Source organism: Xenopus tropicalis, chromosome 2, assembly GCF_000004195.4.
Source record: "Xenopus tropicalis strain Nigerian chromosome 2, UCB_Xtro_10.0, whole genome shotgun sequence".
Classification (NCBI taxonomy): Eukaryota; Metazoa; Chordata; class Amphibia; order Anura; family Pipidae; genus Xenopus; species Xenopus tropicalis.
The window spans coordinates 25667378-26788486 of NC_030678.2; the positions used below are offsets into that span (position 1 = coordinate 25667378).

General features: G+C 38.9%; 10 protein-coding genes and 1 long non-coding RNA gene across 28 annotated transcripts; 3 read left to right on the forward strand and 8 right to left on the reverse strand.

The window, feature by feature from the left end:
- Positions 1 to 60331: 60331 nt before the first annotated feature.
- Positions 60332 to 687458, reverse strand: robo2 (roundabout guidance receptor 2). 14 transcript variants are annotated; one of them, XM_031896594.1, is made up of 32 exons: positions 686777 to 687458; positions 316649 to 316975; positions 160981 to 161138; positions 160022 to 160142; positions 155645 to 155783; positions 147233 to 147360; positions 141363 to 141374; positions 134482 to 134606; positions 130598 to 130769; positions 128532 to 128740; positions 125839 to 125920; positions 125593 to 125758; positions 122206 to 122372; positions 119471 to 119592; positions 111950 to 112181; positions 107295 to 107419; positions 105166 to 105337; positions 102046 to 102228; positions 99197 to 99223; positions 98225 to 98293; positions 94407 to 94449; positions 91830 to 91957; positions 88360 to 88641; positions 87938 to 88063; positions 84191 to 84347; positions 81004 to 81264; positions 79145 to 79353; positions 69131 to 69313; positions 67080 to 67247; positions 66449 to 66682; positions 64520 to 64708; positions 60332 to 61386 (listed from the first exon to the last, which is right to left on the reverse strand). In XM_031896594.1, the coding sequence occupies exons 1-32, from the start codon at positions 686910 to 686912 to the stop codon at positions 61379 to 61381; spliced, it is 4860 nt and encodes a 1619-aa protein (XP_031752454.1). In that variant the 5' UTR covers positions 686913 to 687458; the 3' UTR covers positions 60332 to 61378. The 14 variants fall into 14 exon arrangements, with proteins under 14 accessions (XP_031752454.1, XP_031752453.1, XP_031752457.1 ...); XM_031896593.1 differs by having other exon boundaries at positions 64511 to 64708; positions 686777 to 687457; XM_031896597.1 differs by lacking the exon at positions 686777 to 687458 and adding an exon at positions 347867 to 348683 and having other exon boundaries at positions 64511 to 64708.
- Positions 687459 to 805927: 118469 nt separating this feature from the next.
- On the reverse strand, positions 805928 to 806490 carry LOC116408667. The gene is made up of 2 exons (XR_004221134.1): positions 806449 to 806490; positions 805928 to 806184 (listed from the first exon to the last, which is right to left on the reverse strand). It is a non-coding gene; the product is annotated as an uncharacterized LOC116408667 (long non-coding RNA).
- A 45-nt stretch (positions 806491 to 806535) lies between these two features.
- Positions 806536 to 809204, reverse strand: LOC101733853 (serine/threonine-protein kinase N2-like). The gene is made up of 6 exons (XM_031896608.1): positions 809124 to 809204; positions 808906 to 808982; positions 808561 to 808703; positions 808090 to 808197; positions 807891 to 807971; positions 806536 to 807703 (listed from the first exon to the last, which is right to left on the reverse strand). The coding sequence occupies exons 3-6, from the start codon at positions 808651 to 808653 to the stop codon at positions 807539 to 807541; spliced, it is 447 nt and encodes a 148-aa protein (XP_031752468.1). The 5' UTR covers positions 808654 to 808703; positions 808906 to 808982; positions 809124 to 809204; the 3' UTR covers positions 806536 to 807538.
- LOC108645754 (protein kinase C-like) lies at positions 808713 to 810576 on the reverse strand. The gene is made up of 4 exons (XM_031896607.1): positions 810387 to 810576; positions 810190 to 810257; positions 809845 to 809920; positions 808713 to 809763 (listed from the first exon to the last, which is right to left on the reverse strand). The coding sequence occupies exons 1-4, from the start codon at positions 810540 to 810542 to the stop codon at positions 809572 to 809574; spliced, it is 492 nt and encodes a 163-aa protein (XP_031752467.1). The 5' UTR covers positions 810543 to 810576; the 3' UTR covers positions 808713 to 809571.
- A 7629-nt stretch (positions 810577 to 818205) lies between these two features.
- Positions 818206 to 854423, reverse strand: LOC100493583 (multidrug resistance-associated protein 1). 2 transcript variants are annotated; one of them, XM_012957969.3, is made up of 28 exons: positions 854027 to 854423; positions 852370 to 852431; positions 847498 to 847624; positions 845555 to 845682; positions 843848 to 844025; positions 841272 to 841526; positions 840548 to 840613; positions 839849 to 839986; positions 839392 to 839538; positions 837927 to 838011; positions 837773 to 837839; positions 836921 to 837047; positions 836126 to 836302; positions 835505 to 835672; positions 835207 to 835390; positions 834248 to 834323; positions 832642 to 832702; positions 831602 to 831821; positions 830837 to 830991; positions 829761 to 829916; positions 829341 to 829540; positions 828866 to 828992; positions 828460 to 828561; positions 825988 to 826131; positions 824177 to 824335; positions 823465 to 823631; positions 821185 to 821379; positions 818206 to 820836 (listed from the first exon to the last, which is right to left on the reverse strand). In XM_012957969.3, the coding sequence occupies exons 1-28, from the start codon at positions 854084 to 854086 to the stop codon at positions 820707 to 820709; spliced, it is 3861 nt and encodes a 1286-aa protein (XP_012813423.2). In that variant the 5' UTR covers positions 854087 to 854423; the 3' UTR covers positions 818206 to 820706. The 2 variants fall into 2 exon arrangements, with proteins under 2 accessions (XP_012813423.2, XP_031752469.1); XM_031896609.1 differs by having other exon boundaries at positions 847489 to 847624.
- A 3154-nt stretch (positions 854424 to 857577) lies between these two features.
- rbm11 (RNA binding motif protein 11) lies at positions 857578 to 861112 on the reverse strand (the record flags this gene model as incomplete). Its single annotated transcript, NM_001102783.1, is given in 5 exon segments — positions 857578 to 858001; positions 858495 to 858582; positions 859023 to 859101; positions 859539 to 859701; positions 860851 to 861112. Coding segments are annotated over 5 exon segments (732 nt in total). The 3' UTR covers positions 857578 to 857695.
- A 4821-nt stretch (positions 861113 to 865933) lies between these two features.
- Positions 865934 to 881589, forward strand: LOC100493429 (erythrocyte band 7 integral membrane protein-like). The gene is made up of 7 exons (XM_031896348.1): positions 865934 to 866241; positions 868665 to 868768; positions 869920 to 869989; positions 874045 to 874127; positions 876285 to 876488; positions 878602 to 878736; positions 881332 to 881589. The coding sequence occupies exons 1-7, from the start codon at positions 866106 to 866108 to the stop codon at positions 881518 to 881520; spliced, it is 921 nt and encodes a 306-aa protein (XP_031752208.1). The 5' UTR covers positions 865934 to 866105; the 3' UTR covers positions 881521 to 881589.
- A 4082-nt stretch (positions 881590 to 885671) lies between these two features.
- liph (lipase, member H) lies at positions 885672 to 904630 on the forward strand. The gene is given in 10 exon segments (NM_001011098.1): positions 885672 to 885797; positions 891821 to 892197; positions 894631 to 894739; positions 895702 to 895803; positions 896408 to 896497; positions 897102 to 897269; positions 898991 to 899086; positions 900964 to 901075; positions 902632 to 902805; positions 903579 to 904630. Coding segments are annotated over 10 exon segments (1383 nt in total). The 5' UTR covers positions 885672 to 885730; the 3' UTR covers positions 903667 to 904630.
- Positions 904631 to 913543: 8913 nt separating this feature from the next.
- hspa13 (heat shock protein family A (Hsp70) member 13) lies at positions 913544 to 922709 on the reverse strand. Its single transcript, NM_001017223.2, is given in 5 exon segments — positions 913544 to 914412; positions 915396 to 915563; positions 916308 to 916521; positions 917630 to 917970; positions 922587 to 922709. Coding segments are annotated over 5 exon segments (1431 nt in total). The 5' UTR covers positions 922612 to 922709; the 3' UTR covers positions 913544 to 913729.
- An 8164-nt stretch (positions 922710 to 930873) lies between these two features.
- Positions 930874 to 1077320, reverse strand: samsn1 (SAM domain, SH3 domain and nuclear localization signals 1). Of its 4 annotated transcripts, none has more exons than XM_031896611.1 (19): positions 1076995 to 1077320; positions 1073141 to 1073226; positions 1056989 to 1057207; positions 976799 to 976924; positions 969738 to 969784; positions 968262 to 968302; positions 966849 to 966935; positions 966075 to 966154; positions 965426 to 965473; positions 964148 to 964262; positions 962761 to 963128; positions 943533 to 943604; positions 941797 to 941952; positions 940452 to 940584; positions 938567 to 938715; positions 938099 to 938305; positions 934724 to 934874; positions 931480 to 931732; positions 930874 to 930965 (listed from the first exon to the last, which is right to left on the reverse strand). In XM_031896611.1, the coding sequence occupies exons 3-18, from the start codon at positions 1057010 to 1057012 to the stop codon at positions 931533 to 931535; spliced, it is 2004 nt and encodes a 667-aa protein (XP_031752471.1). In that variant the 5' UTR covers positions 1057013 to 1057207; positions 1073141 to 1073226; positions 1076995 to 1077320; the 3' UTR covers positions 930874 to 930965; positions 931480 to 931532. The 4 variants fall into 4 exon arrangements, with proteins under 4 accessions (XP_031752471.1, XP_031752470.1, XP_031752472.1 ...); XM_031896610.1 differs by having other exon boundaries at positions 940452 to 940587; positions 1076995 to 1077319; XM_031896612.1 differs by lacking the exon at positions 1056989 to 1057207 and having other exon boundaries at positions 940452 to 940587; positions 1076995 to 1077319.
- LOC116408764 lies at positions 996816 to 1001382 on the forward strand. The gene is made up of 9 exons (XM_031896614.1): positions 996816 to 997002; positions 997275 to 997382; positions 997847 to 997969; positions 998357 to 998479; positions 998591 to 998698; positions 999082 to 999267; positions 999713 to 1000075; positions 1000297 to 1000425; positions 1000618 to 1001382. The coding sequence occupies exons 1-7, from the start codon at positions 996848 to 996850 to the stop codon at positions 999831 to 999833; spliced, it is 924 nt and encodes a 307-aa protein (XP_031752474.1). The 5' UTR covers positions 996816 to 996847; the 3' UTR covers positions 999834 to 1000075; positions 1000297 to 1000425; positions 1000618 to 1001382.
- Positions 1077321 to 1121109: the final 43789 nt, after the last annotated feature.

Here is a 1121109-nt window from a genome sequence, read left to right on the forward strand (position 1 = left end):
TTCAGTGATGAGCAAATTTTAAAACAGGCTGTAAATATCTGTAGCAGGATTGAAATTCTTCTGCTGCTGCACAGAAGGCAATAGGAAAGGTTAATACTAGTGATGAGCGAATCTGTTCCGTTTCGCTTCGCCGAAAAATTCGCGAATCTTTGAAAAGATCCGCGAAACGGCGAAAAATTCGCGAAACGGCGAAAATGTCGTGCAACAAAAAAAATTGTCGCCCGCGGCTATTATTTTGTCGCGCGGCTATTGTTTCGTCTCCCGCGGCTATTGTTTCGTCGCACGGCTATTATTTCATCGCCCGCGGCTCTTGTTTCGTCGCGCGGCTCTTGTTTCGTCGCCCGCGGCTATTGTTTTGTCGCGCGGCTCTTGTTTCGTCGCCCGCGGCTATTATTTCGTCGCGCGTGGCTCTTGTTTCGTCGCCCGCGGCTCTTGTTTCGTCGCCCGCGGCTCTTGTTTCGTCGCCCGCGGCTCTTGTTTTGTCGCACGGCTATTATTTCGTCGCCCGCAGCTATTATTTTGTCGCACGGCTATTGTTTCGTCGCGCGCGGCTCTTGTTTCGTCGCGCGGCTCTTGTTTCATCGCCCGCGGCTATTATTTTGTCGCGCGCTATTGTTTCGTCGCCCGCAGCTATTATTTTGTCGCCCGCGACTATTCTTTTTTGACGCCGGCGACAATTTTTGGACGTGCTGCGAATTTTTCCGCGGCGAAATTTTTCATCCGTTTCGCGAAACAATCCGCCAATGGCGAAACGCGGAAATTCGCCGTGAATCCATGCCTGGCAAAACTTTTCGCCCATCACTAGTTAATACCCAAAGTCAAGCATCAAATACAGTTGCAAGGAATTTGTGGATCAAGGGATCAGACCTCTCAGTGTAGTGATATCAGACAATCCCTAGCCCTATAAAGGGAACCTGCACAGCAAGAAAATCTGTATAAATTACACATTCTTAAAGATCAAAACATTATTTTAATTCTGATTTCGTGTTTTCATTCCACAATGATTGCCATATAGTCAGACTATCATAGCACAGAGAGTAAACTGCAGTCAGATGACATTTGAAAGATAAAAAAAGAAAACCTCTTAAGAAAATTCAATCAGCTTTGTTTTCTATTCTGAATAATATTCTTTTTATTTATACAATTGTTATGTTGTTGGGGTTTTTTTTCTTCTTTTTTTACTCACTACTTAAATTGTTCCTGCTATTGATCTCAGTCAATTCAAAATGCATAAATGGAAGGGGAAAGTGTGCATTATGCATGCAGTCTAATGGTTCTTACTTGAATAATTTTATTCCTATAATGAATGTCCCAACAAATGGAAACCGAAGACTGTTTTTTTGGTTTTTGTTTTTTCATTTTTTGTTACATACTGTACAACACGCAGAATAGACAGCACAGTTATACCCAGTGCATTATCATTAACTGGATTTACAATGCTCCAAAAATGCCAAAACAAATTCTTTAAATAAAGATTTCTTGTGTTGGAGAATTTGAATTAAAACACTGTATTTTATTATATTTGTATTTATAAAGATATTTGGATCCCTATCGCTTGAAAAGTATTGCTGTATTTATGTAAAATAGGCACAGGGTGGGACTGGGGGGTGCATGTGTGTATTGGACAGTAGCAAACTGGTGTTATTAAAACAAAAAGGATTGGCCAAAACAGAAAACTAGGGCTGTTGCTAATCTCAGTTAGTACATAATAATAGCAGGAGCTCCATCACCAACCATGAAAGAAGTTCAGCAGCCCTGCTGCCGGTCCTCAAACTGCAGTGTCTCGATGAAATCCAAACAGGCTGTCACCTAGCACAAGCAGTAGTAACTAGTGATTAGCAAATCTGTCCTGTTTGCTTCACCATAAAATTCACAAAACGCCAAGAAGATTCGCGAAACACATTTGTCGCACGATTTTTTTTTGCCACCCGCGTCTTTTTTGTCACCGGCTTCTTTTTTGGTTGCCTTTTTTGATGCTATGTTTTTTTTATGCAACCGCACCCTTTTTTATGTGACAGTGCCCTTTTTTGACTGATCCCGCCCAATTTGATGCAATTGCGCCCTTATTTGGTGTGAACACGCCCAATTTGATGCAACTGCGCCCTTTTTTGACCCAATCTGATGAAGGACTGAATTCTTTTACATGCCGCAAATTTTTCCGCGCCAACTTTTACAGAAGTTTCACAAAACAATTTGCCAATGCCGAAATGCACAAATTCCATGCCTGGTGAAAAAATTCGCTCATCACTAGTAGTAACCTCTGTATCTATCAAACCACTGTGCAGTCACAGGAGAAAACCTCCTTTTTCCCCTCTGCTAAAATGACCTGTGCAGTTCTCTGGGAAGGTCCTACTGTTCCTGTGACAAATAAAACTTAAAATACATTATCGCATAACTGTATCCACTGTTTTGATCCACAGGAAGGCAAAAACCCCCATCTGAAGCCAGTGGAAATATTTGTAATGTGATTCACAAGCTCTGAAAGTCAGTATTCCTGAATTCTGAAGCATTAATATCTTAACATCAGCAATGAAATTCACTTCTTTATAAACATAATAATATATATAATATAATAATATAATATAACATAATTAATCTGGGCAAATGCTTTCTTGAAAGTAAGCATACAGCATTTACAGATTTGCAGATTTACAAATTACAGTAGCTTTAGAATTAATCAATGTGCTTCTCTGTAAGTTTGCACACATTTGTAGATTGTAAGCTCTTTTGGGCAGGGCCCTCTTCACCTCTTGTATTGGTTATTGATTGCTTTATATGTTACTCTGTATGTCCAATGTATAAAACCCACTTATTGTACAGCGCTGCGGAATATGTTGGTGCTTTATAAATAAATGTTAATAATAATAATAATAATAAATAATAATACATACATATTAAAAATCAGTCCTAAATAAAAGAACTTGCAAGGGTGGTTACAGTGACGCCTTCAAGTTTTTTTGGTTTTTTTTATATATAGTCTTCAATATGATTTTTATATTGATTTTTCCAGAAACAAAACTAATGTATGATGCACTTATTGTACATTCTCAATCTAGTACCAGCAGCAGGTATGTGTATTTTAATGATGTTTTGCTTGTCAAAAGAAGAAAGATTATGCTGGTTACTGTTCAATGTGTGGGAAGTAGTTGATGAGATACTCAATGTATTCCTCCTTACCATTCATCAATTCCTTGTGTGTATACACTTTGGGGTTTTCATACAATTTTTCTCTGTCAAGATATGTAGTTCCCTTTTTCCTTTTGAAATTTCAATAAAAGAAAACACAATACCGGATTTGTTTTTTTGCTTTATTTGGTTTACATTTATATATATCTAAAGAAAAATGGTTCATCTCATAACATTGTGTAGAAAAAAGAATATCTTTTCTACTTTGTATTCTTCTGTTTGCTTACCAGGCAGTAAAATAATGTATCAGTTATGGAAGATTGGTTCACTTTAATTTTTTTTCCTCAAGCCATGGGCAATATTTCTTTATATGGAAAGAAAAATAAATACAACATGACTTTATGCTGTTTAAAGAATATGGCAAGAGCATTTTTACAAGGTACAATATACAGAGAAGTTTTGCAGAGGAGAGAAGAATAATGAATTCATTAAGTTCATATACTCTTCCTTTTCCTTATTCTTCCTCGTCCCATTCAATATATTAAGCAATATTATTGTGGGTACACCTTTAAAACAACACAAATTTTGTCACTGGAATTTTATAGAGAACTGTATTACTTTTCACATTTTAGATGACAGCCATGTAGGTATTGCCATTGGTTTTCCCATGATACAGATGCTGTTAGTTTGCTAAGACATCACTTGGATGCAACATGAGTGACATTAATCTCATTGACAGGTTGCACCAGTATCAATCATTGGCTTAATTAACTAGCACTAGTGTTAAACCTGCAGTACAAGAAGCTGTACTGATACAGTATCACTCAGGCTTGAACCAGTATGACACCTCTAGAAAGCAAAGTACCTTTTTGGCTTGATGATAAATTATCTGCAAACACTCCTTGTGAAATTCCTACATCAGCAAAACTCTGCCTGTGTTACTCCCTTACTTTTTCTATCCAGGGGGATGGAACTTAGCCTCTTGTCAGGCATGGGTAAGAATTCATTGTCCTATGCTAACTGGAAAAACAAAGCTTGTCAGGGGTTAAGAGCACATGCATCAGACATATTTGCCTTTGAATTTTCACCGTTGCTCCTCTCTACTGGGATTTGGAAGGTGAACTGGGCTCTGGGGCCCCTTTAGAAGAAGGCGTAGATAACCAATACAGTATAAAAACCTTATTTACTTGTTTGTTCACATGTATAGACTCAGAACCTCTGACCCCCTTATTCCACTGGTATGTAAGGAATGAAGATAATCAAATTGTACCAGTTTTTTTGGATTCTTATGTCAATAGGATAATAATTTATATTGAAAGATTGTTTCCACACCTCATACCATTATTTCTGCTACATGTAAACTGAGCTCTTGAAACTTATGGTTTGCTGCCTTCCTTGACTTAACTTTGATTTAATATCTGAAACTTGCCACCTTTCTCAACTTTTGACCTTTATAAAGATGCTGATGCCCCTGTGCCTGGATTTTGAATACCCTTTTGTCTGCCTTTTTGCTGTTAATATCTCCTGATGTCTGCTGTGATATTACTTTTTAGCATGTCCAGGTTCCTAACAGTGCATTGGAAAACACCAGCACACAGCTTTCTAGCTTTTCAGTGGGAGCCAGACTGACATCTAAAGGACCCATCTCTGGGTTTGAATTTCACAAGAGTGGAGCTTTTGGCAGAACATTCTTCTTCATACTCCAAAGATGATGAACCTCACAAGATAGCAACAACATTCCAAGAAGAAGTGAGAGTAAAATAGTGAAGTAATATAAAATAAAGGAAATGCCATTGTGACAACATTAGCTTACAGTACTACTGATTTACACATGAACATTTTAAGCCCGTGTGAGCCACAATGTTGTCTAGAACAGAAGCAGCACAACTAATGCCCTGCATACAGCGCAACTGTGCTAGACCACCCTACTAGGGATGAGCACATTTTTTATTTTTTTGGCTGGTATGGATTTGTGGCGAAAAAACTCCCAATAATTCCAATCAACTTTTTTTATGATAAATACAGGTATCGGACCCCTTATCCGGAAACCCGTTATCCAGAAAGCTCCGAATTACGGAAAGGCCGTCTCCCATAGACTCCATTTTAATCAAATAATTCAGAATTTTAAAACTGATTTCCTTTTTTTCTGTAGTAATAAAATAGTACCATGTAATTGATCCCAACTAAGATATAAATAACCCTTATTGGAGGCAAAACAATCCTGTTGGGTTTGATTAATGTTTTATTGATTTTTAGTAGGCTTAAGGTATGGAGATCCAAATTACGGAAAGACCCCTTATCCGGAATACCCTTGGTCCCGAGCATTCTGGATAATGGGACTTGACATACATTTAGTACTAAAAACATGGGAAAAATGATTCACTTTTTTCAACTAAGGTTCAAGTTTCCAGGTTGTTGCTCTTTTATTGGACACTACAGATTATGAACACAGGCTGTTTAATGTCCTTTACTGTGTTTATAGAGGATAATGCAGCTAAACTGTGTATAAATAATGTGGTCATTTTATTCATTTTACATTTTTTTCTTTTTTTCCAAAGCTCATTGTAAAAAAGCAATTATGATGTTTTTAAACAATTACTGGCATATTTATGAAAAAAAATGAATTAGAAAGAATCCCATTAGGTTTCAAAAAGAATCAATCACAGTGAAAATGGCATTGTTCCATTCATTTTTAAAAACTGACTGTTTTAAAGGTCAAGTATTGAAAATAAAACTCCCATTGGCTTCTATAGAAGCAAGTTGTAAAAAAAATTTGAATTGAGTTTTTTGCTGCGATTTTTTTTCTATTTGTATTTGTTTTGGCCTTTATTGTCCAAGTGTCTTAAACATCATATTATTTTATTGCCCTACACTTTAATATACTGATATGCACGAGTGCAGAAGATATTTGTATCTATCTGTATGAATTATGTATTCTTTGCAAACCCACCTTATTATTCAAAAAAAAAGTTAGTAGTATGAAGAGTTTGAGCAATGTGCTTGCTACAAGGCTATTATAAGTCTAAAATGGCAGCCCTAAGGTTGAACTTTAGGTTGAAAGTCCATCATTAAAATGTAATAAAATACTGTATGTTTCAATTTAAATAAAAAAAAAAAAAGAGAGAAACTCTTTAAAGCCGAAACATAATTATAGAAGTGTGTTAGAGAACTGTAAAAAAATAGTGAGGGTATATATCAAACTTTGTAATTGGTTTAAATGAAAGAAATATGTTTCTGTGGGTTTAATTTTTTTGGCACAAAACAGTCATTAGTGTAATGATACATATGTGATTTGTACAATGTTAAACTGTTAAATCTAATTCTTGCTGCAAATGATGATATGAAAAGTGTATGTCACATTAAACAAGAACAAACGCAAGCAGGAGAGCCTGAATAACTCTGGGGTTTCTGACGAGGGTAGAAGATTTTGCATCAACAAGATTCAATGCATTTAAATCATTTTCCTTTATTATGTGTGTTTAAAGTTCATTTTACTGCATATTAAGTACTTTTTTTATTTTCTTAAAAAAGAAAGGATGAACATTTTATTAAAAACTGTTTTACAAATAGTTTTCCCTGCTTAATAAAAGGAGGAATTTGCCATTTCTGTGAAATCATTCATCCTATATTATTTATTCTATGAACAATTCTATGACACAATAATGTCATACATATGAAACAGGGTCCATTTACCCCACATTTGCCCCACATGCAAGTACAAAATCTCTGAGGGGTGCAAAATCGTGTCTCTAAGGGCCCAGGGCCCAGGGCAACAGACTGTAAAGTCTGTTCTGAATTAAAAAGGGCTCCTCTGAATGACAAGCAGGCTAGAGGGCATTTCAGGGTGTACTTAAATACCACCATCTTTAAATTCAGCATTGGCAAACACAGGCAGCACTCAATTTAGAACAGGTTGCATCTCTGTGCACTTCATTCTTTGAGCGCAAGAAGCTGAGCCTAAGGAACAATTTATAGGATAATGAGTAGAGAACACAAAAAAAGAGCCCTTTTTCTACTTTGCACATTGGCCCTTGCAATTGACGTTTTTTACAAAGAATCTCCCAGATATAGACAAAGCCTTCATTTAGATATTCTGATTGGTAATGAGCAATTTTTTTCGCTAGGGATGGATTCACAGCGAGTTTCAGCATTTCACCATTGTTTTGCGAAACTTCAGTGAAAATTTTGCATTAAAAAAATTTGTTGTGCGTCAAAAAAAGTTGCAGTCGCATTAAAATGGTAGCGGTCATGACAAAATAGGCACGCTTGACAAAAAAAAATCTAGGCGACAAAAATGTAAATGTGGCAAATGCATTTCGTGGATCAGTACCTGTACTTGATCCCAACTAAGATATAATTACCCCTTATTGGGGGCAGAACAGCCCTATTGGGTTTATTTAATGGTTAAATGATTCCCTTTTCTCTGTAATAATAAAACAGTACCTGTACTTGATCCCAACTAAGATATAATTACCCCTTATTGGGGGCAGAACAGCCCTATTGGGTTTATTTAATGGTTAAATGATTCCCTTTTCTCTGTAATAATAAAACAGTACCTGTACTTGATCCCAACTAAGATATAATTACCCCTTATTGGGGGCAGAACAGCCCTATTGGGTTTATTTAATGGTTAAATGATTCCCTTTTCTCTGTAATAATAAAACAGTACCTGTACTTGATCCCAACTAAGATATAATTAATCCTTATTGGGGACAGAACAGCCCTATTGGGTTTATTTCATGGTTAAATGATTTCCTTTTTCTCTGTAATAATAAAACAGTACCTGTACTGTTACGGAGATCCAGATTACGGAAAGATCCCTTATCCGGAAAACCCCAGGTCCCGAGCATCCTGGATAACAGGTCCCATTCCTGTATCAATGTGAGCAAAACACTAATGTTTTCTGCTTACAATGCACCAATGCCCCCCAGCATAACTGTGTACAAAAAAAATGCATACAGCACAACTTGCAGTGGATATGTCAAAAAAGAAAAAAAAAGTTTTGGTAAAACTGGTGCTAGTTTCTCTTTTACCAATCAATAATCCTTAATCCAAAATGTCCTGTACTTTCTATTCTGCAAACCAGTGTATTGTCACACATCAACCATATGTTGGTGCAAGTACTTTTTGACCGGTGCAATTCTGCTGTGTTTGTTACAAGCACTGCACCTTGGGATTGTAAATGAGTCCTCCTGCGTGATAATGGTTGGCCATGGACAATTGTATGTAGGTGCTTGCAGTAAAAATCACCTAAAAATTGTTTCCCCCCACCATAGGATGCAGGCTAACAGATCCTACATTCTGGACGGGGGAAACAATATTACTTTTTTTTTATAGAAAAGTCCTTTATTGATTTAGCCCACACTTCAACACTTGAAACCTGCAGAAATTTACAGGATGCAAAGTGCAAAATTTTTTGCGGTTGTTCATATGTATTTTGTGGTCACAGTCTCATTGCACCCCCGCCTAATGGTTTACAATTTAGTGGTTGAGCACAACTTTCCCTTTTTCTTGTGTTATTGTTTATACAGGAGCAGTGGCCAGCTCCATGTTGTAGCCCCCACTATTCCCAGCTACAGTCGGGTGATCCCAATGGAGCCAATAAAAGGGCAACCATATGGGAGTTTTAACCTTATACGCAAGCATGTTGCAGGTAAAACTTAGTCCCTTTGCTCAGTACTAATCTTAAATTACTTATATAGGTCAGTCAGTGTAGGACTGTCCAGAAGGGATGACTTTGACGTAGTTGGCCAGCTTGAAGTATATTGCAATGTACGGACAAACAATCCCTCTTTTTGGGGTGGGGAGGGAAGGCATTTTTTAGTAGCTGAATGCACAGAAATGTCCTAATGTCCTATTTCTACATATTGATAGTGGGTGAGTGCAGAGGATTTTTTGCGGTTGTTTATTTGCAAAGTGCAAAAGGCAAGTTGGATTGCATTGTTTTTTGCACTTTGCACCATGACTCCTAGGGGTGATTTATCAACGGTCGAGTTAGATTTTTTTTTCTCGATTTGCGTTATTGTTCAAAAACTTGAATGTCTGGTATTTATTAAGTGCAAAAAACCCAAAAAGTCCAATGTAAAAATTCACCATCTAAAAGTTCATGAGTTTCCATAGAAGTCAATATCTATTATCATAGGCAAAGTCAAGATATATTCTCAAACTTTTTCGAGTTTTCCTTATTAATAAATAACCAACCATTCAATATGCAAGTTTGTTTTATTTAGAAAACAATCTCGAATTCACAAACTCGAAAGTTGATAAATAAGCCCTCTAGTATTTCTTTAAATGTTTTGATCAAAAGGGTATTTGATAGATAAAGCTCTTACTTGTACATCAGTAGAAAATGCAAAAAGACATAGAAAAGAACCAAAACAGGAGACAAATAGCCCAGCACCCCTTGTATATTAAGCCCTCCAATAGCTTTCAGTTTGTGATACTAGATCAGCAGTTTTTATTATCATATCTCAGGTTATTCATGGAGCTGGGCTGCAATTTCGTTTTTCCGTATACCTTATCTCTGACAAAAAAAATTGCTATGTATAAAAAGTTATTTACTTACATATTAATAAAACATAAATATAAACAGAATCTGCACTGATATGCTAGAAAGCTGTAAATATACCCTATCTTATATTGCAGTCATCAAAATGTAAAACATAAACATTTCCACGGAGGCTGATGGAGTATATTTTAAATCAGAGAAGTCACATGAAGAAGAAAAATGTAGATGAGTCGGTATAGGAGGAGGTCTGCTGCTGAATAGAGTTTATCCTGCCATTGCCTTATATCAGTAGGTTACAGAGATTGAAGACTTCTTTTACGCTGAGCAAACCAACTTTATTTAAAAAAAAGCGAATCTGAACTGTATGATACATTCACAGTATGGTCCCGTCTGCTGTCTCCTCTCATATTCTTTCACGCCAGCTCACCACATAACCATGTTGCTTATACAGCTATTGATGTTATATTTTCTTAAAGACAGGTTTAACCTCAGCTGAACCTCTGTAGATAAATGACTGAAACATCAGTGAGGAAGGATGAATCTGTATTTGTGAGATATATGGACAGGAATGGGAATTTTATAAAGCTGACGCTGAGCTAATTGTGCATCATTTTATCCAGTCTTCACAGTGGGGTGAATAACCACCGGCAGAGTCGTGACACAGAATGGAAACTGAGCAGCAAGAAAGAAAATGCAGATAAAATAACTGGTTTCTACAATTGCTCGCCATTTTGTTTCTGAAAAATATTTATTGATGGATTTCGGCAGATTAAATATATTACCATTCACGTAATAACGAAAATTTTGTGACTTTCGGATCGCCAATACGATATTATCGTGACTAATACGATTTTTTTATAAGCATTTTTGAGATATTTGCGATCTTCAGAAATTTTCGTTTCCAATCCGAATTTTTCCCATTCGGGATTCGAATTCGTGGATTAGTAAATCTGCCCCAGGGTATGCTAAAAGCAGCTTCTGTGCAGTTTTGATTCCTGATTTACTTAAGCAATGAAGATTACTCATCATTCTTATGGGAAATATCATAATCCATTAATAACAATACATAAATGAATTATTTTATTTATAACTTAACTTAGGGATCACATGGGGCACAAAAAGTTAGGGCAAAGTTATTGCCAATAAACACAATGTTAGTTTGAATAATCTCATGAATCCTATGATGGTCAAGGGCATGCTCAAACTTTGGGGGATGGAGGTACATGCCAACATCAGTGGTTTCTATTTTCTTGTGTATATGTGTGATAGGCCAACATATTGTTATTAAGTTCATTAACCCTGATTTGCATTACAAATCCAAGTGGAACATGTTGCACTGATCCTGGATAAACTTTGGTGCCTTTGTGGGGAGGTTTGACATCTTTACTGCTCATGACCTATTAGATGCAGGATTTTCTGGAGAAGATATGTTTGAATATGCGGAGCATGGAATAGAGAAAATCCAAAGAAGCCCTACTAAGCAGATAAAGGGAATAGAAAGTGTCAGTTGGCTAAATTGGGGTTCTTTGTCCTGGAGAAGAGGTGCTTACGTTAGGATATGATTACTTTGTATAAATATACAAGGGGACCATACAATAAACTCTTGGATGTTTTATTCACGAGCAGGTTCTTCCAGTGAACAAGGAGATTCCAGCTTATGATGTATAAAGGTTTTTTACAATGAAGACTGGACGGCTGTAAAGTTGTGGAACTCTCTTCCTGAAGCTGTTGTACTGGAAGAGACATTAGATAGTTTCAAGAAAGGGCTGGATGCCTTTTCATAAAGTGATGAAATATCAAGTTACTGAAATTAACTTTAGTACAAACTTGATCCAGGGATTGGTCGAATAGCCTTCTTGGGAGTCAAGAAGGAATTACTGGAGAGAACCCAGATGGGTTTTTTTTCCTTGTTTCTCTGAAATTAGTAGTTAGGAAGTTTTCTCTTGGGCAAACAGGTTGAATCTGATGGACATGTGTCATTATATTTGACTACAGATTGTAGCAGGTACAGATCTTACTTATGAGGAGTAGTGAAGAGCGAATCTGTGCCGTTTCATTTCGCCAAAAAATTCTCGAATCTTTTAAAAGATTTGCAAAATGGCAAAAATGGCAAAAATGGCGTGGGCAACATTTTTTTTTTTGATGCGCAATGAATTTTGTCACCTGTTTCGCAAAACAATCCGCCAATGATGAAATGCGAAAAAGTCCCTGCTTGCCAAATTATTTTGCCCATCAGTCCTATGGAGATGTCCTGGGATGGTTCGTCTTGCTGTTCTCATAGAATCTTGTGACTTTCTTCTCCCTTAGTGACCATTACACAACAAAAGTGGATAAAAATCAAGTTGTTGCTAATAATTGTGGTGTTTATTGAGTTGACCATGTATAATACTCTACAAGCCTACAAGTATTGAGTTACAGACAGAAATATGTGTTGTTAAAAGATCTGAGTGTAGTAACTGCATGATGAGGAGGGAAGCCATAAGCCCTGAAGGGCAAAAAGGGTGACTCTGTGAGAATACAGTTGGAATTGATGCTTTTCCCTTTTAAACTGTGGATGAGTTTGCAGGCTGACAGGTTTTCATTTATCATCGAGAAATCTCTGCTTCTGTTTGTGCACAAGATGAATCAGGGTAGCAGCTGCCATGTGAACGGTCGGTTTCTTCTGCAATGAAACCTTTAAAAAAAAAATTCAGATCTTAGTCAGGGCACAATGTCAAACTTTGCACTTAAAGCTGCAACCATCAGTCTATTGAGAATGTCAAATGCTTTTAATCATTTGGGTTTTTGCTCTGAACGTTTGTAGTGATTCTCTCTAGTGTCCAATGAAAAAAAATGTTGTTTTGTTGTTTTTGAGATTAATTCAAGTACAAGGAGCAAGAATTGCTATTGACTTAATGATTGATATTATATTCAGTAACCAGTCCCACCATCCCTCCCATGTCAGACAATCCAAAAACTGCAGAAGAAGGCACATTTATGAAAGCAAAGGCAAGTATACAGAATAAACCCCTTTTTAGCATTATCTGAATGAATAGGGCTTGTGCTGAACATACGTTTTGCCTATTGTTTTAATTAATAAATAGCTATGGACACTAAAAAAAATATGAAGCCAGTTTCACTTTAGTACTTCCTGTCACTTCTGGTCCCAACGAACTTCAAAGGAGCTGAAAATGAATTACCTGTCCACCGAGAAGCCCCTAATAATGAGCTACTCAAAGACTGCTGCTTAGATAAGGGAGAGGTCTGTTTGTTCAAGGGTAGATAGGAAACTCTGAACAAACTGCCCTGTTTATAAAGGAGTTCAGTGAATATAGCCCAGCTTTCAAATTAGTGCTTTAAAAAAATATTAAAATATGGATTTGTTAAATTAAAACTATAGGCAGACTGTAATTTCAACACAAGTCCTATTTAATGTGCTAATTTTCAGCAAAGGTGTTTTAAGGTGTATACTGCCCCTTTAATCAATAGTATTTTCTGAAAGTCAGTGTTTAATCGGGCTGAATTATCCCGATTATGCATAATTATAAGCAAAGTAACCTAAAAGCATTAGATTTAAATAAAAATCATTAGGCTTAAGTAAGAAGTTGTGTTCGTTCTTCATATGGGTTTCACTGAAATTAAATGTAATCATCTTACTGACTGTGTATATTATGGTTCAGCTACTTCAAAAAATAATTATCTTTTCTTCTGACCATTAAAGTCACTTAAGCACCCTCTGTCTTTGCAGTTTATTACATTAACAAAGGACAGTGAAAGAGGATATACACAAGCCTTATTCTCTCTTCTTGCGGTGCAAAGTGGAAATGAATTATTTTCATGATTTCAGAATACCTAAATGAGTTTATATTGATTCCACTTGTTTAATACAGATTATGCGATCATAAGAATAACAAACCATTGAAAGTGGATTCTACTTGGTCACGTCATACAGTGCAGCATTTCAGAGGTCTGCAGGCTACACAGGCCGGGAAATAGCTGGGTTCGCAACAGTAACGTAGGGTTTTTCAGCTTTTATTATTAACTTAGCCCATAGTAGTATTATTAGTAGTGATGAGCGAATCTGTTTCGTTTCGCTTCGCTGAAAAATTTGAGAATCTTTCAAAATATCCGCGAAAATGTCGAGTGGCAAAAAAAATTGTCGCCCACGGCTATTATTTTGTTGCACGGCTATTCTTTTGTTGCCCACGGCTATTATTTTGTCGCACGGCTATTTTTTGTCACCCGTGGCTATTATTTTGTCGCACGTGGCTATTATTGTGTCGCCCATGGCTATTATTTCAGCGCCCGCGGCTATTTTTTTGACGCCCACGACAATTCTTTTTTGATGCCGGCGTCAATTGAAACAATCCGCCAATGGGGACACGCGGAAATTCGCCACGAATCCATGCCTGGTGAAACATTTTGCCCATCACTAATTATTAGGCATTATTTGTAAAACAAGAATGAATAAAACACTACTATTACAATGTAAGAGCACAATATACTGTATACAGATACAATTATTCACCAATATTATTTAGAAGTAGTAGAAATTCAAATCATTTCTACAATAGTGCTAGATCAGTTGGTATATATGCTACTGAGTTACCTACCAATGAATGTGATTCATGATGACCTGATGGAAATAAATAATCATTGAAATGTAGGTTTCCACAATGTAAATTAATTATAGCCTTTGAAGTGCCGTGGTAGGCTTTAGATTAGTGATGATCGAACGTGTTTCACTTTGCCGAAAATGCGCAAAACGTTCAGGAAAATTTACAAATTTCTTTACGCCAAAGTTTCACAAAACAATTCACCAATGTCGAAATGCGGTAATTCGCTGTGAATCCATGCCTAACTTTTGAAAGAAGTTCTTTGTTTATTCTACATGAAGTACAACATGAAGGCAAGAGGTGCACCCCCACCAGATATAATGTTTAGGTATCTGCTGTTGAGGCTGCAATTTCCCACCAGGTCAATAACCTTAACTGAAACAATTCTAAAGGTCTACCTACACAGGCAAGACCTGACTAAGCCACTATCCTGGCTATATACTATATTGTCCACGTCAGGCCCATCACCCCTAGAGAAGACTAGGGGGCACATTTACTAACCCACGAACGGACCGAATGCGTCCGATTGTGTTTTTTTTCGTAATGATCGGTATTTTGCGATTTTTTCGTATTTTTTGCGTTTTTTTCGGCGTCTTTATGATTTTTCGTAGCCATTCCGAAAGTTGCGCAAAGTCGCAATTTTTTCGTAGCGTTAAAACTTGCGCGAAAAGTCGCGCCTTTTAAGTTTTAACGCTACGAAAAAGGCGCGACTTTTCACGCAAGTTTTAACGCTACGAAAAAATCGTGACTTTGCACAACTTTGGTAATGGCTATGAAAAACTCAAAAACTCGCGTTTTTTCGCAAAAATCGTAAAGACGCCGAAAAAATCGCAAAAAATACGAAAAAGTCACAAAATGTTCGTTTCCAATCGGAATTTTTCCAATTCGGATTCGAAATCGTGTCTTAGTAAATCAACCCCTAGGAATAAATGGCTAAAGGGTTATTCCAGAACTAGATGAAGAGATGTGGACAGATGCTCTTAAATTGGTTCCAGAACTGACCATATCTATGAGGGGCAGGTATGTACAAATAACATTTCTAAATGGGGCATATCTTACTCCTTATCGCTTGGCTAAAATATACAATGGAGTCTCAGACCAATGCCCTAAGTGTAGGCACTTTCATGTTTTTTTTGGTCTTGCCCTGTAATTACAAACATTAATGAGAAACTAGCTCTGGTTTTGATGCTATATGGGACACTTGCTTGACTATATAGAATGTTTTATTGTATATAAACCCTATTCTGTCAAAACACTAAATGCACTTCCCTCACTTGAGTTTTCTCTTCTAGCTGCTCTTTCTCTTTCCCTTTCTCTGTTATTGTTAAAATATCTGTTTGAAAAATTCAAAATAAAAGCTTATAAAGAAAGTACCAATTTACTTGTATACTTTATTTAGCAATACAAGTATTACTCCTGTTTAAGAACCAATGGCATCTGTAGTAGTTTAAGGATGTGCAACAATTTGGAAATCCTTTACCTTTAGTACTACGATGAGGATTCTACATAGAGAGCAGAAGGAGCTAACAAGAATACAGTGAGGGTCAGTGAGAGCACTACAGTAAGGGTCCACGATGAGAGCAGAAGATACTAATAAGCATACTAATAACAGTACATGTTCATTGGAATTTATTTGCTTAGAAAATCTTGACCGATATAAACATTAGTCTATATTTCTGAACATTTATTTCCAGTACCTCATCTGGGGCAAAAAAAGTAAAGAAAAAGAAATAAACATCTGTTTGGTAACAGATTTTTAAGTAGGTTCAAATCCCTCTGTTTTCTACAATAAGATTTCTCATAAAATCATTAATAGATACTGCTCTTTTACTGTTATAACCTAAGGCAGGGTGAGTCAGTATCAGCCAATTGTTATTGTGACAAGTAAACAAATATTGTCGAGCGTTAGGACACGAGGCTGACCCCGTGCAAGTGGCAGAGTGCCAGACTGTCCTGGCATGTCAGTTGAGGTTGACTGCTTGTGTCATGAATTCCTAGTGGCTAAGTAATCTATCTGACAAGCTGGATAGTGGACACAGAAACTTAAAATCCTTGCTGATTTGCCTTGCATTTGGGACCAGCTAATGTAGTAAGTGTTATGCCAGACACTTGTGCCCCACTTTTAAAATCTGTAAAAATCATTCACTTGACAAAGTACTTTACTAAGGATATGGACATTTTAAAATTAACATTCAGGAGCATATTTATTCCTATAGATCTAACTCTCTGATGAATAATGTAACAACCAAACTGAAAAACTCACCGCTTACGTGTAGCTTAGGCATAGCTAGGAATGAGCAAATGTTTTTGTCCCCATTTTGCAAAATGTCCCCATTTCATTATTTTTTGGGGCAGTTTCGCTCATTACTTAATTTAAAATTTTCCTACCCTATAGATTGTAAGCCTCATGGCTTCTTTGCTTCATATATCAATTTATTGGTACAGGTATGGGATCCCTTATCCGGAAACCCGTTATCCAGAAAGCGCCGAATTACAGGAAGGCCTTCTCCCATAGACTCCATTGTAAGAAAATAATTCAAATTTTTAAAAATGATTCCCTTTTCCTCTGTAATAATAAAACAGTACCTGTACTTGATCCCAACTAAGATATAATTACCCCTTATTGGGGCAGAACAGCCCTATTGGGTTTATTTAATGGTTAAATGATTCCCCTTTTCTCTGTAATAATAAAACATTACCTGTACTTGATCCCAACTAAGATATAATTACCCCTTATTGGGGGCAGAACAGCCCTATTGGGTTTATTTAATGGTTAAATGATTCCCTTTTCTCTGTAATAATAAAACAGTACCTGTACTTGATCCCAACTAAGATATAATTACCCCTTATTGGGGGCAGAGCAGCCCTATTGGGTTTATTTCATGGTTAAATGATTCCCTTTTCTCTGTAATAATAAAACAGTACCTGTACTTGATCCCAACTAAGATATAATTACCCCTTATTGGGGGCAGAACAGCCCTATTGGGTTTATTTAATGGTTAAATGATTCCCTTTTCTCTGTAATAATAAAACAGTACCTGTACTTGATCCCAACTAAGATATAATTACCCCTTATTGGGGGCAGAACAGCCCTATTGGGTTTATTTAATGGTTAAATGATTCCCTTTTCTCTGTAATAATAAAACAGTACCTGTACTTGATCCCAACTAAGATATAATTACCCCTTATTGGGGGCAGAACAGCCCTATTGGGTTTATTTAATGGTTAAATGATTCCCTTTTCTCTGTAATAATAAAACAGTACCTGTACTTGATCCCAACTAAGATATAATTAATCCTTACTGGAGGCAAAACTAGCCTATTGGGTTTATTCAACATTTGAATGATTTTTATCAGACTTAAGTTATGGAGATCCAAATTACAGAAAGACCCCTTATCTGGAAAACCCCAGGTCCCGAGCATTCTGGATAACAGGTCCCGTACCTGTAATTGATGTACCCTTATGGACAGCGCTGAGAAAATGTTGGCATTTTATATATAAATATAATAATAATTGTATGATAAATGATAGGAACCCATGCTAACCCAGTTTGCCAAAGGTTTTAATTATTTATTTTTATGCTTCCTTTTATTTTTTTTATATAATACAAATTATGTTTTGACTTGATATTTCTTTGATACAGGCAGAGAAGGCGCAAAAAGCATCCTCTTTGATGTGCTTTTTTCACATATAATTTTTATACTCATTCCACAAAACCCTCTAGATTAGTGACTGTGGTAGTGATGAGCGAATCTGTCCCATTTGGCTTTGACAAAAAAATTTTTTTTGGTGCGTGCATTTTTTTGTTTGACGTGCACCAAGCCTATTTGTGATTTGACCGCACCCAATTTGATGCGACAGGGCCCAATGTGTCACGACCATGACGGGAACTTATTTTTTTGCGGCAAATTTTTGTGGACGTTTCGCAAAACAATTTGCCAATGGCGAAATGTAGAAATTAGCTGCAAATCCATGCCTGCCGAAAAAATCACTAGACTATGGGACTAAAATACGTAAAAGTAGTTCACATGTGGATACCATCAAATTTTAATTCACATCAGGGTCAAACTGGGCTACTGGGATACTGGGGAAAAACCTGGTGGGCCCTGGCCCTGGCCCTAGTGGGCACACTTGCCCGTGAAACCCCCTGTAGGGGGGAGCGTCAGGGGCTCCTGCGGGGGGGGGGGAAATGGTGCGGGGGACTCGGCCTGCAGGAGCAATTTAATCATCTCATGGAATCACGTAATTTACAATGTTTGACTTCCATTCTACTAAACTTTGAACAAGACTGTGAACAAATCAAAAGGATGATTCTTCATTAAAAATATTACTTTCTCTTACATACATTTTACATTATTAGGCAGATTTTTTACAATTTTAGATACTTTTTCCCGTCATTCAAGTCTATTTTTTTAAAACCTTGAATAGTTGTTATTTATTAAAGAAACAAACCATGAAAATTTATATGAAATCTTGCCACAAAGAATAGATGTTCTTTGATGTTCAGCCCCATTAGAAGTGAATGGAACACACTGACTTTTGCTTGTGAAGCAACTTTTTAATTTTTTTAATCTATATTTAGTTTCTTATGCTTGTCATTCATGCCGTTTCGTGAATTTTTTCGCAGTTTCACGAATCTTTTGAAAGATTCACAAATGTTTTGGTGAATTAGGACAGATTCGCTTATCACTATTTATTTTCATTTTTATTAAACATGCTAGATCATAAGAATAAGAAACTCAATTGCTGAAAATAAGTTACCCTTTATGTTTCCCTGTGATTGCATTTTTGTTCCATTGAACTCGAAAATGGATAAATTAGCCTCCCCATCTAAAAATACTGTAGTATAATGTTTGTATCATTTTTAGCAGACTTTTCAAATAGGGTAAGTATATGTCTTTGCTATAGGGTATGGTAATATTGCATGTCAATAAAGGTCACTTAGTAAAATATTTTTAAAACAAATGAAAAAAATAGATTTTTAACCAGCCCTTATTAACCATTATAGAGAATCCATAACAATTAAAATTGTAGCAGTACGCCTGCATTGTCAATTCTCATTTTCAGCAACTCTTACTATTTATTTGTTAAAATATGACTAACTAAGCTGACAGTCAGGAACGCTCTTCCACTGATTGCTTCTTCTGCTAACTGATTTGCTATTCAAAGAATTAATGTCCTGCTGCTTGTTTAAATCAAAAGCATTCATCATCAAATTCTTTATAATGAGCAAAATTTGTCAAAGCTTTAACACTGACCTCTATTGGCATATCTCTACATAAACACAGCAAAATGGCACGCTAAAATCTAGCTGATTTTCTAATAGCAATCTTGCACATTTACCTTCCCAATCACAAACAGCATCTGGAAAACCAAACAGGACTGTTCTAAATTATATATAGAAATATTTAAAAAACATATGAGTTCTAAATAAATATAAAGAAGAACATGTTTATAAGGGTGTGATTCAGCTGGGTTCAATGGTTTTTACTCTGTCAAGGTTATTTTGACAAAATGGAGATTAACAGGTCAAGCAAGATTTATTGGTGTGAACAACAGTTTAATTACAGTTACCGGTCCTGTGACCATACAAGTAAGATGTCAGAAAAACAACCAAAAACCTCATTCACTTCAGATTTACAGATACTGTATCTCTGCATCCTTTGTGTCATTGTGAAAAAAAAAATATATGTATATATATATAAAAATATCCTATAGCTATAGCTATAGATCCTAGGTATAGAAATATCCTATAGATATAGAAATGTTACATATTTTATAGTATAAAATTATTATTATATATTTGGGCTGCATTGCAGTGCCTTATCGTTCTGATGTCTTAAGTGCAGTTTGTGTGTTTGTTTCCCATTTGGTAGGGATCCTATAGGGGAATATAATAAATATGTGACTTATATAATGTTTTTTTTCTGGCCCAGAACTAGGTTTCCACTGAGCTGGTGTAGAGCCAAAGCCTTTTCTCTCAGGTAGGCTCTCCCATTAGTGTGGGATGAAGGAAGGGATTTTGCTGAATGTGACACAAACAGGATTTTGGATACCAGCGGGAATGAACCATGAATTTAATATTTACTGAGCACCAAATAGTACTTTCTTGGCATGATAAGCAATGAAGCAATAAATCCAGTAGTACACCCTGCAGTACATTCATGGGTAATCTCACCACAGGTGTCAGCCCCAGTGTAGCAGATTGTCCAGTGGTGACTATAAGTTGAGTCTAAAGGACTATATTCAACTCTGTGCCCTACAACACTGGAGTCCCTACTCTGGGCAGATTTTGCCTGGGGAATACTAACCCCACTGATTCTCCTCAGTAGAGCACAGAACTGTTCTTACTCAGTAGCCCTGACTATCTTACACCCCTGGGATTATTACTATAAAAGCATACACTCCCTTCTGAAGTGGAAGTCCAAACAGAGACCATATAGTGCCTCCTGTTTAGAAAGACTAGGGAATTCTGACACCCCTGGCCAACTTTAGAACTGCCAGGGAAGCACTTTCCCTTGGAAATTTGAGACAGCTCTCCATCCCAAGCACAAAACAATCCATGCAATTAGCAGGTTTAACCCAACATTTTCCCCAACAAATTGTAACTCCACTGGAGTAGGGACTGATGTGAATGCGTAAAACTGTCTTTAAAATGCTGTGTAGTATGTTGGGGGCCATGTAAATAAACTAGAGATGCACCGAATCAAGGATTCAGTTCGGGATTTGAGCAGAATCTGATTACTAAAAATCATGTGACTTTTTGTTACATAAACACGGAAGTTGAAATTTTTTTGATGCACACAAATAGTGGATTCGGTGCATCCCTAAAATAAAAATTTAAAGCTGGGAAGACTACACTGTCTCTTTTTAGACTACATTCACGGAAGCTGGATTTGAAATCCAACATGAAACTATTAGACGCCTACTTGTAGCAGGGCTTTATCCAGATAGTGGAAGCAACCCTACTGACATTTTGAATAGGCTCAAAAACATTGGCTATTTAGTTTATTGTCAGTTACTACCTAAGATCTACCCAGGGCTGAAGGAAGACCTTTGCACTTGGCCAACAACTGTCTTGGCTACACTATCACCCACTTTTTTTGTCCTTTTTTGGTTATTTCCAATCAGTGCACCTTCCTGTGTATTAGTATTAGCTTGCACCCAGCTGACACTGAGCTCACAGATTTGTTTAAAAACCAATGGACAATACTGTTTTGTTTACATGTGCCACAATACATTTTAAAAAAGTCTTTAACTTTTAGCAAAAATGCAGTATTATGTAGCCATTCCAATGATTTTTCCAAGTCCAATCCTCTGTCTATCTGTTAGACCTTACTCTTTTTCAGGCCCATGGTTTAGGACTCCCCTGCTGACAAATAGAGAGATGAGAATTATTTTGGAATTCCAATAGCATCTGCAATATCATTTGAATAATGACACTGAGGGATTTTGTATTATGTATCTCCATCTCATTTTTTAGTACATTTAGTACATTTCTATTGACTCTTTCTGATTTTCAGTTTTTTTCTATTTTTGCTCCTTCCCTTAAGCCAGTGCATGTAAAGCTGTCTCTTAATATGCTCTCGATTATAATAAAAAAAAAAACTGGATGGACCAGAAATTAACCTTTTCTATGCTTTTCTTTTTTAAGTCCAAAATATAAAGGGATGCAGTGATTTCTTCAAAAATAGAGCATTGGGGGCTGGACTTTTTGTAGCACGGTGGATTTTCTATTGATTTTATAATGATTTACAATATATATATCTGCTTTGACATATGAATCAAATCTTAGGTTTGAGTTGAGTAAAAGCAGCAGATTTTGGGACAGCTATTGTCCAATACTCAAGGTACAATGTCTTTGTTCTATGTATATTGCTGGGTTAACAGTAAACACAGATATTGTAACCCAGCAAATATCTTTGGAATAAACAAACAGACAGCATATAGACAATACACTCTATGTACAACTTATTTGAGAAACAAATAAGGCCTGCTACAAAGCTAATAGGTCTTTTGTTCATGACAAAAGTTTGCACTTGGTGTTGGGGGGTTTGCTAAGAACTCTGGTATAAAATGGAGCCTCCACCATGTGTCAGTAGCTTCGCCTAGGACTCCTGAACGAGTGCCGGGACATTTGGATCATCGCTTGGTTATCGGGAACCTGAAGGTCTTGCACCAAGGGTGTGGGGCTCCCCGATTGTGCTGAATTGATGCAGAACTGGCTATGTTGTTAACTATAATCATACAAAGATAAGTAAATCTATTTGATTATATTATTACTTGTGTGTATTAGGTATTGCTCACTAACAGTTTAGCAGAAGGTTTAATCATTGATCCTGCATATGTATTAATATTTGTCATTAATGTCAATTAATACAAATTATTAATATTAATAAAGATTCACCCCCCTTTATTACACTTTTCCAGAGATGAGTGCACATATTGAGCTTGTACAGGTAAGTACAAGGGTTACTTACTGAGCTGTGCTGCAATGGAGAGAAGTGGTTACAACCTTGTTGCTCCTAGCACAGCTCTAAAATGGTAGGAATGTGTTCTATATATTCGCAGAGCCTTATATATTATTTTAATTTTCCATGATCATTTACTTCCCCATTTGAATTCAACTTTAATCTTGTTCTTTATACATAAATTAAACTTTGCCTTTCCTCTTTATATTAAGAGAAGAGAAGAGCTGTAATTTTAGATTTCCTAAAACCTACTTGGGATTCTTGTAGACCATTCCAACAGTTAAATCCCATACTGAATTAAATGTCAGAACATGAGACAACAGTTTACAGGCTGCTCTGTACCTCTCTAAAAATATAACAACAAATAGCATGATATGGAAATTGCTATTCTGAGAACCAGGAGGACATACCCTGCTGCAAAAATTGGAAATAAGCTGCCATCTATATATTTATAGAGAAAAAAAGGACAGAGTAAAATAGATAGAATCTGCTCTTATCCTCTTGGAGAAGAACGACGGGCAGACAAGAATTATTGCCATACAGAGCATAAACCCATCAGCATGCTGTCAAGTCATATTCCATGATAAAATGATATTGGTGCTGAAGGTCACACAACTGTTTTGTGTTCTCTCCTTATTCGCATGTATAGAAGATATCTTCACACCTTGTCAGAATTAGTTGCCAAGTTTTCCTAAGCCGCTATTTGACACTTATCAAGGTTATGAAATAAGTAGAGTAATGAAGAGATCAATCCTGGGGAGGCAATAAGCACGCGGACGAAAGGCAGGCTTCTGATCCCTGCAAGGCTGGACGACTGATGAGGTCAGGGGGTGGAATTCAATAAGGAAATATCAAGAGTAAATCATGGTGACATTAGTTATACGGTGACATGGTTCAGGGGTATTGAGATGAAAGTTGAAATGGCAATGCATATGAAGATGATTTGAATTTCGTATGATGAGAAATGTCCCAAGGTGCATCATTTCTCAAAAATAGAACAACTTTCCAGATAGTTTTATGATGAAGAACAAATTTGGTTTTCTACTGATGCAAATAACTGCTGCCATAAATACCCTAAATACCTTTAATGTCTATAGCCTGCATTTATTCTAGATAGTTAAAGGCGGCTGTAATAGGGCACAATGGATCCAATCGATCATCTCAGTGGGGGGAACTGTCACATATTGTCTGATATTGCCATTCACTATGATAGCCAAATACTGTAGTATTGTTCCACATCATTTGGCCTTAACAAGTGAATGTGAATAGAAGTTAAGGAGGAGCAGTGATCTTGCTTACTTTCTTATTGGCAGATGCAATGAGACATTCGTGCTTTAGAGAGACTGAGTGCAATCAAAACTTCCCCCAAATATGCCCATGTATCTTTAGATACTCACAGCAGCTTTATTGCTGCATTTATAATAACCTTAAAGAGTGCCTGTATGCATGTGAGGCCTTAAAGGGCAACTAAAGTCTCAACTTGACTCAAGTTATGGTGCTCTGTACTGTCTAGACACACATGAAACATTTTCCACCAGAATCATCATTTCAGCAGTCTGCAACCCAGCAACACAAATGTTGCCTCTTTAGTCTCTTAGGTCGCTTGACTGCTGTTTCCTCCGCCTTCTAAATGCGAGCCAGCTGGCGAGCACTCTATGCCGGATTGAAATAAAGTTCCCAGAACATATACAACCATCTTGGAGGTGAAGGCTGTATAAATGTCGTGCTTACACTGCTATAATTATTATAAAGTGAGTTGCTGCCTAAAAGAAAGAGACAAAACAGTGTTGGTTATACAGAATATAACACATTTTTCACACCAGAAATTCTATGCTGCTTAACTTCAGTGGTTTACTCTGGGTGAGTTTCGTGTTGGAAAATAATGTCTTCAATGGTAATTTTGCATTCAAAAATGCTCACCTTTAGAAATATTTTGTTGTTTTTTGCTGCTAATGGGTGACCTGGTGTATTTATATACCAGTCACATGTACCATACCATTCTCTCTTGGATACTTGGAGACACCTCCTTGGACATTTTTGTGCAATTTTCTACAGAAAAGCAAGCAAGGATTTAGGCTCAGCTAGTTAACATCAAGTATAGGTATGGGATCCCTTATTCAGAAACCCATTATCCAGAAAGCTCTGAATTACGGAAAGCCATTTCCCATGATTTTAATCAAATTATTCAGTGCCTTGTACTTGATCCCAACTAAGATATAGGGCAGAACAGTCCTATTGGGTTTATTTAATGGCTAAATGGCTATTGTTTTGTCGCACGGCTATTGTTTCGTCGCACGCGGCTATTATTTTGTCGCGCGGCTATTGTTTCGTCACCCGTGGCTATTGTTTTGTCGCACGGCTATTGTTTTGTCGCACGCGGCTATTGTTTAGTCGCCCGCAACTATTGTTTTGTCGCACGCGGCTATTGTTTCGTCGCCCGCGGCTATTGTTTTGTTGCCCGCGGCTATTGTTTTGTCGCACGGCTATTGTGTTGTCGCACGCGGCTATTATTTTGTGACATGCGGCGAATTTTTGCCTGCGAATCCATGCCTGCCGAAACTTTTCGCCCATCACTAGTTGTGATCAAGTACAAGGTACTGTTTTATTATTACAGAGAAAAGGGAATCATTTAACCATTAAATAAACCCAATAGGGCTGTTCTGCCCCCAATAAGGGGTAATTATATCTTAGTTGGGATCAAGTACAGGTACTGTTTTATTATTACAGAGAAAAAGAAATCATTTAACCATTAAATAAACCCAATAGGGCTGTTCTGCCCCCAATAAGGGGTAATTATATCTTAGTTGGGATCAAGTACAGGTACTGTTTTATTATTACAGAGAAAAGGGAATCATTTAACCATTAAATAAACTCAATAGGGCTGTTCTGCCCCCAATAAGGGGTAATTATATCTTAGTTGGGATCAAGTACAGGTACTGTTTTATTATTACAGAGAAAAAGAAATCATTTAACCATTAAATAAACCCAATAGGGCTGTTCTGCCCCCAATAAGGGGTAATTATATCTTAGTTGGGATCAAGTACAGGTACTGTTTTATTATTACAGAGAAAAGGGAATCATTTAACCATTAAATAAACTCAATAGGGCTGTTCTGCCCCAATAAGGGGTAATTATATCTTAGTTGGGATCAAGTACAGGTACTGTTTTATTATTACAGAGAAAAGGGAATCATTTAACCATTAAATAAACCCAATAGGGCTGTTCTGCCCCCAATAAGGGGTAATTATATCTTAGTTGGGATCAAGTACAGGTACTGTTTTATTATTACAGAGAAAAAGAAATCATTTAACCATTAAATAAACCCAATAGGGCTGTTCTGCCCCCAATAAGGGGTAATTATATCTTAGTTGGGATCAAGTACAGGTACTGTTTTATTATTACAGAGAAAAGGGAATCATTTAACCATTAAATAAACCCAATAGGGCTGTTCTGCCCCCAATAAGGGGTAATTATATCTTAGTTGGGATCAAGTACAGGTACTGTTTTATTATTACAGAGAAAAAGAAATCATTTAACCATTAAATAAACCCAATAGGACTGTTCTGCCCCCAATAAGGGGTAATTATATCTTAGTTGGGATCAAGTACAGGTACTGTTTATTATTACAGAGAAAAGGGAATCATTTAACCATTAAATAAACCCAATAGGGCTGTTCTGCCCCCAATAAGGGGTAATTATATCTTAGTTGGGATCAAGTACAGGTACTGTTTTATTATTACAGAGAAAAAGAAATAATTTAACCATTAAATAAACCCAATAGGACTGTTCTGCCCCCAATAAGGGGTAATTATATCTTAGTTGGGATCAAGTACAGGTACTGTTTTATTATTACAGAGAAAAGGGAATCATTTAACCATTAAATAAACCCAATAGGGCTGTTCTGCCCCCAATAAGGGGTAATTATACCTTAGTTGGGATCAAGTACAGGTACTGTTTTATTATTACAGAGAAAAGGGAAATCTTTTTAAAAATTAGAATTATTTCCTTATAATGACCTTTCTGTTATCCAAAACTTTTTGGATAATAGGTTTCCTGATAACCTATACCTGTATCTATTATAAACATATTCTAGATATTCAGTAGGAGATGATCCTGCCACTGTACTGGAATAAGGACATGGCAGATCTCCTGTGAGTAAGTTATTGCGGCAGAGCACTCATATAGAGATTCCTGAACATTACCATATCGATCCTAATTTTCCTGACAGTGCATTTTTTATAAATAGCATCACTGAAACGGTAATTAAAAATGTATGGGGATATAAATGATGGCGCATTTACAGCTGATGATGCCATAGCAAAGGTTAGTGAGAAGCTAGACGGTGCCCTGGCCAGGGGAAGATAAGGGCAGAGGGACAGGTTTGAATACTGCCACTTATCACTAAGCTTTCTGAAATCCATTATGCAGTTTATAATGGCTTGCTTTTAGCCATAAAATTGGAAGTTCTTTTATGTGTGTGTTAATTTATTAGCATCAATTTGTAGCATCATTTAAGTAGTCATTTTTATTGAGAAAAAAAAAAGAAATCAGAAAGCATTAGCCCAACCTCAATAAACCTCTGACATAAAGAGAGCACATCTGTGTGTTATTCCATGAATATGCATTTCACCGCTTGCTGTATTTTATTAACAATGCTAAATCATCAATTTGTATAGATTAATGATGACAAATAATGTTAAATTATGCCAACTCACATACGTCGCTTTGGTCTTAGAACAATCCACTTAGGCCATAATCTTGTACAAAAACAAAATAATGATTTGTAAACATAAAAAAGTAGTTATGTGATAATTATCTGACTTACTAATTGATTTTATCGCCAGACACAGTAACTGAAAGCCTAACGTTACTAAGGGTAGAGCAATGCCTAGCCCAGAACATTTCACAGGATATCCTAGGCATTCTTCTCTGGAAATATGGTTTCTTCCTTAATATAAATAAACCAGTAATATCATGGCCAGTCCATTGGAGCCCTGAGATTCACAATACTTAAGACTATATACAGGTATGGGACCTATTATCCAGAATGCTCAGGACCTGGGGCTTTCCGGATAAGGGGTTTTTCTGTAATTTGGATCTCTGTGGCCTAAGTCTACTAAAAAACATTAAATAAACCCAATAGGGTTGTTTTGCCTTTAGTAAGTATTAATTATATCTTAGCTGGGATCAAGTACAGGTACTGTTTTATTATTACAGAGAAAAGGGAATCATTTAACCATGAAATAAACCCAATAGGGCTGTTCTGCCCCCAATAAGGGGTAATTATATCTTAGTTGGGATCAAGTACAGGTACTGTTTTATTATTACAGAGAAAAGGGAATCATTTAACCATGAAATAAACCCAATAGGGCTGTTCTGCCCCCAATAAGGGGTAATTATATCTTAGTTGGGATCAAGTACAGGTACTGTTTTATTATTACAGAGAAAAGGGAATCATTTAACCATTAAATAAACCCAATAGAGCTGTTCTGCCCCCAATAAGGGGTAATTATATCTTAGTTGGGATCAAGTACAGGTACTGTTTTATTATTACAGAGAAAAGGGAATCATTTAACCATGAAATAAACCCAATAGGGCTGTTCTGCCCCCAATAAGGGGTAATTATATCTTAGTTGGGATCAAGTACAGGTACTGTTTTATTATTACAGAGAAAAGGGAATCATTTAACCATTAAATAAACCCAATAGAGCTGTTCTGCCCCCAATAAGGGGTAATTATATCTTAGTTGGGATCAAGTACAGGTACTGTTTTATTATTACAGAGAAAAAGGAAAACATTTTTAAAAATTCTAATTATTTGCTTATAATGGAGTCTATGGGAGATGGCCTTTCGTAATTCGGAGCTTTCTGGATAATGGGTTCTGGATAATGGATCCCATATCTGTATATATATATAAAATATATTAAAGTTTTATTAATTGATGTTTCGGTATCACGTATGTATATATATATATATATATATATATATATATATATATATACAGTATATACATACATACATGTATGGGATCGGTTATCTGGAAACCCACTATCCAGAAAGCTCTGATTTATGGGATGACCATAGATTGTGTTTTAAATACATTTCAAATAATTCAAATGATTCCCCTTTTCTCTGTAATAATAAAACAGTACCTGTACTTGATCCCAACTAAGATATAATTACCCCTTATTGGGGGCAGAACAGCCCTATTGGGTTTATTTAATGGTTAAATGATTCCCTTTTCTCTGTAATAATAAAACAGTACCTGTACTTGATCCCAACTAAGATATAATTACCCCTTATTGGGGGCAGAACAGCCCTATTGGGTTTATTTCATGGTTAAATGATTCCCTTTTCCCTGTAATAATAAAACAGTACCTGTACTTGATCCCAACTAAGATATAATTACCCCTTATTGGGGGCAGAACAGCCCTATTGGGTTTATTTAATGGTTAAATGATTCCCTTTTCTCTGTAATAATAAAACAGTACCTGTACTTGATCCCAACTAAGATATAATTAATCCGTATTGGAGGCAAAACAATCCTATCGGGTTTATTTAATGATCAAATGATTTTTCTACAATAAAGGGCACCTTGAAACTTTCAATTTAATATTGGTTTAAAATGAATAATAATTCTACGTAACCAGTCAAAATGTTTCCTTCTCAGTATATATCCTTCATGATACCGAGCAGAGCAAGGAGAAATAAGAACATATTTTTGTATATTGCAGGATCCTGGCTATCCATCACTATTTCTGTAGCAAAGCAAACAGAATAACAGTTTCTTCTTTCTCCCTTAGTTTCCTTGAATTGATGGGAGATATTTTACTCCAGGTGGAACAATCCACTTTTCCTTACTGTAATAATAATAACAAATGGCACCAAGCGATGAATCTGTTTTTACCACTTTCCAGTGTGTTTTATAGCCAGTTTTATAACATGTCAGGCAAACTACAGATAGAGAAAACTATATCTAGACATTTAGCTCAGATGGCTCACTATACCTCATGGGTCCAACATGCGTCTAGAACCTATAGATAAGACCCGTTATGCAGAAAGTTCCGAATTATGGAGAGGCCAACTCCCATAGACCCATAATAATAAAACAGTACCTGTACTTGATCCCAACTAAGATACAAATAATCCTTTTTGGAGCCAAAACAATCATATTGGGTTTATTCAGTATTTAAATGATTTTTTAGTAGACTTAAGGTATGGAGATCCAAATATAATGAAAGGACCCTTATTCAGAAAACCCCAGGCCCCGAGCATTCTGGATAACAGGTCCCATACCTGTATTAGCTTTTTAGAGCAGCTTTTTTGAGGAAGTACATGGAAATCAAGGGCTTAAGAAGACTGCTCAATAGGGAGTCCTGTATATATACAGGTATTGGATTCGGTATCCGGGAATCCATTATCCAGAAAGCTCTGAAGTATGGGGTGACCATCTCCCATAGACTCCATTTTAAATTATGAAGATCCAAATTTCAGAAGGATCCCTTATCCAGAATACCCCAGGTCCCGAGCATCCTGGATAACAGGTCCCATATCTGTATATATACACGTCAGACTCAGGACAGATTCCAAGCAATTATCAAACACATTTCAAGGATTGTGACATATGGTTCCTCAGGGCAGCCTGATGGCTATACAGTGACTGTAAACTTGTGACAAGCACACTCCTTTGGGTTATTCTGCAATTACACAGGTGGGAGTTAAGAATTTGTGGCCTTATGGGTAAACTAATTACAACTAGTTTGGCACAGCCTAATGCATACTGTGAGAATAGAGGTGTTGGCAGCCCTATATTTATTTATTATCTAATAATATCCTTTGTGGATATAATGTATACTTATTGATGCACAAAAGTATGTCACAGAAATGCATTGGAGTAAATGAAACAGTAGCATTACATTGTAGATAAGGAATTTTTAGCTCTGCAACGGTATATATATATATTGACAAACCTAACTGTACTTATTCGCAAATAAAAGCCTCCCTTGGTGCCAATTTTGTCCACACATGGCGGTGCCTTTTCCATCAGTATTGTCTACTTATCCTTTCTCCCAGTTGCTCAGGTCAAAAATTCTCCAAATCAGGTTCCAATCTCACTGGCTAATGTGGGAGGCAAGGGGTGCATTTTCTTTTTGCGCAGACTCTATGGTAAAAGCACTGATTCTAGCACAGATTTGCTACAAAAGAATCATTGGAAGGGAAACTGTGAATTTCCTTGCAAAAAAAATTTCACTCATCCCTATGTGCTTCTTTCAAGATCCAAACCTTCTCTCTAATACTTGCATCATCCGGTTCCATTTTAAGGAAGCTGTCATAACATCAAGCCATAAGGTCTAGTATTGTGGGGCGCAATAATTCAGCAGGCATGGATTTGAAGAAAAATTCTGAGTTTTGCCATTGGTATTTTTTTCACGAAACAGGCGTAAAATTCACTGCGCACAAAAAAAATCCCTGCGTTAAAAAATTACACGTGTCACAAAAATTGCCATGTGAAAATTTTTTCGGTGAAGTGTAACGGGACAGATTTGCTCATCACTAGTGATAAGCGTATCTGTCCTGTTACGCTTCGGCATAAAATTTGCGAAACGGTAAGAAAATTTGTGAAACGGTGAACAATTTTCTAAACGCATTTGTCGCACAATTTTTTTGTCTCCCACGTCTTTTTTGGTAAAACGTCTTTTTTTTGTCACCCGCGCTTTTTTGACATGACCGCGCCCAATTTGCTGCAACTGTGCCATTTTTTTCCGCGACCGCGCCCAATTATGCGCGGCAATTTTTTCCACAGCAAATTTTCACAGAAAACAATTCACCAATGGAGAAATTCGCTGCGAATCCATGTCTGGGGAAACAATTCTCTCATCACTACTCATCACTAATAACGTCAGCTGCCCCCATTTAGCTTTAGCAAACTCTTTGTTACTCTGTGTAATTCAGTCAGGTTCACATGCTGACAGATTTGTCAGACTTGGCTTTTTACTCCACTTTTTTTTCTACAAACAAAATCTGGTTTCATCACTTAAAGAAAGCATGTGTCATATTTTCAAAGGGAATATATGCTGACCATGATATATTTTATGCTAATCCTTTGCCAGTGGTATTTCTATACTATCTGCCTTTTTCTTAAAATCAGCATTAAAGAATCGCACTTTTACACATTTTACTGAATGCTTCTAGTAAATAAACCTTGTGCAGGAAGAAGATAACGGGGCTGTTAGGTACAAGCTTTTATGAACACCTCTGGCACTTTGTGAGACTGTTGTTATCATTTTTATTGCAAGCAATGTGTAAGTTTCTAAATGGCCCGGCTTTTGCCTCATTATCTGATTTCAGCAGTGTCCCTTTTCGTGGGTTTCTATTCTCCCTCTTCTTATTGTTCTCTTTGTATTGACTGCAGAGCAACTAGAAAGCAGGGTGTTTATGTTTAACTTCCCTCTTCATTTATCTGAAAGCATCTAAACTTATATCAAACCCATTCTCCATATTTCAGCTGTTTTGATTAAAAATTAATGAGCATTTTAGCCATTGTTACTTGGATTTCATGTAAGCCTTCCCCCCATGTGTCTAAACTCATGTCCAAAATACCAAATATATGAATGTAGGCCTTTCCTGCAGCATCTATGGGAACAACAAATGTTTTCCTTTGCTTTAAAAAAAAAAAAATACAAAATCATAGACTCCATGTCACTGGCACTCTCACTTTCTTTGTGTTTAATACAGAGGTTCTTCAAAACAAAATACCTTTAAAATAATATTACATTTTACATCAATTTATTGACAACCGTTTCTAAATTCTATTCTTATTTATCCAAACTGGAAATTAAACTACTACCTGAATTGTTTCAGGCAGATTTTTTTTTTCTCAGACAGCAATATAAATGTTATATGATTTAAAAACCACAACCATCCACCAAAATAAAATGAGTAGACAATATCACCCTAAAGTTAATTTTATGGAGAAGCTATTTTTTTTTATCTTTTTTAACAAGTGGTCTCCTGACTTGTTTAGTTCAAGCTTCCCTTTAATACCCCAAATTTGCCCAGGACCCCCCTTAGTCTACAGTCAGGCTACAAACATATGAAATCATTGAGCCATAGTTCTAAGAGTACATCAAATAAATGCTCACCCAGCCTTGCTCCCAGGGTTGGACTGGGCCCCGGCAGCCTGATTCCTGGAGGGGGAGGTTGGAGTCCCAGACAAGTAGCACAGTACAAGGAGCCTTAGCTGGGAGAGTTTGGCTGCAGCGCTCAGAGAGGGGTCAGTCCCACTTACTGGATTAGGTTTGGTTATTGGTTCCGTTATAAAGACTGATCCTCTGATATTACAGTTCTTTTCAGGGTTGGACTGGGCCCGCCTGAGATTCCAGGAAAAAACCCAGTGGACCCCTGCGGCCCAGACCTGGTCCCAGTTACTGATCCCCTGGCCGCCGATGTCCTCCCCTGATGCGTTTTACTATGTCGGGTGGGTGGCGGGGTTAGGGGGGGCACGGCTGGTGGAGTAGTTTGGTGGGTGTGGGGCCCTTGGGGTGGTAGCCCCGGTGGGCCCTGCTCCCCCCAATCTGACCCTGCTTGCTCAATATGAGCTTTCGAGATGATGATGTTAAGTTTTTGTGCCTTGTACATATATTTTATACAGTACTGTCCATGGTATGAAGAATCTCATTCATTGCAAGCAGTAGCTAAGCTTTCATATTTATTAAAGTAAATGGCGACAATAAGGGGCATATTTAACAAAATGTGAGATTAGCGTTTACTACAGAAAAAAAAATCACTTTCTATTTATTCCTATGGGATTTTTAGAACTGTGTTTATCAAAGGGTGAAGTTAGAGTTCACCATTTGATAAATAGGCGTCTACAAGTCCCATAGTAATGTATTAAATTTTACATTTTAAATGTTCTGTGTACATATTTAATAGTATTCCAAAGGAAAATACATTGTTTTGTTAAAGCCTATATTTATATACTATCCAACACTAGAAGGGCTAATAATAGTAGTACTTATAATGTAAATCTCCCAATGTTAGGGTCAGAATAACACAAAAGCAAATAAGAAAGGAAAATGGGCATTGGAAAGAATGGAAGCCCAAACTTGATGAAATGCAAATGCGTCTGCTTCGACAGCTGGCTGCTTCGCCATGACACGTTTGATGAATGGCCCTTAAAACATGAGCAGGCATCAGGCTCCAATTCCGTGTCAGGCTGGCAAAAACCGCAGCATTACTGGATGCTTCCTTTAATTAATGCAACACTTTTGCATTAGTCAGGACAATGCCGATAAATGGAAAGGAACTGATATCACTGGTAATATCTGAAATCTTTCAACCTTGAAGCTGGGCTGTTTTAGCCAAAAGCTGCGCTATCGTAAAAAGGTTTAATTGTATTTGTAATGTACCAGTGCACCATGACAAAAAGTAGCAGATAATGCAGGCAGCTCTGGGCAACCCGGTGATAAATGAGAGCGAGTGTGGCATTGTAAGGAAATGCAATATTACCAAAGACAAAAGGACCCAAGTGAATGTGCCTGTGTGATAGGGAGAGGCAATGTAATTCTGAACCCAAGGTGCACAGATATCTGTACTTCATTTCTAACACGGATGTTCTCCAAATAAATCTCACTGACAAAACTCAAATTTACTGCTTTGGTCCCTCTCTTGTGAATATCTTGTTGTAGAGAGAGTCTGCCAAGCAGTCAACCAGCAGACAGCATTAAAATGAAATAAATCAAACTCCCGGGCCAAGGTTGCCGCTAATTGCGGATCAAAATAACAGGTGCTTGTGAAACACACATTATTCATCCATACTAGAATGAAAATATTTAAAGCCAGGGAAAATGAGAATGCTTCGGTGTTCTGCGAGGCATTTTAGGGGGGAAAAAAGTAATAAAGGCTAGGGTTTTATTTCTAGCGATGATTCATTGTCGTTTCTATTGAATTTTAATTAGCAGATGATGAACAAGAATTCTGCAATTTTTCACACATTTTTGTTGGCAATAGATGAGATAATATAGGCAGAAGAAGGTATTTCTATTCATGAATAAAGTGAGAAAATTGAATAGAAAAAATGCACTTTCAGATTACAGGAGATATTATTAAACCCTCTACATATAATGTATCTGTGGTAGCGGTAGTTCTTTTGTTCTTTGCATATAGGGGTGACACAAGAATGGGTGCAAAGGGCACAGCACCCCATAGGTCGTACAAGTGAGTGGCACCTAGGGAACTACCCCACACTCTAATAATGTCCACTGCAGAGCGCAAAACTACGCTTACTATCTCGCACTGTTTATCTCCCGAGGCTGATTTATCACAATTTGAATTTGTATAATTTTGGGGGGTTTTTTCTACTATGACTAAACTCACTTTTAAAACATGCATGAATGCCTGCTCATTTATTAAAAACTGCGTCCAAAAAAACGCAGACGCAAAAAAAAACAAAAAAACCCTAAAACTCACTAAATAAAGATTGTTACAATTTGCCTTGGACAACTCGCATTGACTTCTACATGACCTTGACAGCTTTTAGATGTTGTATTTTTAAATTTGTGGTTTTATTGCATAATAGGTGAAAAATTCACACTTTTTCACAAAAAAAATGAGTTTTAGAGAAAAAATAAACACAAATTGAGGGGAAAAAATATGAATGTTTGTAAATCTGCCCCCTAAAATATGCCATAACTGATGCTACCTGTCTTTACCCCAACCATGGGGTCCTTTATATTCAACCGTTCTAAGACTTTAGTTATCTTAGGTCTATCTTCTTGCCGAGGTTTTTTGCCTTAGGCGCACACAATCAGCACCATCAGCACTAACTACCTTTGGGCCAATGGTAAACCTTCCCAGAGCAATGGTTACACTTCCCCAACACTAAAATTGTCAATTTTCAATAAATAGAAGGGGTGTTCACATACTTTTGGCCATGTAGATCACAAAGAATTTTATACAGTGCACCATGTTATTTCAACGTCAGTTTTTTTCTCAGCAACTAGTTATTACTGTAGAAATGAATTTGATGGCTACAGTATGTTAATCTAAAGAATATTTACATATCCAAGAACGATCTTTAAAGGAGAACTATACTCCCAGGCGCTAAAAGTCCCCTTAACTATCACTGCCAAGACCCCCCTCACCTCTCTCTTATCGCACAATTCCTAAGTTTAAACACTGTCCCTTATCGCTAACCCCTAGCTAAAAATGCGGAGTAGCATAGCAACCTGGCTGACATCTTAACAACTGAAGACTCTTCAGGTCTCACCGCCGGCATGGACCTGCTTGCGGATGTGCAGTTGAAGCTGATATCCTGCTACCTCCAACTGCACATATGCAAGCAGGTTCATATGGGTGGAGAGACCCAAAGTGTCTTCAGTGAAATTTCACCAAAAATGAAATGAAACCCAAAGAAAAGAAACATGTCTATTATATGAAAAGTAGGGAATGGTATAAGAACAATCCATGGTCAGTAGATTTGACAGATCAAGTTAATCTGTATTGATATATTTATTTTTATCAAAGCATTACTATACCCCAGAAATACACACTGAAAGTTGTCTGCATTCTATATATAGAGTGCCTATGTTGTGACTTCCCTCAATATATATATATATATATATATATATATATATATATATGTATTCAGGGTTTGGATACTGTCCCCACATAGACCTCTCGAGCTGTTGGTCAGGGTTTGGAACAATTCCTCAGCACACCCTCTTGTCCATATCAGCGGAGTTGAAAAAGAAGTGCAGTGACATCTCCATAATAGAAAGGATTTTGAGACAATAGGGTTGATTCACTAAAGTGCATTAAAACGTGCGTTATTTATAGCATGCAGTAAAAATTTTATTGCGTCTAATTTTTGTGTCGTAACACATGATTCACTGCTGCTTGCGTAATTTAAGTCGTGAAGACCATTTTCGTGTGGTATTTGACGGAACGCACGCTAATCAAAGCATCACGCACAAATAGTCGATGCGTGCGAAAAAACGCACGCCATATTAGCCATACACGCCATTACTTTAGCAAAACTACTTTTATGAAAATGACCATTTCCCTGCAAACTGGCGGCTGCATCACTCTAGGGCCAACACAGACTTGAATAAATAACACTGCAAAGTCCATATTGTGTTGCCAAAAGCTCATGAACTGTACTTTTCTATAATTACCGCCTGCCCCAAGTAGGTGTTAATTTTCACACAGACTAATGCGATATTTAGCGCGTCTAAGTGTTTATGAATCATGCGTTAGTATTATTTCTGCATGAATGTGGTTACGCGTAAATTAACGCACGGGATATGCGACTTAACGCATGCGATAATACTTTAGTGAATCGCGCGTTTTTTCGCGTCCATTTTAACGCAAAACACGTGTGATAAAACTTATCGCACTTTAGTGAATCAACCCTAATGTGGGTTCATTACTGACTAAAAGGAGAATATCCAGCAAACAAAGCAGTTAATAGTGCTTCTTTACATTTTGCAGTTCAGATGTCAGTAATAGTACGGCTTCCCTAGCTCTTATATAGAAGTTAAAATTAGTCAAGAATTGTATGTAAAAATATGTAATTGTAGCAAACATTAAATATACAAACCCTACCAAGATAGTAAAACTCTATATAGTGCTGTATTAAAGTATTAAAGTTTTACTTTATTTGGGCAAAATGTTGATAATGTATTTTTTTTATAAAAAATAAAACTAAAGCATATATGGTGCTTTCATTTCACCAAATAGGCTCCATGAATACTTACAGAATAATGTTGAACATGCAACAGTAGCCTGTGAGAAAGCTTTTATACAAATACCTAGCAGGTATTGATCCATAGAGCAGATATAAACCATTACATTCTAATTTTTGATAGCAGCCTTTCTTTTCTGTACTAATATATTCCATTTCTTTTCATCTAAGTCATCTAAGTCCACAACAACTGTTGGTACCACATGTATTGATTTTCTTGATGTAGCCTTTAACATTATAAATGGCAGGATGAGCACAGTTCTGTGTCCCTTCTATAAATTTCTAAAAGATAATAATTTCTTTTTCCTGGCAAATAACGTGCAGCGATGCCTCTCAAATAGAAAGGAACAGTGTCCAAACTAAAAAAGTAACTACCCATCAACATTTGTACATTTTCCTCGTAATTATTCAGATTCTCAGTTTCTTCTTTAATAAAAATCATTCAAATAAAGTAAAGCATGTATAATTAATAAACTATTTTCAGAAAAGGCAGGGCCAAAATGAAAGTAGGTAAACATAATGTCTGACTATACTGGCATAATTCTGTTTTATTTAGGAGTATACCCGTGCTGGTTAGTGATGAGTGAATTTTTTCGACAGGCATGGATTCACAGCGAATTTCCGCATTTCGCCATTGGTGAATCGTTTTGTTTAAAAAAAAAAAAAAAAAGCAGTGGTCGTGGTCGCGGCAATATAGTCGCGTCAAAAAATGATATGGACGACAAAAAAAAAAGACACAGTGGAAAAAAATATGCAGGCAACAACGCCACAAGACAAACACTGATTTTTTACCGTTTCATGAATTTTCTTGATGTTTCATGAATTTTTCTACTCATAGATTCGCTTATCACTAGTGCTGGTATAAGTTTTGGTTTCACTCTGTTCAGGTTGTTGGGGATTCTACCCTAATACTACTACCCCTTGCATGGTTACATATTTTCAGTTATCAAGGCTAGTGATGAGCGAATCTGTTCCGCTTCGCTGAAAAATCTGCGAAACGGCGAAAAATTTGCGAAACGGCAAAAATGCCGTGCGGAAAAAAAAGTGTCACCCGCGGCTATTCTTTTGTTACCCGCGGCTATTATTTTGTTGCCCACGGCTATTATTTTGTCACGCGTCTATTCTTTTGTCGCCCACAGCTATTATTTAGTCGCGCGGCTATTCTTTTGACGCCCGTGACTATTCTTTTTTGACGCCGGCGACAATTTTTCCGCGGCAAATTTTTTCATCCGCTTCACAAAACAATCCGCCAATGGCGAAATACGGAAATTCGCAGCGAATCCATGCCTGGCGAAACATTTTGCCTAATAATATCAAATAATATATCTTGGTCCAGAATGCTGCTGGATTCTTGTAAGGGGATGATTGCTCAACAGTGGGGCTGTAGGAGCAGATAAGAAAGATTGTGACCAAAAGGAAAGAACAATGGATTTTCATGTAATTGTGAATCTGCATAGTCATTTCTGTGTTCCTTTATCAAATCAAGGAAAACTGATGTAGGAAGAAAATGAAATAAATGAGTTTATTCCCATAGCAATCTAGTGTTTCGATCCAAATAGAAAAGATGGGTTCTAACTTTCACTCCACACTACAAGCACCTTAAACAGAATGAATGAACTGCTTGTAAGATACATTGCATTAATGGGTATTTAACCACAAGTAAAATAATCTTTACAATACAATGCATTACTTTTTAGACCTCGAGTGAAGATTGTGCTCATTGGCTCACTTGAGGAGAAAACATTTTCTGAATATTTTTGGCAAAGATCTATTTGTTATGCCTCCTACAGTCTTATTTACTTTATAATATTACCCTTGTTCTGCCCCCTCCCTTGCAAATGGATTTTCACTGGAACAACCATTATTATTTTAGATTTCTCTTTGTGGGTGGGATATCTGTTTTGTAAGAGCTACAGATAAATCTGCTACATTTAGTAAGAATTATTAGAAAGGCCTTAGATCAAGGGTCTGAACCTGAACATAAGGGTGAAGATTATCTCCAGTTCAACAGAGTTGAAAGGGTAAAGGCAGGAGATCTGAATTACGGAAAGACCCCTTATCCGGGAAACCCCAGGTCCCAAGCATTCTGGATAACCTCTATTTTACACAGCTTTTTACACCTTTTCTTACCAAATTTCATTTTACACAGCATAATAAATAGGCTCCTTGATGTTTAATGGTGAAAGTTACATTGTATTTATATAACTTTAAATGGTGCATTCATTTTTTGTTCGTTATAAGAGCACAAAAAATGAATCCCCATAAAAAAACCCTTTAGCCACATTTGAAGATTTAAATTAAATAGATCCTAACAAGTAGCAGTTGCTGACACAGTAGTGAATTCACAAAAAAAATTATATGAAAAAAACCTTCTAAACAACCATCTTTGCTCATCAAATGCTTCATGTTCTTTCATATCTAATCATGTAATAATTTGTGAACAACATTTTTCACACTTCGGTTTTCCTGCTAAATATGATGAAAAATGTAAGCATTGGCTATAAAATTAATTCATATTTATATCAATTTGGGGTAGTAACTGTCACGGTCGGCACCCTAAACCAGAACAGGTGCCAAGTTCCCTTGTCTCGGCTCGGCTTCACCAGTATTGTGACCGCCTTTGGCTTCGGGAGGAGCCCTCAGCTACTCAGATGCCACCTGGACTTAACGAGAGGAATAAGGCAGGAGTTCTGGCAAGCAAAGGGGCACGACTGTAGATAAAGTCAGTTAGGCCGAAGATCACGGTACAAATAGGGTTAAACAAGGTCGTTGTCAGGCAGGCTGGGTCGGGGCAGGCAGAAATCAAGGATAGTCAGACAGGCAAGGCTCAAACCGGATAATCAAAACAGCAGGATGAGACGCAATCGGAGTCAAAGTACAAGCCGAGGTCAGATATGGATTATCAGAATAGTCAGGAGCAAGCCGGGTCAAAAACACAGGAAGGCAACAAGCAGGATACAGGAACGAAATGCACAAGGCTCAGAAAAGCACCAGGATCAAATCCTATCACGGGCAATGAAAAAATGGCAAAGGTCCCTTTAAATACCTTTGAATTTCACGCCATTGCGCGCTGACGTCATTACGTCGGCGCGCATGCGCTTAAATATGCGGAAGTGCGCGCGCGCGCACACTATGAAGGCACAGAGGCAGAACAGTGCGGCGGGCGTCCCCGCCGCGCTGGTAAGTGTCTTCTCCTTACAGTAATGAATCAAATGATGGTTGTGTTGAGTTATTTATGTTCATTTTCCCTGGGAACACCCATCGGGAACTGAGCTGTTTCTGTCATTTAAGACTACTGAGCAATCATTTCTATTGAACTGTAGTCATCTTACTTGGTCATCTGACACCACTAGCCCTGGACTGTGACTATCAGCCGAGAACAGAATGTAGTGCCTCATTGGAACACCCTGTCAAGCAAATGTTTTGAGTCTCAAATATTCATTTTTCTAGAATATATTTATATACACAAATGTAATCTTGTATTTTCCCTTTCTATAAGAAAAAAATGAAAGCATAATTTTATCAAAGTTCATTCAATTTCAAAATGACTGTGTTAAAAACTATGCGGAATGTCATAAGCGCCAGTGTTTCTCTGTGATACTGAAGCTTGTAATGCTCAAGATATTGTCCTTTCCTCTAATACAGTATGTAAATATAGTGACAGGTAGTATTTCTTCATATACAGGTATGGGACCCATTATCCAAAATGCTCAGAACCTGGGATTTTCCAGATAAGGGATCTTTTTAAAGGTACGGGATCTTTATACCTTAAAGGACAATGAAAGGTTAATATAAATTAAAAGTAAGTCTAAAGGCATTCTTTACTTACTGCATATCTAAATTCCCAGATCCCTGCTTGCTTCTCTGAGATATGGTGCTGGCAGCCTACAGCAGTGTGAAGGCTACAGTGACATCACTGAAATCTCTCTCCCCTTCCTGTAGGTGCCAGCGGCAGCCTTCCTATTCTCTGAGCATGTGTGTAACTTGATCCTGTCTCCTGTTCTGAGCTACACATGCCCACCAGCCAATCAGAAGCAGATCTGGCAGAGGGGAGGGGGGGGAATGAAACACATGTGCAGTATGAAGCAAGGAGGGAAAGGAAGGGAGAATACCTTTTTAGAGATGGCTGCCTGTTCTAGAAAATGTGAAGTAAGTGTGACTGAGTAAATATATGATTAGGTGAGCCAAAAGTGTGGCGTTTTTACTAAACAATAGGAGGACTATCGGGCAGTATGCTTTTTACATTTTGACTTGCATTCTCCTTTAAGTCTACTAAAAGATTATTCAAACATTAAATGAACCCAATAGGATTGTTTTTCCCCCAATACAAATTAATTATATCGTAGTTGGGATCAAGTACAGGTACTGTTTTATTATTACAGAGAAAAGGGAATCATTTAACCATTAAATAAACCCAATAGGGCTGTTCTGCCCCCAATAAGGGGTAATTATATCTTAGTTGGGATCAAGTACAGGTACTGTTTTATTATTACAGAGAAAAGGGAATCATTTAACCATTAAATAAACCCAATAGGGCTGTTCTGCCCCAATAAGGGGTAATTATATCTTAGTTGGGATCAAGTACAGGTACTGTTTTATTATTACAGAGAAAAGGGAATCGTTTAACCATTAAATAAACCCAATAGGGACTGTTCTGCCCCCAATAAGGGGTAATTATATCTTAGTTGGGATCAAGTACAAGGTACTGTTTTATTATTACAGAGAAAAGGGAATCGTTTAACCATTAAATAAACCCAATAGGGACTGTTCTGCCCCCAATAAGGGGTAATTATATCTTAGTTGGGATCAAGTACAGGTACTGTTTTATTATTACAGAGAAAAGGGAATCGTTTAACCATTAAATAAACCCAATAGGGACTGTTCTGCCCCCAATAAGGGGTAATTATATCTTAGTTGGGATCAAGTACAGGTACTGTTTTATTATTACAGAGAAAAAGGAAATCATTTTTAAAAATCAGAATTATCTGCTTATAATGGAGTCTATGGGAGATGGCCTTCCCGTAATTTCGGAACTTTCTGGATAATGGGTTTCCAGATAATGAATCCCATACCTGTAATTCTATATAAGTAACAGTTGGAATTTTTAACCAAGTAAAAATGTTTCTTTTCTCAATTTGTCCCATTCCATTCAATTTATTCCAGTTTAAAGACACAGTGTAGTCCACGGTAGATCACTTCTTCTACTTTCTGCAATACTTCGGTAATATACAGTAAATATCACATTCATTTAAATATTATAACAGGGGCTTATATATTTGGGAACAGTTGTTCCCTTAAGATTTTGGGTGCTTTCTGTGTTACAAATCATAACTGTGTGGAAAATAACTTTCTGGAATTGTTAGCCACCCATTGACATTGTACTAAATTAAATATATATATATATATACCATTAGTACTTTTTTTTTAATGTTCTGTATTTCTTTAATGTTTTCTGCATAAAGTGCTTATTCTTATTAGAATACTTTTTACTACAGGAAAAAACAATGGGTACACATATGACTGCCTGTGTAGCATTACTTATGTCTAGTGATAAGTGAAATTTTTTGCCAGGTTTTGCAGTGAAAAAAATGGCCATTTAATTTGATGTGTTTTTGCAAATTTTTGCCATTTCATGAATTTTTTGGCAATGTAAAACAGGACAGATTCACTCATTGTTTCTTTTGCCCATCCTGTATGTTAAATTTCTTTCTTTTGGAATCTTGGACTTATAAGCATCTTAACCATATCTAGATCTAGATAAGTTAGTCTTTCTAAGGGCTCTGGTACACGGGGAGATTAGTCGCCCGCGGCGCAAATCGCCGAAAAAGACTTGCGAGGCTTTTTCGGCGATTTCCCGAAATCGCCCCGCCGCGTCTGCCATCCCGCCGGCGACTTACATGTTCGCCGGTGGGATGGCAGGGGTAGGCAACTCGGGGAGATTAGTCGCCCGCGAGCAGGGAGTTTTGCCGCGGGCGACTAATCTCCCCGTGTACCAGAGCCCTAAAGTTGTTATTTCTGTTTGTTGGAACAATAGTAACTAATTTAACAGTAACAGCAATTAATATCATACTGTGACATCAATATGAGAAAAAATGTATGCAATCTAGCAAATCTGATATGGCAGAAAGCTATAAAATATAACTGGACAAAAATTCTGTGCTGCTATATGCCAGTCAAAAACAAACTACTAATAAAGTAAAATTTTCAAATGTATTTACTGTAGAAAATACAATATATATATACAAACACACACACAGTCTCACAAAGCCTTTTTATCAACTACAATCACCTAAGATTTGTCCTTGCCCATGGGCCTATCCTTTATTTTTGATAATGTCTTGAATGAGGGATTTCTATTAAAGTCACATATCAAAAGTGTGAATGGCAGCAAGCTGGGAGAGGAAGGATGAAGTGAGTTAAAAGGCTAGGATTAGGACTCCAAATGTCCTTGAGGAAGGAGAAAGATTGTAGTAAAAAAACATGAAATTCCACAAGGACAGCTGCAAAGTGCTATTCCTTGTACATAAACACAACATGAACATTTCATAACAGAAAGAGTGCACTGGAGTAGAAGTGTGTTAGTGCTCATCTTAGATATTGTGACCTGAAAAGAATAAATTGGTTTGTATATTGTGTGATGACAATCACAAAACGTTATAATGCCATCATCAGCCATGTTGTTAAAGGAAATGCCTAAAGGGGGATTTTCATGTTTAATTAGAGCATAAACTCAGGTAGTGGGAGAGGCAGAGAGAACACTGTCATTCCACTGCATGTATTCATTGTTTAAAACAATATATATAGTGAAGTAGTAGTGCATCACGGACACCGCTGTGAAAGAACCCGACAGTGAGAGAATCGGGTACCCAACCGGGTACCCGATTCTCTCACTGTCGGGTTCTTTCACAGCGGTGTCCGTGATGCACTACTACTTCACTTACCTTTCTTTGTGACGGGCTCTCCGTGCGTCCCTGATTCTGGTACTTACCTGGTGACACGTATGTCCTGTGTTTTTCCTTCTGCTCCTGTATTTGTTTTCCGACATTTTTTGTTTTACCTATATATTTGGCAATTTTTATTTTATGTTTACTTTGTTATTTGCTCATTTTTCGTTAATATTCGTTTAAGTATTTTTTCCCTTGTGTTTATACCTGATACCAACCCCTGTGTTTACGTTTATATAGTGTTGTTTTGTCTTAGTATTACGTTGCGTATTCCCTGATATGACAATGTCTATCCCTTGATTTTTGTTTCATTTTATTACTATGTCCATTTTAGTATTTTTTATGTATGTTGTGTGGGTAGGGTTACTGGTTCTGTGTACTGCACACGTCATGCACCTTTTTGTTCACTTCTCTGTTTGATTTTCCCGCCATACACGGTAATTATGGCTGTTTTGTATTGGTTGCTTCAACTTTGACAAAGGCTGGTGTAACAGCCGAAACGTTAGTTCACTCTTCTGGCAATATATCATTTTTCTATTTTACATAAGACCTGTGAGTGCGGCTTCTGAGTTTTTCTCCTGTACATTTTTGCTGAACTCTGCACCCAGGCGACTTGAATGTTTTGTGAGTGCTGGTAGCCTTGATTGCTATTGCTATATATATATATATATATACTGTATATATATATATATATATATACAATAACTTCAGACTGAGTTAAATCTTATTCACAATGAAAATATCTTTGAAGAATCAAACAATACATGTTGACGCGGGTGTTCCTTTGGAAACGTCAAGGAATTTATGGATTGCCAGATGTGATTATAAAGCAAAGCAATACACAGTTAGATCTCCCCAGTTCATTTATAATGCTGTATAGTTTTTAATTAACAGAAGGAACTGTGTATACAACAGGACAACTCCTTTCTTCAGTAGAAAAAAGTTTGCTCCTGTATAAAAAGAAATAAGCACCAACTCTCTGGTTTGGAAAGATATCGGTAATGAATATGCATTCATGTTCGAATGGGTATAATGCAACATCTGGGATTATGAATAAAGCAATTTAATCCCGAACCAGTCCTTCATACAGTAAATGTTCTCTCTTTTTCATAAACAATATTTCTAGTGAGAGATTGCTGTTGTTTAAAACTCTAAAAGAAAAAAAGAAATCATTTTCCTTTATTACATAAAACATCAACTTCAGTTAAAAACTTCCCCCAAGTCTTCCTCTGCATCTAAATTTAACATATTTTTTATTTAAGTTATTACCTACCAACCAACTCACTGTACAAACTGAGCAACCTTCAGGTTTTTTACATTATTAATGTTACATGAGGTTCCCTTATAGCTGTCAGACAACAGGTGTCAGCTGAGACACTCGCGGTGAGATATATAAGGCTCAAAATATTCTCCGTTTTTGATCTACATATTCAGTCACAGTTATAGGCAAGAACTAGAAACCACCTAGGCCCACCATGTTAGTGTTGCTAGGCTATATTGTGATTGTAACCACTAGAACCAGCATATTGCAGTGAGCATAACTTGGCATGCCTCTGTTAGATCCTTCTGAGCAGTGCAGACTATAACAGATACTGCCATACTAAGCAGCTTACTGTTGTGTCCTTACTTCTTAGGGCAAGTTGGTAAGCTGTTTAGTATGGCTGTATCCTACCCTAACTCCTTCTAAATTATGACAACCCTTTTTCCAGGCACCAGATTGCTGATGATTAGGAATTGGGTTCAATGGGCTACTTTGTAAAGGGTTTGATAATTGTGAGACGGTAGCTGAAGTGTTGCACAAGGTCCTTTGTAGATGCCATCTGTCAGGTGCTCCACTTCCAAGTCATCAGATGAATTTAATAAGATTACTATTTATTTTGCCTATATACTGTATATATACAGAACCTGTGCAATAGTCTGGACAATGCTGGGCATTCTATACAATTAAAGATGCACTTGTTGAGGTAAAAAAACAAGCACATTAAGCACACCTCTTTGCATTTCCTGAATGGATGATGGCAAGGGGCAGGGAGAAACACACTTGTTAAAGCCGCACACCTGTTGCTGCTATACTCACTGCAATAGTGGTGCAAGGGGAGGTGGGATTGTCTTTTGCTATAAGTGTATGGTGTGCACTCTGAATTGTATCCTGACGAAGGGAGGGTGTATCCCCCCCGAAACGTTGGTCAAGGTGGTCATAATAAATGGGGTAAGCTCCCTGACTGCATATGTATGTGTGTGCGGCTCCGTTACAGAAACAGTTCAAAAGAGTCAGGGAGAGCAATGTAATATTCCTGTATATCTCATAGTCCAAGCTTTTCTTATTGCTTATTTATGATCCAAATTGAATAGGGATTAAGAATAATATTTATACACAGGCCGGGCATCTGTCAAGTGTGGCACAAGACTTAAGCTGCTGCCTGGGGGGGATGGCAAGTGTAATTGTGAGCAAAAAATATGGAATTCTTAATTCAATAATTGTCTTATAAGGACATTTAACTGAGATAACTCAGTTGAGGCACAAATTCTCTCAAACTCTATCAAACAATGAACAAAAAACACTGCAACTTAAATGACAAAAAAAATGTAATAAGTGAACAGCCTCTTTGAAATATTTAAATACCTGCCACTCTGGTTGTAAAAAGGTTAATAGTAAGGCTGCAGCATCCCCTTAATCACTTAGGATTCCTTCTCCTCCTCTAACCCACTCGGCCCCCTCCTATAGGAATTGACTTTGGTTCTTGGCTAGCTGAGCATGCTCAGATCTTCTCAACACAGGTTACCTAACACACCCTCCAGTTCAGTTCCATTTTTTCTCCTAACCATCTCTCTTGAGCTCAGCTTAATTATTACAGTGCTCAATCCAAGCAAGACGTTTTATTAAAGTAAGTTCTGCCTGTGTAAGCCTGCATTCTTCATTGCATGGACATGCTGTTTGCAGATGTAAATGTCACCAAAGATGTGTAAGAGGGAAAATGGCCACTGGGTGAAAAATACTATTTGTTTTAGGAAAATGCAATTGCGCTGACTAAGGGAGGGGATATATGCAATACAAATAATGTAGTTCGGGGTGGGGGAGATCTGCACAATTTATATACATGGTAGGAAAATGTTGGGTTTACATGTCATTTAAGTTAGCCCTGAAAAATATGTTCCATGTGAGCATTAAAGACCAAACTCTATATCATTTAGAAATATAATTTCCAAGTACAAGAATACTATATCTTTGCATGTGACAATACCTTATTATGGAAATATATTTCCCATAGTACCCAATGTTGCAGCCTGTGTAAGGATTTCATGAAAATCAGTAAACCTTGCTTTTTTCTTTATCTGATGTTCAGAAGAAAAAGAGTATTTTTGACAAATCTTATGTGTTTGTGTCTTGTTTTAAAAAATAAATACAAAAACATCCATGCTGTGATTTTTTTTATTCTTTATCTTTTGTCTACATTTACAAAGAATGTGGACATAAACTTAATTTTTTTTATGAAAAAAATGCTACAAATTTGATCTAAGTTCTAAAACTCTGTTTATATAAAAACAGACTGACAGGAACTAAAATTATACCATTTACATAGATGGAATTACCCCAGTGAACGTGAATTGGACCTTTGAAACACATTATACTTTCTGTACAATATGGAAACACTACAATATGTGGATTGTTTCTGTTGTTGAACGTCACAATCTTTTTTATATCAGTGTCAAGTGAAAACATTATTACAATAAAAACATTGCAGAAGCTTTGAATATGATTTATTCTTTTGAGAACAAAGTTATGGCTTCAATAATTGTATCAGGAATCTTAGAAACAAGTATTAGTTGAGTTTAACAGAAATTCTGAAAGACCACTGTAGTGTTAAAATCTCACTGGGGCTCATTTATCAAAGAACGATCGCTTCCGAATAAAAAAAAAAATCGTATTTTTTTTAAAGTTTTCTTACTGCGTGTATTTTTTTTAACTTTTTCGTTAATTTCCGCAACTTTTTCGTACTTTGCAACAAAAAGTGCGACAATTTCTGCGAAAACTCATATTTGTTGCGCCCAGTAAGAATGTTTCAGATTCATTGAAGCTTTGGTATCGTGACTTTCATGGGCCAGGTTAGAGCTGCAGAGTGACATTGAGCCCTATGGGAGACTTTCTTTGGGCCGGGTTGGAGCTGCAGAGTGCCATTGAGCCCTATGGGAGACTTTCCTTGGGCCAGGTTGGAGCTGCAGAGTGCCATTGAGCCCTATGGGAGACTTTCCTTGGGCCGGGTTGGAGCTGCAGAGTGCCATTGATCCCTATGGGAGACTTTCCTTGGGCCGGGTTGGAGCTGCAGAGTGCCATTGAGCCCTATGGGAGGCTTTCCTTGGGCCGGGTTGGAGCTGCAGAGTGCCATTGAGCCCTATGGGAGACTTTCCTTGGGCCAGGTTGGAGCTGCAGAGTGCCATTGAGCCCTATGGGAGACTTTCCTTGGGCCGGGTTGGAGCTGCAGAGTGCCATTTGAGCCCTATGGGAGACTTTCCTTGGGCCGGGTTGGAGCTGCAGAGTGCCATTGAGCCCTATGGGAGACTTTCCTTGGGCCGGGTTGGAGCTGCAGAGTGCCATTGAGCCCTATGGGAGACTTTCCTTGGCCAGGGTTGGAGCTGCAGAGTGCCATTGAGCCTATGGGAGACTTTCCTTGGGCCGGGTTGGAGCTGCAGAGTGCCATTGAGCCCTATGGGAGACTTTCCTTGGGCCCGGGTTGGAGCTGCAGAGTGCCATTGAGCCCTATGGGAGGCTTTCCTTGGGCCGGGTTGGAGCTGCAGAGTGCCATTGATTCCTATGGGAGACTTTCCTTGGGCCGGGTTGGAGCTGCAGAGTGCCATTGAGCCCTATGGGAGACTTTCCTTGGGCCAGGTTGGAGCTGGCAGAGTGCCCATTGAGCCCTATGGGAGACTTTCCTTGGGCCGGGTTGGAGCTGCAGAGTGCCATTGAGCCCTATGGGAGACTTTCCTTGGGCCAGGTTGGAGCTGCAGAGTGCCATTGAGCCCTATGGGAGACTTTCCTTGGGCCAGGTTGGAGCTGCAGAGTGCCATTGAGCCCTATGGGAGACTTTCCTTGGGCCGGGTTGGAGCTGCAGAGTGCCATTGAGCCCTATGGGAGACTTTCCTTGGGCCAGGTTGGAGCTGCAGAGTGCCATTGAGTCCTATGGGAGGCTTCCAAAATCATGCACAGAAGGATCAAAGTCAGAAAAGTTTTCCCGTCGTTTACGATCGTTCAGATACGAACATTTTTTGATTTTCGGATTGCCAATACGATATTATCGTGACTATTGCGATTTTTTCGTAAGCATTTTCGTGATATTTGCAATCATCAGAAATTATCGTATCTAATTCGAATTTTATTTCGGGATTCAAACTCGTACTTTCATGAATCAGTCCCATTGTGTTCTACTCAATGTATTTGTTATATATGTAAATGTTTGCACTATATCTTAAATATTCAAGTTTAATGGTTCCTCCTATTGCTACACAGCAGCTTATTCATATAAACATATTTGTATTTCTGAAGTAAACTCACAGTTTGAAAAAGTGATGGGTAACTACATCATATATAAATCATTTTAGTTATTTTTAGACTGTATAGATGAATATTAGTAATAAGTGGATTTTTTTGGCAGGCATGGATTTGCAGCAAATATCCGCATTCGCCATTGGCGGATTGTTTTACAAATAGGCGCAAACATTTGCTGTGAAAACATTCATCTTGCAACAAAAAAAAACTATGCTCATGTCAAAGAAAATGGCGCGTATCAAAACCTCACTATTTTCTGCATCTTGCAAAGTTATTTGATGCCACGAGGGTGATGCTACTTTCATTTGTAGCCGACTTTTAGTTGATTAGGACAATGGGTGCTTGGGCGTCCGTATACTAAAGTGCCAAATATGTTATTGCCAGTTTAATAAATGACGACAAAGGTAAATTTGCAAATATTCTGGCACAAAAATATGTGATCACCAGTTATCGCATTCAGCAGAAAATACGCTTTGTACTAATTAACACCAGGTTTGCTATTCTACGGAAGAGCAGTAGGGCCACCAAAAAAAAAAAAATTCCGGTGAATTATGACTTTTTAAAGTCATAAGTATGACTTTTAAACTCATAATTATGACTTTTAATCTCATAATTATGACTTTAAAAATCGAAATTATGACTTTTAATCTCATAATTATGACTTTAAAAAGTCGAAATTATGACTTTTAATCTCATAATTATGACTTTTAAAAGTCGAAATTATGACTTTTAATCTCATAATTATGACTTTAAAAAGTCATAATTATGACTTTTAATCTCATAATTATGACTTTTTAAAGTCATAATTATGAGATTAAAAGTCATAGTTATGACTTTAAAAAGTCATAATTATGACTTTTAAACTCATAATTATGAGATTAAAAGTCATAATTTCGACTTTGACTTTAAAAGTCATAATTCACCAGATTTATTTATTTTTTGGTGGCCCTACTGCTCTTCCGTACTATTCAGCAAAATGGTCTAAAGATAAAATTGTCGCCAAAACATTTGCAAAATATTAATGTTACCTATGTAATGGCGTTAAACTATTTTTTTGCCAGAAAATTCTCAAGGGGACAGGAAATATCCCATAACACACTATTTTTTACCCATCATTCTTTTTCATTGGGTTTCATTGTAATTGGCTAGATTAAACTGTGCATTTACTGTATATGATGCAAACAATTGGTTATATATGTTTATGTTATTGTATTGATGGGGGTAAGGCTTGTGACTGGATGGATTATATGGTGAATACATGTTTGATTGGGTAAAATGTGTTTATTATGTTGTTGATGGTATCTTCATAATCACTTAATAAAGTTTATCAGTTTTGAAGATGCGCCATAAATGTGTCAGTAGAAATACCGGGAGTTTTCCTGGTATCCTGGTGGCCCAGTCCGACACTGGGTGGGATTGTTTGGTTGAAACCAAATTTCTGTTTGTCATTTTCTCCATCAAGAGTGCATACTGTAGTTATTTCAATCCAGTTCAGTGCCTCGGCATGCATTCAAAATATCTTGGTCTTCTTCATCTTAATAGTTTGTATAAACACCATTATCTCTGTAAATATTTATTGTTTTCTGATATGTGCATAACTAGGGATGTTGCATGAAAACGTGTTCTAGAAATAAGCAGCATGTCCAGGACAATCATACGGCAAATTAATTTTTGTTTGTTTGTGTTTTATTAAGAACAAAGTGCTGAGATCTGAAATTTCTGTGGAATTAACCACAATAGAAATAGCTGCCAGTATATGAAAATCATTTCCAGGGAACAATTTCTTGCAATTCTAGTGCCGTACCCAAAACCCTTGACATGCCTGACAGACAAGATTATTCACATTTTCCTATTTAGTTTTATTACAGTTCTTTTATGCTTTATTTCCCATTTTTATTACCTTTAGATTATAAATTAAAACAGATGCCGAGAATTACTTTCTGGTCATAGAAATCTGGCATATATTGTTTAGATGGAAGAGCTGGGATTTATTTCCAGGGTCAGACTGGGCCCAGACTCGATGCCTGTTGCCGTTCCCTCGGCCACTGGTATCCTCCCCTGACGTGTTTCACTTATGCGCACTCAGGGGAGGATATCGGGAGGGACCCCTATTGGGGTTAAGGGGGTGTGTCGGGGGACATGGCTAATTGGGGCACAGGGGCTGCTGCCCCAGGGGCCCCACACCCCCCAGTCCGACCCTGTTTATTTCCAGAGACCAAAGGTTTCCAGTGACTACATTTTACTTCTGGAACTATCAAATTAATGAAAAAGTCACAAAAATACACACAGTATGAAAACTTTACAAAAAAGAAGATTTTTGTTTTGTTTTCGGAAACGACCATAGGTTTCCAGTGACTACATTTTAAGAACTATGCCTGGAAATTTGTTGTAACTGACAACCTTTAGTAAAAAGATGTAAAAAAGCAAATTACCAGTTCTTAATATTAATATAACCATGGATATTCATTTCTGTTTCAACCATGACAAATATACAAATCTAACTGTGATGTCATTTTAAGGAACAATAATGCTGAAATATAATTTCATATTAACATCTTTGATGTCCACAAATATATATGAACTTGATAGACCATAGTTACAATGAAATTCCCTGTTTCACAAATCCTGAAACTCCTATTTCTTGCTTCTTCTTACATTAAAGAGCACAGCAAGGCAATGACGAAGAAATAAGGAGTCAAAAGAGCAATTTTGGGCGTCTGTAGTTCTATTTACGCTATAGAAACCATCATATTCTCTTTTTAACAGTTGGAAACTTAGCATTAAATTTCCTTCAATAAAAGCTTCAGTGATTCTATATATAGTGTAGAAACTGTATTTCTTGATTAAAGGAAAAGCTATATTGGAAAAATGATTACATGTGACAACATATGTTATCCGAAAATAGAACTACTTGCCTTGAATAGATTTTGTTTTACCACAATTTTATCAAGTGCTTTTAGGTTAAGGGTAAGCAAAACATTTACTTTCTAACGAAACACTTCTTGATCAACAATATCACAGCATCAGACTATAAGAAATAATGGAAAATTCCAATATGTATGAATGTATGTATGTATGTATGCATTTACAGGTATGGGACCCTTTATCCAGAATGCTCGGGACCTGGGGTGTTCCAGATAAGGGATCTTTTTGTAATTTGGATCTCCATATCTCAAGTCTACTAAAAGATTATTTAAACATTAAATAAACCCAATAGGGCTGTTCTGCCCCCAATAAGGGGTAATTATATCTTAGTTGGGATCAAGTACAGGTACTGTTTTATTATTACAGAGAAAAGGGAATCATTTAACCATTAAATAAACCCAATAGGGCTGTTCTGCCCCCAATAAGGGGTAATTATATCTTAGTTGGGATCAAGTACAGGTACTGTTTTATTATTACAGAGAAAAGGGAATCATTTAACCATTAAATAAACCCAATAGTGCTGTTCTGCCCCCAATAAGGGGTAATTATATCTTAGTTGGGATCAAGTACAGGTACTGTTTTATTATTACAGAGAAAATGGAAATCATCTTCAAAAATTAGAATTATTTGCTTATAATGGAGTCTATGGGAGATGGCCTTCCCATAATTCTGAACTTTCTGGATAATGGGTTTACGGATAATGAATGCCATAACTGTACCTCCTTTAAAAACTATCCAAGACTATTCAGGATTTACTGTTGTCAGGTACCAGACAGCCATATTTTGAATTCTTAATTTCACCATTCTGCACCTTAATTTAGATTAAGAATATGTACATTCATGTATAGGTATCAGACCCCCTTATTCAGAAACCCATTATCCAGAAAGTTCCGAATTACGAAAAGGCCATCTCCCATAAACTCCATTTTAATCAAATAATTCTAATTTATAAAAATGATTTCCTTTTTCTCTGTAATAATAAAACAGTACCTGTACTTGATCCCAACTAAGATATAATTACCCCTTATTGGGGGCAGAACAGCCCTATTGGGTTTATTTAATGGTTAAATGATTCCCTTTTCTCTGTAATAATAAAACAGTACCTGTACTTGATCCCAACTAAGATATAATTAATCCTTATTGGGGCAGAACAGCCCTATTGGGTTTATTTAATGGTTAAATGATTCCCTTTTCTCTGTAATAATAAAACAGTACCTGTACTTGATCCCAACTAAGATATAATTACCCCTTATTGGGGGCAGAACAGCCCTATTGGGTTTATTTAATGGTTAAATGATTCCCTTTTCTCTGTAATAATAAAACAGTACCTGTACTTGATCCCAACTAAGATATAATTACCCCTTATTGGAGCCAAAACAAGCCTTTTGTGTTTAATTACTGTTTAAATAATGTGTTTAGCAGACTTTAGGTAGGAGATCTGAATTAAGGAAAGACCCCTTATCTGGAAAACCCTAGGTCCCGAGCATTCTGGATAATGGGTCCCATACCTGTGCATGGAAAAATGAAAGGCCCAGTCATAAAATTATGCATACATAAAAACTTTACATGTTTCAGTTTTATTTAGTATTTGTTATTTTACAAATAAATAGGAAATAAAATAATACAAAGGAAATATTTTGTATGATCTCACTGATTTTCATCTTATGGCCTTGTCGATAAACACAGGTTACAATAGTTTTTTTACTTGTTTTTACAAACTTGAAAACTGTGTAAAAAATGTCTACGTTTTACCTAGTCAAATATATGCATTGCAAATAAAAAAAAAATTTCTGATGCCAAAAATATATTTACAACCCCGTACTAACAAAGTTTGTATCATGGCTTTTTAATTGTACTGGTCATTTAATAAAAATACCAGCTGACTGGTCATGGAAGGGCCCAGTTACTGGGGAAGTTTTTATGCTACTTTTTAAATAATGAGGATTTCAATATTTCGCATTTGTATACAACATGATGCCATAACTAGTGATGAGCGAATCTGTCCCGTTTTGCAGAAAAATTTGCTAAACAGCGGAAAAAGACATACGTCAAAAAAAATTGTTGCATGCGTCATTTTTTGACGAGCACTACAATTTTTGCTGTGCGTGTCAAAACATGGTGTGCGCAACTTTTTTTTGGCACACAACTTTTTTTATGTGCGCAACTATTTTTTTTTAACATGCCCAACAATTTTTTGACTCGGGCAACAATTACTGTATATTTTACTGCAGCAAATTTTGCCACCCATTTTGCGAGAAAATCTGCCAATGGCGAAACAGGGAAATTTGCGGCGAATCCATGCCTGGCAAATTATTTCCCCCATCACTAGCCATAACTTAAAATAATGCTTCTTTATATACCTGTACTTTGTGAATAGGATATAAACTTCAAAACAAGCTTACAAATTGTGCAGAAATAAAACACACTTGCGTTGATTCACTAAAGTGCGTTAAAACGAGCGCTATTTATAGCATGCGTTAAAAAATGTATTGCGTCATACGATGCTGTTTGCGTTATTTAAGTCACGGACTATTTTCGTGCGGTATTTGATGGAACATGCGCTAATCAACGCATCACGCAATTTTAACGCAAAAACCATGGATAAGCGTTATCGCACCTTAGTGAATCAACCCTACTCTCTGATATGTCTGATAATGAATTGGCTGTGGTTAGGGCCAGAATTTATATTTAAAGCAGAATGGAAAAAATACATTGTAGTAAGATATTTGTTCCTGTACTGAAGTTATGTAAACTTAGTACTATATTACTCAATGGTGTAAAACACAACATTTAGGGGTTTTGAAACTTTTATTTTGAGCAGAAGGACTGACAATCTACTTTCTTTGTACATAATTTGCCATTCCTCACAAACTCCAACAGCACCATTACAGTTCCCAGTTAACTGTAATAGTAGGTACTGGGTGATGTACAGTAGTTACCAATAGTAATGTGCAAAATAATTTGACAGGCATGGATTTGTGGAAAAATTAGCCGCGCTACAAATAATTGGCGTCCACATAAAAAAAATGATTGCCCACGTCAAAAAAATGCAACAAGGAAAAAAAAAAAGTTAGCAATTTGGTTTTTTTTGACGTGCAACATTTTTGCCATTTCCCAGATTTTTCGCCATTTCGTGAATCTTTTCAATGGTTTTTAAATTTTTTGGCGAAACGAAACAGGACAGATTCACTCATCACTAGTTACCAAAAGTTGAAGCTCTGCAAAATGCTTCTCCCTGGCATGGACTTGGGAAAACAATATGATTCTGTAGAATGAATCCCTGGACCATAAACATTCACAATCTACACAGTTTTACACTATTTCCACATATGCCCCCCTGTTTACTAGAAATGCACCAAATCAGGATTAAACTTGAAGAGGAGCCAAATCAGAGATAAAGCTTGTGGAGAAATCTAACCCATAATTTAACTCAAGAAAACAGCATAGAATGTATACATGCCATTGTATGTTTCTAAATACATGTCTTTTGATTGTTGAAGGACTTCGATTACTTTCGAATCTGAAACATTAAGTTACAAACCTTTTTTGAAGGATAAATAAAAATTATTGGGTAGGTTTATCAAAGTTTGTTTGGGGAATCCTGCAGGATTGCAAAATATCTGAACTGTGATTGATATCATCCAAATAGTTGATCAAACTGATTGGCCAGCTCAGCCGATCTTGATATACAGGTATGGGATCCATTATCCGGAAACAAATAATTCAGAATTTTAAAACTGATTTCCTTTTTCTCTGTAGAATTAAAACAGTACTTTGTAATTGATCCCAACTAAGATATAAATAATCCTTATTGGATGCAAAACAATCCTATTGGGTTAAATTAATGTTTTATTGATTTTTTAGTAGTCTTAAGGTATGGAGATCCAAATTACGGAAAGACCCCTTATCCGGAATACCCTTTGTCCCGAGCATTCTGGATAATGGGTCCTATACCTGTACTATATATATATATAAATTACATGTGTCATTGTCATTTGTTATCCAAGATCTGTTAAAAGAACTATTGGTCAATCCCATAGAAGGCTACAGGCTATGATTAAAAATGTAAACATTTTTTTTCCTGGAAGTCCTTGCCAGGGTTAAGAATATGAATTGATCAGATCATTTGTTTCATAACACTGATAAGAAGGTCAGGAACTGTATGTACTTGTAATTTGTGGGAAACATCATAAATAAATACAATTCATAATGCATGAGTTACAGAACTCAAGTTTTGCCTGGCAAGAACATCCCAAGGAGAATGACAGATATCCTTTTGGTACCAAGGTCTTTCTGTACATATTGTTATAGAGAGAAGCCACATTATACCATGTTTGCCTATTAAAATAGCATTAGCTTTTGGAGTTTACACCATAATAATGTTAAACATGTAAATTGTAAATTATAACAGATAAGGGGAACAACAATGCCTCTTTCTCCTGTAAAAATAAAAAAAAAAACAACCTGAAAATTAATTTTATTAAAACAAATTTCTGATACTGTTGATCAAGAAAATGTCAGTTTTTAACTGATTCCTTCTGTTACAAAAATATTCCTTAATAGGAAATGGTTAGTTCAAAAACATAATTTCTCCACTCACCACAACAAGAGTCCCAAAAAACATGAACTGAATTTTGTATCATTTTAAACCACACAGGTTCATACTGACACGCAGTCTTAATGATAATGCAAATATAGGTACGGGATACGTTATCTGGAAATCCGTTATCCAGAAACTTCAGAATTACGGAAAGCCTATCTCCCATAGACTCCATTATAAGCAGATAATTCTAATTTGTAAAAATGATTTGCTTTTTCTCTGTAATAATAAAACAGTACCTTGTACTTGATCCCAACTAAGATATAATTACCCCTTATTGGGGGCAGAACAGCCCTATTGGGTTTATTTAGTGGTTAAATGATTCCCTTTTCTCTGTAATAATAAAACAGTACCTGTACTTGATCCCAACTAAGATATAATTACCCCTTATTGGGGGCAGAACAGCCCTATTGGGTTTATTTAATGGTTAAATGATTCCCTTTTCTCTGTAATAATAAAACAGTACCTGTACTTGATCCCAACTAAGATATAATTACCCCTTATTGGGGGCAGAACAGCCCTATTGGGTTTATTTAATGGTTAAATGATTCCCTTTTCTCTGTAATAATAAAACAGTACCTGTACTTGATCCCAACTAAGATATAATTAATCCTTATTGGAAGCAAAACAAGTTTATTTAATGTTTAAATAATCTTTTAATAGACTTAAGGTATGGAGATCCAAATTACGGAAATATCCCTTATCCGAAAAACTCCAGGTCCCGAGCATTCTGGATAATAAGTCCCATACCTGTAAAAATATATTTATATAGTTTTGAATTGCTTAATTAACCACCAGGCTTTTACTATATACTGTCAATGGGGAACTGTTCTGTGTTGTGACCAGTAACTTAAAGCACCATAGATTGGAAGAAGATGCTGGGATCTTCAGTTTACTGCAACTAGGTGGCAATGACAATATGCTCTACATTAAATAAAAAGAACAATATAATTCATGAAACTATAACATTGCATCACCTTATGAGCATCCCTTTCTTGTGAACTTGTACAACTTTGGAGGTGGCATTTATTCTTAAATAAAGAATTATGGAGTCTGGTCTATCCAGCGATATTCAATGTGTATGGCTTCTCATGTCTGGGGAACTCTTTTTCCTTAAGTCCAAGTTTACTGACATCCCGGACACAAGGGTACAAATCAGATGTTGGTTCTGCTAAACAAAGTTATTTTATATATTGGATTAACATAACTGATAAAAATGCATAAAAAGAAGTGATGAGCGAATCTGTCCCATTTCGCTTCGCTGAAAAATGTGCGAATTTTTTTAAAGACTCGCAAAACGGTGAAGAGTTTGAGAAATGGTGAAAAAAATTGCCGCACGCAACTTTTTTTTGTTGACAGGCATTATTTTTTTTTATGTGCGTGACAATTTTTTTTTGATGCAGGTGACAATTGTTTGTCACACGTCAACTTTTTCTGCAGCAAATTTTGTCACCTGTTTCATGAAGAAATCCGCCAATGGTGAAACGCATCTACACAAATCCATGCCTGGCGAATTATTTCACCCATCACTAATAAAAAGCAGTTCTTTCATTTTTTGTTTAAAACAATACCTAGCACTTTGATAACGTTTTACAGTTTCTTTCTATATTTTGTTAAAGAATTTCGTAGAAACATGTACAACCGTGATTCTATAAAGCTTTGATTGACCAGAAACCAGCCTGAACATGATCAACCTGATGAGGAAAATGAAGGGGCAGATTTATTATACAAATGGCGTATATCTGGCGTTTGGACAACAAACTTCCCCACTTATTTTCTACAGCTTTTTACACCATTTTTTCAGCTAATTTCCTCTTTCACAGCATAATAAATAGGCCCCTAAGTATTTGCCAAGCCTAAATGGAAAATACCTACTTACATCACTAGATGTAACCAAACATCTATTTTCGGAGCATTTAGAATGAGAATCTGGTTCTTTTTTGTCTTTTTTGCTAGATTACTTTTCTGTATGTTTGGAAGAGGTGTTTATGTTTTTTAATTGCTTTGTATAAATATATTTATTGGACAAGTTTGCATGATATCAATCCTCTGCCACAGGTTAATGCATGTACCAGGCACTAGGTGACTGTATCATCAATAGTGCTTAAATGCATTTGTGTGATAAACTTGGGTCATAGTTAGGACGGCGCACATACATTTAGGTATTCAAAAGAATGAACAGAAATAATATCCTATAACTGTTGTGGATTTCATATTGATAACATCACTGATGCCAACAGTGCAGACAGCAAGAATGACAGTTGATGCACAGATAGAACAGACTTTATAGCACAATATTCATTTTAGTGTAAAATACTGTGTGTTTGTAAGTGCAATACACCTTAATTAATCCTTCCCTCACTATTAAATACATTCTTTCAACAATGGATTTTCAATGATGGATGAACTACAAGCTCTTGGCACTCCATGTGTGCTTCTTATTCTTGTATTTTTAAACAGTGCCACATCATGTCCCTAAGTAAGGTGGAGGTGATGGAAAATATTCATATCTACCACTTACCTAGCAATTGTTTAAATGCTACAGCCCTCCTGATACACATACTTATATCTGTGTGCAGAAACCTCAGTAAACTGGTAACAGACTTCCCTTGGACAGTGGTTTGTATGGCATAAAGATTGTGTTCTTGTGCACACTAATGTTTATCTTTTACTCTTTACATTGAGTATGTTCTGACTCTCATGATGGGTGCATCTATGTACAGTGTATAGTTCTTGTAGAAGCATTTCCGTGAAGCAGATCCTGTATGCAGTACCTATCCATTCTTGGAAACTTGAGAACTAATATCAGTGATCAGGCACGAACTGCGTTGCAGAGTAGGGATGGAAATCCAAACTATTCTTATTGAATCATTGTAGTAGTGTTTGTAATAATTTACTTTATTATTGTGGTAAAAATGGTAATTAATTAATTAAATCAGTATTTGCGTTAAACAACTTGGAAATGAATCACCTATGCAGCTGCATGAAAATGCGTAATGCATGTATATACACGGATAGAGCAGGCTTAATTCATGCAATTGGCTTACAGACACGCCCCTTTTATACAAACTAAAATGAATGGGGAGCTCTGAGCAAGTCAGATGCATCATTTAACTCTGCTCTGTCCATATCCACACATACACAAGGTGGAGATACACACCAACATGTGATCACATGTATTCGTACTACTTTGATTTTAGTTAGAATGACATTGATTTTTACCATATTCAAAGCAAAAACAACATATTGCTTATTATATTTCCTTGTTCTTCCAATTTTTCCATTTTTTAATGCTTCCTCCCCCCCTTTCTTTAAAGTGGAACTCCATCCCTCCATGGCGTTTTTGCGTGGCTGCCTGGAGGCAGTGCTACTGTACAGTACAGAAACTCCCTTCACAGTCTCTTTTCTTCATTTCACAAGGAGTAAAGTTTTGTGCTTATCGTCAAATAAAATTTGCAGTGCAAAAGTTGAAAACATGAATGTTACACAGTTTAAACCAAAAAAAAAAAGTTTGTATATGGCACCACAGCCTATTAATTCACATACAGTATAGTACAATAGTACAATAAGAACAGACCATTGAATGGAGCTAAAAGATGGCAAGCTTGCATAGCAATGCAGCAAAAGAAATTATATACAAAGCAAAATTCTTTTATCCTTGGTGTGATTTTTTTTTGTTGTTTTCTTCTTTTGTGTATTCCTGGCAAGAAATAGTTAAGGTGGATGGTGTATTCAAAAGACAAAAAGGCAAAATATTTGTGGGGATATGTGTGACTTTGTGTCTATACATTGCATTTACAGTCCTTCCAATAGTACATAAATAACGAAAATGTTCATTGCACTGGGGGTTTTTATTTAGCTTCATATCATCACGACCATCAGTCCAGGCCAGGCGGCCTACAGAGCAGCTTGTGATGTATCCTTTCAGTACTCTGCAAAGCAAAGAGAGGCAAAGTAAGCACATATAATGGAAATCACCTGTTAAAACATTTAATATTCATTAATGCAACAAAATGTCTCTGATATTTATAAGCTATAGAGCTCCGAGCAGCATGTCAATGTCTTCTAATATGGCATAACCAATGCTTTATGGAGACAAGCTCTTTCTGTATACGTTTGGTTTTGTTGTGAATTAAATTGTCGAGCAGAAGTAATCTTAGTATGGTAACTAGGGATGAGTGAATCTGTCCCATTTCGCTTCAGCTAAAAGTTGGAGAAACTTCGCGAAACGCAACTTTTTTGATGCACTGGTGTCTTTTTTTTTACATTACCGTTACCGGTTATTTTTTATGCGACTGTGACTTAAATTTTCTGTGGCCAAATTTTGCACTCATTTAGGGAAAAAATTTGCTGATGGCCAATAGTGGAATTCTGCTGCAAATCCATGTCTGGCAAAAAAAATTCACTCATCACTAATGGTAACCATCAATTTCAGATATACAGATTCACCTAGGTTCCTCCCCCAGCCTGACACTCATGAATACAGAATTGCCTAATGCTGGCTGCACTGTATTAATATGAAAAGTACAGGGGCTTTTTGCTCTTCAGACCTGCATCCACATTGATGGTGTAGTAGGGTGCAAAGTGTGGAAGTGTGCTCCTTCACCTGTCCCCAATGAACCAATAAAATAAAATTGTGTAACACTCTCCACAACATTAACTACACTAACTTATTCTAAATACATTTGGTATTTAGGAAGTGATAGGAAGATTACAAAAAAGGGCATATAAAATGGTAATCTTATTTTATACATTAGCAATGAACAAATGTTTTTGCCAGGCATGGATTTGCAGCAAATTTCCGTATTTCCCCATTGGCGAATTGTTTCCCAAAACTTCAGTGAAAATTTGCAACGAAAAAATTCAACAAAAAAAAGACACGGATGACAAAAAAGTTGCGCGGCAAACGTGTTTTGCGGATTTTCCTGTCGTTTTGTGAATTTTCCGGCAAAGGGAAATGGGACAGATTTGCTCATCACTATACATAATGTATTTTGGCCAACTGATAGTATTTATAGCTAAGAGCAGTATATTTAATGTAATCAGTTATTAAGGATTAATCATTTTATAGACAATGCTTTTTATAACTTATTTCACTGACCTTCCTTTATAAAGCACATCATTATGTATACCTTCAAAAATCAGATTGGTAAGCAAACAAACAAAGTGTTGCATTCTATTTTTATCTGCCTGCAAACATGTTTTACATTTTTATTATCCAAAATAGATAGAGAGTGGTAATTGTGCTTGATTTGACTGCATCCTAATGCAGAAGAACATATAAACATGGTGTGTTACCATGATGATGATGACGATGATGAAAATTGGCGGTTAACATGCATATATGTCAGCGTATAAGAGCAAAGTTAGAAGCTGCTTTTAATTCAGTTCACAATTTCCCTTTTTTAGTAAAAATAAGTATATAATCAATAACACGAGAAATGCAGCTGTGAAAGAGACACTTTTACAAATGTACCTGATGCTAAATTAATTCATTAGTACAAAGCTGTTAGCAATGGGTTAGTAGCCTATGTTTTAATAGGATCACTTCACTTTTACAGGGATATATTGTTAATAATTAATATTAGTTGCATATTCCAAATCTACTGCATAATTAAACCTAATTAACCATGGGAGATATATGGTATATAGAGTCCACTAGTTAATTTGCCTTTCAAAAATGGAAGGGAATTAGCATCTACTATCAATAGCTGGTATTCAAGTATTTCCGTTCATGTAGCTGAGATTACTTTATTAGGTGGATTAAAATATTGACTTAACTTTAGGTTCTGCCACATCCTAAACAGAAACAAAAGTTTACAATAGCAGAATGAATAAATTAGTTGTTCCCAATTAGTAATACAGAAAAGTAATGCTTAGTTGGGGCTTTTTTGCGATGCCAACGTATCGCAGTTTTAGCAGTCAATAAATAAATCAAGTGTTGGCACTGCAGTTTTAATAAAGAACATGTCATGTGAAAGCAAACCACTAACTAGGATTTCTGCAAAATCTGTCTTGCATTATAAATGTTTTATAAGCTTGCCTCGTTAAGGAAAAATATGACAATTATTTCTATGTTTATACATTTATATCTTTAGTATTTAACTATGACATAGTATTTCTGTCCAATGTTGCACTACAATTCCTTTGTTTCCATATTTCTTATACAGAATCTTCATACTACTGGCCATAACCATTTGTTGTATTTATTTGCTCTCCCAGTTAATCAGGGTCGGACTGGGGGGTGCATGTCCCAGCTGCCCAGTCCGACCCTGTAGTTAATCCATCATATTGTGATTATTTATGCAAAACTACAGATGTAACACTATGGGGCTGATTTACTTACCCACGAACGGGTCGAATGGAGTCCGATTGCGTTTTTTTCGTAATGATCGGTATTTTGTGATATGTGATATTAATTAAATGAAAAAACCCCAAAACTCAAATGTAAAACGTCTGCATCTAAACTTACAAGTTTATGTAGAAGTCAATGGGAGCTGTCCTAGGCAAACTCAAGCCATATTTTCAGTTCAAGGTTTTCTCGTTTGTCAAGTTTTTTTCTCTACAGTTTATAAACTTGCAAATTCTTGGTATTTGCGGTTTTTTAATTCAAATGAGTTTTTCACGTTCCTAAATAAGCATGCATTTGAATTATTTAAAAATGCAAGTTTATTTGAATTAGAAAAAAAAACTCTGAAATTCACAAACTCGAAAATTTATAGATAAGTCCATAAGAATTAGTTCAGCATACTAAGGAAATAGATGGACAACTATTAGAAAGGTAGCACCATCATATTTAGTGGGATCTCTACGGTAATGGGATACTATTAAATGTTTAATGTTCAATTGGCAGTTAATGTGTTAATGTTTTTGTTATAATGGCAGCCAATTGAAGATAGTTTGGTGGGACACTAGAATGTAAATATTTTTTTGAAAGGTCACAATGTAATTTAATGTTTGGTGGATCAGTGAAAGTTCACAAGAATCAAAATAAGGATTTGACAGAGGGTCCTTATCCACTACCTAAATCAAGTTAGCTTGGAAATTATTACTTACATAATTCACCTGTAAACTGTCCTTGACTGTGTGGCCCCAAATATCCTACATCAAGAAAGTCAATGGCATTACGTTGGTGACCTCTCAAAACCTCCCCTTTTCTGGGTCCAGTTGATTCTTTTGAAGAGACTGTTCCTGAGGAGCTGTGCCCTCCTGGAGATGGGAAGCTAGGTTTACTGTATGGCATTAGTATCTCTTCTGCAAAGAAATCACAGAAAGGGAATATTTTTTTTTGCTTTAATTAGAGTTGACATTTAGAATTATATTTTACTTCTCAAAAAAAAGATTCCCTAAATAATTTAAATGGCAAATTCATGATGGGGTTCTAATAGGGAAATATCTCCCACACCTGTCTAATTACTGTGATTGTTGCTCTTACTGATATTTTGGAAAAGTGCTGATCTTTCCAAATTCAGGAATTAATTTAAATATGAAGTCTATTTGTACTCATTTTATGGGTTTTCTAAATGTGCAATTACAGAAAAAAAATAAAAACAGAATTATGTATAACTTCACGGGCATGGGAATCATTTTCAGCATGTCATTACCTTCTAATTAGATACCAGTGGAAAACTTTGCTGATATAGGTTTAAACATGTTCAGTGCTTATTAACCACTTATTTTCCCAGTTTATTAGAATGTTCCAGTTTTTTAGCCTCATTGAAAATGAATGAAACCAGTGTGAGACTTTTTTTCTGAGAAAAAACCCACGCAGGAATATTCTATTGAGTTTTTTTAAAAATAGCCTAGCATTCGAGAATAAAAGCCACCCAAGTTTTGTCAATGTTTTTTTTTTTTCCATGTCTACATTTTTTTCCCCCACAAATTCAAATTTTGATAAATGTGTCCCTAACTGAAGACGAGCAATCAAACTTGGAATACTGTCTACCTAACTGGCACTATATGAGGCCAATTTTATGTCAGAGATTCACCAATGATTAGCTAATTAGTGATGGGCATGGATTTGAAGCGAATTTCTGCGTTTTGCCATTGGCGGATTATTTCGAAACAGGGAAAATTCGTTTTGCATTAAAAAATTCGGCAGCACCGAAAAAAATCGTCGCCACGTAAAAAATTGTTGGGGGGCGTAAAAAACTCATTGACAATCTTTTTTTTTATGCGTGGCATTTTCGTTGTTTTGTGACATTTTCGCCATTTGCAAATCTTTTGCAAGATTCACTAATTTTTCAGTGATGCAAAACAGGACAGATTCACTCATCACTATAGCTAATATCTAGAAATCTAGAGTTTCCATGAAGATGGGGAAAAAATGGTGAACATCAAATCAACTAAAATATGTTCTATAAAAATTGTAAAAAAAAAATGAATTCAACAAATGAAGCATCTACCTTTGATTTTCCAAAGATATTTCAGAGCTATATTAAATTTAAATGCAACTGAAAGTAATTAAAGTACGTAATGTAATTACAGCCAAGTTTTTATCGACAGCAATAACACAGTTGATTTCTCTTTGGCTGTTTCAACTAAAAACAGACCAGTTGACTTTTTCTAGGGTTTATTAGTTTAAGGTTTATTGATGTTTACAGCTGTATTGATGGTTGGCCATTAAAGCTGCTAGGAACTACAAATGCCGCCATTTCACATAACGTTTTTGGCTGCTAAAAAGCTATGGGATTTTGATGATTATACTCCTGGGAAGCTATGAGATATTTGCATGTTCATCCATAGATACAAAATCCATGTAAGAATGAGGAATGGAGTATTTTAGCATACGTTTCTATAAAAAGAGTTATTAAATTTTCATATAAAAAAGCAAAATACCATATTTGCATGATGCCAGTTCCATTGATAATAACTGAACAGAGCTTCTTGTTGTTTTATTTATCCCAGGAAGCATAGCGTAAAATCATTTGGTTTCCCTATCTGTACTACTGTTTTTGTGCATTACATTTATAATTCTGATTTTTTTTTTTTTACCAGATCCAAATGCCTGCTTGTTCTGCCTTTCTGTTGAGCCAAGCCATTCCTGTGTTTGTCGCTGCCGTTCTAAGGATGTTCTGCCATGCCGGTCTAATGAGGTTTTTAAATCATTCATATTTGATGTGTGCCTCTCAAGAGAACTGGCTTTTCTTTCTGTAGGACCTCCACCACGTTGACTGGGCATGATTTGCTGTCTTTGACAAGGTGGAGGATCAGGTGGGGGAGGCAAATCTTTAAAAGTAAAAAAATAATAATAATTAAATGTTACAGTATAACTGGGTTGTTTTTCAAGAAAAACATAGGACAATATTTTGTATAAAGTAAGAGATAATCGCCAAATATACTTGTTTAGATCCATAGCTTCTGAGTTAAACATAATGTATTGTTTGGTTCTACATATAATAAAACATCTATTGAGTTTGGAAAGGTAGAGTAACCAAAACGCTTTCTCCAGAGTGCAATAATAGAGCTGATATACTACATATTTGGACATATAGGGATTACTTTTAAATGCAAACCATATCATAAAATCAAGTCGCATGCGCTATGGACTTAAAATCCCATTCTGTGCAACTGTGTCATACATATTTCATGCAGAGTGGTTACTTAACAGAAACAGCCAACGTACCATCTGCAATCCCTTCTCTGCGAAGCATGGGTTGCTGACCTATTCTGCCTCCCTTGTGTTTCTTAGTGGGCCGTGACTTCTGACTATGATTCACAGCTGAACTTGTGTTACTGTCAGTAGAAAAGGGACTGGCAGGCCGGGGTCTCTGAGAAAAGGAGTTCATTTTGCCTAGAGAGAAAGAGAGAAACATTATATGTAACACAATGACAGTTTTTGGAGCCACAGAGTTTTAGCTATGCTTGAATTTAAAATATTCTCTAATGACAAGTAGGGAAAATATTATATTTCCTACCTCCTAAATATACATAACATTTCCATGATATGTTCAGTTGACAATGGGACAAAATTCCTAACTCAATTTAAAAGTATATTTTTTGCACAACATTCATTATGGCAATTCAATTCTTTCATGTGTAAAATCAGGTGTATAATTTATGGGGCAAACATATTAGTAAAACCTACACTCCATAATCCTTAACTAAATACCCCTGCCAAAAATTTTTTTTTAACAAGTTCCTTGCTGAAATTGTTACCTTTTTGGCAAATTATAAAGCTGGGTGTTAAAATGTAGCTGTATGTATTTGCCTGGCAAAAAAGCCTTCTTACCAAGGAATGAACTGATTTCATTAAATTAGATTAGGGTTGATAATGTGCAAGCATATTGTTGGGCTAAATGTGAAGTCTGTCTTTTTTGCCTAAAGGAATCTTTCACCCAATTAAAAATTAAATGCACAGCCTTCTGTGGCAAATGTAATGAAACATAGCAAAGCAATCAACAGCTATTGGAAACAGGTCTGGCTCAGAGAATTAGCTCTCAGCTTTGAGTTATTGCAAGTTTGAAGTCTGATATTAGCGGTGGTTATTGTGTGTAAAATTACTGGTCATGGAAAAAGTCTTTGTGTGTTTCAACACAGTCATTTAAAGAGAAAGTCCTTAGATGACCAGCTTAAGAAGATCAAATGGCAGCCATGGATCATCAATATCATGGTCAACCCATATACCTAATTATGCTTGGTTCAGTTGTCCTGTTATGGATATCACTGATGCCATCAAAATAGTCAGACACTGGGCAAAAAGCTAAATATATCCTTTAATAATTGTACTTCTGTTAATACATAAACATTTAACCGAATGTGATCCAGAAACTAGCCCTATTGCCATTTTGGAGCATACAGATTTTTGTTTCTGAGAAATACTTTTCAAATGGTGTTTTTAACCTTATTCTGGATGACCTAGAATGTAAGTAAGAGTTATTTGAGAAAAGTGTTGAATTTTATTTTCTTCAATCTAATCTACTATTCTTCTATGTAAATTGTTGTCCTAGGGGCACATTTACTAATCCACGAACGTCCGAAAAGCGTCCGAATGCGTTTTTTTCGTAATGATCGGTACTTTGCGACTTTTTCGCGAATTGTCGCGACTTTTTCGAGCTCTCAATACGAAAGTTGCGATAATTCGTGAAATTTGTTATGGCTATGAAAAAGTCGCGACAATTCGCGCAAGTAGTACCTGTTACGAAAAAGTCGCGACAATTTACGGGAAAGTTGTAACGGCGACGAAAAAATCGCAAAAAACACGAAAAAGTCGCAAAATGTTCGTTTTCCAATCCGAATTTTTCTCATTTGGATTCGTATTCGTGGATTAGTAAATCAGCCCCCTAGTGTGTAAATGTCTGTATCTGACAAATATATTTGTATTGAAAGGTAAATAAGTATCTGAAAGGATATTTTAGTTATGCATTACTATATCTGCACTGGGACTCAGGTATGCACTGAAACTACATACTGGGTACATAACAACCAAAAGTAACTACCATATACATTTATTGACAGAAATAGAGGCATCAAGAAATGCAATGTTAGCAATGAAGTATGACGTCTAGTTAAAAATGCAGCATGTCAGAATCCAGAAGAAGGATTTTTCCAACCACCAAATGCCATGCATGTTAGAAAAAGCCAGCAGCATGACAGAAGTTCATGGAGACAGAGTTGAAGCTCAGAGAGAGAAGCACCATCCCTCATGCTAGAGTCACCAACATGGAGTCTACAAACCTGCTATAGATAGGCTGTTTCCATTTAGTGAGAAACCAGCTTTATCTGCTGCTGCAACCAGTGATTGTGCAAAGTTGCCACTTGCAATTATCGAGTCATCTGTTGCGCTACCTACACTAGATCTATGACTAGAATAGTTCCGATCCTCATCAGATGCAGAACCCCATCCATTTACCATTGAACCTAAAAATAAAGGCACGTTCTAATGAGTCGCACACATTTGCATGCTGCCTACAAATGAAATAACGCACAATATAACGCTGCATAGAATGGGGGAGGTACAATACCAGCATTGCCAGAAAGCATAAAGTCTGTAGTTAAAAAGGCAAACAAATAGCCAGACATTGTTAATATGTATCTAAATTACTATATTTGTACAGAGTTTACAACAACTATAAGCAAAATAAAGTATTCAATAGTGGTAAACAAATAATGTATTTTCAACATGGTGAAGAAGTAAAAGGAAGTGATAAGAGGGAAAAGAATTTAGAAGTTAGAGGAAAGGTAGGGGGGTTAGGGTTATACCTGAATGAGTCTTAATAATGAGTATTATTAAATACTTAGGGGCACATTTACTAACCCACGAACGGGCCGAATGCGTCCGATTGCGTTTTTTTCGTAATGATCGGTAATTTTGCGATCGTGATTTTTTTCGGCGTCTTTACGATTTTTGCGTAAAAACGCGAGTTTTTCGTAGCCATTACGAAAGTTGCGCAAAGTCGCAATTTTTTCGTAGCGTTAAAACTTGCGCGAAACGTCGCGCCTTTTAAGTTTTAACGCTACGAAAAAGGCGCGACTTTGCGCGCAAGTGTTAACGCTACGAAAAAATCGCGACTTTGCGCAACTTTCGTAATGGCTACGAAAAACTCGTGTTTTTACGCAAAAATCGTAAAGACGCCGAAAAACTCGCGTTTTTACGCAAAAATCGTAAAGACGCCGAAAAAAATCGCAAAAAATACGAAAAAGTCGCAAAATGTTCGTTTCCAATCGGAATTTTTCCAATTCGGATTCGAAATCGTGTCTTAGTAAATCAGCCCCTTAGGGTAATGATTGCTCCAAGTCCAGCAAACCATAGCAAAAATCATCAGGTAACATTTATTTCCCTGCTGTTTGAAAGGCAGCATCTGATTGGTTGATAGACATGTTTTTGTTTTGTTTGTTTTCTATAGACTTTTTTTAGATTCAACACTAATAAAAATGTAGTCCCTGGGTATAGCATACGCTAAAGGTAAGACCTGGAGTAGATTTTACACCTATTATTATATAACACACACAGACACTCCATATACAGTATATGTGTTCATAAACCACAACTATTTTAACAAGTAAATACCGTATATACTCGAGTATAAGCCGAGTTTTTCAGCACCAAAAATGTGCTGAAAAAGTGGTCCTCGGCTTATACTAGAGTATATACGGTAACTTTGCCTTCGCTGAGGGATTGTGGGAGTTGTAGTTCCCAGGCACGGTCACACGGCTGCACGGATAGCCGGCAAACTCACCCACGGTGGAGATGTAAGAGGGGAGCGTATTCTCTGTAAATCAGGTGAGAATACAGGTTTTCCCAACTTCCAAGTCCCAAACATCACTAACTTCACCACCAGGCTGGGACGCGGCGGAGCAGATACGGCTATTGCGCGATACCTGGCACTGGCCGCTCCCCGCCTCACGGACCGAGCCGCCCCATTCCCCCCTCCCCAGGTAGGTCCGTACAGGCAGCGCTAACCCGCGGCTTGGGCAGAGCAGAGAGGCAGCAGGCAGGGCTCTTCCGCACTGGCACATTGTGCAATCTTTCCATTGCCGTAATGTTGCACAGGGAAACGCTCTGCACGCACAGGTTCCGGTTCTGTTGAGCAATTTAGTCGCTTGTCTTGTTTCCAGAGTTGCTGCTACCTGGTGTGAATGCTGCACATGTGCAATATTACTGCCTGTTACTTGCAGCTTTAATTGCATCAATATCCAGTTCTGGTAATACAGAATCAGTGTATCCCTGGCCCTGGCTTGGGACAGACCTACATACACTACACTGGCCAGGCTGCCTGCTCTTGAGATTCTGCCTTTATTCTGCTCATAGCAGCAGAAGCAGCATTTCTACTGAGCAGGCGACTTCTTTCATGTGTGCTTATGTCACTTAACTAGTATGTGTAGCATGCTGTCTTGCCAGATTCTCACTCTCTGCTTCTGGGTAATGGAAGTGAAAAGCTCAAATGCTAAATGCATATTCTGCTTATTAAACTTATATGAAGGACATATATTTTTGTGAATGCATTATAGCAGGAAAGTAGATATTTGCAAATTCCTATCTATTTAGTAGGGCTGATGCACTCTCACAAATAGAAGTTATTAGACAGTATAGACAGTTAAAAAAAAACTTAGCAGTAGCGGCTGCATTTCCCACCCTAGGCTTATACTCGAGTCAATACATTTTTCCAGTTTTCTTAGGTAAAATTAGGTACCTCGGCTTATATTCGGATCGGCTTATACTCGAGTATATACGGTACTCATCTTTATGATATGGTGAATTTTGATCAATTACTAAAGTAAGTCTAATAAGAATATAAGTCAATTTGTATGTATTGGACAAGCTGTTCATGTTCACAGACTTGCAGTGAGCACTTGGTCTGAATCTGTGAGTGAGATATTCATCCCATATGCTTAGCAGAAAGTAGCAAAGGCAAAATATCATGAATTCTAATTACAAGAAAAATATACTAAAAAAAAATGCAGCAGACAGTAAATAATATATTCTGTTCTGCCATTACACTGTAAAATACACAACAACATGGGAATATTCATGTAGAATAGGTTCTCACTGGTCATCAGGTGACTTCTAGGTTTGATCATGTCACAACACCTCTGTGTTATAGATCTACTTAATTTCTTATACAGGTGTGGGATCCTTTATCTGGAAACCCATTATCCAAAAAGCTCAGAATTACAGAAAGCATTCTGGATAATGGGTCCTATACCTGTATAGAAATAAGTCAAGTCTATCCAATATTCAAGTGGCCCTGTTGTAGGAAAACCCAACTGCCTTGAATGTAGCATCCCCACTCATCCCCTCTCATTCAAACAAACTCACAGAATGTTTTTTCAACACTAATAGCGGGGAGGGTGCTCTTAAATGTTTGATAAGTTAGGCCTGATGGCTTAGTAAATGAAACAGAAAACTAATTATATGCAGAATGAGCCTGGAGGGAGCTCATTAAAACATGCTTAATAGAACGACATGTATACATTACAATGTTACATTGCAATGTTTAACTGTTTAGAGCCATATAACTGATAATTATTAGCAATGAAATGATCAAGTAATGTGTTGAAAGAAGAATATTCAGAAAATGACAATATGGCCATGGCTTAATGACTAATTTTCGGTATGGCCCATCCTCAGGAATATTGTATACAATATAATGTAATGCACAATGTACCATATCATCAGTGTAGAAGTGTGGTATCTAAATGAAAATCTGAATATAATAGAAATAAAAAATGAAATGATTATGTATGAGTGTGTACATGTATATGGATGTATATGGGCCTGAATGAGTTCTTGAACAATCAGAATATCCAAGGCTATTGTGATACTAATATCTACAGTTAGTATTAGTGGTTGTATATATAGTTTATGTATGTGAGTGTATAGATTGGTAGGTGTGGGTTGTGTGTGCTGGGTTTATTTGGAAGGGTTGAACTTGATGGACTCTGGTCTTTTTTCAACCCTATGTAACTATGTAACTATGTAACTATATGAATCTCTGTGAGTATGGGTATTGCTCTGCATGTAAAGGCATGTACGTATTTGTAAGCATTTCAAATGGAAATTTAAATCAAAGTAGTTGCTTAAATGTTGTTAAGCAATAAAATACCGGGATAAAGTGGCATCTAGCTGTGTATCGCTATTACATCTTCGGCATTAAATTAATTTACGGCCAGTCATCAATTCATTTACATGTCATTTTATGCTAAACCCATCTTTTCTCTGATGAATGTGCATCGGCAGATCCATTAGGAAACAAAGTCTGTGTTTTGACTATTACCCTACTAATTGTTGCATTATCATTTTTATGAGGCCCTGAAACTGGTACGTTTTCTTAGGCTTACACTATGTTTTTACAAGTAATATTTTTGTCCATTAGCATAATGATCTTTTTGTTCATTCAGTTGAATTATTTCAATGATTAAGATACTGAAAAGCAGGGATTTTTGTTCCCCTAAAACTAAATAGGTAGAACAGTAGAACAACCTGAAGAAGGTATGCTTAGACTGTTCATGGTTTCTGAGTCATTTCATGGTTTCTGAGTCCATTTTCCATAGAGTCCATCCCATAGGGGTAGATTTACTAAAGCTCTAACTTTTCTAATATTTTTCTTTTTAAAAATTCAAAAGAGAAGGGACATCTGTCATTGACTTCTACATGATCTCTGAATTTTGACTTTTTTTGGTGCTAAAAAAATTAGAATCAGAAAATCCGACCATTAGTAAATGGCCCCAGTAGAAGCGTATTTATCAAATGGTGAGTTCTAACTTTCACCCATTGATAAATATGCTTCTAAAAACCCCATAGGAATTAATAGAACATTGGCACATTTTTATGTATTAAGCTCTAAACTTACATTTTGATAAATATACCTCTTAAGATATGGGGATACAAATTAAGGAAAGCTTCATTATATGGAAAAGCCCAGGTCCTGAGTGTTCTGGATAACAAGTCCTATACCTATATATTGTTCTAGGTTTTGGCTAAGGGCAGGTTGCACAAGATGACCTTGACAGTAAGATTGGCTGTTACAGGCATACAGCACGCATTGCTCATTTCCTTCTGAGCAGCTAGCACAAAATCACTGGCTTAAAACAAATATTAATTTCCAGAATGCTCTTGCTCTTAAATCTGTGATGAGGCATCTTGTGAAAGATCCAACAAATCCTTTAGGAAAGCACATGTTTAATTACATTTTCCTGATGCAATCACCTCTTCTGCTTCACCAGATGTGAAGTACTCAATGTCATGATCATGCATGTTAGTCTTCGAGCTGCCGTATATTTCATCATGTCCACCCACTTCTAATTCTTTTTGCTTCTTATTTAGGAGCTCTCTGTATGGATCAGAGTTCCATTAAAAAATGTAGTTTCCATTGGCTAGTTTTTCAGCGCCCGTGTAATTAGGCTTTTGTCAAATTCATTTGATATGATATGACCATCCTTACCTTAACTGTCCCTTTAGTAATACCTTGATCAATACATCTACTTGTCTTAGTGATGTGCTAAAAGTTCTCCTGATCAAGCAATCAATCTAATCTATATCTCATTCTTAATTTCCTGAGCTCTTTCTTTTCTGCTCTCGGAGAAGCTGTGAATAGCATCTTTTTCTTGGCGACAGACTCCAGTAGTCTGATCGGAGCCTTATTACACATGCTGCAGCTTGCTTTAGCTAATTAAAGGTGCCTGTCATGGACTTCTTCATGCAACTGCGGAAGTTTGAAAATTGCGAAGGCAGAACATCTGTTACAGCCTTCCGAGTCTTGTTAATGGGACCTTCCCAGCTGGGAAGAGCTGATAAAGTATATGTCTTAATGGCCATGAAGATGTCTGACAAGGTAAATAAGTATAGGTGTGGAAAATCACAGGAAAATGCTGAATGATGCATTTAACATTCGTTAGGTCGACACAGCAGAAAATAATATATTATAGGAATCTATTTTTACTTGAGAAATTCCATTCTGCATATTATGGGTGAATTAATTCTACATACCGTATCACAGGCAAATTGCGGAAACAAAAAAAAAAAAAAATAGCTCTCTACACTGAATTATTCAATTCAAAATAACAATAACAAAATAATTCCGACTCATTCATGTTTGCTACCATAGTGTTCATTTCAGCATCAACATATAGTTGCAGCTTCTCCAATAACTTCATCAAGTACTATAGGCCGATGGCAATAGCATGTAGTATTTATGATGACATAGCTTTTTTGCAATCTTCCTCAGTCTATTAGTCATGTATAATGAATTCTAAAGGTTCATTATGAGGCCTATTTATTAAAATGGCAATGATAATTATGACCTGAAGCTCGCTACTCTTTCATATACATATCTTTAGAGTGTTTCACCATTATAAAGGGAATTACATTTCCTGGAATTGGATTCATAGTTAACTCTTAGGGGCACATTTATCAAAATACAATTGTTTTTGAATGCAAAAAAATCGTATAAAAAAATATGCAGAGGGAATGCTTTGTGCAGATAATGAATTGGGATCATACACAGATGGTACATGTGAAACATCATTCATTTCAGTGAGAAAGGGGTGTGGCATGGGTCCCAGATGCTTCAGCGGTTCCATCTGTACTTAACTTTTTTATGTAAAGTCAAAATAAACCCTTGTCTAAATAAAATATTGTTATGCTGTACTGTTATGTTTCTGAATGTTGTTGTTGTCGAAAGCCTATTATCTAAGCAAACCATCCATGGGCACTTATTTCATGCTCTCTTGGTTAATTAGTTTATTCCAGTTCCAGAACAAGGAAAATTGCTATATTGTTGTTAAATGGATGTCCTGGTGAGAAATGCTCACATTCTTATTTCAGCTAAGAATTTAGCTTCTCGTCTCCTTTATTTCTAAAGGGAATAAAATGCTAACGTTATATAAGTTTATAGATAATTCTGTGACTCTTAGTTTCTTAAATTTCCCTAAGGTTACAATCGACAACATCCTTTTCTTTTATTAGAGCTATGACATCTAAAGCCACTGTAATATGGAAACACAACTGCAGTCCAAACCCCCCCTACTTGTCACTACTGCCAATAGGAAATGCACTTCCTAAATCACAAATGGTGGTGACCAGTGAACCTTTGCTCAGAAGTTGTCAGGCATTCCCATATGCCATTAGAATTTGATGATCTTTATCTAAATCTCTGTCCTGTGTCACATAAATTAAATTAAATTAATAAATACGTAATTTAAAAACCAACACTGGCCATATTCTCCCTACTACAGTAACCCCTTAGCAACCAATCAGCAATTAGCTTCGCTCTGTCCTAAATAATAGATCTAAGTAATTACTGGTTGCTATGGGTTACTGCACCAGGGCAAATATGTCCGGTGTAAATAAGCCCTATGGATCTTAAATAAACCTAGAAAACCCAAAAACGTTTCATGTTAGATGGGTAATAACAGTTTAATAAAGAAATAACGTTTTTCTTAATGATGTCCCTTAACCAATTGATTTATCCATTTTCTACTACTTCTTTTTAATACTCTTGCTCCATTATTTTAAAAACTTGATCTCTATAGCATAACTAGGTAGTTTCCAAGACCTCATAGCCTATTAAATCTCTTGTTGCAATAACAGAAATGTAAATACTGCCATGAAGTTCAGAAAAGAAAAAAAATGTCAACTTTCTTGGGTATTTTATATGACCAAAGACTGTGCGGTAATTTCCAGGAGGCGCAGCTTCATTTCTGCCGCATTCTTCTTTCGTGGCAGTTATGATGTGTTTTCTAACCTGCATTGTTGAGATAAGGGAACACATTCCTCATGACATGAGGAATAGGGCATAAGGAAAGACATACGCTGGGTGGCAAGGCTATTATTTCCCTCATTTGAAAAGATTCATTGCACAATACAGCATACTGTAGGATCAAGCCCTAACCTGAATTATATTTACATTTATGAAATAAAATGAATATGTTTATACACAAATATTGTCAATTACCTATAAAATGATTATCTGTCTAAGTAGCTTTATATCAGGTACTGTCCTATTAGCAGCTGTAATATCAAATCAATAGATTTATGATTTTATTTTTCTATATGTTTGCACTTGCAAACCTAGGGAGACCGTACAAATAACACATAGATAGTCCCTAGGTAAGCATCAAACCCAGCACACAGACAAGCAAAATACAACAAATCTGTGATGTGCAGTTGTACAGTAATGTGCCAATAGATTTAGAAAACAACTAAAATATTAAATGTTAACAAAATCTACTTGCCAAGTGTATAGTTCTCAAACATATACTCAAATAGAGCCAACATACATCCAAATAAAGTCAACATTTATTAGCAAGTAGGAACTTGAAAGGTCTGAAACTATGCCTCTTGATACCTGGCCCACTGGACATTGTAGACTGAAATCTTTTGATAAAACAACTATATGGATTTTCAGTCAGCAGCATCTAATACTTATGAAATATCTCCAAACTGTGGCTCACTATGAACTAAGGATTATGGCAGAGCAGATAGCTGCTATACAAAGGGTTGTTTCCCAGTAGCCACATATCTGTTTAAAATTCAATTATGCTGAAGTAATACATTCTACTAAGATGTCCCTGTAACATTATTATACAATCTATAGTAGTAATGATAACAGGCCATACCCTAAGACAAACAGCCACAAAGTTACAATAGCAGTCAACCTATGACGTCTGTTGTATCTCCATTGACAAAGACAAATAATAAAATTAAAGATTTTCTAAGAAAAGATTCCTGAAGGCAACAAATGTAGTGATTGTTGGGATAAAATCAAACTAGATGTACACTTCTTGCCTTCTGTAAAGAAACAGTGCACTTATATTTGGATTATTTTCTTCTTCTTGAATATTATTTCTTCCTATTATGCATTAGCCATTTTCTGATGAGTTCAGGCAAATGCTCTTCTTGACACAACCGCACCTTTTTTTTTACGTGACCGCGCCCAAATTGACACTACTACGCCCTTTTTTATGCAACCGCACCCAATTTGACTCGGCCGTGCCGAAATTGATGCCCAAGAAAAAACATCTGCGCGACACATTTTTCCGCGGCAAATTTTCACAGAGGTTTTGTGAAACAATTGTCCCATTTTGCTTCACCGTGAAATGCGCGAAACAGAAAAATGTGCGAAATGGCGAAAAAATTTGCTGAACACAACCATGCTCATTTTGACACGACTGCACCTATTTTGATGCAACCGTGCCCAATTTGACACTCCCATGCTAATTTTGAAGTGCCGCAATGAGACTAATTTTTCTGCAGCAAATTTTCGCAGAGGTTTCGCAATGTTTTGTAATTAGTTGAAAATCCATATACAGCACTATTGTTATTTATTTACCTGTATGTATCCATATTGTATTGTATTCTGCATGTACACTGCATACCATTATGTAATATCAAAAATCCACCAACCCAAGAAAAATAACAGGTATGGGACCTGTTATCCAGAATGCTTGAGACCTGGGGTATTCCGTATAACAGGTATTTCCATAATTTGGATCTCCATAATTTGTCTGCTAAAAGTTATTTAAATATTGAATAAACCCAATAGGATTGTTTTGCCTCCAATAAGGATTAATTATATCTTAGTTGGGATCAAGTACAGGTACTGTTTTATTATTACAGAGAAAAGAGAATCATTTAACCATTAAATAAACCCAATAGGGCTGTTCTGCCCCCAATAAGGGGTAATTATATCTTAGTTGGGATCAAGTACAAGGTACTGTTTTATTATTACAGAGAAAAGGAAATCATTCAAATTATTTGCTTATAATGGAGTCTATGGGAGATGGGCTTTCTGTAATTTGGAAAATTTTGGATAACGCGTTTCCTGTATTATGTTGACCTGCTAAAACTATATCCAGGAATAGATGTTGCAATGTGCTTTATTTTGGCAGTCACAAATCTCACTTAGAAATTCTCCTTCAACACCCTTAAACTTTTTTTTTTTAAAAACAACCCTTATATTACATCAGTAAAATTCAAAATGTGTCATTAAACACAAAAAATAATGTCTCACTGTCAGATTTGTTTTCTCTGCTGAATGATTTGTCTAGAAAAGCCAGATAATAATTGATTTTTTTTCTCTCTGTTATTGTATTTATAAAAACCTTGACTGCCCTTCATTGCTTGCCAGAGGAAACTGGGCAGTATGAACAAAATGCATTTTAAGTGTGATTTAAAAAATCATTGGGATGATTTCTCATGATATCTGATGATTAATGTAAGTGGTGTTCCAGCATATTATAAGGGATTACCTGTCACAGAACTGTCGAGATTATCCATACTAGAACCGGGAGTGTGTTCCAAACCTCGGAGGGGCCTTGTTATTTCTATAGATTCGTCTTCAATTTCATCTTCTTCTTGATCTGGAATGTCTTTTTCTAAGTCAGAAATAAATGTCCCAGACACATATCCAAGTGGTGGAACTGGGGCCAATGGGGGCTGGTTATTGCTGTGTAAATGCCTGGAAGTAAAAAGGAATACAGAGACATTACACAGGCAGCATATTCAACCACCTTCAATGTATTTATTTAGTGAAGACAGATATATTTATGTTTTTAAAAAATGATTATTAAAAATTTTATTTAGTAAGGCTGATATAGAATTAAAATATAATATAAGAACAATTTTGCCTTTCAGTTTTCCCTTAGGTATCCTGTGAAGTGATGAGCAAATCTGCCCCGTTTCGCTTCACCTAAAATTTCATGAATCTTGCAAAAGATTCACGAAATGGTGAAAAATTGACGCTTGTTAACTTTTTTTGCCGTGGGCGACAATCTGCCAATGGCGAAAAGGCAGAACTTCACCACGAATCCATGCCTGGCAAATAATTTTGCCCATCACTAATCCTGTATAGACTCGGAACCTATAATTTAATTAGATTAATTAATTAATTTAAAAATCAACCATAATCATTAATCCCATATTCAGATCATACTTTTTATTGCTTACACATGCGTATTGGTAACCCATAAATATACAGTTTGCACACATGCCCTTATAAGAGAAGTTCAACCAAGCCCATAGCACATTACATAACAACAAGGGACATTTTGTTGTAGCTTTCCAAGCAATTGCAAATAAGTATACATAGGGCAGGTTTATCAAAGTGTGAAATTAGAGCCCACTGCAGTAAAATTCCACTACACTCTATTCATTTCTAAGGATTTTTAAAGAGCAGTTTATCAAGGGTTCTGTTTTGATAAATATGCTTCTAAAAATTCTATAGAAAGGAACAGTGAGCAATGGAATTTTATTGTGGTGAGCTCTAAGAAAATCTGACCCATAGACATAATACAGTCTCAGTTTATATGTACATACCACATTATAAATACCAGCACAATGTTTTTTGGCTATTTATCAGTGGTCTTTGAACCTCATTGAATTCTCTTTGATTCTGCAATAACCATAGTAACCAGATCTTCTCAATGAGATGACTGTCACCTCTAGTGCCAGGAGAGGTAAAAATTCACTATCTCTCTTACCATTAAACAAAAACTGTAGTACCGTGTTAGCCAGTGTCAAAAATAATAATAAAAAAACAACAAAACACAAATACAAGAGTATTGTAGAAATGATACCTATATTGGCTAACAATAAAAATACATTGCAAGCTTTCGGAGCTCTAAGGCCCCTTCATCAGGCAGAAGGGGCCTTAGAGCTCCGAAAGCTTGCAATGTATTTTTATTGTTAGCCAATATAGGTATCATTTCTACAATACTCTTGTATGTGTTTTGTTGTTTTTTTATTATTATCTCTTACCATTAAATCTCATACCACTTTTGTTTTTGCTAATTAAACTAAACCCACAATTTTCTTTATATGAATGTCAGGTTCCTCAATAAGATTTGTACGGGTTTTTCTCCACTAAGTATAAAAAACTGCCAGTGGAGAATATGTCATAGTTCTATCACATTTTCAACAAGAAGGATTATAATTCCCCACTAGTATCACTTTATGGTATGTACATTAGGTAGGTAACTGTGCATCTCCTTCATTAAGTGCAATATCTCATATCTTGCTACAATGGGACAATGCCATTTACAACATAAATTACTTGTTTTAATGTTGTTTTAATTAATAGAAGCACTTCATGGGGATACAGTATAATTACCAAGATTGCTTTGCAATGTCAAACTGGTAAGCTCTTGTTAATTCATCCAGGTGGGCCTGAAGCATGGGTTGCATTTCTTCACGTGGTGATGGTGTGAGGGTTGCTGTTGACTGTTGTCCAAATGAGATGGCAGGTGATGATGCCACCCCACGTACAGGGGGTGTAGGGACTCTCTCTTCATCTTCTTCTAGTTCATCATCTGATCCTTGATGTAAGTAGGTCTGGACTGGCAAAGGTGGGCACCATCCATTGGTGTCATAGCTTTAAATGAAATCATGACACAATTACATTTGGCAGATACAAGATTATCCATATTCTTAATATTATGTTCCTGGGTAGTAATCCACTCAATTTTGCAAATACAGAAACCCCAACCCAATCAAAGTACAGACACAAAGTAGTCATATGCTGCAACAGAACAAGAAACAAGTGCCCTTGAGATATACTTTTTATTCAACGTAAATACATTGAAGACAATCTCTTCCTATAAATAAATTATTGTTTCTTTCCTGCGTGCCAAAAGAATACTAACATCTAAACACTAACACAGCTCAGTGATTTAAATGAAGTTGATAGGATTAGTCACAGGTTGGAAATTTGGCAAGAGCTACAATTGTGAACTCTGAAATTCCATCACTTAAATCAAGATCAAGCATGTCATTTTTGAGAGAATATGTCCGAAATTCAACTAGAAAGTATAAGAATTGGCTTTATGCTTTATATTTGAAGATATAATCCAAGAAAATAAACTGCATTTTTAGCAAAATGAAATCTGCGCCTATTGTGTCGTTCACCAATAATCTTGGGAACTATGTTTTTGATAAATGTGCAAATATTGCCGCCCTAGTAAGATCACAGTGTAGACTACCTCATCTGTTATTGTCTATGTAAGGGAAGTAAAAGATAAGCAATACATTGTGACTTATGTATATAACTAGTGTAATATACACATGAAGAACACACTTTCCTACATTAAGATATATTAAGAATCACAGCTTTCCTTCAGTGGTGAACAACAAAGCCTCTAATTCTTGGCCAAGAGCCACTGACTGCAAGTCTGACATTCCTGATGAATAAAATTCATCATCAAGTCAATACCTTTCAGTCACAGCTCGCATGCTTGAGATCACAGCTCCGACTGTTTACCACCCTGAGCTCAAAGTTAACATCAAATATTAAACATCTATAGATACTGTGGAAATGGTGATCTTTTATGTTCAACATCAGTCTCTTGTAGTTAAAAAATATTCTTCTCAAATTCTCAGTATATCTATATGCCATTTGCTGATGTTGTATCAGAACAGAGGTGTGTATGGATGGCATATTATGTAATCATGCACGTGATCATTATAGTGTCCAAAAATGGTTTAGCACTACTAATATATTGCACATTTGTTAAGCCATCATTTACTGTAGAAGCATGCTGTCTTCAAAGCCTCAGCGGAAAAAAGCACTATCTTCCTCCCTAAATAAAGTCAAAGCTCAGGCTGGTGGGTCATATTGACTGATGTACATTTGGAGGTAAACCATATATATATATATATACAGATAACATGAGTCTATCTATCTATCTATTTATCCATCCATCTACCTATCTATCCATCCATCCACCTATCTATCGATCTATCTGTATGATCAAATGTATGGTACAGCTCTAGATTTATGTCATTTCACCCAAATTTCTTCCAATTTAAGGTGAATAGTTCCCTCTCTGTTTTGCTATGATAAGTTGACTTCAATGTAATAATTCAGCTAGGTGAATTCTGCTCACCTAGGATATAATTCCCCTATAGCTTCCTTGTTATTATAAAATAATAAACCAATCAAATCAAAGAACAGTTCAGTTGCTATGTATTGCAACACTAGACAGATTTGACTATGGTTGGTAGTGATGATTGAAATTTTTCACCAGGTTTCACAGTGAAAAAACGCCCATAAACTCCAATGGGTGCAAAAAAGAGTTTCACAGCATGGAAAAAGACGCCGCAAAAAACGTCCAATGCATTTTAGGAGTTTTACCCGTTTCGCATATTTTTATGTGAAGTGGGAGAGATTTGCTGATTACTAATGGCTGACTATGCTCTCTAGTGATTCACTATGGTGGGTTGGATTAGTTGTCTCAGATACTACTTACAGTTGTATTTCAATATTTCATAATACAAATTCTCTGCCTTTCAGAATCATTTGAGGTAATGACTTATATTAATTAATAATTATTAATATGTATATATTTTAAGATCACACATTACGTAAAACAAAAATGTCTGCATTTCTTGGGGGTGGCTAGCACTGCATTTAAAAAAAACTGTCTATAATTTGAATTTATAGTGAATGTAATTGAAAATGCAGACAATGAAAATAACCCACTACTTGGCATGATGGAAACAATATCTATGGAGAAATGTTTCTTGTTCCTTTCAGAAACACATTCTATAGCTGTATTTTCCACAAATCATGAAATTCTCTATATGACAGGCCTAAAATGATAACTCACATGCTCGTTAATGTGTCCATGAGTTTTATTGGGCCATCTCATTACTAAGCTTTGCTTCCTGCCCTGATTTTTATCTGGCTGGCTGTACTGGCAAATGAAATCTGACACATTCATCTTTTCTTATCTTAAAAGGAAGAACCAACATCTGATATTTCGGGAGTGCACTTGGACAAGTGAAGAGTTGAATCACCTGTTTAAATAATAATAAATCCAATTTTGGCTATTTAAATGTTTTAGTAGACAAGATTATGCCTAGCTCATCTGTCAAAGCTAATTTGGACAATAATACATCCAAATTAGTAGCATATTTACTTGTCAGAGATGAAATTCCATTACAAAATTCAATATATTAAGATCTTGGATAGCGGCGTTGTTAGTTCAGTTATATTTGTGTTTTCTTTTGTTTTTTTTTTTAACGAGAGGTCTCTGCGCCTAACCTAGTGCCTTGGGCATATTTTTATTTGGCAGGTACCCTACTGAGATATCTTCCTCATATCCAGATGCAAATTTAGACATTACCGGCTTTTCCTAATTATTTGTACAACCACTAAATAGCTACCTTAATTATCATGCACATTAATCATATCAAGGTACTCATTATTACTGTATATAACACATCTGTGTAAATGCAAAGGGAGCAGAGTTTTAATTCTGAACAAAATCATTATTTAATGAGCTGAAAATATAACTTACCCTGTTTCCTGGTGTTCAAGGCCATAATGTTCTATTTCAGTGCCTGGCAGTGGTTGGATGGGAGGGGGCGGAAGTGGAACATTGGCCCAACTGGATCCATTGTTTTTAGAGATTTTAGAGCTGTTTTTATTTTTCTTCCTTTTTCCGTCTTTTCCACCTAGGAATAGGAAGAAGTCAAGCCTGTCTTTAAAATGTGTTTTACTAAAAAATGAAATAATAGACTTGACACAATCACACAGATACATAATACAACATTTGTTTACACATATTTGTTTACCGTGTTTACATCAAACACAACCTTAAGGCTTGGGATTCGAGCCAATACATTAACATAATTTTCTTAATTTTTACAGGGTGAAAGTTGCAGTTGGAATTGGACTTGCTAAGTAATCAAAAAAATTGTTTTACCACTCATCTGAGCAGATTCTTCAGTGTTACCCTTGAGAGTAATCCAATCCCAGTGGTTCCATTGAATGGTTTAAAATGGCAGAAAATTCCCAAATACTCAGTTGAGTCAGAATGACTCACCAAGTCCATTTACAATGTAGAACAATAGGCAAGAACCCCTGGTTTAGCCCTAGACATAATTTTCCCATATTAAACTAATATAGTTAAAACCTAATATAATAAGTGGAAGTTTTCAGGATACATCATGAAAGAATAAAAAAAGCTGAGAGAGGTTGAGCATCTGGGAGTGTCAGGTTTCTGTGGATTTACTGGATTTCTGTTCTTTGTATAAACTGCAGGGTTGCATAAGGTATAGAACATCCCCATGGCACAGGATTTGTGTTGCCTTTTAGTAGGCAATATGTAAAAGTACTGTGTACACCTTGCTGGGATAAAGTTGAAACTGACTCCAACATTTTTAGCCAAAATATTGTACATTAATAAGTACACTAAGGTTTGGCTGTGGAAAATTATTTTATTGGCGTTGTGGGTGAATTGAAATGTGGAAGGAAGGATAGGCAGTGGAAGTGACTAATTTTGTCACTAGGAGCTTGATATAACAACCATGCCCTTAAGACCAGGTATACCCTGGCATAAAGTAAAAATCACTATCATAATATCAATCATCTTAGCATCATAAACCTAGTATAAAATAACAAGTATATTGTATTAGGCCAACAAATCTTAAGGATTTTTTTTGTTTTGATTTTGTTTTTGTTTTTTTGTCTTCCCACCTCTATTCCCTGCTTATTTTTTCTTTTTCATCCTATAAATGAGAAATGATGGCTTAATTTGAAACACGAGACCATCATTCAGATGCAAACTGATAGCGCACAACATTATAATTATATTATTTAAAATTGATTGTTGGTATTAAACCCATTTGAAATGAGGATATTAATCGTATTGGCAGGATGCAATAAAGTAGGCTAGGATTCAGGGGGTATTAATCAACCAGAGATGGTTTGGTGGGTGAGGCATTGAGGGATTATTAAACTTAGGCATAATTTGGCCCTGTCAAGTTGTTATGAAAAAACATGAGACCAAATGCAGAATCAGTGTTTCAAGGGTTTATATCCCTGACTGCGAACTTTTATCTACAATTATTCATCGGAAGGCTCAGGCAAACCTAGTAAATGTCATTTTTATGGTTTATTCAAATCTGAGGATGAAATTGCAAATGTAAGGATTGCTTAGAAAAGCAAAAGTGGCACCTGCCTAGTTACAGATAACATTAGAATACAGAAAATAGTGCAGCCATTTTCTTTTAGTTCTATGGTTCCTATGCTATTATGTAGAGAGATTGGCTATAGTGGATACCTAGGACATGCATTTAAACACTTAGCTTCTACAAAATACAACTGGTTTACTGATTTGGCAATTGGATGTAACATTTTTGGGTCATTGCTTGGTATTTGACCTCTCCACCCAAAACCATTAACAATAGTTTTATGTAATCAACTAGAAATCAAGTCAATCTAAAAAGTAGAATTTCATTGTCTTATCATGATGGCCTCCCTTACCCCATGAGGGATAACCAGTGTAGAAATGAAAGAAAACCACATTTTTCACTGGTTCCCATGGTCATTTAATCTTTTTTTTTTTCTTGTAACTAATATTTTTATTGAATAAAGAATTTAAGGGATACAGAAAGGTCATTTAATCTTAATGATGAGCCACCAAAGTGTTGATCCATGTGAATAGCTAAATTTCTTACAACAAGACTATTTTACTCCTGAGGTTAAAGTATGACACTGAGATTTCCTATTTCTTCAACAACTACCAGTGTTCCAAAGAGGCTCATTTAGTAATGTTTTATATCGAAGATCTGCATGTTTTTTTCAGATTTTTTCATAGTTAAATCAAGGAAATTCAAAAAAACTATTTGGTTACCATTTTTTGCCAGGAATATATGAAATTGCTGCAAACACTCAAATTAGAATTTTAATAAATATGAACCTGAGTGTACGGTATGTCTCCATGATATCTTTATAATAAAAAAATACCTTGATGTTAGAGGTGAGTTGACCAAATCTTACAAAAACTCATTTGTGCAGTTTCTAAATCGTTTGATAACTGTGTGCATTAATAGGGTGAAAATTGTTCAGTAATCAGAATTACTGGTAATGAATTAATCTTTACCTGTTATATCTGAGCGTTATATGGATAAAATAGCAAGTTTAGCGTTTGCAAGGGTTCTAGAAGGTGGGAAATGTCAAATTGTATAGGTGTTTTTTTATTGTATGCAATATATTAGAACTCTTGGGAATAGGCAGACAAATGATTGGGGAAAGCATAATGTAGTGAACTAGAAGCAGATTTATCAACATGTGAGATTAGAGCTCACCACAGAAAAATCCATCCGCTTTTAATAATTCCTATGGGATTTTTAGAAGCATATTTATAAAATGGTGACTCTTCTAAAAACCCCATAGGAATTAATAGAAAGTGAGGGTATTTCATTGGTGAGCTCTAATCATTTTGATAAATCTGCCCCTAAGAAAACAATTTAAAGAAAAGGGATCCACCTGCTTAGTAGAAGAAAATGTTGGCATACTTTGGCATTTTTTGTAACCTTTGCAAATAAAGGAATGAGATCCTTTATCCAGAGAGCTTTGGATAATGAGAAGGCCATCTCCCATAGATTTCAATTCAATCAAAGAATTGAGTTTTAAAAATTATTCCTTAGGACATAATTAATATTTATTAGAGGTAAAACAAACCTATTGGGTTTAATTAATGGTCAAATTATTTTTTTACCTAAGGTATGGAAATACAAATTATTGAAAAATCCCTTATCCAGAAAACCCCAGGTCCTGAGCATTCTGCATCACAGGTTCCATATATTTATTCACACCTCACCTTACACTCAAATGCCTAGAATAATTTGTCATTTAAGGTATGAAAATCCACCAGAAAGAGGCCAAAATAGTCATTAGGAAAAGAGAATAAATAGGCAAACTAATTTGGGCTTTATAGAAAATTTAATTTAAGAGCTCTTAGAGAGGCCTGAAGTTGAACTAACTCAAATCTTAATTTGTTTTTTAAAAATATACTCTAAAATCTTTATTTTTCCAAGGAAAAAAATCTGTTATTTGGCATGTGGCTGAGTCTATAACTTCTATAAAATCAGCACCCAAATTACTTAACAATTGGCATGGAAATGGAGTTAGTCAAGAAGTAATCATGCAATATTTTAGTAAGGCAGATATATGAATAAGTTGCTTTCAGCATAACATAAGCTTTGAACCGAGCATCTTACAAGCACAAAACATGTCCTGTTTGACACAGTTAACCAACCTGAAAGGCTGCCACTTCTCTCTGAGCTGTTGTGAGAGCTGGTGGTGCTGAAATCCTGTGACTGGTTGTGGGGTATTCTATTTGACAATCCCTCAGCCATTCGATAGTCAGGAATGTAAAGTAAGGCTAAGGGTTAAAGGGTAAAGGTCTCAGTGATATCATGTGATTAGTATACAGCACAGGCTCATGCACCTCATGCAATAAGCTTTCAAAGCATGGGTGGTGAGGGTAAGTTGGCCACAGAAGTTGCTAGGTTAGGTTTATTATTATCCATTGCTCACAAATAAATGCTTTTTAACAGGAAGGAGAGGGAAAGGAAGGCATGCAATATGTTCTTTATTAGTAAAGCTGAACAGAAATTTTAAATTAAACTTTAAAGCATGCATCTGAAAGAGACGTGAAGACATAGACCTGTAACTTACCATTACTCCCTTTGCCTTGGTCAGTAAGGCAATAGCCTAATCCAGTGAGATCAGATTTCTGCTGAATGGAAGATTTCCACTGTGGATCAGGCAAGTCAACTGCCAGCTCATGAATGCTGTTGGAATGTAGTATCTGCGTAGTAGCATATGGCGTGGTTTGTGCAATTTGTCCTGGGCAATTATAGCTAGATTTTGTAGTAAAATCAATGCTGCTATAAATGGCTCCATCAGAAAGCATAGTCGCTGTTTTTTCTCCTTGACCTGGAACTGTTGGCAGCACATCTGCAGTAAACATAGAAGAATGAAAGAAATAAGTGATGCACTGGGAACCTGAAATATTGAGGTCTGAAATGAAAAATAAATGTGTCATTCAGTACGTTTGCATTTAAGCTGAGACAGAGTCCATGAGCCAATGAAGGATAGATGATGTACAACTATCACTTAGCTATCAGCATTTGTGACAGGCCAACCATTGTCCTTCACGTTTCACTGCTTAAAATCATCCTTTTTTTTCCCTATACTTTCAAGTGAGAACGCCAAGTTTAGAATATTTCACTGCAGAAGAACATTTTCCATACTTCATTTCATGTCAAGCTGTCTAGTCTATTGACAAATAACGAGAAAATGAATCCGCACATTTTCAAAACCACCAACCTCCATAAAAACAATGAAAAACTACCAAATAGATTGAAATAAAACACTATAAATGTTTTTTTCTCAGCTACAGCATGCGTTTTTCAATCATTTTTTATATGATCCTTTTCCAGATGTTTAATGGCAAAACAGAGAATGTACATACATTTAGAAGGCAAACTAATGTACCCCCTTACATTTTTATGGCACTTACAGTTAAAATGCAAGAAGCTATATAAATGAAGTTAAACCTAGGGCCAGGAACTGAAAAAAGCCAGCTCACAGGCTATGATATTCCCATATAGTTTGTTTCCATATTTGTCAGCTGAAATATGGGCTGTCATAGGGAAGACAGGCAGGACCCATGTCAGAGGTCGAGCTTAAGTGGAGGCTTGGTCTGCTGAAAAGGCACTTGGGTTTGCTGAGAACTGGGAAGGGATTAGGGTGGGACACAGCACATTTGGGTGTCATGGATCAGGAAATTTCTGAAGGCAGCCCTTACTGAGACACTCAACAGCATACATTGTAAGTAGCCTTAAATAGGGTTATATGTTATCACAGTCATAGAGCAATGGGAGGCTCCCAGGCATCATCACCACTAAGGACAGTTCTGGCAGAAGGAAAAAGATAACAGCTTGGCTACTGAGCTCCTTTTTACAAATAACTTTATCCTTGCTGAAATGTAATACACTATACTGTACATACTGTAGCTTGCACGACAGTTACACTTTGCACCTTACAAAAAACCCAGCACATAATGTAACTAATGTAACTTGTCTTCCTGTTTTACTAATAATCCCCAGACCAAGTACTGATATTTGCTGTGTTACACTTATCCTATATGGCAAATGTATATCTTTTCCTGTCTCTAATAAAACAAGTAGCATCCACTAAGAGTCAAGAATAAGGAATTTGAATTTGGTAGGTTCAGAGCACAAAGCAAATACACTTGGCGTTGGCACTTTTCCTTAGCTGTGTTCAATGCCTACCGTGCCCCCCTGGTTTATTTTTGTTGATTTTATTTGCCATTCTATAGATTAGTAAGAGCGTACACACTTTAGCATCAGTTAATAAACCTGACAGTGGTGCATTATTAAATGGAAGTGGATGAATCTATATGAAGACACAGAAAGAATAATTGCAAGGGTGTGATGCACACAACTTAAAAATCTCCATATCTCAAGAGTGTTCACTTTTACATGTTGTTTAGCAATAAAACTTGCAAATGAAGCCAACCCTCAAAAATCTACATATCTGTCATAATAACACAATCTCATTCCATCATTCTATTAAGAGAGGGATAAATAGGAAGAGGAATACATACACATACTTTGACTGTGCATAAAAGACATATGAACATTTCAATCTGTCAATTGATTTGTATTTAAGGAAGCAATAGAAAGCATGTCAATGTTGATAAGCTAAATAAACTGGGGTTCTACTGAAATATGATCATTTCTATCAAATTTTTTAAAAAAAATCACATTTTGCTTTGTGCTTTTTTAAATTACAAAATACTAATGTATAGTTAATTTGATTTTGCCCTTGCTAACATCCTCTCACCCTGTGGAAGTTCATCTAATGACAGATAAAGAACTCTATACAATCCCCTCCTTTCCCCCAGATGACAGGTGTGTTTTAGGTTTACAGAGAAGGAGGAATTCATTAAATGGGGTGTACAACTTGTGTCCAAGATCTAAGCGGCACATTGTTTTGAAAGAACCCTGGGTCAGTACACTTTTTTCCAAAGAGGTGCACAAGTCTAGGGAAGTAAGGAAATTAATTTACTCAGGGGTCTCTAACAATTTGGTACCTCCCAATAAACTTGACTTTGCTTCTCCTTGAATCAAAACCACAAGAACTCATCCAAGCACCTCTTATAGGCATTCGTAGAATCTGCCAACGTAATCTCACCGGCAAGGTATTCCACAAACTCATTGCCCTCACTGTAAAAACCACCTACTCTGCTTCAATTGAAAGTTCTGTTCCTATAATTTAATACCATGCAGTCCTGGACATGTTCAAGTCTCTTTTGAATTTCCTCCTGAGTGCATCAGTAGTTATATTACTAGTATTGGATTTATTAAAAAGGAAACCTTCATTAACTGTCTCCTTAGTTGTTTAGACAGATTAAAAATAACAGTTTATAATCTATGCTTTTTCCCTGTTCTCATCAACCAATTGACCCTCCTGTGATAATAAGGGTGCCACCTCTTCTTACTTAATTTTTTTACTATTTACACATTTAAAACTAATTTTCGATTTGTTTTACTTCTTGCTGCAATACTCCTTGTTGCAAAAAGCCTTTCCCAGTTGATACATTGCAGAGATGCCCTTTAGCATAAAATGTTATGGCAAATACCACAAATTCTGTCACTCTGTATGTAGTGTATAGAAAACTAAAAGAATGATCTGCCCTTATAAGAAATTTCAGTATAAAATCTGATTGAACCTTAGTGTAACAATCAATTGTGCATATCATCTCAGATGACAGATCATCTCACAAATCGTTTCACCTTTAAAATATATAGATATTTTCATCTTGGAGAGAGTAATTGAAATCCCCCCACCCCACAAGGTCTAGATGGTTGTGTGTCAGGAAGGGTCAAAATCGGTTGAAATGTCTGACCAAATGTTGGCATTAGTTGTGATGTTTAGTGCCACCCTACCCTTGATAAATGCACCAATGTTTGACCTGATAACTAAACCCCCAGATCTAAAATATAATAGTCCCAGACATATATGTACCCAGTTACAAGCATTATGGACAAATACCCAGCTAGATACCGGTGCAGAAGGGTAGACAAACATGTATTGTCACTTTTATGAGTACCAACCTCCACAACTAAAATTAACGAGATCGTTTGGTCCATTGTTGCTGTTATTCACCGGCATGCTGGAAGCTGGCCAGGAGTCTGCCAACCAAGGGTAACTAGGATCATTCGCATTTAAAAGTCCAGGACGACTGTAGCAAGAAAAAAAAACCAGGAACATATTATTAAGTAAGTTTCTATACCTGTTAAAGTGTTTTATTAAAGAACTCAGTTTTATCTAGATTCTACCACACAATTCATTGGTTGTTACACAGTAAGTCTGAATTAAATGTATTGCTTGGAAAAAGAGGGTAAGCGAACAGCAAGGAAAAACAATCGTACAAGTGACTTAGTGATGAATGACCTCCTCACCAGGGCAATCACTCAAAATGACTGCTCAGAAAGAATCGTTTCCTGGATGTTTAGCTATGTTTTCTTTCCTGTTTCCTTTACAAATAGTCAAATGTCCTTATGTTTTCCACTATATTTTAGATTTAGGGCAACGGACTAAAACTACAGTTATTGCTCTTGTCTCCTGAGGGCTAACACTCGAGGTACACTAACCGGCTTGGTTGTACGATACCCCTTGTTAGGTAATGCAGCTAATAAACCTACTTTATGTATTAAAGTATACATTGTTAAATAAGCAGAATTAATAAAACTAATAATAATATTTCAATCTCCTTGAGGACCTTAAGTATTTTTATGTGCACTACTTAAAGCAGTGGCTATCAAACTGTGGGGCTGATCCCATTGGGGGAGGGCTGGAGTAAAGGCTGCGGGGCTCAGTCTAAAGGTCAGTCAGGGTGAAATTTGGCCTTTTAGGTCAAATATAGAAGACCATATTGAAGGTTATTCAGACAAACTTTGGGTTAAATTACTAATAGAATAGGGGTTTCATGTACCTGTAAGTTTGTTAGAAGTTAAGGGGGATCAGAGTAGATGAACCTCAAAGGGGAGGCTTGAACTAAACAGACTGAAAACCTCTAACTCCGAGTGTCCAATAGGGCCATGCCCCAGTCCTTTAAGAGAACTATAGGAATAGAGGTGTGTTCAACTACATGCTTTAGATATTTTCTTATGTTTGGAAAAAAATATAGACAATATTTTAGAGATGAAGTATCAATGTCATAATTGCTCAGCCAATAGCAATTGTTACCTAGTAAGCTTTTTTTTATTTGTATTTTTTATCATTGAGGCTTTTTCATTTCCCATGGTTCCCCAAAGTTTGTTTGATTCATTTCTACAGGAAAATAATACTCTTTATTCTCTCCATATCTTCTTAAGTCCTACCTTACCGTAAACCAATATTTAATCCCGTCTAGTTTCTCTAAACCAATCACTGCAATAACATCTTTCTCACTAATGAAATCATGTGTCCAGTGCATATACTCTGTGCCACCTTTCTGCTCTCCTTTGTCAGTTGGTCTCATATTTAATTATTTTTCTATTTGATTTAAGCCAAGTCTATCTTTCAACAAGGAAGCTGCTCTTTTACAAATTAGTAGTCATATTAATTGGGTTAATCAGGGGCTAAGAGCAGAAATAACACATAACAACCTGCTGTTGGATACTGGAGATTGAACTTGGGAACAACTGAGCTAATTATTCAGAATGGAGCAGGAATTCTTCTTGTTTAGTCCCATGTAAAGCATAAGCATTCATCATGATATTCATTTCCATTGCAGAGCAAAGAGGGAGAAGGATTTTTTTTTTGGTTCTATACATCTTTAAATCAAAGGAATCATTAATAATCATTGCACTTCACCAATAAACCCTTACGATTGCAATGCCTAAGAGAAACGTTTCCAAGGTAACAGCAATAAAGTACAGATACCTCTCTTGCAACATCTACAAGATCTCATTACGATTAATCTCCCTTTGCAAAAGAATTGATTGAATGAGAGATTGAAAATTCCAACCTAGGTCTAATTACAATTTCCATATTGACAAAAAGAATGTAAATGAGGATATATGTGTGTGTTATCGTGTTGTATCAATTTCAGTTGAGTACCCAGTACTGGAATCCAGTTGTATCCATCTACAGACAATTTATCATCCATGAATCATTTATTTTGTGATCGATTATGTGTAATTGCTCACTCACAGCAATTCAGAAAGAGCCATTGTGCACTTATAAACAGCAGCAACTTCATTCGCTAAAACCAAGATAATGTAATAAATATCTGGGTAATAAATACATGTGTTGCTGGTAATCTTTTATTATTGTATGGACTTAGTGTCCAGACAACTGCACATTGAGTCTTTGTAAATGCCAAGTCTAGAATTCATCATAGTACATACATAGTACATAGAATACAAAAGGTTTTATTTTGATTTTATTATTTTATACATTTTTAAATAGGCAAAATCTTTATGTTATTTGTTTATTCCATAGTTTAAGAGCAAGAATTACTATATGCAAAGATACTTTCTTTCCCATATATCAGGAGCCCCTCCATCAGCTGAGGCATTTAGCATCAAGTTAAAAACATCATTATATATAGAAAAACATATTATTATTCCTCTTGGCCTTATCCAAAGCCTTTACTTCAGGTTGTTAATTATGAGGCTTTATAATGAATAAAGCTACCAACTTACCTTCCATTACTCATTAGTCCTCCATCTCCTCTCTGGAATGTAACTGCATGATAAATGAAAGAATTTATTAATTGTTTGGCCCATAGCATATTGAGTCTTTTTTTCCCTATGCAATTCATTAAAAAAGACAACTATTAAAATATGGGTTTCATTTTTAAGAAGATCCTAATTTTATCATGACCCATTGCCCAATAAATAAGTCATACTTTGGGCCTTTGTTATTTGCATGGTGTTTTTCCATAACAAATGCAACATTTTCGAACCTCTTTTAAGTAAGAATAATAAAACCTTGATGCATGTCATTTCTTCTAATTGTATATCAGAAATCAAGTGTGTATTACTTCAACTTGCAATAAACATTGTTCCAGGCTAACAATTGGCAGTAACTCCATTATTGTCACATACAGCATACAAGTACATTGTTGGTTTAATAATAATATATATGAAACTGACGTGGTAATAATGATTGCTGACTGGCTATGCTTCAGTACAATGGCACAATAGTGTGATTTATCACAGCCCTTTGGATTTTTGGTCTCAATTAGTTTTAAAATATATATTTTAGTACAGTAATGTCATTTGTGTAACAATATAATGAATTAATGTCAAAATGCAGACATCTTAGTTTCCATAAAAATAACACAGTCTCCATTAAAATAAACGTAGCATCATGTGAACAGGGTGTAAAAGACAGATGTAATAATGTTCACGCAACGACTTTAGCCATACAGAAAGACATGAAGAGAAGCTATTTTGCTGCGAGTTGATGTTATCATGTCAGCATTACAGGTAATCTGTAGTAGAGGTTGGTAGGTTACTTAATTAAGATGCAGGGAATTCAGGTGATAAAGGTTAAGAAGAGATTAAATGTACAGACTTGCAATCTGTAGAGTTCTCTGATCACAACAGATAGTGGAATACCATTTGGAAACAACATATTCTAACCATTCCTTGTTTAATTACTATGGGGAATCCCTGTCAGAGTTCATTGCAGTCTAGTTAAGCTGCACTAGTTTGACAGAACTCTCCTCTTATAAGCTGACATCTGAATGGCAAGTAGCTATTTTGGTTATGGTCTGGACTTGGTTGGTGACTTTCTCATAGTGTCTTAAATCCACAAGAGAACTGCCAAAATGATTTTAACCCGGGGGGGGGGGGGGGGGGGGGTTCAAGTGCAGTGCAAGAGCAATAAGGGGGTGCAAGAGCTCCTTTAGCAGCTCTTGCCCCCCCACCCTCTTTGCATGGAGCACTGGATTTTTCTTTTATAAAAGTGCAAAAAGAGCAGTGTTAGGAGATCCTTTCCTTACTGTCTGTCCTAGAGTAGCCCGTAGGGACAGGGCCTTGTTGTGACCTGCACCTCTTGGGACGGAGGGGAGGATGCCTAGGTGTCTCCTCCCACCTTATTTGAATTGAGCACAGTCCGCAGGTCTTCTATAAAAGTCAATGGGAAGGGTTCTTATTAAGTTTAAAGAGGTGGTTCACCTTAAAGCTCACTTTTAGTATGTTATAGAATGGCTGATTCTATTGGTCCTCTTTATTTATTTGTTATAGTTTTTCAATTATTTGCCGTCTTCTTCTAAATCTTTGCAGCTTTTAAATGGGGGTCACCGACCCCACCGCCAAAAAACTATTGCTCAGTAAAGCTACAGTTTTATTGTTATGGTTACTGTTTCTAACTCATTTTTCTATTCAGGTCTTCTCCTGTTTATATACCAGTCTCTTATTCAAACCACACCCTGGTTGCTAAGGTAATTTGAACCCTAGCAACCAGATAGCTGCTGAAACACCAAACTGGAAAGTTGCTGAACAAAAAGTGAAACAACTAATATATGACTAACGAATAATAAAAAAAATTAAGACCAAATGCAAATTCTTAGGATGTTACTCTCTACAATTTTATTTCTATTTTACTCGAGTTATTTTAGACATTTTTGGGACTATGACATTGAAAAACGATATATTCATATTATGAAATATCTGTTTCTATAGAAAGCTTTCAAGACCTCCTATAAGAGAGCTGCTGAAATAAGGGCTCCTCAATACAAAAAAGGCAATGTCCTTAAAGTTACACCTTAAACGAAAATTCATTTTTAGTCTTCCATGTTCAGTTATAATACCTAAGAATGCAAAGGCCTAATTCTCAGATTTGTCAGATAAAATAGAAATGTTTTCTGTTGACAAAAGTGAAATGACACAAGTCCTATGTGTATGCCTCAGGGGGGCTAAATCAGAGTGTTAAATTCTAATTAAATATGCATGAAAAGTACATTAATATTAAAAAATGCTAAAAAAAAAACCACATTGGTGCCAGCCCCATCTTGCATTTGACCACATGGGTCATCTGGACATGACAATCAAGGCATATAATTATCAATTTAGCTGAACTAAAGACCATGAGAATATTGTGCATAGCAGCCCTGATATGATTTAGACCTGTATTGTATTTGTTATAATTTCTTGCCTCAAAATGGGGTAAATTTTTTATAAGTATTTAGTAAATACTTATGTTTTTTAAACTTACTCATTTTCAAGCGGATTATTTTTCAAGGGGTGAAAACAGTGACCACCAAAGTTTACCAAACGGATTTTTAGGGGCATACCAGTCTGATTACAGAGTAAACTCTAAATATGCCCTTAAACATTCTATTCAAATTAATATTAAACTGGATTGTTCCCTTTTGGTGAGCTGTATTTTTAGCACCCTTTGATAAATATGTGCCCAAATCAGAGATGAACTGAAAATAAGAGATTTCTAGCAGATAAAAAAAGAAGAACACAAACAAGCATAAGGAGCCCATTCATTAAGGCACAATTTAAAAAAAAAAAAAAAAATCATATTTTTTCTAATTTGTAGAACTTTTTGTAATGACCACGATAATATCATTAAACTTGTTCGTGGTTTTTGTTAAATTTCACGAAAAAGTAGTATTTTTCTCAAAGACTATGACCATTTCGGAATTCATTCAAGCTTTGGTATCGTGACTATCTTTTGGCCAGGTTGGATCTGCAGAGTGCCATTGAGCCCTATGGGAGACTTTCCTTGGGCCAGGTTGGAGCTGCAGAGTGCCATTGAGCCCTATGGGAGACTTTCCTTGGGCCGGGTTGGAGCTGCAGAGTGCCATTGAGTCCTATGGGAGACTTTCCTTGGGCCGGGTTGGAGCTGCAGAGTGCCATTGAGCCCTATGGGAGACTTTCCTTGGGCCGGGTTGGAGCTGCAGAGTGCCATTGAGCCCTATGGGAGACTTTCCTTGGGCCGGGTTGGAGCTGCAGAGTGCCATTGAGCCCTATGGGAGACTTTCCTTGGGCCAGGTTGGAGCTGCAGAGTGCCATTGAGCCCTATGGGAGACTTTCCTTGGGCCGGGTTGGAGCTGCAGAGTGCCATTGAGCCCTATGGGAGGCTTCCAAAGTCATGCATTGAAGGTTTCAAAGCCAGAAAGGTTTTTGCGCTGTTTACGATCATTCGGATCCGAAAATTTTGTGACTTTCGAATCGCAACCACAATATTTTCGTACGACAGGGAAAATAATTTTCGTGACATTTTTGAACATCAGAAATTATCGTGGTTACTCCGAATTTTTTCCAATCGTGCTTTTAACCAACAAAAATATGTGCTTTAATGAATGGGCCCCTAAGTGTTTTTCACTGTTTTTGCACTTGTGTCAAACAGTTTTGGTTGGGTCAGCATAGGGTTTACACAAAAAAAAGTTAGGTGTGCTATGTTTGTAGTGCGCCATTGATGAACTTTAGGTTTGTGAGGATTTCTTTATTTTAAGTCTATCATTTAAGATATAATTCTAGATTATATCAAATGGGTATACCTGTTTTGTGCCAGCTCCCCTTCTTTGTGCCAAGTGCAACCTTGTGGTGCATGGTTGTATCTGGGGAATCTATGTAGAGGATGTAAAAGAAAGGACATTTTCGCCCGTTTGGGATAAAAGTGAATTTGTAATTATCTATATTGCAGTGTAAATGATGCGTAAAATGTATATCTAGCACATTACTGGTGAGGTCATGGTTTGAAGCTTCAGAGGTTTCTTTGAGCAGTTTCCTAAACACTAAGCAGTAGGCATTCCTTAATTCAGGCATGGCAAAAATTGAGGACCTCCAAAGATTGAGCTACAATTCTCAGTTTCCTACTTGCAGCCAAAGGTATTCTCTGAGTTGTAGTTCAACATCATCTGGAAAGCCACCAGCTGCCCATACCTGAAATTAACCCTAATAGTGGCACACAAGTCTCACATGTCTTAGACATATTGATTGAGACTTCTTTGCCAAATCTGGGGTTAATCAGTAGAGGTGAGCAAAAATCTGCACAAACTTGCTGTGCAGATCAAGTAAAATGGATAATTATTTAAAATTTTTGGAATAACCATGATTCTCCTGAAATTAGAATTTTGTTCACCATGATTTGCTCATCTCCATAAAGAAGGCTGCATGAAATATATTTCTCTCAGAAATAAATATAACTTTTAAAGAAAAAACCCTTTCAGTGAAAGAATGTAGTGATCACTTTGATTAACATCAGCACTGACAACTGAAGATTTCCCTAAAGGATTTTTCTGGAGCACATAAGCAGAAGTAATGGCTTTGCCAGTAGCACAACTAACAAAACCTATTATAGAATAATACAAGGGAAGACTGTAGCCCTTTGCTGAGTCTTACTGACTAAGCATCATTGTTCTCTTAGGGGTTCATTATATTTAATTCTGAGAGCTAGTGATTTTAATGAGATAATGGCAGTGAAAAATATAAATAGAAAAATAAAAAAAACACAGACTAACGGACAGTACCTGCAGGGGTAAAGGTGAAAGACTGAACTGCAAAACAAGAAAGGAAACAGAACTTGAGTTACAAACGTTCCCACCAGCGAAAGGAGGGTATCAAGACATTTCAGTATTCATTGAGCAATGGAAATGAGACAGTTTAACATGGTATGATGACATTGTTTGAAGCAGTAGCCAACCAGCAGTAGCCAACCAGTGAAGTCTTGCAACGTATTGCCAAAACAATGCATTCTGCTGTCCATGTGCAATAATAACAATGACAGTAGTCTGGAAACATCACAAGCAATGCTGTTATTGAGAAGTAATGAATGATGAAGGTTGCTTGACTCTTTTTAGATAGGATAATTCTGTTAACAAGAGGTTCTTCAAAACATTGTGTTCCCAGGTCTTGGTGCTCTTGATAAACATGCAACATATATATATATTTATTTATTTATTTATAAAGGCACAATGTTGACTAAAATGTTTGATACACAAGTATGATAAATTAAAAGCATTGAATCACGAGAAATAGAGTGCTGGACCTTGTGAACATATATATATATATATAGTACACAGGGAGGAGCACACCCTATTCAAGTCCAAATGCCCTTGGTGCAGGTCAAAAACAAAAATATAATAGAAAGAGTGCCGCACACACAGGAACTTGATACTTAATACATTTACTGTGGGTGTTGGGATATGGTCTGTTGGTTTGTCTCTGAGGAAGAGCACTGGTTGTGCTCGAAACGTTGGATTTTTTTCAATAAAAACACTTTTTCTTTTGTATCAAGTCCCTGTGTGTGCGGCACTCTTTCTATTATATATATATATATATATATATATTATATATAAATATATATATAGATATACATGTGTACCTTCAGATTGAAATGGAAATGACATCGCTTTCGAAGTGGCAACCACCAAGAACAAGGAACATAATGACCAGGATATCTAATTGCATGTTTCTCCTATTCTTTCCTAATCTTCTTCCAATGTTCAGATAAGATTTTATCACCCTCTTTACAAGTTCTCTTGTAGTCATGTTGCCTTTCAAAGTATATCCATCTGACTACACATTAATATTCACAGGAAATTGAAGCATCTGACATGACTCATTTCTCAAGAGAAAGAACGGTACAACATTGCAACTTGGATCATCCTTTGAAGTACTATCAGTTTGATCTAAAATCCCATCTATTTGATCTTCCCTATCACAAAGATCTAACGAGGTGCTCAGGTCCTGAAGAAGCATACATTTCTTGTGTACCAGCAAACCCTAGATGGAAATGCTAAAGACTTCATTACAGGTATGATCATCACATGCACAGCTCTGTCTATGAAAATGGGGATGAAGAAAAAAAAAAAAAGCTTTAATGGAATGTCTATATGTTACTGTTGTGTATACAGTATAATTAACATGAGCCGTTGGTTCCAGACTAAAGGTACACAAGAAAAATATTTAGCATCAAGTAATTAATAAATATAAGTCTCAATACAGTTATGGGACCTGTCATCCAGAATGCTCATGGTCTGGTGTTTTCTGGGGTCAATTCACATTGATTACTCTATTTTCAGTCTCAAACATTTAAACATTAAATAAACCCAATAGGATCATTTCTCCACCAATAAAGATTAATTGTATATTAGTTGGGATCAAGTACAGGTACTGTTTTATTATTACAGAGAAAAGGGAATCATTTAACCATTAAATAAACCCAATAGGGCTGTTCTGCCCCCAATAAGGGGTAATTATATCTTAGTTGGGATCAAGTACAGGTACTGTTTTATTATTACAGAGAAAAGGGAATCATTTAACCATTAAATAAACCCAATAGGGCTGTTCTGCCCCCAATAAGGGGTAATTATATCTTAGTTGGGATCAAGTACAGGTACTGTTTTATTATTACAGAGAAAAGGGAATCATTTAACCATTAAATAAACCCCAATAGAGCTGTTCTGCCCCCAATAAGGGGTAATTATATCTTAGTTGGGATCAAGTACAGGTATTGTTTTATTATTACAGAGAAAAGGGAATCATTTAACCATTAAATAAACCCAATAGGGCTGTTCTGCCCCAATAAGGGGTAATTATATGTTAGTTGGGATCAAGTACAGGTACTGTTTTATTATTACAGAGAAAAGGGAATCATTTAACCATTAAATAAACCCAATAGGGCTGTTCTGCCCCCAATAAGGGGTAATTATATCTTAGTTGGGATCAAGTACAGGTACTGTTTTATTATTACAGAGAAAAGGGAACTAATATTTAAAAGAGTTATTTGATTAATATGGAGTGAATGGAAGAGTGTCTTCCTGTAATTCTGAGCTTTCTGGATAATAGGTCCTATATCTGTATCTCAGCTGTAAATTTCTATTAGCACAAGAAAACAACAAGAATCATTATAACCCAATAGACGCCAAAGAAATGCCTTAGGAAGTAGGAACTGTATTGCTCTAAATTACACTGTAAAACTGTATTACTCTAAATACAGAACACTCTGTAACACATAAAGGGTTAAAGCAATGATAGTGTCCAATGAGATATGACAATGATAAAATAATAAAGGAAGCAACATTTGGGTCTAAACAAATGGGATTTGTGCTTTGTCGAGTAAATTGCTAAACCCACTATCTTTCTGGTAAAATACAGGGATGCAGTCAGCCGTTATTCCAAAAGGAATTTAAGTTATCTTGCACAATTGCATTCTAATTACACATAGGAATACAATTCATTAAATACAGCAGGGATTTTACTGGAATTGCCTGAAATATTACAGTGGCATATCTCCAGCTACTTTTATAGAACATAACTCAAATGGTTTTACGACCCGCTGATCAAAATAGCAAGCCATTGTGATTCCACATCTTACCAGCGTAGTTGCTGAGACCCTTTCTCTTCTTTCTTCGCCAGTAGAGCCAAATGCTAAATCCCATGAGTATTACCCAGCAGGCACCACCAATTCCTGCGATGAATGCCGGCTGTTTCACAACATCAGTTATTTGCTCTGTTATGCTGTTGTTATTCTCTGTGATCACAACTTCATTCCGATTTCCTGCAACAGAATATTAACAGTTACGTTATCCCCATTATTGGTCCATTTCCACCATGAGTAAATGATTGAGAGCTAACACTATGCAATATATATATATATATATTGCATAGTGTTAGCTCTCAATCATTTACTCATACATATATATATATATATATATATATATATATATATATATATGAATAGTGCCATGTGTCTTTTAAATGCAATGTCTTCATTCTAGATACATATTTATGTTTGGATATTCCACACACACACATGTTAGAATCTTGGATTTGGAGTTACTACATTTTTAAGTGTTTTCTTTTATTCTGGGATATACAGGTAAAGAAAGGGGTGTATTTATTAACATTGGAGGCAAACATGGAGTCTATGGGAGATGGTCTTTCTGTTATTTGGAACAGGTTTCCAGATAACAGATCCTATACCTGTATACTGACTGACTTTGGTAGCAAAGATGTGATTCTTTTGCATGTTAAGTGGACTGCATCAAAGCATACTATTCTTTGTACAGGTATGGGACCTATTATCCAGAATGCTCGGGACCTGGGCTTTTCCGGATAAGGGATCTATCTGTAATTTGGATCTTCATACCTTAAGTCTACTAAGAGATTATTTAAATGTAAAATAAACTAAATAGGAATGTTTTGCTTTCAATAAGGATTCATTATATCTTAGTTGGGATCAAGTACAAGGTACTGTTTTATTATTACAGAGAAAAGGGAATCATTTAACCATTAAATAAACCCAATAGGACTGTTCTGCCCCCAATAAGGGGTAATTATATCTTAGTTGGGACCAAGTACAGGTACTGTTTTATTATTACAGAGAAAAGGGAATCATTTAACCATTAAATAAACCCAATAGGGCTGTTCTGCCCCCAATAAGGGGTAATTATATCTTAGTTGGGATCAAGTACAAGGTACTGTTTTATTATTACAGAGAAAAAGGAAATCATTTTTAAAAATTATAATTATTTGATTATAATGGAGTCCATGGGAGATGACCTTCCCGCAGTTCGGAACTTTCTGGATAATGGGTTTCCAGGTAACGGATCACATGCCTGTATATGTAAATAGACTTTTCTATTCATTGATGGAAGGTGTGCATCACCTAACTTTATGAAACACGCTAAGCCATATGAAACACCTCTACACATTCCATAATCAGTACACGTGCAAAAAATATTCCTGTACAGCTTATAGTGATATTTAATAGTATGTTATCTGGTAGAACACACACAGTTTTAAAATAGAATTTCAAAGCAGCAACTGCAGATGTCTTTATAGATGATTGTTGAATATAAATGTTAATACTTTCTTTTAACCTCCACAGTAGGTCCTGTCTTTTGAGTTTATTTACTAAAAGCCAACGGCTATAAGGATCAAAGCTTCTTTGACCTACTTTACACTACCGTCCCTGTGCTTGTACTGCAACTATGGCACGGAAAACTTATCTGGCTAGGATGTAATCATGTTCTGGAGCGAGATAATTACATTAGTACCTGTAAGTCATTGCCAATACAACATACATAAAGAGGACATTTGTGTTTTAGCATTATGTAGCCACTAATGGGATTTCATGAGACAACTGTATGTCTGTGTTTTTAATTACTTGCCTTTCTATTTTCCCATGTCACTATAAATATATATTGTCTCTTCCTGATGTGGTCAGTTAGACATCTGCTAGAAGACTAAATAGGAGCCTATGTTGGCTTATTGGGCACGCTGTATGGTTTTAGATTGGTTTCAAAAATCTATTTGGCCATCCAAGGAAACATAGAGATCTGAGCATGTTGATTCAGTTTAACATAGTAAGTAAAATAGTAAATTAGGGTAAAAAAAGACATACGTCCATCAAGTTCAACCTTAATGCCCATATATAACCTGCCTAACTGCTAGAGGAAGGCAAAAACCCCTATCTGAAGCCTCTCCAATTTGCCTAAGAGTGGGAAAAAATTCCTTCCTGACTCCAAGATGGCAATTGGACCAGTCCCTGGATCAACTTGTACTAAGAGTTATCTCCCATAACCCTGTATTTCCTCGCTTGCTAAAGAACCATCCAGTCCCTTCTTGAAGCTATATAATGTATCTGCCAGTACCACTGATTCAGGGGGGGAATTCCACAACTTCACAGCTTTCACAGTAAAAAATAATTTCCGAATATTTAAATGGAACCTCCTTCCTTTCAAGATCAAATAAAGCACCAGGGATTATTGGGTTTGTAATTCACAATAATGGACCATGGGCCATTTTAAAGGGTTCTCAATTGCTGGCAATGAAACCTTGGTAATCACTGGTATTTTCATTGCAACTTCTTTATAGAGCCAATCAATATGGCACATTTGGTATAGACAAGAAAACAAAAGGTTACATACTGAATAAATGTAAGTACACAACAGACGTGATCAGGCTGAGAATCATCTACAAACCATTTTTATGTTAGAGTGCCCCAGTGCGTTCTATTGGTATTTTATTAACTATTTCTGGCTGAAATTTATTATATATCAGCTATTTTTGACATGCCCTACAGTGATTTCTTTTTTTTTTTTTTTTGCTGGAGTTGTCTGGAGTTTTTTATGTTTCCTACATTTGGATGTGATTTATGGAGTCCTTGCTAAAACAATGGGATTGGAAAAAAGAAAAAAATCCACAAGAAATACGAGACCCTGGGGGCATTTCAAGTACTCCAGAATTACAATGCTACCAAAGTAAGCAGTAATGAATTGCTATCCAGCTGATCAAAATGCATAGATTTTGTGGGAGATACAGAAGGTATGCACATGAGTTCAGTGTCACATTATCTGAAACATGGCTAATGTTATATACCCAGCAGCTCTGTGTATAAATAAGTTTCCCAGAACATCTGGCCTTTGTGCCTTGTACTCTGTTCCACATTAAAACAGAGAAGCAGAAATGCGTATGATAGAAAGGCATTTACCTATCTGTATGTGCTGGGGAGCACTTTTTACCCCAGTGCCTGCGCTTGTACTGGCTGCGACTTCAACGCGGTACTGAATTCCAGGGAATAGCCCACCGATAACCACGGAACGAATAGCAGCATCCACTGTCTTGTTGATGTGGAAACGTGTCTCATTACCCAGGCACCAGATCTACAGCAGGAAAAATAAACATATAAAAGGCATAGAAAAATTTAAATTTAATGAAATTACATTTGACTTTAACAGTGACTATCAGGGGTTTCTGGGAACTGTAGTTCAATACCAGTTAAAGCACCACCATTTGCCCATCTTTATTCCTTTACACTTTCATTTTTTGTTCCCCAAATATTTATGACCAGGGTAGTTTTAAGGGAAGAGCAGGGTTGACTTATGCCCTGGGCTCCAAGTTTCAATGAAGCCCTTGGCTATAAAAGGCCTAGTTAAAAAGTGCACATATTACATTATGTAATAACTAATAGATATTTATGATGGGAATGTCCAGGTCACATTGTTGATGACTTTTGAGTCACTTTGGCTGTCAGGGGTTGCTGGGAATTTCAGTTAGACCACTTTAGATTGAGTATAGTTTTAGACCTTAGTTAAGGTGGCCATACACGGGCCGATTGTAGCTGTCAATATCGGTCCCTTGGACTGATCCGGCAGCTTATCGGCCCATGTAGGGGCAGGAACAAAGGGCATGCCCGACCGATATCTGGCCTGAAATTGGCCAGATATTGATCGGACAGGTTAAAAGATTTAGTTGGATCAGGGACCACATCAGCTCGTTGGTGCGGTCCCTGAACCAACTGCGCCCATTGCTCCCATTATAATTCGATCCATTTGGCCCCACTGTCATAATACCCATGCCTAAGTACATTCTCTAGCACCATTATGTGCTATATATATATATATATATATATAATAAGTTTAGAACATCCCATTCCAACATATTTTCATTAATTCCTAAGAACGAGAGCTTCTCTATGGCTTGCTTCATCTAATGTGTTCTTCATAGACAATCAAAGGCGAGTGCCACTTGTTTGTCATTAGCTGGAATCTAATCTACAACCTACTATCAGTGTAGCTCTTCCCACACATATGTACTGTAATCGAATTGCACACAGTTAATGTGGAAATCGTGTTGTCCTAGTTTTACTCTTGAAGGACAAAATGTCACTTCAGAAAAGACCACTTTACTAAACAGCTATGTGTTGGTCCCATCCAACAAGCTCCCTGAATCATGGTAGGTAGATATGAACAGTGAAGCTGTTGCATCCAACAATGTAAATACAATCAACCCCAAAAAATCTGTATATTTTTGCAGGCTTTAATAGGTCTTTCTTATTTTCTTTCTATGGGGTACACAATGGACACAATGGATAGCAAATATTGATGCCATTTACCTTCATCCATAGCAGTTTGTATACCATGCTTGTGTATGTAAAGGACCCCTACAATATCTAATAACTATTAAATCAGACATACCAATATGGCAGAATAACTTATGTCATATTTCATAGTCTAGTTAAGGGGGAATAAACAAGGAAAAGCTTTATTCATAAATGGGATGTTAAATCTGTGTTCTGATTGCATTACTGTATTATTGACTTCTACGTAAATATTTATTTAATCCCAAACAAACCAGTGTCTTGTATAATAACCTCTATTACTCTCAAATCTTCTACACCGTAACTCCCCCAGCACTCTAAAGCACTGAGCCAAGGAAAAGGGCGGCTATAAGTTTTTCCTTAAATGATCTGATCATATTTTCAAAGGGTTCAGTTGGAGTGAATGCTACGTAGAAGTTAATCATATGCTAATCTGCTTTAGATCTAATATGGAAAAGGTTGTGATGGCGACAGCATCAAGATGAATTTATTGGAGCAGGAAGTATTGACAGGGGTGAAGCTGAGGTTAATATCTGCATGGGGGTTAATAAATCTTGATGCAATATTGATCCTTCCAAATAAATATGAACGTAATGTCACAATGGGCTGTATTCTAAACTGAAATGAATGGGCTACAGCAAAAATTGCATTTTTACAAATTTGGGTAACTTTTTTTTTCACTGTAAAAATAGTATTTATTGCAAATCAGAATCCCATGTCATATAATGAAAGCACGTTACCCTGTAGTCCTGGATAATTCCATTCTGGTGGTCAGATGGAGGGGGGTCCCATGAGATGCTGATGCTGGTGCTGTTGTTATTTCCCACTGTCATAACAGTAACAGACTGAGGAGGAGCACTTGGGGCTACAGCAGGAAGGAAAAGAAATAGACATTAATCCTGCTGCTCAAACCTCTTTTTTTTAACTAACCTAATGCATTGCTAGGCAGGCAGAAGTCAGACCTTGTGTTCCCTGCAGACCTAAATATGCAAACATGGCAAGTTACTGGGTTTGAAATATTAGCTGTTGTGATAACATCTGTTTAATAAAGAAGCAGCATTCCATTTATATGGTCTTCAGCAAAATCAAGCCCTCTCATTTATTACTAAATACACAAATTCACTGCTTTTTGGTTTTTTTTTACAGATCTTTGTAATTTGTTTGGTGTTTATTTCATCATACCATGGAATAATAATCTCATTTTATGCACTAAAATGTGCAATGTAAGCCATGATAAGCACCCTAACAAAAAAGGATCTTAATTAAATGTTGCCGAGTCATTTACTGCACCACCACTAGGATCCCTGTGATACTGAAGTTCTAGCCGGGATCTGCCAAACTTGCCTCTTCCATCTTTGTGTCCATAGAATTCTAGGTCATATCCCACATTGGTACTATTGGCATACGGTTGCTGAATATGCCATTGGTGGCTCTTACTAAAGGGTTCATCAATTCCCATTGCTCATTGCCAGAAAAGATGGGCAAAGATGTCATAGGATAGAAAGCAAAGGGCATTCTCATGTTGTACCTTTATATAGGGTTCAGATTGTTATGGTTACCTTCTGCCTGACCTCACTGATTCTTGTCTCTACTACCCTGATTTCAGCTGGCTATGGACTTTTTCATGTGAAGTGGAATATTTACAACTGAGTCATTTGCAAATGTGCCAGCCCAACATAATATGCCAGTGCCTTAAACATGTAAGGGGTTGTGATTTAAGATAGCACACTTTAAACACTCACAGCACCATATATAAAGTAATGGTTTATGCTGTTAATGCTATATTACATCAAATGTGAATTAGCTATGAATGACCCACTGTCTGCCAAGGAAATGTACATCTTTCAAGCCCTCCGCTCTAATATGATGATGCCTTCCAAAGCTGCAGAGCGTTCTTACACACTCTCCCTTTCATATCATATATAACTTCACTTTCATACTACTTAGAGCTATGCTTCAACATAGGGCACATTGATCATTTTAGCTTGCATACAAACATGAATAGAAATTCCAACATTCATTAAGCCCCCCTCCGCGTGTCAGCACCTTGTAGCGTATTCTACAGAGAGTAGATATTCCAGGTGATCAAACAATTAGTCCTTACATGCCTTAGCCCCCCTTTTAATAATATTCCCTTGCTCATCTTTCCTCTTTGATCAAGTGTATAATTCCGCCTCAAGTATCATCATTGTGAGTCTCTTACTCTTATGCTGAAAGACTGAAGTGATTACCAGATATTAATTGCACACCTGCATAGCTAGAATAACAAGGCTAAGATTGTAAATCAATCACAAGCACGTATACCTGCCGATACATACATTCCAGAATTGAAAAATCACGTTTTTCTACAGATAATCTCATACATGGAAACGATATCCAGTCAATCAGTAGGTATTATCATCATTAATTAATTGTAATTCTGTTATAAAAGGTTTTAATATAAAGGTTTAGATAATTATGTATTCCTTCTGCTTGCATGGGTGAATTTATGTCTTCAAAATGACATAAATGTCTCTTCTTCCATTTGAAATCATTTTAACATGTTGATTCCATTCTCAGGGTCCATGTTGTCCCAGAGTAGACTGACCACATGTCCATCTGCCAATCCCTTTTAAAATGTGACTTTGTTGTTTTCATGGGAAACATCTGAAAATGTATAATGCCTAAAGGAAGCTGCTGACACCTAATTAATGTTGCTGCAAAGCATAGCCCTATTTGAAATTATTTATTTTTTATAAAACTCTGTGGAAAGTCTTAATACAATCCTCACTTTATTTGGGGGAAAACAGCCAAACCAAGATGTTACATTTGTGCAAAACCACATCTTTCTCTCTCTCTCAGGGTTTATATCTTTGTAAGTTGAACAGGGGATATGAATGAAAGCTCTTCTCAAGGGATGATACAATTATTAAATAGACCACACTGCAAAACAACATTTTTTTTTAAATGTTTCTCATTTCCCTTGCTGCTGTTTTGAGGAGACGCCATGCCGGATAGTTGACAGGTCAATTATTTCCGTACTGAGCCTTCTTGTGCAAGAACCCAAATCGCTGCTCATCTTTTTTTCCTGCGCTACCAAAGCGATTCCATTTGTTACTCTCACAAGGCCAAGGAGGTGGAAGATGGATGCAGACTGGATTGTGACAAATGTCTACTCCAGATACAAAGTCTAACTGTGGGGAAATTAATTTTTGCAAGGTGGCTTTTGAAGTACCATTCTATATAAAAAGCAATCCAATGAAGGTTGGCCCTGTTTGGGACGTGTCAACTATCCTTGATTTGTTCTTATCATTCTTGCCTTTTTTATTTAAGGCCAGCCAACTGGCTCTCAAGTGATTCCTTTTTATTTGAAATAATACATAAACTGACATTGTCCAGTGAGAAACTCTAGCTATGCCGCAGTCAGTTTTGACAATGCAATTAAAGAGGTGCACATTAGTTCTTTATAACTGCAATAGACATATGCAAAATTTTCAGTATTTTGTAAAATAGTAGAAAACAAAGCAATATTAGGTGTGATTACTGTAGAGACGGTAAACTATATGCATGGTAATATAATAGCAAGCACAAAGTTTACTCGTACTATGTGATGCTGGGAATGTACAAAAGGGTTGAATTTGATGGTTAGTTATGTTTAGTTATATTTTTTATTAACCCAAATAAACTACATAAATATGTAATTATTCTCTCTGAGTAATGGTGCATATTTTTCTATGGCATGGTCATATTTCATCAGAAATAAAAGAACCTCAATACACTTTAATTGGTCTGTTGGGAGTGAAGCTTTACTGTGACCACCAAATACAATGTAGGGAAGCATATTCCATAAGCTGCAAATGCCTAGAAACAGGGAACCCAACATGGAATTGGAGAGATGAAGGCTTAAGTAGGGCATAAAGATCCATTCATGGAATATTCTTCATGCGGTTGGGATGGTAACTTAATCAATGAAGGAATTCAAACAAAGTACAAAAAGATCCATAACAGAGCATTTAATTGGCAGTCTAGGTGGTCCATCAATTCCTTTCCTTCCATCAGATCCAGTGCTTTGTGTTTAGAATGCGGTTTTGTTATATGTTTACCAAAAATGTAGACTTGGGGGGGGGAATGAAGATGGAAATGGATATATTGCAAATATGCACAAGGTGAATAGAGTCAGCTTTGATAATATAATTCTCTCATTTTTCAGTAAACTCAAAAATAGGTATAATCATTTATATTTAAACAAATTTTGTCTGAAGCATTGTACTAACGAGAACCCGCTTAATTGGTTTCTGTTGTACCTCCAGTAAGTCGACAGCTAGAAATTGATTTTTACTGGAATATAATAGAAAGTGTTCAACCCAATGTCATTCTTTTCTCACAATATTTTGCTCTCAGATGGCTTGAGTGCAAACATGTCATATTTTGTAGACTATGAAATGATTCTGTTTTCCTAGCAGTTAGACACAGATTATCTTCTGTTGCTGATGACATTTGACAGACTCTAAAATTATTTATCACGGGTTTCAGTAGGAGATGGCAGCAGGTAGACTAGTTGAAGGTTACATTAATCTTGGCTACGGATCAAGGCACGGAACTTTCACATATCTTTAGGAGAAAAACACTATAAACATCATGCCTAACACGCAATTTTCTAACACATAAAGTGGCCTTTAAAGTATGAAATTATGGGTAGACTTGTGGCCAAAAAAGGCTATGGAGGAAATTGCCACTTTTTGAACAGTTTATCTAAAAGGCACAGTATATGTCCTACACGATGGCATTTTAATTGAAGTTTGCTCGGAACGTTTGATAAACAGTGTAAAGAGCAAATGTCAGTTTAGAAACTGATAAGTAGTCTTCCTTCAAGAACAAATGTGATGTGCCAAACGATGAGCCCTACAGCTCATAAATGATTCCCAACATTACTCTTTCAATCCAGATACAAATATTGTAGGAGTTTGTATGTAATTTTAGATTTAGAATACCTTGTCAATGCCTTTGCAACACTGGATTTTTAATGATGATGCCCAAAGGCCGCCCCTATTCAACCACCCCCTCTTCCCCTCAGGATCCCGCATCCATCTAGCTCACAAATGAAGCACTGGGGACAGGACGCACTGAGGTTTCTGCATGTTCTGCCCCCAGTGCTCCGTATGCGAGTAAAGCTTAGGTGCGGCTGGGCCGCCCCTAAATTTTTGCTGCCCTAGGCCCAGGCCTTTATGGCCTTGCCACAAATCTGGGCCTATGCATTTGCAAATCTAGATGTTGGATGTTTACACATTAGTTACCTTTATTTGCCTTTGTTGACATTGAACTATGCAGCTTTATTAGTTTGCAAAACCATGACACATTTACATTTTTGTTAACATTGCTTGATAAAGAAAAGAAATACTGCTTGTGGCTTACTGACCTTCTTCAGTTGTTCGTGCTGACTTTGACTCGCTATCCATTCCTTGAAATTCATTAAAATAAGGTCGAACCTTAATCTCATAAGTAATTCCTTTTTTCAGGTTGGTTAGCACTGCGCTACGCTCTGCAGGCACTTTGACCTCTAAGCTCTGCCACGCAGATGGAGTCTGCAGACCAGAAGTCTGACGGTACATTACCCTGTATCCCTGAATAAACTGGGATTGACGGTCGACCTGAAAGAAAATTCCATTAAGCACATTATAAAAATTATAGCAAGAATATGGAAGTTATGTGTCATGTTACAAATTAAGACCTTTCAAATGTTAACTGTAAATTAAAAGGAACCTAATGCAGAAATTAAAACTGATTTATGGGAAGGCGCACAACTACAGTATAACTCTATTGTTTCCCATCTTTCTACATACTACAAATGCTTCCATCTTTATATTAGGGTGCTTCTTTTGCTCTTACACAATGTATTTTCTGGTCGGAAGACTGCATTCTGTTATTAGCAAAATTCAGAATTTACAAAATGCAAGAACAAAATAAGAAGTAGAACATGGAAGGCAGGTTTGGATCATGCTACTACCCTGTATAAATACTGAGATAACTGGTTATTAAAACTAACAAAACAAGAGTAACATGACACATATATGTTCCTGGCAACATACGCTGTATATATTTAAGGAAAATACACAAATAAAAGTTAAAAAATGTATCAATGAATGAAACAATTTCTAACAAATCAGGTGACGTAATTAAATTAATGATAAATAACTTGGGGCCCAGATTGCCTACATGGGAAACAGGCCAAGAGATGAAAAATTGTATTATGATAAAGACAGCAGATTTTTCTATTTTTCTTCTTTAAAAAATAAAATAAAAGCTTTTTAAGTAGATTGAAACCAAATGTAATTTTGAAATGGGTAAAATGTTTTCTAGCAAGAATTCTATATCTTTAAAATAAAACAAAATGCTTTTGGGATATAATCTGCTTATTTTGGCCTTGTGCTTTATAAGTGGTATACAGTTAGTAAATGGAGTTTTTGCTTAAATCTAAGGGAAAGAACAAAATGAATCAATAAAATAAAAGATGTCTGGAACTTCAGAGGCTGTTTCAAGGCAGAAAAGAATAATATTAGTCAACAGCTTGGTCTTCCTGCTTCCTATATGCCAATGTCGATTCCATCTATTGACAAGGCAATGTGGAACAAACAAGGGACATTTTTTCCCTTAATACACTAGGGATGCACATTAGGCATCAACAGACATAACAGAACCCAGATAACAGTAGGGATAAATTTGCTCACATAACCCAGAACTAGTGATAGGAATAGTCTGCATGCATGGATTCACGGAAAATGTCTGAGTTTTGCAGATTGTTCCGCAAGCACAAAAAATGACATATGCGACTAATTTTTTTTTTTTTGCTGCGCGGCATTTTCGCCGTTTCGTGAATCTTTTGACAGATTTGCGCATTTTTTGGCAACGCAAATGGGAGAGATTCCCTCATCACTATTTATGTCCTATTTTGGCACTGTCACCATGTTTTTTTTCTTTAAAAAAGGGGGCAAATGCTTTGTTCCAAAGTGGCGCAGGTATAGACCAAGCCTGATTAGGATGAGCCAAGATTATATCAGCTATAAATAGAAGACAATGAATGACAATTGCAACATGCTGTTAAATTGAATCTATAGTTTCATGTGGGCAAAAAATGATGCCGAAAACATAAAACTTAATATATACTGTATATATATATGATAAATATTGTCACACCCTGGCAATTAGTGCAGACTACTGACATTAGCATAAAAGGTTACATTACTTGTTTGTGGAAAACCACAAACAATATAGGGTTATGTTGGTCATAGACAACCCCTTTGTTCCCCTGATCTTCTTAATAGTATATTTTAGGCACCTTATCTACATGTATCTTTTAATGCACACAGTTTGTATAGGTGTACATCTCAATTTACTGTACAGAAAATAACTAAATTAGTTTGCAGAGAATGAAGTAAAATGGGTGTTGGTCACCAGACTATTCTGTGTTCTGTACCAAACACAAATCTCAGAATATGTTAGTCATTAAAATACATGTTATATTAGATCATTTCATTTATATGTGCTTTGTTTTTTTTTCATTTATTTTTGTTTTGAGCATTATTTATAATTATATTTGGCACAACATGTGCTAAACAGATTTAGGACAAAAGTGAAATATGTCATAATAATGGCAAATATTACCATGGTTTAGTAGCCCATAGCAAGCTATAGCTTCTACTTATCTACAAAAGCAGTTAAATAATACAACTAATACAAACCTCTAATTGGTGAATATTTGTTGTGGAATCAAGGCACATGTTTCTATTGTTATTTTATATTTCCATAACATATATATTATCAGCTGAGTTTATATTCATCTATAATATATTAATTGATCATAATGCGGCTAATATTATATTTTTTTTATTTAATCTGCCGCTTAGATGCTTTGGGACCTACAACTGGCATTAAAGGGGATGTAAAGTCAAAAATCATAATCCTTGTATGTGTTATTTGGATCAAATGAAATAAATTTGCAATATAAACCCAAGTAAAATTCTCTACTGTTTTCATTAAAAGCCTTTGGGGCACATTTATTAATGTATGAACGATCCGAATGCGACTTTTTTGTACTGAGCATATTTTCTGCTACATTTTAGTATCTTTGTTCGTCTTTTTTGCACCTGGAGCTGCAGAGTGCCATTGAGCCCTATGGGAGACTTTCCTTGGGCCGGGTTGGAGCTGCAGAGTGCCATTGAGCCCTATGGGAGACTTTCCTTGGGCCAGGTTGGAGCTGCAGAGTGCCATTGAGCCCTATGGGAGACTTTCCTTGGGCCAGGTTGGAGCTGCAGAGTGCCATTGAGCCCTATGGGAGACTTTCCTTGGGCCAGGTTGGAGCTGCAGAGTGACATTGAGCCCTATGGGAGACTTTCCTTGGGCCAGGTTGGAGCTGCAGAGTGCCATTGAGCCCTATGGGAGACTTTCCTTGGGCCGGGTTGGAGCTGCAGAGTGCCATTGAGCCCTATGGGAGATTTTCCTTGGGCCGGGTTGGAGCTACAGAGTGCCATTGAGCCCTATGGGAGATTTTCCTTGGGCCGGGTTGGAGCTGCAGAGTGCCATTGAGCCCTATGGGAGACTTTCCTTGGGCCAGGTTGGAGCTACAGAGTGCCATTGAGCCCTATGGGAGACTTTCCTTGGGCCGGGTTGGAGCTGCAGAGTGCCATTGAGCCCTATGGGAGATTTTCCTTGGGCCGGGTTGGAGCTGCAGAGTGCCATTGAGCCCTATGGGAGACTTTCCTTGGGCCGGGTTGGAGCTGCACAGTGCCATTGAGCCCTATGGGAGACTTTCCTTGGGCCGGGTGGGAGCTGCAGAGTGCCATTGAGCCCTATGGGAGACTTTCCTTGGGCAGGGTTGGAGCTGGAGAGTGCCATTGAGTCCTATGGGAAGCTTCCAAAATCATGCACATAAGGATCAAAGTCGGGAAGGTTTTCCCGCCATTTACGATCGTTCATAATGGCAGGATCGCCAATACGATATTATCGTGACTATTATGATTTTTTCATAACCATTTTCATGACATTTGTGATCATCATCAATTCAAACTCGTACTTTGATGAATGTGCCCTTTTGTCTTTACATCATATGCGATTCCCCTAAAAATAGCTCTGATCACAGGTCCTGGAAACCTATACAGCCAGTGGCAGGGGTTTGTTTACTGGATTGCCATTGGTCAGTTGCTAATAAGAGCAAGTCAGGGACACATAAGGAAGTGAAACATGAGCAGAGAGTCATTCTGCCGCAGACACTGAGGGATACAGAGCTCCAGCTCCAATAGCTGTGTTTTAAATGTGTTAAACTGTTACAGTGCTTTCCTATTCTAGGGCTATATATAAACACCGAGTTAAGAATTTTACATCCCTTTTAAGAGTGGTGTGCCAGATTTGAATGTGCCACAATAACAAATAATGTACTTGTATGCAACTGTATGGCATCCATAATAGTTAAGTAGCTTCCTATACTGACCATTTAAATGAATAGTGTATAGCATGAATGCACCTTTGGTAAATTTACATTTTTAGTTTTCTCTTTACGTGTGTGTTTATTGGTAATGTGGAATGGCAAGATCAAAAAAGACACAGTGCCCAAAGGGTAATATAATAATACCTTTGAAAAACATCCCCTCTATGTCTCACTGTACCTGTTTTTAAGTATTACTAACCACACACTAGCAATTCTACTGCTCTATGTCCAGAATGTATCACGGAAGTGTCTACTGATTTTATATCTCCTTATAAGTTAAGTATTGAACCACTCTGAGGAATACAAGACCTACTTTCATCATGCAGTGCTGTTAGCTGCTTCCCTGGTGTAACCCCCACAATAACTTGCTTGAAATATTTATATTATAAAGATGAAAGCTCTACAGTGGGCACTATAAATAAGCAGCAAAAGTTAAATATAGCCTAGGATTTTCCTCAGAAATAACAAGCCACATGAGACTCATTAGAATTAGAAAATCATTGTGGACAAATCCATTGTCTCAGTAGCTCGCAGAGGATGGACTTTATGATTTTTGTAATGATTTTTTCAAGCAAGCGTAGAAAGTAGTGATGTGATTGTGATGTTTGCCATTTCAGAGCATTCTACTTTCTTTATTTAGCTCTAATTTTGTTTTTATTTTTTTGTCTCAATCCTATAAGCTATATTGTGTATATTTTACCTTATAAAAGGGAGGTGCACATACACAGGCAGTAACAATATTAATTAATCATTGACAACTTTACAAAACATTGCAGCCTAAATGATATTGCCTGAATACAAATTTATTGCATAAAATGTGAAAACCAAAGGTATTTGTTTGGCCTGGGGGCATTCTGATGCTAAGGGAATGTATTAAGCGAAGGGTTTTCTGAAGCTTAGCCACAGGCTTTCTCAGCCTTACCTTAATAACAGACCATTGAGACCTTATATACAATATTTTAACTACAGTTATTTTTGAAGGTCATAATTGTAGTGATAAAGAAATCTTTTGCCTGGTATGGATTTGCACAAAAAAAAACCCAACAAAACACCCCCTAGACACAAATGTATTTTGCGTTAAAAAACTGCAACAAAAAAGTATAAAAAGTTGCTGCAGATAAATGCACTTTCACAGGATTTGCTTTTCACTACATAATTGTTTTAGGTTTAGTAAATCAATGATGAGTTTCCTAAACCCCAAATAAATACAATAATCTCTTATTTTTCGTATGCCAAATCTCCAATAGGATTAAACCAGGATTTTCTGCTTTAGAAGTTAACCACCCAAAAACTGACCATACTAGGCACCACTGAATATAAGATTTTCTTTTCAAGGCAGGAATCAATTTTAGTTTACATGAACCAGAGAGTTCCCTCGGTTCTAGGTTATTCCCTATGAACAGAGCTGCTATATATAATATAACATTTATATTAATGGAAGCAAGTACTTCAGTGTCAACACTATATATTTGATTTTCTGTTATAGGATTAAAAAAATGTCCCAGTATATGTTTCAACTTAATTAAATGAAAACATAATAAATAGCCAGAGTAAACAATGCTAATGATAATACAAATGTTAGTTATGATGTAAATAATTAACCCAAAGTATAACAAGGAATCTTTATCCCAGAAACTGGGTGGTAGTAAATGGTCATCTGGCCTATCCAATAAATGTAAGAAAGACTTCCAGATGTTCTCTAGTAACTACACTTGAATTATGGGAGAAGGAAAGATTAATTCACTTGTGTATCTTTCTAAGGAAGCACCTTGCCGCCATTTTACTTCTATTTCCCAGGGATGAATTAGCCTTTCCATGTCCTTAATAATAATAATAATAATAATAATAATAATAGTCATAATTATAATAATAAATACATTTTAAATTCATACTTATTTTAGCGAAGTATATCAAAGTATATATGCCTTTCTTTACTGTGGTTAACATAAATTATGTCTCAGATTTAAGTGATAAAGCAGACCATAATCACAAGTCTTTCCAATTTAAACCTACAGTGTTATTTATTTATATAATTGTTGTCCTTTTTCTGTTGAATGCAAACTTGTTATTACATAGTGTGAACTCTTCAAGTTATTTTGAGTCCTTGCAGTGCTATGTTGTTAAAACATGTGACTTTCCACCATGCCACACATCTTAAAGTGTCAAAATCAAAAGCCATAAAAGCAATATCAGATCACAGGAAAGTTAGAACATCATTCACATAGATTATAAATAGATTATAGTTTTGCATTTTGCTATACATGCTTGTCTCATATCACTTCCTATCTTTTGAGGCACTGATCCCCAACCAGTGGCTCAGGGGCAACATGTTGCTCCCCAACCCCTTGGATGTTGCTCTCAGTGCCCCCAAACCAGGTAGTTATTTTTGAATTCCTGACTTGGGGGCAAGTTTTGGTTGAATAAAAACAAGATTTCCTACCAAATAAAGCCCCCTGTAAGCTGATAGTGTGCATAGAGGCTCCCTAATAGCCAACACACTTTGTGATGCCCCTATGCTTATATTTATTGGGAAAGTAAAGAAACTCCATTTCACACCCCTCCCCACTTAGATGTACCTGTATGTTATAAATGAGAGATTGTGTATTGAGACAAAATGATGTCACATGATATAACTCTTGGATATATGCACAATAAGTTAGTGAAGCCAAATGCTAACAGTAGTGTTAAAACTGTAGTTTTCCAATTTCATGGCTGTCGGGGGCTATTGGATGTTGTAGACCAGTGATCCCCAACCAGTGACTCGGGGGCAACATGTGGCTCCCCAACCCCTTGGATGTTGCTCTCAGTGCCCCCAAACCAGGTAGTTATTTTTGAATTCCTGACTTGGGGGCAAGTTTTGAATAAAAACAAGATTTCCTACCAAATAAAGCCCCTGTAAGCTGATAGGGTGCATAGAGGCTACCTAATAGCCAATCTTAGCCCTTATTTGGCTCCTCCATGAACTTTTTTGGTGCTTGTGTTGCTCTCCAAGTCTTTTTACATTTGACTGTGGACCACCAGTAAGAAAGATTGGGGACACCTGTTGTAGACTATTAACAACTGTAGAGATGTAATTTAATTAAAAAAAAAAAATTATGGAGCAAAAGAGATGATAGTTATTGGCTTATTTTAAATTAGAATCAAAGCTTCACTTTCCATATCAACTTCCAGCGGCCATGGCGCAAAATGGATAGTTTTATATAGATGAAACCTAACATGATGTAAACCTTATGTAAACCTTATGGAATAACATTTAGTTATTAGTCTCATTTAAATTTAAATTGCATTAATAAAATAAAAGGATAGAAAGTCGACCAAGAGTTCCCACTCATTTTCTGTTTGCCAATACGTTGCAAAAGTAATTTCTTGCATGAAAAGATTTTACGAAATCTTTCATTACATTTTCATATTTTTTTCCATGCAAAATAGTTAAAGAATGAAAGAACTGTTCCTTCTTACCATCCAGGTGACCTGGATTGTTGTTGGTGTCAGAACAACAGGATTATGGAGCCGTACAATCACATCCCCAAGTTCTTTCTGTACTTGCCGGTGATCTACTCCTTGAACAGGTGGACTTATATCTAATAAATAGAAAATATTAAACAATTAACAGTAATGCAGTAGGTGAGTTAGAATCCTAACCCAAGGAGCTCACTTCTGAGTATCAGGGCAATCACTTACATGTTCCCTTAATTGTAAATGGTATCAAATATCTCATCTCTTCATTTTTTATCCTTTTATTACCTATACCTTCATCTGTCTAACATCTGAAATGCATGTCCTCTCACATAATTACAACTTTTTGGGATGGGTGGGTGCCTCTTCTCATCTTTGTAGATGGTCCAAGCTTGCTAAAGATATTACTTGCCTAACCCCAATTCCCCAATTTTCCCTCTCCATTCCTTTGCTGGCATTATTTGCCTTCTATGATTGCAGTCATTGCCTATTCCTTTCTATGTTCTAGCTCCAAGATCTCCATTCCTTTGTATACATGTGTTGTTGGGACTTAAGTTGCCTCCCCTAAACATTTGTCTGCTGAAAACTATTTAGAAGCACAGAGACAGATTGTTATTAAAAATATGTTTAGAATAAGCATCCAGTATTCCTATACTCTGCTACTAAATCTTCAATCTAGATATATTTCTTCATTTAATTGGCCAGATTCTTCAGTGGCAGGAATCTCGGAAATAATCTTAATGGCAGTTTCACTATTTGGTGATTTTCAGAGAAAGAGCTAATCTCTGGTTTTAGAACAGAACACAAAATAGCCAGCCTGCAAGAGATACCGCAATAATGTCCATTTTATGGAAAATTGTGCTTTATATCAGCCCATCTCTCAAACACAAAAGCTTTAAAAGCCATTTCTATGGTCTGCAAATGGGTGAAAGACAGCGCCGTGATATTATAATAACCATTACAGTCAGAGGAGCAAGCTACTAAAAAGAATGGTGGGATAGATTAAGGTCTAAATGCAGTCAATCTTGGCAATTTAAGCAAAAACGGGTATTGAAATAAAACATGAAAACTCATTTGATATGTATTTTGCAATAAAACTAGTTACAAAGGCGAAGGGTTTCATTTCATGTCTAATAAATCTTTAATTCCAAACCTCTCTCAAAGATGAAATTGACTTTTTGAATTGTATGGCAACATAAAAATCTTTCATTCAATAAAATACACTTTTGTGCTTGAATTCAGTACACCTGCACGCGGTTGTACGGTGAAAGAGCTACTTGTCTCTGTGAAGAGCCTTTCACATGCTGAATTTCGCTAATTACACAAATTTCTTCTTTGGTGACCCAAGCACTTGTCTGCATTATCAGAAACCTGCTGCCTGAATTAGATGCAATAATAAATAAATATGGGTAACGAAAAATTAACTTTCAAACAGAAATATCAGATTGCTCTATGACACAAGTAGTGGAGAATTTTTTTGTATTTGCATCAAATTCCAATAAAGAATTAAATATATTCAAGGAAAATAATGCAATATGGCAGATGCATGTTTGGCTTCTTTACCAATCACCAGTTGTGATGGGGACTAGTGATGAGCGAATCTGACCCATTTTGCTTTGCTGAAAAAGGCAAATCTTTGAAAAGATTGGTGAAATGATGAAAAATCCGTGAAACTGCAAAAATATCGGCATCAAAAAAAATTGTTGCGCGTGACATTTTTTGACACATGTGACAATCTTTTTTGACACAAACATAAATTTTTTTGTCACGTGCCTACTTTTTACACTGCAAATTTTGCCAACCGTTTCGCGAAATAATCCGCCAATGTCAAAAAGTGGATTTTCGCCACGAATCCATGGCTAGTGAATTATTTCGCTCATCGCTAATGGGGACCTTAGACTGTACAGGGACAATGTAGAACATTGTGGAATATGTGAAAGCTATATACAGGTATTGAACCTGTTATCCAGAATTTTGTGGACCTGGGGTTTTCCAGAGAGGTTTTCTTAACTTAATTTGGATCTCCATACCATAAGCCTACTAAAAATAAAGGATTAATTATATCTTAGTTGGGATCAAGTACAGGTACTGTTTTATTATTACAGAGAAAAGGGAATCATTTAACCATTAAATAAACCCAATAGGGCTGTTCTGCCCCCAATAAGGATTAATTATATCTTAGTTGGGATCAAGTACAGGTACTGTTTTATTATTACAGAGAAAAGGGAATCATTTAACCATTAAATAAACCCAATAGGATTGTTCTGCCCCCAATAAGGGGTAATTATATCTTAGTTGGGATCAAGTACAGGTACTGTTTTATTATTACAGAGAAAAGGGAATCATTTAACCATTAAATAAACCCAATAGGGCTGTTCTGCCCCCAATAAGGGGTAATTATATCTTAGTTGGGATCAAGTACATGGAACTGTTTTATTATTACAGAGAAAAAAAGAAATATGCTTAGATTTAGAATTTAAAAGGAGCTTTCTGGATAATGGGTTTCCAGATAATGCAACCCATACCAATTAGAGGATAAATTGAAAAGTTATAACTCAGGCTTCCTTACATTTAGGTGGATTGAGTCTTAGTATTTATCCATGCCCATCAGTTACCTTACCCCCAACATTTCTTTCCTTTTCCATACATTATTAATTTCTCTGAAACTCAGCTACAATTCTTGCAGATGCTGTATTTGTAATCTCTTAATGAAAAATAAGTTTGGGGTATGCTGTTACCTTGTGTACGCACTGGATCAGATATTGGACTTGGGTCACTCAGTCCTTCAGTATTGATTGCTCTCACCATAAAGAGATAAATGGTGTTTGGGCGCAGTCCTTTAACAGTGTAAAGCGTTGTCTTCACGTGATTGGCCACAGTTTGCCAACTATTGCTCACAGATTGACTGCAGAAAATAAATTTAAAAAAAAACATTTTGAACACTGGCATCAATATACAGCATAAGGGATATCTTAAAGGGGAAGGAAAGGTAAAAACAAAGTAAGTTTTATCAGAAAGGTCTATGTAAATACAGCCATAAGCACTCACAGAAACACTGCACATCAAAAGAAACACAGGTTTTCTTGTCTCCTTTTTTGTAAACATGTTCTTGGGTATCTGACTTCCTCTCTCAGAAAAATCCTTCATTCCCGGGACCAGAGTCTATGCAGCTCTCTCCCCTCTCCTGCTCCCCCCTCCCCCAAGAATTCATAAAACTCACTCCCCCTCCCTTAGCAATGTGTAATCTGAGCTATAATGACTAGCGCTGCAGCAGGAATCTATGAAGACCAAGCTAAAATGGCAGCTGCAATCTTAAACAAACACAGAAAGCTTCTAGGGCCCTTAACTCAGGTATGATAAAGCTTTCTGCAGAATAAATATAGCATTCTAGGTGGCACTAATGTGGTGAATCCATTGGCAGTAAAATGCCCAAATGACATTACTACACCTTTAAGCTATCCAAAATACTTTGTAAGGTTTATTTACTAGTGGAAAATGCAAGTATTAATACCACAAACAGGTGCAACCAACATTTTAGTGCAAGGCACAAGAATAGGCCGGGACCTGTAGAGGCAGGTACCTCTTTAATAGCGTTTAAATGGTTGCAAGTTTGTGCTTTGCACTGCGTCCTCCACCTTGTAAATAAGGTTACAATGAATTCCTATTGGAGTTAGACAGGCTATGTAACTCGAGCATTTTGTATCATTTTTATCATGTAAATTGAATATTCAATCTGCATTTCACATCAATTTTCACCACAGAAGCTTCCAACCTTCCCTTTATGAGCCTGGGAGTTTGAGATCAACAGAAGACTAAGGGGCTGATTTACTAAGACACGATTTCGAATCCGAATTGGAAAAATTCCGATTGGAAACGAACATTTTGCGACTTTTTCGTATTTTTTGCGATTTTTTCGGCGTCTTTACGATTTTTGCGTAAAAACGCGAGTTTTTCGTAGCCATTACGAAAGTTGCGCAAAGTCGCGATTTTTTCGTAGCGTTAATACTTGCGCGCAAAGTCGCGCCTTTTTTGTAGCGTTAAAACTTAAAAGGCACAACGTTTCGCGCAAGTTTTAACGCTACGAAAAAATCGCGACTTTGCGCAACTTTCGTAATGGCTATGAAAAACTCGCGTTTTTACGCAAAAATTGTAAAGACGCCGAAAAAATCGCAAAAAATACGAAAAAATCGCAAAATTATCGATCATTACGAAAAAAACGCAATCGGACGCATTCGGCCCGTTCGTGGGTTAGTAAATGTGCCCCTAAAGGTTGAATTCCCTTCAAAATAAATAGTTGGATGCAAAACAGTCTCTATTTAATATCGTGGGTTGTAAAATAGACATTTTTGCTTCATTTCCAGAAAAAAAATAGCTTTAGCATTTACTATCAAACGCCAAATATAATTAATATTGAAACAGAGTAATCTGAAGAAGAAGAAATAAACTGCAATTTTTTCCTTGCTTCATTTAAAGTGACATGTCATTATACATTCAAGATGTATCAGAGATGCATGCAAATGTCTTCCACAAGGCACCCAACCAGCAATGCATGCACTATATTAATAAATTATCAGTGTATGTACGTAGTCTTAGGAATAAGCATTCATCAGTATGTCACTTAAATGTCCGATGGTTACGGAAGTATTAAATAACAATTAGCATAATGAGAGTAAGATAAATTAGTCTGGCAGCTACCTGATCAAGGAAAGTTTATCTCTGGATCAGACTGATGAGCAGTTCTTCTTCTTAATGGAATGGGGTTTTGTTACACAATCATTGTATGTGCTAGCTTTATTGTTAGTCGGTCATTGTTGGTAGGTTATTTGGCAATTACAATATTAACAAAAAATATTATTAATAAAAACATTTTTTACTAACCAAACATGGTCTACTTACTAAAAATAAGACACTAAAGAACCAACTTTCTGACCCTGGTTTTGTAGGTGCATCCAATTGCAAATAATGCAAATAATCCATCTTTATGGTCCAGTCTACATAAATAGCATGTCTTGCACTAATTTCCTACATGGAGGTGGTGGTCAGTCAATCAAATCACTAAAGTAGTATCACCCTAAAATGTTCTTAAATTTTTTATATTTTCAATAGAGATTATCAGAGTCGGACTGGGCCACTGGGATACCGGGAAAAAAATCCGGTGGGTCCTGGCCTTAGTGGACCAGACATGATCACTGTGTCCTCCCCTGATACGTTTCACTTTTTCACACAGGCAGGGGATGTCGGGTGGGTGGCGGCGGCCCCTATGGGGAGAACGGGCACCTTGGGGGGCCCTGCACCCCCCAGTCTGACCCTGGAGCTTATTTCTAATAATATTTTAGCAGCCATGTCTCAAAAAGGGGAACAAATACGATAAATAGTGATGAGTGAATTTTTTCGCCCGGCATGGATTTGAAGCGAATTTCCGCATTTCGCCATTGGCGAATTGTTTCACGAAACTTCTGTGAAAATACACCACGTAAAAATTTGTCGCCAAAATGGGCGCGGTCGAGTCAACATGGACGCGGTCACGTCAAAATGGGCGCGGCCGCAGCAAAAAACCACGGCAACAAAACATAGTAGCCACGGGCGACAAAAAAAAAAATCGCACGACAAATACGTTTCCGAATTTTATGGTGAATTTTATGGTGGATTTTATGGCGAAGCGAAACGGGACAGATTCACTCATCACTAACGATAATGACAATGGCAACATTATATATCATTATGAAACATATTGTTTAAAAACTGAAATATAATGTCCCTTTAAAACAGCTACACTGTGTCTTTTAATGGCCAAATTGGGTGGGGGAAGGGTGCTGGTTTAGAAGAGATCTGTATTTAATACACCTTTTTGACAGTTTTTTTTTTCTGCACACAGCAGTTTGTAGAATGTGCCCCCATTCTGTCAAAGCGGAATGTATTTAATATTATGCTACGCCAGGGATAGGAAATATGATGACGTTACTTAGATGGCAAAACAGACCCTTGATCATTGGAAAAGCCACGTGGATTTCAAAGTAAAATCTACTAGTTTGATTGATTATGTACATTATTGCTATACTGTTGTGTTATACTATTGTAGCCAGACTTATTTAAATTTATCATCAATATATTGCAAATTTTGGTACCTGAAAGCCTCAATGATGTAGGATGTCACAGGCAGAATCCCTGGTGATCCTGGTTGCCATGATAGGGTAACACTGTTCTTACTGACATCTGTAACCTGAGGTTTTGATGGAGATCCAGGAAGGTCATTGAGATCATAGTTCTTGCTAATTATGGCACCACCAGATTCTGTAGTTACACACAGAGACCTTGTTATTAATCCAAAGCAGTATTTGTTTTGGACAAAATCTAATTTTAGCAATAATTACCTGTCACTTCCAGAACAGCGCTCCATGTTGTCTCACCACTAGAGCTAGTAGCCACACAAGTATAGGTGCCAGAATCAGTAACCTATATGATTATATGACAGTCATACATAAGAATATTCTCACATACAGAATATGTATATCCTATAAATCAGATAGATAGATGGATAGATAGATAGATAGATAGATGATAGATAGATAGATAGATAGATCGATAGATCGATAGATAGATAGATAGATAGATAGATAGATGATAGATAGATAGATAGATAGATGATAGATAGATAGATAGATAGATAGATGATAGATAGACGATAGATAGATAGATAGATAGATAGATAGATAGACAGACAGACAGATAGATAGATTAAGAATCAGAATTGGGCATTTAAATGAATCCCCCTTCAGATTATTATAATAATGTACAATACAGCTATATATAGTAAATTCTATTGAATTACTATTTTAACATAGACCATAGTCCATCAAGTTCAACCTACTCTTATAGATACTTGGATTGATGATCCAGTAAAAGAATCAGTATAAAGGTATGCATGGCTTTTTGTAGACTAATAGACAGACTATCCTTATTATTTATGTCATTTTTCATTCTGCTTCAGTCTAAATCTGGTCATACATGGGAAAACCACACATTTGGAGAAGTTCCTATACAAAATGATCTTTTCCTCATTTGGTTAGAATAAGCCAAACTCTTATTTGGCCCCAAAGAGACTGTAGAGACAGGATTGTATGCGGTTATGGATTATTTTCAACTTTATGTTAAGTTTCCCAAGTCAAGAAAATGTCACCAATAGTTGCAGTTTTACACTTGCCTAACTAGGTATATAGACATATATGTGCAAGAAATACTAAAAATTGATTAGAAGTGTCTTACGTACAGATATATTCAGGTGTATGTTTCAAGGCCTAATAATATAATTTATGCAGCGTAGGCATTTGCTTTATATATCGCAAAGAATAAAACATTCTGACTTAATGAGATTTTTCTTCTAAGATAAATATGGTGTTGCTTTTTCTTGCTAATTGCTCTACTTTGTCTTACTAGACTTCACCAGGCATCTGGAGAAATGAAAACGTTATATCTATATAAACAGAAGGATGTATCTTCCATGTTTATAATTCACAAATAGACTGAGGTTGATCATCAGAGGAGATGGAAGAAAAGAAAATATTCTGCACGGGAGCCTGTACACGTTCCAGGAGTTGGCTTGGAATCACTGAGCTCCCACTTAGCTCGCTCTTCCAGCAACTCTGGGTAACTTGCCTATTCAAGCGCACTATTTAATCCAGCTGTACAATAAAAATGCATTAACCTTTGTGGTCTGTGCCTGCCTTCGGCAAAGAGTGGGAGGCTAAATTGTTTACTCTGGAAGTGCTGACATTCATTTTTTTAATAAATTCCATTACTTCCTTGGAAGTTAATAACTAATTTATGGTCACTGACAGACAGTGGTAGCCAGCCACTGGATTTAACCTTTTTATTTACGGAAGCCTTGCATTTATGTATGTGTCCCTTGATCACATGGCACCTTTTTGCACAGTGCAGAACAGTCTTTCCCATTCATTTACACATCTATGTTTAAAATGGGATTTAATAAACTGAAAAAAACTATCTGGAATACATTCAAGTACAATTTAAAAAATAAAATAAATGTCTGGATTCAATTGGAAACCTACTACAGGTATCGGACCCCTTATCTGGAAACCTATTATCCAGAAAGTTCCAAATTACGGAAAGGCCATCTCCCATAGACTCCATTATAACCAAATAATTCCAATTTTATAAAATGATTTCCTTTTTCTTTGTAATAATAAAACAGTACCTGTACTTGATCCCAACTAAGATATAATTACCCCTTATTGGGGGCAGAAGCCTATTGTAATAATAAAACAGTACCTGTACTTGATCCCAACTAAGATATAATTACCCCTTATTGGGGGCAGAACAGCCCTATTGGGTTTATTTAATGGTTAAATTATTCCCTTTTCTCTATAATAATAAAACAGTACCTTGTACTTGATCCCAACTAAGATATAATTACCCCTTATTGGGGCAGAACAGCCCTATTGGGTTTATTTAATGGTTAAATGATTCCCTTTTCCCTGTAATAATAAAACAGTACCTGTACTTGATACCAACTAAGATATAATTACCCCTTATTGGGGGCAGAACAGCCCTATTGGGTTTATTTCATGGTTAAATGATTCCCTTTTCTCTATAATAATAAAATAGTACCTTGTACTTGATCCCAACTAAGATATAATTACCCCTTATTGGGGGCAGAACAGCCCTATTGGGTTTATTTAATGGTTAAATGATTCCCTTTTCTCTGTAATAATAAAACAGTACCTGTACTTGATCCCAACTAAGATATAATTACCCCTTATTGGGGGCAGAACAGCCCTATTGGGTTTATTTAATGGTTAAATGATTCCCTTTTCTCTGTAATAATAAAACAGTACCTGCACTTGATCCCAACTAAGATATAATTAATCCTTATTGGAGGCAAAACAATACTATTGGGTTTATTCAATATTTCAATGATATTTAGCAGACTTGAGTTTTGGAGATCCAGATCCGTTATCCGGAAAATCCCAGATCCCGAGCATTCTGGATAACAGGTCCCATACCTGTAAATAGGCAAATGGATTTATGCTTAACAGTGTATGCTTACCTTTAAACCTTTAATTTGTAATGTCCCTTGGTCTAGAATGGATAACCTTGCATCTCTCCCTATGAATCCCTTAAATCCCTCTTTTAGCCAACTTATGACTGGCATTGGGTCCCCAGTAGTTTTACATTTCAGCACTGCTGTTCCATCCACGGCAAGAGTTTGATTAGCTGGACCTTGTAGAATTATTGGCGGTGGTCTATCTGTCAAAACTAAAAGCAACACAAAGAAAGTTTAAAATATACAGCAGCCTTGATGTACCAAATTAGCATTTTTTTTTTTTATTAAATTCAAGCAAAGAAAAATATAATGTATAAATCTGGGTCAAATCTGGATCTGTACAGCTAAAGTCAGAATTTTTGAAATATTCTATTTTTATCCTTTTATTATATAGTAGTTAGAGTTAGAAAATGTTATACAGTTTCTTTTCATTATATATATATATATATATATATACACACACACACACATATACTCAGATTGTAAGCTCTACGGGGCAGGGACCTCCTTCCTACTGTGTCTCATACCACATGGCACTTATATATATATATATACATATATGTATTTATTGTATTTATTTATTATATCACTTGTCCTCCCTGTGTGTAATTGTGTATTCTGTAAGATTGTACAGCGCTGCGTACCCTTGTGGCACTTTATAAATAAAGTTATACATACATACATACATACACACACACTAATCGCTCAATTTTTATATAGGAACTGTGTGTAAGCATGTTGTATGTTTTATTTGTGGCTAGACTGCCTATGTCTGACAATTCCCCACATTATTCTGATCAATATAAATTTAAAAATGTTGCTTTTCAGAAAATAAAGTCTTACAATAGTGTTTATTGAGGAAAATTGGTGCAGGTTTCCATGATACTAAGAGCAAAGGTTAAATGGACACTTAAATGTTTCAGTGATGTGTGAATGGATGTACTGTCAGACTTGTATTATAAATTTGTTAGTGTAGATTGAAAGATGGGAGATGTATGAACTATGTCTCCCTAACTGACTTTATGATTTGATGATTTATGAAAAAAAAAAAAAAAAATAGTCCCGTTAGGCCTTTCTTTGTAGAGGTAGGGCTATCTGTGCAAAAGATAAACAACTCAAAATTCATTGTTAATTTTGTAGCAAAAAAAGAAGATCATATATATATATATATATGTATATAATAAACTCCATGCAGACCTTTCTTCAATCTGTAGTAAAAAAAAATAGTTAATCTAGTAATCAGGGAATATTTCCTCTTAAACCCCCCCTCAGACCAATACCAATGTATTTCCCTTGCGCATCACACCTCTGTCTTCCCCACATCTATTATCATGGTTAAATCCTCCTAGCTTAACTGTCCTCAGTTCACTGCATACTATTCATTCTCCTCTGAAATCAAGAGTTCACCTTCCTCGTGTATTTCTATGAAAAGTTTACACCCAACGGAGAAACAAGTTGAATAGGGATAGCAGCATTTTCGGTGCATTTCTTTATGCAAAGCTCTCTGTTGATTTAAAATGAATACATCTTTTAAAAGATATCTTTAAACCTAATCTGTTGCCTTTCAGTTCTTAGCAAAAACTCTACACTACACCCCCTGTTGCTATCATTAACTGCTCAGCAGTATACTGCGCTCAATGCTTTCTGCCTTTGATTCCAATGAACAGTCATCCTTCCATGCAAACACTGAGTAACTTCTCAGATTTAAGTGGTAAAGTCGTTTTAACACATTCATGCACTTAGACTGAGATCAGAATTACTGAAGAACAAGTAACCTGTTGTTAACACTGATACAATTGCATTTTATAAAACTATCCCCTCCTCCTGTTATGATATAAGAGTCTATTCAGTGGGTGGGAGAGGCAATTCATTTTGGAAGCGATTCTTGGCAAGAATTAAAGGATCAAAGCCCAAATGCTAGGGGACACCATGGTTTAATCATTTTTTAACATAATGTTCAGTCACCGTAGCATCTCCTACAGCTTTAGCAAGAAGGGACATGTTGGCCTTGTTGGGCCTCATTTCCATGTCCCAGAAAAAGCAGAATGACTGGAACTGTTTGCACTCACCATCAGTCACTTCCAGCTGGGCCTTGGCCAGAATGCTTCCGGCAACAGTCAGTGCCTGACAAATGTAGTAGCCTGCGTCTGAGCGCTGAATGCTGGTGATGGTTAAATCTCCAGTTGGTGACACTGAGTACCTGCTGTTGGGCTGAAGAGGCTGATTTGGAAAAAGTAAATTCTGTGGGGAAATAACGGTCACATCACAATGTTATTTAAAAAACAGCATGAATAATGAGTAGTGTTGTTGATACTGGATCATTAATACTAAATTATATATTGATTATAAAATGTACAAGAAATAAGTATGTACACGGTATTCAACTGATTTTAGATTGTCAAAGGATGCACGTCTCCTTTTCCAAAAACATTTTTTGCTTAGATGACTATAATTCATTATAGTAAATCATATCAAGAAGCATTTCAGCCAGAAGATTTTGTGCTTGAGCACCATACTTGATGGCAATCATAATATTTGAGGTCAAACCATCCTAAAAAGGGTTTTATTCTTGCCATTGTATAAGAGCGTTGACATATCTCCTCCCATGATAATGTACACCATTACAGCTAATGTATTTAACTGTCCCTATCAGCTAGAAGCTTCTCATTCTCCCACATAATAATAATAAGAAAATGTAAAATATTAAACAGAAAAAGAAGAGGAAAAGAACATATGAAATTTGAATTGATACAAAATATATACAGGTATAGGACCCATTATCCAGAATGCTCGGGACCAAGGGTATTCCGGATAAGGGATCTTTCCGTAATTTGGATCTTCATACCTTGAGTCTACTAAAAAATCAATAAAACTTTAATTAAACCCAATAGGATTGTTTAGCATCCAATAAGGATTAATCATATCTTAGTTGAGATCAAGTACAAGGTACTGTTTTATTATTACAGAGAAAAAGGAAATCAGTTTTAAAATTCGGAATAATTTGATTAAAATGGAGTCTATGGGAGATGGGCTTTCTGTAATTCGGAGCTTTCTGGATAATGGGTTTCCGAATAAGGGGTCCCATACCTGTATATTCCATACACATTCCACAATCCAAAAGAGTCATTTTCTTGTATGCATTATGAGTTAATTGGTGTAGAAATCTAGAATAACACTTAGATTTTGTTCATTGAGAGTATGTGGGGGTTTATATAATCTATTTTTTGTTGGAAACTGTGGCTTAGATAACCATTGACTTGCAGTTAATGCTTAATTAAGCATTTCTTAGAGCAGACATTAATATGTATTTGAGAAAGAAGACCACCTAAAATGAAGCAGCTGCTAGCTAGGCAACATGCTGGAAACGGGACAGCAACAGTTGGACTCTCCATATGAATACAGTTGAGGAAAAGGGTAACAGAAATCATTCCCCCAAGTGAACAAAGGCTCACAGTAAGAGGTATGAATCAAATATACATAAAAATCCCAGACTATTTGCAGCCAGAGAAACTTTGTGTTTCTATTTTCTATTTAGCATTTTAATGAGAAAACGTAAAAGTGTCATGTTGACAGCTGGACAATGCAAATAATTTGATTTTTTTTTTTCATTGTAAAAAGAATAATATTTTGCATTAGTTAATCATAGGGCAGTGCTTTTACTAAATAACATGTTAGTGCTTCACTGATGTTATTGTCTATTTTTAACAAGGATAGTTATTTTTTTATTTACTTATAAAATCTCCTGGTCCTTGTCAGAATGGTAGGTTTGACTACTATTAATTATTTACATTATGTATTTACTATCTATCTATCTATCTATCTATCTATCTGTCTATCTATCTATCTATTATATATACATATATATATATCGATATAGATATATATATATATATATAGATATAGATATATATAGATAGATATATATATATATATATATATATATATATATATATATATATATATATATATATATATATTTATTTATTTATTTTTGATTTATTATGGCCTAGTGCTTTTTATAACATTCACTATACACCTATCCCTGCATGCCAGATTCAATTATTTGCAATCTCCATTTCATTAACATTGATATTAATTAAGCTAAATAATTTTAATGTTTAAATGTTTTAGAAACTTTCTAAAATAATATTTTATTCATACTGTGTAGATAAAATATAAAACATTAAGCCAAACAAACAGACCTTTATTTGATTTATCAATTGTTTTACTTATTTATTTACTGTGTAGAAATACCTGCAATGATTGTAATTAAACCTAAAGAGTATAATTGACTAAAGCAAAATGGTATAAGTAGGAAATAATGTCCAATTAAACAAACAATGTCACTCTAAAATGTTTTCCCTTGAAGGATGACCAAGTATAGGATATTAAGTCTATTCCATTAGGGCAAATGGCTTTAATCTTGAAATGAACGCATTTGTTTAATTAGAAGCCGTTTTCATTATTGCAACGTAATAGATATCCACCTTACAAAATTCACATTTGCCACTATGAATGTACTTTATACAACTTGCTTTAGAATGTGCAAGACCAATAATGAGCAGGTAAGGTCAAGCACATCAGACTTAAAACAAACAAAAAAAAAAAGATTATTAAGAAGTCAGAGGGGAAAAAAGATATGGAGAGACGGACTGTGAGGTAGAAAGAGGAAAGACATGATAGTAGAGACTATGAGAGAAATAAAGATAGTGAGAACAAGGGAATGAGAGAGATAGTAATTGGAAAACTTGTTTTATGGACTGGAAATGTTATTATAAAAAGGTAATAAAAACTGAGTGCATTATTATATCGAAGAAAATAATTTTTGTCAGGACACAAAAAACTGTTCAGTTAGAAAAAAGAAAATGCGAAAGTAAAAATTTATGGATATGAATGTCTTGAGAAGTCTAATAACTGCTAATAAGCTTCCAGTGCGCACAGACTGGATTCAGGAAAGCATGAAAATTCATAATCTTCTGCCTAGGTGGAAAATTACAAATACCAGTACTTTGGGTTTTATTCTCCTTATACTAATGTTTTGATAGAATATTATGGTTGGAATGTGTACACATAATTAGGCAATGTCACAAACATCCATTCTGGAGACGTCTTATTTTTATTATCACAAATTTAGAATTCTTTTATTAGACAGTCCTTTACTAGATCCACATTATTTCAGAAACACCAAGAACTATTTTGTGTTTGGTAGCAGTGCTATGTACAATCAGCCTGCGATCTACAACCTTTAATGAAGTAAAGGTTACCTTAAGGCAGTGATCCCCAACCAGTGGCTCGTGAGCAATGAGTTGCTCACCAGCCAATTGGATGTTGCTCCCAGGGGCCTCAAAGCAGATCCTTATTTTTGAATTCCTGGCATAAAGTCAAGCTTTAGTTGCATAAAAACCATGTTCACTGCCAAACAGAGGCTCCTGTAGGCTGCCGGTCCATGTAGGAGCTACCAATAGCCAGTTACAGCCTATAATTGGTATCCCCCAGGATATTTTTGCATGTTTGTGTTGCTCTCCAAATTTTTTTTACATTTGAATGTGGCTAATGGATTAAAAAGGTTGGGGACCCCTGCCTTAAGAGAAGGGGTGGCAGTGTAATAATTACCTGCAGTGGTTCCAAAACTATTGGAGAAGGCTCCTCAAGTAATGGTGGGGGAAGCCTGAAGACTACCTGTGATTGATTTTACCCTTTAACACTTACTTTTACACTTCTGAATACTCAATAAAACCCAGGAGAATCTTTGAGACTGTTACTCTGTTGCAGTCAGAACAATAGATTTTTGGCAATATTTTGTATATCTGTGTGCAAGTAATGGCTGTGTATTATTTGCAGTAGATGGTCAATCTTTAATTTTAAGAAAAAGCAGTATTATTTTGCTGGTTTTAGTAGATGGTCAATGGTACAACATGAGTTAGACTAGAACTTTTACTCATATATCACTCACCTGGCTTCCTTCTTTTTGCCAAAAAACAGCTGGTTGAGGATTTCCTTTAGCTTCACATCCAAATGTTACTGTCCGGCCTTGTGCTACAATCTGATCCCTTGGTCTGATCACAAACTGGGGAGGAGCTGTAAAGGTGCAGAATATCTATTATAAAGCCGTTTCATAATATTTATATTAATTTCATTAATATTTTTTATATCACTCGTTGCATTAATGCTGATTTATCCTGTTTTTGGAAGGACTAAAAAAAGTATATCTTCACAAAATAGTGACATTTCATTGTGGATTTTCTTAGCCACAAGTCAACTACTTTTTTTTTTAATGTCTTTCAATTAATAATTATAAAAAAAAAATATGATAGGGTTTATATGTGTTACTGAACAGTTAATAGATTCGTAATACACACATATATTTAGTCAAAGTAAGTTATTATGTTATTATCTATCATTAAATTTACAACAGGGGCAGTGAATTTATCATCAATAATGAAGTGAAAGCAAGGTCACATCAAAAGACAATCCACTGCCCTGCTGCTAATTTTAATGACTTAACAAGCTACTAATATAATTTATATTTTCATGTAACAGCAGATCAAAGAGCATCATGGATAGAAATGACCATTTGGAAACACCTTTCTCTTTACTGTTTATTACTGAAGGACTCTAGTTACTTAATTATAAAACTACAAGTTCAGCTCTTCCCACCGGTAACATAAAACCCTTAAATCATTTTGCCCTTTAAACACTTTTTGTTCACCGGACACAGAGTATTTCGAGTACACGGCACTGTAAAGCACTGGAAATATTAAATACAAGGCACTTTAAATTCCATTTTCCTTTATGGTACATGATTCCTTACTGATACAGTCAGTGAGCACAGATGTCAATCAATGTCAGTCACAAGCAGTGTCATGCTAATAATGGCATGCAAGGGTGAGTAGGATAGAATGGAAATCCAGTTGCTGAACATGAATAAAGTCACAGGCCATGTGTGAGGTGGTCTAGGATGAGGGGATGAAGGACCTTGAGGTTAATAACTTAATTTTTAGAGCTTGTTTCAATAGATTTGTCTAGAAGGGATAAATCAGGAGACGAGGAAGGAAGAAAAAAGAGACAGGAGGACTGTACAAAGCTGCAATGTAAATGTACTTCAACAGATTATTTTGCTGCTGCTATTATTATTATTATTATTATTATTATTATTATTATTATTATTATTATTATTATTATTATTCAAGTCTTAAAGTATAAGTCTTTTGTAACTTCACATCTCATTTTACACTTATTTACCAATGAAGCAATATAGGGTATTGCCATATTACATCCCACACCCAAGCTGCAAAGCACAATTGCCCTTTCTGAGTCTCAGCTTATCATTTATAGAAAGCTGAAAACCTCTAGTGCACTAAAATAATCTATGATCTTTATAGCAAAACCTTCTAAACAGGGTTCCTCAGCGCTTTCTGATTTATAGAAATACATTGGCCAAAAATGTAAAATACGGACCTTCTGGTCAGAGACCAGATGAGGCATGTAACAAATCTATCATTTTTGCATTAACAGAATACAGAATCCTCAACAAAAGAATTGGCCCAAAAACAGGACCACATCAAAAAATGAAACTTGCATAGTTTAATTTCTGCATAATCAACAAAAATGAAACAATTTTAATTGTCATATTACACTGAGGATTTAAACACTAAGGAGAAAGGAATTGTGCTGAGATTTTGCTCAATCTAAATCTTGATAGAATCAACCCTACTTTGTCACGGTTAACCCCATATGGTGGACCTTTTTAACTCTAGTCATTTTATCCACAGAATGGCTCTTGGTTGCATTTTTTGGAAAAGAAATTGGCAGGACTTGTACACTGGTCTGTGTGTTGTTAACATTTTCCTACTAAGCCATTGGAGGCTTTTGGGGATTTTCTCTCCTGTTCATTTTGACAAACATATGCTTCCTCAGCTGTCTCCACAGTCTCCATCTCCAGGCTCCTTATAGCCAGGTATCTGTTATCCCATTATCAAGGACCTATTTAAGCCAGCGTTTTCCTACCACCTATTGCTGGATCTTTGAGTCATTTTCTTGGTCTCGCCCTTTGCTCCTGAGTTCCATAATTTCTGTGTTCCTTGGTTTCAGAGTCCGTTTTTGCTTATGCTTTTTCTGCAGACTTGATTCCCTAGTTTTGACCCCAGGCCTGTTTATACAGACTTCTTGTTTGCTGCCTGCTCTGCCCTCCAGTATGATTTCAGACCTGTTTCTTAGCTTGCTGACAGCCCTGATCTTGTTTCCATTATACAGTATTCACAAGTACTTGTTCCTTGTTATTCAAAGCACCTTAACATGGAGGTATCAAGCACATAGACTTCTACCTACCAAAAAGGAAAGTACCAACCTCTTAAGAAATGCAAAATATTACCATAGGTAAATAGGTCCACCATATGGGGCTAACCATGAAGAAGTAAGATAAGGTATGGCTAAGCAGGGTGGCTTAGAAACTTTATGATCACAAATTGTAACAAAACACATTTTCTAAAATGTATATACTTGCAAATAATACTTTATTAGTAAAAAACGGGACCAAGTAATGTAGATTGACTAATCTCTTTTTGGTATGCATACTGTACAAACAAAGAATGTTGAATATTATCTGATATTGCTGATCTCAGGCCTCAAGTGAAAAAAACAAAATGCGTGTGTCTGGCCATTGACGAACCATTTACTGCATGTATAGGTTTTGTTGTGTGACTGATAAATATTTTAGAAGGCGTAAATAATACATCACCATTATTTATGTATTAAAGAGAGAACTACATGCAGCTAAACATAAGGCTTGTTTCATGAGCAAGAATTTATCACTGTCGGTTTTTAAACAGTGATGTATCATCCACATGACCTTATACAAAGCAAATCAAAGTAGTGCCTGTCAACTTCTAGAAAAGACATAATGATCAATAATGACATAGTAAACATATATAACAGTATATAAAAATGCTCTGATTACTATTCTTTCTGTACCTTATACAGCACATTGAATAAATCTTATTGGCACTACCCTACAGTTTAGGCTTTAGCTTTCTTCCACTTCATTCTCTCATATCTAATGATAATTTAACTTGATTTATTTCACTAAGTACTTCTGCTTTCTAATTTCATTGCTATGTGGATTTTGATTTTGACTTTATAAGCAAAGTCATCCCTATAAGGTCTATGGCACATAGAGTGAATTTGAGTGTTTTACTGTCTGCTCAATGTACAGCCAGCCAGATGGACAGCAAAATGGTGAGATGTTCCCCAAGTGCCGTAGACCTAAAATAGGGAAGAACTTTTAGCTGTCTGACACATAGTCACATATACACATCATTTGGAAGACGATCATTCATTGAAATCTGTGACACTTTTTGGTATATTTTAATGATAGGCTAGTTACCCTGACCTTATGTCTTAGTCCTCCCTTTTAGAATGTAAGCTCTTGCAAGCAGGGCCCTCCCCCTAGTGTCTCCAATCTTCACCCAAATGTAACTGCAAACCATTTTTGTGAATTGTTTATATGTACATGCTAACTCTTCTGTCTTTTGTACCCCTCTATTCTGTAAAGCACTGCGTAAATTGATGGCGCTATATAAATAATAATAATAATAATAATAATAATAATAATAATAATAATAATAAGTTGCAGTAGTTTCAACATCCAGAATCTGGGAAGATATTTTACATTATGATAATTTGTGCCTGTAGCAAATACAGTGGAAGTAGAAACATGGGGTATATGTAAGAGAAACCTGAAATCAAGGCACATGATATTCATTCTACAAAAAAACAAATAATTGACATTCAATGTTTTTTTACCTTGTATTCTTAATGTATTATAAACTATGTGGTTTTTCTGTATATGCAATGAGTAGCCGTGCTGGGTCATTAAATTGATGGGTATCATAGTTGCCTGTACATCTAGCATCCACTTCTATAAAAAGTATAGGGATTGAGTGTGCAAGTGCAATTGTAAAATTTGTTTTTGGTATATCTACATTGCTTTGTTCTTAAAACAGGTCTTTGGCAAAATACAATACATACTACATGCACAGAATAACTGCATATTGTATAAAATAAATACAAAGATTTCAAGGAGTGTAGGTGTCAAGTAGTCGAGAGCACTTTTTGCTGAAATGATTAACTGATTACAGACAAGATTTAAAGATCATAGAAACGTTCCTATTTAAGGGAAATGGTTTATCTGATAAAATATTCAACTCGTGATGGAACATGTATGCCTTAGGGCTGGAGCGCTTTAAACAAATACATATTCCAGTCATATTTTATTCAAAAAGACAGAATTGTGGAAGGAAGGAAGGCTTTGTTGTCACCTTGCACAGCTCATTACCAAATAATTTCAGCTTAGCCTGTGTACTTAATGACTGGAAAGAAGTTTCTGGGGATTAAGTTGGGGGTGTTTTAGCCTTTGGCCCAATAAAGTTAATGTGTCATCAAGATAAAAAGTAATTATGTTCCTAAAAACTATGTCCCATAATAAGGAAAGCTTATTAGCATTAAAACCCTGTTTTATGACCAAGATTTCAGTCGTTATATTAAAGTAAGTGATAAAAAATGGTAAGACCAATGGCAGTCGATTGAACAAATGAAAAGCATAGAGGGATAGAAAGTTAAGTAAAAGAGTAATCAAAACAACTACACAATTTAAATACAAATCTTATTATATTTCCATATCTAGCTTCGGTAGAAGTTAATAGTGCCTTATATTCATATTTTACAGTGTATATTTAGAGCCTCTACAAAATACTCATTAAATCTGGGGTAAAACAGTTCAAGCCACTTCTATTGTCCATCCCTAGTCATCATTATAATAAATACATGTAAACATTTACAAAACTTCATTCCTAGAGAGTAATAAAATGGTCTGATTTTCAAGTTAACATTTATCTTATAAAGATTTCCCAGAGGTAATTTGCACAAGCTTCACTGGTTAATTAAATGATAATGAGAGAATCACCGAAAACCAAGCCTTTTGGTTACACTTGAGGGGGTCTTGTTCTAAAACATTAATTTTTGCATCCTACTCTGTTTTTATCTTATGCTTGACATGATTAGTTCCTTTATGTGATTCATCATTTAAATTGCAGTAGTGTTGTGGCCAAATGGTTGAGATTTATCAGGTGCCCAATAAGAAAGTAGTGTTTCCTAGCAACCTGGCTGACCTGCCCACCTCATCAGTTTCTGTATAAACAGTAGCCTGCAAAAGTATCCAGATTCTTGATCAGTCCTTTTTTATGAAAAACACTGCGCTGAATGTTCTCTGTAATACTTTTTTAAATAGAATAATCTGTTGAAAAAAATAGTCACCCCCAAGCGTCAATATTTTGTAGAGTTGCCTTTTGCAGTAATAACAGCTTTAAGTATTTTGCATCAGAAGTGATTTTGGCCAATGCCAAAGTTATGAAGGATAGAGAGATGACCCTTGTACAGGTAAAGGACCCGTTATACAGAATGCTCGGGACCAAGGGTATTCCGGATAAGGAATCTCCATTTGGATCTCCATACCTTAAGTCTACTAAAAAATCAATAAAACATTAATTAAACCCAATAGGATTGTTTTGAATCCAATTAGGATTAATTAATTCTTAGTTGGGATCAATTACAAGGTGCTGTTTTATTATTACAGAGAAAAAGGAAATCAGGTTTAAAATTCTGAATTATTTGATCAAAATGGTGTCTATGGGAGATGGCTTTCCGTAATCTGGAGCTTTCTGGATAACTGGTTTCCGGATAAGCGATTCAATACCTGTACTTCTCAATTTTCAAATAGTGCCACTGATTTTCAAATGGATTGGAATCAAGGCTTTTATTGGACCATAACAGAACATTAACCCTTTTGTTTTGCCACTATTAGACTTGTGATTGGGCCACAGTATGATATTACAAAATGTAGCACTACAAAATATTAAGCTGTTGAATACTGATTGAATACTTATACAAACTGCACATTTAATTTTTTTCTCAAGGTTTATTTATAGCACCATAATACATTATTTATATTATACTCTGTCTAACTCAGATATGATAATTAAAGCAAATATCTAATTTATTGCTGTGAAGGCTGAAATGAGACCAAAGCACCAAAAAAACAAGCAAATATCTAGTTATTTTAATTGATAGATAAACATAATTAAGGTGAAAAAGGACAGTAAACACAATAGTTTACCCCTATAGTAGTCTTATAATTAGAGACAATTTCATGTATCTAATTACAACAATTTGTGGAAAACACCAATTAGTAGTGATAAGCAAAGCTGTCCTATTTCACCGAAAAATTTGTGTTAAAAACTGTTAAAAATTGGTGAAAAACTTGCGAAGTGTGGCTACTGCATGACTTTTTTTAGGTGCACAACTTTTTTTACACGACCGCAACTTATTTGATGCAACTGCAACTTGTTTTCTGTGACTTTTTTTGTCCCAGCAGTTTTGCAATATGTGGAATTTTGCAGCAAATCCATACCTGGAAAAAATAAATCATTCATCGTTGCCAATGAACCACACATATCCAGCTAAAAACAGCAAAAAATGTCATTATTTTTGAAAACTCCTCCATTAAGTTTGGCACAATCAAAAACATTATAGCAACATATTTGAATTATAGTCCACAATTGTGTCATAACTATTATTTTGCTACTACAAAACCCATCTTTACATAGCACTAATTCTCACCTTTTTTAAGAAATGCAAAGCTGATTTTGTTGTTGAAGCTTTTTGCAGTATGAGAAGTATTCTAAGAAATGTCTAAGCAAAGCTGGACCACTTGAAGCATGTAAATGGAGGATGGAACATTTCAAAATGCCATACTAACTGAAAAGAAGGATGGTTACTTACCAACAGGGCGAACTGAAGACATTATAATGATGGTGAGAGAACATAAAAAAAGAAATTAAAAGAAAAGTAGTCAGAATGTGTGACATGCGATGTTACACCTACAAGTGGACATCAAAATATTTCAGATTTCGAGCATGCATTTTGTGATTGAACGAAAAAAGCTTTTATATAAAGAATACAGTTTGAGATGTATTTACACATTTTTTTAACAAAAATTAAATAAGAAGAAGAACAAGATGAAAATATAATGGACAAAAATAATCAAGACCCTAAATAAAAAGGATGATTTGATAGGCTTTCACATTGGACCAATGCAATCCGAGAACATAGCACAGAGCCCTATACAATTGGTACTATGCTCATGGACCACATCCTTGAATCTACCTAATTTGACCCCATAGCAACTGAACAAAGATCCTTTCTGACACCCAACTGAAAGAGTATTAGTGTGCATGGCAAGCTATACTACTAACAGAAAATATTTATCTTCAAGTTGATGTTCCTTGGTACATTTATGAGATTTGATGTTAGTTACACATTGTTCATGTTTAGTTATGGCCACCAAAAAAAACCTTATACTATACTATAATATAATATCAGAAAGAAGTAGCAGATCAGCATAAAGTTTTCATTTAAAAATTTATTGTCAAATAGTGCAGTCTACTTTTACCTATAACAAGTCCAGAAGGACTTTATTTGGATCTCTTGTTTTCATTGCCAAGTGACATCAACAAGGACATGACTCAAAAACACAAAATGTCTTCTTCATCATAGAGAAGGGAAGGAAAGCTTGTTAATTACCTTGAGGGTATACCTGTATGTTTTCCCCAGCTGCCATTATATACTGAGTGGAGACTGTTATTTTTATCCCCATTCATTTTTCTTTCTTTTCTTTCATTTTGTAGCCCAACAGACTCTGCTGACTCGGGACACAAGTGCTGTGCAACTGAAGTACTAGTTAAGTGATTTAACAGAATGTGCTTGTGATTCTAAAAGCATGTGTTTATTAATTAGACTTGAAGTGTTCCGTTGAGAAGAACACAATAATCACATGCCTTGAATATCAACATAATGAGCAGAAACGCAAATCACCCTTGGGCAGGTAGCTGATAAGGATTCCTGCAGCCATAATTACTAAACCGTGCAATCCGCATTTCTTGTGGCTGCCTCTGAGCATACAATTACAGAAGTAAAATACGACTAAAGCACAATATTAAAAGAAAAAAAAAACACATTGGCTATATATTGCTGTTGGAATAAAGCAGAGTCTGTTATTTTTTTTAGCATTAAGCTTTACAGATATGTATGGTTATTACCTTGAACTGGAAAATTTATGATATTACCTGTCATGGAATGTTTTATCTTATTGAAAATCCTACTAGTTTCTTTGTAGACTGCAGTGGTTGAAGCAAAATATAAATCAGAGAGACCCATTTGTATCCTAAAATACTGCAGTACTAAAATCTTCTCCGATAAAAAAGCAGGATGGACTTTTTCTAACCCTTAGAAGTGAAGTGTATTAGTGATGCTATCTTACTGAGAATATCATTCTGACAGGCCTCCCCTATAAGACCTAAAGATAAAACAGCTTTAATGGTACATGATATGACATATATCCTACAATAGAAAAGCGTGTTAAACTTTACCTTGTGTCAAATGCACTGTTAAAGCCGTGTTCTATTGTATAGGCTCAAGCTACCAAACAACTCTGCTTAAAGAGAAATAAAAGCATAGAGCCCATTTTTAGAAGTGTAGCTAAACACAACATTTTGTGATTCATTAGGGATAATTTTAAGTATTAAAGAGATTTTGTCATGCTTTTTATGGTTACACTCTTTATATAGCAAATAATTCACGCTGCCATTTAATATTTTATTCTTGAACCAACAAATATATTTATTTTTTGCTGTAATATTGGTGGGTTGGTTCCATCTCAGTGTATAGTGCTTGAGTCTGAGATTTCAGAAGAAAACAGCACTACATAAGCTTTAAGATATAGTTTTTCCTACTCAATGTAACTTGACGGGTCATTACTTGGCTAAACCAGACTTGAATTTTTACTGCTGAGTGCTATTCTCATATCTACCACTAGATTGTAGGTGTTAGGGAGTTGTTATTTTGCTACCTTACCATTTTTCTGCTGATCAGCTGCTGGGGGGGGGAAGGGAGGGGGTAGCTAACTTGCAGCACACCAGTAAGGAGAGACTGAAGTTTATTAACGTACCCATCACATGGCTAAGGGCACCTGGGAAACTAAGTACATCTAGCCTCACATCAGATTTCAAAATTAAATATGAAAAAAATATGTTTGCTCTTTTAAAAACAGATTTCAGTGCTGAAGCAGCCCTATTAACTAATGCATTTTGTAAGAAAAATATGTTTTCCTGTGACAGAATCCCTTTAAGCCTACACTTCATAAAAATAGCTTTTATGCCTGCTTGGGTTTATACGCGTAGACTTTGGACCCATGCTAACCAGGTTCACAAGCACTCAGCTAAGGAAGGAGTGATAGACAGCTCATATTAAATGGCTTTCATTTACTACTGAAGCTATATAAGAGCTAGATACAAAATACACCAAGGTGTTGCTTCTGTGTTCCTTTGCACTTAGTGCCAATATTTGTTGCATCTTCTGTCAACGAGGCACAATGTGCAGCATGGGGAGGAACATGTACATTTTCTTTTTTATCTTGAAATTTGAGTTTGCTTTTTTTTCATGATTTGTGATAAAACATTAGCATGAAAATACTTAAGAATATTCATAAGAACCACAAATAGTTATTATTTATTAAAGAAAAAAAATCTGAGAAAATTACAAGAAAAAAAACACAACAAATAAAAGCTGGTGATGTTCAATAGGTCAATGAGAATTTTCTCTAACAACTTTATTTATTTTTCCAGTTTACTAAAACATTTGAACTTTTTAGCCTCATTGAAAATGAATGGAACAATGCCAGCAGGCAAATTTGTTTTTGAGACAAAACTCATGTGGAAATATTCTGTCGTGTTTTTTAACTTAAATAAGCTAGCATTTGAGAAATTTTCACGAGTTTGTTGCAGTTTTTTTTTTCACAAACTCGAATTTTGATAATTCTGCCACTGTAATTGCATGTAATTGACACATGCACAAAGAATGACTTTGTGACAATCAGAATGACTCAAGTGCAACTTTTAGGCCAAAACTTCCCAAGCGTTATGCTCATGTTGCTGTGAAACACAAAAATGATGCTGCTTTGTCGTATTTGAATTAGTAATGAGCGAATTTTTTTGGCAGGCATGGATTCGTAGCAAATTTCCGCATTTCGCCATTGGCAAATTGTTTCGGAAAACTCGACAAAAACTTGCCTCGGAAAAATGTTGCGATCATGTCAAATTGGGCAGAGTCATGGAAAAAACGGATGTGGTCGTGAAAAAATGAGCGTTGATGCATCAAAATAGGCTCGGGCATTTCAAAATGGGCACCGTCGTGTAAACAAAAAGTTGCGTGCAACAAAAACATTGTGTGACACCCGCGGTTCATTAATTTTTCACCGTTTCGCAAATTTTTCGGTTGTTTCGTAAATTTTTAGCAACCAAAAAGGGACAGATTCGCTCATCACTAATGTGAATAAATATTAGAACTATTTCGGGGATTACACTAAAATGTGAGAAAAACACATTACAAATTATAGTGTTTTTGTACCCAGAATGATGGCCTCATAGTAAATGAGACCCATAAAAATTGACTCCTGTTAGAAATGTGTTTACGCCTTTACCTACGTACATTTTTGTGAAGCTTTTTGTTCCCATTGATTTCAAATTTAGAGTGGTGTAAACCCTTTCTACAAATTCTGATACATTACTTTTGTAAATAGGCACACCACAGATTTCCCATACAGAATTCACACACAAAGGAGAACCGCTGCAGGTTTACAAATGTTATTCATTTTATGCAGGGTGTTTTTTGTGTGCAAAATTACATTTTCATGCAATCCATACACTTTAGATGCAATCAGGTAATGTTATATCACACAGTGGCAAAGCAGCATCCATTGTGAAAGTATGTAGCCAAATCATTGTAGTACGTACAAAATGGGATTAGGGTCTATCTTATTTAAAGACAGAAATGCCATCATCATGGATCAGATAGCCAAGGTATGATTTAAAATGAAATATTCACAGAAACATGCAACATTGTATGTGTAAGGAAAAGCACAGATTATGCTAAACATGTTTTTATAAACCTTTTTTCTAGCTTTCCTGAAAGCATTCAGCATGCACCATTAAACTGTGAAATAGAGTGGCTATCCTGTGTAGAGAAATGATGTTTGCCATCGGAAATGCATGCAATATTTTAAACAAAGTTCTGCATTTTTTAAAAAAAAAAAAACCCAAGTTTTTTGATTTTTTGATGTGTCTCTTCCTTTCATGATTTCCTAGCAGGCAAAATAGGACTCGGAACAACATTTTCTGAAACATTCATTACTCTGGCATGAAATGTGGCTTTAAGCATCAAAACCAAAGGCACTCATCTGTGTCCTTAGAGAAAAAAGCAATATATATTGCAGGAGCTCTGTACTTTTATTCCACACTTTTTGGTTGGAAAGGGTAACTGTAACAGGGATTATTTATAAACAAGTTCATAGTTTAATGACATTAAACTATGACAATATAAACAAATAAATATACGATTATATACGAAAGTATTATATACGAAATAACGCAAACAGTTTTTTTACTTAATCAAATTGTGCTGCATATTTCAATTTTCCAGGACAGCAGGATGCTTTACAGGCTGGAGGGAAACAGAATAAAAATGTCTGGGTGTTTTGCCAATCACATTTCTATGTCCCAAAACATGCCCTTAATAACCACCTCTGGTGACTATATAAACCACTTGCTATGCAAAGATTGATATTGTCTCTTTAAAATACAAAGTTGTATGTGAGGATTTAGAGAAAATAACCTTTGGTGGCTCTTCCTGAGCTTTCCTTAAGGAAAAATACAGACCTTTGTGGCATTGCAGACATTTTGTTTCCATGTGTTTTAGCCAGAATGAATGTGGTGAGCAATAATGCCTGAAAATGCCCCAGGTCTTAAGGTGCTTTGTTCTTTATGATATTAATGCCATTAATGTAAGATATACCCCTATATGTACTAAAAGGCACCAAGTTTGCCCAGGAGCAGTATCCCATAGCAACCAATAAGATTTCTCTTTTTAATTGGTGACCAGGAAATGCTATCTGCCGATTGGTTGCTATAGGCGATAAGAAGTGTAGCAAACTTTGCACCTTATATAATATAACCCCCAATTATCTTCAATATAGGATATATCACCATAATTTAACAAGCCTGCAATGTAAGGTGTATGCTAAAGTTTTCAAGCCAGAAGTCAGTGATAGGCAGAAATAAGTAAATAAGTGGGATATCATCTAAACTCAGTATTGGTGTATGAAGTAAATTGCAGAAGCCCCTCATTCCCATACTAGTTGAATATACTGCCCCCATCTTTGGTGGCTTCTATATTGAGTTTACCCAGCTTTCATGCTTCAACATGAACCAAACAGCCAATACTAGTTGGACCCAAGCTGCTGCTAAACTTCATATCCCAATATTATTTAAAAAAAAGGCATTGTAGTTAAGGATTGATTTGGATGACCCACAATATTCCTCATTAATCTTCAATAAAGATGTTCAGTAGGGGTTCCATCACAACCGCAAAGCCCAAAGGCCTTTTTTTAAACTCAGTTTGGGTTTCCAACCTTAAGCCTTGTCTTAACTGCGAGTTTCATTCCAACAGTGCCCAGAGGACTGTTTGTTGTAAATCCATACTCCAGATCTACCATAATTTCAATATATTCTTTTTTTCCAATTCAAGCAGCATTAACTTACCTCTGACTGTAAGTGTGGCAGAAGCTTCTATTTTACCAACCCGGTTTTCAGAAATACAAGCAAAGGTCCCTTCGTCGCTGCTGGAAGCCTTCTTGATTCTCAAAGTATAGTCATCCTTGATGTCGTATCTATTTTTCAGGACACAAAAGGCAGAAATCAACATACACATATAGCTTTAAACCTACATTGGCTTTACCTGAAAAAAAAAATCAAATCCATCTTGAACAAATCTTTTGACACCATTTATTTTAGGCTTTAATCATTTCTGATGCACATAAATCTTGATGACATTCTTATTATTCCAAGCGTTAGTTAAAAAGTTTAAAGCCATCAGATTAGTATTGCTATGTTCCTTCTCTTTTGAGCATTATTAATAATATCAGTCTTCTGTTCCATCATGCACAGCAGTACGGCTGTACGGACACTCTCATTTCTCTATACTTGACTGACACTCAGATATCTCACACAGTGTATATTACTTTGTAATGCTTTTCTGGCTTTACAGTTTCTGTTTAACCATATCATTGCTCTGATAAACCTTTAATCCCATCACAGGGCCACTTTATATTATTCCAATCTCAGATGACTGGTTTTATACAGAAGCCAAAATGAGTCTCTCCAAGACACCAATATATCCCTGATGCTGATAAATACACTAGATACACAGTAAAAATGCTTAAGAATACACAAAGTCTTATGTTTCAATCTTATTCTCATTTTTTAGTGATTTTTTTAGCATTCTATAACAGTGAGTCCATCTTGCTTAGAATTTAAATTCCAAGAGAGACATGTCATAAAACTTGCATCTGGTCTGGTGCATAAATTGGACCAAAATGTTGCATTCATAGTTTTATATTCTTCATAGTACAGTCATTATATCGCAAACTTGAGCATTGTATATTATTAAGGACCTCACTAAAGGTGGAATTCTTTTTTTTTTATGAAGAAATGATGTAAACTCCATGCACTGCTCACCGGTTGCATGGTTATTAAACCTAGATTAAATAAACACAAAGAAAGAATTGTTGAAAGAGAAACAATTTTGCATTGTGAGTTTACATTGGATGTTTTTTCTCATTTTTATTACAAACAATCAATCAGAATGGACTAGTAAATGCTACCTTCTGACAAGCTGCCAACTTTGCACCTTACAGTCATTACCCTAATTAATCATTAACTAATGGTGTTTTATACAGTGTAATCTGTAATGGACATAAAGCAAGTGGTAGAAATCATATACAGTGAGTTAAGTATTACAGTCAGAGGCCGATTTCTCAACATTCTGCCCACATAGAGGTGGGGCAGACAATTACTTTCACTTTACATTCTGCGTTCACATCCCCCTCCCTCCTCACCTTCCTCCATTTTGGCACATACATAAGATTTTGGGGTGATACAAATGCTTTAATAGGTTATTTCTGCATAAGCCCCTAAGTTTGGTGCCTAGGGAGCCATTAATATACTTGATTGCCCAAGGGCAGTGATGGACAAACTGCATTTCATCTGGCAGAATCAAACAACAAAAATGTCTACAAGACCAAAGACCATCAAGTTCAACCCTTCCAACCAAACCCCAGTGCACATATATACACACTCTCTTACCAACCTATCTATTCCCTCCTATATATAAAGGATATTTGATGCAACTTAATGCTATACAAAGCATACACACTTATGGGCTTATTTATCAGTTTTCAAGTTTGTGAATTTGTTAAGAATTGTTAAGGTCATTAATATAAATTCAAACAGTAGATGCACAGAATGGACAGGGGAAGTGTTGCAATGATCTGGGTGAGGTTGGTGCAGGCTATGGAACTAGTCATTTAAAGCTTAAATGGAGTTTTGTGTCAATAAATTGAAATAATGCACATGCATTAGGTGATACATAGTGTTTATAGGCACAAGGGATCTAATTTATCTGTTCAGGCTCACAAAAAGCAATGTGGATTTACTGCAAGCAAATCAATGAAAACATTTGCTCAATTTCAACAACAGCGAAAGGCCAAAAATGTTTAGGGATAATTCACAAAGGATTTGGCAACTTAAAGATGGAGTGCAATAATGCCAACCATTTGTCCACCTCCTGAATACCGAATACACTACAGATGCTCAGACAGACATCAGGGAGCAAGGGAGAAGGTCATCAAGAATAATATATGGGATCTAATAATAAAAGGTTGGCCAAATAGGTGCCTTGAGCTTGTAAACGATCCAGCTGAGGACAGAAATAATTGGCTTTTGTTTTAGACCAGAACGGACATTTTCTTTTGCAACTAAAACTTAAAGGTATAGGCATGTAGTATTAAAGGAAAATAATGGTTATATTTGTATTTATATTGGTATGCTAGAACACTAATTTCAACTGCAAATCATTGTCATGGAATAATATTTTGTGTACCAGAGATAATAATAAAGTCAACTTAGTTTAGTATAGGTATGTGTATATATATATATATATATATATATTTATATTTAATTATGTGAGTATATTTATAGATTTGTATAGGTATGTTTATATATATTTGTACAGGTATAAGATCCATTATCTGGAAACCCGTTATCCAGGAAGTTACGAATTACGGAACCTGCTACATGTTTATATAGGTTACTGGTTACCATTTCCCATTGACTCCATTTTAAACAAATGATTCTAATTTCCTTTTTCTCTGTAATATTAAAACATTACCTTGTACTTGATCCCAACTAAGATATAAGTAATCCTTTTTGGGGGTAGAACAGCCCTATTGGGTTTATTTAATGGTTAAATGATTCCCTTTTCTCTGTAATAATAAAACAGTATCTGTACTTGATCCCAACTAAGATATAATTACCCCTTATTGGGGGCAGAACAGCCCTATTGGGTTTATTTAATGGTTAAATGATTCCCTTTTCTCTGTAATAATAAAACATTACCTTGTACTTGATCCCAACTAAGATATAATTTATCCTTATTGGAATTATTTTTAGTATACTTATACATGAAGATCCAAACTAAAGAAAGATCTCTTATCCAGAAGACCCGAGGTCCTGAGCATTGTGGATAACAGATCCCATATATATTTCTATTTATATATTTAATGTGTGTGCAAGCAGGGTTTTTTTTTTTGGAGGGGTATGACAATACCAGCAGGTTTGTCCCTTTGCATCTCCATAATCCAGACTTAACCTCAGTGTATCATGTAGATATCCGCCCCTGCTATTGTGATACTGCTGATCTATTACACTGAGCAGTCCCATTCACAATAAGCAGTAACAGTCTGAAATGCTGGGAGAACTGGGAGTTCTTGGTTTAATCAGATTAACTGCTTCATGTTTATATAGGTTACTTGGATACACTGGACTATAATAAGGGATTAAGCTCAGTAGTATAAAAGCCATGTTTATAGTACACCCATTGCACTGAAACTATTACTTGCATTAAAGTGCTATTTCTTCTATATACATCATTTTAATACATAACATAGCACTATTAATAAAACTGAAGGAAGTGATTTAACAAAAGAATGGTTATCTTCAAATAAGAAACCTTTACATTAGGGCTCATTTATCAACTGTAGCAATGCATGTAAATCTCTGCAAATTGCCAATTACCAATGGACGCACCCAAGTAAGCACTGGGGACATGCACACAAAGTACACACAGGGGGTCCAGCAGGATTCTAGCTACTTTGCAGAGTGGTTCCCTTTAAGCTTTATACTATAAGGATTAGTTTAGTTTGAAAGACATACCAGTATACTATTGTAGCAAAAATGTAGTTGAAAGCTTAGACAGAGATCTAGGTGAAAGAAACCTGTTGTTCTAAAAGCCTAAATGAGCTTTCTAAAAGCTGTGCCGTAGAAAGAAAAAGATCTAAGTATTGCTCCTTGGTAAAACCCAGCTCAGACTGAATACTGTTGGTTTTATGCAAGAAATTAACTAAAATGCTTGAAGAATCGAGCTATGAGCAATCACTTTTACTTCCTACTTAGTACTGAAGCATGGGAAGTTCAGATGGTCAGATTAAAAAATAAAGGGCAATGATAAAACGACAGTAAAATTTGCGAAATAGTGAAAAATCCACGTTACACATTTGACGAGAGCATCTCTTTTTTTGTCGGCTGCAGTGGAAAAATTTGCCGCGCAGCAAAAAAAAGTTGCATTCGCATCAAAATAGGCATGGTCGTGTCAAATTGGGTGTGGTTCCATCAAAAAAATGACGCGGGTGATGAAAAAAGATGCGACAACAAAAAAATACACTGGCAACAATGAAGTCGCGCGACAAACAGGTTTCATGGATTATTTGCTGTTTTGTGAATTTTATTGACATTTCGCAAATTTTCCGGGTTTGCTAAATGGGACAGATTCGCTCATCACTATCTATAACTACTTATTGTTTTGCCTTCTTGGTTCTCAATAACATTTACTTGAAACTTACCTTTAAAGCTATATATAAATGTCTAAATGGAATGTTTAATAACACCTAACCAAGCCTAGAAGAATAGCTCTCTCTGTCTCCCAAGTGTTAATAGACATCTATTGGCATACATACAGCTGTTGTTGTGTGTTTTTCTTTTCTTTTTTTCCCTCTCCCCTCTCTGCAAAGTATAACCCGAGTTGTATTACAATGTTATCTGAAAAATGTTTCAATAGTTCTTTTGTTTAATAGCCGAACGTACTTAGCCTTCTGCTCAAAGGTGCTTGTAAAATGTTTCAGAGCGCCAATTTCGTAGCAGTCTGCAGAAAAGGGAAACCTATAATAGCCAGATAGTTCAAAGGAGCCATGTTTCATTATGAGAGGGATAGTAGCAAACTGAACTCTCGGGATAAATGCAAGAGTTTGAAGTTTAATTGGAAGTAGAAAAATATGGCAAAAATGTAATAGGGGAAACACTAACAGAAACTGGGATATTTTGATTAAAGCATCCTGTATTGGTTTGTATGAATGCATTCATTGTTGTTGCATTTGATTAATGGCAGTTGTTCAAAAGTGTGCTGGCAATCTGTGCCCCGCACACACTTTTTTTTTTTTTCCAGATATGAAACACTGCAGAAAAATGCAACCCAATCAGATCTGGCCCCTGGACAACATGTGCCATCATCACTGTACCGTAAATTGAGATTGATTGGTAACCAGCTGTGACAAAGTGGGGGAAAAAAGCTTTCGAAAGACTAAAAAAAGCAAAAGAATAACACAGGAAACTAAATTGCAGAAATTCTGTTACCATCTGTTTTAAAAAAAAATAAAGTAAAAATTCCAAAAAAAAAAATAGCCATTGTTTGGAATCTTTAAAACTTGTGTCTGGTTGGAAACACTGTCCTCAGTTTTTCATTTCTTAATTTTTTTTTATAATCTCTTTATTTATCAATTTTTATTTTTATACATTGATTAATAACGATATTGGTGACATGGGTTACAACACATCTTGATAGAAATGCGTAGTATCTATGGCGACAGGTAGTATTTTGTGACCTATGAGAGAGTAGAGGTGTCCAGGTGGGAGTCAGGGAGAGTCGTTCGTGTTATTTCTTAATTTTTTAAGTCATATGATGTCAAAACTGAAATCATTTTATTTAAAATGACATGTAAACCCTATACTTCCCTACCATGTATATCTGGCGCAACAATGTTTTTGGACGCCATTTTCCACGTTTCACAAATTTTTCTCCCTTTCGCAAAAAATTTGCGATGAGTGACAGATTCGTTCATCCCTAATTATAGGATATCATTAAAAAATGTACTATTTCTAGGCAATATATGATGCAATTCCCAAACAGTACAGACACATGAAGGCTATAGCCAAGTACAATCACAGGCCTATTACATTACAGGCAAAACATTATCACATTGAGGAATTCTGATGGCTTAAGATAAAATATTTTTTCTGTGTTCCTGTGAATCAGTATTAATGGGAAATCATAGTAATCATTGTAAATCAGGCACAATCGATATTAAAATAATGAGCACTAATAAATCCACCTTCAAGTGCTGCATTTAAGTGCAAAACTGTGTTTAACCTTGTAGTTAATAGGTTTTGGCAGTGTTAATTTGAATTCTACTTTAAAACATTGACATTAAGAGCCATAAAAACTCCACATCCCCATGGAAATATTATGTTTTTTAACTCAGTGTAAAAAAAAAAAGTTTCTGATAAAAATTATTTTGGGCTATTAATGAAGTTTTTGAACACTTAAGCTCATGGCCAGTAAACAAATTTCAGCTAAAAAGGGACAATACCAGGTAAAAAATTACAGAAAAAGTTGGGAAATGTGGGTTGTTGACTAGTGATGGGCGAAATGTTTCGCCAGGCATGGATTCACGGCAAATTTCCGTGTTTCGCCATTGGCGGATTGTTTCGCGAAATGGATGAAAAAATTTGCAGTGACAAAATTATAGCCGCGGGCGACAAAATAATAGCCATGTTACAAAATAATAGCCGCGAGCGACTAAATAATAGCCGCGCGACAAAATAATAGCCGCGGGCAACAAAATAATAGCCGCGCGACGAAAGAATAGCCGCAGGTGACAAAAGAATAAGAATTTTTTTTTTGACGTGCAACATTTTCGCTGATTCGCGAATTTCCGCCCCCGTTTCGCAAATCTTTTGAAAGATTCGCGAATTTTTCGGCGAAGCGAAATGGGACAGATTCGCTCATCACTAATGTTGACATTGGTTTATAATCTCTGAGGTAGAGTCACACTAGTATAGTACTGAATGTGGCTCTTGGTTGACATATCTGGCTCCGGGGTATATACTGTGTTACATTGTCGAGCCAGCTGTATCATGGTTATTTTAATGGGGTCTCAGTGTGCATACAGTCATATGTAAAAGCATTATAAAGGTATGAAACTCTGTATTAATCTTAGAGAATACAGATAAACAAAAAGAAATATTCAGTACATGGAAAACTGGATATAAATAGTCTGCTGTTGTGATAGCTGCCCATCTTAGTGGCAAATTTTGAGGCACAAAGCTTTGCTATAAGTCACCATAACTTGTAAAAGAAGCTTTTTTCTAAGTATGCATTAATTTATGCTTCATTTTACAGGGCTTTGTGACTCTCTGGGATCTTATGATGTAATTGGTGGCTAAGGCACACATATAGGTCATACATTGCAAGATGGGAAATCAAGTGTTGAAGCTAATGGAATGACCCAATGCCAAGCATAGACACTAGACTGCAGTACCAAAAAAGTCCAATATTTTTACTAACCACCTAAACTGGAAGGTTCCACAAAGTTCAAGATGTAATGTAAGTGCACAAAGCAAGTTCCTACTTTTGTATGTTTGCCTATATTTAACCTAAACCTTGTACAATTACAACACTTTGGGGTATATTTATCATACTGTGTAAAAAGTGGAGTGAAGCATTACCGGTGATGTTGCCCAGGTCAACCAATCAGCAATTGGAAAACCAAAGCAAAGCATCTGATTGGCTTCTATTCACAACATCGCCATTATAGTTTTACTCCACTTTTTACACAGCATGATAAATATACCTCTCAATGTAATACAAGCTATTATTGCTTCTTAATACAGTTTATTTTTGTCTGTTTTTCATTTGCACTTTTCAAAAGTGCCCAGTCATTTTATAAACATTATCAAACATGTAAATATCTGATACATAGTGTTAATATTAGTACAAAGCTTCCTTATTTCTAAACGGTGAGTTCTTATTTGTAGTCTAATTCCACAAAGAACAGTATAAGATTTTTTTTTTAAAGTTTATTTTAAGAAAGTAAATGTAAGGTTTCCGTTTTCCATGACTACTGTGTGTGGGAGCCAGCCAATCTTTCTTACAGACGGTCGATTTGGCACTTCCTGTTCCAAAGAATACTCATGTAATCAGCAAATGTCTATTAGAGCTACTCACAAGCAGAAATTGAAATTTCATTACAGACATATTTACTAAGAGAAGCCAGATGCTGAACCGAAAGAACACACAGAGGAAGACACGTGCTAGCTACATTTTTCCGACTGCAAAAACAAATCTACTCTTGCTCTGATGAAGAGCTGGCACAGAAATTCTCCCTCTTCAGAAGGTTAAAATAGTTATTACAGTGTCATAAATTTCCTCTTGTAATTGAAAATCCCTTCACCAACCAAAGAGAACAGATTCTGCTTTACATGTTTAGTAATTACAGAACACAGCTGCCCCCTAAGACATGACATTTTTCCAAACTGAGAAATCCGACTAGATTTGTAATAAATGCATTCATTATAAGCCAAATCAAATGTTGACTTTCAGTATTACAGAATGTTGACTTTCACTATTAAAGAACCACCTTTTAATCAATTAGATAATAAATATTGATTAGCGATGCAAACTTTTCATATTGTTGCATTATGGGTTTTTCTTTCAATAATCACCAGTATTATTATTATTATTATTTTTAGTTGAAGAGAGAGAGAGAGAGAAATATGAATCCTCACCTTCCTCTTGGCAAATCTACATCATCCTTTTTCCACCGGACAGTTGGCTGTGGGTCCCCCTGGACCTGACATCGAAATTCTACAGCTTCATCCTCTAAAACAACTTGATTAATTGGCCTTCTGAGGAATGTGGGACGTTCTAAAAGAGCAAAGAAATAAAATGGAACAGGTTCAGTTGTTTGAGGGAAAATGGATGAGCAGATTAGACAAACACAAGCCATTTTACCAAAATGATGTCAATTTTATTAACATTTATTTATAAAGCGCCAACATATTCCGCAGCGCTGTACAATAAGTGGGTTTCATACATTGGACATACAGAGTAACATATAAAGCAATCAATAACCGATACAAGAGGTGAAGAGAGCCCTGCCCAAAAGAGCTTACAATCTACAAGAAGAAAGGGTTGAGACACAAGGGGGCTGATTTACTAAGACACGAATTCGAATCCGAATTGGAAAAATTCCGATTGGAAAACGAACATTATGCGACTTTTTCGTATTTTTTGCGATTTTTTCGGCGCCTTTACGACTTTTCGGAAATTACCGCGACTTTTTTGTTACCAATACGATTTGCGCGAAAAAACGCGAGCTTTTCGTAGCCATTACGACTTGCGCAAAAAAACGCGAGTTTTTCGTAGCCACTCCGAAAGTTGCGCAAAATCTGGCGATTTTTCGTAGCGTTAAAACTTGCGCGAAAAGTCACGCCTTTTTCGTAGCGTTAAAACTTAAAAGGCACAACGTTTCGCGCAAGTTTTAACTCTACGAAAAAATTGCGAATTTTCGCGCAAGTTTTAACGCTACGAAAAAATCGCCAGATTTTGCGCAACTTTCGGAATGGCTACGAAAAACTCGCGTTTTTTCGCAAAAATCGTATTGGTAACGAAAAAGTCGCGATAATTTCCGAAAAAATCGCAAAATACCGATCATTACAAAAAATAACATACTGTCTTCCTGCATTTAGTCTCATTTTGTCATAGTTTCAGTCTCAAGATGGTCAACGAGGTGCCTACTGATTGATTTCCATTGAAGCACAGGGAGCAAGCATGCACAGTAGGCACCATTTTGATTGTCTTCACAGAAACAAAAAGGGGCTGAGCATAACACTAGTCTAAGGAAGTAACTAAAAGAACTGCAGTTGAACTGCATGAAATTTAGCATTGAAATGAAAGGTATGTTATGCAGGGAGAAAGGTATGTTATTATGGGGGCCATTTAGCATCTTTTTAGGGCACTGGAAAAATGTTTATAGAAAAGGTTCTACTGAACCTTTCTCTGCCTTTGTTAAGCATGTTTTGTAAACACTTGTTGCATCTAAATAGTGATGGGTGGAATAATTCAACAGGCATGGATTCACGGTGAATTTCAACATTGGTGAATAATTTCATGTAACGGGCTACAGAATTCAACACGTGGTAAAAAATTGCCGCCTGCATCAAAAAATATTTGTTGCTCGTGTAAAGAAAATGATGCGCGTGAAAAAAAATTGTTGCAACAAATATTTGCCATTTCGCGAATCTCTTATAAGATTCGTGAATTTTTTGGTGAAGCGAAACATTACAGATTCACTCATAACTACTTCTAAACATTATGAGATACTTTTACTGTCCCAGAAAGGCCAATTTTCTAAATAAATGCATAGTATAAAATACTGTATATTGCAATGTTGTCTACAATGCAATGTTTCCCCCAGAATTCCAGCACTATGTGTGGCTGCTATGCAGCATGTAGGTGCAGCATGTAAGTTGAGAATGCACTTACACACCTCTCAATTAGAATCAGCAAACTGCACACGGTAAGGAAGGATTCAGACTATTCTTTTCTGCCCTGGAGAAGTTTTAAGAATTATTTTTGGATTAGTTTCAATTTGATATTCTCAGTCAAAAGTTGTGCCCCAGTCTTTAGTATTCTGCTGAATCAAAACAATATGGATTTTTAAGAAGGTGCTTGTAGCGAATATGTGACTATGAATCTTCAAATATGAAATCATCATGTTCTTCTGATAATTAGGTATGCATGTTAAATGTGTAAAGAACAATAATTCCAAGGTACACTCAACATTGGATTCCTCACTTCCATAAAATAAGTCCTGAATAACATGTCAATGAGAAACAGTAACTGCAGATTAAATGCAGTTCAATAAAAGTATATTTTGCCATAAAAGTTTTATTCTTCCAAATTTCTGCAGTGGGTTAAAGACTAAGCAACTGAAAGTTACCTGGCAGTGCCTAAAAAAGATTTCTGGCATCTATAAATATGTTTAATGGGCATAGTCTATTTGCATACACAATTAGCCATAAGAGCATTTTGTTTCTAAGCCATTTCCCTTTCTTTAATATGTCTTTGAAGGTCACTGAATGTATCAAAATATATTTACTGAAAACAAGGTCAGCCAATTAAAATATAAATATTGAGGAATAATAGTGTACAAAGAAGGCAGGAATGAAAGCCCACACTAAAGATAATAGCTTTTAGAAAAACAACTCAGTGTAGGTTATTTTTCACAGGTCCTCTTTAAGACCCATTTTAATCAGTCATATGGCTAATTGCAGAACTATAGAGTGATCACAGAACAGGCTGTTGCCAATGTAATTAACATTGCTTGTGCAAGATATACTAGATTTGAATCTTCTACATAACTTTGAGTGTGGGTCTCTCTGGACACAGCATACGGCTAAGAAATGTCAAGTATTTTCCATGCAAACTGTTGAGTGGCTTTTTCTGGTCCAAATTTTGCACCATTTTGCACAGAAAATATCTAGATTTTGAAACAAAGTCCTATTCATCAATTTTTTTGAGCACAAATTCATTTCACCACATGATCACTAGGATACCTTTGGTGATACCTGATTCTTGCAGTAATGATTCCCCAATAGTAGGGCCCATGAATACTATTTTCCGGGGCAGCATTTACTATAATTTATTTATAGAGATGAGCAAATTTTTTCGCCAGGCATGGATTTGCAGCAAATTTCCGCATTTCACCATTGACAAGAGTTTTGCAAAACTTCTGTGAAAAATTGGTGTGGAAAAATTTGTTTCGCATCCAAAAAAGCCGCAGTCAAATCAAAATGGGTTGCATCAAAATAGGCATGGTAGCTGCAAAATAGGTGTGGCCGCAACAAAAAAAGATGCGGGCGACACAAAAGGCACGCGCCAAAAGCGGTTTGCAGATTTTTCACCGTTTTGCAAATTTTCTTGTCGTTTCGCTGATTTTATGGCAAAGAGAAATTGGACAGATTCGCTCATTACTATTTATTTATATATAAATAAGTATATTAGGGAGTTTAGCATTTAACTAAACTCTTGATAAAGGGAACCATCTATGATTACATATATTGCCTTCTAGTACACACACAAGTGTATACACTACATACATAAATACATACATATAAGATCTACAAAGTCTAAGAGCTTACTCTTTTAAATTCCAAGTGGCCAGAATGAAGTAAGCAACTCTAGACATTTAATGTTCCTTAACATTCATGACATCTTAATCCTTAATAATTCTTGACAAAGAATATTTTCATATATGGTGAGCGATTCCAGAGTTAAGATGGATTATCCCACCGACATGACAGGCATCAGTATGTTCCAAATTGAGCTCTAGAGGACTAATCAGAGACTGGTTGATTAAGAAACATCTGACTGTCCTCATTTGCATTTCTCTCCTTATGCTTACCTGATAGCACGAAGGCCAATACAATATGCTGTAACTATGCCAATAATGACATGGTGGGACACTAATTTTCGCTATTTTTTTTGACAAAATGTTATTGTATCCCAAATGTTAAGGCAAATATATTGAGGCAAGAAGAATGCTTTGATTTGTGGTGTTTGAAATGTATATCTGTGCTTGTGTTCTGTGTGATGTATGAAGAGAGAAGCAGCCACTTAGACAATGGTTTGTGCTGAATTCTCTTCTATGATGGATTATTTGAGTGAACCGTCATTCAGTCCCTTTATCTTTATTGATTTTTCTTTGGTCTATTATAGACCTTTTGACTGGTATTTAAGGCAACATAGTTAATGGTTACCCAACTGACTCAACTTCGCAGTCACTCATGGAGAGGTTAGGTACTCATGCTTATTATCCAGCTACCCTTACAAGATAAGGTTCCTTCAGTACCAATTCTAAATAGTTAACCTTACAAGAAGAAAGATGATATGGTTGAAAAATTAAAATACCAAACACTTTCATTCTATTAAAAATCCTGTAACATCTGAAGTGCCTGTGGTGTCTTTTACTGTGTCCACTTTTGTAGCAATAATTTTATCTTCTGTCACAGAATATGTTGATGTGTTTTGCAGAAGAAAAGCTGCAACTTCCTGATCTAAAGTACAAAGAGAATTCACTTCCCTACAATTTATGCACTTACCAAAGACTGTTAGCTCTGCTGGGTCACTGTCTCTTTCTCCAACCATGTTGGTCCCAACACAAGTGTACATGCCTGCATCACTTTTCCTTGTATTGGAGAGCATCAGCTTTCCACCTCGAATCTACATGGGAGAACAGATTAAGGATGTTGTACAAGATTTTGAAGATGTTCAGACATATAGTAAAGTTAAATATATGCTTTGTGTGCTGCATTCGTTTCTGCTAACTTTGCAGTAAAATCTAAATTCCAGAGATGACTTGCCCAGCCGAGAAAGGGAGGTTGTTTCCCAATTAAACATATTACTTTCTCTTATCACTGCTACTTCTTGGGGAGATCCCCTGAGCTGAAGCAGTGGGTTTACTGGTTGTTCTAATGTTCCAGTGCCTATTACATAATACAGGGGATTATAGGTAATGACTGTAGCTACCTACAGTTATCATCTCATTTTTTTACTATGCTAACAGAAATACTCTTATTAGAATCAACAAGCACACCAGTGGTAGTTTAAACTGAAGGATTAAACATTAGCATTGCTATGGCCTAATGGAATCCATTTATATGCAGTGCATAGGTAGTTTACCTTTCCCAGATATTACATATGCATAATATACAAAAGCCATGAATATCCTGTAAATTATAATAATAATAATAATAAACGTTGATAAGTGATGTCATCCATTATAATCGGTGCTTAGGGATGTGATTTCTGCCACATGATTTACTGAAACATTATCAATTATAATTAATAAAGTGCCCCCGGTTGTAAAATATTAGGATATTAGAAGTCACCTCAGAGTTCCATGACCTGTATAAAAGCCTTAGGCTTTTGGCTTTGTACTTTTATATGGTCATAGAACTCCTTGGTGACTTATAATATCCTTATATTTTAAAATAGGGGGTACTTTTTCACTATATTTTATACATTTTGTGCATATATGGTATATTTTAGAGAGTCTTACACTAATTCTTTCATCTTTATCATCAATTCTAACTTTGTCCTTTTTCCAGTATATAGTTGGTTCCGGATGTCCTCTGGGGGGTTGACACTCCAAAATTGCAGGTTCCCCAGCTGCCACAACAACATCTGTAGGGTTGAGCCGGAAGTCATCACGGAGCACTAAAGAACAAAAAACACAGTAGCATGATTAAATTGAACCTCAGTTGGTACCTTCTAAAGTCTTGTGCTTTAAATTCATGATAGCTGGGGTTCAGTTGAATGCCCAGCATTTAGCCAAACAAGAAACCCATAAAAAGTACTTGCATATATCAGAATCTATCTATCTATCTATCTATCTATCTATCATCTATCTATCTATCTATCTATCTATCTATCTATCTATCATCTATCTATCTATCTATCTATCTATCTATCTATCTATCTATCTATCTATCTATCATCTATCTATCATCTATCTATCTATCTATCTATCATCCATCTATCTATCTATCTATCTATCTATCTATCTATCTATCTATCTATCTATCTATCTATCTATCTATCTATCATCTATCTATCTATCTATCTATCTATCTATCATCTATCTATCTATCTATCTATCTATCTATCTATCTATCTATCTATCTATCTATCTATCTATCTATCTATCTATCTATCTATCTATCTATCTATCTATCTATCTATCTATCTATCTATCTATCTATCATTTATCTATCTATCATCTATCCATCTGTCCAGCTTTGCACCTTGTGTGATATGGGGGAAAGGGGACACGTAGCTATAGTCCATAGTATTTCCAACCCAAATATTTCATGAGTAGTAATGAGCAAATTTTGTAGCAAAATTCTGCATTTTGGCATTGGCAAAATGCAGAAAACTTGAGCAAAATTTTGTCGTGAAAAATTCTCTGGTGTGTCAAAGGCATGGTCACATACAAAAGGGTGTGGCTGTTTCAAAAGGGACACAGTCAAGTCAAAAAAACACAGTTGCATAAAAAAAGTTGCACGTGTAAAAAAAAAGTTGCGCAAATTTTACGCTGTTTTGATCATTTTTTGGCAAAGCAAAATGGCGCAGATTCACTCATCACTATTCATGACCCCTCTTCCCACGCCACTGTATCATTGGGCACATTACTGTATGTAACATGGAAACTTGCTTTGGGTAAACTTCTAAGAATCTTAACTGTGCCACCAAGAAGCACATTTATGAAACATTTGCAAACACAATGTCTATACATAAAATATCTGCAAGCTCAGCATAATTTTAAATAATACAGCATATGTCAACATTTTTTTGATAGTATAGCCTTGCTTTTGCAAATTTCAGGCATTCTAAAATAAATACAACTATACACATTCGATATTAATGCAAAGGAATTTGATGCAAACGATGGATATATTGTTCATGCATCATTTGAGTGGCAGAAGCTTGACACCCAGCACGCTCATTCCGTGCACTGCTATAAAGCTGGCATAGCCCAGCTTTTCTACTTGTTCTCCGGTTTTTTTTCTTCTTTTCCAGCTTTTACTGAGCGCGGCCAAGAATGCCGAAAGCAACATATAAATCACCACTTCATTTGAAAATAAATTAGGCAACATATGGTAGTTTCTTATGTAAATGACATGTTTTAAAAGAGGGATTAGGACCCTCTAGCTGGCTGTATTTTCCCCAAATGATATCTACTGCGCGGTTATTATTCCGAGTGAATCCGGCTCTGTGTAGTGATTTGCATAAAACTTTTAAAGCAGTGAATAAAAATAACACTGAATAGATATTCCGAAGCATAAAATTCTGAGGAGTAAACACAAGCACATATAAAAATGGTAATTCTTTTTAGAAGCCCTGTAATCATTTCTTTACAGAAGCACAAAAGTTTGATAACTTTGAGTAAAAAAATAGTAAAAAAAAAAAAATAGCTTTTTTTCAAATTTTTTTTCTTTGTACAAAGGCAATGGCCCCCATTTTAAATGAAAGAAAAACATTCTTATTGTCACTTTCCAGCACCCCACATGAACCTAAATCATAACCTCCGCCATGAATCTGGGCTTGTGTGTACTGCCAAGTGCCTGTAGCAGCCTTGTAACTATAGCTTTGTTGTTTACAAATATTTTTTAATTACAAAAAATTATATATTTTTTTTTAATGAACAGTTTATTTTTTTTTAAAATAACTACCCAGAACAAACATATTTGCATTTTACTTATTTTTTCGTTTTATATCTTTAGTAAATACAGGTATAGGATCTCTTATCTGGAAACCCGTTATCCAGAAAGCTCCGAATTACGGAAAGCCTGTCTCCCATAGACTCCATTTTAATAAAATAATTCTGAATTTTAAAACTGATTTTCTTTTTTTCTATAGTAATAAAACAGTACCTTGTAATTGATCCCAACTAAGATATAATTACCCCTTATTGGGGGCAGAACAGCCCTATTGGGTTAATTTAATGGTTAAATGATTCCCTTTTCTCTGTAATAATAAAACAGTACCTGTACTTGATCCCAACTAAGATATAATTACCCCTTATTGGGGGCAGAACAGCCCTATTGGGTTTATTTAATGGTTAAATGATTCCCTTTTCTCTGTAATAATAAAACAGTACCTGTACTTGATCCCAACTAAGATATAATTACCCCTTATTGGGGGCAGAACAGCCCTATTGGGTTTATTTAATGGTTAAATGATTCCCTTTTCTCTGTAATAATAAAACAGTACCTGCACTTGATCCCAACTAAGATATAATTACCCCTTATTGGGGGCAGAACAGCCCTATTGGGTTTATTTAATGGTTAAATGATTCCCTTTTCTCTGTAATAATAAAACAGTACCTGTACTTGATCCCAACTAAGATATAATTACCCCTTATTGGGGGCAGAACAGCCCTATTGGGTTTATTTAATGGTTAAATGATTCCCTTTTCTCTGTAATAATAAAACAGTACCTGTACTTGATCCCAACTAAGATATAATTACCCCTTATTGGGGGCAGAACAGCCCTATTGGGTTTATTTAATGGTTAAATTATTCCCTTTTCTCTGCAATAATAAAACAGTACCTTGTAATTGATCCCAACTAAGATATAAATAATCCTTATTGGATGCAAAACAATCCTATTGGGTTTAATGAATGTTTTATTAATTTTTTAGTTGACTTAAGGTATGTAGATCCAAATTACGGAAAGACCCCTTATCTGGAATACCCTTGGCCCCGAGCATTGTGGATAATAGGTCCTATACCTGTAGTAGTGATGGGCGAAATTATTTGCCAGGCATGGATTTGCGGCGCATTTTTGCCATTGGTGGATTGTTTCGCACAATGGGTGACAAAATAATAAAAATGACAGGCGTCAAAAAAAAAGTTTGTGAAAAATGTAAGAGACGTTGGAAATGTCACACTTAAAAAAAAAAACTTGGCTCAAAAAAGTGACGCGCGACAATTTTTTTTGACGCACGTAACAACTTCTTTTTGACTTGTGACATTTCCAACGTTGCGTGAATTTTCCGCATTTTGCGAAACTTATGACGAAGCGAAATGGGACAGATTTGCTCATCACTACTAAATAGCATATCCCATTCTCTACAGGAGCTCATGATGATGAATAGTATTAGCTACCAGCTACAAATGCTTCACAAGTCTAATTGCCATGTAGCAAATTACCATTTCTATCATAAGCCGTTTTTAAATAAACCTAAACAAGCACCTGCTGCAGGAAAAGAAACACTGTCTCCAGCATGGCAACCGCTCACTAACACCTGCCAGACTAGGCCCCAATCCAGGCCTGGCCATGCCAAACCATGTAACAGCAGCCCTTACAAGTCACTTTAATGAACTCAATTTTTCATTCTAAATAGTGCTAAGTAAATTCACATTACCAAACAATATTTTGTAAAACAATCTCTAATGAACTATTTTTCTTTAAGTTCTTCCACTACAACAGCACTCACAAAAAAAATACATCTCTATAGGATTTAAATTTACATGATGATTACAAATAACCATCTGTCTGCTTCTAGATTTTCAATCTGGTGCATGTCCCACGAGCTTCTCGTTTATGGTCAAAACAGCAAAGCTGGAAAGAAGAAACAAGGTCCTGTCAAGAGGCAAAGAATAATTGCATTTGTATCCCAAAAGAACTAAGCCTGCTACGCAACACAAAGAATCGCTGAGATTTGTAAAAACCTGGAATATTTTTAGACGTCAGAATTTAAACAAAGCTACACCTGCCATAGTAACTATAGTCAAGCGTCACAATGTTTCCAGATGGCTCAAAATAAACCTAAAAGGGTTTAGCCATCCCTGCAGAATGTAAGCTGTAAAATGCAAAGTGCTTCTATATTCTCAGGAAAGCAATGGTCCTCTTCAAAGTTTCTCATAAAAATACTCAGACTACCCAATTTCTGTTTTGTAAAAATCGCATGACTACATAAATAGATCTACATATTCTACATATATGAATAGAGTAATAAAATACTTTTATAAAATAATATATTTTTTTGCACCACAATATTACATTTCTCAGCATCACCCCCCCTCTAAAAATTATCAAAAAGTAGACTTGGTATTTTTTAACTGATTTCATAGGACCACTGGATGTGCTAAAAGTCTAGCAAAAAAACAGAAAATATCTGGCTAAAATACACACAAAATATCTGATACCCCCACGCCTTTAGGATGAAATAACACCCCCCATTCTCTGATTCCAATAACTCTTAGAAGTCAGACCCACAATCCTTGTAACTGTTGTCATATTGGAACTTCATCACAGATAAGGGGTTTTCTTCCGATTCACGTTTTTTAGCGCTGCAACTCGTACAATTTGAATTATGGTTGAAAAACTTGAATGTCTGTTATTTATTAAGGTAAAACAATCCAAAAACTGGAATGTAAAACTTTGACATCTAAAAACGTATGAGTTCACGTAGAATTCAATGGGAGTTGTCATAGGCAAAGTCAAGCCCTGTTTTCAGTTATGTAAACTCAAGTCTGTAAACTAGTAAATTTGAGTTTTTTTGTTTGAAGAATTTTCCTTATTATTAAATAATCAAGCATTCGAAGTGCGAGTTTTTTCAAATTGGAAATTAGAATTCACAAACTTGAAAATAAATATATATATTAATTCAGCACTCCTTAGCATGTAGCTAATTGACCCAGGTGCTACAACTTAAGCATTTAGATACAAGTTCATTTGTAGACTGGTGCACACCGGGAATCCTTTAAAAAATAGCTTTAATTGAATTAATACATTATCGAGGTCAACATTTCAGTCTCCTTCTAAGACCTTTATCAAGACCACTTGTATATATATATAATAAATATGCCCAATAATGTCACATTCCTCCCAGGAATTTTTATGCTCCCTTTAGACTGAACTTGCATCCATTGGCAGTGTTAGTGCTGGTCTTATAGTCTCAGTCCATTAAGTTCAACCCAAGTTCAAGAACCCATCACACCTCATAAACAGACCTCTCTAGACACTCACATATATAAACTGTATATACCAAATAACCTAGCCTTAGATATATGCTTGTTCAAGAACTCATCCAAGCCCCTCTTATAGGCATTAATTGAATATGTCATCATAACATTACCCAGCAGGGCATTCCCCAACCTCACTGTCCTTTTAACAGCAAAAACAACCCCAACCTCGACAGTCTACCCACATAGCTCAAATCTTCCATCTCCTTTACCAGTTTAGTTGCAGTCTCTGCACTCTCTCCAGCTCATTAATATCCTTCCTGGAGGCCAAAACTGCACTGCAAACTGAGGGCGAAGTTTTTTTTATAAACTGAGATGCCAATTCTCACTTTTATAAATAATCCTGACAAGAACTGTTTCTACCTTTCCTGATGCACTGATGTGAGGAGTATAAAAAGCCGCTGTCATAAGCACTTCCAACCCAACCTGTAAATTATATGTAAATTTGACGTAAAATTACATTATGCTTGTTTTGGACAATAACTGTCTTCTATGCATGTTGTGTGCACAGATTTGAAAGATATGCCACTGTAGCCGGCTTATATAACCCTCTGTGATTTACTGCAAAAAAAAATCTCTCACTTTATTTTCTGTGGGATGAAGATATAAATAGAAATATGTGCCCAGTGATATCTGCCTGTGCAATTTGGGATTGCTTGCATTGCAAATTCAGCCTCATTATATTGTGTGAAATTTATCATTATTATGAGAAGGAAGAGAAAAATACCTTATGTAGGGACTTTTTTGACAGATTTAGGACACTTAGCATTTTTCACACAAAGGGCATTTATTAATTTTAAAACAGCAGTCTGTGTTCTACAAATGAATTTAGTATAAGCCATTTCTTTCTGCATCTGGGTTCCTCGCCGATCATTTTCCTTTGGAAAAGAAGCACATATTTAGCATAATCTTCATAAACAGGGGATTATTCACTAAAGAGGCAAACCTTATACCTTGGCTGAGGGTCTCTAGAGTTTGGCACATTAATTACACATAGAGTGGATATCTTGATGAAGTCAACTGTGTTTTTGGTTTTAAAGTCTTCCATACAGATTCCATGTAGCCGATGACCCATTTTATCTTTATTTGGAGCGCTACAAGGAAGTATTATTCCAACTAATAGTGCTTCTAGTGCATTCAACATTTGAGCTTACCAGGCAATACCTTATGCCAATCATTTATGTTGTGAGATAGAAATTTAGAGAAGACCTCCCAAAATCCATTTGACCACTTACTCAAAATATGAATTCTCTTTGCCTTTTTGCCTTTCCCCCTTCCCTTCTCTTACAAATCCAACTATTATTCCACTAACTTTTAGGTTAGGCTTCAAGTAGGCTCACATCATAGACCTTTATTATTTAGGCCTCTATTATTTAAAAGACCAGCATCATATTGATTTATCAGGTTTACCAGCAGCCCAAAATAATTGTAATGAGGTGGCATAGAGTGATGAGAGAATTTTTTTGCCAGGCATGGATTTGCAGGGAATTTCCGCATTTCGCCATTGGCCAATTGTTTTGCGGAACTTCAGTGAAAATTTGCCGTGGAAAAATTTGTCCCTCAAAATTTTATTTGTTGCACGTCAAAAAAAGACAGTGAATTTTTTTGCCAGGCATGGATTTGCAGGGAATTTCCGCATTTCACCATTGGCCAATTGTTTTGCGGAACTACAGTGAAAATTTGCCGTGGAAAAATTTGTCCCTCAAAATTTTATTTGTTGCATGTCAAAAAAAGAACGTCAAATTGGGCGCAGTCATGTCAAATTGGGCACGGTCGCGTCACAATTGGGTACGGTCGCATAAAAAAAAAGCGGGCGACAAAAAAATAGCTGCGCCGACAAAAAATAGATTCGGGCGACAAAAATTGTGCGACAAATGCATTTTGAGAATTTTTCGCCATTTCGCGAATTTTCTTGCCGTTTTGTGAATTTTATGGCAAAGCGAAATGGGACAGATTCACTCATGACTAGTGGCATAGCCACAAATAAACTGATTAAGTATTGGAGCACCAAGATTCTATAAAAAGAAAAACAGTGATCCAGCCATGTTTTAATTTCAGTTTGTGCTACTTACTTAAGACATTATCAACATGCCTCACCTAACATTTATATACAGGTATGGGATCCGTTACCTTGAAACCCATTACCCTAAAGATCTGAATTAAAGGAAAGCCATCTCCATTTTTATTAAGTAATTCAATTTTGAAAAAATGATTTTCCCAACTATGATATAAATAATCCTCATTGGGGGCAAAGCAATCTTATTGGGTTTATTAAATGTTTTAATAATTTTTAGCTGACATTGAGACCCAAATTACAGAAATATTCCTTATCTGGAAGTCTGAGGTCCCATATAGCTCATCTGTGTATGCAATAAATCTACACCCCCATTTTAATAAAATAGACAGACATGGGCTGATCCTTCTGATTAATTAATGAAGCCACATTTTTGCATAGTTTTTTTACATGTGTCACATTTTAAATCTATTATGTATTGAAACACCTTAATGAAAACAATCTCTCTCTTGTGCTATTTGCTCACATCCAAACCTGATGGCTCTTTGCACATGAGTGAGTCCCAAGGCTGGATCTGGTCAAGGAACTAAGAAGGTTGCATTTGCAGTACAGAGACTTCTTAGCATTTGTGACACAAAGTATCCAAGTACAGTGACCACCTTTTTATTAAGAATATTTATGCCAAGGACTCCTAATTTAATTCAAATGTCTTTCATTTACCTGTGCAACTCTGTGCTCCGGTAATCGCTTCCTTCCCTCCCCCTCTTGATAATGAATTCTGAACGATGCAGTTAACATTCAGCAGTCTCATTACCCATTTACTATAAATCTTCAAAGACATCACTGTGTTTTGACAGCCAGCCACGAGAAGAGGATGCAATAAGCATATCCAAGCAGTTTTTATAAATGCTAATTTCCCAAAGACTAAATTTAAATGATTCTGAAACCTTTGATTACAAGTGATAGCAACTGAAAGGAGTGTGTGCTGTCAGGTACAGAAAACATAGAAATGACTTTTTTCTTTAACAACAACACAGCACAACCTAAATAATTGTTTATATCAATTAAGAGCATCACCCTACCCTGAAGGGAAGCATACACATCATAAGGTTTTCAACTGTCATAATTCATCCAAAGACCAACCAAAAATATGACGCATTGCTTATTATTTGTCAATTTTATTCTGTACTTATGAGTAGGGATTGGCGAAATGCTTTGGCAGGCATGGATTTGCGGCGAATTTCCGCGTTTCGCCATTGGCGGATTGTTTCGCGAAACAGATGAAAAAATTTGCCGTGGAAAAATTCGCCGTGCGTCCAAAAATTGTTGCCGGCATCAAAAAAGAATAGTCACGGGCATCAAAAGAATAGCCGTGCGACAAAATAATAGCCGCGGGCGACGAAATAATAGCCGTGCGACAAAATAATAGCCGTGGACGACGAAACAATAGCCGCACGACAAAATAATAGCCGCGGGCGACGAAACAATAGCGCGTGACAAAATAATAGCCGCGGGCGACAAAATAATAGCCGCGGGCGACAATTTTTTTTGCCGCACAACATTTTCGCCGTTTCACGAATTATTTGCCGTTTCGCGAATTATTCGGCATTTTGCGGATCTTTTAAAAGATTAGCTAATTTTTCGGCGAAGCGAAACGGAACAGATTCGCTCATCACTACTTATGAGTGAAGGCCAAGAAAATTGTTGCTTTAGAACAGTTTCCCTAGTTTCTTTGTAGAGCAGAAGATAGATCTGCCAAACATTTAGAGCTGGTAACCACTAGATCCCAGAAGAAACCATTGTCTACAAGCAGCTCCAATAGAAAAGCCTGCTAGTAAATCCATATTACTAAGATAAAAATAGCTGAGGAAAATGGTGTTGCTCATTTCAACATGTGTTTTTTCTCTGTGTTATGCAATGACAGAAAACTATAAAGTATGGAGATCCCTGTTGTAGAAAATCAAACACATTTTACCCAAAGAAAATGTTAAGATAACACTTAATAATGACTTTAAAGTGCCTCCTGGACCCCTCCACTCATTGAGCGAAATATATAGCATATATATATATACAGGTATAGGTCTCCTTATCCAGAATGCTCGGGTCCAAGGGTATTCCGGATAAGGGGTCTATCTGTAATTTGGATCTCCATACCATAAGTCTACTAAAAAATCTATAAAACATTAAATAAACCCAATAGGGCTGTTCTGCCCCCAATAAGGATTATTTATATCATAGTTGGGATCATTTACAAGGTACTGTTTTATTACTACAGAGAAAAGGGAAATCAGTTTTAAAATTCTGAATTATTTCATTAAAAATGTAGTCTTTAGGAGACGGGCTTTCCGTAATTCAGAGATTTCTGGATAACAGGTTTCCAGATAAGGGGTCTCATACCTGTATATATACAGTATATACAAACAGTCTATATACTGACTATATACTATATAGTATATAGTGATGAGCCATTCTGCTTCACCGAAAAATTCACAAACCTGCTGAGAAATTTGCGAAAGTCAATAGGCAACATTTTGTACACACAAGAATTTGTTACAATGGGTGTTTTGTTTTTCTTTTTGGTCTTGGTGCCATTCTTTCTTGGCAACTTTTTTTCTTTTTTGTCTTGACTTTTTATCTTGGGGTCTTTTTTGCAAACTTTTTTCCCCCAGCAAAAATTTGCTCATCACTAATAGCAGAGAGGGCCCCAGTACTAATTGTCTAATTGAACTGGCCATACTTTCTGTTTGGCCTGATCAATATCAGGACCACCTATTGATTTCAATTCAGGATTGCTTTGATCCCAGAACAGTGGCAAAAAGAGATCAGATTAGTAGCCAATATCCTTCAGTTTTTAAGTACCCTTGAGTCAGTGTCTAGATCAGATAGGGAGTACAATATAGTTATTTGTATGCTAGCATCCTACAAAGCAGGAATTGCAGTGCTGGAAACTTGAAGTACAACTGTGAGTTTAGAAAAAAGCCACTTATAGGCAATTCACACTTACAACAACATTATATACAGACACAAAACTGGAATTTTATAAAAAAAAAAAAAAAAGCTCTCATAGAAAACAGACTCTTATGAGCTACAATGGTAAGAAGGCTTGGATAATGGAAGCAAGGTTGTTCTTTAGCCTTAAAGCCTAGGGACAAATAATACATTCAATTGACTTGGAGCATCTTCTAAAAGAAAGTTTTCTCAGACATGTAATTCTTATTTCATACACAATAAAAGGGGGTTTTATCATGAGTAGAAATGTATATACAGTAAATGGATAGTGATGAGCGAATTATTTAAACAGGGATGGATTCAGAGAAAATTTTCCGCATTTCGCCATTGGTGAATTGTTTTGCGAAACTTCCGCGAAAATCTGGCGCGGACAAATTGGTTGCGCTTCAAAAAAGTCATGGTCACGTCAATATGGGTGTTGTCGCGGCAAAATAGGCCAAAAAAAAGACGAGCAACAAAAAAAGACGTGTGTGACAAAAAATTAATGTCACAAACGCGTTTCGTGGATTTTTCCCCGTTTTGGGAATTTTCCTAGCATTGCGCAAATTTTTTCGTCGAAGCAAAATGGGACAGATTAGCTCATCACTATAAATGGATTAACTACCTAAATGGCGACACAAGGGCACTTTAAATGCCTGATATATTTGGTAACCTCCATAGTACCTGGTTTTGGCACGTAGAATAACCAATGCTGACCAAAAAAAGCAAGCTTATAGGTCAAATGAGGCACAAATAAAGTTATCAATTGTAACAAAAAAAAAGTTTATAATGACTTTTTGACCAATCAACTATACAGCTGCCTAAACATTGTAATTAACTCTTTTTCCACGGAAATGTATTTCTGACGGATCTCTGGATTTATGCTAATACCGTGTTCATTAAAATGATAGTTAAAACTCATTAAAATGTGCACAGAGAGGTAACAGCTTCATTAATGTAATATCTTGTATGAGAAAGGAAAGAATGTTTTATTATCATTTAAGTGCTTTGAAAATTGAATACATTTGCATAGTGATCAGATTTACCAAATATAATGATCCCTAATGAAGCAGCATTATAATTAAAAATGCATTTTCGCAAATAATTTCCATGACTTTGAAGAGCATAAGTTAGTTTACCGTGACCACAATATTTCTTAAAGTGCAGCGTATAAACAAAGTAGATGGATTTACCAATCTCTTCTCAGTTAGATGTCACCTTTTCCTTAACTTCTATGGTCAAGAAGGCCTTCATTAAATAGGAGTAAAGGGGAATTATAGTATTTCACTGTTTTATAAGATCCTAGTATTTCTTGAATGACCGGTCTCACTTCTAAGCTTCACTCTCAGCTCTATTGACTACTAAGTGGACTCCCTTCTTCTTTACATCTTAACAGGATTTATATATAATTATATATAAATACAGTATATATACAGTAATGTTTCCAGACACCTGAATAGTAGGTGTGTCACGGTCGGCACCCTAAACCAGAACAGATGCCAAGTTCCCTGGTCTCGGCTCGGCTTCACCAGTATTGTGACCGCCTTTGGCTTTGGGAGGAGCCCTCAGTTACTCAGATGCCACCTGGACTTAAAGAGAGGAACAAGGCAAGGAGTTCTGGCAAGCAAAGGGGCACGACTGTAGTTAAAGACAGTTAGGCCGAAGATCACGGTACAATAGGATTAGGCAAGTTCGTAGTCAGGCAGGCTGGGTCGAGGCAGGCAGAAATCAAGGATCGTCAGACAGGCAAGGGTCAACCAGATAATCAAACAGCAGGATGAGGCAAAATCGGAGTCAAGAAACAAGCCAGGATCAGGATACGGATATCAGAATAATCGGGGACAGGCCAGGTCAAAAACACAGGAAAGCACTAGCGGGGTACAGGAATAAACGCACAAAACTCAGGAAAGGCACCAGGAATCAATCCTATCACGGGCAACGAAAAAGTAAACAAGGTCCCTTTAAATATATTTAAACTTCACGCCATTGCGCCTATAAGTTACTGTGGTGCGCGCGCGGCGTGCACTAGGAAGCAGCCGGCACAAGGAGAGGAAGTGATATTTTATTACAAGGTGTTACTGTTTAATCACCACTTGCAAACTAGAATTATTTTCTTTAGTATATATTTTATTGAGATCCTCTTCAGTTTCTGTGTGATCTGATTGATGGATAGGACAAGGGTTGTAGAAGTTACAATAGAGTATGTCCAGGGCAGACCAGGTTAAAAACATGGCTGTGTTTTAAATCAATAATGCTGTGGGGTATACATAAATGTATAGTTTTATAATCATTACTAGTGATGAGCGAATCTGTTCCGTTTCGCTTCGCCGAAAAATTCGCGAATCTTTCAAAAGATCCGCGAAACGGCGAAAAATTTGCGAAACAGTGAAAATGTTGTGCGACAAAAAAAAATGTCGCCCGCGGCTATTATTTTGTTGCGCGGCTATTATTTTGTCGCCCATGGCTATTATTTTGTCGCCCGCGGCTATTATTTTGTCGCGCGGCTATTGTTTCGTCGCCCACAGCTATTATGTTGTCGCCCGCGACTATTCATTTTTGACGCTGGCGACAATTTTTGGACGTGCGGCGAATTTTTTCATCCATTTCGCGAAACAATCCGCCAATGGCGAAACGCGGAAATTCGCTGCGAATCCATGCCTGGCGAAACATTTCGCCCATCACTAATCATTACTTTTTAATCACAAAGATAATTTTTTCTGCATGAACCCACAAACCAAAGGGTATATTAATACCTAAATTCAATATATGTCAACACAGACTCACAGACAAAACCTAGCCTTGAAATTATATCTTTCATTTAGTAATTCTTCCAAGGCTTAATAGAAAATAGGAATGTGATTGTAAGTGCATCCAGGAACTCAAGATGAACACAATGGTGTCCCACCAATCACCAAGACCTTCTGATCACATGGGAAGCAATACAGATACAATAACCCTAACGACCTTGTTTCTGTCCCTTATTACCAACCTCATTTTATCCCTGTGTTTCACCCATACAGTTTGTATAGGTGTAACTAGCTTCAGAATATCAGTCACACACACTTTTCTTTGTACAGGTATCGGACCCCTTATCCGGAAACCCGTTATCCAGAAAGCTCCGAATTATGGAATGCCTGTCTCCCATAGACTCCATTTTAATCAAATAATTCAGAATGTTAAAACTGATTTCCTTTTTCTATGTAGAATTAAAACAGAACCTTGTAATTGATTCCAAATACGATATAATTAATCCTTATTGGATGCAAAACAATCCTATTGGGTTTAATTAATGTTTTATTGATTTTTTAGTAGATTTAAGGTATTAAGATCCAAATTACGGAAAGACCCCTTATCCGGAATACCCTTGGTCCCAAGCATTCTGGATAATGGGTCCTATACCTGTATCAAATATCCATTCATTTTGCTATCAATAATTTTGCTTTACATTTATGCATAATATATATAAATATTAAAGAACATGGGACAACAGTATATAATATTTATTACAATTCATCCTAGATCTTGATTAGAATCCAAATACAAACATGTCTGTATCCATACCTTACAGAGTGTTGCTAAACCAATGATCTACACATATATAATGAAATCTGCCTATATATCAGTAAATGCAAATGAATGGAAGAATGCCCTTGCTTAATAATATGAGATTTTTTTCATTCATTTATTAAATCTACAGAAAGTAACTACAGAAAACATCTTTAAGATGACGGCTCAGAGTCAATTAATGAGTATGGAATGCAACCTATTACAAAGTGTCACAAAGCAGACATTCATCAAAGCTTTAATGTTCTTTGGGACACAAGATGCCAGATGATTATACTAGCCCATTCCACTGTGAAGCCTAAATGACATGCTCGCATTGTTGGAGCTCTAGCCCTTCTACTTTTACCTGTAACTGATCATCGGGGACCAAACACGGGGTCTGCTTTTCATTAAATTCTCCGCAGGAAGTGAATATATTCATCATACCAAACAATTTTCCATCACCGCAACAGACATTCATTAACCGGAGAGGCAGTATAATGAGCAGCGTATTCCCATTGTTGGACATTAAACAGTGGGTACAACTGATTACAGCAGCTTTTTTGCTAAGCCATGTAAGTACCTCTATTATGATTAGACATGGTGACTACGTCTAAACACTCCCCGGTATGAATTACATCTTTATGCATATTGGCATTCATTGGAAAGTACAATTGCAGTGGCGTTCACAGGTAGCCGAATAAACAACGGGAAGCAATTCATAATGAAAACTCTTTAGGAGGTTATAGTAATGTGCCGTTTATCTTTTATTTTAAAAAATATTAGTGTTTAGTAACAATAAGCAGGTATTAAATTGTGTTGGTTCTAAACTGTAATTGTCTGATGTATAAAACTGCTCCATTTTTATACTGAATGATTATAACACTCCAGTCTAGCTGTGCCTCTAGAAGAGGGAAGGAATTAAACTGCCATGTAGCTTTGTTCTATAAACACAGATGCTAAAGGGATCAGCTGGAAACTGGTATTTACAATGGAAATAAATGAAAATTATGTCACATATTGGAACACTCTTAGGGGCAGATTTATCAAAATGTGAGTTTAGACCTTAAGACATAAAAACTCCTTCACCTTCTATTAATTCCTATGGGATTTTTAGAAGTGTATTTATCAATGGGTGAAAGTTAGAACTTACCATTTGATAAATACACTTCTAAAAATCCCATAGGAATTAATAGAAGGTGAAGGAGCAGCAGCCGATGCATAGTTCCTCAGCTTCCATAGGCGTACTTGCACAGGATTCACCAGAAGAGGCAGGGTTGACACAATTGCTCTTTGACCAACTATACAGAAGTGCAACAAACATGTCTGGATTAGTGATGGGCAAATCGGTCCCATTTTGCTTTGCTGAAAAATTTGAGAAACTGCTAAAAAAATTGTAATAATGCGGCTACTGCGTGACTTTACTGAAGCGACTGCAATCTTTTTGATGTCACTACAACTTCTCTAGTGCAAGTGTGTCTTTTCCCTCTCTCCAAGTACACTAAAGTCAATGGGATTTCTTCTCTGTGAATTTTTTGTTTGTAGCAAAAAAAAAAAAATCACCAATGGCAAAATGCTAATTTTTGCAGCAAATCCATGCTTGGTAAAAAAAATTACTTATCACTTGTCTGGATGCAAATATTTTTAATAAATGCTTTTAGCTAGAGAAAATTCATCCCTTTCCTCCTTCCCCCCAAAAAAAAAATCACAGAAATTTGCACCTGATTGTGGCAGTTAGGGATGTAGCTGAGCCCTACAGCATCTTTACGTTACTGCAGATGTATGTGCCAGAAAAAAATGTCATTTGAAGTTGAGAAACCCTGGAATAAAATATTTTATTCCTCAAGTAACATCTAGATTGATTTATGGAACAAAGAAAGATATAAACCATTTCCCAAGTAGTAGTATCTAATTTTTTTATGTTGCCATGCAATTAATTGTACGCTCATGGCTAATTTTCTGCTACATAATTTTGCTACCTATGACAGCTATATAATTGGAAGAACACATTTCCTATTAACATGGAACTCTTAAGAAGTAACATCAATAATTTCTTGCTGGCATATATGGAACTTGGTTAATTAATAGAGAACTGTTTATCCAGTAAAGACAGCAGACAGGGGGAGCATAATGAATTCTATACTTTGGGAGCACTGGCAGGCACTACATGAGCCGCTCTTCATTTAGGCTTAGTTTTTTGTCTTTTATAATCATTATATTTCAAAGATATATCCTCATATTTTAACCCTATCAGTTCATTCTAAAGACAATATTTTCATACCTTAATATTTGCTGGGTTTATAAACAAGGGGCAAAATATTGCAATCCAAACCTTTATATATTTTTTATTAAATTATATTTTTGCACAGGGCAACTATTTTTATAGCGGACTTTGATGGCCCCTTCCTTGCATTATTGCATTTTCCTGCCACTTCAGAATAAATAATGTCCTATTAATGAAAACTATTGCCAAAATCTATCTCTCTTTTATTGGAACTACATTGTATACATAAAAAGTAGTGATGAGCGAATTTTTTCGCCAGGCGTGGATTCGCAGCAAATTTACGCATTTCGCCAACTTCTGTGAAAATTCGCAGCAGAAAAATTAGTCACGCATCAAATTGGTCACGTCAGAAAATGGCGTGGTCTCATAAAAAAAGTGCGGGTGACAAAAAAAATAGCCTTGGCGACAAAAAATATATATGGACGACAAAAAAAACGCGCAACAAATGCATTTCGAGAATTTTTCCCCGGACGGATTCGCTCATCACTAATAAAAAGTAATTTACCTAGAGGTGCGTATATTATCACACTAAAGAATAGAGATGTAGCGAACTGTTCGCCGGCGAACTAACATCGGGTGTTCGCAAGTCCGCAAATTCGCGAACTTTTGGCGATGTTCGCCATTTTGGGTTCGCCGCGTTTTTTTTGCGCCGCGTTTTTTTGCCTCGGTTTTTTCCGCCGCGTTTTTTTGCTTCGGTTTTTCGCCTTTACGTATACATAGGAATAGCTTGCGGGTTTTTTTGGCGTTATTTTTTTGCGGGTTTTTTTGCGGTTTTTTTTTGGTGTTTTTTTTACAAAGTATTTTTCAGAGAAATTTTTGCCCTTGATCCCCCTCCTGCATATCACTGTCCAGGACGTGGCACCCTTTAAACAACTTTAAAATCAGTTTTCTGGCCAGAAATGGCTTTTCTAGGTTTTAAAGTTCGCCTTCCCATTGAAGTCTATGGGGTTCGCAAAGTTCGCGAATATTCGCGAGTTTTGCCGAAAGTCCGCGAACGGGTTCGCGAACATTTTTGGCGATGTTCGCTACATGAAAGAAAAGAGGAATGTAAACCAAACGAACAAACCCCAAAAAAGATTCCCAGACTTGAATTTATGTAAAGTAAATAAATATATAATACCCAGTATCTAGTTGGGCCCGGGTGTTCAAACCCCGAACCTGACGCTATGGTTCAAAGAGTCACACCATACACAACGGTCAAATAGTATAGAAGCTGAGGAATCAAAATAGCTCACCACAAGCCGGTAGTGGTCCGGGTGCTCAAGGCCCCGAACCCGCAGCTGAAGGGGGTAATCTCCAAAAATTAGCATATGGAACATCAAGCACTCCGGACACGTGAAGACTGCTAAAATCCAAAAATTTATTTCTTCATGTTTAAAACAATAAACGCCTGACACGTTTCGTGCCCATTAAGGCACTTAATCATAGGCGATTAAGTGCCTTAATGGGCACGAAACGCGTCAGGCGTTTATTGTTTTAAACATGAAGAAATACATTTTTGGATTTTAGCAGTCTTCACGTGTCCGGAGTGCTTGATGTTCCATATGCTAATTTTTGATGTTCGCTACATCCCTACTAAAGAATTGGTGCCCAAACATGCTTTGCACTTCCACATGGTTAGAACATATTAGCAAAAACTGAGCTAAAATAATTCCAAAGTGTCGGTTGAATAGAATAATATGGTAAAAATGTACTGAATATTACATGTCCATAAAAAGCCTGATGTGTTTCATGCTACAAGGCACTTTGCTGATATGGTCTAATCCTTTCTCTCTGACTGTAAGTTTGGGGCTGGGAACCCAAACCCTACATATCTACTGGTGAGTTTATACTGCACGTTGTTACATTATGTTCCATGTGGTTGCCAATGTGTCCATCTTACTCTTTTAATGAATAGTGGACAACTGCAATTACTAATGATGAGGGAGCTTGGGGCTACTGCCAGCCAAGACCTGGCAGTAATGTAAGGGTTCCCACAGTCACCAGTAAGCAGTGCTTCACCATAGGGTTTCAGATTTAAATAGATTATCCTATACATTTACATGTTTGGCTAAGGAAAATGTTGCCTTGGGCAAAAATGTTATCATAGTAACGGGGAAAAGGGCTGGAAGTATTAGTCTGTCCACTCTCCTATGAGCAACTATAGGAAGCTGTCTGGGTGAGATAGCAAGTGACATACAGTATTTCACCTAGCAGATAGACCTCTTGATTAATTATCTTGTTGCCAATAAATGAAAGTAACTGAGAAGATGCCTATTTCTTTTAACCCCTACAAGTACAATCCTACTTTTGGAAAAAAATAGACGGCAACACATCCCTAGATAAAAATGGTGTGACGGTTTAAAAAGGAAAATGATATGCTAAGGAGTTAGTTCTTTTCAGGAAAAACTTTGCTTTATTTTAAAGTTAGCATTATGCCAATGGCACACCTAAACTTACTGGGTATTTGCTAGGCTGCTGCCTAACTTCAGACTCTAAGAATCTATCTTCTGAATCCATCATTCTTCACAATTATTGCTAACACCATTGGTTTATCAGCTCAGTGACTGTGAATCGCCATCCCTGTGTCTCTCTAGCAAAACATTCCCTTCCCTTTCACTCAGGCAGGCATAATCTACTTTGATGTGCTTAGAGAAAAGAGTGGAGCAAACAGGTTCTAATGAATCAGTCAGTCAAACTAACCATGGTGATTCTCCCAGTGATAACTGGGTCACGGGGGGTTCATTGATTCAACTGCTAGTTCTGCTGTTGGTGGTGGTCACTTTGATAACATCAGAGGCAGAATCAATGCTGTGTGAGCTCCCAATGGACATGTCATGTCACTTAAAGCAGCTGCCATTTTTATGTCTTCAAGAACCATCCCCTCCCACTGCTATGCCAATGCAAACCTGCCTTTTGTAAATCATTAAATCTATATGATCCAGGAAAAAATCATCTATTACCAATGCATATGGATACTCAAGCAAACCCCCACCACCCAAAAAACATAAGAGATTTGACTGTTGCTTGAGTTCCAACTATGCCTATGAAATAACATTTCTTTTGTATATTGTATATCTATTATTATGCATTGACCTTGAGTTGTAAATTCTGATTGCCTAATGGGTTTGATCGGTTATATGTAAATATAGTACATTATTTAAAAGACACAACATAGACATGCCATAATAAAGGAATATTTGATGATTTGCCAAAAAAAGCTAGGGTTATTGATGGATTTTTGTGAAGTATCATGCATGAATCAAGCCTGGAGAACATCTTCTATCTCACTGCCCTTTGTTTTTCCAGGTCTGAGTTGTGTTACTACTGGTACAGGTTTGGGATCCCTTATCCGGAAACCTGTTATCCAGAAAGCTCTGAATTATGGAAAGCCCATCTCCCATAGACTCCATTTTAATCAAATTATTCAGAATTTTACAACTGATTTCCTTTATCTCTGTAATAATAAAACAGTACCTTGTAAATGATCCCAAAAAGATATAAATAATCCTTATTGGATGCAAAACAATCCTATTGGGTTTAATTAATGTTTTCTTGATTTTTTTAATAAACTTAAGGTATGGAGATCCAAATTACGGAAAGACCCCTTATATGGAATACCCTTGGTCTTGAGCATTCTGAATAACGTGTCCTATACCTGTATGTGTTACTACTACTACTACTACTGCTATGTGTTACTGTTACTCCATACAACCTGAAGTCTTTGTTTGAGTGACTTTGAAATGTACAGTACAACATATCCCTCTGAATCTAACAGCTTGGATATTGGGAATACTGTATGTTGCTTTTGAAATTATCTTGCACTATATTCCTGCATGCAAAGTGCCTCAGACTACCATTTAGAGATAGTTGCAATTCAGTAGCCTGAGAGAATTATCTATAAGTAAGGATTAGCGCATTCTCATTACGCCAGAAAAATACAACCTCTGCTGCACTGTAGCTCTTAACCTTTCATCAGCTCAGCAAGAACCACTCAGCCAAAGGATATAGCAAGACAGTCTAACACCTTATATATTCATATGCACTGTACATCTAGAGCTTTTGGAATACACCAAAATGTAAAGGTCAGGTCTATTCATGATGACTTCAACAGATTATTGGTTTTGTTGTTTCTTAAATAAAGAAAAATATCTATCATTGTTAAATGAAAAAAATTGAAAAAAAATCTATCAACTCTCTCGCTCCCATTCATCTACTATTAATTATTAATATTTTTATTCAGCTCAATCAGGAATATTTACAAACATACAAATTTGACCCACAGGTGGACATACATATACAGGTTTTGAATCATCTTCATGTGTTGAGCAAATAATTGGGACTGATTTCATAGTATTGATTGTTTCTTTTGGTTGTGTTCCCAGGTACACGTGACAATATCTGTACATGTAAAGTCAATCTTGCAAGAAGAGTAGGAGGATCTTGCCAAAAGATGCAACCCTATCTGACTCTTTGCAAGCATGGCCCTTCTGTTGACCAATATTTTTTATAAATAATTGCACCCCCAAAATAGCAGTCTATCCTGTGTTAATGGTACTGAACTATATGCTGACCCATCTGTCTTGATTGCTTATCAAGCATACAAAAAAATCTGTACATGTAAAGTCTTTAGCATTGTTACCCATAGCAAACAATCAGCAATCGGGGTTATGGCAAACTTAAATGTATCAATGTAAATCAGAGCTTCATTGAACTGGACAACAACCTCTGACTTTACAGCTGTAGATAAACATTAACTCCTATTACATGGTTTGTAGTCCAGCAAAATGATTGTGTCTGACATACATAACATATAAACAGTGCCTTACAGTACATGCCATAAAGCCAAGTAAATTAACAGTATAAATGCTATGCCATAAATCCGTAAATAAATAAGGAATAAATGTGGACTCTTGAAGTCATATAACGGCCAGTACACATGTTTTTAGAAAATGAGTGTTTGGAGGCCCATAAATACTGTGTTCTTACAGATGCAAATATTTATATATTATCCCACTGCTTGGCAATAAAAATGAATGTAGCAGAGCTTTATTTTACAGAGAAAACAAATTATTATTGTTTAAGATCTGACAGTGAGCAGAAAGCATGATTTTAATAAAAAATACTTGACAGAGTAAACTTTATTAGAATCTGTAACATATTCCCCTGCTTTCGATAATCAAACACCCTTTTGTTTCTTATGACCTTTTGTGACCGAATTTTGTTCTTAACTAGCCCCTACCAAACATAGCCATCGATTGGTGGACAAAAGAGTGTCATAAGGAGTCAATACATCACTCTTTCAGTAATGAGACAGACTTTGCTGACTTTACTTTCATTTTTTTTTAAAAACAGATCAATAGTCTTAAATTGATGTATTGTTAATTGGAGTTCAATTAGTTGCTGTTGTTGGGCATGTTAACAAGGCACATGTGAATGGATACAATAAAGTTGCACCCGGCATTTATGAGTTGCCAGGTTTATTAATGAGCTTTTTAATGGTATATGTATACAAGCATTCCTACTAGCAAGACAAATAAGGACCTGATTTGTAAAAATTGTGTAGTCTTCCCAGTGCACCAACAGCCACAATTTTGCATTTTAACAAAATTGTTCTATAAGTTCTAATAGGAACTTATAGAACCTAGGGCAACAATTGCAATGTTATAGATGAAATAGAACATGTACTTAACAGCTGCCTCCAGGCACCCATATACCATAGTTCAGGTTTCTAGTAGTTCCCTAGAGCCAAACACAAAGGGACATCAGGCAAGAGAAAGTTTTGTATGCCCACCTTGGAATCATGAGATAATAAGGCTGGTATGCAAAATGTTTTTACTGTGTTTATTAATCCTATTCGTATGAGCTATGAGCTTTCTTCTAAAGTCTAAAGGTGGCCATACACAGGCAGATTTAAGCTGCCAGAGGATAATCCCATTGCTGCCAATAAATGGATCATCCTAATATGGTCCAGAATGCGGTTGGCTAAAAAGGGTCCAGTTCTTCTCATATGGCATCCTTACCAAACCAACAGATCTGGCTATGTATGGCCAAACCTGGTCATGACAGCTGTCTTTGATGAAAATGGGAAATGTCAAGTTTCCCTACTAATTTCAGGCATTTTAACATTGGCAAAAAAATGTCAGCGGAAAAAAAAACCGCTGACACGATTTTTAATATTTTGGTGATGGTCTGTTAAAAACAGCTAGGAAAGAAAGAAAAAAAAAAGGTACCAAGCACAGAGGTGAGGGAGTGGGTGGCAGAGTAACAACTGAATTTATGGCCATAAATATATACATTCCTGTGTACTACGTACATTTAAAATATAATTATTAATTAGAAAGCTGACACCCTTTTCACTCACACCATGTCATGCCTTGACCCCAAACTCACTACCATATAGCAATATACCATGTTCTTTTTGATAGGTGTAATGAACATTCAAAGGTTAAGTCTTGTTCCAAGATTCTCAACCCCCCCCCCCCCCCCAATAAATCAATGTTCTTAAATTAACTACATTCTTGAAGAGGTGATACTTATTGTTGATTCAATCATCCCCATAACATTTGCTCTGCGACCTACGCAACTGTCTATGGCAACTTCTAATGAACATGAAGCACGCCCTGGAAAGGTTTAGCACTGCAGGTCCTATAAATACAGAGAAGGAAAAGTTCTTTTTCCATGTAGAAATACAGAGGCGCTGACAATAACACACTTGTTTTCATAACATAAATGCTGAACTGAGATATTTTTTCCTCAGTACACAAAGCAAAAGGCACTTTAATGAATAATACTATAATACCCAGCCCAAAGGACTCTTTGTTGGAGTTTGATTTCTATCATTTGAGAATACATTAGAATACACTCTGCCGTATGCTGTTCTCGGCTCTCGAGAGCCACAAGTGAATTTTAAAATCTTCTACACTGTGTGACAATAAACTACATTGTTTATGCTGTATGGGTGCCAAGCAGAGAGACTTCTTGGAAGTGGCGCCAAGAGTCAAACGCGTATGCCAGATCCTTTTCTCCTTGGCTTCCTTCTCAAGTATTTGCTTTACAACTAACAATTCCATTCCTGCATACCACATATCCATTGCACTATTTAAAACATTCTGTATGTATGGTCCTTTCATAAGGAATAAGTGCCGTTGCTAGTAATGTTCAATCTGGGGTTTTTTTGTGATTCGCACCCTGCCTGGCACTTTGAGCGGCTGCAAAACCACACGTAAATATTTTTGAATAAGAAAATTAAAATTATATTAGAATTATAGAAAAAAATATATTTTTAGATATCGGGATTAGGGATAAGCAAATCTGTGCCATTTTGATTCAGTGAAAAATTCTCAAAACTACAACAAGAAATTAGCAAAGAGGCAACAAATTCACAAAACGCGGGTGTTGCCCATTTTGATGCAACTAAACCCATTTTGACGTGACTGCAACTTTTTTTTTGACATGCAATGAATTTTATTGCTGCAAATTTTTACGGAACGGTGGAAATTCACTGCAAATCCATGCCTGGCAAAAACTTGGTCATCACTAATCAGGATTATTCTCAAATATACACATTAGACCCAAAGGCGACCTGCACATACATATATTGTTATTTAATACAAAGTTTTGAGGGATAATCAGTTAAGTGTCTTGAGCAAATGATTGGGGCAGAGTTTTTCTAGATATATTGATGATGATTAATAGACAATAGTTTCATATTTAGTCATTTGTTTTCCATGCTGGAACTCTGGAGTGAAAAGACTGTTCTATTTATGATTTGCATCTGGGATTATCGTATCAGAGGTGTGTTAGAACTCAGCACTGCATCTAAGCTCTAACACCCCACAGAGCATGATGGTGTTCAATTACATTGATAAATGCATCAGTTCATTAAATCACTTTCCCGAATGTTAGAAAAATGTTCTTTACAGTTAAGAAAGTATGGCTAGATGAGGAGGATACGGAGCAATACTGTACCACGTACTTATTAATTCATTCCCTGCAGTGAAATTCATCAAACTTGTCCAAGGTGCTGAAACACCATTCAGCAAAACTTACATAGCAATTCATACAATTACAGTTAAAGACATTATGACACCGGAAATTAAACCTTTCTTTAACATTGACTTTTCATGCGCTATTTAATTTTGCCATATCAGTAGTTGTCCAATGCTTTTACATTACCCATCTGATCTCCCCATATTCCTGTATGAAGAGGCTGCCATATTTGTGCAGCAGGAATCCGTTAGTGTTAGAATTTCTATCTGGCAGGTTGAGAAGGGACAGTCAGGTTTAGGTACTTCAAGTAACAATTACTGACATAAGCAGCCCTATCAATCAAAAGGTAACTTTTAATGTAGATGAATATTTTGAAGAGTAGTTCTTTAGTGTCAGTATCACTTTAAAGAGTTTCATTGTCTGCCAAACACCCATTTTTATAGGGCTTATAAAAGAACTATGCCAGATTCCCTTGCTCCCTAAGCACTTCTGTGTGACCGCTCCAACACATTTTCACCCAACTCAGCTACTAGTAATTGATTCTTATACAGTATGATGTTTATATCTCCTGATTTCATCCCCCCTTTACTCTGCCTTGACAGACTTGGCCTTCACCTTCCTCTCAATCAATATATGTTTGCATTCCTGTGTTTATGTAACTTGCTCTTTATAAAGCTCTGTAGTGATATAATGCTGTGTATTGGATAGGTTTCCAGCACTGTATATGTGTATATATATATATATACACATTTTACTAAGATAAAAGGGAATGGTAAATAAAAGCAATGGTATAGTGATAATGTAGCAGATAGGAAAATGAAAGACCAGTCAGCTTTGGCACCACTCTTGGCTTCTAAAATTGTGTCTAAATATAGACAGTGTGTAATTAAAATTATTACGTCCATTGCTAATAACCAAGGTGGAGATGGGAAGACAGTGACAATATGACAGGGGATTTATGTATATAATGAACCAAAGACAGCTGACGCTTTATGGGTAGAAATGCACACCTTGTGATTTCTAATTTTATTATTCTGTTGCCTCAGACCTGCTCTTTTCCACATGGAAGATCTATCAGGATGGATAAGTCCAGGAAACCTCAAGCACACACTTCTCTTCCGTGTTAAATATGTTGAATAGTCGGCAAGGATAACAAAGGGAGCTAGTCAAAGCAGATCTTTTTTTTTTTTTTCAGAGCTCAGGAAACGGCTTGTGCTTAATTGGTTGCCAGCCATAAGCTGCCTTATGTTGCTGGTAAAAGAATCGACACCATGCAAGTCACTGAACATAGCATTTTTTTAATCGTATAAATTCTAAAAATAGATCTGCTTAGTATTAGCCACAGGGAGTGCTTCTTGTGCTATTTCAAATTAATTCTATTGCAACGCAGCAGGCCTGCAAATGACTTCTAATGGCCGGGATGCTGTATATAAAAACGCATGGGCAGGTCATCTTAACAGCTTGCCCAGTGGCCATAATGCGCTGTTCAGCCTGGGCAGTCAGATGGGTGCATAAATACTCTTCAAAGATATAAGGAAAATGGCAAAAGAAAAATGGAAAATAGCAGCTGCACAAAAGCAATATTTACCCTTTTATCAATGACAGGCATTTTATATTTGGAAGGCTGATAAAGTGCTTGGTTGAATAGCAAACTGCTAAACAATGATATGAAGCTGTAGAACTCCCACAAGCATAGAACCACAGCGAACAAAAAAGAAACAACTTGCCTGTATCTGCTCTAATCCCCTTTCCCACTAATAGCACAGCTTCTCGGGATTTAAGAGCGATTTGGTTGCAAAATGGCATGGCAGGCAACAGGCCAGCAGGAAATCACTGGGATTATCTGTAATTATCTCAGGTTTCACCCTAATTAACTCCTGATACAGAAGGTAAACTGTCTTGAATCTGTATGGAGATGTTTTAGGCCACGGGGCAAGTTAGTCTTGGACATTACTGTTTGCACAGGGCAGACTCTCTGAAGCTGGGCTTATGAATACTCAATGCATACAGCAAGCTCTATTGTCAATAATAAAGCAGAAGGACCCTATTCATTTTGTTTGATTTAAATAGTCCCTCTCTTTGTGTTGTACATTCATTGTATCATTTGCTACAGGGACACTTAGATAATAAGATTAATACTTATTGTGGCCTGAAAATAATTAATGCAAAGGAGTGCTGCCTTAGCAGTTTTGGAGTATATACAGTAGCTAAATGGTTTATGAAAGTGGAATGTTAACTGTAATGCTGGCCAAACATGCACCGATTATATCGTACGAAACCTCGGGCGGCTCGACGAGATGACCGGTATTGCAAAAGGCTGCAGATATTGGTCAACTCGCTGATTGGCCAGGTTAAAAGATTTTGATCGGGCACCATTGAAGGCGCCCAAGCAAAATCTACGTTCAGGGCTGAATCGGCAGAAGGAGGTCGAATTTCTATTGTTTCTACCTCCATATCTGACGATTCAGCCCTGAACATCTGTGGTCGCACGAAAGAAGGCTACTGAAATCCTGGTGCTATCCACACAGGATATCCATAGGCCAACAACATACAAAATAAAGACACAGCTATATATACTGTAGGGTCTAGGCCCAGTAGTTAGAAATTACTAACTTGAAGCCTGTAAGTTGATAAACTACATCTCCCTTTCTGTTTAGAACATTTAATGGGCCTAAAGTTGACCATACATTGGTCAATCCTTTGTGGTATCAGGCTGGTAGGACTGTGAGCCAAACAGACATGTACTACTAGCCATACATATATATGGCCACCTTCTTATTGGCTTGTTCTTTTCAGCTACTGGCAGACAACCCAAATGATTGAAACTGGCAGGGAAGAGGAACAGCCTCCCCTTTACTTACTCATCTGCCAATAATACAGCAAGCACTAGCAACTAAATTGAAAGAGAACTGCTGGCCAACCCAAATATGATTGGGCTACATAGTGAATATTAGTCCCTTACTCCATCTGGATATGTATGGATAGCTTTAGACTTTCAGGGTAAAGTTGTGGCTAACTACACACATTGCACATTAACTCAGCAATTGAATATCTTTGAACATGAAGCTGTAAGGCTCCCTCAAGCATGGACCTGGGCAGCACACATGGACTTGATTTGCTCTCATGTCTTAATACCAAACATTTCACAGGATATAGTTCATTGAATTAACTTGTAACTGAAATTAATTCAAAGCACCCAACATGGCAGACCTTCCACTAAAAATGTGTTTTTCTTCATCAAATGAGATTTGTTCTCTGCATCTTTATAGAGACGAATCTTAAAGTCATTAAAGCCAAAGTGGTTCAGTGAGGCAATAGACACCTTATAGGTGTCAAAAAAACAGTTCTCTAATCACTGCAACTTTTACTTCAGTAAAAGAATATGTCTGCTTCTAGACTTTCCGGCTGAACAAGTAGACTCTTAGAGCAAAGCTGCAGGGATCTCTATCCGCTACACAGGAATTCTACGCTTACAGACACGGGGAATTCAGTGAATCCACAGGTGTTGAGCAGAAAATCCTTTCACTCCTGCCGAGTGCGCCAGTGGGCAACAGAGTTGATAATGACGGTTCACAGTCAGTTCCTTCCGTACATCGAGACGGAGCTGGAAGTACAGCTGCAGGGGTCACTTTGTCATCCCGACAGCAGCTGTACTTCCACGGCAGGACTGCTAATGCAGTTCAAGCGTAAGCCTGGCATGCTTCATTTACAAGCAGAGTAAAGTGTTATTTTTATTTTATTTGTTTTTTTAATCTTCATAAAAGTATTGCTTTGGAAAATGAGCAGCAGTGTTATCAAAATTCCCAATGACCAATGCCAAGCTTCAAAGCAAATCATATATAAAATGGCCATAGACATTAGATATTTCATTGGCATTCCATGCCATTTATTTCATATTAAGGCAAGTTCTCTGTGTTTTGTGTTTCCATAATGTGTTCCATTTAGATCATTGACATTATACTATACTGTGCAGGGCCAAAAACCAGTAACCATAGTTACAGTAAGTCTAATGCTAAAATGCAAGATAAGCCATGAATGTTGTTGAACTGGGATGCCAGGGGCCCACCAGATAACATAAGACCATAGGTCCAATTTCCAAACTATTCATCCTGCTGCCCTCACTCAGCCTCTTTAGTCTTCTAATCTTTTTTGTTTAGATACTATAATCTATCCTTCCATCTATTTGCTCTTTTACATACAGAAATAGGGAATGACTATGAAATAGGCCAAATGGTTAGGAACAAGCGGGCCTGATGAAGGAGTACGCCCCTGAAACGTTGCTGTTTGGAATAAACATGCAGGGGCTATGCCCCGCTTGCACTATACTTGTTGTGCTGGTTACATTTCTTATTGGACTTTATTGGGAGCTCCGACTCTCTCTGGGCCGTGCACCAAGTACAAAGCATTGGAGGAGGTAAGGGTGTGCTGGTGGAACTTTTCTTCTATTGTAGGAACAAGAGGGCCCACTGGGAGATTTCCTGGGTGTCCTGGTTGGTCAGTCCAACACTGACCATGAAGATGGCTGAATAACTGTACATTTGCCAATGACATATTCATTATGACTGACGGACAGTATTTGTCAACAAGAGTTCATTTTAAATCTTACAGGGTCAACTAAAGACCTTTTCAGATCAATACAATATTGCACATTTTCAGGCAACAGCAAAACTGTCATGTGAGTGAGTGTGATTGATTTTAGATCATCATAACTTCTAATAATGGAGCCTTACACAGGGGTGTTAGACTTGGAGCCACATTGTTCTTCTGGCCTGCTGAGAATCCTGGGAGATTCTTTTTACAAAAGTTTTTGGGACACAATTTTTGAGTTTACTCTGATTTCTAATACTTTTGATATAAATCCACTAAGAATTAGATGTACCAATCCAGAATCAGAGCATGACAGTTGCATATACTGCATATCAACTGTGGTCCCAATGCATTGCATCATCGTAAAACCCCCAATCAATGCATTGTTTAATATTTAAAGCTGCCTAGTTATGCAATAAATTTACTGTATCATATATTGTACAGTGCTATGGAATATTTTGGACCTTTTTAAAAACATTTTTTATATTTAGACACCCAAGGACCCACTCTCAAAAACTAATGTCCTAGGTAGATATAAACATGGCCCTGCTTGGAGGTCCACTCTTTGGCCAGACCCCCTAAATTTCTAAATTTATTGCAGAAAATAAGTTGCATCACAAGCCTCCAGTCAATGTTTACATCTTAGTCAATTTTATTTTTCTATAAAGAATACCTTCAGGTTGTAGATATTTGTATTTGGTATTTCTTGTCAAAATATCAAATTAATTGCCATTGAAAAAAAGAAACATTCCTGCCATATTGGCCAGTGAACACTGCATATCAGGCTAAGCAGGATGCATCTAACATGGGCCAATGTGAAAAACTCAATATATTAGGGTGGTGATGTTTTTTCTTCCTAAAGTGTTATTGTCTCTAGAAATATGGATCTTGTGTCATAAAGGCGAGACACATTAAAAGGCCTTCTCCCTGTGACAAGCGTACGAGCCCATGCAGAGACATGGAAAACAAATATAGGCCCAACTGTAGGAGATAACATAATGAGCAGCCCCACTAGTCTGTCACCGATTGCAGTCTATTTCATACAGATATTGATTAAAGGATCAGCTATGACTGCAACGGATAGCTCTGAAAGCTAATGAGGATATACCCAATACTATCATACATTTGTTTTTCTATGGTGCCTATCTTGGCACTTATACTGTAAATAGAATTCTCTATTAAAACATGACCATTTGAAATCAGCAGCCCTTGCTAAATGCACAATATCCAATGTCCCCATCTGGCTTTGACTTTGCACTCCTAATTAAAGAACATTGCAAACATTCCTCGTCTTCCTTTTACTAATAAACATCTGGAACACAATTACAGAGAAAGGTGAAGCGAGTTTGCAGAGAGGCTACAGCCTTATAATGAGCTGTTAGATTGGTTTACAGGTTACATGGTCATACTCCTTGTTAGTTTATATTACTTCACATATCAATGCAATCTATTCTCATTTTCTTCTTAATGAATTATATTATTGCTTTTCATAAACCGACTACTAACACAGGAATCATAGAATAATGCTGTATAATGGGTATGAAGTCACACACAACCTGTTTTTCCAGATCCAATGTAGTATGTGTAGGGATGGGCGAAATGTTTCGGCAGGCATGGATTCGCACGTCACAAAATTGTCGCCGGCGTCAAAAGAATAGCTGGGCGACAAAATAATAGCCGCGGGCGACGAAATAATAGCTGCGGGCGACAAAATGATAGCCGCGCGACTAAATAATAGCCGCGGGCAACAAAATAATAGCCGCAGGCGACGATATAATAGCCGTGTGATGAAATAATAGCCGCGGGCGACAAAAGAATAGCCGTGTGACAAAATAATAGCCACGGGCGACAATTTTTTTTGCCACACGATATTTTCGCTGTTTCGCAAATTTTTCACCGTTTCGCGGATCTTTTGAAAGATTTGCGAATTTTTCGGCGAAGCGAAGCGGAACAGATTCGCTCATCACCAAGTACTGTATGTGTATGCTTGGAATATCATGACTGATTAGGGCATCAATTCATAGACATTAATAAGGTGGAATGCAGTGGAAACTGGCAATTTAATGTAGACAAAAAAAAAGATTTATTTCTAGTGATAAAAATGAGCCCAAATACAGTTTGTTTAAAGTGGAAAGACCTAAAAAGGACATAATTAATATCAACACATTGACTGAAGGTCAGTGCAAAGGAATTTTGCTGAACTTGAATCTAATGGCACAAGAAAAGAAGAAGACACAAAGATATTTTAGATGAAAGTAATATAGAGAGCAGCTAAATCCAAGGTAGGGCTCAGTAAAGGGGAATGTGAAACTCTTTAAATGACAAAAGATGTATTGTGGTTTCCTGTGCATCCGGTTGGCTCAAAAATGGCATTGTTGTTTTGACAGGACTCGGAAATTCACTTACAAAAGGAAGGTGATTATTATTACAGGGAGCAACACAACGCATATGCTTTTTGTAGAAGGGACTATAGAAGTCTTGCATTGCAACATGGGAAAGATCTAGAAGCAGTGTTCATTTGTCAGAGTAGTGCTATCATTGCTCAAAATGTCCCCTGGCAATCGGCTCATTCCTCCTGTTCTGTATGTACATGAACTGCCCCAACCTGAGCACAAACATAACAAGTTTTTGTATCTAGTTATAGCCTATATCAATTGGTAATGCTTTGCTTCTTGTGTTCTTGTCTTATGTATTCTATTATTAACCCAAAGCATGCAGAGAATGGTTGTTGACATTAATATTTGCTTTCATGGCAATATGAAGCTCACAACACATGTCACCATTGTGCCCAAGTGTAGAGTGGGTTGAGGTTTTCATTCACAGTAATAACAGGATTGGCAATATACTGTAGGTAAAAGATGCTTGCTGGTTTAAGAATGTTTCAATATTGCACTGTGATATTTCATACAGCTTTGCACAAGATACATAGATCGGCCTTCACCCATCTTAGTAGTTCTTCAGAACAACATTTACTGTCCCACACATATTGCCTTAAAGCCGTATTCAGGCAAAAGGCAGAGACAGGCAGCAAACAATGTAATCAGGAACAAGACAGAAAAGCCAGGAAACCAGAAGATCAAGTCAGAACAGCAATTCAGGCACACCTAGGTATTTCATAATGAAAGACCTATATTAAGGTATTGAACTCTTCTATTTATTTTGATTTTCGCTCCAGGTACAGTGTGATGTTGTCACATGCCTGTGGTGCCCATGGGTACCACTGTTTTGGACGTGGACCCAGAGGAGAGTTAAGGACTGGATTTTAGTGATCCACCCCATTTGCTGAATTGGGCCCCTTTAGTGAAAACCCTTCGGTTAAACTGTAAGGTGGATGATGACAGACACAATGAAAGATTGGTTCATTCTTTGGTTCAGTTTTTTTTACCAAACTGCAACAAAGTTTTTTCTTTTTTTATAATGCATTGATCCTTTACTATTGAGCCTTTTGTACAAAATCGTTCTACTAGTGTTGTCAGCTAAACTCAATATAATTTATCACATTTGCTCTTGCTATTTGTATAACTGATGGTGGTAGGATACGGTACATACTATATTCAATAATTTATATATGTTACTGTTTTCTCTGGAAATGTAAAGCAACTACCCATACACGCACTTGGGTAAATCTTTTATTTTTGCTTTTTATTACTCATAAAAATCTGATTTGCATCCATGTGGTAGATGTCATTTCAGCAGGACTTTTAAACAAAGGGCTAAACATTACACAATAGACTTGTAAAGACCAAGGGGAAGAGTAGAGCATTGCAGGGAATTGTCTTCTAAAAATCTATCTTGAATCCCTTGAAATTAATGTTTAGCTGAAGGATTTTCTGTTCATCTCCCCGGCTCTCACGCCTGCGGCAAGATTAGCTTTGACTCATGTTCGAACAACTGGAGGAAATCAATGGGTTTTACTTTATTAATAATTAAAAGACCAAAGCAGACATCCAAGTGATTAAAATTGGACAGATAATTATATCCATGTAGCATTTTAAAACTGGAAAAAGGACATTATGAAGCATTAGAACAGGAAAGGAGCACAGGAAGAGAGTCTGAGCTGTACATATTGCTGTTATGGTTTTGACATGAGTACATGCTGCGTTGTGAGCAATATAAATAAAACCATTACCCATCTGTCTGACTGAATCAAGGAAATTACATTGTTCTTAATTTCTGTTAATATGTTCAGCTGAGAGGCTTCCACACGCAACATTGTGGATCGGGGCAGCAGTCAGTGTTGATTGTGTTGTACTGTATTTTGGCGGCGAGGTAGGGCGGGGAAGGGTACGGTTAAACCATCTGTCTCTAGGTGAAACACTCAAATGTATTTCTTACCATGTCTGCTCTCACGTATTACTCGCTATCTGAGCAAATCCTAATCACACACATCTAGAGGACAAGGTAAGGTCTTGATATAGAGTTATACAGAAAGGCAAAGATTGTTGGGTAACTCAATATCATTACAATGCATTGTCTTATTATTACTGAAAAGGCAGAAAGCAAGCAAAAATTAAAAATCCGGTATTTCATCAATGCATTTAAAAACCATTATGTAATTACAATTACATAATTGAAAACTTTTATGGGAACAGTAACTTGAAAATGACTTACATGTGAACCATATTAATGTTTGATTCAAAATCAGAGCCGGGTTAAGTGGTATTGGCGCCAAAGGCATACCACTTGGCCTGGTGCCCTGACCACCAGCCGCCACTCATGCACAACCTATTCCCTTTGGTCCACAACTTACAATCACAACTCCCAGGTCCACACAAGCCCACCACTTGCTACCCCCCCCTCCAATTACTCTCTGGTCTCTCCCATCCTTGTAAATGTCTCCCTCTTAATTGCATCCAAGGCATTGCCTCTGCTGCCAGCCCATAGTTCTGGCTCTGTTTAAAATAATGTTGAACTGGTCACCTATATTTTTGGTCTGTCAATATAATCAATATAGCAGCTCACACTGACATATTACTGCAGATAGGCAGAGAAGGAATGATCTGTGCATACAATAAATGATGTCCCTATACTTGTTCCTTTACGCTTGGATACAGAGCTCATTTATGATACCCAATCTGCCCAATCAGATCAAAGCATTTACATGTGTTATGGTGGGAATCTCTGCATTCTGGGTGAAAAAAACATGGCAAATTGCATTTCTGTAATGACCCTTTATGTATTTAACTTGTTTTAATGATGACTACAGGATGATCGCTGCACTAGTGCATAGCACATTCTGACCTCCTCCACCCATTTGTCTAAAACAAAAATCCATTATTTTTAAACAAAAATAATTAATGTACTATTCCCTTGGTTTGTATAGCACCCCTTAGATATACATGAATATTGTGTTGCTTTAACACATTTATTGAAGATATTTCAGGAGTCATTCATTCCCAGAAGTTGCAACTTAAGTGTGATTTTTTTGTCTCCTGGAGGAAGTATGTATAGATGTGTATCATTTCACTGGATAAAAGCTGAAATATCAACTTAAAAAAGGGATATATATATATCAAAATATTTTCAGTCTGAACAAAGTGCAGCTATTGTTCCATCTTTGCCTACGTTGGGTGCTTAATAATTGAAAATCCATAGAACATATCAGAAGCCTGAATTAAGAAGTACCCAGGGAAAAAAAAACACAGAGTCTTGTTACTGAAAAATGTACTCTGTGATCTTGGGCTCTGAGTTGAAAGAAACAAAGGGCATCAAAAGAGCAGAGTTTATCACACTTGCCATTTGGGACTGTGCTAATCAGCCGAGAGAAACACAGGCACATTCATCTCCACACCGACTCGCCGCTGAAATAATCTCTCCAACACCCACAGCTCTGATAAAAGGGACACTTTAGCCTAGCGCTGCTTTAAAACCAGGCAATTGATGGAATAGAGTGCTGTTATATCTGTATGTTGCTGCATGGAATGGCCCCATCTGTTGTGGGGTTTTTTTTCATCTCCTACTTTCAACTTGTTTTTTTTTGTTTTGCTGCCTTTTCCCCACTGTTTACAAGGCATTGCCATTGCTTTTTTTTTTTGTTTGTTTATGCAACCACACAATCTGCCCAAAAATATTTCTCTATATAACAACTTACTTTATTAGACATAAGGCCAGTTGGAAGGGAACATATTCAATATTTACAAGTAGAGGTTATTTTCATATGATGTTACTTTAAATAATAAATTAGGTAAGAGAGAGAATATAAAAGTGTAAGGGAATCGCTGGCTTATTGTGTGCACAGAATATTTATTCTCTGCTTACAAATAAAAATGACTATATTGTTTTCCCCAGTAAATTCTTAAGTTTGGTCCAAAGACATTATTCTCATTTGGTAACTTCTATCCCCCATATGTAATAAAAGGCACTAAATTTGCCAACGGTAACCCATAGTAAACAATAAGCTGTTTGCTTTTAAACAGGTAACCAGTTAATGCTACCTGCTAATTGGTTACTATCGATTACTGCTCCTGGGTAAAGTTTTGTGCCTTTTATTACAGAACCCCATTAGAGTGCTATCTTGAAATTGACCACTAGAGGTGCTGGGGAAGGAATGTGAGTGCTTGGCACCAGAAGCCAAGCACTCCCACTTTGCTTACACAGATTGGGATATGTTAGGGCTGATTTACTAAAGTGCGCTAAAACGTGCATTATTTATAGCATGCACTAAAATTTTGATCGCGTCTAATTTTTCGCGTCAACGCGCTATTCACTAAAAGCATACTTGCGTTAATTTACGCGCAATACTGCATGCGTTATTTTAGTCGCGAAGACTATTTTCATGCAGTATTTGGCGGAACGAGCGCCGCGTGTGAAAAAATGCACGCCATGTTAGCCATACAAGCCAATACTTTCTGAAAATTACTGTACTGAAAATGCCCATTTCCCTGCAAACTGGCGGCTGCATCACTCTGGGGCCAACACAGACTTGAGTAAACACAGGAACACTGCAAAGTTCATATTTTATTGCCCAAAACCTCATGAACTGTACTTTTCTGTAATTACCGCCTGCCTCAAGTAGGTGTTCATTTTCGCACAGCCTAATGCGATATTTAGCACGTCTAAGTGTTTGTGAATCAGGCGTTAGTATTCATTTCTGCGCGCAAATTAACGCATGCGGTAGCGCAAAACTTAACGCATGCGATATGCAACTTACCGCACGCGGTAATACTGTTGTGAATCGTGCGTTAATTGTCTATTTTAACGCAAAAAAGCATGCAATAAAAATGAACGCACTTTAGTGAACCAACCCTGTTATCTGGAATGCTTGACACTTGGGGTTTTCTCCATAAGGGGTCTTTCCATAGTTTGGAACACCATGCTTGAAGGCTACAAAAACATTTAAACAATAAGATTGTCTTGCCAAGGGAAAAACTAAGAAATGCTTGCTTAAATAGGATCTGTCTCGTTTCGCTTGCCCAAAAAATGAGCAAAATGGTGCAAATTTGAGAAATGCATTCAAGTAAAAGTGTTGTTTCACAGCAACTTTCTCCATACCATGCAACACTATCTATGTCTATGGGTATTTTTTCACAGCAAAACCTGGCAAAAAATGTTGCTCATCACTACATTTGGCTCTTTTGATGCAAGTCTGCTGCACCTATTAACTCAGCCCATTGTGGGAACCCTGGCTTTGCCCTCATGGTAAGGATGGCAGAAACGTGTTTGGATCCAAGTATTTTTATCTATTAGTATCTATTAACTGGCCTCAATATGTACAGCATTTAGTGCAACCAAACTTTCACAACTTTTTCACACTCTTTTTGGTCTAGAATTTGCCATCCTATTAAATGCAATATAAAAAAGCTGACACATCCATAGATATAATAAATAACTACATAAATAAATAAATACATAAATAAATACATACATAAATATAACAGGTATAATATTGTAAATGTTGATGATAATGATGATGATTATTATGAATAAATATAAATTGATATGATAGGTTATTGACCCCACAGGGACACTGTAGCTAGACTGGCATTGTGGCTTTGCAGCACTGTAGTCTTAAACAGACAAGGGCACTGTCCTTAGGGAGTATTATCTGCCTTCCTGCAGCATTATTACTATAGAGTGATTGAAGCATATTTTTTGCAACTGCAATGAAATTGTATCGGTTGGCATTTGCCTGTCCATAATGGGTTACACAAGAGTACAGCTTTTTACAAACCATTTAATTAACACCAAACTCTACACTCAGGGCTTAGATGTGAATGTCCCTGGCATCTGCTTGGAAAATGAATCAATGAAATTGCTTAATTTTGCAATGAAGTGAATATCCTGTGTTTGTTTAAGCAACAACCCTCTGGCACACAGAGGCCTGAGCTCTTGCCAGAAAGAAACATTTACAGTAACTCCCAGGTTCCTTGCACTGCCCCCACCAGGATCTGCAGTTAAGCAGCAAAGCATTTTACAGAAACCCATAATTAGAGTTGCTATTCATTCTCCGGAAAGCTTGTGGGTAATTCCCAGTCTGCTCAATGAGACACCTCTTGTGATCGTTTAGGCATTAATATATTCCGCTTCATTACATTGCATAACTAAATGAATTCCAAATCAATACTTTTACAGTTACTATCCTTGAAAGGGGCCGCATTATACCAGTAAAGCATAATCAATAATAATCCCACCTACCCCCAGAATGCCAGTCACTGTGCACAAACTATTTATGGGGAGCAACTACTCCGCTGCCAACTATCTAGTCCAGAGTCAGATTTGATGGTCTTCTGAATGCAACCAGACAGTTTGGGTACAACTGAAAACTGTATCTCCATTATTTGGAACAATTGTTAAACCCATGTTTTCCGGCTATGGCTAGCTGCTTAGAGGTATTGGCTGTAATCTATATCCTGATAGGGGTCTAGGAATAGATCTTTGTTTCATGGCCAGGGAGTAGCTGTACAGTATGTGTGTGGTACAATGAAAACCATCATGTTGGAGGCTGTGAGATTTGTTCACAGTGTCAACTGTAGCATCCTGAGTGCCTGAAGGACTGGTCTCTTGTGAGCACTGCAACAGAATTCAGGTGCAAATTATCTTCAATTATCAATGTACTGACATAGTATGCTTTACTTCAGCATTTGAGTTAGAAGGAGCCTCTTAGAACATAGGGGAACATAAGTTATCTGTCTGGCTTATATGGTAGCAAATAAGAAGTTCTTGTGCCCCAAACTGGATAGGTTTCATAAACATCAAATTAATTTAGGTATAATTAAAAACCACTCCCGGACACCCTTAATGAAGCTTGTTGTGCTTTTTCCTTTACTGAACAACATCCTTACTAGGACTGTTTCTGGATAGGTTCTATCATTTTATATGACGACCTTGAGCAAGAACTTCAATGTCTCCCCTACTAAGGGTAATTTAAGAGTTTTTGCTGTGTTGTTGCTGAAGTTGCTGTTCCTTTATAATTGATCATACTAGACACTGTATATCATGACCTGGATGAATAAAAGCCTTCATAGACACCCAAGATTTCATTTCATAAAGGGAAACTCCACCCAAACACAACTTAAACTTTTTGAAAGTTAAACACAACTTTGTAATATACATCAATTAAAAAATATGTAATGTAATAATATGGTTTGATACAGTTCCCTAAGCCCCACCCCCTGTTCCCCTGCTGATCTGGCTGGCTACTTTGAGACTCAAATAAAATGTAACAGTAGTCGACAGTCCTCAGCCTGCCTTCAGCCTGCATCCTCCCAATCCCACAATTCCCTGCTCATGTGATGTCAATAAGGAAAGGAACATCACAATGCAATGCATTGTGGGTTATATAGTTCATTCTGTGGAGAATAATGTTTTAGTCCCTCCTCCCCTGCCAGGATTTCAAATGATGCAGAAAGAGAAGAACTGTTTTACATCTGGATGTCAGCATATAAAAATAGTATTTATTCATACTTTTTGACGGCACAGATTACAGGTATATTAGTGGTTTCTGTGTTGTGTGGGGTTGTTTAACAGATTTTGGTTTGGAAGCCCGAGTTCCCATTTAAACAAGGACCCCAGTAGGAGACCATTACAGGAATTAAATCTGTTAAATTAAATGTGTTGGAAATAACTGCTTGTCCTACTCAGTACTGTGTTAGTAAAGCGGTATCGCTACATCTAATTGTAATCTTCTTTTGCTAATGAATGTGCAGAAAACTGCTTTTTGCGATTCAGGGACACTGTAAATTAAAGGCAAGATGCACAGGGAGATAGGGGACGTTGCTTTCACTATTTTATGTGGGGAGGTACAAAAAGGCTTTATCTAATCTGTTCAGTCATTAAAATAACTACTTTGCCATAACAACATTACAAAGCATCAGTAGGTTCCAGAAGTGCAGCTGAAGCAGTTCTGGCCCTGAGAATTATTAATTATATAATTAATTACATCTCGCTGTTACAGCTTTGCCTGCATGGAACCTTTATGGGCTCAGCTAGAGGCGCAGTTTCAGTTTGGCGAGGAATATTTAACACTTGTGTGTTTGTGCGTCTGTTGCAAATAGGAAGGAATAGTTTGAATTAGTAATAAGGAGATGTAACATGTCTTTATTATGGCAATCTTTTTATACAGGTATAGGATCTGTTATCTGGAAACCCCTTATCCAGAAAGCTCAGAATTACGGGAAGGTCCTCTCCCATTTTTTTGGGGGGGTTTGATGCTTGCACTTGCGCTTCTATACAAAAAAGTTGTGTTTTTTCTGCATCTTTATCCGTTCGTGCTTTTTCATTTCAGATCTTTAAATAAGTGACTAGACATTTATGGTTTTTGTGGAAATGAATTTAGTTGTGGTTACATAAAATGACCATGATAATATTGTTAAAAAAGTACGACTTTTTCATGGTTTTCATTAACTTCCAAGAAAAAGTCATATTTTTCGCAAAGACTACGACCATTTTGGAATTCATTCAAGCTTTGGTATGGTGACTATCTTTTGGCCAGGTTGGAGCTGCAGAGTGCCATTGAGCCCTATGGGAGACTTTCCTTGGGCCAGGTTGGATCTGTACAGTGCCATTGAGTCCTATGGGAGACTTTCCTTGGGCCAGGTTGGAGCTGCAGAGTGCCATTGAGCCCTATGGGAGACTTTCCTTGGGCCAGGTTGGAGCTGCAGAGTGCCATTGAGCCCTATGGGAGACTTTCCTTGGGCCAGGTTGGAGCTGCAGAGTGCCATTGAGCCCTATGGGAGGCTTTCCTTGGGCCAGGTTGGATCTGTACAGTGACATTGAGTCCTATGGGAGACTTTCCTTGGGCCAGGTTGGAGCTGCAGAGTGCCATTGAGCCCTATGGGAGACTTTCCTTGGGCTGGGTTGGAGCTGCAGAGTGCCATTGAGCCCTATGGGAGACTTTCCTTGGGCCAGGTTGGAGCTGCAGAGTGCCATTGAGCCCTATGGGAGACTTTCCTTGGGCCAGGTTGGATCTGTACAGTGCCATTGAGTCCTATGGGAGGCTTCCAAAATCATACATTGAAGGTTTCAAATCCAGAAAGGTTTTCGGGACGTTTACGATCGTTCGGATCTGTAAATTTTGTGACTTTCAGATCACAACCACAATATTTTCAAACCAAAAAAATTGAATTTTCGCTCAATTATCACACATCAGAAATTATCGTGATTACTCCAAATTTTTTCCAATCATGCTTTTAACTAGCGAAAATTTGTGGTTTCAGGAATGGGCCCCTAAAAGTATAGAGATCCAAAGTACAGAAAGACCCCTTATTCTGAAAACCTCAGGTCCGGAGCATTCTAGATAACAGGTTCCATACCTGTACAATGCAGCAAATGCAAAATCCTATATAATTTGGCAGGTTTTGGATGAAGAACTTCTGATTTTAAAAAAGGAAATGTTGTACATAATGCATGTTAACCAGGTCTAGTAACGCATAGCAACCAATCAGATGTTTGCTTTCAATCAGTCCAGTTAATGCTACCAGCTTAATAGTTTCTCCCATTGCATGGACTGATGATTAATTAAACATAAGGTCCCCTGGATGACTGACTGTCTATACCAACACTAGTACAACAAACCAAGTCCGTTAGTTGGCATGGTGTAAACTAATCCATAGCAAGTCTTTAACGTGATTATTCAATCCAGGCCTTTCAATTTCACTAATATCTTTGTTTCCTTATTGTTTCGCGACCTCCACTTTGAAAAGGCAAGGTGAATGATCTCATATGAGACATGCAGCCAACTTCTGTAAATTGGCAGGCACTGATACAGTGTGATCACTCATCTATGCGAGCTAAGCCACAAATGTTATTCATTTACTGTAACTAGATTTGGGAATACTATCTTAGGAAAAGTTAAGTAAGTCCTCACATTAACTCTTCATTACCCCATGCCACATTAAATAGAGATGAATACTATAGATGATAGATAGATAGATAGATAGATAGATAGATAGATAGATAGATAGATAGATAGATAGATACATAGAGGTATGGGACCTGTTATCCAGAATGCTCGGAACCTGGGTTTTTCCGGATAAGGGATATTTCCGTAAGTTGGATCTCCATAACGTAAGTCTGCTAAAAATCATTTAAATACTGAATAAAACCTATAGGCTTGTTTTGTCTTCAGTAAGATCCCCTCTTTAGTTGGGATCAAGTATAATGTTCTGTTTTATTATTACAGAAAAAAGGGAAATCATTTGTTAAAAATTAATATTATTTGCTTATAATGGAGTCTATGGGAGATGGCCATTCCGTAATTCGGAACTTTCTGGATAAGAGGTTTCCGGATAAGGGATCCCATACCTGTACCATATATAGATGCTAGGAGTGTTTCATACCAATATAATAGTGTCTCCCATTGAACCGACTGATGATTAATTAAAAATAAGGTCCCTTGGATGACTGACTGTCTATACCAACAGTCAGATAGATAGATATCGGATTTTCATAACACGGTTTAACCCCTGCCCTTGAGTAACACTAGATCTAACTTGGCATTTGGCATGTCTCAAAAGAGATGGGTACTGAGAGCTAGCAATCACGCATTTTAGAATGCCATGTCAACTGTTGTACCTATGAAGCTTTAGACCCTCATAAAACATCTTTTTTAGTTTGTTGTATCCAAGTCAGAAGGTTGACATCCCTTTATACAACACAGGGCACTCCCTGTATACAGTCCAAGAGCTGGTCAGTTCCTTATGGCAAAAGCAAAACCTGAGCCCCAGAAGATAAGGTTGCAGTTCAGTTTTGGACACAGGGCTACTTAATCTGTCATAAATGCAGTAATTTCAGCTATGTTTTAGGAAAATCTTAATTTCCCCCTCTATATTAAGGGCAAGCCCTTTCTCAGTATAAAATAAACCTTAATGATTTTTTATTAAATTTGTAGAGTGCCATCATATAAAAAAAACATATAAGAAATAAAAAGGGAAAAAAAACAAGCCAACAGCTGCTGCGAGTAATTGCACAGATATTGGCTGCCATTAATGAAAAATCTTCCAGATATTCAGCAGATGTTGCTTCCATCTCTAATGATAAGAATGACTTTCATATGCAGTTGGGTCTGTTGATTGGAAAACCTCATAATGCAAATTGATGTGCACTGGCTGTTGCCTATTTAAAATAATGTCTTATTATTGCAAGAAGTAAGCCTGTGACAGATAAAAGTAATTGAATTGACTGATGACTGATAACATAGCCCGTATCCAAGGGGTGTCGTATATAAGATGTTAGGTAAGGACTGGGGATCCCTGCATTTCAACTGTAGCATCTTGGATAGAATGATACTCTGTATCTCTTTAGTGGCATTTGTGCCCTTCAGCCATTCAATTCCTCCTCTTGCTATATTGAATGTAGCTCCCCCTGCTGGCAAGCTGAATATCGGTCACATATTGTGCTGGTTTTCATTTGACAGCAGGTATGTTATCTATTTGGCTGTATAATGATTGACCTCGGTATCTATAGGAACTGTATTGCTTTGCAGATCAACGTCATATCATTTTATGTCCTCTCTGCTGTAATTTTATGTTATATATTCCCAGTCGCTATCTTCCACCCCACATTTCTGTTGCCTGCCTACTGCAGCGCTTACTCATTAAAAAAACAGTTGGATCACATGCAACAGATAAGAGAGAGAATGAGAGAGGGGGTAATAGACAACTGAAACAAATAATAGGCATATGAATGAAAGGAGCTCACTTCACTTCCCAGAATGCAGTATGTTGTGGTGGATGTGAAGTTGTGGGGGATGTAACTCTTCTGCAATTTACTAGTAGTGATGAGCGAATCTGTCCCGTTTTGCTGAGAAAAATTCATGAAACTGCTGAAAAATTTAGAAACTTGTCTACCATGTGACTTTTTTGGACACGTCTGTGACTTTTTTTTGATGTAACAGCAACTTTTTTGACAACAGCTTTTTGGATGGGACAGTGACTTTTTCTCACTGAGAATTTTGAGTTTTGAGAAAAAAATTAGGAATTTTACAGCAAATCCATACCTGCTCATCACTAATTAGCAGGTATTTTTTAGGGCTGCTGCACTGTTCGTTATTTGAATATAAATATGACATCTCCAGTAATATGCAGTTTACTTGATTTCATTGTAAAAAAAAAAAAATGATATTACAAATGGGGCAATGGGTACATGTCAGGAAGAAAGCAGGGCCTGATATTTACCAGATAGGAGACTTAGTAGGGGAATTAAGATGGTCATTCTTAGGCCAACCATGTATTTTTTTCACCCATTCGGCCTGCTCTATGACAGTGTGACCGGTTTTCAATTGTTCTGGTTGTTTGTGCAAAGAACACAAATAATAAAAATGGCAAAGAGGAGCCATGGTTTGTCACTAAGGCCAAAATGATGCTTTGGCAAGTGAAAACTTCAAACCTGCCCAATTCCCGAACTGACTGATATCCATAGCTGGGACCAGGAGTGCACCATATAGGTACCAATAATCATTTTATTGCTATGTGTATGGCAAGCTTTAGAAACAATGGGCAATGCCAGGCTGGGGGGAACATTTCCTTCCCTTCTGCTGTCAACATATCTAAAAACAAAGGGACAGTGGTGCAACAATAGAGGAAGCAGAGCCTTTGGTGGCAGGGGGGCATTGGGGACTGGGGGGCCAGAACTGCAGTGTCTGCTTCCTCTATTGTTGCATATAACGCCCAACTCCCCACCAGCTCTCTGGTAGGACAGTGGGCAGATAGCAATTGGGTTGAGGGATGTGAGTGGATGGAGGGACGTGAGCGGGTGGGGGAAGGGGACTGGGTAGGGTTTTCTGCGCTGTGCCCCTCTGAAGATGGTGGTGGGTGGTGCAGAGTAGTTATGCCACTAAAAGGGTACACAGAGATGTATAATACTTTCAATGGAGGCGCTACCTACATATTTAGTTAACCAATGAACTGCCAACTCAGCATCCCAAGAGAGTAAGCTCACCCCTTTAACAGTTTAAGCCTTCTTGAATAGCACAAAATAGAATATTAAAATAACTTGCAAAAGTGCTCAGAAGCACCCTGAGTAAGTTCAATTTTATTTCACATTACATCCCCTTTAAAAATACCTGGAGTGCTGAGGCTCAGCATGCCTGATGTAGGCACATACGGTTTAGTATGACGATGCAAGTATAAATACAAGATATAATATTTTCAATGTTTTAAAAGTATAATCTGCAAAAAGCAAACATCTTCCATAAAACACTTGCTTGCAGTGCCAAGATACAGAAAGGATTTCCTTCAGAATAGAAACTTTATCCTATGCAAAGAGAGGTCCATGTAAAAGTAATGGAAGGTGTTGAATTTCCTTTAGTGCGTTAACCAAACAGACCCTTAAAAGCAAAAGGTGATATTTCTGCCTCTGTTTTATGACATTCGGCCCTGTTGCTAAGAATCGTATATCCCACAGAACCCTACAAAAGTCCTCTCTGCTGCTCTTGGAGGCTAAGATGCTTTATCATCCTGATAATCTCCCAGCAGGCCCCAGAAAATTACTTCTAGCATTGCCATAACACCTTTAATTTTTCATGTTCAATGCATTTTTTTATCACTCATCGAAGAAGCTGCCAGAATCTCACTTTTTTACTCTAAATGTTTTAATATTACTCATTTTTACTACTACATTCTCGTTTCGCGGCGGTATATCAGCTGTCAATGATCATCATTTCCAAGCCACAAGCACCTTGGTGTGATCTTTAAGTCGCCCTGTTACTGTGTATCGAGCTTTGGCCACGGAGCGAAATCTAAAATGCTCTTCTTGGCTGGAAGGAATTAACCCCTCGTTTGCCCGCACTCTCGCTGGAAACCAGTTTAAGATTTAATGCGCCCCGACTTTCAATGACATATTAAAAAGATCAAGCGGCTTTTGAATTGGAAACTTTTCCTTTTCTTATTCTTCCCCTGAGTTTCGCCGACTGACAGAATAACAAATGACGTTAAAACTCAAAAAGCCGAGGCTTCAAATAAATAAATTCACCACGGACATTTTGGAAGAGGAATGAATTCAGCGTGATAAATAAAAGGAGATTTAAGTAAGGGGTTTTTTTTCTCTTTTTAAAGGTGAAACAAAGTGCAGAATTATTTAACGTTCAAATCTTTGTCTTTTATAGAGATAGGTTTACAGTCCTTATTATGTCAAACTCTATCCTGTCATATTGTTGGACTAATGTATATAATAATATACAGTATATATGAAGAGTTACATGTACTGTATAATTATTATGCTGTTGCTTTATCTTATTTTGCCTCTTTTCCATTTTAGTGTCCAGATTCTGGCTTTGAATGTTCTATTGTTCTGGCACAAAGAAGCCAACAGAGATCATGGCCCAATAGCAAGTTGTTATAGTCTGACATTATGGTTGGCTGAAATTGCACACAATGGAAAAGGCTAGACAATGCAACAGGAAAACTCATATGACCTGAGTCTTAGGCTCACAGAACACATGTACTGACAGTTGAATGGGTATATGGTGGTTTGACCATGGTGACCCTCCCTAAGACAACCAAGGCCATCTGAACCCATCACGTGCAGTGAACCTTATTTATAAGGTACAAGCCCAGAGCAAGACCTCCAAGAAAACTAATAAAGTCAAAGCATTGCTTTTGGACCAGTTTGGGGCGATTCTTCTCTTAAAAGGTGTGAATGAGTGTTCTACAAGTCCAGAGAGACCCCTGCAGATGCAAAGTTGTTAAACTAGAAGAGTCAGCCTCTTGGTACTATCATTAGGGTTAAACACATGTGTGTTTGTGTTGAGACTACTAAAGGGAACATTGCTTTCCATTATACACACATTCAGCAAGATGGAAATGACAGAAGTTAAAGAAGGAGATCTATAGGCTGGATTCCAATGCAGCCATGAAATAAATCACATTCTGTATATTTATACCAGACAATATAGCCTTTCTGTTTCTCAGTGACCTCATGCTAAGTATCTCTCCAGGTGTTAGGGGAATACAGCTGACATATTCCTCACTTTCACTGCTTTAATGATGCCCGGCGCTTTCATTTTCTCTCGCACAATAACAATGGGAAACATGGCTTCCTTATGTACAACATAAAAACTAATAAAGTACCCAGCTGTTCTTCCCTTGGCGACTCGAGCTTCATCCGTGTAAAGTAATGTCAGGTGGAGATGAATGGAAATGGGAAACACGACGGATGACTATTACTTTCCTATTGATGCCTTTCCAGCTGCCTCTCGTAGGACCCTATTAAATCTCCATTGAGAAATGGGCAACAACCCACAACCCTGTTAGATAGAATGTATATTTCCACACACATACCCTGCATTCCTCAAGCAATCCTCTATACGGTGTGTATTTCTTTAAAAGTCTATTTAGATTGTAAGCTCTTGTGAACACGGTACTCTGATCCTATCCATAACTCTTATTTGTTAAAAGGGGACTCTGACTTCTGAACCAAAATTTGTTAAAGTGCCCCACACAACACTGAAACCCCCTAATATACCTATCACTGTAATTTTTGTAATAGTATAAGTAAATACCATTTGTATACACTAAAATCCAGCTGCAAAACAGTTCTTATCTTTCTGCATCATTTGAAATCCGGGGAGGGGAGGAGGGACTAAAACAACTTCTCCACAACTTAAGGTCCCCATACACCTTCAGATCTTCTCCCGATATCCCCCACCTACAAATCCAGGCTATTTGGCCCTGGGGCCAAACGATCGAATTATAACGTCGGGTATAGGCAAAGTTGGATCTGACTAGATTTTTTAACCTGCCCAATTGATATCTGGGCGATTTCAGGCCCGTCGGTAGTGCCCATGGGCCGATTAGCTGCCGAATCGGTCTAAGTTGCGGTTGGGTGGTGTTCCCCTTTAAATAATTTGTCTATTATAAATGAATGTAAAGTGATGCATAACTCACTGGCCCTATATAAATCGATAAAGATGATAATGATGATGGTTAAAAAGTGCCTACTGAGTGAAGAAAACAGAATATTTAAACACAGCTCTATCTGCTGACTGATGGTGGAATTGCTCTGCTTGAAATTATACAGTAAAAAATAATTACAGACAAAAAAAAAAAATTCACTTACCTGATTAGGTATTTCCACAAGGATTGCAAGAAAATAAAAGAAAGAAAGAAAAAGAATCAATTAGTTATAATAATACATTATAATAATTGTTACATCTGTGCCAATTGCTTTTCAGATTTATTAAGTAGTAGACTACAGTAAAGCAATGTTTTCAAAATCTCACAAATCCCAGAGATTCCTCGTCCCCCCCCCCCCCCCCACCAACCTCTACAGGGCATCTGTCATTCAAAGGTAAGGGCTATGTTATTGGCAATAAGGGAGGGAAAATGAATACTGAAAGAAATCTGAGATCTCTACAAATTTGGCCAACTTTTTCAATGTCGCCAGGAGATGGCACTGCTTCGACAATTTTTAACCCTTTCATTGCACTTACACATATCAAGCAAATAACAGGATATTGTAAATCAATAATAGACACTAAAATAAGATAGTTGATAAGTACAGTGTATGAAATTGGGATTCTTCTAACAATAATATCCCATGATTTTTAGGTGACAATCATTGGCATAAAATATATTCCATGTATCAGTTTTAATATCTAAGTAAATGTAAAAAAACATATGCAAGCTTTGATATGCAGGTTACTATGGCAAATATCACTCCTAGCAACATAAAATGAAGAGGGAAATTGCCAGATCTTCCCAGACTGACCCTCCAGCAAAGCAAATTATACTTTCTCTCATGAATACAGTGAAAGTGGATCCCTTGTCTGCCCTGGCAGCAAAACTACTTATCAGTCTATGGGTTTGCAAGCCATTTTGTCATATGGTGAGATTAGTTGTTCTTTAACTCTGTTATACTGCCAATACCAGTGTGCCATAATGGCTAGCCTAAATTTGGTCTTGCTGACTCTATCGATCTGTAGAGCTTGAGAGTTAATGTGTGATTCTTTCTAATACAAAACCTTAAATAATAACATCTACAGATTCCCTGGCAGCCATATTTGCCACTTAGACCTGCAGTACAGTCCATTACAAACAAACCATATCAGTGTATATAGTTTACACTATCATACTGTAACCCCTTATTCAAGGGTAATCTCAAGAGGTCTGAAGCTTCTTGATAAATACATATAGACAATTATGGAGGATCGGTAATGAAAAATAGTGTACGGGTTTCCTCTACAGTGAGAATATAACCATCGGCCCTGGCGGTTTTGTTTCTCAGTCCCAGAGAAAGGAGTGGCCCTGAAAATCTCATTAATGGCAAAGTACATACAATAAAGCACTGGCGTTAAACAATCATAAAAGGTGGCTGGTTCTCACACTGGGAGGGCTCACCTCCTGCTCCCGGCATGTCATGACAGTTGTATGAACTCTTGCTCTTTGACATTCATAGCCATTAACCCCAAAAGTTTTGCTCATCCCCTTCCGAATAGGCTCGGGCGGTTTTTATTCATGAGTCACTTTGGCTCATAAAGCTCACTGGAGCATTGCAAGGACACTGGGACTGGGCTCCAGCTAATACCTGCTGATTTACTGTGTAATACAATCTGTTTGATTTGCTGGAAAACACTGTACCATTGAAAAGAAGTTCAGTATTGTTGTACAGTTCAGCTAAGTAGTGACTGTGTGTGCCATTTAAATGCCACAGTGCCCGCATTACGGCACTCCTTGAGTCTAGCCAGTACAAGCTGAAACCTGAGATTTTCTTTCTTTAAAAGAAATGCAAATTGAATGTCTTCTTTTTTTATAAATTCTTATGTACATTTAGCAAATGAAACACAACATTTCTTTTAAATGTCCTTACAGTGACATCTTTATATTAAAAGCTTGTGTTTAAATTGGAAATATGATGTTTATTTCTGTTCCTGAAGTACACAGAAAACATGAGTGCATAGACGCCTGAAGTTCCTACCAAGAACTTCTATAGAGACCCAGATGCAACTAAAAAAGTCTTAAATATGCCTTGTTCTATGAATGTCTAGAAGAATTCCTAAATATGACAGCCGATGCTCATAGGGATAAAAACAAAGAAGAAAAGAGGAGAAATACTCCAGATATATACAGTAGAATATGTCCTCAAGTTCTAATACTGCTATGGCATCTATTGCCTGGAATACTTGGGACCTGGGGTTCTCCAGATTTCTGGTCATTCCATAATTTGGATCACCGCACATTACTTTTTAAAAACCCGAGAGGAAGGTTTGGAAGCAATATGGATATATACATTTTAACATAAAGTACAATGGACCTTCTCATTATTACAAAGGATTATTTGCTTGTTTCTAAATTTTGTCAAAGCCCATCCATCCTTATAACCTCTGGTCTCCCAGAAGCATAACTCAGAATCTTTGAAATCCATAATTCTACTGGTTAATCCAAACATTATGGAAGCAAGACCATATCCATCCCACCCCTTAAGTGGTATCTTCTATTATATGATGTCAATGAGATGGGCAAGGTTGAACACAGGTTTAGAAGGGACAGGTTAAGGTTGGCAATCACTGATTCCTGTGATAATGGGTTTCCAGACAATAGATCTCATACTTGTACTTATACAGTGGAAATTTTCTAACACATTAATTGAACACAGTGTCCATAAATACAGGCAAATTTACCTACAGTATGCCTAGAGTAATATCTTCTCTCATACAGACACAAGCCTTAAGGTGGCCATACACGTTAAGATCCGCTCGCTTGGTGAGGTCGCCAAGTGAGCAGATCTTCTCCCGATTGGGCAAATTCAGGCTAGTTCCATCATTTTGGCCCTGGGTCCAAACGATCGAATTATAACGACGGCAATGGGCGCAGTCAGTTCTGGGACCACATCAGTGAGCCAATGTGGTCCCCGATCCGACTAAATCTTTTAACCTGCCGATCGATATCTGGGCGATTTCAATCCAGATATGAGTCTGACATGCCTGTCACTGCTGCCCCCTACACGGGCCGATAAGCTGCCGAATTGGTCTAAGGGACAGATATCGGCAGCTACAATCAGCCCGTGTATGGCCAACTTTACAAATGCATATGAACCACTGGGCCAGTTTATACACAAACTGAGAAAGGTGGGTTAAGGTCGGCCATCACTGATCCCTATAATAATAGGTTTATAGATCTCATATCTCCACTTAAATATCAGATATTCAGCCACAGATACATTCAATGTAGGTCCCTTACACATAGGCACATTTCTCCATGCCTGCTATGAGTTGACCAAGGTTACATGGATTTTGTTCATATTGAGTCCACCTTTAGCCTGCTGTTAAAAGAATAACATTGCCTAAAACGTTCTTCTGTACCCACTTTTTTTGCATGCACAGTTCAATATGGGGATAGCCAAAATTTCTCTCTCTTCTTTACAATTTTAATGTCTGCTGTTGTATTGTAGATGTGCCGCAAAAGCTCTCCTTTACAAATGTACTCATAACACTTGAGATACTTTTGAAGCTAAAATGGAATCTCAACATTGTACATGCTGTACATTTCCTAGCTCTGTGCCTGCGCTCAGTGTCCAAAGTTAAAAGGAATAACTACTCTGCCTACATACAGTAATTCACTGCATTCTTTCTAAACTTGGCCCAGAATTGGGTTATGTATTGACTTACAAGACAGAAACAACTAGAAGGGAACCTAGGGAGAGGTCAATCACTTCTTTATAAAACAGAAATATTTCATCAGTTACTTAAATGAAGCCGCTGGCATGTGTTATTGCATTGATAAAGCCAAAGGGGAGGGGGGGAAACTGCCTTGTTTATAGGGAATCACGTGTCTGGTATTCTTGGATTCGAATCCCTCGAAGAAAATGTTCCCTGCCAAGAGAAATGATTTATCTGTTCTATATTTGATAGAGAAGCATTTTCCCGTTTTAATGAAGTAAAAATAAGCCACATCCTGTAAAATGCCTAGTCGTATTGTTCTCCTCCTACCAACTGCAGATGTCCTCAAAATGTCATTAGCAATATAATGTAAAAGGCTTCACATCAAGCCATTAAAGTGTATCCCTAAGGCAGCAGAGTGTAAACTGAAATTGCTTCTCTACCTTAAATGTTATTTACCCTCATATGCAAACTACATGTCCAGTAGTCACTTTTATTTCAGTAAGAATTAGCACCAAAGAGGGTTTTGTTAAGCTAATATTCACCATGGTTACATAGCAAATTAAGGCAATGCCTTTAATATATTGATTTTTTTTTCTGTTGTGAATCCTCCACTTCTCATTGGATGGCTCCAATCCATAAAGCCCGTAGGTTTATTCACCTGTCAGTTTTGACTGCGGAGGCTAATATGATGGGATGGACAGCTTGTTTTCGGAAACTGAAGGAGACGGACTGCATGATATACACATACATCTCTATAATGCCTTTTTGTGAAGACAGTATTGATCTGTAATAGCGTTATAGCAAAGGACTGCATGGCACTTCTGTCATTCGCACATGAACTCGCATTTTAGGATCGCCAGGATGACAATATTAAGGGAAAAATGATCTGCTTGTCATGTTAAAAATGCTACGTGCTTCTTGGAAAAAAAATATGAAAAAAACCTCATCTTATATGGAAATACGCTAAGATTAATACATATTCATGGTATAGATTGTAAGCCCATGGGAGAAGGGTTCTGTAATAGTATTTTTTTCGTTCCCTTTGTTCTTTACTCTATAATAAAATATCATTATCTGTTTTTATAGTGCCAACACATTGACACACAGGACTTTACAGAGATAATGCATCATTAACATAAGCCCCAGCCACAGAGGAGCTTACAATCTAAAGTCCTAACAAATTCACACACACTAGACTCAGTTTGCACCAGAAGCCAATTAAACTGCCTGCATGTTCTTTCAGGAAACTGTAGATGTTGCACTGTATAGTGATGAGCGTAATTTTCACCAGGTTTAACCACAAAAAATGCCCAGAGACTTGAATGGGTGAAGAAAAATGTTGTTGCAGAATGGGAAAAGTTGTCACGAAAAATTGTCCATCGTCCATTGTGTTTCAAGCATTTTTGCCAGTTTACTAATTTTTTAAAGAAGCAAAAAGGGAGAGATTCGCTCATCACTAAAGTCAGTCCAAAAGTCAGACCGAAACTGCCCTTGTTTAGCTTCACCCAAAATTTGTTAAACCATGGAAAAATTCACAGAATGGAAAAATGTTGCCAAATGCATAAGCTGTTTCTTTGCGTTTTTTTTCTTGTACCAAATGCATTGAAGTCAATGGGCATTTTCTTGTGCCAAATACGTTGGCACAATGGAATTTTTTTCTCATGTTTTTTTTTTTTTTACAATTTTTTCCCCACAAAAAAAAAATTTCAGCAAAACAAAATGCAATGTGAAATTTAGCTTAGATTTTTGGAATTCACCACTTGCAAAACCAAGAATTTCACCGCCGATCTGTATTAGGCAAAAGAATTCAGTCAACCCTATTGATAACCAATATAGGAATGTAGCAAAGTGTACATTGTTTTGTCCATAGCTATATTAAAACATTTTAGGTAAAAATCAAAGGAAAAAGAGAAAAACAATGGAGAACTATAACTGCCTCCCTTTTTAGATGACACAATCAGTATCATTATGCTCCTCCCTCCTTCCAGACTGGGGAATCTGTGCATGCTCATTGAGAAAAAAGCCTTGACTAAGTTGGTTCATTCCTTATAGTAACATTTACAAAGGTTCCCTCTCTCCCTACTTTAAACATATTCATTCATTTCTAGTAACGATCGTAAATGTACTTTTAGATTTTGAGCTAACATGAATGTAGTACACTAAACAACATGTTTCCTGGATGGCCAATGGCCTGTGTTTCTATTCTTTTCAATGCATATTCTACAGAAATGTAGAGCAGAAGACGTTTTTTCAAAATATAATCTCTACGTTATGTTGCATTTGAACAAATCTCAAAGAAGATTTGTTTACATATTCCACGCTTCATTTTAAAATTTAGATGCAAATGAAGTAAAATATTTACACTCACTTAGAGGTCTTGCAATCTGCATTCAATTTTGACTGCAATCTATTATTCATAGGGTATAGATTCTTAGTGGGGGGAAGCACTGTACTGAGCCTCTGTGTGGCATTTTCTTATTGTGCTGGGGGCAATTGTTTGATGTTTTCAGGGGTAAAATATAGATTTGAAATATCAAAAGTCTCTATTTTTTTTTTTACCAAGATCCCATCAAAGGCACAGCATCATTAATCAATGACATTACGAACCTATGAAATGTCTCCCATTGATCTATGAAGTCTAGTTCTACTCTTAAAAAGAAATAAAAAAAATAAATTGTCCAGAAGCCACAATTTCAACTTAAGCTGAAGAACTGACAATTTTATTATTATTCAATGTTATTGTATAAAAAAAGGATAAAAGGACAACCAGCAATTTGACTAAAGCATTTGTGCATGCAGTGTAAATGGTTACCTTCATATCACACAATGAAATATCAAGAAATTAATGAGAGATATGCTGGCCAATGCCAAAAACTGGTTTGGTCACAATATTATAGGAAAGTATATTTAGAAACAATCAGTTTAACTGCCATTTTTATTGTTTGATGCATTTGATATAAATTCCCGTACCACTGTTGACCCCAAAGGGGGGGGTTTTGGTAGTGAGCTGTAGCAAAGACAATCAAAATGGCAGCACTCACTGTTGTTTTTTTCCCACCAAAATTCTAGAATTATTTCTCCTATTGAATGTCAATTCACAATTTGGCACAATAAACTAAATTTTGCTCCAGCAAGTGAATGATGTGCAATCATGAGCCATTAGTGCATAATTCCGTGCCCCATTATTAGCCAAAATTCAGTAACACATGTATACTTGACATCTGCAATGCCAGCTATAAATACATGGCTCCAGGGTACCTCTCTGTATGTTCTATCTTGAACCACATTCTCATTAATACACATATGCACAAGGCATAATAAAACCTACACAAAATCACTTAATGCATGGCTTACAGTGTAGCACGCAGAAAATCTGTCTAGTCAGTGCAAATTTGTTCAATACACAATTTTCTCTTTCATTCAAGCTCAACTCTAGTTTTCTCCAGGCAAAATTGCTTGACGTATTTGCAACACTACATTGCACAGTATTTAAAGGAGGTTACTATTTTTGCATGAAAACAAACACTATATGCATTTCCCTAGATCTGTATACATCCTGGAACCCAGTGTATTGATGACAGTGGCAGGTTTGGCCACTGTAATGCAAGGCCCAATAGGGTAGTTAGCTTCTTGAGTTGTTCCACTTGGAGTATACAGGACAAATGCAAGGGTATTTCTTTTATTCCATTGAATAATTTACTCTGGCTTTAGTCTGAAAACCCATAGTTCTTACGATATGACATATTTTTGACATATATTTTACAATGCAGGCAAATTGGTTGGTGTGTATAGGTACTTTGATTGCCATTAGCATGGATTTGCCAATATTTTCAGCCACTGTTGGTCTTCAGTAAACTATGGCTTATAATAATATCTCATTTTGAACCCCATAGTTGCTCCAAAAAACAAATAAGATATGTGGCTTGGATATTGTCATTGCCCATGGTGTCACAACACAGGTGTTACTGCCTAATGTTGTGCTATAATGCAGTCTAGCATTTAAGTCCAGGGCTAGGGGCACACTAGGAAGGACATAACTAGAGCATTCCCCTGTGTCCTTCAATTGGTTGGGCTTTATCAAGAGAAATGCTCAGGTACATATGTGCCAGACAGAAATATATATGAAAATGTCAGCTGGACATTGTTTGAACTTACAGTTGAATTTGAAGTCTGGTTCTTTAGCTATAAGCAGTGATGAGTTATGGATTTACAGTGAAATTCTGCATTTCGCCATTAGCAAAATTTCACTGTGGAAAATGCGCTGTTGTGTCAAAAAATTCTTGCATGCTGCAACAAAAATGCTGCGGCAGCATAAAAATATCATGCATCACACGTTTCTTGAATTTTTTTACCATTTTGTGAATTTTTCAGACGTTACTTGGATTTTTCGGTGAAGCGAAACCAGACAGATTTGCTCATCACTAGTTCTAAGTTTTACATTTTTATTTCATTGACACTAATTTATACATTAGTTGTCATTTAAACTCTACTTAGAGTTTCCATAGTATATATGTTCTTGTGCGTGCCTACTGGGGCAATTCATTTTAAAACTCTAAAATTTCTTCAAAAAATATAAAAATAAAAAATAATAATAAAATAAAATAATTAGAAGGTTGTCACTGCAGAATAAAACATGTGATGCATGGCTGAAGGAGGAAATGCCAGAAGCATAAGGCAAGGGGAATGCTGTTGGAATAGACTGGAGTTGAGCCGCTCTGGGTCCCTGAAGAGGTAGCTGAACTGTTTGAAACTGCTCACTTAGAAGGATTATCTCATTCAATCTGCTCTAATCACAACTAAATGCATCCAACTGCTCTAAACTGAGACTGAACTTGGAAATTAAAAAAAAAAAAAACCCTGAAAACCACTAGAAAATGAACATATGTCCATGAAACGCTGGCTATCCTGACCTGTCCGGGTCACTGAATTATTTATTTTTAGTGTTTTTTTTTCCTGGATAATTAGAAAGCATGAATTTTTTATAGTAATGGAATTGCATGTGCATAAACTAATTTCCTGATCATCTTATCTTGTGCGTTTATCATTACACCTGCCTTTTAGCCTTCTCGTTGCCTTAACGTGACTTCTAATCCACAAGAATGGCTGACAAAGCCATTTCCTGGCAGCTTATTGTGCACAGATGTGAGGAAGAATTGTTCTAACACAAAAAGCACAACAATATCTTTTTTTTTAATTGCCAGGATTGTAAATGACGTAAACAAAAACAAAAAAATAGCATATATTAGAAAAACCAACTTATTTCATACAAACTGAGTTCTACAAAACTAAACTAAAACTAATTTTTTAAAGAATGTATAGGTACTCAAGTATGCAAGTGAAAAGTGCAGGAAGACACCCATGGTTTTTTAGCCACAATGCAGTGTTTTTTTTCTAGAATTTTAACATAATAAAGTACAGGTATGGGATCCATTATCCAGAATGCTTGGGATCTGGGGTTTTCCAGATAAGGGGTCTTTCTGTAATTCGGATCTCCTAACTTAAGTCTACTAAAAAAAATATTTAAACAGTATTTAAACCCAATAGTATTGTTTTGCCTCCAATAAGGATTAATTATATCTTAGTTGGGATCAAGTACAAGGTACTGTTTTATTATTACAGAGAAAAGGGAATCATTTAACCATTAAATAAACCCAATAGGGCTGTTCTGCCCCCAATAAGGGGTAATTATATCTTAGTTGGGATCAAGTACAGGTACTGTTTTATTATTACAGAGAAAAGGGAATCATTTAACCATTAAATAAACCCAATAGGGCTGTTCTGCCCCCAATAAGGGGTAATTATATCTTAGTTGGGATCAAGTACAGGTACTGTTTTATTATTACAGAGAAAAGGGAATCATTTAACCATTAAATAAACCCAATAGGGCTGTTCTACCCCCAATAAGGGGTAATTATATCTTAGTTGGGATCAAGTACAGGTACTGTTTTATTATTACAGAGAAAAGGGAATCATTTAACCATTAAATAAACCCAACAGGGCTGTTCTGCCCCCAATAAGGGGTAATTATATCTTAGTTGGGATCAAGTACAAGGTACTGTTTTATTACTACAGAGAAAAAGGAAAACATTTTTTAAAATGTGAATTATTTTATTAATTCGGAACTTTCTGGATAATGGGTTTCCAGATAAGGGGTCCGATACCTGTATATGCAATTCATGGTATTTTGCATACTCTTGCAATTCTATTCAGTTGGGGGTTTAAATTGTGCAGTTTCCTTTGAAATCTCTATTAGTATGAGATACGTTAGATGTGAGTCAGTTGCAGGTTTGGACTGGGCCAGTGGGGCACCGAAAAAAAACCCGGTGGGCCTTGGGCCTGGCCCTCATCTGCCCTAAGGCCCCAGTGATCCAGTTCACTGCCTCCGCCAATTGTGGGCACAAGCACATCTCCCTCCATTGTTGCCATAAGGAGGAAGGGCGGTATATGGTTGCGGGGAAGGAGGATTCATGCCTGCCCCCCCCAGACCCTGGTCAGTTGCATGTGTAGGGGCAACTAAATAGATCCCTAGCAGTAAAACCTCCACCTTGTAGGTGTTATTACACAAATCTCGACCCATTTTTGCACTTGTGCTTGTAAATGAGCCCTGTAATGCATTATAAACAGCTGAATTTGCAATGGACACAGTTAGTGACTGTGTTCTGATTGGGATAATGGTATCTACAATTACCATCACCCCCATCAGGTTTCTGATGTTGCAGTATTCTGGGAAATGTTATCCAACATTAGGATTGAAGGCTTTACAGACCTTCCCTATTGTGCTAAACGCAATAGAAAAAAACCTTTCATATATTGTAGGACTTGCAAAGATATAGTATGAATGGTAATCAGAAAATTCCCCACTGATTAAGACCCTTAAATGAGTTTTTTCACTGGCACAGAAGAGCCGGGCTGTGGCCCAGTTATATGACGAGATGATTTGTTTCCTTGTCAGTGTAGGCAACTAGATAGGGCACCATCTGATTTCTGCTTTATGGACATCAATAGATGCAAGCTTTGCTATGATTTAGAGGTTTTTATGCTGACATAAGTCGCCTGCATGACAGCTCTAAGATATGAAATAACAAGCCTTCAATGTCAGCTCTCCTAAATCAAGCCCCAAAAGCCCCCTTGGCACCAAACTATGGCAGCTTGTTACTGCAAAGCAAATGTCAGTCCAGCAAACTCCCTAGTTTTTTTTGCCAACTTCTGCTCATCTACAAGGCATCATCACAGGCAAGCACACTATGGCCGAAATTCTGCAGTGAAAGGTATGATACCTCCTACTGCGGGTGCTGACATCTGGGAGTCATCAGTTATTCTACCCAGAGACCACTAAAGCTATTAATTCCAGCTATTGCTGCTTTCACCACTCCATCAGAATGGGATACTAGCACGCATCTATTTTAATACCAAGTTAATAAAACTCCAACAATAGAGGGTTATATATATACAGGTATGGAACCCATTATCCAGAATGCTCGGGACCAAGGGTATTCCGGATAAGGGGTCTTTCCGTAATTTGGATCTCCATACCTTAAGTCTGCTAAAAAATCAATAAAACATTAATTAACCCCAATAGGATTGTTTTGCATCCAATAATGATTATTTATATCTTATGTGGGATCAATTACAAGGTACTGTTTTATTACTACAGAGAAAAAGGAAATCAGTTTTAAAATTCTGAATTATTTGATTAAAATGGAGTCTATGGGAGACGGGCATTCCGTAATTCGGAGCTTTCTGGATAACGGGTTTCCGGATAAGGGGTCCGATACCTGTATATGTATTTATCCTGAGAGTGCGGCATACTTCTTCCTGATACGTATATTTTTTATACTGCACCCAGGCTGTCTATGTTTATGTTAAATGTGAGTGCCTGCTTCCATGTTTTTCTGTATTTATGTATGTATATGTAGGCTTCTACTGCTTGATTTGGGTCCATGGGAAAGACCAATAGGTGGACGTTTCTCCTTCACAACCCATCCCTTTCCAGAGCCTTCACTCCGCAACGCGAATTTCAGGCGCGCTATACGCGAGATGCATTTATTTGTGCCTTTATGTGCATGCCGCATTTGTTCGCGTCTTTCTGCGCGCATACAAACACGCCTTTATGTTCGCATCGCACTAATATGTGCAGCCCGGCGGTTGGGGACCCCTGTGCTAGGAGATTTGTGTGGAACCTGCTCCTTACATCTTGCAGAGAGGCTATGTGCCTTCCCAAGCCTGACCATCATGAATACTGCAGTCAAATGTAGGCAACAGTGTATTCATCAGTAAGGCACAGGTCCTTGTTCTCAATTCTGAAGCACAAAGACCCAGGTCTGCTGGTTCTCACCACTGGGCAGGGCACTAAGTGTGCAATACTTAATACCCTGCCCCAAAGTGTGAAATACTTGATATCCTGCCCCACAGTTTGTTAATGACCCCCACTATATGTAAATGTTTTGAAGCCAAAACCCTTCTATTTCTCAGCTTCCCTGTGTTCTGTACAACTGAAAATGAAATATATATTCCTATGCTGCCTCCAAAAACACAACAGTTACAGCTATTTCAAAATATAAAAATGCAAAGCTTTCTCAAATATCTAAGGGATAAATAAACATTACTTATAAAAGCATTTAGTCATTTTTTTTTACATTACAGTATGCACCACTTTTTAAAAGCATGCTGTTATCAGAAAAAAAGATTTTTACTGATGCCTAAAAGAGACTGCAAAATAATTCGAAGTAGGTATGTTTATAATGTCGTTTTAGAAACATCAATATTTGCTTTTAGTGCTTTTTTGAGAAATATATTTCCTGGTAATTATGTTACTGTAGTTTCTAGTACACTCAGGATCAGAGCACCAAGAAGGATCAGTTACCCTTTATCTGAAAGTCTTACATTAGTTATGACACTGGAAGAAATAAGCAAGTGCCGTTTTGGAGAAAAATTTGCCATATTCTTTACCCATAATGTAGTGTTTTTTTCTATAACTACCCAGGGTTGGACTGGGCCAGGGAGACACCAGGAAAAAACCTGGTGGGCTCAGCCTGCACCTGGTTCCTGCTGGAAACTCCCCAGGGGCTACTGAAGCAACCAGCATTGAGAACCCTGGACGTTCAAGATGACAGTAGCACCAAGGTTCCACAGCATCAATAGGTGCCCTTGTGCAGCACTCAGCAAAATAGTCTAAATAGACATAATCGTATCTGGTGCAACTGCACCAAAGTTCATGGAGCACAATTGGAAGCAAGAATAATGAATGGTGCCCAATATTGACATCCTTTGTAGCACATCCTTTGCAGCTGAGTTCATAAATGACACCTAAGGTAAGGCAGACTACACCACTAACCCTCATATGTAATAAAAGGGCTGTCAGTTTGACCAATAAGATGTTTGTTTTTAAACAGGTGACCAGTAAATGCTACTTGCTAATTGGTTGCTATGGGTTGCTTCTCCTGGGCAAGCTTAGTGCCTTTTATTACATAATCCCTTAAGTCTTTACAACTATGTCACACAAAGCACATTGTTCCACCATAATCACTACTGACAGGTGGACCTTATTGCCAAAATGCTTGGGATCACCAGTTACTGCTCCATGTACATTCAATAGGGTTTTCTACATTCAGTACAGGTATGGGATCTCTTATACGGAAATCTGTTATCCAGAAAGTTCCAAATTATGGAAAGGCCATCTCCCATAGACTCCATTATAAGCAAATAATTCAAATTTTTAAAAATTTCCTTTTCTCTGTAATAATAAATAAAAAAAATAAACTGAGATATAATTAATCCCTATTGAAGGCAAAACAAAGCCTATTAGGTTTATTCAATATTTAAATTATTTTTAGCAAACTTAAAGTATGGAGATCCAAATTTCAGAAAGACCCTTATCTGGAAAACCCCAGGTCCCGAGCATTCTGGATAACAGGTCCCATAACTGTACTCTGGGAAGCAGCGACAGGCATAAAGGGGTATTTGACCACCACTATTTTACATCGGACAAATACACTTTTACTGGATTGTGTGTGGCTAGCTTTAAGTTTTATTCCTTTACTTGGACAAAGCTTACTAATTAATTTAAAGTGTGTAAAAATATCACCTGTAATTAATTGGCAGAGACCTTTCCATTTAATTTTGCCAGCATTTTTGTAAGCCAGAAAATCCTCCTCTCTAAAATCATTAACCGTGGCATAAAATCATTATAGTCATTGTCATTGCCATAGTAGGGAATGCAAACAGCATGTTTTTATATATAGCCAGGGTAACACCATAGGCTGCTCTATCCCAGAGCAAGAAATAAAATACTTTTAGAAAAGGTTCTTAATTGTAAAATAGCAAAGCCAAGTTCTCTAGCTGATTTATACTAAGCTTTGCAGATGTGAAAATCAGGTACTTACAAGTGTTGTGCGGAAAGCATTATAAGTAACTACAGCAATTTATTTCTCTCTAGGGGATAAGGCAAGGGAATCCAGCGTTTGAATGGAAAAAGAAAGAAAGCAAGAGACAAAGATAGAGTGAGTGGAGCAATGCCCTAGTGCAACTCTGCTTCAACACCATCTGTCACCATCATGGCATTTCCTGGGGGAGCGAGTGCAGAAAGGCCACTGCGACTAATGAACACAGGAAGAAAAAGGTGGGCTTTTATACCAAGGTTCTGTATTAAATGCTATAACACATAAGGCTAGAAAGGCTCTATCAACATGAATGGGATAAAGGTCTCTCCCTCTTTGCTGAACAATTGGTCCCACTGGTGGTTCCCAACACTACATCCTATATGAACAATTAGAGACTCAAACTCATTGTTGTGATACTAAAACACAGACAAAAAAGAGCAAGGATCTAAAGTAATAAAGCAGGTTCACTTACTGCCTGAATTACATACCAGAGTATCATAGTGTGGATCTGTAACATTAATTTCACCTTTATAAACATCATACTGCCATAAGAGTTAAACACATTACTAGTGTGAGCAATATACATCTATCTATCTATCTATCTATCTATCTATCTATCTATCTATCTATCTATCTATCTATGTATCATCTATCTATCTATCTATCTATCTATCCATCTATCTATCTATCTATCTATGTATCATCTATCTATCTATCTATCTATCTATCTATCTATCCATCTATCCATCTATCTATCATCTATCTATAATATGTATAAATGTATCCTAAAAGCACTATTTTGGCCATAGGACAATACTGAGAACCTTATTATATACTGGTCCTACCCCACCATACCAACAGAGATGCAATTTTGGACACAAACATGCCACAAAATCCAAAATGCAGTGTTTTTCTCATAACATATGCATAATTGTGGCCACTAATGATGATCCGTCCTGTTTCACTTGTCCAAAAAATGTGCAACAATTGCATCTAGTGCGACTTGGGACATACACATTTCAGCTCATACACATTCCAGCTAGTCCAGCAACCCAATTGTGCATGATTTCCAGCTTGTATATGGCCTCCTAAACTTGCCTACACTACCATGTCTGGTATAGCTTTTCAGAAAGTGAAAACTTTTCCCAGTCTGCTGATCCAATTTTCCCTGAAATTGAACATGCAGTGAAGCCACAATCATGGAGCACCTTGAGGAACACACTAGATATATCAGCATGTCTGTTTCCTAACTGCCATGATGGCAGTGCAAAACCAACCCATTTATAATCCGCCACTGCTCACAAGTCATCTATGTGCAGAGCATGAGATTCCTTCATCTGAATTACATTTCCTGAACAGAAGATTAATAAATGCCACATAAATAGCGTCCTTTGCTTTTGACTCTGCTTTATGTGTACATATAACTTGGAGAGACAGAAACGCTACACATTCTGATATTATCTAGTTAATTCTGTCGACATTATTTTACAGACATAAAAGAAGAGAACATAAAATAATAAATTGCAATCATGTTCCCAGGGCTGAATATCTCAGAATAATGGAGGCAGAGCTGACATGGAAATAATGGTAATCATAATTACATTTATTATCATCAATGCACAAAGAAGAGCAAGGCCACCATTTTCGCGACTCACTGGAGTTGAGCAGAGATTTTACATGAGGCAATTTTCAGTTAAAATGTCTTCTAGTAGATTTTATCATAAAGGCGGAAAAGCTAAAAAGGGTGCATAGTGTTAAAATGCTTTGCCATGCTGCGTCAGGACTTACTTTATTAGTGCTTTATCCATGTACCCATTTCCTTAAATTACTGGCAATTGAACCATAGAAGTTTTTATTTAGCCCCCAAACGAAGGGATTAAACCTCCAGTCACTTCTATTTTCCATATCCACTCTTTAATAGCAAATACACCACATTTGTGTTTTAATGGATCAGCCCCAGCTGAAGCATTAAAACACAAATCCAAAACGACTATGATAGGCCATGCCATTACAAGATTATCTTTTATTCCATACACAAAGGTTCTAACATATTTTAGGCATAAGTCCCTCAGGGCTGCACGCTACAACAGAACCATTGGCCTAGGTATCCATTTTGAGCAGATATCCCCAACCTCTAAAAAACTACTCAGAATATGAGCTCTACTGCCTTTTTACACTCAACTACAAAGGGTATGCTATTGACTGAATCTCATCTTTAGGCTGCATCCTTCCTGTATAAAGCATTCCCTAAAGGTGATACAGGATACAGAGCGCTTTCTTGCCTGAGGGAAATTACGCTCCCCCAAGACACCAAAAACCTTACCATTGGAAGCTGCTGGAATTGATGCAGGTAAAACCTTGCTCCTCATATCTGTTTGTACCTACACTATCTGCCTTTGCTTTAAATATTACCTTATACCGTAGCAATAATTTATTTGGGCCCCAGATTCACTGTCACATAGAATGTCTACAAGACTTACATTTTCACCTATCACGGAGGCAATGAGTGCAACCGCCCTACCATTGGATGCCTCGGGTTGGCTGGATTTGAAGATTTTGCTGCCCTTCCATTTAGGCAAGAACATATTGAGTAAAATATTAGCTACATGAAGAAAGCCAATTAATATTCACATATTCCTTATAGCACCAAATGATAAGGAACAATTGTTCTTTTAGCTTCATGAGACTTACATGGCAGATAATACAGAAATTTGCCTATGAGAATTCTCATGTCTCAGTTGATGCAGACATCTGGGTTTAATGAACCGCTCAATGAAATTCTGTCTTTAGCAAAACCTAAGTAAGAAATTGCAAACTGGACAATTTTTGTGCATGACTCAGTCCCTGAATAAGAATATCAAAAACTGTTATGTTGAAACATATACGTGCCACTGCTCCCGTTCTATCATGGACAAATAATAGGGCATCAAATAAGGGGCTGCTAAGACAACTTTAAAATGAAACAGAATACATGAACACAATGTCACAGTTACTTTCCCTCATTACTAATTACTTAGGCTCATCATATTCAAGGTGGATAGATGTAATAAAAGGTAAAATAAAGCTTACTATTGCAATCGTGGGTGATATGTCAATGAATAAACAATTTATTGTGATTAGAAGGGACTTAACATGTAATTCCTTAAGGTGACGACTCTTAATCCAAGTGGTATGTGTTTACTCCAAAGGGCAATGGATAAGAATGCTGAGACTTTCCCAGTACCGCAGCCTTATGCTAGCCAAAGTGGTAGTTTTACTTATAAAATATATAATATGATGTAGACAGTGATCTCAGACAATTGAGTTTGGCCTCCAATGTGGAATTTCAGCAGCTATCTGGTTGCTAGGGTCAAATTTACCAAATCCACCAGACCTTGGCTTGAATGGCAGACTGGAAGATGAATATTGTCTGAATATAAGCATATTTTATACAATAATAAAAGAAGTAACAATAACAATAACATTGTAGACTACCAGAAGAAGAGTCTTTGGCATCCAGCAACCCCCATTTTCAAGGGGAGAATGGGAAGCCAAAGTATTTTAAAAACTATATAAAAAACAATTATTATATTATTCTATAATATACTAAAAGCAGGAGTGTATTTATATATAGGTACCAGAGGCTTGTGCCTAGGGTGACAGCTTTTGGTAGGTGACCTTTGGGTTTGGTAAGATTTTTCTTTGAAAATAAATAAATAAATAAATAAAACTCGGCCCCACCTCTCCCACAGGGTTCCTAAGGGAATTTGCCAAAGTAGCTGAGGGGGTGATGGGTTCGCAACGTCAAGCTGCGGCTTGTGAAGTCATTGCTGAAGAAGTGATGTCAACACAACACTGCACGTGATGTCATTTCCGCAATGTAGATTGTAAGCTCTATGGGGCAGGGACCTCTATCCTCTTGTGTCTTTGACTCTTAACTTATTGCAATTGTATCTTGTATTTATTTGTATTTATTTATTTGTTTTTATTGTTATACTGTGTATTTATCTATTATTATCTTAATAACCCCCTGTTTGTATTAATGTATTCTACTGTACAGCGCTGCGTACATAAGTAGCGCTTTATAAATGAAGATCTACATACAATGTAGGGGGTGCATTTAGGTTTATTGGCTAGGGTGACATGAGACGTAAATACAGCTCTGACTAAAAGTTAAACTTAAATGCAAACTACCACTTCTAGTTGGGATATTTTAGACTTTCCAGGTTCAAGTATCACGGTCAGGTATTACATTTAGGATTTGTTCAAGGTCTTCACTACTCATAAATAGATTATAAACATATACATGCACCCCAACATTCACCAGTATTAACTTTCATGCCTGGACTTTACCATCTCTTCCCAGTCGGATTAAAGCATGTTAAAACATTCAAATTGATAAAATAATGATAAATTACATTTGAAAATAAATTGCCATTGTTTTGTTATAAAGTGGTATATTCTATAATTGTGCCCTTGTTAGAAGTTAAGATGCAAAATGGCCACTTCATAAATAAATCATAATTTGTCTGACAATTGCACCTGCTTCTACAAGTGTATCGTGTTGTGCCTGTTTGTTAAATGTGGTAGTAACTGATCTTTAATGGACTGAAAGGAATTAAGTATTCTTGCAAATTATTGATGACCTGTTACCTTATGAGTGCCACAGTGAAGAGCAGCTAAAAGTGTATAATGAGGGGTCATGAAGCTCATCAATAAGGAGTGGGAGAAATTGACATACCCACGGGCTCCCCTATTAGCTATTGCATTTAGACCCCAGACTGAATAATTCTGTCTAGTTTCACACAAGTAATTGATATTTCTTTTGAGGTGAGGGTGTAGCAGATCTGAATGATTCACAACAAGAAAAAATGTATAATGTGATGGCTGCTGAATGATTCAGCCAAGGCTACAAAAGAAAACCCCTTTTCCCCCCTAGTGATCTGTATGGAACAATTACGTCTAGAAATTGCAGCTATGGCATGATTATCTCTCATACAACCAAACTGAAATGTAAAATCTATACAGCACATGCAAAAATAATGATATATATTGTAATTAAATATCTATAGTTACCTATTGTTAGCTCATGAATAGTGTGCATACATTGACACCAGGGAGTTCTAAAACAGAATGTTACAACCCACCAAGGCTCATGTATTACAAAGGCACAGCAGCCTCCATAATACTACGTGGGAAGCCAGCTGGAGAGAGGGGGAAAGGAATGGTGGAAGGAAATTACGGTATTGAATTTATAAAAGAAAACAATAAGTATCATTAAAAAAAAGTTTGTTTGGAGAAAATAAAAGGATAAAAACACTCTTGATTTATCAGGCATAGATGAAGACCTAGCGACCCCCATTGCTGTTCTTTAATTTTAGTACAGGTATAGGACCCATTATCCAGAATGCTCGGGACCAAGGGTATTCCGGATAAGGGGTCTTTCCGTAATTTGGATCTCCATACCTTAAGTCTACTAAAAAAAACAATAAAACGTTAATTATACCCAACAGGATTGTCTTGTATCCAATAATGATTATTTATATCCAAGTTGGGATCAATTACAAAATACTGTTTTATTACTACAGAGAAAAAGGAAATCAGTTCTAAAATTCTGAATTATTTGATTAAAATGGAGTCTATGGGAGATGGGCTTTCTGTAATTCGGAGCTTTCTGGATAATGGGTTTCCGGATAAGGGATCCCATACCTGTATAAATTATCTTACATAAACTGGCCCTTTGTAAATAAAACTAAGCCTTTTTGGGCGCCATTTTAACATTAAAGATGTTAAAGATAACATTAACTTAAACCCGTTCTAATTTCCTCTTTACAAATAAGTTAAACCAAAGATCTGGCACAGGATTCTGTACATTCCAACACTTAATAGAAAAGCCAAAGGATATAATTACACTTTATTTAATCTGTATGTGACACAGTGTTTTCTGCAAGCAAGCCACGGTTCCAACAAGACAGATTGTGATAATAATGCATCCTGAGATATCCAATTTAACCGTAACCATTGCCGGCTCATAACGAACATGTTGTGAATTATATTGCTTGTGTCCCTACAGAAATCATAACGGGTACACAACAGACTATAACAGAAAAAAAACTGTAACAAAGGAAAATCATCATTGCCCTTCTTCATAAAATAATAACCTTTTAAATCATGTTTGACATTTGTAAGTGGAATGAGCTGGCAAACCCATAAAATCTGTGTGGTAATTTTAAACCCCTTCTGGAACAGTAATCACATTGCTTTGGCTGGTAGCACTCACTTCATGTGGTCTGCCTGTCCCCATGAGATGTTTTTCATTGCCTTTCCTTTCCCACTAGTTGCTAATGTCCCTTATTATGAGGACAGCTAAAAAGTGCCTGGAGGCTATTGCTGGAGGTGTAACCACTAGCCAACCTTCTGCCGCGTCTTTTCTTGCCTAAAACCATAAAATATGCACATGTATTATAAGGAAAATCAATTGGGCTTCAAGAAGAAAAAAATATATAATATTGCTATTTACTGTGTCTCTACTGCTAATCTGACAAGCTCCATCTGCTCACCAGACACTTTATCTCCTCCGAATCCTCCGCCTTGGAAGTAAAGTGGACACCGTTGGCATATGTCCATTTTTCATTTTTTTCCAGATTCTTTTAAAATAACTAATGAGTAACATTATGGACTTTAAAGCATTCCAGCTGCAAATCTTGGACAAAAGTATGGAAAACAAAATCAACAACATGTAAAGAAGAAATATATCTGTGCATATATATATTAAGCACAAAAAAACGCACTCTCAGGACTTCAATATATATGGAGGTATACCATTGGAGACCGCTACAGTTACAAGACAAATGTAAAAAGGATACTATATATTACTATATAACATGTTTATTATTTCCCTAGCAAATAACATTAATTATAGACCCTACACTTTTGGTCGAAATAAATATTTAGTAGTTGTACATGGGAAATGGGAAGAATTCTTCAGTATACAATACACAATGATACCATTTCTCGTACTAAAGGAAAGGTGATTTGTTGAAGCTTTTTGTCAGCTGCTTCTAAACTTTATACATGTGTTTTTTTGGAGAGTTGATCTTATGGGGAAATGGGGTATTCATCAAGTGCTGCTATGCTTGGGTTGCCACTACTGGGCAAGGCCAACTGGCCTGTTAGCACAGGATGAGTCAGGACAATGAGAAGGTAGGAATGTGAAGGATATGCAGAAGCACAGAATCAACACTGTCCTGGCTGGTTTTCCCTTCCCGTCCCACTCAAACCAGGGATTGATTAAGAACTTTCTTCATAACACCAAGTAAAGGTGTATTCATAAGTTAATACAAAATATTTGGAAAAATGTGTTTTGCTATGTTCTTCTACTTTTCCCCACTCATCTGGAGAAGTGCACCCTCAACTACAATAATATAACCCCACCATCTTGCTACCCCATTCCCAACTATATTAATATAAACCCATCATCTTGCCACCTCTACCAAGGTGTGGAAGCATGGAAGCTGGTTCTGAGCCCAATTGTTCCCACCTCCTGTAAGACCTGGCACTTTTTCCTCAACATGTCCCCCATGTGCTAGGCTGGTTCCTAACCTTGCCATGGCCACCCTCAGCTCCAGAGCTGCCCTGCTTACCCATAGATCTTTTAAACTAATGCGTTATGTCCTTCAGTGTAAATGTCAGCATATTGGGTTTCCAAAAGTATTTAATATTAAAGGTTTATCCTATGTTTCAAGAACATCCTTTTATAACAAGTACACAGGCTTATATTGCCAGTCAGACACACATAATGCCTAAACCACTCTTTAAATGATCCATTATGTATTTTTAGATTATTCATTCAACAAACCCAGATGAATAAATACTCTACCCATTCTATATCGGTTCTATAAAGAATTTTATAAAGATTTTTATGGGTTAATAACTCCAACCAATAGTTTTTTTTTCTCCTTAACAACATTCTCCCAGTTTCCTAACTCTTGTGGAAGTTCTGACAATTTCTAGAAACAATTTCATGCTTGGTCAGTTTAGGAGTCAGAATTTGATCTTGGTGAAAAATATCAACAGCACTCCACATAAAATGTCTTTCAATAAAAAAGCACGGCCTAAAAGAAAGTCAATCACTTGTCATCAAATTTAGTCAGTTCTAAAGAGATTGTTTATCCAAGATTCTCCTATCTGAGAGCAAAGGAAACAGAGATAGCAATCATGTCTACATTAACTTACTATTCTGCTATCTGTATATACTTCAGCTGAATTGTACTTGGCTTTTTAGGTGTCAAAGGTTCTAGTTAAATGTTAAAAACCTTTGTACATTTTTAATATAATTATAATTATTATCATCAGCTTTGAGTTGAGCTCAGAGTCAATCTCAAAAAAAACCAATTTGAAATTGGGTTGTGTATCCCTTAATATTTTGAGCTATCTTTAGAAACTCCCACATTTTTTGGGGCAACTTAACACTGCACGTAACAGTGGCACAATCACAAGTGGCCTGTGGCCACATTTTTTTTTGTTAGGTAAAACAGCATTTTTCTTGGGTTTAAATCTCTGAGCGATGTCACACTAATACAACTTTGGGCTCTTTCAACTTAGCTATGTTAAAAGTTAATGATCAACTTGATGAATCGTTTGCGCAATCTTTACACATACAACAGAAGAAGAACTTTTATCAGCAAAGAACTTTGAAGTTGGTTATAGAAAAGAAAAAGTTATCCTTGAAAATAAGCCATAAAAAAGTTGAACTTGTGACATACAAACAACAATGAAAACCTGATGTCTGGACTGTGACCTTGCACATTCAGTTGGGTAAACATGCTAACCTGGCCATTGGCATTTTGAGACTGCATTTAGAATTTTAATATACTGTATGTAGTAAAAAATGTTGGGTTTAGTTATAATGTATATGTATAATGAATACTTCTTTTCATTATTACCATACTTTATAAGGGGTAATTTTCATATTGCTTGCTGCTATTGAGGAATCCTATATAGTTTTTAATTAAAAAAGCACATTAATGCTATTTTAGAATAGACTATAGAAGATGCAATTGAATTAGCAAGCAATATGTATGTATAACTTTATTTATAAAGCTCCACAAGGGTACACATCACTGTACAATCTTACAGAATAAAAAATTACACACAGGGAGGACAAGTGATATAATAAATAAATACAATATATATACCTTTGTATATATATACCTGTATATATATATATTTATATATGTGCCATGTGGTATGAGACATGTGGTATGAGACACAGTAGGAAGGAGGTCCCTGCCCGTAGCAATATGGAATATTCCATTCATACAGAAGCTAGAATATCAAACATACCTAAAAAAAATTATTTGGTACACGCCAGTGCATGGCAGAATATAGATAAAATACTGTTAACTGCATTTTTGAGAACCACAATTATTATTATTATTATTGACATTTATTTATAAAGCGCCAACATATTCCGCAGCGCTGTACAATAAGTGGGTTTCATACATTGGACATACAGAGTAATACATAAAGCAATCAATAACCGATACAAGAGGTGAAGAGAGCCCTGCCCAAAAGAGCTTACAATCTACAATCTGGGCTTAACAGTATTTATGTGGCCCTAAGAGCCTCTCTTATAATATTGGTTGCATTTGCTGATTGTTTCAGTGCCAACCTTTGGATGGTAGGGTTTCTCCTGTAGATGCCAATGCTCCACAGTTACAGTAAACATAGATACAAAATAGGCCTTTAAAAACATTATTTTTAAAGAAACCCCTATTGATGAAAAAAGCACTTAAAGCAATTAGCAGGCATTTATTTCTTGTTATTCCCTAATAAGAACCCTTACACACGTGCCTGCTATTTCTGAGGCCTAATGGAACTGAAGGCAATAAAGATGAATGCGTTTTTGTTGGAGTAGTCATGCCCTTCGCATACACTTCATCATCTGTATTTACATAGCATTGTAATTCTTTAAAGCAATAACTGCTTAGTGGGATTGTAATAATAGTACAAACATATACAAGAGACATATGGTTGCAATGCTAGGCAATTACTTGTATTTTATGAAATTACAAGCCAGTGGCATTGTCACACATTTTGACTGATAAACATCCTAGAGTTACTTCCCTACTCCTCCTGAGACAATATGCCTATTAGGCATCTTCCTAAATGTATCCTCCAGGGTGTATCCCGAAGAGCAGCGCATAGAGTGGTTTAATCCTATTAAAATGAAGGGTTGTGACTGCCAGCCCTGAAGCTTTTTTTATTTTTAATAGCAGTGGGATTTGCCAGCAACTGGAGTCAAAAAATACATCCCTAATGCAGGAAACCGAATATAGTTCTTTCAGACATGTATGGAGAGCTCTTTCAGAACCATCCATTGCAGACAAACGAGTGTTATGTCCAAATACTAGAGAACACATGAAATAGTGCTTCGTCCTTGTAGTGTGTTATTTCCTCTTCTTCTGAGCAACTGTCATGCATAAATGATTCTGCTAATTCTAGCTTTCCTAGACTAAATATTTACTCCAATCACTGTTGTGAAGGAATAAATCTAAGCATTTGGAGAAGCAGTGCATATAAATTATAGGAAGAAAACTTTATAAATATTTTTACCTTCTTTTTTTTGGTGGGATGGGTTGGAATTATGAGTATTTCCTGCACTTGTTTACTTATGAAACTAATAGTCATTTTCTGTATTGCAGGATCTCAAGTCTGAGAGAAGAAATTCCATGCATCTGCTCACTGGGGAAAAAAGGCAGCGTTAACCGTGGCAATGTCAACTGGGCCATGGAATTTAAAGGGTAGATAAAAAATAATACAGAATTTGGTTTCATGCAAGTAAACAATATTGGTCAGGCTTGGTATTTCTATTTGGTTTTGGATGATTGCTTGATTGTCTGCTCTACATCTATATGGTTGGATTCTGCACTAAACAAGATTGTGATTTGACTTGCAGGCAAAACAATTTGTATTTATACCAGCCTATCAAGCTGTACATAAATTCCCTATTTTTGGTGAAAAAAACCCAATAGATAATCGGCTAACATAGAAGAAATAAAACATGCCAAGTATTGTACAGAGGGGTCATTGGACAAATGAGTGCATCAATGTTATCTGGTCATCCATATAAGTGGCCAATTGAGGGAATATCCAGTACTAACCGTGCATGGCTTCCTTCACTCGCTTTAATTAAACATTGTGAATGATCCTCTCCTGTGCCTTTTAATTTCATGTATTCACTTTTTAAAATGCTTTAACTAAGTATGCGCGCCTTGTCAACGAATTTCTATCTGGTCATTTGATACCCCAACATGAGCACATTATTTTGGAAATTGCTTTGAGCACTCGTGTTATTTCTGATCATTATCAGACAATATGCTTATGCGACCAAGGAAAATGTTTCACTAGAAAAGAATATTATTGCTCACGGGGTGTGAAATTAAAGCCACCTGCAACCTGCTTTATGCACGATTTGCAAAGCTGGAAGGTAAAATAGAAAGTTGAACGTTTTTAACATCTCCATTATCTCTCCAGGGAGGTTTATCAGTGTAGAAAGATACGATTTCTAATATCTAAGGCCCTCTGTATTTTTGCAAGAGACATCTGGAAAGATTTCGGTGAGAAGAGAGGAATTTACAATTAATCAAATCAGTGTAACATTTAACATTATTTTTTTACTCTGTTTTTGTGTTTGTGTAGTTTTACCCATACACAATTGTTAATTTGACTTTAGCACCATGGCTATAACAGGTTGTGTATGTTCTTTCTTCCAGTAAAATCCTACTCCATGGAACTTGCAGTCAAATTCAAAGTATAATACTATTATGTTCTCAAGTCTTAAAACCTGAAAATTACCTTAACCACAGTCCAGTGTTACGGACACTAATCATCTCTTATTTCCATTTTATTTAATTTAGGCTTATTTATTCATATTCTTGAATCTTAAAAACCCCAGCAGCATTAGAGGCAACTGATAAGAGAATATTCTTCTTTACGTCAATATGTCCAACCTGACGTTTCCCCTATGGCCATTACCAAACACAACTCAACACTTACCTACATATGTCATATTACGGAAGCCTACCAGAAGCCAACGGGGATTTCAGTGAAAGTGAAATATTGCAGGTTATCTCATAACACTTTGAGGAGATACAGAACTGCCAAGATTATAAAAAAAAAAATAGGAGAAGATGATGATACCATGTTGTTGCCTTTTTGAGAAACATGCATGACTATATTATTATTGTTATTATGATTTGCTGTGATAAAGAAGTTGGACAATTACTTAGATAATTTAAAATGAAGGGTGATCTCTTTTAAAAAAAAGTTCCAATGTGGTTGGAATAGTGAGATGATATATCAAGGTATGAAGGGAGAAGAAAGGCAAGTCATTGAAGAAACTTGGATATGGACCTTTTATGATCATTTGCCATTCAGGGTAACTATTGATGCTTCCAACCCAATCTAATAAAATCAGTGGGGAATGATCTGCTTTTGGTTACCTGGCCTATAAACCTTTTATACAGTGATCACAAACCAGTGGCTCGTGAGCAACATATTGCTCCCCAACTCCTTTGATGTTGGTCTCAGTGCCCCCAACCCATGTAGTTATTTTTGAATTCCTGACTTGGTGGCAAGTTTTGGTTGAATAAAAATAAGATTTACTACCAAAAAAAAACCCCTGTAAGCTGATAGTGTGCATAGAGGCTGCCTAATAGCGAAGCAAAACATGACAGATTCGCTCATCACTTCTCATGAGTAAGTCAGCCTAAGTCAGGAATAACTGGCAAGTCAGTTGAAAAATTATTTTGGTGTTAATGAGTATATACGTACAATGTGATCCTTACAATCTTTGTGGATATTTAAGTATTTAGCCGTATTGTTAGTTAATGGAAGTGTGTGCTTCTTTATGTTGCTTTTTATTGACCTTCAGATATAACATACTGTATTTGTAATTGTGCTCCATACTGTACTTGTAAAAAAACTGTGCTTGAGTAGGAAACATTCTGATATGGAACTTGGTTTGCCTGTGGCAAATACAGATGTATAATTTCATATCTCTAAGCACAACAAAATAACATCTTTAAGCTTTTGTGAAATCTGAAGCGACTACACAATATTGCTGCATTCATGCAGAGCTAAGAGCACAATGAGAAACTTAAATGAAAACATCTCCTACTGCTGAATTCAGATTTTCTAGCAGCTATAATTTTTCACAATAGGGGTTTAAAAATATGCTATTATGTTTGTCCTAGGATTGTTAAAGAGATGTTCTCCGGAAACAGAGACAATTTAAAATAAATGCACTGGTTTGGTTCAGTTACAGTTCTTTAAAATGTGAAAGAAAATCCTGAATATCTTGTTTAAAAAATGATTTTATTATCAAATTAGTGAATTGTGGTGTCAATACCAATTGTGGTATCAATACCAATTTCAAAAGAAGTGATTATTTGGTAATAAACTAATAAGGATGCATTACTGGAAAGGAATAAAGGGGAGATATTTACATAGAAAATAATAAATAATCAGGTCAAAAATATAAAAATTCAGTTAAACAAAATATATGAGTGCATCAGTATTTTTATTACAGGTATCTTCTAATACTGTTGTTAGTTTAAATTAGCAGGGTTCATTATCCAGAACAACTGTATTGGCAGTAGAACTTCCACCAGCCTAGGCGGGCAGTCATTCTTCACAACAGGTGGTGCTCCTATTACTTCAGTTTACACCCATTTTATGCCTTATAAAATGGGTTGATCCAAAGTTTAAAATATTGACATTGATATTGGTTAAGTTTAAAATCGTTATGCTCAACTATAGTCTAATTGCATAATCCCAATATCTGCACATTTGATGAGGGTTTAGATCCAGCCACTAATTCCATGGGCCACATTCAGCTGATCCAATACAAGGTCAACAATTGGATCATACTGAGGCCTATAAAGACACATTGGATCCTCGTCCAAGAGGATTTTCAAATATAATAGATATCTGCCCAATTTTCAGACAGATACTGGCTGGGCAGGCTGTTGAACCTGCCATATACACAGGCCACTAAGTTGCTAACTTGGTGTGGAGGTGCAAAGGCAGCAGCTTTATAATAGCCATTCAACGGTGTTGCATAAATAGGAAAGGACTACATAATTTTGCTGTATCCATGCAGAGCTAAGAGCACAATGGGAAACCTAAATAAAAACATCTCCTACTGGCGGATTCAGATTTTCTAGCAGCTATAATTTTTCACAATAGGGGTTAAAAATATGGTATTATGCTTGTCTTGGGTTTGTTGAAGACGTGTTCTCTTGGAACAAAGATGGTTTAAAATGAATATATGATTATATGACCATGTTAAGATGCTGAATCAGCATCTTAACATTATTTATTAGTGAAGAGAGAAATAATTCGCCAGGCATGGATTCGCGGCAAATTACCACATTGTACCATTGGTGGATTGTTTTGCGAAACGGGCAGCAAAATTCGCCGTGGAAAAATTCTCCTTGCAAATAAAAATGGTTGCGTGCTTAAAAAAATGACGTGCAAAAAAAAGTTGCATGCGTGGATTTTTTGCTGCGCACGTAATTTTTGTTCCACGCTCGGCAAAAAAAAATATAAATATATAAATATAATATTTCAACCCAAATAAATTGTTGCATTTGGATCATAATTTTTAGTGAAACAAGGGATATAAGTGCTGGAAGCTGCCTAAGGAATCAACAACATTTGTACCCTGGGACCTTCCCAGTCTTGTGTTATACCTGAGAAGATACATTTCTTTTTATGCAAAGGAATCTGCCGACTGGAAGCTGACTTGCTAATTTATCATTTTTCTTTGTGCTGCAAATGAGGCTAATTCCAGCAGCATGGCTTGTATCTGTTTATTTTTATCTAATATATTCGGCTTCTCTGCAATCATTTTCTTTTATTCCCTCCCTATGGTTACAGCAGGTAAAATTATTTTATTTAGGCTGAAATATTGTTCTATTATTTGGGATGCTTTCAGAGCCAGATCAACTTATTTAGTGTCATGATACACTATATACTCCATAACCTCACACAAAGAATAAAGCATTAGCCTATTCCAGAAGGAAATGCTGACCTATGGGAAATTCAAATGTAATCCAATTCTGTGGTAAATTATATGAGACACAATGCTACATTACCTTTAGTCTAGGATCTGAAATAACAATACTAAAAGCATTATACGCATATGGTATATTACCAGAACCTAACTGTCTGTGGTGCTCCAAGTTCAACGACCTGTATGTCTTTTTCCGGAAATCAAAAGAAATCATTACCTAACTGAAACCTAGGAAATACAGTAAATTATATAAACAGATTTGCTCAGAATAATATTGGTGAAGTATTTTATTAATATGATAGCATATCCTCTTGAACCTAGGCTCTGAATATGGGCCTAGTGAAGGGAAGAACGTAAGGGTCAGGCATATATTGGTGAGTTTCTTAGTTTAATAAAGTTGTAAAATTAAGGGACTGAGGTACAGGTATCGGACCCCTTATCCGGAAACCCATTATCCAGAAAGTTCTGAATTAAGGAAAGGCCATCTCCCATAGACTCCATTTTAATCAAATAATTCACATTTTTAAAAATGTTTTCCTTTTTCTCTGTAATAATAAAACAGTACCTTGCACTTGATCCCAACTAAGATATAATTAATCCTTATTGGAGGTAAAACAATCCTGTTGGGTTTACTTACTGTTTAAATAATGTTTTTAGCAGACTTTAGGTATGAGATCCAAATTACAGAAAGACCCCTTATCCGTGAAAACCCCAGGTCCCGAGCATTCTGGATAATGGGTCTCATACCTGTATAAACAAACATACCTTGGGTTTAGGCAACACAACCATTTGACTTCTCAATGTGGTTCATTTGTACTTTATACTTTATCAAGTGGCTTAAATTGTACCCGTAAACGTAATCAGAAACTATTATCCTATAATAAAACACAAAAGTCATGAATATCCAGTTTATCCGTATAAATGGTGCTTAGTGATGTCATCAGTTGTAATTGCTGCTTAGTGATGTAATTGCTGTTACATCACTCACAGAAACTCGGGACCAAGGGTATTCCGGATAAGGGATCTTTCCGTAATTTGGATCTCCATACCTTAAGTCTACTAAGAAATGAATAAAACATTAATTAAACCCCATAGGATTGTTTTGCATCCAATAAGGATTATTTATATCTTAGTTGGGATCAATTACAAGGTACTGTTTTATTACTACAGAGAAAAAGGAAATCAGTTTTAAAATTCTATATTATTTAATTAAAATGGAGTCTACGGGAGATGGCATTTCCGTAATTTGGAGCTTTCTGGATAATGGTTTTCCAGATAAGGGATCCCATACCTGTACAATTAATAATATATGGTAATGGAACTCCTTGGTGATTTATGATATCCTTATATTTTACAAAGGGGATACATAATTCACTATATAAAATATTACAATTCTGGGAGTATTGTGTAGCCGGGTTCTGAAGAATGTTTGCTACCTTGAAAGGGAGCAGTATTCTTCCACAGAGGAAAAACTGAACAAGTTATGCCCAAGTAATATATCAGGAGAACAGCGCCACATCCAAAATGGTTCCAGTACTGGCACAGCTAGAGGTAGAATAAATGTACAGCATGTCATACCTAAAATGGATTTAGCCACTAGGTGCTGTAAAATATGTGCTTTTGGAATCGTATATCACTCGCCCCCCCACTCTTTCACATATTTTACTTTATCATTATAAAAAACCCCTCTGTAGAATTTGATTGCTTCTCAGCCAGGTGTGAAAACATAGTACCTTGCAGCAAAATTAAAAACTCCATTTTCCGATCTGTTTACAAAAACAAAACAAATTTGTTATGTATCCCGGAATACATTAGCTTGAGTTATGAGACAATTTGTATAGTGAGGATGGGAAAAAAATGATGATGGATTTTTAAAGGTTATTAAAAGATTGTCCCCTGGGATTAGATGTTTATCCTCTGAAGAAGAAGTAGAAGCCCAAGGCACAAAGTACAATATTTATTAACTCCATTAGAGTGAAGAACGGAGGGAACAAAAAGTAGTTAGTAAACTGCAAATGCAGCTGTATTCGCTCTAGCTTAAATAATTAGTACAAGTAAAGCACAAAAGATTGCTATTTATGTCTTAGGGTTGAGTTTTAAAGGGGAAATGAAACCCTTATTGACCCCAATATTAATGCATTTGCAGTTTTGCTCCTTGGAGAGATGGGGACCTCATAATATCTGTTGCATAGAATTGAATTTCTTTTTAAAGGGCGCATCTATTGCTACTAGTTCATAGGTTACATGTAGTATAAACTGGTATGTTACATATTATTACCTTTATGTTGTACAAAATAACAAGTAGTTTGTAGGAAAGGCATTATGTTACCATGCACTAACATCATTATGAAATTAGGAATGATTCATATCAATATGTGTTAGTTTGGTAATCACAACAGGTAAAGTGATGGAGAGTGGAAAAGAAACCAGTTAAATTAGGTCTCTTGAGTATTCCAGCATATGGCCTATCAGTCAAGGGTCAAGTCCCTGCACAAATTGCCTACACTTTACATAGCCATCTGCATCAATAAGGGACTCCTCCTTGTGAGCACAAATATTGAACAGTCACTTTTCTACTTACTAAATGTTGTATGTGCCATTGGCTTTTAATAGCATATATATTTATATCATTTATTTAGGGCCTAGGTTATATATATATATATATATATATATATATATATATATAACCTATGCCCTAAATAAATTATATAAATATATATGCTATTAAAAGCCAATGGCACATACAACATTTAGGGGCACACTTACTAATCCACGAACGTCTGAAAAGCGTCCAAATGCGGTTTTTTTCGTAATGATCAGTATTTTGCGATTTTTTTCGTAAATTGCTGCAACTTTTTCGTAGCCATTATGACTTGCGCGAATTGCCGCGACTTTTTCGTAGCCGTCGCGCCGAGTATGAAAGTTTCGGATTCATTCAAGCTTCAGTATCGTGACTTTCCTTGGGCCGGGTTGGAGCTGCAGAGTGCCATTGAGCCCTATGGGAGACTTTCCTTGGGCCGGGTTGGAGCTGCAGAGTGCCATTGAGCCCTATGGGAGACTTTCCTTGGGCCGGGTTGGAGCTGCAGAGTGCCATTGAGCCCTATGGGAGACTTTCCTTGGGCCGGGTTGGAGCTGCAGAGTGCCATTGAGCCCTATGGGAGACTTTCCTTGGGCCGGGTTGGAGCTGCAGAGTGCAATTGAGCCCTATGGGAGACTTTCCTTGGGCCGGGTTGGAGCTGCAGAGTGCCATTGAGCCCTATGGGAGACTTTCCTTGGGCCGGGTTGGAGCTGCAGAGTGCCATTGAGCCCTATGGGAGACTTTCCTTGGGCCGGGTTGGAGCTGCAGAGTGCCATTGAGTCCTATGGGAGGCTTCCAAAATCATGCAAAGTCTGAAAGGTTTGCCCGCCGTTTACGAGCGCTCAATACGAAAAAGTCGCGACAATATACGAGCAAATCGTAACGGCTATGAAAAAGTCACGACAATTCGCACAAGTCGTAACGGCTCCGAAAAAGTCGCGACAATTTGCGAAAAAGTCGTAACGGCGACGAAAAAATCGCAAAAAATACGAAAAACACGCAAAATGTTCGTTTCCAATCCAAATTTTTCCCATTCGGATTTGTGGATTAGTAAATGTGCCCCTTAGTAATATATATATAAAGCTTTTATTTATACTTCCATCTCTATATATGCACATGCCAAAAAAAAGACAATTGGGAATTGGACACAGGGTGGGACATGATAAGTCTGGAAACCCACAGTGTATCTGGGCCAATATACAGATGTTTGTAGGAAAATACACACTATGGATATATAGTAATGCCATTCTACAACATAATAAGCTTCAGAGGTATTTTCACAAATCATTAAAGTCAGCAGTGCAGACGAGCAAATGACAAAGAAATGAAGCAGCCAGAGACCCAGATGGCATGGCTCTAAAAATGCATTCCGGAGCCTGGCATCTGGATTTTGCAGCTGCTTTGCATGTTCCATATGTGGCCATAAATATCAGTTCTGCTACAGGGTATCATGAAGGGTGAGGTCAAATGAAATTAAATGTACCAGTGCAGTCCCATTTAAATGATGCTAAATTAATCCTATCAATCCTTTTACATGTGGTTTAATGTTAAGTTGGCACAAAGGTTAACAAAGTCCCATTTGTAAAGATTTGAAACCTTTGAAAACATGTTTCTTTGTTTTGAGGGTTTTGTACTTTCATAATTTGTATAACTTAAGACTAGTATGAAAAAATATAATAATAGACAAGCTGTTTGCAAGCCTTTCTTACAGTCTAGCTGGAGTCTCTCAATATTTGTACTGTATGTTAGTATATGTGACATATGCACCTTAGCCCTGCAGCTATTGTGACGCTACAATTCAGAAAGCCTTTGGCGACAGATTGGGTTTGTCAAACGTACACTATTGAAAATGGTGCTTTTGCACTGGAAAAAACACTAAAATTGGCGTAACCTCAAGGGGCTTGGCTCAGTTGCTATGGAGTCCAGCTTTCCAGTAGGTCTGCTCCATGTGCCCATGGGTGTAATAACTTAACAGAAAATGGATAATGTAACTTTGAAGATTGCACACATTGACAGAAGCCATGTTGTAGCAGACCATTGTAACGTGCCACTCTGCATCATATTTTGATGTGCAGCTTGCCTTCTCTTTGTCTGTTAGAAAGTAATATTGTATTTTTTAAACTCTGTTTTGTTCATAAAAATTTTACTGTGAATAACCATGTGCTGTGCCATGATGATGATAATATTCCATACTGTATGTGCCAATACGAATCCCCAGACAACAGAATTTTTTAATCTGTCAACATTTTGCGTTTATTCTGTCAACATAACATTAAAGTCAAATAAGTTTTCATTGTTCAGTCCTGTTATTGAATGTAAGTCACCTACACAAGGTATCTAAAGGGTTAAACAGTGTGAAGGAAGGGTCCTTGGGTGGTCTTGTTATGATATCCAGACAAACAACAATATAAAGGGGGGTTCTTACTGCTAATAAATTCATATAGACTGCTGATTGTTTATATTTCCTACTACACAACATTACCAGGGCATGTAAAGATAACATTATAACATTATAAATAAAATGAGGAATTGTAAGAACCAAAATAATCCATAAACATATCTAAAATATAAAAATGGGAATGGGAAGATTAAATTAAATAATTCAGTACAATGTATTCATAGCAGAATAAATTGGGTACAATTTGATAACAATCTTAAACATATAAAGTGCTATATTCATGTTCATGTACAGCCAATATCCACTTCATTTGGAAAATAACTTAGTAGTATAGTAGCCTAGCATCTGTGATCTCAGGGTATTGTCAGTGCCACTTTGCATTATGTGTTCTTTGGAGATTTTAGAGACTTACAACATGACAATGACACTTAGTGGCACATTTAACATGTCATTAAGATGCTAATGCAGCAAAGCAACCAGCGCTCTCTGATCAACTCCAAACATTGAGTAATCCCTCTGGAAACTGCTACTTGCAGGTCATTTTCCTTTTATTGTGGTTGAAATACATCCAAAACGGTTAATACCAAGAGGCAATTACTATTTGATTCAGAAGTAGGAGGAGAGGGAGATAAATACATATTTAAATAAAAAAGACTTTTACATACATTGTACATGTATATGTAATTGGAATTTATCTAACATAATCCTATAGGAAATTTATTAAACTCTCTATCATCTATCTATGAAGCTATCTATCTATTTTTATGTACACATATTTTATGTGTATATACTGTATATATATATATATATACATGTGTATATATATATATATATATACACGTGTATATATATATATATATATATATATATATATATATATATATATATATATATACAGGGTCACTTTTTTTGGGAGGTTTTTCAAAGAACAAAGAAGACACTGACAACTACTATGTATTTGGAAAGAACAAAATATTCAGCTGAATGCTGGAACTATTTTCTAGTGTGAGTCACAATTATACAATAACTAAAGAAAGGTATAATAGGAAGCCATGGAAAAGATCACTACTGGTCAACAATTAAAGTCACTTTTTAATTATGTCATGGAATCAGGCAAAGTAATGAGACATGTAGAAGGTCAAGGTATGACAAAGACATTTGCATTAATTATTAACATGTAGTAGTTCAGAGAATGTTTCCTGCTGATTGTAGGATTTTGCCATTGTGCAGTAATAATATACAACAAATTGCAACTAATCCCTTTCCGGAATACATAAATGAAAATCCAGAAGATTACAATCACACCTCTGTGCCATAAGCTAAAAATGCCTATATTCTAATAACTATTGGGGGTTATTGGGGTCTCGTGTAACTTGTTATTATAAGCATTTGTTTCCATTTTGTTCAAAGGAGATTTTATCTCCTGGATTTCACTCTCTCTCTTTTATAAGGTTCCTTTTATCAGTTGTTAGGCTGTGCTGCTTAGGAGGTGCGGTTAATGATAAACTTGGGAAAAAGAAATTGGTAATAAAAATAATAAATGGCTGTGATGAAATGCATTATTTTAAATGTTTAGCTGTAAATTAAATTGTAAGAGGCAATTATATAACTAGCTGATTTAATGGGCAGAGAAACAAAACGAACACTATAACTGCCACTTCACTGCCGCTAATTGTAAAATCTTTTATATGAAGTTCGAATGGCTGTGTTTCAAGGATCATATCTCTAAGCCCTAAATGTGTTTCATTGTCATCTTCATCTACTTAAATGTTTTGTAGCAGCTTATCAGCCATGGCTATACAAGGTCTTGCTGCTTGGTAAGTTGCTGGATACTACTGTGATAAATCTGCCCTGATAATGCGATGGGTAGTGATGAGCGAATCTGTCCCATTTTGCTTTGCCGAAAAATTTGCCAAACTTTCAAAAGATTCGCAAAACTGTGAAAAATTAGCGAAATTGCAAAAATGTTGCGCTTCAAAAAAAATTGTCACTTCTTTTGACGCTCAACAATTCTTTTTGATGAGCAAGAATTCTTTTGATGCTCGTGACAATTCTTTAGACGTGCGAGACAATTCTTTTGATGAGAGACAATTCTTTATGACGCTCAAGACAATTCTTTTGACGCGGGTGTCAATTTTTGGATGTGCAGCGAATTTTGTCGCCCGTTTTGCGAAAAAATCCACCAACAGCGAAACGCGAAAATTCGCCGCAAATCCATACCTGCCGAATTTTTCCGCTCATCAATAGCGGTAGGTCCTATGGGTCTCTTTATGGCTACGTTTTCCAGTGTTAACCAAACTGGAATAACCAGTCCTGTTTCTTGGATGACATTTACACCCAGTTGTCCTTTGGTTCAGCTGTTTTAGTTCATTTTAATGCCATAGGCCCTACTTGAATCTCAGCTGAATCAGGTTTTTCTTCACTGTTAATATTATTCTGAAAGAGGTCTTAGGACATAGTTATAAAACTATAAAATATTTCATTAGATTTAGGATGGTAGTATAGAGAAAGAATCATGCAGTGGGTATGTGTCCCTTTATGTTTTCTTTGTCATTTTTGTCTTTTGAGACCTGATCCCACCCTAGGATTCCAACCTCACCCACCACATGCCTTTCTTTAATATCTATTTTTGGGTTGTTCAATAGATATAAACAAAAATGGCAACAATACTTGATTTATAATGTCTGGTGAGCATAAAACAGAGGATTAGTATGGTAGAACAAAACATTTTTCCCTATTTTTGAAATAATATGAGTGAAAACATGTATTCACCAATCAATATAATGACACATTTTCACTTTCTTCTTTGTTGTCTAAATAAAATAAAACAAACATTACAAATGACTCAGTGTTTGTAGTATCAACAAATGTATAACTTCAAATATTTGGCCAGCATGACTCCGAGCCAGATTCTGTGCTTTATAACTAGAGGATCATTAATATTATGAGATGTTTTTAGCAGGTTTATCGTCTCATTGGAATGCAGGGGATATTTATGCCATGTTATAGTTCTGAAATTTAATAAGGTGTCTGTCATTCTTGCCTCCAGGCTAAAAACATCATGTGATGGCAACATTCAAGGTTCTGTCACCTCTGACTGACACGGACCTAGTCTTAATGCTTCTTTGAGAGAAGATTCTGGAATTTTCTGGCTCAAGTTTAAAGGATATAGTGCCAGTTATGCTGAGCATCATCTGCTGAAAACAGCTGCAATGGCAGCATTATGAATTTATTTGGGGTGCGTGCTGAATAAACTTCCCATGGCTGATGTTTCAGCTTCCACTATAGACACCAGTCTGTTCATTAGCATGGACACTGCTATAATGTCAGTTCTTCTCTTACTTATCCTTTTTTTAGTAATTAACTGTGGCATACTTGTATTTTTACAGGGAACATACGATACAGATACCAAAACAGAACACTATAGGGGTGATTTGTAGTGATGAGTGAATCTGTCCTGTTTCACTTCACCGAAAAATTTGCGGGTCGACAGAGAAATCTGCGAAACGCGTTGTCAAGCGGCTTTTTCTTTATGCACCTATTTTGATGTGAGCACATCCATTTTGACATGACCGCTACTATTTTGATGTGAGCATGCCTATTTTGATGAGGCCACGACTTTTTTTGATGCACAATGAATTTTTTCCCGGCCATTTCGCGAAACAATTAACCAAAGGTGAAATGCGGAAATTCACTGCAAAACCATGCCTGGTGAAAAAATTCACTCATCACTAGTGATTTGACAACATTTAAATTTTTTCCAAGATCTGAGTTTTTTTTTGCGCTAAAATTTCCAATATTCGAATTATGGTTCAAACTCTTGAATGTCTGATATTTATTAAGTGCAAAAAAGATCCTTTTTTTTTCAAGTTTGTAAACTCACAGATTCAAGGTATTTAAGACTTTTTATTGGAACAAGCATTTGGTTATTTGTTTAAAAATTTGAAAGTGAAACAAATGTTTGCTTTGTTTTTGTAAAATGCAAGTTTATTCAAAGTAGATATAAACTCCAATTCACAAACTCGAAAATTGATAAATAAGCCCATTAGAAATGTATCAAACAGTTTTACTCTAAAGGGCCCTTATCAACTGCATTTTCCCTGTGGTATGAACTAGGGATGTAGCGAACCTAAAAAAAAAAGTTCGCCAAAAAGCGCAAATATTCGCGAACTTTGCAAACCCCATAGACTTCAATGAGAAGGCGAACTTTAAAACCTAGAAAAGCCATTTCTGTCCAGAAAACTGATTTTAAATTTGTTTAAAGGGTGCCACGACCTGGACAGGGGCATGCAGGAGGGGGATCAAGGGCAAAAATTTCTCTAAAAAAATACTTTGTTGAAAAAGCGTTGCGTAAAAACGGGCAGACCTAGCGGAAATACGCGGCGTTGTTTACTATTTCGCGCTATTGGCACCATGGAAACGGGATTTGCTTACACCAGTACTAGGCTGAAAAATGCCATGTGTGGTTGTGCGGCATTTTTTTAGGCTGAGAAAAAACGCAGAGAAAACACGCAGAGAAAAAAAACGCGGCGAACCCAAATTGCAAACATACACGGAAAGTTCGCGAACTTGCGCGTTCGCGAACACCCGATGTTCGCGCGAATTAGTTCGCCGGCGAACAGTTCGCTACATCTCTAGTATGAACCCTACCCATTGTCCAGTCAAGAAAGGGGCAAAATATGGGTTAGATTATTATGGAGAAGAAACATTTTTATCTATAAACACTTATATTTGTCCTTTTGCTCTAATACCATTATAATTCTATTTTAAACACGTTGTAGTGCAGATCCAAATGTCACCTTTTTTTTAATAACTTCACAGAAATATAATTACCCTTCCCAATAGCCTGATGTCATATGATCAAAACCATAAATTTATACATGGTGAAGTATATTAGTAATGTTGTAGGGATATATTGGATTATTCATAGGATGTTTTTTTTTTCCTATTTGGTGCAATGCATTTATGGACACTTACTTTGCCTTCTGCATACACTTGAAATGAATATATTATAAATAATATGTGTATATGGAGTCCTTGTAATATGAACTGATTGGGAATTCATACATCAGTGGTCATCTTATAATGTGCAAATTGTCTTCTAGAAATGTAAACCGTCATGTGCCTTCAGGAAAGTAATGGAATTATAAATAATATTTGATTCACACTTTACAACTGGCGAACCATAAATTTCTACAGTATGAATTCAATTCTTATAGCAGCATTCTTTTAAAATTGCCTTCTCGTTTGCCCCTAGCAAGCCCTGAAAACATTCATGTCTGTCCACGGGGAAATCTAGGTTAATATTACATTTGTGTAGCAGATTTTACATTTTTTATTTATTGAAAGGCAGCCTAGCATGAAAGAGTGAAGGCACAACCTTAGAATTACCAAAGCACAAGAGAGATATTCTCCAAATCACAAGGGAAGAATCACTTAATGCAGTTCAGTCCTCTTATTAGACCCATCCTTTTATGAGTCAAAGTAATTATTTCATTTGGATAGCTCCCAAATCAAACCTTAAACCATTCACATGTTATTAAGAACAGTTAAACAGAGAAAATGCCTTTTTGTAAAATTAAGCCTCCTATAAAAATATATACATAAGGGGTATTAACGGAGTAACAACAATGAGAGGTGCATCACAAAATGCAGAAGCTTAGCTAGAATGCATATTTTAGTATGAGGATTGTTATTTTTGTGGGTTTTTTTATGACAAATCACTAACTTCAGATGTTTCTCCTGAGTGCATTTTTGATGGCAGAGGTGGAGGGAAGTGCAAACTTTCAGGACAATGTTTTATTGTCCCTTTATTTGGGACTCTGCAATGTATTACCTGTGTTTTCTCCACAATTAATAGTTTTCTTTTCTTCTTGCTGGTGAGTGGAGTAATGCAGATTTATAGACTGGAACTAAAGAGGGATGGAATGGAAATCAATGTCAGACTGGCCTACTGGCATACCAGGGAAACTCCCAGTGGGCCCAGGTGTCTGTAGGCCCTCCTACTCCCCTACTCATTGCATTGTATGTCTATACAAAGGCCATTCCCATTTTCTAATTACAAACAAACAGAAGAAATTAGGGAAGGATGATATTATGTAAGGAGAAGTGATTTAGAGAATAACGAAAGTAAATTAAGAAAGAAGGAAAAATAGTTTGGAGAATGGGCCAGCGGTCAAAGGTTTCCTGGTGGCCCCCTGACACTCCCGTCTGAAACTGATGGAAATTCAGTACAAAGGTAGTCTTCTCAAAAAAACAGAAAAAAAACAAAAAAGGAGTTTCCTCTTTCCCTCAGTAATGTCTACTAACAATTATTACACCAAGGGGTATATTTTTCATGTTGTGTAAAAAGTGGAGTAAAACATCACCGGTGATGTTGTATATAACAGCCAATCAGATGCTTTGATTTGATTTTCTGTTAAAATCTAATTGCTGATTGGTTGCTCTGGGTAAGCTCACCAGTAATGCTTTACTCCACTTTTTACACAGCATGATAAATATACCCCAAGTATTTGCTATTTGGAGCAGGTAATGTCCTTTTTTGTGTAGGCTAATTCTGTGAGCTGGATTTAATTGCATTTGTTGTCTATATTGATGTACTTTATAAAGAATTGACTCAGTTCAAAATGTTGTGATAGTGTAACCATGATGTGTACAAGTAATTCACACAGATAATACACTACACCATGTTAAATGGTAAACATAATTGTGTCATCTCTGAAAAAAAAGGCGCTTGTGAGGGGACATTAATACTCTGTACAAGTACATTAGAGGGGATTATAGGCAGATGGGGGGTGTTCTTTTTTTCCCATAAAAACAATCAACGCACCAGAGCCCCCCCCTTTAGATTAGAGGAATGGAGCTTCCATTTGAAGCAGCATATTGGTATTTTCACGGTGAGGGCAGTGAGGTTGGGGAATGCCCTTCCTAGAGATGGGGTAATGGCAGACTCTGTTAATGCCTTTAGGAGGGGCCTGGATGAGTTCTTGAGCAAGCAGAATATCTATACTATTGCTATCAAAGATAACCAACATGTTGTAGATAGCTGTTTTTCTATAGATGGAAAAAGATATCTATATATCTGCACAGAGTTATAATTTAATGACCATAAAGCTGCAGGATAAACTTCTTTAAGGCTAAGAATGTCTATCCAATTGCTTTAGGCCTCCTGTTCCTGTAACCATGGCTCCTTACCTCATATATTTGCCAACTCATGCATCACTAACAGAGGTATTCTCTATAGTAATCCTCATAATTGTTATGACTCCAATCCATCACGTTTCCAAAAGAAACTTCATTTTATTTTCCACTCACCAAATCTTTACCAGAGTCTCTGCGCTTAGAGTCAATCACAAATAGATTGCAAGAAATCAGACCTTGATGGCAGTATCGTTATTTTTCAGTTTACATAAGCTTATTTCTACATTACTAGAGCTATTCAAGTACTGAAAATGCATCATTTGACTTTAAATTCCATGTACTTGTAATCTCCATAATTTTCTTTGGAAAAAAGAAGGGGATCATCAATGCATTATGATTGATCCTATTTTGACAATGTAACATGAATATACTTAAATACGCTTTAAGCATTTGTAAAAGAACACATGCCCTGTCCTATACAGACTGCTAAAGATACTGTACAACAGCTGGCTCTGGCTGCTGAGAAGAGTCCCTAAGAGGCAAGCCATTGGTCTTAGCCTTTATCAGGATAGCATTATATATTCCTTTTATTTAATTACAGAATAACTAATATAGAATATGTCAGACAAGAAATTGTCCAGCTGCCCAACAGATTATTTCAATTAGAAGGGACATCATGTAGTCTTGCCTACCCTTTTGGTCATTCTCTAGCACTCCACAAGCATGAATAATCTTGAATGTAAAGTACAATAACAAACAAGAGTGCCCTGGTACCTCCATGGTACCAATCGTGGAAAAGATCACCAGCACTCCTGGCCTCTCCAAGTATGGGGAACCCGGTGCACAGCCAGAGGGGATGGCACCCCTTGTATTCAAGGATATTGAAGAAAACAGCCGCCATTGTCCAGCTGATTTCTTGTGACATTTCGGGGGGGTGGGCCCCTTCATCAGACATCCTGTCTGATGAAGGGGCCTGCCCCCGAAATGTCACAAATTTGAAATAAAGGCACAAGGATAATCTCCGCTGCTTAAGGACCCATTGTGCCGGCTGTTTTCTTTAACCTCCATAGTACCTCCACACAGTTTAAGCTATGATCTTGATCTTATTAGCCAAAGGGGTAGAGGTTTTTATATCCTGTGAGATCAATATCATAAAATATATAGCAATAAGTAGGAACAAGGTAATTATATCATGTGAATGGACATACCAATACACTACAGGTAAGAAATTTGTATAGTTTGTACTTTTGCTTAAACAGATAAAGCTATGTTGGATTAGAGGGCTAGTTCCAATGCATTTTCAGACTACAAAAATGACCAGGTAGGAGCTACAAGACAGCAAGATCGTCCATAAGCATTGTGGATAGCTCAGCATTCTTGTGAGATGGACATCTGATGATTTGCATCAAATTGCTATAAACTACTTTTAGCCAGATGAATGCAACACCAAAGAAAATTGATTTTTTGCTTATTCCATGCATTGTGAATGCCCCAAAATTCCCCTTTGTGATAAGTTATTTCGCACACCAGTGGTTTGTGGATCCTGAAGTTTCAAAAATATTACCTAATTTAAACAAAGGGACACGTTCTACATTTGTTTGCCAGTATCTAATATAATTTTTTTAAAAACATGCTATGTGCTAATGAAAGTGCATAAGAAATGTTAAAGCTTTAATAATGAATGATAATAATAACTGTAGATAATAATATCAATATTTTTACAATACAGGTATAGGACCCGTTATCCAGAATGCTCGGGACCAAGGGTATTCCGGATAAGGGATCTTTCCGTAATTTGGATCTCCATACCTTAAGTCTACTAAAGAATCAATAAAACAGTAATTAAACCCAATAGGATTGTTTTGCCTCCAATAAGGATTAATTATATCTTAGTTGGGATCAAGTACAGGTACTGTTTTATTATTACAGAGAAAAGGGAATCATTTAACCATTAAATAAACCCAATAGGGCTGTTCTGCCCCCAATAAGGGGTAATTATATCTTAGTTGGGATCAAGTACAGGTACTGTTTTATTATTACAGAGAAAAGGGAATCATTTAACCATTAAATAAACCCAATAGGGCTGTTCTGCCCCCAATAAGGGGTAATTATATCTTAGTTGGGATCAAGTACAGGTACTGTTTTATTATTACAGAGAAAAAGGAAATCACTTTTAAAATTCTGACTTAATTGATTAAAATGGAGTCTATGGGAGATGTGCTTTCCGTAATTCGCAACTTTCTGGATAATGGGTTTCCGGATAAGGGATCCTATACCTGTAATAGTTATTATTACTATTATCTGTAAGACTGTATTAATACTATGTATTTATTGCATTCTCTAATGTCTTAATAGAATAATTCCTTCATGAGAAATTCATGCAAACAATCCTCTTGGTAATAACCCTACATTTGAAAAGTTTTGGCTTGGTGTGGACTTTAGAGTGCCATAAATTGTAACACATAACCTAGAGCTGTCTTTGGAGACACATTCAAATTGATCGACAAACCCACAAAGTGTTAGGCAGCTTTTACAAAAAAGAAACACCCCCCCCCCCCCCCCATTGCACCTCCAGTAATCCAGTGAAACAAACACACACACAGATATTAAGACAAAGGAAGAGTAAGTCTTTTTTCTAATATTTTAAAGACAAAACAATATTCTATTAATGCATAGTTGTTTAGGTCATTTTTGAAGTACGTTCCAGAGATAAAGTGATCTTTATCAATTTTATGGTGCCGGCAAAGTAGAAGTGCATAGAACTTGCCCTAGACCTTTATTATCAGTAAGCTATAAACCTTCAAATGGCAGATTATACCCCCCAGATTGGATCAATGTAACTAGACCACTTTTTAATGGAGTGAATTAATGATGAAAAATTTGTCGTCAGACTGAATGATCTCGAGCATTTATCACCCAGTGGGCCTGCCAGATAATAGCTGCCCCAGACGTATCAGGCCAGTGCCTCTGTGTAAGTAAACAAATGCACATATCTATGCTTTTCTGCCTAAAAAACCCACCAAAAATACATATTACATTTTTTAATTATGGGTTTGTCTTTTGCCATCATCTGTTTCTCATAAGGTAGAACATTAGTCATATCTATATCTAAAATTGATTTAAATGTAATGGTGTTTTTATAGTAGAATATTTAAAGCTCTCTGACAATAGGATGACTGATGATTATATAAAGATCTATGCTGCATAAATATATTTTCTTCCAAATAAAAAAAATATTTTTGTGGAGTTCTATGACCATGTTACTTCTACAGGAATCCAAATCAGAATGTATGAGTAAATCAAGGCATGTGAGTCCAACCTTAGGTGGTCATTAACAAACAAATCTAATGAGGTCTAATGGTCCCCATACACGGGCGGATTCTAGCTGCTGATATCGGTCCCTTAGACTGATTCGGCAGCTAATCGGCCCGTGCATGGGCACTACTGACGGGCCTGCCCAACCGATATCTGGCCTAAAAAATCGGCCAGATCTCAATCGGGCAGGTTAATAAAAAATCTAGTCGGATCGGGGACGGCATCTGGTCGTTGACGGGATCCCCAGACCGACTTTTCCTATACCCGTCATTATAATTCGATCATTTGTCAACTTAGCCTGGATTCTCCCGATATCGCCCACCCGTAGGTGGGGGATATCGGGAGAAGATCCACTCGCTTGGTGACATCACAAAGCGAGCGGATCTGAAGGTGTATGGGTACCTTAATGCGTATCCAAATGATCGACTCTTGAGCTGAACACTTCAGCATTGTGCTATTGGACTTTATAATGTTACTATACTTTTAGAAAACAGTGATTTTGGAAGGCTAATTAAGTATTCTTTCTTTGAGCAATATTTAAGAATATATTAAACCTGATGCCCAAATGGGAAATGTGCTTGTTGGATTAAACATGACAATAACTGGCATCTACTGAATATCTGTCTCGGCTGACAAGCAAAATGCTTCCTAACACAGTTACAGCCACGCACAGCGTTCCCCAAATAAATGCACACATCCATTGTAATGTGATAAAGTGCAATATCCTATAAACTCTTTAGCACAACAGACACAATTGGGCTTTCTACTGCGTTACGAAGGAAATGGCTCAGACAAACTGCTAACAATACACAAACACAAATAAGCAGCTTAAACTTTTAGTAGACAGGTGTTTACCGTACAGAATATGGACTAGGGGGATCTATGGATATATTATTGGTACAACATTGAGCGATTCAGTACTTTAGTACCATCGTTTTTCCCTTTTCCATTAGCCCTCTTCCTAAACATTTTCCCGTCTTTGAAAAATGAGTTTCTTTGGTGGCTCTAAATGACTACTCCCAGCAATCTCAGCCAGCGAACACTTTCCGACACTTCCTATAAAAATGACTACTCCCCGCAAAAAGACTTGAAGAACAGCAATTTATATGAAATAGCTTAAAGTAATGGAAGCTTTCAAGCTCTAACTAGATGCTCATTTCTATTCACAATATTCTACCTGTCAAAGGAGATATTTTATATGGTAGACCATATAAAATAAATGACATATCAGTACTCTGTTAAATACCTCTTTTTGAATATGAATGCATAATGCATTGCGTGATGTACTGTATATGTCCACTGTTCAGATTAAATACACAAACTAAGACATCAAATGATGCTAATATTGAAACTTGCTCCATTATTGCTACATCTATTGAATCTTTTGTGAAGTTCTTCAACATGAATGATAACTAAGGGGGACATTTATTATAGATATATTTTCCAGACAGTCAGGAAAGTTGCAAAGGAAATTACATATTTATGAAAGCAGATACCTGAATCAATTCAAACTAGAAAAGGGGTCCAGTAAAGTACAGGTATGGGATCCATTATCCGGAAACCCATTATCCCAAATGATGTAAAGATAATCTCCAATAGACTCCATATTAATCAAAGAATTACAATTTTTTTAAAATAATTTCCTTTTTTCTGAAATAATAAAACAGTACCTTGTACTTGATCCTAGCCTAGATAAAGTTCAATTTAGAAGGCAACACAATCCTATTGGGTTTAATTAATGTTTACATTTTTAAGTAGACTTAGGGGTCTATTCATTAAAGCACAAGTTCGCATCCCGAATTGGGAAAAATTCAGATTAAATACGATAATTTCTGATGATCCCAAATATCACGAAAATGCTTACAAAAAATCATATTAGTCACGATAATATCGTATTGGCGATATGAAAGTCACAAAATTTTTGTATCTGAGCGATCCAACCTGGCCCAAGGAAAGTCACAGTACCGAAGCTCGAATGAATCTGAAACTTTTGTACTCGCGTTTTATCGCAAAGTACGAAAAAGTCGCGCAAAATACGAAAAGGCGTGGAAGTATACGAAAAAGTCGCAGAAAATATGCACAGTATGACCAAATACGATTTTTTTGTATTTCGTACCTGTTGTGCTTTAATGAATAGGCCCCTTAAGGTATGGAGATCCAAATTATAAAAAAAAAACCCTTATCTGGAAAACTCTAGGTCCTGGGTCCTGAGCATTCTAAATAACAGGTCCTATGCCTGTTAAAAGCAACAAGAGCCCATGAAGGTCAAGGTCCACATATGAAGAGTAATCAGGCCCACTAGTGCTCATAGTAAGTGAATGCAGAAAATGTATTGAAGAATTACATCTCACACAGCCAATAATGAAATGCCCATGTTAGGCATGAAACGCGTAAGGCTATTTTTAATGTTAGCAATTCTTAAATACATTTACTGCATTTGTTTACTACCTGCTCCAGTGTTCCTTGTCTACTTTTTAGTGTTCCTTGGTAAATATCTGTGCCAATTAAGCAAAATGCGTTGGACTACTTTGAGCAGCTGAACATACTCTGAATCTACTCAATGAGATGATCGAGCTCAGCAGCAGAGCTGATCACCTGTCCAAATTCATTCTAAAAAATAATTTTAAACTGCACAAGATAAGAGGATCCAAGAGGATAATGATACTTTAGATTATAACGCTAATATATTTTAGACATGTTTGTAAAACCCTGTCGATAAAGCCGTTTCTATTTGTTTTTATATTTCTGCAAGCTTCAGTACTTCTAGAAAACCTTAATTGGGCTAAGTTTCTAGCCGAGTGTTTATTGCCATGGAAACATTTGTGATATCGCTAGCAGGTGAGTAATGACTATTGAGCTATTTGTACCACTGGACAATACACCTACATCTGCTGAGCTTGCCTTTGCTAATTGTGCTGTGATATCCCTGCACAGCTTGCAACTGCTTACTGTACAAATCCTGGAGTTGGGGAAGTCCAAAAATGTTGGTTTGGGATTTCCACAGTGAATACAAATATTTAGTTTTCTGTTTAATTAAACTGGGCTGACACAGATGTGAATTATTACAGTACTTATCATGAACAGGGCCTCTGTTTCAGCCTAGGTATATTTTATAGTGGGTAGACTACTTTTATAGCAATGTTAACTTATATAAATATAGCTGTACATTCTTTCGAAGGTAAAAACAGGGTGCATTAAGACCCATCTGTTGTGCTCATCATTGGCTCAGAAGATAAATGCCTAACAATGTTCACAGTTTAGGGAATGTGAATGTAGACATCAATCAAGGACTATTCTGCCAAGAGGCAATGTGAAATCCTTCCCTAAGGTGGACAATTTCAGGAGCAGTAAACTGTGAAAAGGAATATCAAAATATATATACACTCCAGTGTACATTAGGTTTATTAGGTTTAGGCTGAGTTTATTTTTAAATTAGAGACTTAATCAAGTTCTAATTAAATTCATGGAGTAAAGTTTATTTTATTCTTAGCAATGCACCACAACCATTAGCAGGTACCATATACTGGTTTGCTGTTCGATAGCATAAACCTGGAGCTAGGTTACCATATTTTATAAAGATGCTTCTGGATCACAATACCCTGCCCAAGTGGCTAAGAAAAGTATGTGGGATTGGGGGAAGGGGTTTTCTCAGGAAAAAGGGGAATGCAGGGTCTGTTAGTTGGAACTGGAGGACCATAAAAGAGGGGGGGGGGTCTGGTTTTTAAATTTCGGGAGTGCCTTTAGTCACCCAGAATGTTTGAGTGATCAGCATTCATGTTGCCATTCAACTTTTTAGGAAATATAGCCCTCAATTTCTCATCACTTATTTTCTTGGCTAATTGTACATCTACTTTCCTGCATCCCCACAGTTTAAATTATACAGTGTAGTTGCATGAGAAAATAAAAATGGGGTGGCATATATCAGACATGGAGGCTAAATAACATTAAATAATGTACAATAAAAAACTGTCAGCCTAATCCTTTGGCATACAGAGTCTTTTTTAAAATAGGTATGTTCTTCTCTTTAGGTTGAACAACCTGAGCTACCCTCGAAGTACCAAAAACAACCCATGATACTGAAGTACTGAAAGCAATATAGATATCCCAATGGCCTTTACCAAGGAATAAAAACTACCTAAGTGACTAAACTCAAGTATACGATCAGGTTCCTACCAAGTATACAATCAGGGAAGATCAGTTATATAAAGGTATGGGATCTGTTATCGGGAAACCCATTATCCAGAAAGATCCGAATTACGGAAAGTCTGTCTCCCATAGACTCCATTTTAATCAAATAATTCAGATTTTTAAAATTGATTTCCTTTTTCTCTGTAATAATAAAACAGTACCTGTACTTGATCCCAACTAAGATATAATTACCCCTTATTGGGGCAGAACAGCCCTATTGGGTTTATTTAATGGTTAAATGATTCCCTTTTCTCTGTAATAATAAAACAGTACCTGTACTTGATCCCAACTAAGATATAATTAATCCTTATTGGATGCAAAATAATCCTATTGGGTTTAAGTAATTTTTCATTGATTTTTTAAAAGACTTAAGACATGGAGATCCAAATTATGGAAAGACCCCTTATCCGGAATACGCTTGGTCCCGAGCATTCTGGATAATGGGTCCTATACCTGTCTATGACACAAAGGAACCGATTCATTCTGAAGCCATCTAATCATGCATTAAGTGTCTGACAATGGGATGAGGTGGGAATGCTAATTGGCTCGGTATATAAATAGTTACAACCAGGAAACAAAAAAAATGGCGAAAATGTGCAGAAGTGCTGAACATAACATTGAAAAGGGGCCAGTGGCAATTTAAATAAAGCAGTATCGCTACCACTAATCACTTCTTTCAGCACTTTTGGGCTCAATTAGCATTTATCATTTTACATTAGCAAATGCATTATCGTTGAGCTTCTACAGACCTCTACAATGTCATCTACTGTTAGCACATTCATCTGCAATAGATTTACATTGATTGAGATGGGAGAACAGAGCAGGTCTAGTGCTATGTGGGCAATATTCAAAGTACCCACAGGGTCATTGTTTGGGGACTCGAGCCAAGATAATAACTCACATTTTATATTTACTTCTTGCCTCATTTTATCTTCACTTTCTATTGGTAACTTGGTGACTTATATTGTGTTGTAGAAAAATAGTCAGTTTGTAGGTTTAACATATATGGCACTAAATCCTCACATATACTTGTAGTGTTTAAGTGATTTTAATTGTTAGAACTGCAATTAAGATGTTTCAAATAAGTAATTTTTCTCAACAGGCCATAAAATACATTGGCAATAGTCAAATACAAATTAACATTTTTCACCGATAATTAGGTTTTTAAGGCATCAAATGCAAGTTGCATCACTTCTGGTCGCATCACTTCTAGAGCATTCATTCAAAAGAGGGTTCAAATAACATTGACTGGGTGCAAGTCTACTGCACTTACTGATACAACCCACCGGAGCTACCACCGGGTGTAGGGTGGTGGTAGTTCCAGGGTTCTCAGTGTCAATAGGTACATTTGCACATCGGAGGCAGGATGGACTCAGTGGCAACCATGTGAGAAAACTGTGTTTGGACACAAGTACCACAGTGAATTGCATCAATATGTTCTCTCAAATTATTTTCATACTGCTTATAAAAAAGATAATCTTACAATTTGGGGCTATTTCAGGCAAAAGCCTTCATTAGACACCTGAATTCTACAGACTGATGGATAATTCAGAAGGCACAGATACCGACTGCTCATAACCTGATCAAGCCATGTTCTATGCTTACTGAATAGATCCTATTGTTCCTTCTGCTTTTTATTTTCCATTTTCTACATCATGTCCAGCCATATATCAGTCGTATATCTCTCTGTCCCTCTGTATTTCCTTGTGCAGTCCTTGCTTACTTTCCTGTGTCTGTGTTGTTCTTCTGTCTCACTGAACAGTTGCCTTTCTTGGCACTGTCTGTTCCCAGGAGATAACTTTGCCTTTAGAAAGTCTCAAAGGAGCCACAGATGATTCTCAACAAACATTTAAGAAAGTCGCACCTCTACTCAGCAAGGAAATATCATACTGTAACCTCCTTGTTCATACCAAAGAAACAAAACATTTCATACCTAAATTTTAAATGTAGTGGGTTAGACTGTAGATTTACCTTATCTATATTTACATTTTTTGTTTAAATACACCCAAAATCAATTCAATCATTTCTACTGTGAAATCTGCTATTTAACACAATGCAATAAATGCAATTTCTACATTTTTCATGAATGCTTTTCATATTTGAATTCAAAATGATTTGCAAATATGATCAAAGCAAACAGAAGACGCAGAAGAACAAAGTCAGATTTACCCAAGGGTTAACATTGTTTTCCCTGTATAAGACAGAAGAGCAGGGATAGAATAATTGAGAAATTAGCCACCTTTATCAAGAGATTAACCCCGCTTTCCATTGAGACCACCCAGAATAATGAAGTTATCCCAAGGCTGGCAAACTTCTGTAATCCATTTAATAAACTGCTGCATATTCAGTAAATAATTTGGTATTTAGAGATTAAGGCTCGAAAAAAGGGTACACAGATAATATAACAGTGGGGGGAAACAAGGCAGGCACGCAGAATAAATACAATTAATCAAATAAAACAATGGCTGCGCTTATCCTCTTTGAGAGATTTTAGGCCAGCGGTGATATCTTTATTAGCAGAAAACCTGCTCACACACCATATGCCAAAGTCTTATGCAGTAGAGTTTTAAATTCTCCGAAAATAATTAGCATCTTACAGACTAAAATCAGTCTTTGTTAAACACGCCGGTGATTAGCATGCTGAGAGGTCAGAGTGCTAATTGATCCATATGCCATCAGCAGAATACTGTCCTATAAAACATTTTCCCTAAAAAAAATATTATCGGTCTTGGTTTATATTAAGTTAAGGCAGTTTTCATTACTTAAATCTACCTGGCAGTTGCTTTATACACAAACATGAACTGTCAGCTCATAATTAACTAGTAATTGTCATAAACACTATGCTCACAGCCAGCCTCTTTATACCTCTTCATTAGAATATACTATACTATTAAACTTCTATACTCAATGGTGGAAAATAATGTTGAATATCCAGGTACAGTCTATCCTTTAACGACAAAAACATCCCCCAGAAGTTCTATTTTAATAGCTAATATGATTTGAAGTTTGCCGGGTTTTAGCAAATTTCCACATTTCGCCATTGGCCAATAGTTTTGCGAAACTTCAGCAAAAATAGCCGTGGTCATGTCAAAATGGGCACGGTCACGTAAAAAAAATAAGATGTGGGTGACAAAAAAGTCACGCGAAAAACACGTTTTATAGATTTTTCACCGTTTCACCAATTTTCATTTTTGCGAATTTTTCGGCAAAAACGGGACAGATCAGCTCATCACTAATAATTAGGGATGAGAAAGTGTTTAAGGCTGACTGATAAAGATTTGGGTTGCAATTCACCATGCATTTTGTTTCACACAGAAAAAAAATAAAAAAGAGAAATATGAAATAAATATTTAATTTAGCACAAGAAAAACTGGGAAGAAACAAAAGGCCATTAATTCATTTGGTGCAAGAAAAAAATGCCCATTGAATTTAATGCATTTGGCGTGAGAAAATGCTCCAATGCATTTAGAACAATGAAATTCTCCATTAATGAAATGTCACCATTTTTAAAAAATTTTCCATGGCTTCCCAAATTTTTCAGCGAATTGAAAAGGGCAGTTTCGCTCAATTATATTATACAATCCTGGTTTTTAATGCAGAGCATTCGCTATCAATTCTGATGTAATGCACCATCTTTGGCTAAACAAAACCCCACCTAGTATATTTTGTTCAGATAAAATAACAAAAACGACATAATTTTTTTTAATAAAAAATGTAATTCTTTCTAGAATGTTACAGACAAAGGTTTATCCTATTACATGGCTATCTAAGAAGCTACAAATAAAATCTTAAATACCTGAATGTCTAATCATATATAGAAAAAAATGAAATAACATATATATGGCTCCAAGTAGTGATGAGCGAATCTGTCCCTTTTCATTTAGTCGAAAATTTGCGAATCTTTAAAAAGATTTGCGAAACAGTGGAAAATTAGCAAAATGGCAAAATGTAACATGTGAAAAAAAATAGTCGCATGTAAAAACATTTTTTTAAACTCACATCAAAAAAAGGACGGGCGCGACAATTATTTTTTTTACACATATCATTTTTTTTTACTTTTTTGGATGCAGGTGAATTTTTCTGTCACCCGTTCCGCGAAAAAAAAATCGCCAATGGCAAAGCTCGGAAGTATTGCTTTGTCTTTGCGGTGGCATGTGATGTATATAAGCTATGGTTTCATTTGAAATACTAAAGAATTAAGGAAAAGTTGAACCTAAAGTGTTCTGTAAATCAACATTTGTTAATATGAGGTCAAATCACCATATGAACTCAACATGTTTTCTTGCAGAGATTTAGGAATACGCTACTATACGTGCACATCAATCATATGTTGATGATAATGAGCAAAGTTGGTGATGTCACAAATTCCTGGTCAATAAAGTACCATAGAAAGGAAAACTTAGCATCAGTCTGTTGGGCTAATGACTGATGAATCAATTGATTTTTCCTTGTCATTTTTGATGGGCTTCATTTATCAAGGTTACATCCAAGGCTATACATCATAGCACTGTCCTTATTAACATTGTCCCTACGTAACACACCAATGATTGTTGATTGAAGTAAAATTAGCATTTTGCCCACCCATTAATCTCTCTAAGTTATTTCACAATAATAAATGAAGAACCCCTCTGCCTGATATTCACTGCAATTGTCAATAATCAAATTATTCTCTTTAATACATCCCGTATACCATTGTTTATCTTTGTGTTCATAAACTAAAGCTAAAGTCTGCTGTGGGTACAGGTGATATACATGGTTTAAATATATAACAGGTAGAAACTAAAACACTGGCACTCAGGAGCTGCAAACGGGACTAGCCCTTTAGAAATCTTTATTGGCATTTCTGCAATAACCATTTCTAAAGGGCTAGTCCCATTTGCAGCTCCTGAGTGCCAGTGGTTTAGAATTTTGGGAGGGTGCAGATCCCTCCAACATTGTGCACCGAGCGCTAAAGTATCTTTGAGAGCAAAGGGTGTGCGAGAGGTCTTCTGTTCGTTTACGGTTAAATATATAACATTACATCACACTTAAAGCTAATATTGAAATATTTTATATAAAATACCTTATTTTTTAATGGGCAACTGTTTCTTCACCAATGCAGTTTTTTTACTATAAATAACCATACACAAGTCTATTTTTTGGAGTTCATGTTTACCAGTGGTAGAAATACAGATGGAGCTCTGGTTCTACTAAATTAAATCAAAGGTATTTAGATTTCCTACACTTATTCACTTGCTGTTGATTTAATTGAGATGATATTAGAGTATAGGAACTCTTTCGGGATAAAAGGGACAATATTTCGAGAATTTTAATCAAATGAACCCTTAAATAAAGATTGAAATCTATCTTAATACCCAAAGAAATTATTTGGGAAAGCTAGCGTTCCATCTGTATATCTCGTACTTCAACTCACTCTCTTTTCTTATTACTTTGTCTGCTCCATCTGTAGATATAATTTATTTTAATGTGGAACAGGAGCGCATAAACGGTCCACATAGAGCATCTAACATTTGAATGGAAACAGGCATCATATATAACAGGGGGCCCCAACCTTTCTTACTTGTGAGCCACAGTCAAATGTAAAATGACTTGGGGAGCAACACAAGCACCATAAAAGTTCATGGAGGAGCCAAATAAGGGCTAAGATTGGCTATTAGGCAGCCTCTATGCACCCTATCAGCTTACAGGGGGCTTTATTTGGTAGGAAATCTTGTTTTTATTCAACCACTTGCCCCCAAGTCAGGAATTCAAAAATAACTTCTGCTTTGGGGGCACTGAGAGCAACATCCAAGGGGTTGGGGAGCAGCATGTTACCCCCAAACCACTGGTTGGGGATCACTGATATACAGTATATAATCAGCTATTTTTTCCTGATACATTTGGTAACACTACATACCTAAAAACCCATGCATTTTAAAGAGAATCGGAGGACGCTGTCTATAAGTTGATAGACAAACTGATCTAGCATATATAGAATGCAATAAGTGGTGTCCGCATGTTCCAGGCTCACTTATAAGCAATTTAAGTTCACGTCAAGAGTCAGAGCTTGGAAGCTGTGTTTGACAGCTGCTGTTGACACTCGAGAGTCATGTTTAATTCAGCAATGGCCATCACTCTGGTTTCAGTGACCCCCTGGCAGAATAAAGTGAAACTTCCAAATAAAATTCTGTTTATTTAAAAAGAAAAAAAATCTAAAAGCTGGCTTGTGACATATGGAGACAGTGGAAACAAAGATGCATCTTTATATATATATATATATAGGTCAGCAGCTATAAAGGACAAACAACTGCAATATCATTCCTCAATATCTATAGTTTTTATAATGTTTAGTGTCTGTAAAACTGCTAGAAGGAGATAATAGGGCACTCTGCCAGCAGCCGCTAGATCTTGGCAAAACATGTTGGTTTACTTTGTACTTTTACCTGACACTTCCACTCTTCTCAGAGTTCATCAAATAGCACTTCCTGATGAATAAAGCTTCATTTACTCTACTATTTGCCTTGCTAATGTTTATCCGCAAAGCGATGAGGTAAACTCGGCCCTGACAAGCCTGATGGCGGCTTTACTGCTTCTGCTACAGTGGTCAATCGAGATGCTCCCTAAGGAAGCCATGACTGCTGCCTTAGGCTTCTAAAATAAACTACTGAAAGGGAAAAAAGATCCATTTTTAATGAGCAGTGGGCAAAATCAATTAGCCAGCGACTTGGAAAAGGAAATTAATAATTACTCTTATTTGACATTTTCATAAACCTTATAATAAATGACCTCCTCTTTGCGAGCCACACAAATGAACATTCTTTTGTAGTGATATGACAGGAGTTGCTTCAAAACAGGTTCTAATGCTCTTTGCAAGGACAGCCTGGTTGTGTAAAAATAGAGATTCTTTCCCCTTTTCCCGTACAAGAGGAAAAACAGTGATGTAGTTCATTAATGTCATTCAGCTTGGAGACAGACAGACATTCAGGTCAGATAACTGTATCTTCATCAGAGCTATCATTTTCCCCAAAGTGAATTGGCAGGAAGTTGCACAACCAACAAACTATCATTTTTAAGGAGGAATTGAATGGTGTGTTTAGTCAAATCAATTGGTACCATTCGTAATGAAGATACAATTGATTACTTTCATTTGGAACTAGCATGAGAGATGATCAGTTGGGTTTATTCATCAAGAATAAAGGCCATAGTGTCTTAAATATTTTATTGACTATTCAGCCTGTTCTTTAATAATTCCATGTCTGTCATATGAGAATAATATTTTGAAGTATTTCAGACCCATTAAATAAAGTTTTCTTTGATGAATGTAAAAGACTTGTTTACTGTGCTTCCTCATCTACCCTAAGCCAAAAGATGAAACATTTCAGCATACAGTATTTGTGGGTAGCTTTGTGTGTGCCCTGATATGTCTATGCCAATAGGACGACATATACAAATGTGAATCCAGCGCTGAAGAGTGAAGATGTAATTTCGAAGACAAAATGTTCCCATCTCATTGAAGGGCCAATTGCACCAAAAAATGAAATAGACTTATATACCCTAAAATAGAATATACTGTTACCTTGTTACTAGTTTCAAAAACTCTATGGCTTCTCCACCAACACCAGCATCTTCTCATTTTTTTAAAGGGGAACTTTGGCTTCTGAACCAAAATTTGTTAAAGAGCCCCGCAAAACACAGAACCCCCTAATATAAATATCACTACAATCTGTTCCTTCAAAAAGTATGAATAAATACAATTTTTATATGCTGAAATCCAGCTGACAAACAGTTCTTCTCTTTCTGCATCATTTGAAATCCTGGAAGGGAAGGAGGGACTAAAACATTGATGTTACAAATTGTAACAACTTCTCCACGGATTACAGACAGCATACAGGAACTACATAACCCACAATGCACTGCAGTGCGATATTCCTTTCCTTATTGACATTACGTGTGCAGGGAATTGTGGGATTTGGAGGATGCAGGCTGAAAGCAGGCTAAGGACTACATTTTTTTGGAGTCTCAAAGTAGTCAGCCAGATCATCAGGAGAACAGGGGGATCAGGCTTAGATCATAGATAAGCTATTTCATATAAAATGGCTGTACATTGGAGACACAGAATGATCAAAGGGCATTCAAGGCTTTCGCCACATCTATAGGATAAACATTTTTCTTATGAAAAATGGGACTGTTGCTGCCAAGAAGTTGACTATTTGCAGATGCCGTGCACATACTGTCCATATAACTTGTAAGCACGTATAAAACACATTGATGACCCTTTGCAGCCTACTTGGCATTACATATGGATATATTTACTCCACTGAGTTAGGGGCCCTCCAAGCAACACCCTCTTGTGTGTGGCAGCAGCTCAAAATAAAGCAAAACAGTTCAAGACCTTTTCACAGGTTACACCTTTGTTGGCAACAGTGGCAGAATTTCTGAATATTTGCATCACAGTTCATTACTAGTGATGGGCGAAATATTTTGGCAGGCATGGATTCGCGGCGAATTTCCGCGTTTCGCCATTGGCGGATTGTTTCGTGAAACGGATGAAAAAATTTGCTGCGGAAAAATTTGCCGCATGTCAAAAAAATGGCGCGGGCGTCAAAATAATAGCCGCAGGCAACGAAACAATAGCCGCGCGACAAAATAATAGCCGCGCAACGAAACAATAGCCGCGCAACAAAATAATAGCCGCGTGACGAAACAATAGCTGCGCGACAAAACAATAGCCGCGGGCGACAAAACAATAGCCGCGAGACAAAACAATAGCCGCGGACGACAAAAGAATAGCCGCGCAACAAAATAATAGCCGCGGGCGACAAATTTTTTTTGTCGCACGACATTTTCGCCGTTTCGCGGATCTTTTGAAAGATTCGCGAATTTTTCGGCAAAGCGAAACGGAACAGATTCGCTCATCACTATTCATTACATTACTAGTGAAGATGGATTTAGATGTAACCCGGCCAGATGTTTTTGTTACCATTGTGCCACTTTTTTTCTTTATAGTGCTTCATTCTATTAATTGAGCTGTTACATTGGAGAAGTCACACATCCAGACAGGGTCAGATCAATGATCCTCTATCTAGATAGATAGTATCTAATAAAATAAAATGTCCAAGTATGACAATCCATTCCATCCTCTGTGTATTCACAGGCCCAAATGTAGCGTCAAGGAAGCATTTGATACTTGAAATCGCATAGGCTATATAACAATGGGATTGAATCAGAACAAGCAGGACCACTAGGCAATGGGTGAGGCTTACAGACATAGGAACCATCAGTGCACTAGTTCTTGACTTTGCTGTCATAGAGGTTCTGTATCACTGGTGGGCCCAACACACCCACTGGACGAGATACATCCAATATGTTTGCATACAAAGGCAGATTCACTTGCTTGGTGTTGTAAGCCATCAAATACACTTTATATAGTTGGACCATGAAGACCCAATGGCTGAGGTCAATGGCTGAGAGTTGCGTCCTAGACTAAGTGGATTATCTCCCCTTCCTGACGAAACCCCAGTCAGATACTGGTCACTTTCAACCCTGATTATCTTAAGACAGAAATGAAGGGGGCTTCATTTTCTTTTTCTGAATTGTAACGATTTTGTCTTGGCACCTTTCTTTGTAACTTCTGAAATGGAAAATATGTCAGTTACCCTTTAATTTTGTACTCATGAATATGCAGTATGGTCACTCCTGTAAAGTACATTTATAGACTGAATAATTGCAGGATGCCAGACAAGAACAATTATCCAGATAACCATACCAATTACTGTATGTCAAAGGGGAAGAAAGGATTAAAGTTATTTGCTAAGCTCTGCAGTTTCTTTACCATATACCCAAGATCTTCCCCCTCTAAATGTGCCGGAAGCAGGTTGGATGCACCCTTTAACTTGATTTCCACTTGAACAAATTACTTTGTGTTAAATTTTCTGAGAAATATCTGCCACTTCTGAAGTGGGGAAGGTTTCTCTGTGTAGTGGTAGAATGTACAGCAAGCTGCATTATATAGGCCAGATTAGCATCTACAGGGATTCTGTCATGATTTTTAGGGTTTTGCTTTTATTACTAAATTACACTGCGTACATTACAAATAATTCATTCTACCATTTAAAATTGTATTCTTGAATCAATAAATGTATTTTCTTAGTTCTGATATTGATGTGCAGGCGCCATCTTAGTGCATTGTGCCTGATCCTGAGCTTTCAGAAAGAGCCAGCACTTAACAATGCAATTGCTTTCAGATAAGCTATTGTTTCCCCCACTCAATGTAACTGGGGGAGTCATGGCCGGACTTGGATGTTTTACTATTAAGTGCTCTTCTGATATCTACCACTAGGTGGGGCACAGGAGCATACTTGCAGTGTAGCAGTAAAGAGTGACTGAAGTTTATCAGAGCACAAGTCACTTGACTGAGGGGCACCTGAGAAACTAAGAATATGGCTAGCCCCATGTTAAATTTCAAATTTAAATATAAAGAAATCTGTTTGCTCTTTTAAAAAATACAGATTTCAATGCAGGATTCTCCTGAAGGAGCGTTATTAATAACAATGAGTGATTTTTTTCAGCAACCATGAATTTGCTGCAAAATTCAGCATTTCACCATGGGCAAATTTCTTTGTGAAACTGCAGCAAAAATCTGGCAAAAGAAAATTCGCAAAGTAAGAAAAAAGACGCAGTCATGTCAAAATAAGTTGCATTCGCGTAAAAAAGTTGCGGTTGTATCAAAAAAAGTCACAGTTGCATCAAAAAAGGCCCACATCAAAACAGTTGTGCAGTAGCCCCACTTTAACAAATTTTTCAGCATTTTGCAGCACTGAATTGGCTGCGAAATTCAGAATTTCGCATTGGTAAATTTTTTCCAAAAAAATGTCCTGCACTTCAAAGAAGTTGTGGGTTAGCTGCATTCCACGGACTCCACCCTTTTGCAAATTTGCTCATCACTAGTTATTAATTAGATATTAGAATCCTTTTGGGTTGTGCATTGCTCCTATACACATACAATACAATATACAGTATATATACAGGTATGGGATCCCTTATCCGGAAACCCGTTATTCAGAAAGCTCAGAATTACAGAAAAGCCCGTCTCCCATAGACTACATTTTAATCAAATAATTCAGAATTTAAAAACTGATTTGTACCTTGTAATTGATCCCAACTAATATAAATAATCCTTATTGGGTGCAAAACAATCATATTTGGTTTAATTAAATGTTTTATTGATTTTTTAGTAGACTTAAGGTATGAAGATCCAAATTATGGAAAGACCCCTTATCCGGAATACCCTTGGTCCCGATAACGGGTCCTATATCTGTATTATATATTCTAGTTAGTGTATAGGTACAGCAAACAGTGCAAACAAGATAATAGTAATATTTACATGTTGTTTAAAATGAGTACAATCAAATGAGATTTTATCCCTTAGCATTAACTTTTTCATATATTTCCTGTTATTCCTTTGTAATTCTCAGCATTTCAGCATTGAGTGTAAAGGTTGCCACATGTTCTTCACAAGAGATCTGCGCTACGCTGTAAAATGTCAGGGATGGAGACAGAACAATGTGCCCTTTTATTCACATATTATACACATTATATAACCAGGCATGACAACTGCTGATTATGTCTTTTTGAAGCATTGATGCTTTTTTTTGTTTGCCAGTTATCCTCTGGTGAATATACCAATACAGGCAAAGTCCCATCAATGTAATAGTCACTCAACTGTCTGTCAGCCGGGGGAAGGGAAAGGTGACAGTTCTGACATGCCTCTAGTCATCTCTTTGGAAAATTGATATTGCCCTGTCCCATAAATAATAGCTTTGGAATCTAGCTGCCTTGTGCATGCATCCCCGAACAATCATCTTTCATTTAGTCAGAAACTGAACAATTATCCCATAGTAACCCAATCAATAGCGCATTTCTGTTCCGATTCATTTGCCATTTTACTGTTTTTGCAAGAGCCTAAATTTAATTTTTAACGCAGACAAAAAAAAAAGTGAATACATTTTTACTAGAATTCTGATATCTGTAATTACGGTGGAGCAAAGATGAATTGGAATAAGCATTTTGCAATCTTTCAGCTTGCTAGGATGTGCAATTTAAAAGCCATGCTTTTTTCCCACAATGCAGTGTTTTTTCATTGTGGTTGCAAAGGGGTGATGCTTTTGACACTATTGTATAGACCTACCACAATTGCATTAATGGGGCAACTTGAGTCCTATGCAGAATCATTTTTTGAGATCCAGACCTGACCCTGACCCACGCCCCACAACCTGCGATTCAGACCCACAACGAGCAGTTTTACTAGCTTTGACACACTACCCAACCATTAACTGCCTTATACGTAACCCCAACCGCAACCCACTGACCACAATTAAACAGGAAGTGCTGTTGCTGCAAACCAGAAGTGACATCATCAGAAGTGGGTGGTGTAGAAAGGAATAAAATGTAGATAATAAAGGTAATATAATGCAAAATAAAAAAAACCTGTTACCTACCACTATGAAAAAACCTACCCTGCTGCAGGGCAACATGCACTTCATTGAAAATCAGGCACAGAATATTTTTAATTCTGCCTGGTATCATTTCCGATATTCAGGGTGGAGTGAGGGAACCCTGGAGCTACAGTTTAGTCAGGAGGTGGTGGTACCTTCAGGGTTCCCTTTTGTCATTAGGAGCACTGAGTGGCTAAACGGCACCAAGCCCAACTCTAGGGATGTACATGGAGCGCATTTTGGCACAAGTTTCTTTAATAAAAGTGACTTTATGTGCAGCTGACTGTGGGGAAAGTGTAAGGATTTGCGGACGTATATGAGCCCTTTTATCTATGTTAATTCAAATAGGGTATCTAACTTAATGCAAATGCAGATTTGCCTCAATACATTGAAGGAATACAGTACATTGGCATTCATTTCCATATGAGGTCATTTCCAAGTTATAGCTATACAGTACATTGGCATTTATTTCCATATGAAGTCATTTGTAAGTAATAGCTAGAGACCAATTTATTTACCATATCTGATTTCCTGTGGGTCGAAAGTTTACATACACTTTGCTAGTATTTAGTGACATTGGCTTTTAATTGCTTAACTTAATCAACTGCTTAGGGAAGTCTTCCACAAGCTTCTCACAATACTGTACTTTTGTTGGAACATTTGCCCTTTCCTTTTTACAGAGTCAGCCATGCTTGTGGGTCTCTTTGTTCTGAGCCTTTTTCAGTTCAGTTCACAAATATTTAATGGTACTCGGGTTTGGGCTTTGTTTAACTTTTACTGTTCCCATGTTTGAGCACTTACACCCTATTCTCACAATAATATATGGCTGTGAACATCTGGAATGTTCTAAACTTCAGGTTAAGCCCTTAGAATCCAAGTAGACAGACTATAGGGCTCATTGATGAAGGTAAACCCTGGAGCTACCGTGACCTTCTGACTGGGTGGGTCCCTTTGTGCCCAGTGTCAATAAGCAGAGCACACTTGTGTCTGAAGACTTACATAGAGTTACATAGTTACATAGGGTTGAAAAAAGACCAGAGTCCATCAAGTTCAACCCTTCCAAGTAAACCCAGCACCCACAAACCTATACTGACCTGGCAATGAGGCTAGATACCTTTCTTCACAATTATGCCTGATTTGCGACAAAGTGTGCACAGTGCATTAAGCCCAGCGCATGTGTGCCAAGCCCTTTGCCATATTGTGAATACAATGATGCAGGAATTCTGGAAATATACACTGCAGTGTGGGAAAAAAAACTATTTTGCTCGGCATTGCCCAGACATACATGTATCCTAATGCCGACCTAAGGCAGAGAGAGTAGATGCACCCAATTACACAGCTAGAAAAATATATGAACCTTTTGTGTAGCAAAAAATAGCAGTTTAACAGCTTGTGTAAGACCTTTAATGATAATTATAATAAAAGAGGTGCTAAATGTGTGATTACAGTATCCCATTAAATCATTAACATTCATATATGGCAATTCAGTAGGTTGGGTGTCTATATGATTAGCGTCTAGTTCTGCTCTTCATTTAACAAAAATAGCAAAACTGGTAAAATAAAAAAGAACGGCGTTGGCAACCACAAGGCCAGACTGTACATGTATTTTTAGCATAAACTTATATTTTTTTAGCTTAAGGAAAGCGCAGATATATATTTTTATGTGTCTAAATTACAGTGTTCACTCTGTGGATTAACTCATTGTGCCATGATTTTGTTCTGTCTCTCTCCCCAAGCACACTGAGCCATGCAGAAATGCCGTCCAATCACTTTGCATATCTTAAATTACTACAAGTACCAAAGAGAATTTATGTTGAGTTATAAAACATTTGCAGCCACTTTCATATTTACCAAAACTCTAGCAAAGCCGTATTTCCATTATTTTGGGTATTTCTGACTAATAGTGTAATGCGTGAACCATTAGGACATTCATTTTCCCATTCGCTTCTCTAAAAGGACACAATCAATACCTTAATGGGAATGTTTGGAATAAGCCTTACGAGAACCAAATTGGCACATTACAACATTTTTTCCAGGCTGTGCATTAAGTTCATTAAATTTTCTCATTTGAATTACAAATTCTAGTTCCCTTGTCTCGATGAAGACAGGACCCTCATTTACAAGCATAGATTTGGCTGTGTTAATGTATTACACGGAATTAGAAAGTTAATGCAGTAGAGTGTCTTTATGTCACCCCTACTGCTACTTAAAGCGAAGGAAAGGCTGAATATTCTGGCACGCCGTAAGAGCAGCGCTGACAAATTGCACCCCAGTCCTGATAAAAAACCAATGCAGTGAAAATTGTAAATCAAACAAAAATATTTCACAATTTCCATTAAAAATTGAGCTAAACGATTATAAATATATTATATTGCATTTAGTGCTATATTAACAATAAATAGTTCAATTCTTCGATAGAAATGCATTCGGTAGCATCAGCCGACTACAAGAAATACATCAGATATAGAAAATTCACTTTATATTCCAGAGAAGAGACTGGTACTAAGATGAACCTCCAACATGAATTGCAATGATAGCAGAGCATTTGTTTAGCCACACTTACTTAGGTGATAAATGAAGGCATTATAACATTCATTATGCTAGAGTTCCAAGGAGACAAGAAGGATGTTGTCTAAATCTGAGATACTAAGAATATTTAGGAAATCAAAGTAGCATTCATCCCAAATCTACCCATAGCTAGCCTAGAGGCTGGGCCTACTTATCCAATCTACCTACACCCTCGCCCACCTCAGGATCATGAGCCATATGGGTTTATGTAAAGAAAGGCACTAAGTTTGTCTAGATACATAAATCTATAGCAACCAATCAGCAGGTAGCATTTACTGGTCACCAGTTTAGAAGCAAAAATCTTATTGGTTGCTATGATTTACTGCTCCTGGGCAAACTTAGTGCCTCTTTTATTAGATATGCGGGATAGCTAGCTATTATCACCATTTGTTCTTGCAGTACCTTTATTTAGGCCGATATATTTCATATGAACATTCAAAGCCATTATTGTTTCCATCAAGTCAATAAGTTACTTGTAGGGTTGAATGATTTCGGCCATTAAAGGGAAAAACACTCATGGATCCCCAATGCATCAGTTTTTTTAATTTTGTTTGCTATTTTGAGAGAATTTGCAACTGGTCTTCATTTTTTTTTATTTGCCATTTTTGAATTATTAAGCTTTTTGTTCAGAAACTCTCCAGTTTGACATTTCAGCAGTTATCTGGTTGCTAGGGTCAAATTTAACCAAACAACCAGGCAGTGCTTTGAAAGAGAAACAGGAATATGAATATAGGAGGGCCTAAATAGAAAGATAAATGAAAAGTAACAATGACCATAGAATTGTATTGTAATGTGGAGCAATAGTTTGTGGCTGCTGGGGTCACTGATGCCCATTTGAAAGCTGGAAAGAAAAGAAGAAGAATTTAAAAACTATAAAAAATAAAAAAAGACCAGTTGAAAAGTTGCTAAGAACAGGCCATTCTATAACATAAAGCTTAAAGTTAACCTGAAGGTAACCAGCCTCTTAAGTTGAAATAAAAAGGCCCAGTTCTTCCTGCAGACCCAATAATTGGATGACATTTACCTTTAGCAGTTCTTTTGGTTTTTGCCATGCCTTAAATGATGTCATATCATGGTGCCATCTAGTTCACCAGGATATTCAGCAGCAGAGTTAGGTAGCCCATACTGTTTATGAGGAGACCTAGAGGATGATCGTCCTGAAGTTTGGTGGTGGTAAATTAAAGTGTCCACTGCGTCACCAAGGAATAAGGGCCTTCTTCTTTTGTAAGGCTCAACTGAACATTTTGGTAAGGACCAAGCAGACTCCTTGCTACACACACTCCTGATTTTATACTAGAATGTATTTATTCTGGTTACCGTATATACTCGAGTATAAGCCGAGTTTTTCAGCCCTAAAAATGTGCTTAAAAAGTAACGATCGGCTTATACTCGGGTATATACGGTAATTGCGCTCAAACTACTTCCAATGCGGTCATTGTACGCCGTGGCCGGCCTTCAGCAACATGTAGACGCGGCATGCGCGCGAGACACATTATGCGCAGTGCGCAGCTGCACTTGGGGACACAGTGGAGCACAGCAGGAGCACCCCCGAGCCCCCCCTCCCTGGACCCCTGTGGCCAGCCTTAAGCCGAATGTGGACTCGGAGTGTGCGCTACATTATGTGCAGCACCCGGCTGCACATAGGGACACATTGAGCGGCTGACGTTCGTTGCGCACCTGCCCATTCTCCCACCCCGTGGACGTGCCTGCTAGCATGTGTGTGAGCTCTGAAAATCTGCGCGTATGGGGTAACTATAAACTAGTTCTGTGCTCTGTGCTCAGCTTTGCCTGAAAAACTTTACGCTGGGTTCGGCGGCGGGGGGGCTCTTGGGATGGGCGGGTTCTATGCTCTGTGCTGCCCGTGGCCAATTGTTCGCAGCTTCTGGTATTTCCTGTATAGTCGTTTTTAATATGGCAAAGGCTTACAATTATTTGGAACAGGGGATGAGTGCTGGGGTTCTTTTTTTGTGGGTATACGTACTTAGTATAGGTATGCCGGTCTGAATATACATTAATACCAAGGCAGGCATTCTTCTATTGTCTGTCTCTGTAGCATATAGTATTGTACATTCAGCATATATTTCTTATTTTATAACTGTACGTGTCATTATACAGTATTATAATTACAATAGTTACATTATTTGTTTTTACCTAAGATTAAAATCTGTAGTGATGATGTATGTCTAAAGAATATGATGAATATTTTCCAGTTTTCTTATGAAAAATTAGGTACCTCGGCTTATATTCGGATCGGCTTATACTCGAGTATATACGGTACTCATTTTTTTAGGAAAAGGAATGGAAAAATGTACATTAATGTGTGACAACTTCTGACATCTATAAGCCTATGTATAGTTTTGGTCATTTGAATTGGCTGAGGTTCCATTGCTAACTATGAGATCCCTCAGCTAATAAATCCTGTATTCAGTTTTTACATTCAATTAACAAAAAACATTGTCTCATACCCACACAAGTAAATTCTTATGCTGCCTATTATATGACTGCATGTAAATCGAAAAAAAATACAATATAATGGATGATTTCATTCCTATGGTAGTTTTTTTTTTTTCTCAACTGCAGTATGTGAAAAGGGTAGTTTTAAATGCATTTAGCCTTACCGGAAAATAAAATGCTTTAATATTCATTCAAAAAGTGGATCTTCTTTCGACCTAGGGAACCTTTGATATTTCAAGGTTAATACCGGAAGGTTAACATTTGCAAGGAATTATAAAAAAAGGCTTCAATAAAAAGGGAATGTGCTATGCATTAGGATATACATTCCTGATGGGTGATTGGCCTCTTTTAATTGATTATGGATTTTTTGTAATGTATGGCATTTCTAAAATGAATTGCTAAAGGCATTATAAGTCAATATTATCTGCTGTAATCATTGGTGCTAGGCTGGCAATAATTTCAAGTGAAGCTTCTTGTAGCCTTGCTAATTTATTCTATCACTTGACCTGTAGAATATCTTCAGTAATAGCCCCTCACTCACTATAATATTCACGGGTATTTGATTTTTGGATTGGCACGCACTGCAAGAACATTGTTTGCCTTGAGCAAGTGATGCTACATATGAAACTGCAAACCCACAAAGAGCTATTAAGTGTGACTCTTTGAGGGGTAACAAGACAGTCACACATATAAATAGAGATCAAATGATCTGCGCTCTGCTTTGATATTAAAGATGTTGTATCTGGGTAACACATGTAGGCACATATCCAAGAACGTCCATATCCTTAGGAAAAATATTTTCTTTTATGGTAAACATCAGGCCTATATGGCAAATATCATGTTAAACATCTGAAACCACCACGGACAAACTGACTTGGAATGTTCTACACGGGTGCGTGATGCAGCTATGAGTACATTGGGGCACATTTCATCACTGAAGTATGTAAGTGGAATGTTGTCAAAGCCCTTCCTTTCCAAAAGGAAATGTTGCCTTTTCGATGTTACTGTAGGACTATGCTAAGTATAAACAAGCCTGGACTGGTAATCTGTGAATTCGGGCAAATGCCAAGGGGTTGCTATAAGATGCCATAGACACTACTCACTATTTAATGCGCTGGTAAAGGGGGGGGGGGGGGGGGGTAGGTTGGATCTCTATGTATTTGAAATGCCAGGTCCATTTTAGAATTCCTGTCCAGACCAGCTATAAAGGTATATTGGGCACAGCTTTCTGTACTGGCTATGAGGGTTGATGTTGGTGGATGGAGCACGCCAGGACTACTTCTTCATAATAATAAATTCTTTATTTCATATCTCCATTAAAAACATGTTACAAAAACCACACCATCAGCTTGACGCGTTTCGTGGCCTACTGCCACTTCTTCAGAAGCTATATGTATGTATGTACTGGCTATGAGAAAACTCTTGGCAAGGTGTGGTGGTTAGTGATGAGCGAATCACATTTTTTTTAAGCAGGCAACAATTTTTTGTCGTGCAGCAAATTTTTACACTGCAAATGTTGTTGCCCGTTTTGCAAAATTTGGAAATTCGCCCTGAATTCATGCCTGGCAAATTATTTCGCCCATCACTAGTGGAGGTATGTCCAACTGCAGATATATCTGACAGACCATAAACTCCTCCAATATCAGACCAGGTACTTTGCTACTAGGTTACCAACTAGGTCAACCCCCATAACCCACATTGCAGCAGCTTGAGCACTGTACTAAAATGCTTACCATACTGCGACACATACAGTATTTTGCAGGAGCCAGAGGGAAAACACTGCGTTATGGGTAAAAAAACACATTTTGTGTGCATTTTTGTGTCTAATGTACTGAACTTTGTAAATGAGCCCTACGGATTTAGCCAGGCCATTACAGTGGGCTGTCATTAGGGAGACAAATAAAACAGGAGACTAATGGCCTGTTATGTCCCCTATGGAGACACAACTTAGGGCTCCCCTGTGTGTTTGGCTGCATTGTAGGCACCAAATTAATGATCCGTTTCGTCATTGAATATTTTTATTAAGTACACACGGTCATTCCCTATATGTAATGAGTCCAGACATCATTAGAAAGATGAAAAGCTTTGGTTCTGTAATCAGAAAACTTTAGCATTTTGGCATCTAAGCTGGAAAATATAAAAATCCTACAGAGCAGTGAATGCACCATGGGCCTCGAGGGCACCACACTATTCCTGGTAGGAGAGGCTGCATGTCCAGGCTCTAAAGGATTTTATCCAGGCTGCTTAGCTTAATGGCAATTGTCAATCACAAGGTTTTTATTAAAATGTCTGTATGAATATGTGAATATGTGTGTGTGTGTGTGTGTGTGTGTGTGTTCTGTTTGACTCCTTTCCCTATTGCCAGTCAGTTAGAATATGTATCCATGCGCAGTTCATATGCCGCACTTTGCTAAATCACATGATGTTGGATTTTTACAGGCAAATTGGGTGAGAATATATTCAGCGCTTACATCTGGAGTATGTGGGTCATTTGACAGAAGAGCTGGCAGGGTGAATTATCCATAACAAAGGAAATTGCCAGTCAGTCTTTGCACTGCACCATGGGACAGGGGAACCAGTCCTGCTTTAGGTTAATGCATGAATAATCAAATAGGACATGTGTCTCTGAGCATCAACATTTCTACTAGGTACATTTATACTAGGAGTGCAGATTTAGTCCATTTGAGGAGTTTCCAGGAGGACTAAGAAGCCAGATCATGTGCCAGCATTGCCTAATATATTACATTTCCTTTGTCATTTTACTAATTTTTAATGTATTGGGATGCTGGTCTTTTTTCCTTTGCTTTTCTTGCCACTTATACCATGTGCTATCTATCTATCTATCTATCTATTATCTATCTATCATCTATCTATCTATCTATCTATCTATCTATCTATCTATCTATCTTTATCTATTTATCTACCTGTTATCTGCATGTCTGTCTATCTACCTATTATCTGTCTGTCTATCTGCCTGTCAGTGCTTCCTAGTGATTGTCTATGTATATCTATCTATCTATTAATTTATCTATCTATCTATCTATCTATCTATCTATCTACCTATTATCTGCCTGCCTGTCTATCTGCTTGCCAATGCTTCCTAGTGACTATCTATCAATCTATCTATCTATCTATCATCTATCTATCATCTATCTATCTATCTATCTATCTATCTATCTATCTATCTATCTATCTATCTATCTATCTATCTATCTCTCTATCTATCAATCTATCTATCTATCTATCTATCTATCTATCTATCTGTCTGTCTATCTCTGTCTATCTCTGTCTGTATGTCTGTCTGTTAGTGTTTCTTTTCCCTCTGTCTCTCTTGTCTGAAGACCCTATTAACTTATAGAAAGACAACGCTGTGGAGTTAGAAAATCCTCTCCCTCGTAGGGTTAAAGACCTGGCTTACCTTGCTACACGGCCAATGATACAAATGCAGGCAGGCTGTGTGCATATTCAATAATTTATACTAATCCACTCGCCGCTCCATAGAGAAAACTACATGTTCATCTGATTTTCCGATTATAAAAGGTCACATTTTACTTATGCATTGCCTCCACAAAATCTCATTTGGAAAATTACTCAGCAAAATGAAGAGACGAGGTCTAATAGCCCCATGTAGCTTTATAGTATATATATTAGATGGGGGGGAAATCTATTTTAAAGCCCATTGCTATAATAGCAATAATATATATATATATTTTCTTTCTCAGCAAACTGCCAGCCTGTGGGATGGTGCCGCCTCGGGCAGTCACGCTCCATTCCCTGTACCTCAGTGAGGAACACAGACTTGAAGGCTCTCAGAAGGCGAGCGGCAATTACCCAGAATCCTCCAAGCCACTGGAGTATCTTCCTTTACTGTACCTATTTGTGTAGTCAGCTAAGCATTCAGTCATATAAAACTCTTTTTAATGTCACTATACATATTCACATAGTACAAAGCCGAGCTTACTATACTGCAGCCAGGAATAAGGCCTTTAAAGAGAAAATACACTATGGGACAATTTAAATAAAAATATATTCAATTTATAACTATAGCTTAACTTATATTTATGTTCCCTTAGCAACATCCAATTCCTGACTCATACTATGCTCACAAGCTTAACCCCTGCTATAGGGCTGCTGTACATGCCTGGAGAGACACCAGTAAAGCTGGAAAAAAGATTATCTATGTTTATAGCAGTGCCCTGGCTGGAATAAAACCTAGGAACCCAACGCGGTTTCAACATGACCTCAGTTACAGATATCAGTCTGGCAGCTCCCACCGACTGAAATATATAAATCGAAACCTACAGAGACCTCACGTTCTGTACGCCCCATTGACCAGGCCTTTTTATGCATTACCCCCCCTATAAAGAGGGTCTATTTCTCTTTAACACTTGACCACTTTGACAAATGTAACAATCTAAAGGAAAAGAAAAAGATTCATTCTGTTGCAAATTTGCAGAATCAACAAAGAATGAGATAAAAGCACTTTAGGGAGAGCGCCTGTATTTTCATTAGGGGCTCTTGACAGTGCAGAGAGATGAATTCTGTAGCTCAATCATCATTTTTCCATCGGGAAGGCCTCAGAGCCATTTCATATAGAGAAAGAACCACTGGAATATTGATATTGATATTCTCCTGTTTCCCAAAAGAAGGGACCACCCCCCCCAGTCCCCACGAGGGTCTCCGGATTGACTCCATGCAGCATCACTAGACAATAACCCTTGTTCTGGGGGGGGGATAATGCAAACATTATCTTGCCAGCATCACACGGTGTCGCCTCCTAATACAATTTCCATGCAAATGTAACAACATTAGTAAAAATTAACCCAAGATTATATGTAACCTTTCCACAGGACGGCTTTCATCAGAGGTTGCAGCTAATTTATGCTGATTGATTCTTTAGATTACAGACATTTATTTCCCTTTTCCACAAATGATACTAATGCAATTAGGCTGTATATTTCTTTTAATAGCAACAGAAAATATAAAAATGGTGAATGCACTAGAAATGTTTCTTTTTCTCCAGTTGTGTTTGGTGAACACATCTGAATGATGATGAAATCGTCCACGCCAAGTGAATATCATGGTAAGTTTGCCTTTATTCTCATAGGGCTGGCAATAAATTACAGGTTTGTGCGGAGTCTGATGCAATCTCTATAGAAGGGAAAAAGCTAGTTAATTACACTGATGATGATGCTGATAAAAGTAGATGAGTAAATAAGGCTTGTGTATTGTGCAACTATATATTGGTGTATAAAACATAAAAAAAGTATATATCACTAAATAACCTACAGGGCAATGAAAGTAAAGGAAGACAGTCATTAACCAGTACACAACTACCTGCTGATTGGTTGCTAGACCATTAGAATTCCTTGAACCTTTGTTATGCCACTCATATGAGCATTTCAGTTTCCTTTCTGGCAAACAATGTGCAGATATGGGGAAAAAAATGACATAAAAAAAATTATGTAACAGACCACCATAGAGTAATATTGCAATTGCCTTCAAAGTGCTTGCAATAGTGCTTGCCTGGCTACTTAAAGAAGTTCCTAAACTTGCCTGTGTGCTATTACTACCCTTATGCCAATGATACTAAATATAAAGGGCTTATTTAGTCATGCTGAGGCCATAACTGCAAAAACACTAAGTGGTGCAACATTGCACCCCTTAGTACTCATTTAATTACCAACTGTGTCCGGAGGCAGAACTCTCTAGCCCCTCCTCCTCAACTTGCCTCTCTTGAATGCTGAGCTGCTGAATACAAGCTTTGCTGTAATTATGGGAAGAGTGCAGGTTTGTGTGCTCCATTCTGGAGAGCACAGACCAATACTCAAGATGCAAGAGGTGCCTGGCAGGATGCAAAAGTGCAAAATGATTTCTCAATAGGTCTCCCCTTAGTGCCCATTTGAAAAGCACTTGCACCCTTGGTCTGGTTGTGCCCTTCAGAAAGCGTCAGATTTTAAATCTAGGGATGAATAGGGGATAAGATGGGGCATGCTTGGTGCCTTCCTCCACCCATACCTCATATATACAGTATAGCAGTGCCCAATCCAGATATTCTACCCTCCTCCTTTTTCCAGTTTGAACCCTGCCCTGTGTAAATGACTCCCAAAATTTTAACTGGTAATGTGGCCAAAATATTAGAGTTTTAAAGCTTTAGCAAAAGAAAAAAAAATGCTATTAAAATAAATGGGGATAATATTGCAGTACTGCTAGAAGGTACTGGAATGGGCAATCTAGGAAAAAGTAGGGCAGGATAGAACTGCTAGGCCATTTTACTTAGGATGGAACCCATCTGGAAATCGAGCTTTCATACGTTGAATGTAGCATTTGTTTTTAGGCCGATGCAAATGAAACAGGACATGGTTATTAAGTGAATCAAATCCAACCGGCTAGAACACGCCTGGCATATCAAAGAAACTGTTATCACATAACTTCAAAGGCATCACATGAGTTCCGTTATGTTTTGCTGGCCTTTGCAGAAATTATCTCTGCTCCCTCAAAGGTTTCCTTACAGAAGAGAAAGACAGATACTGTTACAGAACCATCCTCTTCTTACATTTAATGTTCCTGTCTCCACTCTTGTTTGATGTTGTCAACTCCCATTATCTGTATTTCCCACTGTATGTCAACATCTATATTATTGGCCTCGCTATTAAAACGTCATGTGTCTCATATACATATATATGTATAGTTATAGTTATATAGGAATCATCAGAGAATATTACACTAGAACACATAAGTCTAAGGGTATTGGCACAAGGGCCATTTGTCTGCCGCTGCCATCTGTTGGAAAACAGCGATGCCTCGCTTCTCATTGCTTCCATTACTAGGGATTGTAAAGTGCCCCTGTCTGATGCCCACTGGGTAGAGCGCCATAACTCAGCACCAAAAGGAGTTTTTAGAGCTGAGGTCCACCGGGGCATTTTGACCATACTGGTGATGTAGACTACTGGTGTTGTAGAAATATCAAAGAGAGCTGGAATGAAATAGCTAATCCCCCAGGAATAACAGACAGGGAAGATAAAGAAGTTATAATGTTTAGTGGAGAGACATTCTGTTTTCAGTATCATACTGGTATGGGCATACTTGGTAAGTATTAATTAGACTGCTGTGCTCCAGTTCCAAGAATATCTTGAACAACTAATAAGCTTCCACCACATCTCTCATCCTGCTTGATCTACAGGCTGGGTCCATTGAGCAGACAATGGCCACCGAGGTAATAATCATTTGGTTATTTTGTGTCTCTTTTATTAATACATTTTCTCTAAAAAAAGTTTACACCTGATTATTGCAACTCCCTGTACACTGTACCATAATAACAACCTTTATTCTGAATCCACCTACCGTCTCATCAAAGCAAAGTACATAACAGAATAGAATACAAGATAGAACACTTACAAATGTCGACATCATTTCAACTAAGTATTTTAATAACAGAATCAATTCTTAGTTAGCTACGGTTATTGGAGAATCAAAGTGTTAGCAATCTAACTAATGTTAATTTGGCTAATTATCGGCTGCAATACAATCAGCCGAAATAGTTTTGTGGAGTTTTATTGTGCACAATTAGACAGTGCATCAATTAGATGATCATTACAGCAGAATTACACAGTATGGGTTTTAGCACATTAATCAATTCCTGGACAACAACTTGATCAAGTCAAGGCTGTTACTTTGTGCTGAACAGGAAAAGAGCATTAAAAGAGCAACACAAAGTTGTCAGTTATACTGGTCTTCAGCTGTGGTTAATTAATGTTGCAAATGGCTTGCATGGAATGCTGGGAGTTGTAGTTCACAAAAACCAGATGGTTTGATGTACAGAGGTGCTGGATATTACATGGTTATAATATATCAGTAGTATGAAACAGCAATCATCTGTTTACAAGCAGGGCCATAGCAAGATAAGGGAGGATCCCTGGCAATTTATGAAACCTCAGCCTACCCCCCCTCCCCCCCCCCCATGAGAGGCTGGGGTGAAATTACATCAATCATGAATGTCCATGCTGATATGCAGACAAGGCATACTTATGTACAATATATACTAAAATACTGTTATTCATCAGAATAGTTACTTTGTACTTTTATCTAGGTTCTGACTTCCAAGAGCCTCTTAAGTTGTGGGACCATGCCGAATGCCTTATTAGCACTACCTTAAACCAACCCAGTGTATATCTGTTAACTGGTCCCTTTATTTCTAAGTAATAAGGTGGGACTGACCTGATAGAGTGCCAAGAAATTGTACTTTTGGGCCCCAACTAGTGACAATGGCCATTAACCCCTTTTCTACCATGGACTGAAATATCATCCATGTCATTTATGGCATTGTATGTTAATGAGCCAAAGAAGCCAAGTACAGTACCCTTGTGGGCCCCAAGAAACCAACTCCAACACTAGTTATAAAATGTTACGGGATTACTTTATTATCATAGGTGATACATTGCACCAGTGTCATAACCCATAGCAACAACTATTGGCTTTCATTTTTATCTTGTATTAGACTGTTTGGTTGCTATTGGAGGCAACAATGGTGCAACATATTTCAGCAAATTAATATTTTTATACTAAATCTAGCACACAAAATCATCTTTTGTGCAGTTCCTTAATGGCTATTTGAGTTTTGCCCTTGTAAGCATGTTATCCATATTTAAATGAATTATGGTAAACACTAGAGGCATTAGGGGAGTCTGTCAACATAACCTCATGCCATTAATCAATCTGTGATTGTTATAGTCAGGTTGGATAGATGAGCCCAAAATTGATATATTTGCAGCTGCAGTAGAGGTTATTATCACATTATTCATGAGATGGTCCCAGCACATTAATGCATGTTTCCTCTTGCTTTATTGTCTGGGATCAGTGATGGGATCTAAAGTCTGGGGCAGACCACACAGCTTCTATTTATGTGCTTGCTGTGACATGGAGAATAGAATAAAACCTTGATATGATATAAAAGCTCCTGTTGGCATTTGCAAGAGGTAACTGGCCAAGACTATTTTTTCAGGGGCTAAAACAGCTCCATGAACTCTTTACCATCCACAGGCTAAATGGGGGGAACAGGGCAATATGTCCTTTCATGTGTGTGGGCCAAACAAAAGATTAATTGGAAACTTTGAACCATTTTTTTTATATAGCAGTAACATTTTTCTCAGCTCTTTGCCCCCCTACAGATGTGCTTATGGGGCAGAAAAGAGCAATACAATAATTATATAAGCACAAAAATATGTGTGAGCTCCCTGTTCATAACAATAGCATTACAATTGGCCCCATTGTGGCTCAAGGCTGCCGTTTGTATTCAATATATACTAATTACACATTTATTGTATTTGCCATTGGAAAAATGATCACCACAATCCAGATGTGGCCTTGAATGTTATTGAAGTATGCACAGTAAGAGATGCATGGTAATAACAACATTATGATAATACAATTTGATTATAAAGGGAAAAAATAAGCAGAATAATACTGAAAACTCAATTACTCCAGCAGCTCTGGCTGGAAGCAACTGTGACTTGGTGGCATCTGTTACTAAGATGTATTAAAATGACTTTCTTATGGCGAAGGCAAGCAAGGCCCCAAAAGGCTTTCTTTTCAAGTCACACCTGCCTAGTAACTGACCAGTTCTTTTTTAAAGGGAAAAACTGGTATTATTTTATGTATTCATTTACTTGAATAAAAAGAGAGCAGTCCTTTTCTGCAGTTAGCTGAGGGCAGCCCACCTTGGACAACAGCATCTCAATAAATTCAGCCCATGCTGCTAGAAAAATTGGAGAGAATGGTCAACACCATACTGACCCAGGACCTCATTCTGCAACTCCAAAGTTGATGGGTCTATCCTGGGACCCACTTGTTAGCTATCTCTAGGCGTTTATACTGCTAAGGCAGCCATACACTGGCTGATCCCACTCCAACCAATGAATGTACATGCACTATCAAAGGGGCATTTCCACTAAAACATTGTTAGCCTTTTGTATAAAACAATAAAACACTAGGGGATTGTCCTCTTGTGCCTTCTCACCAGAGAATTGTTCACCAGGTTTATTGCCAAGGAAAGGCCCGGGGTGTGCTCTTGAAAACAGCTATGCACCATGCACTGGCCAACATTTTCAGTTGTGCTCAATTGATAATAATTAGATACAAGGTACCAGAAGTTGTAGTCTAGTGCAACTCAACAAAGGATATGTGGAGGTCCAGGTTCTCATGCTCCAGTTTAAGGGAGTTGTAAATCAATCCCATTACAAAACAGGAGACTGGAGCTCCACTTGTGAGCTCCATTGAGTCCCAGGCTCCTGGACAGACCGATATCCATGCAGAGCTGTCAACCAACCCCATGTCAAAAGGGATATAATGATCCAGTCCTGTGTTTTTAAGGCCTGAATTCCTCTTCACACTAATGACAACATGAAATAAGGCCTGGAGTGGATCCTTATCTCCCTCATGACATGGGGTTGTTTGATGGCTTGTTCCATGGTACGGCCAGCCCAACTTCTTTAAAACTGATGTTTTTTAAAGTAACATAGCACTCAAAACTGCTACATTGGACCAGAGGCCTGGCACATGGTTCCTACCCCATAAGACTAAAGCCCCTGGCTGTGGTGATCATCAATATCTGTTACTACTGTTATGGTTGGTAAAGTCAAATGCCTCTTCTGAGGCAAACAATATAGCAGTTAAGCTTATAAGTTATAGATACAAACAAGTTCATGTTCTGTTCTCGAACTCTGCTCTACGACATTCTGCAATCTGTTGTTGGGGAAATAAATGTAAACTAAGCTTTTCATGTAAACAGTGTACATTTTCTCTTCCAAATCCAGGCCAGAAGATCTTCCTACAAGCCACAACACAAGGGATATCCTTCAATAAAGCAAGTGAGGCAAGCAGCTCAACTCAGCTCAAGAACACATTTTAAGAGATCAAATAATCTTTGCAGAATGCAGAAGCATTCTAAACAAAGACGGAGATGGGCTCTTGTAATGTAAATTGTATTGCATTTTACCAAGCCCAGTCAATGTAAATATTGTGTTTTTCAGTCCCCGCTGAATTAATGCCAAGCAGTCTATATTTGGACTTAATATTTGTCAGCAGTAAGTGGAGAGTTGCTCTTATCTAGATAATCTGCCATACCCCATAAATCCATTCTTTATTAAATGCCGCAGTAATTACAGACTTAGAAAAATAAGATTTATTTATGTGCTTGATGGTATCAGTTGGTAGATATTTCCTCTACCCCCGGTGTCATTGCAAGATCATTTTCTTTTGTTCCACATGCAAATGGCAACTGGTTCATTTTCTCTTAACCAGGATGGTTATGTCACATCACTTGACTAATACACATACATTTTCCACTAAAAGACAGTTTAACTGAGAGCTGTCACATCCGTCATCTCCACTCGGGCTGGTTAAAATTTTTATCTGTCGTCTTGAATTAATTTCAGCTCGCCTGAGCCCAGCAGGGGATTTTAGAGTGGTTTAGTTAAATTCTTCATTTTCAAAGAACATTATCATTATCATTTACAATCGGGTCCGGACATTTCTTTTCTATAGTACAGAAAGATGAATGTTATTAAACACAGGATGGGCAAAAATAAAGAGTGCTATGTTCCTGTTTAAGTTTCAATGTCTATATTAAACAGATAGGAGGGTGGGGTTATAAGCTGAATATAACTACAATCATTTCAATAGGTACATTTTTTCTAGAGATTTTCTACTATATTTTCCTATAGTGCAGCAGAAGATCAGAATATAAGTAAATGGCTTTAAGATGTTTTAATATTCTCATAAGCAAACAATTTCTTCCTGGTGCAACCTAATGAATGATGCTGTTGGCCCCTGACTGACAGTATGAATCGGTACTTGGGAACAATGGGCTTTTTGAACCCTAGCGTATGTTTTTTGTCAGCAGTATATAGAATGGGTCACTTCATGGCACCAGTTTTTCCTCAGGGTTCCATTGTAAACAAAAAAAATTATGTAGGGATTTTGTTTGCCTAAAAACACCCTCCAATCATTGCTAATTGGAATGCCAACAGAAGAGATTTTTCGAATGATACTCACTAAAAAAATGCAAGTAAGATTTGCTTGTATTGATAAGCGAATCTGTTCCATTTCGCTTTGCGATAAAATTTGCAAAACGCATTTGTTGCGTGATTTTTTTGTCGTCCATGTCTATTTTTTGTTGCCCGCGCTTTTTTGACGAAACCGTGCCCAATTTTGACATGCCCATGCCCAATTTTAACGGAACCACTCCTTTTCAGATGCAACCATGCCCAATTTAACGCACAACAAAAAAACTTCACGGAAGTTTCGCGAAATTCACCAATGCCAAAATGCGGAAATTTGCTGCGAATCCATGCCTGGTGGAAAATTTTGCTCATCGCTAATTGCTTGTAAATCACCCGTGCCAGTGTTTATACATGGTTTGCAATGGAGACTAACCCTAGCTTTCTGATGATATGATTTTAGCAGGGAGAAAACCCAATAGGAGTCATTTATTATGTGGACATTGGGGAAAAGTGCAAAAAAGAAATTGTCACAGGCTTCTGTACTCTAAATTGGAGCACAGAGACCTGCCTCCAAAGATTACAATGATGTTCATGAGGGCAAGCTGGAGGAAGCATGTAGTTATTAACCAAAAATAAGAAAAGGGCAGATAAAATACCTAAATGTAGAAACACTCACCAAATGTACAAGATGGTCCAGGTGCACCAGCCCCAGACCCTCACAGGACAGGGAGTGGTAAAAAATTCTATTTAAATAGTCAGCATCTCCACATACCCTATGACCTTTGTGTCCTAAGGTTGCTTAATCATGGTCCCAAAGTGTCCCAATTGCCCATACTTCTATTTATGGAAGCATGTAGTTGTCATGCCTGATTTTGTATCCAGCACAAGATACAGAGTGCAGCAAGCCACGAACAGAGGTGCTCTGGCTCTTGCCCTGCTTTTGCCCCTTTTACTGCCTTTGCACTTTTGTCCAGGACTAAATAAATGATCCCTACTGAGCAAAAATGCCATAAAGCAAAATAGTGTACCATAAGCCTTAAGGTACAACCCCACACACAGGTATTATAGTGGGTCCAAGGTTGGTCACAAGAGCAATGATATCAACAAGAAGTCTGCTTTCATTGGGAATCATGATGATGGGTGTAAAGCACTTCTCTAGGTCTAATAACCCACTGCAACATACTAGATATTTGCTTTTAAACAGCAGACAGCTTATGCTATTTGCCAAATGGTTGCTGTGGGTTATTAAATTTGAAACAAACGCTGCACCTCTTATTAAATTACCTGCAAAGGAAAAACTGTGATTTTTCTGCAAATTTGCTAGCTCATCAGTTTGCTTTTCAAAAAGGGGAGCACAAAATTTAAGCTGTGCATTACATGAGAAGAAAAGATGACATATCCCTGCTAAAGATCTAAATCTCCTGCAGAGATGTATATGGCAGCACACGCCTGTGGGAATACACAATTGCTCTGACCACTGTTGGACTCTTGATGAATGGATTGTCTCACAGGTGGCCATAAGGGCATTGCAATGTGTATTCCCAGCATGTGTGCCAATGTCAAGAATGCTGAGCAACTGTAGGGAACCTAATCCCTAAAGGCAGTGCAGTTAATCCATGCTAAATGCTACCGTCAGACAAAAACATTCACACAATCTGGATGGTACACTAGGATGCACAGTGTCTTAAGGTGGCCATACACGAGCAGATCCGCTCGCTTGGCGATGTCGCCAAGCGAGCGGATCTTCCCCCGATATCCCCACCTACGGGTGGGCGATATCGGGGACCATTTAGGTAAAAAAAATAATAATCCGATCGTTTGGCCCTGGGGCCAGACGATCGGATTATGTGGGCGGCAATGGGGCAGTCGGATCGGGGACCGCATCAACGAGCCGATGCGGTCCCCGATCCGACCAGATTTTCTAACCTGGCCGATCGAGATCTGGCCAATTTCAGGCCAGATATCGGTCGGCCAGGCCGCTCTGCTCTCCCCATACACGGGCCGATTAGCTGCCGAATCGGTCCAAGGGACCGATATCGGCAGCTATAGTCGGCCCGTGTATGGCCACCTTTACTAATGCCTTATGCACGAAAGATAATATGGATAGAAAGATTACATATTAGGATAGGGAAGAATTGCTAATCTGGACACATAGGGGCTGATTTACTAACCCACGAATCTGAATCCGAATTGGAAAAATTCCAATTGGAAAACGAACATTTTGCGACTTTTTCATATTTTTGCAATTTTTTTGTAGCCGTTTTCGTAAATTGACCGCGACTTTTTCGTAACCATTACGACTTGCGCGAATTGTCACAACTTTTTCGTAGCCGTTACGATTTGCTCATATCTTGTCGCGACTTTTTCGTATTGAGCGCTCGTAAACTGCGGGCAAAACTTTCAGACTTAGCATGATTTTGGAAGCCTCCCATAGGACTCAATGGCACCCTGCAGCTCCAACCTGGCCCAAGAAAAGTCACGATACTGAAGCTTGAATGAATCCGAAACTTTCGTACTCGGCGCGAAGGCTACGAAAAAGTCGCGACAATTCGCGCAAGTTGTAACGCTACGAAAAAGTCGAGACATTTCGCGAAAAAGTCGTAACGGCTACGAAAAAGTCGCAACAATTTCCGAAAAAAACGCAAAATACCGATCATTACGAAAAAAACGAATTCGGACGCTTTTCGGACGTTCGTGGATTAGTAAATGTGCCCCTTGGAGTTTGGACATGTGTTCTACTTTAGATGTTATAAAAGTACATGAGAATCTTAAAATGAGGACGAGGACATTTTTCTGCCCATTGCCGTGCCACTATTAGCCTCATTTCAAGCATGGGTGATAATGTTCAAATAGAAGTTACAAAATGATACTAAGGGGCTGATTTACTAAGACACGAATTCGAATCCGAATTGGAAAAATTCCGATTGGAAAACGAACATTTTGCGACTTTTTCGTATTTTTTGCGATTTTTTCGGCGTCTTTACGACTTTTCGGAAATTATCGCGACTTTTTCGTTACCAATACGATTTGCGTGAAAAAACAAGAGTTTTTCGTAGCCATTATGAAAGTTGCGCAAAATCTGGCGCCTTTTTCGTAGCGTTAAAACTTAAAAGGCGCGACGTTTCGCACAAGTTTTAACTCTACGAAAAAATCACGACTTTTCGCGCAAGTTTTAACGCTACGAAAAAATCGCCAGATTTTGCGCAACTTTCGGAATGGCTACGAAAAACTTGCATTTTTTCGCAAAAATCGTATTGGTAACGAAAAAGTCGCGATAATTTCCGAAAAAATCGCGAAATACCGATCATTACGAAAAAAACGCAATCGGACGCATTCGGCCCGTTCGTGGGTTAGTAAATGTGCCCCTTAATCTGCATCCATTGCCCCAGCATTGCAGTGCATTAACATGCAGACCTCATGTACATGGAGTAGCCACTTACATTATGCTCAGCTAAAATAGCATCTCATTCCAGGGGTTTAAAATCAGCTAAAGATAAACCAGGTGCGCTCTTTAGTCTTCCCGTTGCAAACGCACTACTGTGAATGTGACAAATTTGTTTTTGTGTGCTTCTCTCAGGGGATTTGCTGGCCCATATCACTCTTAGCACCTTCTGTGACTAATTGACACTACCATAATCCCCAAAGGAACCTGCTTATATCACAGCTGCAAGTAAAGTGCTGAGAGTGTAAAAAAGGTATATTATTAGAACAAGTGCAAATGGCTGAAGCGTTTCCAAGGATAACATTGTGTTCCATATAACGTACGCCTTTAACTACTCCCATAGCCGTTCCCATGGATTTATATGGTAAAAATCAGTATTTTTATCATCAAATCTAGAAAAGCAATTTGATAATATATTTCCTCGTTTATACATTCTTATATACACAGTGATTGTTATAATTATGGAACATTCCCTGTAATGAGCCATGCATAAATAAGGCTCTGGGTTACAGATTATTGCTATTACTACTATATAAAACAGAGAAACGCATGTTCTGTCTCTCAAGAGAATGTAATGTTTCCAAGGAAGCCAATTCCCTGTTCTGTTCATTACTTTTTTCTCTATAGAAGGAAAGGTACAACTGGCTTCCTATTGTGCAAGGCTGCTGCAAAACATTCAGGGGCTTTTTTGGATCATAGTCACCGGTGCAAAAGATGGTTCTTTCCATTCAGCAAATTGATTTCAAAATTCAAGTTCTGCACTTTTGAAGCAATTCATAACAGAGCTGTCAATGGGTCCCACAATGTGTGAATTCCCCGTGAAACAATTAGTGGGACACTTTGGGGCCCATTCATTAAACCACAATTTTTTATTTATTTATTTTTTTAGAAAAAAATTGTATTTTTTCAAACTTTGTTTCGTTAAAATTCCACAACTTTTTTGTGGAAAAAAAGTTGTATTTTTTGTATCGATTACAACCATTTCGGAATTCATTCAAGCTTTGGTATCGTGACTTTCCTTGGGCCAGGTTGGAGCTGCAGAGTGCCATTGAGACCTATGGGAGACTTTCCTTGGGCCGGGTTGGAGCTGCAGAGTGCCATTGAGCCCTATGGGAGACTTTCCTTGGGCCGGGTTGGAGCTGCAGAGTGCCATTGAGTCCTATGGGAGAATTTCCTTGGGCCAGGTTGGAGCTGCAGAGTGCCATTGAGTCCTATGGGAGACTTTCCTTGGGCCAGGTTGGAGCCGCAGAGTGCCATTGAGCCCTATGGGAGACTTTCCTTGGGCCGGGTTGGAGCCGCAGAGTGCCATTGAGACCTATGGGAGACTTTCCTTGGGCCAGGTTGGAGCCGCAGAGTGCCATTGAGTCCTATGGGAGACTTTCCTTGGGTCGGGTTGGAGCTGCAGAGTGCCATTGAGCCCTATGGGAGACTTATCTTGGGCCGGGTTGGAGCTGCAGAGTGCCATTGAGACCTATGGGAGACTTTCCTTGGGCCGGGTTGGAGCTGCAGAGTGCCATTGAGACCTATGGGAGACTTTCCTTGGGCCGGGTTGGAGCTGCAGAGTGCCATTGAGCCCTATGGGAGACTTTCCTTGGGCCGGGTTGGAGCTGCAGAGTGCCATTGAGCCCTATGGGAGACTTTCCTTGGGCCGGGTTGGAGCTGCAGAGTGCCATTGAGCCCTATGGGAGACTTTCCTTGGGCCGGGTTGGAGCTGCAGAGTGCCATTGAGCCCTATGGGAGACTTTCCTTGGGCCAGGTTGGAGCTGCAGAGTGCCATTGAGCCCTATGGGAGACTTTCCTTGGGCCAGGTTGGAGCTGCAGAGAGCTATTGATTCCTATGGGAGGCTTCCAAAATAATACATTGAAGGTTTCAACGCCAGAAAGGTTTTTGTGCTGTTTCCAAAAATTTTGTGAAACGCAACCACAATATTTTCGTACGACCGATAAAAGAATTTTCGTGACATTTTTGAACATCAGAAATTATCGTGGTCGAATTTTTTGCAATCGTAATTTTAACCACAAAAAAATTGTGGTTTAATGAATGGGCCCCTATGTGACAGTTATAAATACCCCTGGAATGAATGCTACTTAGATACCATTGTCTCCCCCAACTCCATACTTGAACACCTTTCTAGGGTCTGGAGAGGCAACCAGAACTCTTTGGTTGGTGACAGCCAGGTTCCTAATTTTCTGTTTACCCAGTGTGAAAAGTACAGCAGTCCTGTGCATTTTGGCAGATATTTCTAGCCATATTTTGGCAGGACTTTAATACAGTCTGAGCCTTACTTTATGTGAATGGCCCAATATCTAGAAATGAAATAACATTGATCAAAGATAAGTCCTTTATGCCTGTAGTTTGGATTTCAAGCTTTTCGGCAGTAGGCACCATACATTGATACTGTATCTATGTGAGTGTAGTAAAATATGACCTATACAAATCATAGGAGGAAAAGCCCCAAAGTGAAGATAAAATGTTGGCAGTTATGGCGCAGGTGGTGTCTTTACTTCTAGCCCATCTGTCGCTGCATAATGTTTTTTTCAGAGGGATACCCTTCAAGCTATTGAGGAGGCATACTCAACCACCATCCCCACGGCCTCTTATGGGAAGTGTTTAATCTAAAAACCTGGCAAATGAACACAATTATTATAAATTTGTATTTCAATAATAATAAAACCAAATGCTGACATTAGATTAGTCATGCACGGATCTGCAGATGCACCACCTTCTGTCCAGCCAATAAACCATGAAAGCAAAGGTAAAGGCTCATTATTTACTGGCTTATGGAGACTGGAGGTGTGATTATTTTTAGCACCCACGGATTGCTTTGAAAGCATTAACTGAAATTGTTTTACCATTGTACTGAACATGTATTTACTGATGAATGGTGTGTTCTTAATCTAATGGCAGACATGATGTGCTAGAGAGTGCTAATGTCTGATGAAGGAGGCTTAAGGACTGTTCCTTAACTTTTTAGGCTTTAAACTTTCAAGAACAGCTGGTGGACTCTAGGTTGGACATCGATATATGAGATGCTTTATAAAATAATATGCCCTCAGCTAGTGCCCTCTCTAACCATAACGTAAAACTGTTCATTAGAAACATAGTAAAGTGGGGTTTATATGGTTTATTTATTGCTTTAGGCACTCACTCTATTCTGTGGGAATGGTAATGACCAGCATCCTACAGGGAAAGCCCCAAACTCCCACCTCCCCATGCAATAATTTGAATTCAGACATGCACACAAGCTCATGCATAGGCAAACAGGTGTGAGGGGCCAAGGCCTGAAAAAGCCCAAGCAAGTGTGAGCTACATGTGTATCCTGCTGATAATGGCAGGCTGGAGATAGAGGAGGACAAGGCAAGACAATGGAGGGGGTCAGTAGGTGGATCTTTGATTTCTCACTGCCGACATGCCAGCAGCAAGGGGGGGGTTTAGCAGAATAGGGAGATTGGTGTCCTTTTCACCCATAATGTTAAAGCAGTGGGCCAGGCAGCTTGAGATGCGTCTGGGAGGCAGACACTCCTTTTAATTACTTATCATGTAAAGGCACAAGCCAGTAATCACATATTACTGCATCTCCAAGGCAGCCAGCAGGAGCCATTAACAGCCTGCACGCAAGGAGAAATTCAAAGACACTGGCAATATAAATATATATTTTATAAGATACAAATGAGCTATTTTTCATTTCTCTGATCATGTGGATTAACCCTTTGACTGATGGAGAACTCTGCAAACTGGTGTCCTTAAGTAAAGTCAATACAACAGCTAAGCCCCCTTGATCGCTGCAAAACAGCCTTGGATCATTCCCAAGAAGTTTGCGCTAATTTCATATGAAATTTGGAAAATAGTCATTAACTATTGATAACATGAATGTAGAGTGGAGAGAAATTGAGAGCCATTGCCCATTTTTTTTTTTATTTTGGGAAGCTTTTAATCACCCTCTGCGTGCATTTGTTTTGTCCACATACATTTTTATGGCATCATTAGCTCGCTGGAGCCATTAGTTGGTATTCATGCAGGGCTTGGAAACCTTCCAGCGTCTGCATCATCTGAATAAAACCAGTTCACTTAATAGTCCATATTATACAAATAAACAAATTTCCAGATTTCCGTTGCGTGTACTTGGAGCTAATAGCATTTGCCATCTCACTATGCGTTTCCTAAATGTAGTAAGATATCCGCCACATTAGGCCAGCTGATGGGGGCATTCGCATCTGGTCATTTTAAAGAAGAAACATAGAAGAAGCACCCATTGCAGGTGAGCTTTCCGATCACCCGCTCCAATGCACCTTACAAATAGCTACACATGGCAGTATAGATGGCAAAAAATAAATGTCATGAGTAGCAGGAACCAATTAGTGTATTTCTTAATTTCAGCCAATCAGGTGGCTTAATAGATATAATATATATCACACATATGTTTTATACTAATGTGAGACAATATTTGCTGTAATGGATTTGCACCTCCTGATTTGCCAATATAGACAGAGCCCTGTTTACTGGCTTCATTGCTACTCCTCCTCCTTTACATCTGCATTGATGACCTACATCATTACACAGAGGGAATGGGCTTAAGAGAGGCATCTGGCACACAGAATTGCCATGATACACCTTTCATTTCAGTGGGGGGGGGGGGGGAATGGAGTGGCTATATGTCCCAGAAGCTTGTTTTCTTGGTAGCTACCTATCCTATGGCGCTGCATCCATATTGGTACCTCCTGAGTGCTTCAGTCATGGGGAGTTTTGTCTAAACCCCCCCCCACCACTTCACCATATTGGTGTTAAGACTGAACTCTATTAATCCTAATCACAACTTCATTTGCACTAATTGAAATGGCAGAATTCAGATTGACTGCCACTGAATCAAGGTGTTTATTGATGAACTGATGCATCACAAAGCAAGATTCAACACAACCAATCAATTCACCTATCTGCCTGTATGATGTGGAACACAGAACATTCTCCAAAATGTAAACAGTAAAACTGTGTATGTTGGCATGAAAAAACAAGTGAGGGAAGGCAGATATAGGATACCATTAATTACATTTCCATGTTTTTTATTATGTCCAAGAGGGCGTCAAAATTAGCTACAATAATGTTGGTTCGAGTGCATTTGTAATGTCTCAATAAAGATTAAAACATGAGAAAACAAATAATAAAACACATAGCCGGTGTTAATTTGGCCAGAATGCTCCACTGAAGCAAAGCATTAATAAATAATTACTACACAGACCAATCACAATTAGTAGCTGTAAATGTTTCCATTTGAGGCAGTGGAAGGGTAATGTATTCACGCTACATTGTCTTCCCAGATTTCCGCTTTTCTTTTCATTTTTTTTTTAATCATAGGCTGGTCTGGTATATTTACAACATCTAAGCCCAGTTTATGTGTGCTGAGTAGGCAGATCAGCTAATGCATCATTCCCTTTATCTTTCAACACCACTATTCTTGTTACAATCCACATTTAAATTAGTTAAATGGTGTCAAGCAAGTCCCCTGTGAATGTGTTCGAGGCAGAACAGCATATAATAATGTGCCCTGACTGTAGGGTAGAGGAGTATTTTAGCACAAAGAAAAGGGGATTATAGGTCAGGGATGAGATCGTGAAAGAGTGTTAAATAGGTAGGAAGACTACTTTATTCAAGTTTAAGTATAGGGGTATTAAATAATGACAAACTGACAATGCAGGCTTCTTTTTATACTTTGAGTCCTTGAAGGGCATTGCTACCTCAGCGTATTATCTAATGTAATGGTACACCACAAGCATGCAACTACTGTCATGTTAGAGGGGCATCAATGAATACGTTCTCTTTATTCATATGAAAAGTATGTGTAATCTGAAATACAATGTGTTTAATTACTAAAGGCAACATTCAAACTATATAATATAGTCAATGCTTAATAAAGTATGTAGATAAATCTAAAGTATAGGTTGGTTCCTAAAAGAGTAAATAAAGGGTTTATTGTGTAGTCAGGAGTAAATACTCATTTGCTCCTGGGGTAATAAATAACCTATGGCATGGGTGATTCCTACAATGTTATCATATTTTTGGGACATTTTTACATAATCTTAGGAATATGTTTAAACCCACAGGGAGATAGCACTCCACAACTGATCAATTAGATAACTGGATATTAGTGTATTCACAAACCCTGTGACTTGAGGAATAAGTACACCTTGGTCAAGAAGGATTGAAGGTCACTTGTCTAATTGGGTGTATGTTACAATACCTTAGCCACAATAGTAAACTTTGGTTTGCACTTTAACCTGGTCATGTTGAGCGAAAATGCACAAAAACTCTTGCTCCATTTGACTATGAAGATTTTCATTCATCCAGGTCATGGTATATCTAGTATAAATAAATCTAAAGCAACTGGACTTGTTAAGTTATCATTGAAGACGTTTCACTACTCCAGGGGCGGGCCGAGCCGACCGGGCGCCCTAGGCAACCCGGTCGGCTACCTCGCCCATGCACCGCTACATCGCACCCCCCCCGAACTGCGCATGCGCATCAAAACACACGGGGGGGGCACGGCGCAGTGTGCGATGCGGCGCAACGCTAAACTGTACTAGGGGTAGGCAGGAGAGGCTGCTGCCTGGCGCCCCCCAATCGTTGCGCCCTAGGCAGCTGCCTCTTCTGCCTACCCCTAGTTCCGGCCCTGCACTACTCATCCGTGCAGCTTCTTCAGTTCAACCAGTCAGTTGAACTAAAGAAGCTGCTTCAATGATTACTTAATAAGTCCACTTGTTTTAGATCTTGCTCCATTTGTTTGGGTAGAACTACACAGTATAAATGTGCATTGTGTGTGAGGTTTTATTTTCATTGAAGCTTTGCTTTTGGTGAGCTTATTCTGGTAAGCAATTCATAGTGCCCCATATACAGTTAGGGAACTATTCCTCTGTAGATGCCTTCTGGTCATGAGAATCTTTTTTGAGCCATAAAATACAAGAAACTGAGGAGCACAAAATAAATGAAACTTTTGTTGTGTTAGTGTATGGAGCCTTTACATACATGTGAGCAAATGCCACCGTTCATAGGAAAGCAAATTGTATTTCTGCATTAAAGTAATTATTTCCTCTGCATTATTGTCTGTTTAATGTTCAGTACAGTGAACAGAGGGTGATGCAAATGATGCCATTGAAGAAATGTATTTTACTGTTGGATGCTGAAAAATGAACAATCACTTTGCAAGCTTGCTTGAGAAGCCTCCAATTTATCATAGCTTGCATCTCTTGCCTGCCAGTAAAGCCAAATTCATACGTTATTGTCCCAAACCTGTCACTTTCTGGGCTGCTTTTTAATCTTCCTTCTTGAATTACATTCTGAAAGGTCACCGCTATCCAATTAGAACCTTATCATAGATGTTCATGCAGCTTGAATTAGCGCCTATTGACAATGGGTCATAAATCCAGAAATTGCAAATTACAAAACAGCATTACCATAATAAATAACTGGCAAAACACACCAGTCATATGGTAAAGGAAAGGTCCTTTCAGGTATGTCTCAATAGAGATTTAGGATTAGGTTGTAATTTTAAACCTGTATACCATTATTTAGATTTACCTTGTAATGTTTTTTTTGTTATGTTATTTGTGTTGTTTTTTACATTAGGATATAGACTAGACATCTTTCGAAATTAAGCCAGTTACAAAGTCTTGACTACCACTTAAGGGTACCCATACTATAATAGAAGAGCTCATATATCATTAGGGTTCTGTATGAATGCTACAGCATGGGTTGGCCATATGTGCCATGTAAAAAAGTTGGCCATCCTGCTAACAGTGTTGATGATAAAGAGACAGGGCTGAAATGTTGTGACCTGATCAACATTCTAGAGTGCCCTATGACAACAAAGGTACAGTAGTCAACAGAATGCAAGAAATTTGGCGTAAGGCTTATTTGACGAGCAGATAATACCTTTTTTTTTTATTAGAATGTTAGATGGCTTATCTGTAGTTAGCTGATGGTAGAGATTTAAACCTGGAATGTTGGCCAAACACAATAAAGATACAGCCTACAGAATGCAGAAATTAGTGGTGGGACCTCTTTAATTAGCAAAAAGACAAAAATGCATATTTTTTTAGAAATAGTGTGCTAGATGGCTTATGTGCAGTTAGCATATGGCTCACAGATCAGTTTTGTACTCTAGAACATTGATATATATATATATTTATTTTATTTTTTTATTATAATTATTTTGTTTATAATTTGAAAGAAATGCAGAATACCATATATTTAATCCATATATTTAATTGATGCAATAAAGAAAGTTTTTCCCCCTAACAGTGGTAATGGTACTGCAATGATTCTCAATGGTTCAAACTGTTGAAGGTTCCCTTCTCCCTACCTCTTGCTATTAGAATGTTGTAATCCAATGCCTGAATCTTTAGTCAACATTTTAGAGCAGACACTACTTCAGGGTTAACTCAACAATTGTACATATAGAATAATGATCTAAAAAAGTAGAAATGATTTTGCTTGGTAGAATCATTTAGGATTGTTGTTCTAGGGTGATCTAGACCAAGGAGTCTACAGAGCACTTAATTGGGCTGTAACCTACAGAATTTGACCCTGAAATGTAGATGGCCTAGAAATGTAAAATATAGTGACCTATAGTGCATCCTCTTTGCAAGTTTATTATTATTCTTATTATAATTAAAACGCCATGCAATTCAAATAATAAAACTATATAAGAAATAAGATTTTCTTTTCATATCACCTGAGGAGGTTATTTATTGAAAATTGGCTCATATCTTTTAAACCTGTCGCTAATAACTTTTTTTTTTTGCTCTTCTTTCTTCTTTCATTCTCAACTCATTAGTTATCATTTAATATATACAGGTATGACATAAAAAGGCATGGTGCTTAAGCCTGACATTCCATCAATCTATTTTTATAAGGTCATAAACTGGTCCATTTGTTGTAGATAAAGAAGATGGTTTCTACTACCTCGGGAATCAAATAGGAATATTTTATCGTCAAAATTTCGCATTGAGATGCACGACGAATAAAACATGAATGATAAACATGTGATGGAATTTCGAACGGAATATTACTTTTTTTATTCCGCTGATAAATAACAAAGGGATATTTTGCATAAAAAAAGACAACTAATCTGCTGCCCATTGTCAAAGATGGGAAGATTATTTCTCATGTTGTGTTTGTATGCTGAAATTGCTTTGGTAAAGGTATTGGAGCATGTAAAATGCTAAAACAATTAAAATAGTTGCACAAGTATGCACATTCGCTTTGTAAACTGCCAGGCGTCACATCAATTCACCTGGAACATTTTCTACGAAATTTCACATTTTTTACTGACTGATTAGGAAATCCCATCTGTTTTCCAATCACTGATAGATGCTTCCTGACATGGACAGAAGCAAGAACCATTTGGTTTCAGCAGGGGAAAAAAGGTTGAAGAAGCACAGAGACTGTGCACATCAAATACACTTTTTAAAATGCGGTTTTTCTCTGAAATTGGCCTGCCTGGCATAGCGAGATGCACAATAGAGCAACTATCACATATACAATGACTGTCAAGCAATTCGATTGTATATGATTTAGCTACCTAGAGGGACAACATAATTGTCTGGCCTGGACTCTAGGCTGAATGATTGGGTAAAGCTTTTCCTACCTGCTTCCATGTTGTGCTTTCAACATTCCTTTCTGTTTTTATTGGGAGAAAAATAACCTAACTTTATGTTTTGGGAAGATGGGAGGATACACCACATGGATGGAATCATGGTCAGAAGCAAACTCCAAACCCCTATCACTGCTACTATATTTTTAGGTGAAGACAATAATACTAATAATTACAGGTATGGGATTCCTTATCCGGAAACCTGTTATCCAGAAAGCTCCGAATTAAGGAAAGCCCGTCTCCCATAGACTTTATTTTAATCAAATAATTCATATATTTTTTCTCTGTAATAATCAAACAGTACCTTGTAATTGATCCCAAATAAGATATAAATAATCCGTATTGGATGCAAAACAATCCTATTGGGTTTAATTAATGTTTTATTGATTTTTTAGTAGACTTAAGGTATGGAGACCAAATTACAGAAAGACCCCTTATCCAGAATACGCTTGGTCCCAAGCATTCTGGAAAATGGATCCTATACCTGTATTAGGTTCAAGAAGATCCTCTTACAACCTGTATAAAATGAAATATTTATATCTCTGCTAAAATAGCTTTGATAGGGTTGAAACACCGAGCCAGAAGTTTTGCAGTTGTAGTTGAATATAATGAGCTTGCAGCTAACAATAACTAATGATCAGTGAATCTGTCCCATTTCGCTTCCCTGCAAAATAACAAACAAATTTGTGTAACGGCGAAAAATCCACGAAACGCGTTTGTTGTGCAACTTTTTTGTCACCCACGTCTTTTTTTGTTGCCCACGTCTTTTTTTTTTTTACATGACCGCAACTTTTTTTGACACACACAATGAATTTCTCCACGGCAAAAGTTTCACAAAACAATTTGCCAATGGCGAAACGCGGAAATTCGCTGCGAATCCATGCCTGGTGAAATAATTTGCTCATCACTAACAATAACTACATAGAATCCTAGTTTGTGTGCAAGTCTCCATACGAAGTCCTTTGAATCCGAGAAGGACATCACCCACAGCTCCCTGATTGTCATCTGATGCATCGAGGATGTGCTTTTATAGGGAATTGATTGACCTCTGCTCATAATTATCTTAAGGAGAAAAATGAAAAGACTAAAAATCATCAGATGGTGTTTAGCAACAAGAGAACAATGCCATCTGTTCAAGAGCAAAGTCACATGATGTTTCTCCATCTGAAAATAAAAATTGGCTCAAGCATTTCATTTTAGGTGTTTTTTTTCTAAATGATTTTATATGGCAATAAAGCAATGTGTGAGGAGCTGGACATACTCCATAGAAAGGTATCCTTTGAATTAGAAAGACGCTTACCATCATGGGATGCTATCGTGTCCCTGAAAACCTGAAATTATAGAAGGGAATATCAAAGTCCCATGGGCTCCATTTTGCCCCCTAATAGCTGCTCTGGGGATCTGAGACTGACCTCAACAGCTGCCAACATAAATGCACATTGTCATGTGACCCTAGCTTGACCTCGGGACCCTTGCAGCCCAGTGCTTGACTTAAAGCCCCATGCTCCATGACTCAGGTGGTATGTGACTGATTTTAATCCACAAAGTCTATTGGGAGATACAAACGCACCCTCCATAAGGTCTAAAATGGCAAGGTTTGAGCCAAGGTTTATTTTCTATCTAACACAGCACCTGGGAAATTGTAGGGTTACTAAATATAAAATATGGTCTATATTGATCATTTTAACGTTAGCTCTGGGCTAAGCAACCCTGTCCATCCTAACCCTCTATATGGTGGAAGCAATAAACGTCAAAAGCAGAAGAATAAAAATGTGCATTTTGCAATGTAATGTTCTTCATTAGGCAGTTATGCCTATTTTTTCACAACAATATAATTTTTTTTTCAGCAAGACATTTTATAACATACACAGCACAGTGGTGTAGGCATTTTCTTTCTACAGATGGGTGGGCTGCTAGATACTTTTTGAAAATACCTATATTATATTTGGGCAAGAGAAAAATTGCTTGCATTGAGAATATTTTTTTTTTTGAGGATGTTGGTTGCAATTGTATGTACTTTATTACTATATTATGTGGCTTTAAACCCAAGTTAGCTATATTAAACTAGTGATCTGCCAAATAAAGTCCAATAAAGGCAGAGGAATCTATATATTCCAAGTATTGGCTAAGCAAAGGGCATGGAACACGACTGTGTAAGAAATGATTGCAATAAGAGCCCAACCACATCCACCCTACACCTCCAAACTGAAAGAAAATGCATAATAAAGATGGAATCTACCACAAACAAGTGTAAGAAGCAATTTTTTTAAATTATTTGTACTCTGGTTTATACTACAACATATTAAGTTGCTCCTAGGCCAGGGATACCCAACATGACTTCTTTAAACATAGACCTCCTGTAGGGATGAGCAGAACCAGCCTAATACAGAGAGGGCTCAGCTTTCGGCTATAAAATGTCCTTGGTAAATAAAATAACATATAACCATTTACATATAATCATAGTAAGTGATAGTTGCTAGTTAGTTGCTGGTATCCAAGTCAATGATATCCAAACTGCTGCCTTGCCCCCAGCAAATAATGAAAAATGTTCCAAAAATACACCATTTACAGCAGCACAAATTTTGAGTGCGGCTTGTGCGGAATGCCGCCCCTAAATTTGTGCCGCCCTAGGCCCGGGCCTTGCTCCAAGTAAGAATATCATTCATATGAGTGGGACCTGCCATATTATTGCCAGAACTGGCAGTAAAATGAAATACTACATACACTACTGCACCCTTTTTTTACTTATAGTTTTTCCCACTGTACTATTAAAAAAAAACCCATAATTGACTAAAACCATGTTTGTGTAGTTCTATGCCTTTGAACACTATTTTCTTTTACATATGTCTCAGTTGCTTATTGCACCAAGGGAACACACCAATGCTTTGTGCTACACAAAGGTATATTCGCAATATCTTTCGACAAATACCCTGGGTACCCCCCTTGGTTGCAGTTACAAATGATGGCACTGTGGCTTGTGATGTTTACATTGTAAGGAGTATGTAATTGCAGTTCAATCCTCTCACGACTGGCTGCTTAGCTGATCCACTTAAACTACTCAATTCCGCATCTGTCAGAACGCTGACAACTGCTATAGATAATGACACGGCGTCATTTCTCCAGCCCCTTCACCTGCCGGCCTGAAAACAAATGAAAACTGCAAAATAGGCACGAGACCCATATTTATCAAAATCACTAGAATCCGCAGAGTAGAAAAATCAATTTGTGTTAATCGAGTAAAGTGACTTATTAAGGGTTATGAGAGCTGGCCCGGTAGCCACCCAGATTCGCTTGCTGGAGAAATGGAACTAGCAGCTGCATTTTCTGCTGTCATTTTCCTTTGTCTTTGGGTGATTAATTGATATTAAATTATCTTAAAAGAGTTTTGGCCAGCAGGTAATGCGTCTGCAAAACCTGTGTGAATCAGGGCACTGAGAAGCTTTCAGCAGAAGTGACAGGCTAAAGTTGGCATGATCAATGCGCCAGTCCTGCCAAGTTATCTCAGGGGAGTGGAAACAGATAAACAAAAGCTCCTACAGCACACACCTATTATGCGGACAAAATAAAGTCATTGGCATGGTGGTGAACTGGTGGCCCCTCGTTCCATTGACAATGCTGATTTTAGGGCAAGGCTAAGAATTGGGGGTACCTTGCTCTACTGGCAATGCTATCTTTATGGCATGGTTATAAACTAAGGTCCCCTTGTTCTACTGGAAATACTGATTTTAGGGCTCCACAGAGGAGCTGGAGCAGCAAGGGCAAATGAAAACAAAGGTAACTCTTTATATCCGTGTAGCCCTGTGACCATTGAGTAGCCAGGCGACAGTTCAATTCTGTCACATATAGGGGCAGATTTATTATGCTGTGTAAAAAATGGCAACAAAATCTGCCACGTACCACCAGGGTTCACCATGTAAAAAATTGGCGTAAAATCAGTGTAATTTTATGCCATTACACAAAATGGTGGTGTTAAATTTGGAGTTTGAACGCAGAACGTCTTCATTTAATTTACACAGCTTTTTACATCGTTTTTTAGGCGAATTTCATTTTACACAGCATAATAAATAGGCCCCATAGTGTGAGGAGTATATTTACTATTCTTTTAGGACTAGTTACATTCTATTTTAACTTTTTTATTTTTATAGTAAGGATTTTTGGCCCTTCTATAACTCCTTTTGCTTCTTTTTTGGTACATTTATGGGCAGCTTTGCATTTGTAGCATCATAAGAGTGAATCTTTCTTTTTTTCTGTAGATTGGGTGACCTTTCCAATTTCTATACTGTCAGACAAGATTCTCTGTGCTAGGTTTGTAAAACTTGTTTACTCTTACCCAGGATTTTCCCAGGAATCTTCCACAGATTATAGATTCCACCTATAAGGGCTCTGGTACACGGGGAGATTAGTCGCCCGCGAGCAGGGAGTTTTGCCGCGGGCGACTAATCTCCCCGTGTACCAGAGCCCTAAGCCATGTATAAAGCTCCTCCAATCAGAAGCACTGGAAGTTGAGGGGGTCTCTGATTGAAAAAGAAAAAAACTCATTCCATGTTTCCTTCCTTTGAATACTTGAAGCTCCATTTGATTTAGCTCTTTTTACAAATTCTAAATTTGACACATTTTTCTAACCCCCTGAAAACCATAGCACTGCCATTCCACTGCATGTATTTAGCTGCTCATTAAGCTAACACTTTACTAAAAACTGATGACCTTAACCAAGTCTATGAAAAAAAAACTATTTCCTGTGAAACAAATCTATTTCATTTGATATCTGTGACACTTTTTTAAATCCAGATGAAGACGACCAACAGGACCTTAAGATTTATAACCAAGATGCTTAAGAAAATGAGAAATGAAAATAAAAGCTAACCAGATCATTATACTCCCTTTTTGGTTGCTGGGTGTGTTTGAAAACCCTTCTTTGCGGTTCTACTTCTAAGCGTGATTTCCCTTAACAACAATAAATCATCACATTGTTCCAAATAATCTGATTATTTGGCACCTGCTTGTCATAAATAACCCAATAGCTGTGACACTGATTATCATCAATCTTGCAATTAGAAATAATAACTTTATTAGAACCATCATTTTTAACAAATTGAATCTCTTTCAAAAGAACTTTCATTTACTTCTTTGAGGAGCAGGGATAATGTAGGCAAAGGCTGAAGACTATAGTATGGCTTCTATTGTTCTTACCATTGACTTGATTTGTTGTGCCTAAATGTATTATTACCATTTGTTTATACCTTATATATCTTATCGCAACCCTAGTAGCATTTTATCCAGCCTAGTAGACCTCAATCACATCTCCAACACTTCCATGTGGAATTTTATGCAAAAAGGCAGTAGGCTGCTACTGCAGATCTTATATCCTGACCCTAGAAGGTTTGCCAAACAATAAAGATAAAAGAAATAATAATTCAGATTCAAGAAAATCCCATTAACCTGGAAGAAAATAATTTATTTTGATGTCTTACAGTCCAATACATATCAATGACACAATTTATAGTACTTGAGAATTCAGCAGTTGGGATATAGACTATACAGTAGAGTTGAGTTCTTTCTATTTTACAGCTTATGTATTGTTTAAGATATAAGTATCATTTAAAATACAATGGGGCAAGATTTTGCCATCATTCACAAGCTCTTAACTTGAAAATGTAAACATTTGTCCCTAAGAGTTTTGGCTTCACCCAACCAATTACCCTATTTTATCCAGGAGACCATAACTCTTGGACAGAACTGCATTATGAAAAATTGGGTAGTTGTCGGTATATTATACAAACAACTTAAACTTAATTTGCACATTTAGAAGAAACAATTGTCAAAATATGCCCATTCTATCAATGTGCCGTTAGTTGCAAATAAACAAAAAGCTGAATTCAGATACAGCCACCATTCAAAATTAGTCCAGTTCATTAGCTGTTAGGAGTCAGCTTTAAACAAGGTATATGATATTTATCAAGCCAAATCCCCAGCTCCTTATTGAGTTTAGTTCTATTGTTTGAAACGATTTTGGCCAATTTTCCTGCTGAGAGATTTCCCTAAGTGCAATTCTGTATCTCCAAGAATGGTGACCAATAAATCTTGCATTGTTGCTAGGCACTGAGAATACATGTATTTAAGGCCTGTAATAAGACAGAAGAACCAGGCCCTCCATCAATCAATATTCTAGACATTAGGAAGAAATTCAAGAAAGAAATGTTCGCCTCTTTTACATAGCCTCGTCTTTTGCTCAAAATAATTTATCACTTTGTTAACAATCAACCAGTAGCTGAGCCCACAGAATGTTTTCTCTCTATTTTTTTTATTGATGTCTTATTTTGACACTTCCTTTTGGGTTGGCAGCCATGACGAAAGACTCTTGAATTTGTTTATTCACACTTGTTTTATCTGTTTCCAAATGCTGTCTTGTAACCTTTGGGGCCTGGAAGATGGATGAAGCAGGCCAGGGCCATGAGTGAGGTCGAGGTCATAGGATCTAGGATCTCATTAACTATATCGCTAACCAACACAGTGTCTGCAAAGGTCACTGCACTGTCAAAAATATGATGAAGGAATGTTTAGGTGAAGATAATTACATTGCTTTCTGCATTCAAAGGTGTAAACTGGAAAATAAAATCCACCATGGCCTACGACTGTATATCATATAATTAGATTAGACTTTTCATTTTGGTTGCACCATGTCTCTATACACAATTCACTTTATATATACTGTATATGTCTACATGTAGAAATACAATTAACAGAGGAACCAACCCTAAATGGTTGTTTCAGAGTTAACAACTGCAGCATCAATGCCTTGGATACACAATGCCCTAAGGAAGATATGTAAAGTAAAGCATGTACCAATAATATTGCCACCTGTCATATAGGAGCGGCTACCCTTTACCTATATGCAAATAGCAAAAATTAAAAACATAAAAAGTGGTTTAGTGAAAAAAATTTAGAACAGTTATTTAGTATCTCTCTGTAAGTTCTATGAGATATATGGAAAGGTCCATTAATGATCATGATGATCATCATTATAATGATGATATCATTCAATGTTCCTCTAGTTCTCTCTAAGTCAATGAGAGGTCCCTACTATTGAGAGGTTCATTTATGATTATGCTATTATGATTTGTATGTTCTTTTAACTCTCTCTGTATGTCTACGAGAGGTCCCTGCTATGGAGAGGTCCATTTACAGTTCTGTTTGGTTCATCAAGCACCCAATGTTTTTATATAATCTTCCTATAACTTCTAGACAATGTATTCCAATGACTTCTGTAAATGGGTCATGGAAAGTATAAGGGTTGGGGAAGGTGTAAGGAAACATTGAGGTATGACAGACTAACAGCTTAAGCATGTCTGGGGGGATAATAAGGTATATAAATATACACTTCAGGGCATATTTATCAAAATGAATGATACACATTTTATTTGTTTTTGACAAAAAAAAAAATCTATTTTTTTTCTATTTAGCTATTTTTCTTGCTTCATCTTCCCTGCCCTTTTTCACTACACAATTTGGCAGCTTAAATGGGCCTTTGGATCCTTTGGGTAAATTATTGGATTGAATTGAATGAATTTCTTTCTATCGTCCCAACTACTTAAGCAATCTCAATTGTTTTTCTATTACTTCTTTACTAACCCTAAACCTTGTGTAATGCCTGGAAACATTTTCCCTGGCTGTTTCACCCTCAAGGAAATTCAAGCAGCAAATTATTATTACCTGAGAAGGAAAACTACATGAGTACATGAGAAACTCTCCGGAAATATGAAATTTGCAACAAGAATTAAGAATTTCAGAATTTAGCTCCCATTATAATTACAAAACCAAATACAGGTATAGGACCCATTATCCAGAATGCTCGGGACCAAGGGTATTCCGGATAAGGGGTCTTTCCATAATTTGGATCTCCATACTTTAAGGGGCTGATTTACTAACCCACGAATCCGACCCGAATTGGAAAAGTTCCGACTTGAAAACGAACATTTTGCGACTTTTTTGTATTTGTTGCGATTTTTTCGGCTTCTTTACGAATTTTTCATTACCAATACGATTTTTGCGTAAAAACGCGAGTTTTTCGTAGCCATTACGAAAGTTGCGGAAAAAGTTGCGCTTTTTGCGTAGCGTTAAAACTTACGCGAAAAGTTGCGCCTTTTTCGGAGCGTTAAAACTTAAATGGTGCAAAGTTTCGCGTAAGTTTTAACGCTACGAAAAAAGCGCAACTTTTTGCGCAAGTTTTAACGCTACGAAAAATCGCCAGATTTTACGCAACTTTCGTAATGGCTACGAAAAACTCGCGTTTTTACGCAAAAATCGTATTGGTAACGAAAAATTCGTAAAGAAGCCGAAAAAATCGCAAAAAATACGAAAAAATCGCAAAATACCGATCATTACGAAAAAAACGCTTATTTCAACCCGTTCGTGGGTTAGTAAATGTGCCCCCAAGTCTACTAAAAAATCAATAAAACATTAATTAAACCCAGTAGGATTGTTTTGCAACTAATAAGGATTAATTATATCTTAGTTGGGATCAATTACAAGGTACTGTTTTATTATTAGAGAGAAAAAGGAAATCAGTTTTAAAATTATGAATAATTTGATTATAATGGAGTCTATGGGAGACGGACTTTCCGTAATTCGGAGCTTTCTGGATAATGGGTTTCCGGATAAGGGATCCCATACCTGTACAATGGGAAAAAACATGTACTGGCCTTATATTTTATCCAATGTGCATCATTTTACTCAAGTCTGACAAGTATGTACATGCATATACTATTATTACTCCCTTATATTCATTATACGTTGCATTGAAGTAGTCTATTCAGGCATCTGTCACTTATCAAATGATTAACATCCTGAAGCAAAGATTACTTCATGTCATGCTACGATGACGACCTGTAACTCATGTGACAAGATTAAAACAGACATAAACATTGTTACTCCATCAAAAATTTGAATTCCCTCCTTTGTGCAAATTGCCATTGTTTGCTCTGCAAATAATTCATTCATGTACCTGTCTCTTTAAAATTATTGGCACCTTGAAACAATAGGAAATATTTTATGCGATGTTCCCATGACAACCAGTAGCGCAGGGGATTAAGACAGACATTTACATTGTTATTCAAACAAAAAAAATATTGTCCAAGGTTGAATCCGGGGCAAAATTCACCCAAAGCAACATTTGTAGAAAAGATTAAGGAAAGAGAAAGAAATGTTCCTTCCGAGTGTAATGTATCATGTCATGCCCTTAACTGGGACGTTCAAGCAAAGCTCTGCTTTTTATGAATTGTGATACTGCAAGAAGCAGGAATTCTTCTGGCACCATTGTAATATTTTTCATCAGTGTTCTAAATGTAAATTTAGGCACACTTTGCAAGAATATGGTGGTACAGATGTAACCCTAACGGGGTCAAATAGAACTGAAGCACTAAATAATGAGTTTGTGCTCGGGGGTCTATGTGCCTAATTCCCAGCATGTCAGGCTATTTTAACCTCACATGAGAGGCAATGTTCTTAGAAGCATCACACAATACTGTACTAAGCAGTATGGGGCTCTGGATATTGCCTAACCAGCATGCTTTGCACACCCACCCTATCTTTTGCTTCAGAACATACTAGAACCAATGTCAGTTTTTTGCAACAAGTGTTCCTATGCAATTTTTTTTTTTTGCTTTTTATTTGTGAATGTTTTTCAACACTGAAAAATACATGAAGTAGTGTCTGTAATTGTGCAATGTTGTAGCAAAATAGTTTATTATGGAAATTATTGAAAAAGACTTGTACATAGTGTCATGTATCTTGTAGATTGTAAGCTCTTTTGGGCAGGGCCCTCTTCACCTCTTGTATCAGTTATTGATTGCTTTATATGTTACTCTGTATGTCCAATGTATGAAACCCACTTATTGTACAGCGCTGCGGAATATGTTGGCGCTTTATAAATAAATGTTAATAATTATAATGTATAGTTACCATAGAACTGGGAGAAGAAACATTAGTATAAGGTCAAGTATAGAAAAGGGGCTAAAGGTTGGGAAAAGTGTTAGGGAGTAAAGATGGGGGCTCTCGTCCAGTATTCACAGTATATCCACATACACTTATCATCCCAGCAAGTCATGCTGGGGCCAAAAACATCAGCTGTTTTATTTATACAATTCCATTCAAATGGACCCATGTTGGTGCCACACATAGGAACACACGAGTTAACAAATCTAGTTCTATCCTATTGTGACGTTTCCTACAGCACCACATTGAATAGCCAACTGCAGATGAGGTGCTCCATGATGCATCTCACCTGCATTAGGTGGTTCCACTCGCCGCTCGCTGCTATTGGGGCAGCCACAATAGAAAAGGAAGGGCTTTGTTAACCCATTCACCAAGGACTCTTAGACATGGGTGGTTTTGATGTGTTCTCATGTTGTGAAATTCACAAGAAAGCCACTAAGCATCAAGAAATGCCCAAGTATTAAAGCTCGTTTTATCTTGACATCCTCATTGGTGAAAATGGCACAGCTGAGTTTCAGGGGGTATATAGTGAGGAAATTTGAAGAAAAATGTCCTTTTGTTCTACTTTAATTTACAATTTTCCAAAACCAAAGCTGTAATTGGTTAAAGGTGAAAATGCTTACATGGTACTGTGCTTCTGGTGGGTGATGTTAGCAAATGGCAGGTATTGAAGTAGATTGGGGGTTGGGAATAGATTACTATTTTAAAAGTGACATGGATGTTCAAAGAAGGAGATAAAGGCCATATATTGTTGTGGACCCCACAGACTGTTAGTTAGATCCCTGAACAACTAGAAAATCATGCCATTTTTTAACCTTCCCATTCACATTGATCAATATATTAATTATGTGGCTGGAGCGACACAAGTGACCCAGAAGCAGACAATAAAAAAGGTAATAAATGTCGACCAAGCTCAGTTGGTTTATTGCACAGTCTATGGGTACAAAGCACATTATTAAAAATATTACACGTGCACATGTATATATATAATTTTTTTTTCATGGGGGAACCTGTAGGTAAAACCATGTTTGTTACTTTGTTTCCACGACTACTAAGTCTTAAAAGCTTTCTCCATATCCATCTTCCTTCCCCAGATCTGCAGTTCTGCTGTTCTATTTTTTGCTGTTCAAAGGTTTTTTTTTCACAATTTTCTGCTTAACTTTTCTCACAGTTATAACTGTTGCAAGTGTTTTTCGTGTGTCTCAGAGAACATAGGTGTGGAAATATAAATGGTTTAATGAGCCTTTTTCAGTTTTAGTGTTGCTTGGTTAAAATTAGAAAATGAAATGTAACATGAGACTTATTGTCTCCCAGTCCTAGAAACTAGAGAAGGAGATGTTGCGGCACAGGAACAGATGAATTATCACAGGCTCCCAACTGCTTCAGAACTATGATCCCATTCATCTTGAATGAGGCCGGATGTGAGCAAGGGAGGTTGTGGTCCTACAACAGCAGGAGGTCCAGCATGGCCATCCTTGTTATAAATTCAGCTTAATCCCTAGGTACTAATGTACGGAAAGTGTAAAAGGTGTTGTGAATTAATGAGAGAATGATAGGCTGCAGTATTTAACAAGCTCTGCACAGGACAGCTATACAGTAAGTATACCACTGAAGAATAACTGATATAATAGCATATTTGTAGTCTTAAATATCACCCTTTTTAAACATATCTGGTGACTCCACCACCAGGGTGTGTTTCTTCTTACCAGAACTCTTACTACCATACAACTTCCTACCATTCATTTAATATCCTTTTCCCCATGAACCACCTAGCACATATTCTCAGGTTGGACTGACTTCCAGGGCACTTGATATCCCTCTGGGTCTGTTAAAACATTTCACTCCAGAAATGATTGGGCAAAAACCATCTCTGGTTTCCATCACCCTTGCAGAAATGATTATTGTCATATCCCACTCCTTCAAACACACAAAATATGTACCACTGCTCAAAGGTCTTGGGAATTGGGAAAAGGAAAGGCGAGCAGGGTTACTGGAAGTAGTGATGTAAAAACATTACATGTGAAATCATTGGTTTGCCGAAAGAGAGAGATCAAATTGGAAAGAGAAATAGCATTGCTTTTGCCCATTTCTCTAAAGCTGGCCATATTGTACGATATTTGGTACATGTATGGCGGATCAATGAGACGACCAATATGACAAAGACTGTGGATATTGGTTGTCTCGTTAATCAGGCTGGTTAAAAGATTTTGATTGGGCGCCATTGAAGCTGGAGGTAGAATCTCTATTGTTTCTACCTCCATATCTGACGATACAGCCCTGAACGTCAATGGGGAAAAAGAATGATCTTTCCTGCGACAAATGGTTGCAGGAAAGATCGTTATTGCTACGTGTATGCCCACCTTTAGTTAGGGAAGGTAGTGTTGATTAATAAGCAGGTGTAATGCAAACCTTATTCTCCATCCCATTATGAGCAGTAACAGGGTCCATTCTGGGTGTGAATAAGGCTTTGTTCACAGCAGATCATGGTTTTTATTAATACCTGGGCCTACTGTGGTCAACTTAGTATGCAGCCTCATTTAAGTCTCCTGGATATTCACTAAGGGTCAAAATGCAGCCTTTTTTTTAGCACAAACACTGTAGTGGCAACTAAACAGCATGTTATAAATGAGACCCAAGGTGAGAAGTCATTTTAATGACATTCGTGACATAATCATTACTGTGGTCAGTTAGCAACACTCCGCTGCTAACATAAACTACACCTATACTCTTGTAAGTGCACAATTACAGTGATAGATAACTGTAACCGACGGTATTTGTAATCTGACAGCCCTTTGTATCCAAAGTTGGGGAACATTTTTCTTTCTTGTAGGGGAAAAATAAATTGAGCGTATGGATTCCTATAGAAAATGTATTTGCACACATTTTCCCATAGAAGGGTAGCATTGAGCAGGGGAAATAAGCAATAATCTGGAGAGCTCATTAATTTTTCATACGTTTTCATCTCGGTCACAGCACCCTCTCACACTGGTCGATAGATCAAGCTGCTATCACACATTTAACACCTGGGGCAGCGACACCAGTCTCTAAAGGATGCAATTGACTCTGGAGAGAAGGGAGTCTTGTTTTGCTTATCTGGGGTCTCCCCTTTCATTTTCTCACCACTAAAGCACTAAGCATTAAGCACATTTATAAATGTAATTCTAAATAGAAATTAACTACTACTGACCTATAGTAAATGGCTGTGATTTTTTTTTTAATCCCATTTTTTTAATTCAATAAAGTCAACTGAATTTCTAAAATATACAAATACATATACACTGAATAGTCTGTATAATGTATTCTGATCCTGTTAAACCCCAGCACTTGATTTAGCTTGATATAGAGGAAGCCTGTAGGGTGTTGTTAATGGATATTGATGGCATTGAACACATTTTGGTCGCTTCTAATACACTACTCAGGCCATTATAGCTATAAACATGCACACAACTAATCCTCCATTCATTTTTACATCAAAACACTATACTATTTAGAAGTAAATAGGATTTCTAAGCAGTGTAATGATGGTGTGTCTCTGCAAGAGAGGTAATACACAAACCCAAGCCAGGCCAATTCTCTATTGTGCCGGATGAAAAACCATGCCTGAAATCCCCAAAGGGCTTAATTGAGGAATTCAGCCAGCTACGCTTCAAAGGAGGAGAAACAGTGAAGCAGCCTTTCTTTTATGTGCATGATAGCATTACAGAAATGGTGCTATGGTTTTAAATCTCTTCATGCTCTGTGATCTTTCCTCAAAATACCTTTAACACCAAACCCCTGCTTTTACTTTCCAGCCTTTCATTATGACGTGCTTCAGCCGTGACCTTCAAACCACTAATGTGCTCAGCGTATTTTCTTTTGCAGATAGGGGTTAGGAGATCAATGGGGAGGGTATTTGGGACAACATCTGAGTGTTTGGCTAACGACTTGCATCTAAATATGTGGACACGGGTTTTAATAGGTCTTTTCAAAATGCTGAATTCCTAATGAGAAGCATTTCATTTAAAACCGAGACCTAAAGTTGGATATTTTCTCCCCATCACTGTTGGACGGTAATAAATATGGATGTATTCTGAAAGCTTAGTGAATCAGGGGCACGAGAAGAAATATTGATTCATTTAATAAGGTTCCTCCTCCATTACCTTATAAATTATGTAAATAATACCGCAAATATATACACTATATAGACACTAGGTGAATATAGACACTGGGTTATGGTACTGTATAGCTATAGTGTCCACCTTTTTTTTTTACTAATAGTCACACCTCAATGGAAGTATGGTTTTTATATATAAAGAACTGACCAAGGATAGAACCAACCTACAGAGCATTGGAACACTCGCCTGGTTAAACAATACTCATTTAATGACATTATTTAAAAATTCACATAACACATAGGGGCCGATTTACTAATCCACGAACAGATCGAAAGCATCTGAATGCGTTTTTTTTTCGTAATGATCGGTAATTTGCGTTTTTTTGTCGCCGTCGCGACTTTTTTGTAAATTGGCGTGACTTTTTTGTAGCTGTTACGACTTGCGCGAATTGTCGCGACTTTTTCGTAGCCGTCACGAAAAAATCGGAAAGGTTTGCCCGCCGTTTACTAGCGAAAAAGTCGCGACAATTCGCGCAAGTCGTAACGGCTACAAAAAAGTTGTGACAATTCGTGCAAGTCGCGACGGCGACAAAAAAAAAATCGCAAAAAATAAGGAAAAGTCGCAAAATGTTCGTGTCCAATCTGATTTTTTCCCATTCGGGATTCAGATTCGTGGATTAGTAAATCAGCCCCTTAGAGTACCTAAGTAATTGGCAACTAGGTTATGGCCACAGTAGCCACTTTACGTTGCCTGAGGTTAAATAATGGATTAACAACTTGTTTTTAGGTTAGTGAATCAATGCTTTATAATGGGTCTGTTGAATGTATGACCCTCCATGACAACGCTCTGCTGTCCGGCAGAGGATGATGGGAGCTACAGTCCACAAAAGCTTCTTTTTGACTCTTAGAATAATGGTACAGATATGGGATCCCTTATCCGGAAACCCGTTATCCAGAAAGCGCCGAATTACGGAAAGCCTGTCTCCCATAGACTCCATTTTAATCAAATAATTTGGAATTTTAAAACTGATTTCTTTTTTCTCTGTAGTAATAAAACAGTACCTTGTAGTTGATCCCAACTAAGATATATTTACCCCTTATTGGGGGCAGAACAGCCCTATTGGGTTTATTTAATGGTTAAAGGATTCCCTTTTCTCCGTAATAATAAAACAGTACCTGTACTTGATCCCAACTAAGATATAATTACCCCTTATTGGGGGCAGAACAACCCTATTGGGTTTATTTAATGGTTAAATGATTCCCTTTTCTCTGTAATAATAAACCAGTACCTTGTAATTGATCCCAACTAAGATATAATTAATCCTTATTGGATGCAAAACAAGCCTTCTGCGTTTTAATAAATGTTTTATTGATTTTTTAGTCGACTAAAGGTATGGAGATCCAAATTACGGAAAGACCCCTTATCCGGAATACCCTTGCTCCTGAGCATTCTGGATAACGGGTCCTATACCTGTATTTGACTCTTGGATTAATGGCCTCTGTGCTTTTCATAGATTTCATTAATGAAACAATATTTACTGTCTCACTATCGCTCGACTCTTCTAGTATTTTGGACAGGGCTAATGCACCCTTTTTGCCTTTTTGCTGTGTTCAAACATACGACTTTCCTATTTCCTTTAAACACTTGAGTTTCTGTGTTCTTATCTCTATTTGCAGGCAATTCTGAAGTCTTTTCAGTGTTTGTGTTCACCACCTGCTGAGCCGTTGTATAATGAATGTGCTGGCATTGCCATGAAGTACTTCCTTTCCCTATCCCTGAGACATTTCCCTCCGGCTGCAGAGCATGACCTAGCTTGTTATAGCACTTCCCAGCCTCTGATTTATTCTTCCCTCCAGCTCCCAGTTAAAGCTCTTTGTACATCTAAAACTTTCTTCCCTACCATCTTTGCTGTCTTAGAAGATATACGGACTGAATCGTGAACCTCTCAGCCAGCAGAATGGGTTGTAAAATGATGCCGGATCGATGCTAATTTCACGCTAATTAAATAATGCATCAACATTCCAAAATAAGGAGATCAAGGTATTCTCTTTAATGAAATCTTAAGATCTTTACATGAGGCTGTCTCAAAGCTTGTTGGAAATAAGGCTATAGTGCCCTAAAAAGTATGTTACTTGTATCAATAAAAAGGCTCAATCTTGATGGAGAATAAGCAATATTTAGTAAGGCTTAGCCTCCCCAAAAAGAAACAAAAGTCTAAATAATCATGTATAAATGCTAAAACCTATTCAATGCACTGCTTTACTCCCATCATTTACCTTTGCTGAAGGGGAGTCTTAACAGATATACAAACTAGGGATGTGTGGGCTGGCCCGAAATCCACAGGACCTACAGGTCAGACGGGTTCAGGTTGACATTCATACAGGTTTATAAATAGAGGTTTATTTCGATATTGGGTTGGGTGCAGCTTGGGCATGGGTTGGGAGTAGGTGGCTTAGGGTTGGGAGTAGGTGGGTTAGGGTTGGGAGTGGGTGGGTTAGGGTTGGGAGTGGGTGGGTTAGGGTTGGGAGTAGGTGGGTTAGGGTTTGGAGTGGGTGAGTTAGGGTTGGGAGGGGGTGGGTTAGGGTTGGGAGTGGGTGGGTTAGGGTTGGTAGTGGGTTAGGGTTGGGTTTGGGTCGACTTTTTGTCGACCTGCACATCACTAATACAGACAATTCGTACATTATAGTTTTTCTACACCTGTAATTTAATTTTAAGTTCTGTTTTGCTATCTTAGTTTGTACAAAATGTTTCTAATAAATAATACAATGAATGTGGCTCTACTTGCAATTATATTACTATATGACAAGCACATTCAACCTGTAGCCCTCAAGCTGTTATTCAGCTACAATATGAAACAGCCAAGGCTGGGAAGTTGAATATCCCAGTTGTGAAGATCTGTACACTGTTTATTTCAAGCTCTGTTAACCTGTGGTCCTACTGATGCTATTGTAGTACAATTCCCAGAATCCTGGGGAGGGAGGAAGTTGCAGTTCTACAACATTTAGAGGGCTTCAGATAAACCAAACTCTGTTAAGTCCTTTTTGTTACTTACATGCCACTTCCAGAGATGCATTTCGACTCATAGCCTCCCCGAGATAGTTCCTTGCCACACAGACGTAACTTCCTTCGTCTGGCTTAAACTTGCGCCCATGGATAATGCGCAGAAAAAATAAAGATCCACTTGGCAGTAGCATTCGATGTGAGCGGGGGTCATCCTTGTCTGTCTCAACCCTTTCTAAGTCTTTGTACCACTCTATGGTGGGTGTAGGCCGCCCTTCCGCTTTGCAGTTCAAGGTGGTTGGCTCTCCCTTTGACACAATGACATCCGATGGATGCTCAACTATCCGTGGGGGGAAATCTTCTTGACGGAGACGGGATCCTGGAATATAAACATGGAAACATTTTTAGATGGAACTGCAAGGAACATCATGAGCTTTGATAAATTTAACTTGTACAAGGTTTTGCCAAATATGCAACTTGTTCCCCAAGTGCTGAAAACATCATGATTCTTTAAGGGCACTAATACTTCTAGAACAATTAGGGCATATTTATTAACCCATCCGCAATTAGATTTGAGCAGTCACCTACAAGTTAGAAAACAAAAGCAAAGATCTGATTGGTTGCTATGGGCAACATCACCAGTGATATTTGTCTCCACTGTTAATGAATACGCCCCTTACTTTATCCAAGTCTACACTATGAGCTGTAAGGCCCACGGTATGACATTTCTGCACTAAATACTAACAATAATTCTGACATCAGTTATTTTACCATGGGTAATTTTTAGCCAAGGGGTCCATTTTCCTTCATACACTAAACATTAAACTTGCCATAAAACTTGCCCCAAAATATCCTGATCTACAATTTCCTGTATACTCCAACAGACATAGAATTTAATGTGGGACACCAAAATCAGAGATAACCCCCTTGGTCACAAAAATGCCATAAGAAATAAAGTAAATGATATGTTATATTGCTGTGAACAGAACCATAACTCATATATACTGTATATATACTTTTTAAAAGTAATTATATATAAAAGAGTGTATATAAAAAGTATATATAAATACTTTGCTAGGGATCCCTCCCCCCAGACTTCCAGCTAGCCCCGTGACATAACACTTTCTTATCTACCAGGCCCCTGCCAGGATCAGACGAAATGTCCTGTAAAATCCTATTAGAACTAATAACGGTTCTGCTAGCTTGATGCATTCAACCAGTTAGACTACAGTTTATATCTGGCCAATGATTTCAATCCTGTTCCACTGCCAACTGAATGTGACCCGCATAAAGCAGGCTGAGGTTTCGCTAACTTCAGAAAGGTATATCTCAACTCATCCAAAGCATGATGGGATGCAACGCAGTGACATTCCACTGATCAGAGCCAGAGGTGTAAGAACACTGATTCCCTTGGGCGAGCAAGAGGAGCTCTATTTCCTTTGGAGCGAATTAATTGAAACTGGGGTATTTACCAGTTCAGCAGCTTAATGGATACAGTATTTACCTCAATCCAACGAGTCCCACTTTCTCACTTCTATTTAAATGGTAATGCTCTACTCTGAAACGACAGCGACTCCTCTGCTTAAAATAATTGACTACCTCTTTATATTTCCATATCCCGTACCTGTCCCGCTGAGCAAGAATCAGCATGGCTAAATAATGAAATGAACACAAAATAGGGATCCATAATGATATGGACTTATCCTAGTACATTTGAAACAAAATATAAAAACACCATCCTATTGTGAAGCTGTTTTTGGTATCAGCTTACTATATCTTTAGCGTGGAAGGTGGAGATGCAATAAATAGAAGGGAAATTGGAGATGAGGGAATAGACTTTCATAAATATTAATTATGTCCAAATTGCGGTAGTACATATGCCTATCTAAAGGCTCTTTTATAAATGAAACCAAGTGTATTGATGCTGTCCACAAATAGACAGGCTGGGTAATGAATGGGCAGGGGAGAGGCAGGCTTCTAGTTAAAAGGGGAATTATCGTTACAGAAAGGGTCAGGGAAGGTAGGGATCCATATGTTTCTATAACTTTATTTATAAAAGTTACAAGGATACGCAGCACTGTACAGACTTACAATATACAAGATTACACAGAGGGAGGACAAGTATTATATAATAAATAGAATGAATAATTGTAAATACGTAGAGATTAAGTGCCATGTGCTAAGAGGCACAGTAGGAAGGAGGTCCCTGCCCTATAGAGCTTACAATCTAATCTTCCATAGGAAGGTTTGGCTCCCAGCATCTCTACACGATTTATATGTTGCATACATTTAGGGAATTCAGAGATATAAGGCAGGGATCCCCAACCTTTTATACACCTGAGCCACATTTATATGGCAAAAGTGTTGGGGAGCAACACACAAAGGTTCCTGGGGGTGCCAATAAGAACTATAATTAGCTACTTAATTGCCCCTATGTGGACTGGCAGCCTACAGAAGGCTCTGTTTGCCATTATATTACTTGGTTTTTATGCAACCAAAACTTGCCCCCTTACCAGAAATTCAAAAATAAGCATCTGCTTTGAGGCAACATCCAAGGGGTTTGTGAGAAACATGGTGCTCACGAGCCACTGGTTGGGGAAAACTATATTAAGGGGACCAATGGGTGCCTATTCCTGTGCTTTTGCCCCAGTGTTCCATAGTCATGTTCTAAGAACATAGAGGTGGAGCATGGAATACTAAGGGATGAAAGGAAACTTTATAGAGTAATAGTTTCACGCTGCATGCCCCAGATCACTATACACTCTATCTCTAGCAGTTATACAATACGTTTCCCATGCACTTCTATCTGTAAAGACTTCTGAAACCCACTAGAAGAACATAATTATGCACGATTTTATGGGTAATTATTTCAAAGTTGTCAGTATAGTAGCCTTTCGGGTTTGATCTCAGCATCTTTTCCTTTGAACTCACCTATCTGCTACTGAAGGGAACTCTGTGTACAGTTTGAAGGCTCACACACAGACAATCCACATTTTTGAACAATGAACTGAAAGCCACCATTCTAGCTAAACATCTGTTAGTGTTCATAAGCTGTAAAGCTGATTGAATAACGACTCAGTGATCTCCTCCATTTGGCATAAGAGCTGCACTTCAAGAGACCATGGTTTTCCCTCTAGTCAATTCAGTATACAAAATGCCTTATGCTGAGTTCCCCTCCCAAGGCAACCTTTCTCTCACTCTCATTTACAGACTCTACCATTTCTTTTCTCAGGACCAACTGCAGCTATTTCTCATGTCACTCTGCAAGATGGTGTTCTGCCACCAGAGCTACTAAAGCCAGAATTAGATTCAATGCCCTCTGGGTTTTTATGCAAAGAATGAGAATGGGACTAGCGTTCACATTATTTTTCTTTTTCATTATTTTAAAGAGGGAAACTACAAAGCTAGGGTACGTTTTATATTTGATACCAAGTGATGCTTTAGTTTGGCTTAGGTTTTTCCATAATTGACAGTGAAATACTGCTGCCCCCCACCCCCATTGAGTAGTCTTGCCCATAGACTTTGGACATCATGAATTTGGGCTATGTCACATGAAGAAACTGTCACTGAGAGCAGTGACCAAACCGGCCTGTACAAACAGGGTGAATTTTGGTCCCACAATGGACACAAGTGATGGGTGAATGTCATTCATATCTATATGAGACATAATTACACTAAAACAAGTGCAACGTGTAATTTCAAACACAAATTGCCATGTTTTTACATCTAAGGGTGAAGACACACTGAGCTACTAGTAGCAGCTACTTGTCATGGCTATTAAAATAGACAATGCTGATCATTTAGTGATAATTGTCTCTACATGTGTTTTAGCAGTGGCAATTCTCAATATTGTCTATGGTAGGGTATTTTCTGGTGTTTAGTAGCTGTGAAAAAGTAGCTGCTACTAGTAGCTCCGTGTGTCTTCACCCTAAGGGTGAAGACACATGGAGCTACTAGTAGCAGCTACTTGTCGTGGCTACTAAAATAGACAATGCTGATCATTTACTGATAATTGTCTCTACATGTGTTTTAGCAGAGGCAATTCTCATTATTGTCTATGGCAGGGTACTTTCTGTTGTTTAGTAGCCGTGAAAAAGTAGCTGCTACTAGTAGCCCAGTGTGTCTTCACCCTAAGGCAGTTGCCCCCAATGCATCAACTTAATTACACTTGTGTTTTGATGCAAATTCAGTGGGGATAACATTAGCAGAAAACTAAGGGAACTCTGGAATTCAAGGTGGGAGTAGCACCCAGCCTCAAAAGGTGCACTTGAGCTTGATTCTGTTGAAAGGGGTAGAACAGACGCAAGGATGCAACTATATGGTATAAGGAATGTGTTTGCATGCAATACGTGCATCAACCTGTGTCCATTTTATCATGACTTCACTTGCATTTGTGTTCATAAATGAGCCCACAGACCCATATAAATGGAGAGCAGTGAGTGAGTAGAGAGCAAAGAGTAGATCCCATAAAATATATAGCAAATGAGATCAGTTTTCCTTTGTGTGAATTTAAGGGAGAAGGAAAGTCACAAACACTGGGGGGGAGGTACCAAAAGTTAGACCCCCCCCCCCCATAGATTGTACAGGAATGGGATCTATTATCCGGATGTGCCTACATTTTGGCACACCATCAGCAATTGTGCCTTTCCTTCTCCTTTAATATTGGTATTGCAATCCGGTAACACTGTGCATACCAGCGAATGTAATAAAGCATCTTTCTGAAAAAAAGAGTTATTTTTGTGCACAAATATATGCGCGCTTCGAGCCGGCCTTAGTAAAATGGGCTACCCGCAAATAAAATTGGCAGCGCAGTAACTGTCTAATGAAGTATATTACTTGCAACATGCAAATTGTGTTTCTTATTTATACAAATGTTCTCCCATTTACAACTTTTATTACATTCCCCCAACAAACTCATAAAACTAATGGCTGATTAAGGGAATATTTACAGTGTAATAATTTGGAATGATCAAAGTTCTTAATCAAAGGAAAGAGTAACGTTCCCTAATATACCGGGTCGCCTCACATATAAAGAAAGACAACTCAGGACTTAGATGCTCCTTAATCTTGTTGGGAGGAAAGGAAGCCATCTAACATGGATAACGTGGATAATAACAATTAGTCTATGACACCATTACATCCCTCTCTGCCACAGGATCCAAAATGCCAGCTACTACTGCCAGCACAATTAGCTAGCTCAGGCACAGGAATTAAAAAGACAGCTCTCATGGCACCTTATAGGGAATTTTAGCACAGATTATCCAGTAATTTACCCTAATACTAATAGGCAAGATTTCAAGACTGACTAAGCCTTGAACCCAAGTAATATAATGGTAGCTCCATAAGCCTAACCTATGGCTTTCATTTAAATTGACCCCAAATGTTGTATTAAAAATAGGAACATATTTTTAATACAGGTGTGGGATCCCTTATCCGGAAACCCTTATACAGAAAGTTATGATTTATGGGAAGACCATCTCCCATAGACTCCATTACAAGTAAATAACTATAATTTTTAAACATTATTTCCCTTTTTTTCTGTAATAATAAACTTGATCCTAATTTAGCTATACATAAACCTTACTGGAGATACAATAATCCAATTGGGCTTAATTAATTAAAATTATTTTTTTTGGTAGACTAAGGGGCTGATTTACTAATCCACGAATCCGAATGGGAAAAATTTGGATTGGAAAACGAACATTTTGCGTCTTTTTGCGAATTGTCGCGACTTTCGTATTGAGCGCTTGAAAAAGTCGCAAAATACCGATCATTATGAAAAAAACCGCATTCGGACGCTTTTCGGACGTTCGTGGATTAGTAAATGTGCCCCTACATGTATGGAGATCCAAATGACGGAAAAATCTCTCCTCCGGGAAAGCCCAGGGTCCTAAGCATTCTGGATTACAGGTCCCATACCTCTGCAGAATGCTCAGGATCTGGGGTTTTCTGGATAAGGGATCTTTTCGGAATTTGGATCTCCATAAATTGTCTGCTAAAAATAATTTAAATATTGAATAAACCCAATAGGATTGTTTTGCCTCCAATAAGGATTCATTTTATCTTAGCTGGGACCAATTACACAGTACAGTTTTATGACTACAGAGAAAAAGGAAATCATTTTTAAAAATTAGAATTATTTGTTGTAATGGAGTCTATGGAAGATGGCCTTTCTGTAATTCAGAGCTTTATGGATAACGAGTTTCTGAATAAGAGATCCCATATCTGTAATGTGATAATGTGGTTTGGTAACACAGAGGCACAGTCAGCCTTGAGAACATCCAGAGAAAACACTGAGTTGTGCAGACCTACGCTGACTTGTTGATGTATGTATGCAGCTCTGAGCTGCCCAATTATTATTTGCTTCACAGGTTGAAAGGCAGAAGAAGCTCAGCACAGAAGGTCCATTTCTGGAAAGTCATCACATTCATGCAGATCTCTTTTGTGAAATTGTGTTACATCTCAGACCTCAGAAGCCACTTGGCACATCCCTTTCTCTGTATAACTGGCAGATTGGTACATTTCTCTTTTCTTTAGAAATAATGCAGAAACATACCCAGGACAGGGTCTAAAATTAGTACTCTGAGTCTTTCTCTTTCTCTGTTCCACTCCATGGGCACCTTAATGAGCTGCAAATGCTACACTAATTCAGTTTTTCTATTACGTGACCTAGATAAAGCCGTGTTTTAATGAACACACATAGTTCCCATTGCACAGACTGAATGTAAACATAAGAGCAGAGCATTTGGCTGCAGTTATAAAGCTTAGTGGACAAGCTGGTATAAACCATTAGTGCCTGAAAATAGGTAGGCTTCTTTAGTGACTAATGTTATGCCATTGGAGCTCTGGGCATAAGTATATAATAACTAGGTGTTAAGGCAATCACACATTTTTGTAACTGGGAGTGCTTGTTAAAACTTAGAATACCTGTTAATAATAAGTGATATAAGAAAGAAAGACTCCATCCTTATTCTACAGTCCAGTTAATCACTGGGTCCAGGGTCCAATACCTGTATCAATCCTTTAGGAACTCATCTAAATTCCCCTGTACTTATGCCACCAGCAGCTATAGGGTTAGGTACAGGTATGGGCTCCCTTATCCAGAAACTTGTTATCCAAAAAGTTCCGAATTACAGAAAGGCCATCTCCCATAGACTCAATTATAAGCAAATAATTCTAATTTTTAAAAATGATTTCCTTTTTCATGTAATAATAACACAGAACCTTGTACTTGATCCCAACTAAGATATAATTAATCCTTATTGGAGGCAGAACAGCCCTATTGGGTTTATTCAATGTTTGAATGATTTTTATCAGACTTAAGTTATGGAGATCCAAATTACGGAAAGATCCCTTATCCGGAAAACCCCAGGTCCCAAGCATTCTGGATAATAGGTCCCATACCTGTATTGCAGAGTTTGCACCAGGTCTAGTAACCATAGAAACCAAGCATATGACTGGAAGGTGCCACCTGCTGGGAGGTTGCTATGGGTTACTAGAACTTTTACTATATTAATCTATTAGGACAATGGCACATGAATGTTTGGCCAATAAGACAATTTCTAGCTCTGAAGGTGGGGTGACAAGAAGCTTGGAATGGACCCCTTTTAGTTTTATACCAGTTATCTGCACCCATGGATCAAGAGATAATCGATTGAATTTTCCAGTTGCAATAAGCAATTATTTTTATATATTAGATGATTAGTATATGTTATATGGATATTTTGTAGAAACATATTGAGACATTTTAGAAGCAGGAACTGCCTCACCTATGGGCAGGGCTGCCAATCACGGGGGACACTGCCCAAAACTTTATAGAAACTGAAATACACAGAGCTTTCACTGTGATTGAGTTTGTCCTAGGTATCCATGCTCCCCACTTACTTACATAATGCAGACTTACACAGGCACACAGAGACACAATGACACAAGCACTCTCACACTCACATCATGTGACCAGGCTTGTGGTTTAATCTCTAGATGAAAAACAATAATTAATAAGTTTGCCCAGGAGCAATAACCCATAGCAACCAATAAGATGTTTGCTTTTAAATAGGTGACCAGTAATTGCTGCCTGCTGATTTGTTGCTATGGGTTACTGCTCCTGGGCAAACTTATTTATCATTGTTTTTCTCTTTTAATAATTATTTGGCCACTTGGTGTGTGGTTTCATAGGAGTCTATGGACAAAACTTTATTACATCTCCAATATTGACTAATCTGTACTTATATACTTGACAGTACTTGGTTAACTTTAGAAAGAAAGCCATGGCAAGTTGTAAAGTCCTATAAATGGTTAGAAAAATAGCCCTTCACCAAGACATTTTAAAGCTACATTTATGTGCTCTGTATCCATCTGCTGCCCATGTCAGCGGCAAATGGAATTTCTGCCTATATCTAAGAGCTATAAAGCAAGCCCTATTCTATACTCGGATTACAATTGCATAAACTGAACTTAGTCCTTGTGCCACGGGGATAATGTGATTTAGAGATCAAGGCACACTGTCAAATTTGAAGCAATTTATGATGGGAAATATATTGCCAAACAAAAACACAATAGATTTTCCAGCAGAGACGCAGGCGAAGGGAAGCTGTCACCGCTGTACAGCAGCAATCAACTGCCGCCAGCTCTTGGCACAAACACGCATTCTCAAGTAGAGTGATACTGGGGGCGAGATATATTTTTTTTTCCACTCTAAGTATCTTAATGAATGAAGTACTAATTAACATTATGGCATTGATAAATGGGAAGAGAGATTAGGGATGTACTCCATATTCAGGCCTTCCCAGATGGACTGTCAAAGCCACATTAATTCCTACCTCTTTGGAGCATCTGCTTCTCCCATAATCCACTGGCCCTTGGTATGAGCAACACAAACTGTTGTGACTCAATTCGATTTATATCAATCTAATTTCTTTTAATCCAATTTGTATTCCAATCTACTACCTTCTAATCACTTAAATCTTTAGCCTCCATCTGGTAAATTTTCTCTCAAAATTAACCAAGCAGATGCCTCTGCAAATGCCTTGTGTGGTTAGGCTAATCATGCCCTAGCAGTGGCCTACAGAATATATTTACTCTCTGCGTGCCTAAGAACGCTGCCCTTCGTGTAACCGAACGGGTGGGCTCTGGATAGCCATTTTGTCCGGTGTTAATTGATTCGTTTAAATGACACTGATACAGAGGATTCCAGGCACAACACTGCATACAGCAGAGACCTAAGCACAGGTAACACAATGGTCTCATTTGTCATACAGACACTTGCATAAGCATAGCAGTGTAAGAAATGTTGATTACGCATATCGTTACACTGGGAATAGCAGAATTAGAGTTTTCTTCGTATTCGCTCATCTTGTTCTTGAGTGTTTTGGGTCAAACCTGTATAAATGAAGTCTCCAGAGGTAGATTCAAATCTCAAAGAGATTTCATCACCCCCCCTCCCAGTCTTCAGAGAATTTTACTTTATGCTCAAATGTGTGGCACAATTGCTTTGGGGTATTAAAGATAATTGGCTCTTAACAAAGATAACCCTTAACCCGAATTTTGATGTTTAAGATTGCTTTCCTTAAGTAATAAGTACAGGTATGGGATCCAATAGCTGGAAACCCGTTATACAGAAAGCCCCATACCCCCACATGTAATAAAAGGCACTAAGTAGCAGTAAGCCATAGCAGCACCAAGTAAAATATTTATATTTAAAATATTTGACCAGTAAATTCTACCTGCTGATTGGTTGCTATGGGTTACTGCTCCTGGGCAAACTTAGTGCCTTTTATTACATAACCCCCTAATAGACATATCCTATGTGTTTTTTCGATGATTGGGAAGTTAATTCTGTAAGGAACTTATTATTCTATTAAGCAGGTATCACACATTTCCGGAGTAAGACTTGCTAAATGGAGACTCTTGGTTGAAATTTGGATAAAAAAACCCAGCATGGACTTAAGGGGGTTATGCAGAAAAAAAGGCAAAGTATGCCCACATTTTCCCAATAACTCATATATAGAGATGTAGCGAACTGTTCGCCGACGAACTAATTCGCACGAACATCAGGTGTTCACGAGTTCGCAAGTTTGCGAACTTTTCGCGTATGTTCGCAATTTGGGTTCGCGTGGCGTTTTTCCGCTGCGTTTTTTCTCGGCCTAAAAACGCCGCACAAGCCACACATGGCGTTTTTCAGCAAATCCCGTTTCCATGGTGCTAATAGTGAGAAATAGCAAAAAACACAGCGTATTTCCGCTAGGTCTGCCAGCTGCCTTTGCGGTTTTACACAACGCTGTGTCAACAAAGTATTTTTCAGATAAATTTTTGCCCTTGATCCCCCTCCTCCATGCCCCTGTCCAGGTCGTGGCACCCTTTAAACAACTTTAAAATCAGTTTTCTGGCCAGAAATGGCTTTTCTGGGTTTTAAAATACACCTTCCCATTGAAGTCTATGGGGGTCGCAAAGTTCGCGAATTTTCGCACTTTTTGGCGTAAGTTCGCGAACGGGTTCGCGAACTTTTTTTTTGAGGTTCGCTACATCCCTACTCATATAACCAATCATCAGTTATCTTTGGTCAAGCATAGTAAGAATACAGAACAAAGAGCTGATTGGTTAAATAAGTTTCAAGAGGACTAACTGGAGTCTACTTTCCATCAGATCATGCATTTTATTCAGCATAGCCTTACTATCCCTCTACCTCTATTAAAGTGTTCTTTATTAAGTGGTTAAACAGCTCTAATAAACTACTACACTGAGATTTATTTGTTGATATATAAAGAACCCAGTTTTGAAACGTGGCATTATTATACCGCCTGGAACTTGCCTCCCTATTCCCCACGGTAGTTTCCTGTTATCTCTTGTTATTTCATACTTCACATTGGCTGAGCAGAGATCCAGTCCTGCACCGATAAGCTCTAATTAATAGCTGAACTTCAGTCAGCGGCCATTTCCCAGCACTTGTCTATATTGCGTGTCAAGCCTTTTCCGCTCACCATTAGTTCATAAGGGACTCATAAATATGGAAGCCTTTGGAAACACGATGAGGCAACTTCTTGAAGGGAGTCAATTATTGTCTATAAACATGGCCCGAAGAATCAAAATCTTCTCGCAGCTGTCAGGCTCGGCAAGTGACAAAATGCTTCTTAAGTAAATCCCTTTAATTCCCCTTATCCTTCACAGCTCTCTATAGACCAAACAACATGGGGTTTATGGGGGGATCTCCATCACACTGCCCTTTCCCCACCAACATGAGACCCTGATGTGGCAACTCATTTCAATGAAAGATAAGCCTTTCGGCTGTTAGATTAAAGTAGGTTATGCTAAAAAGTTTCATAGGAATAACTTTGTAATGAAGCTTGAATCTAATTTGCCTTTAACCATTGTCCACGGTGCAGTAAAGTGTAAAAAGAAAAGTCCTGAGATTTCGCAGAACAAAATAAATAAGGCCGGGAGAGGCTTTTAGAGCTTTCCGCTAAAACCATAAATGCAAGGGCACCAATTAAATGCGTTCTGGCAGAGCCTTAATGCCCAGTGTCAAGTGATCTTTAGTTTGCTAATTGCACTAAACTGATTTTCTGTCCTTTTAAGAAAAACAGTCCCTTTGTTTCCTCCGTGCCTTTATGGTTCACATTCAAGAACAGACACATGAAAAGGGAGCTGGGCCGGAGTTAAACAGACAAAGAGGGAGAGAGAAGAAGAAGAACAGCAAAATAAATGCATCCAGTTTAAAAAACCAAATTGTTTAGGGGTTTTTGTTTTTTTTCCATATATCAGATATTGTGCAAAGCCAGAATACAAAATGAGGGGAATGCTTCTTGGTTGCTGTGTTCTCCCCTGGGTACAGAGAAAATACAAGTTATAGTTACTCTCAGAAGAAAGGTATTTAATATTCATGTTGACAAAGGGAACAAGGTATTAATCATGCGGAATTAGCATTTTCATTGAGGAGATCAGTTCAGTCCCATATTCTGAGTCAGAAGGAACCCGAATGCTTCGCTGAGGAATTTTACAGCCTTCATTTATCGAAACATTGCAGCTTTCTCGTAACTGTCATTAACTGATAAATAATAATGGCCCGCCTTCCTTCTCTTCTTGATTAATCATACCGCTCGTTTAGCCCCTTAATTCTTTGAGTGTGTTGTTGGGCTTCTCGCCGGCATGGAGAACAAAGCAATTCATTTTCCAAATATTTCAAATGTTCGGAGAAAATAAAGAGTGAATATTAACTGCTAGGTTACACTGTACATCACAATGGAATTGTAATGCATTGAAGTGAATTTGTTTTACATAACAGAAAAACTATGTTGTATAATAATATACATGTTTTGGGGCAATTCATAATAGATTTACCTTGGAGCCAGTGGGAAGGGCTAAAGGGGCAAATAATAATTACAAAGGCTTTAATGTAGGGATGCACCCGGCCGAATACTGAACTGAATCTTGGATTCGGTGCTCCCTTACTTTAAAGTTGTTCTTTTTTACCCTTATGGGTCTAGCATTTGCTGAAGGAACCCCTGTAGCTCAATACAAGGTTTCAAGCATTGGGCTGGATCTCCTAAAAACCACCAGGGCATATGTCATGCAGGGTCCGCTCTCACAAGAATAAGATACAGAAAATAAGTCAGCTTGGAGCCAATCAGAGCTGAGATAATTCAGTTTGAATCTTCATAGGCCAGTCTGGCCCAATGTTACAGAGATATGAACACATTAAGTAATAGCCATTGAGTCATAGTTCAAATAACATCTAGTACAGATAATAGGTGTTCACCCTAAACCCCCTTAATTGAGCCTTAAGATGGACTTCCAGGAGTATCTAGGGGGCAAACAGGCATCTTTCCAAAATTAAACCCTAAATGACCTGAGGATTAAAGGCCACCTATCCCCCCAATCGGAGGTTCTGGTTAATAGAGCCCCTACTTCAGTTTGGGAAAACAATAGTAATTTGTGAAGAAACCTCCCCATATGCTGCCCACACCAAGTAGGTGCTCCTTGTGCAGGTGGCCATGTTGGGAAGAGCCCCCGCTCCCTTATTCTGTGCATTTGTATAATGTCAGATCGACCGACGCATCATACGAATGTTCATAATAAGCAAGCTTGGGCACTTGCGTTTGTAGGGGGAAACAAGTTTTGTGCCTCTAGTGTACATTAGTGAAGGCCATATTAGAGGCTGAAGTGTTGCCCTTTCTATTAACAGTATTAAAGGCCCATAATGCTAGACTGAAAATTAGATGGGGGGGTGGGATAAACTGCTTGGGCTGTGGGCACACAATGTAAATGACATTTTTGCCAATGCCGTGCCAGTGCAGTTGCAGACAGAGGGTGGAAAGCACCAAATCATGTTTCTCCTCTATCTACTCTATTTGACAAAAAACACCATGTGCCTGTGGCCTTGAATAAAAAGTTCTTGTTGTTGTTGTTGTTGTTTTTTATGGAGCAGATGAAATTTTGTATTTAAAAGTTTTTGAAGAGTAACGTAAAGATTTTTTTTCCTTTCCCTTTGATACAATGCTCTAAGTGAGCCCATAATCTTGCAGAGCATGTAGCTCATATTATATTTAGCATAGAGTTGAATATATCAAAGGCTGTCTGCAGAATGTCCTCTGTTATTCCTCGGCACTAACTGAGTGTAAATATTTTATCCAAGCGAAGAGAAGTCAGTAAGCCTGGCTCACATTCCGGAACTGTATATATATCAGCACTTCCTATAGATCATAAGGAGACCACCTGTATTCTGCATTCCAGCATTACTTCATGTTAACTAAGCAGAGCTTTACTATTAACAGTTTAACAGCCCCTGCAGGGAAAAGTAAGGCTTGCTGTACACTTATAAAATGTGAGCAAAACCTAAGAGTTTATCATCATACCCCTTTAATTATTATGCAAAGTTACATTAAAAGAAATGATTGTCACATATCTCTCATGGGAAAAGGAAAATGTACCCAACCATCATATACAGTCGTCAGTGTCGGACTGGGAACCCAGGGGCCCACCAGAAAACCTTAGACCCTAGGCCCGCTTTCCAAACTATGTTTTCTCCTTTCCTCGCCCAACCTCTTTATTCTTCCAGTCTTTATTTACTTGCTATCATCTATTCTTCCATCTATTTTTCCTCTTTCTTCCCATTCACAAATAGGAAATGGCCATGAAACAGGCCAAATGGTCAGGAGCAGGGGGGCCCACTAACACCCGGCCCCCCTGGGAGATTTCTTGGTAACCTGGTGGGCCAATCTGACACTGATAATCATTGTTTAGCGATGACACTGATATCACATGACTCATCGAGCTTGTATATTGAACTATGGATATTGAATCATGGACTCAGATATTATTGTATAAAAGCATTCAGCTTTCAACTTTGTGTCTAAAAATATTTGTATATTTGGCAACAGGGAAATGTTGTCCTTATTTAAATGCTCAGTATGACCTAGAGGTATAGGTTGTTGTACAGAGAGAGCTTGCTCTATCTAAAAAAATGTTGAAATGCTCTCATTGTATTTAAAATGAATGACCAACCAAATGGCTTCTTCACAAATGCAAGCTCAAGTGCAAAGGGCTTCAGTGGACAAAATATTGAGACATTTTACAAAGTACTGGCAGCTACATACAATTGCTGCAAGGGCTAATTAGTCCCATTCAGTCTCCTCTGGTAAATAATGCTCAAGTACATGCACAGACAGGGCCACTGTTGGGCCCTGATCCTGTTGGGCCCTGTCACCTAGACAGTCACCAGTTCCAAGTTTTAAAGATGCAAGTAAAATTAAAGATGGCCATGTTTTCCACAGTGGGGCTGGACTGGGGGGCAGTAGTGGTTGGGTGGTGGGCCCTTGACTAGGGTACCTAGTGGGCCCTGTGTATCCCAGTCTGACTCTGTATACAGAAATCCTGGAATTACCACCTACAGTACCATATTAGTACATCACATGCAAATAGTGGTCGATAAAACTTGCCATGCATCTGCAATTATGCAATTACATAGTAACATAGTAACATAGTAAGTAACATAGTAAGTTGGGTTGAAAAAAGACATACGTCCATCAAGTTCAACCATAATGCCTATAGATAACCTGCCTAACTACTAGTTGATACAGAGGAAGGCAAAAAACCCCATCTGAAGCCTCTCTAATTTGCCGCAGAGGGGAAAAAATTCCTTCCTGACTCCAAGATGGCAATCGGACCAGTCCCTGGATCAACTTGTACTAAGAGCTATCTCCCATAACCCTCACTTGCTAAGAATCCATCCAGCCCCTTCTTAAAGTTATATATAGTAACATAGTAAGTTGGGTTGAAAAAAGACATAAATGGGGGGAAATACTGCATCGGGGGCAGAATACATGCACTTTGCACCACATTTATATACAAACCCTTTAAACTCTTAGTCACAACAATATCCTATGTGAGAGTCATAGGTTAAATGTCTCTTAGTGAAGAGTTAAGATGTTGCAGAATCCTGAGTGGAAGAAAACAATCCTTTCTAAACAGCGGAACACAAAGCCATTATCGTGTCTTTGAAACTTTTGAAATGCCCCAATGAAGGACTTTCTGTCTGCCCCGCTCCCCTTTAGCAACAGACAGTATTAATCATCCGGCTTGTACAGAAGCTGACTGATGCTATTCATGAAGTTGTGCGTTCGGACTAACGAGCCCTATGAATAACTCTCAACCTTGGGTTTTGTCTCCCCAAGTGCACTCTTAGCTGCACCGCCCTTGCCGTATTGAAACCATTGCAATGGGGGGGCGACTGAAAAGGGGAGGCTGCAAGGCCAAATTGACAAAAGTGCTTGAAAGAGAAGTGGACACAGATTCAAAGTGTGATTCATGGCTCACACTATGCACTGGCTGTTTCTACCTCAGTACACGCATTGCCCTTAATGCTGAATGGGAGACCCACAGATCCTCCGCACCTCTCCTAGCAACCGCAGCCACTTAAGGAAAGAGGCATGGTGTCTGCTTTGGGGGGGGGACAGAAGAATTTCTCCAGGATATTACAAAGCCAGACACATGTTCGTTTGCATTTCACAGCAACGCAACAGTTTGTTTATTATGTGATTAGAAACGATCTACCCCATCGGAACATACGGCTGATTCAATAAACTGCCAACTTTGGAGCCCAAATCTGCATCACTATTGTGGAGAAATTTGCATCAGAAAAGGGTTTTTTTCCCTTTTTTTTCCATGGATACTCGGCATCATTTGTGAACCCCGGGACGGAGAGAAAGCAAGGAAAAAAAATATGATGTGAAGCTTTGCAGCCCAGCAGGGATCAAACTCATTTAAGTGACCTTGCCCTTTCATTTGGAGAAGTCATTATTGTCCTAAAGTGCTGATTTTTGTAACTCCAAATAAAATGAACTGCAGTTTTGTGCTTCTCACAGTATAAAAAGAGCTCAGTGCTCCCTGTAACCCTTAACTCTTCTTCCTTAGAAGCTGGCAACTTCAAAGGCATAGTTCACGTTAAATTGATATTTCAGTATTAAGCAGTATATATAACAACAACAAACATGAACACAGAAAGCCTTTGGTTGCTGGTGTCAGTGACCCCTAACAACCAGATAACATTTTTAAATGCAAGCAGGATAACTGAGTATATTTAAAAACCAAGACAAATGACTAAAGATCATATAAAAATAGTTTTTTCCCCCCAAACCAAGCGTACAAATGTACCAAGACCTTGCCCTGGGTTCCTAACCTTTAAACCAACCAAGCATAACCAAGCCAGCCTGTTGGTTGGTGACCTTTACTAGCATGAAAAGTTCTTCTTCGATCAGGAAGATGTACAGTAGGTGCACCCTTCTTGCACCCTGTTTTTACAGTGTCACCTTCCATGTATCAAAATGGTTAACCGATCCCGTAACATACTGAGCCTTATAATGGATTACAGGTATGGGACCCGTGATCCAGAAAGCTCGGGACCTGGGGGTTTTCCGGATAAGGGGGTCTTTCTGTAATTTGGATCTCCTACCTTAAGTCTGCTAAAAAATTATTTAAACTGTAACTAAACCCAATAGGATTGTTTTGGCTCCAATAAGAATTAAGTATATCTTAGTTGGGATCAAGTTCAAGGCATTGTTTTATTATTACAGAAAAAAAGGAAATCATTTTTAAAAATTAGAATTATTTGCTTATAATGGAGTCTATGGGAGATGGCCTTTCCATAATTCGTAACTTTCTGGATAATGGGTTTCCGGATAAAGGGTCCGATACCTGTATAATGGGGTCACTGACCCCAGCAGCTAAAAACAATTGCTCTGTGAGCTTACAGTTTTATTATTATTACTTTTTATTCCTTATCTTTCTATTTAGGCCCCTTCTATTCATATTCCAATCTCTAGTTCAGCCCACTGCCTGGTTTCTAAAGTAAACAAGACCATAACAACCAGATTGCTGCTAAAATATCAAACTGGAGAGCTACTGAACATAAAGCTAAATAATGGAAAGGCCACAAATAATAAAAAATGAAAACCAATTGCTCAGAATAATCTGTATGGCATAGATCAAAGGGCCTACTGGGTATGTACAAGCTATGACATGGGCAATATGGTCCTTTAGAACCAGCACCATAGATTCTACAGCACTAAAAGGGTTAAACATACGAGTCAGGAACTCATGAGTTAGGGGTATGTATTTATATTCTGCGAACATATTTCTTACAGTTGGTGAGTAATAACTACAGCGAAAACAACAGTAACAGCCAGCGACATCATGTTACACCTCCTAATGTATATTTGCTCACATAGAAGTGACAGCGGGTGTTGCGCTTGTGTCGCTTGCAGTCACTCTTTCACCTCACTTTAACACCTGAGCCATGTGCTAAACGAGTGTTTAAGAACTGGCTGAGCTCTGACTTGATAGGCAGTCACATAATAAGCCCCTGCCATTCAGTAAGGCTCCCTTGGCTTGGCTAGTTGGGATGCACTGGAAGAGACCCAAGCTGTTATAGCTCTCAGCATGTATTATTTTATCTACAGTTAATCTCTTTCTTGTTCATGTTTATATCCTTTCTAATAAAGAACTACTGCTACTTATTAATACTGCTGCAATCACTACATGCTGAGAATTATACTCTTCTTTTGGATAAAGTTTATTTATATCTTTATATATTTATAAATGGTACCGCAATGCCTATAACTACAGGTTTTAGCTCCTATTTTATCAAATATTTTCAGCAACACAAGAAAATGTCATAAATGTTATCATAATAACTGTTATTAGCTCTCTCTATTACACATAAGTAAATGGAGTCTATGTGAAGCCAGTATGCAAGCAATCAGTCTTTTATGTGGTTTGGCCAACCGGATCTACCTGGTAGTGCAGTCAATTAATATACAGTCATGGAACAGACATATAGATATATGGCCAATTTGGGTGGAAATGATTGCATTGTGAAACCTGGGATACATGTAATAAATATGGGCAATAGGACAGTTGTGTGCAGAGATTTTAAAATGCCACCTCCAAAAAAAATAATTAATAATTAATAAAGATAGTCTGTAATCTGTATATAATAAATACAATATGTTTTGTAAATGCGGCAAAACATTTATATTTGATCCTCTGGTTTAAGCACTATTAGGTAGCGCAAGGCCTTTAAAGCTAGATGGCTCCCACAGGGCTGCTCCATGTTTGTGCATCTCTAGCACCTGATGCGCGGGGAATTCACAAGAGGCATTTTGTTTGGCTGAAACTCACAGACCTTACAACAGCTAAGGCACAGCGGTAAATAGAGAGGTTTATTTATAGCAAATACCTTGCTCGTTTTGCCCATTCATGTGGATTGGATTTGTTCAGTTTGGCTTTTTCTGAAAGAAAATACTAGGAGAAAATAGGTAGATATAGCTAGATCATAAATTGCCCACTCTCCTGCTTAATTCTCTGAGGTAGCCTAAAGGTCATTCTGTTACTAGTCTTTATTTGCCTAAATCATGTCTAGGAACTGTATATACTAAGTGATATAATTGCTGTTAAATAAGCTGAACCATGGGGATCATTTACTTCTGACCTGGATGCAAGTGTGGGAGCACCGAGAGGGCAAAATTGTCCAGGTATGGCTGCACTGTCCACCAAGTGTTGGACTATCAACATGGCACAAGGTGCAGAGTACAGTGCTGTTTTCCATAAGGTAGCCCTGAAATAGACGGTAAGGACATGGTTCTGCTTTATCTTGCATCTTCTGGTTAGAGAGTGCGATAGGGGGTCCAAAAATGTCGCTCCCAGCTCACTACTCGTGAATATAGCACTGTCAAGCACAGTCAATGCTGTAGTCATCAGGCATTCATCTTCTTCTGTGGTGCAAAGGCCTGCACCTATGGGTGCTAAGTTCTTATTTTTTTGCTCATTGCACTTGACCCATCAATTGTGAATGGCCTCCTTACGTGCAAACATAATACAACAAACCCGTAAATCTAAACAGGTCGTGTATAGATAATAATGCCAGGTAATAACCTGAACCATTTCAGTTGGGTGCCACCTTTTAATTAGAAAGAAATAAGAAAGATATTGGCTGGGGTGGGTCTATAAGAGGGTGGTTTGTGAGATAAATGGGGGGCCGTGATGTCACAAAACAAAGTTATGACATCAAGGGGCACAGTTGTGGTGTCAGCACTCAATATGTAAGGGATTTTGTGAGTATGTGGGAGCTAGCTGGTATTTTGCTTGCTAGAATACCAGCCAGGTGACAACCCTACATGTCATCCAGACTGGGCAAAATATTCCCATATAGGAGCCTGAAATGAGAATTCTTCAGCAATGAGTGAATCAGTCCTGTTTCTCTTTGCCAAAAAATTCACAAAGTGGGAAAAACATGCAACTTTTATTGCGGCCTTGAACAGGCATATCCTGATTAAACATATTGGTAGGTTCATTCCTACATTGCTGCACAGACTGTATGGTTGAACGGATAGATCTGGCCTTTTTTGGCCAGCTTTTCAGGCAGACCATCTGGCCCTCACGTACGTACAGTATATAAAATAGGCTCCATCTGTAAGTAAAAATGTAATACACAAGGTGTTGGTAAACCCTTGCAACACTAGGGTATTGGGAATATATCATACACGTCTGTATTTAAAGAGATAAATTGCCATCCATAATATGGAGTCATAATATGTGAGGCCTCAATAGCAATGTCCCCCAGTAATAAAAAGGACAAGTAATGAATATCTGGTCCAAAGTCTTGAACTGACTGCTGTGAGCCGGCAATCCAAAAACCTTAACAGGTCACCATGGCAAGTTATTTCCTTAAAAAACAACTAGTTATCGGTAAAAAGCCTCTTAATTCTCAGGACAAGCATCTAAACGAGCACAATATTTAAGAATTATATCTGCGAGATTCTGCCACTTGGAATACAGCTTACATAGCAATATAACTCCGCTTGACTGTGCACTTCTTCATTTAGAGTTCTTTTTCATCACCATTTTAGGAACAAACCCAAGGTTAAAAATGTGAAACCAATGAGCAAGATATCCCTTTGATGCTTTCTGCCAGAGACACGCCGCAAGAAAATTACAGGGATGATAAAACCTTCGCAATTTTCAGCTAGCAAAAAAGGGCCATTATTGGAAATAACTTTGCAATAAAAATCACTATGTGTATTTTCCGTAATATCCTAACCGTGTGTAATAAGTATATAACGATACAATGTTGCCGACAATCTGGGTACGGGTCATGGAGATCAAGCAGTTGAAAAGCAGTGCTGGCGAAGAGTGAGCTTTGTAGGTACTATGGGCTCTCAAAACCCTTCATGCTTTACTGGCAGAGACATCTACACTTTAGTACAGATACAGAGAAGGCATATGAGGACAGGAGGAGGTTTGTAAGGGCTACAGAGTCCTAAAAAGCTCACTTTTGGTAGGGGACCTTCCCATTATATGAACAAATTTGCTGTTATTTAGACCTAAATGTAACAGTAGTCAATTGTCCTCAGCCTGCCTTCAGCCTGCATCCTCCCAATCCCACAAATCCCTGCACACGTGATGTCAATAAGGAAAGGAATATCACAGTGCAATGCATTATGGGTTATGTAGTTCTTGCATGCTGTCTGTAAGCTGTGGAGAGGTTGTTACAATTCATAACGTCAATGCTTTAGTCCCTCCTCCTCTGACAGGATTTCAAATAATACAGAAAGAAAAGAACTGTTTGGAGCTGGATTTCGGCATATAAAAACGGTATTTATTTATACTTTTTGAAGAAACAGCTTACAGCGATAGGTATATTAAAGGTTTTTGTGTTGTGTAGGACTCTTTGACAAATTTTAGTACAGGAGGATTTGCCACTGACAAGTTCCCTAATTGGCAGAGAAGAGGTTAAAAATGTAATGCATTCATGGGAAACTCCTCTTTTCCTACAAAAAGCTACTTTCCTTAGCACAAAGCAAAGGCAACTCTGTACCAGTGACATTACCCCGTCTAATTGCAGCAGGCATTATGTAGAATCAATATGTACAGCATGGCATAAATCTTTTACGCATTTGCACACCCTGTACATCTGTCACCCACCCGCCTGCCTTCACAAGGCCATTCAATTGAATAGGCTTTTATGGCATCTCGGTTGTTGGATGGATATTTGATGGAAGGGCCCTGCTAAATACGTATGGGATAAATCAGGCCCTGGGATACCTTTGTGAAGTGCCTGCAGCTTTCCTACAGCTCCTTCCCCTCCCAGTCAGCCATAGTCAGGATTTCACACCCTGCTGTAAAATAATACTGTATAATCAAATTAAGGGAGGGCAATTTTGTAAATGTCAGATGTAACTGCACAACTCTAGGAAGGGTGTAAATGTACTGTAACTGAACTCTTAAGATTGTGACATCCCACGCCTTTAGCTGAGAATAACTATAAGCCATAGCTATCCAGCCAGTGAGAGAGCTACAACCTTGACCAAAGTCACAATACCTTGTCGGTAGGTTATGCATTTATGATATAAGGCTAAGGAATGTATAGCAAGTAAATGAATAATGGTACAAATCAGTGGAATGGGAGGTAAGGTATAATGTCTGTCTTCCTTGTGTGTAGGCTTTGCAATGAAAAGGGTTACAAACAAAATTACAGTATTACAATGGTCAAGTCAGTAGTGCAAGAAAAGCAAAATGCATAGAGGGTAGTTAGTAGAGATATACATGGGGTTACTATACCTCCTTGGGGCTGTCTTTAGTAAGATTTTGGCTCAGGGCAAAACAGACTTTGTTTGGGCCATTATTTATATGATATGGGACTGTGTGGTCTATAGCCCTTCAGCTCTTGTTGATCTATAACTCTCAAGTGCTTCCCTGACAGCTATAGGAAAGCAGAAAAAGACTATTGGGTGGCAATTATATTAAATGTTACTGTCACCATCTGCCCTCAAATACCTACAATCCCAACTCTTCCTAACTGCTCTGTGTGGCCCAACTATGTGTGGCAGCCTCAGCAGCGGCCGCTATGTGAACCCCTAAAGAAGAAGATCAGGCTCCCAGCATGGACACAGAGCAGGGAGTGGAGACCAGCTTGAAGGTCATTTAGAGTGAGACTCATGGAGAATGCATTTTTCCCTTCTAAATATCCTTGGAAACTCAGTAAGATCTGGGTTTTTGACTTACTAATAAGTCTACCTTGTAATGGCAGAAAGGGGGGCCCTGGTCAATTGTTGAACCTCAAATGGGGAACCAAACATGTCCAGAAACCTCTTGTTGTCTTAAAGACAACTCTTTACCACCTGTCCAGGAGGAACAGTTCATGTGCCCTGGAATAGTTCAAATGAGTGTTTGGCTAGAGGGAGAGATGGTGTCGTGATGGAGAAGATTTTAGTCAGAGAATTTCTTGAGAGTTATTTCCTTATAAAGTAGTGTCACTGTGACATCAGAATAATTGTCATTGTCATTGGTTATTCCTTATGTTTAGAACAGTTGCGCTTTATAAAGATATTACAAAGACCAAGAGAATCTCTAGGTGTTTGGCTTAGAAAGAATAGTTCTCTCTGTGACCCATTATATTGTATAAAGAATATCTAGAGGTCTTCAGCAAAAACAATGTATTTGCTATTTGCCATTCAGACAGAGAAGGCATTTGCATCCTAGTCCTTTACGGCGCCTTTCCTTTAACTCTATGGATCCCAAAGGGGTCCAGTTTAAAAAAGAATTTAGTGTTCAAATTAACATTTTGTATGTATGTATGTATGTATGTGTAACTTCATTTATAAAGCGCGGTACGCAGCGCTGTACAATCTTACAATATACAAAATTACACATAGGGAGGACAAGTGTTATAATAAATACAATAAATATATATAAATACACAGAGATTAAGTGTCATGTGATATGAGACGCAGTAGGAAGGAGGTCCCTGCCCCGTAGAGCTTACAATCTAAGTGGTTGGAGGGTAAAAGTTCACAAGGAATAGTCAATGGCCTTTAAGCACAGGACAAGGACAGGTAGAATCTAAGTTTTTTCTTAAAGAGAGTGAATGAATGTTCCTTATGGAGGAATTCAGAGATAGAGTTCCGGAGGTAAGGATGATGTCAGTTATTCAAAAACTGCAAAACATATGAAAACTGATTGCAAAGGTGACAGTGGTTAGCATTGTTGGTTCTCAGAAAATATTAAGTTATATGTTTAATTTCAGCAAGGAGTTTGTATTTCCTGGTGTCTATGTGGCTTTATTAAAGGTACTCTGGTTCCCGTACTCCACAAACAGGCAGGTTAAGTGGCCCGTGATCAAACTGACAACAGTGTAATTGTTGCCAAACTGTGCAACTGGTCCTTCTGGGGCATAAGGTCCGCAGCCATGGTAGGGGTCCTAGTCTGAAGGCCAGATAGTGAAAGACTTGGAAATATTGCCTATTTGCCGCTTTTACATTTCTTTAAAATCCCAACAAGAATGTTAATTAGTGTAATATTTGAGGTAAACAAAGTTCAGCTACCACTGCCATAGTGTGAATGCAATAGGGACCCTTTATAAGCTTCACTTAATACATTATCCCTCTCTAACATGCTGAAAATTAATTTATCAGTTTAGCTTGAATCATGCATTATGCTTTAGTTAAAAATAAACATAAATTACAAATAGTCACTTAGACTGTAAGCTCTACCGGGCAGGGATCTCCTTCCTACTGTGTCTCATACCACATGGCACTTACTCCCTGTGTATTTATACTTATTTATGTTATTTATTATAACACTTGTCCTCCCTGTGTGTAATTTTGTATATTGTAAGATTGTACAGCGCTGCGTACCCTTGTGGCGCTTTATAAATAAAGTTATACATACATATATACAGTATATATATATATCTATATAGACCTCTCTGTCTCTCTCTCTCTCTATCAGGTAGTCTCCCCACTCTGTTCCACTCTGACCATTATCCAAAGCCAAGCCACGTTTGTAGAGAACATTACAAACCTATGTTTCCATATATCTCCCCCCTAGAGAAGGCCATGCATCTGAAGTATTGCAGTATAGCAGAGCCCCTAGCTGTTTATTCTGTGAGGCTGAATCAATCAGAATCATGGCACTGAGCCACAATCCCTTAATTGGGGTATCACCGTTTATCCCTTTGCGTTTGCACTGTAGTGTCCACATGGTTTGAGCTTATTAACATTCCAGGTCCATGTCATTTGTTATTTTGTTATTGTCAAGTTATTTTCCTTGTATAAGCTTAAATAACAATAGGGTTATTAGAGGAACAGCACTGGAAACGAGGACCTGAAAAGACAGAGCAGTATATACAGGGATACAAGATCCTTGCTAGAAACATTCCTTCCATCATCCTAGCGGGAATTAATGACTCATTACCATCACCGGTAACAACAGAAAGGAAGGCTCTGCTGTGCGTCCTATTAGTGATCAGAACGGGGACGGGAAGAGCATGTGTCAAGTATCCAGCAGTCACAGAGTGACAGATGTACCCAGATTCGGTGACACATTCCCCACGCTGCGCCTTGCATTGGAGAGACACTGCTTTTGATTATCTCTCCTCTTTAAGACTCAGTCGCTTTAAAAAAAAGAATTTGACTAAAACATAGAGAAAAATCAAAAATTAAATCAGTCAGAATTTTTTGTGACTCTCTGCAATTCTCTTTGAAGTGTGGCCTACTTTTCTGGGGTGGTTGCCGGCTTTCTGTCACTCCCTTGAAGGGATAAATATTAATGATCAGGCTAAGTAGCTTTATGAGTCCACGTGGGAATGAAATTAATTATTAATAATGATAATAAGGGCTTCTTATAACAATGCCCCCAGCCTCAGTCAAAGCAGTATTACAGAGAGACGCATTATAGATGGCCGAGGGACGGAGCTTGAAATAGCCGACTCCTTTCCTGTACAAAGGAACTGGATTTACAAGAGTCGTAGAAATAATAATAATAAAAGCAAGGCCGTTCTATTTAATAGTAGGTCTGGGAAGTGGCTTTTTGTGTGGGATGGGGAAGGCCTTGTGCTCGGAGCACTGTCCTGAGATCTCATTAAATGTTCAGGAGGCTGCTAATTGAGTAGACTGATGTACTGTGTCCTCTGTGTATTATGCAGCTTCTTCAAATACAAAAGTCTATTTTACCTTGATTCTGAGGGGGGGGGGGTTAAGGACAAATAAAGGCAACTGATCCAGGGTAAATGTATGGTAGGACCTTGGAGAACAGCAGCTGTGTTAGGACAACAGGTATAGCAGAGCAAGATGGCAGCAGTGGGGCAAGATGACCACCTCAGCAGAGCAGTTGCTTTGAATTGTGGCCCTATAGATGTTATTAAAATACAACATTTGGGACCTACTGGTAGTTGCTGATAAATATTAGGTTGGGCAGTTGTATGTAGGGTTGCCTCCTGTCTGTTTTTGGGGTTTTAAAACTGGATAAAATTCCACTTAATCATTGACTTGAGTTGTTGTAGCTCTGCCCACTGACATCACAGTTCTGCCCCAAGTGTCACTGTCCCACCCCCAACCACCTTTGTCCAAGGTGCCAATCCTAGTTGTACGTTGGTTCTCTGCAAAGTTGTTTTTGTCCTACTTGGAGTCTTGTAAAAGAATATATAATAAGAGGGCACAGCATTCATACTAGACAAATACAGACTAAAAGGCAGCCCCTACTCAGTCAATATGCAGAGCAGTACATAACAATAACACTGCAGTCTCACACTGTAGTTCCACTGGTGCCCAGGTACCTCTATATAAGTTTTTAATTTAATCAGTGCTTCTTTTATAATGCGCTAAGATGCTGCATATACTGGGGCTTCATTACTGACACTGAGTAAAATCTGACTCCACAACATCCAATCAACAGCTAGCTTTGATCTGTCTCCAGCAGACAGAATGATGAAAGCAAATCTCTGGTTGGTTGCTTTTGGGTTCCTGTTCTGGGAAAACTTCACCGCTGTCAGTAAATGAGCTGAACTGGGTTTTATGAGGCAGAAGGATGAGTTTGTCATTTCACACCTAACATACAGTAGATGGTTATAATGCGTTAAAGTGTATCTGTGTGCATGTGTGAATGATACAGCACGCTCATTTATATAAAGGCATACGGTACTTTAATTCTTTTCTGCTCTTGGTCTGTTTCTAATTTAACACATATACAAAAATAGTTTCACCATAATCTGGCCATGAAATCTCTTAAGGCGACACACATGGACTGCAGCCCCGGAAAATTCCTTCCAACAACAGCATTTGCTTTTTTCCCTATTTTTCCTAGGGATGAAAGATGCCCTACATGCACGGATATGTCCCCAGCCTTGTGTGGGTCTTCCACATGTTTCATAATAAATCTTTCATCATTCCACCAGTTAAAGCTGAACCCTATTAATAAAAGGCACAGTGCTCCATTTACAGAAGAGGGACAGAAGTTTCTGGATGAGAAATAGATACCTGAATACCAAAAAGTGATCAGGCACCATCTAAGTAGACATAGCCTGCTGCATGGTTGTTGAGAAGGTTAGTTTACCACCATCTGGTGAATTGAAGTGTTGTATTGGGGTAAACATTATGCTCCCACTAAGCCCCATGGTGAAAAGTTAAAAGAAGCAGGTTGGATGTAGAAGGCAGCATACAGCTGAAAGGCAATGGATGAGCAAAGGCAACACTTAATTACACCAAATAGGGTTTATTTTTATTAAAAAAGGTTCATAACTCTACATAGGTATTAGCTATTCTGCATGGAGAATGTCAGGTATCTGCTAGGGGAGCTGCCATACAGCTTCCTCTGCAAACTCCAATTAAAGAGTATCCCAATGTCACAAAAACCATAAAATCCATGTCTAACTCTACCATGAAATACTATGAGTTCCTAAAATATAGGCTTCCTAGAGCCTCACCATTGGTATTTGGAGCCCATAACTGGTCAGTAGAATATCTATTCAAGGAACATTGCAGCAAAGTTCTCCAGGGAAAAGAACTCTGGTCACATACGGAGTCAGTTCTAATCACACTGGTGGTTTATTCCTTTTGTAACTACCAGTCGTATGTTGTTCCCCACACAATAAATATGTAAATGCTTCCAAACAAGCCACAGAATTAGCCTTAGCTGCACAAATACATTCATATTAAAGAAATGTTGTGCCGTCAGAAGCAGCGGGACACTGCTCTCTGTCTTTGTATATGATTAGAGTGACACCAGATTCCTTTTATGAAATAGCAAGCAGCACTCTCTGCAAGTCTTTTATTCCTACTGGGAAATGAGGGATTCTGTACAGCGCCATCTACTGGAATGAGAACAACCTCTAGGAATACTGCACTGTAGACTACTAAAAATGCAAAATTTAATCTTATTTTTTAAATAGTTAGTTGGTAAATATTAGGCCACATTGTAGCTTCTGAACTACAACTATCAAACCCCATCCATTGGAAGAACTACACTTGGCAGTCAATATACCAGACATGTCTGTACTGTGTAGAAAGAATATCTAGAGTCACTACACAATGGGTCTCTGCAGAGGCTAGGGAACGAGGCCCTTCTTTAAGATCAGCACTGCATGTATAAAAAGGGAATGCTACAAGAGGGCTTCTGGGAGTTGTAGTTTACATGCATATGGGGGGGAGGGGCTGCAGTATAGAGCATACATACTCTCACATGCCTGAGCACAATCTATTTGTAGACACACAAAGCCTGCATATTAAGGCCAATGTGTGTGTGTGGTGGTGGGTGAGCCAAGAGGAAGAGTATTGGAAATGTAATTAGCTGTATCTCCTTCCCTTACCCTAGGCAATACTATGCAGCGCTCTCATTTGTATGGAACAGCTGCTTCCTCCTCTCTCATACAGGAGCCCTCTTTTAGCACAATGTGGCTAATGATTCATCCTGTAGAAAACGTGCCTAAACGGCTACCTGCGCGCTGGCCCACTTCTCTGGCCACTGACAAGCATGTATAGCTTATGGGCTGTGATCATTCTTTTATGTGCAAATATAGAAAAAGAGAATCCCTAAACGTACATTCCAGGGCTGGGTCCTGATCCCATTCTCCCACTGAGCACCTGTCTCATCTCCAAGGAACTTTCATTCATCTTTCACGGCTGCCCCCGGTCCCCTAATTCATTATCTATTTATCCTTTTATCTGCCTCTCTATTTCTGTGCCTGCCCACGACCTGTCTGGCTATCCACCAAATTATCTGTCCTCTGTCATATAGTATATCTCTATATTCCTATTGTCTGCTCATCTATCTATCTATCTATCTATCTATCTATCTATCTATCTATCTATCTATCTATCTATCTATCTATCTATCTATCTATCTATCTATCTATCTATCTATCTATCTATCTATCTATCTATCTATCTATCTATCTATCTATCTATCTATCTATCTATCTATCTATCTATCTATCTATCTATCATCTATCTATCTATCTATCTATCTATCTATCTATCTATCTATCTATCATCTATCTATATATCTATCTATATCTATCTATCATCTCATCTATCTATTTATCTATCTATCTATATATCTATTATCTATCTATCTATCTAATCATCTTTCTCTCTCTCTTTCTCTCTATCTATTTCTCTATCTATTTTTTACTCATTCTTTACACTGTAGGAACCATTGTTAAACTGAAGGGCATTCCTGGAGCCGGTGAAGCCCCTTTGATATTATACAGTACCAATCCAAAGAAGGAAATTCATTTAGCCATTAGAGCCTAGTGGACACATTACGGGACTAAAATCAGATGCCCGTTTGGTTGCACAGGGTGCATAGGGTGGCTGTGAGCGTATGAAAGCAGCTGTTGGTTGGCGAGGCTATCTGCTATCATCGTACAGCTGTATAAGAGACAGTAGGAAGTACAGCAAATAAAACAAAAGGTTACAGAAGGCTACAGCTCCAACTGTTCATTCACTCTCTTGCGCTCTTTCCGATCTTTCCCAACTTTTATTCTTGGAGCAGTGCCAACTGAAATTACTGCTTTTTGGATCATTATATACTTATATACTGTGATATTTATATACAAATAATACAGCAACGCACTCCCTTCCAGTGGTTTCTAAAACTAAACTTTAAAGTCCTTCTCTACATCTGAAGGGGGGGGAGGAAAAATTTATAATGTAGCTGGACCAGCTTGCTAATACTTTCCATAATATCTGATACTTCCAATTATGACAGGCAGCACTCTCCCACAGTACCTTATAGCAGACAGGCATCACTCTCCTGCAATACCTTATAGCTGACAGTTAGGTCTCTCCCACAGTACCTTATAGCAGACAGGCATCACTCTCCTACAGTACCTTATAGCTGACAGTTAGCTCTCTTCTACAGTACCTTATAGCTGACAGGCATTACTCTCCTATAGTACCTCTTAGCTGACAGTTAGGTCTCTCCTACAGTAACTTATAGCTGTCAGGAATCACTCTTCTATAGTACCTTATAGCTGACAGTTAGCTCTCTCCTACAGTAACTTATAGCTGACAGGCATCACTCTCCTATAGTACCTTATAGCTGACAGTTAGGTCTCTCCTACAGTACCTAGCTGACAGGCATCACTCTCCTACAGTACCTTATGGCTGCCAGGCAGCACTCTCCTACAGTATGTTATGGCTGACAGTTAGGTCTCTGCTACATTACCTGATGGCTGACAGGTTGCACTCTCTTACAGTCCTTATGGGTAACAGACAGCCCTCTCCTACAGTATCTAATAGCTTACAGGCAGTACTCTAATACAGTACATAATAGCACAGGAAGCACGCCCTTGTATTACCTAAAAACCATCAGTCTCTAATAGTAACTAATAGCAAGCAGGTAGCACTCACTTACAGTACCTAAAGAGTTGTCAGGATGTACTAACCTACCCTACCCAAACCCTGACAGGCAGCAGCACCTCCTTACCTTCCCTATTAGCTGACAGTCAGCCTCTAATAGTACCTAATAGTGAGAACACAGCACTTATAGTACTCAAGAGCTATGAGAGACTAACCTATATAACCAAACAGCTGACAGGCAGCATGTTCTTATAGTACCTAACAGCTGGCAGGTAGCACTATCCTACATTAGCTAATAGCTGACCGGTGTTCTTCAACAGTATCTAATAGCCTGCAGACAGAACTTACCTACAGTACTGACCAGCTGTCAGTGAGCACTACAGTATCTAATACTGTAGATTAGATACTGTAAATTAGATACCTACAGTATCTAATAACTAAAACACACTGCACTCACCTACATTATCCACAGTATCTAATAACTATCTACAGTATCTAATAACTATCACACTGCACTCACTCACCTACACTATGGGATAGCTAGCACGCTGCACTCACCTACAGTCCCTGTCAGTGATGAGCAGTTAGCACTCATCGACAATATCAAAATAAGAGTGTTCGTCAGAAGTCTTGTACTGTACCCAAGAGCTGACATGTCAGTTGAATATCACGGCTTCTACAGTCTCTCTATAAGGAAAGCTGCAGATAAGAGCCATCTATCTCCAAGTCACAAGAGGTTTTGCAGCAGTTCCAGTATATACAGCACTTTATTGCATTATCAACCCCCCGGCAATAACATCAGCACAAGCCATGTATATGATTGTCAGTATTCCCTAACATCCTTTGCACCCCCCTTGCATCGGGACGCTTAATGGGAATTAATAGGCAGAAAGAGTATATTAGAATGCAGCAACATGTTTCACTTAAGCAATTTTCCATGGCACTTGAAGTTTCTCCTTGACACATTCTCCCTATAAAGCCCATTCAGCAGGCTGGCTAAATACCTGCAACGGCTTATTGAAAACATCCCGGCAGCTCCCAGCCATTCAACTTATTCCAGCTCTAATCTCATCCATGTGCAGCAGCCGCGGACCCCTAGGCACAAGCCCTCCAATATACCCAAAATAGGTCAATATTCAACTTACCCCACACCTGACAGCATAACAATCCACACAGCAGGGGCACCACCAGGAAGCCCATGTTTTCCCAATATAGGAGAAATCCCAAAATCCAGCAGTGGATATGCGGGACAGGCACCCAAATCAGGGAAGTGGCAATAAGTAGAAAACTTTATCTTTCCCTAAGGTGACACAGCACAGGAGGTAACCTGTAAGCCCAAGGATTCCTCATAGATACATCTAGTCCTCAGCACTCTACAATCCATGAATGATCCCCAAAACTGCTTTAGATGGCAGCACATATCCTGACGGTGGTGTCACAGGCATGGCAGCTCCTGGTTACCATGGTGGAATCCAAAAAAATAAAAAAAGATGGGAGAGATGGCACGGCTACTGCAAAGTGGTCCACAAAAGTTGTCCTTAGGGAGGGTCGGGCAATGTGATCTCTCTGATGACTTTTTTTTTTTGAGGCTGTGGATGTTACAGGGAAGAGCAGCAGCAGAAGCAGCCTCACTAGATACAGCTCAGTCCCTGTGATTTCTTATGACATGTTCCTTTTTTAGCTCCCATAGCAGGCAGTGAGCTGAGTGCTGCTGGCAGTGTATTCCCTGGGATGTAGGTGTGCGGCCAGGGTGGGGGGGGGGGGAAGAGACACCCTCCTCTGTGTAATTCAGTAGTCCCCCAGCAGCCCAGCACTGCACTGATGAGCCCAGCCCTGTTCTGTCACTGCCAGTTCTCACTGTGGGACCTGGCTCAGCTCAGCAGCCAAACACTTGGAAAAGGAGGAGGAGATAGAGGAGCTGGACCCTGCTGTGAGTGAGGAGGTAGAATTGCTCCGCACACTTCCAGCCTTGCACTCCTCTACAAATAAGCTCATTCACTAATCCTGCACACAATGATACGCCGCCACTGGCAGGGCTCCATTTGCTTGCATAGGAGCAATATAGGCAGGGACGAGCCGGAGCTTCCTCAATGGCAAAAGCAGCAGGATCTGCCTTGCTCATTACACACACACACATAGATACATAGATAGATACATAGATAGATAGATACATAGATAGATGTATAGGCAGCCTGGGTGCCCTTATCCTTAAGGAACATAAAGCTTTTTGTGATTTGTAGTTCATCAACAGCCGGAGGGCAGCAGGTTGGAAATTGCTGATTTACTCCAAATACTAAAGAAAATATTTCTTGTATCAATAATTTTTAGGTTCTAATGGGCCTGGGGACCATGTGAATGAACTCTTTCTACAATGTCTTTATTGTATACCTGTTTACTCTCAAAGCAAACGCCCCTGCCCAGTCGGAGTTGCTGCTCTCCAGCATTCTGCGAGTTAATTCCCAGCTCAGCTCTCAGTGGGTTAATTCCCAGCTGTCTGCCAGTGACAAAAGAGCTGATTGGACCAAACGGGAGCAGCTCTTTCTCTCCTCACTACTGCACATCCCCAATGCCTTCCTATGCACACTGTGCGCAGATAGCACCTATCATTGACTTGATTAGCTATAAAAGGGTGGGGGGGGGGTGCTTTATGTGGTTTCAGTAAGATCTTCCCGTTTGGACTAATAGAAAAGCCATAAATTATTCCCTGCTGGACAGTGTTTTATTAAAAGAAGAGTAGCAATAAATAAGGGCTGTAAATTGGTGTTTTTCCTTAAGCATCAATGCTAAACACTGCACATTTAATAGTCATGGAAATGGAGAGGGGGGAAATATTTCAGTGCAGTGTTAAAAATGAAAGAGAAGGGATATATATATAGATATACAGATACATATAAATATATATATATAATATATTATAATTACGGATGCTGCTTGAGCTCAATAGGGTTAACGTATTATATTTGCAGCAGTCAGTGTAACTAGGTGGGACTGAGAGCACGTGTAGGATCACAGGCAGTCTCTTAGCTGTTTGATGTTTGCACTTAGGATCAGACTGTCACAGCCATAGAACAAGCTGTCAGGGAGCTAAATGAATCTTTAGCTCCCCCTACTGGCCAGGAAATTTAAACTACATCTCTGTCATTTTTTTTTAAATATCTGTTTAATCAAAATAGTTTTGTTATATCTGACCTAATTTTTTTGCAAAAGGCAAACAGAAATATTTACCAGGTATGTACCTGTCTAATCATATACAGAGAGATTTTGAAACAACCCCTAACGTGCCTATATAATAATTTAGAAAATTTACACTAACTGCTGAAAAGGGACAAACCCATTATCATTTGCCATTTCCTTTACTAATTCCAGTTTAGCTACTGGCTGATAATTATTATGCACAATATATTAAAACATTATTTCTAAGGTAAAAAAAAATATAAAAAGATAATATAAATAAGTAAACCATATATATATATAAAAATTTTCTAAATGCGTTATATATTATTAGTGTAAATTTTCTAAATGCGTTTTTGAGCCAGATAATGCCTCATTACTGCTTAGGAAAACAAAGGCCAACAACATGCATTACCATCTTTTTTTTCATATTTTTTTTTATTTAAGATTTTTTAAAATAAAATAAAAAATTACCTTTGTGGACCCTAATATGCTCGCATATTTATATTAGCTTTTTATATTTTTGTTTCCTTAGCCAAAATGTTTTTAATATATTGTGCATAATAATTATCAGCCATTAGCTAAGTAGGAATCAGTAAAGGGAATGGCTAATGTTGATGGATTTGTGTCCCTTTTCAGACTCAGTTACTGGGTTACTAGGTAGAAATACAGTTGGGAGCTCTGTTAATGACACAACCACACTGTCTGCAAATATTGACAGTTCACCAGCATTGTTCATAGAAGGGAAGACATGTTCTACTAGGGCGCTGTTACATAGCACACACAGAGAGCAGAGCCAGGATCCTCCTGTACATCTGTATGTAGGTACCAAAGCTGCACTTACTGTACATGTTCTGTGCTATATTGTATGTTTGATACAGGGTTGTTGGAAATAAAAACTTGGTAGAAGTAGTAAAACATTAAGGGAAAGTAAAAAAGCTTCCCAGATTGAAGCTAATATAACATTATTCTTTGGGATCTAAAGCCATATTGGCCCCACCATGCCATTAGCCATTGACTTCAATGAAAGAAGGTCAGCTGTAAATTATCGGGGCTCATCGGGTGTTCTGCTCAATCTCTGCCCCAAACTGCATGTCTAATTCACCCTGTCAGGAGGGGGCAAGTACCGTAGCGCCACATCAGTCTCCATTCACATATCCAATAAAGGCACTCCTATAAACTGCTATGTGCTCTTATACAGACAGTGTGGCTCTAGGTGCAATATGCATGGCTATTAAGGGAGAAGTTTTATTTGGGGCTATGGGGCACATTACACCATGCTGTGGAATAGAACAATTATGAGCATATATATTTCTGGATTGTGTTTTTCTGCACCTTGAGACGGGCAGCGGAACAGAAGCCAAAATGCTGGCTATGCATTAAATGTAACTTTTTTGAGAAGATAAAACCCGTGAGTGAAGATTTCCTTCAATACGTGGGCATCTGTTGTTATGTGAACTGCACCCAGATGCAGCGCTTCTGATACACGTGAGTGCCAGCATCCAGGTGTAAATATGTGCAATGATAATATGTATGACTGTGCCATGTCAAGGGAAGGCTTCAAGGCCACACTGCTTTCCAGATCTTTAGAAACCCCCCTGCTTTAAGCAACATAGAGAACAACCAGGTTGGGATCAAACAGGCCACTATTAGTGATGAGCAAATTTTTTCGCCAGGCATAGATTTGCAGTGAATTTCTGCATTTCGCCATTAGCAAATTGTTTTGCCAAACTTCAGAGAAAAATCGCTGGGAAAAAAAGGGCACAGTCAGGTAGGAATGGACGTGGGGTGACAAAAAAAAAAGACGTAGATAACAAAAAAAAAACCTTTCACGATTTTTTCGCCGTTTCGCGAATTTTGCTGTTTTTTCGGGAATTTTTCGGAGAAGTGAAACGGGACAGATTTGCTCATCACTAGCCACTATTTATTATCACAATGTGACAAATTAAAATCCTTTCCTTCACTGTGCAAATCCCTTCTCAGCCTACCCTTCCTAACACAGTCATTGCTTATGCTTTATTAATATAGGCTAAGCCTCATTCTCACACTACCCCTAGCAATCTCAAGCTCCTTGTATCTGCTCAAACTACAGAAAAGTGCCACACTGGGGGTCGCGTATCCATATCCTTATCAAGATGTACATCCATAGGAGCAGGTCATACCAATATATTCCTGCAGCATGTTCTTATTATCTTCCATCATTACAAATAGTGTAAAGTGTAAGAGCCTTTTGATAACAAATGCAAAACCAAAAAAGATGCCCTCTACAGTATGTAATCCCCAGATATGCCAAGCCTGCCCTCCTGTGCACCCCCCTTCCCAAGCCATGTTATTGATGTTGGAAATACAGTATTCCGAGCAGTGCCCCAGTATAGAAAGTAGACATCAATACAGCTATACAAATGTACTATGCTTGGCTGGACAAACCTGTCCTGGTCATGCATGAATGACAAATATCAATATGGTGTTAGGTTGCTAAACAGGCTTTAAGCACTGCCCATAATGTTTGCAAGAGGTTTAGAAAACAACATTTATATCCAAGATTTCTGTGCAGACCAGAAAATTACAGACATGAGCCCGAGTCATGTTGGGGATCCTGCTTATCCTCTCCTAAGTAATGAGTCTGAGAGATTTTCTAGAGTTCCCCATAGACCACAATGGAGCTTCTATGAAATAAACCACAAGCTGCAGACTGAATACACAAATAAAAATGTTAACAACTATAGAGTATGTAAATAAACACAGCACATTACCTGCCTATGATTCCCACTGAGAACTGGCAAAATGAAATTGTGGAAAACTTGCAAATTGTGCATTTCTAATGAATTATGTGCCATACATTCACTATCTGTAGGCAAGTGTAGGCAAGGGCAGCATCAGAAGTATCGGCATTTCCAAAATGTGTGATTGCACAAATTCATATATCCATATGTACAGTAATGCGTAGGCTGCAAAACATGGTTTTGTTTGGGGGCAGCCAGAGAAATTAGGTGATTATGATGCTTTAAGGCCACCTCTACCTATAAAGACCATAACTTTTATAACCTACATATTGAAGTATGTCTTCTAAAGACTTTGAGGTAAATAAATCCAGCAGTCGGAGCAAATTTTGCTTATAACACACACCAACCAAATACTGGTATTATTTCTAATGCAGTAGATAGATAAATAGGTTGGTTTCTATGTAAGGGCTATCATGGAGTTAACTTTGTACAAGGTCTTGAGTGCTGGAAAGCATTAATTCATGGAGCATGAAGATGCAGTGTCTAGTAAATAAGCCTACATTAGTTTGAATCACTTTGTTTAAGATACTGTAGTCAGGGATTAGAATGTTTGTGCCTTTAACTATTGCTCAAACTGGGGTGAGAATAATTTTCAGTGCGTGCACATCAAGAAGAATATTTTACTGAAGGGAGCAACATGTACTATAATGGTATGATGCCTCAGCATATACGTACAGTGACACCCCTCCAGCATATAAATACACTGCCCCAACATATAAGTACAGCGGCACCCCTCCAGCATATAAATACACTGCCCCAACATATAAGTACAGCGGCACCCCTCCAGCATATAAATACACTGCCCCAACATATAAGTACAGCGGCACCCCTCCAGCATATAAATACACTGCCCCAACATATAAGTACAGCGGCACCCCTCCAGCATATAAATACACTGCCCAACATATAAGTACAGCGGCACCCCTCCAGCAAATAAATACACTGCCCGACATATAAGTACAGTGGCACCCCTCCAGCATATAAATACACTGCCCCGACATATAAGTACAGCGGCACCCCTCCAGCATATAAATACACTGCCCCGACATATAAGCACAGTGGCACCCCTCCAGCATATAAATACACTGCCCCAACATATAAGTACAGCGGCACCCCTCCAGCATATAAATACACTGCCCCGACATATAAGCACAGTGGCACCCCTCCAGCATATAAATACACTGCCCCAACATATAAGTACAGCGGCACCCCTCCAGCATATAAATACACTGCCCCGACATATAAGCACCAGTGGCACCCCTCCAGCATATAAATACTGCCACATAAGTACAGCGCCCCCCGCATAAACTGCCCGAATAAGCAGTGCCCCCCAGCATTAAACTGCCCAAAGCGGCACCCCTCCAGCATATAAATACACTGCTCCAGCATAAAAGTAACTACAGAATTGTGTGCAGTGACCCTAGCATATAATGGTACCAAGTGACCCCAGCATATAACGGTTCTATGCAATGACCCCAGTTCCCCAGCATATATTGGTACCTAATGACTCCCAGCATATAACGGTTCTATGCAATGACCCCAGTTCCCCAGCATATAATGGTACCTAATGACTCCCAGCATATAATGGTTCTATGCAATGACCCCAGTTCCCCAGCATATAATGGTAGACGCAGATGTGTCCCCCCCCCAGGCAAACATACTTTTGGATCAATTGTTGGCAGCCATATAGTCTTATGCAGAGTTGTACTGTGCCTGAGCAAAGCAGTGATTGAGAGGGACAATGAAAACCCCTAATTTGCCTCACTCGCACACTCATGCCATAGAGACACTTATAATGTGCCATATTGTACAACAGCAAATGTACATACAGTAATATGCTTTGCGTTTAAAAACTGTGCCCTATGAGAATAATAACCTTCTAATAAAACCATCACTACTCTGCCCGGGCAGGGCTGTCACTCCCATTGTCACAGCTCAAGACTCTTTGCTACAATACCTAAAAGAAAAGACATATCCTAATGCCATAGCCTAGTGATGCCCAACCAGTGGCTCGGGGGCAACATTATGCTCCCCAACCCCTTGGATGTTGCTCTCAGTGCCCCCAAACCAGGGAGTTATTTTTGAATTCCTGACTTGGGGGCAAGTTTTGGTTGAATAAATACAATATTTCCTACCAAATAAAGCCCCCTGTTAGCTGATAGTGTGCATAGAGGCCCCTAATAGCCAATCTTAGCCCTTATTTGGCTCCTCCATGAACTTTTATGGTGTTTGTGTTGCTCTCCAAGTCTTTTTACAATTGACTGTGACTCACAAGTAAGAAAGTTTGGGGACCCCTGCCATAGTGAAAAGCAAAGTTCTGTAGGAAGTTTTTAGATTATTGCCATTGCTGTGCAAATTCTGATGGCTTCACATTATAACTGACTGTATTTGAAAGTGAGCCTAAAAAATCCACGTGTATATTTATTTGATTTCAATGCGTGCAGAGCAGATTTAGCCTAGAAATCCAAGGGACTCACGTCTGGCACAGACACCCTTACACACTAATTCACATGAGATGCACATACGGGCACGTAGGGACATACACCCCTCTGGACATCACTCAGAGACATGCAGGGAAGGTCGTTGGTATGCAAAGCAATAATTTAAGGGAGGAGAGTGCTCTCCATTTATTGTGGAAGTGTTTGCCTCACCTCTGTAACAAATGCTCTAACACCCTATAAACGGCTGTCAGTGGGAGCAATATTGTTGCATCTCTTCTGAGTATTGATTAACTCGAGCTCATAAACACACAACAAAGCACATTAATAAAGAGTCATGTACAGAGCTGCTTTATTATATAAACCATTCAATGGCATTCTGTGCATGTGTTAAAGGAAAACTCTACCCCCAGATTCAATAGATAGTTTATATCAAATTAAGTGGCCTATGATAGTCTCTGACCAAAATGGAACATATATGTATTAGTAAATATTGCCCTTTTACATCTTTTCCCTTGAGCCGCCATTTAGTGATGGGCTGTGTGTTCCCTCAGAGATCAGCTGACAGGAAATAATGCAGCTCTAACTGTAACAGGAAGTGATATGGGAGTAAAAGACAACATTTTGTCCATTAATTGGCTGATGGGGCCTAACATGTATGTGTGCCTTGGTTTGTTTGTGTGAATGGTATGATCCCAGGGGGCGGCCCTTAAGTAATTAAAATGGCAGTTTTCTATTACGGATTACCCAGTGGCACATACTACTAAAAAAAGTATATTTTTATGAAAATGTTTTATCTAGATGAAGCTGGGATTTACATATGAGCTGTTTTCTGCAATATATTTTTTATAGAGACCCACATTGTTTGGGGGTATAAGATTAATAAGTTGTGCCAATACAATAGACAAACATGGAAATCACACTATTAGCCCCCAAATGCAGTAAGAACAGAACATTCTGCATTTTGTGCACAATTAATCATCATGAAAGCTGATTTATGGCCTCAGTGGAAAATCACATACACGTTCTGGTGCGCGCTACTAAGCAGGTGCCTGCAATGATCCGGGTATTTTAGGGAAATGATGCCGTTTGGGTAAAAAAAAATACCAATTTGCATTTTGCACTTGCTTGTAAATAAGCCCTCATATCACTTGTTTTGGCCCTAAGTGATCACTTCTGTGTCATTTGAACTCATCATTTCCCTGCCAGCCCAATCAGCAGAGATACAGGTATCAGACCCCTTATCCGGAAACCCATTATCCAGAAAATTCCGAATTACGAAAAGGCCATCTCCCATAAACTCATTTTAATCAAATAATTTACATTTTTAATAAAGGTTTCCTTTTACTCTGTAATAATAAAACAGTACCTGTACTTGATCCCAACTAAGATATAATTACCCCTTATTGGGGGCAGAACAGCCCTATTGGGTTTATTTAATGGTTAAATGATTCCCTTTTCTCTGTAATAATAAAACAGTACCTGTACTTGATCCCAACTAAGATATAATTACCCCTTATTGGGGGCAGAACAGCCCTATTGGGTTTATTTAATGGTTAAATGATTCCCTTTTCTCTGTAATAATAAAACAGTACCTGTACTTGATCCCAACTAAGATATAATTACCCCTTATTGGGGGCAGAACAGTCCTATTGGGTTTATTTCATGGTTAAATGATTCCTTTTTCTCTGTAATAATAAAACAGTACCTGTACTTGATCCCAACTAAGATATAATTACCCCTTATTGGAGCAAAAACAATCCTATTGGGTTTAATTACTGTTTAAATAATTTTTTTAGTAGACTTAAGGTAGGAGATTCAAATTACGGAAAGATCCCTTATCCGGAAAACCCCAGGTCCCGAGCATTCTGGATAATGGGTCCCATACCTGTACTCCAGGGGCAGGTATATCCTGTATTTGATTTACACGGCCAGTGGTGTTTTTTTCTGCAGGTCACATGTTTTTCAGAGTCACAAAGTTGTTACTTTTTTTTCTGCATTTTTCAGCAAAATCAATTTTTCCCCACAACATATTTTTCTCCTCTTTACTAGACCCAGGACAAAAAGCAGAATACAATCTCAAATTGCCCATGACAAACACTCACAATGGACTGGACTGATGGGGAATTCCACCATCCCAAAAGAAACACTTCTTCAAATTTTTTAAAAGAAAAAAAAAAACAGATGCTAAGAATAAAAAAATACAACAACATTTTACCAAAGTTTGCTTACTCTGCCCAGTTACTCCTTTTATTCCATATGTGGAAAATCTATAATTGTTGCAGAAATGAATGTATAATCCATGTTTTCCCATAAGGGTTCCCTATGATGCTGGCCCCTGTGATACTAATGCCTTTTCTACCCAACAATCAGCCATGGCAGTTCCCCATAGCAAATGCCTTTCTATGTTACCCTAAATTCAGCTTTGGGTGTCCCTTTAGCCCTATGCCCTATTTTTAAGTCAATATATTAATATTTATTTTAGAAAGCAAGTGCCTCAGTGCAGAATGCTGTGCATTAATAAGGCATCTTCCCCACCTCTCCCCTCTTGCTTATTCCTGAATGGGCAGCTAATCACAGGAATGTATTTGCTGCTTCACCCCTATCTGATGCTTGGGGAAGTATATCCTTAGGTCTTCTTTCATCACATGGACTTAATCCTCTCTCTCAGGACTTAGATGACTTCCTAAAGGCTTTAATCCTAATAAAAAATGCTCTTTGCCAACTCATTGGGAATTAGGTGGTTATCTTACTCTAGGCTTTGCACTCCACTAACCTATATACTACTCCTCGAAAAGCCAATAAGGGAAATCTACTTTTACGGAGAAAATTAGATTCCTGTATGTGCTCCTGCCTGCTCACTGCCCCTGGAAAAGGCAACAAAGGTGCAGAGTTCAGAATCCAGAGAACACAGAACTAGCTATTTGTATGCCGAGCAGGCCACGGATTGGGGGTGAACAGAAAAGCCATATTGTTGTTTAAGTACCTGCCTGCACTGGTCATATCAATCTTTAAATGATCTTAAGGCCTGCCACATACAGCCCCATCTTTAAAATGTAAAAACACGTGTATATATATATATATATATATATATATGAACAGAGAGCCGCACACACAAGGACTTAGTAATGTAGTGAAAAAATTTAATTAAAAAAATATACAACGTTTCGAGTACTGACTGTACACTTCCTCAGGGACAAACCTGTACAGTCAGTACGCGAAACGTTGGATATTTTTTTAATTACATTTTTTCACTACATTACTAAGTCCTTTTGTGTGTGCGGCTCTCTGTTCATATATTGCCTCAATTTATCCAGCACCCAGGGCATTTGAACTTCTATAGGGTGTGCTCCACTCTTCCTTGTATATATATATATATATATATATAATTCTAAGCAACTATCCAATATACATTAATTACACATTTTCAGTCAATTTAAAGTTACAGTAGAACCCAAATTTTAAGTTTTTTTCAAGGGGTCAGAAAAATGGTGTAAAATGAGGGAAATGCATTACATATTGGCAGGACCACAACCCTCCTTATTTATTTGGGAATTACCAGATTTTGGTGGCTCTCCTCCAAAAATCTGAAATCTCCCAAAGTCCTGCGGCGAGTTCCAGGCACTCATGCGCAGTAAGCGTTTGGTGGCGTCATTTGATGATGTGCGCATGTTTGGTGGTGAGTTTGCGCATGCACGTGATGTCACTTCCAGAAATGTGCGTCACGTATGTGATGTCACTTCCAGGTATTGGGAATTGAAAGGTTGACAGCTCTGTGAGGAGAAACTTGTCTATCGTCTGCTGTTTGCTGTTTCCTGCAGTGCTGGTCCTGACCACATGCACCACTAAAACAACTACCAACTGCCTGGAGGTTTTACTTCCAGGCTCCCCTTTCTCTATTACACTTATGCTCAGGCAACTAAACTGAACTTAGTAAATTGCACATTGGCACCGCATGCTGAAAGAAATGCCATGCCTGTAGGTCTGAACTGCGATTCAAAACAGGTCCTGTCATTTCATGTACACAGAGCCCCAAACAGCCCCCCACAGGCCCAATAAATAGTGAATGTCTATGGCACCTTACAGCCGCTCCTCTGGCATTTGCCAGAATCCACAGATTGCCAGTCCGGGCCTGCATGCATGCATACATTGGCTAAGGTGTTGCGCATTGCATTGGTAAATTAGTTGCAAGTTGCAGCATGTGTTGCTGGTAAAATCTGTGTAGGGACCCATAGGGTTAAGCTCCCTATGGTGTTATCCCCTACCTTTATGTTATCTGTGTTGTAATAGGGCAGAGCCCTCTACACTCAGATTACTGTTATTAGGCTGCCCTCTATAGGTTTAGCCCAGGTTGACCACTCCCCTTGGCAGACTATATAGTGTCTTGCACAAGGAAGTGTCTTCCTCTTTTGGCTGCATGCTGTGTTCTGGACAGATCCCAACTGAGCCTGGACCAGAACATAGGCCCAGAAGCCATTTGTACCCTAGGGGACCAGCTACCCTAGTGATAAGTCGGGGACAGGGCCCCGTGAACGAGGTAAAGCCAGCACAGACAGATTCATTTATAGCACCCTCTAGGAGAGGTGATTGTAGTCAGATTATCTAGCAAGGGCAGTCAATAGCCCAAACCAGGAGTTGTAACAAAGGGTTTAGTCCACCCCGGCTCTGTAGTCGTTCTTTAGGGACCGGTTTTATTAGACGCCAGGTACCAGTGTTAGGAGCTCTCCCCTGGACCACAGTCGGCCGGAACACTCCCTTCTGAAAGGTCTATATCTCAGGTGTCAACTAATCCTCTGTGCATCCTCCAAGTGGGTTATTCTGTGCCTAAAGTGTCACATCTGCTGTACTATCTGTGACATCATACACTGCTGTGTCTGTGAGTATACCCTGCTGCACTATTAAGCTGTGCCTTTGTCCAATAAATTGTACTATAGTTCATGAGCAAGAACCTTTCTGGCGTCCATTATTCCATCTGCACCACACAAGCTCTTACCTAGTTGTAGTTCAACTACACCCTCAGCTCCATCAATACCTCCCATATAGCGGAGGCCCACTCCTGTGTATTAAGGTCGCATGTAACACATGCTCTATACCACATACTAGCCTGGGTTTGGCCATATTATAGCCAAATAGGTGTTACATCTGCAATTAAAATAAAAACATGTCTTACCTTCCTATACTGCACTTGTTATGTTTCACCCTTCCCAAAACTGCTGCTCTGCAGTGCCACGCTATGTGTTGGGCACAGGGAAGTCATACAGTAGTATTGTACATAACAACCATGGAAATAGAGTCATCAGCAAAAACAACCTTTACCCTTAAGGGTGACCAGGGGGCTCGCTTTGTTGCCGGCCCACTGGCTTCCTAGAAATGGAACTCCTTTCCTTTGGGAATGAAAAGCCCCTAAGCTCTGCTCCCATGTAACGGCAGCTGCCCTTTCCTATGTCTTGCAACTGTATTTCCATTCATGTGCAAATGAAATGCATTAACCTGTGCAGCGGTTTCTTAGGCAGTCAGTCACCTGTGAATAAGACGATTTGTTCTCCAAGAAGATTACCAGCACCTAGCAACTACTGGCAGGGAACGGGCAGATGCTCATTGTGATAGAAGCACGGCTTATGATAATGGGTCTAAAGACTAGCATTCAATACTTTCATCGAAAGGAGACAAGTGACAGGCAGCCATCTTTCATATGATACACAGTCAAATGTATTATTATGTGTGGGTTGTCCCTTGTGTCAGCCATCAAGGGGTTAAATTATACACACAGACATAAGCATACACATAGGCATACTGTACGTTCTTAGAATGTTGTCACATAACTCTTGCATTAGAGTTATCAGATCAGAATGAGCCAAAGTGGGACCCATCAGAGTGGGAAGTGGGACCCATCAGAGTGGGAAGTTTAGACCTTTTCTTATGAGCTGATTTGCTGCCTACATAAATCCTTGACAAGAATCCCCTTGACAAAGGACTTGGTTCCGAAACGTTGGGGTTTTCTCAAACCACACGTGTCTACTAATTGATATGGTATGTATACTATGCATTGGAGTGGGAAACTCCTGTTTGTAAATATTTACTGATTATATAAAGAGCAGTATATGTTAAAGTGCCATGACACTCTGATTTTTGAATGTGTGTGCATTGGGTAATTAATTCATTTGTATCAATATTTTGTTTGCCCCATGTGGGCTTGGGAAACAGATTCTCATTTGCACCCATTTTTTAGAGATATTATTTTGTGTTTGTACAAGTGTTGTGTCCTTCAAAAACATATTGTTTGTAAGGAACTGGGAATGAGCAGAGCCAATCAAGGAATGTGTAGTGGTATTATTGTACCCAAATAATGTCTATGTTATATTGTCTAAATAAATGATCATTCCACATTAGAGGGGCAATATTTACCTGCTTTCAGCATGACCTCAACTTAGAAGACTCAAATTGGGGGTGTTTTCTGCTTATAGTTTTATTCATGTAAAGCAGGGTTCTCCAACCAATGGTCCAAGGGTTACACCCAGGTGCCTCTTCTCTAGCCCAGTACCCTGTGCCCTGGTTGAATTTTACAGACAAGGGAGCCATGCCATATTGTGCCTAACACTGCTAATTGGACAAGCGGCAGAGAGATACTTAACAGCTATCTATCCTATCCATATACTTCTTTGTTTGCTGTATGCTTGTAATGGTGTGAATTGGACAAGAGTCAGCTGATTCAAACAGCTGTCAAATATCTCCATTGCTTGTCCAATTAACAGTGCACCATCTCCCTTGCTATATAGAAGCTCTGAAACTTACATTGAATCACATATAAAAGAGGATAAATGAAGAAATGTAAAGATAGGGTTGATGAGATAAGGTAAGGAAAAGATAAATTAGGGGGAATGAGCAGAGAACAAAAAGAGAATGAGTAGTAGAATCAAAAGAAAAAGTATGGGATCCCAAGTGTGCCTACACAAGTATATGGGACTGATGTACCTTCTAATATACAACATTGTACATACTGTACATATAGTAGTGACCCAGCACATAAGTATATAGGACCTAATCAAATATTGGTAGTGGTCCTGGCTGTGGTCATCTAAAAGTAGAGATACTTTCTCTTCTTTTAATTGGCCCTCCAGCTTTTATTTGCAACAATATATTACCCTTTGTCTTCTAGAAGTTGGACAACACTATTAGAAAGTATTTTAGTGTATTTTTTGCACTACACAATGCATTTAGAGAATGGCTTAATGAACACTCACTCCTGATACCTTGGCTCATTGGGTCAATTGAGAAGACATGTAGTTAGATTGTCTGCCCATATAAACCTCACTTATAATTATCTCTTTTATATCTGTTATACTCCAGAGAATTATATTGGGTGACAGGGAGTATTCTTGCTCATTCCTCTATTGACTGCAAGGAAGGGGTTGATGATAAAATGAAATCATTATCACTGTGTACTCTTAGGGGCACATTTACTAATCCCCGAATCCCGAATGGGAAAAAACGGATTTTTGCGTTTTTTTCGTCGCCGTCACGATTGTTTCGTATTTGTTGCGATTATTATTTAAGATCGTATTTTGCGCGATTATTTAATCGCCACCTCCATTTTTTCGTATTGCTCTATAGCAAACGACGGAAAAACCAATCCGAATGTTTCGCGGCGGCGACGGAAAAGTCGCGAAAAATATACGATAAAGTCGTAACGACGACGAAAAAGTCGCACAAAATAAGAAACAACCGCAACGGCGAGGAAAAAAATCGCAAAAATACCGATCATTACGAAAAAAAACGCATTCAGACGCTTTCGGACGTTCGTGGATAAGTAAATGTGCCCCTTAATTTAGGAAAAAAAGGGGAAAAACTTGTTTTAAATAAAACTATAGGAAGAACACATTTCAGCATTTACCAACTGTAACCTACCAAAAAAAAGTTTCCTAATTTTACCCTGGAGGCTAACAGTCCTGTTGCGTGCTGACAAATATTTGAGATAACCAGGATGCACACAGAGTAAAAGGGAACTTCTCAGTAAGGGAAGCCACAGTAACATGGCTTTGGAGATTTGTTTTTATGGACATGTGGACTCAGCAGAATGGGCCATCTCCCTCTGTGCAAACAAGCGTAATAAGCCACTGCAAACACCTTATAGATTTACCATTGTAGCTAAACTCATGTTATAAACCACAAAATTGACTTTTTTATTTTCACAAGCATACAAAGGCAAAGCTTATGTAAACTTATGAAAAAGGAAAATAAAAGGCAGTATAGGTTTGCACTTTGGAAAATGGCCACCCAATCAACTGCCAGTTTTTCTAAGGGACGAATAGCAGCAAAACATTTACTGTAGTTTCTGCAAATAGTGCTGAATGCAAGCAATTATATACCTGTGCTGGTGTTCAGGGTGTGAATATATCAAATCTCATCATTAACCCTGAAAAGCACCAAAGACAAATTATTATTGCCTATAGACGTCTATAGGAGTCAGTGTTCCAGACCCGTCATTGTTTAGACTATAGCATGGCATAACGAATTCTGAACGCTCGGTCAATTATAATTTTAGTTGCCCAACTTGGGTTGATTCCATCAAACCACAGGCAACTTAGTTAATTGGAAATTAATTGAGAGGCATCTTTCAACTCGTCTTTGCTTTCCCATTAAATGCTTTGTGGTTGGAATGGGTCCAACCAGAGCTACTGCTCTAAAACTGTTCTATCCTAATGCTTCTACATAATGGGTAGCCCTATGTCAAAATTCCCAAGATGTTAACCTGGACAACCCTTGACTATTTAATTCAGTAGTTCCCAAACTTTGGATCTGGCTCCTATGAGTGAGTGGGTGAGGGGAGGAGAAAGGACTTAGCTTGAAGGCCACTTAAGATGTGAATTGAGCCAAGTGCCTATTTGCTCTACTAAATACATCTGAAAGCCCAGCTTAAAGGTAATTTAGGGTGAGATTTGGGGATAAACTTTCATTTGCTGTCCTAGATATTCTATGACTGAATGTCTGATGCACCAATATTTTCCTACATCTGTACTCACTTCATGAGCTAGCTCTTTTGGGCAGGGCCCTCTTCACCTCTTGTATCGGTTATTGATTGCTTTATATGTTACTCTGTATGTCCAATGTATAAAAGCCACTTATTGTACAGCGCTGCGGAATATGTTGGCGCTTTATAAATAATTGTTAATAATAATAATAATGAGCAAAGAGGGACCTTGACCAAAGTGTTGAACCTTCAAGCTTGAACTGAAAAAGGTTTAACAACCTTGAGTCCATCTCTTTCCCCTTTTGAGTCTAGTATGCAATTTAATTCTGTCCATTTCCCATAAGCACCGCTTGAAAACAAAATACTGCCCAATGACACAAAGAGGATACCATCATGAACGAGTAGCTTCTTGAAGCAAAGAAACCTGATCCAGAACAGTATTCATTTGAAGACATGAACACACCTGAAAGCTGTGACCTACATCCTGAAACACAATAAGACTTTGCACAGCTTGCACAATTCCATTATGCTCCGCTCTGCATTTTGTGTTGGCTAAGGGCATTTAATAGATGTGCCGACTCATTGTTTGCTTGGTGCTGGTTCGGCTAGCTGCCCTCAGGAACAGTTGTAATTATGATCTTTGCCTTTATGCGTGAGTGTTTGTGTGCGGGCTGCCATACTGTTTTCTGTTTTAATAGAACTAATTGTTCTACGCCACTCGCTCATTAATCCTAATGTCATTTATTCAAGGTTGGGTCTATGGGTGTCAGAGAGGAAAATAGCACTTGAGCCAACTGGATCCATTGTTTGGAATAATCCGGCAGCGCATCTCTCCCGGGGTGTACTCGATAATAACAATTAGAAAGTGTTAATGAGCAAAGTAGCTTGGAATATATTTGGTGTGAATGCTCTCAGAATCAAATAATTACTCAAAAGAAAGAAAGGGCCGGCGTTCATTCTATTAATCATAACGTACGGTCAACTCGAAGCGAATCCGAGCGATAAATAATTGTCTTTGTGCGCCCCGAGAAAGGTGCCGGCTTTTTTAGAAATCTTTTCACAGCGGTTCGGCTAAAACAATGGCCGCGGGGGGACATTACAATATCAAATGAATACGTTTAATTGAAACAGATTACAGTGACCATGTGTTGCTGCTTTATAAAACAATGGCCACGACAACAGCTTTTTCACGGTAGACATGTCGGAGATATTTATGAAGGTCGGCCCGTCGCCGTTTAGAACGCAGCTACACATGCCATCTGCAAACTTTTACAGACCAGGCGTTGGCCGATTTGCATATTCCATTGACTATTATTTGGAGAAAACTAAAGTGATCAGCAAGTCGCACATTTCGCATGGTCTGCTCTGAGAGAATACTCTTTTATCCTGACAGTCATACATTAAGCTTAACTCCGTCAGTGCCAGAAGCTTTTATAGATTTGCAAGTCCAAGCCAGAGACGATTTGCAACATAGACATGTTATATTACATTTTATGTGACAAAAGCATTAAAAATGCATTATTCATTAATAAAAATACAATTTTCACATGAATGATGTAAGTGGCTTTGAGTGCACAAGATGTGCACAGAACACAGCTAAGGAATGTATATTTCCCATTTAAAAATGGATACAACTTCAAGGTTAGTGTTAATGGGTAGAGATGTAGCGAACTAATTCACGCGAACATCGGGTGTTCGCGAACGCGCAAGTTCGCGAACTTTCCGCGTATGTTCGCAATTTGGGTTTGCCGCGTTTTTTTCCGCTGCGTTTTTTTCCGCTGCGTTTTTTCTCTGCGTTTTTTCTCAGCCTAAAAAACGCCGCAAACCACACATGGCGTTTTTCCGCCTAGTACTGGTGTAAGCAAATCCCGTTTCCATGGTGCTAATAGTGCAAAATAGCAAAAAACGCTGCGTATTTCCGCTAGGTCTGCCCGTTTTTACACAACGCTGTGTCAACAAAGTATTTTTCAGAGAAATTTTTGCCCTTGATCCCCCTCCTGCATGCCACTGTCCAGGTCGTGGCACCCTTTAAACAACTTTAAAATCAGTTTTCTGGCCAGAAATGGCTTTTCTAGGTTTTAAAGTTCGCCTTCCCATTGAAGTCTATGGGGTTCGCAAAGTTCGCGAATATTCGCGCTTTTTGGCGTAAGTTCGCGAACGGGTTTGCAAACTTTTTTTTTGAGGTTCGCTACATCCCTATTAATGGGCGCGCCATCTGTATATTTTTCCTTATTTACATGAAACTTGAAGGAGATCAAATACGGGTTTTCCATCTTCTATAAAAAGGAAACTATAGGGGTCATTTATGGTCGCTACCGCGGCTGCAGTTGCACAATGTTGGCTGCAGTTAGGGCAGGGGAGATAAGTTGCCACTCAACAAATCTTTGTTGTCACAGGCAACTAATCTCTCCGCATTGCCATCCCACCGGCTAGAATGTAAATTGCTGGTGGGATGGCATATGCCGCGTCGCGATTTGCCGAAGTCGCCCGAAGTTTTATCTCAAGGCAACTTCGGCAAATTGCAGTGCCGCATACCTTCCCACCGGCGATTTACATTCTAGCCAGTTGAATGGCATTGCAGGGAGATTAGTCCCCAATTTGTCACGTGGCGAGTAATCTCCCCGTGTGTCACTGCCCTTAGTTGTGCAAAAAATCAAAGATGATTGACTTCCCATATCCTGTTCCAAATCAAGGGCAGTTACACCTACTGATGCAGGCAAACATTTGGAGGTACCGCCACCTCTTAACAAGTTGCACGAAAGAATAGGGCGAACATGTCACTTGCATGCCAAATGCCATAAAAATTATTTTACCACAACTGTGTCCGATTCAAGTTGAGCACAACTGAGCTAATTTGAACACATTCACCATAAATGCACCGGACACAAATCCCCTTGGTGACCACAATGCTGGAAAATACATTGCAATGTGGGAAAAACACAGGCAATTACACTTGAAATTGCTCTCTGCAATTGTAGTCATAAATTTAATTAGAAGGTTTATATTTTTGGTGTGGGGGCAAGAAAACCGATGGGTAGAAGAGATTAATTCCCTCCAACTGATCCTCAATGGTTCTTAACCCTAGGGGCTGATTTACTAATCCACGAATCCGAATGAGAAAAATTCAGATTGGAAAACAAACATTTTGTGACTTTTTCGTATTTTTTGCGATTTTTTTCGTCGCCGTTTTTTCTTTTGGCAATAAAATATGGACTATGCAGTGTTATTTATTCAAGTCTGTGTTGGCCCTAGAGTGATGTAGCCTCCAGTTTGCCGCATATAAATAGTAGCATATAAATAGTAGCATATAAATAGTAGCTTATAAATAGTAGCCACATATAAATAGTAGCCACATATAAATAGTAGCATATAAATAGTAGCATATAAATAGTAGCATATAAATAGTAGTATATAAATAGTAGCCATATATAAATAGTGCATATAAATAGTAGCCGCATAGAAATAGTAGCCGCATAGAAATAGTAGCATAGAAATAGTAGCCACATATAAATAGTGCATATAAATAGTAGCATATAAATAGTAGCCGCATATACAGTAAATAGTAGCCACATATAAATAGTGCATATAAATAGTAGCATATAAATAGTAGCCGCATATAAAGTAAATAGTAGCCACATATAAATAGTGCATATAAATAGTAGCCACATATAAATAGTGCATATAAATAGTAGCCACATATAAATAGTGCATATAAATAGTAGCCGCATATAAAGTAAATAGTAGCCACATATAAATAGTGCATATAAATAGTAGCCACATATAAATAGTGCATATAAATAGTAGCCACATATAAATAGTGCATATAAATAGTAGCCACATATAAATAGTGCATATAAATAGTAGCCGCATATAAAGTAAATAGTAGCCACATATAAATAGTGCATATAAATAGTAGCCACATATAAATAGTGCATATAAATAGTAGCCACATATAAATAGTGCATATAAATAGTAGCATATAAATAGTAGCCACATATAAATAGTAGCATATAAATTTTTATATGCGGCTACTATTTATATGTGGCTACTATATGCACTATTTATATGTGGCTACTATTTATATGCTACTATTTATACGTGGCGACTATTAGCGCACATAATAATAGGCGTTAATTAGCGCGCATGCGGTAAATGCCGCATGCAGCATCGCACGTAAATTAATGCAAGTATGCTTATAGTGAATCGAGCGTTAAGTGGCGAAAATTTAGACGTGATAAAATTTTTAACGCACGCTATAAATAGCACATGTTTTAACGCACTTTAGTGAATCAGCCATATTGTCTGCATATATCCCCACCAGTAAGGCCAAGCTACTCTGTGAAGTTGTTTCAAGTGTCTGTGTTTACCAACAACTGTCGCCTGTGTAAGCAGAGCGTTCAGCACATGAACTGACCCACTAAGCGTGACTTCAATAAAAAACACACACACACGTTTACATTCCGCAACAGATTCCCAGTGGGATTGTGACCTCTCAGAAGTTGTATCACGCAACATGCAATTGCAGTAACTGACACCCAGCTTCGCATTCAGATGTGGCTTGTATATATATATATATATATATATATATATATATATATATATATATATATATAGAGCCATATACAGCCAATGTCTGCTCACTCTGGGCACCTTATGTCTCTTTGGGGTATTGGGAACAGAAATGTACATATCATACAAAAACTTATAAGATACTCCTTACTGTAGGTACTGCACATACTAAATGCAGAAAGTCCAAAGATATACTTGTAACAAGTGCGATGTATGTTTCAGACCTAGTAACTCATAGCAACCAATCAGCTTGAACATTTATTGTTTAAGATCAGTGAAAATAAGGAGAACACACTGGTTCTACAGGTAATTAGATCTAAACCACACATCCTACTGAACCCCATTCATTTTCTGAGATCTTTTTAAGTAAATTTAAACAATATTATATGTTATACTATAATATCATATTATATTTATAAGATATATATAGATAAGGTTAAGTAAAACCTTAACTTAGATCTCAAATCTATTATCTCTTTTTTACTACAATGTAATTCCCCATTCAAGAGACCTACTGCTTGGCTCACAAGGAGACATCTCCAATGAAATCCCAAGATATCCAACCTTAAAGCCAATTAAAGCTGGGTATATGCAACTACAATGTATCAATATTGTTTGCTTTTCAATAATTAATTATAATTTACTCTTTTTCAAACAATATAATGTGCCTGTTATTGTGTCTACACATCTAACTAATACCACAATATTCTGGCAATTTGTATTTCTGTATTATCTCCATGGCAGGTAAATAAAACATGTTATGAGTTTCCCAATGCATTTTTATTCTTGGCTCACATTGCCAAATACATATTAATATAGCACATTGGATATCTATCCGTGGGGAGCTAGACTAGGACTATTAATGTAAGGCATGGGATTGGTGCCACAATTTAATGAGCTGGTATTTTGTAACACAGGAGACCAGCTGTCAGTCTGTCTCCAAATCAATGTGTTGCAATTATTTGCATTAGGCCGAGAGTTCAAATGGACAGGCATTTTGACTCCTCATACACCAACAACTAGCTGGAATGAAAAATATACAAAGGTATATATGTTAAGGTCACTCATTGTACATTCTGTAAAACCTGGTAACATACAATATCACCTATCTATTTTGATGGCATTAATGCCAGGCAGAACAATATAACAATTGTTGTTTATTGCTTACTACACTGCTGGTCAGGACTACAGAGTATCTACATAAGGTCCTTGGGAGCTCAGATACACATAATACATGTGATACAATGATGGCACCTCTTGCTGCACTCATGGAAGTCCTGTTAGTATGCAGTGCTTACACTATTCTGCCCATAGCCTGCTAACTACTTAGATGAGGTCTCTGTATAATAAACCTACATTGATTATAGCTTTAGGTTGAGTAAGTAGCATGCAAGAAGCTATGTAATTGTCGATTGTGTTTATCAGCTAAATAATATCTTAGTGTATCCATATGTGAAGCTGCTCTTGGTAAATTGTTCCTTTTTAAATCCCACCCCCACCGTAACAGCTTTGCATGACTGTAGGTGCTGTTGCCCTTCTCCAGTGGGATTCTGATGTATTCCTGTGTACTCTTGCCTTAATCACAGAACTTTGCATGGCTTGACCCCTGCTTGGACTTTGGCCTTGAATATGCTTAAACCTTTATTACCTTTCCTGGACTTTACTTTAACTTACTTTGCCTGACCTGCGTTTCCTTTGTCCTCCCTATACCGTTAATAAAGAGTAAAGCTTGTTTGCCAGTACAAGTCTTGCATGTCCTGCCTGTTCTCCAATACCAGCTTCTCCATAATACTTACACTTACTGACCCGAAAGAAGACCATTGGCCCACCTCGGCTCTTTATCTACTCACAACTCTCCTTGGTTCCATATAATTGTCAGGTCTGCAGTCAATAACACCATGATTTTACCTTGATCATTCAGCCCTGAGCTCTAGCCAATAATTCCTCTAACTCTGTTTTGGATTTTCTACTGCACAGTGCAACAACCAATCAAGTTTCAGTAAGGGAGGCTACAATAAATATATAAAATATATATTATAAGAATTGCATAAAAAGGGAGAAGGAGAAACCAGCCATCCAATGGTCAGCAAACAAACAATTTGTTTTACTTACTTATCATTAATAAATAATCAAATAGGTCAAGGCCATCCATTTAGAGTCAATAGGACAGCTTACCAAGGGTCTTCAGGGTAACTATTCTGCATAGACTCATATTGGTTTTACAGGGAGTTGTTTATAGTAGCACAGATGTCAAGTTTTCACACAATGGAATGCAGGAAGCACAGTAGTCAAACTCCAACACATCTACTCCCAACTAACTGCACTGGAGCTCGGCCAAACTGTCAACTCCCTTGAAAGAAGGGGAATAAAGGGATCATTCCAGGCATATATGACTGTTAGACACTTAATAACGCACAAGGTGATTATACACAGGCTTTCAGACGTTTACTTTCAGCTGACATAGCTATTTCTTTTAAGTCAGTGGATAAATGGATGTGCACAATTACTACAGTGTGCGATCAGACACAAGAACGCTGACATGTCGTAGCTCACACTCACACAATGAGCTGCAATCTCAAATCAAAGCGAGAAGTAACCACTGTTCTTATTCACTCACCTGTCATCATTACAACTTCACAGGCCATGTCAGGTTTGAAGATCTCCAGCTGCTGGATAAGGGCTGTTTTTGGGATATGGCAGTCAGGCATATTTTGATGTCAATATACAGTAAAGGATACTGACACTTCCCTATTCTTCAGAGACATACATAAAGAACATGCAGCACCTGCGTCTGGTTAAGGACAAAATGGTGGGGTGGGGCACTAGGACCCTAGAAACATATTTCTCTTCCTTCTATAACTTTGGCCTTATGCATCAAAGTAATGGCAGGGTGCCCTTATTTTTTCATTTATCTATTATAAGTCCCATTAGTCCCTGTCCCAGTGGAACATACAATCTATGGTTCATATCTAGGAAAACTTTTGGAAGGGGTAATAAGGGATAGGGTACTTGAATACATTGCAGTTCACAATACTATTAGTGTGTGCCAGCATGGTTTTATGCGTAACAGATCTTGCCAGACTAATTTAGTCGCCTTTTATGAGGAGGTGAGTAGGAACCTCGATGTTGGAATGGCAGTTGATGTCATCTACTTGGACTTTGCTAAAGCGTTTGATACAGTACCGCACAGAAGGTTAATGATCAAATTAAGGAGTATTGGCCTAGAACATAATATTTGTAATTGGATAGAGAACTGGCTGAAGGATAGAGTACAAAGAGTGGTTGTAAATGGAACATTTTCTAATTGGACCAGTGTGGTTAGTGGAGTACCGCAGGGGTCAGTCCTTGGTCCTTTGCTTTTTAACTTGTTTATTAATGACCTGGAGGAGGGCATAGACAGTACTGTTTCTATTTTTGCTGATGACACTAAATTGTGCAAAACTATAAGTTCCATGCAGGATGCTGCCGCTTTGCAGAGCGATTTGACAAAATTGGAAAACTGGGCAGCAAACTGGAAAATGAGGTTCAATGTTGATAAGTGCAAAGTTATGCACTTTGGTAGGAATAATATAAACGCAAACTATCTACTGAATGGTAGTGTGTTGGGGGTATCCTTAATGGAGAAGGATCTAGGGGTTTTTGTAGATAACAAGTTGTCTAATTCCAGGCAGTGTCATTCTGTGGCTACTAAAGCAAATAAAGTGCTGTCTTGTATAAAAAAGGGCATTGGCTCAAGGGATGAGAACATAATTTTGCCCCTTTATAGGTCCCTGGTAAGGCCTCACCTTGAGTATGCGGTGCAGTTTTGGGCTCCAGTCCTTAAGAAGGATATTAATGAGCTGGAGAGAGTGCAGAGACGTGCAACTAAACTGGTAAAGGGGATGGAAGATTTAACTATGAGGTGAGACTGTCGAGGTTGAGGTTGTTTTCTCTGGAAAAGAGGCGCTTGCGAGGGGACATGATTACTCTGTACAAGTACATTAGAGGGGATTATAGGCAGATGGGGGATGTTCTTTTTTCCCATAAAAACAATCAGCGCACCAGAGGCCCCCCCTTTAGATTAGAGGAATGGAGCTTCCATTTGAAGCAGCGTAGGTGGCTTTTCACGGTGAGGGCAGTGAGGTTGGGGAATGCCCTTCCTAGAGATGTGGTAATGGCAGATTCTGTTAATGCCTATAAGAGGGGCCTAGATGAGTTCTTGAACAATCAAAATATCCAAGGCTATTGTGATACTAATATCTACAGTTAGTATTAGTGGTTGTATATATAGTTTATGTATGTGAGTGTATAGATTGGTAGGTGTGGGTTAGGTGTGCTGGGTTTACTTGGATGGGTTGAACTTGATGGACACTGGTCTTTTTTCAACCCTATGTAACTATGTAACTATGTAACTATATATATCTCATTCACACAAAGTAGGGTCAGTTTTATCATGAGACAATTAACCTGCTTGTATGTTTTTGAGTGTGGCAGGAAACCGGACACCCCAGAAGAATGCCATGCAGACCAAAAAGATGACTGGAGGAAGATGAGGACTTGAGAAAGGCTGACCAGTTCAAGTTAATGGAAGGTGATGAAGGGTGGGAAGCAGGGATCTGCAAGTGGCAACATGGAGCATACATAGAGAAATACATGTATAACTAAAGGTTTAAATCTCTCTCTCTCTCTCTCTCTCTCTCTCTCTCTCTATATATATATATATATATATTTATAGAGAGAAAGAGAACAGAGTGGAGCACGCCCGTCACCAAAATAACAGCCCTGGGTACAGGTAAAAAAATAGACGTATAGAAAAAGAGTACTGCATGCTAAGGTGCAAAAGAAAAAAGTTAATTGTAAAAACTCCAATGTTTCAAGTACAAACAGTACTCTTCTTCAGGGAAGAAGAGTATATATATATACAGGTATATATATATATATATATATATATATATATATATATAATTTTAGTATTTTAAAACATGTTTATCCAAAATAATAGCTTGTCCCTCTGTACATTCTGACTTTGCTGGCACCTCCTGAACCCTCAGGGTCTAACATTTGGAAGCACAAAGCATCTCTGCTTCTTCCTTTCTGGTCCATTCCCCTCCCCGCCATTATCAGGCACTTATTTAGCCTTCAGCTTTATAGTTAAACATCCCCTGGAGACGGCAACAAGGAGATCCATATGACATCTGCTTTCATCTCCAATGCTAGTTCAATTACAGCAAATCCTAAAATGCTTTATAGCCCAATTACCACCTGCCCCCACACAGTCTTTAATTTTTAAAAACACCATTAATAGCAGGTTGCGTTACGTATCGGCTTTCATTTTGTTTGTGATACTGTTGGGCAACGTTGTGGAACAGAGGCAAGCAGATTATAAATAATAATAAGTTATTGATTAGGGATGTTCCCCCCTAATGTTATCTGTTTGAACTACGATTCCGTACACCCCCAAACAAAAATTTGCCAATCATTCTAAACAGACATTGTGGCTAGAACCTAAAAACTATTCAATCCAAATACTAGAACACAAAAGTCAACATTTTTTAGTTTATCAGACATGTAATAAACTGCTCGAATACCAGTGGGTTAATTTATTTAGCTGGTTACTGCAAGGTAAGAAGCAAGCAGAGTAACTTCCGGTACATTTACTATAACATGGCAGGTAAGACTGGCCCAGGGTTGGACTGGGGGGTGAAGGGCCCACCAGGGCCCGCGCCCATAGCCTCCCCCCCGAGGGGCCCCCCTAACCCCCCTCGCAGGGCCCCCCACCCGACGTCCTTCCCCGAGCGTGTAAATTTAATGTTGGGGCGGGAGCAGTCGGGCAGGGGGAGCACCGCAAGGGTTGGGTCTGGGCCGTCGGGGCCCACTAGAGCCGGGTTTTTCCCGGTGTCCCGGCAGCCCAGTCCGACCCTGGACTGGCCTGCTCCATACTTGCTCTCAGCTTAGACAGAAAGTGGGAAACAGAGAGAGGATCATGGATCATAAGACAAATGTCAAAGGAATGCCATTAACCAAAATGTCCGCACAAGCAGACATTAGTACATGGGGGAAATGTACAGAACTTGGTGCAGCTGCAGGGCCCGGGCCCCTGTATGAATTGCTTATTCCCTTTTGGATTGGAATAAGGCTGAATTCTGCACCCTCCCACTGTATATAGAAATCTCTGCCACAATAAGCTCTAAGACTGCTAGAACTGCAACGGCCACATACACTGTGGGCGCCCAGCATATTGCACATATGAAGGGCTTAGACTTTGATTCCCCCTCCATTTGTTGGGGGGAGGGTGTATATTACAGCCTTGTGCAGTAAAATACTTAAGTGGCTAAAACAGCCCATGGCAGTAGGAATAACATTTACAAATATCTTTAATATCATGTAGTTCCACTTTAGAAAATAATTACTTCAGCCTGAGTGGCTTCTGTTGGGGAACTACATACATACAGTTTTACACACCAGTATAAAACAAAAGCTAGACACGGATGAAATCCACATTTTGATGAGGTCAGTAAATGACTATTTAGGAAATTAAGTGTACACCTGGGCACACAGGGGAGTTATATTGTCTGCAGATCATCTGGCCTGTCCAATCAAAATTCATTCCTCGCTGCCTTGTGTCCATTAAAAATAGGGTTAAATATGAACCCTCCTGGCTCACTGCGGCACAGATGCAACTGAACAAGAACACCTGTCTCTTACAGGACAAGGCCAGATACCGTCACTGGTGCCAACTTTGGTAGACACCCCCAGATAATGAAATTAATAACCTCAAAACCATGCCACCGCTCTACTGCTTTAATAATTAATGAAGCTGTTTCTGGTGACTGTCTGTGATAAACCATAAGGGCCACGGACAACCACAAGTGCTGTGAGCAGAGTGCAGCAATCACCATGTTTTTTTTAACCACAATGCAGGGTTTTGTCTCATGATTCTAATATGTTTGTGGTCACTGAGAGAATAGCCGAATAACAAAAACACCTATTTCAGAGGCTATGTACCTTAAAGGGAAAGTAAACAAAAAATACAATGTTGCCTAATGAACGATATGTTCTAAATAACTTCCCAAGATTTATTTACTACAAATTGTCACTGTTTAAATATATAACTGCTCATGGTCAGACTGGGGTCTACAGGCACCACCAGGGCCACCCCAGTCTCAACATCTAACCCCTCCCTGCTGCCACGTACTGCACTTCTTCCTTGCAGGGAAGGGAGATGCACCGGTAGTTGGTGGAAGGAGCGGACTGGGTCGGCAGGGGCCATGGGGCCCATAAGAGCCGGGACCCACTCGTTTTTTTCCCGCCGGCCCAGCCGAACCCTGTAACTGCTACTGAAAGTCGGACCCTACTGTCCCTGTCTGTTCCAATTACTGTACCAATTACATTTACAAATAACTTTGAAACCATTACAAATTTTAAATGAATGGTTATTGGAAAGTTGAAATTATCTTTCATGAGGCAAAATGGTATTCTTTGGTTTATATCACTTTATGTAATACTAATAATAATTCCAAGCCACGTTCTTATTGATTATGTAAAACTAAGTTGCCTTGTAACATTTCAGTTTAGAGGAGGAAAGAGCCAAATGATTCATTCATTTTCAGAATTTTGCTGTTGAAATGGAAAAGGAAATGCATAATCAATATTATTTTCGTTAGTAGCTGATCTACAAATTATGCCTTGCTCTGTCTTTGTGATTGCTAGTTATAACCAAAGGGAACAGATAGTAGATATTATTTTGACTTAGTCAAGAATGCCCGGGGGGATTGAGCCAGGAACCGGGGAACGACAGGACCATGACATGGCTAGGTATGAGGGAACCGGAGCGCTGTGTTAGGAATTATAGGGGTTGTTTGTTGGGTTGCCTGCTAGGAAAAGTGGAGATACGAGGGGTTAAAGGAGGAAAGAAGTGAAGGAGCCATTCTGTTTTATATTGAACAGCTCCCACCCTTTACAGAGCAAACAGGTAGCATAGTTGTGGGCAGTACCAGTATAGAATTGCAGTGGGAGGGGCTCCCGGGGAGGCGGGTGATAGGGGTATAAAGTGTAGGGTTAAAATTGTTTGCAGCATTCAAGAGGTTACAAGGAAGTTAATTGTTAAATATTATATAAATGTAATTGTTTACATTGCCTTACACTTAGGGGCCTATTTATTATGTTGTGTAAAGAACAGCGAGAATTTTTGACTGGCTTTGGCACGTAAAATAACGGTGTAAAATCTGGCGTTCAGCATATTAAATATGCCCCTATATGTTTACATACTGTATGTTGGTTGTTATTTATGTAAATTTGTTAATAAACCAGCTGCGGTCTTTTTCACCCAAAGTGTTTTGTGTATGTTATCTCAATAAATGGGGGGGAGGAGCTTGTGGTTGTTGGGAGGGGCCAATTAAATTGACTCTGCCCCTGTCTTGCACAGGAGGGCTTACGGTGGTTGAGGAACTGGAACTACCATCACCTGGGACATGGAGACAATTTCTGGGTTCCCACAGCATCAATAGGTGCTTCAGGCTTGTGGCAGTGGATGCAACCCTGTGGATGGCAAAAATGAGGCTGGAATTCAGGGAAAATAATGTTGCGCTGTGGGGGAAAACTTTGTATGTTGTCTGGTAACGCATTTTTATTTCCAGGGTACAGGTTATTAAAGACAGAATCTGGAGTTGCCTGACAACTCACCATCTTGATTTTGGTGAAAAAGGAACTGTGATAATCGTAGCACCATATTAATAAAAAGCACAGAATTTATAATTTCTGCATCTCTTTGTACATACTCCATCTCTGTGTAAAAGCTTTGATTTGAGCTGTGTTAACATCATATGTAGAAAAAGACAAAATAATTAGCTAGTTGCCAACTAACCCATAGCAGCCAATAGCATGTTTGTTTTGAAACAGGTGACGAGTAGATGCTACCTGCTGACTGGTTGCTAAAGATGATTAGACCTGCATCACACTTTGCACTTTTTGTTATTAATCCGTATGCAATATTAATACAGTAAGTATGCTGGGTTCTGTGCAAGACTTGTTCCTTTTTCTTCCTATAAGCTTAAATGGATACTGACAAGTCCATTGAAGTGTAATTTTTTGCATAAATTCTGGCTTTACTCAAGTGTAACTTGTCCAGGGAAAGGCAAAAAAAACCCCAAATCTGATTATTCCTTTGATCAACAGATAGACAATGTAGGTATATGAAAGACTCTTCAATAGCTGAATTATTTACCCCAAGGTTTCAGCCCCAATATACCAAATATTCAGTGAAGGGCTCCTAAGGGAATGTACTTTGAGCCCTGAGCCCTACAATTTTGAACTTCCTAACAAATATCTGGTCTTTCAAGCTATCCTGTCTTTTTTCCATACTATACCGGGTGCTATACTTTAACCTATCCTTGATTTGTGTGTCCCCTTACCCCCAAATTCCACTCAGGTGTTCCCTATACCTCACCGGCTTCCCTTCAACTGAGGCCTTTTGCTTAAGGCTCCTAAAGAGGCCTCCTGCCTCAGGATCTCCAATTTTCATAGAAAAGAACAACCCATCATACCTCTGGGCCAATAAAGAACAGATAACTCCCACAGCGCATAGATCTTTCAGAACCCCTAACACACTTTTTTACAAATAGACTGGATGTTTGACCCATGAAAAAGCAGTTTTGCAAAACAACAAGTTCTTGCTCGCGTGAGTGAATAGCTCATCTCATTGATAAAAAGTTGTAAAAACAAGCAAAAATATTTGCTTAATTTCTTACAGTGCCCATTTGGGGTTGTTGTTGCTTTTCTCTGCATATTTTATAAAACATAGCCTTATATTTATAGTTGGTGTCAGACATGCTGCTAGGGTTGCCATCTGTCCAGTTTTAACCCAGAAAGCTTGGTGTTTCAAGGGGTATCAAGGTTAAACTTGTGCCCGGTTTTGAACATTCTGTAACCCTCTAAGTTGCATCTAGCTGATGCTATAACCCCGACCCCTGGCATCAACACGCGACCAGAAAACAAGAAAATCATCACGTGATGACATTGGCATCATCACGCACTCCCCTTTGTCGGAGTTAAAAACCCAGCAAAGGTGGCAACCCTACATGCTGCATGGTGCTGAAAGGCCACTAGGGTAGTTTAATAAATGTATCAAAGTTTGAACAAGGTCTATTAACCCATAGCAACTGCTCGGATATTTGCAAACAGGCAACCAGGTGCTTCCCATTGATCGGTTGCTATGGGTTGCTAGAGCTAGTGTAAACAATGTGATACAATCATATCACCTCAGACTTGATCTATAATAAAGATCCAAAAAGCAACTGTAATTAAGCATATATGAGGTTATCACTACCATATATCCTCAAGGAACTGTACAAATGGAAACATAGTCTGGTAAGCTAGGGAACTAACAACGCTCTTGACTTGATGAAAAACACCTGTAATTACCTGGAGTTCTACAACATTACCCTTATTTTATTTATTGTTTCATTTTTTGTTAAAAGAAAAAGTTCAACTTGCTATTGGAATAGGATCCCTGAGGGACGTTGCTTATAAAAATCTGCCTTTAGCCGAGAGCACCTTTGTATGTATGGTCATGGAATATTAGTTGGGGATGTTCTTTTCCCCTTTGTACATTCTGCATTATTGAATCATAGCTCTATTTAATTTCTTGTTTTCCTTCAGGTTGTGACCTGGAGCCAAGCAAGTTTTCTTAACCACTTTTTTTAAATTCTACACACAACCTATGGGTCACTGTACACATTGCAGTTGCACACAGTTCCTCTGTGCACATTACACTTATTCTGCATAGCTGCGTAGTTGGACATACACTGTCTGCTGTCAATAAAACAATACATTTGACATGTTTTTGATACTAATAAAATCTTGCTCTGCCAGTCCTACCACCATCTCAAGTGCAAATATGTAATTATGAGATACAGTTTGCATACTATTAGCCATCAGCTCCCAGTCTGTGTGCACTGCCCTGTTCCACTGCATACAGAATGTACCTCTTGTCTTAATTATTAGCCAAGCTCCTTCCATATCATATTTGTTATGATTATGGGCTGCAACTGGAAATTTCTGGTTCTAAAATAATTAGCTCCTTGGCGCCATGATGTCTGAATTAGACTAAAACATGAGCCCAATTTGCCCTAGAAAACAGTTTAATTCCCTTCTTATCTGTTCACATCTCATTTTTAGTCTCTGTCAAGTGAAGCACACGGAATGTAACATTTTCATTCTGCAAGGACCTATTATAGTGTAATCCCACATATGTGTAATGCAAATGCAAAGCTGCACTGCCGTAATAGGCTGAGAGATGAGGAGATTATAATACCAGGGTAATGCTACTATTAGCATATACATCTGTAGGTTGGCTGGTTGTAGCAGTCATTAGTTCTGCAGCTTTAGTCAATTATGGTAGACGTGCTGATGACTACAATGTGCTCGGAAATGTGTTGCTCCCCCTAAATGTATAGATATGAAAATGATAAAACAAGCAAGAAATATAGGACAGTGGTATGTCATGAGAAATAGCTTTTGTAATGCAGGCGTATCAGCAATTCCACTCATTACACATGAATGTGAGCTTCCAGAATTCCAACAAAAATCATGCCAACCAATCAGTAAGCTTCAATTAGTGGTCATCTGCTTGTAAACATACATATTATTAGAGAAAATGTTGGGACTGCTATTGCATTATTCCCATAAAAATGGTGAAGAGTTATTAGTAGGTCCAGTAACCCTTGGGGGCTGATTTACTAAGACACGAATTTGAATCCGAATTGGAAAAATTCCGATTGGAAAACGAACATTTTGCGTCTTTTTCATATTTTTTGCGATTTTTTTCGGCGCCTTTACGACTTTTTGGAAATTGTCGCAACTTTTTCGTTACCAATCCGATTTTCGTGAAAAATGCGAGTTTTTCGTAGCCATTACGATGCGCTCGTATTTTGTCGCGACTTTTTCGTATTGAGCGCTCGTAAGCGGCGGGCGAAACTTTCAGACTTAGCATGATTTTGGAAGCCTCCCATAGGACTCAATGGCACTCTGCAGCTCCAACCTGGCCCAAGGAAAGTCTCCCATAGGGCTCAATGGCACTCTGCAGCTCCAACCTGGCCCAAGGAAAGTCTCCCATAGGGCTCAATGGCACTCTGCAGCTCCAACCCGGCCCAAGGAAAGCCTCCCATAGGGCTCAATGGCACTCTGCAGCTCCAACCCGGCCCAAGGAAAGTCTCCCATAGGGCTCAATGGCACTCTGCAACTCCAACCTGGCCCAAGGAAAGTCTCCCATAGGGCTCAATGGCACCCTGCAGCTCCAACCTGGCCCAAGAAAAGTCACCATACTGAAGCTTGAATGAATCCGAACGCTACGAAAAAATCGCAACATTTTGCGCAACTTTCGGAATGGCTACGAAAAAGGCGTGACTTTTCGCGCAAGTTTTAACGCTACGAAAAAATCGCCAGATTTTGCTCAACATTCGGATGGCAACGAAAAAGTCGCGATAATTTTCCGAAAAAATCGCCAAATACCGATCATTACGAAAAAAACGCAATCGGACGCATTCGGACGGTTCGTGAGTAAGTAAATGGGCCCCTTAGTGACCAAACAGGTGTTTGGTTTGAAAACAAACATCCTATTGGTTACTATGAGTTACTATAAATGGTGTGAGCTTTGTGACATTTATTGCACTACTCCTAAAGACTGGCAAACTAAGAATACAGTTATTATGAGGTCCAGTAACTCTTAGCAACCAATCAGTAAGTTGCATTTAGTGGTTATTAGTGATGAGCGAATCTGTTTCAAAAGATCCGCGAAACGGCGAAAAATTCGCGAAACGGCGAAAATGTCGTGCAACAAAAAAAATTGTCGCCCGCGACTATTCTTTTGTCGCCTGCGGCTATTATTTTGTCGCGCGGCTATTCTTTCGTTGCCCGCAGCTATTATTTTGTCGCGTGGCTATTGTTTCGTCGCCCACGGCTATTATTTTGTCGCGCGGCTATTGATTCGTCGCCCTTGGCTATTATTTCGTCGCGCGGCTATTGTTTCGTCGCCCACAGCTATTGCTTTTTTTCTCGCGCGGCTATTGATTCGTCGCCCTTGGCTATTATTTCATCGCGCGGCTATTGTTTTGTCGCCCGCGGCTATTGTTTTGTCGCACGCTATTGTTTTGTCACCCGCGGCTATTATTTTGTCGCGCGGCTATTGTTTCGTCGCCCGCGGCTATTATTTTGTCGCACGGCTATTCTTTCATCGCCCGCGGCTATTATTTTGTCGCGCGGCTATTCTTTTTTGACGCCGGCGACAATTTTTGGACGTGCGGCGAATTTTCCCGCGGCAAATTTTTTCATCCGTTTCGCGAAACAATCCGCCAATGGCGAAACGCGGAAATTCGCCGCAAATCCATGCCTGGCAAAACATTTCACCCATCACTAGTGGTCATCTCAAAGCCTTATTGGCTACTATTAGATTCTGAAACTGGTGCAAGCATTGTGACTTTATTGAATTACTCCCAAATGCACAAGTAAGAGTAGGGCTATTAACCCATAGCAACCAATCAGAAAGTTGCTTTTACTGGTCACTTGTTGGAAAACAAACATTTTTTTGGCTACTCTGAGTTACTAGACCTGGTGAAAAATTTGCAACCTTTATTGCATTACTTCTAAACACTAGCGAGCTGAGAGTATAGTTAATAGTAGGTTTTGTAACCCTTAGCTACCAATTAATAAGTTATGCCACTTATCAATTGGTCACCCCAGCAACTGGGGGGGCAGAAGAGCAGATTTTTTCTAAATTGCGACGCACTAAAATAAATTAGGAGTAAAACTTCTGCTGTTAATTGCTGGTCCATCTAACTGTAAATACAATGCAGAATTTCCCTATAATGTAGTTAGCAAAAATACCATTAAAAATATCTTTATTATAATATTCCTTTTTATTCCTTTATTATTATGACAATTTTTATCCAACAGGTATTTTCTCCAATCTGTGGCTTTCTTAACATAATTCAATGCACCTCAAGGCAGATGACTGAGTAGTTTGCTGGGGTAACAAGAAGCTTTTTCTTATTATGCATTAGAGCTGGTTGGCTCTGTCCTATCATTAATGACTGTCAGTTTTAAATGGTTCTGCCAATATAACATCCCCTTTTACAAGAGCAAAGTACTTTCTGAAATTTAAGTAATGTTTGCTGGTGTGGGTGAATGCAATCCATTACCGCTCTTTAGGAAAAACACATGGATCAAGGTGAAATAATGTATAAAATAAGTTGAGCAAATGTTTTCATTATATGGGTGTGCGTGGAGCAGAAAGAGGCTTCAAACAGTCACAGGTATGGGGCCATTATCCAGAATGTTTAGGACCTGGGGTATTCTGGACAAGGGATCTTTCTGTAATTTGGATCCCCATACCTTAAGTCTACTAAAAGATTATTCAAACATTAAATACACCCAACAGGATTGTTTTGCTTCCAATAAGGCCTTCCCACATATCCAGGCTTGAAGGTACCCTCTAAAATTTGAAAACATTATTTTATCTAGAGTATTTTCCCACAATACCAATAATCCAAAGACAGTGTATCAGTCTTTCGAAATGGGGCTTCTGCCTTTATCAATTGACCAAATAATGTTTTCTATCATCCTAAATATATTTCCATATTGAGTTCAATGCTGCCAAGCATTCTCTGTTAGGCAGAACTAGGGTATGTTTACAGAATAGCTTAGAAGGTATTGCAGTGTGTGCTCAAGGTACATATTAGCACTCACTTTCACTGAGTTGTGGCAGATGACATTAGAGTGGGGATGAGTGTCACTTCCTGTGGACCAATGAGTGAATTGTCAGTAACAGCACTGGCATCCAGCGCTATTTGTGTTATTGGATTCTTAGGAAGCCTGGAATTTTCAACGGGTCCATCTGGGTGCGCTAGAATATATGTGTGCAGTTATGTGTAATTCATTAAAGAATGGGCTATGGAGTGCCTAGGGGCTGGCCACAAGTTGTTTGGTACATGTACAGATATAATTATCAATACATATTAGCACTCACTTTCATGAATCACACATGAGTTGTGGCAGATGACATTAGAGTGGGGATGAGTGTCACTTCATGTGGACCAATGAGTGAATTGTCAGTAACAGCATTGGCATTCAATTCTATTTGTGTTATTGGATTCTTAGGAAGCCTGGAATTTTCAACGGGTCCATCTGGGTGCTCTAGAATATATGTGTGCAGTTATGTGTAATTCATTAAAGAATGGGCTATGGAGTGCCAAGGGGCTGGCCACAAGTTGTTTGGTACATGTACAGATATAATTATCAATACATACTTAATTTCATCAATTCTAGAGTATTGCACCAAGCATTATCTATTTGTGGGGCACATTTGCACTACTGTATATGGAAAAATTCCAACACCTTCAATGACTGGCCAAGAGACATCTGTTCTTCATACAGTATGTGGGATACAGGTAGATACACAATAAATGCACCCAATTTATTGTGCTTGGGGCTAGAGCACAATAGATTGGGTGCATTTATTGTGTATCTACTTGTATAGTTGTTGAAGGTGTGATTGACACAGTAAATTGTGATTGATACAGTAAAGCCTGAATGAATGGTTTATAAGTGCTTGAGTATAAATACCCTTATATATAATGCTTGGTATGTATATCTAATGCACATAAGGCATCTTTCTGGAACAAATGGTATGCCTCTGATTGCACTTGATACATGTTGTATTCATTGACATTACCAGCAGCCGCACCAGCTATTTTATGTGCTGTGCACATAGCAAATCTATAAGCGCTTTCACAAGCTTTTCATAACTGTACTCTACTGCCTGTACTGCCTCTTTAAGGGCAAATTGTGATGAACTCTTTGTATAAGGAGACAAGGTTAGGCTTTTGAATTCTAAATATAGGCAAACATATTGTTCAGATAGATACACAAGTGCCAGGAAACAACAGAGTGAGGAACAATGCATTCCCAGTAGCTGCAAAATCCAATACAATGTTATGCCTAAAAGGTTTATGGGGGATGCAAAAGAGGAAAATGTAATTTTCTAACTATATAAATCAGTGACTAGCCCTCTTTAGAATACAGGGCATACATTAAGTTAACCTGAATACAAAAAAGGAGATTATTGAGCTTGGAAGTGTTTGGAGCAGAGCGACAAATTCATTAAAGAGGTTAAGGGACTTGAGTTATGAAGAAAGTCTTGTGAAATTAGGTTTGTTTTCATTAAAAAAGAGGAGGCTTTGAGGAGAAATGATTCATCTGCACAAATACGCTACATCCAAGGTCAGTCCAAGGTATTCACAGGAGAACATTTAATTCCCGGGATAATGCAAGTGGCATGAGAGTGTGGCTTCCACTTCAAAAATAAGAGTACATCTGCTGTAAGAATGCACTTTGTAAGAATGTGAAAGTTACAGGTTTTATATAAACACGGACTCTCTCAAGTCAAGATTTGGGAACTTACAAGGAACCTGTACCCCTGAGCAGTTCAGGTCTCTATAACATACAGTATGCCACAAAACAAGCCATATTCCAAACACTTTCTTATCAATAAAACCTGTTCTTGCACAATATATATTACCCTAATAGCATGTCCCATTGGATAATCCCATATTGAATCACCATCCCTCTGGTTTGTATAAGGCACTGTGCTCATACATTGGGGTGCCCATACATTCTAGGTTACATTAGTCATTTAATGGACAGAGCCATATGTTTAACTCCCATTCTTCTTAAAGTTAAAAATAATATAAAAAACACAAATACAAGAGTATTGTAGAAATGATACCTATATTGGCTAACAATAAATACACTGTAAGCTTTCAGAGCTCTAAGGTCCCTTTGTCAGGTAAATGAGGAAGGGGCCTTAGAGCTCCCAAAGCTTGCAATGTATTTTTATTGTTAGCCAATATAGGTATCATTTCTACAATACTCTTGTATTTGTGTTTTTTTTTTATCATTTTTGACACTGGCTAACACAGTACTACAGTTTTTGTTTTGTTCTTAAAGTTAGAAATGCATTACTTGTCAGGTGATCAGTGACACACTGGAGCAGTGACACACAAGCATCATAAAAGTTCATGGAGTTGCCAAATAAGGGCTAAGATTGGCTATTAGGCAGCCTCTATGCTCCCTATCAGCTTACAGGGGGCTTTATTTGGTAGAAAATCTTGTTTTTATTCAACCAAAACTTGCCCCCAAGTCAGGAATTCAAAAATAACTCCCTGGTTTGGGGGCACTGAGAGCAACATCCAAGGGGTTGGGGTGCAACATGTTGCCCCTGAGCCACTGGTTGGGGATCACTGAGGTAGAACAATGAAAGCAAACATCTCAATGGTTGCCTTGAGTTACTGCCCAGGTGCAAATCTGCCGAGCGATTATAAATGATCCCCCTGTCAGTCACTTATTAGGATAAAAATGACTATTTATTAACTTTGGTTCGGGCATACAGATATCCTTTAATAGGTAGATTTTTAGGCAACTAGAGTTATTCCATAAAATGTTTCATTAAGATGATAAAAGGTTTACAGATCCAAGGTAGGATCTTATGACTAAATTGAGAGGGACGAGAGAGACTTATTTCAAAAGGAAAGTATGAATAATAGTAAGTGGGATGTGCTGGTTTCAGGTTATGATTTATTTTCTGATACAAAATGCACCTTTATGACCCCAAGGTACTTCAATCAAAATGTGCACTTCTGTATAGTTGTGCTCAGTGCCGCTCAGTCCTACCTTCCATTACTGTATTATACTCATTTACTAAAGTCAGAATCAGAGTGTTTGCAATACAATGCAATGTATTTTTCTTGAAAGAACAAAATACTCATTATTCTTGCATGATCAAGAGTAGATATGAGCAAAACTGTCTTGTTTTGCTGGAATAATTAATAAAAATTTTGCCAAATACGTTGAAGTCAATGGGCAATTTTTCTTGCACAAAATACATAGGTGTCAATGGGATTTTTTCTTGTGCCAAATGCAGTGGAGTCAGTGGGTGTTTTTTCTTGAGTTTTTTCCAATGAAACAAACACATGACAAAATTGTAAGTAGAAAATGCATATTACGCTGTAAATCTGGATGAGGCAAAACAATTGCTCATTTCTAATGTAGAGCTATATGTGCTGTAGAAAAGGAGGTTGGCTTTTTGGCGCACTTACACACGGTCAATTTTTTGTATGTGGCACACATTTGAGAATTTTCCCTAGGAGAACTCTACATGAATGGGTAGGCTTTTAGATGCCAACATTTTTTGCACTTAATAAAGATCAAACATTCAAGTTTTTGAATCATAATTCAACTATTGGGAGTTTCAACACAAAAAAAATTGAATCATGGAAAATATTGTAATTTGAACATTGATAAATCACCTCCTTATTATACTTGTTTTATCCCAATTGTATTTTCTTTTAGAAACTATAATCTGTAATCTATATATATATATATATATATATATATATGTATATATATTGTAGTTGTGTAACCTCTCTTATACAAAGAAATCACCTGGGCCTCAAAGCACCTTACACAGCACCTTTTGCTAAGATAATACCTTCCTATGTGATGATCTCTGGCAAATAAAACTGCTGATAATGCACATACATGTTGGTTTCTAGGCAACTGCAAGATAAACCTCAGCTTACTATAATATGAGAATCCGATTTCCCCTTTAAAAGTTATAGGACGATGAATTTCATAAAGGCTCCCATGCCATTCGTACAGGCACAATTTTTGCACAGCACTGCCTTATATCGTATCAAGCTGTGATGACAATTACATTCTGTACAGCAAATCTACAGATTTATTAATAAAGCAGGGATCATTATCACAACTTGTCGCCATCTGTTAAGCAAACACAGAAGTTGCTTCAGCAGTTTACTCACATGATGCATTTTCAAGTCTAATGATAATGAGAAAGCGTTAGTGAAATAAAATAACTCAAATGGTTCTAGGCTTTGTAAGTGTTTATACTTTCATACAATCCTGGGTTATTTTATAAACACACTCTAAGTTATAGCAGTTGTAAACTTTTATTTATTTACCCTCATTCAGAGAGTAGAAAGAAGGGGAAAGGGTCCTCACACTCCTCAACACATGGAGACCCAGTTTGTATATTTATATACCATTCCCAATACATCTGGGAAGTGTCACCCACCAGTTCAGAACATGCTCAGTGGCCCAACACAATTCATTCTTTCCTTTCCTTATTTCAGAAAATAAGTTCTTGAAGCCCAGAATAGCTACATATCCATTCGTATAGTACATGCAGCATTATAGTGACCAGTGGTTGTCAAAACTTTTTCCGGTTAAACCGCACTTATAGTTCCAACCATTGGTCAGGGCAGCCCTAAACTTGTGAAATGAGTACAGATAAAGGAACATACTGGCATATCAATCATTCAGTAACGCTACCAAACCAATAAAGGGCAGTTGGAATTAAATGGTTAAGGCTAATGGTGCACATAGCATTTCTCTGCAGATGACAACTGGTTTTTGGCCAAGAAATGCCCACCTATGCATTTTGAACATAAACCACCTATCAGTAAAAGTGACAGGAGGTTTCAATTGCTGTCAATGACATCAGTAATGGGGAAATACGTTGGTGGAGAAAAAATGTTTAAGCCATTAGCCTAAGCTAGTGGTTGGCAAACTTATTAGTCAACTGAGCCAAATATCAACAAAACAGCGATTGAAATTTCTTTTTAGAGCCAAATTTTTTGCAGACTGTCACTGGCTCACTCATGCATGAAAGGAGGAAGCCTCCCCTGCACTGCGTATCCCGCCCCCCGCCTGCGCCGTGTCTCCCGTAGCCCAAAGACCACCCCCTTCTGCTGATTTTTGCTACGGGCCACGAAAAAATGTGATTGCACTGTACATGCGAGCCCGCACCTGGAAGAGCCAAAGTCAAGGGACTAAAGAGCCGCTTGTGGCTCCCGAGCTGCAGTTTGCCCACCACTGGCCTAAGCAGATGAAAAAACATCTAATAGGCTTGGCTAAAAACAGTGGATATCTTACTGAGCTTTGTGACCAAATATGTCTGACTGTCTCCATAGGGAGGATCTCCACTGTGAGTGTAAATGTATAATGTACTGTATGCATTAATTCCAATTATGTGCAAATGTTGTTACATTAAGTTACAGCGGCCTTTTGGCCCAAGCAATATATCTTGTACTGTATGCAATAAACCTAAATCCTCATAATTCTGCTCATTGATTATGACGGGAGATATTGAACCAGTCCAGCTGACATTAGTCTCTAATGGTGCATAATATGTTCCATTTGTATTTGAGTGTCAGTTGCATCGATATGTTTTTTTTCTTATTTTCTAGAATACATGCTTTCTATTTGCAAATAAAGTGCCCTGTCTTCAGGTTCTGTTGTAGATTAGTACGTTTGTTTCTGGAATCTGACTGGTCATGACACCTGTAAAATTCCGTTCTAAGCTTTTAACCAACAAAATATAGATACATTGCAGTTTTTTGCTTGTAAGTGCGTAACTCTGTCAAGAGCCTCCAAGCTATCATTCTAGATAAAGTATTGCAAAAAATAGTCTGCCTTTGTTTCCCTATCTAGAAGATATACTGGCATTTTTTTGTGTTCTGTCCATTTTGCTGATGGTATGCACTTTGGGTTTGATTTGTGCTTGATCTTGTGTCCGAGTCCTTAAGTCTTTAGTGGTTTCACTGCCTTGAAATCCAATTTTCTGTTATTCATTTGTCCGGACTTTATTAAGCAATAAAACACAAAAGGGTCACAAAGAAAGACAAGTACCATTTTGTTGGCATTGGAAACGGAATCATTGGTATTAGAATATGCTAGGGATTGGAGAGACGTTTTGAAAGCATTAAAGAAAAACGTTTAAGCCTTTCTATGTTATATAATGCAAAATCTATAGTTCCTACAGCAGAAGTAACTACATGTCAGTGATGTATTGTCTATGTTTCTCTGTTACATGTTACACTACAGAGTGTAAAGTCTTTGGAAATCAGAAGGTATGCTCATGCTTCATGCTACGCTCATAGAACTGTAAAACCAAAAATAAGACTTTAACTATTATTTAAGGGCAGGGACATGCAAATCACTCCTTAAAGGAGAATGCAAGTCAAAATTTAAAAAGCATTCTGCCCGATAGTCCTCCTATTGTTTAGTAAAAGCTCCACACTTTTGGCTCACCTAATCACATATTTACTCAGTCACACTTACTTCACATTTTCTAGAACAGGCAGCCATCTCTAAAAAGGTATTCTCCCTTCCTTTCCCTCCTTGCTTCATACTGCACATGTGTTTCATTCCCTCCCCCCCCTCCCCTCTGGCAGATCCGCTTCTGATTGGCTGGTGGGCATGTGTAGCTCAGAACAGGAGACAGGATCAAGTTACACACATGCTCAGAGAATAGGAAGGCTGCCGCTGGCACCTACAGGAAGGGGAGAGAGATTTCAGTGATGTCACTGTAGTCTTCACACTGCTGTAGGCTGCCAGCTCCATATCTCAGAGAAGCAAGCAGGGATCTGGGAATTTAGATATGCAGTAAGTACTTAAAAAGAATGCCTTTAGACTTACTTTTAATTTATATTAACCTTTCATTGTCCTTTAATGTCCCTATGGCCAGCTATGCATCCAGAACTACTGGTTTAATAGCCTAATAACTCAGGACCCCATATCCAAACTTGCAGATAGCCCATTTCAACCTTGTTAGTTCTCATCAGTGCAAGATATTAGGACATGGCTTCTGAAGGGGTAGGATTTGGAAAGCGGCAAAGCACTACAGAAAATATGCTATGTTAAAGTAAACTATTGTTCTAGCCAACTGATATTTTGTATTCTAATAATTGACCTGTTAAAGAATCTTATTCAATTGGTATATACATAACTGTAAATATTTGTCCTTTTACATATTATCCTTTGAGCTGCCATTTTGTGATGTTCAGTGTCTCACTGATCACCTGACAGGAAGTAATGCAAGTTATACCTGTAATAGGAAGAAGTGTAGTAGTAAAAGACATAGCCTTATCCATCCATGTATGTGCACCCTTGGTTTGTGTGTGAGCCCATGCTTCATACAACCAGATGGATGGACTTTAATACCTGTCACCCTAAGAAATAATTGAAATCCTTTTCAATTGTGTTAGTTGAGCAAAATAAACTTTAATTGCACTGAATAAATTATTTACATTCTGTTTCCTTCAGTCTTGGAATTCACAATCACGGCAAGCAGGCAGGTGGACACTGTTATTAAAGGAGAAGGAAAGTCATTTTGGCATTTTACTGCCAATATATTTTCCACATTAGTGCCACCTAGAACACTATATTTATTCTGCAGAAAGCTTTACCATACCTGAGTAAACAGCTTTAGAAGCTTTCTCCGTTTGCTGCTTCCATTTTAAGTAGCTTCCTGCCTGCAGTCTAGCCATTATAGCTCAGATCACACATTCCTAAGAGAGGGGGGAGGGAGGAGCAGGAGAGGGGAGAGAGGAGAGAACTGTGCAGACCCAGGCCACGTGAATTAAGGATGTTTCTGAGAGAGGAAGTCAGACACTGGAACATCATGTTTACAAAAAAAACCAAGAAACCCTGTGTTTCTTTTGATAGAGGACAGCATTAATGATAATTGCTTATGGCTGTATTTACATAGACCTTTCTGATAAAGCTTACTTTTGCCTTTCCTTCTCCCGGGGGACCTAATGTCCATGGCCATGCACAGGATACACAATTATAGGCAGTGAGAAGGAAGGGGTAAGTGAAGAGGGCAGTGACATCTAGAAGTGCTGAATGGAAAGTGAATGTAATTTACTGCCCCGCCCCTTGTTCTCAGGCATAGATGCAGGACAGGCAATATATGGCTGACAGCTCAGATTTGTAAGTACCTTTATAACAAGTATTGAGGTTTTCATGAAAAAAAAACTTGGGTTCTATGTTTAATTTGCAAATGCCTTTTATTATACAGCTTTTTATGTCTGGGTGACAGGTCCCCTTTAAATGCAACTGCATTTGAAAAAAACCAAAAAAGGAATAGCAATATGAGTCTGTATCGCTGAAATTTAGTTGCTGTTTATCCCACAATCAGAACAACAGTAAATTCTCACTGAATTGTGTTTTATGTAAGCTAATTAATCTTTGAGTACCCAGTATTTAAAATTACCTCCAAAGTGATTTGATAAGCATTTTCAACAGGGTTATTCTCTAATTAAACTGTGCTTACACATTCATTTTTGTTCTTATTAAATACCGCCTTGGAAAAAGGAAGACACAACATTTTCTAATGTGTTATTTAATTACATTAATGTGTTTTCCACATCATTAGGAGTGGAAGTGGAATATATATTTTGGGCTTAAAATGAATATATTTTCTGTATTTAATGGCCACAACAAAGTGAGTACAGATTTTTAATTAGGTTTTTTTTTGTATAAGGCAAGGACATTTATCAGTGTGTAGTAAAAATATAGAAAGCACAAGAAGAGTGAGTATGTTATAGTTCACATAATATCAAGCTAAGGGCAGTTACATGTTGTTAAACTGCAAACTCCTGGAATCCCCTAAATACCAAATAACACTAAAAGCAGAACCACTGAAGAATAACATTTAAAGAAAAAGTAACACAAAATTTTTTCAAGTAAAAAAAATCTATTCTACCCTGCTCCAATAATTGTCCTATCCCACACACCATTTAGTATTTTGAAAGCTTTATTAGAAAATACCTGCTAAAACTTGGCTTCCGGTCATTTGAAATAGGGCGATACGGCGATGCAGAAGAAGCAGAATCCACTATGCGCCGATTGATTGATCGATCCTAGCCTGACTCCTTCCTATACAGAAGGAAGGCTAGGAGGAGACGTCGATCGGTGCATAGTGGATTCTGCTTCTTCTGCATTGCCGTATCGCCCTATTTCAAATGACCGGAAGCCAAGTTTTGGCAGGTATTTTCTAATAAAGCATTCAAAATAATAAATGGTGTGCATTTTGCAAATTTTAGTGTTACTTTTCCTTTAAAGGGATACTTTGCATTGGTGGTTTTGCCCAGTTCCCCACAGAATGGTTTCTCTACCAGCAGTGCTATTAGCCTAAAGCAGAGCAGTGGCAGAAACATGGAGATGCTGTCAGTTCAGGCATCTGAATCCTTCAGCAGAGATGTCAGCGAGCTGCTCTCTTGTTACCTTCCCATTGTTCTTCTGATTGGCTACTGGGTGGGGGGGAGGGGGGTAATATCACTTCAACTTGCAGCACAGTAGTAAAGGGAGACTGAAGTTTATCACAGTACAAGTCACATGGCTGGGATTACTTGGGAAAGTAAGGTAATGACTAGGTCATTTCAGTTTTTAAAATCAGTTTGCTAATGATGAGTGAATATTTTAGCCATGCATTGATTTGCAGCGCATTCCGCCATTGGCAAATCTGCAAAACTGAGTCGCAGAAAAAAAAGTCACGTCAAATTGGGTGTGGTCATGTCAAAATAGTCAAGTAGTCACGTGGAAAACAAAGTTGCTTCAAAATGGGTGCAGTCCTGTCAAAAATGACACACGACAAAAAAAAAAGACGTGGGTGACAAAAAAAGTTGCGCGACAACCGCGTTTCATGGATTTTTCACCGTTTTGCACATTTTTCGACGAAGCTGAACAGATTCACCGATCTCTACTGTTTGCTCTTTTAAGGACTTTTCAGTACAGGATTCTGCTGGAGCAGTTCTATTAACTGATGTGTTTTGATAACAATATGTTTTCACAGAACCCCTTTAAAAAAGGAAAGACAAATCCTCCATATTTATATGCAATTGACTAATATATAGAATAATACTCTCAAATGGTTTTTGATTCATGCAAATATCCAAATGTATTTTGGTTTGCAAAAAAAATAATCCCATCCTGCTGGCCCAAATCTGCCATAAAAGATGTGAAACTCTATTTCAAAAATGTATACTGTATGTAATTCATTTTTGTGGCAGTGTGACCAAGGTCTTTGTAGTTTGTTTCTGCTGCAACACAACTGAAAAATGTCAGCTTGTAAAGTTAGTCTATTGCCATGACAAGAACAACATTTCATATCTTGAACCATACATATAATTCAAAGCTCCAGAAGATATTCCTGAATATTATTGGCCCAGTGCTAGCACAGTATTGCAATTCTTGTGCAGCAAAAAGGATCCAGAATTAGCTGGAGGTGAAGCACTAGCGAGGGAAATGATCTAACTTTCTAAAAGGTTATCTTGTGGGTAGTTTTATCCAGGTGACAAATGTAGCTGAATAAGGAGAAAATGAGTTCGTTTTGAAATGCTGAATCGGTTTCCAAAATGAAAATGTTTTTTATTCTGTCTTTATTCTAAAGCAGAAGGAATATATTCTGCATTAAAAATGAAAAAAATCCAAGAGTGAGTTAAAAAAAGAGTGGGTGCAAGCAAATATAGGAATGATAGTGAGAACCCTCCCACTGCCCAAATCAGTGGACAGCTCACTCAATGCATTAATTCTTGTTGATGGAGCTGCATTCCCAGACATAGGAAAATAATAGAACCAGTTAGGGGGAACATTGTACAAGCAATAGATTTGCAAATAGCTTTTATTTATTTAACACCCAATAAAGGGCACTTGATGGGCCTAAAACGTGTCATGCAAGGCACCTTAATAAAAGCTATTTGCAAGTTGATTGCTTGTTCAGTGCTGCCCCTAACTGGTCCTTTAGAAGGAGGCCTACTGTATTTTTAAATGGCATGCAAGTTTGCTTTATTTTCTACATATATTCTTCAGGTATAGAGCAGAATGAGTTTCACTGGTATTTTGAGTTTTTATGCAGACTATTTTACAATAATTCTTGACAAAGTAATGTCAGTGCTGGAATGGGAAAAGCATGTTCAATCTAAGACCTGCCACAAAGCTGTGATAGTTAATTCTGTTTTGAAAAACAGGAATAATCTTTCTGAAAGTGAACCAAATGATAACAGAGCAATAATAATGGAAACAAATGATGGAGACGCTGAGGTGCATCCTCTCGCTAGCTATGCAGATAATGACATGCTATTTGAAGAAACAGATAATAACTCTTATCCTAGGGGATTAGTTTTGCAAACTTAAATTAGGAAAATTAGAAGAAGCAGCTGGGCCAAGGATGAGTTTCAGTTCTGGACCATATCATGGAGGAACATAATTATCATGGGAAAGTAATAACTGCATGAGTATAAACAAATCTGCTAATACCTACTGCCAATTTGACTCATAGGTTATCAAAAAATGTGCCATTGAGGCATTTGGGGGCTTTTCCTGATTGAACTGCAAATATGGAATTTGTTTAGGCTCAACAAAGGTCTGATTTATATACATTTTAATTTATATACATCATTCTCCTTAGTTCCTGGTATAGACTGTGGTTTGAAAAGCTGCACAGGTCACTGAAGAAAACATTTTCTTCAGTGAAGAAGCCACTTGGATGAGTGGTGAAACGTTTTCAAGAAAAACTCAGAAAAGTCCAGTTGTTTTAGACTTAATTCTACTAGATACTGTATATCATGACCTGGATGAATGAGAATCTTCATAGACATGGTCTTCCTGTAATTTGAAGCTTTCTGGATACAGGTGTGGGATCCCGTTATCCAGAAAGCTCCAAGTAACGGAAAACCTGTCTCCCATAGACTCCATTTTAATAAAATAATTCAGATTTTTAAAATGGCTTTCCCATTTCTCTGTAATAATAAAACAGTACCTTGTACTTGATCCCAACTAAGATATAATTACCCCTTATTGGGGGCAGAACAGCCCTATTGGGTTTATTTAATGGTTAAATGATTCCCTTTTCTCTGTAATAATAAAACAGTACCTGTACTTGATCCCAACTAAGATATAATTACCCCTTATTGGGGGCAGAACAGCCCTATTGGGTTTATTTAATGGTTAAATGATTCCCTTTTCTCTGTAATAATAAAACAGTACCTGTACTTGATCCCAACTAAGATATAATTGATCCTTATTATAGGCAAAACTATCTTATTGGGTTTAATTTATGTTTTATCGAATTTTTAGTAGACTTAACACATGGAGATCCAAATTACAGAAAGACCTCTTTTCCAGAATAACCTTGGTCCTGGGCATTCTGGATAATGGGTTCTATACCTGTAATAGTTCTCTGGATAATAGATCCTATACTTGTACTATCTTTCTAAAGAAGTCAAAGGTGGGCCCAGCCCTAAGTTCCCTATAATTTAGTTCCTATAAGGGTTCATAAGTGAAGGGGTAGGCACTGCTAATACATTGATTATATTTTCCCTTTTAAAACCCATGTGCAATGTTAATAATGAGATTTGTCTTATTAGAACAAGATAATCTGGGTACCTTTGCCAGTGATGATGTATTTACATTTTTGGATTGGAAGCTTTTTGCAATGCCTTGCTTGTCACATGATTTATCTGAAGGCATGTCAGCATTGTTTCCAATCCCAAAGCCATTGTACTGTTACTTAATGAGCTGTAGACACTGGAGGAAATGAATGTGGAGAAGCTGCCAAGCTCCAAGGCTTGCGCTCATAGTGTCAGATAGCTGCCGAGCACCTGATATGTGAAAGGGTGTGGAAAAGCTTTCTCCGGGGATGTTTAAAGGACTCAGAAATTGGATTGAAGTATCACATTACTAACTACTTGCAAGTAACTAAATTAGAACAACTGCTGACTCAGTTCCTAAAACAAATACACCAAGTAACTCAATCTTTGATGTTACCGTTATATTTGATCTATAACCTCCACAGAGCGTTGGCAAAGGCCTGTGTCATTCATTCCGCAATTAAACAGCACAATGCTATTCCCACTCTTTAATATGAAACATGAAGTCCAGATGATCTCAGTATCATTAACATGCTGTTCGCAGTTTTATTTGTTTATAAATATTAAAGAATGTTGCAACGGGCAGGTTGCGCTCGCCACGCACCTAATTAAAAAAAGATCAGTATTTGGCAATTTCCAGGTTTTCATTTTCTGTTGCAAATTAACTCATTGCCCTATTTTACTCATTTTTAATAAACACTATCATTAATTTTTTTTTTTTTAATGTAGATAATATATTGATATATAATATATTGATATTTCATCTTACTGATTAGATATTTAATAAGTAAAAGATATGCAATAATACCATTTTAGTTTGCTTTAGATCTAAAATTCTATATAGATGGTGTCCCGTAGGGGACCCGTTTCAGTAGGAGACCCTAAAATGTTTGCTCCAGGTCTAGTGATGCTTAGAGATCATTCAAGTAGTGATAAGTGAATCTGTCCCATTTTGCTTCAAAGTCAATGGGTGTTTTTTCGCACAATAATTTTTTTGTTGTTTTAACTGCGCACAATTTTTACTGCACAATTTTTTTTTTCACCCATAGGAGTCTATAAGGATTTTTTTTTCTGTGACGAAACCTTGCGAAAAATATTGCTCATCACTATTTTGTAGGTAGGATTTACTGGCAAGCATATTTATGGGTTACAAGCAAATTTTCCAACTAAAATATCCTTACCCCAAAAAAGACCTGGCTAGAAGGTAGAGAGAGAGAAAAGATTTACAGACATATATAGGTACAGGTATCGGACCCCTTATCCGGAAACCCGTTATCCAGAAAGCTCCGAATTATGGAATGCCGTCTCCCATAGACTCCATTTTAATCAAATAATTCAGAATTTTAAAACTGAGTTCCTTTTTCTATGTAGAAATAAAACAGAACCTTGTAATTGATTCCAACTAAGATATAATTAATCCTTATTGGATGCAAAACAATCCTATTGGGTTTAATTAATGTTTTATTGATTTTTTAGTAGACTTAAGGTATTGAGATCCAAATTACGGAAAGACCCCTTATCCGGAATACCCTTGGTCCCGAGCATTCTGGATAATGGGTCCTATACCTGTACTTGAGGTACCTGAGGATTTGCTGACTGTCTAAAATGTAGGAAACAGCAGTAAAAAGATGTTTTGAAAAGGTCAGACAGAATTTTCACTGAAAGAAAAAATAGCCGAGCTACAAGTTATGGTAAAACAAACTATAAATGGTTTGTTCTACTCTACTTGCAATGCCCACTCAGAATTATATATATTATTCTATAGACCCCTAGTGGCTTTTACATGATCCTACTGCAGGAGCTATGCACATCCGCTTGCAGCCACAAAAATGTACAATAGAACTTGTTAAAAATAGTTTCATAGCCGTTCTACAGATTTATTTCCCCCCTCCTCATACTTGTACAGTCATTTTCCTTATGTTCATTGTATTTATTTGGGTCCAGGCAATCATTTCTTTAATTGTATCAGATGGTAGTCATTTCATGGTTTGCATCGTACAGTACAGTAAAATGTTTGGAATGTATGTGTTAGACTGCTTTATAGCATCTAATCAGATCAAAATATCAGATGGATTCAAGAAGGTGACGTTATGCTCTTGATGTCACTATACTCAGGTAAGCTACCCAGAGTGAGCCATGATGTACTGTATGTATGTATATCTTTATTTATAAAGGGCTACTTATGTACGCAGCGCTGTACAGTAGAATACATTAATACAAACAGGGGGTATTAAAATAGATAAATACAAAGTATTACAATAAGCACAAATAAATTAAAGATACAATTGTAATAAGATAAGAGTCAAAGACACAAGAGGATGGAGGTCCCTGCCCCGTAGAGCTTACAATCTATATAATGTCATGCAAGAGCCAGATGCTTTAATTGTATGCCCTATATGGGTATGGGATCCGTTATCTGGAAACTCATTATCCAGAAAGTTTCAAATTATGAGAAGGCCGTCTCCCATATATGCCATTTAAATGAAATAATTCAAATTTTTAAAAAAGATTTTCCTTTTTCTCTGTAATAATAAAACAGTACCTGTTCTTGATCCCAACTAAGATATAATTACCCCTTATTGGGGGCAGAACAGCCCTATTGGGTTTATTTAATGGTTTAATGATTCCCTTTTCTCTGTAATAATAAAACAGTACCTTGTACTTGATCCCAACTAAGATATAATTAATTGTGAGCGAATCTGTCCCATTTTGCTTAGCTGAAAAATTTGAGAATCTTTCAAAAATGAGAAACATTCGGGAAACATGGAAAATTATTTTCATGAAAGAGACAATTCTTGTGCGACAAAATCTTATTTGTTGCAACGAGTACAAAAGTTTTGGAATTCATTCAAGCTTCAGTAGCGTGACTTTCTTTTGGCCAGTGCCATTGAGCCCTATGGGAGACTTTCCTTGGGCCGGGTTGGAGCTGCAGAGTGCCATTGAGCCCTATGGGAGACTTTCCTTGGGCCGGGTTGGAGCTGCAGAGTGCCATTGAGCCCTATGGGAGACTTTCCTTGGGCCGTGTTGGAGCTGCAGAGTGCCATTGAGCCCTATGGGAGACTTTCCTTGGGCCGGGTTGGAGCTGCAGAGTGCCATTGAGCCCTATGGGAGACTTTCCTTGGGCCGGGTTGGAGCTGCAGAGTGCCATTGAGCCCTATGGGAGACTTTCCTTGGGCCGGGTTGAAGCTGCAGAGTGCCATTGAGCCCTATGGGAGACTTTCCTTGGGCCGGGTTGGAGCTGCAGAGTGCCATTGAGCCCTATGGGAGACTTTCCTTGGGCCGGGTTGGAGCTGCAGAGTGCCATTGAGCCCTATGGGAGACTTTCCTTGGGCTGGGTTGGAGCTGCAGAGTGCCATTGAGCCCTATGGGAGACTTTCCTTGGGCCAGGTTGGAGCTGCAGAGTGCCATTGAGCCCTATGGGAGACTTTCCTTGGGCCAGGTTGGAGCTGCAGAGTGCCATTGAGCCCTATGGGAGACTTTCCTTGGGCCAGGTTGGAGCTGCAGAGTGCCATTGAGCCCTATGGGAGACTTTCCTTGGGCCAGGTTGGAGCTGCAGAGTGCCATTGAGCCCTATGGGAGACTTTCCTTGGGCCGGGTTGGAGCTGCAGAGTGCCATTGAGTCCTTTGGAAAGCTTCCCACATCATGCATTGAAGTGTCAAAGTCAGAAAGGGTTTCGCGCCATTTACGATCATTGGGATACGAAAATTTCGTGACTATCGGATCGCCATTTGCAAACGATCGTTTCAATATGAAAATTTTGGAACTTTCGGATCGTCAGTATGAAATGTTCGTATTCAAATGAAAAGAATTTTCGTGACATTTGTGATCATCAGTAATGATCGGATTTCGTGAATCGGATTCATACATTAGTAAATCTGCCCCTTAAGGTATGGAGGTATGAAGATCCCTTATCCTGGAAACATCAGGTTACCAAGCATTCTGGTTGACAGGTCCCATAGCTGTATCAGAGTGGAGGAAATCATTTGGGTAGAGTGTTTGCTATATATTTCTCCATGTGACTGATGGGCACAACACTGCCTAATCATGGCATTACGTACTGGAGCTCCTGGTTCGTCACATATCTCTACTTCAATCTACTTCTCTCAATCTACTTCTATCTATAATATTTTAACCCAAAGTAAACAAAAGGATAAAGTAAACATATAGCTTGTAACCAAAGCAAGTAAATGAAACTAATAAAAAGGATACAGTAAACAGTGGCGCAATCTAATCAGCTGACCTTGTTCCATGTAACGGTGTTTGTTGTAAACATGGATCAAAGGTCAGTTTTACATCATATTTCCATTAGGGCCCTTTTATTAGGACATCAACATTTAATGACTGGCTGACAGAAACAATGCCAAAAAGTTTATTGCTTTCAAAAATATAATATAAAGCATTAAAAATTTCATTTAAAGGAGTCACTTGCAGGGTTTCTTCTTTAGTACAGGTATTGGACCTGTTATCCAGAATGCTTGGGACCTGGGGCTTTCTGTTTAAGGGATCTTTCTATAATTTGGATCTGCTAATCTGCTAAAAAATCATTTAAACAGTAATAAAACCCAATAGGATTGTTTTGCCTCCAATAAGGATTAATTATATCTTAGTTGGGATCAAGTACAGGTACTGTTTTATTATTACAGAGAAAAGGGAATCATTTAACCATGAAATAAACCCAATAGGGCTGTTCTGCCCCCAATAAGGGGTAATTATATCTTAGTTGGGATCAAGTACAGGTACTGTTTTATTATTACAGAGAAAAGGGAATCATTTAACTATTAAATAAACCCAATAGGGCTGTTCTGCCCCCAATAAGGGGTAATTATATCTTAGTTGGGATCAAGTACAGGTACTGTTTTATTATTACAGAGAAAAGGGAATCATTTAACCATTAAATAAACCCAATAGGGCTGTTTTGCATCCAATAAGGGGTAATTATATCTTAGTTGGGATCAAGTACAGGTTCTGTTTTATTATTACAGAGAAAAGGGAATCATTTAACCATTAAATAAACCCAATAGGGCTGTTCTGCCCCCAATAAGGGGTAAATATATCTTAGTTTGGATCAAGTACAGGTACTGTTTTATTATTACAGAGAAAAGGGAATCATTTAACCATTAAATAAACCCAATAGGGCTGTTCTGCCCCCAATAAGGGGTAATTATATCTTAGTTGGGATCAATTACAGGTACTGTTTTATTATTACAGAGAAAAGGGAATCATTTAACCATTAAAGAAACCCAATAGGGCTGTTCTGCCCCCCAATAAGGGGTAATTATATCTACTGAATGGTAGTGTGTTGGGGGCATCCTTAATGGAGAAGGATCTAGGGGTTTTTGTAGATCACAAGTTGTCTAATTCCAGGCAGTGTCATTCTGTGGCTACTACAGCAAATAAAGTGCTGTCTTGTATAAAAAAGGGCATTGACTCAAGGGATGAGAACATAATTTTGCCCCTTTATAGGTCCCTGGTAAGGCCTCACCTTGAGTATGCAGTGCAGTTTTGGGCTCCAGTCCTTAAGAAGGATATTAATGAGCTGGAGAGAGTGCAGAGACGTGCAACTAAACTGGTAAAGGGGATGGAAGATTTAAGCTATGAGGTTAGACTGTCGAGGTTGGGGTTGTTTTCTCTGGAAAAGAGACGCTTGCGAGGGGACATGATTACTCTGTACAAGTACATTAGAGGGGATTATAGGCAGTTGGGGGATGTTCTTTTTTCCCATAAAAACAATCAGCGCACCAGAGGTCACCCCTATAGATTAGAGGAACAGAGCTTCCATTTGAAGCAGCGTAGGGGGTTTTTCACGGTGAGGGCAGTGAGGCTGTGGAATGCCCTTCCTAGTGATGTGGTAATGGCAGATTCTGTTAATGCCTTTAAGAGGGGCCTGGATGAGTTTTTGAACAAGCAGAATATCCAAGGCTATTGTGATACTAATATCTACAGTTAGTATTACTGGTTGTATATATATAGTTTATGTATGTGAGTGTATAGATTGGTTAGTAAAGGTTGTGTGCTGGGTTTACTCGGATGGGTTGAACTTGATGGACAATGGTCTTTTTTCAACCCTATGTAACTATGTAACTATGTAATTACAGGTACTGTTTTATTATTACAGAGAAAAGGGAATCATTTAACCATTAAATAAACCCAATAGGGCTGTTCTGCCCCCAATAAGGGGTAATTATATCTTAGTTGGGATCAAGTACAGGTACTGTTTTATTATTACAGAGAAAAGGGAATCATTTAACCATTAAATAACCCCAATAGGACTGTTCTGCCCCAATAAGGGGTAATCATATCTTAGTTGGGATCAAGTACAGGTACTGTTTTATTATTACAGAGAAAAAGGAAATCATTTTTAAAAATTATAATCATTTGCTTATAATAGAGTCTATGGGAGATGTCCGTAATTCAGAACACAAATAATAAAACATAACGATCAATAGCAAATTGTCTTAGAATATTACTCTGTACATCATACTTACACCTATATGTAATAAAAGGCACTAAGTTTGCCCAGGAGCAGTAACCCATAGCAACCAACAAAATGTTTGTTTTTAAACAGGTGACCAGTTAATGCTACCTGCTGATTGGTTGCTATGGGTTACTGAACCTAGGCAAACGTAGTGCCTTTTATTACATGATGATAGGGCAGTAAGCTGGGTGACAGTTAGAAAATCGAGTGTGGGGAAAAGAAAAAGGGAGGCTGCTCCAGGGTTTGCGCATCCCAACAGATTTGCCAGATTGTGTGAAGAAGATGGGAGTGTGAACTCTGGACTGGCGGTTCTAGATGAGGCTGATCTCTCTAACAGCCGGGAGACCAGTTTCTCTAGTAGTGGTGGGGAGGAGAGCAGAGCTAGGCCTAAACAGATGGTGGTTATAGGGGATTCAATCATTAGGAAAGTGGACAGGGTAATCTGTCGAGCGGATCGCTTCAACCGGACAGTTTGCTGTCTTCCTGGTGCCAGGGTTCGGCATGTGGTTGATCGGGTCGACACATTATTGGGAGGGGCTGGGCATGACCCGGCTGTCTTGGTACATATCGGTACTAACGACAAAATGAACGGTAGGTGGGGGACCTTAAAGAGTGAGTTCAGGGATCTAGGCTCTAAAATTAAGCAAAGGTCCTCCAATGTAATTTTTTCGGAAATTTTGCCGGTGCCGCGTGCTAGTTTAGGGAGACAGCGGGAGCTTAGGGAGCTAAATGCGTGGCTAAAGTCTTGGTGTAGGAAGGAAGGGTTTGGGTTCCTAGAGCACTGGGCTGACTTTTCTTTGGGGTACAATCTATACAGCCCTGACGGATTGCACCTCAATGGAAGGGGGTCTACTGTGCTAGGGGAGAGAATGGTTAAGAGGCTGGAGGAGTGTTTAAACTAGACAAGGGGGGGGTTGGTAAGCTAGATTCTTATGGGAGAGCTAGTGTAGATGGGGCAGTGGGACCAGTAAAGGGTTGTGGGGGAGGAGTGAGGGGGGCATATAGTTTATCAGATAAGGAGCTTCCATTGTTACAAGGGAAACAGACTAATTTTCACCTTAGCTCTAACTGTCCTTTAGCTAATGTAAGCTGTAGAGGAAGAAGTAGTAATCTCCGCTGCATGCTGGCTAATGCGCGTAGCTTGTCGGGAAAAATAGGGGAGCTGCAGGCTATTGCATGTATTGAAAATTATGACTTAATTGGTATCACTGAGACCTGGTGGGATGAAAAATGCGACTGGGCAGTGTAACATAACCCCATTAAAGTTAACTCAAAGGTGAACAACCCCTTTAAAATGTATACTTAGGGGCAGTAAAACTAAGGAGTTCTTTCCACTCTGCCCCTTTTCTTCTTCTATCAAATAGAAGTGGGTTATAAAATTGTTATAAGCTGCCCTAATTAATAAGTAAACAATAATAAAGAGTGTGTGTATCTTAAACATAATTACAGACTACACACGGTTTAGCAATACACAAAAAGGAATATTGTCACTAATTGCCTAATAAACCCATAATGTAACTCCTGGCAACAGATCCATATAATCTTGGAGAAGAAATAAGAATGACCATGGACCATATCCCCCTGGGGGTCACCGTTTTTTGCAACTCCAAATGTTAATGAAAGTGACCCAACAATAAAAAGAAACATGTTGTTTTAATTGTTCAAGGTCTCGAGAGTATTGTTATGTGGAAGCACGGATAGCATCATAACATTTGTAATTGACTTGTTTTGCCATTTTTCCAACTAGAGCAAGACCTGCTGGAATGAATTTCACCTGCTGGATTAGTGGCACGTCGAATCGGGACACAAATTTGTGCATTTTCCAGTTGTCTAAATAGATTACTCAAAATTCTCATTGCAGTGTAAAAGTTCCTTCAAGCCCTTATTTGCACATAATGTACCCAACCACTGTCCCCGTTTCAAATCCAGTTTGTAATAACCTGCTATACATTAGCAAATCATTAATAGTTCCTACATATTGCCGGTTGCTTTTATTCATAATAATAATAATGGTAATTTAAGATTAATGCTTATTTTCCTAAAAGGATACATATTGTGTATAATATTGCAGGTACTGTGCATATCTTTGTGTTGCATTATTTTTTTCCAGTTTGTGATGTCTGCCCTAATTATCTTGGAAAGTTGGAATTTATTAGTAAAATTATTTAAAGCAATGTGACAGTGTCTGTTCTGATTTGCTTTTTGACAGAATGCTTAGGAGCAATATTACTTTGATTTTAATTTGTTCCCTACTTTGGCTACAGAATGAATGGCAGGTTTGTCGTCACATCCAATTAATGCAGTTTGGGCATCAAGGTCTATAGGGGCTCCTGGCAGAAATCTACTTTGCCGTAATATTCATTTGTTCCTGACTACTAAGGTCATCATACGTTTATTTGTCAAGTTACTATTACTAATATAGAGCATTTTGACATGAGTTTCACGTATATATTGCATGTTTTTTTTTTTATTCAAGACTAGTGATGGGCGAAATGTTTTGGCAGGCATGGATTCGCTGCAAATTTTCAGCGTTTCGCCATTGGCGGATTGTTTAGCGAAACGGATGGAAAAATGCGCCGCGTGTCCAAAAATTTTCGCAAGAATAGTTGCGGGCTTCAAAAGAATAGTCGTGCGTCCAAAAATTGTCGCAAGAATAGTCACAAGCATCAAAAAAAATGGTCGCAAGCGTCAAAAGAATTTTTTTTCGCAGTTATTTTTTGGCGAAGCAAAACGGGACGGATTCGCTATTCACTATTCAAGACAGACAGTAATATAATGATTTTTGGAAGGAAACAACCATTTTCGAGTCACACCTTGTATTTAGATGTTGGCATAGTTACAACTAGGAGCTAAAGCTTTTTTCACAAGTATTTTATACAAAATGTACAAAATGTACAAACACTAACATAATTTATAAATATGTTAGTGTTTGTAGATACTACCTTGATATTGCCTTCATACTTTTTCCAAATCCCACCTTATCTCATTCCAAAGACCAGGAGAAACAAGTAAGGGGGTATAACAAAGCTTCCAACAGGACAGGATCAAACATCAATGGGTTGACAGCTACAGTAACCAGATGACACCAAGCAAATTAGCATATTTTAGTGTCTGTAGACTCAACCATAGTTACATAGTTACAAGCTACAAACAATACCAAACAACTGTAGGAAAACCTGGGGGGCAGGGGGCCTGTGGAAGTCTGTTGTATAAACGACCCCCTCCACAGTCCAATCTGCAGCGTAAACTTCACATCCTGGCCAAAGCAAGTGAAAGTACAGGTAGTGTGGGGCTGAGAAAGATGTGAATTGAGTCCCCCATTAAATGTTCTGGGGGGCCCAGCCTGTTCAAGTTATACTACAGCCCATAAGTACCAGTTATTTTTTATTAGTATTTTTATTTAATTGGTTCCAAAACTGTGGGGTTGGCCTCCCTAGAGGGAGCAAAAGTGGGGAGAATGCCTGAATGCCTACTTGCTCACCTAGATACACCAGCTTGAAGGTGTACAATAGGGGGTAAAATACATTTGCTTCCCTAGTATTTTATATACTAGGGAATATATACCTGCTATACTGCCGTTTCCCTATATTTGTAAGCTTTTAGTGACTAAAGAGGGGCCCTGACCAAAGGCTGGACTGCTAAGGGGGACTTGAACGATGAAGTCTGATAACCACCACTTTATTTATATAGCCCCAACGTGATACAAATGCAGACTAGTGATGGGCAAAATGTTTTTCCAGGCATGGATTTGCGGCGAATTTCCACGTTTCGCCATTGGCGGATTGTTTTGGTGAAACTCATGAAAAAATTTGCAGCAGAAAAAGTTCGCCGCACATCCAAAAATTGTCGCCGGCGTAAAAAAAGAATAGTCGCGGGCGTCAAAGGAATAGCCGTGCAACAAAATAATAGCCGCGGGCGACAAAAGAATAGCCGTGCGACAAAATAATAGCCGCGAGCGAATTTTTCCGCGAAGCGAAATGGAACAGATTCGCTCATCACTAATGCAGACAAATGTGAGACAAATGTCTCACACCTATTATTATATCTGATGTAATAACTGAACCTTTAATTCAGAGTTTGTTGGCTAGATCTTTCCTTTAGTACACATCAGGTATGCATTGTGGTTATATTTAATATAATTGTGAAAATGCACTTTTTTCTATTAAGTAAAATCCACTTTAATTTATGGAATTGGATGTTCTTTAGGTATAGATAGGCTGGGGGAAATATGTTCCAAAAGTAAGGCTTGATCTTCTATATCTGAAGGAAGCTTAACAACATGAATGCAAAAAGAAAGCAAACAGTATTATCGGTAGGTAATGCAATAAAACCTTACCAGATCTAGTAACCTATGGCAACCAGATGTTGACAAGTAATGACTACTTAGCAATTGCATTTTCCATTTATAGGCTAGAATCTATAAAAGCAGTATCTGTTTTACAACTGTAACAGATCTATTCTCTTCTCTAACTACTGTATATACGTAGGTTTGATCTTTGTTTGCAGAACAAATTGCGTAGAAGGAGATGACATTTTATGACATTTGAAAAACAAACTACATTTTAATTCATCTGGTGGATTCCCTATCTTCTATTTGCATAAATGCACCCGTCCGGGCTAAATAGCTTTATACTTTCCTAAAAGGGCATATTAAAAATCAGATAAAATAATCATCTTTTAAGTGCACTTGATGTTTAAGGCAATAAAGAGCATATCTACGTTTTCCACTAAATCCCGGAAGGATTTCTGAAGTTACCATGACAACAACTGTTCATTATACCAAGTATTTTAAAGTCAAAATGACATCTTTTCATGTAACAAACTAAATTATAAAAGTTGATGGAAAAAGTGGCCTTTCACCCCTAAATTGCTACTTGTAGCACTGAATAATCAAAGACTGCATGAAACAAAGCACCGACTGATCAAATGACTTTGAAAACTCCATAGAGTCCGCCGTGTGACTGTTAGGTTTCATGCTGGGTCTGGTATTACACAAGTACAAATTCTAATATTTTGTTTCATGTGGTTATTCACTTGGCTGGAACTTTATTAGTCACAATAATAATACATACAGTATCTCATTTATTCCGTTTTGGTCATCTATAGCTCCCATTCATTAATGAATTCAGACAGGGTGCTGATTCTGCGGTCACGCTCTGCTTGTTCTTTTCTAGGGAGATAACATGACACCATATTTAAACCAATTTAGTTACTGAATCACTAACATAATCTTGTCTGCCCTACCTCTATATAAACAATATAGCTGGCCATACCCGCACCGATATTATCGTATGAAACAAGGTTTCGTACAATATTCGGTGCGTGTATGGTGGATTGACGAGGCAACTAATATTGCAAAAGCCTTGGATATCGGTCATCTTGTCAATTGAGCCGGACAAAAGATTTTGAGCAAAAGCTACATTTAGGGCTGAATCGTCAGATTGGGGTAGAATTCCTAGTTTCTACCTCCATATCTGACGATTCAGCCCTGAATGTTAGTGGAGGGTACAAATGATCTTTCCTGCAACCAATGGTCCCAGGAAAGATCATAATTAATGTGGGCCACCTTAAGTTTGTGTATATTTGTTGACCTTTTGAATCTCAACTAATCATCCAAAAACATTTAACAGGGATGAGTAGTGATAAGCGAATGTGTCCCATTTTCCTTCGCTGAAAAATTCGCAAAACGACAGTAAAATTCAGGAAATGGAAAAAATTTGTTAAGCCACGACTACGGCCAATTTGATTCGACTGCAACTTTTTTTGACTCTTGACAAATTTTTCCGCAGCTAATTTTTGCAGAATTTTTTCGAGAAACAATTCACCAATGGCGAAATGTGGAAATTCGCTGCCCATACCAGCAAAGAAATTCGCTCATCACTAGGGATGAGCAATTTTTTTTTTGATAGAGAATTGCTGTAAAATTTGCATTTTCATAAGTAGTGAATGTTTCTGCGAATCTGTGTTAGAATTTTGCCATATGTTTTGTTTTACAAAGAATAAAAAAATGCCCCTTGACTGCAAATTTTTCAGTGGAGTGAACTGCGTTTCACACATCCCTAATCTTTAATATGGCATTGAAAATTTTCATGAATCTGTGCTAGAGTTCTGCCATTTTTTTGCATTTGACTGTAATGTATTTGGAGCGAGACAAACCACAAGACAAAATACCAATCAACGTTAATGCATTTTGCATTTCAAGTTTTGGAGGGCACACCACAATTGCTAAAGCAAAAAAAGCTGGCTTTAAAACAAAGACAGCAAAAAACAAAAAGAGAAAAAGGGTGCAAATGAGAATCTGTTCCCCAAGCCCACATAGGGGCAAACAGAATATTTATACAAATCAATCAATTACTCAATGCACATCTACTAACCACAAAAAGGCAGCAAATGTTATGTTTAACATATAATGCTCTTTATATGGAAAATATTCACAAAACAATAAATACAATTACAATGCATAATATACATACCACCAGTTGGACAAAATGTAATATACAGAAAAAGCAGACTCCCCTTGACAAAGGACTGTGTTCCGAAACATTGGGGTTTTCTCAATCCACACATGTCTGCTTTTTCTGTATATTACATTTTGTCCAACTGGTGGTATGTATATTATGCATTGTAATTGTATTTATTGTTTTGTGAATATTTTCCATATAAAGAGCATTATATGTTAAACATAACATTTGCTGCCTTTTTGTGGTTAGGAGGTGTGCATTGAGTAATTGATTGATTTGTATTAATGCATTTTGCATGAAAGAAACTTCACAAAAAAAAACACACAAAAAAGCCCGTTGACTCCAATGCTTTTGCTGGTTTACACGTTTTTCAGCAAAACAAAACAATCCAATTTTGCTCATCACTAATAGTGATGGCTGAATCTGTCCCATTTTGCTTTGCCAAGAAATTCACAAAACGGCAAAGATTTGTGAAACACATTGAAGTCACCTTAATAACCTATAGTAGTTGGCCTTGCTATAATTCAGAACTATCTGGATAACGGGGTTTCCACTGGCTTCTGTTTTCCCTCATCTCTTTATTAGTGATGAGGAAATTTTTTCGGCAAGCATGGATTCGCAGCAAATTTCTGCATTCCGCCATGTTTTGCGAAACCTCCGTGAAAATTTGCAGCGGAAAAAAACGTTGCTCATCAAAAAAAGTTGCGGTCACGCCAAAATAGGTGCAGCCGCGTCAAATTGGATGCGGTCGCATCAAAGTGGGCATGGTCAGGTCAAAATGGGTGCGGTCTTGTGGCACCCGCACTTCGCACATTTTTTGCAGTTTTGTTTATTTTTCTGTAGTTATGCAAATTTTACGTCGAAGCAAAACGGGACAGATTCGCTCATCTCTACTCGTTACCACATATTTTTTCTATACTTCATTTTATTGGACACTGTACGTATTGATAGTAATTGGTTAATAATAATTTTATAAGTCATGAAGTACTTAAGCCCTGCTATATTATGATGGGTTACAAATGTATGTTTTTATTACAAATACTATTAATGCATGGGCTTTTTACCATACATTTTTAATTCAGCATTGAAATTCATCTTCCCTTTCTGGCTTTCCGACTAATTCAAAAGATGGATTTAAAGCCTTTTAGCCATTATTAAACATGTATAGGAACAGAGGAATGCTCTGATTGTCACATCTTGAAGGTTCCTCTTCACGGTATTAGCACAATGAAAAAAAATGTTCACTTAATAGCCACTCAGCATTTTAGACTTAATGTCACATCTAGGCTAATTTGCTTTAACATTGCTAATGCATCGAAATCCATTCAATATTCACAATAGTAGATCTCAATGCATCACTAGCTTAGGTTCACTGGAAACCATAAAATTGGCTTCTGTTTGTGCCAGTGGAAGTAAATAGGTCTGAGATTGACCATCAGAGAATCAAGCATTCACATATTTAACCTGGGGGGGCATTAACTAAGCAGCAACTTTTTTTAGGACGGGCTTTTTCAAGATTAATTTTGTGACAAAATAATGCAATTATGAATATGAAAATACTCCATTTCCTGTCAAGACCATAGAGATATCAGTGGCAGATGTCCCTTTTACAATTGGAAGATCTTTCTTTGCTTTGTAGATTTTTGATGTTGGCTTTTGTGTGACAATAAAAAAGTTGCTGCTTTCTCGACTTTTCTGCAATTTTTTTTGTTCATACTTTCTAGTTCAGATCTTTTGATAAACGACTGCCATTCACTGAAATTATTTTATTTGTTTTTTCTTAGAAATATAAACGAGAACATTTTGACTTAGGTGTAATTAGGTGAAATGAAGCCTTTCAAAAATACACCACTTTATTTATTTTGTGCCAATGCAATTTGTTTTACAAATTAATTTCAACAGCTCTAGTCTCACAAACTACCAATATAAAGATAGAGCAGACACTTTAGCACCTTATTATCTACTGTACATCATATCCTTCATGCTAATATCTCACATACAGTACCTGCATTCATTTGCCAGTGTTTTACCCATTAGAATTGTATGGGAAAAATATGCGAAATATTTACGCCAACAAAACTTCGGCACATTCCACAAGCAATGGTGCAATTACAATGCCTGAATATGCAATGTAACCAACAAAATACACCTAAAGAGCTTTGGTGGAATAAAGATGGACACAGAGTAATAATTTGTATGTTTGGTGAGGTAGGTCGCCAAACTAGCTAATATTTTACCTGATATGCCCACCTTGGGTTATGCTATTATGCTAAAAGGGCCCTAGGGCCCTATTGCAATGAAAAATCAAGTCTCCCAACTGACACCTGACTGATTTTCAACCAGATATTGGTTGGACCCAATCACCAACTTAAATCTGCTTGTGTATGGCCACCTTTAGACAAGTAGAACATTCACACTAAATATGCCCATTGTAGCAATAGTAATTCTAGCAAATGCCGTATACAGAAAAGTTCCCATACCTTACATTTGTGCTCCATATATTTACCATTTTATCCTATTGCCTTTCCAAAGGTCATGTTCAAGAATCCAGCATTTAGAACTAGTAATTTTGTGTTTATGTTACTATTAGTAACATAGTATTAGTATTAAAAGACTCATGTTTTATAGATACGAGGAGCTAAAGAGATTTTGTTATGGAAGACTGACAAAAATACATCCTAAAGACTCATTATCTATGGTGTCTGTGCACTGTATATGAAAGGAGGAACTCTGCATCAGCTGACCAACCCTATGGAGCGCCATTGTGAGAAGCCGACTGAGAATGTCACAGAAGGGCATACTGTGGTTGACCTGCTGTGCTATAGAAAATGTTATCTTTGTGTTTCTGTGATTTTGCAGCTCCTTGAAAATGTCACTACTTTTATTCTTCTCCCTTAAGTCATAATTACATCTAAGAGAAAACTTCTTCTCTTGAAAGAAACAAGAAGGTTTCCTGACATAATTCTAATCTTAATAAGTAATGTTGCACTGCTGAACCCTCCTGGCAAACATATACATCCTTATACATGTGCATGCAATAGATTAACTCTGGCTCAGACCCATTCTCGTTATAGTGTTGCACTTATTTGCTGCCATGGCATCTCCAGTGTTTAGTAAAGGATTAGATTCTTCAACAATGCTGCTCTAAACAAATTCCCAATGGGTGGTGATCCCAAGTGCCAGTAAAATGATAAATCACAGTTGTGGTCATTTTGACTGCAGCACTATAAACTGTAGAGCAGATACATTTCTACAACTGTTCACATTTCAAGCACCTGGTAACCCTCACCCTGTAAGGATCCATAAGATTTATCTTCAAAGTATCTGTGCCAACTGATCACTTCTAAATAATTTTCTGTGTATTCCCGAAGATCCTAGTCACAATCATGGCTTTAAATTCTTGCTCAGTATTTAAAAGAAAAGCCCCTGAATGAATACTTCATATCAAGTGGACCATAAAAGCATTATACCAAAGCGTAATATATATAATCATACAGTATATTGCCCTTTTGCATCTTTTCCCTGAAGCCACCATTTTGTGATGGGCTGTGTGCTCCCTCAGAGATCACATGACTAGTGATGAGCGAATCTGTCTCGTTTCACTTCACGAAACGGTGAAAAATTCGCAAACCGCATTTGTCGTGCAATTTTTTTGTCGCCCGTGTCTTTTTTTGTCGCCCGCGTCTTTTTTGGTCACCAACGCCTTCTTTTTTTTTCTTTGCCGTCCGAGCTTTTTTGATGCGACCATGCCCTTTTTTGATGCGACCGCGCCCCATTTGACGCGCAACACAATTTTTTAGCGCTCGCTGAATTTTTCCGCAGTGAATTTTCACGGAAGTTTCGCAAAACAATTCGTCAATGGTGAAATGCAGAAATTCGCTGCGAATCCACGTCTGGCGAAAAAATTTGCTTATCACTACACATGACCAGAAATAATGCAGCTCTAACTGTAACAGGGAGTAGTGTGGGAGCAAAAGACAGAACTCTGTCCACTAATTGGCTGATGTGACCTAGCATGTTTGTGTGCCTTGGTTTGTTTGTGTGCACTGTGAATGCTATGATCCCAGGGGGCGGCCCTTAGTAGTTAAAATGGCAATTTTCTATTTAGGATTACCCAATAGCAGATACTACTAAGAAAGTATATTTTTATGATAATGGTTTATTTAGATGAAGCTGGGTTTTACAAACAAGCTGTTTTATACAGTATATTTCTATAGAGACCCACATTGTTCATTGTTATCGATTTTCTTTTAACAAATAAGTCTACATATTGCTATGCTTGAAGCCATGATAAGGGGAAAACATAAATATTGCAAACATTATTAAGGCGGAGGATGAATAGTAGCTGAGGAATTGAGAGGCTAATGATTTGTTCTACAAACCACCATCATTTCCTGGAATTATTCCATATAATATACTCATCACTTTATATTTTTAAAAACTCTTGATTTTAACGTGTATTTTTGCTGTTGATTTATAGCAGAGTTGAATTCCCACCAAGCCAAGATAGCCAGAGTCTGTTACGGAGCTGCTGGTAATTTAAGTGCAATAACAACCTGATCTATTTAGTATTTATTTTTTAAATTGAATTACCCAATATATGTTCCTTCTGTTTGTAAATCCGGCCATGGGCTACATTGATGTATCTTTCTGTCAAGTGCTTCTGGAGGCAGTTATTTTCCTTAAGTTAAACATTTCAGAAATGCACAAACAGCAATTATTATGCTTTCTGCACATACAGAGGCTTAATGTAAATAGTTTGTGCACTGTACATGCCATATTAACTTATTATGAAGCCATTACACAAATGCTCATGAAAGGGACAGTCATTTTGAACATCACTTATAAAGAGAGTTTATGTTTACGTTGGGATTAACTTTATCCCCAGACCTTGCTGGTAAGATGAACATTATGCTGTATAGACTTGCTTAACTAAAGAAGTAGGGTAGAAATGTTATATATTATGTTTTGGGCTTCTGTACCAGCCCAAGGCACCCACAGCCCTTTAGCAATGAAGATCTGTGCCCCCAAAGATGCCCCAGTAGCCCCCCATCTTCTTTTCTGCTGATTCACATGCTCTGGCACTGCTGTCAGTTAATGGGCTTAGGCACCGACTCAACATACCGACAGACAATATACTGTATAAATAGATTATAATTGTCACAATATAAGGCTGATTAGAAATTAATTCATATCCTCATTACATGGCAGCTCTGAAACCAGTGCAATTAGCATCAGAATGTAATAATCTAATCAGCCCTGTAGCATCATCTTATATGACAGGTCAGTCTCATTTTCTGCTTGATAATTTGTGACAACCCCTAATTTTAGCTTCTCAACAACTGCTCAGAGCCCACTGAGCATGTGCAGTGCCACTGACACACCTAACAGAATCCAAGATGGGGAGCTCCTGTGACAACTGTAAAGGCCTAGATTATTGCTGCTATTAAGATGCTGATCGTTAGGCTGATGCAGTCAGTTCTGTTTTAATAAATCTGTTTTAATAAATCAGTTAGAATTTTTAAGAAAATTAGATTATTTGCGTTTTCTAAAACCAGGAAAATGAGAATGTTGATAAATGGGCCTCTCTGTGTTGCATCAGTGTAATTACGAACACTTTTTATTCCATTTTATATATATATATATATATATATATATATATATATATATATATATATATATATGGCCCTGGCATTCAAGAAACACATCGTACTTGAAGCTTTAGTATTATTGGCTTTCTTTTTATTTTATTCCTTTTCCCTAGAAGAAATACATACTTATATATATAATAATTTTGTCCAGCCCATTTTTGGAGTTTTGTGTGACATTATGTCCAGTTTGCTTTTCTGTTCTGTTCCAATACACACAAAGGGACTAAACATGTGTATAGCAAAATGTGTTACTGCAATACTTTTCTGTAAGAAATACTTGATTTTATGAAAAAATTTCTGGGGTGTCAACAATTTGGGCCATGACTGTATATATATATATATATATATGCAATCTAAGACAGTGTATCTTAAGTGTGTATTTCTTCTATGGAAAAGAAATAAAATGAAGTTTACAAAGAAAGCCAATAATACTAAAGCCTCAAGTCCGATGTGATTCTTTAATGCCAGGGCCATCTATAACTTACCATAAATACATTTAAAGGTGAACGTCCCCTTTCCAATATCCATTTTTTTTTTAAGCCTCGGTAATTTAGATTTAACAATTTAGTTTCTGCGCTGGTACGAACATTTGATCAACTGAAGGAGATTGGTTCTAAATTCTAATGTAAATAAATATAACACCTATGACATTATGTTCGATTTCATATAATAATTATAATAACATTAGTTATAAGTTCAAAATATGATGAATTGCTATATCGTTGGGGGGGGAAACATTTCAAATCATGTGCTTTCAACTCCAAGCTGCCATGTAAAATCTCCCTTTCTCTCTTCAGTCTGACATAGGCTACTGCGGTGGAGGTGTGCGTGATTAATGACCCCCGCCGTGTTGCTGACCCCCTAGAAAAATATACTCTTTATTGCGCAAGACCTTTCATGTTTAGCAAGATTTATGTGTAGCACCTTGACCCTCCGGTCAGGTTTCTTATAGGTATAATAGGTCTTTGCATATTAGAAAGGGAAGGGGATCTGTGCGGTGCAAAAACTGAGGACGGCGAATAATTTTAATACAAAAACAAATGACTTTACTAGAAACCTGTCTTCCACACTGGTTAAAATTAAAGGCTGATTTATCAAGCCTCATTATTTTTTTACAGGTGGTTCCTACTCACTAATCATTTGTGTTTGTGTTGATAAATGAGTCTTATGTTTTAAAGGAAAAAGGACAGGATCTGGCATTAGAAAGGGAAAGGAAATATTTCCTCAAGGCAAAATGCTAAAAAAAGGGGGTGAGTAAAGATCAGAAGTAATAGCAGGAGTGCAAGGTGCAAATATTGCAACAATATATTGGGCCGCATTCACTAATGTTCATTTTTTTTTCTATTTCTTTGCACTAAAACTTAGTGGAAAAAAGCCATTCTTTGCCATGTTACATGCGTCAAAACTGTGACAAATCCCAAAGTAAAAATACACCATCTAAAAGCTCATGCAGAGTCAATGTAGAAGTCAGTTCGTGGTTTTAGAGTTTTGCAGGGTTTTTGATGCTTTCATTTGTGCAATAATACAATTTGTGGTTTACGTGTTTTTGCCATGTTTTTTAATGTTAGTGCATTTTTTTAAAAAGGATGTTTTAATAAATCACTTGCCATCTGTGGTTTCAAAGAAAATGAGTTTTTTCGTGGTTTCAAAACCTCTAGAACCACGAAAATGAGATTGTTGATAAAGGCCACCTCCTCCCCACACAGTGTTCAAAGTGGAATTTCCAGCACAATTGCCATGGTTTTTTTTCACAATGCATCTTTTCTTCCACATAATTTGGCATCATTGCAGATGCAAACAGACAATCCCTTTGATGCAACTGTGCTGTGCCTACCGCAGTTACATGTAGTTCACCAAAACAGGTGCTTTGATGCAAATCTGGTGCAGTTGCACCAAATAATTTACATGGCCATTGAAGTGCACGCCCTATTATTTCGGCGCAAGTGTGCTGCCGCTATTGGCACAGGGCTCTGAGGGAACCCTAGAGCTACTGCCTGCTTAGGAGGTGGTGGCAGCTCCAGGATACCCCTTTGTCAATATGCACATCAGCTAATGATGAGCGAATGCATAATTTTTTTAAGTGCGTGACTTTTTTTGATGTGACCACAACTTTTTTCTCACTCAGCAAATTTTAGACGAGTTGAATTTTTGAGGCCGTTTCACGAAAACATTTGCCAGTGGCAAAATGTGAATCCATGCCTGGTGAAAACACTTGCTCATCACTAACAGCAATGTCTGATTCATAACGGAACACAGAAAGGACTGAGTGGCACAGAGCGCTACTATAAGGAAGTGCAAGGAGCGCATTTTGATGCAAGTACCTTTCATGACAGTGATGTTACAAACAATTCATTTTTGGAAAAAACCCAAGTTTGTTGAAACCATAATCTGGTTAAAAAATTTGATGCCAGGTACCAGTGGAGCAACACTTTGTACTCAGTAATACATGATGTGCAAATGTATAAGGTAAGGTTATATACATATACATAGCCATCTATGGCATGCAATGCAATTTTCTGAATCCATACTAGAATTCTCCCCCCCCCCCCCCACATCAAAAACAAAATTGCAGTCTGTTCCATGGAAAGAAAAAAACACAGAAGTGAATATTACCCACCCCTAGCCTTTCATATCAACCAAAGGAATCAGAGCCATCTTCATCCCTCCCCCAGCCTATCTAAGGAGCTATTCAAGCGCCATGTTTGAAAGAACTGGAGTCTTTTTTCCATGGGAGCCTTTTTTCTATGAAGAACAGTTGTAGCATAGGGGAATGCATAAGCTATTGCAGAACTAAAAAGGGCTTCTTAACTGCAATTTAATTTTGCGCGACTATTTTAAGCCATAAATTGAAACATACTATAAAACTGTCAGTTTCATTATCCCATTGCATTAAGTATAAAAAAAAAAAAAAGCTTGTAGGCCTCCTTGGTGAGCATTATAATTTTTGCCTCTCCAGTAAAGGAATGGGGTGTGTGTTGTTCTGCGGTGAGAATATTGTTGGACTGATTTTATTTTCTCTCTTATTAAACTATTTAAAAACAGATTTGCATATATTTAATTTTACTATTCGCAAACGAACATGGAATTCTGTTTGAGAACCATTCAAAGGAAAGGGCCACATGCCTAATTATAGCATGACAGGTATAGATTCCAGAGTTATTCAAGGTCCTTGTATAACAATGATATATTCTCTTGAGTTTAGACCGAGCATCTAATCTAATGAGATAAAAACTGAATTATTTAATTTGCATGTTATATTTCTTAGCTGAAGGCTCAGGAATAATTATCACTTATAAGCAATTTATCATCGGAAACATTTCCCTGTGAGCCTGTTCTCTGAATAGGGAAGAACGAGTTATTTTTGTTATGCGTTGCAAATAATTATGAACAATACTACAACTTGTATTTTCTCTATCGTTTCGAGTTAATATTCTGGAATATTGACTCAAAGTCTGTTGTACCCTAAATACCTAGAATTATATTATTGTGCTCACAACAAGAGCCAACAAGATAAAGGAAAATACATATGGGATATTCTCGGGGCATAAGCCCCCAAACCTATTATTCAATTGGGTGAGCGCAAGCACTAATTGAAATATAAATCTGTAGTGGGAAGGACTGTGAGCCCTGAACAAAAAAATAATATGGGATATTCTACCCTTATTTCCTGTGGGTGCTCTAGTTTTCCCAAGACACTCAAGATTTAACCTAAAAGATCAAGATGAAATTCAGCCTAGTGTGTACAGCAGTGATCCCCAACCATTGGTTTAAGAGCAAGATGTTGCTCAGCGCCCCATTGATGTTGCTCCCAGTGGCCTCAAAGTAGGTGGCCATTTTTAAATGTCTGGCTTGAAGGAAGCACAGAGTCGCAAGTTTATTCCAGTTTTCTGCAGTCCAACAGTCCACATGGGGCTACCAAACAGCCAATCACAGCCCTTATTTTACATCCCCAAGGAACTTTTTTCATGCTTGTGAGGCTTACCAACACTTTTTACACCCAAGTTTGGGTCACAAGTAGAAAGATTAAGAGTCCCTAGTGTACACTGTGATGAGTGAATCTGTCCCGTTTCGCTTCGCCATAAAATTTGCGAAACTGCGAAAAATTCATGAAACGCATTTGTCGAAAAAAAAATTTTTGTTGCTCACGTCTACGTTTTTTTGTCGCCCATGCTTTTTGCCGTGACCGTGCCCAGTTTGCCGCGACCGTGCCCTTTTGACGCACGACAAAAAAAATTTTGCGCAACTAATTTTTCTGTGGCTAATTTTCACGGAAGTTTCGCAAAACAATTCGCCAATGGCGAAATGCGGAAATTTGCTGCGAATCCATGCCTGATGGAAAAATTGGCTCATCACTAGTGTACACTATATGCTTATTGTATAGGAGGGTATGAACTATGCCCATGTTAGCTGAGCATATGCTGACAGCATTAGGACAAACCACAAGAAATGTGTTTATATAATAAATATGAATATGTGCCAGTCAATGATCAGAAAATGGCTTGCATAGCATTCAAAGCCATTAATTATCCTTACACTACTCAAATCATTAGAATTAATAGAATTTCCATAATTTATGGGTAATATAACATTATGCTGATTTAGCCATTCTGGAATGAAAATTCAATCAAAGAACCGCAGGTGAAGCAATATTTATCCTTAAATAATAATGGATAGTAATAGAGGCAGAATTATGGAAGCTGGGGGTGGGTGGTTCCTGGTAATGCAACAAGGCTGGTGTCCCCCACCATAGGACACGGGGGGTTAAGCTAAATCACAGATTGTGAGAGTTGCAATTTAACAGCAGGAGGGCTGCAGGTTGCATATCCATGATGAATATACTGGAAAATGTCTGTTACAGTATAAAATATGTACTGCCTGTGTTTTCTGCCAAAAGGGACTTCTCTGATACTGGAGGGGACAAGGAAAATGTCCTCTGTGTCCTTCCCCAAAACTAACTCTAAACACCACCTAACATTTAGCCAGCCTTTGCAGCTAATTCTTTCCATGTATTTGCCACCCTATTGTGTTAAATGACAAGGAAAGCAAAAGGCCTGGTGGGGTACCAATTTGTAATGTCAGTTATTAACCTGGAATGCACAACCCCTTTCATAAAAGTGCATTGGCCCAGCTTCTGTTCTTTACAGGAGGCGTGACGCCATCTGGCCTCCTCTTCCAGGTTTTCAATATAGTGCCACCATCTTCTACAGGACAGTAGGACAGTCGGGCATTTTCATAATTTATGGGTAATAAAACAATATACTGATTTAGCCATTTTAATGTGAAAATTCCTTCCAGAATTAAATAAAGAGGCTGGATTTTTTGATGGTCTGTCACCTAAAGGTAGAACGATGTATGTCCTAAGAGTAGCTAGACTTAAGCTGAGATCTGTTTGTGGCAGAAGTTGTGCAGTTTACAAACCCCTGTATAAATAAAATATCATTTCTAAAGATTTTGAACTTCTTATTGTTGGAGACCATCATCCCACAGAATACACAGAGGTGTTTCTCTAAGCTGTACATGTAACCAATATATATGACAGTTGAACAGATAATTGACCTGTCTCTGTCTTAAATAATTCAAGAGTAAAAAGCCCCAAAACAGACAATTTATTATTTTTTTAAACATGTCTGTCAACCTCACCAACTTGATTTAAGAATCTCATGTTTCTCCCCATAAAGTTTTAGGTATAAAATCATCATCTTTCTCAAATCAGCTCACGCTGAAGTTCAAATTAATCTTTATTGATTTTTTTTTTTTTTTGCAAGGGTCCAGGAAAAATGGGCTGACATATGTCAACATGCCTATCAGAGGGAATAAAAAACTGCAGAATAATATCTTGCAATAACAAGTGACTGCCAAGTATTCAGCAGATGACTGAGCTGTTTTAGATGTTCTTTGCTATGTATTCTTGCCTTTCATTACTCACTGTTAAATAAGTGTATATTAGGTCCGTGTGTTTGAATCTCTTGGGTATTTTCATTTTTTTTTTCTGGGAGGTACACACAAATAGTGTCATTGCTGGTACTCAATGAAGCAGCCACTAAATTTGTCCTCTACAATGGGTTTAAGATCAATAACTAATTTCAAAAGCTGATTAGTTTGCAGCAGGGAACTAGACACATTCCTGAATCTTGCCAGAGGATATAATCAACCGGTAAATAGCAGTATTAGCGCGATAGTAATGTAATAGGGAGGAAGCATGGTATGGTGTGCCATAAGGCCTCCTGAAGAGGAATGAGAAAGCACTTTCAAGGAATTCAACTTTTCCATAAGCCTTATGGAGAAAACCACTCTTATGTACTTGTTCTTGACGGTTATGACATATGTTCCTAAATGATAAAGACAGGGTAGCCTGAGGTGCTTATTTAAGGGGCATAAATATTAATATTAGAACATGTTTTTCCACCACTCAGTTCCAGATGTTTCTTTTATGACAAATGCCCCGCTACAGTTGTTAAACTGCATTATCAACCATTCTTGTGTTTGAAGAGGCATGTTGCCATGGTGAATAATACCAAACACCAGCTCGGTGGAGGAAAAACATGTTTATTTACAAAAACTGAAAAGGAAACGAGTGGGAAAATAATAGACAGAGGCATTAACCGCTACAAATAAAAACAAGAGTCAATACATATTTTTAAAAGTAATAAATTCACTATTATTTGTGTTTATAATCTGTCAAATATTGCTTTCTTTATACTGTTTTTATAGTTCTTAAACTGTAAATAAGATCCATATCTGTATATGAAAATAGAGAAAGTGGAATGGGAACAAGAGACAGGTCATGAACCAACAGGAAAAATGTATAAATAATCGATCAAAATAGCAAGTGAGCACAGCCTCCCTAGAGGTAACCTTGGGCATCTGTGGCATCACCTTCCTATTAAGCCCCAAGCAGGAAACAAATTGTATTACTTGTTATTGTTTTATTTTATGAAGCTGAACAAATTATTTTGTCTGTGGGCTAAATGTAATTTCAACACTTCCCTTCCACTGTGGGGTTTTTTTTTTGCAGGGGATATTTCAGAAATCTATTTCTTTCCTTGGTTGTAAGTTATTTTATTTTACTGATGAACGTACCAGACAATTAACATTCTAAATGAATCAAAATTCAAATTATTTGTTTCGGTATAACATGAATTTTGCTCTCTGTAACTCTTTTAGGGTTAAATACAACAAATTAATTTCAAATGAATACCTCCCACTCTTACCCACTGTCTCCCATTTGCACCATTTTTCAGCCAGTTCCCAATTTTCTGCTACACTACCCAAATTCCCTTCTTTTAAATCTTTCTTTTAAGTACGTTTTGCCAAGGGAGTACAAACCCTCTAGGGTGAGTGTAGCCTTAAAGAGTAGCATGTGACCAGTCAATATGAGGCCTGAATGGCCTGAAATGCAATCAACTCAGAGTCTCAGGCATTTTGTGTCACCTAAATAATTAAGATGACTGAGTTGTCAAGATAGTCAAGATGTCAGCCTTCAAGTCAGCCATCCAAATTATTGGCATGGCAGTGGGAAGTTGAGATTCTGGCTTGATAGCGTTGCAATGAAATCTGATTCGGAATCATATATCCTCATTAAAGTACTCAGAACTGATAGGTAGTCATTACAATTAGATCTGAATCTCCAAACTTTGGAAAATGATATGGTCTCTATGTTTTTATTTCTCATTTGTATTTGAAAATATGATGCCTGATCAAGATACCTCTAAAAATGTGCACATTATGTATTTATTTCTGCTGTTGAGAGTGGTTAAGTACAATATGAGGCATTGCTCTTTTTGATGGAAAAATTAAGATATGGCTGTATAATGACATTCTATTTACACAGCTTTCCTAATGTTTTCTTTTCTATATATATTTGGTACTTTATGGAGTTGCTAAATGGGCTTTCTCCAGTTACCACGCAGATATCCTGTTGGTTGGGGGTACATTTTCCTACCCACTAATATATATATATACAGGTATGGGATCCCTTATCCGGAAACCTGTTATCCAGAAAGCTCCGAATTACGGAAAGCCCGTCTCCCATAGACTCCATTTTAATCAAATAATTCAGAATTTTAAAATTAATTTCCTTTTTCTCTGTAGCAGTAAAATGGTACCTTGTAACTGATCCCAACTAAGATATCAATAATCCTTATTGGATGCAAAACAACCCTATTGGGTTTAATTAATGTTTTATTGATTTTTTAGTAGACTTAAGGTATAGAGATCCAAACTACAGAAAGACCCCTTATCCGGAATACCCTTGGTCCCGAGAATTCTGGATAACGGGTCCTATACCTGTATATAGGTCCCGACGGGGACCGAAACGTAACGTTGGCTGTTCATGTATTTTTCAATATATAATTGATTGTTTACAATAGATCCGGTGTTGCTGGTCTTTTCTTCAATATTTAAATTCTTTTACCGTGCACCTGGGATGAGGATTGAAGCGGTGTGCCACCCTTGGTTCGATATATATATATATATATATTGAGTAGAGATCTAGACAGGTCTTTCTTTACAGTTGAATATATCCTGTTGAACAGGGCATGTACTTCATTCACCAAACATCACAACTGTACATTAGCTTGTTACCCACAGCACAAGAAAGACTAAATCAGTATAACCAGAAATCCAGAAATATGAAGAGAAGAAAAAACAAACAAATGAACAGAAAAAAACCTGGATTAATCCTTTGACTATCCCTATGCTGAACCCAAACTTCACTTATTGTATACTGTATGTCTTCCTTATTGTATACTTGTATGTCTTTACTAGCTGGTACTTCAGATTGCTAGACTTCTGTTTATTGCTATCTGATTTATGGGCTTTGATTTATATTATGTTTTAGTATATCAAAATGGAATTTCATGCTGTTCTCTGTAGTTGGTGTTTTATTAAATGGCTTTTAAGCCAAATAATGTTGGATGTCTACTCTTTGTTGTAAGCGTTCCACCCAGTGCAGAACCATGAGTTGCTGAAATAAAAGAGAAGTGGAGGAAAATCACCAGAGTCTTCTACTCTGAATATTAAACATTTCCTAGGTAAGAGTGGCTTAACAGTATTTGTGGCAGAGTAGACTCCACAAATGACACTTTGACCTTTTTATAAATTACTGTTTCTCAAGAATATGCATCTATAAAATCTAAGCTAAAATTGCAGGTAACTGATAATCAGTTACTTCTTTATTATAATCTGCCTCAAACAATTATGGTCAAATTAATGGCACAAGGTCATTAGTCCTCCTGCTTAACTGAGGCTTGCAGTTTTATTAATTCTAAGAAACGAGAAGCAAATTTAAGCTAATTTGACACTGAGGGGCAACCTTCATCATATTTAACATGATTCTTAAATTAATCTGATTGAGATATATATATATGTGTATATATATATATATGAAAAAAATATAGCATTGCAGGTTTTACTGTCCCTGAAGAAGGTCACAAACCCATGACCGAAACAGTGGACCACTACTTTTTCACTAATAAAATAGATTTTATTCATTCATACCGGCAGAGTACATGCTAGATTTTTTTCATATTTAATTTTTTATGTGCACCCAGGCAAGGTGCTTCATATGGTTAAGGGAGTGCACCTCCATGGACTTACTATATATAACACATATAGAATCAGCACCAAATATGAGCATATTACAAGTCACCTTTGAATTCAATGACTTGAATTCATGAAACTCCACTGTGACACCTTTTATTTTACACTATTCCATTGAGAAATGATTAGGCACCAGTGATCATTTACCAAAAAGATAATTTATTGCACAGTAGCAAAGATACTGGCTGACTGCAACACATGGTGACGCAATATGAGGGTGAGTGGTATAGCAAGGTCTCAGCAGCTTACAGCAGCTCAGGAATACTATCTCCTAAGTGTATTGGAATAGTCTCACCACTCCAAGTAATGGATCGCTTTCCATGGAACACTCTCAAAGATAAAACTAACCTGAGTCCCTTTCCAGACGGGGGTCCTTACACTTAGGCAGGTGTTACCTTGGGGTATTTATTCCACACTATAACTCCTTGGTGAAGCCAAATACTGCTCTTGCTTATCTGGCCTGTCAAACTCACAACTCCTATGAGTGTTCTACTACAGAAGCTGATATTAGAAGTCACCAAGGGGTTCCATTACCAAGCACTGAAGGTGACCAGGGAATTGCATTACAATTAACCTGCTTGGGCTCCAGTGAGTACCCTCATTTGTGCACTAATCATTATTGTATTTCATTTTAATTCCTAGCAATGTCATCTGATTGTGTCAAATCCATCAAATATCCAGCACAACAAAGCCAAATAGACATCCTCCCCAACCCATTTCTAGCAATGCTTATGTACAGTATATATATATCAATGCTCTATTACTAATGCCACCTCTAACAATTTGCATATTTTTCATTTAAAGGCTCATTACAAAACAAAAATGACAGTTTTATTAACGAACATGACAAACCATTTAATGCTATTAAGAGTTTATTGCAGTCAACAGCAAATTGCTTGATTGTAGCAGCCTTTAGGGAAAAAAATTGAAAAATGATGTATTTTAGAAGATGTTTATAGTTATGAATGTATGTAATTATTATTGTTTTAACAATTTTACCACATTGAAGAGAAATGCAATTTCTTCCATTAATCTACAAATGATGCATAGATTCTAGGGAGGGCATTGGAATAACTACAACATCCGACATGAATACACATGGGGCGTATTTATTTTGCTGTGTAAAACGAATTCGCTGAAAAAATGGCGTAAAAAACTGTGTAAAATAAGTGGAAAAGATCATCATCCGAACGCCGGATATTACGCTGTTATTTTCTGTAAGTTCCAGTGGAAAAAAAAACGCGTAAAAAATTATGCCGATTTTACACCGTTTTTACACGGCGAAGCCTGGCGATGTGTGGTGAATTTCCTCACCGTTTTTTACACAGCATAATAAATATGCCCTATAGTGAATAGCACCCTGTCATAGCATCAGAAAATTCTGGAACAGACTAATTTCTATAGTGTATGGATATTGGCTGCGCAGAGTTAAACAAAGTCCAGGAACAAATAAAGTCCAGGCACAGGCCAAGGCCAACAAGGTTCAGGATACAGTGAAGCTGAACAACAGGAATGCAAAACAAGAACTCATGAGAACAAGGCTGGAGGAAAGCTCAGGAACAAGTTAACATGGACCTACAGGTCCATGCTCCTGTGCCCACTCTGCCTGTGTGTGCACACTTTGGTCATTCTTGCTGTTCATTCATTTGATTTGCCTGTTCCTGAGCCTGCCTTGATCTCTGCTTGCCCTGATCTCTGCCTGCCCTGATCTCTGCCTGCCCTGATCTCTGCTTGCTCTGATCTCTGCCTGCCCTGATCTCTGCCTTGGGTCTGAGTACTTGTTAATCCCTTGGTGCCATAGACTTTTACCAACCTTGTCTCAGTTTCAGTGACTATTCTTCAACTTACCCTATCTGTCTTGTCTAACTTGCCTATGCCCCAGTTCCTGCTTTCTTTGATCTATAGCCCCTGCAGCCCTCCCATTAATCTTTTTTCATTATATGAGGTTACAAAGGTATTTTTGTTTGTTTCCAGGTAGAAAGTTAGTTCCACATCTGATTCTCAGGAATAGCCACCAACTGGTTGGACCATGAGAAGAATCTGACATTCATTTAAAACGAATTACGTGTTCAACACTCTTTTATGCATTATGTTCTATTATTTTTACACATCATTTATATATCACCTTTCCTTTAATTAAACTAACAAAAGACCTTTCTCATTACATGATTAAAAAGCCCCGACTGAAGCAAAATTCGGAAATCTGTGTATACAGACAATTACTCAAAGCTAAGCAGAAAGGCAAAGAGGGTAAAGTAAATCACTGCAGATGCAAAAAAGAGCGTTTGAGATTTATGAATGTTTTCTTGCACTTTATCACCATCATTAAATCTGACATTGGTTTTATGTTTGCGGACATTGATTAGTCAGGTGGCTCACACCACTTGGCAGTCAGGATAAAATTTTGAGTTTCATGGTGGTTAAAAACATGACCGGCAAATCAATAGCAAGCTTATTACTAATCAGAATTTCACTACACTGAGAAGCACAAACACAACAAAATGAGTATGTTTGACCCCTCTTGCCCCCCCACCAAGCCCGATCCTGAAATTGTTATGAGGATCAGGCAACAAATCCAATTTATCAAAACAAAGCAAATCTGTTGTACAAAAACATATTCAGGCTGAGGTGGTAATTATAGGTGCACCTTGTTTTCATTTGTTGCTGCCACTTGGAAAAGTAGAAATGAAAAATGTTAACCCATAGAAATATAATTAATACATGGGAAATATATCCTGTGTTCGTGAAAATGCTTTTTGCCATCTTTGGGTGGTCACGTGTTCCCTGCTCTAGATATAACAGTAGCTGTAAGGTTCAAGGGAAGGCAATACAGATACTCTACTCAATTCACCCACATCAGAGAATGATGCTATTAAAATCTGCTCTATCTGTATATTTCACAACTTACTCAATGTATTCAATGGCACAATGCTAGTTAATGTATATCAGATGATATTACACAATTTATGCAAAATGTTTCTTTTTTACTGCTTGTGAACTGAGTCACAGATGGCCGATAGCTCAGTTGCAGTGGCCAACAAGGCATATAGAGGTTCCCTGATGTTCCCAGTGACTGGGAATAATTTCTGATATAAGTAAAGCAGTTTAGATTGAGGGGCAGTATGTATCAGGGTTGACAGCCTTCAGGGGGTCCTGATATTACTGTGAGTGCCAATGGTTGCCAAAAGAGATTAGTGAGGACTGAGGAGGAGGCAGGTTCTAGGGAATTTGTAGTACAGGCAAGGCTAGTATTGGCAAGACAGGGTACACTCTTTATTTGGTAAGAATAGCATGGGCACAATAAGCAAGGCAGGTAAGGCTGGTAATAGGCAAAGCTAGCAAGGTTGGCACTGAAAGCAGGCATGACAGGCAAGGCTAGTATTGGCAAGATAGGGTCCACTCTTTATTTGGTAAAAATAGCATGGGCAACATAAGCAAGTCAAGTAAGGCTGGTAATAGACAAAGCTAGCAAGGTTGGCACGGAAAGTAGGCAGGACAGGCAAGGCTAGTATTGGCAAGACATGGTACACTCTTTATTTGGTAAGAATAGTATGGGCACAATAAGCAGTTAAGTAAGGCTGGTAATGGACAAAGCTAGCAAGGTTCGCATTGGAAGTAGGCAGGACAGGCAAGGCTAGTATTGGCAAGATAGGGTTCACTCTTTATTTGGTAAGAATAGCATTGGCAATATAAGCAAGTCAAGTAAGGCTGGTTATAGACAAAGCAAGCAAGGTTGGCATTGAAAGTAGTCCACTGTTTATGTGGTAAGGACTGGATGGGTAACATAAGCAAGACAGATTAGGCTTGTAATAGGCAAGCGAGGTTGGCACAGATTGCAGTTTGGACAGGTTAGCCAGGCACTGCCAGTACTGGAATAGACAGCAAAGTCCAAGGCAAGGTAACAAAAGGAGTAATCAGAGATCCAGTTCAATTCCAGACACAGGTCAAGACAGGCAGGACAAGGCCAAGGAAACAAAGTCTAACAACAAAGATCCAATATCCACAGATGCCTTAGGAACAAGCTAACATGGACCTACAATAAGGCAACAGGCATCAGCTTCAGTGGGGTTTAAAAAATGCATATCTTTGTTCCCAAACCAACACTGACCTCATCCACTGTATCTATTATTTCAGTATTGGTTCATGTATGCATGCCGTGGCACAAGCTTCCAGTCCAGATTTGTTATCAAAAAGTTCAAACATAAACTCATCTAACATTTACAGCAACCCTAAAGCTGACCATTTCTACCTCTATACAAGTCAATTTGGCTGCCTTGATCACAGGGGGACTATGTAGCCAGGCAGTAACCAAGCACTACACTATTTAGTAAATCAATATCGCTAACAAATGCTCCAAAAATGCTAAAAGACTGGATAGAGAAACCTTATTGCGGTTCCACATGGATCTGTTATCGTAGTAAGCACAGTTATCATTGTATGGTCAAGTTCATTTCTTTTCATTAGAGGAAAATCCAGGCTCGACCTTCCATTCCTCTGTTCTCTTGCCTCCTTCTGTCAAACACAGCACTAGCTTTCAACAGCTGTTCTACTTCAATCATTTACATAATCTTTAATCACTGCTGTTTCCTTAAAGCCTACGTTTTACTCGGTCAGCTTGCATATTTTACTGTTTCATCACTCCCAGTAGTAATTATATCTTACCACTTGCTACCTTTACACACAAATTCATCAGCAGTGTAATATATAATAATAAATACACTTATTTGTTACACGCAGGGTTTGTTCTTCCCATGTTATTTTCCACATCACTGGAGAGGTTATTTTTATATGTATATATAAATACATGGCAGTAGGGCAAAATATTAATGTTCCTTGCAATTAAAAATGTGTAAGTAAAGTTAAAACCTTAATGTTGTGAACCAGTCTGTATAAATAAACATGATTTACAGCTTAAAAAAAGTGACCCGGGGGCCTGCTGCATGATAAATGAACAACAAATACGGCTTGACCTAGACGGATGTAGTAAAGAAAATGTGCTTAGAATTTGGCATAAGCTGAACGCACACAGCCTCAAGAACAAGGGAGGACTGAGTTACACATTTTCTTGAGAGTAGTACTTTGTTTATACAACTTTTTAAAAGAGAGTGTATTGTAGAAATTCCAGGGAATATGGATTTACCAAGTGGATATAACGTATGGCAAACAAGGACTTCCTTGGGTAAAAAAAAAGAATGACCATGGCCTCCTTCAACTGTCATAACTATCCCTTACAAATGTAATCCGTGTGAATGTTTCTAATGTGCCCTGAGAGATATGTGCGCCTTACTAAGTATGGTAAAGTTGTAGGACTTGTTTCTTTTATTCAACCTAACTTACTAATTATAGGGGTCCTTTATAAATGCACCCACAATTGTACTGTAGCATCTTTCTACGAATGGCGCACAACTGCGCAACGGCAGCTCCAGGGCTCCATGCATTTGCAACGTGTATACCGGCAGTGATGCAACTACCACTAGACGCACCTTAGTGATGTGCAGGCCAGGAAAGAACTAGACCCTATTAACCCTTTTTGTTGGCATTTTAGTATCTGCACCCAACCCATACCCACTGTCTTCCTGCTCAATATGCTGCTTCTGTGCACACCTCTGGTTCCAAGAGAGGGGAATCTTTGGAAGTGCACCCAATCCGAACCTGAAATTAGGTTACCTAAATTTTGCCCCAAACCCTGCAGGTTTTATGCTGGCCTGCACATTCACTAAGTCAACCAATTCACATCAAAGTGCAAGAGCAATTAAATCTGTTTGAGTGCACCAAAAGGCAATTTGGAGCATAGAAGCAATTACACTGGAATTCTGAAAAAAAGTTGTATTGTGGGTAAAAAATATGAAGATTTGCATCCAAAATAATGACTACATTGAAAATTCATGAAAGACATTAGTTTGGAATATTTTTTTTTTGGCTCCATAACTAGGGACTAAGAAGAAGACAAAACAAAAGGAAAAAATATTTCATTTGCTGAGTGAGAATAAGCGGAGAGTATGAGTAGGATCAGATGGAGACAAGCACATCCCCCAGCTGCAGCACTTGGACTTGGCAACCGACAAGGTAAGCACATTTTTTGTGGTGTGGCTCATTTTGTATGTGTGCCTCGGGGGGAATTTTACAGACTGTGTGTGTTGCAACAGGCCATTTCAAATAACCAGCATCACAGGCACCTGTTAAAAATCCAATTTGTTCTTAACTTAAAAAACCATGTTAAGGGAACATTCTCAGCCTGTAAAGCTGCCTGGGCTCACTTACTGAAACACAAGGAGAGGACTGCGGGTCAGATAGCCATATAAACCAACAACTAACTGAACAAATTAAACAGAGACTCAAAATGAACAATTTTACAAGCTTGAAGTGTATTTGCCAAGAGAACAGGTTCACACATTTGTAAAATACACATACTACATACATGTGCTAGTGTAAGTAATTTAGGTTTGGTTCCAACACTGATGATCAGGGATAATCTGCTAACGGTGTTAATTGTTAATGGTTTTGAAAGAGTGAAAGAGTAGACATCCTATGCTGATGCTTTACCTTGAAAAGTAAAAAGGGTGATTTGTTTTATTATCAGCTTTATATTATTTCTCCTATTCATTTTGTGAATTTTTCTGTTTTTACGCTAATTTTTCAGCAAAGCAAAACGGAACAGATTCACACATCACTAGTGGGGCTGTAAGATGAAGGAACTGGATTTTAGGTGCTTGATGCTTGAAGGTCCATGTCATAACACTTGGGGGCTGATTTACTTACCCACGAACGGGTCGAATGGAGTCCGATTGCGTTTTTTTCGTAATGATCGGTACTTTGCGATTTTTTCGTATGTTTTGCGATTTTTTCGGATTCTTTACGAATTTTTCGTTACCAATACGATTTTTGCGTAAAAACGCGAGTTTTCCTATCCATTACGAAAGTTGCGTAAAAAGTTGCGCATTTTGCGTAGCGTTAAAACTTACGCGAAAAGTTGCGCATTTTTCGTAGCGTTAAGTTTTAACGCTACGAAAAATGCGCAACTTTTCGCGTAAGTTTTAACGCTACGAAAAATGCGCAACTTTTTACGCAACTTTCGTAATGGATACGAAAAACTCGCGTTTTTACGCAAAAATCGTATTGGTAACGAAAAATTCGTACAGAATCCGAAAAAATCGCAAAACATACGAAAAAGTCGCAAAATGTTCGTTTTCAAGTCGGAACTTTTCCAATTCAGGTCGGATTCGTGGGTTAGTAAATCAGCCCCTAAGAGTCTCTGCCTCAGATTGCCTGCTTTGACCCTGCTCAATTCCAGAGCTGCATGAAAAAAATATTACATTATAAAAAAAAAAAGCAACAAATAACACAATAAGACCAGCCACAGGTATCTAGTTATAGAATATTATTATGTACATCATGCTTAGAGTTGACTTTAAGATGATGATGATAACCCCTATATATAAACCTATACATAAAGCAATATAAAGTGTTAGGGCACATTCTGGTCATTACAAACCCATCTATGAACTGTTCTGATTTGTTCATGTGAGAGTATATGAACCATCAATGAGGACAGCTGAGACTTTTTGTTAGTTAACCTTAAATATCAGTAAACTGAAACCTAATAGCTTCAGTGTATGCCAGACAGGGACATTTAATACATTTGTAGATGAAGCACCAAGTTTTGTTTCTGAGCACATTTCTAATAGTTCACTTGAAAGGAGTCCAGAGTCGCTCTACTTTATCAGTTTTCTCTTCTGTTTTCCTTTCAGACTTATGTTATGGGAAAATGTGGTGTTTTTTCGCTCCCCTGATATAGAGAACATAATCTAAGCTGACAGGCTTCTGGTGTGTATCAGGCTTTCAGCCGCGCTCACAGTAAAAGTAGCATCTTAAAATATTTTTCTTTCTGGATATGTTTGTCTTGGGAAATAATGCTACTGTAGGAAAACATTTGGTCGTGGCGCAACAAACTGCTCGCTGTGCGCTGGAAGAGATTTAGCTCATGGTTTTACATTTGAAAAAAGGACTTACCTTATTTAGGGGAAATACAGTAAATGCATATTGCACATTTCCTATATTTTGCCTGGAAATATAGTCAAGGTCTGTTCACTATATTTAATAGACTGTAGAACCTTAGAATACATATTTAGAGAAGTAAACATAAAAACCTTTTCAGAGTAATTTACCATTAAATTGCAGAAAATGCAATGCACATTGCTCCGTTACCTACTCATTATCATTTGCTGATTGAGCCATATTTAGTGCATGAATGATGTATGGGGCCCCTGTTTTGAATACCTTCTAATTAAATAGATAAGTACAAGGTTCCCTGTGTCTGAGGGGCCAGTAGGCACTCATTGCCACCACCAGTAGAAGTGCACAAAACTGATTCCTTTACTCACACACAATGTGTAGAAATCATTTTGCATCATGTCTCTGGTTTGATTTTACATTTTGGCACTGCCAGTGAAAAAATAGGAAGAAGTTGGTGTCTCCAAACATTGCAGAAGAGATCTCTTTATGTACGGCAGGAAAGAAGGGTTGAAAGGGCAGAAAGGGGGTGTGATAGTTTGAGTAAGATATGACCCTGGCATCACCTACCCTGTGCTTTCATAATTGACTGGCCAATAAAATGGGTGACATGGTCATCTTTTGGCTTGATACAGGCCACAATTTATAATATAAATGGTACAACCAACCGAACATTCAGCACATAAGAAAAACATACATATACATGGGTACATTCATGTATCAAAGCAATAATAACAATCACATAACATACATATGTTGGACTTAGTATGTAATCAAGAGAGCCCCATGTCAGTCTGCCCTTCCACGCAGTACCCATACACGGGTACTGGGCACTACCGACGGGCCTGCCCAACCTATATCTAGCCTGAAATCAGCCAGATCTCAATCGGCGGGTTAAAAAATCTAGTCGGATCAGGGACCGCATTGGCTTGTTGATGCAGTCCCTGGACCATCTTTGCCTATACCCGCCGTAAGAATTAGCCTGGATTGACCCATAGGTGGGGGATATCGGGAGAAGATCTGCTCGCTTGGTGACATCACCAAGCAAGTGGGTCTTACGGTGTATGGGGACCTTAAGTCCTATAGCTGCAAACCTCCTGGCTCAGAGTACCCACCACCTAAGTCTGTGACTCCAATAGCCAGCTTTAACTGCACTAACGTTTGCAAGGGCCCAACCCATATATATATTATGGATAGGTTAAAACTAATCCAACCAACTATAGCCACCAACCTGATGAGTTAAGCCATTACCCCCAGCACATACTTTCTCGTGGCACCAAGGACCACCTTGGCAGACTGGCAAAAACTCACTTGAAGCTATGACAAAAACCATATTGGTTCAAACCCTTCCATTTACCTTAACCCCCACTATTCTAACCAACTGTACCTGCAACCCTCCAAAGCCACATGAGTGACAACTAGCAAAACAAAAAAAGTAACTTCTGTTCAAAGGGAGGGTGGGCTGACCACTCTAAAATCCAATTTTTTCTCCCGACAAACCAAAATTACTCCCCCCCCCCCAGTCCACTGGCCAAATGTCAGAACTTGACAATTGGGCAAAAGCAGGGATGTTGGATGGTATGAGAATTAAGGGTAGGAAATATTGAAGAGGAAAATTATTTGCAAGGCATGGATTCACTGTGAAATTCTGCATTTCCCCATTGGCAAATTTTATTTCACTAAACTAGGGCAAAAAATTGCTGCAAAAGAGTTGCTGTTGCGTCAAAAAAAGTTGCGGTCATGTGGAAAAAGTTGTGATCAGATAAATAAAAATTGCAGTCGCATCAAAATTCACGATTGCGTCAAAAAGTCACAGTTGTGCCAAAATATGTAAAAAATAGTTGCACGCATCAAAAAGTCACAAGATAGTAGTATTTCGCTAATTTTTGGGCTTAACGTGAATTTTTTGCGAAACGGGACAGATTCACTCATCACTAGTGGGAAGCTTGTCATATTGGTGCTGCACAGTCACATACCCCCAAGGTGCCACAAAACTGCCAGCCCCCACACACAGGCATTTAAATAAAAGCATTTATAGTTTGCCTTATTGAGAGCAACTGGCACCACACACTGCTAATAAACATGTTTTTCTCCATTGGGCTACACATGACCCAGAAATGTAAAGGCTAGGGCTTTACCACACTTATACTTTCAATTTAGCACGCTTCAGTAGTCTACTATCTATGGCACTTAAAGCGTTAAATGGGCTTAGAGAGGTTGCAGTTTCGAAATTACAGCTAAAACGATTAGCCTTGATTCTGAATCTAGATTCATATACTTCGTTAAAGCTTCCAATCTCTCAGGGAAACTGTTGACAGTAAGTAAATAAAGGCATTCATAGCTGCTATTCCAGCGGGTGAAACCAAAATCCCATCTATAATGTCCACAAGAGAAATGATGTTGTATGACCTTTCATCAGTCCAAATCTGATTGCGTGGAACAGGTGTTGATGCAGGTCACATCTATGGTAAGTTTGATTTCTTTCTAGTAATGCAATCACGTAACATGATGGATGACTGCTTGCGCACTCTATGTTGTAGTTCTATCAACTGGCCTTCCCAGGGTTCCGAGTCTGAAAAACTGCAAAATAAGGAACACAAGTGTGTTCATCTGTTTTCTTCTTCCTCTCTCATTTCTTTCTTTTAAATCTGTCTAAATTTCTCTTTGTAGTTTTTACCTGCTGCATCTTTTTATTTGTGTTTCTTTGTTTTTCACAGGCCTAGGGTTTAAATAAGCCCTCCATCCAGTATGAGATAACAAGGTGAGATCAGCATATGGCCTGGGGGTCATAAGGTTCCATTGATTACTATAATGTTTAACAAGGTACTGTAAAGGCTACAGATTATGATGTAGGGGAGGGATCCCCAACCTTTTTTACCTGTGAGCCACATTCAAATGTAAAAAGATTTGAGGAGCAACACAAGCATGGAAAATGTTCCTGGGGTGCCAAATTAGTGCTGTGGTTGGCTATTAAGTAGTCCCTATGTGGACTGGAAGCCTTTGGCCTGTTTGAAAGTATATCTGTTTATATGCAACCAAAACTTGCCTCCAAGTCAGGAATTAAAAAATAATCACCTACTTTGAGGCCACTGAGAGCAACATCCAAGGGGGTGGTGAGCAATATGTTGCCTACGAGCCACTGGTTGGGGATTACTGATGTAGAGACTGGCCAGGAAGCTGGAGTGGGTAACAGGTAGAACAAGTTAGACTGGGATTTGGAGATAGACTTTGCTCTTTATTAGAGCACAAACAAGACAGGAAAAAATAAGACAAGCATGACAGGTAAGGTAAGCAAGGCTAGCAGGTAAGGCAGTCAAGGCAAGTGTTGCTGAAATTGGTAACAAAGCAAGGTTCAATACAAGGTAAAAAGGAAGTCAAGGAACAGGCTAAAGTCTATTTACAAGGAATCCAGCAGTAAAACAGATATAAGAACAGGTACCTGTACCCACTGTCTGGTCCAGAACATATATATTAGTCTGTGTGCTGACCTCCTTCACTGTGCACCAGTATATTTGATGTCATAAATGAGCATCCTGGCAAAGTGCATCTCTGTGCTAATGGGAGAGCAAAGATGTCATGCTATAGGAGGCTTATCCTCACCAGATAATAGCTTGGGAAAAGCAATACAAGTATGGAATCCATTATCCAGAATGCTTGGGACCTGGGGTTCTCCAGATGAAAGACCTTTCATAATTTGCATCTCCATATCTTAAGTCTGCTAAAACTCATTTGAACAAGAAATAAACCCAATGGGATTGTTTTTCCTCCAATATAGATTCATGCAGCTTAGAAAGAAATCACAGTTACAATTATTTGCTTAAAATTGGCTCTATGTAAGATGGCCTACCTGTAATTCAGAGTTCTCTGGATAACTGATTTCTGCATAACCATACTCGTTAATACTACAGTATAATGCACATCTTAAGTTAATTAAGATATAGCAATAATGTGAAAAGCAGTCAAATACAGAAGAAAAATAGTCAAATAGATGCAAATTAATGAAAATTAGGGGTCAGACTAAACACAATTTCTAACATTTACATTCAGAAGATTCTCACAAAAAGAGGTCCTATCCTTTTCTGCTGCACCACTAAACTTTTTAGTTTTGAAAAATACAAAACCATATATACAAGGTCGGACTGGGCCCCGGCGGCCCAGACCCAACCCTTGCCGGCACTCCCTCTCCCGAACGCTCCTCCCATGACGCGTCAAATTTATGCGCTCTGGGGAGGACGTCAGGTGGGGGCCCTGCAAGGGGGGTTTAGGGGGGCCCCTACGGGGCGGGGCTGGTGGTTAGAGGACGCACCCAGCTGAGTGCACCTGCAGGGCCCCTGGGACGGGAGCCCCGGTGCAGGCTCGGATTTGTGGAGAGGCCACAAAGGCCCGGGCCTAGGGCGGCACAAGTTTAGGGGCGGCATGCCGCCCCGCCATAACAGAATTTTTAAATTTGGCTCCCATACGGAGCAGTCGGGACCTCTCCCCACTGCTCCGTATGGGAGTTTAAATGTGCGATTGCGCACTCGCGGGGGCGGGGGGGTGTGTGGAGGGTGTCGCACACAGAAGTGAAATCCGGCCCTGCCCTGGTGGGCCTTTCACACCCCAGTCTGACTCAGCATATACAAGCATACTTTTCTAGCATCATCATATCACAATACAGTAGAAGGTAAATTGCTGTAACACATTTAATACGTAATAAGAAATTCAAATATATGCTCGCCCAAGGTCAAACTTTCATCTGTTTGAGAAATTTTAAAGCCTAAAATGACTCTGGGTGCCATTAAGCGAATATAATGCAGATAGGGTAATATTGTTACTATCTGGGATTCAAAATGAACCGATATATCAATGTCGTCGGTTAACCCTGCTGCTGATTAAAATTTACTGCCAATATCTTTCAGTAGAATGAAATAATCAAAGACATTTCTAGAGGGAAGGATGTCCAGATGGTGATTTATAAACTGTAAAGGTAATGATATCATTTTGAAAATGCAACCAGACACAGGCTCATCAAAGTGTTCTGTTGGGGACTATAATTATTGTGTAAGACCATCGTTAGCTCCGTTTAACTGCACTACAGTTTTATCTTGATATACTGGAATGCAAAAGTGATAACATATTGAGTGATGCTCCAAAATGAAAGCCTCATTAGCATACATTTTTTTTCTGGTACTTTGCAGCACCCTTTCGGTTCTGAGCGGCGTAAATCATAGTAGCCCTGCGCTCTAATGTGTCTCATTGTTGTCAATTAATATAGATTAACATTTCAAAGTGTTAACCTTTATTATTAGAAGGTAAAAGAAAAGATCATATAGAAAATTCACTTTGAAGGTGAAGTTGTAATATCTGTGCATAGGGGTCATGAAACTTGGATTTGCCTCTTTATCCTTTGTAAAAAATGTCATATAAAGCTATTTGTTTGTTTAAACACTTTGCCTTTAATTAGTTCAAGGCAGGTTATGAGCAAATTGTCCTGTTTCGCCAAAAAAACATTTCCAAACCACAGAAAAGTTTGCAAATGTGTGAAAATTTGATAAAAAGGATTGGAGTCAAATGTAAGGTGAAAGTGCATTGCAGTTAATGTGTTATTGTTGGCCAGTCAAGATGGTGCACTGGGTTTGGTGCAGGCCTTTTCTCTCTTGGGTTGACACTTGGCAGATGAATGTGCATGTTGCCAATGTTTTGATCTTGATGTCAGGTGACTGTAGAGTCATCCTTGACGTAGGGATGTGGGAGGTGACTCAACTGGATCCAGGGATGTGATAGGTGAGCCAATCTTTTTTTTTTATATATATGTTTTATAATATATATATATATATATATGTTATATAAATAGGGTAATGAAATCAAGAAAGGGGAGGGAGAAGGTAAGGTATTTTTACAATGCTCATCTATAAATGAGTATACAGATAAAGAACAAGGTTAGGAAACAAGTTCCTTCTATTACCCACAGTCAAATGGTTTTCTTTCCTTCTTTATCTAATATTCCTATGACATCATATTAATGGATTTGGGTGTGGTTCTTTATTAAGGAAGGTGAGCCACCGTTCCCAAATTTTCCTATAGTCTGGGCTATCATATGAGTTAATTCTTCTAATTTTCTCACTTCCTCTATCAGGTAGGTGAGTCAATCTTGATGCAGAGATATGATATGTGAGTCAATCTTTATGAAGAGATGTGATAGGTGAGCCAATCTTGATGCAGAAATGTGGTAGATGACCCAATTTTGATGCAGAGATGTGATAGTTGAGCCAATCTGGATTCAGAAATGTGATAGGTAAGTCAATCTTGATGCAGAAATGTGGTACGTCTGCCAATCTTGATGCAGAGATGTGATAGGTGAGCCAATCTTGATTCAGGAATGTGATAGGTAAGTCAATCTTGATGCAGAAATGTGGTACGTCTGCCAATCTCGATGCAGAGATGTGATAGTTGAGCCAATCTCGATGCAGAGATGTGATAGTTGAGCCAATCTCGATGCAGAGATGTGATAGTTGAGCCAATCTCGATGCAGAGATGTGATAGTTGAGCCAATCTCGATGCAGAGATGTGATAGTTGAGCCAATCTCGATTCAGAAATGTGATAGGTAAGTCAATCTCGATGCAGAAATGTGGTACGTCTGCCATTCTTGATGCAAACATGTGATAGGTGAGCCAGTCTTGATGCAGAAATGTGGTAGGCAAGCCAATATTGATGCATAAATATGATAGGTGAGCCAATTTTGATGCAGAAATATGGTAGGCAAGCAAATCTTGACACATGGATGTGGCAGTTGAGTTAATCTTGACACAGGATGCTTTATTCCCCTGGCAAACAGACCACACAGAGAAATTCTAGCACAAATTTACGAAAGACATTGTCAAAGATACAACTATGAGTTTCGCTGTGAATCTGTACCAGGTGCAAAAAGTGATCTCATTTCTACTCATGATTTTTACTAATTACAAATGAAAATATAGACAACACACAATTGATATCATGTGCAGCAAAGTAAAATCCATGGGTTTTGCAAGGAAAAAATTACATGATATTATTGTGAAAATAACATTTTAACATTTTTTAAACTAATATACTCTCCCAAAAAAAATACAAATGACCTTAAAAAAGCCCATTAATGAACTTGTAATATTTTGCTACTACATTACATTCAAACATAGCGCTGGTTCTATTGTTATATATAGCCTAAAGAAAAACAGGGGATGTTTATGCCAATGTGACTCTCTTGTCTATAATTATTAACATAATTAGCATGGCTCCCAGCTTTGAACCAGAGGAAGAATGTACATATAAATCCCATCTGATTTTTTTTTAATTATGTATTCATTTTTTTCTTTTTTTTACTTTCAATAACATTCTTTTTTTCCCAAACTTTTGTCTAATTCCAGTCTTTGCAGCACAACTCATCCTATTGTTGCCCATGAATTTATTTGCCTAGCAGCATTTGTCATTTTTAATATAATGTTAACCAAAAACATTTTAAAATCTAAGCTTATTGTATCCTTTTTTTTTTAAATTGTAATTGGTCATGGACAAGGTACATTTTTCAGCTTCAAAATGCACTTTCATTTGTGCTTTTCCCTTCATTACCATGTTCTGTTATCTCTATTGTGGGACTACAAAATACATTTCATCAAAATGAAAATCCTTTTCATAACATGGGGAATGAAAAAGGTAACAGTGATTGTAGCCCGGGATTACTGTACCACATGAAAGAGAACAAAGCTCATTTGAACTTTACCACATGCTGACCAACATGCTAATAGCATATTAATGTGTGCTAATGCAGGAGATGTCCCAAAGGCTAGAAGTTAGACGCTTTTAAAGCAGTTGCACAGGTCATTATAACAATAACACTCTCCATAATTACTTGTTATTCTATCTCATCTACATTTGGTTATGGGCAGTTTGCTTCTGGACTGGAAAAAAAAAAATAAAAAAAATATATATATATATATTAAAAAGAAAATAGATAGCAAGCTTTACAGATCCCCAATAATTGCAAGGTTTTCGGTTTTGCACTGTACAAATCATACCATGGCTTTCAAATGCTTATAGAAGAATTGGGTGAGAATCATTGCTCCGAACAATGGTTTTAATAGGGTTTCTATCCTAAATTGGTTCCAGCTTTATTTCCTATTGGGATGTCAAAAACACCAGGCCATAAATGCCTTTGTCTAAGATGCTAAAGCCATTCTTTAATTGGAACCTGACACTAAGACCTGTGCCTCCTAAAAACACCATATGGCATCCAGACAAACAATTATAAAAGCCTTTGTGTAAGCTGTGAATCACTGTTTTTTATGGAAAGATTGGAACCTACTCATAAAAAAGAAAATGTCATCTTTGCTTCACTCTGCTTCTGGCTAACAAGCCCTTTATAGCACCTCTTTCCTTTATACAATCTACCTTATAGCCATGGATATCAACCATGTAACCAGGGCTCAATACCTAAAGAATCCAGGAACAGAAACCTATATCCTGCTAAATCTTTCACTTTCCTATTTTCTGCTTACTATATGTACATTGATAAACTTACTTCTAATTGATTATTTTTACCCAACCCCCATTTTGAGCCAGCAATGCTGTCAGATATACAGAAGGGTTGAATTTGATGGATTGTTGTTTTGTTTACACCCAAATTAACCTTGTAAAAAATTGTTGTGAATTTCTGGAATGGAATTTCTGTATACTTCAGAAAGCTCTAGAAAGCTGTATGTCCATTCCCGCTCCTCCCCTCTCCTGATAAGTAAACATATGCAGACAAATTAGACAGCAATTGTAGTTCCCAGAGCTTTCACTAAACATTTACAGAAACATAAGGTGAAAGTTAAAAATATTTTTTATATTTGATTTATATTTCCTTTTAAACAATCCTTGCCTAGCAAACATTGGATTCCTTAAGGATGCTGTCATTGTATTTCCGCAGTTCAGTAGTTTATGCCGCCTCCTAGAATATGTATTTATGTATGTATGTATGTATGTATGTATGTAATTATGTATGTATATCTTTATTTATAAAGCATTAATTTGTTTTACAAAGACTGAGGTAGGATTCTCTCTGGAGGAAACCAGGGAGGGCATTCCAAATTTAAGGAGCAACAAGGCAGAAAGGTTTAAGGGGGGAAACAGCAGTAGTAGTGGGGGGCGCAACCAAACGATTGCTCTGCGAGGAAGTCGGCCAGGAACGTACGGAGACACAAGGGAAGAGATGTAGTGAGGAGCAGAGGAATAGAGGGCTTTGAAGGTTAAGAGAAGGAGTTTGTAAGATATTCTTTGTTTAATGGGAAGCCACGATAAGGACTTTGGCAATTGAAGGGCCTGAAGAAGAGGATTCTGGCAGCAGTATTTAATACAGACTGTAGGGGGGAGAGAAGGGAGTTAGGGAGGCTGGTTAGTAACAGGTTACAGTAGTCTAGTCGGGATAGAATGAGAGCACGCATGAGCAGCCTAGCTGTTACAGTAGAAAGAAAGGGAAGGATTTTGGCAATATCGTGTAAGAAAATGTGACAGGTTTTGACAGTGGTGTTAATTTGATCAGAGAAGGAGAGACAGGAGTCAAAGATCACCCCCAAACAATGTGCCGAGTTGACAAGGTTGATGAGCGTGCCATCAATAGAGATAGTAAAGGGGAGTAGGACCAGGCTTAGGTGGAAAGATCATAAGTTCCATTCTTGTTAGGTTCAGTTTGAGGTGGTGTCAGACATGTCTAGTAGCATTCTCACTACTTTACATTTACCAAAAATTGCCTCATTAGACAGTGTTTTGGCCAACTTGGGTCTGTGTATCCTATATAGAGAGGGTCTGACTATTCCTACGGGCACCATCGATGAAGGGAACAAGACAAGACATTTTTAATTTAATTAACTTATACTAAATAATACTGGTGCATTACAGGAAGGTGCATTTGTTTTATATTATAAAGTGACAATAATGGTAACAATAATATACAGCCTGTGGTTTTAGCAGGTACAGTGTTTTGTCAATTAATTGATTCATATCATGTTTTTCCCCCCTGCATATTCACCCACACAATCTCCAAGGCCTGTAAGTGTTTGGAAAACATTTATTGTGAGATCAGTATCAGAAAAAACAATATATTAATCATTCTATGAAATTGTGAATTCAGACAGAATGTCATTAACATGCAACAACATGATTAATTGCCCTGGAAATAGATAGAACTTACTAATTAAAAAGTAGAAGATGTAGTTGGATAGTCAGCAATTATGAACAACAAAACAACAGACTCAGATAATGCCATACTCTCTATATAATATTGAAAGAGGCTGGTTAAACTGTACTAGTACTTATGTTTAGAGATGTAGCGAACTGTTCGCCATCGGGTGTTCGCGAATGCGTATGTTGGCGAACTTTCAGCGTATGTTCGCAGTTTGGGTTCGCGCCGCGTTTTCCGCCGCGTTTTTTATCGTCACAAAAGTATTGTACAATACGCCGCACAAGTCACACATGGCGTTTTTCCGCAAAACCCATTTTCATGGTGTTTAGCGCGACATAGCAAAAAAGAATAGAATAGCTTGCGTTTTTTGCGCAACGCTGTGCTAACAAAGTATTTTTCAGAGAAGTTTTTGCCCTTGATCCCCCTCCTGCATGCCACTGTCCAGGTCGTGGCACACTTTAAACAACTTTAAAATCAGTTTTCTGGCCAGAAATGGCTTTTCTAGGTTTTAAAGTTCGCCTTCCCATTGAAGTCTATGGGGTTCGTAAAGTTCGCAAATATTCGCGGGTTTTGGCTTAAGTTCGCGAACTTTTTTTTTTAGGTTCGCTACATCCCTACTTATGTTGTGCTTATACTACTTCCCATTTCATGGTTTTCTGCATATATGTTCATATTTCTCTTTCTTCTAATCATTTCATGTTCTACTACCACATGCCCTTGTAAATGTTATTATTACCCTTATTTATAAAGCACCACTGTATTTACACATTGCTTTACATATTTTATACATTTTTACAACAGATGGTTGCATGTATAAAACACAGTTACATCCAACTGACTTTTCCTGGGACAAGGTCATCAGTCTACATCTCTGTAATATGTGAATGGAAACAAATATATCAACAGAAGTAGTATCAACAGAAGATGTTAAGGCAGTAATACAGTAGCTACTGGGAACTATTTGTAATTCATGACAATAATGATGATACAGGAATCAGGGTTCCTGTCGCACTTAAGAGTCATAGTAAACTGTTGATATCTAAATGTAAAGGCATGGGAGAAAAAATAATCCACTGAGGTATAAAAGTATAAAAAGGAGAAAGTGCAAGGAGGATCCTATATGAAGATGGAAAGGTTGGAAAAATGCAAGAGAGAAAATGGGAGAAATATAGATACAGAGAGAAAGAGAGCACAGTTTAAGTAATTATGAAGGTCTTCATCTCCTTAGCTATGCCAAAGTAGGAGAGGCTAAAAGCATTAAACCAAGCGAAGAGTGTTAAGGGCACATGGCAAGGTTTAAGTGGTTGATACTGTAGACTAGGGAATCATATGGGAATGGGAAGCTCTAGTCCATTTATGGTGCACTTTGCCATGCATTTGTTTGCCAAATACTATATGTTCCAGTTCCACAGTTGGGACCACAAGTAGTTAACTATTAAACTATATGTGTGAGATAAAATGTTAGTTATAGAAAAGTATCTTCCATAGACTTTTTATAAGACTAGCAGAGGTACTTCCATTGTGGAGGATCAGAAACCTTCTTTATTTACAACTGAGTGTAAAGGGTACAAAAATCTACTTGTGCACCTTCCTTCAATAACAGTTAGGATTGTGTCATGAGGCCAGGTGTGCAGGTATCAGACTCGCAGGTCTGCCGATGCCCCCGCCTCCCCTTGCATGCAACTACATGTGTCATTAATGGCCTACCAGTACTCATAAGCAGGTTCAGCTGTCCCTGGCAGGGCATGGACTTACATACTATTTTATATAAGTAACCAAACACAAGCAAATTAATCTTGTGAATGGGGAGGGACATTGCAGAACAGGCGGCATGCACCATCACCACTTGCCCCATCTAACATAAGCTTGCAGGTAGCCTTCCCATGCATCGCTGTCCTAATGATCTTAGAGATCAGAACCCTACACAGAGGGGTATTACACATGCAGTATAAGGATTATATACTTAGCAACTAACCAAGATACTTGGAGAGTAGTGATGAGAGAATTTTTTCAGCAGGCATGGATTCACAGCAAATTTGCCGCATTTCGCCATTGGTGAATTTTTTCACGAAATTTCCGTGATAATTTGCAACGCGGTTGCATAAAAAACTTGGCTGACAAAAAAAAATAGACGCGGCGACAAAAAAGTTGCAGGCAACAAATGAGCGAATCTGCTGAAAATTTTTTTAAGTCAATGGATATTTTTTCTCAAACCAAATACGTTTTTCTTGTTTTATTCCCAATGCATTGAAGTGAATGGGTATTTTTTGCTGCATTTTTCTTCAGTTTTTGCTGCATTTTTTTTGTGGCAAATTTTTGCAAACAAGTGAGCTGATGGCTAAATTCGCTCATCAGTTTTGGAGAGCTAAAACCATCCTTCTTATCTTCTTTATCTTACTTTTTCCCTCTCCACTGATGTGAGACAGCACATAGAACATTAATTTTTAACCCTATTAAACATGTCTGTTGGTAACAGTTAACTTTACAAGAAGCAAAGCAAAGGTTAAATGTACACTAACCTTATACAAATAGTCCACATCCCCCCCTTCATCGTAAAAAGGGGATTATACTGCCTAAGGCCTGCCATGCAAATTATACGGTCAATTAAGAATAAATACACCTCTTTTGACTAAACTTTAAAAGGTATTTTATGTGGCTTATAAAATAAAGTAATGGGTCATTTCACTCTGCTTTACCTATAGATTGCAAACCAGGCCTGACATTTGCAAAATGCCCACATAAACTGGCTTAAATTTAAACTCCTGAGGACTTTTAACTGTTTGCAATATATTTTCATTGCTCTGCTGCACACAAACTCAGCTTAAAGTAGGAGATTATAGGTTTTCTGTATCTTGGGAAGGTTCTTTATGGAACTTCTCACCATTTCTATTAGCAGTACACACTACTATTGATTAAATGTGATTTCAGATGGGTAAATATGACATTCCATTTATTCATATTTAAGTATTAATAACGGCATTGTGCCTAGTAAATTCTGCCTGGAAAGTAAAGCATGTTCCTTCATTGCCTACTTAGCAGCATTTATGCACCTGAAGATAACAATTTGAACGTTATTATACTTAAATTGTTGCCCATTAGCATTTTTATTAATGATAAGTTATAGCTACATATATCTTCATGCTGTTGCTAGCTAATGGCATCAAGACAGCACCTGAAAAACCAAGACAAAATATATCTATATAATACACAAAATCTGTGAATACCCTGTAAATGATAGCCTTATTAATGGTGCTTAGTGATGTAATTTCTGTCACATGACTCACTTGAGCTTTATACTAAATAATGCAACCACTTTTGTAAAATAATGCGGGTGTTGGAAGTCACCCTGGATTTTCATTACCTGTATAAAAGCACTCAGACTCTTGCTTTTATATGGACTATATAATGGAATATGGAATATATAATACACTATATAATGCAATAGGAAAGTGCCTGTAAATATAGTTCCAGTACCCATACATCTTTATTTAATTGTCTGTTAATATAGCCACCTATGTGCTGGTCCAAATTGGGCTGATCGAATTGTGTGGTCTCTTTGATTCATAACCTCTGCAGGTCCGTCAGAAGAGGACTGCATCAAAGCCTCAATGGGATCCTCATCCAATGGGATTTAAAAACCTGCTGATTGATATCTGTCTGATTTTTGTCTCGATCTGCCAAGGTGGCAGTTGGTAAGGACCCTTTCACTGGCCTAGTGTGTCCAGCTTTACTCTATTTATTCCCTATTTAATCTATTTATTTCACCAGCTTTCATAAAATGCAAACTAATGTTGCATGTATTGCCGTTCAGTAAAGGTACTTCTGTCCAACCACGCTTCCCGCATTTCTATATAGATGTCACTAGAGAAACCTGGAGATACTGCAACACTAAATGGTGTGATAATTCCAGAGTTCACGTAGCGTGTTGCTTTAATAGCTGCAGCAGACTAATTTCATAAGGATCACATAGTAATGATGCATTATTGGCATACACTGCAAATGACACAATCCCTACTCTTCCATTGCAGTGATGTGCACCAAGTTGCAGTGGGCAGAAATCAGTATGCAGCATCAATGAAGCTGGGATTGTGGGAGAAAATGCTGTTTTTTGGGTAAAAACATAGTAATTTGCATGCAAACATTGCACTCTAGGAACTGCACTTCATATATGACCCTTTATAAGTTGAACTATTGATAGCTAATCATCTTACAAACCTATACAAAACTATATTCTGTTGAAAGTTTAATCACTGTAAAAGCAGCTTTGTCAGAGAGGGGTTTTAATTGGATTCATATGATGACCAAGTGCACCCAATAGTAATTTAAACAGTAGATGATGATTTAAAAAGTCACTTGTCCCCCATGTTCAACCTTTTTCCCAAGAGAAACCTGCCTAAAGTCTAACTGATCCAGAGGAAAGTGAACAATCCCCATCTGAAGTTGTCTCCAATTTGCTTTAGAGGGGGATATTTTTTTTCCTGACTTCTAAAGGGTAATTGGACCATTCCTTGGATTGGATCAACTTTGTACTTGAGTTAATGCAGGAACAGTGTCTTTTGATACTTACTTATCTGTCATTACAACCATTCAGATGGATAATTCTACAGTTTTGCAGTCAGTGTCGGACTGGGAACCTAGGGGCCCTCCAGAAAACCTTAGACCGTAGGCCCACTTTTCCAAACTATTTTTCCTCCTTTCTTCATCAAACCTCTTTATTCCCCTAGTCTATTTCATTCACATGCTAGCATCTGTTCTTCTATCTATTTCTCCTCTTTCTGTCCATTTATAAATAGGGAATGACCATGAAACAGGCCAAATGGTCAGGAGCAGGAGGTCCCACCGGGAGATTTCCTGGTATCCTGGTGGGCCAGTCCGACACTTTTTGCAGCTCTTACTATAAGAAAGACAGTGCAGATAGAACCTCCTGAATTCTAATGCTAAGGACCACCATCTAGCTTGTTGATTCTCTTTCAGTCCCTGAGCTATGACAGTGTTTTGTAAGTCAATGAATAAGGAAAAAAATCCCATCAGCAACTCATTATAACACGTGTGTGCACAGAAATGCACAGAAATGCACACATTTATAGTATGCTAATCTTCATCTTGACTCATCACCTCACGTTCCCTAAGAGTTGTGACATATAAGAAACAGCTTGCCAGAAACAATTTGAAAGTGGGGCAACTTGCCAGAAGCCGTTTGCTTAACAGTGTCAATGTTGTGTTAGTGCAGAATAACTGTATGTGTAAATATGGATACAAATAAAGAAACCTTACTTATAGTAATAGAGTACTGTAGTGCTCTGGTATAGTTTATTAGACCTCTAGTTAAATATGTGGTAAATATATCTTGCAGAGATAGTAGCACTTTTCTAACTATCAAACTGGTATAAAAGTGATTAGTTAGTGTACATTTGCAGCCAAGCACATACATTACCTGATGAATACAAAATTGCTGATGCAAAGGTAAATACCCTATTCCGATTCTAAATATTCTTATATATATTTTTACTATCCTGCCTGGTTGCACTTTCTTGGGAAATGTGTTTCCTGGCCTTTTGGGTAATCCATGCCCTCCCCTATGTGCTGCCACTATCATCAGGTATAAGATATTGGACAGAACACCCAAATACTGTATGTGGCTTAGCTTTGACTTTAGTGCAAGATTATTTTACTTTCCCAGTAGTTACAGCTATACCTAATAGTGATGAGCGAAACTGTTCCATTTCGCTTTGCCAAAAAATTTGCAAAGCAGAGACGAATTTGCCAAGCACATTCAATGTCAAACACATTTAAGCCAAGGGGCAGTTCTTTGTGGTGCAAAATACATTAAAGTCAAAGGGCGTTTTTGCAGTTTTTTTTTTCCAAGCAAAATGTGGAAGAATATGCATTCTTTTTTATGCCATATTTTTCTAGCAGCAAAAACACATATGAAAGATTTAAATATACTTATAGGAATATGTAAGACCTATATATGGCTTAAAGCTTGCACAACTATAATTTCTCATGTTCTTTAATTCTAGATTGCTTTAACTAAGCTCACTACTGTATGATATCCAGAAAGCTCAAAATTACGGCAAGGCTGTAAGCATGTACTTCTATATTAGGATTCAGTTTGGTATTCGGCCGAATCTTTCAGGAAGGATTTGGGTTTTGTCCAAACCCAAAAATAACGAATTTGGTGCATCCCTAATAATTAATCCTTACTGGAGGCAAAACAATCTTATTCCAAATTCAAAAACTGAAAGACCCCTTATCGGAAAAAACACCAAGTCCCAAACATTCTGGATAACGGGTCCCATACCTATATGAGTATCATCAGAATATTTTTTTTCTTTTTTGCTCTTGCTCAAAATGTGTTCCCTGGTAATGAGAGAATTTTTTTGCCAGGTTTTGGCACAAAAAAGCGCAATAGACTTTAATGGCCACAAAATGGAAAAGCCCCCATGAAAAAGCGCCCGTTGGCCTTGTGAATTTTTCAGGCAACTGAAACGGGACAGATTCACTCATCACTGGTATTTCCATTTTTTGAGTATGAATATCCCAGGCTGAAATATTTATATCATTACAGGAACATGGAATTATTCATTTAAACAATTAAGGAAAATAGAATCTTAAACTGTCAAGGATTGGTCTAATCTCTGCACACCCTCCCCCATTTGACCAGCAATGTTAAATATATATGGAAACAGTCATCTTGCTATAGTTGCCCAACTGTTTGCTTAGAACAGTGATCCCCAACCAATGGCTCATGAACAACATGCTTCTCACAACTCCTTTTGATGTTGCTCGCAGTGACCTCAAAGTAGGTGCCCATTTTTATATTTCTGGCATGGAGGCAAGTTTTGGAAGAACAGAGATACAGTTTTATTCCAAGCAGAGCCTCCTGCAGGCCAGCAGGCCACATGGGGCTACCAAATAGCCAATCACAGTACTTATTTGCCATCCCAAAAGAACTATTATCATGTTTGTGTGGCACTTTTTGCATCTAAGTGTGGCTCATGAGTAAGAAAGGTTGGGGATCCCTGTCCCCATCCTGCCCCACAGCCCACCTCACTCAAGTAACCCTTACACTGGAAACGCTCATGCTATAATAGCTAAACTCATGTATTAATGAATGCATACTAGTGATGAGTAGTGACGAGCGAATCTGTTCCGCTTTGCTTTGCCGAAAAAATTTGCGAATCGACGAAAGCGCGAAAAACGGCGAAAATGCTGTAAAAAGTTGTCGTCCGCGGCTATTATTTTGTCGCCCATGGCTATTATTTTGTCGCCCACGGCTATTCTTTTTTGACGCCCGCGACAATTTTTGGACGTGTGGTGAATTTTTAAGCAGGCAAATTTTTTCATCCGTTTCATCCGAAATGCGGAAATTCGCCACGAATCCATGCCTGAAGAAACATTTCGCCCATCACTAGTGATGAGCGAATCTGTCCCATTTCGCTTTGCAGTAAAATTCGTGAAACGGCAAAAATGCTGTGCGTCAAAAAAATTGTCGCCCGCGGCTATACTTTTGTCACGCAGCTATTTTTTGTCGCTCGCAGCTATTCTTTTGTCGCCCGCAGCTATTCTTTTGCCGTCCGTGGCTATTCTTTTGTGGCGCGGCTATTCTTTTGACGCCCAAGACTATTCTTTTTTGACGTGGGCGACAATTTCTGAATGCGCTGCAAATTTTTCCACAGAGAATTTTTTCATCCGTCTCACGAATCCATGCCTGCCGAAACATTTCGCTCATCACTAGTGCATATTTGTACCAGTGTTAGTAATTGGTTGGCTCCTGCATGTGCATATTCTTTAAATACTCTTATGCATTGTATAATGTGGGTTACATAATGTGGGTAACATAGTTACATAGACCTGCAAGTTATATATGGAAAAAAAATAGCAAACATGCAGGAACCCTTCTGGATTCCCCAGTTTCTGGCTTGAAGAAAATAACAATATAATGAATCATATGGGGGCATCTACTAAAGGTTGTATTTTTTTCTCGATTCATATTTTTTTGCACAAAAAACATGATTTTTATTAAATGTTCATTATGTGACAAAACTGCAACAAAGCCACAAAAAAACCATGCCATCTAAAAACTGTCAAGACCATGTAGAAATCTATGGCAGGTTTCTTTTTTACAACTGGAAGATCTTTCTTTGCTTTTTTTTCTTGGCTTTTTTGACACTTTTATTTGTGCAATATAAGTTGCATTTTCTGCATCTTTTTTTCATTTGTGGTTCTTGGCATTCTTGGTTCTTGTTTTTAAAAACCACTTAAACCACAAAAATGAGAATGTTGATAAATCTACCCCATGATATTATGTCTGTCAAAAATGTTAATCATCCAAGTCATAATATCCTGTATCTAGTAATGATAAATCTAAAGCAACTGGACTTGCTGAGTAATATAACAAATATTTCACTACTCATCCAATCGGACTCTTCAGTTCAAACGACAGGCATTTTAAGCCCTAAGGGGAATACCATCCCCAACATCCAATCACAACTGGTCCATTGAACTTATAGATGTTGGCTGAAATTGATAGCAATAATTGATAGTAAAATTGATAGGTTTTCATACACAAAACAATTTTCCACAATATGGAATCATCTATGAAGCTACATTTATATTTTTTAACATTGAAAACAAATTTACAGATGGAATAATGCAACCAAGCACTACAGATAGAAAGCTTGGGCTTAATTTGCTATAAGTGCTATGGTTCAGTGCTGATATAAATCCAGCCATTACTTCTACTATGTTTATGCTCCCTATGGCGATCTGCAGTCACTGTTCTTTACAGATAATTTTATGGCTGGACTGTTCTTTTTAGAGTTTAAATCAAATACACTTCTTAGTCTGCAAAATCCTTCGACTTTTAGCAGCGAACAAAGGAAATAACTGCCTTAAATTGACAACTGGGGTCTAAACTTTAGTTTTTAATCCAAGCAGTAGTCAGCTTTAATTATTGCTGTTACGGGGTCTGATGCCAGAGAAACAATATACAGAGAGATTAAAAGACAAATGCGCTGAGCCGAATGCTCTTTTGAAGGTAACAAAGTACATAAATTACAAAAATAGCAGGTGCTATGATGCAAAATAATGGAATATATATCCTAAAGGGTGAAATACGATCAGATTGAATGTTTTGAAGATCTATTTTTCACACACCATTTGTAAAATTGCTTTTGGTGACTGAGTCTCTCTTACAGATTTTATGGTTTAGGTTTTTGTTCTCAATGTCAGGATAAAATATTCTGCAACTTTTGCTGTGTAGTTGTTAATACAACGAGCTTTATTTCACTCTGGAGATGAACTGAGGATTTTATCTGAAGATGGTCTTTGAGAAGTCTTTAAATTGGTCACATCATGTAGTGACCTGATGCACATTACCAATGTCCTGCCATACCAATCAAGAGAATAAAGCGTACAGAATAAAAAGCATAAGGCCACATCCATTTACCAGTTAACTGAAGGTTGCATACATTAAGAAGTGAAAATCTCAATACTATATTAAGTTTATACCATTCAATACAGTTTTAAGCTTAAAAAAAGGGGGTTGAGGGACTAAACATTCCCTGGTCCCATTTTACCAGTAATTTAGTATCTATGTAAGTGTGTATAGCAGTGTATATTGTACTTTACCAGGCATGGATTCATAGCGAATTTCCGCATTTTGCCATTGGCGAATTGTTCCGCGAAAATTGTTCTGTGAAAAATTTGCAGTGGAAAAATTTGTTGCGCTGGAAATTTTTTTTTGTTGCGCACCAAATTGGGCGTGATCGTGTAAAAAAAGGGGGTGTCGTGTCAAATCGGGCGCTGCAAAAAAAGGGCACAAGTGACAAAAGAAAATACGCTGGCGACAAAAAGGACACGGGCAACAAAAAAAAAATTAGTGCGACAAATGCGTTTCGCAATTTTTTTGCCGTTTCACTAATTTTCTTGACGTTTCACGAATTTTATGGTTGTAACACACCCATCCCTTTAAATAGTGAAATTATGCCTTTAAAACCAAGTGGTGGTCTGGAGAGTTTAACCATCTCTGTGAAACCAGTGTGTTGGTCATGGCAATCCCTTTCTTTTAAAAGCTAACGGTGGGGGAGGATTAAGCCCCTTGAGACCGATCCCTTGGTCAAGACACATATCCCAATTAATGCTACTATGCTGAAGGTGCCAGCCTACGAAAAATGACCAGAGATAAATAGTTAGCACCACCATATGGGGTTTATCTTGGCGTAGTATGGTGGCTTGTAAATGTTATCATCATAATGTTGTAACTAAAAAACCCTGTTTTTGAAGGTATACTGTATGTAATTATTGCATTGATACTACTACTTTCTAATGAAATGGGACAAAGGAATATGTACTGATCAAACCCCTCTCTTGTATATTTATAGTTTTAAACATGCCATGTATGCTTCAAAAAAGTAATTTTTTATGCAGACATTGGGAACCAATTGATCAGGATTCCAAACCCTTTAAACCTATGCTTATCATGCCCTTTTTCATTGCAATGAAATTCATGGTGCTGTCAGTGATCAGCCTTGTGAAGACAAGGCTCATCCCTACTTTTGACCAGGGCTGGAACTAGGGGTAGGCAGAAGAGGCAGCTGCCTAGGGTGCAACCATTAGGGGGCGCCAGGCAGGAACCCCTCCTGCCTACCCCTAGTCTGCTCTCTTAGTCATTGCCCCGCTGCTTGTCATGCGGTGGGGGCAACGATCTATCGCACCGCAAACCCCACCCCTCGACTGCGCATGCGCGAAAGTACGGGGGGGGGGGCGAGCTGGCTGACCGGGTTGCCTAGGGCGCCCGGTCGGCTTGGCCCACCCCAGCGTTGCTAAAATGTAACTAGACTTTTGTTCCCTTTGTTCTTGTTGCCTAATACCCATTAGGGTGATAGAAGTGGGCTACATAGGGCAAGAAGAATAAGTTATGATGATGATGAAATAAGCATAGGCTCCTCTAGTCATATTCACATTTTGCACACACACACACACACACACACACACACACACACACACACACACACACACACACACACACACACACACACACACACACACACACACACACACACACACACACACACACACACACACACACACACACACACACACACACACACACACACACACACACACCATCAAGCTGGGTTTGCAGGAGTTGAGTTTCTAGTAGAATAAGTAGTTGATCCCCCCCAAATCTTACAGACTGAGCATCCCCCAATCCACTGCTATGTGCCCTACTAGAGAGATCAGCAACACAGTTTAGGAACCAGTGACTTCAAGGGATTAGTGATGAGCGAATTATTTCGGCAGGCATGGATTTGCAACGAATTTCCGGGTTTTGGCATTGGCGAATTGTTTTGCGAAACTTCTGTGAAAATTCAGTGCAAACAAAAAATTTGTTGATCGTCAAAAAAGGCACGGTTGCGTCAAATTGCCCGTGGTCACATCAAAACTGGTGTGGTCGCGTAAAAGTCGGGCGTGGCTACGGTGAAAAAATGGGCGTGGGCAGCAAAAGAAACACGGGAGGCAAAAAATTGCACGGCAAATGCGTTTCATGAATTTTATGGCAAAGTGAAATGGGACAGAATCGGTTATCACTACAAGGGATCACTGTCACATCTTAAGCTCAAGTTTGGCATCTAAATGCAAAGGGTTGTTATACTTATGACTTCAACATAAAGGGATTTATTAACTATAAAACCAGGAAGCTTTTAAATACAGAATATCATTTCCTATGGCATTTTATTTAAACAGAAATGTACCAGGGAACGTGTATGTATTATTTATGTATTTATCAAGGCCACCCTCGCTTGCAGATGCATATTCAAGCTGATCATTCATAACTGCTTACAAACAAAAACTACTAGTTGTCAACATATTCAAGTCAAATAATAAAATGTCATACTCTTCCAATCAGGTATTCTGCTATGAATATTCATTGGCAACTGTACATGGCAGATTTATGGATGTGCTCACCTGCTGCCTGAAAGGGAAGAGATACTGTTCCACAAAATATAGCCGTTACCATAAGATAAAGGAAAATGAATGATACACAGATGGGTAACGATCTTAACAATGCAAAATCATGTTAGGAGACTTATTTTCTACAACTATGTGAAAACGTTTGTGTCAAATCTATGCAAAATGTCATGGAAGGGAAACTATACCACTGCCCATTGCAGGCTATATATACAGGTATAGGACCCATTATCAGGAATGCTAGGGATCAAGGTTATTCCAGATAAGGGGTCTTTCTGTAATTCGGATCTCCATACCTTAAGTCTACTTAAAAATCAATAAAACATTAATTAAACCCAATAGCATCGTTTTGCATCCAATAAGGATTATTTATATCTTAGTTGGGATCAAGTACAGGTACTGTTTTATTATTACAGAGAAAAGGGAATCATTTAACCATTAAATAAACCCAATAGGGCTGTTCTGCCCCCAATAAGGGGTAATTATATCTTAGTTGGGATCAAGTACAGGTACTGTTTTATTATTACAGAGAAAAGGGAATCATTTAACCATTAAATAAACCCAATAGGGCTGTTCTGCCCCAATAAGGGGTAATTATATCTTAGTTGGGATCAAGTACAGGTACTGTTTTATTATTACAGAGAAAAGGGAATCATTTAACCATTAAATAAACCCAATAGGGCTGTTCTGCCCCCAATAAGGGGTAATTATATCTCAGTTGGGATCAAGTACAGGTACTGTTTTATTATTACAGAGAAAAGGGAATCATTTAACCATTAAATAAACCCAATAGGACTGTTCTGCCCCAATAAGGGGTAATTATATCTTAGTTGGGATCAAGTACAGGTACTGTTTTATTATTACAGAGAAAAGGGAATCATTTAACCATTAAATAAACCCAATAGGGCTGTTCTGCCCCCAATAAGGGGTAATTATATCTTAGTTGGGATTAAGTACAAGGTTCTGTTTTATTATTACAGAGAAAAAGGAAATCAGTTTTTGAAATCTGAATTATTTGATTAAAATGGAGTCTATAGGAGACAGGCTTTCCATAATTCGGAGCTTTCTGGATAACGGGTTTCCGGATAACAGATCCCATACCTACATATTCTTTAAAAAGTATGATTTTCTATTAGTATATATTACCTTAAGAAGAATTCTTAACCAAAAGATAAAATATCATAATAAATGACCCGAGAAATAGTGCTATAATCAGTGATATATAGTGATGAGTGAATTTTCGCCAGGCATAGATTTGCAGCGCATTTCCGCATTTTACCATTGGCGAATTGTTTTGCAAAATTTCTGAAAAAAATCGGCGACAAAAAAATTTGTCGCGCAAACACGTTTCATTAATTTTTTGCCATTTCGCAAATTTTTAGGCAAAGCAAAACGGGACAGATTTACTCATCACTAGTGATATATACATAACAGCAAATTTTGCCCTTTTACATCTTTCCCTTGAGCCACCATTTTGTGATGTGTGTTCCCTCAGAGATCAGCTGACAGGAAATAATGGGTGAGCAAAAGACAGAGCCTTCATTGGCTGAATGTATGTGTGCCCTTGGTTTGCATGTGAGCCCAGTAAATTGCCTAAACCAGGAGGCTCACAACAGCAAGTATGTTGTTTTTTTTATAAAACACAAGTTTTAGTGAGTCATGTGACACAAATCACATAACTGAACACTGGTTATAGATGATGACTTCCCTAAGCACCATTTATATAGTAGATAATGTACCCCTTCTGTACATTCTTAAGATTTTAGAAATCACCCAAGATTTCCCTGGTTATATAAAAGCATAAGGCTCTAGGTCACGAATCACAAAGTTGACTTCTTTGTGATAATCTACATCCCTTCCTTTCCCTTTTGCTGCTTTCCACAGGTCTCTTTCATGGGTTCCCTGCCCTTTCACTTCAGTTTCTTGACTCCTATTCTTGGTCTGCTGGCAACTGCCTGTTTCTTTGACCTCTGCTTCCTCCCATTGGTCTATTTCACCTCTGTTTTTTCCCTCCTCCCGTTCCCTTTTGGGCATCTCTTTCACATCCACTCCCCCTAGCCTACTTGTTTCACTTCTCTTCTCTCTCTCCCCTCCATTTCTTTACCCTCCAGCCCGTCTCCTCCATCATTGCTCCTCCCACTTGCTTGTATCAGCCAGGCTATAGCCACCATAACCATGTGTTTTATTACAACTAAAAATGTCTGCCCCACTAACAGTTGGGGAGGCAGATTCATTAACTTTGCATCTCTTTCTTTAATTCCCAGGGTTTTTTTGTGTGTGATCTTGTTTTAAAAAAAAATACAATACAATACAATGCAGGTCTTGAAAAAACAGGAAAATCAGCTTAATTTATCCAAATGTTGTCAAAATGCAAACGCGAAATGTATGAGAGTTTGAACACATTGTATAAATTTAAACAAAGGACTTCATAGGTATCTTTTATCATATTCATAGAACAAAACGTTGTGTGGTTTTCAGTAGATATTCACCCATAACTTCCATTCTGTCAGTGATCAGTGCTAAGAAACTGGCTTCCATCAACCTGGGAAAAAATGTGTATATAATAAAACCTTATCAGATGTCTCAATTGCTGCCTATAAATGTTAACATATATATATGTGTGTGCATGCTGTAATATCCTGCTGTAAGCGGGAGCCCTGAGCTGTAATGTTCCTTTAACTTTTATTACCCTGTTATTCACATTACGCCAAAGTGACTGTAATTTTATACACAAGTGGATCGTTGGACCTCATTCAGCAAATAGGAGTAGCTGTTCTACACATTACATCCAGTCTTATCTCTATCAACTTATTCCAGGTCACAGTATGGTAATGGTTTACTATCACTTCTCTATTCCCATTTGCTGGTTTCTTAGCAACTTGAGAATCATAATGAAAGATCTGAAGGAAAAGGTCTGACCTGGATCATTATAAAAGCATTAACCTGGAGTTAGTTGGCAGATAGTATCCTTTTATTCCTACAGTGTTCAGTTCATATATAAAATAACTAAACCAGCTGAGTGCGTTTTGACTTTTTATTGCATTTATCATTTTTCAGGCTAGGTTAAATCAAAGTGAGATGTAAGAGGCACATTTTCAAATGGAAATTCTATGTCATTCTACCGAGGTTTTCCAGCATAATGCTGTTTTCATTTATATTTATGCTCCTGATACATTTCTTTCATATGAATCATGTGTATTGCATTTTTTTTTTTTTTTTGGAAACTGCTGTCTGATAATAGTTATTTGTTATCTTGGCTCTGCATCAGTTTTACTTTCACTGAGCTAGGGTTATGGCATTCTGCAACTCCTCCAGTCAGCCAAGTTCAGAAATTGCCATGCAAATTATCAGCTGCTGTAGCTTGGAATTACACAGTACTTAATAATAGTACATAGATGTTGTTGCCACTAGAAATGTGTTAAGTCTACAGCTGGAAAAACTGGAAAGCCAATTGTTCACCCTATTCCATCCTTGATACCATTTAAAGGGACACTATACCACCAAATTATTCTATACTTACCTTTGCTGGCATAGATGTATAGGGGCTGATTTACTTACCCACGAACGGGTCGAATGGAGTCCGATTGCGTTTTTTTCGTAATGATCGGTACTTTGCGATTTTTTCGTATGTTTTGCGATTTTTTCGGATTCTTTACGAATTTTCTCGATTTTTGCGTAAAAACGTATTGGTACCGAAAAATTCGTACAGAATCCGAAAAAATCGCAAAACATACGAAAAAGTCGCAAAATGTTCGTTTTCAAGTCGGAACTTTTCCAATTCGGGTCGGATTCGTGGGTTAGTAAATCAGCCCCATAGTGTCACTCTTTACAGGCAACGGTTGACCACTCTCTGTCTTGCAAAGTGAATAACAACTTACACAACTTACACAACACAAAGTGATGCTTACAACTTTCCATTGGCTTTTTACTTTATTGCCAGTGGAAAGGCATTTCAGGGAGATAAGTTGCCCATGGTAGCAGAGATTTAACCGTGGGCGACTAATCTCCCGATGGACCATCAGCCTTAGGCTAAAACTAAATGTTGAGCTTGTAACATCCACAAAAGGTGGGGTAAATAAAACAAATGGAATAAAACAATTAGTTCCTAATATTTTACTAGAAATCCATTGGATATTTAGGTATAATGGTTCTTCAATAACCTCACTACCCAACCTAAGGGAAGGGCCATTTTTCTTGTTCCTGGAAAGTCATAGGCGAAGACATCCCTAATTTACATCTTTTTAGTCCAAATTGCGGTCCCCAGCTTTACTTGTACCTTCCTGTCCATAGTTTTTGAAAAAAGTTTTCTTGTCTTATTCCTTATAAGATACAATAGTATGGTTCTGCAAAGTCCTTTGAAGTAGTCTGATTCTAGATTGCCTTAGAGTTAAGGGCAGTCTAGTTTACAACTAAATAAATAACAACATAAAAATAGACTGCTCCTTGAAAGGAAACAAAGTATTGTTGGTGTACAGTACTTCAGACAAACCTTCAGACAAATCTTTATTTCCTGGGAACATAATATTTTCCTACTACTATACACCTGAGGAAGAGCTATAGGTAGGGCAAGACTGTGTCATTCCAGCCATTGTCCCCTATTTTAATTTTTTTTTTTGTCACTGGGGCAAATGGGTGCCATAAATAGACACTTTCATAAATAATATTTGCTGATTAGTGTCCTATGTATCTAGCCTGTCCCATCAAATATTTGCAAATTTTACGGTGTTTACAAGTTTCTTTAGGCGACTTGCATGTAAGAGCTTTATTCTAACTTGGGATGCACCCAAACTGATGCAACTTTAATTTAATTAAGTAGACATAAAAATCTCTTACCGTAACACTGAATTGACCCTGAATGCCACATGATTTTTAATGATATGCAAGTTTTAATTAAACATTTTATATGGATTCCTAGAGCTTATTCTGATTAATTGGGTTGAATGTCTGGTGGCCTTTTTGGGCATAAGCATTTCAACAGATTTCATATTATCTTAGTACTATTGTGAGATACTTTGCAATTGGTTTTCAATTATTATTATTATTGTTATTGATATTTGTGTTTTTTTAATTATTTAACTTTTTTTCAGCAGCCCCTAAGTTTAGAAATTCAGCAAATTCAGCAACCAGGCAGTGGTTTGAATGAGAGACTGGAAGATGAATAGTAGAGGGCCTGGATCCAAAGATAATGAATAAAAAAGTAACAACAGCAACATTGTAGCATCACAGAGCAATGGTTTTTGGGCTTATGGGGTCAATGACCCCCATTTGAAAGCTGGAAATAGTTAGATAACAAAGGGAAATAATGTAATAATGATATCATTTATCCAGGAGACCACTTTATGTCCTGCAATTGGATTTATAAATAATGTTTGGAAACTCCAGAGCCATATAATCCCCACCAGCTTTAATTAAAAGAATGTATTTGTTATACAAAGAACAGGCTACCTTGATACTGTGTTGAAATTGTGTTGATTGGCAAAAAATATCTGCAAGGCAGGGCAAGGAAGAGGCAACAACCTCAAGGAGAGGTAAAGACATGTACATTATTATAGAAGTTGTGTGATATTAAAATAATGATCAATTTTGTCGCAGATATTCTGATGCTAAATTGGAAAACACATTATCTACATTGTACACTTTTCCCTGCAATTTCATCAGTATAACAAGTGCCACAACTTATGTGTGATTTACGATGCGGAGGCAAAATTTGGTAAATTACATGCAAAGTTCAACCATGTTTTTCTTGCTGGATAGCATGACTTCTTTGTCACAAAGCAGATAATGGTGTTAGAGTACAGAACACTAGGGCGCAGGAAGAAACCAAGAGGGACCCATTCACAACTCTAGACCTGGGCTCCAGCAATCTATGTTGTTTTTAGACAGCAGGCTGTTCCCTCAGTCAAGTTAAATGCTTGTGCCTCCAAGTTGGATCTCCAGTAGATGAATCAAAGAAGCCAGAATCACACCTCATCAATCCATAAAGAAGATTTCTTTCTCTTCTTCTTGAGAGCCACACTATTAATCAAACAACAACTCAAGCATTGATGGATACTGTTGGGTTGGGTTTAGCTACTTTCTGAATAATAAACAACCCCCCTGTGTCTGTTGGTAAGTATTATCTTCCTTTCCCCCTTATATTAATTCTTTATTTTACAGATTCAATAATGATATTGAATGATTGAAACATGCCATTTTTTTTTACAATTAATCCATAATGTACATTTAATCCATAAAATTATCACTTTGTGAATTGGAATAATATCAGTTTATATTTTCCCACAAGTGAAAGAGTTGTCTAATTCTGTCGGATATCATTCAGAAGCAGAGCACACGCTAGATAGTATATCTTATTTGAAATTGTGTCGCTTGCTCAAGTCAGTTTAGTGTCAGATTTAAGGCATGTCAGCAGTTTGAGGAAAAGATATATGCCCAGATAATGATAGTTTCTAAGGGATGAGAAAATGTTTGTTTCATATCTTTAACTTCACACAATATACTACTGCTCAGGGCTTTCATATGGAAGGCAGAAATCCAAGGCAACTGGTTTATGTTGCAGGGAAGCTTACTGGAATTTTAATGCAGTCAGGAAAAGTCAACAAAAACAGGTAAAAAAGAAAAACAAATTTAACAATAAATAACATATATTCTCACTTTATATTATGTATATTGCCTAAGCACATACTGTAGTCTTATATTGTCAACTTATTTTAAAAATAAGGATATCTTAGACATCTATTTCCTAAATTTCGGTACCCTGATATTGCTGGACTAGAGATACTAGAATCATCCAACATCAACACTTTAAAGGATGTTAGGAGTGCCCTGCAAAAGCCAAGAACAATAGTTTTACACTTTCCTCAACTGCCACTTTATCTTATGTTGGCCAGCTACAGGCTTTCTTATTACTTAACTCTACCCTCCTATCAAGTTATAATGTCCTATAAAGAAACCAGAACGGCACGGGGCCTAGAAGCCCAGGGTGTGCGGTATGAATGTATTGGGGCAGTGTCCAAACTGCAACTGGGATTCTCCATATGCAGAATAACTCTTTAGTTTTTCTCGTACCCTATACAGAGAGATAACATAAAAATATGCTGCAATTGGTATTCCCCTGTACTAAGCTCTGTGAAGTTATAACTGCCCTTTAGACATGCCAGTTCTTATTAGTTGGGACACATAAATATCCATTCTTCAGCTTTTAAGCTTGGTGCTCTTACAGCATCACTATAGCTTTTTTGTCAGCAATAAATTGTTGTCCTAATTGTTGATTGCCTCCTTGCATTTAACATTCTTGTTGATTGTTCCTGAGATCATAACCTTCAATTTGGCACTGCTGTATTCACTTCCATTTGTCCTCTTTAATGCATGTAGCGGGTTTAAATCTTCCCGTATAATGTATCTGCCACCTTCACCATTTGCCAAAATACCTAATTGGATGTCATTTGTAACTTTTATTAATATTCTCTTTGCCATATGCCTGGACTGCACGGCAGGAGAAAACTATTTCATGTGGCACCTAAGTTGTGACATTACAATATTCACACCAAAGTCCATTTGCTGTAAAAAATCTCATTTACAACATTGGGATCATTCCATACATTTTTAATTTCCTCTAATAATTTATTGCGCTGCACCTTGGGCTTTGCTGCATTCAGGCCAGGCACCAGTGCCTTTCACTCATGCGAGAGATACGTTATCTTGTCAAACAGGAGAAGAGATTAGCACAGACATAAACTCCCTTCAGCAAAACTTTGCAACATGTCATCTTAAAAGCTTTTCTTTTCTCCTCTCTGCCCTTAATTAATCCCCCTTTCCTCTGGTTCAAGGATTTTACACAGTTTTGAGGTCACACAATATGAGCTGGAAGTTGCCCAGTGTCTTGCCCTTATGAATATCCATTTTATTAACCAACTGTTAATTGTCCAGCAATTACATGCTTTGCTTGTCACAACTAGCGCTGTTTAGTCTCTGTGGACAAAGCTATTCCTTCGCGATGTAGGCCAATTTCGAAATGACATCAGTGAGAATTTTGCAATTATATTCATAATAACTTTTTCTGCTTCTTTGCTCCTGTGAATATGTTATATGCAAAAGCTAACCAAGGAAAAAAAATCACTTTAATTCTATGTACACACAGGCAGCTAAAATAACAGGTGTGCATCGAAGAGAACATCTGCTAAGTAACAAAGCAGGGCAAATATGATCACTAGGAACTCTAAAATGAATAAGAAAGCCATGTTGCAATGAAAGTAAAAGCCTTCTTTAATGCAGACAGACAAAATGAATTATAGGAAAAGCAGTTGATTTTAATATAGCAGCCCATGGATTGGAAGGGACCTAGGCCACTACCACTTCCATTACAAGGGTTTTAATGTGTAGGTCTCAAAATAGAGAGCTGGTTTGTCTAGCCACAAAAGAATCTCAGATGTATGGCTCAGGCTGGGGTTAAGTAACAACAGTCCCTAATTGCTTTTACAAAGCTAGCAAATAGAATACTCTGCCATATCAGCTGTCTTCTGCATGTGTATGTAAGAAGATATAATAATAGTTATTTGTGTTTAGTTTTAGTAGTTAATAAAGTTGAATGAGAAGGCTACTGTATATACTTGACAGGAAGTAGGAGGGAGGTGGCCATATTGTCAGTGTTAGAGACAGGGGAAGAAGGTGCACGAGGGAGCGCTAGGACTGCATGGGCTAGGCTGAAGTAGCAGCTGTGTGTGAACCCCAAAGTGAAGCCCATGTTATGTAAACGAAGTGTTTAAAAAAATAAAGCCAAAATCTGGTTAAGCAAGTGAGCCTTTCATATTTTTATTTTTTCAGCTTTACATGTAGGTGACGGTATTTGACTAGCCCGGTCGGTAAACCATCAGCTAGGGAAGGGGCTGGGAACACAAATTTACCAGCAATGTAATTTCCATTACATTTGTAATACCCTATAAATCTCTCCCTCCCCTGACCCTCTCCACTGCCAGATTCCCTCTTATAAAGATTGTCTCACCTACTGTATGCCCTACCCATTTCCCTGCCCACTCTGCCCATTTCCCTGCCCACTCTGCCCATTTCCACACCCCAGTATGACATCACCACTTATTACCCCACCCAAAGGCCAGTATTTAATTACAAAAAAGGTGGCACCCTTAGGGGAAATCCTGCAGCTCTGTTTTTTTTTAAGATTAAGTCTGGGAACAAAGACCGACTGGTTTAGAAATGCAAACAAGCATTGAGGTATCATCTTATGAAAAATATGACCTGAGGTTATAAAGGACATTATAAGTCTCCGAAGAGTTCAGCTACAAGGTTGAAGGCTAAGAGCTTTTATGCAGGTCATGGAACTCTTATATTACTAAAGGGTGGGTATATTTTTTATTATAATGCATAAGTTTTAGTGAGTCATGACTAAGTACCGATTATAACTGATGACATCACCAAGCACCATTTATAAGCATATAATTTACAGCATATTCATGGCTCTTGTGTATATAAACTATTACCCCTGTTTTTGAAAATACATGTACTTACTCAAATACTAAATTACTAATAAAACATGGGGTAAAGGAATGTGCATTGATATAACTTCCAAATAATCTAGGAACTTAGTGTGCATTTTTCACTCCACCATACACACCACACAAGAAGTGTATTCTGCGCCTTACTACTTGTACTGAGATGTAGAATAAACATTTATTGTATTGCCCGTTCCAGTGTATATCAGATACCTGCATGTCCGGCTGTCACTCTGTGTATTATGGCAATGGTAAAATTAGGGGGATTTTAAAGAAAAAGGACTGTAAATGTAATGGGGAGGGGGAGATCCAGATATGTTGAGAGAAGATTATCCAGTGTGGTCTCAGGAGCAAGTAGGGTTTCTTTAGAGATTCATAAATAACACATGGGATAATGAGATACTCTCAGATTATAGATCGGAGATTCAATTCTGATGAACATATTTCACTCTCTTTCTCCAGAGAATTTCTCACTATTTCTAGTTGAATAGTAGGACAGCCATGGACCCATCTGTAAGTACATTTCAATGAAACAATTCATCCTTACCTAAAGCAGTTGTATTGCTTCACGTAGGAAAACATGTTTTGTGAATATCTGAGTTGCGCATGGCTGAACCCAAAAACAATTAACTTTCTGCTGTAAACCCCTCGGTGAATTGTCAGTCTAAATGGGCCTGTGGGCATATAATGAGACTTTTGACCTAAATCAATGACAACCTATTGTTGCCTTTTGGTTATGATACATTGACTGTTGTGAGTGACCAATAACCATGACTTATGTCACTACTGTCATCAAAGAGGGATTACTGCATGAATCTTGGGCCACAGAGTGCCCCCTTGATGTCAGTTCTTATGCCAGTTCTCCCAAGAAATTAGAGGAATACGTAACAAGATTAACTTTACTTTCTCTTGAAACCATGCTAAGTGCCTACATCTCAGTTTGCACAAGAATGGTAAATAAGTGATAAAAGTTCTGTGGATGAACCTATAGTTTTAAAGAAAAACACAAAATAACTTGTGTATTAAGAAAGACTTATATTACATTGTTCTTTCTAAATCTTTAATGAAATATGGGGCCTCATTCGCTAAAGTAGGTATGAGAATTAGATATAGAACATTAACTGTTTGCCCTAGTCCAGTAATCCATGTCATCCAATAAGATGTTTTCTATCCCAATTCTATATACACTATGAAAAGCTACTGGTTAGGCTTCATGGGTTACAGGAATGGGGCCATATTACTCCATAAATTTGTTACTATTTTCAAAATCCATAACTGGTTGGCGTCATTGTTTCTTTTCGCTTTGTATTTCTCTAATTGAAATTTCTATTTTCCTATTTTCTTATTCCTCCCCATCCCGGACTCTGTAAATGCCTTTGTGCATGGGTGCAATCACAGCCACTAACTTCCAAATTGGCTACCCCAAAACAACACTATACAACAGAGGACCCCAGAATGTACAGTGAACCCCTTAGGGGACTTCATAGGTACCAAACCTGAAAGTCAATCTGAAAAAGATTTGTGAAGTTGCTTAGTACCTTTGGGAATTAAAGGAACAGTAACACCAAAATATGAAACAGCTTTAAATTAATAAAAATATAATGCGCTGCTGCCCTGCACTGGTAAAACTGGGGTGTTTGCTACAGTAACACTACTATAATTTATATAATAAGCTGCTGTGTAGCCTCGGGGGCAGCCATTCAAGCTGGAAAAAAGGAGAAAAGGCACAGGTTACATAGCAGATAACAGATAAGTTCTGTAGAATACAATAGTGTTTTATCTGTTATCTGCTAAGTAACCTGTGCCTTTTCTCCTTGGAATGGCTGCCCCCATGGCTACATAGCAGCTTATTTATATAAATTATAGTAGAATTTCTGAAGTAAACACACAACTTTTACCAGTGCAGGGCAGCAGCACATTATATTTTAGTTACTTTTATACACTTTCATTTTTTGGTGTTACTGTTCCTTTAAACAGACAATATTTTGTATCTTTAGCTTTGTTTTTGAACTAAGGGGGCCTGGAAAGCTGTTCAGTTGAAAAGGTGGGCTTATAACTGAAGTCTAAAAACATCTGCCTTACAAAAAGCCAGAAAGTGATGTAGCCAAGCAATCAAGCGGAGTGACATAAAGGATCATTTGTGTATGCTGTTGTATTCCCTGCATTTTCCCCATAGTCAGTTACATGTTAAACCACTTTAATTACTTGTGTTGGAATACTTTTCTTGCATTTCCGTATAGTTGTACTTGATGCCTCTCAGGCTTTCCTGCCTTTTATTCCAAATCAGCTGCTGCTGCACCTATTGTCATGGGGGAACCCTGGAGCTACCACCACTTCCTGACCAAGTGGTAGCTCCAAGGTCCCCTTCTTACCCAGGGGACCCCAGGTGACGCTAATTGCACTGGTTTCTGAGCTGCCATGTAGTAAATATCTGTATTAATTACTAAGCAGCCTTCTACCTTAAGCTCAGGAAAGTGACAGAGGCACAGAGCATGTCCTGGGAATCAGCAGAAAAGAAGATGGGGGGCTACTGGGGCATCTTTGGGGCACGGATCTTCATTGTTAATGGGCTGTGGTTGCCTTGGGCTGGTACAGAATCCCAACAAACAATGTACAACATTTCTGCCCTACTTCTTTAGTTAGGCTTGAGTTCTTCTTTAAAAGAATACTGAGCACTAGTATGACCCACAACACCTACCTAAGTAAAAAGGAATCCATTGTACTGCATGACAGTAATGGCACACATTTAACTACAGGCGTGCATAGTGTGATGATAATGTAGGAAGCTCAGAAATGAAATCTATTATGTTGTTTGAAAACACATTTGCAGGGTATAAACAACAATGCTTAAGAGTATGAATGCGGAGCAGTCATTACGAGGTCAAATCATACATTTATTGCAAACATAAACAACAAAGCTTTGCAAGCCCGCCATTACAGCCTTGATCTGATTCCATGCTTTGCAGGAAAATATATACTAACTCCAAGGGAGTTCTGACTTCAGTTCCACAGTTTATAAAGTTTGAAATATGATCAAATGCTAAAGAAGGATGGTTTATTACTTTGTGTTTATGTCTCTAACAGATGGGCTTGTAAATATGTGAGTCAAAGTCTTATGATGGTGCTTTGTGATGGTACATCTGCAGCCGCTTCGAATTCTAAAAATTTCCACAGCTTAAATGCGCTTGGTTCTTATTCAAAAACGTTTAACTCGAGTTTTTAAATGCACAACAGTCTGACTATGTAATAATGAGGCAATAATATTCAAGGGATAAAATAACAATATTTCCGTGATATCAAGTATATTAAATGAATGTTGCCAAATAAAAGAATGTGCTGTTCAAAAATGTAAAGGACCGTATGTTCAAAAGGGCTTTGGCATCAAATTCACTGGGTGCAAGTCTGGTGCATCTATTCATGCAGCCTGCCGCAGGGACCCTGGAGCTACCCCCAGGTCAAGGGTGGTGGCACCCCATTCTTCATAGCAGTTTTCAGAGGAGGCAGGATGAACACATTGGCAACCATTTGAAAGGGTAAAAGAACATTTGGACATTGGACCATAATGTATGTGTCAATAAGTGCTCTCCATTTTGTCCATATAGATTGTAAGCTCTACGGGGCAGGGACCTCCATCCTCTTGTGTCTTTGACTCTTAACTTATTGCATCTGTATTTATCTTGTATCTATCTTTATTTATTGTTATACTTTGCATGTATTTATTATCTTAATAATCCCCTGTTTGTATTAATGTATTCTACTGTACAGCGCTGCGTACATAAGTAGCACTTTATAAATAAAGATATACATACATACATACATTTAGGAGCATCCACACTTATTGTTCCATTTGCAAATGCCCACTTTTGTGTTAGATGGGGACATTCCATTTTGATGGAAAATTTAAAGCAATCTTAAGTTGCAATCAATGTTCTACTTTGACAACGGAGCTAATGTACAATTTTACATGCAATTACAGAGGCTGTGCAATTCTCTAACTACAGTAGTTTGTCCATTTGCCCTTAATGTAAACTACAGTTACTGGTTCAATGTACATTTCCCCCCCCCCCCCTTGCAAAGATAAATCTGCTCTATATTAAAAAAAAGGTTCTAAATTCACTTCTGGTGCACAGAGGGTTTCTAGAATGCCAGCAATCAACATGAATGGGGGCAAAACTGGGAATATTATTGTAACCCCCTCCCATTTATTTCCATTACTGATTTTCCCACAGAGATTGTGTTGACCTCATATATGTATTCAAACAAGACTACTAGATATTGCTAGATAACTGGCTAAGCCACTTGAGATATAACAGGATAGACATAACTGTATTTAACAGAACAAGGGAATGGTAATGTTAATGCATACTACATGTAATGGGATGGCTAATTCTTTATTCTTTGTGAATGTCATGTTAAAAGGATATTAAAGGTCCCCATCATGCAAATAAAAGGAATTTCAAACTGGCAGCGTGGATTTATAAAATATAGGTCATGTCAGAATAATCTTAGAAGTTTCATGAAGAGCAAAGTGGAAACTTGGACCCGGGAAGGAAGATGATGCAATATATGTAGACTTTTGTATGGCTTTTGGTACACTTAACCAGAAGAGATTATTTCACAACCTAAAGAAATATGGCCAAGGTGAACAACTTTGCAGGAAAGCAATGAACTGGATAAATTCAAAGTGACAAGTTGCTATAAATGGAATGTTTTTACAATGGACTAGGATAATTAAGGTTTAACACAGAGTTCAGTACTTGGTTCAGTTCTGTTCTGCGTTATTATGACCTGGGTGGGACTGAGAAGCAAAATATAAATCACAGTGGATTCACTGTTTTTTACAGTAGTGTATTTTCTACTGGAAAAGCTGGATATTGAACATTAAATGGCAGATAAAATCAGTGCTGATAAGCACAGGTATGGGACCTATTCAAAATGTTGGGGAGCTGGGTTTTTTTCTAGATGTTACCCTAAATCTACTAAAAAATCATTCTATCATTAAATAAACCCAATAGTCCAACTTATTTCCACAGTCTCTAAAGTACAAATCAGTCCAACTCCAACATTAGCTTTACTGAATATTGGCATGGATACCACCCCTAGACCCACCCCCATATCCTATCAGCAGCAAGGACCCTTATAGCCTCCACCTGCAAATCCAATAACACCCTCACAATTGACACTCTAATCAGCCGCAATAACATCCAAACTTTGAAGGAGCAGATGTTCAACCAATACAATACAAAATCCACCAGGTTTCAAAAGGAACTGGAACTCTTGGCCAGCATTTGTCCAAAAGATGGATCTCAACAATAATCTACTTATACACTAGATTTTCATAACTTGTACATCTGAATAAGTATGTATCAACAAATATTCTACTCACCACTAACAACAACCACTTGTAGCACCTCTAAATGCAAGACCTTGATTGATAATATGCACATTTCCTCTCTTTTTCTTTTCTTTTTTTCTCTGTATTACACTGACTGTACCTTATTGAAGATGTTGACTATGAAAAAATAGTTGTTGGAACCATTGTTATTTCTGCATTGTTAATACAAATAAAACCCATTGAACGTAAATAAACACAATAGGATTGCTTTGCTTCCAGTAAGGATTAATTATATCTTAGTTGGGATCAACAATGTACTGTTTTATTATTACAGAGAAAAAGGAAACCTTAAAATGTGAATTATTTGGTTTAAAAAAAGACTCTATGGGAAATGGCATTCCTGTAATTTGGAGCTTTCTGGAGTTTTCAGATAATGGATCCCATACTTGTATAAGATTACATATTTTAAGACTAAATATATGAAAGCTTTGTATAAATTCAATTGCAATATGTGTTGTAGGGTTCAGTGCCAGGCAGTGGCTGCAAAACTATAATACAATAATATCATGGATGCCCTTTTGGCTTTATTTAATTAAACATCATAATGGGCTTAAATCTGGGTATACAAACATATAATTTAACCACTATAGTTCAGAGAAGAGCAAGCAAATTGAATGCAGGACTTAAAAAATAGTAAATAATTTTTCCATTACCGACATTTATTACATTCCCCCCAAGTCTTGTAATCTACACCATAACCTTTCTATCTTCCTAAAACCATTATTCTGTACACAAATATTCAAATGCTGATAAAATGTCTCCTGCTTTTGGACAAATTCAGTCTCTACTTTTGCATGTAAAGTCACAAAAGACTGTATCTGCCAGTAGAGAATCCATCTAATAGCAGTATCTCGAGGTGTTATCTCAGCTTCAAACTGTTTGCAATTAACTTCATACAAGGAACAAAAAGCCCAGGGATTCCTGGCAAATTATTTATACACTATGATATTTTTTCCTGTAAATACTCTACTTTGCTGTAAAATTGTTCTTTTTTAACATGATGACTGCACACAAAGATATAAATGTAATAGATTTCTTGATGACATTTCTGATTAACAAGGCTACATACTCCGATACTACTACCTGTATCTCTTTTTACTGCATGAATAAACTCTACATATAAAATATAGTAATGGGAGAATCTGTCCCATTTCCCTTTGCCTGAAAATTTGAGAAACCGCAGAAAAATTTGCGAAAATGGCAAAAATTTGCGAAACACATTGATGCCAATTCACAGCTACTTTTTCCATGTGATTTGTGTCAGCAACTTTTTCACTGCAAATTTTTGCTTTTGATGGCAAAATGCAGAATTTCACCACAAATCCATATCTGGCAAAAAAAAAAAAATAAATTCACTCATTACTAATAAAATATTGTAAAACAATGATCACTTAGACTTGGGTATATGAGTCAACTTTCTGAAAAATTATGTCTATTACTTTAATGATATATTTCTAAAACATTAAAAAAAATAAATAATACACCCATAGTTATTTTTCAATGGATCCAGCATCAAATGCTATGAGTCAAGCAAAAAGGTTCTATTTACAATAGTAACTATGTATAAAACCAAATGAAGTTAGATCCCAAAGTTTCATATAAAAATGCTCACTAATGGGTGATTGACCAATCTACCAAATTATAGCAATAACCATAATAAAAAAAGAATGTAAAACAAATAAGTAAATAACTGTCTTAAATATATATATATATCTGAAGAACAGAGTGCCGCAAAAAAAAATCTTTATTAATCCAATGTTTCGAACACTAAATGTGTTCTTCTTCAGGAACAAATATATAGATATATATTGATATATATAATAAAAATACAGTAAGAGCCAGAAAAAAATTCACAAAATATTTTTTTTTTTGCTAGTACAGGTATTGGACCCCTTATCCGGAAACCCGTTATCCAGAAAACTGATTTCCTTTTTCTCTGTAATAATAAAACAGTACCTTGTAATTGATCCCAACTAATATATAAATAAACCTTATTGGGGGCAAAACAATCCTATTGGGTTTAATTAATGTTTTATTGATTTTTTAGTAGACTTACGGTATGGAGATCCAAATTACGGAAAGACCCCTTATCCGGAATACCCTTGGTCCCGAGCATTCTGAATAACAGAATGATAATAGTCCTATACCTGTACAACTAGTTGTGCAGAAGTCTGCTAATCAGAAAATGTAGTCACATTCTACCATATGGATCAAATATAACACTCTCTATGGGGCTAATTAAGTTTGTGCCATTCACAAGAACATTGCTTTGGACCCTAACTGATTGTTCATAAGCACCTAGGGTTGAATGGCTTACAATGGGATGCAAACAATGATATTATGATGTAACTAGTATAGCTGACTTATCTAAAATAATAAGAAAATTCACATTTATGCACACACTGTTATTTTGGTAGATATTTGAAAACCCAAAATATATTATAAAAACTTTATTTCCCTGAATAAAATGTTCATTGGCCTTAATGTAGTTTCCTTAACAGTGTGGTGGATTGTTTCCACAGTGATGGATCCATCTCACAAAGGAAAATGGAAGCATTCAAGTGTCTTATTACAGTCATTTTGAAAATGCAAGATCTGCAAGAAAAATCACAGACAAAATGAACGGTGAAAGAAAAGAGAAGACAGGGATTCGGGTTCTGCTACAGTTGGTTTTAAGCCTGCATTGTCTTTTAATTCTGACTGCTTAATTTTGTCTTTTCTAGTTAGTCTATATCCTCTGTCACTTGGTATAACATCAAAGATCGTGCTGAACATTTCATTAAGTACTGAAAAATAAGCCCCCTAGAGCACACTACAGCTTCAGCCCATAAAACGTTGCTGCCTGCCTAAATTATTCATGTATAAAAAGCATAGGAAACGCTCTTGCCGAAACCCTAGTTGAAAGCAGATTGATCAAACTTTCTTTTTTTTTTACCCTTCTTTCTGACACATCATTCAGGTTTTCTATTTTCAGTCTTTTTCAGCAGCTCATTAATTATTTTGATGTGTTTACAAGTCGTCTTGTGGAACAAGAAGAACACGTCAAATGAATCACCACCCTGTATCTGTTAACTATTTTTATTGTGTAAATATATTATCCGGAAAAGCAATTGCATTAGGTACCTGATCTGAACTGAAACAACAGATCATTTTGCTACTGTACCGCACAGTGCATTTACAGTGGCTGTAGGAAAACGATGCCACCCAAACAGGTTTATATTGGTTTATATGAATCTGAGGAACTCTGTTTTTTGCCCCCGGTACCATTCCCTGGCAATGATGAATGTAGCTAATGGGTTTAACAGGTCAAGATTTCTGTCTAGGTTCCTCTTTATACCAACCTTAGATGTGTTCATTCACTGCCAAAGAACAGTACTGTAGTCTCACAATTAAGCAGGGATCAATGGGTTTATATAGAGATGAGTAAACTCCCAGGAATACTGTGCACTGATTTCTTTTTTTAGGTACTAGGTACATAAGAAAGGTTGGTTGTGACTGCATCTTAAGAATAAGAGCTTTAAGATATCAGTAATTTATATGATTTTTTCCTGATGTATACAACTTTTATTGCATCTTTACTGGATATCTAAGAAAAATAACTCAGTCCATACTTAAGATATATTTTTTGTTTTACAAATTAGGAACCCACCACCATGCCAAAATGGGGGGGAGAGTTTTATAGCATGGTTTCTCCCATGGGTTTCTTGGTTGGATTATGAGTTATTTGTGACACCAAGCATTGCATTTAGATATGCTCTACACAAAAGGTTGAGAGTTGTTATGGATATATGACATAGTTATTATCGTATATCAAAATAAAATAAGGCAAAATGTAATCAAGTCAGATGGCCATTAGAAGACATGACAGACCCATGATTTTTTTTTATTTTCACATTTACAATTATGGGACCTGTTATCAAGAATGCTCAGTTTTCCAGATAAGGGATCTTTCTGTAATTTGGATCTCCATATCTTAAGTCTGCTAAAAAAAATCATTTAACTTTTAATTAAACCCAATAGGGTTGTTTTGCCTTCAAGAAGGATTTATTATATATTCATTGGGATCAAGTACAGGTACTGTTTTATTATTACAGAGAAAAGGGAATCATTTAACCATTAAATAAACCCAATAGGGCTGTTCTGCCCCCAATAAGGGGTAATTATATCTTAGTTGGGATCAAGTACAGGTACTGTTTTATTATTACAGAGAAAAGGGAATCATTTAACCATTAAATAAACCCAATAGGGCTGTTCTGCCCCCAATAAGGGGTAATTATATCTTAGTTGGGATCAAGTACAGGTACTGTTTTATTATTACAGAGAAAAGGGAATCATTTAACCATTAAATAAACCCAATAGGACTGTTCTGCCCCAATAAGGGGTAATTATATCTTAGTTGGGATCAAGTACAGGTACTGTTTTATTATTACAGAGAAAAGGGAATCATTTAACCATTAAATAAACCCAATAGGGCTGTTCTGCCCCCAATAAGGATTATTTATATCTTAGTTGGGATCAAGTACAGGTACTGTTTTATTATTACAGAGAAAAGGGAAATTATATTTTAAAAATTAGAATTACTTGCTTGTAATGGAGTCTATGGAAAATGGCCTTTCTGTAATTCAGAGCTTTCTGGATACTGGGTTTCCGGATAATGGATCCCATATCTGTATTGGTGAAATTATATATATATTTTATATATATATATATATATATCAATCCAAATGGTGTCCGCACTCCAAGGCTCAATATTCTGCGGGGTGCTTAGCCAAAATTATGTATGCATAGAAAATAATCATCTGTGGCCAGCACACCCTTCAATGTTTCTTCAAAAAAAATTTTATTGCAGATATATTGTTAAAACCAACGTTTCGGTCCTTGTTAGGACCTTTCTCCTAACAAGGACCGAAACGTTGGTTTTAACAATATATCTGCAATAAAATTTTTTTTGAAGAAACATTGAAGGGTGTGCTGGCCACAGATGATTATTTTCTATATATATATATATATATATATATATATATATAGAATGTAAACTTACTCCATATTCACTAGATCAGTGCTGTCCAACTTCTGTTGTACCGAGGGCCGGAATTTTTCTGACCTACGTGGTGGAGGGCCGATAATGGAAGGCAGTTTTGACCACTCCCCTTTTTGAAACCACACCCACTTGAAACCACACCCATGTTATCACATGACCATACCCATATTAATGGTTGTAGTACAGCAAAAACCTGCCATACTCTGCCTTCCCTACCCTGCCTGTGTGTGCCATACTCTGCCTTCCCTACCCTTCCTGTGTGTGCCATACTCTGCCTTCCCTACCCTGCCTGTGTGTGCCATACTCTGCCTTCCCTACCCTGCCTGTGTGTGCCATACTCTGCCTTCCCTACCCTGCCTTTGTGCCATACTTTCACTGTGTGTGCCATTCTTGGCTGGTTTGTGCCATACTTGGCCTGTGTGTGCCATACTCTGCCTGCCCTACCCTGCCTGTGTGTGCCATACTCTGCCTTCCCTACCCTGCCTGCGTTTGCCATACTTTCACTGTGTTTGCCATTCTTGGCTGGTTTGTGCCATACTTGGCCTGTGTGTGCCATACTCTGCCTGCCCTACCCTGCCTGTGTGTGCCATACTCTGCCTTCCCTACCCTGCCTGCGTTTGCCATACTTTCACTGTGTGTGCCATTCTTGGCTGGTTTGTGCCATACTTGGCCTGTGTGTGCCATACTCTGCCTGCCCTACCCTGCCTGTGTGTGCCATACTCTGCCTTCCCTACCCTGCCTGCGTTTGCCATACTTTCACTGTGTTTGCCATTCTTGGCTGGTTTGTGCCATACTTGGCCTGTGTGTGCCATACTCTGCCTGCCCTACCCTGCCTGTGTGTGCCATACTCTGCCTGTGTGTGCCATACTCTGCCTTCCCTACCCTGCCTGTGTGTGCCATACTCTGCTTGCCCTAGTGACACTGGCACTGCTCCTACAGTCTGCACAATAACTATATATTAAAAAACTTTTTAATTGCACTACCACCTCAGTATATGTTCTTTTTGTAGTGTGCAGGGATTATTTGGGGGTTTCTACTGCTCCTGAGGTGTGAACAGGGGAACAATGTGGGTGATTACAGCCTGAGCCTGAGGTGTGAACACTGCAGGGGATGAACAATGCAGAGATTAAAAGGTGTGAACAACAGAGGGGATTACATATTTAAACAATACAGCCTGATTACAGCCTGAATCTGAGGTGAGAACCATGCAGGGGGGGCAGTTAATCACAGTACTGATACCATTTAAAGCTTACACAAGAGTAAACCATCAAAGCAGCCAGACAGGTGGGGGGCCACACAGAGGGGGGTCGCGGGCCGCCAGTTGGACAGCACTGCACTAGATGACCATTCACTAGATGACCCTAGCAAACCATAGAAGCTAGCATTGCACAACTGAGTCACGTCTCTGTTCTTGTCTAACATTCCAACCTTTATAACATTGGACTTTTTTCTGCTTCATTGTATTCAGGTACATCTTTACACTATATTTCATTTTGCAGTAATGGCACTTTATTTAGAAGCAACAAAAACATTTTTTGTTCTCATATAATTTATGGCTTGAATGTGACAAAGAACATTCTTTAAACATTGCAAAATATTGCCCAATCAGACCTGTTTTTCTGTTGCATTATATTGTTGCCCCAAGCTACTAATTATTAGCTGACCTACTAAAATAATAGAGTCCATAACCTTGCTGTTTTATAGCCTGCAGCCGTCTTTTGGTGATCAACTACATAAACAATTTCCAAAATATACGTTTTTCAGACAAATCCGTAACTGTACACAAAATCACCAAATAAGTTTGTACCAGCACAGAGGGTGAACTCAATCAAAATATGTGCTCTCTGCAGATGATTCTGATCTGATTGATCGTGCATATTTTGTAATTCCCATCTTTGGAGAACAAATACATTTTTTTATCTGGAGGCAATACTAATAACCTATTTGCAGTAATATGTTGGAACGTGTAGGAGTAAAATCTGGTGTCAGTAGGGTATCCCCACTGAAACAATGTGTGCTATTAAGTGCATTTTTGCTTCTTATTCAATATTATAACCTTTCTATCTCGCTGCTCCTTACCTGAAGCTCTATCCCTGAATCTCTCCGTAGGGAACACTCACCCACTCTCTTTAAGATAAAACTCCTGCGCTTAAGGGCAAATGCCCATACCTGGTGCACTCTTACCTTCCAAATTGTGCATGTATGTTACCCAAACACTTAGACTGTAAGCTCTACAGGGCAGGGACCTCCTTCCTACTGTGTCTCATACCACATGGCACTTATATATATATATATATTTATTGTATTTATTTATTATATCACTTGTCCTCCCTGTGTGACGCTTTATAAATAAAGTTATACATACATACATACATACTTACATATTATTAAGTGCTATTTGCTTGTTGTTTAAAAGCATTTTAGGTTTATGGGTTTAATGTTTGGGTTAAGGGTTTATATTGTGCTATAATAAGCGATAATATGGCATGATACAAAACCCAATTTGAGGTCCAGAATTTGGATATTCAGAAATGTTGCGCGACAAACATGTTTCACAGATTTTTTGCCGTTTCCAGAATTTTCCTGCTGTTTTGCGAATTTTATGGCAAAGCGAAACAGGACACATTCACTAATCACTAGTATTAAGTAATTTATCCATATCTTATCCTATCTGACCTGAAAGCTAGGCTTGCAGAAATACTGTACCTAGGAGTGGAGAAAATATCCCTATTCTATAGATTTCACCACAACTGATCTGCAAGCTGTGTCCCCTGAGTCACTGTTCTGGGGCCGGCTCTACAGTTTGGAAACCATTGCTATAACTGCATCAATACAAGGGTTTTGGAACCTGTGTCTGACATGGAATTTATTCTAGTAGCATTCATTGTCTATCAACCACTCATATAATGTGCCTGTCTGGATGCCTGTGGCTGCATTCTCATTCTCATTTTAATTATAAACCAGCATTTACTGGTCAGCTGACAGGAAAGAAACCATATTGGGACACAACTCGTCAACTACGAGCATTTATGCTCAATAGCTTTACAATTAACAGTTTAAACTTTTAAGCCCCTCTCTAACACAAAAGTTCTAACTTTACATAATATGTTTACTGGTCCTGATGTTCTGACTTAACTAAAAAAATAAAAATAATATATATATATATATATATATAGTCTTGCAAAGAATCGGCACTCACCAGTATCGGGCACTGACTTGATTGATGCTGTAGCTGTGAGTGCTTTCTACTGTTGAGTTTGTTATATATAGAAAATAATTATCTGTGGCCAGCACACCCTTCAATGTTTCATCAAAAAAATTTTTATTGTAGATATATTGTTAAAATATATTGGTTTTAACAATATATCTACAATAAAAAAATTTTTGATGAAACATTGAAGGGTGTGCTGGCCACAGATAATTATTTTCTATACAGACATAATTTTGGCTAGCACCCCGCAGAATATTGAGCCTTGGAGTGCGGACACCATTTGGATATATATATATATGTAGGGACCCATAGGGTTAAGCTCCCTATGGCTTTACTTCCCTACTTTTCCTTATCTGTACTGTTATAGGGTAGACCCCTCTATACTCAGGTTACAGTTTCTTAAGCTATCCCTTACAGGTTTAGCCCATTTAACCACTCCCCTTGGCAGACTATATAGTGTCTTGCACAAGGAAGTGTTTTCCTCTTTGGCTGCTGATCTGCTACCTGAAGCAGAGCTCCATCGAGCCTGGGTACAGATCCGGCCCAGTAAGCCACATATCTATCCAAATTAAGTCGGGGACAGGGCCCCGTGAATGAGGAAAAGACAGTATAGCAGCATATTTCATAGCACCCTCTAGAAGTGGTGAGTTCAGACAGAATTATACAGAAAGAGCAGCCATTTGCTCCATCCAGGATAATAGCAAAGGAGTAGTCTTCCTAACAGGCATTACTGGCCTTAGATTAGGGACACAGAAGTGCTAGGGAAATAGGTTAGCAAATATGCCTTGCCCTAACCTCCAAAAGAGCATGGGACTATGCCGGTGAGCTTTCCTACCTATCACTCTGTTGTTGTTCTACCTGCCCAATCCTCTTGATGAGAAGGGATACACAGGGGAGCATCATACTTCTGATATTGATCCGAATTACCTCAATTGTATAACTGCATACTGTGTACCATCTATTAAGTGAGTATTAATAACCCTGATTACCTTTGTCTTGGACAAATAAAGTATTACCCAGTTCATTTATAAGAATCCTCTGGCGTCCATTTATCTCTATTGCACCACACTACTGCAGCTAGTTGTAGTTCAACAACCCCTCAGCTCCATTATATACCTCCCACGTAGCGGAGGCCCACTCCTGTGCATTAAGGTCGCATGTAACACATGCTCTACAGCACGCTACTAGCCTGGGTTGGCCATTTTATAGCCAAATAGGTGTTACATATATATATATATATATATATATATCATTGGTAAAAGGTACTTTATAAAAAAATCACTTAACAGCACAAAAACTATGCATAATCTTAGTTAATACCAATCACAATTTTTTCACAAACCTACTGCAATGTATTGCCAGTTGTAATTTCTCATGAATTAAAAAAAAATCCCGACTGCTGCAAATTGTTTATACTTTACATTGAGACCGTAATTTACCATTTTTATTTCATGCAAAATTGCGGAAAACACAATTTCAGTTGCAGATTTCATCGATTTTAAGTGAAGCCACGTATTTCTGCAATATGGCTGCAGTTTTCTGTAATTTTGATACTTTTATTTAATTGACCTGCTAAAGTGCCTAAACATGGGCTGACTCTCTGACTGACCAAACAGAAGAATAGAGTGGCCATAAATATGTATTCTCCACGATAGATTCATGGTGCTTTGATTGGGCAACAGATAAAAGGATTAAGCGTAACACAGAAGAGTTGATAGATAGACTTACCCAAAACAAACAACATTACATGTACAGGATAAAAATGAATGGTATCCCAGGCCTGTTATATAATTGTCATTTACTGTAATGCTACTGGTTCTTTAAGGAAACATAAAAATAGAAAATTGCACAATTCAATGTCACTGGTGTTGCTAAATGTATAAACAGGACCTGTCAGTTATGCCAGCATGTTGCCTTCTCATGTAACCTGTGTCCTGCCATTCCATCTGCTGTCTAGGACAATCCCTCACCATTCTTCATCAATCATCCTGAAATCTCAAGGGTCATTCCTAAATTTAATTCATGGTTTACTAAACAGCAAAACTTTCATTTAGGAGGGTTAGGGGACGCCTTTAGACACAGACATGCTTGGCTTTATAACTAGATTTAAAGCAGTGGACTGATCGCTGGAAAGTTGAAAACCCAAGTATCTGTGATTGATTTACCATTTTTTCCATAGTAGGTAAAAAATATAATTATTTTTGTGTGTTTCGAATTTGGTGCAACCAAAAGATAGAAGTTGAATTCATCTGAGCAAGACAGTAGCAACAGTCACATCTAGATGTAACAGACAACAAAGTAGTAAGCAACTAAATGTCATAGCATGAAAATGTGGTAGAAACATATAGAGCTGCTTTTCAGCCACTTTGATATTAAAATTAGATTGTGAAGATTTAGGAAAATGTGGGCTTAACCCTGATTTTACAAATGATATTACAACATGTAACAACATGGTCTGTGAAAGTAGCTCAAGGACTTACAATCCACTGCACCTTCCACAGGAAGACTATGCTGAACAAAAAGATGAGAAAACCTTCAAATACTATAGACAAAATCAATTAGCACGCATTACTGTCAGGATAATTTAATTACTAGAGCCTTCACTGCCCACTTTCTGTCCAGGCTGTCAGTGAAGTCGCTTCTTGTGAAATGCGATGTTGACAATAATAATGATGATGTGTTCCATATGACCCTGAAGCCTCCACCAAGTATTCCTCCTCCAGTAACCAAACTAATCTGAAAGGAAAGCTCAGCCTCAGAGACCAAAACCAAACCCCTAAGGCAGTATGTCTTTAGTATCTCTTTATTTAAGTGAAATAAATAAATAAAAACCATGGCATCACATTGGCTTTTTTGGCTTTGTGCACCTCATAGCTTCTCTATTTGACAGATAGAAACTGTGTGCTGACACCTATTGACTCCTTTTTAATAGTAGAAACTGGAATATCAATTGCAACCAATACATATACCATTAGAAGATTATAAAAATAAATTTCAATCTATTAAACAGACCCTGTTGACCCATTACAAACAGTATTTAGAGTTATTTTGGGGTCTAGCCCTGTAACATATTATACCAGTATAGGGATGGAATCCACATTTGCCCCAGGTAATTTGTGCTACAGTACTGGAATCATCCAAATAAACATGTTATATCAAACCAACAGATGTAGCCACATCTGCTTCATCTACTGTATATTATAACATATACAACCCAAATATGAACAAGCCATTAAAAATAATAATGTTTGCATAGAAAAGGGCACAGTTCAACTCTGCTGACTTCCCTCCAGCCTGTTTATGTCTAACCCCAACTGGTTTCAGTTTTGCCACCAAAGTTGACTGTTCCAGGGTTAGTTACTAACTATTCCCATATGTGCATCCCAAAGCTAGCATTTTAGACTGTCCCTGTACTTTCCCCAGGCAGCCTATGAGGTTCTGAGACCCACCTGGTGAGAGGGTCACAGTGAGGTTGTGCCAGTGAGGTTGTGTCCTCTGGTCATCAGGAGTGTGTTCCACCAAGTGGTACAGAATTCATAATTTAAGACGTTGGCCTGTTCCTGACCCTACTTGGATGCTGCTTGCCTTGACTTTTTGCCTAAACCAAAATTCTGTAATTGTTATCCATTGCATACCTTGCATTGGACTTTATCCTGCCATTGCCTGGCTGTTCACCCTGCTCTTGCCTGTACCTACTTCGGTCTTGTTTAACCTGCCCTATGTCTTGTCCGATATTTAAATGTACAGTATGTCCTATCTGTGTTCCAGTTCTACTTCCTCCATGGTCCTTGTTTTGACCCTTAAAGAAAGTGGCCCCTGGCACTCTGAGTTGGCCCCATGCGTAATTAAAACAGGATTTTTCTTGCACTTTACACACCTTAGGAAAATAAGCTCTAATATCTTTGAAAGGAAATGATGAAACTAGTAAGAGTCAAAATGAAAGAATGACAGAAGATTTATTTATGATGGCAACTCTGAATATGGATCTATATACACAGGAAAGGTCATTCAATCCCTATACAAAGAGAAGCCTTAGGGATTCTGAGAATGGGACGTTAGAAGCAAAGCTGTAGCTATAGATGTCTCTCTTGAGGGAAATGTTGTTGACACTTAGAAAGCAAACACAAATATACAATACAGCCATACACACATTTTACATTTGCTGCTGGCAACTGAATTACTCACCTGGCTGGCAACAGCCAAGCAGAAAAATAATGTTTGCCTCTGTCTGCTGAACTGCTGTCCTAAGCAACTCTCCTCTGAACTGCTGACTTTATGAGCTCTCACAAGCATATCCTGCTGTGTCGTACTAAAAGCCATATGATAGGTGGCTGCTAAAACAAAAAGCAGGCAGTTGTTGCAGAACAGGAAGAGATGAATGGCAATAAGTGCTTTCCCCAAGCAACGTGTGGTGCAGCTTTATAGGTTTTAAATTTGACTAGTGAACTACCCCTATACTACTCGGCACCCACATATAAAGAGTAGGAGAAGGTCCTGTATATGTTTCACAATTAAGACTGCTGAAAAACGATACAATAAGGGTAGTAAGCAAGTTCCTAAATAAATGGCTGATATAAAATGCATATAATGATATTCTCTGCTGTACAGAATAATATCCCATATTGAATTCCATTACTTTTTTATTTTTTGGCTCAACGTGGTAAAACTTATAGGCGAGATTCAAGTTGAGGAAAAAACCCTTTCTCCTAATTCAGTTTTTTTTTTTCAATAACGTTTTTATGTGATAAACTGTGAGATAAGTTTTGTTTAATTCAATTGTATCTGGCTCTTTGGGAAAATCTGGGTTTGAATCAGGACATAAGCTTTTCTCATCAAACTGAATCAGGCCCAATATTGGTATGGGATCCATTATCCAGAATCTCTGAATTACAGAAAGCCCATCTCCCACAGATATTTGAATCCATTTTAATAAAATTATTCAATATTCAATGTACAGGTATGGGATCCTTTTTCCGGAAACCCAATATCCAGAAAGCTCAGAATTATGGAAAGCCTGTCTCCCATAGCCCCCTTTTAATCAACTTATTCAGATTTTTAAAATTGTTTTTCTTTTTCTCTGTAACAATAAAACAGTGCTTTGTATTTGATCCCAACTAAGATATAATTAATCCTTATTGGATGCAAAACAATCCTATTGGGTTTAATTACTGTTTTATTGATGTCTTAGTAGACTTAAGGTATGAAGATCCAAATTATGGAAAGACCCCTTATCCAGAATACCCTTGGTCCCAAGCATTCTGGATAACAGATCCTATACCTGTACTGGATTCTAATAATGATATGATTAATCCTTACTGGAGGCAAATTATCCTATTGGGTTTATTTAATGTTTAAATGATTTTTTAGCAGACATAAATTATGGAGATCCAAATTACAGAAAAAACCCTTATCCGGAAACCCCCAGGTCCAAAGCATTCTGGATAACAGACCCAATACCTGTGCAAAATTTCACTAGGGGGTGCCTATCTGCTGCAACCACACTCTCCATCATCCTGGATCCCCTATAGAGAAAAACTGAGAGTTGTACTTTTACAGTAGACAAAAGACTAGTATCCCAAGGGTATTTGTTGCACAGAGATTTCATTGGCAAATATCTTTGCATGTGCAAGGCAACTTCTTTTGGATATACAGAGTGTAACTACAGATCAGTCACAGTGGTTTCAAACCCAAGTGGGGCAAAAAGGATTAGCTTGCTGCCCTAAATGCAGCAGTAAAGAGGCAAGGCTAAATAAACAATGTAGCACAGTATATGGGAAGGTGGAAAGTATCTATTGGCCAGAATACTTTGGGCAGAAAAACAGGGGTTTTGTTCACTAGAACTGGCAAAGCCAGGACAGGTGTTGGGATTGATGAGTGTAAAGGTGGGAGCAGAAGTGAGTGAGCTCTCTGTCCAGGAAGTGAGTGACTAGCTTGTGCAGTTTTGAGAGAAAAAAGGAAAAACCTGTGTATTACTGGCCTACATTTGGATTCATTTGCCCCAATAGTGACTGAGCCATGAAACAAAGCAGGTTTCTTAGATTTTCAGACTGTCAGTATCAGAATACTAAAGCGTGATTTGTTGGTTGCATACACTGTATAAAAGTGGAAAGAGCCTTAGCCCTGCTGTAAATACCTGCTTAATTTTCCCTGGGGGGTGTTGTCTCTTCTTTGCATGGCATTTCGCTCCTGCCCAAAAGGGTTAAGAAATGGGTACTGATGGGTTAAATGTGGTATCCTAGGCCAAAGTTATTCCATCATTTATATGCAGCTGAAAAGATCCTTAATATGGTAGACATTACATCAGAGGTGGTCAATGTGCACCTCTCTACATGTATTTTACTAAAACTGCTACCAGCCCTTGGCTAAAAGTTCAGGAACATCTGTGGGCACAGGGTGCTCATGGCTGGATTAGGAATGCAAACAGAACAGCTGCTTGTACATTTGTTTAATATTCACTTATTGTTCACCCAACAATACCTATACCAGAGTATAGAGTTGACAGATCAAACTTTGTTTTGACATAAATTTGGTTATAAATTGGAAGCAAGCAGGGATTCTCTGTTTTACTTTCTGGAAACATGATTGTTCTTAGATACCATGAAAGTTTTAATGTTGACATAAAGAGAATTTTAGACTAAAATGTGTATGATAAAGCAGCACGTTGGCTTTGGAATAACTATATATTTATTTTCTGATATCCCAAACAAAAACATTCAAGGAATATTTCTTTGCTTGATTTTTTACAACATTGTCTGCTTTTTATTGTGTTTTTAACACCATTTCCATGGATCTTTGTCTTCGGGCTATCACCCAAACAATCACAGAAGTGCTGATAAGTGAAAATGATTTATGAGTAGTATCCTTTACTTCAATCATATTTATTGCACACTATGAAGGTGAATTGACTTAACTGCTGAACCTAACCCAGTGCGGATTTAATATTTTTCCAATTTCAGTCCAACTCTATGAGAATGAAAAACACATTGAAGGGCATAACATTTAGAATCCAAGATATGAGAGAGCAGGCACATGGAAAAATGCAAGCAATTCAACTTTACTATACATAATTTCTGGAACAAAATGGGCCCTCCACTCTTAAAGGAAAGAAATCTGCTGTCATTTAGCTTCTCACTCTACAACACTAATCTCATACTGTGCAGTTATTATGGAGTAGCTTATCCAGTCATCAGAACTGTCTAATAATTTTCTGTCAGTGCTTAAGATTGAAGTTGAAAGTAAAAGTGGAGCTCACTGGGCTAATAACGCTTAAATAAGTGGGTTTTATGAGGAGCTCCTAGGAAAGAGGAAAGATGTGAATAAGCAAACAATTCTCATTTTTAAAAATGATTCCCTTTTTCTATGTAATAATAAAACAGTACCTGTACTTGATCCCAACTAAGATATAATTACCCCTTATTGGGGGCAGAACAGCCCTATTGGGTTTATTTAATGGTTAAATGATTCCCTTTTCTCTGTAATAATAAAATAGTACCTGTACTTGATCCCAACTAGGATATAATTACCCCTTATTGGGGGCAGAACAGCCCTATTGGGTTTATTTCATGGTTAAATGATTCCCTTTTCTCTGTAATAATAAAAGAGTACCTGTACTTGATCCCAACTAAGATATAATTACCCCTTATTGGGGGCAGAACAGCCCTATTGGGTTTATTTAATGGTTAAATGATTCCTTTTTCTCTGTAATAATAAAACAGTACCTGCACTTGATCCCAACTAAGATATAATTAATCTTTATTGGAGGCAAAACAATCGTATTGGGTTTAATTACTGTTTAAATAATGTTTTTAGCAGACTTTAGGTAGGAGATCCAAATTACGGAAAGACGCCTTATCAAGAAAACCCTTGGTCCCGAGCATTCTGGATAATGGGTCCCATACCTGTAGTAGATGTTACCTTGCAATGGGATACTCCAATCGTACATAAGGATCTAGTTGAATGTTATAGGATGAACCCACCAAACCAAGGGAAGGTCCAGATGCACATGTCTGCAAGGAGGTTGCAGAATCTTTTCTTTATAATTAAATAGGTTGGCACAACACTGGACCATAAACTCAAAGTGATGCAGTTAAAAAATGATTAAAGAAAATACATCTCAAAGAAGCACATGTGTATTTTTGTGCCAGGAGTTTCCTCGGGCAGGTGGCACCAGTAGTAGCTACTTATTAACACTTATTAACTACAAAGAATCACAAGTCACTGGGAGTGCTGCAAGTGATGTAATCTCTACAATGTTAAGATCCATAAAGGTTCACACTGTCTAATAGTGCTACTGAAGAAAATTGGCTTGCTACGTTAACTTGGACATTACTTCATGCATTAGTGAAGTGTCCACCCATCTGATCAGGTTCTTCATTGAACAGAAGAAGCCAATTGGGTGAGTAGTAAAACAATTTCCAGATCAGCCCAATTGCTTTAGACTGCTAGAAATTGCATGAAGTCTTGAGGAAGAGGTCCTGCACAACATAGCAACATGGAAACTTTGGATGAAGAGGTCTAACGCAACATTAAAACGTTGAAGCTATGGAATAATAAATTATAATAAATAAGCAATTTCCTTCATGCATAGGATTTTTATTAATGTCATTGTAGATACCATGAGGAAAATACAGTGGCCCAACACTTGTAAACTTATATTGCATGAATGGTATTTTATTGTGCCCTTTATTTCCATACAACACTTTTGCACCATCTGAGATGGATTATATTTTGATCAACATATCACCTTGATAAGCTAAATGAATGCTGCATATTGGCTGCCTCAAGTTCTGTTAAAGCACTCCTAAAGGTGAAGGAAAGTCATTTCGGCATTTTACTGCCAATAGCCACATTAGTGCCACCTAGAACACTATATTTATTCTGCACAAAGCATTACCATACCTGAGTAAACAGCCTTAGAAGCTACTAATGTAGTTCAGAGGCCAATGCTCGGGGCAGAACATACAGCAGCCTTGCAGACTATTTTAGGACACATGAGCACAAAGCAGGCCTCCTCACCAGTAACCTTTAGCTTTACATCCAAGAAAGCATGCTTTATGGATTTACTTGCACCCAACCTGGGGCAATTATTGTGTAAAAAGATATATCACCCTAGATTATTCTGATGGAAGGTTCTATGGAATCCAGTTGACTTGACAACATCTGCACTGTATTTTGGTGCATCAGTTATAAATTATCTATGACACATTTGGTGGTTCTTTGTGTGAAAGCAATTATGCTGTGAATATTTATCTATATTATCCAGTAAATGTATGAAACATTTTTTTCAATCTCATTCGCTTCCCCCCATAGCCCTCTGTTGTTCATCTTTACTTATAAAACTGAAATATAGAAGACAGATGTCATTTTTGCTAGAACTTTATGTCAGTAGCAAAGCATTGACAGTAATTTCAGCTTTCATATCTAATGAAATAGAAAGAAAAAACAGAAATAACCTTTTGGATAAGAATAATGTAGCCCAGGGTGAATTAATAATAAATGATGATTTCTATTCATTTTAAAGAGAACTGATGGCTATGTCAATATTTCATGCGATTCCTAAAATTATTCCTTGCAAGGTTTCGTGTTATAAAAGATAAAAATTGAAATTACTGAAATTCTATCCCATTATTTAAGATGAAATTTATTTTCCACTTCCATAGGCTTTTCTCAAATGATAATTTTACTTTTGAAGTTGTTCCAGCAGTTTGATATAATGTTTGGAATAAAATATTCAGATAATTAAAGAGAGGTTGTCATCATTTCTGTGTATTTTATGGGAACATTTATTTTCTGTCTGACCTTAAACTGCGCTGTGCTATTTCTTCCTAATGATTGTTTACATACATTTTATTAATACTTTTGGTGGTTTCATTTGCTTAGATTCGCCAGGTGGCTTTGCTGTAAACTTACATAATAGATCATGAATACATATAAATATACTGTATATACAGGAGTAAAGAAGACCAGCACACATTATAAATATATATATATATCATTTTTTTGAAGGGGCCTTTTTGAATACAGTAAGTGAGGATCATATCAACTAGCCATTGCGTTCATTGCTCCAACAAGAATTTTTGATCCTGTCTGAACAATGGCTTTTCCTCTTGCTCAGGGTCGGACTGGTGGGCGCAGGGCCCACCAGGGCTCCCACCGGCCACGTCCCCTAACCCCCCGCGCAGGGGCCCCCACCCGACGTCCTCCCCTGATCGCCCAGTCCGACCCTGTTCTTGCTTTAACCTAGCCTGTCCATGACCAATTTATGTTCTATTGTATGAAACTTTGGGACCTTCCTTAAAGAGGACCTGTCACCCAGACATAAAAAGCTGTGTAATAAAAGTCCTTTTCAAATTAAACATGAAACCCAAATTCATTTTTATATTAACACATCCAAACCCATTATAAAGGCATTTAAAAATCACAGCTGTCAATCATATATTGCCTGCCCCGCCTCTATGCCTTAGCTTTCCATTCAGCACTACCTAGATGTCACTGCACATCTCACTTTTCCCCTCCTTCCTACGCATCTAACTGTGTAGACAGTGCATGGGCATCTGGCCCCCCATTCTGGCACATAAACAAGAATTTGGCATGATACAAAGCTTGTTTTCATAACAGTGTCCACAAAATGGTGCCTGCCTGCTTGCTGTGAGTAATTCCAAGATGGAAGGAAACAAGATTTATATTATTTATATAAGTAAGTAAAGTTTATTTTGCTCAACTAACAATATAGAAAATAATTTGGAGTTATTTCTTAGGGAGACAGGTCCCCTTTTAACAAAGATAGATGCATAATACATAGGGCATCTTTTGAGTTCTTCAAATTAATCACAGAAGAGAGTTAGTGTCCCATAAGGGTATTGGTGAATACTAATGAGAGAAGATCCTAGACATGTAGAAAAATATCAGTGATTTGTGTACTCCTATTCGTCAACTTGTTAAATCTAGTGATTTTATGGATTTGTGGCGAATATCTGTGTTTTGCCATTGGCAGATTTTTTTCATGAAACAGTAGCAAAAATTTGTCCCACAACAAAAAAAAGGCACTGGCGTAAAAATAATTCGTTTCATATATCAAAAAAAATGACACACATATTTTTTGCCAGACATGACAAATTGTTTTGACAAATTTTCCTCGCTACGTGAATTTTTTGCCATTTCATGAATTTTGTCATAGTTTCACGGATTTTATGGCGAAGCAAAACAGGACAGATTCGCTCATCACTAGTTTCATCTATTCACCTAACAGCTGATGTTTCTTAACACAGTTAACAAGTAGTGATGGGCGAAATGGTTTGCCAGGCATGGATTCGCGGGGAATTTCCGCGTTTCGCCATGGGTGGATTGTTTCGCGAAACGGACGAAAAATTTGCCCCGTGACAAAATAATAGCCACGGGTGACAAAAGAATAGCCACGCGATGAAAGAATAGCCGCGGGCAACAGGTTTTTTTTACGCGCAACATTTTCGCCGTTTTGTGAATTTTCCGCCATTTCGCAAATCTTTTGAAAGATTCATGAATTTTCCGCCGAAGCGAAACAGGACTATTAACAAGTTCTGGTGGAAGAAAAAAAAATGATTAAAAAAACTATGCCAATTTTATGCTGTTTTTAACACACCGAAACCAATGTGTGGCAAATTTTGTTGCCGTTTTTTACACAGCATAATAAATCTGCCCCTTAGACTGCCCTTAGGTCACTACAGATTTTAAGTTTCTGGTCATTTCTTTCAGTTATACTGTATATTTGTTTACAAGGCAACTAGTGATGGCCAAAATAATTTGCCAGACATGGATTCGTGGCAAATTTCAATGTTTTGCCATTGGAGGATTATTTTGCGAACTAGACATCAAAATTCACCGGACTACAAAAAATTGACGCCCGTGTCAAAAAAAAAATTGTCACGCGCGGAAAAAATCATGCCATTTCCCAGATCACTTATCAACCAACATGTTACATAGATCTGACCGCCACCACTTAAGGCATAAAACTCATACTTCTTCCATATCTTTTATTTGTTAAGAAGTTTTTTTTATCTGTTTCAAGGTTCAACTCTTTTAGGAAAAGAAAAAAAAAAAGACATCACATCAGTTTTCTTAGAATTTGAACAATACAACCAATTACCAAAATGTTTTGACACCTTATTTGTCAAACTAGGAAAAAAATAGGTAAGTTAAGGTAAAAAAAAAATATATCTGATAAACTATAGCTACCTGCATTAAATTATATTGTGTGGTGAAGATCCGGATGTCGGAAACATCACCTAATATTTTTTTGAAACTATCAGAACTGTGACAGCAAAACATCTTCTCTGTGTAGTATTAATCATAGCAGATATAGGAACAGCTATATATATATTTTTCCCAACACTGTGTGTTTTATGGATAGCTTATGACTGTAGGCATTGATGACGTCCTATAATAGGTTTAAATCAAGGGATGTGCTGTTTAGGGTATTAGAGATTTTAGAATTTATTATGGCACCTTGCAATGCCTGTCTACCAGTCAAAAAAGACCTCCTATTTTTTATTTTAAAAGCTAAAATAAATATGCCAATGGAATGCATGAAACGGAGGGGAAATATACGCACATTTTGAAGCTTTAAAGAGCAGAATCCACAAGGAAATATTTTAGAATAATTGGCCAAAAACTACATTTTACTCTTTTTTTTTAAGGTTAGGAGAGTCATAAAGTATTTATTATGTATACATGCAATGTACTGTTCAAAATAATGTTTTGTATGAAAAAAAAACATTAATTAAGATGAAATTTAAGCAAATTAATTGCTATTAAAACTGGCTACAGCTGTTGTTGATGGCAATTAATACAAAATAATAAAAACCCATATGGGCTCAAATAAAGTACTCACGTAATATATGTTTGCTTGTTGGCATTTCCTTAACATATATCTATGAATGTTCAAGTAAGTATTTTATTTACATTACATGTTGAATCCTTAATAGATCACAAGAGGCAGCTGCAAGGAGTTCACGGTGTCAGTAGAGGATAAATGTGAAAATTAGTAATATGTTAAAAGTGAACATTTCGTAACAGGTCTGGTATCCTACGGTAACCAATCAGTAGAGATGTAGCGAACTGTTCGCCGGCGAACTAATTTGCGCGAACATTGGGTGTTCGCGAGTTCGCGAACTTTTCGCGTATGATTGCAATTTGGGTTCGCGTGGCGTTTTTACGCTGCGTTTTTTCTCGGCCTAAAAATGCTGCACAAGCCACACATGGCGTTTTTCAGCAAATCCCGTTTCCATGGTGCTAATAGTGCGAAATAGCAAAAAACGCAGCGTATTTCCGCTAGGTCTGCCAGCTGCCTTTACGGTTTTACGCAACGCTGTGTCAACAAAGTATTTTTCAGAGAAATTTTTGCCCTTGATCCCCCTCCTGCATGCCACTGTCCAGGTCGTGGCACCCTTTAAACAACTTTAAAATCAGTTTTCTGGCCAGAAATGGCTTTTCTAGGTTTTAAAGTTCGCCTTCCCATTGAAGTCTATGGGGTTCGCAAAATTCGCGAATATTCGCACTTTTTGTTTGAGGTTCGCTACATCCCTACCAATCAGCAGCCTATCAGGAGGTCCAGCAAAGTCCAGGTCTAGTAACCCACTGTGACCAGCAAACAGACAAACAGGAAGCCCAGCAAAGCTTTAGAAAGGGTCAGCCTTATAAAAAATGGTTTATTACACCAGCCCAAAACAACTACATCAGTGACCAGGTACACAAAAGTGTATCCACAGTTTCCCATCTTCATTGTCATTTTTTTTTGGATTAACCCTTTTCCCATAGTTAAAAGTAGAGTAGAAATATATGTGAAAATAATAATAATGTTTTTTATTTGTAAATAAGGTATGAGCCAGTGTAATTTAGTGCCTCAGTTGCAAGTTATGTCAAACAGGAAAAACCTCTGCATGCTAATTTCCCCTTTATCTAATATAGCATCCCCAATGGTGCATTGATCATTGATGGATTAATTTATGATTGATATATATTGATATGCTTATTATTGATCATTCCTAGTTTTAAAGCTTCTGAGGAAGTGGCATGCTAGCCACGAAACGCGTTAAGCTGTATGGGTGAGGACGCTTTTTTTCATGTTTTTCCATGGTTTTAATGGAATGATAATAAATACATGTTTTTACTAAATGTGCTGCCCGGTGTTCCGCTCCTTGTTCTATTTTTCTAACCAGTGTAATTTAGTGCCTCAGTTGCAAGTTATGTCAAACAGGAAAAACCTCTGCATGCTAATTTCCCCTTTATCTAATATAGCATCCCCAATGGTGCATTGATCATTGATGGATTAATTTATGATTGATATATATTGATATGCTTATTATTGATCATTCCTAGTTTTAAAGCTATGAGATGGCAACACAGGCATCAGGTGTGAATGAATGCTGTACCATACCTGGTATTTGTAGGAATACAGATAAATAAAATTAAAAGAATGTTCCACATTCTGCTCATTTTGAATTGCTGCCTGTAAAGCAAAAATAACTATTATCGCCATTATGTCTATGAAGATTTTCATTCATCCAGGTCATGGTATATCTAGTATAAATAAATCTAAAGCAACTGGACTTGTTAAGAAATCATTGAAGATGTTTCACTACTCATCCGAGCAGCTTCTTCAGTTCAACTGACTGGTATGGGAAGTCCTCAGCATATAAACTCTTCCACTAATCCAATCACAATGGCACTTTGTAACTTCTCAAAAAGGTGACATCTGAAACTCACAGAGGTGTGAATGCTGTGGAGTTACTTTGAAAGGATTACCAAAGTATCATGCAACTTTTCAAAACAGGTTTTACTTGTTAGAGTTGCATGAATGAATGTGTGAAGAGTTCTGCAACTGCTGGGGTACAGTAGTTAGAATAGCACTGTATGTAGCACGTCGGTGTCGACGTCCCCCGCCTCTGTTTAGGGATGATTTATTTATATTAGATATTATCGCCATTAGTTTTTTCAGTTACCTAGCTAAGATGAAAGAGCCCATTCTCCAGTGGTGTAACTATAAAGCAGACCCAGGGATGGGGACGGGGATGGGCGGGTGACCGGGGGGACCCGGACCATTGGGGCTGATGTACTGTAGTCCCCCCTCCCTGGCTCCTCTCCTACCTTTAAAATAGTGGCACAGTTGGGGCCAGAAGATGCGGCGTGGGCTGCTGGGGTGAGGGAGAGGGATTGTTCATGACAAGCATCTCAGAATAATGTTTTGCAGGGGGCCTAGTGTGACCAAGTTACACTGCCATTCTCCCCTGCCTGTATTAAAACAGCCTAATTCTAATTTGTTTAAACCCTTCCAAGTACTAAATGAAGCTGGGATTTCTATAGAGCGCAACTCCAGCCCTCAAATTTGTGCCGCCCTAGGCCCGGGCTTTTGGGGCCTCTCCATAAATCTGGGCCTGCGCAACTCCATTGATTAATAAACTGTTACAATATCCATGCCACTTGTTGTTATACACAGTGTTCTTTAATGGTTTTACGGCACTTTAATGGGAAACATCTCTTTTACGCCAGTGAGTGCCATTCTCCTGAGCTGCAGCCTTTCCCATACTTGTCAAGAAAACAATGAGGTAGTTATAACGGCACAGGCAGAGATCAAAAATATCTGGTTCCAACAGCCTTGGGCAGAGAATATTTGTCACTAATATCTTTTTTTTTTGTTTTGCTGTGTTGGCATTTTGGAACGTGTTTTCTGTGGCGTGTTTTCATTTCTGATCACCTAAGAACAAACTAGAAACCAACCGTATGATAAATATTAGACCATAGCACGGCACTGCTTCCTACTGTGCACTGAAAAAGCGACATGAATTACTTTGGTAAGATTTGTTCTTTTTTCTTCTAAGTCCTCTAACCATATTTAGGAAGAACTAAGATACTTTCTGACAAGAAGCACCCAACTGAGAAGCTAAAATCACATCACCTGCTGGCACCTCTCATTTTCATTTCAAATAGCTTCAGAACTGAACAGCTCGGAGATACCCTTTGATATCTGACTGATTTTATTTTTTAACTTTTGACATTTTTAGTGCATTTCCTAGGGTTTAAATGAAATAATCCAATTTTAGTAACATTAAGTGGTCCATGTTGATGGCATAATTAATTATGACCGACTGGCCATGTCATGATGTACCCTAGTGTCTTCTAAAATGGTGGCATACAGAAGTGATATCTTACATTTTGATGATATTGATGATAACTGCTGTTGCCCCTTGCACGTGTAGCGATTTTCATAGACATATAACAACTAACATGCATGGCACAAATGCATTACTGGGATAATATGGTTTCTCAAGACCTATGTTGATTTTGGGAAAATTTCATAGTTTTTGTTTTAGTGGACAGTATAGAACTGTGCAACAGAAGAACAGCTTCATTTCTCTAATTGTGGATAAGGTAAATTTATTCAGTTGTCAAGTATTAATCTCAAAACAAATGTTTGCAAAGTTGAAAACATCACCAAGATCAAGAAGCCCTAAACATCCAAAACATCAGCTAAATAAATAATTGTTAGTCCCATGGGTGCCTCGGTTTAGTCTTGATATTTTGACTTTTATGGCAGGGGTACACGGGGAGATTAGTCGACCAGCAACAGTGTCACTGCCATGTCCCGCAGTTGCCTTGAGAGGAAACTTCGGCCGACTGCGGGACATCGCATTTACATTCCAACTGATGGGATGGCATTGCAGGGAGATCAGTTGCCCGCGACCATGAAGATTTGTCGCTGGGCGACTAATCTCCCAGTGTGCCACTGCCCTAAAAGTCAAAATATCAAGACTAAACCAATAAAATCTGACCCACAATATCTGATCAAAATCTCCCATGGAGTTTAGCCCTACAAAATAGTGGCACCAGGGCATTTTCATGCAGGGGGTCAATTTATTTAATGTTTTAGCCCCCCTAGTGGGACATTTATAGGCATGATGTTCTTCTGACAAGGGGAGTAAAACCTTCAGTAGAAAAAGCCTTCTAAAGGGAACCTGGTTCCAAATGACAAGACTTGTATATTGAGTAAATGATCTCTGATTTTTGGTCTGTATCATGTCTTCTGTAAACTCAAACTGGTGCAGGTCAACACTATGTTCCTGTCTCTAAAGCACTGATTCTCAATGGGTAAAAAAGTTTAGGGATCCCTGCTCTAATGCAATCTGCTAACATGTTCCTAAAAGCTTATCCTCCATATCATTATTATGCATGTCTGTTTAGCATTACCCTATGTAGTATACGCTACTATGACCTGCCCCTCCTGTTTTTGTCCGGCAGAGTGAGCCATTTGGTCATCCCTTGGAACGTACTATTCCTGATATATGTAGGACAATGCTCTTCTGCCCCAATACTTCTTTTAACAGTACCAATAGCCCACTCTTCAGCATGGACATTTTGGGAGAATCTACCAAAGGAGGGAACCACTATTTTATGTATTTCATCTCTTAAATTAGCTCAATTAGATACAGTAGATGTTTAATGTGCAATTTTTAAGCACAAATTCCTGTATTTTGTATCCACAATTTGGAGGGTTTTTTTTTTAATTATAGCATCATTGCACTATTTGCTAATATAGATACAATTAAACTTTCACTTTTGCAAATCCTGCAAAAATTGCAGCACACATTTTTCTTGCAACTGTGTGGTGTTAGCATCTAATTTACTGGACACAAATCAGTTGCCTGTGTAAAAACAGCAGCTAAGGGAGGCCTCACAGGTCCACACTGATATTAATCCTAGGGTTCCCTTGCGACCATGTGTATAATTGCAAACTGCTCATCAGGCTGAATGGGCATAATGGCTCTTGCCAGAAGTTGCTAAGAAGTATGTATAGGTTCATGTACCTTTTTGATTAACTTCAAAGAATGTTTAACTTCGTATCCATTTCAATATTTTGCAATTCCGCTTGTGTTCAACAGTGAGACACTAGGGACTAAAAACATAAAGCCCTGTTAAAAATCCTGTATAGGCAAAAGATTAGGCTTGAATAATGTGCTTAGGCGCCATTTTGAATGATATATTCTTGTTTATTTACTTGATTGTCAGCAGCCATGATTGCCCTGATACAAACAATAATGGAATGCTTGATTGTCTTTTATAAAACATTAATTTTCATATTGACCAAGCCTCAACTGGTCATTACCATGTAAAAGCATAAAAGCCTTGCAAAACATGTATTGCTTAAATCCATAATTACCCAGTGTAATTTTCAGCCTACATCTATCTCCATGGTACTTCCACCTAATGTTATTTATTTACTGCAATCAGCTGAACTAACCCTATTATATAGAAAAATAACCCTCAAACATGTTAACACATCATTCTTTTTAAAGCAATGTGACAGTGATAGATGTCAGGTAGTAAAATGGAAATTATTACTCTTCAGAACAGACATGTTTATAAATGGACTGTATTCTTTTGTCCTATTGTCATTAAAGCAATGTACCTTATATTTAACTTACTCTGATATATTGGTGTAATTTAAGGCATACGTTCCTACATGGTTCCATATATTGAGTGCAGTGCTTCTAAAACCAGAGATGTACTGTAAAAAGTCCATACTTTCTTTGTAATGGTCTCTATCAATATGTTTTTTTTGTTACAAGGATACATGTTGCCTATAGTAATAAGTGAATCTGTCCCGTTTCGCAATAAAATTCACGGAACACATTTGTGGCGTTATTTCTTTTTTGTCGGCTGTGTCTTTTTTTGTCACTTTTTTGTCTATTTTTTTTGACGAGCGTCAAAAAAAATTTCCACGCAACAAATTTTTCCACAGCGAATTTTCACAGAAGTTTCGCAAAACAATTCGCCAATGGCGAAATGTGGAAATTTGCTGCAAAACCATGCCTGGTGAAAAAATTCACTCAGCACTAGTTGCCTATATATTCAGCACATACTTTTAGTTTACAAAAATATAATAGTGCTGGCATTATATGGTACATTATTTAGTCAAAGGTATCTGGACACCTGCCTGTCCTTCAGCTCATTTCCAAATTACGAGTTTTAACATAAAGTTGTCCCTCTGTCTTCTACTACAACAGCCTCTACTTATCTGGGAAGACATTCCACTAGATTTTGGAACATTGTTGGAAGGATTTGTTTCCACTGAGACACAGGAAGAAACTTTCCATAGGCTGTAGAAAGCATGGAAAAGTACAATTTTACACTGTAGCCTTAAGAAATGGAACCAGGATTCCAAACCATGGAAATCCACCCCAAACCATTATTGTTCCACCACTAAACTTTACTGTTGCATTATAGGCAGCTAGTGTACTCGTGTCATCTGCCAAACCTAGACTTTTCCAGAAAAACCTGCCAGATGATAAAATGCCATTTATCACCATAGAGGATGCTTTTCCGCTGTTTCAGAGTCCAATGGTGGTGACTTTTTCACCACTCCAGCCAATGCTTGGTATTGCAATTGGTGATATTTGGTTTGATCTTTCATAATAATCGAATGCTTCTTACAAATAATTCTTGTGCTGACCAAAAACAAAGCAGCGAATAGTACAATTGATGATATTTCATTTTAGGTGTCCAGATTTTTTTATTGTCCAAATACTGGTCAACTAGTTAATACTAGTATATAGAGTATGGTATATTAGGTATTTTTTGGCTTGTAAACTAGATAACAATAAGGAGTAAAATATAATAAACCAACAGCTGCTTATATTGTACCATTTTACTTCGATTACCGCCCTATCATCCCTGAAAATCTTTGCAATCGAGCTAAGAGCTTAAAATGTCTGTTGTTCAATGATCAGCTGCAACAAATATCTACACAATCAAGGAAAAGATCTGATTAATTAGCTTCAATTCTATAAATATTTAATTAAATTGGAACTGCAGGGGAGGAGGTCTCATCAGCAGGAGCAGCACAGAGAGTTCTTTTTTAATTGTAAAGTGAAGTCAGACTTTGGAATTTGATATCAAGTCTGGTCATGATGATTAATTATCAAAAATCATTATTTTTATGAATAAAATCATTGTTAATTGACCCAATGAGGGTTGCAAGCATTATTACCCTTGTGGGTTAATTTGGAAGATGGGCCGCCGAGAACATTCTCTCTCCATTTCTGAATTTTTTTTAAACCTAATAGTAATTATTAACTATTAATAATAATTTGCCTTTTTAAAACATAACCGCGATTCCAATATAAGTATGATCTTTATTTGTATAAATATTTTTTTCAAGCCCAAATACAGTCTGGTGGAAATGAAATGCCAATTGTCCAGTTGTCTCCTCAGGAGTGGATGGATAGACCATTTAGACTAGAGTATACTTGGGGGTAAATGTTTATTTTTTTGGATAAAATAATTTTAATGTTTAATTCTTTTTGTATCTTTCCTTCTTATCTTTAGTCTAATGTTCATGCTGTTCATAATCATTCTGACATAATTAATCAGTTTATTTTAAATATTATACCCCCTAAATAAAGAATATCATCACCCTCCCTCCTCTGAAATCCACCTTCTCTCTGTAATTTTTTTCATTATGCTCTACAATATGAGACATGAGGTACATACGGTCCTTTTAAGAATGAAAACTCAAAATACTAACCTTGTATTTCTTTCAAAACATCTCTACTGGCAAGACAAATTGTATACAGGTATGGAATCCCTTATCTGAAAACCCATTATCCAGAAAGTTCCGAATGACGGAAAGGCCAACTCCCATAGACTCCATTAGAAGTAAATAATTCTAGCTTTTAAAAATGATTTTCTTTTTCTCTGTAATTCTAAAACAGTACAGGTATGGGATCCCTTATCTAGAAACCCATTATCCAGAAAGCTCCGAATTACGGAAAGCCCGTCTCCCATAGACTCCATTTCAATCAAATCATTCAGAATTTTAAAACTGATTTCCTTTTTCTCTGTAATAATAAAACAGTACATGTACTTGATCCCAACTAAGATATAATTACCCCTTATTGGGGGCAGAACAGCCCTATTGGGTTTATTTCATGGTTAAATGATTCCCTTTTCTCTGTAATAATAAAACAGTACCTGTACTTGATCCCAACTAAGATATAATTACCCCTTATTGGGGGCAGAACAGCCCTATTGGGTTTATTTCATGGTTAAATGATTCCCTTTTCTCTGTAATAATAAAACAGTACCTGTACTTGATCCCAACTAAGATATAATTACCCCTTATTGGGGGCAGAACAGCCCTATTGGGTTTATTTAATGGTTAAATGATTCCCTTTTCTCTGTAATAATAAAACAGTACCTGTACTTGATCCCAACTAAGATATAATTACCCCTTATTGGGGGCAGAACAGCCCTATTGGGTTTATTTAAAGGTTAAATGATTCCCTTTTCTCTGTAATAATAAAACAGTACCTGTACTTGATCCCAACTAAGATATAATTACCCCTTATTGGGGCAGAACAGCCCTATTGGGTTTATTTAATGGTTAAATGATTCCCTTTTTCTCTGTAATAATAAAACAGTACCTGTACTTGATCCCAACTAAGATATAATTACCCCTTATTGGGGCAGAACAGCCCTATTGGGTTTATTTAATACAAAATACCCTTGGTCCCGAGAATTCTGGATAACGGGTCCTATACCTGTACATTGTACTTCATTCCAACTAAGATAAAATGAATCCTTATTGGAGGCAAAACAAGACTATTGGGTTTATTCAATACTTACATGATTTTTAGCAGACTTAAGTTATGGAGATCCAAATTATGGAATGATCCCTTATCCAGAAAACCCCAGGTCCCAAGCATTCTGGATAACAGGTCCCTTACTTGTACATGTACCCCCTCCCCTATTAGGCTAACAGTATTATATTTTACATATCTACCACACACTAATGGTAATGTACCCCACATATGATTGCTATATAGTTGTGTCTCATGATACTTTCTACTTCATCACATACTGTATATGTGCACCATGTCCGCAAAAAGAGATAACTGGTATGGGTGATTCCATTACAGAGAGAAAACTGGCAAATTAGCTAAAGATGAGGGCAAGTATGTGCAAGCACATTGTATGTACCGTTTTGATTTCATACACAGTACATGTGCATTTTGAACTTACTGATCGTTAATGAGCCCTACGGCCATTATGTTGATTACATCCGAGCCATGAAAACAGCATTAAATATTTCCTAGTGGGGTCTTTCATAACTCTTCTGCTATTTCAGTGGGTTTGTAAATTACATGTGGTGATTCTCTTTTACAATATACAATGTTCAGCGCTGCTAAGGAGATTAAAGCCAACAGTTTATTATTTCAGCAGGAGGCTCTAAGTGCAGAACACAAAACAAGCAAATTATGCAGAGGAATAACCTTTCACCCCAGTAATTCATTTGGTGTCCTTGAAGGCATGCATTCGGGAAGGTATTGTGCATTTCAACAAACACAGCCATTGCTATTTATACAGTGCAGGGAATTAGATGGAAATGCCCATTTGTATTTGTGCATCAGCTGTCTGTTGAAAAAAGCTTAATTCGTTTATTAGTCTGTTTGAAGATGCTTTTTTTTCTGCTGCCGTTTGTGCTGTACAGATTAGAAGTTTCTACCTGAGAGAGAATGGAGTGTAAACAGGTGGGCACAGGTAGTACCAGCCATGTTGTGGCAAACACATAAGCAGGATGTGGGTGACCAATCTCCTTATATGTGTGTTTTGCATCCCCATAAGAGGGTGCCCCTGTGGACACAAGAGGGCTTGTTTATGAAGCACAAGGGCAGTTCTGGTCTTGCAAAGTGTGCCATAGCCGTTGCATGAATTAATGCCACTCTTTAAAGGGACTTGCATCTATCGCTGCTCCTTACACTTTTGTGTAATTGTACTTGGTCCCTCTGGGTCTTTCCTCTTGCAAATCACACACAGGGCACCTATTGATGCAGGTGAAACCTGGAGCTACCACAACAGTGTTTTGTTGTATCTAATTGTGTCTCTAATTAGCCAGTACACTTCCCAGCATGATATTGGTTCTTCACATGACTCTTCCCCTTATAAGTTAACTTTTATTAGCCCACATCCAGGACTTTTCATGTTCTGCAACCATTCTCTAGAACTCCCACTCCCTTCCCATTAGACACTCCTAGAACCTCCAGACCTTCGAACAATGGCTTAAACCCACCTTGGCAACTCACCTTCCTAACCCCCTCACTCACATACACTAACTACTGGTTTTCCATTTTTCACAAGGCACTTACCTCTAGTGATGAGCGAATCTGTCTCGTTTCACTTTTGCAAAACGGCAAGAAAATTTGCAAACCGGTGAAAAATTTGCATTTGTCGCGTGATTTTTTTTTGTCGCCCGCGTTTTTTTTTGTCACCTGCGGCTATTTTTCTGTCACCCACGGGGTTTTTGACGTGACTGCACCTTTTTTTGACACAACCACGCCCAATTTGATGTGCGACAAAAAAAATCCATGCAACAATTTTTTTTGTGGCGAATTTTCACTGAAGTTTTGCAAAACAATTTCCAATGGCGGAATGCGGAAATTCGCTGCGAATCCATGCCTGGCAAAAAAACTTGCTCATCACTACTTACCGCTACTATCGTAGTTAACAGGACCTTGACAAGTAATTACCCTGACAGTATCTCACTTCTTTTCCCTCTTAGATTATAAGCTTTTGTGATCCACCCCATTGTCTTCTAACAATATGAACTTACAGTTATGGCAGTCTGTTCTGGAAAAAAATGTTTGTCTTTGTGCAAACTATCCCCAATGGTAGAGCTTTGCAAATGTGGATAACCTATTAGATCCTGTATAGATTTTTTTTAGGTTTTTCATGTTACCATAGTGCAGCAAGAAACATAAAATTCCCCTATATGTATACAAGGCAAAGGAGTGTTGGTATGGAATAATCATGGGTTACTCCTCTGGAGAGACAGTTGCATCTGGAGGACAGTTGCAGGTATAGCCATTCCAAGTGACACTGGTAAGGAGCAAGATCAGGAGCTTCCTGTGTTTTGTGAGTAATTTAATATATAATTTTCCATTACCATTAATATCATAGTAATACTAATTGAACATTCTCATTTTACATGGATCTGAAAACTTTGACTTCAAATAGGACACTGTACACATTAATAATCATCTTCAAATAATTTGAACAAGGAGATCACCTACAGTATATGTCCCAAAACTAAGATGTGATGCCACGAGATTGCACAGGCGATCACAGGAAGAGAATCTCACTATCTCTGCCCTTTGATAAAACTACTTACAGCTGGGAAAACGCATGAAAATGTTTAGGTGAAAGCTTAAATTCTAGACTTTTTAGTCTGAGCAACCCACTGTGATAAATGGATTCAGGTAGGAGTCTTCTGGTCGCAGCACAGAGCAATTTTAATGAAATGCTGTGAAGGAGATACAGCTACCAAGAGATAAATATTATTTTTCAAGGCTACATGAATCTACGGTATCTGAACGTGAAAAATAATTCATTAGACAACCGTATTCTGTTAGTTAACTATAGTTTTCTTTTTTTGTTCTGTGTGTATTGGATTATTTGAATCGCAATTATTGTTAAGAAGTGGAAATATATACACATTTTACCAATCTATCAATATATATTATATATATATAATATATATATATATATATATATATTATTATACAATATTTGAATTAATCTAAAGGTTAGGAACACAAAACACCTGTGGTTAAAGGGACACAAAGGGGGAGCATTTAGTAATGCTTGATTTTTTCATTTCAGGTTTTTTTACACTAACATGTGATTTTGTTGAGGAAATAAACCCCACAATTTTGTAGTGATTTATTATGAGACAAAACTGCAACAAATCTAAATGCAAAAATACTCCATCTAAAAGCTGTTGAGATTATGTATGACTGTGTTTGTACGACAATACAAAAAAGTCACCGTTTTTGTAAAACAAAATAACAAAGTTACATTTTATGCGTTTTTGCCACAACTTTTTTCATTTGCGCTTTTTCAATTTGGATCTTTTTGATCTTTTGACTAAAAAAAAAATCCCAATTACAATAAATTCCTACCTTCAGGGCAGATTTATGGGATTTTTAGAATCAAATGGTGAGTTCTAGCTTTCACCCATTGACAAATACGCTTCTAAAAATCCCAGAGAGTAAATAGAAAGTGTGTGAGTTTGTATAAATTAAGCTCTAAACTCACATTTTGATAAATCTTCCCCTGAAATTGAACATTTCCCCTTTGTAGTTAGCTATCAAAATATTAAACCATTAATAGAACATGATTGAGTTGGAGGGATTACTCATTTAAAGGCATTACTGCATCAGCAATTTCAGCCTTTCCTTGTGTCATCCCCTTTCCACAATCCCTTTATCTCCATGCAAATGCCTCTGGGCAGTCAATAATCCTTTTAAGGTTCAGGCACATGACCATTTTAAATGGCTTCTATCCCTGTAAAGAAGATTGTGGTGATCAAACTCCCTATCTGTGACACAGACAGTAGTGTTGTTGAATAAAAATGCTTTCTAGGGGAATGTCTACCTCCAGTTCTTCCTACAGACGATGTGTCTGTCATTCAAGTCAGTAGGAAATGGCTGCAAGGGGTCTTAAGCTCTTACTTGTTTCCTTGAGAGGACCTTGGAGATCCAAAACTCTTCCCATAAACATTAAGAGACAGTAATAGAATATGCAGCCCAATAGACAAGAGGGTGTCGACTTATATAACATTGTTTATGGCCAGTCAGAAGCAGACTGTTATGGAAAAGGTATAACAAAAGAGGAATGAGTGAGAAAACCCTGTGCTCAATGTCTGCTCAGTGATGCCATAGAACTTTGTCCAATATCTGTTTAAAATTTTCATGGACTGAATAGTGTTTTGACATTTACACTATGGTGAGGTTTGATATTACGTTTGGCAGTGAAACCCCTTTTTGTCCATGTTCTAGGAATAGTTAGTCATTAACAGAACTTAATTCTAAGGTCATTAATGAATCATAATATTTGGTTCACCGACCCTGAGTTTGTTTCAAACATTATTGCTCATACAGCAAATCAGAAATTAGTCATGTTATGTTGAACTAATTACAACTGCTTAGTTTAGACTAAGACACCAGATGCAAGACAGATAATCAAATTGTTTTCCCCAATATTGCCCCCTAACATATATATATATATAGGAAATTAATATTTACTCAGAGCATAGAAAATTTCTGGGGGGGCTGGTATGGCTACAATAATGGAAACTCTTATCCATAAACCTGATATCCAGAATGCATTGAATTATAGGAAGACTATCTCCGAAAGAGTCAGTTTTTTATTTTTCAAATGATTTTCCTTTGATCTATACATTACAGTTGATCCTAAGCTGAAAAAAAATCCATACTGGATGGCAAATCAATACTTTTGGGATTTATCTAATTATTAAATGTTCCTTCAGATGCAGTGATCCAAATTACAGAAAAAAAACCCTTATCCAGAAAACTCCAGGTTAGTAGCATTAGAGACCTCATACCTATATGGGGGTATGGGACCTGTTATCCAGAATGCTCAGGACCTACGTTTTTTCAGATAAGGAGTCCTTCCATAATTTGAATCTCCATATTAAAGTCTAACAAAAATAATTTAAACATTAAATAAACCCAATATGATTGTTTTGCCTGCAATAAGTACAAAGTAGTTTTATTATGAGAGATGGCTTTCATGTAATTCAGAGCTTTTTGGATAACCAGTCTCTGGATAACGGATCTCCTGCCTGTACTATGCCTGTACTATTGGATATTTCTAATATTTATAATAAGACACTATCTGTACTGCATTACTTCTGGTATAATACTATCTTTGTGTATGAAGTATAGATCATGTTCATTCTGATACTAGGATCCACTATGTGGATAACTGTTCATTAGGAACCATTATACGCTGATGGAGTAAATAGCATATATGAGGCACAATAATGTATTCTCATGATGCAATAAAATCCAGCTCTAACAAGAAGCCGCGTAGCTTAATAAATCAGAAGTCATGCTTTTATCTCTCAGGTTCTGTACTATATCATGGCCCAGTACGTAAACGCTCTCCCTATCTGTAGCTGATTAGGACTGTACAGTGTAAATTAGTGCGGTCATTGCCTTCCTGCAAACTCACAATCTACTGGGTAATTACTTGCACAACTCACAGGCTGGAAATGTCTGCTCATTAAAAAGGAGCCTCATTTGTACCCAACAGTCAAGATAATCAGGAGTCATACATTTGTATCAGCCAGCAATTCATCTGTGTAAGAGCCGGGGCCTGCAGTTGCTGTAACTGTAATTGTATTATTTAACCAGTAACACAACAAATTGCACTTTGTTATTTTTAGCCAAGATAAGAGATTCTGCTATTCAGATACCTGCCATTCCAAAAGATCCAAGAATGTCATTTCCCAAAGTGTATAGTTTAAGTACAGGTATAGGATCTATTGTCCAGAAACCAGTTATCCAGAAAGCTCTGAATTACAGGAAGGCCATCGCCTATAAACTTTATTTTAATCAAATAATTCAGATTTTTAAAATTGATTTTCTTTTCCTCTGTAATTATAAAACAAGTACTTTGTACTTGATCCCAACTAAGATATAATTTATCCATTTTAGAAGCAAAACTATTCTCTTGGGTTTATTTAATGTTTTAATGATTTTTTTAGAAGACAAAGGGCCCGATTCACTAAAGTCCGAAATAAGGAGTGCTATTTATAGCATGCGTTAAAAATCTTATCACTTCTTATTTTTCACTTGATTCACTAAAAGGACACTTGCAGAGCGCAATATATTACGCACGTAACCATTACTTTCTGAAAACCACCATTTCCCTGAAAACTGGAGGCTGCATCACTCCATGTTGTGTTGCCAATAGCTCACGAACCGCAATTTTATTTAAGTACTGCCTGCCCCAAGTAGGGTTAATATTCACACAGATTAACACGATATTTTGCATGTTTAACGCTTCATATGTGTTTGTGAATCATGCGTTAGTACTATTTCTATTCGCTAATTAACGCAATGCGTTTTTTTGTGCATGCGATATGCGGATTAACACATGCGAAATGACTTTGATGAATCGGTACTTAATTATCGCATGCTTTTTAATGAAAAAAACTATGCGATAAGCGTTATTGACCTTTAGTGAATTAAAATATGTCATTGTAAGATAAATAACGCCAAGAACATCGCTTCTTAATTATGACAAGTGTCCTTTTAGTGAATCGAGCGAAAAATAAGAAGTGATAAGATTTTTAACGCATGCTATAAATAGCACTCCTTATTTCAGACTTTAGTGAATCGGGCCCAAAGTGTGGAAATCCAAATTATGGAAAGACTTCTTATCTGGAATATGCAAGGCCCCTGCATTCTGGATATGGAAAAAGATATATAGTTATAGGATTTCTATAACTGTATATCATTTTCCATATCAGTCCTACTTCCACAGAAATACATTTTATGGAAAAATAGAAGGATCTCTGAGGTCTGCAAGTGCAGTAAGCAAAGAGTGATTACAACCGCCATGTTTTTTTTCCCACAATGCACCATTTTTCGCAGAATTCTTGCATCACTGAAGATGCAAATGGGATATTCTCTTGATGCAATTGTACCGCACCTACTGCAGTTGCATCTGATTCAACAAAATGGACAAAACAACATGCAGGCTTTGCTGCAAATCACAAATCTCCCAATACATCTGGATATTTTCTAAGTCTGCCTGCTGTCCGGCGTTTGGTGTGCACGTGCTGTGTGTTTCCCATTCTTTTGGTGCAACTGTGCTGCACCGATTGTTGCCAGGCGAGATGGGAACCCTTGAGCTACAGGTGGTGGTATCTCTAGGGTTCTCCTGCATCAATAGGTGCAGCAGAGCCCAATACAGAATGGAAGGCAGGAAGGACTGAGCGGCACCGAGTGCAACTATATGGAAATGATAGGAATGCATTTTGACACAACTCACTGCAGGGAAAAGTGAAAGTTCACCACTGCACGTAAATTAGTCCTAAGCTCTTCTATTTGTTTGTGAAGCCCTCTGAGTTCTCATGTCACCTTACAAGGGGAAAAAAACCCTTTGTATTATTAGTTATTTGTTTTGTGTAGGAACTGCCATATTGGTTCTTTTAAGGAAGAGGTTACATATGGTGGCATCAGTTATGTTATTATGCGAATGTGGTGGATTTCTTACTTAATGATAAATAACTTTAACTGTAAAGGTGGCCATGCATGGAGTGATAAAAGCTTGAAAAGGGCTGTTTAGACAGTTTATCGGCTGTATGGGTCCTTAGACAGGCCTACCTGACCAATATCTGGCCAAAAAATCAGACAGATGTCAACCAGGCAGGTTTTAGAATCTCATCAGGATGAGGAGTGCCTCGGTGGTTGATGTGGGCTCCAAACCGATGGCCTGTATTCTGGTGCCAAATGATTGGATAAATCTATCAACCACATCAAGGTGGGCATATAGGAGAAAGATGCACTTGTTTGGCAACCTCAGCAAGTGAGCAGATATTTCAAGGTATGGCCACTGTTAGTAAATGTTCCTCATGTAATAATCCACTAACACTCTGCAGCTGATCAGTTCCAAATATAAGCTCTTTTGGGCAGGGCCCTCTTCACCTCTTGTATCGGTTATTGATTGCTTTATATGTTACTCTGTATGTCCAATGTATGTAACCCACTTATTGTACAGCGCTGCGGAATATGTTGGCGCTTTATAAATAAATGTTAATGTAATGTAATGTAATAAGATTCCATACCTATATAAGCAATAGAAAGAATATGCATTTCACATGTATCTATTGGACTGGCATTGCATTACTAGCAAATATGACAATATGCCAACTAGAAAGTTCATGTACTTTTGGGTGTGGTAAAGAAAGTTCAGTTCTACTAACCAGGGGCCAGAGCGGCCTAGGAAACCTGACAACCATTACTCCGCCCCTCAGTGCAAGTGCGTATGCTCACACACACTGATCATGATAGGGGTGGGTTGGAGGGATAAGGGAGCATCAAGGAGTGGGCTGGAGGGGGATTATAAGTGGGATGGCGGGCTTGGACTAGGGGTAGGCAGAAAAGAGATACATGCCTAGTGCCCCCCCCCCAGCTTTGCTCCTTAGTAATGTGCCACTTTTGCCCACCCCTAGCTCCGGCCCTGTCAGGGGCTGATTTAATAACAAAGGGGTATCAAGAAAGAGTCCGAGTTATCTTATCTATTTAGGTTTTAACAAAACTTTCATGACAGTCGGGAAGTCTTTAACAAATTGACACGTGAATCAAAGCAGATCAATGCGTCAGTTGGTCAGGCTGTTCTAATCCACGATTCAAGTTAATTGGGGTGGTTTAACGATTCTGACAAACTCTTTATTCATGCTGGAACAAAAGATCACGGCATAGGTATTTATTTACTGAGCGCTTGGCATTATTATCATTTGCAAAAAAATACTGATCTTCCATAAATCAGCCTCCAACAACAGAATGAAACTTGCCGACAAATTACAAAAAAAAGCATGAAAAAAAGTAAATAACTGCCGTCTGGGAATAGAGATTTGTATACACTTTAAAAAAAACATAATTTACCTTGATAGAACGCATTATGGAACAAACAATGTTAATGCACAGTATCAACAGGAAATGTTTACTACATCGCCCACTTCACTTGCTTCAACTGCTTTTAGGGGAATGTTTTTAACGTGTATTCCAGTGTGTTTTGGGCATATTTCATTAAATAGTAATTTCCAGCAAATAAGTTAATAGGGAAGCCTTATTTTTCTTGTTTTTTTTCATATTAAAGCTTTAACATTAGCAGAAGGCTACTGTCCGGTTCCCATTCTTGCCATGTGCTGCACTCTAATGGCTGACATGCATATGACACCCTTTGTCTATAGAAATGCCCTTGTTTGCCGTTGCTTTTTATTATTATATTATTAATAAATATTTATATTTATGGGTGTATACTTCAAACATGCAGATTATATATATATATATATATGTGATGACCAATATAAAAGGGCCCTGCTCAACAGAGCTTACGAACTAGAAGAAGAGGATACAATGAATGACACAAAGAACAAAAAAGACTATCCTATGATTAAATATACAGGGAACAGAAGTATTTCCACTAATGCGCAGGGTTAACTGGTTTACCTGTGTCCTTTTTTGGGGGACATGAAGAAATATCAGGCCAGCTAAATTTTAGAATTTTACCACTACATGGTAGCCCTGTGCCACAGAAGGAGATATTGGTACATGCATACACATCTAAATATACAGGTATGGGACCTGTTATCCAGACTGCTCAGGGGGTATTTCTGTAATTTGGATCTCCATACCTTTAAGACTGCTAAAAATAATTCAAACATTAATTAAACCCAATAGGGCTGTTCTGCCCCCAAAAATATTAATTATATCTTAGTTGGCATCAAGTACAGGTACTGTTTTATTATTACAGAGAAAAGGGAATCATTTAACCATTAAATAAACCCAATAGGATTGTTTTGCCCCCAATAAGGATTAATTATATCTTAGTTGGGATCAAGTACAAGGTACTGTTTTATTATTACAGAGAAAAGGGAATCATTTAACCATTAAATAAACCCAATAGGATTGTTTTGCCCCCAATAAGGATTAATTATATCTTAGTTGGGATCAAGTACAGGTACTGTTTTATTATTACAGAGAAAAGGGAATCATTTAACCATGAAATAAACCCAATAGGGCTGTTCTGCCCCAATAAGGGGTAATTATATCTTAGTTGGGATCAAGTACAGGTACTGTTTTATTATTACAGAGAAAAGGGAATCATTTAACCATTAAATAAACCCAATAGGGCTGTTCTGCCCCCAATAAGGGGTAATTATATCTTAGTTGGGATCAAGTACAAGGTACTGTTTTATTATTACAGAGAAAAAGAAAATGATGTTCAGAAATCTGAATTATTTGACCATAGCATAGAGTCTATGGGAGATGACCTTTCTGTAATTTTGAGCTTTCTAAATAAGGGGTTTCCAGATAATGGACCCATACCTGTATAACAGTTGGAAACAGTTGGATTCAAGCTGCCAAGTATATATACCAGAACCAAAAGGAAAAGTTGAGATTCATAGAGAAACACTGTCAGATGTGCCAAGGGCCGACCAGAAAACCTTAGGCCTTCTCTGTTCACGCACTTTACTTAGTCTCTTAATTACTTCTTTTTACATACTATTATCTATCCTTTCCTGTATTTCTTCTCTTTATTCTCACATAGAATTGAGAAATGGCCATGGTATAGGCATACAAGGCAAATGGTTGGGTGAGCAGGAGGGCCACTGACACCTGGGCCCACCGCGAGTTTTCCTGGTATCCTGGTGGGCCAGTCCGACACTGAGAAACACTAATATAACTTATAAGAATTATATACTATCTATTGCAATGCTTAAAGATTTCATCCAACCAGACTCCAATGAAAAGGCAAATGTTGAGCTATGACAGGACCCCGTACAGTTGCACACGTGATATTGACGCCTTCTGTGAATTAAGCAGCATAAGCACCACTAAACAACAACAGAACCGCGCTCCACCGTAATGGGAAAACTCCAGCCCGAAGCCAAGGGGGAAATAATATCACACTCCGTACAATACATTTAGCCAGATTAAACGCTGTGAATGTAATCAATATTATATTAAGTAAAATGCTAATGACATAGCTGACATTTAGAACATTGATCCCAACGAATATATACTCTTTCCGCCGGTCATTGCTGACTGTATGTTTTTCTCATCTCTAGGAAATCAATGCTCCAAATAATCTATATCGTTTAAAGGGAGAATTGTAAGAGGGGGGTATGCAGAATAATTCTAAAATGGAAGGGATGCCATGATGGGAGCATGTATTTGATGAATGTGTTGCTGAAAACGCTCATGGAAAGTAAATATACCTTGTAATATTTATTTATATACATTTATAAAAATAAAACTTGATTACTACATTTCCAGCCTTAACTTTATTGTTTGATTGCTCAAGCGGCCATACATTGCATGTACCAATAATATGGTATAAACCTATTTATTGGTGGCCTGCCGATCCTGACCAATAGCAGCTCTTTTTTACTTCCTGGTGTTCTAATTGTTTGTGCACTTTCCAAGACTGATTAAATAATGCAAAGGTAGCAATACCCTGTGGGCCCCCTTGTACACCCTCCATTAGTTTAGCCTGAGGGCTGACCTGATGGAAAGCATTCCCAGTCAGCCAGTATATGGCAACCTTTACCATGTTCTTTGGGGATCCAGACTTTCTATTGTCTCTCACAATGACTCTTATTTTCTCTTATTTAACATACCCAAAATGTAAAGGTCTTTTTTCCCTCAATAACACTATACTATGACTATATTCAGCTGTCTTTGACCATGTTTTGGCAAATTTACTGTCAAGCCCTATATTTCTGTATAGGTGTCTCAGGTAGGGGTGTCAGTTTTATAATCATTATGAGATCACAGTCTGTCTATCCAAAGAGAAAATATCATCTGCCAATGCCCATTTTAGACACGTGGAGTGAAGCCTGTAGTTCTGTTAAATCTACTTGTTCTGACCATTTTGCATAATAAACAGATCTATGATTGGCTGGCAGTGAAGATCTCACAGTATCTGACCATCTGGATCCCTGAGCCAATCAGTTACACACCAAGCAAATGAGCACATAGATTGCACCCTTAACACCACACACATATACTCTAATTCAGAGATCCCCAACCTTTTTTACCCATGAGCCACACTGAAATATAAAAACAGTTGGGAAGGAACACAAGCATAAAAAATGTCCTGTGGGTGTCAAATATGGGCTGTGATTGGCTATTGGTAGCCTCTATGTGGACTGGGAGGAGGCTCTGTTTGGCAGTACATCTGGTTTTTATGCAACCAAAAAATGCCTCCAAGCCAGGAATTAAAAAATAAACACCTGCTTTGAGGCCACTGGGAGCAGCATTCTGTGGGTTGGTAAGCAAATGTTTCTCGCGAGCTACTGGTTGGGGATCACTGCTCTAATTCCTTTGCATACATTCCCAAACATAGTCTCAAGAATATATATGAGGATTCCTTTATCAAGGGCAGGGCATCATGCAAAGTTCAAAAAGTTGGTCACAATCCACCAGGTTTTCTGTATTTTTCTGTTGAATGATACCATAGTGTCCACGTTCCTTCATGAAAATGCATGTAGGTGTCTTCCCACCCATACCCCAACTTTGCATGTTATTCAGATGCACACATTAGGGAGCCCTGGCATGAGGTATGGAGTCCACCCAGACCCCGGATAAATGGGATTTTTGAATAAGAATTAAAGGGCTTCCCTTTGTGCCCCATTGTGTCCAGGGTCTATCAAATTGACCCCTTTGTTCGCTCAAACACACATTTTTACACTCACACAGACATACTGAAAAAAAGGATAACAGAGTAATTTCTTCACAAACTATGTCCAACATGTGCAAAATGGAAGTACAGGCACCAGATAATCTATATATTAAAACGTTCTGCCTCTTCTGAAATTGTATTGATCCAGTTTAAAATAAAAATAGCTGCTTGGAGTTGGAACCAAGATATACCTAACCTTGTTACACCCAGTTATGCCTTGGTTGCATTTATTTAATCAATCTTTGATTTTACAGAGCAGATGCATTTCCTGTATAAAGTTCAAAGTCATAGGTCTTTCATTCTGCCTTTGTGCACCCTGCTTGGATCGTTCCAGTTCTAATGCTTATTATCTAATGTCCTTAGAGGCTGAAGAGGGTCATGTTATATTTTCTATTCGGAATACTAAAAAGATGCTTTAGTAAAGAATCTTGGCACCTGTGTATCTTCAGGTATAAGCTTTGTAAGTTTTGAAATTTCCATTCTAGAAGAATTCAATGGTACAATTCAGTGTTTCAATATAAGGCTAGAGAAATGTCACCTGAGATTTTGCAGAACAGAAACAGTGGTCTAAAAACCCATTACTTGAATTCATTATAAGGTTTTGCTAAATTAAAAAGGAAACCTCACCCTGCCTGTGCCATTTTCACTATACACTAGTGGGAAAGGGAGGGGAGTGTGCTGCTTGGGACACAATAGGCCTCATTTGCTAAGCCATATGCAGCATGCAAGTACAAAAAATGCAGCAATGGGTCATTTTTTGGCATTTGCAAACTGTGTTTAGGTGGGGTAAGAACAGGGCTTGACGGCACCTACTGACACTGCTCTCTACAGCGAACAAAGAGAACATTCTATTCAGCAACCAGCACCTTTGATTGGTGCTCATCATGGGCAGTGGACCAATGAATGAACTGTGTATAGCTGTTGACCTATTGACTACTGTAAAGGGTCTGGGCAACAATGATACTGATTTTCCCTGATAATTTTAGTTGCCAGTTGTCTCAGGACAGTGATAGTGTTTGGAGCTGTATCCCACCCATTCATTCCGCCAGGTCTTGCAATGGTGAAACCATAATATGGTAAATTTAGCAGTAGACTTTTGGAAGTTGAGATTTCAATTTGTGCCTCTGCACTTAAATTTGAAATTGGCAGAATGTGTAAGGTTATATTTATTGATTATTTATTAATAAAGTTGTGCCCTTCTTCCCCCAAAAGTTGTGTTTCTTTCTGCAGAAAAAAGTATGACAAAAGATATCCATTGACGTCAATGCATTTGGCACAAGAAAAAACACCCATTGACACCAATGCATTTGGTGAGAGAACAATAAAAATACCCATAAAAACACAGTGCATTTGGCAGGGAAAAAGCTTTAAAAAAAACACCCATTGACTCTGCTTCAAAATTTGCATCTGAACAAAAAGTAGCAAAAAAAATACGCATTGAATCCAATGTTTTTGGTGAAATTTTGCACAATTCCATGGTATTCTTTTTTTAAAAAAATTAAAATGCTTGACATTACACTATTTCTATAAGATGAAAGCAGGCCAGCCTTTGAACGGCTGTGTCTGTAGCAAACATGTAACATCCTGTAGCTATTTGCTTGTGTGGCTTATCTCAGTGAAATCAGTAGCACTGATCACCCTGCTTTGTATTTCTGATAACCTACGCTGGCCACGAGACGTGACCTTTAATTACAGAGCAGAAATTTATATATATGCATGTAATTCCACATGCTACAAGTACTGCAGCTTTCAATCATTATTACACAACATAATGCAGTGACTGCCCTGGGCTGAAAATGAATTGCACAAGAATAACAAGACCTATACATTAAAAGCTTCTTATTTGAATGTAATTTTTGCCCAAAATGACAAGATCATAATGTTTTTTTCTGCTGGTATGTTGAGCAAAATACATGTTCGGCAGAATTAATGAATGTTAGATAAATAAAGGCCTGGAGGATGTTATTCTATACTCTGTGACTCTGTGTCTGTCTTGTTAAAGTGTAAGAAAACACATTTAAGCTATAGTTTCCTCTATATTTATTATTCCAAATTATTCCTCCGATTTCACAATTATTTTACATTATTATATTATAGGGGGGTATGGCATTCCTGCTAGGGATTCAGAACTATGTCAGTTGTGCTTTAATACACACTGTTGTGCCTTCGCTTTGTCATCAGTTTGTCTGTTTGCTGAGAAGTAACAATTGGCCACAGTGGTGTAACTACCAAGGGTTAAATCCCACCCAGGCCTGCACCCCCCGGGGCCTACCAGAGCCAAAGTAAAGCATATTGCAGGCGGTAGGACAGGGGGGAATTTCTTGGCCCATGTATCGGGAGGGCACCGGCGTGCCATTCTGGTGGCATTGGGATTGAGTGCACATCCTGTACCCTGGCCCAGCCATGGCTAGTTATACCATTGATTGGCCAAAGAGCCCAGCAGGGTGCACAGAGCTCCTGAGGCTTCACGGAAAACAAGAACTAGCTATGTTCACATACCGAAAAGTGATTTTATACTTTACATATTATTTGTGTGTGCTGCTGAAAAAATTAAATAAAAAGATTAGGTTAAATTGTCTGAAACACTGTTACTCAAGTTTGTTGATAATAAAAGTATCTGGTGTAAAATGTCTATACATGAATTCCTCTGTGGGCAATACTCTCTCAACCCCTTCAAAAAGAAGCTCATGTTCTTCCCTTTATAGTACTAGAACTTTATGAGAGCAAAAAGAAGAGAAACTCCGGACATTTTGTCCTGCTCAGAAGATAAGGAAGTGAGTGCTTCTTTTTCTGACATCACATCCCTCCCTTTCTCCTCCTCCCAGGCCGGCTTTCTCCTGCCTTAACTCTTTCCTTCTCACCTAATCACAGTGCACCTGGTTCTGCCAATATCTAAACATAAACCAGTGTAATCTGGCTGCTGGTCATTCGGATCCCTTGTCATGCAGCGCTTATAGTTCCAGGGCTTTCCTCAACTGTGGGTGCCCTGGAGCTATACCCAGGTCGAGGGTGGCAGTAGTTCTATGGTTCCCCACTACTAATAAACTCAGTTGCTCACTATTTATCAGAGGAGGCAAGATGGATGCATTGGCAGCCATGTAAAAGCACAAGAATGTGTTTGCATGCAAGAACCTTAATGAACTGCATTGTTGGTGCATTTGTAAATAACGGCAAATGTCTCATCTCCACGCTGCATGGCTGATTAGTAGCCAGATCTGTTGAAAGATTACTAATTAAGGGTGTGTGTGGCCTATGAGCTTAATAGGGGTTGTTTGTGACCTTAGTTAAACCTGGAATGGAAACCTTAGAGGACGAGGAAACATATAAAATGCAAAACTGCATCAATCTCATCAACATCCCTATTTAAGCAAATGCATTCTTAATCAATACAAAAAAACACTACCGCTACACAAAAAGGTAAAACTAACACACAGTATTATTGAACTACACCATTTCCATCCTAACTACAGCGAATGCACCCAGCCTGCATTTTATTGACAATCAATTGCTTGTTAGACGGCTTAATGCAATTAAACACATCATTCCAATAAACTTTTGCCATTCCCGGAGCTGCGGTTCAGAAATTAATAGTTACAATATTGGGGGAATTGATTCCTAGAAAAAAAAATACAGTACAAAAAAAAGTACAATAAAATATTAATTAAAATAATGCCGAGGGCTCTACGGTGTATTAAACTCTGCAACTCTCCGGCAATTACTTCTTCCCAGATTCTCAAGGTGAACATGCTTAATTTGCTTTATCTACTCTTTACCTTTACATTTGAAAATCCTCCCTGGAGTTTAGCTGTACACAGCTGGAAACAGCAGATAAACACTCGCATTTATGATCAAGACCGAACCGTCTCTCAGATGTTCTCTCAAAATGTGCACAAACTGCTGTAAACGGAGCCACATCCACAGTAATGGGATTAGACGAAATTGCCTACAGGGAAGCGTGTTCCGAGCGGTGCCAACTACTGAGGATTATAACAAAAACTGTGACATTATGAAAATATCTCAGAGTGAAGCTTGGGGACCTTAAGTGCTGCATGCCAGTTCTAAAGAATGTGCCTCATTAAAATGAATGGGGTAATCTGGAGCAGTGATGTTTGTTGGAATAAGTTATTTCACTTGTAGCTGATTAGACGGAATTCTCCGAGCATCACAGTTGGCAAAGCGAACAAAATCTGCTCCTGAGCTGAAAATAGTGTGCGATGCCCTGGCATGGCATGTAGCGGGTATGCGATGCAGGCAGACAAAGATATGAGTCTATAAAAAGTTATACTGTACTGTGCCTATGCTATACATTATATATGTTGGCTGAAATTTAGGAACACATCGTTTTTAGAGTTGACAGAATCCTGCAGAAAAGATTCAATGGAACATTGAACCCTAACACATATTCAGAGACAAAACTGTGGAATCTGCAATACCTTCAGTAGTCTTATGTAGATAATATTATTGCAGGACATTTTGGCATTGGTTTTTTTTTTTAGTCATTTTTTTTTTATCTGCAAGCTATTCTACTATTCTATGAATTGAATACATGAGAACAAGCATTTACATTTCCTACTGTAGACAGTTGTTAGTTGCCTCTAACCCATTAGCTAAGAGCTGCTCAAAGGTAGTATTGTTTTCAGCTAAATTAATAGAGGTCATCTACTTATGAAAGCTTAATTTTGGGATGCAATCTAAAGTTTATGTTATGTTAGAGGCTAGTGAACCTTTCTACCTCTCAGTTTGCTTGCCTCAGATTCCATTTGCACATGCTGCCTGCCCTGACCCCATTTGCACATGCTGCCTGTCCTAAACCTATTTGTGCATACTGCCTGCCCTGACCCCATTTGTGCATGCTGCCTGCCCTGATTTCTATCCCATCCACAGAAACAATTTTGCCTGACCCTTGACTATAGTTTGTTTTCTCTAATCAATCTCCATAGTATGAAGGTTCTCTGTCAGTACCACCAGAGAAAATTCTGGGGCCCAAAAGGATGTTGGAGAAGACTGGTACAGTTTCACAAACAAGAAAGACTTTCCTAATGTCACCCAGTGTTACTAAATAACAGTTTGTTACCCAGAATGCAACATATTTTTCACATAGCCCCATCGTAATTGTGACCATAAGTGGTGTTAGGGCTGATGCACTTGCGTGCTATTTCTTTGAAAATATTCTAAGTCCTGGTTTTATTATTTCTGGAACTCAGCACCAAAATGATGTCTGTCTGTGATTCTTTAGATGCATTTCCACTTTGTGTATTGATGAACGCTGGAGCTAAAATTAACTTGAAGGTTGAGGTTTGGAACAAAAGCTATGACCAGCATGCACCAGCACCAAGTGCAAGAATACAATATACGATAGTACAAGGAGAAGCATCAGACGCAAGAAGTTTTAATTAAGGGAAGCTATTTGCACCACAGCTGCATCATTTTTGCTTGCCTACCATGATTGCAGCCATACATGGGCCTAATGACCTTTTCTGAAAAGATTTTTGTTACATACAATGTGCACGGGCGCAAACTAATTTTTCTACTGGTTGAATGTTCAGTAAATACCTCTGCTTATTCTCAAGGGATAACCAAGGTTGAAATGTTTGATATATTTTTTATTAATAACTTTACTAGCAGTGATTTTTGTTGGAATAAGTTATTTCACTTGTAGCTAATTAGACGGAATTCTCCGAGCATCACAGTTGGCAAAGAGAACAAAATCTGCTTCTGAGCTGAAAATAGTGCCCTGGCATGGCATGTAGCGGGTATGAGATGCAGACAGGCAGATGAGGATATGAGTCTATAAAAAGTTATACTGTACTGTGCCTATGCTATACATTATATACGTTGGCTGAAAATTAGGAACCCATTTGAGTTGACAGAATGCTGCAGAAAAGATTCAATGGATCATTGAACCCTAACACATATTCAGAGACAAAATTGTGGAAACTGTAATACCTTCAGTAGTCATATGTAGAAAATTCTGTTGCAGGACAATATGTTATTGATTATTTTGCAATTGTTTTAAAATTATCTGCAGGCTATTCTACCTCTTTCTGGTTGCCAGGGAAGAACTGCATACATAAGAACTATTTACATTTCTTACAGTAATAGTCATCATTAGGCAGTTGTTAGTTACCTATAACCCATTAGCTAAGACTGCTCAAAGGTTATTTTTCTTCATGAAAATTAATAGGGGTCATCTACTTATGCATGTTCAATTTTGGGATGCTATTTAATGTGTTTCACTATTTAAACTTCCTACCTCTCAGTGTGCTTGTCTTGGATTCCATTTGCGAATGCTGCCTGCCCTGACCCCATTTGTGCATGCTGCCTGCCCTGACCCTATTTGTGCATGCTACCTACCCTGACTCCATTTGTGCATGCTGCCTGCCCTGACCCCATTTGTGCATGCTGCCTGTCCTATTCTTTTTTTGGGAAAGATGTAATTCATTGGTCTCTAGTATATTCAAGAGTGTGTAACCCGGTGCATGTTTGCTCAAGTTAAGGCAACTTTAATATTACAGAATTTCATACAGTTCACCCAATCTGAAGTGAATGAAACTCTACCCCTATAAATTGTTATGGGGTGTGATGACAACTATGGCAATGCAATTTGTCCCTGCCTGATTTAGAGGATCTCAAAGATTTGAATTATTTGATAAAATTTCATAAACCAAGACTATCAAGACTAGTAGACCATCCCTTTAAAACCAGCCAGATATAAACTACATATGACAATGTATTTTGCATTTTGCCTTTTTAAAATCACTTAAAATTACTCTGCACAGCCCATAGAATAAAAGAGAAGCACACAGGGAGAAAGGTAAGCTATTCTGGGGGCTGTACAGAGTAATTGTAAAGATTCAAATAAGAAAAAAAAGGTTTACTTATTCTTTAAAACACCACTACCCATTTGTGAAAATTGCTGAGTGACAGTACCACAGTCTCTCCCCTTTCCCAATAGTAAAAAAGTTTACATGAACCCTCCAGCTGAGATTTAGGGAGCAGGACTTCATTGGCCAGGGGGCATTAAAGCAGTGTCATGAAATAGTGTTTGTTTCGTGTTTTTAATCTGAATTTTGCACTAAGTATTAGTGCCCTGGCTAGATCATACCCCTGCCTGGCTTTTCCCTGTAACAGGGAAAAATAAGCCTTCATTTACAAGATATTCAAGATCTGATTAACTTTTGACAGCAATTCTTTTAACAGTTATCATGAATAAAAACAAATGCAGTCCCTAGAGTCAATCTTTCATGTAAGCACATAAACTGTGTATATCGAAATAACAGACTCAGCATCTTATCATACCCTTAGGAACAGTGTGTGCAGACTTTTGATATTTCCTATTCAGATTTTCTGTATCGCATTTAATACAAATATCTGAGCTGCCATGATCATAAACCAAATGTTGTGTCAGCTGAGACTTCCCAACAAATGTAAAAGAAAATGCTGAGAAATGACAACGAAATGGCAGAGTGCTTGACAGGTTGTACTAACACCCTCTCAGAGAAAAAGTTACTTTCTCATACCATGTTTTTTTTTTTTTTCTTTAACATACGAATCCCAGACTGTTCTGCCAGTAACACAAGCTGCCGCCTGAATGTGTCTGTGCAGTTATTATTCAGGTTCTGTTTAGGTGAAACTTACCTGGTGTTAGTAGGCTTCATGTTGAAATAAAATATGTATTGGCAGAAGCAGATCAAGCAGTACAGAAATAAAAACCTACCCAGCCAAACTGTCCCATCAGGGATAAATGATCTGCTGATACAGAGAGGCCTACTGTTAATTTATAATGGATGAGGGCTCATTTACATCCGCAGATGCAGCGAGCAAAATGCAATTGCCATTTTTTTCCAACAATGCAGCATCTTCCCCCAGAATGCAAGTATCATTGTGGCCACAAGATGGCGTTGTACCTGATGCTGTTGGGCTGCACCTGTCCCAATTGCAACCAATTCACCATAATGGACACAACTGCCCATGTGCTTCCTTGTAGATCTAGTGCAGTTGCGGAAAATATTTTAGAAATCTGTCTGGTATCATTTCTGTCTGCACCCAATTCTTTAGGTTTATATGCGCTGCGCCTAGTGGTGTAGGGTGAGAAGGGGCTCTGTAGCTACCACCTGGTGAGGTAGTGGTGATAGCTTCATACTTACCTATCTATACACTTATATACATAAACCACATAACGAACATCAATACTAACTGTAGATATTAGTATCACAATAGCCTTGGATATTCTGCTTGTTCAAGATCTCATCCAGGCCCCTCTTATAGGCATTAACAGAGTCTGCCATTACCACATCTCTAGGAAAGGGCATTCCACAAACTCACTGCCCTCACCGTGAGAAACCCCCTACGCTGCTTCAAATGAAAATTTTGTACCTCTAATCTAAAGGGGGGGCCTCTGGTGCGCTGATTGTTTTTATGGGAAAAAAGAACACCCCCATCTGCCTATAATCCCCTCTAATTAACTTTTACAGAGTAATCATGTCCCCTCGCAAGCGCCTCTTTTCCAGAGAAAACAACCCCAACCTCGACAGTTTAACCTCATAGCTTAAATCTTCCATCCCTTTTAGTTTAACCCTTCCATCCCCTTTACCAGTTTAGTAGCAGTCTCTGCACTTTCTCCAGCTCATTAATATCCTTCTTAAGGACTGGAGCCCAAAACTGCCCCCCATACTCAAGGTGAGGCCTTACCAGGGACCTATAAAGGGGCAAAATTATGTTCTCATCCCTTGAGTCAATGCCCTTTTGTATGCAAGACAGCACTTTCTTTGCTTTAGTAGCCAAATTTGGAACTGTGCTAAAGAGGTAGTAAGGGAATGTTCCCCTCCCTAACCCTTCCTTCCTTCTGTACCCCCTCCCCATATCTACAAAATGTTAAATAAAGAATTTTCAAAAAAAAGAAGTAGTAAGGCAACAATATCTATAGTCTGCACCAAGTTTGAATTAATACCATCAAGCATATCAAGTACGCTTCACAAAATCATAGATGGGTGCAAAGTTAATTGTGTGTACCAAAGTAGATCTGAACCATTAAATCTAGTATTGCTGAATGTGAAAAAAAAAAAGATTTTTACATTTCAGGAAGATTTATCAAAGCATTTACAACTTCTATCAATGTGTAAGTTTGTTAAAATGTGTTTGACTGCTTTGAGCAGTTAAACTCCATCCTGTGCTATGGGGTGTAATAGCTCACTGAATCATTAAGCCCCAGGAAACTAATGAGCACTGCGTTAGAATTAAAGTAATGCAAGTTAATGGGGGGCTTAATGATTTAGCAAAGTTCTTTTAGTTATTTTCTATGCTATAGCAAATTGTTACAGTGTGAAAAAGAGGAGTGTAACTAGCACCGAATATTTAGAAAAAGTTGTAATGGCCCATAAATGTACCTGCACAGAAGATGATAAATAGGTGAGAAAAAATGTAATGTTCCCCCACTTAAAAATGTTAGTTTCCCATTAATGTTGGCTGCAGAGTGACCTACAGTATGTCGATAAAGCAGCCAATGAGTCCAAAAGTTTAATTTACAGTGATTTAGCTCTTTAGAAAGCTCCATTGAAGGATGCAGTAAATTTGGAACTGGATAAGGATATGTTTTTTACACTGAATTGCATCTTGGGTCACGGCATAGATTTTAAAGGGATTCTGGTACGGGAAAACACACTTTTTTACACAATGCTCCAATAGACGTCTGCTCTGAAATCTGGTTTTTGAAAGAGTGAACAGATTTTTCTAGATTTAATTTTGAAATTTGACATAAGGGCTAGAGATAATGTTAGTTTCCCAGGTGCCCTCAGCCATATGACTTGTGGTCATAAGGAATCTTATTTCTGCCCCTATCCATCCCCATCATTGTATAAATATATAAGGGGGTCATAAATAATCTCTCTAATGCTTTATTTACCAGTAGGTCCTTCCAGCAGACACAACGGCGCCTGTTCCGATTAGAAAGAGGTTCCTTCTAAATATTTTTCCATTGAGAGCTGTGAAGATGTAGAATTCCCTCCCTGAATCATTCATACTGGCTGATACATTAGATAACTTTAAGAAAGAAGGGGCTGGATGGCTTTTTAGCAAGTGAGGGAAAACAGGGTTATGGGAGATAGCTTATAGTTAGTGATGAGCAAATCTGTTCCGTTTCGCTTCGCCGAAAAATTTGTGAATCTTTCAAAAGATTCGCGAAACGGCGAAAATGGCGTGCAGCAAAAAAAATTGTTGCCCGCGGCTATTCCTTTGTAGCAAGGCTAGTGTTTTGTTGCCCGCGACTTTTATTTCGTCGCCCACGGCTATTATTTTGTCGCCCAGCTATTATTTTGTCGCCCGCGGCTATTATTTTGTCGCCCGCGGCTATTATTTTGTCGCACGGCTATTCTTTTGTCGCCCGCGGCTATTCCTTTTTGACGCCGCCGTCAATTTTTGGACGTGCGCTGAATTCTTCTACGGCAAATTTTTTCATCCGTTTCCTGAAACAATCCGCCAATGGCGAAACGAGGAAATTCGCCGCGAATCCATGCCTGGTGAAACATTTCGCCCATCACTACTTATAGTACAAGTTGATCCAGGGACTGGTTCGATTGCCATCTTGGACTCGGGAAGGAATTTTTTCCCCTCTGCGGCAAATTAGAGAGGCTTCAGAAGGGTTTTTTTTTGCCTTCCTCTGAATAAACTAGAAGTTAGGAAGGTTATATATAGGCATTAAAGGTTGAACTTGATGGATGTCTGTCTTTTTTCAACCTAACCAACTATGTTACCACTTAGAGAAGCAAGTTTGGAAGCATGGGCAATTGCAGGCCAAAAAGGAGCCTTGTACTTAGTGCTTGCTTATGACACGGCAATGACAGGCCTGCTCTGTTCTGAAGACCACAGCCAGACCAAGATGCAAGTGCTTTTAGAAAAAGTTCTAAGGGTTTTTTGTGTGTGTGTGCCCCGAAGGGCTCTTTCACTTGCATCTGGGGTCTCTCTAAATGACCCATCTTGTCTATTAGATAAATACAGATCTATGCAACAAACAAGGTGTAGATGTTGCTCATTTGCCTGCTGGGGAAAACATTTATTGGAATCAAAATAAGGTTTTGAGAGGGCAGTACCTAACTTATTAAGAATAATTCTGACAAAATGATTTACCGATAATTGAAAATACACAGAAACACTATGTAATAGTAAATAAATGGCACAACCCCCAAAATATTCTGCATTATACCATTTGTTAGAATGTTTTGTTATGTTTCTACTGCCCTTGTTAGTAATTGAGCTCAAAACTGCAATAACAACAAGGTACATCAAATACAAAACTGTATTAGGTCTTTATATTGATATGTAGATCTCCTTTGGATATCCATTCTGTATTACTGAGAATGTTAATAAACCCTATTGGAAAGAAAAGGAAGAAATGATATTAGGTCTTTAAACTCTGTGCTATTCAACAATTTGTGTAAAGCCAATCTGCCTGAAACCCATTCATGTCTAAAGTGATCTTCATCTTAATGGTCTGTGTAATAATTAAATAAAGGTCAGCTATATTTTATTGGCATGTTCTTTCTTGTTCTGTTGTAATTAAATGCTTCCAACAAATATCTCCCTGTCCGGCAAAGAGCTATAAAGTCATATGCAGGACTGAGAAGTAATCTCTTGAACTAAAAGTCTGTTACCAGTCATTTGTCTCAGTCTCTCAAGATATAATGAAGGAGATAAACAAGTAAATGTGTATATTTATCATATGCATTAGTTTTAGGGTCAATGCTGATTTTCTCCTACCAATCGTATGCCCTCTTTGGATCACTAAAAACATGGCACAGGCATTTCCATGTGGTAATACTGTAGTTGTTAGACATATAGGACTGATATGGTGGCACCAATTAGCAGTACAGCCATGGGACCTGTTATCCAGAATGCTTGGGACCTGGGGTTTTCTGGATAAGGGATGTTTCCATAACTTAAGTCTACTAAAAAACATATAAATATTGAATAAACCCAATAGGGCTGTTGTGCCCCCAATAAGGGGTAATTATATCTTAGTTGGGATCAAGTACAGGTACTGTTTTATTATTACAGAGAAAAGGGAATCATTTAACCATTAAATAAACCCAATAGGGCTGTTCTGCCCCCAATAAGGGGTAATTATATCTTAGTTGGGATCAAGTACAGGTACTGTTTTATTATTACAGAGAAAAGGGAATCATTTAACCATTAAATAAACCCAATAGGGCTGTTCTGCCCCCAATAAGGGGTAATTATATCTTAGTTGGGATCAAGTACAGGTTCTGTTTTATTATTACAGAGAAAAGGGAATCATTTAACCATTAAATAAACCCAATAGGGCTGTTCTGCCCCCAATAAGGGGTAATTTTATTTGGGATCAGGTACAAGGTACTGAAGGAAATTTTTTAAATTAGAATTATTTGCTTATAATGGAGTCTATGGGAGAATCTTGCCATAATTCGGAACTTTTTGGATAACGGGTTTCTGGATAAAGGATCCCACACCTCTACTGAAGTGTCGAATGACATGAACTTTTTTTATGCAACCGCAACTTTTTTCTGCAGCAAATTTATTCACAAAAATATGGCAAAATGCAGAATTTCACCACAAATCTATGCCTGCCCACAAATTTCGCTCATCACTAGTTTCTACTACTTGTATTACTACTATTATATTGTTTTATTCAGGGTCTAAGGCAGTATTGACACTTGTATCTGGTGACTTACTCCTAAGTACTTGTTAGAAAAACTCTGGTGCCCTGTAATTAAAGGGCCAGTATAAAGGGCTGGAATCAGGGGTAGGCAGAACAGTTGCCTAGGGTGCAACAGTAAGGGGGCACTAGTATTTTATATGCTATGATCCAGTGCTCATGGAAAAGGGGGTAGTGCTGGAAGTAACGGAGAGCTGGGAATGAGTAACCTGCATGAGGGGGAGAATAGCAGTGGAACTATAGAAGTTATAGAGAGCTGCAAGTGATAGGCTGGGCTGAGCATACTTTTTGCCTATAATTTTATTCAAGAAATATCAGTTTTGTTATTTGTTACTTTATGAGCACAAACAGAACAAATCACTGTTCCAGCAACCATCCTCTATTTAAACAAATCCCTCCCTTCCCATAGATCAGTGATCCCCAACCAGCGGCTCGTGAGCAACATGTTGCTCCCCACCCCCTTAAATGTTGCTTCCCATGGACTCAAAGCAGGTGCTTATTTTTGAATTTCTGGTAAGGAGTCAAGTTTTGGTTGCATAAAAACCAGGTGTACTGCCAAACACAACCTTCACTGGGCTGTAATTCCACATAGGGGCTACCAAATAACCAATTATAGCTCTTATTGGCACCCCCAGGAACCTTTTTCATGCTTGTGTTGCTCCCCAACACTTTTTCCATTTAAATGTGGCTCACAGGTATTAAAGGTTGGGGATCCTTGCCCTAGATAAAGACTTTATTAGGCTTTAAGATAAGGTGTAGCTCTTTATGTAGAGCGCTTCTCATTGGACTGCTAATAGGACTGCCATTTAATGCAAGCATATCTAATACCATGCACATTTCCTTATTAAATCAATAGGCAAATAATATACAGTATGTAGAGTTCAAGCCCTATTCATTGAACTAAATGTATATAAGGGAAGGTATACCATAAGCAGCAGAAGATGCATATGCGGCAATGTGAGATTCTAGCACCCCAAGCACATTAAGCAGTGAATACTGACACCCCAAGCATTTATAGACAGTGATAGTCATTAAGTACTCATACCCTAAATGCATTATACAGTTAGTGGAAGGGGTACTGACACTCAAACACATGATACAGTAAGAGATAGCTGGTACCAACACCCCAAGCACATTACACAGTAACGTAGGCTGTTGCATACTTACCTTACCTTTTGTAGTTCCATGCTCTGGTGGGGTTTTTTTCTTATTTTTCTGTTATTTAATGCATCTTTTTCATTCACTATTCCTCGAGTCAGTAATGAGGTGCTAAATTGTACATATTTTCTTCCTTTTTATATATTTTATTGTTTTCTTCCTTCTTCTCCTGTTTATCAATACCTTTTTTACCTTTTCTGCAGTTCCCTTTGTAACTCACATTTTCAGTTCTCTGTATGTTCTCTCCTCATTTTGATCTCCTCTCTTCTAGTTTTTCTGCTTATCACCTTTTTTCTATTTCTTTTCTGTGGTTTTCCTTTCTTTTTTTCTCTTTCTTTTTGTTATCCCTCATTAATCTCATTCCTTATTTAACCCCCAATATCTTTCATCCATTTTCCTTTTTAATATTTCTGTCCAGCTGTGCAACTCCTTTACTGCCTCATACTTTCTAAAGTCCCATTTATCCCTTGCTATCAGTCCCCCCTGCTGATTCAGTAAATAAAATACACCGGCCACAGAATGCAATTTACATTTAAAACAGGTTAAACATAGCTTATCTTTCTTAACAACTAACGGAGATCTAGTTTTTCTCCTGTTGTGCGTGCCTTTAGACTGGACTGTGAGCGAGATGGTTCAGAGGTCAGTCAGTACTCTGCTATCTGTCCAATTATGCCACAAGCACAGCACTGTGTAAGGTGGCCAAGCACTGTAACATCCGGTCATTTGGGGAGGTTGCCAAGTGAGCGGATCTTCTCCAAATAAGCCCACCTACAGGCACAGATGGTCTCGGAAAAATCAAAACTGCCTGATCAAGATCTGCCTAATTTCAAGCCAGATGTCAGTCAAGGAGGCTCGTCTTTCGTGCCGATACACGGGCAGATAAGCTGCCGAATCAGTTTAAAGGACCAATATCACTAGCAAAAATCAGCATGTGTATGGGTACCTTAAGATGAGCTCTCGGATAGTACATAAGAAAGATAAGCTATGTTTCACCTGTTTGTAATGTGAAGGGTTCCATTTTTCCAACACCTATGAGGTATACAGACCTTTTAGTAGCTGATTTTGGCAAAAATGTAACCCAGGGCTCCCTCGTGTTTGTGAGCAGTGTGAATCACTCCAACGCTCAATGAGTGCATGCTGATGGGCACTGGTAGATCAGCCTTTGTGTTTCAGCTGTCAGACTGACGTGTTTTATACCAATGGCCAAACCTTTCCTCCTTCCTTAGCTGCTTCAGTGTATACAACAGCCTGAACCAAATCAAAAGCTGCAGCAAAATCCAAACATTTTATATATCCACTGTATAGTCCTCATCCAGTTTATTACTAAGCTACTTAGAACAGTTAATCTGATTAGTGTGGCATGAACATTATTTCAAAATAGGATGCTGACTCTCTGTGATTGATTCCTTCTCTATAAGGAATTCCTAAATGGCTCCTACTATTATGCTTTTGTATAGTTCTTTCCTTCCTTATACATACAATATCTCCAGGCTGGTCTCATTTTAACTCTAGCATTTATTTGTTAGCATTGTTCTGGCAGTGTATACGTCTGTAATGTCCAGTGATGGAAGTGGGAATGATGGGATGGGATTGGATGCAATACCAATACTCTTTTAAGAACAGCAATGTACATATTTTGAATAGGAGAAGACAGATGGTTTAAAGAGACATGAAGGAGGTCATTTCTGCCAAACTGGAAAAACCGTCCCTGAACAGAGGAGGGGGCCTGTGACACCGCTTGTCAGCAACGTACAATGGCGCTTTGACATGTTTACCCCGGAGGTTTCACACCAATTCACACTTCCAGTCAAGTACATTGAAAAATGAACACCTGCCTGAACACCTGGGATTGGATCAGACTTTCACACATATGTTAACCAATAAGTTCAATTGAACCACTGTGATTGGATGTCTATGACCATTCTATTCCTAAGGGTTTAAAGGGATGGTTCTACTTTAAGCTATTTTTTAATACCTTGTACAATGGCCAGTTCTAAGCAACTTTTCAATTGGTCTTCATTTTTTTAGTTTTTTTTTAGTTTTTTGAATGAAGCTTTCTTCTGACTCTTTTCAACCTTCTAATGGGGGTCACTGATTTCAGCAGCCAAAAATCTATTTCTTTGTTAGGCTACAACTATGAAACTCAGACAGTACAGGTATAGGATCTATTATCTGGAAACCTGTTATCTGGAAAGCTTTGAATTATGTGAAAACCCTCTCCCATAGACTCCATTACAACCAAATAATTCGATATTTTTTTCAATAATTTCCTATTTTTCTGTAATAATAATAAATAACAATAGAACCTTGTACTTCATTACAACTAAGATACAGTATAATGAATCTTTATTGGATACAAAACAATCCTGTTGGATTTACTGAACATTAATTATATAACATAAATTATTTTGTAGTAGATTTAAAGAATGGAGATCCAAATTACAAAAAGACCACTTATCTGGAAATCCCAGGTCCCGAGCATTCTGGATAGCATTACTATGTAAGGGACCATTTAGATGCTACTCAAGTACAAGCAACAATAATTCTTTAATCAAAAATATTCAGTTATATTCTATCTGACCCAACTCATAATTTAATATGATTTATATTTGATTATACTGTCCAGAGATTTCAGAACTCCATATTTTATTGGGGCGCCTGTGTGTATACATGTAATGCAATGTTGTGAATTGTTTGAGCGCCATAGATGAATAACTCCACTAGTATCGGATGTGCTTGGATGCCAGTGTTCTGCACTGAGAGAAGGAACCACACAGAAATGGAAACTGCCAAGCATTTCTCTAGCTGTCCAAATCCATAAACAGAATAATTCTTCAGTTGTCATTGGGGTTTCCTTTCAAGCATTCCAATTCCCTTTATAATGTAAATAGATTTATATTGAACCAACACTGGAAGCTCTAACCGTATTTGTGTTATTGTTTTGTGGATGATGTGAGAGCCATTTAGGCTTTTCAAGTTTCCTATTGACAAAGTTAGCCCTACTTATTTCCTACTGCCTGTAAACACTCATCATTACTGGTTTTGCTACACAGACTAGCTGCCTTTTCTAAACACAGCCAAATACACGTACAACAGCCCAGCAGATTGGTTGTAGTCTAACTCTAGCTAGGATAAATACTGTTTTAGCGTGGCTTAATGCTCAATTGTTTTCAATTAGAAATGTCTTGTAATGGAAAATAAACACAGAATATGTTGCTATTGATTTTATATGGAATCTATCAAGTTTTGTTTAGACAGTTTGATATTCTTCCTGGTTGTGTGTGTGTGTCTCAGGCTGACTTGATTACAAGTTAATTATAATAGGATTATCAGTTTATTTTTGGGTTGACACAATGCCCAGACATTTTCAGTAATTTGAATGTGGGTGTTTCTTGGGAATGTTCACTACTAAGGGCGAAGGTGCTTTAGCTGCAAAGGTTTCCCCTGAGAAGACTATGGCAGACAAAACAATGCATTTACTATGAGGAATGGCAGGATGAGCATCACTGAATCCTCCCACATTGAACAGTTCAGCACTGGGAGTGTTCATGCTTCATTGGGCCGGCTAAAAGTTTTGAAAGGTTCATAGATTAAAATTAAATTGCCTGAGAATGTTATGAATGTATTCCATATAGGAAATCCCATTGATCAAAAGTTGCATTATACAATGACAATGTTTAGAAAAGGTTGTGTGTCACAATTCTGCACCTAAACAAGAAGCCTACTTAATTAGAAAATTTCGACAATTACCTTTAAATATATATCAATCCCAGTGTCTGAAAGAAGAGTAAAGATACATGGGCTTATTTGCAAAAAGATTGGGATGTGAAAAAAGTACCCAGTTCCTATGGTGGACATGGCCATAACCAATCTGTAGCTATTCAGAGACTCTGAATATTAACAATTGAAATGTTGACTGCCAACTTTATTGGTGCCGATCATCAAACTGGGGTAACTAAGTTAGACGGATTCTGTCCAAAAATGTTCTTGCATTGAGTTATATGGAATGTGTTATATGGAATCTAAAATAAAATACAAATAAAAATTTTATCGCTTCTTATTTTTTGCGACTTAACGCTCGATTCACTAAAAGGACACGTGTCATAATTAAGAAGCGATGTTCTTTGTGTTATTTAACTCGTGATGAGTAGTGATGAGCGAATCTTTCCCGAAAAATTTGCGAAACGGCAAAAAAGTTGCACTTAAAAAAAAAGTGTTGCCCACGACTATTTTTTTGTTGCCCACGGCATTCTTTTGTCACACGGCTATTCTTTTGTCGCCCACAACTATTTTTTGTTGCCCACGACTATTTTTTTGTCACCCACGGCTATTCTTTTGTCACCCATGGCTATTCTTTTGTCGCCCACGGCTATTCTTTTGTCGCCCACGGCTATTCTTTTGTCACCCACGGCTATTCTTTTGTTGCGTGGCTATTCTTTTGTTGCGACAATTTTTGGACACTCGGCGAATTTTCCCGCTGCAAATTTTTTCATCCGTTTCGCGAAACAATCCCCCAATGGCAAAACGCGAAAATTCGCCGCGAATCCATGCCTGGCGAAACATTTCGCCCATACCTAATGATGAGTGATTTTCTTGCATAATTTCCCACCGCACGATTTTACACACGTAACCATTACTTTCAGAAAACTACTGTTCAGAAAATGACCATTTCCCTGAAAACTGGAGGATGCATCACTCTAGGGCCAACACATATTTGCCAAAAGCTCACGAACCACAATTTTATTTAAGTACCGCCTGCCCCAAGTAGGTGTTAATATTCCCACAGACTAATGCGATATTTAACGCGTTTAACGCTTCATGTGTGTTTGTGAATCATGCGTTAGTATTATTTCGCAAATTAACGCTTTGCGATGATGCATTTTTTTGCGCATTGGATATGCGGATTAACACATGCAAAATGACTTTGGTAATTGGTACTTATTTATTGCATGCTTTTTAACACAAAAAAAGCATGCGATAAGTGTTATCGACCTTTAGTGAATCAACCCCAATATATGTTTTTATCCACATATAAAGAAACGATCCAGGGCACGTTTTCTACAGAGTGTAAGGCAGATACAAAAGTATGGGGTTGCTCAAATGTCTAAGATAAGTCTGCTCCAATGGGACTGTAGTGTTAGTGGGACATAATCGCCTTAATATTTATGGGGCCAGTTATATTTTGAGCATAAATCATCTTCTATTTTTTCTTCATTTTTTACGCTTCTTTTTGCAAATCAATTTGATTCTTATCAGATTCAGTTATCATTAGTGATGAGTGAATCTGTCCTATTTCGCTTTGCCGAAACAGCAAAAAAATTCACAAAACGTTGCGTGTCAAAAAAATTGTTGTGCGCCACAATTCTTTTGACGCGAGAGACAATTCTTTTGATGAGCGAGACAATTCTTTTTGACGTGCAACAATTTCTTTGATGCGGGCATCAATTTTTGGACGCACAGCAAACTTTTCCATACGAATTTTGTTGGGCGTTTCACAAAAAAATCCGGCAAGGTACTGACATCCCAGGCACGTTATATACAGTGAGACGCAGTCTTTATATACAAAACCAGCATATTATATGCCATGAGGAGCAGTGGGTACTGATGGCAGATATTCAGGCCCTGGCACTATAACACTGGCACTGATACACAACATTGGCTCCACTGTAACTAACTAGAAATGAAAAAAACAATGACAAAAGTAAAAGAAAATAGAAACTGCAAAAAACCATAACAAATATATAAAAGCACAATGAGCTTTGTCAGGGGGAAAAGTTAACTTACCCTCCATCTGTTAGGGTAGGGGATAGGGATATGTCAGGTGACAAAAAACAATTTAATTTCAGCTAATTTCAGGTTTACCAAAACCTTCTTTTACTCAATGTTTGGAATCTACCAAAACATTCTTTTAGCCAACGTTTGGAATTTACCAAAACCTTCTTTTACTCAATGTTTGGAATCTACCAAAACATTCTTTTAGCCAACGTTAGGAATCTACCAAAATCTTCTTTTACTCAATGTTTGGAATCTACCAAAACATTCTTTTAGCCAACGTTTGGAATCTACCAAAACCTTCTTTTACTCAATGTTTGGAATCTACCAAAACATTCTTTTAGCCAACGTTTGGAATTTACCAAAACCTTCTTTTACTCAATGTTTGGAATCTACCAAAACATTCTTTTAGCCAACATTTGGAATCTACCAAAACCTTCTTTTACTCAATGTTTGGAATCTACCAAAACATTCTTTTAGCCAACGTTTGGAATCTACCAAAACCTTCTTTTACTCAATGTTTGGAATCTACCAAAACATTCTTTTAACCAACGTTTGGAATCTACCAAAACATTCTTTTAGCCGACATTTGGAATCTACCAAAACATTCTTTTAGCCAACATTTGGAATCTACCAAAACATTCTTTTAGCCAACGTTTGGAATCTACCAAAACATTCTTTTAGCCGACATTTGGAATCTACCAAAACATTCTTTTAGGCAACGTTTGGAATCTACCAAAACCTTCTTTTACTCAATGTTTGGAATCTACCACAACATTCTTTTAACCAACGTTTGGAATCTACCAAAACATTCTTTTAGCCAACATTTAGAATCTACCAAAACATTCTTTTAGCCAACGTTTGGAATTTACCAAAACCTTCTTTTACTCAATGTTTGGAATCTACCAAAACATTCTTTTAGCCAACGTTTGGAATTTACCAAAACCTTCTTTTACTCAATGTTTGGAATCTACCAAAACATTCTTTTAGCCAACGTTAGGAATCTACCAAAATCTTCTTTTACTCAATGTTTGGAATCTACCAAAACATTCTTTTAGCCAACGTTTGGAATCTACCAAAACCTTCTTTTACTCAATGTTTGGAATCTACCAAAACATTCTTTTAGCCAACGTTTGGAATTTACCAAAACCTTCTTTTACTCAATGTTTGGAATCTACCAAAACATTCTTTTAGCCAACATTTGGAATCTACCAAAACCTTCTTTTACTCAATGTTTGGAATCTACCAAAACATTCTTTTAGCCAACGTTTGGAATCTACCAAAACCTTCTTTTACTCAATGTTTGGAATCTACCAAAACATTCTTTTAACCAACGTTTGGAATCTACCAAAACATTCTTTTACCCAACGTTTGGAATCTACCAAAACATTCTTTTAGCCGACATTTGGAATCTACCAAAACATTCTTTTAGCCAACGTTTGGAATCGACCATTGTTCAATATATAATTATAAACTTTGAGGTTGAGGCAACCATCACTGATAATTGTCAAACTGTGAACCATCTGTTAGGGTTTTACCTGTATTTGTATGATTTTTATCGTTAGTGTTGTTGTTGTTGTCTTCTGCTGAGTGCTGATTATATCATATTTATTACCAGTATCAGAACAGAATACCCAATATCCTTATCACCAATCCAGCTGCTATACTTAATTGCATTTTTTTTTTAGTTAATTTCTCCACTTTTTTTTTTTCTATGACAGCAACTCATTTGAATTTGGTATGTGATAATGAAAATAGTCACATCACTCCCTAGATTGATTATATTTTCTTGATGCATTTTCCCCACCCTAATTAGCCTAATGGGACGTTTTATAAGATGGTGGCTTTCAATGAAAAATGTGTGATAAAATGCTAGGGGTGCTTGCTTGCATCTGTTCAGTTATTCTGTGATTCTTTAAGCCTGTTTTAAGTTTGAAGTTGCTAATAGCTGACTACTTTTCAACAGACATGCTATCTTGATGATGTATCTTGCAATATGCCCAGTGGGAACGAGGCTTCTTCAAATGATTCTATTTATAAATCTCTGGCAGATGGATCCAAGATTTAAAACTTTTTCAATTAGGATAACTTTTTAACTAAAGGGAAAAAATGTGGGTTTAAACAAGGATATTAAGTTCTTCAATATGTCAGTGTTTTTTATGTTATATTTATAAACATTACTAGTATATTTGCCTTTAATAGGTTAATATTTTGTGGGAGTTTATGTATGTATTGTACATATGTTCAACAAAAGCTCACAGGGACCATGGATTCAATTTCCATCATACTGTAGCATGTGGTATCGATATGGTAGGAGAGCTTTACCTTTATGTAGAGAGTGGGGAGGGTGGAGCTAATTATTCATATTTAGTGATGAGCGAATCAGTCCCGTTTCGCTTCGCCAATAAATTCACGAATCTTTCAAAAGATTTGTGAAACGGCGAAAATGTTGCTCGAAAAAAAAATTGTCACCTGCGACTATTCTTGCAACTATTTGGATGTGCGATTATTCATTTGACGCCTGCGACTATTCTTGCAACTATTCTTGCGACAATTTGGACGCGCAACTATTCTTTTGACACCTGCGACTATTCTTGCGACAATTTTTGGCCACAGCAAACAATCCGCTAATGGCGAAACGCAGAAATTCACTGTGAATCCATGCCTGGCGAAACATTTCACCCATCACTATTCATATTGCTTCACCTTATTTCTGCTCAACACTTCAGACTTCAGTGGTAATTTTACATAGTAACATAGTAAGTTGGGTTGAATAAAGGCATACGTCCATCACGTTCAACCATAATGCCTATATATAACCTGCCTAACTACAAGTTGATCCAGAGGAAGGCAAAAAACCCCATCTGAAGCCTCTCTAATTTGCCGCAGAGGGGAAAAAATTCCTTCCTGACTCCAAGATGGCAATCGGACCAGTCCCTGGATCAACTTGTACTAAGAGCTATCTCCCATACCCCTGTATTCCCTCATTTGTACTGAGAGCTATCTCCCATAACCCTGTATTCCCTCACTTGTACTGAGAGCTATCTCCCATACCCCTGTATTCCCTCACTTGTACTGAGAGCTATCTCCCCTACCCCTGTATTCCCTCACTTGTACTGAGAGCTATCTCCCCTACCCCTGTATTCCCTCACTTGTACTGAGAGCTATCTCCCCTACCCCTGTATTCCCTCACTTGTACTGAGAGCTATCCCCCCTACCCCTGTATTCCCTCACTTGTACTGAGAGCTATCTCCCCTACCCCTGTATTCCCTCACTTGTACTGAGAGCTATCTCCCATACCCCTGTATTCCCTCACTTGTACTGAGAGCTATCCCCCTACCCCTGTATTCCCTCACTTGTACTGAGAGCTATCTCCCATACCCCTGTATTCCCTCACTTGTACTGAGAGCTATCTCCCATAACCCTGTATTCCCTCACTTGTACTGAGAGCTATCTCCCATACCCCTGTATTCCCTCACTTGTACTGAGAGCTATCTCCCATACCCCTGTATTCCCTCACTTGTACTGAGAGCTATCTCCCATACCCCTGTATTCCCTCACTTGTACTGAGAGCTATCTCCCATAACCCTGTATTCCCTCACTTGCTAAGAATCCATCCAGTCCCTTCTTAAAGCTATATAATGTATCAGCCAGTACAACTGATTCGGGGAGGGAATTCCACAACTTCACAGCTCTCACTGTAAAAAATCCTTTCCGAATACTTAAATGGAACCTCCCTTTTTTTAAACGGAGTGGGTGCCCTCGTGTCCGTTGGAAGGACCTACTGGTAAATAAAACATTAGAAAGGTTATTATATGATCCCCTTATATATTTATACATAGTTATCATGTCACCTCTTAAGCGCCTCTTCTCCAGTGTAAACAGACCCAACTTGGCCAGTCTTTCCCCATAACTGAGACTTTCCATACCCTTTACCAGCTTCGTTGCCCTTCTCTGGACCCTCTCTAACTCAATAATGTCCCGTTTGAGCACTGGAGACCAAAACTGAACAGCATATTCTAGATGGGGCCTTACCAGCGCTCTGTAAAGGGGAAGAATAACCCCCTCCTCCCGTGAATCTATACCCCTTTTAATACAGCTCAAAACCCTGTTTGCCCTTGCAGCTGCTGCCTGGCATTGCTTGCTACAGCCAAGTTTATTATCTACAAGGACTCCAAGGTCCTTCTCCATTATGGATTTGCCTAGTGCAGTCCCATTAAGGGTATACGGGGCTTGCATATTTTTACATCCCAGGTGCATGACCTTACATTTATCCACATTAAATCTCATCTGCCACTTAGCTGCCCAGATTGCCAGTTGGTCAAGATCCTGCTGCAGGGATGTCACATCCTGGATAGAATTGACTGGTCTGCAGAGTTTTGTGTCATCTGCAAAAAAAAAATTACTCTATAGATATTTTTTTTATATATCAATAATGAGCAGAACATATTTCTACATTAAAAAATCTTATTCATTTGACTTACAATAAATGTTGGTGTATGTTTGCCTAGTTACCAGAAGTGACATTTCTGGGTATTTACCATTGTATTGTCACATAAATGGATCTCTATGCTGATTCACTTAACTCCCTAGTCACTTTGAGGTATATAACAGTGAAAACAGAGTTCACCACTGTTCACCCAAGGGAAAATCTCTGGTTCTCTTGTGATTAGTGATGAGCGAATTTTTGGATTCACGGCGAATTTCTGCATTTCGCCATTGACGAATTGTTTCACAAAATTTCAGTGAAAATTAGGCGCGAAAAAAATTGTCGCGCAGAATTTTTTATTTGTCGCACATCAAATTGTGCAGTCACAGCAAAATGGGCGTGGTTGTGACAAAATGGGTCGCGTCAAAGAAAACCTGCGCATGACAAAAAAATAGAAGCGCCAACAAAAAATAGATGTTGGCGACAAAAAAAATAGCCGCGGGTTACAAAAAAGAAGTGGGCGACAAAAAAATTGTGCAATAAATGAATTTAGCAAATTTTTCGCCGTTCCACAAATTTTCTTGCCATTTCGCTAATTTTATTGCGAAGCGAAATGGGACAGATTCGCTCATCACTACTTGTAACTTGTATATGATTGTTACTGGCATAATTATCAAAGGGTGACTGTAGTCAGGGGCCCCATTGTAGAGGGCAAACCCAAGACCGAAAAACTTGATTCACCAATCACACAATGGATCAGACTTGCACCTAGTAGGTGGGGCTTTGGAAGATTTTTTGGAGTCTGGTATTATTGGGGTGTGGCCAGGCAGACAAGGGTGGAGTTATAGAATTAGGGAGTAGCTGAGGCAGATCAGGGGTGTGGCCACACATGCAAAGGGATTTTTTTTCCACTGGGGCCCCATGTTTCTTTTTGATAAGGCCCACCACCCAGAGAAAAAGGAAGTACTTTTTGAAATGTTTTAGTTATCTGTTTATAATGGACTTAAATTTGTAACTTTCTGGCTATATTGGGTTTCCAGATAAGAAATCCCATTTCTCTACTAGTATAATATCAGTAATTAAAACCTACTCATGTGTATACAATAATAGGAAAGTTAACACATATACTAAAACATACATTGCATAAATAAATGTATTTAACAACCCAATGGAGTGCAAGTCATTAATACCATTTATACACTTGTGTGTCTATTAGTACAGGGGAATGTTAGAGCTATCAATACCTCAAAGCCAATGGTAATTCCAGGGTTCCCATTGTGGGCTGCTTCACAGGAGCAACCAGTGAATTACATGCAAACATCATAATCACGTTATGTGCCAGAAATTATGCAGTCCCCACCCTGACAAACTTTGGATGCCGCTAAGTTAGATGCAAAATAAATATAGGTATAGGACCTGTTATCCAGAATGCTCGGGACCTGGGGCTTTCTGGATATGGGATCTTTCCATAATTTGGATCTCCATACGTTAAGTCTGCTAAAAAATCATAATTTAAATAAATAATTTAAACACAATAGGATTGTTTTGCCTCCAATAAGGATTAATTATATCTTAGTTGGGATCAAGTACAGGTACTGTTTTATTATTACAGAGAAAAGGGAATCATTTAACCATTAAATAAACCCAATAGGGCTGTTCTGCCCCCAATAAGGGGTAATTATATCTTAGTTGGGATCAAGTACAGGTACTGTTTTATTATTACAGAGAAAAGGGAATCATTTAACCATTAAATAAACCCAATAGGGCTGTTCTGCCCCCAATAAGGGGTAATTATATCTTAGTTGGGATCAAGTACAGGTACTGTTTTATTATTACAGAGAAAAGGGAATCATTTAACCATTAAATAAACCCAATAGGGCTGTTCTGCCCCCAATAAGGGGTAATTATATCTTAGTTGGGATCAAGTACAGGTACTGTTTTATTATTACAGAGAAAAGGGAATCATTTAACCATTAAATAAACCCAATAGGGCTGTTCTGCCCCCAATAAGGGGTAATTATATCTTAGTTGGGATCAAGTACAGGTACTGTTTTATTATTACAGAGAAAAGGGAATCATTTAACCATTAAATAAACCCAATAGGGCTGTTCTGCCCCCAATAAGGGGTAATTATATCTTAGTTGGGATCAAGTACAGGTACTGTTTTATTATTACAGAGAAAAGGGAATCATTTAACCATTAAATAAACCCAATAGGGCTGTTCTGCCCCCAATAAGGGGTAATTATATCTTAGTTGGGATCAAGTACAGGTACTGTTTTATTATTACAGAGAAAAAGGAAATAATTGTTAGAATTATTTGCTTATAATGGAGTCTATGGGAGATGGCCTTTCCGTAATTCGGAACTTTCTGGATAACGGGTTTCCAGATAAGGGATCCTAGACCTGTACTTTGTTGTGGGTAAAATACATGACAATTTGGTCTAAAATCTGTTGAAATCACCTGACCCCACCCCACCTTCTAAATATTATTAAGCTTCCCTGCAAAGGGAAGGAAAAATATGAGAAAAATCCATGCTTCATGTACCTAATGGCTTGCCTTGTTTTGTCCTTAACATAACTGAATAATGCAAATGGAAATGCTACAAGTAAGCAGATTCAGTTACACAGTCTTGTTCAATAGCCTCTATTCTTGTGGAAACAGTATCAAGAAAATGTAAACTGAAAAGCAAAGATGAGAATAAAAGGTACTAAAACCATTTCATGTACTTACATATAACAAGTTTAACCTATTATTAGCCTAATGGTTCTTCATTTATGCTAAAAAGTTCTTTAAACCATCATTCACGCCTGCCCAAGAAAAAAAGGTATGTCTCATCTGACCTCAATATTTAACTTGTTGTCCCTTTGCTTTGATAAGTCCCTGCCTTTACTAAAATGCCTATGCCACTCCGGCCTCCAAGCGCACATCTCAAGCGTTTGACTCATAAAGAATTCTGACCACAAAGTATATTGGGGCATAGAAGTGAAAACGGAATTATGCTGAAACTTGCCTTGAATGATAAAGACTAAATTACTTTGATGTATTCTAGAATTAATTTAACATTTTGCCTGGATCCTGCGCTTATACTTTATGTTTCAGGTCAGCACTACTGATAGAAATGCTAGAGAAATAAGAGAGCTGTCAGTCTATTAGAGATTAAAAAATGCTTACTTTCATATATTTCCTGCTGCTTCTATAAAGTCTTAAAAAGAATTTTAAAAATCCTGGAATATTATTGTATACAGAACCTGCCTATGAACTATCCTGATGAACTAATGCCTGACACGTTTCCAGGTATAATTATATTTCTCTTACGTGTACAAATTTCAGTAATTGCCTTGTATGTTTACAGGATGTCTATTTGTAAAAATGGTTCCATTAAAATAGATGTATTACAACACACAAAAGCCAGCACAGATACTGTATGTGTCAATAAATATATTTGTTTGGCTACAGTAACACAGAATGAGGCACTACAGATTATCTAAGGGCCTCTAATTGTAATCAGTATTAATTCTTCCCATTCTACCACCTACAGTAACTAAGGAGCTTTGTCACTTCTACCAACCTCTTCTCTAGAGACCCTCTCAACTGTCTGTCCTGGGGGTGGTAAGGGTAGGATTAGAGTATGGTACACAGCCAAATTAATGCACTAATCATATATTTTTGCCATACTTGCAATTCCAAAATGTAAATAAATGGAAATAGTAGATCCCCACTCACAAATGAATTCATTTTGTAAATACAATGTCACTGTGCAAATCAGGGTTCAATGTTGTATTGGTGACCCATGGTAGGACATGTTTCAACACTGAAAGATAGATAGATAGATAGATAGATAGATAGATAGATAGATAGATAGATAGATAGATAGATAGATTCATATACAGCAGTTACATCTTACAAACTTCCACCTCTAGCATATCCTCTAAGGACTCAGATCTAGGTAATCAGAACGTAAGTTACTGCCTGATTTATTCATAACCAGAAGCAAATTCTCCCTCCTGGGGCAGATCCCAAGCCCTGGTCATGGAAAGCTTGGTAGGAACTTGGCTGTATTTCAGGGACAAACTACCCCTTTAAATGTAATAACACAATGTACTTTACTTCCATATTAATCCAATCAACCAAAATCTGAAACTTGCATAGATATCATAAATTCTGCATGACTATTTGTTAAAGTGTCCCTATATGAGCAATTTAGTACACTATTTGACAGATGGAAAGCATACGAGTGGGCTTATCTCTGTTGTTCCAATTATTCATGCAAAGAGTGTGAACAATCAGAATAGGAGGAAGTAAAGAAGAACCATGCACTGTTTAACATGGTCAGTCAAGGTAGATGAAATACCGAAACCTGTGGAGCGATAGCCAAAGTACATCGATACCAGTGGGTATCGGCAAGCCACCATACTACTTTTACTACTCTTTTTACACAAGTGCTTCTAGCCTATGTGGGTTTTGGCCACAGAGATGTATATACAGTGAGTTCTGTCTACAGCCGCCCCTTTCCAGTTTCTTAAGCCCATTTTCATAGGTCTTCTTGGGAATCATCTGTTCATCTTTTACGTGGTCTGCTGTGGATCTGCTGCTTTTTCTAGTCCCCATGTTTCTTATGAATTTTTTTCATCCATCCTAGTCAAGTACCCCAGTCTTCTTATTCCCTGTGCCTTAATAAATCTAATTATTATATATTTATTTATAATATTATGTTTATCTCCCCATCCTCTCTATTAGTTCTGCCTTTTGCTTCATCTCTACTGGGCATTGGTTTCTAGACCAAACCTTTTTCTTAATATATGGCAGGCTATGGGCATTTTCTCTTACTGAGCCAGAATTTAGCAGGCCACCATTAGTGATGAGCGAAACGCCGGAAAATGTGCAAAACGCATTTGTTGCACGCTATTTTCTTGTTGCCCGCATCTTTTTTGTCGCCCATGGCTATTTTTTTGTGTCGCCCGCAGCTATTTTTTTTTTTGTCGCCCTCACTTTTTTTGACGTGACCGGACCCAATTTTGACGCGCCCACGCCCAATTTGACGCACGACATGAAAAAAATCCGCGTGACACATTTTTCCAAGGTGAATTTTCACGGGAGTTTCCTGAAACAATTCGCCAATGGCTAAATGAGGAAATTTGCTGCGAACCCATGCCTGCCAAAAAAATTCGCTCATCCCTAGCCACCATACTTGCTCAGATTATTGTACAAAATCTTCATTTCATACCATTTTGCCTGTGCCTGTATAGCCACCTTTACTGTTGTTAAGATGGAATGAAGTGCTTTGATCTAACTAGACAAAGTGGCTAATACTAAAAGAAACAGGAATTGCATTCAAAAGGCAAATGTGGATGAGGTTAACTGCTAACCCCCAGGACTCCCACCCTCCCCCATAAAATCATGTAACAATATTTCCCCGTACAAGAGCTTTTTTGTGTTCTTGGTATAGATTAAAAACAGTCCCTATGCTGTATATTTATAGCAAACCAAGTAAAGGAATGTCAGAAAAAAGGCTAAGTTATGAAGCGTCTAAATCAAAAGCAGGCAGCCTTGGCTTCCGCATGAATTTACAGTTCGTCTGCTGGGATAAAGCATAAAAAACAATCTTTGCTTGCTTTAAACTTAGAAACTTTGAGAATAAATCTTTGATGGCTTTAATAAAATGTTAAAATTCCACTGCAATGTTATACACAGAATAAAACTCTGATTTAAGCAGCCCACTAAATAACGGTCGGCTTTTCAGTTAGAACATAATAACGAAGGAAGAGAAGTAGCGCCCTGGCAAATAAAATGTCCGTGGCAAGTTGGAAATGTTATTTACCCCATACACATTGGAGAAGTGTTAATTCAATGTAATTCACTTCTGACAAACTCCTCCAGGCGATGAAAGCTACAAAGTTCGGTATAATAATATAGGGTAGGGTCAATTGCATTGCAGCAATCCCGTGTAACAATTCCACGTTAAATGTGAATAATACGCTATGGAAAAATATATCTTTTGTAAATGCCTTTAGGGCATAAAAAAGGCTAAGCGCTTCCGAGTGATAGGACCTTGCCCAAATCTCAATATTAGTGCTCTGTGACCTGTGACTTGTCACTTCAAAATGAAAGCCAAGGACTCCATGCGAACATGTTAATAGCTTTTCATAGAAAAAAAATAATAAATTTGCAGCAGTTCACAGCTTAAACAACAGTTCAAATAATTTGATCAAAGCAAAGTCCCGGCTCTTCACCGCAGTTATTTCAGAGCAAACTTAGCGAGTGGGAATTGGCTGTCGGAATAGATTAGATGCAAATGCATAGCGCGTTTGGCCGGGATATAGATTAAGAAGCAATAAAAATGATTCTGCAAATATCATGGCTCAAAAGGAAAGTTGGAATATCAAGTCGCTTTCATATTTGCCGTCCGTGTTTTAAAACTGGGACTTCAAAGATTAATAGCAATATGTTTATTCTAAGTGCTTAGAGATTTTTTTTAGTAAAGTACATTAAATTATTCAGTAAGAGATAGTTACTAACACCGACCTATCCTCTGTGTTGGACGTGCTCAGGTTGGACGTGCTCAGTGTGAGCCCGTATGCACTAGTATGTCTTTTGTCATGGTTCTGTATGTGTGTAAGGCATATAAATAAAACTTTTATTGAACGGAGAAGGCTTTCTTGGAAAACCTTTTGTCTTTAATACAAGGCATGATCTGGTTTCCTTAAACTTGATGTCTTCCAGGGTTGGACTGGGCTGGTGGACCACAGTGAGAAAACTGAGTGGGGACCAGCCCTCATAAGCCACCGCTGACCAAGGTTTGCTCCATACCAGGACCAGTGGGAACATGTTTTCAGAAGGAGTGGGGAGTAAAAGGTATGGGTTAGTGATGCACTGGTCCAGCAGTGCATTAGACAGGTGAGCGGGGGGCATTTGCGGTAAGTTTGCATCAGAGGTAGAGAAAGTGGCCCCTTGAAGTTGGGACCTGATGGGGCTCCGGACACTCCTAGTCCAGGGGTCCCCAACCTTTCTTACTCGTGAGCCACAGTCAAATGTAAAAAGACTTGTAGAGCAACACAAGCACCATAAAAGTTCATGGAGGAGCCAAATAAGGGCTAAGATTGGCTATTAGGGAGCCTCTATGCACACTATCAGCTTACAGGGGCTTTATTTGGTAGGAAATCTTGTTTTTATTCAACCAAAACTTGCCCCCAAGTCAGGAACTCAGAAATAACTACCTGGTTTGGGGGCACTGAGAGCAACATCCAAGGGGTTGGGGAGCAACATTTTGCCCCTGAGCCACTGGTTGGGGATCACTGGTCTAGTAAAACTCTGGTCCCATTTAACTGGATAACCACAAACCTTTATGCTGCAGACCAGATAACTAGATACATTTCAGGATTATGAATTAAAGCTAACACAGCTTGCATTTAGAAGATTGTACTAAACAGTGAGATGAACTGAGAATCTAGTGTCGTGTTTACAAGCATTAGAGATAAATATCACCGGTGATGTTGCCCATCTCATTGGTAATTAGATTTGAAGAGTCACCTACAAGTTAGAAATGAAAAACAATGATCTGATTGGTTGCTACAGGCAACATCACCGATGATATTTATCTCCAATCTTAGTAAACACACCCCATAATCTGTTGGTAGATCACAAGAACTAAACTTGGGCACCTGGTCCTTGAGCTCATTCATTATTCTTCTATCTTCTGCTTGATAGACCCTTCACCTCTGTGTCTCTAAATGGAGGTTTCCAAACTGTGTGGCTTGGAGCACTGAAAAATGGCACTCAGTCCACTTTGGGTGAGAATTTGGTTAAACTCCCATTTGCTCTTTGAGATACACCCAAAAGCCCAGATTAAAGGTCAGTAGGGTGAGATATAGGGGGAAACCATGTATGGAATGGAGATTCTTGAATTGATGACTAATACACCAATGTTTTTCTATATCTGTACATAGACTGGACCTTCAAGGAGGGCACTGGCCAAAAAGATGGAACTTCAAGTGGGGCTTAAACTGAAAAAGTTTGATAACCAGGTGAACACTACAGCTTGTATACACTTAAAGGAGAAGGAAAGGCTAGTAAAGAGTTAATCTCAAGCTGCAGGCATACCTTCAGTTCTCTCAATAGTGCCCTTAAGTCTCCCCATATTTCACCTGGTCAGAACATCAGAAGCCAAACAGGAAGAAAAAACGCTGAGCTGTGTAAAGAAAGTTCCCATAATGCCTCGCTCCTGCACAGACCCAGACCAAGTGAACATGCTCAGTTAGTAAGACTATGAGTCAGCTTCCTGCTGATTGGCTCAGATCCACATTTCTAAGGGGGGGGAGTGAGTTCTTAGCATTCTTGAGGGAGGGGGAAGCAGTAGCAGAGGGGAGACAGCAGAAAGCTGTGTGTCTCTGGCAGAGGAATTACAGACACAAGAAAACTTTTTCCAGAGGACTCAGTGCAGCGTTTCTGTGAGTGCTTATGGCTGTATTTACATAGACCTTTCTGCTAAAGCTCAATTAGTTTTTACCTTTCTTTCTCCTTTAAATGATGACATTTAACACATCACTTCACGTGTTTTGTCATGTATATATCCTATTTTGCAAATAAAGTGGTACACTGAGTACAAAGCAAGCCACCCATTTTAAAGAGAAAGGGCTGTGGCCATGTGTGGTAGACACTTCGATTAAATGTGCCTTATCAATAAATGTACAGATATAATAAAATTCAGTGCAGTGTCTAAAATTTACGAGATGTAGTGAACACTGCACTAACCATAGATAGTCATCTATCCAGTCATCCAGCTTCAGGAGTATGCAAGAACTTGTGTTTAATTTATATTATCTTTACCCCTGGTTGTGTTTCTGCTCTGCATCGTGTACACTAGTGGTGCTATATATAGGTTTATGCTACTTTGAATATATGTTTTGATTTTTCACAAGAAATAACGGAGTTGCTGGTCTTTTTTATACTATATATATATATATATATAAATTCAATACCATAGTCAGAACACAAAAGCAAAGGCAATGCCTCCAGACTAAATGAGTGAGGATGCTGGGAGTGGAGACTTTCTGCTAAGATAGTCATGCAAATAAGCTATAAATTGTAGAAATTATATTTTGATTGTAATTGTAAGGCAGAAAATAAAGAAGAATGCCTATTAGTATGAACTGTTGAACATTTAGGGAATTTGCACAGGTTTCATAACGAACAGACAAGTGAGAATGATGAGTTTTCTGTATGATACTGACCTGTTTTGGCTTCTGTTGCTCTCAATAAAACAGGCAGTGAACTTGCTAATTAGCTTGGCATAGTCTCCGACGTTTGGAATGTAGGTAATGATGAAGTGCAGCAGAAGGCACCTCTTGGCAGCCCTGTCTTATAACTCATTATACTTATTGAAATATTCTAGTGAAAGGGAGTCTTGGAAATCTTTCTCATTTGTAGTGCTTCCTAGCAAAACGAATTCCCTTCTTATTCTTTATGTAAGATAATGAAAATGTGTGGAATTTTAAGGCTATAAACAAAAAAACTCTAATTCTAACATAAAGACTTTGGGACTTTATTAAGAAATGTGTCAGAAGTGTAATATAATTGAGGGATTTTGACTGAAATATGTGTAATACCACCTAGCAAATTGCTCTTCTGCTTGCTACCGTGTGCAGATTTTTTTAAATCTTTTTGTTTTCATTATATTAGCAGTTTAGCGCTACTGATATCATGAATGTGTAATAGGAATATCTCCTGCTGTTTGGTCATAATGGCAAAAACTTACTAATGCAGAAAGCTACTTCTGGCCTATGAGCAGAGAACCATCAAGAGACACTTTCATCATCAGAAATGTAAGCTTTTGCCAAAAAAAAGACTACCTGTGCCTTCCTTTGGCACATGTGGGAGGTCTTTATCCTACCCAAAACTGACCTTGATCATAAGGAGGGTGTCAGCAGGTGTGTAGTTATATATAGGCACTCGAGGGCCTGTGCCTAGGGCAGCAGATTTAGAGGGTGGCCCTCAGGTACCTATAATCAGTTAGGATGTAGGGTGAGCATGGGCGGGAAGTGATGTCACGCATAGACCAAGGGACATCATGCACAGCATGCACACAAAGTCACTTCCGCAACCTGAGGGGGCGCATTTAGGTCCAGTTCCTTGGGTGGCATTTGAACTAGATACAGCCCAGGGCATCAGTCTTGATGTCCAACTCTTATCCCTCCATACCACCTATAAGGGGGAGGGGAAGTCATGCCATTGATCTCATTGGACCCTTGCCCCTATTTCCATTCAATAAACTGAAATCATTAATAAAAAATGAAGCTGAGTTTTGAAGATTCAAAACTAATTTGATCTCCTTACCTGCTATATATATGATTTATTCCTTTATCACCCCCCCCCAAAAAAAAAAAACCTAACAAATGGGTCAATGCAGAACGGGATTCATCAATACTTTAAAATATATACGGGCTTATTTACTAATGAATACTATGGAAGGATGACTTCATATTTATTGGAGCTGTGATCAATGCATAAAAAATTGGGTTGATTTAAAAAATGGACTGAATGAAGAGCTGGAAAGCTACTCATGCCTTAAGAAATGAATTCCTATAAATACTGATAAATTTAAATTAAGAATAAATTGTAAAAAAAAATGTATCACTGCATATAGGCTTCTATCATTTTTTGACAAAGAAGACCCTTTGTTCTTCTGGTTGGTTGGGGATAACGAAAATAAAGCTTGTCACAATGAAAAATATCCAGTTGGATCATATTAAAGTTTCATAAATCTGTTTATTTCTCTGTTAAATTTGCCAATGCTGTAATGATAGACTGATACAATACATGAATAACTGCAGTATGGTTTCAATAATACACATGGTGCTGGCATTTATAATGAAGTGTGTATTTCTGACATATATGAAACATAACCAGAGATAAAAAGACCCGATGCACACGTATGTGGAAGAACATATTTCTGAAGGTGTTGCTTTTATTTAGAAGAAAAGAATTAAAGATAACAATAACACATTGAAAGGGCATGGGTTAGGAAATCCTTTGTATGAGCTGCTTGTGCCCTGCATATACAATGTATAGCTTCACTCCTTTGTTGTTGTCAAGGTTTTCTGCAAATCTCTGCATCTGCTACATCCGTCTCTTTGTTGCGCAGAGGCATCGGGAACTTGTATGGAGAGGCTTGTGGAAAGACCAATTGTATTTAGTATATGGTGCTGTATCTCTTTGTTTCTTTAAAATACCAATGGAAACACAGAAGGGAACAAGGATGTAGCTGCATCTCTGTACTGTTGTAGTTGATGATATTTCTTGATATATAACCAAAAATGGGATGCAGCTACAGTATAAAGAAAGCTTTCATACATACTAAAGGCATTAAAGCCACTATGAGTTACCAAAATGAAATTTAATTAACTGTAATTTAATTGAGCAAAATCTCTATGCCTTACAATACATCCCCACTTATGTGTTTCACCGAGGACACAAACAGTTGCTGTATTATGAAGTAGGTAAATATGCCCAGAACTGAAACCCTTTGCAATCAATATACAGACAAAAGAAGTCCTCTGCACTCACCTATTATTAATATATATAGACATTGAGACATTCTGTGCATTACTGCTAAGAAATGCCCTCCCCTTTAAACAAAACAGGCATCGTGTGTCCATATAATGCAATATATTTAAGCTGGTCAACTACATCAAAGTCATCCCTGATCTGTCTTAATGTCTTATTATATACATTGATAATGAATGAGTGCAGCGGACCTCTTTTGTATATGAATTTTGTGGTTACAGCCTCATTGCACCCCCAACTTATAGCTTGAACTTTAGTAGTGAGCACCACTTTCCCTTTGTTGCTTTCACCATCAATGTCCTTTTGTTCCTGAACAGCTTTAAAGCTTGAGGAGCAAAGCATATTTTCTCACCCAAGAGCCAGCAGATCAGCACAAAGAAGAGTCACTGTTAAGAGTCAGAAAGTTGAACTACGTGACTGTCAAGAACTGCCCATCTATAGATATCTAAATTAGAATAGCCACAAGAGAATCAAGGCACCTCTATAGCTGTTCTGCCTTGGTAGAATATTTATTAAACTTTGCTTAGCAACCACAGTAACATGAATCTCTGACAAACTATGTAGGTGTGAGACATTTAATTGGATAGCTGTACTTCCTAAACCAGTGATCCCCAACCAGTGGCTCAGGGGCAACATGTTGCTCACCAACCCCTTGGATGTTGCTCTCAGTGCCCCCAAACCAGGTAGTTATTTTTGAATTCCTGACTTGGGGGCAAGTTTTGGATGAATAAAAACAAGATTTCCTACCAAATAAAGGCCCCTGTAAGCTGATAGGGTGCATAGAGGCTGCCTAATAGCCAATCTTAGCCCTTATTTGGCACCTCCATGAACTTTTATGGTGCTTGTGTTGCTCCCCAAATCTTTTTACATTTGACTGTGGCTCATGAGTAAGAAAGGTTGGGGACTCCTGTCCTAAATTATCTCCCGTATTTCAGAAAAAAATTGAAATATTTTACCAAGCAGTTGTTCAAATTTGAGCTTAATTTGGGACTGGCACCCTTTACCACCCCCCCTTCCCTGCCCTTCTACCAGGATCACGCGAATGCCCATCGTTTGACTTACACCTGGAGCACAGGGGACCCACTCGTAGACCACAGTGTTTTGGGTGTAAGGAAACTTCAAGTGCGGCTGGGCGGCATTCTGCCCCTCAATTTGTGCCGCCCTAAGCCCAGGCCTTTGTGGCCTCGCTACAAATCTGGCCCTGCAAACCTCAATATTTATTAAATAAACCCAGTTTGATTAGTATGGCACCAATATGAATAAATGCAACTTCATGTAGTTTATTGCTTTTGCCCTGAAGGACAGTAATTTATTCCCTTCCAATGAAAAGGCTTTCTTCCATTTCATCAGAAGGGCATCACTGAGCAACATATAGGGGTAATGAAGGATTCATTAGTGTGGGCCCAATCTAGCCCAGATTTAGCAAACTGAACTGATGTATCTACAGCTGAACGATCAAAGGACCCACAATAAATTTGGTTAACCAAAACATTTGGGAAGGCTTCCAAAAGAGCAGCCTGAAGCAACATAAAGTTGCTTCCAGAACAGCAATTTCATGAGTCAAGAAATTCTATACAAACACCAGGAGATGTTATGTCAACCACAATTACAAATCAACACCACCCTCTGGGGTTACTGAGCATTCATTTAGTTTTATTATATATTGAGCTTACTGGTTTAAATGAGTTTAGCCACTCCAAAACACAAGTGTTTATGTCAATAACAGTTCAATTAAATTAAATTACTCTGGGAATGGCCAAGAGGGTCCTTGGCCCAAAGTCACTTAACTGCCCACCCATCAACACTTTGATGACTGAGAGAATAAAGGGTTTCCTACGTCAATGCACTGGTCCAGCTACATTTGGGGAGCAGCTGGGGTAGGATGTAAATGAGACATTACAGAAGTTTAGTTAAATTTAGTTAAAGGGGTGGTTATGTTAACATGTAGTATGTTATAGAATGGCCAATTCTAAGCAACTTTTCTATGAGTCTTCATTATTTACAGTTTTTCAGTTATTTGCTTTCTTCTTCTGACTTCTTTCCAGCTTTCAAATGGGGGTCACTGACCCCAGCAACCAAAAACTATTGCTCTGTGAGGCTACAATTGTATTATTATTATTGTTACTTTTTATACCTTATTTTTCAACCCATGTCCTCTCTTGTTCATAAATCAATTTCTCATTCAAACCACTCCCAGGTTGCTAAGGTAATTCAGTTTCAAGCAACTAGATAGCTGCTGAAACTCCAAACTGGAGCGATGCTGAACAAAAAGTAAAATACCTAAAAAACTACAAATAATAAAAAATGAAGACCAATTGCAAATTGCCTCTACTCTCTACATCAATTATCCCCAACCAGTGGCTCGTGAGCAGCATGTTGCTCCCCAACCCCTTGGATGTTGCTCTCAGTGCCCCCAAACCAGGGAGTTATGTTTGAATTCCTGACTTGGGGGCAAGTTTTGGTTGAATAAAAACAAGATTTCCTACCAAATAAAGCCCCCTGTAAGCTGATAGGGTGCATAGAGGCTCCCTAATAGCCAATCTTAGCCCTTATTTGGCTCCTCCATGAACTTTTATGGTGCTTGTGTTGCTCTCCAAGTCTTTTTACTTTTCTTCATGAGTAAGAAAAGTTGGGGATCCCTGCTCTACATACTAAAAGCTAACTGAAAGATGAACAACACCTTTAATAAGGAAATTTGTAATAGGGCAGTAACCTATTGCAACCAATCAAATTCTCTTTCATCGTACTTCCTACAGATCACTAAAGAAAGCCAATTACTGAAGGGTTGTTGGGGGTTACAGCCATGGTGCCGATTTGGCCAAGGTTAGGAAATGAGCACTTGAATACTAAATAATAATTAAAAATATGATTTTGGATACAGCCTGAAATGTCAAGAAATGTAGATACAGGTGTCGGACCCCTTATCCGGAAACCCATTATCCAGAAAGCTCCGAATTATGGAAAGCCTGTCTCCCATAGACTCCATTTTAATCAAGTAATTCAGATTTTTAAAACTGATTTCCTTTTTCTCTGTAAAAATAAAACAGTACCTTGTGTTGGATCCTAACTAAGATATAATTAATCCTTATTAGATGCAAAACAAGCCTGTTGGGTCTATTTAATATTTTATTCGTTTTTCAGTAGACTTAAGGTATGAAGATCCAAATTACGGAAAGACCCCTTATCCGGAATACCCTTGGTCCTGAGCATTCTGGATAATGGGTCCTATACCTGTATCTCTATAAAATGAATGCAGATGCCATATATATTGCGATATTTGGCTATTGATCCTTATTCATTTTTTTGCCATAATTTAGAGAGGAGAAGAAACCCTCTTATGCTCGAGATTTTTTTTTTAAACACAGTTGACTAACATGTAATATTGTTAACCAGGGGGCACATAAAACTGTGTTCAATTGCGCCACCGTTAATTGAAATTTTAATTAAACTCTGGGAGCAGGCAACATAAATATTGCATATCGGTGTTAAAGTAAAGCCTGATCTTACGTTACAATTCATGGCTTTGGCTACATCTCGCTGCTGATTTTACAGGGTTGCTTATTACGGTAAACATGCCTTTAAAAAGTTCTAATAAAAAAAATCCAATAACGAAGAAATATACAAGAGCAAAACAGTTATTTTAAAAGAAGTCATTTGGCTTAGGCTGCAATTTTCCTGAAGTCGAGCACCAGGATTATTTTCCTAAGACTCCTGCCCCACCCAGTGGACTTACAGGGATCTCTTTTTATTTCCACGTCGCCTTTTTTTTTTTTCCTTGAGTGCAGCAAGTCAGTATCCATGGAAACAAGGCAAATTCTTTCCAAATTTAGCTATTGGAACAAAATACCTAACTACTTTTTTACTACCCTATTTTAATTATAAAATGTAACAGTCTATAAAAAAACAGCGGAGAACTAAAGGGACGGAGAATTTTTATGTACTTTGCAAAAATGATGTAAGTTATTATACACAGAATACAATTACATTTCACCAGGGAGAGCTCTTTGGGATACGTTTGCTTGTTTCCACCTCTCTGCCAGTGCATGACAATAACTAGTCATTCTTTTATTGCTTATGGCACTCGGAGGAATGGGAAACAGTTCTGATATTCCTGCTTTAGATCAATTGGTTCCCAGCATTATTATTTCAGATCATGGCAATATATTTGAAGCAGATGCTATAGAGATCAATAGACAGAGATAGAGGATGGATAGATGATAGATAGATAGATAGATAGATAGATAGATAGATAGATAGATAGATAGATGATAGATAGATAGATAGATAGATATAGATAGATAGATAGATGATAGATAGATAGATAGATAGATAGATAGATAGATAGATAGATAGATAGATAGATAGATAGATAGATAGGTAGGTAGATAGAAAGATAGAAAGATAGATAGATAGATAATAGATAGATAGATAGATAGATATAGATAGATAGATAGATAGATAGATAGATAGATAGATGATAGATAGATGTAGATAGATAGATGATAGATAGATAGATAGATAGATAGATAGATAGATAGAGGAAACAAGAAGTGGAGGTTTATGTGTGTAGGAGCAGACCTCAAGTAGCACAGGATGTGTTCATTAAGCAACAGTTCAGTCTTTTATATCCTATATTTTCACTTTGAATAAAAGTTGCTTTTATAAAGCAGAAACATAAGATCTGGTCATTTAAGAATCCTCACATAGGGGCCACATACTCATTATTGTGCCACTATCCTCCCAATGGCTGCTGATTCACTGGGGCATTCTCAGGGCAGACATATTGCCAATTACAGGCAACACCAAGTCAATTGCACTTCTAACAGTGGCTTTCATTTCCTCCTAGGCAGCTTGCAGCTTAGAAGGCAGTGGGCCAGTCTTTCCGCTGTGCATTGGAGCTTCAGGCTTCTCCATCTTAATGAGGTCAGCAGGAACACCTTCCTTTCTGCTTCCACAGACAGTTTCTAGGCAGTTCTCCCACAGCCCATGCCAATTGGACCCCCAGCCTGATGATGTCAGTGTCAGGTTGCCAGGATGTCTGGGCAGCTGGCTGGAAAGCTGTGAGGATGGAGGAGTAGGTACCCTTTGCTCCTCTACACTCACTAAGGGGCATATTTATTATGCTGTGTAAAGAATGGCGAAAAAATTCACCACACATCGCCAGGCTTCGTCGTGTAAAACGGCGTAATTTTTTTACATGTTTTTTTCGTCCACTGGAACTTATGGAAAAAAAACGGCGTAATATCCGGCGTTCAGGTGGCGATCTTTTCCATTAATTTTACACAGTTTTTACTCCGTTTTTACGGCGAATTAAAACTAATTCGCCGCAAAAACGCCCCTTAGTGTTACCATACTTCTCTTCTAATTTTAAAAGTAAACTCATCATTAAAGTAAAACTATACCTCCAGGAAGTACACTTAACCAACAGTCTATATAATATTAAGCAGCCTATTGCAGAATCTAAACAAACTAAGAAATATACAGGTATATACTAGTAAATCTTTTCCCTTTAGCTACAATTTTGTGATGGTCCCTTCAGAGATCACCTGACAGAATTGTGTCCATTAATTGGCTGATGGGACCTAGCATGTATGTGTGCCTTTGGTTTGTTTGTGTGCACCACGAATCGTATGATCCCAGGGGGCGGCCCTTAGTACTTGAAATGGCAAGTTTATGTTTAGGATTACCAAATGGCACATACTACTAAAAATAGTTTTATAAAAATGGTTAACTTGTATGTATCGAGGTTTCACATATGAGTTATATTTTTAACAAAACCTACATTGTTAGGGGGTATAGTTTTCCTTTAATAATAGCAAGAAATGAAACAATTGTTAGTGATAACCATCATGAAAACCTCAAGGACAGACCTTCATTTACATCACTGCTCATCACTGACAGATAAAAAGGATGTTTTTTAATTTACCATGGTCGAGGGCTGCCCACTGGCAGAGAGGACCAGACAAAGTTCTAACCTTGACATGCAAAACAACAGAGATGTAGGTAACCAAGGATTATAATTAGTGATGAGCGAATCTGTTCCGTTTCGCTTTGCCGAAAAATTTGCGAATCTTTCAAAAGATCAACAAAACGGCGAAAAATTCGTGAAACGGTGAAAATGTTGTGCGGCAAAAAAAATTGGCACCCACGGCTATTTTTTTGTCGCCCAGGGCTATTATTTTGTCGCGCAGCTATTATTTTGTCTCCCGCGGCTATTATTTTGTCGCCCATGGCTATTATTTTGTTGCGCACCTATTATTACGTCGCCCGCGGCTATTATTTTGTCGCGCAGCTATTATTTTGACTCCCGCGGCTATTATTTTGTCGCACGGCGATTATTTTGTCTTCCACGGCTATTATTTTGTCTCCCGCGGCTATTATTTCATCGCGCTGCAATTATTTTGACGCCCGCGACTATTCTTTTTTGACGCCGGCGACAATTTTTGGACGTGCGGCGAATTTTTACGAGGCAAATTTTTTCATCCGTTTCCCGAAACAATCTGCCAATGGCGAAACGCGGAAATTCGCCGCGAATCCATGCCTGGCGAAACATTTCGCCCATCACTAATTATAATTCTACAGGTAGGTACACTTCAACAATGTTTATTTTCTCTCATTATTTCCAGTAATTCACAACTTAATGCCTAAATAGGAGTGATGAGAGATTCACTGGTAGCATCCGTCAGACTGGTAATATAAAGCAAAACTGAAGTTCTGAGGCAGCAGGAAAGTCACTGAGGCGCAGTTTTTATGTCTGAGTGCAAATTGTACACTGAAGCAAGAATGAAGGCACAAAGTACATTTTGTTCTTTTCCTACCACTGATAAAAGATCATTAATCTACAGAGCGACAGCAAACAATTTTGGGTATCGACTTGGAAATGATCACTCCCTGCGTGTCATTTAAAGCTTTCTTCACTTTCATATGGATCCCTTAAGGTCTGTAATTGTGCCATTAAACAACTTTTAACTATTTCTCTTGTGGGTTTCCGCTGAAAATGGTATAATGTAGGTATCATAGTGCTTGATTTAATCTTTTGAAAATAGCTAGCTATAAAGGAAAGCACATGCTTCCGATATTGTAAGTTTATAGGACATGCATTTTGCAGTAATTCCCATCAGTATTGCAATATTCCCCAACTTGTGGAGTTCAGCAAAACTGCCGCACAACTACTCCCACCTGAATGAATGGAAATATCATGTGCCAATAACAGCTTGTAATAACAAAAAGCACATATGACTTGACTATTTTATAATAGCTTCTACAGTTGATTAAATGCCCTATACCCAACCTTTTTCAAAAGGAACCCATCATATGATCTTCATGTATGGTACAATATGTTATTTACTTGTTGCCTGAGCATAGCCTGGTGGAGGGGGGCTGCAATGCTTTCTTCTGATTAGGTTGTGACTCCAGTTTTCTGAGTAATTACATTGCATTAAGCCAGGGACCCCCAACCTTTTTACCAGTGAGTCACATTCAACAGTTGGTGAGTAAGAAAGGCATGAAAATTTACCTATGGGTTATTTGATAGCCTCTATGTGGACTAGCAGCCTACTGAAGGCACTGATACTCATTCTGTATTATATCCCTGGTTTTGTCAGACTCTTGTCCTGATCCTATTTTTGTTTTAACTTAGGACTGATCTTTTGATACTTGTCTTTGGTCTGATCCTTGTCTTTGATGATTTTTATTCTGCCCTAATAATTGTCTTCTTTATCTTTTGGATTTCTCTTTCTATCTGGAATGACAGTCTTGCTCTGGCTTTGGTGAGGAATGGATTTGTTTACTTTCTACACTTTCTTGTTTCAGTCTTCTATACAGTCTTATTCTTACAATACTTGCTTTCTATTTAATATTACATACTGCTACTCACCCTATCTTTGTTTATATGTGGCACCTTGGCTTGCCAGTGGAAGTACTTGGGATATCCCAATTATCAAGTTTTGATGACAGACAAGTACTTTAGGGCTCATCCTGAATGGAAAAACATTCAGCCCAGGTATGTGTTTAGATCAATTATGGGAGGGGGCTAAAAAAAATTTGGGAAGCTCCCTAGCCCCCAACTATTGGAGTTAGTCTGGTAATATGTAAGATTTCATCTTTATGTATTGCACCTAACTATTTTCAGGTATTGTAGGGAGGTGTGACGTTATACAAAAAACCTACAGCTCCTAAAGCTAATGTCCCATGGACAGATTAGTTGCCCAAGATAAATCTCTGCTACCGCCGGCAGTAATCTCCCCAAAAAGTCTTTCCAATGACAATAAAGGGAATAGCCTGTGGCTTCGTTTTTCCGAAGTAGTCTGCAGGAGGATACTTTGCATGACTTTATTGCCGGTGGAAAGACTTTTTGGGGAGATTAGTCGCCCGCAATAGCAAAGATTTTTTCACTGGCAACTCATTTCCCCATGGGGCATCAGCCTAATAAGGAACTTCTCTAACAAAATGAAATCATTACCCCATGACTCAGTAAACCTACTATCAGTGTGGTATTGGGGCAATGGTACATTTATTTTAACACAAACCTGTGTTAGATATTTAAAAAATACATTTTGGAGCTAAGATTATCAAGGTAATCACAATATTAATAAGAATACTGAAGCTTGATAGCAGTAAAGGAAATGCTAAGACAGCAGTTAGTTAATTGGGGCAAAATACAATTACACATCTATGTCACAGAAGGAGCTTAAATGAAAGGACCCAGTTAGAGACAGAGATAAATACTTGGAGATGGCAGAGAAATCAAGTAGAAAGGGTACAGAGCATTGACCCTTAAACTAAACATCTACTACTGTGTTGACAGTGCGACACATCTATGGTGCTATAAAAAATGAATAGAATAGAAAAATAGAAAATTATATTAATATGCTTTTTTATGTTTTCGCTTGACAAATCTAAGTACGTCTGCACCTGCTTTTTAATAGAAAACACATAAACAATATTTTTCTGGCTTAACATATTGTGCTATTATGTCAATATTTCACCTGTAAGGGCTTCACCATAAAATTCAATAGAACAGCACTCCTAGTAGTCACGTAGAGTTTCTATTGGTTCTAGGGTTAATGCTTTAGCTAAAGGGGGAAAAAAATGGTGGATATTATTTATATGCATAGATGTAAATAAGAAGAAAATGTACATGTATGGGACTTGTTATGCAGAATGCTTGGGCCCAAATGATTATAGTGATTATTTATTAAAATGCCCTTATTGTTACAATACAGGTAGTAGCAACATTTAAAGCCTAATTGGCTCTTTAGAATGTTTATTTTCCGGATAAGGGGTCTTTTCATCATTTGCATCAACATACCTTAATGAGGGTGTAATAAAAGTTGTAAACAGAAAAAAATGTGCACGGATAAGAATACAAATTTGCATTTCACAATGTAATATTGTTCATTAGATTTTTATTGCACTGCAAATTTTAATTGTACTTTGCAAACTTTTTAAGCCATGCTTGAAGGTGGGGATAACCTTTTGGACCAAACATGACAAATTTTTCAATAAGAATTCTTTACACACACTGAGCACTGTCACAAACAGTAACCTTCATAACTTTCTTCCACTGTCCCAATAGGACTGTTCTGCCCCCAATAAGGATTAATTATATCTTAGTTGGGATCAAGTACAGGTACTGTTTTATTATTACAGAGAAAAGGGAATCTTTTAACCATTAAATAAACCCAATAGGGCTGTTCTGCCCCCAATAAGGGGTAATTATATCTTAGTTGGGATCAAGTACAGGTACTGTTTTATTATTACAGAGAAAAGGGAATCTTTTAACCATTAAATAAACCCAATAGGGCTGTTCTGCCCCCAATAAGGGGTAATTATATCTTAGTTGGGATCAAGTACAAGGTACTGTTTTATTATTACAGAGAAAAGGGAATCATTTAACCATTAAATAAACCCAAAAGGGCTGTTCTGCCCCCAATAAGGGGTAATTATATCTTAGTTGGGATCAAGTAGAAGAAACTGTTTTATTATTACAGAGAAAAGGGAATCATTTAACCATGAAATAAACCCAATAGGGCTGTTCTGCCCCCAATAAGGGGTAATTATATCTTAGTTGGGATCAAGTACAGGTACTGTTTTATTATTACAGAGAAAAGGGAATCATTTAACCATTAAATAAACCCAATAGGGCTGTTCTGCCCCCAATAAGGGGTAATTATATCTTAGTTGGGATCAAGTACAGGTACTGTTTTATTATTACAGAGAAAAGGGAATCATTTAACCATTAAATAAACCCAATAGGGCTGTTCTGCCCCCAATAAGGGGTAATTATATCTTAGTTGGGATCAAATGCAGGTTCTGTTTTATTAAGAAAAAAGGAAATATGTGTTGAATTATTTGATTAAATATTCTGCATAATGGGTTTCCAGATAATAGATCCCCTGCCTGTACACAATAAACAATGATTTAAGATTTTATCCTTTGGGGATACAATAAAACTTACTTACAAAGAAAAACTATTTTCCCTTTCAAGTCATTTTGAAGTACTATTTTTTTTTTCTTTCCCATTCAATTAATTCTAGTGCAAATAATGCTGGAGATTAATGCACTTATCTTTTCTTGATTGTTTATGCAAATGACAGTTTCTGAACCGGACTGCATTGAATGGCCTAGTTTTTAATAGCGATGAAGCTTATCAAACTTTTAATCATTTTGCAAACAGATGTAAGTCATTTTAATTTCCCATTTAGCAGAATCAATTCCTTGTGTTATCAAGGGAACTGGCAGAGCAAACAAATCAAATATATTGATCTAATAAAATCAGCAGGAATTAAGGACAATACTCCGGAATTCTTTTCTAACATGGATTCAGCGTACACGAGGAGCATTAACTTTGAGAAGCCGACGAACATTGATGCATGACATTCTGATTAAATATCGTGGCTTCATATTGTAAGAGGGGCTTCTCGGCTGAAGCCTCTGCGGCTTACAGATTAGAAATGACAACAAAGCTAAGAAGCGGATCAAAATGTTAATGTGTTAATTTCTTAATTCATCATATTTTGGCATATGTGAACACAAAATCAATGTTACATGTTTACTTGTAGTTATATTTTGATCAGTGTAAAACAAGAGATTAAACTGCAATGATACCTCTGGGGATATGGTGCTGCCCTAGGCATTTTGATCAACTCTGCTCATCATGGAAGTCATTAAGAGATACTTTTGATCAAGGGTCCCCCATCCTTTCTTACTTGTGAGCCAGTCAAATGTAAAAAGACTTGGGGAGCAACACAAGCACCATAAAAGTTCATGGAGGTGCCAAATAAGGGCTAAGATTGGCTATTAGGCAGCCTCTATGCACACTATCAGCTTACAGGGGGATTTATTTGGTAGTAAATCTTGTTTTTATTCAACCAAAACTTGCCCCCAAGTCAGGAATTCAAAAATAACTCCCTGGTTTGGGGGCACTGAGAGCAACATCCAAGGGGTTGGGGAGCAACATGTTGCCCCAGAGCCACTGGTTGGGGATCAGTTTTTTGCAATTACTTTTTTTTTCTTGATCAGATCAGCAGATTTAGAAAACACTAGAGTTATAACAAAACAACATCATGCTAAGTTGCAGGGACAAAAATGGTATTATCCATTAGGGTTGCCACCTTTAGTTTACAAGCAATCCGGGAAGGGGGATGGGAGGTGATGTCATAGGGCGGGACAGTGATGTCACTGGTGGACCAGATTATGTTGGGGTTGGGCTATAAAGTGGAAATCAGCGAATGGCTGATCACCACATCAATCAAGGAGAGTCCTGTCTGGATTTTTTTTATTTGGAAAACTAGGCTTTTGGCCCGGACAGCCCCCTCTTAAAAACGAGCAACCATATTGTCCATTAATTTTCAATAAACTTGTAAAAATCCCACAAAATGGCATAAATGTTGAATAAATAAATAGTTAGGAATGAATTTTTTTGGCATGCACAGATTTACTCGCCATTGCCATTTTTTGGTGAAACTGCTGCAAAAATTAGTCGCAACAGAGTGAGGAAAACGTCTCTCCATCTCACTTTTTATTATAATTACTGTTTGAAACTTCCTATTGAGCTCCTTTTGGGGTCTATGCCATCTGTTTATATCACAGTTTGCTAGAACACACTGATTTAATATAACCATTGCTCCAAAGCTTTGTATTTCAGATACTTAACATATGCACAAAGGCAATCATTCAGGATAATAGTCCCCCGTCCTAATCAATACACTTGGTACTATCCAGTAAGAGCCAGCAAGTGGAAGAGTCTCATTTTTTACCCCACCAAATGATCCTACAAACATCCCATGCTGCAGTTTAGAAGATGAAAATACTATCATCACACAGGCCACCCAAATGTCCATGGGAGTAAGCAGGTTCTGTGGATAAAACTTGCACTACATTTTATTGGGTAATGTTGCACTGTGCTGTTTAAAATGCAAGGCACAGAGCCAGTCTTAGTATTGTTTCTATTTTTTTTTTCTCGTCCTTTGAATAATTCAACGAGAACAGAAAAGGAAACACCAACTTTCTGATGATAATGAAAGCAATTATTTCAATGTCATTTTAAAAATAGTAATATGCAGGGTAAATAATATTCATATGCAAAGCTCATAAATGTAAATATGCAGCGTATGAATGTTTCAAATAAACCTTCTTAATATAGGAAGGTTTGTGAACCAAAGCTGGCCTGCCTCCAGCCTGGAAGTACCAATGTTGGCACGGCTAACTTGCATGGACATGTTCCAGTATGTTCTAGGCAAAGGCCTCCAGTGTGATGAGGGGCAATTTTCTTCCCCTACTGTCCTTTATTTGCACTGCATACTAACATTCCGACTTTTTTCCATCTTGTTTAGTTAATATACCTGCTTCATCAAATTTGGTACTGTGGCTAAAAAATAATTTTCAGTTGACTGTAATTGGATTATTCCAAGTCTGAGCTTGCAAATGTGAATATGTGAATATCTATTCTCAAACTCCGTGACCTTGGGTGTCCCCGAAGGCAATAGTCAGCAGCATTAACAGAAATGGGAATGGACAGTTTAAAGGAGTGGAATTGCCATTATTTATTTTTGTATAGTTTTTGAATTATTTGCCTTCTACTTCTTAATCTAGAAGTCTTCTTCTGACTTCCAGCTTTCAAATGGGGGGTCACTAAACTTGGCAGCCAAAAACTATTTTTCTAACTAATGCTTCCCTGTGTTCTAGAACCTTACCCTTAATGATTGGCGATTTTTTCACATCCATTTTGTCAGGAATATGCTCAAGCATCAGTATCCAGGAGGGACAGTTGGATTCTCTCCAAAGAGTATGTTGTGGGGTTAGCCATTAGGCTATTTGAACCTTCATAGTCTTATTCAGTTATTTTCTTCTTGTTGGGAAAACATTGAGATCTGGACTTGACGGTCATAACTGTTTTAATGCCTTAGAGAAGAACTAGACCCTAAAAGTGAATATGGCTAAAAATGTTATATTCTTTATATTGAAATTACTGCACCAGCCTACCTAAAGGTTCAGCTTCTCTATAGCAGCAATAATATAGGCCTTCAAAGTCATCACAGGAGCTCTCCATCTTGGATTTTGTTAGAAGTGTCAATGACACTGCACATGCTCATTGTGATCGGGGCAGCTGTTGAGAAGCTAAGGTTAGGGGTTATCGCAAAATATCAAGCAGAAAATGAGGTTGACCTGTAACATAAATTGATTCTACGTGGCTGATTATTATGGTATGATGTTAATTGCACTGGTTTTCAGAGCTGCCATAGTAATTATCTGTATTATTTACTAATCAGATTTATATTGTGACATGTATATTCTATATATATAAATATGGGTAAGTGACAGCAGCACAGAGCATGTGCAGGGAATCAGCAGAAATTGAGATTGGGAGTTACTGGACATTTATGGAGGCACAAATCTTTATTGCTAAAGTGTTGTGGTTGCCTTGGGCTGGTACAGAACTCAAAACATAATGTACAACAATTCTGCCCTACTTCTTTAGTTAAGCTGTAGTTCTCCTTTAAATATGTAGGTTGAAAAGTACTTATCTCCCAGGGCTTCCCATATACAGTATATAGGGTTTATGGAAACAGTCAGAATGGCTGAAAGATTTTTGCCTTGGTTCCTAACATGTCTGTCCTCAGCAGATACAATAAGAAGATTGTATGATGACAATATGAATCAGGTAAGTCTTTAGAAGTGGTTTTAAGATGGTAAATGTTCTGTATGGAGATAATAACTCTGAAAGCTGAGAGGCAATCAGTGCAACGGTCTGCAATCAGTAGAGGGCTCTTGCTGGACAGACTTGATAACAAGTATTTGTGAGGAAGCTCAAGTGGAGAGCAAAGTTCTGGCTTGTAACAAGAAGCAAAATATAAGTAGATATTGAAGAATATATCATCCTTATATAACTGAAGAATGCATTTCTATTTAGTGAAAATGATTAAAGAGATTCAGGAACGAGAGGAAAAGAATTATTGCAATAACTTTATCTGTGAGCAGATATATTAGGTTCCAGTAGTCTACTCTGGGACATGGGAGGCATATTGCCTACATAGGATATGGATCAGTGGTTGGAAGTATAATGGCAATATATGAAGATACAGGTTTTGTGACAATTTTAATAGTCTTGGGGATTCTGTTTATGGCAGTAGCAAAGTGAAACTCTCTAGGACCCCTAAAGGGGTTGTACTTTAGGACCACACCATATCCTACACAGCTTCTTTCATTTCAGAGACTCTTTAATTTATGTCACTCATATTGAAGGCCGATGATATTGCTGGAAGAAGGATTGATGTTGAGCCCAACCTGCCTCATATGTGGGAAATATTTTCCACTGGTCTCAATGCAGAAAAAGGTACAAGGTTGAAAAACATGTGAGGCCAACACATAAGAGATAACAAAAAGTTAGCATTAAGTTAATGAAGCAATATTTTTTTTTCTTTGCTACACTACAGTCTTTCCCTCCTTCGCACCCATTATCTCCCAACATTCCTAACTATAAAACATTACATTTATTCCATTCAGCTCTTTCTAAGAATTTTCCAGAAATAAAACCTTGAATTTTTACTGTCTGACAGAGATAAAGGAGAAAAAGGGTAAAATACATGCTTTCTGTTCCATTTTGCTAGCACAAAGACAATATATAAACTTACAGCCATACCTTGGGATAGAATACAAATGGCTGTTCCTATTTACACCATTATAGTGTAGAATATAACCTTGTAAAATAAAAGAATCATAGGAATAAGTGAGATTATTTGAAGCAAAGCAGCAAAAACCATGGTACCTCCAGGACTGATTGATACATTTTAGTTACTACGCCATGAAAAATGGACTTAAATGTCCTGTTAGTACTGGCTTTTGTGCATTAAACGGAATTTCATTGCAAGTAGTCCCAGAGCTTCAAATAATGCAAAAGTATGAGCACCGGAGTGCTGGTTGGGTAATAACTGAGGGTGTTACACATGAAAGTGAAAGTTGCTGGTGGCAAGCCACAGGTCTTAACAACCCACAAAATAGTAGCCTCTATAGAGGCATTAGTAATTACATCAAGAGCAGTGCCCCTTTGCTACAAACATGTCTTGAAATTCTAAGGGAAAATGCTGCACTGTGGGAGAAATACATGGTGTATACACTATTAATTGTACCTTGCTCACTGTACTTGCAGACAGTACATGTAGGGCCGCTCCTGCAATGAGACAAGGTGAGAATCTTGCCTCAGAGGGCAGTGAGCGCCCATTTACCAGGGGCAGCAAAAAGCCTTTTAAAATTGAAATGTATCTCTTCTAGTGAAGAAAGTGCAATAGTAATGTTCCCCTGACCCTCTCCGACTCCAAAAAGGTAAGAGTGTGCGTGTGGGGGTGGCATTGGACAAGAATCACCCATGCATTCATGTTCAGTTGTGCTAATCACCATGGTTTTCACCCACAATGCAGCATACCCACACACTCGTGCACACTGAGCTGCACCCAACACAGTTGGCACAAATTGCAGCTCATATTTTTGTAGTGAGGATGATGTCACGTTATTCGGCATTGGTTTCACATTATTCTAGCATGTTATTTTTAGTGGCTAGTGTCTTGCACCTGTTGGCATAGACTGCTGTGGGAACCATTTCATTAGAGCCACCCATGTATCAATAGGCGCACTTACACACGATTTTTGTAAGGAGCGGAATGGACAATGGCGTTTTTGGATGGATGTACCTTTAATGAACAGTGTATGAAAAACATTTGCGCTTGTTTTAGCAAGGCCAAACTTGCATTTCTAACTGAGCCCTTATATCTTGGAACTGCACCTCCCCCTAGCAATTATCTGTACAAAGTCAATAAACATTCTCATTCTCCAAATGAACTGTTTATGTTTATACTTTCCTTGAACTCATCATTTCAGGGCACAAAATGATATGCTACGGAAAAGTGCAATAATTGTGGCATTTAAATAAACTCGGCTAAATAATTTGCATTACATTTAATCCTCGGATAACACACAAATCCTGAGGAATAATAAACCGTTATAGTGGGTGTTTAACTCCTAATAAATGAAAATGTTGAATTTCAAGGAAGAAATCATCATAACAACAAACAAAAAGTTGATGCTCTTGAGGCGTAAATCGCTCTCAAGTCGGAGCTTTTAAACTCTGACATCCATTACAATAATTATACGGCATTATGCCGCAACCGGTTCCCTTTCTACATGTGAAATGGCACCATGAAAACGCTTTACATTGAGCGCTCTATAGATAAATATGTTGCTGTGCAGGGAATTCCGGAATCACTATGTTAAGTGCTTTCCATAATTAACAGACTGCGTCTCTTTGATACCGTGCCAGGAAAATAATAACTTTGTTCCGGCAAAATAGAAAACTCGGATGAAAGAAGGAGCATCTTTCTATTTCACAAGCCCTGTGGTATTTCATTTGGCTTTAATTAAGAGACGGTTTCTAAACGAAGAGATAATTGCTGATATACATAATGCTTGGAGTTCAATAGCTAAGTGGGAAAGAATAAATATTCACTGTGTGACAGATACCTTGGCTCCGAGCAGGTTAAGTGAGAGCTTTTCCGTGCAGTTGATGAGTGGGATTCTTTGACTTAAGGGACAGGGTGGCAGCATGTTGAGTGGGAAGCGGATGTATCATTAGTGAATATTTGCACTATCTCTTAATTCTTCATCCTTCCACTGTGTATCCCTGTGCATGAAACCTATTACCGCTCTCAGCTGGGACAGCCTGTGTGGCTGAAAGACATCAATCGTTTTAAAGTCTATTGTAAAGCACAAGAGCCAATTATTGCAACGTTCCCTGATTCCACTCCCCGTTGGGAATTAAACTTCCCCAAAGCTTCTGTAGCCGTCTGCTTCTGTTATGTCATTGCCTCCGAGATGAACAAGTAGCTTCCTGTGCAGGAGAAATGAGCAAATTGCCATCATCCCCGTGTAAATTGCCAACCTGAATGACAACCTGAATGGCAACCTAAATGGCCCAAGTGCTTGTGCTTCTTCTAATAAAGAATAAAGATTTAGCTGTATAATTAAACTCTGTGGATCAAGCATAGATTGGGGAGAGGGGTATATATTTCTCCTTGAAGTCAACTCTGGAGCAGATTTACCAAAAAACACTATGGATAGATCAATTCTAGGATTTTTCATGGAAAATTACAAATCCAATAGGATCGAATAAAATTAGAATGAAACAAATTCAATCTTCAATTCGATTAATCTGATTCAGGTCTTTCTAAAACTAATGCAAGCTTCAATTTGATTAATATCAATTGATATCAATAGTGATTGAATCATTAGGGGGAAAAAAAAAACCTGAAGGTTCGGACAATAATAAATATTGATTGACGCAATACAATTGACCTAATAAATACATTTTATCGATAGGCCAGTTGGATGGAAATCAGATTAAAATGCTAAAAATACCAGTTTATTATCTGGTAAATCTGACCCCATGAGTTTATTGTACACAATGATATTGACAATAATAAACATGTAATAGTTTGAATTGAGTTGACAAGATTCAAGGCCACCTAGACCTTGCACAGGTCTAGCAAACAATCAGCTCTAGTTTTCAAAGGTCACCTATTTAAAAGCAAAACATAATTGTTTACTATGGGTTACCCATTAGGTAATTATATCACTTTGTTCCATAAGGTTTTGCTTATACTTTTTTTTTTTGCTGTGGTTAATCAGATTTGTTAGTGGGTGAGGCTTTTCTGTGCCACTGCGTGTTTATAGAAGTAGCATTGATTAATGATGAGAGCCCAATATACAACATTATAATCTATTCTTGTCACTAGCCATAGTGATTGAACTGTAGTGACAACAGTATTGTGTGAAATCAATGCATTTAAATCATCCACTCCAATTTACTATGTGTTACTGATACTTTCAAGCATGTTTCTTACCTACGGTAGTCATTGAGCAATATTATGTTTGCACGGAAATCAAACGGCAGTGAGAGGACAATGAAAGAGCAACCCAAACATATGGAGATGTGCAAACACTTCCAAATGAAATCCAGCTCATTCGTTCTACAATTTTTATAACTGATTCTATATACTGTGGGTTTTTTCGACATCATTTTACTGATTTGATACTGCGTGCATCGCAGAGGCCCCCATAATTCCAATGCCGCCTGTGCTTGGCAGTGCTGTATTCATGTGCTTTGGGTGGTCAAAAGCAAAGGAGCATCCCCACTCCTTCCCCCATACAGATACCCTAACTTGAGCATCATGCTAACGTGCAATCCAAGGCAGCTCTAGGGCCAGATTCAGCACCGGATTTCTAAATGGGGTGCCCCGAGGCCGCCCCCATTCGGAGCCCCCTACCCCCACCGCCACGCGAGCGCGCATGCCCGAACAACCTCCTCCTCCCCCCCCCGCCACCGCACGGACGCGCATGCACCAAAATTAAAACTCCCATACGGAGCAGTGGGGAGGCGGCGGGGGGGCATGCAGCCCTATCTTTATACCGCCCTAGGCCCGGGCCTTTGTGGCCTCGCCACAAATCCTGGCCTGGGCAGATTGCAGCCAGAGCCTGGACACAAGGGGGGTCATTTATAAAGAAAAACAGTGAATATATTTGCCCTGCTCGTGTTTATATTTATAAACCTGGACAAGACTGGTGCATTTAATGTGCAAATATAATTGCGAAATTTGCAGCGTGAATGTCCTTAAAGGTTTTTAAATATATCTATATATAAATATATCCGCATTTCGCCATTGGCAAATTGTTTTACGAAACTTCTGCCAAAGTTTGCAGCGGAAAAATTTGTTGGGCATCAAAAAAAGTCATGGTGCGGTATGTGAATTTTATAAATGACCCCCAAGATCTTTTTAAATGATCATTAAGGGGTGCATTTTTTGTGGCTATTTCTCTAGCACTTAGGTCAAAGATCATAGCAAATGACCCTTAACATCTACTTAGTCCAGATTGGCTCATTTGGCTTTTGGGTCAAAATAGCACTTTTTCCAGCTCAGACTTGTAGTTATTTCCTATGGGAGGTTGAGCAACATTTGTTTATGTTTTAACAGTTGTCAATAACAGAATAGAATGCTTTGGACCTGGGAGTTTTCCAGATAAGGAATCTTTCCGTAATTTGGATCCCCATATCTTGTCTACTAAAAAACTTAAAAACCACATGATTATTTTGCCACCAATATGGATATATGCAGCTTAGTTATCATCAAGTACAGGTATGGGACCTGTTATCCAGAATGCTTGGGACCTTGGGTTTTCCGTAATTTGGATCTCCATAACTTAAGTCTGCTAAAAATCATTTAAATATTGAATACACCCAATTGGATTATTTTGCCACCAAAAAGGATTAATTATATCTTAGTTGGGATCAACTATAGGTATGGGACCCATTATCCAGAATGCTCGGGGCTTGGGGTTTTCCAGATCAGAGGTCTTTCCGTAATTTGGATCTCCTACCTTAAGTCTACTAATAAAATTATTTAAACAGTAATAAAAACCAATAGGATTACTTTGGCTCCAATAAGGATTAATTATATCTTAGTTGGGATCAAGTACAGGTACTGTTTTATTATTACAGAGAAAAGGGAATCATTTAACCATTAAATAAACCCAATAGGGCTGTTCTGCCCCCAATAAGGGGTAATTATATCTTAGTTGGGATCAAGTACAGGTACTGTTTTATTATTACAGAGAAAAGGGAATCATTTAACCATTAAATAAACCCAATAGGGCTGTTCTGCCCCCAATAAGGGGTAATTATATCTTAGTTGGGATCAAGTACAGGTACTGTTTTATTATTACAGAGAAAAGGGAATCATTTAACCATTAAATAAACCCAATAGGGCTGTTCTGCCCCCAATAAGGGGTAATTATATCTTAGTTGGGATCAAGTACAGGTACTGTTTTATTATTACAGAGAAAAGGGAATCATTTAACCATTAAATAACCCAATAGGGCTGTTCTGCCCCCAATAAGGGTAATTATATCTTAGTTGGGATCAAGTACAGGTACTGTTTTATTATTACAGAGAAAAATGAATCATTTAACCATTAAATAAACCCAATAGGGCTGTTCTGCCCCCAATAAGGGGTAATTATATCTTAGTTGGGATCAAGTACAGGTACTGTTTTATTATTACAGAGAAAAGGGAATCATTTAACCATTAAATAAACCCAATAGGGCTGTTCTGCCCCAATAAGGGGTAATTATATTTTAGTTGGGATCAAGTACAGGTACTGTTTTATTATTACAGAGAAAAGGGAATCATTTAACCATGAAATAAACCCAATAGGGCTGTTCTGCCCCCAATAAGGGGTAATTATATCTTAGTTGGGATCAAGTACAGGTACTGTTTTATTATTACAGAGAAAAGGAAATCATTTTTAAAAATGTGAATTATTTGCTTATAATGGAGTCTATGGGAGATGGGCTTTCCCTAATTTAGAACTTTCTGGATAATGGGTTTCCAGATAAGGGATCCCATACCTGTACAAGGTACTGTTTTATTATTACAGAGAAAATAAAAATCAAACTTATTTGCTTAAAATAGAACATGGGAGATGGCCTTCCTGTAATTCGAAGATTTCTGGAGAACAGATTTCTGAATAAGGGATTAATATTAAAATGAATAATACAGTGCTTTACACAAATGACCCATAAGTAACTAAATAATATTATTGCGTGAACAATAGTTTATTATAAACCATGAAATAAATACACATTGTTTAATCATACACTAGCACATGGAATTTTACATTTAAGATCCAATAGCTACAATGCCAGTCATTTGGCTTCTGGAATATTTGGTAGGAACGGCAGTCATTTCTATGATTGTGAAGTTATTGGGGACGATTTGTCGCCCTCCACATTAGAGTTTCTCAAATTCGGATCCTCGAGGGACAATAAAAGAACAGGTTGTAAGTATTTTGCTACAAACGGCTCTGAGCCACTCGTATAAATTGCTGAGCAGAGCTGTTCCCTGAGACTGGAAAAATCTAGCACTAGATTATTTTCATCTTATTTAGGAACAGAATTCCTCACATTCACCAGGAGGGGAGGTCTAATATTTAGCTGTTCTGCAGTTGAAAACATCAGATAAAATACATGGAGGAATAAAAAAATCCAGGCCTATCTTTGTACTAAGGATGCCTTGCACGTTTTATCAAGGAAATAATTGTTTCTGATAAATCAATACTGCAGACTTTTCTAGTAGCACCTCTTGCATTGATGCTGCAACTAATGTACAGTACATCCAGCCTACAGCCCAGCTATCTCCCACCACAGAGGGCTGCCATTATACGTTCTACTGTACTTATTAACCCAATGTTTGTTTGATTCATTCAGTACAGACTGTAAAATTCCCATTTATCCAATATGTCTCCTTTAAAGGTACATGCATCAAAATGCTCCTCCCTATAGTTGTGCTTGGCACTGCTCACTCCTTCTTGCCTTCCATTCCAAATTGGGCGCTGTGTCACCTATTGACACAGAGGAGTTACCTCCACTTCCATGCCAGGCAGTAGTGCCCTGTGTCAATTGGCACAGTTTAGTTAATCTGAAAGAATAGGGGACACACACCAAATACCAGTAAACACCAGAAATGATGCCAGGGACACCACAGAAGTATTCACCACAACTGTGTATAATTTGCAATGAATTGTAGTTATATCCTTTTGGTAAATGGGACACAATTGCTGTGGGTGCAGCACAACTGCGTCAATAGGATTGCCTCTTTGTAACCATAATGATGTTGGAATTCTGGAGAAAAATAACCACTGTATTGTAGGGGAAAAAAAACATAGTGATTACTCTCAAATTTGCCCTTTGCTCACTGCACTTTGAACTTTAATGAGCCCTATTGTAGTATCAGCAGCAGAGAGAATAGTGATGGGCTGTAAGGTTATTTGGAACATCCATCATTTCATTGCTCTTCTCTGAATGGTGTGTGGAGTGTTTCCAGTGCTTGATACAATCCCCTCTATAATAATTCATAAGCAGTGATCACTGAGGCTACTAACACAACTAGGGTGACCACTAGCGTTTAATGAGAGTTCCAACAGCCACAGGGTGTTTACAGGCTTACATCCATGACCCTTGTACCACTTACATCTTAATATTAAAAATATTCAAATAACTATAAATTAAATTGATCTAATTTGTGGTTCCTTAAAAATGAAAATAAATGCTGTGGTTATCAATAAGCAGTTTTCAACAGGAAATTGTAGAGGACAACTGAGGAGTCATTTGTGAGGAACCCAGACAGTAGTATCTCAGGAGTAATCTAGAGTAAGATGTAGAACACAGTGAGCAGGGGGCAGGCCAGCCCAGTTCTTGGCACTTGCTATATGCTGTGCCCTGTGAACACCTCTGCTCCTTGGGTAGGAGGGGGGTGGGAGGGATATATATATGTGCCTCCCACCCTTCCCTGATTTTTACAGTGCTGCTGAATGTAGGCAACACTGTATTCATGGGCGTGGTCCATATTGGACAACAGAGACCTGTGGAAGTTCATGTAGGCTTTGAAGGCAGGGTGCAAAGTGCAAACAAAATGACAGCTGACATCCATTTTTTGCACCTTGTACTCTCCATACATGTGATTAATGAGCCCTTTTTTGTTCAGCTGTATCTTGTTTGATTTTTCGATTGTAGGCTCTATTGGGCAGGGCCCTCTTCACCACTTGTATCGGTTATTGGTTGTATTTTTGTATGTATCTGTATTTTTGATGCATACTTCCATCTCCTATACAGTGCTGCAGAATATGTTATAACTATGTATTATAACAATAATAATTCAGGTATTGGACCCCTTATCCATAAACCCATTATCCAGAAAGTTCCAAATTAGAAAAGGCCATCTCCCCTAGACTCCAATTTAATCAAATAATTCGCATTTTTAAAAATGATTTCCTTTTTCTCTGTAATAATAAAACAGTACCTTGTACTTGATCCCATCTAAGATATAATTACCCCTTATTGGGGGCAGAACAGCCCTATTGGGTTTATTTAATGGTTAAATGATTCCCTTTTCTCTGTAATAATAAAACAGTACCTGTACTTGATCCCAACTAAGATATAATTACCCCTTATTGGGGGCAGAACAGCCCTATTGGGTTTATTTAATGGTTAAATGATTCCCTTTTCTCTGTAATAATAAAACAGTACCTGTACTTGATCCCAACTAAGATATAATTACCCCTTATTGGGGCAAAACAATCCTATTGGGTTTATTTAATGGTTAAATGATTCCCTTTTCTCTGTAATAATAAAACAGTACCTGTACTTGATCCCAACTAACATATAATTACCCCTTATTGGGGCAAAACAATCCTATTGGGTTTATTTAATGGTTAAATGATTCCCTTTTCTCTGTAATAATAAAACAGTACCTTGTACTTGATCCCAACTAAGATATAATTACCCCTTATTGGGGGCAGAACAGCCCTATTGGGTTTATTTAATGGTTAAATGATTCCCTTTTCTCTGTAATAATAAAACAGTACCTGTACTTGATCCCAACTAAGATATAATTACCCTTATTGGGGGCAGAACAGCCCTATTGGGTTTATTTAATGGTTAAATGATTCCCTTTTCTCTGTAATAATAAAACAGTACCTTGTACTTGATCCCAACTAAGATATAATTACCCCTTATTGGGGGCAGAACAGCCCTATTGGGTTTATTTAATGGTTAAATGATTCCCTTTTCTCTGTAATAATAAAACAGTACCTGTACTTGATCCCAACTAAGATATAATTACCCCTTATTGGGGGCAGAACAGCCCTGTTAGGTTTATTTAATGGTTAAATGATTCCCTTTTCTCTGTAATAATAAAACAGTACCTGTACTTGATCCCAACTAAGATATAATTACCCCTTATTGGGGGCAGAACAGCCCTGTTAGGTTTATTTAATGGTTAAATGATTCCCTTTTCTCTGTAATAATAAAACAGTACCTGTACTTGATCCCAAATAAGATATAAATAATCCTTATTGGAGCCAAAACAATCCTATTGGGTTTAATTACTGTATAATTGTTTTAGCAGACTTAAGGTAGGAGATCACGGAAAGACCCCTTATCCGGAAAACCGCAGGTCTGAGCATTCTGGATAATGGATCCCATACCTGTACTGTATTTGTAACATTACATATTCCCCTAGGATAACAGTTACAGTGAGTTAATAATCAGAAGGCATATATTTCTATTTTCCAGTAGTTTGGAAGACCTAATATCTGTTTAATGTAAGTGTATAATAATTAATTAAGTGCAGCAGAGTAATGCAACATTGAACCATTAAAATGCTACAGAGCAAAGGAAAATGATTTATAATATCAGGTACCCACCTAAAAGGTTGGAGCAGCACCACTATTATGTCTGCATATCCATTTACTGTGCTTAATGGTTGTTACAATATTTTCCCCATATTACAGTCTTTATTTGGGGTTAAACTGCTTTCACCTCTTTGAGTAGCTAATAGTCTTTCACAGTTAATCTGAGATAATCTTCCCTCTGTACAGGATTTATAAACTGCTTCATACAGTTTATAGCTACATCAGAGATTCTCTACTGTCTTTATACCTTCAAGCGATAAAATGTCAGTCTGTCACCTAACAAAATGCTGATGTTTAATGTTTAAATCATAATTAATGTCACAGTTCTACGACGGCACTTGGGAACACTGGGCGAATTTGCAGATATACCGTGGGTGTTAATTGTACCAGTTCAGCCAATTGGGTCTCTGTTTTTGAGTCAGAGCTTGTGGCATCCCGTTCAAAGATAATTGCTGATTGCAATGGATAAATACCCCATACTGTATTTGACTGCTTGATTTATTTCAAGGATCGTTGCATTGCTCCTAAAGTTGCCTTTTTGTTCACTATCACTACCTTGCTATACATTAAAATTCCAAGCACCCTGCCAACTGAACACATATCATGGGCAGATATAATACAGAAATGGGCAGTGTGTGCTGAATAGTGATGAGCGAATCCGTCCCAAAAAAATTGTTATGCAACAATTTTTTTTGACGCAGGTGACAATTTTTTTTTTCCTTCTGCAAATTTTGTTGCCTGGTTTGTGAAACAATCTGCCAATGGGGAGACACAAAAATTCATTGCAAATCCATGTTTGCTGAATTATTTCACCCATCACTAGTGCTGTATCCCAAATCAAAATATAAGAGAAAGAGACTCCAATAAATGTTAAAGAACAATACAAGGTCCCAGAGATTATAGATGGGTTCAGAAAGAGGTAAAAGTGGACCTGCTTTGAGAACCAGAAAAGAGAGATCCAGAGCTCAAAGAGTGCCTTGTAGGGGGGCACCAAGGAGGTCTGTCCTCTCCAGAAACCCAGTCTCCTATCCCCCATACTGTAATGACAAAGGATCCTTGGAGTGCTGAAGTTCTTCAATGAGTTTAAAAGGCATCTTTTCGTTGTAGCAGTAGTACTATTTTGTAGAATTAAAGCAATATATTTTTTAAAAAGGTGACCTGCAAATAATTGCTATGCTATAACTTGCTATGGGTTACTAGACCTGGAGGGACTTTTATTACATACTCCTTTGGTTCTTAATTAAATAAGTTTAGTAGCTATTGGTAGATAAATGAAATAATGCCCCCCATGCTGTCTCTGTAGAATGTTGGGGTTGTCCTTTTTTATTTATATATAGAGAAATATTTGGATCAGATACCATGTCATTCTGGTGCCTCCTGTTGGTGTAATCAGATACTTTTAGGAGGAGCAATAGCACTAAACAGTAGCAATTATTTAATAAGCAACAACTTAGTGCTACATAAATTGTATAATCCTCTTTGAGTGCTAGGGTGGGTCACCAACCATCAATCTAAAGCCGGCCACACACACACCGATATTATTCTACGAAACCTTATTTTGTACGATATTCAGTGCGTGTATGCTGGTTCAAAGAGGCGACCGAATTTGCAAAAGGCTGCCGATATTGGGCGTCTCACCGATCGGCCAGGATAAAAGATATTTAGCGGGTGCTATTGAAGGCACCCAAGCAAAATCTGTGTTTAGGGCTGAATCGCCAGGTGGCGGTAGAATTTCTATTGTTTCTACCTCCATATCTGATGATTCAGCCCTGAACGTCAGTGGAGGGTGGGATATGAATTGCTACGTGTATGGCCACCATAAGGCAGTGGTTCTCAAACTGTGAAGTTGGCCTATCTGGTGGGGCTTGGATCAGAGGCAGGGAGTGGGAAGGCCAATTAGGGTAAGAGTTGGGGAAAATGCCTATCCTATTTGTGCTTCTAGGTAACTTGAAAGTCCAGCTAAAAGGTCAGTTAAGAAGAGATTTAGAAAGAAACCTTATTTTCTTACTTTAGTATTCTTGAATCCATGACTGCATTTCTGTTACACTGAACAATATCTCTAACATTTTATGAGTCTAGGGGGCCAAGATCCAATGTTAGACTTCCAAGAAGGGCTTGAACTGAAGGCTTTATCAACCATGGATCTAATAGTAGATGTAAATGTTTTTAAATGAAATTCTCACTTAATGAAATATGTGTGGGGTCACGCGTAAGACTAATCATTATCTCTACATGTCACAATTCCAACGGAAAGTGTATAAAACCCACAAATGATAAAATATTCTCTTAATTTAATTTAAATTTTATAGTTAACATGTTATCCTGACAAGCTGACAAATGCTCTGCTCTTTTAAAGAAATATATCTACGGTACTGAAATATTCATATGAAGAAAAAAAGCCGAGCAACAGAATAATTTAATAATGAATAAAATTACAATTTTGACAAGCCCAATAATATGTTCCCGTGTGATCCATCATTAGTTGTAATGAAATAGTCGAATGTGTTACGGTGTATTTGCATCGATACATTATACAGTTTGGGAAGGGAAGTGAGCGTCGTCTCTTGGCAGTTATTTGTTTGCTGCGTGAGGTGAATTAATAATTTATTGGAGAATGTTTTGGCTAAATGTCAGCATTTATTTTGTTTCTACTGTTTGCAAAAGTAGTTCTTTTTGTGCTCAGAGTAACAGAATATATCCTATATGATCATTGGTTAGGAAACTGATCCCTAAACTGTGGGAACCACTTGAGTAGTTGTTGGGGGGCTCAGTTTGAAGGCCAGTTAGAGCGAGGCTGGTTGAGAAAACTTAGTTAGGATGAAATTAAGGGAAAAGGCCTATTTCCTCTACTAGATATTCCTGAAACCAAGCTTGAAGATTAGTTAGGGTGAGATTAGGGGAGAATGTCTATTTGCTCTACTAGACACTCCCAAAAGTCAAGCTTAAAGGTTAGTTATGGCCATTTTTGAATACCTATTTGCTCTCCTAGTTACTTCCAAAAGCCCAACTAGAAGTTGGGCTAGAACTAGAATTAGTATGACTGTTGGAGAGAATGCCTATTTCTTCTACTAGATATTTCTGACAGCCCAGTTTGATACCCAGTTAGGTGAGATTGGAGTATAATGCTTAATCTATTAGATACTTCTGAAGGTCCAGCTTGAAGGCCAGTTAGGGTGAGATTTAAGAAGAATGTCTCTACTCTACTCTACTACATTAGGTTAGTAGAGATTTACAGAGACTGTCTGTTTTCTCCATTAGATATTTCTGAAAGCACAACTTGAAGGTTAGTTAGGGTGAAATGTAGGTAGAATGGTTACTAGCGCTATTAAATACTCCTGAAATCCCAGGTGGGGACATCACTTGATACTTGGGCATAATCGCTGTTTGCTCTTTTTAATACAACTGAAAGCCCAGCTTAAAGGCCAGATAGAGTGAGATTTGGTAAAAATAGCTATTTGGTCTCCTATATACCCCTGAAAGCCAGGTCATTTAGGGTAAAATTTGGAGTACGCATTTATATTCAGTCCTACTTTTTTGGAACCATGACTGGATGACTGATACATCAATGTTTGATTAATTTATAACCTCGTTATAAACAATTGGGGGGACCTGAACAAAGACTGTAACTCCAAGAGGTGCTTGAATTCAAAAAGTTACGGTATAAGAAAAACTTGAAAAAAATATCTAAGTGTACATTTAACTGCCAGAAAGCCAGCACGCCTGCATGCAAAATTTACTGAACCAACCACTTAGCAATTTAGTAGAGAGTTAAATAAAATTACTTTTGGCATGCTGCACTGTGAAAATAGAGCGCACAATGACTGCCAAGACTATTCTGTTAAATTGAGCTTCCCATTAGAAATACTTGATCATCACTGGAAAAAAAGTTTCTATCCAAATATAGGGAATTTTTCCAAGTTTCCAATTTTTTCCTTACTTTAAGTTTACCCGACGTTTTGTGAATGTTTTGAACCCGGGAAGATGCCACCCAATCTAAGGTTAAGCCTACACTGGTACACTAGTGCTTAATTGGTCCCCATGCCATCTGATGTAATTAACTTTAGTTATAAGGTAGCTATAGGGCTGGCTTCTGCAGGGGGGGCTGATAGGGGACACCACCGGTATTTTTTAGCCTTAGCTAATAGGTAGGGTAGGTTACCAAAGTGTTCAGCAGTTTGAAATCTTTGAGGTTTATTAAAGGACCAGCAGTCCAAACCTTCTGAAAACCGGAAGTATTCATGTACCTCGTGATATATACATAACACTACCTTAAGAACATAACTGAGGGGCCTTAACCCTAATTTAAGGACTTATTAGAGATATGGAAATAAATCGTTCTTGTTCCTGTGGACCACAGACACCAAAAATGACAGGATTTTATGAACATTACAATATATTGTTATGATACTCTTGACTAGTACAAACTCTGTCATTGCTTCGGAACAGGATTGTTGGATTCTTACACCTGTTTTTCCATTTTCCTGACATTTTCAGTCCGCCTCATGGTCTTTCCAAACCCAACACCAATCCACCCAGACTCTGTCCATTTAGCAGAAAGTCCAGGCCTACTGCTTCATGTTCCTTTGATATAGGCCCTGCTTCAAAACTACAAATATTGTTTATATAAATAAGATGCTGTGTAGCCATAGAATCAGTCATTCCAGATGAAATAGGGCAATAGGGCACATTTGTTTAGGAACCATAGGGTTAAATCCCTCACTGGCTCTGGCAATACTCCAATTTTTATGGAAGTCTGGTAGATATAACCTAGGCCTCTGGTTGGGATAGCTTTCCTTATTGGCCCTGTTTTATATTTAATAAAATAAGTGGGAGAAATGGCTTCTCCTCTATGGCCTCTACCTGCTGAACAGGTTGGGTGCTGCCAGGGATCCTATGACAGATGGCCCTAGAATAGAACTCTGTGCAATTTGAAAGAAGTCTTAGTGAAAGTTGAGGAGCAGGGACCCTGAGAATGAGATATTAGGGTAGGTATAACTATGCAGATGTTGTTAAACTTTGAATAACTTAGCATTAGGCAGTGCAGGTATGGGACCTGTTATTCAAAATGCTCAGGTGTTTTCCGGATAAGGGATCTTTCCTTAATTTGGATCACCATACCTTAAGTCTATTCAAAAATCATTTAAACATTAATTAAAACAATAGGATTGTTTTGCCTTCAGGAAGGATTAATTATATATATATTGGGAACACGTAGTACTGTTTTATTATTACAGGAAGGAAAAAAAAATCGCTTGTAAAATTATTTTATTAAAATGGACTCTATGGGAGATGACTTTTCCCTAATTCAGGGCTTTCTGGATAATAGGTTTCTGGATAACAGATCCCATACCTGTAGCATATATCACAGTGCTGAACTTGCTCTGCCATGTAATGTCTTTTAGCAGCTTTGACAACCAAAGACAGAAAGTCACTAGACAGTCCAGCAAAATGTGATGCTGCCAGCAATATATCTCGTTTTGCTTATTTTCCCTTTATGATTCAATCGTATACCTTTTTCTTCCTGTACAATTAACGGCTCCGGGTACCAAACAGCGAGGCTGCAAGTTAAGATATCACCACTTGGGGACACTTATGCTCCACAAAAAGTTTTCAAGGTTCTGAACTTTCCAATACAATTTATATCAGAGTTTTCCATCTATTCAATGTATTAATACTGGGAAAAGATGCACTGAAATATCCCTTTTTTAGCATTTGTGCTCTTCCATAACATTATTAGATAAAAGTGAATTATGTAAATGCAAAATAATATTTTTCCTATTAAGGCTTTAATTTATTTATGCATGGTCAGGAACATCCCATTAGTTATCACAGTTAATAATCCATGGCATGTTTGCCTAGAATAAATAGGCTCCCTAAATTCAATTTTATTTATTAGACAATTAGATTTTTTTTTTCCTAGGTGTTTTTTCATCAGACGTGGCAGCATTATTGCACATATATTATGCAGGATGTTTAATGAAACCTATATTGGTAAGAGAAATATTAGACAGTAAAATAATCCCTGTGCCTGAGAGAGAGAAATTCATGTTATCTGTAGAGCAAATAAAATATTAATGGCCAGTCTGGAGTTAAAGAAAGGCACACATCGGGAATATAATGTGCTAACTGAGCTTGGCTTTATTCACAGACACATGGCTGGACTCTAGTGGTTGCTGGAATGCAGCATTCGGCTACCTTGGGTGTAAATGCTTTGCATAGGTAAACTGAGCTTGATTAAAATCCTGGGTCAGCTAGTTTCAGGTTTAACTGGTCAAATGGAGGGGGTACTTGGGAAAGTACCCATTTTGCCCAAGGACTTTACCATATCACACTTTATATAGGATATAGAATCATACACAGTATCAGAAAAGCTGGCCATACACTTCTCTGCCTGACTTGGCCACCACACAGTGAGCCTAATCAGTCTGATACAATCAAATCATAGATAAATAGATGAATGACAACTCATAAAACAAGGACTGCATCAACATGCAGGGGCGGGCCAAGCCAACTGGGCACCCCAGGCAACCCGGTCGGCCAACTCCACCCACCGCCCCCCGAACGGCACATGCGTGCCAAAGCACAGGAGGCAGTGCAGGGGGGGGCGATTAGATCGGTCATTGCCTCCGCCGCTAATGACAAGCGGCGGAGGCAATGACAAAGTAGCACTAGGGGTAGGCAGGAGAGGCTCCTGTCTGGCGCCCCTCAATCGTTATGCCCTAGGCAGCTGCCTCTTCTGCCTACCCCTAGTTCCGGCCCTGTCAACGTGACTATGTGGTTCTCATCCAACAGGATGTTCATCCCTGTCCAGTAGATAACTGAGCAATTGTGAGCCAAATATTGGGTGGCAGCTTTTATCAGTCCAAACACAGCCACAACAATATGCCCTACAAATTAATCCAGAGGGAAACATAAGTTGTAAGTTCATCTCCATCAGGGGATACTATTCCTTTCTGATGCCATAATGTCATTTTTTGACCCCACTCCTGACAGCCTCTTTCTTTTAATACTGACCATCTATATTACTACATATTGATCATATCTCCACTAAGTCACCTCTCGCAGTGGAGACTAGCCCTAGGAAGGCTGCCCTTTTCTAATTTTTGGGGTTTTTTATCATGCCATTTTGTTATTCTGTGCCCAGAACTGAGCCACATGCTGAAGATGCAGTCTAACAAATGATTTCTACATAGGTACCACAATATTTTTTGACGCGACCTTGAATTTTCCGCCGCATAATTTTGCAGACCTTTCTCGAAAAATTTGTAAATGGCCAAATGCAGAATTTGGCTGCGAATCCATGCTGGCAAAAAAATTTGCTCATGACTAATCAGCATCTCTCCTAATAAAATAGCCTTATTTGATCCCCACTCATTTCTGTCAACAAAGCATTTTCATTTTTCAGACATATCTATTACATTGCTTTCTGTAATGTCTTATTTCGCATGTATGTCTCTTGAATAACAGAATATTGAAGGTGCAAGTCTTTTGAATCATACCTGATCTCTTTAGGTCTTATTAGAAATGTTTTTCACTGCGGATAATTTGTCAACAGTCTATTTGTTTGTTGAGTCCTGGGGTGGGTACGTGGTCTGGTTGTACGCTTTCTTGGTTTTGTAGGTTTTGTGCTTTGCCTGAATGTACAAACTGTGAGGTACCGAGTTATTTGTGGGAGAAAGGTTATATATGTGTTAAAGAATTTTGTGGTGTTTTGTTCTTTTCTAGTTGTTGCTTCCAGCCAGTCCATGTGAAAAATGTGATGTTATTTTTTTTTACCTGTCATTTAAAGCAGTCCATGCCCCAACTTTTACACTGGCCCCATACCTTCCTGTTAAACTCTTTTGTGGGGAGCAGTAGATAGGGACCTTCCCTGACATTTACTGCCCCTTAGATTTTGTAAAGAATAAATTCTCTATTAGAAAACCAACCAACCCAAAGCACAGCACCTACATTGATTCCTGCTCTCTCCTTTACAGCCAATTAAACAAACAGTACTTCTGGGCAAGGATCAATATGACCGGTATGGTATTACAATTCCTGAAGTGTAGTGCTAAACCTATAGGTGTATCTGTAGTATACTGTAAACTGAAAACATGGAAGACTGTCTACATTTTTACCAGAAGCTTGAAGTGGACCTAGGGCACTTCTGTACCTTTGCATACACCAAATTTCCCCAAAGTTTCCTCAAGAGGCAGCTTCAGGCTACTTTGTGATCAAGCTGTGCTGGATATGTTTTCCCATTGCATTTTAGCTGGTGGAAAGGCATTTAAAGGAGATTAGTCAACCACAGTAGAGAAGAATTATCATGGGCAACTAATCTCCTGGTGCGTCATTGCCCTTATTATAACCATGGTTTCTATAGTTTGCATGCGTATAGCAACAAGGTGAAAACTGGGACTTAAGATACCAATGCTTTTACAGGTATAGGACTCGTTATCCAGAATGCTCAGGACCAAGGGTATTCTGGATAAGGGGTCTTTCCTTGGATCTCCATATTTCATCTACTAAAAAATCAATAAAACATTAATTAAACCCAATAGGATTTGTTTGCATCCAATAAGGATTAATTATATCTTAGTTGGGATCAAGTACAAGTACTGTTTTATTATTACAGAGAAAAGGGAATCATTTAACCATTAAATAAACCCAATAGGGCTGTTCTGCCCCCAATAAGGGGTAATTATATCTTAGTTGGGATCAAGTACAGGTACTGTTTTATTATTACAGAGAAAAGGGAATCATTTAACCATTAAATAAACCCAATAGGGCTGTTCTGCCCCCAATAAGGGGTAATTATATCTTAGTTGGGATCAAGTACAGGTACTGTTTTATTATTACAGAGAAAAGGGAATCATTTAACCATTAAATAAACCCAATAGGGCTGTTCTGCCCCCAATAAGGATTAATTATATCTTAGTTGGGATCAAATACAATGTTCTGTTTTATTACTAAAAGAAAAAAAATATAATTCTGATTCATTTTAATCAGAATTATTTGATTAAAATTAAGTCTATGGGCTTTCTGTAACTCGGATCTTTCTGGATAATGGGTTTCCGGATAACGGATCCCATACCGGTACTGCTTTTCCTGTCCTGACACAGGTACATATACAGTTTGTGACAAAGTTATATGAGAACTGTAAAGAAAGATTCTTGCTATAATATAGGGGAAATGCATACAAAGGCTATGATTCTTATATGTATTACTTTGCACCCTTTTTTTAATTGTTATATTTTATATTAGAAAAATTAGTGCAAATCTGCAAATTAGTGTGCAAAGAAACATATCTGTCTACATCTGTCTGCTAACACTTTCCCATGCAGTGTCCTTTATGTATTTTTGCCCTTTATATACCTAAGGCCCAGATACCACAGCTGGGGGAGTTACTCAACCTAAAAAAAACCTAGTATACAGAGGGCATTTTCATGAATTATATACTATGGGTGCAAAATATGGTAAATTGAAAAAAGAAAAATGATGTTGTGATGTTGTTAGTAAATAATATTGTTTTGAATAAAAAAAAACACCTCTATATACATTCGGAAAGCATATGGCCAAAGGAATTAAGCATTTGTGGGATTCATTTTTATATTAAAAAGAAAAGTCTGTCTTGGAATCAGCATGCAAATAAATGCAAATGTATGAGAAAAATATCCCAGACCAACTATCTTCAGACTTGGAAACATATTTTTCACAACAATTTATGGTACACAAGCTAAAATGTAAAATATACTGCCTTGAGCCTGCTGAGTTTAGCAGATAAACAGGTAGGTTCCCACATGTTCCCAGGAAAGGGAATGTGCAGACTGCACAGTTACAGTGCCACCTGAATTCTTTATAATTACATTTTAAGAGCAAACTGCTCTGCTATCAGCAAGGGAAACAGCCCCTTAGACCAATAAATACCTCTAAAATATTGTTCCTTTTTAACGAATCAAGAGCAAAACCTTAATAAATATGTATGAGCGATGCAATGGTGTCAATTATTCCTCCAGACACAAATATCTTTGAAACTTTTGCTTTCGTTCATGCTATTTTTGGATGATAGAAACAAATAGGACCCTTTTCTCATGAAAATTAGGGTCTATGCCAACACTTAACCAACACATAATTTATATTCTGACAAATGACCTATCAGAGAATCGTATCAAATTGGCTCATATTTATAAATAAATATTTCTAGCGTTAAGTGAATCTGTTTCGCTTCGCCGAAAAATTCACGAAACGACAGAAAAATACACAAAACGGTGAAATATGTGCGAAATGCGTTTGTTGCGCAACTTTTTTGTCACACATGCCTTTTTTTATGCAACTATTTTGTCACAACCACGCCCATTTTGATGCAAGTGGAATTTTCGCTAAACAATTTACCAATGTCTGCTGGAAAAATTCACTCATAACTAAATATTTTCTTTTATTTGATTGATGTTCTGCAAAAAAAGGAAAAAAAATACAATCTGTATACACATCTTTTTGCCTTTGGTTGTATTTATTTTTAAAATTGCTCTGTTACAATTTCACACAAATGCTCTGGAGTCTTCTCAGTATCTGTATTTAGTAATGAAGTTTGCACACATCAAGTACACCAATGTAGACTTGGGCAAAATGTATAAATTGTAGTGGGAGATATATGTGCTTCTGCCCTTCCAGCACTCCTCACCTTGATGTACCCACCAAAGCCCATTTCTGTAATGCAATGGTACAAAGGGGATTTCAGCCGAGAGGTTTGCCTGGGAAAGGTTGCCATGACAAACTGTTAAGAATTATCTGAGATACGTGTAGACTTTTTCAAGGGTAAATTCACCAGAACAAAAATGCTAAAAGAAGAAAATGTGTTTACAAGGTGTAATGTGGTAATCTGAGATCTGTTTTATTTATTTAACTATGCCCTTATACTTTATAGGGGGATTAGATGTCATGGAGGCAGCCTGAGCCTGAAGGCCAAAAGGGTGATTTCCAACCTCAAAGTTTACTTGTGGTACAGCAGATTTGTACGTAAATCCCCATTCTTTAATGGACTTGTGTCCAAATGCACTCTTTGCAGTTCCATATAGTTGTGGTTGGTGCCACTCAGTCCTTTGTACCCTCATTCTGAGTAGAGTGCTATTGATGCAGAGGAACCCTAGAGATACAGCCACCTCCGCACCAGGCAGCTCCAGGGTCCCCCAGTGTCCCGCATTGGGCAAAGAGTGGAATGCATCATGCAAAAGATCCAGTGGGGAAAGATATTAGATATATTATCCTAAAATAGTTTACCCCAAAATTTGTCTGGACTAACAATTTCGAATACATTTCTGTATAATACAGACTCTGCAGTTGGGGGGTGGGCAGGATTATAGAGGGCCCAGTGAGCGCTTAATTAATGAGAAATTTTGGTACAATGGGTCAACTTACATTGCCGTAATTTGGGGTCTGATGTTGAATTTGCTGTGGGGTACAGTAACATCTAGTTATGTCACTGTCCACAATTTCCCAAATGATCAAATAAGACAGACAATGCTGAATGAAAATGGTAATGTTTTTGTTTTCTTTCTCTCTGGTAGTCCCCTAGTTATTTGAACAGCTGTAGGGGGTCCTTAGTATAATGGAAAGAAAGTCCCTTTTCCTGGGTCATAGCATGACCTTTGCAGTTCTACAGTTTGGCCCTAAGGTGGCACTGTATTATAACATAAAAGGTTTAGCAGCCATGTGGAAGGAGTCCATAGATAGAGTGGAACCTGGGTAGGCCCAGACAGGTCAGGCAAGTTCTATCTGTCAGGGATAGCAGTTCTGGCTCCAACAAGGATTGTAGGGGTATTATTATCCCGGGTGTACTGTTGTCCAGAGTAGGGTTACCAGTGTACAGGGCTAGAGCTAGATAGTGAATCGCCTAGGTTCTACTGGGGAGAATTATAGCTGAAAGCTGGGAGTAACCCTGCCCTGCAGGGATATAGTCATTGTGAGCAAGTACTGTAGTTATAAGCCTGACCTGTGATATGCAAAAGACCTGCACTGGTTTCTGTTAATACCCCTTTGTGGATCTGTTCAATAAATAAATTCCTGTTTAAGTTCAAGAACCACTGGTGTCCATCAAGTACCTAAATTACCCTAAGCTTACATGTGCAATAAAACTACCTAGTGTAAATGCTGATGAATTTTGGGAAGTCCATAATTTAGCCCTTACTGAAGGCATCCTCTGTAAGTACTAAAATATGGACTCAGAATTCATCTCTCGTCCTTTGTAGAAGGGATAAGACAAAGAATATTTTGATGTAAACAGCTGTGCCCACTGTCACTGTCACTGTCATTTACAATAATGTACCATATGGTGATGTTTTATGAAATATGGTCTGCTGGGGCTTTAAATGATTAAGACTAAACAGCTATGGGATAAATAAACTTTTTAGAAAGAATTTGAATATGGTGAGTGCTATTCAGTATATATGCAAGCAGTACAGGTTCAATTTACTTTATCATTTTTCAGATATTTGAAATATTTACAATACCAAGATATAAATCAATAATACAAATACAAAAAGAAAAAGAAGGATCCAGGCGTACCCAATCCTTGCTTACATACACGTACTGAGCAGTAGGTAATACAGGTATAGGACCTGTTATCCAGAATGCTCGGGACCAAGGGTATTCCGGATAAGGGGTCTTTCCGTAATTTGGATCTCCATACCTTAAGTCTGCTAAAAAATCAATAAAACATTAATTAAACCCAATAGGATTGTTTTGCATCCAATAAGGATTGATTATATCTTAGTTGGGATCAAGTACAGGTACTGTTTTATTATTACAGAGAAAAGGGAATCATTTAACCATTAAATAAACCCAATAGGGCTGTTCTGCCCCCAATAAGGGGTAATTATATCTTAGTTGGGATCAAGTACAGGTACTGTTTTATTATTACAGAGAAAAGGGAATCATTTAACCATTAAATAAACCCAATAGGACTGTTCTGCCCCCAATAAGGGGTAATTATATCTTAGTTGGGATCAAGTACAGGTACTGTTTTATTATTACAGAGAAAAAGGAAATCAGTTTTAAAATTCTGAATTATTTGATTAAAATGGAGTCTATGGGAGACAGGCTTTCCGTAATTCGGAGCTTTCTGGATAACGGGTTTCCGGATAAGGGGTCCGATACCTGTACCTGCAAAAATTACAATACTAAACCAGTTTGCGAAATGCAGGATATGACCCAATTAATTTATTACATAAGGTAATAAAACCAATAAATCAGCTATAAATACCTCCCACTAAAAGCAAATAGTGATGAGCGAATCTGTCCCGTTTCGCTTTGCCATAAAATTCGCAAAATGGCAAGAAAATTCGCAAAACGGCAAAATATTAGCAAAACGCATTTGTCGCCAGAGTCTTTTTTGTCGCCCGCGCCTATTTTCTGTCGGCTGCACCTTTTTTGACGCGACCACACCTTTTTCTGATGTGAATGCGCTCAATTTGATGCTCGTCAAAAAAAATTTCAGCACAACCAATTTTTTCGACGGAAAATTTTCACCAAAGTTTTGCGAAAAAATACGCCAATGGCGAAATGCAGAAATTCGCTGCAAATCCATGCCTGCCGAAAAAATTCGCTAATCACTAAAAGCAAATTAATAAAGAATAAAGTTCATCCATATAAAAGGCAAAATGGTGACTTTAGGCTACATATCAAAGCCAAGAAGCCTTATAGTCTCTTATCAATACAAGCTGCGTGCAAGTAAGGACACAACTTTTATTTTTGCAACCAACTCCTCGTACCAGTTGGCTATTCCAAATCGTTAACTCACTGGTATTATTTTCCTATACAGGTATCGGACCCCTTATCCGGAAACCCGTTATCCAGAAAGCTCCGAATTACGGAAAGCCCGTCTCCCATAGACTCTATTATAAGCAAATAATTCAGAATTTTAAAACTGATTCCCTTTTTTTATGTAGAAATAAAACAGTACCTTGTAATTGATCCCAACTAAGATATAAATAATCCTTATTGGATGCAAAACAATCCTATTGGGTTGCAGCAGGAAAATGTTAGGGTGAGAGTTTTCAATATAAGAGTATAAAAAAATGATAATACTGAGAGTTGGCTGCAAAGTTTGAAAATTGGTGATGGATGGACATTGTATTATTGTATGTCTTGGTATGTATTATTATAGGGGACTCAAAGGTGTCATTAACCCTGCTGCTCAGGAAGTCCTGGTTCTGTTACCTACACCCTGTGGGAGGGAGGTTCCCCAGTTGGCCCAGGGATCTTGTGAATACAGTAGATTCCCAAGGAATTGAGGAATTTTAAAGCCAGGTGCTTATAATACCATTACAAGTGCTGGATAGGTCCCTTTATGGACAAATGTGCCAACTGCGGCTATGCACCCAGAGCTTTCAAAGACCCCCAGATAAGAGGTCATAGAGGAACCACCTCTTGCAAAAAAAAAAAGAGGTCCTTCTTTTAGTTGCCATTTAACCCTTTACATTCCAGGGAACACAGAATCTCTGACACAAAGGTATCAATGTGTCAGCAATGTCTACCATATGAATACAAGTACTTATGACTTGCTGCAGGATCAAACGACTAGAGGGCATTGAGTTAAACCTACCCATTGCGCCCATTGCATAGAAGTAGCAGAACTAAACAAAGAATTGTGGGGAAATCAAGCGTTTAAATTGTTATACCTACTGCACAGCAGGCTCCGTCATTGCAACGACAATGATATCACAGCTCCTTCAAATATATGAGTCTTGTTACATTCCTACAATTGGACAAATGAGGCTATTTTCCCCTTATGCAGGATGCTGTAATATTCAATTAATATGTGCAGCTGTCATTTATTCATCATAAAGTGGGAGCCCATTCCTGCCCTACCTTTATATTTTGTGAAAAAGAGCTATTCTGGAGCAAAGTGTGTCCAACCTCTGTTTCAGTAAAGCGGCAATATATCTATTAGATGTCATAGGTGTCGCTGCAGAAATATACAGTGGCTCTTTCAAAGGTTTTAATAATTCCATATAACAGTAAAGAGCACGACTCTGGCTCACCTTTTCCAGGAAACTGAGAAACTGTCAGCCAAGCCCTTTACTTGAGCTTCAAACTGTATATCATGTCATGAGCCCTTTCCAGGTCTTCAATTATATGCTAAAAATGAAGGCATTTGTTTTAAATTTAGATGAATATATAGCAGCACCACACTCTACTAATTTAAGGGAAAATCCATTCTGTTTATAGAAAGAGGTCACTGTCCTTTACATAAACAGTAATGGAAGAGCCGCTAGAGTTAGGATTACAAAGATTATCCTTTCTCTTTATATCTGCACTTAAACAAACTGCATAGGAACCGCCATATCGCTTGTCTCAGCAAAGACACTCTCCTAAACACCCGCCCCCTAATGGAAATAAATACATAACACTAACATATTGATTCCTATGGAAAGTATTTCTGCTGAATAAACCTCTCTCCTATGTATAAATATAAATGTATGGACGCCAATGCCTTGCTTGCAAAGTAAAGTATGCCCTCATAAAAGTAAAATCAACTCCACTTGCCAATAGGATATGTTCCCTTTTAAATCTAATACTCACATAGATCTAACATTTTGCTTATGTTGGATTTGTTTTTGAAAAGGTGTTTCATTCATTATTTTGCTGCTGGGCATGTTTCATGCAGATGCTTTTGGAAATAACTCCTTACCAATGCATATTGTAGCCACTTTGGTGTTTAAAAGTGGTGGGATTTATCATGTACAGCAGGGGTCCCTGAACTTTTATATGCCTGAGTCACATTTAACTGGAAAAAGTGTTGGAGAGCAACACAAGCACGAACAGCAATACTTCCTGGGGGCTCCCTAATAAGAGATGTAATTCAATATTTGGTAGCCCTTATGTATATTGGCAGCCTACAGAAGGCATCACACCAGGTTTTTATTCCACCAAAACTTGGCTCCTAGCCAGAAACTCAAAACTAAGCACCTACTTTGAGACCCCTGGAAGCAACATTCAAAGGATTGGTGAGCAACATGTTGCCCCCGAGCCATTGGTTGGGGATCACTGATCTACTGTAATGCTGGATATGTCTGGTAAGATCTGCACATTTGGCTACCAAACAAGTGGATTTTTACTCATCTTGGCCACCAACTAGTTGGGCCGAATCAGATCTTGTTTGGCCCCCAGATCAATGATTGGATCATAAGATTGGCCTAGGGCAGTGACCCCCAACCAGTGGTTTGTGAGCAACATGTTGCTCCCCAACCTCTTTGATGTTGCTCCCAGGGGTCTCGAAGTAGGTGCTCATTTTTTAATTTCTGGCTTGGAGTCAAGTTTTAGTTGAATAAAACCCAGTGTAAAGCCAAATGAAGCCTTCTATAGGCTGCCAGTCCATGTAGGGGGCTACCAAATAGCCAATTATAGCTCTTATTTGCAGCCCCAGGAACTTTTTCCATTCTTGTGTTGCTCCCCAACACTTTTTCTATTTGAATGTGGCTCACAGGTATAAAAGGTTGGGGATCCCTGGCCTAGGGAAACATAAACATAAATGGACCAATACGATGCAGACTTAGGGGCTGATTCATCAAAGTACAAGTTCAAATCCCAAAATGGGTAAAATTAGAATCAGATACAATCATTTCTGATGATCGCAAATATCACGAAAATGCTTACGAAAAAATCATATTAGTCATGGTAATATCGTATTGGCGATCCGAAAGTCACTTTGATGAATCTGCCCCTAAGTGTCCAAATGGCTAAGCTGTTTCAGCTGGAAATGGGAAGTGCTTTCAATATTCAAGTTTTTTTTGTTCAAGTTAAATAAAAAAATCTAATTTGAGGAAAAGAAACAGTGAGTAGTGATGGGCAAAATAATTCGCCAGGCATGGTTTTTTGGTGAATTTCCACGTTTTGCCATTGGTGAATTTTTTATTGAAACAGGCATCAAAATTCACCACATGCACAATAAAAAAAAAAACTTAAACTCGTCAAAAAATGTTTTTGCCGTTTTACATATCTTTTTTTTGTGCAATATTCCCTTGTACCTGTACCTTGCTGTTCACTTTATTCCAATGAACATAACAACATGTCAATACAGCAACTGGGTATGCTGGGATATCTGCTGGTACAGTAGGGCAATAGGGCATGGGGAATACAGTGCCCCAATATTACACAAGCTCTGTTAATCACAATAGGAGTTTGAGTCATAGTTAGGCCTCCTGATCCTGTTAATCCTAACTATAGTGCTCCAGTGCTATTCCCAGCTTCAGGTTAATGCAGTATATAAATAACCATATACATGTACAGTGTAGATTTCTTTATTTTGTATCTCTTGATAAAGTGGGTAAAAATAAATGTTCCGTACACTATAAATAAATAAATCCAGGTCAAAATTATTCATGCAGGATGTTATTCTTAATTGTCCTTTGAATCCATTTTGTTTTATAACAATAGGATCTGCTTGGCATCTATTTATAGGAACAGGTTAGTATAAAGTTATCAGAATTATAAAGGGAGCGAATTGTTACTGAACAAAGTACAGAACTCTAATATTAACAATTTACTACTCAAAAATGCTCATGCCGGCATGCTAGCAGCTGAATGTTGTGGCTCCCTGACAGGAGTGCTGCTCAGCTGGCCAGCTTCTGGGTCCTTTGGCATGGCAGCCTGAAACACTGGCATATAATCCTAGTGCCTAGCACTCATCAAGCATTAATGCACTTCCTGCATCTAACTGCCAGCTCCATGCACAATGACAATTGGTCCCATATCCCCTATTTAAACCAGTTCCCTTCATTTGTTTTTTACCTATTCTGGTGTATGTTGTGCAGCAGTAGCAATGAAGCCTTTTCTGTAATTGCTATTGGTTATTCTTCTGTTTGGTTCTCATTCTTTACTTGGCTACAGATCATAATACATACTACCTGACCTGACGTTTTGCCTGGTTTTGCCTCAGTACTGACTCTGATCATTGCTGTCTGTTCTGACTTCTGACTCCTGTCCTTCCTATATTTCACTCCATGCCACTAAAATGAGTTTTATCTTTATAAGTATTTCCACAGAAAGCCCTGAGTCCCAGGCAGACTTCACTGAACACTGTCACTTCTGGAGATCTCCAATTTTCAGCAGGTGTCAGGCTACAAGAGATGCCATTTCTCAACTTCTAACTCAAGTGTTACATGTAGAAAATGCATATACTGTAGATCTAAAACAGGGGTTCACAAACTTTTTAAACATGGGGCCAGTTTATGGTCCCTCACACTGTTGAGGGACCAGACTGTAGTCTTCAAACTACACCCCCCCCCCCCCAGCGCGTCCTCAAACTATGGCCTGCTCCCTGCTGCATCCCCTGCTGCCCACTGTGCCCTCCCGCTCCCTGTCCACACGCTCCCCACTGAGTCCTTCTGACTCCCTGTTCCCCCGCTGCTTGCTGCGCCCTCCTGCTCCCTGGTACCCTGCTCCCTGCTGCACCCTCCTGCTCCCTGCTACCCTACTCCCTGCTGCGCCCTCTGGCTCCCTGCTCCCTGCTGCGCCCTCCTGCTCCCTGCTACTCTGCTCCCAGCTGCACCCTCCTGCTCCCTGCTGCACCCTCCTGCTCCCTGCTACCCTACTCCCTGCTGCACCCTCTGGCTCCCTGCTCCTCGCTGCGCCCTCCTGCTCCTTGCTACCCTGCTCCCTGCTGCACCCTCCTGCTCCCTGCTACCCTACTCCCTGCTGCACCCTCTGGCTCCCTGCTCCTCGCTGCGCCCTCCTGCTCCTTGCTACCCTGCTCCCTGCTGCACCATCCTGCTCCCTGCTACCCTGCTCCCTGCTGCACCCTCTGGCTCCCTGCTCCCCGCTTCACCCTCCTGCTCCCTGCTACCCTGCTCCCCGCTGCACCCTCCTGCTCCCTGCTACCCTGCTCCCCGCTGCACCCTCCTGCTCCCTGCTCCCCTGCTCCCTGAAGCACCCTCCCTGCTGCTTCTTTATCAATTTTCAAGTTTGTGGTGATATATTTCTTTCCAAGCATCCTATGCCACATAAAATAGAGCCCCATGCAGCATTTACTTACCTTCTGAGTTATTTATTTCCATGTTTCTTCAGTTCCAGGAAATAGTACTCATGCAGGTGAGAGGTGGGAATGGTGGTGATGCCCAGTTACAGGTGTATCCTAATTATGTGAATGGGAAATGCACTCAAACTGGTATCTACTGCTGCCAGACCGTGATTCAGACCATGATCCTGCAAGGGAAGCCTGCTATAGTCTCCAAAGGAGTTTCCTTTTTTTCCTCTACTATTAGCATTGGTGTAGAACAGTATGTCAGGTGTGGAGGAATCAAATGTCAAAATGACCCAGCTTTCCCATAGTCAGAGATATCTACCAGCAGCATCTTCCAAAGACAATACTTTTGCCATTCAGTGAGCCCCATCATCTAATTTGTACCATTACTTTAAACCTGTCTGCCTTATAAAATGTCTACAGGATTAGGTACAGGATTTTTATTGCGACAGCCATCATGAATTTACCATGACTTATGTCAAGTCCTATCTTGTCTACAGACACACAGACTCGTGGGTGACTGGGCACAGTTCAAGCAATTAGAGAACAATGCCCAAGCATATACCTCACGTACACCCTATGTAGCGATAAAGGTCACCCAACAGAATGGCAATCATGCCCTAAAGAAAAATAGAACAAAAACAAGAAACCCTTGATAAATGATTATCTGAACACATATCATTCAACTTACAGCAGACGTCAATATAATACAAAGAGTGGTAGAAAAAGATGAATGAGACACAAATACGCAGACCAAACAAAGCCAGTCCCAAAATAGTATGGCACATTGATCTGTTCACTGTATATATAACTCATGCAGAATGTTCCATAGAATGTAGCATGTTGGATCAATGGACTTGGCTTTATACAGAGGTGCTTTCACACAGATTGTTGATGTTCCCAGTAAAGTTAGCAACTGGATCTTTCAACACTAGAAGTGAGAATTGATGCTTAACTTGACTATTGGTTACTCTAGTCTAGAAAATGTTTCCATACTTAGGGGCACATTTACTAATCCACGCATCCGAATCACGAACGGGAAAAAATCGTATTGGAAACGAAGATTTCGTAAGATCGCAAATATCACGAAAATGCTTACGAAAAAATCGTATTAGTCACGATAATATCGTATTGGCGATCCGAAAGTCACGAAATTTTCGTACCGAACAATTGTAAACAGCGGTAAAACCTTTCAGATTTTTTCGTGCAAACGTCAGAAAAAGTCGTGCGCCGTACGAAAAAGTCATGCGGACGCCCGAAAAAATCGGCGAAAATACGCTCGGAGCGTTCACATGAACGCTAGAGTGTTCGTGCTTTTGTAAATGTGCCCCTTGGTCTTTTTATACTTGGCTCTACATCTTTTTGCACCCAATTTGATTTCAGACGTTTTAAGCAATGACAATTGGCCCGGCTTCAAAAAAATCTGACCTCAGAATAGGATAATCTGCATTGTCTGTATATGCCTGTAATGAATTATTTGTAGTCTTTGCTATTACTGGCTCTTTAGGTTATGTTATGTAAGTGAAATTTAGTATGTAACATAACATGCATATCTAGCTTTAAATGACAGCACCAATGCTTGTACATCCTAATTGTATTTGAATTAATTAATAATTTAAATAAACCCATTAGGTGTAACTTTGAATTGCATAGTGAGGTAGCCTTCCTAGATCCTATTGGCTTCCTTGTGTCTTTCATCCATCATCGCACTATGGAGTATTTGCATTATTACAAACTACTAAATAATGTAAAGCTGTATACAGTAAGCATCTTAGAGCAGTGGTTCCCAGTCTGTATGGCTGGGCCCTTGGGATACTTAGATCGTACCAGTGGGGTTCAGACCTCTTGGGAAGAGGGTGCATTTGCTCTTCTAGCTACACCTGAAACCCATGTTGAAGGCCATTAGAAGGAAATTTGTGTTAAATGGTTTTTGCTGTACTTAAAATCCTTGGAATTATATCAGATACACAAATATTGTCATATGTATCTAACTTTGTTATGAGCCAGTAGTGGCCATTGCCAAAGCCTAGACCATTCAAGGACACCATAAGCAGAAAAAGTCTCACATTATGGTATTATCATTTTATTACAATCTGGTACTTGAACATGAGGTATGAAAAATAATCAGCTTGCTACAACTTTCATATAAAGGTTGAACAGCACTGCTTAAGCACAACCTATCCTTTATATAAGATGTTAATGCAGAGAATGAGTATAATGTCCAGTATAAATCAAACGGATAGTGAAGCATATAAATAATGTCTAAGGCTAGTTATAATTATTTAAAAGAAGTTTATTGTAATATTGCAAACATTAAACAGCTGTAGCCAACTCTACCAATACTCCAAGGGAATCAACCATACCAACCCAGGCCTTCTATCCAAGTTCCTATAAATGTTAGGCACTTTTACCTGGGACCCCAGGCCTTACCCTCATCTTACCAACTACAATTTTAGTTACCCCTGGAGCTCAGAGTCATCCCCCAGCCAACTGCTACTTAAGGAACCACCATGTTCAACATGGAAGAAGGAGCTGGTAAGTCTACTTCCAGGACCACCTACAGATCCCTAACCCTGGGAACTCTTTGGCCAATAAAATCTCAGATGGGCAGTACTAGCAACTGGAGGAAGGGACTGCCCTCCTAGAACTGTCATGCCCTGCTTTCCTCCCTCTCTCTGGATCATTGGGTCCCAGAAATGCCATCATTGTGTCTCCAATTTAAAACCAACCAAGAAACATGACAAGGCCATGAAATTTGCAAAAAAAAAATGTCTGGAGTTTAATGCTAACGAAAAAAGATATTAACGGGAGATAGAGGCAAAGAGACAAAAAGACAGAGAGAATGAGAGCTAAAGGGAACACCAGAGGGAGAGATAATAAGATCATGCCTGCATAAATGTAATATCTCAATGACAGGAACATTATATTTTGGATATTTGAGGGGTTTAAGAGTGGAAATTAATCCGGAAATCCCTTCTACCTGTATGCTAAATATACAGCTTCTGCAGAAAATTTTGCAAAGTTGCCATATACATTCCACATCAGAGCAGCAATGTTAGCCCTGTAACAGGTAAATAACTCATGCTATTTATAGAGAGTAATATTTCTTTTGGTGAGTGTCACTATAATACTTTGAAGGATAATGTGGCAGTTTAATGGTCTCAATTTGATAACGGGAGCAGTATCAGTCTTTAATAGTTACAACTCAAGGATGGAAAGTAATTACCCTCCACTTCAGGATTCATTCCCAACTCCAGTGGATCAATATAATAGGTCTTTTAGTCTGGAGAGCATTTATTTTGCTCGACTTCCTAACCCGCGGTAATATTTGTTGAATTGCTGATGTCCGTATAACAGAATTAGATCACAAGGATAATAATGGAATTTGCCTTTCTAGATGGATCATAAAACACCTGTTGAATTCTACACAATATAAGTCATAAACCAGAATAAATGACAAAGGAACTGTACAAGGTAGGCACTTGTTTACATCGTATCATCAAAATTAGATTGAGCCCCAGTAAAATAGTTTAATTTTGCTCAAATAGCCTTGTTATTGCCGTGAGAACATTTGTTCTTTCTAAGGGGGCTATTTATCAAAATAATCATATTTTTTGTCATTTTCATATTTTTTCCTTCACATTATCTCAAAATATTTTTTAAAAAAACCCAGATGTTACCTTATTTATTAAAAAGTCCAAATGAAGAAACACGATCAAATAAAACCCTGAAAAAACCTGAATACGTCAATTTTGCATTTTACTCGTCATTTTTAATTTGTCGACAAGATCAAAAACATTTTAAAAACTCAAAAAACTTGAATTTGTCTTAGCAACAAATGTGCTGCAGTTCAGTCTTGTGGTAGCTCAGATTACAGGAGAGAGGGAAGGGGGAGGACAGAGAAGAGAGGGGGAGAAGAACAAGCTTTGCAGACTTGTGCCATGCCCTGAATGTTTTTTTGAGAGAAGGAAGTCTGATAGTGAAGAACATGTTCACACAAAAGAAGAAAATAAATCCTTAGCTTACTTAGTTTTAGCCTTTCCTTCAATTAATACAGTAGAACCCTGATTTTACGGTTTTCAGGTGACCAGGGAAATATTAAAATAAGGGAAAAGACTTAAATGTGTCACAGCTTGCCCCTCCCGATCACTCCTCACAATCTTGTGTGCCCCCATCCTTCTCCATCACAGCTTGTCTCTCCTGATGCTTCTCACGGTTGTGCCCTCCCCACTCCACCACAGCTTGCCAAATCCAATCACTCCTCAATTCTTGTGTTCTCCTTTCCAGCACAGTTTGCCCCTCCTAATCCCTTCTCACATTCTTGTGTTCTCCTCCCTCATTCTCCAGCACATCTTGCCCAATCCAGTCCAGTCCTCCCACTTCCTTCTCCAGCATATGCTCCTCCCAGTCCCTTCTTACAGTCTTGTGTCCTCCTCCTTACTTCTCCAGCACAGTTTGCCCAGCACAGTTTTGTGTCTTCAGAACTTTTTCTCCAGCTCAGCTTATGTCCTCCAGTCTGGACTCAGGAATACATGCGCAGATAATGATGTGGCTGACTTAGATTGGGGCCCGCATTCCAAGTTAGAAATGTCATAACTCTAAAAATAGGATTTTTTTTAAAAAAAAATAATACAAAACAAGGGAAAAGCACCCATTGGCATGCATTAAAACTGCCGGCACCATGAAAAAAACACGTAAAAAGTGGGAAAACGTAAGGGTACGTAAAATCAGGGTTTGACTGGGTTTTTTTTTAAACCATAGTTCATTTCTATTATTTTTAGCGCAAAAAAAATAATAATGTAGACGCTAAAATAAAAAAATTAATATTGATAATATCTGTGTGTGTGATGAAAAGGTGGAACTCATACTGTACATAAAAGCCATTAGAGGCACAGTTTATCTTAGAATTGCCTTTCATCTACATTTACATCTTGTTGGGGTCACTGACCATGGCAGCAGGAAAGCCAAACCGTCTTATGAATATTTTTATTAGTAATGTAAAAATAATATTTTTCATTTTTGGGCTCCTCATATTCATCTTTCACTCTCTCACTCTAACCATTGCCTGTTTGCTAGCAGTTGGAGCTGCAGAATAAAAATTTGGAGAATTCAAAGTCTAAAATACTACTATATGCTATCTTTGGAGTTTCCATCCTTGTTTTCTGTAGCCAGTTAATATAACCTAGAGATATACTACAGAACCTACCCCCCAGAGTTAGTATTCACCTTTGCATCTGAGTTTTAAAGATCCTAACATTCAGCAGAACCGTGTTGGAAACAGAGCACATCTAAGTGAACTGGCCCAGAGCCCACAATCCACTGTACTGTATCAATCTTAGATGTTGGCAAACATGGCAAATGGCACTTAGCACATTTGTTCAAAATGAAATCTAATACTGAATTAGAGCAGCATTGATCATACAGTAAATATAAATATTCCCTGGGGGCAATGACCAAACAGATTGCACTTAGTCTCTTGTGAATCCTAGACAGCAACATTGAGAGGAAGCGCCCAAGAACTCCATGTACAAATCCTTTGGTTTCATTCCAAGAAGTCTCTCATTTGTAAATGGATGAACTCCACTCAAGAAACTACCCCCTTCCAAAAAAATGTGAAATCACAACAATTTCCAGTCCCTATATACAGTATGTGTTAGTGTCACCTACAAAGCTACCCTATACTAAACCTCCTTGCTGGATCAAAAAGTTATTCTTACTAACTCACCCTGCCTAACACTTCTAGAATGTTCTATAACAGGTGCTGTTCTTCCACTATCTTTACCTCATTCAAAGGGTCCCTTATCCCCTTTTTATAGGAAAACATCCCCCCCAGGACATAGATAGGTACATTTCCTGGCAGTAGGGTTGGTTGGTTGGTTAATTTTGAGGATTCGGTTTTGGACAGATCTGCAGTCCTGGACAAATCCCGCTGGGTGGGTTTGGAGGTTCGGCTGAACCCAAAAAAGTGGGTTTGGTGCACCCCTATTTAATTACACACTTTTTATTACTGTAGAACTCATGATTAGATTTAAATGTATTTAAAATGTCGCCAAGTTGTTCTGACCCCAAAAAACACATTTCATTTGATTAATTATCCCCCCAAAAAACATTTTTTTTTATTAATTATCACTTAATGATTTGTATGTAAGTAAATGACTCCATTGAATAGAATTCCCTCCCCTTCACCCTCTTCCCCCCCCCCCTTCTAAACTTGCCATTGTTTTTACTTTATGTTTTAATCAAGATTATATGGATTTTTAAAACTTTAATCTAGGAAAGGGGTAGAGAGGGCAGGGGAAACGGATGAAAGGGGGGGTGAATGTGAAGGACCAGCGGGGGGGAAAAGGGAGAGAGCCACTCACTAATTGGTTAAGCTAGAATTATACATTGCTTAGCAGAAACAGAACACCATGAAATATTAATACTTTTTTTTAACCATATATATCCATGTATTTATTTTAACCATAAACAAAACAACTACTTAAACAAGTATATGCTGCTCCAAAGTGCCAATGTTCAGCGAGTAAAAGTGACAAACAGTTTGATAGCACTGCATGCCCTCAGCAGAAAAGTTTCCTACATGACGTGTATTCAGGAGGAAAAAGCGGATCCACAAAGCTGGGCAATTAACTTGTTTTTAATTAAGGAACTTGTTCTGTAGGCTGGGCTGTTTCTGTTCCACTTATGATTGATGTTTTCATTTAACAAAAGGTCATGTAATAATGAAACAGTGATGGTTATACACCGGGTGCTGAGCACCAGAGAATGCATAGTGGGTAACTGCTAGGATCTCTTTGTAGGAAAGGAAGAATGGCATTTATAGCTATCATATCATGGAGTCATTAGGGCGCATTCACTTACCTCGATGCAGTGTGCAAAGTGCAATTTCAAAATCATCTGCCTTGTTTTTTTTCCCACAGTTCCTGATTTTAAGTGATGAGTGAATCTGTTCCGTATGGCATTGCTGAAAATGTTGGTTCGCCAAAACCGGCAAAGACGAAATGCAGAAATTTGCTGCACATCCATGCATGCCGAATAATTTCGCCCATTACTAATGACTTTTCCTAAAATTCCAGCGTCTTTGCAAATGCAAACGGGCTATTCTGTTGACACAGTTGTGGTGTGCCTACCACAGTTGCATCCGTGCACTTTATCACTAATATTTCACTGACGTTGTTTCTGATGTTCAGCGTGCAGATAACATCTGCACCCAATTCTTTAGGCACAAGTGTGCTGCACCTGTTGGGGGCCACTGCCTGGTCAGCTCCAGGGTTCCCCTGTGTCTATAGGCAGGCAGCATCGGATTCGTAATGGAAGGCAGGAAGGACTGAGCACTGATGTAAATTCACTTCATTTTTTTCCAGGTGCAGTTTCTGCAGTGAATTAATGTTCGCCAAGAGAAATGTCTCCAGGTTGAGGTTGGCCAACCACCATTAAAAAGTTAGAGCAGTCAGTTGTGCACCTTCATCAACAGATTAATAATTAAGTATTGTTGCAATCAGGAACTTTGACAATTTTGTTGGCTTTTATGGCACAGTTTGTTTCTATTCTCTCTAAAAAAATAAATTAATATAATCTGGAGTGTAATTACCTAGTGCAGGGTGTAGCAGACGTAGAAAAATCCATTACATGGATCTACATTGAAACAGATCATAGACATACAGTATTTACACACACATACACAGTATATATATGTAGACACATCTTGTTCTGTTTGTCTGTGTACGAGTCCAAATACTCTGCCAACCAAGCAAATTAAGAAACCCGCTGTAAACAACCAACATAAACAACCTGGCAACTGTACAGTCTGCAAAGCACATCCAAAAAACATGAAAAAAAATAATTATAGCCAAAAGCCCAATATAAAATATCTAATGCACTAATTAGGCTTAATCATTTAAGGTACAACGTTGTTCTCTTTTGACAACCAAACCATTGGGATAATTTCAATCCTTATCTAACGTCTGCAGAAGCCGAACACTCTGCCTTTATTATAAGCGTATTGAACTAAGAGTAGCTGTTTTTCTGTGCTGACCCACTTTTTGCTCTACTTTAGTATTTTCCATACATTCCTATGGGGCCTGATTTGCTGTGCATGCTTCTGTATATAAGCTTATAACATTCCTTTTGAAAAATCTAAGTAATGTCAACTACATTCATTTCATCAGCCATCTTGAAAATGATTTGTAATGCAAAGTAATCTATGTGAATTCACACAGACAGCCCTTTATAGTCATCATTTCCTTATTACTGCAATATATTGCTTATCCGCCAGTTCTTTCAGGAACTTCTGAATGCCGTGGTTAAGATAAGTGTCCTATAATTTTGTTCCCTTTAGATATAACCCCCTCCCCTGGTGTGATGTGTATTTCATTAGCATATGACATTTCAGATTTCCAGTATTAATCCAGTATTACTAATCTTCCTTTTAGTAAGTCACTTCAATGATTACAGATTTTACAGACGCTTCATCTGAGAAGCATATAATTTTAATCCATATCTTTATTTCAGATTAATATAAGCATCTTTTTAAATTCTAAGAGTTTGTTTCTTTCAAATCTATTTATTTTCTTACATTAAATCATAATTTGACCTACTGATACAAAAACTATATTTCGGGAAGACTAAGGTCAATGGTACTGCGTTATAATATGGAAGAACAAGCTTGATCGCTTTCTAGACTGGGAGCAGAACCCAACTGCATTGAGTGGGATCTGGAAGCTGGTACAGGTGTAGTTCCTAATATCAGCCATTGTGTAAACCCCAGAAAACCAGAAAATCATGTCCTTGGTATAACATTTGTATGGCTTTTTATTTGGCCTGTGTAAAATCAGCATTCCAGCATTGAGAAGGGGGAAGAAGGAGTAGCGGAATCAGGGTATTTATTAGAGCAGCCAGAGGCTCAACGAGGAGGCCGTGGTGTCAAGGGGCGGCCTTTTGTTCATTGTTCCACTCCTTTTACCAGTTTAGATGCATTTCTCTCCACTATTTCTTGATCATTTATATCTAGTGATGAGCTCATATTTTCACCAGGCATGGAGTCACATTGCAATTCCGCATTTCACCATTGGCAAATTTTTTTGTGAAACTGCCAAAAAATGTTGCTGCAGAAATTTGTGGTTGCGTCAAATAGGCATGGTCATGGCAAAAAGGCGCGGTCATGGCAAAAAGGCACGGTCATGGCAAAAAGGCGTGGTCATGGCAAAAAGGCACGGTCATGGCAAAAAGGCACGGTCATGGCAAAAAGGCATGGTCATGGCAAAAAGGTGCGGTCATGGCAAAAAGGCACGGTCATGGCAAAAAGGGCACAGTCAAGGCAAAAAAGTTGTTCGGTAGCTGCATTTTGCTAATTTTTCTGCAAATCGAAACAGGACAGATTCGCTCATCACTATTAATATTCTTTATATTTTAAGATAGTTTGTGATTGCAATGTTGCACCACTAGGGTAGTCTGTACTTTGACAGTGAGATAAACCTCATGTGTCTTCACATGCAGGAATTGTTCTGAATGTTTTCGATGCACATTGCATATTTTCTTTTCTTTTGCAAATACAATTTTCATAAAATGGTGGAGTCTGGACGTAGCACATGAAATTTAATATTTTGGCTAAAATGTGGCTTTAACAGCTCAATTATTGTAAAACGTATCTAAACATAAGTGGGGCGCCATTCAGCAATGGTTCAGTGTCATCTAAATGGGAAGGCTGTATTTGCATTTGCCTGTGAAAATCATGTGTAATGATTCAGTACATTACAACTCCATTATATTCTTTCAACTCGTGCTAAATCCTGTTCTATTGCTCCATCATTATTTCCCGCTATTGTGACTAAACAGATATCAATGTGTTTCTTTACTATAGCAACGACATAAGTAGCCTTCATTTATAGCAGAGATTGCTCATCATTCGCATCAGTCCCTGCCCCAGTGGAGCATACAATATACTGTAAGTTCCCTCAAACATTCACACAATTGCAGTTAGTATACTGTACCTTTCTTTGGAGTATGCCAGGAACACCCGCGCAAGTGCTAACATGCATAAAATAGACACTCTGGACTAGAATTATGGGACAATACATGATTGTGCATGTACATAAGACTGAGGGATGGACTTGAATACAAAGGGATTCTTTACATTTTTTAGTTTTCTGTAATACTTTTTGTTGCATTGTCACTTTAAGTGGTATCAGATACTTGATGTACTATCACTTTAATGTATTCCCACTATGCTTTGTGATTAAGAATATTTTTTCCTTTGAAAGAGAACATACAATTATGGACTTTGTACACTTGATAAAGGGTTTTGACTCAAAACATGTTGTGTAACCACTTCCCAAAATAAACCTTTTGCAGTTAATCACCTGGAGTCCTTCTTCCTTCTACTTGTATTATTTTGGGTGCAGCACAGAGCACTAACAAGGGGGGAAGGTATATGTTTCTGAATGTTTTATACAGCTCACCAAACCTAAATTATTCAATATGCATAAAATGCCCAGGTCTGAATTAAACTCAGGACCCCAGCACTGCGATGAGTCTTAACTACTGAACCACTGCACCGAGGAACATACACAAACTCTGTGCCTAAGCATATTCAGCCCTTTACATTTCACAGATAAATTCAATTGAACAGTTTGTACAAATACTTCAGATGAGGATACGGAGTAATGACAGTTTTTACTGAGAATAGAATCGCACCCCCTGTAGTAATATTGCTTTCTAAGATTATATTTAGTCTCAGCTGTCAGAGTGTATACCATAGTGTTCCATGAATATCATCTTTGTCTTTTGTGCTGTTGTCTCAATTGTTCCCTGCTGCAGAGTGCCTTTATTTCCATGATAGCTTTCTTGTGTGTCTGATGCAGCTTGGGAAATGGTTATTTTGTATATCTGAGCATCGTAAGCCTGTCTAGAATCTCTTCGTAAAACTTTGTATAGCACCTTATGCTATTTTGCACCAGGGACCCACGGCATCAACATTTCATAAAAAACAAAAAAAAGTTGATTAGATATTACAATTATAAATCTATATTCTTTATTATGAACTCTCCCTCATCATAAATTTGTACAAAGTTATCCTTTGTGTGTTATAAACCAGTATAACTAAAATACATACCGTATATACTCGAGTATATGAAAAAGTAACCCTCGGCTTATACTCGAGTATATGGATTTGAAGATGTAATGTGCTTGTTGCTCGTACCCCAATGAAGACCCCCAAGAAGACTTTATGGCCGGGGGAGACTTAGGGGAAGGTTTTGGGAGAAAGCTGGGAGGCCTATATGATGGATCAGTGGGTTCCATGGCAGAAACATTTAAAATAAGAAGGGTGTCAGACAATCATGGTCACTATCAGCTTGTGCAGAAGGGGGAAGATTCTGGAACAGCAAGTTGTTCTGATACAATGGGAACTGCACACAGCACAAATATGCAGGTGAATGCTCAAACCAAACGAGTGAAGCATACGAACGCCAGGGGACGTGCACACAGCACACATATGATGGGAACAGCATACGAGTGAAGCATACGATTTATACAATGGTAGCGCACGCTGCAGGATGGGAGCGCACACAGCAAGGATGGCAACTACTTGTCACTTAGTATGGCAGCTTAGCCTTCCCAAACTTGCTTTTGTCTGCTGCTGTACCATTTTTCTTTCCCTGTACCTGTTTTCTTTCCCAGTGCTGTAACTCTTCAACTCTTCAACTCCTCCATCCACCTTTCCCTAATCACCTTTCCCTAATCTGCAGCTGCCAGCATGATATATTTATAAAGAGTTAACGGGGGACACCCTAGGCTTATACTCGAGTCAATAAGTTTTTCCAGTTTTCTTAGGTAAAATTAGGTACCTCGGCTTATATTCGGATCGGCTTATACTCGAGTATATACGGTAAATGTTTTTGGGCATATGTTTGGAAATCATCCAAGGTCTAAGAATATCAAGCATCAAAAGAGAGGAGAAATTACACATTTTACTGCTGATTTACAAATACTGATGTTAAATGGCAGAGGTGCAGCAACCTAATGGTCTTTGCTTTCATATTCCACTTGTAATACACTGTTTAAAGCTACTAGCCAGGGCCGGAACTAGGGGTAGGCAGAAGAGGCAGATGCCTAGGGCGCAACGATTGGGGGGCGCCAGGCAGGTACCTCTCCTGCCTACCCCTAGTGCTACTTTGTCATTGCCTCCACCGCTTGTCATTAGTGGTGGAGGCAATGACCGATCTAATCGCACCGCCCCTCCTGCACCTCCTCCTGTGCTTTGGCGCGCATGCGCCGTTTGGGGGGCAGGAAGGTGGGCGGAGTTGGCCGACCAGGTGGCCTAAGGCGCCCGGTCGACTTGACCCGCCCCTGCTACTAGCTAATTGGTTGCTATTCTTTACACATGTAGTGATGCACTCAAACTCTGGCTCTACTATCACCTTCTGACCAGGAGGTAGCTCCAGGGTTCCCTTTGCACTTAGCGTCAATAGGCGTTACACACTTGCACCCAAAGAGTGGGCCCAGGCATCACAGAAATGGCATGCTGAACACTGAAAATGATGCAAGATTGACTTATGCACATATTGTGATGAAATGCATGCATAGTTGTGTTAACCTTTGCAAACCAGATGTCATTGTCTCAGGCACAATTGGACACTAAGGGGGCATATTTACTAAAGTGTGAATTTTATCCTCATCTTACATCTTCTCCTCTGCTCTAACTTTATAATGGCCCGGCTGAACCTAGAGAAAACTGGAAAATATTCTCTGGAGAAATCTGGCCTCAAGAAGAGAAGTGAATTCATGCCAGTGCAAAGATCATTTTCACCAACGCAAATGCTCCATTTGCATTTGTTTTGTATTCTCCATTTAGTAAATTGGTAGTGCCATTGGGAATTTGAATTTTTAAAAAATAAGCCACTTCATCTGCCTTACCAACAGAAATGTAAGAACATAGAACATGTACCCAATCCCTTACATTCTGTACTCTACACTTTATTTTTTTTTTAATTACAGAACTTAAGTAAACAATTATATTGTTTTTGATTAGTTGATCACCAGAAGTAAACTACCAGCATTTTTAAAAGTTTCAAACTTGCCAAATTTTGTTCCATTGTCTAATTGTAACCAGGAACATCATAGATCTCTCTGCCTCACATCCAGGAAACATTTTAGATGGTGATTAAGGGCTGCTCTTTAGGAATGCATTATAGATAACTAATTACAGAAAGTCAGCATGGTTTTATGAAGGTCCAATCTTGCCAAATTAATCTGATTAGCTTGTATAAAGAGGTAAGTAAATTGGATCAGAGTGAGGCAGTTGACATGATATATTTAGATTCTCCTAAAGCTTTTTGTACTATTCCATATAACAGATTGGTTTATAAAAAGATGGCACTGCAGCCCCGGGAAAAAGGTTTAGCAACGTAAAGTGACAGGGATTAGAAGGCTGCTATAAACTGAACATATACTGTCTGGGCTAAATTGCAAAAAAATAATTATTCAGATCAGTATTAAGGACTAAAACGTTTCTTATCTTTGTTTTTCCAACTTTCAGACTTTTCTGAGTTCAATCCCTCATTTTTGCAGCCAGAATTTTATCAGGACACATGTAACTTATAGCATTGTTACAAATACATAGTAGAGTTTTTCTGAGGAATCGCAGCAGTTCAATCAATTTGAATATTTATTAAAACTAGTTAGGAACCTCCTATACCGCTACAGATCCAGGATCTGTATCTAGGACAGTAAGTAAATGTTCACTTACTCGTTCTGCAGGTTGGGCGTCTAGGAATATCTAGGACTACAAATGAGCATTCAATCCACTTTTTCTTCAACTGGTCTTCATAATTAGCCACCCATTCAATTCATCAGGATACCCAAGGGGCACCACAGTTTGGCAAACCAGTATGTTAATACCTAGATTAAATCCATATGTTCATCTTTTGAAATTATGACAAAATTATGGAAAAGTAAAAAAAAAATCTGAACACAATACAATATATTTCAACCAACCGAATCGGTCCAAGGGACCGATATCGGCAGCTATAATCGGCCCGTGTATGGGGACCTTAAGAGCTGATGGTGGTTGCCCTTGGCTAGGGCCCATTTGGATATCCTCTGGCAGTCCAGTCTGACCCAGGAATGTGATAAATAGATCAATGTATTGTAATTAAATTGCTATATTGCACTTCTCTAACCACCCATCTCTTCCTTTTTCACTCTCTCTAGTTAATGAAGGGGTTCAATTAAGTTTTACCTGTAATTCTGTAATTCTTATCTTTGACGGTACCTCTCTGTGACTTTGTAGAAAAAAATAAGAAATACCATATGGTAACACCATAGAGTTCAAAGTTTTAAAGTTGAAAGTGATACTGACATGAAAAAATAGTTTTAAAAGTATTAAATAAAAAGTTACCTATAGGTCATGTTGACCATTTTTTGCTTAGGGCTGCTTTTGTAAGTAATTGTTACTTGAAGTTCCCAAACCCCACTGTTTTGCCAACCTGACTGTCCCTTCTCAGCCTGTCAGTTATAGCTTCTAATGCTCGTAACGGTCTCCTGTTGCACAAATTTGGCAGCCCTCTCATAGAGAAATATGGGGATCAGATAGGTAATGTAAAAGCATTGGGCAAATAATTTTATGGCACAATTATAAAGCTCATGCAAAGACAATGCTATGATATATTTAAATACAGTTTAATTTCAGGTCTCACTATCTCTTTAAATTAAATAGATAGAGTTCTACTATTTATACTGGTCTGGGAAGCTCATAGAGTCATCAGTTTTGTGCCAATATGTTTATTCTGTGCTTCATCATTTACATCAGTCCATGACCCAATGAAGCTTACAGTCTAAGTGAATGCAACATTTGCTGTTGGTCTGTTTTAAAAAATATCTAATTGGTTGCTATTGCTATGGGTTACCAGGGCAAACTTTGCCCAATTTATTGCACTACTGATACTTATTACATCCATTAGATTCATTAGTCAATCAAACCACCTGTATGATTTGGGGTTTGGGAAGAAACCTACACAGACACAGGGAAAACATGCAAGCTCTTTGCAAACAGTGCCCAGGTCAGCATCAACATCAGAACCCATTACTACAGGGCAGGGGTGCTAAACCCTAAGGCACACAGTCCTGATTAATAGATTCCTAATGTTTTTGTTAACTGTTTGTCTAGTGGGGATTATCACTTTAGAGAAGGATGACTGTGCAAATTTCACTCCCTAATATATTTAATAAGAACAGGACATTTTTCCCTATGGAAATATTTAAACACTGGTTGAAAGAGGATGAAATATAAGAGCACTGGCCGACTGGTCATGAAATGAATGACAAAGATTGGCTTAGATTTCTGGAAGGTCATGTTCCAAGGTTTTACGTGTACTTCTAAATTTTAATTATTAAATGTATTCCAAACAGTGACACTTTTAAGATTAGATAGCAGGTATTAGCATTTGGTATCAAGCAAGAGTGAATACAATTCGAGCCTGCATTTTAAAGACAGTATAGATTTAAGAAATCTAAGAAATTTAAGAACATGATGCTCAGTTTCTCTGGTCCATTTGCTTGTCAAAAATGTATTGAGTATCAATATTATGTAAATATTTGAATAATCTCTTTTTGTTTTAGAAATGTCATGTTCCCTCAATGATTTTTGCTGCCCTCTGAGTTCCACTCACTGCTTTTGTTCTGTAAGTAATTGAATATCATATTTTTTGGTTTGTCCCTACTTTTTTGCAACATTACAGGAAACAATGGTTGTTTGGGTCCAGACATGTTGAGCAGCATTGGACTGGGGTGTCCGGGGCCAAGTGAGGCTGCAACCTCAAGGACCATCTGCCTCTCACCCCCCATGACTTCTTGTACTCCCCCCAGCATTGCATCCCTTTTACCTCCTTTGTCCATTGTTGTGATTGGGAGACAGGGGAGTGTTCCAAGGGTTAAGTGGGATCAGGCTTGGGTTGACCGGCCTGGGGCCTTGCACTCCTGTATAGTTGCGCTAAGTATTATTGAATCTACCGTATTCTGTTTCTTCTGCTACATCATGTACAAGTACTGACTTTTGCCACTGAGGAGCGTTGGAGTGACCACCATCATGAATAAGGCAATAGGTGCAACAGGCTTGCACCAAAAGAATCCACCGCTAGTGCTTTTTTAATACTGGGTGTGGAAGTGATGTTATCCCCCCTATGAAAAAACGGTAGTCGCAACATGTGAACATGTGTAATTGTGTTCATTTTGATGCATAAGGTGCAATAGCAGAGAGCACAATATCCAGGGAAACTGGGGATTGGAATTTTGATAAATGATGACTTGCATCTGAAAATTGCACTGTACAATTTTATAAATAAAATTACCAGCATTATTCTAAAGACTTAAGCAGTTAGTGCATGTTGGGAATTGGAATTCTGTCATGGCAAAACGTGTTTTTTACAAAATGAATCTATTAATATGCTTCTCCAGCAGAATCCTGCAATGAAAACAGTTTTTAGAGAGATTTTTTTGCATTGCATTTGAAATCTGTCATGAGGATAGACATATTCTTAGTTTTCCAAGTGCTCTTAGTCATGTGACTTGTACTGTGATAAACTTCAGTCACTCTTTACTGCTATGCTCCAATTTGGAATGATATCACCCCCCCCAGCAGCCGATTAGCAAAACAATAGAAAGGAAGCAAGCTCCCTGACACCTGCTTTGCTAAAAATGCTCCCATGACCCATGTGGTAGATATGAGAATAGCACTCAATAGTAAAAATTCAAAGCCAAGTCATGACTCCTTCAGTTACATTGAGTAGGAGAAATAATAGCTTATCTGAAAGCAGTTCTATTGTGTAGTGTTGTAAAAACATATAATAAAAATTATAACCATAAAAATCATGACAAAATCCCATTAAAGACTCCTGAATGCAAAGAATAAGAGCTATCAGTTAGTATGGAAACTCTCTTTATCTCATATGATGTCAATATCCAATATGGGTAGCTAAGATCAAGTCATCACTGTATACAGCACTGCCCATTCCTTCCGATGGGATGTGGGATGTTTTATTCCAAAGACTGGAAGTCTGCAAAGGGTGAAGTTGTTTTTTTTTAACAACAATAATACTGAAAACTATTTTATTTTCAAGGAAAGCAGATTTGGCACTTTTTCCTGCATGTGTCAGTATCACTTTAATAAATATGCCCAGTAAATATATAAAAGATTAGGGTTGCATCAAAACATGTGTTGGCATTCTGTAATAACTCTGGCAATCCCAGATAACTGAGTTATTCATTGATTCCTCGCTCAAACGGACCTTGAAAGGAAGATGAGTTTTAGGCACACATGCGCGGCACTGCTCTCCTTCGGCACAGAACCATTTAAAAGTTTTGAATTTGAAGCCAGTCGGGAATAGTGCTGAGTGGCAGAGTTTTGTTACTGTTGCTAATGTCATATTTTATAAAGTATGAATAAACTTGATTACGGCGACTGATAATGGGAAAAGGCTGCAGATGTTGACATGTGAATTGAGGCGATAAAGTTATTCTGGAGCCTGACATTTTTATATCTGTCATAACCGGTTCTAAATTAAACTCAGCTTGTCAGCTGGCCATGTTAAAAATAAATCATAATAAATGTAAACTAGAAAAAGGACATGAGTGGAACATTAATAGAGACAGATATCAATGTAGGCTAACAACAGGGTAAGTGCTTATAATATATATGAATATTTTCCATTTTAGTTTAAAAATGTTATTAGAAAAACATTCCATCTGTTGAATCAACTATGAGTAATATATAGTCCATTAGAATGAGCCCATCTGTCAAACTATGATAACACATAGCAAAATTCTATAATCCAAGGGTATTTATGATTCTACATGTATACAGTGGCTTGCAAAAGTATTCGGCCCCCTTGAACTTTTCCACATTTTGTCACATTACAGCCACAAACATGAATCAATTTTATTGGAATTCCACGTGAAAGACCAATACAAAGTGGTGTACACGTGAGAAGTGGAACGAAAATCATACATGATTCCAAACATTTTTTACAAATAAATAACTGCAAAGTGGGGTGTGCGTAATTATTCAGCCCCCTGAGTCAATACTTTGTAGAACCACCTTTTGCTGCAATTACAGCTGCCAGGCTTTTAGGGTATGTCTCTACCAGCTTTGCACATCTAGAGACTGAAATCCTTGCCCATTCTTCTTTGCAAAACAGCTCCAGCTCAGTCAGATTAGATGGACAGCGTTTGTGAACAGCAGTTTTCAGATCTTGCCACAGATTCTCCATTGGATTTAGATCTGGACTGTGACTGGGCCATTCTAACACATGGATATGTTTTGTTTTAAACCATTCCATTGTTGCCCTGGCTTTATGTTTAGGGTCGTTGTCCTGCTGGAAGGTGAACCTCCGCCCCAGTCTCAAGTTTTTTTGCAGACTCCAAGAGGTTTTCTTCCAAGATTGCCCTGTATTTGGCTCCATCCATCTTCCCATCAACTCTGAGCAGCTTCCCTGTCCCTGCTGAAGAGAAGCCCCCCCAGAGCATGATGCTGCCACCACCATATTTGACAGTGGGGATGGTGGGTTCAGAGTGATGTGCAGTGTTAGTTTTCCGCCACACATAGCGTTTTGCATTTTGGCCAAAAAGTTCCATTTTGGTCTCATCTGACCAGAGCACCTTCTTCCACATGTTTGCTGTGTCCCCCACATGGCTTGTGGCAAACTGCAAATGGGACTTCTTATGGTTTTCTGTTAACAATGGCTTTCTTCTTGCCACTCTTCCATAAAGGCCAACTTTGTGCAGTGCACGACTAATAGTTGTCCTATGGACAGATTCCCCCACCTGAGCTGTAGATCTCTGCAGCTCCTCCAGAGTCACCATGGGCCTCTTGGCTGCATTTCTGATCAGCGCTCTCCTTGTTCGGCCTGTGAGTTTAGGTGGACGGCCTTGTCTTGGTAGGTTTGCAGTTGTGCCATACTCCTTCCATTTCTGAATGATCGCTTGAACAGTGCTCCGTGGGATGTTCAAGGCTTTGGAAATCTTTTTGTAGCCTAAGCCTGCTTTAAATTTCTCAATAACTTTATCCCTGACCTGTCTGGTGTGTTCTTTGGACTTTGTGGTGTTGTTGCTCCCAATATTCTCTTAGACAACCTCTGAGACCGTCACAGAGCAGCTGTATTTGTACTGACATTAGATTACACACAGGTGCACTCTATTTAGTCATTAGCACTCATCAGGCAATGTCTATGGGCAACTGACTGCACTCAGACCAAAGGGGGGCCGAATAATTACGCACACCCCACTTTGCAGTTATTTATTTGTAAAAAATGTTTGGAATCATGTATGATTTTTGTTCCACTTCTCACGTGTACCCCACTTTGTATTGGTCTTTCACGTGGAATTCCAATAAAATTGAATCATGTTTGTGGCTGTAATGTGACAAAATGTGGAAAAGTTCAAGGGGGCCGAATACTTTTGCAAGCCACTGTAAATTGCCTACACCTAAAATAGTAAGTTCCAACAAAGAAGCTCATCAACTGCGCGGCAAAAAATAATGTAAAGGTAAGAAAAAAGGTCACTAGCAGTCTCATGTACATAATCATTTATTAAGATTCTCATTCATGATATACAGTATCTATTATAATTAAGTCTAAAGCAACTGGTTTAACCACTCATCCAAGCAGCTTCTTCAGCTGAACTGAAGTTTCAATAAAAGTCAGAAAGTCCAGTTGCTTCAGACATAATTCCACAAGACAAGATACATGTCCATAATCAGTACATTGACCATATAGCCTAAATAAAAGGAAACATAGAAAGAAAACTGAGGAAAAAGAAAGGGTAATTACCCCCCTAACCCCAACAGGCCAGCACCCCAGCATGCATTAATAAGAGCCTAAACCCAGAGAAGTAAAAAAGATAGGTCAGCAGTTGGCTGTGTGAAGGAAATCTATGCGTCAGCAATGGTTGCTACATTCTCAGAAAGTACAACTCAGTATACGGGTCAATCTCTTGGTAGCCTTGATCCAATCTTTCTGTATATAGCAAAATAAGAGCACACTGCTCTTATTTTTAGGTTGTACAGCGTCACATAAGGAGCAATATCTCTGGTCTGAACTCAGGTGTGTAAACACTTCAAGCATGTCATCTAAAAAGTCCTGTCTGGACCCTAGCGACTGCCAATGACCGGCAATATAGGTTCTCAACAAAACTATGAGATGCCACTTATTTCTTAAAATAATACTGCTGTTAAGCCAGACATCTAAAAAAAAAATTTAAATTTTGTAAAAGCACAAATACTCATAACAAATCACAGAAAATGCTTAGCTTATATCTTGCATACTGTGAGCTGGAGATTGTAGATATCACATTCCCTTTACAGAGGGGCAATATTCATGCAACACATTAATTTCATACTGTAACCAAACTCATCCTATTTCTGGCCTGCAGTAGATCTTAGACACCTTGTGACCACCATGCCCATGGGCTTGCATGTAAATATCTGCAAGAACACATATCAAGGTTTTAAAATTGCAGCTCTTTAATTTTAATTGGCTTTCATCTGTGATATAGAGTAAGCTTGGCTTTGCTCAAAAGGAATGCAAATAAAACATGTTACTTATCGCAAGGTGCAACAGGTATGAGGCCTGGGACGTTTTGGTGAGGGGTGGAGAGTAGCCAAGTTTCCATATCTTGAAGACCTAATAAACTGCTTCAGTGGTGATGTGCAGGCAAGCTTGAGACCTGCAGATTTACCAAAGGTCAGGTGGTTTCAGGCTGAAATATGGGCACACATGGCAGGTTCAGGTTGGGTGCAGGTCAAACTGCTCTGCGGTGCACACAGTACCTTGTAAAACTGCTTTGAGTTTATTGTGGCAAGGTTCCCAGGAGAGTTCCATGAGAGTGCCATGCTATTCAGCTCCTCCATCTCCACTCTTGCTCTTCAAAATGCCTCCAACCGCCCACTAGAATATACTAGTGCCACTGATCAGTAGGAACAGGTTGGGCACAGGTTCTAAAATGGCAACTTTTTTTGTTACAAGCATAAAGAGAGGGGATTGATCAATGCACATTCCCAGGTCCCCAGTTTCACTAGGGGTTTTTAGTTACAAATAAAATTGACAAGCCACCATACTGCATCAAGTTAAACCCCATGTGATGGTCCTAACTATTTACCTCCCATCATATTTTTAAAGGATTCCCTGCATGGTGGCATTTCTTGGCATAAGTGTCTTCTGACCTGGGTAGTGGTTTTGGTACAGGGCTTAGTCCTTCCCCGCCATTAGCTTTTATAGTAGAAAGATTTTGAAGATCACAGCATTGGTTCCACAGGCTTAATCCTCGCCCTCTTGTGGGTCTTAAAGTAGAGAAACTACCCGGGCCAACACCCACTTTTAAAGGCATACAACCACATGGAAGTTTGGCCATTCTTCCTGCAGAGAAACTTTGCTAAAGTACACAAAATATATAAACAGAGGTGGGTTATGGGAGTATTCCAAGGCTAAGTAAAATATACAAGTACAATGGAAATGCAACTGATCTGGCCAAATTGCACACTTTTTGGGGTTTGGGCCAGGTGCTGGTTAAGGATTTGCAGGTTAGGGTCAGGTGTGGGTTATAGATTGGCGGGTTTGGGTCAGGTTGAGTTTTTCCTAACCTGCACATCATTATGCCTCAGGTATGTGCTTAGGGAAATCATACAACTGCATCTGTATAACATCACATTAATAACGAGACAAAGATTAAAAGTAGTTGGAAAGGTGCCTAATTTAACATTACAGCTTAAGTCTTAGTGAAATTGCTTTTTGTTGCGACTTTAAAGAAAATGTAGAAACACGTAAACATTTTTAACAAAGGAAACCTCAGAACTTACTAAACTCTTTAGCCGAATCAACAGTCCAAAGCTGACTTGTAACTAAAATTACCGACGAGGCTGAGCAAATTAATGGAAAAGAAATCCTTGCCCATGTAGCTGTCAACTGCCATTGTGTCAAACTTAAGAGATTGTTAAAGTGATTAACTTCAGTCTGGCACTGGCTTTTATAGCTGTACCAGTGCCCCAGAGGTCCAAGATGAATCGAAAATAGAAGCACATTGCATAAATAATCTATGCATTTATAAGTTTCAGCATTTTAATATTAATGGCAAATGCTAGTTAGTGATAACACTTTACTGACAGTCATAGCTCGGAGGTCTTTATTATCTAGCTCAAATTATTGCAAAAAATACATACTGCTTTGCAAGGAGTAGATCATATATGATTTAGTTAGTAATGAACATGCTAAAGCTCTTCCTGATTGTGATTATGCTGTATACACCCCACTATTTATCTGAATATTTGCCTTTATAATTATGTAATGGAGCTGCCATACTGAATCCTCCATTGAGATAAACTGATACTTCATTATAGAGGAAGCAGTGTCCCAGGAGGTCAAATACAGGTATGGGATCCCTTATCCGGAGACCCGTTATCTGGAAAGCTCCACATTATGGAAAGGCCGTCTCCCATAGACTCCATTTTAATAAAATAATTCAGAATTTTAAAACTGATTTCCTTTTTCTCTGTAGTAATTAAACAGTACCTTGTAATTTATCCCAATTAAGATATAAATAATCATTATTGGATACAAAACAATCCTGTTGGGTTTAATTAATGTTTTATTGATTTTTTAGACTTAAGGTATGGAGATCCGAATTATGAAAAGACCCCTCATCCAGAATACCCTTGGTCCCGAGCATTCTGGATAATGGGTCCTATACCTGTATTCAAAAATGCCATATTGCTTGTTTGGTTTTACCAAACAACAACAGATAAACCAGAATAGTTTCCTATATCCCCAAACTGTTATAACTGTACAAATATTCCATTAATATGAAACATAGGTCAAAAATCCTTTGTCTAAACCACTATTTTAACTTAAGATCAAACAAATTTATGGATATAATGAGTCAGACTTAAATTAAGGAAAACTCTTCGGTTTATTTCATGAGACCTCCATTAAATTCCATAAGGAATCTGGAATTGATTACTGTTCACTGTTTCATATGAAGCTGATTTGCTTGTGTAGATTTCTGTAGTAGGCCTTTGGGTACACATATCCCTTTGGTGTCCTGTTGAGTAAGCGACCAATAGAAGGATATTGCAAGAAGTACAATAGTATCACCCTGCCATAAATATAGAAAAGAATAGGAAATTTGTTAGTACCTCCTATGTGTGAGCAGCTGTTATAAGTGAAAAAAGGGAAAGCATATGTAGGAAAAGCAAAGAATGGTAAAAATAATAATAAATGTGGACCAGAAAAGTCATTCCCCCAAGGGGTTTCCACAACTAAATGAACCAAAACCCCAAACAAGGAATTTTAATGAAGAAGAAAAATATTCTGAAAAATACACACTATAATATGTGGCATATAGTGGTCACTGAGGGATATAACAGCTAAGATAAAGTCTCAAAAAGCCACTGAAAAGTTTACAATTTTATTTCAATCAATTAAAAGCATTAATAACCCCCTACAGATAAGGCCATATTTGTAGGGGGTTATTATTCCGCCGCGGAAAATTTCGCCGCAAATCCATGTCTGGCGAATTATTTTACCCATCACTACTCATCAACCAAAGTAGATGTACTTGTAGATTGTAAGCTCTTTTGGGCAGGGCCCTCTTCACCTCTTGTATCGGTTATTGATTGCTTTATATGTTACTCTATGGGGCTGATTTACTAAGACACGATTTCGAATCCGAATTGGAAAAATTCCGATTGGAAACGAACATTTTGCGACTTTTTCGGTAATTTTGCAATTTTTTCGTATTATTTGCGATTTTTTCGGCGTATTTACGATTTTTGCGTAAAAACGCGAGTTTTTCGTAGCCATTACGAAAGTTGCGCAAAGTCGTGATTTTTTCGTAGCGTTAACACTTGCGCGCAAAGTCGCGCCTTTTTCGTAGCGTTAAAACTTAAAAGGCGCGACGTTTCGCGCAAGTTTTAACGCTACGAAAAAATCGCGACTTTGCGCAACTTTCGTAATGGCTACGAAAAACTCGCGTTTTTACGCAAAAATCGTAAAGACGACGAAAAAATCGCAAAATATACGAAAAAAAACGCAAAATTACCGATCATTACGAAAAAAACGCAATCGGACGCATTCGGCCCGTTCGTGGGTTAGTAAATGTGCCCCTATATGTCCCATGTATGTAACCCACTTATTGTACAGTGCTGCGGAATATGTTGGCGCTTTATAAATAAATGTTAATGTAATAGTTGTAGGTTTTAATACATATTTGAGAATGACCATTATGTCCACATAGAGATGGAGGCACCATATTTCAATAAAGCATTGAGCATTCAAGGAATGCGGGTTTGGATGGAGTTCAAGGTACTGGGCATCCTAATGGTTTTAGATTTGTGCAAAACTCTACATGTCTATATTAGATTTCAGCAGTATCCAGAAAATGAACTCTCTAGTGATGAGTGAGTCTGTCCCGTTTCGCGTCGCCAAAAAATTCACGAACCTTTCAAAAGATTCGCGAAACGGCGAAAAATGTGCGAAACGGTGAAAAAGTTGCGCTTCAAAAAAATTGTCGCCCGTGACTATTCTTTTGTCAAGCAGCTATTCTTTTGTCGCCCGCGGCTATTGTTTTGTCGCCCACGGCTATTGTTTTGTCGCCCGCTGCTATTGTTTTGTTGCGCGGCTATTCTTTTGTTGCCCGTGGCTATTGTTTTGTCGCCCGCGGCTGTTCTTTTGTCGCCCGCGACAATTTTTGGACGCAAGGCGAATTTTTCTGCAGCAAATTTTTTCATCCATTTCGCAAAGCAATCTGCCAATGGCGAAACGTGGAAATTCGCTGCGAATGCATGCCTAACTAAACATTTCGCCCATCACTAGAACTCTCTATTTAGAATAAAAATCTGTGTAAAGGCAGATAATAAGGAACCATTTACCTCCATTATATAACCTACAATATCAGAGAGCATACTAATTTAAACAAAAAGGGTTGATGAGGTGGAGGATATTATACAAAGCCTTTAATTAGGATTTGCCTCATCACTCTTACGCGCTACGCAAAACCCTAATTCCACAAAACGTGTTAGTGGAAAGCTATACACAGTCTGTTAGAGGAGCAATAAAGCATCGTGTACATACAAGGCAGATAAAATGAACACATAACTTGTTACTAATTACAAAACTTTTAATAATTCTACTTTGGTTAATTAAAAAAAAAAAAACTCAGGCGATCATTATATAATTCCTTGTTGTACATTTGCATCTGAAAAGCTCTCCAGCGAGTACAAAAGATTACAGATTAGCTTGCCAATGGCTAAAAATATATCCATACATTTCCCTTTCATGTGAAGCCTATTTGCAGATGCCATTTGTTTTCTGGTCCAGATTACAAAACAAAAAAAAAAATCCCATGAAGAGATATGTACAAATTACAGGGCATAAACATTATTGTGGACACATCTCCCACTTTCAATCTATTTCAGTGTTGTGGCTAATTACAGGATATAGAAGCTTGATTTGAAAAAAGATTATTTGAAATGTCAAAGCAAGATGTTTTAGCTTATTATATATTTTTCAAAGAACTCGGTGAATGCAAACATAATTTCTTTGAGATTTCCTGAGCGACTGTACTTTCCTGATAAGCAATTCTCTAACAAACTCACAAGTGACCAGAAACACATTGCAGAACTGCCTTTAAAACTTGTTTAATATGCCCTGTATATTGGTCTTCTTAATCTTCCCTGAAATTCCCCACTGGCAGGTTTAAAAAAAAAATTGCATAAAGGCACAAAACAGGCACATCAATGGGGAAATGTAATGTTTAAATTTTTTTTACCATTGTGGTTTTTTTATTGCCAGCATGTACAGGTATAGGACAATCTGGCAATAAAATGCTTGGGACCAAGGGTATTCCAGAGGGTTTGTTCTGTAATTTGGATCTTCATACCTTAAATCTATGAAAATATCACTAAAACATTAATTAAACCCAATAGGGTTGTTTTGCATCCAATAAGGATTAATTATATCTTAGTTGGGATCAAGTACAGGTACTGTTTTATTATTACAGAGAAAAGGGAATCATTTAACCATTAAATAAACCCAATAGGGCTGTTCTGCCCCCAATAAGGGGTAATTATATCTTAGTTGGGATCAAGTACAGGTACTGTTTTATTATTACAGAGAAAAGGGAATCATTTAACCATTAAATAAACCCAATAGGGCTGTTCTGCCCCAATAAGGGGTAATTATATCTTAGTTGGGATCAAGTACAGGTTCTGTTTTATTATTACAGAGAAAAGGGAATCATTTAACCATTAAATAAACCCAATAGGGCTGTTCTGCCCCAATAAGGGGTAATTATATCTTAGTTGGGATCAAGTACAGGTACTGTTTTATTATTACAGAGAAAAGGAAATAATTGCTAAAAATTAGATTTGTTTATAATGGAGTCTATGGGAGATGGACTTTCTAGATAGTGGGTTTCCGGATAAGGGATCCTATACCTATACAGGTAAAGGGATCCGTTATCTGGAAACCCGTTATCCAGAACGTTCTGAATTATGGAAAGCCCGTCTCCCATAGACTCTATTTTAATCAAATAATTTAGAATTTTAAAACTGATTTTCTTTTTCTCTGTAATAATAAAACAGTACCTGTACTTGATCCCAACTACCCCTTATTGGGGGCAGAACAGCCCTATTGGGTTTATTTAATGGTTAAATTATTCCCTTTTCTCTGTAATAATAAAACAGTACCTGTACTTGATCCCAACTAAGATATAATTACCCCTTATTGGGGGCAGAACAGCCCTATTGGGTTTATTTAATGGTTAAATGATTCCCTTTTCTCTGTAATAATAAAACGGTACCTTGTAATTGATCCCAACAAAGATATAAATAATCATTATTGGATGCAAAACAATCCTATTGTGTTTAATTAATGTTTTATTAATTTTTTTAGTAGACTTAAGGTATGGAGATCCAAATTACAGAAAGACCCCTTATCCAGAATACCCTTGGTCCCGAGCATTCTGGATAACGGGTCCTATACCTAGTAAATGAGACCTTTTGTCTTTGAATCATGGCAAATTGCATCTGCTTAGAGATTACCCATAGACCTCTGAAGAACAGAGCCAGTTCCCATATGCTTGCATCTCATAAGGCAGTGATCCCCAACCAGTGGATCATGAGCAACATGTTTTCCCTTTGGGTGTTGCTCCCAGTGGTCTTGAAAGCAGGTGCTTATTTTTGAATTTCTGGCTTGGAGGCAAGTCTTGGTTACATAAAAAAACAGCCGTACTGCCAAACAGAGCTTCAGGTAGGCTACCAGTTCATATAGAGGCTACCTTTATTGTGCACTACTTTCAGCACAAGATGCAAAGTCCAGACTGCACTGACAACCCCTGGCATTCTGACATTTGTGCCCAGGGATATAATAACTGGGTACCTCAAACTTTTTTTTAGTTTGAAATTGTTGAAAAAATAGAACCTGCCCACAGTGTTAGTTTGTTTCAAGAATTAATTTAAGCCCATTAAAGGAAAATTATACACCCAAATAAAATAGGTCTCTGTAACAATATATCACATAATACAGCACATATATAAAACCTTGCTTCAGTTTTCATAAAAATATACTTTTTACTAGTATGTGCCACTGGGTAATCCTAAATAGAAAATTACCATTTTAAGTACTAAGGGCCGCCTCCTGGGTTCATGTAATTCACAGTGCACACAAACAAACTAAGGGCACACATACATGCTAGGCCTCATCAGCCAATGAATGGACAGAGTTCTGTATTTTGCTCCCACACTACTTCCTGTTACAGTTAGAGCTGCATTATTTCCTGTCAGCTGATCTCGGAGGGAGCACTCAGCCCATCACTAAATGGCGGCTCAAGGGAAAAGATGTAAAAAAGGCAATATTTACTGATATATATTCCAGTGTGGAAATATTCTTTAATTATCCACTTAATATGATATAAAATATCTGTTGGTTAAATATTTATTCTATTCTGGAGGTACAGTTTTTCTTTAAATAAAAACAATAAACTGTAAGTAATTGAAACCTGAATAAATATTTTTGTCTTGTGAATATATTACTGTTGTGCCACTAACACCCTTAGGTGCCATGCCTTACTAACAACACTAATATGTCTTTTTCTGTCACTGTGTTTTGGAGAGCTCATTAAGCAGGTTCAGATTTTACAATTATATTGCATTTTAAGCGCCTCAGACACAGCAGGGAGTCATATATTGTTAATTATGATTACGGTGTGAGTGTAAAATATATGAACAACGGCTAAATAAAGTGCAACTCTTTATGAGTGCTAATTATATCCTGTAGGAAAGAGATAAGAGAACTAACAGCGGCTCTCAAAAAGAGAAATAATTATAAATACATAAATCATGTTCCTCTCATGTTAATGCAGCGTTCCAGCCAACCTCATTTCGCTTTATATCTCGAATATGACTATTTTTCTTTCAGTTGCTCTAGAGGGGAAAGTTTGCCCATGAAGTTCATATCTGTTATTGTAAATACAAATGTGTTGCTCTGCACCTCTATCTCTGCATCATTTATAATATGTGGTTGGGTCGTACCTTCTACTGCAGCTAAAAGAATGTACTAAACTGAAAATTAAAATATAAGTAATGATGAGCGAATCTGTCCCATTTTGCTTCGCCATAAAATTCATGAAACGGCGAAAAAAATTTTGACGCCCGCGTCTTTTTTGTCACCCACGTCTATTTTTTGTCACGTCCAATTTTGTCGTGACCGCGCCCAATTTGACGCGTCGCAAAAAAATCCCACGCAGCGAATTTTCACAGAAGTTTCACTAAACAATTCACTAATGGTGAAATGTGGAAATTCGCTGCGAATCCATGCCTGGCGAAAAAATTCGCTCATCACTAAATATAAGGCCATTTACTGACACAGAGGCAGTGTGCAAAGTGTTTCTAACAGCCACCATTGCCTGGCTGTCAGCCATTCTGGGCGCAGGTCATGGAATGGAGATTAGTGATGGGCGAAAAGTTTCGCCAGGCATGGATTCGCGGCGAATTTCCGCGTTTCGCCATTGGCGGATTGTTTCGCGAAATGGATGAAAAATTTCGCCGCGGAAAAATTCGCCGCACGTCCACAAATTGTCGCCGGCGTCAAAAAAGAATAGTCGCGGGCGACAAAATAATAGCCGCGGGCAACGAAACAATAGCGCGCGACGAAACAAGAGCCGTGCGACAAAATAATAGCTGCGGGCAACGAAACAAGAGCCGCGGGCGACGAAACAAGAGCCGCGCGACGAAACAAGAGCCGCGCGCAACGAAATAATAGCCGCGGGCGACAATTTTTTTTGTCGCACGACATTTTCGCCGTTTCGCGAATTTTTCGCCGTTTCGCGGATCTTTTCAAAGATTCGCGAATTTTTCGGCGAAGCGAAACGGAACAGATTCGCTCATCACTAATGGAGATCTTTTCTCCTATGAAGATAGTGATGTCTGCATATGGCAGGGGTGAGGGAGACTGCGCTCACACAATTCATGTCAGATTTTTAGGGGCAGAGTTATTGGGCTGTGTAAAAAATGGTGACGGAATTTAGTTTTATTTCAGAAAAAAATTTGCCGTTGAAAAATTTGCACATCAAATTGGGTGCACTTGCGGAAAAAGGGCGTGGTGGTGTCAAAACAGGGTGTGGTTGCGGCAAAAAAATGCAGAAGGCAAAATAAATAGGCGCGGCCGACAAAAAAATAGACGCGGGTGACAAAAAAATCGTGCAACAAATGCGTTTCACGAATTTTCTTGCTGTTTGGCAAATTTTGGGGGGAAGTAAAATGGGACAGATTTGCTCATCACTATAAATAAGTGTAGTACACCAAACACACTGGTTAATGTTAATTAGGCTTGAAGATTATAAATATATATAATTAACCTCGATTTTAACCTTAAAAGGGGTTAAAATAGCATTGGCTGAAGTTTTTTATTCTTAATCTTTTAGTTATCTCAGGTTTAGACTCAGGTTTAGACAGGTTTAGACTGTTAGAGAATAAGAGGATAGCATGCCTTTGGGTAGGCATCAAACAAGGAATGTGCAAAATATGTGCAAAATTTTCATTTGGTAGCCTTGGTAGTTTTCCTCTATGCATGTCTATGTAGAGCTTTGTGAACCACCATCCCCCATAAGAAAGTATAAAACCCCTGTTCAAGGATACGTAGTATTGAGCCCTTCAAGCCTGCTCATACCCAGTCACCCAGAATTCCCTGGGAACAAGAGCTCTGCTGTTGCAGTAACCATGTGTTTACCAATAAAAGCTTCAATTCAATTTTTGATTTCTTTTGGTAGTCATTGCTACACAGAGTGGGAAAACAAAAAGAACAATTTCTTCCACTTTACATTAATAATAACTATGGTTTCAGACTACATGCCATTCAGCAAAGTGCTCTTTTTTCATTTCATTTTTAGTTTGATGCCAAATCTTATATTTTTCTTGATCCTTACACTTATGTATAATCTTCTAAGTACAGTGAATATTGGAAAATACTTCTCTAGTCAAGTACAGAGTAAAAAACTCCACAGATCTCATGATATTGACTATTGTGCAGTGAGGGGCTGAACACATACTGATATCACACTGACATAAATGGAAATAATAATGAACAAGAATTTGAAGACTCCCAGCTCTGCTTGTATATACACATTAGATGTTAAGAATGAAGTTCTAAACTGAGGGATGTTCCTAGTCATAGTCAATCAGTAAAGTGTCAGGATTATGTACCAGGGGTACCATCACCCTACTCAAAATTATTGCCCTCGAGAGTTCAAAAGAGAATACTTCTACAAAATCTCAGATTAGTACAGGGTATGTATTATTTAGTCAGACTCTACCAATAACTATGTCATGAAAACAGTTGCGTGCCCTTAGCCTGACTGAAGTACTTTACGGACAAATATTAATTCATACTTCCCATCACAATCTTTGCCCTAAACAAGATTTTCTGGAGCCTCTTTATTCATTCAAAAATGTCAGTCCTGCATTGCCTTAGGGAGCTTTTTCCTTACAATGGGGAATTCATAGAATGGATAACATTAATATGAAAAACATGATAAAGTGGATTATTGGGATCACAGTGGGGAAAAGATGAAAGTGATTTTATCATACAATGCCATCACCAGACGCTAAACACATTTGTTTTAAAAACATTTTTGTTGTCAATTCAGATTGTTTTTCTTCCGCTGGCATTTACTGTCTGACTATGCATTTTGTGAGCATGCAATTACCTTAGCACATTGCCTGCCTCTTATCTCACAATCTCACAGTGCTGTGGAAAGATGGCTGTCTTCTTTAATCCTATAAAGTAATCAAATCCATGCTTTTGTATGCTGTTGTGCTGTTTGATTTTGAATGCATTAGACAGGGGCTCATCTCAGCTGAACCAGCACAGCACTGCAGTCAGGCGTGGATGAGAGAGGTGCAGTACAGTACAAATTGCTTTTGGCCGGTACAATTAGTGGTTAGTGCAAAGTTATTAAGTTATTAAGTTATATAAGCAGAAGCTGTTATTCAAAAACTCCCTCTAGAATACCATTAAATCAATTAGAAAATTAAAGGTGAAGTAAAGCATTTTTCCTTTACTTTGATGCGTGTGTACATTGCTTTTGCTAACTGGTCACATGAAAATGAATGAAAACTGAGTTGGCTGAAACAGAACACATATTGTAACCGCTTGATAAAATGGTCCTATAGAGCAGAGGACCCCTGAAGGTCCTTAAAACAGAAAGTGGAAAAGAAGCCAGCTTTGTTCCTAAAATATCTGTTTATATGGAATACCATTGAGATTGAGCCTCACCCACTGGGCAGTGTTTTTCCTACAGTATTTTGGGGCTCATCAGTAGTGATGGGTAGAAAAATTCGGCAGGCATGGAATTACGGTGAACTTCCGCGTTTCATCATTGGCGGATTATTTTAAAAAAACACAAAAAATTGTTGCGGAACAGTTTTCCTTGAGTCCAAAAATTGTCACCCGTGTCAAAAGAATTGTCTCTCGCGTCAAAAAAGAATTGTCTCTCGCGTCAAAAAGAATTGGCTCTCATCAAAAGAATTGTCTCTTGCATCAAAAAGAATTGTTTCTCGCGTCAAAAAGAATTATCTCTCGTGTCGAAAAGAATTGTCTCTCGCGTCAAAAAGAATTGTCTCTTGTATCGAAATGAATTGTCTCTCGCGTCAAAAAGAATTGTCGCTCGCGTCGAAAAGAATTGTCTCTCATCAAAAGAATTGTCTCTTGCGTCAAAAAGAATTGTCTCTCATCAAAAGAATTGTCTCTTTTGTCAAAAAGAATTGTCTCTCATCAAAAGAATTGTCTCTTGTGTCAAAAAGAATTGTCTCTCATCAAAAGAATTGTCTCTTTTGTCAAAAAGAATTGTCTCTCATCAAAAGAATTGTCTCTTGTGTCAAAAAGAATTGTCTCTTGCGTCAAAAGAATTGTCTCTTTTGTCAAAAAGAATTGTCTCTCATCAAAAGAATTGTTGCTATCAAACATATTGTCGTGCACGACAATTTTTTTATTTACATTTTCTCAGTTTCGCAAATTTTTGGGCAAAGCGAAACGGGACAGATTCACTCATCCCTACTCATCAATGCAAAGCAGGGCTTTCAAATCAGGCTATATAGAGTCATTGAAAGGATCCACTAGAAATGCATTTTGGAGAAATGCCCTCATTTCTATATAAAACAGAAGGAATTCTGGGAAGGAAGTCCAGGATCACTCCCAAAATTTCTATTTACAAGTAATACCCTAAATACTGAGCCTCACCCACTGGGTTTTCGTCAAAGCCCAAGACTCTTACTGGGGTTGAAGTCTGGACCAAGGAGGAAGTTGAGTTCAGGCAAAATGAGTTCAAAACGAGGTATCAGAAGGGTTAAGCAAGTTTCTTGTCTAATTCAGGCAAAGCTGGGTCAGGAACAAGAAGATCAGTCAATTTAAAGTGCACCCAGGAACTTATAGAATGAGACCTATATTCAGGCATTGAACTCGAGTCTTGGGCGTCTATTTATTTTGAATTTTCATGCCAAAGCGTCACGTGATGACAGTGGCGCAGATGTTCAGCTACGGCCATGGGTGCGGCCATATTGAAAATGAAGAGGAGCTCTCCTGACAGTTTTAAAGCCCCGGCCAGGGCAGACCAGTTCTACCTTATTGGGGCTTATAAGTGCAACAAAGGGTTTTCCTGCAAGAATATGTAGAGCCAGATCCCCACACTTTGTACAAGTATACAGATTAAAAAAACCCTCTGCTGGGGTTTTGAGTTAACTTTTAGTACATATGATGTAGAGAGTAATATTCTGAGACAATCTGCAATTGGTCTTCATTTTTTATTATTTGTGGTTTTTTATTTATTTAAATGTTTGTTCAGCAGCTGTCCAATTTGGCGTTTCAGCAGCTATCTGGTTGCTAGGGTTAAAATTACCTTAGCAATCAGGCAGTGGTTCAAATGAGAGACTGGTATATGAATAGAAGAGGTACTAGATAGAAAGATAAGTAATAAGTAACAATAAAACTGTAGCCTCACAGAAAAATAGCTTTTTTGGCTGCTGGGGGCAGTGACCCCCATTCAGTTGAAGGCTGCAAAGAGTTAAAAGAAGAAGACAAATAATTCAAAAACTATAAAAAATAAATAATGAAGACCAAATGCAAAGTTGCTTAGAATTGGCCATTTTACAACAAACCGAAAGTTAGCTTAAAGGTGAACTACCCCTTTAAATAAGTGTTTACCAATTAACTGCACCCCAAGTGGCTCCCCTTAATGAAACATTGAGGAAAGCATTCCACCCCACAGCTCCCACCTCGATCCGCTGCTTTTGGCCCCCCTTGGGGAGGGGATATTCTCAAAGTTTGCAACCCTACTCCCTTATGTCTCATCCACCCCAAAGACTCAGCGTGATGATGCTACTAGTTATACAAAAAACTGAAAATACCTTTCCAAAATCTGTTTGTGGCCAGATTAGGGTTAAAAAGATCTAAAATAAATTCATTTACATCTGATTTAACCCAAGCTGCAAACCCGTAGAATGAAGGTGACCTTAAATGTTCCCCGCTGGTCCTTCTCTACATATTGGGGCATATTTATTATGCTGTGTAAAAAAACAGCGAGAAAATTCGCCACACATCGGCAGGCTTCGCTGTGTAAAAACGGCATAAAACCGGCGTAAAATTGGCGTCATTTTTTACGCGTTTTTTCTTCCACCGGAACTTATGGAAAATAACGGCGTAATATACGGCGTAATATCCGCCATTCAGACGTCGATCTTTTCCATTTATTTTACACAGCTTTTTACTCCGTTTTTTTGGCGAATTAGTTTTACACAGCATAATAAATACCCCCCATTTTGTCATAACCCTGGTTTCCCTCCCTGAACCAGTCGTACTGGCTGATACATTAGATTCAAGAAGGGGTTGGATGGCTTTTAAAGGAGAAGGAAAGGCTAATAAAGAGTTAATCTCAAGCTGCAGTCATACCTTCAGTTGTCTCAATAGTGCCCTTAAGTCTCCCCATATTTCTCCTGTTCAGATGATCAGAAGCCAAACAGGAAGAAAAGACGCTGACCTGTGTAAAGAAAGTTCCCATAATGCCTCACTCCTGCACAGACACCCAGACCCATATAAATGCTCAGTTAGTTAGACTATGGGGCACATTTACAAAAGCACGAACGCTCCGAGCGTATTTTCGCCGATTTTTTCGGGCGCCTGCACGGCTTTTTCGTACAGCGCACGACTTTTTCGGACGTTTACACGAAAAAATCGGAAAGGTTTTACTGCTGTTTACAATTGTTCGGTATAAAAATTTCGTGACTTTCGGATCGCCAATACGATATTATCGTGACTAATACGATTTTTTCGGAAGCATTTTCGTGATATTTGCGATCTTCCGAAATTTTCGTTTCCAATACGATTTTTTCCCATTCGTGATTCGGATTTGTGGATTAGTAAATGTGCCCCCCCCCCAGCGTTTCTGTGAGTGCTTATGGCTGTATTTACATAGACCTTTCTGATAAAGCTTACTTAGTTTTTACCTTTCCTTCTCCTTTAAGCAAGTGAGGAAATACAGGGGTATGGGAGATAGCTCAGTTGACCAGGGACTGATCCGATCGCCATCTTGGAGTCAGGAAGGAATTTTTTCCCCTCTGCGGCAAATTAGAGAGGCTTCAGATGGGGTTTTTTGCCTTCCTCTGGATCAACTAGAAGTTTATATATAGGCATTATGGTTGAACGTGATGGACGTATGCCTTTTTTCAACCCAACTTACTATGTTACGCTGTAACCCAAGCCTCTTCTTTAGATACAAGTTATGCTACCCAAGAAAATCTGATATCATTTTATTTCCAGCAGCTATAATGCATTGAGAATGTAAATATGCCGGTGCCAAGCATTAGTGACCTCCCTGTAGCTATTGTTGTTAATGCAGCAGCTGGCTGGAACATCCAGACAGGTGTTAACTTGCCCTACCAAGATATTCAGCATATTGAGCGGGTAGAACAGCCCACTGACACGCTGTAAATCAGCCCATGGATTGACAAGTTGTTAATTCTACACTCGCTTTATAGAATAATGCCAGGCAGTCCCATAGTTCTGAGAATGTATTTTCGTCAGGATTTGATTATGTCTCGAGTATTTACTACATCTGTATATTTATAGCCGTTTGATGGGCGCTGCACACATTCCCTTTTGCCATCAGCATTTTATTCATGATATTTTAACGAGTTGCTGCCATCAGCTCCTTTTCTCATGTTGGTTTCTTGCCCCCCCCTCTTTTTCTTGCCCCCCCCTCTTTTTCTTGCCATGCTAGAAGTAAAGGTGTTACCTGTTTAGATCCAATTAGAGTGCTTTCTTATAGGACATTAATAATTCAGCAGCTGCTATACCCTTTCCTTTTTCCCTTCACAACCAGTAAATCAAGATTATACAGCCAGGTGCATTTGCATTGAAATTCCATTAACCCCGTCATCAGCCCCTCTGAGTATTTTTAAAGGTGTTCAGAGGGATATTCATCTTTCCGTCGAACATGCAAAATAAAATGGCAGGTAAATGCACATAGCATTTCTTTTTTTTTTTTTTTAATTTAAATGTTGCTGCATAGGAGATTCTGGTTGTATTGATCCCCCAAATGGGCTAAATGATTTTTCTCCCAATGTTCACATATAGCCCAAGTACATGCATTTATCAACATCTCTCTGATTTATTGCCTTAATAATGGGAAATCATTTGGTACACCAGTTTTGTTTTGCCTGAATATCGAACCATGGCCTTCATTTTCGAGATTCCTTGTTTCAAGACAAAATAATATATTTAGGTTAATAGTCAGCCTCCGTATGAATAATAAGTCATTGTGATGTGTACATAAAAGCTACAGCTGGTTTGTGGGTGCTGGGAGCTTCAGTGTGAAATGGTAACCAGGTTATTTATATTTGCTGTAGAATATATACTGTATGTACTGAGGCTGCTTTTCTCACTCTGAGCATCAGAAATCCGAGGGCAGTGATAGTGATGGGGATTTTACTCAGGGGCACTTTAATAAAGGGGCAAAAGGGGCATCTGCCTAGGACCCACTGATTTGGGGGGTGCACTGTGGCACAATGTCGTTAATTTTTTTTTTCATTTTTTTCCCTTCCTACTCCCCTTGCCACAACTGCCACTACCCTCCTCACCTGGCCAATTTGACTCTTTAGATCTTTGGAGCAAATCCAAAATGGCTGTGCATTCCACTGTGGAATGCATAGCCATCTTGGATTTTTTCAGAGGCATTTATGCAAGCCAGGCAGAGACAGAGAGAGTGAGTGCGTGCCAAGCTCTATAGCATAAGAAAAAAAATAAAACTTTGCTACTGGTACTTTGCTTTTGCACGTGCAGGTAATGCTTTTAATCTATCCACTGATCTTAATGGCATGTCTGGAGTTATTGGAGTGCTCATTGGATATTATTTAGCAATCTTACTTCGTTCTCTGGGAATAATGGAGTGCTCATTGGTCATTTCTACAGTCACTATATTAGCACAACTGGCATTAATATGCTGTTTTCTGTAGTAATTAAACTGACATGTCTGAGGTTAATATGGCGGTTATACAACAGGATTTTATTTCATCATCCAAGGCACCCACGGGAGGTGCAAATTAACTGGAATTCACTATATACAGAATGAACCCAGGCAAGATTTGCATGAAGCAACAGATATTTTTAGGAAAACTGCTACAAACTTTTGGTATAAACACAGTATAATATCTAAGAACCCACTGAATCATATTAGAATTGGTCGGACCTCAAATAAATGGTGTCAATACTTTAAATTGTACCTTCACCATGCGCATATCTGTGGTGGTGGGGGGGTTAATTCGAAAATCTGAAAGTGTATTTTAGCATTCAACTTGCAAAATTGCAATGCACTGTGAAACAAAGGGGGTTGGCAGCTATAGTGAACCCCAGGGACAGCCATTGAGCGATACTACAGAACACATAGGGGTATATTTATCATGCTGTGTAAAAAGTGGAGTAAAACATTACTTTTTTACACAGCATGATAAATATGTATGTATGTATGTATATCTTTATTTATAAAGCGCTACTTATGTACGCAGCGCTGTACAGTAGAGTACATTAATACAAACGGTGTTAATAAGATAAATATACCCCTTAAAGAGCAATAACAAACAAAAGTGGTTTCATATCTCTGCTTTCTCCCTGTTTCCACCAGCCAATTATTCTACCTCTGAAACTTAATGTTTCACTCCCTCCTGCTTTAGTTTTTTTTTACAATATATAAATGTAAAAAATAAGTTAGAATTTCTTTTAATCTTCTCAAAAATTTCCGATTGCTCTAAAGGTCTTTTCCAAGTAAAGTATTGTGTGATTTTTTTTTTAATACATCAACAGCACACTAGACTTGTGATTAATGTTCCCAAGAGTGATTTATCGGCTCACAGTGGCATACATAACTCATTTCAGGCCTATGAATAGACCCCTATTAAACATATTGACCCTAGGAAGTTCATTCAGCACCTCAAAAGTTATTTTACCAGGCAGAGTTCTCCAGACTTGTTGCAAATCAGTAAAGTATAGTGGCCATTAGTGGTGGGCGAAATAATTCGGCAAAATAATCTTATGAAAACAAACAATATAACATTCAACTTGATGTTTCTATGTCACGGTCGGCACCCTAAACCAGAACAGATGCCAAGTTCCCTTGTCTCGGCTTGGCTTCACCAGTATTGTGACCGCCTTTGGCTTCGGGAAGAGCCCTCAGAAGATGCCAAGTTCTGGCAAGCAAAGGGGCACGACTGTAGATAAAGTCAGTTAGGCCGAAGATCACGGTACAATAGGGTTAAACAAGTTCGTCGTCAGGCAGGCTGGGTCGAGGCAGGCAGAAACCAGGGATCGTCAGACAGGCAAGGGTCAACCAGATAATCAAGCAGCAGGGTTTAGGCAAAATCGGAGTCAAAAGTACAAGCCGAGGTCAGGTTACGGATTTCAGAATAGTCAGGAACAGGCCGGGTCAAAAACAGGAAAATTACCAACAGGGACAAATGCACAAAGCTCAGAAAGGCACCAGAATCAAATTCTATCACGGGCACTGAAAAATCGCAAAAATCCCTTTAAATATTTTGAATTTCGCGCCATTGCGCGCTGATGTCAGCGCGCATGCGCCTTATCATGCGGAAGTGCGCGCGCGCACTTAGGGAAAGCCGGCACAGAGGGAGGATGGTGCGGCGGGCGTCCCCGCTGAGCTGGTAAGACCCCCTTTGTTACATTCTAATTATGAGCTGGCGTATATCATATCGAAGTTAATAGAGGATGAATAGAGGATGAGTGGATAAATCAAAAAACAATCATACCTAAAATATATCCTGACCCAGGTGTATAAACTCTCGGTCAGTCACTTGTGTCTCAACAACCAGCTAATAGTAAATAGTTTCAAAGAAATTCACCACCGTCGATGACGGACCCCCCGAGCCCCAAACCCGTAGCCTGAAGGAGCAAGCTTAGATCAACCAAAGACAGCTTCAGTTGCACACCGGAACGCCATAGGAAGCAGAAAAAGCAGTAAAAGCTCAACTTTTATTCATTTTCTTAAAACCAAGACGCCTGGCGCGTTTCGTGCGCATGCACACTTGATCATAGGCAAATAATTCAGCAGGCATGGATTTGCTGCGAATTTCCACATTTCGCCATTGACGGCTTATTTCATGAAACAGGTGACAAAATTCTGAGCGCAGCAAAAATGTGTCGCCCGTGACGCATGCAACATTTTTTCTGTTTCACAGATTTTTCTCCATTTCACGAATCTTTTCAAACGTTCACTAATTTTTCGGGACAGATTGGCTCATCACTAGTGGTCATGTGATTAATTACCCCATGAAATTGGACTACTAGTTTGTTAGAAAGCATATATCCCCTTTAATGTCCCCTTTAATAGATTGATTTGATTTTTTAATCTTCCATTGTTTATATTAATGAGTTTTTGTTTAAATAAACTTACTTTTATTAGCCTACACAATTCAAAATTACAAATGTAAGAACGTGTCTTTTTACTTTTGATCTGCCGTATAGACTCGCTAGCTGTCTGGTGATTAATTATACAGTTCATTTCTTTAATTTGCTAGCGATGTAGCACTTTAAATCGGAATCAATTATTTGGAAGCATTATAATGTATAAAATGCAAATGCACAATTTTATTTTACTTATTATATTTTTAATCTACGATCGCCTCTTTGTTGGGAGCTAAAATGCAATTTATTTTATGATTCATTCTTCTGAAATGGTATTACATTCTGTACTATTTTTCAATAATAGGCTTATCACTCCTTTGTGTGTTTTACTCGTCTAATGGCTTTTGCTATGACCATAGAAGATTAGATAACTTTTCTGAATGCAGTTAGTTTAGATTGCTTGTGTCAGAAGTTTGTTTTTGTTTTTCATGGATATAGGTTTTTATATTCTTGTGAGTGGTGATGAGTAGTGATGAGCGAATCTGTCCTGTTTCACTTTCAAAAGATTCGCGAAACGGCGAAAATGTTGTGCGTCAAAAAAAATTGTCGCACGGCTATTCTTTTGTCCCCCGCGGCTATTCTTTTGTCGTGGGTGACAATTTTTGGATGCGCAGCAAATTTTTCTGCCGCGAATCCATGCCTGGTGAAATATTTCGCCCATCACTAGTGATGAGTGAATTTTTTCATCAGGCCCATGCCTGTGAAAATTTGCAGTGAAATTCTGCAGTTCGCTACTGGCAATTGTTTTGTGAAACTTCTGCAAAATTTTGCCGCGGAAAATTGCAGCCGTGTCAAAAAACTAACGTGCATCAAAAAAGTCCCATTTTATTCTGCATTGTAATAACAGATGTTGCTTTATTTCTGGTAACCCTAATAAGTATGTATAACCTATAGGTTTACTTTACTAGCCACAACTACTAATAATTACTAACAATTACGGTTAACCATTTGGCCGGTCCAGTTCAGAATTTGAAAGGGAGATTTCCCTTAGTAGGATAAAATGCTCTCTGGAAATGTTTTATTGGCCACGGGTGTCAAGTTTCCCTTGTCTTTAAGGCTAGTAACCATCAGGTTCTGTCTCTTTGGACCCCACTTGCTGGAGGGGTTGGAGGGTGTTGCAAAGACACTGCTCGGATGAGTAGTGAAACGTCTTCAATGATTACCAAACAAGTCCAGTTCCTTTAGATTTATTTATACTAGATATACCATGACCTGGATGAATGAAAATCTTCATAGACAGATCATCAAACTAGTTTTGCATTAGGGTTACAGCCTCTGGATTTCTCAACATATAGAAAGGTCAATAGAAATGTTATTTTTTCATAAAGTTAAACAGAAAACACAATTACACAAATAAATAATAATAAACATAGAACACAGATTTGCCTGTAGAACACTGTAAAAGGAAATAATGTATTTCTTTATGTTACAGGTAACAAACACTGCTCTGTCATCCATTAAAACTGGAATTCACAAGCCTTGTGGTGAAGTAAATATGAATTATGAATTTATGTTTTGGTCATGTTGTATTACTGCAGCTAAGGTTATTAATTACCCTTAACACATATGTTTTGACATAAAAAGACATGATGAATGATGACATATTGGGTTTAGGAGAAAACATGGCAGTTCAGAAATTCTCTGTGCTTCATGTGTTGCTACAATAATAAATCTTTTCTTCAACCAACGCACTAATAATATAATAATGACATTGCTTTTGTTAGCATTGTAAGTTAATTTCTACAGAAATGCCCTTTTTTTAACAAAAGTCATTTGTTTTACTGTTTATTGTATCCATGGATCAGCTTATGAACACTGGTTATGCAAAAAAGTTCCTTAGAATTGGTGGTGTTTAATAATTTAGAGTGACGGGGCTCCAAATATGAAAAATTAAAACGCTCATTATGTATTTTTAATCTGTTTAATTTAAAGCAATCGAGAAAGCTCCTCTTGAATTTATAACGAAAAATATCTCCCAGTGTTTTCCATGCAATGGAAACCGATAGGAAAATGTCTCAATAAACAATATATTTTCATTTTTAAAATGATCTTTGTTTTATTATTTTGTATAATTGTGGCAGCCACAGTTATACATAAACAGGATTTAATTTTTCACAAAAAGATAATGTTTTGGGGCACATTTACTAAGTAATTTTGAGATAAAGTCGGATTTTTTCTTACTTCTAGATAATTTCGAGATTTATGAATGGGTTTTTGCCAGAACTCAATTTTTTCCTTATTGTTGTAATGTATTTTTGAAAATAACTCCCATAGTTTGTGATTTCTTAATGTTTAGTTAACTTCTTTTTGTAAAAAAAAAAAATTTGACAGGTTTGATCTGTCGAGTACCATTGAGTCCAATGGAGGCTTAGAATAGTAGAGGAATAGAATAGTCAGTGACAGCCTGTCCTTGACACAATTTGAAGGACAAATGAATCCCTTTATTGTTTTCACTTTAACCCAGCTTCAAGGGGAACTTAATCCCCACATTGTTTTCTATTTCACACTTTTCAAGGACAAGTTAATCCCATCAATGTTTTCAGTTTCACCCAGTTTCAAGTGTAACTTAAACACATTATTGTTTTCCAAAAATACCAATGCTTCTGCTGCTGGAGCAAATCCTGTTTGGGAAAAATAAAGAGGATTCATGGAAACGAACATCCATTTAAACTCGAAGTTCAACTTCGGGATTTTCTAATGTAAACTCTAAATTTTAGTATGAATAAGTCAGACATTATCGTGACATTTTATAAATACAGTACAGCAATGAAAATCGAGTTTAATTCGAATTTATACCATATGAAGTTTATATGACTTTCAAGGCCAGAAAAAAAACGAATATTAGTAAATGTGTCCCTTAGGGGCACATTTATCAAAGTACGATTGATTCGAATACAAAAAATTTGTATTTTTTTCTAATTTATAGAACTGTGAGTATTTTCTGCGTTTTATTTTTCATTAATTTGCGCAACTTTTTGGTATTTTGCAACAAAATCATATTTGTCACAACGAGTATGAAAGTTTCAGATTCATTAAAGCTTTGGTATCGTGACTTTCCTTGGGCCAGGTTGGAGCTTCAGAGTGCCATTGAGCCCTATGGGAGACTTTCCTTGGGCCAGGTTGGAGCTGCAGAGTGCCATTGAGCCCTATGGGAGACGTTCCTTGGGCCGGGTTGGAGCTGCAGAGTGCCATTGAGCCCTATGGGAGACTTTCCTTGGGCCGGGTTGGAGCTGCAGAGTGCCATTGAGCCCTATGGGAGACTTTCCTTGGGCCGGGTTGGAGCTGCAGAGTGCCATTGAGCCCTATGGGAGACTTTCCTTGGGCCGGGTTGGAGCTGCAGGGTGCCATTGAGTCCTATGGGAGACTTTCCTTGGGCCGGGTTGGAGCTGCAAAGTGCCATTGAGCCCTATGGGTGACTTTCCTTGGGCCGGGTTGGAGCTGCAGAGTGCCATTGAGCCCTATGGGAGACTTTCCTTGGGCCGGGTTGGAGCTGCAGAGTGCCATTGAGCCCTATGGGAGGCTTTCCTTGGGCAGGGTTGGAGCTGCAGAGTGCCATTGAGCCCTATGGGAGGCTTTCCTTGGGCCGGGGTTGGAGCTGCAGAGTGCCATTGAGCCCTATGGGAGACTTTCCTTGGGCCGGGTTGGAGCTGCAGAGTGCCATTGAGCCCTATGGGAGACTTTCCTTGGGCAGGGTTGGAGCTGCAGGGTGCCATTGAGCCCTATGGGAGACTTTCCTTGGGCCGGGTTGGAGCTGCAGAGTGCCATTGAGCCCTATGGGAGACTTTCCTTGGGCCAGGTTGGAGCTGCAGAGTGCCATTGAGCCCTATGGGAGACTTTCCTTGGGCAGGGTTGGAGCTGCAGAGTGCCATTGAGCCCTATGGGAGACTTTCCTTGGGCAGGGTTGGAGCTGCAGAGTGCCATTGAGCCCTATGGGAGACTTTCCTTGGGCCGGGTTGGAGCTGCAGAGTGCCATTGAGCCCTATGGGAAACTTTCCTTGGGCCGGGTTGGAGCTGCAGAGTGCCATTGAGCCCTATGGGAGACTTTCCTTGGGCCGGGTTGGAGCTGCAGAGTGCCATTGAGCCCTATGGGAGACTTTCCTTGGGCCAGGTTGGAGCTGCAGAGTGCCATTGAGCCCTATGGGAGGCTTTCCTTGGGCCAGGTTGGAGCTGCAGAGTGCCATGAGCCCTATGGGAGCTTTCCTTGGGCCAGGTTGGAGCTGCAGAGTGCCATTGAGCCCTATGGGAGACTTTCCTTGGGCCAGGTTGGAGCTGCAGAGTGCCATTGAGCCCTATGGGAGACTTTCCTTGGGCCAGGTTGGAGCTGCAGAGTGCCATTGAGCCCTATGGGAGGACTTTCCTTGGGCCAGGTTGGAGCTGCAGAGTGCCATTGAGCCCTATGGGAGACTTTCCTTGGGCCGGGTTGGAGCTGCAGAGTGCCATTGAGCCCTATGGGAGGCTTTCCTTGGGCCGGGTTGGAGCTGCAGAGTCCCATTGAGCCCTATGGGAGACTTTCCTTGGGCCAGGTTGGAGCTGCAGAGTGCCATTGAGCCCTATGGGAGACTTTCCTTGGGCCGGGTTGGAGCTGCAGAGTGCCATTGAGCCCTATGGGAGACTTTCCTTGGGCCAGGTTGGAGCTGCAGAGTGCCATTGAGCCCTATGGGAGACTTTCCTTGGGCCGGGTTGGAGCTGCAGAGTGCCATTGAGTCCTATGGGAGGCTTCAAAAACATGCACAAGATCATCTTTTTCTGATATGATTTTCTCAAACTGTATTGTATAGATAGACTTTGCTTCATCTGTTTATGTCCATTAAGCTAATTCCTAGTTAACATTTCTAACTTTTGATCTGTTTGTCTATGCAAGGCTTTCCTTGTTTTCTTCGTAAGTTTTAAATTAGTGATGAGCAAATGTGTCCCGTTTCACTTTGCTGCAAAACTTGCAAAATGGTGGGCACTTTTTTTACTACAAAACCTGAAAAAAGATTTCCCTCAGGTTTTGCGATTTTTTTTTTTTTTGCCAGGTTTCACCATATTCTGAATCTTACTTGCTTTGTAACTGTCACCCTCTATAGAGTCTCTTAAGAATCAAAATATTAGAAAGTCTCAGTTTCATAATGTTTGTGTTTTAGAATACACAAGCAACTGTCACAGATTCTCCACAAGCAAAGAGACTTTTTTTGATTTGTCAATAAAATGTTTAAACTAGGCCAATTAACCCTTGTAGTCAAAGGCTAACATAGGCCATGCTTACAAATTCATTGTTCACTGAAAGGCAGAGGAGAGCCATCTATTTAGGTGCAGGGCTGCTTTGCAATCATGAGAGCTTTACTCTTTATCTTGAATCAGATTTTAACTTGGCACAAGGTACAGAGCAGAGTAAATGCCCAGGGTGCAAGGGCTGAGTACATAAGCTCTAAGGCGTGTAAAGTTGGATCCCTTAATGCTTTCCCCATAACTTGCATTCTGGGACATTATGACAACTTGTGTCTCAGTGGCTGAGACATGAGCAATATTTTCATATATGTATTAACTTATTATACGCTAAGCAGGCCTTGACTACATCTGGGACCTCAAATGGATGCCTCAAACCCCAAAAAATCCAAAGAGAATAAAGGCTTAAGTGACAGAGTTATAGGTCTCATTTAGTCACACTTGTTTTAGTTATAGGTCTCATTTAGCCATACATTAGCCATACTTGTTTCTGAAGCTGAAAGCTGTTATATAAGTCGTTTGTAAATAAAAGTATGCTGAGTCACTCATCGTCAAGACTGTCAGCTTGAGGAACATATCAGCCACCAACATCTTATTATATGTTGTCTGGAACATGTTATCACCAAAGATCCACTGACCCATTGCATCTAAGGACTTGCCTTACAATAATTGGTCATGAAGGAGTGAATGGTAAGTCTGTCAATTGATTAGTCAGTGATCTAGTAAAGATTACTTATGTTTACTTGCATAATTACTGACTCTTAAGCTGGCCATACACGCACCGATAATATTGTACAAAACCTCGTTTCGTACGATATTCGGTGCGTGTATGGCAAGTCGGTGAGTCGACCGATATCGCAGGAGGCTGGTGATATCGGTCGACACGCCGATCGGGCCGGTTTAAAGATTTTGATCGGGTGCCATAGAAGGCGCCTGAGCAAAATCTGTCTTCGGGCTGAATCGGCAGAAGGAGGTAGAAATCTATTGTTTCTGGTCTGGTTGGTGCATCAGATCTTGGGCAGACAGCCCGCTCCCTACAATCAGCACTTACACAGACTGCGAGTCAATGGTGATGTAGGGACACAGATCATTGCATTCATCTTGACACAAGGATGTCAGATGTGTCGATCTTGAAATATTACACATGAGCTGTATAGAGCCATCTTTATTTTCTAATTTATTGGGCTGAAACCTTGGCCTGAATGCTGACTGTTCTACCTAAACCTGACTATTCCTTGTTGACCTTGCTCTTACCTAGTGATTTGTATATGGTGCATGGGACTTTTGCTAAGGCACTCCTGCCACTCCTCCACAGAGTGCTGCCCCGTTATCACTTTCAGTGGTTGTCCCTTTAGTGGGAGGTAAGGAGAGTTTATTTCCTGCATTGACCTAGTTCCTGACACACAGATACAATCATCCCATCAATATACTCAGAGAGAACAGCCTTGTTTTCTAGATATATACTGTATATAAATTATTTTCAGTCTTGTAGATAATAATGTTAAGCTGAAATGGGTTGCTTTACATTTTAGTATTGCATTACTTTAAAGTTAGATTTTAGGAAACATGGATTTGGTTCAACTAAAAGATTAGAGCAGCTTATTCAGAAAGTTTCATCGCAACAAACTTTTTTAATCAACAAAAAAATTGCAGCTTTCAGCTTGTAAATCACTGTTCATACATCTAACATCCCACAGAGGTTCCATTTCATTGAGTGTGATACAGGTACAATGTAACCATCAATCAGTATTTACCTTTCCATTCATTCACAGTTTGATTCAGACACTGAAATACCCACAATCTTGAGCTTCTTAGAAGTTGCTGTTACAGACTATGATTCATCTTGTAGGAATATGTTTACTAAATAAATAAAGCAGCGAATTGTCTATGGCTTCCAGCAACGTGGAAACTTTTTAAATTTTGATGGAATCAATCTAAACCTATTAAACTAAAAAATCAATGCAATCGGCCAAGTTTAAAGTAGAAGGAAAGTCATTTTGGCATTTGACTGCCAATAGATTTGCCACATACAAAGAACGCTATATTTATTCTGCAGAAAGCGTTATCATACCTGAGCCCTAGAATCTTTCTCTGTTTGTTTAAGATTGCAGCTGCCATTTTAGCTTGGTCTTCATAGTTTCCTGCTGCAGCTCTAGCCATTATAGTTCAGATTACACATTCCTAAGGGAGGGGGGAGTGAGTTGTATGAATTCTTATGGGAGGGGGAGCAGGAGAGGGCGGAGAGGAGAGGAGAGAACTGCACAGACTCTGGCCCCAGGAATGAAGGCTTTTTTGAGAGAGGAAGTCAGCTACCCTAAGAACATATTTACAAAAAAGGAGACAAGAAATCCTGTGTTTCTTTTGATAGAGGACTGCAGCGTTTCTGTGAGTGCTTACAGCTGTATTTACATAGACCTTTCTGATAAAGCTTTATGCTTAGTTTTTACCTTTCCTTCTCTTTTAAGAATTCGGGGGAAAAATAATCAGTATCAGTTTTGGTCATTCATTATCTGAACCTTTAGGATATGTTATTCTGAACCACGCAAAATAATAACTGGTTTGGGTAGTCAATGATTATCATCTTAGTTGGCCAAAAAAGGTATTATCTTTAATTCACATTTGCTTGGTAAAGGTATTTGTATAAAAGGAAAAATAACAGTAAAAAATACTTTGCTTTAAGTCTTTGAAGTGGAATATTTACCCCAGGGAATAACAACAGTGCAGAGCATAAAATAGAATACCTTAGAAATCCTGCTGCCACTTTGATAGATATTACAACTGTTGAAAACCTGCATACTGGGGAAAGTAATTTCCTTCCCTAGGAATCATTTCATCCAAGTTTTCTTATGCAGCGCAAACATTTATACCATTAATTTATTTGCTCGTGAAATCTTCCAACACAAAAAAAATATGCCGTCACTTGTTTAACTATTGCTAGTTTTTACCTCATTAGAGGACATTTTTTTGTAACTTAGAGGCCACAAGTGATTTTTCCATGAATCAATGTGAATTTTAGGAGATTTCCTTTATGCTAGTGTGTATAAAATCCTCTGCTAATAAAAACACTCCTGCCATCAAGACATACGAGTTCAGCTGGAATCTGGGCAATGTTCTTATCTTACTCCATAAAGCTGAAGGAGAAAATACCTCGTTCCTATCGTAAAATTACAAGTCAGCACTAGTTTTAGTTACATCCTTTAGATTAAGATAAAAGTACTTCTATAAAGGTTGTCCTTTAGCCCTACCCTGTATCTGAGCTACAGACCTGTAGAAATTAAGAACATAGGGAAAGTGCATCATATATGGCCATTTCAATTTTTAATCCTTGGTTGTTCTTTAAGTCTGATTGCTCCAAATGCCAATCATTCGCAAAAAATATGGGCCAGATTTAATTTGTTGAGAAAATCTAATTCAATTCCAAATTTTCCACAGACTTCTACTGAGTTTTGAAGTCATCAATAGTGATGAGCGAATCTGTCCCGTTTCGTTTTGCCAAAAATTTGTAAAAAACTAGGAAAATTTGAGAAAGCGTCTGCTTTTGATGCGACTGCGTCCATTTTGATGTGACCACACCCATTATGGCACAAATGCATTTTTTTGATGTGCAACAAGTTTTTCAGGCGGATTTTCGTTGAAGTTTCGCAAAACAATTCGCCAATGGCGAAATGCGGAAAATTTGCTGCGAATCCATACCTGGCGAAAAAATTCGCTTATCACTAGACATCAACTATGATATAAATTTTTCCCATCAAATCAACATTCCTTACTACTGGGAATTCACTGTTGGTATTTTGGACATTCTTTCTTTGCACGACTCCTATTGCTGCAAAACTGACTAGACTCACAACAAACCTATATCTACAACCCATTATTTTCTGCTCATACCCAATACCTACCCACAGCATCTTTGACCATAACCCAACCCAACACCAGTGCTAATAAACCAGAAAAAGACATTATAAGAAACAAGAAATTAATGGCTTAGAAGGTGGAGCCAAGTAGATCAGAGGAGGTGCTGCTTTTAGAAAATGGAGAATGACAGACTTGACCCAACCCACAAGGTATTTAAAGTGTAACTAAACATCCAACAGAGGGTTGTAAATTATGCAGGTGGTGTCTTTGGACACTATTCTGCATTGATATAGATAAGACCTACATAGAACTTGCAGATAGATGGGAGAAACTTCATAAAAAGCATTACTCAGATTACACATTCCTAATGGTGGGGGTAGTGAATTCTTATAGGGGGGGGGCAGGAGAGAGGAGAGAACTGCACAGAATCTGGCCGCAGGAATGAAGGATTTTTCTGAGAGAGGAAACCAATTAACCTAAGAACATGTTTACAAAAAAGGAGACAAGAAATCCTTTGTTTCTTTTGATAGTGTGAGTGCTTATGGCTGTAGTTATATAGACCTTTCTGATAAAGCATAAATAGTTTTTACCTTTCCTTCTCCTTTAAGAGAAAGACTATGTATATTTAGGAATAATTTTTGAAAGTGTCTTTCATTTGAAGTGCCAAACTAATTTTAGAAAAGGTTTAAAATGTCTTAAATGTTCTGAGGCATACTGCTAAATATGAGCAATTATTTATGCATACGACTTAAAACAATCCATTTGAAACCTGAGTTTCTCACAGGAATATTATCTAAACACTATTATCTACTTCAAAAAAGGCTTCTAACATAATGTAGGTCAGAGGGTTAACATCCATTTTCTAACACGTAATTAAGCCTTGCATTATTAATGCAGAGAATAGTCTAGATAAATATGTGCTCAGAAGAAATCCCATTAAATATAAACATAGTTATTTATGTTTGCATAGAAATGACTGTTGACATAAATACATAACACATATAGGCCAGAAGCTGCACATGTGAAGCAGACAGCTATGGCAGTAATGCATGCAAAAATATCAACATTCAAAACTCCATAATAAATATTTTTCTATTATATATGGCCTTAGGGAGCTTTAAGTGAAAATTGCAGATAATGGCAATGTCTAATCCTGTGTGGAAGATAAAATAGGTCAGACCTGTTAGAGCAATCATGGGCAGTGGAGATAGTACTCCTCCAATCAATTATTCTCAAACTTTAATTTAAAGAATGGCATCTGGGAAATCTGTACAGAATGGGAAAGCCAAGGGACAGGATGAGGCAACCACCATTCTCAGAGAGCAATCACCTATAAGCAAGGTATTTCGTTAGATCAAATGCCATGAGTAATTATACAATTAAACAAAATGATCATTACAAAATGAAATCACTGATTAAAAGCAGTGTCACAAATGTTTTGAAAATTGCTACACAGGTGAATCTTCCTACATTATGGTTGGCTGCATATAAACTGGGTATAGGATGATAACAAATACATTAGGGCAGGTTAGAAGGACAAAGCAAGGGGAATCTGTGGAGCTAGGGGGCAGCAATGATGAACTGTAGGGGTGTTCCAGGCAGTGCCAAGTCTTGGCTGCACCAAAGGCAAAGTGTGATTTCACTCCATCCCCCCCCTCCATATCACACTTGAGTGCACATCAGCACACTCCCACAATGACGCATGGTAGTGGAGTGTGAGTGCTGCAAGGGAAAGCAAGCATGGTGAAGAATCCCCCAGGTCAGGTGTAGAAACAGCACCGGCATGCACTCAAAGGACTCCAGGACAGCGGTTGTAAAACTTCAAAAAGGCTTTATTCAAGGATCCAGACCTAACGTGTTTTGTGTGTTGCCACATGTATTCATAGGTACAAGAAGAATCCCCCAGGAGCTATGAACTAGGAGATATGCTTACAGAGGAGATACGCGCCTGGTGCCCCCCCCCATCCACTGAACCCTAGGCATGTGCCTCTTCTGCCTACACCTAGTTCCCTCCCTGGTTCCAGGTAGAAGGTTAGAAGAGCAGTAAGCACTCTTTATATTGACTACTGGTGAGTAGAAATAAAATGTGGTTCAGTAGACAAAGAGAGCATTCTAGAACCAATTGTGTTGAGGTATTGTAAACAAGAGGCCCTGTCAGTTTCTTAAGTGATACTCCATGTATATTATAGTACAATCCATTATGGGATTATAAGGCACAATATCCTGTGCCAGGGACACTATAAAAGTACGGGGACAGTCCTTCTGGTGAATGGAATAACTGTTCAAGCCACACCCATCATTGCAAACATAGGTGCCATTACATGCTTCAATGACATTTTTGACATTGCCATGCATCATATTTTGTGGCAACTGTTTGGGGAAGGCCATTTGCTGTTTCCGCAGGATAATAACCTTGTGCACCAAGTAAGTCCATACAAAATAGTTTTGCAGATATGGCAGAGAAAGAACTTGACTAGTCTGTACTGAGCATGCTGGCTGTCACAACATCTAAAGAGCCACAGATTGTCTATTTCTCTATAAATACTGCAGCAGTTTAACACTGACTCTAGATTCTCTGATTTGTGTGTTTTTTTAATGGGGAAAATGTTTTTTTTTTTTTGCATGACTGTAAATTGCAGTTCAGAAACAAGAGCTCACCTACAGCATATTGGATTAAAGTAATCATTTATAGTCCACATAAATCAATTTCCTGGTGCTATCTATATGATAAACTAATAAGTCCATGCAAAAAAGTAATATTCATGGGATGAATAAAGGGAAAAAGTGCCATGAGAGTTCTGTTTTTCACAAGGACATATCTATATTATAATATATAACCTTCAAATGAATGCTATTGCCTCTCTCACCCATGTAAATCTTAGCAAGGGTTCTGCCTGGCCAGCTCCATCACATGGTTAGACATCTGCCAATGTTCCTAGCTCCCATGCCAGCTTGGGCACAGAGTTTATTTAGCAGATCATGTGGGAATGTCCAGAGCAGAATCATTTTTGACAGTCTAAAAAGTCAACTTCAGAATTTAGGCCATGTAAGTTTTCACGTCCTACGTTTTATTTTTTTATGGTCTGAAATCCAATCTACTATATTACCAGCAATTTCTTTTGTACTGCCAGTTGGTTGGGAAACTCCAATTTTAGCTACGATTTTCTGCAACATTTGCTCTCATCAGGAAAAAAAATGACATACGGGAAATAACAGAGTGAAAAATTTCTTTGAGCTTGAATAGTAAGACAGAGAAAATTGCATTAGTGTGTTCTGTGTTTTTTTATGGAAATTGTATTTCTTTCAGAAATATTTGATAGAAGCAGCTAACAAATCTAGCATAGTCGCTGTTGGGAGAATGTTTAAGTACTCATAATCTGCAGTTTTATTGCACACTGGGATTTGTATTGGGCAAATTCTTCATTACTACTTTCCCTACCACAATGCTATGCGTACCTGAAGGACATCCCTCCACTGATGTACTGTACAGATGCAGCAAAATGTCTTTGTGAAGACTTGTGAAACTCTTTAAGATGAACATAATATCACAGCAATGGTGTTATGCAGAGGCGTATTTACCATATAGGCACTCAAGAGCCTGTGCCAAGGGTGGCGGTTTTAAGGAGGCGGCTCTTGGATGCCTATATAGTAAAACTTTTGGGGAAAAGAGCCCCTGCCGCCGAATGCTTTCATATCAAATCCAGTAGCAGAGGTGGAGGGTTCCCTTTGGTGATTGAGCGGAAAGTACATCACATGCCCGCGCGTTATTTTGTGACATCACTTCCAGTGACATTGTTGTGCATATACCAGTGGCCACTCACTGGCCTTGTGCTTAGGGCAGCATCAGACCAGAATACACTGCTTGTGTTATGTATATAATTCTGGAGGCTGTCCTTCTGAAATCTATATTAAAGCTAAAAACAGTCTTTTGACCAGTAAGTAATCAACTTTCAAACTAAAGCCCGCCCCCTAACTGTGTGTCATTCAGAAAGACAAGATAGGTAGCGGTAGTGTGCAAAATGTGACCCAATACTAACAATCTGTCTTAGGTAGGTATTCAGGCAGGTCTGGACTGTGCCCAGTGACACTACTCTCTGCACCTTGTGCAGTGGCACAACTATAGAGAAAGCTGACTCCACCATTGCAGGGGGAGGTGGGGGGGCAGAGCTCAAGGGGGCCTGAACTGCACAGTCTGTTCACTCTATAGCTTTAGCGAAATACCCCCTCCCACTGCTCTCCCACCAGAGCGCAGGTGAGAAGTAGGGGAAGCTAGTAGACGTGTTAGAAGTTGCAGTTCAAGATGGACCCCTCAGAACATTTTTTTGCAGGGGGACCTGACACTAGATACAGAGTGCAACCAGAAGTGCTCTCTGCAGGAACAATCACACTTCTGTCCAGGGAATTTGTAAATTACCCCTACAACCTATATTACAGCTCTAAAGAAGGTTGGAATAGGTTGGGATAAGTGGTAGAACTTGAATGAAGTTGGGATATCCCAGCCAACAGTCTATTTTTCAATCAAATATATTCTGCAATAAATTATTCTTGAAAAATGGCAACCCCATCCGTATAAGAGACTGAAAGAACACTGTTTAAAGCAGGGCTGGGACAAGTTGTATTGGCACTCAAGGCCCGGCACCCTAACATCCCACTGGCTGCTGCCACTACTACTGCTATGACTTGCACAATACCCCTCCAGCGCTCACCCACTTACCTACCCTGTTGCATTCTAGACAGCCAACTATATTTTTGTATTCTCAAGCTGACAATTATTTTAATCACAGGTAATATAGTTATTATTAGTATTATTTTTTTATTTATTAATTAAATATTATTATTATTATTTATTTTATTTATTAATATTATTATTTCATTGTGTCAAGCTTTTTTTTTTTTAATGATTTTCATTCAAATTTATGATGAAAATATTAAGATCACATTTTTACTGCAATTTTCTCAAATTTTTATAAATGTGCCCTTATATTTTGGGGGCTGCAACATGTCCCCAACTTTTGGGCCACAAAAAGGTTCATTGAATAGGAAGTCATGTTGTTGCCCATTTATGTTTTTTTTCTGCATGCAGTAACCATCCTAAAGTGCTCCTAAAGCTTGGGGGTTTTTTGAGGGTTATAGCCCCAAATAGCAATTTAAAAGTGCTATCCCTAAGATATTAGGTTCTAAAGACACTTTAGAATTATTGAAATCCTATGTGATGCCAGTTCCAGCAAGCAGAGATCATTTGCAGCACCCATTTGACCATGACAGTTCTCAAATTGATACAACCCTATTCATGCAACTGTGCCGGAACAGCGTTTCCTTATTTTTCCCAGGAAGAATGCCAATGATTTGTGCATATCATCTTCGTGGCTGATTTGCCCTAGGACACATAGAAGTGGTCTTCTGCCAGTGAAGTGTCAGATGCAGAAGAGCAGTTTAGTTAATCTTTTCTAAGACATTTGGCCCTTTAGTTAAAATCAGCTTCCTTAAGCCACTTCATCACATTGATGTATGGCTATGTTTAAGCAGGTTTATTTATACGATGGCTGGAGGGCATTCATTATACAGTATTTCTAAAAAATGTTGCACCTGGTTCCTGTAAATTTCCTGGGAGAAAATGAGAATGCAATAGGAATATATCCAAGGAAGAAAATGCACTCTGCCAACCCTATTAGTGCTTTATATATTAAAAAATCCTGAGTGTGGATGTACCTAATGTATAAGAAATATCACATTTATATATGTACAAAAACAGCTAAAGCAAATAATATTTTATTGTAAAGCCTTTTTTATATTAAAGAATAAGCCCCCTTTCCCTTCCGATAAACAGAAATGTGCACAAGCTGCAGAGGTGACATACAGGTGCTATAGGAAACAACAATAAATATACAAGGCTGCAGAGATAAACTGGAAATGGAATTCAAGGAACAGAACATTAGAAAGAGCTGAATGAAGATGTCTTCCATCAATGCTAAAGGGAATCACTTTGTACTTTTTTTTAGTCTAAATGAAATTTTGCATGTAAGCAGCCGGCTGAATTTTAATTTATGCTTGCTCAACAGAAAAAAAGCACCTTAGTATTTGCCTTTTGAATGACACACTGGCTGCAAATTAATAGGCTACTTTTGAGCTCTATTTTTTTTATCTTTGTATAAAATACTGAGCTGATGAACGTAATCTGTGAGTTTAAAATGTAAAAGAAATTTTAGACCTTCAGAAGTTTAACAGTGTTTGGCTTTTGCTTCAATTTTGCTGAACATGACTTCAGTGGTACAACCAGTGGAGACACTTCACATACAGTCCCCTTGCCTTGTGTCTTTCTTAGGAATAGAAACTTTTGGACACCATTCACGGCAGGGGGTTTTTAGCTGAAATGTGCGTTTTTGGGCCACGAAAAAGTACTTATAAGTGGGGTCAGGTGGTATCCATTCATGCAAATAACACAAGGCACAAAGGGGCTTTTTGGTGTTTTGGGTCAGGTGAAATACAGCAGAGCAGGGGTTCCCAAACTTTTTTTTACCTGTAAGCCACACTTAAATGTTGGGGAGCCATACAAGGATTCCCTGGGGATGCCAAATAAGTGCTGTGAAGTGCTAACTGGAAGTCCCATGTGGACTGCTAGACTGCAGTAAGCTCTGTTTGAGTGACCCTGTGTCTTTATGCCCCCAACACTTGCCTTCAAGCCAGAGGTTTCAAAGCTGGCATTTACTTTAAGGCCACTGGGAGCAACGTCAGTGGGATTGGTGAGCAACATGTTGTTCATGAACCAATGGCTGGGGGTCACTGCTGTAGGCCTCAGATTCCTCAAGTCCAGTTGGTGTCATTGCAAGTTTTCAGCATGAAACTAACATGTGCACCTGATTCTTTAGGTCCAAGTGCCTATTGATCAGGCCCAGATTTGTGGAGAGGCCACAAAGGCCCGGGCCTAGGGCGGCAGAAACCTGGGGGCGGCATGCCGCCCCGCCGCACTAAAATCTTTTAAAATTTTTGTTCACATACGGAGCAATGGGGACTTCTCCCCACTGCTCCGTATGCAACTTTGGCCGATCGCGCATGCGTGCGCGCAACCCTACCCCCCGCGCTCTTCACACATTGCGCACGCAACCCTCCTGTTCGCGCATGCGCACTCGGAGGGAGGGGGGCGTGCGACTGGGGGCGGCCTAGAGGCGGCCGGTTTAGAAATCCGGCCCTGCTATTGATGCATGATGCTGAAACCTGAAGCTTGGTAAAAACTGGTTGTGGAAGCTCCAGGGTTTCCCTGTGTGAATAGGCACAACAGCAACTGATTTGGAATGGAAGGCAGGAAGGACTGAGAGGCACCAAGTGTAACTATACTGAGGTGCGAGGAGCGCATTTTGATGCAGGTACCTTACATTTGGGCAAACACACCAGCAGTAGTGTCATAAACCTTAGAAAACAAACACAAACATGGCTATTCCTTGTTTTACATCAAAGAGGGACATCATGCACTATATCTTAGAAGGTAACACAAGATAAAAGTGTTTAAGGGGCCTATTTCTGAATGTTTTTTTAAATATTTTCTAAAAATTTCCTCAGAAATTCTAATTCAACGGGAAGAGCAATCTGCATAATCTATTACAATTTGAATCCTCAAATGTTCCCCTAATTAAAATTATATTGAAAAATCACTTTGATAAAGTTCTGAGTTATTACTGTTTCATGGCTTAGATACCTACCTGCCCCATCCGAAGATTATTTGCAAATTTTTACAATGGTTATTTTCAAATGTTGTATAATTGGAGATATGGCAGATATTATGAATTTCTTTTGGTATATATATATGTATAGGTAGATATTAAAATAATGAGATCCAAAATCCTTTTTTTATTTCCCGCTGGACTGTGCGCTCAAAGCCGGTGTTTGAATCATTTATGTCGCTGCATTACACATGACTACAACTTTGATTACTTACAAATTTTACTGCTTACAAAATGTTGATTTGCTCCACTAAGTTTAAATTATTGTGGGAACTCTATTTAAAATAAAAATTGGTCAGGTGTTTAAGACTTTTTTTTTGTGTAGCTCATTTGGAAAATGGATCAGAAAGGCTGCCATCTCTGTGCATTGTACCAAAGAAGGAAACCTGTGGCTTCAATTAAGCTGAAAAATATATGTCAATATAAAAAAGCCAGTAGGGCTCATGATATGGCACTGACACTCGTGTGGCTGTCATCTTGTATCAACTGCTGTGTCTGTGCCAATGCCTTTATATTGCTGCATTGATGTGCAAGAAGATTATGTCAGCATACCAGTAAATAAACTTTATAGCTATTTTTTGTGCATATTACAGCCCTCCGCACATTCCCAGTGGCATAACTGGGCCCCTAAAGACAGCGGGCTCTGCTTCCTCTATAGTTACACCACTTCACATTCCTAGTTGTATTCTGTTGCATGACCACTGTGCACCCTTGCTTGCTATCATATAGCAGAACAATCTAATACCCCAGGAGAATACACGTAAAGCAAAGCCTGGCATAAGGGATTAAGACCATCACTGTTATTAAAAAAAAAAAAAATAACTAAACTGTAGTAGGCATTAATGGATCTGGTATTCTTCCTTACAGTTGTTTATGACTAGAATTAAGAAGTTAGAGCAGGTGAAATCTGTCAGTCATTCACCACACCATTGTGTTGGTTGAAGCTGGGAGAAAAATGTTAGGTTGAGTTGCTCAATCTTACATTTTTCTCTAAACATGCTAATGTTGTGAGTCACTGACAAATTCAGAGTCAGACTGGACCAGCAGAACACCTGGAAAAAAAATCAGTGGAACCCATCCCTCATGAGCTCCGGCCCCGCCAAGCCCACTTCCCTGCCCAGGCCACCCAGTTCCCTCGCTCCTCTGCCTGGGCCGCTCCATCTCCTCCACTCCCTTGCCCAAGCCTGCTCCCTAGAAGGTAAAAGAAGTGCGGTGTGAAGGAGGGCCCTGGGGTCGCATCCCCATAGGGGATTTCACCTGCTAATTGGTTAATTCTAGGTTGAGCTAAAGCTGTGCTACTATCAAATAGCACGGTTAAAAAATAAACCTTATTTGTGCAAATAGCACAAATTAAAGGAGAACTTAGGCCTATGAAGGAATATAGATTAAAACACTGTCATTTATCATTCTTTATTCACCATACCAGTCTACAGCTTCAGCAACCCTATACAGGGATGGGACCTGTAATCCAAATTGCTCGGGGCCTGGGGTTTTTCAGATAATGGATCTTTCTGTAACTTGATTACAGTCTACCTGATAGGATTGTTTTGCCTCCAATAAGGAATAATTATATCCTAGTAAAATGGATCAGAATAAGAATAAGGTACTGTTTTATTACAGAGAAAAAATAAATCAATTTTAAAATTTTTAATTATTGATTAAAGTGGCATCTATGGCAGAGGGCACTCCTGTTATTTGGAGCTTCATAGGTAATGGGTTTCCAGATAATGGATCCCATACATGTAACAGCAAAAATCCAGAGAAAGAACCTTCAAAGTGGTCCAACAGCAGCTCCTCATATGTTGGACCATCTTTTGAGGCTGAGTGGCACTGCTCAAAGCCCAAATATAAGAAAGCATTTCTAATCTATTCCTGATCTATTTCATATTTAACCTGATATAAACTCAAGCTTCTATAAACAGAGATACTCATATACTATAAGAACATACATCTTACAGTTTTATGTAGCGGGTATTCTACATGTCTACAGTCATTCACAAGGCATATCAATTTACTGCTCCTCATTAGGATATGTGCAATACACCAGTGGGAATACTGGAGCAACTTGTATGGTGTTGATAGGATTAAAACATGCATGTGTGACGCATATGCAGAGATAAAAATGAAACAACTCGGCAGCTGTTTGTCATGGTGAAATAGTGTCACTTAGATTGTAGCTCTTAAGGCGAATACATGTTAACTTGGTGTCCCCTTTATTATCCTTCAGAAGATATAATTTACTGTGTGATTTTATATAAAAGTTTGCAAGCTGAAGCACAACATTTATTCACTGTATTGGGAAATACATTCTGGATAATTGAAAAATGTCATCCCAGTGTTCCTGTACACTCATTAAATTTATAATCCAAAAGTGGATGATTAGTGTGTCACCTGTTGCCTATATATTCTATTGTCATTATCAGCCATCTGCACCGCTGTTTGGAGATTAAATTGAAAACTAGCATTTATATTGTTTCATATTGATTGCAATTACTCTACAAAGAACACTTAACTGACAGTTTTAAAAATTTAATTCATCAAAGACAAAAACTACTCTGTGATTTTTTTTTGTAAAAGTTTTGCAATAAAGTGTTACAGAGAAGCATGAAATATAGAGTCGGCTGTGTTTTATTTCTCCCCAGCAACACATTTAAAAGCTACTGATGCAGAATTTTTTACACTTTATGTTAATCCCTTTTAACCTACTTTCCATGCTTAATTCGTACAGTGTTGAGTTTATATAGTGGTTGCAGTTTATAGAAACACCATATGGCTAAAAGTTCATGGATATCTGCTTGTCCAACATTTCATTCCAAAACCATTGTGAAGATGGACCTCTCTGTTGCAAAAACAGCCATTGTCCTCTACCACTGGGATGTTTTCCACTAGATGTTGGAACATTGTTGGTGGGGTTTTTCTCCATTCATACGTAAGAGGTTGGGCACTGATACTGAGCGATCAGGCCTGGCTTTCAGTCAGTTTTCAGTCCGTCAAGTTCCTCCACTCAGGTTCAACCCTTCCAAGTAAACCCAGCACACAAACCTATACTGACCTATCTATCCACTCACATACAGACCCACACTGACCTATCTATATACTCACATACAGACCCACACTGACCTATCTATACACTCACATACAGACCCACACTGACCTATCTATACACTCACATACAGACCCATACTGACCTATCTATCCACTCACATACAGACCCATACTGACCTATCTATACACTCACATACAGACCCATACTGACCTATCTATCCCACTCACATACAGACCCAGACTGACCTATCATACACTCACATACAGACCCACACTGACCTATCTATCCACTCACATACAGACCATTACTGACCTATCTATCCACTCACATACAGACCCATACTGACCTATCTATACACTCACATACAGACCCATTACTGACCTATCTATCCACTCACATACAGACCCATACTGACCTATCTATCACTCACATACAGACCCATACTGACCTATCTATACACTCACATACAGACCCATACTGACCTATCTATCCACTCACATACAGACCATACTGACCTATCTTATCCACTCACATACAGACCCATACTGACCTATCTATCCACTCACATACAGACCCCATACTGACCTATCTATACACTCACATACAGACCCATACTGACCTATTATCTATACCACCTCACCATACAGACCATACTGACCTATCTATAACTCACATACAGACCCATACTGACCTATCTATCCACTCACATACAGACCCACACTGACCTATCTATCCACTCACATACAGACCACACTGGACCTATCTATCCACTCACATACAGACCCATACTGACCTATCTATCCACTCACATACAGACCCATACTGACCTATCTAGTCCACTCACATACAGACCCATACTGACCTATCTATCCACTCACATACAGACCCACACTGACCTATATCCACTCACATACAGACCCATACTGACCTATCTATCCACTCACATACAGACCCACACTGACCTATCTATCACTCACATACAGACCCATACTGACCTATCTATCCACTCACATACAGACCCATACTGACCTATCTATCCACTCACATACAGACCCATCACTGAACCTATCTATACCACTCACATACAGACCCACACTGACCTATCTATCCACTCACATTACAGACCCATACTGACCTATCTATCCACTCACATACAGACCCATACTGGCCTATCTATACACTCACATACAGACCCACACTGACCTATCTATACACTCACATACAGACCCATACTGACCTATCTATACACTCACATACAGACCCACACTGACCTATCTATACACTCACATACAGACCCACACTGACCTATCTATACACTCACATACAGACCCACACTGACCTATCTATACACTCACATACAGACCCATACTGACCTATCTATACACTCACAACCCTAACCTTTACAGTCTAACCTCATAGTTTAAATCTTATATCTCCTTTACCAGTTTAGTTGCAGTCTCTGCACTCTCTCCAGCTCATTAATATCCTCCTTAAGGACTGGAGCCCAAAACATACATAGGATAATTATCTTGCTGAAACCAAAGAAGGGCCTTCCCCAAACAGTTGCCATAAAGTCTAAATTGTCAAGAAGTCCATTGTATGTTGGCAGTAGGGCTTGTCTTAAGCAGCAGATTCCAATAATTAGAAGGGGCATTCACATATTTATTCTATATAGTATAAGTCTAAAAAAGGCTTATATTTAAAAAATGCTGTTACAACTTTTTTCTCCCCTTTTTTCAGTTACAAGAATGAATAATATATTACTAAAATTAGTGTATGGGTTTATGATGTGCAGGACAGGAAAAACTCGACCAGCACCCAATCCTAACCCACAAATCCTTTACCTGCTCCTGACATTAAAATGCAAAATGTTGCCATTGTAGGGCCCACATCCAACCCACATCTTCCTGTTCTGTATGCTACTTTTGTCTTTATCTCTGGTATACTTCCCCTGTCTGACCCGCATCAAACCCAAAAGCCTTAATAGTCAACCCAATTTCAGAACCCACCCAGCCCACAGGTAAAACCACATTCACTAGTGTGATATGATAACACAAGTAATTCCACCAATTGCAATATGCCTAAATAGAATCTGCTGATTCATTTCATTTGGCAAAGTCAGCCATTTTCAGTTGGCCACACACAGAAACAAATGCAGTTTAGTATTAGAATCAACAATCAGAAAGATACAGCTAGAAAAGGCCACTATTCTAAATTTACTATTTTTATTTGACAAATGCAAAAGGAGATGGTAATTAAGAAAATATATACATATTCAAGTTAAAATTATTCTTTAATTAGAAAAAATTTGTAAACCTCTTTTGCACTTGTGTAAATAATAAAATGGTAATATGTCCAAATAGATTGACAGACAGATGCGTAGAAGATAGATAGAACATTGTGATTTTCGTTGTGATCAAGTTGATTTCTTAATACAATTGAGTATTTTGGGACTCAAGTTTTTTGCATAAATATTCTAGATACTGGAAAAAAACTATTTTACAAAAAACTGACACAGTTATGGGATGTATTGTCTTGAAACCTATTATCCAGAAAGCTTTATCTCCCATAGACTCCATTTTAATAATGTATTTCACATTTTTAGGAGTAATTAGGAGTACATTTCTTTTTCTCTGTAATAATAATAAAACAGTACCTTGTACTTGATCCCAACTAAGATATAATTACCCCTTATTGGGGCAGAACAGCCCTATTGGGTTTATTTAATGGTTAAATGATTCCCTTTTCTCTGTAATAATAAAACAGTACCTGTACTTGATCCCAACTAAGATATAATTACCCCTTATTGGGGGCAGAACAGCCCTATTGGGTTTATTTAATGGTTAAATGATTCCCTTTTCTCTGTAATAATAAAACAGTACCTGTACTTGATCCCAACTAAGATATAATTACCCCTTATTGGGGCAGAACAGCCCTATTGGGTTTATTTAATGGTTAAATGATTCCCTTTTCTCTGTAATAATAAAACAGTACCTGTACTTGATCCCAACTAAGATATAATTACCCCTTATTGGGGGCAGAACAGCCCTATTGGGTTTATTTAATGGTTAAATGATTCCCTTTTCTCTGTAATAATAAAACAGTACCTGTACTTGATCCAAACTACCATATAATAAATCCTTATTGGAGGCAAAATTATCCTATTGGTTTTATTTAGTGGTAGATTTAAAGTATAGAGATCCAAATTACCAAAAGATCCCTTTTTTACAAAACCCAGCATTCTGGACCCATATCAGAAATGGATACATTGGCCCTTTAGATGTACACATGGTTATCTCATAGTTTAAAGCTGACCATACTCGCATCAATATTATCGTACGAAGGCTGCGGATATCGGTTATCTCAACGATCAGGCAGGTTAAAAGATTCAATGGCGTCCGAGCAAAATCTGTGTTTAGGGCTGAATCGGTGTGTGGAGGTGCAATCCCTGTTGTTTTTACCTCCATATCTGATGATTCAGCCCTGAACATCAATGGGGGAAACAAACGATCTTTCCTGCAACCAATGGTGGTGGTATTTGCTATGTGTATAGCCACCTAAGGGCTCTGGCACACGGGGAGATTAGTCGCCCCGCGACAAATCTCCCTTGTCACGGGCGACTAATCTCCCCGAACTACCATACCACCGGTGAAAATGTAAGTCGCCAGTGGGATGGCACACGCTGCGCAGGCGATTTCGCCGAAGTTGACTCGCGTGGCATTTTCAGCGATTTGCCGAAATCGCCTACGCAGAACTTACATTTTCGCCGTTGGGATGGCAATTCGGGGAGATTAGTCGCCCGCGAACAGAGAGATTTGTCACGGGCGACTAATCTCCACGTGTGCCATGGCCCTAAGTCAAATTGTGATATCCCTGATTTTATTTCTTAAGACATGTAATCCAATTAACTCTTTAAGATCAAAGCAATTTCCCAGATTTCCACTACCTGTATGCAGTATATGCTGGGGATTAAGCTCCGTTATTCCAGTTATATATCCAGTTCTAACACATATGCAAATTGTTGGCTAATGTAAATTTTAATTGATTTTTTAGATCTGAAGATTTTTTTTTTCTCATTAAAAAAAAGATCAAATTACAAATGCAATCTAACATGCATGAAGAACTCACCAACATACAACATGGAGAACTAAGCCACTTGATTACCTGCACCATTTTGTTTTAGCCACCACAGGGAATAGCCGCACTGAGGCTTCCTCGGCTTCTATTAGATAAATGCAATGTGGAACAAGGCGCTTTTGTGAACGCTTTATTGAAAGCAAATAATCAATTCACTGCTACATGAATTACAGAATCATTAAATGAAATACAAAATCACAGAGTATTAAATGGAAACTGCACCCCAATGTTGGCATATTGAAAGATAACATAATTCTAAGCACCTTTCTATTACAGTATATTATTTACAAGTTTTCATCAAGTTGTATGTAAACGTTTTTGCACTTGAAAGCAAATTTGTTTGTCCCTTACTGCTGGTTCTGATACTTATCAGTGTAGTAGAAGCCAGCTTTCTTCCAGCCAAGACTCGATTCCCATAATGCCCTGAATGTTTATTCATAGGTCTGTTAATCAGATGGCTTTAGCTACATGGCTAATAGAGTTAGAACAAGCAGTGCAGAGAATAAAAAGAGGCAAAGAAACACTGATGTTAATACAAAACATTTACAACATTTACATTTTATGTGTATTTGTACATACCAATAACTATAAAACCATTGATTATATTTAATAAATCTGTACAGGAATGTTTCTTAGCATTGCATTTACTTTCATTAGGAAAAAAACCTTTGTTGAGCAATGTTTTGGCCTGAATGAACAGACAGGCAGATCATACACTTGGGCTTTAGGGACTTTTGAACTGGACCAGTAAACAAATAGAGAACACACATACAGTATGCTGCTCGGTAGTATCTGAACCAGGGAGGTGCATTTGATAAAAGAAGAAAGTATTGTACTTGCCTTTATCCTAAAAACTTCTTCCATAGCTATTACATCTACACTAAAGGTCCCCATACACTGGCAGATCCGCTCGCTTGGCGATGTCGCCAAGCGAGCGGATCTTCTCCCGATATCCCCCACCTACGGGTGGGCGATATCGGGAGAATCCAGGGTAACTCGATCATTTGGCCCTTGGGCCAAACCAGCGAATTATAATGGCGGGTATAGGCAAAGTCGGTCCGGGGACCGCATCAATGAGCCGACTAGATTTCCTAACCTGCCCTATCAAGCTCTGGTCGATTTCAGGCCAAATATCCGTCTGGCAGGGACCAATATTGGCAGCTACTATCGGCCATGTATGGGGACCTTAAGTTAGCTCCAAGTCCTAACTGGCTAATGGTACCACCAGTGGCAAAACTGTAGAGCAGTGGTCCAGGAACAACATGTTGCTCACCAATCCCTTGGATGTTGCTCCAAGTGGCCTTAAAGCAGGTGCTTGTTTTTGAATTCCTGGCTTGGAGGCAAGTTTTGGTTGTATATAAACCAGGTGTACTGCCAAACAAACCCTCCTGTAGGCTGCCAGTCCACAAATAGGCTACCAAATACACAATCGCAACCTTTATTTGGTACTTCCAGGGACATTTGTTATGTTTGTGTTGCTCCCTCACTCTTTTTACATTTGAATATAGGTAAATAGATTAGGAACACCTGCTATAGACAAACAAGAATTCATGGCTGTGGGCAACGGAGGGATTGACGGTATCAATTATCAAAACTTTGCGTTTTTTTTCCCTGAGGTCATGTCCACTCTACAACACTTACAAATGTTGGAGGCAGGGTGGTTGTACTTTACACACATCTACTTCCCGTTATCTACTTCTATTTCCATCCTTTATAAAGATATAAAAGCGGAAGAGCGTGGGAATGTGTAGTTTTACAACCTTGAACACAATCAGATAAACTCTATGCTTGAAGTATTTTGGGCGTGATACTGTAATTTCAATACATTTAATTAAAGGAGAAGGAAAGGCTAATAAAGAGTTAATCTCAAGCTGCAGGCATACCTTCAGTTCTCTCAATAGTGCCCTTAAGTCTCCCAATATTTCACCTGTTCAGAAGATCTGAAGCCAAACAGGAAGAAAAAATGCTGAGCCGTGTAAAGAAAGTTCCCATAATGCCAAGACATGCTCAGTTAGTTAGACTATGAGTCAGCTTCCTGCTGATTGGCTTAGATCCACATTCCTAAGGGGGGGGAGTGAGTTCTTAGCATTGAGGGAGGGGGGAGCAGGAGAGAGCTGAGAGCTGCATGTCTCTGGCAGAGGAAAAAAGACACAACAAATCTTTTGACAGCGTTTCTGTGAGTACTTATGGCTGTATTTACATAGACCTTTCAGATAAAACTTACTTAGTTTTTACCTTTCCTTCTCCTTTAAAGCACCTGCATGGGAGGATACATCACCCTCAATAACACATTTTTTTTTTTTTATCAATCATAACTATTTGTGCCATTTATTTCAATCTTGTTGCCATGTTGTGATTCCTTACACACATTGTTGTATTGCATTTCTTCTATTTGCTTCTTTTATAACAGCAGCCCCCCCCACCATTTTCCCATCTAACTATTAGCAATTGCTTTGAGCAAAGTGGATATTTTTGTAGACAAGCATTCCGGTGAGACTGCAACCTCTCCCAGAAGCCTTTCAGCAGTCATGCTAAAACATTGCTGCCAAAGCAAAACTGCGAAGGAACTAGAAAGGGCTTTTGTAATTATCCTACTGACTATGATAAAAAATGAAGCAGAGGGAAAACAAGCTTTAGTCGTTTAAGATCTTAAGCTCTTTTGTCTGTTTAATGTGACCTTTCGTTGATAAGCAGGTTAACATAGAGCTTGGTCAGTTTAGCCATTTTTGTAGAACGTTGCTGAAACAGAACGTTGTTACTGGAATTGGTCAAGACAGATACAAGAAACATTTAGGGAGATATAAGGATATAGTCCTACGCTGAGCTTGGCAGCTGCGATAATGATCTATAATTTAATTGGTGATAGGCTGTGATCCTAAGTACTACAGAACTTCAAACCTTTCCCCGTGTTTATACATTATTCAAGTTAATGGTGACCCTGAAAGAGAAAATGCTTCTTATCTCCTGAAAGTTTTATAGCAGAGAGTTCAGAATGTGCACAAGCTGAGTGGTGCCCTGTGTGTGTGTTTTAATGAAATGTGAAAGGAGCAAGTTTTAACCTATTTTAGCGTCATTTCCCCTGTAACGCTGTTAATATGAGTGGATCTGGAGAATACTTGTGTGCTAAAGCTACTTTGCACTTGGTATTTTTGAGTGCAATATCTGGTCCATGGTTAAGAATCTGAAGGGAGTGCTACATAATAAGCAGCAGTCAATCAACATTTCAATACCATTAGATTACAGTTTACAAAAAACATATAGCAAATGCAATGCATGGGGTTTCATTGCTAGTGTATGTTTCATAAAGTCTCAGCAATGATATCCTCCTTACAGAATGAGACAAGTCATCTGTTCTTTAAGGAATCCCGAAACATAAAATTATGGATGCCCCGTAGTCTCAAGGCAGCCTAAGCAGTTATGGAGGTATGAAAAAAATAACTATATATAGATTTACAAAGCATCCATCATACATTTTTGTGGGTAATATATTAACCATTCTGATGGCTATAAACCCATACTAAGCACAGTTGGACTAGAGAAGAGGGAAAATTTATATGCTACAGGTGGGGTGCCAGCATGCACAGTATTTGTTATATTTGCCAGTTTTCTCATACACAATAATATTGTAATTCAAATTAATAATTAAGTTAATTAATTAACTTAAAACACTAATAAAGAGCACTGAAGGAAGTATATAATGAGAAATTGAGGCATATGAGGTATATCAGCCTAAATGGGCACATATTTAGACAGATACTATGAATTAGATAGGGTTCACACTAGAGTGAAGAACATAAGGTCAAAGTTTACTGATACAGGTATAGGACCCATTATCCAGAATGCATGGGACCAAGGGCATTCCGGATAAGGGATCTTTCCGTAATTTGGATCTCCACACCTTAAGTCTACTAAAAAATCAATAAAACATTAATTAAACCCAATAGGAATGTTTTGCATCCAATAAGGATTATTTCTATCTTAGTTGGGATCAATTACAAGGTACTGTTTTATTTCTACATAGAAAAAGGAAATCAGTTTTAAAATTCTGAATTATTTGATTAAAATGGAGTCTATGGGAGACAGGCATTCCGTAATTCGGAGCTTTCTGGATAACGGGTTTCCGGATAAGGGGTCCGATACCTGTACAGGTACAGGAGCTGTTATCCAGAATGTTTGGGACCTGGGGACTTCCAGATATGGGTTTTTTTCCATAATTTGAATCTCCATACATTAAGTCTACTAAAAAAATATTTAAATACTAAATAGACCCAATAGATTTTTTGCCTCCAATAAGGATTAAGTGTATCCTAGTTGGGATCAAGTACAGGTACTGTTTTATTATTACAGAGAAAAGGGAATCATTTAACCATTAAATAAACCCAATAGGGCTGTTCTGCCCCCAATAAGGGGTAATTATATCTTAGTTGGGATCAAGTACAAGGTACTGTTTTATTATTACAGAGAAAAAGGAAATCAATTTAACAAAAATAGAATTATTTGATTAAAATGAAGTCTACGTGGGATGGCCATCCTGTAGTTTGGATCTTTCTGGATAACAAGTTTCTAGATAACATATCCCATACCTGTATAATCAACACTGTTAAATAGGAAATAGAGTGTGTGGATCAGAATAAAATAAGCAATGACAAGATGGTGTTGGCTGGTGGGTGCATAATTCACAATACAGACCCGGCAAGGGGGAGGGAAGAATATAATGAGCACTGGACACTTGTTTACACATTAACTTGATGGCCCAGTTTACTTCAAATGGGCAGTGGTCCATAATAGCAATTATGGACTGGCTCATTGGGAATGTATGGAAAGGCGTAGGGACTGGAGCTCCCTGCCTGAAGAAAGAATAGCTGCCCCGGTGATACTTATGACAAGTGGAAAGCTTTGGCCCAATATCAGAAACCTCTGATGCCTGTAAAATAATGTAGATCACTGTAGGTCACTAATCCCCTGGACCCAGGGGGCTAAAATGGGCTAAAATTTACACCCCCTTGCTCTCATTCACTAAAAAAATGTGTCTGGGGCATGTCTGTGATCTAAATCTCAAGCCACTGTGTAGCACTGGCAGGCATAAGGCAGTCCTGGACTTGCTGTCTGCCCTAACAACAGGTCCCCTTTACACCGAAAACTGCTGAACGGAGACAATGATGTATTCATCTGGAAAGTCCAGGTTCTTGAGCTCCAGACCTGTTCCTTAACATTGTACACCCCGCCACCCAGCAAAAGAAATTTTCTTTTACCACCAATTCACCACCCCCCCTACACTGGGCCTTTGGGTTCATCCATGCTGATGGTGTTTGCCCTGATGGGGTCAGCTTCTCTATAGTCTCACCGCTGCATAGAAGGTAAGATGTCCTGTATTGCAAATGAGATAACGTCTATATTACTTAGAAAAGCAAAAAAAAATGTTCCTTTTTAAACCATGGCTATAAATATTTAAACAGAGTTAAAGTTGCATAAGCCTTAGAAAAGCAATTATCTTTAATGAATTTGTTTAATTACAACCTAAGTCACATTTGCAGACTTCTACTGCAAATAAATACAAGTCAAAGCAACATTAAAATGTCATCTACAGCTCTCTCCGCAAGGGCAGCTTAATCCGGGGAGTTGGTAATGGGGTAAGATTATACCTGTTATTTTTGTATGACTGTTTGTTCTTTGCTTAGTCAACCAACCTTTACATTTATGAAACGGTAGCCAATGCAAATAAATTAAAGTTCCCAATAACAGGTAGCCAATTAGAACTCTACAACAGTCAACATTTGTTCCTAGGCAGAGCATTCCCCATTGGTTTAAATGAAAAGAGGCTACAGAACCTTATTTCAAGATTTTTTATTACTGTTCTATTTTATATATTTTTCTATGTTTACACCATTTTTAAATGATTTTGTTTGTGATACGGTTTATAATTTTGAGTAATGTTTGCTCTTTTATGTATAGTCATTAAGACCAACGTACTCCTGAAAATGGACAGAGTCCTTCATGAACCATATCTAGAGAGCCTCAGTTTATTTCCACTTATTACACCTTGGGTGGCTTTGCACCAAATGTGTGCCAGCGTGCCAAACGACTAGTACCATAGCACGTTAGCTATATGTATTGCAATAGCCTATTAGCAGGTCAGTCTGGGTTTCGTCCCAGTCATGTTCCCTTTTACATTTCAAAAATGTAAATGCAGGTTAATCGGCACCCTATAATGTGATAAGTATCTTTCAAATGCCACCGGGGCAGAGACTGATGGGAATAAGAAACAAAGTGAGTAACATATCAGGGCCATACCAAGATAGCTGACCTTATTTTTATAAGTGGATCTATCTATGATACCACCATCCATTTCACAGATTTGGCCAAACAATGATAACAACCAGCAATTTATCATTTTTAGGATATGGTCACAGAAGGCTCTACATGGGAAAAAACAATAACGCACATAATGGTTGCAACCATGAATTTGACATGCAAAAATGGACTCAAATTCATGCAGGTATCGACACCATTTATAAAAAGAATGTGTGCTTAAACATTCTACTTGTGTGTCCATGTACTTTTGCTGAGTGCCAATGTTGCTACCTATGCCAATTTACCATTTTGATTCCGTTATTACCACCAGACTGGACGTGGCATTAAGTCTCCTGCAACAGACGTACACTATGGGGCTGATTTACTAAGACACGAATTCGAATCCAAATTGAAAAAATTCCGATTGGAAAATGAACATTTTGCGTCTTTTTCGTATTTTCTGCGATTTTTTTTCAGCGCCTTTACGACTTTTCGGAAATTGTCGCGACTTTTTCGTTACCAATACGATTTTCGCGAAAAAACGTGAGTTTTTCGTAGCCATTACGATTCGCTCGTATCTTGTCGCGACTTTTTCATATTGAGCGCTCGTAAGCGGCGGCCGAAACTTTCAGACTTAGCATGATTTTGGAAGCCTCCCATAGGACTCAATGGCACCCTGCAGCTCCAACCCGGCCCAAGGAAAGTCTCCCATAGGGCTCAATGGCACTCTGCAGCTCCAACCCGGCCCAAGGAAAGTCTCCCATAGGGCTCAATGGCACTCTGCAGCTCCAACCCGGCCCAAGGAAAGTCTCCCATAGGGCTCAATGGCACTCTGCAGCTCCAACCCGGCCCAAGGAAATGCTCCCATAGGGCTCAATGGCACTCTGCAGCTCCAACCCGGCCCAAGGAAAGTCTCCCATAGGGCTCAATGGCAGTCTGCAGCTCCAACCTGGCCCAAGGAAAGTCTCCCATAGGGCTCAATGGCACTCTGCAGCTCCAACCCGGCCCAAGGAAAGTCTCCCATAGGGCTCAATGGCACTCTGCAGCTCCAACCCGGCCCAAGGAAAGTCTCCCATAGGGCTCAATGGCACTCTGCAGCTCCAACCCGGCCCAAGGAAATGCTCCCATAGGGCTCAATGGCACTCTGCAGCTCCAACCCGGCCCAAGGAAAGTCTCCCATAGGGCTCAATGGCACTCTGCAGCTCCAACCCGACCCAAGGAAAGTCTCCCATAGGGCTCAATGGCACTCTGCAGCTCCAACCCGACCCAAGGAAAGTCTCCCATAGGGCTCAATGGCACCCTGCAGCTCCAACCTGGCCCAAGAAAAGTCAGCATACTGAAGCTTGAATGAATCCGAATGCTACGAAAAAATCGCAACATTTTGCGCAACTTTCGGAATGGCTACGAAAAGTGCAAGTACATTAGAGGGGATTATAGGCAGTTGGGGGATGTTCTTTTTTCCCATAAAAACAATCAGCGCACCAGAGCTCACCCCTATAGATTAGAGGAACAGAGCTTCCATTTGAAGCAGCGTAGGTGGTTTTTCACGGTGAGGGCAGTGAGGCTGTGGAATGCCCTTCCTAGTGATGTGGTAATGGCAGACTCTGTTAATGCCTATAAGAGGGGCCTGGATGAGTTTTTGAACAAGCAGAATATCCAAGGCTATTGTGATACTAATATCTACAGTTAGTATTACTGGTTGTATATATAGTTTATGTATGTGAGTGTATAGATTGGTTAGTATAGGTTGTGTGCTGGGTTTACTCGGATGGGTTGAACTTGATGGACAATGGTCTTTGTAACTATGTAACTAACTATGTAACTATGAAAAAGGTGCGACTTTTCACGCAAGTTTTAACGCTACGAAAAAATCGCCAGATTCGGATGGCAACGAAAAAGTCGCGATAATTTTCCGAAAAAATCGCCAAATACCGATCATTACGAAAAAAAACGCAATCGGACGCATTCGGCCGGTTCGTGAGTAAGTAAATGGGCCCCTAAGTAATAGCAAAATGGTTTTTCGCTCATTTCACTCATTAATACTTATTAACTCTCTGTGCATTGGTGAGCTAATAGTGACGCCAACTCTACTTGCAACTTTACTGTACCGTTCATGAAAAAACAATAAAGACACACAATTGCGAGCTGATGTAACTTTGTGCATGTTTGCCGAGACACAGGAATTTTGGGTAAAAAGTGCAGATTTTACAGTGCAGAGGTCAGAGTCTGCCTGTATAGAATAATCTAATGTATATTCAGATGTTGTACAGAAGAATATTAAAGTATATAAAGGCACTCTCTTTCGTTCCAGTGGACTACAGGAAGCTTATTTAACCAGTTATCGGGTCACAGCCAGGCATTCGCTGTGGAATCTAGCTTGGTGTTTACAGATGTACAACCAATTCATTCAAATAATCTCTAGGGAAGAGACCATCTCATAAAGGTTATTACTGTTGCGCTAGTACTGCTCGGAATGTCAGTCTCAGTCGCATTAGATTGATTCTTACTCAAGCTCTCAAATGGAACATTGTAAAACTCATCTCTGCTGTATTACCTTATAATAATGTGCAAAGGGCAAGCTAGTCCTTTCTATATGTTACATTTATCCCACCATAAAATATACACAGTGTTTAAGATGGGTTCATGTGGATGTATAGGTTCCATGAAACAGCATGATAGCATCTCTTATAGTGTGCAGAGAGCAATCGGTTCTGTATCTTTGCATGTGTAGATACAAATAGAAGCTGCCATATTGCATTTTGGGCATTATCCCATCAAATGATAAAAAATTACCAATGCAAGCAGGATTTTATCTCCCACATGTATAAATGAAAGCATGCAGCAACAGAATCTTTTGGTTATATCGGAAAGCTGCTACTATATAAAATAATTATGGGAAAAATTCTAAAAGGCAAGTGTAATTAATTATCTGCCTGCTTAAGAGAAATTCAAAGGAAAAATAAAAGGGGAGGATTGACACATTTAAGAGAAATATTTAGAATGTTATAGATTTATATATATTTGTGCCACTATAGACGCATTCATTAGCCCCCACATTAAAAGAACAGCCTAAAATGAATATACATTTTATTCTCATAGCAACAATCCTGGGACACACAACATGCAATATTAAAGAAGAATTGTAAATAAATCATCCAAATAAACCTGAATAAAATACTGTAATAATGCTAGAAGATAAACACATGGCTGAACGCTCTGCAGGCGGCCTGTGTTGTCCTTGTAAAGTTTCTGCTCCATAAATCACAATTTTTGTTCCTTTTTTAAAGGCATTTTGCTATCAGGGCTGTATTTATGTATAGGCACCCAAGGGTCTGTTCCTAGGGCAGCAGCTTGTGGGGGGCAGCCCTCGGGTGCCTGTATACAGTATAAGTTTTTCCTTTATTTTTAATGAAAAAATCCCCCACCTTCTGCCGCAGGGTTCCTAAGGAAATCCGCCGAAGGAGGTGGGGGGTGAGGACTTAGTGCCGCGGTGCTCGGGAATTAAGATAAAGGTTCAATTTCATTGTGATTTGCGTCCCATCTAGTTCCCCAAAATCTGTGAGATTTGGGGAGAAGCAAACAGGCTGGTGTGAGACAATACAGTCTCACTTTCTGTCTTATATAAGCTCTATCAGCCAATGAACTGAGCTGTGCAGGTACTTGGGCAGAAAATGTGAGGCTATAGCCTACTCACTTCTGAGATACCTGGACTGCCCAACGTGGCTGAAAATGAATCCCATGCAATGGGAGGCTGAGTAGGCAGCTTTTGGCTAAAGTTTGCTGCATCTATTGATACAACCCTCTGTTCCAAAGTGTCAATATGCACACGTATGTATGTATGTATGTATGTATGTATATTTTTATTTATAAAGCGCTACTTATGTACGCAGCGCGGTACAGTAGAATACATTAATACAAACAGGGGGTTAATAAGATAATAGATAAATACAGAGTATAACAATAAAAACAAATAAATACAAGATACAGTTACAGTTGCAATAAGTTAAGAGTCAAAGACACAAGAGGATGGAGGTCCCTGCCCCGTAGAGCTTACAATCTATATAGAGCTTACAAGCACAGTTGAGCAGAAACAGGCAGGCCCGAATTTGTGGTGAGGCCACAAAGGCCCGGGCCTAGGGCGGCACAAACTTAGGGGAGGCATGCTGCCCCACAATTTTTTAATTTTACTCCCATACGGATGCGCTTGGCAGCAGGGGTTTCAGGTGTTCACACATGCGCGGGGGGGGTATGGGGGGGAGCGTAGAATGGGGGCGGTCTTGGGGCGCCCCCTTTAGAAATCCAGCGCTGGAAACAGCAGGATGGATGCAATAGCACTTAGCACAAATATATAGCTATGTAACAGGCATTTTTGGACCTTTAATAAATGATCAACATGTGCAATGCTTTATGGGCTTATTTATCAATTTTCGAGTTTTTGCTTATTTGAATAAACTTGCATTTGAGAATGCTTGCTTGTTTAATAATAAGTAACACTTATTGTGTTACTTATAAGTGAATATCTCGAATTTGTGAATACCTGAATATCTCAAATTAAAGCTAAGAAAATTCAAATATCTTGAATTGAAAATATGGCTTGGCTTTGCCTAGGACAATTCCCGTTGACTTCTAAGTAAACTCTTAAGCTTTTAGATGACAACGTTTTACAGATTTTTTCCCTTAATAAATATCAGACATTTTGCGAGTTTTAGAGATAAAAAACTCAAATCGTGGAAAAAAAATCAAACTCGAGTGTTGATAAATCATCCCCTTATTGGGTTTTCTCATCTGGTGGAGAAACACTGGGAACACCAATTCTGCTTTTGATTTTACCCGGAAATGGTCAAATGTGTATTCTTGAGCAGTGACCTACCTTTTGTATAAAGTGACCATTGGATATCATTTACACCATTGCTTAAAGTCTGGCTGAGACTAGCTAGCATGACTAAATGAGCAACATAAATAATCCACATATTGGCAGTGCAAATAATAGCCCAGGTTGAGATGTATGGCATTATTCCTTGGTACAGTATGTCGAGGGGTCAGGGAGAGAAAAGGAAATAAAAAGTGGTCTTTATTCAGAGAAAATGGGCTGTATCAGTTTAAAACAAAAAGTCTCCATCAGTCGAGAGATAAGTATCCAGTCCACATTTAATGATAAAATACTAAGCCAGCTTCTTGGCCGCTTCTAGAAGTTTCTGTCTTTTAGTAGGTTCTTGCTAGCTCTATATTTGCCCAGCCCATCTATCTCCCCAGGTATTGCAATCAGCTCAACCGACCCATGGCTTAACCCTTTTACTTCTCGGCTAATAATGTGCAGCACTAAAACTGTTGTCTTTTAATTAGATCAGACTCGCTTTGTTGCAGACATAAACCTGAATGTGGTGCTAATTGCATAACCTGAATAAGGTGAAACTGGAAGTTTGCAGTGTTAACGATTCTTGCAAATTCTAAGGTCTTGGTAAGGGCTGGAGGATGTATTGTTTCATTTTGTTTCACCTTTTTCTAAATTAAATTAGCTTCCCAATGTCTGAGAAGTATTTTTATACATTATTGAAAAGCTGAAAAACTGCAATACAACAGAGTGAGATATCTTTAGATGTGATAAACAGATTAGTAACATCTCAGTTAATTCCATTTCTCATGACAATGAAATACAAAGTGTCTACATAATGAGCCGTAAGTACAAAGGTAATTTTTATACACAGTGAGGGCGAAGGCACACGGAGCTACTTAGCAGCAGGTACTTGTCACTCCTACAAAAGGCCAGAAAATCCCCTGCCATAGACAATACTGAGACTTGCCTCTGCTAAAACACACACATAGACAATTATCAGTAAATGATAAGCATTGTCTGTTTTTGTAGCTGTGACAAGTAGCTGCTACTAGTTCCGTGTCATCACCCATAGGGGCCGATTCATTAAAACACGAGTTCGAATCCCGATTGGGAAAAATTCGGATTGGATATAATAATTTCTGAAGATCGCAAATATCACGAAAATGCTTACGAAAAAATCGTATTAGTCACAATAATATCGTATTGGCGATCCAAAAGTCACAAAATTTTTGTACCGAATGATTGTAAACAGTTGCAGAACCTGAAAGTGTACGAAAAAGTCGTGCAGACGTACGAAAAAATTGGCGAAAATACGCTCGGATCGTTCGTGTCTTAATAAACCGCCCCCGAAGTCATTCAAGTTCAACTTTAAATAGTTTTTGAAGTTAGCAAACCAGAAGAAAGTAAAACATGTTCCTTCTGCCTTAAAACAAAAATAATTTTTACTCAATATCATCAAGGCGACTGGATTTCTCCATCAATTCTTCTTCTAGTTTTTTTCTGCCAAAGACAGAATGGTGTGTTAAAAGAATTATCCAGCTACTATCATCTTTTATTGTCACCTGTCTTAGACTCTATAGTGCAAAGAAATTACCATTATACCGACACCATAGATTCTACTGGGTTTCCCTTTTAACTATGCTTCATTGCACATTAACTGGCAACACTCAGCATGGTAAGATCAAAGAAGCATGTCCCAAAAAAGGGTTGAGGATGCCCATCAAATAATGCTATAAAGACAACTTTCTGATAGGAATACACAGCATTGGAACATCATGGTCTAAAGTTTATGCCTATGTAAAATCTAAATACAAATAAATGTTTGACTAGTTGTACAGATATATGGTGCTTTTTAAAAGAACTAGTGAGAGGAACACACTCATGACATCAAATTACAAGCAGAATAAAGAACACTAAAAACAAATTGCTTCCTGATAGGGAATGATTTAAAATGATATTCCTTAGGGGCACATCCCACTAGCAGTAATGTGAATGTAATGTGCCAGTGAAAAGGCATACGTGTCACTTCCTGTTTCTGAAGTAGCCCACAGCTGCCTCTTGAGGAATTTTTAGGCTACTTAATGCTATGTTTGTCTTCCCACCCTTCATTTACATTAATGCCAGTACAAAGGAAATTAGGGTAATTTTGATGGTTGCAGTAGCGCAGATTTTTCAAACGTCCCATGTCCCAGTGCCAAAATTACTGAAAGATTTCTTATCCAGGTTACAAGGATTTTGGCTTTCAGATAAGCTATTGTTTCTCCTGCTCAGTGTACTGTCAATAGGGCCATGTCCCATAATTGCAAACAGGATTTCTCCTGCTCTGATGCTATTCTCATGTCCACCACAATGTGGACCATTAATGTACAAATGCATAGTGTTTATATATCTATATATTCTTTACTGTACAAGCTAATTGGGCTAATGGCACATGGGGTAGTTATTGTTACAGTGTATTTGAGCTGACAAATAAATGCATGAAGCTACCCTAAATTATTGGGAGGCAGTATAGGCAGTTTTGCCTGTTTAGCCACTTGCTAAAATTCAGCACAGTCCCAGAAGTGCTATTAGCCCATGGAGGCACTATCAGTTCAGGCAACTGAATCCTTTAGCAGAGGTGTCAGAGGGTAGCTGCTATCTTGTTACCTGCCCATAGTTCTGCTGACTGGTTGCTGGTGGTAAAGGGAGGGGTGACATCATTCTAAAGGCGGCATACATGGGCAGATTTAAGCTGCCGATTCAAGTCAGCAGCTTATCTGCCTGAATTACCCAGATATCACCCACCTTAGGTAGGCATATTGGAAGAAGATCAGGTCATTTGGCAACCTCGCCAAATGAGCATATCTTACCATATATGGCCACCTTACAGCTGGCCATACACATGTAGATTTTTAAAAGAACTTTTGGTTATCGTACAACCAAGCTTATTTTGATGGATACAGAAGTCCATCGTCCAGGCAGGCGTATGCTTAGTAAAGCAGAAAGTCAAACTTAGACACAAAAAGCCATCTTTTTAACTCTCTACTGCAAGGGTGCCTGCTTGGGCCTGGGGAAAAAAGACAGAAGAAGATCCCTGTGGAACTGGTACAAGTTTCTACTAACAGGAGTACCGGCTGGGGCATCAGGTAAAATATTATAATCATCCCCCCACCAAGTGATTTAGAACTCCTTTTATTCTTCTACTGCAGTAAATATTTACTGCAAGTACAAAAACCAAAATGACTATTTTGTGCCTCCCAAGGTCCCCGAATATCATTTAACAAAGTTTGCAGCCCAAAATCAACGGTATGCTGACCTAGAAGCTGGCGTGTTATGTTCATCAAGCGCATTCCAAATGAAGTTAAGAACAAGAAGCAACTGTTTTATTACATTTTCCCAGTCAAAAGGTGCCAATATAATACAAACCAAGTGCATTCTAGATAGAGCTTCCAAGTTCAAGGGCCTTAAATCAATGGTGTCTGGCACACAATATCATTTTCTTTGAAGATTACAAGAGGGAGAAAAGTGAACCAGCTGTTCTTTAATCTTAGTGTTTATCATAGGTGAATGGTTTTCATAAATTAGAATTTTAATGAAATTGCTTGCAACATTTAACAAACAATTTCAACATATCTGTCCTATTAGTGTATCTAATTATGTGAGTATGCCTCTTCCTGCTGGTTCTCTAATGCGCCTGATACTTCAGAAATAATGCTAATTCAACACTGCCGTATTTACATTTATTAGGAAAGATAGTGTAAACCCCTAACTATACTGTTATTGTTCCAAACTATTGGCTACGTTTTCCCTTCTTCTACCGTTTACTTAAACAGCTTGACTTGCTTAATGCGCCCAACATCATTATGTTAAATGGAAACCATCAATGGAAAGGAGAGTCTCTCAGAACATTAAAAGGAACACTATTATCCAATTATTTCTCCCTTTTTTTAATATTTCCATTTCTTTTCTTTATGCATGGCTGATTTGTTCTGCGCAGTCTTTGTTAATACAAATATCAGGTTTTCTTAAATGTATATGTTGTATTAATGATTAAGTTGTTTCTTCGCTATCCCAATCACTCCTAATCCTGTTAAGTGTTTTAATCCTGCAGTCACATAAACACCAGGGGGCAAATGTATTTATTTCACATGAAAGCATGAATTGTAAAAAAATCTTGTTTACAATTTTTTGCACATGTTTTTTTTATTTGCACTATTCATTTTTTATAAAGTAGTGAGATTAAAAAAGAAAAACACTCAGTAACACTCAAAAAGGACCCTAACCATGAATAAAAAAAAATGCACTTGCAATTTTTATAGTACATTGCCCCTAGGTTACAGTATATTTAACCATAGTGAAAGAATGTAAAAATATCTTCTGGGGCTACAAGGACAACAAGTCCACCCAGCATGGCTGTAACTAAAGTTGAGATCCACCAAGGCAAGGCCACAAAATGAGAAGATCTCAGGCTCAGGCAGGCCAGTTAGTGAGCCCCACATGTATACATTTGGATAAAAAAGGCAAAGAGAATGAGGAGATCCACCGAAGCAGGGTCACAAAATAAGCAGATCTCAGCTCAGATTGGCCACACACACTCTAGTCCAAATGAAGACCTGCCACTCAGTCAATTGGTGAGCCACAAATGGAAACAGAGAGTGCACACTCTCTTCAATCTTCAGAAAAAGACCCAATTAACAACTCCAAATAAATTCAAGAATATTTAAAAAGAGAAAGTTGCACACCTATATACTGTATATATTCAAAGTACAAAAATAACTTATTGATAATAAGTTTTGGGCAAAAATTGGTCTTCACAGTATATCTGTATTCATTAATGGCTTTTTTTGGAACACAATGTGTTCCATTTCCACCATTTGCAGAGCCCTTATCATAGTCCCTTATATGAATTACTAATTCATTAAGAGGCATTTCTGATCCTTCAATAATTTGTTATATTTGTCATGATTATCATCATTCCACAATGAATAGAATGCCACCAGAAGGCAGGATAGATGGTCACCAGTTGGTGAGCCCCACACACAGGCCTATAAGTTGCCAGTCTGGAGGGACTTGGTAGCTTGTACTGGCCCATGTATGGGCAGCTTTACTTGTCATAGCTCCAAGTGTCTGAAATGGGGGATATGTTTCTGAGACATTGAAAATCAATGACTGGAGTATATACTTATATACGGTATATACGGTATATATCAACCCAAGGCACGATACTACCCCAAGAAAATGCTGAACACATTTGATATTCACCATTCACTAAAAAAGAGTGTAAACAGCTGTGTATCTAAACTGTGAGACCTTTAGGCCACACCCAATATTTTGTCTGTAATGACCCATAAATGCCAGTAATGTGAAAATGTTTGTTGTTTTTTGTTTTTTTTGTTTGTTTGTTTTTTTTTACACATTTTGGAGATATACATTTTGAGACATATAAATTGAAACCCGTTTGCACATGTATATTTACCAGTGGAGCAGCAATTATTGGAGAACAGTTCATTACACATATATATATGTAAATAAAAATCAATGCATTTAGTAGGCAGGCCAGGATTTACTGGTGGGTATATTAGCCTATAAGTCAGGGGGGCATATGAGCACACACAAGTTACGGCACACATTTTGGAAGTAAATGGAATATTTTATAATGTACATATAATTCAGCAGTTGTTTCAACGCATCTACTACTCTGGGGACTTTTTTTAAAGTGAATACAGGAAAAACAATGTGCACAGAAGTAATAGAGGGGAAACAAACATTGATATTTAGTTCCACAGGAAGGATCCCACTTCACTATACAGAGCTTACAACCATTGCCCTTTTCACCGAGGCTTCAGTTCGCCATGTGGCTGCTCTATCGCCTACACACTGAGGGGGGGAATTAATGAGGAGAAATGGATGATTTCCATGCCTCCTTAAGGTTCTTTTCTGAATGGCCCCACAAACTACAGGGATGTGACCCCTTCTACACTCTGACCCACCCCCTACAAAATCAACTCAGCTTATATTAACAATGTTCCAGCAGCCTGAAGCATACATGCATACTTTTCTTCTATTCAGGCCCAAATCTAACAGAGTGGTAACCTTTAAATTGAATACTCTGCAGCACCAACTGGAAATGATAAATATGAGAAACCACCACAGCATGCCATGAGCATAATAAATAGAAGGCTGCATTCCAGGTTATACAGGTCAAGGGACTCTTGGGAGAAGTGTAATGCCCTTTATACTTCTCGGGGATGTAGAATCCCTTGCAATATTTGTGTGGTTGTATCAATAAAATGAACCAGAATAGTTATTAGTTACATGAGTTTTGTCAACTGGTTGGCTTAAAGCCTTATTCTTTCATATGTGTTGCAGGATTCTGAGATGCCTTTTTTACTTGTGGGTAATCAGACAGACAGAAATGGAACATGCTACTGTAGCATGATACTGAGAATATCATTGTAATTGTATATATGACTGCCCTTCCAATAATGCCTCCCTTACATTCAAGAGTCACTAATCTGAATATATAGCATTTCTGCAATCAAAGATCTATTTTCCTAGGTTTACCTGTTGCTCTTGGCTGAACACATGCATTTGCTTGATGGGCTGACTGCTATGCTACTATGTATTTATATACGTGGGAATACCATGCCACTCCATGATGCCCCTTCTCTGCCACCTGATCAGTGCAAGGACATTACAGAAACTTTAAACTTCAAGTCTCCAATAGTGGGCATTGCCAAGCACTGGGGAGGGGGGGATGTTTACATCTGGCGTCTAACCTGCCTCCCCCCAGACTTGCTACACTAGGCACCACCCTACAGCTGGCAATATGACAAAAATCATTGCTTGGAGTCACAATTTGGAAGTGTACCTATATCATTTCCAGAAGACACTCTGGCATTTATGAATATCATGCCCCAACATATTTAAACATTGTAATATGATTATATCACGAGTCAAATAAAAACCTAGTAGAAAGCTTCACTTATTTCCCCATCATATACAGATGAATGAATTTAACAAAATGCATCATTCTAATTTAATATATAATTATTATATATCTATTTACTTACATTGGTGCTTCCTTGTTTACTTATATGCAGAACTTTATTATTTATGTCTATATGCAACCAATCCCATCCTCCCAGTCATAACACCTTTTAAACATCATATCCCATTAAATGAAATTATGCCGTAAAACTGAAATCTTGCACAGGAAATGTTCCTCATAAGGTACAGAGAGAAAAAACTGAGTGCAACCATTTAACATCTAATTGCTTATTGAGTCCTTTCGGTGCTGGAATGTCACAATGAAATATCAAGAAGCTTTCCTTTCTGCATAACCTACAGAACCACTGTCAATAACCTCTAACCCTATTATCTTGCTCTGTAGCCCTCCACTACCTCCAGACAACCTTGGGCTGTCACGGCAATTACAGTAGTTCAGCTGCAGCTGGAGGACTGCATGTTGGATATACAGAACCTACCTTATATTTATATATCCAAGCAATATTTTTACCTATGGGTATGTTATGCTTTTTAATGCCTTTTGCGACCAATCTGCAATTATCCTTATGACTATAAAGAAGAGGATGCTTTCCAATAAATAATGAATAACCTGACTCACTCCCTCTAGACACCATGCTGCCCTTTTTAATGCCTGACCATGAAAACTGAATGAAAATAAAGCTACACACACAAAACAATAGTTGTTAAAGGAACAGTAACACCAAAAAATGAAAGTAATTAAAATATAATGTACTGTTGCCCTGCACTGATAAAAGTTGTGTGTTTGTGTCAGAAACACTATTATAGTGTATATAAATAAGCTGCTGTGTAGCCATGGGGGCAGCCACTAGTGCTGGAAAAAAAGGAGAAAAGGCACGAATAAGAGCTTCAATAACTTTTATCTGGGATGTCATTAGATCTCAAACAGTAAGAATTTAGTGAAGAAGTGAATAAGACAAGATAAAATGGCATCAATGATATATATATGATCCAATAAAGATTAGTGTTTAAGTCCCAGTGTGAATCAGCATTTTTATATATTCAGGTATTGGATCCCTCATCTGGAAACCCGTTATCCAGAAAGTTCCAAATTATAGACTCCATTATAAAATAATTCTAATTTTTGAAAATGATTTCCGTTTTTTCTCCCTGGTCCCAAGCATTTTGGATAACAGGTCCCATACCTATACAGTTCCGTAATTTGTTACTTTCTGGATATACATATATATGTATATATATAAATTGAAAATTAAAAAAATGTTATCCTACTCACTTGACAAGTTTGAATATAAAATCTTCCCTAACAAATGGATCAAAATCATGCATTGCAAAGGGGGTACATAGATATACAGTACATGCTAACACATACTTATAATGCTGGGATATGAAATGCATATTGATATCATATCCCTTAATATCCCTTCCGCTTCCAGATGTCAAACACACAGGCCTAGAGTCTCATTTCTGAATAATGGCATCACATTAGTATTTTGCATATCTTTCGTACAATACTAGATATGAAAGTAGATTGAATAAAGGAGTCTGGCAAGCATAGAGCTAGGCTTCTCTAGTAGCATAGATGAATAAAAAAAAATCCTGAACCTTTCTTTACTTTTAAATAATACAATGGGTCAATTACGATGTCACCAGTTGCAAGTGGAAAGGGGCACTAAGGGGCAGGAAGGGAAATGCCTGTTTGCTTCCCACTGCCAGCAAATCATAAATACAGTGCTACCACACCCAGGCAGCTCTATATTCATAGAGGGAAGGGGGGATCCTTTACCTTTAAGGGCAATGACAGATGGGGTACTTGACTGCAAGGTAAATCACAGATGCAACGTGGGTGGCATGACGACAGTCTTTCATTGCCCTAAATGATATACAGGTAAGGGGTCACATACACTGACCTTGAGTGCAGGTTCTAGTGCACTAATGGTGCAAAATTGCACCTCTTCATGCTTATTATAGATGCTGTTTGTTGCTGGACTGCCCCATGACAGAGCCCCTCTGTGGCTGGTGCCTACCAGCACTCCTTAATTCATTATCTGAATGATACACAGATTAGGGGATGGGTGGGGGGCAGAAGGGGAATGCCCACATGCGAGGAGCTGTTGCCAGACGCGCTGACAGCGGAGCAAATTACAAAGTGCAAAACACATGGCAGGTTTTTTCACTAAAAAGGATGATGTTATTAACTGGTTATTTACTGTAACTCAGTCTTCTCCCTATTGCTATAAGCCACCTAATACCCGCTGATCACAAAATCCCTTTGCACAGGTACCTGCGGCTATTTTATTCGGCTGTCTTAGGGCAACAGGTCTACAATGAAATGTATACAAATAAAGAGAGACAAAATATGTTACCTCTGTTGAAAAAAACTTGTAATATCAGTGCTCTTCTGCTGTTGCAAGTGGGGTATACAGTGCAGGTATGGGATCTGTTATCCAGAATGCTCAGGAGCTGGGGTCTTCTGAATAAGGGATCTTTACGGAATTTGGATCACCATGCTATAAGTCTACTAAGCATTAATTAAACCCAATAGGGCTGTTCTGCCTCCAATAAGAATTAATTATATCTTAGTTGGGATCAAGTACAGGTACTGTTTTATTATTACAGAGAAAAGGGAATCATTTAACCATTAAATAAACCCAATAGGGCTGTTCTGCCCCCAATAAGGGGTAATTATATCTTAGTTGGGATCAAGTACAGGTACTGTTTTATTATTACAGAGAAAAGGGAATCATTTAACCATTAAATAAACCCAATAGGGCTGTTCTGCCCCCAATAAGGGGTAATTATATCTTAGTTGGGATCAAGTACAGGTACTGCTTTATTATTACAGAGAAAAGGGAATACATTCTTAAAAATTTGAATTCTTTGATTAAAATGGTGTCTGTGGGAGATGGGCTTCCCATAATTCAGAGCTTTCTGGATAACAGATCCCATACCTGTATATTGTATGCCTTTATGTTTCACTGTGCAGCTGGGTTAGTAGCTCCTATTTACAAGATTTAAACCATTTGCGGTGTGTGTTATATTCAGACATTAAAGTCAGACATTTCTAATTCAGTTTCTCACAGTTTGGACACATTTCCCTATGCAGAAACAAAGCTAGAGTCTGAGAGTGTTTTTGAAATAGCAGACTGTAGCAAGCCATGTGTGTAATGGATAAAAGTGATTACCTAATCATTTTCCTGCCTCAGGTGAATTTCCTTACAGTCAGTCACGAAACTGGAACCTATATCCACAGTACTGGATGCACTTTTTCCCCCCCTCCCTGTGAAGGCTATTAACGGAATTGTGCTTATAAATAAAAGAGAGATGGTCGGCTATAAGATTGGGAAGCTCATCTAGTGTGTTTAAGAAGAAAACTGGTGTTTGTCCCTTAAAATCTAGGGCACATATTGATTGCCTTAATTGAAAAGGCTCCTGAGATTCGACGACTTTCATCTTAGTGCTTCTTCTAAATTTAGAAATTCAAAGCAATGAATAAGTTAATAGTCCCACTTAAAACAGCATAATGTTATGTTTGACATAGAGAATAATACAACGGATGTGCTTAAAATTCCCCAGGATAAATGCTGTGAATGAGGCAGACTAATAGGCACATAGTTGCTGTATTAATATTTTTATAGAGGCTTCCTTACAAAGGTTTCATTTCCCAAGGCCTTCTAAGACAAGTGGGTCCATTATCATTTATCCCATTGAACAGAAAGCATCATGTGGACTGATCCCTAATGTTAACTAGCAGTACAACAACCTTTTTGTATATAAATACCAGCCTTTAGGTTGGGGTGGGCACTGATGTCACTTGGGAGTGGGGAAATGGGTGAGCTAGGCAGAGGAATGGGCAAAAGGAGAGGCAGAATGGGCAGATGGGGTGGGGAATTGGGAGGGTAGGTTGGGATGATAGGTGGGACAGAGGATTGCCTCTATATAAAAGAGTCAGGGAAGGGAAGGATCATAGGTAGGTTGCATAATACAGGCATATGCAGGGCCCATAATACAAGCACTGGCCCTAGATGCCGATTTGCCAGTTAGGCCGGTCAAATACAACCCTACTTGGAAAAAATATAGGCATCACATTTCTCTACTGTGAACAAGAAGCCCAAATATTAAGCCATTACAGGGTTGAAAAGATTCACCTATCTAGATTGTAAGCTCTACAGGGCAGAGATATGCATCCTCTTGTATTTTTGACTTTTTGCAATTGTACCTTGTATTTATTTGTATTTATTGTTATACTTTGTAATTATCTATTATTATCTTAACCCCCTGTTTGTATGAATCTATTCTACTGTACAGTGCTGTGTACATACAGTAAGTAGTGCTTTATAAATAAAGATATACATACATACATACATGTTGGAGAATATCCTGGTTGGTCCTGGTTAGCTCTTTCATTCATTCCTCATACAAAAATGGTGGCTCAGGGAAAATATGCACCTTGTGCTTGTGGGACACATCGGATGCAATTGTGGCTGTCAAAAGTCCACAAACACACACTGATTGGGGTCATAAATGAGCCTTTAAATGAAGCTACACTCCCTTTAGCTATGCTATTCTTCTAGCTCTGGCCAGGACATTGGCTTGGAGTGTTGCTGTCACAGAGATCTATGGCTGGAGGTCAAGTGCCTCTAACAGCTAATTGCATGCTCCTGTTCCTCATGTGGGGACTCTGCCGCTGGGTTTCATTTATGCGGCTGCAGGTAGAACTAACGTGTCAGATTGCCAATACTCCAATTAGAAAGTGGGAAGAAAAGAATGACAGAGAAAATGTATCTGGTAGGCAACTATAATTTGCTGGAAAATACTTCTGTGCTTACAGTGATTTACAGAGCGACTTTAGTGCTAGCAACCTAGCAGCATACGCTCTGCTCCTATTTCTGGAAACACTGGAAAAGGCAAAGCAAATTAACTGGAAAAAGTTGGGTTTTCCCTTTTTTTTTTTGTAACCCACCAGCATTAAACAGTCTTGTTGATTTGTCACCCATTACTCATATGCTTCTTCTTTTAATGTACTTGCTTTATATATTTTTTTAGCCTGTTGGCTTTCAGAAGCAATATATAAAGGTGCTTAACAATGAAATAGGATAGGCAACATCCTGGGGTAGATCTTATATACACATAAAACTTTCCATTTTCTTACAAAAGGGGTTGTTCACCTATTAATTAACTTTTAGTATGACATCAACATTAATATTCTGAAACAATTTGCAATTGATTTTCATTATTTATTTATTTGTATTTAATTTTTTGGCTGCCAGGGTCTGTGCCCCTCCCCTTTGAAAGCTAGAATGATGTAGAAAAGGAAGGCAAATACTACAAAAACTATACAAAATAAATAAGGAAGACCAATTAGAAAGCTGCTAGGAATAGGGCATTCTATAACATACTAAAAGTTAATGTAAAGGTTATTTACTGTACCCCTTCAAGGAAAGTCTTGCGGCACTGACCTTTGGAACTTCCTTTTGACTCAAGTGACTGACTAGGGATAGGTAAGTTAAGTAGTAGAAAATAATACAATTACCATTTGGGGGGGGGGGGGTGTTATCGTTTAACTGAAATTAGCATATGGATAGCCTTGGTGGAGAATAGCAAAATTAATAGAAAGGGTAAAAAATGAAAATCAAACCAAAGGTTTACAGAGACCAAAGGTTTTACAAACTTTTACGCTAAAACCTAACGCCATTATATTTCAATAGCTGGAGGAAAATATACATAGTGCACTTAGTTGTCCTGCTTTACCCCACGGCAGACTGATGTGCTGACATCCCCAGCTTACTGATGTGCACCCACATGCATGGTGTATAAAATTCATACTATTTCTCCCTTACATTAGTCAATACATTGCCCTTCCTGAACCTCATAATTTTCTGTATGAAAAATCCTAGTCTGCCCATACATCACACATTCTTGCAAGTCAATACATCCCTGCCATCCTTATCAGCATGGTATACCGCTGTCAGAGACATATACAACAAGGTGAGCTTTTATTCCTACCCATGGATCCCACTCCTTTTTGTTTTTGTCTTCAGATTTGAAAATGTGAAAAAAGCCAGTGGACACCACCAGGGACCTTTTCCATCATGGACACAAGCTTTAAATTATGAACTGCCCCTGTCTATTTATCTAGCCAGCTACTACCTACCTAACTAAACAGGCACACCTACTTAGTAGCACATAGCCCAGTAAGCTCATGAGTTGAATATAGATGCCATCAGTATCATGTTTCAGATTGAAGAGAAGTACATGAAGTAGTCAGACTGGACCAGCAGAAAACCATCCATGGGCCCTGCCAACCCACACCCAATACCTACCTGGCCTCCCCTGTCGCTCCTCTGCTGCCCTCCCTCCCCAATTGCGGCAAAAGTAAGTATAAGGTGTACCCACGGGGGGAAGGGGCCGGCAGTGGTTGAGTGGGCGGGAGCCCCAGAGGAAGCATGGGGGCCCCTAGAGTAGCAGCCCTAGTGGACCTTGCACACTACAGTCTGACTCTGCTTGGGAAGTACAATACACCTGCGGGCTGCCAATACACGTGGCATGCTTGGGGCTGCATATAATGCCAGGAAAAGTGGAAAAAGCCAAGAAAAGGAAACTCCTTTGCTATAACTAGCAGTCTATATGAAGCACCTTTTGAATTATTTTCAAACTGATTGGAAATAGGGAAATTTGCAACAGCAAACAGAGCTAGAAGTCATAAATAACCACTGCCTGTTCATAAAAAGAGTAATGCTTTGCAAATGTACATATCCCCCTCAACATAAACATCCATAGTGTACTCTATGCAAAATGTTAGCTCTTGAGCTGATGTAGACTACAACTCCCAGCTTACTCTAAAGGCATCAAATTATGATTTCCAAACTATGGTTTTTGACGTAACCTGAATACTAACATGACCTTGCCAAAAATGTGTGCCTTACTGAACTATGGCAGATTGATTCATTTTTATCCCTTGAAAGATTTAATTAAAAATAAAGGATTCAATCTATAAATTCAGAAATCGTTCAGTTATATATAATATAATTAAGACATATCATTAAAACAGATATATATTACAAAATTATGGGAGACAAAATATTTCTGCCAGTTTTCCCGTGAAATATGTTCCCAATCTGTTATCCATAGCCTGCTGCCTGATGTTCCATCCATAAGTAATATCAACAACATGGATCAATGTTCTGTATGTAAATCAATATCCGTGTTGTAGCAGTGATGTTAACCTCAGAAGATAAAGTATATTGCGAATGTACACTCATTCTGGCCCTTTTTATTGCCTTATAGCTATTCCTGGCAATGCTAATTCACAATATTAGCCATAATATTTATCACTGTTCATAATTAGCACTTGCGAGAATAGGTGAATTTTTAGATTTTATATGTGTCTTCAGTCATTGGACATTACATTAGAGCAAGAACGGATTTCTTGTACAGGAAGTGGGGACAGTTATCTGGACATGGATATTTCTATATAAGATTATTTGAAGCACCCAGTGTTGGACTAGCCCATGTATCAGTTGGCCCTCCTGCTTCTAACCACTTGATCTATTTCATGGTCATCCCCTATTTCTGTAAAGGAACATAGATGGAAGAACAGATTATTAAAAATAGACTAGGAGAAAACAGAGGTTGAGTGAGGACAGAATGAAAATAGTTTGGAGAGTGGGCCTATGAGCTAAGGTTTTCTGGTGGTCCCCTGGCATCCAGCCAGACATTGGAAGCACCATCCCTTAAGGCAGGGATCCCCAACCAATGCCAAATAAGGGCTGTGGTTGGCTATTTGGTAGCCTCATGGGGGCAGCTGGCCTGCAAGAGGCTCTGCTTGGAGTAAAACTGTGTCTCTGTGCTTCCAAAACTTGTCTCCAAGCCAGAAATGTAAAAATGGGCACCTACTTTGAAGCCACTGGGAGTAACATTAAAGGGGAAGGTAAGCAACATGTTGCTCACAAGATACAGGTTGGGGATCACTGCCTTAAGGGTTCTAACACTGGGATCCATTGATTATCACTTGCTGGAGAGTTCTTGATGGTTATATAGGTTATAATATGGCACTAACGTTTGTTGATGAAGTGCTAACCTAAGAAAGAGTGTGCCCTATTAATCTGTAGTATTCCCATACATCACAAAAATACCAACAAAGTTTGGTTGGTAGGATACATCACGTATAAATAATGTTCTACCTAACCAGGGGCAGAATAACAGGTACACTGTCAATGCAGGGTGGGCTGGGGCTCCCTTCTGAGGAAGGTCACATAATTTAGAAATGTCTGTCTCCCGGCCCTTTAGCAGTTAGAAGGGCTGATAGTTGACTCAAGACTCTACATTAAAGAGGAATCCAACATAAAGGTACAGTTGACGGAGCAGAAACATGTTAATGGACATAGAACTTCCCTTGGCATTCATTGATTACCCCTATTATCAGCTGGAGGGCTAATAAAGGGTGCACCATGATGTATAATATATAATGAAATACAATAAGAACTATGAACCTTTATATATGCCCCCCCCAAAGCAATTAATAATGAAGCCCCTTGAAAACAGGGTTCTCTTGCACTTCAGTCTGAGACAGATGCACTACCAAGGGTGCAACTAATACATGGGTTCAGCTGCTTTCTCTAAGAACTATGTGAACTGCATTCTTTAGCACTTTTTTCCTGGCATTAAAGGGGTTGTTCACCTTTAAATTAACTTTTAGTATGACGTAGACATTGATATTTTGAGACAATTCGCAATTGGCTTTCATTTTTTATTTTTATAGTTTTTCAGTTATGTAGCTTTTTCTTGATCAGCTCCTCAGTTTGGAGTTTCAGCAGCTGTCTGGTTGCTAGGGTCTTGTTTACCTTAGCAACCAGGAAGTGGTTTCAATGAGAGACAGAAATGTGAATAGGAGAGGGACTGAATAAAAAGATAAGTAATAATAAGTAATAACAATAATAATACTGATCACAGAGCAATAGTTTTTGGCTGCTGAAGTCAGTGACCCCCATTTGAAAGCTGAAAAGATGTAAAAGTGGCAAACTATAAATAATAAATCTATAAAAAATAAACCATGCCTACTAGTCACAAAGTTGCTTGGAATAGGACATTCTATAACACACTAAAATTTAACATAAAGGTGAACTGCCCCTTTAATGATTGAACCCTATTAATTTCTATGGCTCTAAATACATATTTGGTTGATTTTTTTTTTCTTCTTTATTTCATTGTACGAGTGGGTTTAGAGGGAGATTATTCAATTTAAGGAAGATATATATAGGCTCCTTCCTAGAACTCCTTCCCATCACTCATGTGTTTGCTTTGCTGGTGACTTGTAGATGAATGACAAGATGGCTGGTTTTTCTTATGCGCTCACAGATAAATGATCAAATGCCTGCTAAACTAATTCCCTAGGAACAGAATGGTTCCTGTGGTGCCAGCAAACCCCTGTTGCATTTTCTGGTATATTTGCATGCTAGGAAATTCTCTATTTCATTGCTACCGTTTGTTCCACATCAATATAAAGCTGTTATAAACACATGTGCCCGGAGTATATGAACCAAAGTAGAGCAATTCTCCATTGCTACAAACTTCCATGATACAATATAAGTAATCCTTATGTGCTTGTGTAAGGGGATGGTTTAGACAACAACTAAATACTATAGGTGCACAGCCATCCCTTGGTACATTTTTCCCAGCATTCCAAGGGAATGTGCCCTCTTATTGAGAGTGCTTTGGGGTCACATTTGGTCAGGTTATGAGGTGTACTGTAGCATTCAGCCTGGACAGAAGGGTCTATCCACTTTTAGGTGGGGGGGATTGAACTAAGTCAAAGTAATAAAGGGTAATTTACTTACAAGTAACATTTCAGAAGAAAATGCAGTGTTTTTTTACATACAATTTAAATGACAGAGTTCAACATTAGAGTGATGTACACCCGATCCTTGTGACGCATCTATCTGGCCGCTGTGGAAAACCTGAAGCACCTGGTTTGGAGGGGCAGTAGCTCCAGGGTTCCCACAGTGGATTATATCAGTAGACAGAATAAAGGCAGCAGCTCTCAGCACAACGATATAGAACAGTAGAAGTGTGTGCTGACACAAGTACCTTAAGGGTAGTTAACCTTTAGTATGTTATAGAATGCCCAGTTCTTAGCAACCTTTCAATTAGTCTATTTTTTTTAATTTTTTGCTTTCCTCTTTTGACTTTTTCCAGCTTTCAAATGGGGGTCACTGATCCATCACAAACAAAAAACTATTGCTCTGTGAGGCTACAATTTCATTGTTATTTTTCCTTTTTATTATCTTATCTTTCTATTCACATCCATTTCCATGTATATTCTAGTTTCTTTCTCAAATGTGGACCCTTGCAAACATACAGCTGCTAAAATTTCATACTGAAGAGTCGCTGAATAAAAAGCTAAATAATTCAAAAACCACAGGTAAAAAATGACCAGTTGCAAAATTTTATTTTTTAGTACAAACTGTACTAAAAGTTAATTTAAAGGTGACCAACTCTTTTAATGAATGCTGGTATTAAACAGTGGGTGCCAAATCCTGCTAAATCCTGGATAGAAATGTCAATCTGGAAAATTTCTGACCCCTGTACCCTGCTTACCCTAGATCAACCAGTGGCTCAGGGGCAACATGTTGCTCACCAACCCCTTGGATGTTGCTCCCAGTGCCCCCAAACCAGGGAGTTATTTTTGAATTCCTGACTTGGGGGCAAGTTTTGGTTCAATAAAAACAAGATTTCCTACCAAATAAAGCCCCCTGTAAGCTGATAGGGTGCATAGAGGCTGCCTAATAGCCAATCTTAGCCCTTATTTGGCTCCTCCATGAACTTTTATGGTGCTTGTGTTGCTCTCCAAGTCTTTTTCCATTTGACTGGGGCTCACAAGTAAGAAAGGTTGGGGACCCCTTCCCTAAATATACAATATGACCACCCCGTATTTGATATTTTCCAGAGCAAAGCTCCAATGCTTATACACCAACAGAGCACAGAACATATTAATGAATGCACATCATTACAGACACATGAAGAACAAGCATTACCATTAATAATAAAAGACAATACAGCCCAAAGCAGCCTGAAAAAGAGACTTTTATAGTCACTCTAGTTCCTTTACCAAACACAAGCAAACCTGTGCACAGCGGTGGCTAAACTACAAATGTACTGTAATGCACTTTTTCATTCTATGACAGAGAAACTGTTGCTGCTTTCATGTGACTAGGAGTTATTTGTGATATAATACAAGGCTGACTTCAACACTGATAGGACAGGATCAGTCATAAAATGATTTACTTTAGCAAAAAGCCAATATAAGAAAACCAAATACAGTTAGCAAGCCCGCAGGGTTTTTATTATTTATGCATACTGGCACGTTAATGCCCAAAAACTAAATAACAGTAATCGGCCGCAACACTGCATTTAAAATTAAACATTCCACAAGATCCTTTTAAAATGTATTATTCTGTAACAATCCCAGCCAAACTACCATAGTGCAAAACAAATGCAAATATATTGGTCGCTCTTTATTTTAAAATGGCACTTACCTCCATGCATTGGGATACTCAAAATTCTACAGAAGGACAATGCAAGTTGTAGTATTAAAGGGACAGTATGCCTACTTTTTCAGCATTAGTTCAATGAATAGGGCTTGTGCTGAGCATAATTTTAATTAAGAAAAGTCTATGGCTGAATGATGGCTTCATTCATCAATAGTGATATAATTTTTAAGCTACGCAAGACAGAAAGAAATTGTATTTTGGGTTGTGTTTTTAACTTCCTGATTCTTGCATGGTCTTCTGCTTAAGTTAAAAGGCAGAAGAAAAGGTGAAGGGAGCAGGTTGTTTATATAGAGCTCATTATCTCTATTTAAACTAACTTAATAATAATTATAGTGGAGTTAGTACTTTCAGGGTAGTAATTCCAGGAAGTTGCCAAAAGGACAGGAAGCAAGGTTTCAGCACACTTACATAAGTGTGAAGTGTGTATACCAGAATGAGTCTGGTATAGAAATCTGATGGCCTAGACTTCCAAGATAGGGTGTTTGGGTAGAAAGAAGGAAGTAATTCCCAGAACAAGGGCTCCTAAGTATTACACCCCAAAATGTCAGTTCAATTAGTTTGATTCTGCCTTTAGGACCATAGTGCATAATGTTTATCCATATTATCCATATGCCATAAGTTTATGTGGTTAAATAAGAAATGTGTTCCTTAGCCTCCCAATAAGATGTTTTCCTTCATTAGTGCTTAACTAGACCAAAATCTAATGCTATTTGGCCAATATACAATGCCACTTGTGTCCATATATACAACTGTAGATCGCATAACTATAGCCATTTTCCACTTCTGATCCATTATGGGCTTTTCATTTATGATATCATTAGAAACCAATTGTGTCTAATTGGATCATTCCAACTGCAACAGACCATGGAGCTTGCACCTTTAAATTCTTCTGTCAGAGATTTGGTCCTAACTGAGAGCGCCAATAATGTACTTTGGAGTACATTTTTTCATCAACCCTTCTGCCTTAGGTGTGTTTTGTTATTTCTTTTGTCATACCTTGACTTGGCTTTGAGCGCCGCGAGAGCAAAGTTAATTGGTTGCAAATATGTGTAGATATAAACTGGCGCTTTATGTATCATTTTCTGATGACTTGGCTATTACAGAATGGGAAAAGGTCCTACAACTTTAGCTTTTAAAAAGTACATTATGATAAGTTATATGATGCCATATTCCTCTTTTATGTGAGATCAGTCGGAAAGATTTAACTCACCTGCCTCTAACCGTATCTTTTTATGCATCGTGTGTGCGTTTATGCATTCACGACTGTGAAAGAAAAAATAACTTTCACACCTAACAACCAATTTTCAGGTCTAATGTTTTACTGCACCGATAATACCTTTGCCCTGACAGCACAGGCTAAGTGGCTGCTGGAACTTTTCCATGGGAAGTAGGGTAGGAGATTTGCCTTAATGCAACAATGGATATACACAGAAAGGAGGGGGGCGGAACAAGCACAGCTGGGAGGTTGCTGTAAATTATTTAAACTTCTTTTTAATGTCGTTGCATCTCTTTAACCTTAGAACATGGCACTGTAGTAGAACGGAAGCAGAACATGTTAGTAAGGCATCTGTATTGCTTATCAGACGGGGAAACAAAAAGACAGACTGTTCCCAGGGAACACCCCACATGACCATGTTTATAATGGCAACACCGCATCACCAGGGCAAAGCCAGCTAAATGCCATTGCTATTGGTGGGAATGTGCACACAATGTTTACTGATGATAAGTAAGGAGCTTACTATTAGAACTGATACATACAGTCTATTCAGCTACAAAACTCCCGGAGGGTAATTGCCAGTGCATTAAAAGCTCAACATAGGTGCCTAAGGGTTAAGGCAAACAAGGGGGAACTTTATTGTTTGACATTTATCTCGCCATGCTTAAGCTAATTTCCATTTTAAACACAACTGAAGCTGTCTGTGATTCTCACATTACAAAGCATTTCTCATCTGCCTATATGCAATTCTTCTAATAAGGTCAATCTAATTTACCTCTATAATCACATCAGTGTGAGAATATTAATCTCGCTTTGGCGCTGGAAATCCACAGCAGCCACCTTCAATTCAGTGACCATTGAAAGCCTGAGCCGGATGAGTCAATAGTGTTGCTCTGCCCTCGATATGAATATGATATTTCTAGCTTGCCCTTCAATATTCTGCTATGTATCCGGTTGTGTCCCTTGGCCTGGTTGTATTGCTTGGCACTGGCAGTTCCTATGCAGTATGGCAGACACCAAACTTGGCAAATGCTAGGCATGCCTTCTGTAAATACTGGGGAAGCAATCACAGAAGTTTTTCCAAAAAACTTTCCCAATATGCCAGTATTTCAGTATTTATACCATCCTTTTCGTGTTTGTTTGGCAGTGTTGTACTGATACAACACAATAGCAATCACATTTCTTATTATAAAGTCTCACTCTGATTTGCGTAACACATATAACAGGCACCGCTCAATAAAAACCCCACCACAAACATCCTAGTAACCCCCCCATTCCAACAGTCTCTGAAGCAAGCGGTGCCTCGGTATTGGCTGGAAAACTTTCTCACTTACCCCCTTTCCAGTGCTTCCCCTTGGTCCTACTAATTTTGCTTTGGGTCACCCCACTGACGAACAGCATAAGGATCAGCAGGAATTCAGGAGAAGCTGCCCTCTGCCTTAGTGAAGATAGCATTATCCAGATGTTCATTTCACACCATTTCCAGCGTCTTCCCCCTTTTTTTTACTCCACAGTCCTCTTTGCCTAGGAAGGAGTCGTTAATCAGTGAGAAATCGGAGCACGTAGTCGCGCTGGCATCCTCGGATGCTGGAATAATATCTCAAAGATGTAGCCCTAAAGAAAGGCACATTTCTCTCCGTCCCTGCTTCATCAACACACAGAGCAGGCAGTGAGCTATGCTGCCAGTGTTATGACTGTTAAAAGCATCTCTCCTCTGCACTTGGGTGATAGGCAAGATATATCCCTTTGTTTTCAGTTACAGATTGATTGACAAATATAAAAACAGTAATAGCTGTGTCCGGCCAAGAAAGAAAATATGCCAGGCATGGGGAGAAAAAAAAAAAAGAGAGAAAGAAAAAAGATGAGAAGCAGTTTTTACTGACAGCTTCAAGCTTGGCTGTGTGATCCTAATAACCGTGCGACGAACTAAATTGGTCTTTTAAGAGTAATAAGGCTTCAGTAAAAGCTGGTGTCACTGCCACTTGGGTAGAAAGTGCCGGCTTTGTAAAATCACCCAGGACCCTGTATGAGATCGACACAGGCACGGAGCCCAAGCTGAGAATGCTAAGGTCTGAACAGAGTATGCACAGGGTATTATTTCATCTGTCTTATGTGGAGGTGGTTACTGGCTATACATTGTAGTGGTACACATGTTTGGAGACCTCTTATCTGCATTGTATTAGTTTGCAGGATTCTTTTGGCCCTATAAAAATAGAATTTATGAATCTGCCGGACACTAATTATTTATGACACTCTTTAAAATATTTATCAATTCAGAAGGAAACTACAAGCCTGTTCTACTTTATACTGCACAAAACAAGACAAGATAAGAAATCGTTTGAAGTACTAAATTGGCTTTTTTTGCCTTTTTTCCCATATTTTGCCAGTTATGTTTATGTTTAGATTTCATGCATAAAGTATTTTTATAGCAGAGTCGGACTGTTTAATATATATATATATAGGAATGGTAATCTCAGGGCTGCATGCAAGACTGCATTTGATTCTCTATACCTCTGTTCTGTTTGTGAATAGTCTGCAAATATTATATTAAAACACCGGATACCCGGGCGGCAATTTAATGCACGGCTGTTCGTGTTTAAACATGCATGCACAATGTGGCTTTACATTACCAAATCCGACACAAGGCTGAGCCTGCACTATTCCATCTTCAAGTATTTATCTCAGTCAACTTTGTATTTAAATGATGTTTAGCGCTTCACATGTGAATGATAATGCCTAATGCCAATCATAAATTATGCAGCTTGTATTATGCATTAAGGCACACAGAATATCGAACACATTAGCAGAGCTGTCAAGGTGCCAATTCACTTTTGTGGGAGAATGGCAGCGGCCTGGGTACACTCTGCATTAATATACTGCCTGGTGGAAGTGGGGCAGTGGGACTTGTCTCGTACACCCTGGGAGGCTTTATATGGCATGGGCTGTTGACAGAAAAATCTGTAAGAGCAAGAGGTTAAAAGTACTCAGTACAGTAATAAGTCATAATTACAGGGGGTTGAGTTAAAAGTCTGTACTTAAGGGATTAGGGTTGCCACTCCTCTGGATTTTAGCTATCCGGTTCAGCACTGAAAAGTGGACAAAATGCTGTTGCAGCACCTTACTAAGTCTGCCTGTTACTGCCCATAACATCATTAACTCCACCCCCCTATGCCATTGAACTGCCCTGAAACATCAACACCACCCACTCCAATAATAGGTCCATTCCCAGTCTGGTTTTACTAACTTGGTATGGCAGATCCAGACTGGCAAGAGTAGATTCTGGCAAACGCAAGGGGTGCTGCTTAAAGTGCCAGGGCCTATTTAAAATTCCAGTCTAGGCCTGGGGTATGGTGACAACCCTAAAAGGACTCATTTATTAACCCAAGCTTCAGTGCATGGTGCAAAGTTGCCACCATCCTACCCTTAGGAGCTCTAGGACGTTATCTGGTTTAGTCTAGAGAGCACTGAAATAATTCATGAGAGCGCGGAGAGATTGTGAAGCCAGCCAGGGGCCCAATTCCCTCCGGGCACATAGGGTTAAATTAGCTTATCCAATTCAGCGGGAAGAAGCAGCCTCCTCGCTCGCCCCCTCCCCCTTTTTCCCTGCAGCTCCCGCGCAGCGTCCCACCTCCACTTCCGGCAGCATACGGAGTGGCATCTCCCCCCCTCCCTGTTTAACGCATTTAGCTTGTGACCCATAGGTCCGTAATTTCTCTCACCTTACATGTTATATGTTTTCTTTTCAGGATCTTTTATTAAAAAAAAAAAATACAGCTATTCGTAAATTTATTTGGTTTGTCACAGCAAATCGCGGCCATTTAATCTCTGGTGTTGTTTGATGGTTTCCACATGCCCACTGCGTTCGTAGTGGCCGGCATTCATTATGAAACAGCTAAAAGTTTGTTAAGATGTTTGGTAAAGTTTGAAATACATGGCAAGGACTATTCTGATGTTGGATTTCTTTAATAAAGCTGTGGCCGAACTCCACCCACCAAAACAGTGTCAGTGTTTCTTCTTGTGTCAGCGGTGTATCTCTGGGTAAGGTTGAAAGGGAGGGAATAAGTCTCCACAGTCTTGGCACTTCAGGGCTAATGTCAAAACCTTGTACACTTTTGGCCTCCTATTTGTGCCTGTGTGTTATCCGCCCTCTACACAGTCTCATAGCACTTAATATCTGTAATTTACACTTATTTACTACAATGTTTGTCCTCCCTGTGTGTACACGACACGTGACATTAACCTTAGTCTAACCATGCACAAGTTAATGTTGGCCTGTGTATGGGTTCTCAACAAAAGCCTTCCTGATCAATATCTAATCAGGGCTCATTCAGGTATTGATCAGGCAGCCTAAAAAGTCCTGTTAGCCTAGGACCCCTTTGGTTATAGAATGGTCTTTGCTCATTTGGTGACCTTGCTACAGAAGCAGATCTAGCATTGTATGCACAGCATGAGCTTAAAATGGCTCAAGAGATTATTGGCTCCACCTGTACTAAAGGTAGTATGGGTAGTAAGGGGAGTGAAATGAATAGTAATTAATTGTACACTTTGGGAAGAAAAACAGATTCTGCAGGTTCAGAAGTGAGAAGCCCATTTGCACCAAGAAATATGCACTTTTTCAGTGTCTATAACTTATTAATAGTGATAAGATAATCTGTCCTGTTTTGCTTCACCAAAAAATGAAATCAAATGCAAAAAAATTCATGGAAAAATTGCTGAAAGTTTGCAAAAAGGCAAAAAAATTGCATTTTTTTCCAGAGGCTGGTACAGTTTTCTCCTAACAGAAGCACCAGTCTGGGGAAGATCTATTACACTGGGGGATGCCTAGTACTTTGGCAACACCCAGTGAAATACACTTTAGTTGTACTTTAATGAGAAAAACCCTTGCTGCACAATAGCATCATATTTTTTGGTTTCCATTGCAACTCCCTACATCCCTGTTGTTTTGGTTTATCTGAAGCTCCCTGTATCTATCATTACTATTAGTACATGATACACAATCGCTGCACATTACTATATATTATTATCTAAATACAGAACATAGCTGTTGTTTTGTAGAGGTAGGGAGATAAACCCAAACAACAGGGATGTAGGACGTTACAGATATATCAACATAATGATACATCTGATGCTGATGATTTCTATTTGGATACATAATAATGTACAGAAAATATTGATGGCATTAATATTACTTGACCATTTGCATTTATTGTATTTAGCTCATGCATACTGTTTGTGAAATGAAAGTCTTTAAGTCATAAATAGGTGGAGATGAGGTTCATTTATATACAACTGCATCCTCCCCCCATGATTGGGTAGCACGATGGGGCAGTGGGTAGCCTTGCAGCACAGAGGTCCTGAGTTCTATTCCGGGAGGGCATCATCTGCAAGAAGTTTGTATGTTCTCCCTGTGTCTGTGTGGGATTCCTCCGGGTACTCCGGTTTCCTCCCACACTGCAAAAACGTACAGGCAGGTTAATAATACTTCTGACTAAATTGACCATAGTATGTAAATGTGATAGAGGTTAGTATAGGGAGGCCTAGAGGAAAGGATACACAGACAGGGCTAGTGGTAAGTATAGGGAGGTCTAGAGGAAAGGATACACAGACAGGGCTAGTGGTAAGTATAGGGAGGCCTAGAGGAAAGGATACACAGACAGGGCAAGTGGTAAGTATAGGGAGGCCTAGAGGAAAGGATACACAGACAGGGCAAGTGGTAAGTATAGGGAGGCCTAGAGGAAAGGATACACAGACAGGGCAAGTGGTAAGTATAGGGAGGCCTAGAGGAAAGGATACACAGACAGGGCAAGTGGTAAGTATAGGGAGGCCTAGAGGAAAGGATACACAGACAGGGCAAGTGGTAAGTATAGGGAGGCCTAGAGGAAAGGATACACAGACAGGGCTAGTGGTAAGTATAGGGAGGCCTAGAGGAAAGGATACACAGACAGGGCTAGTGGTAAGTATAGGGAGGCCTAGAGGAAAGGATACACAGACAGGGCTAGTGGTAAGTATAGGGAGGCCTAGAGGAAAGGATACACAGACAGGGCAAGTGGTAAGTATAGGGAGGCCTAGAGGAAAGGATACACAGACAGGGCAAGTGGTAAGTATAGGGAGGTCTAGAGGAAAGGATACACAGACAGGGCTAGTGGTAAGTATAGGGAGGCCTAGAGGAAAGGATACACAGACAGGGCAAGTGGTAAGTATAGGGAGGCCTAGAGGAAAGGATACACAGACAGGGCAAGTGGTAAGTATAGGGAGGTCTAGAGGAAAGGATACACAGACAGGGCAAGTGGTAAGTATAGGGAGGCCTAGAGGAAAGGATACACAGACAGGGCTAGTGGTAAGTATAGGGAGGCCTAGAGGAAAGGCTACACAGACAGGGCAAGTGGTAAGTATAGGGAGGCCTAGAGGAAAGGATACACAGACAGGGCAAGTGGTAAGTATAGGGAGGCCTAGAGGAAAGGATACACAGACAGGGCTAGTGGTAAGTATATGAGTGAATGTTTTGCATTGCAAAACCATAGAAGAGTTTGTTTTCCTTGTGTCTGAGTGGGTTCCCTCTGGTACTCTGGTTTCTTCCCATACTCTGGCAGGGCCAGTGGTAGGAATAGGGAGGCCTAGAGGAAAGGATACACAGACAGAACTAGTGGTAAGTATATAAAGGTCTAGAGGAAAGGATACACAGACAGGGCTAGTGGTAAGTATAGGGAGGCCTAGAGGAAAGGATACACAGACAGGGCTAGTGGTAAGTATAGGGAGGCCTAGAGGAAAGGATAAACAGTCAGGGCAAGTGGTAAGTATAGGGAGGCCTAGAGGAAAGGATAAACAGACAGGGCTAGTGGTAAGTAGATAAAGGCCTAGAGGAAAGGATACACAGACAGGGCTAGTGGTAAGTATAGGGAGGCCTAGAGGAAAGGATAAACAGACAGGGCTAGTGGTAAGTATATAAAGGTCTAGAGGAAAGGATACACAGACAGGGCAAGTGGTAAGTATATAAAGGTCTAGAGGAAAGGATACACAGACAGGGCTAGTGGTAAGTATATAAAGGTCTAGAGGAAAGGATACACAGACAGGGCAAGTGGTAAGTATATAAAGGTCTAGAGGAAAGGATACACAGACAGGGCTAGTGGTAAGTATATAAAGGTCTAGAGGAAAGGATACACAGACAGGGCTAGTGGTAAGTATATAAAGGTCTAGAGGAAAGGATACACAGACAGAGGTCTAGAGGAAAGGATACACAGACAGAGGTCTAGAGGAAAGGATACACAGACAGGGCTAGTGGTAAGTATATAAAGGCCTAGAGGAAAGGATACACAGACAGGGCTAGTGGTAAGTATATAAAGGTCTAGAGGAAAGAATAGAGAGCAGTGATGTGCCATAGAACAATTTGCTCAACCCTTAGAAGTTTCAACGCGCAACAAAATTTACCACATCTATATTTTTGTTCATTCATTATCTGAAATCTGAATAGTCCCATTGAATAGTCATTGAGAAACACTGAGAAACAGGAGCTTACAAGATTCACTTTTAGTGAGAGTGACTGCAGCTGTATTACAGTCCCTTTGGGAGCTATGTATGAATTTAATGTATGAGAATAAGGCTCCGGACACATTGAGATTTACTCCAGTGGAAATTTACAGTGTCCAAACTCAGATTTCTAAGATTTTCATAGTATTCGTTACTAAGGACAAATTATGGCATCATTTCTAGTGTTTAGCATGTGAGTGATGTCTGCGCCCAGTACTTTAGATACAAGTGTATCTGCATAGTGATGAGCCAATCTGTCCCATTTCACTTCACTGAAAAATTTGCGAATCTTTAGAAATATTTGTGAAAAGCCAAAAAATTTGCGGGGAAAATCTTTCTTTTAATGAGAGACAATTCTTTTTGACGCGAGAGACAATTCTTTTGATGAAAGAGACATTCTTTTTGGCGAAAGACAATTCTTTTGACGCACGACAATATGTTTGACGTGCAAGACAATTGTTTTTTGACACGGACAATTCTTTTGACGTGGGCAATAGCGAGGAGCGAATTTTTTCGCCAGGCATGGATTCGGAGAGAATTTCTGCATTTCGCCATTGGCGAGTTGTTTAGCGAATCTTCCGTAAAAATTTGCTGCGGAAAAATTTGTCACGTGGTCGCGTCAAAAAAGGCACAGTCGTGTCAAAATTGGGCGCGGTCACGTCAAAAAAAGCACGGGCAACAAAAATAGATGCAGGCGACAGGAAAATAGACGCAGGCGACAAAAAAAAAAGCAGGCAACAAAAGAATCATGTGACAAATGCGTTTTGCAAATTTTTCGCCATTTTGCAAATTTTATGGTGAAGCGAAAAGGGACAGATTCACTCATCACTAGTGGCCAACAATTTTTGGACAGAAGTCTTTGTAAAGATTTTTTTTTGTGTGGCATGCACCTCTTCTGTCACCGATTTTAACTTGTATGCGCGTTTTTAAGAACAGTGTGTTCGGGTCATAATAAATGCAAATTCAAGTGTACAAGCCACAATTGTTGTGTGTGCTGACCTCAAAATGTGCACCACTTTGGAACATTGGGATGGGTAGCCAGCTTGGTACATTTAATGAAAGGGGCTTTACACACAACTGACTGCTGGGAGATTACAGGGACAGAAAATGAGCCCTTTAGTTGCCCCTTTTTTCATTCCACCAATTTCCTTTTAAGCAACTGGGATCGTTTGAAGAGATGCCAATATCTTATTTATTGCACAACTCATTCCTGTCCTGCAAATCTGAAAGCCTTTGCTAAAGTGAACAGTAGAATGAATAAATACAAATAAATATTCTGTTCGCTATATACACTTGTACTTTAATATCTGCACAAAGGAAAACTAAATTAATGATCAACATTTTGAAGCAATGTATACTTTCCATGTAATTTTTAATAGTTCCCAAAACATATTTCTCCTATTCAGTGTTACGGAAGGAGTCATAATGTGGCTGAGCCAGACTTGGATTTTCACAATTGAGTACTACTCTCCTACCTACTACTAGGTGGGGCATGGGAGCATTTTATCAATACACATGCCAGGGAGCTGCTATCTTGCTTTGACTATGAAGATTTTCATTCATTCAGGTCATGGTATATCTAGAATAAATAAATCTAAAGCAACTGGACTTGTTTGGTAATCATTGAAGACGTTTCACTACTCATCCAAGCAGCTTCTTCAGTTCAACTGACTGGTATAGGGAGTGCTCAGCATATGTACTCTTCCACTAATCCAATCACAATGGCACTTTTTAACTAAGGGGTATATTTATCATGTTGTGTAAAAAGTGGAGTGAAACATTACCGGTGATGTTACCCAGGGCAACCAATTAGCAACTAGATTTCAACAGTTAGAAATCCAAAGCAAAGCATTTGATTGGCTGCTATAAGCAACTTCACCAGTAATGTTTCACTCCACTTTTTACACAGCATGAAAAATATACCCCTAAGTATCATGTAACTCATCGAGTTAGAGTTGCATGAATGGATGTGTGAAGAGTTCTGAAACTGCCGGGGTACAGGTGTTAGAACAGCATTGTATGTAGCAGACAGATGGTGTTGAAGGCCCCCGCCTCTTCCATTCAACCTACTTTAGGTCATGCTTGATTCTAAATGGCCAGATGGGTGGAGGCATATAGATGCTTCCCTCCCACCCCCTATGCACCCCAGACCTTGCGTGTCATTCAGGCTCCTGATGCTACTCTTTGCAGGGATGATAGATTTTTGATCTGGCACAGTGGCACTCCCTGCAAAGAGCAGCATGGGTGCATGTGCTCTTAGAATGAGCACTAAGGGGCGCACTCTTGCACACTTCAGCGCTGTTGCACTTGTGCCCAGGGGATTGAAGAATGAGGCCTATTTTCTATTGCCAGGCCACATAGATAGCATAGATATGCTTCTGTATTCTGTGAGTCTGTGGGTGTCATGGGTTGTCAGATGACAAACTTAACCCCACTCACATAACCCCTGTACATTTTATTTATGCAGATTTTGACCATAGTGCTCCCTTTATACAAGAAAAGGGATCTAGCAATGATCCTACACAAAGTGGGGGTCAATTATAAAGTTGGCACAGCACATATTTTTTTCACAAATGGTTGGTTGTGCATGTTTTTTCCCCTAAACGCTTACATTTTGCACTGCTGTGTCCATCTTTCCTTTTTTTGTGCCCAAAAATTTGCAAATGAGATTGCGATTTGCATGAGCATGCCCTCTCTGCGCGTTTATTATGTACAAATATAGCGCCGATTTTCTCTTTGCCAATATAAATTTGTAATTTGCAAAATCAGTTTTGTGCGTATTTTTTCCACCACTAAAGTTGTGGTGTAACGTGGCCACAGAGTGTGTGCAGTAAATAGTTGCAATTTGCGAATATGCCATATTTGGAAAGCTTAAACGACATTCGCACTGCGCATAAAAATTTCGCAATTATGTTTGCACATTAAATGCACCAGATTTATAAATATAAACATGGGCAGGGCAGATATGTTCACTGTGCATTAAGTCTGCTCTGGGCAAATTTTATAAATGACCCCCAGTGTGCTCCAGCCATTAATCAGAGCACTGGTTGGGAGAAGCATACTGTAATGCTAACCATTAAAGCTGAATTAATTTAGGGTACATGAAAAGTAAAAAAGGATGTTCAATAAGGGCATATCCCTTTAACTAGGGCTAATGTATGAGAATCCAAGATGGCCCAGGGCTACGTGCCTCCTATGTTTAGACATTTGCTTGATAAAAATGAGATTGTTCTTCTGTTCTAGGAATAAACGCAATCAACATAATAACATTTCTGAATATGATCTTTTATTTTGCCTGTCCTGGGAATGGAGCAGCAATGAAGGGTTTTTAGCAGAATAAAGATTAGTGTATGGCACATAATCTGAGCACCTTCAGTAATTGGAATGAGGAAAGGTGATTTATCAGCGGCTTAATTGGGTGTGTGACCAAGTAAGTGGTATGAGATGTTTAATGTAGATAAATGGTGGAGTATGAAGTAACACAGTGGGAATAAGGAAACTAGTTACCAGGTAAATGATACAAAAGAGGCGACTCATGAATGGAGTGACTTTAAATGCTAATTATACAGATTACTAGTGTAAGGGAGAGTCTGGTGTTTTATGCAGTTTTCTTATGTATTTCTTCATAGATTTCAGGGTCTCCAAGTGCCCCAACTTGATGGATTTACTGGTTCTATGGGTAAAAGCCAGTCACATTGCCTCTTTATTTTCATTGGTGTTAAAGTTCCATTACAATTGCCAGTTAGTCAGTTAGAATGCTTTAAATTTTTCTTTGTTTATTTTTGTAATATAAAAATAGTCCCAACCACAGATTCCGACACCCATGGATATACATTGTATGAAGGTTCATTTTATTTTCAAGACGTTTTGAGCACAAACCCTTATATGTAATAAAAGGCACTATGTTTGCCCAGGAGCAGTAACCTATAGCAACCAATAAGATTATTATTTTTTTTTTTTAAACAGGTGACCATTAAATGCTACCTGCTGATTGGTTACTATGGGATACTACACCTTGGCAAACTTAGTGCCTTTTATTACATAACCCGCAAAGTCATTTTGGCATTTTACTGCCAATAGATTTGCCACATTAGTGCCACCTAGAACACTATATTTATTCTGCAGAAAGCATTACCATACCTGAGTAATCAGCTTTAGAAGCTTTCTCCGTTTGCTTAAGATAGCAGCTGCCATTTTAAGTAGCTTCCTGCCTGCAGTCTCTAGCCGTTATAGCTCAGATCACACATTCCTAAGGGAGGGGGTGGGAGGTGGGAGTTCTTAGCATTCTCGTGGGAGGGAGGAGCAGGAGAGGGGAGAGAGAAGAGAACTGCGCAGACTCTGGCCACGGAAATTAAGGATGTTTCTGAGGGAGGAAGTCAGACGCTGGAACATCATGTTTACAAAAAACAGAAATCCTGTGTTTCTTTTGATAGAGAACTCGGTGTAGCATTACTGTAAGTGCTTATGGCTGTATTTACATAGAGCTTACTTCATTTTTTTCTTCATCTAACTGTCTAAGGCAATCACATGCTTTTTAGTGCCCTAACACTATAAATTACCCCTTATATGGCAGTATTGTTACAATGCATCAGCTACTCCATGAATCCAAAGTATGAGATTTCACCATGACCACCTATCATTCATCATCGTCAGGAACTACTATTATTGCTGGGGAGAATGACTAATGATCTGATCTGAGTGGGAACAATGGTGAGTATCTGGTAAAAATAAATACAGATAATTTCAGGTTTATCAATCTATTTTCTGCGGTGAAACGAATTGTTCCTGCGTGGAAAACAGGTGTCTGAATTATTAATACCCTGTTGCAATTTACATAGAGGATTAAAGATTTAGAGGGGTGTTAGAGCTCCTCCCTATTCTGGAAAGATCTCTGGTCCCTTGCTAAAATACTGGACAATTTGTATTCCCAGTACAGGCGTAAGCATTGTCCTGATAGCTACAAGGGATAGCTGGGATCTTTGCGAAAATGGCGGCATGCTGCTAGAGGAACTATGCCCTGAGCTCGGGCAATTTCCATCGAACATGAGCTCCCTCCCAAGGTTTAAGGTTAAGGATTATACTCACTAGGGGGTGCCCAACATATAGACACCCCCAGAGATTTACAACTTCCCGGTCCTTTAAAGGGGACATATAGGATAAATAGGAAAACCCTAATTTTGTAGGCAATTATGAATAATATACGGTGCTGGTTTCACTTTGGGCTAAAAATTAATCCTATCTGTAACAATGGCCCCTTTATTGGAGCTCCCTATAGATCCTATCACTTCTCTGTCCAGTTTGAAATGGAGAGTGGGCGTGTCCTAACGGTCCCTGCCAGAAGCACAGTAGGAGGGGGAGAGCCAATCACAGCCCTGCACTCCCACATGCAAAGACAGGCTTCAGTTCCCTATCAGGTCAGCCTAGCTGCTGATTGGTTCCTATCCTACAGTGCAGTGTACGGAGGGCCACCGGCTCCCCAGCTCATCCAGAGAATTCAGCCAGCAGGAAGTGAAACAGATGGGCGGGGCTAGTGGGGTTTTGGTGGAATTTCTCAATAAATCAGTCTGAAATACAACTTTTTTAAGCACAATCCTTCTATATCTATAGGAGTATAATTCACTGGTATGTTCTTAATTTTTATAGGATATGTCTCCTTTAAGGATCTATCCTGATATGATGAATTAAAACATTGATCTGTTTTAAAAATATATACATTCCTTATGTTAATAAATGGGATCAAATTCAAACTGCTGGGGATTTTTTAAAACCCCCTAATTACATTTTATGTAACAAGATAGCTAAGTCCCCCATTGCCGTAATCATTGTAAGTGTTTTGAGATTAACACGAGAGATTCTATTCGGACAGATTAGGATAAGTGATTAACCAATCAGTTGTTTTCATTTTAGAGTATTTTAATCACTGCTATAATGGTGGAAAATGCACACCTTGTACTGTTCTTCCATACTTAGAAAATTCCATTGAGCATATGGACATGATGAATGAGAACTGCTTTTCCTTTTGAAATCTTTAATATTTTATCTAGAAGTGGATGCTGGTAACATTGAGGGCAGTCATAAATATGTTGTTACATGCGCTAGCTAATGCAAGAACAGTATATACATAAGGGAAAAGAAGCAGCGAAGGAACCAGGGGTCATATAAATCAATAGAATAGCTCTGGGGCATACTGAATCCACCAGAGATTTTCATGGAATGATTACTGATAATACATGAGCAGTGATCACATTTGTAAACAGTTGTTCTTTTATTCATATATGGGGCTGTATTGGGAGAAACTATCATACAGGTATTAAACAGAGACGGATTAGGGTTTAACATGATTGCCTTGTAGCACTGGGTCCAATGGCTTGAGTCCAAACTGGGCAACATCTGCAAAGAGTTGGCTGCTCCTTCTGCATATACATGGGTACTCTGGATTGCTCCAACCAATCCAAAAGCCTACAGACATGTTACTTGTAGAGATGTAGCGAACTGTTCGCCGGTGAACTAATTCGCACTAAAATCGGGTGTTTGCAAGTTCGCAAACTTTTAGCGATGTTCGCAATTTTGGGTTTGCCTTAGCTGGAGCCAAATTTTGACCTCTCACCCCAGAGCCAGCAGATACATGGCAGCCAATCAGGCAGCTCTCCCTCCTGGACCACCCCCCTTCCCCCTGGACCACTCCCTTCCATATATAAACCGAAGCCCAGCAGCCATTTTACATTCTGCCTGTGTGTGCTTGTTGAGTTAGCATAGGGAGAGAGCTGTGCAGGGGTTTGAGGGACAGTTTAGGTAGCTTTGCAGACTAGTAATCTTCTTTCTACTGCTCTGTATGTAGCTGCTGGGGACAGCTGTCCTGCTGATCATCTGCTGTAACCCAATAGTCCTTGTAAAAGCAGTTTATTACACAAGTTTAGAAATGTAGTGTGATTTCTGCCCTTTACAGCACAAAACGCAACGCTGTGTCAACAACGTATTTTTCAGAGAAATTTTTGCCCTTGATCCCCCTCCTGCATGCCACTGTCCAGGTCGTGGCACCCTTTAAACAACTTTAAAATCAGTTTTCTGGCCAGAAATGGCTTTTCTAGGTTTTAAAGTTCGCCTTCGCATTGAAGTCTATGGGGTTCGCAAAGTTCGCAAAAGTTCGCACTTTTTGGCAGAAGTTCACGAACGGGTTCGCGAACTTTTTTTGTGAGGTTCGCTACATCTCTAGTTACTTGGCTCCTTGTGAAACTGATTCAAGTGTGTGTTAATATTATATAATATATATATATATATATATATATATATATAAATTATTACACTGCCAATTTTAATTGTGGATAGCACAATTTTTAAAGACCTACCTAACACTTTTCCTACCAACGATGCAGCACTTGAATTTCTGGGTTTAAGGTCAGCCTACAAGAAAAATGAATTGCCTAGCTACATGCTTTTCAGAAAGCGCTGTTAACCCCTCTGTTTAGGTGGCAGGCAAAGGGTGAAAGGTGGCTTATTTTACTTTGCCAGTAAGAGTATGTTCTGGTGTAAACTATAAAAATGCATTTTCACAGGTTCCAGAAATACTTTCAAAAGAGGAGCAAATAAGGTGGCAGTCAGGGGAATGGAGGTGGAGAGTGGTGGCTAGGGGCTTGCTCTGGGTAATATATATGCTGTTATATTACTAGAATGTTTGGGACCTGGGATAAGGAATAAGGAGGGTTGACACCTTTTTCTGTGACTAATATCGGCCTTCGGGTTGGGGGTTGGGAAGTGACATCATTTGGGGACTGGGTTATGACGTATGGGGCGGGGAAATGCGTAGGCTGGGTGGGGAAAAGGTGGATGGGGCTGATAAATGGGCAAGGAAATGGGCAGACTGGGCAGGCCAAAAGGCAGAGCAGAGGTCGGCCCATAGATTTAAAGGGTGAATGGCAATGGACAGGGTCAGGGAAGGAAGGCATCTTTAGACCATTACAATTTTACAAGCAAGTATATTGCCGTTAATTTTTAATACTGGTGCCGGTCCTAGCTGGTGATTTATGGCTAGGCCAGTCAAATACCTGCCTGGTGGCAACCCTAAGCATATCTAATTTGTATCATCAAACCCTAAATCCAACAGCTGCCACCAGTTTGGATCCATGCAGTTTAGTTTCTATCAAGTACAAGGTATTCTGTTTTATTGCATAGAGCATTTCTGCAAGAATGATCTGTGCTTACTCTTCTCTTGCCGCAACTGCAATGTGGTGATTGACAAGAGCCACTGTGGGAACACTGGCGTTATGGCCTGGTATAGAGGTGGTGGCCATTTCAGGGTTTTCCGTGTCAATAAATGCAACTCATGAAATTCAGTAAAGAAGGGAGGAAGGACCAAGGGGGGATATGGAAGTGCAAGGGGTAGATGTTGACACAAGTACATTTAATGAATGGATTTTTCATGCAACTAACTGTGGCCAACTGTACTTAGGGTTGTAAATATTGAGGCTTCAGGTAAGTGCACTTGAGAACCAGTAGTGTTAAGGAAAAGACTAACTGAATCTTAAAATAAAGCTTGACTAAATGAATTTCTTAGGGAGAGAGGTTGGCTAAAAACCTTTAGTTGGTAGCCCACAGCAGTGGATGGGGGACAGCTTAAACTGAAATTAACAGCAACAGAAAAATTAAATTTTTAACATTTCTATGATTTAATAGGGACTAGCAGCCAATCAAATGTATGATCATTAAAGTAGCGCTTAAGTTACAGCATTTGTGGTAGAGGCTCAAATTGATCACCTTTCAGTATAGGTGCACTATAAAATTAGGCAATTTGTAAAATACCTTCTTCTAAATTTATGGACTGCTAACAGGTTTGGCAATTTGCGTGCTCAGGTGAAATTACATTTTCACTTACAATAAATGAACTTCAGCTTAAAGTCACTGAGCCACAAAGCACGCTCGCAGACCGGTGTAGATTTCTATAAGAAAAAAAAAAAGAAGGAAAATCAATGCCCCGGGAGTGACAAAGCAATGATAGCATTGCAATTCCCTGAAGCGGTATTTTCAAATCAGAACACAGTGACCTTTTCCAGTCTATGTAAAAAGTAATTCTTGCATTCAAGACAACATCGTCGCATCTCAAGATAAACGCTATGAATTTGGCGAGCTCAAAAGGAAGAGCAGGTACGGGACTTGTGTTTTTATCTATTAGTTTCCTGATCGGCGCAGAGCCACATTAAAAGAAAGCAGGGAAAAGTCAGATAATGGTCTGTTGGTTAATTGAAAATATCTCGCGTTTAAGGCAGAGTTTTTCAAATAAATGAGTCATTCTCTGTTATACAGAATTAAAGGAGAAGGAAAGGTAAAAACTAAGTAAGCTTTATCAGAAAGGTCTATGTAAATACAGCCATAAGCACAGAAACGCTGCACTGAGTTCTCTATCAAAAGGAAAGGGAATTATTTTCTCCTTCCTTGTCTCTGTAATTCCTGCGCCAGAGTCTGCCCAGCTCTCTACCCTCTCCTGCTTCCTCTTCCCCCTTAGGAATATGTGATCTGAGCCAATCAGCAGGAAGCTTCCTCAAAGCCTTACACACTGAGCATGTACAGGGGTCTTGGTCTTGGTGCAGGAGTGAGGCATTATGGGAATTTTCTTTACACAGCCTAGAGTTTTTTTTTCCTATGAGGCTTCTGATCATCTGAACAGGTGAAATATGGGGAGACTTAAGGGCACTATTGAGCCAACTGAAGGTATGCCTGCAGCTTGAGATTAACTCTTTATTAGCCTTTCCTTCACCTTTAAAGTATTGTGTATTTAAACAAAATGGAATATTAAAGTTCTGCAGAGCACTTCAGAAGGCTCATTCTAAAATGAGCACTAAGGGTAGCATTCTTGTGCCGCTCAGTGATCTTGTATAATGATGAGCAAATTTTTTCGGCAGGTATAGATTTGCAGCTAATACAGATTTATAAAATTATTTACTTAAAATGGGGTAAAAAAAAATCAAATAAATGTCATACTTATGCAACAGGAACTTTTACTCTGTTTATCACAATCCCTGAAGTGTCCCATTGAAAAAAATGATTCTTGGTCCTTTATAAAGACATTGTTTTAAACCAGTGATCCCCAACCAGTGGCTCAGGGGCAACATGTTGCTCACCAACCCCTTGGATGTTGCTCTCAGTGCCCCCAAACCAGGGAGTTATTTTTGAATTCCTGACTTGGTGGCAAGTTTTGGTTGAATAAAAACAAGATTTCCTACCAAATAAAGCCCCCTGTAAGCTGATAGTGTACATAGAGGCTGCCTAATAGCCAATCTTAGCCCTTATTTGGCTCCTCCATGAACTTTTATGGTGCTTGGTTGCTCTCCAATAGTGTTGAGCGAATCTGTTCCATTTCGCTTTGTTGAAAAATTTGCAAATCTTTATACCGGTATGGGATCCCTTATCCGGAAACCTGTTATCCAGAAAGCTCCAAATTACGGAAAGCCCATCTACCATAGACTCTGTTTTAATCAAATAATTCAGAAATTTTTATTGATTTTTTAGTAGACTTAAGGTTTGGAGATCCAAATTACGGAAAGACCCCTTTTGCGGAACACCCCTGAAAATTTTGGCACCCGTTTTGAGGAAAATCTGCCAATGGCAAAACAAGGAAATTTGCTGCAAATCCATGCCTGGCAAATTATTTCTCCCATCACTACTCTCCAAGTCTTTTTACATTTGACTGTGGCTCAGAAAGTTTGGGGACCCCTGATTTAAACCATCACAGAGCTGATACGACCCATTTAAGCCAATAGGAACAATTTAGGTAAAGCATTTTTAGGAGATATCCAGGCTGTAGACCTCCAAATGGACTCTAGTTCTACTCACATTACAGTAAAATATTCTTAGCATTTTCCAATATTTGTCTCAAGCTGAACATCCATGTTTAACCAGATTTTTTATTCTCCTTTAGAATTTCTATTTTTCAGATCTTTTGTGCATATCATTATTTCACAAATGTTTCTTTAAGCTGCTGCCTTTTCTTGCAAATACATTGACTCTCTATCAGACTTGGATGAGCTTAGTGGTACCCAAAGGTGTTTCAGCTGAGAATCACTCTTCTAACTTTACATTTATTATTCTCTTGGCTTCTGCATCTTCATCTTTAGTTCCCACAACTGAAATTAAAGATTGATGATGTCTCCATTTTTCTATAGCATGCTGAGTTCATTACTTATTCCTGTGTTATTGCACGAACAAACATTATAAAGCCATAATGACTTATAACCCATAATAAACCATCACATTAAAAACAAACCTGCACATTTTAAGAATTAAGAAAACCAGTATACTGGACAATTCATTGTATCAATGACATTAAAGTTTCAAATTAAATTCATAGTACAGCTATGGGACCTATTATCCAGAAGGCTTTGTACCTGGGGTCTTCTGTTTGGGGGTCTTTCCATAATTTGGATCTATAAGTCTGCTAAAAGATGATTTAAACTTTAGTTAAACCCAATAGGATTGTTGGATTGACACCAATATAGGTTCATGCAGCTTAGTTACCATCAAGTACAAGCTACTGTTTTATTATAAAGTAACAAGAAATCATTTTTAATAATTTGATTTATATGAATAAAATGGAGTCTTTGAGAGATGGCGTTTCCATAATTCAGAACTTTCCCATAACTGTGCCTGTATTTAATAAATGTGAACAAAGTGATGAAGAAAAGCCTAGTAAATAAAGGAAACAGTTTTACACAGATCCTTCATTGTATTAAGTGTGAAAAATCATTGCAACGTGATACAATGCTTGGATCATGAGATAATCCACTACTTTCTTCTCCACCTATAGAATCCTGCTCTATGAAGTTCTCAATTTACTTTGCAGATGTTCCACCACAAAATCTGGAGGCAAAAAAGCCTTGTGACCATTAGAGACTGTAAATTGGAGTGCGCACAACTGAGTGCAAGACAGAGGATAGGGAAATCTTGTCAAGGGGCCCATGAATTCTAATCAATAATCTTTAGCACTGGCGTGTATCTATAGGGACAAAGAAGGATGAGCTGGCCTAGAAAAGCTGTAGAGAATGCAATCATTTGTGATATGCATGTGATATTATCACTCTTGTGAGTATATTTTTTGCAATTAAAATTTATCCTGTTGGTGCTCACCATTTATTTTCTATATGCATTGTTACTCAATGTACAGGTATCGGACCCCTTATCCGGAAACCCATTATCCAGAAGGTTCTGCATTACGGAAAGCCCATGTCCCATAGACTCTCTTATAAGCAAATAATTCTAATTTTTCAACATGATTTCCCTTTTCCTCTGTAATAATAAAACATTACCTTGTACTTGATCCCAACTAAGATATAATTACCCCTTATTGGGGGCAGAACAGCCCTATTGGGTTTATTTCATGATTAAATGATTCCCTTTACTCTGTAATAATAAAACAGTACCTGTACTTGATCCCAACTAAGATATAATTACCCCTTATTGGGGGCAGAACAGCCCTATTGGGTTTATTTAATGGTTAAATGATTCCCTTTTCTATGTAATAATAAAACAGTACCTGTACTTGATCCCAACTAAGATATAATTACCCCTTATTGGGGGCAGAACAGCCCTTGGGTTTATTTCATGGTTAAATGATTCCCTTTTCTCTGTAATAATAAAACATTACCTTGTACTTGATCCCAACTAAGATATAATTACCTCTTATTGGGGGCAGAACAGCCCTATTGGGTTTATTTCATGATTAAATGATTCCCTTTACTCTGTAATAATAAAACAGTACCTGTACTTGATCCCAACTAAGATATAATTACCCCTTATTGGGGGCAGAACAGCCCTATTGGGTTTATTTAATGGTTAAATGATTCCCTTTTCTCTGTAATAATAAAACAGTACCTGTACTTGATCCCAACTAAGATATAATTACCCCTTATTGGGGGCAGAACAGCCCTATTGGGTTTATTTAATGGTTAAATGATTCCCTTTTCTCTGTAATAATAAAACAGTACCTGTACTTGATCCCAACTAAGATATAATTACCCCTTATTGGGGGCAGAACAGCCCTTGGGTTTATTTCATGGTTAAATGATTCCCTTTTCTCTGTAATAATAAAACAGTACCTGTACTTGATCCCAACTAAGATATAATTAATCCTTATTGGATGCAAAACAATTCTATTGGGTTTAATTACTGTTTAAATAATTTTTTTTGTAGATTTAAGGTAGGGGATCTGAATTACGGAAAGACCCCTTATCCATAAAACCCCAGGTCCCGAGCATTCTGGATAATGGGTCCCACACCTGTACTTTGCTCATGATATTGCCTACTCATATTCAAGAGCAAAATTTGAAATTGTAAAACAGCTGAAACATTGGCTTTGCATTAAATTCATCTTTAAGATCAAGATCAAGACCTGTGAGTGTGGATTTCCTTCACGTGGGCAGTTCATTAAGTTGCTCATTTTCAGTATTTGTAATAGAACCTCATTATCATTTAATTTACCCAGTGCTAGTAATTTAGCTACTGACGCGTGGGTCACTCAGGAGGAAATTCAAAAGAGACTTGAACATGTAAAGGTAAACAAAGGTCCAGGACCAGATGGGATTCATCCCAGGGTATTAAATGAGCTGAGCGCTGTGATTGCCAAGCCTCTTCACATAATTTTTCAGGATTCGTTGAGGTTTGGCATGGTGCCGAGAGACTGGCGGATTGCTAATGTGGTGCCATTATTTAAAAAGGGATCTCGTTCTCAGCCTGAAAACTATAGGCCTGTTAGTCTGACATCAGTAGTAGGAAAGCTTCTGGAAGGGGTAATAAGGGATAGGATAGTTGAATACATTGCAGTTCACAATACTATTAGTTTGTGCCAGCATGGTTTTATGCGTAACAGATCTTGCCAGACTAATTTAGTTGCCTTTTATGAGGAGGTGAGCAGGAACCTTGATGCTGGAATGGCAGTTGATGTCATCTACTTAGATTTTGCTAAAGCGTTTGATACAGTACCTCACAGAAGGTTAATGATCAAATTAAGGAATATTGGCCTAGAACATAATATTTGTAATTGGATAGAGAACTGGCTGAAGGATAGAGTACAAAGAGTGGTGGTAAATGGAACATTTTCTAATTGGACCAGTGTGGTTAGTGGAGTACCGCAGGGGTCAGTCCTTGGTCCTTTGCTTTTTAACTTGTTTATTAATGCCCTGGAGGTGGGCATAGACAGTACTGTTTCTATTTTTGCTGATGACACTAAATTGTGCAAAACTATAAGTTCCATGCAGGATGCTGCCGCTTTGCAGAGCGATTTGACAAAATTGGAAAACTGGGCAGCTAACTGGAAAATGAGGTTCAATGTTGACAAGTGCAAAGTTATGCACTTTGGTAGGAATAATATAAATGCGAACTATCTACTGAATGGTAGTGTGTTGGGGGTTTCCTTAATGGAGAAGGATCTAGGGGTTTTTGTAGATCACAAGTTGTCCAATTCCAGGCAGTGTCATTCTGTGGCTACTACAGCAAATAAAGTGCTGTCTTGTATAAAAAAGGGCATTGACTCAAGGGATGAGAACATATTTTTGCCTCTTTATAGGTCCCTGGTAAGGCCTCACCTTGAGTATGCAGTGCAGTTTTGGGCTCCAGTCCTTAAGAAGGATATTAATGAGCTGGAGAGAGTGCAGAGACTGCAACTAAACTGGTTAAGGGGATGGAAGATTTAAGCTATGAGGTTAGACTGTCGAGGTTGGGGTTGTTTTCTCTGGAAAAGAGGCGCTTGCGAGGGGACATGATTACTCTGTACAAGTACATTAGAGGGGATTATAGGCAGTTGGGGGATGTACTTTTTTCCCATAAAAACAATCAGTGCACCAGAGGCCCCCCCTTTAGATTAGAGGAACAGAGCTTCCATTTGAAGCAGCGTAGGGGGTTTTTTCACGGTGAGGGCAGTGAGGCTGTGGAATGCCCTTCCTAGTGATGTGGTAATGGCAGATTCTGTTAATGCCTTTAAGAGGGGCCTGGATGAGTTTTTGAACAAGCAGAATATCCAGGGCTATTGTGATACTAATATCTACATGTAACACCCCTAACTAAAGCAAGAAACATGAACAATTGCATAGACAGTTTACAGGACTACATATCCCAGCATGCCGCAGACCTGAGGACCTTGCTGGGGCTTTGAATCCACCAATGATAAGGAAAGGCGCAAAATGTTTTGAGGACCACCCTCCTGGACTATAAAAAGTGGAGAGAAGTGTGTGCCAGGGATAAACTGCTGCCTGTTGCCTACCTGCTGTGCCTGCTCTGAGTGTGAGAGCTGCCAGAGGGGAGAGAGACACCTGCAGGGATCCTGGCCCAGGAGAAGCTGCTACAGGGAGAAGCTGACCCTGCTATCCCAGCTCTGGACTTGCACCTGTAAAAGAGCTATCAGTGCTAGCCAGAAAGGGAGCAGGGGGAAGCTGCCTACTGTTGGTAGGAGAGTCCCAGGCTGACAGGCTGCAGAGAGGCCCAGGGGATTACAGATGCTGGAGGGCAGAGCTGCCTGTGTCCAATCTGAGATCTGTTACTAAAGGGGATACAGTGATTTGGAGCACAGACTGTGAGTAACCTGCAACACCACACACTATTGGGGAACTGTGTATTATTAACCAATAGGAGCTAACCCATCTGTTGCTGAACTATACACTCTGCCAAGTCATTTCTCACCTGGAAGGAAAGTGTTTCTTCGCTAAGTTTATATTGTTATACTGCTAACCGGCAAATGAAAGGAACAGTGCTATTGGCCAATAAGCTAAACTCAATAAGGGCCCCAACGTGCACAAATCATCTGGGACTGTGACAGGGGAATTAAGTTACAACATTTAGCATATATATTTTCTGCATACTTTATATTGGCAATTTAAATTGTGTTATTGTTCTTTGGTATATTGTTATACATATATATCTTGCTTTAATATTTTAAATCATAGTCAGATCCCTGCTGATTGTTTGTTACGCTTAATAAAGAAAAGGGATCTTATTGTTTACCATTATTGTGGTCAGTCATTGGGGTGTCACTGAGTGTGCTGGAGTTACCCATATATATTAGTCTCACCCAAGGGTGTGCTACATACAGTTAGTATTACTGGTTGTATATATAGTTTATGTATGTGAGTGTATCGATTGGTAGGTGTGGGTTGTGTGTGCTGGGTTTACTCGGATGGGTTGAACTTGATGGACAATGGTCTTTTTTCAACCCTATGTAACTATGTAACTATAACTATTAACATATCTGCTAAATACGTTTGTCTAGTCAATACGGCTTTTACTTTTAAACGTGACTCCTCTGTTGGGCCATGTATATAGGTTGAAACAGAGCATAATGAAGTTCCACAGCTCAGTAGCTTCATTCATTAAAGCACTTTCAAACATATCAATCAATGCTCTGCTAAGTTTGCAACACCATTTGATCTATCTGTATGGCTAACTCTCAATGAAACATTGGAAATAATTAGAAAAATTCTGTGCAACATCTGGGCATATCAAAAAAGATTGCACAGAAAGTATAACCACCATATTTTACAACTAATTACATTTCTCCAATAAAATTCAATAATAGATTTTTTTTGGTGATGTATGTTATATTCTCTTCTTACATTTGGGCACTTAAAATGTACAGAATTAAATGTTTCCCTTAGATTTTAAATAGGGTGCTGGGTTTCTCCCACTAGGTGGCCAGTCAAGAGACACTCAAAGAAGGACTCTGTCCTAGCTATCCCACATCAATCTCCAAATGTAACATGTAACCAGCTCACTTTTGTGCACTTTAATTTTACAAGATTAATCCCATGGATTTTATACAGGGTGCTGGGTTTCTCCCACAAAGTCATGAAACACTTGGGTGGGTATTTATTAACATTTGGATTTTCTGAATTTTTCATTTTTATAGTTTTTTAAGACCACAACTAAACTCAATTCCACAAATGTCAGGCATTTATCAAAAGATCTGAATTGAAAAAGCACAAACAGAAAAAAGATGTGGGAAAAAATGCGAAACCTGCAATTTTTGTTGCACAGAAAACACAACTGTTTTTTATTGTCACACAAAAGCCAGCACAAAAAACAAAAAACCACTGAGCAAACAAAAATCCCGTTTTTAAAGGGACATCTGCTGTTGACTTCTACATGATATCGACAGGTTTTAAATGGCGTATTTTTGCATTTGGATATATAAAAAAAATTTGGCATCAAGAAAACTCTAACCCAAAAAAATTCAGAGTTTGTAAACGCCCCCCTTAAAGAAGAACATTGCCCACTTGATCTTGTTATCCTACCCCAGAGCTGCCCAACTTTTTTTACCTATGAGCCTCATTCAAATGTAAAAAGAGTTTGGGAGCAACACAAGCAAGAAAAAAATCCCTTGTGCCACATAAGGGCTGTGATTGGCTTTTTGGTTGACCCTGTGTGGGCTGGCAGCCTACAGGAGGTTCTGTTTGGCAGTACATCTGTTTTTTGTGCAACCAAAACTTGCCTCCAAGCCAGGAATTCAAAAATAAGCACTGTCTTTGGGCAGTGGTAGTCCTAGCCTAGCGCCCTAGGCAGCCCAGCCAACCGCCTCGACCACCACACTGTCCCTCTACTGTCACACTCCCCCCTCACTGTCAGCGGCATTAGATGTGGATCAGTAAGGAGCAAACTGCGGGGGGACAAGAGCATGGCCAGCGGTACGTGCCTAGCAGCATCCCCCCCCCCCCCCAGCACTGTGCCCTAGGAACGTGCCTTTTCTCAAGATATAAGGGGTTGGAACATGTAACCCACTGACTTCTTGGAATACAGAGGAAAGAGTTACTAATGCAGAAGAAGCAATCATTATTAAACAACAAAAAAACGATTTCCTCTTTAACGTACGCTCAGAAAAAGATGTATGCAAATCTAATGCTAAACAAAAGAAAACATTAACCTCAAAAGTAACAAAAAAATGATTTGCTCTTGTGGTATCAAATTGATTTATAGTGTTTTTTAAAGCGAACGACTGGATGAAGTTCTATACACACGAATTGTCTTTGAAGACAAAGATTCATAAACTGATTTGTTCCATGCAGTAGCTTGTGGCATTCCTAGTCATCTATCATGTACCTTCCCACTCGCCAGATATATTTCACGATCACAAGACTTTAATATCTCTTTTTATACCGCTTGTCTATTAATCCTTGGGGACTTATTCCGTCTCTTTCTTTCCTGACTTACAATCGTTTGCTTTAAATATTTTATACTTGGACTATAAAAGTAAAGGGTTTCCTTTTCCATAAGATTGTAACATCCGGCTGAATGAATTGTACTTCTTGTGTCCTCTAGTAGCTTGTTGTTGCTTTCTAGTCATTTATGGATATTCTCAGTGAATTACTTCAGCGAGCATAGGAGAATGGCAGAGCCTGAATCAATGAATCAAAGTCTATTTTAATCTGTATATCATTGGGAAAACTCACATTTATTCCAAACATCAGAAGGAAATCACCGCACAAAGACTTATGGGGTAATGTAAAACAGGCCGGGACTGGCAATGGGCGAATCTATCCCGTTTCGCTTCACCATAAAATTCGCAAAACAGCAAGAAAATTCCTGACACAGAGAAAAATTTGAGAAACACATTTGGTGCACAATTTTCTTTTTGTTGTCGCCCGCATCTTTTTTGTTGCCCGCATCTTTTTTGTTTGTCGCCTGCGCTTTTTTTGACGCGACTGCGCCCAAGTTTGACACGACCATGCATTTCATTGACGCAACCGTTTTTGGTGCGCCCAATTTGACGCATAACAAATAAAAATTCCACACGACTAATTTTTCTGTGGCGAATTTTCACAGAAGTTTTGTGAAACAATTTGCCAATGGCGAAATGCAGAAATTCTCTGCGAATCCATGCCTGGTGAAAAAATTCGCTCATCGCTACTGCCAATCTGTGGATTGTGGCAAATGCCAGGGGGGCTGCTGTAAGGTGCCATAGACAGACACTATTTATTGGGTTGGGGGGGCTGTTTGGGCCTCTGTGTACTTGGAATGCCAGGGCCTATTTTGAATCCCACTACAGACCTGATATAAAAAGATGCCCCAAGCCCAGTAACCCATTGCTCATGTATGTGTATAACCCTAATCTAATCTTAGTTTAACTTATCATGTTTCATGTTCCTGATGTGTGCGCATCTGCTTGCACAGTATGTGCCTTTGTATGTATTGAAGTCCCTTTCGATTCTGTCTTCCTAAACTCATCCTAAGGAAAATAGGGTGCATTAAGGTGTGTGGCTTAATTGTATACTATTTAAGAAAAAAAAGGAATTACCAACTCTTCAGGCAGTGAGGTCAAAAAATCCCTATTAGAGTTTACCCATTGGCATCATGTTTAATGTCCATGGCAAGCTGTTGCCCCTGACCCTGAAAGGCATTAACAAACAAAAAACAAATGACAACAAAAAAGTTTGTATCAGATTTCTATATACAATAAATTAAATTTTTTTATGTGGGTACCCCTTTCAATCCCCCAGGGCCAAACGACCAAAGTAGCCTAAATTCACCCGATATCGCCCACCCGTAGGTGGGCCAAGTGAGCGGATCTTAATGTGTATGACCACCTTTACTCCTAGGGGCAGATTTATGAAATCACGAGTTCGAATCCCGAACCCCAGGGCCAAACGATCGAAATATTCTTTTTTTTGACTACACGCTCCTCGATATCACCCACCCATAGGTGGGGATATCGGGTGCAGATCCGCTCGTTTGGCGATCTCGCCAAGCGATCGGATCTCAGCGTGTATGGGGACCTTTAGAGGATACAGCCTCCCATTTAGCCTGGCTCTGAAGTCATCTGTCTGTCATGTAGAGCTTGATGCCACCTACTGGCTGAATTTCAACACTCCTCAACTATTTACATTATCAAAATTAAATATAGTTTACCTACTTACAAGAGCACCAAGATCTGTGCTTCCCCATGAATACAGTGCTGTCTGCGTTTAGTAGTGCAGTATTTATGAGGGACAGGTGGAGGGAGGCACATAGACTTTCTACTCCCCTGACTTGAGGGAGTGCCAAGTGCAAAGGATCTCTGTACTTACCACCTACCCTATGGCAGAAGGTAAGCATAGGAATGCCTTAACCCACTGGCACTTGCCTCTTCACCTTACACCAAATTTTTAATCTGGCACAAGGTGCAAAGTGTTGGTTTGCCCCAAAACAAGTACTAAATAAGAACTTACACATGCAATTATGTGCTTCTAGCAATTTGTGTCTGCATCCTTTTTGTTTATTGTCACAACTATGTTTGGGGGTCATAAATGACTTCTTTACTCTTTGCCAAGGGGGTCAAGGAGGCCAACAGGAAAACATTTAAGCCCCAGCTGACCAAGGATCTTCTGTGAAAGCATCCTTATAATAAAACTTAAATGGCAGACAGTATAACAATATTAGGATACAAATTGTAGGATGCTTTTGGCAGCAGGTCACTGTCAATTTTTTTCTTCTTTTAATTAAAAACAGAAAGTTGATCTAGGAAGTGGAACAATTTACCTTTTTGGAATCGGGAAAGATTTTCCCCCTCACTTGGAGACAGCCTGAAGTGAACTAAATTACATAGTTACATAGTTACATAGGGTTGAAAAAAGACCAGAGTCCATCAAGTTCAACCCATCCAAGTAAACCCAGCACACCTAACCCACACCTACCAATCTATACACTCACATACATAAACTATATATACAACCACTAGTACTAACTGTAGATATTAGTATCACAATAGCCTTGGATACTATTTAAGAACTCTTCCAGGCCCCTCTTATAGGCATTAACAATCTGCCATTACCACATCACTAGGAAGGGCATTCCCCAACCTCACTGCCCTCACCGTGAAAAACCCCCTACGCTGCTTGAAATGGAAGCTCCGTTCCTCTAATCTAAAGGGGGGCCTCTGGTGCGTTGATTGTTTTTATGGGAAAAAAGAACATCCCCCATCTGCCTATAATCCCCTCTAATGTACTTGTACAGAGTAATCATGTCCCCTCGCAAGCGCCTCTTTTCCAGAGAGAACAACCCCAACCTCGACAGTCTCACCTCATAGCTTAAATCTTCCATCCCCTTAACCAGTTTAATTGCAGTCTCTGCACTCTCTCCAGCTCATTAATATCCTTCTTAAGGACTGGAGCCCAAAACTGCACTGCATACTCAAGGTGAGGCCTTACCAGTATATATGCCTTTTTAAACCTCAACTACTATATATGAAGTTTTTTCTAGAACAGAAAATAATAAATGCAAACAAAGTCCATAACTAGTTCTAAACCAATTTGTGAATCACAAAGCAGATTCATCAACTTTACTCGAAGAAAGTTAAGCGCAGCTGAAGCGAGCACGCCAAGTGATGAATTCGCTGGGTAACCGTACAATAAGCATCTTGTAATTAACTTTCCTTCACATGCCTTAATTTTTCTTCTGTTTATGTGATTTCATTTTCACAAAATATTGCAAATTGCCTGATACTCACCTTGTAATGGTCTATTAACCTAAATATCATTCTGCATATATATTCAAATGAACTGTAGAGGTTATTAACTTGCCCTTGGCAAAAAAAGATTTCGCTTTTCAGGGCAAATGCTTTGATAAATTCTGTATGTGACACTTTTATTACATATTGTAAATAGAATACCTTGCCAGGTTTTATGACAGCCATCACTAACTCATTCACTTCTTATTACTTTTCAATTCTCCATGTACCTTGAACATTTTATGAAATTATTTCCATGCCAATTATAAAGGGTTCACAGCTTACATTTTTCTGGTCTGCTGTATTTTATGGGGATGATTTTTAATTGTAGCCAACTGGTGGAAAAGAAATGACACCTACCTGATGCATGAACGCTTAGATGAAATATTTTTTACATTAATCATGCGATGGCAGTAAATAAGCAGAATCTTAATTATTTGCTCTTCTCTCCTGTGACCACGTTAGTAACCGTGTTAAAATAATGATCACCGCAGGACATTAATGACTTGTCTCTGAGATTGCAGAGCAGCTGAAGGCCTGATGCACTACTAGGGGGACATTTATCAAAATGAGGGGGGTTTGTTGCTACTGAGATCAAGCTCAACCTTGACACTATCTGCAAGAAATTTGATGCTCTCCCTATGACTCAGTAGGCCTCATTTACTGATGGCAGGGCAGGATGAAAGTGCAAAAAATAGGCCGTAGGGTAGGGCTTCTTTGCTTTACCTTTTGCCAGATTTTTCATCCACCATGAGGTTCTAAGCTATGGCACTTGCTTTAGTGCATTGATAAATGACACCAATTCAGTTGCCTTTAGTTAACTGGAAACTTTACCCAAAAAAGAATAATAACATTTCATTCTAAACACATTCAGGATGTTTATATTCTTTGACCTTCTAGTTCTGCCTCCTGAAATAATAAAGATACGTTTGCCAACTTTCTGGATTTGAACCAGCAGGCAGCATTTTTTCCATTGTGTGGTGAGTGTGTGGAGGCAGGAGAATTTAGTGAAAGAGTAATGGATAAATGTGGTGAGCAAATCATGCCCAAGCTAAAATGGACACAAAGAATTGCGTGCAAGTGCACCTACTTGACATTGGGGAACCCTGGAGCTACCACCACCCTACCATTGTAATGCCGAATGTGACGCCATCCCCACCATGAAAATTGTAGCCGCAATTTGTAATCAATTCCTAAATGTTGGGCAAAATGCATTTGTTCTGATGTATCGGAAAAACTCAGAGTGTGCAAATTAGTTCAAAATTACACCCTGAATCAGCAGTGTATATTAGACCCAGCATGCCTGCCAAATAAAAATCACAAAGGAGCAGATTTATAATTATTCTTTTGACTTCTTCCTTGAGCTAGGGGAAAGATCCTATCATTCTCCCCAAACAATAACAGTCTCCCAGACTCCCTAGAGACAATAAAGGAAGGCTCCAACTATATGTATTTTAGCAAATATGGCAAGGATATTCGGTAGCAAAAGAAATAGTAATAAGTATACTTTTATTTAGTGTTTGACCAGCAACTTCATGAATTAAATGCTTCTTTCATTGACATGCAAGGTTGCCAATCTGAAGGAAATATGATAGTGATAGGAAGGTGGCAGAATAGTGGAATAATTTATTATACTATTTTGCCTTTAGGGTGAATGAGTATTATTTTAATTTTTGGATGACCCAGTTCCTGGATCATTTTTGTGCTAAAACTTAGAATCAGTAGTCTGGTATTTTATCAGTTGCTAGAAAAGCCATCCAACCCAAACCTTTTTTTCAGCATAATAAATATGCCTTAGTTCTCCATGCTGCTCAGTCAGTGGGTTGCAAATGAAGGCTATTTTGGGCCAGTATGGGGTAAGTGGGTCTTATAAGCTGTAGTGGAAGCATGTGGGACTTCTACATCCACAGAAATCAGAATAAATCACATAACATTGCTTTCAGCCTAAGCGCAAACTGCAGACAGAGGGCACCCAAATCAGCCAATACATTATGAGCTAAAAGGTTCCACCTGCGGCCCTCAGGCTGCTGTTCGACTACAACACTCAACAACTCTCTTTAGCAGGGAGAGTATTTTAAAATAAAATATATATAATAGGTGCTCCGGATAGCCCCTAATGCAGGGAGGAGGGCAGCGATAGGGCTAGGAGGAGGCAGGAAGTGACATCAGAGGTAGGTTCAGGGGCAGCGTAAGGGAGAAGTGGCGCCATCTTGAGACCGGAGCAGCATCCCTCCCACCCGCCCTATAGGAAAGGTCACGATAGCGACCTGTGGGGACTCACTGGGGTCCAGAGATTTTGTTTGTCACAGGGGGCAGCAGAATGCTTGCCCTGGTGCCCTGGATTGTTACGGCTAAATAGCCGACTGGTGCCAATGCAGGCTCGTGTCGGGCATGGGTCCTGCAAGAGGGGTGACAAGTTGGTTACCTGGTTCTCACTTTGCCCATCTGCCCCCTTTTGGGGGTGGGTGGCCAGCATGCCAGGTAGCCCAGGAAGGTGTAAAGCAGTGGTTTTGGGCAAGCGTTTCTTGGATATGGTTCTTCTTCTTTCTAAAAGTTGTAAAACATATTGGTTGATAAGTTAATACATTAATAATGTTAATTAATGTCTTGGGGGAAAGTGTTCCAAAAATGGAGATACAGTATTCATGAGGTAAGCAAAAGGGTAAGTCGTGGCTGTCCTTCCTGTGGAGGCTTATTGCTGCCATTGTCAGAGACTTTATGGGGAAGGATATACCCACAGCTTCTTTCTTATCACACTATAAGTACAGAGGAGTCAGACTGGGATTTGACATGGGTTACTTTAACAGGACAGGAGCCAGGCAGAGAGCTCTGCAGTTTTATCAGAGAATCAGCAGTTACTAAGATCTTAAACACCATTAAAGGAACCTTGTCCTGTTTGAAAGGGTGCACTTTGCTGTGTGTCCCCCCCCCCCTCCATGTCTGCCCATGAAATGAACCCTGTTTCATTAAAATATCCACCCTCAATTTACCCACCCAGCAGCCTTCTTTCCTCTCAAACAAGATTTTCCCATATAATTATTTTGGCGGCACAGAAGTGACATGTCAGAAGAAAAAAATGACACAAAAAAGTGTGAAATTCCAAAAAAAAAATAAAATGCATGTTAACAAAAGTAACAAATATTCACGTTATCATGAAAGCTTTGCCGAACATCCCAAGTTGTGCCCTAACTTTAACCAAAAACTCTGATGAGAAATTTTCTCATCTAACACCATAGAAAAGATTTAAAGATTTTTTTAAAACGCATTTTCCCCATAATGGTCCTTTTATTGTTCCATATATTGCAGAAAATGTATTTTAGAGCTTTGATAAAGGACATACTTCTTGCAGAGCCTGGCAGAGCAAAATATCATAAGTCATAAATCACTTGGCCCTTCATATGTAATTTGATATGTCTAAATAAAAAAGCGAAAAAAAAAAAAAAACAGGAGGGAAAAAAAAAAGTCCAAGACCTTATAATAAACTCCCGGCTCCGACGGTATGACATTTATTTGAGAATTTTCAGAAACTACATTAACCTTTTCATGTTATCCGTGTCACATTTTGTCTTGTTTTTAAGATTACAATAAATAGCATTCTATCAAATTTCCTTTCCAGCACTTCAAAACTATACAGTCTGGATCGTTACAAATGAAATGACACAATAATCCAGTCAATATTTCATTTGCTAGCAGACAGCTGTTGGGAAATCTGCTGTATGTGAATTAAATATGGTGTGTGTGCGCTACCCAATTTGACGTTCATTTTTTTTTGTAATGGCTTCTATTTTCCAAAAATATATTGGAATCAAACACGCAGCAAGATGTATCGGCGCCCCAGCAAAAGAATTTAAGGTCTATTACATTTATTTTCTGCATTACTACCAATTCCATTGTAATGGCGACTACCGTACGCTGATCCAGTGGGTTAAAATTTACTGGATTTCATCTTTTTGGGGGCACTTATCAAATCCATCAGTTGTTATAGTTCAGAGTTGCAGCGGAACTCCGACACCCAATAAAACAGAATTGGCTTTGACTGTACAAAGCAGCTGAACCAATGTGGATGAATTGGCACATTTTAAAAAGCAAAAAGGCTTTGGTCAAGGTGCCAGTATGTTAAAAGACTTTTCCTGGCTGAAAGGCAAATAGAATGAAATTCCAAATGATATGCTAGAAAGCATTCCAGAAATGTAACAAGAGTTGTAAGGACAAAAATATATATCCAAGCTCCATGGGGTCAAAATATAAGGAATTAATCATTTTGAGCTAGAATCAGACTCGCTTGACTGCTGGTACTAAGTTACTTTTGTGCAGGGATCCCCAGCCTTTTTTACCCAAAAGCCACTTTCAAATGTAACAAGAGTTGGGGAACAACACAAACATAAAAAACTTTCCTGAGGTACCAAGTAAGGGCTATGATTTGCTATTTGGTACCCCCTGTGTGGACTGGCAGCCTACAGGAGGTTCTGTTTGCAGTACACCTGGTTTTTATGCAACTAAAACTTGCCCCCAAGCCAGGAATTCAAAAATAATCACCTGCTTTGAGGCCACTGGGAGCAACATCCAAAGGGGTTGGTGAGCAACATGTTGTTACAGTTTCCTACCCTCTATTCTTTTCCTTTGCCCTGATCTTTGGCATCACAAATAACTATAATGATTGCCCCATACCTCAGCCTTTGAGTAATGGGGTTATTGTGCAAAGTTTGCTGTAGGTTTAGTCAGCTATAGCAACCAATGGGCAGGTAGCATTTACTAGTTACCTGTTTGAAGCAACCTATTGCATCTTATTGGTTGCTATAGGTTACTGCCCCTGGAAAAAGCTGTGTCCTTTTTTTGTTTCATATGGGGTAAAAACTTTTGCTGACTGTCTTTTTCTGGCCAACTGGATGGCTTATTTACAACTAACAACTAGGAAGGTTGTGTGCAAAATATTAAAAAACAAGTGCAATCTGCCATTTTGCACTTTGCACATTGCCTTCCTTTCTACATCAATTGCCACAGGTCTCTGTGCTCTGTTTTTCAGCACAGAGACCCCCGGCCACCCCAATAAACTGACTACTTTCAACAGAGTTGAATTCACAAAAGGTGGGAGAGTATTTTTCTATCCAATGTGAACAGCAGACGGACTGAAACTAAGGGAGAAAGTGCACTAAGGGGCATGTTCTTGCCCAGGGTCTACACAAATGACCCCTTAGATCTCCATTCCTTAACCCTCTGCTGTCTTGTCCTTTTAGTCACCTAAAATGATTTGATCTTTATAGGTGTTGCCCCAGAAATCTGGTGCTATAAAATAGCCTTGGAGATCAATGGCATTTGTCAAGTCCTATATGTTCCCTAATGGAGCCACATGACAACTGGGTCATTCTAAATCCCAGCCTCTACCAGTGTATGACAGTCCAAGTGTCAGCGATTTTTATCCAAACAATAGTTTATTAGGAAAGTTAACTTCAGCATTATACATTAATGAACTATTAATCTAGTGTCAGCCCGATGCACGCTGGGTTTAATATGTAACATGCAGAAGGGTGGTCTAGAATTTCCAAAGTTCCCCATGGTAATTATTCATGTTAATTTGAAGAGATTAATTAAAAGTTTTTGTAATTCCATCTACATGAAGATTGTATAATGACACATGGTCATCTTGGCACGAATGTTTGAGGTATAATGAGTTTTCAGGTACAGGGGCCGAAAAAAAGATTTATTGCTTTATTTTATTTTATTAGTTGTGAGAGAAATTCTATGTCAGCTGTTAAGTCCATATTAGCTGCTATAGCAATTTCTGAAAGTTAATGAGAAAGGAGGCTTGAAAAATGATTTCAGTATTAAAAAACTGTTAACATTTTGGTGAAGTGTGATTTTAAGGGAAGATATGGGAGAATAGTAACAATGCTTAGCTATAAATTGTATGATGATGTTGTTTGGAGAATTTGATTGTATATACTTATTTTGGCAATATTTTTCATTGGACATATCATAATTAGATACCACAAAGCCCCATGTTGTTGCCCTCAGTGCACCCTAGTCCCGTATTTGTGCCCAAAGTCTTGCACATAGTGGATGAATGGCTCCAATGTGGGTGCAACTTCTACTTACTGTGAAATGGGGTGAAAATGGCTGGCCCAGAGACAAGCACATCAATTTATTTGCTCAAATATTTTCTTTCCTAACCTCTATTTAGTCATTTGTGCAATATATTTAAGAGCATTCCAAGTTAGTTGCTTAGAAAAAGCTTTAAATGCTATCCAGTGTTTATCTGGCCCATTGGCCTAAAGTTGGCCACATACCAATAAAATTGTGCAAAACAAAGCTTTGTATAATTATTGGTACATCTTCGTCGCCTACCAATCCAATACCAACGTACTGTGGGTATCATTTGGTTCAGGGATTGGGTAGGCTAAAAAATTTGCAGATGCACCAAGTTGTAGCTGGAGCGCCTCTTTACTACCTTTACTACTTAAAACAATAGAAAGGCAGCCCTATTGTGTATGGTCCCTCTCTGTCCATTCAGCCTTTGGAACAATCAGACAGCCTTTATAAAGAATACAATATCCATATTTCATTTATTCATTAGATTGTATGACACTGAATATGTGCCCAATCAGTAAATTAGGCACAAGTTTCCTCAGCTTTAATGTGGGTGTTCCTGCCCTTGCAACATAACAAATAATATCTGTATGCAATTCAGCAGGTATAACTTGGTAGTACCTGTGGGCTCAATGTTCAAAATAGGTCATACAATTACACAGACCTCCATTGCAATAGAGCACCATGCACCTTGTGCCATATCCATCGAAGCAGTCAGCAAGAGCAGATGGCTTTTTACATGCTATGAGGTCAATAATTTCTAGTTTCATTACTGAGCCCACCTGCAGACTCTGCCTTGTCTTAGATCCACCATTGTTCCCTTTCTCTGCCCTCGTTAATTCTATTAATCTACTGTGTGATGTACTAAGCACTTAAGCAAAAGAAAGTGTAATGTTTAGTAACATTTAGCTTTTACTCCATATTAAGGTATAATGAGTGGATGAAACGCACATAACAGTGTCATTGCAGTTGCAAATGGGAGATTCTTTTGACGTGGTTGCACTACACCTCCAACCCGGCCCAAGGAAAGTCTCCCATAGGGCTCAATGGCACTCTGCAGCTCCAACCTGGCCCAAGGAAAGTCTCCCATAGGACTCAATGGCACTCTGCAGCTCCAACCCGGCCCAAGGAAAGTCTCCCATAGGGCTCAATGGCACTCTGCAAGCTCCAACCCGGCCCAGGAAAGTCTCCCATAGGGCTCAATGGCACTCTGCAGCTCCAACCCGGCCCAAGGAAAGTCTCCCATAGGGCTCAATGGCACTCTGCAGCTCCAAACCCGGCCCAAGGAAAGTCTTCCCATAGGGCTCATGGCACTCTTGCAGCTCCAACCCGGCCCAAGGAAAGTCTCCCATAGGGCTCAATGGCACTCTGCAGCCAACGCAACTCCAACCCGGCCCAAGGAAAGTCTCCCATAGGGCTCAATGGCACTCTGCAGCTCCAACCTGGCCCAAGGAAAGTCTCCCATAGGGCTCAATGGCACTCTGCAGCTCCAACCCGGCCCAAGGAAAGTCTCCCATAGGGCTCAATGGCACTCTGCAGCTCCAACCTGGCCCAAGGAAAGTCATGATAACGGAGCTTGAATGAATCTGAAACTTTCGTACTCATTCCGACAAATACAATTTTGTTGCACAAATTGTTGCAAAGTACGAAAAAGTCGTGGAAATTTACTAAAATATCGCAGAAAATACGCAAAAGTTATAAACTTTAGAAAAAATACTAATTTTTTGTATTCAGACCTGTTGTACTTTAATGAATGTGCCCCTTGGTGCAGGTGTATCCAATTCACCAAAATGGATGCAACTGTGCATGCACTTCGTTGCAAATCAGTTACAATTGTGCCAAACATTGTTGAAGTCTACCTGGCTTTATTTCCAGTGTCAGGGCTGGAACTAGGGGTAGGCAGAAGAGGCAGATGCCTAGGGCGCAACAATTGGGGGGCGCCAGGCAGGAGCCTCTCCTGGCTACCCCTAGTCTGTGCTGTGCTTTGGTTTCATTGCCCCCGCCACTTGTCATTACATGCGCAGCAACACATGGGGGGGTGGGTTGTGCGATGCGATAGTGCAGGGACTAGGTGGCCGACTGGGTTGCCTAGGGTGCCCGGTCAGCTCGGCCCGCCCCTGTCCAGTGTCCACTGGCATCATTTGCAGCATCCTTCAGGTAAGTGACACGTGCTCCCTTTTCTTTCTGCACGACTCAACTGCAGTGATGTAGGGTAACAAGGGAACTAGGTCTGGAGATGGTGGTAGCTCAAGTGTTCCCCTATGTGCAAGGAGTGCATTCTGACGCAAGTATCTGTAATGAAAGTGGTTTTACTGGAAACTGACTGCAGATAAATTGCAGGGACTGCAACTGTGCTTGCGAAAGTAAATGAGCCCTAATTTATTAGCCTTTAAAGGTCCACATTCATAATTCTCTAAAACTGGAAAATGATAATGGAATTAAAAAAACAATCTTGTTTATCATTCCTGGTTTCAAAGTCACATTCTGTTAGAACAGGAAAGTTTCAAAAGGAGAATTTTCTCTTTCCTAAAAAACAAAGGGGTTGAGGAGGCGTCAGAAATACGTTTCACAAAATCTGTTTCCGTCTATAAATGTTGTCTTAGATCTGTTCGTAAATGATGTGTACTGTTTATTCAAATGGATATGAGGTCTAAAATAAGTTGTTTACTGCTAGCTGAATGTGCAATTCATTTCAGTATGATTCTTTTGCATATGAAAAAGACTTTGTCTGCCCCGAATGCTTTTTATGGGAGATAACAAAATAAACATGAAGCAGGATTGGCACAAAACACTACTAGGCAGCAGCACAGAGGCCTGTGGCTATTTACACAGCGCCCCATGCAGTGGTGCAAAGTGCAAGAAAATGGCAGATTGCCGGCGTTTTTTGCACTCCCACACTGCATGAATCATTGTAGTTATTGTTAATATATTACTCGAAAGATACATTTATTAATCTAACAGTAAACCCCTGGGCCAGTGCTGCTCCTTGCTGGATATTGCACCAGCAATATAGACCTCCCAGCACCGAGCCACCACGTTCTAAAAGGTCACAGCAGTTCCTTGATACTGTCAGCACCAAGTACAGTAACATCTACTATATTGCACATTGGTATAATCCAGGAACAATGAGGAGGATTTGAAGATCAAAGAGTTTGGCCTGGGGCCTTGGGTTTAAAGAAAGTCATTTTGGCATTTTACTGCCAATAGATTAGCCACATTACTGCCCCCTAGAACAATATATTTATTCTACAGAAAGCTTTACCAAACCTGAGTAAACAGCCCATTTGTTTAAAATTGCAGCTGCCATTTTAGCTTGGTCTTCCTAGCTTCCTGCTGCAGCTCTAGAGGCTGGTAGCTCAGATCACATGTTTCTAAGGGAGGGGGAAGTGAGTTTTATGAATTCTTAAGGGAGGGGGGAGCAGGAGAAGGGAGAGAGGAAAGAGCTGCTCAGACTCTGGTCCCAGGGAAGAAGGATTTTTCTAAAAGAGGAAGTCTGATACCAAAGAACATGTTTACAAAAAAGGAGACAAGAAATCCTGTGTTTCTTTCGATAGAGGACTCAGTGTAGCATTTCTGTGAGTTCCTTTTCCTTTAAGATTACTAATCGCATTCACTGGCGGGGCATGAAACGTATTAGCTCCCCATCCAGTGATTTATGCTCTCCTTGTTTTTGAACTGCCTTTACTAATAATTTCGGGATAATGTCTTCCTAATTAAAAAGTATTTTGGCATATCATAAATAACTGAGGGTCATTAAAAGAAAATTAATATAAGATAGTTTAAGCAAACTGCTATTTTCTTAAACAAAAATTCATTGCTGCTTGTGTTTAGGTTTCTCTCATATTAATAAGCTAATTGGTATGGATTAATTTCAAATAAAACTTCAGTTAAACCTGCAAGTCAGCGTTTGCACCAACGCACAACAATATATTATAACTTTATATGTAGCTGCTTGTAGCAAGACTTGTGGTACTGTTTTGGCTCTGCTCATTCAAATACAGAAGATTGGGTAACATACATACATATCTGTGAATGTGAATGGTTAAACTATATCTGAAACTTGTTCTGAAATGTAATATAAGCACTAAAAGGAATCATGTAGGGTGAAATTCCTTTCATTTCAGAATCTTTTCAGATTCATTTGTTTCTTTAGAGGTCACATTTATATATCCACAAGATTTCTCCATGAAGGCATGAATGACCTGCTCGGTTGACGGTAAATGTCCAATGTGAAAACCCTTATTTATGTTATAGAAATTGCTTGTGCTGTCTATCCTGGGTACTTTTGGTTTCTAAAAGCCTTCACTCCTACAGTGGCTATCAACCAGCAAATCCTCCACTTAAAAAGGACCTGTCACCCTAAGAAATAATTATAAATCCTTTTCTATTGCATTAATTGAGCAAAATAAACTTTACTTACACTATATAAATTATTTAAATGTTGTTTCCTTTAGTCTTGGAGTTCACAATCACAGAAAGCAGGCAGGTGCCATTTTGTGAACATTGTTATTAAGGCAAGTTTTATACCACCATAAAATCTTGTATATGCGCCCTCTAGGGGACATTATGAAAATGCTGACTATAAAGTGAAAGTAATTGTGGTTAAAAATCTGAGCTGTCAATCATATATTGCATGCCCCACCTCAATGTTTTAGGCATAGAGGCGGGGCAAGCAATTGTTCTTCCGCCTATATGGATTCATGCACCATAGTCAGGATCTAGTAAAAGGTACTGTTATTAGAAAGAAACAATTATTCTTCCGGCTATATGGATTCATGCACCATAGTCAGAATCAAGTACAAGGTACTGTTATTAGAAAGAAACAGGAAATAAAACAATTGACCGTATTGGAGATTGCCTTCGCATAATTCGGAATTTTCAGGATATCGGGTATCCGGATAAAAGATCCCATACCCGTTTAAATATCCTCTTAATGTGTGAGCTCTTTTCCCATCTAAGAAATAGTACAGTCAAAATTTCTGGCTTACAGGACCTTGGATAGGCGTTAATTAAATAAAAGATGTTATTAATTAAAGGTTAAGATAAATCTCTCAGCAAGAGAATTGCAGCTGCATCACATGCATGCAGAAAGCTCCTGGTGCCAAATAGAGATTGTGATTGGCTATTGGTAGCCCCTATGTGGAATGTCAGTAAGGGGCAGATTTACTTAAACTAAATCATTTCTAATTTTTTTAATTTTAAATTCAACTAAATTCCTTTTCCTGAATGTCTGATATTTACTAAAAAAAAGTCACAAGGAAAAGTCGCTCAGGAAACTTTTTCGAATTGTCACTGCCAAAGTCGTGATTTTCGAACAAAACCCAGCAAAATCTCTAAAGTTTTGAGACAAAAGAAAGAACTTCAAGGAAGGGAAAGGGATCTCTGCTATTGACTTCTACATGAACTCGCAAAGTTTAATCTGGTGAATTGTTGAAATTTGGATTTTTAACCATTTAAACGCATAGTAGATCTCGGAAAAGTCTCAGTGTTTTTTCTTTGCAACTTGTTTTTAAAAAAATTTGAATCGAGTTTAAAATTATAATATAATGGTTAGTAGATGAGCCCCTTGGTTTTAATGCAACCAAAAATTGCATTCAAGCCAGGAATTCAAGAATAAGCACCTGCTTTGAAGTCGTTGGGGGCAACAATCAATGGGTTGGTGAGGAACATGGTGCTTCTGAGCCAATAGTTGGGGGCCACACGTTTCGAGTGGCAGCACTTCTCCAGCACCTCTCTGCTTATTGTTCCTTGTAGTGATGAGCAAATTCTTTTCGCCATGCATGGATTTGCAGAAAATTTCCTCATTTCACCATTGGCGTATTGTTTCTCTAAACTTCTGTGAAAATTCGCTGTTGAAAAATTTGTTGTGCATCAGAAAAAGTCACGGTTGTGTCAAATTGGGTGTGGCTGCGGAGAAATTGGGTGTGGTCGCGTCAAAAATAAGATGCGGACAACAAAAAAATTGCGAGACAAATGATTGCTGATTTTCCGCCGCTTCGCAAATTTTTTTGTTGTTTCATGAATTTTATGACAAAACAGGACAGATTCGCTCATCACTAGTCCCTTGCCTCCTAATAGTCTCCTCAATTCTCCGGCACAAACCTTAAATACCTAAAGGAGCATTAGCCCTTCCTCCTTTTCACCAGAAGGGCAATATTCCATGCTGTCTCTTAGTGCAATTACCTAGCAACTGCATTGAAAATACACACTCAGATCCAGATATTTTGAGTAGAGATGTAGCGAACTGTTCGCCGGCGAACTAATTCGCGCGAACATCGTGTGTTCGCAAGTCCGCAAATTCGCGAACTTTTCGTGATGTTCGCAATTTGGGTTCGCCGGCACCGAAAAAATCGCAAAACTTACGATAACGTTACGAATGCTCCGAAAAAGTCGCAAAACTTATGATAACGTTACGAATGCTCCGAAAAAGTCGCAAAACTTACGATAACGTTACGAATGCTCCGAAAAAGTCGCAAAACTTACGATAACGTTACGACTGCTCCGAAAAAGTCGCAAAACTTACGATAACGTTACGAATGCTCCGAAAAAGTCGCAAAACTTACGATAACGTTACGAATGCTCCGAAAAAGTCGCAAAACTTACGATAACGTTACGAATGCTCCGAAAAAGTCGCAAAACTTACGATAACGTAACAACTGCTCCGAAAAAGTCGCAAAACTTACGATAACGTTACGAATGCTCCGAAAAAGTCGCAAAACTTACGATAACGTTACGAATGCTCCGAAAAAGTCGCAAAACTTACGATAATGTTACGAATGCTCCGAAAAAGACGCAAAACTTACGATAACTTTACGAAAGCGCCGGAAATTACGAAAAAGTCGCAAAATTACCGATCATTTCGAAAAACGGCGTGTGTCAATTTTTCAGAGAAGTTTTTGCCCTTGATCCCCCTCCCGCATGCCACTGTCCAGGTCGTGGCACCCTTTAAACAACTTTAAAATCAGTTTTCTGGCCAGAAATGGCTTTTCTAGGTTTTAAAGTTCGCCTTCCCATTGAAGTCTATGGGGTTCGCAAAGTTCGCGAATATTCGCAATTTTCGGCGGAAGTTCGCGAACAGGTTCGTGAACTTTTTTTTTGAGGTTCGCTACATCACTAATTTTGAGTCATTTCTCTCTCCTCCCTTCCGATAAATAGATGAGTGAAATTTTTATCATATTCCTTTATCATTTTTTATCAGCTTTGATGTTATGTACACTTTTTTGAATGCCTGTTATTGTTTGTCTTTATGCTACATCAGTGGTTTTGATGAGCATTTCACATCTGCTTTAGTCTGCTTTTCTGGGATGCATAAACCAAAGCATGCGCTACACAAAGTGCTAATGTTTGTCAATCAGTGTTAGTTCTTCTAACATAATATGAAACCATAGCCCACGGTTCCTTGATGGAGATAAAAACGCAGGGAATTGGAATGATACCAATTGCAACATCTGGTACCTAATATAAAAGCAAAAGTATTCACTCACATTTTCTTTAATCATATCCCCTCTCCATCGTTACATTAAAATAGATCTACATTTCCATTTGAAGAATATATTTTTGTAAATACACGCAAGCATTTTTGGGAATGCCTTCTATATATTGTGTTTCCGAAATTTTGTTTGTAGTTTTCCACTGAATGTAGTTACTATATAATATTATCTTAGTAATGTAACTATATTTAACACACATAGGGACATTAAATTAACGTTTAATTCAGTTAAACAATGATCTTAATATTATCTTAGTAACATAAATATATTTAAAGCACATAAAGACCTCTAAAATAATGCCCATACAGTCCATAATATCCCTAACGCATTGGCCCCAAATCCCATGTCTTCCAAAAGAATGCTCAACAGCTCAGTGATCAATCAATAATGCTCCCCAAAATATGCAGCTACTAACCACAATAATCCTAAAATAGTGCCAATTCAGCCCACCGTGTTCCCCAAAATAGAACCCCTCCCTACCCATTATCTCATTAAATGGAAACTCTGCCAAGATATTGCTATTGGGCTTTTAATGTTTAAATGTTATTATCAGCTTTAAGGCATGTTGCTTGATAATGAAAATATCCCTTATATTTAAAACCCCAGCATTCCAGATGTCATGTGTGACATAATCCATGGAACATAATGACTGAGGCTAAATGAGATAATAAAATAATAGAGAGTCTGGTTTTAGAAGATAAAATATACCTACCATTTTGACATGAGCTCATTAAGTTGGGCTTATATAGTGCAGGAACCCTCAGAATTAAGTTCCTTTGCTAAGGTTCCCCTTTGAAAGTCCTGGCCAACTAAGTGGGCCTTAATTTAGCATTGGACATCCAAAGTGTGGTCCTTGGTTTCTGTAAAAAACAATTTCCCTTTCCAGGTAAAAGGTTTCCTTGTAGTTCAAGAATGCCCAGTAGGTGGAAGTGTACTCCAGTATAAAAGGGATAGCACACATTTGCTTAGGGTCTTTTACTGGGACCTCACCTCACTTGGAGGTGGTTACAGGTTAAAAAAAAAATTTAGAGTTAGGTTAGTTATGTAATAGTCACTCCAGGAGTGAAAGACAGGCACTGGATAGATAGTATGAGCAGATCAGAGCTCCAACAAGGAAAATAGAGGGTTATAAACCTGGGGTGAAAAAGGCCGCCAGCTTAGGGATTCAAGTGGTTGAACTCAGGGACACAGTGTGTGAGATTCCTTCAGCAAGGGGCCACTATGAAGTCGGACTACGCTGGGTGTTTGCAATAAGGCAGGGGAGATAACCTCGGAAGGTATAGATCACAGGTAAGTTTAGTCTGATATATGCTGCCTGTGAAATTACTCAAAACAGTTCTTCATATACTGAAATGTGATCCAAGTCAGGGGTTTGGCCCCTGTGCCACCCAAGCTGGCTCCTCCGATGCCTCCTCCCCCGCCGGAGGGAGTCCAGGGGGGCTGCATCGCTAGTGTAGAGAGAGCAATTGCACTGTCTACACTAGCAAAGCCGAATTTCCGTTTTAAAAAAGTAAATTTGGCTCTTAAAGTTAGCAGGAGAGGATTTTTGCCACCTCTAGTAACTTTGGTAGCAGCACCCCTGGATTCGAGTATTGAAACTACCGGATGTTATATGGAGTGAATAAACAAAGTTCATCGTTGCTATTGCAACTATTGCGGACAGATATTCCAGGAGACCCATCATTTAACCCTCTGGCTGCTACTTACAAGAGTAATTAGAGGCAATATAACAGAAAAGTTACATAAACACAATCTGAACTAGATATAAATATAAAACATTTATGTTTAGTCTATGAAGATTTTTGGCAGTTTCAGAACTCTTCACACATCCATTCATGCAACTCTAACAAGTAACACCTGTTTGAAGAGTTGCATGATACTTGGGTAATCCTTTCAAAGTAACTCCACAGCATTCACACCTCTGTGAGTTTCAGATGTCACCTTTCTGAAGAGTTACATAGTGCCATTGTGATTGGATTAGTGGAAGAGTATATATTCTGAGGACTTCCCATACCAGTCAGTTGAACTGAAGAAGCTGCTCGGATGAGTAGTGAAACGTCTTCAATGATTACTAAACAAGTCCAGTTGCTTCAAATGTATTTATACTAGATACATTTATGTTTAGATTTTCTATATAAACCTAACTGAATTAGCTTATGCCAAAAAAAGGGGGTACAGTTAACCTCTATAATAGCTATTAGAATGATTATTAAAGGTTACTTTCATTTGATTAATTTAATTAATCAAATTGCTTAGGTTGATTAATTTTAGCAAAGCCAAGCATGAAAAAATGGAATAAAATCACCTAAATTCACATGCTTGAATAGGATCATCGCTTTTACCGTTACCGTCGTTATTGAAATTCCCAGCAGCAGTGTTTGCCAATGTAATTAGAGAGGACCAAAATAACTTAATTTACTGTTTTGTTAAATATTCTACCAAGCAATGATATTGGTTTTCTTCTCTTTTTCTTGAAAAAGTCTTAACTAAAAAGAGCAAAAGAATAAGAAAATGCCAGTAAAACACCTCTACAAAGGGTAGATTTTTCTAGCCTTTAGGGGGGCATTTACTAAGCCCAAGTTGGGCTTTTTGACACCAAAAACCCAAAAAAAGTTGTGAGGAAAAAAGCGTGACTTTTTCAGGATTTATTATGCAACAAAACCCAGACAAGTTCAAACTTGAAAACACTCCAGCTAAAACCTGTCGCAATCATGTACAAATCAATGGCAGATGTCGTTTTTACAATTTGAAGATCTTTTTTTTGCTTTATGGTTTATAGGTGATAATCCAAAAAAGTGCGCTTACAAGTCCCGGTTATCGAGAAAAAGTCGCAACTTTTTCCTGCTGGTTTTTTTTGCTGAGATCTTTTGATAAATGACTGGCATTCGTGGTAGTGAGATTAATTGTGACTAGTGATGAGCGAATGTGTTCTGTTTCGATTCGCTGAAAATGTCACAACAATTTTCTTTGACATGCAGCAGTTTCGCAAATTTTTCGCCTTTTCACTAATCTTTTTTGACTCAGGCAACAATTTTTTGATGCAGGCGACATTTTTTTGGCGTGCAGCAAATTTTTACCAGGCAAATTTTGACCACCATTTCGCAAAACAATTCGCCAATGGTGAAACGCGAAAATTCACTGCGAATCCATGCCTTGTGAATAATTTCACCCATCACTAATCGTGACTTTAAAAAAATAAAAAATTCAAGTTTTGAAAAATAAGAAGACTTTCCTCTGGGTTTTCATGATCTGAAGCCTCAGAATAATGAAGGGCTTTGTAGGTTATGAGCAGGACTTTGTAAGTTATTCTTTGTATTATGGAAAGCCATGATATGAATTTCAGCAGGGGAGGCGTCTGTAGTCTTTTATATAAGAGAAGGAGAATTCTGGCAGCAGTATGTAATGCAGATTGTAGTGGGGAGAGATGGGAGTTTGGGAGGCCAGTTAGTAGCAGCTTACAGTAGTCTAGATGGGATAGGATGAGAGCATGCATGAATGAGCATCTTAGCTGGATTTGGCAATATTATGCAAGAAAAGGTGACAGGTTTTCACAGTGGTGTTAATATGGTCAGAGAAGATGACAGAGGAGTCAAAGACTACCCCCAGATAATGTGCTGAGACAGCAGGATTAATGAACATGCCATCAATATAGATAGTAAGGGGGAAGTAGGACCAGGCATAGGTAGTCTCTGCTAGTGATGAGCGAATGTGTCCCATTTCCCTTCACTGAAAAATTGGAGAAACTGCTGAAAAATTTATGAAACAGCAGAAAATTTGCTTAATGCAACTAGCACACAACTTAACTTACTGATCCGACCACAACTTAATGAAGGGGTTGATAAGTAAACTTGAGTGCCATCAGATACAGATGATATTTACATCCAAATGAATGACTGAAATCTCCCAAAGAGAGTGTGTACAGGGAGAATAACAAAAGACCAAGTACAGAACCTTGTGGCGCCCCTACATTACGTGAAAGTGATGAAGATATTTTGTTAGCATAAGAGACAGTTAATGGGTTAGAAAGGTAAGAAAAGAGAGAATGGGCAACTATATGTAGCCCAAGAGTACTTTTTCATTAAGGGACCATACTGAATACAACAGTACCCCAATGTCCCCTAGTATCTCAGGTTTCCTCATGTTTTCCTATAAACCGACTACATAGAAAACAGTGAAAAGAAAAGATGAAGAAATACTGTTAGCGGAATAACAAAAGAACACATATGATTAGCAGGAAGATTCCTGGATGCCGTTTCATTACCGGCTCTGTATTTGCTGGAGATTTAATTAAAATAAAGCACCTTTCAGCATCCATTCTAAAAACAATAAGTAAAAGCCATCAGGGGGTCCATGGGAATAAAATGTTTTAAAGCAGAACACCTTATCTTTTATTTTGCCCATGAATTTCAGTGAGTATCTGTATCTTATGTATCAGTGTTCATGATATATAGTTCTGGGACATGTGATATCTGTCAGTGAGCCGCTAGTAGAAAGCAAACTGCAGCCATGTTTTCTACTTCTCCAAACAATGTGCATTGGAAGCACATAAAAATAAAGAACATGTGAAATGATGGTGTAATATTTCTTTAATTAATAAAACACCCACAAGTGCAAGCTTGAAAAGTGAAAGTGAGTAAAATGATAAATTTTGTACACCAGTGCAAAATGGTGAGCTGATGCACTCACCAGATGTAAAATACAGCAAAGCAAGGTAAATCTGCAGATTCTTGATAGAAGGGATAAAGCGGGATCCTTAAATTATGATAAAATGAGAGAAAACAAACAAAGTGTAATACTATTTATTAAATATAAAACCCATATACAGGCTACTCACAGGATTGTAGTACAAATCAGCAGAAACAAGAACAAGCTCACGTGATGGCCGGGGGCCCACCAGAAAAGCCGAGACCATGGGCCCACTCTCAAAACTTATAATTCCTCCTCTCCTCCCTCAAACTCTTTATCCTAGTCTCTTTTCTCTACATACTGTACTCTATTCTTCCATCTATCAAGCTTCCATATTCCCATACAGAAATAGGGAATCACCATGAAATAGGCAAAATAGTTAGAAGCAAGAGGGCCCACTGACACCTGGGCCCACCGGGAGTTTTCCTGGTATCCTGGTTGGCCAGTCCAACACTGACTTTATTCTAGACAACACAAGGCCTCAGTAGGGTGTGGTTTTAACTACTGTGTGAATTAGGACACTTGTTGACAAATAGTATTTGACCTTACATGATATATAAAATATCTATTAATTTGACCCATGAGCAAGATGCATAACTGACAAGTTATCTACTGTATGTTGCCAATATACTATAAGGCTTATTTATAGAGTTGCTCAATATCAATGCAGGCGTTGCCTGGCAATGCAGTATACCAGATAAGCACTACTTTGGCTGGTGGGAGCAACCCCTGAAACACCCCTACCTTGCACAGTATTTAGAACATACAAGGCAGGAACCCCTGGTATGCAAGCCATGTCTGTATTTAACCCCATCTCAGGGCAGGCATTAAATACAGAACTCCCTTGTGTCTGATAACACTGCACTCTGAGGCACTAGCAATGGGCAGGGGACCAAATGCAAAGTGTATGGGAGATAAGGGACTGCAACACTGTGCCCCTTAGCACTCTAGCGATTGTGCCCTTTATCATGGTTAATTAGCCTTATGTGTATATGTGCTTATCAGCCTTTGGCCAAACATATACTATAAAATGTCTCTGGTTTTTCACTAGTCTTATTTCTCCATTTAAGATGACGGCTTCAACTTCCTCTGTCCCATAACATCATAAATGATAAGTGTATTGATGTTCCAAAATGTGCATCATGATGTCAATGAAATTTATTACATATCTTATATTAATATTTAAGGTTAAGTATCTGCTAAAGTGCAGTCTATTTTAAACAGCCCACTTATAAGCTGGAATCGATAGTAATTTTTAGTGATGTCTAATTACACATTCCGTGTCATTATGAATGCCATTAACTATATACTTTATTTACCTCGATAGGTCCTTATTATATATTTATAAACAGTCTACTTTCGGAGCATCTGATAACAACTTGTGTTTTTATTGGTCATGGGGAAATACCCAGCTATTTCTATAGCCAGAGTTAAATACAACATTGCCCAACCTATTACCCTCCATCGAGTTCTTGTCCCAGATGAAAACCACTGGAAAATTTGGTATGTTGGAAACGTGGGGCAGATTTAGTAATAATCAATTAGGGAATACTAAAGGTATTCAATCATTGTTAGACTTTTACAGACATTAGATTCCACAGACCCCCTAAAAGAACCTTCTGCATCCATAGTGCAGGGCCTTGTGTAAAATGCTTTTATTTATACTAAATGGGTTTGTAAAAATTTGCAAGATTAACCTAAAAAACTGCTGGTATATGGGTCCAATTCGTTTACATAACTTAGCGAGCACATGATACAGTTGGGTTTATGCTAACAGTTTATATTGTGAAAAAACTCTTTGTACAGAAAAGCCTTTGACAGTGAGTGGTGGTTAATGATCTGGGGTAGTGATACATATAGCAAGTTACATTTTTGTAGTTTCCCAAGAAAACATAAATATCAACACCCTGTTTATAAAATGAACAACAAGGTCTGAATGCCCTATATTAGCGGAATTGCTCTAGAAAAGTAATCATTGTCCATTTGGTTGGGTCAGATATGGAGAGAAACATATCAATATATGGTTGGGTAAGAAATGGAGAGATACGTGAGGCAAAAGCAGAAAACCCAGTATGACAAGATTAAGTAACAAATAGTTGGGGAAAATATCTACATATGGGCTATGGCTAAGCCTGAACAATGGTTTGAAGAGAAACAGTCAAATATATGGTAAACTTAGTCACCCAAACAAATTATAATGGAAACAGTAGGGGTCATTTACAACCCTCGGGAGCACAAATACAAGAGCATTAAGGGATGCAACAGTTCAATTGAAAAATCCCACATTCTATGCGGAGGCTGGAGCAGTGTCTGCAAATTACATGCAAGCTAGAGTTTGGAGGATGCCTATGTGCCACCCCCCACCTGTGGCAGTGTAACAGTGTGACCTAGCACAGAGGCAGCTATTTGCACAATGTCCCACGCAGTCAATCAACCCAATTAACCATTTTGTTTTGCACTTTTACAATGCGTTGGGCATTGTTCATTAGCCCTAGTATCTTGGATGTGTAGGCAAGGATAAAAATAGGTTAATAAACTGGGACTAATTGAAAAGGATATTATATGTGTGCATAGCAGAATCTTAAAGCTCAGAACTCTGATCCCCAACCAGTGGCTTGGGAGGAACATGTTCCTCACCAACCCCTTGGATGTTGCTCCCAGTGGCCTCAAAGCAGGTGATAATTTTTAAATTTCTGGCTTGGAGGCAAATTTTGGAAGCATGATGACTGTGTGTAATGCCAAACAGAGCCTCCTGTAGTCTGCCAGTCCACATTGGCTACCAAATAACTAATCATAGCCTTTATTGGTCATCCCCTAGGACCTGTTTGCCTTTAGCAAGAGTGTTTATCTCAAAAAGGGCATGCCATGAATTATAAGGTATGTAGAAAATGGTTAAATCCTGAAGACTTGATAACGCACACTGGGTCTACTTTATCAACACTGGGCTGGACAAGTAACCCATGGCAAAGAATCAAATGTTTGGATTGGTTGTTATGGATTACTGTCCAGGTAGGTAAATGAGCCCACCGACATGAAAAAAGGCAACAGGTGTATTCCAGCTACTAAATAAATCACTTTATTAAACCAGCAAAATATCTATGTTATAAGATTTACTTAAATCACATTTCTAACATTATTTGTGTCCCCATAGGTGTTTTGGTTGGGTGGGGGTGGTTTACAATTAGTTGTTTTATTTCAAAAGTTGGGCATTTGGTAACATATGCGAAGTTTGCTCTAGGGATAGTAACACATAGCAGCCAATAAGTAGGTAGCATTTATTGTCATTAGTAAAATGAAAGCAGTTGATTGGTTGTTGTGGGTACTAAACACAGAGCACTTTTCTTAATACATTGCCCTGTTTGTAGAATGTCAATAATTTGTATTTAAAAAAATAATAACAAAAATTCAAAATTCACAAGATTAAAAGAAAGAGTATTATCATAGTTAAAAGTTGAATACTGAACCAATCGTTCATAAATAAATGTATAAAACATTTTATGACCAGACAAATTATCCATATCTATCAGTTTCTAAATACAAATATATAAAGTGACACATGTTCAGAACAATGAGATAGAGGAGTTAATGAAAAAGATATGCCGGCCTTCTCTATCTCTCTCTCAGCTCTGAGTAGGAATGTGATGAGATAAAAAAAAGTATGTGCCATGATACAAATAACTCCAGGCAAGAATCTGGTACTGAAGAATCCATATACATCACATATACAGTAATTTGTTTCATAAACTCATATTAAAGAGAAACAGTAATATTGCTTCAGCTAAGCAGGCCAATAAATCACACAGCTAAATTGAACAACAGATCTACTGCGAAACCCCTGAACTGTCAGCCCACAACAAAAACACTGATTGATTAAAGGGAAAGCCAGGTTCTTATGTGCTTTCGAGTTATTTAATTGTGGCAAAATGAAAGATGTTTTTGTTTTCATCCAACAATTAGTGCTACCGCTGTTTGCTGTTTATGTCATGCTTCATGGAACATCTTCCTAATATTTTTCAGTCTTTAAACTGGAGTCTGATATTAGCAGTGTGCATGTGTCTGTCAAATGGAATTGGGGTAAGTGAAAATACAAAAGAAGAAATTTTCCATATAAATAATAGCTTTTATATACTGTATAGAATATAACATGGAAGGAATACCACATTAAGGGAGGTCACCAAACGAGCAGATCTTTCCCCGATACGCCCACCTTGAGGTGATATAGGATTGATCCGACTATTTACCCCGGATGGGTATTTAAACCTGCCTGGTCAACATCTGGCCTGAGGTACAAGATTATAATCACTGGGGTGGGAAGTTGCTTCCCTCCATTGATTCAGTCTTTTCCTTTCCTGTAAAACTTTGTGCAGAGAGGCAGAGCGTACTCACCTTCTATATATGAGCCCTCCACCAGTCTTTGTGGTCTACTTAGCTTCCACCCACTGATGACATCAATAAGATGTCACTTGTGGGGAAGCAATGCTATGAGCCACAGGAGGGGATAGTGAGCTAGGTAGGGGGTGATTAACAAAATTGCAATCTGAGCAGTTGCCTACGGTCCTTTTTTCCAAGAAAATACAGCACCAGGTAAAGGGGTGAGGCAGAGCTGCAGCAGAAGGTGGGCCTGGGCTTGACTGGGGACAAAACCACAATAAATCCTGGGGAATAATTAATACTGTATGTGGAGAAGTGGACGTTGGGTGAAGCAAAATATGTCTTAGAAGAGTAGAAGGCTTGATATAGAACCCAGGTCAAGTGTGGTGCAAGTTGAGGTTATACAGGTCTCTTAGAAGCCATCAGAGGGAGTGATCTTCTCAGGATACAGGGAAGAAGATGCCCCTGTAGAATTTAGCTAGAAAGAGACATGGATCCACTGCCTGTCAAGAGGTGACAAACATGTATGTTTATCACAAGCATGTTTATTGGAAGCAGCAGTCTGATAGCCTCACCCAAGAAGATTTTTGGAAACCCAAACATAACAGTTTGAATAATGCATAAAAAGAAACTTTCCAGTAGACTTATCACAATTATTGATTTATTTAGATCAAGTTATTAATCTTAAAGTTACATGTAATAAACTATAACAATAGCATCTATCTGTGGTTTGCTATTATGTGCACTGCTGCTTCTGACTACACACACCATCAAAATAAACTCATCTCCCTCTAACATGAGCCAAGTTTAACAATTCCTTTTCTTCTTTCCATTTCTTTGATTCTCCTTCTTTACAGGTCTGTTTATCACAGAAATGCAAGGCATTGTGGGAACTGGGGTCATGGCTGGAGAGTAGTCATAACCATCTGGGGCAGATTTTGCTTTCAGGGCACAGTCTTTTGATATTTCATGAAAGACCGCTCTTGTTCCTCTATTGTTGCTGACGTAGGCTCCATACTTTTTCAGCATGGTTTCTTGACTTTTCTTGACACACAGCCATGTCATGCCACAGAAGTCTGCCTCTAAGAGCAAAGAGCATCTACAGAAAGAATCTACTAAGAGCTTCCCTATACCTATGTCATGTTTTGTTGAAGTTAAATCTCTTTGATTACTAGCATTTGGTTACATCAGAGAGCACACTAAACTTTAACAGCTGACCCTACTGTTTATCATCTGGAAGAGGAAGAGTGCATTAGCGAACCCTGTCCTGCTACGGAGCTTAATCATGTGCCAATATAGCAAATTCCTAGGCATCGAAATCTCATGAAAAGTCCTTACACTGGGTTAAACCACTGCACTGGAAACATTTTTTAATGTATCAATGCAGTTTATACACAGTATTTATTCTCTATGAAGGATATTGCACCCCGTAATGTTTAATATAAGGATATTAGAAGTTCTGTGACAACATAAAGGCACAAGGCCAAACACCAAGGTGACTTCTAATAGCCTTATGTTTAAAAGCACAGAGACAATTACTACTCTCCAGCAGATCAGTGGCATGCTTGAGATCACTGAGCATATCAGGAACGCTATTGATTGACTGGTTTGTCAATGTAATGGAGGTTAGTTCAAGTATCTTAAGCTGGGAAGTACGTGAGAAAGAAGAGAGAACAAAATACATACTTGTCTTTGTCACTCTCCATTACTACCTAAAGACAAATAAAAATGTAGTGCTTACATTTAAATCTCAAGTAAAATATTGATCATAATTTGTCTATTACTGTAAGTTACTATATACTGAAAAATCAACAGAATTAATTCCAGCTTTTTTTTTAAAGGACACCCAAACAATATATTGCACAAAACAGCTCATATGTGAAACCCTGCTTCATCTAAATATATAATTTTCATAAAAATATACTTTTATAGTAGTATGTGAAATTGGGTAATCCTAAATAGAAAATTGCCATTTTAACTACTAAGGGCCGCCTCCAGGGATCATAGGATTCACAGTGCACATAAAAAATACAAGGGCACACACACAGTACATGCCAGGCCCCATCAGCCAATTAATGGACAGAGTTCTGTTCTAGACTCACCCTACTTCCTGTTACAGTTAGAGCTGCATTATTTCCTGTCAGGTGATCTCTGAGGGAGCACAGAGACCATTACAAAATGGCGGCTCAAGGGCAAATATGTAACTGGATGTTTACTAATATATTCCAGTTTGGTAAAATGCCATTTAATATGACATAAACTATCTGTTGGTTAAGCATTTATTCTGGGGATATAGTTTTCCTATATCAAAATGTTGATCTGGATCAAAATGTTGCCATTTTGTTTGGTTGCGCTCGATGCTGCTCAGTCCTTCCTGCCATCCGAAATGGAAACCCTAGAACCTACGGACCAGACGTTAGCACCAGGTTTCCCTCAGTGCCCTGCATCAATAGGCAAAGCACACCAGACAGATAATATTCAGTGTTCAGGGTTGGACTGGGCCACCAAGACATCGACCCTTGCCAGCGCTTCCCAGGCCGATAGTATTCCTTCCCTGACACGTTAAACTTACGCAGACTCAGGGGAGGACGTTGGGTGGGGGCCCTTGCTGTAGCTAGGGAGGCTCAGCAGGGAGTTAAGGGGTGCAGTGGGGGCCGCTAGGGGTGCGGGGGACACGGCTGGCAGGGGCACCTGCAGGGCCCCTGGGGCAGTAGCCCCAGTGGGCCCTGCACCCCCAGTTCGACCTTATCAGTGTTGCATCTATTTTGTTGAATTGGACACAGCTGCAGTAGGTGCAACACAATTGTATCAAGTTTTTTCTGCAATGACACCTAAATTGTGGGAAAAATAGTAACCACATCGGGCAACTCCCTATTTCAGCCAAAATAAGATTCTAGGGTAAAAAAAACAGCAAATTGCAACTGAAATGGCACTTTGCACATGGCATGCACGGTCATAAAAGGCCACTAAATGGGCATAATTCTGGGGCCATTTTTATACCTTGTGGTGCACCTTATTTTTGTAAATGAGCCACTCTGAATGTTAATTCTTTATATTGCAATTACAAAGTTATAATAACCATTACAATTCTGATCATGGACAGAATATAACTGTTAAATGACACCGTATATTGCCTCAATAAAACTCTGGACTAGAAATCTGCAATATTTGCTGTGTTATTTCTATGTTCTGTGTGTCATGACATTTATGAACTCTGAGATTTCCATCTGTTGCTTCAGCGCTCCGAGCCCACTTACTGTATGGCATCTTGTCATTTCCCAAGGCTTAAAATGGCAGCTGAGATGATAAACGCGCAATCAGGCTGTACGTAGGCGCTCACCGACAGATACTGTTACCAAGGGAATCATAACAAACCCAGATACTGTCAGGAGAAGGGCTCCTTTTTATTGTTATTATTTTCAATTAACAGTTCTTTTTAGAAAACTTGTCCAAAAGAAAAGCGCCTACTGCTTGTCTGTGCGTAGAAGAGCTTTTCCGTTTCTGAAGTTCATATTGGGTCCTTATCTTTAATAAAGAAAATAGCTGCAGCTTTCTTTTTAGACTTTAAAGGCACTGATTTGAATGACTCAGTCAAAGAAAGTTACAGATAACGAATGAGAAGCCCAATATAGAAGCCAGAGCGCTTTATATTTTTACATTTCACATTTAAGTCTACATTTTCTCTGTTATATTGTGTTTTATAGAGTTGTTTCCTTGGAACAAATAGACATTGGTTAACACAAAAAGATTTTGCTGTGTATTCACCTTAACTGGATTCAGAGGCAATTTCACTTAAATGCCACTGAGGATAAATAAGAGCCATTATTGCTAGTGTCTTGCCATTTTACAGCATTTTATTATTCTCATGACCCGTTCATTTTGCTGTATTACTATCTCTGTCTTTAGAACTGAACCTTCAGTCATCAGCAGTCCGGTGAGATCCTTTCTGTAAAGCATCAGTGTGAGCATAGGCAAAGGATTATGAAGATTTAGGAAGGTGTAGCCCCCCAACAAGAGACCAACTCCTATATATTCATATATAATTATAAATTAGCTAGTGGAATGCCTTCTGTTAATCGCCTGCACAAACAGGTACAAGATTTTGAGCCCTAAACACAATGTTTTGCAGAGTGTGAGGAGAACCAGAGCTTTGATCAGGACCGGAAAAAGGGTTAGGCAAAAGGCAACTGCCTAGGGTGCAACAATGGAATTTCCTAGGGGGCCATCAGGCAGGTACCTCCCTTTCCTACTTCTAGTCCATGCTTCACTTGCCTCCCTCCACTTGTTATTGCACGGTTCCCACCCTCATGCACAGGAGAGTGCAGGGCATAGTGGCCAACTGGGTTGCCTAGGATGCCCAGTTGGCTTAGCCCATCCATAGCTTTAGATAAAAAGCAAGTTTGGATAGAATCCGCTTTGATACTCTGGGAATCCCAGATTAATAGTTAGTTTCAGAGCAAACACTTATTTGCTGTGCTAGATATTTGTGAAATATTGACTGAATGGCTGATATAATGATATTTACATAAATCTAGAACATAAGCTAAGGGTGACCGGAAAAAATGTTCAGTCTGAGAGGGTGGTGTGACCTGAAAAAGTCTGGAAACCACTGCCTTACATTATAGATGATTAGCAGATTAACCAGAATTCTAAGATAGAGTCTTTGATCATAAAGTGTGTACAGGTTTTCAGCTATCAAACTAATAAACATTGTAAATACTAAAGGAGAACCAGAGCTTTGGTTGGGTGGTGCAGACTAAAGGTGGCCATACATGTAACAATATTATGGTATGAATCTCCATTTTGTATGATATTCAGTACGTGTATGGAGGGAGACAAGGCAACCGATATTGGCAAAGGCCTTGGATATCGCCCATCTCGTTGATCGGGCCAGACAGAAAACTTCGCCTCAGCACAGGCAAACGTTTAGTGCTGAATCATCTGAATTCTTTTATTTCTACCTGATTATCTGACAATTCCGCTCTGAACATAAGTAGAGTATACAAACGATCTTTCCGGCAACCAATGGTCTCAAGAAAGATCATAACTTAAATGTGTATGGCCACCATAAAGGCAAGTCAGAAGAAATCTGGATAGCATGTCCTTTGATACTCTGGGAAGCCCAGCTTGATAGTTAGAGTCAGATTTCAGAACAAAGACTTTATTTGCTGTACTAAATATTCCTGAAACTATGACTAAATAGCCGACTTAGTGATATTTAGATCTAGAGGCAAAGCTAAGGAGGGAACCTAGCCAAATATTAGGTATGAAAGAGTGGTGTGACCTGATAAAGTCTGGAAACCACTGCCTTAACATGATAGCTAAGGATTATTAGTGGATTAACCAACAGTTTAAAAAATTCTAAGATAAGTCTTTGATCATAGTGTAGACAGGTTTCCAGCCATCCAACTGATGAACATTGTATTGACTATAATGGCTGATAACTGAGGACTTGTGCCATAGATACATGCAATTTCCTAGGGGACCTTAAGCACAGTTTGTGGACAAAGAGCGAGGGACTCTCTTTATCCACCCGGCCATTGATTTGCGCATTGCAGGTACAGTACATCTCTGCATCGGCTTCTTCTATTTGCCTGAAATTAATTCCCTTTTCTTTTGTTTAGAGAGCAAAAGGTTCAGCAAACCAATATTTGAATATGCCCATAAGTACTTCAGCTTGGCCTTTTTTACTCAACAAGTGTAAGGAGACTTGCACGTCTAACATAATCAATATTTAACAAATGGAATTCTTTTGGTAATTCACTATACACTGTATGTGTGTGTGGCAAAAAGTAAAGGAAAAATCAATGATTAATTACTGTGCAGTAGTGGGAGAAAAAAAGCAGCAGTAAAACCTATTTACTTGGGCAACCCAAGTGCATTTATCGCATTTTATTGTAATGTACATTTGCTTATGTCTTTTATTAGCCCTATAATTAACTGGTTTGCATACTGTGTAATCTAAAAGGCCTAAACATTAGAAATCCCAATTCCTTCAGATAAAGGATCAGTGACGCCTTGTGATTTCCAGCTCTTCTATATGAAAATGATTATCTCAGCCATATAGTGTAAGAGAAATACTGTTTTTAGACAGAAAGCAAGACGATACTGTGATACGAGTGCTGGGAAAAAGCTTTTGCAATACAAGCCAAATATAATATAGTATAATTGTTACTTAACTTAAATACAGTATCTAAAGTAAATCCCTTTATCCAACAATACACTGTTAATAAAATAGATATGTGTTTTAAGAAGTTTATTGTAGGTGTCTAAATTCCCTTGGAATATTGAGCAAGAGGGACCCACCTTGCTGGCAATATCCCTAGTGAACCCTATATGAAAGGAAAGTAGAAATTCATATTAAAAGGGGCATTTCACCAACACACATTCACACCAAAATGAACTCATGTTGTTTGTCTTGACATTCAGTAATTGGGTTGTTCACTTGTGTACGGAAATAAATAGATCTGCCCATTTAAATAATATTTGCAATTTGGTTTAATTAAAAAAAATACTTTGTCGGTAATGCAAATGCCAAATACCTGTGCTTTATATTGGGCCAGTGTAGAGCTGTTTGTGCTTTTGTGTCATTAAATGCCAGAGAGTCTTTTAAATTTCAGTCCAGGTATGTCACTATCACACCTTTCTGCATTAAAGGTGTCTGTCATGATTTTTATTTCTATATTACACTGTTTACATAGCAAATAATTCACTCTGCCATTTATGATCTTATTCTTAAACCAACAAATGTATTTTTAGCTGTAATATTGGTGTGTAGGCGCCATCTCAGTGCATTGTGCCTGAGTCTGAGCTTTCAGAAGGAGCCAGCGCTACACATTAGAACTGCTTTCAGGTAACCTATTGTTTCTCCTACTCCCATGTAACTGGAGTCCCAAGCCGGACTTGGATTTCTTACTATTGAGTGCTATTCTGATACCTACTGGGAGCTGCTATCTTGCTCCCTTCCCATTGTTCTGCTGATCGGCTTTTGAGGGGAGGGGGGGATATCACTCCAACTTGCAGCTCAGCAGTAAAGTGTGACGGAAGTTTATCAGAGCACAGGTCACATGGCTGTGGCACTCTGGGAAATGAAGAATATGGCTAGCCCCATGTGAAATTACAAAATTAAATATAAAAAAATCTATCTGAGTTTTTGCAGGATTCTACTTGAGAATCTCTATTAATTGATGCGTTCAAAAAAAAAATGTTTTCCTTTAAACATTACATACACCCAACAGAATTGTTTCACTGCCAATATGGATTCATGCAGCTTAATCTGGATCAAGTACAAAGTTCTGTTTTACTATTACGGAGAAAAATAAAATGATTCTATTTTTCAGATGTCCTTTCCACAATTCAGAGCCGTGTGGATAACGGGTTTACCTGTCTGATGTATGATACAGAGCACAGAGGCCACAGGCACAAGGCAGCCCCACCCTTAACCCCCACCATAGGGATGCCTATGTGCCTCCCACGCCTGACTCTCTTTAATAAATACAGCACTGCCAAAAATGGAGCACAGAGACCTTTAGAAACTCTGTGAAATGCAGGGAATAAGGTGCAGATTGTGTCTATTTTTTACAAACACCCATTTCAACCACCAGGGCTACTTTCCAACGAAATAAGACATCCAGAGCCGGATTTCCAAATTTGCCGCCCCCGGTCGCACACCCCGCCCGAGTGCCCATGCGTGCGTGAACGGGGGGGGTGCACGCGTGCATGCGTGAATATCGGCGAGGGGGGGCTCCAAGCACGCATGCGCCATAGGCCAAACTTGCATACGGAGCAGTGGGGAGAAGTCCCCATTGCTCCGTATGGGAACACACATTTTTAGATCTTTGTGCGGCTGGGCGGCATGCTGCCCCCAGATTTCTGCCGCCCTAGGCCCAGGACTTTGTGGCCTCTTGAATTTTTTTCACAGGTGTTTAAAGAAAGAGAGCGCCCCAAGCATGGGAGCACAAGGAAAGAAGAAAACGTTGCTACTGGTATTATACTTGGACAAGTGTAGGAAATGCTCTCAATCTATCCACTGATCTTATTGGCACATCTGGAGTTAATGAAGTGCTCATTGGCCGTTTTCCAGTGATCTTACTGGCATGTATGGAGTTAATGGAGTGCTCGTTTACCATTTTTGCAATGATCTTACTGGCATGTCTGGAGTTAATGGAGTCCTCATTTACCATTTTCGCAATGATCTTACTGGCATGTCTGGAGTTAATGGAGTCCTCATTTACCATTTTTGCAGTGATCTTACTGATTAATGGAGTGCTCATTGGTCATTTCTAAAGTGACTATACCAACACAGCTTGGGTTAATATGCTGATTGCCCATTTTCTGTAACAATTATACTGCCACATCTAGGTTATGTTTTGGTAAAATGGGTGTGGAATTTAAGGGTGTAGCCAATTAAAACTTTGCCCATGGCCCAAAAAGGCTTTAAACTTTACCTGCACTTAGTGATGGCTCGTCATGTTCTAGGGATTCAACCATTCCTGTGTTACCTGAAAAAGAAAACTTTCTTTTCTCTTTGATTTACCTAAGAGCACAGCAGTGGGAAAGGATAGGAGACAAATAAATAAGAGCCTGTCTGCAAGCACCTACATTAGCGGCTATTCCATTGCTCGTTACTGTAGAGTTTTTCCCTTCTCTTTTCTTATTAATGATCTTTTGTACAAATGCCATTTGCCCACTAAAACCTCATGAGCAGAAATATGACATCACTGGGAAGCAATTTACAAGTTGGGTTTAAATTAATACAACGGGTAGCCCTTATGTGAACAAAAGACAGATTCCAATAATTTAAAGCAATGGATAGCTGGAAGCCGTGCCAGTAATTGCTGAGTAATGTAATTTAAATGTTCATAAAATCGCACTTCTTGCTTGTATTCTCCCTGACTGCTGCTGAACTCAGCCAAACACTTTGCAGATTGTCTTGACATGTTACGTGGGCATTTCTCTTCCAGCAGCAGTAGCAAGTATCTATATATGGAATTAAAGGACAAGTAAAGCCCAATGATGGAAATGGCTAAAAATGTGCTCCAGGCCCCTTCAAAGATTTTTTTGTGGGGGTCCCTGATTCACAATGGTTATGCCACTGATGAATGGTGTTAAATTACTCCTAATGCCTACGTCTTTGTAGAGAGAGAGAACTAAACCCTGAAAACAAATAGCTGGAAATGCTGTTTTATATATAATGAACTTACTGCACAAGCTTAAAGGTTCAGCATCTCCCTAAAAGTAAGTTGTGACAGGAGCTCCCCATCTTGTATCCTATTAGGAGTGTCAGTGACACTGCACATGCTCAGTGTGCTCTAAGCAGCTGTTGAGAATCTAAGCTTAGGGGTTGCCAAGCAGAAAATAAGGTTCATCTTTCAGATGAGGCTGATTTTAAATGCAGTGGTTTCTTAGCTGCCATGTAATGAGACTCGAAATTAAGTACTACGCAACCTTGTATTGTGAGATTTATATTCTATATATACAGTATATTGTAACATTTCTATTCTATATATACAGTATATTGTGAGTGGGTCCCTAAGCTCAGTAAGTGACAGAAGCACAGAGCATGTGCAGGGAATCAGCGGAAAAGAAGATGGGGGGCTACTGGGGCATCTTTGGGGCACAGATCTTCCCTGCTAAAGGGCTGTGGTTGCCTTGGGCTGGTACAGAAGCCCAAAATATAATGCTATAAAGGTATTTCTAGCCTGCTTCTTTGCTAAGCTTTAGTTCTCCTATAAAGTCTATATCCACCTCTGTATACCTTTCGACCTCCAGAAGTCATTGGCTCTATTGCCCCTATTATATTGCATCTGTCGTTGGATACATACACTTACTGCAAAAACACTGTTACTACAGGCGGCCAATAACAAGGGAGGATCATATTTGTGAATGGCTGCAATGCAATAGACTTACCATTAATCAACATGGAGCTTTACAACTTTTTGGAAGGTCGGTGGACTGCTTGTGTAAGCAACTGCCCCACTCCCTGATATGTTGTGCACATTGAAGCATAGGGACTGCCAGGGGACAGAGGGTTAAAAACTGAGCCACTCCAGGAAGAGCAGATGTCCTTAGGCAGGTATCTCAGTTTATTAGAATGTCCACCATGTGGGTATAAGCACTGGAGTGGGTGCTAACTGAGACTTCTGAGACTTCTGTTTTATTTCAATAAATATAGTTGCTGCTACAGTGTTGCAAGAGTCACAAGTGCAGAGAATATAAACAGCCAGACATATACTATACATTTACATTTACAAATAATTTTGAAACTACTAAAACTGTTTAACTAATGTATATCGAACACTTGCCCCAAAATACATTTTATTTCATTATAAGAAAACTGGAATTCTTCTCTAATTATCATAGCATGACACACACACGTCAATGTTTACACATACAAACATACAATATATGTTAATATTAACTAGACAATACCCTCCCATCCCTCATGAAGTGCAGGAAATACATTTTTTTTATTACTGCTGCTTTTGGAAAGTGGATTGAAGGCATTAGTCAAAGCAGTCATTAAGCAAAGTACATTACGGTATGATGAAATATCTCATAGATTTAGTCAACTTTTTTTCCCCTTCAGATTGTAAATAAATCACTTACGCAATGAGCTCCTTTTACAGAAATAGTACTTTCCTGCAATTTACTGGTATACATTCACCCTTGCATTATAAAGACCTGTCTTGTCTTATACTAGATATATAAACTTTCTATTGTATAATTTCCTGTATATAGATAGCACCCCCTCAAAAAGATATCACCAACTTTATAGCAGGAAAAAAAGGTCTGATCGTAAGCCCCCCTGTCCTGTTTTGACCTGGGCTAATGCTCCTTCTGCCTATTTATTAAAATGGCCCTGAAATTGTTAAGGAAATCTCCCTAAAGCTGATTTAACACCATGTGATCATTTATTATAGAATATACAGCATTGACACAGAGGTACAGGTATCGGACCCCTTATCCGGAAACCCATTATCCAGAGAGTTCCGAATTACAGAAAGGCCATCTCCCATAGACTCCATATTAATCATATAATTCACATTTTTAAAAATGGATCCCTTTTTCTCTGTAATAATAAAACAGTATATGTACTTGATCCCAACTAAGATATAATTACCCCTTATTGGGGGCAGAACAGCCCTATTGGGTTTATTTAATGGTTAAATGGTTCCCTTTTCTCTGTAATAATAAAACAGTACCTGTACTTGATCCCAACTAAGATATAATTACCCCTTATTGGGGGCAGAACAGCCCTATTGGGTTTATTTAATGGTTAAATGATTCCCTTTTCTCTGTAATAATAAAACAGTACCTGTACTTGATCCAAACTAAGATATAATTAATCCTTATTGGAGCCAAAACAATCTTAGTTGATTTAATTACTGTTTAAATAATTTTTTAGCAAACTTAAGGTAGGAAATCCAAATTACGGAAAACCAAAGGTCCCAAGCATTCTGGATAATGGGTCCCATACCTGTACCGACAACTGGTCTCTATGTTTTAGAGTTCTATTCAATCTTAAGGGGAAATAGTTTGTCAAGCAACAAGCTAGGGGGAAACATTGCCGAACTCCATTTCGGATTGTTATTAAAATTAAAGAGATTCTGTAATGATTTTTATAGTGTAGTTTTATCACTAAAATTACATTGTGTACATTGCAAATAATTCATTCTATCATTTAAAATGTTATTCTTCAACCAATAAATGTATTTTTTTAGTGCATTGTGCCTGATCCTGAGCTTTCAAAAAGAGTCAACACGACACAATAGAACTACTTTTAGATAAGCTAACTGGAGGAGTCATGGCCAGACTCAGCTGTTTTACTTTTGAGTGCTATTCTTATATCTACCACTAGGGGGCATGGGAGCAGTTTTTAGCAACGCATAAAATTCACTCAGTACCCTACACAATTTGGATTTTTTTTTTATAATGGAAAAAAGTCAGAAAGAGAAACTTTTGGTACTTTTTACCAAACAACAACTATCGTTACTGCTGGGGAAATAATACTAAAAGATACCACATTGGCCCCAATACTTCATGCTTTTAGGGTATTTTATTTTCCTGGTATTACTGGCCATTTAAAGCTCCATCCATTGATGATGCCCCAGATAAGGGCAGGTTATCTCCAGGCTAACTAGGCATGTACTTGACTGTAAATTAACTTTGCACTACATCCATCGGTGAATGTTGCTCTGATGCACATAAATGTACATATGGCGTCATATGGTACAGCATGGGGCACAGAATAATAACAATAATAACGTTAAAAGCTGAAAGATATATCACCCACCTACGGTATATAACTCATACTGCACATTATTTTCACATGTGTGACAATCCTTGTCAGATATTATTTTACTTTTGCAGAAGCTTTAACCTTTCCGGCAGGTTCTCTGTAAAGCAGACAAACACAGGAATTCAAAATACAAATAGCAGGTTTCCAAGTAACATGCAATTTATTGAAGCAAAATATAAGATAGTTTGGTGGCAGATTAACTACACTATTTGGAAGTCAGCAGGCAGTCCGGCTTGCCAGCTATTCAGATTGTTTCTGGGTAATTTGGCACATTTCTGCTTGGCAGTGCTATTTCCTCTTGATCGACTTAGAGATTTGATTGTTCCCAAATGCTCTGAGCCCAAACATCAGAAAATAATAATAAATGTTGACTTTAAAGAATATAATTGAGGGTTATTATTTAACCACCTTAAGAACACAGTAAGTGCATCTGAAACAATTGTCTGGAATCCTCATGCCATTATTATTTCATATTTAGTTCTTTATGGCTCAGACTGCGCCTCTTCTTCTCTGCAAAAAACAGCATTTACTGGATAAAATTTGGCTGTGCTTATAAATAAGTGGACTTATATTTTGATCCCTTTCATCACTCCCGAATTATTCACATTATTTGCTTTTCCCCAGGGTTCGCCAGTTATAAGAGCCCAGACTCCTGCTTCCTTTAGTTTGCACACAAATTCATTTTAAAGCCACCACTGAAAATCCTATAAATTGGGGCATTATGGGCATGGGCAAAATACACCCAATAAATTATGCAGAGTTTATGTCACTGCTTCTTGATATAGAATATATTTCAGTTTACTAGGAGGATAGAGTAATCAGCAATCTGTGGATTCTGGCAAATGCCAGAGGGGCTGCTGTAATATGCCATAGGCAGTCACTATTTATTGGGCTAGTAGGGGGCTGTTTGGGCCTCTGTTTACTGAAATGCCATTGCCTACATGGAATCCCAGTCCAGACCTGGGACAGAGTTTGCTATAAAATTTGGGTACCCCACCACCAGTGGTGAATATTAGCTCCCATTCATGGAAGTAAACCATTTAAATGTTTCATGTGACCCATCTGTGCCTACAATGGATACACAAACCATGGTGGCTTCTGGACTCAGCCAGTTAGTGGGCAGCAGGGCAGAACAGCAAACACGAAAAGCCTACATGACATTGCGGTTGGGACCCATTATATACTACAGGTTGCATTTGAGTGTAGGGAACATGGCTATGTTGCTCTAACACAGCTCTTTTTAACTTTTATCTCAGCATTTTCACTGTTTTCTGTACTGCAGCATGATGCACATAACTGGGCAAAGCCAGGTATTGGGCAAAACAATCTTCTTCCCACTCTGCTCTGACCTAGATCAAGTGCTCAGCTTTGTCCAATGGCAAAGTGGGTACTATGTGTCAGGTTGGGAAAGGCAGAGAGGAAAAGCTAACTTGATAACTCAGCAGGGTGCTTCTGCATAGCGGCAACAAGAATTTTACTTGTCATGCTTTAGGGCAGTCTGTACCTGTGTAGCAGTGCTCTCTCGTCCCATCTATAGGAAAAGCAACCTGTTGAGGAAGACTAAAGAGGTGGAGAGGGTTTTAGAATTGGAACTCCCGCTTCACCTCAGAACCTATTGAATGCTACTATTGAAGTAATATGCTTTCAACCCCCCCCCCCCCCCAAATTTAGGCAACAAGACAGTTTGATAAATATTAAATGAAATTGTTTGTCATTCAGTGCTCTACTAGGACCCCCTATACCTCCTGGGCCCACTTATCAGTTGCAGAGTCTGCTTCCTGTATAATTTCCCAGTGGCCATTCAGCTTATGGGAATGTGAATGTAAGGAAATGAATTCTGATTTTACATTCAGGCATATTAATTCAACCACATTTTTCAGTAGTACCCTGATTTAAAATAACCTCAACGGTCATCCCCAGTAACAGCCCTGTCACATGCTTTGGTAATCTGCACCCAAAATGTAACACCCCTGCCATTATAATGCATCCAAATCCTTAGAAAGTAGCCAGCTGGTAAATCAATCCTTATAAACTCTGCATTCTTAAATCAGAACATTCCATTATTTATAACTTTAAGCAGTGATCCCCAACCAGTGGCTCAGGGGCAACATGTTGCTCCCCAACCCCTTGGATGTTGCTCTCAGTGCCCCCAAACCAGGTAGTTATTTTTGAATTCCTGACTTGGTGGCAAATAAAGCCCCCTGTAAGCTGATAGTGTGCATAGAGGCTGCCTAATAGCCAATCTTAGCCCTTATTTGGCTCCTCCATGAACTTTTATGGTGCTTGTGTTGCTCTCCAAGTCTTTTTACATTTGACTGTGGCTCATGAGTAAGAAAGTTTGGGGATCCCTGCCTTAAAGGGACAGGAAAACAGCGTCCATAGAAAAACTCTAAAAACCAACATACATAGTGTCAGACAAGACAGAATATCCTAGCAAGCCTCATACATCTAGCAGAGAGAAAGCAACCAGTTCTATACTCAGTCAAACTCTGTAGTATGTCAAGAGCCTCACCCCCCTTGTGCATATATAGGAAAGATGTTGGAATTAGCAGAGGCACAGAGCCAGAATTTGGTGCCTCCATAATATTACTGTACTTTCTGGGTGAGCAGCAGTATCCCCAAATGAAGCATGAAATGTGCCCCCTAATACTTGGCATAAATATGGTACCCCTTGCCTGCTCCTCCTTGACTGAGCCCCCTACCCCAGGGGCAGAGAAAGCTTTGGAGAAGATGTTCTACCCCCGATGAAGTCATTTTACAAAGTCATTTACTAGTGCAATTTGTTGCAATTTTATCATGGAATGTATTACACCGGGGAGCGCACCCTTTTTTATTTACTTTACAGGGCAAAGAATGGCAGATAAATGTTAGGGAAAAAATTGTGATATAGGTATTTAAAGAAGAATTAGTATAAAAGAATTGGATATGGGGCAACAGAGCAAAAAATGGCACAAAGGGGTCAGGAGAAAATAGGAAAAAAGGTGAAAATGGAACATGCAGATTAAGGAGAAGAGACTTCTGGTTAATAAATAACTAGATAATGTAGGGTCCTGGGGATGATCATTGCCAATCATTTGTAAATTTGTGTCATCTTTGGTTTAAACATTGTGAAAATGACTGGAATTACTGCCACTGAAAAACACAATTTGTGATACAATTATCCAGACATTATAGGAAAGGAAGCGTTGAGTCTCCTGCATTGGAGCCAAGGTTTTAAACCATGTCTAAAGCATATTGCAGTTTGAAAGCTTTTCATTTTCCATTTTTCTCAACTTGAATGTATCATTTATGAAATGATGAATTAAGGCGCTACACATTTGTCCCAGACTCTTTCAAAGCTCATGAAATAAGAATCTATGGTACACATTTTCTCAGCCATTATGGCACCCTCCAAATTACAGAACAGCTTCTGACATGAGTAACTGTACAAGATTAGGCGCCCTTGAACAAGGATGGAAGTATTTTATGGCCTGATATTTATGTGAAATAATCTCAGTTTCATATATTGCGTGCTTAGTTTGTTAGATTGTTCTGGGGAGATAGAAGAAGGCACGAAAAAATTATTTGGCTTCTATTTCTGTTATCCTACAAAACAAATGCACTTCTGCAAACTCTTTAAAAGATCCAGCTAAACGCCAGGCATTAATATTATGGATAACGTGGCGGCAGTAGGCATAAATGTGTTAATTACAGTATAAATTCTTATGAGATCTTTAAAAGATAAGCATAAAACCCAATGCTGTCATCTTAACCCCTTTGCTTTATCATTAAAGTAAAACATATACTATATCTTCCCATTACATCATTACTCCCTTACTGTTTCTTCTCTAAATAATTTACAGAGCATTAGGGTAGCTGAGGTTGAAAAAAAAAAGCATTGGGTTGAAAATTTGTGAAAATAATTCTTATAGTATTCAGATGATCCATTTTCTGCACAAAGGAAGTGAAAGAATCCCTCCTGACACCAAAATATTAATCTTTGTTGTCAATATTAAGATATTTAGAAGACCCACGCTTGGTGCTACAGTTTTGAGTGGGAGAGGATATATTGTGAATTACTTGCAATAGACAATCATAATGTATGTATTATTATTATAAATGTAAAAATCCAGCAGCATAAACCCAAATATTACATTTTGCATAAAGAAAGCATAAAGCAAAGTTAATTCTAGGCAACTTCTCAATACGCACTGATATAGATTAAATTATACTATAGTTTATTACTTGTGAGCCACAGTCAAATGTAAAAAAACTTGGGGAGCAACACAAGCACCATAAAAGTTCATGGAGGAGCCAAATAAGGGCTAAAGATCCCCATACACGGGCCAATTCCAGCTGCCGATATCGCCAAGCGAGCGGATCTGCCCGTGTATGGGGACCTTAAGATTGGCTATTAGGCAGCCTCAGGCAGGTAGTGACCAGTGCTGAATAAGCTCAGAAACCCCAACATTGCACCTCCTCGGTATAGCAACTACCGTATCTAGCACTCATGTCCATATTACACAGTACTCCCTCACTATGCACTGCCTCATACCTGTACCTTCAAGGGCCCACTTGGCATCCAACATACATAGGAAGTATGGGTTACCTTTAAGGGTGGGTTACCTTTAATTTAACTTTTACTATGTTATAGAATGAACAATTCTAAGCACCTTTTCAATTGGTCTTCATTAAATGAATAGTTTGCCTTCATCTTCTAACTCCTTCTAGCTTTCAAAAGGGGGGGGTCATTGACCCCAGCAGTCAAAAACTATTGCTCTGTGAGGCTATAGTTTTATTGTTATTTTTATAACTTTTTTTTTCTATTCAGTCCCTCTTCTATTCTCATTCAAACCACTCCCTGGTTGCTAAGGTAATTTGGATCCACAGAAAGGGGTTGTGGGAGCACTCCAAGGCTAAAGTATACAAATACAATGGAAGTGCGACTGATCTGGCCAAATTAGCTACAAGCATACAAAAAAGAGAGGGGGATTGATCAATGCACATTCCCAGGTCCCCTTTACAAGCCGCAAGCGGGGGAGGATTAAGCCTGTAGAACCAAGCTCTATAAAAGCTGAAGGCATGGGGGTGGACTAAGCCCTCTGACTCTGATCATAATTTTGTAACTAAAAACCCCTGTTTGTAAACACATGCACGAGCATAGATAATTTTTGTATGAAGGTTATTTGGACCCTAGCAACCAGATAGCTGTGATAACTCCAAACTGGAGAGTAGAGATGTAGCGAACTGTTCGCCGGAGAACTAATTCGCACGAAAATCGGGTGTTCGCAAGTTCGCAAGTTCGCGAACTTTTAGCGAAGTTCGCAATTTTGGGTTCGCCTTAGCTGGAGCCAAATTTTGACCTCTCACCCCAGAGCCAGCAGATACATGGCAGCCAATCAGGCAGCTCTCCCTCCTGGACCACCCCCGGACCACTCCCTTCCATATATAAACCGAAGCCCAGCATTTCTGCCTGTGTGTGCTTGATGAGTTAGCATAGGGAGAGAGCTGTGCAGGGGTTTGAGGGACAGTTTAGGTAGCTTTGCTGACTAGTGATCTACTTTCTACTGCTCTGTATGTAGCTGCTGTGGGCAGCTGTCCTGCTGATCTCATCTGCTGTAACCCAATAGTCCTTGTAAGGACTGCTTTTATTTTCTGATTACTGTTACTCTAGTCTTCTTTTCATTGTGTACTGCAGCTCCGTCTGTGTGTGTTGGAGACAGGTGTGCTGCTCCGAGTAGTGCACTAAGCACCAACCACACATTCACATCATTTTTTTTATTTGTGTTTTTTTACTTTGCTAACTGTAATTTATAGAGCCCAGTGCTATTAGTCTAGCTGTGTTGGGGATGCTGCTCCTAGTAGCACAAACTGGAAAATGAGGTTCAATGTTGACAAGTGCATAGTTATGCACTTTGGTAGGAATAATATAAACGCAAACACGTTACACTGAATGGTAGTGTGTTGGGGGTTTCCTTACACATAGTTGTGCACCAAACACGTTACAGGCAGTGTCATTGCATTGCAATAAAAAACGGCATTGCAATAAAATCACCTGAGCGACGAGAACATATTTTTTCCACCAGCAATAATATATTCCGTATCCACTACTGCGGCGTTTTGTCTTTGCGTGTGAACCGGCTGTAACCTTTACACGACTTGATTGGCATGTAGACGCCGGACGTTTTAAAGCAGTTTATAAGTTTAGAAATGTAGTGTGATTTCTGCCCTTTACAGCAAAAAACGCAACGCTGTGTCAACAACGTATTTTTCAGAGAAATTTTTGCCCTTGATCCCCTCCTGCATGTCACTGTCCAGGTCGTGGCACCCTTTAAACAACTTTAAAATCAGTTTTCTGGCCAGAAATGGCTTTTCTAGGTTTTAAAGTTCGCCTTCCCATTGAAGTCTATGGGGTTCGCAAAGTTCGCAAAAGTTCGCACTTTTTGGCAGAAGTTCGCGAACGGGTTCGCGAACTTTTTTTGTGAGGTTCGCTACATCTCTACTGGAGAGTTTCTGAACAATTACTGAAATACTTAAAAAAACTACCACTAAAAAATGAAGACCAATTGCAAATTTGTCTCAGAATATCATATATTATATATGGTTAACTCAAAGGTGAAGTAACCTGTTAACAAACATTTCTGACTCCTTCCTGCATCACCAGCAAGAAAGTTACAGAGCACCAATGGAATTATATTCAATGACCTGGATTCTGTTTGCAGAAATGAAATAGTAATATCCCATGGACAGCAGGAATTATATATAAACCTAAAAAGTGCCAGTAATTTTCTAGAAGTTGTTTTTCCTGAAAACTATATTTTACTCACTATTCCCCCGTGTTTTCAGGCACGGCCGACAGTATCCGGTTACATTGGCAGCCCTATTAATCTGATGAATTTATGGAAAAAGCATACATATTTATCTCCTGCATATGAAAAATTAAAAAATATGATTTTCCCTAAGTCACTGGTTGTCTTCTGGCTTTAAATAAATCATCTCAAATTTGGATGCCAAAACCTGAGTCATAATTGATCCCCCTGCTAAACAGACATAAAAGTGTCAAGAAATATGATACAGGGTGGGTTAATGAGGGACTAATCACACATCATTTCTATGCAATCTTGACAATGTTGATAAATAGCCCAATATTTGACCAAATATTATGTCAGATAGTTATACATGAGCCAGAGTCCAAAAGACATAAAACATTGTGCTACACTGCAATCAAGCTCAACATAAAAATACTGTAGGCAGGGGGATGCCAAACATTCCAGTTCTGCCCTTTGATGCCTACTACTGTACAGGGGTCCCCAACCTTTCTTACTCGTGAGCCACAGTCAAATGTAAAAAGACTTGGAGAGCAACACAAGCACCATAAAAGTTCATGGAGGAGCCAAATAAGGGCTGTGATTGGCTATAAGGGGCCTCTATGCACACTATCAGCTTACAGGGGGCTTTATTCTTGTTTTTATTCAACCAAAACTTGCCCCCAAGTCAGGAATTCAAAAATAACTCCCTGGTTTGGGGGCACTGAGAGCAACATCCAAGGGGTTGGGGAGCAACATGTTTCCCCCTGAGCCACCTGTTGGGGATCACTGAATTAAGGGGTCATTAGCTAAGACCCGAGGTGGGAGCACTTAAAATCCAGTGCCCATAAGCCCTGTCCTTGCCACCTGTAGGGGGTAAGTACAGGGCCCTGTTCCAGCAAGTGTTTAACTTAGGGGGTGCCTATGTGCTTCTCCTGTGTGCTGCCGAACACAGGCATTTAGTTTAGGGCAGAAGACAGGGTGCAAAGTGCAAATAAAAGAAATTATGCCATTCCTAAATTACCCCATTGTTCTGCTGTACTGCTATTCTTCCAGCAATTTTGTATTCCCATTAAAGTAAAATAAACCTCAACTTTTGCTTCACTCACATTGTGAGCCTGGCAAGTATAAGGGGTATCAGATCTACAGAGTTGTACATAAACCTTAACTGTGCTCTTTAGAGTGGGTAGTAGTTCCAGAATGCAAAAGGCTGCGGATGAACCGCCATGAAATGGACATTAAGGTAAAGCTGGTTTATTTTTTCAGCTGGAGCAACAGTAGGACTGGGGCAAGCAGGGCGCAAACATGAAGCTGTTCATGTTGATGGGTGCCTGTTATGAATGTTGTGTTAGATCAGGGATCCCCAACCTTTTATACCCGTGAGCAACATTCAAATGGAAAAAGTGTTGGGGAGCAACACAAGCATGGAAAAAGTTCCTGGGGGTGCAAATAAGAACTACAATTGGCTATTTGACTTTACACTGGTTTTTATGCAACCAAAACTTGCCTCCAAGCCAAAAATTCAAAAATAAGCACCTACTTTGAGGCCACTGGGAGACACATGTTGCTCCCAAGTCACAGGTTGGGGATCACTGTAGATGGACAGCTGGATGGCTAATCATAATGTGGCCTGAGAATGAAGTAAATTGGCTTCACTGTGCTTTCATTTCATGCTTAAGGGGGGAAATGGCATAGTGGGTTTACTCCTCCTGCAAAGGTTCTTCATTTTTTTAGGTAGTTATAAGGAGGTTACTTCTACAGGAGAGCAGTTAAAGGAAACCTATACCTTTAACTCAACGTAGGTCTCTATAAAAATATATTGCATAAATCAGCTCGTATGTAAAACCCTGCTCCATCTAAATAAACCATTTTCATAAAAATATACTTTTTTAGTGGTATGTGCCATTGGGTAATCCTAAATAGAAAATTGCCATTTTAAGTACTAAGGGCCACCTCCTGGGATCATATAATTCACGGTGCACACAAACAAACAAAATACATATTGGGTCACATCAGCCAATAAATGGACAGAATTCTCTCTTTTACTCCCACACTATTTCCTGTTACAGTTAGAGCTGCATTATTTCCTGTCAGCTGATCGCTGAGGGAGCACACAGCCCATCACTAAATGGCGGCTCAAGGCAAAAGATGTTAAAGGGCAATATTTACAGACATTTATTTCAATTTGATAAGATTCTTTAATAGGCCACTTAATATTATATAAACTGGTATATGAAATAAATCTGTTGGGCTGGGGATATAGGTTGAGGCCTATTTCTGCTGGAGAGGTTATTACCAAGTGATCTTTTATGGCCTAAGTATCCTACCTAAATATAAAAGGATGATACACAGGAATCACATGTTGTATTCTGCACTTCCTGGCCATGTACTATATAAAACCTAATGACCCAGCGAAAAGTACAACTAAAAGTTAGGAAATTAGCAATATATGTATTTCCAAATGCCTAATCTATATTATGAACAGCTTATGCACCCCAATTAATTGTTAGCATCATATCGTGTCCTTTCATTTGGAAGCAAACTGTGTATTGTTCCTTTAAGACAAAATCTCATCAATTGCCTAAATGGATATATCTATATCCGTGCACTGTCTTGGGAGCTGAAAGGGAAAATTAAAATTTTCTATTACCTCCCACTACGAGGTTTGCTATCATTCGAATACACGGTCCAGTACACATAGAGCTTTGTGCTACATTTAACAAGATTAAGCGATTACACGCTGTTTCATTTCAACTCTTTATTGGAAATCAGGAGACAGGCTTTTTTGGTCCAGCATTCTCTCTTTTGTGCTTTTACCTGCTGTTAATTCCATCTCAGCTTTATAATCATTTTACATAGCCATGAAAACAATATATATCATGTTTTTGATAATGTTAAAGATGCGGAAGCAGGGTTGGACTGGGGGGGGGGGAGGGCCCACCGGGGCTCCCTCTGGCCACGTCCCCTAACCCCCCCACAGGGGCCCCCCTAACCCCCCGCAGGGTCCCCCACCCAAGTTTAATGCGTACGGGGAGGAACGGTCGGGCAGGGGGAGCGCCAGCAAGGGTCGGGTCTTGGCCGCTGGGGCCCACTAGAGCTGGGGCCCACCGGGATTTTTCCTGGTGTCTCAGAAGCCCAGTCTGACCCTGTGTGGAAGGGTCTGAGCATCGAGTCTGAGCAGTAGGCTGTGCAGTTGAATACCTACATTCTGAGCCTGTGCGGAAGGGTCTGTGGTGCTCCGCATTTATGGAGTTTGTAAGAAGCACAGGGGGGCTAAGATTGCAAAAATGCACCATACTGCCAGCCCTTAAGAGTGCAAGGAGCCACATCACCTGACTGTCCTGGAGGGCGCTGAAATGCATAAAGAAAGCGCGGAGGGACTGGGGAGCCGGTCAGCATTCAATTCCCTCCAGCAAGCAGGGAGTTAAAAAAGAGATCATGTTGGGCGGGAAGGAAAGCAGCGTATACTCACCCCCTCCCCTTTTTGCCTCAGCTCGTCCCTGCAGGATCACTCGGCAGATAAGGAGCAGCATCTCCCTCCCCCCCTCCCTGTTTAATAGCTAATAACCTGTACCCATAGGGCTGTAAGTTACCCCACTTGCATGTTCTAATTATGTTCCTTACAGGCTCTCTTTTGCAAAAAAAAAAAAAAAAGTTTTTCAAAGTCTTATAAGCATATATACTGTATATATACGTTACATCTCGGTTTGTCACAGCAAATGGCGGGGGATAGTCCTTGGCCATTTAATCTCTGGTGGTGTTTGATGGTTTTCACATGCCCACTGCGTTTGCAGTGGCCGGCATTTGTTATAAACAGTTATAAAATTATATGTTTGGTAAAGTTTGTAATACATAGCAAGGACCATTTTCTCTGATGTTGGATTTCTGTAATAAAGCTGTGGCCGAACTCCACCCACAAAAGCTATGGTGTCATGGTGTTTTTCTTGGCTAGGTGCTACATTCAAAGGGGATATAGTTAGGCGGGGAGGGAATAAGTCTCCACAGTCCTTTTACTGGTGACACAGGTTAAACATCCTCTCGGCAGGTCTATGTTATGGTTACCAGATTTTCAGAGTGAAATACTGAGATACCTATAAAAGTCCAATATGTGACACGTCTTGGAATTTTTCATTTAGGCCTTGCCTATTTTTTGACCACTCCTCCTGACCACACCTACTCAAGGTAATGGGCATAATGTTTAATTTTATAAAATACAGAAAATAAATATGTTAGCACTTTATACTTTGCTGCTGCTGTCACACTTCTCCCCTACAGCAGGGCGATTCTGGCTTCATGAGTAAAGTAATACATTTCAAACACTTTGCCTATCTCAAGTAACCATTTTTAGCACATATTTTGGGAATGTTTCTTTTCAACTGCATCAACCCTTCTGTTTGGGAGATGCTTTTGTAGAGACGCTTTTTTTTGAAGTTTTGTAGTACCATTAAGCTTTTGTTACCCCTCAGGGTGTGGAGACCTTTTTATTAGAAAACCTGTACCTTTGTACATGTAACCCTTTCTTGGCACACTCTCAGGATCACACTCACTTATACCTGGAGTGGTTCCGGTGGTCCATCTGTCAGACCTGGCCTCTTTGCATGTGAAAGATACAGGGAAACTGGGATTTTGCACCCAGTCGGCATTGAGGAGTATACCTTAGGGAGGCCTGAGGGCCGGGGACATGTGGGGTCTGTCTGACTCTCTAGCACAGTCCAATAAATGTTACAATTCCACTCTTTATTACAGACATGATATATGATTGCACAGGCCAGTTCCTTGCAATGTGTCCATTGCCCAAGAGTTCTTAATACCCCAGGTAGCACTAGTACCTCTCCTTGGGCAAAGATGCTCCCATGTGACGGGCTAACACACAAGACCTTTCTTTACACAGGGGCCACACACTTGTACCTTTCCAATATCTTCGCTGTTGTGGACCGCTCACTGGGGACTCACAAGGCTGGCACACTGGGTATTACAGGGAGCTGCTAAGGAACAGGACGGGATCTCTCCGTACAGCTGGAGTTCCAGGCCTTTTCTCCAAGCCAAGCTCAGACACAGATGACTATCTGTGTTGCTGGACACTTTCTCTCAATTTTTCTGGGAGTTGCTACAGGGGTTCCATTATAACCACTCCTGGCCCACCCTGTAACTTAGGCAAGGATCTCCTTGTGCCTTCCTTTTTTTCCAGATGTCCCCTGCCTGTATCGAAATAAGGCACAGGAGCTGTTTGATCTTAAAGGAATGCAAGTAGAACAGGGGAAAGAGCCCTTTGATTTCTGACAAAGAGGTCAACCTTCTTGTGAAAGTTGTGCTCCATTATGGACCAGTGGAATGGTGTGGCTGGCCTGCTTTTTTCCTTCTAGAACAGTCCAACTTCTGGGACCCAATAGCAAGGTTCTCTAGGCAGAGAAAACATATTCCCTTTTTAGCAACAACTTCCTTGAAGCTTAAAGCTCCTATTAAGGAAAAAACACTATTTTTTTACTCCAAATATTAGAAACAACCTCCCTGAAGCTTACAGCTCCTATCAAGCAGAAATTAAAGGCAAAATACTCTTTTCAACTATTCCTCCAGTCACTGGCTCACATCATGTTTTGGTATATAAACACAGTTATAGAAAAAGAGTGAGTGCAGCAATGAGAAAACTTGCCTTGCTTTTCCATAATCATTATATATTCTATTTGTTTATCATGTTGTGACCCTGAGCTCTGTGATTCATACTTGGTATCGGAGCAGAATAAGGGTATAAAATCCAGAACGCTTGCAGTGCGTGCAAAATGCATATTAAGAAAGGTGAAATGAGAAGATGACATTTATTCATAAAATCAATCCTTCACAGTGACATGCTAGTGAAAACTATCAAGCAATAAATGTCAAATGACTCCGGAATCTCCCAGCATGATCACTGAACACTATACAGATGATTAAACCCAATCATTTCAAACTTAGATCTTATACAGGAACATTTTAAAAAAAATGCCCCAGTCTTCTCAATGTGTTTAAAATTTCCAGCTTAGTATTAACCATCAGTTATACAATTAAAACAACTTTTTTTTCTTATTTGCTTTGTGCTTTAGGCATTCAGATTAAAGGGGAGCCTGCTTTGTGACCTTGCTGAAGAAAAATGGTAGATTACCTTTCATTGGGGTAATATTCTACGGATCAGGACCCACAGTTAGAGAAGATAGAGCACTTTGCAGTGCATATGGGCACAAATTACAGCCTTCAGCTACAGGTGTTGGACCTGTTATATAAAATGCTCAGGACCTGGGGTTTTCTGTCATTTGGATCTTCATGTCTACTAAATGAACCCAATAGGATTGTTTTGCCTCCAATAAGTATATCCTAGTTGGGATGAAGTACAAGGAACTGCTCTGGTTTTACAGAGAAAAAGGGAAATATGATTTAACATTTTGAATCATTTTATTATTTTTTTTATTATTTTTTATTATTTATGTATAACCGGTTTCCAGATAACAGGTCTTATACCTGTAATGGGGTTTGCAGGGAGCTGCAAATTATCATTAGATAGAAGTAGGCATTTGGGCATTACTGATGCATGTAGTTATATCAATATAATGTCTTCTGCACTTCCATCTGCATACGGATGCTTAATGAACACAATCACACTTGCAAAGAACTAGAAAGGATGCAAAATTAATTGTGCATTGATATAATTGACAAATGTACTTGTGCTCATACATGCTCCAAGCAAATTGCACCTAATGCAAATAGACCCATCCAGCCTCCCCTAATGAACTGTATTCAAATGCATGCATGGACCCCAGGGAATCCTAGAATTATGGCTAGCCAAAGTCGGGCAGTAATTTCAGGCTTCCCGTAGTAGATTGCATGCTTGGGCGTAACTGACTAGAACTAAGCAATTTAAACAATAATGCTATTTTTGCACCATCCTTGGGCCAGTGCTTAATTTTGGTAATAAATCCGCTCCCGCCCCAATGCGTTAAATTTACGTGCTCGGGGAAGGACGTCGGGTGAGGGGAACCTTTGAGGGGGGTTAGGGGGGGGAGGCTATGGGCGCGGGCCCTTGTGGGCCCTTCACCCCTCAGTGCAACCCTGGTTACAGCGTACTTTTATTTGATGTTTCAAACTAAACCCAGATCCCCTTATTTCATAATAATGTTAATAAGTTGGGTATAAACAATTGTTTTACCTCTTATCTACATGAAAAATCATAATGTTCAAAATTAATAAAACCGTCCCAAATCAAGCACTGTGGCTCCTTTAGGATGAAGACACATGGTGCTACTAGTAGCAGCTACTTGTCACGGCTACAAAAATAAACAATGCTGATCATTTACTGATAATTGTCTCTATGTATGTTTTAGCAGAGGCAATTCTCAGTATTGTCTATGGTAGAGTATTTTCTTGAGTTTAGTAGCCATGACAAGTAGCTGCTACTAAGTAGCTCTGTGTGTCTTCACCCTTATTCATGACTGGTTCTTAACTAGATAATTCTGCTTTATACTTTAAAGAATAACTATAAATCCTAATAGTTCTAAAGGATCTATTACGTAGGTTGCTATTAATAAACTGATGCTGCACAGTAATGAAATGACCAGAAGAGACAAGTCAGATAACCTTGCATTAACCTTGTAAACACACTTACCTGCTATATTGTGCTATAGGGTGAATTGGATGTAAACATGCTGCCGTTTCAATGGCTTCTCATTTCCACATTCACACATTCCGCCATTTAGAACTTTAATTCCATTTCTGGTAAGTATCATAGACAGAACCTTTATGAAAATGAAATATGTAGTGGGACAAATGAAACCGGATGATTTGTGACGATTTCCCACAGCAGAGAATTAAGAACAACATCGCCCACTGGAAATCTGATTGCTTGAAATAACACCAACTTAGCACACCATCATCTATTCTCATGTTGCTACAGTGCTGAAAACTCAAGAAAATGGATTGCTAGAGACAGACACACAGATAGGGTTGCTACCTGTCCGGTTTTGACCCAGACAGTCCAGTTTTTCAAGGGGCATTATGGGTTAAAACCTTCTGTCCGGTTTTTAGCATTCAGAAAACCTGTGAATTGTGTCCAGCAGAGGCAATAACCCAGCGCCCAACACGTGTCGGCTTTTAACGTCCGCGGCAAAGGAATGACTCACGCGTAAAAAAAAACGTATGCATGCATCAAAAGCCGACACATGTCATAGTAAGCGACACCTGCGTCAAAGAAAGCAAAGGTAAATTTTACTGTTGCGCTGCAAATTTTTTCGCAGCGCAAATCATTTTGCCCATCCCTAGTGGCAACGCTACAGACAGATGGAAAGGATAGATAAACAGACAGACAGAGAGAAGACAGGTAGAGAGACAGTCACAGAAAGAGAGAAAGAGATAAAGACAGATACAGAGACACACACACATAGAGAGAGATGATAGAGACAGATATATAGATAGATAGATAGATAGATAGATAGATAGATAGATAGATAGATAGATAGATAGATGATAGAGACAGATAGATAGATAGATAGATAGATAGATAGATAGATAGATAGATAGATGATAGATAGATAGATAGATAGATAGATAGATAGATAGAGATAGATAGATTAGATAGATAGATAGATAGATAGATAGACATGCACAGAAAAAGAGAGAGAGATAAAGACATACAGAGACACAGAGAGAGAGATATAATAGAGACAGATATTTAGATAGATAGATGATAGATAGATGATAGATAGATAGATAGATAGATAGATAGATAGATAAACAGACAGACAGATAGATAGATAGATAGATAGATATAGATAGATAGATAGATAGATAGATAGATAGATAGATAGATAATAGATAGATAGATAGATAGATAGATAGATAGATAGATAGATAGATTCATTGCTAGACTGAATGCTCCCTGTGGTACCTTATTAAGGGGTTGTTAATGCACAAACCCAGAAAGGTGGGTGCTGTAAAATACACACAATAGAGAAGGTATATTGGTGCAATTCATTCAGATACTTGCATTCTCTTGCACTCTTATATGGTTGCCAATGTGTCTATCCTGCCCTAGAGCCCTAGAGCCACTGGGACTGGCGGTATCTCCAGAGTTCCTATGTCATTTGTGAAGTGGATAATAACACTACTGATTGCCCTCTCTGGAAGTGCTCAATCCCCATTCTGAAACTGATCAAAGCCGTTTGCACTGGAATTATGGGAAATAAGATACATTATGGGAAGAAGACATGGTTGAAGTTGAACTTTGCTTACAGCTGAGATTGGTTGGACTTGGGTTTCTGGTAACTTGATAGAGGTTTCTGGGTAAGGGTAATGTACAAGTACATCAACACCAGGCCACCTTTAATATAGGATCCCCTTGTGAGTATGAGAAATGAATATATATAGAAAGGATCAGCAATAGTGCTGAAGCAGTAAGGTTTATCTGTACACTAAGGGGCCTATATATTATGCTGCATAAAACGAAATTTGCCAAATACAAGGTTTAAAGAACTGTGTAAAATAAATGGCAAATTCATCATAGTGTGTTTTATTTTACACCAGATTTGAGCCCGTTATTTTCTGCCACTTCAGAACTTGTGTAAGTTCCAGCAGAAGTTGTTTTAAGAAAAAAGTAGCTTTATCTGTCCATTGTTTTGCTGATTGGCTGCTGGGGGAGGTGTGATATCACTCCAAGAACCTAAAGTTTAATGAAGCACATGACTGAAGGCACCTGGGAAACCAAGAATGTGACTAGCCCCATGTCAAATTTCAAAATTAAATATAAAAAAATGTGTTTGCTCTTTTGAAAAATGGATTTCAATACAGGATTCTCCAGGAGGAGCGCATCTAAGTGACATGTTAAAAAAAACCTGTGTTTTTTTAGTTTTCCCGTGACAGAATCCCTTTATAGGGGACCTGTCACCCAAACATAAATAGCTGTATCATAAAAGCCCATTTCAAATGATACTTGAAACCCAATTTTTTTTTTAATTAAAACACCCATACCCCTGTTATAAATGTATTTAAAAATCTCAGATGTCAATCTCCCCCCCCCATTCCTTAGACATAAAAGCGGGACAGGCAGTTATTTTCACTTTCCATTTTGTCCTTCCTAGCTATCTCTACACTCCTCTCATTCCCCCACCTCCACTCTGCCTGTAATTGTTTACTATGGGCATGGGAATCAGGTCCCCCAGTCTGGCACATACACAAGATTTTGGGTTGGATACAAAGCTTGCCTTAATAACAGTGTCTGCAAAATGGCGCCTGTCTGTTTTCTGTGATTGTCAGTTCCAAGACTGAAGGAAACACGATTTATATCATTTATATAGTGTAAGTAAGGTTTATTTTGCCTGACTAGCACAACAGCAGAGGATTGGGAAATTCTCTTAAGGTGGCAAATTCCCTTTAAGATTCTAGCCACATGTCCAAAACATTAATGGGGATGAGAATATACAAAATGAACTGAATCTATTACTTTCTTTTTCTTTTCTCAGATGTGAGCTCTATAGTATTTCTTCTTTCTCTTCTTTCTTCTTTCATTGTCGGTAGGAATGCAAACATTTGAAGGTACAAGCAAAACTACATGAATGTATAGCAGACACTCGGCATTTAGGGTGCAAAAGGGACTGAAAACCCATTTACATTTTATAAAATCACAAAACTTAACTTGTTCACCTCAAGCAGTGCAACATTGATATGAAGGCAGCATGCACTCCTCTCTTTAACATTCTGAGAAAGTGGAAAAAAGAAATGAAAAAAGAAGGAGGGAAATGCAGAGATTTGTAATTTCCCAGAAGAAGCTAAAGCCGGAGATCTCGGCTATGAATCTCAATGCACTTCAGCTGTCCGGTGCCATAAATGACATAACAAATCAATGTTCCCCTTATCTGGACTCCAAGGAAAATGAAAGAATTTTCTCAATTTGCCTCTATTTGCATAGAATCACTGCCCTAAACTTTTTTATTGCTATGGTTTTCCTCAAATGTAAAAATGAAACTGACACCCTCTTAGATGGGGATATATGAAACCTTATATTTCCATATCAATTGGCATGGCTTCATGCAATTCAAAGATTATTGGTTCTTTTTTTTTCTTTTTAATATAGATATTTTTGCGCCCTGTGTTCAGCCGATCCAGAAGTCTCACTATATCACAGTAGCATTAAAGATAGGAAATATGTATATATTTTATTTACATACTGCCATTTATTTCCTTCCCAGAAAGCTGTTATTTTTTTTATTATATAAGACTATATTTATGGACTTCTGTTAGACAAAGATGAATGAATTAAATATCACTATTTCTAAGATGTATGTTTGCATTGGGGGAGATAATTGACTCCCAAGTCTGTGGCTTGCTGGAAAAAACACAAATATTAAGATAAGGAAATTCTTTGCGCATTTAGAATAAATTCTACTGACTTCAACGCAGAAGCATCAGCGGCACATAAAGTCTGCTGTGGATGAACTCAGGAGCACTTTATTTGTCACCAGTGCAGTTTTTTACATTAACACAAATTCCCCAACAAACAATATGATCAGCATAAGGTATCCCAGGCCCAGCCTGATGCCTACTTCCCTTCTACTTCCCTTCTTCTTCCGTTGCATTTCAGACACTAAGCCCTCCCTAGCCTTGTCCCTCTTCCAACTGGGTCCCTATCTGGGGGAGGTACCATTGTTGGAGCCTCAGCTGCTCATCTCACTATCCTACCGCTATGTAACCTATCCTTAGTATCTTTCTGAGGTGTCATTCACTTTGTTATCAGCCAAAGAGAAAGTAGTACCTTGCTTTCTCCCTTATTTAGCCTCTCCTGTGCTACTTTACAGCGCCACCTGGTGACTAAAAATCATTACCTAATTCAGGGATCCCCAAACTTTTTTATTCGTGAACCACATTCAGATGTAAAAAGTGTTGGTGAGACACACAAGCATGAAAAAAATTATTTGGGAATGCTAAATAAGGTATGGGATTGGCTATTTGGTAGCCCTGTGTTTACTGCTGGCCTGCAGGAGGCTCTTCTTGGAGTAAAACTGTGTCTCTGTGCTTCCAAACTTGTCTCCAAGCCAGAAATTTAAAAATGGTGCCTACTTTGAGGTCCCTGGTAGCAACATCAACCTTCTGCTTACCCAGCCATTACTCAATTATATATGAGAAGAAACAGAAGATATAGAGGAAAGGATAGATAATAGTATGTAAAAAGTAGTAATTAAGAGACTTAAGAAAGTAAGTGAACAGAGAAGGGGAGGGTGGGCCTGATGTCTAAGGTTTTCTGATGGGCCCTTGGCACCCCAGTCCGACACTGAACAAGGTGAATTTGACCAATGCAGTGAGCTTATCTAATAAAGACTATAGAGGAACTGAATTTATTTAAAAGCTGAGGAAATAAGGACTGATTAAGGGCTGTAACAACCACTATAATCAAAGATGGATTGGCAGAGAACAACCTTGGAGAGCCATATTCTAACTCTAAAACATAATGGTATTGTGACAACATTTCCAAGGGTGTGATTTACAAATGCAGTTGCTCTAACATGTACACAATGGATAGTGTATACAATTGATTAAGGTTCAGAATTCATAATACACACTATGAACTTCCACGTGATTGCCTATGCATCCATCCTGCCTCTTCTTATGAATGGTGCACAACGGAGCCTTCTTACATTGGGAAACCCTAAAGCTACCACCACCCAGGGCTGCAGGGTTCCCACAATGGTTTGCATGTCACCAGCCTAAAGTTTCAGCCTCTCAGTAGCAGCAATGATTTAGGTCATTACAGTTGTCACAGGAGCTCCCCATCTTGGAAAGTCAGTGACACTGCACATGCTCAGTGGGCTCTGGGCGGCTGCTGAGAAGCTGAGGTTAGGGGTCGTTAAAAATTATCAAGCGGAAAATGAGGTTGGCCTGTAATATAAGCTTATGCTACAGGGCTAATTATTATATTCTGATGCTAATTGCATTGGTTTCTGAGCTGCCACAGTAATTATTTGTATTAATTACTAGTCAGCCTTTTACACAGCATAATAAATAGTTGGTTCCTTATATGATGACTGTTACAAATAAAGAAAAGTAAGGGCTAATAATACATGATTAATATATGTAATGTGCTTCTTGCAGAATACAAGTTCATTAACATACGTATAGAAATTCACTTTTTACATTGGATTGTCCATTGATGCAATCATACTTTTTTCTTGTGGGTGCCTAATACATTGCTAAAATTGTGTATATTTAGAAAATGTTCTATATTGAGTTGTATTACATTTCATTGCTAGTATTTAATAAGAGGCCACTTTACCAGTCCTGATTCAGAGACCCTGTTGTGTAGTATTTCACTTTAAAAGGAACAGGTGGGGGGGATGATGGGACACAATCTGAACAGTGACAGCCAAAATATGTGTAAATAATGTGTGCAAATGGATTTCTTGTGCTAAATCAGCCATCTTTATGGGACCTTGGCACTTAACTGTCTAATAACCTGCACTTTTAAAAGGATTAGGTATATTTAAACATAAAATGTAATGATTTGCATGAATTTGGCCATATCTCAAGGTGACATATTTATATCCTGAAGAAGGAAGGGAGTGCCAGCCTGACACACTGGTGGTTGTAATGCACAGGGCAAGTTTTCCCTAGTAGTATATGTATGTTTCTAGCTCCTATTTTCCATATATGCACAGGTACAAGATTTCTATTGTGTTTAGTGCATAAACCCTCCACCCGATGTCTGTTCCCATATAAAGAATGAGTCTCTGACTAGGGGATATTATCGAGGTGTGCTCAAGTGTAGAGCGATATGAATACAAATGAAATGTGATGCTATGTAAGTATGGAGCCTTAGGAAACCTGTCAAGACTCACACATCTTGCATGACAGGTAGGTCAGGGGAATTTCTTGCTACAATTTGTAACCTCAATGTTTTAGTCCCTCCTCCCCTGCCAGGATTTTAAAAGATGCAGACAACTGTTTTGCCGCTGGATTCATGATGTTCATGTTTATTCCCTCTATGACTTATCATATCTAACCAAATCCAGTCTTCTAATATCACACTAAGGAACACACAGTATCATGCATGCTGATGCTTGGGGCTTCACAAATTGTTTTAGTTTCTGAAGATATCAGGGGGACTTTTTTTTAAAAAAAATGTATTGCTTTTTCATAAAGAAACAAAAAAATCAGGGGGTACATAAGGAAAATGAGAGATAGAGTATTCTCAGCTGAAAACATAATAAAGTAGGGGATCATTTACTGGTCAGAACTGCTAAAGCACTAAGGGACACAGGAGCAGCCTGTGCCCCCCTAATCTGCTCATCTGACTGAGGCACAAATTAGGGGATGGGTGCGTGCCGGAAGGGGGAATATGTGGGAATATGTGGGTGCCAACCTTCGCCCACCCCTCATGAATAAAATGCAAACAGGTCACAAATTACCCATAATGCCCATGGCAATTGTGCCTGATGTATCAAAACTGGGAACCTGGGAGCTACCATTAGGTTAAGGGTGGTGGCAGCTCCAGGTTCCCAGCATAATCATTTGGTGCCGTTGTGTACTATTCATCATAAGAAGTAGGATTGAAGCATTGGCGACCATTTGGAAATGAAGAAGTGGGTCTGAACAGTACCTTAATCAAATGTCGATAGGTGCTCTTCATCTCTCAATTTTGGGATTTGCCTGGTTCAGAGTTTGGCTATACCCAAATCAAAAAGCCAAATCCTTCATATAAAGAACTAATTTTATCCAGCTGCCCAGCTGGAGGCTAATGGGTAGGATGTGGCCTTCCAAAGCATTAAGGCTGATGCCACACGTGGCGATTTTACGCTGCGTATTTTCTCAGCCTAAAAACGCTGCACAAGCCACACAGCCCCTGACTATGGCGTTTTTCAGCCTAGTACTGGTGACGTAGCAAATCCCATTTCTATGGTGCTAATAGTGCAAAATAGTAAAGAACGCTGCGTAATTCAGTTAGGTCTGGCAGCTGCCTTTGTGTATACATAGGAATAGCTTGCTGTGCAAATACTGGCGTATTTCAGCCAACGCTTTTAAAATCCGTGCTAAGGCGTTTTCTAGCGTATTTACGCATTGTGTGGTTTGCTTCGAGTCTTTTCAAGTTATTTCTATGGATGATGATATTGGGCGTTTTTCAGCCGCTGAAAGAATTAGAAAATACGCAGCGTAAAAACGCCACGTGTGGCATCAGCCTAATGGCCCCTTGTCTGCCTGTGGATTCCATACACTGCTTATATGGCATCTCCCTTTTGATATAATCTGGCCCATAAACCTGTAGCATGTAAGCCTATTGGGTCACTAAGTGGAATATGTTGGATTGCATTGCCTCAGATAACCAATCAGTGTCCATGATATTGGTATTTGGGTCATCGTGCATCCATTCAGGTGGATTGGAGAGATATAGTCATTCAAGTTACTTGTTTAGTTACCCAGTAGTGTTTGTAAATATTATTATTTTTTATTTTCTATGCAAAATTCTTATTGAAGCTGTGACACAAACATCAAATCTATAGCAACATTATATCTAATAGGCAGCAGCAGTTCCAGCGACTCTTCTATATTATATTTCCTATGTGCGTGTAACAATGAGCGACAGTTAAGCAAGTCCATATTCTGCAATAAATAAGTCGCTCTGTTGAATACATTGAAACCAATCACATCACGCTTCAGAACGGCAGCTAATGGCGTCTGTTTTCATCCAGTAAATGAAAATGTTAAAAAATGTAGGAGTTTTTTTTGGTCTCGGGAATGTGTTATTGTGTTTGTGAGTGCTGCAAACTGTTTGAAATGATTGTGTTCATGAAAGCTACATTTGCCGAAAGAAGATAAATACTCGATAGATTTGAAACTCAATTTGTAGTTGAATGATTAATGTCACTGGGGGTTTGCAATTACAACAGTTTGGATGTCACCCAGGGGGCTCAACCTGTCAGCGTATCAGAAGCACATATATATCTTCTCAAAAAACACACAACCTGGAGTGCTTTGTCAGCGGTGTTCAGGCTCCACCTATGGTTGGAATTTATGTATTGGAAATTATACTTTAGGGAAAAAAAAAAAGAAAACCACAACCCAAATTAGATTTCTGGGAAGCCAAGAGAAGACTGGCGGAATGAGCTGAGGTTACAGCAATTACCTATACTACATGCAGCCAATTAGATTGTGAGCTCTCTGACTCCAGTCACCTTCTTCTGAACACCTGGTAATTATCCTATAGTTATTTTTGTGCTCTTCTCAATTGATGCAACAACTTGTTTTGTTGACATCTCATACTCACTCTGTTGCAACTATGCATATTATTATTTATTATCCTTTATTTGTATAGCTCTGGTTATTTTGCAGCACTTTACAGAGATTATATACCATTCACATCAGCCCCTGCCCCAGTGGAGCTTGCAATCTAAGTTGCCTAGTGGAACCAATTAGGAGACAATTAACCTGCCCGTATGTTGAAATATGCTGAACTATTGATGAACTAAAATATGATATTTACATATATTTCAATTTATAAAGTGCCCGTTGTGCACAAAGTGTTGCACAGAGGTCAGTACAAAACATGGTTATATGTAAGATGAAATGCTAAGTGTTAAAGAGATAAGGAAGTTATTGCCCTGTAGAGCTTACAATCTAAGTGACTTTGCAGCTTTGCTACAGACAGGAGCATAATAAGTGCTGCAATTTATGATTCAGGTATGGGATCTGTTATCCAGAATGCTCGGGACTTGGGGTCTTCCGGATAAGGGATCTTTCAGTAGTTTGGATCTCCAAGCTTTAAGTTTACTAAAAAATCATTTAAACAGTAAATAAACCTAATAGTATTGCTTTCCATCCAATAAGGTTTAATTATATCTTAGTTGGGATCAAGTACAGGTATTGTTTTATTATTACAGAGAAAAGGGAATCATTTAACCATTAAATAAACCCAATAGGGCTGTTCTGCCCCCAATAAGGGGTAATTATATCTTAGTTGGGATCAAGTACAAGGTACTGTTTTATTATTACAGAGAAAAGGGAATCATTTAACCATTAAATAAACCCAATAGGGCTGTTCTGCCCCCAATAAGGGGTAATTATATCTTAGTTGGGATCAAGTACAGGTACTGTTTTATTATTACAGAGAAAAGGGAATCATTTAACCATTAAATAAACCCAATAGGGCTGTTCTGCCCCAATAAGGGGTAATTATATCTTAGTTGGGATCAAGTACAAGGTACTGTTTTATTATTACAGAGAAATAGGAAACCATTTCTAAAAATTAGAATAATTTCTTTAAAATGGAGTCTATGGGAGATGGCCTTACCGTAATTCGGAACTTTCTGGGTAAAGGGTTTCTGGATAAGGGATCCTATACCTGTAGTTGTAAATCTGTTGGAATAAAAGGGGTGGTTCACGTTTAGGTTAACTTTTAGTGTATTATAGAATGCCCTATTCCTAGATAATCTGCAATTTGTTGTTTATTTAGAATAGTTTACATCATACTAAAAGTAAGGGCGAATAACCGCTTTAAAGAATGTGGTTCCACAGATACAGAGCTACAAGATAGAAAGGTTAAGGTGAAGAACAGCAGTGGATGTGGGTGGTGGTACCAGGTAGAGATGTAGCGAACCTCACAAAAAAAGTTCGCGAACCCGTTCGCGAACTTCCGCCAAAAAGTGCGAACTTTTGCGAACTTTGCGAACCCCATAGACTTCAATGGGAAGGCGAACTTTAAAACCTAGAAAAGCCATTTCTGGCCAGAAACCTGATTTTAAAGTTGTTTAAAGGGTGCCACGACCTGGACAGTGACATGCAGGAGGGGGATCAAGGCCAAAAATGTATCTGAAAAATACGTTGTTGACACAGCGTTGCGTTTTGTGCTGTAAAGGGCAGAAATCACACTACATTTCTAAACTTGTGTAATAAACTGCTTTAAAATGTCCGGCGTCTACATGCCAATCAAGTCGTGTAAAGGTTACAGCCGGTTCAATGTGTGGTTGGTGCTTAGTGCACTACTATGTGCAGCACACCTGTCTCCAACACACACAGACGGAGCTGCAGTACACAATGAAAAGAAGACTAGAGTAACAGTTATCAGAAAATAAAAGCAGTCCTTACAAGGACTATTGGGTTACAGCAGATGAGATCAGCAGGACAGCTGTCCCCAGCAGCTACATACAGAGCAGTAGAAAGTAGATTACTAGTCAGCAAAGCTACCTAAACTGTCCCTCAAACCCCTGCACAGCTCTCTCCCTATGCTAACTCATCAAGCACACACAGGCAGAATGTAAAATGGCTGCTGGGCTTCGGTTTATATATGGAAGGGAGTGGTCCAGGGGTGGTCCAGAAGGGAGAGCTGCCTGATTGGCTGCCATGTATCTGCTGGCTCTGGGGTGAGAGGTCAGAATTTGCCTCCAGCTAAGGCAAACCCAAAATTGCGAACTTCGCTAAAAGTTCGCGAACTTGCGAACACCCGATTTTCGTGCGAATTAGTTCTCTGGCGAACAGTTCGCTACATCTCTAGTACCAGGTGATAAGAGGTGAATGGAGGAGTTAAGCAGGAATGTATGGAGACCAGGTTCAGACTGACAATCTGTCAAATGCCGGAGTGGCTGCTGTAAGATGCCATAGCCAGTGATTATTTATTGGGCTTGTAACGGCACTTATTACAGTGAGATGTGTGGGTGGCCTTTACTGTAAGAAGCAGGCACATTCACAAAGTTGCAATAAACAAAGGCACACTTTAAAGGCTTCTTGCAGGGAGGCAGGTTACAGACTGGGGCACTGGTTGCTGACTCAAGGATATAGTTAACCAATGCACAGTACTTCTGCACATTCTCTATCTGTGTTCCTTACACAGCGTTTTCTCGCCTTAAGCCCCCGGGACCCTTACATGTAGGGATACACTGAAAGAGTGCCCCCCCCAGGTCCCTGTGGTGACCTCACATACAGTGCCCCAGCCTCACTCATAGGTTCTCCTCTAACCTACCCTTTCCCTTTCTGGCACACAGTTGCCTCTGTGGCTTTACCCCAAAATACTCATTCTTCCTTGAGACTGTCCTTTCTAGCCTACCTATCTTTCACTCCTGCAGTGAACACCCCACTGCTATCCACTTACTAGCCCTGAGGGAGTCTCCCCCTGATCCTGCCTCAAGGCCAAAATCTTTTAGTTTAGCTCTTTACAGGCAGATGAGGGCTGTTTGGGCCTTTGTGTACTTGAAATGCCTGGGCCTATTTTGAATTCCAGTCCAGATCTAATGGAGACACAAGAGAATAGAGGAGCAGAGAAATGGAGGGCATTGAAAACCATGAGAAGGTGTTTATAAATTATTCTTCACTTATTTGGAAGCCAAGATAAGGACTTCAACATAAGTGGGGTCTAATCTCCAATAGATGAGAGTAGATGAGCGTAGGAGGATCAAGCAGCAGAGTTTAATACAGGCTGTAATGGGGAGAGATGGAAGTTAAAGAAAACAGTAGCAAGTTGCAGAAATCCATGCAGAATAGAATGAGGCAGGTGTTGACCTTGGTATTATTATGGTCACTAAGGGCACTGCCTCATGCCCTTATATTGCAAGCAAAGCCCAGATATTATGGCTCCTCTCCTTTAAAGAAATATATAATATTCCCTTACTTGGGGGAATAGCCATTATCTTAGATTTGTGCACCCTCCATAAATATCCAGCAGTTGGTGAGAAAGAAAGTGCAGCATGCTGCCTCTTTAGTCACTGGTCATTGTAAATGTAGGTATAGATGGAGCAAGCTTTGCTAATGTAAAATATAAATTGAGCAGGATGTAATATTTAAGGGTTGATCCACTAAGGTGCGATAATGCTTATCGCATGCTTTTTTGTGTTAAAACTGACGCAAAAAAAAAAACGCAATCGCATACATTAAGTCACATATCGTGTGCAGTAAATAGCGCGCAACCACATGCGTTAATTTTTCTGCATTGTGTTAATTCTCTCGCAGAAATAATACTAACGCATGATTTACAAACGCGCTAAATATCACATTAGTCTATGCGAAAATTAACCCCTATTTGGGGCAGGCGGTAATTATAGAAAAGTACAGTTAATGAGCTTTTGGCAACACAATATGGACTTTGCAGTGGGATTTATTCAAGTCTGTGTTGGCCCCAGAGTGATGCAGCCGCCAGTTTGCAGGGAAATGGGCATTTTCAAAAAAAGTAGGTTTATGAACGTAATGGTGTGTATGGCTAATATGGCGTGCGCGTGATAAGTAGCGTGCTGCGTTAATTAGCGCGCTTTGCGTCAAATACTGCACAAAAATAGTCTTTGTGACTTAAATAACGCAAACAGCATCGCCTCTAAATTAATGCAAATACCCTTTTAGTGAATCGTGCGTTAAGATGTGAAAAATAAGACGCAATAACATTTTTAACGCATGCTATAAATAGCGCTTGTTTTAATGCACTTTAGTGAATCAGCCCTATAGTGTGTTATGTGGCACTCTTCTACAGTCAATGTTGCAACAATAATGCTCCATTTTTAGCTGTATAATTCATATCTAAGAGCACATTTTAAAGGAGAACAAAAACCTAACTAAAGAATTATGGCAGAAATGTTATAAATTATGTTTTGGACTACTGTACCAGCCCAAGGCACCCACAGGCCTTTAGCAGGGAAGATCTGTGCCCCCAAAGATGCCCCCAGTACCCCTCCATCTTCTCTTCTGCTGCTTCACGGCACATGCTTTGAGCTTAGGGACCGACTCACAATATACTGTATATATACTGTAGAACAGGGATCCCCAACCTTTTATACCTGTGAGCCACACTCAAATGGAAAAAGTTTTGGAGAGCAACACAAGCATGAAAAATGTTCCTGGAGGTGCCAATAAGAGCTATAATTGGCTATTTGATAGCCCCTATGTTGACTGGCAGCCTACAGAAGGCTCTGGTTGGCAATTACACTGGGTTTTTATGCAATCAAAACTTGCCTCCTAACCAGAAATTCAAAAATAAGCACCTGCTTTTCAGGCCACTGGGAGCAACATCCAAGGGGTTTGGGAGCAACATGTTGCCACTGGTTGGGGATCACTGCTGTAGAATATGATATAAGGCTGATCAGTAATTTATTTGATTCATATTACATGGCAGCTCTGAAACCAGTGCAATTAGCACCAGAATTTAATAATCAGCCCTGTAGCATCAGCTTATATGACATATAAACCTCATTTTCTGCTTGATGATTTGTGATGACCCCTAAGATGAGCTTCTTAGCCGCTGGCCAGAGCCCACTGAGCATGTGCAGTGCCACTGACAGTTCAAACAAAATCCAAGATGGAGAGCTCTTGTGACAACTTTGAACGCCTGCATCATTTCTGTTATAGAGATGTCTTTAGGCTTGTGCAATATAAAAAAATATGGCATTTCTAACCATATTTATTTTAGGGTTTAGTTCTCCTTTAAAGTTGTAAGGATCCATTAAACCCATATAAAATAGTCTCCATAGTACAAAAGAAGTAAAGAACCACCCTGTATATGGATGAGTTCAATCCAGGGCCATAATATCTATATAGGCATCCGAGACAGCATCTTCAGTGGGGCAGTAAGTCAGTGTCTATTTGGAAATGGATCATTTAATTATTTGATTTTTTAATCAACAAAATACACTTGTTGGTAAGTATTGAAGTAGAGCTGAGGTGGAGGAGATGTACCACCGTGCCTAGGAGAGACCCTGCTTAGGGCTAGAAGGGTGATAAGGGTTCAGCCTTGAGTTCTTACTTTCAGGAGGGAGACAGACAAGTATCTGCTACCAGACTGGACATCGTTCTGCTATGAGCAAAATACCCTCAAATCTGCATTTGGAAACTCTCCAAAAAGCCAAGCATGTTACTATATGAGTAGAGGTGGCCAAAGCTAATGTAATTGTCCCAGATGGCAGCTGCCACTGTGTATGGACATTACAGGAGAATACATTATGCAGGAACTACAGAGCACACAGCGGATAAATCGCTCCCATCATGGAAATTCATTCTGTCGGAAATCTGCAATTCTCTGAAGGATATGGTGCATGGCTAATTTTCTCCCTTTTCTCTGACTAAGTCATTTAATCAGAGATTTGCTGGTGACCTGCAGCACTTCTAATACCCTGTCCATGCAAAGGCTGTTAGTGTGGAACTTACACAGGCTGGGGAGCGAAACATTGACTTTCTGTCTCTTCTAAAGAGCAAAATCTTCACATGTCAAAATAAAAACATTTTGCTTTCCCCCTAATGCATTACAGGACCCTCATGTTTACTGACCTATTGCTTGATGCTATAGATGCCACTGCTGCGCGCTTTGCCTTTAGTTCCCATGTTAGGCCTGACAGAATTATAAATAACACTTCAGTTCCTTCGTCCAATTTTAATCTGAAATAAAACAAATATACAGTGTGTACTAGTGTGTAGTAAAAAGAATATAGGGACAGTCAGAAATAGAAAGAGTTGTGTATTTCTTTATACACAAGAGACATGAAATTCGGTAAATTATGTTAATAAACAGTGCTTAGTGATCTCATCAGTTATTATTGGTGCTTAGAAATGTAATTTTTGTCACATGATTCACCTAAACATTTTGGAGTTTCATGACCTATATAAAAACACTCGGCCTTCCTCCTTGTGCCTCTAAATGGTCATGGAACTCCGCCGTGACTTATAATATCCTTATATTTTACAACAGGGAGTACTTTATTCACTATATAAAAAGAAATATATCACTTCAGAATGTCAAAAATCTCTTCTACTAGTAATAGTGAGCAACATGCCTGTTGTGTCATAATATTCATGTCTGAAAACCTGTTGACTAGACATAAAACTTCTTGGTGGGGCTGATGGAAGGCTATATGGTCGCTTAATATGAAGCGGGTCCTCTCTTTTGCTGCTATAGCAACGTCTGCTCTTCTGGAAAGACTTTCCACTAGATGCTGGAGCTTTGCTGATTGATTCACTGTAATTCAGACAAAAAACCAACAAATTTGGTGATCATGAGACTCCTGAGCCTAATCTAGCCTGCAAGTCTTGGTTCCCATGGGCCCTGCCGGGTTCTTGCTGCTGCTTTCCTGTTCCCACCTGGTACCCGTCTGCTGTGGATTCCCTGGTTTGACCTATGGCCTGTTTACTTGATCTTGATTGCCTGCTGCTTGCCACTGACCTCAGCTTGCCTTATGGACCTTGCCAGTCTTCTGCCAGCCCTGACCATCTACCATTAGCTTTACTACAGACCTGTGTTTAGACTCTGGTTTTCACTTCCATCTGTTTTGTTTACTTCCCTTATTTTGCTTATTAAATCTATTCTTTTACTTTACTATGGCTTCCGCTCATTATCCAGCCATTATTGGGTGTTTCCTGGGTTACTCAGCACATAGGCTCCTACCTGCTGGTCAGTCACCAGCAGCCAGCCCTGACAGGATATAGTTTATTTTCAGGTAGGGTGAGATTTGGGGTCAGGTGCTTATTTACTGGATCTGCCAGGAACTATAAATGTCTGACTTTAAAGGAAAACTATACTCCCCAGCCACAAAAAAGGGGGGCCAAATTGAGAAGTCTGAAGACCTTCACTATAGAACAGTGATCCCCAACCAGTGGCTCGTGAGCAACATGTTGGTTGCCAACCCTTTGGATGTTGCTCTCAGAGCCCCCAAACCAGGTATTTATTTTTGAATTCCTGACTTGGTGGCAAGTTTTGGTTGACTAAAAAGATATACAGGTATAGGACCCATTATCCAGAATGCTCGGGACCAAGGGTATTCCGGATAAGGGGTCTTTCCGTAATTTGGATCTCAATACCTTAAGTATAATAAAAAATCAATAAAACATTAATTAAACCCAATAGGATTGTTTTGCATCCAATAAGGATTACTTATATCTTAGTTGGAATCAATTACAAGGTTCTGTTTTATTTCAAGGAAATCAGTTTTAAAATTCTGAATTATTTGATTAAAATGGAGTCTATGGGAGACGGGCATTCCGTAATTCGGAGCTTTCTGGATAACGGGTTTCCGGATAAGGGGTCCGATACCTGTACTAGCAAACAGAGCCTTCCGTAAGCCGTGATTCTTCATTGAAGCCATTCACAGCCCATGTTTGGCTCCTCCATGAACTGTTATATGATGGCTGTGTTGCTCCCCAAGTCTGGGGCTCACGAGTAAGAAAGGTTGGGTTCCCCCGCTAATGAACATTACACAACACGGTGATAAATGGGAGGAATTTCTGGATTAGTGCCTCATTTATTTCTGGCAGATTTTGTATAATGTAAATCTTTTTCGTTGTCAAATCTGGTCCCTGTGTCTAGAAAAAAAAAAGACAGAAATATAGATATTTCATTTAGATTGAGAACACATTACTGCACCAAGATAAGGTCATCACTTTTTAAGTGTAATGCAATTTCAGTAATAAAATACATTTTATAGCGAGCGTAAAAGATTTTATGCGGATTAAATAGTTTTAATTAATTCTAGTGTTTTGCTGAACGAAATATATATAAAGGGTATATCTGTGTAAAGTCAGAGTGTATTTCATTTATTTAAGATTGCTTTTTAATAAGTATATTTCCCTTGAAGAAATACTAATTACTTATCAGCAGGAAAAGGACACTCGACTCCTTTAAATCATTTTCATTGCAGTGAACTCTGCTCCTTTGGCCTTTGTTCATTAAAGGTTGCCCAGGGATATATTGAGCTGATATGGTTTGTAATCTGTGGATGAGACTCTTTACATATATACAGGATCGAGAGAGAAGTGGCTATATATATTTAGCATGCGTATAGCCATTACAGCCTGTGTCTTCTGGAGGCGCCAGAGGTTAGGGGTGGCTCCAGATTATAAATATGAAAGGGAAGGGTACCTGAAAAGATTTTTCTGTGGGGTCCTGCAACCTCTGACATTTTTAGGTTCTGGGCCTCTATTCACTATATGCTGGCCTACCTGGTGATTGCATATTATCCTAAATGTATTATCTGCTCTAATATCACTTGTGAGGGGACATGATTACTCTGTACAAGTACATTAGAGGGGATTATAGGCAGTTGGGGGATGTTCTTTTTTCCCATAAAAATGATCAACGCACCAGAGGCCACCCCTTTAGATTAGAGGAACGGAGCTCCCATTTGAAGCAGCGTAGGTGGTTTTTCATGGTGAGGGCAGTGAGGTTGGGGAATGCCCTTCCTAGAGATGTGGTAATGGCAGATTCTGTTAATGCCTATAAGAGGGGCCTGGATAAGTTCTTGAACAAGCACAGTATCCAAGGCTATTGTGATACTAATATCTACAGTTAGCAAATGTGAGATGTCTCAAGTGAGTAAATAAAGGGCAAATAAAACTACCCAAATATTAAAATGAAATGATGTACCCATGGAAAAAACTGGGGGGTACAGTAGACTTCTGACAATAGAAATGAATTATGGATTTTTTGTCTGCCCTGTGTTGTAGATCAGTACTAGCAAGTACCCGCAGCGCATGCCATACAAGCACCTCCAGAAGCCCAGGATTCACTAGCTTTCTACACAAAGAGAGGGGTTTAATGCATCAGAAATATATAAGGGTTCATTTACTAGTTGAAGGGCAGGGAGCACAGGAGGGCACAGACTAACTCTGCTTGGCTTTGCACCTGACCCAAGGATCCGAATGCAGCCAGATTTCAGACACTAGTACTTTTATTGCTCTTGCACTTGTGTCCAGGGTCTCGGTAAGAGGAGGGGCGATGCTGTAATGAGATGAGTTGAGAAACTCGCCCCCCTGAGTTACCAAGAAGCCACTCCTGGTAACTTTAGCAGGTAAACAGAAATTCATCTCCAGTAGTGCATAGAGCACAGAGAGCGCTCTATACTAGCGATACGGCTCCCCCCTGGGCCTTCTTTGGCACTGTAATGGTAAGCGCGGGGGGCGGCATTACAGGAGCCATCTGAGGTGGCTCAGGGGCCAGAAACCCCCTGGGTAAGGATCCCCTAAATGACGCAGTAATCCATCTGCATTTTGATAATCCCTAGACAGGCTTTGGTTTTGGATATGGCTCATAGTAGTGTGACCAGACTTGCAATAACCCAGTAAGACATGACTTTTTCTACCATTATCATAAAGCAACACAAAGCAACACAAAGGAACTCAGCTGTCACATTTGCTGATCAGAAATTCTATATTTATAAACTGCCAGCATGAGTGAAACCGGTCTGTATCTGGCATCTGATCAGCATGTGGCCTGGCTGCGCTTTTTTTAAAACCCATGTTTGATTCCCTATTATGCAGAGTTGTGCAATATGTTAGAACTTTAAGGCTGATGCCACACGTGGCGTTTTTACGCTGCGTATTTTCTCTGCCTAAAAACGCAGCACAACCCACACAGCCCCTGGCTATGGCGTTTTTCAGCCTAGTACTGGTGACGTAGCAAATCCCGTTTCCCATGGAGTTAATAGTGTGAAATAGTAAAAAACGCTGCATATTTCCGCAAGGTCTGGCAGCTGCCTTTGTGTATACATAGGAATAGGTTGCTGTGCAAATAACGGCGTATTTCGGCAAACGCATGAAAAGTCAGTGGTAACGCGTTTTCTAGCATATTTATGCATAGTGTGTTTTCCATCAAGACTGTTTAAGTTATTTCTATGGATGATGATATCATGCGTTTTTCAGCCGCCGAGAGAATTAGAAAATACGCAGCGTAAAAACGCCGCGTCTGGCATCAGCCTAAACTGTGATACAAAGCACAGTTTAACTGAAGTGGGCAATACAAAAGCTAAATCTCTTGCTTGGTTATACTTATTATTGTGTCTGCCCCATAAAGCTTACAATCTAAGTTTGTTGCCTGAGGCAAAGGAAGATTGGGCAACTTACTGAAAGTCACAATGAGAAGAAAAGTGGATCGAACCCAGGATTCCAACTTTAAATATAACCTTGCTGTATTTGTACAGGGCTGCTGTATCTCTTGAATGACAGAGCAGCCCTACGCATGCTAAATGGGCAGATCTTTATGGTCATCTTTAAACACTATGCCAGTCTTTGTCCTCAGTGACCGTTCATGCAATGTCAAACCTAGGGAAGGCTCATTTAACTACTCTTAAACTATAAGTAAGACTTTTATTTTAAAATCCCCTAAAATTACTCCAAACAGCCCCCAAAATAACACCTTTCTCTATGCAGATTTATTTTTGTTTTTGTTTCTCAATTACAAGCTGCTGAACTGCAGCTCTATTACTTACTTCCTTGTTTAGCGTGAAGCTCCACCCCTTTTGTTTCCTGACCTCCAAGAGGTGCCTACTGGGCATGCTCATTGCCTCTGCTCCAATTAAAATCAATCAGGCATGCAGAGTAGGCACATCTTTTAGGTACCGTATATACTCGAGTATAAGCCGATCCGAATATAAGCCAAGGTACCTAATTTTACCTAAGAAAACAAAAAAAACTTATTGACTCGAGTATAAGCCTAGGGTGGGAAATGCAGCAGCTACCGCTAAGTTTCAATAGTCAAAATAAATACCAATAAAATTACATTAAATGAGGCATCAGTGGGGTATTTGTTTTTAAATATTTATTTAAAAGAAATACAGTAAACTAGCTCAATCAGCAACCAAGCTAAAACACAAAGAGTTACAATTCTTCAAAACTATGTATAGTTTATATAGAATATAAAGTGCAATGTCTAGTGCAGAATGGGACAGGTGAGGCTAGTAGATGAAGATGAATTTGGGAGCGGGCCAGGGCACTGGAGCGTCTGGTTGTGGGTGACCTAATTTGCACACAAAGGACAGAGGGTGCTAGTCTGGAGGGACCCATGGTATAAGTATAAGCCGAGGGTGACTTTTTCAGCACATTTTGGGTGCTGAAAAACTAGGCTTATACTCGAGTATATACAGTAATCATAGTTGGAGAGAGAAGGAGTGCTCAGAAATCAAAAGGGGGTGGGGCTTCACACTAGACAAGGAAATAACTAAAAGAGCTGTAGCTAAACTTGCTGTAATAGAGAAACAAATTAAATCTGGACACAGGGAGGGTATGTTATTCTGGGGGCTGTAGAGAGTAGCTTTAGAAACTAAAAAAAAAAAAAGGTTTAATTATTTTTTATGTAAAATAACATAACAATTAACATAATATTTTCTCCAAGTCTACTAGCCCATGGCAAGCCAAGATTAAATAGCCGACCTGTTATTGCCATGTACTGATTGGCTGCCATGGGTTTCTGAAGATACATGCCTAGGATCCATATTAGTCATATTAGATTTCAAGCCTGATAAAGAGCAAAGGTATTTCACCTTTACCAAAGTCGTTAAAGCCACCGGTGCCCTATTGTATCAGCTGTGGGAAGAACAAAAGAATACAGAATGGCTGCATTTAGCACCTGTGAGAGATGCAATGGGAAAGGTCATTATTTGGTGTATTTCCACCAGTATTTCAGGTGGGATGCAAATGGCCCAAGGTAAAATACCTGGTTTTACAGCAGGTAATGCTGTGTTGGAGGAAATCTCCCATTAAGGTTTGATTTAGCCAGCTGTAGAGAGCTGCCTGATTAGGCTGCAGGTGAGCAGCCAATAAAAGGGTTGTGTGATTTACACAGAGTGTTGGAGTTGAAATTGAACCGTGACTGAGAGAAGGTCACTCTCAGAGCAGGGCACAGAGCAGGAGGGCTGCCTGTGTTAGTAACTCCCAGAGGAGCTGGGGGTGCCACCTGCCACTGCCAGGAAGCAGAGGGAGTTCTGACCGAATGGATGAGTGCTGAGAGGGCTCAGCAAGGCTTAGTGTGAAGCCTGAGTGTTCCAGAGCGTGGAAAATAACCCTGGAAGGTGAGAACCCTGAAGAAGGGACATCTCAAAACCCTGAACTGTGTATGAACTATTGTCTTTATGTTTCTGTTGGGAAGAATGGGCCCTTAATAAACCTGAGTTTTGCATGAAGACTTGGTGTCCCTGTCTCTATGCTCCAGATCCTCTGCATGCCTGCCTGCCTACCATTGCTAATTCCCCCAAAATTGCGTGTACAGGCATTCAGCATGTCACACACCATAGTGAACACCAGTAAAAGCTATTGTGCAATGGGGCCTAATGTGGGAAAATGTGTCTTGTGCTTTTCAAATAGTGTGACAGCAAGGGAAGAAATAAACCGACAAGAGCAGAATATAGAAGTTGTGTGCACTCGCTGATTATGTATTATCCAACCCAACATAAATTTGTGAGCAGAAAGCCTATGTTCATGGCCCTGTCATTAAATAAAACAGGAAATGTTAATTCATTGCCGACCTTTCTCTAAGTGACACTTTCTTATCCACTAAGGTCACTCTCTCTGCATCTATCATGGCTGATAAAAGCTCTGCCTATAAATCTGTGTGTTCGGTAACAGTTCCCTGAGTAAAACAACCGAATGATCATTAGGTTTTATAGCGGCAAAACAAAGATAACATAGAAATGAGAAGTCCTGATATTACATGTAACTGGCGTGATGTGGATGAAACCATAAAACATGACAAACTAAAGGGTAAGTACATGTACAAATGAATCTTTTCAATACAATGAATGGTTTTTTGTGCTTTTGAATTATTTTGTGGGATTTTTTTTCTGCTCTGCAACTCTCCATTTTGGAATTTCTTTTCCTATGTGGTTGCTAGACTCCCAATTATCATAACAACCAGACAGATTAGTTGAAAAGTTGCCAAGAACAACATACTAAACAATAAAACTAAACCTTTAATAATACTACTGCTTTGAATAAAGGAAAGGCAACTTTGGGGTCAAAGGACTGTTGTTGTTTTTTTTTTTTTTTTTTTAATTAGTGGGTGACTGGCATCGGAGTTTACTTCTTTTTCTCCATTTGTAGATGACTCTAGGAGGATGAACTCTTATGGAGTCTTAAAGGAGAAGGAAAGGCATTTTGGCATTTTGTTGCCAATAGATTAGTGCAACACTATATTTATTCTGTAGAAAGCTTTACCATACCTGAGTAAAGAGTCCTAGAAGCTCCCTCCGTTTGTTTAAAATGGCAGCTGCCATTTTAGCTTGGTCTCAGTAATTTCTGTGCTGCAGCTCTGACTGCTGGTAGCTCAGATTAACGCAGAGAGGGGAGGGGGAGGACAGAGAAGGGAGGGAGAGAGGAGCAAACTGAGTAGCCTCTGAGCAGCCCTGAAGGATTTTTCTGCTAGAGGAAGTCTGATACCTAAGAACATGTTTACACAAAAGAAGACAAGAAATCCTGTGTTTATTTTGATAGAGGACTCAGCGCAGTTTTTCTGTGAGTGCTTATAGTTGTATTTACATAGACCTTTATGATAAAGCTTACTTAGTTTTTACCTGTCCTTCTCCTTTAGGGGTGTGACAGACAGGGAGATGAGTTGCCCGCGATAAATCTCTCTTGTTGCGGGCGACTAATCTCTCCGAAATGCCATCCCACCAGCTAGAATGTAAATCGCCGGTGGGATGGCATATGCGGCACCACGATTTTTCCGAAATCGCAGAAGTTTCCTCTCAAGGCGCCACGTATGCCATCCCACGGGCGATTTACAACAAGGGAGATTTGTCGCGGACAACTAATCTCCCTGTCTGTCACAGCCCTTAAGGTTATATCTGTCTAATCAGACAGATACCTGTGTAACCTGGGCCTTCTAGATTGCAGGGGCGGGCCAATCCGACCGGGCGCCCTAGGCAACCCGGTCGGCCAACTCCGCCCACCTCCCCCCCCTCGAACGGCACATGCGCGCCAAAGCACAGGAGGCGGTGCAGGGGGGGGGCGATTAGATCGGTCATTGCCTCCGCCGCTAATGACAAGCGGCGGAGGCAATGACAAATTAGCACTAGGGGTAGGCAGGAAAGGCTCCTGCCTGGCGCCCCTCAATCGTTGCGCCCTAGGCAGCTGCCTCTTCTGCCTACCCCTAGTTCCGGCCCTGCTAGATTGTCCAGGTTGTGTAACTGCACTGGGCAACTCATGGCATCACAGTCTTTCATCCATGCATAGCCTGGTAACACACAACACATGCAAAAAAACTGGTTGTGTACTTGTGCCCTGAGTGTTTAGTTAGAAGTGATGTTCTTACACTTATTATGATTTTCTACTGATAGAAGTTTATATATCAGGAAAACATCTCTAGGTTTTTAAATATCTTGACAGAAAAGAACCATAAAGGTATTTCTCTGTAGCACAATATGGTATCTCAACAGCATTAATCTTTGAAGTCCATCAGACACGTACCCCAAAAGCTAGCCAATTATTATAAATAGGGGTTCCTTTTTCTGAGACCAACATTATAGTAGAATATAAATACTATTTATTAAAAATCATATTTCAGAATAACAGCCCATTTGGTCCACAGGCTGCATCTTTACATTGTTTACATTTGAAGTGTAATCTGAAGTGTAATACCACCCCCCCCCCCCCCCCCGCCTTCTTAGAATGTTCTTTTCGGGGGGAACGTATAGAAACATTTCTCTCCTAACCTCGGATAGTTTGTTCTTATTAAAGCTGTACATCTGCTGTGCTATTAAATGTTAAGAAAAAAAATAGAACTTTCATTAAAGCAACAGTCATTCAGGGTACACAGAGGAACAGTAAAAATAAAGTAGGGAGATAATAGCTGGCTATGTTTACAATTGTTCATATTTTTACAGAAGCAATAAATGGCTGCGGAGCGGTGCTCTTGGTAATAGAGGCGCCTGTTTATGTTGCTAAATGTCAGCACATTCGTCTTGCGTGCCTTTGGATATGGGTTTTGATATAGAGGTGCTCATATTGAAATCTGATAAATCCTTGGGGCTCTCCTTTATATACATAATGAGACACCAAGAGGCAATTATTCAGCCACTGTGTAGCATTTGGTTCAGGTCAATAAAGAAACAGGAAACTCATCTAAAAAAAAAAAATCATTACTTTTTGCTGTAATTTTCTGCATCTTTCATTTGTAAAAGTCAAGAGCAGACGCAGATTAGAAAAAGCAGCGCCCGCCCTTACACACAAATCACCGGAGAGAGAATGGGGATCGGGAAAGTTCATCAGGCAACAGGGGAGAACAAAAAAGAGAATAGAAACCCAGTTCTACAGACTGGCCCAATACAATAGCGTTGCCTAGAAACAGACAGTGCCGGACTGGGACCCCAGGGGCCCACCAGGAACCCTTAGACCATGGGCCCACTCTCCAAACTATTTTTCCTCACTCGACATTTATTCTCCTATTATTTTTAATGACATGCTAGCATCTATCCTTCCATCTATTTCTCCTCTTTGTTCCCATTCAAAAATAGCAAATAACCATGAAGTAGGCCAAATGGTTAGCAGCAGAAGGGCCCACTGACACCTGGGCCCACTGGGAGTTTTCCTGGTATCCTGGTGGGCCAGTCCGACACTGGAAGCAGAAATATATTGGTACATACTGGTGTACATTTCAGGAGGGGAGAGTTTTCTCGTACCTGTAAGTATAAGGATATTAGACGTCACATAAGAGTCATAAATGGTGCTTGTGCTTTGTTCTTCACTTGTGTCCTTAAAACTTGTCTATTAATATATAAAGCCCTATACTTTAACATGCAAGTCATTTTGGAGTTCTGTGACCTTTATTAAAGCACTCAGCGGGCAGCCATGACAGTACAAGATGATTCATATTATCCTCATTTTGGGGGTTGGCAAAAAACTTATTGGCACCCCTCAGTGTACAGTGCCAGACCTAGGTAACCTTGTACCCTAGGCACAGCATGCCCTCTTCTCTTATTCCCCACCTTAACTAGTGTTTTACATGTTTTAAAAAATTTCAAACTGAAGGAACTTGCGAGGCATAAGTGACACAAGGGGTGGGGCTATGCTGCAAAGGGGGTGGGGCTATAAGGCAATGGATGCAGATTGTGGGGTGTATTTTGGTCATATTGGGTGAAGAATAGGTGGGATGCCAGAATTAGTAACCAAACTGCGGTGGATCTGGGCCTGAACAAAAGGCAATTACAGGTATGGGATCTCTTATCTGGAAACCCGTTATCCAGAAAGTTCCAAATTACGGAAAAGCTGTCTCTCATAGTCTCCATTATAAGCAAATAATTCTAATTTTAAAAAATGATTTCCTTTTTCTCTGTAATAATAAAACAGTACCTGTACCTGATCCCAACTAAGATATAATTACCCCTTATTGGGGGCAGAACAGTCCTATTGGGTTTATTTAATGGTTAAATGATTCCCTTTTCTCTGTAATAATAAAACAGTACCTGTACTTGATCCCAACTAAGATATAATTACCCCTTATTGGGGCAGAACAGTCCTATTGGGTTTATTTAATGGTTAAATGATTCCCTTTTCTCTGTAATAATAAAACAGTACCTGTACTTGATCCCAACTAAGATATAATTACCCCTTATTGGGGCAGAACAGCCCTATTGGGTTTATTTAATGGTTAAATGATTCCCTTTTCTCTGTAATAATAAAACAGTACCTGTACTTGATCCCAACTAAGATATAATTAATCCTTATTGGGGGCAGAACAGCCCTATTGGGTTTATTTAATGGTTAAATGATTCCCTTTTCTCTGTAATAATAAAACAGTACCTGTACTTGATCCCAACTAAGATATAATTACCCCTTATTGGGGGCAGAACAGCCCTATTGGGTTTATTTAATGGTTAAATGATTCCCTTTTCTCTGTAATAATAAAACAGTACCTGTACTTGATCCCAACTAAGATATAATTAATCCTTATTGGGGGCAGAACAGCCCTATTGGGTTTATTTAATGGTTAAATGATTCCCTTTTCTCTGTAATAATAAAACAGTACCTGTACTTGATCCCAACTAAGATATAATTACCCCTTATTGGGGGCAGAACAGCCCTATTGGGTTTATTTAATGGTTAAATGATTCCCTTTTCTCTGTAATAATAAAACAGTACCTTGTACTTGATTCTAAATAAGATATAATTGATCCTAATTGGAGGCAAAACAATCCTATTGGGTTTATTCAATCTTTAAATGATTTTTAGCAGACTTAAGTTATGGAGATCCAAATTACGGAAAGATCCCTTCTCCAGAAAACCCCAGGTCCTGAGCATTCTGGATAACAGGTCCCATACCTGTACCAAATTACCAGCAAATATATTGCTGTTACATTTATAATTATGGCTCTGGTCCTGGCAGGTGTTTAGTGGGTGAAACACTTGCTGGGAGACAACCTTACCCCCAACATTTTCCTCTAGACTATGTCCCCATACATTATAGTGTACCCATCATGCAGTGACAAGCAGGGGGGCATGTGAGTTAATAAAGGGGGTGCAGCGCGGCATATAAAGTAACATTTTGTCTACTAATACACCCTGCATGCCTCTTCTGCCTACCCCTAATTCCTGCTCTGTAAGTGTATAAGGCTTTCCTTGTCCTTTAATAATTGGTAGAGGTGTAATAGTATTATAAATACTGAATCACAAGCTTTTCTTGTTTGTTTGTCACTATGGAAAGAGATTGAAGAGCATAAGCCCAATATAAATGGCCAACGGTGCAGCAAAGGAAGTGTTAATCCTGGCCCGGCCCGCAGGGTCCTTCAGACTAGTCTATCCCCCATTGTACAGCTCTGACAAATTAATACAAATTAACAGTGGAGATATTTTTAGCTGAATGGAAGAAAAAAAACTGGTTAAGCCCTTTTCCCTTGCAGCTTTCAGAGCTGAGAACGAGAATGAGGAAAAGGGCACTTGGTGAGTATTAGCGCAGAGCTGGCCTATGTCGGAGACAGCCGTGATGTACAGTTCCATTTAATAGGCTCTTCCATCTATAAATCTCTTCCGCTGTGCAGCTCATTGATGAGAATGTGATATATTCCCAAAGTTTCGCCAAATGTCACCCTGAAAAACTTGCTGTATTGAAGGAAATTTAGCACTGCCAATGCGCCATCCCTGGATCGATACCCAGCCCGCGGAAGATAGAGCAACACTTTTTAATGTCATTTTACAGAATGCTTTTTTGGGGATGCATTGAATATATGTCTTGTGTAATCCACAATATACTAAACAACTGCTTACGACATGTTGCCTTGACTAATAACTGAAATTGTTTTTAAAGCCTTTAGTCAATGCCCCCCTTAGCTGATAACACGGTTACAGATATAGGAAATCATAGGGATATCAGCCATTCAGCCATTGTTATATCACATACATTTTTACCCCAAACAGTTTCACCCTAATTTACATTCAAGTTGGTCTCTTTGATTTATCTAGGAGATCAATTAGGCATTTACTTCAATCAGGGCTGGAACTAGGGGTAGGCAGAAGAGGCAGCTGCCTAGGGCGCAACGATTGGGGGGCGCCAGGCAGCCTCTCCTGCCTACCGCTTGTTAGTCATTGCCCCCGCCGCTTGTCCTGACGCGGTGGGGGCAATGATGAATCGCAACATGAACCCCGCCCCCCCACGCGTTCAACTGCGCATGCGCGCCAAAGGATGATGGGGGCAAATGAGGAAGGTGCAAGGGCAAGGTGGCCGACCGGGTTGCCTAGGGCGCCCGGTCGGCTTGGCCCGCCCCTGACCTCAATACTTACCATAACTGGCCTTTAGGCTGAGACCCTCTTGCCACTGCATATAAGCCCTCTGGGGGGAAAAGCCCCACAGTTTGGGACCCGCTGCTCTACAGAAATACTGACATGGTCCAGGTTTTTACAGTAACTGTTTCATTTGGAAATTTCACATGAGGCTAGTCATATTCTTCATTTCCTAGGGTGCCACAGCCATGTGACCTGTGTGCTGATAAACTTCAGTCACACTTTACTTCTGAGCTGCAAGTTGGAGTGATATCCCCCCCTCCCAGCAGCCGATCAGCAGAACAATGGGAAGGGAGCAAGATAGTAGCTCCCAGTAGGTATCAGAATAGCACTCAATAGAAAGAAATTGGAACAATAGGTTCCCTGAAATGGGTGAAGTGGGTGGGGAAATGGGCATAGTGGGTGGGGAAATGGGCATAGTGGGTGGGGAAATGGGTGGGGCATCAGTGGGATGACCCTTATAAAGGAGAATGGGCAGCAAAAAGGGTCAGGGAAGGGAGGGATTTATAGGGTATTACAAGTTTACACAAAAATATGCTATGCAGGCTTTGGTCCAATAAATGTTTATTTACAAACCCTGTCTCATTGGTATAAGTGTCAAAGTTACTTTTAGGAGCGTAGCAAAAATCTGGTTTTTCCTTTATATCAGGGATCGAATACAGAGGCTAAATGAGGAAATGTTATCATGCAGGAGATAAATGCACAAAGTATAAAGCATCTTCCTTAGGCACATTGGACTGTCTCTGTATAAATGACCCTTATATGAACAATGCATCATAAAGATAAAGATGATTACAATGGGCTGCAAATGTAAAAATGCAAGTGAGTGCATTTCTAGCAAACAAATAAATATGTAATCTCACCTGAGACTCAATGTTTAATCACTTTATTTCTATTGATTTTGCTAAATATAAAAATCTAAATTAAAAACTTAAATAAACAGGTGGAAATGAGAGAAAGAAAAAAAAAGAGTGAAATAGCACCATCTAGTGGAATGTTATGTTCTTGCTGTGGGACGCTGGATTTGTGTTTCTTTTCTTAGTCGAGGGTTACATAGTATTAATAAAAGATATATTAGCTTATACAGTATATGTTTTTATGTTTTGGGGGGGCCAGAAAAAAAATTGTAAATTTAGGAAATTGGAAAATTAGTGAAATGCATTATATATTTTATATTGGTGGGGCCAAAAATAATGGTGTAATGTTCAGGGAAAACTTGAAATCAGGGTATGTAAAACTGAGGTTTAACTGGACTTAAATAATAGGGAAACATGATTTACTACTAGTCTGAGTTATAAACACTGGCTTTGTCATTGAGCTTATTGGGTTTTTTTGTGTTTTAACTTTCTGTTTTGCTAGTCTTTGGTGTCAGTCCAAAAAGGGAGAACTCTTACAAAGTGTGGGTCAGCAGGGAATTGTGGGTTGATAATGACAGATGCAGGGCCCCATGTGAGAGTAGGGCTACAGAGAGTGTACCCCAGATTGTGCACGTAAGCTGGTCACCAATGCCGCTGCTTTGTCTCACATTCTTGCAGTTGGTCTTTACACTGAAATTGATGATCCTTTATCATCACATTCTGCCAAAAAAAGAGAGCCATTACTGTACAGCCTCTGAGCTCTGGCTGCTCTTGTTGGTGCCAACTTCTCAATTTTCTCTTACTGCCTTACCAGACCAGACCATTTCCACCTGTTTATTTAAGTTTTTCATTTAGATTTTGTGTTAAGCGCCACAATGCACAACTATTCTTTCCTGCCCTCACTGTTCTGTAGGTTACAACTGCAGCACTGGTGGGCATCAGGTGGGCAAAAGGCAGCCATATACATGCATAAGAACAGGACTCATTGGCACCCTAAGCCCACTGGCACACCCCAACCTGCATATCTGATTGTAAAGAGGAGCAAATGTATAAATATATATATAATATTGTCTATAAATATACTATGCAGGCTTTGGCCCAATAAAATATAGATGCTTTTAACTCACTTCTTTGAATCCTTTGTCAGCTGTGACTCAGACCCTTAAGACCAAGTTGGCAGCCTGTCGGCACCCATATTGTGCCAAAGCAACACCATCCCTGACTAGTAACTAACTGGGCATCAGTGGAATATCGATTAGACAAGTTTAACGATTCCATGAGGCAAAGACCTGTACAGGCCAGTGTGGTATGGATCACTATTGGAGTAAATGCTGAGACAATGTTACAGTGCTAGATATCCTCTTTATAATGTTTCCAAAGTTCTGGACATCCGGCGCATAGTAAATACCATTTCCACATAAATGCACAGATTAAGGGCAGAATAACCTTGATGGTCCCAGCAAACTTGGCACAGCGCGAGGAAGGCTTGCTCTCCTTTACACTCCATTAAATTACTAATGAAGCTTTCATTTCACTGCAAATACGGAACATATTTCCAAAGTCAGAGAGAAATTACTGGGAATAGGAAATCAGAGCTCTTCCATTCCTATTAATTACATGGGGTTCCATGCTAGAGATCCCATACGCCTGTATCATTCAAAATACTCACATCAAATTAGATAGTGGGAGATGTTGGGCATCCTGTATATTATACAGACATTTTGAAGTGTATAAATCTGGAGGGCAGGGCCCATAAAGAGATTAAAGATATAAATGGGGCCTCAATTAACGGTAATGAGGGGCTACAGAAGGGCAACCAAGAAGAAGAAGACATCAATGACCTGTGGAGCATCTTCTGAGGCACATATCTTCCCTGCTAAAGGGCTGTGCTTGCCCAGGCCTAGAATAAAGTAGCCCAAAAGCCTTATTCTTTCTTAATCTTTATATTTTTTTATAAAGTTACTCCTTATTCAAAAAAGCCAATAAATTGTTGATTTTGTCATGAATGTGTGCATTGGCTACCAATAGTTGCTTTATGTTCAGCAGGGGGGGGATACCAGTGTAGGTACAAATATATGCTATTACCCTTTAATTCCCTGCTCCAAAATGCAGCCAGAAGCCCAGCATTCACTCCTGGAATACCTGGTCAGTTCATATAATAAAGATGGGTCTGCAGATAATGTATGTGAGAGTGGCAGTTCAGTTCCTGAGGCTGTTGTGGGGGTGGGGGATGCTCTCTCCCACTCCCCCCATATATCAAGCCTCCTTGCCAAGATTCTCACTTGCACGGGGAAAGAATGGACTTACTATTTTACAGCGGCTAAAAAAAGTAAAAGGTCACAAAAAATGAAGCAAGAAAAAAAAGAATTATGTGGGTGCCATACAAACGCATGGGGTGCGATTATAAGTCTGTCACAGGCAGCCTGAATTCTCCCTCAAGGGAAGATGCTTAGTTTCAATTGCAATGTCCCCTGCTGACCAGTAGGTGGTGATATTGTTCTTTCCAACAGCACATTGCTTTTAGTGCCCCTTTGCTAACAAAGAGTTAGCTGTACCAGGACAGTGCAGCCATACAGAGTACCTTGCATAGTGATCATAGCCCCAGTCAGAAATCAGGGCTCTTCCATTCCTATTAATTACATAGGGTTCCATGCTATACATCCCATATGCCTGTATCATGCAAAATACTCACATCAAATTGATTAGATAGTGGGGGATGTTGTGCCCAATAGGATGTTGGTCATCCCGTATATTATGATCATGGAATTATACAGACATTTTGAAGTGTATAAATCTGGAGGACAGGGCCTCAATTAAAGGGCAATGAGGGGCTGCTGAAGGGCACCCAAGAAAAGAAGACATCAATGACCTGTGGAGCATCTTCTGAGGCACATATCTTCCATGCTAAAGAGCTAAAAAAGTTAAAGGTCACAAAAAATTAAGCAAGAAAAGAAAGAATTATGCTGGTATCATACAAACACATGGGGTGCGATACTAAACCTTTCCCAGGCGCCTCTCTCTCTCTCAAAAGAAGATGCTTAGTTTCAGTTGCAATGTCCCCTGCTGACCAGTAGGTGGCGATATTGCTCCTCTAAAGTTCTCTCCTACCGTCAGATCTCACAGATGGCAGAGAGCATGTCCAGCCAGAGACAAACTTTGCTTAGTTGACAATCCAGTTTGAAAGGGCAGAGCTAAATCATAAGGGTGAAGTGGCAACTGTGCCAGTGGTCCTGCCGCCCACTCCCACCCTCTCATCTACCTCCTACCCCTTACATATATTGCAGGTATAGGATCCAGAATGCTTGGGGCACAGGGATTTCCAGATAAAGTATTTTTCTGTAATTTGTATCACCATACCTTAAGTCTGCAAAGAATAAATACATTTTAAAAAAAAACAATAGGACTGTTCTGCCCCCAATAAGGGGTAATTATATCTTAGTTGGGATCAAGTACAGGTACTGTTTTATTATTACAGAGAAAAGGGAATCATTTAACCATTAAATAAACCCAATAGGGCTGTTCTGCCCCCAATAAGGGGTAATTATATCTTAGTTGGGATCAAGTACAGGTACTGTTTTATTATTACAGAGAAAAGGGAATCATTTAACCATTAAATAAACCCAATAGGGCTGTTCTGCCCCCAATAAGGGGTAATTATATCTTAGTTGGGATCAAGTACAGGTACTGTTTTATTATTACAGAGAAAAGGGAATCATTTAACCACGAAATAAACCCAATAGGGCTGTTCTGCCCCCAATAAGGGGTAATTATATCTTAGTTGGGATCAAGTACAGGTACTGTTTTATTATTACAGAGAAAAGGGAATCATTTAACCATTAAATAAACCCAACAGGGCTGTTCTGCCCCCAATAAGGGGTAATTATATCTTAGTTGGGATCAAGTACAGGTACTGTTTTATTATTACAGAGAAAAGGGAATCATTTAACCATTAAATAAACCCAATAGGGCTGTTCTGCCCCCAATAAGGGGTAATTATATCTTAGTTGGGATCAAGTACAGGTACTGTTTTATTATTACAGAGAAAATTGGGGGTGCTTTCTATGAGGGGGTACTGTCTATGGGGGGCGCTTTCTATGGGGGGCACTGTGTATGAGGGGTACTGTCTATGGGAGCACTGTGTATGGGGGTACTGTCTATGGGGGCACTCTGTATGGGGGGTACTGTGTATTGGGCCATTGGGGGCACTGTGTATGGGGGGGGCAAAACTGGTACATAGTTATAACTCACTTATAACTGACTGCCTTCTCTCTATATTTGTATTTTATATGTAGGAGTTGCTATTTTGTTTTCCTTAGGTAGTACAGTATGAGGGTATAGTACAATTTGCGTCTGATCCCACCATTTCAACTATATAAAAGGAGGATTTTTTGGAAAAAAAATGGGGTTTGGTAATTTGGGACGTGGCCACAAAAGTAAATTTCTGCTTAGGGCACCCATTTGGCCAGCAGCGGCCCTGGCTAGAACCTAAAAGTAAATATAATAAGGGCCTACCATACAGCTTGTTTTTGTGGAAGCAGCATGCATTAAACAGATACTGCCATCCCGCGCCACTAAATGCTGCTATGCTTTCAGGGGGTAGGCCACAAGCAACTACCAATCAGTGCAGGTATCAGAATTTCTGTGCCCATAAGCCACTGACCCACCAGGTCTTAGCAGCCTTGAGTAGTGTCTGGCTCCGCTCCCCCACCCCTTTATTCATTGAATGAGGAAATGTGTGCTACTCTTCAATAACCAGTGCCAATGCCGATAGGAAAACATGATTTTGTGCTCCACTCCCCAGAGCTTAACATAAGGCTTATTTAGGGAACGGATTATCTCCCCCCCATCACTGCCACACTGCCCCTATGTCTGCCACAGGGGATACAAATACATAATATAATGGTGTAAAGCATCACAGCCCCAATATATGTGGAGCAAATGGGATACATTTTCCTTAGTCCTTGATAAACTACTTCCCCCTGTCACAACTTGGAGTGATTGGTGCATGTCTGCCACTGCCTTGGTTCTTTATAGTGTAATTATGTTCTATATTGCCAGTCACTCATAACATAACAGTTTCCCATAAAAACATTTAGTAGTTTCTGGGCCCTGCAGGAATCCAGTGATTCAAATTTGCCAGTATTCTTTTTGCTTTAAAATTTACTCAACCCAGTTAAGAGCTGATATACTTGCCTATATGGATATCAGTTCCGTGAGGTTGGGAAATTCATGTTTTTTAAATATGTATACTTTCCTATAAAAATCTTTCCTGAATTGGAATTCTTTTGGTAATTTATACCACTTTTGATCCTTGGTTTGTGGGTGGTTAAGCTCTCGCATGGGTCATTAAAAAAAACTAAATGAAAAGACTGTTTCCCCCAATAAGCAAACAGGCTCTATTAGCTCATCGCTCTGGTGGGGGAAACAGTGTTTAGAAGTTCCCTTTAGGGCCGTGGCAGACGGGGAGATTAGTCGCCGCGCGGTGGGATGGCATACGCGAAATCGCCAAAGTTTCCTCTCAAGGCGATTTTGGCAAATCGCCGCGCCACGTATGCAATCCCACCAGCAAATTACATTCTAGCTGGTGGGATGGCATTTCAGGGAGATTAGTCGCGGGCAACAAGGGAGATTTGTCGTGGGCGACTAATCTTCCCGTCTTTCACGGCCCTTAAAGTCAACCACCAGGCCTGCTTACATGTAAACATGCTTCTTATGTAGTTGCAATGCTGATGATCAATGCCCATCCCTGGTACAGAATCTCAGGAAAGGGGCATCTTTTATGAAACCTGCTGCTGAAACATCCAGACATGAATACGTTTATAGGGAATCAGCATTGGGCTGACACAGCAAACCAAAGCCAAGCGCTACACAAGAAATGAACACAGGATAAAGACTCTGGGTACCGAGCTCAAGGAGTTGTAAGCAGACCCTCGTAGGATTGCTATTTAATACTATGATTAAAATAGCATTACAGGTATAGGACCTGTTATCCAGAATGCCAGCGGTATTCCGGATAAGGGGTCTTTCCGTCATTTGGATCTTCATACCTTAAGTCTACTAAGAAATCAATAAAACATTAATTAAACCCAATAGGATTGCTCTGTCCCCAATAAGGATTAATTATATCTTAGTTGGGATCAAATACAAAGCACTGTTTTATTTTTACAGAGAAAAAGGAAATCAATTTTAAAAATCTGAATTATTTGATTAAAATGGAGTCTATGGGAGAAAGGCTTTCTGTAATTCGGAGTTTTCTGGATATCGAGTTTCCGGGTAAGGGATCCCATACCTGTATAAGGGCTACATGCAAATATGTGGGGATGTTTCTAGATACATGTGAAGATGTAACTGAATAGACTAATATTACTAATGCTCTGGGTAGGTCTAAAACTAGTGTGACTTTGAAAGGTTCCCAAGAGCCACAATGATGCTTCCAGTGTCCCAAATAAAAACCAAAAGCTTTAGCCAATCTCCTGTGTTTAGGAATAAGAAGTGAGTCAGTTGGGACCAGATAGCACTCAGTGTCAGGGAAGCAACACAAATGGTTTTGGGCTTCTGCACATTTATAATAAATACAGAGAACTCTGTAACTGTAAGGACTACACCAGACCTATGTATGAACCTATAAACATCCATCCCATGGCGCACCATTAGTTACTGTACTGCAGCTCCGCTATATAAGTGAGCTAATGAGGGCTTGAGTTCAGCCACCACTAAAGGGACAACAAAACCCTTTATAATAACAAATGCAATGTGCACTTGTGCAAAGTCTGGGAAGGTAATAATGCAAGGGATAGCAGACCTGTGGGAGGGATCTGAGGGGAGGCTTTCTTTCCTCTTGATCTTGTTCCGGGACCCCCGAGCCCAGCTGCACAAGTTACATTGCTTCTTCTTCTGAATCCACGAGTGGAGCAAATATCCCGGAGCAGATAGGGGAGATGCATTCGGCCAGGCTTCCTTACATTATCATATCTAGAAAGAAGAGATACAAGGAAGTTACATAACTTAACTTGTTTATTAATAACCTGGAGGGGGACATAGACAGTACTGTTTCTATTTTTGCTAATGACACTAAATTGTGCAAAACTATAAGTTCCATGCAGGATGCTGCCGCTTTGCAGAGTGATTTGAAAAACATTGGAAAACTGGGCAGCAAACTGGAAAATGAGGTTCAGTGTTGATAAGTGCAAAGTTATGCACTTTGGTAGAAATAATATAAACGCAAACTATCTACTGAATGGTAGTTTGTTGGGGGTATCCTTAATGGAGAAGGATCTAAGGGTTTTTGTACATATCATGTTGTCTAATTCCAGGCAGTGCCATTCTGTGGCTAGTAAAGCAAATAAAGTGCTGTCTTGTATAAAAAAGGGCATTGACTCAAGGGATGAGAACATAATTTTGCCCCATTATAGGTCCCTGGTAAGGCCTCACCTTCAATATACGGTGCAGTTTTGGGCTCCAGTCCTTAAGAAGGAACTAAACTGGTTAAGCTATGAAGTTAGACTGTCGAGGTTGGGGTTGTTTTCTCTGGAAAAGAGGCGCTTGCGAGGGGACATGATTACTCTGTACAAGTACATTAGAGGGGATTATAGGCAGTTGGGGGATGTTCTTTTTTCCCATAAAAACAATCAATGCACCAGAGGCCCCCCCTTTAGATTAGAGGAGCGGAGCTTCCATTTGAAGCAGCGTAGGGGGGTTTTTCACGGTGAGGGCAGTGAGGTTGGGGAATGCCCTTCCTAGTGATGTTGTGATGGCAGATTCTGTTAATGCCTATAAGAGGGGCCTGGATGAGTTCTTGAACAATCAGAATATCCAAGGCTATTGTGATACTAATATCTACAGTTAGTATTAGTGGTTGTATATATAGTTTATGTATGTGAGTGTATAGATTGGTAGGTGTGGGTTGTGTGTGCTGGGTTTACTTGGATGGGTTGAACTTGATGGACTCTGGTCTTTTTTCAACCCTATGTAACTATATGTAACTATGTAACATAAGGAGCAATATCAGTTTATTACAGGGGGAACACAAAGAGGCAATGCTATTATTTTCTTGGGCAGCACTGTGCAACTTTATCCAAGCAATGGCCTGATATCTTCCCAGGCTACATTATATTAAAGTGATTGTAAGTTCTATTAAGCAGGACCCTCTTTAACTCCTGTATTGATTAGTTTTGGTATGTTTGATACTGTACAGCATTGCAGATCCCTTACTGAAATGCATCTTTGCTGACCTCTGCACATGTGATGGGTGGGTGTTTACAAACAGGAAGGAAGAATTCCAACAGCAGTCAGTTGTTTTGTAGCTGAGGTATCTACTGTTTGCATGGTAAGGTAAGCAGTGATTAAAGGTGAAGTTCATTGAAACATTTACTTTTACCATAATATAATAATTGATACTTTGAGAAAGTTTGCATTAGGCCTTGTGGTCTGGAAGAACTGGGTTTGATTCTTGCATCAACTCCAAAGTGTTGGGCAAATCACTTAGGGGCCGATATATTATTAACAAGTACATTTATAAAATTATTTTCAGCTCTGAGAAATCTGCCAATTTGTCTCACACACACACACACACACACACACACACACACACACACACACACACTACTGCTCACTATGCCCAACCTTTGTAGATTTCTCTGGAGAAGGACACCACTGTGCCTGCTGCAAGACACTGTAACACTTGTTTGGCTATGAAAGGGTTAAAACCAGGCTAGTAGTGATATGAGAGCATGTGTTACATGCAACTCTCTTTCTTAGGCTGGGCCTTCGCATAGGTGGAAGAGACCTGAAGGAAGCTGAGGGTGTAGTTTAACTACAACTCACCGTAGCTGTGTAGTGTATGTGCAATAAATATGGCCGCCAGAAAGAGTTCCAAATGGGACACAATTATTTCTGTTGGTGAGGTTAATGGACAGAAATACAGTAAAATATGAAACATTACCATGCTCATAGGGAGGGAAAGTTCAGCATTGATATTAATACAGGGGTTGATCTTATTAGCAGTCACTCGCAGGCGCAGGGCTTCAGGATGGTACCGACGCTACTTGCAATGATCCCTTTGCCCACTCCAGAGATGATCCCTCCCGTCACCAGTATGTACTTCATCGGGGCTCTAGGTGCCGTGCACTGGTACCGGAACAGATTTCTGAAACAGAACATTTATTTGAAGTCTTCACTTTATAAATTGAATTATTAAACTGAACATTCATTAAATTTATATTTAAAAAAAATCTATATTTTGCATTTTGTGTGTCCATTTTTCAACTCTAGCCCTTTGAAATCGAAGGCCTGTAAACTCCTCAACCTATAGCACCAATGGCTAATTCATTCAAAACTGTTCTGCATGGCTGTAAGGAAACCACTGCAGCCTGCAGTATGCAACATAAATTATTAGTATTAAGACCCAATGGACTGAATTTTAGGTGGTAACTTCAAAATAATGAAGTGGAAGGATCTACTCTGTTTATTTCCGGTTAAGGGATCCCATATCTGTACTACTTATGTCAAATTGAAATTGTCCAGATAGACTAAAGAATTTACAGGATCAAATGTCATAGAATTCTGATGGATCCTGATGGATTCCCAACAGTATTACTATTATCTTCGTTACTGACACTCTTCTAATGGTCAGTTTGTGTATATTTAAATTCATATATAGATATTATCAACATGAAATATAAAACAAATTGCAACCCCCCTACCAGGAGAAGTTCTTAGTTCTAACTGTGCCCCCCATTGCGCTACAGTGGCTCGGGCTGTTTGGAATGCCAAATGCTGGCGAGTTATTGTGGCAGCTTTATTCCCTTTCAGCATAAAAAATTATAGTGTTGTAATTTTGAGAAAAAGTATGTTAACGGGATTCTGCCATTATTTTTATGGTATACTTTTTATTTCTAAATTATTTCTAAATTTATTTCTACAATTTGGCAATCAACAATTTAGGAGCTGTGTACTTTCCAACACTTTTGTGAATCCCCCCTATAGAGTTATAACTACCCTACAACAGGGGTAGAAACACCAAAAAGGAGACCCATGTAAAATTGATAAAAAGGTTCAATCTGCAGGACTGACTGTAACATAAAATTTGTGCCTTAAGGTTTAAGACGAGAGAGCGCAGTGGGTGCGGATGGTGTAAAAAGACAGAGGCTCTGAGAGGAGCGGAGGAGACGACCAGGAATATGCAGAGAGACCAGTGAGGAAATGTAGTGAGGAGCAGAGGAGTGAAGGGCTTTGAATGTTAGCAGAAGGATTTTGTAAGCTATCCTTTGCTTCACAGGTAACCATGCTAGTGAGCTTAAGTGAGGCTGAGCAGGTTCCCTCTTAGGAGAGAGCAGTAGGATCCTGGCAGCAGAGTTTAAAATTGATTGCAGGGGAGAGTGGTGGGAGTCTGGGAGGCTGGTTAGTAGGAGGATAAGGGCATGTATAAGGGCTCTGGCACACAGGGGAGATTAGTCGCCCGCGATAAAACTCCCTGTTCGCGGGCGACTAATCTCCCCGAGTTGCCTACCCCTGCCATCCCACCGGCGAATATGTAAGTCGCCGGCGGGATGGCAGACGCGGCGGGGCAATTTCAGGGAATCGCCGAAATCGCCTTACATGTTCGCCGGTGGGATGGCAGGGGTAGGCAACTCGGGGAGATTAGTCGCCCGCGAACAGGGAGTTTTATCGCGGGCGACTAATCTCCCCCGTGTGCCAGAGCCCTTAGTGTTTTAGCTGTTACTTGTGAAAGAAAGGGGCGTATCTTGGCAATATTGCGGAGGAAAAAACGGCAGGTTTTGGCAGTGTTATTAATATGGTTAGAGAAGGAGAGTGACTGGTCAAAGATAACCCCAAGGCAGCATGCAGAATTTACAGGGTTGATGGTCATGCCATCAATAGTAATGGTAAAAGGAAGAGGAGGGCCAGGTTTGGGTGGGAAGACCATGAGCTCTGTTTTAGCTAGGTTAAGTTTGAGGTTGCTTTGGTTCATACAGGAGGAGATAGCCAGGCATATCCCAAGTACATTATATACAGTGAGAAGCAGGGGATTCCCATATCCCAAGTACATAATATATTGTGAGAAGCAGGGGATACCCATATCCCAGGTACATTATATACAGTGAGAAGCGGGGGATACCCATATCCCAAGTACATTATATACACTGAGAAGCAGGGGATACCCATATCCTAAGTACATTATATACAGTGAGAAGCAGGGGATACCCATATCCCAAGTACATTATATACAGTGAGAAGCAGGGGATACCAGTATCCCAAGTACATTATATACAGTGAGAAGCAGGGGATTCCCATATCCCAAGTACATTATATACACTGAGAAGCAGGGGATACCAGTATCCCAAGTACATTATATACAATGAGAAGCAGGGGATTCCCATATCCCAAGTACATTATATACAGTGAGAAGCAGGGGATACCCATATCCCAAGTACATTATATACATATAACCCATGCTTATTCACCCACAGAAAAAGCTAAGCTGTCTAGTACAACTAGACAGCCTCCCTCTTCTCTTCATTTCCTTTCTTTCTGTGACCCATTTCCACTTTATATATTCTCGTCTTCTTATCTATACATCCTCTCCCCAACATCACATCTTTATTCTTCCTTTCTCCTTCATCCTCTTATACTGTTTCTTGTATCCCCTTCTTCCCATTCTCAATATACTGTACAAACCCCGTTGCTCCCTTTTCTCTTTACAGTTTGATCATTTAATTACTATTTTCTTTCCCCTCCCACCCCTTCAGACTACAACGCATGATTGTTCCAAATGACATGCCCCCTGCAAAGCCCAACCAGATTTCAGCACTCACCAAAAACCAAGCACAGAAAGTGATTATAGAGCTGGGCGGTATGACCAAAAATTTATATCACGGTATTTTTCAAAATTATATCGGTGTCACGGTATTTGACAGTATTTTTTTTTTCCATGCATGATTAGGTGTTAACCCCATTTCCTAATAAATTAGAGAATAATTACTGCAGTATTGAAAATCAGAGTCAGGCAAGCGAAGGATCGGCAACAGAAAGTCGTAAGGTAAATCAGGCAGGCTTAGTTTCCCAGGCAAGGCCGCAGACAACATAGCCCAGGAGGAGGCGTTTGATAGCTTTAAATACCCCCCCACGCAAGCGCAGAACCGATGCCGCCAGCGCGTCATGGACGTGCATGCTTTGACATGTACGTACGCTTTGATGCACACGCACCTGGACGAGTGTGCGCAACGTCCCGTGGACAACGGGACGCGCGCGAGACCGGCAGGCCCGGATTTGTGGAAAGGCCACAAAGGCCCGGGCCTAGGGCGGCACAAATTGGGGGGCGGCATGCCGTACCAAAATATTAAAGTTTTTATCACATACGGAGCAATGGGGACCACTCCCCCACTGCTCCGTATGCAATTGTAAAGACCTACGATTGTGAGTTTGCGCATGATGGGGGGGGGGGGCGATGGACAGGTGGCGGCCTTGGGGCGCCGGGCTTACAAATCCGGCCCTGGAGACCGGGCCGCACGGGTGAGTACCCTGACACACCGGTATTGCGGTATCTGAAAAATGAATATAGTTTTAAAAAAAAACACCGGTATTTGGTATTAAACGGTATATCGCCCAGCCCTAAGTGATTAGAAATAAATGCTTCTCTTATTTCAGGGGGCAGCGTGATTGGGCAGTCAGCAACTAAATCTCATGCCAATCCAGCCACATGCTGAATTTACAGTTACAAATGGCGGCTGCAAATAGTAATTCTATTATGGGGATGCTGGGTCGGGATTTGCAGGGAGGTGTCATTCATCGCAGGTATCATTACTGAACAGTCTGTCCAGCAGCCCCACTGACTTACAATGATTGACATTAAAATTCAATTTAAGATAACATTTTTGGGGCCACTGTGACTGCAAAACCAAGAAGTAAAGCAGTAAAAACAAATGTTAGCAAGTGAAAGTGGTTTCAGTTTCTTAAAACCACAGATATGTCTTAATAAACATTAGGTTAAAAGTGTTCAGCACAAATCCTATTCATACGTTTAATGCTGAAAAGGGAGGTATAAAAACAGTGTATAGAGTTCCCCAGCAAATTGTCACACCTCCATTGAGAGTACATTTTCTCTAGGCTCTATGCCCTGCTCTCAATATTAAAATCACGTAACTAATATATCAGGGCAGGGGTTAATCTTTTTGGGAAATTAATTTCTTTTTCCTTTTTTTTGACTTCCACCTTCACTCACTGCACTTCTGCTGGACTCTGAGCTGCAGTGTAGCATCTTGGCCTCTCCCCTCTGTGTCAGTCTGTGCCAATACTTTGGCCCCTCTGTGTTGCCCTGTTATTGGGAGATGAACATTATTAATAAAATCTCACTTATGAGCAACCCATATGCAGGCGCTAAGCCAGGAATCCATAGCAACAGGCAAACATGGCACATCATTCCCTGATTGCTTCTCTCTGACCTCCCATTGGCCAATGACCGATGCCAATATCTCCATCCAAGATCTTTAATCAATACACAGATGATATTCTTGAAAAGCAAGATTTTTTATTTGTATTATAATATACATAAAGTGAGCAGAACAAACAAGTTATGTATGAAATGGTGCCTATTAGGGGAGGAAAAGTGGGTGGCGGTTTGCAGGTGGGGTGCAGGCTTCTTTCTTCACACAGACTCCGATGAGTGTTTGGTACATTATTCATTATACAATCTATGATCTTCATCACGGAATAAGATTTCTTTTGACTGTTGCAACTCTCTGTCTCACATCTGTGTCTCACATCTAAGAAACAGAATCAAAGAAGGATTTAAATCTAAAGGCCAACTAAAGTGCTGGTATAAGGAGCCTGATAATTTAATTGACATTGTAGGCGATTTAATGATATATTTTATATTTAATAAAGCAAATTAACCAGTTGCTGCTACAGGGCAGGGGGAAATAGTGTGCAAAGACTAAATCTAACAAATTAGGAATGCTCACTGCCCCCCAACAGTGAGAGCCCCATATTTAGGGGCTATAAACTATATATTCCTTGAAAGTGCACACCTGCAGCTATTTGGAGATGCCATGCCATGCAGAATTGTGGACGCAGTTCTCTATGCTTTGGCCTGAAAAAAAACAAACAAATTTAAATTTCTCCCCAAAATGGCAATAACTGGAGAAAAAAATGCCCAATTTAGCCCCAAATATATTTTAGTTACGTTTATCTGTTTAGTGGAGCATCTTTTGTCCCTTTAGTTTCATCTGTACTTCACTGCTCTAAAAGGTGAGTATTTGAGATGCCAACTATAAAGCTTGTGGCATTTGCTAAAGAGGTGACGCCAAGTCTAATCGTGCTCGCTGTTCGTGTAGGCATTCGGCTTTTTGCAGCTCTGGCGCTAGGTGGCTAAGAACAAAATATTTACTGCCCAGAAATAAAGGTAGCCTCAGTACTTTGTCAGTTCAATCAAGTTCCCTGTTTCTCTCCAAGCATCTCAGCTATGCCTTCAGCACAGTACTAATTACTATCCATAATAAATAAAAAGGCTACAAATATCATATAGTATTGAAATGCAAACTGGCCCAATCTACCAGCAAACCATTGCTTTCTTTTTACAACTGCAAACAAAAAATCGAGCAAAAATCACTTTACAAAAAACTAGTAAAATCTAAAATGTTTCCTAGAAATACAGATAACAATGGCAGCTTATGAGGCATTAGTGAAAAAATAACTTTGTGGCATCAGAAGGAGAGATGAAATCATCAGTAGGCAAGATGAATTATCATGATCATCACACACCACAAATTTTTAGGGGCCCTGTGTGTTACCTAATACCTCAATTGGCTACAACCCAGTGCTATCCATAACCTAAGGAACATTTTAGGTAAAGAAAATCCCTAACTAACTAAATACACTGTTTCTCACCTTGCCACTAGATCTTACTTGCCTGTTATACAGGTGAGGTTTTACAATATTCTACAAAGTGTGAGAAGACTATTCCTATATTAGCCTACTCAGTCAGAGATTACTGAGGTGGGACACCTGAGCATCACTTTATATGAATGGACTTCTTATATGGATATGGACTGGCCCTCCACCCTCCCCATCTATTCCGTCTACTTATCAGATGTTCCTTCAGCGGTAACTGATGTTCTTTCAGAATCCTCTGAATGCCTCTTGCAGCTCTGATGGAATCCTTGCAGCAGTTGGTGGCAGTGCTGGAGCTTGGCATCCAGGGTTCTCTTGGCTCTCCAGGTCTTCGTTGCCCAGTACATATGGAGCTGTAATTCTTCGCTGTAACAGATGGTCCCAGTCCATATCCTAAAAGACAGGTGATATTTCACAATGAGTATCTGGTCCAAAAACTAGAATAGCTGGAAAAAGAAATTATAATGCATTACGAGGCTACGGAATAGTAAAGCTGAAATTACATTAAACATGAAGAATCTATCAATATTCATTAGTGCTTTTCTGTCTGTAAATCAAAAGGAATAGAATAGAAACTTACTCTAAAGAAGGGGTGCTCTTTAATCATTTCAGCCCCGGCGTCACCCGAACCGAGGCGAAATTCAGGATCTTTCTCTAACAGCTACAAAAAGAAATCAAACATTGTTGTTAAGTCATTAATGTTTTTAATTCTTATGTCTATTTTATTATTCTACTGGGAAAGTATCCACCCAGGAAATACAAGCAATTTTCCAACTTACTTCTTGTATTAGAGTACAGGCATCCTCTGATAGGTCTTCCGGGAATATGATGTCATCATAGAGGATGCTTTTCATTTGCTCAACTGGATCCTTGTTGTTGAATGGTAACTGAGAAAGTGAATAATTATTCCTTTTAGTGAAAAACTAAAAGATTTGTTGCAATATCAACTTAGTGCAGGCTCTGTACTGAACTACATCTCTCATGTGCAGCTGGTCATACAGATACCATTTCTTAGTACAGCACCATGGGGGTATTTCTTATATAAATGATAAAGGGAAGCCAAACATAGTAATATTCATGATATATAGTTTCTGAGATTATAGGTAGTTATGCTTGTAAATATGGAGATTATAATAAGTGTTACACTTATATATATTAATCATATTATTTCACTATGTTTAGTCACATTATTAAAATGCCAATAGCAATGATTCCCCAATGTAAGTTGATAATATAGGAATTGTGCTTACCTCATACAGGAGCATAACATAAATGGTTATTCCTAGGGCCCACCAGTCAGCGGCCATGCCGTATCCAAGTTTCAGATAGATCTCCGGGGCCATGTATGTTCTTGTTCCGCACACGGTGTTCGTGCGGTCGCTGTATCCAAATCCTTAAACACAAGAAACACTGTGAGGAAATTGCAACCTGGGGCCCTAATGTAATGAGGGACTTTTCTCAACTGCTTGCTTCCAAACTACACACCCACTCAGATCTGTTTATGCCACGTACGTATAACACTATATCTAAATGTAATAATACCTAATAATCTGATCTTATCCCCTGTATGCTCCAGAATTATAAGCAACACTTACTGTCTTTGCTGAGGCCGAAGTCTACGATCTTAAGGTAGCCATCCCGGTCCAACAGCAAATTCTCCAGCTTTAGATCTCTGAATTAAAACCAAGTCAATAGTTTAGTAGTTATACATATATAATCCTTATAATAACATCAAACAAATTATTACAGTGCTACAGTAGTGTTACCAGCTCCATCTGGAAATAAAGATGATTTTAGTGTTATTAATGCTTACCTATGGACAATGCCAAGCTGATGTAATGCCTCCAGGCCAAGAACGACGCATGCGGTGTAAAACCTGAATAGAGAAAATATAAAATTCAGTTACTTTAATTTTTTTTTTTATATATAAGCTGATATGTGCGAGAATTAAGATGATTCCCATTCTACTTACATGACGTCCGGTTCTTCTAGTTCCACTGATCTTATAAAGTCAAACATGTCACCTCCAGGTAGATATTCCATGACGTAGAAGAGGTGAGATGCCGTCTGGAAGGTTCCATGTAATGACACCAGGAACGGGTGGTTAGCAGAACTTACCCTCTGAAGGATTTCCTTCTCATGGAAGACACTGTGGGGAAAATCATCCCATTATCACCACATCTTTATGAACAGACCCAGGGTATGACAGCAGATAATAACCAAATGCAAATGATTTAAAGGAATGTGAGGTAAAATAGATATTAAATATAAAAAGAGAAAACTGTCCTACATATAAAGCTGAATATAATAAGAAAAGATGACACAGATATGGCCAATATTAATCTCTGCCCTATCACTGACCTGTCCAAGTTGCCCTTTTCCAAAACGTGTTCTTTTTTCAGGGCCTTGATGGCATATAGCACTTCGGTGTTCTTGTGCTCGGCTAGGAATACCTGGAGTCAGAAGACAGAAAGTTTAATCACTCTGGGTAAATCAGTAGTAACTAAAACCTAATTGTGCAATGAGTCGCTCACCTTCCCGAATCCTCCTTCTCCCAACACTTGACCCAGGTTGAATTGATCAAGTGAGGGAGATCCAGGCTCAACAGGGCTGAAAAATAAAATAAAGAAAATGTAATATATGTTTTGTTCATGTTTACAGACAAGAATAATCTAATATACAGTTTATTTGGTGACCTTCTGTAGCATCCAATCACCTTGGGGGTATTGGCCAGTTACTGTTCTTACCCTCTAATGAGAAGGGAACTATAATAGAATTAAGCTTTACAAACAGTGCAAATTAGGCAATATTAATATTTTGATATATAAGCAACTTACAATTCTAAACCAAAACAATAGAATTTGCCCCAAATCAGATACCTGGTAGATGGTCCTTCTGCGCCCTGTATTTTATTGGCAACATCTGAGCCAAATTCAGAGATGTTGAGCTGCAAACAAAGGACAAATGAGTATTATGCGCAGAATAAACATTGCATGAATTTCATATGTGCAGCACTGAGAATGAATGAGACCCTTGAAGCAAAGAATAAAGAATAATATCTGTAGAATCTACTTACTTCTGATGGAAGACTGGAAGAGGTGGAATTATCTTCCTTTGGCTCAGACTCTTGCTCCTGATTGGGAACAATGTGTCCGATGTTATTGGACGTGCCAGCATCACAATCAGGAGCTTCTGAAACAGAAGCAGAAATGGAACAATATAGTCTCAACATGATGATACAGTTTATTATAATATTACAAAATTAGGCCTACACTTTATAAAAAGTATAAATACTCTCCTATTAAAATAGATACGTATCCTATTGGAATGAAACATAAATGTCCATACAATTCATATAAATGCACTAAGAATAATATTATTAACCATAAATTAATTAATTAAATTCATAAATTTTAAGAAGTCAGTGTGTCATCCAACTTACCCAATAAAAATGGCATCGCTGGTGGTTGAAATGGTGGTACGTATTTATTTGCTTTCACGCAAATCTTCACCAGGGCCTCTGAAGTAATAACTACCCCAGGGACCTCCACCATGGCATCCTACAGAGGTAAAGCATAGTAAGAATCCAACAATTACATGTGTGTGTTTGTATATATTTCACACTCATACAATGTACTTACGAATGAAAGCCAGTTGAAATTGGTGGGGCTGGCTGTATCCCTGGGGATAGTCTCTGCTGGCTCTGAGCCCTCAGGCTCATGAAGAGGAATGGCCCCTCCGATGTTGTGGGAAGAGCCAGGGTCCTCTTCATACCCAGCAGGAAGTGGAGATTCTACAAGAATAAAAACACAACAGATGTCATTATTATCTGGCAGTGGGGTCCTTTTCAAAACTGAAATTGGTTTCCCAGATGTGCAACTCTAATTAAAATGTGCTTTTTAGTATTGGTCACACTTACCTATGAACGATGGCTGTGCCAGGTGGTCGGGCAGCTCTAAGGTGGCAGTAAACTCCACCAGAGAGTCACGCACATCGTTGATCTCTACGATCTCCACAAAAGCATTTTCATGCTTGACTGATAGAATTACGTTCTGTGGAAGAAAAAAAATTAAGTTATAATTATAATACACTTTCCCACCAGTTAAGATGATTGTTCACATATATTAATTGTGGTAAAAATATTCTGCCATTATACTGCAAAATCCAGGGTATGTGGCCATTAATTAAGGATGAAAGTGCCAATTGCGTAGGATTTGTTGTATCAGTATAACGTGTGTGTGTAATTATCTGTCTCATATATGTAAGTAGAGCTCCATGGGCCAAGGTGTTTGATCCTGGCCCCATCAATTTTGCCCTGAACTCTCACACCCTCCCATGCCAGTGCCACCATATTCTTTATCCCAGGTAAAAGGGCAAAAGGAAACGTGAGCAGCCTTACCGCGACTTTACTCTTCTTGCAACCCATCACTTTTTCTCCTGTAATAGAGAAGAGAGATTGGTATCTTTCACAGCTAATATGGAAGCAAAATAAAAGCTGCAGAACATGGACAGGGCATGACCATAGTGTCTCTTTAAATTCTCCTAAATGCTTGACCTATCACATACTAGTGTGTGTTTAGCCAGTATCGGAATAGGCCTCCAAGGGCCCAGTGGGGAAACCTAATATCCACAGCTTACACTCAAATATTAGCTATAAATACTGCTAAATGTTGTGAGTTATGCAGAAAATAAGAAAGGGCTGATGGGAATTGTTCTTGGCTGAAGCCCACTGGGATCTGCTCTTATACTGAGGCCGCTCCAACCATCTTTATTGTGTGGGGTCCAGAAGGGCATTGGTTTACTTAGTGCAGGTGTATGAGAAAATACACATTATCAGCAGCACCTGTTGCCCTGCAGCTGTTACTAAACTACAACTCCCACCATCATCCAACCGAGTTTGGCAGTTGGCTAGATACCCCCCTAAATGACTAAAGAATCTGGCACTGGCACTTCAAAAGGACAGAGAAACAGACACAAAAGATCAAAGTGATACTGACAGATCCCTACACATTTGTGTTGATATGTTTTAATATTTCCATCCATGAAGCTGCTGCCCAACTGCCATTAACTGCCATCCTGGCTCTTTAGCACTGTCAGTGGCACAGGGAATGTGCAGAAATCTCTGCCTGCTGCTAAATAAATAAAGCTACAACATGTGCAATTCCTCCCTATTCATAAATGATAACCATAAAGCTGTAATATTTAGCTGAAAAATGTACTTACAGAGAGAGCAGGTAACAAGCTGCAATCACTAGAGATAATGCTAAGCATCTGACAGGAGGCAGCCAATCTCCTGAGGCTAAAGCAGGCTTAGGGGCGGGACAATGCACCTGATTGGTTGAAGACACTGTTTACATCAGTGTTACCCCAAAACCACGTGTCACAGCTGCAGCAGCCAGGCATAGGTTTAGTAATAAACAGTTGGGTTTGTGCCAGAAAAGCTTTAATTGTGATACAGATACATCCCTATAAGATCCATAATAACTGTAGTCACACCAAGCCCAGATATATCCCATGTTCCTGTATTTGTAGGAGAAGCCAAAGGGAAACTGTTGATATGGTGTAAAAGTACCAATGACATAACTTTAGATTTTAAAATTATTGTAAGATTTATTGGTTTCCATTTGGGCTCCAACCTGTGGCCCTGCAGCGGATTTGCAGCTTCCAGGATCCCCAAATAGACAACCAGTCACATCTTTACTGTTGGTTGCTACGGACAAAATCACCGGTGATATTGGCTTACATGCTATAATAAATATGCCCCTGAGTGTAGGTGTGTGAGAAAATACACATTATCAGCAGCACCTGTTGCCCTGCAGCTGTTACTAAACTACAACTCCCACCATCATCCAACAGAGTTTGGCAGTTGGCTAGACACCCCCCTAAATGAGTAAAGAATCTGGCAACTGCCACTTCAAAAGGATAGACAAACAGACACAACTAATCAAAGTGATACTGACAGATCCCTACACATTTGTGTTGCTATGTTTTAATATTTCCATCCATGAAGCTGCTGCCCAACTGCCATTAACTGCCATCCTGGCTCTTTAGCACTGTCAGTGGCACAGGGAATGTGCAGAAATCTCTGCCTGCTGCTAAATAAATAATGCTACAACATGTCTAATTCCTCCCTATTCATAAATGATAACCATAAAGCTGTAATATTTAGCTGAAAAATGTACTTACAGAGAGAGCAGGTAACAAGCTGCAATCACTAGAGATAATGCTAAGCATCTGACTGGAGGCAGCCAATCACTTGAGGCTAAAGCAGGCTTGGGGGCGGGACAATGCACCTGATTGGTTGAAGACACTGTTTACATCAATGTTACCCCAAAACCACGTGTCACAGCTGCAGCAGCCAGGCATAGGTTTAGTAATAAACAGTTGGGTTTGTGCCAGAAAAGCTTTTATTGTGATACAGATACATCCCTATAAGATCCATAATAACTGTAGTCACACCAAGCCCAGATATATCCCATGTTCCTGTATTTGTAAGAGAAACCAAAGGGAAAATGTTGTAAAAGCACCAATGACATAACTTTAGATTTTAAAATTATTGTAAGATTTATTGCTTTCCATTTGGGCTCCCAGAATCCCCAAATAGACTTGTGCTGCAAGCTGAACATTTCTGCCTCTGCACAGACACAGACACAGAGATCCAAAGCAAAATATTCACTCCCCAGTGTAAATACCTAAATATGTGCAAGAAAATGCCTCCTGTGTAGTGTTCATTAACTAAACCCTAAGACTTGCGATCCCCCACTATAACTGAATACTATAACTGAATACTAAAGATCATATATATTTGTCCCTAAGGAAGAGCACAGTTGGTGCTCGAAACGTTGGATTTTCTTCATTAATAAAAATTTTTTTTGTCTTCTAACTAAGTCCCTGTGTGTGCGGCTCACTGTCTTGCTTTATACATGTTTTTTGCAAGCACCCGGGGCAGTTGATTATTATTAGGGTGTGCTCTGTCTTTTTCTGTATATATATATATATATATATATATATATATATATATATAATAAAATAAATAACTATAATAAAAAAAAAATGACTTAAATTCAATCCTATTTTAAAATGTTCCCTGGCTACAATGAGTGTGATTAACAAGAACCTCCTCAATTAATACAGCTTGTAAATTGCACTACTGAGATGTTTGTTGCCTTATTTACTATTCTGTCTATGGCGGGCGCTTTCTATGGGGGCACTGTGTATGGGGGTACTGTCTATGGGTGCACTGTGTATGGGGGTACTGTCTATGGGGACACTCTGTATGGGGGCTACTGTGTATTGGGCCATTGGGGGCACTGTGTAAGGGGGGGTAAAACTGGTACATAGTTATAACTCACTTATAACTAACTGCCTTCTCTCTATATTTGTATTTTATATGTAGGAGTTGCTATATTGTTTTCCTTAGGTAGTACAGTATGAGGGTATAGTACAATTTGCGTCTGATCCCACCATTTCAACTATATTAAAGGAGTATTTTTTGAAAATATGGGGTGTGGCAATTGGGGCGTGGCCACAAAAGTGGGCGTGGAGGGGGCACAAAAGTAAATTTCTGCTTAGGGCACCCATTTGGCCAGCAGCGGCCCTGGGTATTGTGCATCGTGTAGAAATACACATATACTACTTTTTTTACTGCAGTTGAATAAAATTAAGGTTGAATTTTTGCTTTTGGGCTCTGTAGCAGAAAGCACAAGCATTGGTTCCTGAAGTGCCAGGGATAATTTGGCTCTGAATGCCCCTGCAGCACAGAAAAGATTAAACATCACTCTGCAATTAAATAGTGTGGGAACTTTGACTCCACACCAGCACCTAAATGGGTCCCACTGCGCATAGAAACGCCTGTCTGACTCAGCTCTGTCTGTACCACAACAGGAGAGGGGAGTGTATGCCTGGCACAGCCGCACATCATTGCTATTCTCTGCTCACACTACGGTGCCCTGCAATCAGCGTTCCAAGCAAATGCCCCCCCCCCCAAGCTGTGATTATCGCAGTCTGGCAGCTTTTGTTTCATGCAAATTCAATTTCACTCACTGCAATATGGATCCTTAGCCGCTGTGTCAAAGAAAGCTGTTGTCCCCGGGTGATTCCTCTGCACTAAATGATCTTTCCACTTATCAGTGTAAACCAATGTTAAACAAACATTAGGAGATTCATTATTCACATACAGGATTCTTAGAGATTGTGACCATAAGAAGGTATTTATGGGCCATATTCATTCCTGCACCTGGAACCTTTACAGCACCATTCAGAGTGCAGGGTACCAAGGTGTGAAAATGTACTTTTCCCTATACTATTTATACCTCAGTGTTGTGGTGTATAGTAAATTTTTCTCAAAGGGTAAGGGACTGTACATGAGTGGCACAGCATCATTCACCTACATTATACTGTATGTCCTTCACTTGTGTGTAACTCTATAGGTGCAACACACAAAATGAGCCCTGTACTTAGCCCCTGTGCAAGGAAAATGTCAGATACTGGGCTTCTTTGCACTGCACTGCACCTTGAGTCTTATGCACTAAAGTTGGTATAACTGCCAAAGCAGTGCTAGTATATAGAGTGTATAAAACAGTTTCACTTTTGTAAGGCTTAATTTCACACCCACTCTTGCTCCTACTGCTGTGAATAGTGTTAGGAAATAAGCCCTTAAGGGGGAACTAAAGCCTAACTAAAGAAGTAGGCTAGAAATGCTGAACATGTTTTGGGCTTCTGTACACTCCCAAGGCAACCACAGCCCTTTAGCAGGGAAGATCTGTCAATAGATATATACCCCCAGTAGTTACCAGTCTTCTTTAATTCTGATGCTGTGTGCTGTTGTAAATTACCTAAGCTTAGGGTTTGGTGAACAATCAACCATAGTTCCTTACAGGAGAAAGCAGTCATTTTGAATACTTGTTTGACTGTAGTGATGGCCAAAAGGCCATGTAAAAAACTTTAGATAACAAGAAGCCATAGGCTTTAAAGGAGCTTTCTGAAAGGTGGATAACACTAAACTGAGATCCATGGGGGGGGGCTGGTTCTGGTATTGTGGTCTGACCCTACAAATGACCTGGAATAACTGTTTAAACTCTACTTCTACCCACTGATGTTGACACAGGGCAGCCAGTTGAGGTTTGATTGCATAGGTGAAAAACATCTGCCAAGTCTTGTATGCAAGCTCAGACAAATCCTTATCCTGTCAAAGGCTGGCCAAATGGAGCAAGGCAAAGTTGGCAAGATTGAGTGGTCCCTAGGTGAGGAAATCTGGTTGGAGGGGCTGATGCCATGGTCTGGCTATTGACACTGACTTTGAGACAAGGTCCACGTACCAAGACCTGTTTGGCCAGTCTGGTGCAATAAGGATGGTTGTTGTTTGTTCCTACTTTATTTTGTGTATCATCCTTGGGAGAATTGTTAGTGGAGGAATGCATATTCTTTTCTGAAATTCCAATATATAACTAAATCTTCTATGAATGATGCTCCCAGATCCTTTTACCTGGCACAATAGATGGACATCTTGATATTTGTTTTTGGATGCTAGCATGTCTATATCTGGGGTCCTGCATTTTGTCACAAATCGTTGGAAAATTTGAGGGTGTAAGGACCAATCTCCTTGGTTGATTGTTTGGTGGCTATGGTAGCTGGCCTCCCAGTTCTAGACTCCTGGGATGAAGACTGCTAATAGAGCTGATACATAGGATTCTGCCACTGGGGAACAATTGTAACCTCTTGCATAGCTTGAGTGCTCCTTGTGCCTCCCTGTTTGGTGATATATGTCCCTGTTGTGGCAATATTGGATTGAAAGTAGAATGGGTGACCCTCCAACAGGTGTGACTATGCCATTTTTTTACCACTATGATTTCCAGTAGGTTGATAGGCATCTGGGCCTCTGCTGCTGACCATGTTAGGAAGGTGAAGACCACCCCCCAGATGGACAGGCTGGCATCTGTAGTGACTGCATTCAAACTAGGAACAGCCCAAGGCCTGCTGTGGTGAGATTTGTAATCTCACCCCATCTCTGTCATGACTGTTCTAATCTGCTGGGTCAAATTAAAGTGATTTTTGTTCCATAACTTTATGAAGTGTTGTCATTTGAGACCTTGCAAACGTGGACAAACCCTTTACGTAGTGTATACTCAATCTGTCTATTGGCTCCTTAATTCAACATCTTCTGTCTTTAAAGTTGTATGTTTAGAGTCAATTGCAGTATCTACCCTGGGGGCCTTGTCACAAAGTTTTTTCTGTTTCTCTGGAATAGGCTATGTGGAACAGAAGTTTTGGGTAACTACAAATAAGGCTTGGACCATTATGTATCAATTGAGAGATGGCCTTGAAAATGGGAAACACCCTGGCTTTTCTTGGCCCCCAAGACTCTGTTGGCCTTAGATGTTGCTGTGGTTTGTTTTTTATCTTTAAAGTTGCAAGCATATTCCTTTAGAGTAACTTGGCTGTCTCCGGAGGTATTATAGAAATTTATTTTTCCACAGGGTAAGAATCAGAATTACATTTTGTTACTTCAAGTCCCCCAGTGTCATCCAGATCATTTCTGGATTTAAAGGAGCCGGAGGCAATTTGTTTTAGTAAAGGCTTCTGTCTCTAAAGACTCAATGGTTGCTTTATTCCAACCTATAAAATCAGATAATGGTGGTGGCATGGAAGATGTAGATTGTCTGGCTTCCTGTATACAGTAGGTGCTGTACTAGACCGTGGCTGCTCAGCGTGGGCTGTGTGTGGGGCTGAAGCAGGAATATGCCTTTAGAAATGCAATGTTTGTATGAGACACCCTGGTCCATCTCTATACAGACTGCACTCTGTATGTCACATAAGTCTAATACCCAGTGACGCTGTTCCAACTCCGTATATTCCCTGTAACTATATTCTGCAGATTTCAAGGAAACAGAAAGAAATATCATTCAGGAATATCTTTATTTTTACATATTTACCTTTTCATTACAATGTTTTTCAAAATTTCCTACATAAAAATATTTGAATGTTTTTATTCTATACAAGACAAAAATATACCCGCATGATATCATCTTCCACCGACAACAAAAACAGCCATATTCCAAAGTGACCGCAGCTGCACTTGGCATAACCATCGGTTGAAGGTGCATTTACTTTCATTTACATTATGTTGACCAATTTTTAAACTGGCCTCCATTTTTTATGATTTTCTAATTCTTATTCTTCCTTTTCTGTCAATTTATGCCTGCAACTAAAATTATCTGGTTGCTGCGGTCAGCACCACCGGCAACCAAAAAAACAGATCAACTGTAAGGTTCTCATTGTATTGTTATTCTCATTTTTATTACTAACATTTGTATACAAGCTCTTCATTTTATATTTTCAAATTAACTACCCCCTTTCAAGCTGTGAGATGCTCTATCAGTAGTCTAATAAAAATATAACGTACAAATTTATAAAAAAGAAACAGTGCAGCACAAAATGATTTCCACAAGTTTAGGCTGTGTTGTATAATGTTGTGGTGCATATGATACAGGAAGAAGAGGTAAGTAATATGGCATACATACTGTATATATATATCCACACTACACTAATCATTTAAAGAAAAATCCATTCCATTCTATTAAAACCAGCTAGCTGTTATTGCTTGCAGCATATGCATCCCTGAGTATTTGAAATGAGCAAATAGAGGCGTAAAAAACGGACTTTTCTGCAGCTTTGTACCTGTCAAAACCAGTGCTGTCTCCATGCATGGAGGGAACCTAACACACCAGGATGTGACTATATCCCTACTTGCCCACAGGTCTCTGCACTATGGAATGGCTATTTTTTTTGCACTTTGCACACTGCATGCTGCAATGTAAATGAGCCCTATTGTCTTTAGTCATGGATTTTGGCTGATTCAGCAAGCACGTTTCCTTAAAAGACAAGGAAAGGGTAATGCACTGTGGGATGGCGCCAAGCTTTTAGGTACCTTCCGATGTATTAAAATGCTTTTTCCGCAAAAAAACAAGTTGGAAAAAATTCCACAGGTGCAGGCATCTTCTTACCTGGCACCACGGCCCTATCTTACCCATATTTCCCAAGGCTCCCAGACTTGTGCATGGGCACAAGAGTAACATTTTCTAATATTACTATACTATATTGTTGCATGTGAAAGCCTAGCTGCAAGCTGCAAGCTGCAAGGGAACCTTGGCGAATATTAAAAAGTGAAAAAGCTCTCCAGACTAGTGCAATATTTTCTAAACAGAAGCACCAGTACATGTAAAAAAAAAAAAAAAAAAAAAAAAGATTAAAAGTGATTTAATACATGGGGGGTTTCCTAATACATTGGTCCCCTGCTGGGTTACCCTTTCATGGTCCTTCAACTATCACTCAACCTTCTATGTTGCTTCTCAAGGCTTCTTGACATTTTGAAGATGGGACCCCCCTGCTCCAATCTAAGGAGAGAAATCAACACCCACTTGGCTGACCCTGTAAATCCAGTACCTGGAGCAAAATCCTCCCCCCCCCCCCTTCTCAGCTCCAGGGCATTGTTTTTCTGAAGGTTCTGATACTGGCCACATCCACTGAGGTAGTGAAATACTTTATTGCTTTGGTCGTTTCCTTTAAAAGGAATGTGTGCCTTAGAATGTACATTAAATATGATGTGGGCATTAGTGATCTGCATCCCACCCTAACCCACTCAGTATTTATAGGCCTGTTTCCACCCCACCCATCAGTGGCATCACCAAAGGGCCAGGGCACATAGGTCTTACGGGTTTTTAGGTGGCCTGCACATCACTATAGGTATAGGAAGAATATTTGTCATCGGTCTTTATCTTTTTTCTTTCTTACAGATGGAGCATGCTCTGTGTTGTCATCCCTCACCCAAAACAAAACATCTCCGCAATGATTAATGAAACTGCAAACTGGCTACTACAGCCATTAACCCTTTCAGCTAGACTATGACTTGCCTTCCAGAGTGCAGCACAATGAATGCTTTGGATTATAAGGGCCACTAAACAACATGATTTTAGATAAGTGGAATAGAAAAGCAAATAAAAAAAGGGAAGAGGAGATACAGATCCTTTCAGTATCTCAATTTCTAGAACACAAGAATAGTTAATTTTTCTGTAAAACTTCTCCTTTGAATAAACACCACTCCCCATATATTTAATAACAATCGAAGTGAGCAGTTGCTGTTCCTGGCTGACATGTAGAACGTGCTGAGATGCCTGTGGAACCCAGAGATCCATTAAAAACATACCATTATTATTTATTTTCTGCTTTCCATCACTTCTCTTCATTGTACAAAGAATGATATGCAAAGAATGGGTTATTGCTAAGTAACCAGGAGGATGGAGTGTTTAAAGGCAGCGTTGGTTGAATGGCAAAAGAAAGGGAACTCAACTTCTTTCTGCTGCATTTAAAAGATCTTTAGCTAATACTCATCTGCCTTGGGTTAATTCTCTGCATGGCCACTTTGGAGGATCTTAGCTTCTGATATCATCCGAGAGAAATATCCTTTCTTCTCTATCAGTCGTTGGGGCTCACCAAATTCTACAACTCGGCCAGCGTCCAGAACAAGCACTCTGTAGAAAAGTGGGGGGAAAAAATGTTTGTTTTTGAAACCAGATAAACATAACATATTTATGCAGTTATTGCTTATGTCAAAAAACAGGGGCAGTGAAATCACTGTATAACCCAGATTTTTAGATTTTGTTTAGATACTGACAATTTCAACATTTGTTCTTGTCACCCAATACCTAATAAGTGTAGAACAAACATAGTAGAATGCCAATCCTTAGTTACCTATTTTTACAACATGCAAGATACCCTCTCTGAAAAGCATCTAGGTGATTATTGCTCTCTGCTAATGGCCATGAATAACAATATATGAGATGAATAAAAGCACACACATAACAGTAATTAGTTCTAACCTTTCTGAATCCAGAACGCTGTGCAGCCGGTGCGCTATGGTCAGGACGGTGCAGTCGGAGAAGGCCTTACGGATTGTGGCTTGTACCAAGTTATCAGTTTCCATATCAATAGAGGCTGTTGCTTCATCTAAAACCAGGATCTTTGCTTTGCGCAGCAGGGCACGAGCCAGACAGATCAATTGCCTTTGTCCAACGCTGAAAAGTAAAGCCAGATCCATGGCAGTGTTAAAGGAACAGTAACACTAAAAAATAAAAATGTTTTAAAATAATTAAAATATAATGTACTGTTGCCCTGCACTGGTAAAAATTGTGTGTTTGCTTCAGAAAGACTACTATAGTTAATAGAAATAGCTGTTGTGTAGCCATGGGGGCAGCCATTTAAATTGAAAAAAGGAGAAAAGGCACAGGTTACATAAGAAGATAACAGATAACTGTGAAGAATACAATGGGAATCTATGCTACTTATCTGTTATCTGCTTAGTAACCTGTGCCTTTTCTCCTTTTTTCAATTTAAATGGCTGCCCCCATGGCTACACAGCAGGGTATTTATATAAACTTCAGTAGTGTTTATGAAGCAAACACACAACTTTTACCAGTGCAGAGCAATAGTACATAATATATTAATTATTTTTATACACTTTCATTTTTTGGTGTTACTGTTCCTTTAAAGGGCTAGTTTGTCTTTGAGTTAACTTTTAATATGTTATAGAACAGGGCCACACTCAGATGTAAAAAGTGTTGGTGAGCCACACAAGAATGAAAAAATTGTTTGGGGATGCCAAATAAGGTCTGTGATTGGCTATTTGGTAGCCCCATGTGGACTGCTACCCTGCAGGAGGCTCTGCTTGGAGTAAAACTGTGTCTCAGTGCTTCCAAAACTTGTCTCCAAACCAGAAATGTAAAAATGGCACCTACTTTGAGGCCACTGGGAGCAACATCAATGGGGGATCACTGTCTTCATTCTTTATTATTCATTCTTTATTTCCAGCTGTCAGATGGGGGTCACTGACCCTGGCAGCCAAAAAATAATTACTCTGTGAGGCTACAGTTGTATTTTTACCCTTTATTACTTATCCTTCAATTCAGGCCTCTTCTATTCATCTTCCAGTCTTTCATTCACATCACTGTCTGGTTGCTAAGGTAAACTGGACTACTGAACTATTGGCTACTGAACAAATAAGCAAAATAATAAAAACACGGCACCACACTGGCCAAAATATGTAAGCCTATTGCCTGTATGCATATTTTGGCCAAGGTGTGAGACTTACATCTAATTTTTTGTAACAATTATTTTTTAAAGGCAGAAGCTGGCAATTATTTCCCTTGTTTTTGTGTGCAAATAATGGCTTTTTATTGTTTCTAGCAATTGATACTGGAACTGCAGTCAATTCCAGAATGTATGTTAGACAGAGCGCTGGCACATGGTTGCTTTCTAGCACTAGGGTAACCGCCAGGTTATTAAGAAGCGATCTGGGGCCGAAGGGCTTACTATCTGAGGCTTACTGACCAGATGAACCTTTTACTCACTTATTAAAGTGGTCCTGTTCAGCAGCTGGTAGTTAAGACTGAGGGCTGGCAATTTCTTTCTATTTTTCAAGCTTTGCCTGGAACATTTCTATTCTTTCTATGATAAACATGTGCGTGTGAAACACAGAAACTGGGAGAGATACACAGCTAGCATGGCTACTGTTTATATACAAAAAAAACTTCTTCAGTTCAACAAAAAAAGGTACTGAGAAGTTACAAGTTTCTTCAATATTCTTCATGTTTATCCATAGTATTTAAAAAAATTCCTTAATTATACTTCTTAAATGAATTTATTGATATATGTCCCATGTAGATCAAAGGTCTTGCTGCTTTCAGGCTCGTACAAATGCACCCAGATATGGAATATAGCGGGTGCTGTACACATGTTTATATACAGCAATTAGCTGTCTCCTACATAGAAGCAAACAGCTCTTTACTTTTGGCTGCTCCCCATGGTTGCAGTATATGTTTATATTCCTACTGTTATAGCATTAGAGCTGTGGGATGTGTATAGATGACTTCTGCCTAATGAAATACATAGGCATATGAATGGAACAGTAACACAGTTCTACATTTATTTACAAGCCAAATGGAATGTCCAGGGCTCCAGTTGCAAATTGCAATTAGTAAAGTTACGAGTTAGGCCTAAAGTATGGGTATTCTACCTACAGTATGCCCCCCAGTACCAGCTGCCAGTACATGTGCTGGCTGTTGCTCTAGCTAGGAGTGGCACATCTGGCAAATCATAGTTACCTTAGATTTTCACCCCCTTCAGAAATATCATGGTAAAGCCGTTTTGGAAGGGACATCACAAAGGGTTTCAGGTGACACAATTCTAGAGCTTCCCACAGCTCGGCATCAGAATGCTGCTCTAGAGGATCTAGATTCATTTGGAGGGTCCCAGAAAACAAGACAGGGTCCTGGAAAACAATCATATCACTGAGATCAAAAACAAGAAATTCAATCGAAATAGAAAAAAAATCATGGGTAATATAATTTAGAATTAGCGTTATATTTACAATACATCTACCTATATTATATATATTATTTACAGCACAGTATGTTTAGAGTATATCTAACCTGGGTAAAAAATAAAAAAAAAATTTCCACTGTCCTAAAGTTCAGTTTTTAACCTACCCCCCCAAAATTCCAGATGCAAATTTTTGAAGATTAAAGGCTCCAACCTAAACCTGCTTTGGCCACTCCCAGCTACACCATGTCCTTGCTGCCCTAGAAGCCAAGCTACAGAGGGTATGAGAAATACAAATATTAGTCTTCTTAAAATAGTAGAAAGTGACAGGCCATACATTTTTAGAGCAGGTTATCTATGTAGCTACACATTCCATATGTGACTCAGTATTCAAAGTGGCAGTCCAATCCCAAAACACTTTTAACACTATGATTCTGACCAATATCCATTCAGTTCCTATGCCAGTAGCTGAGTTTACATCCCAGTCTGACTCACCTGAGGTATGATATTAAGTTTGCTTCTCAAATCATGGAGTCCAATCGTTGCTATGTCAATTCCATCAATAATGATCTTGCCTCCTGTGCCTTCGACTGTCCGGAACAAACAGTTTGTGAGGGTGGATTTCCCAGCTCCAGTTCTTCCAACGATTCCCAGCTAAGATACATAAGAGCAGTTATAGAAATACTGTCATGGATCTCAATTTAAAGAAATAAAAGGATGTAAGATTTTTGCACAAAGAAGCATTTAATGGATGTTTTTGTTAATAGAGATTATCCAGCAGAATCCTGCATTGAAATCTGTTTTTCAAAAGCGCAAACAGATTTTTCTTTATATTTCATTTTGAAATTTCACATGGGGCTAGCCATATTCATCATTTCCCACATGTGACCTGTGCTCTGATAAACTTCAGTCACACTTTGCTGCTGAGCTGCAAGTTGGAGTGATATCCCCCCGCCCCCAGCAGCCGATCAGCAGAACAATGGGAAGGGAGCAAGATAGCATCTCCCAGTAGATATCACAATAGTAAGATATCCAAGTCCGGCTTGGGACTCGTTTCACACAATATTTGGTGCATGTATGGCGGATCGATGAGACAACCAATATCGCAAAGGCTGTGGATATCGGTCATGTCGTCAATCGAGCGGGTTAAAAGATTTTGATCGGGTGCCATTGAAGGCACCTGAGCAAAATCTGCGTTTAGGGCGGAATCAGCAGGTGGAGGTGGAATCCTTGTTTCTACCTACATATCTGATTAATCAGCCCTGAACATCAATGGGGGAAACAAACGATCTTTCCTACGACCAATGGTCGCAGGAAAGATTGTAATTGCTAAGTGTATGGCCACCTTTACATGGGAGTAGGAGAAACAATAGGTTAGCTGAAAGCAGTTCTAATGTGTAGCGCTGGCTCCTTCTGAAAGCTCAGACTCAGGCGCAATGCACTGAGATGGCTCCTACACACCAATATTACAGCTAAAAATACATTTGTTGGTTCAAGAATTTTTTTTTTAAATGGAAGAGTGAATTATTTGCTATATAAACAGTGTAATTTAGAAATAAAAAGTATACCGTAAAAAACAGAATTCCTTTATACTAACTAACTTTAACTAACTTTATTTGACTACAGTTTTGTCATAGTTTTGCCACTTTATAATTCTTTCTCTTACACAAATTGCAGCGTACATTGGAACTTATTCTTTGCCTTTCATATTCTCCTGTTTCCTATTGTGAGTCAAAATACATGTCATGTTTCTTCCAACAGTGGCAAGTCATCTGCCCCACCATTCATCTCCCCTGTCTGTCAGAAGCCAGGCAGTGTCCGGACTGACAAATCAGGCAGGCAGTGATGTGATTGGCTCAAAAGCAAAGGAAACAAATGGAAAACCCAAGGGGTATTTTGGAAGTCTAAAGAGAAACCTAGACTTGGTGCCCAGCTATTGGAGTGGCATCTAGCCCCCAATAAATACCCAGAGGGGTCAAGAAAACAGGAAGACTGGATGAAGGAACACACAGTGCTTGAACATCAAGAAAAGGCATAGAAAACATTTCACAGCCAGAACAGAAACACGAGGCAGGTAAATGCTTTAAACCTACAGTGAGGAACAATGCACTGCAATGACCACAGTACTCAGCAATGATTTATGTTTAAAAGAAACAGAAGAAAATGTCTGATTTGCAGGTCTGTGAATACAACATAAATGAATATTCATGTTACCATTAGTGAATGTCACCTGCTGGTTGCCCTTTAATAGAAAGCAGCTCTTGGGCCTTGGGATTCTTTAAGGAGTCTTTATGTTTGACATTTACCTTCTCTGTAGCATGCAAGCGGAAAGTTATATCCTGAAGGGCAAGATCGTGATCTTCCCTATAGCGTGCCTTGTAATTGACAAACTCTATTATGCCTTGGTCTGGCCAACGCACAGGAGGTCTCTTGCCCATGATCCAGGGAGCCTGCAATGAAAGATTATATATACAGTCATTTGACATACTCCCTGTCATTTTTCAAGTGGAATTTTGCTTAGAATTGGCGAAAAAATTCACTGATGGCGAAATGGAAAATCCATGTTTGGCAAGAAATTTTGCTTATCACTACTTGTGTGCAGTGTGCTTATTGGCTCAGCCTTGGGAAAAGGCTACTTTCTACAAATCAATTCACCACTAATCTAGGTCATATATGTAGTATGTATGTGAATATGTATATGTTTTTTGTATATTTATATAGTGGTACTGTGTATGCAATACACAGTACAGTAATACAGATATGGGATCTATTATCAAGAATGCTTGGGACCTGGGTATTTCCAGATAATGGATCTTTCTGTAATTTGGACCTCCATACCTTAAGACTACTGAAAAATAATTTAAACATTAATTAAACCAAATGGGATTAGTTTGCCTCCAATAAGGATTAATTATATCTTATTTGGTATCAAGTACAAGGTACTGTTATACTATTACAGAGAAAAAGGAAACCATTTTTTAAATGTTTAATTATTTGATTAAAATGGAGTCTATGGGAGATGATTTTCCCGTAATTTGGAGATTTCTAGATAATGGAACTTATACCTATAGTACAAATAGGAGGACAAACGTTGCCATTAATTCAAATAAATATGCACAATGACAGAAATATACGCAGCAACAAAGATTAAGGGGCTGATTTACTAATCCACGAATCCGAATGGGAAAAATTCGGATTGGAAAACGAACATTTTGCGACTTTTTCGTATTTTTTGCGACTTTTTCGTAGCCGTTACGACTTGCGCGAATTGTCGCGACTTTTTCATAGCCAGTACGACTTTCACGAATTGTCGCGACTTTTTCATAGCCATTATGACTTTGGTGAATTGTCGCGACTTTTTCATTGCCATTACAAATTTTGTGAATTGTCGTGACTTTTTCATAGCCAGTACGACTTTCGCAAATTGTCGCGACTTTCGTATTGAGCGCTCGAAAACGTCGCAAAATACCGATCATTACGAAAAAAACGCATTCGGACGCTTTTCGGACGTTCGTGGATTAGTAAATGTGCCCCTAAGTGTTCTTGGCCAGACATGCATGGTATTTGTGCAAATTTAGCCCCCGGGCACTCTAGCTGCATAGGGGACTGTGCTTCTGATTTCAATTATCTGTCAAAATAATAGGTCCGGGTGCATAGATCTGAGACAGTTAGCAGTCAGAGACGACAGCCATGTCAGAGTGTATGTGCCATTTTGCAGCGTATAGTGTAGATTGTAAGCTCTTTCTTGTAGATTGTAAGCTCTTTTGGGCAGGGCCCTCTTCACCTCTTGTATCAGTTATTGATTGCTTTATATGTTACTCTGTATGTCCAATGTATGAAACCCACATATTGTACAGCGCTGCGGGATATGTTGGCGCTTTATAAATAAATGTTAATAATAATAAAATAATAATAAATAAAGTATAGTGCCATAATGTACCATCAAAGCCAGTTTGTGGATACAACTTCCATTGTATTTGTATACTTTATTTAGCCTTGGAGTGCTCCCACAACCTTTTTGTGTATTTATGTATTTTAGCAGATTTAATTCTGCAGGAAGAATGGCCAAACTTCCATGTGGGTTCAGCACCCCCACACCCGTCCCTTTAATGGTGGTCTTATGCCTTTAAAAAGAATGGGTGTTGGTTAATGGGCAGTCTTCTCCTCTACAAGCCGCAAGCGGGGGAGGATTAGGCCTGGGGAACCAGGCAATCTCTCTCTATATAAGCAAAAGGCATGGGAGTGACTAAGCCCTCTGACTCAAACCAGCCCCCAGGTCAAGAATGGCAATAGTGCACGGGAGTGCCAGCCTTTGAAAAATATGACCAGAGGTAAATAGATAGGACCACCATACGGGGTTTACCTTGACGTGGTATGGTGGCTTACCAATCTTATGATCATAATTTTGTAACTAAAAACCCCTGTTTTTTGTCAATATACTGTATGCACTAGCATGAAACTAACAGACAATTTACTTATGAAACAGGGGACCAGGGAATGTGCATTGATCAATCCCTTTTTCTTTTTGTATGTTTGTAATTAATTTGGCCAGATCAGTTGCACTTCCATTGTATTTGTATACTTTATTTAGCCTTGGAGTGCTCCCACAACCTTTTTGTGCAGTTTGTGGATTGGTTGACTTAGTGCTCTGCCAAAGCAGTCTGAAATAAAATGCAATTGTACATAGAAGGACACAAACTCCATCCAGGAAACTACACCTTCGGACTAATACATTTTATTAATACATTTTACTTTGCCCACAGATCCCAAAACATTACCTCTTTCTGCATTTCTTCATATTCACAAATCCTTTCAATGGCAACACCGTTGGTTTCTATTTCACATGCCTTACGAACCCAAAAATTTAAAGTCTGGGTGATCTAGGAGAAATAAATCAAGAAAGAATTTTCATCAATGTGGATTATTTTAAACAAAACCACCAAACCCTTGTCAACAGTCCTCTATGTCACTTCTGTAAAAAATACCTGGAGATGGTGCTTAGGAATCAACAACAATGGCTGGTTTAGGCACAGGGAGTTTCATGATATAGATAAGGTGCCCTTGAGTTATTGCTCTCTAACTTGCATTGTATCTGACCCATATTGTTATATATATATATATATCATTGCCCTTATGCAACAGTTATTTATTAACACCTTGCAAACTTCAGTGACAATCACTTACATTTAATGCATACGTTATTGATAATCCCACTATGCCCGAATTCATTTTATCCCCAGCCTGGACAGCAAATAGGGCTGCAAAGAATATCATCAAACTTCCAAGAAATTCCAGCCTCACAGCAAGCCACCTGCACAGGAAGCAAAGATATAATGAGATAAAGAGATATATTGTAGTAATGCAAACATATGTCCTGGACCTGTGTCGAGTCTTGGCCTTCTCCTACATTACAGAATTAAACCCAGGGGGTTGATTTTTCACCTTATCCCACATCATTCTTGGTCAGCCTGTACCTTACTCAGACAATAGTTGAAGAGCTGCCTATTATTTTCATTATTATATCATTATATTATTATCATTATTATAGGAGCATTTTTGTTTCAAAACAGGAACACATTGTAAATTTGGGATTTGCCATGACTGAGAAAAATACCATTCAGATTGAAATGCTCAAAACTTGTTTCTTTAGTCCTGTTACCTGTTTGATATGACGTTATTATAGTAGCAAACCAGGTTTTCATTCACCACGTCTTTGTTCTGATTGATGAACCTCTCCTGATGTCCATAGGCTCTGATAGTCGGTGCCCCCATCAGTGTTTCGCCAAAGTGAGAGATCACAGGGGAACGAGAGGCGCCATCAAGTCTTCTGATTTGCCGTGAACTGGAGATGTAGTATCGCTGAGGTCGGGAAAGCAGAGTGGTCAGAACTGTGCATGATGCTGTAGATTCTGATTGAGTAGGGTCAAAGTGCCCAGACCATGATAACACACACCCCTTTCATTATCATTACACCTTCCCATAACCTTGTTATGGCTGGTATTTGCCTCACAGCACAGGAACCATGCGCTCATTTTCATTACAATATCCCATCAGTCGTGACTTGATCTCTTGAACTTACTTGGATAAGCAGGTACAGGAATCCAAGGGGAACAACTGCAAGAATGAAAATCGGAGTAGCATACACAATGACAATGATGGTCCCAAGGACATCGAGCATGCAGTTCAACCAGGTGCGTAAGTAGTAATGGAAACGCTCGTCTATCACATACACGTCCTGAAACATAAGCCATCAGTATTTTTATGGTTGGGTTTGGAGGAAGAATCTACAGATGGAGCACCTAGTATCACAAATGGTTTCCCTGAATATCCCACTGAACTCTTTGGTTCTATATTTATGGTATGTTCAGCCCTTTTAAAAGTGGGGGTCACTGAACCCAGCAGTCAAAAACTATTGCTCTGTGAGGCTACAATTTTATTGTTACTTATCTTCCTATTCATTTCTTCTCCTATTCATATTCCAGTCTCTTATTCAAACCACTGCATGATTGCTAGGGTAAATGAGACCCTACCAACCAGATAGCACTGAAATACTAAACTGGAGAGCTGCTGAACAAAAAGCTAAATAACTACAAAACCACAAAAATGAAAAAAAAAATGATGACCAATTTGCAAATTTTCTCAAAAAATCAACGTCTACATCATAATAAAAGTTAATGTAAAGGTGAACTTCCCTTTTAATCAAATGAACCCATGGAAATCCAGATTATAACATGTACTAGAAAATGCTCCGGCTATAACTTTACAATTCTAACTGCTGTTTTCTTGAATAGTCTTCCCTTATCTTCGTATACAATATTGTTTAGTTATATGCTTGTGTTCCAAAAAGTAACATAAGAAACTACCACTGAAAAGTTCTTTACACATACATCTCAATAAAAATTGACATAATTAATGATTTTACAATACATACAAGCTACGACTAGCCATAAAAGTAAAATAAAAGACCTTCTAAGCCTAGGTGCACTATTTGTCTCAGTTGCAGTAGTGAAAATCTCAATAATTATAACCCCCAGTCTCCTCAAAGTGTTATGTGTGGTGAGAACTGGGGCCTAGCATGTATTATTTGGAAGAAATGTTACTTTATAAGCAATATAAGAACACATTTTAAATACTATATTCAGCCATATTTCTTACTTTAGTAAATCTGTTAAGAAGTTGACCCATAGGTGTGGTTTCGAAGAACTGAAGAGGAAGGTGCAAAACGTTGTCCAACATTTGGTTGTGCAATAAGCGCGATGCACAAATCGTCCCTCTGGTGACCACATAGGCACCGTAACATACCAAAATGCCTGGGGAAATAATGAAAGAAACAAATGACTGACAAGGGGTAATAAGTTTCTCAAATAAATAATATATGCATAGAAATAACAGTTTGTTCACTTAACTGAGAAGCAAACATTGATCTATGGTGCCTAAAGGATTAACTCTGGCATTAGTAAAATGTAATTAGCAGCCCACCTTAAAAGCATAAGGATAAGGAGTTTATATTATGGCTGTACAGGTCTTGAAGCTGCCCTGAACTAAGATATTTGGGGTGATTTACAAAAGGAGAGGCAAATGGCGATATTTTTTCCAACTTTGCTCTTTCAGAACGGAAGGGTTCCACCTCTCCCTGTATGCAGCTCCTCCTCTGCTTTGCAGCGCTGCCTATAGAAGAAGTAGAACAGGGTCCCTGAAGCATTAAAGGCACTAGAGAGCCCTGTGCTACATGATTATAACAGGCCTTAAGTACAGGATTACCTTGTGCCTGTCAGTGATGTATTCTGTAACACTTAGCAGCACAATGCATGGGCTCTAAATGCACCCAATAACATGCTCTTCCCAGCTTCTTGCAGTGAAGTCAGTTGCACCCATTCCTGTGCTACCGATTATACATAATCAAACAGCATATATGCTTACCTTGCACAAATCCCAGCAGTCCATAGATCCCCAGTCTGTTGTTCCTGAGCTCTGTCCATTCACTTGTTTCCCTTATTCCCTTGGCCTCTGTTGCCCACCTGCTGAGCCAAACATTCTGTCCCACAGCCAATGCATTCTGGCCAATATAGGCAATGACAGTAAACCATACCCAGGACCATCCAAATGCATATAGGTACTTCATGACAATAGACATTCTCATCTACAAAAAACACAGAACAAGGAATATAACAAGAAGATATTTCAGGATACTTATTATGCAGTAAGGCTGTTCCACACCAACAGCTTTAAATATCTGTTTTGCAGGGTATTTATTTTCATATTAGAATATATCTAGTTGTAAGCAAAGATTGTAATCTATTTAGGGCTCTGGCACACGGGGAAATTAGTCGCCCGCGACAAAACTCCATGTTCGCGGGCGACTAATCTCCCCGAGTTGCCATGACCCGCCATCCCACCGGCGAACATGTAAGTTGCCGGCGGGATGGCACACGCGGCGGCGCGATTTCCCGAAATCGCCGAAAAAGACTCACGAGCGTGTGCCATCCCGCCGGCGACTTACATGTTCGCCGGTGGGATGGCGGGTCATGGCAACTCAGGGAGATTAGTCGCCCGTGACAAGGGAGATTTGTCGCGGGCGACTAATCTCCCCGTGTGCCAGAGCCCTTAATGGGTTGAAACTCACAATGTCTTTCAGAAAGATAACCTGGGAATAGCTCTTAAAATACAAGATTTATCCATAAACCTCCCCCTTTAGTGCAATGGTACATAGAGTGTCTTATCACTCCCCCATGGGGGCCAAACAACCAAAAAATACCTTAAAAGCCTTAAAATCACAGATAAAGCTAAGCAGGGGAGATAGATGTGGTGTGCTTCAATCTGAGGCCGATGGAAGGCACCACAAGTAGCTCACAAGCTGAAACGGGCTTCATACCCACCCCTAGGTGGGAAGAATAAAGCATTTTACGCTTAATGCTGAAATAATAAACACTGAACATGTAAAAAAACAGCTAATGGCTTACATTTCCAGTGGCAACCTTCTCCTTCTTCATACTTGGCATCTTTGACATTTCTGTTAATGTCCTGGTGAAATATTAGAATAAGTGGCATATATGCAATACTTCTGCAGGAGGAGATGCTAGCATCGAGCTGAAGAAACTACAAATCTCTATCCCTGAGTTAAAGTCCATTTGCAGGCTTACTGTACTGTAAAGAAGCAAACTGGTTGAGGCCTGGGAATTCTAAGGAGCAATGGAATCCCAGTCCAGGAGCAAGTGAGAGCCCATAGCTGTCCCGAACTGTGTACAAAAGTGTTTGAATGCTTATATGCACATTAAAGATAAAGTTACTAATACTGATGTCATATCTATGATGAGGTAATAGCAGCACTCCCTTTAAAAAGGAAAAAAAAAACTTTTTGACATGAGCTCATTCAGTTGGGGTTATGTAAAAAATATTTTTTATGTAAAAAAAAAGTGCATATACAGTATAATAGGGTTGATTCACTAAAGTGCGTTAAAACGAGCGCTATTTATAGCATGCGTTATTGCACAATTCACTAAAAGGATACTTGCGTTAATTTAGACGCAATGCTATGTGTGTTATTTAAGTCGCGAATACTATTTTCGTGCGGTATTCGATGCAACGCACGCTAATTAAAGCACGAGCGCTACTTGCCATATTAGCCATACACACCATTACGCTCGTAAAAGTACTGTTCTGAAAATGACCATTTCCCTGCAAACTGGAGGCTGCATCACTCTAGGGCCAACACATACTTGAATAAATCCCACTGCAAAGTCCATATTGTGTTGCCAAAAGCTCACAAACTGTACTTTTCTATAATTAGGTGTTATAAGTACTTCTATAAGTAGGTGTTCATTTTTGCATAGACTAATGCGATATTTAGCGCATTTAACGCTTCATATGTATTTGTGAATCATGCGTTACTATTCTTTTCATTCGCTAACTTACGCAATGCATTAAAATTAACGCATTCGGTTGCACGCTATTTAACGCACGCGATATACGACTTTATGCATGCGACAAAACTTTAGCGAATCACGCGGGGTTTTTTTCGCGTCAATTTTAACGCAAAAAAGAATGCGATAAGCATTATCGCACCTTAGTGAATCAACCCTTTTATCTTTTTTACTCAAACATACCCACAGACTGAAAGAAAGGCCCCTTAGGCTCACACTGTAACCCCTCCCTCTCCTTGTTCCATTGTGAAGTGATGAATTCTGGGACTGAAGTCCACCCACCCAGAGAGGCTTCAAGCCCCAGAATCTATTATTTCATAATGGAATTTCAGTTGTTGTAAAAATGACTTTTAATTATATTTAGAAGTTCAAATAGTGTTTGTGTAATTTTTACATAAACCCAACTGAATGAGCTCATGTAAAAAACACGGTATATTTTCCCTTTAAGTAGCATTTATTAAAGGCTCATACACAGGCGTGATTATATAAAAGCATTTTCAATATGCTTTTATACATGAATATGCAGGTATGAACCTTGAATGCAAATGCCTGTATAGGCTTATATCCTTGGCTTTAGGACAAGTCATTAGGGGACATTTACCATGCCCCATGCAGTGTGCAAAGTGCAAAAATCCCAATAACCTACCTGTCCTTTTTAATAAATCCATCTTCATGTTGTGACTTAGTTCTCTGAAGAGCTTTAGGGTCTCTGAAGACACCAGCTAAGCAAAGGCCAGAAAATCTCTGTCAGTGCTTGTAATGTGTAATTTAATGTATTTAATCAACTGTGCACAATATAACGCATTTGAATTGATCATCAAATTGATCATCAAGAATAAACTTACTGTCTTGCAGCTCTCCAGTTTGAATTTTTTTGAAAAAACAAAAGCAGAAAAAGCAGAATATGAATATGTCATTAAAACCAAAAAGTGGCTTGGATCAGTTGCATATAACAGATACAGAAATGGATCCTTCTTTTAAAATACACTGCAAGTAGCGTTCATTCTTTGCAGAGAACACTCCTACTCTGTATATAATTAGGGTGCCACTTTTTTGGAAAAAAATACCAGCCTTTCTATAGTTTTAGGTTTTTCCCCAATTGATAACATTGGCATGAAGCAGATAAGATCATTCAGTATGGATTGAGAAAGAAGGGATGACTGGCTCATTACAGAAGCAAGTTCACTTCTATCCCTATAACCGGAATGATCAGATAACTTAGGTTACCAGTCTGAAGGTTCAGGCCCATCTGCAAATGTAACAACACCATGGTCCATCTGTTGTCCCTCCCCCTGTTTAATTTCAACTTACATTCAACATATAAAATAATAACATTATTAGCAAACACAACAGCTGAAGACACACGCGGGCGATTAGTCGCAGCGACTTATATATTAACCTATGGCGTAAAACTCATTGTGACCATCACCATAGGTTCAAATATAAGTCGCTGCGGCCAATCGCCAGCATGGATTGGCTGCGTTGATTAGTTGCCGCGACTTTTTCAAAAGTCTCCAGGTGCGTCTTCACCCTAAAGCTGTGTAATCCATCCTAGTGGCAGGCATGAAGAAGCCATAACTGGATAAGAATGTAAAAGTATAAAACCTGTGTCAGATAGTTGCTCATTTTCTGTTCCCTTGTTGAAGGTCTGAATCATGTCTGCAAAGTTCTGACGTTTTGACATGAGCTCCTGATATGTTCCAATATGAGCTGCTCTGCCCTCTTCCATCACAATGATGAGATCTGTCTGAGGAAGGACTGTCAGGCTGTGGGTCACCAGGACCCTTGTCTACAAACAACAGATACCAGATGCAGTATTAGATAAAGCCAGACTTGCATGAGTTGCAATTAATATGCCCATAATGACTGCACCAAGTAAACTGTTACTTTTCTGTAACAGTACCTTATTCTTTATTAATCCCTTTGGTCCAATGAGTTTGTCGAACAAGTGCTTTCCAACATGGACGTCGACTGCAGATAAAGGGTCATCCAGTAAGTAGATGTCGGCGTTGCTGTAAACAGCTCTGGCCAGGCTCACTCTCTGCTTCTGCCCACCACTCAGGTTTACGCCCTACATCCAAACAAAATGCAACTGTAAGGCATAATATTATTGTTATTGTGCTCTACGTTATCAACACTATCTTGCTGCAGCAACCAATAACGCTACGGTGAGGCACACTAGAGGGGACAAAAAGCTGTATTCAAACATACATACCTCCTGCTGTATGCAAAGCTTAACAGAAGGAAAACAATAACCCTAAAGCTGGCTGTACATATACCAAATAATTATTGGCACGTGTTCCATTCCATTTATGGGGCTGAAGCACCACAACTTAATGCCAGATAAACCTGTACAAGATTTCACTTGTGCCATAGATCTAGCTTAGGTTTTAGTGAGTCTGTCTCATTTTGCCCTGTACAATAGAGCTGTAAAATTATTTAGGATTCTAAGTCATCTATATTGAAATAAACCTGTTAGATTTGACTTTGGATACTTATAGGGAGAATGTTACAGTTGTCTCACCCTTTCTCCAATTTCTGTTTGATCTCCATTCGGCAAAAGCTCAAGATCAGGGAGCAAAGCGCAGGCTTCCAGGACTCTTTCGTAGTGCTGCTTATTGAAGGCCAAGCCAAAGAGGATATTTTCTTGAAAGAGAGCATTCTGTATCCACGCTTGCTGGCTAACATAGGCAACGGCACCCTAAATACAAAGACAAGTGCACGTTAGCTTGAAAGCTAAGACTTTTTTCAGAGGAAGGCAGTATTTACTGATAGGCTGCCAGTTTACAACTAAAGATGGAGCCCAGAATAAAACAATGTATGTTGCAAAGCAAGCATTGTGAGATAATCCTAGCCTTTCCCACCTCCCACCACTGACAGTAAGGAAGCGGCATTATATTTTGATATTACACCTCTGGTCTTGCAGTCCATCAGTACCAATTGCTTCATCTGTGGTCATAAATTTACAGACACCACAGTTTATATACATGGCCAACAAAGTTAAAGTTTAGTACTAAATACTGAGGAATGGTGAAAAAATACATACACAAACAGTAGGAATTGCAATGAACCTGGCAAAGGTAATCATTCTGTTTCTGTAGGAACAAGCCAATGGCAACCAAATACTACCAGATGTTACCAGATCATGAATGGCGTGGGTGGCCCACAGAAAAATGTCATTTTCATCACCCTTCATTCACATTTGTATTATACATGGGATATGGGAAAATGCATACGGGCCACAGAATGTTTGGGAGAAAGAGTTGGCACGAGAGGACCCAGCAACCCTAATATATTGCATGTGTGCTAGTAAACTTGCCTTTCTTTGAACTTTCCCCTCAAGTGTATTCATTTCCCCCAGGATGGCAGAGAGCAGAGACGATTTTCCAGAGCCGACTTGGCCCACAACAGCGACTAACGATCCTTCCGGAATCTTGAAGTCCAAACTGGAGAGAGATAGAAGTGAAATCAACTTTCTTTTTTTTTTTCCCCAGGTTTGCAAACCAGCTTAAAACTATACATAATTTCATATATTATATCATTAATATAATTACATGAAAATTTCCAACAATGGAAAGTGCCATTTGTTATACATTAGTCAAACATAAACAGACAAATCAGTATCTGACTGATTTGCTTTTCTCTAATAAGACAGTGGGGTTCAATAGACTCAATGGACACAAAACAAAAGAACTAAGGTGTGCAAAAGCAGGCAGCTTGTCGCTCATTCAAAACGCACTTGCATCCAGGGTCTGGCTGCCCTCTGTGAGTGCAAGGCACCCCTGTCATGTACAGCACTCCCTAACTCACACAAATGAATAACACCCAAGTCAGCGGACAGGTAAGAAGCAGGACGGTGGATGCCTTCATGCTTCCACCCACCCCTCATGAATACAGTGCTGTCGAACACAGGCAGCACTATATGCACTCTAGCCATTTTAGAGCACAGAGCTTATGGCACAACTTGCAAAAAAACAATTGATGGTGTATTATGGCTGTATTTTTGCAATCAGCACCCTGCCCTGCACTTAGTTATTAATAAAGCACATTGCGACTCAGCATAGAAACCCTATTCATAAAGGGTGTGCCATGTTGTACACTGCTGAGCTGAAAGCACCATTAAAGTCTGCTCCATCCACAAATCTTTATGTACTGTATATAAATATCTTACTCTTTCAAGATAGAGGGTCCAGTTTTATCCCACTGAAAAGATGCGCCTGAAAACCCCACAGCGTGGCCTACAGAAAGAAATAAAATTAAAAAAAATATCTCTAATCAACATCCCATCAAAATCTATGGCCTAACAGATACAGGCATTTACTTACTTCCACTATATTTGGTTTCAATGTTTTCTGTGTTGATTTCTTCACCGCAAAAAAAGTTCTCTAAACGGCCAAGTGACACCCTGGTCTATAATACACATAGACAAGCACAGGCATTGGTTTAAGGTGAGTACAGCAATATGGAAGCACCCTCTTCCATACACACAAGCATAAACTCTGCCCTTTTCCTTGTATATTGTTACAATATAGTCTTGCAAATGTTACAATATTGTCTTCCATTCAAGCACCTATGCTAGTAAATAACCCCTCTAGTTCCTAAACTGGACCTGTCATTCTAAGGAATAATTTCAAATCCTTTTCTATCATGTGGCCATACACGGGCTGATTCTAGCTTCTGATATCGGTCCCTTAGACTGATTCGGCAGTTTATCGGCCTGTGTGGGGCCCGACCTCCACCTGGCCTGGAATCGGCCAGATATTGATCAGGCAGGTTAAAAAATTTAGTCAGATCGGCTCGTTGATGCAGTCCCCGAACTGACTGTGCCTATTACCGTCGTTATAATTTGCCCGATATCGCCCACCCGTAGGTGTATGGCCATCTTTATTCGATCAACTTTAATTATACAATAAAAATGGAGGAATCTAGGAATTTGCAATAATAGCAAGCAGGCAGGCACAATTTTGTGAGTGCTGTTAAGGCAAGTTTGGTGCCATCTCAAAATCTTGTTTATGCAACAGAATAGAGGACCTAATGCCCATGAACAAGATTAAGAAAATTAGTTTCATGTTTATTTTGCAGAGGGCTTTTATTATACATCCTTTTTAAGTGTAGGTGACAGGTCCCCTTTAAATTTCTCAAGCATTTATCATGGGCCAGCTACTAAGGAGTAAAAGACAAACACATAAATATTAGTTGAGAAGAGAACAGATGTGGGAAGAGGATAATAGGGTTTTATCCCTGGTTCAGAACATGATGACGCTGAACCATTACAAAGAAACGGCATCTGGAAATAAATAGTGATAGTGGTATAATCCATGCAACTTGGGGTAGCATTAGTTAAAGGGTAATTATGGAATCTGAAATGTTTATAAAAGCAATACTTTGTTATAGATTTATTTAAAATGGCTAAAAGCCAGTCTGAGGGGGTGTATAAGCCCTAACCTTAATACACTGAAAAGGACAAGCTGATGGCAGGTCACAAACAGTAGCAAGGGCCGGGGCATTTAGTAAGTCAGAATGTGAATTTTGGAGTGCAAAGGTAACCAAGAGAAGGACAGAGTGGAGGACAATTATTACAATGACAGTAGTTACAGCTACCAAATTTCGAGAGGGCACACAATAACCCTAATATCATCTAATGGTTGTGTGAGCGAAGTTAGTGAGCGAATGGGAGACAGGATAATGAAACCGTTAAATTTCCTGAGCAATATCTGAATTAGGAAATAAAAATGTGAAGCAAAAAAGAAAAGTAATATCATTCGTTCATGTTGGTGCAAGCACACTGACCTGCACTACTGAGGAGATCACCGTGGGTAAATCAAAGAGCGGCAGCCGCAAGATATTAAAGAGAGAGATGGTGGTGAAGACTTTGGATGCCGTCAGAACATTTGCATCATCCAATAAGAAGTACACTCCAAAGGTTGCCATGGAAACCTAAAGTATTAAAAGGAAAAGGCTTAGGGTGCAGCCTCTTATTTACTCCCCTCTGCTAATATGTGTAATAACTCTTCTATCTATAGTGTGCCAAACAGATCAAAAACATGATGGGCTACCACTGCACTGAAGAAAAACCCCTTAAATCCCTCCATGGTGAATGAATATTCCTGTACAGGGCAAGGGTTATAGATCTAAGTTTAATAACATTTTTTTTTATAAATCCAGCACACTTTCTTATATAAAGTAGGCTGCTTGTGTTGTAGCGCTTTATCTGAGCCGTGTCAGTGGGCGGTTGGGGCAAGCTCACCAGGAAAGGAATGCAAGTCAAGGTCAGCATAGAGAAGGTAGTCAGGTAGCCGGACGATTTCAGCACGTCCATTTCACTCTCTCGAATATCAGCCACTTTCCTTTGGTATGAAGGCTCCCAGGCATACAGCTTTAATATCTGTCAACACAGGACAGTCATTATCAATAACATCAAACAGCCAACATTTATGTTTCTAAAATCCCACTGAAATAAACAGAGGGCAGTAGAATTTTACTCTCTGAGCGCTAATTTCACACTTTGATAAATCTGCCCCAAAGTCTAGAGCAGCAGAACAGGTGAGACCCTTGTGTTTTTGCACATTTGCTCCAAAATGAAGGGCAGAGATATGTATTTTGCCTATGAACACAGTGTTGTCTGCATTTGGCAGCACTGCACTCATAAGCAGCTGACAGGGGGAAACATGTAAGGGACGGGATGCCTTGAACCACTGGTGGTCATCTGATAGATTTTTACCTGGCGCAGCACTGCTTGTGCCAAGGGGCATGATTTTGTGCCCCTAACCCAAAAGATACCAATCAGGTGAAGCTCTGAAAGAACAGAGGGTACCTGCTGATAGCTGTTGGTTAAAACTGGATAAATCTTTGCACCAGCTTTTTCTCTTCCCGCTTCACTGTCCTGATTCTTTTTATAGACCAATAAAGCAATGCATTACTAATTATTATAATAAACCATAGTTACTTTAATTCCATGTAAAATCTCATTCAGTAGCTTAATGCGCTGGTCTTTACTCTTCAAATGACTTTTCTGCATAAGAAAAAAAAAGTTTCAGTATTTTGATAAAGATCAAAATGTTTTTGTTTTCCATTTATTAAAGGAATATTGTTCTCCAGCAGAAACAGATTTTTTTTTATATTTCATTTTGAATTAAGTCAAGTCATATTCTTCATTTCCCAAGGTGCCACAGCCATGTGACCTGTGCTCTGATAAACTTCAGTCACTCTTTACTGCTGAGCTGTAAGTTGGAGTGATGTCCCCCCCCCCCTCCCCCCAGCAGCCGATCAGCAGAACAATGGGAAGGGAGCAAGATAGCAGCTCCCAGTAGATATCAGAATAGCACTCAATAGCAAGAAATCCAAGTCCGGCTTGGGACTCCTCCAGTTACATGGGAGTAGGAGAAAAAATAGGTTACCTGAAAGCAGTTCTAATCTGTAGCACTGGCTCCTTCTGAAAACTCAAAACTCATGGCACAATGCACTGAGATGGCTCCTACTCACCAATATTACAGCTAAAAAATTACATATTTTGGTTCAAGAATAAAATTATAAATGGAAGAGTGAACAAATATAAAGTATACCATAAAAATCATGACAGAATCCCTTTAAGCAAGTGCAAGTAAAAAGTGCTAAATTGACTCTAGATTGCATGTGCGTTGATGCCACTTAGGCAGCCGTTACCCACTCACCTTGAGCTGTTTCACTCTGGAAGCAATGAATGCATTTATTGGTATGACCAAAATGAGCACCCCCACACCGGCAAGGACCGAAGCCCCCAGCTCCTGCCACAGGAACACAACAGCCATCAGAATCTGGAACGGGGCTGACCAAAGAAGATTCAGGTTCACCGTCAGGTCCATGAGTTGCTGAGCGTCTGACGACATCAGGTTCACCAGTTCCCCTGTTGTGAATTTCTTCCGAGAAGAGTATGCCAACTGTAATGCCTGAGGAAAACAAGAGGAGTTCTTTAATTTTTACATGATCTGAAATGGGGAAGTGTCCATACAAGTGACCACAAGGTGGCTTTGTACACAACAAACAAAGGTTCAGATTTGTGTAGCGGAATTTCTGTAGGATTTTGAGAAATATAATTTGTAAATGTTTTGCATTAAATTATAGCTGCTTTACATAATTAGACATAGACTGGGGGGTGGGAGGGCTCCATCTCTTGTGACTCGAGCCTGCCTTCCATACAGCTGGGCTTATGGGGGGGGGGGGTCTACACACCTGTGGGATTTTAATTCATTAGACCCCCATCCAAATAAGACGGCCTTCATATTATAAAATAGCACTACTATGTAATAACATAAGAGCTGGGCCAAGGCGACTGGGCAGCCTAGGCAACTGGCCGGGCCTGGCACCCCACCTGCACACAATTGAGAAATTATGCATGGAGATGAACAGCGGTAGGGAATTGAGGGCTCAGACTAGGGGTAGGCAGACAGAAGAGGTACATACCTAGCAACCCCCCCACCACCACCTATGCTTCTGCCTATCCCTAGTTCTGGCCCTGAATAACAGTATCCCTTTAAGAGATCTGTTGCTTAAAAAAAAGGTGAGTCATAGCTGTACGTGTGCACTGAAACCGATAAGTCAAACACTGGTGAACCCACTGACACATATGATATGCTTTCCAGCATTTTCCTTTTACACAATAAGGGTCATTTATGAATGCAGCTTCCCAGAGTGGTCGTGCTAAAACAGATGCAAATGTTGCACGTGTGGACACCACTCATTAACACTTGATGCACTTCTGTATAGTTGCAGTAAGAACCACTGCGTCTTTACTTGAATTATGCACAAGTGTGCCTGCTGGGGTGCCCCGGAACTACCCCCAAAAGCAGACGCACCAATCACACGTGAATGCATCTGTAACACCTTGTGTCGGAAGTGACATCATCCCCAATTTGAAAATGTTAGATACAATTTGCATTGTATTTGTGAGCATGCCCCTTTGCAATTAATTTATTTACAGCAATTTACAGGAGCCAATGAACATAAAAAAGCTGTTTCTGAAAGTAGACATGAAAGATAAACCCACCGGGCTGAAGAGCCTCTGCAATAACATCTCCCAGGCATCCCTGTACCTGTATTTCTGGGCAAACCAGTCCAGCCAGTTTCAGATATCCCATGAAACCAGATTCTCCCTGTACTACACAGACTATGCAATATGAGTGACATGTGCACAATATAACTTGATGGCAGCATGGCTTATACAAGTAGGAGAGCCAACAATGGGTCACCAACACGACTCACGAGACTTGTGCTGGGCCTGCTTCAGATCTGGTATGAGACTCACCCCACTGCCAACCCTAAAGGTGGAGTGCCATTAGTAATGTGCATATATAAACCTTGTCCAGGCGCCATTGGGATCACCAGTGTGTGACACATATCAGTTTCATACTAATAGAATCATTGATCACTGATAATATAAAAGCAATAGTTCTTTTGGCTGTTGGTGTCAGTGACCCCACTATTTGAAAGCTGGAATGAAGCAGTAGAGGAAGGCAACTCAAAACTATAAAAAATGTATTTAAAAAAAATGACAATTGAAATATGATCTATGAAGATTCATCCAGGTCATGATATACAGTATCATTAGTAGAATTAAGTCTAAAACAACTGGACTTTTTGAGTTTTTTCTTGAAAACTTTTCACCACTAATTCTTCAGTGACTGGTAGGGAATTCCCCGGCATTTAAACCCTTGAGGGTAGTACAGTCACAGGCATCCAATCATAATGGTTCCATTGAACTTATTCAGTTAGGTGTTGGCTGAAACTGACAGGTGTAAGAAGGTATAGGACATTCTATAACATTAACCTAAAGGTGAAACACCCCTTAAAAGGAGAAATTAAGGAATGTCTATTTCATGTACTGTGCATTTGCTTACATTCCACTCCGGCTGGCATGCCTCTACTTTAAAAAATGTACCAGCACTGAGTTCCTTCCGCATTTTATCCCTTGCATAAATCACTATATTTCTCATGCACCACTCAGGGAGGAGGTAGGAATACCTGGGATCAGGGTCACAGATGGTGGTGCAATGTCTTCTGAAATATACCCCTGGCCGGTGCATTATTGACAAAGAGACGCCGACCTAGTAGACATTTTTGACACCCTCATGGCAGGTTTCCTGGCTAATCAAAACCCCTGAGTAATTTTCACCTTTACTCCTTTGCCCAAAATTTTTATGTCAGTTTAATTTATCTTCATTTCTATCGATCAAATGTTTTGTTTTTTTGCATCATTTATCACATATATTACCTTTCTATAAATCAGGCCAATAACGGAGGTTTTCATTTTGACTGCAGCAAGCATATTGAAGCGTTGGTAGAGTTGCAGGATGAGCGTCTGCGATACAGTGACAACGAGGAGAAGCAAAGCAAGTGCATATCCAGTCCAGCCTTCATCTGGCCGCTCCTCGGTGAAAGCTATCATTCGCCTGGGAACAAAAGGGTCTGCTGTTATCATTTATGGAGGTTTAATTTTAAAAAAGGTGTCAAAGGTGATGTTTACCTTTTTGGTAAGAGAAACACCTTTTTCATGATACAATTTTCAATGATTAGTTAAAAATAAAAATGAGGCAACACAGGCTCTGACTGAAAGCACAAAGACCTGCTGAACTGACTCTGTGTGGCCTTTCTAAATAGTGTTCAATGCACTTTCTCTAGTCGCCCGCGATAAATCTTCACGATTGCGGGTGACTAATCTCCCCAACATGCCATCCCACAGGCAAGAATGTAAATAAAAATATAAAATATGAGGATATTACCTTGGAACCTTAGAGTTCCATAACCTGTATAAAGGCACTCAGCAGCACAAATGTGTTTGCACTGTATAAATAACGTAATAAATAAAAAAATAAAGAAAAAAACATTATAAAGGTTTGTTTGATTTTTTTTAAATGCAATTAAATTGGCATTGCAGGGAGATTAGTCGCCCACGGCAGCAAAGATTTGTCGCAGGGTGACTAATCTTCCCGTTTGCCACTGCCCTTAGGGTGAAGCTACTAGTTGCAGCTACTTGTCGCAGCTACAAAAATAGACAATGCTGATCATTTACTTATAATTGTCTCAGCATGTGTTTTAGCGGAGGCAATTCTCAGTATTGTCTGTGGAAGGGTACTTTCTGGTGTTTAGTAGCCGTGAAAAAGTAGCTGCTACTAGTAGCTCTGTGTGTCTTAGGGCTGTGACAGACAGGGAGATTAGTCGCCCGCGAAAAATCTCCCTTGTCGCAGGCAACTAATCTCCCCGAAATGCCATCCCAGTGGCTTGAATGTAAATCACCAGTGGGATGGCATACGCGGCACTGAAATTGGCGAAGTTTCTTCTTAAGGCCCGCGCCGCTTATGCCATCAAACCGGCGATTTACATTCAAGCCAGTGGGATGGCATTTCGGGGAGATTAGTCGCTGCGACAAGGGAGATTTGTTGCAGGCAACTAATCTCCCCGTCTGTCACAGTCTTTAGCCCTTAGGGTGAAGACACATGGAGCTACTAGTAGCAACTACTTGTCGTGGCTACTTAGGGCTCTGGCACACGGGGAGATTAGTCACCTGCGACAAATCTCCCTGTTTTCGGGGGCGACTAATCTCCCCGAATTGCTATCCCATGGCACACGCTGCGCAGACGATTTCGTCAAATCACCGAAGTTGCCTCGCAAGGCATTTTCGGCGATTTGCCGAAATCGTGCCGCCCCGTGTGTCGTCCCACCGGCGACTTACATTGTCCTCGGTGGGATGGCAACTGATGGCAACTCAGGGAGATTAGTCGCCCGCGAACAGGGAGATTGGTCGCGGGCGACTAATCTCCCCGTGTGCCAGAGCCCTAAAGCAGACAATACTGATCATTTACTGATAATTGTCTCTACGTGTGTTTTAGCAGAGGCAATTCTCAGTATTGTCTATGGCAGACAAGTAGCTGCTAGAATAGATTTCTGTTCCTTCATAAATCAAAATAAACAGGTAACCTACTTTAAAATCTGAGGACTTGAAAAGGCCAATATATCCGCTATCACTTTCATGAAAGCCACCTGGATAAGTGAGTACTTGAAGGTGTTCCACAAGGCGCGCAACAGGGACACATTCTTGGACACCGTGCCCTGTTAAACACCAAATAATAAAATGGTCATTTACTTCTGTGCATTGACAAACTGACTATCCCAATACAATACAATCTGTTTCACTCACTGATAACAAAACTGTGTGTTTGCCTACAGTAAACCTAATGTTTGCCTAATGACACAAACACTGAAAAGGTTAATTTGCCTTATACCTCCACCAGCCATTATATGTACAACCGTGGTCTGCAGGTGTAGGGGAAATACACTGCAAATAAGACAGGGCAACGACACATGGAGAGACATTGAGCATTTTGTCCACCAAGCTGTTTAGTAGCCCAAACTAGGGTTGCCATCTGGCCAGTAGTCAATGTTATTAATATGGAAGAAACATTAAAATATAGATTTTTTATCCAGAAAAGGTGACGACCCCAGCCCAAACACACCTGCCTACTGATAACACCTAACACTTGGAGGGCAATTTTGGCCTTTTTTTTCATAAACATTCAATTTTAGGAATGTGCGTTATGTATCTGATATTGTACACTTATATAATTTAAAGACTTAAGCTGGCCATTCACGTGCCCATAGTTTCATAGAGTTTTTAGTATGTGTGTGATGGCCTAACAATTCAAAATTATATTGGTGTACTATAAATTTTGGTTGCTTTATGGATGGTTGGAATGGTAATTTTAGAAAATCAGAGACATAAGGGCTAAAGGTCCCCATACACGTTAAGATCCGCTCGCTTGGCGAGATCGCCAAGCGAGCGGATCGTCCCCCGATATCCCCACCTACGGGTGGGCGATATCGGGGAGCTTGAAGTTAAAAAAAAAAATAATCCGATCGTTTGGCCCTGGGCCCAACGACTGGATTATGTAGGCGGCAATGGGGCAGTCGGTTCGGGGACCGCATCAACGAGCCGATGCGGCCCCCAATCCGGCTGAATCTTTTAACCTGGCCGAACGATATCTGGCCAATTTCAGGCCAGATATCGGTTGGCCAGCCCACTCGTTTCTGCCCCTACACGGGCAGATAAGCTGCCGAGTCGGTCCAAGGGACCGATATCGGCAGCTTCTATCGGCCCGTGTATGGGGGCCTTAAGAGTGATCAGATAATTCTAGCATCAGTGCCAATACTTTGAATTATCCAGAATGTAAAAAGCTAATTATTAATATTAATAAAGGTTCATCCCCTTTATTACAGGCAATATTTATTTACATCACTCTCAATAAGATTTATCTTTTGCTGGTCCAAGAGTTTTACCTATGTGCCCTTGTCAAAAAACCCTACAGTGAACTAGCCACAAGGTTAATAAACAGGTCTTTCAAGTTTGTATTGAACAGGAGTTTTTAAAAAGTCTGGAAAAATAGAGTCTATCTAAATAAGGAATTTCAAAAATGTAGGTACAGCCAGAGACGACCTTTGGGGTTGGTCATGGGAGGTGATTACAGAGGACAAGCCAAAGGTCAATGGCAGCCTGCAAGAATCTGCAAGAATGTAATAGAAGACACAACTTTGCCCAGGTCTAGCAACCCTTAGCAACCAACCTAAAAAGCTGATCAGTAAATTCTGTCTGCTGACTGGGTGGGTGATTACCAGACCAGTAACAAGCTTTGATTCTGAGGTGGGAGAAAAAAAAGGCCATGACAACCACAATACAGTTATCAACAGATATGGAGGAAAGGTGTAACGCTGGCCCAGCCTGGCCTGTCGATAAGTCAATGTGGCCCCTAAGCCAAAATTTGCCCACCCCTGCTTTAGGGCCATGGACAATAGTTCTTATGCCTTGGAACCCTGATGCTTGTCTATTATAGCATTGAGATGGAAGTATGGCAGCTTCCTCACCTTCTGTGCCTGTCTTGCTACTTCGTTCCTCCAGTTCTTCTCAAAGATTGGGATGACAGTGTATGAGGAATCATTATCATTGAGTTCAAAAAGATCTTCTCTTTCCAATGGCTTCTTGTAACCAAGTGTTATTATTCTGCATTAAAAAAAACAATGAAGTTATGTAGCATTAGCTAGCTGAAAGCATATGATTCTATGAGGAAGCAACTTAATTTGGTTAATATAAAATATATACACTGGAGGTCATAAAATGTCATGATAGGAGCCCCCATGGTGCAGGCCACTCTGTAGTACTATATCAAACTAGCCACTAGGCAGTCTGTACCTGCACCGAAGATCGTGTATTTTTGAGTGCTAATAATGGGTCCAAAACGGTGACCTGCAGTGTCTCCCACTGATGCCATTTTGAAGCTACTTATTGTGATTAGCAGACATTTTAACCTATACTAATAGTAGTCGGAGGTGTCACACAAAAACAAACAGAGTATATTTTTTAATTTGAATTGAGATAAGAGGTGGGGGTCACAGTGTTTAAGAAATAAGATTTCTCTGAGTGTACGAATACAACCAGCTACTTTGAATGTAGGGTAATTACAGAAGCCAGGTATTAGCTGGTTGGCTGGTTTCAACCTTATCACGCACCCATTGGGCACCTCAGAGAGTCAGATTATACAGACTATTCTGTGATCCAGAAGTCATTCATCAAAGCACTGGCAGGTATGAAGGTGGTATGAGCTACACTTCCCTTTCACTGCTATTCAGATCTGTGCTTTTAGAGACGATTCAAATGAATCATTGCTGTTTGTCCAACTGTGTGAAGAGCCACATAGTACAATATCTGACTGTTCTGGCACAATCAGTTGACAGGTCCAAGTCTAAGTATGTCTGCCCTTACAAATGATGGCAACCAATATGTAATTATGTAATTTATATGAGAAAACTTCATGTTATATAATTAGATCATTGAAACAGGGCTTAAAAAGTACAATACTAAAAACTCATCATAAAGTCCTGTTTTAAATTTATTATTGAATCTCAGGGGCAATAGGAAACTAAGCGGAAGCATGTGAGTCATGGGAGTCTCCGAGAACCTCATTAAATCAGCCTAACTACTGCGCAACACCTGCCCAATGCATCTGCTTCCACACATAAAATATGTTTATGCCAAGAGCTATTGTGTTACCAAGACAGCTACCAGGGAAGAACGTCAGATATTATACTGGCTGGAAACTAAGCCAGTACAGCTCCTACTGTTATTACAGGGGTTAAATTGGAAATTGGTGAAAGTGAAGGATAAAAGACTATTCTCTGAGGCCTTGTGTCTAGAAGGTTGGTTCTTAGATGGCTAACTATAATTTTTTTCTCATAGCAGGTTATGCACTTCTTATCTAGTGGGCTAACCCCATCCCTACCCAAGGCAAAATATATTTTGTTTGATATCAATGATTTCAATGTAATTTGTGACGTTTTGCCCTTTCGCTCATCACTAATAAATAAGTAATAAATAAATATTACAAAATTAAGTAACTCCCTTCCCTGTGCCACTCAAACCACTGAATTTTTTTCTCCCTTGGTGGTTAAACCTTTAAAAAGTTCCAGCTGCGCAACTACACCGCATTGTTATTCAGTACCAAAATGGTGACATTCACACTAACTCTGCCTTTATTGGGAGTTTTATTGGGAGTTTATTGGGAGCCAGTGGAGGGATTCGAGCACAGAGAAGAGCACCCTGCTCAGGACCCTGGTTAATGCTGAAATAATAATGCATTTGTCCATTATATTGGAGCTGCCATCTCTTTTACATCATGATCCTGCCGGTCTCTGATGGGGGCATATAAGTAATGACCTGGCACATTTTTATAATCAAGGTGCTCACTGTGGTTATCAAATGAGAAACGCCCAATATAATGGAAAGAGGGCACACCTGTTAAAAAAATGATGTAATTTATTTAAACCATATTAAGTACAGCCCAATGCATTTCTACCTGGAAGCACAATAGATCCATATCAGGGTATATGTCCCTGGTTTTGTGTGGAAGAACACTGGGCCATATTTGAATTATTTATGTGGAATTGTTGTACCCTGTAATTAGTGATGAGCGAATTTTTTCAGCAGGCACGGATTCGCAGTGAATTTCCGCATTTCGCCATTGGCGAATTGTTTCGCGAAACTTATGTGAAAATTTGCCGCAAAAAAATTTGTCAGACTGAATTTTTCTTGTCGCACGTCAAATCGGCCGTGGTTGCGTAAAAAAATGGGCGTGGTCACAGCAAAATCCATGGGCAACAATAATAGACGCGGGCAACAAAAAAGACGTGGGTGACAAAAAAATCGAGCGACAAGTGCGTTTCGCAAATTTTTCGTCGTTTCCCGAATTTACTTGCCGTTTCGCAAGTTTTATGGCGAAGCAAAATGGGACAGATTAGCTCATCACTACCTGTAATGTGTTTTCTCTGTAGACTCATATTGTCTCTGCTGAGGAACCAAAGTATAGGCATTTATGGGATAAAGGCCCCCCATGCACACCTCTGAGTTTACCAAATGGGTAACTGTTTGTGGGCATATCGATTGCTGTTCAACCACTCCTGCCTATGTCACACACATACAAGTAGTAGGTTTGCTGTGGGTCTTTAATAATATGCCAGAACACACCTATTGTATCAGCACATTAAAAGTGTTGTGTTTAATAACAACCCCCACTTGTCTGTACAGAAAAGTCACACCAAGCCTAATTAATTCTATCACTTATTTTACATAGATGTGCTTCATGATAGGTTAGAATGTTTGCATGTAAATCACTTCTGTTGAAAAATGACAAGTACTTTGTCACCACCAACCCCAACCCACAGGTACGGAGGAAAAGTATAAAACAGCTTTGAGAAAAGCTCCCCTTTAAACTTCCTGTTTTCTAATAAAGAGATTTTCAGCCCTTTTTAGAGTCACAGAACTTGTGATTGCTGCTAGAACCTCAAGCAAATTGCAGGGAACTTCCAGACCGACAATATACAGTGGTTCTCCAAAGTCTGTGAACCCTTCTAAATTTTATTTGAATGTGACCTAAAACACCATCTAATTTTCAAAGTCCTAAAAGTAGATGCTGAAAACCTAGTGAAACAAATGAAACAAAAATTATTATATCTGGCCATGTATTTATTGAAAAAAAAATGATTCAAGAACACATCTGCGTGTGGCAAAAGTGAGTGAATGGTGCAATCAGAATTTGGAGTGACCCCCTTGTGCAACAATAACTGCAACTAAACGTTTGTGGTAACTGTTGATCAGTTGTTCATCGACTCAGAGGAAATTCTGCCCATTCCTCCATACAGAACAGCTTCAGCTCTTTACAAATGACTTTACAACCGGTTAAAAGTTAGCTCACTCCGGCACGGTTAGTCATTTTCCTACACAATGGGGGAAAGTACGATTCAGCCAAAGCTACACTGTGTTTAGTCAAACAAGTTAGTCAACTACAATGGCATTCTTACGTAATCCATATTCAGCCACATTTGTGTATAACCCTAAAGGATAGGTACATAGTACTGTATAGCGGAGCCACAATATGTGACTCACAAAACCGTGCTTGGCAGATGTGTATCACATATTTACAAAATAGTCTAAAAGCAGAAAACCAGCACATGGTAGTTAAGCAATCTGATCATCTTTGTTGCATAACAAGCAAAGTTAGCCTTTAGGGTGCCGTTGCACAGGGTATCGCAGGCAAGGGTGTGCCAGTATGACAAGCTATGTGTACATACACTACTAACATTGCCATGAGTACCGCCTGAACGTTAAACTGAGATAAAACATTCTTTTAACTGTCGAGTAATATTACTGAAGTATTGTTTTCCATAAGGCATCATGTAACCAAAAGCCAGCTTTGACACTAAAGTACCACATATGGTAAATGGTCAGTTGGGTAACTCCTTAGACTGGAAAACAATTACATATACTTTCATTTTGAATGTGCTTAGATTTGCTGCACCGCAGTGCTCCAGTCTTGGGTTCAGCTCTGAACAATGTGGGGTGTAAGTATTTTGAAACACATTTTAGCATGTACGGGTCTACGGGTAGGTCCCATTTCCCAAGTTTTTGGGTGATTCTGATTCTCCAAATTTTTGTCTTGTTTATCCACTACTGATATCTGATTGCCACCTTCCTTAAAAACAGGCAGTTTTCTGTATACCGCCGACCATATCCTGCCCCAACCTGCTGGCCTCTTTCCTGGAATCTGTGGTGTAACTACCATACAGCATCCCTGGACCCCCTGCGCTCATGGGTTCTACTGCATGCCAGTCCTCTCCGTAGCTACTTCTGCAAGTTTTGCTGCCCACCACAAATGAACAATTGAGTGGGCAGGAAGTTGGTGGGGCAGTGGAGTGACATGGATGATGCGAATGCTGTGCTTCTGATGTTCAGTTTTGCTGGGGTGGGCTGTAGGAGTTACTCTACTGCCTGGAATTGCTACTTGCTACCTCTTTGTCCTCTCTCCTGCTCCTAGGGACAGCCCTTAATAAAGAGTACAGCAACCTGAAGGGAAAAGGGGGTGCTATGGGTAAAAAACAACAAAGATTGGTGGGACACTATACTGACACTAAAATGATTTAAAGCAAAAGAATAACTGGGTGCCAATCACCACCAGCCCAACTCCCACAACAGCACAGCATGCAGTCCCAAGTCTTTGGTGGCTGACTAGAAGATAAGAACTGAAAACAGAATGATAGCTAACTGAAAGACTGGTACTGTTGTATACTTACTCTATACTCTATACATACTCTATACATATACTGTATATATACCTTAAAATTCACTTAAAAACACAAATCTTACACTGAAGGGCTGATGAAGCATTCCACTACACCTCTAGAACGCTATGCACTTACCTGCTGTACCAGGAATAGGTCAACCGGCTGAGCAAAGATGCATTCTTCTCAGGATTGTCTTTCTAGGAGTAGAATAAGAATAAAGGAGTGTTAAAAATACCAGTAAGTGAATAAATTATTCAAAATGATTCTAATCGACAGTAAAACTTGGAGGGAATGTCAATATCCAGGAGAGGAAATGAACAGAAACAGGAAGTATGGTATTCATTTCCACAAAAGGTGCCAACCAACCAGGGACTGATGTGACCGACAGCGGACAGGGGTGCTTTGTCTGTTGGCCGTAGAATGACAGTGGCAGCCAAAATGCAATAGTGCTGGCACTTGCATGAGTACTTATAAATTACAGTCACTTTTTTGGCTGTTATAATATCTCTTCTAAAGAACAGTATTTTGTTGACATGTCTAATTCGTTTTCTACGAATTAATGTTAAAATTCCAAGTTGTTAGGCACCCGCAAGTATTTCTTGCTGCTTACCTGCTAACCCGAGCTGGTGCTCCTCATCATAGAATTGACCATCCCCTGCGCCTATAGGGCCTGCACAAAGTGACAAAGCTTGCCCAAGGTGCTACAGGGGATATCTGAAAGAAGGGCACCAGCCCTGGGTAGGGGGTAACCATACAGAATCACTAGGGTGCCTTCTACCTTTTGCTAAATGCATATCACCTGCAGTTTTTACCAGTGGTGTAACTTGGGTCCCATGGGCCCTCCAACCCCCACACTGATGGGCCCCACTCCTCACTCCACACCAGCACTATGTGTAAATCTGGGGTGTCAAGAACAAGCATCATATGACACATGATCAGGGGGTCTGCTACCACTTTGTTTTAATGCTTTGCTATACTGTCATGGGTACAGGCTCATGTTTATTCACAAGGGCTGATCACTGATACTGTTTAGGCCAGTGGCACATAAGGTGTTGGCAGGGTCGGACTGGCCCACCAGGATACCAGGAAAACTCTCAATGGGCCCATGTGTCAGTGGGCCCTCCTGCTCACCCAACCATTTGCCTTGTATGCCTACACCATGGCCATTACTCAATTCTATGTGAGAAGAAACAGAAGAAAAAGGATAGATAATAGTATGTAAAAAGAAGTAATTAAGAAATAAAAGAAATTAAGTGAACAGGGAAGGAAAGGTTGTCTGTAGAGTGGGCCTTTTCTGGTGGGCCCTTGGCACCCCAGCCTGACACTGGGTGTTGGACTTGGTAGAAATCAGTCAGTCAAATACTGACACTCAATGGTCTTTATTTTATGCAATGGAACGAGCCATGACTGACACCCGTGGGGCAGTAACAGGCAGACTGGGGCATTTGCTTCTGTTTTCTGCCAAATGGCACGGGTAGACAAAACCTCATTTAATCCAGTGCAATTTCTCTCCTGTATGAAAACTAAGACTAATTACATTGATTCATTCTCTATGAATGAATGTATAGCTAAGCTGACTCCCTGAATAAAGCGGAGTGCCCAGAGAAAGAGAAAAAGCTAAATATCTACCACTGGTTTAAATCATACCATAAACCCACATGTAGCAGGGCACAAAGGCACGTAATATTACTGATCTTTAACCTGTGGCTCTCTGCTGCATGCTGGGAGTTGTAGTTTACTATTAGCCGCACTCTATACACAGTTTATGACAAATACACCACAAAGAGGTTACCTTGCCGTTGCTAGAGATCCGTTCGTAGGCAACATTGCTCCCTATGAATGCTTTCAGCATTGTCGCTCCGAGTTCTGCCGATGTACTCTGTGCAATGCCGATCCCACAGACTATGCCGGCCTCCCTATGGTTGTGCTGTCACTGCTGTGCGGTCTCCGCTGGGATACATGGCAGTTGCCATGCAGAGAGGGCACCGAGAGAGAGAGCTGTGCCTTAGTGCCGCTGGGCTGCCAGTGACATTGTTACCAGCACTATATGCAATAAGCGCCCTATGCTGTTCGGTGACAATCACCTGCCCCGGTACCCTCTAAATGCACTGCCAGCCGCTCCACACAGGGCACATTCCTTCCGGGTCTGTTCATTCAGTCCTAGCTGAACCGCACAGCCAGCCCCGCCCCCTTCCCTGGATCAGCCAATCACAGACAGGGGCTGCTACACTGGTGTTGTTGTACTCACGAACCTCATGACAGTGACAGCTTTGGCGCTTAAAGGGGAAGTTCATCTTTAAATGACCTTTTAGTATGTTATAGAATGGTCTATCCTTAGCAACTTTTCAACTGATCTTCATCTTATATTGTTTCTGAATTATTTGCCTCCCTTTCTGCCTCTCTTCAGTTCTGCTGGGTGTCAGTGACTCCAGCAACCAAAAACTACTGCAGTTTGAGGCTACATTGCTACTTTCTATCTGTCTATTCTGTCCCACTACTTGTTCTAGCCACTGCCTGGTTGCTAGGGTATTTTGGACCCTAACAACCAGATAGCTGTTGAAATTCCAAACTGGAGAGCTACTAAATAAAAAGCTAAATAATTCTAAAACCAGAAAATATCAAAAATGAAGGCCAGTTGCAAATTGTCTCAAAATATTACAGTCTACATCACAACAAAAGTTACGTTAAAGGTAAACCACCCCTTTAGAGTTACGGGCCCTCCACCCTGAGACACCTGACTTGCTGGCAGCTCCCCTACCCCAGGTTAAAGTACAGCGGCACAGGGTAGGGGCTGCCTAACAATGGAAATAAATTGGGCTGCCAGGTGAGCTTTTTAAGCTGAGGTCAAACAAAGTCAGACTAACTCTAACAGTGGTCATACACTGTCAGATCCACTATTTTACCCATTTACATACAGGGCCAAATAGGACTTAAATGACTTTATTTTATGTCTCTGGTTGTAAAGAGCCAAGGGTTACTTACAGCCCAGAAAGTACTGGTTCTTTCACCTATGCTCCTGTGGGAGGGAAGTTTCCCTTACTGCCACAGGGATATTGTGACCAAGGTATCTTACACAATGGGTGTTACTTTATGCATTTACATATACATGACAAGCACATTTCTAAGTGTATTTTTGCAACAAAACCCTTTTTTTTTTTGCACATTTATCAAGTGCACAAATAATATGTATTGCATTTAATAAAAGCAATGAACTGGGGATGCAATAAAGTGCAGCTCTGAATGCTCAAGAGTAAAATTAAACAGAATTTAATGTAATCAATTAGCTGATGCCTTTAGGTTTGCTCCAACCTTCATCTCAAACACAAAAAAACCACTGGAAGAGGCCAAAGTCCTGCGTCTGGTTTATTTAAGGAGCAGGTACACATGGCTTTTCCTCTTTGGTTTCCACCTAGTACGGGGGGTGGATGTGTAAGCACTGCATAACTTGCCTGTGCTATATACATAAATGATGGTGATGATGATGTGTTGGGAGCTTAGAGCTTGAGGTGCCCATAAATGCGGTAAAGGCAGTGAATAGTATTTTCTGTCTTAGCACACTCATAGGAGTTGTGAGTAAGGGCAGCTTATCAAGCGCAGCATTCACTCCCACAAGGAGCAGTAGTGTGGAGTTTGTTTTTGCAAGTGACATCTTCCGAAGTATAGGGACGACAGTCTGGAGAGGAACTTAGGCTGCTGTTATTTTGAAAGATTTTCCACTGGAGGGTGTCTCTTTACTTGCAAATTATTCCTTCACAGTCTCCTCTGTACTTGCTTAGCTTTTGAAATAGCATTCACTCATTCTGCCTCACCATTTATTCACTCTGCAATTACCTTTGCTACAGTTTAATAAATCATCTTTTTGGTTAAGAATTACTGGCATCTAATCATTTCTCAAGGTACTTGTAAGTTGAAAGCGAATGCTTCCTAAACCTTTCCAAAACCACCTTGAGGGCCCAGCTAAGAGCTTGAGAGGCTCTCACTGTACCATTGGGCTACTGGGGAGCAGCTGGGGTTTTTGAAGGGAAGTCATTCGACCCCCCCCTCTCCAACCCATTACAGATGCTTACAGTTCTTCCACCAGACTAAGAGTGAGCATAAAGTTGAACTTTGTCTTTAAACACCCTAAAAGTAGTAAAGGTATAACGAGCCCGGTGCTTTCGCATTTTTCAGTCCTCTCTGTGTAGCTGCACTCAGGCCGAAGCTGTGTGTGTCAGTGCAGGTACACTGAGCTTCAGAGGATAGCAGCAGGGCCTCAGGTGGCAGTGAGTGGCAAAAAGCTGCCTCTGGTAAATTTAAGAGCCGATTTTCTGTTTTCTGCAAAAAGTGCAATAGTGCTCTCTGCACTAGCAATGCGGCACTCCCTTGACCCACTCCAACACCAAAGCCTAGAAAATGCAGGCGGAGAGGACTGTGCGACTTTAGCCTTACAGTCACCAGCTCCAAGGTAATGCAGTGTAGTGTAATCGACATATGGGCTGGAAAATGTTGCCACTATCTGCAGCTAATCCCTCTGCTGTGGCTGGCCAGTTCAACCCTGGATCTACATCGACTGCACCATCCTATGCCCACTGGCATACTAAGTCATACTCTTCCTGAGGCAACTAAGGACCAGCTCTCTACAATGGGAGTGGGTTGTGCAAAATTGGAAATGTTCTGTTTTTCCCTAGCCTGAGGGGTAGGGGAAAGGTTTGTGAGTGTTGGAGGGATAGGCGGCTACTTAATTCACACGTTCTATTGTGCACATGTCTGATAGGAAGTAATACCGAAAGCAAGGGGTTAATACTAAGCTTCTGTCAGAAATTATGTCTGCTAATAAAAGCTGCCTCATTCCTAAACAGAAAATACAATCAATAAAATCTAAAATCAGAACAAGTATAGTTGGCAAGTGTCACTTTTCCTGGCTACCAGAAAGCAATTTAAATTTTAACTGACATTTTTAAATTTCTGCTTAATTTAAATTTAAAATTTATTTCCTAGTTTATTACTGGTCCAGCGCCCCTCTCCCCTACTTTGCTTTATAGCTCAGGTCTATTACTCACTAGTTCTTGGTGCAGTGTAGGAGAACATTCACAGCCCTTAACCAAACTGCAGTTATTTATTGATTATTAATCTTTTTGACAAATGTTAAAAGGACAGCAAAATGTGTAGCCTTTCCACTAAATTTTATTGGTATATTTCCAATGAATGTATGAAACATACATGTTTGGTGCAGATATTGCTATATTGGGAATATGCACTCACGCATCATATACACATAACATAGCAAACCAAACCTAGTAATTAATCAACCATTATAAAATTCACCAACAGTCAATAGAAACATGACAGCCCCCACAAGTGCAATCAGATTCCAGCTTTGCTTTATTGTACAGATGAGCACTGAATACAATTCCATCCTCTCACTTGATGCTGGAACATTCATATCAGTTATACGTGCGTTTTTGCTTCATCTAACACACACCTAAGTCTTTCTTCTTTTTTTTTTACGCTTTCTTGCCTTTTGGCTCTGTTCATGAATCCCTACAGCGGTGTCTGAGCTGTTACTGGTAGAATCATGTGTTTGTTTCTTTCTCTTTTTATTTGGGTGTTCACAGTTTTGGTAAGTGCTATAGTTGTCTATGTTCCAGTTAACAGAGCTTGGCCCAGGAGCACAGGTGCCTTCTGATTCAGTCGGCCATGGAAAGGGGGTGTTGTTATTCCATGGAATGGCTGGTGTCGAACAGGAAGGTTGCTGGCCCATCCATCCATAGTTTAAACATTGGTTTATCTTGCAAGAGAAAAAAAACAAGATTAAATAACCTACAGTTATGTCTACATATAGAAAAACATATCTATTATTTTTGTTCACAGTCCTGTTATAAGCAAGGTTTATATATTCCATGATGACAATGTCCCAAAACCTTTTTTTTTTTTTTTTTTTTTTTTAATTTCATAGAGGTGCATTAATAAGCAGGGACAACCCAGGCTATCCGACAGAGAGAAGACTGGCTGCCTTCTGTATGCTGCAGCTTACTGCATTAGACTGTCCTTACCTACGTATGTTAAAGCACTAGAATTTAAGATGGTCTGCACATCCCTTCTATCAGGAAGGTGCAAATTAGAGGACATAGATATACATATCAGAGAGTAATGCCATTGCCTATTATTGCAGCACCAGTGTGCACCCATTTGTGCCAGTATTCTAAGGCAACACTGCATAACATATACATGTAAACACAATGTAATGAACATGTTATATAGTATTAGGTAAATATTCTCACCATCCCCTGGAAGAACATAAAGGCCTGCTGAAAATCCACAAAGTTCATGGGCGAAAAGGCAGCAGATCTGTCCTCTGGTGCATTCATTCTGCAAAGTATTGAAATTCAGTTAAACTCTATTGATGTTGTAACCCTGTTGCACCATTAAAAGGGGGCAATGGTTAAGATACCTACACTTAATACAAGCAACATGACCAACCACTCACCTGCACTCGAATAAGTGGTGAATGGTTTTCAAGAAAAGATATATATACTGTATATATACACACACATTACACCCCTGCCGGACAATGCACATAGCATGGCAGCTGGCACAAAGTGAAACAGGCCTAAAGGGTAATTCAGACATATATTACTTCCCTTATGCATATGCAAAAGATTAACAGACTGTTGGGTTTACTGTATAGTATCTCAAATAACAATAATAACTTGTGGCTCTCAAACCCTGTCTCCCTATTGAACGTGAAGCCATTAAAGGTACAATGTCAGAGCACTCTTTTCTGGTTAACATTTAGATGCTTTACTTACCCGTAGTCTTGAGGATTTGGGATGAAACCATTATCTGAACTTTGAAGTGTGTTATTCTCTTCAGCAGAGAAAGAACTTCCTGTGAAACAGTAAAACATATTTGTTAAATTACCAAAAGGGGTAGTTCACTGTTATATGATGTGAACAGGGATATTCTGAGACAATTTGCAATTGGTCTTCATTTTTTTTTTTTTATTTAGATTTTTGTTCAGCAGCTCCCCTGTTTCAAATTTCAGTAGCTATCAGTGCTAGGGTACCAATTTTTTTTTTTTTTTTTTTAATTCAGCCCATAACTCACAGGTCATACAGGTGTCCTATGCCCTATGGTACCCTAAGCTGTGCATCCTCCTCCCTCTGCACATGGTGGAAGTTGAGGAGAAGGGTAAAAAGAACAATCTCCCTGTTTAACTCCATCTTTGTCGTTACCCATGTTGATAAATATGGCAAACAACCCATTACTTTAAGGATTTACCATTCTGAAACCTCTGCGCCTACCAAAGGTGGTTTAGAACTTACCAAACTGATAGTGAACTTTAATTGGCCGTCCATATAGTCGGATGCCATTCAGTAAGGCCTTGGCATAAGGCACAGATTCTGAGTGCTTGAAGCAGACAAAGCCAAACGCCTTTGAATTCCCTTCTTTGTCTTTTGCAATAGTCACTTTGGTAAGAGGCCCAGCCTGAAAGACAGGGCAAATATTAAAAGGCAATTTGAGAAAAATAGCCCTCTGGGCATTAGATCTGTAAAAGGGCAGTAAGGGAGCAGCCAAAGCTGCCTATTTATTGCCGAAAACCTGGCACACAGTGTCTTCACTACAGCAGGGCTAATACACAAGCAGTGGCTTCCTCTATACTCTGATGCAGTGATTAGTAATTACCACACACCCTCTATCTGTTACCTTGGCCTTCACAAACAAGGGTTGCACCAAACCCAACAATAAAAAGGGATGATATTGTTGTTGGTTGGGTTAAGGCCACAGGCCTTTTAGGAACACTTGACCAGAAAGGGGAAAGATGGTGCCTTAAATTTTCTATCTTTTAAAGAGGAAGACACACCTACTGCAATTCTTTATTTTAGCTTAAAGGGGAACTTCTTAACTTCCCATATGACTCAAGAAGTATGGTACTCACATTTCAACCCATCATTAGCCCTAATTTATTTGCCTTATCCGTTTACCCTTATCCGAAGATTACTGCCACGTGGGGCTGAATCAGCTGATTGACTGGCCTCTGCTCCCTTCTGTGTCTGCACTTACAGGCACTATGACAGTATGTGTCAGAAAAGAAACGCAAAAGTATGCATTTTCACCCCAAACTCCGCTCCTTGTGTCTGCACCCAGGCCAACACAGTGCCTGAGAATGCTAGCAGATTGGCTAATTCTTGGCTTGCGTTTATATAAAGCCCCATGTGTCAGTAGCCTTAGAGCAATTTCTGGCTAATAAAGTTTGTGAGTTTGGCGAACAGATGAGGGGCTTGATTTAAACCACATGGGGCACAAATAGCTGAAATGAAAGGAAAATGTAAACTAGCTTTCTAATATACATTAATTACACATTTTCAAAATGATTTTAAAGTTATTTACAAAAAATAGTTGCTATTGAAAGTAGTATTTGTTGACCCACTAGTGCAGACAATAATATCAGATACTACTTTTCAATAGCAGTTAAAAGTTGTTGGTGCAGATCCCCTTTAAGTGGTATTTCTAACCAAATGTTAAAAGATATCCAACGTGCATAACTGTGAGAAATGAATAGAAATATTAGGCTTTATAGCTCTTATTAAGGCAATGGCTGTCCCACCCTTTGATGCCCTTGTATGTGCCAGTCACCTGCAGGAAGAGTTCATACAGAATCTCCTCATTGACACTGCAGTCTAAATTCCCCACAAACAGGGTCCGGTCCAGCTCCTCTTGTCGCCTAAACATGGTCAGCCAGCAGCCGTGCTAACGAATCATGCCAGTCCTGAGTAGCATCACAGCATGCAGACTCTGCAATATGGCAGCGCCACCCAGCCAATTCCTCTCATGGACTGAATAGAGTTTAAGTGGCTGTATCATACTTCATCCTTTCCATCTGAATGTCCCCTTTTTCCTGTAAGATCACAAAATGACATCAAATGCCAGACTAAATGACTATAGAGTAAAGCATATATATCAGTGACTATACAAAAGCAATTCTACAGTCTGACATTTCCATGAAAAAAACACATACGCTTTAGCCCCAGACCAAACAACACTTATTATTATTTACACATATGTATAAAGCACCAGGATTTTCTGCAGCCCTATCCAATAGAAGAGTACATACACTGCAGTGGGATTGCAATAGCAGATGTGTTACACAATATATAACCTTACCTGATTATCTCCTCTCCTAGCTCAGGAATGGCCAGTCAGCAGCCCTCAAGGTCTTGCTGAACTGAAACTCTTTGCACAGTCTCCAGCAGTTGCAGGATGCTGATAGTTGCAGTTCAGCATGAGCTGGAGTGCTGCTAATTGAACCCTCTCTGCTCCTAAGCATGGCTATAAGATCACTAAGAAGAAAAGGCTGTATTTAAAGCACAGGCAGCACACAGATAGAGCGGTACTTGCATAGGCAGTAAGACAGTTCTAGTATTATCATTACCCACTCATGCTGCAGCAAGATTGACACTGCCCCTCTTCCTCTGATTTCATTTCCCCTTTGCCTCCTTCCCTGCCCACTGACCCGCCTCTCTCTGGAATTAACCCTATGCTTCCCACTGAAACAGAACTCCCAGCACAGGAGCAGTCTTCATACTGTTCCAGCCAGGGATTCTCCTTCAAGTCCTATCTATATAATACATCATGCAACACAGCAGACTGCAGAGCCCTATCCTATAATCGTCCCTTTAGATGCATTAATAAAATCCACATGTTGCATAGCTTATTAGTAATCAGTTCAGGTGCAGTCTGCACTGGCTTCTATGCAGCAATGCCCTGAGCCTTGTGTCAGCTTATTGCATTTGATGCATTTCTTTTTTACCGTTCTCCAGAACTGAAATGCAAAATGTAATTACTTGGTTGTTAGGGTACTCAAACCCAGCAACCAGGAAGCTGATAGTGTGGTTTAATTTGTATTATTGTTATTATTCATAAGGTCCATTAGTACAGTGTCTATCAAGTGAGTTATCAACGCTAGCACCAGGGCTGCTGTGAGAGCACACAATTACAGCAGCGCTTTGCCAGTAAAGATATGGTTCTTGCAAACTTGCAGTAAGGCCCTTTGAAAACCCCATTTATATTTGCCTTCCTCGTTTTTGGGCCACTCTCCAATGCTGTTGAACTGACCCCTGACTGTTTTTTTGCAGATAGAGGTATGGGATCTCTTATCCAGAAATCTGATATGCAAAAAGCTCAGACTAGGTGAAGGCCATTTCCCACAGACTCAATTTTAAGCAAATAATTTTCTACTTCTCTGTCATAATAAAACAGTGCCTTGTACTTGATGGTTACTAAGTTGCATGGATCAATACTGGCGGCAAAACAATAATATTGGGTTTATTTAATGTGTAAATTATTTTTACAGGACCGAAGCTATGGAGATCCAAATAAACCTTTATCTAGAAAACCTAAGGCCCCATATCTGCACTCACACAGAGGTTGATACATCTACAGCAGTGCTGTCCAACTGGCGGCCCGCGACCCCCCTCTGTGTGGCCCCCCACATGTGTGGCTGCTTTGATGGCTTACCTTTGTGTAAGCATTAAATGGTATCCGTGATGAGATTAACTGGCCCCCTGCATGGTTCTCACCTCAGATTCAGGCTGTAATCCCTCTGTATTGTTTAAATATGTAATCCCCTGTGTTTTTCACACCTTTTAATACCTGCATTTTTCACCCCCTGCAGTGTTCACACCTCAGGCTCAGACTGTAATCACTCCCATTGTTCACTTCTTCACACCTCAGACATAGGTACTGTAGGCAGAATATGGCACATACAGCCAACATAGGGCAGGTAGAGTATGGCACACACAGGCAGCATAGGTCAGGGAGGGAATGGCACACACAGGAAGGGTAGGACAGGCAGAGTATGGCACATACAGCCAGCATAGGGCAGGTAGAGTATGGCACACACAGGCAGCATAGGTCAGGGAGGGAATGGCACACACAGGAAGGGTAGGGCAGGCAGAGTATGGCACACACAGGCAGGGTAGGCAGGCAGAGTATGGCACACAGAGGCAGCTTAGGGAAGGCAGAGTATGGCACACACAGGCAGGGTAGGACAGGCAGAGTATGGCACACACAGACAGCATAGGACAGGCAGAGTGCTGCCTGTGTGTGCCATACTCTGCCTGCCCTATGCTGCTTGTGGGAGGTGAACCTGACATGGGTTTGTTGTGGGAGTTTGTTAGCAGTTGGAAATAGCCATTAAATGGTCCCTAAGGTGTGTAATTATGTACTGGGGGTTGCTCTGCTATCCACAGGGGAGGAGGAGGCATATGGAATTTAAGGGTATATCTTAATATGACATAATTCTTTCACATATGAATGATGGTTGATATCCCCACAGTAAGGACCAAGCATTTGGGATTTTGCTGTGCTACCACCATTGTGATAAAATAGGTGTGGTTTTGAAGTGGGTGTGGTTTCAAAAAGGGGAGTGGTCAAAACTGGCTTCCATTAGCGGCCCTCCACCATGTATGCTAGAGAAATTCCGGCCCTCGGCACCGTAGAAGTTGGACAGCACTGATCTACAGTATAAAGAAAATTATGTTCTGCACAAAAATACATTTCTATCTTAATGGGTAATAATAGTATCATATTGACATATACATTTTACATCATTTCCCTTGAGCAGCCATTTTCTGATGGTCTTTGTCACTTACTGATCACCTGACAGGAAATATAGCAGGTGTTACAGTAAAAGACATAGCTCTGTCCATTCACTGGCTGTGTGTGAGCCCATGCATCATAGGAGCCAGAAAATATACTGTATATTTTTCATGAAAAGGCTTAATGTATAGAAAAGAGTGTTTTAAATGTGTGCTGTTTTATGAGTTATGGGGTATAATTTCCCTTTAAGGTCCTGCTATTGGCTAAACTCCTGTATGTAAAGAGACAGCTGTTCCCCTCACGAGTGATTGAATGTGCAATGAATCAACTGTATCTGTATCTCAGTTCCCTGAGGCTACATACCCATGGGCTATTTAGTCATGGTTGCTGTGTGGTGCATTTATATAAAGTGCAAGGCAACACAATTCAATTTATTCCTTCCTGTCCTGTGGATCTGAAAAATTGAAAAATAAAAATAAAGCCATTTGTATTCTTTTTCTGTCCATGTTCAGCATTGGTGTTCACTTTTGAGAGCACTGGTGAGATCAATAAAAATGCACGTAATCTTAGCTATGGGGTGCAATTGCCATGACCAATAACTTCCTACTTCCTACCCCAGCAGAGACAGAGCATGGGGGAGGATGCAGTGAATACAGAGCAGCCTCAGGTTGAATGTCCTACACTCCTTCCTGTAGAGGGGATACCTGGGTTTCGCACGACACAACAACCATGGGCCAATTTCATAAATGCTAAATTACTGCTGGTAAAATTTACCAGGATGTTATATACTTTTAGCCCTCCACAGATAAAATATGAGACAAGAGAGGTCAAGGGGCAAGAAAACTACAGTTACAAATAAAGAGTGTTGTTTTTATTTTGATTAAGGATGCACCGAATTCAGAATTCGGTTTGGGATTTGGCCTAGATTCAGCCTTTTTCAGCAGGGTTTGGATTCGGGCAAATCCACATGCCTGGCTGATCCAAATCCGAATCCTTAAAATCACGTGACGTTTCGTCACATAAACACGGAAATTGAAAATTTGTTACCACACACTAAGTACGGCTCTCTTTAGCCCTTTCATAGCCTAATATGCACATTTGGAGTTGGTTCAGTATTCGGCCAAATCTTTTCAGGATTCAGGGCTAGCCAAATCTAAAATCATTATTTGGTGCATCCCTAATTTTGCTAACTGATGTGCAAAAATGCTTTTAGGCAGAATTCATTCTACCACATCAACTTTTCATAGTGATTTATTTTCAGAATGACTGGAACAAGCAGCCATTGAGAGACTGGTGGTTATTTACAAATGCAAAGGTTCATTTGAGATGCAATATCACCATTTTTTTTTACCCATAATGCAGCATTTTCCATAATTCCAGCATCATTATTTGCACACTCCAAGTTTCCTCTACTGCAATTGCACCTGATACATTACATAGGATACAACTGTGGTTTCATTTTGAAATAAATTGTGTGCAAAATACATCCAACATTTTTTTATGTTTTTATGAGTTTTTTATTTTTTTATGAGTGGGGATGTGTCACTTCTGGTGTGTGCATTCGAAATGGTGTTTGCATCCAAAGTCTGGTGTTCGTGAATTTTTAACTATGGTTTTTCTCTAGGCATCCTTTATTATTACACAGGCATTGCCTGCATGTGCCACAGGCCCTTTATAGTTACTGATCATATTGTGGCACAGGTTGGCCCATATCCCTATATTTATCATGTTTACAAAAGGGATGCCCTTTAACTTCTCTGTGCAGATGGGCACGAATGCCATGCATCAAGATGTGCTTAGCTCTAAATGGTTTACTAAATGACACACAGAAGAAGCTTTTCTAGTGTATTTGGCTCAGCAAAGTACACCCTTCACTTGTACAGTATTGAGATATAATGGACCAGATGGATCCATCTGTAGCTCAAGGGTGTAAAAAACAGAACAATGGGAATCAGTTGACACAGAACCTGCCTGTTAATTAGCATCTTTCAGTCGAAGAAACATGAAGCTCAGTTATTTTGGAGATGGTCTTGTTTGTTGCTGTGGGATGATTCAGTCACCTTTAAAGAGTCATGTTGATATCTCATATTACAAAGCTCAAGGCAATGCCAATATAAGACACAGCTTTACCCCTATGGAATCAGTTGGTAGTTACATTCTGACAGCTTTCAACTTGGACATCATAGAAAATCTGATGCATTGATATTAGTCTCTTTTGGCAAGTCCCATCATTTCTTCTGATATCTCTGTGTATCTTTATACATGACCTTTTGTCTATAAACTCTGTATTTATGCATGTGGAATCCGGACAACCCAGCTTGATATGCTATCAAACTAACAGAGTAGAACCGGCAATGGAACCAGGGTCCCCCCAAGACAAGCCCGGGAGATCAGGAGATTCAGTGAGACGGGAAGAATTTTACAATGGTAATTTGCAATTATCTTTTGTTATCACTTATTTGGGGTCACTTGGGTTATAAAAAGGTAAGGGTACAAAAAAAATAGGGGGTTGCATAAATGAATTTGTTCTTCTGTATTTGTTGTTTACTTGTGTCTTCAATTTATTCGCACCTGTTTATATTAACTACAGATTACAAAAAAGCTAAATTGTACCTTTTCTGACCCCATTCAGTCCTTGAGGACTGTAGGGTTAATTTCGAACTGCAAGTGTGCTGTGCAACGTGCAATTTTGGGCGCATTTTGTTTTACCCAGAATTCAGTGTTTTTCCAAGACAATTCCAGAGTAATTGTGGTCATAAGGAGGGAGAGTTTTGGCCAATGCAATTGCACTGGCAATTTTAACAGTCAGAATGTTGTAATTTCCCACACTTAGGGGGAGATTCACTAAGACATGAACGCTCCGAGTGTATTTTTGCCGATTTTTTTGCGGCCGCACGAAAAATTCGGAAAGGCTCTGCCGCTGTTTACAATGGTCAGTACGAAAATTTTGTGACTTTCGGATCGCCAATACGATATTATCGTGAGTAATACGATTTTTTCGTAAGCATTTTCGGGATATTTGCGATCTTCAGAAATTTTTGTTTCCAATCCGAATTTTTCCCATTTGTGATTCGAATTATTGGATTAGTAAATCTGCCCCTTAGGGTCAAAATAACTTATGTGTGTTCTTTTTTAAGGGCAAATAAGCTACATTTATTAACATAGTGTCTGTGGGGACCATGAAGCTACTACCACGTCCAAATGGTGGTAGCTCCAGGCAGGGGCGGGCCAAGCCGACCGGGCGCCCTAGGCAACCCTGTCGGCCAACTCCGCCCACCTCCCCGCCCCCCCCCCCAACGGCGCATGTGCGCCAAAGCGCAGGGGGGGAGCGGTGCGATTAGATCGGTCATTGCCTCCGCCGCTAATGACAAGCGGCGGAGGCAATGACAAAGTAGCACTAGGGGTAGGCAGGAGAGGCTCCTGCCTGGTGACCCCCAATCGTTGCGCCCTAGGCAGCTGCCTCTTCTGCCTACCCCTAGTTCCGGCCCTGGCTCCAGGATTCCCCTGAGTCAGTAAGTGCACTTATGCGTGATTTGGAACAGGATTTGGGGTGCACAAGCACAACAATGTGTGTTTGGATGCAAATATGTATGGTGTCAATTCACACAATGACTGCACGCATTATTCTGCAACCATAACAGAAGACAAATTTATTGCTGATATTCACTGATCCTATTAACCAGTGAGAATGTTTAATGATTGGAATGTTTAATGATATACTGATTGGAAATAGCTCAAACCCAGAGACCAGTTGCAAGGCTGCTTATAAATAAATCAATATGTGAATGTATAGGACAACAACAACAAAATCTGAACACTCAACAAAATTCAATGAAGTTTTTTTTTTTTTTTTTAAAAGGAACTGTAACTAACAAATTGGGACATTTATTGAAATTAAAAATTAAACAGAGAAACAGCATTTGTATAAAATGAGCCCCTCAGACAGCGGTATCCATTGCGGCAGTGCTATACAGGAGCACAGCTGGTGGGCAATTAGCCTGCAGTGAGCGCCAGCTGCTTTTCATTCTGCTCCCAAATGTGCAGCCTCTTGTGCCAGTGACAGCCACTTGGGTAACATTGCCAGGGGAAAGCTCATTCGCTGCTCGATGCTCATTTCTGATACACTGGCACATTATGCACACAGAATGGAATCTCCAGTGGATTGGAATGGAATCCCCAATATATGTTTATTTTCAGCAGCTGATTACTCATTAGTTATGCTGCGTGGATGCTATTGATATTGCTACGAGCATTATCATCTTAATCATCATCAACACCAAGTTACACGGTATTTTAACATTCTGTAATGTTATAATTTTACAGATGTTTGTAACAAACAAAAATATATTGGTATTTTTGATATTAAATTGAACCAAAATTTGTTAAAGAGTCCACACAACACAGAAACCGCTAATATACCACTGTATATCACCATGATCTGTTCCTTCAAAAAGTATGAATAAATACCCTTTTTTATTTTCTGAAATTCAGCTGCAAAACAGTTCTTCTCTTAAAGTAGTCAGCCAGATCAGCAGGGGAACAGGGGGCCATGGTTATTTCAAACCACGTTATTACATTAAACATCATGAAAAGGCTGCATATTTTTTAATTGATTTATATTTTATATAAGTCGCTTGAAATTATTTTGAATTTTTAGAAAGCTTAAGTAGTGTTTGGGTAGAGTTTAAAAGCAAAACAAATTATAGATAAGTATAATATACTTTATCTCTTTGTTATGAGATATGAGTGCATTAAGAAAGCTTAAAATGCTGACTGGAAGATTCTACAGTATCAGTTTTAGTGTTCTTGCTGTTGAAATGTTCCTAAACTGCACTTTTTATGTATTTCAGATTTAGAAAGACAAGAAACCCATTGCTGTGGGTATATTTTGGTCTTCTTTGCAGTCCTCCTGGTTTTAGTCACCTTTCCTCTTTCAATCTTTTTTTGCCTAAAGGTAAATATATGTATATATATGTATAAAAAATATGTATAAAAAAAACAGCTTAATTACTGGATTTGGGGTTTGGCAAAGAGTAAGTGGAAAAATCCTGGGAACCTTGAACAGCAAAATTTACTGATGCAGGGAGTGGCTCCTGACGATTCCCTGATCAGATCTATAGCTCTGTGTAACATAGGCAATAGAACTAAGGACTGAGCAATTGCTGACCGCCATTAAGCGTCAGACTGGGGGGTGCAGGGCCCACCAGGGCTACCGCCCCGGGGGGCCCCCGCACCCAACAAAGTTCCCTCGCCGGCTGCGTCCCCCGACATGCCCCTCCTAACCCCCCGCAGGGGCCCCCTCCCGATGTTCTCCCCATAAGTGTCAGGGGAGGACACCGGTGGCCAGGGAGCGACAACAGGCATCAGGTCTGGGCCGCCAGGGCCCACCGGGTTTTTTCCCGGTGACCCAGTCCGACCCTGCTGCCATTTCCTGCTTGGATTTCTATAACTTGAAAGGAGACACATTAAAAGTGGAACCATAGTCCACTCCAAGGCAAGTAAACATGCAATATCTTGCCAATCACATGAATACAAGCAAAAATCATAAGTGACCTGACCCAGGAAGATGCCAGCCAACAGCCCAGGGCAGATCTGTATTTCCTGGAGAGGCTTAATTATCATAATTTGGATTTGTGAATTTTGAGAGTTTATTTCAATCCGAATATTCTCACAATTTTACCAAACTCAAATGTTTGCAGATTTCTTTAAAAATTAAAACCTAAAAAAATGGAGTAAAACGAATTGAAAAAGGTCGCACAGATATTTCCTAGGACAACTCCCATTGACTTTTACATTTAAGTTTTTCAATTTTTTTGCATTATCAATATCTTGATAAACAATAGCGCCAAAAAATTGTTCTACAAATATCTAACATTAACGTTTTGTAAACTAACTCAAATTTGGGAATTAATAAATCAGTACCTTGCTGATACAGGGGTAACAAGATGTCGTTTATAAGGGAACCTGGATAATGGTGATAAAATTAAACAATCTGTGGTAAGGCTTTAGTTCTCTTTTAAATTAATATTTGATCTTTCATGGTTTGTTTAACAGTGCAGCCTAAATCAATGCCTAAGTCAATATTTAACTATTTCATATTTTTAGCTTGTTCGTGAATATGAACGGGCTGTCATTTTTCGACTGGGAAGAGTCAGAAATGGAGCAAAAGGACCAGGTATATAATCCATTATTAATATTATGCTTTACAATTCATGACATTGCATGATTTCACAGGATGTATTAATAGCACAATACAGATCAAAACTGTTTTATACTGTTAAAAATCCCATCAGCCCTTAGTTCTATATATTAGCGAACCTTCAGTATTTATGAATATTTAAAGCCCAGCTTAACAAGAAGACACTGCAAAGGATGACTGAATAAACTGTAATAAGTGCTAATATAAATAATAAATGTGACGGCTGCCAAATACTGCTCAGCTTCTAACATCCTTCTGCATAAGGCTAGTGTACTTATGGCTTAGTTTACATGGTCTGACATGACACCAGTGGCTAACACAAATAATATTAAAGGGCAACTCTGGCTTCTGAATCAAAATTTGTAAAAGAGCCCCACGCAAAACAGAGAATCCGAATCATGAAATCCGATTGTTCCTGATGTTTGCAAAAGTCACGAAAATTCCGTTCGTTCGAATACGAAGATTTTTCGTATTGAAACGATCGTTTGTGAATGTCGATCCAATTGAAATTTTCATATCCGAACGATCGTAAGCAGCGGGAAAACCATTCTGACTTTGAACCTTTAGTGCATGATTTTGGAAGCTTCCCACAGGACTCAATGGCACTCTGCAGCTCCAACCCGGCCCAAGGAAAGTCTCCCATAGGGCTCAATGGCACTCTGCAGCTCCAACCCGGCCCAAGGAAAGTCTCCCATAGGGCTCAATGGCACTCTGCAGCTCCAACCCGGCCCAAGGAAAGTCTCCCATAGGGCTCAATGGCACTCTGCAGCTCCAACCCGGCCCAAGGAAAGTCTCCCATAGGGCTCAATGGCACTCTGCAGCTCCAACCCGGCCCAAGGAAAGTCTCCCATAGGGCTCAATGGCACTCTGCAGCTCCAACCCGGCCCAAGGAAAGCCTCCCATAGGGCTCAATGGCACTCTGCAGCTCCAACCCGGCCCAAGGAAAGTCTCCCATAGGGCTCAATGGCACTCTGCAGCTCCAACCCGGCCCAAGGAAAGTCTCCCATAGGGCTCAATGGCACTCTGCAGCTCCAACCCGGCCCAAGGAAAGTCTCCCATAGGGCTCAATGGCACTCTGCAGCTCCAACCCGGCCCAAGGAAAGTCTCCCATAGGGCTCAATGGCACTCTGCAGCTCCAACCCGGCCCAAGGAAAGTCTCCCATAGGGCTCAATGGCACTCTGCAGCTCCAACCCGGCCCAAGGAAAGCCTCCCATAGGGCTCAATGGCACTCTGCAGCTCCAACCCGGCCCAAGGAAAGCCTCCCATAGGGCTCAATGGCACTCTGCAGCTCCAACCCGGCCCAAGGAAAGTCTCCCATAGGGCTCAATGGCACTCTGCAGCTCCAACCCGGCCCAAGGAAAGCCTCCCATAGGGCTCAATGGCACTCTGCAGCTCCAACCCGGCCCAAGGAAAGCCTCCCATAGGGCTCAATGGCACTCTGCAGCTCCAACCCGGCCCAAGGAAAGCCTCCCATAGGGCTCAACGGCACTCTGCAGCTCCAACCCGGCCCAAGGAAAGCCTCCCATAGGGCTCAATGGCACTCTGCAGCTCCAACCCGGCCCAAGGAAAGTCTCCCATAGGGCTCAATGGCACTCTGCAGCTCCAACCTGGCCCAAGGAAAGTCTCCCATAGGGCTCAATGGCACTCTGCAGCTCCAACCTGGCCCAAGGAAAGTCTCCCATAGGGCTCAAATGGCACTCTGCAGCTCCAACCCGGCCCAAGGAAAGTCTCCCATAGGGCTCAATGGCATTCTGCAGCTCCAACCCGGCCCAAGGAAAGTCTCCCATAGGGCTCAATGGCAATCTGCAGCTCCAACCCGGCCCAAGGAAAGCCTCCCATAGGGCTCAATGGCACTCTGCAGCTCCAACCCGGCCCAAGAAAAGTCTCCCATAGGGCTCAATGGCACTCTGCAGCTCCAACCCGGCCCAAGAAAAGTCTCCCATAGGGCTCAATGGCACTCTGCAGCTCCAACCCGGCCCAAGAAAAGTCTCCCATAGGGCTCAATGGCACTCTGCAGCTCCAACCCGGCCCAAGAAAAGTCTCCCATAGGACTCAATGGCACTCTGCAGCTCCAACCTGGCCCAAGGACAGTCTCCCATACCATAGGGCTCAATGGCACTCTGCAGCTCCAACCCGGCCCAAGGAAAGACTCCCATAGGGCTCAATGGCACTCTGCAGCTCCAACCCGGCCCAAGGAAAGTCTCCCATAGGGCTCAATGGCACTCTGCAGCTCCAACCCGGCCCAAGGAAAGTCTCCCATAGGGCTCAATGGCACTCTGCAGCTCCAACCTGGCCCAAGGAAAGTCTCACATAGGGCTCAATGGCACTCTGCAGCTCCAACCTGGCCCAAGGAAAGTCTCCCATAGGGCTCAATGGCACTCTGCAGCTCCAACCTGGCCCAAGGAAAGTCACAATACCGAAGCTTGAAAATTCGTACTCGTTCAACAAATACGATTTTGTCTCACAAATTGTTGTGCAAATTGTTGCAAAGTATGAAAAAGTCACGCAAATTAACGTAAATATTGCCGAAAATACGCAAAAGTTGTAAAACTTTAGAAAAAATACGATTTTTTTGTATTCGTACCTGTCGTACTTTAAAAATGTGCCCCAGAATCCCCTAATATACCTATCACTGAAATCTGTTTCTTTGAAAAGTATGAATAAATACCATTTTTATATGCTGAAATCCAGCTGAAAAACAGGGTGGAGCTACAGTGATCCTAACCCAGCTAACAATTTTTCTTGATAAGCACTGGTTTATGGCACCATCATTACTACATCAATGGGACATGATGCCAATGGTTTGTGGGCTTTTGGGTTGCTGGATTACAGTATTTGTCATAAACATGGCAGTGTATGTCCGAGGCAACATTCATTTTGTGCACTCTAGCACTGTATTTATGGTGAATTAAATATAGAATGGAAAACATTGCCCTCTGTGCCATTGTCCCATGGTTCCACCTACTTCACATACTCTTCTCTTTGCTCTGCAATATTCCTGTTTTGTCCCCAAATCTCATATTGTTAGCCCTGCATTGAGTAGCTGTGCTGCTATTTGCACAAGCTGCAAATTGGGCAATTAAAATGAAAGAAAACAGAACAAAAAGTGTTTTTTCCCAAGTCTTACCAGGGTAGGGGACCAATGCCCTGTGTTCCAGCAATACATTTTTTTTATATAACACATGCCATAGAGAAATATGTTGCTGGTGGATTACAATGCCATGGTGTATCATCACTAATTTTGGACAGAGAGGCCTTCAAGATGATGTTGGCCTAGGGTTCATAAATACTACAAAGTGACCCTCGAAGCCACTGGTGCTGGACTTGCAGCACTTGTACTGAGACTGGTACTGCCCTGAGTTTGAAGAAATTAGTCAAAATCCAGAGTAACTGTGAATTGTGCAAAACTTATACTAATATTAATATTTGAACTTTAACTCTGCAAGGCTGATTTACAAACACAGGTGTTAAATAGCACAAGTATACTTGTCAATAATAACCAGTCAGGCATTTGCTTTCATTTTCTTGTAGTAGACTGTTTAAAACTAATTGTTCATGGGTTGCTTTTGGGAACTGCACTTACTGTACGTGATTTTGTACCAATTCTAGCCAAAGATATCTTTAGAAATCCCATACTTGATACCATTTATAAGTTTTAGTACCAGTTAGACTCACCAAGGGTATAAATTGTTGTACTAATATTGGTAGTTTTTTTTTACTTTTCCAGCTCCTAAAACTCAACCAACTAACCAATATAAGCATATTCTTATTTTGCCTATTACTAGGAAATCCTTGAAATCCATTTTGTTAAAAATGTCCTTATCAGCATAGACAAGCGTTCAGCAGCATTCAGGCAGCATTCAGCACCTAAAAGTGTTCTCACTTGAAACCAAAAACCCTTAATGGGAACGAGAGCTGTAACAGATCCCTGTTGCTAAATGAGCTCATTGCCATCTGAACACAATAGCCTTCTCTAATATATATTATTCCAGCTCTACTATATTGTTTGTTTATGTCTCCTTCTCTGTAGGGGTTTTCTGGGTTCTCCCTTGCGCCGATAACATCAAGATAGTGGATATAAGAACAGTCTCATTTGCTGTGCCTCCTCAAGAGGTGAGTTGCCATCCAAAGACACATAGCCCGTACAGATGGATTCAGTGCAAATGCAACCCTCCAGATGATTTAAATGACAACCCCCAGAATTCCTATGGCAGTATCCCATCCCTGGGGGGGTCATTTACTAAGTGCAGGGGAGGTTGCAAAAATAGTAACGCAATGTACCATATCTTTTGCACTTTGCACCATGCCCTGCTTTTCTCTAAACTGCCAAAACAGAGCACAGAGACCTGCACAGAGATGTTACAGTGGCACTGATATCTGAACATTAATAGGGTTAAGGTGGCCATGCATGCTTAGATACGCTTGTTTAGCGAGGTCGCCAAACAAGCAAATTTTTCCCCTGTTATTCGAGATAAGAGAAGTCAGAGCACGGACCACATCAAAAAGCCAATGTGGTCTTTGATCCGCCAAAAAAAATCAAGCCTGCCTGAATGAACATCTGGACAATTTTTGGCCAGGTATCAGTTTGGGAGGTCTGTCGAAGGGCCCCATACAAGAATCAGTCTGTAGGACCCAAATCAAAAGCTTAAATCTGCCCATGTGTGGCCACCTTAACATGTCAGTCAAAAGAATGTGGCCAACCACAATTATAACTGGCCGGATATATATATATATATAAGTTATAGCATGACTTCTAATGTATTGATCTGAACACTGACATCAAACATTAGAGATCTGAATTCTCCCAGAGAGTTGCCACTTGGTTAGTACATAGTTGATAGTAAGTGAGGGACACTGGTGCATAAGAATAAGAAAAGGAGAAAAAGCATTTGAGGATTTGAGACTGGCAATCTATGAGAGGCTGCTGTAAATACCCATAGACAGTCATAATAAGAAAAGAAATAAACCAGATGGAATCAGAGGTAGAAGGTGCTACACCTAATGAAAGCCTCTAGGATTTCACTTTGGTCCTGATACCAAGCTAAACTGCCTGTCATTCTGGGAATGCATTTAATGATCTATTTCTATCAAACTCGATGAGTGGGTATTGTGACAAATTATACAGGGAATTTTGCCATCTAGTGGCTATTTGTGATAATTTTTTTTTACTAAAATTTTGTTAGCATAATCAGTCGTGCGGTTCATAATAATATTTGTATTCGGTATACACAGGGCCGGATTTCCCACAGTCCTATGACGCCACCGCCAAACCAACCCCCATCCCGTGTATGCGCATCCTATGTCCCTGCATCCGGAGCACAGGGGACAGGGCGCTCGTTGATTCAAAATTTTCTGCATGCCTGCTCACTAGTGCTCCAGATGTGAGGAACCTTCATATGCGCCGCCCTAGGCCCGGGCCTTTGTGGCCTTGCCACAAATTTGGGCCTGGGTATACAGATAAATAAGCAGCCATGTATATTCTGATTTGTATGTGGTTTTTCCAAAACTGTAACATGAGAGTCAGTTAAGGAAAGATCCCTTATCCGGAAAACCCTAAGTCTTGAGCATTTTGGATAACAAGTCCTATACCTGTATTTTGGGTATCACGGTCCAAGCTCTGATCTCCCATCCCACTAGCAGGTAGTAGTTTATGGGTTATAAGTCAGGGGTACATTTAATCCTATTCATTTTAGGTAAAAAAAAAGAAGAACCCACAATTTTAAAAACTGTACAACTGATATTTTTCATTAAAAAAAGAAATTAAATAAGCAGCCACATATTATTTTGGGAATGTGTGCGGCTTGTTGCTGGTGACAATATGCTAACACCAGTGGAATACTTTACTTGAGTTAATACAAATCTTGGCTGCTTCCGTTACCATGATTGTATTAACTTGGCTTTTTTGCAGGCGCCGCAGTTCTCAGTATTTACTCTTTGGCGCCTGGAGTCTTGTGACACCAAAATCACTGGCCGTACATAAAACGAATGGCTTTAAATGTAAATAGAGCTACACTAACGTGGTTATGTAATAAAAAGTGCAAAGTCTAATCACCAATAGTAAACAATCAGCAGGCAGCATTACTGGTCATCTGTTTCAATACAAACATTCTACTGGTTGCTATGGGTTGCTGTGCTGGGGCAAATTTTGTGCTTTTTATTATATATGGTGATAAAGAGGCAAACATAACTTGCAATAATGCAAATGCTGATTCTGAATAAGGTTTGCTGTTGCTCAAACCTCCCCATATTATTCTCCTAAATATAAAATAGGTTTTAACCAAGGACTCTGTTACCATCATGGTGGATGCTGTTGTATTCTATCGCGTTTTTAATCCAACGGTTGCCGTAGTTAAAGTGGATAATGCCAGCCAGGCCACCCAGATGCTGGCACAGACTACACTCCGGAACATGCTGGGAACCAAAAGCCTCACACAGATCCTCGTAGAACGGGAAGAGATGGCTGAACAAATGAGTGTAAGCAAATGATAACACTGCATATATTCACAAATGGAACTGCTGATAGTCTACTTGAAAATGTCCAACCCCAAGCATTATGCCCTCCAAGTGGAACCTAAGCAAGGTACAGTGAGGTGCACTGCTGCTGTCAGGCAAGTTGAGATACTCTCCTCAGGCGCGCCCCTGAAGTTACATGGGGTGGAAAAAAGCTGCTCCTGGTAACTTCAAGAACTGAAATTCCAATTTTTAAATTTAAATTTAGACTCTGCTAGTGCCCCCTTCAATGTGAAAAGGAGGGGCTTAGGGCGGCACTTGGAGCCAGAATGCCCCTGGCTACAGTAGTCCCTAAGTCTGTACACTTGCATCCCTATCCTGAGGGTGATACACCCAATAAGCTAATCCTTCTGCTTTCCTTTTGATGCATCGGGCTGCTTACTAAATACCCTGACCCTAACTAGCTATTACATGACTATCCTTCACTTAATGGGCCTACCTCTGCCCAGGCTCAGAGTACCATCTACCCTTTTCAACAGGTGGGATTCAAAGAGGCAGAGCAAGTTAACGTTCTCTTTTATAAAGTAGAACAATGATGTTTACTGCCTACCTACTAAACTGTCTAAAAATTACTTTAACCCAGGATTGGAAAACTGCTTTCCCAGCCAACTATAAATTAGGTCCACACCTAGCTGTCTAAAACTATAGGGAACTGCCTGAATAAGTAGTAACTAAACCTTCAGTCCCCTTAAATACATGTAAAGTATCTAACACAGTATGTCACAATAGTGTGATATGTACCCCATGCTACGTGCTGCCCCTTCCCCACCAGAGTCACTGCTTGTCAGCAGGGAGCATGGGACAAGACATACTTCACAGGGTTGCACTGATGCTTAGTTTAATGCAATCAGCCCTGCAACTTGTATTTATTAGAAGTTTATTAATGCAATCTGATAACCTTAGTAATGATTTTGTTAAGAACAGGGGGATATGTAATGCAGGAATACACAGGGAAAAAAGCAGGCTGGCACTCTGGTGTTCCACAAGAAGTCAAAAAAGCAGCTTATATTAAATAAAAAGTTTTAAGGTTTATTTAATCCATACATAAAAAACAAAAAAGAAGCCTTGCGTTTTTCGTACCTTAGGGGTACTTAATCATAGGCTACAATGCAGCCAGGACTGTTCTGCAATGGACTAATGAAAGAATGGCAATTGCAGTTCAAAGGATCCTGATGTCAGCAGATATTAATTTATTAGAACTGCAGATTTCTAAGGCAAATTTTAACTGTAGGTAGGTTTTTTAGGCCTATGAGAGATTGAAGCACACAAACTTCTGGAACAGCAAGAAGTAGGAAGGAGATGCAATTTCCTTACCTGCCTTGGTTGCAAACTGACGTGTATAAGCTTACTGAGCATGAAGGGTTGTGGTTATATAGATGGGTCTATTCAAAGCAACTTTTAATTTGGTCTTTATTATTAATTTTGTATGGTTTTTGAATTATAACTAATACTAATCGATCCTGAAAATGAAAATGCTATTGGATTTTGGCATAACTGACTCTTTAAACAATGTAGCAGAAAAATGTCAGCAAGATTTATATGTACCACCAGGGCCACAGAGGGGTACAGGGGGTACTCAAGTCAGGGGTCCTGTGGCAGAGGGGACAAAGGAGGTGCAAAGGTACGATCAGTGGGTGGCAAAGTAATTGGGGTGGGGTTTAGGAATACTTGGGCATGGTTGAGGAGGATCAGGGGACCATTTGTTTGCAGGACATTTCTTTTTTTATTGAAATCCCCTTATATTGGTTGACATGGCCCACCTCCCAAGGTCCCCAGGGGATTGTTAGGCTAATAAACAAGGCTTAGTAAGGGGGAGCCCTGCCAACTTTTTATTATGGGGCCCCATGATGGCAGCCCTGTGTACCATAGCACTAAACCAAGGTAGTTGATCCAAGAAGCTATCCTAAGTGGTAGTAGCTCCTCCCTATTTTTATATACAAAATAATGTATATTGGAATTGTATTTTCTTTCATTAGGCAAAATTTGATTGTTTTGGTTTACAAATCCTTTAAATAAGGTGCTACAAATGATCCATGAGCAATGGTGTCCTAATAACCAAAAACAATTCAACATTTAGAAAATCTTGTATGAAGCCACTAGAGATTGGGGGATCCGAGTGGAGCGTGTGGAGATTAAGGACGTGAAGTTACCACAATCCCTGCAGAGAGCAATGGCTGCAGAAGCGGAAGCGTCCCGTGATGCCAGAGCCAAGGTATAAACACTGTTGGATTGTTTTAGTGTTTTTAATACTAATTACTAAATGAACAATTAACTATAGGCTGGGAAATAAACCAGTTCCCAAAATAAAGTGCAGCCTTCATTGGGTTTTCTCATTTTTTAAAACCTAAACTATCTCTTACCCCTTAAATTCTTAATGCCCAACACCTAAAAGGTGGATCTGTATAGCAACCATACATGAAACTAGACAGAAGGAAACCCTGAAACCAAAACTACACAGGGATTGTTACAAAATCTGTATCAACTCAGTTATTCTACTGTATTCTGTACACTTATAATAAATGGCATGAGCTATCAGGACGACATGTAAAGACAGGCCTCGGGAATGTCAATATTTTCAAAGAGTATCGACTTTCCTTTAACATACAAGGAAGGAAAATACGTCAGGCTAGCTCAGCAGTGAATCACAAGAAAACTGTTATACTTGTTACGTGTGGGAAATGTTCATGGAAATGTTCATTGTACTACGCACTAAAGGGGACAATACACGGGCAATTCAGCCGCTTCAGACCAATTCGGCAGCTCATCTACTTGTGTATTGGGCACTCCAACGGGCCTACCCGACAGATATATCTGCCCGAAAATCAGCCATATGTTGATGGGGCAGGTTTGATTTTCCTATCACAATTGAAGACCACATTGGTTCACAGTCATCCCCCCGACGGCTTGTGTCCCCATCATTGTGATACGATCATTTGGCCTTAGGGCCAAACGGTTGGATAAGCCTGATATTGCCCACCTTAGTTGGGCATATAGGGGAAAGACTTGCTTGCTTGGTGACCTCGGCAAACAAACAGGTCTCAATAAGGTATGACCAGCTTAACATTAATTCCTAATGTGATTTAATGAGCAAAGCATATTTTGCTCCATTTCTAGTAACCTATAGCAGCCAATCAGCCGACAGCATTTACTTTTCAACTGTGTTACAACTGTTTTATTGGCCACTATTAGTGATGAGTGAATGAAAACACGGCTACCACATGACTGTTTTGAAATGGGTGACTTTTTCTCACTCTGCAAATTTTTGTTGTAGTGAATTTTTGCAGCACTTTCACAAAACATGGGGTTATTATCTAGATTCTATACTATTTGCACATTATCTGTAAGCCAGTTATACAGAAAGTTCTCAATTACAGAAAGACCATCTCCCATAGACTCCATTCTAATCAAATAATTCACATTTTTAAAAATGATTTCCTTTATCTCTGTAATAATAAAATAGTGCCTTGTACTTGATCCCAACTAAGATATAATTAATCCTTATTGGAGCCAAAACAATCCTATTGGGTTTAATTACTGTTTAAATCATTTTTTAGTAGACTCAAGTTATGGAGATCCAAATTACAGAAAGACCCCTTATCTGGAAAACCCCAGGTCCCAAGCATTCTGGATAACAGGTCCCATACCTGTACTTTGTATATGGTATTCTGTTCCTGTATATAAATGCAGCCTGATAGTGTGAGCACAGTTCAGTCAGAATATGGTGATAATCTAGAGCAGGTAAAATTATTCTGGTTATATTTATCCTTTTGAGTGGGTGTCAAATGTAAGAATACAACAATTTAGCTATTTTTATTGGAACGCTGCACTTGTGTTTTATAGGCATATAAACAGATGCTTTGGCACAGGTCGGTTCATGAAGAAATGTAGACTTCCATTTCTTAGACCTGAACAGCCTGCACTTTTGAATATGGAACATACAGTTGTACCTGAAATCAATCATCATTGAGAGAGGAAGGCAGGTTAATGGCATTTATTTGCCAAGGAAAAACACCAAGGGCAAAACTTCTTTTAGCAATAGGTGTAACAGCACACAGTAAGCGCTGAGATACTCTACCCAGGCAGCAATGTTTACCTGCTGCCTGTATGTGTTTATTCAAGCTCCATGTTAGTATTTCTGTTGGCGTGAGTCATTAGGTGTAGCACGGAGCTGGCTATTCAATGTACAGAGTAAGCACAGTGAGGCAATGTTCTATTTTCAGAATCATCACCTCCATGGGAAAACCTAGACAAAAGGAAATGGGGAGAGATTTACAGTAATGGATCCCATACCTGTATATTATTTACCATATTAATGTGTTGCTGATGTTCTTCTCAGAACTGTTCATCTAATGAGTTTGTTGGCCATTGATTACTAAGGCTGAGAGGGTCTGTCCCTATGTGTTTAAAGGGGTGGTTTACCTTTTGATTAACTTTTAGTATGTTATAGAATGTCCTATTCTTTCAATTGGTCTTCATTTTTTATCTTGTATAGTTTTTGAAATATTTGCCTTCTGCTTCTGATTCTTTCCAACTTTCAAAAAGGGGTCACTGACCCCAGCAGCCAAAAAACTATTCCTCAGTGTGGCTACAATTTTATTGTTATATTGTTACTTTTTATTACTTATCTTTCTATTAAGCCCCTCCTCTATCCATATTCATGTCTCTTTGTCAAACCACTGCCTGGTTGCTAGGGTATATTGTACCCTAGCAACCAGATAGCTGTCCATTTTCCAAATATGAGTAGTAAATATGATTTTTTATGTCTGATAGCATTTTATAAATATTTTTTTATTACTTGACTCTGCAGGTCATTGCAGCAGAGGGAGAGATGAATGCCTCTCGTTCGTTGAAAGAAGCCGCTCTCATTATGTCCGAGACACCGGCAGCTCTTCAGCTCCGCTATTTGCAGACTCTCTCCCACATCTCTGCAGAGAAGAACTCCACCATTGTATTCCCAGTACCTATGGATATCATATCCATGTTAGCTCCAAAGTAGCAATGAAAAGAACAGTGCTGTCTTGCTAATTATAGCATAAAATAATCAATAAATGGGTATAAATCAATATATTTACAGCTCTGGTCATTGCAGTGAATATATTTTGGAACAAATGTTTCATAAAACTTTGAGTATTGTTTGCCATCTGTATGTGAAGTGCCCCATTTGATAAGATTTGACCAATCAAACTCTGAGGTGAATAAGCCAAATCTAACTAGTCAAATAGATAGGCATCATTCACAACATGTATAGGAGTATGGTTTACCTGCCTGATCAAGATCTGGCCAATTTCAGGCAGGCAGGCCCATCATTAGTGCCCATACAAGGGCCGATAAGCTGCAAACCGGTCTAAGGGAATCAGCCCGTGTATGGCCACCATTTGTCTACAGCTCATACAATTTGATTAATCAGATTTGCAGATTTTTGGACCATGTATCATTTCAGCATTTCAGTCTTAAATGGATAGTTCACTTTTGTGTTTACTTTTAGAATGACATAGAATGACCAATTGTAAGCAACTTTTCATTTGGTCTTCATTTTTTATCCTTTCTGGATTTTAAATTATTTACACTTTTTTGCAAGTGGCACCTGAAACAGCACATAGTATTGCTAAATACACAATAAATGTTATTTTATCTATTTTTTCCTATGGGATGTTTGTAATAAAAAGCTGTCATAGCCAGTATGAGGGTATAGTTCCTAATTTAGCTTTAACCCACCAATATTGTACAGCAGCTTTGGGTGTAGCAATAGGTGTCTGGGAGCACAGAGAACCCATTGGGGCTCATTGCAGCTCACATCCAGCTTCAGTCATGTTGACGGGTGCCAGTGCCATTGTAAAACCCCTTTGGTCCTCTTGTCTTTTCTTCCCACAATATTATTTCAAGTGACAGTTCCAGCCCGGCCAGGGAGAGTCAACAAGTTACTCCTGAGCTGTTAAATTCCTCACCTAGTTAATCATCTCTCAGCCTGCGTGAGGCTGAACTTGCTATTAGCTTCACTTTATGTCTCCAGCAGAGAGAACACAGTATACTGATGCCACCTCCTGTGTGGGGTGAATAGGTGGATTGTTTTGGGGAATAAATGTATTTGGTAAAGGATAATGTGTGCAGGGGCCAGATGGTGTACATGGGTGTGTTTGCTTATACAGTATCGAGGGACAGTTGTTGATAAGAGTCTTATGGCACATTACCAAGGTACATAGAGACCAGTGTGACGTGGCAGACTCTGAATTCCACAGAAACAGCAGCAGGTTACTCAATAGCAAAGTGAAATGTGATAGCTGTTATGGAGAATAACTTTTTGCTGGTTTTTGTCAGCAATGACATGAACCTTAGCTGAAAGGCTGCTGGGACTACATTTCATGGCGGTAGGCTAACTGCACTAGGCACAGAGTACCAAATCCTATAAGGAGAACTGGGCATTATCTATGGAGCCTTTGTTTTGGTTTACATGAGAGGCTTTGCAGGACACGTTATTCTTCTCTGTGGAATCTTTACCATCCTACTAAATATAATCATGGGTGGAATATCTGTCAGAAGAAGTATAGGCACACAGTGGGTCAGTTTTGGTTTCTTTTTGGTCCCTTTTTCCTAACCTGACTATGAGAGACCATGAAAGCTGAAGCTTAGCTCTAACCTTGCCCCACCAGTTGACCAGTAAGTCATTATCACACACTAAGGTAACTATTTCCTTTATAAACCCTCCGGTACTTTCCAAGATGGCTGACTGGACACAAAATAGAAAGGACATGAGTAATAGGGATATACAATGGCAGTTTAATGGCTGTGACTTTTACGTTGTTATATAGGGACTCCCAGAAGCCTTCAAAGAAGAAAGTGGTCTATATACCTTAAAGCAAACATTAAACTCCAAGTATCACACTATTCCAGAATGTCCTTATATGACCCCAAAAAGACATTTGGCTCTGTCAGAGCAACTCCTAATTGCTCTTAATTTGACCACTGCCCTAAATAATACATTAATGCACAAACAATAAATAAAACGGCACCCACCCACAAATCAGTGCCTACCTGAAATATATCATACCCATGAGCTGTCACTTTATAAAGAAATTATTTTGCAAAACTATTTTAAAATAATTGTGATTTTAAACCATATTATTGTAGTTTCAGCTCTGTGGGCAGAGATACAAGAAGTAAATATATATTCAGTGTAGAGCTATATAATGATGACTGCATTGTGTTTACCATTCACTGCTCAGTATATTTATTATTCCCCTGTCAGCCCCCAACACTAAGGGGCACATTTACTAACCCACGAATCCGAATCCGAATTGGAAAAATTCCGATTGGAAAACGAACATTTTGCACTTTTTCGTATTTTTTGCGATTTTTTTGGCGCCTTTACGACTTTTCGGAAATTGTCGCGACTTTTTCGTTACCAATACGATTTGCGTGAAAAAACGCGAGTTTTTCGTAGCCATTACGATGCGCTCGTATCTTGTCGCGACTTTTTCGTATTGAGCGCTCGTAAGCGGCAGGCGAAACTTTCAGACTTAGCATGATTTTGGAAGCCTCCCATAGGGCTCAATGGCACCCTGCAGCTCCAACCCGGCCCAAGGAAAGTCTCCCATAGGACTCAATAGCACCCTGCAGCTCCAACCCGGCCCAAGGAAAGTCTCCCATAGGGCTCAATGGCACTCTGCAGCTCCAACCTGGCCCAAGGAAAGCCTCCCATAGGGCTCAATGGCACTCCGCAGCTCCAACCTGGCCCAAGGAAAGTCTCCCATAGGGCTCAATGGCACTCTGCAGCTCCCAACCCGCATGCCCACCAAGGACAAGTCTCCCATAGGGCTTCAATGGCACTCTGCAGCTCCAACCCTGGCCCAAGGAAAGTCTCCCATAGGGCTCAATGGCACTCTGCAGCTCCAACCCGGCCCAAGGAAAGTCTCCCATAGGGCTCAATGGCACTCTGCAGCTCCAACACCGGCCAAGGAACAGTCTCCCATAGGCTCAATGGCACTCTGCAGCTCCAAACCCGGCCCAAGGAAAGTCTCCCATAGGACTCAATGGCACCCTGCAGCTCCAACCCGGCCCAAGGAAAGTCTCCCATAGGACTCAATGGCACCCTGCAGCTCCAACCCGGCCCAAGGAAAGTCTCCCATAGGGCTCAATGGCACTCTGCAGCTCAAACCCGGCCCAAGGAAAGTCTCCCATAGGGCTCAATGGCACTCTGCAGCTCCAACCTGGCCCAAGGAAAGTCTCCCATAGGGCTCAATGGCACTCTGCAGCTCCAACCCGGCCCAAGGAAAGTCTCCCATAGGGCTCAATGGCATTCTGCAGCTCCAACCCGGCCCAAGGAAAGCCTCCCATAGGGCTCAATGGCACTCTGCAGCTCCAACCCTGCCCAAGGAAAGTCTCCCATAGGACTCAATGGCACCCTGCAGCTCCAACCTGGCCAAAGAAAAGTCACCATACTGAAGCTTGAATGAATCTGAATCTTTCGTACTCGGCGCGAAGGCTACGAAAAAGTCGCGACTTTTCGCGCAAGTAGTAACGCTACGAAAAAATCGCCAGATTTTGCGCAACATTCGGAATGGCAACGAAAAAGTCGAGACAATTTTCCGAAAAATCGCCAAATACCGATCATTACGAAAAAAACGCATTCGGACGCATTCGGCCCGTTCGTGAGTAAGTAAATGTGCCCCTTAGTATTTAAATGAATAAAGCTGTTAAGCTGTAACTCTATTCTGTTATGTGTTAGGACCCTTATTTTACAGAGGACCCAAATTACATTGGCAAATTATCTTGGCAAGTGGCAACCCAAAATCTGGCTCAGAACCAGTTATGTGCCTTGTTTTACTGACTATATTCTGCTATAGGCGAAAGAGCCACTTTATTCAGGGGATCACTCTGAATAGCATCGGGATGCATTTTTTGGGTTCCTGAGATTAGGAACCCCTGGTGTAGAGTAAAAAAACCCAAGTATTTTATATGTGAAAGTGCAAGTAAATGAATGGTTAACTGCATGGAGCTGAACTAACAAAATCCACCCACTGAATGAAACTGCCTCTCCCTAAAGGGGCCGGCCTTAGCTCAGGTAGCCTAGAGTAGACTGTCACTTCCAACACTGGCAACAGGAGCTTTGCTGCTCAGCATATAGACATCATAGGATCCCTCATTCTCCCGGCTCTGTCATCCCAAACACCCCCCCACTTTCATGACACCTGAGCGCTGAATCTGCCCTTATGCTGCTGAGGTTCTACTTCAATGGCCTTCTGTTTGTGGGCTGCCTGCTGTCCTGGGGGAGATCAGGTAAGTGCAGTTGGTCAGTAACTCATTCACATCCCTGGATACTGTATGCACAGCTGCACCCTTTATATCTCTGGCTTTTGCTGAACTACAACTCTCAGAATTGTTAGTTAGGTACTGGGCAGACACTTGGGGCTCAGTATGTAGACATATGTATATTTGAATATTTAAGAGCAGTGGTTCACCTGTTTACTTACCAATCACATTTGTATTTGTTCTTTTAACCATTTCTCTGCCAGGGGTTGCTTAAGATAGTTAATCAAAAGTGGATTCTAGGTTTGGTTGCGACGGACAGTGGAGAATCTATTACTTTGGCAGGGAAAATGTTGACAGTGCTTGTTTGTCAATTTCCCCAAAGAAGAGTATAATAAAAAATATAAAAAAATAAGGGTAATTTTACTAAAAGGCAGTTACCATTCCACAGTAAGGGCTTTTAAATGTGTTGACACTGGACTGGCCCACTAGAGTACCAGGTGGGCCCCAGCTTTGGACAATTCCCATCAGCTTTTCCTTGTTTCTACCATGGGTGTAGTAGTAAAGTTAAGCCATATGAGGAATGCACAGATTAGACCTGTACCTGGGTATTAAATACAGCGTCTGACCTAGTGTAGGGATATATATTTAGCCTGTTGCTGCTGGGTGTGAGGCACAGATATGCTTATTCTGGAATGTCAGTACAGTAGGCACATTGCTCCGCATTCCAGTGCTGTGTTATCACTCCCATCTGTTTAAAGGACCAGCACAACCACAGGCAGAACAAGTCTTTTCCTTAATCAGTGGGATAAACATAATTAGCTTTAATTGTCCTGCAGGGAAAACATTCCTTCTGGTATTTGCATTTCTTTGTACCCTGCAATGCTATCTAACAATAATAATTATAGCCCTAATCCTTATATAATGGGGAATTAAAGTTTATTTTGTCGGCCATGGGAAACAGCATGGATTGTACAAAAACAAAAAATACCTTAACTCGCACACCCTCGGCTCTCCTGACAAAGGGGCTACTTTGTGCCTCGAAACGTTGCATTTCCGTAATAAAGCTAATTAAAGGGCTTGTCCCGTATACAGCTCCAGAGTGCCAGTGCTAATTTTTCTAAACAGCATGGATTGTGCATTGGCCTGTCAATTCCGTGAATGAGAATGCCAGGTAGAAATAAAATCACAGGTTAAATTTGTATTGAGATTTTTATTTCCCATAATTCCCCAGACTATTTTCTTCATTAAAAAAACCCTAAAGACCAGTGCTCCCACATTTTTGAATTCAGATGGGTGACACAAGGAGAGGGAAAATTATACGTCTTTTGGGTTGCCACCTGTTTGGCTTTAATTTGAACAGTTTGTTTTTCTTGGGGCTGTTTGGGTCTAAACTTTCTAATCAGGTTTCAGTCTTGGGGAACCCAAACAAAAATCTGACCATTAAATATTAAGATACAGGTACCTATGTCCCATAGACTCAATTATAAGCAAATAATTCTAATGTTTAAAAATTATTTCCTTTTTCTCTGTAATAATAAAACAGTACCTTGTACTTGATCCCAACTAAGATATAATTACCCCTTATTGGGGCAGAACAGCCCTATTGGGTTTATTTAATGGTTAAATGATTCCCTTTTCTCTGTAATAATAAAACAGTACCTGTACTTGATCCCAACTAAGATATAATTACCCCTTATTGGGGGCAGAACAGCCCTATTGGGTTTATTTCATGGTTAAATGATTCCCTTTTCTCTGTAATAATAAAACAATACCTGTACTTGATCCCAACTAAGATATAATTACCCCTTATTGGGGGCAGAACAGCCCTATTGGGTTTATTTCATGGTTAAATGATTCCCTTTTCTCTGTAATAATAAAACAGTACCTGTACTTGATCCCAACTAAGAAATAATCCTTATTGGAGGCAAAACAAGCCTATTGGGTTTATTCAATATTTAAATGATTTTTAGCAGACTTAAGTTATGGGATCCAACTTACGGAAAGATCCCTTATCCGGAAAACCCCTGGTCCCAAGCATTCTGGATAACAGGTCCCATACCTGTACTTTGATTTTTTTCAATATGGCTTAGTTATCTTTAAATACAATTAATTACCTATTATTACAGAAAGAAAAAGCAAATCAGCCAAAAATGAGGGATTGTTTTTATAAATTAGTATTGCTGTATTTCAGAGCTTTCTAGATAACTGTTTTTCTGGATACTAGATCTTGTCCCTTTTATTAAAGAACTGGACTTATTATTAGGCAGAAAATAGAGTTAGGTTTGTCACATGTCTGCAGGGCCGGATTTCAAAACCGGCCGCCCCGAGGCCACCCCCGGTCGCACGCCCCCCCTCCAAGTGCGCGTGCATGCGTGCGCTCGTCACAAGCGGGAGTGCGCATGCGCGGGGGGGGGGTTGCGCATGTGCGAACAGCAGGGGGGCAGGGGGATGCAAGCAGGCATGTGCCGTAAGCCAAACACATATTTTAACATTTTGGTGCGGCCGCCCCCAGGTTTCTGCCGCCCTAGGCCCGGGCCTTTGTGGCCTCTCCACAAATCCGGGCCTGCATGTCTGGTGTTGAACTGGATATCCCAGTTTTTCAAAGGACCGTCAGGTTTTAAACTTTCTGGAACAGAGTTCAGTTGAGAATATGGCACTTGTGCCTTAAACCTTATAGTTATTTAAAAAAAGGTCAGAACAGATTTAGCATTTAGGTAAATTATTACTTGGACTTTACTGAAAGCTGTGCACTGTGGGCACAGAAAAATGGCACTGTGGGCACAGCATTAGCAATTGCAGCTGTGATTGCTTAGAGCAGAGATAAAGGAATACTGTCATGGGAAAACATATTTTTTTCAAAACCCACAAGTTAATAGAGCTTCTCCAGCAGAATCCTGCATTGTAATCGATTTTTCAAAAACACAAACAGATTTTTTTATATTTAATTCTGAAATTTCACATGGGGCTAGCCATATTCTTCTTTCCCAGGGTGCCACAGCCATGTGACCTGTGCTCTGATGAACTTCAGTCACACTTTACAGCTGCGCTGCAAGTTGGAGTGATATCACACCCTCCCTCGCCCCCCCTCCCAGCAGCCGATCAGCAGAACAATGGGAAGGGAGCAAAATAGCAGCTCCCAGTAGGTATCAGAGTAGCACTCAATAGTAAGAAATCCAAGTGCAGCTTGGGACTCCTCCAGTTCCATGGGAGTACATGGCAAATGAACCATTTTTTAACTGAACTAAACTTTGTTAAAGTGCCCACACAACACAGAAACCCCTAATATACCTATCACTGTAATCTTTCCCTTCAAAATGTATAAATAAATACAATTTTATATGCTGAAATCCAGCTGCAAAACAGTTTTTCTCTTTCTGTATTATTTGAAATCATGGTAGGGGAGGAGGGACTAAAACACTGATGTTACAAACTGTAACAACTTCTCCACAGCTTACAGACATCATGCAGGAACTACATAATCCATAATGCATTGCCCTATGATGTTCCCCCTTTCACATAACAGTAGTCACATAATTCATCTTTCCACAGAAAAATATTTTCAGTGCCCCCAAAACACTATGGAGATAATCTCCATATAATGAGGTTACTCTTTGCTCAAGGTACCATAGGGCATTGTTCATTCTTGGTTTCCCTATCAGTGACAGGGTCTGCTTCCCCCACTTCCCCCACAATCCTAGGGCTATCCACAGTGCAGCAGTACCAAGGCCTAGATGATTGAAGGCGTCCTTTGAACATTAAGGGGCTCAGACCATGCTACTTCATCAGGGCAAGTCTCGTTCCTCTAAGGGCTCTGGGACACGGGGAGATTAGTCACCCGCGACAAAACTCCCTGTTCGCGGGCGACTAATTTTCCCGAGTTGCCATCACCTGCCATCCCACTGGCGAAAATGTAAGTCGCCGGTGGGATGGCACACGCGGCGGCGCAATTTCGGGAAATCCCCGAAAAAGCCTCGCACGGCAACTTCAGCGATTTCCCGAAATCGCGCCGCCGCGTGTGCCATTCCACCGGCGACTTACATTTTCGTTGGTGGGATGGCAGGTGATGGCAACTCGGGGAGATTAGTCGCCCACGAACAGAGAGTTTTGTCGCGGGCGACTAATCTCCCTGTGTGCCAGAGCCCTAATAAGGCAAACTGCTAAATCTATTCCAGGTGCTGCTTGTAATACTCATGATACTATCTGTTTGTATATATATATATGTGGGTGTGTGGTTTAAAAAATCAAAGCAATCCTGTAGTGTTTGATGTATGATGGTCAGATATACAGGTGTTTATATACTGTATAAATGTGGGACCTGTTATCCAGAATGCTAGGGACCTGGGGTTTTCTGGACAAGTGGTCTCCATACTTTAAGTCTAATAAATAAAACCATTTAAATAAACCCTATAGGATTGTTTTACCTCCAATAAGGATTAATTATATCTTAGTTGGGATGAAGTACAGGTACTGTTTTATTATTACAGAGAAAAAGGAATCATTTAACCATTAAATAAACCCAATAGGGCTGTTCTGCCCCAATAAGGGGTAATTATATCTTAGTTGGGATGAAGTACAGGTACTGTTTTATTATTACAGAGAAAAGGGAATCATTTAACCATTAAATAAACCCAATAGGGCTGTTCTGCCCCAATAAGGGGTAATTATATCTTAGTTGGGATCAAGTACAAGGTACTGTTTTATTATTACAGAGAAAAAGGAAATCATTTTAAAAATGTGAATTATTTGATTAAAATGGAGTCTGTAGGAGATGGGCTTCCCGTAATTCGGACCTTTCTGGATATTGGGTTTCCAAATAACAGATCCTATACTTTTATATAAGATATTTCATATAATATATACAGTATAATATTGAACTACATTTCAATAATCTACCTACAGTTCGAGAAGTATCCAGGACAGCAGGCAACTTTTTAAATCTCACTCTAATTTGCTTTTAGGATAAACCCTCCCATGGGATTTTCTTGGTACCCTGTGAGGGTAGAACACATTACAAAGATACCTATGGACATGCCTCTATTTGTGCACCCTTTCTTGTGCAGCATGGGAGTACAGCCAGAAAATATGTTTCCTAGACAATACTGAGAATTGCCTCTTCTAAAACACACATAGACACAGTTATCAGTAAATGATCAGCATTGTCTATTTTAGTAGCCACGACAAGTAGCTGCTACTAGTAGCTCCATGTGTCTTCACCCTTATGCCCTGCCAAATGCCTTGTTCCATCAATATCAACAATTGACAGATCTACTGTATATGATTACCACCACAATCCTTGAGCAGAGTCCAGCAGCAGTTATTGCCTGTCTTGAAATGATTTTCAGCCTATTAGCATGTTGGAGTTGGAATGAAGCTGGCCATACAAAATAAGATCCACTTGTCTAGTAAGGTTGCCAAATGATCTTTCACCCTTATGGCCATCTTGAGTTGGCAACCCTCAGGCCAATGATAGGACCATAACAATGGTGCAGGTGACTGGGATCAATAAGCCAATGTGGTCTTTGCCCAGATGGGAAAAATTAAACCTGCCCTTTTGATATCTGGTATATCTGGTAGTGTATAGCCCGTGTATGTCCAAAAAAAGACTCTATAGAGGATTATCCATTACTGTTAAATCATGTTTTCAACATGGTTTTCCTTGAGTGCAGCCTGAAACATTTTAAATCTTTGTGGTGCATCTTCAGTATGTCCCCAGATTAGCACTTTTATTCAGTATTTTCTTAACCCATTAAACTGTAAATTATTTTTATTGCATTAAAGTGAAAAAAGGAATCCGGGTCTTTCCGTGCTTATATCCCCAGATGAACATTTGTTACCTGAAATGTGTATTTCTTAACTACGAAACTGTAGTATGCTGAAACTTAATTCTAATTCTAGTAGTGGGCTGGACTTTGATACTATCATGGCAGTTTACAGGGATCTTAAAAAATAAGTTTAATTCTCTTCCATTTCAAACAACATTATTAAAGTAGTTTTGGAAAAGGGATCCATGAAAAAAATAAGTTCACTTTTCATTTTCTTCCTGTTCACAGATACAGAAGAACAATGCCATACCTTTACAGATCTCAATATACACAACTCCATTATTGGAACGGGGCTGAAAGTGCAATTACTCCTTTATACGAGAGAGAACCCAAAGTGTGCCCAAGATTTAAATGTAGACAATTCTACGGGCTTCCAGTACCTGAATGTTACAAGGAGGACTGTTTTTATTACCCATGGCTACAGGCCAACAGGGTCCCCGCCAGTATGGATAGACGATATTGTAAAAAAGTTTCTCGATATCCAGGATTTCAATGTCATCGTTGTGGACTGGAACCGCGGAGCTACGACTGTCTTGTACCATAATGCTGCAGCCAATACAAGAAAAGTTGCAGACATTTTAAAAAGATTTATCGACAATATGCTGGTAAGGGAAACACTGAGAAATATGGATTTCTAATATGGATAATGTTGCCTCATTACAGCAACCATGGCTGCTGCCACTGAAGTACAAATATACATATATGGCCCCTAAGCTTAGCTTCCCAACAGCTGCCCAAAGCACACTGGGCATGTGCACAACTCTGAAGGCCTGCATCATAACTGTTACAGAGATGTTGAACCTTCTGGTTGGTGCATTATGTTAAGTACATAAAGTACAATATTTCTAGCCATGTCCTTTTTAGGGCTTAGTCCTCCTTTAAAGGTGGGCATATAAAGGCTGCTAAAAGTGGGTATCTTATTGTTTCATGCATGGGGTCTTCCCAACAGTACACCTGATACATATCTGGAGAAAATCAACCAGGGCAGGTTCGAAAATCCTACTGGATTAGGGCTAAATGAATGGGATTATTTCCTCTTCTGATGGGTCTCCCAAGACAACAATCGTGATCCAGTCCTTGACCTAGGGGCTAAGGTTGGTCATCCCAAATGGCCCAGGGTGTTGGTGGCAAATTTAGCAAATTTAGCTAAAGATCCTTTGTTTGGCATGTATGCCTAGCTTCTAGCTATCTTTATAGCAAAGACATCAGACTACAGTGGTCTAGCATCATATCTGAAACCCTGTTCTTTAGTTTCCTGCAGAATTTTGGGCCTTATAATAGATTCGTTAGCAGAGTGACTGACAGAACAGAGTTTAAGACCACCATACATCAGACTTGGGGAATTGTACTAATCAGACTTGGGATATTGTACAAGAAGTCGTACACATGTATGGCCACCATTGCATTGCTCTATTTATTGGGGCCACAAGATGGGAGGCTGCTGGTAGAAATAACAAAACTTGAACATGGGAGATTTGTTTCATTTTACCACAGAACTGATTTCTTTTACATCTATAAAATGAAAGCAACTAAGGAAGCTGATTAAGAGGGAAACCCCAATTTTGCTTGAAGGAAGGGGCATTTTTATGAGTGTAAAAGAATTCCTGCACAAGTTGCAGGACTGGTTTAATCAGTCACCTGGGTGAAATGTAGGTGCGTAAAATAGGGATGGGCCATTTCTTTGTGACATAACTAAAAATAATTTAATTAGCAGTAGCCAGGCAACTAAAAATAGGCATGTACAATGTTAAAAGCAGGCAAACAGGCACTTTAAATACAAGGGCAAGAAATAATAATCAGATCAATTAGAAAAATGAAGAATAGCAATAACCTGGGATATCCAGTATATAAATGTGCAGCCAGCCAGCCTTAGCTACCAAGCCTCATGTTACAGCTACTATTTACTACAAAGGTGTTGGGTTCCGAAAGGCCATAGAATTTCCCATCAATTATTTATTTTCCTCATTTCATAGTATTTCACATAAATTATTTCTATTCATCATTACAATATATGATCAGAGATGAGTTGGATTAATTGAAGAAATTGGTTTGGAAAAGGAAAAAATACAGTTTTATAGCTAATCCTGTCTAAATGCTGTTGTTTCACAGCCGACCCTCCAGATATGCCTCTGTGGTTGTTGATGGATGGATGCAGTGGTGCTCTCTGCTGTAGAAGAGCCTAAATTTAAAAAGCCAAATATTGGCTCTTAAAGTTACTGGGAGCGGCTTTTTGCCATCTCTGAGGCTATGCCCTCACCTTGGCCTATGGTAGCAGCGTCCTTCTTACTAAGTGCTCATCTGAGCATACTTGCTATAGGGACCTGAGAGAAACAAAGTCCCAAAAGGTAAACTTTCCCTTTTAAATTAAACTCAAACACATCCCTCTCCTGTGTTATCTAATGTGCAGCTCAAGATGGAAAGCAACTGACACTGTATACCGGACCCTCTAGTGTGACCAGTCGTTGTTCCCGTAGGTGAACTGAAAATAGCGTAAAGCTAGTCATAAACAACAACCTGGTCTAACAAGAGGATATTTGACTGTTTTTATTAAAAAAAAGGGAAATTTTTACCCTCAGGCCCATGATTGATTCCCATTGGGAATGGCATCAGCTATATCTTTGGTTCTATGTTATTCCTGGGAGAAGGGATCTTCTGCCGTGGCTGGTCAATATCTCACCCATATTCAGACCGTACTGTAGCATTATCTGGGGTGGGTATCATTAGTCCATTAATGAGCCAATACATTGCTTAATACTGGTTGAGAGGCAGCTCTTCTTCCCCATTTCTTACTGACTCAGGTTGTCCTACTAATTTGCTTCCTGATGGGTCCACTGAAATATAATGAATATTTCCTAGAAAGTTTGGTATAAAAGTGACAACCTGTTTTTTAGACACATAGTCACAAGCTGCTTGGTGGAAAGAGAACCATCAAAATTCCTAGAATTTAAAAATGTTAAAATATTTGTTTGTCATTTTATTTGCCTTTGAATGAGTTAGTTGGGAGCCCTTTTTATTTCTGATTTATTTTATTCTAACAGAGCCAAGGGGCAACACTGGATTCCATCTACATGGTCGGAGTAAGCCTTGGGGCACATATATCTGGATTTGTTGGGAAAATGTACAACGGCTCTATTGGGAGAATTACAGGTGATACATGAATGTCAATGTCTATAGTGCTGTGCTGATTTATATATTAAAATGTCAAAAAATACTTTTTCTGTTATAAAAGAAACTTTATTTCTATTTTTACTTGTAAAATGCTAAAGAAGAAGGAACATGAATAGGAGCAAGCACCCACATGAGGCCATCTTCATCTTTCAGTTTTACTGAAAGTCTCATATCTTTAGAATGAATACATTTTGTTGAAGTGTGTATCTTCTTGCAGGGCAATGACTTAAGAATAAGGAAAACAAGAACGTTTAATACATTCTGTCCATGTGGAACCTTTCCCCATACCAACCTCTGAGCGTTATATCATGTTATAGGAACCAGGTCCAGACTGGGATACAAAATAGGCCCTGGACCAAAGTACAAAGAGGCTCAAACAGTCCCACAACAGCCTAATTAATGGTGACTGTGTGTGGCAGTGTGTAGTAGCCCCTTAATCTACAGATTGCCAGTCTGGGCCTGGTAGGAGCCTTTATCTGCAGTAACCCTGCCCTAAAGGTCCCCATACACGGGCAGATTGTAGCTGCCGATATTTGTCCCTTGGACCGATTTGGCAGCTTATCTGCACGTGTAGGGGCAGAAATGAGGGGCCTGGCCGACCGATATCTGTCCTGAAATTGGCCAGATCTCGATCGGCCAGGCTAGAAAATTCCGTCGGATCGGGGACCGCATCGGCTTCTTGATGCAGTCCCCGAACCGATTGCCCCTTGCCGCCAGTATGGCCCCAGGGCCAAACGATCTAATTATTTGTTTTTTTTAACTACACGCTCCCTGATATCGCCCACCCGTAGGTGGGGATATCGGGTGCAGATCCGCTCCCTTGGCGATCTCGCCAAGTGAGCAGATCTCAGCGTGTATGGGGACCTCAAGAGTAAGTTTGTGTATCTGCAACTTTCATCATTAAACAATGGACACATTTGCATTGTCTATTTATCCTACAGGCCTTGATCCCGCAGGACCACTATTTAATGGGAAGCCCCCAGAAGAAAGACTGCACTATACAGATGCCCAATTTGTGGATGTGGTTCACTCAGACACTGATGGTAAATGCATCTTCATGTGTTTTAAAGTGGTTGTAAACCCAACCATAACGCTGTCCCACTGCGCCCCCTAGTTTTGCTATAGAAGTTGCCGAAAAACTTAATTATAGATGCAAGGAAATTCACCAATAAGAATTCTACTGACAAAAAATCTCATTATAAGTGCAAGAGAAGTGACCAGTGAGAATGCGGATTCCAAGAACTATGTCAGGCATCTTGCTGTTATCTTACATATAGAGATAATTATGTCTTTTTCCCTTTATTATATAACACAGGAATCAGACAATGGGGATAAAAAACTTGTTCAGTGCTGGGAAACAGGGAGCCAGAGTTACAGAGATCAGCTGGGATTCTCACTGGAGGATTTCTTGCATTTTAATGCAGCCACTGACCCTGAAGATTTTGGGAAAAGTTTTATTGTGCAATATTGCTTTAAGAATACAACCCTGATGTTGCTGGACTACAAGTAACCCTTTAAACAAGTCCTCTGCAATTAACTAATCAGAGTAATGTGGGTTAGACAGCAGGAAGGTGATTTGTTTAATATGCTGTTATTGAGCTTATTTCTGTGATTTAAGGGAGATTAACATTATTTTTGCCATTCAAGGGCTCGGGTACAAGGAGAGTTTGGGACATATTGATTTCTACCCTAACGGAGGAACTGACCAGCCTGGCTGCCCGAAAACCATATTAGCTGGTAATTCAATTTGTTTTTAATAATGCCTAGAAATCCTCATGTAATAATTGAAGAGCAGGCCTTTGTATGCAAAAAGAAAAATGGAAAAATATCAATTTGTTCTACTGCCCAAACTTTACCCTTTCCTAGTAAGCAGATAGACTGCAGAGACGATCCATTTAAATTGCTATACTGGCAATTATAGTATAAAATTAATTAACCTATGTATATTATAGTGTGGTATGTATAATATGTATTTGTTTACAATGCCTATATATCATTGTGCATGATGTTTATAAATATATAAAAGTTTACTATGCAAATATACCCATTGTGCTTGTTGGCTCAGGGGTATGCATTGATTTATTTAAACTGAATAAGCAGGAAGGGGCTGTGGCCCCAAGAGATCCCATTTTGTGGATATCTTGGTACGTCAGTATGTTATTCCTGCTGTCCAGATGTACGCTGCAACAAGTTTTCACGAAATGAAATGACAAAATAAAAACAAATCTCCTTTATTTTACTTTTCCTGAAATGTACATAATTTTGGAGTGACTGAAAAGTCAACTCAATGCACATTAATATACTGTAAGTAAATCATATTTGTCTCCATTTACATATATAGGGTCTGAATATTTTAAGTGTGATCACCAGCGATCTGTGTTTTTGTACATCGCCTCGCTAACAAAAAGCTGCGACCTTGTTGCTTTTCCTTGCAAAAGCTACAGAGACTACCGGATTGGAAACTGCACTGACTGCAAGGAATTCCTGCCCCTGTCCTGCCCAGTTTTAGGTACTGTGTTTTGGTAATTCTAAGGGTAATATAAATATCTATAATGTTTGATAAGCAATATAGACAATGATAATGGGAGCAGCTACAAATTTATTTTAGCAAATAGCCCTGAAGTGTTTAGGAGCGCAATACTGAGTGCATAGTTCTGGAGGTAGGGGCAGATTTGTAAATAAAAAATGATAATGGATTGGGGGGAAATAGTTATCAATGTCAAAGTTTCAAGGGTAAGAAATTTGAGTAGTGCTATAGGTTTGGGAGTATAAGTAGGAGTACATAGTGCTGTAGGTTTGGGGGGATAGGTAGGAGTACATAGTGCTATAGGTTTAGGGGTATAAGTAGGAGTACACAGTGCTATAGGTTTAGGGGTATAAGTAGGAGTACATAGTGCTGTAGGTTTGGGGGGATAGGTAGGAGTCCTGCCGTAGCTCCTTAAGTCATCAGTAGGTACTCCTCAACAGGTTACAGACCCTGTGCTGGCTGTACAACATTTCCTAATTCAAATACGAATGACCCGGAGAGTAAGCATTTTCTCAGTGGATTAGTGTAATACAGTATATTGAGACATCACAGCACTACATGTTTTGGTTAACAGCCTTCCTCAGGTGCATATATGAGTGACATAAGTAAACAAATACGCCAGCTCCATAGTGTGGCCAGGTGTATAGGTTATCATTAGACATAGGTGTACTGCCACCTAGTGGCCTACTCCTTAAAGGCACCTTGGTAGCAATAGCCGTTCAGAATAGGTAGGAGTACATAGTGCTGTAGGTTTGGGGGTATAGGTATGAATACATAGAGCTGTTGGTTTGGGTGGATAGGTAGGAGTACATAGTACTGTAGGTTTATAAGGGGTATAAGTAGGAGTACATAGTGCTGTAATTTTGGGGGTATAGGTATGAGTACATAGAGCTGTAGGTTTGGGGGGATAGGTAGGAGTACATAGTGCTGTAGGTTTATAAGGGGGTATAAGTAGGAGTACATAGTTCTGTAATTTTGGGGGTATAGGTAGGAGTACATAGTGCTGTAGGTATGGGGGGACAGGTAGGAGTACATGGTGCTATAGGTTTGAGGGATAGGTAGGATTACATAGTGCTGTAGGTTCGGGAGTACAAGTAGGAGTACATAGTGCTATAATTTTGGGGGTATAGGTATGAGTACACAGTGCTGTGGGTTTGGGGCATAGGTATGAGTACATAGTGCTGTAGGTTTGGGGGTATAGGTAGGAGTACATAGTGCTGTAGGTTTGGGGGTATAGGTATGAGTACTGTACATAGCGCAGTAGGTTTGGGGGTATAGGTATGAGTACACAGTGCTGTAGGTTTGGGGGTATAGGTATGAGTACATAGTGCTGTAGGTTTGGGGGTATAGGTAGGAGTACATAGTGCTGTAGGTATGGGGGGACAGGTAGGAGTACATAGTGCTGTAGGTTTGGGGGTATAGGTAGGAGTACATAGTGCTGTAGGTTTGGGGGTATAGGTATGAGTACATAGTGCTGTAGGTTAGGGGATAGAGTAATTAGTGCATAGTGCTGGAGTGATTACAGACATTTATATAGATTTAAATAGATCTAAAGCACTGGAAGCAGAGAAATGAGCACACAGTATGGAATGTTTAGCAGGTACTAATTAGATGGGTATTACCAGATTAAATGTATATCATTTAGTTTTGCTTTAAGGTCTTTGTGGCAAAGTTTTCTTTCACATTGGATGTGTGTTTAACAGGGTTTTACGCTGATAAGTGGAAAGATCATCTAGTGAAAAGGAATCACCCGGGGACAACAGCTTTCTTTGACACAGCGGCTAAGGATCCATATTGCAGTGAGTGAAATTGAATTTGCATGAAACAAAAGCTGCCAGACTGCGATAATCACAGCTTGGGGGGGGGGGCATTTGCTTGGAACGCTGATTGCAGGGCACCGTAGTGTGAGCAGAGAATAGCAATGATGTGCGGCTGTGCCAGGCATACACTCCCCTCTCCTGTTGTGGTACAGACAGAGCTGAGTCAGACAGGCGTTTCTATGCCCAGTGGGACCCGTTTACTGGATGGTGCACTATTTAATTGTGCAGTGATCTTTAATCTTTTCTGTAGTGCAGGGGCATTCAGAGTTGAATTATCTCCGGCACTCACAGGATTGCTGATTTGCCCTTTAGCTGTCCTTACCATGTCCCAGTGGGCAATGTTTCCTATAGAATTACCAGGAATGAAAGAAACATAAAGGAGAACTTGATGAAAAACGGAATCACGTTACATTTGCACACAACTTTGCACTTGTGCTAACCTTTTGTGCATATCAGCAATTCCAGATAGTGGGCCAATAATCCATTATATGACATGTTGAAGTTCCAGATTATAATGATGTCATCCAGAGAGGACAATGGAGAAGTCTGGTGGCCATCAAAATCCCTTAAAGGAACAGTAACACCAAAAAATGAAAGTGTATAAAAATAATTAATATATTATGTACTATTGCCCTGCACTGGTAAAAGTTGTGTGTTTGCTTCATAAACACTACTACAGCTGTGTAGCCATGGGCAGCCATTTAAATTGAAAAAAGGAGAAAAAGGCACAGGTTACTAAGCAGATAACAGATAAGTAGCATAGATTCCATTGTATTCTACACAGTTATCTGTTATCTTTTTGTGTAACCTCTGCCTTTTCTCCTTTTTTCAATTTAAATGGCTGCCCCCATGGCTACACAACAGCTATTTCTATTAACTACAGTAGTCTTTCTGAAGCAAACACACAACTTTTACCAGTGCTGGGCAACAGTACATTATATTTTAATTATTTTAAAACATTTTTATTTTTTAGTGTTACTGTTCCTTTAAGGAGCCAGACCTGCCTGTGGGCCTCCAGTTGGACTGCCCCAAATAAAAAGTTACTGCATCATGTTTTTTCCTGTACTTTCATGTTCATTGCAACTTAAACCCAAGTGCTGATCTAATGGTGAAGACACACATAGCTACTAGTAGCAGCTAATTGTCACGGCTACTAAAATAGAAAATGCTGATCATTTACTGATAACTGTCTCTATGTGTGTTTTAGCAGAGGCAATTCTCAGTATTGTCTATGGCAGGGTATTTTCTGGCCTTTTGTAATCGTGACAAGTAGCTGCTACTAAGTAGCTCCGTGTGTCTTCACCCTAACGGTTCTGCCTGCATTGATGGGTTGAAGAGATGTTACTTCCGGGGGTTCCCTATGTTTGTTGCACCTACACTTGCAACTGACTCCCACCCAAGGAAAAGTAGTCACCATACAGAGTCCCTGGGGCACTGCTTGAAATTAATTTGGCCAGTTGGTCACAGCAGTAAACTATCAGCATTGCTTCTGACCTTCTGCAGTCCCCAAGTACTTTCCTAACATGGCCAAACTTGGGGCTGGTATTCATACGTATTTTTTCCTGTGCTCCACTGCAATGGCATTCTCCTACATTCCATTGCAAGTGAGCGCAGAAAGAAGCGTACCCCAGCGTACCCATGTAATTGTGAGTGACTGTAGGATCAGGGGATCAGAAGACCCTAGTTCTGGGGAACTCATGACTTCAGAACATGCAGATTATATAAATATAATTAACACAAGTGTATATGTATATTGTTAGTACTTGTACACATATACCTGAAGGTATCTGCTGATGTTTATATCACAAGTAGTGTCTATTATGTCATCCTATATTTTTACTTATGTCATTTTACAGTATTTCATTATTATCTGGATTTCATGACCTGGAGCAGCCAAATCAGAAGGGGCTATATTACCATTAAACTGACATCTCTTGACGGGAATGTAACTGAGTCAAAGCTGGACAAGTGAGTGGCAGCTATCATTAACTTTTTAATATGATGTCGGCACTGGTTTTCTAAGACACTTTGCATTAGGTCATTATGCCTATCTTGTTGCAAGCAACTAGGTGGTGGTTTCAATGACATACAGGAAAGTCTCCAATCAGATGCTTAGTAATGCAAAACTATATGGTTTATGGATTAGCAACAGAGAATGGCTAATGGGGTTTACTCGAATAGAACCTCCACCTACTCGAGTGTAGAGTGCTCCACAATTGTGCTTTAAAGAATGGTACCAGCACAGAGTAATATATTATGATCTAGTAGGTCCCTATGACCCTATTTTTTTACTCTATAACCCTTGTTTGTTAAATAATTCAAAGACCCCTATATAAATAAATGATAATGAGAGGAGAAAAGAAAACCGAGCTGGCAGTAACCCTTTCAGCAATTTCATCTTTTTCCTTGTGTGCCTCCACATTTCTGTAAATCAACCTGACCAACTTGTGGCCCAGAAAGGGTGGCATCTGGCTTGCAAAGCTTTAGATCAGTGGGTAGACTTCAATGAGAAGGCGAACTTTGAAACCTAGAAAAGCCATTTATGGCCAGAAAACTGATTTTAAAGTTGTTTAAAGGGTGCCACAACCTGGACAGTGGCATGCAGGAGGGGGATCAAGGGCAAAAATTTCTCTGAAAAATACGTTGTTGTAATCAGTAATCAGAAAATAAAAGCAGTCCTTACAAGGACTATTGGGTTACAGCAGATGATCAGCAGGACAGCTGTCCCCAGCAGCTACATACAGAGCAGTAGAAAGTAGATTACTAGTCAGCAATGCTACCTAAACTGTCCCTCAAACCCCTGCACAGCTCTCTCCCTATGCTAACTCATCAAGCACACACAGGCAGAATGTAAAATGGCTGCTGGGCTTCGGTTTAGATATGGAAGGGAGTGGTCCGGGGGTGGTCCAGGAGGGAGAGCTGCCTGATTGGCTGCCATGTATCTGCTGGCTCTGGGGTGAGAGGTCAAAATTTGGCTCCAGCTAAGGCGAACCCAAAATTGCGAACATCGCTAAAAGTTCGCGAACTTGCGAACTTGCGAACACCCGATTTTCGTGCGAATTAGTTCTCCGTTGAACAGTTCGCTACATCTCTAGTGGTTGCCAAACTGTGGGACTGGTGCCCCAGGGAGCCTGAAGCGTTAGGGTTTGGACTGAAGGCCAGCAAAGGTGAGATTTGGGGAGAATGCCTATTTGTTCTCCAAGATAAATTCAAAAGCCCTGAAGTTTGAAGGTCAATGTGGGTGAGATATGGGGGAACAAGATTTTCTCAAACTAGAACTTTGACTGATACACCAATATTTTCCAGTAACCTAAGTGGGGTACTTTCCTGTCTTTACTCACAAAATGAACTACAGGCTAGTCTTAAGTAAGTTCATTTGCCTCCAACAAACCTCTGAGGGACACCTTGCACACTCTACACTAATTTTCCTGTATCTTTGTGACTTTTGCAGCCTCCATAATTAGATGCTTCTGGCAAGAAAAACGGTACTTCACACTGACCTATATGTGACTTTCCTCTTGTAGGGATGCTGCAGTGTTTGAACAGTATAAAGAAGAGAGCCTGCTTGCCAAATTTGACCAAGATATGGACCCAATATCCAGAATTTCTGTCACCTTTACAACTGGATCTGTCATAGGCCCCAAGTATAAACTGAGAGTTCTGAGAATGAGGCTAAGACCGTTCACTAACCGAAACAGGTAAAACAGGATTTGTAATGGTTGGGATAAAAGGGAAAGACCAAATATTGTCATTTCATGACTTGTCTATCATATGCCTAAATATAGTGCCAGTTGACAGCATCTAGGGAAAAGTAAATTCCAAGCATATTTTTGAATATTATTGAACCAATCATAAGACTTGGCTGCAGCAGCAGCATACCCACAATAACTAAGCCATGCTGGGTAATGATTAGTCAGCTATTCTTGCTTTTGCAACCTCATCAGTCAGAATACTCTCCTCCCTATGATTAATTTTTATTCACTATTTATAAAGACTGCATATTTCATAATGCACTGTGAGTTCTTCAGTTTTAGGGAAAACCAGTACAAGAAGTGGTACTAAAGAAAGTGCATGACTTCATTTAGGTTGCCAATATGTTAGCACGCCTGGCTTAAGGTGGCCGTACATTGAAAGATCCTCTCATTTGGCAGTGTCCCCAAACAAGCAGATTTTAGGTGGCCAATATTGGGTTGATCCAATCTTTTGGCCCTGGTGACAAACAATCAGATCTCAATTGCCACTGTGCAGGCTGTCAGATTAAGATAATCAAATCTGCTCGATCGACATCTTGCTGATATTTGCTCTGATATGGGTCAGGTAGGCCCATCAGAGGGACCTCTACTCGGTCCATCAGCAGCTTTTTATAGGTACGTGTTGGCTTTGAATAAAATATTTTTTTATAGCATAAGAATATGGAATGGTTTGTGTGTGTGGCCTTGATATCTTAAAATTATATTTTGTTCTCTTTTAGACCCATACTGTGTCGTTATGACTTTGTGCTACTGGAAAACATAGAGACAGAATTTATTCCAATCCCCTGTGAAGACACAAACCTTTAATTGGAATGAAAAACCTCTGAAACTCCATCTGACAGATCAATGTACATCTCAAAAAATGTTTCATAAATGTGTTCATTTTAGAGCCAGTTGCTCCATTACAGATCACTGGATATCAACACAAATATAGGGTATGTATCCCCTTGCACATTTTGGGGGTGTCTCCTGATATTTAAGGCGTGAGCCTGGGGAAGATGACGATTGCGGCCATGTACCTGTGTAGCTCTATATATTCAGATCTGTTTGCACATACAGAAGGCTGGAAGGCAGTAAATGAGTGCCGGCATAGGAAAGACTACAGTAGGCTACTTATATATTATACAGTTCCTGTGTACAGTATAAGCAAAGCCTTAAAATACTCTATACTGAAGGAGTTCAATATTTATTTTAAAATGCGACTCTCCAGTCTCTGTATATAAAATGAAAAGTTGTAACTTTTGTACAATTAATGGCTGGCAGATCCTGTGTTTCGATTTCTGTTCTTCAACATGTTCTGCTGCATAGTTCTGAGAGCTGATTAAAATGGGGAATCTGATGTTTGATGGAGAAGCTGTGACTGCAATTAGTATTTAAAGTTCATTCACTTGCAGTTCCTCATCTCACCACTCATGAATGGAGCATCTCCCAGAGAGAGCAGAATCCCTCATTTCAATTAAATGGTAGAATTTAACAACATATTTTTCCATAACAGGGTTATAACACCTGAACCTGTAGGAAATGTGTAAAGTTTAATGAAAATGTGAACACTTTGCTATATCACGGGCATTTATACACTGTTTTATATATATATATATATATATATATATATATATATATATATATATATATATATATATATATATATTGTCTTATTTTTATATTTATATATCTGTGATTGCAAATGATGAAGTTCTAGGAAATGTGAATAACTGCATAAACATTACATTTGTACGGTTTTGTATATAATAAATTATTCATGTTGAACAGGTATTGACCTAACTTATTGTATGAGTGTAACATAATGGCTATGCTGGGTGCTTGGTGTTTGTTATTGTCCTTCACTGGTGGGGTGTGTATGTGTTTGGGTGGGAATTAGGTCCATTGTAGTTTAATGAAAGACTAAAGCTGGCCGTACACACACCGATAATATCGTACAAAACCTCGTTTTGTACGATATTCGGTGCGTGTTTGGCAACTCGCCGAGGCGACCGATATCGCACAAGGCTGGTGATATCGGTGTATATACTCCGATCGGGCACCATTGAAGGCGCCTGACCAAAATCTCTCTTCAGGGCTGAATCGACAGAAGGAGGTAGAAATCCGATTGCTTCTACCTCCATATCTGACAATTCAGCTATGAATGTCAGTGAAGGGTTGGAACGATCATTCATGCTTCCGATGGTCGCACAAAAGATGGAAAATTGCCACGTGTGTGGCCAGCTTAAGTTTATTTTTGATTTTGGAAATCAGTGGGGTTGCTAGCTTTCTAGGCACAGGCCCATAATCAGTTTTGAGTTGCTAATGCTACGCTATGGTAGAAGCATTGTTGCAGCAGCTCAGTAAACCATAAACCAATGAGATATTTCCTTTCATTGTTTTTATTACATTATGGCAGCCAGTACTAATCCTTTTGGGTTACTGCATTAATGCAGACCTAGATTTAAAGGGACGGTAACACCAAAAAATGTATATATTTCAAAGAAATTAAACTATAATGTGCTGCTGCCCTGCACTGGTAAAAGTTTTGTGTTTGCTTCAGAAACATTACTAGAGTTTATATAAACCCTGCTGTGTAGCCATGGGGGCAGCCATTCAAAAGAAGAAAAGGCACAGGTTATATAGCAGCTAACAGATAAACCCTGTAGAATACAATGGTGTCTTATCTGTTATCTGCTATGTAACCTGTGCCTTTTCTCCTTTTTTCCAGCTTGAATGGCTGCCCCCATGGCTACACGGCAGCTTATTTATATAAACTATAGTAGTGCTCCTGAAGCAAACACCCCAGTTTTAACAGTGCAGGGCCACAGTACATTATATTTCAATTAATTTAAAACACTTTCATTTTTTGGTGTTACTGTTCCTTTAAGGATTTTCATATATCCAGGCCCAGATTTGTGGGAAGGTCACAAAGGCCCAGGCCTAGGGCGGCATAATTTAAGGTGTGGCATGCTGCCCAGACGTTTCTACATTTCTCCTGAAGATTTTAGAATTGGGCAAGCAGGAGATTTTGCTGTTCCAATCTCTTTTATGCTAAGTCCCCAGACTGGAAGAGCATGCATGTGTAAACAAGTAGGAAGGGAGCGAGCGGGAGTACCATACAAGGGGGACTTCGCCTTGGGGCATCCGGCTGCCAAAATCTTTTAAAATCCTCTGGCCGCCACCTCAAAGGATTAATTAAAGTCACTTTTCATACCTCAGGGGAGTTGAAGATGGAATCCATCCTTAATAACTTCTCCTTTAAATCTTCCAAGGAGGTGGGTAACTGCAACCTACCTAAAAAACAAATAAAATCAATGTAAGGTAGAGACAATTGGGGATTGTTGACATTAAACCAAACTGTTGTTGGTTTCTCACCTTTGTACTTCTTCATCAGAACTTTGTAAGATGGGACATCTGATATTCACTTATGACTGGGACTTCTGTCAATATGGATATGGACTGGCCTACCACCCTCCCCATCCATTCTGTTCCATTTACATAGTTACATAGTTAGTTACATAGTTACATAGGGTTGAAAAAAGACCAGTGTCCATCAAGTTCAACCCATCCAAGTAAACCCAGCACACACAACCCACACCTACCAATCTATACACTCACATACATAAACTATATATACAACCACTAGTACTAACTGTAGATATTACTATCACAATAGCCTTGGATATTATGATTGTGCAAGAACTCATCCAGGCCCCTCTTATAGGCATTAACAGAATCTGCCATTACCACATCACTAGGAAGGGCATTCCCCAACCTCACTGCCCTCACCGTGAAAAACCCCCTACGCTGCTTCAAATGGAAGCTCCTTTCCTCTAATCTAAAGGGGTGACCTCTGGTGCGTTGATTGTTTTTATGGGAAAAAAGAACATCCCCCAACTGCCTATAATCCCCTCTAATGTACTTGTACACTATCTGATGTTTAGCCTGCTGTATAATCAAATCCTCTGACTGCTTCTTGAAGCTTTGAAGATATCTTGGAGCTATCAATGCTGGATCTTGGTGTTAAGGCAGCCTATAGCTCTCTAGATAGCAATAGCAGTATTGGGGAGCTCAACCCTCTGTTAACTTACCCAAGCGGGTATCAGGTGCAAATACTGGAAGAACCTCACCTTGCATGGGGGTCAATATCCAACACCAAAAAAAATCCAGTAGCACACTGAAGATGCAAGCCGTGAAAAAAATGTGTTTTATTTGCCCAAGTACATATAAACAAGCAAAGAACAACGTTTCGGGCCCCACAAGCTTGAGAAAGGGTCCGGAGGGGCCCGAAACGTTGCTCTTTGCTTGTTTATATGTACTTGGGCAAATAAAACACATTTTTTTCACGGCTTGCATCTTCAGTGTGCTACTGGATTTTTTTGCTGCTGCTATAGCTCTCTAGATGGCCTGAGATGGCTGCTACAACTCTGTTTAAGGGCTCTGGCACACGGGGAGATTAGTCACCCGCAGCAAATCTTCCTGTTCGCGGGCGACTAATCTCCCCAAAATGCCATCCCACCGGCGATTAAATGTAAATCGCCGGTGGGATGGCATATGCGGCGGTCTCTCAAGGCAACTTCCGCAATTTCCCGCGTATGCCATTTTTTTTGTCGCAGGCGACTAATCTCCCCGTGTGCCAGAGCCCTAAAAGTCTTTCCCAGTTAATATCCTAACAGAAAGGTGATCCAATACATACAGTATACCATGACTCTAGAACTGCTGGAAGCAAGTAATTATAATTCTAGAAAATACAAACAAGTAAAGTTGATATAAAGTTGATATAAAAAACAATTAAGCATTGAGGAATTATCATGGCATTAGTATCAACATTCATATAAAGTAGGTACAAAATTCATCATATAATCCATGAAATTTGACCTTAAATTGTAGAATTCATTTTCATTTCATCAATAAATAAATTCATATTAGTCCACCAATTTGATAAAAATGCTGCTTAAAAATCCCTTTAAGCCCTATAATTCGCAGAGCTCAAGTCCATTCCAATGTAATATAAATTTCTTATTGATTGATGGGCTAATACATTTTAAAGCTGGAACTTTGGATCCATACATGGGCCAAAACTCTGTCAATCCCCAGGATAGGCTTAGGATCCTATTAACGGTACTCAGTCCTGACTAAAGCTGGCCATACACGTGGCGATCTCACGATGTTTCGTACGACCGTCGGTCGCACGAAACATCGTCAGATCCGCCACACACCATTCAGGGCTGAATCGGCAGGTAAGGAGGTAGAAACAATAGGATTTCTACCTCCTTCTGCCGATTCAGCTCTGAAGGGAGAATTTTGGTCAGGCGCCTTCTATGGCGCCCGATCAAAATTTTCTAACTTGGCCGATCGGCGAGCCGACCGATTTCAGCAGCTTCCTGCGATATCGGTCGGCTCGCTGACATGCCATACACGCACCGATTATCGTACGAAACGAGGTTTCGTACGATAATATCGGTGCGTGTATGGCCACCTTAAGGGAGGCATTTACCGACGGTCTGATTTTTCCCTTCCCTGGAGGATCCTTTTTTCCTTTGAAACTTAAGAAGTTTTTGGATGTTTGACACTGGTTTTGCAACTTTTCTGAGACTTTTTCCCACACATTCTTTTTTTCAGTTAAGACTTTTTAGACAAATGTCAGACATTTGTGGAAATAAGTTTATATGAATTTTTAAAAAGAAAAAAAATGACAAAAGTTAAGAGTTTTAGTAAATCTATCCCTAAAGCCATATAAACTTTCTAAAAGTGCTGATTGCTGGTATATGTATACAAGTAGAAACTAACAGCCCAGCTCTGTGTGGTACAACAAAGGGAAACATGTATCTGCTATAGAGAGGTTTAAAGAAAACAAAAAAAAAAAACCAAACCATACCCTAGGATTTTATTGCACTAATGGAAAAGAATAAAAAATGATGAAAATGGAAAATGTTTATATGGTAGCTCTTGATTAAAATCGGGCGTGTAATATATGGGGGGGCTAGGTAATAACATATTACAGATGAAAGGACTGATGGTGGGCCCTAAGCGTTTATACTACCCTTTTGCCCAATTTTCCCAGTACACACCCATTCTGTAAAATAGATCCAAGACCTGAATATACTAAGTAGTGTTATTCAGCAAAATGAGAGAACTGATCTAGAAAATGAAATCATTTGCAAAGCCATGAAAGTGGCTCACAGCTGTCACAATTCTGTAACTGGGGTGCACTGTATAAATTACACAATAATTGTGTGCGCTTGGGAGCTCTTTTAAGGTGCCTGATTTCAGGCCAGATATTAGTCGTAGCGCCCATACACGGCCCGATTAGCTGCTGAATCAGTCTAAGGTACCGATATCGGCAGCTAGATTCGGCCCGTATATGGGGACCTTTAGGGAAAAGCTGCAGAACTTGCCACTGGTATTTCCAGGCATCAGGGAAACAAATAATACAGATTTAATTCCAGATATATCTTAATATATATCAGTAAGTTTGTTAGATACCAGTATCACATGCAATCATTATTAAATACAGAGGCCACAACCAACCTTTGGTGGCCACAAAGTAAATATCCAGGGGGCTGCGACAACATGGAACTGGACACTGCTCCTGTATAAACTATATAGTGGGTGAGTGCAGAGGATCTTTTGTTGTAGTTTATATGTATTTTGTGGTCACAACCTTATTGCACCCCTTATAGTCTAAAATTGTTTGGTTAGCACAACTTTCCTTTTTTTGCTATAGTTTATACAGGAGCAGTGGCTAGCTCCATGTATCTTTGCAAAGGGGAAGAAGCACTCCAGTCTGTCGGCAATGCCTTTAAATCATTTATTTGCAGAAATGGACAAACAGCAAAAGCTTTCGGGGGTGACCCCTTCTTCAGGTGCTAGCTCCATGTTGCAGCTCCCACCATTTGGGAGTTTTAACCTTGAAAGCAAGCAGGTTGCAGGTAAAACTCAGTCCCTTTGTTAAATGTATATTGAAGCAGTAAAACTGTTAATGAACCAGATAGGTTAGTGTAGGACTGGCCAGACCGGGGATGACGTAGATGGCTAGCTTGAATTACATTGCAGTGTATAACGGATGGTCACTGTTTTGCTTAAGGGGGCAGGGTGGGGGGGGGGGGGTGGCATTTCTTGGTAGCTTAATGCACAGATAGGTAAGTGTAGGTAAGTCTCCTCTCTATGGGGAGACTGGGCCAGAAGATAAGAGACTTTATATACACACAATAACAACTTCATTCTCCTCACAGAATAAATACAAAGGATGGAATTTTAGAAAATGACTTTGCTTCAGTTTGGGGAAGAGTGTGTATGTGAGGGATACTACAGTGTGCTTGTGTACGTGGGCACTCTTGTGTAGTAAGTTGGTAGGGGTCACAGGTCTCCTGTGGCTGCTGTACTGAGAGAACCCACCAAGCCTCTCACACATGTGACCTGGCTGAGGTGCAGAAAAGACACCATGTAAGGCGTATCAGGCAGTGAGAGCTGCAGTGCAGGGCTGCCAGGTTGGTGGGTTTTCCGCCAAATTGGGCTACTAATTTGAAGCCCAGGTGGGTTTCCAAAGTACAGATCGGCCAAGGTACAGATTTGGGCTAATTTTTGGAGCCTTGACAGGTTTGTAGTTTGGAAAGTAGCCAAAGTTTTTTTCCTCTGACATGCCTATACCAGGGCATGCTGGGTAATGTAGTTTGTATCTTTCAATTAGCCTACAGCTAAGATTAATATAAAACTACAATACCCAGCATGCAACTGGACAGTATAGACAGAAGCTCCCTTCTCTATTCCTCTTTGCTGAACTTCATTGTGCATATTGGGCTATTTTTGGCCTGGTTTCAGAACTGACTTCAGCTGGTTTAGAAAAATAAATCTGGCAACCCTGCTGCATTGTTATCTGGAGAGACACAGAATCAGCAGTTACTGAGATCTTAAACGCCACTATGGGAACCTGGGTCACTTGTTCTTGTCTGCAGGAGAGGAAAACTCCAGGGAGGCGCAACTGCTGGCCATTACTGTGCATGCCTATAAGTGCAGTAACTGAAGTGATAATCCCATAGTCCCTGCATCAAAAATGTTTAGTGAAATAACAGACAAAGCAAACATGTTAAAAGGAATTTATTTATGTAAAATGTTGTTTGAAAAGTACAGTAACTCTTACAGTAATCACTGTTGCAGTCACATTGGAAAGCAAGTAAAATCCCAAACAAAATGATACTCAATGTGAGTAAATTTCATGGTGTGCAGACATGAAAAGTACCTTCAAAAACATTAATACTGACATTCCTAATTAGCCAATTATACATGAAAAATACCTTGTCATTTGAACACTGTACTGAGGTTGCGACATATACAACTGAGAAACATTTAATTAGCTTTGAAAATACCCCTTTAGGGCATTGCCAAATAAGCAATTCATGGCAACAAAACTTGACAATTTAAAGGACAAGTCAAGCCTAGAGTTTAGTTAGTTTATCTTGGAATATGGCAGGTCTACCACTTCCCATAATCAGTAGCCCTAAGCCCCCAGGTTTGAGGTTATTCACTAAAAGAAGCCTGAAGGCAAAATGTTGCTTGGAGAGGGGCTGAGGAATTTAGGGAGCATATGGCTACTGGCCAACCAAAGTTATTTCTATTGTAGGCAAGTCCTGCCTTTTAATGTCACAAAGCTGCTGCTTTGGTTACTTCCCACATTCCAAGGCGTAAAATACACAGCCTAAACAAGTTATGTAGCCTAAAAAGATGTATTTCCATTGGAAACAGAACATTTCATTCCTCTGCCACAAATTCCAGATCCCTGCACTGAAGCAAAACCCATTCACAAAAACTTTCCCAAAATTCCATAGACTACCACAAAGGCTTAATATTAGCTGCTTAAAGCATTTGTGGCCTAATATGAATCTTATTTTGAAAGAGTGATATACATTATAATGTATATCATATCAAGCAAGGGGGGTCCAACATGTTGCTCCCCAATGCAACTGAACAACTCATTTGGCTTATTAGGGAGATACTGAGAGTTTTGGAACAGCAAGAGGATTTTTTGCTCTGACTATAACATTAATTTGTAAAGCCTTCTCTGCTAGGAGAATATATTTGAGAGAGAAGCTACTGTGATATATAACACAACAGGGGAGCCATATTTGCCCATAGGAGTGAAAGAAATATGAGTCCCACCAGCTATAACAGTACAATATAAGGCCCAGTGCACATACTGGCAGGGATATACTGACACCGTTTGGGAAGCGGAATGGATGTTTTTCCCATTGACCAAAATAGGAAAAAAACAGTGATGAAATGTGCCCTGTTTAATACCACCCTCAAAAACAATGAGATATAAATAATATTACTAAACAGAAAAAATCTTAAGTAAGGAATAGAAATGATCTTTGGGCAAAGGGAAAGATTTCCAATTCCCCTGTTTCATCACATACTAAAACAACATAAAAGTAAAAATAAACTCTTCAAAAATATGACAGTGAAAGTGGCAGAACTATAAAAGCACAAAAGATTAACAAGCACAGTAAACGTGACAATGCACAGGCAGCTTATGTCCAACCAGTATGTGACCCCTAACTGAGCCAGCAGCTTTTTGGCCCCTGTACAGGGTTAAAACCCTGTAAAAGCTTCACTGATCAATGTCTGGTCAGGCAGTGGACAGATATATAGGCTGGTTGCCTTGAAACTTATACTGAAGGAGAGATAGATAGAGACCGGCTTTATTGCCAGCGATGTGGATTCTACGTCACTAGCAAAGAAAACGTTAGCATTTAGGGGCAGTTTTATAAAAATGTGAGTTTAGAGCTCACCGCAAAAAACCCACCCACATTCTATCTGTTTCTATGGGATTTTTAGAAGTGTATTTATCAATAGGTGAAACTGTGTAGATTTATCACCACAGAAACAGTCACCCACTTTCTATTTATGCTTATGGGATTATTTAGAAGCATATTTATGAAATGGTGAACTCTAACTCATTGATAACTACACTTCTTGGTGTTTTGCAGATGGCTCAACCAACTGTAACTGATCTTCATTATTTTTTATTTTCTATCAAAAGTCAAATAAAAAGATTTAGCAAAGTGGGTTTTTTCCACATTCATGAAAAGTTAGAAGAAAAAAAACCTAATCTATCATCAATAAATTCTTACAATGGACATCTGTGCCACCATTAGTGATAACTAAATGAAAGAAATATCACACTAAGGGGACAAATACCCAAGGAAAATGCAGAGTAATAAAAGAGCCAGATGACAAGACATTTTACAGTTTTTTTTCCACTGTATGGTTGCTAGGGTCAGTGACCCACTGCATATCCAATAAATTATTTGTTCCTATTTTGTTCTGTTTATTCAAATGCCTGGCTGCTATAGAAAACTAAATGCAGTTTAAAGATAAAAACAATGAAATAATGAAGATCAGTTGGACAACACCTTAGAATGCCAATGGCTTCATAACACTAAAAGCTAATTTTAAGGTGAGCACCTCCTTTAGGATTAGAGATGCACTGAATCCAGGATCCCAATAAGCTCAGAGCACCCCTATTTAGTCTCTTATATACAATGTAACACAAAGAATGTGCAGGCTTGCAAAAGTCTGATATGCAGTCAAGTATCTCATAGATGAGCTGCAGACATGGTGCCATAGAAACACAACTTATATGCAGATAAAAGCCAAGTCCATTGGCAGTGTCCATATATTTTATAAATAAACTTTTTCTTTCTTTTTTAACTCCAGTACAGGAAAAATATATAAATATTTTTCTTCCCTTAGTCCTTTAAAAATTCTTCTGCATTTGTAGAGGTGGACAGAAAATACAAAGACTGTATATATTACTAACATCTTTTAAATACATATTTTGAACTGCATGGGATAAACTCACAGAATGTGCTATCACTGTGCACTTAAATCAGTTGAAGTTACTTTTCCGTAGATGTCTATTAGGAATTTCAATTGCACTGACTTGAAGAGGCCAAGAGCCTCCCATGATGCCGGCTTGTATGGCCACGCCAGTCACTACTGCTAGATCTGGATCTACTGATGTGTTTGGGTCTTTGCCAAAGAAGTCCCGGATTACTTGGCGTATGCGGGGTATTCGAGTAGAGCCACCAACCAATACAATTTCATCAACTTCTTCTTTAAGGACATGACCTTCTTTTAACACTTGCTCAACAGGTATTAAAATCTTCTGAAAGAGATCCTCATTCAAAGTTTCAAAGATATGACGGGTAATCTCCATCTCAAAATAAACCTTTTCAGCGTGCTTGTTTTGGATTTGGGGTCCAGAACTGCTGTAACTGTCACCCAAGTGTGCTGATTTGGGGTGGATCTCCCCAGTATTTTCCAATGACTCGTTTGGAATTATCTTATCAGGCTTTGACGAGTCTGGATGTGTTGAGGCTAGAGTTAAAGGCATACGCACCCAGGATGAATTATGGAGCGTAAGGTTCAATTTTATTGCTTCTACAGCTTGTCTGAGTCTGTGAATTTCTTCTTTCTGCGATGGAACAGACCCATACCGGGTGTATATTTTGTCATACAGATACTGCAGAAGTCGTTGATTGAAGTCCTGTCCCCCCAGTTTATTGTTGCCTAAATTACAATTATAGATAAAAAATTAGAAAAAACACAGGAAAAACAGGAAAAAAAGCATTAAGGCTGTGTCATTTGAGTTTTTATCACTATGGTGCTCTAAACATAATTTACTGCCCACCATTCCAGTCATTTATTCAAGCAACTCCCTGGTTGCTAAGGTAAACAAGACTCTAGCAACCAGATAGCTGCTGAAATTCCACACTGCAGAGCTGCTGAACTAAAAACCACAATTAATAAAACAGTCTCAGAATATCATTGTCTACATTAGACTAAAGGTTAATTCAAAGGTTATTCAAGTTAATTCAAACCAAATTTGAACTATACAATAGAAAGAATAACTGAATGAAATTTTACATTTCAACTCTGAGTCATTATACTCAATATAAAAAAACCTATAGTTGTTGCACTTCTATACTTGGATGTCTGAATTAATGCAAAAAAATACAAAGTTTTTAAAAGAAAATTGTCACTTTATGTTGCATCAAATCAGAAAAAGAAGTTTAAATGTCAAGTGAGGTTACAATGTGTGACTAAAGGTGGTCACACACGTGGCGATCTGACGAAACATCGTCAGATCCGCCACACACCGTTCAGGGCTGAAACAGCAGATTAGGAGGTAGAAACAATAGGATTTCTTCCTTCTGCCGATTCAGCCCTGACGGCAGATTTTGGTCAGGCGCCTTCTATGGCGCCCGATCAAAATTTTCTAACCAGGCCGATCGGTGAGTCGACTGATATCAGCAGCCTCCTGCGATATCGGTCGACTCGCCGACATGCCATACACGCACCGAATATCGTACGAAACGAGGTTTCATACAATATTATCGGTGCGTGTATGGCCAGCTTTAGTTATGCGTTTGGCCTCAGCCTAAGGTTATCCCTTATATTTCATTGCTTATTTGAAGCTAAATAAATGTCAGAGGACCTCTGTTTACAAATAGGGAATATTTACTTATAATCACAGTGACATTTTAACTTACCTGCCATAGCCCTGGTCAGAAACATCCCACCCTGCTTATTCAATAAGGAAACATCCAAAGTGCCTCCTCCTAAATCCACAACAAGGACATTAAAGACGTCAACCTTGTGCAGCCCATAAGCCATTGCTGCTGCCGTGGGTTCATTGATAACACGCAGGATGTCAAGACCTGAAATGTAAATTAAAAATGATTTAATATGCTAAATTATTCATAAAATCAACATTTAGCAAAGAAAGTATATTACACTAAATTCCTTTAAGCTTTCAGCAGGCCAATACCATCAAAGCATTCTCAGTATTACTTTAAAAAACTGCCCTAGTCATCATTTCCTAACCTTCTACCTAATTTTAGAAATAACATATGCAACAATAACAACCTTAACCTTTACAAACTGGCTTTTGTTAGGTTCATATTATAAAATATAATGTTATCTCACTAACTGTGTCATAAATGCGCTGCAGATATATTAACGAGAATGGAATTATGGCTCAAAGTCATTTCTTCCAATCACAGAATATCAACACATAGTAAAATGCTTGCAGCCTTGGTGGGATCGTTAAGGGATCCCCTCTGTAAAAAAAATGTGAATTATAATTAGACATAATACCTGCTTTGCTTATGGTTCATATGAGCAACTATCGCCCAAAAATATGAATTACTTTTGGAAGAAGTGCACCACTGAACTGTTCCCTCAGTGTAACCATGCGCGGCTACCAACTAGATACAGAATCGTTATGATTTTCTATTTAAGTTATAGACTGGGGTAAAGTAAAATCAGATAATGTCAGACAACAAGAAAAAAAATAACTGCTTTTGCTTAACCACCAACTATTAAATATATTGTGCACAGCAACAATCAAACACCCCGTTAGTAGTATCCCTTGGAACCCCTCTAAAGTAAACCCCACTCACCAGCGAGGTTAGCAGCCTTCACGGTGTAGTTACGCTGTCGCTCATCAAATTCAGCCGGCACGGAGATAACTGCCTTGGAAACTGGTAGTCCCAGGTAGTCTTCTGCCATCTTCTTTAGTTTGAGCAGTAGCTGGGAGCTGATGTACTCTGGTGTTACTGCAAATGTTTCATTGGTTGATACAGAAAAGAACACATCCCCGTTGCGATTTAGAACCTGCAATCATGATGAGCAAAACACTTAATATCATTTACAGAATTATCATCTACATGACAACAGTGCTGGCATCACTATAGCATCTACAGGCTAAAAAGCATTAGCAACAGCATTGTCGGGTCTTTCCCATTCTAGTAAAAGGGATGTAGCAGTCAACTTAAAATACAATAACACACCCTCCTATACACCATCAGCCATAGGGCGAGGTCCCACAAAGTGTATATCCACTTCTCTCTGGCCAGGCTAAGAGAAGCGGATCTGCATTCCTACACTCCTCTGTGTGTGCATTAAAGACTGAAAAGATCGGTCTGGAATATGTCCGCTTTTGCGTTTTTCAGGCTAACCTCCGCATGCCCACACTCGGGCAGTTGCCAAAAAAACATAGGGCTCAGAGAAGCAGATATATGCTTCATGTGACCTTGCCCTTAGGGCTGTGACACACGGAGAGATTAGTCGCCACGCGACTAATCTCCCCAAAGTGCCATCCCACCGGCTAGAATGTAAATCGCCAGTGGGATGGCATACGCGATACCGGGATTTGCTGAAGTTGTGGACGTTTCCTCTAAAGGCAACTTCCATGACTTCGGCAAATTGCGGCGCCGCGTATGCCATCCCACCAGTGATTTACATTCTAGCCGGTGGGATGGCATTTCAGGGAGATTAGCCGCCCGTGACAAGGGAGATTTGCCGTGTGGCAACTAATCTCCCTGTGTCACAGTCCTTAGGGTGAAGGCAAGTAGAGCTACTTAGTAGCAGCTACTTGTCACAGATACAAAACGCCAGAAAATCCCCTGCCATAGACAATACTGAGAATTGCCTCTGCTAAAACACACACAGAAACAATTATCAGTAAATGATCAGCATTGTTATTTTTGTAGTCATGACAAGTAGCTGCTACAAGAAGCTCCATATGTCTTCACCCTTAAACTCACAGACAATTAAAGGCTGAAGCATTTCATTTCTAACTTCAACATGCATATAGGGTATTAGTTAAAGAGGGCTTTAAAATCAAAGATGTGGGACCCGAGTGAACAAAACTTGCGTAAAATGTAATTTTTACAGAAGAAACTAATATTTCATCATAAACCAATAACTGGCTAAATCTTACCTTGAACTGATACCTCACACTTTCCTTTTCTAACTCCTCTTGAGTAAAGATTTTTCCTATAAATCTTTTGGCATCATAGATGGTATTCTGAGGATTGGCATCAGCTAGTTCCAAGCCATCATACCCCACAAAGACATCCTTTTCCGTAAAGGACACAATACTTGGGATGCTCTGATGGCCATTCTCATCTGTGATGACTCTAACTTCGCCCGTTCCAGGATGAAACACTCCGACAGAACAATAGGTTGTCCCGAGGTCTATGCCAATCACTCTTGGAGTGGGCATAGGCAAATACTGCTGTGCCAAATAACCCGCTAGTAGAAGAGCCAAAATAGCAGAACCTAGGTTGAAAACGAAAATTTAAAAAATCATTAAGTGAACAGCGAAGCTCACAATACTACACAACAAATGTCACTACTATTTGTTATAATTTATTTTCCGACAATTGTTTAGTAAAAAAATAACTAACTATTTTCATTGATATCATTAAGAGCAACCATATGATTTGGCTTTATAAGGCAATAACTTTAAGTTAGGTCAAGTCTAAGATCAGGTGAGACAACCAGAACATGACGACTGGTATAATCTAACTGCAAAACCATAAAATATAATTATATAAATAATACTATAATTAAAGCAAGGTGCAGTGCAGTCAACACAGAGTGCACCAATCACAGGCACTCACTCTAGAGCAGGGGTGCTTAATCAGAGGCCAATGAGCTGGATGTGGCCCTCCAAGTTGTTTGTATAGCCCTTGGCCTATCTGTGAGCTATGTACGGCATTATCCATTTAAAAGGGTTGTTCAGCTTGAAATTAACTTTTAATATATTGTTAACATTGATATTCTGTTTGTGATTTTACAGTTATTTACCTTTTTGTTTAGCAATTTCAGCAGCTGTCTGGTTGCTAGGGTCTTGTCTACCTTAGCAACCAGGCAGTGGCTTAAATGAGAGTCTGGAATATGAAGAGATAAGGGACTAAATAAAAAGATAAGGAATAAGAGGTAACAATATAAATAAAATTGTAGCCTCAAAGAGCAATAGTTTTTTTTGGCTGGCCCCCATGTTAAAGCTGGAAAGATGTAGAAGAAGGTGTCAAATAATTAAAAAACTATAAAAAAGAAATAAATAATGAAAACCAACTATAAAGTTGCTAGGAACGGGACATTATATAAAACGTTAAAAGTTACCTACACTCTTTAATACAATCCAGCCCAAAATATGTAAATATGTGTTAAAACATCTTAACTGACAGGGGCGCACAATGCCATGCACTTCCTTAGCAAGCATGTTTCCCAGGAGCCTTTGCGAGACTGCACACCTTTCTGTTTATCTACTGATCTATAAATAGGCTTCATTATAACAACACCATTATGACTATGTACATGTAAGATGACAAAGTTATTTCACAAGCTTATGTTTTGGGTGCACATTTCCTGTTTCTGTGAACAGCAGTGTAAGTAGAAATCAGTGGGTCCCGGCAGCAAACTTCAGCCAGCACCTAACAGCCTATTGAGGCTTCTAAAGGTCCCCATACACGGGCCGACTATAGCTGCCGATATCGGTCCCTTGGACCGATTCGGCAGCTAATCGGCCCGTGTATGGGGAGAGCAGAGCGGCCTGGCCGACCGATATCTGGCCTGAAATTGGCCAGATTCTCGATCGGCCAGGTTAGAAAATCCAGTCGGATCGGGGACCGCATCGGCTCGTTGATGCGGTCCCCGATCCGACTGCCCCATTGCCGCCCACATAATCCGATCGTTTGGCCCCAGGGCCAAACGATCGGATTATTTTTTTTTTTTACCTAAATGCTCCCCGATATCGCCCACCCGTAGGTGGGGATATCGGGGGAAGATCCGCTCGCTTGGCGACATCGCCAAGCGAGCAGATCTGCTCGTGTATGGCCACCTTTAGTCCTACCCCTTCTAACCACCCATGTGCTTTAGCCCGCTGATGTAGGATGGAGCACTGTGCCCTTTATGCTTCTTTTCATTTTCAATAAGGAGCGATTATGTATGTTTATGGAGCATGCATACATTTGCATTATTTGCCTGTGAGAACCACACATATACCCATCACACATATACCCATCACACATATACCCATCACACATATAGCTATCACACATATAGCTATCACACATATACCCATCACACATATAGCTATCACACATATAGCTATCACACATATAGCTATCACACATATACCCATCACACATATACCCATCACACATATACCCATCACACATATACCCATCACACATATACCCATCACACATATACCCATCACACATATAGCTATCACACATATACCCATCACACATATAGCTATCACACATATAGCTATCACACATATACCTATCACACATATACCCATCACACAAGAACTTCCTGTTCACCAGCAGCTCTTACATATGGTATAATAGTGGTAGGTATGTTGCCTTTATCAGGCCATATCAGGCAGTGTTTTATATGGTTAGTTTTCTAAAAGGGTGCCAAGGTAATCAAAAACATTATACATACGAGTGACAGTGATGTTATTAAGCCACTGGACTTTCAACTAGTGCTTTTTTTTTTTAGAGCCATCAAGATTCAGAGATAGCTTCTTATATTAGCAATACATGATGTACCTGAACTAGAATTTCCACCCCTAATTAGCCGTCACACTGTAAGGGTATCTCACAGTACTTTGTTTGACACACATGAGACTTTGGAGGGTTTCCTGGATGAACAGTTAAGCAATAGCTGCATGGGCACCACTACTGTACATTAGTATTCTCAGTACAGCACACCCCCTGCCTGCCCCTGGCTGGCACCCCCGCACCCCCTGCCCGGCACCCCCGCACCCCCTGCCTGCCTCTGGCTGGCACCCCCGCACCCCCTGCCTGCCTCTGGCTGGCACCCCCGCACCCCCTGCCCGGCACCCCCGCACCCCCTGCCTGCCTCTGCCCGGCACCCCCGCACCCCCTGCCTGCCTCTGGCTGGCACCCCCGCACCCCCTGCCTGCCTCTGCCCGGCACCCCCGCACCCCCTGCCTGCCTCTGGCTGGCACCCCCGCACCCCCTGCCTGCCTCTGGCTGGCACCCCCGCACCCCCTGCCCGGCACCCCCGCACCCCCTGCCTGCCTCTGGCTGGCACCCTCGCACCCCCTGCCTGCCTCTGCCCGGCACCCCCGCACCCCCTGCCTGCCGCTGGCTGGCACCCCCGCACCCCCTGCCCGGCACCCCCGCGCCCCCTGCCTGCCTCTGCCCGGCACCCCCTGCCTGCCTCTGGCTGGCACCCCCGCACCCCCTGCCTGCCTCTGGCTGGCACCCCCGCACCCCCTGCCTGCCGCTGGCTGGCACCCCCGCAACCCCTGCCTGCCTCTGCCCGGCACCCCCGCACCCCCTGCCTGCCTCTGGCTGGCACCCCCGCACCCCCTGCACGGCACCCCCGCACCCCCTGCCTGCCTCTGGCTGGCACCCCCGCACCCCCTGCCTGCCGCTGGCTGGCACCCCCGCACCCCCTGCCCGGCACCCCCGCACCCCCTGCCTGCCTCTGGCTGGCACCCCCGCACCCCCTGCACGGCACCCCCGCACCCCCTGCCTGCCTCTGGCTGGCACCCCCGCACCCCCTGCCTGCCACTGGCTGGCACCCCCGCACCCCCTGCCCGGCACCCCCGCACCCCCTGCCTGCCTCTGCCCGGCACCCCCGCACCCCCTGCCTGCCTCTGGCTGGCACCCCCGCACCCCCTGCCTGCCTCTGCCCGGCACCCCCGCACCCCCTGCCTGCCGCTGGCTGGCACCCCCGCACCCCCTGCCCGGCACCCCCGCGCCCCCTGCCTGCCTCTGCCCGGCACCCCCGCGCCCCCTGCCTGCCTCTGCCCGGCACCCCCGCACCCCCTGCCTGCCTCTGCCCGGCACCCCCGCACCCCCTGCCTGCCGCTGGCTGGCACCCCCGCACCCCCTGCCCGGCACCCCCGCGCCCCCTGCCTGCCTCTGCCCGGCACCCCCGCGCCCCCTGCCTGCCTCTGCCCGGCACCCCCGCACCCCCTGCCTGCCTCTGGCTGGCACCCCCGCACCCCCTGCCTGCCACTGGCTGGCAGCCCCGCACCCCCTGCCCGGCACCCCCTGCCTGCCTCTGCCCGGCACCCCCGCACCCCCTGCCTGCCTCTGCCCGGCACCCCCGCACCCCCTGCCTGCCGCTGGCTGGCACCCCCGCGCCCCCTGCCTGCCTCTGCCCGGCACCCCCGCGCCCCCTGCCTGCCTCTGCCCGGCACCCCCTGCCTGCCTCTGCCCGGCACCCCCGCACCCCCTGCCTGCCTCTGCCCGGCACCCCCGCACCCCCTGCCTGCCGCTGGCTGGCACCCCCGCACCCCCTGCCCGGCACCCCCGCGCCCCCTGCCTGCCTCTGCCCGGCACCCCCGCACCCCCTGCCTGCCTCTGCCCGGCACCCCCGCACCCCCTGCCCGGCACCCCCGCACCCCCTGCCTGCCTCTGGCTGACACCCCCTGCCTGCCTCTGGCTGGCACCCCCTGCCTGCCTCTGGCTGGCACCCCCCGCACCCCCTGCCTGCCTCTGGCTGGCACCCCCGCACCCCCTGCCTGGCACCCCCCGGCCTGCCTCTGCCCGGAACCCCCGCACCCCCTGCCTGCCTCTGGCTGGCACCCCCGCACCCCCTGCCCGGCACCCCCGCACCCCCTGCCTGCCTCTGGCTGGCACCCCCGCACCCCCTGCCTGGCACCCCCTGGCCTGCCATTGCCCGGCACCCCCACCTCACAGCTGCCAAGGAATAATCAAATCTAGCCATAGGTCTTGCCCATAGGAACTGTTATTAGGGCAGAAATGTTCAACCTGTGGCTCTCCACACTGCTGATGCACTACAACTCCCATCATTCCCAGATAGAAAGCAGCTAACGAGTCATAAGGCTGTAGAACAGCGATTGCTGAGTACGAACAGGAAGTGTTATAGCCACTCACCCAGAATTGTCATTTCCCCGGCCATCCCTATGCTATTGTTCACTTCGCTGTCACCCCGTACCGACAGGACCTTTCCCTTCTTCTTAATAAGCCGGTCCCCGGCCACTTCCTGTGTTTCCCGCACTAGTATTCCATCCAGTGATGACTCTGCCTTACGCTACAGTCACCGCGCATGCGTACTCGTTAAGCGTTAGTTTCGAAAGGCGTTGTGCGCAGGCGCAGTACCGCTAAGAAACTTCTGAGCTTCCGTGAGTGACGCTACAGCGTAAAGGAACCACTGCGCATGTGTATTCCACCCCCACACACACGTTGCTTGTTAGCGCAGTTATCTGTGGCGTTATGTATGTGGGTCAATGCGCTTTCGCAGATTTAATGTTTCTTCTCATTTCACTTTTATTTTTTGGGAATGCCATTTCTTGGTTGTAAGTGTCCCGAATGTTGTAGGCATGAGCTGGCTGGGCTGGGAAGCAGTCGGCCGGCGTTTGCCTTATAGAGTGCGTTTAAAGGGGTTGTGAACCTGAATGCCGCCTGAATTAATGTTTTCTATGATATAGAGAGTAATATTCTGGGAAAATTTGGCGTTTGGTCTTTATTTTTTAATGATTTTAATTATTTTAGTTTTTGTCCAGCTTGGAGTTTCTGCAAAATTTTGTTGCTAGGATCTGAATTACCTTAGCAACTAGGGTATGGTTTAAATGAAAGACTGATAAATAGGGGAGGATCTGAATAGAAAAATAAGTAATATTAAACAGTTAAACTGTAGCTTCACAGAGCAATTGTTTTTTGGCTCCGGGGTCAGTGACCCCCACTTGAGAGCTGCAAAAAGAAGGCAAATAATTCAAAAAACTATAAAATTCAAATAATGAAGACTAATTGAAAAGTTGCTTAGAGTTGGTTTTTCTATAACATAGTAAAGGTTAACTTCAAGGTGAACCACCCATTTAACAAACTGAGACAAAAATACTTGTAAAAAGGAAATTTGGCTTTTTTCGATTGTGAGTGCAATGGTGCCCTGTTAGCTAAGGGCTGCCCCCCCCCCTCCCCCCAAGCTCTGACTTCCACAGCCCCAAGGGAGAGTGGGGTCCGACTCTTGCCAGGCATATGGGGAAGAGCAGGAGGTTACTGGGCCTGGCCAGCTCAGGCAGGAACAGCACTTTCTGATCTGTGACAATATTCCCAGAGGAATAAAGACTCCCATCTACAGCACATTTCACAATGCCTCTTCAAGAGATCCCAATAGCGGGGAAAACCCACCTGCTCCTCCAGTCTGAGGAACATCTAGGGCCAAACTTAAGGGCACTGATGAAAATGCCCATTCCTAGCTAAACTGGTTCTGATGGCTGAGTAGTGTAAGTAGGGCTCTAGGAGGTACAGTACTCTCTCTCAATTGTCAGCTCTTGGACTTTTGTTGAGACTTAATGAGCAGGGTTTGTGAATATGTTACAAAATTAATATACAAAAAAAAAGGTATTGTGTTTGCTCAGGTGATGTTTTAAATTGTTCTCCCTTTGTCCGGCCCCTAGATGGCGCTATGGAGCTGGATATATTCTATCATTAACCCCTTAGAGCTAGAGCCCATATTTAATGGTTGTGTTCTTGTTGTATGTTCACAGTAGTTTATGCAGCCCTTTCCTATGCCATTTCTACCAACACATTTTTATTAAGTCCAGCTGGTTTGTAAATCTATTCATACACCTGCTGCAGAATTATAATAGAAGGGGGTGATACATGTAAAATTACTTTATGAGCTTTTCAGTAATAGGCTTAATATTTTTAATCTGATTCTATTTATTATGGTCATTTATGATAATACTTAGCTATAAAGTGCCATTGGCTGTGGTTCTAATTCAATATGCAGGACTCTTCTCCCACCAAAAGACTTTCTGGACTCTTGCTTGAGATAACAACTTTCCATGGCAGCTCTAAGCACTGGGTGATAGGGGTATGCGGATCATCTGATAATCTGAGTAAGCAACATTGTATTGCACACTGCACTACTGGGGATATTATTTGATAACCGCATACCTGCTCCAGTATGCACTTTATACATCATGTCCTAGTTCTGACCGCATAACCTGAAAATGATCCAAGCCTACAATTTATTACAGCATCACAATGCTGATAACTGGGCAGTTGAACAAGCACTGTTTAAGACTTATAAGAATGAATTGCCCAAAATCAAAATAACCAGCTTTGAATGGTGTAAAATCCAATTTTTTTTTTACATTGCTTTGCCTTCTGGTGACCATTAGATGGCACTATGTCTATATTAATACCATTAAACTTTAGGCTGGTTATTATTACAGCATATATATTGGCTATAGAATTCTCATGTAATGATGATAATGGATGTGCACTTAGTGTGTGTCAGGGAGTTCATGGAACTTTATTTAACCCTCATTCTGTACCACCTCTATATGATTGGGTGTACGTGGAACATAGCAGTACTGAGATGCCTAACAGAGGTAATGTATTTAGTTAGACAGCTGTCCCATATTTCCTGTGTTTGTATCCTGGCCCAGGCCATTTCTGTCCCTGCACAGAAGATTTATTTTTTCCTATTGTCTGTGCCCACCCTGAACCCTATAGTTACTGAACAGTGATGCTTAAAGGCCAGTATAAATCTGTAGCCTTGTAGGGCCCCGTCAGTCTTGGAATATTAATAACCACAAGGGGAAATCACATCATATCCAAGACTATCTGTGATTATGAGACTATGATTTTTTTTTTTAATGATTGGAAAAAGAATTAATGGCAAGGGAATATACACGACTGCTAAGCTTTTTGTGCACACAAATGAATAGCGAGGGTTCATTTACAAAAACAGACACAAGTGCAAAGAGCTAGAATGGATACACATTAAGAATATGCACAAAGTATCGTACTTGCCCCCATACATGCACCTAGCAAGGATGCAGTGCACCCAGTTCACCTGTTCATCCTGTTGCACACGTGGACGCTAGGGAAACCTGGAACTGCTACCAGCCTGGACATGGCAACAATGTCAGGGTTCCCTTAGAGCAGTGATCCCCAACCAGTAGCTCGGGGGGCAACATGTGCTCACCGACCCCTTGGATGTTGCTCTCAGTGCCCCCAAACCAGGTAATTATTTTTGAATTCCTGACTTGGTGGCAAGTTTTGGTTGAATAAAAACAAGATTTACTCCCAAATAAAGCCCCCTGTAAGCTGATAATATGCATAGAGGCTGCCTAATAGCCAATCACAGCCCTTAGGTGCTTGTATTGCTCCCCAAGTCTTTTTCCATTTGACTGTGGCTCCCGAGTAAGAAAGGTTGGGGACCCCTGCCCTAGAGTATTGTGTAAATGAACACAGTGGGCAGCTCAGTGGTGTAATTGCCTGCTACCTTATATGAGTTCCATGTGGGTTTCAGCATATTACAGCTAGGGGAAGGGACCGGTGGCAGTTTGCCAAGCAAGCTTTTAATATTGTCACACATCTTCACACTGTACCGTGATGCCCATTGCCCGCTCTGTTTATTTTTCACTAATCATAATTGGACTAAGCAAAAAGACAGCGCAACAGGTTTTCAGAAACATGCAGAACAAGAGAGGTCTTGCATTGTGACAGTTACACAAGCTAAATATCAGTTCTAGAATATGCCGTTCCGGTCCATGTGTTTTGTGTGGGTAGAAATGATATTAAAAAATATTGCATTTAGCAGTGCTCAGTAAAAACATGTGTTTGTGACAGCATTCGGGTCGCATGTGTTTGAGACAATGATACGAGCAGGTTTGCGGGTCAGAGACCTGGTTTTAAGCAGGGGGCATTCCCATAATACTCATGCTAAGTGTCATGTTAGGAACTGACATATTAAACCTCTTCCTCTTTTCTAAGAACCAGGCTTTCTGGTATTTTTTTTGTAACCGCGTCACAATTATGAAGAAACATTTGCAAGTGGAATAATTCAGTTATGGCAGTGTAGAAAGGAAGTAGTGTGGGAGTAAAAGACAAAACTCTGCCCATTCATTTGCTGATGGGGCCTAGCATGTATGTGTGCCTTGGCTTGTTTGTGTGCACAGTGAATCCTATGATCCCAGGGGGCGGCTCTTAATGGTCATAATAGCAATTTTTTTATTTAGCATTACCCAATTTCACATACTACTAAAAGGTATATTTTATATGAAAATGGTTTAGATGAAGCAGGGTTTTACTAGTGAGCTGGTTTATGGTATATATTTTTATAGAGACCTACATTGTTTTGGGGTATAGATTTCCTTTAAGGCTCTGTGTGCCACCAATGTAGGGGAGAACCTCCAGTGACAGGCCAAGTTATGGGTCTGGGAGTTTCTTGTAGAAGAGAATCTGTTTTTGATCATCTGTAAATGTGAATGCACACGAAATTCACAGAGGTCTTGCTGTCAGTGCTGCAGTTATATTCACTAGTAGGAGGACCAAGCTTACTAACCTTATGTCTAACAACTGCCTGCCATCATTAGTAGTGAAAGTCAATGTGAAGCTCAGCATAGCGCTGACAATATTACAAAATACAACTATGGGGCTAAAAGCTTACGTACTTACACTACAGCATGAGGGGAAATGGGGGATTTTCACACGGCAAAAGGGAAGGAAATAAAAGGAATGGGTCGCTGATTGTGCTTTATGGCCAGGTTGGTGTGAGCAGGGGGAATGGTACTATATTCCTTTCTGTACTATGCACAGGGTTGTGTACAGAGAGGTTAAAGATATTCAGTCATTTTCATTAGAAAAAGAGGAATATGAATTTAAATTTTTATGCAAAGTGGTCAGTTTACTTATTACACTGCCTTTGCCACAAAGTAACTTTCGAGATGATACTGAGGTTAGATGATGTTGATTAAGTAAATAAATAGCTTACTTTCAATCCCACTTCTGTTCATCACTATGTTGTCATAACTCAGAGACGTGCCAAGTAGCCCAAAGTGCATTCAACCTCCCTATCACTGATCTGCACCCCAGCTTAGCACCCTACTCAGCCCACACACCACCCCTTGCTGCCCTGATCCACTCACCTGCTGATAGCGCCATCCACAGTTACACCTGAGGCACGTGTCTATTCTGCCTACTCTGGCTCAGCCTTGTTACACCGGGTCTATTGTCAATTTATCCTTTATAACCCAGGGACCTAAATATAGTGTGTGTAATGTTAACTTGGCCATATACAATCCCTGTTTCAGTAAAGCTGTCTTGATTTTTGTCTCTTTATTGAAGATAAACATTATATAAAAAAAATACAAAATACAGATATATACAGCGGCCAGCGAAGTAAATACAAACATCAAACACATCTAAAAAAACAAACATGTCTTGCAATAAATACTTTTATCAAACAACTTATAGGTATAATGACACATACAGCATGTGGGTTTAACATCGTGAATAAAAAAAGAAACTGGCATAACGAATTGTGCTTTAAGGGATGGTAATAAGAATTCACATTTCTTGCTTGTAAAAAATATTGGGCCTAATTTGGAGGGCGCGGAGCTGGACATAAATACTCGCATATTTGTGTGCATTTAAATGCCATATGGAAAATATTTGTTCTTGTAGTTTTAGCACCTGTTATGTGTGGCTTAGGGGCAAGGCAATGTGTTACAGATCTCTAAGTATCCTATACTTTAATAAACCTTATTGCCGAGAAGTTGCTTTGATTGATTGTTCTGCTATTGTCCACATTTATACTTGAGCTGAATGTCAGATCTGAGCCTTTCTCCTAAAGAAAAAATACAAAGGAATAAAGTAGAGAGAGAAATGCACTGATTCTTTAAAGTTTAAAAAAAGATTTCAAAGATTCTTTAAGGTTTGAAAGTATAAATAGATGAATCTACATTTTTTTTAAATGCCGTATTTACAGTATTCACATTAAATATTCAAAAATGTTCTTTAGCAGATTGGTTTAAAGTAGCTTTCAAAACTTCATAAAATAGTTTAAAAATTATTTGGGAAAAGTAGTCTCGTCAGTCAGGGTTTTCTGATTCTGTTACACATACTGGTGAGTAGATACCAGAATAACAGGAAAAGGAAATGCTCATTTCCTTCAGGTGGCCATACGCTATAAGATCTGCTCGTTTGGCAACTTCTCCACATTAGCAGATTTTCCCCCCATATGCCTATCTAAGGTGGGAGATATCAGAGTAATCCAATCATTTGACTCGGGGTCAAACTATAAAATTACAAGAGCGGAAACAGGAGCAGTCTGAGCAAGGACTGTATCAATGAGCCGATGTGGTCCCTGATCCAACAGGAAAGTCAAACCTGGCCAATTTTCAGCCAAATATCAGTTGGGTAGGTCTGTTGGGGGTCCCCATACATGGGCAGATAAGCTGCTGAATCAGTCTGACGGACTTGAATAGTATTAAATCTGCCCGTGTATGGCCAACATTTGTGTAATGTCCCATAAGCTGGCTATAAGCATACTGATAAAACTACACAAAACAAATTGTACAAATTTTTTGTACATGTTTGTTGGCCAGGTGATATTCTAATCTCTGAAGAAAGCGGCTCACAAAGCACCATGGTTAGCCAGAGATGGATAAAACTCAAACTTTATTTACATCCTTAAAACCCAGACGCGTTTTGTACGTACCCGCACTTAATCATAGGCATGGTGCTTTGTGAGCCATTTTCTTCACAGATTTGAATTTGCTCCCTTGGGCTACGGGTTCGGGGCTCCAGGCACCCGAACCACATTTCGGCATTGGTGAGTGTGTATATATTCATGTGATCTCCATTGTATGTGTGCCAGCTTTTGAAGTATTCAGCGAGGGACCTGGGGTATATACACCCAGGTCAACACCTATTTTAGGTAAAAGATTTTGGGCCTTAACTTCTGAGCCCTCTCATTAACTGTTTGATTAAATTGTGTTAGCGCACCATATATGTAAATCTTATTTAATTGGATGCATTTCTTGGGGATTCAGGTGATATCGACATCGGTCCTTTAGAACGGTTCAGCAGATTATCGGCCCGTGTATGGGCACTAATGACGGACTTGCCCGACTGACATCAGGCCTGAAATCGGGCAGATTTTGCTTGGGCAGGTTTGATTTTTCGCCCGATCGGGGACCGTATCAGCTCGTTGATGTGGCCCCTGAACCGACAAGCGCCCCAGGGCTAAATGAGCATATTAGCCCGATTTCGCCCATCCGTAGAATTTTACCGTGTATGGCCCCCTTTACATTTAACATTAAATTTACCCAGTACAATTGTTTTGCCACCAATATGCTAATACACAGCTTAGTGACCAGGGACTGTTTTATTATTAAGGAGGTAAATGAAATCATTATAACAAACAATGTTTGATTACAATGGGCTTTATGTGAGAGAGCATTTCCTCTTTTAGAGATTTCTGGATAATGGGCTTCTGGATAACAGTTCTTAGGCTGATGCCACACCAGGCGTAGGGCTGATTTTTTCAGCAAGCGGAAAAACGCTTGCCGAAAATTCAGCCCTATGCCTGCTACTTGTGCCTGCACCCGAATGAATGGAATACACTCGGGTGCAGGCACATGTAGCCGATAGGAAAACACGAGACTTTGGGGCTGATTTACTAAGACACGATTTCGAATCCGAATTGGAAAAATTCCGATTGGAAACGAACATTTTGCGACTTTTTCGTATTTTTTGCGATGTTTTCGGCGTCTTTACGTTTTTTGCGTAAAAACGCGAGTTTTTCGGCGTCTTTACGTTTTTTGCGTAAAAACGCGAGTTTTTCGGCGTCTTTACGATTTTTGCGTAAAAACGCGAGTTTTTCGGCGTCTTTACGATTTTTGCGTAAAAACACGAGTTTTTCATAGCCATTACGAAAGTTGCGCAAAGTCGCGATTTTTTCGTAGCGTTAACACTTGCGCGCAACGTCGCGCCTTTTTCGTAGCGTTAACACTTAAAAGGCGCGACGTTTCGCGCAAGTTTTAACGCTACGAAAAAATCGCGACTTTGCGCAACTTTCGTAATGGATACGAAAAACTCGCGTTTTTACGCAAAAATCGTAAAGACGCCGAAAAACTCGCCTTTTTTATGCAAAAATCGTAAAGACGCCGAAAAAAATCGCAAAATTACCGATCATTATGAAAAAAACGCAATCGGACGCATTCGGCCCGTTCGTGGTTTAGTAAATGTGCCCCTTTTTATTCTCACGCGTTTTCGTGCGTATATGGGCTACATGTGCCTGCACCCGAGCGTATTCCATTCATTCGGGTGCAGGCACAAGTAGCAGGCGTAGGGCTGAATTTTCGGCAAGCGTTTTTCTGCTTGCCGAAAAAATCAGCCCTATGCCTGGTGTGGCATCAGCCTTATACATGTAGTAGAATAGTCAGTCAGCTGTTTGTCATTTACTTTTTGGGCTCAGATTCTAGGTTTTTAGCTAATGGGATAGTGATTAGACTATGGGGCTGATTTACTAACCCACGAATCCGACCCGAATTGGAAAAGTTCCGACTTGAAAACGAACATTTTGCGACTTTTTCGTATGTTTTGCGATTTTTTCGGATTCTGTACGAATTTTTCGTTACCAATACGATTTTTGCGTAAAAACGCGAGTTTTTCGTATCCATTACGAAAGTTGCGTAAAAAGTTGCGCATTTTGCGTAGCGTTAAAACTTACGCGAAAAGTTGCGCATTTTTCGTAGCGTTAAAACTTAACGCTACGAAAAATGCGCAACTTTTCGCGTAAGTTTTAACGCTACGCAAAATGCGCAACTTTTTACGCAACTTTCGTAAAGGATAGGAAAACTCGCGTTTTTACGCAAAAATCGTATTGGATCCGAAAAATTCGTAAAGAATCCGAAAAAATCGCAAAACATACGAAAAAATCGCAAAGTACCGATCATTACGAATCATTACGAAAAAAACGCAATCGGACTCCATTCGACCCGTTCGTGGGTAAGTAAATCAGCCCCTATAAGTTGGGTGATGCTGATTCAACCATCATAATGGAGTTCTGTGCGTCAGCTAGGCAGATTCTGTAATTGTGATTTTATGCACATTTTCACATAACGTTTCCACTTCCACCTCATCCTTGCTGTTTTCTGAAGTCTCTAGAGAAATGTAGCATCCAGAATCTCTTGGACAGTCATCCAATTCACATTTATTTGCAGGATTGCCGGGGCTCAGCGTCAGGGGAACGGATTCATTTTCAAGCTCTTGGTCGTCTGTCAAACCAAAATCAATTGTTTTAGAAATTCTGGAGTTGGAATGATTAAAAAAGACAGGAAGTACATTCTCTCTACACCAGGATATCGAATCAGAGTAGTGAACAAAACTGACAATGAACTTGGCTACAGTTATTTATTTGCCCTACGAATGCCAACATTTAGCTTTGGTACATAAGCACTACAAAATGTTTTGGAAAGGACACATTATACTTCTTGCTATCCATGAGACAGGTACATTATGTCAAGACATACAAGAACATTCTTATAGAAACTCTGATAAATGGTACAGAACATTCCAGGCAATGGAAATCCAAGATACCTACCATACTTAATGCTGGCCACACCCAGGCTGAGTTCCTGATTAATGCTTAATATCTGTTAGATTGTACAGCAAGTTGCTTACTCATTGGGAAACTTTCTGCTTGTTGATGAGACAGGTCACTAGGCAGAACTGAAGTTCTAGACTACTTTTAGTGCCACCCACTGAAGTCTGCCAATCTAAACAGTGCCGTCTGGTTCAGGCCCGGATTTGTGGAGAGGCCACAAAGACCCGGGCCTAGGGCGGCAGAAATGTAGGGGCGGCATGCCGCCCCGCCGCAACGGAATTTTTTCAAGTTTTTTTCAATACGGAGCAGTGGGAACTTCTCCCCACTGCTCCGTATGGGGCTTTAAATGTATGCGCATGCGCGCTTGTTCGCGCATGCGCATTGGGGGGGCGGGGCCAATCAACGGGGGTGGCCTAGGGGCGCCCAGAAAACAAATCCGGCCCTGGTCTGGTTACATGGAGCCTGGGTTGTGAGCAGCGCAGGATGACAAAATAGTGACTGGGGATTTATTACGCTTCATGAAATAAAATACCCAGGTCTAGCCAAGGCTTCAGTTGCCCACAATATTATTAATGTAATACCCTTTCAGTGTTAATTGTGGTAAACCTGTAAGGCTAATGGCACACAAGGCTGTGTCGCCACAAGTGGAGAAATAGCCTTGTGTCCCAGTAGCCTTACTGCTCTAGCTGTTCCCAGACTACCATTCCCAGCATCCCTTGACCTTCAAGAAATAATCAAATTTGTAGTTTATCAACAGCTGCGAGTAATAAGTGTAATTTTCCATGGATATTTCTGTATATGTGTCATTATTACATTTTCTTGTTTGTTATTATTGCTCCTGTTTTGCCTTTGCTTGAGGGTCTACAGAAGGCAGAATTGACATGTTACACAATGGGAGGCTCTTAAACTTCCAGTTTTAGATGCTAAATCTCCAGCCATAATCCTATGGATCTTTCTAATACCGCTTGCCTGTCCTTCTTATTCCCTTCTGGAAGATTTGTGCACCTCCTGTGATACACTGGCCTTTACACCATTAATCTGCTTTGTGTTTTCAAAGTCAAGGCTCTAGTTTTGCCTTTCGAAAGGTATAAAACTCCTAATGCTTGCATTAGGTCCAGTAACCCACAGCAACCAATCAAATGTTTGCTTTCAGTCAGGTATACTGCTAATTTGTTTCTATGGATAGCTAGACCTTGTTTAAACTTGTGAGTCATATTATGTTAAAAGAGAACTATAATATGGGCTGTTTTAAATGAATTCTGTCAGGGGAAACCATGTTTTTTTTCAAAATGTATCAGTTAATAGAGCTTCTTCAGCAGAATCCTGCATTGGAATTCATTTTTCACAAGAGCAAACAGGGGCAACACATGTTCTTACTTTCCCAGGTGGCCATGGCCATGACCCCCCTCCTTTTCCTCCCAGCAGCCAATTAGCAGAACAATGGGAAGGTAGCAGGATAGCAGCTACCGAACACCTTTATTGCTAGAATTGCACTCATGCCCTAGTGGTAGATATTAGAATAGCACTCAGTAGTAAAAATCCAAGTCTGGCTCATGACTCCTCTGGTTACAAGAGAGTAGGATAAACAATAGGTCATCTGAAAGCAGTTTTAATGCGTAGCTCTGGCTCTTTCTAAAAGCTCAGAATCAGGCACAATGGCTGCATACACACCAATATTACAACTAAAAAATGACAGTTGTTGTTTCAAAAACAACATTTTAAATGGTAGAATAAATTATTTGCAATGTGAACAGTGTAATGTACTAATAAAACTATACTAGAAAAATCATGACAGAATCCCTGTAAATATCTTTATAGAGACCCACTATGTTCAAAGGTATAGTTTCCCTTTAATGTAAACCCTTTACACATGTAACCCACATATACACATATATCTACACTGTCTGAAACTCTGGATCTTTACTGCCAGCAACAGAGATTCTACCTTGTTAGGAGGTAAAGGGGTTACATTATAGTAAAACATGTGTTCGTGGTGCTTGATACAATCATGCTCTTTCCACTGAACAAACAGGAAGCCCTGCCAGTGCGTACCATAATGCCACAGAACAGAAGTAACAATCATTTTAGGGAAGCCATAGCTAATGGTTAATATTGATATTATATTGATGCAGAGCTGCCCTTATTGCAAAAATACTCTGTAGGGGGCCCTATTTTATATAGTATAACCTGCAGCATACTATGTCTCCCAGAAATCACAGATATCCCATCTCATGTCTGGGCTACTTATGCCTTTATGGCCTCTTGGGAACTGGGTCTGGGTGCTACAGCCTTGCTGGTCAATTTGGTCCTTCTCCACAAATCCTGGTCCAAGACTGGAAGAAAACATCAAGGTAAGGAACATGACTGGTCCTGCCCACTAAGGCTTCTGGGACAGTAACTGCATCTGTGATTCCCGTCCCACCTAGCCCCTGAAAAAGGAAGACCTAAGCCAACATTGTCAGTGGTGTAACTAAGTTACTGGTCCCCACAGCAACATCATTTTAGGGTACTTTAATACTGCACTAATAAAGAATATTCTGCACCCACTCCAGAATGCTGTACATACATTGATGTACTGTCTATATTTATTTACTGTAATAAATGAGTTATTTTGAAAAGAGCTACCCAAATTTGCAAGTTGAGAAAACGAGAGGAAACTTACTTTCACAGTCCTGTAAGTTTTCAATAGCAGCAAGCAGCCTTGCCCTTTCCTCTGAGCTCGTAATGTTAAGTTCATGCAGATGACTTTCCTTCAGGTCCTTAAGATCTTCCAGTTTTTCATATCCATTAAGCAGTAGGCTTGATATGTAATCCTAGGAAATAGATCAATGCTGTTAAATAGTATGTGTGGATCTCAGTAGGTACTGGTTGTTGTGTTGTGCAGTATTGTACAGGTTTGGGATCCCTTATCCGGAAACCCGTTATCCAGAAAGCTCCGAACAACAGAAAGCCCGTCTCCCATAGACTCTATATTAATCAAATAATTCAGATTTTTAAAACTGATTTCCTTTTTCTCTGTAATAATAAAACAGTACCTTGTATTTGATCCCAACTAAGATATAATTACCCCTTATTGGGGGCAGAACAGCCCTATTGGGTTTATTTAATGGTTAAATGATTCCCTTTTCTCTGTAATAATAAAACAGTACCTTGTATTTGATCCCAACTAAGATATAATTAATCCTTATTGGGGGCAAAACAGTCCTATTGGGTTTAATTAAAGTTTTATTGATTTTTTAGTAGACTTAAGGTATGGAGATCCAAATTACAGAAAGACCCCTTATCAGGCACACCCTTGGTCCCGAGCATTCTGGATAACAGGTCCTATACCTGTATACCCGAACTCAAGTTTATACAGATAGAAAAGACATCCGAAGGTGTGGACTAATAAAAATATAATGACTGTATATAATATACCTAGTAGTCTATGCTTTTAATTTTTATTTTTAACACCTAATTAAAAAGCAACATGGCTTTTATGGAAAATTCTAAATCAGCAGAACGGATTTGCCTGCTAAGAGCAATGAAATATAATTCTCTTCTAGCAGCTTTAAATTAGAAAGCTTTATCGAAAACTTGATAGGCCTTGAAAGGGGGATTCCTAATTCTGCACATTTTTTTCTGTGCTACTGAACCATAGTAATGCAGAAAATGATTTGTAAACCTGCAAGATTCTGCCCTGGACCAAAGAATGAATTGGGTTCATATTTACACACTGTTGGAGTCCATTGCAAGCAGACAGCTGCCATACACAATGCAAACTTTAAATGTGGGGCTTCTACTCTGACCTTTACTTATACTAAGCATGTTACTATTGGACAGCTATCATTTCAAGGAGAAGTAATGGTAAAAATCACAGGGGGTGAATATTTTCATTGTGCAGATGTCAATAGAAAAGAAAAATGGGTAGTGTCCCTTTAAAGGGCTTGTGTTGCTTTTCATGAAAAAAAATTTTTTTTTCCACAAAATGATATGTTGCAGATCTCTTGTGCAAAAGGTTCAGACGTAATTGCTGATAAAATGTATTGAAAAATACATTTATAGATTATTAGCTGCTGTGCCATAAGGGAACGTTATCCCATATATAATCTCTAATTAGCAAAACTGCAACGTCAGTTATAACCATTTTTCATAATGTAAAAGATGAAAAGATAAAATGAAAGCTATTTTCTGTCCTTGAACTGCAGATTATGCAAAAGCAGTACCATTTTTATCTCTGTATATCAATATATGTCTTCCGACTCAAAGTGCATGCAGAGCAATAAAAGGGGGGGAAAAAAACAAAAATTCTATAGACTTAAGCCCCCGTCGCTTTGTCAGCAGTCTGAGCTGTCGCGTTCTGCCTGTCCTGTGACCACAAAAGACACATTCACATTTGGCAGCAATGTCAATGTCAGTGGTTGGAAATATCTAAAGTACTGTAGCTGTACAATGTATTATGTCTTGTGCAAGCATGTTGTGCTACAATCATAACAGACTATTTTAATATACTTATATATTTTGACTTCCTTTATATCAAACACCCTGACTGTGTTTTCAAATTGGCTAGTGATGTACGCTATGGAATCCTCAATCATTTTAGAATGTCAGATCATCAACTTTGCATTGAGTCTGGTTAGAATATTGCTGTCTGATTCTAAAATATCTATTTAGTGTTTCAATGTGAAACAGCAGAACAAATATAGATACATGCCATGTCTCCTAGGAAGTAGACTTCACTTTGCAAGCATTAAGCCTAATTAGTCCTCTTAGGAAGTACTGAAAACACCCAGAAGGTGACGTATACTTGTAATTTCACCCAAGCAGTTGTCAGACCCATTCCTTGCCTGTATTGTGTGTCATCTGACATGTTTTTGGCCCTTACAGTCAATTCTTGCACTGGGAAGAGCATTTCTATAACTAAAGTAGAGTAAGTATAGGAATGGTAGTTTATTGCTTAAAAAACATTGTTGGGTTTTGCTTTCCTTGTTGTTTTGCACCCACATCAGAAAGGTTAAGTCTAGCTACCAAAATTGGTACATTTCAAGCTAATTTTTCCCTCCAAAGTCTGATGCTCCTCTGGGGCAAGGCCTGACTTTATTACACCTTTCAAATGGACATATCCTCAGCAAAAAGCAGGTGCGGCACCTTGAAATAGAATGCTGTTCATGGCAAATCACATGGAAATCTCCTCTCTTATCATGTAACAACTCCATTAAAGTTTATGGGAAAATCTGGAATTGAGAGAAAAGCTTTTTTTTTGCTCTGGCCTATTGCTGGCAGGCATTTTGGTTGATTTAAGACTGTATTCAGTTTCTTACTATTCTTTCTAAAATATTGACTTAAGTGAAGGCCTCAGTTAAAGAGATAGCAACTTTGGCTAAATTGAAGAGAGTAGACCCTGACCATACTTTGGTCAGATCAGACAACAGTGGGATGCCTAAACAACAGATTCTATCCACCGATTCTTAGAGTGTAAAGGAATCAAAAAAAGAATAAATTCAAAGTGTTACTATTTAAAAAGTATTTTACTCATTCGTAGGCCCGAGAGTTTACCTGAATGTGTGTGTGGCTTGCATGGGAGTAATTGTGTGTGACTGGCTAGAATCAGGTAGTGGTCTAAAATGCCCTGACTTTTAGTTTGGGAATACTGGAAGGTAAACTGTTAAGCCTATGTACCAGTTGGTCAAATAAACTTAGAATTGTCCTTAGTGTGTGCTCCGCCAAATCTGTATTTACTCTTGTTTTTGGATCATATAATGTAATTGTTACTTTATAACAAAAACATTGGTTACTCACATAGCAATCATCTTCACAGGCCGTTGTACTACTTGTTGTATGACACCCCCAGACTTTACCATTTTAAAGCGTATTGGTGTTCTGGTTCATCATCATCATTTAGTTATATAGTGCCAGCAAATTACGCAGCGCTTCACAATAAATTTAAACAAACAGGGATCTTAAATAGTTTAACTAACAAGGTTATACCGAGTAACAATAGGATCAGAGGGCCCTGCTCACAAATGTTTACAATATACTGGGGTGACTTTCTCCTTACCTGCAGATTTAGCCTCTCCATAAGTTCTTGTAAAGTCTTAGGCTTTGGTCTTTTACTTTTCCTTCTTGCTCTTATCCTTCGGGGTGGTATTTCCTCTTCAGAGATTACGTCGACATAGATAAATTTAAAATTTCCCACCTTATTATGCAACATGCCAGTCCATATCCCCATTGGGGTTTTACAGATTATTTCTATAATGTCACCTTTCTGGAAAAAAAAACAATTAAAAGCCCTGGTTATTTTTTGACTTGTGGGTCTAACTGGCAATTGGCCCCAGACTGCTCCATCATGCCCCTAGGCAGCTTCACATATATATATATATATACATATAGGAGGAGAAGTAAACTTAGTAAGGGTTCTGGGGTTCAGTTTAATTTCATACTAGAAACTTTGCTATTAACTTTGCAAATTTGCTATTAAATTAAATACCAATTATAAATTGGAGTTTTAGTAAATGTAGCATCTAACCTTGATTTTTAATGAATCCATGTCGTAAGGGCTTGGGGTGAAGTCAGTGTGAACTTTTGCTCTTCCACAGAAAGGTCCATGGTATGAAATGTCTTCATCTAGCCTTAAACTATCTCTGTTGGTGCCATCGGAGCAGCTGGTTACACCACCTAAAGTAGAGGTAACATTAATTAGTGCTTTTTGTCAGAGGTACTATACCTGTTCCCAGGTACTACCCGGCCACATGTTCTTAATTAACAAGTTCTATCCTTTTACACATCATACATCGTTATTTTGAATAGCTCTCATAATATAAATCTAATGTTTTTCATTAAATGCATTAGGGAAAAAAGGTAATAGATAACTGTAGACTGTCATTAAATGAACCTTGTTACAATTTTTTGTTAAGAACAGCAAAAACATTGCAGGACTTTCTAAACTCTTAGAAGCACTGGACATTGAAAAAGTAGTAATAATTTTAGATTCTTTAACTGGGGTATAATTTTCTATTTGTGATTTGGATGATGTAGCTGTAAAGTACACTATATGGCCAAAAGTATACGAACACCAGCCTGTCCAATGTCTTATTCCAAAACTAAGGGTATGAATATTATTATTATTACTAACATGTATTATTAAAGCGCCAGCATATTCTGCAGCACTGTACAGTAAGTGTATTTATACACTGGACATATAGAATTTAGAGATCTTTTGAAACCAGAAAGATTGGGAGAAAGTCGGGCAGATTGTGGGAGCAAATTCCAGAGAAGGGGGGCAGGCCTTGCAGAGTTTTGAATGCGAGTGTGTGAGGAGGGAATGAGAGAGGAGCAGTTCAGTAGAGGAGCGTAACAAGCGGGTTGCTTGGTATCTAGAGATAAGATCAGAGATGTAGGGTGGGGCAGGGTATTATTTAATATAAAGTTGGTCCTCTCTGTGCTTAGAAACCCTCTACTCCTCTAGGAAGGCTTGCAGCTACATGTTGGAACATAGATGGTGGGACTTTCTTACATACATACTTAAGAGGTTGGGTGATCAGGGCTAACTCATTGCCCACAGGTTTTCAGGTGCGTTGAGGTCAGAATTATTTGCTGGCCGGTCAAGGTCTTTGACTCTAATCTCTGCAAAACTATTCTGTATGGACTTTATTTTATTCACAGGGTTATTGTCCTTCTGAGCTAGGTAAGGGCCTTCCCTGGACTATTGCCACAAAGTAGGAAGCATTATATGATGTAGTGGCACCTGTGTTGGCAATGATAGGTGTGGCTCAAATAGCCAATTGCAATAATTAGAAGGGATGTCCATGTACTTATGGCTATATAGTGTATTGTGGCATAACCTTTAGATGTGTATGGTTATGTAGCAACTGCAGGGTTGGTCATAGTCTACAAAACCAATAAGTAGCTTGGTCTCTGGGGGTAGGCTTCCACTTGCTGGTGTAGCTTGAGGCTGTTAGGAGCCACTAATGTATGAGCAATGCACCTTTGGTTACTTTCATAATCACTAAGTAAGTTGCTCATTTGCCCTTACTAAATAATGGAGTTGATGCAGAAAATGTATTCCCTTGGGTAAATCATTTAATCTCCCTTTTCTTAAGAGGAAACTGATTGTGTCAGACAAAGTATGTGTCTGGAAAATTAAAAGTGAAATATCTACAATAATATATAATTAGCTAAGATTTTGTAAAATGAATAATTAAGATGGGAATTATATCTTGCCTACTGAATGTAACTGCAGTGACCTCACCTGCACTAAATGTGCTTAATCGGATCTTGGAAGAATATAAAGAGGTGCAAGGTGTCATCTATTTACTCCTTAGAAGTCTTTTCTAGGATAGAATAAGGTGCTAATGTATCTCGGAGAGACTCACACAATGGCAGGCACTGAAAGCATTTTTATGGATACTTACTGGATGAACTCTGACCACTATTAAGGCTGTAGAGACTTTCCACCGACTCGCTCGCTTTCAGAGACACTTTCTCTGTAGGGATTCCGCCTTCAGGGTCACTGTCTCGGTGAGAATAATACTCTTCAGTGTCGTCCTGCTGAAAAACAACATCTCTGGTCAAGAGTTATGAAGTCACACAAGTGATTTATCTTTCAAAGGCAGCAAAAAAAAACATGGCCTTGATGAATAAGATTCATTTAAATGAATAAAGAGGATATTAAAGAAAAATATATCTTTAAGGAAACGTCTCTGTTAGAATTCACAGTAGCTCTTTCCATACTGATACAGAACTTGCTATATTTTTATATTAAGCAAACTGGACAAGCTAAACGTTATCATTTGTTCTCAATATTCCAGAAGCTGCAGTGGGTACCTGCTGTATTCTTTGCCACTCTTGACTTGTTAAGCAGTTTTCTGATGTACAAAATAATTTAATGCATTGCACTTACCCACCGGTTATGTAATAACTGGTTATGTAATTTATAGACATGGTTCCCAAAACCACTGGAAAATTTGCGAAAAAGCCAAAAGTTTGCAAAATACATTGGAGTATGGGTATTTTTTCACAGCTACTTTTTCTGTGCAGAGTACATTGGTCTGTGGGCGGTTTTACACTGTGAAAAGTCTTGTGGCAATTTTTTGGCAGTTTTACAAAAATATTTGCCAATGGCAAAATTCAGAATTTCTCCACAAATCCATACTTGGTGAACATTTTTACTCATAACTACTCAGGACTGTGAAGTGCCGCCATTATTTGGATAAATAGAGCAAGACAACTTGAAGAGGTTAAGAGGTTATGTAATAAAAGACACTAAGTTTGCTCAGGAGCAGTAACCCATAGTAACAATCAGCAGGAAGCAATGACTAGTCACTGTTTAAAAGAAAACATCTTATTGGTTGCTATGGGTTACTGCTCCAGGGCAAACTTAGTGCTGTTTATTGCATATGGGGTTTAGAATAGGCAGCAGCATGTGGGAAACCCCTGGAATATCCCCTAGCTGGTATACCATAGTGAAATACATCATGGCTTCTCCACTGCCCACTTATAGCCCTGCTCATCCTGCCAATTTCCCTGCCCCTTATGTCCCCCCTCTCCCCAACTGACATTACATCCATGCCCCAACCCGAAGGCAGGTTTTAGTCAAAGAAAAAGGTGGCAGCCCTATTATAGACATCTGTTTTTGGGTGCACTACTTCGGATATTTGTTTTTCAATAATACCACTGTGACCAGCACATGAACTTATGGCCGGGGCTGATGTCTACTTTACTTTTATTTCTTCATAACAATGCAATCTAAAAAATTACCGTATCCTCTGAAAGAGCCTGGATGTATTTCTTGCCCATCTTCTTCCTCATTGTCAGTGATATAGCCTTCATCTTCTTGGTCAGGCTGCCGGCATTGTGTGAGGCTTTATCACATTCTGTAGCGCCTCCTTCACACAGGCTCTCGGCCTCACTGCTCTATATAATAAAGAAGACTTCTTGGAATAAAGTTCACTCAGTTGTAAAGGAGAAGTTGTATTAATGAGCTGTTGTTCCCTCAGGTTTCCTGGAGGGCCATGTTTATTTCAGAAGAACTATGGGGATATAGTTTGGCATGGCTGTCCATGAGGAGAATGCCACTTACTGCCCACACAGCCGGTCACATACCCTACTGGAAGTTATAAGGAATCTCAGACAATTACAGCTAAAGGTCCCCATACACGGGCCAAGTGTAGCTGCCGATATCAGTCCCTTGGACCGACCCGGCAGCTTATCGGCCCGTGTAGGGGCAGAAACGAGGGGCATGCCTGACCGATATCTGGCCTGAAATTGTCCAGCTATCGATCTGCCAGGTTAGAAAATTTAGTTGGATCGGGGGCCGCATCGGCTTGTTGATGCGGTCCCTGAACCGACTGCCCCATTGCCGCCAATATAATTTGATCGTTTGGCCCCAGGGCCAAACTATCGAATTATATATTTTTTTACCTACACGCTCCCTGATATCGCCCACCCGTAGGTGGGGATGGGGATATCGGGTGAAGATCCACTCTCTTGGCGATCTCGCCAAGCGAGCGAATCTCAAAGTGTATGGGGACCTTAAGGCAAGGCACAAAGTGCCAGATGAGGATTGCCTTCAGAGAAGCTAGGGAAAATAGTATTAGAGCAAAATATACATTCAGCTCTTTATATTTCCCTTACAGAATATTAAATAATGAAATTATCTTTTATTTATTGCACTGTAATTAAACTCTCATGAGGGGCATATTCCAGCCAAGGGTCTCTTTTAGAGACTGACGGCTAAAGTCATCTCTGGTCTTCCTTAAATGGGTGGTTCACCTTTTCAGTTAACTTTTAGTATATTATAGCATGACCAATGCTTATTAATAATTCTGACTCTTTCCAGGTTTCAAATGGGGGTCACTGACCCCAGCAGCCAAAATCTACTGCTCTGTGAGGCTACAATTTAATTGTTATTGTTGCTTTTTATTCCTTATTTTCCTATTCACGCTTTCTCCTATTTCCCTATATTCCAGTCTATTATTAAACAACTGCCTGGTTACTATGGTAACTTAGACCTTAGCAACCAGATAGCTGCTGAAATTCCAGACTGAAGAGTTGCTGCACAAAAAGCTGGATAATTAAAAAAACCACAATTAATACAAAATGAAAACTAAGCTCACATTGTGTCAGTATATCACTTTTTACATCATACTAAAAGTTAAATTCAAGGTAAAAAACACCTTTAAAATTAGCCATCCTTTATTTAGCAACTTATTGCCACTCACTTTGAATAACTAGACTGCCTGTTTGCTATGTTTCTGTAGACATTGTATCCCTCATTGTATCCCTCATTGCATCTGCAATGCACCAATCAGAAGGTTTTTTCTGCAAGCCAGATGTAATACTGCATTTTTATTCCCTGCCCTTTTACCTTTATAATTATCTGTACTATGGACAGGGCACCTCTTTCCCTGAGACATTTGTCCTTTCCCAAAGCAGATTTGTAAGCAGCAGTAGAAAAGCCAATCATTAATTGCTATATTTAGCCAGGCACTAACCTCATTTAAATGTTCCGGCTTTGATACAGAATTTTTTCTGAAACGATCAAAGGCTCCAAAACTGCTGGTGCGCTGTAACGAGAAGGATAAACCATATCAGTGATACCGGAACTGTGTAGCCTACATATAAATGCTTGATTTATTTTAGTAAAAAAGGTTATAGCCAACTAGGTTTTATACAACAGTATATAGGAGTATAACCCCCATATGTAATAAACAGCACTAAGTTTGCCCAGAAGCAGTAACTCATAGCAACCAACAAGATGTTTGCTTTTAAACAGGTAACTAGTAAATGCTACCTGTTGATTGGTTGCTATGGGATACTGCTCCTAGGCAAACAAACTGCTGATGTTGCCTATAGCAACTAATCAGATCTTTGCTTTTGATTCCTAACTTGTAGGTGACTGTTAAATTCTAATTGCTGATTGGTTGCTATATGATCACCAGTTATGTTGGCTTATAGTGTCTTTTATTATATAACATCATAAGTGACACAAGAATTTAACCACCCATGGCCTCTGTTTCTACAGAAACAATCATTCTCTAATAAAAACCCCACCTAATCAGTGTAAATCTGTTTTCTGCCTGTAAATGGAATTAGAAGTATGACACATATTAAACCATGATTTTTGGGTGGTTAAAGGAACAGTAACACCAAAAAATGAAAGTGTATAAAACCAACTAAAATATAATGTGCTGCTGCCCTGCACTGTGTGTTTACTTCAGAAAGTCTACTATAATTTATATAAATAAGCTGCTATGTAGCCATGGAGGCAGCCATTCAAAGGAGAAAAGGCACAGGCACTTAGCAGATAACAGATAAAACACTATTGTATTCTACAGAGCTTATCTGTTATCTGCTATGTAACCTGTGCCTTTTCTCCTTTTTTCCAGCTTGAATGGCTGCCCCCGTGGCTACACAGCAGCTTATTATATAAATTATAGTAGTGTTACTGTAGCAAACACACCAGTTTTACCAGTGCAGGGCAACAGTGCATTATATTTTTATTACTTTAAAGCTCTTTCATTTTTTGGTGTTACTGTTCCTTTAAAATCATGATTGGGAAAAATTCGGAGTAACTACGATAATTTCTGATGTTTGAAAATGTCACGAAAATTCTTTTCTCAGTCATACGAAAAGAGCGTATCAATATAAAGAATTAGGCAATGTGCTGTGACTGTATTAGGGAGGGTTTATATGCCCTTTATTGGTTGCCCTAATGAGCACAAGTAGGACACCTGCCATACATACTATATAAAGGAAAATGCTAATGAATTAGGCACCTTGGGCAGGATAACTGCTTTAATTATATGGCAGTCTTGGTCCAAGAACACATAAAGGCTAATTTATTAAGCGCGACCGTAGTTGCATGTCTGTGTGCCAATAAATGTGGCAAAAGCTAGTACCATTCATTACATCGTACTCGCATCTAAGTCGCTCCTTGCACTTGCAAGTTTTGATGCAAAGTGCCAATAATCCCTGCCAGTTTGGATGAATAGCGCGCACTGCACCTATTGACACAGGGGAGTCATGGAGTATTTGGCACTTCAAAAGGTGCTCCCACAGTGCTATGCATCAATAGGCACAGTGAACTTGCATCCGGTGGAGTGCCGGATTTTCAGCACAATTGTTCCCATTTTAATTAATTGGCTGCAATTACATTGGAATTATGGAGTAAAAAACACATTATTGGTTAACAAAACTGTTGACTTACATCTGTAATTAGACTGTACACAGCCCTTGTGTGCGTGCACAGCACTTATAAATAAGCCCTCTATGATGACACTGAGTTGGCTGCTTACTTTTGTGCATTATATGGATAAGGGCCAACATTGTCACAGTCAGGGCCAGACTGGAAATCTGCTGTAAGATGCCATAGACACTCACTATTTATTGTTTGGCCTCTGTGTACTTGGAATGTCTTGGCCTATGTTGAAGCCCTGATTCTAGAGATAATGTAACTTTTTCTGTAATGAAATGTACAGCGAAGCCTCAGTTGTTCTACATATTGCTGACTTGGAAGTAATGTAGCATTGTTTTAAAGACAAATAAAGGGTATAACACAGCCATAACCACTTAGCAGACCACAGCTACATATGATACACATTCTGATGGGCAATGCACCATGGGAGTCACTGCTTTGTATAGGGACTTTATAAGAACACAACAGTGTTACTGTAATCTGCCCATGGGCGTTACCTGTCTCTCTCAATCCAGTGCCCAACTGCCTCCATTAGCGAGCGATCTAGCACTTTGAGTTCTCACCTCTGTTGTTAACCACAGCCTCTTAGCCCCCCTTCTCATTTATTTCTTGGTGTTACTGTTGCTACTAAACAAAGATCTTTAAAATATACTGTATTTGTTTAATCCTGACCTACTTCACTCTGTGGACTTGGAGTACAAAGGACTAACTTGCGTTATGCACCGGAGCTTCCTGGTGTTTGTGGCACATGATTTATTATTTACCTTATTTGCGCAGAGAAGAACATTTGTTGGCTAATTGTCCTGGGGTCAAAAATATGTCTAGAATATGGGTCTATCTCATTGCAGTCATCTACTGTAGCAAATAAGAGCAAACATCTTGCTTTTCTATCCACTCTTTTGGAGATGTCCATCCTTCTCTTTCCCCTTCTCCTTCTCCCCATTTACAGGACAGTCTTGAAACTGACAGATGTGGGCCCAGCACCATTAAAACCCACTTTACTTGCAAAAAGGAAGAGAACATTAGTTCAGACTAGAAAGGGAAGTCACTTAGGTGAATGAACTAGAAGAACAATTATTAGATTTAGTAACAGACAACATAAGCTCTGTCTGCTTTTCACTATATAGCACATGGAAGTTGTAAAGAGACATGATGCCCCAGGGCCTAGTTGTACTCTGCACCTTGCTCAGCACTGGGGCTCCACAGCAACATGTGCCCTCAGGGGACAGGGGGAACCGGACCACAAGGTCTGCTTCCTTTATTGTTGCCTATAAATCCACTGGTTCTCAGGTATGGTGAGTGGAGAGCAGGGATTTATACATAAGCAGGGGGGCCCAGCACAGAGTAGTTACACCGCTGGGAACAGCACCCTGCTACCCCACACAGCCCCCAGTTATGGTCATAGGTTGGGACTCATAATGCATAGTATTAGCAAGAAATTCCATGGGTCTCATTGGTCATTGTAACTAATAGGATTTAAGAAAAATCAAGCATCAGTCAGCTGCTTACATGGAGCATACACACTGGAAGCCAAAACTGGATCAGCTTTCAGTGCTCTTGTTCCAGGTCAGCGTGTCTGCCACAGAGCCACACACCAGATATGATATGGCCAGATATGGCGGCTGCCAACCTGCAGTAAGAGAGCAGGTAAGAGGGTAAGTCCTAGACTTTAACACACTGGCAGCAATGCTTTTGGAGAGGGACCGAGAGTGGGTCAATTGATTAAAAATGGAGGGTGGTGGTTTACTTCTCCTTTAAGTGCTGAATAGATACACGTGTGTGTACATGCTGTTATATTATTCAGAAGCTAATATTCAGCGTAGCCGCTTCACATAGCAAATCTGTGCCTCCCTAGTCTGGGTTAAATCTGTACATATAACTGGTGGTGCAGCTTTCATATGGAAGCCTCTGATCTGCTGTCATTATTTTTAAAAATTGTCAGATTTGCCTCCATGTCTATTTCTGCTGCTCCTTAAAAAGCATTAGGAGCTTTTGATGTGTCAGCAAGCCATCAAGCCTTGGCAAGCGCCGCAAGCAACAGAGAGAAAACACAGAGGCTGCATGTTTTGGGATTAGGCGCTTGATATAATATTATTTCACCAGCGTTTGTGCTTCAGGATGGAGAAGAGCACCGCTCTATTAGCGAGGCCCTGTATAAAGCAAAAAGGCCAGCTCCAGATTAACTTGTTTGATGTATCGCTTTGATTCATCTGGTTAATGATCAGAGCAGAATGCAGCCCTTGGCTCGGTTTTGTTTCTACAAACCTCTCTCCGGCGAAGCCGTGCCATTAATTCACGGGCATGTGCCAACTCAGCATATCAAGGTCACTCTTGTCTTTCAAGGGGAAACCTTTGGAGGCATCATAAAACTGACAGAAAGTTCCCCTTTCCTTATGCTTTATGTTGTTAGTAACATCAGATAATATCACATGCCGTGCAGCATCCGTGTTCCGCCCGCCTCCTGTTTTGTTCCTTAAGATACATTTTTTAAGATAAAACAATGGCAGATTTATGGCGTTTCTTGAAAGTTTATGATCAGCAGCAAGTGATACAGGCGGCGTTATCCCCAGAGCAGCCCAACTGTACGGCTGTCCTTGAGCAGCGAAGTTGTGGGACAGCTGAAATTGTGCTATTTGTTTTATTTCAGGTCAGTGTGACATGGGACATCTTGTTTTGCAATAGGCTACTTTATATTGTGTGTGGAACTATGGAGTAAGGTTGTAAATATCTCTCACATAACAAACTGTTATATAGAGAAGCTAATGTAGTACAGGTATGGGATCCCTTGTCTGGAAACCCGTTATCCAGAATGTTCCGAATTACAGAAAGGCCATCTCCCATAGACTCCAATATAAGCAAATAATTCTAATTTTTAAAAATGATTCCCTTTTTCTCTGTAATAATAAAACAGTACCTTGTACTTGATCCCAACTAAGATATAATTACCCCTTATTGGGGGCAGAACAGTCCTATTGGGTTTATTTAATGGTTAAATGATTCCCTTTTCTCTGTAATAATAAAACAGTGCCTGTACTTGATCCCAACTAAGGTATAATTACCCCTTATTGGGGGCAGAACAGCCCTATTGGGTTTATTTAATGGTTAAATGATTCCCTTTTCTCTGTAATAATAAAACAGTGCCTGTACTTGATCCCAACTAAGGTATAATTACCCCTTATTGGGGGCAGAACAGCCCTATTGGGTTTATTTTATGGTTAAATGATTCCCTTTTCTCTGTAATAATAAAACAGTACCTATACTTGATCCCAACTAAGATATAATTACCCCTTATTGGGGGTAGAACAGCCCTATTGGGTTTATTTAATGGTTAAATGATTCCCTTTTCTCTGTAATAATAAAACAGTACCTGTACTTGATCCCAACTAAGATAATTACCCCTTATTGGGGGCAGAACAGCCCTATTGGGTTTATTTAATGGTTAAATGATTCCTTTTTCTCTGTAATAATAAAACAGTACCTTGTACTTGATCCCAACTAAGATATAATTACCCCTTATTGGGGGTAGAACAGCCCTATTGGGTTTATTTAATGGTTAAATGATTCCCTTTTCTCTGTAATAATAAAACAGTACCTTGTACTTGATCCCAACTAAGATATAATTACCCCTTATTGGGGGTAGAACAGCCCTATTGGGTTTATTTAATGGTTAAATGATTCCCTTTTCTCTGTAATAATAAAACAGTACCTGTACTTGATCCCAACTAAGATATAATTACCCCTTATTGGGGGCAGAACAGCCCTATTGGGTTTATTTAATGGTTAAATGATTCCATTTTCTCTGTAATAATAAAACAGTACCTTGTACTTGATCCCAACTAAGATATAATTACCCCTTATTGGGGGCAGAACAGCCCTATTGGGTTTATTTAATGGTTAAATGATTCCTTTTTCTCTGTAATAATAAAACAGTAACTGTACTTGATCCCAACTTAGATATAATTACCCCTTATTGGGGGCAGAACAGCCCTATTGGGTTTATTTAATGGTTAAATGATTCCTTTTTCTCTGTAATAATAAAACAGTACCTGTACTTGATCCCAACTAAGATATAATTACCCCTTATTGGGGCAGAACAGCCCTATTGGGTTTATTTAATGGTTAAATGATTCCCTTTTCTCTGTAATAATAAAACAGTACCTTGTACTTGATCCCAACTAAGATATAATTAATCCTTATTGGAGGCAAAACGAGCCTATTTGGTTTATTCAATATTTAAATAATGTTTAGCAGACTTAAGGTATGGAGATCCAAATTACGGAAAGATCCCTTATCCGGAAAACTCCAGGTCCCGAGCATTCTGGATAGCAGGTCCCATACCTGTATAAGGGTATTAGCAACCACTGCTGTCTCTCTTTACTTCCTCAGTTCTGTTTATTGTAGGTTTACCATAGATAATCAGATATATAGTAGATATAATAATAGAACTGATGACTTAAAAAGTGAGAACGTTGGATGAAGCAAAGATAAGCGAAAATAGATTCAAATCAAAAGCTAAGATGTTTAAAATTAGAACAAACCCATAATATGGTATCTATTTATCTCTCTCAACTTGGAACTGAAATAATCATTCAAAGTGTTACATTGGTGGAAAGTTAAATGAACAGCAACGACAAAAGAAAAATGAAAGGTATTAAAGTTCGATTTATGCCTGGCAAATGTACATACATTTTTTTATATACGTTTTCTATCTTGTAAGTTACCTAAGTATATAGGCCAACTATGTAGAAAATATTTCCTTATATTAAAGGGAAATTCCAGCTTTCAAACCAAAATTTGTTAAAGAGCCCCACACAACACAGAAACCCGTAATATACCTATCACTGTAGTCTGTGCCTTTAAAAAGTATGAATAAATACAATTTTATATGCTGAAATCCAGCTGCAAAACAGCTCTTCTATTTTTGCATCAGGGGAGGAGGGACTAAAACATTGATGTTACAAATTTTAACAACTTCTCCACAGCTTACAGACATCATGCAGGAACTACATAGCCCACAATGCATTGCCCTGTGATGTTCCTTTCCTTATTGACATCACGTGTGCAGGGAATTGTGGGATTGGGAGGATGCAGGCTGAAGGCAGGCTGCGGACAGGCGACCACTGATACATTTTATTTGAGTCTCAAAGTAGCCAGCCAGATCAGCAGGGGAACAGGGGGCGGGGCTTACGGAACTGTTCCAAACTGTATTATTACATTAAAAACCATTCTTTAATGCAATGTAAAACATATAGGGGCCCATTCACTAAAGTGCGATAACGCTTATAAATAAGTACCGATTCATCAAAGTCATTTTGCATGCATTAAAATGCATATCGCATGTGCAAAAAAACACACTATTGCATGTGTTATATACCTCGCATTGCCTTAATTCTCACATAGATATAATACTAACGCATGATTCACAAACACATGAGAAGCGTTAGACGCGCTAAATATCGCTTTAATCTGTGCGAATATTAACACCTACTTGGGGCAGGCGGTACTTAAAGTAAATTGTGGTTCATGAGCTTTTGGCAACACAATATGGACTTTGCAGTGGGATTTATTCAAGTCTGTGTTAGCCCCAGAGTGATGCAGCCGCCAGTTTGCAGGGAAATGGGCATTTTTAGAAAAGTAGTTTTTTGAAAGTAATGGTTATGTGCGCAATAGCATGCGCTAATATAGCAAGTGGTGAAATGTATCGCGCGCATCGGGAAATAACACACATGGTGGGAATTAACGCAAGAAGAACACTCATCGCGAGTTAAATAACGCAAAGAACATTGCGTCTTAATTATGACGCCTCTCCTTTTAGTGCGGGGGTCCTCAAACTTTTTGGACAGGGGGGCAGTTTACGGTCCCTCAGACTATTGAGGGGCCGGCCTACTCCTGTGTCGGCGATCTGCTCTGCCCAGCATGTCACCAAGTTGCATGTAATGCAGTGACGTCACATCGTTAAGTGGCGACACAATGACGCGTTGGGCAGAGCAGAACGCCAACACAGTAGTAGACAGAGGAGGAGACTGCCTGCAACTCATTTATGCCTCAAACTACAGCCCGCGGCAGCAGGGGTGGGGGGCCGGGTAAATGGCCACAGGGGGCTGTATCTGGCCCACGGACCGTAGTTTGAGGACCCCTGTTGTAGTGAATCTTGCGTTAAGTTGCAAAAAATAAGAAGAGATAAAAATTAACATGGACTAACAAGATCTAACATGGGGAGTTCCTGTAGACAACTTTGGAGGCCTGGCCTCTTATAGCTTTCTTATGTCCTTTATCAGCATGCCCTTATATTGTCTGTATGTCTGGTTCTACTGAAAAGCACAATGCAAATGAAAACGACTTACTGAAGCAAGTCCAAAGAACAAGTTTTTAGATTGGCCCCAAAACAATCATTTATTCAAGTTATGTACTGAATTAAATTGACTCTACTCTTGGTGCCTTAGTACTAATTCAATTTGGCGGATCATCTAGAGCTGAGCCTCTGTTATGCACAGGTTAAGCAAGAAATATATTAAGGCAGGGCTGCTTAACTGGAGGGCCTGCTGGCCAAATGTGGCCCTCCAAAGGATTATTATGGCCACAAGGCTGTATGACATAATTTTCATTTAATTTGACAATCCAACATGCTGTATGAGAAATACAGTAATTTGCCCACTATTTGTAATACGTTGGACAGCACAGTGTTAGGGTAATAAGAAACACCTCAGCACTATTGGTAACAACATTAGTAGCAGATAAAGAGATAGCTGTTCCACTTCTGGCAGATCTACGCATCGGTTATTATCCTTTATAATGTATTTAACCTGTTGAGAATGGGTTAGCCCACAATTGCTGGGACTTGTTATCTTGAGCCTAGAGAACATCTTTGTACATCCTGATAGCAGCAAAACCCCAAAGTGCAAATAATCAAACTATATCATGTGTACCCATGATTCATCATGGTACCAGGCTTAAGGGCTCCAACTGGAAATAAAGGAGACAGTCAGAAACCTATAAAATACTGTGTTTGGATGTCACTTTATACTAATGCCTAGTGTATATTTGATTTGCCAGGTCAGCCTGATTTTGCTGTCTGATTTTTTTGCTTAGGCACCAACAATCAGATAACAGCCATTATTATATTTTAGCCATTATTTCATAGTATGAAGACTATTACACAATATAAGGGGAATCCGCATCCTTACTGCTCAAACCTCTTCAAAAGCCCCTTCAGCTGGTAAATCTCCTTTCTTCGAATAACAGGAGGACTTCGTCCTCATCTTTTTGCGACCATAGTGTGCATCAGTTAAGGGCCTGTTGGTCAAGTTGCTTGGCATCAAGGATTTCACTTAAATGGCACATTAAAAAGCATTTATCCTATTTTATGATTGTTTTAATACATTAAGGAATGTGCATAACCTGACATTACTCTGCTATCGCTTTGGTCTCTGCTGCTCATATACCAGGACCTATTACATCATACAATCCAACCCTGTCGTACAATACTGATTCATTCTGCTGTAATAAATTCCATATTTACTGCTCATGATAGTGAATGGTAATACAGATATTCTCACAGCTTATTGATCTAGTCATTATACAGACACAGTAGGGGTCATTTACATCTGCGTCTCGTAGGGAAGCAAGGGCAAGAGCTAAAGTGTACATTCCTTATTGCTCGTAGAGCTAGCAATTGCCAGAGAGCAGTATGGGCAATTGCAGGTTTTTTGCACACTGTGTTCTGTTGACCCCTTGTATATAATACTAAACATATCCTATTGTATATATAACTGCAGTTAATCAGTATCAGCAAGGTCAGGTACTTCAGGTAGTATGTGTAAATAACCATGAAACTTGTATTCAGTGTGTATTCAGGTGACAAGGAGCTTATAGAGCATTCTAAAATTATATAATAAATCTGCAGAAATATCTGAATGATATACATTTTATATAAAATGAAAAAAAAATTTATCTTAAAAACAATATGTGCCAAAAACTAGTTTTAGAGGAAAAGGTAAAATATATCTCTTAATATATTCGGTTCACCTTTAAGTTAACTTTTAGTATGTTATAGAATGTGCTATTTCTAGCAACTTTTCAATTGGTCTTTGTTACTTGTTTTTTACAGTTTTTGAATTATTTGCCTTCCTCTTCTGCCCCTTTCAGCTTTTAAATAGGGGTCACTGAACCCAGCAGCCAAAAAAACATAAGTTCTGTGATACTAAAATGTTGTTATTATTGTAACCTTTTATTAATTATCTTTCAATTCAGACCCCCTCCTAATCATATTCTAGTCTCTCATTTAAACCTCTGTCTAGTTGCTAGGAAAGATAAGACCCTAGCAACCAGATAGCTGTTGAAATACCAAACTGGAGAACTGCTGAACAAAAAGCTAAATATCTGAAAAAACTATAAAAAAAAATAACATATGAAGATTAATTGCAAATTGTATCAGAATGTCACTTTCTATATGTTATTATTGTCCTACCTTTGGCTTCTGAAATTTTTCTTTCTCTTTGTCTGAGACATTTGATGTTTTTCTTTTCAGCATGGTACCCTAAAGCCAAGCGCACAACCTGCTGCCCAGATGGAAACTGCTGTTGTTTAATACGGACGCCCGGGGCTTCCTCATTTGGCCAGAGGATGTGACACAACGAGCTGCTTAGTATGCCTTACCCGCAGCCGTGTTGCAATGATCCCTTTCCTGTTTCAGTAGATTTACCGATGACAAGAACATATATGTATGTACATTTCCTCGACAGGGTTCATGTCTCCAGCATGTAAATTCCCCTTGTCGTGAGTTAAATGGCACCAGAAGATTCACAATAATAGAGTGATGTAATAACCCCAAGTCCCAACCTCAACATCTATTTCATTAAGTTCTAAAGCACAGAAACTGCTCTCGGTGGGTAGATTTATTGGCTGTCAATAAAACATTGTTATTGAGGCAGAGGAAAAAGGGTCTATCAGTCCTCAAAAAGTTTGTCATTAGAGAAAGTGTCTAATAAGATTCTTTTTTTACTGATGGGCAGCCCAGTGGTTAGCACTTCTGCCTGGGATCCTGAGTTTGATTCCAACCCGCCCACAATCTGCAAGATGTTTAAATGTTTTTCAAATGCAGGTTTCCTAGGGTACCCTGGTTTCTAGAAGTATTCCATGGAATATGTCAATATCACTGTAAAAAGTCAATTGAAAATTCTGCTCCAAGGTATTTTAGCTTATCTAGTACCATGTACAGTAGTGTGGTTAGCACCTCAGTGGCATCTACCAGTGTGCACTCAATGGGCTCAAGTGTGTAGGTAACGCAAGGCCCATCTTGCACCCCCACGTGCACATAGGAAAGCACGCTCAGGGGGTAGGTAAGCGACAAGAGGGTAGTAGGGGGATGAGAGCACAGACTAGGGGTAGGCAGACAGAATGCACCTCTTCTGCTGACCCCTAGTTCCAGCTAGTATTGGAGGGCCTTGTCTAAATAATAACTCTTTGTATATCTATTGTCAATTATCCCATCATCCAAAACATTCTGAGAACTGGCAAACTCATTTGCTGTGCTGTACAATTCATATAACAATTTCTTTGGAAGGGCAGCATTGTGCTTTGCTGTTGCTACATTGCCCTACTGTAACTACTATTGCCCCACCTAAACAGCTACTCCCCTGAGCCCCTTGTGTTAAGCCCAGAGCACTTGCCCCTATTTCCCTGTATTTGTCTCAGGGACTTCTACTCAATTAGTGATGCTGCACCCTAAATCACTGCCACCCCATTTTATCACGAGCCAACTCTGGGGTCACATGTGAGATCTGCTGTAAGGGCAGCCTTTGGCAGTAATATTCTAGAGCATAGCTGAGTAATGTGCCCCAAGACATACATTCCTACTGACCTGTATCTGCTTCGCTTGAAAAAAAAAACTACAATGAAATCTGAAAAAATGACCTTTTTTGTTAAATCTTTTGTTAGAACTGCAAAGCAGAGAGAGGCTTTCCATTTCTGTGAACTTCTCTTAGAAAGCGGAGGGGTTGTTCATCTTGAAATAAACTTTTAGTATGATGTAGGGAGTGACATTGAGACAATTTGCAATTGGTCTTCATTTTATTATTTCCTACCTGAAAATTAAATACAATTTAATTTCCCACTGGAGGCTGACTCAGTATAACCCAAGACATAGATTCATACTGATCTTTATTGTAATCGTTAGTTCTAATAAACCACGCACTTTTCAGTGAATAAATACTTAACCATAAAACATAAAAGGATAGAGGAGCTTTCAGTTCCTACATGATTTTGTTGCCCCTTTAACTGGTTAGACATCAATGTGGCAGCTACAGCCAACAAAATACTGTGCTTTAGTAAAGACAAATTCAACATTTTTTTAAACATGTTTACTATTCGCTGACCTGCTAGCTTCAAAAACACATAGAAATGTGCAACGATAAAACCATCCTTTCGACCTATTTATAGCGATTTAAGGTGGGCCATACACAGACAGATTTGTATGGGGATCCACAGACGGGTATAGTGTTAACCTTTAAAGAAACCTTTAAGAATGATATATAATTTATTTTGCCTTCCTCTGCTGCCTCTTTCCAGCTTTCAATCGGGGGCCACTGCCCCCAGAAGCCAAACAACTATGTTATTCTTGTATTTATTTTATACGGTAGAACCGTAATTGCACATTTTTCAGGGAACAACGTCAACATGCTATTCAGGCCCTCTCCTATCTATTCAAACTACTGCCTGGTTACTAGGGAAAATAAAGACCAATTGCAAATTGTTTCAGAATATCACTGTCTACATCAGCGATCCCCAACTAGTGGCCTCAGAGTAGGTGCCCATTTTTGCATTTCTGGCTTGGAGACAAGTTTTGGAAGCTGAGAGACACAGTTTTACCCCAGAGCCTCCTGCAGGCCAGCGGTTTACATGGGGCTACCCAATAGCCAATCACAGCCGTTATTTGGCATCCCCAAAGCAAAGAGCTTTTTTGCTTGTGTGGCTCACCAACACTTTTTACATCTGAGTGTGGCTCACAAATGAAAATGGTTGGGGATCCAGTGGCGTAACTTTGTATACAGCAGACCCCACGGGGGGAGGGAGGCCCAGACCATGGGTTCTGCTGTACAGTAGTGCCCCCCTCCCCGGCACCTCTCCTACCTTTGAATATAGTGGTGCGGTTGGGCCAGGATGTGCGGCGCGAGAGGGCTGGGATGGTTGGCAGGGGAGGAGGGACAGGTTGCTCCGGCAAATCTTCTGTGGGGGTCAAATTTGTAAACTAAATATAAAAATATCTGTTTGCTTGTTAAAAAGCTGATTTTAGTGCAGAAAGCTGCTGGAGCAGTGCTATTAACTGATGCAGGGCAGGTTGGTATTAAACCTAGTGCCCCAGTGTTCCAAGGCATCCGTACCTAGCCATTGTGCAACCATGCTGACTGTAACATAAGCCCTTTATCAAATGATCATATGGAGCACTGATTATCAGAGCAGAGCCATGCAAATTATTAATTATAAAGGGCTAGACTAGTGCTTTAAAGAGGGAAGCTGGCTTAAAAATATAGCTTCATATTTGGTCAACTGGTTGCCCTAGGGTCAGTGACCACAGCGTCTAGTAACTTCAATACTAAAGAATATGTTGGAATATTATTATCTGCTTCATACTAAAAAGGTGAACTGTGCCTTTAACTGTAATCTGAAACATTAAAATAAAGTGCTCCAGTGACTTCTTCTATGGAATTATCTGTGTGTTGGTTAATCCCACATACTGTATTCTCTACCATGTGGCCTATATTGTGGATTAGCATTTGTCCTATATTGTGCATTTTCTTAACTGAAATGATATCTTTTTTTAATTCCTGTATAGAGGGTTAATTTCTCTGAAGGTCACAGAGCGACCAGCCATTTCCAGAGAGGTTTCTCAGAGCAAAGGCCGGACCCTTAGCATTAAAATGAAAACCATGTTGATAGGTATAAGTTAATAGGGTCAGATCAGCTTATATTTTAAAAGCCTTTTGACCGAGGATTTCAGGAAGTAGATACCGCAATGCATTTATTGGAGATTTACAGTAAAATATGTTGCACTTATAGAAATAACCTTTGGATTTAAAGGTATTACAGTGGAACTAAAGCCCCTCAGCAAATGTTGTTTAGTGTGTCTAAATGCATATTGATGCTGTACCATTTCCATTATTGGAAAGCATATACAATGTTGAGGTCCACAGATGCAGCAGAACTAACCTTTGGGTGCTCACTAGACTGGTGCCTTCCCTTAGGTGCTGTCCCATGCAACCTACATATTTGCTAGAGCAGGTACAAAGGCTCTTTGTCAGGTGCTGATAAAAATATATTTAACCATATGTTTAGAGCTTCTGTACCAGCCCAAGGCAACCACAGCCCTTTAGCAGGGAAGATCTGTGCCCCAAAGATGCCCCAGTAGCCCCCCATCTTCTTTTCCACTGATTCCCTGCACATGCTCTGTGCTGCTGTCACTTACTGAGCTTAGGGACTGACAATATATATACAATATGAATACAATAAAAATGTTAGATAAAAAGCCGACTGATAAGGAATTTAAATCCACATTACATAGGGGCATAGAAAACAATGCATTCTGCATTCTGACCCAGACCCGATCCCCCCGGCCTCTCCTGCTGATCTCCCCTTATTGCACCGAAGATATATATAGTGTACACGCTCTGGGGGTGGGTGATCAGCAGGGGGCCTGGGGGGGGTCACGTCCACTGCCCCTGGGATGGCAGCCCTGGTGGGCCCTGCACACCACAGTCTGACCCTGCTGTAGCATCTAGGACAGTAACCTCACTTTTTGCCAGTGTTTTTCTTATGTTTGCATTTCTAGCCATGCTTTTATTTTTTACTTTAGTTCTCCATTAAAGCAGTTTACAGCAGGGGTCAGCAACCTTTCTTACTTGTGAGTCACTATCAAATGTAAAACTTGGAGACTTGGAGAGCAACACAAGCACCATAACAGTGCATGAAGATTGGCTATTAGGCAGCCTCTATGTACAATATCAGCAAACAGGAGGCTTTATATGGTTTATATTCAACCAAAACTTGCCAGAAATTCTAAAATAAACACCTGCTTTGGGGACACTGAGAGCAACATCCAAGGGGTTGGGGAGCAACATGTTGCCCCTGAGCCACTGGTTGGGGATCACTGAGCTAAAGTGTAGGCTATGGTACATATTTCTGGGGCCAAGAAATTGGTTTTGCAATGGAAATAAAGGTATGTGCTGTAGAGTACAGGACAAACACATACAGTACGTGCTAGTTTACACAGTTATGAAAACAAATGATAATTTACACGAGTGATGAGAACTAATTGTGTTTTACCACGTAGAAAAGAAAAAAATTGAACTGTGTCAGTGACGTTGGAGGGTTTCAACCAAGCCTATTACCCTGTTCCTCGTAGTGGCTTTTAATGTGAGTTATGAAAACAGCCATATAGAAAGAAATGGCTCTATATTCTTTTATTTATACTAAACCTTATATAAACCCTTGTTCCTGCAAGAGAAGAGAGAGACTTTTCAACAGGAAGCAGGTTTATCATATTTGACTACATTTTTCTCAAGAAATTACTCTGTTGTATGTGTATGTATGAACAGTGAGTAATTCAAAGCCGTTCTTAATACACATTTTCAGCCAAAAACAGAACCTTGTGCATCTCTGCACTGCCTTGCGACACGCTGAGTCCTGTTTCTAAACATCTCACAATGTCATTATTTCCACCAATTTTAAATGTAAGGGGGGCATTTACCAACATTTGGACATGGGAAAACTGACTTTTTTGTATTGCTGCACAAATGATAAAACAGACAAAAACCTCTAAAATGATGAAGCAAAAAAAGATCTACCAATTGTAAAAGGGACATTTTGCATTGACTTCTACATAATCTCGGATTTGAAAAAATTGAGGTTTTTTTCTGCAACAAATCGTGAAAAAAAAACTGACCAGTAGTAAATGCCATTTTTTTTACCATTTTTTTAAAGAATGTTGACAAATCTCAATGAAATTAAATTTGTTCTTCACTCCAGATCTGGCAGAAACCATTATTTTCAAGGTTTCTATTTATTTATTTATTTTGGTTGAACAAAATATTAAAGGGATGGTTTGTCTTTTAGTATGATGTGGAAAGTGATGTTCTTCGGCAATTTACAATTGGTCTTCATTTTTTAATATACCGTATATACTCAAGTATAAGCCGAGTTTTTCAGCACGAAAAATGTGCTTAAAAACTCGGCTCGAGTGAATATAGGCTGCCTGGCATTCGGCGCGCACCCCCGTGAACTCCCCGTGGGAAATAACCGAGGAGAATGAAGTTCCCGTTACAAGGAAGCTGCTGCTCCGGTATTGGCTCAGTCGCATAGGTCATGGCTTATTGTTCAGGGTCCCATACTTGGTAAAAACAGTTACTGGAAATGTTATGGCGGCTATACACAGCCAGATCTGCTTCTTTGGCTGAAATAAAATAATATTATTATAATATATTTTAACACTGAAATCTGAAATTATCTATCATCTATCTAGCTCAAAAATATCCAGCACAAATGTATTTTATAAAATCTGCAGCTGCCAACAACATGATATATTTATGAAGAGTTCACAGGGGGTTACGCTGAGTGTCCTTTATTATTTATTTGATTATTGAAACTTAGCAGTAGCGGCTGCATTTCCCACCCTAGGCTTATACTCGAGTCAATAAGTTTTTCCAGTTTTCTTAGGTAAAATTGGGTACCTTCAGCTTATATTCGGATCGGCTTATACTCGAGTATATACGGTAAGAGTTTTTTTTTAATTAATTCACTTTTTGTTCAACAGTCTCCAGTTAGGAATTTCAGCAGCTATCTGATTACTAAGGTCAGACAACGAAGGAGAGGTTGGAATGGAACATTGGTACAGGTATGACCAATGTAATCCAGAAGGCTTGGGCCCTGGGGTTTTCCCGATAAGGGATCTTTCCATAATTCAGATCTTCTACCTTAAGTCTACTAAAAACATTATTTAAACAGTAATTAAACTCAATAGGATTGATTTGCCTCCAATAAGGATAAATTATATCTTAGTTGGGATCAAGAGAAAAAGGAAACCATTGTGAATTATTTGATTAAAATGGAGTCTATAGGAGATGGCCTTTCCGTAATTCAGAACTTTCTGGATAATGGGTTTACGGCTAAGGGGTCCGATACCTGTATATGAATAGGAGAGGACCTGAATAGAAAGATAAGTAATAAAAAGTAACAATATCGATATCACAGAGCAATAGTTATTTGGTTGCTGGGGTCATTGACCCCCATATGCAAGCTGAAAATAATATGTAATACATAAACATACTAGGGGGTACATTTACTAACCCACGAACGGGCCGAATGCGTCCGATTGCGTTTTTTTCGTAATGATCGGTATTTTGCGATTTTTTTCGGAAAATTGTCGCGACTTTTTCGTTACTAATACGATTTGTGCGAAAAAATGCGAGTTTTTCGTAGCCATTCCGAAAGTTGTGCAAAATCTGGCGCAACTTTTCACGCAAGTTTTAACGCTACGAAAAAATCGCCAGATTTTGCGCAACTTTCGGAATGGCTACGAAAAACTCGTGTTTTTTCGCGCAAATCGGATTGGTAACGAAAAAGTCGCGACAATTTCCGAAAAGTCGTAAAGACGCCGAAAAAAATCGCAAAAAATCGCAAAATGTTCGTTTTCAAATCAGAATTTTTCCAATTCGGTTCAGATTCGTGTCTTAGTAAATGTGCCCCTAAGAGTTATCGTGAAGGTGAACAGACCCTTAAATATAGTTTTTAATATAATCAACAATTTAAGATCTAAAGCCTTACCCAAAATGTGCCATTATAATAATATTATAAACATTTATGGTTCCAGCCCCACGTAACAAGGAATGATCTGATCCTCTCGTCAGCAGAACGGTTGGCAGCCATGTTACTCACGAGCCTCTGGTTGGGGATCACTGATCTGGAATAATCTTCTATATTTCCCTGTTATATCCTAGCCTGCCTATTTCAAGTTTTATCCCTGTTGTAGGCTTTTATTCGTCATACATAGTTACATAGTTACATAGGGTTGAAAAAAGACCTGTGTCCATCAAGTTCAACCCATCCAAGTAAATCCAGCACATCTAACCCACACCTACCAATCTATACACTCACATACATACACTATATATACAACCACTAATACTAACTGTAGATATTAGTATCACAATAGCCTTGGATATTCTGATTGATCAAGAACTCATCCAGGCCCCTCTTAAAGGCATTAACAGAATCTGCCATTACCACATCACTAGGAAGGGCATTCCATAACCTCACTGCCCTCACCGTGAAAAACCACCTACGCTGCTTCAAATGGAAACTCCTTTCCTCTAATCTAAAGGGGTGACCTCTGGTGCGTTGATTGTTTTTATGGGAAAAAAGAACATCCCCCAACTGCCTATAATCCCCTCTAATGTACTTGTACAGAGTAATCATGTCCCCTCGCAAGCGCAATACATCAACTTTTCTTTGTAACAGGATTTAATACATTTTGCGAGCTGTAGAGTACCGGTGTTTATCAGGCAGGAAATATTAGAGATAGTTAACTACCATTTAATGGATTTCTCAACTAATGTTCTTCATTTCATAGAAGCTATACACAGTATTACAGACATTAGCAGAGGGAAAATACCCATACATATTTATAATAAAATAAATGCCATCGAATAGGGGACTTTCCGCAGAGTAGATTTGGCTTCAAATACATAAGTCCACTTTAATACGATGGGTTAGCAGTGCTGCTGAATACCCACAATGTCCCTAAGGGGGAACTCCACCGAATCAAAATTTGTTAAAAATCCCCACACGACACAGAAACCCCTAATCTACCTATCACTGTAATCTATTCCATCAAAAAGAATAAATAAATACCATTTTTATATGCTGAAATCCAGCGCAAAAACAGTTCTTCTCTTTCTGCATCATTTTAAATCTTGGCAGGGGAGGAGGGACTTAAACATTGATGTTACAAATTGTAACAACTACTCCACAGCTTTCAGACAGCATGCAGGAACTACATAACCCACAATGTATTGCACTGTGATGTTCCTTTCCTTATTGACATCATGTGTGCAGGGAATTGTGGGATTCAGAGGATGCAGGCTGAAGGCAGGCTGAGAACAGTCGACTACTGTTACTTTTTGGGGGGGGGGTCTTAAAGTAGTCAGCCAGATCAGCAGGAGAACAGGGGGCGGGCATAGGAAGCCCTTGGATTCAGCCAAATCTGACAAGGCTTGTATTCGGCCAAATACCCAAATGAACTTGAGATTTGGTGCATCCATAATAGTGACATAATATATTCAGCGTCCAGGACCAGATGTATAAAAAGGAGCTGACAATCTGCAGGGCAACAGTTTCAAATTGGGCAGGTTTTAGGTGCCAACATTTTTATTTTTTTGAATACGTGATCTCAGTGAAAAAAATCAATTGCAAGGAAAACCGTTTTTTAAAAATTGCAATGATTCTGCCACTAATTGATAAAATATCAGGTGACTTACCCAGGAATATGGGAGGTCCATATCTGTAAGCGAGGGCGGGAGCTGCGTATGGTGATTACAGCAGGCACATTTTTCCCATTCTTGGATGGGTTTTATGGAGAAAACCAGCGGGTCACAATTGTTGCCTGTAAATGTTTTCCAGTTGCTCAAGGAAGAATGATCTGAATCCAGTGCTGAATCTCCTGGGCTGCTCCATTTTGTGTTGGAAGATCTGTCCAATGAGCCCACGGTTGCATAGTATTCCATGTCTGGCCTCTTTCTTAAAGGGTCCTTACAGGTTTTTTTGTCTTGTGATTTAGTTAATTTCATGCATGTCGTTAGAGTCTGTTCTTCTTCATCATCATCATTGTCTGCACAGAGGGTAGGAGCTTTTTTGAGGAAAAAAAAGGTGTGCCAAGTTTAACAGATGCATAAACCAACCTGTTAAAGATGAACTCCACTATTTCACTTTTGCATAATATGATTAAACCCAGATCAAGGTGCAAGTGCAGTGTTGGCGGGCACAAGTCAGCATTTTGTGCTTACCAGCTGCTAATGGGCTCATAGGCTCATAGAGCTTAAAAAGTATTTCTCCATATTTCTTGAGGATTTGGAGCTCTTTAGCACTAGATTGGCATATACCAGTGACCACCAACCAGTGGCTTGTTCCAACCCCTGTTGCTCCCAGTGGCCTCAAAGGAGGTGCTGCCAGATAGAGCCTTCTCTAGGCTGCCAGTCCACATAGGGGCTATTAAATAGCCAATCACAGCCCTTATTTGGCACCCCCAGGAACTTTTTTATGCTTGTGTTGCTCCCCAAATCTTTTTTTACATTTAAATGTGGCTCATGGTTAAAAAAGTTTGGGGACCCCTGGCACCTGAGGAAGGGACTGAGTAACACTAACCCCCCAACCAGCCCCCGAAACGTTGTGCAGGGTGTTCGTGGTGTCTATCTAAATCACAAGTACAAGTTGATCCAGGGACTGGTCCGATTGCCATCTTGGAGTCAGGAAATTAGAGAGGTTTCAGATGGGATTTTTTGCCTTCCTCTGGATCAACTAGAAGTTAGGCAGGTTATATATAGGCATTATGGTTGAACGTGATGGACGTATCTCTTTTTTCAACCCAACTTACTATGTTACATGGAATAAATACATTTTTAATTATTGATTTGAAAGTGATCTCTCTTTAGATTTTTTTGGCATATGTTACCAATTGGAAGGTACCAGGAGTATCCACTGGCACCTCACTGCTATTTTTGTTACAAGACCCCTGGCATATACATTGTTTAACACACGGTTAGAAAAAGGTAAAACATGTCTATTAGTAACAATTAAAAGTCAGATTTGACATATAAAAGTCAATAACAGCAGAGGGTCCTTTCCTGCAGAGATTCCTAATATACTTACACAGCGGCAAGAATGTATTTTTTCCTTCTTCAGCGACACTGTTTTTTTTAGATCGAACCAGTTTCTGTAATCTTTTTAGCGTTCCCATTGTTTCTGATCTTGTGTCATCCAACTCCTGTAAATATTTCAATTAAGAAGTTCCTATAACTCAACTGGGGATGCAAGTTATCCTGTTATAGAACATTGCTTTTCCATTCTTCAAAATGTTATGCACAGTCTCAGCCCCATAAGTAGTCAATTAAAGAGAGCTCAGCGCTCAGAATCCATAGGCAAAAGTGCCTGATCCTGAACAATTAATGAATAGCTCAGTCGATATCTGACTGAGCCCTGATTATATACCAGTCTGGAAGGCAATTGTTCAGCTAGTTTGATCAATAGAGGCCAAAGTTCTTCTGAAATGTCTTCCAGTGACCAATAATAATACTCTTTTGTTTATAAATAAACCCCCTGTTTACTTTATACGTATCAATAACTTCTAGTTTCAGTTATCTTCAGCATGTTGATATTTTTGGGTTGTGAATAAGTTTATCTTATGTATCTCAATGAGTGATCTTGTCTGCATTCATTGTACATAAGAATTGGTTCATGACTCCTACAGTCAAAGTTTGGTGCCTGAGTCACAGGGAGACAAGGGATTTGCTCAAGTCTTATGGATGTTGGGCAATGGGCAGTCTCCTCCTTTACAAGCCACAAGCAGGGGAGAATTAAGCCTGTGGAACCATCACTGTGGTTTGGACAATCTCTCTCCTATAAGAGCTAATGGCATGGGGAAGGACTAAGCCCTGTGACTAGCCCTGTGACTAAGCCCTAAGCAGGAGACCTGCCACCATGCATGGAGGTGCCAGCCTTTGGAATATATGACTGGAGGTAAATAGTTAGGACCACTGTATGGGGTTTACTTTGACATGGTATGGTGGTTTGCCAATTTTATGATCATAATTTGTTAACTAAAAATACATGCACTTGCATAGATACTAGGTTACTTGAAACAGGGGACCAGGGAATGTGCATTGATCAATCCCCCCTTTCTTTTATATGCTTGGCCAGATCAGTCACACTTCCATTGTACTTGTATATTTTACTTAGCCATGGAGTGCTCCCATTGGGTACCTTGCTCAAGGCAAACAGGAGTTGCTGTCAGTCATGACCATGATTAAAACATGAGCCATAGTCTGTAAGCCTGTTCGTCTCCAATCTTTGCCAACAATACCCCAGATCTTAGAAAAGGCTATATTGTAAACTTTCCAAGTGGTGCAAAAGCTGCTATTTTGGTCTTACCGTTTCATTAGTAGGCATTTCTGTGCTCTGAATTGGAGGAGATATCCACTGTTTGGGCGTTGATAAAAGAAATTGAAAAATATCAAGTAATTTTTAAAGTGATGGGGCACAATACACAGTGTTGATATCTGTGGCACTCTGCGCTGCTGCTTTAGGTGGTAGATGCCCCTCATGCTAAAGACATGGTTTAAAATTCAGGAATGTCTGATAATGATTTAAAAATTGAAAGTGGCTGATATATGCATGCAGTTGTTTCAGCCTTTTACCCTTTCCTATTGGTTAACACACTACTCCAACCTGTACCGCTCCATGACATTGGCTGACTTGGGTCAACTTGAGAGTAGTGTAGAAGGAGGTGGGCAAGCCCCTCTAGCATGCAAGAGTATAGACTGCAGGGGGTGATGTATTGTTAATCTGCTGTTATGTATTAGGAAACATGTTGCTCTTTGTCTATATTACAAAGAGGTTTTATTAAGCATGAATTATTCATCTGGTGTAGGTTGATTGAAGGCGAATTTACCCTAAATAGTATTTTATGACCTTTACATTACCTACCCACTCCTACACCCCCCATACACATTATAATTTGTTGTATCGTGTTAATTAAACAAATATGTTAACCAATCTAGAGTGAGTTCATGTTCATTACCTCGGTCTGGTTCTCTTTAATAGTTTGCCTTGTAAGTAAATTTGTTCTCTCTCCCATTAGGAAATCATCTTCACTAAGGTCTGTAAAGCAGAAAGGTACAAAGTATGTATGTCTGTATAGGTATGGATGAGACCTGTCATCCAGAATGCTCGGGATAAGGGTTTCTGTAGTTTGGATCTCCATAATTTAAATATGCCTTAAATAAACCCAATAGGATTTTTTTGCCACCAGGATTAATTACATCTTAGTTGGGATCAAGTACAAAGCGCTGTTTCTAAGAAAAAGGAAACCATTAACAAACATTTGAATTATTTGATTAAAATTGAGTCTATGATAAATGGCCTTCCCCTAATTCGGAACTTTCTGGATAACGGGTTTAGGTGATAAATGGGTGCTGAATTTTGCCTATTAAAATGCCACACATAATGCACTTCTGCCTGTTTATACTTGAGCTTGCCACCAGTGTGCAACCCTAAATCAAACCCACTTGAAGTGTGTGCCATGAACAGCCATGTTGCACCAGTGCAACCATGATGCACCCATTTACTAACATGCACACACATTGTGCAACAGGTAGTGGTGCTTGCAATTACACTTGAATTCTGGAAATAAACATTTCCTTGTAGCAGAAATCATTGGAAAGGCACAAAATGCATTTAGCACTACTTTAGTAACCAGGCATTGTAGTATGCACCTTGTGTTAAAGAGGTTTCCTTTCCTTTTAAAAATGCTTTATAGAATAAGTGTAAATGTCTGAAAGGTATAAGAATGTACCTTCAATGAAGCAGTGCCTGCGTAGGTGAGACGTATTCTCTGCTTTCCTGGTGTCCTGAGAATGAATTATACTCCAAGACTTCCTCCCTAGTGCATAAAGCAAAGACAATGGTGATGGTCAGCAGGTCATAGGTGCGTGTCTCTCAGCCAATCAGAAACAACAGGTGCCTGAGGAGTCTCTAGCCTGCCAATCAATGTACTCATTTAGTGCTGCAAAATACCTGAAAAATCTGCCCTGCTTTCCCCATAATCTACTGGTGTAAAAAGTAATTGAGATCAAGGGATCCAAAAGAATTTAGAAAATTTAGAAAAATAATTTACAATTATTTTGTGCCACCATTTTATACACGTAATCACTAACTGTGTTACATATTTATGATACATTTTCAACTTTCTTCCTCTTGTGAAAGCACTTCAATAAACCATCATGGATACCAAAGGCAGAGTCAATATATGGAATTTGGGAACTATTAGTTACCATTGTTTCTTAAAAAGCCCTGTTATGTCAACTTTAGTGATGAGCGATCTGTCCCAGTTTGCTTTGCCTAAAAATGTGCAAAACACATTTTGATGCAAGCGTAAATTTTCAGCAGTGAAATTTTTGTGAAAAAAATTTGCAGATGGCAAAATGTGCAATTGGAGTGCAAAATTGAGTCACTTGGTCAGGACTGAAAAGGTCTTAAATGTCCTATTTAATATGAAGTGGTGAAAATTGGATAAATGGTCACCATGAAAGGTAAAATAAAGTAACACAGTTTCTTGCCCTTGCTACATGCGCTATGTGCTTAGTGGGAAACAGACGCACAACCCGGGCCATCCAAAAGAAAACAAAATCTAAAGGCACATGTATAAATGTCAGCAATACTAACAGAATTTAACTAAAGCAGCAAAAGCAACTTCTAAAACTGCTAACATCTTGAGCACTAACAGCAAACAGTACATTAAACTGACACCTACCGTACAGTTCAGTTTCTGACATTGGTTAAAGAATAAGAAAAAGAGGTGAAATGAGGAAATTAAAAGAGAAATGAACGGGAGGAACAAGAACGATAGATGGAAAAAACTGGAGGTCATATAAAATAAAGGCAATGTGTAGAGTATGAGAATAATTCGAAATGCACAGAATCCAAAATTTGGTTTTCTCATAATCTTTTATGTTTTTCCCAAACCTACTCCCAACTCTCCATGTGTAGCGTGCTGGGCACAGGAGAGAATCATTTTGAAGTTTTTTGCTAAAATCTTGCCAAATTGTGTGTTTTTTTATTTTGTGAAGGAATTGCTACTTGGAAGAATATGGATTCAGTGCATCTGTACTAATAACTATTGGGAACTCCAATGTCTGTTCTAGTCTCCCCACCTGTTTTCTACTGAATAGGATAATGTGGGATTAACAAGATAAAGTGTGACACATACCAAAAGCTTCGTTTTCCGACACTGATTTCTGAATATGGGACCTAGGAGACAAGAATGATGTGAAATAATTGTATCTTGAAACAACGTGCTGTTTCACACAGACCCATTGTGGGTTTTTCTGTTGAATTTTGGCAACATTGCTTGCAGGGGATGTAACATACTGCACTGAGAAATCTCTTTGCCTTAAGAAATTGACTCTACTACTTCAAAATATAATTTCTAATGGTTTACTAATACTTGACTAGCTTACTCGCAGTGAAGGAAAATAAATACAGGTATCAGACCCCTTATCCGGAAACCCATTATCCATAAAGTTCTGAATTACGGAAAGGCCATCTCCCATAGACCATTTTAACCAAATAATTCACATTTTTAAAAATTATTTCCTTTTTCTCCGTAATAATAAAACAGTACCTTGTACAGGTATAGGACCCGTTATCCAGAATGCTCGGGACTAAGGGTATTCTGGGTACTCGGGACTAAGGGTAGTCTTTCCGTAATTTGGATCTCCAACTAAAAAATCAATTAAACATTAATTACACTCAATAGGATTGTTTTGCCTCCAATAAGGATTATTTATATCTTAGTTGGGATCAAGTACAAGGTACTGTTTTATTATTATAGGGAAAAAGCAAATCAGTTTTAAAATTATTTGATTAAAATGGAGTCTATGGGAGACGGGCTTTCCGTAATTTGGAGCTTTCAGGATGTCTTGATATTTAAACAGTTTCATAAAAAAATTAGATTTTTTTTATCAATCCAGTAGTTAAAGTAAAAAGAAAATAGGCAAATTTTAACAATGTTACTAGTTCACTAGCTGGATTCCCCAGGACTATGTGTGGCCAGTATTTAATGTTTATATAAATGTATTGATAGAATGGCTAAACCAGCACTAACTATATATCATAATGGACATTAGGGGGTCATTTACAACCGCAAGTGCAGTTCTGTCCGCACCACAGTTGCAAGTGCAGACGTAGCTCCTCCCGTTGAGCACAACAACAGTGAGAAAAACACTGCATTGTGGGATGTTCCACTTTACTCACTGCACTTGTGGCTATAAAAGATCCCTATTATTTGATCAGTTGCTGATACAATAGCAGTGAAAAGTAATTTCACAATAAAACCAAACATGCATTTGTCATATAAATGTGCCCATAACTGCCCAGTTTAATACCTGGGTACTACGTGGATATGTATGCCAGGGCCCTGCCTACCCTATGGTGCCTATGCTGCACCCCCATGAGGTACACAGCACAACCATTTTCCAGGACAGAAGTGCTTTGTTTATAAATATTATGGAGTGCCTTCTTGTGTCCCTTAGCATTCTTGAACTTTTGTCTGGGGGGACGGTAAATGCCCCCCCAATTTGGCAGCCCTAGTCAGAGCAGCAGCCATACAACTGACTCTTTTGCCATGTAAGCATGTAAATACTGTTACACAGACATACTGTATCTATATATAACTAGTACTCACTTTTTACTCTTCTTTTCTGATTCTGTATTTTTCACATCAGAAAATTCCTTACAAAGATAAAAAAAAGATGTTAAATTATGATTTGATCTATAATAATTTTATTTACAACCTTTACTGACACTAATTAATTGTAAGCTATTGTGAAAAACAACGATATTGTATTCCCAAGCAACCAAGAACAAAAAAACAGAAAATGAGACATGTTAATAATACCTTGACCCAGGGTTGGACTGAGTTGTGCAAGGTACAAAGGGGCTGCTACCCCTGGGTCCCCCACACCCCCTCTGAGGCCCCCACTATCCGACTGACACCCTGAGAGGGGCTGTGGCAGGGCAGGCCAGGCACTGAGGTGCAGATTGCCACCCTTACCTTAGGTGTCAAAGGGCCTTAGCCTGGCTCTGCCTAAAACAATCAGTGCTCATTGTCCGTTTTATATACCTTGTGCCTGAGCGCTTATGTTGGACCAATTTAACCCACATTAGTGTCTTGGGACAGGGCTCAAGAAAGAACCATACACTTACTGCTATGGAGATGTTGTAAGGGACAATCATTTCTTGTAGATTCCTATTACACAGCTTGTGAAGTTCCAAATAATTTAGGTTTGTATATAATATCTGGATTATATATGATTTTCTCCACATAATGTTCCAACCATGAAGACTGATTGCTTAGGGAGTACTACATACACACTTATTTAGTTAAAGCATTAATGGCAAGAAATGAAAAGGTTTTATACTCATTTAAATCTAATATAATGTTACCTTGCCCTGGAAAAAAGAATTTGTTTGCTTCAGAGAATCTGTGAAGAATATAATGGTTTCAGTTCTTCACTCTATGACATTACTGGTCCTTAACAATCATCCCTTTACACATAGCAGACACCCCTGTTTCTTAGCTCTGAGTCTCTCTCTCTAATATGGCACATCTGTTCCAATGCTTTAACTTCTGTATTCATTTGGGATTAACTTAAATTTATATTTATATATTAGTACATGGCTTTTTTTTTTTACAGATTTTTATAGCTGCCAGGAGTTTAAAAGAATCTTTAAAATGTATACTTTGTATGATTATCTGTGTGTTTATATACTGGGAACTTAAAAACCTATAATTAGCAAAACCCATATCCTGATCTGTTTGGTTTATCTTTGTATCTATATCTATCTATCTATCAACATTGGATGCAAATCATAGCAAACCAATCAGCAATTAGATTTGACCATCACCAACAAATTAGAAAAACAAAAGCAAAGATCTGATTGGTTGCTAAAAGCAACACCACCGGTGATGTTTGTCTCCAACGTTAATAAATACACCCCTTCCTGTTTGATGCACACTTGGAGATACAAAAGAACAACAGAGGGCCAGCACACTTGGGAAATAGCATTTATTATCTGTTTATCCAGTGATATATACTTTCTTACTTGGGAGCCACAGTCAAATGTAAAAAGACTTGGGGAGCAACACAAGCACCATAAAAGTTCTTGGAGGAGCCAAATAAGGGCTGTGATTGGCTATTAGGCAGCCTCTATGCACACTATCAGCTTACAGGGGGCTTTATTTGGTAGGAAATCTTGTTTTTATTCAAAACTTGCCACCAAGTCAGGAATTCAGTAATAACTACTGGGTTTGGGGGCACTGAGAGCAACATCCAAGGGGTTGGTGAGCAACATGTTGCCCAAGAGCCACTGGTTGGGGATCACTGGTATAGACCCTATTTTGAGATACCAAGGTACCTCAATACCTGCAATATGTGGATTATTATATGATTATCTTGCTCCATGGAAAAGCAATGAATCTGTTTATACTGATACCTGTAAATACACATTTAGTGGTGTAACTATAAATGATGCAGACCCCACGGTTATGGGGGGGACAGGGGGCCCCACACCGCAGGGTCTGCTTCTGTATAGCCTAGATATCCCTGGTCCCCAGCTGTTGATTTAAATATCCATGCGCAACTGCACAAGCTGTGGGGGGCCAGGGGGAGCGGTGGAGGTGGTGCCCACTTGTTATCCGAGTGAAAAACTTATCTTTATAATAGAGAAGCAAGTCATGCTCACAGAACCCATTGTTAATATTACTGTAGCTGTTAGACCCAGTAGTTCAGAGCAGCACAGCCAACAGCACCCAGAGTAGCCTTATCTGATTTAGCCAACGTTAAAATATATAGCCTTTCAGTAAACATTTCATATAATTGTAGCCCAGCTGGCTTCCTTGAAAATAAGCTTATTTTCCTGCTTTATGTGGATTTTCACTGTTGATATAAGGACTGCAGCAGTATTTATAGTAATAGGAATGAAGGGACTACAGATCCCAGAAGGCCATGCTCTGGAAAGGAAGTGGATCTGAGGACCTGAGGGGTGAAGAGCTGCTAGAGATCTCTGCTACAGGCTAGAGTATGTGTGGGGGCTGCATGGAAGACAGAGATCCCCCCTGCGCAGTGTGGGAAGCTGACTGAAATCCCGCCAGCGCCATTCCTAGTCACCAACTCAATACTGAGGGGAGACCTGCGGTCCCAAAATTTTTCTGTCTCACATCTCAGCAGCAAGTGTGCCACAGTACATACAGATATATCTAACTGGTGCAGCAGCAGTCACACTGGGACAGCCTGTACTTATAGTTCCCTCATACAGACTTTACAGGAGGAACAATCTGTGTCAGTTGCCACAGGAGATACAGACTGCACCAAGCCACTGTGGGACTATTATTAGTGACCAACACAAGTGGATTACAGTGAAAACACTACCTAGAATCACAGATAATTGTGACAGTACACATTTGAAGCTATTATAAAAAAAGCATTCTGGATGTAAATTGTTGTTTAAGGGCCCCAACGCTGCCGGCTTATAGGACATTAGGGGAGCTCCCACATTTTGAATTTTAGGTGTTTATTTACTTTGTTGTTAGAACTTAACTGCTAGTACGGTTTACATTGCATTGCACTGTAATTGCCATTTCTGCCTGTTCATAATTTCTGCATTTAATTTTTTCCTAAGTCATTTTCAGCCCAGTTCCTGTGTAATAAATCTAGGTTTACTTACTGTTTGTGTTGGTATTTACTGGGATTGGTATTTACTGGGAATCTTTGGGGTGTCACCACAGTCACAACTACAGTACATCAAGCCATACCCTAGGGTGGGCTACATAATAAATACTAAATATATACTGTAGCCATGTACTGTAGCAAAACATCCTAGAATATATATCATTCACATCAGTTCCTGTGGTCCCTCCCACATTTGCACACTCTAGGGCAGGGGTCCCCAACCTTTTTTTACTCGTGAGCAACATTTAAATGCTCTTGGGGAGCAACACAAGCATGAAAACATTTCCTAGGGGATGACCAATAAGGGCTGGTTATTTAATAGCCCAATGGTGACTGGCAGCCTACAGGAGGCTGTGCTTGACAGTACACATGGTCTTTATGCCTCCAAATCTTGTCTTCAAGCCAGAAATTCAAAAATGAAAACCTGCTTTAGTTCCATTGGGTGCAGCATCCAAGGGGTTGGTAAGCAACATGTTGCTCATGAGCCACTGGTTGTGGATGACTGCTCTAGGGTCAGTTTCACCATTAGCCAGCCTGTGTGTGTTGGGGTGTGTGTGGGAACCCATACAGACACAGGGAGAATATAGAAGCTCCTTGCAGATAGTGCCTAAGCTGTAAATCAGTGGTCTCCAACCTTTTTGGCACCAAGGACCGGTGTCAAGCATGAACATTTTTCCACGGACCGGGGGGTGGGCATTCATTCGCACGTTCATCTACGCTTTTTTACGCGCATGTTGCGTTGATCGCCGCAACGCTTTTATAAGCACCTTTCTTTGGGCGTCGCTTCGTTTACGCCGCATTTTTACTGTGGCTGGGAACTGAGGCGGCCCCCTAGAAAGCACCCCGCGGCCTAGCACTGGTCCGCGGACCGGCGGTTGGGGACCCCTGCTGTAAATGAACTCAGGACCCCAGCACTGCAAGGCAGAAGTGCTACCCGCTGAGCCACTGTGCTGCCCATGTTAGTAAATGGGCCCTGTATCGTGTACCCATAGCTAAAAAAAGAGACATAAATTAACCTGAATATAAAAAACCTGAATATAAAAACTGTGCAGTTATTTTTAATGTGATATCAGATTTATTTGAATGCTAAATACAGTTACGGACTGTTCTGCACCGTTATCAACATGTGTAACCGTAATATATTTTACCCCTCTGATATTTGCACACTGCTTTCTAAAGAGCTGTTGCACACCACATCCGCTCTGGGCTGAGGTTGAAAACAGGGCTCGCTGCTAGATTCTTTTCCTGGTGAGTAGATAAGAAAATATGACCTGTCCTTTGTGCTTTCATGTTTTGGAGGCAGTGGAAACAAAATTGTCAGCCTTATCAGCTAACATAAAGGCTATACTTAGAGTAAGAAAAAACTCTGACTGGAAACATGATTTCTAAAAAAAAAAAAACACAAATACTCACTATTTCCAGTTGGGTTTGTATTAAGAGGGTAAATAACATTGTAGTTAAAGAAGAACTACCCCCCAGGTTCCCAGTACATAATCTCTACATGCAGATTTGGTGCCCATCATCTTTAAATGCATCACATCCAGTTTGCCCTTGGTCATGGGTCACATACAGGGGGCCTAAGGGCACATGTATGTCTGCAAGGGCTGTAAGCAAATTCACTTGCAATTGTGATGTGTGGGCCAGGACAATATCCACGGGACCCATCAGGCAGGTTCAGGCCAACCTTGGCGAATCACTTGCGGGTCACAGGTGGGTTTAGGTTAAGCTCCTCCACTCGCTATCCCCACCCGCGACCTTATACTGCTGGCATCATTGCAGGGTGGGGCAGGGGCAGGTCTATAAATACACGGCAGGAGCCGGGTTGGGTAGGGTTCAGGTTGGGAGCAGGTGGGTTAGGGTCGGGTGGGGGTTGAGTTTTTCTTGACCATCACTACTTGCAATCACCCAGTGCAATCACTATGTTTTTTTCCCATTTTTAACAGAATTCTGACAAGTTGCAACCATACGGCAGTGCAAGAAGCACATACTGACACAAGTACCTTTTATGAATAGGGTTTTTTGTGCAACTGACTGCGGGGAGAGTGCAGGGACTGCAGCTGCACTTTAGGACATACAGTACATGAGCCTTTCAATCCAAATGTGATGCAGGCAATGATGGTCACCACACAATATAAATCTGTGTGTAGAGAAAAGGAACAGAGGATACTTTTTTGTTTTTATTAAAAGTGCCAGTGATACAGTTGGCTAGAGGGCAAAAGAGGGGCCTATGCAGCGGGGCCAAGAGTTAAAACTGTAGGGTGGGGGGGGGTTAGTTTCCAATAGCATAATGAAGGCAGTGGTATAACAAAACATTTTGCAATTGCTCTGTATTTTATATATTTTATAGTTTTTAATTATATATCTTTTTACTGGTTAATAGGGATTACTTTCCCCAGCAACCAGGCAGTAGTCAAACGGGTCAGACAGATCAAAAGAACCAAAATTATTTGGATTATGAACCCGGGGTTATCTGGTTGATGATCCTTGCTTGTGTACTAATTGGCCAGGTAATTAAAGTGACATGATGGGATGTTCATTAGTCTCACATGTATATTTTCTACTTTATTAGTGGCAGATTGATATACTCATTCTATAAGTATAGTCTAACCAAATGTCTAGATATGATTGCAACTTCATTACTGTGAAGGCTGAGGTGCAGCAAAGGGTGCCCAGTGTCTGTATTAAGAATAATGTATTACAGAAAGAAACCAGAGGAAAAGTTAACTATGATTTTTAATGAAAGGCTTTTATTGGGTCATTTCTTACCCTCCTCTGTCCCCTCTGTTAATTAGTAGGTGCTTGCAGGGTGAGTTGGAGACCAATGCGTTGTGGCTACATACCAGTTTAGAATGGCACGTGTGCTGCCAAATTCAATCTAGGGTTAAAAAAGCTCATTCTATAGGCACTAGAACCTTATCCTAGGCTGGGACAGGTGCTTCATATCAGAGATGTCTTCTACTGAACTCCACCCAAAGAGGACTGGTTTGTCTGGGAACGTTATATACATATATGGATAAATATGGCTGTGCTGCATATAGAGGATACGGAAAGATCTCTTATTTGGAAAACCCCAGGTCCCAAGAATTCGGGATAATAGAGCCTATGCCTGTATAAGGACTGTATCAAGTCACCAAGAAGTAAAGGCACCAGGTTCCACAGGTTGCTTATCTTTTCCCTTTTCCTCTCTCACGTACATACTGCTTCATATATAATGTATGTTTACTGTTAAATCTCTGTTTCTATTCTTGCCACTGAAATAAAAATGTATCAAATAGCTTTAGCATTTCCTGCTGTAATAGATAAAAGGCTGTGGCACAAAGGGAACATTCCAGTGTTTTGCCACCTTTGTGATTTTCAGCTCAAAGGGTATGCAACTAAATAGCCTCTACATAGACGTTCATGATAATTGGTTGGACCCCACCACTGCACCCATAGGAAAGGTGATTAATCTCTCTTGGCGAGAGGGTACACCACTAGGCTCAGGGAAATTATCATGAACAATTTCAGGCTTCTTGCCACCTCCCTGCTGAGCTGAAAATTACGCAGACAGCAAAACACTCAGATTTACCCTGTGGTGCCACAGGCGGATAATCATGAAGGGAAAAGTTCAGTAACACATGGACAGAGAATCAGAGCCAACTGTTTTTTCAGATATTAATCTATTAGCGTGTCCTTTTATTTCCATAGTAGTCATGGCATCATTCTTGTACTTCTCACCATACTGGCAAATGGATCATGTGCTGATATGTAAATGGTACCAGGGTACTTCAGAAATGCCCATACCAGCTTAGTAGTGCCAATCAGGTCCAGACTGGAATACAAAATAAACCCTGGTATATCAAGCACACAGAGGCCCAAACAGCCCCCACCATCCCAATAAATAGTAAGTGTCTATGGCATCTTACAGCAGCCCCTCTGGCATTTGCCAGGATCCACAGATTGCCAGTCAGGGCCTGGTGCCTTGAAATTTCCATTTGCTTTTCTGAAAAGAATAATAAATAATTACGTGACTTACCAAGGACAGAGACCGTTCATATGGAAGATTCTTTGCGTTAAGTGGGCTGGATGCCCGGCTATTGCTGTTCTCATTGGTGTCTTGGGTTTGTTCTACTGGTTCATACAAGCTGTCCATAGAACCCTCCTAGAAGCACAGAATCAGATCATTCTAAACATCATTTAAAAACAATACCAACATTGATAATGCAGACTGTATAGAATATTGGTCCATGAAACAAACCCAGGCTTGATTTCATTTAGGGTCTCTTAGTCTAATTCTGGGGTGGTTGACCTTTAAGTTAGCTTTTAACAATCTATTCCTAGAAACTTTGCAATTGGTCTTTGTTATTTATTTTTTATAGTTTTTGAATTATTATCCTTTCTCTTCTACCATCTCTATCTTTCCAGCTTTCAAATGGGGGTCACTGACCCCCGGTAACTAAAAAACTATTGCTCCTTGAGCTTACAATTTTATTTTTAATGTTAGTTTTTATTACTTATCTTTTTATTCAGGTCCCCTCCTATTCATATTCCAGTTTCTCATTCAAACCACTGCCTGGTTGCTATGGTAAACAAAACCCTAGCAACCAGATAGCTGCTGAAATTCCAAACTGGAGAGCTGCTGAACAAAAAGCTAAATAACTGAAATAAAAAATGAAAACCAATTGCAAATTATCTTAGAATATCATTGTCTACATCATACTAAAAGGTGAACGACCCATTTAAAGAAATTGGATGACACTGGAATAAGATGACAGGGCAATATAGAAGAATGGGGTATTAGGGGTATTGGTAGCTGATAGAGTATTGGCAATAAGTTCAGGGCACACATGAAATACGTCGGACTGCTTCCAGAGACACCTTGTGTATTGCCCCACATTGACTAGCAGGGTACAGATTAGCCCCAGATAATCAGTAATGTAACTCTTCTCACAAGCTTTGTGGCCTTGCCTACATATGGGTGACCACATTGTAACCTACCCAGATATATGATATAGTAAAAGAAATCACTCATGGTGCACATTGCTATAGATTTATATTGGAATAATATAAAAAGGCAGCACATGTGTAACTTCTTATCAAATGTGTAGTAATCATAGAGAGAAATGACCAGAGAATACATTAATGCCAAGATATACAGTAAGCGTGCAAAATTGTCATTCAGGGCGTGGATTAAATTTTTACTAATAACAATACTAAGAAATAATTAAATGAATCTACTATAAGTGAATCAGAGAAATCCTTAAATGTAAGCGACTACATCATTGCCCCCGTGGGTTGTGGCCACCAACTTGTTGCACCCAAGTCAACCGCCTCTGTACTCAATGCAGGACAAAACATATGAAAATTAATAGTGGACTGAAAGTACATAATCACAAGGCATTTTAGCCAGGACCTAATAAACTAATCTCATATAAATAACTGAAGATTAATAATATTATTCTGACCCCCCTGGAGTTAAGGTGCCCAATCTATGGATCCTCATTACGTCCTTGTTTGAATATTTTGCTTTACTAGTTGACCTGCATTTGTCTTTTCTAGTGTGGGTACATCTATTTTAATATTAGCAGCTCCTTTAATAGTTCCCCTGTTTAATGAACGATTCCTGTATATAATTTATGTATATATTTCTGTTTAGATACCCATCTTATATTTTTCATTGCTTCTGTCTTGGGGGTATGATATCCTGTGCTGCTTCCTGTAATTAAATGTTTTATGAGTGTTTGCTTTTTGGCACATTGTGCAGTTGGTAGTTGCTGGGTTAATAGTTTGTACAAGGGGGAGTCAGCGACTATGATGAAAGGCAGCAAAATCAAGAAAACTCAGGCTGAAGGAAAGCTGTCCGGAACCCCATCCCCCGCAGCCTACTATCCGCTGGGACATCAGCATGGCGGATGGTGCCAATTCTTCCCCAATCGCAACTAACTTGATTAAAGCTTAACCAGCCTGCTACAGCTACTTCACCCGCTACTACATTACAAAGGAGCCCCAAAAAGAGATCTATATCACCAATATGGCGCAAAAGCCCAAAAAATAGACCAATCTGAATATCTAAGATGATGCCTCCCTTTATCAGGATTGAGTCCTCTGGGAAAACCAAGGTGAACACAATGAGACCCTTACAAAATTGATGAAATATACAAATGATTGTTAATACCTGGTGTTTGTCGGATGTATTTTTGTATGTATGTATGTATATCTTTATTTATAAAGCGCTACTTATAGGAGAAGGAAAGGCAAAAGCTAAGCTTTATCAGAAAGGTCTATGTACAGCCAAAAGCACTCACAGAAATGCTGCATTGAGTTCCCTGTCAAAAGATTAGTTGTGTCTGTTTTCCTGTGCCAGAGACATGCAGCTCTCTGCTTTCTGCTCTTTCCTGCTCCCCCCTCCCTCAAGAATGCTAAGAACTCACTCCCCCCTGTAGGAATGTAGATCTGAGCCAATCAGCAGGAAGCTGACTCATAGTCTAACTGAGCATGTTCACTTGGTCTGGGTCTCAGTGCAGGATATTTGATACTGGTTGGCCATCTTCAAGAAACCCCTGTAACACTGGCAATTATATATGGTCCAAATGACCATCAACAATTATACAGGTATGGGACCCCTTATCCGGAAACCCATTATCCAGAAAGCTCCGAATTACAGAAAGCCCATCTCCCATAGACTCCATTTTAATCAAATAATTCAGAATTTTAAAACTTATTTCCTTTTTCTCTGTAATAATAAAACAGTACCTTGTAATTGATTCCAACTTAGATATAAATAATCCTCATTGGAGGCAAAACAATCCTATTTGGTTTAATTAATGTTTTATTAATGTTTTAGTAAACTTAAGGTATGGAGATCCAAATTTCGGAAAGACCCCTTATCCAGAATACTCTTGAACCCAATCATTCTGGATAATTGGTCCTATACCTGTACTACAATTATTTTTTGCTATCCTGGAGGGATGGTTTAGAGGCCCCCTCACACTGGCCGGAAACTTCAACAAAGTAGCCAGTCCCAATGTAGATAGGCAGTCAAAGTAACTTTTCCATGTGCACCAAAAAAAGTAGACATTTTTCTTAACTTTTATGAAAATTTTCTCTAGTAAATTTCCCCTAGTATTTCACAAACAAAGATACAATCCTGTCCCTGGTCAGACCACTCTATAGTGGGGACCCTGGCGTAAATAGTATAAAAATTGCAGCATTTGAAATCTAAACCAAAACAATTCAGTAGATGAAATCGGATTGGCTGTTGGTGGCTCCTAAAAATACAGTTCCCTAGTGACCAACTGTGAAGCGTTTGGGGACCCTGGTGTTAATACTGTGAGAATGGCAGCAGGTTGAATTTCCCCATTGAAAGTCAACCAGTAAAATGTTGGTGGCTCCGCCTACTTTTTCTAAACTTGAACTGCAGTTACCTGGTGCCTAACTCTGCAAAGTTTGTGGACCTTTGTATTAATATTTAGATAATGGCCGCAGTTTAAATTTAAACCAATAAAAGTCTATAGGTGAAATCTGATTGGCTCCGCCCACTTTTCTAAACTTGGGACGTAGCCACGCAGTGACTGACTTTGCAAAGTTTGGGAACCCTGGCATTAAACCAATAAAATGCAATAGGTTAAATCTGATTGGCTGTTGGTAGCCCCTAAATCTGCAGTCCTCTAGTGACCAACTGTGAAGAGTTTGGGGACCCTGGGGTTAATACTGTGAGAATGGCAGCAGGTTGAAAATCTTCCCTGTCAAAGTCAATGGAAAAATATGGGTGTTGAGAGCGGCACCACAAAAAGACGGGGGGCGGGATCGCTTAGAAAAGCACAAGCAACCTGCTCCGCTATAGGGCGAAGAAGTGTGGGGAGTTTGGGTGTTGTACCCCTAAAACTGTAGGAGGAGTCACATTTTCAAAATGGGGGCGCTATGAATCAGAAAAAGAAGAGGAAAAATAAAATGAAGTGGAAGAACAGTAGGTTGGGTTTTTCACACCAACGTAATAATGTGCTAGTATGTCTATTACAAATGGGGGTCAGTGGAAATTATACATAAATGATGTAAATTTCTTTGAAAGTCACATAGGTGACTATAGGCGCCACACATATAATTCTGTAAATAGCTCCCAATATAAACAGCTAATGTTACGCTATAATAAGCAGTTCATATAAAGAGTTCAAATGAATAATAAATGTGCTAATAAGTCAGTGGAGTTTGCCCGTCCCTGTCACGCTCCTCTGCGTGGGCTTTAGCTTGATACGCAAGTACCCAGGGTTTCATGCACACATAGGGAGAACACGCAAATACCTAACAGACTGTGCCAGGCTGGAATCAAACTCAAAACTTTAGCAAAATCCATAGATTGGGATCCACAAATCTGGGCCTGCAGTATAGGTCCTACCCTTTAGGCTGAGTTTATGGCTTGTGTTATTCCATAACACATTTATTTATCAGTAATTGCCCTCTTATTGCCCAGATTTACCAGTTCTAAACTTTCTCTTACTCCCAAGAATATGTACCAGTTCTGGGCCTTTTTTTGTTTTCATAGAATAGCGCTGTCCAAAGCATTCCATATACACAAGGGACTGGATTATGCTACTGCTGATGCCACACAATGACGTCTATGGTGCCCTTGAGCAGGCAGGGGGCCATAATTAAATTGGCATGACTATATGTATATTTATATATGTACATATATATTTATTTTTCTCTAATAATGTACACAGTGCTGTACTGCAGAACAATAAATTAATAGAACAGGGGTCATTACAATAATAAATACCAAATACAGTTACCTTTAAAGATTAAGAGCTAAGTGTAAAGAGACAAGTGGAAGGAGATCCCTACCCTGTAGAGCTTACAATCTAAGTGGGTAGGTAATTTTAGACACAGAAAGGAGGATACATCCTCCCACAGGCCCTCTAGATCAGTTGATCCCCAACCAGTGGCTCAGGGGCAACATGTTGCTCCCCAACCCCTTTGATGTTGCTCTCAGTGCCCCCAAACCAGGGAGTTATTTTTGAATTCCTGACTTGGGGCAAGTTTTGGTTAAATAAAAACAATATTTCCTACCAAATAAAGCCCCTGTAAGATGATAGGGTGCATAGAGGCCCCTAATAGCCAATCTTAGCTCTTATTTGGCACCTCCATGAACTTTTTTGGTGCTTGTGTTGCTCCCCAAGTCTTTTTACATGTGACTGTGGCTCCCGAGTAAGAAAGGTTGGGGATCCCTGCTCTAGATACACAGTCGAAGTGGTTTGACAAATAAGTGATATGGAATATTTTTCTGGACCAGGATTAATTAAAAACATCATGTAAATGCAATCTATGAAGAGCTTTGCCATATTGAGGAGTAACCGTGGAGAGCTGCCATGTTGGCCTCCTTACATATCTTACACCAGCTCTGTGTCTTAGCAAATGTAACCAGTGCAATGCAAAGTATTCCTTTTTCAAAAGAAAGTCAGTTGGGTTTTAAATTTCTTTATTTTTTTAATTAACAATAGTAATGTTATGAACTTTTTGTAAGAGGTAAATACTAGTGATGAGCGAATCTGTCCCGTTTCGCTTCACCATAAAATTTGCATAAACGGCAAGAAAATTCGCAAAACGTATTTGTCGCGTGATTTTTTTTTGTCACCCGTGTCTTTTTTTTTTGTCACTCGCGGCTATATTTTGTTGCCTGCGCCCTTTTTTTTACGTGACTGCACCCTCTTTTGATGCTTCCGCGCCCAATTAGAAGCGTGACAAAAAAAATCCGCAGAACAAATTTTTCCGTGGCTAAGTTTCAATGAAGTTTCAATGACAAAATGCAGAAATTCGCGGCGAATCCAAGCCTGGTGAAAAAATGTGTTCATTACTAGTAAATATATTAATGATAAAAGTGCTGTAAATGTAATACTTTTAAAGACAATGATGTGAGAACCTCTGTTCCTGTGTTATAACTCACTCAAGTTTTTAATTAGCACAATATGCTTTTTTAAAATGAGCCGAATGACAAAGCAGCATTTTAGAAGGGTTTAGAAATAATTCTATTAATATCATAAAATGTTATGTGGGGTAAATTTATTAATACTTTTGATGTCGCAAAGCACTGCTTGTGTCAAGCAATTGTCTTATGTAACCATGACAACAATAGGACATTGTGACATCACAGGCATCTAGTTGTTAGACCACAGACATTGAGTCATGTGACCAGCAGGGGAGCATTGTGACATCACAGTGACACAGCTGGGTGCCTGATGTTTACATCAGAAAAGAAGAATCAGATGAAGTAAAAGCAGCGATAGACTAAGAACTCCGTTCTTAGTCTCTCCTTCTTTTACTTTGTTTAGAGATCTTTTCAGCTTTTTAAATCTATTATCAAGGTAAGAGAATAGCATTAACTTTTTTCCAGTGAAACCAATTATAATTGTAGATATTTAAAACCTTTTAGTTGGATGTTTCAGCTCTGCAGAGCTTGTGAGTAATGGCTCAGCATTGCTTCTATGGGAAAACCTGTGTTTTGCTTATATGTGAATAGTGATTCACCATTAATAAAATATCATTGGTCACTTTTGCTTTAATGAAAGTCTGCAGTATAGAGACATTACTCCCTTCATGGCCATTTCCATATTTATATTTTGCTTATTAATAAATGAATACCATGTACTAAATCCAATGTGAAGCGAAAAGCCACAATACAATTTGTATGGAGGGAGAAGCAGATAAATACTCATTTTATGAGCTGGAACAATTAGTTAAATAGGAAAATATTATACTTTGATGCATAGTACTATATATATATATATATATATATATATATATATATATATATATATATATATATAGGCACAAAAAGCTTTACTCTAATCTAATTTAATTTGCTTATATCTTTCTATTGCAGAACAACTAAGAATGAAATTTCAATATACTTATATTTGGATCATCATATTTGGACTACATTTTCTATTTTCCACATCCACATCAGGTAAAGTATTTAATGTCAAAGGCCAAAAAAAGTCCTAATTTCTGTTAACTGATCTTTTATATTTTGTGGTAGGAAAGTCATCTCCCATAGACTCCATTTTAATCAAATAATTTCATTCAACTTACTTTCCCTTTTTTCTGTAATAATAAAACAGTACCTTGTACTTGATGGTTAATAAGCTGCATAATATCCATATTGTTGGAAAATCAATCCTATTGTCTATTTAATATTAAAATGTATTTTAGTCGACTTCAAGTAAGGTGATCCATATTATGGAAGGACACCATTTCTGGCCTCAACCTATAGCTTCATGCAAAGTGTTACAAATAAATATTGTACAAAAACCTGTTCAGCCAAGTAGGTTTCTACTAACGCTAATATTGTTTTGGCAGATGAAACACAAAGAAGAATAAAAAGAGATGGAGTGGTTATGTATCCGAATGGAACAAAAGCGACTAAGGAAATACACCAAACTCCTGGAATGCCAAGTGTTGTAAATGACACCAAAGAAGATTTGAAATATATTCTCCCTGTAGCTTTAATGCTATCTATGGTGGCAATTCCTTTGCTTTGTTTTATTGCGTGGTAAGTCACGTTACTTAAAGTCACTTTATTTTGCTGCTGTTGTTTAGTAAAACATTTTGACATTGGTTATACTATTCATTGGCTATTATTTAACATCATATTCACTTTGAGTATTTCCCTGCCATTCAGTTGAAGTAAAGAAGCCATATGGCTGAAACATTTACAAAAGTCCACTTGCTTTAGGCCTATCACTACTAGACACCGCAATACTGCCAATATTCTACACATGCACTAACATTTCATATATTGTGCTTTTCTTTTGTCTCTGCAGGTTAGTGTATGTAAAATGTATGCGGACAAAGCAAACAGATAAGGATGTAGAGAACCCGCCAGTGCAGCCAGAGGAAAAATCTTCTAAAACACCTGAAAGCTCTGATAGGTTTGTAAACCTCAACAAAGTTTTCTAATCCATTCTTTCCCAACCCAACAATCCACCTCTATTTATAGGCGCACACCTGCCCCACCTCTGATATTACGAAGGGGGCGGAGCAGGTGCATGGCTATAAAAAGTGGCTGCTGGAGGCAGAAGTGGGGCATAGTAAGGTCATGGGTGAGAAGGGTGGAAATAAGAGCTTAGCCCAAACCCCCACATGACCCACAAATCTAGGGGCCCATTTATAAATGTACGATGGTTTATGATTACAAAAAAATCGTATTGTTTTGTAACAATACATATTTTTATAACATTCCTGCACATCAGAAATAATCGTTTAAGAATACCAATTTTAACAAATCATACATTAAAACAATTGAAATTCGTACATTGATAAATGGGCCCCTAGTGTAGATATTAGCCCAAACCTGCATAGCCCAAACTGCGCATCACTATCAGATGCCTAGCCTAGAGTATATAAACAACACTGCTTCTTTTAAATTTACATTTATCCATATGTACCTTAGTAATATAAAACATGTTTGCAGGTTGATTTTTTTACCTCAATTGATAAAATTCCCATCCATAAATAAGTAGAAAACAAAAGAATAACTTTTTGTTTTATAGCTTCTTCAGGTGTCTGTGGAAGAAGATTATGGAGAAGATTAGAAAGAAGAAACCAAAACTTCCAGATGTAGAGAACCCGCCTGAAACAGCTCAGTCTGAGAAAAAATTAAAAGCAGCTAAAAGGACTGTTAGGTTTGTAGGCCTCAATTAAAAAATGTTGTATCTTTTGGATCGTACCACAATATTTTCGGATTGTAACAATACAAATTTTCGTAACATTTCCACACATCAGAAATTATCTTTTAAGAATACGAATTTTCGCAAATCGTACTTTAAAACAATGGAAATTCGTACATTGACAAATGGGCCCCCTAGTGTAGATGTTGCACCAAACCTGCATAGCCCAAACTGCGCATCACTATCAGATGCCTAGCCTAGAGTATATTAACAACACTGCTTCTTTTAAATTTACATTTATCCATATGCACCTTAGTGATATAAAACATGTTTGCGGGTTTTTTTTACCTCAATTGATAAAATTCCCATCCATAAATAAGTAAAAAAATAACAGAATTACTTTTTGTTTTATAGCTTCTTCAGGTGTCTGTGGAAGAAGATTATGGAGAAGATTAGAAAGAAGAAACCAAAACTTCCAGATGTAGAGAACCCGCCTGAAACAGCTCAGTCTGCGCAAAAATTTAAAGCAGCTAAAAGGTCTGTTTGCTTTGTAGGCCTCAATTAACTATAGATATTGTTTGCCTTGATTGATTCTTTTAATACACACATGCAATCAAATTTTAAATAATGTACTTTTTTTGTTTAAAGTTCTGTGCATAAAGGAAAACAGCAAAAGAAGAAGAAGAAGAAAGTTGCTAAAAAAACAGAGCTTCCAGTAGCAGCTCAGTCTGAAGCAGCATCTGAAAGCCCTAATAGGTTTGTGCCTACAGTTTTTTTTTATTTAGAACAATTATTCTTTAACAGAACACTGTCTCGCTATAGCAGAAGTCCCTACCTTATAGCTCTCACTTCTAAAGCAGCCAACTGCTACAGCTAGGTTTAATGGTAATTCAAAGGCAGCCACATATTGCTAAATGTAATGTCAAAGCTTTAACCCACAAATCAGTAATACTTTATCACTATATAATACAACTCTAAATTCAGTAATAGCTACACACCAGTGGCTCTGTATTATACTCAGGTAGTATGGTTATTATTAGCTATACACTCAGGAAGTATGTCTATGGGTTAAACTGATTATATATTCTACAAAGCAGAGATAATAGAGGTTGTGATGATGTTTACACTTTTCTGTTTTTACAGTAGAGAGCACAGAGAACAGGTAGAGAAAATAGAAGAACCTACTGAGGTAGAGAAAATAGAAGATCATATTGAGCATCCAGAACCTGAAAGTGGCGCTTTAGTGCCAATTAATACTTTCAGCTTTCTGGAGTCTCTGGTGACCTTAAATGAAAAGCCTACTAAGAATCAGAAACGTAAAAAGTGAGTTTGCTTTGCATATATTAAATAGCACATGTGTTTATTTAATAGGAATAATGTAGCAATAACTATTAAACTATGGATTTGACATTTGATTTGGGATAAATGAAAATAACTGGATGGTTATAAGAATAAATTGTTATAGATATCTTATATTCATTTGTATAGCACTACAAATATATGCATCTTTTATGCTATCTTTTACAAGCCATAATTATATATAGAATATTTTGAGAATGTTTATGTAAGTCCTAGGGGTGTTAGTAACAGCTGGAATGACACTCTTTGGTTTGTACAGGGTACAACGGTCTATGAAAATTGAAGAGATTCTAGAAAGTAAAGAAGACACAGAAGGCTTGCTCCAGCGGTTGATGGAACTAAAGAGCAAGTCACCGACTGCTAAGAACCTCAACATGTAAGTATTGTAAACCCAAACAGTGCTTCCCTTAGTAAATGCCCTATGAAATTCATAAATAATATAAATAATAAGATAAATAATAAGATAAATAATATCTTGCTAACACAAGATATATGTCAAGGATCTCATAATTCATTTATTTTATAGTTCGGTGTGTTATGAAAAGATTGACGACACCTACAGTGAGGAGCAAGGGGAGCCCTCACTGAAATTTGAGCTGGAAACCTCCACTTTCCAGCCTGAGATTTTAGAGACTTTGGAATCTGAGATGTGAGTTTGCTAAGTTCATTATACTATTTAAAAATAGAAACAGTTATATAAACATTTGACATGATTTTATTGCCTGGCGTGGGGATGTGAATATGCTTTTTGGGCAGTAACCATAACAACCATGCCTAAAAAACATAAAACAATATAATTGTTACTGGGTAGCAGAGTAGTATACTGAGACAGACTAAATTTATTTCTCATTTTGTTTCTCCTTCACAGTAAAGGGAAACTTGTACCTCTCGAGCCAACTAAAAATATCTACTGTAACGAGGAAGAGGAACTTCTACTGCAACTGGAGCTGTTAATACTATTATTAACATGTATCCATAAGTCTGCAGAACCCAAGATGTGAGATTTCTAAGCTCTATATACTAAATCACTATAGCGTTTTTAAATTCAGATTGTACTTTTAATGATAAAACAGGGCAAAAGTCTTAATGATATCTTAAATACAAATATTCATTTTATAAAGTAGTACTTGTTCATCAAATCCCCAGATTTCATAAACGTAAAAAAGTAACACATTTTTGTAATCCACAGTGATGCGCAACTTGTGCACAAAGAACCAATGGAAGATATCTGTCGAGATGAGGAACTTCTATTGCAAGCGGAGCTAATTTTATTACTATTATTATTAACGTGCAAAGAGAAACTTGTGTTTGTTGAACCAAGTGAAGATATATGTGGTGATGAGGAACTTCTGTTGGAAGTGGAGCCAACAGTCGCCAGCTCTCAGTCACCTCAGAAATCAAAGCAGCAGAAAGCAAAAGTGTGTAAATTCTATACACATAAGGAAGCAAAACTTTGTAAACTTCCTAAGCCGAAGAAAACAATACAGCGGAAAGCAAAAGTTTGCAGATATTATATGCCTAACAAAGGAAAAGTCTGCAGATTTTACAGGCCCAGCAAAGAAAAAGTTTTCAGATTTTTAAAATCTGAGAAAAAAACACAGGAAAAAGCAAAAGTTTGCATGTTTTATTGGTCTTAGAAGCGCCAAGGAACATTCTTAGGCCATGCATATTCAAGAACTGTGGAACCTAAAATGAATGGGACTGTCTTGATTCGCATAACCGTAAAAGGGTGGGATTTTGGGTGGATCGGGGCTGTGTCACGCCTAAATGGACACAGCCATGGCGGATCAAGACATGACCTAATACGTTTGGATGAAGCAATACTGCTCCCAGTTCTACACTGAAAGAAGAGGAAACAATTTGTATACCAATAGCGCCGAGTATTACCCACAGTTTTTCTTTGCAACAAATACTGTTTGTTGCAAAGTAGTGATAACAAAATAAAAATGATGACAATAAATTATGTTTTATTCCTTTTCAATTGTGAATGATCAAATAGAATGCTGTATTTAAATATATATTTTTATTGGGACCTGTTATCCAGAATGCTAATGAGATCTTTATATAATTTGGATCTCCATATCTGAAAGGGAATATTCACATTTAGACAATATTCTAAATTTTAACAGCTCCTAGGAGAAAAAATACATGTTTGTAAATCATTTTTATTAATTTTAGGGGCAGTTTATCTTTCCTATGGGATTTTTAAAAGTGTATTTAGTGAGTTCTAACTTTTACCATTTGATAAATACACTTCTAGAAATTCCATAGAAATGAATAGAACATGGTGAGTTTTCATCTATTAAGTTCTAAACTGACATTTTGATAAATCTGGCCATATATATATATATATATATATATAGACAGAGATATATGTGTATATATGTAAGGGTCTAGTTGCCAAATTGTAACACAATCCGTCCAAAAGAACCAGAATTCACAGGGACTTGTGCAAATTACAACCACAAACATGAATCAATTTTATTGGAATTCCACGTGAAAGACCAATACAAAGTGGTGTACACGTGAGAAGTGGAACGAAAATCATACATTATTCCAAACATTTTTTACAAATAAATAACTGCCAAGTGGGGTGTGCGTAATTATTCAGCCCCTCTGAGTCAATACTTTGTAGAACAACCTTTTGCTGCAATTACAGCTGCCAGGCTTTTAGGGTATGTCTCTACCAGCTTTGCACATCTACAGACTGAAATCCTTGCCCATTCTTCTTTGCAAAACAGCTCCAGCTCAGTCAGATTAGATGGACAGCGTTTGTGAACAGCAGTTTTCAGATCTTGCCACAGATTCTTGATTGGATTTAGATCTGGACTGTGACTGGGCCATTCTAACACATGGATATGTTTTGTTTTAAACCATTCCATTGTTGCCCTGGCTTTATGTTTATGGTCATTGTCCTGCTGGAAGGTGAACCTCCGCCCCAGTCTCAAGTCTTTTGCAGACTCCAAGAGGTTTTCTTCCAAGATTGCCCTGTATTTGGCTCCATCCATCTTCCCATCAACTCTGAGCAGCTTCCCTGTCCCTGCTGAAGAGAAGCCCCCCCAGAGCATGATGCTGCCACCACCATATTTGACAGTGGGGATGGTGGGTTCAGAGTGATGTGCAGTGTTAGTTTTCCGCCACACATAGCGTTTTGCATTTTGGCCAAAAAGTTCCATTTTGGTCTCATCTGACCAGAGCACCTTCTTCCACATGTTTGCTGTGTCCCCCACATGGCTTGTGGCAAACTGCAAATGGGACTTCTTATGGTTTTCTGTTAACAATGGCTTTCTTCTTGCCACTCTTCCATAAAGGCCAACTTTGTGCAGTGCACGACTAATAGTCGTCCTATGGACAGATTCCCCCACCTGAGCTGTAGATCTCTGCAGCTCCCCCAGAGTCACCATGGGCCTCTTGGCTGCATTTCTGATCAGAGCTCTCCTTGTTCGGCCTGTGAGTTTAGGTGGACGGCCTTGTCTTGGTAGGTTTGCAGTTGTGCCATACTCCTTCCATTTCTGAATGATCGCTTGAACAGTGCTCCGTGGGATGTTCAAGGCTTTGGAAATCTTTTTGTAGCCTAAGCCTGCTTTAAATTTCTCAATAACTTTATCCCTGACCTGTCTGGTGTGTTCTTTGGACTTCATGGTGTTGTTGCTCCCAATATTCTCTTAGACAACCTCTGAGGCCTCACAGAGCAGCTGTATTTGTACTGACATTAGATTACACACAGGTCCACTCTATTTAGTCATTAGCACTCATCAGGCAATGTCTATGGGCAACTGACTGCACTCAGACCAAAGGGGGCTGAATAATTACGCACACCCCACTTTGCAGTTATTTGTAAAAAATGTTTGGAATCATGTATGATTTTCGTTCCACTTCTCACGTGTACACCACTTTCTATTGGTCTTTCACGTGGAATTCCAATAAAATTGATTCCTTTTTGTGGCTGTAATGTGACAAAATGTGGAAAAGTTCAAGGGGGCCGAATACTTTTGCAAGCCACTGTACATACATACATACACACATTATATATATATGATTCATTATCTGGAAACCCATTATCCTAAAAGCTCTAAATTACAATAGAAAATTATTTCCTTTGTAATAACAAAGCTGTACCTTGTACTTGGTCTTAAGTAAGATTTAATTACTCCTTATTGGTGCATTTATTTAATAGTCAAATGATTATTAGAAGATTTAGGATAATCCAAATTACAGAAAGAAACCTTATCAGGAAAAGTCCCGGTCACAAGAATTCCTATACCTTTATCATACCCCCCAACTGTCCCGCTTTCCGCGGGACAGTCCCGGTTTTTACAGTGCATCCCGCTGTCCCGGATAGTTCAATGAATGTCCTGCACTACGGAAATGCAGAACATTCATTGAACAACCCAGGACAGCGGGATGCACTCGAGCGCTCAGGCTCCGGCTCATTTTGTGGCTCCTGCTTCTTTACTCGGCTCCTCTTACTGCAGCGACAGGCCCTTTTATAATGTTGCACCTGTGCGTACGTGTGACGTACCTTATAAAAGGGCCTGTCGCCGCCATAGAAGGAGCCGCATAAGGAGCAGGAGTCTAAAGAAGCAGCGTCTATGGGGGGGGGCACTGTGTATTGGAGGTACTCTCTATGGAGGCAATTAGGGGCTACTGTGTATGGGAGCACTGTGTATGGGGGGTACTGTGTATTGGAGGTACTCTCTATGGGGGCAATTAGGGGCTACTGTGTATGGGAGCACTGTGTATGGGGGGAGCATTGTGTATTGGAGGAACTCTCTATGGGGCAATTAGGGGCTACTGTGTATGGGGGGTACTGTGTATTGGAGGTACTCTCTATGGGAGCAATTAGGGGCTACTGTGTATGGGGGGGTACTGTCTATGGGGGAAATTGGGGGCACTGTGTATGGGGGTACTGTGTATGGGGGCATTGTGTATGGGGGGTACTTTCTATGGAAGAAAGCAATGCCATGGCTTTCTTTCATTTGGACTTTTTTGGAGGGTGCCGATCCCTCCGCAGTGAGCACCGAGCGTGAACTATTGAGGAGAGTTAAGGGTGTGCGTATAAGGTCTTTCGTCTGTACATGGGTACTTTCTATGGGGCACTGTGTATGGGGGGTACTGTCTGTCTATGGGGTCAATTGGGGGCACTGTCTATGGGGGGCATTGTCTATAGGGGGAAATGGGGCACTGTGTATGGGGGCACTGTCTATGGAGGGTACTATCTATTGGGCCATTGGGGCAAAAAAAATGAATTTAAAAATGCAGAACATTCATTGAACAACCCAGGACAGCGGGATGCACTCGAGCGCTCAGGCTCCGGCTCATTTTGTGGCTCCTGCTTCTTTACTCGGCTCCTCTTACTGCAGTGACAGGCCCTTTTATAATGTTGCACCTGTGCGTACGTGTGACGTACCTTATAAAAGGGCCTGTCGCCGCCGTAGAAGGAGCCGCATAAGGAGCAGGAGTCTAAAGAAGCAGCGTCTATGGGGGGGGCACTGTGTATTGGAGGTACTCTCTATGGAGGCAATTAGGGGCTACTGTGTATGGGAGCACTGTGTATTGGAGGTACTCTCTATGGGGGCAATTAGGGGCTACTGTGTATGGGAGCACTGTGTATGGGGGGAGCATTGTGTATTGGAGGAACTCTCTATGGGGCAATTAGGGGCTACTGTGTATGGGGGGTACTGTGTATTGGAGGTACTCTCTATGGGAGCAATTAGGGGCTACTGTGTATGGGGGGGTACTGTCTATGGGGGAAATTGGGGGCACTGTGTATGGGGGTACTGTGTATGGGGGCATTGTGTATGGGGGGTACTTTCTATGGAAGGAAGCAATGCCATGGCTTTCTTTCATTTGGACTTTTTTGGAGGGTGCCGATCCCTCCGCAGTGAGCACCGAGCGTGAACTATTGAGGAGAGTTAAGGGTGTGCGTATAAGGTCTTTCGTCTGTACATGGGTACTTTCTATGGGGCATTGTGTATGGGGGCTACTGTCTGTCTATGGGGTCAATTGGGGGCACTGTCTATGGGGGGCATTGTCTATAGGGGGAAATGGGGCACTGTGTATGGGGGCACTGTCTATGGAGGGTACTATCTATTGGGCCATTGGGGCAAAAAAAATGAATTTAAAAAATGGGGTGTGGCAATTGGGGCATGGTCAAAAAAATTGCACCGCTGCACGCGCCAAATCTTTTTATCCCTCTCTTCATTTTTCAAATGTTGGGAGGTATGCTTTATGTATACTCCCATTATAAAATATAAGGATACCCTAAGTCACTGAAACTGGAATACCTAGAGAAAACCCACTCAGACACAGGGAGAACACACAAATTCAGATAGTGCCAAAGCCAGAACTGAGGGCCCCAGAACTGCAAGGCAGAAGTGCTACTTGCACACAGGTACTAGAGAAAAATACTCCTTTTCCAGAAGCCATGCACTTAGGCTATAACAAAATTTGTATTATAAGTTAATTCAGAATAAAAATAGTGTTATAGTGCAGGCAGCCATACACTGAGATAAGATCTACAGTAGATCTGAGACTCTGCAGGTACAGGGAAAAGAATGATAAAGGAGCGTATTCATACATTTTAATGAGAAACTACACATATCTAACCATTGAGAAACTAGTTGGTGGTGGTGTGGCTGCTCTTTCTCTCCTAATACAAGCTGGAGAGAAATGTATGAATAAGAATTTGGGTAAGATAATCTAGTATAAATAAATCTAAAGCAACTGGACTTCCAACTGAAGAACCTGCTTGGATGAGTAGTGAATTAGTCCAGTTGCTTTACATTTATTTATACTAGATGATTTGGGTAAGAATTTCTACTAAATTTTTTTTGTTTTCATTTTTGCAATTTCCAATTTAGTGATGTCAGGCTTTGCTTTTAATATGCAGGCAGCGCTCTATTCAAGGGACTCCAAAATGGAACACAGAGGCCTGAGCCAGTTTGTCAACAGCAAAATGCAGAGTGCAAAATGCAATAAAATGGCCCGTTGCAGCCTACTTTGCACTGTGTGTTATGCTGTGTAAATGACCCCTAATATAAAAATGTGGCTCCCCCTTTTATTCACAAGCAACACGCTATTCAGTTGGCTAGCTGAAAAGTTGCATGGAGGCCTGCAGCAATTTGTAAACAGCAGAATTGTATTATATTTTCTGATACAGGTATGGGACCCGTTATCCAAAAATCTCTGGAGTCTATGGGAGATTTTTCTGGACCAGGATTAATTAAAAACATCACGTAAAAGCAATCTATGAAGAGCTTTGCCATATTGAGGAGTAACCGTGGAGAGCTGCCATGTTGGCCTCCTTACATATCTTACACCAGCTCTGTGTCTTAGCAAATGTAACCAGTGCAATACAAAGTATCCCTTTTTCAAAAGAAAGTCAGTTGGGTTTTTAATTTCTTTTTTTTAATTAACAATAGTAATGCTATGAACTTCTTGTAAGAGGTAAATACTAGTGATGAGCGAATCTGTCCCGTTTTGCTTCGCCATAAAATTCGCGTAAACGGCAAGAAAATTTGTGAAACCCATTTCTCGCGTGATTTTTTTGTCGCCCGCGGCTATATTTTGTTGCCCGAGTAAAATTTTGATGCGACTGTGACCGCACCCTTTTTTTAAGCGCCAGCACCCAATTTGGCGCTTGACAAAAAAATCTGCACAACAAATTTTTCCATGGCAAATTTTTACTGAAGTTTCGCAAAACTATTCACCCAATGGCGAAATGCAGAAATTTGCTGCGAATCCAAGCCTGGTGAAAAAATCCGCTCATTACTAACACTTTTAAAGACAATGCTGTGAGAACCTCTGTTCCTGTGTTATAACTCACTCAAGTTTTAATTCACACAATATGCTTTTTTTTTTAAAAGAGCCAAATGACAAAGCAGCATTTAATTCTATTAATAACATAAAGTGTTATGTGGGGTAAATTTATTAATACTGGTGATGTTGCAAAAGACTGCTTTTATCAAGTAATGGTCTTGTGTAACCATGACAACAATAGGGGATTGTGACATCACAGGCATGTAGTTGTTAGACCACACACATTGAGTCATGTGACCTGCAGGAGAGCATTGTGACATCACAGTGAAACAGCTGGGTCTCACCCTGCCTAATGTTTACATCAGAAGAGAAGAATCACACGAAGTAAAAGCAGCGATAGGCTAAGAACTCCGTTCTTAGTCTCTCCTTCTTTTACTTCATTTAGAGATCTTTTCAGCTTTTAAAATCTATTATCAAGGTAAGAGAATAGAATTAACTGTTTTTCCAGTGAAACCAATTATAATTGTAGATATTTAAAACCTTTTAATTGGATGTTTCAGCTCTGCAGTGCTTGTGAGTAATGGCTCAGCATTGCTTCTATGGGAAAACCTGTGTTTTGCTTATATGTGAATAGTGATTCACCATTAATAAAATATCGTTGGTCACTTTTGCTTTAATGAAAGTCTGCAGTATAGAGACATTACTCCCTTCATGGCCATTTCCATATTTATATTTTGCTTATTAATAAATGAATATCATGTACTAAAACCAATGTGAAGCCAAAAGCCACAATTCAATTTGCATGGAGGGAGAAGCAGATAAATACTCATTTTATGAGCTGGAACAATTAGTTAAATAGGAAAATATTATACTTTTATGCATGGTACTATATATATATAGGTGCAAAGAGCTTTACTCTAATCTAATTTAATTTGCTTATATCTTTCTATTGCAGAACAACTAAAAATGAAATTTCAATATACTTATATTTGGATCATCATATTTGGACTACATTTTCTATTTTCCACATCCACATCAGGTAAAGTATTTAATCTCAAAGGCAAAAAAAAGTCCTCATTTCTGTTAACTGATGTTTTATATTTTGTGGTAGGAAGGACAAGAATAGATAGTCTCTTTATATCAGTAAATCCACCTAAATAAAAATGATGATATAGAGAGTTGGAGTCTAACCTATTTTAAACATAAGCTCAATAAGCACGGCTCATGTTTGCAGTGTGTATCGTACAGGTACAGGACCTGCTATAAAAAAAAAAAAAGCTTTGACTTATAGGAAGGTCATCTCCCATAGACTCCATTTTAATCAAATAATTTAATTCACCTTGTTTCCATTGTTCTGTAATAAAACAGTACCTTGTACTTAATGGTTAGTAAGCTGCATAATATCCATATTCTTGGAAAATCAATCCTATTGTCTATTTAATATTCAAATGTTTTTTAGTCGACTTCAAGTAAGGTGATCCATATTATGGAAGGACACCATTTCCGGAAAACCCCAATAATAAAACAATAGTTATATTAGATCCCAGCTAATATATATTTAATCAATATTGGAGGCAAAACAACCCTATTGGGTTTATTTAATGTTAAGGTGATTTTTTAATACACTTAGGGGTACATTTACTAATCTACGAAACGTCCAAAAGCGTCCGAATGCGTTTTTTTCGTAATGATGGGTATTTTTGCAACTTTTTTGTCGCTCTTATGACTTTATCGTTTATTTTCCGCAACTTTTTAATCGCCGTCGCGCAAAATTTCGGATTGGTTTTTCCACCTTTTACAATTGCTGAATACGAAAAAATCACGGCGGCGTCAAAAAAATTGCGCAAAATACAATAAAGTCGCGATGGCGACGAAGAAGTCGTCCAAAATGCGAAAAAACCGCGACAGCGATGAAAAAGTCGCAAAATTTTAATTTCCAATCCGATTTTTTCCCATTCGGGATTTGGATTCAAGGACTAGTAAATGTGCCCCTTACAGTTTGGAGATCCAAATTACAGAAAGACCCCTTATCCAGAAAACCCTAGGGCCCAAGCTCCCCAACACTTTTTCCATTTAAATATGGCTCACGGGTATAAAAGGGGATCCCTGATGCAACTGATTATTAATCTATAATTATATATATATATATATAAAATGTAATTGATAGGGCCTCAACCTATAGATTCCTGCAAAGTGTTACAAATAAATATTGTACAAAAACCTGTCCAGCCAAGTAGGTTTCTACTAACGCTAATATTGTTTTGGCAGATGAAACACAAAAAAGAATAAAAAGAGATGGAGTGGTTATGTATCCAAATGGAACAAAAGGGACCAAGGAAATACACCAAACTCCTGGAATGCCAAGTGTTGTAAATGACACCAAAGAAGATTTGAAATATATTCTCCCTGTAGCTTTAATGCTATCTATGGTGGCAATTCCTTTGCTTTGTTTTATTGCGTGGTAAGTCACGTTACTTAAAGTCACTTTATTTTGCTGCTGTTGTTTAATAAAACATTTTGACATTGGTTATACTATTTCATTGGCTATAATTTAACATCATATTCACTTTGAGTATTTCCCTACCATTCAGTTGAAGTAAAGAAGCCATATGGCTGAAACATTTACAAAAGTCCACTTGCTTTAGGCCTATCACTACTAGACACCACAATACTGCCAATATTCTACACATGCACTATCATTTCATATATTGTGCTTTTCTTTTGTCTCTGCAGGTTAGTGTATGTAAAATGTATGCGGACAAAGCAAACAGATAAGGATGTAGAGAACCCGCCAGTGCAGCCAGAGGAAAAATCTTCTAAAACACCTGAAAGCTCTGATAGGTTTGTAAACCTCAACAAAGTTTTCTAATCCATTCTTTCCCAACCCAACAATCCACCTCTATTTATAGGTGCACACCTGCCCCACCTCTGATATTACGAAGGGGCGGAGCAGGTGCATGGCTATAAATAGTGGCTACTGGAGGCAGAAGTGGGGCATAGTAAGGTCATGGGTGAGAAGGGTGGAAATAAGTAAAGCATGAAAGTTTCCAAAGTCAGAAAGTTTTTTGCGCCGTTTACGATCATTTGGATACAAAACTGTTGTATCTTTTGGATCCTACCACGATATTTGGAATCAGATGCCTAGCCTAGAGTATATAAACAACACTGCTTCTTTTAAATTTACATTTATCCATATGTACCTTAGTGATATAAAACATGTTTGCAGGTTGATTTTTTTACCACAATTGATAAAATTCCCATCCATAAATAAGTAAAAAATAACAGAATAACTTTTTGTTTTATAGCTTCTTCAGGTGTCTGTGGAAGAAGATTATGGAGAAGATTAGAAAGAAGAAACCAAAACTTCCAGATGTAGAGAACCCGCCTGAAACAGCTCAGTCTGAGCAAAAATTAAAAGCAGCTAAAAGGTCTGTTTGGTTTATAGGCCTCAATTACAAAAATTTTGTATCTTTCGGATTGTAACAATACAAATTTTCGTAACATTTCCGCACATCAGAAATGATCATTTAAGAATATGAATTTTCGCAAATCGTACTTTAAAACAATTGAACTTCGTACATTGATAAATGGCCCCCTACTGTAGATGTTGGCCCAAACCTGCATAGCCCAAACTGCACATCACTATCAGATGCCTAGCCTAGAGTATTTAAACAACACTGCTTCTTTTAAATTTACATTTATCCATATGCACCTTAGTGATATAAAACGTTTGCAGGTTGAATTTTTTTACCTCAATTGATAAAATTCCCATCCAGAAAAAGTAAAAAATAACAGAATTACTTTTTGTTTTATAGCTTCTTCAGGTGTCTGTGCAAGAAGATTATGGAGAAGATTAGAAAGAAGAAACCAAAACTTCCAGATGTAGAGAACCCGCCTGAAACAGCTCAGTCTGCACAAAAATTAAAAGCAGCTAAAAGGTCTGTTTGGTTTGTAGGCCTCAATTAACTATACATATTGTTTGCCTTGATTGATTCTTTTAATACACACATGCAATCAAATTTTAAATAATGTACTTTTTTTGTTTAAAGTTCTGTGCATAAAGGAAAACAGCAAAAGAAGAAGAAGAAGAAAGTTGCTAAAAAAACAGAGCTTCCAGTAGCAGCTCAGTCTGAAGCAGCATCTGAAAGCCCTGATAGGTTTGTGCCTACAGTTTTTTTTATTTAGAACAATTATTCTTTAACAGAACACTGTCTCGCTATAGCAGAAGTCCCTACCTTATAGCTCTCACTTCTAAAGCAGCCAACTGCTACAGCTAAGTTTAATGGTAATTCAAAGGCAGCCACATATTGCTAAATGTAATGTCAAAGCTTTAACCCACAAATCAGTAATACTTTATCACTATATAATACAACTCAAAAATTAGTAATAGCTACACACCAGTGGCTCTGTATTATACTCAGGTAGTATGGTTATTATTAGCTATACACTCAGGAAGTATGTCTATGGGTTAAACTGATTATATATTCTACAAAGCAGAGATAATAGAGGTTGTGATGTTTACACTTTTCTGTTTTTACAGTAGAGAGCACAGAGAACAGGTAGAGAAAATAGAAGAACCTACTGAGGTAGAGAAAATAGAAGATCATATTGAGCAAAGGCTTCCAGAACCTGAAAGTGGCGCTTTAGTGCCAATTAATACTTTCAGCTTTCTGGAGTCTCTGGTGACCTTAAATGAAAAGCCTACTAAGAATCAGAAACGTAAAAAGTGAGTTTGCTTTGCATATATTAAACAGCACATGTGTTTATTATTATTTAGTAGGAAGAATGTAGCAATAACTATTAAACTATGGATTTGACATTTGATTTGGGATAAATGAAAATAACTGGATGGTTATAAGATGAAGAATAAATTGTTATAGATATCTTATATTCATTTGTATAGCACTACAAATATATCCATCTTTTATGCTATCTTTTACAAGCCATAATTATATATAGAATATTTTGAGAATGTTTATGTAAGTCCTAGGGGTGTTAGTAATAGCTGGAATGGGGCCGCTACCTTAGAATCTGTGATATTTGAAGCTGAAATTTGGGTTATGCAGTAGCAGAATCCAACAGAAGCTTTAATGTGCTGCTTATATAAATTATTTCTTTACAAATCCAGAGTTAAGAGGTTTGCTTAAATTGACACTCTTTGGTTTGTACAGGGTACAACGGTCTATGAAAATAGAAGAGATTCTAGAAAGTAAAGAAGACACAGAAGGCTTGCTCCAGCGGTTGATGGAACTAAAGAGCAAGTCACCGACTGCTCAGAACCTCAACATGTAAGTATTGTAAACCCAAACAGTGCTTCCCTTAGTAAATGCCCTATGAAATTCATAAATAATTTCCTGCTCAGCACAACACAAGATATATGTCAAGGATCTAATAATTCATTTATTTTATAGTTCGGTGTGTTATGAAAAGATTGACGACACCTACAGTGAGGAGCAAGGGGAGCCCTCACTGAAATTTGAGCTGGAAACCTCCACTTTCCAGCCTGAGACTTTAGAGCCTTTGGAATCTGAGATGTGAGTTTGCCAAGTTCATTATACTATTTAAAAATAGAAACAGTTATATAAACATTTGATTTATGATTTTATTGCCTGGCGTGGGGATGTGAATATGCTTTTTGGGCAGTAACCATAACAACCATGCCTAAAAAACATAAAACAATATAATTGTTACTGGGTAGCAGAGTAGTATACTGAGACAGACTAAATTTATTTCTCATTTTGTTTCTCCTTCACAGTAAAGGGAAACTTGTACCTCTCGAGCCAACTAAAAATATCTACGGTAACGAGGAAGAGGAACTTCTACTGCAACTGGAGCTGTTAATACTATTATTAACATGTATCCATAAGTCTGCAGAACCCAAGATGTGAGATTTCTAAGCTCTATATACTAAATCACTATAGCGTTTTTAAATTCAGATTGTACTTTTAATGATAAAACAGGGCAAAAGTCTTAATGATATCTTAAATACAAATATTCATTTTATAAAGTAGTACTTGTTCATCAAATCCCCAGATTTCATAAACGTAAAAAAGTAACACATTTTTGTAATCCACAGTGATGCGCAACTTGTGCACAAAGAACCAATGGAAGATATCTGTCGTGATGAGGAACTTCTATTGCAAGCGGAGCTAATTTTATTATTATTATTATTAACGTGCAAAGAGAAACTTGTGTTTGTTGAACCAAGTGAAGATATATGTGGTGATGAGGAACTTCTGTTGGAAGTGGAGCCAACAGTCGCCAGCTCTCAGTCACCTCAGAAATCAAAGCAGCAGAAAGCAAAAGTGTGTAAATTCTATACACACAAGGAAGCAAAACTTTGTAAACTTCCTAAGCCGAAGAAAACAATACAGCGGAAAGCAAAAGTTTGCAGATATTATATGCCTAACAAAGGAAAAGTCTGCAGATTTTACAGGCCGAGCAAAGAAAAAGTTTTCAGATTTTTAAAATCTGAGAAAAAAACACAGGAGAAAGCAAAAGTTTGCATGTTTTATTGGTCTTAGAAGCGCCAAGGAACATTCTTAGGCCATGCATATTCAAGAACTGTGGAACCTAAAATGAATGGGACTGTCTTGATTCGCATAACCGTAAAAGGGTGGGATTTTGGGTGGATCGGGGCTGTGTCACGCCTAAATGGACACAGCCATGGCGGATCAAGACATGACCTAATACGTTTGGATGAAGCAATACTGCTCCCAGTTCTACACTGAAAGAAGAGGAAACAATTTGTATACCAATAGCGCCGAGTATTACCCACAGTTTTTCTTTGCAACAAATACTGTTTGTTGCAAAGTAGTGATAACAAAATAAAAATGATGACAATAAATTATGTTTTATTCCTTTTCAATTGTGAATGATCAAATAGAATGCTGTATTTAAATATATATTTATATTGGGACCTGTTATCCAGAATGCATTGAGATCTTTATATAATTTGGATCTCCATATCTGAAAGGGGATATTCACATTTAGACAATATTCTAAATTTTAACAGCTCCTAGGAGAAAACATACATGTTTGTAAATCATTTTTATTAATTTTAGGGGCAGGTTTATCTTTCCTATGGGATTTTTAAAAGTGTATTTAGTGACTTTTAACTTTTACCATTTGATAAATACACTCCTAAAAATTCATCTATTAAGTTCTAAAGTGACATTTTGATATGCCCCTATATATATGTAACATTTGTTTGGCTTAGATTAGGCAAACCCAGGCTAGTAGTGTATTGTAGAACATGTGTTACATGCAACCCTTAATACTTAGGATGGGCCTCTGCTATATGGGAGAGATATGGATAGGAGCTAAGGGTGTAGTTGAACTACAACTTGATAACACTGTGTACTGCAGTTGATATAAATGGACGCCAGAGAGTTTCTTATGGTGAACTATTAACAAGTTTATTGTCCCAGACAATTCATGGATGGTGCAGGGTTATCATACTCACAAGCACAAGCAGTATAGATGGTACAATGAGACATGCTCTGACGCAGAAGAGAGGGTGTGCACCGTTTTATCCCAACTCTTGGTAGAGTCTGGGCAGGGAAACACACCTTTCAACCATTACCCCTTGGGAGGTAGTCCAAGTAGTAGGGACTCCTCTACTCTCTCCTCTAACCTCTAGTGGATGAGTCCTCCGGGTGAGTAGGGATCAGGGGTTATCCTGCCTGTCACTATCTCTACTCCGAGGCAACATTGCTGGATAGGAGAATTACTCCTGGATCTAATCACTCCTTTGGTGGAGCTAATGGCTGCCCTTTCTAGCTAGAGATTAAAGTGCTTTTACTTTAATCTGCTGTGCTTGCTTATCCTCGTTCACGGGGCCCTGTCCCCGACTTTCACTAGAGGTATAAGGTCCTCTAGGGTACAATGGCTTCTGGGGGCCTACTTTCTGCTCCCAGGCTCAGATGGAGCTCTGCTTTGGAAACAGCATGCAGCCAAAAGAGGTTTGCAGGGGGCGTGAACAACCAGGCTAAACCTATAGGGAATAGTTATGTTGGGTTGAAAACCCCACAGACTGTTCTTCGACTTTAGCTTATTCTTCTGCTTCTTCTTCTTCTTCGCGCCCCCCATTTTCTAAACGCTACTCCTCCTACAGTTTTAGGGGTACAACACCCAAACTCCCCACACATCTTCACCCTATAGCAGAGCAGGTTGCTTGTGCTTTTCTAAGCGATCCGGCCCCCCGTATTTTTGTGGCGCCCCTCCGAACCCCCCAATTTTCCCATTGACTTTGACAGGGAAGATTTTAAAACTGCTGCCACACTTACAGCTTTGAAGCTGCACCCCCCAAACTTGAATAACATAATCATGGGGTCACCCCGAATGAAGCAGCAACATTTGTTGGATGACCCCAAAGTGGGAGGGGCCAACAACAGCCAATCAAATTTTAATCATTGACTTTAATGGGGAAATTGAAACTGCTGCCAATCATGCAGCTTTGAGGTTACACTCCCCAAACTTGAATCACATAGTCATGGGATCAGCCGGAATGAAAATAGGATGATTATTGGATGCCCAAAAGTGGGCGGAGCTGTGAACCACCAATCAGATTTTACCTATTCATTTGGCGGAAATTCAACCTGCTGCCAGTCTCACAGTAATAACGTCGGGGTCCCAAAACTTTTTACACTTGGTCACTAGGGGACTGCAGTTTAAGTTTTGAAAAGTGGGTGGAGCCACCAACAGCCAATCAAATTTCACCTATTGATTTTTATTGGTTTGATGCCAGATTTTCCAAACTTTGCACAGTCAGTCACTGGGTGACTACGCATTCAGGTTTTTTTTTTTTTTTTAAACCTGCAAAGTGGGAGGGGCCAATAGCAGCCAATCATATTGTACCCATTGACTTTTATGGGGAAATTGAAACTGCTGCCAATCTTACAGCTTTGAGGCTACACTTCCCAAACTTGAATCACACCGTCATGGGCTCAGCCTGAATGAAAATATGATGATTGTTGGATGCCCAAAAGTGGGCGGAGATGTGAACAGCCAATCAGATTTTACCTATTGACTTGGCAGAAATCCAACCTGCTGCCATTCTCACAGTAATAACACCGGGGACCCCAAACTTTGCAGAGTTAGGCACCAGGTAACTGTGGTTCAAGGTAAGAAAAAGTGGGCGGAGCCCCCAACAGCCAACCAGAGTTTACCTATTGACATTCAATGGGGAAATTAAACCTGCTGCCGATCTTACAGAATTAATACCAGGGTCCCCAAACTTTTCACAGTTGGTCACTATGGGACTGCAATTTTAGTTTTGAAAAGTGGGCGGAGCCACCAACAGCCAATCAGAGTTTACCTATTGACTTTCAATGGGGAAATCCAACCTGCTGCCATTCTCACAGTACTAACACCAGGGTCCCCAAACTTTTCACAGTTGGTCACTAGGGGACTGCAATTTTAGTTTTGAAAAGTGGGCGGAGCCACCAACAACCAATCAGATTTCACCTATTGATTTTTATTGGTTTGTTGCCAGGCTTCCCAAACTTTGCATAGTCAGACACTGGGTGACTACGCATTTACGGTTTTTTGTATTTTTGTAAGTGGGTGGAGCCACCAACAGCCAATCAGATTTTACCTATTGACTCTAAATGGGGAAATTCAACCTGCTGCCATTCTCACAGTATTAACACCAGGGTCCCCAAACGCTTCACAGTTGGTCACTATTGCACTACAGTATTAGTTTTGAAAAAGTGGGCAGGGCCACCAACAGCCAATCAGATTTCACCTATTGAATTTTATTCGTTTGATGCCAGAGTTCGCAAACTTGACTTTGTACTCAAGGTTAGAAAAAGTAGGCGGGGCCGCCAAAAGCCAATCACATTTCTTTCATTGTTTTCAGTGGGAAAATTTTAACTGCTGCCATTCTCACATGTTTAATGTCAGGGTCCCCAAACTTTGCACAGTTTGTCATTAGGTGACTATGTTCCAAGTTTTAAAAAGTGGGTGGGGCCAACAACAACCAATTAGATATCACCTATAGACTTCATATGTTTAAATTTAAACTGCGGCCATTCTTTAAATATTAATACTAAGGTCTCCAAACTTTGCAGAGCTAGTCACCTTGTAATTGCAGTTCAGATTTAGAAAAAGTGGGTGGAGCCAAAAACAGCCAATCAGACTTCACCTATTGAATTTTTTTGGTTTATATTTAAAATGTTGCTTTGCTCACACTATTTATGTCAGGGTTCCCAACCATGTGGGAGGAGCCACCAACAGCCAATCCATTTCCACCCATTAGATTTCATTGGTTTATATTTAAACTGATGCCATTATTTAAATATTAATTCCAGGGTTGTTAAAGTTTCCTGAGTTAGTCACTGGGTATTTGCCATTCAAATTTAGGAAAAAAAGTGGGCGGAGCCACCAACAGCAAATAACATTTCACCTATTTACTTTCAATGCTGTCAGCCTCACAATGAATGCCTGAGTCCCCAAAATTTGCAAAGTTGGTCACTGGGGGACTGCAGTTAAAAAATAGGAAAAGTAGGTTGGGCCACTAACAGCCAATCAGATTTCATCCATTAAATTTTATTGGTTTAAATTTAAAATGCCGTCATTCTCAAACTATTTATGCCAGGGTGCCCACTGTTTGTCACTGGGTGACTTCGACTCAAGGTTAGAAAAAGTGGGCGGAACCACCAATCACAATTCACCTATTGACTTTTATTGGTTTAAATTTTAATTGCTGCCGTTCTTTATTAATCCCCGGGTCCCTAAACTTTGCAGAGTTAGTCACTGGGTAACTGCAGTTCCAGGTTAGAAAAAGGGGGTGGAGCCACCAACCGCCAATCAGATGTCGTTGACTTTCAGTGGGGAAATTTAAGTTGCTGACATTCAGACACTATTAAAACCAGGGTCTCCAAACTTTGCACAGAGGTTTTTACTGTATAACTGTGGGTCCAAGGTTAGAGAAAGTGGGCAGAGCCCATTCAGTGACATCATGTTTTTCAACCCAACATGAAGTTTGTTCTCAAACTTCCCTTTCTAGTTTCTTATGGTTTCTTACTGTAAGCAGCATTGGCATCCACAGTAAGGCACAAGGGAGGCACTTGCCCCCCACAATTTCCCCCTCAAACAGGGCAAGTACAAGTGCCCCAGGTGGCCATAGTGGTGTTTAAGATCTCAGCTTGTGCTGATTGTGGGTCTCTCTCCTGATAATACCGGCCGTCTCTCTGGCAGTTGCTGCAGCCTCAGACTTGTTCCCTTGTATCTTCTCTGAGCCCCAGCCTGGTCACATGATGCTATTGGAGCAATAGGTAAATTGCAATGGATCTAATGACTTTAATATGTGACATAACTACTCATAAAAAACTTGGGAGGGGCCAACTCCCGGAACTGTAACTGGCCAACTTATGTCTTTGTGCTGTGGGGGCGCAACCCACTGCCCGCACGGGGAGGACATAGAGACTCCTACGCGACATGAAGTGTCCTGCTCGGAACTGAACTCAGGTCTCCAGCGCGCAAGGCTGCAGTGCTATGCACTGAGCCACAGTACGGCCCAAGTGGTCTAGCTCTCAGTTTATATATGTCTTTCAGTCTGTGTGGGAGGGGCCAACAACAACCAATCAAATTTCATCCATTGACTTTAATGGGGAAATTGAAACTGCTGCCACACTTACAGCTTTGAGGCTACACTCCCCACTCTTGAATCACATTGTCATGGGATCAGCCTGAATGAAAATATGATAATTGTTGGATGCCCAAAAATGGGCAGAGCTGTGAACAGCCAATCAGATTTTACCTACTGACTTGGCAGAAATTCAACCTGCTGCCATTCTCACAGTAATAACACCGGGGTCCCCAAACTTTGCAGGGTTAGGCACCAGGTAACTGCGGTTCAAGGTTAGAAAAAGTGGGCGGAGCCACCAACAGCCAATCAGATTTACCTATTGACTTTCAATGGGGAAATTCCACCTGCTGCCATTCTCACAGTATTAACACCAGGGTCCCCAAACTTTGCATAGTCAGTCACTGGGTGACTTCATACTCAAGGTTAGAAATAGTGGGCGGGGCTGCCAAAAGCCAATCACATTTCTTTCATTGTTTTCAGTGGGGAAATTTTAACTGCTGCCATTCTCACATGTTTAATGTCAGGGACCCCAAACTTTGCACAGTTTGTCACTAGGTGACTATGTTCCAAGTTTAGAAAAGTGGGTGGGGCCAACAACAACCAATAAGATATCACCTATAGACTTCATATGTTTAAATTTAAACTGCGGCCATTCTTTAAATATTAATACCAAGGTCTCCAAACTTTGCAGAGCTAGTCACCAGGTAACTGCGGTTCAAAGTCAGAAAAAGTGGGTGGGACCACCAACAGCCAATCAGATTTTAACTATTGATTTTCAATGAGAATGGCAGCAGGTTGAATTTCCCCACAGTATTAAACACCAGAATCACTAGGGGACTGCATTTTAAGGTTTTTAAAAGTGGGTGGAGCCACCAACAGCCAACCAGACTTCACCTATTGAATTTTTTTTGGTTTAAAATTAAAATGCTGTCAGGGTTTCCAAACTTTGCACAGTCAGTCACTGGCTGACTATGTATTCAGGGTTAGAACAAGTAGGTGGAGCAACCAACAGCCAATCTTTTTCCACCCATTAAATTTCATTGGTTTATAGTTAAACGGGGGCACTGGGTATTTGCAGTTCAAAGTTAGAAAAAGTGAAAAAAAGAGTTAGAAAAAGTGGGCGGAGCCACCAACAGCCAATAACATTTCACCTATTTACTTTCAATGATGAAGTGTAAAATACTGTCAGTCTCACAATTTTTATGCCTGAGTCCCCAAACTTTGCAAAGTTGGTCAGAGGGGGACTGCAGTTCAAAAATAGAAAAAGTGGGTTGGGCCACCAACAGCCAGTTAGATTTCATCCATTGAATTGTATTGGTTTAAATTTAGAATGCCGTCATTCTCACACTATTTATGCCAGGGTGCCAGTGTTACTGGGTGACTTCGACTCAAGGTTAGAAAAAGTGGGCACACCCACCAACCACCAATAACGATTCACCTATTGACTTTTATTGGTTTAAATTTAAACTGCTTCTGTTCTTTAACTATTTATCCTAGGGTCCCTAAACTTTGCAGAGTTAGTCACTGGGTAACTGCAGTGGGGAAATTTAAATTGCTGCCATTCAGACACTATTAAAACCAGGGTCTCCAAACTTTGCACAGAGGTTTTTACTATATAACTGTGGGTCCAAGGTTAGAAAAAGTGGGCGGAGCCAACAACAGATCAGATTTCGTTTCGTGACTTCAGGTTTTTTCAACCCAACATGAAGTTGTTCTCAAACTTCCCTTTCTAGTTGGATAGATGCTGCTATTAAAACAACTGCCTGCCATAGACTGTAAAATCTAAAGCACGGGTTGTTGGGTAAATGACTGCCAATATAGTATATTTTATGTTGCTGTTTTATCCACGCCTACAGTGTAACACATGGCACAGCAAGATCAAAGGTATCTGGCAGGCAAGGGGTTACTGTCACATCTGGTACAATTGACTTGGTAGCTGGGTATTCAAAACGGCTGACACATGCTCCATCAAATAAACATTTCATTTCTACCTAATAACTGCTCCTGCTGTCAGCCTGGGACTAACAGCATGCGTACTACAGCTGTGTGCAGGTACAGGTATAGGTATAGGACCTGTTATCCAGAATGCTCGGGACCTGGGGATTTCCGGATAAAGGATATTTCCGTAATTTGGATCTCCATACCATAAGTCTGCTAAAAAATAATTTAAACAGATTGTTTTGGCTCCAATCAAGATTAATTATATCTTAGTTGGGATCAAGTACAAGGTACTGTTTTATTATTACGAGAAAAAGGAAACCATTTTTAAAGATTTGAATTATTTGCTTATAATGGAGTCTATGGGAGATGGCCTTTCTGTAATTCAGACCTTTCTCAATAACGGGTTTCCAAATAAGGGATCACATACCTGTACCATGCATAGGTCAACATTAATATTATTAATATATCTGGCTTTAAAATGAGTGCTACACGCACAAAGTCATGGTACAGGTACAGGACCCGTAATTCAGAATGCTCGGGACCAAGGGTATTCTGGATAAGGGGTCTTTCCATAATTTGGATCTCCATACCTAAAGTCTATTAAAAAAATCAACAAAACATGAATTAAACCCAATAGGATTATTAATTATATCTTAGTTGGGATCAAGTACAGGTACTGTTTTAATATTACAGAGAAAAGGGAATCATTTAACCATTAAATAAACCCAATAGGGCTGTTCTGCCCCCAATAAGGGGTAATTATATCTTAGTTGGGATCAAGTACAGGTACTGTTTTATTATTACAGAGAAAAGGGAATCATTTAACCATTAAATAAACCCAATAGGGCTGTTCTGCCCCCAATAAGGGGTAATTATATCTTAGTTGGGATCAAGTACAAATACTGTTTTATTATTACAGAGAAAAGGGAATCATTTAAACATGAAATAAACCCAATAGGGCTGTTCTGCCCCCAATAAGGATTAATTATATCTCAGTTTGGATCAAATACAAAGCGCTGTTTTATTTTTACATATAAAAGGAAATCAATTTTAAAAATCTGAATTATTTGATAAAAATGGAGTCTATGGGAGACCAGGCTTTACGAAATTCAGAGCTTTCTGGATATCGGGTTTCTGGATAACGGATCCCATACCCGTACATGTATAAAACGGCAGACATCATTATGAGTGGACACAACAGCATCCCTTTATGAAAGTTTATTGAAAATCCTGCAACTGCCTACAGGGAAGGAGAATTAGAAACTTTGCTGCCAAACTTGAGAGGATGGAGGTTGCCATGGCACTGTATACAGCTAATGATTAAAAAAAGTTGGCAGAGTGCCATTGAGCCCTATGGGAGACTTTCCTTGGGCCGGGTTGGAGCTGCAGAGTGCCATTGAGTCCTATGGGAGACTTTCCTTGGGCCGGGTTGGAGCTGCAGAGTGGCCATTGAGCCCTAATGGGAGACTTTCCTTGGGGCCGGGTTGGAGCTGCAGAGAGCCATTGAGCCCTATGGGAGACTTTCCTTGGGCCAGGTTGGAGCTGCAGAAGTGGCCATTGAGCCCTATGGGAGACTGTCCTTTGGCCGGGTTGGAGCTGCAGGGCCATTGACCTATGGGACTGCCTGCCAGGTTGGAGCCAGCCATTGAATGGGAGACTTTCCTTGGGCCAGGTTGGAGCTGCAGAGTGCCATTGAGCCCTATGGGAGACTTCCTTGGGCCAGGGTTGGAGCTGCAGTGTGGCCATTGAGCCCTATGGGAGACTTTCCTTGGGCCAGGTTGGAGCTGCAGAGTGCCATTGAGCCCTATGGGAGACTTTCCTTGGGCCGGGTTGGAGCTGCAGAGTGCCATTGAGCCCTATGGGAGACTTTCCTTGGGCCGGGTTGGAGCTGCAGAGTGCCATTGAGCCCTATGGGAGACTTTCCTTGGGCTTGGGTTGGAACTGCAGAGTGCCATTGAGCCCTATAGAAGGCTTCCAAAATCATGCATTGAAGTTTCAAAGCCCGAAAGGTTTTCGCACTGTTTACGATCATTTGGATATGAAAATTTTCGTGACTTTTGATCGCAAACACGATATTTTTTCGATGACCAAGAAAAGAATTTTCATGCAATTTTTGGCACATCAGAAATGATCGTGGTTACTCCTATATTTCTCTCTGTCTATCAGATTATGAGTAACACTTTTTCTACCATATTTCATTATTTTGTACAACCTGAACCTCAACTGAAATACAGTACCTGAGTGGAATATGTTGTATTACACAGAATTACATCCCATTTTTTTTAATTATATAAAACAGCTATGTATTACTAAATCTCACAGCATAGGGAAAGAAGCTATTCCCCAATCTCAGGGATGATATATGCCTATAAATGTCCTCTGCTATTTTCCCAACTCTTTGTTTATTTCTTATGGTTTCTTACTGTCAACAGCATTGGCATCCACAGTAAGGGACAAGGGAGGCACTTGCCCCCCACAATTTCCCCCTCAAACAGGGCAAGTACAAGTGCCCCAGGTGGCCATAGTGGTGTTTAAGATCTCAGCTTGTGCTGATTGTGGGTCTCTCTCCTGATAATACCGGCCGTCTCTCTGGCAGTTGCTGCAGCCTCAGACTTGTTCCCTTGTATCTTCTCTGAGCCCCAGCCTGGTCACATGATGCTATTGGAGCAATAGGTAAATTGCAATGGATCTAATGACTTTAATATGTGACATAACTACTCATAAAAAACTTGGGAGGGGCCAACTCCCGGAACTGTAACTGGCCAACTTATGTCTTTGTGCTGTGGGGGCGCAACCCACTGCCCGCACGGGGAGGACATAGAGACTCCTACGCGACATGAAGTGTCCTGCTCGGAACTGAACTCAGGTCTCCAGCGCGCAAGGCTGCAGTGCTATGCACTGAGCCACAGTACGGCCCAAGGGGTCTGGCTCTCAGTTTATATATGTCTTTCAGTCTGTGTGGGAGGGGCCAACAACAACCAATCAAATTTCATCCATTGACTTTTATGGGGAAATTGAAACTGCTGCCACACTTACAGCTTTGAGGCTAAACTCCCCACTCTTGAATCACATAGTCATGGGATCAGCCTGAATGAAAATATGATAATTGTTGGATGCCCAAAAATGGGCAGAGCTGTGAACAGCCAATCAGATTTTACCTACTGACTTGGCAGAAATTCAACCTGCTGCCATTCTCACAGTAATAACACCGGGGTCCCCAAACTTTGCAGGGTTAGGCACCAGGTAACTGCGGTTCAAGGTTAGAAAAAGTGGGCGGAGCCACAAACAGCCAATCAGATTTACCTAGTGACTTTCAATGGGGAAATTCAACCTGCTGCCATTCTCACAGTATTAACACCAGGGTCCCCAAACTTTGCATAGTCAGTCACTGGGTGACTTCATACTCAAGGTTAGAAATAGTGGGCGGGGCTGCCAAAAGCCAATCACATTTATTTCATTGTTTTCAGTGGGGAAATTTTAACTGCTGCCATTCTCACATGTTTAATGTCAGGGTCCCCAAACTTTGCACAGTTTGTCCCTGGGTGACTATGTTCCAAGTTTAGAAAAGTGGGCGGGGCGAACAACAGCCAATCAGATTTCACCTATAGACTTCATATGTTTAAATTTAAACTGCTGCCATTCTTTAAATATTAATACTAAGGTTCCCAAACTTTGCAGAGCTAGTCACCAGGTAACTGCGGTTCAAAGTCAGAAAAAGTGGGTGGGACCACCAACAGCCAATCAGATTTTAACTATTGATTTTCAATGAGAATGGCAGCAGGTGGAATTTCCCCACAGTATTAAACACCAGAATCACTAGGGGACTGCATTTTAAGGTTTTTAAAAGTGGGTGGAGCCACCAACAGCCAACCAGACTTCACCTATTGAATTTTTTTTGGTTTAAAATTAAAATGCTGTCAGGGTTTCCAAACTTTGCACAGTCAGTCACTGGCTGACTACGTATTCAGGGTTAGAACAAGTAGGTGGAGCAACCAACAGCCAATCTTTTTCCACCCATTAAATTTCATTGGTTTATAGTTAAACGGGGGCACTGGGTATTTGCAGTTCAAAGTTAGAAAAAGTGAAAAAAAGAGTTAGAAAAAGTGGGCGGAGCCACCAACAGCCAATAACATTTCACCTATTTACTTTCAATGATGAAGTGTAAAATACTGTCAGTCTCACAATTTTTATGCCTGAGTCCCCAAACTTTGCAAAGTTGGTCAGAGGGGGACTGCAGTTCAAAAATAGAAAAAGTGGGTTGGGCCACCAACAGCCAGTTAGATTTCATCCATTGAATTGTATTGGTTTAAATTTAGAATGCCGTCATTCTCACACTATTTATGCCAGGGTGCCAGTGTTACTGGGTGACTTCGACTCAAGGTTAGAAAAAGTGGGCACACCCACCAACCACCAATAACGATTCACCTATTGACTTTTATTGGTTTAAATTTAAACTGCTTCTGTTCTTTAACTATTTATCCTAGGGTCCCTAAACTTTGCAGAGTTAGTCACTGGGTAACTGCAGTGGGGAAATTTAAATTGCTGCCATTCAGACACTATTAAAACCAGGGTCTCCAAACTTTGCACAGAGGTTTTTACTATATAACTGTGGGTCCAAGGTTAGAAAAAGTGGGCGGAGCCAACAACAGATCAGATTTCGTTTCGTGACTTCAGGTTTTTTCAACCCAACATGAAGTTTGTTCTCAAACTTCCCTTTCTAGTTGGATAGATGCTGCTATTAAAACAACTGCCTGCCATAGACTGTAAAATCTAAAGCACGGGTTGTTGGGTAAATGACTGCCAATATAGTATATTTTATGTTGCTGTTTTATCCACGCCTACAGTGTAACACATGGCACAGCAAGATCAAAGGTATCTGGCAGGCAAGGGGTTACTGTCACATCTGGTACAATTGACTTGGTAGCTGGGTATTCAAAACGGCTGACACATGCTCCATCAAATAAACATTTCATTTCTACCTAATAACTGCTCCTGCTGTCAGCCTGGGACTAACAGCATGCGTACTACAGCTGTGTGCAGGTACAGGTATAGGTATAGGACCTGTTATCCAGAATGCTCGGGACCTGGGGATTTCCGGATAAAGGATATTTCCGTAATTTGGATCTCCATACCATAAGTCTGCTAAAAAATAATTTAAACAGATTGTTTTGGCTCCAATCAAGATTAATTATATCTTAGTTGGGATCAAGTTCAAGGTACTGTTTTATTATTACGAGAAAAAGGAAACCATTTTTAAAGATTTGAATTATTTGCTTATAATGGAGTCTATGGGAGATGGCCTTTCTGTAATTCAGACCTTTCTCAATAACGGGTTTCCAAATAAGGGATCACATACCATGCATAGGTCAACATTAATATTATTAATATATCTGGCTTTAAAATGAGTGCTACACGCACAAAGTCATGGTACAGGTACAGGACCCGTAATTCAGAATGCTCGGGACCAAGGGTATTCTGGATAAGGGGTCTTTCCATAATTTGGATCTCCATACCTAAAGTCTATTAAAAAAATCAACAAAACATGAATTAAACCCAATAGGATTATTAATTATATCTTAGTTGGGATCAAGTACAGGTACTGTTTTAATATTACAGAGAAAAGGGAATCATTTAACCATTAAATAAACCCAATAGGGCTGTTCTGCCCCCAATAAGGGGTAATTATATCTTAGTTGGGATCAAGTACAGGTACTGTTTTATTATTACAGAGAAAAGGGAATAATTTAACCATTAAATAAACCCAATAGGGCTGTTCTGCCCCCAATAAGGGGTAATTATATCTTAGTTGGGATCAAGTACAAATACTGTTTTATTATTACAGAGAAAAGGGAATCATTTAAACATGAAATAAACCCAATAGGGCTGTTCTGCCCCCAATAAGGATTAATTATATCTCAGTTTGGATCAAATACAAAGCGCTGTTTTATTTTTACATATAAAAGGAAATCAATTTTAAAAATCTGAATTATTTGATAAAAATGGAGTCTATGGGAGACAGGCTTTTACGAAATTCAGAGCTTTCTGGATATCGGGTTTCTGGATAACGGATCCCATACCCGTACATGTATAAAAACGGCAGACATCATTATGAAGTGGACACAACAGCATCCCTTTATGAAAGTTTATTGAAAATCCTGCAACTGCCTACAGGGAAGGAGAATTAGAAACTTTGCTGCCAAACTTGAGAGGATGGAGGTTGCCATGGCACTGTATACAGCTAATGATTAAAAAAAGTTGGCAGAGTGCCATTGAGCCCTATGGGAGACTTTCCTTGGGCCGGGTTGGAGCTGCAGAGTGCCATTGAGCCCTATGGGAGACTTTCCTTGGGCCAGGTTGGAGCTGCAGAGTGCCATTGAGCCCTATGGGAGACTGTCCTTTGGCCGGGTTGGAGCTGCAGAGTGCCATTGAGCCCTATGGGAGACTGTCCTTGGGCCAGGTTGGAGCTGCAGAGTGCCATTGAGCCCTATGGGAGACTTTCCTTGGGCCAGGTTGGAGCTGCAGAGTACCATTGAGCCCTATGGGAGACTTTCCTTGGACCGGGTTGGAGCTGCAGTGTGCCATTGAGCCCTATGGGAGACTTTCCTTGGGCCAGGTTGGAGCTGCAGAGTGCCATTGAGCCCTATGGGAGACTTTCCTTGGGCCGGGTTGGAGCTGCAGAGTGCCATTGAGCCCTATGGGAGACTTTCCTTGGGCCGGGTTGGAGCTGAAGAGTGCCATTGAGCCCTATTGGAGACTTTCCTTGGGCCGGGTTGGAGCTGCAGAGTGCCATTGAGCCCTATGGGAGACTTTCCTTGGGCCGGGTTGGAGCTGCAGAGTGCCATTGAGCCCTATGGGAGACTTTCCTTGGGCTGGGTTGGAGCTGCAGAGTGCCATTGAGCCCTATGGGAGACTTTCCTTGGGCCGGGTTGGAGCTGCAGAGTGCCATTGAGCCCTATGGGAGACTTTCCTTGGGCTGGGTTGGAACTGCAGAGTGCCATTGAGCCCTATAGAAGGCTTCCAAAATCATGCATTGAAGTTTCAAAGCCCGAAAGGTTTTCGCACTGTTTACGATCATTTGGATATGAAAATTTCGTGACTTTTTGATCGCAAACACGATATTTTTCGATGACCAAGAAAAGAATTTTCATGCAATTTTGGCACATCAGAAATGATCGTGGTTACTCCTATATTTCTCTCTGTCTATCAGATTATGAGTAACACTTTTTCTACCATATTTCATTATTTTGTACAACCTGAACCTCAACTGAAATACAGTACCTGAGTGGAATATGTGTATTACACAGAATTACATCCCATTTTTTTTAATTATATAAAACAGCTATGTATTACTAAATCTCACAGCATAGGGAAAGAAGCTATTCCCCAATCTCAGGGATGATATATGCCTATAATGTCCTCTGCTATTTTCCCAACTCTTTGTTTATTTCTTATGGTTTCTTACTGTCAACAGCATTGGCATCCACAGTAAGGGACAAGGGAGGCACTTGCCCCCCACAATTTCCCCCTCAAACAGGGCAAGTACAAGTGCCCCAGGTGGCCATAGTGGTGTTTAAGATCTCAGCTTGTGCTGATTGTGGGTCTCTCTCCTGATAATACCGGCCGTCTCCCTGGCAGTTGCTGCAGCCTCAGACTTGTTCCCTTGTATCTTCTCTGAGCCCCAGCCTGGTCACATGATGCTATTGGAGCAATAGGTAAATTGCAATGGATCTAATGACTTTAATATGTGACATAACTACTCATAAAAAACTTGGGAGGGGCCAACTCCCGGAACTGTAACTGGCCAACTTATGTCTTTGTGCTGTGGGGGCGCAACCCACTGCCCGCACGGGGAGGACATAGAGACTCCTACGCGACATGAAGTGTCCTGCTCGGAACTGAACTCAGGTCTCCAGCGCGCAAGGCTGCAGTGCTATGCACTGAGCCACAGTACGGCCCAAGGGGTCTGGCTCTCAGTTTATATATGTCTTTCAGTCTGTGTGGGAGGGGCCAACAACAACCAATCAAATTTCATCCATTGACTTTTATGGGGAAATTGAAACTGCTGCCACACTTACAGCTTTGAGGCTACACTCCCCACTCTTGAATCACATAGTCATGGGATCAGCCTGAATGAAAATATGATAATTGTTGGATGCCCAAAAATGGGCAGAGCTGTGAACAGCCAATCAGACTTTACCTACTGACTTGGCAGAAATTCAACCTGCTGCCATTCTCACAGTAATAACACCGGGGTCCCCAAACTTTGCAGGGTTAGGCACCAGGTAACTGCGGTTCAAGGTTAGAAAAAGTGGGTGGGACCACCAACAGCCAATCAGATTTTAACTATTGATTTTTAATGAGAATGGCAGCAGGTTGAATTTCCCCACAGGGGACTGCATTTAAAGGTTTTAAAAAGTGGGTGGGGCAACCAACAGCCAACCAGACTTCACCTATTGAATTTTTTTGGTTTAAAATTAAAATGCTGCCTTTCTAACACTATTTATGACAGGGTTTCCAAACTTTGCACAGTCAGTCACTGGCTGACTACGTATTCAGGGTTAGAACAAGTAGGTGGAGCAACCAACAGCCAATCTTTTTCCACCCATTAAATTTCATTGGTTTATATTAAAACGGATGCCATTATTTAAGTTTTAATTAGCAAAGTTAGGCACTGGGTATTTGCAGTTCAAAGTTAGAAAAAGTGAAAAAAAGAGTTAGAAAAAGTGGGCGGAGCCACCAACAGCCAATAACATTTCACCTATTTACTTTCAATGATGAAGTGTAAAATACTGTCAGTCTCACAATTTTGAGTTGGTCAGAGGGGGACTGCAGTTCAAAAATAGAAAAAGTGGGTTGGGCCACCAACAGCCAGTTAGATTTCATCCATTGAATTGTATTGGTTTAAATTTAGAATGCCATCATTCTCACACTATTTATGCCAGGGTGCCAGTGTTACTGGGTGACTTCGACTCAAGGTTAGAAAAAGTGGGCACACCCAACAACCACCAATAACGATTCACCTATTGACTTTTATTGGTTTAAATTTAAACTGCTTCTGTTCTTTAACTATTTATCCTAGGGTCCCTAAACTTTGCAGAGTTAGTCACTGGGTAACTGCAGTGGGGAAATTTAAATTGCTGCCATTCAGACACTATTAAAACCAGGGTCTCCAAACTTTGCACAGAGGTTTTTACTACAGGTATGGGACCTGTTATCCAGAATGCTCGGGACCTGGGCTTTTCCAGATAAGGGATCTTTCTGTAATTTGGATCTCCATAACTTAAGTCTGCTAAAAATCATTTAAATATTGAATAAACCCAATAGGATTGTTTTGCCTCCAATAAGGACTGATTACACCTTAGTTGGAATCAAGTACAAGGTTCTGTTTTATTATTACATAGAAAAAGGAAATCATTTTAAAAAATTAGAATTATTTGCTTATAACGGAGTCTATGGGAGATGGCCTTTCCGTAATTTGGAACTTTCCGGATAACGGGTTTCCGGATAAGGGATCCCATACCTGTATATAACTGTGGGTCCAAGGTTAGAAAAAGTGGGCGGAGCCAACAACAGATCAGATTTCGTTTCGTGACTTCAGGTTTTTTCAACCCAACATGAAGTTTGTTCTCAAACTTCCCTTTCTAGTTGGATAGATGCTGCTATTAAAACAACTGCCTGCCATAGACTGTAAAATCTAAAGCACGGGTTGTTGGGTAAATGACTGCCAATATAGTATATTTTATGTTGCTGTTTTATCCACGCCTACAGTGTAACACATGGCACAGCAAGATCAAAGGTATCTGGCAGGCAAGGGGTTACTGTCACATCTGGTACAATTGACTTGGTAGCTGGGTATTCAAAACGGCTGACACATGCTCCATCAAATAAACATTTCATTTCTACCTAATAACTGCTCCTGCTGTCAGCCTGGGACTAACAGCATGCGTACTACAGCTGTGTGCAGGTACAGGTATAGGTATAGGACCTGTTATCCAGAATGCTCGGGACCTGGGGATTTCCGGATAAAGGATATTTCCGTAATTTGGATCTCCATACCATAAGTCTGCTAAAAAATAATTTAAACAGATTGTTTTGGCTCCAATCAAGATTAATTATATCTTAGTTGGGATCAAGTACAAGGTACTGTTTTATTATTACGAGAAAAAGGAAACCATTTTTAAAGATTTGAATTATTTGCTTATAATGGAGTCTATGGGAGATGGCCTTTCTGTAATTCAGACCTTTCTCAATAACGGGTTTCCAAATAAGGGATCACATACCTGTACCATGCATAGGTCAACATTAATATTATTAATATATCTGGCTTTAAAATGAGTGCTACACGCACAAAGTCATGGTACAGGTACAGGACCCGTAATTCAGAATGCTCGGGACCAAGGGTATTCTGGATAAGGGGTCTTTCCATAATTTGGATCTCCATACCTAAAGTCTATTAAAAAAATCAACAAAACATGAATTAAACCCAATAGGATTATTAATTATATCTTAGTTGGGATCAAGTACAGGTACTGTTTTAATATTACAGAGAAAAGGGAATCATTTAACCATTAAATAAACCCAATAGGGCTGTTCTGCCCCCAATAAGGGGTAATTATATCTTAGTTGGGATCAAGTACAAATACTGTTTTATTATTACAGAGAAAAGGGAATAATTTAAACATGAAATAAACCCAATAGGGCTGTTCTGCCCCCAATAAGGATTAATTATATCTCAGTTTGGATCAAATACAAAGCGCTGTTTTATTTTTACAGAGATAAAGGAAATCAATTTTAAAAATCTGAATTATTTGATAAAAATGGAGTCTATGGGAGACAGGCTTTTACGAAATTCAGAGCTTTCTGGATATCGGGTTTCTGGATAACGGATCCCATACCCGTACATGTATAAAAACGGCAGACATCATTATGAAGTGGACACAACAGCATCCCTTTATGAAAGTTTATTGAAAATCCTGCAACTGCCTACAGGGAAGGAGAATTAGAAACTTTGCTGCCAAACTTGAGAGGATGGAGGTTGCCATGGCACTGTATACAGCAAATGATTAAAAAAAGTTGGCAGAGTGCCATTGAGCCCTATGGGAGACTTTCCTTGGGCCGGGTTGGAGCTGCAGAGTGCCATTGAGCCCTATGGGAGACTTTCCTTGGGCCGGGTTGGAGCTGCAGAGTGCCATTGAGCCCTATGGGAGACTTTCCTTGGGCCGGGTTGGAGCTGCAGAGTGCCATGGAGCCCTATGGGAGACTTTCCTTGGGCCGGAATTTTCATGCAATTTTGGCACATCAGAAATGATCGTGGTTACTCCTATATCTCTCTCTGTCTATCAGATTATGAGTAACACTTTTTCTACCATATTTCATTATTTTGTACAACCTGAACCTCAACTGAAATACAGTACCTGAGTGGAATATGTGCATTACACAGAATTACATCCCATTTTTTTTAATTATATAAAACAGCTATGTATTACTAAATCTCACAGCATAGGGAAAGAAGCTATTCCCCAATCTCAGGGATGATATATGCCTATAATGTCCTCTGCTATTTTCCCAACTCTTTGTTTATTTCTTATGGTTTCTTACTGTCAGCAGCATTGGCATCCACAGTAAGGGACAAGGGAGGCACTTGCCCCCCACAATTTCCCCCTCAAACAGGGCAAGTACAAGTGCCCCAGGTGGCCATAGTGGTGTTTAAGATCTCAGCTTGTGCTGATTGTGGGTCTCTCTCCTGATAATACCGGCCGTCTCTCTGGCAGTTGCTGCAGCCTCAGACTTGTTCCCTTGTATCTTCTCTGAGCCCCAGCCTGGTCACATGATGCTATTGGAGCAATAGGTAAATTGCAATGGATCTAATGACTTTAATATGTGACATAACTACTCATAAAAAACTTGGGAGGGGCCAACTCCCGGAACTGTAACTGGCCAACTTATGTCTTTGTGCTGTGGGGGCGCAACCCACTGCCCGCACGGGGAGGACATAGAGACTCCTACGCGACATGAAGTGTCCTGCTCGGAACTGAACTCAGGTCTCCAGCGCGCAAGGCTGCAGTGCTATGCACTGAGCCACAGTACGGCCCAAGGGGTCTGGCTCTCAGTTTATATATGTCTTTCAGTCTGTGTGGGAGGGGCCAACAACAAGCAATCAAATTTCATCCGTTGACTTTAATGGGGAAATTGAAACTGCTGCCACACTTACAGCTTTGAGGCTACACTCCCCACTCTTGAATCACATTGTCATGGGATCAGCCTGAATGAAAATATGATAATTGTTGGATGCCCAAAAATGGGCAGAGCTGTGAACAGCCAATCAGATTTTACCTACTGACTTGGCAGAAATTCAACCTGCTGCCATTCTCACAGTAATAACACCGGGGTCCCCAAACTTTGCAGGGTTAGGCACCAGGTAACTGCGGTTCAAGGTTAGAAAAAGTGGGCGGAGCCACAAACAGCCAATCAGATTTACCTAGTGACTTTCAATGGGGAAATTCAACCTGCTGCCATTCTCACAGTATTAACACCAGGGTCCCCAAACTTTGCATAGTCAGTCACTGGGTGACTTCATACTCAAGGTTAGAAATAGTGGGCGGGGCTGCCAAAAGCCAATCACATTTATTTCATTGTTTTCAGTGGGGAAATTTTAACTGCTGCCATTCTCACATGTTTAATGTCAGGGTCCCCAAACTTTGCACAGTTTGTCCCTGGGTGACTATGTTCCAAGTTTAGAAAAGTGGGCGGGGCGAACAACAGCCAATCAGATTTCACCTATAGACTTCATATGTTTAAATTTAAACTGCTGCCATTCTTTAAATATTAATACTAAGGTTCCCAAACTTTGCAGAGCTAGTCACCAGGTAACTGCGGTTCAAAGTCAGAAAAAGTGGGTGGGACCACCAACAGCCAATCAGATTTTAACTATTGATTTTCAATGAGAATGGCAGCAGGTGGAATTTCCCCACAGTATTAAACACCAGAATCACTAGGGGACTGCATTTTAAGGTTTTTAAAAGTGGGTGGAGCCACCAACAGCCAACCAGACTTCACCTATTGAATTTTTTTTGGTTTAAAATTAAAATGCTGTCAGGGTTTCCAAACTTTGCACAGTCAGTCACTGGCTGACTACGTATTCAGGGTTAGAACAAGTAGGTGGAGCAACCAACAGCCAATCTTTTTCCACCCATTAAATTTCATTGGTTTATATTAAAACGGATGCCATTATTTAAGTTTTAATTAGCAAAGTTAGGCACTGGGTATTTGCAGTTCAAAGTTAGAAAAAGTGAAAAAAAGAGTTAGAAAAAGTGGGCGGAGCCACCAACAGCCAATAACATTTCACCTATTTACTTTCAATGATGAAGTGTAAAATACTGTCAGTCTCACAATTTTGAGTTGGTCAGAGGGGGACTGCAGTTCAAAAATAGAAAAAGTGGGTTGGGCCACCAACAGCCAGTTAGATTTCATCCATTGAATTGTATTGGTTTAAATTTAGAATGCCATCATTCTCACACTATTTATGCCAGGGTGCCAGTGTTACTGGGTGACTTCGACTCAAGGTTAGAAAAAGTGGGCACACCCACCAACCACCAATAACGATTCACCTATTGACTTTTATTGGTTTAAATTTAAACTGCTTCTGTTCTTTAACTATTTATCCTAGGGTCCCTAAACTTTGCAGAGTTAGTCACTGGGTAACTGCAGTGGGGAAATTTAAATTGCTGCCATTCAGACACTATTAAAACCAGGGTCTCCAAACTTTGCACAGAGGTTTTTACTACAGGTATGGGACCTGTTATCCAGAATGCTCGGGACCTGGGCTTTTCCAGATAAGGGATCTTTCTGTAATTTGGATCTCCATAACTTAAGTCTGCTAAAAATCATTTAAATATTGAATAAACCCAATAGGATTGTTTTGCCTCCAATAAGGACTGATTACACCTTAGTTGGAATCAAGTACAAGGTTCTGTTTTATTATTACATAGAAAAAGGAAATCATTTTAAAAAATTAGAATTATTTGCTTATAACGGAGTCTATGGGAGATGGCCTTTCCGTAATTTGGAACTTTCCGGATAACGGGTTTCCGGATAAGGGATCCCATACCTGTATATAACTGTGGGTCCAAGGTTAGAAAAAGTGGGCGGAGCCAACAACAGATCAGATTTCGTTTCGTGACTTCAGGTTTTTTCAACCCAACATGAAGTTTGTTCTCAAACTTCCCTTTCTAGTTGGATAGATGCTGCTATTAAAACAACTGCCTGCCATAGACTGTAAAATCTAAAGCACGGGTTGTTGGGTAAATGACTGCCAATATAGTATATTTTATGTTGCTGTTTTATCCACGCCTACAGTGTAACACATGGCACAGCAAGATCAAAGGTATCTGGCAGGCAAGGGGTTACTGTCACATCTGGTACAATTGACTTGGTAGCTGGGTATTCAAAACGGCTGACACATGCTCCATCAAATAAACATTTCATTTCTACCTAATAACTGCTCCTGCTGTCAGCCTGGGACTAACAGCATGCGTACTACAGCTGTGTGCAGGTACAGGTATAGGTATAGGACCTGTTATCCAGAATGCTCGGGACCTGGGGATTTCCGGATAAAGGATATTTCCGTAATTTGGATCTCCATACCATAAGTCTGCTAAAAAATAATTTAAACAGATTGTTTTGGCTCCAATCAAGATTAATTATATCTTAGTTGGGATCAAGTACAAGGTACTGTTTTATTATTACGAGAAAAAGGAAACCATTTTTAAAGATTTGAATTATTTGCTTATAATGGAGTCTATGGGAGATGGCCTTTCTGTAATTCAGACCTTTCTCAATAACGGGTTTCCAAATAAGGGATCACATACCTGTACCATGCATAGGTCAACATTAATATTATTAATATATCTGGCTTTAAAATGAGTGCTACACGCACAAAGTCATGGTACAGGTACAGGACCCGTAATTCAGAATGCTCGGGACCAAGGGTATTCTGGATAAGGGGTCTTTCCATAATTTGGATCTCCATACCTAAAGTCTATTAAAAAAATCAACAAAACATGAATTAAACCCAATAGGATTATTAATTATATCTTAGTTGGGATCAAGTACAGGTACTGTTTTAATATTACAGAGAAAAGGGAATCATTTAACCATTAAATAAACCCAATAGGGCTGTTCTGCCCCCAATAAGGGGTAATTATATCTTAGTTGGGATCAAGTACAAATACTGTTTTATTATTACAGAGAAAAGGGAATAATTTAAACATGAAATAAACCCAATAGGGCTGTTCTGCCCCCAATAAGGATTAATTATATCTCAGTTTGGATCAAATACAAAGCGCTGTTTTATTTTTACAGAGATAAAGGAAATCAATTTTAAAAATCTGAATTATTTGATAAAAATGGAGTCTATGGGAGACAGGCTTTTACGAAATTCAGAGCTTTCTGGATATCGGGTTTCTGGATAACGGATCCCATACCCGTACATGTATAAAAACGGCAGACATCATTATGAAGTGGACACAACAGCATCCCTTTATGAAAGTTTATTGAAAATCCTGCAACTGCCTACAGGGAAGGAGAATTAGAAACTTTGCTGCCAAACTTGAGAGGATGGAGGTTGCCATGGTACTGTATACAGCAAATGATTAAAAAAAGTTGGCAGAGTGCCATTGAGCCCTATGGGAGACTTTCCTTGGGCCGGGTTGGAGCTGCAGAGTGCCATTGAGCCCTATGGGAGACTTTCCTTGGGCCGGGTTGGAGCTGCAGAGTGCCATTGAGCCCTATGGGAGACTTTCCTTGGGCCGGGTTGGAGCTGCAGAGTGCCATTGAGCCCTATGGGAGACTTTCCTTGGGCCAGGTTGGAGCTGCAGAGTGCCATTGAGCCCTATGGGAGACTTTCCTTGGGCCGGAATTTTCATGCAATTTTGGCACATCAGAAATGATCGTGGTTACTCCTATATCTCTCTCTGTCTATCAGATTATGAGTAACACTTTTTCTACCATATTTCATTATTTTGTACAACCTGAACCTCAACTGAAATACAGTACCTGAGTGGAATATGTGCATTACACAGAATTACATCCCATTTTTTTTTAATTATATAAAACAGCTATGTATTACTAAATCTCACAGCATAGGGAAAGAAGCTATTCCCCAATCTCAGGGATGATATATGCCTATAATGTCCTCTGCTATTTTCCCAACTCTTTGTTTATTTCTTATGGTTTCTTACTGTCAGCAGCATTGGCATCCACAGTAAGGGACAAGGGAGGCACTTGCCCCCCACAATTTCCCCCTCAAACAGGGCAAGTACAAGTGCCCCAGGTGGCCATAGTGGTGTTTAAGATCTCAGCTTGTGCTGATTGTGGGTCTCTCTCCTGATAATACCGGCCGTCTCTCTGGCAGTTGCTGCAGCCTCAGACTTGTTCCCTTGTATCTTCTCTGAGCCCCAGCCTGGTCACATGATGCTATTGGAGCAATAGGTAAATTGCAATGGATCTAATGACTTTAATATGTGACATAACTACTCATAAAAAACTTGGGAGGGGCCAACTCCCGGAACTGTAACTGGCCAACTTATGTCTTTGTGCTGTGGGGGCGCAACCCACTGCCCGCACGGGGAGGACATAGAGACTCCTACGCGACATGAAGTGTCCTGCTCGGAACTGAACTCAGGTCTCCAGCGCGCAAGGCTGCAGTGCTATGCACTGAGCCACAGTACGGCCCAAGGGGTCTGGCTCTCAGTTTATATATGTCTTTCAGTCTGTGTGGGAGGGGCCAACAACAACCAATCAAATTTCATCCGTTGACTTTAATGGGGAAATTGAAACTGCTGCCACACTTACAGCTTTGAGGCTACACTCCCCACTCTTGAATCACATTGTCATGGGATCAGCCTGAATGAAAATATGATAATTGTTGGATGCCCAAAAATGGGCAGAGCTGTGAACAGCCAATCAGATTTTACCTACTGACTTGGCAGAAATTCAACCTGCTGCCATTCTCACAGTAATAACACCGGGGTCCCCAAACTTTGCAGGGTTAGGCACCAGGTAACTGCGGTTCAAGGTTAGAAAAAGTGGGTGGAGCCACAAACAGCCAATCAGATTTACCTAGTGACTTTCAATGGGGAAATTCAACCTGCTGCCATTCTCACAGTATTAACACCAGGGTCCCCAAACTTTGCATAGTCAGTCACTGGGTGACTTCATACTCAAGGTTAGAAATAGTGGGCGGGGCTGCCAAAAGCCAATCACATTTATTTCATTGTTTTCAGTGGGGAAATTTTAACTGCTGCCATTCTCACATGTTTAATGTCAGGGTCCCCAAACTTTGCACAGTTTGTCCCTGGGTGACTATGTTCCAAGTTTAGAAAAGTGGGCGGGGCGAACAACAGCCAATCAGATTTCACCTATAGACTTCATATGTTTAAATTTAAACTGCTGCCATTCTTTAAATATTAATACTAAGGTTCCCAAACTTTGCAGAGCTAGTCACCAGGTAACTGCGGTTCAAAGTCAGAAAAAGTGGGTGGGACCACCAACAGCCAATCAGATTTTAACTATTGATTTTCAATGAGAATGGCAGCAGGTGGAATTTCCCCACAGTATTAAACACCAGAATCACTAGGGGACTGCATTTTAAGGTTTTTAAAAGTGGGTGGAGCCACCAACAGCCAACCAGACTTCACCTATTGAATTTTTTTTGGTTTAAAATTAAAATGCTGTCAGGGTTTCCAAACTTTGCACAGTCAGTCACTGGCTGACTACGTATTCAGGGTTAGAACAAGTAGGTGGAGCAACCAACAGCCAATCTTTTTCCACCCATTAAATTTCATTGGTTTATATTAAAACGGATGCCATTATTTAAGTTTTAATTAGCAAAGTTAGGCACTGGGTATTTGCAGTTCAAAGTTAGAAAAAGTGAAAAAAAGAGTTAGAAAAAGTGGGCGGAGCCACCAACAGCCAATAACATTTCACCTATTTACTTTCAATGATGAAGTGTAAAATACTGTCAGTCTCACAATTTTGAGTTGGTCAGAGGGGGACTGCAGTTCAAAAATAGAAAAAGTGGGTTGGGCCACCAACAGCCAGTTAGATTTCATCCATTGAATTCTATTGGTTTAAATTTAGAATGCCATCATTCTCACACTATTTATGCCAGGGTGCAAGTGTTACTGGGTGACTTCGACTCAAGGTTAGAAAAAGTGGGCACACCCAACAACCACCAATAACGATTCACCTATTGACTTTTATTGGTTTAAATTTAAACTGCTTCTGTTCTTTAACTATTTATCCTAGGGTCCCTAAACTTTGCAGAGTTAGTCACTGGGTAACTGCAGTGGGGAAATTTAAATTGCTGCCATTCAGACACTATTAAAACCAGGGTCTCCAAACTTTGCACAGAGGTTTTTACTACAGGTATGGGACCTGTTATCCAGAATGCTCGGGACCTGGGCTTTTCCAGATAAGGGATCTTTCTGTAATTTGGATCTCCATAACTTAAGTCTGCTAAAAATCATTTAAATATTGAATAAACCCAATAGGATTGTTTTGCCTCCAATAAGGACTGATTACACCTTAGTTGGAATCAAGTACAAGGTTCTGTTTTATTATTACATAGAAAAAGGAAATCATTTTAAAAAATTAGAATTATTTGCTTATAACGGAGTCTATGGGAGATGGCCTTTCCGTAATTTGGAACTTTCCGGATAACGGGTTTCCGGATAAGGGATCCCATACCTGTATATAACTGTGGGTCCAAGGTTAGAAAAAGTGGGCGGAGCCAACAACAGATCAGATTTCGTTTCGTGACTTCAGGTTTTTTCAACCCAACATGAAGTTTGTTCTCAAACTTCCCTTTCTAGTTGGATAGATGCTGCTATTAAAACAACTGCCTGCCATAGACTGTAAAATCTAAAGCACGGGTTGTTGGGTAAATGACTGCCAATATAGTATATTTTATGTTGCTGTTTTATCCACGCCTACAGTGTAACACATGGCACAGCAAGATCAAAGGTATCTGGCAGGCAAGGGGTTACTGTCACATCTGGTACAATTGACTTGGTAGCTGGGTATTCAAAACGGCTGACACATGCTCCATCAAATAAACATTTCATTTCTACCTAATAACTGCTCCTGCTGTCAGCCTGGGACTAACAGCATGCGTACTACAGCTGTGTGCAGGTACAGGTATAGGTATAGGACCTGTTATCCAGAATGCTCGGGACCTGGGGATTTCCGGATAAAGGATATTTCCGTAATTTGGATCTCCATACCATAAGTCTGCTAAAAAATAATTTAAACAGATTGTTTTGGCTCCAATCAAGATTAATTATATCTTAGTTGGGATCAAGTACAAGGTACTGTTTTATTATTACGAGAAAAAGGAAACCATTTTTAAAGATTTGAATTATTTGCTTATAATGGAGTCTATGGGAGATGGCCTTTCTGTAATTCAGACCTTTCTCAATAACGGGTTTCCAAATAAGGGATCACATACCTGTACCATGCATAGGTCAACATTAATATTATTAATATATCTGGCTTTAAAATGAGTGCTACACGCACAAAGTCATGGTACAGGTACAGGACCCGTAATTCAGAATGCTCGGGACCAAGGGTATTCTGGATAAGGGGTCTTTCCATAATTTGGATCTCCATACCTAAAGTCTATTAAAAAAATCAACAAAACATGAATTAAACCCAATAGGATTATTAATTATATCTTAGTTGGGATCAAGTACAGGTACTGTTTTAATATTACAGAGAAAAGGGAATCATTTAACCATTAAATAAACCCAATAGGGCTGTTCTGCCCCCAATAAGGGGTAATTATATCTTAGTTGGGATCAAGTACAAATACTGTTTTATTATTACAGAGAAAAGGGAATAATTTAAACATGAAATAAACCCAATAGGGCTGTTCTGCCCCCAATAAGGATTAATTATATCTCAGTTTGGATCAAATACAAAGCGCTGTTTTATTTTTACAGAGATAAAGGAAATCAATTTTAAAAATCTGAATTATTTGATAAAAATGGAGTCTATGGGAGACAGGCTTTTACGAAATTCAGAGCTTTCTGGATATCGGGTTTCTGGATAACGGATCCCATACCCGTACATGTATAAAAACGGCAGACATCATTATGAAGTGGACACAACAGCATCCCTTTATGAAAGTTTATTGAAAATCCTGCAACTGCCTACAGGGAAGGAGAATTAGAAACTTTGCTGCCAAACTTGAGAGGATGGAGGTTGCCATGGCACTGTATACAGCAAATGATTAAAAAAAGTTGGCAGAGTGCCATTGAGCCCTATGGGAGACTTTCCTTGGGCCGGGTTGGAGCTGCAGAGTGCCATTGAGCCCTATGGGAGACTTTCCTTGGGCCGGGTTGGAGCTGCAGAGTGCCATTGAGCCCTATGGGAGACTTTCCTTGGGCCGGGTTGGAGCTGCAGAGTGCCATTGAGCCCTATGGGAGACTTTCCTTGGGCCGGGTTGGAGCTGCAGAGTGCCATTGAGCCCTATGGGAGACTTTCCTTGGGCCGGGTTGGAGCTGCAGAGTGCCATTGAGCCCTATGGGAGACTTTCCTTGGGCCAGGTTGGAGCTGCAGAGTGCCATTGAGCCCTATGGGAGACTTTCCTTGGGCCGGAATTTTCATGCAATTTTGGCACATCAGAAATGATCGTGGTTACTCCTATATCTCTCTCTGTCTATCAGATTATGAGTAACACTTTTTCTACCATATTTCATTATTTTGTACAACCTGAACCTCAACTGAAATACAGTACCTGAGTGGAATATGTGCATTACACAGAATTACATCCCATTTTTTTTAATTATATAAAACAGCTATGTATTACTAAATCTCACAGCATAGGGAAAGAAGCTATTCCCCAATCTCAGGGATGATATATGCCTATAATGTCCTCTGCTATTTTCCCAACTCTTTGTTTATTTCTTATGGTTTCTTACTGTCAGCAGCATTGGCATCCACAGTAAGGGACAAGGGAGGCACTTGCCCCCCACAATTTCCCCCTCAAACAGGGCAAGTACAAGTGCCCCAGGTGGCCATAGTGGTGTTTAAGATCTCAGCTTGTGCTGATTGTGGGTCTCTCTCCTGATAATACCGGCCGTCTCTCTGGCAGTTGCTGCAGCCTCAGACTTGTTCCCTTGTATCTTCTCTGAGCCCCAGCCTGGTCACATGATGCTATTGGAGCAATAGGTAAATTGCAATGGATCTAATGACTTTAATATGTGACATAACTACTCATAAAAAACTTGGGAGGGGCCAACTCCCGGAACTGTAACTGGCCAACTTATGTCTTTGTGCTGTGGGGGCGCAACCCACTGCCCGCACGGGGAGGACATAGAGACTCCTACGCGACATGAAGTGTCCTGCTCGGAACTGAACTCAGGTCTCCAGCGCGCAAGGCTGCAGTGCTATGCACTGAGCCACAGTACGGCCCAAGGGGTCTGGCTCTCAGTTTATATATGTCTTTCAGTCTGTGTGGGAGGGGCCAACAACAACCAATCAAATTTCATCCGTTGACTTTAATGGGGAAATTGAAACTGCTGCCACACTTACAGCTTTGAGGCTACACTCCCCACTCTTGAATCACATTGTCATGGGATCAGCCTGAATGAAAATATGATAATTGTTGGATGCCCAAAAATGGGCAGAGCTGTGAACAGCCAATCAGATTTTACCTACTGACTTGGCAGAAATTCAACCTGCTGCCATTCTCACAGTATTAACACCAGGGTCCCCAAACTTTGCATAGTCAGTCACTGGGTGACTTCATACTCAAGGTTAGAAATAGTGGGCGGGGCTGCCAAAAGCCAATCACATTTATTTCATTGTTTTCAGTGGGGAAATTTTAACTGCTGCCATTCTCACATGTTTAATGTCAGGGTCCCCAAACTTTGCACAGTTTGTCCCTGGGTGACTATGTTCCAAGTTTAGAAAAGTGGGCGGGGCGAACAACAGCCAATCAGATTTCACCTATAGACTTCATATGTTTAAATTTAAACTGCTGCCATTCTTTAAATATTAATACTAAGGTTCCCAAACTTTGCAGAGCTAGTCACCAGGTAACTGCGGTTCAAAGTCAGAAAAAGTGGGTGGGACCACCAACAGCCAATCAGATTTTAACTATTGATTTTCAATGAGAATGGCAGCAGGTGGAATTTCCCCACAGTATTAAACACCAGAATCACTAGGGGACTGCATTTTAAGGTTTTTAAAAGTGGGTGGAGCCACCAACAGCCAACCAGACTTCACCTATTGAATTTTTTTTGGTTTAAAATTAAAATGCTGTCAGGGTTTCCAAACTTTGCACAGTCAGTCACTGGCTGACTACGTATTCAGGGTTAGAACAAGTAGGTGGAGCAACCAACAGCCAATCTTTTTCCACCCATTAAATTTCATTGGTTTATATTAAAACGGATGCCATTATTTAAGTTTTAATTAGCAAAGTTAGGCACTGGGTATTTGCAGTTCAAAGTTAGAAAAAGTGAAAAAAAGAGTTAGAAAAAGTGGGCGGAGCCACCAACAGCCAATAACATTTCACCTATTTACTTTCAATGATGAAGTGTAAAATACTGTCAGTCTCACAATTTTGAGTTGGTCAGAGGGGGACTGCAGTTCAAAAATAGAAAAAGTGGGTTGGGCCACCAACAGCCAGTTAGATTTCATCCATTGAATTGTATTGGTTTAAATTTAGAATGCCATCATTCTCACACTATTTATGCCAGGGTGCCAGTGTTACTGGGTGACTTCGACTCAAGGTTAGAAAAAGTGGGCACACCCAACAACCACCAATAACGATTCACCTATTGACTTTTATTGGTTTAAATTTAAACTGCTTCTGTTCTTTAACTATTTATCCTAGGGTCCCTAAACTTTGCAGAGTTAGTCACTGGGTAACTGCAGTGGGGAAATTTAAATTGCTGCCATTCAGACACTATTAAAACCAGGGTCTCCAAACTTTGCACAGAGGTTTTTACTACAGGTATGGGACCTGTTATCCAGAATGCTCGGGACCTGGGCTTTTCCAGATAAGGGATCTTTCTGTAATTTGGATCTCCATAACTTAAGTCTGCTAAAAATCATTTAAATATTGAATAAACCCAATAGGATTGTTTTGCCTCCAATAAGGACTGATTACACCTTAGTTGGAATCAAGTACAAGGTTCTGTTTTATTATTACATAGAAAAAGGAAATCATTTTAAAAAATTAGAATTATTTGCTTATAACGGAGTCTATGGGAGATGGCCTTTCCGTAATTTGGAACTTTCCGGATAACGGGTTTCCGGATAAGGGATCCCATACCTGTATATAACTGTGGGTCCAAGGTTAGAAAAAGTGGGCGGAGCCAACAACAGATCAGATTTCGTTTCGTGACTTCAGGTTTTTTCAACCCAACATGAAGTTTGTTCTCAAACTTCCCTTTCTAGTTGGATAGATGCTGCTATTAAAACAACTGCCTGCCATAGACTGTAAAATCTAAAGCACGGGTTGTTGGGTAAATGACTGCCAATATAGTATATTTTATGTTGCTGTTTTATCCACGCCTACAGTGTAACACATGGCACAGCAAGATCAAAGGTATCTGGCAGGCAAGGGGTTACTGTCACATCTGGTACAATTGACTTGGTAGCTGGGTATTCAAAACGGCTGACACATGCTCCATCAAATAAACATTTCATTTCTACCTAATAACTGCTCCTGCTGTCAGCCTGGGACTAACAGCATGCGTACTACAGCTGTGTGCAGGTACAGGTATAGGTATAGGACCTGTTATCCAGAATGCTCGGGACCTGGGGATTTCCGGATAAAGGATATTTCCGTAATTTGGATCTCCATACCATAAGTCTGCTAAAAAATAATTTAAACAGATTGTTTTGGCTCCAATCAAGATTAATTATATCTTAGTTGGGATCAAGTACAAGGTACTGTTTTATTATTACGAGAAAAAGGAAACCATTTTTAAAGATTTGAATTATTTGCTTATAATGGAGTCTATGGGAGATGGCCTTTCTGTAATTCAGACCTTTCTCAATAACGGGTTTCCAAATAAGGGATCACATACCTGTACCATGCATAGGTCAACATTAATATTATTAATATATCTGGCTTTAAAATGAGTGCTACACGCACAAAGTCATGGTACAGGTACAGGACCCGTAATTCAGAATGCTCGGGACCAAGGGTATTCTGGATAAGGGGTCTTTCCATAATTTGGATCTCCATACCTAAAGTCTATTAAAAAAATCAACAAAACATGAATTAAACCCAATAGGATTATTAATTATATCTTAGTTGGGATCAAGTACAGGTACTGTTTTAATATTACAGAGAAAAGGGAATCATTTAACCATTAAATAAACCCAATAGGGCTGTTCTGCCCCCAATAAGGGGTAATTATATCTTAGTTGGGATCAAGTACAAATACTGTTTTATTATTACAGAGAAAAGGGAATAATTTAAACATGAAATAAACCCAATAGGGCTGTTCTGCCCCCAATAAGGATTAATTATATCTCAGTTTGGATCAAATACAAAGCGCTGTTTTATTTTTACAGAGATAAAGGAAATCAATTTTAAAAATCTGAATTATTTGATAAAAATGGAGTCTATGGGAGACAGGCTTTTACGAAATTCAGAGCTTTCTGGATATCGGGTTTCTGGATAACGGATCCCATACCCGTACATGTATAAAAACGGCAGACATCATTATGAAGTGGACACAACAGCATCCCTTTATGAAAGTTTATTGAAAATCCTGCAACTGCCTACAGGGAAGGAGAATTAGAAACTTTGCTGCCAAACTTGAGAGGATGGAGGTTGCCATGGCACTGTATACAGCAAATGATTAAAAAAAGTTGGCAGAGTGCCATTGAGCCCTATGGGAGACTTTCCTTGGGCCGGGTTGGAGCTGCAGAGTGCCATTGAGCCCTATGGGAGACTTTCCTTGGGCCGGGTTGGAGCTGCAGAGTGCCATTGAGCCCTATGGGAGACTTTCCTTGGGCCGGGTTGGAGCTGCAGAGTGCCATGGAGCCCTATGGGAGACTTTCCTTGGGCCAGGTTGGAGCTGCAGAGTGCCATTGAGCCCTATGGGAGACTTTCCTTGGGCCGGAATTTTCATGCAATTTTGGCACATCAGAAATGATCGTGGTTACTCCTATATCTCTCTCTGTCTATCAGATTATGAGTAACACTTTTTCTACCATATTTCATTATTTTGTACAACCTGAACCTCAACTGAAATACAGTACCTGAGTGGAATATGTGCATTACACAGAATTACATCCCATTTTTTTTAATTATATAAAACAGCTATGTATTACTAAATCTCACAGCATAGGGAAAGAAGCTATTCCCCAATCTCAGGGATGATATATGCCTATAATGTCCTCTGCTATTTTCCCAACTCTTTGTTTATTTCTTATGGTTTCTTACTGTCAGCAGCATTGGCATCCACAGTAAGGGACAAGGGAGGCACTTGCCCCCCACAATTTCCCCCTCAAACAGGGCAAGTACAAGTGCCCCAGGTGGCCATAGTGGTGTTTAAGATCTCCGCTTGTGCTGATTGTGGGTCTCTCTCCTGATAATACCGGCCGTCTCTCTGGCAGTTGCTGCAGCCTCAGACTTGTTCCCTTGTATCTTCTCTGAGCCCCAGCCTGGTCACATGATGCTATTGGAGCAATAGGTAAATTGCAATGGATCTAATGACTTTAATATGTGACATAACTACTCATAAAAAACTTGGGAGGGGCCAACTCCCGGAACTGTAACTGGCCAACTTATGTCTTTGTGCTGTGGGGGCGCAACCCACTGCCCGCACGGGGAGGACATAGAGACTCCTACGCGACATGAAGTGTCCTGCTCGGAACTGAACTCAGGTCTCCAGCGCGCAAGGCTGCAGTGCTATGCACTGAGCCACAGTACGGCCCAAGGGGTCTAGCTCTCAGTTTATATATGTCTTTCAGTCTGTGTGGGAGGGGCCAACAACAACCAATCAAATTTCATCCATTGACTTTAATGGGGAAATTGAAACTGCTGCCACACTTACAGCTTTGAGGCTACACTCCCCACTCTTGAATCACTTAGTCATGGGATCAGCCTGAATGAAAATATGATAATTGTTGGATGCCCAAAAATGGGCAGAGCTGTGAACAGCCAATCAGATTTTACCTACTGACTTGGCAGAAATTCAACCTGCTGCCATTCTCACAGTAATAACACCGGGGTCCCCAAACTTTGCAGGGTTAGGCACCAGGTAACTGCGGTTCAAGGTTAGAAAAAGTGGGCGGAGCCACAAACAGCAAATCAGATTTACCTAGTGACTTTCAATGGGGAAATTCAACCTGCTGCCATTCTCACAGTATTAACACCAGGGTCCCCAAACTTTGCATAGTCAGTCACTGGGTGACTTCATACTCAAGGTTAGAAATAGTGGGCGGGGCTGCCAAAAGCCAATCACATTTATTTCATTGTTTTCAGTGGGGAAATTTTAACTGCTGCCATTCTCACATGTTTAATGTCAGGGTCCCCAAACTTTGCACAGTTTGTCCCTGGGTGACTATGTTCCAAGTTTAGAAAAGTGGGTGGGGCCAACAACAGCCAATCAGATTTCACCTATAGACTTCATATGTTTAAATTTAAACTGCTGCCATTCTTTAAATATTAATACTAAGGTTCCCAAACTTTGCAGAGCTAGTCACCAGGTAACTGCGGTTCAAAGTCAGAAAAAGTGGGTGGGACCACCAACAGCCAATCAGATTTTAACTATTGATTTTCAATGAGAATGGCAGCAGGTGGAATTTCCCCACAGTATTAAACACCAGAATCACTAGGGGACTGCATTTTAAGGTTTTTAAAAGTGGGTGGAGCCACCAACAGCCAACCAGACTTCACCTATTGAATTTTTTTTGGTTTAAAATTAAAATGCTGTCAGGGTTTCCAAACTTTGCACAGTCAGTCACTGGCTGACTACGTATTCAGGGTTAGAACAAGTAGGTGGAGCAACCAACAGCCAATCTTTTTCCACCCATTAAATTTCATTGGTTTATATCTAAACGGATGCCATTATTTAAGTTTTAATTAGCAAAGTTAGGCACTGGGTATTTGCAGTTCAAAGTTAGAAAAAGTGAAAAAAAAGAGTTAGAAAAAGTGGGCGGAGCCACCAACAGCCAATAACATTTCACCTATTTACTTTCAATGATGAAGTGTAAAATACTGTCAGTCTCACAATTTTGAGTTGGTCAGAGGGGGACTGCAGTTCAAAAATAGAAAAAGTGGGTTGGGCCACCAACAGCCAGTTAGATTTCATCCATTGAATTGTATTGGTTTAAATTTAGAATGCCGTCATTCTCACACTATTTATGCCAGGGTGCCAGTGTTACTGGGTGACTTCGACTCAAGGTTAGAAAAAGTGGGCACACCCACCAACCACCAATAACGATTCACCTATTGACTTTTATTGGTTTAAATTTAAACTGCTTCTGTTCTTTAACTATTTATCCTAGGGTCCCTAAACTTTGCAGAGTTAGTCACTGGGTAACTGCAGTGGGGAAATTTAAATTGCTGCCATTCAGACACTATTAAAACCAGGGTCTCCAAACTTTGCACAGAGGTTTTTACTATATAACTGTGGGTCCAAGGTTAGAAAAAGTGGGCGAAGCCAACAACAGATCAGATTTCATTTCGTGACTTCAGGTTTTTTCAACCCAACATGAAGTTTGTTCTCAAACTTCCCTTTCTAGTTTTAGAACTGTAACTTAAGTACAGGGGCTCTTACGCAATAACAATAAAGAAGTGAAGAGGTAGGGTGTAAAGCCATAGGGAGCTTTATGGGTCCCTACATATAGATAGATAGATAGATAGATAGATAGATAGATAGATAGATAGATAGATAGATAAATAGATAGAGAGATATATGTAAGGGTCTAGCTGCCAAGTTGTAACACAATCCGTACAAAGAACCAGAAATCACAGGGACTTGTGCAAAAGTGAAAACACTTTACATTGTGATTGATGAGTAAAGATTTCTTTGATTATATATATTAAAAAATAAATATATATATACATACATACACACATCATTGATTTATATATATTATATTATATATATATATATATATATATATATATATATGATTCATTATCTGGAAACCCATTATCCTGAAAGCTATAAATTACAATAGAAAATGATTTCCTTTGTAATAACAAAGCTGTACCTTGTACTTGGTCTTAAGTAAGATTTAATCACTCCTTATTGGTGCATTTATTTAATAGTCAAATGATTATTAAAATATTTAGGATAATCAAAATTACAGAAAAAAACCTTATCAGGAAAAGTCCAGGTCACAAGCATTCCTATACCTCCATGTATACCCCCATTGTAAAATATAAGGATACCCTAAGTCACTGAAACTGGAATACCTAGAGAAAACCCACTCAGACACAGGGAGAACACACAAATTCAGATAGTGCCAAAGCCAGAACTGAGGGCCCCAGAACTGCAAGGCAGAAGTGCTACTTGCACACAGGTACTGGATAAAAATGCTCCTTTTCCAGAAGCCATGCACTTAGACTATAACAAAATTTGTATTATAAGTTGTTAATTCAGAATAAAAATAGTGTAGGCAGTCATACACTGAGATGAGATCTACAGTAGATCTGAGACTCTGCAGGTACAGGGAAAAGAATTATAAAGGAGTGTATGCCTACATTTTCATGTGGAACTACACATCTCTAACCATTGAGAAACTAGTTGGTGGTGGTGTGGCTGCTCTTTCTCTCCTAATACAAGCTGGAGAGAAATGTATGAATAAGAATTTGGGTAAGATGACTATGAAGATTTTCATTCATCAAGGTTATGGTATATCTAGTATAAATAAATCTAAAGCAACTGGACTTCCAACTGAAGAACCTGCTCGGATGAGTAGTGAAACATCTTCAATGATTACTTAACATGTCCAGTTGCTTTAGATTTATTTATACTAGATAATTTGGGTAAGAATTTCTACTAATTTTTTTTGGTTTTCATTTTTGCTATCACTTCCAATTTAGTGATGTCAGGCTTTGCTTTTAATATGCAGGCAGCGCTCTATTCAAGGGACTCCAAAACGGAACACAGAGGCCTGAGCCAGTTTGTCAACAGTAGACTGCAGAGTGCAAAATGCAATAAAATGGCCAGTTGCAGCCTATTTTGCACTGTGTTATGCTGTGTAAATGACCCCTAATATAAAAATGTGGCTCCCCCTTTTATTCGCAAGCAACACGCTATTCAGTTGGCTAGCTGAAAAGTTGCATGGAGGCCTGCAGCAATTTGTAAACAGCAGAATTGTATTATATTTTGTGATAAAGGTATGGGACCCGTTATCCAAAAATCTCTGAATTATGGGAAGGCCATCTCCCATAGACTCCAAACTCCAAAAAGATTCAGTCATATTTAGCCCCTGATACAACCATATTACAATAATCAAATGAGGGAAAGTTAAAATCACTGGGGGTGCCAAATGTTAGGGAATAATTAGGTACCCCCCAGTTATTATAGTTACATTTTTCTAACCTAGAGCTGCAGTTACCCTGTGACTGACAAACTTTAGGGACCCTGGGATTAATAAATAAAGAATGGCAGCAGTTTAAATTTAAACCAATAGGTGAATTGTATTGTTGTTTAGTGGGGGTGCGCCCCCTTTTTCTAACCTTGAGTCGAAGTCACCCAGTGACAAACTGTAAAGTTTGGGCACCCTGGCATAAATAGTATGACAATGGCAGCATTTTAAATTTAAACCAATGAAATGCAGTGGCCCAACCCACTTTTCCTGTTTTTGAACTGCAGCCCCCCCCCCCCGTGACCAACTCTGCAAAGTTTGGAAACTCAGACACTTTGTCATCAGTTTAAATATAAACCAATGAAATTTAATGGGTGGAAACAGATTGCCTGTTGGTGGCCCCACCCACATTTTCTAACCTTTAACTTAGTGCCCCAGTGACAATCTGTGAAAGGTTTGGGGACCCTGGGGTTAATACTGTGCTAATGAGCTGGGGCTTAAAAGCTCCCTGCTTTTCCACTAAAGCCTTTTTGAGCTAGGTAGGTGCAACAGGGTCTTACTACTCAGTCACATTGTTTGCTGGGGGACTTTATTTTAATTGCATCACAGACTCAAAGTCATTAGAGGCATTAGTGTAGGACTCACGTACAATGAGGGGCCTTGACGTGGCACGTGAGCTTACATATTTTGGCCAAAGTGTGGTACTAACACCTCATTTTTTGTAAAAATTATTTTTAAAAGCAAACTAAGCACTGGCAAACTTTCTTTCTAATACTGTGAGAATGGCAGCAAGTTGAAAATCTTCCCTGTCAAAGTCAATGGAAAAATATGGGTGTTGAGAGCGGCACCACAAAAAGAGGGGGGGCGGGATCGCTTAGAAAAGCACAAGCAACCTGCTCCGCTATAGGGCGAAGAAGTGTGGGGAGTTTGGGTGTTGTACCCCTAAAACTGTAGGAGGAGTCGCATTTACAAAATGAGGGCCCTAAGAATAAAAAAAAGAAGAGGAAAAACTAGAAAGGGAAGTTTGAGAACAAACTTCATGTTGAAAAACATGAAGTCACTGAATGGGCTCTGCCCACTTTCTCTGACCATGGACCACAGTTATACAGTAAAAGCCACTGTGCAAAGTTTGGGGACCCTGGTTTTAATAGTGTCTGAATGGCAGCAACTTAAATTTCCCCACTGAAAGTCAACGACATCTGATTGGCGGTTGGTGGCTCCACTCCCTTTTTCTAACCTGCAGTTACCCAGTGACTAACTCTGCGAAGTTTAGGGACCCTAGGATTAATAGTTAAAGAACGGTAGCAATTACACCAATAAAAGTCAATAGGTGAATTGTGATTGGTGGTTCCGCCCACTTCTTCTAACCTTGAGTGGAAGTCACCCAGTGACAAACAGTGGGCACCCTGGCATAAATAGTGTGAGAATGACAGCATTTTACATTTAAACCAATAAAATTTAATGGATGAAATCTGATTGGCTGTTAGTGGCCCAACCTACTTTTCCTATTTTTGCGACTGCAGTCCCCCAGTGACCAACTTTGCAAATTTTGGGGACTCATTGTGAGGCTGACAGCATTTTACACTTCACCATCGAAAGTAAATAGGTGAAATGTTATTGGCTGTTGGTGGCTCCGCCCACTTTTTTTTCTAACTTTGAATGGCAAATACCCAGTGACTAACTCTGGAAACTTTAACAACCCTGGAATTAATATTTAAATAATGGCATCAGTTTAAATATAAACCAAGGAAATCTAATGGGTGGAAATGGATTGGCTGTTGGTGGCTCCTCCCACTTGTTTGGGAACCATGACATAAATAGTGTGAGCAAAGCAACATTTTAAATATAAACCAAAAAAATTCAATAGGTAAAGTCTGATTGGCTGTTGGTGGCTCCACCCACTTTTTAAAACCTAAAAATGCAGTTCCCTAGTGACCCTGGTGTTAATACTGTGAGAATGGCAGCAGGTTGAATTTCCCATTGAAAATCAATAGGTCAAATCTGATTGGCTGTTGTTGGCTGCACCCACTTTTTCTAACTCTGAACTGCAGTTACCAGGTGACTAGCTCTGCAAAGTTTGGAGACCTTAGTATTAATATTAAAAGAATGGCCGCAGTTTAAATTTAAACATATGAAGTCTATAGGTGAAATCTAATTGGTTGTTGTTGGCCCCACCCACTTTTCTAAACTTGGAACATAGTCACCTAGTGACAAACTGTGCAAAGTTTGGGGACCCTGACATTAAACATGGGAGAATGGCAGCAGTTAAAATTTTCCCACTGAAAACAATGAAAGAAATGTGATTGGCTTTTAGCGGCCCCGCCCACTTTTTCTAACCTTGGGTACAAAGTCACGCAGTGACTGACTATGCAAAGTTTGTGAACTCTGGCGTCAAACCAATAAAATTCAATAGGTGAAATCTGATTGGCTGTTGGTGGCCCCGCCCACTTTTTCAAAACCAATACTGTAGTCCTCTAGTGACCAACTGTGAAAAGTTTGGGGACCCTGGCGTTAATACTGTGAGAATGGCAGCAGGTTGAATTTCCCCATTTAGAGTCAATAGGTAAAATCTGATTGGCTGTTGGTGGCTCCACCCACTTACAAAAATACAAAAAACCTTAAATGCGTAGTCACCCAGTGACTGACTGTGCAAAGTTTGGGAAGCCTGGCAACAAACCAATAAAAATCAATAGGTGAAATCTGATTGGTTGTTGGTGGCTCCGCCCACTTTTCAAAACTAAAATTGCAGTCCCCTAGTGACCAACTGTGAAAAGTTTGGGGACCCTGGTGTTATTTCTGTGAGAATGGCAGCAGATTGAATTTTCCCATTGAAAGTCAATAGGTAAACTCTGATTGGCTGTTGGTGGCTCCGCCCACTTTTTCTTACCTTTAATGCGTAGTCACCCAGTGACTGACTGTGCAAAGTTTGGAAAATCTGGCATCAAACTAATAAAAATCAATAGGTGAAATCTAATTGGTTGTTGTTGGCCACGCTCACTTTTCTAAACTTGGAACATAGTCACCTAGTGACAAACTGTGCAAAGTTTGGGGACCCTGGCATTAAACATGTGAGAATGGCAGCAGGTTGAATTTCCCCATTTAGAGTCAATAGGTAAAATCTGATTGGCTGTTGGTGGCTCCACCCACTTACAAAAATACAAACAACCTTAAATGCGTAGTCACCCAGTGTCTGACTATGCAAAGTTTGGAAAGCCTGGCAACAAACCAATAAAAATCAATAGGTGAAATCTGATTGGTTGTTGGTGGCTCCGCCCACTTTTCAAAACTAAAACTGCAGTCCCCTAGTGACCAACTGTGAAAAGTTTGGGGACCCTGGTGTTAATTCTGTGAGAATGGCAGCAGATTGAATTTCCCCATTGAAAGTCAATAGGTAAACTCTGATTGGCTGTTAGTGGCTCCGCCCACTTTTTCTTACCTTGAACCACAGTTACCTGGTGCCTAACCCTGCAAAGTTTGGGACCCCGGGGTTATTACTGTGAGACTGGCAGCAGGTTGGATTTCTGCCAAGTCAATAGGTAAAATCTGATTGGCTGTTCACAGCTCCGCCCACTTTTGGGCATCCAACAATTATCATATTTTCATTCAGGCTGAGCCCATGACTATGTGATTCAAGTTTGGGGAGTGTAGCCTCAAAGCTGTAAGTTTGGCAGCAGTTTCAATTTCCCCATAAAAGTCAATGGGTACAATATGATTGGCTATTGTTGGTCCCTCCCACTTTGTGGGGGGTTTTTTTAAAAAAAAAAAAAACCTGAATCCATAGTCACCCAGTGACTGACTGTGCAAAGTTTGGAAAATCTGGCATCAAACCAATAAAAATCAATAGGTGAAATTTGATTGGCTGTGGGTGGCTCCGCCCACTTTTCAAAACTTAAACTGCAGTCCCCTAGTGACCAAGTGTAAAAAGTTTGGGGACCCCGACGTTATTACTGTGAGACTGGCAGAAGGTTGGATTTCCGCCAAATCAATAGGTAAAATCTGATTGGCGGTTTACAGCTCCACCCACTTTTGGGCATCCAATAATCATCCTATTTTCATTCAGGCTGAACCCATGACTGTGTGATTCAAGTTTGGGGAGTGTAGCCTCAAAGCTGTAAGATTGGCAGCAGTTTCAATTTCCCCATTAAAGTCAATGATTAAAATTTGATTGGCTGTTGTTGGCCCCTCCCACTTTGGGGTCATCCAACAAATGTTGCTGCTTCATTCGGGGTGACCCCATGATTGTGTTATTCAAGTTTGGGGGGTGCAGCTTCAAAGCTGTAAGTGTGGCAGCAGTTTGAAAATCTTCCCTGTCAAAGTCAATGGGAAAATTGGGGGGTTTGGAGCGGCGCCACAAAAAGACGGGGGGCTGGATCGCTTAGAAAAGCACAAGCAACCTGCTCCACTATAGGGCGAAGAAGTGTGGGGAGTTTGGGTGTTGTACCCCTAAAACTGTAGGAGGAGTAGCGTTTAGAAAATGGGGGGCGCTAAGAATAAGAAGAAGAAGCGGAAGAATAAGCTAAAGTCGAAGAACAGTATGTTGGGGTTTTCAACCCAACATAATAAGATGAAGTGGAAGAACAGTAGGTTGGGTTTTTCACACCAACGTAATAATGTGCTAGTATGTCTATTACAAATGGGGGTCAGTGGAAATTATACATAAATGACGCAAGTTTCTTTGAAAGTCACATAGGTGACTATAGGCGCTAACTCATATACAGCTAATGTTACGCTATAATAAGCAGTTCATAAAAGTAGTTCAAATGAATAATAAATGTGCTAATAAGTCAGTTGAGTTTGCCCGTCCCTGTCACACTCCTCTGCGTGGGCTTTAGCTTGATACGCAAGTACCCAGGGTTTCATGCACACATAGGGAGAACACGCAAATACCTAACAGACTGTGCCAGGCTGGAAACAAACTCAGGACACAAAATAATCACCGAGGGCTCATTCACACAGGTGCAAGAATGATATATTTATACAGGTTAATAGGACAAGGGAAGCCTAAGCAGAATAATTGCCCTTCTGTCTGGGCGCATCAAATTATTTCTGAGACCATAGCAGGCCCAGACTGGGGTTCAAAATAGGCCCTGACATTTCAACTACACTGAGGCCCAAACAGCCCCCCCCAAAGGGCCACTAAATATCGCCTGTCTGTGGCACCTTACAGCAGCCCCTCTGGCATTTAGCAAAATCCATAGATTGGAATCCTCAAATCTGGGCCTGGAGTACAGGTCCTACCATGCTCTTTAGGCTAAGTTTATGGCTTGTGTTATTCCATAACACATTTTTTTTATCAGTAATTGCCCTCTTATTGCCTATATTTATCAGTTCTAAACTTTCTCTTACTCCCAAGAATATGTACCAGTTCTGGGTCTTTTTTTGTTTTCATAGAATAGCGCTGTCCAAAGCAGTCCATATACACAAGGGACTGGATTATGCTACTTCTGATGCCACACAATGAAGTCTATGGTGCCCTTGAGCAGGCAGGGGGCCATAATTATATTGGCATGACTATATGCATATTTATATATGTACATATATATTTGTTTTTCACTAATAATATACACAGTGCTGTACTGCAGAACAATAAATTAATAGAACAGGGGTCATTACAATAATAAATACCAAATACACTTACCTTTAAAGATTAAGAGCTAAGTGTAAAAAGACAAGTGGAAGGAGATCCCTACCCTGTAGAGCTTACAATCTAAGTGGGGACCAAATAAAGCCCCTGTAAGCTGATAGTGTGCATAGAGGCTGCCTAATAGCCAATCTTAGCCCTTATTTGGCTCCTCCATGAACTTTTATGGTGCTTGTGTTGCTCCCCAAGTCTTTTTACATGTGACTGTGGCTTACGAGTAAGAAAGGTTGGGGACCCCTGCTCTAGATACACAGTAGATTTTACAAGTCGTTGAACAAATAAATGATATGGAATATTTTTCTGGACCAGGATTAATTAAAAACATCATGTAAAAGCAATCTATGAAGAGCTTTGCCATATTGAGGAGTGGCCAGTAACCGTGGGGAGCTGCCATGTTGGCCTCCTTCCATATCTTACACCAGCTCTGTGTCTTAGCAAATGTAACCAGTGCAATGCAAAGTATTCCTTTTTCAAAAGAAAGTCAGTTGGGTTTGAAATTTCTTTTTTTTAATTAACAATAGTAATGTTATGAACTTTTTGTAAGAGGTAAATATGATGAGCGAATCTGTCCCATTTTGGTTCGCCATAAAATTCGCGTAAACGGCAAGAAAATTTGCAAAACGCATTTCTTGCTTGATTTTTTTGTCACCTACTTCTTTTTTGTTACCCAAGCCCAAATTAGACGTGACTGCGCCCAATTTGACGCGACAGCACCCTTTTTTTACGCACCAGCGCCAATTTGATGCGTGACAAAAAAATCCACACAACAAATTTTTCTGTGGCGAATTTTCACTGATGTTTCACAAAACTATTCGCCCAATGGCGAACTGCAGAAATTCACTGCGAATCAATGCCTGGCGAAAAAATCCGCCCATTACTAGTAAATACATTAATGATAAAAGTGCTGTAAATGTAACACTTTTAAAGACAATGCTGTGAGAACCTCTGTTCCTGTGTTATAACTCACTCAAGTTTTTAATTAGCACAATATGCTTTTTTTAAAAGAGCCAAATGACAAAGCAGCATTTAATTCTATTAATATCATAAAGTGTTATGTGGGGTAAATTTATTAATACTGGTGATGTTGCAAAAGACTGCTTTTATCAAGTAATGGTCTTGTGTAACCATGACAACAATAGACCTTGTGACATCACAGGCATGTAGTTGTTAGACCACAGACATTGAGTCATGTGACCAGCAGGGGAGCATTGTGACATCACAGTGACATAGCTGGGTCTCACCCTGCCTGAAATTGACATCAGAAGAGAAGAATCAGATGAAGTAAAAGCAGCGATAAGCTAAGAACTACGTTCTTAGTCTCTCCTTCTTTTACTTCATTTAGAGATCTTTTCAGCTTTTAAAATCTATTATCAAGGTAAGATAATAGAATTAACTGTTTTTCCAGTGAAACCAATTATAATTGTAGATATTTAAAACCTTTTAATTGGATGTTTCAGCTCTGCAGTGCTTGTGAGTAATGGCTCAGCATTGCTTCTATGGGAAAACCTGTGTTTTGCTTATATGTGAATAGTGATTCACCATTAATAAAATATCATTGGTCACTTTTGCTTTAATGAAAGTCTGCAGTATAGAGACATTACTCCCTTCATGGCCATTTCCATATTTATATTTTGCTTATTAATAAATGAATATCATGTACTAAAACCAATGTGAAGCCAAAAGCCACAAATCAATTTGCATGGAGGGAGAAGCAGATAAATACTCATTTTATGAGCTGGAACAATTAGTTAAATAGGAAAATATTATGCTTTTATGCATAGTACTATATATATATATATATATATATATATATATATATATATATATATATATATATATATATATATATATATATATATATAGGTGCAAAGAGCTTTACTCTAATCTAATTTAATTTGCTTATATCTTTCTATTGCAGAACAACTAAGAATGAAATTTCAATATACTTATATTTGGATCATCATATTTGGACTACATTTTCTATTTTCCACATCCACATCAGGTAAAGTATTTAATCTCAAAGGCAAAAAAAAGTCCTCATTTCTGTTAACTGATGTTTTATATTTTGTGGTAGGAAGGACAAGAATAGATAGTCTCTTTATATCAGTAAATCCACCTAAATAAAAATGATGATATAGAGAGTTGGAGTCTAACCTATTTTAAACATAAGCTCAATAAGCACGGCTCATGTTTGCAGTGTGTATCGTACAGGTACAGGACCTGCTATAAAAAAAAAAAAGCTTTGACTTATAGGAAGGTCATCTCCCATAGACTCCATTTTAATCAAATAATTTAATTCACCTTATTTCCCATTTTCTGTATAAAACAGTACCTTGTACTTAATGGTTAATAAGCTGCATAATATCCATATTGTTGGAAAAACAATCCTATTGTCTATTTAATATTAAATTGTTTTTTAGTCGACTTCAAGTAAGGTGATCCATATTATGGAAGGACACCATTTCCGGAAAACCAATAATAAAACAATATGTTATATTAGATCCCAGCTAATATATATTTAATCTATATTGGAGGAAAAACCCTATTGGGTTTAGTTAATGTTAAGGTGATTTTTTAATACACTTAGGGGTACATTTACTAATCCACAAACGTCCAAAAGCGTCCAAATGCGTAATGATGGGTATTTTTGCAACTTTTTTGTCGCTGTTACAACTTTATCGTAAATTTTCCTTAACTTTTTCGTCGCCGTCGTGCAAAATTTCAGATTGTTTTTCTGCCTTTTACAATTGTTCAATACGAAAAAATCGCGGCGGCGTCAAAAAAATTGCGCAAAATACGATATGGTAACGACGGCGACGAAGAAGTCGTGCAAAATGCGAAAAAACCGCGACAGCGATGAAAAAGTTTAAAAATTTTAATTTCCAATCCGATTTTTTTCCCATTCGGGATTCGGATTCGAGGACTAGTAAATGTGCCCCTTACAGTTTGGAGATCCAAATTACAGAAAGACCCCTTATCCAGAAAACCCTAGGGCCCAAGCTCCCCAACACTTTTTCCATTTAAATATGGCTCACGAGTATAAAAGGTTGGGGATCCCTGATGCAACTGATTATTAATTTATAATTATATATATATAAAATATAATTGATAGGGCCTCAACCTAAAGATTCCTGCAAAGTGTTACAAATAAAAATTGTACAAAAACCTGTTCAGTCAAGTAGGTTTCTACTAACGCTAATATTGTTTTGGCAGATGAAACACAAAAAAGAATAAAAAGAGAAGGAGTGGTTATGTACCCAAATGGAACAAAAGGGACTAAGGAAATACACCAAACTCCTGGAATGCCAAGTGTTGTAAATGACACCAAAGAAGATTTGAAATATATTCTCCCTGTAGCTTTAATGCTATCTATGGTGGCAATTCCTTTGCTTTGTTTTATTGCGTGGTAAGTCACGTTACTTAAAGTCACTTTATTTTGCTTCTGTTGTTTAGTAAAACATTTTAACATTGGTTATACTATTTCATTGGCTCTAATTTAACATCATATTCACTTTGAGTATTTCCCTACCATTCAGTTGAAGTAAAGAAGCCATATGGCTGAAACATTTACAAAAGTCCACTTGCTTTAGGCCTATCACTACTAGACACCGCAATACTGCCAATATTCTACACATGCACTATCATTTCATATATTGTGCTTTTCTTTTGTCTCTGCAGGTTAGTGTATGTAAAATGTATGCGGACAAAGCAAACAGATAAGGATGTAGAGAACCCGCCAGTGCAGCCAGAGGAAATATCTTCTAAAACACCTGAAAGCTCTGATAGGTTTGTAAACCTAAACCAAGGTTTCTAACCATTCTTTCCCAACCCAACAATCCACCTCTATTTATAGGCCCACACCTGCCCCACCTCTGATATTACGAAGGGGGCGGAGCAGGTGCATGGCTATAAATAGTGGCTACTGAAGGCAGAAGTGGGGCATAGTAAAGTTATGGTTGAGAAGGGTGGAAATAAATAAATCATTAAAGTTTCCAAAGTTAGAAAGTTTTTTGCGCCGTTTACGATCGTTTGGATACAAAAATGTTGTATCTTTTGGATCGTACCACAATATTTTGGGATGGTAACAATACAAATTTTCATAACATTCCTGCACATCAGAAATTATCATTTAAGAATACAAATTTTTGCAAATCGTATGTTGGCCCAAACCTGCATAGCCCAAACTGCGCATCACTATCAGATGCCTAGCCTAGAGTATATAAACAACACTGCTTCTTTTAAATTTACATTTATCCATATGTACCTTAGTGATATAAAACATGTTTGCAGGTTGAATTTTTTTACCACAATTGATAAAATTCCCATCCATAAATAAGTAAAAAATAACAGAATAGCTTTTTGTTTTATAGCTTCTTCAGGTGTCTGTGGAAGAAGATTATGGAGAAGATTAGAAAGAAGAAACCAAAACTTCCAGATGTAGAGAACCCGCCTGAAACAGCTCAGTCTGCGCAAAAATTAAAAGAAGCTAAAAGGTCTGTTAGGTTTGTAGGCCTCAATTACAAAAATTTAGTATCTTTCAGATCGTAACAATACAAATTTTCGTAACATTTCCGCACATCAGAAATTATCATTTAAGAATATGAATTTTCGCAACTCGAACTTTAAAACAATTGAACCTCGGACATTGATAAATGGCCCCCTAGTGTAGATGTTGGCCCAAACCTGCATAGCCCAAACTGCGCGTCACTATCAGATGCCTAGCCTAGAGTATATAAACAACACTGCTTCTTTTAAATTTACATTTATCCATATGTACCTTAGTGATATAAAACATGTTTGCAGGTTGAATTTTTTTACAACAATTGATAAATTCCCATCCATAAAAAGTAAAAAATAACAGAATAGCTTTTTGCTTTATAGCTTCTTCAGGTGTATGTGGAAGAAGATTATGGAGAAGATTAGAAAGAAGAAACCAAAACTTCCAGATGTAGAGAACCCGCCTGAAACAGCTCAGTCTGCGCAAAAATTAAAAGCAGCTAAAAGGTCTGTTTGCTTTGTAGGCCTCAATTAACTATAGGTATTGTTTGCCTTGATTGATTCTTTTAATACACACATGCAATCAAATTTTAAATAATGTACTTTTTTTTTGTTTAAAGTTCTGTGCATAAAGGAAAACAGCAAAAGAAGAAGAAGAAGAAAGTTGCTAAAAAATCAGAGCTTCCAGTAGCAGCTCAGTCTGAAGCAGCATCTGAAAGCCCTGATAGGTTTGTGCCTACAGTTTTTTTTATTTAGAACAATTATTCTTTAACAGAACACTGTTTCGCTATAGCAGAAGTCCCTACCTTATAGCTCTCACTTCTAAAGCAGCCAACTGCTACAGCTAGGTTTAATGCTAAGGTTTAATGCTAAGGTTTAATGCTCAAATCTTCAACCCACAAATCAGTAATACTTTATCACTATATAATACAACTCAAAAATTAGTAATAGCTACACACCAGTGGCTCTGTATTATACTCAGGTAGTATGGTTATTATTAGCTATACACTCAGGAAGTATGTCTATGGGTTAAACTGATTATATATTCTACAAAGCAGAGATAATAGAGGTTGTGATGTTTACACTTTTCTGTTTTTACAGTAGAGAGCACAGAGAACAGGTAGAGAAAATAGAAGAACCTACTGAGGTAGAGAAAATAGAAGATCATATTGAGCAAAGGCTTCCAGAACCTGAAAGTGGCGCTTTAGTGCCAATTAATACTTTCAGCTTTCTGGAGTCTCTGGTGACCTTAAATGAAAAGCCTACTAAGAATCAGAAACGTAAAAAGTGAGTTTGCTTTGCATATATTAAACAGCACATGTGTTTATTATGTTATTTAGTAGGAAGAATGTAGCAATAACTATTAAACTATGGATTTGACATTTGATTTGGGATAAATGAAAATAACTGGATGGTTATAAGATAAAGAATAAATTGTTATAGATATCTTATATTAATTTGTATAGCACCACAAATATATGCATCTTTTATGCTATCTTTTACAAGCCATAATTATATATAGAATATTTTGAGAATGTTTATTTAAGTCCTAGGGGTGTTAGTAACAGCTGGAATGACACTCTTTGGTTTGTACAGGGTACAACGGTCTATGAAAATTGAAGAGATTCTAGAAAGTAAAGAAGACACAGAAGGCTTGCTCCAGCGGTTGATGGAACTAAAGAGAAAGTCACCGACTGCTCAGAACCTCAACATGTAAGTATTGTAAACCCAAACAGTGCTTCCCTTAGTAAATGCCCTATGAAATTCATAAATAATTTCCTGCTCAGCACAACACAAGATATATGTCAAGGATCTCATAATTCATTTATTTTATAGTTCGGTGTGTTATGAAAAGATTGACGACACCTACAGTGAGGAGCAAGGGGAGCCCTCACTGAAATTTGAGCTGGAAACCTCCACTTTCCAGCCTGAGACTTTAGAGCCTTTGGAATCTGAGATGTGAGTTTGCTAAGTTCATTATACTATTTAAAAATAGAAACAGTTATAGAAACATTTGATTTATGATTTTATTGCCTGGCGTGGGGATGTGAATATGCTTTTTGGGCAGTAACCATAACAACCATGCCTAAAAAACATAAAACAATATAATTGTTACGGGTAGCAGAGTAGTATACTGAGACACACTAAATTTATTTCTCATTTTGTTTCTCCTTCACAGTAAAGGGAAACTTGTACCTCTCGAGCCAACTAAAAATATCTACGGTAACGAGGAAGAGGAACTTCTACTGCAACTGGAGCTGTTAATACTATTATTAACATGTATCCATAAGTCTGCAGAACCCAAGATGTGAGATTTCTAAGCTCTATATACTAAATCACTATAGCGTTTTTAAATTCAGATTGTACTTTTAATGATAAAACAGGGCAAAAAAGTCTTAATGATATCTTAAATACAAATATTAATTTTATAAAGTAGTACTTGTTCATCAAATCCCCAGATTTCATAAACGTAAAGAATTAACACATTTTTGTAATCCACAGTGATGCGCAACTTGTGCACAAAGAACCAATGGAAGATATCTGTCGTGATGAGGAACTTCTATTGCAAGCGGAGCTAATTTTATTATTATTATTATCAACGTGCAAAGAGAAACTTGTGTTTGTTAAACCAAGTGAAGATATATGTGGTGATGAGGAACTTCTGTTGGAAGTGGAGCCAACAGTCGCCAGCTCTCAGTCACCTCAGAAATCAAAGCAGCAGAAAGCAAAAGTGTGTAAATTCTATACACATAAGGAAGCAAAACTTTGTAAACTTCCTAAGCCGAAGAAAACAATACAGCGGAAAGCAAAAGTTTGCAGATATTATATGCCTAACAAAGGAAAAGTCTGCAGATTTTACAGGCCGAGCAAAGAAAAAGTTTTCAGATTTTTAAAATCTGAGAAAAAAACACAGGAGAAACCAAAAGTTTGCATGTTTTATTGGTCTTAGAAGCGCCAAGGAACATTCTTAGGCCATGCATATTCAAGAACTGTGGAACCTAAAATGAATGGGACTGTCTTGATTCGCATAACCGTAAAAGGGTGGGATTTTGGGTGGATCGGGGCTGTGTCACGCCTAAATGGACACAGCCATGGCGGATCAAGACATGACCTAATACGTTTGGATAAAGCAATACTGCTCCCAGTTCTACACTGAAAGAAGAGGAAACAATTTGTATACCAATAGCGCCGAGTATTACCCACAGTTTTTCTTTGCAACAAATACTGTTAAAATAAAAATGATGTTAATGACATAATAAATTATGTTTTATTCCTTTTCAATTGTGAATGATCAAATAGAATGCTGTATTTAAATATATATTTTTATTGGGACCTGTTATCCAGAATGCTCAAGACATGAGATCTTTATATAATTTGGATCTCCATATCTGAAAGGGAATATTCACATTTAGACAATATTCTAAATTTTAACAGCTCCTAAGAGAAAAAATACATGTTTGTAAATCATTTTTATTAATTTTAGTTGCAGGTTTATCTTTCCTATGGGATTTTTAAAAGTGTAATTGGTGAGTTCTAACTTTTACCATTTGATAAATACACTTCTAAACATTCCATAGAAATGAATAGAACATGGTGAGTTTTCATCTATTAAGTTCTAAACTGACATTTTGATAAATCTGCCCATATATATATATATATATATATATATATTATATATATATATAGATAGACAGAGAGATATATGTATATATATGTAAGGGTCTAGTTGCCAAGTTGTAACACAATCCGTACAAAAGAACCAGAAATCACAGGGACTTGTGCAAAAGTGAAAACACTTTACAGTGTGATTGATGAGTAAAGATTTCATTGATTATATATATAAAAGTATATATATATATATACACACACATACATACACACATTATATATATATGATTCATTATCTGGAAACCCATTATCCTGAAAGCTCTAAATTACAATAGAAAATGATTTCCTTTGTAATAACAAAGCTGTACCTTGTACTTGGTCTTAAGTAAGATTTATTTACTCCTTATTGGTGCGTTTATTTCATAGTCAAATGATTATTAGAAGATTTAGGATAATCTAAATTACAGAAAGAAACCTTATCAGGAAAAGTCCAGGTCACAAGAATTCCTATACATTTATGTATACCCCCATTGTAAGGATATCCTAAGTCACTGAAACTGGAATACCTAGAGAAAACCCACTCAGACACAGGGAGAACACACAAATTCAGATAGTGCCAAAGCCAGAACTGAGGGCCCCAGAACTGCAAGGCAGAAGTGCTACTTGCACACAGGTACTGGAGAAAAATGCTCCTTTTCCAGAAGCCATGCACTTAGACTATAACAAAATTTGTATTATAAGTTGTTAATTCAGAATAAAAATAGTGTTATAGTGTAAAGGCAGCCATACACTGAGATGAGATCTACAGTAGATCTGAGACTCTGCAGGTACAGGGAAAAGAATGATAAAGGAGTGTATGCCTACATTTTCATGTAAAACTACACATATCTAACCATTGAGAGACTAGTTGGTGGTGGTGTGGCTGCTCTTTCTCTCCTAATACAAGCTGGAGAGAATTGTATGAATAAGAATTTGGGTAAGATGACTATGAAGATTTTCATTCATCCAGGTCATGGTATATCTAGTATAAATAAATCTAAAGCAACTGGACTTCCTACTGAAGAACCTGCTCGGATGAGTAGTGAAACGTCTTCAATGATTACTTAACATGTCCAGTTGCTTTAGATTTATTTATACTAGATAATTTAGGTAAAAATTTCTACTTAATTTATTTTGTTTTCATTTTTGCTATCACTTCCAATTTAGTGATGTCAGGCTTTGCTTTTAATATGCAGGCAGCGCTCTATTCAAGGGACTCCAAAACGGAACACAGAGGCCTGAGCCAGTTTGTAAACAGCAGAATGCAGAGTGCAAAATGCAATAAAATGACCCGTTGCAGCCTATTTTGCACTGTGTTATGCTGTGTAAATGACCCCTAATATAAAAATGTGGCTCCCCCTTTTATTCGCAAGCAACACGCTATTCAGTTGGCTAGCTGAAAAGTTGCATGGAGGCCTGCAGCAGTTTGTAAACAGCAGAATTTTATTATATTTTCTGATACAGTTATGGGACCGGTTATCCAAAAATTATGGGAAAGCCATCCCCCATAGACTCCAAACTTAGAAAAGATTCAGTCTTATTTAGCCCCAGATACAACAATATTAGAATAATCAAATGAGAGGGAAAGTTAAAATCACAGGGGGTGCCAAATGTTAGGGAATAATTAGGTACCCCCCAGTTATTATAGTTACATAGGGTTGAAAAAGACCAAAGTCCATCAAGTTCAACCCAAGTGAACCCCGCACACACACCTATACTGACCTATCTAATCTATAATATGGGGTACTTCTGTATGAGCACCACAGAGCAATCCTCTTATTTTGCTTCATAACATTTGGCCCCCCAAAGTGATAATAACTTTCCTTCTCCTTTAAATTCATAAATGCTTGGGTCCAGCCCAAGCTGCTGCATATGATGCTGCCCGACCACTTTGAATCCCATCCTTTTATATAAAGGGGGTGTTAACCTTTGAGTAAATTTTTAGTATGATGTAAAGATTAATATTCTGAGACTGTTTGCAATTGGACTTCATTTTTTGTGGTTTTCTAATTATTTCACTTTTTGTTCAGCAACTCATTTTGGAATTTCAGCATTTATCTGGTTGCTAGGATTTAAAATTACCTTAGAAACCAGGTATTTGTTTGAAGAGGAGACTGATATATTTATAAGACAGGACCTGAATAGAAAAGTAAGTAAAGAAAAAGGAACAATAACAAAAATATAAAATATAAAAATATTTTTGGCTGCTGGGGTCAGTGATCCCCATTTGAAAGTTGGAAAGGATGAGAAGAAGGCGGCACATAACTCAAAAACTATAAAAAAAAAAAAAATAGAGAATGAATAACCTGAAAGTTGCTTAGAATTGGCCATTCTATGACATACTAAAAGTTAGTTTAAAAATGAACCACCCGTTTAATATATAGGTGCTATTAGCCTATACGTATTGGTAGTGGCATAATGTACATACATATACACTGGCCTAACAGTATGATAGTGTTCAGAGTCGGACTGGGGGGTGAAAGGCCCACTGGGGCTCCTGCCAGCCACGTCCCATAACCCCCCCACAGGGGCCCCCCTAACCAAAATCCTCCCCAGAGCATAAATTTAAAATGTCAGGGGAGCCGCCGGAGCCCACCAGGATTTTTCCCAGTGTCCCGGAGGCCCAGTCTGACCCTGATAGTGTTATGAGAAAAAGAAAGGTTCCTAGGGGAATAAGTAGGGACAGACAAAGAAGCACGCATATATACAGTAGATTTACAAGATATACAGGTGCTATAGGGCTAAGGGCACAAAACCAGTGCAAAGTGCAAAAAGGCCGAATATCGGTCGGGCAGGCCCATCAGGGTTACCCATACACTGGTAGATAAATCAGTCTGAATGACCTGAATCAGCAGCTGAAATCTGCGCATCTATGGCCACCTTAAGGAATGAATGCCATTTAAAGAGAAAGTACGATGGAGAGCTCTGTCTTCCGCAGCTTACAGTCTAATTACAGTCTTATTGTTAAGACCTTAAATAATAGCCCAATTAGCAGCAAACTCAGAATTACCTTCGGCTGAGGCCAGTCTGTGCCTCTGTTTTACCCTGTGTTATGCCAGTTACAGGAGAAGAGATGCAATGTAATTAGGATAATCCAGATTAAAGCACCGCCAATCACTGCACTCAGCAGGCAGCACATCGTCCTGATGAAAACTGTGGCACTGCTGTCAATCCAAATGCTGACTAAAACTTTAGCAGGCACCACAAGCATATAAATAGTTTACCATACCACAATATACCATATGGGTTCATTGTATAAAATTGTTGTTATATGTGAATTTGCACAAATGAATACATTTATGTCAATTAAAAGCCATAGGACAGCTGGTAAGAACAAGACACCTCAGCACCCTGCCTTCCATAACTTGCACATCTGAATTACAGGCAAGATAGGGGGTGGGAAGTGGGGTCACCTATATATCCCCAGCCCACCACTGCAGCGCTGTGTTCACTGGGGGGGGAATAGACCTGCATCTGCACCCTGCCCCGCACTTTGTAAATGAACACAAGTATGTTGATTGGTTTGAGAATGTTTTTTCCTGTTGGTCAATAGGCAGAGAAAGTCACAACATTACCAGGAACTTTTATCAATATTCACATCCGTCACATTGGGCCTAAGACCTATAGAAATACAGACCTATATAAAATGAAATATAGGTATGAGGCCTGTTATCCAGAATGCCTGGGACCTGGGGTTTTCTGGATAAGGTTATATTTTCATGATTTGTATCGCCATACTTTAAGGTCCAAAGACACACTGAGCTACTAGTAGCAGCTAATTTTGAACGGCTACTAAATACCAGAAAATATTCTGCCATAGACAATACTGAGAATTACCTCTACTAAAACACACGTAGAGACAGTTATCAGTATTGTCTATTTTAGTAGCCACAAAAAGTAGCTACTAGTAGCTCCGCGTGTCTTCACCAAGTCTGCTAAAAATTATTTAAACATTAAATAAACCCAACAGGGTGGTTTTGCCTCCAATATGGATTCATGCAGCTTAGTTCCCTTTGAGTACAAGGTACTGTTTTATTATTACAGAAAAAAGGGAATAATTTCTCAAAACTGGGATTATTTGCTTAAAATGGACTCTGGGGGAGATGTCCTTGTTGTAATTCAGAGATTTCTGTATAATGGGTCTCCGGATAAGGAATCCCATATCTGTATATAATTGATGAGCACAAGACTTGGCTTAGCCAATACAAAGTACAGATGTAAGAAGCCTACAAGAGATAGAGTCTTTCTATGCCTAAAACCACCTGAAGAATGCCACTAAAACACCCCAGTACAGTTGTTCTATTAAAATGTATATTTGCCGGGTCTATTAATTTATTTTCTTAGTTTTTTGCATTCTGAGATCTTAGCTGCAGATCTCGGGTACAAGTTGCCATTGCAAAGAACAGGGCCCCCTTGTCTGAAACACAGGGCTTTGTGCCTTTCTCCAGCAAATCCCATGGGGCAAAGTGGTCAAATATGAAACATCTTCATTGAAATTATACACTGTAGCTACATACACTGCAGCTCTCAGAGCTTTCTAAATGGGTTTATGGATAACAGATCCCATACCTGCATATTAATAAGTACACATATTAACATATTTACTGTTTTCATAATGTACTGTAAAATAACTAGGATATAATTAATCCTTATTAGATGCAAAACAATCCTGGGTTTAATGGGTTTAATTATTGTTTAAATAATTTTTCAGAAGACTTAAGCCATAGGGATCCAAATTAAGAAAAGATCCCTTATCTGGAAAACCCCCGGTCCAGAGCATTCTGGATAACAGGTCCCATACCTGTAGTAATAAAACAGTACCTTGTACTTGATCCCAACTAGGATATAATTAATCCTTATTAGATGCAAAACAATCCTATTGGGTTTAATTAATGGTTTAATGCTTTAGTGATACTGACACTAAAAAACTCTTCAAAATAATAATGAACATTAAAAGTTCCCTATAGGTCATGCTGATTATTTTGCCCCGATAGGGATGCTTTTGTAGATAATTATTACATGAAACTAAACCTGACTTTTACCAACGTGACTGTCCCTTCTCAACCTGTGAGAGCTTCTAATGCTAACGTACTACTGCTGCACAAATATGGCAGCCCCCTCATAGAGGAACATGGGGGATCAGATAGGGAATGTTAAAACATCAGGCAAATATTTCTATGGCAAACTTATAGAGCTCATGCAAAGACAATATTATAATAGATATAAAAAATCTCAATTTCTGATGTCAGTATCTTTTCATGGTTTGGAGATCCATGTTACCGAAAGGTCCCGGAGCATTCTGGATAACAGGTCCTATATCTATACATTGTGCTCTACAGTATCATTCAACCTCTATATTATTTCATCCGGTTGCCCAAGCTAGTATTCCTGTTATTGTAAATTCCCAGCACTTTGCATTCTTACTCTGCCCTGAGTTCTGCCCTCATTACTGCCCACTCTGGCTCTATAGTGGCTCCCATATCTTTACAAAGTTCCTTTATTTCATACTCCGAGATGAAACCATTTAAGACACTGCATGGAACAGTCACTTACCAGCGTAAAACAGAAAAGGTTCATCTTGAAATATCGCCGTTCCTCTCCAAAAGTTCTATTCAGCGGTATTCCCAATGGCAAAATGCTGATCTGTTGTGTCTTCCCAGCTGTTTGTGTATTTCCTTCTAGAGATTACAGCCAGATAAAATCCCCTCAGTAATCCATGGGATTCAGAGCCCATTATTAAATGAGACGAGCTTCCCGAGTGCAAAGCATTTCCTGCATGAAAGGAACAATATTGTCTTTGGGATAAATTAGAATTGTGAAACATATTTGAGAGGTGAAAGCAAAACAGGGGCTGCAAATATAAACAGTGGTCCCATGTGTTATAAATGCTTGGAAACTTGTTATTGGGACATAAACCCAAGGATAGCTCTTAAAGAATACAGAGTACCTGTACCTGTATATTATTCCAGATTTATTACATTATTTGCTTTAGAAATTAACTTTAAAATGTAGCCCTGGCAGTGATACAGTAGGCTGCATGCTGGGAACAAATGACTGACAGATAATACAAAAGGTTCCTTCCCGCTAATTGGATATTCCAGAATGAATAGTTATTCTAGAAGGTACACTCCTCTATAACCATTATTGCCTGCTAAGCAATGGGACCACCTGGAATTAGGACATTTACACTCATTCCATATTTTTTTTCCAATTTTAAAAATCAGCAGAGCCAACATATATAATTTGATCCATCCTATTTTAGAGCAATTTGGGTTATTGACATAATCAAAAAACATCCTTTCTGAGGCAGAATAGGGCTAGTATGCCATTTTTTTTGGAAAAGTAGAAGACCTGACATTAATATTAATTTTTTTTTCTAATTCTTGGTTCAGACATCATGTTTTGTTCTCCCAACCATCTAAAGCAGATATCTCTCTGATAATACTCACCGCGGCTTTCAAATCTGAAATGTGCTTTTGGCATTAGAGCCTGTGTGAGTATTTAATTCCATAAGCCTTCACTCTAGAGACCGTGTACAGCAAATTCAAGCACAGAATCAGAGCAGCCTGGTTTTAACCCAGATGGAAACTCCACGCAGATATTATTTCTGTTTACTCAGTACAATGGTGACCTTGCTAAGGACAATGTCAGGGAAGGCAAGATGTATTTAATTGCTTCACAGCTGGAGATTCCCTTGGGGGCCTTGGCATAGTGATAAGGCATGAGTATGCCCAGGGGATCCTCGTTAAAGCTGTACAAATTTAGCTTTAAGGACTACGGATTTTATCTTTTGATCCCATAGTAAGAATGAGCTGATTTACTGGAAACCCATTTTTATTCTCTTTTCAATCCAGCTATATAAACAAGCATGGGTCAAGGTAACACACTGGATCTCTCCTCATCTGGAGTCATCAGATGATCCATTTCTGCACATTTTTAGGTGAGAGTCACAGTAAGAATCACATGAGAATTGCACATAGGAATTACAGAGCAATGCATGAATGGAGCCAATTTTTGCTTCACTTTTATTGAGGAGCCAAATTCAGTAGGCAAATACCTCTGTTGGTGCCACTGACCTTCTTTAGAATAATCTCTAACCCCAGTTGGGGTCTTAGCTGCCCATCTTACCTATGGTCCTAGCTATAGCTGACAAGGCCTTGGATATATCTAGGAAAGAGATCCCCTTTGACTTACTATTAACATATATAGGCTTTATGGCAGGGGCCGGGAACCTTTTTGGCTGAGAGAGCCATAAACACCACATATTTTAAAATGTAGTTCCATGAGAGCCATACAATATGTTTGCCTGCGGATGCTGCGGGGCAAGGTAGGGGGGGTCCCAAGGATGCCGGATGCGATGCAGAGGAGGGCGTGACCTGCGCTCGGCGGATAGAAGACGTGTTCTAAGGCTTAGAACACATCTTCTATCCACCGAGCACAAAGGCTCAACCCGCAGGTCGACCCACACATCACTAGTTCTTAAGCAAAATGTGTCCTTTATTATGGCTGTAGACAGATGGGGGAGTGGAAACACTCACAGGGGAAAACTGCAGACAGCATGTCCCAAGTGGCACCTCTTTATCTATGGAAAAGCACTTGAACTTCTGGGATGTCCTTTGCTAGGAGGTAGACTGACACTAACCAGTCTTCTTTCACAGTGTCCCTGCAGCCCCAACTTCATTAAATATTGGGTTTCCTTATGGCCTCACTTGATACTGGGGCCTTTAGCTTCCAGGCACATCCACCTCTGGTCACAGTTGGAGTCTTAAGAGAAACAGCCATGTGCTCCTTCATCTTGGTCACATTATCCCTTGGTCAGTAAGTGAAACATCCCTCCCAAAGGGCATAGGTAACAGAACCTGGACTTCTTTAGTAGGGGAAGTCTTTAGTTTTACTAGATGATATTGTTAGTTTGAGGAGGTACATTTATGAGTCAATGTAAAATTCCCAGCTGCCAAATATGCTGCTGTTCTCCTTTGGGAGATGTCCCTCCTTTAAATGAAACATCGAATATAACGTCTTTCTTCCTCAGCAAATGTGGCCTTTCAAGGGTTGAATTTCTTCTCAGAAACTCAGATTATTTATAGAGCTGTATAAAGATTTCATATCATATAGGTCTGGGCATCCTCCCTAAACATCTGTATAAATCCATAAAAGCTTAATATCTATCTGTGCCTTTAACTTCCCGTCCTAATTGTTAAAAATATTACATTGCTTTAGTATGATAATTTCCCCAAACCAGCTGTTTCCTCGAGAGAACACACTATGATGTTTATTAATGCACTGTACTTGTGCCACTAAACTGTAGTTCCTTTGTTCTATCCCTTAACCTCATTCCCAAATACCAACTATTCCACAGACATTGCTTTCTGTTACGCCAGTCAGTGATATGGACTCTCTTCTGAGCATTTGAAATCAACTGGAAGTGACATCAATGCACAGAGACAGATAAATATAGAGCTCTCTGAATGGCATCAGTGGGATTTGTAGCTCTCCATGTGAATAACAGTGCTCTTATGATCTCGCTGGTAATTAAATCATTCCTCTGATTTACAGGAAATGGGGAAGCATCCTAAATCTTCTCAAGATTAAGGGATAATCACCAAGATCTTCATAATCATTTCCTTGGTTGGGATGTATCTGTTAATTTGCAAAGTTTTAGACTCCTATAGATGTCAGTGTAAAAAAATAATTTAAATTTTTTAATTTAAAAGTTCTTTTCATGAACATGTAGCAAATGTTTAGAAAGCAAAGGTTTCAAGAGATCTGGTATATGGGGTTCCCTTCCCCTACATGATCCCTGTAGATCAGGGGTCCCCAAACTGGGGGAGTCTGGAGCAGTAGCAGTGGGTGCCCAGCCTGAAGGTTAGTTTGGGAGAGATTGGATAAAAACTGATTATTTGGCCTCTTAGATAAACTATAAATCCCAACTTGAATATCAAATAGGGAGAGATTTTGGGCAAACACGTATTTGCTGTTCTAGATCTAGGAACCGTGGCTGAATGGTTTCCCATATCTGTAACATTGTTATAAGGTAAGGGGGGCTTAAAAAGGAAATTTTCTAGCAACCACCATTGTAGATCCGGACCATATCAGGGTGCATAGCCAAAATTACATATTTTAGCACTGATTCTGAGCCTTTTTTGCTGTTAGCATGCCATAAAACTCTATGAATAAAGTGCTTATATATTATTCTGCTGAGGTCAGTGTAGCTGTTTGGCTGATAGGCACGGAGCAGAGCGCAGGACACTAAGGTGCCAGGCAGCCTTAGAATTCTGGGAAAAATTTGACAAAAAACATGGAGGACTGCAATAGTTGTTTGCACTTAAGAGTTTGCCCTTGTTAGTATCTAAGAACCAGAAAGTTGCTCCTGCTGCATTCTACTGGATTAAAGGAACAGTAACATCAAAAAATGAAAGTGTATAAAAGTAATTACAATATAATGTACTGTTGCCCTGCATTGCTACAACTGGTGTGTTTGCCTCAGAAAGACTACTATAGTTTATATAAGTAAGCTGCTGTGTAGCCATGGGGGCAGCCATTCAAAGGAGAAAAGGCACAGGTTACTTAGCAGATAACAGATAAACCCCCATTATATGGGGCTACTAGTTATCTGCTATGTAACCTGTGCCTTTTCTCCTTTTTTCCAGCTTGAATGGCTGCCCCCATGGCTACACAGCAGCTTATTTATATAGTAGCTGTTCTGTAGCAAAAACACCAGTTTTCTGCAGAGCAACAGCACATAATATTTTAATTACTTTAAAACACTTTCATTTTTTGATGTTACTGTTCCTTTAAGAGAGTCGGGGCTTCAATCAGTCATGACTCTGAAATGGCAAATGTATGCCATCGGGTAGGAATTAAATATTTCATGGAGTGTGGTCTCTGCTCTATTACTTTGATTTACGCCAATGTATTGCTGGTTTGTATGTCATGTGTTTTTGTAATCTTTTTTTATTGCTTTTAATTCAAAACAAAAATAAAAACAAACAATACAAATACAGAAAAATGGGTAAGGAAAATAGAGTGCCATGCCATACATACATCCCTGTGTTTAATCACATATAAGAATTATACAGTACATGCATTATACAGTATTGATAACAATAATCTTAGAAGCTGATATTCCCAGGCTTTAAGAAGTAGTGGGGGGGGGGGGGGCTTCCAAGAGCCATTTAAGGGCATTATGTTTATGAGCAAGCAATAAAGATTCCTTGAGATAAGTTATAATACCCTAAATACATACTTAAGTAAAGGGCTTGTACCTGAATTACAGTGGCCACAATAAGCAATCTACAAACTTCAGTCCAGAAGGGTATAATTGTTGGGCAGCTCAACATGAGGTGGAAAAAAGATCTGCCCCGGACGATTTAGCTGCCTATTAAGGTGGCTTGGCTGCATCTTGTGGTAAATGAAATCAAAAAGCAAATAAACGAAAAGTAAAGAAAGTGTAATTAAAATAAATATAATAACTAAATGACTAAAGTACAACCAAACTAAAGCCCACCCATTAACAATAGTTCTTAAATGAATCGGACCCTGTCTTTTCGACCTGGGGCAAATTAAATCAGTTAATCAGCTCCATAAAACAGCTCACCGTAACCAGGAGGAGGTCCGGGTGCAGAAAGCCCCGAACCTGTAGCTTAGGGGAGTTGAATATCAGCAATTCCAAAATGCCTTAGCACACTAGACGACCATCAACATAAGTTAGATATGCCTAACTAATTTTAATGGATGAATAAACTTTAACCGGCATCTGAAGGTCCTCTAGTGTGCTAAGTCATTAGGGAATTGCATCTTGTGGTAAACAAATGATATTAGCAATAACCAGATTACCTTGCCTTTAGTCAAATTCTTTGCAATAGCCCTAACTATTTATCCACTGTCTATAGAGAGGAGCCAACTGATCCTCTACTCAATAACATATTCTGCACCAACAGTATTTGCACTGATTTCCAAAGGACATCACTTGGCAGGAAAAGCAGTGACACTGAGGCTGCGATAATTAAAAGGAGACACATTCAGCCCACTTTGCCAGAGAAGCCTACAGACAATCCCTAGGGAACATGGCAAGGCTGAAGCAATCCAACTGGATCTCAGTAAAAAAGTCCTGGACTTAAACTTAAGGGTTAAATGCATGGGGATTTCCAGGAACCTAATGTGAGAAATTGAACTGGTGTGCCCCTAAATTTCCTGAAAAAGGTAGTAGTCAACCAGGGTATTTTTGTATTGGGAATTCACCTATTTTGTTGATCACATCAGGGCTTAATAATAGAAAGCACCACGCAGATACAAAAGCTGCAGAGAGATGAAGCTGTGGTCCATGCAAAAGCAACAAGGAGAGGAATTACAGCTGACGGGCTTATACAAACTATTTGTAACATGAATAACTTCTGAACCATGTATTTCCCAGCAAGCATGTTTGCAAAAAGATAGGTCTTCCCTCTAAAGTTTACAAGGGTAAACATTTTTTTTTAAAGTCCTGCCAAACCGGAGTGACCAACTAAGGATAATATGTCATGGGGCCCTGTTATTAAAAATGGCACTTAGAGACATAATTAGACAGTATTAGGACTTTAGACAAGAGTAGCCTGGCTATTCTGCCAGTGTGAGTCCTTACAGAGGTTAAGTTAACCTGTAGTATGATGTATAGAGTAATATTCTGAGATAGATTGCAATTGGTCTTCGTTTTTTATTATTTGTAGTATTAATTATTTCAGTCTTTGTTCAGCAACTCTCAAGGTTGGAGCTTCGGCAGCTATCTGGTTGCTAGGGTTCAAATTACCTTACCAACCAGGGAATGAAAGACAGGAATATGAAAAGGGGTGGGTCTTAATAGAAAAATAAGTTGTAAAAAGTAACAATAACAATGAAACTGTAGCCTCCCAGAGCAATAGTTTTTTGGCTGCTGGGGGCAGTGACCCCCATTTGAAAGCTACAAGGAGTTAAAAGAAGGCAAATAATTCAAAAACTATAAAAATTAAATAGTGCAGACCAATTTTATGTGCAGACATTTTAAATAAAGTTCATATTCAGTTATAATATTCATCCTCCCTCAAAATGTGAAATTATGTAGAAAGAAAGATGTTTTGAAAGCATTTTACCTCCTAAAACTGCCATTATATGAGAGCTGCACACACAAGCTCTCCAGTCTGAAGCCAGAGCCAAATGAGACATGGGAGTGTCGCTTCAGTCTCCCACAGGAAGTGGTCACAGCACTGACTGACAGGCTTTACCCTCCTTCTGTGTCTCTAAGCCCCACCCACTCTAGGAATATTCACTGCACTTTCAGTAGGTGAGGTTGTGTCATTGCCCCAGCCACATACTGAAGAGTATAAGCTGGCATAAGGTCTGGGTAGAGCACAGTTTTCAAGCTGTTATGGACAGATTTGAACCCAAAGGTATTAAAATAAAAGCACTTCCTTCTATTTTACATTGTTTTACATGGTTTAGTGCATTGTAAAAATTTATGGTATATATCCCCTTTAAGGTGAACTAACTATGTACTCCACTCGAGACCCAGGTTTCTAGTTTTTAAGAGAGTTTACAAAAATCCTCAGTCGAAATCTGTTCTCAGTGACATGGGCATAGCAGTTATTGTTAGTTATTCATATACAGACTTATGTCTGGGAACACTTCAGAATTCCATGGCATTTTATCTTATTACTACTATTAGGCACCTAGTCTTATCTTAGGTGGGGGCTATTTCTGAGTTCAGGCACTTTCTTGTACCACATTTTAATGATTTTACAGAGGCTTGATGGGTTAGTTCAACAGATGTATGGGATCTCTTAGTTCCTTTCTTGGGATCTTATAGTCCAAGAATCCTAAGTATGGCCAAGGGATATCCCAGTAACAGAGCTGCACATATACTTTTGGCACAGTCCCTGAGGATTTACAGAGAAAATGATGTTTTGCTATCAGTGTTGCTCTAATATTATGAAGATCATTGCACATTTTATAAGATACTTGACAGCTGTTTTAGCTGCTGGGACTTGATGAGGAGCACCCTATGGGTGCACAGATTGGTGGTAAATGAGAAAGTGTGCTAGCTGGCTTGCTAGGCGACTGCATATGGCATACATTGTGCATAGTAAGCTGTATTGTCTGGCCTGTTGGGAAATTGGGATCTTTCCCTTGTGGGCCCTGACCTAAGTGGCCCCTTTGCCCTTTCTGAAACACAGAGCATTAACGCTTTACTACCTTTTCCAGGAATGAGAGAGAAAGGAAAGAGTTCATTTATAACACTGTGATACGGAAAAAGCCAAATTTATTGCCAGAGCTAACCAGCTGAATCCAGGGGGGCTGCTGGTTAGATAGGGCTGGCAGGGGAGTTACTCAGGGAGAATTTGCACAGGGTAAATAGGAGAGCAAGAGGTTATAGGTTCCCCTAAACTACCATAATATCTAGGCACAGAGATAGAGAGGTACTATGAAAGTGTCCTGTCAAGAAATATTTCCAATAACATTTAATATTATTTTAATAATTTAATTTTAATAATTGTTTTATGGTGGTGGTGGATGGTGGCGGTGGATGAAGGCAGTGTTTGCTGTAGTGGCGCATCATCATTCATATATAAATATTGAGCCAGCATTCTACAATAATATTATAAAAATGGAGGTGTTACAATAGATTATAAGCAAGGGTTAGGAAATAGTAGGAAGAGCTTACATTCTAAGGGGATAAAGTAATCATACTTTTGCACAAGTCAATATTAAAAGTAATGCTAAAAACATTTTGTCTCCCAGCTGGGATCCTGCAGCCCATAACTACACATACAGCAGATACAGTGATTTAATGTGCTAATATGAGGCATATGGCTTACCATCAGTTAATAAATCATTAACACTTTCTGCAGCAGCTTTTAGACAGGTAAAAACCATTCATTTATAGAGCTTTCCTTTCCAGTTCCTAAACTTTTCAGAACCAAGACAAATTATTTTGTTTATCACTTATTAATAAAGCTGAAACCAATGGCTCCCCAGGCTGCGCAGGAGATTCCGAGTGCAACTACAGAGAGGCATCTATTGCTTATATGAAGCTTAACCCTCCAGTGCTGGGGCTAAGATACAAGGCCACCGAAAGCCCAGTGGGACTTTCTAAATAGAGGTTACATAGAATCCATGTTGCTTAGTTATAAATAAAAGATATAAATTGTAGGAACTGTTCATTTGAACAGAAAAACTCTGTATTAATTAATATGGATTTATCAGCTGAAATACAGTTACTGCACATGTTCTGGTTTGTCCATTCGCGTTATTTATAGTCATTAAAACACGATAAATATCAATTTGTTATAAAAGTGTTACTATATTATTATTACATGTATGAGATCTCTTATCTGTAAACAGATAAGGGTTTATTCAGAAAGCTCTAAATTACAGGAAGGCCGTCTCCCATAGACTCCATTATAAGCAAGAACAGTCCAGTCCACATGATGGACTGGATCCCTTATCCAGAAAATCACATTCCCAAGCATTCCAGATAATAGATTGTATACCTTTATTGTTATTAATAATATTTATTTATAAAGCACCAACATATTCAGCAGTGCTGTGTGGGTGTATCTGTACATACAATGGGTATGTAAATGGTGTAAATGCAGACATGGTGCAAAAATGGTTACAGCACTTTGAAGAATTGCTCCAGGTCTTGACAGTATAATGCAGATGCATAGGCTCGTGTTTGTTCCATAAATACAGTGCTACCTGCATTTAGTAGCATTGTGTTCAAATGGGGCAGGGAACGCATGATGCCCCTCCTTTGTGCCTACCTGTTCCCTTCCTTGCCTATGGTGGGCAGTAAGGACAAGGCTGCTCCCTGTAAGGAGTGCCAGATTTCCATCCAACACTAGGTACAAAGTGCAGCCAGACTCTGTGCAAGTGCTTTTAAATGACCCCTAATGTGTAGGCACATGTCTTGCATTTTAACTACAAAAAAAAGGTTAGGTTATAGCTAACTATGTATGTTGTTTTAATATCCCTTAGGGCTGTGACAGACAGGGAGATTAGTCGCTGCGCAACAAATCTCCCTTGTCGCAGGCAACAAATCTCCCTGAAATGCCATCCCACCAGCTAGAATGCAAATCGCCGGTGGGATGGCATATGCAGCACAGCGATTTGCCGAAATCGCCAATGTTGCCTTGAGAGGAAACGTCAGCGATTTCAGTGCCATATTTTAGGGAGATTAGTCGCCCGTGTCAAGGGAGATTTGTCGCGCGGCGACTAATCTTCCCGTCTGTCACAGCCCTTACACAGATAATGAATGGCAGTTTCCGCAATAAAGAATATTTTAAGGGCAAGTTCCGTATGTAGCTCTTGAGTGCCATTGCTGCTTGCTTGTTTGGAGTCTGTGGGGAGGGTGCCGATCCCTCTCTAGCATTGTGCACCGAGCGGTGAACTTCTATTGGAGAGCTGAGGGAGTGCGGGTTAAGGTTCGTTGTAAGCACTGAACAGGTGCCCGGAGGGGCAAAGACACAGAAAATATATCAGGACTAATGGCTGTTCCTTAAAAACATGTGCCAATATTTAGAGCTTTGCGCATAGCGTCAGTATAGTAAATGCGCTCTTCCTACATTACATCAATGTCAACCAAATAATGTCACACTGGTAAACTGGGTTTCCCATCCTTAGAATTAAGGATTTTTATTGTGTTCCTTGTATTATATCCACCCCCCCCCCCTCCACACACACTAAAATGCATTCAGAAAAGCTGGAAGCTGGAAGAAAGGCAGTGAGGGTTATGTCTCGGGGGGGGGGGGGGGTCTCTGATCTCCCACAGACTAATGATCTGACCCAGATAGATGTCACAGTGCTTGTTAGAAAAGGCAACCAAATCCTGATCTGAGAACACAGCTGATCAATATTTAATGGATACTCTTAGGGTAAAGAGATGGTGGGGGCAGCGAGATAAACTCCCCCATGAAGAATGAATAGATAGTAAGGAGCAAGTTATATCTTTGCTCAACCCTTGCTAATAGGTAAGTATGCAGTAAGTACACCAAATGCATTAAAGGGGTGGTTCACCTTTAAGTTCACGTTTAGTGTGACATAGAATTCCCAATGCCTAGCAACTTTTTAATTTAAGGTGCACTGTCCCTTTAACAGATTCTGTTTGCCAATAAACAGGTTCCTGGTCTGTTTTAGCTGCAGTTTTGGAGTAGTGGTCTGTCTTAAATAGTTCTGCATACAGTAACCAATGGGATGGTGTGAATGCTCCTACCCCAGGACTATACTGCACCAGGGTCATGGAGAAGGGGTTCCTGCATTTGAAGCCCACTGTGGCTAAATAATGGGGTAGCTGTGTGGATCAGGGCATGGCTTGGTGTGCAATGTAGTTGCTTTTTCCATTGGGGCCCCATTCTACTTAGTTGACAGGGCCCTAAATCTAGATGGCCTGGGCAACTGGTGGACTAATAACTGGGGTTGGGAAGGACCTGCTAACTACATAGTGTGGGGCTGCCTGATGGTGTCCCTGGCTTGGCATGCTGGGTTTCAATAGTAATAAACCAGAACTAAAAAGTACCTAGTACTTTATTTTTCTTCCTGTTATTTATATAGAGCTGTCACATCTGAACAGCGCTGTACAGAGATTATTCATCATTAACATAATTTCCTGCCCCAGAGGAACTTACAATCTAAGGTCCCTATCACACAAACACTATGGTCATTTAGTCAGAAGCCAATTAACCTGCCTGAATGTTTTCCCTGCAGGTACAAGGTTCCTAGCACCAATTCTGCTTCCTTATCTCACTGACTATTGCTGCTTCCCATTAGATCATTTTTCCTAATTGCTACACACACTCACTTATATATTACATTATGCAAAAAACAGCCATTTAACAAGTTCTTTTTTTTTAGTAGTCTGCCACCTAATGTCCAAGTCTGAGAATGACAACTGGGCTGGAATGTCTACTATTTATAATGTACTTATACAATATAAACAGAACTTTACAAACATCATACATTATTTGTATGAGTCCTTTCCCCAGTGGAGCTTACAGTCTAAGGCCCCTATCACGTAAGTTACACTTTATCAAAAAACAAGGATCCTCAGTGGCCAGTCAAAAAGGGCCAGAGTCAAAGGACAAAGCCCCCAGATTTAATGGGCAAATCAAGCATCACTATCCAAATGTATCCCAAACTCAACACAAAAATTCAAAATAAAAATCACATTTTTATTCAAAATCCATATTAAAAACATACAAACCCCACAAAGTGCTGCCTTACGCATTTCGTACCCTACCGGTACATAGGCAGTTGTGACCCCATGGGTTCCAAAGCACATTTTTAAGCACAAAGTTGCCCCACCCATCATTAAAACCATTATTGATTAAAGGGAGACACAACTCCCTACATACCAAACATTTTACAAATATATTAACAGGGTTTTATAGCTTTTAAAAGATACATTGACATATTCTGTATAATAGAAACTGGGGCCGATTCACAAAAGGTCGAAAAAAAGCATGGGATATGTTTATGTGTTATTTCCTTGCGTGATTTAAAAATCAACACAAAGTCCAGACTGCTTCAAGATGTAAGAATCATGTGAGGAGCCTGGAAATCCTGACACAATACTCACGATATTCATTTTACTGTCACACACGACTTGGATATTCAGAGAATTCTTCCGATTCCGGTTTATCATTAACTGTCCATTGGCTACACTTTAGTAAACAGCATAATCATTTTGTCAAATCCAGTCATATATTCCAATTTTTTATTCTTTAAAAAGTCTTTTTCAAAAGGGACACATTTACACTATACATTGTAATATCATTAAATACCGCTATTTAATGTTGTGGCCTTGCTTATACACTGTCAGTCAGATCATCAATTAATGTCATTGTCAGTGACTGTCAGACACAGACTGACTCTGACTAAGTACCTGAAGGGTACGAAACACGTAAGGCGGCACTTTGCGGGATGTGTATGTTTTTAATATGGATATTTGAATAAAAATGTGGATTTTTTTTCTTTTGAAATTCTGCTTCCTCTATAGCCACCGAAAGATCATACACCTGGGGGTCTGGCCTCATATAGTTACGCCACTGCCCCAAAGTTTGTTAAATCCTTTGACACTTTCTAGGTGGCAGTAAATTACTGCCTGCATGTGCAAATACTCTTGTAAAGAACGCGGAAGGTTTGGTTCTTTCAGTTTAGGAGAGCATTAGCGACCTCTCTGGCTAATGAAGGACCTGCGGGGGTGTTGGTCATGGTATGGTTCTGCCACCTCAGGCAGCAACATGGCCCAAGGCACCCTGGGTATAACTGGAAAGTGCTGTGTATTTAAGGAATATTTACTTATTATTGTTCAGCTGCTCTGGGCAAATGTAATTGTTTGCTTCTTATTTGTCTATAGCCCAGTAACATCAACAAACCTAAAGGACTAAACAATTGAAAATCAATGAGAACTCTTACTTAATTTGGTGATTGCCCTTTAATTACAAAATTGGTTGCGCCACTAATTGTGATAAACCAAGCAATTAGATGCATGCCTAATGAGTTTTACAATGAGGCGCACAATGCCAAGAAGGATTTGTACCCGTATGTACTCTGTAGATTACGACTTGCAAGGTGACCTTGCCATTGTAGGAGATGCGTTTCATCTATTTAAATCTGATGAAAATGTGCAGTTTCCCATGGCACACATCCCATCCTAAGCTTTCATACTGACCTTGAATATAAATAGGACTTACATTCCCTCCGCTTTTTGTATCGGAATGGTTAGTTTGGATGAAATGAAACACTGGAAGCTAAAAAGTGGACCAAAGTCTTACATGTGACTGTTAAAGGCTAATATGTACCTGAAATTCATTTATATTCTCCACCACAATGTATCAGAGATAGGATGGGTCCTAATTAACCCGGAGAAAAACTACAAATAAATGATAGATCTACATCTTTTGGCCATTAAAAAGTGGAAATTCCTCTTTTTAGTTTCAGGGCTAGTTCTCCCTTAGAAAAAATAGTATGTGGCTCGTAATGCATTATTTTATATATACTACTTACTGAACAAGCTCTGAGGTTCAGCAGCTCTGTAACATTAATAATCCTGGGCTTCAAAGTGGTCCACTTCCCACTCTTAATCTAGTAAGGTCACCTGTTGAGTCAGTGGCACTGCACATGCTCAGTGTGCTCCAGGCTGCTGTCGGGAGAATATGTCTAGGGATCCAATGGAATCATTAGAACAGTTTTGGGGCCATTAATTTACCTGCAGTCAGTTGTGAGAAAATCCCATTCACTTGCATAAACATGCACTCCTTGCTCTTTTGCATACAGTGGCGGAACTACCGGGGGTGCGGTACCCCATCAGGGCCCACTGGATGCTCACATCAGTGCTAATCCCAGAGGGCGGGGGGCCTGGCTGGATACCCTGCAACCAGGCACAGGGATGACTTGTTCCGTTACTGTTTGTATAGTTGTTCTTGGTCCCAACGCCTTCCTCTTGCCTCCCATTCTGAATCACAGGCAGTTGTGCCTTTGTACAAGGTTACAGCCAGGGTTCCCACAGTGGCCTACGTCAATATTTGCAGTGCAGTGGGGCTAAAAACACAGGGGCACACGTCACTCTCATGCTGAAATTATGCCAACCAGTACATTAGTTGCATTTAAACCACAACTGCAACTACCTCAATTTTAGGCAATCACAAGCCCACATGCTAGCTTTCAGTAAAAGAGGGGCCGCGATGGGGCTTTCTGAACAGCTATAGAGAAAGTAGACTCCATGGGCCCCTTGCTACTGCGGGATCTGTTTCCTCTATAGCCACTGGCTGATAACAAAATGGGTTAAACACCCTTTCATGTTTGCTGTATTGATGCCGAAGCCAGCCATTTTGGGCTACAGTATATAGACAGACAGACAAAAAAACATGGCAATGTGCAATGAGAACCCTATGGAGATACTAGAGGAGTGTGTCCTGTCTGTACATTGTAAATACAAAGAGCTGCATGAGAAATATTACGTTGGAAAGATAAAAAGAGACCTAATCCTTTCCATATCACTACAGACTTGGAAGGGGATCAATCCTGGGACCATATTTATAGAATATTTAAAAGTTACATTGCTCAGTAGTGCCGTACTCAGCAGGATAAGAGCAATGTGCCATTTGCTTGTTCTCTCTCCCCCCAGGCCGCCTGTGCAGGACATATAGACAGTACAACAGACAATAGGATCATTGCTGTAACCTTTAAACATGGCCCCTGGCTTGATTCTAACAAATCCAGTTTAGACTTCCCCATGGAAGAGCCTTTCTTCCCTTGATGCTAGATACTGCAATTAGCTTTGCAAATTAAAATAACCTGAAATATGTTAAGCGCATCAATTTAGGGGAAATTGCTGCCTTTTTCACTAATGATACCTTTTTGTCAAAGACACTCGGGTCTCCTGACATAATCCGGTAATCGGTAAATGGGAAGTGACTGCTCGTGACAGATCCATTTTTGCTTCTGGCAGAGAAAGTGCAGAGTATTTGTACATGATGTATCACAATGCGCGTGAATAAAAGAATATGTCATTCATTATGAGTACCGCCGGAACCTTATGCTGGATATTGCCGGCAGTATAATAGCAATACAGTTATTCAGCCTTGCCGTTCGTACTTCAGATCATATGACAGAAATAGCAATCTACAGTATGAGCAAAATCACATTATTATTTTGATTAATGGAATTCCCTCTATTGCCTTATCTTTTTTATACAGTGAATAAAATACCCCCTACTGTAACATATAAGGATATTATATGTTACAGATGAGTCTTATGACCATATAGAAGGTCATACGGGTCATGGAAGTTGACTTCTAATATCCTCATATTTTTAATCAGGGAATACGTTATTTATTATAATACACAAGTTCAGGGTCAGACTGGGCTGCCGGGACACCGGGAAAAAACCCGGTGGGCCCCATCAAGCCAGACCCAACCCTTGCCGGTTCTCCCCTGGCTGACCGTTCCTCCCCTGACACGTTAAACTTGCTCAGGGGAGGACGTTGGGTGGGGGCACCTGCGGGGGGGGGTTAGGGGGTGCGGGGGATGCAGCTGGCAAGGGCACCTGCAGGGTCCCTGGGCCCCAGTCCAACCCTGCACAAGTTTTTCAGGGGAACCATGGCAAAATGTACGGGTTCCAAAAAGGCATATATAATTACAACGAGTCCCAAATGCAGTGTAGTCCCAACTCCAAAAACACGTCAGGTTCTCTTCAGTGATAAATTCCAAGGTTAAAGAAATGTGTTGCTGGAAAACTCCAAAAGTGGAGAATTGGGTAAAAAACAAAAAGTCTATATAGTGTGGCGTTCCAATCAATATACACACCCTAGTGCCATATACTCACGCTATAACAGTGCACAAGGAATCCAAAGGATATAACTCCAAGGACCCAAACCATATTAACACTAGTGAGGATTACTCAATTGTCCCACACATTCATTAAACACAATGTGAATTGATGGTTAATAGTAGAAAGGCAGTGGCGTTACTATAGAGGAGCCAGACCCTGTAGTCGCGGGATGGCCCAGAGAATAGGGTGGCCCAGACCACAGGGTCTGCTTCTTCTATAGTTGTTCACCAGGCCCCTCCGAAGGTTTTGTGCAGCAGTAGATTCAATTGCACTCACAAAAATACCTTTAAAACTGTGCATATCATAAATAAAAAAAGTTCCCTGCAGTTGGGGCTGAAAGACTTTCGGCGTTCATTAGTACTCACCGCTTATTATCCAGATGTGTGCAAACATCTCCGTGCCTCTACGTCCTGATGTCACTGCTAACGCGTTTCGCCTGCCCGGCTTCCTCCTAGAGCGACCAGGAGGTACATTATTAATTATATTACACAAGTTTCAGTGAGTCGTGTGACAGAAATTACATCACTAAGCACCATTTATAAGGATATAATTTACAGGATATTCATGGATCTTGTGTATTATTATACCACAATTTAAATTGATGTATTACTGAGTATATATCTCCATATGGGACAGAGATTAGAGCTCACCCACTTTCTATCCATTTCTATGTGATTTTTAAAAGTTTATTCAAATAAAAAGTGAAACTAAGAAAAGCGTAATGGTAAACGCTAAATTTCACCCACTTATAAATATGCTTCTAAAAATCCCATAGGAATGAATAGAAAGTGGCTCTATATTAGATGCCACTGCATCCACTGCCCTACACCCTAAAGCAGGGGTGGGCAAACTTTTTGGCTCACGGGCCACATTTACTTACCCCCGGGCCAGGGCGGGCAGGGCCAGCATTACGCCCCCTTAGTCTGTTTAATTCCGGCCCGCCAATGACACCAAGTCTCGCGTGATGAGACTTGGCGTCGTCGGTGGGCCGGATTAAAAAGGCCAAGGGGCCGGACGTGGCCCGCGGGCCGTAGTTTGCCCACCCCTGCCCTAAAGGCTGAGTGTTTCATGGGAACCATGGCCAAAATGTATGAATTCCACAAAGACATGTTTTTACAATTTCAATGTACATTTTAATATAAAGTCCATGTAGAACAGGTATCGATTTCATATAGATATCATTGCACCACAGTGCAAAGTCTAACCATCTTGGGGAAATACTGAGCAATTCTCTTCATATTTGTAAACCATTTAAATGAATGATTTTAATCACCCAAGAGAACAAGGCCAATGTTAAAGTTAATTCATGACACCGCCAGTTAAAAGTTTTTGAGCACCGCATTTTTGGAAGAAGTTTAACCAACATTCTCTTAAATGTCAAGATATAACGAAGGAATACATATGTGTCAGCTGACCGGTTTTTGTGACTTATTTTATTCAAATGTCGATCTAATTAGAGATGGAGTACTTCTTGATGCAGCTTACACTATCAAATGGCATCAAGAAACTGGGAGAAAGAAGAAGATCAGAGGACGGGTCCATGGGGGCCACTATCTTGTGTAGCAGAAAACTGACTGCTGAGTGAGTGCAAGTTTCCTGTGCAACTGTGCAGAAAAGACTTTAGGGAGGAGGGCTGAAGGGTCACATAGCAGCTCAGACATTCAGAAGAGTAAAAAGATTAGCAGTATGGGAAAAGTAGATTCCAATATGGGAAAAGGTTGTGGACTTAATTCTAGTAGGATCATTGCACTGAATTTTTGTACATCATGGACCAGGGGAGAAAATAAAGTATCACTGTTTAAAAGCAATAGTTGAGCAAGGAGGAAGCATTATGTTTTTGGGGTGTTTTGATGGCACTAAAGTGGGGGAGCTGCATAGAGCGACTGGAATTCTAAATCAAAGGAGCTACCACAGTATCAGAGGCTTACTGGGTGTTGGGGTCTTTGTAATGCAACAGATTAATGACCCTGAGGAAGCTTCAAAGCCCTAAAAGATGAATGATATAGAGGTCAAGGCTAAACAGCCAACTAGTGCGGGTCATACGTAGGCACTGCTGCAGCAGTGTTGGAGAGATCAGACAAACGCCTTGGGGGGCATTTACTAATAGTCCTACCTTGGGTTTTTTTTTACAGTTATGTTTTTTTAAACAAAGCACAAATGTTTCACAACATATTATGGGGCTGATTCCATAAAGGTCCTTAAAAGGAGTGCTATTTATGGCATGCGTTAAAAATGTTATTGCTTCTTTTTTTTCGCGACTTAACGCACAATTCACTAAAAGCATACTTGTGTTAATTTAGATGCAATGTTAATCTTACTGGAGCGAAAACAGTCCTATTGGGTTTAATTACTGTTTAAAAAATTTTACTAGCAGACTTAAGGTAGGAGATCCGAATTACGGAGATACCCCGTATCCAGAAAACCCCAGGTCCCGAGCATTTTGGATAACGGGTCCTATATCTGTACCATTTAAACTGACGCTTGATATTAGGAATTTCATACATAAGTCTTTCTTCTTGCAGCATTGTGCACTAACTGAAGGGTAAATACTAGTCCACATTGTTCCATTTGTAAAGTTTATGGAAAGGTTATAAACATATATAGATATATGTGAACAAACACAACATTTAGTTACAATACAAAAAATGATTGTCTGTTCTCCCAGGCACCTTTTAAAACATTAATAGTAATGAATAATAACCAATCAAACAAAATCCTAAGAGACCTGTCCATATTATTGGCTTTAGGCACTGAACCGAGAGCTCTCTTTTTCCACAAAGGGCAGAAATCTTTTATCTTATCTTAAATAGAAGCTAAAAACAGAACAAGGAAATTGATTTTCATACACGCAATAAAAATTGACACAAGGCCCCGTAACCTTAAGTCATTTTGAAAAATACAGCTCCCTGCATAAAGAGTGGGCCTGCTTATAAGTGAACGGTAGCATTGCAATAGCCATGCCCCTCTCGCTGGAGATGTTATTAGCCATAATTATGGATCCAGAACCCTGTGATAAAAGTCACAGCCTGCATTTAATACTCTGAGCATTGTGTAAGTAATAAAAAGTGAAGAAAATTAAATGAAAACTATAAAATATTTAATTCCTTTTTACAAAGCTAAAATTACCCGTAGCCATTATTTAGAGATGAAGCAAGCCGGCCATTTAAAGAGAACATTAAAGAGAGCAATAAAAGGAACTGAAATGTCTCATTGTGCAGAGATAGAGCCGGGCAACTCCAAGGTAACGTCACATTAATAACTAGAACTAGCAAAATTCGAATTATGGTCTAAAAATTCCAATGTCTGATATTTATAAAGAAAACTCGAATGTAAAACTTCAGCATCTAAAAGCTTGCGAGTTTATGTAGAAGTCAGTGGGAGTTGTGCTAGCTAAAGCCAAGCCATATTTTTAATTTAAGATTTTCAAGGTTTTTGACTTTTTTTGGAGTTTGTAAACTCGCAAATTCAAGATATTAAGAAATATGCAAACCTTGAAGTTTTTTCCAATTAGAAGAAAACTCTCAAATTCACGAACTCACTGTTAAATAAGCTCACGTATATATCGCCAACTATGATAAGTCTATGGCGCTGTATATGATTTCCAATTCATTCTAAAGGCCAGTTCTTTGTGATTAAGGCTGATTTAAGGTGCCAGTGGGCACGGGGCAAAAATCTCATTGGTGGGCCCCCTATGGCTGTCCCAATACATTTGTGTTACCCTCAAACAGGTGAACTAGGATGTAATAAGGTGGGCAATAAATAGATGGTCTGTATTTACCAAAAAATTTCTGTAATGTCACTTTGCATTGTATGTGATGCCATTGTTGCATGAATTGACAAACAAGGTAATTCAGAGGAACCAAGTTGTTCATTGCTGACAAGGCAGCATTATAGCCTGATTATTACATTTCAAATTGTGTAAATAACATAAGAATATGTGCTAATTAGTTAACCCATGAATTTCCCGTTTCAAAAAGATTTAATGTGCTTTGCATCTTTCATTTGCACAATTGTTTCTTTTGATATATGGATGTTACCCCTATGCTGTTATTTATAATACCATTTGTTATTTGCAATGAGTGGAAATGCATGTTATATATACTGTACCAATATTATTAGCATTATTAGGGATCCTTTATATATGCAGTTTATGGTGGGCGCATTAAGGGACAAGTGAACAAGCAGATTAGTAGATTGTACTGTTTAAAGTGACCCTTACTCTGTAAGCTGACTCCATACTCCATTCTCCAGCCCACTGCTTCAGTGACTGACCCCATGAGATCTAATAAATAATGCTCAACCTTAAGGACGCTGAAGCTTATAGCTACACGGCTTATGGTATGAAGAACAATATCAGCAATCAGTAAGGGTCACTTCCCATACAGCCCGCAACTGGCCTTCCGTCTGTGGCTGTCACCAACACAAGGCCCAACGTGCAGCAATGGCCCGCATATTGTATCCCTCTACTACGCCGAGCCCTCCAGCTCATTCTGTGGCTCCTACTTCTTATGCGGCTTCTTGTGCGGCGGTGCCAGGCCCTTTTATAAGGTTGCGCCCGTGCGCAATGACGTCACACGTACCCAGGGGCGCAACCTTATAAAGGGGCCTGTCGCCGTCGTAGAAGGAGCCGCATAAGAAGTAGGAGGCGCAAGAAGAGCGTCTATGGGGGCCGCTGTGTATTGGAGGTACTCTCTATGGGGGCAATTGGGGGCTACTGTGTATTGGAGGTACTCTCTATGGGGGCAATTGGGGGCTACTGTGTATTGGAGGTACTCTCTATGGGGGCTACTGTGTATTGGAGGTACCTATGGGGCTACTGTGTATTGGAGGTACTCTCTATGGGGGCAATTGGGGGCTACTGTGTATTGGAGGTACTCTCTATGGGGGCAATTGGGGCTACTGTGTATTGGAGGTACTCTCTATGGGAGCAATTGGGGGCTACTGTGTATTGGAGGTACTCTCTATGGGGGCAATTGGGGGCTACTGTGTATTGGAGGTACTCTCTATGGGGGCAATTGGGGGCTACTGTGTATTGGAGGTACTCTCTATGGGGGCAATTGGGGCTACTGTGTATTGGAGGTACTCTCTATGGGAGCAATTGGGGGCTACTGTGTATTGGAGGTACTCTCTATGGGGGCAATTGGGGGCTACTGTGTATGGGGGTACTGTCTTTGGGGGCAATTGGGGGAACTGTGTATGGGGGCTACTGTCGGGCAATTGAGGGCACTGTCTATGGGGTCAATTGGGGGGCACTGTCTATGGGGGGTACTGTCTATGGGTGCAAATGGGGCACTGTGTATGGGGGCACTGTCTATGGGGGGTACTGTCTATTGGCCCATTGGGGGCACTATTTCAACTATATAAAAATGAATGTAAAAAATGGGGTGTGTTAATTAAGGGTGTGACCACAAAATGGGCGTGGTCAAAAAATTGCCGTGCTGCGTGCGCCAAATCTTTTCATTTTTCAAATGTTGGGAGGTATGCTCTACTGAGTGGTGATCTATACACTACACTGTATGTTCCACAGCCCAAAAGTACCTGCTCAGGATGTTAGTTTTAAGAAAATGTGTCATTATGCTGCACACTATCCTTCTTTGAAATCCTTCCATGAGAATTATAAAGCCACAAAATAATTATTTTCACTTTGTATCTATATCCCTTTTTATTCGATAAGAACTTCAGAAAACTCCACATTAAAACTGCAATTTGATACAAAGGGTCACCTACTGCCTGTAGGGTAATGTGCAAAGTGCAAAAAGCAGGCACAATCTGCCTTGGTTTTTGCACTTGGCGCCCTGCGCTGCAGGTAGAATTGTTGCAGGTCCCATTAGATCAGAGAGACTAGCATCCCCCCAAGGATACATTTTTGACTGTGATGTATTCAGCTCTAAGGGGCACAAAAGCATATGGAGTCTGGCTGTACATCTCTACATCTCTTGTCGGATAAAAGATCTGGTGAGAGGTGCAGAGTTCAGTGCCTGTGGTGTAAGTAGAGGGTTTGTGCCAACTAGCGCTCCCAAACATGCATGTCTGAATGATGCACAAGTTAGGAGACGGGAAGGGAGATGCCTCCATGACTCCTGCCTCCCCTTATGAATACAGTGCTGCTGATTGCAGGCCATGCTGTATTCATAGGGTGAATGCAGGTCCGTCTTGCGAGGAATAGTTGCCTTTCCGAAAACACATTCTACAAATTTCCTACAGTCTACACAATCCCATACATTAGCGCAGAGTCCAGCAATCTTTGGCAAAACTGATCGGCTGAACCAAGTCTGCAATGCATTGAATAAAGCATAACCTTTTTACTGCAGAAAGTGGGCCGTTGCTATAGTTGATGTTCGGTTAAAAGTTTAGAGTTCTGTCTGCTCTCCCATCGGCTGCTTCTGTCTAATCAGCGGGGTCAGGGAGTTAATAAGAACAGAAACCAACGTCAGACAACTCACACTCATTGTTTGAACTAGAAAGGCAACTTTCAGAAAAGGGCAGAAGTTCATGGCAATGTGCGGAGTCGCTCCATTTACCATGCCTTGCGTTATTACAGGCCTCCCTTCTCCCGTGGGCAGTTAACTGGTTCAAGATAAATATTTTGGACGTGACTGAGGTCACATACAGTTACAGTTAACAATTATTCATATATTACTATGTACCGAAGTGCCTGTTCAGTCTCCCTGGGAAGAAGAGCCCTATTTAGGTTCCTAAGCATCTCCATCAGATTTCATTTAGCAGCCATTTGTGTCAGTGGCGCTTAGTAATGTGATCATGTGGATATTTATGCAGACAGCAAGGTCAGGACACCACTTTCAGGCACGCCGCTTCCCTAGGGTTCAGCTCAACACGCACATTTTTTTTTCTTACTGTACTTTGTTTTCATCTTCTTAAGCAATAACTAAAATGCTGGCTATTGTGTTTGATTAAATCATTATAATATATAAAAATAGGAAGTAGAAAAAATGAATAAAAAATGATTTCATGAAATAATACATTGATTATTGGTTCAAGCAGGATATTTCTCTCTTTTCTAAACTGATTTAATATGGCTAAAATGAGTTATTAGTACAGGTATAAGATCCATTATCCAGAAACCCCTTATCCAGAAAGTCCCAAATTACGGAAAGGCCATCTCCTATAGTCTCCATTATAAGCAAATAAATCTAATTTTTAAAAATGATTTCCTTTTTCTCTGTAATAATAAAACAGTACCTGTACTTGATCCCAACTAAGATATAATTACCCCTTATTGGGGGCAGAACAGCCCTATTGGGTTTATTTAATGGTTAAATGATTCCCTTTTCTCTGTAATAATAAAACAGTACATGTACTTGATCCCAACTAAGATATAATTACCCCTTTTTGGGGGCAGAACAGCCCTATTGGGTTTATTTAATGGTTAAATGATTTCCCTTTTCTCTGTAATAATAAAACAGTACATGTACTTGATCCCAACTAAGATATAATTACCCCTTATTGGGGGCAGAACAGCCCTATTGGGTTTATTTAATGGTTAAATGATTCCCTTTTCTCTGTAATAATAAAACAGTACATGTACTTGATCCCAACTAAGATATAATTACCCCTTATTGGGGGCAGAACAGCCCTATTGGGTTTATTCATATATATAACAGATACACGCTAAGTTCAATCTGCAACTTCTGTGCAATGTACTAATACTGATGTCAATTAGTGTTTATATTGGTAAATCGCATGAAAATTACTGCACATTCTTCTAGTATTTCTGTTGGAATTATGTCACTTCTGGCACTCATTAATAATCGCATTAGGGGCCTATTTATCATGCTGTGTAAACCAGAAAAAAACTGTGTGAAAAGCTGTGTGAAATATATGGCAAATTTATCTAGGTGTGTGTTTTATTTTTCGCTGCTCAAACACTGGATTTGATGTCATTATTTTACCCCACTTCCAACCTTGTACAATCCGTTAAAGTCAATGAGAAATATTTAACTGGTAAGTTCTGGAGGAAGTCGCTCTGGAAATACCTGTGTATAAAAGCAAGATGAAAAGATGAACGCTGTATTTTCCCATAGCATTTTCCACTGGCATTTACACAGAGGCAAGGTGCCAAGGCTCATGAATTAGTGCCGGTATCTTTGGGAATAGAATTAATGCCGGCCATACAGCCTTCTGCACTTGTGCTTGTGATTATATAGGAGCCCTATATGTGCCAGTAGGTATTGCGCCTTTACAGCAAAAGCTCAAAATATATTAGAATGTCATGTTATAAATTAAGAAAAATATAATGACTCAATGGTCAGTGGTGTGTAAACACCTGCCTGCCCAACATTTAATCCCCAAACCAAGAGTATTAATATAAAGTAGGTCCTGTCTTTGCTGCTAAAACTGCTTTACTCTCTACTCTTGTAGGCTTTGCTCCTTACGCGCTTCATGCGCCATTGTTTCTCATCAGAGGAAATAAAGCAAGAAAGATACAACAATGACATTAGAACAGAGTAGTTTGCATTTATAGTAAGGCCATGGCATGCATTTGTGCCTCTGCCATTTAAATACAATGATTCAACTGAACTGAAAGGAAAGACAATATTCTAGAAGTTAAGAAAAATCCAATTTTTTTAAGTTCAATATGTAACCAAGTGTTGAGAGTACAAAATTTAGACTGGGATGTAACGGGCACCTCATGTTATCCCAAAAGGGTCTTTAAAGGCTAAATTAAAAGAAAAACACTTTTACTGTGACATCATACTGTCCTTCTGGAATGATATAGGTTACAGCAGCTACAATATCAATATTTGGGTGAATTAAATACATTAATTGGTAAAAGTATACCATTGTGGTAAGAAATGGAAAATGCCAAAAAATAGTGACTAGAAAGTGTTTTTCTGTCATTTATTTTCCTTGTTTTTGGAGGTTAGGCACAGGGGGAGTTATTAGTGCCTCTGAAATTCCTGAAATCACCCCATTGTCTTTGAATGGGAATTGTCTGCAAGTGTCAGGTATTGTGAAGTTGAAAGCACACACCATTTTGGAGTAATAAGGGCCTATAACTTGACAGCGCCAGGCATTTGCAGATAGGACCAATTTAAAGGGAAGGGGCCTAATTTGGATGTGTTTGCCCAATCCCACAAAGCTATGAAATGCTGAAAATAACCCTGTGTGCCATTGCCCTAATGTTTGTCTGTTTTCAACCCAGATTACCTATAAAAATCAGAATTACCCACTGAATTAGCCTATAGGAGCCGACGTACTCAGTAACCACTTGCAAACATAGCAAAGATTTACAAGAACTGCATTTAAGCAAAACATTTCATAATAGAAAACTAAAATCAGCTGATATGTATATGTGGAGCAGACCCTATGACTAAGGGACATGTTGATTATAGCATGTAAGCCAGCATCACTGGTGATGTTGCCCATAGCAAACAATTATCAATTGAATGGTCACGAACAAGTTAGAAAACAAAAGCAAAGATGTGATTGGTTGCTATGGGCAACATCACCAGTGATGTTGGCTTACACACTAAAGTAGATACTGTATGTCCCTAAGTCCAAATACAGTCACATGGTCAAGGCAGGCAGCAGGCCAACTGAGAACAGGCACAGGGTCAAGGCAGGTGGCAAGCAGAAAGCTAAATAGGGAACAAGGGCTGGACAGGTCTAAAGATATTTGGGCAGGAATTTGATAGGCTTAGTCTTAGCAAAAAACTAAACACAGGGAATAGGAAAAGGAAGGCTTTAATAGCCCCTAAATTTGGCTGTTGCCTGTGGTTAATTATAGGTGTCACAAAATAGACAAGAGTAAACGTAATTCACACAATCTGCTAAGTCCAAACCACACTGTCTTCTGTGGCTCAACCTGGAGCAACAGTGGCCAGTACAGTACAGTGACTCAGGTCCTTGGTTCTAGACCAAGAACTCCCTGACAATGTCAATGTGTGACTAGGTATGTGCTGGGGTGGTGTTCATTTGGAGAGCTGTTTATGGGCTGCTGTCTTTTTAGAACCAAAATATACTAATATACTAATATTGGTGGGGGAGTTCCATAATATAAATGCTGCTCGTTGCTCTCAGGTTTTTCATTCCTAATTATTTTAAATACTCAATCTGAAATTAATTTGAAGCTATTACAAGAGTTCCTCTGGCGCTTCTCATGTTAATTATCACAGTGAACGTGAATAACTTTGGCATAAAGGTTTATACACTTTAAATACATAGCTTGGGAATCTGGAAGTCACATTTCAGTGGATTTATGGCTGCACTGTTATAGGGTAGATGAAAGCAATGACTGTCTCATTCTGCCAATATTATATATAATATTTCCCATCTCTTTGCACCAAAGGACTGAGCAAATCATTGTACAGAGATATATATCTATACTCAACATCATTCTGACTTAATAAAGAAGGTAATAGAAAGTATTTTTTGTTTAAATAAATCATATTAAAGTATTTGTATACTTCCGGGCTCAAAGCCTGACTTTTATTCTAATAAAGTTACCCATGTATACAATAGATGTGATTTGGTACAGCCCACCGAGCGCCGTGCTTCATTCCTATATGATATTGTTCCCGAGCCAAAAGCTGGCAGCGCATTAGAAGTATAAGCAAACAGCTAATTATCATTAATCTTTGGCAACTCATTAAAAGTGGATTTTTAAATAGATTCTTTTTTTCGAGAACAAATGCCTCATTAATCTGGAACATTTGAAAGAACACAAGGTAAGGTCAGAGAGAATAATGAGTGGCAATACAGGTGCACCGGAGGCAGCCCGCTCCTCACCTTGAAGCCTCTCTTTGTGTTAGGGGCCACACATTTGTTAACTAAAGAGGGAAAAAATAGACAGTTATTGTGACAATTAAAATTAACATGGCTAAATTACAGGTTATTTAATAGCACTCGCTGATCTGGAAAGCCAGAGAGTTTGTCAGGCTGGATATATTATTTTTGTGGGGATTTTTTTATTATGAAAAATGAATTTTAAGACACAGTAAAACCTGATAGAATTAGATTCTTCATGGTCAATGAGCATTTGATTAAACTGCCCATAGTTCACCCATGTCTTTTGTTTAACATTAATATGGCTTCTTAAAGGAAAACTATGCCCCAAAACAATGTAGGTGCCTGTAAATATATATCCCATAAAACAGCTCATATGTAAAACCCTGTTTTATACAAATAAACAATTTTCATAAAAATATACTTTGTTAGTAGTATGTGCTAAATAAAAAAAAATCCCATTTTAAGTACTAAGGACCACCCCCATGGATCATCGCAATCACAGTGCACACAAACAAGCCAAGGCACACATACAGTACATGCTAGGCCCCATCAGCCAATTAATGGACAGGGTTCTGCCTTTTGCTCCCACGTTACTTCCTGTTACAGTTAGAGCTGCATTATTTCCTGTCAGCTGATCTCTGAGGGAGCACACAGCCCATCACTAAATGGCGGCTCAAGGGAGAAGATTTAAAAGAGCAATATTTACTGATATATATATTTTAGTTTGGCAAGATTCTTTAATAGGTCACTTAATGTGATATAAACTATCTGTTGGTTAAGTATTCATATTCTGTGGGTATAGTTTTCCTTTAAGAAAGAGGAAATACCATTAATATAGTAACTAACTAGATTGGGATCCCAGATCTAAGCTTAACGGAGAAGTGATCTCCTAGATTTGGGTTCATTTAGCCATACAGTTTTGTAGAAACATGGATACATATTAATAACAGGGGTTATTTACAACTGCAAGTACAGTGAACAAAGGGATATTTTGGGTATATTGTTTTTCCCACAATGCAGCATTTTTAACCAGAATTCAGACAATTTAAAAAATTCAGTTGGCATCATTGCCACCATTGGGTGTGCTTGTGACCTGTGTGCCCTATTCTTTTGATGCAACAGTGTGTGACTGACACAGGGCGCTGTGGGAACAGCCTGGTTAGGAGGTGGCAGTTGCTCCAGGGTTCTCCTGCGTCAGTAGCTGGAACTGCGCTCAATTCAGAAAAGGAAGCTGGAAGAATTGAGCAGCCCTAATACAAATACTGTACTTTTAATAACTAACTGTGGGGAAAATTGTGCCATAACAACTGCAGTAGTTTTTGTACTAATAATGGTACAGGGCTCATTTACTAAATTACACCAGTATTATCCAAATTTCCAATATTGTACTAAACCGATCAACTCTGCCTGGTTGCTATGGATTAATGCACTTATATCATTTAGCAGCTGTGTTAAGCTATACTTGGTAGCCTTTAACTCATTCATTGGGTGCTGAGCAGCTCCACATGTCTCAAGCTGGCCATACATTAAATGAAAGGCTCATTTGGTGAGGTTTGCAAAACAGAGACCTATGCCGCACACCCTTTGGCTCTCCAAATAATTAAACAACTGGTGCACACTGCTGGAGGGATCGGCACCCTCCCAAAAACCAAAGTAGCAAAATAAAGTGAATGGCACTCAGAGCTTCGAAAAAAGGGAGCAAGCCCTTTAAAAACCTTTATTGCGGAGGTGCAACGTGACTTTGCCCCGAAACGTTGCACCTCCGCAGTAAAGGTTTTTAAAGGGCTTGCTCCCTTTTTTTGCAGCTCTGAGTGCCATTCCCTTTTTGTTGCTCATTTGGTGAGGTTGTCAGAGAAACAGATCTTTTCCTGATATGCCCATCATCAGGTGGTGATATTGGACTGATCCAATGGTATGGCCCTAGGGCGAAATGATCGGCTCACAATGACTGAGACACAGGCCATTGAGCGAGAACGGCATCAACAAGCCAATGCAGTCATTGCTCTGACAGAATTTTTAAACTTCCAATTGATATCTGCCCAAATTTCAGCCAGATATAAGTTGGGTAGGCCTCTCGGAGTGCCCACTACATAGGCAGATAAGCTGCCGACTTGGACTGAACTCAGAAGCTAAAATCTGCCTGTGTATGGCCCCCTTTAGCTCTCCAGCAAAGCCATAACCACCCTGATACATAATGGGTTCTATTTATGTTAGTGGGAAATGCAACTATTTATGTTACAGATCAATAAGAAAACCCCTGTTTTCTACAGTTAACCTAAAACAACTGGCTTTATTTTTTTAATTTCCATATTTTTTAAAGTAAACAATGAATTTTAATAACAAATACAGGAGGTAAAAAGAGCTCCGTCTATTAGGGCTTACCATCTATAAGGAGAAGGGGGTATGAGATAGAAGGTGTAGAAATGGGCAAGATCAGGAGTCAGGAAGGTGAGGAATGTGTATGGCTTATAGTGTATCGAGTCAGCAGATTGCATTGCAGGACGTGGTATATTTGCTGCCAGCAACTCACTTTAATATTTTTGACTTAGCAGATTTACCTCTTTGCGGGCCAATAGTGAAATGACTCTATAAAGTAAAAGCTCTGTGAGAAGCCGCTGCTGCACAGATTCATCATTTCAGATGTATAGATATGGATCTGGAAGTACCAGGGAGCTTCATCTGGATAATGTAACCTTGAAAGAAGCAGATGTCACAGAGAGACAAGAATATATAGATTAGGGGAAGAAATCACTTTGAGGTTGAATCATTATTAGTGATGCAGCAGCCTGGCTTCCAATGCAGTCTTCTGTGCATCAGTTTGCAGCCCGCGCTGGAACTATTTTCAAAAGCTTAAAACAGAAAAGGGTTTTTCTGATTTTCAATCACATTAAGGGAAGCATATCCACATTATACTGTAGATCTGGATAGCAAAGCTGTTTATAAAATTGTATCCTCTGTATCCCCATATACTGGAGGATCTTTTTTTCCCATAAAAAAGACCAGCGCACCAGATGCCCCCCCTTTAGATTAGAGGAACAGAGCTTCCATTTGAAGCAGCGTAGGGGGTTTTTCACGGTGAGGGCACTGAGGTTGGGGAATGCCCTTCCTAGTGATGTGGTAATGGCAGATTCTGTTAATGCCTTTAAGAGGGGCCTGGAAGAGTTCTTAAATAGTATCCAAGGCTATTGTGATACTAATATCTACAGTTAGTATTAGTGGTTGTATATATAGTTTATATATATAAGAGTATAGATAGGTCGGCATGAGCGTGTATGGAGAAGGTAAACTTTATAGTCTATAAACAGTATTTTACCCTGAATTATGTGTGCGCAGAGTACCTTCCCCCCACCTGAACTGCATTCTTTGCACACCCCAAATCTCATCCCACGTTCTGCACCGGTGCCTCCTTCAATCTTGTTGTAAGCATTTAACCCGGTGGCCATGTTCCCCATGTGAAGTCATCATGGACGCGAGTCCAGTTCTAACTGCACATGTTGCCAATCGTCAGTTTTACTGAGCAGAGAATCCTTTCAAATGTACATACTCAAGAAAAGTTGGCTTAAAGTGTGCATGTTCCCCACGCCAAGCGCCAAGGATAATTCTGAAAAGACTGAGTGAGCAGGAGATATGCAGAGAAATCAAGGGAATGGTAAGATTTTGGCTGGGGGGTTGACTTGTCCAACAGTAACTATTATTGTATAATTATACATAGGCACATTTACTAATCCACGAACGTCCGAAAAGCGTCCGAATGCGTTTTTTTCATAATGATCGGTATTTTGAAACTATTTAGAGCGCTCAATACGAAAAAGTCGCGACAATTCGCGAAAGTCGTAATGGCTATGAAAAAGTTGCGTCAATTCACGAAATACGAAAAATTCGCAAAATGTTCGTTTTCCAATCCGAATTTTTCCCATTCGGATTCGTGGATTAGTAAATCAGCCCCCTAGTGTACAAAATAGGCATAATCTCAAACATTGGCTGTTGTGCCTCTAACATACAGTTTTTTCTTATGACTTATGACTATACATACTGTATAACAGAGGTTGGCAAAGTTTTTCAGTTTAAGCCCCACTTGATGGTCCAACCTTTGGACTGGGCTCCCCTTGGCTCCTAAAATGAGAACAGATACAGGGAAATATAGGTGTATCAGTCATTGTTTCAATAACACCTTGATCAGCAAATGCTTATTCACCCCACAGTAACTGAGCCTCAAGATGGGCTTTCTGGGGTCATTCTCCCCAACTCTCATCCTATGTGGCCTTGTCCTTCAAGCTGAACCCCCCTTTCCCCCCCTACTGTTCCAAAACCCCAGGGGCCCAGCCCCACAGTTCGAGAACCACTGCCTATAAGAGAATGTGGAATCATGTTTTTGGCAAATCCCAACTAAAATTCCAGGAAACCTCTTTAATCAGTTTATTATGTCTTATCATGCTTTATAAGTGAGTCCTAATGGCATTCTATATAAGGAATAAAACATTAGAAGATTTCTTTTGAAGGTTTTATGGATAATTTTGTCACTTCTTTGTGTGCCTCTTCAAGCATCAGTGTATGAGCATTGCTCGCCACCATTATGTTCATCCTTTCAGACTTTAAGGTAAAATTTACATAATTGCCCTGTTTGCCAGTGCCCTTAGGTTAAAGGCATATAGACATCCTCTCAAGTGGGAGATGAAAAGCTTCAGTGTCCACAGGCAGCCACTACCCATTTATCTGAATGGGAATCCATCTGTCTATGGCTAGTGCTTCTGTCAGTAGGTAGCAATCACTTGGGATTTGCCGTAGACAGTGCATTTCTCATGCCGACAAATGGGATACAGCTAACAACTGAATTGAGTGCCTGATTGCTGTTTTTCACCCTGAGAGGTCCATGGATATCTAAAATGATAATAATAAATAAGGCATATACTGATATGTTTAATACAGAACCTTTGTACTTAGTCCACATACCCTGTATAGCCAAGCAGTGTAAGATATAAACACACTTTTGCATTAGATAATAACAGATCATTCAAATTAATGACCCATAAGGTCTTCAAATAGCTTTGCAAATATAGTCCATTACCTTAATGAGACAACATAAAAGGTGCCAGCAGAAAACAAGCAATGAAATCGCATAAAGGTGGTGAAATCAATGAAGTTGGGGTCTTAAACCAATTTGCGGGAGCCATTAGTTAAGGTGCATACACAATAGTGTATTGATAAAATGAAGGAGCTGTTTAGCACTAGTTAGTGAATGTGAACACACACGCAGAATTGATTCTACCAGTTTTGCAAATCTGAAGATTTTTTTTTTTATATACTTTGTTTTTATTGTTTGTTTTATAACAAAGTGAGGTACATACAAAATATGTGGAGAAGAGAGTTAGAGAAAGTAAAGTTGGGGTTGGATAAAGGGTTGGAAGGGAGGGGGGGAGGGGAGCGTTGGACTCTCGCCTAGCCGTTTTTGTAAGGATAATGCTTTTTTCCCTTTTTTATTCTGGAATTGGCATCTGAGGTTTTTCGTTGGAGTTGTCCATTTTTAGATCTAGTTGGTTGTTGATTATTTGGTTTTCAGTCGCTAATCTGAAAGATTTTAAGAAAAAATAGTAAAAATCCTCTATAGCTGTATCACAAATGTGATATTGCAAGAAACATCAAAACTGCAGTTTAATGCTCTGAAAAAGTGAATCCCTATGTTATAAGCACAGGTGCTGCACCTACACCAGTTAGACCCAACCTATGTGTCGGACATAGCTTATAGAAAAAGGGACAGATACGTCTGTGGAATGGAAATCTTTTAAGATAGGACCAAGATTAAGGGGCACATTTACTAAGACACGAATTCGAATCCGAATTGGAAAAATCCGATTGGAAAACGAACATTTGGCGACTTTTTCGTATTTTTTGCGATTTTTTCCGGCGCCTTTATGACTTTTTCGGAAATTGTCGCGACTTTTTCGTTACCAATACGATTTGCGCGAAAAAACGCAAGTTTTTCGTAGCCATTACGATGCGCTCGAATCTTGTCGCGATTTTTTCGTATTGAGCGCTCGTAAGCGGCGGGCGAAACTTTCAGACTTAGCATGATTTTGGAAGCCTCCCATAGGACTCAATGGCACTCTGCAGCTCCAACCTGGCCCAAGGAAAGTCTCCCATAGGGCTCAATGGCACTCTGCAGCTCCAACCTGGCCCAAGGAAAGTCTCCCATAGGGCTCAATGGCACTCTGCAGCTCCAACCTGGCCCAAGGAAAGTCTCCCATAGGGCTCAATGGCACTCTGCAGCTCCAACCCGGCCCAAGGAAAGCCTCCCATAGGGCTCAATGGCACTCTGCAGCTCCAACCCGGCCCAAGGAAAGTCTCCCATAGGGCTCAATGGCACTCTGCAGCTCCAACCTGGCCCAAGGAAAGTCTCCCATAGGGCTCAATGGTACTCTGCAGCTCCAACCTGGCCCAAGGAAAGTCTCCCATAGGGCTCAATGGCACTCTGCAGCTCCAACCTGGCCCAAGGAAAGTCTCCCATAGGGCTCAATGGCACTCTGCAGCTCCAACCTGGCCCAAGGAAAGCCTCCCATAGGGCTCAATGGCACTCTGCAGCTCCAACCTGGCCCAAGGAAAGTCTCCCATAGGGCTCAATGGCACTCTGCAGCTCCAACCCGGCCCAAGGAAAGTCTCCCATAGGGCTCAATGGCACTCTGCAGCTCCAACCCGGCCCAAGGAAAGCCTCCCATAGGGCTCAATGGCACTCTGCAGCTCCAACCTGGCCCAAGGAAAGTCTCCCATAGGGCTCAATGGCACTCTGCAGCTCCAACCCGGCCCAAGGAAAGTCTCCCATAGGGCTCAATGGCACTCTGCAGCTCCAACCTGGCCCAAGGAAAGTCTCCCATAGGGCTCAATGGCACTCTGCAGCTCCAACCCGGCCCAAGGAAAGTCTCCCATAGGGCTCAATGGCACTCTGCAGCTCCAACCTGGCCCAAGGAAAGTCTCCCATAGGGCTCAATGGCACTCTGCAGCTCCAACCCGGCCCAAGGAAAGTCTCCCATAGGGCTCAATGGCACTCTGCAGCACCAACCCGGCCCAAGGAAAGTCTCCCATAGGGCTCAATGGCACTCTGCAGCTCCAACCCGGCCCAAGAAAAGCCTCCCATAGGGCTCAATGGCACTCTGCAGCTCCAACCTGGCCCAAGGAAAGTCTCCCATAGGGCTCAATGGCACTCTGCAGCTCCAACCCGGCCAAAGGAAAGCCTCCCATAGGGCTCAATGGCACTCTGCAGCTCCAACCTGGCCCAAGGAAAGTCACCATACTGAAGCTTGAATGAATCCGAATCTTTCGTACTCGGCACGAAGGCTCCGAAAAAGTCGCAACAAAATACGAGCGCATCGTAACAGCTACGAAAAACTCGCGTTTTTTCGCGCAAATCGTATTGGTAACGAAAAAGTCGCGTCAATTTTCCGAAAAAATCGCCAAATACCGATCATTACGAAAAAAACGCAATCGGACGCATTCGGCCGGTTCGTGAGTAAGTAAATGGGCCCCTAGTAAAATATACAAAATATATCTAGTATAAATAAATTTAAAGCAACTGGACTTGTTTGGTAATTACCAAACAAGTCCAGTTGCTTTAAATTTATTTATACTAGATATACCATGACCTGGATGAATGAAAATCTTCATAGACATATACAAATATACTGATATAAATAGCAAATAATTGATAACAATAAAATGAGATTTGCAAATGCAGAGCATGGTGAGCAAAGACTGACCATTACCTACGTCAATAACAAGAGTGACCTTATACTGGCTGATACTTCCCATGGCCACCAGGCCCAGACTGGCAATCTCTGGATTGAAATGCCACAGGGGCTGCTGCAAGATGCCATAGACAGTCACTATTTATTGGGCTGGTGGGGGGCTGTTTGGGCCACTGTGTACTTAACACACCAGGGTTATTTTTAATCGCAGTCCAGATCTTATGGCCACCTATCTATTAGTCCAACAGTCAGAACATACAGTACATATTGGTCAGAATTGTATGTCTCCCAAGCATGTATGTGTTTCCATGCACAATAACCTAGGGGTAACCTAGGTTTCACTATTAATCTTAGCTTTGATGACTTACCCTTGGCAGGCTCTTGCTCAAGTGATACCTGTATAGGGACCCATGGGGTTAATTCCCCTCTGTCCTCAGTGTCTGATACGCTATTCAGTTGTACATTACTGTGACCACTTTACCTCAACTCCATCTGAAGTACAGGTAAAGCATCTATTATCTGGAATGTTTGGGACCTGGTGTTTTCCGCATAAGGTGGGCTTTCTGTAATTTGGATCTCCTACTATAAGTCTTAATCATTTACACATTAATTAAACCCAATAGGATTGTTTTGCCTTCAGTGAGCATTAATTATATCTTAGTTGGGATCAAGTACAAGGTACTGTTTTATTATTACAGAGAAAAAGGAAACTGTTCTGTCCTCACTACGTATTACCCTGGGGCAGTGTGTAGTTCGACATACAGCTAAACTCCTCCCTCCATCAATTCACTGAGACAGGTTGGTAGGCTTAAAGGAACAGTAACACCAAAAAATGAAAGAGCTTTAAAGTAATAAAAATATAATGCACTCTTGCCCTGCACTGGTAAAACTGGTGTGTTTGCTACAGTAACACTACTATAATTTATATAATAAGCTGCTGTGTAGCCATGGGGGCAGCCATTCAAGCTGGGAAAAAGGAGAAAAGGCACAGGTTACACAGCAGATAACAGATAAGTTCTGTAGAATACAATTGTGTTTTATCTGTTATCTACTATGTGCCTGTGCCTTTTCTCCGTTGAATGGCTGCCTCCATGGCTACATAGCAGCTTATTTATATAAATTATAGTAGGCTTTCTGAAGTAAACACACAACTTTTACCAGTGCAGGGCAGCAGCACATTATATTTTAGTTACTTTTATACACTTTCATTTTTTGGTGTTACTGTTCCTTTAAGTTTATTAACAAAGGGGAAGGTGTGAAACTGGGGGGAAAGAAAATATGGCAGCATTTACTATACAGCATAATAAAGTACAGTAAACTAAACATTATGGTTCATATAATGTACAATCATATAAAAGGTGAGAGGCATCCGAGTGGGGGGTAAGGCCTAGATGCCTGGGCAAGAACAGATGTGCCATAAGGTAACTGCACATAAACAGTTATAAACCCGACTTGTTCAAGAACAGAAATCCTGTGTGTGCAGCTGAGAGGTATAGTTCTGTAACACCTCTCTCTTCCTTCATACATGTATGTAAAGATTGTCTCAGAAGGACACACTATAATATCTTTACCCTAAATGTTTGCCAATTGCCATTAATTATAAAACACAAAAAAACAACTTTGACGTTTCTGTGCAGGATCCCCAAACCCCCCAAATCTTTTCATCAAAAGAATATGTAACATATCGGCCACTGACTTCTAATTGAGGGTGATGTCTGTTCTGCCTGAGCACCAACTGTTAGCTTTCATCTCTCCTATTTACCTGGTAAAATATCATCCGTGGGAGGCCTAACATATACTTTCATGTTGCTTTTCAAAGGGGGTAAAAGTATTTGGAGAAGTTGGGAACGACTATATGACAAAATGAGATACAGGTTCCTACTTGTACGCCTCAGATCTTCTAACCTGTGGGTCGAATGATTGGATCTAAGGGCTGAAACAGAATAGAGTCCAAAAGCAAATCATATTCTTCTTTTTGCTTTTCAAAAGTTCTTAAACATTTTTACTGTTATGTATTCAAGAAAGTAACGTTGGAACGTGCCGCTAGTGATACAGTGGGGGTATCCGTTTATAAAGTCTTGTCCTGCATTATAAATATAAATACGTGCAGGGCAAATATTCTGCTCTGCGCGGATTTTATAAATGACCCCCAGTGTGTGCCTGTTTCACACAAGTCTTTCTAATGGCCCCCCCTGACGCTGATATTTATTTAATAATAGTTATTTATTTATAATATTTCTGCACTATTGTTTTATCATCTAGAGTTGAGACTATAACTCATCTAGAGTTGCATAACAATTTTATTGGCTATTATTTTATCAGCTGCAGTTCAGATAATAAAACATGTTTTTGACAAACCCGAAAGTAAAATACGCTATCCTAAAGATGTCCAGATTATGTAGAAGTCTGGGAAGTTGTCCTACGCAAATTGTAACAATCTTTATTTCTTTTGTGATTTCAGAGATTTACGGGGTTATTTGTTGGTAAGCGGACAACAATTCTTACAACCACGAAAAATTTAAGATTTTTGTGTTTTTACTCGTGCATTATTTTTTTGTCGCTGTTTTTAATAAATGAGTAGACAGTTGTTCTTTTTTGAAATGTGTGTTAAGTTGTGGTAGAACAAAAACACCAAAATTACACAAATACAAATTCACTAACCATAGATTTAAAAAGAACCCTGTTATATAAAAAGAAATAATAAATGACAGAAATGTATAATCTCTGCAATATGAAGATTTATGTAAACGAGCGGAGAGCAAACAGTTCCATGCTGCCATCTGCTGTCGGTCTGAGATTTTACATTTCAATTGCAAATAGATAATAGGGCTTATTTACTGTACATCTGAAAAAGCAGTGAGCAAAGTGCAATTTCGAGAGCATTTGCTGGGACTTTTCCTCAGAATTCTAGCATCACTGCAGGTGCAATGGGACGTTGAATCTCACACAATTGCGCTGTGCTCGGTTTGTTAAAATGAACACAATTGCACGTGCGCTTTATCAGATAAAGTAGCGCCTAATATTTTCTAAGTCTGTCTGGCGTTATTTACTAGTGTTCATGTTCAAGTGACATGTGTGCTGTATTCTTTTGGCACAACTGCACTGTGGTGATTGATTTTGGGGGCTGTGGGAACCCTGGAGCTAAGTGTAGTCAGGAGGTTGCAGTAGCCCCAGGAGAACACATTTTGATGCCACTGAATGAAGTGGTTTTACGCACAACTCACTGTAGGAAAAAGTTGTCTGCTGCACTTGTGGACATAAATGATCTCTATAATCTGGATCACTATCTAGATTTGGGTTTGGAAGTAAATCGTTAAAAGAGTAATGGTTTATGTTTCTTACTTTTCAAAAATACAGATTTTTCCTTAATAAGGAGCCCTACTGAATTCAGAATGACACCTGATCTAAGGCAGTTTAAAAACATGGCACATATATTTATAAAGGACCAATATATTATACAGAGCTGTACAGGTAGCGGATTGCATTCTGCAGAAACTTGTTATCCACAAACTCCTAATTACGGAAAGGCCACCTGCCCTAGACTCTATTATAAGCAAATAATTCTAAATTTCCTTTTTCTCTGTAATAATAAAACAGTACCTGTACTTGATCCCAACTAAGATATAATTACCCCTTATTGGGGGCAGAACAGCCCTATTGGGTTTATTTAATGGTTAAATGATTCCCTTTTCTCTGTAATAATAAAACAGTACCTGTACTTGATCCCAACCAAGATATAATTACCCCTTATTGGGGGCAGAACAGCCCTGTTGGGTTTATTTAATGGTTAAATGATTCCCTTTTCTCTGTAATAATAAAACAGTACCTGTACTTGATCCCAACTAAGATATAATTAATCCTTATTGGGGGCAGAACAGCCCTATTGGGTTTATTTAATGGTTAAATGATTCCCTTTTCTCTGTAATAATAAAACAGTACCTGTACTTGATCCCAACTAAGATATAATTACCCCTTATTGGGGGCAGAACAGCCCTATTGGGTTTATTTCATGGTTAAATGATTCCCTTTTCTCTGTAATAATAAAACAGTACCTTGTACTTGATGCTAACTAAGCTGCATGCATCCATACTCAAAATTGCCAGTATGTATCACTAGTGTATGGAGAACCATATTACAGAAATATCCCTCACCTTTTTATACAAAAAACATTAAATAGAGTAGTAACCATCTTTCATTTGGAACATAGCTGTGCAATAAAATCACAGGGCCACGAGCTTCTGGAAAAATATTCAGCTGCAACCCAGAGATTTATTTTCTCTCGGAACCATAGCTTTATACAAACAGTGTTCTTCTGCTTCTAGTCAAATTTCATCCAGTTGTCACTTGTCTTTCTCCAGAGGCAAGCTGTCACTTCCAACCTTCATGAGATGATCCAGTCATGCTCGGTGGGCTGCCCTTCCTCGGCTATTGAGAAGTAGCTGAATTAAAAATGGAGCAAACTTTTGACATTATACAGCTCACACAGTGCTCCATGGTATAAATGACACATCGTACATTTTAGTGGAGAAAAGTGGAATTAATCCATATAAACTGAGTTATACTGGAGGCAGCCAACTGAACCGTCAAGCAGCTCACTCTTTGTCTAACACTGAAGATCTACTGCTATATTACAATATACAAGATTTGAGCACCACATACATACTGTAGTCAGTACTGTCCCATACCTTCTAAACAACTAAATATTTGACTGCTCCATTTCCAGAAAAAATCTTTCACAAATCCATTAATATTGCTAAAATTCAGAAACAAGAGAGATACAGAAAACAGACTTCTAATGGGAATCACTGGCCTGGCAGCAGAGCAGTTATTAAGACTTGATATTCACTAGTTAAACTTTTAACTCTAAAGCTCACGCAGGCCAAGAATCAGCCCCTAAGCTGGCATCAGCCTTTCCCTGTGTCTGCACCCAGAGCCATTGTGGCAGGCCGGATGCAGGCACACATGGTGGATTTTCGGAAACACAAGTATACATTTCTGTGCCGAAATCCGCTACGTTGCCTGCACCACGGCCGACTCTGGGTTCTGGGTGCAGGCAAGGAAGAAGGCTGATACTGCATAGGACCTGATTCTCACCCTGTGTTTTCCCAGAAATTCTAAACTTTTTGGGGGAGATTTTTTTCAGACAACAAGGAACTGTATTTAGACTTTTTATCAATGACGTTTTGTAAAATCAATACTGATATGAGGTCATAAAAGAACCAGTACTCTCTTATTTTGAGACTTCGGTGGGGGCTTCTTTGGCAAAAACATAGAGTACAATGTGGATAATAAATGATATTATTAGAATAATATCAGGCAATGGAGACAAAAATGGAGGCACATTATATACTGCCCATGTAAACAAATAAAGTGATGGAAAATAACCACAAAACTGACTTAGTAATTCACAAAAATCTCACTGAAACAGTAAAATCTTGATAAATTGCAATTATGGCTCCTTAAATTCTAGTATCATTATTGCATAATAGGCCTGTATGTACATGGTTAAGGTGGTCGTATTTAAAACCACTGCCTTCTGCTATGCTTTTCCATCTTTGTGCTAAGAGGTCTGCTAATCAGTCTTACCTTTAGATGAATACCATTCTTCAGGGGAGATGGGTATCAATAAGAACTATGAGGATGAGTTTTACTTACCCTTTTCCTTTCTCAGGCAAGTCCCCACCTTCTTTATTTCCCAGCAGGCTGGGATTATATTAGTTATAATATTCTTGCCATTCAGGAATCTCACAATGATTTTGTCACCAAATTTCTATGGTTTGTTCTGTTTGGCACAAACCGCATCTTGTACCTAGTAAAGTATTTAATTAAATTTGCTGGCAGAAAAATAATTTTTGCTGTGTTCATAGTTTAATCTTAACAGCCAAACCAACTACTTAATATTCATTGTACTCCTATTGCATAATAACCAGCCAGTCGGCAGTAACACACGAACGATTGCCTTCCCAGCTGCCCTTGATATGTCCCATAAACTTTCATCAGACTGTGCCTTATTTGAAAATCCAACTAATTCAATGAAAACTTATGTGTCTTGGTGTGAGATGAGCATGAATGAAACTAATTAAATAATTACTTCAGAGTGTGCCATCCTTCGATGTAACATCAAGAACGCTTGAGGGACACGGACAAATCAAAGGAACAGCTCTAAACGTAGAGTGTCTTAGTCAAGGAAGATTATGAAAATTTGAAGGCAGAAATATGTATGTTTAAATAACAAGAACAAAGGAAGTTAAGGAAAATAAACAAACCCCAGTTTAAAATCTGTACAAATCTGTGCAAGTTATACAAAGGGCATAATAGACATCATGCAGGTGGGGCATGGGGGGTATATTTTCATGCCACTCAACTGTACAAAAGTTTTTAGCCATAATGTGCAAAGTGATCCATGTATTTTACAAGCTGTCAGTAGTGGGTGTAAAGTACAGGGCTACCATGTATACCATGTACACTAGTAGGTACAGACCTTTTGGCACTGTGGTTGGCAACCACTTTGTGCAGAATCAGAACTAGGACTTGGTAGCAGAGGAACTGTGCAAGTATAATAATGAGCAGATATATGCTGTGCGTATCTCAGTATACATTTCTAGTATTGAGAGGGGGGAGGCTCAATACTAGAAATGTATACTGAGATACGCACAGCATATATCTGCTCATTATTAGACCAGCAAATTGGCTTTCCTCACCCTTTGTGTGTGTCAGATGGTCTGTGCCAGACGGTGTCCAGAGATTACTGATCATAAAAAGGTACCTATCGGTCATGTTGATCATTTTTTTTACTGATAGGTTTGCTTTTGCAAGTGATTGTTACTTGAAGATGCTAAACCTGACTGTCCCTTTTCAACCTGTTAGAATTTCTTACGCTGGCCATGCACGCACTGACAATATCATACGAAACCTTGTTTCATAGAATATTCGTTGCGTGTATGGCCGCTCGATGAGGCGACCAATATCGCAAAAGGCTGCGGATATCGGTCGACTTGTCGGTCAGCCAGGTTAAAAGATTTTGATTGGGCGCCATTGAAGGTGCCCAAGCAAAATCTACGTTCAAGGCTGAATCGGCAGAAGGAGGTAGCATTTCTATTGTTTCTACCCCCATGTCTGACGATTCAGCCATGAGCGTCTTTGGGTCGCACGAAAGATCGAAAATCGCTATGTGTATGGCCACCTTGAGGGTGAAGACACACAGGGCTACTAGTAGCAGCTACTTCTCACGGCTAGTAAAATAGACAGTGCTGATGATTTACTGATAATTGTCTCTACATGTGTTTTAGCAGAGGCGATTCTCAGTATTGTGTAGGGCAGGGTATTTTCTGGCATATAGTAGCTGTGACAAGTATCAGTTACTAAGTAGCTCTGTATTACTTTGCCTCTTACACTGACTACTGCTGCACAAATATGGCTCCCGCCTCATAGAGGAACTTGGGAGATCTGATAGGTAATATTAAAGCATCAGGAAGTATTTCTATGGCAAAATTAAAAAAGCTTGTGCAAAGGCATTAGGGCAGTTTTATAATATATTTTAAAAACAGTTTAATTTTAGGTGTTTGTATTCCCTGTGAAAGGGAATATAAACAGGCAGATTGCAAGTATATGACAGTCATGCATTACATTCTTACTGCAGGAATCTCAACTGAATTCCACTCAATATGTATCTGATTTCAGACCAGCAAAAGTTATAGAACATTTGGGGGCAGCCTATGCGATACGACCAGACCATTTTATTTTTTGAAACAAGGCAGCAGAGGAGGTCTTTTTCATCTTCTTTTGGACTGTCTAATGAAGCTGTAATCATAAAAACGAGAGATTATGGGGGAAAGTGGGTTATCTGTGCGAAACTTGTTTAAATTGTGGGTTCAGGTAAGCAGACACCTGAGGGAAAGTGTGGGTATGGCGGGGTAACTCCAGGTGTCAGGAAGGTACCACTAATATGTAACATGCATAATATAAATACTCACCAATGCAAAATACATTTAAAATGCACTAAATTAGATATAAAGTCTGAGGTTGTAAAACCTTTAATTTAACAGGACATGATAGATATCATCTTTAAGCAGTAACATTATCTGGAGACAGACAAGTAAGTACAGGCATATTTTGCAAAAGCTTTGGATATTTCAAACAAAATATAGAAAATTATTTAATGACAGTGTTTCAATATTTCAGGGAGATTTTCCAACCACAATTCACTGTCTGCTCCGATTGAGGAACAGGCTTTTACTCTTCACTTCCCAAAATAGGACCATTTAATATCTTGGTAAACTCACTTTAGCTGAAGGAAAGTGCAGCTGCAGCCATTATACGTTCCCCCAGTAGGTTAAACCTGCAGTGCTGCAGAAAGAAGCCCGTTATCTGATCCAGACATAAACTGTTGAGAGAACTATAAACGGCCCAATATAAAGTGAAACAAGATATGCTGCTGGAGTTTCAGAGACTTTCAGGGAGTTACTGAGGAAAATATTCTTATCGCCAAATCTCAGTTTCATGTAGGTCTGCCTCTTGGAAACTTTAATGAACACAGGAGGATGCTGGGCCCAAATCTGGAATAAAATGAGTAAAAAAAATAGCTGGAGAGCAATGAAATAGATATCCTAGTGGCAGGTTTGCATATATTCCTAATGCCACAGTGCTGACAAGATGAGGTAACGTGATTATTTTATATATAGAAAAATCATTAAATGGGGGTACTCCCTGCCTGTAACAACTCAGAAGCTACATAGGACATGGCACCTTCTGCATTACTGCCTACAATCAGCAGATGTGATAGTTCCATTTTCTATTCCCTGTGAACAGCATGATTGTTAAAGTCCCCCAAGCTAACTGTAAACAGGGATTAGCCTGTGTATTATTCACAGCAGGGTTCTAAGCAAGGCACTTAAATGTGGCCTCCTGCAGAGTAAATAAATAGTCGATTCCTTCCACAGTACAAGAAAAGACCAGTTCTAACATTCTAGTAGTTAGCATGCAACTACTTCAGTTTACAACATGGAGCTAATCTCATATTTTTATTGTAGCTCATGCTTTCCCATAGCCCCTGTTACTAAACTGAATCACTAACCCAACGTTCAGTTTAGGGGGAGTGGGGGAAGGAACAATAAGTTTAGAACTAATGTATGCTGTACCTTGGCCTTTCAGGATTTAGCCCCATCCTCCTAAGCCAGACATCAACTCCGAGAGAGCAGGGGCAGCAGGGCAGAAGCTTTGTTAGAAAGGTTCTCAGTTTAGTAATATGGTCTATGGGGATTGAGGCAAGGGGGCACAAAAATGGAACTTAGTGCCTAGGGCAGAGATCCCCAATCTTTTTTACTCATGAGTCACACTCAAATGTATAAAGTGTTGGTGAGCCACACAGGCATGACAAATGTTCTTTGGGGGTGCCAAATAAGGGCTGTGATTGGCTATTTGGTAGTCCCATGGGGCCTGCTGGAGGCTCTGCTTGGAGTAAAACTGTGTCTCTGTTTTTCCAAAACTTGTCTCCAAGCCAGAAATGTAAAAATGGCACCTACTCTGAGGCCACTGGGAGCAACATCAAAAGGGGCGGTTAGCAACATGTTGCTCACTAGCTAATGGCTGGGGATCACTGGCTTAGGGAATTATTAAAACCATATTAAAAATTGGTGGAAACTAGCCATTTAACTAATGAAACGCATAAATAGATGTGCAACAAATATGGTGGTCAAATCCCCAATGGCTGCCATTGACTAATAGGTATTCTTATTATAATGTATAAATTGCTGAGCTACTCAGTATTTCATTAGATACAGTTTTCTCCCTATTCACGAAATAATCGCCACGGTCTCACTCTTGGCTTCTCATCAGTTAATACATTACCTATAAAGTTCCTCCTCTTGTAAATGGGTTCACTGAACCCTTTGATGCAGAGCAATCTCATTGATATTTATCATTTTCTCTTGGAAATCTTCAGTTCCAGCAGAGTTCTTTAGTGGAATATCAGCATTATTAGCTTTCTATGGAGGCTCACCGATGTTTTTTTGTTGCTATCGGATTATCTGCCTTTAGTTTAAAAGGTAAAATCACCAAGAGCCCATTTATATCTTCCAGGCAAATCTGCCAGCTGTTCCTCATGAGAATCTCCCTGACTAGCCTGAAACACACATTTCTAACATCTGCCATTGCATAAACCCCTAACCCACCAACCTATACCAGGCCTGACCAGGTGAGGCATCGTTCTTTATATACTCATGCCTATTCCCATTTCACTGTAGGGGGCAGGGCAGGTGGGAGTATATAAAACAGCGATGGGGGTGGGGAAGAAGAATATCAGAGCATTGATGTTGCGGCTGGGGAGGGCTGTGTGTAAAGCTTGTCAGGGTGCAAAATGCAAAAAACATGGTTGCTTGGGCCAGTTTTTTGCATGTTGCACACTTTGCAAACTTTTAAGGTTTTAAGGTGACCATACACAATAAGATCCACTCACTTGGCGAGGTTGCAGAGCAAGTGGATCTTCTCCCGATATCCTTACCTACAGGGGAGCGATATCGGGCTAATTCGGTTGTTTGGCCATGAGGCCAATGATTGAATTAGAACGTCAGGTATAGGCGCCCATCGGTTTGGGGGAGCCGATGCGGCCCCTGATCCAGCGAAAAATCAAACCTACCCGATCGAGATCCAAATGATTTCAGGCCAGATGTTGGTCGGGCAGGCCCGTCGTTAGTGCCCATAGTGTACCAATATCGGCAGCTAGAATCTCCCCGTGTATGGCCACCTTTATTATAGGTGTCAGTTCAGGCCCTTGCACTCCAGAACAGGAAGAAGGACCTGTGCTTGTGCCCCATGAATACAGTGCTACCTGAACTCGACAGTGCTGCATTCATGAGGGGTGGGCTGCTCAATGGTGTAACTGGTGTTTCCTAGGCCCAGACACCCCCCTCTGATACACGTCCCTTCTCCTCCGGACGTGTACATTCACACCTGAGCCATTTTGCCTGCGTTATGCGCTGAAACTTCTCCAGCTTATGTGCTTAGGAGCCCTGCTTCGGCTGGCTTGCCCCTGCTAGCAGCTATTCCCCAGATGTAAGTGCCGAGTGAATGAACCCCAAGGGGCACTGCAGATTTCCAGATTTATCCATTATTATCTTTCTCTCCAAACTTTTCCATTCTGAATATATTTCTGCTATCATAAAATCTGTATACAGCGTACACTCTCTATACTGCACAAACACTAGCTATAGGTACATATCATTTAAAAAGTTGCCAAATATTATTGGAGGTCAATTTAACATGAAATAAAGTAAGAAGCAACCCTTTATTATATATATTTTAATTAGTGCATTCATTTATGATTCATCATCATCATCATCATCACTTAAAAAAGCCTGACTTAAATATGTAGGTTATAACCTATATTTACTATAAAGCAGTTTTGTAGGTTACCACCTGAAAGTGTCACAACCATTTTTTAATGTTAAAAATAACCTGACATTTGCAAACACAGCATAATAATTTATAGTTCTGAGGGGTTCATTTTAACAAACCGATTTACGTAAGCGGCCATGTTCCAGCAACCATTAATCTTAAACTCTCAGCACAAATCGCCTGCTTTTTGCCCCGTAATTCAGTGCATTGGTGGTGGATGGGGATTTATGTAAAAATAATAATAATGACAAAAACGTGTGTCCCTAGTCTGCCAATCTATAGCAACCAATCAGCAATTAGTCTTTACTGTGGATAAAGTGGACTAGGGAACAGCATTTCTAGAGTAGGCAAATTGTGTTCCTATTCCTTCACAACCTGGTTTTAACTAATTACACTGACCCATTCTTGCTCATCCTGAGATTAATAAACAATCCCGACAGACTTGCGATATGAAATTGTCTGTGACTCATTTGAGAAATGATCCGGCTCAGGCACTTTTGCATAAAAAAATAGAAGAATCAGCAAAAACACCAGAAAACTCATAACATTCATTTTGTTGGCAGCCAAACAGGTCATTGCCGGCTCTTGATTGTCTGCTTTATTACCTTGAGCTAAAGTTAGGAGAAGCTCCACTGGATACCAATAAATGAAAAATGAACAAGTTCCCAATTAATTGCCCGGTGTAAACGCCTTATGATTTGGGTGCCTTGGACTAAATATGCCACAGATGGCAAAAGGTTGCTTCCCTATTTCTATTATACTTAAGCCAATGTTGTACCAGCCATGGAATATTGGCTTACTATATGCAATGTTAAGTTGCTTGAGGTTGGGGTTCAAAAATAGGTCTAGAGAAATGATCAGCCAAAATGTCCAAGTCCAAGTGGAGTATTCGGTATTCAGCTGCATCCAAAAATAGAGATTGAGTGCATATAGCCTGGAAAGATTAAAAAAACATAAAGGGACCCTAGAATTATAAACTTTAGGTTTTTCTTTCTTGTCTCCCCCACTCTTCTAGTTAAAACCATCATCAGGCTATAGGGGATGGATAAAAAAACTCAAGGGGACTGCAGACCACTGACACTATTGTGGTCAGACTGGGTTTCATGCAGATGACTGATAGAAAGCAGATAGGCCTATGTGTATAGGTAGGGTATTTATTATCTGGAATGCTAAGGACCTATGGTTTTCCATAATATGACTTTTCCAATGCTACCTTAATCCATGTGGGATACATTACAAATACATTACAATATCCCTAACCTTAATCTGTTATATGCAGTCAACTGCACAACCTGAGATAATAAAATGTATATATTTCCAATCTCCAAATTACAAAAATGTGTTATTTCAAGTAGAACATACTTTAACATAAAGGAGAAACATATGTGCCCCAGTTCAACACTGCAAACAGACATAACTAGCAAGGCAAATACAAAAACTAGTCAAGGTCTGAGACATGAAGTCATGACCTACTTTTACTTCCTGACCCGAGGCAAATGACTAACACTGGAGCAGACTGTGACCTGCTTAGGGCTGGTTTAGTGTGTCAACCACCACCTGGTTTTATGTCATTGAACATTTAATGAAGCCGTCTAAATAAAGGCAGAGTTAACCTAGAAATGCACCAGTCTTAGGTTTTATTTTTAGGTTAAATCCTGTTAAATACATTAAGCAGTAACTTAAGCGCCGTGTTCTGCAAGTTTGTTAACCCAGCTGGAGGAAAACATCAAACTCTTTCAGTGAACTGCTATTCTGTAAAGGAATTCAAGCTACAAGGTGTTGTGTTGTTTGGAGGCATCAGCTTTATCTGGTGGCATCTCTAGAACTCCACAAATTTTAAACCATTATCGGGGGGTGCAATGAGGCTGTAACCATAAAAATTTGAAACAAGAGGTCCTCTGTACTCACCCGTTATCAATATATACAGGACATTAAGACATTCTGTGCATTAAACTACTAGGAAATTAACAACACAAAATTAACAAAACACAGACTGTTTGTCCCTATATTGCAATATATTGAAGCTGGACAACTACATCAAAGTAACCCATGATCTGGCCAGTCCTACGCTCACATTTGTCTCACTCATTAAGAATTCTACTAAAACATAATACATTTAACAAAGGAACAGAGTTTTACCTGCAAGTTGATTGCTTTCAAGGTTAAAACTCCCAAATAGTTGCCCATTTTTATTGGTCACACTGGGATCACCTGACTGTAGCTGGGAAGGGTGGGAGCTTCAACATGGAGCTGGCCCTGCTCCTGTATAAACTATAGCAAAAAATGGGACGTTGTGCTCATCCTTACATTTTAAACCATTAAGTGGGGGTCAGCTCCTTTGCTGTAGCTCCCATCCTTCCCAGGGACCCCTCTGGACCCTCTGTACTAAACTAATTGCCTTTCTCCAGCGAGTACAGAGTCTTTGTTTCATCTAACAGGGTGGTAAAAGAGAAATCAAATACAATTTGCTAGAATGTTTATCTTAAAGTACATACTTGCAGTGCCTCCTATCTGTCCATACACCACCCATTACTAACCAGCAATTTAACATATCTATAACAATATCCACCCTGCAGCCTGTCCATTAACCTAGAACCCAATGTTTATTGAACTCTGTTGTACAGTATATTTTAGAGATGCTTTGACTTTTGCTGAACCGAAGCTCAGACCCACTCATTATAAACATGGAAAAGACCCCTGGTACCAACTTGTATGTTTTTGTGTTATTATAGTAGTGGACTGAGTAACCAGAGCCCCCACATCTCTTGCCTGCAAGACAAAACAGGAAGAAGGATTTGTGATGAATGTCTGAGGACTTAATCCCTAGCAAGGCTAGAGGAGCGAGTAATCCAAGGTCACTGGGGTTGTGTTGGTCCAACACTGTGTGTAGAATCTTTAGTTTGAAGTTTGCCTGATTATGAAGCAACAAGCTGAATATTTGATACAACAGTAACTCATGTAGGGTGATCAGGCCACTTGAAAATTCATGGACACATCTAAAAAATCCAGCTAGCAGGGCAGTTTATTTAAAATGCAATCAGTGCTGCCCTGCAACATGTATTTATCAGACATGTCCCTAAATTTTCAAGTGATTCTGGTCACCCTAAACTGATAGTATCCCATAATCAATGACTTATGACTGATCTATTGCAGTTATTTTAGTAGTAATAATAATGGTTACTCAAGCAGAGCATTTTCCTACTATGTTACTGTATAACCTTGCAGGTATTTTTAAGCAAGCCACAGACTAAGTAAGTGCCAAACCCCAGTCTATGTATGATGAGACATCATTATTCAAAATAATTATGAAGTGGGTGTAAAGCTGACCATACACTAGTAGAATTAAGCTGCCGATTCAGACCCTTATTTGCCCCTGTATTGGGCCCTGCCGGACTGCTTTGCTGGCAGATAGCTCAGCAAAAAATGGCCAGATATGTATTAGGCTGCTTTGAAAATCATGTTGAGCGCAGACCATATTGGCACATTGATGTGGTTCTCTTTTTAGATACCTGAATAGACCCTCATTGATCTGGGGCTCAAACAATAGAATCTTTGTGTATGGCCAATTGTAGATAATCACAATGCCCTTAACATCCATTATATGCATCAACAGCAACAAAGTATTTTTGCAAATTTATGACAAATTTAGTTGCCTTTTATGAGGAGGTGAGCAGGAACCTTGATGCTGGAATGGCAGTTGATGTCATCTACTTAGATTTTGCTAAAGCGTTTGATACAGTACCTCACAGAAGGTTAATGATCAAATTGAGGAATATTGGCCTAGAACATAATATTTGTAATTGGATAGAAAACTGGCTGAAGGATAGAGTACAAAGAGTGGTGGTAAATGGAACATTTTCTAATTGGGCCAGTGTGGTTAGTGGAGTACCGCAGGGGTCAGTCCTTGGTCCTTTGCTTTTTAACTTGTTTATTAATGACCTGGAGGGGGGCATAGACAGTACTGTTTCTATTTTTGCTGATGACACTAAATTGTGCAAAACTATAAGTTCCATGCAGGATGCTGCCGCTTTGCAGAGCGATTTGACAAAATTGGAAAACTGGGCAGCAAACTGGAAAATGAGGTTCAGTGTTGACAAGTGCAAAGTTATGCACTTTGGTAGGAATAATATAAACGCGAACTATCTACTGAATGGTAGTGTGTTGGGGGTTTCCTTAATGGAGAAGGATCTAGGGGTTTTTGTAGATCACAAGTTGTCCAATTCCAGGCAGTGTCATTCTGTGGCTACTACAGCAAATAAAGTGCTGTCTTGTATAAAAAAGGGCATTGACTCAAGGGATGAGAACATATTTTTGCCGCTTTATAGGTCCCTGGTAAGGCCTCACCTTGAGTATGCAGTGCAGTTTTGGGCTCCAGTCCTTAAGAAGGATATTAATGAGCTGGAGAGAGTGCAGAGACGTGCAACTAAACTGGTAAAGGGGATGGTAAAGGGGATGGAAGATTTAAGCTATGAGGTTAGACTGTCGAGGTTGGGGTTGTTTTCTCTGGAAAAGAGGCGCTTGCGAGGGGACATGATTACTCTGTACAAGTACATTAGATGGGATTATAGGCAGTTGGGGGGTGTTCTTTTTTCCCATAAAAACAATCCGCGCACCAGAGGTCACCCCTATAGATTAGAGGAACTGAGCTTCCATTTGAAGCAGCGTAGGTGGTTTTTCACGGTGAGGGCAGTGAGGTTGGGGAATGCCCTTCCTAGTGATGTGGTAATGGCAGACTCTGTTAATGCCTTTAAGAGGGGCCTGGATGAGTTTTTGACAAGCAGAATATCCAGGGCTATTGTGATACTAATATCTACAGTTAGTACTAGTGGTTGTATATATATAGTTTATGTATGTGAGTGTATAGATTGGTAGGTGTGGGTTGTGTGCTGGGTTTACTTGGATGGGTTGAACTTGATGGACAATGGTCTTTTTTCAACCCTATGTAACTATGTAACTATAAACTATGTTATAAGTACATTCACTGAAAAGTTTGTGGAGCTGATTATGAATTAGAAGCACTTAATGGCGGCCATATATGAGCTGATAGAAGCTGCTGATATATGCCAACATCTATGCTGATGTGTCCTCTCTGACAGGTCTACCTAGGCCTCCATTATGATCCAATTGTTGGTCCAATGGGCAAATCAATAGGATCATCTTGATTTAGCCAAGCATATTTTTGGGCAAAATGGGTAAATTCCTTAATTTACCAATTATGCCTGTGGAGGGAATATATATTTGTGTGTATTTCTTGCAATTTAGAGAGGCCTAAATGGGCTCCTTTTTCCACAACTGACTGTTTATTTCTTGCTTTGTACTAGAATGTTGAGTCGTTTTTTTCTAGGTTACATTTTTTTGCAGAATTAGTCATTCTAATTGTAATTTCAGTAGTCATGTTTTAGGTGGGTGAGACTTCAGTGTTGAAATTTGTTAGGCTGGAAATAAAGATGGTTGAGAATTCTAGAGCTAAAACCTTGGGGCACCTAAACATTATATGGATGGAAACAATTTGTAGTATATGAACATGAAGGTCTGAGACTCTAGTTCAGCGGTTCTCAACCTGTGAGTCGGGACCCCTTTGGGGGTCGAACAACCCTTTTAGAGGGGTCGCCTAAGACTATCGGAAAACACATATTTCCGATGGTCTTAGGAACCTTGACACCGCTCCTCTATGGTTGGGGGTCACCACAACATGAGGAACTGTATTAAAGGGTCGCGGCATTAGGAAGGTTGAGAACCACTGCTCTAGTTAAACCAACTAATACAAAAAGCCCCCAAGATTTTGATGCAAGCTGTTTATTAAGGAATTAAAAAGAGTCAGAAAAATTGTCATTTGGCAGTTCGAATAGAGGGGTCATTGTAGAAAACTGTATACTCATATTTGGCTTAACATCACTATAGAATCAATTTTGAAGAGATAGGATTAACACTTACGTGTCATTTAGGCTGCTGGCCCTTTATTTCAAGCCACAGTTTGACTTGTGTAGTGAATTCAATGTTTTAGGGGGGTGAATGCAAGAGGCAAGACCCCAGACGCAAGTATATATTAAATGAGCACTAAGGGTTGTGATTTTGAGATCAATTTAGAAGAAATCAGATGCAAGTTCTACGTTATGTGAAGCAAAATCACACCCCTTAGTGTTCATCTAATATGTCCGGGGTCTTGCATCTTGCATCATGGGAGGGGGTGTAAAGTACAAAAAACATGTCAGCTTGTGGCTATTTTTTGCAATATGAGTCTTTTATGATACCCATATGTATGTGTGCCCCTAGACTAAATGAAGAAGCATCTATTTAGAATGTAGTCCGGTCACCTTTGGTTAAAACACACCCTCCAACATCCCTAGCCTGTAGGCCATAGACTGGAAATTACTAGCTTTAAAATTCGGAATTGTTCCATGAAACCTTTGGAAAAATCAACAATGAGTAATGACATTTGAACAGAGCAATGGCAGCCGAACATACTCCTAACTAATGAAGGAACAATGCTAGGGTTTCTACTAATTCTGCTGATGGCTGGTGTTGCTGAAGGAAAACAAAACACATTTAGAAGCAGTTTCAGAGATAATGAGTTGTGACGAATCATAAAGCAATGCATACAAGCAGCATGTAACACAATAGGTATTTCAATTCCCTTGTAAATACATATATTTCTGCCTTTTCTACCTAAGATGCTGAAAAATATCCAGATGCAATGACTAATAAACAGGTCAAAAGAATAAACAGGTATAAAAGAAGAATTGCTATAAATCAAACCAAAGCCAATAGGCTACTGAAGTGTGAGTTCACTTCATTTATACTTGTTAATTATGTTAACAAATTCTGACAACGATGCAGGAAGTGTGCTGATTAGCAGCTAATTATAGCTACGACATCACAGGTAATTATAGTTGTTGTGCACCAACATACTGTCGAGCAGTTTACAAAGAATACTAAAGTCCTCACTGCATTTCACTGGGCATCAATAATCTCTTAGTCTTTGCTGAGTATGGGGCATCAATAGTCTCTTAGTCTTAGTTGAGTAAGGGGGCATCAATAGTCTCTTAGTCTTAGTTGAGTAAGGGGGCATCAATAGTCTCTTAGTCTTAGTTGAGTAAGGGGGCATCAATAGTCTCTTGGTGTTTTCTTGAGTAAGGGGGCATTAATAGTCTCTTAGTCTTTGCTTGAGTAAGGGGGCATCAATAGTCTCTTGGTATTTGCTTGGGTAAGGGGGCATCAATAGTCTCGGTGTTTTCTTTAGTAAGGAGGCATCAATAGTCTCAGTGTTTTCTTTAGTAAGGGGGCATCAATAGTCTTAGTCTTTGCTTTAGTAAGGGGGCATCAATAGTCTCTTAGTCTTTGCTTTAGTAAGGGCGCATCAATAGCCTCTTGGTATTTGCTTGGGTAAGGGGGCATCAATAGTCTCTTAGTCTTTGCTTTAGTAAGGGGGCATCAATAGTCTCTTAGTCTTTGCTTTAGTAAAGGGGCATCAATAGTCTCTTGGTATTTGCTTGGGTAAGGGGGCATCAATAGTCTCTTAGTCTTTGCTTTAGTAAGGGGGCATCAATAGTCTCTTGGTATTTGCTTGGGTAAGGGGGCATCAATAGTCTCTGTGTTTTCTTTAGTAAGGGGGCATCAATAGTCTCTTGGTATTTGCTTGGGTAAGGGGGCATCAATAGTCTCTTAGTCTTTGCTTTAGTAAGGGGGCATCAATAGTCTCTTGGTATTTGCTTGGGTAAGGGGGCATCAATAGTCTCGGTGTTTTCTTTAGTAAGGGAGCATCAATAGTCTCTTGGTATTTGCTTGGGTAAGGAGGCATCAATAGTCTTAGGGGCAGATTTACTAAGCCACGAACGGGCCGAATGCGTCCGATTGCGTTTTTTTCGTAATGATCGGTATGTTGCGATTTTTTCGGAAAAATGTCGCGACTTTTTCATTACTAATACGATTTGTGCGAAAAAACGCAAGTTTTTCGTAGCCATTCCGAAAGTTGCGCAAAATCTGGCGATTTTTAGTAGCGTTAAAACTTGCGCAAAAAGTTAAGCTACGAAAAAGGCGCAACTTTTCGCGCAAGTTTTAACGCTACGAAAAAAGCGATTTTGCTCAACTTTCGGAATGACCCTTGAAAAACTCGCGTTTTTTCGCGCAAATCGTATTGGTAACGAAAAAGTCGCGAAATTTTCCGAAAAGTCGTAAAGACGCCGAAAAAAATCGAAAAAAATACGAAAAAGTCGCAAAATGTTTGTTTTCAAGTCGGAATTTTTCCAATTCGGTTCAGATTCGTGTCTTAGTAAATGTGCCCCTTAGTCTTTGTTAAGTACGGGGGCATACAAAGTCTTGTAGTCTATGTTGGATAAAACCAGCTTCTAAGGCATATTTAGTAACATTCAGACTACCCCCCCACCTGCCCCTTTTATTGAATAATTCTAAGTTCTATGTGTAAAACAGTAGTAATAAGTCAAATAACTGGACTTGCTGTGTTTTTAAAAAAAAAAAAAAATCAAACCACAGCAAGTCCAGTTGATTTGACTTATTACTGCAGATGTACCGTGACCTGGATGAATGAGAACCTTCACAGACATTTTCACGTTTTAACAAAATTTTGACCTTCACCAAATAGTTTCCTTTTGTGTGCGATTTTCTTCCCAGCAGCACTTGCTTTTGATTATATTTGTTTACCTGTCCCCGTTCTTATCCAAGTTCAGTCTCCAAACCACCTGAACAAATATCTGACTTAAATCTGACACTAATCTAAAGAATCTTGTGCTCTTTGGCTTTATGTTAGGGGGTTTAAGGGCAGATTACACCAGTGAGCAGGTAAAGTAAGGTCATTTAGGATCCAAGAAAACTGTCTGGCTGACCCAGTTCTGTTAAGCTGTTAATATTCACTTACCTACTGTAGCAAAACACTAGAATATGAATGTTTGTGAATGATTAGGTCTGCCAATTTCACATCATGGCATATACACAATAAAAGCTATTAAAGCTCAATTTGTTTGTAATCTCCATATAGGTGGGGCTAAAACTTTTCTGCAAAATATTGTGTGATATATTGTTATATAAAACAATATACCGGAGTGCTGTTCTTCAGCTGTGTAAATATTTGGTACAGTTGGGAGCACCGGTGGCAGGGCACCCAGAGGGACGTGGCGCGCAGAGCAGCCGGAGGGACGTGGCGCGCAGAGCAGCCGGAGAGACATGGCGCGCAGAGCAGCCGGAGAGACATGGCGCGCAGAGCAGCCGGAGAGACGTGGCGCGCAGAGCAGCCGGAGGGACAAGGCACGCAGAGCACATCATATATTCCACTACTGCATGGCGCCTGCGGCAAAATTACCAACCACTGAGTGGGGGAAATAGATTTACTGTTACTGCCTTATTATTAGAGGGTTTTAATCATTTTCCCCAACCTTGTACAACATATAAGTTCTTTAATCATATCATACCCATCTGAGCATGGGCTTTTATGATTATTTTGAATAGTTTTGTGCCATGAATAATATTGGCTAATTGTGATTTAAAGGGGAACTCCACCCAAACACAACTTAAGCTTTTTGAAAAGTAAACATAATTTCAGGCAACTTAGCAATATGCATCAATTAAAAATACACAGCCTTTTCATTATTTTTCATGTAATAATATGGTTTGGACAGTTCCCTAAGCCCCGCCCCCTGTTCTTCAGCTGATCTGGCTGACTACTTTGAAACTCAAATAAAATGTAACAGTAGTTGGCTGTCCTCAGCCTGCCTTCAGCCTGCATCCTCCCAATCCCACAAACCACCGCACATGTGATGTCAATAAGGAAAGGAACATCACACTGCAGTGCATTCTGGGTTATGTAGTTCCTGCATGCTGTCTGTAAGCTGTGAAAAAGTTGTTAACATTTGTAACATCAATGTTTTAGTCCCTCCTCCCCTGCCAGGATTTCAAATGATGTAGACAGAGAATTGTTTTGCAGCTGGATTCAGCAAATAAAAATGGTATTGATTCATTAGATTACAGTGATAAGTATATTAGGGGTTTCTGTGTTGTGTGGGGGTCTTTAAATATTTTGGTTCACAAGCCAGCCACTTTAACATTGGTTTGTAAGTCTCCATTGCCCTGTAATTACTAATAACCTTAATCCAGGACAACCCCTGTAATTTCTTAGGATTTGCATTAGCCCTAATACTTTTGCACTTTCTCTCTCTCACTTATGTAAACACAGAGGGAAATCTCGGGAATCCCAAGGCCGATGGCAGAAAGCTGGAAAGATACTGATAACAGGACAACAAAGCTGTTCCCCATAGCTTAGCTCCCGGTGGGTCAGTGTAGATGTGTGACATTAAAGAGGGGATTCCTATAGTTATATGCAGTGCCTAAAAGATATAGGGAGTTATGTAATAAAAGGCACTAAGTTTGCCTAGGCCCAGTAACCCATAACGACCAATCACCAGGTACAATTTACTGGTCACCTGTTTCAAAGCAAACATCTTATTGGCCGCTATGGGTTACTGCTACTGGGCAAACGTAGTGCCTTTTATTACATAACTCCCTATATCATTTAGGCACTACATATACTGTAACTAGAGGGATCCCCACTTTAATGTCACACATCTACACTGACCTACAGACTTTTTTCAGACAATGTTCTGTTCTCTGTCAAAACCTATGAATACGTTTTGAAATCCACCCACACCCTAGTAATATATTGGATGGAGAAAGAGAAAAACCATACTTACTTTACAGTCTACGAGTCCCCAGAGGCCTCACACTTTCTGGATGAACTTGCAGAGTCTCACATCACTATTTTAGTTCTCCCCAGAGTTAACTTCAGCCGTTTGATATAAAATCAATATAAATGCACACAGTAAACCTCATTTTAGACACTGGTTTGAAATATACAACTGACACTTACTCCACAGACAGAGCGGTAGCATTCACAGCCACGTGATTATCAGAAATGATAAGGATGAGCGAGAAGCTGATATCTTCAGGTAACAATTTGCCCACAAAACTCAGGATTGTAACTGAGGAACATGTACCATCACTGCCCTTCTAAAGGAGAAGGAAAGGTAAAAACTAAGTAAGCTTTATCAGAAAGGTCTATGTAAATTATTATTATTATTATTAACATTTATTTATAAAGCGCCAACATATTCCACAGCGCTGTACAATAAGTGGGTTTCATACATTGCACATACAGAGTAACATATAAAGCAATCAATAACCGATACAAGAGGGGAAGAGAGCCCTGTTCAAAAGAGCTTAAATACAGCCATAAGCACTCACAGTAATGCTGCACTGAGTCCTCTATCAAAAGAAACACAGGATTTCTTGTCTTTTTTTTTGTAAACATGATGTTCCAGTGTCTGACTTCCTTCTTTAGAAACATCTGTAATTCCGTAACCAGAGTCTGCGCAGCTCTCTCCTCTCTCCCCCTCCCACCAGAATGCTAAGAACCCTCCTCCTCCCTTAGGAATGTGTGATCTGAGCTATAGTGGCAAGACTGCAGGCAGGAAGCTACTTAAAATGGCAGCTGCTATCTTAAGCAAATGGAGAAAGCTTCTAACGCTGTTTATATAATATATTGTTCTAGGTGGCACTAATGTGGCAAATCTATTGGCAGTAAAATGTCAAAATGGCTTTCCTTCTCCTTTAATAACCCTGTCAGGAATTATACTGTGGTGAGTGGGAGAAGGGAAGGTGAGTCCTTCAGGCAGGGGCTGTTCTAAGATGGAGGAGGCGTGGACAGGACGTAGTGGGCGTAGACAAGATGAGACAGCAAGGGACGGAGCGGGCGTAGATCAGATGGGAACAGCAAGGGACGGAGCGGGTGTAGATCAGATGGGAACAGCAAGGGACGGAGCGGGTGTAGATCAGATGGGAACAGCAAGGGACGGAGCGGGCGTAGATCAGATGGGAACAGCAAGGGACGGAGCAGGCGTAGATCAAATGGGAACAGCAAGGGACGGAGCGGGCGTAGATCAGATGGGAACAGCAAGGGACGGAGCGGGCGTAGATCAGACGGGAACAACAAGGGATGGAGCGGGCGTTGATCAGGTGGGAACAGCAAGGGACGGAGTGGAACAAGGCAAGATCAGGCAGAACAGAACGGAGCAGACAAAGGCAAGAACAAGAGTGAGGACTGAGGAGAGGAATGAGGGACAAGGAGTGAAACAAGAGCAAGGCAAGGGGCAAGGAAGCAAGAGAACAAGACTAAGAAGAACAAAGAGAAGAAGAAGTAGGACAAAGGAGCCAGAACAGGAACACCAGCTAGGGGCAGGCCACAGTGCTAAATGATTAATGTTCAGGCACTGATTGTGAGGAGGGCTGGGCTTATTTAGGGCAGAGTCAGCCCTGATTGGCTGACCCCACCTAGCCAATAAGGCTGCTGGGGTAAAGTAATGAAGCCCAGGACACTGGTGAAAGGGATTACAAAGCAATCCCCTCTCACCAGCTGCTCTCCTGGCTCAACAGTTAGGGAGAGCAGCCACGAACCACTAGGTCCTGGGATCAATCCCCAGCAGAGCCTTACAAACCCATAGTCATAACCATATAGTACATTTGTGGGTAGGGGTTTTTGATCTCATGATTTCCCCGGTGCCATGTAAGGAGTCCATGCTTCAGTCTCGCTTACAAGGGTGATGACAGGAAAAAATGAAAGAAAACAATATCCGATGCAATTAGAGACGTACAAAAGACTTAAACACAAGGGTAAACATAAGGAGAGTGACAAGGTGAGAATAAGGTAAGAAGAAGAGGAATGGAACACTATGGCGGCACGTATGTAATTTCTAGCCCCACGTCGATAACATTAACCTGACAGGCATCTGATGGGAACTGTGTAGCGTCTTGGATTTCTCTCAGTAATTACAACATGACTTTCTCACAGTACCTGACAATCTTTCCTACACCAGCCACATGACTCACACTTACTGAACCATGAAGATGTCTCAGAGCATTTGGAACAAAATGCCTTTGTTTTCCATGCGTGAGATATAACGAATATTACAGGACCACTACGGAATTTGCCCACCTCGGATTCAGCTTCGCCCTCTCCTAGAAACCTTAAGGGGAATTATGACACACGACAAATACAGCTGATCATATGGAATGTGGCCAGAGTGAAGAACAGAGGCTTGTACCAGGTTTCATCTAAAGGCCCTATCTTTGTATTCAATTTTTTATCTCATTATGTTTTCTTTAAAGTAATGTGGCGAAAACAAAAAGGATTTCAAAGTCCTATTTTTAATTACCGTATATACTGGAGTATAAGTTGATCCGAATATAAGCCGAGGTACTTAATTTTACCTAAGAAAACTGAAAAAACGTATTGACTTGAGTATAAGCCTAGGGTGGGTAATACAGCCGCTACTGCTAAGTTTTAATAATAAAAATAAATACCAATAAAATTACATTAAATGAGTGGTAACCCTTGAGGTAACATGTAGGAGCATTATATCATATGGCCTCTTTATCATAGTGCTCCCTCACTCTACATAATGCTCAAAAAAGCAGGTATTCAAGTTTTTAATTTATAGTTGTAAGGCTGAAATGGAAAACAACATTTTAAAATGGGTAAAATGTGTCCTTTTGCTTATAGGGATTTCTAAATGACACTGTTAACATAGCAAATAATTCACTCTACCATTTAAAATGTTATTCTTGAACCAATAAATGCATTTTTTTTAGCTTTAATATTGGTGTGTAGGCACCTCCTCATTGCATTGCGCCTGAGTCTGAGCTTTCAGAAGGAGCCAGCGCTACACATTAGAACTGCTTTCAGGTAACCTATTGTTTCTCCTACTCCCATGTAACTGGAGGAGTCCCAAGCCAGACTTGGATTGCTTACTATTGAGTGCTATTCTGATACCTACTGGGAGCTGCTATCTTGCTCCCTTCCCATTGTTCTGCTGATTGGCTGCTGGGAGGGGGCTGATATCACTCCAACTTGCAGCTCAGCAGTAAAGTGTGACTGAAGTTTATCAGAGCACAGGTCACGTGGCTGTGGCACCCTGGGAAATGAAGAATATGGCTAGCCCCATGTGACATTTCAAAATTAAATATAAAATTTTTTTTTTTTCCATGCAGGATTCTGCTGGAGAAGCTCTATTAACTGATTGTTTTCCCATGACAGTATTCCTTTAATACTCAATAGCTATTAATTATAAGCAAATAGAGTTCAGTGACAGTATTGAATCCTTGACAGTTCATCTTGTGCAGAACTGTCAGTTGTATTTATATTGTTGTATCCCCTTTTGTAGCATTTTAGGAAAGAATGTTCCACCGAGGGCCGAGTTCCAATTCTCGCAGTCCTGAACACAATACCATTCATACATGTTTCTTATTTAATGCAAAGACGGGCTTGTAATGTAATAACGCCGGCACCTGCTTCCTGCGTGCATCATTCATTGCAGGGCTCCCGATGGCCAAGTCTCAAGGACAATCAACCTTCCTGATTTAGAGATAATTATTTAGATTAATTGGTTAATGAAGTGTTAGCCCTCTATAATGTTTGCCCTTGAGGACTGAATTTGTGGGACTTTCCACTTTGGCATCAAAATCCTATTATAATTAAAAAGTCAATATGTATGAAATAGCTGGCAATGTTTTCATAGTCTGGCAAACACAAAATACACTAATGATGTACCCAAAATAATCTTTCTAAGATATTGACAACATAATGTAACATAGCACAGTCTCTAATGTTATCCGAATTAGACTGCTACAAATAATACAAGATGTGCAGTGAGGACAGTAAACATCCCGGATATTGTTTGACCCTCCTCCTACAGTCCATGGCACTGCACGTGCTTAGTGAGCTCTGGGCTACTGTTGGTGTTTACTGGCCGTGCCCATTACACACACTGTGCTTGCCCAATGATCATATCATTCAGGGTCCAGACAGAGACTCCATGAAGGTTTGGAGATCATAAGACATTTGTGGTAGGTACAGTATACTGTCTATAGGCTTGGCGCATCATTTGTTTGTAGGACTTTAGTTGCCCTTATTTATAAGCTGCATTTTATGGGTGATGCATGAGTCTCAAAGTTAGGAATTATGTGAGGAAACAATCAAGCTTCACAAAAGGCTCGATAACATCACGTAAGACATTTGCATAGTAAATGTCAAGATGTGACATTTCCAATCAGTATAATCTACAGATTAAAATACCCACATAACTAGGCAAATAAAATGCTGTCTCTTTAGGAAGGTGTATTATTGGAAGATGCATCTGGCATATGTGGTGCACCATTCATTACAGGGTGGTGTTTATGTCCCAAAAAATAAAATATGTCCAAATCCACATCGATATAAATGTTTAAGGAAGTTCACATTTTAGTATGTTACAGATATAGGACCTGGGGCTTTCCGGATAAGGGATCTTTCCGTAATTTGAATCTTCATACCTTAAGTCAACTAAAAAATTATTTAAACATCATTTAAACCCAATAGTAATGTTTTGCCTCCAATAAGGATTAATAATATCTTAGTTGGGATCAAGTACAGGTACTTTTTTATTATTACAGAAAAAAGGGAATCATTTAACCATTAAATAAACCCAATAGGGCTGTTCTGCCCCCAATAAGGGGTAATTATATCTTAGTTGGGATCAAGTACAGGTACTGTTTTATTATTACAGAGAAAAGGGAATCATTTAACCATTAAATAAACCCAATAGGACTGTTCTGCCCCCAATAAGGGGTAATTATATCTTAGTTGGGATCAAGTACAGGTACTGTTTTATTATTACAGAGAAAAAGGAAATTATTTTTAAAAATTAGAATTATTAGCTTACAATGGAGTCTATGGGAGATAGCCTTTCTGTAATTCGGAAATTTCTGGATAACTGGTTTCCGGATAAGGGATCCTATACCTGTATGTCAATTCTAGGCAACTTTTCAGTTGGTCTATATTTATTATGTTTTTCAAGTTATTAGCCTTTATTTATTCTATTCTACCAGCACCAGAAAAAATAAAATACTATATGGTTTTTGGGGGTAACTAACAGTGATGTGTGGGCCGCCCCATTAGCTGTAGGACCCCTGGGTCGGGCGGATTCGGGCCGACCTCTGCACAACATTTTTAGGTCTCAGGTGGGTTTGGGTCGAGCACTAGTGCTTACTTAGCCGCCGCCTTACACTGCCAGCTTTCCAGCTCTCTTATTTATAGGCGCGCACTAGTAACTAACCTTGGCAACCAAAAATATAATCAACCTATCGTTATTCTTATTTCTTATTGTTTACCTTTCTATTCTGGCCCTCTGTTTTGATATTTCATTCTGCCTTCCAAACTGCTGCACCATTACTATTGTAATTAAGCCCTACCAACCAGATTTAATTAAAAAGGAGTCTATTGAAGATGATCTTCCCATAATTTAAAGCTTTCTGGAAAATGGGTTTCTGGGTAATGGAGCCTATACCTGTTTATGCTGTTCATAATAGCAAAAGTACAAGACCTTTTTGGAGGGAATATAGAACTACAAGGGCAGAGAGCACAAGTGCCATTTTCAGGCAATTTGAAGAAGTGCATGTTTAGGGTGTGGGGGAGGGGGGGTTATGGTAAGTGCTCTGTATGTTCCAGAACTGCAGCTCTTTTTGTACTCTTATATATCAAGCTATAATATTTAAAAGTCAACAAGTCCAACCTTCTAGCCAAAATGATGCAAAATGCAAAAAGGTCTTGAAATTCTATCCCAAAATAATTCAAACATAATGCACTTTATTTTCTCTTTCTTTATTCAAGTCCTCATTGGGAAATGAACACTAAGGTTTAAAAAATAATAATAATATTAAAATAATCACACCGCATTATGTACAATGTTGGTGACACCACAAGAGAGGGGGATTGGGGGGGAAATCTCCATTAGAATACACCACAATGAAACATTTGTCTGTAAACTTCATCGATGAATGGCAATGAAAGACAATACCTTATCTCGCAATGCTATATTTCTCCGTTAACCATATTTATTCAATTTATAAAATGTAAATATAAACTATCAATCACATGACATTATAGGCGGGAGCTCTCTGGCTTAAACTAGCGGTGACGTGAGATGGGTTCATAGGTAGCACGTTCTCCCACACAATGAAACATACTTTAGAAGGCTTGATAATTAAAATACAGTATTTTTTGTTTTTATCTTTTGGAATTTTTATTTTTAAAATAAGCATCTGACCGGACCGTTGAACAAATGCACGGGGGGCCCCTTCCCATGCGCTGTACATGCAAGTCACAAGTTAAATAGTTTTGTACAGTTCTCCCATACAGGTTTCAGCAATATGCATTCATGCAGAAAACCATATGCTTCTATGTACATGTACTGCATACATACATACATTTTATAGAACTTTTTTTTTTTTTTTTTTTCTCAAAACAATACAAAAGTTTTTTTGTCGGCTTCATGGAAAAAACAGTATTTACATCCCCTTTTTAAAAAAACATTTTAGACATATCAACACATAACTGATATATATCACATCTTCTGGAGTCGTCATTATATACATCGTTTCAAGAACAGTAAATCGCCATACGTTTCACAGGTTAATGTTTGCAAAATTCAGTGTCCCGGGCTTTCCCATCTCAGTTCTGAATTTTAATCCCCCCTTATACAAAAAAAAACCTTCTACATTAAATTATATTAGAGCTCACACAGCTGAATATGAAAATGCTAAATTCTGCAAAGAAAAAACATTCAATTCCATTCACGGGGAACAAAAACATCTATCAAAATTGAATGGGATTTTTATTCTTGCGTTTTAAAATAGGAGGAGGTAGTAGTAATGTACAAAGTCTTTTTTTCATGGTTCAATAAGCCACTCAATGAGAATCATATTCAAGAAATGTATTTTTACTTATACATAATGCTAAATAAAAGCAAAACAAATTATTTTAGGAATCCCTAGAACACCACATAATTGTGTTTGTTTTTATTTTTTACATATCCTACACTTTACACAGGTCATACAATTTAGGCACAGAGCAAGAGAATATATTTGTATGTAAGGATATGTAGATATCTCTGCAATTCTATAATTTATTGTTTTTTTCTTTATTAGCTGCCTCTTTTTAACTTATATGTTATCAGTGCTTCGTATAGATATAACATTTCCTGCTTGTTATGCCGGAACTACTTCTGATACAGTACTACAGGTATAGGACCCGTTATCCAGAATGCTCGGGACCAAGGGTATTCCGGATAAGGGATCTTTCTGTAATTTGGATCTCCATAACTTAAATCTACTAAAAAAACAATAAAACATGAATTAAACCCAATACGATTGTTTTACATCCAATAAGGATTATTTATATCTTAGTTGGGATCAAGTACAGGTACTGTTTTATTATTACAGAGAAAAGGGAATCATTTAACCATTAAATAAACCCAATAGGACGGTTCTGCCCCCAATAAGGGGTAATTATATCTTAGTTGGGATCAAGTACAAGGTACTGTTTTATTATTACAGAGAAAAAGGACATCAGTTTTAAAATTCTGAAT

Excerpts from the sequence above, each read along its gene's own strand:
- robo2 (XM_031896593.1), bottom strand. The coding sequence starts at position 686,912 with ATGAACATCTGGATAATGCTATCTTCACTAAGGCAGAGGGCAGCTTCT. Across the intron at positions 105,338-107,294 it reads GAATTATCCAGGACTACAGG|ATCTGGTGCCTGGGTAATGA; the intron begins GTAACGTGCTTT and ends TTCCTGCTGTAG. Across the intron at positions 84,348-87,937 it reads GAGAAGTGGCAGCCTTTCAG|GTGGAAAAGACGGAAAAAGG; the intron begins GTTGGTTAACTG and ends TCCTATTCCTAG.
- LOC101733853 (XM_031896608.1), bottom strand. The coding sequence starts at position 808,653 with ATGGCCCCGGAGATCTATCTGAAACTTGGATACGGCATGGCCGCTGAC. Across the intron at positions 807,972-808,089 it reads CCTGTACTCTAATACAAGAA|CTGTTAGAGAAAGATCCTGA; the intron begins GTAAGTTGGAAA and ends TTCTTTTTGTAG. Across the intron at positions 807,704-807,890 it reads AAGAGCACCCCTTCTTTAGA|GATATGGACTGGGACCATCT; the intron begins GTAAGTTTCTAT and ends CCTGTCTTTTAG.
- LOC108645754 (XM_031896607.1), bottom strand. The coding sequence starts at position 810,542 with ATGTTGAGACTATATTGTTCCATTTCTGCTTCTGTTTCAGAAGCTCCT. Across the intron at positions 810,258-810,386 it reads CTTCCAGTCTTCCATCAGAA|CTCAACATCTCTGAATTTGG; the intron begins GTAAGTAGATTC and ends CTTTGTTTGCAG. Across the intron at positions 809,764-809,844 it reads GAGAAGGAGGATTCGGGAAG|GTATTCCTAGCCGAGCACAA; the intron begins GTGAGCGACTCA and ends TTCTGACTCCAG.
- LOC100493583 (XM_031896609.1), bottom strand. The coding sequence starts at position 854,086 with ATGCTGAAAGCATTCATAGGGAGCAATGTTGCCTACGAACGGATCTCT. Across the intron at positions 836,303-836,920 it reads AGGGGAAAGTTCAAAGAAAG|GGTGCCGTTGCCTATGTTAG; the intron begins GCAAGTTTACTA and ends CTTTGTATTTAG. Across the intron at positions 831,822-832,641 it reads AGAAGGTTGCCACTGGAAAT|ATGAGAATGTCTATTGTCAT; the intron begins GTAAGCCATTAG and ends TGTTTTTTGTAG.
- LOC100493429 (XM_031896348.1), top strand. The coding sequence starts at position 866,106 with ATGCATGTGGAATCCGGACAACCCAGCTTGATATGCTATCAAACTAAC. Across the intron at positions 869,990-874,044 it reads AAATGGAGCAAAAGGACCAG|GGGTTTTCTGGGTTCTCCCT; the intron begins GTATATAATCCA and ends CCTTCTCTGTAG. Across the intron at positions 874,128-876,284 it reads TTGCTGTGCCTCCTCAAGAG|GTTTTAACCAAGGACTCTGT; the intron begins GTGAGTTGCCAT and ends AATATAAAATAG.
- LOC116408764 (XM_031896614.1), top strand. The coding sequence starts at position 996,848 with ATGTATCCAAATGGAACAAAAGGGACCAAGGAAATACACCAAACTCCT. Across the intron at positions 997,383-997,846 it reads ACACCTGAAAGCTCTGATAG|CTTCTTCAGGTGTCTGTGGA; the intron begins GTTTGTAAACCT and ends TTTGTTTTATAG. Across the intron at positions 998,699-999,081 it reads GCATCTGAAAGCCCTGATAG|TAGAGAGCACAGAGAACAGG; the intron begins GTTTGTGCCTAC and ends CTGTTTTTACAG.
- samsn1 (XM_031896610.1), bottom strand. The coding sequence starts at position 1,057,012 with ATGAACCTTTTCTGTTTTACGCTG. Across the intron at positions 968,303-969,737 it reads TCAGAAAAGAAGAGTAAAAA|GTCCCATATTCAGAAATCAG; the intron begins GTGAGTACTAGT and ends CTTGTCTCCTAG. Across the intron at positions 966,155-966,848 it reads CAGGCACTGCTTCATTGAAG|ACCTTAGTGAAGATGATTTC; the intron begins GTACATTCTTAT and ends TCTGCTTTACAG.